The 1,107,355-nt window shown below is 46.2% G+C and overlaps 6 protein-coding genes, 10 long non-coding RNA genes and 3 pseudogenes across 47 annotated transcripts; 12 read left to right on the forward strand and 7 right to left on the reverse strand.

Annotated features, from left to right (window-relative positions):
- Nucleotides 1-2,855: 2,855 nt before the first annotated feature.
- On the forward strand, nt 2,856-57,290 carry LOC309646282. The gene is made up of 3 exons (XR_014255244.1): nt 2,856-14,211; nt 44,212-54,810; nt 55,288-57,290. It is a non-coding gene; the product is annotated as an uncharacterized lncRNA (long non-coding RNA).
- A 130,414-nt stretch (nt 57,291-187,704) lies between these two features.
- On the forward strand, nt 187,705-225,458 carry LOC309646295. Its single transcript, XR_014255260.1, has 2 exons — nt 187,705-199,027; nt 199,078-225,458. It is a non-coding gene; the product is annotated as an uncharacterized lncRNA (long non-coding RNA).
- Nucleotides 216,766-611,361, reverse strand: LOC309646279. The gene is made up of 9 exons (XR_014255240.1): nt 610,817-611,361; nt 610,574-610,648; nt 610,023-610,113; nt 435,536-435,628; nt 304,677-304,728; nt 295,043-295,222; nt 237,054-237,173; nt 227,295-228,709; nt 216,766-226,987 (listed from the first exon to the last, which is right to left on the reverse strand). It is a non-coding gene; the product is annotated as an uncharacterized lncRNA (long non-coding RNA).
- Nucleotides 361,697-362,089, forward strand: LOC309646014 (small ribosomal subunit protein eS27 pseudogene; annotated as a pseudogene). The gene has a single exon. The product of its transcript is annotated as a small ribosomal subunit protein eS27 pseudogene (transcript).
- LOC309646302 lies at nt 577,056-593,143 on the forward strand. Its single transcript, XR_014255267.1, has 2 exons — nt 577,056-582,088; nt 593,083-593,143. It is a non-coding gene; the product is annotated as an uncharacterized lncRNA (long non-coding RNA).
- Nucleotides 611,362-611,868: 507 nt separating the features above from the next.
- On the forward strand, nt 611,869-671,300 carry CASTOR2 (cytosolic arginine sensor for mTORC1 subunit 2). Its single transcript, XM_082432405.1, has 9 exons — nt 611,869-612,175; nt 648,172-648,242; nt 658,051-658,244; nt 658,934-659,066; nt 659,613-659,736; nt 660,467-660,577; nt 661,054-661,136; nt 665,375-665,469; nt 665,550-671,300. Exons 1-9 carry the CDS (start codon nt 612,063-612,065, stop codon nt 665,613-665,615), a joined length of 990 nt encoding a protein of 329 aa, XP_082288531.1. The 5' UTR covers nt 611,869-612,062; the 3' UTR covers nt 665,616-671,300.
- LOC309646305 lies at nt 612,650-625,654 on the reverse strand. The gene is made up of 2 exons (XR_014255270.1): nt 616,292-625,654; nt 612,650-613,151 (listed from the first exon to the last, which is right to left on the reverse strand). It is a non-coding gene; the product is annotated as an uncharacterized lncRNA (long non-coding RNA).
- Nucleotides 630,789-633,802, forward strand: LOC309645592 (small ribosomal subunit protein eS26 pseudogene; annotated as a pseudogene). Its single transcript has one exon. The product of its transcript is annotated as a small ribosomal subunit protein eS26 pseudogene (transcript).
- Nucleotides 667,443-720,077, reverse strand: RCC1L (RCC1 like). 10 transcript variants are annotated; one of them, XR_014255224.1, is made up of 12 exons: nt 719,689-720,075; nt 702,227-702,356; nt 698,462-698,590; nt 697,544-697,610; nt 696,949-697,000; nt 695,151-695,235; nt 692,442-692,623; nt 689,462-689,549; nt 688,447-688,620; nt 685,972-686,057; nt 671,787-671,879; nt 667,443-671,394 (listed from the first exon to the last, which is right to left on the reverse strand). XR_014255224.1 is itself a non-coding variant. In XM_082432346.1 (11 exons), the coding sequence occupies exons 1-11, from the start codon at nt 720,001-720,003 to the stop codon at nt 671,841-671,843; spliced, it is 1,347 nt and encodes a 448-aa protein (XP_082288472.1). In that variant the 5' UTR covers nt 720,004-720,075; the 3' UTR covers nt 667,443-671,840. The 10 variants fall into 10 exon arrangements, 8 of the variants coding, with proteins under 8 accessions (XP_082288472.1, XP_082288475.1, XP_082288468.1 ...); XR_014255223.1 differs by lacking the exon at nt 685,972-686,057 and having other exon boundaries at nt 719,689-720,076; XM_082432346.1 differs by having other exon boundaries at nt 667,443-671,879.
- On the forward strand, nt 671,860-679,026 carry LOC309646287. Its single transcript, XR_014255250.1, has 3 exons — nt 671,860-671,921; nt 672,638-672,852; nt 676,462-679,026. It is a non-coding gene; the product is annotated as an uncharacterized lncRNA (long non-coding RNA).
- On the forward strand, nt 679,916-683,629 carry LOC309646276. The gene is made up of 3 exons (XR_014255237.1): nt 679,916-680,037; nt 681,003-682,276; nt 683,494-683,629. It is a non-coding gene; the product is annotated as an uncharacterized lncRNA (long non-coding RNA).
- On the forward strand, nt 683,772-692,539 carry LOC309646273. Of its 3 annotated transcripts, none has more exons than XR_014255232.1 (3): nt 683,772-685,918; nt 690,431-692,323; nt 692,409-692,539. It is a non-coding gene; the product is annotated as an uncharacterized lncRNA (long non-coding RNA). The 3 variants fall into 3 exon arrangements; XR_014255233.1 differs by having other exon boundaries at nt 692,258-692,323; XR_014255234.1 differs by having other exon boundaries at nt 692,270-692,323.
- Nucleotides 720,078-733,091: 13,014 nt separating the features above from the next.
- Nucleotides 733,092-787,973, forward strand: LOC309646217 (general transcription factor II-I repeat domain-containing protein 2). 4 transcript variants are annotated; one of them, XM_082432306.1, is made up of 17 exons: nt 733,092-733,543; nt 737,715-737,783; nt 741,541-741,644; nt 749,996-750,134; nt 760,344-760,463; nt 762,018-762,201; nt 762,357-762,385; nt 763,822-763,876; nt 764,190-764,233; nt 767,812-767,889; nt 776,855-776,911; nt 779,473-779,535; nt 780,834-780,911; nt 781,839-781,922; nt 783,475-783,658; nt 783,990-784,018; nt 786,152-787,973. In XM_082432306.1, exons 3-17 carry the CDS (start codon nt 741,546-741,548, stop codon nt 787,753-787,755), a joined length of 2,847 nt encoding a protein of 948 aa, XP_082288432.1. In that variant the 5' UTR covers nt 733,092-733,543; nt 737,715-737,783; nt 741,541-741,545; the 3' UTR covers nt 787,756-787,973. The 4 variants fall into 4 exon arrangements, with proteins under 4 accessions (XP_082288432.1, XP_082288433.1, XP_082288431.1 ...); XM_082432305.1 differs by lacking the exon at nt 737,715-737,783 and having other exon boundaries at nt 733,098-733,543; XM_082432307.1 differs by lacking the exons at nt 737,715-737,783; nt 781,839-781,922 and having other exon boundaries at nt 733,096-733,543.
- On the reverse strand, nt 753,741-759,869 carry LOC309646290. Its single transcript, XR_014255255.1, has 2 exons — nt 754,436-759,869; nt 753,741-754,106 (listed from the first exon to the last, which is right to left on the reverse strand). It is a non-coding gene; the product is annotated as an uncharacterized lncRNA (long non-coding RNA).
- A 4,445-nt stretch (nt 787,974-792,418) lies between the features above and the next one.
- On the reverse strand, nt 792,419-811,322 carry NCF1 (neutrophil cytosolic factor 1). Of its 3 annotated transcripts, XM_082431213.1 has the most exons (11): nt 809,688-809,845; nt 805,253-805,333; nt 802,632-802,707; nt 802,315-802,480; nt 801,224-801,279; nt 799,345-799,467; nt 798,735-798,842; nt 797,771-797,888; nt 796,353-796,457; nt 795,632-795,777; nt 792,419-795,419 (listed from the first exon to the last, which is right to left on the reverse strand). In XM_082431213.1, the coding sequence occupies exons 1-11, from the start codon at nt 809,757-809,759 to the stop codon at nt 795,292-795,294; spliced, it is 1,179 nt and encodes a 392-aa protein (XP_082287339.1). In that variant the 5' UTR covers nt 809,760-809,845; the 3' UTR covers nt 792,419-795,291. The 3 variants fall into 3 exon arrangements, with proteins under 3 accessions (XP_082287339.1, XP_082287341.1, XP_082287340.1); XM_082431215.1 differs by lacking the exon at nt 805,253-805,333; XM_082431214.1 differs by lacking the exons at nt 802,315-802,480; nt 805,253-805,333 and having other exon boundaries at nt 809,688-811,322.
- Nucleotides 811,323-818,222: 6,900 nt separating this feature from the next.
- GTF2I (general transcription factor IIi) lies at nt 818,223-962,087 on the reverse strand. 11 transcript variants are annotated; one of them, XM_082432296.1, is made up of 35 exons: nt 961,963-962,087; nt 894,053-894,156; nt 889,155-889,293; nt 886,343-886,477; nt 884,958-885,141; nt 884,762-884,790; nt 882,028-882,082; nt 881,485-881,528; nt 872,346-872,423; nt 864,459-864,518; nt 862,366-862,422; nt 860,427-860,489; nt 851,939-852,049; nt 850,757-850,822; nt 847,140-847,323; nt 843,510-843,568; nt 842,638-842,709; nt 837,735-837,918; nt 836,673-836,731; nt 833,470-833,541; nt 832,092-832,275; nt 831,379-831,437; nt 830,853-830,927; nt 828,143-828,244; nt 827,478-827,543; nt 826,965-827,148; nt 825,627-825,685; nt 825,165-825,245; nt 824,660-824,743; nt 824,311-824,494; nt 823,211-823,239; nt 821,481-821,522; nt 820,641-820,682; nt 820,105-820,181; nt 818,223-819,372 (listed from the first exon to the last, which is right to left on the reverse strand). In XM_082432296.1, the coding sequence occupies exons 2-34, from the start codon at nt 894,149-894,151 to the stop codon at nt 820,123-820,125; spliced, it is 3,000 nt and encodes a 999-aa protein (XP_082288422.1). In that variant the 5' UTR covers nt 894,152-894,156; nt 961,963-962,087; the 3' UTR covers nt 818,223-819,372; nt 820,105-820,122. The 11 variants fall into 11 exon arrangements, with proteins under 11 accessions (XP_082288422.1, XP_082288415.1, XP_082288412.1 ...); XM_082432289.1 differs by lacking the exon at nt 961,963-962,087 and adding an exon at nt 916,688-917,460 and having other exon boundaries at nt 864,459-864,515; XM_082432286.1 differs by lacking the exon at nt 961,963-962,087 and adding an exon at nt 916,688-917,460.
- LOC309646271 (elongin-C pseudogene) lies at nt 855,677-857,481 on the forward strand (annotated as a pseudogene). Its single transcript has one exon. The product of its transcript is annotated as an elongin-C pseudogene (transcript).
- On the forward strand, nt 889,301-891,977 carry LOC309646289. The gene is made up of 2 exons (XR_014255254.1): nt 889,301-889,454; nt 889,779-891,977. It is a non-coding gene; the product is annotated as an uncharacterized lncRNA (long non-coding RNA).
- GTF2IRD1 (GTF2I repeat domain containing 1) lies at nt 954,159-1,077,953 on the reverse strand. 3 transcript variants are annotated; one of them, XM_082432309.1, is made up of 28 exons: nt 1,077,648-1,077,953; nt 1,042,049-1,042,177; nt 1,039,212-1,039,353; nt 1,036,169-1,036,324; nt 1,034,168-1,034,351; nt 1,033,040-1,033,350; nt 1,031,879-1,031,968; nt 1,030,368-1,030,451; nt 1,025,472-1,025,655; nt 1,019,891-1,019,916; nt 1,018,839-1,018,947; nt 1,017,925-1,017,962; nt 1,017,407-1,017,487; nt 1,016,719-1,016,808; nt 1,009,959-1,010,006; nt 1,008,988-1,009,053; nt 1,007,701-1,007,884; nt 1,002,370-1,002,419; nt 1,002,094-1,002,150; nt 1,000,520-1,000,603; nt 996,324-996,507; nt 995,710-995,738; nt 973,425-973,502; nt 970,990-971,182; nt 968,901-968,938; nt 966,254-966,372; nt 961,963-965,171; nt 954,159-954,351 (listed from the first exon to the last, which is right to left on the reverse strand). In XM_082432309.1, the coding sequence occupies exons 2-27, from the start codon at nt 1,042,169-1,042,171 to the stop codon at nt 965,103-965,105; spliced, it is 2,817 nt and encodes a 938-aa protein (XP_082288435.1). In that variant the 5' UTR covers nt 1,042,172-1,042,177; nt 1,077,648-1,077,953; the 3' UTR covers nt 954,159-954,351; nt 961,963-965,102. The 3 variants fall into 3 exon arrangements, with proteins under 3 accessions (XP_082288435.1, XP_082288437.1, XP_082288436.1); XM_082432310.1 differs by lacking the exon at nt 954,159-954,351 and adding an exon at nt 960,049-960,293; XM_082432311.1 differs by lacking the exon at nt 1,002,094-1,002,150.
- Between the last annotated feature and the right edge of the window lie 29,402 nt (nt 1,077,954-1,107,355).

Consider the following 1,107,355-nt stretch of genomic DNA (forward strand, 5'->3'; position numbering starts at 1 on the left):
TCCTTTACCCATTTGTACATTGGGTTGTCTTTCTATTTTTGAGTTGTAAAAGTTCTTTATATATTCTGAATACTAGACTTTTATCAAATATGTGATTTGAGGGACTTCCCTGGTGGCACAGTGGTTAAGAATCCGCCTGCCAATGCGGGGGACACAGGTTCGATCCCTGGTCCGGGAAGATCCCCCATGCCGCGGAGCAGCCAAGCCCGTGTGCCACAACTACTGAGTCTGCGCTCTAGAGCCCACGAGCCACAACTACGGAGCCCGCATGCCATGGCTACTGAAGCCCACGTGCCTAGAACCCATGCTCTGCAACAAGAGAAGCCACTGCAATGAGAAGCCTGTGCACCACAATGAAGAGTAGCCCCCGCTCGCCACAACTAGAGAAAGCCCAGGTGCAGCAATGAAGACCCAACACAGCCAAAAATTTTAAAAATATATATATGATTTGAATACATTTCCTTCCATTCTGTTGGTATCCTCTGAAGTAAAGAAGTTTTAATTTTGATGAAGTCCAATTTTTTCCCTTTTGGTTGCTTGTGCTTTAGGTGTCATATCTAAGAAACCATTGCCTCATCCACAGTCATGAAGATTTACACTTAAGTTTTCTTCCAAGAGTTTTATAGTTTCAGCTCTTACACATAGGTCTTTGTTCCATTTTGAGGTAATTTCTTGTATAGGATGTGAGGTAAGTGTCCAACTTCATTCTCTGGCATGTGGCTATCCCGCTGTCTTAGCATCATTTATTGACGAGACTATTCTTTTCCTACTGAATTCTTGTGCCACTCATAACTCCTCGTAAATCCTGCCTCCTGTGATTTACTCCTTTGTGTGGGTTTCTCCAGTTAATGTGGCTAAATGGTCAGTCCACTGAGGGCAGGAACTGGGGACAAATCTTTAGCTCCCCCATGAGGGCTATTGAAAGCCTCTGTGTGCACGCATTAATTGAGTGAGTCATTCTGGAAATTGCTGCAGAGTGACGCCTCCCTTCTAAATATGTTTCACCTAGAGGCCCTAAGTTTCCTAATAGCCCACACCAACATGAATTTAGTTTAATGACGTTTAATAAAGTCCGACCCAGAAGCAGACATAGGAAAGAGTGGAGGACAGTGGCTTCAGATGAATTTGTGCTCCAAACCTGATGGGACAGCCCGTGAGTGCTTCGTGGGGAGGTCCTGGCAACCTGGTCCCTTCATCCTCACCCCCCAACTGCTCAGAATGATCCAGAAACACCAAGGAGGATGGGCCTTCCCACTCAGCCAGTGAGATCAAGGAGGGAGAGGAGATTTAAAGGCTGTGCAAGGGAGAGCCAGGCAAGGACGGGGGGGAAAAAGTATTCAGAGGCTGAAGAGCCTGCCAATAGAAAGGCCTAGAGAGACACAGACATGGAGGGCAAAAGGGGGTCATGGCGCCAGCGACCTGAGAGCTGGTCATCGCTCAGCTGCTCGTGGAGGGTAGGTCCCCAGACCACCTACCTATATGGGAAGCTGCCCTGGGAAGGCCAACTGACCAACAAGGAAAATAAAAGCAGCCTTTGCCTATTCCTGGCAACACATTGTTAAAATAATGGGTTTATGTTTCAAAGGTTACTTTTCCCCATGTTTGATCAATAAAATGTTCTTTAGATCAATACAAGTGTAATTTTCGCTGCTGGCAGCCATTTACAGCGTACCGTGTAGGAGTCACTGCCCAGCGAGCTCCGCTCGGGAACGTCTTCCGAGCGCGGGGCTCCACTAGCAGTGGGTTGTGCTTGAGAACAACAAGGATAAGCAAATAAGATTACCAGCCAATAAGCTAGATGTTGGCACCAACGTCTTGGTGTCTGCATTCATCTCTTCAGCTCGAGGCTTTCAGTAGAAAGAATCTGGCTCTCCTAAATTTGTTTTTAAAATGAGATAATAAGAAGAGTGGAATTGCTGATGTTTATTTGGCACTTGCCATGTGCCAGAAACTATTCTAAGTGCTTTCTGCAAATTAACTCATTTGAATCTGTCATAAACCCAATGAAATAACCCCATTATCACCTTCGTCTTATTGATAAGGATATTCAGGCACAGAGAGGTTGAAAAATGGGTGCCAGGACACAGAGCTGATAAGGAGCCAGGCTGGGATTCGAACCCAGGAAGTCTGATGACAGAGGCTCTGAGCGCTGTACTGAGCCCTCCCTCAGTCTGAGTACTACCTGTAGTCCCTGATACTCACTTATTAGATGCTCACCACACGCCACACCTGCCAGGCACCGTGCTTTGTACTTTCACAAGGTGTATGTTCTTTATTCCACTAAACCCTTTTTCCATAGGTGAGAAACTGAGGCTAAGAGAAGAGCAGTAACTTGCCCAAGGTTTTATTGCCAGGAAGCAGCAGAGCCAACATTTGAAACCAGGCCTCCTGAGACCCCTGCTGCTGGGCTTTACCCTCACCTTCAAGAAGGCAGGCAAAGGGAGCTTCAGCAGCCACCTGGTGAAGGACAAAGGACGCCCACCAAGGGAGCTCAGAATGAGGGAACAAACCCTCGGGGGCGGACTAAGTGAACCAGAGGCTCCCGGGGACCCCCAGCAACGCGAGCGTTCAGCCACAGGACTGCTTAGAGAAAAGCCCACCCGACGCAAATCCCTGCTCATGCTGTGGCTTTGCTGCCCACCTGCTGGAGGATCTGAGTGTCTCCCTGGCTGAGCGACAGATGAGCCTGAGTCTGGTTTTCAGACACTCTCTGAGCCCTTGCTTTTACCGCTGGCACAGGCAGGCCTCCAAGTGCATGTGACTCCAGATGCTGCTCTGCTTTCTCGGTGCTTAATCTTCACGAAGATGGAGCAGGTAGCGAGTCAAGAGCCCTGGCCTGGGAGCCCGAACGCGTGCGAGTTCACCAGGTCACGCTGTCTTGTCTCTGAAATAATGAACTCGGACCAAGTCATCTCTAAAGTGTTTCCCAGCTCCAGCACTGCAGGAATCAGTGGAAAGGGAGAAGGCCAGAGCTGCTGAGACAGAGATGAACCTTTCGTTCATTCTGCAATATTTATTGAATGCCCGTCATGTACCAGACATGGAGTTCAGCAACGGGCGACATGGACGACATTCCTTGTTGTCCTTGTGAAGCTTAGATACTAGTGATTAGTGAGATGCCAGATTCATTCATTTCATTCATTCATTCATTCATTCAACGATCACCTATCATGTACAGGTTCAGGGGCAGGTACTAAGGTTTCAAAGGTGAGAAAGTCAAGGCCCTGCCCTGGAAGCACTGAAATTTTAGTAGGGAAGTAAGACGTGTCAACAAACACGTCTTCGTGTTGAGGTTGTGACCAAAGCCATGCTTCATCTAAATCTATCCCCAGCATCGTATAAGAACATGCCAGAGAGCAGGGTTTAAGATCCAGCACCAAAGTGGGACAGAAGAACACGGAAGCCAGGGAGGAAGGCAAGAGGCCACCTGGCAGAATCCCCTGGGTCGGGGCAGGAGCCTCTTCCGTATGCTGCCCCTGAGCAAACGTTCATGCCTGTGTTAGCTGAATGAAAGGGGCTCAAACAGGGCAGGCCTCAGACCTTGCTCCGTCTTTGCCCCAACTCTGCAGTCTCAACGAGCATGGAGCAATATGCAAGCGAGTTCTGCCCCTTCTCTGAAGCTCATCAAGCTGTTAGATGGTGGCCACTCTCTGCACCTGCCTCCACTCCTACTTGGGCCTTTTAGTTTGCCGGGTTTCCCCAGAGCACCAGTCCCCCGGGAAGGGGAGCTCTGTGTCGCACCCCAGCCAGCCTAGGTATCTTTCACCCCACTTCCTGGGAGCCAGAATTCATTCGTGCTCCCCCTTACCTCTCCAGGGCATGGCTGGGACCTGTAACTTGCACTCTGTCTTCTCAGCACCTTTCCTCCCACTTCTCCTTCCCCGAGGCTCAATAGCCCTTTGGTCTCAGTGGCAACAAACCCTGACACCATCATCTAGTTAAGAGAGACGACCTTTGACAGGTCACTTCCCCTCTGCCGACCTCAATTTCCCCATCTGTACAACCAGACTAACTTCACGTGTCTGGATGACCGACAGAGCTATATTGAAAAGCAAACGTAATTGATAGGAAATAATAAGCTAGGAAGCATTATGTGTGGAGGTAGAGGATATTGCAAGACACCCCAGAGCAGCAAGACGTAGAGATTGGGAACCACTTCTTTCCACATTGAAAGATACAGATTAGCAATCCCTGAGAATCCCACGTGTGTCAGGCACTGGGAGAGCTACTTTTGTGGCCCTAATCTCATTGGAACATCACATCATTCCTTTCCATTTATAAATGGAGAGACATAGGCTCTGGGAAGTGATATATTTTCCCCAAAGACACAGAGCTTAAGCGAAGGATCTGGCTCTTTAAGCCACAGTTACCCAGAGCACGAAACTCTCATCCACATGGTCTCTGGAATAATACAAAATGTGCCGTGCTCCTACCTTTAAATATAAACCCGCTGCTTTCAGACCCAATTAGGAGCAGGTAATTACCTGTGGGAAGTGGGGAGTTGGACAGTCTGCCGGATCGAACAGAGAGTCCGTGAGCTAGTCTTTTCTAGTTATCAATAAAATGCTACAACAAAATCATTATTTGGCAACGTGTTGATTAAATATTTCATCCAGCCCTGGATGGAAAGTAGCCACAATCACCCCTCTAAGATAACATTGTGCGTTGGTGTCGTGGCTTCACTGCCTGTTTTTGGCAGAAACGTGCCCTGCTAGAGGTTGACCCAGTTTTCCCAGACTTCCGTAAAGAGGACGGTATAATCTCACAATCCTCAGCCCCCCCACCCAGGGCCCTTGGTCCCTCCCCTAGAGGCTCAGCCTTGAACCGGCCCCAAGAGGATCCTGAGCGAGGCAGGTGGAATTTCCACTGCCTGAGCCCTGGAGCCGGAGGCCGGGGGGTGGGGGGACTAAGCCAGCTGCTGTTGCCGGGTGGCGGGTACACTGGAGGAAGCCCCTGGCATCCCGCGCTCCCTGGATCTCACCAGTCCAGAAGGAGTCCCTGGGATTCCAGCTCAGCTTTCCCGCCCAGCCCTACAGGAACCTGGCAGGAAGGTGTGCTCAGCCTGGATCACAGCCTGTTTGGTGAGGTCAGCTGTGCATGGTCCAACCTCTTCCCCTGGAGACTAGATTCTGCTCCCCTGTGACACCTGTGACAGTCACGATCCTGCTGTCTTCTGATTCTGAATATGGTCTGTCTCTTGGTCACGGGCACCTGCCTGAACCACACCTGAGCTAGTTGACCCTTGATCTCCATGGACCCGCTGCTGGCGGTCCACCTCAGGGCCAAGAAATAAAAGGTCACTTAGTCCCGCCTTTCTCCTGCTGCACCAGCCTGAGCCTCCAGGGTCCCAGCATGCTTCCTATGAGAGCCAGCGGCGCTCCATGCCTCTTGCCCCTGCTTTGCCAGAGTCGCGTGGCTTCCTGCTTAAAGGACATGTGAAAGTCACTGAGCGAGCAAAGGACACTTGAACGCTGCCTGGCCCCTTTTTCCCCTGGGGCTCTTTCTATCTTGGCAACCTCCCACTGTTTTACTTGTTCCTTGAAACAGACATGTCACTGCAGTATCCAGGGGGGCCGACGTGACGGCAGAGTGCTTGGTATCGTAAGAAACAGCTGTCTTCAGTTTTGGGATTTTCCTGGAAAGGCAAGAGAAATAGAAATAGGGAGATGTTCACCCTCCACTGTGGGCAGGGGGAGAGAGTCAGATGTGGTTTGCCATTAGCAGGAAGGTTTCCACTTGAAACACCACCTTAATTAACTGCAAAGAGTGATGGGCCAGGAGGTGCTCTTGCCCACCCCCATCCCACGTTCCTCAGGCTTCATTCCCCCACTCATTAGTGCTTGAACTGGTGGACTCAGTAAAGCTGTTTGTCCTTCCCAGTGGAGAAGAGCATCAGCCAACCCTTTGAGGGCCTGGTTACAAGAAACAGATGACAGAAGGGAAAATCTGGCCCTTCCTGTCTGACTGCTGGAGCCGGGACATGCATCTTCTCCTCTCAGCACGCCTGGTTCTCAGGTCTTCAGACCCAGACCGGAATCTGCATCGTCTGCCTCCCCAGTTCACAAGCCCCAGTTCACTCAGATTGAATTACAACACCAGTCGTCCTGGGTGTCCAGCTTGTAGGTGTCCGGTTGTGGGACTTCTCAGCCTCCATAATTGCACGAGCCAATTCCTATAATAATGATTTAAATATAGAGGATATAGATATAGATATAGATCCTACTGGTTCTGTTTCTCTAGAGAACTCTGTTTAATACATCCCATATGTTTGAGGACTTTCCTTACCATGCTGTCATCCCATCACCCAAGCATCTGAGGCCATCCTCAGGGAATCTTGCCTAAGTGGGGAATTTGCCCTCTGGTCGAACATAAAGCAGTAAGAAGATGGTGGGCCTTGCAATCTGGCTCTGTGCTCACATCATGCCGGACCTGCAGGAATTCTCAACCTAAAGATGTTTGCAAAGCTGCTTCCGTTCAGCCCTGGACACCGAGGTAGGGAGGAGAAAATGGGAGAACATAAAGTTCTGCACAACAGGAAATCACGCTAGAAAGCTGTGAAAATCATGTACCCTTTTGAGGCGTAATGGTTTTAATTTTCTCAGGCCCTGATCTCCCTGGCAACAATTTAGAAGTGCAGAAGCATTCATGAATCAAAGTTGGGCACGTCTGCATGTTTAATTACGTGTCATGGGATGGAAACCTTCCTTTTGATCTTAGAGTTTAAAGGGATTTAGGCTTTAACAATTACATTTTTTTTTTCTCCTCCCAAAGTCAACGTGGGCTATTGAATAGTATCAGCAAGGTTGGGGGTGGGAGAGGTTGCTGAGAAAGTCAGGGGGGATTTCTGTTCTGTCCGGGATGCAGTGATGTACTGACCACGTGCTCCTATTCTTGGGGAATGAGTGAGCTGGGGAAGACGCTCCCCCCATGCTGTGAGTGTCCCTGTCACCAAGGCCCCTGGCCCACTCCACAGGATGCTGGGCCTGCAAAGACCAGAGCTTAGATCTAAGACAGGTTAGGGTCTCCTTACCCTGTTCAAAAATGACCCCTGATGAACCTCGAAGTTTCCCCAGTGACTGATTCTAGATTGATTCTAGATTGATTCCACCTTCAGGACAGATGTTAGTGACCACCTAACATGAGATATGAGATGGATTTCAGGCACAAATGGAAGGTGGTTAATCCTCCATAGAATTTGGATTGCGCTTCTTTCCTTTTCTAAACCCTCTTTTCCCTCTCTTTCTTCACCTCCACCCCTTCCTTCTTCACCCTACCCCTTACTTATTCGCTTCTTCCCTCCCTCCCACATAGAATATATTTCAGTGATTCTTCTGAGCCCTCCATTAGGGGCACACTTATAAAAGACTTGTCAAAACACTTAAGGTCCGGATATAGAGGTTCCTCACCCTTTCAGTGAGGGATTCAGGTGGGCCCAGAAGTACCACAGCATTGACACAAAGGTTATTGTCATCTACAATCCCACCTCAAAGGAACTGACCTCAACTGTTTATTCAGCTATACGTTCACTCAGATGGAAACCCATCTCTTTATTTACTGAGTCAGTATGCCAAAGTCATGAGTCTGTGAGGCCAGACTGTTTATGTTTTTTCCTGACCCCTCCATGTACACTCCCTCTCTATGCCTCAGTTTCCTCATGTGTAAAATGGGCATGAAAAAAAACCCTCACTGGGTTACAGTGAAAATTTAAAGATAATCATTTAAAATGCTTGGCTCAGTTCGTGGATATAACAAACCACTCTTAAATTTAGTGACTTAAACAGGGTTTGCAAAGTTTTTCTGTAAAGGGACAGATAGTAAGTATTTTCAGCTCTGTTGCAATGACCCAACTCTGTTGTTATAATGGGAAAGCTGCTCTAGACAGTACGTAAACAATCAAGTGAGGCTGTATTCCAATAAAACTGTATTTACAAAAGCAGGAGGCAGGCCAGATTTGGCTGATGGGCTGTGGTTTGCCAAGCCCTGACTTCAAACAACAACCATTTATTTGCCTCCTAGTTCTATGGGTTGATGATTTGGAGGAGAACCCACTATGTGGTTTTCCTGGCCTTGGCGAGGCTTACTCATGTATCTACAGGCAGCTGGCAGGCCAGCTGGGGCTGGCTGGTCTGAAATGGCCTCAGCTGCTCCCTGTGGTCCCTCATCTTCCAAGAGGCTAGTCTGGGCTTGTTCAAACGGAGGTTGGGCAGGGCTCCATGAGACGCAGCCGAATTGTGCAAAGTCTCTTGAGGCCTAGGCACGCCCCTGGCTGTCACTTCTGCCACATTGTATTTGGTCAAAGTAAGCCACAGGGCCCGCCCAGTGATTGGGAAACTGACTCTATCACTTGATGGAAGAGCTGCAAATTCACATTGCAAAGTGGAAGATATACAGGAGGGAAATTATTGCCACCATTTTTGCAAACAACCTACACATTAGTGCGTAGGAGGTGCTCCGTAAAAGTTACCTGTTAGCGTGAACCTCTTCTGTATCATGGTCTGTGGCAGAAAGAGGAGAGATTATACAACCGTGAAGTCCTAGCTTTGAGATGCTCACCGTCCAAAATGTCAAGTAACAATCACAGAGAATAAAAATAAGAAGTGACTCTGCAGCATGGGTTTCAAAGCTCAAAAAATATAAGCAACTAAAACGCAGAAGATAAAAAGTTCTGGTAAGTTTAGGCAGCCCTTAGGGACTGTAATCTCAGAGCCCTTTATGACAAAACAGTATTACGTAGTATTCTAGGCTTCGGACACCCGAGCTGAGAATAACATAGCCTTCAATCTCATGAGAGAAGATTCGCCACCCTCCTGATCTCTGAAGGAGAGAGAGCCCCAGCATTAGCTAATCCACTGATTTCCTGATCTCAATTACACTAGCAGAAGGAATAGAGGGGAAGTTGTTAGATGGGAGCCATGAAAGTAGAAGAGATCAACTGGGACAGCATCTCAGGTAGAGAGGTCAGTAAGTGCAAAGTCCTTGAGATGGGAGCATGCCTGCTGCATCCAAGGGACGGTTAAGAGACTGGTGTAGCTGGGTCAGAGACAGAAAGTAGGACAGTGGTGATAGATGGGGTTCCAGAGTAGCAGTAATTGGGGCCAGATCATCCTATAAGGGCATAGACTACGGGAAGACAAGGGTCAAAGCAGGAAGGCCAATTAAGAGAGATGCTGATGGCTTGGTCCTAGGATGGTGGAGGTTGGAAGAAGTTGTTGGCTTCTAAATATATTTTGCATATAGAATCGGCAGGATTTGCTAATATATTAGTTATATGGAGTAAGAGAGGAATCAGGGACAACTCCAAGATTGTTGACCTGAACCACTGTAATGCTAGAGGTGCCATTTATCCATGCCTCCATCCATCCATCCACCCATCCATCCATCCATGCATCCATCCACCCATCCATCCATCCATGCATCCATCCATGCCTCCATCCATGCCTCCATCCACCCATCCATCCATCCATGCATCCATCCATGCCTCCATCCACCCATCCATCCATCCATGCATCCACCCATACATCCACCCATCCATCCATCCATGCATCCATCCATGCCTCCATCCATCCATCCATCCACCCATGCATCCATCCATGCATCCACCCATCCATCCATCCATGCCTCCATCCACCCATCCATCCATGCCTCCATCCACCCATCCATCCATCCATCCATGCATCCACCCATCCATCCATCCATGCATCCACGCATGCATCCATCCTTCTCTCAATCTTTCCATCCATTCATCCATCCACACATCCATCCATCATCACAAAACATTAATAGAGCACTTCCTCAAAGCCATGCCAGGTCATGTGAAAACATAGATAAAAGGTACATGTTCTCCCCAAAGTCCACATATCACTTAATAATAATATCTAATACTTATATGTTTCTATATGACAGGCACTGTTCTAAGTGTTCTACAAATATTAACTCATTTATCCCCCCAAACAACTCTAAAAGGCACTATTATTATCCCCATTTCATATGTGAGGAAACTGTCCTTAGAATGTGCAGACTCAATCTGACTCCTGTTTCAACATGAAAATAGCCCTGGTTAGGTTACAGCAGTGTAGATTTGAAACAAATACTTTTCAGGAGTTTTTTTTTTTTTTAAGTAAAAACATTTCTTTCAGGTGGCGCTGTAGAGAGGAAAGAGTATTAATCTAAAATTTAATAACTTGGGTTCTGTGGTTAGCTGTATGGCTTTTGACAAGTTCCTTCCCCTCTCTGGGCTTCACTTTTCTCCTCTCTAAAAGAGGATTGTATCTAAGTGCGGTGGGGTGGCGGGGGAAGGACAGTGGTGGTAATGACTAGACTTATCAGAATCAATTAATACAGTTGTGCAGGTTGTACACTGCACAACTCCCAGGGCCACCACGTACATAGGCTAAAGGTGAATGGGGTTACCTGATGTTGTTCAACATGATGGCCCTTCTCTTAGGTGCCTTCTGCCTCTAATGATTTTGTGATTCGGTGATAGTTTCCTCTATTCAGAAATGATACACTATTCTTTGCGTTGATGGGGGACCATATTTCCCCCCCAAATTTTCTAGCCTCTCTAAATTTGGGGTACAACTTAATTGCACTCAGAACTTTCCATGCAGAAAACAATCTTCTCCAAACTCCTTCAGCATCTCTACTTGTTTTCAAAATTTCCCCAGAGAAATCTCCCCGCTGTGGAGGAATTTGTGCCCACTGTAACAGGCAGAGCAATTTGAAATTCTGTATCTTCACAGTTGAATAATTTCAAGCCAAGCCCAAAGTGCATTGGTAGTAGGATAGGAAAGGAATCTGCCACGGAGGCATGTAAGCAGCCTTAGGCAAGAGCAAAGTGGGGGAATCCCACTATGCCACATGGTCCAGGGACCCAGAAAAGAGTAGTAATATGCCTCATCACCCCCCTTCTCATTTCTCTTCAACTCACTGACTGGTGCCTGAAATCTTTTTTATTAAAATTCAGCATTTGGAGACTTCTGCTTCTACTGTCAAAATACAAATGTACCATTCAGACTGAGTTTCCTCAGTTGAGAACCTAGGTCTCGAAGTATTCTAATAGATAGTAAAAATCTAAAAGTGAATAAAACATCATCTTAATAGAGTTTCTTTCTTCCATTACGCAAGTATCATGTGCTCATTATAGAAACTTTAGAAAATAAAATTTTAACATAGTATTTTTTGGTTTTCTTTGGTGTTCCCATTTCTCTTAATCTTAAATTTTATACAGTTTTTATTTTTGCCTTCTTTGAATCTATTTGACAGAATCACCCAGGATATAAATTTTATGAACATTTTAACTTTTTATGGACATATATACACTACCAAATGTAATATAGATAGCTAGTGGGAAGCAGCCACATAGCACAGGGAGATCAGCTCGGTGCTTTGCGACCATCTAGAGGGGTGGGATAGGGAGGGTGGGAGGGAGACGCAAGAGGGAGGAGATATGGGAACATATGTGTATATATAGCTGATTCACTTTGTTATAAAGCAGAAACTAACACACCATTGTAAAGCAATTATACGCCAATAAAGATGTTAAAAAATTTTTTTAAATAAATAAAAAGACTAAGAACCTCTAAATAAATAAATAAATAGCCTATGGTTATGTTATAAACAACTTATCCCATATTATCACAGCCTCTTCATAACATAATTTTTAATTAAAAGTTTTATTGAGATAGTTATGGATTCACATACAGTTGTAAGAAAAATAGAGTGCTCTTCACCCAGTTTCCCCCAGTGGTAACACCTTGCAAAAATATAGTAGAATATTATTCCAGAATATTGACACTGACACAATTCACTGATCTTATTCAGATTTCTCCAGTTTTACTTATAACTCATCTGTGTCTGTGTGTGTATGTGTGTGCATTTAACTTAATACAATTTTATCAGACATGCAGATTCCTATAACCATCACAATCAAGATACTGAACAGGTCCACCACGACAAGGATTTCCCATGCTGCCCTTTGATAACCATACCAACCTCCCTCCTTTTCCCACCCCAGTCCCTAACTCTTGGCATTCACTAATCTGCTTTCCATTTCTAAAATAGTGTCTTTTCAAAAATATTCTATAAATGGAATCATGCAGTATATCACATTTTGTGGTTGACTTTTTTTCTCTCAGCATAATTCCTGGAGATTCATCTAATTTTTTGCATGTATCAATAATGTATTCCTATGGAAAACAGTGTGGAGGTACAGAGGTTCCTCAAGAAATTAAAAATAGAATTACCATATGATCTAGCAATTCCACTGCTGGGTATATATCTAAAGGAAATGAAATCAGTGTCTTGAAGAGATAACTATATCTGCACCCACATGTTAACTGCAGCATTAGTCACAACAGCCAAGATATGGAAACAACCTACGTGTCCATCAACGGATGAATTGATAAAGCGGCTGTGATACACCCACACACAGTGGAATACTACTTAGCCACGAGAGAAAAGGGAATCCTGAAATTTGCAACATTATGCTGAGTGAAATAAGCCAGACAGAGAAAGACAAATACTGCATGGCATCACTTATATGTGGAATAATTTTTTAAAAAGTCAAACTCATAGAAATAGAGAGTAGAAAAGTGATTTCCAGGGGCTGGCGGGGGTGGGGGTGGTGGGAGAAATAGGAAGAGATTGGTAAAAAGGTACAAACTTTCAGCTATAGGATGAATAAGAGAAAAACAATCATTTGTTCCTTTTTATTGCTGAGTAGTACCTCATGCTATGTATGTACCACAGTTGGTTTAAACATTCACCTGTTGAAGAATATCTGTGATATTTCCAGTTTGGGGCTCTTACTAATAAAGCTGCTACGTACAGGATTTTATTTTTTTGGTGGACATAAGTTTTCATTTCTCTGAGATAAATGTCAAGAGCACAATTGCAGAATCATGTAATACTTGCATGTTTAATTTTATTAGAAACTGCCAAACTATTTTCCAGAGTGGCTGTACCATTTTACATTCTCACCAACAATGATGGATTCAGTTTCTCCATATTCTCACTAGCATTAAGCGTTGTCACTCTTTTTTATTTTGGTCATTCTGATAGATGTGTAGTGATATCTCATTGTGGTTTAATTGGGGGGATCTCTTTAACTACAAGTTCAATTTTTTAACCGTTAGAGGGCTATTGAGATTATCTGCTTCCTCTTGGTTGAGTTTTGGTAGTATACAGCTTTTGAAGAATTGGTCTATTTCTTCTAAGTTGTTTAATTTATGAGCTTAAATTAAAGCTTTGTAGTATTTCCTTATAACTTGTTAATGGCCCCAGAATCTTTAACGATATACCAGAATATGTAGTGATATAAGTAGTATATCACATTCTTGATATTGGCGATTTGTGTCTTCTCTTTTTTTATTTTTGCCAGTCTTGCTAGAGATTTTTCTAGCTTCCTAATATTTCACTGTGTGGCTTTGAAAGAGTTTTATAGTCCAAGGGTTCAATAATAGGGAAATGGTTCTTCCTAAAAAAGACCTCTCTATGCATAAAAGTTATTTCCATAATTTGTATTCTAAATCATAGGGTATATTCCCAGACTGGAAACAGTGTTTCCAAGAGTACATTCTTAAAGGTTCCCAAGTAGTACATCTTGGCAGTGTTGTGATTATCGATAGCTGTGTCACAAACCACCCTACACTTGGTGGCATAAAACAGCAATCACACACTGTCTCACGTGGTACTGTGTTTGGTTGAGTGGTTCTCACTCAGAGTCTCTCACGTGGCTGCAGTCAGACCATGGCTGAGGCTGGAGTCACGTTGAAGGCTTCCTCATTCACATGCCTGGTAGGTGACGCTGGCTGTGAATAGGGGCCTCAGCCATCCTATTGACCCGAACAGCTACATGAGGTTTTTCCATGTGGCCGGGGATCAAACCTGTATCTGGATTCCAAGAGCAAGTGTCCCAAGAGAGAGTCCAGGCTGATGCTGTGTTGCCCCTTATGATCTAGCCCTGGATGTCACACATCATCACTTCTGCCAAATTCTATTTGTGAGAAGTCAGTCACTAAGACCAGCTCATATTCAAGAGGAAGGGAATTGGACTTGATCGGTGGAGTGTCAACAGATTTGAAAACATATTTTAAAGTCACCACATAGAGGAAGGAAAAGAGTGGGGAGCGGCTGGCCAGAGAGGGGAGAAACATGGCAGATGGAGATATTATAAGTACTCAGTGGCCAGCTCTGTATGCAAGAGAAGAAAAGGTAAGACAAACCTCACCTATTGCAGGATAGGGTTTGGTAGGTGAGCTATAGGAGTAGCCCTCTGCAATTTGTATAATGACACCTGGGAATCATAAAATCCCTTGACATGAAAAAGTGGCTTCTTTCAACCAACGGGGTGAATTCTGCATTTCTTATTAGATTAGAAAGACTAAATTTCTCTAGAAATTCTGGACTAGGAGGAGAAAAAAAATGGCTGTGGTGTATTTTTGCATACATCCATGCTTTAATAAGCTCCTCTCCATGTAAAACCTTATTATATTTCTTAGAGAAATCAATGACAAGTTATTGAACGTAGCACCCGGAACAGAACATTGCCAGTGGTATTTGGCATTATAAGAGTACAATAGGGACATTGTGAGATCCTGACTAAGGTGGCCTAAATGTTCAGTTCGAATATTTCATCCCTGTAATGACTCAGGAAGCAGGAGGGAGGCGTGAGCTTGTGCTAGCAGTTTTCCTCGTATATAAAAACTGCATGTCTCATGTCCTGATTAGACGATGAATGTAGCTTTTTGATGGATGATGCACTTATTTTTTTGTTCCAAAGTCTCCTACCTTTTAGGAGAATTCTATGTAATAGGTTTAATAATTAAACTAGGCTTGGATGTAGACAGAAAACAGCGTAGTCTATCGACCACTGAACTTCAAATTTAGACTCCCTGTTTTGTCCTCTGTCTCCATTTATGCTCCCTGAAATTTCAGTTAGGTTCTTCAGCTTTTCAGCTCAGTCTAGGATAATAAAACATCCCTCAATCATTTTCAGGCAAAAAAAAAAAAAAAAGATGTAATAATAAAGAGTGTCATTTTCTAGGGATTTAAAAAAATCTAGTCTATAGTCATATCCAAACGCTAAACTATCATTCAGTTGTGTTTTTTTTTCCTTCCCCCAGATCAGCCCTTCCCTGAGCAGTTGGGCAAAGGAGCAGTGGATCTTTACCTTCTCCCTTCGTTTTCACTCCATCGCTTTCTGGATGTAATTTGGGTCTCTGCAGGGCTGGAAAGAAATTAGGGAGGAGAGGCAAGGGGCAGGAAACTTCTTTCTTGACTGATACCATTGTGACTGTCATTGGATCTTCTGGGTGTAGCAATTCTCTTTTTCTTGGGGACTTTTGAGTGTTCTTTGGAGACACTTCCCCCATCACCAGGAATCCGTCTAGTCTGCATTTCCCTTAAGTGGACAATTCTTCCTTCCTCTGGTTACTCACAGCTTTGCCCTCCACTCTGAGCCTGAAGTCCACCCTCTCTTGGGGTCACCTTGTCCTGGTTGGGAAGAGTCCCGTTAGCAGCTCTACGTCCGGCACACAGAGACCATCCTAGCTTTTGCCCTTCCTACTCTGGCCTTTCCAGTATAGTCCTGTCTTTGCCTTGGGGCCAGGCAGTGAGAGTTCAAGACCCACTCCACAGCCCCTCAGGCACAACTGGATCAGGCACCTAGCTCCTAACGACCCCAACTCCAGGGTCACATGGAATACCCTCATGGGATGCTCTCCCAGCCCTTCTGACCTGAGGCCCCCCCCCGCCCCATGGGGAGAGGAGGCAGAACACACTAGTGACTCTGCAAAGCAATCCTCCACATCATCCTTAACCAAATTCCATACAGGTAGCCTGTGTGGTGGGACCACTGCTGGCTGAGGCCGGCTCAGCATCTCTTGGCATGTCCTGTGCCTGGTGTGGGACCATGCATCTTAATTAAGGATGTTCACGTACTCGGCAGCTCTCATGCTGTGCTTGGCCTCTGTCATCTCTGCAGAAAGTCTGAGCAACACAGTAACATCTATTTAAACGCAATTTTTCTTTGACATCTCACTTCACTGGAGATACTGTCTAGGAAGCAAGAAAAAGAAGACCCTAATAGAAAGAGACTTGGTAACTTCCTAAAATGAGGGATGTTAAGGAAACCTTACTGTTTGTTTCAAGCCTCAGACAAACCATTTCATGTGGTCATCTTTTTGTTTGTTTCAAATTATATTTATTTTATTGTTAATAGGGTTAAACTTCTTTTTGAATGTCATTACCCATTTTTTATTTCCTTATAAATTGCCCATTAATGAGCCAAGCCCATTTTCTTATTGGTTAATATGAGCTTTGTATCTTTTTAAAATTAATTAATTAATTTATTTATGGCTGAGTTGGGTCTTTGTTGCTGCGCATGGGCTTTCTCTAGTTGCAGTGAGCAGGGGCTACTCTTCGTTGTGGTGCACGGGCTCTAGGCGTGCCGGCTTCAGTAGTTGTGGCTCACAGGCTGTAGAGCACAGGCTCAGTAGTCGTGGTGTACCGACTTAGTTGCTCCATGGCATGTGGGATCTTCCCGGACCAGGGCTCAAACCTGTGTCCCCTGCATTGGCAAGTGGATTCTTAACCACTGCGCCACCAGGGAAGCCCTAGCTCTTCGTATCTTAAGGACCTTATCCAACCTTTCGTTAGAGTCATTTTTATTTATTTATTTATTTCAATTTGTTTCCAAGTTAGGAGCTTGGATTTTATTTAACGTGTAATGAGAAACCATTGGTGGATTTTTATGTATGGGGATGACATGATCTTATATTTTGATTAAAAAATGTTTTAAATATCAACTATCTTGAGGCAGAATTCACATACAATTAAATGTACTTATTTTAAGTCTACAGTTTGATGCCTTGACAAATTTATACATCTATGTAATCACCACCCCAATAAAAATGTGTAACGTTCCTATCACTCCAGAAAGTTCCCTCTTGCCCCTTTACAGTTAATCCTCCCATCCCCACCCCAATCCCAGACCTCAGCGAGAGCTTCTGTAAACCTTTCAGCCAGTTTCCCCTAATGTTAACATCTTACATAACCAAATATACCTCAATAAAGCTGGGGGGAAAAAAAACTAAATTAAATTAACAACACAAAACAAATGCAATCTTGAATTGGATCCTGGGACAGAAAAAGGACATTAGTGTGAAAATAGTGAAATCTGATTAGAGTTTGGGTAATAACTTCATGTGATAATCTTAAACATCTAAGGACAGTGTAGGCTCTTTGTTGAGTGTATCTGCCTCCTGGGATCCGGCATGTTTGTTAGGTGCCCAAGTATCAGTCACTTGTAGTTAGGACCAGGGTAAGGCTCTCTCCCACCCACGGAAGAGTTGAACCAGGACAGCAGTCCCTTTTGTGACAAATGTAAACAAACTGCTTTGCAAGGGTGTTTCAAGGACTCTGTCCTCATGCCAGATGGATTCCAACTGGGGATAAATTTGCACTGATTGTCCCATGGGGATAGCTAGAGTTTCAAAAAAAACTCCTGGAAGCTCTCCACTAGGATATATATTTTTTTAATGCCTTTAATAAGGAGACTTTCAGAGATGCAGCCTAGAAACTGGTCAAGGCATGATCCTCTGGTTGGCGACAGGCAAAGGAGGCACTTAACCAGGTTGTAAAGAAGGAGGATCTGCTGGAAGACTGGCTGGGGCACAGCGCCCTGGCTGAACTCTGCTCTGGGAGGCCGTGCCAGCACCTTCATCAGGGTACGAGAGACCCAGACACGGGCCAGAAGTTGCTAGGAGAAGCACAGGGGTAAACAGAGCTTTGGCCCCTCCCTGCCCCTTCCTGACATCTTTTCTGCAGATGCAGCTTCAAATAGAGTGATTGATCCTAGATTTTTTTTTTTTTTCCTCTCTCTGGCAGAGCCAGCCAACTAGTTTAGACATTTCTATTAGATTAGGAGCCAGGAAATGAGAAAAACTCTGCTTCATAAAGGAATTGTTCTCAGGTCACATGCCTGCCTGGTAGAAACACAGAGAAATCAACAGGAATGTTTTGTTTGCGGGGGAAACCAAATGAATGATCACCTTTGTGATTTGGCTGTTCTTCCTACCACCTCACACTCCCTCTCGCCCTCACCACCCTCCCCATTCTTCCCCAGCCATCCTGTGGCGTCTTCAAACACGGCTCCCTTAGAATCATTCTGTCACAGCATCACCGAAGCACAGAATCTCAGCATCTCAGAACGTTAAATGCTTGATGTAGTAGAGCAGCGTGTACTCTGAGCTGGGCAGGACGAAGGTACCAATCCTGGTTTGCTGCTCACCAGCTGTGCGACCGCAGGAAAATCAGCCAGCCTCCTGTAGCCCGGGTGTCCTTATCTGTGAAATAGGGGCAAAGGCCATGATGATCAAGTCAGATAACGCCTCGATAGCATCCACCACAGCGCACGTGATAGGAATTCAACAACCTCGAATCCCTTGAGATTAGATGTTCAGCACCCTGAAATCCTAGAATATTAGCAATTTAAAAAATAGGCACTTTCTAATTCAATTTCCTATGGCATTTGTTAATTTCCTCTAAACAATCTGTAGGCTGCCGTGTTCCTTTTAAAAAACAGCATTCAAATCTGGAGTGGTTTGACCAGTTCAGAATAAACAGGGTCTAATACGACGGAAACATCAGAATGATAACCTTGGTGAGCTAGCCAAAACCCGCAAGTCGAAGCTGAGGTCCCTATTTGTTGCTATTCATGCAACTGTTTCGGGAGCTTAAGTGGAGAAGTTTACCTTTATTCCGACTATATTCCGTCTCATCAGATGTGACCTGTGATTCCAGCCAGTGGGGACATGCTGTCATGCCTCTCTTTCCCACCCCCTCCGCATCCAGGGGTGGAGAAGAGATTCTAGATGAATTACCTTCCAAGGCATTGATTAGCCACATTTGCTGATGATCATAAAAAATTCTTTCACATGGCTGTGACTTTTTCTCTCTGGCACTCTCCTTTACCAAAGCTCTTCTATCTATGCTCCGGAAACCGGAAGCCTAGCAAGTAAGGCTTACCTCTCTTCTCCCTATTCCATGTAAGAGGGTTCAGTTGGGAGCAAGCCCAGGTGGTCCTCCATGCCCTGCTTTTCTCCTACGTGGCAGCCAGGGGAGGGAAGGGGAGAAAAGGCACCAGCAAACTTAATGACCGTCCTCTGATTGATTCTCCATTGGGACTGGTCGGTGTCGGGAGATAGACTCTGATCTAAAGGCATATGTGTCTAAGAGTTTAGGATAAATGCTTTTTCCTGTGGTCCAACAGAGCTTAGCAGAGCTCTGTTTTGGGGGTCCAGGCTCCGTGCCGGGCTAACGTTAGTCACTTTGCTTTGCCCTAGAGAGGCATCTCCTCCAGAAACTCATCATGATGAGTGGCTAGGGTGTTGTTCAGAACTAGAGCACTCTTAGGCTTCATACTACCCCATTAAGACCGGCACAACCTCTTGATGTTTCAAGTCATTGCTGATGGTCAAAGTCTTTACCAATGGTTGAACAAGGTAGGGTGAGTTTAGGCCCTGTAGAACATAGCTAAAGAATCATACCTTGTGCCTGATAATCATGGAACTTCCAGAAACTGGCATTCATTTCCGTCCTGTATCCAGGTGGTCACCCACATCTACTTGGATATGCCTAATTACAGGAAGATCACTATTTGGTAGACAGCCACTTAACATCTCACTAATCCTTAAAGTCAACTTTAAATAAAAAAGTATCTGTATTCCTATAATTAAGAGTGTTAGTCAATGCCTGAGCTCAAAGCAGTACATTCATATTCAAATCACTCCCTCTGCTGTATTTGCACTTGATAGATTTATTGCACTTGATAGATGCTCAATAAATATATGCTTAATAAATTTAATAGTGTTGTTTAGTGCCCTGAAGGCACAGTGGGTCATTTTCATATAAGTGGCCACTCATGTCGGGAGATTTGAAAGATGTATTATGTCAGTACAAGAAAATTTTCTTTCATTCAATTTTCTCAGCATTTAAATAAATAAATACTATCCTGCCAGGCAGCGTGGAAGATGCTGGGAAAAATATAACTAAGAAATGTCCTTTGACCTTGAGGATTCTAAATTCTCAAGTAAGGAGAAAGGATACACACTTAGATACTTATTTTTTTCAATATGACGGAGTTATACAGAGCAATGTACCAAGTGTCATGGGAGTGGAAAGCAGAGAAAAAAATCTAACACATAGACATAGAACCAACCGAGCACACTTAGGTTCTCCTGTGATGAGGGTTGAAGATGTTGATATCAACCCCACATAATCAGGTATGATCATTCTGCTATCACTCTGTTTCTGTCTCAATCACTGGTGTAAACAATGGCTAAAACCCTGAAGTAGTCTGATCCCCAGCTCCTCAGTTTCCCAAAGGTGTGAGTAGTTCAAGAGCAAAGGGAAACCTGAAAGTTGTCATATGCCAGTCATTAGCAAACACCAAACATCTCCAGTGTTCCAAGCCTGGTAGTGGGAGGACAAAGAGATGTGATCAACAAAACCCTTGCCTCAGAGAGCACAGAGTCTGGTCCCAGACACTGACAAGGAAGTAAACATACCATGCACAGAGCAACAAAACCCAAAACACGGACAAACATAGTGCCTTACAATATATTTCTTCTTACATGTAACTTTACTTATGTGAAAAGTCTATGGTAGACAGTCTGATTTAGAAGGAGGAAGAAAAGTAGAAAAGGAATCTGCTGAGGAAAATTCATTTTTGCTTTTGACACTTTCTTCTTACTTAAAATTCCTGTGTGTGGTCTTGATGCCTGGAGCTGCAGCAGCCATCTTGTGAACATGAGGAAAAGCCAAGTGACTCCAGAGGTACCAGCCCAGCACCCTCACATCACTGAGCCAATGAACACACCCTGGAAGCACCTTCCCGCAATTTGTGTTATATGAAAAATGTAATGATTTTCTTGCTTAGGCAGCTGTTAGTCTGATTTTACGTTACATGTAGTCAAAAGCATTCCCAAATGATACAAAGTCTTACAAAAGTAAAAACTTGAAATTTTACATAGATAGATATAGATATATAGCTATATATATACATATACACGTATGTGTGTGTATATATATAATTAATTAATTACCTTTCATATAAAGATTACATGATAGAAAAACATTAAGCATGTAAATACATGCATGTAAGTAAAGAAGAGGCATGGCCCCTTTCCTCATTCATATGTACTGAGGATGGAAGGTATCATTACACTTGTAACTGGAAAATCTCAACTTGCTCAGTTATTAGCTTGGTAGACTAGATTCATTCAGTCAATTATTTCCAGGGGAAAGACAGTATTTCCAAGGAAGTGAAAGTATATGAAGAAATATAATTGGACATGAGATTGTCCTGAAATATCTAGGAGAGATGGCAAATCGTACCTAGAATGTGTGTATTTTGCGTTACATGTGATTGTCTCTGTCTACTCACATACAAAGATGTTTGAGTTCCCATGTCAATGGCTGCTCATGGATAGTTCAAACACCTCCTGCCCACCCACTTCACCACGCAAGCAGCAGTCCCAGCACTAGGCTCCTGGCCAATAACAGACCTTCTTTAAAGAGCACTGGGGACGCTTAAAGAGGAGTTCTGTAGACATTTTAGTGCCTGTTTAAGGCCATCTCTTTAAATACCCCAAAGATGTATAAAGAGAGTATAGGATCTAAAAATGTTTTCTGCCTCAAGAAAAGTACTAATAGACTTCCTATCACTTAGACTCTCTAGGATATCTTATTCCCTGAAAAATTTTTAAAAAGAGTATCTTATATTCATAGCATTGCCCTCTGTGTGCCTTTGTTTCACCATGACTTGAAAGTATTATTTTTCTCCCAAGAGCTAGTTTTTCCTAGTGTTTTTAAATAGTAGAGTCCTTTTATTTACTGGAGTGCAGAAAAGGGATTTAATTTTTTTCTCAAATAGAAAATGTCTTTCCATGAATCAAGCACATTCTTGCTACCTAAAAACAGTTTCAGGCACAACCCCTACGCAAAGCATTCACAAGTTAATAACTCTTGTTGCAGGTATAATCCACCCTGGCAGGGAAAGTCCAGAGTAATCCTTTGGAAGAAGTAGCTGCTGACTTGGGAAATGCTGCAATTCTGAAGGGTCAGGCAGAGCAAGGCATTAGGCCACGTGCCACAGAGTGGCAGAAGTAGAAATTCTCAGTAAGTGATGTTGTAAAGTGCTGGAAAACAGGTTAGCAGGAAAGAACACATGGAAAAACAGTGGGATCCAGGAGGGTATCAGAAGACAGGCTTCAGGTTGCAGAGGCGGGGGCGATGTTGAGAGGAAAAGATGAGAGACTGCCCGGGCGGGATCCCAGCCCCAAAGCTCAGTCAAGTTGCCAACTCCTAGATGAGAGATTTTCCTGGGCACCTGCTAGGGGCAGAGTCAGAGGGTGAAGCCCAGGACCAGACCAGAGAGATGGTGAGCTAGGTCGGATGTAAGAGATAAACAGGCAACACAAAGGTTGGAGCAGGAATGTGAGCATTTCATTATAAAGCCCAAGTCTGAGAATAATTGGTAAGGCAGGGATGGGTAGACAGCAAAGAACCCAGTTAGTGGCAGGGCCAGAATCCAAAGGTGGCTCTTACTGAGACCTGAATCAAAGTGAGAACACGGACATACGATGGGTCTGTCGTGCAAGGTCAAAGAGACAGAAGTGGGTCACAGAAAGACAGCTTAGCTCGAGAGCATTGGCTTAGCTCCCAGGCAGGATTCCTTGGCATAAGACAGCCTTATCACAGCTACTCTTCATCACACCCGACTCCTGCTTGCTGCTATTAACCCTTTTCTTCTTCCTGTTTCCTCTATGTCTTCCTCTGGCGGCACACCGCCATTGGCCCTTCTACCTAAAAAAACCACCCCAGCAGTTAGTGACTTAAAACAAATCCACTTCTGTGCATTGGATGGGAGTTTGCTGATTAGGACCCCTTAACTCGGCTATGATTTATGGGAGGTGATTTCTGGCTGCAGCCAGTAGTTTACAGAAGTGGCAATGCCTCAGCTTTGGGGACCAAGACAAGATCATCTCCTAGAGCGAGGCCTTGGACTTATAAACAAAGTAAGACCAGTGTCTCATTGGACATGAAGTTCTCCTTAAGAGATAGAGTGTATGTCCAATAGGTCTCAACAATGACAAGAACAAACCAGAAGGTCCTGCCCTCATCTCCATGAGTCAAGGGTCTGTGATGGGCCTGAGTTTCTTCAGCTTTCCAGAAAAAATATGTATGGTCCTTCTAGTTGACCTAAGACAAAGGCCCTTGGTCCTATAAGACTGAGACAGTGTCAGATGCACATGGCAAAGACTTGGGCACAGGGCTTTCTCTAGGAAGGGCTGCTTGATGCCTTTCTGTGTAGCATCTAATCCACTGTCTACTGGTACCATTTTGTCTTTGAACTTCAGCTTCAATATTAAGTGTCCTGTCTTATTTTACTGTGCCTGAGACCACTTCTTGCTCTCTTTTTCAATTCTCCAGACATCCTGAAATAGGCCTTATTCCCCCAACTCTGCTAGATTCTATCTACCCGGCTGAATTGTGCGCAGAAGGGTTTTTTTTAGATTGGTGTCCAGCTTCCTACCTCTGCCTACTGCTGCCGTCTTGGAATTCTTGTCCACCCCTCCATTCATCCGTGAGGCATTTAATGAGCACCTACAATGTGCTAGGTGCTGGGGACACAGATATAACCTCTAACGCTATGTTCTAGTCATTGGCGGAGACCTTTAAATATTCCTGATGTCAACGACCTGCCTTCCTTGTCCTTCTTGCCAACTGGCAAAACCCATCTGCCTATGTGTTCTCCCAACCACAGACGTGTGGCCTGTGGTTCCCGTGATACTGAGTGTGGCTCAGATTAAGCCAGGCAGGAAGAAAGGGAGGGTCATGATTGGTGCAAAGAGCTGTGCTCATTTTGTCACTTCACTCCACCCACGGCGGGGCAGGCACAGCTCTTCTTTATGTAGAAATCGTCACTGTGTTTTGTCCTCTGCACCTGCCAGGGACACTCTTTCTCCAATATCCACAGCGCCTTCCATCACCTCTTAAGGTCTTTACTCAAACGCTGCCCTCTCCATGCAGCCTTCCTTGATGGCACATTAAAAATGTCAAACACCTTTTCCCCCGCCACATACCCCCTTCCCCTGCCCTGTGGTATTTCTCCCTGTGACCACTATCACCGTGACATTCTATATATCGTACTTATTCGTTTGTCATTGTCTCCTGCATTAGAACATCAGTTCCAGGAAAGCAGGGTTTTACTTGTTTTATTTCGTGCTGTCTAGAAGTAGAGCTGGCAGAGTAGGTGCTTGAAGAATGTTTATGGAATAAAGAAAGAAGAACGTCTATAATCTATTATGCACTGGCCCAGGGACTCTCGCTCTATTATCTTACTCAATCCTCTCTTCACCCCATTGTTATCCTTCATCTACGAGAGTCAGAGCCGTCATGTAATGTGTGTGAGGTCCCTTACTTGCAAGATATGGGCCTGGGATGTGAGCCCACGCCTGCCACCAAAGTTACTATATTTCTCGGTAACATACGTGGCCTCGTTGTGAAGATAAACAGAGAGATGAGGAGACAGAGAGAAAACAACAACACGCATCTGAGCCCCGGTAAGTCCAAGTAGCCTGTTAAGAGCTCCACGGCTGGAAAAGCATCACGACCATTTTTGGTTTTCGTTTGTCCATTGAACCGTCAAGCACAGCTTCACCAAAGTGCGTTCCACGACGCACCTACATTACGAAGGCCCAGAGAGAGCCTCTGTGGATTGGCGCCATTTCTCCATAGGAATCACATGTCACCAGCACCCCCACGCCACTGGCTTCTCGGAGCTGTAAATAGATGAAAGATGTGTAAGACACACAGTACTTGCTAGTCTGCCCGAAGGGAGGAGGGGAATATGCTACCCAGCAAATCAGCCTGTTTAAAATCCTTCTGAAGGAAATGCATGATTTATGAGCCATTTAGAACACAGCACTGAATCGCCGTGTGTTCTAAATGAGTTCGACAGAGAAGCAGTTGCTGGTAGGCAAGATGTGGGACCTCTGTGCGTGGCTTCCTCTTCTTGTTTCTAAAAGAGGAGGGATGGCAAAGCAATCTTAGGGCTAAAGATGGGAAAGAGAGGTTGCTTCGAGAGAAGTATGATTTAACCTTCCAGCCACGGAATTTGAATACCTTCAATTGGACAGTTGTTTTTGTTTTTAAATTTTTTATTGAAGTATGGTTGATTTACAGCGTTGTGTTAGCTTCTGGTATATAGTGAAGTGCTTCAGTTATATATATATACATACACATACACATTCTTTCTCATATTCTTTTCCATTACGGTTTGTTACGGGATATTGAATATAGTTCCCTGTGCTCTACAGTAGGACCTTGTTGTTTATCCATTCTCTATATAACAGTTTGCATCTGCTAATCCCAAACTCCTAATGTATCCCTCCCCCCCACCACCACCCCCTTCCCCCTTTGGTAACCGTACGTTTCTTTTCTATGCAATTAGACTGTTTTGATGTTTGATAGTGTCACTGAGACTTAGAACTATACACAAAGAGCTCAATATTAAAAGTGCCAAGATTGTGAAGGGCTTGTTTAGTTTACAGACAAAAGCAAACATCCTATCAACATCACCTTGAAAGCACCTGCAGGCGCCATGTGCTGCTTTGAAATCCTGTTAGTCTCTGGACCCTAAGTCCCTTCCAAAGAGACCCTGCAGGACTGTCCCTTAGGTCAGCACAGGGCTGTGGTTGATTGATAGTGACTCCGCATGTCTGCTCGCCAGCCAGGTGACCTATAGGACATAAGCTTCTCGTCTCTTGATTTTCTCAACTGTAAAATAACAGGGCTGGACAAGTAAAATTCTCTGGACTGTTCAACTAAAACATTCCTCGCTCTCATGACACTTGTGGTTGACACATTACATTATTTTGACGTATCAGCAACCCTGACTGTCCTTCATCCCCACTTACTCTGAATGAGAATTTTCTGCCTTCTCTAACTTACCCCAAAACGATGGCTGATTATTTGATATGCTCTAGAACGATGAATAAATAGGTAGTGACTGAGACAAGACCGCTTGCTAAGTGTCTGCTGGTAACTTTTCTAATTCCTCTAGGTCTCAGTGCTGCTGAGGCTTGATTATTTACAGAAAAAAAAAAAAAAAAGACAAAGTTGCTCAAGAATGGGTGATGTAACAAATAACTAGGACACACTTCACAAATAGCGTTGGGTTTCTCCAGGTTTAAATATATCAAAAGACTGAACTCTAAGGAGCAGTTCAAAATTGTTGAAAGGGGGCCATCCTGGGTATTGAGCCACAACTCTGGGTGAGTTTGCGGGCGGCTCTGATAGTGAACCGCACCGTCATTTCCCTTCTGTGTCCTTCTTCAGAACGATAAACTCGGCTGCAAGAGCCCCACTGCTGGTACAGCTATTGCCAACGAGCTAATTGAGTTTGTTGGCCTTGAAAAGGCATCAGTGTAGTAATGAGATGAGGTAATGCTGTGTTCCCATCCTCTGGTTTCCCTCTCTGCCATTACTGAGGCTTTATTTATGAGACTGGAAACAAAAGCAAAACACAAGTCACATCGTTAGATGTGACTTGGATGAGGCTGGAAGAGAGCATGGCTTAGCTCTCCTTCGTTTTCAAATACATCTGAGATGCAGGGGTTCAAGTTGAGCAGGGCAGCCCCGGAAGGCAGGTGAGTGTGCCCCCTCTGGGGTTCCTGAGGGTCTGATGGGCGTGGCTCCAAGAAGAACACACGCCCGGGGTTGACATCTGGAAGTAGGGGGCTGCAGACTGAGAAAAGGCTGGTTACACGACCACCAGTTATAGACAGAATCAGAACGGCACAAGGCAAGGTCGAATTGACCCGGCAGACACGGAGATCAGTTTGGAATGAGGGGAGGGCGGGAGTCCCTCTGACCCAAAGTCGAAGGAAGAAGAGCAGGTCTGTCTGGCTTCACCGTGGAGGTGACATGTCTGTCACAGGCCAAGCAGGTGCCACGCAGGGAAGTCCATCAGGGCTGCGGAAGGAAGAGCAGAAATAAACCCAGGCCGCCAGTCATCGGAAATTCCCTGAGCCTCTCTGTGCCAGGAAGCCAGGCAGAGCTCCTGCCCTCAAGGAATGTACCTTCTAGTGGTGAAAAAGAAGGAATGGGGCATAAAGACAGACCAATGGAATAAAAAAGAGAGCCCAGAAATAAACCCTCAACAGTGGTCAAATGATTTTCTCCATGAGTGCCAACACCATTCAATGGAGAAACAATATTTTTTAACACATGGTGCTGGGAAAACTGGATAGCCACAAGCAAAAGAATGATGTTGGACCCTTACCTTACTTACATCATCTACAAAAACTAACTCAAACTGGATCAAAGACCTCAATGTAAGTGCTAAAACTGTAGAACTCTTCAATGAAGACGTAGGGGGAAATGAACTGATGGGTATAAAAGTAAGTGAAAAAGATCACTTCAGCTACACCCCAGTGGGACAAAGAAGACTGAATAGAGAACTGGGCGGAGCTGGAGAGGCTGGTCAGGGAAATTGTCTCAGGGAGGGTATGACAGAGTTGGGCTCTGAAAGATGAAAAGGCGCCAGGCCCATCACGATCAAGGCAAGTGCTCCAGGCAGGAGGAAAGTAAACCACAAAGGCCTTAAGCAAGGAACGGGCTTGATGTTCTGATGGTCAGTGTACCCAGATGTAGGTAATGAGGGAGACGACCTGGGAGACAGAAGCAGGGACCAGATGATGGGGGGCCTAGGGGACCATGGTGAGGAGTTTACATTTCACTCTCAGGGAAACGGGAAACCACTGGAGGGTTAACCAGGGGAAGGACGAGACGTCAGTCCTTTTCCCTGTTGTGTGGAGCGTGGCTGATGGGAGGAGAGCATGGGAGCTGGGAGTCCAGCAGGCGCTTCCTCAGACCAGGACTGCGGCAGTGCCGATGGTGAGAGGAGGCTGGATTCTAGACATTTTGGGGGGACTTAGAGCCGATGGGTCTGACTTATGGGTTGGATGGAAGGCATGAGGGAAATCAAAAAGAAGAAAACTCAAATCCCGAGATCCTTGGCCTGAGCAACTGTGTAGATGACCGTGGTGCCATTTAAGGAAATACAAAAGTTTGCGGTGGGGCTTGATATGTTTGAGGAGAAGTGCAATAGTTCTGCTGGAGCCATGTTAAGACAGATTTCTATTAAGCCTCCTTATGGAGAATTTGAGTAGGCTGTTGGATTTATGAGCCTGGAATTCAAGGAAGAGGTCCAAGGTGAAAATAAAAATGCAAGATGTATGTGTGTTTGAGCATGAGTGTGTGTGTGTGGTGTATACATATGTTCACACATATACATGACTTTGAATAATATACGCATGCATTGGAATGATATATGTATGTGCATTTGTTTATACAAACACACGTGGCTTTGAATAATATATGTGTGCGTGCAAGTATATCATATGTTATATATTGCATTATGTTATAATACAATATACTATATATAATTCAAAGTCCTGGGAGTGACTGAGATCCCCAGGGCCAATGCCAGACCTGGGAGCACTCCGGGTGGGACCGGCTGGTAGAGGGAAAGACAGCAACAGAGATAGAGAAGGAATGGTGAGTACAGGAGTGGAATAGAAGGGAGATCAACTGAATCTTGGAAGCCCGAGGGGACAGGGAAGGCTTGGTGGCTTCGAGGACACCATTGCTGGGACACATAGCTCCCTCTACTCTCTACCAGGGGTTCGGAAGTGGTAAGCCCGAGAGGCTTGGGCAGAGAAAGCCAGACGAGCTTCCCGCTCTCCTCTGATTGGGGATGTGGCCCCGCCCCTTCCCAGCACAGGGATTTGGACCCTCTCAGCGCTCCATCCTTCAGAATCACGCAGCAAACAGCCTCTCAACGCCACTCACCAGGAGCCCCATAGCTCACCAGGCTGGTTTAGCACAGCACCAAGGCCAGGCAGTCTTCAGATGTCCAGATGTTCACTGCGGGAGTCTGGGAAGGGGCAAGGACTGGGAAGAAAGCCCCAGAAAGAGTTCAAGAACAGGAAGTGTTGATCACTGACTGCTGGCAAAATCTGGACTGGCCTCGCAAGCCAGGGCCCCCCCTCTCTACACTCCAGCCAACCTCCCTTCTTGTCACGAGACCAGAGATTGAAACCAGGCTCTGCTTCTCTGGAGCTGTCCAGCTTTTTGAAAAATCACCCAGTTGCTGTGAACCTTGGTTCCTCACACCTTATGGAGGCTACTTGAAGACAACAGGAGATAATGGGATAAAGTGAGTAGCGCCCGGCAGGTACAACACCTCTGAGAATGTAGGGTGTTACTTCAGTCTGTTTTTCACAGAAATCCTTCTGATAAAATTCATAATGAAGTAGAAATATCCATTATGGGCTGTATCCTTCTTTGTCCAAATGCAGGGAACAGAGCCTCTAAATCTACCCTTGGGACATCTCTTATCTTGCCATCTGATTCTTTAACTTCTGTGCCATAGTGAACCCCTTTTTGTGCCGCCTCCTCTTCAGCTACACACTTCGTGCGGTGACCACCTCGTGTAGCAACTACTTCACGTCCCCAGGAGTGCAAATATTTCCTGAGCGAATAAATGATGGTGATATCTGTGGCCTGACACACAAACATCACATACACACACACACACACACACACACACACACACACACACACACTGAGTTGCAAAGAATGAGATCATTAAAATATTTTTTACAACACACTGCGCAGCTCTATTGTCTGAATCACTACTTGATAAAATGGGGGGAAAAATCATGGAAATGGATTCTGTGAGCTGAGCCTAAACGTGGAGAATGAAAGTCCTGTTTGTGAAGAGAGGGGAGAGGAAAAAGTGCTTGCTTCCTAATGGAAGAGAGAAATTTCTGCGAGAGGAAAAAAAAGACAACCAAAAACAAAAGCAAGATGAATCACTTTCATTCTGAAAGGAACACAGTGAAACAATGGTGCTAAATGAGATGGAATTCCTGACAAAGATCTTCTCTGTTCTCCAAGGGCTTTTATTGTGCCGTGTGTGCTGAGAGTTATGTTTTATCTTCCCAAAAGGAGTCAGCGTACTTTATTTTCTGCGAGGTACCTCTCTCTGCCTCTCCTCCCCACTTGCTGAGATTTAAGTCGGCTATTGTAGTGCTCTATCTCTGATCAGCCTTAAAGATCTGAAAAGCCCTGAGTTTGCAAGAATAAAAAACGGCCTCTGGGTTTGACAGTGATAGATCCCGCTTGTCCCCTTGGGATGACATTCCTGCACTAGGAAGACCACAGATCCTTCCGATAACAAGCTACAGCTCCTGCTCGCCTGCCTGCGTCTTTATGCAGAGGTCAGGGCACCTGCTGGAGGAAAGGAATTGCCCGGCGAGCTCTGGCCACTTTTACCGAGCCCAGCAGGGATGCTCTATATTAGATGGGACAAGTTTAGGGTGAAAGGGATGGTAGAGATACAGCCTTTAAACTCAAGGATGTTATCATGGAAAACAAGATTTAAAACACAAAAACGATCCTTTTAACTTAGACCTAAATCCCTACTCAACTACTTTCAAGAAGTGTGCCTTTGCCTCCGTAAATCTCAGTCTCCTCATCTCTAAAATGGGACCTCTGTCACAAAGTCAAGGAGGTCATGCCTGTGAGGCCCTTATCACCGTAGTAAAGGGCTGGAAAGACACTACTTGTTGTTGTTATTACTTTTAGAGACTGTGAGATTTTTATATCCCTAGCATTTCTTGGAACAGTTAGTGATTAATACCTTTTTATCTTTAATGAATGAACAATTAGAATACAATTAGGCAAAGAGAATTGCATTACTCTTCTGATTAAAAGCTTGGTACCCAAGGGATGAAGTCCAAACTCTTTAGTGTGGCTTTCCATCTGGCCCCAAAGTCCCCTGCCAGCCCCTGCCATGCCAGGGAGAGCTCTGCAGAGCCACCCCCAATTGTACCTGCCGGCTGAGCTACTCACTCACCTGAACTTGACTTGCATCTGTACGTCTGCACACAGCATGTGTTCAGTCTTTCCCTTCAGCACCTGTGAGTGAGCTGGACCCCTTCTAGACAACCTTCCATGCCCAACCCAAATGCCACTTTCCCTAGGAAGGCTTCCTTTCACTGCCCCAAATGCACTGGAAGTTTCTCTCCCCTCTGGGCTCACACCATGTTTTACAACAGTGCTTTTTTTTTTTTTAACATCTTTATTGGAGTATAATTGCTTTACAATGGTGTGTTAGTTTCTGCTTTATAACAAAGTGAATCAGTTATACATATACATATGTTCCCATATCTCTTCCCTCTTGCATCTCCCTCCCTCCCACCCTCCCTATCCCACCCCTCTAGGTGATCCAAGATTTACAAGCAGCTCATGCAGCTCAATAACAAAAAAACAAACAACCCAATCCAAAAATGGGCAGAAGACCTAAATAGACATTTCTCCAAAGAAGATATACAGATTGCCAACAAACACATGAAAGAATGCCCAACATCATCAATCATTAGAGCAATGCAAATCAAAACTACAATCATCTCACACCGGTTACAACAGTGCTTTTTATAGTGTGGTCCCCGGACCAGCAGCATGAGTATCAGCAGGGAACTTACTAGAAATGCAAATTGTTAGGCTCTGCCCCAGGCCTACTGAATCAGACACTCTTGGGGTGGGGCCCATCAACCTGTGTTTTAACAAGCCCTCCAGGCGTTTCCGATGCAAACTCAAATTATAATAGAAAACCATCACTTTATGCAAACTTCTACTATAACATGTCTCACAGTGTATTAAAATCACTCGCCTAAAAACAGGACTGTCCTCCTTGCCTCTTAGCCAAGTTATTTTTCTTGTCTGTCCTAATATTTTATTGAGTTACAGCTGATATACAATATGGTACAAGTTACAGGTGTCAATATAGTGATTCACAATTTTTAAAGGTTATACTCCATTCATAGTTATTATCAAATATTGGCTATATTTCCTGTGTTCTACAATATACCCTTGCAGCTTATTTTATACTTAATAGTTTGTACCTCTTAATCCACTACCCCTCTATTGCCCCTCCCCACTTCCCTCTCCCCACTGGTAACCACTAGTTTGCTCTCTATATCTATGAGTCTGCTTCTTTTTTGTTATATTTACTAGTTTGTTGTGTTTTTTGGATTCCACATGTAAGTCATATCATACAATGTTTGTTTATCTCTGTCTGACTTATTTCACTTAGCAGAATATCCTCCAAATCCACCCATGTTGTTGCAAATGGCAGAATTTCATTCTTTTTCATGGCTGAGCAGTATTCCATTGTGTGTGTGTGTGTGTGTGTGTGTGTGTATGTGTGTGTGCGTGCACCACATTTTCTTTATCCATTTATCTGTTGATGGACACTTAGGTTGCTTCCATGTCTTAGCAACTATAGATAATGCTGCTATGAACACTGGGGTTCATGTATCTTTTCAAATTAGTGTTTTTTTTTTCAGATATATACCCAGGAGTGGAATTGCTGGGTCATATGGTAGTTCTAGTTTTAGTTTTTTGAGAAATCTACATTGTGTCCTAATTTTCCTCATCTATGAAAATGGGCATAATCATATTACCTTGCAGGAATGCTTAAGAATTAGAAATAATACATATAAAATATGAGATACAGTATCCCAAACACTAATCCCCTCCTGACCCCTTCACCCCTGACTCCCAACTGTTTATTCATGTTGCCTAGCCTATCGGTCATTATATAAAACTTTCCACTGCCTTGAAAAAGAGACCCAACTGACAGGTCTGTCCCCAGGTGGAGGGAGTCTGTTAGGCTTTTGGGAATTGAAGGAGACGTCCCAGCATCGGCAAGGAGAGCTCAAATCATTACGAGTGAGTTAAGTATAAGTTAACAGGACATAACTTTTCAGCAAGAGGCTGAGACTGGGAGGAGAGAGAGAGCATTCGTGACTCTACACAGGCAGGGATGAGTCAAGCTGAGGTCAGGTAAGGACGAGTTAGGGGGATGGGTAGGGGGCTATGCAGTCATCTTGGCTGGGCTGCCTTGCATGGAGTTTTCTCTCTAACGGTTAGCTAGTGTGCACAAGATCCCAGAAATCGCACTGTTTGCCCATGAGCCTGGTTCTGAAACCGTGGAAGCACCTGGATGATGGGATCACTCTGCAGTCCTGCACCAGGGTAAAGGCTCATTGCAGCTTTGCTGGCAGGAAGCGTCGGTGGTGCTGGTTTGGTTACGCGTGTGATAAATGCCAGGGGTGCAGGCAGGGCCTGCAGTGATCTGGGAAGACTTCCCAGAAGTGAGCCATGGGGATAAACAAGATGAAAGAGGTGGGGGATTCAGGTGGGCAGAGAGGGCTCAGTCAATGTCCCACGGAGGGGAGCAGCCTGGGCAACCTCTATTATGTTCCCTTATAGCGATGTTTGCTTCTTTCACACTGCTTTTCACAATTCGTAATTATTATTTGCTTAACCCTGGCTTCCTTCTCATTCTATACATTCTAGTAGGGCAGGAACCATGTCTAATTTTCTCATCATTTTATCTAGAGCTGGGTCTGGCATGTGGTAGGTTCTCAACATACATTTTCAGTATTCACCCTGATGAACTCCGTTGAAGTAAACAAATGAACTGCCATATTTCAAGCGTGATGAAGGACCAGGCTGGCTGACACAGAGGGTCTGTGCTGGTGAAGCAGCAGAAGGTGATCAGGTAAGGTGGGGTCTGATTCTAGAAGGCTTTGACATTTTTGCCAGAAACGTTGCACTCGACTCCATAGTCAATAGAGAATTGTGAGCTCCTGGAAAACAAGAACTATTTCTCACCAATTTAGCACATTTGTTGGGTACCCAGACCGTGCCAGACATCACACAAAACTCAATCAGAGAGCATCTCAGTGTTAAAGGAGATCAGAGTCTGGGCGGCGACAGGCATTTGTGGTGTACATAAGCAAAGATGGCATAAGGCAGGAATGATGAGTGCCACACGGGAGAAGCAGGCAGACGGTGCAAAAGGAGCTCAAAGGGGAGACTTTGACTTTCCACTGGGGAAAACAGGAAACCATTCAAGGAGCACGACGTGTTTGAGCTGGACATGGAAGGAGCAGCATTCAGACTTGGAGAGCTGTTTAGGGAAGAGACAGTGGCTGTGGAGTTGGGGATGTAGGGAGAAAGCAGGTGGCTGGGCTTGTTGACTCATCTTTGACTCCCCCCACGATGTCAAGCATGATGCATTGCACACTGCTGGCATTTAATGAGCGTCATGTCTGTTGGTTTATCACTGTACATCCTTGAGCAGCGGAGTGACAGGGGAAACTGCAAATCGTTAATACGCAACTTCATCAGAACTGTAACAACTTTTCACCAACCCCAAATACCACTCAACTTATAGTGGGTGCTATAGGTCGGTCCATCAAGTGGCAAAAGAGAGGATGGTTTATGTGTGTGGGATATGAGTCATTTTATACAGCCAGAGAATTCATACAGGAACTATAAAGGCAGGCCAAGACAGCCATGCATGAGTTTATACCATATCAAGGATATCATCCTAAAAGCAGCAGGGAGCCTTTGGAGAGTTTTAAGCCAGGGGCATAGGATCAGACCTGAATTTTAAGAAGATCACGTGCCTGGCTTGCGAAGGATGGGCTGTCGTATCGGGTACTCTTCCTCCCTGCTGCCATAGTAACTACACTTTTTCTCTCTCTGCATATCTGTCTTTCCCTCCCACCAGAGAAGAGCAAGTTCCTTGAGGTCATGGAGTGGATCTTATCCACCCTTGTGTCCAAGTGGTTGTCAAATAGAAAGCACTCCTTATTAAATTAGCAAGATTGTAGGGAAGGAGAACCATCGAGCAACAATTTGAGTAATTCAGGGCAGGAGTGACAATAGCTTAAGCTAGGGTAGCATTTGGAAAGGATGGAACATGGGAGACAGATGTCAAATACACGAATGGTAAAATATAGAGGATTTTGTGACAGATGGGGAAAGGGGTGACAGAGAGGGGAAGTTAGGAATGATTTAGGCAAACTAGTGGATGGCAGGTGGCCCTTTGGGAGAAGAAACAGGAGAAGAATCAGGTTTAGAGAAGCACAGTGCAAGTTCCGTCTTGGACATGTGGTCTTGGGTAAACCAATGGAACTTTGAAGGAGAGAGGACTGAAAATGGGTTGGATTTGCAGATATGGGGCTCAGAGACAAACCTCAGCTAAGGAACGTAGTGACTCCCAAATCAATAGAGTGATGGATGAAGACATGGAAAGACCTGAAATCACTCACATCCTATCTAACAATTGGGGTTACCTACCCTTCTCATTTTTGCCATCTGGTCCATTACAAAGTGGTGTCTCAACGTTGTTCTAATTTCTGTCTCTTTGACTACCACTGAGTTTGAGCCTTTATTCATCTACTCATTGCCTACCTGGGCTTCCCCTTCTGGGTATTGCCTTGGGATATCTCCAGCCCATTTTTCTATTGGTTTTCCTTGTCCTTCTGGGTTGGTTTGAAGGATTTCTTTGTATATTCTAGAAATTATTCCCTTGACTGTTGTAGGCATTGGAAATATCTTTTCCCCGGCTGCCATCTATTAAATTTTTATTTGAGATTCCTAGCTCCTGCAAGGGGAAGGAATACGTTAAAAGAGGCCCAGAAATACAGAAAAAGAAGCATATTTTGAGTAAGATAATGAGTTGGATACTGGACAGGTTGATTGAAGAGGGGGGGATTTTGACAGGCAGAGCTGGAAGCGGGAGGGAGACGTGCCCCGAGGCATGCTCCAGGGGGCCCCCTGTCAGAAAAGCCCGGGTGTGGGGTTGGGTGGGATGAGGATCAGTAGGGAGCGGGACTGAACATGAATAGGATGTTTATGTTGACAAAGAGCTTGGGGTGTGGGTGAGAGGCACTTGGGCTCTAACGGGCAGCTAATGCCAATCCAAGGACTTGGTCTTCATCAGTGGTGACGGATGTCCAGCAGAGACACCTGCCCAGAAACATCCTTTAGTGAGCTGAGTCTGCAAATGGCACGGAGGGGGCTTGGGGCAGGGACAGACTGAAGCCAGATCATCAGTTAGGAAACTTGGCAATAGGACAGTACGATGGTGAGTTTTATGCGTCAACTTGGCTAGGCTGTACAGTACCCAATTTTATAATCAAACACTAATCTAGGAGTTGTGACAGTATCTTGTTGATGTGATTAACAACTATAATTGGTTGACTTAAAGTGAAGGAGATTACCCTCGATATGGTGGGTGGACCTCATCCAATCAGTTGAAGATCTTAAGAGTGAAACAGAGGTTTCCCGGAGAAGAAGAAATTCTGTTTCAAGGTTGTTAACACAGAAATACTGCCCGAGTTGTCAGCCTGCCCTACAGATTTTCAACTTGCCACCTCCCACAATTGCATGAGCCAATTTCTTAAAATATAATAGAAAATAAATATCTGTGTGTGTGTGTGTGTGTGTGTGTGTGTGTATATTTCCTATTGATTCTATTTCTCTGGAGAACCCAGACTGATACTGGAAGTAGTTTACTGGCCTTTGAAACTTTCTGTTCCTGCCTGTCATTAATTAAAAAGCAAAAGAAAAAAAAAAGAGGGGGGAAGAAACACGCACTCCAATACATATGGATTTATTTATGTATAAATTATTTACTTGTACCCAAGTACTAATATGTTGTATCTATTACAAAACACAAAATGGAAGGATTTAAAGAATGAACTATAAAAAGACCTGGCAATCCAAGATGTAGATTTTCTTCTTGCATCTGGGAAGGCATCAGTCTTGGGAATCAGCTGACCGAGGTAAGAGATGAGAAAGATTCAAGTACAACGTACTAAGGACTGAATTAAGAAACTCTAAGATGAGGAGCTAAGCCAGTTAATAACTTTGTACTCAGCATTCATGTATCTGTATTTAAGCGAAAAGATTTCCCCCCAATATACCCTTTCAATGAGTTTTTCCAGTTCTCCTGAAAATCGTTAGGGTACATATGCAATCAGAATTCTGGACATCCCCAAAATAACCACACTCTTAGACTTTTTAAGCCAACTGTCAGTTTACATCAAGATTATCTTCACCCACCTCAAGGAAGTTGGCTCTGGTTTGAAATAATTCCTGGCCTTTGAAGAGTGACTTAGGGTCTCAACATAGCCCCACAACAAGGATGGGAGGTGGGAAAAATTAGAATGATGTTTCCCTTTTTTGTAGATGGGTATTGTTAATAATGAAAAAGAAATCGCCAAATTCTTAGAAACTGAAAGAAGAATGGTGGTGGCCAGGGGCAGTGGAGGAGGGGAATAGAGAGTTGTTCAGTGGGTATAGTTTCAGTTTTGTAAGATAGCGAAGTTCTAGAGAGCTGTTACACAACGAGGCACGTGTAATTAACACTTCTGTACTATACACTTAAAGAATGGTTACAAAAGTTTTTTTTAATGGTTAAGACGGTAAGTTTTCTGTTATGTGCTTTTTACCACAATTAAAAAAATAAGCAAACTGGGGTTTGGTGAGGTTAAATAACTTGATAGAGGTCATAGCATCCATCAGTGGATAGATTCAGGTTAGGATCAATGTCTTTGGGGGACCAGCCCAGCGTCCTTCCCATTGTATAGACAATGCAATATATATATATATATAGGAGTTTTCCACCCCTTTCTGCCTGTGGCCGTATCAATTTAGAGGAGTCAAGACTGCCTTTGAGATAACAGATACTTAAGTAGATTCCAAATATTTCTTTTTTTAATCCTTTGTGTACAACATTGACTTTTCTAATCAATCGTTAAAATAAATCTCAAGGATTTGCTGGATTATTTGGGAAATGCAGCAGGGACCACTTCAGCTTATCAGTAAATAAATAAGTATAAATCGGAAGTTAGAAGCGGGGCAGGGTGCGGGGGGAGTCCCAACACCTGGCCGCCATCCAGGTCTGTGATTTAACTTTCAAATGACAAACCAGTGACACGTGGGAATTAAACAGCTGGGGAAGCTCCGACATCACTCCGTCACAGCAGAAGGCAAAAGGCAAACCCGCCAGTGCAAAGAACGCTTACTCTTGCTTGGTACGCCAGGCACACAGGTGAGATCTACAGGTTGAAAAGCCCCAGGTGGCCTCAACATGGGAGGCCGGGGTTCAGAGGACGCTGCTTCCGAGCTGTTCTGCTGGCCAGCCTCAGCTGAGTCAGCAAGGCCTGACCGTCCTTTCAAATCGGTCTCTTATTTGGTCCCTTTAAAAATTGTTATTATTTCAATGAACTTCTCCCAGGATCAGATTAGAAAAGATTTATTAAGCACATATGACCAACAGAGTAAGATAAAACCTTAAAATACTCATTGTGTTAGGCTGCTAGGGCTGCCATAACCAAATACCATAGACAGGGTGGTTTAAACAATAGACATTTATTTGCTCACAGTTCCAGAGGCTGGAAGGCCAAGATCAAGGTGCCAGCAGGTTTGGTTTCTCTGGGGGCCTCTCCCCTTGGCTTGCAGACTACCGTCTTCTCACTCTGTCCTCACCTGGCCTTTCCTCTGTGCATGCACACAGCGAGTGAGCTCTGGTATCTCTTATTCTTTTTATCAGGACACCAGTCCTGGTGGATGAGGGCTCCACCCTTATGACTTCATTTAACCCTAATTACCCCCCTTTAAAGGCCCTATCTCCAAATAGTCACATTGCATTTGGGTTAGGGCTTCAATATCTGATTTTGGGGGGAGGACATAATTCAGTTCCCAACACTCATTTTTGTGCCTTTCTTTTCTACCCTTAGTTGCATATGCCTTACAGTAGTCAATCAAAGTCATCTACGTTGCCTTGAGGCAGATTAGATTGTTTTAACGAAAATGTAAATAGAATCCAAGATCAAAACTATAATTTTATAAAACAAAACTTTTGTGTGATGGAAAGGAGAGAGTGAGGGTGTGTGTGTGTGTGTGTGTGTGTGTGTGTGTGTGTCTGTGTGTGTGTCTGTGTGTGTCTGTGTGTGTGTGTGTGTGTGTGTGTGTGTGTTTGCTCGTAAAGGGGATTGTTGAGAGCAGAAGACCCTCCTAAGAATAAAAAGTGGGAAATTACTTTCCAGGCTTCCAAGTACCTTTCTCTAGAATTTGCTATGTGACATGATTTGCCAAAATGAGGGAGTATATTATGAAAAAGGAAGGTCTGGGATCCAAAATCAGGGAATCTAACAGGAAAGAGGTGAATGCCTTCTCTGGAGTTGTGCTTGGGGGAGACCTCAGAAGGCATCTGTGCCGCAGGCCCAGAGCACAGCTGATCAAAGTGGGAGCAGTTCCGCAGGGCTGAGTCTAGGGTAAGACTCACACATAGATGCTTGTGTTGGGAAATATTTCATTAAAATACTTTGGCAGGGAAATTCCCTGGTGGTCCGGTGGTTAGGACTCCGCACTTCCACTGCAAGGGGCCCCAGGTTCAATCCCTGGTTGGGGAACTAAGACCCTGCAAGCCGCGCGGAGCCGCCAAAAAAAAAAAAAAAAGTGTGCTCACGTGCCAGGTTAGGTTGCCTGGGTTCAAATGCTGGCTGGTCAAAGAAATCTTAAATTATTAAAAAAAATACTTTGGCAGGAGACAAAAGAGTCCTGCAGCTATACCTGAAAAAGATACTTTGGTTCCAGAATGTGAGAAGAAAACTAGAAAGGCAAACATTAATGTGCCTAATTAAATGTTTACAAAACTTAAAATGGCAAACTAATCAACTGCAACCCACTCAGTCTTTAATGACATGCATATGTGCATGTGTGTGTTTATTGTGGGATATGGGTACATTTTTATATATTGTAGGATGGAGCCTCCAAAAATAAGTTTGTGCACAGCCTACAAAGATCTGAAAACAGTGTGGCCTATTAAAGTAACAACCTCCATGTCCCCTGGGTTAATGACAAGTTGGAATTACATCCCGAGGTCTACATCTTCTGGATGTGGGGCTGGTAGCTGCCCCCATCATCTGTGCTTGGCGCACTGAGAACAGCCTGGTGAGCCGGAAGGTTCTGGACTCCATCTTCATCCTATAATCCATCTACTCAACATTGTCTGGCAAACATTCCTGACCAGAGCCCACCCAGGCCCAGATCAGTCCAGCCGGCAAGAGCAGAACAGCTACAACCCCAAGAGAACTTGGAGGAGCTCTGAACCCCAAGAAAGGGGTGTTGTCTCCAACCACTCCTGGGGATGCTGGGCTGAGAAGGGGGCAGTTAATTCAGAACACTTGCCTACAGTTGTCGCCTCCAAGGAAAAGTACAGAGGCTTTTTGTTCTATTTGGTGACCCATAGTCCTTAATGTTTCAATAACAAGAGGAGATAGGATGTAGGCATGAAGGTCGATAGAGATAGCCCCCCCAATATTTTGGAAGAATAGAATTATAGTTAGTGAGTCATGGGTAGGACACTCAAAACCTTCACGGTCACCAGAAGATTCAAACCATCTGATGTAGCGTTTCTTGTCTCCGTTCCAGCCAGCTTTGGGTTTGATTGACTGGAATATGCAATGGCTTGATGGAGGCACTAAACTCTTTGTATAGAAAACGGATCGTGGTATAAACACAGTGCTTCTTCTTAAGAGCCCTGTAGGAAGCTTTGGTTGCTTGTCTGCCAGCCGCTCCCCCGCAATACACACACACACACAAGCATGCACGTCCTCCCCTGGGAGCAATGACACACTGGGACCCAAGGCAGTCAGATCACCGACCAGAATTTATCTAAAATGACACCCCTTTGTCCTTGAAAGAGTTTTGTTGCTGTCATTCAGAATCCTGCCTGAAATAAAACCTCAAGACTTTTGTCTGAAACTTCACAGTTTGGGGCTTTAAGAAGAGAAGACAAGGAATTTCAAAGTATTGTAATTCTGCTTTGGGAAGAAATAGTTCCTGGCCTTTCTCCTCAGAGGTCCACATGCCACACGGATTCACCTATTGACTTGTTCGTCCGTTCCACCAGCCTTTACTGGATGCCAGCGCTGGGGATGCGAAGGTGAACAAGGCAGAGTCCCCACCTCTGGCTCAAAGTCACGTAAACAGACACTAGAAAGTGCTGAGCGACCTGGAAGCTGAGGGCAAAGAGGGGGGAGCTGGCTCTTGTGTGAGGAATAGGATTCTTCTAGGTTTAGGGAGAGAACAGAGCATTAAGCCAGGGAAAGCAGGATGTGCACAGAGGCACTGAGCCGTGGGGAAGGAGGGTGCAGTGCAAGGCCTGAGTGCCCGGGTCTACAGAGGGGAAGTCGGGGAGCAGAGCTGGAGGTGTAAGGAGGGTCCAGATCAGAAAGGCTCCCCCATGGCATCCAGGCCGTGTCTCATAGGTGGTGGCACAGCAGTGGAAGTCATCGAACAGTAACTAAGGCAGTCGGGGATCTATCCAGATCTACACCTAGATTCTATACATTACCTCTGCTTATGATAGGAGGACCAGGTCATGGAAATAACTCAGGGGCTGTTATGAGAGCCCAGGCATAATAGGATGAGGGTCTGGATTGAGGCAATACCAGGAAGGTAGAGAAAACGAATTCAATTGTAGAGATTTCAGAGGTAGACACTACAAGACTTGGGAACTGATTAGGGATGCAGGGATGGTGGAAGAAGCTTGAGTCCACAGTAAGACCATGGATGGACACAAGCAGGAGAGCACCAGAGATGCTGAGTGACTCATCCAGCATCCCACAGCTATCACGTTAAACCATACAAAATTGCCGATACCAACCTATACACAATGTCGATTTCACATGGTTCAACCTAATCATAAAAAGTCAGGCCAATCTAACTAGATGACATCCTGGAAAAAGCAAAACTATGGAGACAGTAAGAAGATCAGTGGTTGCAGGGGTGGAACACAGGATTTTTAGGGCAGTGAAACTATTCTGTATGATACTATAATGACTGATACATGTCACTGTACATTTGTCCAAACCCATAGAATGTACAACACCAAGAGTGAATCCTAATGTAAACATGATAATACATCAACGTAGGTTCATCAATTACAACAAATGTGCCACTGTGGTGTGGGATGTCGTGAGGGAAGCTGCACATGTGTGCGGACAGAGGGTACAGGGAAACTTCTGTACTTTCTGCCCAATTTTGCTGTGAAACTAAAACTGCCCTAAAATTAGTCTATTAATTTTAAAAAAGTAGGACCAAGACTTGAATCCGGCTCTACTAAATCCAAATCTTTTCCTTTCTGCCATGTTGCCTGAGAATGAAGTTTCCAGAGCACTTCCAAACTCAGGAAGCCAATCGGCCAGCTTTTTAAAATAATCACCCAGGACTTTAGCCCTTAAGGGGTGCATCTTGGAAAGAACAATCTATTCAAGGTGAGGAAGTTTGTTGAGAGAAAGAAAAAAAGTGAAAAGTCAAACTCAGCTTGTAGACTTTGCAAAGTCATGAATGTAAATTACAGGTTTACTGGGCCTTCCTCATGCCTGCTCCCGAATGTTCCCCATTGCTTCCCTGAGACCCACGGGGCTACAGTTCCCTCCCAGACCTTGGCTCCAATCTGACCTTCCCTTTCCTAGAGTCATTCCCGCTTCATGAACCCACCATCCCAACCCATCACCTCACACACAGCATTCAGGGTGTAAACTTTACAAAGACACAACCAAACCCGTAATCATACAAGGAGGAGAGAATGGTACCCACAAAGACAGAACGACAGGAGCCCGAAATAGGGATGGGAGAGAGAGCACTGAGCCAGGGGCAGCACCTGGTTCCTTTCCTCTTCCTCTTCCCCCTCCTGGAAGTAATAACCATGGGCACACTCGGCCTCTGTCTGGCACGTGACTCCCTGTGGTCTCCCACCCGTGCTGGGATTCTGTCTCCAAAGCTCCCTCCCCCTGCTCCTCCCACCAGGGGTAGGGTGCCCCCCCACCGCCCCCCCATACAGCAGTTCCACCTGTGGCCTTGTCTCCCATCCCCCATCCCACCCCTTGACCCTACAGACCACGCCCAACGTGGCTGGCTGTGACCCCAGCCTGAGCATCCCCTCTGTGACGCAGATGGCATATGAGGCTGGGTGGCTTTTGTGTCTCTTCTTTCCCTCTGGTAATTGCAGGCCAGGCAAGGCCTGAGCAGGAGCCCTTAAGTGGACTGACAGGCTTAGGACGGCCAGCTGCAACCTCAGTGTCTGCCGGTGGGCAGAAGGCAGAAGGAAGGGAGCCCACAGATGTGGCCGAGTCTCTCAACCTCTGCTTGACAGAGGAATGCTCAGCCTGGACCTGGACCCGTGCCACCGCCACCATCCTGCCTGCCCCGGAGGCCCCACGTGCATGGGCCGGGGCTTCGGGACGCTCAGCAGGTGCACACAGGTGTGATGGTGGTGCCTAGACCTTGACCTTGACCGAAGGACATAATGACTCAGCTCAGTGAAAGCAGTGGTCCTGGCTGCACACGTTTCATGTACTGTTTGCTAGTTTTAGCCTAACATCCCAGAAGGCGGGAAAACATGTCACGTGTTCAGGAGAGGTGTGAGAGGAAACACATGTGGGGGCAGGGAGGCAGGTCAGGTGTGAAGGGGCCGTGCTCTCAGTCTGAGGCCCGGATGTGTCAATGCTCTGTGGGATCTGTGCCAGCCCGTGCCCTCTCTCTTCCTTGGCTTCTTCCTATGATAATTCCTGCCCTTTCTCTCTCCTGAGGGCGGTGAGGAAGAGCCAGTGAGATAACGGGTATGGAAGTGCTTTGAAAAGGGCAATGTGCTACCCAAGTGTGAGGCACTAGCGTTTCCGCAGGAAGTCACCCCGCACAGGGGCGTTGGGAGGGAGGGCTGAATGAGGTGATCGATGTGGAAGCCCCTTGTAAATGATAAACTACGAACTAGATGGAGAATGATTAGCGACGAGGCATGATTATCTATGTGGTTCTGATAACAACACCATTTTGCCACCTGCTGCCCAGACATTTCTGTGACTGCGTGACTTTGCAAAGACGTGAACTTTGCCTGCTGTGGTTTGCCCAGCTGTAAAATGAGATACCTCCGGGGATGGCAAACACAGCTGGCTCTCGCGGATCCACGGGGGCAGGGTCCCAGGCTCCAGAGGGGATGTGCTAAGTGGAAGAGGGTTGGCTCAGAGGACAGACCCAGCATCTGGATTCAGCGCAAGTCCTAGGGAGGCCGATTCGGCTCAAGGCGACGCTTGCTAACGTGGAATTACTTCCTCCGGCCCCTTTTGCCTTTGAACGCGTTGCTTCCTTTCACCCTCGCAGGTGCCCTGCGAGATCAGTTTTCTTATCGTTTCCATTTTACAGATGAAGAAACCGAGGCTTACGTCCGAGGTCACACAGCTTTGAATGCAAAGCAAGCCGGATTTCCGAGGACATCGCCATGACAGCGAAGCCCACGCTTTCACGATGTCAGGCCGGTTCGTAACGACGGTTAAGAGCGCGGTGGCTGAGGCGTTGCTTTCCACGCGGTGTCATAAGTGGGGCAGTTTTCCATCGTGCAGAGAGTGTAAGACTGGGCCAGACCACCCCTTACGGGACTACTGCAGAAGTGGGAAGGGTAAGCCACATTATAACCCCAGTTGAGAGGGCCAAGAATGCAGAGTGCCAGGTCCTAGACTGGAGCTTCAGATTTAGCAGATCCAGGGAGAAGCGGAGGATGTGCATTTCTGAAACTTCCTCACGGGAACTGACCAGCTCTTACTGAGAACCATGGCCGCACGGCGATGTCTAGAGCCCGTCCAGGGTTAAACGTGCAGCTCTGGTGATCTTTTTTTTTTTTTTTTTTAAAGCATCTTTCTATTTTTTTAAAAAAATTTATTTATTTATGGCTGTGTTGGGTCTTCGTTTCTGTGTGAGGGCTTTCTCCAGTTGTGGCAAGCGGGGGCCACTCTTCATCGCGGTGCGCAGGCCTCTCACTGTCGCGGCCTCTCTTGTTGCGGAGCACAGGCTCCAGACGCGCAGGCTCAGTAGTTGTGGCTCACGGGCCCAGTTGCTCCGCGGCATGTGGGATCTTCCCAGACCAGGGCTCGAACCCGTGTCCCCTGCATTGGCAGGCAGATTCTCAACCACTGCGCCACCAGGGAAGCCCTGGTGATCATTTTAATTGATGGGTCAGGCTCACCATGACAAAGCTCCCAGTCTCCCTTGAGCTTTAAAGAGGATACCGGCTGGGGCAGTCTCATTGCTTCCTCATCCTTGTCAGACCAGCCTTTGATTCTCATCCTGAAAAAAGGAGGAATTAGGGACAGGAAGAGGTGAGGGAGAGGATGAGTGGGAGAGATTGATGGATGGATTGATTTTTAACTTTTTATTTTATATTGGAGTATAGTTGATTAACAATGCGGTGTTCGTTTCTGGAGAGATTATTTTCTTTGAGAAGAAGGCTGAGGAGAGAGAGACAAGCAGCGTGGTGCAACCGTAGCTCCGTCCAGTGTATCACCATCGTACAAGATAAATGAGTTCTTTTCCAAATTATCCTGGGTTGTGTGCTGTCTTGTTCTGAACGATGTGGATTATCACTTGAGCATCTTCACACAGCTTTATAAACACCAGGCCATGGGCACACAGGTCTGGAGAGGTACTACTATTTAGCATACCCATAGGAAAAACAACTAAAATAACCCCCAAAGGCAATAAACTCATCTTCAACTGGCGTTCCACACCAGCCATGGTCCAGCTCTCAGCTGCTTGTTCCTACACCAGAGGATAACTCCTGAATCCTGTCTCCCGTGGCAGGGGGCTTCTCCATCTTCAAATGCCTCTCTGCCTTCTCTTCTCCTTGTTTCTCAGAGCCAGCTGTGTCTTACAGCCCCCAAAAGCCTTCCCTGATCTCCCTAGCTATTAGAAATGTCTCCTTCAGGCGTGTTGTCTGCCCCTCTCTTAAGCTCATAGGCAAAGAAGAACACCAGCCAGGACTGGGTCTGGAAGCCTAACCTTTCCTTCTCAACTAAGTTTAAGACACTTAAAGGCCGGGACCAATAAGAAACTTCCTCTGCAGGCAGCATCCTCCCAACCTAACTGATCATCAGAATTACCTGGGAATTTGAAAAGCGACTTCTAGGTCCCAGCCCAGACTTGCTGCCTCAGAATTTCCGAAGTAGGAGCCCAGGAATCTATTTTTTAAAAAGTTCCCTGGGTGATTCTGCTGACTCGTCATCACAGGGAAGCACTGCCCTCCAGCATCTACTTAGCACGACGTGGAACACTTGGACGGTTCCCAGACTATTTGTTTCTTAGTGATTGATGGATCAATCCAGTAGCAACGCACGTTTCCCCAGGCCAGTCACACCTGCCTGGGAGTTGGGATTGTGGTGCCACCAGCCAAGGCTCTGGAAGCCCAGGAGAGTCCTCCCAACCTGTAGCCCCGGGCAGAGTGCTAGGTGCACCCGCGGCTGTCCCACACGAGCTCAAGGTTGCCCATCCTCTTGGTGGCGGCAGGATGGTTGTGCCCAGATCATTCTCAGCAGGGCCCAGGTAGCAGCCTACTCACCGTGGGGCTTCCACTGCCTCCCCTGCCCCCCGAGCCAGCTGCGTGGCTCAGAACCCAGGGCCGCTGTTGGACCAGCACACCACTCATTCTCAGAAGCCATTACAGCAGGGTCTGCTCCAGCATTCCCTGCCTTGCATGCTAAGTCAAGGGTATCTGCTCCATATGGCAATGCATAACTTACAACACAATCTACTTCCTGCTTATATAGCCGATTTCATACAAATCTTCCATTTGCATATTTATTAATTTACAAAATTAATGCCATTTTCTTAGTCCATTACAGGACGTGTTCCTGGTCCCTGTCTTTGAATTAATTTTAATCTAAGGTGGAAACATTTGTTAAGGGAGTTGGTTCAGGCCAAAGTCATCAAACGCATGGCAATCAAATGCCAGGAGGGTGTGGGGAAGAGAGGGCTAATGTTTACTGAGTGTATAACTATGCTGGGTTCCAAGAAAATTAATGGTGCAGAATGTGAGTCTCCAAAATAGCTCTGTGATGACATATTGTTGCTGTTTTCTAAATAAGGACATTGAGATTCAGCGTAAGTAGCTGGCCCATTGTCACATAGTACGAGGCAGAGACTTAGATGACCACAAAAGTCAAGAAGCAGGGTTTCCATCTGCCCTGATTTCCATTAAAGGCCATTCTTTTGCATAACAAACATTTTTTTTCAGAGAGAGTACCCAACATCCCAGGTATTTCAATGCTCACAGATATTCTTGCCATATATCGTAACACTTTAGACAGACAGGAGTGCAAGATGCCCCCTGAGAACCTTCCTCCACCTGTTGTTACCAGCACTGGAGCATACCTACCCAAGAAAACAAATGTTTTGGTTAACATTCCCACTTGGTGACAGTGTAAAAGCTTCACCAGGAAGGCAAGTCACTTTCCATTTGAAAAATTCTACCTTTACTCCTCTCTGCCCCTCCAGCCACTAACCTAAAGCTCCTTCCCTTCCACACCCAGCTGCTTGAACATACAGCTCTCCAGTGTCCCTGATGTCCTCATTTCCCCATCGATTCCTCAGTCTGTGTCAATAGGGTCTTCACCCCATCAAGAACGCTGACGCCATCACCATCTCAACCATCAGTGTCCTTTCCACCTGCCTCTGGATCAGATCTCTCCATGGAATCTGTTACCTCCAGCCACACCTTCCTTGAAGCTTTCTTACGTCCATTTCCCCACCACAGACTCTCAGCCCTGCTCCCCCCTCTCTTAGTGCTACTTCTTACATCTCCCTTTACAGCTCCTCCTTCTTCACCCTGCAATTCCCTCACAACTCCCAAGTCTGAATCTCTACCCTCCTGCAGTCCATTCTCCACACCACTAGCAGCAACATTTCTGAACCACAGTTCTGATCACGTAACCATCTGGCTTGACATCTTCTCTAATCGCTCCCTTGGATGGATGCAGTCACCTCTAGATCGTGTGGTAGAATTCACACTCCTTGGAGGCAAAGAATGAGCCTGCTTATTCAGTTACTCACGGCCCCTAGAACATAATATGTGATAGATGCTCAAAAAATACTTGTAGAAAGGGTGAATACCAGTCTCACCATGATGTGAAACCCATCCCATTCTAGCTTTATCTCCCATGACGTCTTTAGACCCCAAGAGTCAATCATCTTTAACATCAATACAGCATGTCCTAGATTTTATCACAACTCTCCACCTGTGTTCAGGCCATTCCCACGTGGTGGGATAATCCTCCCATAGCTTCCACTTTGCATACTCCCTCCTTCACACTCCAAACTCAGTTCTGACTTTACCTGTTTCCCTGATGCCCTCGGGACTGGTGACAATAAACTAATCCTTCCTCCATGGAACCATCCTTTTGTTTTTTGGTTTTTGTTTTAATTAATTAATTTCTTTCTTTATTTTCAATTTTATTTTATTTATTTCTTTATACAGCAGGTTCTTATTAGTCATCCATTTTATACACATCAGTGTATACATGTCAATCCTAATCTCCCAATTCATCACACCACCACCCCCACCCCCCCGCCGCTTTCCCCCCTTGGTGTCCATACATTTTTTTCTCTGTTTCTGTGTCTCAATTTCTGCCCTGCAAACGGGTTCATCTGTACCATTTTCTAGGTTCCACATATATGCGTTAATATATGATATTTGTTTTTCTCTTTCTGACTTACTTCACTCTGTATGACAGTCTCTAGATGCATCCACGTCTCTACAAATGACCCAATTTCGTTCCTTTTTATGGCTGACTAATATTCCATTGTATATATGTACCACATCTTCTTTATCCATTCGTCTGTCGATGGGCATTTAGGTTGCTTCCATGACCTGGGTATTGTAAATAGTCCTGCAATGAACATTGGGGTGCATGTGTCTTTTTTTTAAGTATTTGTTTTTATTTATTTATTTATGGCTGTGTTGGGTCTTCGTTTCTGTGTGAGGGCTTTCTCCAGTTGTGGCAAGCGGGGGCCACTCTTCATTGCGGTGCGCGGGCCTCTCACTATCGCGGCCTCTCTCATTGCGGAGCACAGGCTCCAGGCGCGCAGGCTCAGCAATTGTGGCTCACGGGCCCAGCCGATCCGCGGCACGTGGGATCTTCCCAGACCAGGGCTTGAACCCGTATCCCCTGCATTGGCAGGCAGATTCTCAACCACTGCGCCACCAGAGAAGCCCGCATGTGTCTTTTTGAATTATGGTTTTCTCTGGGTATATGCCCAATAGTGGGATTGCTAGGTCATATGGTAATTCTGTTTTTAGTTTTTTAAGGAACGCCCATACTGTTCTCCACAGTGGCTGTATCATTTTACATTCCCACCAACAGTGCAAGAGGGTTCCCTTTTCTCCACACCCTCTCCAGCATTTGTTGTTTGTAGATTTTCTGATGATGCCCATTCTAACTGGTGTGAGGTGATACCTCATTGTAGTTTTGATTTGCATTTCTCTAATAATTAGTGATGTTGAGCAGCTTTTCATGTGCTTCTTGGCCATATGTATGTCTTCTTTGGAGAAATGTTTATTTAGGTCTTCTGCCCAGTTTTGGATTGGGTTGTTTGTTTTTTTAATATTGAGCTGCATGAGCTATTTATATATTTTGGAGATTAATCCTTTGTTTGATGATTCGTTTGCAAATATTTTCTCCCATTCTTAGGGCCGTCTTTTCATCTTGTTTATGGTTTCCTTTGCTGTGCAAAAGTTTTGAAGTTTCATTAGGTCCCATTTGTTTATTTTTGTTTTTATTTCCATTACTCTAGGAGGTGGATAAAAAAGATCTTGCTGTGATTTATGTCAAAGAGTGTTCTTCCTATGTTTTCCTCTAAGAGTTTTATAGTGTCCAGTCTTACATTTAGGTCTCAAATCCATTTTGAGTTTATTTTTGTGTATGGTGTTAGGGAGTGTTCTAATTTCATTCTTTTATATGTAGCTGTCCAGTTTTCCCAGCACCACTTATAGAAGAGACTGTCTTTTCTCCATTGTATATCCTTGCCTCCTTTGTCATAGATTAGTTGACCATAGGTGTGTGGGTTTATCTCTGGGCTTTCTATCTTGTTCCACTGATCTATATTTCTGTTTTTGTGCCAGTACCATACTGTCTTGATTACTGTAGCTTTGTGGTATAGTTCTGTAAAAAATGCCATTGGTAATTTGATAAGAATTGCATTGAATCTGTAGATTGCTTTGGGTAGTATAGTCATTTTCACAATATTGATTCTTCCAATCCAAGAACATGGTATATCTCTCCATCTGTTGATATCATCTTTAATTTCTTTCATCAGTGTCTTATAGTTTTCTGCATACAGGTCTTTTGTCTCCTTAGGTAGGTTTATTCCTAGGTATTTTATTCTTTTTGTTGCAATGGTAAATGGGAGTGTTTACTTAATTTCTCTATCAGATCTATCATCATTAGTGTATAGGAATGCAAGAGATTTCTGTGCATTAATTTTGTATCCTGCTACTTTACCAAATTCATTGATTAGCTCTAGTAGTTTTCTGGTAGCGTCTTTAGGATTCGCTATGTATAGTATCATGTCATCTGCAAACAGTAACAGCTTTACTTCTTTTCCGATTTGGATTCCTATTAGTTCTTTTTCTTCTCTGATTGCCATGGCTAGGACTTCCAAAACTATGTTGGATAATAGTGGTGAGAGTGGACATCCTTGTCTTGTTCCTGATATTAGAGGAAATGCTTTCAGTTTTTCACCATTGAGAATGATGTTTGCTGTGGGTTTGTCGTATATGGCCTTTATTATGTTGAGGTAGGTTCCCTTTATTCCCACTTTCTGGAGAGTTTTTATCATAAATGGGTGTTGAATTTTGTCAAAAGCTTTTTCTGCATCTATTGAGATGATCATATGGTTTTTATTCTTCAATTTGTTAATATGGTGTATCACATTGATTGATTTGCATATATTGAAGAATCCTTGCATCCCTGGGATAAATCCCACTTGATCATGGTGTATGATCCTTTTAATGTGTTGTTGGATTCTGTTTGCTAGTATTTTGTTGAGGATTTTTGCATCTATATTCATCAGTGATATTGGTCTGTAATTTTCTTTTTTTGTAGTATCTTTGTCTGGTTTTGGTATCAGGGTGATGGTGGCCTCATAGAATGAGTTTGGGAGTTTTCCTTCCTCTGCAATTTTTTGGAAGAGTTTGAGAAGGATGGGTGTTAGCTCTTCTCTAAATGTTTGATAGAATTCACCTGTGAAGTCATCTGGTCCTGGACTTTTGTTTGTTGGAAGATTTTTAACCACAGTTTCTATTTAATTACTTGTGATTGGTCTGTTCATATTTTCTATTTCTTCCTGGTTCAGTCTTGGAAGGTTACACCGTTCTAAGAATTTGTCCATTTCTTCCAGGTTTCCATTTTATTGGCATAGGGTTGCTTGTAGTATTCTCTTAGGATGCTTTGTATTTCTGCGGTGTCTGTTGTAACTTCTCCTTTTTCATTTCTAATTTTATTGATTTGAGTCCTCTCCCTCTTTTTCTTGATGAGTCTGGCTAATGGTTTATCAATTTTGTTTATCTTCTCAAAGAAACAGCTTTTAGTTTTATTGATCTTTGCTACCGTTTTCTTTGTTTCTATTTCATTTATTTCTGCTCTGATCTTTATGATTTCTTTCCTGCTGCTAACTTTGGGTTTTGTTTGTTTGTCTTTCTCTAGTTCCCTTAGCTGTAACGTTAGATTGTTTATTTGAGATTTTTCTTGTTTCTTGAGGTAGGCTTACATAGCTATAAACTTCTCTCTTAGAACTGCTTTTGTTGCATCCCATAGGTTTCAGGTCATTGTGTTTTATTGTCACTTGTTTCTAGGAATTTCTTGATTTCCTCTTTGATTTCTTCAGTGATCTCTTGGTTATTTAGTAGTGTACTGTTTAGCCTCCATGTGTTTGTATTTTTTACAGACTTTTTCCTGTAATTGATATCTAGTCTCATAGCGTTGTGGTCAGAAAAGATACTTGATATGATTTCAATTTTCCTAAATTTACCAAGGCTTGATTTGTGACCCAAGATATGATCTATCCTGGAGGATGTTCCATGAGCACTTGAGAAGAAAGTGTATTCTGTTGTTTTTGGATGGAATGTCCTTTAAATATCAATTAAGTCCATCTTGTTTAATGTATCATTTAAAGCTTGTAGTGTTTCCTTATTTATTTTTATTTTGGATGATCTGTCCCTTGGTGAAAGTGGGGTGTTAAAGTCCCCTACTATTATTGTGTCACTGTTGATTTCCCCTTTTATGGCTGTTAGCATTTGCCTTATGTACTGAGGTGCTCTTATGTTGGGTGCATAAATATTTACAATTGTTATATCTTCTTCTTGGATTGATCCCTTGATCATTATGTAGTGTCCTTCTTTGTCTCTTGTAATAGTCTTTATTTTAAAGTCTACTTTGTCTGATATGAGAATTGCTACTCCAACTTTCTTTTGATTTCCGTTTGCATGGCATATGTTTTTCCATCCCCTCACTTTCAGTCTATACGTGTCCCTAGGTGTGAAGTGGGTCTCTTGTAGACAGCGTATATATGGGTCTTGTTTTTGTATCCATTCAGCAAGACTGTATCTTTTGGTTGGAGCATTTAATCCATTCACGTTTAAGGTAATTATCGATATGTATGTTCCTATTACCATTTTATTAATTGTTTTGGGTTTGTTTTTGTAGGTCCTTTTTTTCTATTGTGTTGCCCACTTGGAGAAGTTCCTTTAGCATTTGTTGTAGAGCTGGTTTGGTGGTGCTGAATTCTCTTAGCTTTTGCTTGTCTGTAAAGCTTTTGATCTCTCCATCGAATCTGAATGAGATCCTTGCTGGGTAGAGTAATCTTGGTTGTAGGTTTTTCCCTTTCATCACTTTAAGTATATCATGCCACTCTCTTCTGGTTTGTAGAGTTTCTGCTGAGAAGTCAGCTGTTAACCTTATGGGAGTTCCCTTGTATGTTATTTGTCGTTTTTCCCTTGCTGGGAAAGGAGTTCCCTTGTATGTTATTTATGGGAGTTCCCTTGTATGTTATTTGTCGTTTTTCCCTTGCTGCTTTCAATAATTTTTCTTTGTCTTTAATTTTTGCCAATTTGATTACTATGTGTCTCGGCGTGTTTCTCCTTCGGTTTATCCTTTATGGGACTCTCTGTGCTTCCTGGACTTGGGTGGCTATTTCCTTTCCCATGTTAGGGAAGTCTTTGTCTATAATCTCTTCAAATATTTTCTCAGGTCCTTTCTCTCTCTTTTCTTCTTCTGGGACCCCTATAAGGCGAATGTTGTTGCATTTAATGTTGTCCCAGAGGTCTCTTAGGCTGTCTTCATTTCTTTTCTTTCTTTTTTCTTTATTTTGTTCCGCTGCAGTGAATTCCACCATTCTGTTTTCCAGGTCACTTTATCCGTTCTTCTGCCTCCGTTATTCTGCTATTGATTTCCTTCTAGTGTATTTTTCATTTCAGTTATTGTATTGTTCATCTCTGTTTATTTGTTCTTTAATTCTTCTAGATCTTTGTTAAACATCTCTTGCATCTTCTCGATCTTTGCCTCCATTCTTTTTCTGAGGTCCTGGATCATCTTCACTATCATTATTCTGAATTATTTTTCTGGAAGGTTGCCTATCTCCACTTCACTTAATTGTTTTTCTGGGGTTTTATCTTGTTCCTTCATCTGGTATGTAGCCCTCTGCCTTTTCATCTTGTCTGTCTTTCTGTGAATGTGGATTTTGTTCCACAGGCTGCAGGATTGTAGTTCTTCTTGCTTCTGCTCCCATCCTTTTGTTTGCTTCCAAGATAGGGAGACAGAACAAAAAATATGACCGAGCTAAGAATCAGAACTCAAAGTCCTTGACCAACCATGAACCATGACTTAAGTCATCCTCAGGAGACAGAGGCAATTTTAGGCTATAAACACTTTATTTCTACTTGGAACTTATGTTCTCAAACACCAGCGTAGCCGTCAGATAAATTGGATCTGACAGTTTCTGTGTTACAGGGTGTTTTTGCCCAAATTGAACAAGGATCCGAGGCTCAGTGGCTAACTTGGTCTCTTTCCTGTAAGATTCCAATTCTGGGTCTCAAGACCTCCCATGCTGAGGATGATCTGAGGTGAAGAAAATGAAGAGAAATGTTTCCGGGCTGGGAATGCTTCTGCACTGGTTCTGGAATAGCTGGCCTGAGCACCCACGCCCACCAGGCTGTTCTTTGCCTTTGGTTCCCACTTTCGTTGGTGCCTATCTTTCTAATGAGGGATGGGGGGAAGGATAAAGGGTGGATTTGCTTCCATCCAAGTTGAGGAACACTTTCAAATTACGGCCCTCAGGGCCAAACATGAAGCAAAGAAGAGAGAATCCCCAAAATGTAAAATTTTAACTGAGAAAAAGCCTTCAGAAGCCAAGCTTTACCCTCTTCTCTGATATCCATCCTCCCATGCATCTCTCCCTTCATTCAGCAAATAATTACTGAGTATCTGTTAGTTGACTCCGACTCTGTACTCTGCCTTTGACCCAGGCCAGCAAGAATGATGAAGTCTTGAGCTCCCCCTAGAGGCCAATAGTAATTGGGAGGAAGGGAAAGGGGTGAGATTGCAGGTCGATATAAATGACAGTTTCTAGATGATTCCCCGGGAGAAGGAACAGTGAGACACACAAGCACACGGAGAAGTGGAGGGAGCACTGCTGGCGGCATCAGCCCAAGAGCCCGTTCACAATTCATTCCATGGGCAGAAGGGTGTTGTAAAGATAATTGAACAAAGCAAGCGATTAGAAGGCCGACTGGAAGAAGAAGAAAGAAACTGCCCTCTTCTGAGTACCTGCTTTCTGCTGCCGTGTGCAGTAGGCTTTTCATCCATAAATCACAATTTAAATCCTTGCTGCTTTGAATCCCCACGATAAACCTGAAGGCCGGGTATTATTTTCCTCATTTGGCAGATGAGAAAATCAGAGTTTCCAAGTTCACATTAAAAATAGGTGTGATCGAGTGAAGTAAGTCAGAAAGAGAAAAACAAATATCGTATATTAATGCATGTATGTGGAACCTAGAAAAATGGTACAGATGAGCCGGTTTGCAGGGCAGAAGTTGAGACACAGATGTAGAGAATGGACATATGGACACCAAGGGGGGAAAACTGCGGTGGGGTGGGGATGGTGGTGTGCTGAATTGGGCGATTGGGATTGACATGTATACACTGATGTGTATAAAATTGATGCCTAATAAGAACCTGCAGTATAAAAAAACAAACAAACAAAACAACTAATACTAAACTTTCATTGGGTTATTTGTATGGAAATATGTTAATATAAATGTTTCAGACATTACATGAAATTTCTAAAAATCTTATATTTGTATTTGTATGGAAATAGGTATGGAAATATGTTAATATAAATGTTTCAGACATTACATGAAATTTCAAAAAAAAAAAGAAATCTGAAAAAAAAAAAAAATAGGTGTGATCTAGAATTTGGACCCTAATTTTTTACATGCCTCGCTGCCTTCGAGGCAAGAGAAGTCTGAGCTGTAGCCACTGCTTGGGATCGTGTTGTGTCTGTTTTATAAGCTAAAATAGACGATCTCGTTGCCGTAACAGCCATGCTGGCAACTGTGTGCCAAGGGCTTTATAGGTATTAGCTCAGTCTTCACAATAAAGCTGGAAAGTGGTAACAATAATAATAATAATCAAAGCTATAAATTATTATCATCATTATCCCCTTTCAGAAATGTTGACTTACCCAAAATCATAGCTAGGAAGTAGCAAAGATGGATTTCAATGTAAGAGATGGCCTGGAGCAGGGGTCGGCAAATGTTTTCTTTAAAGAGCTTTGAATTGTAGTGGCAAAGCAGCCACAGACAATACATAAACAACAGGCATGGTTGTGTCCCAATAAAACTTTATAAAAACAGTAGAGGGCCAGATTGGCCCACTGGCCGTGGTTGACCAACCCGTCCTAGACTCTTCTTTGTTTGATTAGGAGATGGCCTAGAGGATGGTGGATCCAGAAGGGCCTCACAAGTAGTGGACTCGGACATTCCAGGCACAGACATCGGATGTGTGAAAGTGCAAATGTGGTTGAAAATGGTGAACGTCCGGTAGAGGTGGCCTAGCCTGGATGGGCGGACTGCATGGCTGAATGGGGGCCAGAACTGCAAGGCAAAGGGGCCAGATGGTGAGAGCAGCATAAGTCACACTAAGGAGTGACAACTGTCCAGGGATCAACAGATTTTAAACAGGGGAGTGGCCTGGGTATCCAAGAAAAGGCCCACTGTGGGCTGATGTGAGTCTAAGGAATCCTGAGACTGAGGCTGGGCGCAAACTGAGAGTCATAATAACCGTGCAGAGAAAACAGGGCTATCAAATGTCCATCAAAGGATGAATGGAGAGCGACTTCCCTGGCGGTCCAGTGGTTAAGACTCCACTCTTCCAATGCAGGGGACACGTGTTTGATCTCTGTTCGGGGAACTAAGATCCCGCAGGCCTCCGTGGGGCGTGGCCAAAAAAAAAAAAAAAGGATGAATGGATAAAGAAAATGTGGCATATACGTACAACGAATATTATTCAGCCTTAAAAGGGAAGGAAATCCTGTCGCATGCTACAGCATGGGTGAAGCTTGAGGACATGATGCTGAGTGAAATAAACCAGTCACGCCAAAAAAAGACAAATACTGAATAATTTCACTTAGGTGAGGCACCTAGAGTGGTCAGTTCATAGACACAGAGGGTCACGTGGTGGGTGCCAGGGGCTGGGGGGAGGGGTGAATGAGGGTTTGTTGTTTAATGGGTATAGGGTTTCAGTTTTGCAAGATGAAAAAAATTCAGACCTGCTGTGCAACAATGTGAATATACTTAACACTACCAACTGTAAATTTTAAAATGGTTGAGATGGTGGGTTCTATGTTATGTGGGTTTTTTTTTTTTTAACCATATTTAAAAATAAAAGAGCTAATGGATTTGTAAACTCAGGCAGCAGCACAGGAGAGGGTGAGGAGGGGCAGACATGAGAGAGGCCGGAGAGGCAGCATCGTGAGGCTCCCATCACTGTGAATATCGTCCCGATGCTCTGACCTGGGCCTTCAGCCGTGGGCTGGAGTCTTCTCACCCGACTTCACTCGGCGTGGCGTCTCCTGCCATATGCTGGGCGACCCTGTTCATTCATCATGCCTCCTGAAAAGTCTCTTAATTACATTATGTTCACAATCCATAAAACATAATTAAAATATGTAAATCCATTATATTCTTTAATGAGCACATTGAGACCTCAAATTTTTAAATTAGATATAAAATTGATGTGGACCTACTACTATTGATTACTCACGGTAATAAATCATCCTCCATTTGGATTGAGACGGTTTCCCTCCTCCCCTTAGATGCTTTTTTTTTTTTTTTCCTTTTAGCATCTCCCGTGACCATTTGAAATGATGCGCATGCAGTCTTTTAAGGATGGCAAGGCCCGGCTTGCTGTAACTTGACAACACTGGTAGCAAAAGCAATAACTGATGTTTGGACTGGTGCCCTGGAGCCTGCAGAGGATTTGCACAAAACACTTTCTCACTTATACTTCAGCAATATTCTTGTTTTCATTTCAATATAAGTACACTGATGTTTCATTCTTTGGGAAAATATCAGAAGCATCCCTAGGCCTTGTCTCTCTCTCTCTGCTTGTCTTCTGCTCATCCCCAAGCCACATCTCGTACTCCCACTCAAGCAAGTCAATTACTATTTGCCAGACACACCGTGTTGCTATATGCCTCCACGGTTCTGTACACAAGTTAGTCTCTCTCTGCAGCGATTGTCCTTTTCTCATCTGTCTGTGGAATTTGTACAAATTTTCAAGCCCAACTCAGGGATCTCCTTTTCCAATCCACCCTGACAATGTCCATGGCTTTGTGTTAAGGTCTATAACAAAGCTCTACTTTCTAAGAACGCCTTCCATGGGTACCATTTTTATATGCGCTATGTTTTTTTTCACTGGACCCTCATAATGGCCATGCAAGACAGTCATTAAAGGTATCACCATCCTTTTATAGGCCACATGCTTGTAAAGCTCATGAAGGTTAATTGATTTGTCCAAAGGCTTGCAGTCTGTAGGCGGGACCTCTGCCAGGACCCAGGCGTGGAAATGCCCGGGACTTGCTCTGTCTGATTATAGAAGCTCTTTCCTTCTTGCGAATCTTTTGCAAAGGGCCTCTCTCTCACTACCCCGCGCATCTGCTATCAATATGCTACAGAAGCTTCAAGTACTTTCTTCCCCCTCTAATCCAGTTCCTTCCCAGCCATAGCCTAAGGGTTTACTTCTATTGTCATAAGCTTAAAGTTGGTTTCACAGCTTAAGCTAGAAGTTAAGCACCCTGGCTTTAGAAACACACAAAGTCTGAGCTGGAATCCCCATCTTCCCACTTACTAAATGTGTGACTTCGGTCAATTTGTTGAACTTTCTCAATCTTGGTAATTTTATCTCTACTATGGATAAACGATAGTAACTACCTCAAAGGTTGTGAGGATTCTGTAAAATAACGCGTGTAAAATGCCTGCCTCTTAGGCAGTGACCACTAATTGTTAACTTTGGTTATTATTACCATTATCGTTATCATTATTATCCTAACCTAAGAAATCCCCTCTCTATTTGTGGATTGGGGCTTTGCTCCAGAATATTCTTTTAAACATTTTCTGTGACCATAGGCAGCAGAAAGAGCCAAGAAGGCTACCCACCAGGGAGGTTTCCCTCTAAATATTAGAGATGTATTTTACTAAAATACATCTGGAAGGGGCCCAAGGGATTAATTTGGAAGTCCAATTCCTTCTTTTCCAGGGTTAGAAATCAGGATCCCAAGAGGACAAAATGATTCACTCATCATTCATTTTCTTTTGATAAACATCTATTAATTGCCTGAACATCTATTAATTGGGTACCAATCTAAGTACCCAGATAAGCCAATAAAAGCATATTTGATCCAAAATATCTGAAGTAGAGTAGTAATAGATCACCATCTTGATCATCAGTGTATCTACAGTGCCTACCATGGGGTCTGGCACACAGTTAGAACTCAAAAAAAATTTATTGAATAGTGGTACAATTACCATTCCTACTGTATCTAATTTCTCATAGCAACATTGTCTCTTTGGAACAAATTCCAATTCAAGTTACCAAAATTACACCGCCCTCCTTTAGCAATATGGTTCTAAATTGTTAATGTTTATAAAAATCACCTGGAGGACTTGTTAACACACAGATGGCTGGGCCCCATCCCCAGAGTTTCTGATTCAGGACCCAGGAATTAGCATTTCTTACATGTTCCCCGTGATGTTGATGCCACTGGACGGGGAACTATATGTAAACAACTACTGCTCTCAAGGATGGCAGAGCGTAGATAGAAAGAGCTTGGATCCCTGAATCACTGCATGGAAGACACCCACCAAACACCCACCCTGGACCAGGAGTGAGTGAAAATCCAACTTAATAGTGTTAAAACTCTGCAATTCAGGGCTTATCTGTTAGAGAAGCTAGAATTACTGAACACAGGATAAAAGGTAGTTGTTTCTGTGAAGAACAGGAAGGTACAATAAACTTAGGCCTCTGATTATCATTCCTTGGCTTAAAATACAAGACTCTGTAGACCCTAATCTTCTCCCCTGAAGTCTTCCATCAGCTCCCCCTGCTATATTCTCTAAATTCTAGGTCCACCAGGTTGTAGGAGGTACATGGAGGAAAGAGACCAAGAGTGAGGTCACCCCAACTAACTGAAAGATAGCCTTCTGAAAGTTTAGGTATAAAATTGGAATAAAGTGAACCCAATAACTTGTTCATTTGTTAAGCAATATTTGCTGAGTGCTAATGCAGACAGATGCTGTTCCAGGAAGTGTAGATACAGTGATGAACAAGCTAGCTGAAGGCTTAGAGCAAAGACACACAGGGTCATCTGCAGGGTACTGTCTTCCAGATGGAAGCAAGACATAACCATGATCTAAATAAATGGGTTGACAAACTCAAGAAATTTGGATTCTATTTTCAACCAGAAGGGGCAGTCATTTGTCAGCATGGCAAAGATTCAGGGAGGCATCTTTTGGCCTTGGTGACGTCCCTATCCAGGAGAGAGAGAACACTAGTGCCCCGTAGACTCTGCTTATTAGGGAGAAGTGTGCCTCAGGCTGTCTTAGCTGAGAAGCCACCTTCTGTGCTCTGTGTGCTGATGTGCTGATGTAAGCACCCAATCCTTACTATTAGTTAGATTTCTCAATGGAAAGATACACAGGCTTTCTGGTTATATATCAGTCTATCCGAAGTTGGACTAATGTGAGTCTCTCTGAAGAGCTAAGCCTATCACAGTACACTGATAAAAAGCAAGTTCCTAGGCTTGCTCAGCCTAAAGGGCTATTTCATGGACCATGACCCTATGTGAAACCTCATGACACCTAATCTGCCACACTCCCTGCTGACATTCCACCTTTACCACATGCCTTCTTTCAAATACTGACCCAAAATGGTTGTGATTTCATGCTTTTCAGATATTACGTGTGCTCATCTCTCTGTCTGCAACTGCCTCTCTGCCTTATCTACTTAGCAAACTCCTACATTTCCCTCAAAATCCAGTCCAAATATCTTTGGGATGACTTTTCTTGTTGAGCAGCTTTTCTGAATTATCATTTTACTTTGGACATACCTTTGTTTTTAATCACCTATTCAATGCCTCTTGAATATAGTCCCTGAAGTTGTTATTATGTGTTTAATCCTGATAGAAACGGCTTAGTGATAGATATTGTTATCCATATATTACAAATGATGGATTAAAGCCTCAGAAAATTTAAGCCCAAGGTTACACAGTTAGTGAGTTTTCCAGGCTAGGATTCTAGTCGAGCTATGTCACTTGCAAAGGTCATCATTACAGTTATAGCAGACCCTTATTTATTTACTTGTCTGGTCTCCTCCGTTAAACTGTGAGCTTTCATAGGAACCATGACTTGGATCCACTCCTGCACATACCTGCCACTGCCTGCACTGGGCATGCTGTGTGTGCATGTTGAATGAATAAGTGAATGAATGAGTGGGTGGCTTTTTCACCTGGCAAGGATATGGCCATGTAAAACAGATTTTCTACAAATATTTTATGTCACTGTCTTTACCTTTCTGACTTGCTTAATGGTATGATCTGCTCTTCCTCTCTGGAGATTCCATATAAAAGATTCCACTGAGATATTCATGGACAGATGCTCCTCCTGGTCCCTTGGGGGAATTCTTCAACCACGCAACGCTAATTGTATGTACATTAAATGGTCCGGACACTGAGCTTACCTCTCTTGTTCATACTGCAGTTCGAATCCAAGTTGTGCTTGTTTAAGAGACAGAAGGAGACAGCCTCTAATCTACACAGGATTTCTTTTCAGCTGCTCTCTCTCTAATGGCAGATGGTTCACAGGCCCGTCCCGTGACTGTTATGATACTTACTGCGTAAGAAGAGTCTAGAGGGGGAGGAGAGAGAGATGAAGATGGGATCAAAGGCGATTACCATGTGTTTATACTTCAAATCCCACTTACAGGAGGAGTTGCAGCTCAAAGATGGAGGGTAGGGATGGGGTGGGGAGAAAGCCAGAGACATACAAGATAAAATCCAGAAAATTAGGCAGTTAGAGTAAATTGACAGCAGAGATGTTTATTTCAGGCAGGTACAGACTTTGTTTCTTCTAACCTGCTATTTCAGTATCAAGGCTTCTCTAAGGCTATCTCCATTTCTTCCATGAAAGTTTTAGTTAAATAAATTTATTCTTAATATTTTTACAACAAATATGACAATGTCCTTGCTATGTAATTATCTTCTACAGATAAGATAAAAAAAAACTTTTTAAAAACACTTAGATTCTCCCACAAAACAAAAAATACAAATAAATTCCTAATATGATTTTAAAACAATGTACAGCCATGCCAGAAATGGGGGGAAAAAATGTACCACAAAGTAGGAGGCCATTTTTTTGCAAATCGGCAAAATCAGCAGAGATAAAAATGATGATCCAAATTTTAGTAAACATTTAATGCCATCTGCATCCTCATATACACTGGTGAGCATATTGATTGTTTCCAACTTTTCAGAAATATCTGTAAAGAATATTAAGGTTACACATAAACATTATTCCTAAATTCTGGTTCTGAAAATTCTATCTTAAAGAAAATATTCCTAAATTCTGGTTCTGAAAATTCTATCTTAAAGAAAACATTCAATATGGGAGAGGGAGGGAAAGTTTATGTAAATATATATTTATCACAGTATTATAACAGTATTAATGAGGTAAAATGAGGAGCAGAGTAAATGCCTAAATCCGCAAGTCTGCTTTGGTCCTGGTACAGTCCTACAACAAAAGTCTGTCTTTTACTCATTACCTTTGTTTACATCTAGAGGTAAAATAAATAGCCATGTATATTTTCTTCTAGTTTTTTTATTTTCTCATTTTTTCCATCTAACCCTTTATTCTTTATGGAATTTATTTCAATATGGGTCATGAAAACTCAAAGGATGTGGGTCTGAGTTCTGTCTTTACCACTGCTGTGTTACCTTGGGCAAATAATTTAAGCTCTCCGGGTCTTAGTTAACTGACCATAAAAAGCACAATGATCACACTTGTCTTACAGATTGGTTGTGACTTGGAGGTGAGTTTGTGCATCTAGAAATAAAGATTATTTCAATTGGCAACTGGACTCAGGGGTGGGGATCTGATAGGTAATCACCCAGAAGTCAGAGAATAAACATGAATCTGTCGGGAAATCTTTCTGGAAAAGGCAACTCTGAATCAAGTTTTAAAAATAAGATGAGGGGGCTTCCCTGGTGGCGCAGTGGTTGAGAATATGCCTGCCAATGCAGGGGACACGGGTTCGAGCCCTGGTCTGGGAAGATCCCACATGCCGCGGAGCAACTGGGCCCGTGAGCCACAATTGCTGAGCCTGCGCATCTGGAGCCTGTGCTCCGCAACAAGAGAGGCCGCGATAGTGAGAGGCCCGCGCACCACGATGAATAGTGGTCCCCACTTGCCGCAACTAGAGAAAGCCCTAGCACAGAAACGAAGACCCAACACAGCCAAAATAAATAAATAAATAAAATTAAAAATAAGATGAGGGAGACTCCTACTTCCAGCCATGAGGGAAAAAGAGAGATCAGAATTCTGATCCAGCTGAGGAAGGCAGATAAAATGCAGGAACCCAGAGTTTTCAGAAACTGAACAATAGACAGCACAGGACAGTGATTCCCACAAGAAGGGAAACAAATGAAGTGAGCCCTAGGGATACCCCAACTCACTGCCTGGAGAGGTTCACTGGTTATAAGCACATGGAAGGGAGCAAAGACAAGTCTGGTGGCCTCGTGGAATTGAGGAGGCCAGGTGTGGAGTCTGGGCTGGAGGGCTGGAGACTAGGATTTGCATGGAAGTTTCCTGGAGGGGAGAAAACAAAGACAGAGAGAGAGCCGGAGATCAGTAGAGGGCTGTTCTTGTGTCTTTGGCTGAACACTGCTCTGTTCACGTGTGTAAGAAAACGAACCAGGCTGGGAAAGAACCTCTGGAAGCAGTCAGAATAACTCCCAGGACTCACAAGGGCTGGGTGTCATGCATGTTCTCACCCCACCGCATGGAGTGAAAAGATCTAACCTATGGAGCAGAGTGTAGTCCTCAGGATGGTTACCTCCCTCGTGGGGTGCTAGCCTGAAGGTACGTGACCCCCCAGAATTTATATGCTGAAATCTAATCCCCGATGTGATGGTATTTGGAGGTGGGGCCTTTGGGAGGTGATTAGGGGTCAGTCTCTTATAAAAGAGAGACCCCAGAGAGCTCCCTTGCCCCTTCCACCATGTGAGAAGACGGCCATCTGTGAACCAGGAAGCGGGTCCTCACCAGACACTGAATCTACAGGCACCTTGATCTTGGACTTCCCAGCCTCCGAACGGTGAGAAATAAATGTTTGTTGTTTAAGGCAACCAGTACATAGTACTTTTTAAAAAATTATTCCCAAAGTGTTCACTCAAAAGCTTTTTTTTTTTTTAAACATCTTTATTGGAGTATAATTGCTTTACAATGGTGTGTTAGTTTCTGCTTTATAACAAAGTGAATCAGCTATATGTATACATATATCCCCATATCTCCTCCCTCTTGCGTCTCCCTCCCACCCTCCTATCCCACCCCTCTAGGTGGTCACAAAGCACCGAGCTGATCTCCCTGTGCTATGCGGCTGCTTCCCACTAGCTATTTTACATATGGTAGTGTATATATGTCTGTGCCACTCTCTCACTTCATCCCAGCTTACCCTTTCCCCTCCCGGTGTCCTCAAGTCCTTCTTTATGTCTGCATCTTTATTCCTGTCCTGCCCCTAGGTTCTTCAGAACCTTTTTTTTTTAGATTCCATATATATATGTGTTAGCATACGGTATTTGTTTTTCTCTTTCTGACTTACTTCACTCTGTATGACAGACTCTAGGTCCATCCGCCTCACTGCAAATAACTCAGTTTTGTTCCTTTTTATGGCTGAGTAATATTCCATTGTATATATGTGCCACATCTTCTTTATCCATTCATCTGTGGATGGACACTTAGGTTGCTTCCATGTTCCGGCTATTGTAAATAGTGCTGCAATGAACATTGTGGTACATGACTCTTTTTGAATTATGGTTTCCTCAGGGTATGTGCCCAGTAGTGGGATTGCTGGGTTGTATGGTAGTTCTAGTTTTAGTTTTTAAGGAACCTCCATACTGTACTCCATAGTGGCTGTATCAATTTATAGTCCCACCAACAGTGCAAGAGGGTTCCCTTTTCTCCACATCCTCTCCAGCATTTATTGTTTGTAGATTTTTTTGATGATGGCTATTCTGACCAGTGTGAGGTGATACCTCATTTTAGTTTTCATTTGCATTTCTCTAATTATTAGTGATGTTGAGCATCCTTTCATGTGTTTGTTGGCAATCTGTATATCTTCTTTGGAGAAATGTCTATTTAGGTCTTCTGCCCAGTTTTGCATTGGGTTGTTTGTTTTTTGATATTGAGCTGCATGAACTGTTTATAAATTTTGGAGATTAATCCTTTGTCAGTTGCTTTGTTTGCAAATATTATCTCCCATTCTGAGGGTTGTCTTTTCATCTTGTTTATGTTTTCCTTTGCTGTGCAAAAGCTTTTAAGTTCCATTAGGTCCCATTTGTTTATTTTTGTTTTTATTTCCATTTCTCTAGGAGGTGGGTCAAAAAGGATCTTGCTGTGATTTATGTCATAGAGTGTTCTGCCTATGTTTTCCTCTAAGAGTTTGATAGTGTCTGGCCTTACATTTAGGTCTTTAATCCATTTTGAGTTTATTTTTGTGTATGGTGTTAAGGAGTGTTCTAATTTCATTCTTTCCCATGTAGCTGTCCAGTTTTCCCAGCACCACTTATTGAAGAGGCTGTCTTTTCTCTATTGCATGTTCTTGCCTCCTTTATCAGAAATAAGGTGACCATATGTGCATGGGTTTCTCTCTGGGCTTTCTATCCTGTTCCATTGATCTATATTTCTGTTTTTGTACCAGTACCATACTGTCTTGATTACTGTAGCTTTGTAGTATAGTCTGAAGTCAGGGAGCCTGATTCCTCCATCTCCGTTTTTCTTTCTCAAGATTGCTTTGACTATTTGGGGTCTTTCGTGTTTCCATACAAAATGTGAAATTTTTTGTTCTAGTTCTGTGAAAAATGCCATTGGTAGTTTGATAGGGATTGCATTGATTCTGTAGATTGCTTTGGGTAGTATAGTCATTTTCAAAATGTTGATTCTTCCAATCCAAGAGCATGGTATATCTCTCCATCTGTTTGTATCATCTTTAGTTTCTTTCATCAGTGTCTTATAGTTTTCTGCATACAGGTCTTTTGTCTCCTTAGGTAGGTTTATTCCTAGGTATTTTATTCTTTTTGTTGCAATGGTAAATGGGAGTGTTTCCTTAATTTCTCTTTCAGATTTATCATCATTAGTATATAGGAATGCAAGAGATTTCTGTGCATTAATTTTGTATCCTACTACTTTACCAAATTCATTGATTAGCTCTAGCAGTTTTCTGGTAGCATCCTTAGGATTCTCTATGTATAGTATCCTGTCATCTGCAAACAGTGACAGTTTTACTTCTTCTTTTCTGATTTGGATTCCTTTTATTTCTTTTTCTTCTCTGATTGCTGTGACTAAAACTTCCAAAATTATGTTGAATAATAGTGGTGAGTGTGGGCAACCTTGTCTTGTTCTTGATCTTAGTGGAAATGGTTTCAGTTTTTCACCATTGAGGACGATGTTGCCTGTGGGTTTGTCTTAAATAGCCTTTATTACATTGAGGTAAGTTCTCTCTATGCCTACTTTCTGGAGGGTTTTTATCATAAATCAGTGTTGAATTTTGTCAGAAGCTTTTTCTTCATCTATTGAGATGATCATATGGTTTTTCTCCTTCAATTTGTTAATATGGTGTATCACATTGACTGATTTCCATATGTTGAAGAATCCTTGCAATCCTGGGATAAACCCCACTTGATCATGGTGTATGATCCTTTTAATGTGTTGTTGGATTCTGTTTGCTAGTATTTTGTTGAGGATTTTTGCATCTGGGTTCAACAGTGATATTAGCCTATAGTTTTCTTTTTTTGGGACATCTTTGTCTGGTTTTGGTATCAGGGTGAGGGTGGCCTTGTAGGATGAGTTTGGGAGTGTTCTTCCCTCTGCTGTACTTTGGAAGAGTTTGAGAAGGATAGGTGTTAGCTCTTCTGTAAATGTTTGATAAAATTCGTCTGTGAAGCCATCTGGTCCTGGGCTTTTGTTTGTTGGAAGATTTTTAATCACATTTTCAATTTCAGTGCTTGTGATTGGTCTGTTTAGATTTTCTCTTACTTACTCGTTCAGTCTCGGAAGGTTGTGCTTTTCTAAGAATTTGTCCATTTCTTCCAGGTTGTCCATTTTATTGGCATATAGTTACTTGTAGTAATCTCTCATGATCCTTTGTATTTCTGCAGTGTCAGCTGTTACTTCTCCTTTTTCATTTCTAATTCTATTGATTTGAGTCTTCTCCTTTTTCTTGATGAGTCTGGCTAATGGTTTATTAATTTTGGTTATCTTCTCAAAGAAACAGCTTTTAGCTTTATTGATCTTTGCTATCGTTTCCTTCATTTCTTTTTCATTTATTTCTGATCTGATCTTTATGATTTCTTTCCTTCTGCTAACTTTGGGGTTTTTTTTGTTCTTCTTTCTCTAATTGCTTTAGGTGTAAGGTTAGGTTGTTTATTTGAGATGTTTCTTGTTTCTTGAGGTAGGTTTGTATAGCTATAAACTTCCCTCTTAGAACTGCTTTTGTTGCATCCCATAGGTTTTGGGTCATTGTGTTTTATTGTCACTTGTTTCTAGGAATTTCTTGATTTCCTCTTTGATTTCTTCAGTGATCTCTTGGTTATTAAGTAGTGTGTTGTTTAGCCTCCATATGTTTGTATTTTTTGCAGACTTTTTCCTGTAATTGATATCTAGTCTCATAGCATTGTGGTCGGAAAAGATACTTGATATGATTTCAATTTTCTTAAATTTACCAAGGCTTGATTTGTGACCCAAGATATGATCTATCCTGGAGAATGTTCCATGAGCACTTGAGAAGAAAGTGTATTCTGTTGCTTTTGGATGGAATGTCCTTTAAATATCAATTAAGTCCATCTTGTTTAATGTATCATTTAAAGCTTGTAGTGTTTCCTTATTTTTATTTTGGATGATCTGTCCCTTGGTGAAAGTGGGGTGTTAAAGTCCCCTACTATTATTGTGTCACTGTTGATTTCCCCTTTTATGGCTGTTAGCATTTGCCTTATGTACTGAGGTGCTCTTATGTTGGGTGCATAGATATTTACAATTGTTATATCTTCTTCTTGGATTGATCCCTTGATCATTATGTAGTGTCCTTCTTTTTCTCTTGTAATAGTCTTTATTTTAAAGTCTATTTTTTCTGATGTGAGAATTGCTACTCCAAATTTCTTTTGATTTCCATTTGCATGGCATATCTTTTTCCATCCCCTCACTTTCAGTCTGTACATGTCCCTAGGTCTGAAGTGGGTCTCTTGTAGACAACATATATGTGGGTCTCGTTTTTGTATTCATTCAGCAAGCCTGTGTCTTTTGGTTGGAGCATTTAATCCATTCACGTTTAAGGTAATTATCGATATGTATGTTCCTATGACCATTTTCTTAATTGTTTTGGGTTTGTTATTGTAGGTCTTTTCCTTCTCTTGTGTTTCCTGCCTAGAGAAGTTCTTTTAGCATTTGCTGTAAAGCTGGTTTGGTGGTGCTGAATTCTCTTAGCTTTTGCTTGTCTGTAAAGGTTTTAATTTCTCAGTCAAATCTAAATGAGATCCTTGTTGGGTAGAGGAAACTTGGTTGTAGATTTTTCCCTTTCATCACTTTAAATATGTCCTGCCACTCCCTTCTGGCTTGCAGAGTTTCTGCTGAAAGATCAGCTGTTAACCTTATGGGGATTCCCTTGTATGTTATTTGTTGCTTTTTCCTTGCTGCTTTTAATATTTTTTCTTTGTATTTAATTTTTGACAGTTTGATTAATATGTGTCTTGGCATGTTTCTCCTTGGATTTATCCTGTATGGGACTCTCTTCACTTCCTGGACTTGATTGACTATTTCCTTTCCCATATTTGGGAAGTTTTCAACTATAATCTGAAATATTTTCTCAGTCCCTTTCTTTTTCTCTTCTTCTGGGACACCTATAATTCGAATGTTGGTGCATTTAATGTTGTCCCAGAGGTCTCTGAGACTGTCCTCAATTCTTTTTATTCTTTTTTCTTTATTCTGCTCTGCAGTAGTTATTTCCACTATTCTATCTTCCAGGTCACTTATCCGTTCCTCTGCCTCAGTTATTCTGCTACTGATTCCTTCTAGAGAATTTTTAATTTCATTTATTGTGTTGTTCATCATTGTTTGTTTGCTCTTTAGTTCTTCTAGGTCCTTAAACGTTTCTTGTATTTTCTCCATTCTATTTCCAAGATTTTGGATCATCTTTGCTATCATTACTCTGAATTCTTTTTCAGGTAGACTGCCTATTTCCTCTTCATTTGTTTGGTCTGGTGGGTTTTTGCCTCGCTCCTTCACCTGCTGTGTATTTCTCTGTCTTCTCATTTTGCTTAACTTACTGTGTTTGGGTTCTCCTTTATGCAGGCTGCAGGCTCATAGTTCCCATTGTTTTTGGTGTCTGCCCCCAGTGGATAAAGTTGGTTCAGTGGGTTGTGTAGGCTTCCTGGTGGAGGGGACTGCTGCGTGTGTTCTGGTGGAAGAGGCTGGATCTTGTCTTTCTGGTGGGCAGGACTGCGCCCAGTGGTGTGTTTGGGGTGTCTGTGACCTTACGATTTTAGGCAGTCTCTCTGCTAATGGGTGGGGTTGTGTTCCTATCTTGCTAGTTGTTTGGCATAGGGTGTCCAGCACTGTAGCTTGCTGGTCGTTGAGTGGAGCTGGGACTTAGCATTGAGATGGAGATCTCTGGGATAGCCTTTGCCGTTTGATATTACGTGGAACCAGGAAGTCTCTGGTGGACCAATGTCCTGAACTTGGCTCTCCCACCTCCCCACCTCAGAGGCGCAGGCCTGATACCCGGCCGGTGCACCAAGACCCTGTGAGCCACACCATTGAGTTTAAAAAGCCTCTTTCCACTTGTCCATAGTATTTTTGTTATAGCAGCCCAAAAAACTGAGACGTGAAGTCAAAGTCTCCTGGACTTTCTTCACCTGGAACACCGAGACTGTATCTTTGCATGTCTACATTCCTTCTGAAACATGCTGTAGTTCAAATAGCCCATCCTCCCCATAAATGCAAGAACCTAAAAATAGGTTCAGCTCAAAAGCCGCATCCTGGGCACAGATACACAAAGACCACTGCCAGCACGACTTCAGTGAGTGGACTGAAAACTGTTGATGTGAATATATCTTCCCACCAAAGCCTGTGCTCCTGCTCCTTTACCTTAAGCAAGTTCACCCATCAACATTCCTCCTGGTACTTATTATTGTTAGCTAAATACCTGAAAAATAAAAAACTCTATCCTTTCTGTGCTTGACACCAAACTATGCAATGGGAACCTTGCTTCCTGAGTTTGGATTTCTTTAAAAATCTGCATTTATAACCATCTGGATCTCTAGGGAATATAACTTTACTTCTAGATTAAAATATGATCTGACAGCAAAGTCACATTCCAGACTACAGATAGCCCAGCCAAATATTGAAAAACTCATTAAGAGCAAGGCTATTGGGGTGGATTTGTTACTCATTTATTCAGAGACTTTGAGAAAGTTATTAAATATCTTGAAGCCTTGAGTTACTCCTCTGTAAAATGAAGCCAGTAAGGTTCTCGTGAGGATTAAATGAGGTGTTTTAGACAAACGCATTTTCCTTGAATACGGTAAGGGCTCAAAACACCATTAAATGCACCCTTATGCCAGTCAGGCTGTTCGTTACCTTTGGGCTCCAATATATCATTGACAATCTTTCTGTGACTTGTTAGCCTTCTGAGCCATCATTTCTTGGATGGCATGACCCACTTATGTGACATAATTTAGCAGAAGGAATTAGTTCAAATCTAAACCGTCTTCATCATGATTAGATCATAAAGCTCAAAATATGTGAATTCAGTCAGAAAAGTTGCCATGTCTTCCCCCCACCGGGAATTCAGAAGGGTTCCATGGAGCAATTCTAAAGAAATGTTAGCTCTGCCCTCCTGTAGTGGACGGTCAATGCCTGCTCCTTCTCTACTTTTCCACATAGACATTTTCCCCTAATGGATCACCTCAGAAAAATACCTTTCGATTCTCTTAGTCATCCAAAGTCAAGGAAACCTTAATTGTGCACGTGGGCTCAATATAGCAGTGAAAGTCATCTTATTCTAGGTGACCTAGACCCTATCTTCTCTATTTAATTCCCCAAATAAACTGAAACTAACAACCAAAAATATAGAAAAATCAAGAGTCATGACAAGTGTATTTTCTGCAAGAAATATGTATTATTTTTATAATAAGAAAATTATCATAATCGTCAGCCTGGATGAGGAATCTCATCTCTGCCATAGCAAAACACAGACAGAGCTAGCTTTCTTCTCACAGCTGCACATTTTGTTCTGAAACATGAACCAGTAGAAAAACATCACATTTTCCATCCCTGGCCTACTCAAATTTTAGTCCAGTCCAATGAATTCTGCAATCCAATCTGGTTATAAAAATCCGAGGGCTTCCCTGGTGGCGCAGTGGTTGAGAATCTGCCTGCCAATGCAGGGGACACGGGTTCGAGCCTTGGTCTGGGAAGATCCCACATGCCCGCGGAGCAGCTAGGCCTGTGAGCCACAACTACTGAGCCTGCGCGTCTGGAGCCTGTGCTCCGCAACAAGAGAGGCCGCGATAGTGAGAGGCCCGTGCACCGCGATGAAGAGTGGCCCCCGCTTGCTGCAACTAGAGAAAGCCCTCGCACAGAAACGAAGACCCAACACAGCCAAAAATAAATAAATTAAATAAATTAAAAAAAAAAAACTTATTAAAAAAAAAAATCCGAGGCTCTCTCAGAAGGACATGCAGTCAAACTCAAGTTCTCTTCATTATCTCAGCCACTTTTGCCCCTCAAATCCTCTCTGAACCTCCCTTACAGAGCCTGGCTAACCCTAAAGACCCCGAGGGTCTCATTCTCCTCCACACTGCTGCTTAGAGTCTGGGGTGCTGGGTGGAGAAGAGAAACACAGCACACCTAGTTCCTAGGCAATCAGAACACTCTCCTCTGAACTTGGCTCTCTCCAAGTCACCTCTCATGGCTCCCAGAGAGGCAGACAACCGGATAATTTTGCCCCTAAATGGAGGCAGACTCACACCCCACACTGAGATCCAGGGCACTTTTGAATTTGGCATTCGGGTGTTTAGCAATACAGTCTCAAAATCGTACTGTCTCCGCTACCATTCCTTCAATATTCCATGACTGAGGGAGACAGGAAAGAATCTTATATCTTCATTAGATCCATATTTTCATATTTTTATGCCCTTTAACCTTTTGGTTTCCAGGCAGCTTCTCATTCGAAAAGCTCTGTGGGTCTAACTTCATATAGCCAAGTGTAACTGCCTGTTCATTCTCTATCTCTTAGATATTTTCACTGAAGATATCTCGCCAAGGTCTCCAAAGGCTAAGGAAACCATTTTCAAGGGATCTGTCGTTGAAGGAGTTCATTAGAGGACTGTAGACACATACATCCAGGTGCAAACAGAGAAGTAATTCTTTAGCGATAGTATCCTCCGATAACACGTTACATGTACATCCCATCCAGCCACCTAGAGGTCATCCTTTTTCATTGATATAGTAATGAAAAGTCACTTCCTAAATCACTATGACACTTCCCTAAATTAAAATTGATCTAAGCATCCCAAACTTATAATTATTATCAATTGCTATTAATTTCATAGAAGTTGTGATAAAAAATCAACATAGACGACTACAGACTTCACACCTTCGCATAAACTGGAATCTCAGCAAGAGACAACGGAATAGGATTTCTCCTTCTCAAATTTAGTTTAAATCTTATATGTAGTGAGCACACAGAATATTCAGGCAAATGCATTCTCTACAAATTTACCCCATAGGCAAACAGAGCACACACGTAGGGCACCAGCAAAGGAACACCAGACACTAAGAACAGTTCATCCTTGAAGAATTTTATTCAAAGCACCTACTCAAATTATTTAGAATTAAAAAGTCTGGTAGCATCAAGTGTAAGCATGGATATAGAGCAAGAAGAACTGCTATACTCTGCTCCTGGGCGTATAAATTGGTGCAACCACTTTGGAGAACAATTTGGTAACGGTGAGAAAATGTGAGGATGCACATACTCTGTAATCCAGTGATTTCTCTCTTAGGAATTTACCCTACAGAGTCTCTTGCTCAGGGACACATGTACACACGAAAAATGCTCATAGCAACATTGCTGATAATAGCAAGTATTTGAAAACAAACTCCATCCATCCAAAAGAGATGAATCAGTTGTGATATAGTCACATAACCACATAGAAGTAGTCAAGTGGCTTTAGAGGTCATCCAGGTAAGTTGTTGTCAAACCTGCTTCTGTATAAAAAAAATCACCTGGAGAGCTTTAAAAACACAGATTCTGAACAAGATTTTTTTGGGGAAAGGGTGGAGCCTGGTACACCCATTCTACATGAAGTAATATTAAGGAAACAATGATCTAGGTTATTCACAGATCATTGAAACTGTGGTCTGGAGGGGTAGATTGACTTGTCTAAGTTGGTAAAAAGCGTGCGTGAGGAACAGAATCAGGTTCTCAGACCTCTCAAGAGGTCCCCTGGTTCAGACCTCTCTCCAGTCCCTCACATAACCTTCCTACAGGTCAAAAGAAGGTCATGTAGTTCAACTAACCCATTACTCCATCAAGACTGTTAAATTGCATATGTTGACCTTGACCTAAGAGAGCCTGTCAGAGCCTTGTCAGTCCTTTCAGATCTGTTGATTCTGCTAAACACTCTGAGCTTGTGGTTCTTCTCTCTTAATTAGAAAGTTTGAATTTAATGGAATCTTGAGATAGAGATAGATAGAAAGAGAGATAGGAAATAGAGATAGTAATGTTTTCTCCCAGACCCACAGGAAAAGAACACACATGGGAGTCAGAACACTTATGTTAAAGACCCATCTTTTCCTTGGAAAGTCAATTAATCTTTAAGCCCCGTTTGCTCAGCCATCACGTGGGTAAAATGATATTGTCCCAGTGTACCTCCTTTCATAGGGTTTATGTTTTAGGTCTGGCCTCAGCCTTCAGCAGGATTATGGGTTTGTTGGCTTGGTCTGCTGTTCAGTTCAGTAGAGTATCGTTCCACTGTCAGTGCTGCAGTGGGTGCAGTGGGGTGTAGGAAGTACTGGGGGTGAACCCATCAGTGCAGTGAAATGGGTATTCCAGCAGGAAGAGCAGACAGAAATGTAGCGGTCCCAGTCATCGGTGGAAATGAGAGAGCGCATTGCCCTAATAGTGAGATGTGGAGCTTTTCATCCATTCTTCTGTGGCTTCATTTGTTCATTCATTCCAGAAACATTTATTGTGTCCATCCTTGTTATTCTATTCCCCAGGATACAGCTGTGAATAAGAGAGACAAGACCTTCCAAAATTTATAGTGTAAAAGGGAGAATAGACAAGAGTATAAACAGTTACCATAAACTGAGATGGAAAGAACAGGCAGCTGTGGGCAAAAAGAATAAGAGTGTTTCTACAGACTTCAGGAGAGAGGAAGAGCCGCCTAGGGGAACTGACATTTACACTGAGACCTGGGAAGTGAGTCCTGAATCAGGTAAAAACACAAAGCATGTCCAAAGCCTCAGAAGCAGGAGGGACCATCCAATAACTGAAACTGAATATAGCTGTGCATGGAGTAGGGATAAAGGAGCAGCTGGCAAGCTGTGAGACCAGAAAGGTGGCAGGGGTCAGATGTAGTGGGTTATATGGTCATATGTCCTAGAAAGGAAATTGGCTGCCACATAGAGAACAGTGGAAGCTCTGTCTATACTCTTCCCAATGACATTCCTCTTCTATTAGAGGTAATGCCATACTGATGGGGTGTTTCTTGTGCCCATGCTTTCCTCATAGTGTGTGTGTGTGTGTGTGTGTGTATGTGTGTGTGTGTGTGTGTGTGTGTGTTAGAGAGAGTATATTTGTGTATATATATATATATAATTATACATAATATACAATTATATATAATATATAGTAATTATATATTATAATATATAACATTAATAAAATACTGTAAGTATTAATGATTGTTTTATATATATGTAATATTACATATTATGATTATTATGTTTATTACATAATATTACATGATTATATAATAATTTCATAGTATATGTATTATTGTTTCACCTTTTTCAGTTCCTATAAATGGAGGTATACTTAAAAATTCTTCTGCAACTTGCTTTTTCACTTATTATGTGTTGAGTGTCATTCCTATCAATAAATAATTCATGCTTTTTCCCCCATGTTTTCTGAAATTTTTTCAGTATTTATTACCCTTTTGTTAGGAGGAAAAACAATAGACAACTGTTAGCAAAAGTCATCAGAAATGTTTAACTTGTAGGGTACTTAAAGTATGATTGTATTTACCTGCTCTTTTTCACAATGTCTTTTGTTAACTTTTCAGGATCTTAGTTCCCCGACCAGGAATCAAACCCATGCCCCCTGCAGTGGAAGTGAGGAGTCCTAACCACTGGACCACCAGGGAATTCCCCCTTTCATTAACTTTTATCTATCTTTTCTCACTTAGTCACGAGCTGATGAGGACAAGCTGAGAACCAGTACTACATTGTGCTTCTTGCACTTTTCGAATTTCCAACAGTTTTCACTTCATTAAATTTTTGTTATGCTTTATTTTGGACGTTCTGCTTAAATTTAAGATAACATACTCTGCTTTAAATTTAATACCTGATTTAATTTTAATATTGCTAGCCCTGATTGCTTTTCATTCTCCTTTATGTAATTGGCCAAACATTGTCATTATAGCTTTCTCACCCCATTTTATTTTAGTATTTCTCTTAAAAGTAGCAAATGAAGGAAAAAAATCCAATCTGAAACTTATCACTTTTTAAAAATGAGAATGTAAGTTGTTTACACTTTTTGGATATAAGTTTTGTTCTTGCTATGAGGTCTTTAATCATATTTTAAACTACAGATTTTGTATTCTTTAATTATGTTTATTTTTGTCTTTGGACAAGTTAACCATTTTATTCACTAATTCAAGAGATAGTTATTGAGCATTTACTCTACACATGACTATTTGCCTTAAAATGCCACTAAGATGTGCAAAATAAACAAATCATTTAAATTCTACCAGCAATTGTGTCACAACTCTTCATATTTTTGCAATTTATATTTACATAATCATAATCACATCAAACAAATCAAAACCATTTTTTATTGTGGTAAAAAACATAAAATTTTCCATCTTAACCATTATTAAAGTGTACAGTACAGTATTGTTAATTATATGCACATTGTTGTGTAACAGAGCTCTAGGATTTTTTTTCCTCTTGCAAAACTGAAATTCTATGCCAATTAAACAATTCTTCTTTTCCCCTCCCTTTGGTCCCTGGCAACAACCATTTTATTTTCTGTTTCTAAGAGTTGGGCTACTTTAGACCCCTCATATAAGTGGAAGATGCAGTATTTGTCTTTTTGTGACTGGATTATTTCACTGAGCATATATTGTCCTCAAGGTTCATCCATGTTGTCAGATATTGTAGAATTTCCTTCTTTTTTAAAGTTGAACAGTATTTCATTATATGCATACATCACATTTTCTTTATCCATTCAACCATTGATAAACAGGCTGATTTCACTTTCTGGCTACTTTGAATAATGCTGCAACGAACATGTGTGTGCAAATATCTTTTTGAGATCCTGTGTTCAATTATTTTGGATTTATACCCAAAAGTGGGATTGCCAGATCATACAGTAGTTCTGTTTTTAATCTTTTGAGGAACCTCTGTTCTATTTTCCATAGCAGCTTTACCATTTTACCTCCCCACCAACCATGAATAAGGGTTCCATTTTTTTCACCTCCTTGCCAACATTTATTATTTGGTTTTTTGATTGTTTCTTTGGTAAGTGGCCTTTGTAACATGTGTGAGGTGATATCTCATTGTGGTTTTGATTTGTATTTCCCTGATGATTAGTGATGTTGAGCATCTTTCTGTGTGATTGTTGGTCATTTGTATATCTTCTTTAGAGAAATATTTATTCTGTCATCTGTCCATTTTTAAATCAGGTTATTTGTTTTTTGTTGTTGAATTGTAAAAATTCTTTATACACTGTGGATATTAACCCCTTGTCAAGTGTCTGGTTTGCAAATATTTTCTCCCATTCTGTGGGTTGCCTTTTCACTTGGTTGATGGTTTGCTTCACTCCACAGAAGTTTTAAAATTTGATGTAGTTCCATTTGTTTATTTTTGCTTTTATCATGTGTGCCTTTGTCATATCCAAGGAATCATTACCAATTCCAACATCCTGAAGTTTTCCCCCTGTTTTCTTCTAAGGGTTTTATAGTTTCAGGTTTTACATTTAGGTCTTTGATCTGTTTTGAGTTGATTTTTGTATATGGTGTAAGAGAAGGGTCCATTCACTCTTTTGCATATGGGTATGGAGTTTTTCCAACATCGTTTGTTGAAGATACTATCCTTTCCCCATTGTGTAGCCCTGTCACCCTTGTTGAAGATCACTTGACCATACGTGCAAAGATTTATTTCTGGGCTATTTTGTCTCATTGGTCTATATGTCTGTCATTATTCTAGTGTCATATTGTTTTGTTTGCTGTAGTTTTATAGTATGTTTGAAGACAGGAGGCCCTCAGCACTTTTTTTCTTTATCAGGATCATTTTGGTCATTTTTGTTGATTTTTCTATTGTCTTTTTATTCTCTATTTCATTCATTTCTGTTCTAATCTTTGTCACTTCCTTCCTTTTGTAACTTTGTTTATTTTATTCTAAATTTCTGAAAAGATGGCAGCATGAGGGGCAACTGCAGAAACATTTTCCACTGTCCCATCCTTCTGGGTTAGTCAAGGTCCATTCTTTATTGACATCCATATTGTCCTATGATCCCAAGTCACCTAATGGCCATTGTGAGTTATACATTTTGCTGAAGATCAAGGATACCCTGGGGTATAAGTTATCTTATCTCTACAGTACTTCAACTCTCTAGTAATTCTAGGGCTTATTATATTTTTGGTCTTCATATCTCAGTAGCCACTTAAAATATAAAACCTTTTTGACAGTAAAATACTTTAAAATGAACCCACAGTCATTACTGCTATATTCACTGTTGCTTTGCCCTTTTGCCCACTTTTGAGATACATCCCGTAAAAATCCTCGTTCTGAAAGCAACATCTAGAGAACTCGATTATACCCAAACCAAAGAAGTCATCACTTTTAAGGCTGCTAAAATATACTTGGCATTTCCAAACGAACCTCCTTTATCTCAATAAGTGACAATTACTCCAAGTTCTTATTTTAATTCTAAAGCTACCATAGGGCTAAGCCTGGAAACAAGCTTGCAACATTGAGGTCCCTATGAAATATTTCCTCCTTAGTTTCAATAGCCTATTTTCTGAGACAGAGATTGAGTGACAGCTTAAAAGAGTACAGATTATAAACCCATTTAAGAATGCTGCATTTTTTGAATTTGTCACAAATGGAAGGAAAAGCCAGGGTGACGCAGGCAAGGCTCAAGTGCCAACATGTGTCTTTCTGTTTATTCATTATTCAAGGGTCAGACCCTCAACCAGGGCCAGAGAGAAATGACAAAAATAAATACATATCAGTGCAAAAATCTGCAATTTAAAATAATGAAAAGCAAGATTCCTATTCATTTTTATGGCACAAACCTGACATCATTTCACTCCAATTTTCTATAATGGAACCAGCTGGGCTCTGGGAGGGAACTAGTAATAGGTTTTAATGGATGAAATCTGCCATTGAAACTGGCCATTTTCTAACGCGATCTCAGTGCCTGGCACCCAGCCCATCATACGGCATCATGCTTTCTGCAGTATTGCACCGGCTTGTGAGATAAGAGGGATGAGTGCACAGGAGGACCGCTGAGCTTGGAGGAGCCTCTCCCATCTCCATCCAGGAGAGTTCTGAGCCCCGGTTCAGGGTTCCATAGCCCCAACTGGACAGACCACTGGTGAAGATCCAGGGTCATGTCCTCTTCAATAAAAACGATTGCAGTGGAAGTCAGACTACACAGAGAGCAGAGAGGGCCAGGATGGGTGAGGGGAGTGCCTTGTTCATTTCACTAGTGAGCCCCTGCATCGATTTCCAGTTCTATTTGGTTACAATAGACACAACTGGATTTTACTGGGTCTGGATTAACAGTCAGCGAAGGTTTCTCTCTCTCTCTCTCTCTCTCTCTCTCTATCTCTCTCTCGTCCCCTCTCATTCCATTAAACATTCCACCTCTCCTCCTATTCAGCTCTCAAACGGCTGTTAACATATGAAAATAGCATGCAAAGAATGGAATGGGCTGACTGCCATTGAGATAAAAATGGGATGTTCGTTCTAATTTATTTCATGGCATCACGCCTTCTCGCTGTCTCTGTTTTCTTTGCTAGGCAGCTTGATTGCCTCTTCCAGAATACGACTGGTCTGGCCCTCAGCCTTGTGTCTGAGCCACGGTGGTGGTTAAACAGGTAGCCAGCCTTTGGAGGTTAGACACAAATCTGAAGCAGGTCACACTGCTCTGGTTTATCTGGGCACAGGATATTAGGCTTTTTTTTTTTTTTTTAAACTTGTAGCGTATTTTCAGCTAAATGATCGCTAAATGTTCATTTTGGTGAAATGCTGCAGGATCTCAAAATGAATGATGTTTTCAAATAATGTATACTCACTTTGCCCAAAACATGTTTTACAACTTCTGTTCCAACTGCCTCATGCCAATGCTCCTGCAGGACGAGGACAAGATTTAAAAGCAAATTTAAAACGCTTTTTAGAGGACAAGGCATGACCCAAATAGAAAACGAAGATGCATTCAGGACAGCTACTTCCTCAGCACCCGCGTCTCTTTACTTTCTTTACTTTCCTTGATTTCACGACCGTTTGTCTTTCTCTGTGCTGCCTCTCTCCAACAGCTGTGGCCACAGCTCTCATCACCAGGTTTTGTTACCACACAGAACAACAACAACAGAAATGCAAAAGGAAATTTGGTTGCGTAAACGTTATCTTGACCAAGAGCTTGGAAACTCTAAATTCTAAGCCGGGGTGAACGGCCTCTGATTTGAGGCTGGCACAGAACACCACTGCGATTCTTTCTTTCCACTCCTGCTTGTGAAACTACTGACTCTGCAGCTTCCTTGTCCAATTCAAAGTGCTATGTGATGTCACTGACCTCCCCAGAGCCCCTCTCCCCTCCACTGCCCATCATTCAGGCTACAGTCTAACTGTATCCCACTGTGGACATTCTCTGATCTTTCAGGCCTCCCTGCAGTTACCAAACCCTGGTGATTTTCTGCCCCTTCTTCTTCCTACAAGGCATTTATCAGCTGCCCCAAGTAAAGCTGCTTTCTCTGTTCTCACGACAGGTTTATATTTCCAACTATCAGCTGCCCACACTCCTACCTAGTGAGCATCTCAAAGGCCAATTCTCCAATGTGGAGAATATAGTCTGACATGTAGAAGGTGTTTAAAAAGCATTTGTTACATGAACTGACAAATCGAATGGAAAGTAAAAGAGCCTTAAAAGCCCCCAAACAAATAGCATTTTCTTTTTCCTCTAGATGTTCTGAAATACAGGAGTTGGAGCTTGGTTTCCCACTTTGCACTGATTGCTGTTCTTGATTTTATATCTTTCCAGTACAGTCAACTCTATTGTGTATACTAAAGGAAGCTAACAATGGTATGAATAATAATAAAAAAGGTACTTCAAAGATAATTTGTCTTGATATTCCTAATAATGTGCTTTTAAAGCAGTCTTTCTTTCCAACTAAACTTAGAGGGAAATGTAATAGAAAGCACTCTGAACTTTAAGAGAAGAAATTTCTTTCTTGCTTTGCTAACAACTTGCTTTATGATTGTGGTCAAGTCTTTTGTTCTCTTTCAGCCTTAGTTTCTTAATCTCTAAAGTGGGTTGACTTGGGTCCAAAATGAGTAGGATCAGATGGTCTCTGAAGTCCTTTTCAGGTCCGTGGTATATTGTTCCCAAAGATAGCCACTTCCATCCACATGCATCCCATACTCCTCCCAGTAAAAGAGCGAATGTGTTCTCCTCCCCTTGAATCAGCGGTGCGAAAACTCTTTTTAAGATCTCTGAAAGATGCAAGGTAGTACCAGTAGACCTTCACAGATAGACAACAGGGAGTCTAAGAATCTTACTGTCCCACATCAGCCTGACAAAGTAGAGAGAAGCATGAATGTGGCTTTGGGAACCACAGTAAGATTCATAGAAAACCCACAAAGCTTTAAAATAATTTTACTAGCAAAACACCCCCAGCTTGGACTAAAATAAAAAGTGTGAAATGACAAGAGTCCTCTGGGTGCCCAACATGACACGGCGACAGGAAGTAGGATGAGAAAACAACTCAGCTCTACACATGAGCCCTTTCTTGTGCAAAAAGAATGACCATGAGGGCAGAGCCTAGAGCAGAGGAGAAATGTGATTTAGGGAGTCATCTCGGAGTGCAGAACTGGCCCCTAATCAAGGAACATTTCACACCCTGTAGTTGGGGGAACTGACTACATGTGCCTAATTTTTTGAACAAGTTGTGTATTGTGCTTATTCTGTTCTTATCTCATCATTTATGTTGGGTGTATTTGTGTGGGGTGAGGGACTGATAACTTGGCATGTTTTTGGTGTTGTTATTGTTACTCTTTTGGTTTTCAAAGTCTCCAGATCAAGAGGAACCTCATCTGAGTAGCTTCATCCACATCTAAGCACATTCAGACCTGGTTTTAAATTCTGGCTTTTGGATGTGCACCTGAGGCACTCTTTGGATGAGACTGAAGGTCTTTGGGGGGGATGGGGGAATGATATTTGCACATAGGAGGGACATAAATTGTTATGGCTGTAGGGCAGACAGTGGTAGGTAATATCCACAGATGGCCTTAAATAACTCCTCTTATGTCCCAATCCTATATGCATATGCAACTCTTCCCATTGAGAGGTAGACCCTGTCTTTCCTCCTCTTGAATCTTGGCTGGACTTTAACTTACTTTGACCAACAGAATACAGTAGAAATAACACTGTGCCAGTTCTGAGTCTAAACTTTAAGAGTTTTAGTAGCTTTGTCTTTCACTCTCTTAAACCACCATGTAAGATCCTGGCTATTTTGATGTAAAGGGAGGACCCACCAACCACCAGCCATTCCAGCTATGCTACACGAGCTCCCAGGCATGTGAATAAAGTCACTGTGGACATTCTAGCCCCAGTCAATCTCCCAACGGAATGCAACTCCCTAAGTGATTTCAGCCAACAGTGCCTGGAGCAGATGAAATGTCCAGCTGACCCACTAAATTGTGAGAAATAATAAAGCATTATTGTCTTAGGCCATTGAACTTTGGGCTTGCTTGTTACACAGCAATAAATAACCAATACATGTTCTAATAATGGATTATCTATAATTAAAATTATGTTGTGTGCTCAAATTCACAACTCCCGGTTTAGGTAAGCTGTCTAGAAGAAGAAAGGAGAGAGGTTACCTGCTTGGTGCTAAATACAAGCTGTAGATAAGCTTCCATGAATGACTAAGAGTTGACTGTATTTTATTTTTTATACTTAGCTATCTCTGTCTTATTCTGTATTTACATTCTGCCAGGACATCTGAATTGAAGTGGGAACACTTAGCCAATTACCTGCTACTTATTCTGTGTGGAGCAAAATACTAATTTACAGAGTCTTACATCTGGGGTTAGTCAAGATGCAGTGAAAATTTCATGTTTGGAGAGAAAGCTACTGGTATTTGGGGACAGATGAAATAAATGATTGACCAGATGTTTCCTGTTTTCATTCCAGATACTTGGCAGGAAATAGAGAGTACCTTAATTTTCTTGCTTGTGAAGGGCATCTGGCAAATAAAGCACATTTCTTCATTGGGGTGTTTGGTAGATCCACTGATCCATTAATGTGAAATAGCAGGAAACCTCATAATGAATTACTTTTGACACAGTGCCATATTTATTATGAAGTAGGCCCCATTTGAATTTGAATTCCATATTTATTATGAAGTAGGCCCCATTTGAATTTGAATTCCATAAAAAAAGGTTTGGTTTCAGAATTTTTCTAAAATATTCATTATACCATGCTCTCACCTCTAAGCAAAATTCTGAATTCAAGTGACAATGAAGAAGAGGTAGTAACTGCATCGAATGAGATTCAAAGCATATATAATATGATATATATCGATGACCAAAAGATGATTTTACAAATATATATATATATATATATTTTTTTATTATCTGGAGCCCTTTCCCCCATCCAGAAGTGTGACTAGCCTCACTCAACCTTTAGCACATCCAAACTCTTGACAAAGTTTATAATTGAGCTCTTGCTGTTGAGACATATTTGAGAAATAGCTTGCTTCCTGGTTTCCATGGAGACCACTTCCCAACTTGTGGCTGAAGGTAACCTCTGTCCACCATGTCTGGGGGTAGTTATCAAACTGTCACTGGCAATTTTCCCCCTCATTTACTAGAAACAACATTCCAGAAAGAAAATAATGGGATGACATGGTGAGAACATACTCTCACTTTGAGACTGCAATTTTGGGAGGACTTCTACTGTTGGCTGCAAGCTCCTGGCCCCAGGGGAGTGTGACCAATCCATAATCTGAGCAGCAGAGAGAGTAGGGAAAATAGCTCTGGACTTGTGGTCAGACTGCATAAGAGTTCTGGCCCTGTCCTGCTAGCTCTAAGATCTTGGGCCTGTGAGAACAGCAATAGAGATGATCAGATTATTATAGAGTTCTTTTCTTCCTTTCTTATGAATGCAGTTAATGGTTTTTGCCCTCCTTATTGCAAAAGACTCTTGTAACACCAAAGGGGAAGGGGGAGCAGGGATAAACTAGGAGTTTGGGATTAACATATATACATTACTATATATAAAATAGAAAACCAACAAAGACCTATTATACAGCACAAGGAACTATACTCAATATTTTGTAATAACCTATAAGAGAAACACACCTGAAAAAGTGTATATATATTTAATCATTTGGATGACAGTACCCAATATTATTTTAGTTCCTGCAAATAAAGTCTCACTCCATGCATCAGAACTTGGTTGACTACTATTGTGTGTTAGATTTAAGAGCAGCTTGGAAAAAATGAGAGAGTAATTCATGGTGTTTTCCAGGTCAGAATTCACAGATGCCCACATGGAGTCTATTCATTGTATGAACATCTATTAAAGGAATGAACTTGCTAAAAGTTGCTTCCTTCCACATAGAGAAATTGCTGTAGTATTTTAAACTGTGCAAAGGACAGACCTAATTTATATCTGTTTTCTGAAAACACAGGCACTACATATATTTTAAATGCAGCTAAAATTTGGCAACTGACTGTAAGAGAAACAATCTTACAACTGAATAAGGTATTTTTTGAAAAGAGGTTTTGTGCTTTTAATGGCTTTCGATTCTTAGACTGTCTAGGCTGAATGAACAGGTGAAACTGGATGTTAGACATTTGCAGCTGATTTTTTATTCAGTAATCTCACCCCATGCCCAACTCCTTATCTATTGCTAAAGAGATGAGATTTCTTAGCGTTTTACTTAAAATTGACATACTCAATAGCTATGTGTGGCCGGTGGCTACCATACTGAACAGTTCACATACAGAATTTTCCGTCATTGCTGTCTATTGCATAATATTACCATAGATATTTGGGAGCCTTTGAAATGCTGGTGGGAAAATACTATGTTATTATTTGTATTTTAGAAAAACTTCTTGCACAGGAAGCTATTAATAATTTGGGGAGGAGTAAAAAAAATTAGCATGCCAATCTACACAAGATTACACAAAATTACAAGATCAGTGAGGATGGGATAAAGGCAGCAGATTTGAGACATGTAGAGTTTGGAATAAACTAAGCTTTATCACTATGTTGATGAGTTATGACTAAACTGATCAGGGCTATCAATCAAGATGCTCATTGAATAAATAAATGTATGTGTGTAAAGGGCTTGGCTAGTTTTATTCATATATGGAAAGTGGAGTAGAGGATTGTTGCATATAATAAGATGGCAAGAGTCAACTAAACAGGTTCCATGTTCCCATGTAGACCATGAAGTTGACAGCCTGAAATTTTCATTTTCAAGCAACATCTTTGACCTTTCTGAAACTGCAGGTATATTTAGCTTCACATCAAAGAACTGAATCATCTTTATAAGTCTTTGAGAGACTGAGAGGCACATTTGGAAAATGAAGTTCTCTTGAAATTCTTGCAGGGAAGTGTATGATTGAACATTTCCAACGTTCTGGTCTTTTAGCAATGTCTTTGCCAGTCATGGGAATGACTCTGACATCTTCCTACTGTGACTTCTGATTGAACAGATCAACTGCAGCCCATTTGATGAGTGGCCCAATTAGCCGAGGGGACAGTGGAGGTTTCTGTCAATTGCACCATTTGTTGACAGATGGAAGCTAAGTCATTCAATTGAAAACTACAGTCAGAAGAAGGGAGGCATGGTTAAGAGCCTAAATAACTAAAATTGGAGAAAGAGTACATTTAGTATTTTGCTTTCTGGCAAAATTGAAAGGTGGGACATTAAGTTTTCTAAGAAATCACCCCTGACTCCTTTCTTCTCAAAGTTCTTCTCTTGACTCTTTCTTCCTGTTGGCTGAAAAAAAAAAAAAGCACAACCTAAAAGCTGAGAATTGTGTTTTATTCGGCAGACTTCCTGAGGACTTAAGCCAGGGAGACAGCCTATCAGGCAGCTCTAAGAGATTGCCTGAAGAGGTCAGGGAGGAGCCAGGATGTATGGGAGTTTTTGCAAAAGACCCAGGTAGTCAGAACATCAAAAGATTACTGTTAGTTAAAGAAAACCAGACATCTCAAGTTAATGAATTGAGTGCTTTTCTATGTATGGGAAGATGCAAGAGTCTGGGCTTATTGAAATTATTCCTTTGATATGCACCTTAACTATCTAGGGCCAGTATCCTGTTTTTCTCCATCCTGAATCCCCTCCAGGTGCATCATTGGGGGTGGATGAAGGGGCTGATGGCCTACTGGCCACAACCTCCTTTGTGTAGCAGGTGATATTCTTGGTCCACATTCCCATATGCCCCGGTATCAATCTACCCTACTACTACTACTAATAATGATCATGCTATCATTTATTGAGCACATATTATGTACCAGCCCCATGTTAAATTACTCTGCAGGCTATCTCTCCGCATTATGTCGACTGTGAGTGGTTGAGTGAGGTCTCAAACCGAGTTCTGTCTGATTCCAAAACTATGTTTTTAACAGTCCATGCTGGCGCTTCTCTGGAGAATGCTGAGGGGCTCCTTGTGTCCTTCATTAAGGAAATACCAGCACAGCCTGGCACTTGGCTGTCATTTCGATCGCCAAAGGAATGGTTCTTTTTTTTCCCCTTAATGAGTCCTACAAGAAAGCAGAAAAATCGCCCTGCAGTGGTGCAGAGAAGAGATGGTAATTTGGCTGCTATGACTATGAGAGGCCTTTTTCTTTTCCTTCCTGCAGGATTAAGTGGATTCAGTGTGAAAAGACCAATCTGGGAAAGTGGTAAAAAAATCAGCTAAAATATGTGGATCCAGAATGAGGCATTGTGTCCAGTCAGGGGGCATTTGAGGTCAGCAAGGAAGCTGAAAACATGCAAAGTCAATAGGGCCAGGTCAGGAAGCGTCTATATCTCTCAACCATCTCATCCTCAGGGGGTAAATGATCATTCAAAACAATTGCCAAAGGGGGGGAAGTCCACTAGAAAGAGATTAAAAATAGCCTCTAAAAACATGAAAAACATGCAAAATCACATTAACAACGTACCATGTTATGCCTTCTGAAGTGGCTAGAATTTTTTAGAAGAAATTTAAAGTTTGATGGAGGTATGCCAAAATGGGCATTCCTCCCATTATCCGACATACATTTCAGATAAGTCGGTAAATATGAACAATCTGTTAAGGAATCAATTTAGCAATGTTTGCAAAGGTTAAACGTGATTCTCCTTCACCCTTAATTCTACCTCAAAAAACATCCTAAACACTGGATTCAAATACATAGAGAGAAAGTCACATGAACATCAGGAGAGAACTGGAGAAGTAAATTCTGGACTGTTCATAAAATTGATTTTTTTTTGCACTCAATAAAAACGGATTCCCCCAGTATAAAAATATGCATTCATAGAGACCACAAATGAATACAAGAAAATAGCATTTGTGGATGATTCTAGATGTTTGGGATTATAGATGCTTTATTCTTCTTTCCTTTTCCATGATTCCCAAGTTTTTGGCAAAAAGTTAGTATATGCTAGAGAAGGAGTTTGATATAGTGAAAAGAGCACAGAGCTTTGGAGTGGGACTTCCTGGGTTCAAATACCAGATCCAGACTTATTAACCATGTGACTCTGGGCAATTTGCTTAACCTCTTTGTGCCTTAGTTTTCTCATCTATAAAATGGGGTGACGATCATGCCTATCTCATGATGGCTAAATGAGTTAATGTATTTAAAACGTACTTTGAACACTGTCTGGCACACAGTAGAACTGTATAGCCTTAGCTATTATTGTTATTGTTATTAATATTGTGACTGAGGAAGAGAGATCTGAGTTTCAGTCAAAGCTGGGTTATATATTAACATTCAGCAAGCTATCAATCCTTACTGAACCTCAACTTTTTTCATTTATAAAATGAGTATAACAGTGTCAAACTTGTGGGTTTTTAATGAAGACTGATGATTATATATAATATATACATAGTCTTCATATATAATATAATGTAATATAATATGTAATTGTGTTATTTGCAAAGATTATTAGATATACAACCTATATGTAATATACATATACATATTATATATTATATATATATATAACATACATACAAAGTATAAGCAAAGTATATACATTATACACATACATAGTATGAGCTAAATAAATGATATCTGTTATTAAATTTAAAGAAAAATATGTTGTAAACCTGAGAAACACATATGTGAAGAGCATTTGGGAGGGTCATTATTTTGTTGTAATATCTTATTTGTGTTCTGGAGTATTTGCTAATGAAAAGACCTCTGAATGTAATTCTGTGCTAAGGGTATTTATTTAGTACACTGTGTGAGGTAAAGAAACACAACCAGTTCAATATCATATTAAATATTCCCAAATGTCCAACATACAGGTCACACGTGGAATGATCACAAAAGTCATAATTTAGTCCTTTGAGGCAGCAGTAGTCAGCCTGGAAATGATTCCTTTTAAGGTGTGGTATGATAATAAACACCTAAGGGACTCATTCCTCTCAGGATATTTACAGTTTAAAGAGGGGTGTTTCAGAGTTATAGACAGAGGTGCTGAGGAGGGTGTATCCATGGGGAATGGAAGGTGTGTGCGTGTGTGTGTACGTGTGTGTTTTGGGGGGAACCTTTCCTGATACCCTGTCCCTCCAAGCCATATAGACTGTGCTCTGGTCTTCCAGACCCTTACCTGATTTCTCACATGAAGGTGGCCGCCCCTGGAGAAAACATCTCACAGAAAAGACCCCAGGAGCCTCAGCTCACTTGTGACTTCACAGGTGAACTGCCAGGAGCTTTCAGGGCAGTGGGCTCAGTGACCACCCCTGTCCTTCTGCCTTGAATGGTGGTGAGCGCATTAGCATCAGGTCTCGGTGTCCTGTATGTTCATTTCTAAGACATTGGCCCAGATTAGGTACAAACTGTCCCCCTAAATAAGAGAGCTCTGTACTCAGATGAAAATTATTGATTTCCAATCTCATACCCAAATGACTTTATCATTAGGTTACATTAGGTAGTTTGCTTCAATTTTGACTTTTGGATTTGGGCCTGAGATTCCATTGTCAGTCCATACCATTAAGTGCTGTTTAATTAGTCTTTTTTTTTTTTAAAAAAAAAAAGATTGCTATAAACCAGGGCATTTATTCAGGATTCAGGGATTGCCTTGCCTCTCCTGTCCTCTACCATGCTCCAGCTCTTATCAAGACTGTGTTAAGAAACTTACCATCTGATTCTGACTGGTGAATCAGGAAAATCATTATCACTCAATGATAACTGCTTGCCTCCGGTATGGAAGAACTACCTATGCTCCTCTTGAGAATTAACACTTTATTACCCTCTGAAAAGATGTCCTATATCAACCTCTGCCTTAAAAATGCCATCACCCCCCAAAATTTGTAGCATATCATAGACAAAGGATGAATTTCCTAAAGATGCGGTGAGCCTTTACAAATCAATTAAGAACAAAAATCAGTAAGAACAAAAATCAGTAAACAATCTCAGTTGGCAAGAGCAGAAACCTATCTGTTCTGATAACCACCACACTGCCGGTGCCCAGGGACCAGGCCCCGCATGTAACAGATGCTCAAATAAATCTCAAGAAAAAATGAGTAGACAACACGAATAAAACAAAGTGCATATAAATATGCTTAACCTCACTAATAAATAAAGAAATGCAAATTAAAATAAAATACAACTTATATATATATTGACAAAAATGAAAAAAGCTGATAACACCTTATGCTGGTGGAGGTTGGAATTAAACAGGCATTCTCAAACACGGTCTCTGAGGGGGTTAATGTGATACAATTCTTAGGGGGAAATTGTGTGATATCCACAGAAATTTTCAACTACTTTGACTTTTCAACCCTTTGACTCTTGACACCTCTCTGATTTCAGTCTGCAAACAAACCATCATCACACAATAATATGTAAGTATGGTCATTTCAGGAATATTTGTAAGAGTGAAATATAGGAAAATAGTCACGTTATTAAATATTTTTATAATTAGAGACAATGTTTGCTGAGCTCTCATCTGGTGCTTATCTCTTTAGTACGTGTTTCGCAGGCAACATTCCACTTAATCCATTCAATAAACTTAGCAAATTGATTTTATTAATACCTTTAGTCTCAACTGAAGACAGATCTACCTCTCCAGACCTCAGAGGGAGGCAGCATAATAGATTTCTGGAGTGAACTCAGTTTAGGAAGTGGACTCCAGGTTTGGGAGATTTGAAAGCAACACATGAATTGACACATGTGGAAGTTCTTAGCATAAGTGCTAGTATATTACACATGCTCAGAAGTCCCTGGGTACTAGTTCCCGATATGCGTTCATGTTGATTAGTGCCATGAGTTCGTCACCATAAAGTGGGAGTGAAAACAACTAGTATCTAAAGACTGGAGTCAGTCTTTTTTAGAGAGGAGGGTATATTTGCTTCGGAAAATACCTTTATGAGCCACTGATTATAGAATGCAAGACCCTGGCGGAGGTCTGAAGGAGGTTGTGCTCCAAGAGAAACAGACAAACTGTTCTGCAACAGAATGAGTAGAAATTAGGAGAACAGAGAAGGAAGAGAGAGAGAAGAGAAAGAGGGTCTGGCTTAATGGAGGTCCCATGGATTTAGACAACAAGGATGTGGAACATCCTATTTAAATAGGTTGCATTTGAATACCCAATAAAATTGGCCTTTTTTGTAAGTGGGGAGGGTTTGAAGGAAGTCAAGGAGAGGGGATGATTCCCCCTGTCTGTCTGATGGGAAGCAACATCACAAAGTATCACTGCAAGCGTAAGCGCCAAATCTTAGAGCCAGGGTGACCAGGGAACGTACATCCACCCAGAATCTTCAGAATCTGTCTTGGAAGGGACAATGGGCTATCCACAATTTATGGAATGGGGTTGCAAACCCATCTTAAAATCTAGAGTCTAAGGGGAAGGATAATTCTGGCTGACATCTGAGTTACAGCAACATCCCTTTGAGACTGAACTTCAGAGAAGGTAAGTGAATTGTTTATGCTCACATGGCTGGATAATGTTAAAAGTGGGACTCAAATTTGTTCTTCTGATTCACCCCTTGTTGGAAGTAAGGAACTTCTCTTGGCCTTGCAATGAAACCGGCTCTGAAACCACCTAGTGTCAGCATCGGTCAAGCTCACTATCAGAGAGGACCATTTGCAAACTTTAACTTGAAGTTTTTACATATTCCAAGAGAGAAGAACATCATTATCACAATTAATAAGCAATGGTTGGTGCTATTTTATGTGTAGTTGGGGTAATAGTTTCAGAACTCTAAAGGGAACAGAAAGGGCTATTTTGTGAAAGAAACATCCCCTTCACTTTTCAGTAAGTGAAGTGTCTGTGAAAGTGGTCACTTGGAAACCTCTAAAATGAGCTTTTGTCTTGACTAAAAATCCAATAAACTTGCTCCATCTTGTGCCCTTTTAATGAATCATTTCTAACTCTCAGGCACCGTATGTTCTTTTTAAAGCATCAAGAAATAAGAACTGACGTGGAGAGCCTCTGGAAAGCAGCCCAGAGCAAGGCAGATATTTTTAGTTGTTGTCTTAATGTCACTCCCACTTTCCTGCTTCCATTACTGTGCCTGGGTTTCTTTTTCCTGACCTGCAGTTCACACTCAGGATTATTCCTTCAAGAACCTGTGCCTGCCTGGACATCTATATCTTGGTCCCATTCTCCCAGCTGTGTTTGCAGATTCTTAGGATTTGGCTGCCTTGCCTGACCTTGCCTCCAGGGTCATCAGCTGAACTTCCCTCCTGCTTACTGATTTTTGGAAGTAAATGTTTTAAATTTCTGGTTTCTCTCTGACTTTTCAGCCCTATATCATACCAATCCCCCAAACAACTATAATATCGCGTATTAATTAACCATTAATATACCATCAAAAGCACAAAATTCAGCTGCCTGAATCATCCCAAGCTGGGGAGTTTGGGTAGATGTGATTATTCTGCAGAGCTGTGGGCTGGAGTGAGGAAGTTGTTCCCAAGGGATTAACAACAGTACAGATACACCCTGATTTCACAGAAAAAGTAGAAAAAAGGGAAGGGAGAGGAAGAGGAGGGAGAAATCTTGGGTGAATCTGACCCAACTTCTTGCACAGCTGTTTGATTAACACTAGGAATATGAAACACTAAATATCAGTTAAAGTTAAAACTGGGAAAGTGGGAAACCAGGAGGAGAAGTGTAAATAGAAGGGGAACCCAAGCAGCAGGAATAAGAATCCAACAGTTTGGAGGCAGAGTAAGAAGGTCTGTTAGGAACAAGCCCCTGCAAGTTGAGCTCACTTTTTAAATAAATGGCTGGTAAAATATCTCAAGACCATAGGATGGGGGCAGCTGGAACTCTATCTTTTTCTTTCTGCAACCTCACAATTGATGCACTCTAACAACTTTGCAAGATGTTTTCCTGTGGGCTGCCTACAAATTGAAATGGACTCTGAGATTGTACTGTGGCTCCAGTCAGTGAAATGATTTTTCACCTGTGGATGGAAAAGGTCATATAACATCTCATTCTCTGGCTTTCAGAATGAAGATCATCTTTCCAGGTTGAGCATTACAGGATGGTCTCTCTTTCCACTTCTGTCCCAGCCCACTTAACTCAGAGCCCTTCCTTCATAGCTGCATCTCGCTTCCTTCAGCTGTTGCTTTGAAATAAATATGACCTCCTGCTCCAGGGCTTGGCTATTTCACCCTTCTGTGATGGTTAACTTTATGTGTCAGCTTGGCTAGGCTAGGCTGCCCAGTTGTTTGTTCCAACACTGGTCTAGAAGTTGCTGTGAAGGGTTTTCTTGCTTTGAAATAAATATGACCTCCTGCTCCAGGGCTTGGCTATTTCACTCTCCTTTGATGGTTAACTTTATGTGTCAGCTTGGCTAGGCCAGGCTGCCCAGTTGTTTGTTCCAACACTGGCCTAGAAGTTGCTGCGAAGGGTTTTTGTAGATATGATTAACTTTTACAACCAGTTGACTTTGAGTAAAGGAGATTACGCTCTATAATGTGGCTGGTCCACATTCAATCAGTTTAAGGCCCTAAGAGCAAAAACTGAGGTTTCCCAGAGAAGAAGGAATTCTACCTCAAGACTGCAATTTGATGTACTAATTGCAGTGGGTGGTTTCCTTTGAGGTCCACTTTAGGTTCAGTCCACCATGAGGGAAATTTCTGTTCTACCATAGACACTGTTAAAAGGTGGTTAGTTCTTTCTCCCTGGGGGATTGGGCAGAGCTCCTGGATTTAGGGGAAAGGCCACAGGATAGAAGATTTTTAAGATTTCCGAGATTCCTTTCCAGCTGCTCAGCACCCAACAGAGATTCTGTCTGTCTGTCTATCTATCTATCTATCTATCTATCTATCTGTCTATCTATCTACTTATGTTGAATTAAAATGAAAGTAAATTTTGAGACATCACATTATCTGGCCCTCCAGGATGGAAAATGGTCACCACTTTTAGAAATGATTAAATACATCTTAAAGAATGAGCGTTTGGGTTCAGATTCATGTTAGAGAATACCTTTTTGGTTACCTGATAATCATTTCAGAAAACATATTTTTTACTTTGGATTTTAATTGATTCAATTATTTCATTTGCTTTTGTTTCCACTTATTTTAGAATTCCCAGATTTTGTTTGCTTTTGTTTTTTACATAATCTACTTTTCGTTCAATTTGGTGGTAAGCAAATTGGCCTATTTAAATGCAGTTTTGTATATTTAATGATCAGTTCAGTTCAAATCCGTGCTTTAAAAAAATTGAAATTTTGCCATTAAGTAGTGAGATAATCGTTTGTTTGCATGTTTTTTAAATTTATATTTTGTCAGGCCCTTTGATATATAATTTCCTTTGATTAAAGTTTAACAAATGTACCCTCATTTAAAGAATATTTAAATATTAATCACTTATTTATTCATTTATCTACTATTAAAAAGCATATTTTTTTCACGAGGTTCACCTCTTTCATTCGTCCAGAGTTCCCAAGGTTTTGTCATAACCCATGCCACACTGATTGTGTAGAAACGCCCCAATCTGCTATTGCTGGAAGGATACTTTAATGCTGATGAGCAGAAATGTCAGGGCATTTATATTTTTGCCCAACACTGATCCACTTGGGGCTTCCCTGATGGCGCAGTGGTTGAGAATCTGCCTGCCAATGCAGGGGACACGGGTTCGAGCCCTGGTCTGGGAAGATCCCACATGCTGCGGGGCAGCTGGTCCCGTGTGCCACAACTACTGAGCCTGCGCGTCTGGAGCCTGTGCTCTGCAACAAGAGAGGCCACGATAGTGAGAGGCCCGCGCACCACGATGAGGAGTGGCCCCCACTCGCCGCAACTGGAGAAAGCCCTCACGCACAAACGAAGACCCAACACAGCCAAAAATAAATAAATAAAAATAAATAAATTTATTAAAAAAAAAAAAAGACTGATCCTCTTATAGCTTGGACTACTAGGAGGGTATTATTCTTTCTGCCAAAAGGGGTTTGAAATGTATATTCCTTATTTTCATAGACAAGGAAAAAAATGCAGACTCTGTCCAAGGTATAGATCTGGTGATGAGGTTAAAGAGACACCTGAAAAATCACATAGCTATTTTTGCTAAGATGTGAAATTCTGCCAGCATGTTCCAGAGCACATTGGAGAAGAGAAAGCTTCCACAGGATCTAAGAATGATGGGTTCATGGATGCTGATTGCATGATTAAGATACCCTCATGGACAAATAAATAATTAAATAATGTGCATGGACCAAAGATGAGTGTGATGTGAATCATGGATTAGGATTAATCCATTCTGGGCACCCAAGCTCTCTTTGATACAAAACAAAGCAAAGACTTCGGTGGTTCCAGACTGCAAGTTAAGACTAAAGAATTGCTAGGACCTTCTGAGATGCATCAGACAGGTTCTGAAGCTGATGTACAGTGTTGGGGAGTAGACCACTGGACATGTGAGATCTCCCAGAACCAGAGAGCTCTGAACAAGAATAGACCTTTAGCCATGCCGGTTAAGTCTCACTGTTAGTTCTCACAGAGGATAAATTGAAGCTCTGTGGTTCTTTGTGGTTCTTTGCATACACATATGGAGAGAAAAGCATATGCAGTTCATCCTACCAAGTAGGTGTTTAGCAATTCTGGAAACATTTTCTTGCCATCAGTTTCTTACAGACCTGAAATAAGATCTGAAAGATCTTCACTTTTTGCTCCTTGTTTAAAAATGCACAGGGGAAGCCCTACCTGATAATTATAGCCTTGATGTTTGGCACCCAGAGGTGGCAACATTTAGTCATTTTTATTATGAGGGAAGATATCCAAAATTTGATAAAATATAACGTAAGTCAGAATTCCATTGAGAAAACAGAAGCCACTCTAGGTATTCCAAGTAGGAAGGCCTTTTACAGAGTGCGTGAAAAGCTTACATAATCATTGGAAGGACTGCAAAAATGATTGTTAGGGAAGTTCTGAGAAGGAGGTAATGAACAAAGGCTCATCTGAAATCCACAGCAAATCTCAGGAATCTCAGAGGGTTCCAACATCACCAGTGTCAGCTGCCGATGATATCAAGACAGGTGAATTCCCGGAGTTTGCCCAAAAGGTATTACAAATTTCATATTGGCCATCTGCCCATGTGGCTATGTGCAACTGCTATCAATGATAATGATGATGATGATGATGGTGGTGGTGGTGGCTTCTCTTGCTTTTTTGTCTTTGAAATGTACTTGCTTGCCCTGTCTTTGGGAGGATCTAACCTGGAACCACATAAAGATAGAGATTCTGAGACATCTATCTCCAGGCCTGTCTCCTGCAATGCAGAGAAAGCTGTAAAAAGGCAGTTGTGGTGATGCTGAGTTAAAAGCAAATAATCCAGGACAATGAAGAAACAAAAGAAAACTACAGAGAAGGCAGGAAGCATTACAAGAATGGTTTGTAACATGATGGCAGATGGAATTATCCATCAGCAAAGATCCCTCCTCCCTTTTCCTCCAGCTCTGTGGAAGAAGTTCACTTTCCTACCCCATCTATATGGGCTTGGGCTTATGTCTTGCTTTGGTCAAAAGAATATGAGCAGAAACGACAAGGGACATTTCCAAGAAGAGGCCTTAAGAGGCACTGCCCATTTCTTCCAGGCTTCTTGAGATTCTGCATTCATGAGAAGAGCATGTTCCAGAAATGAGAAGATACATGGCATGCAGCCCAGCCCAACAGAGCCGCAGACAACCTGCAGACTTCCGGCAGATATTCACACTTTAAGCCATGAAATCTGGGAGTTGTTTGGTGTCTTGGCGAAACATAACGGGTCTCTGAGCCTGTCGTTCAATTACACACTTTCTATACTGATGGTTGCATGAAATAGTGGAGTGAGCACAGACTTCGGAGTCCTCCTTCATCATTAATGGTGATGATTGCAGTCTCCATCTATTCCATTCAGTCTCCATCACTCTTAATATCCACCACCAATATTCCTTATATAGACAGTATGAGAAGAGGAGAGGAAATTAAACATTCATAATTAGTAGCATATATTTGAATAACAAAGCAAGGAAGAAACTATGCATGTATTTTTTTCATTTATTTATTTATTTGTTTTTATTTTCGGCTGTGTTGGGTCTTCGTTGCTGCATGCGGGCTTTCTCTTGTTGCGGCGAGCGGGGGCTACTCTTCGTTGCGTGCACAGGCTTCTCATTGTGGTGGCTTCTCTTGTTGCAGAGCATGGGCTCTAGGCACGCAGGCTTCAGTAGTTGTGGCACGTGGGCTCTAGAGCGCAGGCTCAGTAGTTGTGGCGCACAGGCTTAGTTGCTCTGTGGGATGTGGGATCTTCCCGGACCAGGGCTCGAACCCGTGTCCCCTGCATTGGCAGGCGGGTTCTTAACCACTGCGCCACCAGGGAAGCCCTATGCATGTATTTTAAAGTCCTCGTTTGTTTCTTTGTTTGCAACTGCAATGAGGCCACAGTTGGTTTTCAGAACTTCCTTCTTGCTCTATTCAATCTATGATCCCTTTGCCCTCAGCCTGCGTCTCAGCTATGGTTTTTCTCTGATGAAGTGACACACTTTCCCTCTTGAAATGTGGTCTTGCCTGTATTTACTTAGTCACTCCTTAAGGTATACCATTTGGAATGGAATTACTAGGAGCCTCCCCTCAAAGATAAATATTCCCAGATTTCCAATAGATACTTCTCGGATCTATACTTCTTGGAATCCATTCCCACACATATTTCTTGAGTCTCTACCAATACTAATGAACACAATTTTATTTTGGTATGTAAACTCTCCTCCCAGGTCAGACCTTATACATATCTCTCTGGGATATGCTAGGATTTTATCCAGTTGAGTCTGGAGACAGTGAAGGGTGGTGGGGGTACTTCTTGAGGGTCTTATTGAGGATGGTTTTTGCAAAGTAACTGCCTCAGATGAAGTCACTGCAGGATCCTTAAGGGACAGGAGACTAGCCTCCTCATGAATGTAAGGGATGCTTCTGCTTTTAAGAGGTCTTAGTAGAATTGGGTGGGGATGAGGGGCAGGGGAAGCTTCTCCTCTTCGTTAGAATCTCCGATACTCAGAGTCTCAGTGTTCCCCAAGCATATTATCGAGGACTGAAGGAGCAGAGGGCATGAAAGACCATTCCTACTTCTGCAATACACGATTACCTTTCAAGGAAAGAAGATACCGCCACTCCACTGTCCCTTGGGTCAGGAACCCACAGCTCCCGTCACAGCTGTCTGAAGCACCACCAACAGGTGTTACTCTGCAAAATCGCATGTCTGCCCAAACCCTTGGTTCTACCTGTCATTGTGAAAATATCTTGCACTTATCTCCCTCTTTCTAAATCTTACATGTGAGCCTCTCAGAACAGAATGTAAACCAGAATCCTGTTGGCAAGGGATTGGAGGAAACAGGTTCCCATGCTTTCAGCACCAAGGAGAGCATATAAGGAGTTGGAAATGGTACCCCACAGACAACTGTCCCGCCCATCAGGTTATGTATCCCTCCTACTTATTTATCCTTCTCAGTACTTTCCACGCAAGGGTGGAATTTTCTCTAAGCTCCTTTGTCACTACTGTAACCTCAATGCCTGGCCAGTGTCTAACCCATAGAGGGACTTAGTAAGCACCAGGCATGAGAGGATTATTACCTGGTCCATGATTATGAAAGCCAAGTTCTTGCACTCTACCTCACTCTTTACTAGAGGAGAGGAATATTTCCATTTCTGTAACCCATCAGATCAGGGGAGACAGAAACTGCTTTTAATACTCCTTTCCTGCTGGAAGAATTAACTCAATCATGTGGCCCAGCCAATTGACATGACATTCAACTCCTGGGTCTATCAAATGGCATTTACTTCACTGGGGGGAGGAGAAACCTTTACAAAGTAGGTATACAGGAAAGCCAATCTTATCTGCTGCTATAATTTTCCCCGGTTTTTAAAGGCCTCATTAAAGAAATGGAGGCCATGATTCCACCGGGATTTGTACACCCATCAGGGAAATGCCAGGGAAGGAGATAACAGAGACCATGCACTATTAGCTGAGTTATCTCTGAAACCACACTGTATTTAGCTACAAGCACTGTACATCGTGGCCTAATTGGGAACACTGGTTAACCCAGAGTCAGACCGATGTTTTATCTCCTGGTCACACTTCTAAATTATTCCTCAAACGGAATACATGGTAGAAGCCAAGAAACCCAGCCCTGACATTGCATGTGTGGGCCCAAAAGAAACCAGGCAATAGGTCTAAAAGATAATCAGACAGTAGCATTTGTAGACATTTACGCATTCATTTATTTAAGACATGTGTTTAGTCATTTAACAAGCACTCTAGAGAATGTGCTTGTAAGAGATGTGGTCCTGGAGGTCTAATAAATTAACTCAGAAGAAGAAAGGAACAAATTACTTAGTCTCTGAATCTCAGTGTCCTCTTCTGAAAGGTGAGAGTAATAATAGTTCATATCCAACAGTGCTGTTGGGAACAGTAAGAGATAAATGACATGGGCTCGCCATAAAGAATAAGTGATATAGACAGACAGATGCATAGATAGGTATGTGACATATATACATATATATATATATATATATGTATGTATTTATATGCACATACAGATATGTATAAGTGTGTGGGTGTAAGCTCTCAATGCATCCCAGGTAACATTTGAGCAGGCTGCCAGAAAGTACAAGCTGAAGCAGACATGAAAACTGCCAGAATTTTTGATGTGGTCCCCAACCCTTACAAGATCCAAGGCACGTCATAACATTTGCCACCTTGGAAGCATTTTGAAGCATGCACTGAATACAGGAAAACGCAGATCAGATCGGTGGGAAAGGCATTCCAGGTACGGCAGGGGGCAAATGCACACTGTGCTGACAGGCAGCAAGCCCTGTCTGTTTGGCTCAAGCAACAAGCACTGCAGCAGAGGTGACTGGAGGCGGCCAGGCAGGGTTCAGGAAGACAGTCAACGCAAGGCTGGGGGCAAGCAGGCAACCTCGGTTTCCATCTACCCGGAAGGCGAATAAAGCCCAGAAAGTTTAGGACACTAGTTTGAAGACACCAGCTGGTAGGTAGAGGCAGTGAGCCTGAAGGTCCTGATTTACACCACGGAGCCTCTGGGGACAGTGTTGAACAAATATTTAGAAATAGTGTTTTCTGATTATTGCTGTTAATTAAGTATCAAGGAGTCAATATAATGAAGATACTCAAGTTGCAGTATTTCTGTCACCAGCACCTCTTCTTGGGCTGGTACAGGTGCTGCTGGGAGCCAACCTTGGCACCAATAGGTGGACAGAGCAAGACACAAGTCTGGCTAGTGACATGAGCCCATGAAAATGGCGACACTTCCTGTTGTGTTCCAGGAAATGTTTCTAGTGGAGAGGAGGTGGCACCCTAGCAGAAGGGAACAGAGAGCTGGGGGTGGAGAATGCCCAGGGCAATGGTTCCTTGGAGTTGTGCAGAGGAAGCCCTCCTCTGTAAGAAAGGAACCAAAGCCGAAATCAGACTGAAGCAGGCATATTGAAGCCCAAGGGGAGGAAGTTGACTAGCTCCCTCGAGTGGGAGGTCAAACACAGGACCCAGCCTGGAAAGGGTTTCTGAAGACCTTCGTGCCAGCTGTCAGAAAGGGCTGGGATTTCCAGAGACAAGTGCTGAATGGAATACTGCAATGGCAGTTGTATGCTTCAGCCTGAGCTCATCCTCTAGGCCCGTCTAGACCCCACCTGCCTGGCCTCTTGCTCATTACTTGGCACAAAGCGGGTGGATCGGAAATGCCCTTGGAATGAGCTGGGAGAGGACGAGCAGAGCAATGCTTAGTTTCGATTTTCAGACGGTGGTTCCCAAGGAAAGTAGTCTTGCCTGGGAACCAGGAGAGCTGAGTGCTGGGGTGTAGCCCCAGGAACCAGCAAATGTGGATTGCAATCCAAAACCCTGTCTCAGAACCAGGTTTCCAAGGATGTTCCCAACCTGTCAGACTAAGTCAGAAATGTGGTCCTACTCTGGACTTCTGCTTTGGCCGTCTGCCCTTGCCGTGGTAGACGGCACCCTAATTCTACCCTCCAAATAAATGTTGAACAAATATTTAAAAGGGATGCAAAACTTATAAAATTATTTTATAAAATATAATAAAGATAAAAATAATAAGCTTGTCCTGAGTGTCGTGTCTCTCTGTCTGTCTCTGGCTCCCTGTTCTCTCTGATCTCAGGGCAGCTGTGTGTCTCCAAGCCTTTAGCCTCCCGGCCAGCAAAAAGGTCACAATAAGATCACTTTTCCAGGGTTGTTTGATGAGCGGGCAGTAGGTGCTCACCTAACTCTGCCAGTAGGTGTCTTCTCTTGAGGAACTCACTTCTGTCTGAAATTCAGTGTTCTTACATGCAAAACGAGGGGTTTGGATAGGAGAACCCCTAAGGAACAAAGTGGAGCTTTCTGGTTTCGGCTGCGGTGTGTTTCCAGACCAGCACCAGGTGGGGAAGCAAGCGTTGCCCCTGGCAGTGCCGGGCAGCAGGGAGGACCGCTTTGCCTCCAGGTCCTCTAGAGTCCTTTGAGGTTAAAACCAGACTCCAGCCCCTTTGATGGCCAAGCTACCTGCAACTGCTTCTGGGAACTTTCAAAAGTGAACTAAATTAAAAGGCAGACGAGGCATTTTTTTTTTAGGCACTTTGTATCAAAAGGATTGCTGATAGGGCTTCTTTCTCCTTTGAGTATAATGTCAACAGCTAGCTTGGAATTACTCTTGTTACTTTACGGAAGTAGTCTTCCCTTCCCATACTGACACTTTTTATATAATAATGGATTGAATACAATAAAGTGCTGTTTTATATCCATTCATTTATCGATTTATACATTCACTTTTCTTGAGATGACTGTTATAAGCTATAGTAATAATATATTAATATGTTTCATTAATATTGATCACTTTTATACTTGGAGTAAGTCCTTCATGGTTTATATTTACTATTTTATATTTATTATTTTGATGTATCGTTAAATTCTACCGACTGAGATGTTTTAAGTCACATAGTTCTATATTCATAAGTGAGATTATTCTATAATATTCTTGGTTACATTAGTCAGGTATTGGGATCAGGAACACTTGTGTTAAGGGAGAAATTATATGGTCTCCTGTCTTTTGCGGGCGGGGAGCATTTAAGGTCAGCTATCTGTTTTTTAAAGTTTTGGGAAAATGACCAGTGATTTTACTGAATTTTTCTACTAGTAGCTCTGGGGAAGCTATTGTTGTTTTCCCTATTCATTGGGTGTTAGTCACCATCAAAATTGGAATAAGAGAGCACGTTCAACTGGGTAAGTAAAGAGTGTTTCAGAAAGGATTTATCTACAGAGGTGTGAGTAGATTGCAGTGTGGGAGCGTCACTACCTTAGGCATGAGGGAGTGAGAGGAAGAAGTGATCAGTGGAGCCCAGCAGGACCAGTCCAGAGCGGAGAGGGATGTGGGGCAGAAGCTGTGCCCCCTGGCAAGGGGACACGGACAATCCCAAGTGACCCTGCAGGGAGAGAGCTGGTTAATACACAGCTACCCGACCACACTCCCCTCCTGCCTCCTGACCCATAGTTGGTGCCTCCTACTGGCCCAGCCCCACTGGAAAGAGGTCAGAGGCATCCCCCATAGGCCACACCCCATCAGTGTTGGTGTTACCCAGCCCTCTAATTTTCACCAGTTTAATTGGCAGGAAGGGGTAGCTCCCTGTGGTTTAAACTGGCATTTTTCTGATTTCTAACCACCAATAACCTTGAGCTCTCATCTTGTGCTCAAAACTGTGGTTATTTCACTTCTGTCAATGTCCTTTTCTCAGCCTCTCTGCACCGTTCTATTGGGGTTGCATTTTTATCACTGATAGGCAGAAATTCCCTGTATGAGAATGTCGATGTGTCCGTCAGGGGTGCTATCTCCTCATGCTTTCCAAGCCACACATTCCTGATGGGCCAGTCCTACGCAGAATTCTCCATCAAGGGGGGGAGATTGATTCTCCTCCCGACTCTGTCTCCCACTCTTTCACCTTCACCTAAAGGAGCAGCGCTTGTGCCCAAGAGTCTTAATGAAACACCTCTTACGGCTGCTGACCTCACCCTGTGGCTGAACAACAGGATTGCAAACAAATACAGCTGGGAAAGGGGGAGGTATTCTATCACCTAAAGTGAACCATAGCTCAACCAATCAAAATGCCCTTCAGTGGTATCAACCTTTCAGATTTAGCACCTAAGACAATTCCTCATTAGTGGCTGTAGCATTTGCATGCTTCCATCAACATCAGTGGTTTTCACTATTTTTTTAATCACAGATGTCCCACCCATGACAACTTTCTTGGACTCTGCATTCTGTGATTTCAAAATAAGCATCGGGCTTCCCTGGTGGCGCAGTGGTTGAGAGTCTGCCTGCCAATGCAGGGGACACGGGTTCGAGCCCTGGTCTGGGAAGATCCCACATGCCGCGGAGCAGCTGGGCCCGTGAGCCACAATTACTGAGCCTGCGCGTCTGGAGCCTGTGCTCCGCAACAGGAGAGGCCGCGACAGTGAGAGGCCCGCGCACCGCGATGAAGGGTGGCCCCTGCTTGCCACAACTAGAGAAAGCCCTCGCACAGAAATGAAGACCCAACACAGCCAAAAATAAATAAATAAATTTATTAAAAAAAAAAAAAAAAAAGCATCTAGTGAAGAAAGAGTTCGATGCTCAAATAAGACGGAGAAATATGGGTTAAGTACATATTTTTGAATGAAGAATTTCTCATCATGTGCATTATGGATTTCAAAAAGGTGTAGGGAGTGTCAGTTAGGAACATAACTGAGGCAGCATTACTATGGTGAATGAGGACTGTTCTAGGATGCAAACGTTCGCCCATCTCTTTAGCAGCTTCGATGTGACAGCTAATCATTCCTTATGGTGACCAAAGGGGAAAGGGTCAGGGGAGGGATAAACTGGGAGATTGGGATGGACATATACACACTACTATATATAAAATAGATCATCAACAAGGACCTACTATACAGCACAGGGAACTCTATTCAATACTCTTCAATAACCTAAATGGGAAAAGAATTTGAAAAACGATATACGTATTTGTATAACTGAATCACTTTGCTGTACACCTGAAACTAACACAACATCGTGAATCAACTATACTCCAATATAAAATAAAAATGAAAAAAAAAATCATTCCTAAAGTCTCAGCTTCTGAATCTGTACTATGGAGACAACTATACAGTTTGTGCATCAAGACAAGGAGATTAACGAGATGTTTGAATTTCTGTCTAAGCCTAGGGTTTATTCATCTCTCAACCTTTTCTACCCTGATCCTCCAAGCTCTCCACCCAGCCCTTGTGGGAAATACTTCATAGGAACAGCCAAGATACCTCCACAGCTGGACCAGCGACGCTGGAAACAAAATCTTTGTTGATTTAGTTGTGCTTCTGTGAACCTCCAATGGGATGCTGTTGGAAGCCCAGCAGTAATTGTGCATCTGGCCTCCCCACCTCCTGCTCCAACAGGCTGTCACTGGCAAAGAGACATGTTCCATTGGCAAAGATCATGTTTTCAATCACAGCTTATCTGAGCAACGTCTGAAGTCCAAAACTATTATTTACAGCTCAGTGAGGAGAGAGCAGAGAATCAGGCGCTGTGGAGGAAACGCATGCTGTAAAAACCACTCACAGTGAGTGGCACGGTTTGAGATGCAGAAGGAGAGAAGAGGGGTTTCTTAGGATATTTGAATGCCTCAAATGTCTCCCTTGGAAGCCTTCTCTAACGAATGCAGCCTGCACTGATATCCCCTCTCTCTGAACAACGGCCTTAGTCAGATTCTCCAAAGAACTCCAGAGAAACAGAATCAATGGGAGGTATATGTACAGAACCCTGACTATCTCTAAATATAGAGATACATAGAGAACCCTGACCGTCTACATATAGATATGGATACATATTAGAATCCTGACTAATACAGTTGGTATAAATATATATACAATATATTTATAGTATGTGGTGTGTATATATATATATATATATATATATATATATATATTATATATATATGGATATGGATTTATTTGGTTCATGTGATTATAGAGGCTGAAAAGTCACACGATCTGCCATCTGCAAGCTGGAGACTCAGGAAAGCACGTAGTGTTAATTCAGCCCAAGTCCAAAGGCCTGAGAAGCAGGGAAACCAAGGGTGTAAATCCCAGTCCAAGGGCAGGAAAAGATGAGGAGAGGGTCCAGCTCAACAGTGAGACAGGGCAAAAAAGGGGGTGAGATTCTTGTTCCTCTGTCTTCTGTACCATTCCCACCCTCAATGGATTGCATGAGGCTAGCTGACATTGGGGAGGGCCGTCTACTTTTTCAAGTCCACCAGTACAAATGCTGATTTCATCCAGAAACACCCTTACAGATACCCAGAAATGATGTTTCCCCTGGGCACCCCGTGGCCAGTGAAGTTGACATAAATTAACCATCACACTAATTCACCACATTAAGGGGGCCGACTCCTCCTGGTTTCCCTGGGACTTTTCCGGTTTTCATACTGAAAATCCAGTGCTCTGGGAAACTCCTCAGTACCTGGCAAACCGAGACAGTTGGCACCCTACCCATACTGCCTGAATTAAGCATTTTGCCACTTGATTATATTTGGTTTAAAAATTCGGCCACAGTAACAACAAACACTTATTGGGAGTCTAGTGATTCCACTGTGCTCAGCTTTGAGGACACACTGCCCTTATCTGATTTTCTTTTCTGTTTTGTTATCCATCACATGTTACTAAGTGTTTTTCCATACCTCACACGCAGAACTTGTACATACCCTTGTCCAAGATAAGGAATCAGAGCTACTTGGAGAAATGGTTGATTCCCAGACTAAGGCAGGGAAAATAAAACAAGGTGAACCCAGAACAACTTGTGATGCCAGAAACACTTTCTAGGTATTTTAAAAAGTATAGCACAGGAGCAGGTCAGAAGAGCACAGAAGACAATGTGAAGGGCCCCTAATGACCAAATCTGGGACAATTCCAGACATAAAATGAATAAAAACAATCTATTCTAACCCTTGGAATAAAGCGAGTGTCCAAGAATGCATGCTAACATAAATGAATGAATGAATGAATGAATGAATCCAATCAAACAAATAAATAAATGGAAATAAATTCTTATAACAAAATTCCAATCAATGAATAATTCTGGCTGAGTCAAGCTCTTCTGCAGCAGTCCCATTTATCTTACTTTTCTTCCTTCCTCCCTCCCTCCCTCCCTCTCTCTCTCTCTCTTTCCTTCCTTCCTTCCTTCCTTCCTTCCTTCCTTCCTTCCTTCCTTTTTTTCTTTCTTTCTTTTCTTTTCTTTTCTTTCTTTTTTACTGTATATCCCTCTAAAGATACTGGAGTTCAATAGTTGCTTAATTCATGGTCTTGATTTGCTGATACAAAAAATGTAGAGTAGTGGATTTTTTTAGTATCAGAGAGAAAAATGACCTTGCTCCTTTCTGGGAACAGTTGCAGAAGAATATTCTAGAAAAGGACTACCCAGAAGTACTGCAGTGGAGTAAATATGTTCTTGGTGAATCCCGGAATAAAAATAATAACCATGAACATGCAAAGCCCTGCTGTGTGCCAGAGGCTCCCCTTCTGCCCTGCCAGATGCAGAACCCTCCTCGGCTACGGCCCACAGTCCTGCACGGCCGGGGTCAGAGTGAGGGAGGCATGGCTGCCCACCAGCCACATTGTGTTGTGAAACCTGCACCCGCAGAACAACTGCCTGTGGCTTAGGTCCCATAAGATCCCGTATCTGATGGTCCTCTGGATTCTGACTACACCCTTCATCTCTCTAGTGGGTCCACTCCCATTGCTGGGTCCAGGCTAAGGGTCCAGCACACGTAGGACCTCGCATTCCCCACTTCAACAGCATCCTCCCAGGAAGCCATGTGCAAAATGCTTCCTCTTGCCTTTAACCAAACAAAATAAGCAAATGACTAACAATTCACCCTTATGTATCAGCAAAGATAAATATAGAGGTGGGGATCAGAGGCCCCGTGAACTCAGTCTCCATATAGGTTCATCTGGGACTGACCCTCAACAAATTGAAATCCTTGGGATATTCTTAGCTTTGCTAAGGAAAAAAAAAAAATCTGTTTTCTCTTCTTTTCTTTCATTGGTCATCTTCTCTCTCTTTGTATTTCTCCTCTCTAAACTTACTGTTTGTTTTTGTTCTTTGTTTTTCCATCAAACACATTACCCCAGCATCTTTTTATAACTACAATTTCTGCCCCATCAGCAACTACAGAGGCCGTGGCAGGTATCTGGGTCTTGTCTCTGGTGCCACAAGAGGAGATAAAGGCAGAGTGCCTGGCAGAGAACTTTGAGTGAGAGACTGAATGGATAAATATATTCAAAATCAAAATCCTTTCAGACGTGTGGCTCAATTTCCCATATGTAGTTGAAGTCACACCATTTTGTGCCAAGGGTGGATAACAGCTGATATCCAGTCCACACCGCCCCCCATCACAAGTGCCAAACACTGTTCTAAGGAATGAATCATCTCATTGTATAGCTCCTAGGTGCTAGGTACTCTTCGAACAACCGCTTCACAGAAAGGAAAAGTGAAGGATGCAGATGTAAAGTTCCCTGCCCAGTACCATGAGCAAGTGGTAGAGACAGATTCAAAATCACATTATCCATGCGAGCCAGAGCCCAAGCATGTAAGTACCACTCAACACGGGGAATTAAGTTGGAGGCTGTTACCTTAAGCCTTTGCTCTTTTTCTGCATACAACACCCTCCTTAATTAAACCCATGGTAGGCCTCCCTCATTTTTCAAGGGAAAAGAAATCATCCTCCTCCACCCTGCAGAAGGAAAAGGGTAATGCCCTGTGTCCAATTTTCTTTTCATTGCAACTTTTATTATAGAAACACAAATGTTCAGTGAAACCAAAATGAAAACAGAGAAAGTTAATTTTGTCATCATTATCTAATAAAATTCTTAATGGGTTTCTCACCCATTATCATAAATACTTTTATTGTTTCTAAATTTTTTGTCTCAACTTCACAGTAGTATATCTTGCTTCAAAAAAAAATGAAACATTTAAAAAGAGACATGTTCCTTCAGTGTTTAGATCTCTTAAGTGTCATTTGCTATTGGGGATTTAGTTCTATTTCCTCAGTTTAGATCAGGAATAAGTGTTCTCAAGGTGGATTTTGCATTTTTAGTGCCATTTTTATGTAGTGAAGATTTGATGGACTATTTGCCATGAACTGTGTGATCTTGGACCAGCCTTTTGACTTATGTGGGCTCCATTTCCTCATCATTAAATTATATCCTAGATTCTTTCCTCTGCCTTACTCCCCCCTCATCTAATAAAAATACTTATGGCTAATTTAATTGAAGTGTTAGTAGTATTTTTGTTTTCAAATCTCAAAGAGTTGTTGGTTCCAGATAAACTTACTCTGTATGTTGTGGTGGGACTGTGGGAGAGAGGGTGGAGACTTGTGTATAGAAAACTGTACAATAAGTCCCCTACATACCAACCAAGTTGTGAACTTTCAAAGATGCAAACGTGTGTGCACATGTCCAATCACGTAAGTTAGTTCACATGTCTGGCATACAGTGTCACATGTGTGCATCCTCTACAAAGTGGTTGTGTTTTTGTGTACTTTACTGTATAGTACTGTATAGAGTACAGTAGTACAGTATCTTTATTTCTTGCCTGTTCACTTGATGCCAGCCCCTGTATGCCAGCTGTTGTACTGTACTACTGTAATTTGCAAAGTACTGTACTGCAAGATTGAAAATGTTTTCTTTATTTTTTGTGTTTATTTGTTTTCATGTATTATTTGTGTGAAAAAACGTATCACAGTATTGTACTATATAGCCGATTGTGTTAGTTGGGTACCTAGGCTAACTTTGTTGGACTTATGAACAAATTGGACTTACGAACATGCTCTCGGAATGGAACTCATTCGTATGTAGGGGACTTACTGTCTCTTTTATAGAACAGTGGCTCTCAAAGTGGAGCAGTATTATCAGCATCACTGGGAACTTGATAGAATGTAAATTCTTAGACCGCATTCATCCCCTACTGGATCAGAAATGCTGACAACTACCTAATACCATTATATATATATATATATATGTATACACACCCACAGGCACACACACATGTGAGGATCCCTACCTCACACCATTTAAAATAGATACACACACACACGTATACTATTAAAAACATATGCAAAAAAGCAAGACTTCAAGACTTTTAGGAGAAAATACATGAGACTACATGGATCATCTCAGAGTGAAAAATAATTTTTCAAGACAAGACACAAAGGCACAAATAATAAAATAAAAAATTGCCAAACTTGACAATAAATGTAAGTTCAAGTCCCTCCTCATCTAAACACAATATAAATGGGAGGGAGATGCAAGAGGGAGGAGATATGGGGATATATGTATATGTATATGTATAGTGGATTCACTTTGTTATAAAGCAGAAACTAACACACCATTGTAAAGCAATTATACTCCAATAAAGATGTTAAAAAATAATAAAATAAAATAAAATTGGTATACCACAAAAAATTAAAATAAATAAACACAATATAAATAGAATGTAAAGAAAAAACACAAACTATGAGATGTTATTTGCTATACATATAACTCTAAAAAAAGAATTGGTATTCAGAGTGAACACAGATTAAAAATTGAAAGAGGGAAAAAGCAACTCAATAGAAAAAAAGGTAAAAAAAAATAGAAACAGGCATTTCACAGAAGACAAAGCATGAATAGTCCATGAAGCTGTGAAATGATTCTAAATGATAATCAGAGAAATGTCATACTGTCAAATCACTTGAAATCAGGCAATACCAACTATTGGCAACTATTAAGCTGTTATGTGAGTAAGAAAGTAAAGTTCTTTAGGATTTGAGCAAATATGTACTTTTGTTTCTATTTGTTATGCTAGCCTACACTAACATAACTAACATATCTAGAGAAGAATAAGAACGTATGTATTCTAAGACACTGTACTTCCACACATAGGTATTTACCTGAGAAACTCTTTCCTTCATGCCCAGAAGTCATGTATAGTTACATTCATAATAGCAAAAAATAGACTATAAACTATCTAAATATTCATTAACAGTAGAATGGGTACATAAATTTTAGAGTAATAATACAACTTAATATTTTAGTGCAGAAATAATAAACCACAGCTACACATATCAACATGGATGAATATCAGAAACATAACAATGAGCAAGAAAGAGTAAATCACAGAAGAATATATACAACATGATACCATTTATAAAAAGTTCAAAAACAGACAAATCAAGAAACGCATTGCCGTAGTCTGTTTGGGCTGCTATAACAAAATACCACAGACTGGGTGGCTTATAAACAATAGAAGTTTGTTGCTCACAGTTCTGGAGGCTGGGAAGTCCACGATCAAGGTGCCAACGTGGTTGCATTCTGGTGAGAGCCCTTTTCCTGGTTCATAGCCAGAACTTTCTAACTGTATCCTCTCGTGGTAGAAGGGTCAAAGGATCTCTCTGGAGCCTCTTATATAAGTGCACTAATCCCTTTAGGAGGGCCCCACCCTCATGATGTAAGCACCTCCCAAAGGCCCCACCTCCTAATACCATCATCTTTAGGAGTTAGGATTTCAGCATATAAATTTTCAGGGGAACACAAACATTCAGACCATAGCGTGCATTATTTAAGGATACAGATTTATATGTTAAAAAAAAATAGAGATAAGCTTGAATACTTAGACACAAAACCTGAAACTGTAAAATTCCTAGACAAAAACATAGGGGCAAATCCTCAAGACATTGTTCTAGGCAATGATTTCTTGCATATGACACCAAAAGCACAGGCAACAAAAACAAAAATAGACAAATGGGATTGCATCAAACTAAAAAGCTTCTGCACAGCTAAGGAAATAAACAACAGAGTGAAAAGGAAACCTACAAAATGGAAAAAATATATTTGTAAACCATATAACTGATAAGCACTTAATATGCAAAGCATATAGAGAACTTTTACAACTCAGTAGCAAAAAAACCCCCAAATAACTCAATTTTAAAAATGGGCAAAGGACTTAAATAAAATTTTCTCCAAAGAAGATATACAAATGGCCAACAGGTGTATGAAAAGATGTCACCAACCATCAGAGAAACACAAATCAAAACCACAATGATCTATTACCTCACACCTGTTAGGATGGCTATTATCAAAAAAACAACCAAAAATAAGTGTTAGTGAATATGTGGATAAATTGGAACTTTTGTGCACTGGTGGTGGGAATGTAAAACAGTATGGAACTTCCTCAAAAAATTAAAAATAGAAATACCATACTATGATCCACCAATCCCACTTTGGGGTATTTATCCAAAGAGGTATTTGTACTCCTATCTTCATTGCAGCATTATGCACAATAGTCAAGATGTAGAAGCAAACTAAATGTCTGTCAACAGATGAATGGATAAAGAAAATGTGCCATATATACAGTGGAACATTAGTCAGCCTTAAAAAAGATGGAAATTCTATCACTTGTGAGAACATGGATAAAGCTTGAGGACATTAAGTAAAAAAAGCCCATCACAGAAGGACAAATACTGCATGAGGTATACAAAGTAGTCAAGCCCATAGAAACAGAAAGCCGAAATGTGATTGCCAGGGGCGGGGGTTGTGGTGATGGGGAGCCATTGCTTAATATGTATAAAGTTTCAATTATGCAAGATGAAAAAGTTCTAGAGATCTGATTACATGTGCTTACAGTTAACACTACTGTACACTTAAAATTTTGTTATGAGGGTAGATCTCATGCTACACGTGTTTTTTTTCTTTTACCACAATTTTTTTTTAAAGCAAGAGAATTATTAATGCAAATTTCAGTATAGCAGTTACTTCTGAGGAGTGGGGTAGGACCTGTGATCAGGCAGGGCATAGAAATCTCGGTTGTGACACAGCCTAAGCTGGGAAGTGGCACATGGAGGTTACATTTATTTTTATTGTTTGAACTCCACACATGTTACAGCCAATCTTCTGTATATGTGACCTATTTCACATAAAACAAATTTAAGACTTAAATGACATATGATATATAAAGAATTTATATACGTGCATAGGGCTTCCCTGGTGGCACAGTGGTTAAGAATCTGCCTGCCAATGCAGGGGACAGGGGTTCAAGCCCTGGTCCGGGAAGATCCCACATGCCGCAGAGCAACTAAGCCCGGGCACCACAACTACTGAGCCTGCGCTCTTAGCCCACGAGCCACAACAACTGAGCCTGCGTGCTACAATTACTGAATCTGGAGTGCCTAGAGCCCGTGTTCCACAACAAGAGAAGCCACCGCAATGAGAAGCACGCACACTGCAAAGAAGAGTAGCCCCCGCTCGCTGCAACTAGAGAAAGCCTGCGCACAGCAACGAAGACCCAATGCAGCCAAAAATAAATAAATAAATAAGAATCTATCGCAGTATCTAGAATAAATTAAGCTATATAGTAGGAGTTCAACAACCATTTGCTAATAATTTTTATTTCTTTGTATTTTATATATATTATATATAGTTTATACACAGTTTATAATATATTATAATACATAATATATTATATATGACATATAATATAATAATATATTATATATAATACATATAATAATATATTATTATATATAATACATTGTACACAATATAATATATAATATATATTATTATACTATATTATATAATACAATAATTTATGATAATATACCAATATATTATAAACTATATGTAAGTATATATTATATGCATATATTTAAATATGCCTATATATCATATAATATATATAAAGTAGGTCCATACTGTATAGAACTTTGTATCCTGCCTTTTTTACTTAACAGTCAATAGTGAGTGAAAAAGAATATTAAATATTCTTCCAAAACATATTTAATGGCCACAAGGTATCCACATCTATAGATGTCCTATAGTGCACTCAATCATTCCCCTCTTGTTGGACGTGTACTTCACCGAAACCATTGCAATGCACTGAAATTATCTGATGACCATGTCTCCCCACGCTTAGACCATGAAGGCCTTGAGGGGAGGGCCCCTGGATCCCAGGCCCCAGAGCACAGCAAGAACCAAGTAATCTGCAGGCTGTGGGCACAGACAGCTTCCTTCTTCTCCCCTGCACCTGCCTGACACAAGCCTGAGATTTTCATCTCTTGAAGGATTCTAACATGGAGTCTTTCCCACATTGGTGCTGGGTTGTTCCCCCTGACAGCTGGACCACAATGGAAAGAATTCTAAAGTATTTTGAGACCCACAATAGCAAAAGAACAGTAACTGCTTATTCTGGCAGCTTACATGCAGAATCAAAAGACCCAGTTGTGCAGGTTTCTTGGAACAAATAACGTTTGCCTTCAGTAACTGTCTAACGCTCAATACCTTCGTGTGAAGGTTATTATTACTCTTGTGTATTTATCTAAGACTCAGAACTTGTAGGAATCTTTTCACATCTACAAATTAATAGCGGGATGATATCATGGGTTTTGTCTACCTTTTAAAAATAACTTAAGCTTAAAGTAAAGCTCACATTTGGGAAGAAATTCTGGTCTGCTTCCCAGAGAGCTAGATAATAAACTCTTACTTACGGGGTGCATGATTTACCCACTTGGCGGATTTTCTAAAGTGTGCCTTTAAGGTTGTCTGTTGAAGGGACTATTTGGGCTTAATTGATCAATTATGATAAAAATTATAGAATGTTCTAGCTGGGAAGAGCCCTTGTTTGACACGAGGGGATGAGCGCCTGGGTCATACAGCTAGCTTGTGGCAGTGAGTAGATTGGGATAGAAATGTAACTTCCTGCTCAGGACGTCTGTTACCAACCTTGATGCCTAGACTGTGTGTTTGGTCATGATCAAGGAGCCACTACAGTAACCCCAGGTCTTAGAGGCAGGCCACTGTCTTTTCTGGATTCCTTAATTGCAAAGGACACATAATTACTAGTCACCTGAAGAAAGAAAGGGGATGCAATGGTGAGAACACTGCAGCCATTCTCTCTGGAGTCCCCCTCTCTCTGTTGTGCCTTGTTGTCCCCACCGGTGGCCCTGCTGAGGCCCCTCTCATTGATACCGAGAAGGACCCTGTGGGGCTCCTGGGCACAAAAGCCTTTCTGTGTCCCCCATTTCTTGATTACAGGAAATAGGCTTCATGCAGCCTCCATGACCTTTCCTGAGTTCCAAGGAGCAGATTCAAACAGTTACTAACTAGGGAAGTGGGGGGATGTGGAGACAAGGGAAGAGGAGTCAAGAAACAAGAGTGCAGCCTCGGGGCAGGGTCCCGGTTCCCCCTCAAGGGATACACATAACAATGTCTTTGAGCTATTTTACAGATACAGAAACCTCCACCAGGTGGGAGAAATTAACAACATGCTGCCCACAAGCATGTACACCCCAGACCGGTTGGAACCAGAAGGTTGATGATGCCGACTCCCACTTATCTCATCACCAACCAATCAGAAGAATGTCCACAAGCTGATCACACCTTCTTTGAACCATTCCTATAAAGCTTCTCACTACCCCTTCCAGGTTGGGACACACAGTTTTGAGGGCATTAGCCCACTGTGGCCCCCTTTGCCTGGCAAAGCAATAAAGCTATTCTTTTGTACTTCACCCAAAACTCTGTCTCTGAAAATTAATTCAGTGTCAGGGTACAGAGGCCAGATTTGGCTTCACAATGGCCACTGCTGTGGGCACCACATTGAGGCTGCCCTGGGGGACCTGATGGGCACAGTCCCAAGGCAGGCTGCATCCTGAGACCAGGGAAGGGCTCTTGCTGAAGCCCATAGCCCTATAGTGTCTTTACTTGGCTCCCTCCTGATCTTGTTTGTGGGTTTGCCTCTAAGGGAAGTTATATGGGTAGCATTGTGCCCCCTCCACAAAGATATGCTGGTATCCTAACTCTCAGTACCTTGAAATGTGACTTTATTTGGAAGTCAGCTCTTCATGGAAGTAATCAAGTTTAAATGAGGTCATTATGGTGGACTATAGTCCAATATGACTGGTATCCTTATAGAAAGGGGAAATGTGGACACAGAGAAAGACACAGAGAGCAAGAGATGATGTGAAGACACAGAGAGGATGCCATCTGTAAGCCAGGGAACATCTGAGGCTACCAGAAGCTGGGAGAGAGTCCTGGACCAGATTCTCCCTCACAGCCCTCAGAAGGAATCAACCCTGCTGACACCTTGATTTCAGACTTCCAGCCTCCAGAACTCTAAGGCCATAAATACCTGTTGTTTGAGCCACCCAGTCTGTGGCACTTTGTTATGGCTGCCCCAGGAAACTGATGCAAGGGGCGTCCTTCTAACCCATGATCTCTCACTGTCAAGCTCTCTCTACCTAACGATCCTTTTTTACTTTTATTTTTCACTTCAGATTCTTTACAGAAAGAATCTATTTGGTCTAGTTCTTTTTCTCATACTAGCTGAGTCTACAGATTGGTTACTCTTAAGTTAGAGCCCCACACCCAGTTCAATTCTCTGTGATTTAAAACAGACTGTGTCCCTTCAGCTGAGGGCAGGTTTCAGGCAATACCTATGACTCTGGAAGAGGGTGGGGTCTTTAAGCACTAGACTGACACACTTGTACTATTGTAAGGAAAACCACATGTGAATGTATAATGTCAATAATTTGCAAAGCCATACTAGAGGACAGAGAATCTCCAAGTCAAAATAGTAAAATATTTGAAGAAAAAAAATATATTTCTACAGAGGGAAGCTATTGAGAAAAGTCTAGTAAAACAAGAGCAATGAGCAAAACATGACTATACATTCTCAGCTGTGTTTAAAGAAAAGAGACACTGAAACACTCCCATCACATAAGAAAGGAAGCCGAGAACAAATCGTCCACGAGTTGTGAATAGGATTCTTCAAAGCTACCTCCCAGTTACTTAGGTTCTGATTTTATACTTGCCAAGCAACCTTCTGCTTAGTAAACCAACCTATCAGTCTTCTGGGAAGAGGATGCCCTAGAAAATGGACATGGAAATTCTGGTCTTTCCCTTGCCAGGGAATAGATTGTCATTCAGACTTATACATCAGGCTCTTGTGAGTTTAATCCACATGAATCAGTTCCCCCAAAGACTCACATATCTCCCCGTGACTGGAAACAACGAGGCAGCAGAACCAAAGCTAAGAACTAGACCCTGAACAGCAGTAACCCCAATAAACACTACTGTAGGTCAGACCCCTCTGATTCTTTTCTGGCCCCTCTTGCCCCTATCTTTTATTGCCACCAGGAATCTAAGAGAATATTAGAATGGGAAGCAGTCCAGTGTTAGAGAAAGAGAACTAATCTTGGACTCAGGTAGAGTCCAAGCTTAAGTTCTGTCTTACCACTTACTTAACATGTTAATTCTGATCAAGTTGCTTAACCTCTGTGGCTTCCATTTTCTCAACTTTAAAATGGGAATATTAAAATCTATGTCACAGGGTTGGGGAAGAGAAGGCCTCATGCACAGAGCAGAGCACAGAGTGCATATGTAACGGATGACCGCATCCTGCCCCAGCTTGTAGATGGTCCCGGGATGGGATGAATTACTGCTCACTCTGTTTAGTTATCTCCTCTTACCAGTAGCTGATGGTTGTTCAGGGAATGAAAATTAATTTTTACATTAGCCCAAGAAAAACATAATTAGGAAGTCAAATCTGTTGCCGTAGCAGCCACAACAGTAAAAAAAAAAAAATAGGAATATGCATCATAGATAATGGTGTATTTAGCAGCCTGGAGTGTCCATGCATCCCGTCCCTCACACAGATGGCTGAATCAACTGATAGCGATTTCATGGCACAAAGCAAAGAGCACTGGACTTGGAAATTTAAAAACTTTCATTTCGGTCCTGCTTCTGTCATCTTGCGGGAGACCTTGGGTATATCACCTCTTTCTTTGTGCTTCCCTTTCCTCCTCTTAATATGGCAGTACTCCCAAGTCAACCTGAAGATGTGATTCTCCTATGAGTCAGGGAAGCTTGGAATGATGGAGGGGGCTGGGAAGATGGGTAGTCTCAGGGTCTATTTACATAAGAGGACGGAGGATGTGGCAGCCATGGAGGCACACAGCTCAGATCTCCCTTCAAGAGAACCTGCCTTGAGGACTGTAGTTCGCAGTCAGTCCCCAGCGACTGCACCTTCCCGGTCTTACACCAATCCTCTGTGGATTCTTCACAGCATTCGCATGGAAGCCACATTTCTCTCCCAGCCACTCCCATCCAGTGACGGGGCTCAGCAAGGGTCCTAGCCCCAGGTAGTGTCCACCCTTTCTGTGCTCCTCTAACCGGCTATCTTTGCTTGGAGAGTGTGGTAGCCAGTCTGCAAGGCAGCCCCAGTGATGCCCCAATGAACACAGGGGATTCTGCCCTGTGTAGACCCTCCCACATGGGGCTGACCTATAGAACCAGTAGGAGCCCACGGAATGGATACTGTGTTTCTTCTAAAGCTAGATTATAAAAGACATCATAGCTTCTATCTTGTATTCTCTTGGATCCTTCACTCCAGAGGAAGCAGCTCTTTGAAGATGTATGTGTGGTGAGAAAATGGAGGATAAAATGTTTTGTTTTGTTTCTCTTCTTATCAACGTAGAAAGCAGGCGTTGATCAGATGCAAAGCCCATTAGCAGCAGATGCTGCCCCGAGCCCCACCACTGGCTGGTTCTCTAAGTGTTCAGCTCAAACCAACCCCCTTTTTTGTCGCATCAGTTCTAGATCGTTCTAGATCTTTCCAGATGCTGAGAAGGAACCTGAGCCTCCTTGGGTAGGTCCTGGATTAGAGGTGATTGCCAGATAAGTCACCTCTTCAGAGAGTCTTCACCCATACAAGGCAAACCCTGGCTCCGTAATGCAAACTGTGTGTGGACACGAAGATGTGCAAAATAGTCTCCTGTGGTTTGGAGCCAGCTCCTTCTCCCTGGGCTAAGAATGCTTTATTATATAGAGTGAAGGTACATATGGTCATGGGCAGTGGTGCTGGGAGAGCTGCAAGCTCAGATACAAGAGTGAGGATGGCCACTGCTCTCCACCCAGGACCAAGCCTCCAGCAGCTCTTGTTTGGGCTGCCATATTCATCTGCCAATAGCTTTCCAGCCCTCCACTCCGGCCCTCCTCCACCACCTTCTCCCCACAGTAGCGGAGTGATCGCTTAAAAATGCAGCCCCATTTCTATCTCTCCACTCCTTCAAACCCCGGTGCGGATCAAGTCCCGGGGGCCCTCTACCTGTGGTCAGCATCCACCTTTGTTCACTGGGCACACGTGTCTCTGTAAAGTCCTCATCCACGCTTTCCTCTCTGCCTGGAAAATTAGCCCCACGAATTTTCTTACTAGTCCCTCCTCACTCACCAGTTCGCAGCTGAGTGTCACTGCCCCAGAGAAGCCTCCCATGACACTCTGATCATGGACCTCATAGCCTGACTCACATTTATGACTAAATCAGCACTTGTGAAATGATTTGATCCATGTGTATTACCCCTCCAAGACGGGTACATAGTAGATGCTCAGAAATGAACAAATGACTGAACGTATAGCTGGATGGATGGAGGAATAGCCGTGTCACTGTCTGGGTGGTCCCCGCCCTAACTCTGCTTCTTTAAGACAAGCTTTTACTCTGGCCTATACTTGACATCAAATGAATGGGCGATACAGAAATCACGATACTATCCAAGGAACTGCCCCAGGATCCTTCTTACTTTCTTGTCAATTCTTTTCTACTCCCCCCCTTTTACCCGTTGTGTCCCCATCACTGGCTTCCTCTCATGGGCAGATAGTCTCCTGCCCACTTTGATTGATGTCCCTGTGCTCTGCCAAGACCCTTATCTGAGATATTGACTATCTGGGACCCAACTCCCAGCTCCTGGTCATTTGGCCAACCCCTGAGAACACCTTCCCAGGCTCCAGTGCCCGTCTCTGAGCACACACGGCACAGACTCACAACCCCCCTGGTTGTCTGCAGGTCCAGCTTGAAGTGTGTGCAATCATGCACAGCATCTGAAATTTTTACAGAGGCATCCTTGCCTGGCATATAATAGGCACTTGGTACTTATTTATTGAATGAATGAATGAATGCCTCCAGGTGAAGGTGGGGCAGGGAAGGAAAATAGTTATTTTCACCGGGGAGTCGAGGACCAGCAGAGCCTGTGTCCCCAAGTGCTTTCAACATCTAGAGGGCTGAAGATAATTAAATGGAAACCATCTATTCAACTGTTCACCATGACAACTGCCCTTGATTGATGAGCCCTGAGGAATAGCCTGGAAAGATTTCAATCTATCTAAGAGGATCACTATCAACCAGGGATTTTTCTGAGCTGATTTTTCTAAGATCTGCAGATAATGTTGTCACTAAGTTTGACAGAATGACAATTTTCAATTCATCCCACTAGTACCTCACAGTTTTATCTGGCAGCCTGCATGCTGGCTAAATGGCATTTTAGTGTTAACGCAATGGCATTGCAATCCTGTGTATCTCTTTCCTCTCATTCCGTTTAAGGACATTTCTTTAAGGGAACAAAGAATAAGAAAGCATCTGATCCTCCCATGATAATACTGTGGTGGAGAATGGCTTAATGGCACCGTGTTATGAAAAATCCAGTAATGTATTTAAAGAATGGGCATCTTATTACTTGTTGAATACCATCCACGATAGCATATTTTATTAGGTTGGTTTACTGGTCACAAGATAGATAAACATGCTCTAACTCTGAGCACAGCCCGACCACTCACCCCAACCACCATCCCAACTGGTCCATGTCTCACCAGTTGGGAGTTACTGCTCTTGTTCACCTTTCTCAAGTTCAGGGTTCAAAACTGAAAGTACCTCTTGGGTGCAGCTCAAAGAACTCAACCACGGTGGGCTTCTGGAATGTGCCTGACTGTTAGGTGGGCAGTTGTAACTGAACCCCCTGGATTATTTGTACTTTCTCTCCTACAGTCCTAGAACATTCAGTGCAAATTGAGGGGTCCCAGGGTCTTAAAAATCCCACCAGTGAGGGTACCCATGCTCTGGATGCTGTGGAAGGATGCCTCCCTCCCAAGAGGAGAATGAAAACCTCAGGGTGAACCAGACTTTACACTGGGACCAGGCGTGAGAACTGTGTGTATCCCTGAGGCACTCCATAACCATTTTCCCATCCGGAGCCCTGTAACATCACCCTACATCATGACACATCTACCTTGACATACCCTTCCCCAGCCCCAAGAGCCATCCCTGGGGCCTCACTCTTCCAGAGCTAGGATTTCCCAGATTGTTCAGACCACTTGTATAAACTAAAACTCCTATGGCTGCTGTTAATCTCAAGAATAATCTCACTGCAATAGTTAATATGGCAGAAGGATATCAAGTCCAAACTCCAAACTGCATATTAAGGTAAACTCTTCTCGGCCCCTCTGCACTTGCTTCTGGATGAAAAAGTGGGAGAGGTTGGAACAGGGTGGCAGCGGGTGAATTCTTCCCCATTTCCCATCAAGTGCTGCTGTCCTCCCTCTGCCATCCACAGGCTGCCTCTGGCTCCTCCTGCTCGGGACACCAGGAGAGAGACGAGGCAGGACTGGTCAGGGCCCCTGAGCGGCCTGTTGGTCTCTTCTGCCCAGAAGCAGACATTTACTGGCACCCCTTGCTCGAGCATCATTCTGCAGGTCCCTCGGAGCTCCCCGCTGGCAACCCACCTGATTCTGCTCCCTCCTTAGCAGGGCAGGGCCCCCTTTAGCAGCACCACCACCCCCCTTTATCAGCCCTCCCTTCCTCCAGCTTCTCTCTGCTGAAATTGCCCTCAGGAGATTCTGCCTCCCAGGGGCTGCCACTGTTCCTGGGAAACATGTGTATTTGCCCTGAATCAGAGCAGGTGTGCCAGCTCCCAGAGTGGTCACTTCCCTTCACTCTCGGCCATCTGAGACACTGCCCTCCAGGACATCCACCAGGGGCATCCTGTGTGGCCTCCTTGAAGCCCTTCTCTGTAAACACCCGGCCCTTCCCCATGGAACTGGGGGCAGGACCCACAGTCACCACCGTGTCCTGACCCTCCCAGTTCTATCCCAAGAGATCCCCGTGAGGGCGCTGGGCTAAGAGACCCAGGAACTGTTGTCATCCACCTTTGGAATTCAAGATCATTCCCAAGTGGTCTAGAACCTCACTTGGGAAGCTGAAGTGCTGGTCACCTATCGTGTCATTCTCTGTCTTTTGGGGCTTCAGCTGAACCTGAGGTACAAACAGTCCCATTTTAATATCCTATGACACACAGAAACACAGATTAATTTACAAAAATACTTCAGAAAATATTTACAAATGTGTACTAATTTACACAAATATAAAGCAAAGCCCCAAAGCACTTTACTACTAAACTACTAATGCTGAACATATGCATTCCCATAATCTAGCAATTTCACTCCAGGGTATAGACCCCAAAGAAATATGCACATATTCCTGAAAAACACCAAAAACAATGCTTGCACTTGTACGATTCATTATAGTCTCAAACTGGAAAGTACTTCAAAGAACAAAAACAATAGTAGGAGAAAAAAATGTATGGTGGTTTACTTACTCATGGGAGTACCGTGCAGCAGAGAAGATGGACAAACTACAGCCACACACAGAGTGGACGGAGCTGACGAGTGTAATGCTAAGCAACAAGAAGGCTAAGTGTCCATCGACAGAGGAACGGATAAAGAAGATGTGGTACATATATACAATGGAATACTACTCAGCCATCAAAAAGAATGAGATAATGCCATTTGCAGCAACATGGATGGACCTAGAGATTGTCTTACTAAGTGAAGTAAGTCAAACAGAGAAAGACAAATGTCATATGATATCACTTAGATGTGGAATCTAAAAAAATGATACAAATGAACTTATTTACAAAGCAGAAACATACTCACAGACTTAGAAAACAATATGTATAATAACAAATATATATGTAAAACTGAATCACTTTGCTGTACATCTGAAACTAACACAACATTGTAAATCAACTATACCTCAATTTTTATAAAAAGGCTGGGAAGAGGACATCCTGTGCGGTTCCATCTATAAAAAGCTCAAAAACAGGCAAAACTAATATATGGTATTAGAAACCAGAGCAGAAGTAGTGACCGAGAAAAGTTATGACAGGGCCCTCTAGATTATTACAGGGCCCTTACCAGGGCTGGTAAGATTCTGTTTTGATCTGAGAGAGTGGTGCTTGCTTTGTGAGATCACATCACACCGCACATGCGTGATGTGTGCACTTCTCCGTATGCATGTTACCAATTAATAAACAAATTACTTAAGAGAAGGAGTCAGCTCCAGGCAGAGCACATTCCTAGGCGCCGTGAGAAAGGAATGACCACAGCCAAGCTGGGCAAGAGGGCGGCCCAGCCAGGGCCTTTGATGAGGGCGCTCTGTGCCCTGCCCCTCGGACCCTGGGTCCTGCAGAGCCCCACCCACTATGACACCCTGATTTCTCCTGCTCCATTTTTCCCATCACAGTGTCGGATCACAGTGGCCATCTTCTTAAATGGCAATAGTTTTGGTTCTTCTGCAGGGTGATAACAAGGAAAGAGCACGGCATTCTTCTTTTAAGACTATAATTTAGAGCAGTTTTAGGTTCACAGCAAAACTGAGAGGAAGGTACAGAGATTTTCCAAACACCCTCTTGTTTCCACACACGAATAGCCTCCCCCATTATCAACATCTCCCACCAGAGTGGTACATTTATTATAATCAATGGACCTACACTGGCACATCATAATCACCCAAAGTTCATAGTTTACATTATAGTTGTTTCTTGGAGTTGTACATTCTATGGATTTGGACAAATATGTAATAACATGTATCTACCATTATGGTGTCACATACAGTATATTCACTGCCCTAAAAATTCTCTGTGCTCTGCTTATTCGTCCCTCCCTCCCCCCTAATGCCTGGCAACCACTGATCTTTTTACTGATTCCATTGTTTTGCCTCTTCTAGAGTGTCATATAGCTGGAATCATAGTATGTAGCCTTTTCAGGCTGGCTTCTTTCACTTAGTAACATGCATTTAAGATTCCTCCATGTCTCTTCATGGCTTGACAGCTCCTTTCTTTTTAGCACTGAATTACATTCCACTGTCTGGATGGACCACAGTTTACTTACCCATTCCCCTACCAAAGGACATCTTGGTTGACTTCCAAGTTTTGGCAGTTACGAATAAAGCCATTCTAAACATCTGTGCGCAAGGTTTTGTGTGGGGAGCATGGGATTTTAAAACAGAATATCTCACTTGGAGGCCCAGTTTCTCCATGTGCCGGCTTGGCTTCTTGAGCAGGTTGTAGAATTTCTCTAAGCCTCAGTTTCTTTCTCTGTAAAATGGGGATAAGAAGGCGTACTTCCTGAGAGATTAAAAGAGTTAAGGGCTCAGAAAGCATTCTGTACAGTCTACGATGACGTGCACATCTTAGTTCATGATTACTAGTCTTCACTTTTAGATGGGGAATTGGACCAGGTCTCAGTCACCTGGCAAGTGGACAGAGGAGGTCTCTGGTCACCCATCAGTGTCACCTGTGCCTGCAGTGGCAGAGAGGGCTTGAAAGCCCCTGACAGCCGGTCCTTCTCATCTCTGGGCGTCATCCCGGGCTCCTCCAGACTGTCTTCACTCCAGGCCTTCTCAGTCCCTCGTCTCTACCCTCCCAGAGAGATGGAGCAGCGTGGGGAAATGTATTGCCATTGCTTGCCACCCCCGACAGGAAGAAAGGCACGGCTGCTCTCTTTCCTGCAGCCCTTCCACTTTTTTCGACCGGTGATTAATAGAGATCACTCTAGGCACAGTCAAGCCCATGGAACAGTAGATAAATCACAGGCAGAGTTTAAGAAGATGCATGTTCTTTGAGTTAATAATTTCAACAGCCGGAGAAACGTTGTGGTTCTCATGGTAACAAGGACCTGCGATTTGGTCTCTAATTTGAAAGCCTCAGACTAATGTGTACAGATAGCTATCTTACAGGAACTTCTTTCTTCCTCTTAATTGGGGCATTTTTAATGAAGCAATGATATGATGCAATTTGGAGAAACAAGGTCAAATAGACAAATTTGCTCTATATATGTCAATGAAATGCATCCTTGCAAACGTTCTCTAAGATGATGTGGAGGATTTATGGTACTTGCTTCAGAGCTTTAGTAAAAACCTGTGTTCCTTGCAAACAAATTTCCTAAGACTACATCCGCTGTTTGCTCCTGAATTCCCAGGCAATTTCAAGTGATGATAGGGATTTAGGAAGTTCCTTTGCTACAGTTGACTTAATGCCTGGGATGGGATTTAAGAGAGGTGGGACAGAAAATATCACCCTTATTCTAGAAATAGGGATGCAAATGTCTGTTCTTGAAAGAGTCTTGTTGATTTCCTAGGTATAAACTAAGCCAAACAGGACTTCCCTGCTGGTACAGTGGTTAAGAATCTGCCTGCCAATGCAGGGGACATGGGTTCAATCCCTGGTCCGGGAAGATCCCACATGCCATGGAGCAACAAAGCCCGTGCTCCACAACTACTGAGCCTGCGCTCTAGAGCCCGCGTGCCACAGCTACTGAGCCAGTGTGCTGCAACTACTGAAGCCCGCGCACCTAGAGCCCATGCTCTGCAACAAGAGAAGCTACCACAATGAGAAGCCTGCGCACCGCAATGAAGAGTAGCCCCCTCTCGCCACAACTAGAGAAAGCCCATGCACAGCAACAAAGACCCAACACAGCAAAAATAAATAAATTTATTAAAAAAACAAAAAACAAAAAACTAAGCCAAACAAACAAAACCCTAAGGGTTGAAATGTCTGGAGAGCTGCCTTTTGGAGACGGTCAGTGGGCCACTCAGCCCTTTGACTCTTTTGTCAGCTGCCTCCTGCTTAATGGGTTTCTGGATTGTAAGGAAATGCGGGGTGGTTTCCTGTATTTGCGCTTGTCACTTCCATCCAAACATTCACAGCATGCCAACTGCTTCCCTTCCTGGAGTGATCAAACTGCCCTTTGATCACGCAGAAAATACCTTCCCCTGTTATCTCTTTGCTCCTCTCTTCAGGCGTTTGAAAGCACGGCAACTCCGTCATTGGGCCTGTTACCTGGCTCACAGCTGTGAGAAGCTGCCTTTGATCTCGCACACATCTGCACCTCACAATGGCTTCTTTCCACTGGCTGAAATGTGCCCGTGTGGTTTTGGTGTCCACCATGGTCACGGTCAACCCGGGTGAGTTCTGTGTGATAGGAGATGTTGTGAGGGGGGAGATTGCAAGCCAAGCCGTGGAAACTCGGCAATTCTTGTTATATGGAAATTCTTTTTCCTTGTGAATCCCTTGCATGTTACCATGGATGGCATGCTTGGAGAGTGAGGGTGCAGGGAGCTCCTGGAATGCAAATTCCAGCCCCCGCCCCCTAGACACACACCCTCTCTGTTAATTACTCAGCTGCGAGTCAAACCTGAACCATGAGTACAAAGCTTTACAAAAGGTGTTAAATCACGAACAAGGAACAGAACAGAATCACATGAAGTTAAAAGCCTGGTTTGGGACACAGTTTGCTCCCTGAGTCTCTCAAGTCCTCCCCATCCTTGAAAAATCCCAGGTCCTCCCCAATTCCTAGAAAATCCCAGAAAGAAGTTAAGGCCCAGACACTTTTACCCTCCTGCCTTCTTCTTCCCCTTCTCTTTGGTTTTCACCATGCTGTCCGGAGGGGAAGCCCCACGTGCATCACCAATCCCATTTCCCCACAGCCAAAGCACAGGTTTAACCTCAGAGTAGGAGGGCTGTTGTCCCAAGCCTTCCCCAGCTGGTGCCCAGCTCCGTGTCTGCCTGGGGAGTGCAAACAGCTTTCAAACACCCATGGAAAGTCATTTTAAATAAATAAATAAATAAATAAAAAGCCAAATTGACAATTAAAAGACTAAATCACAACCCATGAAAAAGCTAAATCGACATGACTTGGGGTCTTCTGCTGTATTGCTTTATCCATAAGAATATATTCTTCCTATGATAACATCATGGTGTGAATATTCAAGAGGAACTAGGCTTAAAATAGTTGGATGAGAAATGACTTTCTTTCTGGCATAGGCTTATACTCTGTACACCTATATTGGAGTTCCATCCATAATTTGGGAGCTATCAAAACAGCAGTCCTAAGTGTGTGTGACCATTCGGCATGCTACCGTGTATATTTCTAGTTCTAGTTGATCTTTTAAAATAATAATATGATTTAGTTACCACCCATCACCATACAAAGAAGGAATAAATACATACATACATACATGCACACATACATACATATATACATAACATGGCCGATTGTCACAGACCCTACAAGCAAGTGGGGTGAAGACCCCACGCCCTGCGAAGGCAGATGTTTTGTTGTCTCAGGATGCACACCTCCCCTCTCTGTTTCCCTGGCTAAAACTCCTGCACCCCCTGGATTCTCCAGAATATTTGGCCCATCAGGCTGTTCACTTATGTCAGGCTCTTGTTCTTTGACGGTTCTGTCAAATCTTTTGTAGATGTAATTGGTTATAGTTTCCATGTCCTCAGAGCTGCTAAGCTAGCAGTTTAATTTATCCTAATTCAGAAGCTAATTGTCTTGCACTGTTGGCTAATTAAATGTTCAAAGAAGTGATAAATTAGGCAGGTTGATCATTACAGCACAAGTAATTAGCCCATTGATATGAAACCAGCCAGGTTTTTAGGACAGGGCTTGGAAGGGGGGCCATGCAGAGCGGTCAGGCCCTGTGTCCCACTGATTTGTGATAAGGAGGGTCAGCGGTAAAGTCTCGGGCCTGCCATCCTGACCGCAGGCAGGGGTCTTACCTTTCAAAGCTAAGAATCTGCCAAAGTCTTGGGTTGGCCAAAGTTCAGATTAAGCCACATTGGCCACCAATGGGGCCCCGTGGACATATCAGCATCCACTGGGGTGTGGCCCAGGGCGGGACAGCGACCCCTGCCCTGGGGTATCCACACACCTGAGGCAGGTAGGGGTTGACTGAAAATTAGAAGCAGGTTTCGGGACAAAGGCTGGACCATATGCTTGAAGGAAAACCCAACAAGCCTGGCCCAAGGCTTCAGTCTCACGTGTTTGCTGAAAACAGCATGACTAAAGTTGAATGGCAATGACAACCAGACTGAGACAGGCTGAACTCTCCAAGGCTGGGCTGGGCAGTGGTCAAGGAGGGACAGATTTGCAGAGGCAGGTGTGACCTCTCGGATGATCCCACTGGAACATGTTGTGATGAAATATTGGTTGCCATGGGCTACAGGGTCAAGGCATCCACCTGATGTCCTCCATGGTGGATGGTTTGCAGGATGGACTATCTTGACCTTAGCGAAGCCTTCATAAGGGCCTGAGGAGTAAGCAGGGAATGTTCCGACATCGGCTGGGAGTCTCCTGCAAAACTAGACTCAAACTGAAAACAAGTTCTATCTCACACACCCAGCACATGAGGTTGGAAAGCCTGCAGCACTGCTCAGCCTGGCTCCTAAGTGCTGAGTTCCCATCTCTGTCCAACCTTGCATCTCCACACAGAGTATCTGTTCTGCACAGCGCCCCCTGCTGTAAGCGAAGGATCCCTTTACTCCCCAACTCAATGCTTGGATGCCACAGATTGCCCTGGTGTCTGGGAGCAGTACTGTCCAATCGAAATAAAAGGGGAGCCACAGCACATGTAATGGAAAGTTTTCTAGTAACCTCATTAACAAAAAGCTTAAAATGGTGAAATTAGTTCTAACAATATATTTTATTGAACTCAGTATATGTAAAATACTATCATTTCAACATGCAACCAAATTTTTAAAAATTATTAATGAGATATATACATTCCTTATTTCATCTTAAGTCTTCAAAATCCAGTGTGTATTTTGCATTAACAGGACCTTTGAGTTTGGACCAGCCCCATTTCTAGGATTTAATAGCCACATGTGGCTAGTGGCCACCCTTCTGGACAGCGCAGGTCTGGAGTAGTGGAGGGAAGCTTACTTCACAGAGCGTGTGGGAAGCACATACTGCACCACCCCCCCTGCCCAAAGATGCGCACATCCTAACCCCTGGAACCTCTGAATATGTTATATTACCTGGCAAAGGGGAATTAAGGAAGCAGATGGAATTAAGGTTGCTAATCAGCTGACCTTGAGATGGGAAGATTATCCTGAATTATCCAAGTGGGTCCCCTGTAACCACAAGGGCCCTTAGATATGGAAGAGGGAGGCGGAAGAGTTAAGTGTCAGAGTGATGTGGCTCCATAAAGACTCAGCTGGTGACTGGCGGCTTTATGATGGATGCAGGGGCCACAAGCCAATGAGGGTGGACGGCTTCTAGAAGCTGGAAAAGGCAGGACTCTCCCCTTGAGCCTCCACAAGGAACACAGCACTACCACCCCCCCCACCTTGATTTTAACCCAGTGAGATCCATTCTGAACTTCTGCCCTCCAGAGATATTCAATACAAGATAATACACTCGCATTGCCTTGATTCACTAAGTGTGTAATAATTTGTTAGAGGAGCCATATATAACCAATAGGGGCAAGACAGAAAACACCTTCATCTTGGGTATCAGCATCTTTTCCTAAGAGCTGTAGGACTCTGGTCCCGCTCTCTGTGTTCAGTTTTCTGATTAAGTTAGAATTGGGCTTCCTGTGGTTCTTCTTTAAGCAGAATAGTACTAAAATCATAATAATAATAAAGTAAAGTGGCAATCCCAGCTGGTATTACTCCCGACTCTCTTGCTATCTCCACCCCCAGCCATCCTCCTAGAAGACAACATGTCTCTCCTGGTCCCCTTTGCGTGTCCATCATGCCACTGTCTGGAATTTGTGTCTCAGAACACATATATTACAATTCATCTTTTCACATATAAAAATATGGAGAAACTTTTAGTTACCACAATGTATCTTAGGAAGAATCCTGTTTTTTAAATGGAAGGGATGTTTTAATAAGCCCACTTTGGGTAAAAGTTGGGGCCCCCAAAATGGCAGGGATGCAGCCCAGCTCCCAGACTTCATGAAAAGAGGTAAAATTGTTCCAAGACAAGACCAGGAGAGATTTCCCTTTGCTCTTGCCTCATGGAGCCAGGAAGCTGTTAGGAGCCCGTGTCACATCGGATAAGACCCTTCCTTATGAGCACAAATATTCAGCAAACCTACTAACCCCACAGAAGGTTTGGTGGGAGTGGGGTTGTGAATAAAAAAATTAACAAAAAGCAAAACAGTTAAAGAGGATGAATTCAACAAGGGCTGATGCAGTTTGAAGCAGAGACCACCCATAAGGATGCTGCCCTGGACTTCCCTGGCGGTCCAGTGGTTAAGACTCCACACTTCCAATGCAGGGGCCTCGGGTTCGATCCCTGGTCGGGGAACTAAGATCCCTCATGCTGCACGGCATGACCAAAACAAACAACAACAAAAAAGGTTGCTGCCCTGACATGGCAGGAAGACCTCAGTTGCCAATGCCAGAATGATCCAAAATGTGTAAGCCTGTGGGTGTATCAGCCGCAGGTGGCTCTCCCTCACAGGCGGCTCAGAGGTGTGATCAGGGTGGCCCAGGTTGTCAGTGGCAGAGCTGAAGTGGTGCCAGAAGTCCCCTTCCACGCCTCTATGCAGGGCCCTTGCATTCACATCTCCCCATCTCTGGTCCTGTCTCCCCCTCCCAGGATGCCCTTTTCCTCTCTCCCAACTCTCCTTGTCACTCAGTTCCCTGTAGACCTACCCAGCCTCCAGAAAACGTGTCTCTATAGAACTCCATTCAATGCACACACCTCCTTTTAATATTCATGAGCAGATCATAGTTAGGAAAGCACCATATTGGGCTCATTTAAAAAAATAACTGCCGGGCTGGCTGCAGAAGCATCACTTGGGGAGCTTACTAAATATGAAGATGCCAGGACCCCACCCCAAGATATTCTGAGCGAAGAATCTGTATTTGCTAATAAGCTCCCAGGCAGTCCCAAATCTGGCCAGCTTTGGGAGCCTCTTCGCTCCTGGGGACTGACACACGGAGCAAGTCTTCTTGGGTTTGCTCTGGGATGAGGGGCATCCGCAGCTGCAGCCCAGCTCCTTTTTAACAAACGGAGTTCCTTTCAAACTCCCAAGCGATTCCACGGCTGGGGTCTTTGGTCACACCCTACCAGCAGGTGGGGACTTCTTCCCCGACTCCCTCCCTGATAAGCCTCCCTTTGATTGGCACAGGAGCTTGGAGGTTCAAAGATCATGCACAGACGATCAGAGGACCTCAAAACCGAGCCGTCAGGGCTTTTATCGTCACCTCTTTGGAGATGATTTTATCCGTCAGTCTGTTCCGGGCCACAGTCCCCCATAGAAAGGTATTTATTGATTTCTGGCTTCTAACAGTGTGAGGAAGTGGACCATAGAGCAGCCTTCTGAGTGGGATGATCTGACTTCTAAGCCCTATAATGAGCTGGGTGTTAGAGCAGTTCCGGTAGCCCTGACCTATAGCACCTGGAGCTGCTGTGTCCCCTCCTCCAGGGGGGCTCAGGGGCTACAAAAGGAAACAAGGGATGATCCCCCAGTGGCTACACAGAAACACTGGACCTGGCAAGGCTGACAAATCACACATCTCTGAGGCCACTCTCCTCTCCTTGTGGGTTCCCCAGAACTCACGAGGCACAGAGCCCCTTCCTGGAATGTTCCACCATGCCTCTGTAGGCCAGAAAAGGACTCCCTGGGATGCTGCCAGACTGACCAGGCCCATGGCCCATGCTTGAACGTGCTTCATGGCCCAGCCAGCCCAAATGCCTGGAATTCCACCACTGGGGATATTTCTCCAGCTGTAGGTGTTGCCTCCAATAACCGTCAACATTAGTTGACGGTCTGACAGTTTACCAAACATCTCACACACGTAACCACCTAGGCGACTCTCAAAAAGATATGATGGGAGATAACCCCAAATCTTGCATTTTACAGATGAAGAAACTGAGTTGGCAAAGAAACAGCATGACTCGGTCATCACCCAGTGTTTGCAGGTGGCAGAAACCAGATGTTGCTGCATAACAAATAATCCTAAACCTTAGCTGCAGAAAGCAATGACTATCAGTGTATTATTATGTCTCATGGTTCTGGGGATCAGCTGGGCTCAGCTGGGTGGTTCTCGCTCAGAATCTCCCCTGGGATGGCAGTCAGACTGTAGCCAGGCTGGGTCATCTGAAGGCTGCCTCACTCATAGGTCGGGTGCCTGAGCTTGGGAAGATCGAGAGCTGGGAAAAACCAGGGTTCCTTACTTCTGTCTCCATCTGTCTCTGTCTCATTGCTCTGCATGGTCTCTCCAGCATGGAAACTTCAGAGTAGCCCAGCCTCTCACACAAGAGCTCAGGACTTCAAAGCAAGTATCACAAGAGAACATAGCAGAAGATGCCTGACCGTGACCTTCTCTAACTCAGCCTTTTAAATCAAGTAACATCCCTCCTGCCACATTCTATTCACAGAGGCAAACACAAAGCCCTGCCCATCTTCAAGGGGAGGAGACATAAACTTCTTGATAGGAAGCATGCCTTTGAATTTGCAGACATATTTTCAAACCACCACACCCGGTCTTTTGATCCCGGATGTCAAGATGTTCTACTAGATTACTTCATTCAGGAGTTAAAGCTTGAGAGACCTTCATGTTGATGCCTTGCTGTGCCTTCGTTTACTCTATCAGCTGAGCCGTTACTGAGAGAGGGCTTGTCTCTCCCTCTTCAGGGAGCTTCAGGACAGAGTTGAACAAGGAGGAAAAGCAGCTGGAAGGCACTGGAGTTTTGGCGGAGGTTTAAAGAAAAAAAGGGACAGAATGACAGAAAGAGGATTGATTGGGGCACAAGAAGAAATAGCAAATGACCTCTCCCCTTCCTCCTTCATTTTTCCTTCCCTCTGCTCCAATATTCCCCAATGCCCAAAGCAGGAGGAGGGCAGGATTTTGTAGGTAGGCCAGACTCCACCACACTTCACAACTCCTGGCCAGCCACGCTCAAAGCTTTGGCTTTGTTTTTACCGGTTGAAGCCGCTGTACAGCAAAGGTTTAAACCGATGTCACTTTTACAAATCATCAGTGAAATCAATGCAGCTGGTAGTTGCCAAGTTCACGTAGGTCTACGTGACTGAGCTCTAAACACTTTGTTTATTTCTAGTAGTAAAGTTTTCATAAACCTTCTTTTCTCTTTAATTGAGCTAATAATTTCACTCCTGTCCTCTGGGTTGAGTCACACCAGCTCTAACCTGACCATGTCGACCTACGTGGTGATTGGCGCCATAGTAGGAAGAGCAAGAGAATTAGCATGGGAGGGTCAGGTTTCTGCTCTGCTGTCTACCTGCTGTGTGTCTCTGAGCAAGCCGCTTAACCTCTCTGAACTGTTTTCATCTTACATAAAATGGGGGATATGCCTTCCTTGAGGTCAGTGTTAAATGAACATGTTAGAAAAGAGTCCCTAGCCAAGGTGCTCGCATGCAGGAAGTGATCAATAAATGCATTTTGAATCTGTTTTTAATTAACTTTATGCTTAACCTGACCCCTCCATCTGGCAATCTTCTTTGCTCACTCCTCATGCATTTAGACTCACAGATATAGGGAACCAACTAGTAGTTACCAGTGGGGAGAGGGGAAGGGGCATGATAGGGGTAGGGGATTAAGAGGTACAAACTATTATGTATAAAATAAGCTACAGGGATATATAGTACAACACAGGGAATATAGCCAATATTTCATAATAACTATAAATGGAGTATAATCTTTAAAAAGTGTGCATCACGATATTGTACACCTGTAACTTGTACATCGGCTATTCTTCAATTAACAAAAAGAATGCTTGCTTCGCCTTCTGATTATGAAGGTGATCATTCTCATTGTATGATATTAGCAATGTACTAAAAAATGTAAATCACTGCCACAGAGCAATAACCACTTCTAAATAGTCTGATATTTCCCTTTCAAGCTTTGCGTATGTATGAGTAGGTATGCCTATGTACAGATGCAAATGCATGCGTGTACAGGTATGTCTGGGTATGTGGTCTGGATGAATCCTCATTTGCCATTTTATGTTTTGTCTCTGTCCTGCACTTTCATGGTGAACCTCTTCCTATATCACTAAATAGTCATTAAAAACCTGATTTTTTAGTGTGTGAACATGCCTCCATTTAACCAACTGTTCTCCTATGGTTGAACTTTCTGTTTCCCTCTAATTTTCTCTACTAGTTTATTAATAATACAGAACTATGAATAGCCTTATTCATATATCTTTGTCCACCTCTCTGATTATTTTCTCAAGATGGATTCCTCCGTATTAAATCACTGTGTCAAGGACATAAACAATTTAAAAGATCATCATATGTATTGCCAGAAAGCTTTACAGAATTGGTATCAATTTATATTTCCATCAGCTATTTGGAGAACTCCAATCTCACCATACACCGCCCAGCATTATTAGCTATAATTTATTTCTTCATCCATTCGATAGGCAAAAGAACTATCTTTTGTGTTGTCATAATTATTTTCTTCTTAATTAAATTTTTACTTTGAAATTATTGTGGATTCACAGGTAGTTGTAAGAAATAGTACCAAGAGACTCCACATACCCTTTCTCCGCGTGCTACCCAGTGATAACATCTTACAAAATTATAGTACAGTATCAGGATTGCTGTTGATATAGTCAAGATACAGAACATCTCCATCACCACAAGGATGTCTCACGTTGGCCCTTTTATAGCCACGTTTACTCCCCATCTCCATGTTCTTAACCCCTGGAAATTACTAATATGTTCTCCATTTCATTTTGTCATTTCAAGAGTTTTATGCAAATGAATCATAGAGTTTGTCACCTTTTGGGGACTGGCATTTCCCACTCAACATAATTCTCTAGAGGTTTATCCAGGTTGTTACATGTACTGAAAGGTTTTCCTTTTGATAGCTGAGTAGTATTCCATGGTATGGATGTACCACAGTTTCTGTAAATGTCCACCCATTGAAGGACATGTGGGTTGTTTCCAGTTTTGGCTCTTTAAATACAGCTGCTATGAACATTTGTGTACAGGCTTTTGTGTGAACCTAAGTTTCCATTTCTCTCCGATAAATTCCCAGGGGTACAATCACTGGGTCATATGTTAGTTGCGTGTATAGTATTTTAAGAAACTGCCAAACTGTTTTCCAAAGAGGCTATACCATGGCTTTAATTTTTCATCCCTTTGCTTATTCATTATCATTTTATTTGTTACAATGTCAATATCTTTTTATTTGTTAATTGTCTGTTTATGTCCTTTTTACATATCTCCATTGAGATGATCTGTTTCTTTTAGATTTAAAAGATCTTTTTAAATAAAATAATGATAATAAACTTTTCCCCTTAATATATCTTTGTCTATTGTTGTTGTTTATGATGTGTTGGATGAATAGAAGTCTGAGATATTTATGATTTGACCCATAGATTTTTATGATTAGGAAGTTTTTCCTACATAGCAATCAATTAATTTATTGTGAACTTTTTTCTTGACACTTTAATACATCTGGAATTTCTTTGGGGGTATCCTATAACATGAAGACGTAACATAATTTTGTTTCAAAGGAGTTACTCAAATTTCTAATATGAGTTGTTGAGTCACACTCCCCTTGATCCTCAATTGTAATTCTTTCTTTAACATACGTGCCAGCTCCTGATTCAGTGCTACCTGTTCTGTTTCATAGATCTGTCAACTCCTGACTCCAAACACATTTTCATTGTGTGGCATTATGGTACGCTCTGTAGGTGCCAGCAGATCAGATCACTCCACTCTTCCTATTTTACATTTCATAATTTTTATGAGTCTCGCAACTCTTCGTAATTCTTACCTTTTTTCTTTTTGATTGTTTTAAAACTTTAAATTTGAAATAATTGCAGACTCACAGGAAGTCACAAAATATAGCACATGGAGTCCCATGTAATCGTTGCTCAGCTTTCCCCAATAGTGACATCTTACATAACTGTAGTACAATATCAAAACCAGAAAACCGACATCGGTACCCTACTGTTAATTAGACTACAATATTATTCAATTTTCACCACTTTTACATGCATCCATTCCTGTGGATGTTTGTGTGTGTATGTGTTTGTGCTTGCATGTGCATGCAGAGTTCTATATAATTTATAGATTTACATGTATAGATTTGTGTAAATACCACCATGATCAAAATATAGAGCTGCTCCATCACCACAAAGGAGCTTCCGCCTGATGCCCCCTTTATATTTGCGCCCTCCTTCCCTTTATTTTTTTTTAATAAATTTATTTATTTTATTTATTTATTTTTGGCTGCGTTGGGTCTTCGTTGCTGTGCGTGGGCTTTCTCTAGTTGTGGCAAGCAGGGGCTACTCTTCGTTGTGGTGCGCAGGCTTCTCATTGCAGTGGCTTCTCTTGTGGAGCATGGGCTCTAGGCTCACGGGCTTCAGTAGTTGTGGCACGTGGGCTCAGTAGTTGTGGCTCACAGGCTTCAGAGTGCAGACTCAGTAGTTGTGGCACACGGGCTTAGTTGCTCCGCAGCATGTGGGATCTTCCCGGACCGGGGCTCGAACCCGTGTCCCCTGCATTGGCAGGTGGATTCTTAATCACTGCGCCACCAGGAAAGCCCCCTCCTTCCCTTTATATTTGCACCCCTGTCCCCTGGTAACCACTAGTCTTTTCTCCATGTCTATAGTTTTGACATTTGAAGAATGTTATGTAAAGAGAAGTATGCATCACATAACCTTTTAAGCCTGGTTTTTTCACTAAGCATAAAGCCCTTGAGCTCCCTCCAGGCTTCTGTGTGGCAACAATTCATTCCTTTTTTACCGCTGAGTATTATTCCATTGTGCCAGAGTGTGTTTACCCATTCGCCCACTGAAGGACATTGGGATTGTTTCCAGTTTGGGGTTGTTACAAATAAAGCTGCTATAAGCATTTCTGCCCAGGTTTTTGTGTGAGCCTAAGTTTTCATTTCTCTGGGATAAATGCCTAAGGATGTAATTGCTGGGTCAGAGAGTAAATGTAAGTTTAGTTTCATTTAAAAACTGCCAAACAATTTTCCACAGTGGCTGTGCCATTTTATTAACCAACATCAATGTATGAGAGATCCAGGGTCTCTGTAGCTTCCCCAGCATTTGCTATGATTATTTTTTATTTTAGCTATTCTAAAAAGTGTACAGTGTTATCTCACTGTGGTTTAATTTACATTTTTTAATGTTGAATAATCTCTTCATTTTTACAGATCAACTTTAAAATCATGATCCAAAGGTTCCCCCTGAAAAATCCCATTAATGTTTTTCTTGGATTATGCTTAAATATGCCTTAAATTGAGAATAATTTAAATTTTTAAAATATGCTATCTTCCAATCAAGGGATATATTATCTCTCTCTATTATTAATATTTTTCTGTGTGAAGTTTTATATTTCCCTGCATATAGGCCTTGTACATTGCTTATTATATTTGTTACTAGTTTTTGCTCTGCTTTATTCTGTTTTGTTTCATTTTTGCAACTTTCCTGAATAGGATTTTCTCACTATATCTTTAACCCTACTGATAAAGTGTAGTAAATATATCTATTTTTGTTTATTTGCCTTTTATTCAGTCACTTTACTAAACTCTATTATTCACTGTAATAGCTTTATAGTTTTTCTATATACACAAATATATGTAATGAAATAAAATGGTCTAATGGTTAATATTTATTAAGCGTTTGGAATGTGTCGGCTAGGCAGTGCACTGCACAAGCATTATTTCACTTAAATCCATTTGTCATCTTAAGAAAGGCTCATCGGCTAGATGTGCCTCTTTGCTTGAATTAATTATGCCTGGAGTTGGTGTCTGCTATTAATCGTAATTATAAGCTGTTGTAGAGTGTGAGTTTATACACACTGGGCAGTTAGTCAGATTGGAAGCTCCCTCTGAATAATCATACCTTAGACTGACGTGTCGCATGGGAATATGTGCAGAAGGGAGACGGCAAGAAAGTTTTAGTTGAATGAAGACGAGGTGGGGGGGGGGAAAGCAGGGGTTTTGTTGGGCAAACATAAAGGACAGGGTTTTACATAAATAACCTGTGACTCTCCACCCCCATCTTTGCAGACACATCAGATCAGTTAGGGTGAGCTGGAAAACTCTAGTCCAAGCCTCCCCCAAGCCTCCTTCCCTAGAAGGGGACTTTCTGATTTCTTGAGTTGAACATTTGAACATTTCCTGAATTGAAACATGAGTTTGTTTATTTACAGTCTTTCTCATTTAATAAGTTAAGTATGCACAAGTGCACATTTAGACGCTCACTTTTTTTTTAACATCTTTATTGGCGTATAATTGCGTTACAACGGTGTGTTAGTTTCTGCTGTATGACAAAGTGAATCAGCTATACATATACATAGATCCCCATATCTCCTTGATTTCCACTGTGACTCAAAAACTTATTACAGTTTTTGCTTTAATTTCCAAGTAAGTGGGTATTTTAAGCATTTATAATCATTATTATTATTATTTGCTTTGTGATCAGAAATATGAACCCTACAATGTCTGCTTTTCAAAATTTATTAGTTTTCCTCAAGTCCTGGTATATGGCCAATTCTCTCATAGATGCTTAGGAAGGAGGTGGATTCTCTGTAGACTGAAAAGGTTTATAGAAACATAGAAATGTGGTAGAAGCAGATAGATGGATATAGGTACCGAGTAATCCAGTTGTAATTATTTTACTATTTAAAGTTTAATCATTAAAACACAGAGGTGCTTAAGGAATTGTGTTTTCTCTCACACTAATTGTTTTCTGGTCATTTTCTCCCCCGTTTCTAATGGCTGTCTTCTTTTATACATTTTGATGCTGTTGAATTTTATACTTATTACCAAAATAAAATGCCCCTTTTTATTATTTAATGTACAGTAAGTCCCCTGCATACAAACGAGTTCCCTCCCAAGAGTGCGTTTGTAAGTCCAATTTGTTTGTAAGTCCAACAAAGTTAGCCTAGGTACCCAACTAACAAAATTGGCTATATAGTACTGTACTGTACTGTAATAGGTTTATAATACTTTTCACATAAATGGTACATAAACAACAAACAAAAAATAAAGAAAACATTTTTAATCTTACAGTAGTGTACCTTGAAAAGTACAGTAGTACAGTACAAAAGCTGGCATACAGGGGCTGGCATCGATTAAACAGGTAAGAAGAGTTACTGACTGGAGGAGGGAGAGGAGATGGGAGATGGTAGATCTGAAAGATCGTCAGCAATAGGAGACAGAGGGCAAGCTGCAATTTCACTCACGCCTGACGTTGATGACACAGGTTCTAGTTCCTTGCTGGATTCAATTCTATCTACACTCTTGAAAAAAACGATCCAGTGATGTCCGGGTAGTATCTCTTTTTTTCTCGTCATAGATGACATGGTAGCACTGGATTGCATTCTGAATGGCTGCTGCAATCTTCGTGTACGGTTCTACGTTCAGGTCCTGTGCCTTAAAAACTAACAGTGCCTCCTCAAATAAAGAAAATCCCCTTGCTATTTCCTGCGTTGTGAATCTCATCAGTTCTTCAGTTACTTCTTCTTCCTCTTGTATCTCTTCGTCCTTTCTCTGGGCCTCCAATTCCATCAGGTCTTCAACGCACATTTGCATCTTTGAAAGTTCTCAACTTGGGACTTCCCTGGTGGCACAGTGGTTAAGAATCCACCTGCCAATGCAGGGGACACGGGTTCGAGCCCTAGTCTGCGAAGATTCCACATGCCGCGGAGCAACTAAGCCCGTGAACCACAACTACTGAGCTGGCGCTCTACAGCCCGCGAGCCACAACTACTGAAGCCGGAGAGCCTACAGCCTGTGTTCCGCAACAAGAGAAGCCACCGCAATGAGAAGCCCAGGCACCGCAATGAAGAGTAGTTCCCGCTCACCGCAACTTGAGGAAGCCCACGCGCAGCGACAAAGACCCAACGCAGCCAAAAAAAAAAAAAAAGAAAGTTCTCAACGTGAAGGTTCATATGTAGGGGACTTACTGTATTTTGCCTTGAATGCTACTGTTTCAAGTGTCTTTTACCTTGAGTTCTGCTATTTCAATGTACTTTCCTCACTCTTGCTTTTCTTTTGTTTGCATCTGCTCCATCATGCCCAATATGTCTTTGCCCATCCTTTAAAAGGTGGGATAGAAAAGCAGTGTGGTGATAGAAATTGGTCTTGCCATCCACAGGTGTCAGAAAGCCCCATTCTAGTACATTCCCTTAGCTTCCGGCAGGTCTATACCTATTGGCAAAGATATGACCAACATATCCTTCAATATTTTATGGAAAATAAAAGAGGATATTCACACCGTTTCTTAAGACTTAATCCACTGTAGTAGAGACAGTCTTTCTTTAGTTTGTATGGGTGTCATTAGTCCCTTGCTTCTGGTTAGTAAATGCCAACTGGGTATCCAAAAGGAAAGAAGGTCATGCTAGATAAAGATGAGCTGCCCAGTCCTGGTTTATTTCTCAAGCCTTCTCACCTTGTGAATGAGGCTATTCAGACCCTTGACTTGGCTGAATGCTGTGTTGGATCTTGAAGGAGAAATCAAGGCAATACTTGCAATACTGGACTTGAAGTCATTTTCTGCCAGGCACTTAGAGTCAAGCCAATCAAAGCTAAACAAATAGTGGGGTGGCAGTCATTTATACATGAGAAGGGGAATTATTTAGAATTTCTAGAAATGTAACTATGGCAACAAATTAAGAAAGTTAGCTACAACTTGTCATTCCTTAAAGTCATGCATATTACATTATCCTAATAATTTATGTAGTAATTACTTAATAAGCCCAAAGGAGAGGAATATGTAATCATGTGAGCCTCAGGCTGCGATGTATTTGTGGTTTAAGAGTGGATGGCCTTGCCTTTTTCATTCAAACTTACTACCTTCTGTGCACTGTGGATTCAGCAAATGGATGACCTCTGCTTTCAGGAATGTCAGGATGGCAAAAGCAAAAATTATCTCTACAAAGACAGTCAGAGAAGCTCAGCACTACGTCCTCAGTTCATGCATGTCCATAGAGCAATGCACCAGATAATAAGTGGAATGTTTTGGTTTAACAGTCATATTTTAGAGTATTGTTGGTTCCATTCTTTAATGGAATTTTATTGGCCACTAGGTGACTGCAGATTTGTCCACTTTCTTATCAATTGTTTGGGGTGTGGGTGGCCAGGTTCTTTGACACAAGTAATCACTGGAAAGGGCAAATCTAGAGCCAAGTTGTTGATTCCCTGGAGAATGAGGCTCCTGTCAAACCCAAAGTTGATCAGGACCCAGGATAGTTGAGGGCACTTGACATCAGGTCTCTGCCAAATGAATCATTCATTCAAGCAATTTGGAGAAACTCGCTTTTCCAATTTTTCTCCTAAATTCAGCTCATGATCTTGTCCTTCTGGCCCTTGTGAAAAGGGTGTTTCTCTTGGTCATTCTAGGCTTGTTGATAGAAACAAGCACAAAACAAAAGGAAAACAGTTACTCCCCAGCCTGTTCTATTCAGAGCATGGTTGGAACATCCATTGTTCCAACCATTGTTCCTGCAAATTCTTCCTCTACCATTTCCTCCCTGTTCTCACATTCACCCTCAGCTTCCGGTGTCTTATTTTCCACTTCAATTCAATGCTGTTTGTTGAGCATCTACCACGCGCTGGGCACTGTGAGATGCTAGGAAATCACAGTAACAAGTTTGTCTCATCTTCCACCCTCTTAGAGTTTACCGTCTGTAAGATGTTACTCCCGTCTGCTTCCTAAGACTTAATTCTTTGACCACTTCCACTGCCGGAACCACCACTGCCCTCCCAGGTACAACTGTTCCCAGTGACATGAAGGCCTTTCTTTCATCCTCAGGAAAAGTACTGCAGCCATGAGCCCAATTCCATGACTGGTTCTAGTTCCTGTTTATCTCTGTTCCCTGGGGCACCAGCAAGGGAGTCACCTGGAGTTTTGTTAAGCTTTTAATCCTTGGACTCACCCCAGACCTACTGGTCAGAGTCGCTGGGGTGGTAATAAACTCACCGGTTGATTCTTAAGTACACTATACTAGGATGCTAAAAGCCCTTGGATCTTGTCACCGGCCAGGGCAAAGACTCCTGCAGGCCAGGAGTTTGTTACTGCTGCACAGACTAGCTTGTACTGACTAACACTATATACTTGGCAGTATGTGGTGATGGCCATAGGCTTATACAGAGTCCCCTTCTCCCTTTCTACCTGCTTCCTCCTCAGTGACTCACCCATCTCTCGCTCCTTGAGGCCAGATCACCCTTCTTTCCCCTCCTCCAGACAAATCTCACCCTGCTTAGCAGATTAAGGGTTAGGCCTCCTCTTCTCTTTCTCCCATGTTTTTGTTTGTCTATTTGGCTACAAGCATATTTCTTAAGATTGCTTTCAGAGGGCAGGGAACTCTTTATACAAACAGACTTGCATTTGCAGCCAGCACCTTGGTAAAATAAACAACTGTAAGCATTTTTAGAGGAGGATAAATTAAATCTCATTTTAAAAGGCACATAGGGTAGTTTGTTATTTGAAATGATCACGTTAAATCTTTTGTGAAATAACTTTTTTCCTGCTCATCTAGACCATTTATTTCTTGTTTTTTAAAAAATTCTGTTTATATACACGTATGCACACACACACACTTATGTGTGTGTGTGTGTGTGTGCGCGCGCTTGTGTGTGTATCTGGTTCAGTTTAATGCGGGGCGTCTGTAAAGTGCTATGGGTGATTAGCTTCTATTTAAAGGGTTTTTTTCCTTCTACTGATGATGGCAAGAGGGCAAGGAAAATGATTAACAGGTTAGAAGCAGACTGTGAGGAAAGACTAAAGGAATTACGGATATTTGCCTGGAGCCAGAAGGCTGATATGTAGTTAATTACAGTCTTCAAGTTAATGAAGCAATATTTTATGGGTGATAGTGAGCAACTGTGTTTTTTTTTATTCCAAGAACAAGAAGACCTTATGCTGCTACCAGACAGACTGGGTTTTAAGTAAGGATTTTGAATGTAGTTTGGGGATGGAGCAGATCAGCAGCTGGAAAGATCGGGGCACTATGGTCTGGATTTTTAATAGTAAATAAGCACCTTCATGTGAGGCACCATAATACTCAACTATGGTCCCAGCCTGGTGGCCCAAAGCAAACACTAAGTATATTATAATCTCTGTGCTTTTTCCCCACTGTCCTATTCGTCAAATTTCCTCCTTCTTCCCATCTATTTGTCTAAACCTTCTTAGCTTTCAATTCCCTAGCTTATTATACAGTTTTCCTTCTCTACTCCAGAGCTTTTTCTCTCACCTCTTGGCTTTCACCACCTATTGTCTTCTTAGAGTGCCTTAGTCAGGATGAGCTAATCTTGGCAGCAGTAACAAACAAACCTCCACATCTCAGGGGCTTAAAAGATAAAGGTTCTATTTTTATTTCACCCAAAGATTGCTGAGGATGGCCGACGCTCCAGTGCAGTCCTCTTTAAGCAATGACTCAGGAATTCTGGCCCTTTCCTTTGCGTGGCGCCACTATCTCAGGACTTTTAAGAGCGATGTGGCAGGAAAGAGTCTGATGGATAGTCACATGCTCTCCTCCAAGCTGACAGCCGACCCCAAGCTCCTCCTACACAGGAATTCTGCAGCCGCTAGTGCCCTCCTCCAAGTTCCTCAGCTACAGCTCTAGTTGAAGCCCTCACTACCCCTGATCTTCTGTTTCTCAATATCTTCCTTACAGCCTTCTTAACCCTCAGTCTCCCCCGGCAACTATGCCTTAGAGTTGCTGCAGGTTGACCTTCCTTAGCATATGGTTGTGATCACATCACTGTTCCCCTCGGGCTGTTTGGACTTTCCATGCCTCACTCTTTTCTCTCCTGGGATAAAAGTTCCCTCAGAAACTCCTCAATCCTTAGAGTGCATTGAATTTCACCATCCGTGGCATGCCCAGGTAGCTCAGGATATCTGCAGGCTCCCATTGAATCACCTGTTTCATGTATGCAGTCTGGAATCTTGTACGCATGAGCCACCTACGTGCCTGTGCGTGGAAATGGTACCATTCTCCAACACGCAGAGCAAATGCTGCCTCAGCCACGAAGGGGGTCTCTGATGCACCAGGAGCCTGCCTTACCTCTGATCTCCCACGACGCAGCGTTTAGCCCTCTGTTATGGTATTTCCCATATTTTGTCTTATGACACAGCTTATTTGGAGTCTCCTTGCTAGACTGGAATCTTCTTGAAGCTCCAGGAAAACTTAGGCCATTACTGAGCCCTTATTCTGCACCAGGCACCTTCCCCTTGTCATCTGTTTAATCCTCACCCTGACCAGGTAGGTGTCATTATGCTCCTTTCACAGCTGAGCAAGACAAGATTAAGACTCCAAATGGCTCACTCTTTACATGATCTCAATAAATATCTGAGGAATTGATTAAATTGTGGTTCTTTCCAAAGACTTTGGACTGTTCATGCAGATATGCCTTCTCAAAGTTTCCCCAAGAACTCAAAGATAAAAATGTTTATTGTTAGGTTTTTAACCGACATTCATTAACAATGCTATATTATATACCCATTGAAAGGCCATCCTGAACCCTGTTCTCAAATATATCTCGATGCTTTTGAGGTGGAAAAGTTCTTAAAGAGAGGTCAACACAGTAATAGTGAACTGCTAGCAGAGAAGCAGTTGACTCAGGGTCGGTTAGAAAATACATACTGACCTCCTCCAAAAGAAGAAAGAGAAAAGTCAAGTGCAAATGCTTGTTCTTCTTTAGAAGCAGAGACCCGTTCTGAGCTTGGGTGTGCTTGTGCTGGGATGAGGACACTTTGAGGATTCACCACCCTCTGGATCTTAAGGAAACGGCTGCCTTAGGGAAACGGGAAGGTAGCTTTCACTCAACTCAACCACAAACATTCCTGGCTTCCTTTGCAGACAGTAAGAAGAGGAGGTGCTGCTGGGGGATGAGGGTGATGGACCCACATGGACTCAGGCTGGATGGCGTGCTGATGTGCCTTATCACTCTGCCCTTGAGAAAGCCTGCACAATTTTCATTCATGCTGACAATACCAAATGGTTGCCTTGAGTCGCCGCTGGAAAAAGAAATACACTCGAAATATAAATCCATTTTGGCAACACTTACTTTTTTCTGAGAGTATCCAATTTGGAGATCTGAATAAGTTAATGATAAATGAGATCATTTTTCATTCATTTAATAAATACGAATTGATAATATAGAAACTGGCCATTGGGGATGTTGCAGTGAATATATAAAATCAGATGTGACTCAACACCTGTATTGAGGTAGAAGGAGGTTTATCTCTTGGGAAAAGGAGCTGGGTTAAGGTCTGGGTGTAAGCTTGAGGGGACATGTAGTGTCCTTGGGGGTCTACATCCTACTCTTTTCTGCAAATCATTAAAATTCAATTTCAAATTTTTTATCTTTAACAATATCCTGAGGTGCTGGTGAAGATGTCAATGGGCATTTATCCTGAGTGGCTTCCACACTCTTTGAGACACAGCCTGCACCCTACCCACCATCAGTTTTGGCAGCTGTAAACCCAGATGGTGTCTGCCTTCCTGTATTAGACCTGTTGACCTCTCCAGCTGATGTTAGGATGGGATCAAAGTATCAGTCCCTGAATAGATGGAATCATTATTTAAAGTAGCCAGGGATAAGAAAGCCTATGGCAAAAGAGACCCATGTTTAAGAGAGACAAAATGGAGAAAATTAAATCTGCTTTCAAGCTCAAGGGCTGGGTTGAGGCAGGACATAAGTGATGAAATGGAGAAAGTCAGGAGGTAAAATGCTGGGTGCCTGAAGCACAGATAAATTGGTAATGACACCAAGGGGGCCAGAGAAAATTTCTGAGAACAGGGATGGAGGGCCAGAAGTTTTAAGCCAAAATGCATAGATGGATGGTTTCAGGTGGCATCTTGGGGGTAAGGATGGACAAATGTATGTTTGGGTGTGACCTAGAGTCACAAGAGAAGGTGATGGCTAGAGAAAGAACATCAGATTGTTTCAAAGGGAATGAACTCTGGCATCACCTTGGAACTGAAAAGCTTTTCAAGTCATTCCACTGGAATCATGCTCCATTCTGGGGGAAAACAAATCGGTATTTAGTATTGCTTCAGAGAGTTTGTATTTCTTCACATAACAAATCCTTTGAAGTTGCACTGAAGTTACACTTGAATGTACTGTATTTGCATCCCATTTATTAAGTCACATGGGTTGTTCTTCCTAATCTCTACATCACAGCACAAATCCTTTTCACGCTCCATTTCCTGTGCACTGCAACCTCCTATTTGGTAGATAATGTTCTTTTTTTCCATTATGATTACAAATGACTGGGAATAAATACACAAGCCTCAACCAGCCCCGTGTAATAACCTGCCTACCACCACAATGTGAGTTGCTGATGCCTTTTTGTTTATTCTTTTTCTCTACATAAGATGGTTACAAGTGAAAGATTTTTGCAAGGATAGAAGCTCTTTAGAAGATCAAGAGTGCATTAAGATATGGAATGTGACTTTAGACCTCTTGATGGTGACCTGGTTTGTTATTTACCTCAGCTTATTTCTCTCCAACTATCTGGGTTTTTTTTTCCTCCCAATTTTATTGTACCTAAAGTTTTTTTTTTTTTAACTTTTTATTGAAGTACAACAATTAGCAGAATGGATTTTTTCAAAATTTGCTACAGCAATATATTTGGTCCCAAATACTGTTTTAGAATTTTGCCATTCTGCCTCTGGAAATAGAGTCTGTTTCTCCTCACCTTGAAACTGGATGAGGCTTTGTGGCTGCTTTGACAGGCAAAATGCATAATGAGTGACACCACTCATCAAAGACTAGGGGATAAAAGGCAATATGGCTTCCACCTGACCCTGTGCTACCCTGGGAGTGTGGAGGAAGCCCAGGCCACACAGCGGGGGGGCCCCAAGTGGGTGTTCCAGCTGATCGTCCCAGCTAAGGTTTCACCTGACAGCTACCATCAATTTCAAGTCATGGGAGTGAGCAAGCCTTCAGGTGATCTCAGAACCCAGACTTCCAGCTTCCCCAGCTGACACCAAATGGGGCAAAGACGAGTTATCCCTGCCCAGCCCTGCCCGAATTGTAGATTCGTGAAAAAAAAAAAAAAGTTATTGTTGCTTTAAGCCTACCAAGTGTTGGAGTGATTTGTTACACAGTGCTGGATAATTGGAACAAACATACGCAGAGAAGAAAGACACATGTTATCAGTATACAGATCGATGAATTTTCACAATCTGAACACAGCAATGTAACCACACCCAGATCCAGAAATATCTTCTCAGAAGCCCTCTTCACTCCTTCTGGTCACTGACTTCCAAGGATAACCACTCTTCTAACAGCCTGGATTAATTTTGCCTGGTTTAGTATTGGTCAAACTTTTATCATGGCTTTTGTGACCCCATTAGAAGAAAAGACCCAGAACATAAAGCGAGATCCCAAGAACAAGGAACCCCAGCTGCAGGGAGGGTTCCCAGTTAAAAGAGGGCTGCTGGGTGTTATAGATTGAATTGTATCCCCTCAAAATCCATATGTTGAAGCCTAACCGCCAGTGTGACTGTACTTGGAGATAGGGCTTCAGAGGAGGTAGCTAAGATTAAATCATGTCCTAAGAGTGGCACCCTAATGCAACAGTTCTGGTACCCTTATAAGAAGAGAAAGAGATACCAGGAGCACGTACACATAGGGAAAAGGCCACGTAAGGCCACCAATAAGGCAGGAAGAGAGACCCCACCAGAAACCAAACCTCCTGGCACCTTGATCTTAGACTTCTGGCCTTCAGAACTGTGATAAAATAAATGTCTACTGTTTGAGCCAACTAGTCTGTGGTATTCTGTTGTGGCAGCCTGAGCAGATGAATACACTGAACAATCAATAGAGCTGAACTTCACTCCAAGGAAAAGCTTGAATGAAAACAGAAGAATTGAGTCAGAAGTCTCCTCAAATCTGGTAGATGTAGATGAAGGCTATGATATAGAGTCAATGGTCAGTGGACATGTTTAGATTGCCTGCCCAGACCATGCCACTTCAGGGCTAATTGATGATTCACAGCCATTGATGATGGAGAAGGACTAAGTGTCCTTGGCAACAAGTGTTGACCACCCTCCCATGACCACGGTTGACTGGAAGAGGGGTGGGCAACTGATCCAAGTTGAGCCAGTTGAATTTGCTCTCTCTCTCTTTAGCACAGAACCTATAAGCAAACTAAACAGCAGTAGACACCTCCACAGTCATATAATCTCAGAAGTAGTAGCTGACTTGACTGGATCATATGCACGATGACAAATAAGCCTAAAAACATAAGCCAAAGAGAGAAGGGGAATGAGGTAGATACACAAAGAGAAGCCCATATCATAGCCTAAAATGGGGAGGGGGGAGAGAAAGGAGAGGCACAGAGACAAAGTCTGTGGATACTTCCTGCAAGGAGTACTGTGAGGTTCCCCTCTCTTCCTCTAATACATTTCTTTGTACTTGGGTCATTTTAAGTCATGCCAAAGGTGGGTAGTCAGGCACACACGTCGACAGAAGCAATTCCACACTCTAACTGCTTCGGACCTAAAACTGTCAATATGCCTGCTGCCATGTTGAGGGCTGGTTCTGGACATGGGAAGGGTTGATGCTGAAAAGTTAAAGATGCTGCTTTCCTCCAGGGATGGTCTGATGTAGATGGGGACCAGCATACAGGACAAGACCTCCACAAATTCTTTAACACCCCAGGAGTAGCCAGTGGCTCTCCGCATTTTATGTATATCATTTAGCTTCGTGGAAATGCTTTGATATTATACTCACTATTCTGTCCTTTCGTTATTTGTTCATGGGTCTCTTTGCCCAGGTGACTGAGAATCTCCACAGAACAAGCAGTGTGCCCCTGCCCAACTCCATAGTCCATTGGGTTCAAGCCCAGGGTCAGTGCACAGAAAGTATTCAATGTCTGTAGAATAAATGCATAGTTGAGTGAAAGAGGTATGACTTCCCATCCTATTCTGTTACTAACTTACCTCTGTCGCCTTAGGCAAATTCATTAATCTCTCTGGGTAGTGGTTTTTTTCTGATAAAGAAAGTAACGAAATTGGGCTATCAAGTCTTTTAAGTCCCTTCAAGCTGGAAGTCTCGATACACTCTATTTATATTCTGGCAAAGCTACAAACTACTTATAGAAGAGAAACCAAAACCCTAGCGGCCATCATCTCAAAGTAGCATCTAAATGAGGCTGTGATCGGTCCATCTGTTTATCTTGGAGATCAGTCACGCTCCTGTTTCAGAGCACTGATCTTGATCTCTTCCCCTCTGAGGCTGCCCCGGATCCCGTCCCAGCCTTGTCGTATGTAGCAGGCTGATGTTTGATCTTTGGTTCCCATTTGTTCCTGCTCTTATCACTCTTGGGAGACTGTGTGACCCTCTTCTAATGCTGTCAGAGGTCTCTAATGCCTACGTTTCAGCATATGTGTGTCATCTTGTAGACGCCGCTGAATGTTCATTTAGCATTGCTCAGGGACATCCCGGCCCTGGTGAAAGACAAATGCGCAATGAACCGAAATTTCTCTCTCTTAACTGGTCTCAAAACAGAACCTTCAAATCACCTGCCCTTTTGGTTAAGGGATTCCTGAAGATAATTTCTTCACTTCCCTGGCCCCAGAACCAAGGACTGGATACAGTGGGAAGGACACTGAACAAAGAGCAAGGGAACCTAGTCTAATCCAAGTTCTGCCACTTAAGTCAATATTAATACACTCAATATCATTAATTCTAGATCCTTCATTTAGATTTTCTTAGCTTACTTTACAGAGACTGTGTCTAAACGGTGCCTAAACTTGCCTAAAAATGCCTAAACTGGGTAGACTCATGCAGTATCATGGTTTTCTATCAGAAGCTCTGAGTGGATATATGTGATGAGACCCCATGCCTTCCATCCAGTGATTGTTTATGTCTAAACACCAATCTCTGGAACAGCTTTTCCAATTACCTACCCTACAGGCTCTTGAATGGCATGGGAAGGGGTGGGAAAGGGTTCAAACTGGTGGTTAGTGCTTAGAGGCCAAGATATAAAACATCATGCAATTTGTGAAATGGTCTTGTCCCAAGAAAAAATGTCTCCCCAGTTCTAATAATACCCCCATTGATGCAAGAGCTAGGGCAAGAACTAAAGAAGGCACTTAGCCTGATTTTAGTCAAGTGCTCAAGGAAGAAGGATTCAAGGAAGCCTGTACCCCACCGGCACATCTTAGCAGGAAAGGACAAGGCAGAGTCTGGGGCTGAGACATTGTGTCCATAGCAGAGAGCCTGTGTCCATGGCATCCCTTGAAGTATCCTGGGTAAGAAGTCCAGGGTCTGAATGTTGGCTATCTCCATATCTCTTTCCATCAGAGAAGAAACTATTGTTTGAGCCACCATTGGGAAGCCCATTGATAATTCTCATACTGTTTACCAAAAATTGATTGTGCATTAGTAAAGGCACTTTTTAGAAGGAGAGGTCAAAGCTTTCATCAGATTTTCAAAGTGATAACCCCAATGTGAAGAACTACTACATGGCCTATCAACGAAAACAAAGTAGTCAGTTCATTAACTTTTGATGGGATCTTCCTTGCTCACACTCTCATCCAAACCTTTATTTTTTCTTTTATTTTGCTTTGAAGAATGCCATAATCCTAATGCAGTGTCTCTCCACCCCCTGATGTTTTGAAATATCTGATTTCTGCTTTTCTTTGTTTATGTACCTCCCTCCTACTCCCAGGAGCATCTATTTGCCCAGCGATGTGGGCTGTGCTTGTCAATAATGGCACTTAGAGTTCAGAGTAATGATCTCAGCATGCCATTTCCATCTGTTATTTCCATACACCTGACATCTTCATAGTAGCTTTTCAGGGAATAACAAGACCCTCCTTTACAAACCATCCTTCTCTCTCTAATCACTTAATGTCGAAATTGTCTGGGCTGCTCTTTATGGAGTTCCTGAAGCATCATGACTGAAGCTATCATTCTGACTCTTTGTAATAATCACAGCTCAATTTTCCAGCCGAGACTGGTCTCTAGCGGGACTTCGGTCAAGACCGTATATTCACAGACCTCCCTGTCATTTCCTCCCTTAGATTCCGGCTCTGGTTGGAGCAGTTGATTCCCCTCATTAGCAATGTCACTTCTACCGTCTCACATAGTACATCATCCTCACATGAGCTCAGGGCTGCCCTTCCAAGAGCATCCCCAGCTTCTCAAGAGTGGGAAGAGCTGGACGGTGGTGGCATGGGGTTGCTAGGTTTCTGTTCAGTTGAAATTTGAGCCAACACAGCCTTGACACCTGCAGGCACCCACTCAGCAATGCAAACCCAGAGAAGAAGGAGAGGACCTCAAGACAGAGCAGCTACGAACAGAGGGAATTCGCCTGGGTTGTTGGCTTGGATTCTGGAGAGTTGACAGTGTCGGGCTGGAATCTGGAGTCAACAACATAATCAATAACTGTGCTAATCTAACGTTTATTAAGCCTGTTCTGTATGTCAGATACTGTGGTAGGTACTTTATGTGAATTAAGCCATTTAGTCCCCATCACAATTTTATAAAGTAGCTACTATAATTTCCCCCATTTTACAGTAAACTGGGGCAGAGAGCTGGATTCAGGTATAATTCAGCTGGGATGGGTATCTAAGGGGCACTGATCAAGTGAGTGGGGGCTGGCAAAGGAGTTTTAAGACACTGACAATACTAAAAGTTGTAAAGACTTGGGACTCAAGCTTTGAAGCCAGATGCCCAGCAGCGACTGGGGGTAAAAAGATTTAAACCTCTGGAATGAATGGAGACAAAAGAGCCAGGTAGTGATCTGGGCTCCAAGCAAACAGATTTGAGCCAAGACTAGTATCCGAGAGGGAACGGATGAGGCTCAGGTCCAGCCAGGGGGCCCGGAGCAGCATGGTGGGAGTGGGGGCACTGCAGCTCTGGGAGCCTGGGGGTGGCTGGTCCCAAGCCCAGGAGAGACACGCATGGATTTGGGAGCCCTAGGAGCCCGAGATCCAACCAAGGGCCTCAGAGCCATTCTGCCTGTTTAGGAACCCGTGGCCTTTGGGACACTGAGCACCCACAGGGCAGGATGTCCCTACCTGGGACCCAGCGCTGACAAGAGCTGTGGCATGAGCCAATCACTGCCTCTGCCTTTGATGCTGCAAATCAACGAGAACCGCTTCAGGAGGGTGGTGGTCTGAGGGCCACGGGTCTCTGGAGCTCTGGCTGCCCTGCCAGCTCTGTCCAGGTGCTTTGCAGAGGCCGGTTTCTCCTACAGACCCACTGATTACGGTCCCAGGCCTTGCCTTCAGCTGCTTGACAACTAATTCCCTTAGCTGCCTGAAGGTCTAAGACGGGTCCTATTCCAGGGGATGCTGCTTCTTAACAAGGGGCCCTTGGACACTGAGAAGCCTTTAAGGGCCGAAAGAATGGCTCTTTAGTGGGGAAATTCCAGTCAGGGAGCAGGGTGCCATGATGTGGAAATGCCCCAGAGGATCACCGCTGGGTCGGGCACAAGACTGCTTTCCCGGGGGAGACCTGAGCTGAATTTTCTGAAAGTGTCAAAGTGCCCACTTAAGGCCTTGCTGACACATGGTTGGAAGTGAGACCAACCAGAGGAAAGTGGACAGTAGCATCACAAGGCAGACGTAGTCCTTCACAACCTGGGAGGAAATCAAGCTACAGCCCACTGCCCGTGGGTGCTCTAAAACTCTAGAGCCTTGTGACTTCCCTGGGTGTGTTGTTTATGCCTCCTCTGAGGCTCACAGTGATTGGCTGCAAAGCCATCCAATCAGGAAGAGCCTCTGGCTTGTTCTCAGGGCCAGCAAGGAGGGCAGGCTGGAGGAGCTGAATTCCCCTTTGCATCCATGCTTGGGAAACAGGGAGCATCAAGAGGTGACCATACAGGTACCAGGGCTCCTGCTTAATATTTGGAGCCCCCCTAGTACTTCAAGGTCACCTCATGATGGCAAAGAACAGCCCTGCTGGCACAGTCTCAGGCATCATTCTTATTACTCTGGTGCTATTTGGAAGTGTGGGGACAGACAATGCAACATCTTCAGCCTGAATCAGATCAGAGGAGGAAATGTTCACCAAGATTCTACAGATAAAGCTTGTGGTGGTTTTAAAATATGTTTGCAAAGTCTTTGATGTGCCTCTAACTTCTCTCCCCCGAACACAGGCTGTGTATGTCTAACACATAAAATGCAGCAGAGCTGATACCATGTGACCTCCCAGGCTAGATTCAAAAAGCCAATACAGTTTCCACCTGACTCTCTTTCTCTCAGGACATTTATTGCTGAAACCAAGCCACCATGTTTTGAGGAAGCCTTTATCTAGAGGCCGTGTATGGGTGCCCAGCCCACAGCCCAGGGAAGGTCCCAGACGACATCACCATCAGCCATCAGCAGGTGAGTGACAAGCTTTCTGGGGCTCCCAACCCTCAACCTTCCAGCCACCGGAGGAAGACACCAAGCGGAACAGAAACGAGCTATCCCTGCCAAGCCTTTGCATACATAGTAGATTCATGAGCAAAACACATGTTGTTGTTGTTTTAGCCACTAAAGGTTGTGATGGTTGGTTACAATAGACAACTGGAAAAAAAGTCCTATCCCTGTGCTGTACCTACGTCACCATAGAAACCCCGCCCTGTAATAAAGAACGATATTAGCAAGTGAAGCAGAATATAGTGGCAGGAGATGCCTTGATGTTTCTCTCCAAGGGTCTCATCCTGCATTCTGATCTCCTTCCAGAGGACTTTGGTATCTTATAATCTATGACATGAGTTACCAAGCTCTAAATAATTGCATTATCTTAAAATTATTTGTGATCTCCCTTAATGAATAGCATCTACATGTCCAAATAAAATGAGCAACTAAGTTACACAAATTTTATCAAGTAGGGAAAGTGGTCATTTTTTTTCTAGGTCCTAATTATAAGGTGCTGAAAAATGCAAAGGCAAATAAACAAGCAAACTTCCTGGAAATCGAGACTATCTCCAGATCATCTTCTCTTTAAGTGAGGAAAAATCAGGGCATAAGGGTTAGTATACTCTACGGAAAAGACTTTAGCTTAGCTGTAGAGAAGGTGAGATGCACTTCTATGAAAGAAGAAAAGGAGAGACAGAAGGACCAGCCAGGGTAACCTTTTAAATCCCCTGCTTCTTAACAATTGGAATTAACCCTCTTCTGACTGTAAGGCTTCCCAAAGATAGAATAAGAGGGGAAGGCAGGCTGCCAGTTTATAGGCAGGAAAGAAGGAAGGGGAACCCAAACAGGGGTCTTAGGTATTCAAAAGCCTTCAGAGGGTTCCTGAGAGAAGGTCGTAAGAAGGAGAAGTCTTTTTGGAGCCGTTCAAATCCCTCCCTTTGTGGCCTCGCCCTAAAGCCTAAAAGAAGTAGGCAACCCACCACACACACAACATAAACATTCAGAGCATGTAATTCTCAGTTGTGCCTCCCTGCCCATTAGTGATTCTTCTGTGATACCCTTCCCCTCCTCTAAACCCTGAAAGCGTTCCCCTTCACCTTTTGGAGTAATTAGCATGTTGCTTGCAAGCTTGTGTTGGCCAGACTGGGGGTTCCTCCAAAGTGGAGGGGATGTGCTATTTGTCTCATGCCTCCTGCAGCTCACATGGATCTCAGCACCGAGGAGACAGGTGTGATGGTTAATTTTATGCATCAGCTTGGCTGGGTCTCAGGATGCCCCGACATTTGGTCAACAATTATTCTGGGTGTGTCTGTGAGGGTGTTTCTGGAAGAGATTAACACTTGAGTCAGGGGATTTTGAGTAAAGCAGATGGCCCTGCCCAGTGTGGGTGGGCCTCATCCAATCATTTGAGGGCCTGAACAGAACAAAAAGGCTGACACCCCCTACCCCTGGCCTCCACAAATAAGAGGGAACTAGTCCTGCCTGAAGGCCTCAAGATGTTGGTTCTTTCTGGGTCTTTCTGGGCAGATCCTGGCCTCAAGATCAGGGCAGACTGGAACTACACTATCAGCTCTCCTGGGTCTCCACTCAACCAACTGCAGACCTTAGGACCTGTCAGCCTCCATAATTGTGTGAGCCCGTTCCTTATAATAAACCTATCTATCTATCTGTCTGTCTATCATCTATCTATCTACCTATCTATCATCTATCTATCTATCTATCTATCTATCTATCTATCTATCTATCTATCTATCTATCTATCTATCTGTCTACACATCCATCCATCCATCCTATTGGTTCTGTTTCTCTAGAGAACCCTGACTAATACAATAGGAAACCAAAGTTTGCTAAAAAATGAAGGAATGAATGAATGAGCACAAATCAAACCTTCAATCATGTACAGATATAAGGACAGTGAGTGTGACTCTGGTTTCATCTTTAAATCTCATAGAAATGGAATACAATTGGAAAGTTAGTTTAAGGTTTGAGTTGAGTTGGGATACAGTTCAGTAAGGAACATTCAGAGAGGAAGAAGCAAGAAATTAGGAAAACTGGAATTCAATTATCCTGTACTATTGGATTCAATGCTCAGGGAAGGTTCATACTCGATGCTGAAACCCAGAGGTTTTGAGAAAGTTCAGAATGAGAACAACAGTGCAACATACTCAGGCAAACACAGCACATGCAAGATGCATGTACAAAAGGCATGGGATAGAGCTGTGTGCCTGGATATGGTTCTGTCTTTGTGTGTTTCTGAGACTCAAAGAGGCAACTGAGAAGGACTCCCTCCTTGACCAAACTTTAGTCAAACTCCTCTGAGCTCTCTTCTCATTCTTGGCCTACCTTCCTTGGCCTGCTGAGCCCAGTTCAGCAAGAATCCTGCTAAAACAGTTTAGCCAGAATCCCCCCATTCTTATTACTAAGTTTCCTCTTAGTAATTCTCCATCCACTGCTTCTGGCACCTGCCTGTTGTCTGTAAGTCCCCAGCTGCCCTTGTTGCATTTGGCATTGAGTTGAATCTCTCTCCGCTATTGCAATAGTCTCGGATGAAGTCTTCCTTGACTATTGAACTCTGTCTGGGACAACTTGTCTTTGATGCAGCGCCACAAACTGGGCAAAACATTAGCCGGTCCATCTCCTCCAACGACTCACCAGCGCAAGAGACTGCCTGCCTTTAGCTGACGCTGTGGTATGGCTTTAGATCAGGATGGCATCTCAGCTAAGAGCGCAAGCCTAGGACACCTAAATATGGGCATCTGATTTCCTCCTTGCTAAGGTTTGAATGTTGTGTCCCCCCCAAAATTCGTATGTTGAAATCCTAACTCCCATTGTGAAGGAGGTGAGGCCTTTGGGAGGTGATTAGGTCATGAGGGCTGACCCCTCATAACTGGGATTTGTCCCCTTTAAGAAGAGACCCCTTGACTCTTCTGCTGATGAGAATGCAGCCCTCTATGAATCAGGAAATGGGCTCTCACCAGTCACCAAATCTGCCAGCACCCTGATCTTGGACTCCTAGCCTCCAGAACTGTGACAAAATAAAATTTCTGTTGTTTATAAATCACCCAGCCTATGGTATTTTGTTAGGGCAGCCTGACTGGACTAAGATACTATGGTATATTACTTATCTCTCTGGGTTCCTGTTTTCTCACCTATAAAATAGGGACAATAATAGTATCTCCATAGGGGTTTTATGAGGGAAAAAATGAGTTAACATTTGTAAATGGCTTAGAGTATTGTTTTGCACATATCAGAGCTATACTTTTTTTTTTAAATTAGTCGTCTCTTAGCACGGGTCGTTTCCAAAAACTTAGATGGGAGATGGGAGAAGGGGCAGATTTTATTTCTCTGTGTTATTTCATTGTTATAATGAGTGTGTATTATGATTAGGAGGAAGGAAGGAAGGAAGGAAGGAAGGGAGGGAGGGAGGGAGGGAAGGAAAGAGGGAGGGAGGACAAAACACGATCTGACCTTCAATCCTAAGCCACTCTATAGAGACAAATCACTTTCCCCCTGCCCTTTTGACCAGAGAGGAAGTCAGTCCCATCTGAATGGAAGTTCCAGCCCTTAACTGAATTTGGTGAGTGTCTGAATGATCATGCCTAGTCTTAATCTCTCATAAATCAAAGCCTGGGAATGATTCTAACTGTGCATAAACAGAAAATATGAAAATTAATGCTTGCAGGAACCTTATTTAATTTTGCTGTAAACTGATTTCCATGACATTTATGCTGTTTGTTTTGTGCAGTTGTGTGTGGGGTTTTTTTCCCCCTCTTATATTTTGTTTTCTGTTTTCTTTTTCCTCTGGCTCAGTTTCAGAGAGGCTAGTTATCTGCACATTCATCTCTAAAATGACCTTCCTTTCTTGAAATGCATGTCCTTCTGTTTGTAATAAAAGGTCGTAAACTTGTCGAGCCCATCAAAGCCATTACTATGGCAATACACTACAGGATTGTGATTATTAACCTCTGGATAAACAGGCAGGCAGAGAAGATGGATGGAGAGGGATAAGGCTTGTGTTTATACACATTTATCTTTGGTAATTAGCCATCTGGGGGAAACTGCAAATACAGGCAACAGAAATTGATTTATCTTCAAATAATAAGTTTTGCTTTACAACAAGGTCTAAAAGTGGATCCTCTCAAGTGCTAATTTTGCATGTCACTTGCATGCTTTAAGGATGAAAGTAGTAATTACCAGGCCTTTCATATGCAAAAGCAAGGTGGTGAGGAGCAGGCTGGCTTCAACCACAAGAGAAAAAGATGTGTTTCTCGGAGGCATCCCAGTTTCCAGCGGCCTTCTTAGGTCCGAGAGGCTGTATCTCCCTGGAGGTCCAGGGCCACCTGTGCAGAATCAGCTGCGGACCTGTGGTCTTGAGAGTGAGTATCTCTGGTTCCAGGAAGTCTCCTGTGGGTTTGGACCAAACTTTCTCCATGGATGTTAAGGTTCACAGCCAGGAAAGGAGCCCCCTCAACCCTTGACCTGCATGGCCAAGTGAAGCAGGGTTCTTCGGCAGACCCGTGTGGGGATGGAGGGATCGAGATACGGTGCGTCTCATTTCCATCACGGACTCCATACCTAAGGGCTCACTAGCTGCATTTGCACCCTGGCCAAAAGTCCTGTTCCAGGAGGTAACAGCCCAAAGCAATGAGGAATTTGTCCAGTGATTTTACTTTTCCTTTATAGTGAACCCTCAGGTAAGTGCCTGCTTTTAATTAGCTGTGGTTCAAAACCATCCATCCAGACTCACACGTGGCACCCTCTGAATTTATTCAAAGACAAAGGAAAACAGAGTGGAACACTCTGGAGAGGCCCCGTCGACACCCATCTGCTGCAGCTGCATGTTCTCCCATTAAACCATTCGCATAAATAGCACTGGATCCCACAGTCTTTTGCCAAATGTTTTTTGGACTGTTTTTATTAATAACAAATTGGAATTTGTGGCCGCCTGAAACAGGCCCCAAGCGTGGCCGCCTGTGAACACATCTGGCAGGAGGTGGAGCCGCCCTGCACCTAATACCTGTCCGCATGCTACGCGGGATGCAGGGCCCACTCCAGACCGCCCACCCCGGGGATGCCTTCCGTGACCAACGGAGCCCACCCAAGCGGCAGCACAGCTGATGGTAAACCGGAGGGCTCTACACCTGGGAGCCAGGTCAAATCCGACCCCTGCCACCGGGTCTTGTTTTGCTAACGTAAAATGGAGATGTTGACGGTTCCTACCCCAGAGGGCTAGTATAGGTAGTGCAGCTAGATTATGAGCAGGATAATCAGAAAGAATTGAACATGAGGGGTTCACTAGGCAACTAAAATGGCATGGAAAATACTGCAGGCGTGGCAATGCAAATAAATAAATATTGCCGCCACCTCAGGCTGGGAATGCAAGGAAGAGGTTGGAATTATTCAAACTTAGAGGCTTGGGGGAGGGGCACTGTGGAGGTGAACCCCAGGCCCCTGAGGAAGCACGCTACTCAGCCAGGGTGGTATTTTGGTGGGGTGGAGAGATGGGGGTACGGAAGCTAGCTCCACAAGTGCTGGGAAAACTGCAAACTGGATTCAGTTGCTGCTTCAGAAAAGCACTGCTGCTTCCAGAGTGAAGAAGCATTCCTGGGAGAACCCTCACAGAAACAGGAAGAAAGGAAGCCAAGGGACCACCAGTGCGCAGTGGCCGGCCCCTCCTTCCACCTCCAGCCTCACATCCCACCTCCCCAGCTCCTCATGGGCAGCACTTAGCAGGGAGCCAGTGGTGGAGCCGAAGTGTGGCTTGCAGTGTCCTAGCCCATGCATCACAGAGCAGAGATTAGAGGGGAGGGTGTGGAGCTGAGAGAAAACAGCTTAACAGCTGGCACACCCGGAGAGGGGGTAGTTCGCAGCCCTGACAGCTGTCTTACAGAGGGTCTCTTCAAAGTTCCTTGGGATGAGAAAACCAGCAAGTGTGGGCATGTCATCTACCTTTAGGGAACACCAGTGGTGAAAACCAGAGATGCTGAACTTTGCCAAGTTGAAGAGGTAAGCAGAGAACTAGAAAAAAGAGAGAAAGACGAAAGGATACAAAGCTGGACTTGAACAAGAGCAAAGCACAAAAATGCAAGACCATGGCCATGAACTGATGGGGCGGATGCCTGCTCCTGGTGAATGGACAGGTAAACTGACTTAGGGCAGAGGGTCAGAACAGACACCTTTGACTAAGGCCTCAGACCATATCCATTCTGACCCCCAGTTCCTTCCTTTGTCAAATGAAGACCTTAGCATTTGACAAAGTCAAATGAGTTCTTTTTAGCAGTAATATTCTTTAACTCTATTTCTTTGTCCTTCAACACTGCGCTAGAAAATAACTGGCAGGTCTCTATATTTCTCTGAAGTTTCAATGCTCTCTTCTGGGAATATTCAATGAATATTCCTTCCAGAATATGTAATGAAACTTCTCTACAGAGAGAGACCAAGAACAGGAGGGATCTCTCTCAGCAATACCTGGACATGATATCAAAAGGTACAAAGAAAATACGGAAATGAAGTGGATTCCTTGACATGACAGTTTGGAGGCACTGTAGTAAAAGTAGTTTTACTTTTGAAGTAAAACTACTTGATCTTTAGGGGAAGGAGGCATTCTGGGTACAAAAAGGGGAATTCACATTGCTTCATTTAATTATTTTACCATAAATCCAATAAAGCAGCACCTGCAAAATACTTCCAGTGTGCTAGGCAGGTGACGGGGTCAAGGAAGTTTCAGGCACAATTTCTGACCTTAAGGGCATTATTATCCAGCTCATTTGCTCACTTAGCAAATGTTTGTTGAGCACCTGCTCTACTTAGGAGCTGAGTTAGGTGCGGAGGACCCAGTGGCAAGCAGGACTGACAGCGTTCTGTCCTCCTGGAGCTTATGACTAGTAAGAAAGACATGGGGAATATTCTCCAAGTAGATAATATACAAAGAAAGCAATCAATAATGGGAAATTCTGATAAGTGATAATTAAAAAAAAAAATAAACAGAGGGCTAAGAGAAAATACTGAGGTAGGGTTAGGGTGGAAGACTGCTTTAGATAAAGCCAATAGGGAAGGTCTGGAGACCTGCCAGGTGGAAGGCAGGGAGGAGAGAGGGGAGACTGTTCCAGACAGAGGGAGCAACGCATACAAGAGCCCAGAAGGTAGAAAAAGCTGGCCTGTTTGTGGACCTAAAGGAGGCTGGTATAGGCAGGGCATCATGGGCAAGAGAAGAGGAAATGAGGTGAAGCTGGAGAGGAAGGCAAGGCTTCAATCAATCTGCTCTGCTTTGTATATTAAGGAGATTACCCTCAGGATGCTGGAGGAGACCAGATGGTAGAGGCAGGCAGATCAGCAGGGGGACCGGGCCATAAATGAGATTTGAGTGGCTTGGATTACAGTGGAGTTGGAAAGAAATTGATGAATTCATATATTTTGAAACAACTGAACTTGCCCCTGGGAAGGGCAGGAAAAGAGAGAAATTGAAGTAAATTCTAGGTTTCTTGGAGGACAAGGTTCAGGAAGAGGCTATGCATACATAAGGTAATTATCAAGAGATTTATATGAAAGTCCAAGACAACAAGGCGGATATTGCAGGAAGATGGTGGATAATTGATTCCCACCTGCATAGTGACGTAGTAAGTGCTAAGTTACTAAACACTGGGGTTTCCAAGGATGTTTCATGGGAAATAGGTTTAAGACGTGGATGAAGAGGGAGGAAGTATAAAGCGAAACAGAGGGGATGGTGGGTGAACACGTTTGCCAAGAATGCAGCGTGGAAGCAGGAGGGGATGGGGAAGGCCAATGGAGATGATGTCCAATGTCATTCCGACTCGGAGAAAGTTAGCTGCTTCTACTCAATGCCATCCAAACACCAGTCCTGGGGCCGCTCACAGCTGCCCCATCAACACTGTCTACTTGGGGGCTTATGTGTGTCCTGGGTTGTTATAGAGCGTGTCATCCACATTAGGCCATACAGCTGGGCTGAGCAATGTCCAGAGGCACAAAGAGGCATCATTCCTGCTGGACAATCTGTGAGCGATGTGCGGGTGTCGATGGATTGTCTTATTAAGGGGCAACGAGAAGGGCAGCTAATGTAGCTTTTCCGTGTAGTCAATGATTAGAGCTCAGTTAAGTGAATGGCATTGGCTGGGCTCCTACGGGCTCCCCGATGCTCAGGACAGCTGCTCCTTCCTCAGAGGTTGTGCCGTTTCTTTCATGTGTCTTCTCTCTATGTGGTTGTGAGAAGTCCGGAAGTTGGGCATCAGCTAATTATTCCACATCCTCTCCACCCTCTAAGACAAAGCTCAGCCAGTCAAATCCGGCTCATCACCTGTTTTTGTACAGCTCAGAACCTAAGAATATTTTTTATATATTTAAATGGTTGAAAAAACCCAAAGAAGAATAATCTTTTGTGACACATAAAAAGTATGTGAAGTTCAAATTTCACTGTCTATAAAGTTTTGTTGGAATATGGCCACTCATTCATTTATGCATTGTCATGTCTGTTTTCACATTACCCTGATGTAGTGGAGTACTTGCAGCAAAGACCACATCGCCCACAAAGCCTAACATAGTTACTGTCTAGCCCTTTACAGAAAAAGTTTGCTGAACCCTGTTCTAAGGCAATGGACGCTCTTACAGAATAAGAGGAAGGTACAAGGAAGTAAAGGAGAAAGTATATCAACTGATATTCAAAATATTTTCTTCATCCATGTGGAAGGCCTTGAAAACCATGCTAAGGAATTTGGATTTGACATTATAGTCACTAAGGAACTAGACAACATTTTGAGCTTTGAGTGGCGTGGCAAAATGGTACTTTAAATATGCTGACTTGGGTTTATGCACAATTTATTTGACATGGTTACAGGAGAAAAAAAGCTTTTTAAAGTCATCTACTAGAAACATACATTTAAGATAATAATACATGTTGAAAAGAAATATACAGACTAGTGATTATCACTAGGAAGATCAAAAAATTAACTGGGAAGGGGCACAGGGGGACATTCTGGGTGTTGGAAGTACCCTAAATCTGGGTCTGAATGGTGATTATGCCAGTGTCATTACAGATTAAAGATGGCCACTAATTCTTTGCTCTTCCTCCCACTGAAAGGCTGGCCTTGGTGACTTGTTTGCACAAGAGGATTTGATAAAATTGACATTCCAGGACATTTTTAGACCTGGCAACTTCCATCTCAGTCTCATGGAATGTTCATGCTGGAGAAAACCAATGCCAAAAGAAGTCTGACAATCTGAGACTGCCATGATGTGAGGAAGCCCAAGCTAGCCACCTGGAGAACTCAAAAGGAGAGAGAGATACCTGGTGGTTCTGACAGTCCAACCCAGGCACAAGCTATGTAAACAAAGAAGCCTTTGGAGGACTACAGCCCTCACCACTACCAGATGGCTGCATCCAATCAAGCCACTGGGGGTTTTAAGGTGGTTTGTTACTCAGAAAGAGATAACCAGAACAGATATATATATATATATATATATATATATATATATATATATATATATATTAGGCACTTTATGTCATAACTCAATTAAAAATAAGTAGATTGTACAAATTCAGATGCAAAGATATTCAAGTCCTAGTGTTCTTCAGTTTGTTGTAACCAGGAACTAACTGCATGATTAGCAATAGGTATAAATTTTTCTATCAGAAGAAGATAAATGATCAGGAACTGTGTGCACAGGACACCTATGCACACAGCATGTGTATAGCATGTGATTTTCACGACAGACCCATAAAATAAGTATTATTACTTTCTTGTGCCAAATAAAAGATTTGCCCAAGGCCACATATCTAGGGAGTGAGAGAATTCAAATATGAACCTAAGTTGATTGACTCAAAGTCCTTGCTCTTTCCATGGTACTAGGTAGACCCCTGGGAATTTGCTGAAGGTTACAGCAAGTTTTTATAATTTCAAATAGGTCTTACTTATGATCAAGCCAATGACCAATATGAACCAGTATGAGCACAGAGACCCAATCTAGACCCGTTTATGAGACAGTTTGAACTCAAGAAATTACAAAAAGAAAATGACTTTGTTCTCTTCTCTAACCATTATTTTTGTACCTAATAATCATTGATCCTCCTTTCTACAATGACTTTCAATATGTCAGTCTGATTCTATTACTTTCTAGACATCTTCAGGCATGTAAAGTCAGTTGAGTCTTATTTAAAACTTCAATGTTGTCTCCAGTTCAAAACTTCTCACCTTCCCCCATCAGAGTCAGTAAAAATTGGAGGCAGCAGTTTAGAGACAGAGGAAATAAGCCAGGACCAGGGGGACCAGGATAGGATTGAGGTCTGGGTCGGGAACAGATACCTGAGACGTGGAACAGGTTGGGCAATAAGGCCAAATGCTGCTCCTCAGGGTAAGGGGGAGGTGGCAAGAATCTGCATTATGAGGCACACTCAGGTCCTGCAAGTAAGTTTTCCAAGTCCCCCAAAGCCAGGTACAGATGGAGAAGGGTAAAGCAGACACTAATTCTGGAATGCAGAGAAACTACCTGCAAGGTCTGAACCTCAAGCACAGGGTCCCTGTGATGCCCATTCAACTTTGAATGCATGTGTCTCTCTCTTAGCTCCTGATCAGCCTCCTGGCTGCCCCTATTTGCTCACGACAATCCTGGAGTCTAGACAACCAGGAGGATGGAATGGATGTGAAATACCTCTTCCTTTGGGGGAACAGAGCAGAAATCAAGGCACTCAGGTGCCAGGGGCTGCCTGGGTTCTGCGTGTGAACACAGTTGGGCTAATGGCCCAACCTCCAGCTGGACCACTTGTCCATCCTTTTCTTCTTCTTTATGTTGCCGTCGCTTGGTCCACATCTGTCCATGACCTCCTTCCAGGGTTTCCCTGCTTATACTCAGGCCTTGGCTTGATTCTTACAACTACTCTGGACTGAAGCTCCACCTCCAGCCCAAGTCTCCTTCACTCAGATGGCCCATTAAAATATCAGGTGTTTTGAGCCCTGTGTTATTAAAAAAACAAACAAACAAACAAACAAAAATCAAGAAAGCAAGAAGAGAGAAAGAAACAGAAGAGGGAGAGAGAGGAAGGAAGGGGGGGATGGAAGGAAGGAAGGAAGGGAAGAAAGAGAAAAAGAAAGAAAAAGAGGAAGGAAGGAAGGGAGGGAGGAAGGAAGGGAAAAAGAAAGAAAGTTGAGTCATGATTGGCAAACTCCACTGAAGAATGTAGGGGAAATCTGTACCAAATTTAGGAAGATTTATATTCAAAATGTTTTTTTTTTAATTCAGACTTTAATTATCTAATTCAGTCATGTGGAATACCTCTTTCCATGGCCAGTTGGAATAAATGAGGTGTCTCTGTGTCTCATTGGAAAAAAATGTACACAGATGCCAAGTATTTGAATAAATTGTAAAGTTGTTGGCTTTGTCCACATAGAGTACTTTTTTTCCCTAGGCATTTCTGCTGAGTTTATCCCAAGTGTAAAGAATGACTTAATTTGCAACTAAAAAAATGTAGGGGGCTTCCCTGGTGGCGCAGTGGTTGAGAATCTGCCTGCCAATGCAGGGGACACGGGTTCGAGCCCTGGTCTGGGAAGATCCCACATGCCGCGGAGCAAATGGGCCCGTGAGCCACAATTACTGAGCCTGCGCGTCTGGAGCCTGTGCTCCACAACAAGAGAAGCCGCGATAGTGAGAGGCCTGCGCACCGCGATGAAGAGTGGCCCCCGCTTGCCACAACTAGAGGAAGCCCTCGCACAGAAACGAAGATCCAACACAGCCATAACTAACTAACTAACTAAATAAAATTAAAAATTAAAAAAAAAAAGCAATTAAAAAAAAAATGTAAAAAAAATTTTGTCAAAAAGCCCACTCTATGTAGCAAAAATCACATCCTATTAGGGATAATAATATACCCCCCTCTAATTGCTGTCAAATACTCATTAACCAGACTTTTTAAGGGCTATTCTTGGGTACAATTCTGTCCAATTATTTTGAGAAGAGTATTAAATTTGCCTGATTCTCACTACTTTTTTAACTGAGTGGAGATTAGAAACTGTATTGGGAAATAATATTGATTTACCCAAATGGATTTGTTTTGCAAGGTGAAAAGAATCCTGTGATATTGCTGTGTAAATATGGATGAGCAATTGACCATGTAATTAACAATCCACCCTTTTCACTGTATCCAGTTTGTTACTTAGTGCATCTTCCGGTATAGCCTCATTACAACTCGGTACATTGTATGATAGGCAAGGAATTCTCAGGAAGTTCGTTTTGCCTTTCCTTGGACATCAGAAAGTCATTAGGAAATGAATATAGTGGAAGAGGGTGTCTCCATATCCCAGGGGGCCCAGGGGGCCTTATCGCTGTGCCATCTCTCAGGCCATGTGGCTGCTCCCTCCTCTCCCAGGCATTTCTGTGACTTCTATCTAATCTTTTCTTGTTTACGGCACCAGTTATGGACCAGTAACACCCTCTAGGCCCAGCATGTGGGAGACACAACAAGGGCTTTGAAGTCAGATCTGCATTTAAATCTTATATTACTATATTCTAGCTATGTGACCTTGGGCAAATGTAAGTGTCCCCCAAAGCAGGAAATTAGTTTCCCTAGTAGATTTATGGCCCCTAATCCTGCTGATGAGGTCCGTTTGTCCCTTTATCAATGATGTTAACTTTGAGCATTTGGTTTAAGGTGATGCCGGTGATCTCCACTTCCTGTAAAGTTAAACATTTTTCCTGTTTAATTAATACATAATTCGTAAAGGGATACTTTGAAACTATGCAAATATCTCGTTCCTCATCATACTTTCAGCTTACTTTTAGCATCCATTGTTAATTCTTAACTAAATCAGTTATTATTCTGATGATTTTCTACTTTGTTCCTTCTACGTGTCAGTTGGTTTTCTACTGTAAGAAAGAGCTTTATCTTCTTGATTATTTGTGTGTTTGTTTATTATCATTAGGGATTCCTGAATTCTGATTCTACTCAATTGGATATTCAGATGGTCCCAGATTTAGCCAGTGGAAATTCCTTCAGGCTGACACCTGTGTTCTTTTATGTGTCCCCAGAACTTTCTTATTCTCTTGCACGATAAGATGTTGTGAGTTCCCCTCGTGCTTTCCTTGGCCCAGCCCTGGAATCAGACGCCTCCCCCCACAGTTTAGCTGTATCAATATTACAACCTTGCACTTCCCTCCTAGGAACTCACCTTGTCCCTAGACCCCATGCTGTCCCTGACATGCTCCTCTCCAAAAGGCAGTTTAACTCCCTGGTGTTGTTGAAGGTGACAGCAATGGCATTTTTGAAGCACTGAGACCCAGCCTCCATCTTAAAGGGCCTTTGACAATTTCAGTACATGCTCCATAATAAGGAGTGCCTTGAAGTCCAACCCCAAGACATGCTTGGTCATCGATTTAAATGAGCTTCTCTTCTCATAATCAATCCAGACATTTACAAACCTGAGATTTTCTTAAAACTTTTAGAGTTTATTCACTATACAAGATATTCGCTAATACAGAGGGAGGGAGTTACCCAATTTTGATAAATGTGCCAGATACCGCATGTAGATCAATGAGGACGCTCCCTCTTTGTCATTTGCACTCTGATGCTACATTAGGATAAGCTAAAAATTTGGCAAGATCCAGTTTTCCTGCATATTTACCATCCCATGCACTCCTAACCCTTTGGCCTAACAGAAGATCAAGTGTAAAAAGCTTCATTTGAATGGCTGCCATCAGAAACTCCTATACCTACTTTAAGTGACAGGCTGAACCAGATGCTTCCTTATCTCTTATCATTTCATGTTTGTTATCTGGAATACACGAAGTTTATATTTTCTTGGGAAAATGAAACAAGACTTACAGTGGAGAAGGACTTACCTAAAATCACCCATTTAGTAAGTGGCAAAACCAAGATTTAAACAGTGTCTGACTCTGATGCTTGTGAACAGTTTTCTAATTTTAAAAAACTTCTTTAGTTATAATTTTTGTATTATATAAATTCCTCCTTTAGAATAATCTTTAAACCAAACCAAATCTAAGTTTCAGTTTGGTTCCTTTCTCACTAACTTTCAGCTTTTCTACATTTACCTAAAACATAACCTTAAACATAGTCACTGATTAGCACACTCATTTTAGAATAACTGACCTTGTCTTAGCTGGGATTCAGAAGTTCTCTCTCTCACTCATCTTTGGGCTGCTTTGACATCAAAATGCCTCGCTACTTACTTCTGAGCAGCCAGCTAAAGGGGCCTGTCTTCAGTGCCTCCACCAGCATGAAAGAATTGCCAGAGGGAAATAGCAGTATTATGTTTTCATGTCCAGTTTCCTGTTCTTGGTTCTGGTTTGTTTGTCTTTTTAAACCCATCACACACTTGTAGCTGTACAAGGTGTGTAGGTTGAGATCATAAGCCACACACCTAGCATGTCGGAGCCCACACCTGCTTCTATAAACCCAGGCAATTGCTGTATCATGGCTGGGAGAAAGCATTTCCTATTCCAGGCAAGTTCCAGACCTGCCCTGCTTTCTCTCAACCAGCTCTCCTCTGCTCACCACCCTAGGTCCTGCCCTTTGCGATTGGGTCCCCTTAGTTTTAGAGACCCGCTTGGCTCCCCCCTTTCTCACTTATCAGCTCACTAGACTCTCAATTCCTCACCACTTCCTGATGTAAGAGTCCCTGAAGATTCAGGTGAGAGTGAAGAACCCTCCTGAATCCCTGGTCCTGAGGAAACCCATGGACCTCCCAAGGGCCTGGGTGGATTTGGGGCAGGCCTGGGTCATGACCTGCAAGGACTTCTTGCAAAGATAGTATAGGAGGGAGGAGATCCCAGTGCAGGTCAGAAGGTGGAAAATTACCATTCTTGTCATTCAAGAAAGAGTAACCCCAATAAGAAAGCCTGAAGGAGCAGTCCTAGACTTGGGGAGCTGAGAACAAAAAGTCCTGGTGTCAGCTAGAGATGCTAGGCAGAGAGAAGGCCCAAGATACAGGTGAAGGTCAGCACAAGGAGACAGCTCTCTGGAGGTCAGAGAGAAGGAAATGGTTCAGCATACGCTGTGGGCCCTGACCTCTGGTGGGGTCATCCCTGCATCCTCTACTGGGTGGACAGTAGACCCTTATGGGTGAAGACACACCTCATTTCTCCTTAATTGTGGGAAGGTAAATTCTACCTCACTCTTTCAGATCTTTAGCTAGTTGCCACTTGCTTAACGTAATTTCTAAACAGCACTTAATTATCTAACGAGCAGATGCTGATAATTTTCTGTAGCTATGTTTAGCAGCCTGCACCATTTACAATGTGCTTCTGTTGGAATGCTCCAGAAACCCTTTCCTCAAGAAGCTGACATCATCAATGTACTGGGCATCTCTGATTCTAAATCCTTTGTCCTGTGAGCACGGTCTTAGTCAGTTTGTGCTTCTGTAGCAAATACCATAGACCAGGTGACTTAAACAACAACATTTACGTCTCACAATTCTGGAGACTGGGAAGTCCAAGATCAAGGTGCCAGCAGATCTGGTGTCTTGATAAAGAGCCTCTTCTTGGTTTCTGGATGGCTGCCTTCAAGCTGGGTCTTCACATGATGGATAGACAGAGACCGTCTCTTTCATGTCTCTTTTTATGAGAGTATTAGTCCCATTCACGCCTCTCCAAACCCCACCTTCTAATACATCACATTGGAGGTTAGAGCTTTAACATAAGAATTTGGAGGAGACACAAATATTCAGCCCACAGCAAACACATTCACACTCATCAGTACATACACCAGTCAGTACATCAGGCCCCATTTGCTGGTTCAAAAAATACTTGTACAAGGGCACGATATTTTGATCCAAAATACAAGAAAATATATTTGACCAGAGATTTTGTTTCAAACACATTGTTCAATTCCATTTGTAAAACCAGTTACTTTTTTTGTTTGTTTTCTAACAAAGAGTTTTAAGACTCTAAATTTCTTTTCTGCCCGACATTAAGGACATCCACCCTGATGAGTCAGGGACTTCAAACAGAAGCTGCGTGTCCCCAGCTCCTCACCTGCAACGTGTGTTGCAATCCTTCCACAAGGCAACTAAGGAAATCAGTATTCTAGGCATCTGTGAAGAGTAGGGACCAGCTTTCCTTCACAGCACGGAGATGCTGTTTCACCAGGGTGGTGCATTAGAAAGAGCCTACTTGCAGCCAGGCAGAGTCAGTGTCAAACCCTTCATCCCTGCTTATCATGAGCCTCCCTTAGTTTCCTAATCTGTAAAATGGGAATATTCGCTTTGTGAGGTGGCTTTTTGGATTAGAAACACTATGAAGTTCTCGGCACACAGAAAATAGGCAAAAAATGAAGCAAAGATTATTATCATCTGATGAAGAAGAAATATCTTTAAGAAAGAAAGCTCTATCCTTTTATATGTCATCGTATCTATAAACACTAGAAGGGGCGAAACATAGACGTCATTATCCCAGAAAACAGTTTGTTTAACCCTGATATTCTGATAAAGAACCAGAATGACTTTCCAGGTCAAGGAAAGGAACCTCTCTTATTTTTGCTTATTGGCCTTTTCCAATCACCAGTGGAAGCCCTTCTCCTGTTTCCCCTCCACCGCTAGAATTTCTCACTCAGGTGTTCTGGAGCTGGCATGAAAAAAAGTGTAATAAAATAATTCTTTCAGACAAGTTTAGAGAGAGTTCTCCCAGAAGACAGGATCCTGGCTTTGAGTCACATAAAGTGTGTGCTTTGTCAATAACACAGAGAGCAAAGGCGTGAATGAATTTTATTTCATTGGACAAGCCGTTCGGAATACAGATAAGGCCAGGCAAGCAGCTAAACTCTTAAATAAATGTTTTAGCACTATCTAGAAGGGAAGACTGCAATTGATTCCAATCTTTTCTGACAGAAAATCAGTTCTTTTAAAACTCCCAGGGCAGCAAAGAGTAAAAAAAAGATCCCGTTTCTAATAAAAGTCGTACAGGTCTGCAAAATAAAACATGTCACCAGAAGCTGCAAGCCGCAATTAACATGCACGTAATTTCCCAAGGTGCTTCTCTTTCTCAAAAAAACAAAACAAAACAAAGCAAAACAGAAAAACAAACAAGTTTACTCTGATTTGTAATTTTATAAAACGATATTTTCTAATTGCCCATAGTGTCTTTCAATACTGCCAAGGACACAGGAAGAGATATTCTAATACCAAACAAGGCCAAGTTGAATTGAAATGATAGTACTAACATGCCAGTGTGACTGCTACCGAGTTTGTTCAGAGGTGAAGGGATTTTATTGTAAAGAGCTTAACACTTGCCAAGATCTCCATACTCAACACCTCCTGGACTTGCAGATGTTACTCTAGCATCGTGCTTCTCAAACCCAAAAGAGAATCCGTGAGAATACCTAGAGAACTTGTTACAACAGATACTGCTGGGTCCCACCTCCAGAATATCCAATTCAGTAGGTCTGGGTGCTGCCTGAGAAGCTGCATTTCTTACAATTTCCTTAGAGCAGCGGTTCCCAACCTTTTGGGCACCAGGGACTGGTTTCGTGGACGACGATTTTTCCACGAACGGGGGGAGGGGGTGGATGTTTAGGCGGTAATGCGAGCGATGGGGGTGGCAGATGAAGCTTCCCTCACTTGCCCACCGCTTACCTCCTGCTGTGCGGCCGGGTTCCCAACAGGCTGCAGACTGGTACTGGTCCGCAGCCCAGGGGTTGGGGACCCCTGCCTTAGAGGGTACAGGGGCCCCTCTTTGAGAACCACCATACCAGCATTAAGAATCACAGACTGATTTCACAAAACAAGGATAAGAATTTATACAACTAGAAACGATCATGTAAAAGGCAGGATGAAATTCACTGCATTACCAGCTTCTCTATTGGATTGTCCTTTTTCCTCTTTAGGATAGAGTTTAGCCATCTTGTTGAATGTCTTATAATCCCAGTTACCATTTTCCTAACCCGCTTTCAGCCTGTCCCTGTACTCTTTAGTCCCCTGGACCACACTGATGACTCTGACATCCAGCTTTAACCATGCCTCAGCTTTGCTCAAACACCCTCAGTGGCTGGGCATCGCCTGTAGAATAAAATGAGCATGCCACTGGAGGGGGCCGCAGACAAACTGACCCAACAGTAATTCCATCGGACTTGCATGTTCCAAAGATGAAATGACTGCTGTCCCCTCCTCAACATCCCCCTTGAGAAGCCTCACAGGTCTCTACCGTGTGCGGCTCCCTTGCTGCAGCAAGTGATGAGTCTAGCTTCGTTCACCATGGACCATTCCCTTTGGTCTTTGGCTATTGGCCAATGATGGTAGGTAGGTTTATTTTTGCAAAGATTAAATAAAATCAATCAGAGAGAGTGATTGTCACAATAGAATGGTGATGTGATTAAGAGTCTGTTGGCATAGTTGATTATAGATTTAAAGTTTCTTTGGTGGCAAAGGTATGGGGTTGTACAGAGATGGGCACACCATGTGTTCCCAGATGGAGGTGCAATATCCTACACCCCATCATTCCCATGGGAATCTAGACCTGTAGTTCATGCCACTCACTCAGAGTGAGGATTCCCAGATGGGAAGAACTTCCTGCGCCTCTGGACTCCTTCCCTCCTGATCACCTAATGACAGCAGCTATGCACGGATTAGTCTGCCCGTCCCCCATGGGCAGGTAACAGATGCACAGCAACCTGACCCCATTCCCGAGTAATTATTGTGAGGTTGAGCGATGCAGAAACCAGTTCCCCAGACATAGCCTCCCGCCCCAAGCCATGGCTTCAGACTTATCTGAGATCTGTTCTTCTAATATACCAAATCCTTAGCACAGTGCCTGGTGGATAGTAGGAGCTCAGTAAATATTAGTTACACCTCCTTTACATACCTCCTCATTCTAAAATCTCACCATCCTTTAAGAAGCACTCAGCTGGCACTTCATGAAATGAAACCTCCACTCCCACCCCAAAAGCACCCAGGAAATTCTCCCTTCTTGAAAGCCCCACCACACATTGAGTGGATGGCTCCCATGCCCCAGCTCACTCTGGGGGCTCACAGTCCTCTGCGACTACTAACAAAACTCCTTGACTCAAGCCCCTTTGTCACCCATGTTAGCACCTCACATTGTGCCTGGCATGGACCTTGCATCTCGTAGGGACTAGTAATTTGATGATGGACACCACTGTTAATTTTAGAACTGAAATGCAATGTCCTTGGGTTACCATGCGTTCAGTTGGCTAAAAGCAGTTTGCCTACATTTATTCTAAAAAGCATCCAGTAAAACCAACAAGAGGAGATTTCGTAAAATCAAAAACTGGGTTGGCATTCCCCTTTTATTCTCAACAGACTTCTCAAATACTCACAATTACATGAGCTTTTCATACCTTTTATTTTTTTTAAGTAGAAATAAACCAGTTGGTTCCTCAAGCCTAGAATAAATTAACTGAACGCTTAAATCCACTGGCCCTAATAAATCTCTTTTCTCTAAGGAATGATATTCATAGTGGAGATACTTGCTGACAACCCTAAATGATTCACTTTTGCACAATGTCTGGAAGGTGGTAGCATGTGATATTTCAATTTTGGCCAACCCCGTATTAAGATCACAAAAAGGTTTTATTTTTTAAGTGTTCTTGTGTGTCAAGCCAATGGGTCAAAGGCCATATTCTGGCATTCTGAAGAAAACTGAAATCATGGCATTAATTATTATAATAAGATACAGATATTAATTTCCTGAAATACTGTATGGCTCTAGCTTCACAAAATTGGGAGCTGTGTAATAGAAGAATGAGCCCAGCATTTGATCTCAGGAGATGGCAGTTACCAGCAGTGAGAGAATGGGCAAGAAACTTATTTCTCTGTACCTCTAAAATAGAGAGGATAATAATAGCTACCTCACATGGTTCTTATAGGAACCAAATACCCTGAGAGTGCTGAGTAAACTGTAGAGTGCTTCATAAATGTGAGTTACTATTCAATCTGTTCATAGAGATGTCGTATGTCAGAGCAGGAAAGGTACGCAGAGACCATCTCATCCATAACTTGGTAGTTACGCTAGAGGAAATTGAACCCAGAGGAGGCTCTTGTTAGAGAGTCAAAGGGTCAAAAGATCGACCTTTTTCCACATTAGAAATAAGGGCAAAGCTAACTTACCAGAAGTCAAATATTCAAGCTTTACTAATACTCCCAATCTAGGAACATTGTTTTGGGTTGAATTGTGTCCTCCCTAAAAAGATATATTGGAGTTCTGAACCCCAATACCTTAAACGGGACCTTATTTGGACATGGGGTCTTTACAGAGATAATCAAGTTAAGATGAGGTCATTAGGATAAGTCCTAATCCAGAATGACTGGTGTCTTTATAAAAAGGGAAAATTTAAGCACAGAGACAGACACACACACACATACAGAGAACACCATGTAAACATGAAGGCAGAGACTGGAGTGATGCTTCTAGCCAAGGAACACCAAAGATGCCAGTCGTCCACCAGAAGCTAGGAAAGAAGCACAGAACAGATTCTCCCTCACAGGCTCGGAAGGACCCAACCCTGTGGACACTTTGATCTCAGACTTCTGGGCTCCAAAACCATAAGACCATAAATTTCTGTTGTCTAAGCCAATTTATGGTATTTTGTTACAACAATCCTGGCAAATGAATACAAACACTGTGTTCTTTAACTCTTGAACCTGATAAAAATGTTAATCGCATTTGGGGCATTTTCAAAAGGAGGTTTATCTCCAAAGCAATTTCAATACCCTTCTTTCATTTTACCTTCACAAGACTCTATTAAATAAATAGATACTAACATTCCAGTGTTACAGATATTTTTCGTGTTAATTATTTATATTCTGCAAAGATACAGAAAATATTTGGGGCAACAAACGTTTTAATACAAATAAAACACAAAATAATTCCTAAAAAGAGAAAACCAAAGACCTAACTTGACAAAAGGAATGGGGGAGGATTTAAACAAATTGTGAGCACAAATATATAGTCTGAGAACAGTTACAAGAAATGATCACAAGTGACATTGAAGTTTCCCAGCAATTAAGGCCAAAAGGAAAGCACAATGTGTTATAATAATAACTATAAACCAACATAATAATAACTATAACCCCAATATGTAGAATCTTTTAGTACTTTTTGGATTATCTTATTTAGTTCTCACAAAAACCTTTGTGCCACAAGTTTTTATTATCCCCATTTTGCAGATAGGCAAACTGAGAACTGGATGGTATAATTTGCCCAAGATCAGAGAACTAGTAAGTGGTGGCTCCCAGATTTATGCAGGCTAACTCCAGTGTAATTGCAGAGCTGTCTTCTTAATTACTCTATCACACTGCTTCCCTGTGCAAGACAAGATTCTCCTAACTCAACCCTGGAACAAATTTGCCATGAGTCCTTAAGTAAGGAACACCAAACGGCATCAAGAATAAAGTCAACCACAGTTTCACCTAAAATGCTCAGATATTTTACCTTAACTTATCAACAGTAAATATTCGCTGAATACTTGCTACGTGTTTGGTGCATCATAGGTACTCAGTATAATGTGTCAAGTATAAAAGACAGAACGATCACTACTTGCTGGCCACTGGCTCTCAAGAGATAAATGAACAAGTCCTCTTTCCTAACAGAGTAAGAAAGAAAGACATGAAGGAAGTTATTTGGCTATAGCAGGTTAAGTGTGTTAATCAATATGTGCTAAGAACGGTGGTGCCACGAAGGGGAGAGTGATCCTTTCAAACCACCAAAGATGCACAGAAGAGGGAAGCAATGCAGTAGGTACAGAATCCCTAACAAGACGCAGTAGGTGGAAGCTGGGGTAGAAGATGCAACAGCAAAGGTAGGCAGGGCCATATCAAGAAGGGTTTTCTATCATATCTACCAACATCAGCATTTCTTAAGATGCTCTTTCTTAAATTCCATGGGAAAAAATTCAAGAAGAGGCAGAATTCCGTTTTCCTGCCGATGAGCTTCCTATGCCTGCGGTAACAAATCATCACCAACTTAGTGGCTTAAAATGATACACGCTTTGTGCTTTATTTTACCATTCTCAAGTCAGAAGTCCGACATGGGTCTCACTGGGCTAAAATCAAGGAGTCCTCAGGGTTGTATTCTTTTCTAGAGGCTCTAGGGGAGAATCCATTTTCTCGCCTTTTCCGGCTTCTAGAGGCTGTCACATTCCTGGCTTGTGACCGCTTCCTCCGTCTTCGATGCAAACACCATCAGGCCAAGTCCTTCTCATATTTCCACCTCTTTGGTTTTCTCTCTGTCTGCTTTCCTTTTCCCTCATTTAATTACATTGGACCCACCCAGATAACCCAAGATAATCTCTGCATCTCAAGGTCAGCTGACTTGACAACTTTAATTTATCTGCAACCTTTGCCACGCAACCTAAGATATTTATAGGTTCTAGGCAATAGGATATGGATATTTTTCAGGGACCAACGTTCTGCCTACCGCACCTGGTGTATATCAGGAAAGGAATTTGAGTCTCTCTGGAGTATGCTCCAGAAAGCTCCCAATTCCAGGGAAATCAAGCCAACTTGCCTTTCATGGGGCACATGCTTTGCCTCTATAATTGTTAGTTGGCCAATACTGCCAAGGTGCTAAAGGACTCTGTATGTCCATATGTTTTTGGGGCAAAGATTCTTTAAAGGGCCTTCTAAGCCAGCTCCTTTTACATGTTATAAACCAGGGACACATAACTGGTTAGTGGCATGTCAGTCCTACCAGTTTTGCTGAATAAACAGTTTATTTCAATGTACAAAGCCATCCCAAACATCAGCTAGTGACCCCAAAGAGATGCAGTTTATGGGATCTACATTTTGATCTGCTTGCCAAGGTCAATGTTCTCCAGCCAACGTAGAAGAATGGATAAAATGACCTCCCAAAGATTCTTGCTTATCAGCAGATGCCTTCATTTCTAACCCAAAACAGTGTTGCATTTTATCCACTGAATGATTTTCTTTTTAACTTGCTATCAATTCATTTTAACAGTCTCAGTGACTTTCAGGAGAAAAACCTGTAATTTAATGATTATAAAGATACCAGAAAACTTATCTGTGATACTAATTTTGGAATTAGAAGCCTGGATTTCTCTTCCTTCTCCTCCAGGGTTGGTGCTGATTGGCTGGCTGACAGACTGGCAAACAGATGTGCTCAGCTCAGGCAAGGCAACTTAATACAAAGAAGAGATGGCCTTTAAATGCAGTACTTAGTCCCATCTACTCAAGGTTAAGGGTAAGTTTATGTACAGGGAGATCATGTGATGATACGAAAAGAAGAGGATCAGGAGAATGGAAATGAATTATTGTAAGCCCTAATTACCTTGAATTCAGACTTAATTAAGTTAATAATTTATGTAGATATACAGGTTTGGTGCATATTTACACTAGAGTCACCATAAAGTTTAACTTAAATTTCTACTTATTCTTTCCTGTCACCATAAAAACAACTAAATCTGTTGGTTAAAAAGAGTAGAGTTTTCAAAAATCTACAAACAATAAATGCTGGAGAGGGTGTGGAGAAAAGGGAACCCTCTTGCACTGTTGGTGGGAATGTAAATTGATAGGGCCACTATGGAGAACAGTATGGAGGTTCCTTAAAAAACTAAAAATAGAACTATGATACGACCCAGCAATCCCACTGCTGGGCATATACTCTGAGAAAACCATAATTCAAAAAGAGTCATGTACCACAATGTTCATTGCTGCACTATTTACAATAGCCAGGACATGGAAGCAACCTAAGTGTCCATCGACAGACGAATGGATAAAGAAGGTGTGGCACATATATACAATGGAATATTACTCAGCCATAAAAAGAAACGAAATTGAGTTATTTGTAGTGAGGTGGATGGACCTAGAGACTGTCATACAGAGTGAAGTAAGTCAGAAAGAGAAAAACAAATACCGTATGCTAACACATATATATATGGAATTAAAAAAAAATGGTTCTGAAGAACCTAGGGGCAGGACAGGAATAAAGGCGCCGACGTAGAGAATGGACTTGAGGATACGGGGAGGGGGAAGGGTAAGCTGGGACGAAGTGAGAGAGTGCCATGGACATACATACACTACCAAATGTAAAATAGATAGCTAGTGGGAAGCAGCTGCATAGCACAAGGAGATCAGCTCGGTGCTTTGTGTCCACCTAAAGGGGTGGAATAGGGAGGGTGGGAGGGAGACACAAGAGGGAAGGGATATGGGGATATACGTATATGTATAGATGATTCACTTTGTTACACAGCAGCAACTAACACAACAATGTAAAGCAATTATACTCCAATAAAGATGTTAAAAAAAAAAGAGTAGAGTTTTCCTGTAATATTAAAACATTGCTTTTAATATTTCCAAAGACTTTTGACTTATGGCCTTTATCAGACTAAGAATGTTTGTTATAGGGGACTCCATTTGTTGAGATAATTGTTTGTTCTCTCAAGATTGTAAACTGTATTTACCATAAGGGGTCAATCTACTCACCAACCTTGTGATAATTAATTTGCCAACCACAACCCCACTGAACTAGCTCTAATTAACTCAACCAGTAAAAAGAATGGTGCAGATTCTCTAAAAATTAGAGAATGGCTAAAGGCCATTCTTCTTGTAAATAATCATGTTACATATGAAAAAAGTGATTCTATGGCAATGGTTCTCAAACTTTGTTGCATATTAGAATCAAATGAGGAGTGTTGAAGAAATCAAAACCCAAGCCACAGTCCCAGAGCAAATTAATCAGAGTCTCTGGGGGTGGGGTGGGGTCAGGTATCAATATTTTTAAAGCTTCCTAGGTAGTCCCCCTGCACAACTAAGTTTGAGGGGGTCAGTAGACAAGTAGTATCAACATCACCTGGGAGCATCACAGAATCCTGGACCACATTTTGATTCTACTGAATCAAAATCTGCATTTAATCACATCCCTAGGTGGTTCTTAAGCACATTAAAGCTTGAGAAGCATTGAGCTATGTTGCTTTCATCCCAATGCAAAATCTCAATTTATCGCCAACTCAGCAAGGACACCTAGAACAGAGCAATGAATGTGACGCTAATTAATAACACAACTTCGGCCAATTCATTTATCTTCCTTGAGCCTCAGTTCCTAATGATGAGATTGGGCAAGATCATATCTGATGTCTTTTGCACCCCTGAAATTTTACGATGCTCTGTATTCTATGTACACGTGCTGGTTAGGAGGCATTCACTTTTAATCATGGCTGGGACTACTTTAGTCTTCATGGAGCAACGTGACTTTTTTGGAACACGTCCTTGGAAGTTTCAGCATAATGTGCCTTACTGGCAGGCATGCTTTCAAATAAAAGTGAGGACATTCAAATATTATGGCTTGATTAGGGTATTATGGTCTCCACGGAGCTTATTTATATAATCTCTCACTCGTTATCATTTCAGCCTCTGTATTTCACAAGGCGCCTACTGGAAGCATCGCTCATGTACTGTCTTAGAGGACACAGTCCGCCTTCCGTGGGTGGAAGAGAAGATGCCTTCCATGAGTCCATCCCTTCCCCAGGTGCCGCTGATAGTAAAACCTGCACGGAAATGAGACTCAGGGGAGCCAGATTTTTGTCTTGGTTTTGCCATTGTCCAGCTACCTGACCTTGATTAGTTCACTGATGATGTCTGTACCTGTTTCCCCCTCTACAATCAGAAGATCAGACCAGATAGACTCCATTTCTAACATGTTGCCTCTGCTTATTCCCTACGTACAGCCTCTCATTAGCATGCATATACTGAATTCCTTATGATTTCTGTCTTCAGAGTGGGCAGAGGACCACGTGGATTTTCTAGGTAGAATTTAGATTCCTTGGGTATTGCCTGTGTTTTGCAGAACCTCCAGTTTCCCTCCAAAATTGGATGAAGATGAGTGTCTTTGTTATTTTGTTGTAGCAGCTCAAGCAGACTAAGACACAGAGATTAGGCCTTTCACAGTGAGAAGTCTCTCTTGGCCCTAAATACCATTCAAAATACCTAGAAGAGAATGAAGCTTGGTATAGGTGATACAGTACATTCTGCTTGTTCTAGAATGAAACTAATTCACAGCCCAGTCAGTAGTTTCAAGTCCTGTTTGAGAAAAATAATAACCACCAGATATTTTCAACCTACCAGCTTCTAAAATGATCTAATTCTTTCTTGAGTCTTGTTTGCAATAAATGAAAGTCAAACTGCATCCACATGTACATGATGGCCTACATGGACCAGCTTCTTTAAGGCCCGAGAGGTCTGAGTTTCTTAAGGTCTGCTCTGACTGGATAACATGAGTTCCTTTCTTCTGGATACAGCCTGCAATGAGCTGCATAGGTCAATTCACCCCACATTAGCCCAGTTTGCTCCAGATGCAGGTGTAAAGTCTTCAACACCAGTCATGCTGGAATGCTTGTTTCACTTCCCATATGTTATTTTGGTCTCCAGTTTGACCCCTGTTTATTTCACGAAATTCTCAGGCCCATGAATTCAGATATCAGGTTTTTGGAAGCCCATCAATAATATCATTTTGTTCTGTTTTTTTCCCTTCCATCTTCTGGAACCAATTGAGAGTAAAACCCAAGAATTGGGCAGCTGGAGATCAAAACCTTTTTCTTTATGACTGACCAAGCCATTGGGATAAACTGATTTTAGATCTGAGGCCAAATGGTATTGTATTCCTTGACCCTCTGAGCCAGACAGACTTAACTCACCCAATCTCAGATACAGATGGACAAGGACAGCCCACTTCCTCTCCCCCACTCCTCAGGCCACCCACATAGAAGGAGCCCAAGTGGCTGTGTTTCTGCAAGCATTTAGATGCCAAAGAAACAGAGGAAAGGACTGAGCCCGTTGTGCTCAAATTGCTCTTCCAAACTTATCCATCAGATGACTCATGCTTCCTCCTTCAGTGAGGAGTGAGTGAGGGGAGTTAGGAAGTGAGGAGGTACAGAGGTGCCAAGACTGTTAGGCTAATGGAAGGTTTTGTCCTAAGAACAAGATCAACAAGGAATGTGCATTTTCTCATGAAAGTCACGTCTGGCTTCCCGAGGGGAGGGGCTGAACATTTCTGATCCACCATCTTTAGACTCCATAAGGAGAAACAAGACGCCTTCTCCCCACAAGACTCACAATAGGAAGGTGTTTAAAAGTTAGCCACAGGGCTTCCCTGGTGGCACAGTGGTTAAGAATCCGCCTGCCAATGCAGGGGACACGGGTTCGAGCCCCGGTCCGGGAAGATCCCACATGCCACAGAGCAACTAGGCCCGTGCACCACAACTACTGAGCCTGCGCTCTAGAGCCCACGTGCCACAGCTACTGAAGCCCGTGCGCCTAGAGCCCACACTCCACAACAGAAGCCACCGCAATGAGAAGCCCGCGCACCGCAACGAAGAGTAGCCCCCGCTCACCGCAACTAGAGAAAGCCCCTGTGCAGCAACAAAGACCCAACACGGCCATAAATAAATAAATAAAAATAAATAAATTTTTAAAATTACAAAATAAATAAATAAAAGTTAGCCACAAACTAAACAAAACAGTGCAAAACATCAAAAACAAAAAGTCAGTTGTCCACTCCAAGGAGGAACCTAGAGGTCTCATGTCCTCTTTGAAGTACGCATTAATCGTTCCAAATGTGCTCTTTCATAAAATGCCCTGTGTCTTTACATCTGTCTGTATATCTTGACTTCTGCTCTGAACAGCTGCTATGCCAGTTGGTGGTGCACAGCCCAGTATGAGTCAAAGTTAGCAGTGAGAATCCTGGAGCTTGTTACACAAAAATAGAGAATTCTCAGGATAAAGTTTCTCTCAGGGTGTATTATGAATCACACTGGGTTCTAATACTAAAATAGGGTTAGCAGGGCTTCCCTCGTGGCACAGTGGTTAAGAATCCTCCTGCCAATGCAGGGGACATGGGTTTGAGCCCTGGTCCAGGAAGATCCCACATGCCGCGGAGCAACTAAGCCCGTGCGCCACAACTACTGAGCCTGCACTCTAGAGCCCGCGAGCCACAACTACTGAAGCCCGTGTGCCACAACTACTGAAGCCCCCGTGCCTAGAGCCCATGCTCTGCAACAAGAGAAGCCACTGCAATGAGAAGCCCGCGCAACGAAGAGTAGCCTCCGCTCGCCGCAACTAGAAAAAGCCCACGCACAGCAACAAAGACCCAACGCAGCCAAAAAATAAATAAATAAAATTAATTAATTAAATTAAAAAATAGAGTTAGCAGAGGATGGGGCAAAATTTTTCACCTTTTTCTCTCTTCCATTCACTGCTAGGGAGATGGCATTATCTTAAGCCTGGGTGGCACTGAATGGCCAAACATCTGCATAATAGTTTATTTTTGTCTTTTTATTGCTCCAACTAATTGTCCTGATATCTACATCATTCCCAAGATACGACCCTGTACTAGTGATTGAAAAGCTTCATTTAACTTACTTCTTTAAGTCATATGGCCAAGTTCACCTACAGTTTTATGCATTTCGGGATAGAGCCAAGGTTCCTGAATATGATCACGATAGAAAACTCTATAGCGTTTTTGCTGTAAAGTTGATGTGGTGAAAAGAGAATTAAAGTTATCTTACTTTTGGTGCCCAGAAACCTTTATGTGAATTTCTCCCACTGAGTTAGGCTTGAACTGGAGGGTATCTGACTCCCAATAATTAATGTCAAGATTTGGGAGGTTGATGGGCTTTGTCTTAAGGGTCCGGGAATACTTAGGGGTTCTTTTATGAAATTGATTATAGCACAGTCTTATCGCCAGCCCCTCACTGTGGACAAAGGGCCTTCTCCTTCTGCTATCTTGTTCCCTGACTGCCTTCCACTTCTGGCTCAAAAGAGCAAATCGGCAAGCCAGGGTTGCAGGGCTAAGTTAAGATGAAAATAGCACTGTTATCAGGAAGAGTAGACCAATTTCTTGCTAAATTATGAAAGATGGGCAAGAATATTTTTTTAATGTATCAGAGAGCTGCAACATAGTGAAGAATTTTTTAATGTACCAGAGAGCTACAACATAGTGAAGAATTTCCTGGTCCAGGGGAGTCAGACTCTGCATTTGGGGCTACTTTTCCCTTGAGGGCCTTTGTCAACTCCTAAAGGAAGGCTGAGAAGCTAAATTGTACTTTTGAGATATTCCAGGCATAAGGGACAGGGATTGGAGCACAGAGCCCCTTTCCCCTCCCCTGTCCTAGTGGAATGATCAGCTCATTTTGGATTGAAATCTTGAAATGAATTCACCTCAGTCTGGGATATGGAATGAAATTGGAAATGGAATTTGGTGATCACAGACTCTAGGTGACACATAAGAACAAGGCCATATGAGTCAGGAGCAGGGTACATGGAATTAATGTATCTTTTCATTGCCCAGGGAGGGGAGGAAAGTACTTAATCTCTAAGGTAACCATTAAAAGAATGAGTAAAAGACAATATCCCTTCTGTATGTGTTAGGTATGGAGCTAAGAGTGAAATAAAAAAAATATGAAATAAATGTAAAATATGAAATAAATTCCAAGGCAAGAACAGAGAGAAAAAGGAAGAGAGAAGCTGGAAAAATTAGAAAACACTTAGTAAGATGATGACTTAAACCAAACTATACCATTAATTTCATTCAACGTTTATGAAATGTTTGTTTAATGTTTCATTAAACAGAACCTCAAGAAAATAGATGGAATGCTCCTAAAAGGTTACAACGAGGACAATTTATTTATGAAGCAGGAATTTACAAATGTGTGGTTACAAAGGATAAGTCAGCCTGAAGGGATGAAGGGAGAAAGTGATAACCAGAAATGAGAGACAGAGAGAAATATTCCCATGGAAGACTAGTGGTCTTTAACCAAGGGATACAACTTGCTCAAGTCAATGCTTTCTACTTCCTTGTACCTCCTGCTGACTCCCCATTTGCTGAACCCAACCAGGAGCCAGATCTCATGGTAACCTGATTGATAGAGCCTGGGGGCAGCAACCAGGGTAGAAAGGATGGTGAGGAGGGAATCTGGAGAGGAAATAAAAACTATCTAGATAACATGTCAATTAAAAGACAAATATTCTCAGACTAAATAACAAACAGACAGACACCAACAAACTGTCAACAAATGACATCTAAAGTCATAAAGAAACAGAAAGGTTGAAAGTAAGTGAAATGATTTTTTTTTCTGTATTGCATTTTTTCCCCAGCTTTATTGAGGTATAATTGACACATAAAAATTCTGTGTATTTAAGATGTACAACAACTGGGAAATGTTACCCCTAATTAACATACTGATCACCTCACATAGCTACCTTTTGTGTGTATGTGGTAAAAACATTTAAGATTTGGTTTTTCCTCTGTGTGTGCACATCCCTGGTATCTCTGAGTATAAATTTTCTCTTCTTCTAAGGACATCAGTCAGATTGGATCCAGACACCCACCCCGCCCCGCCCCCCCCCCCCCCACCGCCAATAGCTTCATTTTAACTCCATCACATCTTTAAGGACCTTATCTCCAAATATGGTTACTTTCTAATGTACTGAGGGATTATGACTTCAACATATAAACTCTGGGGGTAGGGGACACAATTCAGCCTATAACATGTAGTTTTTTAATTTTTAAAATTTTTATTGGAGTATAGTTGCTTTACAATATTGTGTTAGTTTCTACTGTACAGCAAAGTGAATCAGCAGTACGTATACATATATCCCCTCTTTACTGGATTTCCTTCCCATTTAGGTCACCACAGAGCACTGAGTAGAGTTCCCTGTGCTATACAGTAGGCTCTCATTAGTTATTTATTTTATACATAGTATCAATAGTGTATATATGTCAATCCCAATCTCCCAAATCATCCCACCTCCCCCTCTTCCCCCTTGGTATCCATACGTTTGTTCTATACTTTTGTGTTTCTATTTCTGCTTTGTAAATAAGATCGTCTATGCCAATCTTTTCAGATTCCACATATATGCATTAATATACGATATTTGTTTTACTCTTTCTGACTTACTTCACTCTGTATGACAGTATCTAGGTACATCCATGTCTCTACACATGACCCAATTTCGTTCCTTTTTATGGCTGAGTAATATTCCATTGTATATATGTACCACATCTTCTTTATCCTCTGTTGATGGACATTTAGGTTGCTTCCATGTCCTGGCTATTGCAAATGGTGCTGCAATGAACACTGTGGTACATGACTCTTTTTGAATTATGGTTTTCTCAGGGTATATGCCCAGTAGTGGGATTGCTGGGTCGTAATGTTGTTCTATTTTTAGTTTTTAAAGGAACCTCTATACTGTTCTCCATAGTGGCTGTATCAATTTACATTCCCACCAACAGTGCATGAGGGTTTCCTTTTCTCCACACTCTCTCCAGCATTTATTTTTTGTGGATTTTTTTGATGATGGCCATTCTGACCGGTGTGAGGTGATACCTCATTGTAGTTTTGATTTGCATTTCTCTAATAATTAGTGATGTTGAGCATCTTTTCACATGTTTGTTGGCCATCTGTATATAACATGTAGTTTAAGTGGAGTTTCAAAATAGAGTAAAACTATATGCGTGTATTCAATGTAGCGTTTTTCCCCGGAGTCCACTGGTTTATTTTTCAGAATTATGAACTCAGTAGCCATGTGTCCATGGTTTCAAAACAACAAATCAAAACATAATAAGCCCCTTTAAAATGGCTTTCAAGCCTAGTTCATTTCACCCTTCATATAGAAAAGAGCATCTGTTTAATGAACACCAAGCATAAGGCTGGAGATATGGTACACAAGATGAAAAAGGAAGTTTGCCCATAAATCATGCTAGTAGAACCAGTTTTTTAAACAATACATAAGGGGCAAATAACGTTTATAGTCATTCTGGAATCACAGATTTGGGAAAACTGCCCAGTAAAAGCACTGCAAATCTCAGTTCTCCTGTCAGAAAATAAGGGGCCCTCTGGGTGATTGTATGTGATACCTTCTAGGCCAATTTATTAGCAATATCACTAAAGTCAATTATTTGATGTTATGTGTTTGCATTTCTGTTTCAGTTGCCTGTGGCTGCAAACAAACCACCCCAAAACTGAGTGGCTTAAAGCAGTAGCAATCACTTATGATCTTTCAATCATGTGGATTAACTGGGAGGTGCTTCTGCTGGTCTGGCTTATAGTCTCTTAGGTGACTGCAAGCGAATGGTTGCTGAACCTGGAGTCACGTGGAGGCCCAGCTGGGATAGTGCCTCCTCTGCATGGGGCCTCACCTAATGGTCCAAGCTCTTGCAGGGTAGCTGGACTTCCACATGGCGGTCCAGAGCTCCCGAAATTGCAGACATGGGAGTTGCCTGAGCTTAGATATCATAGCACATTACTTCTACTGCCTTCTATTCATTAAACAAGACACAGGCAAGTGTCACTTTAACACAGGAGGGGACTGAAGAAGGGTGCGACTAGGAGGAGGTGTGGTTCACTGGGGCCGTCTTTGGAGACTGGCTGCCAGAGGTTCCCTCTGGCTATTTGGGGTAAATTAACTTCTCTGAGCTGAGATATTTCAACAGCCTCCAGTCTGGCCTCCCTACTTCTCCCCTTGCCTCTTTTCAGTCTATTTCCTTTGCAGCCAGAAAGGTCCCATTAAAACATCAGGCAAGATGGGAATAAAGACACAGACCTACTAGAGAATGGACTTGAGGATATGGGGAGGGGGAAGGGTAAGCTGTGACAAAGTGAGAGAGTGGCACGGACATATATACACTACCAAATGTAAAATAGATAGCTGGTGGGAAGCAACCGCATAGCACAGGGAGATCAGCTCTGTGCTTTGTGACCACCTAGAGGGGTGGGATAGGGAGGGTGGGAGGGAGGGAGACGCAAGAGGGAAGAGATACGGGAACATATGTATATGTATAACTGATTCACTTTGTTATAAAGCAGAAACTGGCACACCATTATAAAGCAATTATACTCCAATAAAGATGTTAAAAAAAAAAATCAGTCTGGTCAAGTTAGTTCTCAGTTCAAAATCCACCATGGGTTCTCACTCAGAATAAAGATGCAGTTGCCCCCTAAATGTCCTATATGACCCTCCCCCTCCTCCTCGACCCCCTGCTAGCCCTCCAACCTCATCTCCTACTGCTTTTCCCCATTTCACTCCATTGCAGCTACCTGGACCTCCTTCCTCCTTCAGTATTCCAGGAACACTCTTCTTTTGGGGTCTTTCCACTTGCTGCTCCCTTTGCTTAGAGCCCTTTCCCCACTTTTTCTCCTGGTTCACTCACTCATCTCTTTCCAGTTTTTACTCAAATGACCCCCCAGTGGCTGCTTCCCTTCCACCTGATTGTCACTCCCTGTCCCCATTACCTCCTTGAGTTTTTCCCCAAAGCATGTATCACCATCTAACATACTGTATAATTTACTGACTTATTCTGTGTATTTTCTTCCATACCCACATGCAGGTGAGCTCTTTGAGGGCAGTGGGGTTTTTTTTTTAATAATAATTTTATTAAGATATAACTCACATACCATAATATTCACCCTTTTGAAGTGTACAGTTTTTAGGATGTTAACAAAGTAGTGCAACCATCTCCCCTGTATAATTTTAGATCAATGTCATCCCCCTAAAAGAAACCCCATACTCATTAGCAGTCACTCTGTTCCACACTCCTGCAGCCCCTGAGAACCACTAATCTCCTTCCTGTCTCTATGGATTTCCCTATTTTGAACATTTCATGTAAATGGAATTATGCAATAAGTGGTCTTTTGTGTCTGGCTTCTTTCACTTAGCATAATGTTTTCAAGGTTCACCCATGTTATAGCATGTGTCAGGACTTCATTCTTTTTATCTGAATTATTCCACTGCATGGACAGACCACATTTTGTTTATCAGTTAATCAGTTGATGGGCAGTTGGGCTGTTTCCACTTTTAAGCTATTATGAATAATGCCACTATGAACATTCGTGAACAAGTTTTTGTGTAGACATATGTTTTCATTTCTCTTGGGTATATACCCAGAAGTGGAATTGCTGGGTCATATGTTAATTCTATGTTTAGATTTTTGAGGAACTGCCAAGCTGTTTTCTACAGCAGCTGCACCATTTTACATTCCCACCAGCAATGCACAAGGGTTCCAATTTCTCCACATCCTGCTCAGTCCTTGTTATTTTCCTGGCTGTTTGTTCTTTTTTTTTTTTTTTTAATTATTAGTGTAGCCATCTCATTGTGGTTTTGATTTGCACTTCTCTAATGACAAATGATGCTGAGTATATTTTCATGTGCTTATTGGCAATGTATATCTTTGGAGAAATATCTTTTCAAGTTCTTTGCTCATATTTTAATTTGGGTATTTGTCTTTTTTGTGATGTTGTAAGAGTTCTTTATGTATCCTGAATACAAATCCTTTACCAGATATATAATTTGCAATTATTTTTCCCAATTTCGTGGCTGTCTTTTTACTTTCTTGGTGTCCTTTAAAGCACAATTTCAATGAAGTCCAGTTTATTTGGTTGTTTTTGTTGTCGTATTTAAGAAACCATCACCTACCCCAAGCTCACAAAAATTTGTTCACGTTTTCTATTTCTTTGTTGATCTTCTATCTATTCTATCCATTATTGAAAGTGGGGTATTCACATTTACCATTCTTACTGTCAAAGTATTTTTTTCCCTTTAATTCTCTCAGTTTTGCTTCTTTTTTTTTTTTTTAAATATCTCGTGATCTCACCTATTTTTTTTTAATTTTTTTTTATTTTTTAATTTATTTATTTATTTATGGCTGTGTTGGGTCTTCGTTTCTGTGTGAGGGCTTTCTCTAGTTGTGGCAAGTGGGGACCACTCTTTATCGCGGTGCGCGGGCCTCTCATTATCGCGGCCTCTCTTGTTGCGGAGCACAGGCTCCAGACTCGCAGGCTCAGTAATTGTGGCTCACGGGCCTAGTTGCTCCGCGGCATGTGGGATCTTCCCAGACCAGGGCTTGAACCCGTGTCGCCTGCATTGGCAGGCAGATTCTCAACCACTGCGCCACCAGGGAAGCCCTCAGTTTTGCTTCTTGTATTTGGGGGTTCTATTGATGAATTGAGACTTTTATAATTATCAAATGTCCTTCTTCAGTGTGGTATTGGCACAAAAACAGACCTATGGATCAATGGAACAGAATAGAGAGCCCAGAAATAAACCCACACACCTATGGGCAATTAATCTTCGACAAAGGAGGCAAGAATATACAATGGGGAAAAGACAGTCTCTTCAGCAAGTAGTGCTGGAAAAGTTGGACAGCCACATGTAAATCAATGAACTTAGAACATACCTTCACACCATACACAAAAATAAGCTCAAAATGGCTTAAAGACTTAAATATAAGATATGACACCATAAAACTCCTAAAATAGAACATAGGCAAAACATTCTCTGACATAAATTGTACCAATGTTTTCAGTCAGTCTACCAAGGCAATAGAAATAAAATCAAAAATAAACAAATGGGACCTAATCAAACTTATAAGCTTTTGCACAGAAAATGAAACCATAAACAAAACGAAAAGACGACCTACGGACAGGGAGAAAATATTTGCAAATGATATGACCAACAAGGGCTTAATTTCCAAAATATACAACCAGCTCACACAACTCAATAACAAAAAACCAAACAATCCAATCAAAAAATAGGAAGAAGACCTAAATAGATATTTCTCCAGAGAAGACATACAGATGGCCAATAGGCACATGAAAAGATGCTCAACATCGCTAATTATTAGAGAAATGCAAACCAAAACTACAATGAGGTACCACCTCACACCAGTCAGAATGGTCATCATTAAAAAGTCTACAAATAACAAATGCTGGAGAGGGTGTGGAAAAAAGGGAACCTTCCAAAACTGCCGGTGAGAATGTAAATTGGTGGAGCCACTATGGAGAGCAGTATGGAGGTTCCTCAAAAAACTAAAAGTAGAGTTGCCATATGATCCAGCAATCCCACTCCTGGGCTTATACCCAGAGAAAACTATAATTCAAAAAGATACATGCACCACTATGTTCATAGCAGCACTATTCACAATAGCCAAGACATGGAAACAACCTAAATGTCCATTGACAGATAAATGGATAAAGAAGATGTGGTACATATATACAATGGAATACTATTCAGCCATAAAAAGAGAATGAAATAATGCCATTTGCAGCAACATGGATGGACCTAGAGATGATCATACTAAATGAAGTAAGTCAGAAAGAGAAAGACAAATACCATATGATATCACTTAGATGTGGAATCTAAAATATGACACTAATGAACTTATCTACTAAACAGAAACAGACTCACAGACATAGAGACAGACTTTTTACCTAAGCACCATAGTTCTTCTGAATCTTGGGTAAAAGAGAAAATGCATGTACATAGCATATATTATGATTGCATATGGCTTTTTCCCTCCTAGTTCTAATTTTAGGAAAAGCTCCTCCTTTACAGGCTAAGTCAGGGGTAGGGTTGAGGCAAATCTAAAAGGGAGAAATGCTTCCTTTTGTTTTAAAATTTTACTCCAAGTGTTTGACCTTAGAGTTTTCAGGGCTTTCCAGTCAGTTTGTGTATTTAATCAGATATTTTGGATGTGGTTTTATCACATACCTTGGGCCCTGTCCAGGCTTCCATCCACCCACATCACTTCTCCTGGTCCACCGACCACACCCCATACACTAAGTATCTACAGTGTCCATCCCCCTTTCTCTCTTCATCCCTCCAGCAAAACTGGCAACAGAGAGCAAGAGAATATGAGCCCCTCAACTCAAAATTCATCCTCGGTGTAATGCATCTTGAATCAGGGACAGGGGCAGTACAGGTAAACTATATCCAATCTTCCAGTAGGATTTCAGCTACTATACCTCTCTGAGAAGACAAGAAAGGATTTGTGGCAATGGGTGATGTAAGGGGGTGTGTGTTTCCTCCTTACTTGTAAAAGCTAAAGTTATTTTTTCTTAAGTCTCAGTTTCTATCCACAGGTGTTTGGAGCAATCCCTGCCATCTCAGTGGGCAATACACTTAGTCCTGCAAAGCACCTTTTCCCAAGATGTATTCCACAGACCACAAGAGGTGCAAGGTCATCTCTGATAGAAGGTATTTGTGGTCAAGTAAGTCTAGATACTCTGCATACCTTAGACCCTTGTAGGGGATATTCAATGCATACAAGCAAAGTGAAGCCTCCGAGATTTTTGCAAGGGGAAAAAATCATCTAGTTTTGTTTAACTCTATATTTCTTCAATTTACTTGTATCACAGAACCCTTTTTCCCATGATACTTATCTCTTAGAACCAACATCCTATGGAATACCCTTTGGGAAACACTATTTTAGGCTGATTCTTGAATTTGTGAACAAATCCAATTAACTTTATTTCAGACCTTGAGAATCTGAGAAAGAGTTAATGGGTGTTACATTTTCTCACTAAACTGTTTCTTGCATGATGACGCTGCACCAAATTATGCCAGAAGTGCAAGTGCTTTTATAAACAGTGGATCAGAAACCTTCACCAAAGACTCAATGTCCGTGTTGAAGAAATACAATGTTCTGAACATTAGAATTGCAGGTATTTTTCATTCAAGTACATCACAACCGTATAACTTTACATTTGGAAAAGCATCTCTCAGATGAACTGCATGACATTTTTCGAATGCAGTTGCAGATTTAATCACTTGCTCTCTTTGCTTTATTTTAAAGGGGTAAAAAAAAAAAGCCAGAGAGTAAGCATGTTTATTTTGAAAACAAGTTTCCTCAGGAAGGAGATGATTGAGAGGAGTTCTGAGGTATAATTAGAAGATAATAAGATAAAGGGGAGGAGGCCATTCTGGGCAGAGAAACACGTAAATGTAGCAAGTGTGGGACGGTGAGGGCAGCCCTGGCCAGAGTGGATATGAGGCTGGCGAGGAGGCAGGCCCTGGACCATGGAGGGCTCTTCGTGTAAAGAGATTTGGACACTTTCTTATAAACCAAGGGGCACTTTTGAGGCATATCTTTAGGAGTGAAATGTGACCTGGGCTGCCTGGTAAATTAAGTAAGTCTATATATTATTTCTGGAAATAATTTCTTTAAAAGGGATTTCAAAGGATGACAGACTCATGCTCCAGTTATGATCTAATTTAAGTAGAGAACAGTGAAAAGGGACACAGGATTATCTCCCCTAATTTGATTCCCCTCCTAGGGGCTCTAGCCTATGTAGTGCCTTTGTGTGAATTATTCAAAGATGCCAAGGTCATGTCAGCACCCACTTATCCCCTCAACTGGACGCCTTTGTGCAGTACACAGCCTGTTCAGTTGTACATGTTGCTCCTAACTCCCCTTGTATTCTGTCTTCTGGTCAATGGCACCATCGTCACCCATCCAGGGGGCCAAACCAGAAACTGGGCACCTCATTGTACTCTCTTCTCTATTTTTCCTTCAATCTTTCCCCCAAATCACTAAATCTTACTAATTCCTCAAACCCATCCCAAATGCCACTGCCTCAGTGCAGGCTTTGATTGCTGCTTCCCCATGCTTTTGCTATATCTTCCCCTTTAATCTCCCAGAAAATGGCAGAAATACAGTGGGTGGGTTGGCAGCATGGAGGGGAGGGCACTGCACCTGAGATGTACCAAAGGCGACTGGCTCTACCCCCGAGCAGCCCCAGTTGGACCCACCACGAAGGGAAAGGTTGACAATAGCTTGCATTCGAGCATCTAACCCACGAGTCCTGTTATTATTTCTAGTCCTCACAATAACCACACAAGATGGGTATTTTATTCCATTTTACAGATGAGAAATCACTGTTTACAAATGGTTAAGTAAATTACCTGGCGTTGCACTGCTGGGGAGGGGCAAAAGCTCCCAAGTCCTTGCTGTCCTGCTGTTGACACTAAAACATGCTGTCCCTTGTCTATTCTATAGCCTAAATGCATGGACTTAATTCCAGGTTTGCTTTATCACCTTTACAAGAAAATTTAAATTGTAGGGGCCGGCACTCAAGAATTAGAAATCTGCCCTATGGAGTGTGCCCTTAATTAGGCCAGCACCTGTTATTTATTTATGCTGTATATTTTTTCATTGTTTTTAGTGCTGTGCATGAGTTCAGGAAAGCATCTTTGCAAATATTCTATGAAATAGACTGATTACTGCTAATTAAGTTCTCTTAACATGAAAGAAGGAAATGACTGGCTTCTTTTTAGCTCTGATAAATTATCGTGGTGGGAAAGATATGTGAGATGAAGCACAAAACTGGTTTTGTATTCAAGCTTTGCTGGAGAGTTGGTGGAAGGTTTGGGGCATTTTGTGAAGGGGAGATTCATGGAGAGCGAGGGGAATTCTAGGCCTCCTGGGGTCCATGTGATACACGCCCAGTGTGCCATCTTGGCCAAATGGCTCCATCTTCTGCCATAATCACACCAGCCACACACATAATCACACTGAAATTTGGGAACATTCCTCAATTTTCAATTTTTTAAATCCTCCTTGTAAAATTGGTCTTGTTGTCAAATCTCTTACATACCCTAGATCTTTTCCTTCCTCCCAGGTTCACTGTAGATGCCTTGACTCAGTCTTCCCCTTTCCTTCACCTAAGCCCTCACAATGCATCACCTTCTAATCCACATGGCTGCCTCCAGCACCTCACCCACTCTCTCCTCGCCCTCTTCTCACTCCACCACAGCAGCAGTGCTCAAATTAAGGTGAAAAGAGGAACCACCTAGGAAGCTCATGTCTTATCAGCTAGGGCTGCCATAACAAAATACCATAGGCCAGGTGGCTTAAACAACAGAAATGTATTACTCATGGTTCTGGAGGCTGGAGATCCAAGATCAAGGCGCCAGCACGGTCAGAGTCTGGTGAGGACTCTCTTCCTGGCTTGCAGACAGCCACCTTCTTGCTGTGTCCTCACACAGCAGAGGGAGAAGGCAAGCTCTCTAATGTCTCTTCTTATAAGGTCTGAGAACCAGGGGACTCAGGGATGTAGATTCCAGTCCGGATCTGAGAGGCTGAGGACCAGGAGCATCAGGGGCAGAAGATCCACAGCCCAGGTGGGAAGGGGTGAATTCCTCCTTTCTCTGCTTTGTGTTCTATTCAGGCCCTCAATGGATTGCATGATGCCCACAGGCACTGGGAAGGGCAACCTATTCACTGAGTCCACTATTCAAATGCTAATCTCATCCAGAAACACCCAGAAACAATGTTTAATCTGGGCACCCAGTGGCCATTCAACTTGACACATAAAATAACCATCACGCTTATGAGTGAGCTAGGAGTGAACTTTGAGTTACAACAGTGCTCATTTTTCAGGTCATGTGTTTGGGATAAAATGATCAAAATTACTCGTGAAAGCAAGGATGAGAGAAACACAATAACTATAGCAAGAGGCTTTAAAACCTGCCCAGTTCTTCTTCATCGTATACATGAGGAAACTGAACTGGGGGACAGGGGCAGACAAGCAGTTCAGTGGGCAGGGAAAGATCTGGACAAATCCCTAGACAGCAGTGCAGTGTTTTCTCTGGAAGCTTTTACATTTCAGGGTCGTTCACAATTGCCACAAATTTTAGAGAGTAAGAGGGTCCTCCTAAGGTACAAACAATAAATGTGGGGTCACTTCCAAGAGATTGTCTAGCCTGGGTCTGGGCTGGCACCACCCTTTAAAGATTCTGATGAGTCGCCCACCCTTGGTGTTCCTGATTCTCAGGCCTTTGGATTCAGACTGAATTATCCCACGGGCTTTCCTGGGTCTCAGATCACAGATGGCTGATAGTGGGACTTCCCAGCCCCCGCAAATGTGTGAATCAATTCCTTATACTAAATCTCTTCCTATACAAATGCTGTTGTTGCTGTTGACTGGTGAATTCCAAGTGGCATCTTGCATGTGCTCAAGAAACGTGTTGAATGAATCCATAAATTAAGAAAACTTAAGTTATACCTCGTGGGATCTTGGGCAAGTTGTTAAATGTCTCTGAGCCTCAGTCTCCTGAACTGTGAAAGGCTTTCATGCTTCTTATTGAGGATTAAAGCAGATAATGTACGAGTACTTAGTGGCACCGAGCCTAGTACACATGAGAATGACTTCTTGTGGTTGAAGCTTCTGTCACCCTTGTTATTACCAGTGACCGGTCTTATCTGCACAGCCCGAGCACCACAATAGGTCATTCTTTCTCAGCCTAATCTGTTATCAGAAAAAGTATTTAATGGTATAAATATACTTCACCTAATAACTGTTTATGTTCCCTGTACTGTTGGAATCAAAAGGCTTATTTCCAAATGTAGAAGCAATAAATGAATTTTGGGCAAATCACTGAAACAATACAGAGAGAACATCCTGAAGGTCTTCTAGAGATGACATAGACATGAATAATACAGCAGCTCATTATTACTAAATATTGGTAAAATGTTTTAATGCTGTTCTTGTTTACCAATCCATATTTATTACTTTAGTTTTGTAAAGTGAAAAAAATTTACAAAGCCTCATGGAGTTCCCCTTTCCTACATCCTCATTTTTCTAATTGGGACATGTTTATTTGATCGTGAATTTCTCTACCATGATTGACAGGATCCTAACCTCTGCAGTTGAACAGGAATTATTATTAATTATTATTATTATTAATTATAATTAATAATTATATTATATTAATATAATTATTATATTATATTTTGAAGAGGAGGTAATGGTGTATACCAATGTTAGGGGAACCACTGACCAAAACCGCCCACCCTGGCCAGGCACGAGAGCAACCACTTGCATGAGTTATCTTACAACAGGAGGTCCTGGTAAGGAACTCGGAACTAACAAGCTACCACCAACCAGAAGAATTCAGGAAAGGTCAAAAGGAGAGAGGAGATGCCAGTTCATATGTCCTACCAACCTCCCAGAATCCTTCTCGCTGGAATCTTTCTTGGCTGAGTGATGCACGCGCCACCAGGAAGGACCCTGAGTCAGAGTGATTGGCCAGAGACAACTGGGAAACTAACCCTGTTACCATAAAACCCGAGACTGCGAGCCACGTGGCAGAGCGGTTCTCCTGGGTTCCCTTACGCTGCTGCTCTCCACCCGGGCACCCCTTCCCAATAAAGTCTTTTGCTTTGTCAGCACGTGTGTCTCCTCAGACAATTCATTTCTGAGTGTTAGACAAGAGCCCACTCTCAGGCCCTGGGAAGGGTCCCCCCTCCTGCAACAAGAGATTGAGGTAGGAAGCCAGAATGCCAATTCACTAATTTACAGGGAATGAAATATAACAATGAACCCCACATTCTTATCAGCCTAACCAGAGTGTTCTCTCCTAAAGAAAAAAGAAAAAGAAATATTGATATGCTTTAGAGTCTTTGGATCTTTAACTTTGTCTAATAATTACGATAGGTAGCTAGACTTGGCAACCCACCTCCCTCCAGGTGCACACCCGTGCTCCTTCCTCTCTTCAGCCACCATCCCTTCCCTCCCCCCAACTCCCCGCACCAACACACCCTCCTGGCAGAAAAATAAAAAATAAAATATCACAAAGGAAAGACTGACATGTTTTCCTTTATAAGAATTGAAAATTATTATTCTGAATCCAAGTTACTTAAGAAACAGCTAACACAGAGGGACACTCTGACCCTCCTTTCTGTCTCCCTGAAAGCAGGAAATAAATCTCTCAAGTGAAAGGTGCACTCCCTGCATCTGGAGATAGAAGGACATCCTTACTCCCAGAGATAGGGAATTCAGGGCCAGGAAGCCTATATAAACAAACCTTGTTACTGCTTTAATTTACTACTCTCAGCCCAAACTCCGTTCAGATTCTTCACTAATTGGGCACCCAAAACCTAATTTTCTTTGTCATTCCTCACAAATTTATTGTTTCTTTGTCTAGAAAGTATAAAAGCTGCCTGCTTTGGCCACTCCCTAATGTGCATGAATTAAAATTTCTTTCTTTTTCTCCTGTTAGTGTCTTGTATAAACTTTATTATAATTCCAGTCACAAGAACTCAAGAGGGGTAGAGGGGGAAATTTCCCCTTCCCCATATAATACACAAATGATTAACATTCATGAACACTGCATAGCTTTAATATAGTTCAGATAGGTTTGGGGAAGGAAAGGAAGATGAACTCATTGGCTGAATCTACCATGTTGATATAGAAATCTGGTTGAAACTTTCTACTACTTCTGCAAAGAAAGAGAGGCCTTGACTTGGGGAAACTGGTAGGTACCCTAAACCTCACTAAGCTTCTGTGTGCAGCTGCCCTTGCCTCCACCACTGACATATCCCGACACCCCCCAGAGGTCCAGATTTTTGACAGCTGAGCTCAGTGGGATTTACTGTGGTGATTCCTGCATCAGTGTACCCATGGATATAAACAGTCATGTTCAAGTACTTAGACCCATTACAGAAGAAGATGTTAAGTTTAATATCTACTTTCTCAACCCAGCCCAGCCCCCTGCAATTCAGCCTCATTAATTCTGGGTATTTCTCTGCCCTCTCTTATGCATAGCCCTGGCCCTGCTTTCTTTGTTCTACAGTCTCAAACTCAATAGCAAGGTGTCTTTGTATGGCTCTCTTGGTGATCTTTCTTTCAGGGCCTTTGTACTTGGTTTTCCTCTACCTGGAACCTTCTTTCTTTCTTTTCTTGTCTGCTTAACTTTTATTCATCCATCACACTTAAGCTTATTTATCTTCTTCAGAAACTGTATGTGCTTTCATTCACCACTATTTACCCAGTGCCTCAGATTGTTTCTGATATATACTAGGTGATTAATAAATATTTCTTGAATAAGTAAATGATATATATGTTAACCCCAAACTCCTAATTTATCCCATATATCTTATTTATTTATTCAAGAAATATTTATTTGGGATTAACATATACATACTACTCTACTGTATATAAAATAGATAACCAACAAGGACCTACTGTATAGCACAGGGAACTATGCTCAATATTTTGCAATAACTTATAAGGGAAAAGAATTTGAATATATATATATATATATATATATATATATATATATATATATATATAACTGAATCACTGTGCTGTACACCTGAAAGTAACAAAACATTGTAAATCAACTATACTTCAATTAAAAATAAATAAATAAATAATATATAAAGATGCGACAAATCTATAAGGAAAAAAATGCATAGAACTGAGTATAAAAATGGACAGAGCATATGAACAAGCAAATCAAAGGAAAAGAAATATGAATTGGGTATAAGGAATCAGATACTGCTCTACACTATAAATAGAAGTATATGTCAGGATAATTTTGGAGGGAGGGATTTGGACATTATCAAGGTAAAAATTATGCATTCCCTCTGGTCCAGCAATCTTACTTCTACACATAAATATGCCCTCATACACACAAAGATATTCATTGTATCATTATACAAAATAGTCAAGAACTGGAAATGACTCTGGAGTCTACCCACAGAGGAAGAGTAATTACGACAAGTCTAATTTCTAGGTCGCAGCCAGGTGCCTCTTAAAGATGTGAATTCAGGGGCCCAGTCTCTCTCCAAGTTATGGCTCTACCATCTTAGAGTCTTTTGTTTCCACTGTGTGGATAGGGGAGAGAGTGTGGAAGACAGCATGAGATATGCCTGGAAGTGACCTCCATCACTCGTGCCCACATCCCACTGGCAAGAACTTTAGTTACATGGTCTCACCTTGATGAAAGAGGGGCTGGGTTCTTCCTGTGTACCCAGAGAAAAATGAAAAAGTTGGTCTGGAAATAGCTTTGAAGTCTTTTGCTAAAGTGCAAAACGTAAGCTTCAGAAACGGGTGATTCATATTTTTAAAATTGCAATGGGTGTGTTCTCACCCTTATGTAACATTTAACATTTTTATAAGTGTAACAGGATATAGCTGGATTTTTCCTGTTGCCCTGGAATTATTAGCTAGGGCTCAAAGTCCAAGTCAAAATGGCTTTAGCATTCCCATATTCTAAAGAGAGCTGTATCCAAGTACCACCCCCATCCTAGTCATCTCAGAACCCACTCACGTACAATCTAAATAAGGGGAAGAAAGGGGGAGGGAGGAGGAGACTTGTTGGCATCTTGAGGGGAGCAGTAGTTATGCGGAGAAGCTTTTTCTCTCCCCAGGAGGACTCCAGTAGAAAAACTCACAGAGCTGTCAGTACCTCCTGGACTTGGCTGTTGGCATCTCCTGTTCCAGCCATGTGCTTGGAGCTGAAGAAGCCACATGTCCTCCAGATGCTCTCTTCTGAACAAAGAGAAGCATAGTGAGGAGACTTTGGAGAGTTTGTTAGAGTCCCTCGATTTGGGAAGCCCTTGTGAACTGTAGACACTCCTCTTTCAGAGCTTTCCCAAGGCAAGAGGTTCATGACACCAGAAGGGCAAGAGAAAACTGTAGAGCAGTGTACCTAGAAGAAAAGGATGGGGAGGTAAAGTGACTCACCCACATCCCAGCTCTCCCACTCTTTGGAGGAGGCAGAAGACCTCCCTGGCTCCTGCAGCTCCTCACAAGGGAGCCCTGTGGTTGCAGGTGGCTGCCAGGCCAGCCAGACAACATGCTATGTGTCAAAGAGGTTGTGTTGATAAGAGATCAGACAAGAAATTCAGGTAAGGCTTTATTGGGGCCCCTGCTGCAGTAAGGGGGAGCGAGAACAAGTAACAGTTTCCCTTGCTTGCTCCCCAGGGTCAGGAGGTGGGGGCAGGCTGTTTCCTTACATGGGGTGAGGGTAGCGTCGGGTCCAGGGGTCAGGCCAGAGGCGTGGCTTAGGTGGCTTGCCCACCCCTTTGGTGGTGCTCAGCGTAGGGGGCATGCACAGTACCCTGTTTTTGCTCCCACCTCTTCAGAAGTGGCAGTTGGGTTTTTTTGGTCTTTTTATATCTTATTGTCCATAATTTGCCCCAGCTGCATATGCACGCGCTCATTTTTAGTCCCTTATAGTTTCTTTGTGTTTTGTTGCTTGAGGAGATGACATTTGTCCAGGTGCCAGCACTGCAGCAAAGGGTCCCAGGTCCCAGGTCCCACCCTGTCTCAGTTGGATGCCTGAATAGCTGGAGGGCAAAAGAAGATGCCCATTTGGGTGTCCATGATGAAAGATGGGTTAGGGTGATGTTGAACTTGACTTCAAGAAAACCTTATACCCCAAGTATGAAGAGACCAATGGCTACATCAGCAGAGGCAACCAGCAGTTGGAACCAGAAAAGGCCTAAGAAACCACTGAAATATGGCAATGACTTCCTTAATCCCCATTTCCTTCCCCCAACCAACCAGAGGGCCTCGGTCATAAAGGGAGATTAATGGAGTGGCTTGTGTCAGAGCTAGACTATGCCCCTCCCCAGCCCTCCCTCCACTCTGAGCTACTAGATGCACTGAGATTAGAGTTTAGAATTAAATATTATAATAAAATCAAGTTTGAGATCAAAGTTTTCAAGAAGACTAGATGTTTAGTACTCAAAAGTGACTAAGAAGTTATTGAATCTGCCTGAGATACACTTGAAAGACAAAAATGGGTAATTTGACAGGTCATGGTTGATTAAAACAGAATAAAACAGTTTTATTCAGTGTATCCCACTGATGCACACCCCCTCTACAGTTAAATAAATGTAAATTACTTTTTTGAATTAAAAAAGAGGGTTAAAAAGCTATATGTTGTTGATGTTGTCTGCTTATTCATTTTACCTGGAGTTGGGTAACAATTTTCACTCTCTTTTCTTTTAATTTTTTTTTTTTTTTAAGTTTTGAGAGTTCTTTGCTTCTATCCTTGATTATGAATTCTGCACCATTTGCTTTGTCTTTTCCTCTTTTTAAAATTCTCTTCATGACAGGTTGGAATTCGATGCTCCATCTCCTATGACCATCACTTTCCATTCTTCTTCTGTTAATTTTTTACATAGTGTCTTTTTCTTGATTCTGAGTCTTATTTGGTTAATTTGATTTTCTGCCACATCCGTTCAGTCTTTTACTCATTCAATAACGATCTGATTTTAGTTATTGCACTTTTCATCACAGATTGATTTTGTATATTAACTGCAACACGCCTGGTATCTTACCAAACATTTAAAGCACTTCTTTTTAAATTATTTTTTGCATAACTTATATACACATATATTTTTTTAATTGAAGTATAGTTGATTTACAACATTGTGTTAGTTTTAGGTGTATGGCACAGTGATTCAGATTTATGTATTTTTCAGAGTCTTTTCCCCTATAGGTTACTACAAAATATTGAGTATAGTTCCCTGTGCTATACAGTAGGTCCTTGATGTATCTATTTTATGTATAGTAGAGTGTATATGTTAATTCCAACCTCCTAATTTATCCCTCCCCCACCCCTTTCCACTTTGATAACCATGAGATTATTTTCTGTGTCTGTGGGTCTATTTCTGTTTGTAAATAGGTTCTTTTGTATCTTTCTTTTTTTTTTTTTTTTAGGTTCCACATATAAGCAATATCATATGATATTTGTCTTTCTCTGTCTGGCTTACTTCACTTAGTGTGATAATCTCAAGGTCCATCCATGTTGCTATAATTCAAGTACTTCTTGCATTATAAGTGAAAGATCTATTGAGGGGCTAGGATTCCTTGGTTTTGAACCCTGACTCTGCCACTTAAGAACAATGTGACCTTATAATCATTGAGAAAGGGATAAGATAAACCAATCATTGCAAATCTGGCAGAATCTGTTCCGTAATAGCAGGAAGAAACTGGCAGATTGCATTTAAAGGGCTAGAGAGAGTGGGGAAACCATATAGAGATTCAGTGTGTTGGAAGTAAGGGTTGCTCGGTTTGAGTGCTCAGACATGAGATTAGAGGTTAGATCATGAAGGCTCTTTATAACTGAATCAAATTTCAGGATTTTACCCCGTAGACACATACTTCTTAAGTACACATTTCTGGAACTATGAAACCAGTGTGTCAGGGGCTCCAAAAGCCTCAGATACTTGCCACAGTTCCTTGGATTTTCAATATTAAGTGATGTAAGGAAAACACTCTTTTAAATTAAAACAAATATATACACTATGGCATAGAACACAAAATCTAAAATTCTAAGATCAGCCTGGATGTTATATAAGCATATGATACTTCTGGGGACCCACCCCGACCCATGGGCGTACACATCCTGTCCTAGGTGCCATTCGAGATGCAGCTAAGAGGTGCCATTAGAGATGCAGCTAAGAGGTGCCATTCGAGATGCAGCTAAGAGAAGCCATCAGCCCCCCAGCAAAGTCTGAGGGCAGCCTCCTCTGATGGAAGAAAAGGCTGCTTCTTAATCCTTCCCACATAAGCCTTAAGGGACCACACACTTTCTCCAAGCTGGGGCAATTGCTCAAATTAGGTGGTTTAACTGTAAAAACATCCCAGCCTTTCAGAAGCTACCATCCCGAACAGAGATAAACTAAAGACAGTGTTCCCCACTAATACTGATGTATTTTCAATTTATGCAATCCAGTGTGCAGTGGTCTGCACCATCCCCTGCCTCCAGTGATTAATGGCCTGGCCCCAGCCAGGGTCCAAAAACAAAGAGCCAAGGGAAGAGATGCAATGGGTTTTATATTATCATGACTGCGACATACTCATTCTGTGGTGTCAGTGCTGACTGCAGGGTCCTGATTATGAAATATGATGCATGTTGAATTTAATGACATTCTCTGCCCTTCTGGTGAGTTCACTGCCTTCCAATGTCATTTTCTGTTCTCATCTGAGTGGTAATAAAAGGAATATCATCGACTGTGGTAGCCTGTAACTACTGTGTGTTTTACAATAAATTGCATTTCAGGACCTTTCTCCCCAGGAGAAAAGTGCATGGTCAGAAGGATTACTCCGAGGCAGTTTCTGGGATCCCAGTCTCTGAGAAGATGAGGAACAAGGTGGAGTTGCCCTTTTTAGGAAATTATTCCCTAAGAACACTCATTTTTCAAGCAGCAATATATCAAAGGTCAGTTTGGACTAAAGGTAGATGATAAAACAGACTCCAAAGCAAAAATGACTATGGCCCAACCAAAATCATTGCAGAATGGACCAGGTCTAATCTCTTAGTAAGTTCTGGAAGGCGACTCTGGAAGAACACAAACTCAGAACTGGGAAGGCAGCCCTGAAAGCCCTGTTCTTTCTGTCTGTGTTCAGATTAACCTTTTGTCCTTATCCCATGGGAAGGTAATCTCCATTTGAGGATGGGGAGAAAGATAAGAAAAGTAAGACTTAATGAGTGACAACTGTGTACCCGACCTGTGGCAGGTACTCTATGGTACGATGTCACCTACTCTCACAGTATGCTTGTGAGATTATCACCCCTTATTACCCCCAATATGTAAATGAGGAAATTTAGGCTTGACAGCATTTGCAGGGTCACACAGCCAGTGAAGGTCAGAGCCAGTGATCCAGCTCTGGCTCATCTGATTCCCAGAAGTATATTCCATGCACCAGAAGCACCGGCCTCACTTAGGTGTTTGCTGGAGACACAGAACCTCAGACATCGGCCCCGTCATGCACGTGGAGGTATGAGATGCATGTCATGCATAGACTCTGAGCTGGTCAGGGGCTAGAAAGTTTCTGACATGTGGGGCAACCAGGACAAACTTCTCTCTTCACTGTTCAGAGGGACTGCTAGGTAATGTCCCATTGACTGACTGTCAGGACCTTAGATCCATTGATTGTCCGGCTGGCAGTGGCATTGCTGGGGACAATACTCCTCAAATTCCAGAGCGCCTGACAATTGCCTGGGCAGCTGGTTAAAGTACAGACTCCTTAGTTCTCCTTAGTATTGTGTTAGTCAGTGTTCTCTAGACAAACAGAACCAATAGGATGTACACATAAAGAAAGAGATTTAGTTTAAGGAATAAGCGTGCACAATTATGAAGCCTGGCCAGTTCAAAATCTGCAGAGTGGACCAGCAGGCTGGAGTCTAGAGAAGAACAGATGTTGTGGTTCAAGTTCAAAGGCCATCTGCTGGCAGAATCCCCTCTTGCTTGGATAACATCAGTCTTTGTTTTATTAAGGCCTTCAACTGATTGGATGAGGCCCACCCACACTAGAGAGGGCAATCTGCTTTACTCAAAGTCCACTGATTTAAATGTTACTCTCATCCATAAACACCCTCATGGAAACATCCAGAATAATATTTGACCACATATCTAGGCACCATGGCCCAGCCAAGTTGACACAGAAAATTAACTATCACATATATTGCAATGGTGTTTACACAAATCTACATGTGTGAAAAAAAATGGCATAGAACTGTACACATACATAGTACCAACATCAGACATTTGGTTTTGATATTGTAGTATCATTATTAAATATTTAATAATTATTTTAAAAGTAAATAGATACTTAATAATTACTATAATTATTAAGATAGAATTATCAGGATTGCCTAGTGAAGGCTACCTGGGACCTCTCTGCAATATTTTGCAACTTCCTATGCATCTAAAATTTCCTATGCAATATCTGTGCAACTTCCTATGAATCATAAAAAAGTTAAAAACATTTTTAATAGTGCAGATTCCTGCCCATTTGCATCTGCTCCTCACATTTCCCTCCCTCCAGGATTCTGGCCCATTTGGTCTGCTGGTAATTCAGATGCAGAAAGGCACTGCTGACCATAGCGTAAGCATGGCCCCAAGGGGACATGTGATATGACGGGGGCTATGGTTTAATCTATGCAAAAAGGAACTATGTTACCTGAATTACTTTCCACCCCAGAGGAGAAAAATGTTAAGAGCAGCAGATTAGGAGTGAAACAACAGTAATTCTTTGTAATTCTGGGCTTACGGCATCAGTCGCTGTTGATAACAAAGGGACAATGAAAGTCATCTGTTTCAAGTACCTCACTGGACAGGTGAAAAAGAGGCCCAGAACCTCAAGCCATGTTCCTGTTGAGTTACCTGTCCAAATAATCACATCGTCAGCAGCAAAGTCTGAACCGAAAACAGAGCTCTGGGATTCTCAAGGCCCGAGCCAACCAACTACAATCTCACTTACAGGTTTCACTGGACTCTCCACACTTTGTTGTGCTTTTAAACTTTAGAAAGGCTCTGTGGTGGGGAGGGCAGCCACGAACAAGGCCATTTACACAAGAGGAGACCGAGGTCAGGGAGCAGCTTTCCAAAGGCTTCCCCGTAAGACAGTGGACTTGGTCAAGTGCCCTTTCTGCTCCAAGAAAGTTAAATAATGAGTCCTAAGTCCTACAGACCAAGACGTAGTAGCCCCAAGACCATCCCCAAACAGGAAGTGCAGCCAGCCCAGGCCTGGCTTCAAAATGCCGGGTTTTAACTCTGTTGCAATACCAGTCATAATCCCCAGGCCCCTGCGTGGTCTAAGCCCAGCCCAGGCACTAACTGTGTTAATGCGGGAAATCTTTCTGTGGTCCGAGTTTCCTACTGTTTAAAGTGAGAGCACTGGACTCAAACATTAAGGATTTAGGGCTATTTTTATTTTGTTTCATTTTCCCTCAATTTGCTGTGTGATTTATAATCTAGGTTGTATTTTGGAGACGCTCATATATTAAGATAATTGCCAGTTATTTTCTGGTATTTGCCAAAGTATCCACGCTTGTACAATGGAGGTAGAAGATATAAGTGACAGGTGACAGAAGATGAATACCTACATCAGCAACTTGGGACCACTTCAGCTCAGGTCTTCACATCCTTCCTTCCCCACATCTAAGTCATTAGAGATTCCGGTTGATTCTATTTTTTTTAATGTGTCTGAAACGGATCCCTGCAGCCCCGGCCAAAGTTCAGGCCACTCATCAATTCCTGCCTTTTCACCTGCAGCTCAAACCCAAATCTCACCCTCTTCTCATTCTAGGTCCAAACCACTGCCATAGTGATTTCACTAAATGTAAATGTAAAATGTAAATATCATTCCCCTACATAAAGCATTTCTCCCCTTAAAAATGAAATCCAAATTCCCTAGCTGGGATTCCAGGGCATCCTTGACCTGGCCTCTCCAACCTCAATGCTCATGGCTGTCCATGCTCCTGGGACCACTTGCTGCTCCCCAATGCACCATTCCCTTTGTACCCTCTGCCAGAGATATTCTCCCCAACTTTCTGCCCTGCCCAGGTTAACTCCTGGCATTTGTCCCCCTGGGAAGCCTTTGTATTCCCTCTGACACTGAATTAATGACCTTGTACTGTGTTCCCATAACATCCTATGAATTCCACTGGCACCCATGCCCCCTACCCCGTCCTCCAGGTGTTAAGTTCCCTAGGGGTGATCATTCATCTCTGTGCTAGTAGAACCAAGTGCAATTCCAACAATGCACTGGCTAAGCCGCTATTATATCAGAAGAAGAGGAACGGCATCTTGGCATGGAAAGTGCCCTGGGGTCCAAACAGGAACATGATAAGGGTGAGAGATCGTGCAGTCATTCAACAGGTATCCCCGAATCAACCCTCTATGTCAAGCTGTGTGTTATGAGATAGAGGTGAAATGTTACCACCACCTCTGACGAATTCTTGCCCCAAACTCCAACTTGAATCACATCAAACCTCAGAAATAGCTACCAGTTGGCAAGACATTCAGGATCTAGAGGAATCTGTTTAATGTCATGAGAATGCAATCATAAAAGTCCAGAATGTAGGAAAATCTAGAGGACAAATGACTTGATTTATTCATAAAATAAATTGAAAAGGAAAACATTTTTTAAAAAGAGAAAGAGGGAACTTATAGATTAAAAAACACTTAAAGGAATCAAATGCCATGTGTGGACTTTGACTGGATCTTATTCAACAAGCCAACTCTTTAAAAAATATGAGACAAATGGGGAAATTTATTAACTGAATGGAATTTGATAATATTAAAAAACAATTGTTAATTTCATAAGCTGCAACATAGGCATTATGGTTATATACTTTTTAAAATATATATACACTGAAACATATACTTATTAGGAAGAGGCAGTATAGATAAAGAAAGATTGACCATGACACTGATTATTGAGTGATGGCTATATGGGGTTCATTGTTATTCTTCCTACTTTTGTGTATGTTTGAGTTTTTGCAGAACAAGTTAAAAACGGTGAGCAGAGAAGATGCTCGTGTTAGCATGTTATTTACAATTACAATAACTGATATGAAATAAATAATTACAAGTGAGTTATTTACAATGAGATGAGACCAGAGATACTTCTGACTTGTGATGTATTCGTATTGAATTCCATTTAAGTGCTATAGGAAATGCTTTCTCAGCAATTTGTTTTGCTAAGATCAGCAGTTTATAGGGGGCAGGGCTAAAGGTCTCCCCATTCATTGTCAAAATCCATGTTGGCACATCTGTGAAGATTTGGTTTCCTTTCTAAGGTTTTGGGTAAGATACAGGATCAGCAAGTGCCAGGAGCCAGGGAATAATATAGGTCTCAACTCCTGTGCCTGGAAAGGGTTCAACGATTTGTAAAGATCGATTGCAGTGTATCTGAATTACTACTGCTTGTGTGGTACTTTACAAGCAACTTCTTACTGAGTGTACCTAACTACTGAGATTAAAGGATGGTTTAACTTTATAAATTAGAGTGAATCCATAACAGTGTTCTCAGTCCCTTGCATTTCTTTTGATGCCCATAGTGAGTGACAAAGGGGTGGAGTTTACAGCTGATTTGCTTGATTTGTTCAAAACCCCTCTTCTCACCTCTAACCTGTCAACTGCCTGTTGTCACCCCTGTGCCCAGATGGCCGTTGTGGCAACAAGACGCTACTGCCGTGCCACCGAGTCGTGATTTCATAGTATTTTTCTTTTCTTTTTCATCCTACTTGGGGATACATTTTAATGAGGACAGGACAAGGACAGACGAAGAACCTTTCAGTGGAGCATCTACCTCTACATTGCACGGAATTGAGACTGATGCCACAAACATTTCTATTATAGATGACGGAACATAAACAACAGGGTCCTACTATATAGCACAGGGAACATTATTCAATATCCTGTGACAAACCATAATGGAAAAGAATATGAAAAAGAATGTATATATATGTATAACTGAATCAATTTTCTGTGCAGCAGAAACTAACGCAACATTGTAAATCAACTATACTTCAAATTAAAAAAAAAAGAAATGACCAAACAGCACAGACTACCAAAGCAAAGACATTGATAAAGCAAATACAATCTGCAATAATAAATACATCTGCAATAGATGTTAAATATCATTAAATTATTATATAATTTAGACAGTAAATATGGTCTATTTTTGCTTCTTTCCAATAGAATACATTTGATCACATTTTTACCAAAGAAATATGTCGGGATAAAGTTACTACTCATATTAAAAAATAAATTATAATATTTTAAAACTTAGCTTACCATGTGTATTTACTTTATTATAAAAATAATTTTTTCATCTTTGATTTTATTACTCATTGTTAGACATGTGTTCATTCATACCACCACAAAACATAAAATCTGAAGTACTATTTTCTTTGTATTTTGAAGGTACGTCATCAAATTCTGGGTGTATGTCAGAAGATGCACCTGGTTTGTAAATGTCAGCAGAAGTAAGTTTGAGAGGCATTTTTTTACAGTAAGCAACAGCTGCAAGATATTCTGCTACAAAAAGAGCTATCCTGTGTCATTGCATTTCTACAAACCAACGTCTAGGGCATGGTAGTGAGGAAAGTGAATTGAAGATTGTAACACTAAATGGTAAATAGTATCTTATGGGTATCACAGCCTTGTTGAGATAAAATTCTGGCTTGAAAGGCCTCAGTAGAAGAGAATGACATTTTTTTTTTCCTTTATTTTTTCATTGAAGTATAGTTGATTTACAATGTGTTAGTTTCAGGGGTACAGCAAAGTGATTCAGATATATATATATATTCTTTTTCAGATTCTTTTCCCTTATAGGTTATTACAAACTACTGAGTATAGTTTTTTGTACTATATAAAATAGATAACCAACAAGGTTATTTACTTTATATATAGTAGTGGGTATATGTTAATCCCAAACTCCTTATTTATCCCTCCTCCAACCCTGTCCTCTTTGGTAACCGTAAGTTTGTCTTCTATGTCTGTGGGTCTATTTCTGTTTTGTATATAAGTTCATTTGTATCACTTTTTTTTTAGATTCCATATATAAGCGATATCATATATTTGTCTTTCTCTGTCTGGCTTCCTTCACTTAGTATGATAATCTCAAGGCCCATCCGTGTTGAGAATGACATTTAAAGACACAATCAAATCAGAAATGCATACTGGAGGGAAAATCCACACAAGCGTGTGGGGAGACACACTGAAGGTGATTTAAGTGAGGTAAAAATGAAAAAAGAATCAAAATAATTGCAGGAATTTACTCAAGTCCAATCCACAAAATGGAAGAAATAAAAGCTGCTTCAGTAGCAAACTCTATTGGCAGAAGAGTTTTATTCTCTAGATGCCCGATGCACATTTAATTGGTCTGAAGCAGAGCATCTATGAAATCCATTTATTTCTCTTCCTGCTCCACCTACTTGCTCCATCTACCCCTGGCATCTTCCAGTTTCCTCAATACACCCAACTCCCTCTCACCTCAAACCTTTACACATGCTGAGTTCCTTACTCGAGTGGACATAACTTACTTTGGCTTGGCTGGCTTCTTCTTGCCCTTCAGACTATTATCCTGTATGACACCACCCATAAAAGAACTTCCCTATATTCCCTGTAATTCTATATTCCAACACCATTCCTTTCACAGCATTTATCAGAATTTGTCATTGTTTAATTTATTTGGAATACCTCTCTTCTCCACCATCCTGAGAGGTCCATGGTAAATCTTATTTACCATTATATCCCCAGTATGGAATACATAAAATGACTTTAGTATCCAGTTCAGGATGGGTCATGAAAAAATATTTGCTAAAAAAAATAAATGAATGATCATAATCCAGTCAACTCCTATGAGAAAGAAGGGGTGCCTATGTAAATAATATGACTGCAGAGATAAGATTCAGAGGTGTTCTGATTTTAAAAAGCCACCTATCAAAATGGTATAAAGAAGAACTCATGACCAAGGTTAAATACAAGAGAAAGATGTCCAACTATGAGTAAAGCACCAGGAAGGCTAGAATCCTAACGAGATGAGGCTGCAACCAAATGCTAGGAGGATTCACTTGTACTTTCGTAGTTGTATCTAGAGCTAGTCAAAGACAGGAAAAGAACCTGACTTGCTACTTGGGGTATAACATACAGCCTTTAAGAGCATTAAAGAGAAAGATAATCTTTGGGCAAATCTTCCATGGAGAAGGATCTTTGGTCTGGAAAGATAGTTGGGATGAAGTTGATTGCCATAAAAAAATCAAGAGAAAAATCACTGAATGTGGCCAGTACTTTAGGTTAACTCATTCAGTACCCACTCTGAACCCTCAAAAGCCTTCCCAAACTGTAAAAACTTGAAAATAAAAAATACTTTTCCGAGATTCTCCTGCAGCTAGGTTTTCATGGGATCCAGGTTCTACTAGGTGGATGGTCACACAAGACACATGAGGAGGACATGAACATTGCAACAAAGAGATTAAACTTGGGAATTTGGCTTTTCTGGTAAGCATGATGGTGGAGACATGCGGTTTTTGGGGCCAGCAGCAGCTATTACAGCTTTACGATCATGGCAGTAATGGGTCTAGGGCTGGCAGTGGTGGCACTGTCTTACTTAGTTGCCAGCTTACCATTGCAACAGAGGATGTGGGATTTGGGACCTTAATTGGATGTGGTTCTGGAAGTTGTGCCTAGAAGCTCAACTCAGAGTTTGTTGCTCCAACTTTGCCAATATCTTTGTGAGCTATTTAATGCCCTTTATTTAGCTCTTTTCTGCTCAAAATTGCCAGAGTGGATTCTGTTCCCTGCAACTGAGAAACCCAACCAACTCACTAAGAAGAGGGAAGACTTCTCTTTACATTTACATGAATATTAGAGACAACTATGCCTGGGAAATTCTTTGTCTTTTGCAAAAGTAATTTTGAGATTATCTTGGATTTCTTTCTTTAAATCTATTTCTTCTTGACTACTAACAATGAAAACCCAACAGAAACATTAAGAGGGGCCGTGTGTTTATTTTAGAGATAATCTGGTAGAAGAATTATGTGTGTGTGCCAATGAACTTTGGGGGAAAGAATGTCAAAGACAAAAGATGAGTGCTTTCAATGGAGGAGACCAGACTAGTCAATTCCTGGGATCTGGAGGGAGTGAAGAAATATGTCAATTAAATGTTTGTAAATAAATAAAAGAAAAAAATTAATGTTGCACCTATCAATCCATGACTACCTATTAAGTAACAGCTACACTTCTCACTATGGGTGAAATCAAAGATGGAAGAAAATGACACCAACTCTTTTCTCAAAGAAAATACAATTAGTTGTAGAAAGAAGGGAAATAGGTATTAAACACTAAAAACCAATATACGATGCTATGGAACCAAGTGAAAAATATTTCAGTAAAGACATTGGTCACTGTGAATAGGGGTCATTGGAAATAGCTCCATAGATGTCATGTCAATTGCCCTAAATCTGAGCAAAAGAGTAAGCTTTTGGAAAGCAGAGAAAAGTTGGGAGGCATTTCAAAGACAGCAAATGCATAAGCATGGACACACATGTGTTCTTTTTTGTTGTTGTTTTGTTTGTTTTTGCTGGGAGACTCAGAGCTGGTGGGAAGGATTTGGGTTGGAGGGTGGTGGGAAATCCAACTGAGGAAGCCAGCAAGAGCTTCCATTGACCACATGGAGTCAAAGAATTTCTGGATTATGAGAGACCTTGAAGGTCATCTAACCCAACACTTGAATACTTTCTACAACTTAATCTCTCATCTCATTTACTATTTTTAGAATCTGGGCAGAACAGGGTAGATATGATTTTTAAAACCCGTGAGAAGCCCTCAGTAAAAAGATCTTAAATAAATCCAAGATACCAATAACCTCAGAAAAACAAATTACAAATTAAATTTAATTTGTTCCAACGCCTTAATTTTACAAGTGAGCAAAGTGGGTTCAGAGAAGTAGGACTTCTGGAGCCTACACAGCTTGGCAGGGCCCACCCTGGTCTCAACATCCAGCCCAAGTCTCTACCTTGACCAAGAATTACCTGGCTCTGTTTTGTGAGTACTCCATTTCTCTTACTATGCATGAAAAATGGTAATAAACTTCTCTCTCCAAACATCCTTTTCCCCAAGGAATAATAGATCACGGGAAGAGAGAGGTTTGCCATCAAAGAGGGACATTATCATTTTTATACAAATGCTAAGACAATTCTGAGCTCTCAGCCTGAACTAAGCTACCTTAATCTAAGCTACCTGTGTCTCACACCTGGGGAAACTTGGTTTAGAAAAAAAAAAAAAAAATGAGTGGAATCCATTTCAAGTGTTCTATCTTAGGCCTCTCAGTTTGCACTCAATTTGTTTTATCACATAGTGATAGGAATTAAAGGCCTTCACTACAGTTTAGGCAGCTTGCCAATACCTATTTTATAGCAATAAAATATGTACAAATTAAGGAATCTCATGTGGAAAATTCATTCAACAGCCTCAAAAGCCAAATGAATGGTAATTACTTTGAAAACAATGTGGCAGCAATCAAGCACGATTGGATCATGCTTTTAAATGTACGTCTACATTTTAAGAACTAAGATAATTATGAATTATGAAAATAACTAACGGAGACAATGGCACAGCAAAGCTGTTGTTTATGAAACATGAAGGGACATTTTCAGAGGAGTAGGGGGAATGAGTCACTTTCCCGCACCTGCCAGAGAATATTGAATATGACACAAAGTACAAGCCTGGGTTCTGCCTCTCTTCCCAGTCATTTCCCATGGGGATTACTACTCTGAGCCCCAGTGTTTGCAGAGGTTGATGGGTGGATGCGAGGTTTCCAGCTCCTCTTCCCACACAGTGTGGGATTAAGTACCCATCCATTATACTATTCATCACAATTCTAGTAGATCCACCCCATGTTACGCCCAGAAATATGGATGAAAATGTTCTCGGGATGATCAGTTGCCAAACTCTCTTTCTGTAAACAAAATTATTCTGAGAAACATCTCTTGGAATGGAGAGTCTGTGAAACTAGGTTTCTTTTGCCAATCTCCTGTCTTATGTGAGATCCTGGAAAGTCATTCAACCTCTGTGTTTCTCAACTTCCCCAAATTGAATATTATGGGGTTGGCCAGCCGATCTCCAACACGCCATGTGTCTATGCTACAATGTAGATGGTGTCCCTTGGAGCTGTGAATGCGGCGGCCAAGTGGAGTGATCCAGGGAGACGTGGAGGGGAAGAGCATTCCAGGAGGGGTAAACAGCAAGGTCTTAAGACAGGAGCATGTCTAGTGCATTTGAGGAAGAGTGAGGAGGCCAGAGGGGCTGGAGTGAATGAGGGAAAGAACAAGAGATGAGATCAGAGAGAGAAACTGAGGCCAGATCACACTGGACCTTGAAAGCTATCATATATTGGTTTTCACCCTGAGCAAAATGGGATGTTTGGAGGGCTTGTGAGCAGAGGAATTGCATGATCTGACTTTGTGTTTTACCAGGACTCCTCTAACTTCTGGAGTGAGAATAGACTGAAGGGGAGTAAGAATAGAAACAGGGAGACCAGTTAAGAGTCTGTGATAATCCAGGTAAGAAATGAGGATGGCTGGTCTCAGGGTAGTAGCTTTGCAGGTGATGAAAACTGGCCAGATTCTAGATTCTACTGGGGAAGGTGGGGAGAGGAGTATTGGGCAGGATTTGCTGCTGTAAATCCTTCCATATCACTGAGAATCCAAATAACCTCAAAGATGAATAGTTTTCCATGGTTACAAATGTTGGTGACTCAGTTCCCAACTCATGACTTTGACATCTTTCATTTGCATTTTAAATTTTCCAATAAAGCTTCAAGAAAATATGCATTAATCAAGTTTCATTTCAATATTTTGAACTTCTCTACCAATAACAAGTCCTTACAGTCAGACAACAATTGGCTTATCACAGGATTTTACTGAAACAGTGTAAAAGTGCCCATCTTTTCAAAGACCTACTGTCTTAGGCTGGGTTCTCTCAAGAAAGTAAAGCCTGAGACAAGGACTTGTTATGACAGTTTATTTGGGGAAGTGATCCCCCAGGGAACAGGAATCTTGGAAAAGTCAAACAGAGAAGGAAGTTGTTTCAATCAAGGGTCTCCAGAGAAACATAATCTATCTATCAATCCATCAAGAGATTTATTTTAAGGAATTGGCTCATACAATTTGGGGGCTGGCAAGTCTGAAAATCACAGGACAGGCCAACAGCCTGGAAACTCAGGTAGGAGTTGATGCTGCCGTCTTGAGGCCGAATTTCTTCTTCTTTGGGAAACCTTGGTTTTTGCTCTCAAGGTCTTTCAGCTGATTGGAGGAGGTTGACCCACAACTTCCTATGTATCTTGTCCCCAGAAATGTCATGGTCATTGCCATAAATTCCTATAAGTCTAGGGTACACTGGCTACCATCCAAGCTTTGCTATCCATTATATTAATTATTTCTGCTTTGCCTTGTCAGTTAAATGCCACCACCTGGCCTTTGCGGTACAGAGGTCCTATTATCCCCATTGATAACAGGGAATTCAGCACCATGGCAGCATCTCCACCCCATGGAGAAGAGCCGCCAATTAACCTCTCAAAGAATTCGGTGCTCCCCTCACCAGCACATTTCTTACTGTTTCAGAAATGTGTAAAACACATTTCTAGATTCTACTGGGGGAGGTGGGGAGAAGTCTGTGAGATGGGAGAGCATGTTAAGTAAGGAGCTGAATTTTCTGGTTTCATGTAATAAATCATTCTAACATTCCACCTCTCTCAACTTTTTGACCACTAACTTGTTCCTGTACCAAAACAGTCCTTGAAATTCCACCTTATTTATCATCCTGTGGAAGCTTCAAGAAGCCCTCCCAGCAGTGGATTAAGACTGGCTCCAAGTGACCTTGCCAGGACATTAGCCCCCAGTTTGGGATGAATATATACACACTACTATATATAAAATAGATAACCAACAAGGACCTGCTGTATAGCAGAGAACTCTACTCACTACTCTGTAATAACCTATATGGGAAAAGAATCTGAAAAAGAATAGATATATATGTATGTATAACTGAATCTCTGTGCTGTACACCTGAAATGAACACAACATTGTAAATCAACTATACTTCAGTTAAAAAAAAAAAAGAAATAACTAGGTCTGAATGTATCAACATTGATAAATATAAAAAAATAAATGTCTCCCATCGACATGGGTTGGCCCACAGGGGACTAATTCCCTCACGTTTGGAATCTGTACATGTTCATTCCTGGTGGGGTCAGGGAGGGGTTCCCACAGACATCCCACAACATGGCCTCTGAGAAAATCTGCAACAGAAGGAGAGTGATTCATGGTTCAGGCACAAGGTGTGTCATGGCCTGTGTGAAGTTGGTTTTTGTCAGCAAAGACTGAGATAAAAGTGGGAGAAGATGGCTGAGGTGAGACACACCTACTGTGTGTGAAGGAGTGTAGAAGAAAGACCATTCATCTTTTCAGAGCCTCTGCTTTCACACAGGCACAATGGGGCTGTCAATCAATGTCTTCCTCCTGTGGGCAACTGGCACCCAGTCCCCTGGGGCCCTCTGGAAAACCATGTGGATTCACCTCATCACTTTCCCACTGAGGGATGAGAAAGTTGAAGTATTTATTCACCAACTTCTGTCACTCCTAGGTTAAAGGTCGCTCCTAGGGGGCTAACTTCCAACGCGTCCAGCCAGTCCCCGAGCTCAAGACCTGAGCATGGTCTTATGACTGGTGAAGCCCCTTGGGCAGAGAGATGCAGGAGGCCATCAGCAGAGATGGGACCTCTGCAGGTGAGCTGCAGGGCAGGCCAAAGAATGGGCACCAGCAATGTTTCTACAAGTATTTCTGCCTCTTCAACTGTTGTTGGGCAAAGGCCAGATCCATTGCGGAGGTTGGTTACAAGAATTCACCACGTCTTCCAAATCCTTTTGCAATCCCTCAACATTAGCAAGCATCTGGCTCTCTTCCGATAGAAGGCACTTCTGCAGCACCCCTCAGATGCATCAGAATTGTGTTTCTGCCTAAATGCACACTCTCTTTAGTCTCCCATTCCCGGGCTATCAGAAGTTTTGTAATTCTTTTGTAAAGCTCCCGCCTTACGCCTCTGAAGGGAAACAGCAAAATAAATGCTCTGATCGCTGAGAGAATAGACACACCTGCCGTCCAAGACATTATCTTAAAGCCACCACAAAAGACCTCTTCCCGCTTTATTAAAAGTGGCAGCCAATGCCGGGGCGCCCGAGCATGGGGCCAAGGAGCTTGCAAGGGCAATCCCCACGCCGTGCAGTGTTAACAGGCGACGAGTTCAGATAGCCCAAGAATTTCTAATTTGTGGCTGCTTTCACCTTCCCAGAGCGGATACCCAAATTGATTCTGCCGACTTCAGGCTCGATGTGTGAAAACGCTGACTGACAGAAACACCTAAGGGTAATACGTCTGCCAAGTGATTGGTTAAACAGCTATTCATTTTGAAATATATCTTCGAGAAGCAGAATAACAGAGGGCCACTGTAGTGTGCGGCCCATTAATTATTCAGTTGACAAGAAAATTACCCTTCAGATCAACATTTGTGGAGGCTTGTCGGGATGGGCTCGGGGGAGGCGAGTGGAGAACAGCATTCGGCAGGGTTATCTGCACAGCCCACTGTGAGGCCCTCCTAGGTCAGGGAGGATTGAGTTTGTGTATACAGTGGAAAGAGCGTGAGCATGAATCCTTCGGCCCAAGTTCCTGTCTGTGTGATTTAGTGGAATTGATTGGACCTTCTTAAGCCCTGTGGTCCTGATCCATAAAATGGGGATGTCAAAAGCAGACTCAAGCGTAGTTATGAATCAGTGAGAATGCAGATAAAGCACCTGACATGTAAGGATGCTTGTTCAGTGCACATCTGTTTTCTTCCACTCCGTGGTTTCCCTGTGCTCTGTGACAGCTTCCTGGGTACCCGGTTGTAAGGAAAAGCACGAGACCACCTGGCTGGGTATAGGGACCTGCTCCTTCAACCCCACCCGGCAGGATGCTGAGCCATGGCATCCAGCCTGGTGGTCCACTAGGAATGTTTGCTTCTCTAGAAAGTGGAGTCTGGAAACCGTCTGCTGCTCCCCGGCCCAGGTCGGAATTTCTGGAGGGAAGTGAGCCTCTGGTGCCCATCTGCTGGAAGGTTGCAATCTCCTCATCCTCCCCACTGAGTGGGGTCAGTCAAGCTGCCTGGTTCTCCTGTGAGTTCACATCTGCCTCCTGCATCAGTCTTACTTTCTCTCTGGGACTGAAACTGATTGTGAAATCCAGTCCAGCCAGCGGGGGCTCTGGAACTAGCTGGCACATTCAAACTGGGTCATTGGAGGAAAGTTGAAGAAAAAGAGCCATTGACAACATCATAAGCTGTTACCAGCCCTGAGGCTGAAGGGACAGAGGAGGGAGGGCTTAGCAGAGCCCAGAGAGAGGGGGTGGGGGGCTGGAGACCGGCTGTCACATTTCATGGAGGGATGCAGCTGGGCCACGGCAACCTTGCGGGTAGGGAGCTAGGAGAATAAACTCGGAGCCCCCCGTCCCTGCTCCCATGAGCTGAGCTCAGCCAGGAGCCAGAGGGTGAGAAAGCCTGTTGCCACAGTCCAAACAGGTCAGCCTTCTGGGACATAGACAACGTGGGGCAAAGAAGGAAGAGGAGTAAGTGGAAGGCGGCCAGCACTCAGTCCCACGCTGACGCTAAGTCACGTTGAACCTGAGGCGACCAGCACTCCTTGGAAACACTGGACCCTTCTTAGGTGCCGTTGTGAGCTCTCTCAGCCCCATCTCTGACTCCAGCAGCTACTGCAGCGAGCAGTTTTAAGCAGGCTGAGGCCACAGCCTGGGGCACCTCCAGGAATCCCCTCACCTTCCATCTACGAAAAACCGGAAGTGCAGAGGGTTAACAGTTTGGGGGCTGTGCTTGACCCACGAAGGCATAAGTGCCTCTCCTCCTCCTCCCAGCAACAGTTCAGAGACATATATCCTAAGCTGCCTTGAAAGGTCTGGATTCTGTGGATAAAGAAGATGTGGTGTGTGTGTGTGCACACGCGTGTGTGTGTGTGTGTGTGTGTGTGTGTGTGTGTGTGTGTATAATGGAATACTACTCAGCCATAAAAAAGAATGAAATTTTGCCATTTGCAGCAACATGGATGGACCTTGAGATTATCATACTAAGTGAAATAAGCTAGAACGAGGAAGACAGATACCATATGATATCACTTATACAAGGAATCTAAAAAATAAAACAAACTAGTAAATATAACAAAAAAGAAACAGACTCACAGATATAGAGAACAAAGGAGTGGTTACCAGTGAGGAGAGAGGGGGAGGAGGGGCAAGATAGGGTAGGGGATTAAGAGGTACAAACTACTATATATAAAATAAATAAGCCACAAGGATATATTTTACAACACAGAGAATATAGCCAATATTTTATAATAACTATAAATGGAAGATAACCTTTAAAAATTGTGAATCACTAGGTTGTATACCTGAAACTTTTAAAATATTGTACATCAAATATACCTCAGTTAAAAAAAATAATAAAATAAAACATAGCAATCAAAACAAAAAAAAAGTCTGGATTTTGATCCTGAACTGCAACCCACTGGGTCCCAGAACTGCAGTCTTCACCAGGTTCCTGAAGCCCCTTTGCCCCAGCAGATAACATTGCTTCCTGCTCTAGGTTTTAGACTCCCAAACCTGATGACCAACACTCCCTAAATGCCCTACCCAATCCAGTCTGCTCAGGCAGGAAAATGATAACAAACTGGATAAAGGATTTTTTTACACAGGTGCAAGCTTTTACTGCCCCTAGGTCCAGGATCAAGTACCCTATTCCATGGTAGCCAACTCTAGAACTCATCCTGGTGTTGGTTTTCCATCTTTCTCTAGTTCCTCACTCCTGTTCCCTGCCATCATTTCCCGGATAAACTACCTGCATTCAAGCCTTTGTCTCAAAAGCTGTTTCTCGGGTCAAGGGGGAACCTAAACTAAAAGGCATTGGTTCTCAAGGGTGATTTGAGTACTTCCAGAAAGTCCAGCCATTTCAGAGCCTATGAAGTTATTTTTAGTTCATACTCGAAGCCCATCCCTCACTCTTCCCACATGCCGTTGGGAACAAGTGGGATGCCTGGCCATTCTCTGACCACTGTGTTCTGAAAACAGCTCATTTGTCTTCCCTCCAGCCCTTGGATCCATCTTTCTGACCAGGCTCCTGGAGACCACTATGCACACACTCTTCCTGCACCTTGAAGCCGTGAGTGGTTCTCTCTGGATTGCAGTAGGAGAATTAGGAGACTATGGGGGTTGCCTGTCAAAAGATGGTGGTGATGGAGATAAAGAGATGTGGATGGAGTTGAGAAGTATCAAGGAGACAGAAGTGCAGGATTTAATGATTGTGGAAGGCTCAGGAAAGACAAAGGCAGGGATGGGTCCAGGCTTCTCCCTTGAGCAGTTGGGTCAATGGGGTGCCATTTGTCAGGCCATAGTCTAGGAGGGAATTTCCCAATGGGAAGGTCAGAGAAATTCTAGTCATTCTAGATCCCCTCCCTGCCAAATGTTCACCTCTTTATATATCCTCTACATATATCCAGCCAGGTTCCCTCTGAGAGTTTGGTTATAGATCTCTATTTATAGGCTAAAATGTATTCTCTTTTAGTTGAAGTAACACAAGGTGGAATTTTTAAAATTCAACTTTGCCAAGAAACCTAGAGCAAACCAACATATAATGAAGACTTGGAAGAGTTACAGGTTAGCTTGCCTGGCAGTTTGCTAGGCTTAGAGTTCCTTACTTCCTCTTCTGGGCACTACAAAGGACTCTATCCCTCTCTCCTAGTTTTCTGGATTTAGGCAATTACCCCACCATCTGCCTTCTATTTCCTGAGGAGATGGGACACATTAGCCCCATTCATGGCCGTAATTGAACCATGGATGGTGCCCACACCCAGACCTGCTGTGAGAGCCAGAGCCTGGGAAGGAGGAAGGTCAATCTGGACACATTAGAATACACATTCCAGAATGGCTTATGGGGAAAGCTCATGGCAAAAAAACCCAAACACAACATCCTGGATAATCATACCAAACAGTGGTGAAGCAAGATGGAAGCAGCCCACGTGGTTGGAAAGACCAGATCCCAGGGTTGGAGACTGGGAGATGGGGGGAGTGAAGTCAGGGGTCCTAGAATAGACTGGACAGTCCAAGAACGGGCAGCTCTTGCAACAGACAACAGATTCCAGTGGCAAATATCTTTTCCATGCACTATGCTGGAAAAGGACACAAATTAGTGTTGGTGGATCCCGTTCTAAGAGAATGAAACCTTCCAAAATTAGCAGGAGAGAGAGGCTTGTTTACTGAGTGTGGATTATGAGCCAAGCATTGTGTAAGGCCCTGGACTGACTCATCTGTTTAATCCTCATCAAACTTAGGGTATAGCATCCTTCCCACTTGTATCAAATGAGAAAATTAGGGCTTGGAGAAGTCAGATTTCTTGCTAGCTGAGCTGGGATTTAGGTTGGCTGGTTTCTAAAGCCCCTATTATTTTTATCAGCATATTCTCATTCCTCTGAATGTATTTTGCTTCCCTCTACCTCCTGTGATGCTGCAAGACTATTTATCTCACACTTTGGCTCCACCTGAGTATGAAACATATGGTGTCTCAAGAACATGAGGAAGTGGTAGGGAGGCTGTCGTGACCAGATGGGACAAGGGTTGAGCCTAGATCCACCTCTGACTTCGGTAGGGTCCAGGGTAAGAGAATATATAGAGGCTTCACGCCAGGCAGAGAAATAGTAACAGGTTGTAAGTCAAGCCAACGAACTGCTAAATAAAGTATGTATTTCTTCCTTGACAAATAGATCTTCATGATAACCTAAAGGGCCAAGTCAGAATTTAGAATTCTTGAGCTCCTCTGGGTTCTGTGCTGAATATGGCATTGTGGAGACCCTCACCCCCAGCCCCCTGCCTGATCCCTTTCTCCCCATTCTGGGTTATATCCTGCTTTGCAAAAGGTCTTGCATGTTTGCACATGTCTAAATTCTTTCCACACCCCATGCAAATAGCTTTAGGCTAAGCTTCAAGCCTAGAGTTGTTCATACTATGGCAGCTCCCAGGGGAGAGGCTTGCAAAGGCCCTAGAAGCAGAATCATGACTGTAAAGACTGAGTTCTGAGTTTCAGGTATCTGGAGTATGGTCTAGGGGGAAGCTGTGGATTCCAGGTGGGCATATCCTCTTGACCAGGTGGTCTTCTTGCCCCACGGGTTGCGCCCAGCTGGAGGATAGCCCTGGTGGGACCCTCTAAAGTGTGCAAGCCAGGACAGAAGCCCCTTTGCCCAGGTCTGAGGCCAGTACTGGCTGGATCGTCCACTACACAAAGCAGCACAAAGGGACTGGTGAGCTCCAGGATGCTCAGGCAGGGGCTACAGGATGCAGTTCAAACCAGCAGGCTGGTCAACTTGTCCTACAAGTACAAAAGACAGCCCCTCCCCTCATAGTGGGAGGCAGCTGGGATCTGGACACCGAGGGAGGAGGTTTGGACTCCCTAGGGCAGGAGGCATCCTAATGCCAGGGAGGGCATGTTTCAGAGCGCTGCTCCCCATAATGGACTGAAGGCTAAATGCAGAGAGGCAGAGCCCTCGCTTAATTCTGAATAAACCAACAGCACCAGACATGATCAGGTCATATCAGGACAGGTAGAAACAGGCAGCAGGAGTAACTCCGGGCCCCACTCCTCTTGGCAGGGCTGAGGCTGCAGGCTGCAGCCCTGCCTGAGTCAGGGCTGGTTCAGAAACACACTGAGTCTGGTCCCCAATGTGGAGGGCACTGGTGATTCTAATCAGGAGAGACAAGGGAAGGCAGGAGTTGATCTTTTCCCTATTAGGAGTGACAACATACACTGCGAGAAGGGCAGGGACGGGAGCTACTCCTGCTTGCTGAGGAGCACAGCCCCCAAGTCAGTTTAAACGGAAGGGGAATAGAGAACAGACTTTTGGTTGCCAAGGGGGTAAGGGGAGTGAGGGAGGAATGGATTGGGAGTTTGGAATTAGCAGATGCAAACTATTATATAGAGAATGGATAAACAACAAGGTTCTACTGTATAGCACAGGGAACTATATTCAATATCCTATGATAAACCATAATGGAAAAGAATAAGAAAAAGAATGTATATATATGTATAACTGAATCACCTTGCTGTACAGCAGAAAGTAACACAACAGTGTAAATCAACTATACTTCAACAAAATAAATTTTTTAAAAACTGAAGGGGAAAGAGTGTGTTACCTACAGTATAGAGATTGATCAGGATTTCATTACATCTGAAATCACTGATTGCGGGGTGAGAGGGTAAGGGTCAGCAGGCTTGTTTAAAGGGTAGTCTTTGTTGTTCATGTGTTAGGGGTCCCCAGGTCTGCAGTGCTTCTGCTACATAAATCCTCTCCCTAAACACATGCTCATTTTTTAAAAGAAAACATAATTGGTATTATCATTTCTTTTTTGTTGTTGATTTTTATTGTTTTACTTGAAAGACAATATTATATTAGTTTCAGGTGGACAACTTAGTGATTTGAGATCTTTATCCGTTACAAAATAATCGCCACAGTAAGTCCAGTTACCATCCGTCACCATACAAAGTTGTTACATTATTGACTATAGTATCCAAGTGTATATTACATCTCCTTGACCTATTTTTTTTTTGTAGCTGGAAGTCTGTACCTCTGAATCCCCTTCACTTATTTCATCTGTGCCTCCACCTTCCTCCCCTCTGGCAACCACCTGTTTGTTTGATGACTTTGTTTCTATGAGTCTATTTCTGTTTTGTTTGTTTGTTCATTTGCTTTGTCTTTTAGATTCCACATATGAATGAAGTTGTATCTGTCATTCTCTGTCTGACTTATTTCACTTAGCATAATGTCCTCAAGGTTCATCCATGTTGTCACAAATGGCAAAATTTTATTCTTTTTTATGGAGCTATCACTCTCCCAGATTTGAAACTATACTACAAAGCTATAATAATCAAAACAGTATGGTACTGGCACAAAAACAGACACATAGATCAATGGAATAGAATCGAGAGCCCAGAAATAAACCTATACTCATAAGGTCAACTAGTCTATGACAAAGGAGTTAAGAATATACAATAGGGTAAAGATAGTCTCTTCAATAAATGATGTTGAGAAAACTGGACAGCTACAGGCAAAAGAATGAAACTGGACCACCTTCTTACATTATATACAAAAATAAACTCAAAATATATTAAAGACTGAAATGTAACACCTGCAACCATAAAACCCTTAGAAGAAAACATAGGCAGTAAACTCTTTGACATCAGTCTGAGCAATATTTTTTGGGATATGTCTCCTTGGGCAAAGGCAACAAAAGCAAAAATAAACAAATAGGACTACATCAAACTGAAAAGGCTTTCCACAGCAAAGGAAACTACCAACAAAATAAAAAGGCAACCTACTGAATGGGAGAAGATATTTGCAAATGATATATCTGATAAGGGTTTAATATCCAAAGTAAAGAACTCATACAACACAGTATCAAAAAAAACAAACAACCCAATTAAAAAATGGGCAGAGAACCTGAACAGACATTTTTCCAAAGAAGACATACAAATGATCAACAGACACATGAAAAGGCTTTTGTCACATCCTGGGTTTTTGAGGGGGAGCCAAATTTATAAAAATCTAGAATATTTTATACAGCTACATAAGCCAAAAAAGAAGAAACTATGATGAAGACATTTTCAGACATGCAATGACAGAAGAAAGAAAATGGAAGGGAGGCAAAGAGGGAGGGAGGGGGAAAGTGGAATCCAGACAGCCAAGAAAGGAAAAAACAAAGGAAGACTGGATCTAGGAAAACTAACTCCTATGCAAGAAGTTGACCAAGGAAAGTTTCAGGATAACAGCCATGCAGAAGATTCAGAGAACAAGAATGGTAGATTGGACTTTCAGGAGAGATTACTCTAAGGGGGAGGAAAAAACTGAAAGATTTCATATGTGTGAACATTTGGGGAGAAAATAACCATGTATAGGAAATTGACAGGTCTGATGGTAAAATTCAAAGACATGTACATAGAAAACAAGGTTAATGAAAAATAATTAATTATCCTCTACTCATTTCCAAGAAAGGAAATGTAATCAAAGACAAAGTATGGCCCATGAGTGAACAATATTTAGACAGCTACCATAACATAAATCTTATGATTGATTTTCTAAACATACAGCTGAGTTGTTAGGATAGGGAAGAAAAGGTTTATGTGTAGAAAGGAAGCGTGAAAAGGAGCTAATTCATCATTTACCTACATACAAAAAAACACAATAGAAAATATTTAAACTGATAAATCAACAAGAAGCAGTGAAAAAAACACATGTATTCAGCCAATGCAACCATCTGCTACTCAGAGAACTGCATATTCTCAGTCTGAGATGAGGGTATAAATATGAGGTCATTTAATTTTCTCATCTGATCTCTACCTTCAACTGTGCTATATTGAATTTCATTTTCTTTTCACCTAATAACCTCTCAGTCAGACCCCAGAGCTTGCTGGTCATTTTAAGAATGGTGTGAAATGTCCAATCCCTCTGCCTTCATTTTAAAACTTCAACCTTAGGTCCTGTTAAATGTCCTCCTTCTCTCCTCTCTTCTCTCATCTCCAGATGAGCCTCAACCAAGGAACTCAAAGCGTGAAGGAGACATGTCAGCAATTTCACCCCCTTCCATTTTGGTCAGGAAGTAGGGGTCAGAGTAAAGGTGTAAACACTTTTATGTTTACCTGACACTGCTGTTGTTGCCTCCTAGTTAACACTGGCTGGTCTTAGATGTTGACCATTTGGCCAGAATCTTGGTGCTGATTCGCTCTCTCATATGGAACTTGTATGAGTTTTTTGAAGGACCCTCAGGTGCCTTCTCACCACCAGGTTCACCTCTTCTGACTCCATCCAACCTCACACCCTGGCCTCTTGCTCCTACTGTCCCTTCCAGCAGAGTGCCACCAAGATGGCTCAAGCTTGGCTAACTTCCCCAGTGCCCCTTTGGTCTACAAGAAATCCTGCATCTTTTCCATGCCTTTATTCCCATCTTGCTCTCATTACTTCCTCCCTGCTGAAATAGACATGAAGGGCAATCAGCCAATGGGCCTCAAACAAACAGCCATCAGAGGAATGAGATGCCCATCTTGCCGTCTTGTAGATACCCCTAACCTCTACTTGGAACACCCCCCCCCCAATTTCTTGATTCACAGCTGCAATGTGCAGGGTGCACAGGAAAGTGAAGAGACACCCCTAGGCTGAGGGCAAAATCCTTCCAGAGTTTCTGGTGTTCTGCCCATACAGGCTGGAGTGGAAGGACCGGGTGATGGCAGAAAGGCCACTTAGAGGCAGTATCATGTAATGGTCAAGAGCGAGACTATCTGTGATGGAAACCTACTTCTGTCGGTGGTCAGAATTACTAGTTACCTCATCTATAAAACAGAGGGATTTCGTAGGGTTACTACAATAGTTAAATGAGTAAATGACTCTAAGGAGTTAAGAATAGGACTTGGGACAAGTGTTATCTATTCCTATTATTTCTGCCACATGTTAGTAAGATCTTGGGAGACTAGTCTTGTCATCTTGTCAATTCTCTTTGGACTGTGGGAGTTTTTAGCACCTATTATTTTCCACTTTGAGGTTATAGCTGCAATTCTGAGACCAAAGCAAAAATCTATTTATTGCCCTGCTACACATGTTATTCAGAAATATGGAGATAAATACTGAAAGAAATAAAGCTAAGACAGTAGATAGTGATTGCCTCAGGGAGCAAGACTGGGGGTGATGAAATCCCGCAGAGGAAAGTTGCTTCTTATTATAAACACTTTAGTATTATTTGATTTTTTAAAAACTAGATGCATGTATTCCTTTGATAAAAATTAACTCAATTTTTAAAAAATATGTATATATTTTATTATTTTTTTAACATCTTTATTGTTTTGCAATTAAAACAGTACAGTAGAGAAAACTTGGCACTCTCCTCCTTATGCGTAAGCGTGAAGGTTTCTATTAGAGTCTAATGGACTTGAAATTGCTGAGTCACAAGAACTGTACATCTTCAACTCCATTAGATCCTGTCAAATTGCTCCTGGAAATAATTGCATCATCTGACCCTCAGAATAATTCCTGGTCCCTACACGTTCCCCAATATTTGCTATTACCAAACTTTTCAGCCTTTGCACGCATGCTGGCTATGAGATGAATCCCCTTGGTGTTTTAACTTGCATCTTCCCAGTTACTAGTAACGTTGAGCATCTTTTCTTGTGTGTCTTGACATTTCTGGATCCTCTTTCATGAACCATCTGTTTTTATCCCTTGCCCATTTTCAACTGAGCTGTTTCTATTTTTCTAATTGGCATGTAGGAGTTCTTTATATATTCTGAATGTTGATCCTCTGATGGTTTTATGAATTGCAAGGATCTTCTCTTCATCTGTGGTATGTCTTTTCACTTTATTACAAATAAAATGGCAAGAAGGTGAGACAGGATAACACATTTAGTTAAGAGTAAGTCTCTTAACTCAGCCACTTATAAACTAACCACATGGCATTGGGAAAATTATTTGATTTCTCTCTGCCTCGGTTCCCTCATCTTTAAAATGGAGGTAATAATACTCTTCATTTTATTGTTATTAGAATTAAGTGAGATAATACGTGCAAAAGACTTGGAACAGTGTTGAGAACCTAGGTGCAGGACAGGAATAAAGACGCAGACATAGAGAATGGACTTGAGGACACAGGGAGGGGGAAGGGTAAGCTGAGATGAAGTGAGAGAGTGGCACTGACATATATACACTACCAAATGTGAAACAGATAGCTAGTGGGAAGCAGCCGCATAGCACAGGGAGATCAACTCGTGCTCTGTGACCACCTAGAGGGGTGGGATAGGGGTGGGATAGGGAGAGTGGGAGACGCAAGAGGGAGGGAATATGGGGATGTATGTATACGTAGAGCTGATTCACTTTGTTATACAGCATCAACTAACACAACAATGTAAAGCGATTATACTCCAATAAAGAGGTTAAAAAAAAATAGCAGCTGTTTTTACAGTGTCTATTGTCATCACAGACATTTAAAATTTTGATGAAGCTAATTCTATTGTTGTCTCCTTTTATGACGTTTTCCTTTTCCAACTGATTTAAGATATCCTCCCCTACACCAATGTCATTAAGAAATTCTCCTGTGTGTTCCTTTGTCTCATGGGTTTGTTTGTTACATGTATGTCTTTAATCCATATAGACTATTGGAGGTATTTATGTGTGATAGGGAAATAATATGATCTTTCCATTAGGGATGGCAATTTGTCTCAGTATCATTTATTGAATATCTGGGTCTGGCTAAGGGGCACTAGAGACACATTTGGCTTAGGTTCATTAAGACACATATATGGCTTAAAGTCAGTTGTTCTAACCATCCCGGTTTTCAGGAATATCCCTGCTGCACACAGCCAGCTCCCCTGGATCCTGACACAGCATCAGAAGCACATGGGCAATGGAACAGGAACAAGGTATGAAATACATGTCTTTCTTACATCAGACAGGTAACAGTGTATGTAGAGAGTTCAGTTCTCGTTGATGTCCAGTCAAAAATGTAAACTCTTAGCGTTAGGAATTCACGCAGTGGTACAGTGTACACAATTACCAATACACCCCACGCTTACGTTTTCTGATGGGAGCCATGCCAAATAGAAAATACTAGAATCCCTGTGTTTGCAGGTCACAGACCTGGATAGAGACTGCAAACAGCAAGTATAGCTGTGGGGTGAGTCACGTGTTTCCTTCTGTCCAATTATCAATCATTAAAAACAGATTTCCATCGAAAAGGCTAAGTTATCATTCTATCCTCTCCTCAGAAAATGTAATAAAAGCATTGTCATATGAAGAAATGAGACAAGGGACTTCCCTGGAGGTCCAGTGGTTAAGACTTCACCTTCCAGTGCAGGGGGTGCGGGTTCAGTCCCTGGTCAGGCAACTAAGATCCCACATGCCTTGCAGCCAGAAAACCAAAACATAAAACAGAAGCAGTAACATAACAAATTCAATAAAGACTTTTAAAAAATGGTCCACATCAAAAAAAAAAAAAAAAAAAAGTGAGCCAAAAGTATGCAGCCAAAAAATGGATGAGAATTTATCAAGCAATTCATTAATAATATTTTGATAGTTTTCTGAATTTTTGTGACGTTTACAGTGTTTTTCATCACTTTAAAATACATCATTTTGGGGCTTCCCTGGTGGTGCAGTGGTTGAGAATCTGCCTGCCAATGCAGGGGACACGGGTTCGAGCCCTGGTCTGGGAAGATCCCACATGCCGCGGAGCAACTAGGCCCGTGAGCCACAACTACTGAGCCTGTGCGTCTGGAGCCTGTGCTCCGCAACAAGAGAGGCCGCGATAGTGAGAGGCCTGCGCACCGCAATGAAGAGTGGCCCCCACTTGCCGCAACTAGAGAAAGCCCTCGCACAGAAACGAAGACCCAACACAGCCAAAAATAAATAAATAAATAAACCCAAAGTTTAAAAAAAAAAAGTTGTGCCATTTAAAAAAATAAATAAATAAATAAAAATAAAATAAAATACATCATTTGTCAGATTTCCTGCCGCCTTATAAATTTGTACTTTCTCATTCAATTTGGTATTTCTTTTTCCTTAAAGAGAGCTCCCCAAGTATTTCAACTTTGGGTCTCTCAAAGCTTGAATCTATTCCTGCTAGTACATTCATGTTTTCAAAGAAATGATCCCATTGGAGAGTTCTCATTCTCAGATTATAAAACAGAAAACCAGAAAGGTGGACCCATTCGCTCCAGGTCACAGAGCAAGTCCCTGGCGGGGTCAGGACTAGAACCCGTGGCCTCGGAGACAGCGTTCTCCACGTTCTCTCATGAAGCCCCCTGCGGGCCAGGCTCCTCCCATCACCTTCCTCGTGGCCAGGCTCCTCCCATCACCTTCCTCGTCCGAGCATCACAGCATGACACACAGCTTTCTGACCAGATGCCCGTTTTAATAGGGTTATTCTGAGTGCGCTTCACCCATATAATCCCCTGTCCTGTTCCCTGGAGCTGTCCCTTCCTTGTCTCTTCCCTCTCCTGGAGGAAGCGTTAAGGAGAAAGCAATTTGATGAGTTTCCCTTTCAATGAGCATTCCATTTTTGTTGCTCTCTGACCAAATGACCTTTCTGCTCTAGCCACCCACCAAATGCCATGTTCTCTCCCTCCAATGCAAATGTCACTTTGTCATTTGTTTGAAGCATTTCAAAGGCCACTATATGTTGAAGAATAAAGCCAATGATAGGAGCCAGCTCACCTCCCCAACCTCACCTTTGACGACTCCCTATTCCTTCCTCCCTCCCTCCCTTCCTTCCTTACTTCCCTCCTCCCTCCCTCCCTTGCTCCCTTCCTTCCTTCCTTCATACGTCACCCAGTCATATTTACACACCTTCTCCTGAATTCTCACCAATTCCCCAGAAACTTATCTGCTATACCCCACATCTGCAGGTGTGGAAAATGAGTCTCAGAGAAATTGGATGGCTTCTCAAATGTAATGAACGCCATTGATTTCCTACACAGCATCGGCTTCCCCTTTCTTTCTCCCTAATAAAATCCTGATCTTGTTCAAGTGTCTAGTAAGTCAGAAAGAGAAAAACAAATACCATATGCTAACACATATATATGGAATCTAAAAAAAAAAAAAAAGGGTTCTGAAGAACCTAGGGGCAGGACAGGAATAAAGACGCAGACTTAGAGAACGGACTTGAGGACACGGGGAGGGGGAAGGGTAAGCTGAGACGAAGAGAGAGAGTGGCATGGACATATATACACTACCAAATGTAAAATAGATAGCTAGTGGGAAGCAGCCGCATAGCACAGGGAGATCAGCTCGGTGCTTTGTGATCACCTAGAGGGGTGAGATAGGGAGGGTGGGAGGGAGATGCAAGAGGGAGGGGATATGGGGATATATGTATATGTATAGCTGATTCACTTTGTGATTCAGCAGAAACTAACACACCATTGTAAAGCAATTATACTCCAATAAAGATGTTTAAAAAGGAAAAGAAGGGCTTCCCTGGTGGCGCAGTGGTTGAGAGTCTGCCTGCCAATGCAGGGGACACGGGTTCGAGCCCTGGTCTGGGAAGATCCCACATGCCGCGGAGCAACTAAGCCCGTGAGCCACAATTACTGAGCCTGCGTGTCTGGAGCCTGTGCTCCGCAACAAGAGAGGCCGCGACGGTGAGAGGCCCGCGCACCGCGATGAAGAGTGGCCCCCGCTCGCCGCAACTAGAGAAAGCCCACGCACAGAAATGAAGACCCAACACAGCCAAAAATATATAAATAAATAAATAAAAATTAAAAAAAAAAAAAAAATACAATACTGGAAAAGCCAAAAAAAAAAAACCAGCATCTAGCCCTCATCCCTACAGCACCCCTATACCCAGCGCCAGTCCTTCAAGGACAGCAATTAGCTGAAGCAAGAAGAAACTTTTTCTGTAAAGGACCATACAGTAAATATTTTGGGCTGTGGGCCCTACAGTCTCTACTGTAACCACTCAACTCCTCCATCATGTCAAGGAAGCAGCCACAGACGATACATAAACTACTGGGTGTGGTTGTGCTGCCCTAAAACTTCGCTTATGGACACTGAAATTTGAATTCCATATAATTCCACGTGTCCTGAAATCTTACTCTTCTTTTGATTTTTTTCAACTATTGAAAATGTAAAAACTGTTCTTAGCTCATGCAAAATCAGATGGTGGGATTTGGTCCTCCAAGCTGTGGTTTGCCAACCCCTAATCTAAGCCATTCAGTGCATGGCATTTTCCTGGCAATGCCAGGTAAGGCATACCACCTCAGGGACCCAGCCACACCCAAAGCATCTTAGGTGATGTATAACCGATTAGAACTAAGTGTCCATAGGATTCTAGAGATCTGAACTGTGGGAAGGATAGAAGTGAGTGCTTCTGTCTCTGCTGTTCTGCTTCTCGCCCACTAATATCACAAATCTGAGGCCCTCTCGTGGAGGGTCCTGCCTGAATCCGGCTATTAATTTCCCTCCCAAGGCTGAAGTTGGCACAGGATAAGATTGGCACTTGGGTTTTGCACTACATCCCTGGAAACTTCATCTTGAGAAGATCAAGCAGAGTTCTCCTGGATTTCAGAATTGATTAGCTGCCCCCCATAAGAGCAGAGAATGATCTGACCCACTCCCTCCCTCCTGGCCCATTAGGATTGACGAGACAGGGCCTGGGATTCATGCCGGAAATTATCCAGATACGAACAGAAGGAGGAGATGGATATGTTTCTGATATGCCGTACAATTTCCAATATTGATTTTGATTCAAGGAGACCAATTAAAATTATCCATTCTGGTCAGTTGCAAAACTTACCTGCTCAATAACGTGTCTAAATTCATTAACTGCTTTGTTTTAACAATATTTCATTTTAAAGTTTAATTTTATCTACACATTAGCTCCATTTTACTCACGCAAATAACAGCTTTATGGTTCTATTAGCAATAACTCATTAGCATCCTCTGCAAAGCCAGGGGAGAATTTGCCATTTTGGAGAACATCCAGTACTTTTAATTGGAGAGTTTATGTAAAGCCTACATTCACTTGAAATCGTTTGCATTCACAAATCAAGTGACAAGAGTATCTTTGACACAGTGGCTGTATTCAGTAGAAAACTCACCTCCAGAATTTCCCCCTTCACCTTTCCCAGAGCTCAGGCTTAGAAAGCCCTGGTGGCAAAAGGAAATATTCCCTTTGGCCCATCACTGACATTTCCTGTTGGTAAAGTTAAAATAATTAGTGGTAACGCAAGGGTGTTTAGGATACCTTAAACACTGAATATCTCCAAGGGAGGTCCCACTGCATTTAATATGGCAAACTCTTTCCCAAGAGCAGTCTTTAAATTAATCGGAGCCCCTCGCTAAGGTTAATTTTCTGATGCTTTTCTCAAAGAGTCATTTGTTGAAATGTTAGTCCATCCTTCCCCACACACAATGGGATTGTCAAGAAAGTTCTTAGGGAGGGAGAGATGGGGGGTCACGCACACTAGAGGACCAAAGGCACCAGAAAAAATACCAGGACTGGGGGAGCAGAATAGCTGGAGGGTCTCGGCCTCATGGATAAAAGGAGGACACTCACATTTGAGCGTTTGAGAATGTGCCCAGCACTGTTTGAAGTGCTTTACCTGCTGTGTTTCCTGTAAAGCAGGTAAACCATGAGACACTCACCAGGGAAAGTTTTTCATGGTTTACAGATGAGAAAAGACTCTTGTGACAGGCACAGTACCAACCACTTCACACACCATAGTTTCCATCTTTCCACAGCCAACTTGTGTGGGGTTGCTGAGAAGATATTTTCATTGCATTATACAGATGAGAAACTGAGACTCTGGGAGATGAAGTTCACTCAGTGAGAAAAGGGAGCAGGTCTGGCAAGCCAGTCAGTCTGTGAGCCCAGGCGAGGCCAAGACAAGGGCCCAGGGCCAGATGGGGGGAGGTCCAGGAATTGGGGGGAATAGCTTTAGGCTGAAGTGGAAAAGTTGACAGCAGAGTCCTCTGTACCAGAGAGATGCTGTCAAGGAGATTTCCCAGAGTCTGTTGGAGGGTTGCTACTGCCTTTGAGGTAGGAACATTGCATTCCCCACCTAACCTCTCACACCTGGCCTAAAGGGCCCCATTCCCAGCTCCCTCTGGGTGGAACCCAAGCAGATGCAGATGGACGCCCTGCAGTTTTGGGGTGTGCTTAAGTGGGACTTGATTACATGTGAGTGAAACCCAGTGTGAACTGGCCGAAGCAAAGGAAAGAAATGACTGGCCCATGCGATCCAAAGAACAACTGGGATAAGCAGGATAGAAATGGGGCTCAGAATTCTCTAGAACACAGAATGGGTTTTCCTTGGTCTTCTTTGCATTTTTGATTTTATAGTCCCTGCTGCCTGGCTTTCTACCCATGGTTGGAACACAGAGGCCAAGAGTTGCCTGAATGTTGAAGCTTTTGTTATTATTGAGGTAAAAGCATAACACATCAAGGTTCTAACTGACAAGACCCCACTTCATTTAGGTATAAAAGGCAGCCTGAGAATCACCACAAGGGCTTGCAGAGTCCAGACTGGGGGCTCTGAGGTCAGAAGCACAGTCGACAGAACATTCTGGAACTGCTCCTGCCACGGGGAGAGCTGTAACGACACACTGCAGAGCACTCCTCCACCGTGGGCTGAGGACGCCAATCCTGGGCCCCATTCAGCTGCCTCTGAAGGCTGGACACCCTTTCCCACCCTCCCATGGAACAAATTCTGCAAAGAGCCTCCTTCCTCGTGTCATCGCTGCTAAATTGTTCCCAGACCATTGCATCTGGTTAATCCCTGCGCCCCAGTCGCAAGGAAGCCTGGAAAAAAGTGATACTGGCTTGGGAGGCAAGGCTCGAGAGCTTGGAAACTTCTCAACATGAGAAGGGTGTGCAAAAGAGGCTCGGGCACCCCAAGAACACATGTCTACTCTAGGGATTCATCCAGACAGTGTGCTGGGCTCAGCACAATCAGAATACAGGTCAAGGTCAAGCAGCTTCCGGTCCCCTTAGCTCAGCAATGCCTGTCCAACACCACGGTCACTTTGAGCAGACTAGGATCCAGTGCCCTTTCTCCCTTCCCACTGGCCCCAGGGATTCCATACACTTCTGCTTCCTTTCCAAGGCTACCACCACCCACTCCATTGAGGCAAACTGCAGAGCGGAAGGTGGTACCCTTCCCAACAGGCTCTTATCTACCATGGATGCACACAACCCATTCATTTGTTTAAAATGAGATGAAATTCACACAACAGAAAACTAACCCTTTTAAAGTGTACAATTCATCGATATGAGATGCATTCATGATGCCGTGCAGCCATCACCACTGTCTAGCTACAGAGCATTTTCATCACCCCCAAAGGAGACTCAGATCCATGAAGCAGTCACTCCTCACTCCCTCCCTCTCCCAGCCTCTGGCAACCCTACTAATCAACTTTCTGTCCCTATGGATTTACCTATTCCGGACATTTCATAGAAAATGAATCATACAGTGGTTGACCTTCTGTGTCTGGCTTCTTTCACTTAGCATAACATTTCCAAGGTTCATCCGCATTGGGGGCAGCTATTTTTATTTTAACAGATTATGTTTGTTGGCTAGGGCTGCTGTCACAAAGTACTACACACTGGGGGGCTTGAACAACAGAGATGTATTGCCTCACAGTCTGGATACTGTAAGTCTGAGACCAAGGTGTTGGCAGGGTTGGTTCCTCCCGAGGGCTGTGAGAAAAGGATCTGCTCCAGGCCTCTCTCCTTGGTTTGTAAATGGCCGTCTTCTCCCTGTGTCTTCACGTCACCTTCCCTCTGTTCGTGTCTGTCTGTGTGTCCAAATTTCCCCTTTTTATAAGGACCCCAGTCATATTGGATTAGGTCCCATCCCAATGACCTCATTTTAATTTGGTTACCTCTTTAAAGACTCTGTCTCCAATACAGTCCCGTTCTGAGGTACTGGGCCTTAGGACTCCAACATATGAATTTGGGGAGGTCACAACTCAACCCATAACATATATTTTTTCACTCCAAATTAGACAAAATAAACAAGGACTCTCCAAATATCATCAGCACAGAGAAGTCTGATAGACCGTCATCCTCTATTGGCTTGAACTTAAGTTTGGTGGCTTTCAGAAGGCCAAGGCTTTCCCTATTCCCCGGTGTCCTTGAGGTCGGCCACCTGGTCCCCTTCTTATAGTTCCTTTTCAGATCACAACAGGCCTCCTTCTCCATGAAATGCTCACTCCCAGGAATTTCTTGATGAGACTCTTCTGGCTCTTGTGTGTCACTCCCTTGCACACAAATACAAATACCTCTATACATCAAGGGCCTTCAGGCACCTGCTAGGCCAGGACGCCCATTGTAGCCCTCTTCAGCCCTGGGACCCTTGCCTATGCCCCAGCCTTTGAGCTTCTCCCCCCTCTTGGTTTTTTCTCTTCCAATCCTCTGGGACTTGATTTCCCACCAGTGCAAGATTTAAACACATCACATCAACCAGTCCTTGCTGCAGTGTGGGTCTTCCAAGAGAACTTGAGGTCTTTCCCCAAATAACATGTTCCCAAGGAACAAGATAATGGCAGGGATCCTGAGACCTGCAGGGAGAGACAGCAGGAAGCCATGGAGGCCAGGATTCCCCTATGCTGGGATGATGTGATTTGTACATCTCTTTCTTTTCTCTTTCCTTCTGCAAGCACTTGGAGTCAGACTCACTGAATGAGAAGGAACCACAGCCCAGTAGAAGAGACCAGAGACCCCTTGTCCCCTGTATGGTGTAACTGGATGTGTGCTGAGTGACCAGCCATATTCAGCTACTCCCCAGGCACAGTCTACTCATTTGCCAAATAAGGCTAATTCCACCCATCTTTCTTATCTCACAAGGCCTTTAGGATAATAAATAAGTCACTCAAAACATAAAAGACAATGAGAAAATGAAGGGTTTTTTTTCCTACTGTTTATTCATCTAGCACTGCCAGAAATGTCCAATAGAGCTTCGTGCAGGGCTGGAGCCCCAGGGAATGTTCTCTGAGCTTGCCTAGCCTTTTCTAACCTCATCCAAACAATTTTTCTTGCTTCCCTGAAAGAAAATCCAACGCTTCATTTAGTGAATTAACCTCAGATGTTGGAAATGATTTCTTCATAGCTATAGGGAGGCTGTCCAGGTTATGTCAAAGTACTGTTCAGCCGGGGAGGCCAAAAGCCAATCTGTTGGAAAACCAATCTGGATTTATCTGAAAAAGAGATTTATCCTTCATAGAGCAAGGAGCAAAGCAAGGGATTGGTGAGAGCTCACAGATCAATTCTCTTTTAACCTTTGAACTGTGAGTCTGTGTTACATGGTTCCGAGTTCAGAGGGGCCAAGGCCTCTTCTAAGCAAAACAATAATCGTCTCATATCCGGTAAAACAGATGAAGGGGAAAAAATATGTTAACCAGCACGGTAACGAGCAATTGCCTGCCTTTGCAAGACCAAGCCCTGTTTCCACACAGTTCCATTTGCTACATTAACTTTAGCCTCCAAGTGAGATTTTTACTCAGACGTGAAATAATTGTTCCTCTAACATCATGTGACAACAGGGAAATGCCCGGTATTGATACTGACACATTCTAATCCGTTCTCATGTGTAAAGTGGGTGATTTCCCTAAATGATGTGCAAATCTTAAAGGTGCCATCCCTCCCCCATCTGAAGCCAGATTTAATCTACATTACAAATTAGTGCTCTGATGCTAGAGAAATAATCTATGCTTCCCTGTATGGAGGAGCCCTGTGCATTTCTAATTCTATTTATTACACTGACTAAGTGAAAGGAGGAAGGTGCTTGCGGGGAGAGGATTGGAGAGAAAGAGAACCGTTCTGGCTACTCCAACTGTTCCTTATAACTTCCTCCTGAGACCTTTCCATCTGGTTAGACTAGAAAGTATCCGACTTGCTCTTTTCGAATCGTGCTCTGCCAGCTGACAGAACTTTGGTGATCTCATCTGCAGTCTTGTCAAGCTTTGGGGATGTTGCTGGTCCAAGCCAGGACATTCAAACTTATTTACTAAAAGCTAATAGTTTCAAGATGTCTTATGGTGTGCAAGGGTGTTTCCTATACTGCCCCTTCTCTCAGCCTCCTGCCAGCCAAGTGATATGGACAAGGATTCCAAGCCTGAGAGGGCATGAGAATCTCTGAAGGGTCTGTTCCAACAGCTTCCCAGGCCCCAATCTCAGATGTTCTGATGCAGCAGGTGTGGGGTCGGACCTGAGGATGTGCGTGTGCGACGAGTGCCCAGGTGTTGCTGCTGCTGCTGCCTGAGGCCCACAGCATGAGGCCTGCTGATAAGGATTATTATCTCCATTTTACGTAGGAGGAGGTGGAAGCACAGGATCTCGGAGGATGAGGACTCTGCCCTAAGCCTCTTAAGCCAAACCCCCTGCTGCCTCCCTGTTTCTCACTCAGCACCGGAGTTTTCAGTCCAAAATCCACCCTTCTAGAGGGAGGAGGCAGAAATCAAATGGGGCCACGGGATCTGCCCCTCTCCATCCATCGTCACCACCCCCGTCAGAGCAGAGCCTTGCCCACCTGCCCATATTTGACCCTTCGTCTGTCCCAATTATGATCAGAAAACGCTTACTGCATTTTCCTCAGCTTTTTTGGCAGCCCCCGATACGTGCGGCTTCCACGTTCATGACATAACATTCCTGCAAATTCATCCCGGGCCACGAGCCCCCATTTCCCTCGTCCAGACGTGCTGATTTACACCTGAACTCAGCAGACAGTGTCCCTATGAATTTCCCCTTCCTTCATCTTTGGGGCCTTGAAAAATTGTGCATCCAGTACTTGGATGCCTTGTGCAAATCCTTCAACTTGCAGGAATTGGTACCCATTATTATTCTGAGCCTTTTGATAACAGTAGGACCTGCACAGCATCTCTCACTGTAGAGACCCCTCCCCATCTTGGTTACCACAAACTCTATACTGTGTCCTCATTAATTCTCAGGACCTCAGTCAATTCTGCTTCACCAACCAAGTTTACTCTGCCGATTGGAGTTAAGCCCGGAGTAGCAGTTTCCTCTTGCTGCCTGTTCTACCCTCTGGGAGCTAATATTGGCAGACTAGTCACAGATATGTCAGATACCTTGGATTTCATCTGACGGGACGTCCCAGTTGATGTCAGCATGGGTCTGGCCATTTTTTCTGTCACTCCTGCATTTTGACTCTGGGCCAGTTGGGGGATTCCTAACACTCATGCAGGCCCTCCCCTGGGCCAAAGGCTTCTGCTCTCCTCTCCCAAATGCCTTCCAGATGCTTCCATGCACCAGTAAGAGAACATTCAACCAGAGAGAGGTTCCCTGGGCACACAAAGCTACTCCACCTTGTTCCAAAGTAGAGCTATTGGCTTTGCATTCACCCCCCGCAATATACACACCCCTACACACTCCCCACACACTCACCACCTCTTCAGTCTAAGTAGCCCCACTGGTATCTGTCATATATATTGGGCTTCTATGTAAAATTTTGTTGGAAGAAAAGAGTTAGTACAATCCCATCATTTTATTTCATAGGTATAGAAAGTGGCGGCTCAGAAATTGTTTACACAAAATTACAACGATAACCAGTGTCACAGCCGGGGATATTCAGCTGCCCTCTCTGCTTTCCTCCTCTTCCTCATTCTTATTCTCCTTTTTGGACTCCTTTTACCATACTATATTGCTTCACATATTGCTTTTTCATAAAGCAGTTATTAGTAATTAGATGTAAAATAGCTATTAAAAAAGTCACTTGGTGGGGCTTCCCTGGTGGCGCAGTGGTTGAGAGTCTGCCTGCCAATGCAGAGCACACGGGTTCAAGCCCTGGTCTGGGAAGATCCCACATGCCGCGGAGCAACTAGGCCCGTGAGCCACAATTACTGAGCCTGCGCGTCTGGAGCCTGTGCTCCGCAACAGGAGAGGCCGCGATAGTGAGGGGCCCGCGCACCGCGATGAAGAGTGGCCCCCACTTGCCACAACTGGAGAAAGCCCTAGCACAGAAACGAAGACCCAACACAGCCATAAATAAATAAATAAATAAATAAAATTAAAAAAAACTTAAAAAAAAAAAAAAAAGTCACTTGGTGAAATTTAAAAAAATTAATTCTATAAAATTCAATATAATAGATATTCCCCTGGAAGGTTCTGGGTTGTAGAGTTTTTCCCTGGTGAGTTTTATAAAACACCACCACTTGATTCTCATAAGCCATTTTCCTTTGTCTATATAACAGAATCTGCTCCACAATGGTCAGGAGGAAAAGCTCTGGTTATTTTTTTTTTTCGTAATTAAGTTAAGCTTTGAAGATCCTTGGCAAGATTGCTTAGATAAAGATATCAGCTCTTAATGGGCCCCTTCTTTTCCATAGGGTTATATCAGAGTCATGGGTGGTGTCAGGTGAGAGAGGAGATCAAGCCATCCATACATTCTGGGAAGTGCTCTTATTGGTCTAAGTCCATTGTGATTGCTTCCAAGACACTCCTGGTCCAAGTCCACAGGATATTGCCCTGGCCAGAGGCAGGACCTCCAAGACTCACAAAGCACATGCCCACCTGCCAGCCTTTGTATGTCCTTCTTTTGGGCTCTCATGACCTTGGTGTTTGGCATCAGTCCCCAAGCATCCCTGTGCCACCCTCTCACAATCCTTCCCATCTTGAGTTGACATGTGGGAGCACCACCTCTACATCCTCCACTGGCCTAAGAAATCACTGTGCCCCCAAGTTCAGATGCCCACCCCCCACTCTTTAGACTCCATTTTTGTAGCAATCCAGCTGTTTTCTTCTATAAACCAAAAAATGAAAGATTTTAATCCCTGCTGTAGGCCCAGAACATCAAGTCACAAAGCTCAACTTGCCCCCTTAAGAGGGAAAAGTGGGGGAGCCCTCTCCTTCTTCAGTGATGAGACCACAAAGAAATGAGACAGAGCTGCTATCTCCCTTTGTGTACCAGGCTCCAGGGCTTCTGCCTGAAGACCCCAGTCATGTTCCAGCCAGCCCCTTGATGACATCCATGCAGGAAAAAAGGGATATCAGGTCAGCTAATGTTCAGCATCTCTAGGCTATGGTTGGGGGTATGCACGTCATGTGCTAGACCCTGAGACAGAGGTCCTACTGCAGCCCACTGCCCCTTCCCAGTGTTCCACCTGGGGGCAGCCTTTTCCCCTTCTCCCCACCCAGGGCAGCTATCTGTGGGGTACATAAAGGGGGTGATGAAGAACTATTCTCACCTGTTCCACCCACACCAGGGTCCTTTGCCCTGAGCACAACCCTGCAGTGTTCCAGGACTGCAGGCGATTCCAATTCCCTTCTTAGGTTTTTGTTACAGAGTCATTATTATTAGTCTCTTGTACTATACAACTTTTCATCAATTCTTGCTCTTTTCTCCAACCAGACCCACAGTTCCTTAAGGAGGGAATATGACTTACTCTTCTTTCATCCCTCTCCATGTTCTACATCTGGCACATGTGGAAGATAAGTAGCAGATATGCAATAATATTTTTATTTTCATTATATTTATCTGAAAAAAATCCAAGTTTGTGTCCATGAAAGAGCTAACTGTTCTTACCTTCTAGAACAATGGCCATCTATCCATGGGTTGCACCACATATTACACATCCTGAATTTTTTTCTCTTCTTTTTTCCTCACCATCTCAATGCTTTAGTTCTTTCCTTTGCTTAACTGCTCCTGAAAGAAACAGAATGAATGTCGTATGTTCTCCCAGAAAGGGGCCTCACAATGCAACTCACCAGGGGTGTGGGGAGGGGACTTTGCAGCAAAAGCTGCAGACCACAGGGAGTTATTGTTGAATGGGCTCAGCGCTTTGGTTTTACAAGATGAAAAGATGTCTGAAGATGGATGGTGGTGATGGTTACACAACAAGTTGAAGGTCCTTAATACCACCAAACTGTACACTGAAAATAGTTAACATAATAAGTTTTGTGTTATGTATATTTCACCACAATTAAACAAATCAATTAATAAATTAATAAAGCTGCAGGCCTGCTATGGGAAGAATTCTGCTACGGGAAGAACAACCCACCCCAGCCCCCAGACGTGGTGGCTGGGAGCAAGAGACGTTCAATTGTGACACATTTTAATAAAGTATGCTAAATTACATGCTGGTGGCATTAATAGCAATCAGGCTCGTAGAACATGGGATCTAATGGCTCATAAATGAGATGCAAGTTCATTTTTACAGGCCCACTATAATAAACTAATTATTTTGGAACTCTCCAATTATGCATGTTTCAAAAAGCTGAATTGCATTAAAAACATGTTATGGCTTTATAGATTTTGTCTGTAGGGAGAGGAGGAGATACATCTGCTCCACAAGTGCCCAGGGAGAGAGAGACACAGAGAGAGAGAGTCGCAGGCAATAGATAAAGAATAAGCCAGCTGCCAAATGACAAATGTGGTGAAGGAAGACAAAGAGCTGTCAGTTTCCTCATCAATTACGGCCGGTCGCTAACCCGCGAGACAGCAAATTGTACAGCCATCAGAGATGGCTCTGTTAGAATTATGGAGTTGGAGATCGCCACTGATTTATTCAGTGCCTGGGGTACAGAAGGGTGTCTGTTGCTTTGGGATTAAGATTTCCCTGCTCAGAGCCATCTGCAAGCTCAGGGGTAGCCCATCCGTGTCAGAAACACCCTGACTCTGATTCTCGGGAGGGGAGCGGGCGTCCGGCAGGCCTGCCAAACACCCCAGAGGCTGCTGACATGTCCCCTAAGGCCCAGGTGAAGCTGCAAGGAGCCTGCCAGGAGGGGGTTGATGTGCCACACACACTCTCAGATCCTTAAAGGGAGGGCCTCTATCGGATAGAAGGGCCCACACACTCATCTGGTTAACTGCATGGCCAGGTAGGTTTAAATCCCGTGGGACAATCTCACACATCGCCTAACCATCAGAGTTGGGGGGTGGTGTTGTTTAAATTTGATTGTTTTTGTCTGTACAAAATTATATGCTCACTGCAGAATAATGGCTATCACCGCTTCACAATCATAAAATGAATAAGGTTGATCTCATTGCTTTTATTTTTCCAGTGAATAACTGAGCCTCTTCATGTCTTACTAGCAGGAGGTCTCATTTTCCTCTTGAAGTTTCTCCTCTCCCTGAATTGGCCCAAAATCCTGGGGGCTTACATGGTCCAACATGAGGCGATCTGACTTCTACCCTTCCCTCAAGAGGGACTGATACGCAAGTCTCTGCCTCAACTACTACTTTCCTTGCATTCATCCCCAGCTGGGGCTGGAAGCACCCTGCCAGGTACCTGATCTCAGAGAAAGTCACATCCCCACCACCTGCCTCAAACTTGCCAACCAACCATCAGAGTTTCACCAGGAAGAAGGCCCTTTCTTCTCAGGGTGGACCTCAGTCAAAGGCGCTGAACGTGCGTGACCAAGATCGCAGACCCCATACCTCTCTTTTCCACACCATGGCTCTCAGGGTTCCTGCAGTCCCCAGGTGCTGGGTACAGATGGGTCCTACAACCCCAGAACCATTGTCTATCTTTGGTCCCTAGGAATTCAGCACTGGTGGCCCCAGAGCTCACCCTTCTCAACCATCAAAACCAGTGTTGGGTTCAAATCTCTTTCTCCAGTGTGTTTCCCTCAACTTCTCAAGAGGAAGCCCCCTTTCAGTCAATGGGGATCTTTGTAAAGCAAAATCCCCAAGTGAAGCCAAGGGGCCCACAGTCTCTTTGGAGAACCACGGAGTTCAAGTGATTTGCTGGCATCACACTCTAGAGGAGAAGCCACGAATTCCATGTCTGTTAGAGCACACCTGCCCCACCCACAGGTAACCAACATTCTGCTAAACACCCTCCTTTTCTTTTCTTTTTAATTTAAATACAGTTGACTTACAATATTATATTAGTTTCAGGTGCACAACATATCTGATATTTTTATAGATTACACTACATATAAAATTATTTTAAAATATTGGCTATATTCCCCATGGTGTACATTAATCCTTGTATCTGATTTATTTTACACATAGTAGTTGTGCCTCTTTTTTTTTTTTTTTTTTTTTTAAGGGAACGCTATTTATTTATTTATTTTTGGCTGTGTTGGGTCTTCGTTTCTGTGCGAGGGCTTTCTCTAGTTGCGGCGAGCGGGGGCCACTCTTCATCGCGGTGCGCGGGCCTCTCACTGTCGTGGCCTCTCTTGTTGCGGAGCACAAGCTCCAGACACGCAGGCTCAGTAGTTGTGGCTCACGGGCCTAGTTGCTCCGCAGCATGTGGGATCTTCCCAGACCAGGGCTCGAACCCGTGTCCCCCGCATTGGCAGGCAGACTCTCAACCACTGCACCGCCAGGGAAGCCCCAGTAGTTGTGCCTCTTAATCGCCTTCCCCTATCTTGCTCCTCTTCTCACCCTTCTCCCCACTGGTAACCACGAGTTTGTTCTCTGTACCTGTGAGTCTGCTTCTGTTTTATTACATTCATTCATTTTATTTTTTAGATCCCACTCCTATATAGTTTGTATCCCGCTTTTTCTTTTACTTTTATTATATCTTGAGCATATCTATTATCATTAAATATTCTTCAATATGAGTTTTACTCAGAATAAACTATTGTACAGATGTGTCTTAATTTAATTGTCCACTTGCCTGTTGTTGGACATTAAAACTGCTTTCTGGGAGGGACTTCCCTGGAGGTCCAGTGGTTAAGACTCCGTGCTTCCACTGCAGGGTTCGATCCCTGGTCGGGGAACTAGGATCCCGCGTGCCGCGTGGCACGGCCCCAAAAAAATAAAAAGTTTTTTTAAAAACTGCTTTTTTTTTGGGAGAATATAGATACTATCAATATTCTTATATATGAATCTTTGCCTGCATCTTTGATTATTTCCTTTGCACAAGTTCCTAGACGTGCAGTTACTCTCAAATAATATGGACATTTTAGACTCTCAGTAAATATTCTCAAAATACTGTCTAAAAACCATTTATTTACAAGAGCATGATATTACTTATTTCTCTACATCTGTGCTAGCTTTGGATATTATCATTAAAAAATAAGTTTGGTAATTTAATAGGCTAAAACGACCTCATTTTAATTCGTATAATACTTCAACCATTATTAACGAGACGGGGAACTCTTACATATATTTTCTAACCAAATAGATTCCCTCTTTTGTAAATTTCCAGTTCTTGTACTTGTCCATTTACCTAATGATATCCTAGTGCTTTCTTATCAGTACGTGTGAATATGTACATAGAAGCTCCCTGACCCACCCCAACTGCCAATGAATGAATAAACAGGCAGTTTAGAAACAAGGTTGATGGATTCTATCCCCCTCTGCAGGGTGGCACCTAGGGCTCGAAGCCTTTGATCTCTGTATCTCTAGCAGCAAGCCCAATAAATGTTAAATGAATGAATTTATTATAAGTAATAACAACGAATAGCCTTTTGATGCCACGTTCGCGGCAAGTATTTTTCAGTTTATTTGCCTACAATATTTTCACATACATAGACATAGAATCTTTTTGATCCTCTCCTTCATGGCCTCCTGCACTGCTTCTAAACCACAGAGGTCTTCCCCATCCAAGGGTGTGTGAAATATTCAATTCTATTTTCTGCTCATCTTCCCACTGTCTGCTGTTTTACATTTAATTTTATTTCTCATGTTCTTAATGGAAGCCAAGCCACTGGACCGGACCCTCCAAAGGCTCTTTTGAACCAGATGCAGAGGTAAACAGTCCCCTTCACCAGGGAGGGCACCTGAGGAGGTGGCTTACTGCGCTGCATGTTTTCCTGCATCTGCTGCCAGCTGGCCTTCGAGGGAGAATAATTTTTAACAGCAGGCTGAGCTCCCTCTGCCAGGAAGGATGTTATAAACACCAGTCCTCTCCGCTCAGTATGGGGCTTCGTTCTAAATCAGTTCATTTTCTTCCCTCCATCTGAGAAGCAGGCCAAACAGGGGCTTTATTTACAAAAGTTAAACATTCCTTTAATTGGATTGCTGGCATTTAAGCCCGGAGCCCTCTCCCCTGCCTCTTGGTCCCTCTCCTTCATACCTGGACTAGTGCCAGAGAGAAATACCAAGGGAAGACTTCCTTTAATGAAGAAGACATGAGAGGGGTCCTTTTGGAGATTTATGTTACAGCTTGGAACCACCACAAACTAATGAATTGAATCACAGAATCCCCAGCCACTTGATCGTTGAGCAAAGGAAATTCGAGAACTCTCTAGACGGGGGAGAAACAGGGTTTGGAACACACATGGCATGTGCTCCGCGAAGCACGTTTCATATCTGAGAACAAGGTTATTTCCAAATGCACATTCCTCGCCTGAGCATCTGAAGGCAGTCCTAAGGTCATATGCTGACATAGAGAACCCTGACGAGAAACAGAGAACCAATCTCCAATCCAAGCTTGTCTAGCTTGTAACAACATGCATGTCACACCCTCCTCAGGCTTCAGATTCCTCACTCACAAGTGATTCCTAAGTTCCCTCCCATCTCTGACACTCTCTGTCCCTCCATCTTTCTATCTCAATAATGCTGCTAGTGTACACAGAGGACCAATGATGATACGGGCAAAGGATAAATCCAGATACATTTACATCCTTTCCTCTATAAGAACACGATGTCAATTCAAAAGGTCAAAAGCCTAAATGCCTTGGATCCATGTGACATCTAAGAAGTAAAACTCTCGCAAATTGGATTCAGCCATTAAGTCCTGAAGATGGAAAAAGAGGAACCAAGCATGAAGGAATTTCCCTCAAAGGAAAATTAAAACAAAAACAACCACAGAAGGAATACATGCTCATTAAGCATTGGTTTGGGTCAAATGTGTACATATACATAATACTGTCCGCATTCTACAGATGTAGAAACTCATGCTGAGAGAAACCACAGTCCCCCGACCCTTCCCCATGGGCTGTGGGCTTCATGAGGGTTGGATCTCTTTTGCTGTTGTTGCTGTTTCAGTTTTTGCATTTGTTTGTTTGTTTTTGGTATATTCTCAAGACTTAGCACATTGTAGGCACTCAATAAATTTTTCTTGAATAAATTAACTTAAATTAGCAAAAGAGATCCCTTCCTCCAGGTAACAGCTAAGCATGGCCTCAATTTCACCTCCCACTCACTCCCTCAGCCAGATGCCCTTATGGAGGATACAACCTACACACCTGTATATGGCAGCCCTAGGTAAGAGTGTTGCAAATGCATATTACTGATGGCCCATAATTTCTGCCAGGAAGGCATCAACAACAGGGCTCAAAGCACCTTCCCAACTCACAGGGGTCATCTGGTTGTGTTGCCATAGGCCTGGATGCAGATGACGGGCACCCCTCTGTTATCCTCTCTTAAAGACCAATTCTGATGTCCTGGACCATTCAGATCATTAATGACTCTCATCTTCAAGCTTATGGATAATATTAGCATGTAGCTAATACCTAGATATTACTTGGCATTACAATTTATAGAAAATAAAAGGAGAATAATAAACCTTTCAATTGGTCTCTGTCTCTTGCTGCCCTAGAATTTACCATTTCTATTTTTTTAACTTTTTATTTTATATTGGAGTAGAGCCAATTAACAATGTTGTAATAGTTTCAGGTGCACAGCAAAGTGTCTCAGCCATACACATACCTGTATCCATTCTCCACCAAACTCCCCTCCCATCCAGGCTGCCACATAACATTGAGCAGAGTTCCCTGTGCTATACAGTAGGTCTTTGTTGGTTATCCATTTTAAATACAGCAGTGTGGCAACCTAAGTGTCCATCAACAGATGAATGCATAAAGAAGATGTGGCACATATATACAATGGAATATTACTCAGCCATAAAAAGGAACAAAACTGAGTTATTTGTAGTGAGGTGGATGGACCTAGAGACTGTCATACAGAGTGAAGTAAGTCAGAAAGAGAAAAACAAATATCGTATGCTAACACATATATATGGAATCTAAAAAAAAAAAAGAAAGAAAGAAAATCATCAGAAGAACCTAGGGGCAAGACGGGAATAAATATGCAGACCTGCTAGAGAATGGACTTGAGGATACGAGGAGGGGGAAGGGTAAGCTGGGACAAAGTGAGAGAGTGGCGTGGACATACATACACTACCAAACATAAAATAGATAGCTAGTGGGAAGCAGCCGCATAGCACAGGGAGATCAGCTGGGTGCTTTGTGACCACCTAGAGGGGTGGGATAGGGAGGGTGGGAGGGAGGGAGATGCAAGAGGGAGGAGATATGGGGACATATGTGTATGTATAACTGATTCACTTTGTTATAAAGCAGAAACTGACACACCATTGTAAAGCAATTATACTGTAATAAAGATGTTTAAAAAAGACAAAAAATAAAAATAAATAAATAAATAAATAAATAAAGCAGTGTGTACATGTCAATCCCAAACTCCTTAACTATCCCTTCCCCTCACCCTTCCCCCCTGGTAACATAAATTAATTTCTATTTTCAAAAAAAGTTTCAGCCCAGAATTCAGTTCAAAGAGGAGAGACAGCCCATCATTTGGTAGATGCTAATATTTACAACAGATATCTCAACCCACAAAAATAGAGTGTTTTGTCCTATTTTATGGGGCAAAAATCTGTCTTTAATTTGATCCAAACCACAGCAAAGCTTACAAAGTCCTACCTCTAGGCATAAAAGGAGTAAGGTGGGCTTTTTTAACAGCTGCTGAAAGAACACATAATTCAAAGCTTTTCCTGCGTTTGATTACAGTGATCTAAAGGAAAGATGATATTAGTGGAATTATAATCAACAAATCATTTGCAGAAGATAAAGTGGCTGGTTGGCAATGAATCAAGTGCCTATATATTATGTGGCAAACCTAACCGCAGATTAACCAAACTGAAGATCTATGTAACTACTCTATCATTTGTTTGTTTCCTACTTTTGGGCTTTCCTTCCTAAACAGCATGGTTGAACAATCCATTTTTGGTGAATTTTTGGTGTAGCTGGTCCAGTACTTTCAACTATTGCCTCATCCTTGAAATTTACATCAGTTTTTCTCCAATTGTTATTGATCTTATTATTATCAGTAAAGTAATTAACTGCCTTTGGTAAGGGACTTTTAAATTTCCTCCTTTGCCCAATGTTTTAGGGGTTCATCTCGTGACTCCATTGTTTTGGGGTGGGACAGCTGGCTGGATTGAAGGGCTTTGACTCATCACTACACCTGAATGGTGAGGACAACTTTGGTTACAAAAAGAAGTGTTTAGCATCTGTAGTCTATGATGTTCAATGTGTCCAGGAAGGAAAATTCTTCAAAAGCATTGAGAAATGAGTTTGAACCAAAATGATGAAATGAGCAGAGAAGTAGAAAAATCTCCTTTCAAAATGGAAATCCTAAATGTAAGAAATAAATCAAGACAGAATGGTTGAAGATGTTGTGGTGGGGAAAGTAGAGTGTGAATCAGGAACTTGATTCACACTTGATTCATACTTCTATCCCACTACCTCATGTAACCCTTTAAGTGGTCATCTTCAGATCTCCCCAGGTGAGTGGTCCTACACTCACATGACGGGAAAAGTGAATGAAAAGAATCCACATGTTGGGACTTCCCTGGAGGTCCAGTGGTTAACACTTCACCTTCCAACGCAGGGGGTGTGGGTTCGATCCTTGGTCGGGGAGCTAAGATCCCACATGCCTCCTGGCCAAAAAACCAAAACATAAAATAGAAGCAATATTGTAACAAATTCAATAAAGACTTTGAAAATGGTCCACATCAAAAAAACTTAAAAAAAAAAAAAAAAACAGAATCCACATGTTGGCAAGTATCTTGCCTCGATGGGCCAGAATTTCTTCATCAATAAAATGGGTAAGAAAGACAGCCCTTCACTGCTTATCCTTTGATAAAGTGTCAGTGAATCAAATACTTCTCTCTCTCAGTCTTGAACAGACTCAATTCTTATTTAGAATACTTATTCATCTCAAACATATAATCAATGCATGCTCATTTTAGGAAAAAGAAAGAAAAATCAAAGAAGAAAAGTGAGCAAAATTTTTAAATAACCCATTACCCCATTACCCCATATTAACTACTGTAATTATTTTGTATAGTTTTGTTTCAGGTGCTTAAAACTATTTACTGGTTCCTTCTGTAAATATTGTTTTGATATCTTTTTATTCCCAATTAATACATTCTGAATATCTTCATTGTCTATAAATGTTTCCTAAATTATTATTTAATGACTTTATATTGTCTAGTCATATAACTATAACTTATTTAACCAGTTCTGTATTATTGAATATTCATTTGTTTTCATTTTGGGGGGTAATATAAATAACACTGAAATGTATATTCCTATAATAAAGGCTTTGCATATAGCTTTAATTATTTCCTTAAAACAAAAATCTATAAATGGATTTCTGGATCAGCAACTATACATATTTTTAAGGCTCTTAAATATCCCATGAAAATATCATCCCAAAAGGTTCTACTCCCACATTTGTGTTGAAATGCCCCGTCACATCCAGCCTTATCATCACAGGGTATTACCATATACATATATATTTAAATCTTTGCCAAATCACTGAAAGAAAAAGAGCATATCACTACTTTGCATTCCTTTTATTACAAGTTGAGCATTTTTTCGTATGTTTATTGGAGAGCTGTGCTTTGTTAAGAGTAATTTCATTGTATTTATCCTCTATTTTGCATTTTTCTTCTTCTTAATAAACAGTTCCATTCCCCAAGCTGCTATCAAACACCTTTTTTTCTTTGTAAGAAATGTTTTATTTTCATATCCTTAATCAAAGAAGAAGACCCAGAAACAAGGCATAAATCAGTTTGGTCCTCACAGGCAAACTACACTGATATAATGTATGTTTTAGCTCCATGGGAGTCAGGTGGTGAATGGCTGGTATAGCTCATGGGAAAGAAAGCTGGCCCAAGCATCCTTCTCAGGCAATCCTGGTTCCACATCTTCTCCCAGAACTGCTCTTCCACAAGTTCACAGTGACATCTTAATTGCCAAATTCCAGATCTCCCTGCCTACCTTCTGAGACCCTCAGCAGAAATTTCTCTCCATCGTTTCTGACCACACTTCCTTCTCTTGGATTCTCTGAGTTGATCACCCCTGGTTTTCCCGCCATTGCCTCCATGACTCCTTCTCAGCCTGCTCCGCTCGCTCCTCTGTCCACTCATTCACACTTCTCTCCTCCCTGGCTTGGCATCTGTATTCGTCTCCTAGGTCTGCTGTACCAAAGTACCACAAACCAGGTGGCTTCAAGCAACAGAACTGTATTGTCTCAAGGTTTTGGAGGCTGGAAGTTCAAAACTAAGGGATTGGTAGGGCCATACTCCCTCGGATGGCTCTAGGGGAGAATCCTGCCTTGCCTCTTCTGGCTGCTGCTGTTTGCCAACGTTCCTTCGCACACCTTAGCTTGTGGCTACATCACTCCAGCCACACGGCTGTCTTCGCTCTTGCGTCTTTTACATCATTTTCTCTCTGTGTGTCTATCTCTGTGTCCATATCTCTCCTTTTTCTAAGGACACCATTCATATTGGATTAGAGATAAAGAAGTGTTCCTGTAAATTAAATATTCCTAAAACTCTCAGAAATAGAGAAACGAACCCAAATGCTTTTCAAGTCCACATAATTTGGGTAAATCTTTGGTAAATCAGAGTAGCTATAATATTAATATAAATAAATATTTATAATATATAACTATATAATATATTTAGACTATATTAATAAATATAAATAATTAATAAAACAGCACCGTCTTCTGAGTGACCAAGTGTTTTAAGCTCACGTGTGGAATAAAAGTTTTAAGAATGTACTTTTTTAATAATAATTATGTTTTATAATATCTGCCTTAAAACAGTTTCCAGAGTCTTTTTGGTAACTTACAACCAAAGAGTAGGTCTGTGGAAAATCTTGAAAAAGAAATCTTATATCATAAGGTCAAAGTAAGCTAAAATTGGGTGGATTTATTTATGTGTTTTTTTTTTTTTTTAAAGGAGCTTTAGTATCAATACTGAGGCAAAACTAGAGTTTGGTTTTCTCTGTTAAAACAGCAAAGTTTTCTTGGATTATTGGTCTGTATCTAATAAGAGACTGTAAGAGTTTTTTCTTTACCTTTTAAGCAATCTGCCTAGGAAACAAAGATTCTGTGTCTCATCAGAATCCTTTCCTGTGCTTTATGTTGACTTTATCACGTCCTTGATTATGTGAGCGAACCCAGTATTCTCACTTTTAAAAGAGCTAAGGTGTTTTGTTTTGTTTTGTTTTAAATAACCATGTTATCTCCTTCAGTTACTTTGGAAACCTTTTATTGTTATTTTGGCTAAAAACGTAGCTAGGCATTGTTTCCCAGTGACCTATGATTCTATTTAGTCAAGTGTTCAAACCTTTTGACATTTTTGACAACTTTGCCTTCCCCCAAATCAAGTCCTAAATGAAATCTTCTTGCTCTCAAACTGAGTTTGATATTTCCCAGAGGTCCCCTGGAGAATCTCAAAGAATTTGTTCTTTCCCCTTGTAAAGTGAAAAATGTTAAAGAGTAATTAGGTTTATTTAATATGCTCAATGGCATGAAAAGCATTGTCAACTAAGAAGCGCTTAGTCTTCCCTAGGTTATATTTGTATGGGTAAATATTATTAATAGAAGTATTTCAGAAATTGTATAAAGTTCCTAGAAACTTGTCAATGCCTTCATGCTCCATATATCCTGGTGCTGTTTTGGGGCGGTCTAACCAGCTTATATGACTTGGCCTATTAAAAATAAATGAATAAAAAGTCAGCACGTTTTTCTAGAACAGACAGACAGAAAAGATGCATTTGTGAGCTCATCAGAAACTCACCTCTTTTGAGATGACATTTAGCAGAGATGCCAGAACGTGTCTGCTTTGCCCAGGATGTTGTGTAGAATTAGCCGGATGACACACGCTTTTTGGTGAGTGTTTTGTTCCCTTCTGAAAATAGATACTGGCTTTGGAGAAGCCCCACAGTCCTTCTTATTCAAAACGTTGGGAATGTGGGATAGAGCCATACAAGCACAGAACCAAACATCATAACAGAGACCACTTTGCCCAAATCCCTCATCTCACAGATGTAGAGCAGGAAGCCTGTGAGGTTAAGGGATCCACCTAAAGGTGCAGAACATGTCAGAGGCGTGGCCAGGGCAAGACGAGGGCTACCGATTCCCTTCACATGCCCTAAACCTCCCTGCTAGAATCTCCTGTGATCTCAGATGACCAAGATGGAGTCAGTGAAGGGGTTTTTTTCTCAAATGCTAGCACTAGAAATGTTGATTCCAAGAAGGTCCCCTGAGCCTGCATTAATATTTACGTCTTTCCAATTTAAAGGAGGCCAGTAAAGAAATCCTGTTGCCAAGAAGTCCTATTTGGACCTGAGTTGGGGGGATGCAGGATGCTTCATTTTTATTTCTGTGGACATCCCAATATCTGTGTTGGCTCTGGTTCAGTACCTTTGAGACTGTCTCTCCCTATTCGTGTAGCTCTGTTGTCATAGTGCCTAAAATTACAGTGTACCAGATTCAGTCAATTGCTTACCAGATTCCCTTAAAAAGTATATAACATTGTTAAAACTATTGTTTTTAAAAAGCTCCTTTAAAACATGACATTTATTAGCCGTTATATTAAGATAAACGATAAAGTTATCCCCAATATAGATGTTACCTTTTGATTTAAATTCCTACTTGAGTAAACTAGGCAAGGAACATTAAAAGCAGAATGGCTTTTAGGACCCATTGGGTAATGTTAGAATTTGTGGCATGCTAAACACCAGCAGAGCTTATGAGAGCCCGTCCTGGTTAATCACATTTGGGGCCCAATTAAACTTTTCCCCACTTGCTCCAGTTTCTACCTGGGGCCCAGTGAAGGGAGCACAGCAGGTGAAATTGCCAAAGACAGAAGGAAACTTGAGCTGCGTTGTGTGAGGACAGATTCGCTGCTCATTAGCTGGGCTCTTTGCAGATTCTGAAGGACAAGCGAGAACAAAGTCAGAGCAAAGCTGGTGATAGGAGATTTAAAGCCCCTGGAGCTGTTCTTTGCTACCCCTTCCTATGAACCAGAACTTCACCCACCACTTAGCTGTGTTGGTGGCAAGGGTCTCCACAACTGGAAGAGCAGACAAGCTCTGCGGATCAGTGCATCAGGACAAGGAATGGCTTCAGCCCTTTGGGGGGAATTGACAGATGTGTGATCTTCTGTGCCACCTTTATCTTTCAAATTGATTGAGAAGGGCATCCAGAAAACTGACCTGAGTCTTCCTTGAAGTGACCATCCCAGGTCTCCGTACTCAAAGGGTCTGGGAAAGAATTCCTTAATGCTTCTTCCCTTGGAAGAAGTGATCCTTTTGGTCAACCTGATGTACCGTTAAGGTGTTTGGGTTAATAAAATCGGGATGAGGGGTTCCTGCAGTGATGCTGGAGGAAAGATCCATTGGGACATGGGAGCAGGAGATGGAGCTGACGTCTGAGCTGAGAGAACCTTTGTTGGGAGGTATCTTTCTCCACTCTGACCATGAGCTAGCATCTAGAGGTGCCTCTGGTAAAGGAAACAGAATATAGAAGAAAAGAAACGTCTGCCACCAAGCTGTCCACTGGAGCTGACACAAAGCAGAGGAGCTCCATGGTACCTGGTCTCCTGTCTCCTCCCTCTCCGTCCGCCTGAGCAGACTGGTGACCGTGTGTCAGGCTCCACTCTCTCCGAGTTCCCAGGCCTGGTGAAACTTACCCAGGAGGAACACACCAGCAACCTGAGGCCCCCGATCCTGGCAGAGCGGCCTTCAAAGCTCCATTTCCCGTGTTGCCCGCAGTGCCCTGTTCTGTGCTGAGACCCATCCGCTTTCCTCTGAGGTCCCCAAACTGCCTCTGTTGTCCACCAGTTCCTTTCTTATCATTCTGTTCCATTTCTGAAGCAGAGTTGGCAAAGCATGGAATTTGGAGAGGACAACGTGGCTTGCTCTCTTTCTCCCCGGGTCACCCTCAGGGAGCTGGTAAACCTGTCCGAGTCTCAGTTTCCTCTCGTTTATCACAGGAATAACCTTGCCCTCGCCACATGCCTGCTCTGAGGGTGGACGAGACTGCATAATCAGGGTCCCGTGCGGGGCTACCAGGCACAGGCACTCAGCCAGGACACGTGCCCCCTGCGCCCACTCCCCCCAGTGGGGGCCATGCTGGCCTTCGATTTCCTTCCTGTGCTGCAGGGCTCTAGGCTCTCGTTCAGAACACACATCTGGATCTTGGATTCTTATGGCCATTATCCCCTCATTCAGTCAACAAACAGTGGCTGGGCCCCTCACATGTGCCAAGCGTGCACTTAGGTGTCAGCATCCTGGAAATGAGCAGGACACACACCTAATTTTTAGCGCACCCTCCCAGCAGGGGGAGACCGACATGGAAATAGAGCAATGAGGGGCTATAACAGAAGCACATGTCAGCAGCCCCAAACCCCATCAGTGTTCCCTCTGGGTCTTGCCTGCCTCTGCCGCTTACTAGTCCTGGGTAATAACCTCCTGAGTCTCAGTTTACCCATCTTTAAAGTGGGAGTGCTCTCAATTTACAAAGGCGATGCAAGTTTCTGACACCTAGAGGAAAGCCCTCTAATTTGCTTCAAAATGAGCCCCTAAGGGTTTCTCGGTTTTGCACGTGGCTTTCCAAGGAATCAGTTCAAATATCCAACAGAACAATTTCCCTTAAAACAAAACATACAAAACACACAAGCTGGACCCAAAAGCCACGCTAGCTTTTCCTCCTCAGGCGGATTGCTAACGCAGCTCTCAGCTGCCCAGCCGGCTCCCTCCCTGGCGGAGAGCAGAAGAAAGGACGCCCCTTTGTAGACCAAGCTCCCCACTCTTTCCTCTGCCACTGCTCAAAACAGATTGTTCTGTTAGAAACTGGTGGGCTCTGCCTAAACATCCTGATGACAGGAACTCTCAAAGCTTGCAGCTATTTCTGAGCAGGGAGCAGGGCGGAGGTTGAAGAAATAAAATCACCTCTAATAGGTAATTATCGATTCCCAGGGCTCCTCACTGCAGCTTCTACATGCAGAAAAACATGAGGGGAAGACTTGGAGTGCCTCTGAAGGGGGGACATGGCCATGCCTCTGCTGAGCAAACCCAGCAAAGGGCCACTTGGTCCCTCTCCAGGAGAGGGATGTAATAAAGAGGGACAGGAGGAGAGGACAGTTCCTGAGTACCTCTCTACCTCAGGCAACCAAGGCACCTCATTTAAAATTCACAGCATCCTAGGCCTTACCTGGTGGTGCAGTGGTTAAGAATCTGCCTGCCAATGCAGGGGACACGGGTTCGAGCCCTGGTCTGGGAAGATCCCACATGCCACGGAGCAACTAAGCCCGTGAGCCACAACTACTGAGCCTGTGCTCTAGAGCCCGTGAGCCACAACTACTGAAGCCCGCGTGCCTAGAGCCCGTGCTCCACGACAAGAGAAGCCACTGCAATGAGAAGCCTGCGCACCGCAACGAAGAGTAGCCCCCGCTCGCCGCAACTAGAGAAAGCCTGTGTGCAGCAACAAAGACCCAACGCAACCAAAACAAATAAATAAATAAAATTTTAAAAAAATAAAAATAAAATTCACATAGTTGCATAGATATAAGTGTAGGGACCAGAATTCAAAACCAGCTGGGTCTGATTCCTTATTTTTCACCCTAGTCCACAGTCCCCTAATCCAGTCTCAGAGAGGGTAGGGGGACGTCTCATGATGAGGTGGGGGTCTCAGGCCACTGGTTATTCTGGAATTATCACTTCAAACTCCAAATTGGCTGTAGTCAACCCTTTCCCTAACTCAGCAGGGCCACCTACCTAGCACATCAGACTGTGAAGTCCTCACCTTTGGTCCCCTCCATTTAAGAGAGGAGGTACCGCCTCTGCTTACCAGAAACTACCCACCCTCCTCCCCATTGCAGCCTTTGTGCCACGCCCTCCATGTGCTTTAACATAATCAGATGTGTTTTTCTTAATTAGTCATCATCATTGATTTGACATCCTGCTGTGATTTAAATAAACTTGGTGAAATTAATGAGGCCCCTAATAATATTCAGTCTTCTTATGCTAATTATTTTTTGGTGACCAAGTTCACTGTTAATATAAAAAGCAATATCAACCCTGCCAAAGATCAATATTTGTACAGAAAGCGAGCTCCAGAGTCTAAGAGAAGGGACACACCATCATTGGTGGATGTTGGGAGAAGTCCTGAGACTGGCCCAAGGAGAATGTGGGCTTGCTTTTGGGAGGGGCTTAAGACAGGGATGAGGAGAACGGTCCTCGAGGGAGTCTGTGGAAGAACTGGATGTGGCAGTCCTTGTGGCTATCTGGGAGACTTCTGAAGTCCAGACGCTGACAGGAATTCAGAGACACTGAAGAGTCAGCCATTGTCTTCACCACCACCCCCAATCCCCAGCCACCTGATCTCCACGCTCCCGGGGACTCAACTGTCCAATAAGCCCTCTCAATCAACACCTTCTCTCCACGCTCCCTTCCCTTGCTCTGCTCACAGCCTGTGCTTCGTTCATGCTTTCACCATCAGGAGACATGCCTACCCACATCCAGTCTCAGCCCCTCCAACCCAGCCTCCAAACCAGAGACCAGATAATTGTTCCCCTGCTATGGAGTCCAGACCTTAACTGTCATCATCTCCCCAAGCTACATCTCACAAGCTTGAAATGTTCTAGTAACTCTCCCCCACCCTACCATTCCAGATAGTTAACTCCAGCTCACTCTCCGCCCTTAAAAATCCCACTTCCTCAAGAGGATCTTTCCAGCACCCTTGTTCAGAGCTCCTTGTCTGCTCCATGACTCCAGGCCTTCCCACTTTTATAGGTCCATCACACTGATTATAATTTTCAGTATTTGTGTCTTTCTTATTCCCTGGACTGTGAACTTCTCCAGGGCATGGCATTTGTCTGATTCATCTCAGGCTTCACAAAGCTCAGTGACCCATAAACGTCTGATGAACAAACGAACGAGCAAATTAATCCTTGTGGGAGAAGGGATTGTGGGAGAAACTGAGGGATCTGCAGGCAGGTAAGCTGGAAATAGAATCTCAGGTATAAACTGAAAGCTAGGGCGAGGGGGGCACATGGCGTGCCTGCAAGGGTTTACTTTTCCCAGTAAATGGACTGACTGTTGACTAAGGTGTTTATAACGAACTGGTGGAAAGAAACAGGCCAGAGTGTAGACTCCTGCTTCCAGATCAAGCAATTACCACAGATGCTGGCTGGGGACATGGCTTGAGGGAATACAGACAAATTACCAACGACATTTGGCTCAAGCTGTGCATGAAATGAATCAAAAAGGGTGAACCAAACCAAACCTGAACTGTGTCCAGGAGACATATTTCAGGAGGTCCCAATGGGCAAGAAGCAGCAACTGCCAATGAGGACAAGAGAGCTGGGTTTCTTGCAACCCTGTGGAGGGGCCTTGCTGAAGGGTAGCATCTCCTGCTCTGAGAGATGTTGGGATTCTTGTTGAGGGGATGCATTTCCCTGCTGAGCAAACCGTGTGTGCATGAACTGTCAGGTCTCCTAGGAAATGCGTAGCTCTTTCCTGGGCACACTGGGAGTCCCTTGGCTCTGATCACAGAAGAACATTGGAGATGCTCAGGGTCCCCCCAGGAGGCACAGTGGTAGGGGGAATCCCATCAACCAGCACCAAGCAAGCTCTCAAGCCACACACACATCAGCACTTCTCAGAGATTCACTCAAAGATGCCTGACCTGGTGATTATGGAGTATAATTCCCTTAATATTCAAAGAGAGACTTATTGAGCCTCTGTCAGGTACCATGCACAGTACTAAGGGCTAAATCTCAAAAAGCCCTTCCTGTGATGATGAGTTCCTAAAACGTGTTAGTTCACCTTCAGTGAAATCTCAGGAGGCATGATTTGGAAAGGAATACCAAAGAGCTATTGTGCTGGTCTGGAATCTTTATCTCCTATAGATTTGGCAGCCTCTCTTTTCCTTGGCAGGAAATGGGCTAATATGAGAACAGGGACTCGTTTCCAGCATAAAAAGGGAAGATTGTATATATATGAGCTAAGCTTCATTTGAATTGAAAATCCAAAAACTGTCTCCCAAGCAGAAAGAGTCCAGATGTCAGAAGGTTTAGTGCCGCAGGGAAATGCACTTGAATTAATATTTAAAGATGGTGCAGTCTTTCTTCAAGTTTCACAACTGATAACTAAAGTAAGCCATGAAGTGCAACCATGCTAATTGGCAAGAGGCACATGATAGACAATAACAGGGTAAAAGTTCATTTCTCACTGTAAGTAATTACACAAGAGGATTTTTAAAAATAAAGGAACAGTACTTCCCTGATGGCGCAATGGTTAAGAATCCGCATGCCAACGCAGGGGACTCGGGTTCGAGCCCTGGTCCGCGAAGATCCCACATTCCACGGAGCAACTAAGCCCGAGCACCATAACCACTGAGCCTGTGCTCTAGAGCCCGCGAGCCACAACTACTGAGCCCGCGTGCCACAACTACTGAAGCCTGCATGCCTAGAGCCTGTGCTCCACAACAAAAGAAGCCACTGCAATGAGAAGCCCACGCACCGCAATGAAGAGTAACCCCCACTCGCCACAACAAGAGAAAGCCTGCGCGCAGCAACAAAGACCCAACACAGCCAAAAATAAATAAGATAAATAAGTAAATGCATTTTTAAAAAATAATAAAGGAATGAACACCCACATTCACCATATGGATCCTAAAGACCTAGACTGGCAGGCTCTGTAGCTGCACAATATGACATCACGACTCCATCTTCCATAAGCCTAAGTGAAATGAAATCTTTTTTGTATATTAACGTGTTAAAACTTGGTATTTCAAGTCCAGTGTGGTGTGTCAATGCCATGCAATACACCTTTTGGGACCACATATAACGTATAACATAAATCCTTTGACTGAAATAAATATAACTGAGTCAGAATTCTTTAGGGGGTGCTATCCTTTGTGATCACTATGAATCTTCCCAGTCCTACTGTCTTATAGAGATTACTAGGAGTGCAAGACTCCACCTCGTCTACACCAGAGTCTAACATAGGGGAAAGAGACTCAAGGAGATGAGAATCGGGAGCAAACAGTCAGCTTTATTAAAGTGCTCAATAACTGCCAAAGAACAAGGCAAAGTTGAACTTGAGACACAGCTGAGACGTGAGGCCAGAGTGGAGCATTTTGTCACTGCTTGTCTTAGCTTAGGTTCCTCCCAAAACAGAGGCTGGGGTGTGGGGAGCTTACTTGTGAGAGAATCTCAGGGAGCAGCAAAGGGCCGGGGATGGTGAGGGAAGGAGGAAAAACCCACCCACGGGTGTATTATTGAGGTCACTGCCATGTGTACCTGGGGCTCAGTCCCACCTGGGACCTACAGAGGAGTATACAGAACACCTCCCAGAATGGTCCACCCAAGGTCAAGATGGAAGCATGTATATCTATTGGCTCCTAAACCCTTGGTTGAGTGTTGCCTCACGCCCATGCTGAGCATATACGCTTGATGAGTGAGCTCCCACCAGCATCGGGGGTGTAGAAACACTAGGGGTAGAAATGAAAGGCCATCGTGGGCACTTGGGGTGAGCAGCTGGAAGCCCACTCAGGAACTTTCCATTACAGCTGTGGCTAAAAATGAATGGGGGACAAGAGTGTGTGAATTGGGACACTAAAAGTGTGTGATACACTCTCCAGATGTGCAGAGTGGGGGCCCCCCAGCAGGGAATGGGGAGCCAGGTCCATTGGCTTGCAGACGGCTGTCTTCTCTCTGTGTCTTTACACGGTCTTTCCTCTGTGTACCTGCGCCCCTGTGTCCCTTTTTACATCCAAATGTCCTCTTCTTATATGGACACCAGTCAGATTAGATTAAAGGCCCATCCTAACAGCCTCATTTTAATTAATCACTTTTAAAAGTCCTATCCCCCGGGCTTCCCTGGTGGCGCAGTGGTTGAGAATCTGCCTGCCAATGCAGGGGACACGGGTTCGAGCCCTGGTCTGGGAAGATCCCACATGCCACGGAGCAACTAGGCCCGTGAGCCACAATTACTGAGTCTGCGCGTCTGGAGCCTGTGCTCCGCAACAAGAGAGGCCACGATAATGAGAGGCCTGCGCACCGCGATGAAGAGTGGCCCCCACTCGCCGCAACTAGAGAAAGCCCTCGCACAGAAACGAAGACCCAACACAGCCATAAATAAATAAATAAATAAAAATTAAAAAAAAAAAAAGTCCTATCCCCTAATATAGTCCCTCTCTGAGGTACTGGGTGTTAGGGCTTCCACATATGAATTTTGAAGGGACACAATTCAGCCCCTAATATGAGGAAAGGCTAGGATTCTCTGCCTCATTCAGGGAAGCATTAATCAATTCTAAAGGGAAAGTACAGGGCTTGGTATTGTCTTGGGATTCAGTCCCAGTCAAGGTGTGAAATGGGATTTCATGCCTCTCTGAGCCACTAGCCTCCCCTCCTTCTCTGGTGGTCTCCAGGGCAGACAGACCTGCCCAGTCGTCAGCAGCCTCCACCAGGACACAGAGGCAGCGCCTGCCTTGCTCCCAGCTGAGAGCAATCTACTGCTTTGGGGTTGATTCACAGTCAACGGCATCAGAATGGCTTCTGTCTGTCACCGGTAAGAACTAGGCTTCCCTTCCCTTACTGACATGAACCCTGAACCCAAATCATTCATTCAGCCATTCAGTCACTGATCCAATGTTTGTTGAGCACTTACTATGTTCCAGGCCCTGTGCAGTAAATTGTAGAAACAACCTGTACCTAATGCCGGGCACAGTTGCAAAAACTTGACATCCATAGTCTCATGTTATCCTCAGGGCAGACCCTGAAAGGCTGACCCTTACCCCCAGTTTATGCTTAAGAAAACTGAGGCACAGAAAGAATAAGCAGCTTGCCTAAAAGGTTACACAAGTGATAGATTAATAGGTAAAGGCAGGTCTAAGTGGTCAAGTTCAAGGGTGTTCTGAGAGAATTCTAGAGATGGGGCCTACTGGCCATGACTGGTCTTTTATGAGCTTCCTGGGCATAGAATGTGAGAGGGCAGAGAATATAAAGAGGCAGAAAGGGAAGTAAACATACCCCACTGAGTAAGCATTTCAATATTTGTTAGAAAATGGCACTCAGAACTCTTTCAGGTCAGACCTCGGACCTTCGACTCTAGACCCTTCCTGAGAACCATGACCTCAGGACTCAGAAACCACCTGCAGAGGTGATCCAAGGCATCTCTCAGATTTCAGAGAACTGAAGTCAACTTGTATCCTCCTCATTCACAGAGATCTCAAGAGCAGGGTCTCCCAACCTGGATTCCCATTAAAATAGGGAATCATTGGTCTTCTGACCCACACTCCAGACTTGGGGCAAAGTCTCCCTGGCTAGGAATCCCCATTGTTTCTGAAGTCAGATGTAAATAAAGTCAAGCCCTATTTCCAAACAAAGTGTTCTATCCTACTTACTATTTTCTTCTGGGTTGTGTTGTAGACAAAGCATTTCCTGCAATTAGGTAACTGTAGCTGTAACTTATTTCCTTTACCGTTAATCTTTTATAAACTGTGAAATTAACAAACTGCCCCATGACCAACCTGTGAAACCTGCCATCTCTCACTGCCATTTAAGCAGAACGTCTCTGCTTAGAGATGCTCTACTGATAGCACTTGAGCAATTTTGATGACCGTTTCTCTCCTGCTCATTATAAGAATGCTAATCTTCAGATCTCTCTCTTTCTCTGTGCATTCATGAAAGGACTCCAAGCTCCCCACGCCGTGGTGGAGGTGAAATTCAGCATGGTATTTGCTGACATTACCGTGGTCCGCTCACAAGGAATTATCTGATGATGCGGTATTAAAGAATTAGGTCAAAGAATCTGGATAAACCTTTAGGATTAAAGGATCTGCGGTTGTCTCACTGACGAATATTTTGAAAATCTAGTTATAGTCAGACGCAGACAGTATAGTCATTGTTCATTCATTCGGCAGATTGGAACCTGCGCTTACTAAGTGTTCGAGAACTCTTCAGAGCACCAGAGAAATAGCTCTGGCTCTCCAGGAACTTGCAGTAGAGGGAGGCAGGTGGGAGGCAAAGCACACTGGCAATGACACTCCAATGGGATCACTGGCATGGGAACCAGGGGAGAGGGTGACAAGCTCTGCCCGCAGTCAGAATGGATTTCACAAACAAGGTGACATTTGAGCTCATCTTGAAGGATGGGAAAGAGCTTGCTGGATGCAACATAGTGTGGGTACAAGAGGGCCTTCTTGGTAGAGGAAGCAGCATGTGCGAAAGAGCAGAGTATGGTGTGTTTAGAGATTTGTCTACCCGACACAGGGTATGCATGGCAGACAATGTGCTAGAGAGTCCCCGGGGGCCAGATCCTGCTTGACTTGAATATCAGGGTAAAAGTTGGTCTTGACATTGTAGGCCAGTAGTTTCAAACCGTATTTCATGAAGTCAAAGAATCTTTAGCAAGGGAGAAAGGGCTGGCAGGAAGGACAGCAAGCAGAGTACTGAGTTCTTCACCCCACTTCAGTCAAAGCAATTTGGCTCACATGAGTTCAGTGGACATGGTTGTGAGGATGGGAAAGAAAACACAGACTCACAAAGCATTTCCAAAGTAGATGCATTAGTCAAGGTTCTCCAGAGAAACGGAACCAACAGGATATACACATAAAGAGGTTTATTATAAAGAATTGAAGGGAATGGCCCACACAATTATGGAAGCTGAGAAATCCCAAGATCTGCAGTCGGCCAGCCGGAGACCCAAGCAGACTTGACTCAGTCTGAGTCCAGAGGCCTGAGAGCCAGGAGAGGTGATGGTATAAGTTCCACTCCAAAAGCTGGCCAACTCGAGATCCTAGAGAAGCCAATGGTTCAGTTCAAGCCTTTTCCAAAGGCAGGAAAAGACCAATGTCTCAGCTCAGCAGTCAGGCAGGAGACAGTCCCTCTTACTGGCAGGAGAGTCGAGTCGCCCTTTCTGTTCTATCCAGGCCTTCAACAGATTGGATGAAGCCCGCCCACATCAGGGAGGGCCATCTGCTTTCCTTGGGCCACCAATTCAAATGCTAATCTCATCCAAAAACACCCTCGCAGACAAACCCAGAATATTTGTTTGACCAAATATCTGAGCACTCCGTGGCCCAGTCACAAAAGATTAACTATCACGGTGGAATTAACAAAACTTAGAATCAAGAGCAAAGGTTCTGGAGATCAAAGACTGAGTCTTTCCAATAGGAAACCTATAGCAATAGAAAGGACCAGAAAGATGGAGGGAGCAGTCATCTCCTCCATCTCTGTTCCAGGACCGGGGCTGGTTCCCATAGATCTTACCAACCTACCCACACTCACTTTACAAGAAGCTTGAATAAGCATCCGTTTTGGGGGGCAAACAAAAGAAGCTGGCCAGAAACCAGCCTGGCTCCATCCACCAAGAGGCCCAGATACCTGCTGCTTTATAAGGCTCCAGTGTCACCTAATGACTGATAACAGACCACCAGACACCTGTGAGACCACCTTGAGACTGGAGTCACAGTACATGCCCATCAGGGAATCAAGGAGCCCTGCACAGCCCCTTCTCCAACTGGGGCTGGGTAGCTGAGCCCTCTGTCCTCCTGCTGATAGGACCAAGGATTCATTCCCTTTCTTCTATATTCTGGGCCAACTCACGTATCTACTTCCATGGGGTCTCCTCTATGGGGTCCTATCCTTCCCAAGCCTGCCTGTGGAGTGAGTCTGCCCAGCTCCCTCAAGACAAGCACACTGGCCCATTCCTATTAAAAGTTGTAGTAAGTTGGCCTGTAGTAAGTGCCTCTCAGTAAATGGGCACCACAAAAGAGCATGTTGAATTTACAAACTTTTTTAAGAGCACAAAGGTCTACCAGTCACGGACCCTGGTTCACACCATCTCCCCTTTCTGAGCTATTCCCTTAATCTCCGGGGCTCTCAGTGATCCTGGATCACTCTTCAAAGTAGAGCTCAGCAAGCTTCTCAGCCCCTCAGATCCCTGCCACTCTCTTGGCCGCCCAAGCTCTCCATCCTCCACCACCGAGGTATCTTATCCCAGCACAGGGCAGAGAGGCAGGTAGGACGGAACAGAGTGTGTGAACCAGGGGCCACTGGTGGACCCCGGTTCCAAGCAGATCATTCAAGTTTCAGTGACTCCCCCATTCTGAGCCTCTGCCCCACACAGGAATGTGCCCTTGGGGTATAGCCTCTTCCTGCCCATCCCTGAATATTTCCGTAGTTTGGATGGTTGGAATCAAAACCCTCTCCTCTCTGTAGCAAACGGCTCCTTATCACCCAGTTCCACACAATTTACTTAGGATGAAATCTGATGCTCCAAATCCATACTGTGCTGTTTTCTTTCTTTCGCCTCACAGGGAATTTGTTCAGCAAGAAATGGCTCTTTAGGATGCATTGATCTCTCTCCACAGCCTCCTGATTCTGGAATGTGGGTCTGCAGAAATTCCGAGAGGGAGGGGCTTTCTTCCCAAGTCCAAGGGCTGCCACAGCGAGAGCATCCACTAGAGATGCTTGCAGGACCGCTGACCCCTTTCTTAAGCACAGCACAGTCCAAAGAGAACTGTGCTCAGAGTCAACAAACTCTTCAGCCATTGACTCACTTGACAAATATTTATTAAGTGTCAATCATGTGGCCTGGCACTGCCCTGAGTGTTAGGAATACATTAGTGAACAAGACAAGCATCCTTCCCAGCCTTCATAGAACGGGCACTAAAGTTCCTTTACGTCTTTCAGCTGTGTGACCTTGACCAATGCACTTCATCCCTCTGAGCCTGATTCCCCTTCCGGTATAGAAGGCTAATGATGTGAACTTCCTGAAATAACACATGGGACCATCCATGGGACAGGGCCGGGCACATTCTAAGCATTCAAAAGCCATTAGCTGACACGGAGAGATTTTCCATCTTGATCTGGAAGTCCTGGGAACATCATCAAGTTGATGAGAATAGCCTTAGGGCCCAACTGGATGCAAACTGGGGGTTTGGGATCCAGTCTGAAAACATTCAAAGTATAAAAATTCACAGACTATGGCAGAAAAGCAAATATAAACCTCTTTATGTGGTTCCCTGCTTAATTTATTTCCAACTTTGTCTTAAGTGATATTTCTTGCTGATGAACACGAAATGGAAAAATTTTTAACTAGCGTTAAAATTCCCGGTGAATGCTCCAGATTCATAAACCACCTCCAGTGGGTGCTTCTGAGCAGGTTGGTGGTGTACTACTGCCCCCATGTGTAGCGAGCTTAGCTAGCAAGGATCTGGGAACTGAGCAGACATTAGGATGGGTTTGTTTTTTTTTTTTTTAGCAGGAACACTTAAGAGAAAATGGACTCTCAAAAATCCTCTTTATCCAAGATCAAATAGAATAAAACCCAATTAAGTCAGTGCAGCTGTCGGCTGTTTAACCAACTCCAATGGCAACTCCTTTCCTCCCTCCCCTTGCTGTCTTTCTCCCCCCGATGTGTATTGGACACCAGGCTCCATTTACAGGGAATGGATCCATTAACCCCAGGGATAGAGAAATTTCTCCTAATAGAGTGCAGGGCTCACATGTGCCCCAAACGGCAAGCTTTGAGGCCTGACGTGGGGAGACCTCCAGGATTCATGGCCTCTGCCCAGAAGAGTCTCTGGGGTACAGTTGTTCAGTTGGCCTGAGTTCTTTCCCCTTGCATGTCCTCTGCCTGCCTCAAGCTGGCACCATGGGTCTTTATGCCATTTAGGTCAAAAAACATTTACTGAGCAGTGGCTCATAACCCTGATGGGAGCAGATAATCTAGAAGGAGAAACTAATGGAGGGGCAGAGTGACACAGTGCCCAGGAACTAGACATTAGGAAGCATGGGTATCACAGGGAGGAAGAGAGGGGCCAACTCTAATGGGAATCGGGAACCGCCTCCCGGAATAAGGGCGACCAAGCTGAATCTTAGAAGCGGAAATGCATTATCCCACGAAGGAGTAGGTAGATGGGAGTCATGGGCAGAACCTACCTATTGCAAACAGTGTCGAAGTGTGAACGGGCACAGAACTTTGGAGAAATGGAGTGTAGTTCAGCATGATTGGAACATAGGGGTGGTTTCAGCAAATGGGAAGTTTACAGAGGTGATTCTGGAGGCCACCGCATGCCAAACTAAAGACATGGGCTGAAGGAATGGCCACAAGGTGTCATGGAGGAGAGCAGGGAAGTCTGCCTTTCACCAGGGCGACAAGGTCAGCTGGACAAAGGAGGTCCAAAGCGGAAGCCACCTACTGGAAGGCTGTTCCAGCAGTCAAGGCCAGAAAGACCAAGTTGCAATTCAAGATCAGGAGACATGATTGGAGAATTATTACAAAGAAATAATAGCCCTAATAGCCCCTCATGAGAATGAACAAAGAACTAACACTTTCACTCTGCCCTTGTCTGGTTCCCAATTGTCATAAAATTTGGCCCGGCTGCTGCCTTGTTGCACTTCTCACCACCCAGGCCAGGTCACCAAGCCTTCTGTCTCTCCTCTGGCCAATTTGCCTGTCCCTCTGACCACTTGTACCCCTGCCAGAGAGGTGGAAGTGACCAGTCCTGTAGAGGAGAGGATTTGACCAGCTCAAGAACGCTGGGTGGCTCAAAGGTGGAAATTGTGAGGCCTCCCAGCGTGACAGCAGCTGGCTTTCCCTGGGCTTGGGCTCAGACGCCTACCCCTTCTCTGGGTTTTAACAGCTGATCACTCTACGGAAAACTCAAGCTTCCTATTCAGAGTCCCTGGGTTTTATCAGCTCTCTGTTACATGGGGCGCTCAGAGGTATTATCTACAGGGAGACAAAATGAGGAAGTGGGAAGAGTTAAATCCTAGTACTTTTTGTGCAATCTGGACAAGGCATTTCACCTCTCAGAGCCTCAGTTCCCTCGTCCAATGGGATGGCCAAGAGCTTTCCCATGGGGCGACTGTGAGGAATGAATGAGGTCATATAAGTGAAAGCACTGAGCAGGTGGTTTGATTGTTTCCATCCAAGTGGAGATTTATGGAGATCAAGACAGGGAGCCCTGCCCACCTCCTCTCACTCCTGAGTGTAAAACGACTACACTGCATAAGACCACATCCAGGAGGAATGGGGTTTGTGTTTGTGTGTTATGGCTGATCCCTGCTACTTTAACCAACATACAACAATTGAGAACACTCAAGTGTTTCTCCTAATGTTTCCTAACAATAAGGTTTGTGCAACCAAGAGAACAGTAGCTTTCAGATATTAAAGTGCTTATATGCATTAAAGAACGTTATCCACTGGGTGTCAATAAACGATAAAAATTACATAATTTTTCTCTCATAGTTTTAAAAATCCCACTGTTCAAGTGGTTTAAAAATGGAGTCAATTACTGAAAATGGATAACCAACAAGGACCTACTGTATAGCACAGGGAACTCTGCTCAGTATTACATAATGACCTAAATGGGAAAAGAATTTGAAAATGTATAACTGAAAAAAAAATGCAGTACAATCCTAGGGAAAAAAAAAATTTCTGAATTGTACACTTTAAAATGGGGGAATTTTATGATATGTGAATTATGTATCAATAAAGCTGTTATTTTAAAAAGAAAAAAAGAAAAAATATTGTGAATTATTTTTTAAAAAATTGAGTCATTTACAATTACTCTTAACAACATGGATGGATCCCATATACATAATGTTGAGCAAAAGAAGATAGATACAAGAATATGTATCGGGCTTCCCTGGTGGCACAGTGGTTGAGAATCTGCCTGCCAATGCAGGGGACACGGGTTCGAGCCCTGGTCTGGGAAGATCCCACATGCCGCGGAGCAACTGGGCCCATGAGCCACAACTACTGAGCCTGCACATCTGGAGCCTGTGCTCCGCAACAAGAGTGGCCGCGATAGTGAGGGGCCCGCGCACCGCGATGAAGAGTGGCCCCCACTTGCCGCGACTAGAGAAAGCCCTCGCACAGAAACGAAGACCCAACACAGCCAAAAATAAATAAATAAATAAATAAATAAATAATGCAACTGCAGGAAAAAAAAAAAAACTTAAAAAAAAAAAAGAATATGTATCTATGGTTCTACAACATATGGTACATGTGATAGAACCATAGATACATGAACCATATGGTACATGTACCATATCTTTATCTATTAAGATAAAGCAGTAACACAGGCAAAAGTAATCTCTGCTGTTAGAAATCAGAATAGTGGTTGCCCTGGGGATGAGGGTTAGTAGTGACTGGAAGGGCCAATGAAGAGAGTTTTCTGGGGAGCTGGGACCACTTTTTATCTTGACCTGAGTACTGATTAGGTATGTTCAGTTTGTAGAAATATAGAGAGTTATACACTTAAATGTACTTTATGTGTATTATATTTCAATAAGGAGGTTTTGGGGTTTTAAGTACATTCTTGCCTACTATAAGAAAAAAGCTTTGTCCACTTTCACCATCCTAAGTTATCAACACCAAGAGTCTCCAAATGATGATGCTAACGTTCTCACCTATCATTTTGTCTCTCCTGATATCCCTTTGCCTGACCATTGACAGAACACAGCTCTGTGTGATTTCTCTTCGATTACAGTGTGAGTCAAAGGCAGCACAAGAAGCCATTGTAAATGGCTGCCTTTCCAAGAAAGTGATGGTTCATCAGAGAGGTCCCAAGTGCTATTTAGGACAAATCCAACACATACACAACCTTGGAACTGGTGTTTGATTCCAAGGTTCTTAATGGAAATTGCCATAGACCTCTCTTCTGCATCAAATCTCCTTTGACCCTTACTCGAAGAGATTTCCACCAGGAATATTTCCAAAATGTGTTCTTAATATTCAGGTCAGGCGCAGAGGGCTATGTTAGTCCAGTGGGAGGGCTACCCACATGGCAGGTCTGGGAAGGAAAAAGAGATAAACGATGCGGGAACTGGACTGAGCTGGGAGAAGTGTCTTCCGTAAGCAGACTGAAGCATCCTGGCTGGAGAGAAGAGAGAGACCACGGTTTATGGAGGGTTCAAGGCCATGGCCACAAAGTCGGTGCTAAGCATACAGCCTCAGGGAAAGGGCACGGCCAACAACGAGAGAGTGAACTTCAAGATCAGAAGTCAGGGGAATAGAGAATAACAGACATCACAGAGGGCAATGCCAGCAACAGAGGTGTGACTTGTGCAGAACCAAGTGTCTGACTGGTAAGAGCAGGAGAGTCTCTCTCTTCAGTGACGCTTCACGTAGCAGGGGGTGAACTTAAAAATTAAAAAATAGAACAGGACAGGCTGCCGAGACACCATACCACCTAGATTTATAATGTAATTCTGAAAATAAACATCCCAAACAAATGCTTCTCTCAAGTTTTTTTTTTAAATCTATTCCTTTGAAATAAGTCAATCCCCTAGTAACCATGGGTCACCGATGATGAGCCTGGCTTTGTGGGATACGGAGGAGGGGGGCCTTGCCCTCATGGAGAGAAGAACATTCTGAGAAGCATAAGTGTTACAGGATACAGGCGAAAGATGCCATTAAGAGGAGGATTCACAATGTCTGGGGAACTTGAAATGGTCCATGAATTGGGGGATTCTAGTGACCCTACCCAGATCGGCGTAACACTAGAGAGAATGAACACTAGCTGCAAGGGGGGCCTTATACTGTCATTAACTCTATGATGGAAGTACTTCAGAAAACACCCGAATGGAATCTTCAAGTCAATTCACAAACTTCCTGGAAGATGATGTCTCTTGAGTGATTTATTCAGAGGCGTTATCAGTACAATTAACCATAAAGGCCAGAGACTGAGGGGATATTCAGAATATCCCACCAAATAGAACAAACACTGGCTCAATCAGAATGGATGGCAGTACACGTGTACCAGATATTATATATATATATATACACACAAAAAGTGTAATGACAGAATTCTAGGACATCCAAGCTGGAAAGTATCAGAGATCTTCCTACCCCTCCTCCCCCAAGTACCCTTTGTGGGGGCTTCCATTTTCCCAGGGTTTCCATCTGCCACATGCATTGGGTTTGCCCAAGAACTCAGATTATCAAGTTTCCTTTGGTACAACTGCGGGGTTTTTGTATTTTGCCCACAGGTGGTGAGTAATACAGTTAGCAAACAATTATACAGAAGCAACTTGGTCTAAATTCTATTTACTGAAGGCAAGCTGATCTGAATCTCCTTCCAAGAATGAATCAGGGCTCCAGATGCTTATAACATCCCTATAGAATGGGAAGACTGGCCTAGGGTTTTGTGCCTGGGACCTATGGTTCTGTTCGAGGCCATCTCCAGACGAAGAGTCACCGGGGTTCCTGTGCTGGATTTTGGGGTGGAATTCTGAGGTTCCATGAAAAAACTTCATCTAGCAAGAGAAACTAATATTAACCTGGCTGGAAAATCAGAGCATGAAAAAGCACAAGGCGAGCAGGGAATGAACTTTGGACTCAGAAAATTGTCATTGTCCCGGGGTGCCATGAAGTCTGGCCCCATGAGGGGAGAAGCCATGACTGAGAGCACATCCCAGAATCCTGCCTCTGATGGGTGTGAATCTAGCTCCGGCTTCAGATACTGAAAGCTAAAGACACATAGAACAGGATTCCAGGCCTCAAATCCAGGGAACCACAGGTCTCAGGGCAGGGGTCTGCAGCAGTGCCCAGAGAGCAGGTTTGGGGTGACGCTTTCTTCCTGTGGAAGACTAAGTCCCTGCCCTCCTCCATCCCAGTCTCATCTGTATGACAGTCACCAAGTCTCCTAGCTGGTCTGACCACACACTAGACAAAGACCTTCGTTCAAAGCCCCCTACTGCCCAATCAGAAACAGATGAAAGTCTGATGCTCATCAGCCCCCGGAGACACCACTTAGCAGAAGAGAACTGAAGGAAGTCAAGATGGTCCTGGCTCCCAAGGCACTTAGAGTGTGTTCCAGGAAAGAGGACGTGCACCATGGAGTGCTGGATCACACGCCAGCCCGGGAAGAAGGGAACAGCGTTTGGGGATGTTGGGATGTCAGATCCCATAGATCTGACTGGCAGCATAATTATGCCAAAGCTGTTTTGTTATTGATCAGTGGCATTTTTTTAGGGCCACACAGCTTGGCATGGAGAAAACCTTGTAAGAGAAGAAGCAAGAGCGTAAAGGTTTGAAAGTAGAAAGACCTGGATGCAACCATAACTCTTTGACCTACTAACTATGTGACTATAATTAAGTCACTTCACATCTCTGTACTTCAGCCTCATCGGTAAATTAGAGACCAAAAAACCCATCTCCTGGATTCTGTTGATGATTAAATGAGATAATTGACTTGACTTACCCGGCACCATTTCTGGAAATCATAAACACTCAACCAATGTTCGTCCTTAAGAATCTTTTTTCTTGGGCTTCCCTGGTGGCGCAGTGGTTGAGAATCTGCCTGCCAATGCAGGGGACACGGGTTCGAGCCCTGGTCTGGGAAGATCCCACATGCCGTGGAGCAACTAGGCCCGTGAGCCACAATTACTGAGCCTGCGCGTCTGGAGCCTGTGCTCCGCAACAAGAGAGGCCGCGATAATGAGAGGCCCGCGCACCGCAATGAAGAGTGGCCCCCACTCGCCACAACTAGAGAAAGCCCTCGCACAGAAACGAAGACCCAACACAGCCATAAATAAATTAATTAATTAAATAAATAAACCCAAAGTTTAAATCTTTTTTTTTTTTTAAATCAGTGTTCAGGTGTTCTTTTAAATTTTATTTATTTTTATTTTTGGCTGTGTTGGGTCTTCGAATATTAATGAATAGTCACGTGAATAGTGAATAGTGAATAGTCACAGGCTTTTCTTTGAAGGCAAATCTGCTGGTTAGTTTTTTGCTTCTCTATCTTGCTTTAGACTATACCCATGATGAGGGTGACCATATATTTTATAATGGACCCTGGGACACTTGAGAGCATGAAAAGGGCACTATTAATAATTTAGTAGAATCACAGCAAAAACCAAGATGGTCACCATATCATATGGTCATAGTAAATTATCTGTGATTTCAGTTCGTTTGTTCAGACATTTCAGAAGCAATCTGAGAAGACAGATACATCCCTTCCCCAATCTTTCACAGTTATTGCATCCATCCTAATTTGTCAGCAATACTTTCAGCAATGTGTCTATATGAAGACTTGCTCATAGATTGCATTTAGTTTTCGTATACAAGCTCTCTTTCTTTTTGCAGTAATACTACATCCATCTATATAATAATTAAATTATGTCATCACAATAACAAGTGCAATTGGCATAGATATAACTGACTCTTGATAAGTGCTCTGCTCAGTTGAGGGCAGTGGTGCCTGATACAGCAGACAGGAGCCTAGTAGCTTTAAGAGATCATTAAAATACGAGCTAGTATGTTTCCCAGAGGTGAGAGGCAGTAAAGCATAGTGGTTAAAACCATGCATGGTGGCTGAGTTAAGTCCCAGCTCTGCCCCTTATCAACTGTATGAACTTGGGCAAGTACTTAACCTTTCTGTGCCTCAGTTTCCCCATCTGTAAGATGGGTTTCCAATAGCATCTACCTCATAGAGTTGTTGTGAGGATTAAATGACTTAATAGAAGTAAAGTGCTTTACAATATGCCTGGAACACAGCAAGTACTATGTAAGGCTTTGCTATTATCATTATGATCATCATTATTAACCAGAACGAATGTTTAGTGAACTGGTTAAGTGGAGTTTGGTCGAAGGAGCTTTTACTATATGTGGCCCCAAAATATCTATAGTGTCTGGAAATAAATATATAAAAATGGTGAGGCAGCTTTGAATTGGGAGGTAAGTTAATTTTATCAACAGAGACTGGGAGGGGCCCATCATCATCATCATTTGGGAGAGGTCAAAACATCTAGAAATGGGGCTCTGATGGGTGACTCTATTAAGAATTTGGGGACTATCAAAAGAAGGGCACCCCAGGCAAAGGGTTCAGCCCACACTAAGGCAGATGACTCAAGAAATCACACCAGTTGAAAAATGGTTGAAAATAAGTTGGGAGGGAAGAGGAATGAAGTTAGAAGTGATACAGGTGAGGCCAGAAAGGTAAGTAGTGGGTCAGACCCATTTCCTGGAGGAAATGAGGACAGATGTGGGAGAGCGCTTCCAGAGCAGCTCTGGTTATTGGCAGGGAGCTCCCAGGGGGTGTATGTAGCAGGAGGGGCAGACACCGCCGTGCACCCACTCAGCAAAGCTGCCCCAGCCTGAAACCGAAATCATGTATTTGAATCCAAATATACAAGAACAGTTCTGGGCTCTGTGCAAGCTGTCCATCACATCTGGCTGTTAGCTTGTTTACAGCACGGTGTAAACTGATGTTCAATTACCAACGGAACTTTTTCATTAAACCAGAACTTTAAAATATGCATGTAGAATTTTAAAAAATAACCTGCACTAACGAAACCAATTTTTAAAAGTCTGAAACATGGCTTTGCCAGGTTTTCAAAGCCATCTGTTTTCAAAGCCTACCTTTCTCCTTGTTTACCACAGCCTGTCTGCTGTTTTAACAACCTCCAGTGGGATTTCACACGCCTCATTATGCAAAATCACTGCTTATGCATTCACTCTGCCACTTGCCTAACTAATCTCGACTCATAACACCTTTCTGAGGAAGATCCCCAGTCTGGAGTCCTCCTACAGGGCTGTAGATCAAGAACAGTGGTAGAGAGTGTCAGAGCAAGACAATACATCCTCCGGTGTGTTACTGTTAGGAGACAGGCTTGATCTGGGACCCTACTTGAGGTGAGAAGCAAATAAAGAGCAATAATGATTATAAATTCAAAATCTTTCTATTCAGAAAAAAAAAAGCCAATAAACAGTGACAGGGAGGTCTTGCATCAGATATAAGTTAGAAAGGCAAGTTTGATTCCCATCTTATCTACTGCCTGCTTCCTATAAATTATCAAAATTATTCAAAGATTTTTTCATTTCTTCCTCTGCGTCAGGCTTTGGGCCTGTCATCTTTTGGTTCAGAACAGTCAGGAGCCTAGGTTCAAACCCTAGTTCTTCTGCTTCTCAGTCAGAGGACTTTAGGTGAGACACTTAGGATGACTAACAACCATTCAATCATGTCTAAATGGTGAACCAGGCAGGTAGGCACCAGTGATAGAGCTGGTCGTGTTAAATGGCCACCAGAGCAAAGCCTGGATTACCTGCGATGGATCAGTGTCCGGTTCAATGACGTACCTTCAGGGGACCAGCCACTGAACTAGGCCCCCAAACCTGTTACACGCGGGGCAAAGTAATGAGGGTTGACTTTGTAAAGTACATTGGTTCTTAGTCTAAGGTAGGGATGCTCAACCCTGGTTGCATGTAAGAATCACCTGGCGGCTGATAGGCACCAGCACTCAAGCCCTGGTACAGCGTCCCTGTTCTCCTTCAGTTAGTGTAGGGTGAGGTCCAAGGGCCAGAATTTGTTTTTTTTAGTAAATTTTTATATTGAAGAATACATGATACAATAAACGACACAAACCTTTGATGTACACCACAATAAAAATTTTTAGAAACTGAGCATACACGTGGAACTACTGCCCCAAATAAGATATAAAACATTACCAGCATTCCAAAAGCTTCCCTTCTGCATTTTCCCAACATTTGATCCCCACCCTGCAGGTAACCACTGTTCTGACTTCATCACCATAAAATTCCCTGATGTCAAACTTTGTATAAATGGAATCATACAGTTTCTTTCTTTCTTCTTTCCTTTCTTCCTTCCTTCCTTTCTTCCTTCCTTCCATCCTTCCTTCTTTTGTTCTTTCTTTCTTTTTCTTTTTCTTTCTTCTTTTGGTCTGACTTCTTTCGCTCAGCACTATGCCTATGAAATTCCTCCAAATCATTAGGTATTGCAATAATTGCTGTAGTGTATTCCATTCTGTATTCCACAATTCATCCATTCCCTTGATGATGAACTTTTGGGTTGTTTTCACTTTGGAACTTTTATGAATAATGTTGCAATGAACATTCCGGTACATGTCACTTAGTGACCAGGGAGAGGCATTTTTCTTGGGTATATATCCAGGACTGGAATTGCTGGGTCATAGCATCTACATAGGTTCATCTTTAGTAGAAAATGCCAAACCCTTTTCCAAAGGAATTGAACCAGCAGTGTATGAAAGTCTAGTTGTCAATGTTATAAATGTTGGTGTATAGTGGTATCACATTTTTATTTTAACTTGCATTTTCCTGATGACTTATGACGTGAAAGACTTTTTTGTGCTTACTGGCATTTGGATATACTCTTTTGTCAGGTGGCTCTTTTGCCCAACTTTTTTTTTTTTTAATTTATTATTATTATTTTAAATTAATTTATTTAATTATTTTTGGCTGTGTTGGGTCTTCGTTTCTGTGTGAGGGCTTTCTCCAGTTGCGGCGAGCGGGGGCCACTCTTCATCGCGGTGCGCTGGCCTCTCACTGTCGTGGCCTCTCTTGTTGCGGAGCACAGGCTCCAGACGCGCAGGCTCAGTAGTTGTGGCTCACGGGCCCAGTTGCTCCGCGGCATGTGGGATCTTCCCAGACCAGGGCTCGAACCCGTGTCCCCCGCATTAGCAGGCAGATTCTCAACCACTGCGCCACCAGGGAAGCCCGTGCCCAACTTTTAAATTGGGGTGTCGGTATTTTTCTATAGATTTGTAATTCTTTAAATATTTATTATAGAAGTCCTCTGGGAAACGCGTATTGCATATATCTTCTCCCATTCAGCAATTTACTTCTTCACTCCCTTAATTCATGTCTCGTGATGAACAGAACCTCTTAATTTTAGTGAACTCCTGTTTATACCTGGGAGTTATATACATTTTCTTTATGGGTCTTATATAAATTTTGCCTACCCCAAAGTCATAAAGATGCTCTTACATTATCTTCCATAAGCTACGTGTTTCTCCTTTCTTGTTTAGATCTATGATCCAGTTGGAGTTGATTTGGGGCTATTGTGTAAGGCAGGGGTCACGGTTCTTTTTTTTTTTTTCCCAGAGAGATGCCCAATTGACCCAGTTATTAAAAAGACCAACTTTCCTTGCCCTGTTATAGTGTCAATCAGTATTTCATTAAACGTTCATGGTAGGAAAGCTGATTTTAGTATGCTTCCATGGTTGAGATTTACTGCTCAAGATCATAGAAAAATAAGAAGTCCTCAAGGATGAAGCAAACAGTAACTAGATGTAGACTTCTGGAATGGAAAACCTGTCAATATCTTTGTGTGTATGTTTAGGAAAAATTGATGCTTCATGGCTGAGTTGAGAAATCTAAACATCCACACGACAAAACAGAATTTGGACAGCAGTAGCGGCACCCAGAACGACCGAGCTCAGAGCTCAGCCCTGAATCTTGAAGAAAACAGTGACCGTGGCACCAGCTGCAGAGCCGGGAGACGGTCAGGGTAAAGCAGGTGAATGAACGCTCTTCCGCTGTACCCAGGAACAGCGAGGCAGCTCTGTGGGAAGGGAAAGGGCTGCATCCCAACCAGTGAATCTTGTTCCTCCTGATCACTGGTTCTTAGGAGCTAAATGAGGCAGGAACTGCTGCCCTTTCCCTAGAGAGAAAACTGAGAGTTGGGCAGGTTGAGGACTTGCCCAAAGTCACCTGTGTATGAGCCAGAGCCAGGATGAGTCACAGAAAAGACAAGTTCCCAAAGGTGGACATGTTTCTGAGCCTTCAGAATAAAGCCTACATCCTCAGAGGAACAACTTTCCTCCCCAAGGCTCACTCAAGAGACTTTAGCAATTAATTACTAGTGCAAACTGGTAAATTGGAGTTAATTATCTGGACAGATCTAATTGCAACTACAACTTTGTCGAAATTAAATAAAACCACCGCTTAAAAGTGCACAGAGCCTTTTCAAGGTATTACTTAAGGGTGTCTGAACAGGTCCAGCCAAGGCTGTGAGCTCGCTGGGATGCTGAGGTTGAAGAACTGGTCTATAGCACACCGGTCCTTGGTGGACCCACTCCTGCATCTCACCCACCTCCCAGGAATCCCAACATCCCAGGATGGAAGGAGTCAACCCCTCCTTCCCAGCTCTGTCCTATAGTATGTCCAGTCCAAGTCCATGGAGCTGGCTGGCATAGCCTGGTAGGTTCTTCCCTGTTGTTCCCATCTCTGCTCCGACATTGAACATCATCTTGTTATGGGCCGTTGGCTGTCACTCCAATAGAGCCTCTTCCAGAGGGCACTGACCTCGACAACCTCAGAAATTCAGGGACATGAAGCCTCCAGGGGGGCATGTTGAGTCTGGCTAATACCTGGAGGAAGAATAGGAGTTCACCAGACAAAGGAGATAAAGGCATCCCACACAGAGGAAGAGAGATGTGAAAAGTGCTGAAAGCAAAAAGGAGCCTTTAGCAAATGAGAATCTACAGAGTGGCTGGAGGTAAACAAGCTGTAGGTGTGAAGAGGCTGCAGAGGTTGACTGGGAGCAGGGAGAACCTTGTAGGCTATCGTAAAGAGTTGAGACTTTGCCCCAAAGAACATTCTAGCCACAGGAATGTATTTAAGCAGGGCAAGGTTGGAAGACTTCTCACAACAAGATGTAGTTGTATAACTGAAGACGCTCTGAATTGGGAATCAGGTCACCTAGATCCCTGTCCCCCGTTGGCCAATGGGCCAGTGATTTTTCTACTTAGTTTCCTCATCTGTAAAATGGGAAGAAATGCTTGTCTAACTTCCTTCATGGGGGAAAATTGACACTTCGTGGCTGGGATGAGAACTCTAAACAGTCACAAAACAAAGCAGAGCTGGATAGCAATACTAACACCCAAGAACCACTGAGCTGGTAGCCTGGCCCTGACGTTTCCCAGATTCTTCTCAAAGGGTCCAAAGAAAATGGCGACCATGGTGCCACCTCCAGGCCCCGGAGATGCTCTTTGGCAAAGCAGGTGAATGGGTTTCAATCACACCCAGGAACAGTGGCTAAGATGAGATCATATGTATACACGTGGAATCCCCAAAACACTACTCAGACTTCTCAGGCTTGAAAATCGCTTGTATTTGAAGACATAGACCACCCTCATCAGATTCTGACTTCCTCATCACACCTTGGGGGTCACCATGGCCATAACCCCCAAGCCCACCAACCCCAAAGCCCATCCTAGTAGAGCACGGAGGGCACCATGGCCTTGGCCCCACCTTCTGGTCAAGTAAGGAGTCACTCTGATGATGAATCTATCCGGGTGATGGCAAAGATTCAAGCTACCCATCTTTTCCTCCTGCTCTCACCCCCACTGAGCAAGCCATACCAGCTAACCAGTTTCTGGGTTTCATCTCTGCCTAAACCCCTGATTTACCACTGAGGTTGTGGCCTACTGACCATGACCCATTTGTCGGGACCATAGCATCCTTTCTCGATGTGTCTGTCCTAGCCCTTGAGAAGGCTGAGCCAACAGTATCGCCCTGGGCCAAGATGGAGCCAGGGCTGACCTCTCCCCAGTGGCCAGAGCGCCACAGGGGTCGATTCAGCCTATATGATGACTAGTGCCAGGTCAGATGGGCAGTAAGCCTGCGAGGGGGGAGGGAGAGCCCCATCTGAGGGGCAGGATTCCTTATTCAACAGCTGCACAGCTTTGAGCAAGACACTTAACATGTTTTCTGCCCTTCTAAAGGTCATTTTTAGATTAAAATTCCCTGAGCCCAGGACATGGAAGCAAACTTCAACATCCATCGACAGAGGAACAGATAAGATGTGGTACGTATATTCAATGGAATACTACTCAGCCATAAAAAAGAATGAAATAATGCCATTTGCAGCAACACGGATGGACCAAGAGATTGTCATACTGAGTGAAGTAAATCAGGCAGAGAAGGACGAATATCGCATGACAGCGCTTATGTGTGGAATCTTAAAAAAATGGTACAAATGAACTTATTTACAAAACAGAAATAGAGTTAAAGATGTAGAAAACAATCTTGTGGTTACCAGGGGGGAAGGGGGGAAGGATAAATGGAAGACTGGGATTGACATATACACACTACTATATATAAAATAGATAACTAATAAGGACCTACTGTATAGCACAGGGAACTCTACTCAATACTCTGTAATGACTTATATGGGAAAAGAATCTTTAAAAAAGAGGATATATGTATATGTATAACTGATTCACTTTGCTGTACAGCAAAAAGTAACACATTGTAAATCAATAATTTTTTAAAAAAATAAAATAAAATTCCTGAGCCCAATTAAGATTTTGGTGATGTTCACACGGGGAGAACAAGGATTTGGAACAGAGTGGAGACTCCCTGGGGTCCAGGTTCACCTCTGATCACCCTGCACCGAGGGTGTCTTATCGGACAGGCAGCAGGGCTATGCAGCCCCGGAGCTGGCAAGGTCAGGGAGATGCACAGCGGACACCCACCTCCCACCTGCTTTCATCTCAGAGAGCCCTGTGTCGCAGATGCCAGCACTGCCTGGAAAGAAAGAACCCTAGCCTGGACACCAGCACACCTGGGCTCTGTCCCCCTTTCTCCCACGCCGGCTTTGTGATGTCGTCGAAGTCTTCCCCTCTGTGAATGGCCTTCCTCAATGACAGAGACGGGGACGTGAACGAGATCCAGCTCAGAGATGCTATGGATCAAGGGCACAATGAAAAGCAGCATCGACGGCGCTGGTGGTGACAACAGCTGACGTTCAGGGCTATTCTGTTTCGGACACTGAACACATGGCATGTCTGATTTCATGCAGTCCCACGTGACCCAGAGAGGCAGGCACCGTGTTGACACCATTGTAGAGGTGAGAAATGGGCACCTGCCAAGTTCCCACAGTCGTGGATGCTGCATCTCTGCCCATGAGCCTTACCCACCACCCCACACTGCCTTAGTCTTGGGTCCAGCAGTCCCTTTCCCTCTAGGCCATCCCAGCATGTGGCTCCCTGCATCCTGGCACCAGCACAGGACCCATCGTATTCGAATACCTCCAGCTGGAATTACGATGTGGTCCTGAAATTCGATAGGAGAGAAACTTTAGTCAGGAGAGGAGACACCCCCTAGAGACTGTGGTTAGCAAGACTTCAGAAAAGCTGCAGGTGCAAGTCCCAAGCAGCCCTCAAGGACTGTGAAAATAATTGTAGTGAACCAAACCCAGCATCAGAATATAATAAGACCCAGAAGGGGAATGTCGGTCAAGAACAAGAGCCGCCCCTAGGATGTCCGTGAGTCACTGGGGAGGCCGGTGCCCCAGAGGAGGCCCCGCCTGGCTGACTGGTCCCTCCTTCCTGCCGGCACCAACCAGGCGCCTGCTGGGCACCGCCCCGCGCCAGGCACTGCGGGGGCATCAGGCAGGGCCCCTCCCCCGGGAAGCCAGCCGGCTGCCGGGAGAAGGTAGGCCCAGGTAGACCCGTCCAGACCACAGGCAGAAAAGCAGCTGCCGACAGAATGAGCTGGGGACTTGGGATGCTCCCAGGCGGAGAAACTGCTTCTGCCTGCCAGGGTCAGAGGGGCTACAGGGCGAAGGTGATTTCTCAGCCAATAATAGGATTTCACCAGGCAATAAAGAGCACTTATAGCAGAACAGAAGGAAGGAACAAAGTTGCAAAGACAGGGACTCAGGTGTTCAGGGAAGGGGGGGTTGCAGCTGAGGCTGGTAGCGCGTGGGAGGGCAGAGGGTAGGGAGTCTCGGAAGGCCCAAGAAGGAGGCAGCAAATGCCACACAAAGAAGTGGGGACGCGTCTTCTGCCTGCAAAGGGCATCGGCAGGGGAGGCGTATTGAGAGCAGCCAACCAGACAGCAGAGAGCAGAGTGGAGGGTGGATGGAGGGGTGGCGAGAGAGGCTCCAGGCAGGGGGACCCCTGGCCAGGACGGGCATGGAGAAGAGGCCCAGAATCCAAGAGGAAACTCAGAGGCTGAGTCACCAGGTCTATTTGGTGGTCACGCTGGGGCCAGGTGGGGACAGAGCAGCTGACTTCGGGGGTTTATGCCCCAGCGCTGCCCACGGAGGCAGCCGGGCTGTCGGGACAGCCAGCCTGGAGCCAGAATGCAGAGGGAGGTTGCCGCGCACTTAGCTTCTCCCCGGGCTCATCGCTGACACTCAAGGCAGCTCAGACTGGCATTTGAGATCCGGCAACTGGCTGCCTAGCAACCTGGCTTCTCAATGCGATCCCGCTACACACACTCATGCACATACACATAACATGCACACATACACACGCACAGTCATACATGCACACACGCACACGTGTGCACATGCCCACATACACAAACACATGCACACACGTGCACGTGCACACATACAATACGTGCACACAGACACACACACGCACACGCACATGCACACGCACACTGCAGCTCCTCCATTCCAGGCAGGCTCGTCCCCTCCAGGCCTTTGCCCACCCAGGGCCCTCTCCTCATCCTTCCGGCAAAACCCCTGTCCCACCCTGCCTTGCCCTGGGTTTCCTTCTCCAAGAAGTTACCGCTCCAAGCTAACTGCTCACCGCCGGGGCCCTGGAATGTCTGTCTTCCAAAATCTCAAGCAGTGTCATTTTAGACAGCCGTAGCAAAAGTGACAAGGAGTGTATAAACTAAGCGATCCAAGGAGGGACACTAAATGTTGGCTGGGGCTGGGGAAAGTGTCTGGGGGAGGGGATTCTCTTCCACTCCATTCACTGGGGTTTGGACACCAGGCTGAGTACACAGAGCAGTCCAGGTCCCTGCGCTCAGGGATGAACAGGCTGGCAGGAGAGACAGAGGATGGATGTGGCGTCCTGGGCACAGACAGGGACCAGGCTCTGAAGTAGGGTGGTGTGGGGTCCTCAGGAGCTCTGCGACAGGGGAGGGGTAGGAGGAAGGCCTCCGAGAGCAGGTGAAGAGGACTGAATGACTTTGGGGGCCCTCCCCACGTTCCCAGACCCAGGTCAGAAGCACACCCTAGGCAGAGGCCCAGGCAGCATGCCGGCAGGGACAGAGATGAGGCTCCCCTCCCTGGCCTGCATCCTCGGGTTTCCAATACCCAGGGCAGCGTCGCCAGCTGAAGAGGGAGAGAGGTGTAGGTACAGTGCTGCCCAGGTATCAGGGAAGCGGTTCTGAGAGCACCAGTGGCCACCACAGAGGGGCTGCGTGGGCAGAGAGGAAAGGAAGCAGCTGGTATGAGCCGGGCGGGCAGGGAGGCCACCTGGGAACTCCATGGGGGATAGAAGGGGCTTGCGGCAGGAGCCCGAGGTCTGTGATTAAGCTGGTAGGGACTGAGGCAGCCAGTCTCGCTTTGAGGCTGTCACTGCCACCCTATTCACGTGACTGCACCCCCAGGATTAATCCGTTCTTCCCCCGACAGCTCCTACTGAGCCCCTGGTGTGCCTGCCTGCCCTCACCACCACCACCCCAGCCTCTGCCTGGGAATCAGAGGGCATTGCAGGGCCAAGAACAATTCTGCAGGCCTGGTTCATCTGTCCCTGGTGCTTTCTTTCTGAGTCTTCCTAGATGAAAGATGCAGGGTGACTGGTTTCATCCAGTCTGCCCCATCTCGGGGCAACTGGAATCAGCCCAGGGGGTCCCTGAGTCCCCACTGATGGCAGCATCCTGTTAATCGGCCAATTCCCACACCCCAGAGCGCCGGCCATTTCCCTGGGATTATTAGGCTGTTACAGGGACTTTTTCCTAAGAGAGGGATTAGCCTGTATTCTAAGGGGTGATGGGTTCATACACAGAGAGCTTCCTCTTTCTCTTGTTGTTCAAAGATGGTCTTGCAGCAAAGAGGTGGTGAGGAATCAGCCCTATTTGTTCACCTCAGCCCTGCCACTTCCTGGCTGTACAACCTTGGGCAGGCTACATAACCTCTCTGAACCTGTTTGTCTTCATCTGTAAAACAGGGTTAAAAGAAGTAGGACAGTCAGGATGATAAGTGATAATGATGTAAGGTACCTGTGCCCAACACGTGGTGACCATTCACAAAAATTGCTTCTCTTCCTTCTTTGTCATGTTCTTGTTGCCACTGACCTCAGGGGCAGTGAGGTGTGAAAGAACAAGTCAGGGTTCCAAGCTGCATTTCCCTGAGTTCAGCTCCAGCTCTGTCCTTTGTAAATCACCCTAGTTTTCCAACCCTCAGCTTCAGCAATGGTAAATGAGGAGAATGATGGAGGAGCTGCAGAGTGCAGGTAAGCATTCAATGGAAGGAGCCTGACACCAGGTCCGGAGCGCAGGGACACTCAGCCGTGCATGCCCTTCCTCTTGCTGGGGTGAAGATGACAGTGGGTTCTTCTTAGTTCGAGAGCAGCAGGGTCCTGAACCCCAGGATTTCTACTTTGCAAGAGCTGATGCAGATCTGACCAGGAGCTCTCCCCACTCTGCACTCAGGGTGACCTAGAAACTTGTCCAGCTTCTACCGTGAGTGGCTTTGATCCAGCAGGAACCACCCCCCCACCAGCTTCATGGATTCTAGTAAAATTATAGCTATGAAATATTACTAATGTTAACAAAAAATGATTAAGATACGAGATTGCTAATGGACAGTTTTTAAATGCTTCCACTAAGAGGCTACAGACAAGATCAATCCTTGCGATGTGCAGTCTGGGAAAACTGTCCTGAATAGCCGCCGTGCTCAGAGTACTTGCACCAGATACTATATGGGACAGATTCATTGCAGGAGTGGCTGCTCTTTGCAGTGTCACTTTAAAGCTCCTCCTCTCAAGAGGTGGACTCTATTGGCCAATAGAATGTGACATGGTGCCAGTTTCAAAAGCTAGGCATGCTTCTGCTGTTCTTTTGGGCCCTGGTCATGTGAATAAGCCCAAGCTAGCCTGCTGGGTCCTGAGACATCCAATAACTCCAGCTGCCCACCAGCCAACTGACAGCATGTAAATGAGACCATCTGAGATAGCCAATCCTCAGCCCATCTACCAGCTCAGCACAGACACATGAGCCAACCCAGCCAAGATCAGCCAGGCCTGGCCCCAAACTAGCAGGTTTCTCAGGTGACATACAGACTTATGAGCAATAATATATGCTTTTATTTTTTTAAGCTCCTGAGTTTGGGGTGCTTTGTTGCATAGCGTTAGCTAACTGATACACCATGGTAAATCATTTGATTATCTCACTTTATCTTTATAATAATAACCCTGTGAGCTAGGAATTTTTATCCCAATTGTACAGTAAACTCCCCTTCAAAAAGCTTTAGCAACTCACCCAAGTTGTCACAGCTAGAAATGGGTAGAGCCATAAATAAACCTCTGATCTGCTTGACTCAGTAGATTGTATTTTTTCTACTGCAGCAACTTCTCTCTTTTCTCCAGGTAAGAATAGCAGATGGTTACTTAAAAGGGGGATTACCCTTTTTAAAGGGGGAGGCCCAAGCCATGGTGATTGCTCTCACGATGGGACAAATCATACTGTAATGTTCCTGGCCCTCGTTAAAAAAGCTTCTCAGAATTTGGGGGCAGGTGTTTTTTAATCTTTCAATGTGACTTCCCATCAAGAATCTCAGACCTTTCCAGCAAGTCTAGGAGCTGTAGCCTTGACCTTCCTTTGCTTGTTAATTAGGGTATTGGAGGGAAAACAGAGAAACCATGTGTACAGGCAGAAGGGGAGTTTTCAAAGATAAGTTGTCCTTAGGGCCACTCAGCTGAAAAATTTCATTAACTCATTAATTAAGATATATACCACGAGAATTCCAGGGAAAAGAGCAAATACCATCTGTACTGTGGAGGGGCCAAATTTTTCTTTTAGCCTTTAAGACCCAGTAATGAGCACATGCTCTGAATTATCCTCCAAATTAACTGCTTCGTGGGAGTAGAGCGGTATTGGCAATCCAGTTCTGTGTCAAACAGTGCTCAGAAAATTGCACCCATGAGGTTTAGGAGTCATCTTCTTGGACCTAAGTTTTAAGAAGGCAGGTTGTAACACAGCTAAACCTAAGAAGTCTCCTTCTGAAAGTCAGAGGTGTCTCGGGATGGAGTGCACTGCCTCACAAGGTGGTGAGTCCACCGGCATGAGGGGTATGCAAGCAGAGCCTGAGTCTGGCTGGAGGAATTTCTATTTTCTGTGGGAGGCTAGATGAAATGATCACTCAGGTAGGCCCCTTCCAGTTGTGAGTCTCTATTTCATGACTTCTAAAAGGTGATTCCCTTTCCCACAGAGAATGGTTTCCTTGACTGTCATTAGAATATCAGAATATATTAGAATATTCAAACATCTTCAATGGCCATGGCAGCATGCCCAGGGTTTCAGAGACTATAGATGACTTTCCAGCAGGACGCTGGGTTCAAGGAAGCATTTTCCTACTTGGTTTAAAATTTCCAGCTTTGATCGCTAAAATTGGGGCCTAGCAGGAGGCATTTCAAAAGCAAATTGTGAATGATGATGTTATTTTGGCCTCGGTCAGGCTGGCACTTTGGGTGACCATGAGCCATCAGGCAAGAAACCTCTTTTGACAACTTACAAAACGTTTAGATTAATCAAATTTTAAGGCTGGTTCCTGCCTGGGGAGGATGGAGCTTGCAGGAGTGGCTGGAACGTTTTACCATATCTGGGTTGATCACAGAGGGCGATACGTTTGCTTTTCTAGCAATTACAGACATTGAGTCAGACAAGTGTTGCATTGGTATGTTTAATTGGTAAAAATACTCTAATTAGATTTTTAATAGATGCCTTCTGACAGCAGAAACAACAAAGATGATTGATTTTTCTCGTGAAATCTTTGGAGGAGAAAATCTCTTGCTTTCAAATTTGTTTAGAAGCCATTTCTCTGAAGCCCCTTCAGTTAACATTTGGGCTCTTGTGAGCCTCTCGTGAGCAGAGTTATCTCAAATATTCATGGGGGTCTAAATCTGTGTTCTTTCTCAGTTCAACCTTTTGCACTCAAAATTCATGAGTGTATATTGATTTAGGCAGCCTTCCCAGGACCCTTGTATCATTGGACTCTTTTGTTCAATGTTAATATGCCCCAGCTTATCAATTATTCACTTGCTAAATGAAAGCAATGTAAGTCTAGCATTCTGAGCGAAAAGAACTGTTCTTTTCATTCCCTAAAAATACGATGTCAACAGAGACTGGTGACTTCACCAGACTAATGCTTGGTTTAGTAGGTAACAATGCCTGCTGGCCCCACTGTGTTCTCTTTTGTTGGAGGTGCCAATGCGGTAAAATCTGAGTTAGTAAATATTCACCTTCAGGAACCGGTTTTTCACATCATACTTTGAAGAGCAAGAAAGAAAGAACAAGACAGTAAGATTAGCGTCAGAGACTGAATATAAAGGAAGCATCAGGGATCATCCTGAGATGGAGGTCTCTCTACTGCATCTTTCTCTTCGTCCATCTCTGCTCCCCTAACGCGACCATGACCGTGGGCCATGTGGATGATAGTAAGCACAGCTACGGTTCATGTAGGACCCATCTCGGGCCCCCAGCAGCCCTGCAAGCTAGGTGATGGCACATTTTGCAGATGAAGAGGCTGAGAAGCAAAGGGGGCAAGTTGTTGGCTGAAGATCACACCACCTGGAAAAAGGTGGAGTAACAATTTGAACCCAGTTTGATTTTCTCAGAGCACATGCCTGCGGTTCCCTCCGCTTAATCAAGGTCACACAGCTAGTTAGGGTCAGGACCAGGGTTTATAAGTGGGGCTGACAAACTCCAAAACCCACACTAGATCTGCTTCTAGCACTGATATCCCAGAGGTGCCTCTGAGACCCGTCTGTGTTCTCAGTCAGCAAAGCAACGTTCAGTGACGGTTAAGATACTTTCAGATTTTCTTGTCTGTGAAATGGGATAGTAATGTTGGCTTCGTATAATAGTTACAAGGATTCAACCAGGTAATAGTATTTCTGTAAAGTACCAAATGCACATTGGACCCTCCGTTAAAGCTGGTTTCATTTCCCTTCTTCCTTGACTTTCTTTCCCTTCTGAACCCTGGTAGAAGACTTAGATGTGTTGGAATATTCGCAGCATGGCTTGGAATTACAAAGGGTTTCTGGTTAATTAACTCTCAGTTAATCAGATAATTCAATTAACCACAACACTCCCATTCCCCTGAGCAATTGGTTAACGGAAGTTTTATTGTATACAAAGCATTACAGAGTGTCATCCAGTAGCACTACTTACAGAAAAATGGACGCAAAAAAAGGCATTTCATGGGAGAAATGGTAGATCATGTCATCTTTGTCTCAGCTGCCTCCTCAGCCACCCCTTCACCCTCCTACCCCTTCCCTGTCCTAGGACCTTCATTCAATCCCTTTTCTAGACACAATGGTTAATAGCATCAAAGCCTCTGCCCGACCCAGGACTGGCTGCAGTTTGGATATGTACCCCACCAGCACTCACCACAGCTCTATTTACATGCTATGGGGCAAGGCAGTGGGATGGACTCTATTCTTAATTTAACGTATAGTCAGTGTTCTCTAGAGAAATAGAACCAATAGGATATAGAGAGTTATACTGAAGGGGATGTATTATAAGGGATTGGCTCATGCAATCATGGAGGCTGAGAAGTCCCACCATCTGATGTCTACCAACTTAAATGCTAATCTCTTCCTGAAACACCCTCACTGATATACCTACAAATAATGTTTTATCAGCCATCTGGGCATCCCTTAGCCAAGTCAAGCTGACACATAAAATTAACCATCACACTTAGCCCTCTTCGTCTTCTCAGCTTACTTCCCAAACACTGTTCTTCCTAAAAACTCTGTCTTAAGAGACATCTTGAAAAGGGAGAATGCGTCCAACATAAAGAATCCTATCCCTGGCTCATCGTTCATCCCAGACTGCCCAGGGTGGTAATCCACGGTGCCAGCATCATTAATATTACTGCTCCCCCACTTTCACTCTCAAAGGTTGGAATGATAAAGTGTGTAGCCATCGGACCTCTCCTGGTCCTCCATGCTCATGTGGCAAGGGACTGTTCTAGGGCAAACTTCCCATACACTGTGGTACAGTGAAAAGACCTTGGGTTTCACTGGCCTAGCACACAAGGATTCAGATCCTGGCTGTGTCCTTTGTTCTTATGCACATTTCCTGACCCTTCTGAACTTCAGTTTTTCTACCTGTAAAATGTATGCAGTCCCCCTCATTGTACTGCTGTGAAGATGATGTCTATAAAACACTTAGCATGAAAGAAGTCCTCAAAAACATTACCTTCCTTCCCTTCCCTTTCTTTCTTCCATCCAGTTCAGAGAATTTTCTTTGTGCTTTAAAGTTGCCTTCTCTACCGATACTCAAAACTGCATCCATCCTATCCTATTTTGATCTATTCTTCCTCAATTATTTCCTTTTTCAATATCTTGACTCCTTTCCTTTCAACAAGGACCCTCTTCTGCTTTCCAATATGATCGATTCTCCCCCACTTTCAAGTAAGTCACATTAATTAAAACATACTTTGTGCCAGGCATGGCAAAAGACGCTTGATTAGACCTTACCTCACACGAACTTTTGGAAAATCATCTTTCCCTTCACCCTTCTGGTTGTCAGCCAATCACCTTTCTTCACACGTTACAAAATACTTCAAGCATGTTGTCTATTCCTCTACCTTTAGCTTCTACCCACTTCCTAACTCCCTATAACAGACCTTCTTTCCAAACACTATTTTGAAATGCTCTCTTAAAGGCAACCAAGGACACCCCGCAAAATCCAAATGACTTCACTAGTTCTCAACCTGTTGGAACTCTGTAACATTTGACACTTTGAGCATTTGCTTATTCGTGAAACTGAGCATGTTACTTAATTATTGGGAATGTCACTTGGGTTATCTAATGCTCAGATGTTCTCAGAAAATGTGTCCTTTTCTAAGAAAAGGATAATGATGGAGGATCCAGGCAGGTGGTACATTGAAAGACAAGCCGATGTGAAGCACGTGGCAAATGCCCCTCACATGGTGTCTATCATTATTGCAAATGGCAGTAATAACAGGGGAGGCTTCAGGTGCCTGCAGGTGGGCACCCGCAATGCTCATTTTCAAAAACTAGCAAGCAGACTCTCCAAACTCTAGAAAATTCCAGCTTCACATGGATCCCAGGAAGAAACGGCTCTGTTTCTTAGAATGCAGAATGGACACGGCCTAGCAGAGAAGCAATATGTGTGAAAAAGTCTGGGGCCATGGCTGTAAAGAGGAGAGCAAGCTGGAACTGCCAGGGCATCTCTGTCACCAAGCAAGGAGACCCTCCCTGAAAGTAAAGCGGAAAGATGGAGACGAGAGAGAGAGAGATGCCTGACGCAGCTGGAGTCAAAGAGTCCAGTACCCAAAGCAGATACGGTCCATGGCCAGCTCAGTTAGCCCATACATTTCTTTATTTTTTCTTTATTGTTTTCTCAAAGTGTTATGAGTGAGTCTCTGAAAAACCTGCCACCAGAAGCACCAACCAAAGGAACAGTTAACATGTATTGGGAGTTCATTCATGCCAGGCGCCTGCAGGGCTGTCTTGCCATACACGCCGCCATCAGACTCATTCAGCACAAGATGGATGGAGACACACAGAGATAAGGGATGTCTCCATGGCCTCACGCTAGTAAACGTCTGGTTTCAAGCCCACGTCCTCGAACTCCAAATAGCACACGGTCCCCAGACCAGCAGCAGTGTCACCTGTTACTTAGAAATTTGTTCAAAACGCAAACCCTTGGGTCCCATCCAGACTGGATGCCTCAGACACCGTAGAGATGGGGCCAGGAGTCCGTGTTTCAACAAGGCTTCCAGGTGTCTGTGATGTGCTCAAGCCTGAGAATCCCCACTGTCTGCATCCCTGAACCACGGGGATCTACCTAGAGTGTGGGTCCTGACAGCCCAACGCTGGCAGCACTGTGGGCCTTTGGAGTCACTGCCCTGACCACACCCAGAATTTTAAGCACAATTCACCTGGAGTAACAAAGTGAGCACAATGATTAAAGGTTTGGGGAAAAACATCAGAGCCAGCAGACCAGCATAGGACAACACAAGTCCTAAAGAATACCCATGTCTCTCCTTGATGTCCTGCCCTCTGACCCCCAGGTTGACCTTGTGAGTCAGTCACACTTAACCCTGGCTGCACACTGCAATCAGCTGGGGAAATTTTAAAGGTATTGCTGTCCCGGCACTACTCACGGAGACTTGAAGTGAATAGATCTGGGATGTGGTCTGGGCATGAGGATTTTTTAACACTCTCCAGGTCGTCCTAACGCAGGATCAAGCTTGAGAACCGCTGGCTGTGGGATGTTTCCAGGCTTTTCTGAGACACAGCTGTCTTGTGGCCCACTGCTTAAGCCATCCCCTGTCACAGCTGCTGCAGGAACACGGTCTCTGTGCGGAAGCTCTTCTCTGTTGGGCTGTTTCCACCAGGTTTATCTTTTCAGTACAGTGTTGGACAGCACAACGAAGCCCATCGTTATGTAGGAAGGTGGGGTTTCCACCTAGCACACACACCATTGTTAGTTTCAGGAGCCCTCTAAGACCGCAGTTCATAAACCAAGGGAAGGAAGGCAGCCACTACACCCAGAGGCTATGCCAAATCTCATTTGAACAAGCTCCCCACATGTTGGGTTGGGAATCACTTGGAAGTGTTTAAGAACATTCACTTAGAAGTCAGTTGTCCTGGGTTCAAATCCCAGCTCTTTCACGCCCCAGGTTTGTAAGCCTGGGCAACCGAATCTTTCCAGCCTCAGTTCTTCATCTGTAAATTGGTTTTCTCTGGCTGTGTAACAAATGACCCCACAGTTAGTGGCTGAAGACAGACCTATCGTCTCACAGCTCTGTGGGTGGGAAGTCCAGGCATGGCATGGCTGGCATCTCTGCTCCAGGTGTCACAAAACCAAAATTAAGGGGTCAGCAGCTACGTTTTCATTTTTGAGCTCAAGGTCAACCTCCAAACTCATTCAGATTGTTGGCAAATTCAGTTCTTTGCTGCTCCAAGGCTGAAGTCCCCATCATCCTTTCAGTTCCCAGCCAGGGGTCCCTCTCAGCTATTAGAGGATGTGTTCAGATTCTTACCATGTGGTCCTTCCATCTTCAAAGGCAGCAGAAGTTTCCCCACATCGGCTCCCTCTCACACTCTGTATCTCTAAATTCCTCTGTCTCTAGCCTCTAGACTCAGGTTTTTTTTCAAACTTTTAATGTGCTCATGTGATTAAATCTGCCCCACCCGGATATAACATATCTAATCAAGGGAATGAAATCCATCACGTTCACAGTCCCAGGGATTACACAGGGTGGGTACCCCAGGAAACAGGGATCTTGGGGCCATCTTAGAACTCTGCCAATACCAGGGAATCATAATGACACTTAGTTTGCAGGATTGTGGTGAGAAATAAGATAATGCCAGCTGAGCCCTGAGCACGGGGCTGATCGTGTCGCAAGCATTCGATGTATTAGATGTTGCTTTTCTTGGCAGCCTTGTGAGTCCAAGATGTCCTGATTCCTGGAGTTCCTTTTCAGACGCAGCCTTTGCTGGCCCCTCCAGCTGAAATCCACCCTCTCCCCTCATCAGAGCTGGGCTCTTCACCCCCCACCCTCCAACCCCATCCCGCCACGTTCTGGCAGCATCGACGCCCAGGAAGCACCAATGGCTGGAACACCCTTTTGGAAACACACGAGGATGTTTCTGCTGGAATGCCAAGACAGCGATTCCTGCTGGTCTCATCTGAAATCGGCACAATGCTCCTTGCGAGGATTATGTTGATAGATCAGTATCTCCCCCTGATGCCTTCAGAAGCACAATGTGTATACTGGAGCTGTCAGTGATAATAACGCCCTACAATCCTGTCCTTTTAAAAAAAAAAAAAAGGCTTCTCAAGGCAGATAAAGAGAATCTAATTGAAAACATCATAGGCAATCTTCTCTAAGTAGCAGCTACAGCATCAATATTTAGTAATGAAATTCTGTTTTGTTTTATACCCCTCCCCCTAAATTATTTACAGGAAAACATCAAAATGCCTGCTAGCTCCAGCTTGATGAGTTTTTCTGTATAAATCCTGGACTGGGAATCAAGGGGCTTAGATGTTATTACTCGCTTGGCAGCCAACGCTCAAAATAACCTCAGGCGGTCTCTTTCTCTCTCTGAACGTCAAGTTCTTCATCTGTGGATGAGGCAATAGAGATAAGTGATCCCTGAGGCTCCTTTAAGCTCTAGAAATAATCCCTGAATACTCCTGTCTACACCCCTCCCTTTGTGAGTAACCTTAGTGCCCACAGCTCACAGCACGGCACAGCAACCGTCCTATCACAATATCTCCCCAGGTGAGTAATGTCTCTCCAGGTGAGTGATGTCTCCCCGGGTGTGTGATGTCTCCCCAGGTGGACCCTAAGGTCCTGAAGGCCTCGGGCTGTTGTGTATTTCATTCATCTCCTCCTCAGATACCCATTCGGTGCTGACTCTGGGTCATATATGGTGCTAGACACAGAGGATACGTGATGAATAAGGCAGTCTCCTCCCACAAGGACGTCACGGTCCAATAAAGAACAGGCTGTAAGCATGTGCTGGCAGTACAGCTTTAGAGGCACGGGGCTCAGAGTGAAGGCTTGGAGGACAGTAAGGAAAGGAGGAGGAGGTGATACTGGGTCTTGAGGGATGGAGGGATGGCTGCAAATGCACAGGGCGGAAGAAGGCAACCCGGGCTGTCGGTATGTGGAAGTTATGAAGAACTTGGGATGGTTGAAAGATACAGCTTGAGGGTGCTGGGAAAGTGGGAGATGCTGGAGAGGCAGCAAGAGCCAGGTCTGGGATGCTTCATGTCACAAACTAAGGACCTTGGGTTGAGTCTTGCAAACGTCGGGGAGCCCTTGTAAGGACTTAATGGAGGAGTCCTGGCTCCAGAGAGCACCTATCACGTCACATCCGAGGTCAGTGGTGCCCTCAAGACTCCACAGCTTATAATGTGAACAGGCCCCTGGAGTCGGGGAACTTAGCAGCTCTGCAGACGGCGGTGACAAGTGTGCCCTGGAGGGGACAAGACTGGAGCAGAGAGAAGTCAGGAGGCTGGTGACATGGCCTGAGAGAGAGAGAATGAGTTCAGAACCAAAGCGGCAGCAGCAGCAGGCTACGTCTTTCACAACCAGAGCTCCAGGCTGGACCCAGAAATGAATACTTGATTGGAGTATCCACGTGGGTTAAAAGAGAGCAAGCATACTCCAGGTGGTGCATGCAGCGAGAAGGGGGCTAGACAGGGAGCCTGCTGGCCTTTCTCTGCAGACACTGAATCCAGGTGCCCCTCCGAAAGGCCTTCTGAGCAGGTGTGGAAGTTCTCACAGGGTCTGCCGCCCTGGAGCACTCAGAGTGGAAGAGCAGACCTCCTGCATCCCGGAGCACTCTTTCTTCCACTGAACGGGCAGTGGCAGGAGCTGCACGCAGGAAGCTGGGAGGAAGAAAGGGAGACAGTAGATCCAGCCAAAGGAGGGAACCCCGCCAGTCACGGTGTGGAAGAGGGCACTGCCCAGGCACCCTCACCCAGATCCGCTGAGCCCTGCAGCCCCTCTCGCCCTGGAAGCCCTTGGTTTGGATGGAGGAAGAGCCCAAACCAAAGGGCTGGACTGATGCATGAACCAGAACCAGGCATCCTTTGAAGTTCATTTACTCTCCAAGGAGGTAAATCTAGAGGAATGTGAGGGCCTCAAAGGATAGTGTGACAACATTACCCAAAAAAATCAATCAGGAAAGCAGCCCAGAAAGCCTCATCTTTAAAGATCTCTCACACGGATGGCACGGCGCCCATTTTCCATTATGACCCAGCTCTACACAATAATTGAAAGGAGGCCCACGAAGCAGACAACCATAAAGCACTGACCTCTCTCCTGGTAATTATGTGATCAAATTATGAAGGCCTCTGAGCCAACATCTCAGCTGCGATGATGCAATGGAAGACCTGTGGATCCGTGCCGGAGGGAGAAAGAAAAGGCCCCTGGAAGTGTCTCGCTACCATCAGAAAAGGATGCGCTTCTCCCTTCTCTTCATCCCCTTGGGATGATCAGATTCTCTTTGACTTGTAGAGTGCAGGCATCTTCCCAATTTGCATTGCCAGCTATTTTGCAAGAGTCTTAAAGAAACGAGCCTTTCGGGGGGCAGGGGGTAGGGGAACAACACAGGGATCACCCCAAGCTGTAGGTGCAGTTTTTCATCTTCCTGTGTTCAACATTTGTCATATGGAATATGTCCTGTCCTGGGGTCATTTCTTCCAAGTCCATGGATATGTTTCGATCTCCAAAACCTGTGATTGTAAGTTGAGGTCACACTTCCATTAATGCCCCAATAATGATGTGGAGCCCTACCTGTCCCTGCAGGTCTCACGGGCTTCTTGTGCATGCCCCTTGAGTTTTTTTTTGAGAGACCCGGGGTGTTACGCTTGATGCCTGGAGAGAGTCAGTTCCGGTTCTTGTACCTGATGTCTGCATCAGTCCTCCCCTCCACTGCCTCTACGAGGAAGTCCTCCTTGAGAGGGCCCCAGACACCAGCTCCCATTCTCCCAAACACTAGGATCCAGAAGAACAACTGCCCCAATGACCGTAAGTCTCACTTTGTCATCTGGGCCCTGAAGCAGCACGGCTCACCCAGAATCTCACCCAGTTCCTCATGGCATCTGGCCTCGGCTTCTGGAGAGAGTCTCTGCAATCTCATGGATAACCATGGATCAAGCCTCTCCCATCGCTCTCCACCCCATACACACCCCTAAAAGGGTCCACATCTTCTTACAAGTAAGCAAGATTATCTAATCATAAATGTGGCTCAAACCTTACTTACCAATGCAACAGTTCTCTAAAGGAGAAAATCTGGAGGAGGGCCCCTCTGCCTATGACACAGACAAAGCTTTTCAAATCAAACAGAGCAGTTTAGGTCCAGGAAGCCACTCTGTCTCAAGCAAATTCATTCCCAAAGAGGGTTGATGTTGTCTAGACTCCTAACCTAAAGCTACAGGTTGATGGTTTTCCTTGAGCAAAGGATCATTCGGACCCAAAAAATTATTCAAGACAGCTGGAAATATTTACAATCTGGGTCTTTACAGAAAATATTTGCTGATCCTTACCTCTTGCTCTAAGTGACTATCAGAATTCCTTCCATTATACAATTCTGGTCATGTCACTCCTCTCATTTAAAGCCTTCAATGGTTTCCCACTTATCACAGGATAGGATTAAAACTCCTTAGGACAGCAGAATTCCTGTTGACAGTTGGAACTGAGCTTCTACCTCTACTTCAGTAAGAAGGGTAGCAGAGAACCCCGTGGGCTGCCATTGGGATGAACCCAGTAAGGAGAAGGAGCAAAACCTCTTGTGTATCAGTCAAGTCTGGGTCCCTTGGGGACAATCAAGCACTATTGTCCAATGAAGGGGGAAGAAACAGCTTTTGATTTAAAAATCAGAAATGAGAAGCTGTCCTCTAGGTATGCCCTCTCCTCCAGAGATAATGTGTGCAAACACGCCTTTATGTTTTGAAGGTCTAGGTGGCCCACCAGAGGCAACCAGGCTCTTTTGTTTGATAAAGAACCTGAGATGAGGAAGGAGAGTGGTTGGTGGGGGGAGGTGATGGAGGCCAGGGCTTGTTAGGGTGGCAGATCTGGCACTGCGTCGTCTGCCAGTGGCCCTGGAAGAACCAGGGGGCCTACATGTAAAGGAGAAAATAATATGTTAAGTAGCAACATGCTCAGGCCCAGAGGAGAGTCAGAATCAAAGAGGAAACCCAACACTGTGCTCATGGGCATGGCTTGCGTTGATGGGACCCCATGCTCCCATCAGGGTTCCTTCAGAAGCAGCTACCACCCAGTAAACTTCCTGGCCACCACGTGAGTCAGCATTTCAGGTGACTGCACACTTCAGAGACACTGTGCACTGATTTCCCTGGTTGCTCCTTAAGCTGGGTGCTGGGCCTTAAGCTCTGTACTTTTGGAATGTTCTAGAACATGCTGGTAAACACAGAGCTGGAAGAATGGACACCATCATCGCATGAATGTGACATAGCAAGCCTTTTTACTACATGTTCCATTGCAACCGCAGAACTAGCCCTAACTGGCCCTATCCTGTATCTAACCAAATACTGAGTTGTTTTTCGGAGCCAACAGAGCAAAACTGTAAATCATGTAGGCAAAGCATGCACAGAAGAGACTATTTTGACCTCAAATAATACCAAGAACCAAAGTTTCTCCCCCACCATGGAAATAAAAGATGACCGGAACTTGAATGCCGGAACACTTTCAGAAGTGAAGGGTCTGTTGCCCAAGAAGATCCAGTGCTGACGCCCCCTTTACCCTACTTTACCATAAATGGCCAAAGCCCTCCAAATGAAACGTGCCCTGCCAGCGCTTCTGCATACCAACTGTCCTTCCCAAACTCAAAAAGTTTGACCAAACTCCAGATTAGAGAAACAGATTTGAGCTCTACCTCCTGTCTTCTTGCCGGTTGACCTTGCAATAAAGCCTTTTCTTTTCTCAAAAGCTGGTGCCATAGTATTGTCTTCTATCCGTGTCCGACAGCCAGCCCTTTGTAACACCATTGCTGCTTTATAGACAGATCTATTCTACCCACTTCCCTTGCTCTAGCCAACTGTTCCTAGACAATTCCCACTCTTCCAAGCCTGCGTTCCCTCTGCTTGAAAGGTCCTCTCCCCTCCCCACTAAGTGAAATTATATTCATCCTCCAAGACCCAGCTTAGATGCCATCTCTTCTGTGGCATCTCCCCAGAAGGTTGCATGTAGCTAAGAGGGCCTACACCGTGTTCATCAACAGAAATGAAGGTGGCAGGAGATACAGGAGGCAGAACAGTGATAGAGGGGTGGCCAGGTTAGGCAGAAGAGGATGAAACAGGACCCCAGCACAGGCATAGCCTCCTCTAAAGAAACTTTTCAAGGATTATGCTAGAGATATCACCAAAAGAACAGCATTCTGCTAACTTTTTTTCTCTGGTAGAGTCAGAAGCCACAACCTCAAATGCACTTAAATCACGGCATCCAAAGCACTTCAATGTTTTCACAGTGTCCCCTACCCTCTCCACACACACCGGGGCACAACAAGCTGCTCTCCTACCTCCCCACTAAAAGAATCACTCCACCTCGGACCTAGCGTGCACCTGCCACGTCCCGACAGGCTCCACACCCCCGTCTTTCTCTTTCTCCCATTATTTGGCTACTGTTCATTGCACCTTGACCTTTAATCCTCATGCCTTCTTTTTGCCTTGACTTTCCTTCCAGCTATATGGTTTTGTTGTTTTTGTTTTTGCAGGGTTTTTTTCTTTTTCTTTCTACTCCTTGACTCAAAACGTGTGTGCATAGCTTTTTTTTTCTTCTTTTTTTTTAATCGAGATTAAATACACGTAACATAAAACTTACTATTTTCATCATTTTAAGGTGAACAATTCAGTGGCACTAAGTACATCTGCAGTGTTGCGCAACCATCCTTACTATCTTGTTCCAGAACTTTTTCATCACCTCAAATGGAAACCTGGGCCCATTAAATAGTCACTCCCACCCCCCCAGCCCCTGGCGACTACTGGTCCACTTTCTGTCTCTATGGATTAATGTTTCATATTAATGAAATCATATAATATGTGGTCCTTTGTGATTGCTTTCTCTCACCTACCATAATGTTTTCAATGTTCACCCATGCTGTAGCATGTATCAGTACTTCATTCCTTCTTATGGCTGAATAATATTCCATTGTATGGGTAGACCACATCTTATTTATCCACTTATCACTTGATGGGCATTGGATTGTTTCTACTTTGAGCATGAATATTTCTGCTGTGAACATTCATGCATAGGTTTTTGTTCCAACACCTATTTTCAATCCTTTCAGGTATATACCTAGAAGCAGAATTGCTGGGTCACACGGTAATTTTATGTTTAACTTATTGAGGAAGCACCAAACATTTTTGGGGATAAATTATAAGTAAAGTCTTTCCCACCCAATCTATTCCAGAAGATCCCCCTTCCATAGGCTGGCTTAAGGGCAGCACCTGGATCTTGGAAAGAAAACCAAGACTTGCCCTGATTTATTGGAGGACGTCTAGAAATCTCCCCCAATCTTTCCGCCTTTGGGTGGGAAGGGTCAGATCCTATCAATTAGCCTGTGGCTCCAGATTCTCCAGAGCAGGGGCAGAGAGGGCTGGAGGGTTGCACAGGCTTTTATAAGTCAGGCCACGCTTGACTTCCTCCTGAATCCTATTTAGCCAGAAATCAGTCACATGACCACAAACTACACTCCAGGAAGGAGGGAAAGTGTTCTCATCCTGCGTGTGGGGAAAGAGGAAAATGAATCAGGGTTTGGTGAAGATACCCACGTTTCTGCAGAAAGGCCTGAGGCCATTAATGGTGTGAAATGTGGAGCGCTGTGGACAAGCGGCACGGGGGCCGCAGGGAGGGGCAGGAGATGGATTTGGGTGGGCAACAGGGTAAAAGAGTGAACGGTGGGCACTCCTCAGGACCGAGAGGCGGGGGGGGGGGCGTCCCACCATGCCCCAGAGCACTCCTTCTAAGACATGGCCGAGCCCAGAGTGGTTTCACAGGGTGTTAGAGCTGGAAAAAGCCAGAAATGTTATCTTATCCAATCCTGCCGTTTTACAGAAGAGAAAACTGAGGCCCGGAGTCGGAAAGTACATGCCCACAGTCAAGGCACCAGAAACACAGTTCATTGGCCAGCCATCTTGCTGGGCAGAGTTGCATTCCCCACCCAGGAACAAATCACTGCTGTTCTCCAAAAAAGGGGGAGACCTTCATGTACGGAGCAAGAGCTATTCCAGGCCACCTCTGCTGAAACAGAAACACACTCGTGGTGCCTGGGGGATACACAGTGAGACCAGTTACTCACATACCATCCTCAGAAGCCAGGTGGCACTTGAAACTGCACCGTCTTGGGAGACCACGTTCCCCCATTGGCTGCTTTCTCTCACGTTTCTTGCCTCCATCCACTTCCATCACGCTGACAGCCTCCCTCAGACAGCGCCCCAACTAATCCACACGGCAAAAGGCATCAAGCTCAGGAAAAAACTGACCTGATGGGTTAAAATAAAAACAAGACTAAGGGGGACTTCCCTGGTTGCACAGTGGTTAAGAATCCGCCTGCCAATACAGGGCACACGGGTTCGAGCCTTGGTCCAGGAAGATTCCCACATGCAGCAGAGCAACTAAACCTGTGCGCCACAACTACTGAGCTACTGAAGCCCGTGTGCCTAAAGCCTGCGCTCTGCAACAAGAGAAGCCACCTCAATGAGAAGCCCACACATTGCAATGAAGAGTAGCCCCCGCTCACTGCAACGAGAGAAATCCCACGCGCAGCAACGAAGACCCAACGCAGCCAAAAATAGATAAATTAATAAATAAATTTATATATATATAAAAAACAAGACTAATGGAACAAGAGCCGAAATCTTGCGACTATTTTAGAATAGTTCAATAATGCAAAATATCCTTCTTAATAACAAGAGGCCGTAGCATACGATGATAACAATAATGACCAAAGTAACTGTCATGATGTAGTCAAACAATGTAAACACCAACAGAGACAAGAAGGGCTTGATTCCAGAGTCTGCCTGACTTGCCAATTTCAAATCCCTTAAACTTCTCATTAAGTGTGATTTTTAGTTGATCTATCTTTCATCTCAGACAGTAACCTTTAATGGAGTTAATTAATGGAACATTTTTTAAATCCCCCTGTAATTTTTTTTTGATTACAGTTATAAAATACACCATAGTAACCTTTCCTGCTTTTGTAATTACTGGTTTGTGAAATTCCAATTATTTCCTCTTTATGAACAATCACCTTTAAAGAAAGTTTCCCTGGTCATTGTTATGTGGCTTTCAGTTTGATAACAGAAATTATAAACCACCACAGCCCAATATTATAGGCCATAAAATCCATGTCACGTAATGTTGCGTGTAATTACATCCTGCATTAAAATCACTCATCTCTCCATTGTCAGACTGCGCTGTGATTATCTGTTTATATGTCTGGTTCCTCCACTAGACTCTGAAATGTTCAAGGGCAGGAACCCACAATATGTAATTCATCTCTGAACCCCTTTTGTCGAGCAGAGGGTCTGCCCCACCAGATTCTTGTTTTGTGAGTTGATGGGTGGTTGGATAGGCATCAGAGATACGATTTGAAATGCTTCACTTCTTTTGCTCACCCAAAAAGCACTTCTTCCTTCAAGCATTTTTCCAAGCATAATACTGGTTTGTTTGCTTTCTTTTTCTTTCCACCCAATCTGAAGGAAATGACCCTAAATGTTAAAAATGCTCATCTCTGTATAGCAAGACCAAGGGTGGTATTTATCTTCTTCTTCACATCATTTTGGATTTTCCAAATTCTCTCCAATAAATATATAGTTTTGGGCTTCCCTGGTGGCGCAGTGGTTGAGAATCTGCCTGCTAATGCAGGGGACACGGGTTCGAGCCCTGGTCTGGGAAGATCCCACATGCCGCGGAGCAACTAGGCCCGTGAGCCCCAAAGACTGAGCCTGCGCGTCTGGAACCTGTGTTCCGCAACAAGAGAGGCCGCGACAGTGAGAGGCCCGCGCGCCGCGATGAAGAGTGGCCCCCACTTGCCGCAACTAGAGAAAACCCTCGCACAGAAACGAAGACCCAACACAGCCAAAAATAAATAAATAAATAAATAAAATTTAAAAAAAAAATATATATATATAGTTCTTTCCAATCTGGACATATTTAATAAGGGACACTTTAATCAAATAAATCTAATCTTGAAGAAAAAACATGTAGGAAAATCTACAATGGGCAAAGCACATTGAATAGAGGTCAGTGCACACCGTGCTCTAGGTGGGACATTCACATATTCAGTGTCAGTCTCTATTATTACTAACTGTGTGGACCACTTAGAACCACTCATGTCAGGGCTCTAGCCCTGTTTTCTCATCTACAAGATTAGGGTGGTGGATTCCAGGATCTCTAAAGTCCCCTTCAGATCCCCAGTCTTAGGGTGTAAATAGCTAATTTTCCATAAGAAGTCATCCAGATCATGAGCAAGACATGGAGAATGAGAATGTCGAGGATGGTGAGACTACTTCCAGTCAGTGGATCAGAGCAAGTTGGAGAAAATGATGCTAGAGCTGAGTTTGGAAGAATGAGTAGGACGTCAACATGCTTGGAGGATGGGGGAAGGGCTGTACAGCAGAAGCTCCCTGAGCAGAGGCAGGGGTCAGGGAGGGGGGGGAGGGAGGGAGGGCAGAACAAGAGGGTGTTCAGTTCACAAGGGAAGAATGAACTGGCTGCAAGTAGAGAAGCCGTGGATGGAAGACAAACAAAGCAGTCTCAGGTTGAACCTTGTAATTGACAAGGAGAAACCCTCAAGATGGCAGAGCTAAGAATAAAAGGCTGAATCTTTGCCTAAAATAAAGCCACAGTGTGGCTGAGATGATTGGGTGGCACAGGTCACAACAGAAGCCTCTTAGCCAGCAAGATCGGTACTGATGGCTCAGCATCACCCAAAAGTGGGTTAGAGCACGGAATCGCAAAAAAACGATACAAGCACACCTGCAATATCCTATTTTAACTTAAAAATGTATAAATATGCATCCATTCTTTGGGTACATCCTCACTACTTGGAGTTCCACTTGATTTCCAAATCTCCTGTTCTATTCACTTGAAGTAGAACAAGAACTGAAGACACTTCGAAGCAACTGGGACCCAGAATTCTTCCCCATTTGTATAATCCTTCCCCAAATTTCACAGTTGCTTTGCCTGCACTCAATTTGACAGCAGTTTATAAGCAATTTGCCTTTATTAAGTCTTTCCCAAGCACTCGACTTAATTTCCATGGAAATGACAACTCTATTACCTTCCTACTCATATTCCATCAGTACTGCAATATTTACCTAATTTTGTAATTACTATAACAAATAATTTTTGCATGAACAGGTTTGGGACAAGGGTAATTGACTCTTGATAAGCATCCAGTTTCCCTGATTGGAACAGCTGTGAGCCTCGGAGGGGCGAGGGCATTGGTCAGCGGGTTTTACAGAGGAAAGGAGGACCACTGGTTAGCACAGCAAGACGGGTAAGTGGAGGTCAGTTAGAAGCATGGTGTGCTGGCTCTGAGTGCGGGGGCAGATTTGTGGTGTTTGCAGATGTCTATGGTGTTAATACTCTCAATCTGACATGCCTGAATGCAGAGATGTGTACAGTCAGCTGTTGTGACCCATAAGAGCCAGCTCCAGGACACACTGGTTAAGAGCATACCTTTGGCCATGGCAATGAGAGATCTCGCCAAATGGACCATGAAGCAAGAGAAGAGGCTCTCAAGAATCTCCAGGTGAATGCCTTTCAAATGGGTTCCATTTTTTTTTTAATAGCAAGGAAATATTTTCGTAAAATAACTTTCCAGCAGTTGCATGAGGTTTCCCCTCTGCCACATCTAGGCTTTCCCTCTTCACCATTGCTCTGCTGATACTTGCAAGCTAGTCTCCAGGTTGAAAAGCCTCCAAGTCACCTGTATCACTCATATGACCCCAAACTCAGAATAGATCCCCAGGATGTAGGAGAAAGTGAACCCTGGGATGGACCAGAACAGGGGCAGGCTGGACCTCATCCTGATGTGCAGAAGGGGACTTTGGGAAAGAGGAGCTGGAAAGGGAGGCAATGGAATCTGCTATGGACTGAAACGTCTGTGTCACCCCAAAATGCATTTATTAAAACCTAACCCCCTAGGTGATGGTATTAGATGGTGGTACTTTTAGGAGGTGACTAGGTCACAAGGGTGGCACCCTCATGAATGAGTTTAGTGTCTTTATTAAAAAGGACTCAGAGAGCTCCCTCGCCCTTTCCACCATGTGAGGACACAGCCAGAAGACGGCCATCTATGAATCAGGAAACAGGTCCTCAACAGACACCAAATCTTCCAGCACCTCGATCTTGAACTTCCCAGCCTCGAGAACCATGAGAAACAAGTGTTTGTAATTTAAACCACACAGTATATGATATTTTTGCTACAGCAGCCTGAACAGACTAAGATAGAGTCTGATGCCTAAGAAGACAGAGGCAGTGGGATCTCTGCTGCACAAGCTAGGAGAGCTGGGCACTCAGGTCCCTGGGTACATCCATATCCACATCCGGTGTAGGTAGTCCCTCAGAAGCAGTGGCCATTTACTCTCTGGGATCTGCCAAAGACACATTAGACCCCTGGGTCTAATGGGGCTCTGAGAATGGTCAGAGGACCGGTTTGGGGGCTTACATCTAGGGAGGTCTGTGGTCACGGCCGTGACAGTTTCGCCAGGCTGGGGTCTGCTGTAGGACGATGGCTACCTCCCAAGTTTGTGGCAGGAGGCCTGCTCCGGCCCCCGGTCATCCTCCTGCAGAGGGAGATCTCCTGAGGAAGAACTGGGGCGGAGACACCGCCAGGGATAAGTCTGGTTAAATGCTCGAGTGGGGTCAAGCTGGCTTTCCTCAGAGGTGACACAAAATGACCCTCTGAGAACCAGAGTCTGTAGAAATGGCTGAGTTGAATGAGAAGCATCCTTGAGACCATTCAGGCCTCAGTGGTGATCAACCAGGTGCGCACACAGGTGGCAGGTGGAGAACAGACTCTAGCGAGCATCACCGCCCTCCTGAGGAAGGACTGGGGCTGGAAGTCAGGGGTCAGGGCTGAGTCCTACAGTTTAAACAACTTCAACTGTGTGCCTCCCACGAGCCAGGCATTCCCCTTGAAGAGACCTGGTCCCAGCCCTGCAGCCCTCAGCCTTCGCAAGCGGTGAGCAGGCAGATGGAAATTCCTCAGTGGTTTTCAACATCTCACATGCTATATACCACCCACTACTCCATCAAAGAAGCCAGGTCTCAAATCAAGTGAAACCCAAAACCCACATTTTCCTGAGGAGGAAATTAACATGTTTACAAATATTCGGCAGTGGCTGTCATTTATGGAGCCGAGGACTCCAAAGGCATGGCACTTCCATCGGTTCTCTACGACGCAAGTGAACAAAGCAGCAATTTCATTAGTAATCAGGGATTGTTACAAATCCGGGAAGCATAAATGGTGTTATTATTACAGCAATTATTGAAAAATGCATGAGTTAAAGAGAGATTGTCACAGTCATGGAGGTAGGGACCATTAAGGATATGAGAACTCTTAGAAATAAAGACCCTGTGATGCTCCCCAGAGTCCGTTCTCCACCTGCCACCTGTGTGCGCACCTGGTTGATCACCACTGAGGACTGAATGGTCTCAAGGATGCTTCTCATCCTTCTCAGACATTTCTACAGACTCTGGTTCTCAGAGGGTCATTTCGCGTCACCTCTGAGGAAAGCCAGCTTGACCCCACTCGAGCATTTAACCAGACTTATCCCCGGCAGTGTCTCCGCCCCAGTCCTTCCTCAGGAGATCTCCCTCTGCAGGAGGATGACCGGGGGCCGGAGCAGGCCTCCTGCCACAAACTTGGGAGGTAGCCATCGTCCTACAGCAGACCCCAGCCTGGCGAAACTGTCACGGCTGTGACCACAGACCTCCCTAGACGTAAGCCCCCAAACCGGTCCTCTGTCCATTCTCAGAGCCCCATTAGACCCAGGCACCTGCAATTGGAGCCCCCGTCCCACCACGCACCCCTTCCCTCTGGTCCCAGTTAGTTGTCTTCACGCTCTTTCCATTTTCCTAAACAAGCCCCAGAAAAAATGGGACTCCTTCTGTCCATCCTACTCAGATCTTCCTCCTGCACAAAGCATGGGGCCAGCATCTCCAGCTGCTGTGGGAGGATGGAAGAGGGAAGGGCCGAGGGGCACAAGGAAATATGATTTGGGGGGAAACAGCAGTTATTACTTCCAAAGTATGAAGAACACACTTTGAGATGTCACCTGGGATGGGAGTGGCTGATGAGACCCCAGAGGATATGTTCAAATTGCTGCAGCTGGGCCATAATCCACCTCTGAAGGAGGGGCCCTGGGCTGCCCTCCCTCACCCTCTGTCCTAAATGACGCTGAGCATGTTTGGAGAGAGCCTCAGCGGGAGGGTGCGAAGTCGGTGACAGCTCCCCCAGGCCCCTGGCAGGCGTCTCCTCCTCAGCCCTCAAGGAAGAACTCCAAGAAGCAAGCAAGAGCCCAACCACAGGTCCCCTTGTCTTCTGAGATGCCCCAGAGACAGGGGGAGCTTGATGCAGTGCCCTGGCCGTCTGGGGCCTAGCTCCCTGAAATCCCTGTAGTCTGTCATATTCTCTCTCCCTCCCCAGCTTAGTCTGTTTGAGCTGTCTTTACCACCTATACTTCTAGGGACATTCTGTTCAGGACCACTTGGATATTCTCTAAGAAGATGGAGGCTCTCTACAACTCTCGTCTTCTCCTTCTGAGCTCTCACCAGAATTGCTTTCCACAGTCCGTTCATGGCCATGGAGGCTTTTTCTAGCATCACTCCCACACTCTTTCAGCCTCCACCCATTACCCAGTTCCAAAGCTGCTTCCACATTTTTAAGCATTTGTTATATCAGGACCCCACGTCTCGATACCAATTTCTGCCTTAGTCTGTTCAGACTGCTATAACAAAATACCATAGTCTGGGTGGTTTATACTAAATGTCCATTGAAAGATGAATGCATAAAAAAGATGTGGTACATAGATATACAATGGAATACTATTCAGCCTTAAAAAAGAATGAAATAATGCCATTTGCAGCAAGATGGGTGGACCTAGAGATTATCATACCAAGTGAAGTAAGTCAGACAGAGAAAGACAAATATCACATGATATCACTTATGTGTGGAATCTAAGAAAAAAAAAGATACAGCTGAACTTATGTACAAAACAGAAATAGACCCACAGACATAGAAAACAAACTAATGGTTACCAAGGGAAAAGGGGGTGGGAGGGGGGAAATTAGGAATTTGGATTAACATATACCCACTACTATGTATAAAATAGGTAACCAACAAGGACCTACTGTATAGCACAGGGAACTATACTTACTATTTTGTGATAACCTATAAGAAAAAGAGTCTGAAAAAGAATATATATGTATGTATATGTGTGTGTGTACATGAGTGTGTGTATATATACATACATATATATATATCTGAATCATTTTGCTCTACACCTAAAACTAACACAACATTATAAATCAACTATACTTCAATTAAAAAAAAAAGAATGGGTGGTTTATAAACAACAGAAATCTATTTCTCATACTTCTGGAGCCTGGAAGCACAAGATCAGGGTGGAGCATGGTCGGGTAAGGGCCCTCTTCTGGGTCATAGATTTCTTGCAACATCACATGGTGGAAGGAACTAGGCAGCTCTCTGGATCCTCTTTTATAAGGACACTAATCCCATTCACAGGAGTTCCAAAAAAAAGAGTTCCACCCTCATGACTTAAGCCCCACCTACTAATACCATCCATCACCTTTGGGAGTTAGGATTTCAACCTATGAATTTTGGGGAGACACATTCAGATTATAGCAGAGATGATGGTTTTTCAATAATGGATTTTCTCTAATCAGGTCTGGAAGGTTCCAGAAAGGTGGTCCCAGCATTGTTCCAAGGGTTTTTCTATGTGGCACTTGGGTTGAGTCCACTGGTTCCCTGAATAAGCCTGTGTTATATTATGTGTTAACATATTATCAGGAGTCAGGCTTCCTAAAGGACATCTGCTAGTCTTTCCAGGAGGTTGAATGGGGGTTTGGGAGAAGCTGGGGGCTGGAAAGGGGAGGACTTTGGGATTTGAGACGAGCCTCTTGCCAAGTAAATGAGGTGACAGGTATTTAGCCTCTTAGGTTTGGGTCATGGATTATTCTCAGACACCCTTAAGGTGGCTTTTGCTAGATCTCATTTAAAAAGTAAAGGTGGGAAAGACGGATAAAATAATAGAAGAGAACAGGTGTGTTCTAGAGAGAAAAAATATAAATGGTGAAAAACTGTCAGTTATAATAATAACAACTAGTAGAACCTGTTTTTCACCCACTAATTTGGCAAAGATTAAAAATGTATAAATGCCTGAGAATTCCCTGGCAGTCCAGTGGTTAGGACCTGGTGCTTTAACTACCAGGGGCCTGGATTCGATCCCTTGTAGGGGAACTAAGATCCTGCAAGCCTCATGGCACAGAAAAAAAAAAAAAAAAAATGTATAAATGCCTAATGCAGAAGAGAATGCAATGATATAGGTGTCTTATCTACCACTTATTCTGGTCTAAATAGGTATGGGAGGCAGAATAATGCCCCCCACAGAGGTCCATTTCCTAATCTCAGAGCCTGTGGATATGTTAAGGTACATCGCATGAGTGAATCAAGGTTGAAGAGGGAATTCGGTTGCTAATAAACTGACCTTAAAATAAGAAGGTTATCCTGGATTATTTGGGTGGGCTCAATATAATCACAAGGGCCCTTAGATGTAGAAGAGGGAGGCAGAAGAGAAGGTCAGAGTGATGACATGGGACAAGGACTCAACCCACCATTGCTGGTTTTGATGATGGAGGAAGCGGCTATGAGCCAAAGGATGCAGGTGGCATCCAAAAGCTGCAAAGGGCAAGGAAATGGATTCTCCCCGGAACCTTCTGGGAAGAATACAGCCCTGTTGACACCTTGATTTTAGCCCAGTGAGGCCCATTTTGAACTTCTCACCCTCCTACTGAACTGTAAAATGGGAATCGTGTTGTTTTAAGCCATGGTTTGTAGTAATTTATTATAAGAGCAATAGGAAATTGATACAATTAGTATAATTTTCATTATACTGTACTACTTTGAAAGTGTGTTTTGAAAGTCTGAAAACGTTTATGTTATTTGATCGGCAATTCCACCATTAAGAAACTATTTCGAGGGGAGGTACCTGTGCTCAAAGATGTTCATTACAGTACTAGTAATAATAGCAAATAATAGAAACAACCTAAATGTCCAACAATATGGGACTTGTTAAGTAAATTAATACGTCCTTGTGATGCAATGTCATACAACCTAAAAAAATAGTTGAGGTAGGGAAAAACTTACTCAAGGTAAAATAAGGAAAGCAGGACCCCAAATTTTATATAAAATATGATATTCATTTCATAAAAATACATCAGTGTACACATATGATATAGCAAAATGCCAAAACTAGTTATCTCTGGGCACCAAGACTATGGGTTAAATTTCTTTTGTTTCTTGTAATGTTTCTATTTTCTGAATGATCTATAATGAATATGCCTTATTTTTCTAATCAAGAAGAAATTTTAAATACAACTCCACAAAACAAAACAAGACAAAGCAAAAATCTCCAGGGTGCCTAACAAGGATATTTTACAAAAGTAAAAAAAAAAAAAAAAAAAAAAATACAGGAAGTAATAGAATTCCTTGTGTATCTGTGAATGGAGGTGGTTTTGTGTCCTAATGAAAACAGTATCTTAGAATCCTGGAATCTCGGAGTCAAAAGGGCTCTATGAATCCCCTACTCCACACCCAACTCCAGTGTGAATCTCCTCTTTGGGAGACAAAAGCTAAATTAGATTTTACCGTGAGGAGTACTGGGGATGGGAAGCTCTGTGCCTTACCTTTTAGGGCCACCAAGGGTCTGTGGTCTGGACGTTGAGTACGTGCATTGACCTATGGAGAGAAGACAAGAGAAACCATCTTCATTTGCTGGACCGTGAGGTCTCTGAGGCAGGAAGCACGTCTATTCTATCCCCAGATGTGTCAAACACATAACAGGTGCTCCATAAATATTTCCTGTGGAATGAGTCAAGGTAAAGGGACTGCGGCTGGTTCAGAGCAGGAACAGGGTTCACAGTGACTATGCAGGGGTGCCCCCCAAGTAGGTGGCCAGCCCTGCACTCCACAGCAGCCAAGGGACGTCACAATCTATGGCTCACATCCTAGTATATACGGGAACAGGCCCCAGGAAACTGATCTTGTAGGATCAAATGCGGTGGAAGCACCCTTAGTTCCTTGGAGTAGGAGACAAAAGTGTCTTCATTTCTACTTCCTCGCCCTGGTTGGGACCAACTCAAAGTCAGGTCCCCATGACAGTAACTGGGCTGATGGGAGGCAGGCAAAGCTGGTCACAGGAGTATGCTGAAGCCTTATTTGCATGTGATCAACACAAGGAAGTTCTTGTCTGATGTACTTATGAGGGTGAAAGTAGCACTGGCGTCAAAATGCCGGGCTCAAACTCCGGCTTTGGGGGCCTTCTGTCCTCTCTCTACCTCCTGCCTCTTCTTTCTAGAGTTTGGCCTCACTCTTTTGCTACGTATGGGCTCCTTCCATGCTGTGGGGAAGATGACTCCTGGTTGCCAGAGTCACACCTTCCAACCTCATGATCCCAAAGGCTAAAGGCAGTCCTTCCAACTACATGCAGCAGAAAAATCCTGGGAAGGAGCTCTGACTGACCCAACTAGAACCAGGGCCAGAAGGATAGAGCCCTCCAAACAGCCAGACCTTGTCAAGAACCCACACTCCAGCAGAGGACGGAATCGCGGCTCTGCGATCGGCAGCCCCTCCAGAGCCATTTGGAATTGGGGGTGGGGAGGGTGAGAGGAAGTTTCTGGAAGGAAAGAGGATGCCCGGCAGTCCTAAACAACAAAATATCTTTGACAACAAATCCTAACTGCTCTTCCGGACTATGCCCACCTCCCCTGCCACTGCATCAGCTCCCCCTATTTTGTACATGAATCATCTCCGTCTCCTGCAGATTCCATCCTTTCTGTTTCAGTCATGGGCCTGTTAATTAGGCCTGTTCCTCACCGTGCTTCGGTGCCTTTGGTTCTGTGTCACGGGGCTGCGGGGAAAAGCAGCTAAAGAGGACTAATTAAGACTCGGAGAGCTTTCAATAAGGTACATGGAAATGAACAAATTAACTGACGATGCCAAAAAGGCAATATTGCCCCAGTGGGGATTCCGCATATGGAGATAACATTAAGGAACGCAATAGTCATTGAGAGCAAACTAAGAATTATGAGTGATCTTCAGTCCCATTACCTCCAAGGTGTCATACGTAATAGCAGGAAAATGTCATTAGATGTTAGGAGACAAAACAAACAGGTTAAGAAAGCCCTAGTGGGGGAAGCAGAGCGAAGGAAACAGTGCGACGCTGAGTTGGGGAGGTTTTGCTTGCAGTAGGAGACAAGTCCCAGGCAGAAAAACTGGTCTCTTGTTGCCGACCAGTCTTTGCAAATATGTGACATTCCGCTTTGGTGAAAGAAGACTCCTTTTTCCTCTGTTAGCTTGGATGATACTGAGGAAGGCAACTCGACACATTCACGGAGGATCCAATGGTGTCCCCTGGGGGTATCTTTCAGACAGTGGCGTCAAATGCGATCCCAAGGCCATAAAACTCATCTGGGAATTTCTTAGAAATGTAAATTCTCAAGACCCACTCCAAACCTACCGTGGTGTGGGGGGCTCAGCAACTTCTATTTTAACCAGGTTTCCAGTCCAGGGGGACTTTGATTCAAGGCTCAAGTTTGAGAACCACTGGTCTTGGAATTAGGAGCCTGGGGTCTGTTCTAAGCTGTGTGAATTACAAGCGGATTTGACCATTTAACTCCTTTGATGCTTCCAATGGCAAATATAATTGTCCTTACCCTGCCTCCCTCACCACGTTTTCATAAGAATCCAATGGGATAGCTGATATCATGGAAAACAGTGGAGAATGACACAAATATGATAAATTATCCTGATTATTTCAGATACAGTTGGTCCAGCTAAATGGAGGTTCCAGATTCAGAGGTGCAGGGGCAGATCGTACAAAGATGAATAAAGGATATGATATGAAACCCAGGTTTCTGGAAAACATTGCAATTTTTACTTCCCAAAGGGTCTTAAAAAAGGTTTTCAGGCTCTCAAACACCTTCCCCTAGACAGTCTTCTGATGAGTTAAGTGTTTTCTGATGAGTCATCAGAAGTATCTGGTTCTCATTTCCCTTTAAATTCACAGGAGCATAAAGATGAAAAAGAACTGGGGCCGGAGACAAGTGCTTTGCCAAAGCTCCCCCGCCATCCGTAGTTGAGATGGCTCCAGGTGCTCAGCCCTGGGACATGTGGTTGGGCTGTTCATCCAGGCAAAGGCCAAGTCTTCTGGGAACCAACCAACTGGAAGGTGGGACCATCCAAGATGGCAGCCCTGGACTCCCGGAGCAAGAGAGGTGGGGCCTTGGCAGATGTAAACTATGTGCTCCCTCCCCACCCCAGATAAGGGACTCTGGTGAAAGAGGGGAAATGAATACTTACAACATCTTCAAAGGGGAAAGGAAGACCCAAAAGTAGACGTACAGCTTGGTGGTGGGAGGGAAGGGGGCATGGACAGAATATCACTTTCCTTGGATACTGATGTGTAAGCTTCAGAGGTTTCTTAGCTAAATCTCTCATCACAGGATGTTAGAGACTGGATACCTCCAAACCCCACTCTCTCCCTTCCTTTCAGAAAGGTTCAGGTCAAAATTCTAGTACTGGCAGCTTTAGGGTTTGAACTCAAGTTTTGACACTCCTGGTAGAACAATCTGGATGAGTATCTCAAAGGCCAGGGTCTAAGGCATTTTCTGCTTTATCTTTCTCTAGGTTCAGCTCTGATGGGGAAAGGCTCAAAGCAAACACTTATGGGGAAATGCCAAGCATCTTGTTGGCAACACAGCCCTGGGCAAGGATGCTGATTTCACAGCTAGTGTCACATTCCAGAGCAGTACCTCTGAGATACATGGAGAGCATGTCCAGCCCAAAAGCTAACAGAGGGTCCTGGTGGGGACTTCCACGAACCTATGGCTTCCTCACTGGCCATTTCCTTTATACTCACTTGCTCTGGTTATTAATGAACGTGGCTGGGGAAACCTGGGCCACATGGAGAGCCTATGCAATGAGAGACCTCATTTGCATCACCAAATCTTGGTTGCCCCACATCATTTCGGCATCAGTGTGGGATATAAATTAATATTTAGATAAAAATTTAAAGTAAGATAAAATTTAAACCAAATATTAATATCTAGATTAAAATTTAAAATTCCCTTCCCCTTTAGGATCTGACCAGCTCTAATTATCTCTATACCCCATCTCCTTCCCAATCTCTGCTCATCTTAGGTTTCCGATATGCTTACCCTGCTGAGGAGCAGACAGCTGGCAACAACCTTGGAACAAGGTCAAGGGCAGGTAAGGAGAGGGGTTGGTGCTTCCAAGTCCAAGGGCTGTGCTTGAGGTATGGTATCAAGCTACACAGACCTGTGTGGGATCACCAGCACGTGAAAAAGATGACCCCAGGGGCCACCTTGGCTGAAGAGAGAGATTTGTTTGACCACCATGTCCCGGAAAGCCCTGTGATTGTCAAGTGATTTACCAGATCTGAATGTGCGTGAGAGAATTTCTGGCTGTCTTTGTTTGATGGAGGTGATTTGTTTTCCGGACTAATTGCCAGTCTCTACACTGACACAAACATATACACACGTACTGAGCAGTGTCTTAACAAAAGCTTGGCCCATCCGTCAGAGTTGAAGGTGTTCTTAGAGGGCTAATTGACCATGCATAAATTTCCTATTGAAAATTATAGCAAAAAATGGAGAAGAAGACAGCTTTTGCAATGAATAATTAAACCAAAGGATGCTTCTTCGGGGAAGGTGGGGAGGGGCGGGGTGGAGGAAGAGCTAATAGTCATATTTCCAGTCTTTGTAAGAGATAAATGCAGAAATACAGATTCAGAAATGTTTCCAGATCAGCATTCAAGGCCCTCCCAAATATTGTCCTGTTATGACCTTCTCCTCCATGGCTCCGGACATGATCCAACCAAACAGGTTGTGTTCTGTTTCTGGAACATGCTTTTATCCTGTGCCTTGGATTTCTCTTTTTCCACTACTTCTCTTTTTGCTGAAATGTCTTTCAAGGCTTGAGTCTTTCCTCAGCCATTTCATATTTTCCCTCCAATCTCATTTTGTTTATACATCTCTCATGAGCTTGAATTTCATCTTTTATTGTAGCTATATTGGACATCCCTCTCCACATCTGGAAGATGGGAACGGTAAATGGTGTTTCATCCTGCATCTTCAGGTCCAGTTTTCTCCATGAGGACCCTAGGAACGACGTGGAATTTCTCTGAATGTCAGTGGTGTTTTATCAGTACTTGATTAATTTCAACTGTATAAACTGAGCCGATGACTCTTCTAGGTCACTGACTCATTCCTTCATTTACTCAAAAAACATTCATCAGATGCTGATTCTCCTCCTGGCTTTGTGCTCAACACTGGCAAGTGAATAAGGTATGTGTATTAGTCTCCTAGGGCTGCTGTAACAAAGTACCATAAACTGAGTGGCTTAAACAATAGAAATTTATTGACTCACAGATTGGAGGCTGGAAGCCCAAAATCAAGGTGTCAGCAGGATTGGTTCCTTCTGAGGCCAGTGAGGGAAGGATCTGCTCCAGGCCTCTCTCCTTGGCTTATGAAGAGTCATCTTCTCCCTGTGTCTTCACATCATCTTCCTTCTATATGTGTCTGTGTCCAAATCGCCTCTTCTAATAAGGACTCTAATCATATTGGAGTAGGGCCTACCCTAATAACCTCATTTTGATTTAATTACTTTTTAAAAGACTCTACCGCCAAATATGATTACATTCCGAGGTACTGGGGGTTAGAATTTCAACATATGAATCTTTGAGGAGGCACAATTCATCCCGTAAGAGTACAATCATTGCCTTCACACAATGTATAGGAAAAGGAGAGAGCTAAGTAAACAGGCAATTACAGTGTAGTGTGATGGATGCACAGTAATAGAGGAGACACAGGAGAGTGCGGATGGATGGACATTTAATCCATACTTGCCAGGGGGATGGAGAAAGCTACCCAAAGGAAGTGATATCTAAGCTGAGACCACAGTTCTCAGTACCATAGAAAGTGTACCTTCCATTGCCAAAGTGGATGGCATAGAAGTTCCCCCAGGTTCAAATCTAGGTGGTGTCCACCCCACTTCTTCACCCCTCACAGGAGTAAGAAACACCAGAGGAAGACAGTACCTGAGAATTCAATCAGCGGGCTGGTCAACATGGAAGAAAAGCAGTCTCAGGTATTAGTCAGCTTTTGCTAGTTTGCTGTAGTAACAAGCCCTCGGGGGCTCAGTGGCTTTCAACAACACAGGGTTCCTTCTTGCTTGGGCTACTTGCCCTTTGTGGGTCAACTGCTCCTCTGATCCTCATTTTATTCATCCCAGGCCCCAGGAGGAAGATGTGGACCCTCTCTGGACACAGTGATCCTATTGCAGAAGTGGAACAGTGATGGAACCTTGCAGTGTCCTTTAAAGGCTCTGCTGTAGACAGATAAACCACTTTTGTGCATATTCTATTGCCCTTAACAGGGAACATGGCCAGGCCTGCTGTCAGTGGGGTGGGAAATATTCTCTCACAGAACATGGGGGTGAGGTTACAATGGAATGTAACCCTGTGAGGTTGGACCTGTTAAAAAGGGGGCAGCAAATATTTTGATGAAATCTTACAATGTACCATACGTAGCCATATGCCAGTCATTCCCACACGTTCCCCAATTCCATCTTTCACTCAAGGCAGGACACAGAAAGAAAGCAAACCTTACTACTTTATAACTGACACCCATCAAAACACTTTCCCTGCATGGGAATTTAATGTCATGGCCTTTGGGTCTGAGAGTCAGTGTCTGGGAGAGGAAGAAATATTGCTCTTGAAGACACCGTCAATTCAGTGTCCCTGAGAAAATGATCTATTGGCCTGAAAAATTCCTGTTATAGTTTGTAGTGAATGGCTAGGATAAAAGTTGGTGCTTCCTAGAGGCCTGATTTTCTTCTTTCTATAAGATGATGAGGCTGACACATTACTTAAGATTTCCATCTGGCCTCGGTTATAGCAAAAAGTGTAGAGCAAAATATGGAGCCTCGTATTTCTACTTGAATTATATCCTCCCATTTTTTTATATGGCTTCTTAAGACTTCATTGTTTCAAATAATATTTTAGAAGTTTTTCCCTAGTTGGAAAAGTCAGTGTACTTAAAACAAAAATTTAGGAAAACAATAGAAAGTTATCCATAATACCACCTCTCCCCCACAAAAAACCACTTCTGATAGCATTTTGGTATATTCCTTCCAATATTATCTTTATATTTATTTACATATAAATAGATGATGTATATTTTATTATTTATATATATATATGTATTCAATATATATTTAAGAGAATAAAATCTCCTCCATTTCTCTTTTCCCCCAAGTTCTCCAAAAGAGACAGGGGACCAGAATGGCCCTTAGATCCAAATTTAATTGAGTCTTTTCCAAACAATAATTTTAAAGATTTTGCTGGCTATATTTGTGGCTGAGGAAGGAGCCATTCAGTGATATGGTGAATCTGCTTTTTACGTGCTTTTGAATTATTCAGTCTTGAAATAGTGTTTTATAATATTAATAAAGCCTCACTTTATGTACCATCTTATAAATAATACCAGCTACAAAATCGAAAAAATTTTTCATCAAGAATTGCCTAAGTTCAAAGCTGATGGGCCAGGAAGGGTGTGTGTGCAGGCTGTTGCTTGGAGAACAAGGATGTCAGCTGGAAAACAGCAACACCCCCAGTCTGCAGGGCTGGGTACCCCACAGCCACCCTGTGTATACACGATAGCTTCTCCTGGGAGTCCGATGGTTCTCATACTATTATTTCAACATTTATTGGTGTTGTAATTTAAAATGCCTTTTTATGTCCTATAACAATGTCACTCAAGCATTCATACGTCAGGATACAAGTGCCAGGGCTAAAATACACATCCCCAAATCAATAACTCACCGCGAAAGTTAAGGTGATAAAGCAGCATGGCATGCCTCGCTGTTGATTTAGGACACACTCAGCAGAAACGCAGGCACATGTGTACCACAAGGCGGGGACAGCGGTGCTCACAGCAGTACTGCTGTAATAGCTAAACGCTGGACACAGCCCAAATGGCCATCAGCAGCCAAGCGAGCGGGTAACAAAAGGATGGCGTTCTCCAGCAATGCAGGGCTGTGAAGCTACAGAGGCAGACAGACCCCAGCTACAGGCAACAGCATAGATGAACTGCACAACATCACAAGGAGCAAAAGAAGCCAGACCCACAAATAAATACACACTCTATGACTTCAGTTATATAGCGTTCAAGAAAGGAGACAAGATCCAACTAGAGTGTTGGGGAATGCATGTTTAGGTAGTGAAATTGTGAAGAAAAGCAAGTAAGTGATGCCTAGTAAAATTCAGGGTGGTGGTTCCTTTAGGGAGAAGGAGGTGGTGATTGGGGGGGGGGTGGATAAGAGAGACCCAAAGGGGACTTCTAGGCACTTGGCCCAGGTGGTGGGTACACAGGTGTCTGCCTTGTGAAAAACCACTAAGTTATGCATCTTTGCGCACTGTGTTGTGGGTATGTTGTATTCCACAGTATAAAAGGTTATAGCAACCAGTGTGACTGGGTCATGTTCCAAATTGTGAACCTGTTTGTTCTCTATAAATATCCTCCCTCCCTTCTCTTGCTTTTACCCAGAAGGGCATCCTCCAAAGCCAGTCATAAAGGGAGAACATAGATTTGAAGGGCCAGAGGGAGAAGATGGCTTATAAGCTCAGTTTCTCCCCTTCCAGAGACTAGACAAAAGAGGACCTTGGGTAGGGTAGGGGAAGAAGTATCTGAGAATAGGAGGAAGATGGCAGAAGGAGATGGAGCGTGGAACCTTTCTTAGCAGAAGTCCAAGATGCAGAATAGAGGGGTCCAGAATGCCCTTGAAGAGTGGCCCTCACTACACACATGACTCACGCAAACACGCTCAACCACCCACAGAAGACACCCTGCCTGCAACAATCCAAGACTCTTGTAGGAAGACCCAGCAATGCCCCCCAACAGAAGGGAAGGCACTTGGGATCGCTATGTGGGGTTGGGGGGCAAAGAGAAAGACCCTTGACCGCTAACCAAGGAGAACCCAATGGAAGCAGTGGCGATGTCCCCATCAGCCGGAGCCATGGGGAACCCTCCTTCATCTGGGGAAATAAGCGCTATGTCTCTATCTCATGTTTTTTATAGGCACAGTCTGAAACTTTTGACCCAGCTTTTTTTTTTTTTTTTAAAGATTGATTGATTGATTGATTGATTGCTATGTTGGCAGCTTATTTTTAACATCATCTCTTTCCAGAACGCACAATGACATTTGCATTCAGCTTTCAAAACATATTTAGAGCAGTGATTCAAACTTAATTCTGTGTTTGAATGGCTTCAAGGCTGGCTGTCATTTTCTCTGTGCCCAACCCAGTGCTCTGTGGCTCCTTTATCATGACGCGTGCTTTGGGTGGCTGGTGGCATCTGTGTTAGCTTTCTGAGCACAGGGAGGTGGGCGGCTGTGTCCCTGAGTTGTTGCCTATCTGAAGATGCCTCTTTTGGGACTTCACACACGAGCATCCCCATGTACCACGACTCCTTTTCCCTTTAGAACTCCGGCTTCATTTGTCCATGTTGTCTCCTATTTAATGCTGCAGAAGGTAAGTCTGACTTTGACTCTTTGTCATTAGCTTCCTCTCTTGGAGTCTGCGTGGGTGATCATTTCTTTGTCCTTGGAGTTCAAGAATTTCACCAGGCTATTTTCTAGGTGTTGATCTGTTTTTATTCTTTTCACCTGGGGCCTGGTGGGTACTTTTGATCTGCAGATGTAGGTTTTTCTCAGAACTGTTTCATCCTGTTATTTCTTTGAATGCCACTCCTATTCCTTGTGCTGTGATCTCTCTTTCAGTGACATGGGTTTTCAAAATGCTGAGGCTCTGTTGTCTGTTCCCCAGAGCTGTCTCACCTCTCCGAGTTCTTATTTCTGGTCACTTTGCCCTTTTCTAAACAGTCTGCTCAAGTTTACATCCATTCAGGGGCCTCTAAATGGAGGGTTTATTCAAATAGGTCAGCATTTGACTTATTTCCTCCCCTCCAGCTCCTGTAGATTGACTTTTCCTCCGTATATTTTTGCCAAAGGTAAATTCCACCCACCTGCCACTGAAACAAGAGGAGAGGTATTACTTTTGGCCCCCGGGCCCTAGCTCTCTTGCATATTCATTGTACATCTGGCATCTGATCTCCAAAAGCACAGCCAGGAAAAAAGTCAGAAGCTGGTTCTCTGCTGGAGAAATATCACCCAGATGCCCCACTTCTGACGCTGGCAATTACAACCAGCTTCTTTATGGGGGTCGTGATCGGGAAGGCCCTAAGCACTTACTCATTGGCCATCCAACTAAGTGATACAATCTCTCCTCCAATTATTTGCAAGCAAGAGATGAATGAAAAGTCAGCTCTGGCTGGATTTTAGATTGACCTTCTAATGACGGGAATTAGAGTCGTTCCATGGAGTTGAAATCATGTCTATCATCCCAAGGATAGGAGAGATTTAGGGGAAAATACATCCTTAATTTTTATGATTTTCTGAGACATCCCACAATTGTCTGTTTAAGACTTTTCTTCTCAAGCGTTCCCTGGTTACATAGTTCCAATCATTCGGTAGCTGCCTCACCCAATGCCCTCAGCATAGCAAATGCCAGGCTTTATATGTGGCATTGGTTGTAAGCTTCTGGAATTTAAATGATTTTTAACTGTCCTCTATCTATAAAGGCATCTCATACCCTCTTTGGGGAAGGATATGGTGTAAATTGTAAAGATTTCTGCAACCTAAAAGGCCTTGGTTTCACAACCTCATTGATACAAGCATCCTCACACTTAAATCTTAGTACTTAAATCTCTAATAGAGTTGAGTTCTCACCTCCTCATGTGGAAAATCTAGTCTCTTAGTGAACTTATCCAGGTGAGTTAGCCTGTGCTCTCCTAAAAGGCAGAGCCAGAGGCAAGGGCTTATGTCCAGGTATTTTATTTTGAAAGGTAATCCCAAAGAACAGGAGTATAATATGGAGAGAGTGAACCTGGGGGGAGCAAAGCTAATCCCTGGCTGCGAGATTAAGCTGGTTAACCATTGAACTGCAAGAAACCGGAGCTCTGACCTCCAGAGCACAGCCAGGTAGAACGCACCTCAGAACTGTTTTTCCTAGGATGGAAAAGGGTAGCTCTTACCCCACAATGGTCGTTTCCATTGACCTTACGCTTCCAGGATTGCCCAGGGGCACGCGTCAGGACGCCTGCATGGCTCCTGCAGGCAACCCAAGTGAGGGGAGCGTCAGGGAAGAAGGCAAGGGACACCTGGTACAGCGGAGGAGAGGTGCTGCCAAGTTACACCTGCGGCAGCTGGTTACCACAGCAACAGTCAAGCCCAACTGCAGGCTGAGAGGATGTGAAGTTGAACACAAGATGCGTCCTCTGCAGCGGGCACTGGCAAGGAGTGGGTCTTCCATGTGTCTTTTCAATGTTTACTATTGCAACCAGGAGAACCCGCGCTACTAGACACTGGTTACAGAAGAGGACCCACCACCCTGTGCAGTGGGAAAGCGATGGAGATTTGGTAGAGACAGAGGTAGAGATAGAGAAGGAAGGCACCCTAGTTAAAAAAATTAGATGAATGGAACATTTGCTAAGTAAATATAAACTTAATATAAATATAAAAGTACTCTTTGGGAACTTGTACACATACAAACTCTTTTAACTCACACTGAAAACACAGGAAGTAGGTATTATCTTCATCCCATAGATTATGAAGGTGAGTTTCAGAGAAGTAATACTCCCAGGATTATGCTGAATCCAAGTCAAGGTTTGGATTCAGGAACAACGTCTGATGCAAAAAACAACGGCATCGTATATCACCCAGGATGCTAAAATCTATCAACTCCATTATTTTAACCAACCAACTGACTTGAACATTTTTTCTTGGTTGGTTGGTTTTAAGTTTTGTGAAAGCTTCAGGCTTTCTTTCCAACTGGCTGGTGATTAATGTGGTGCTGCCAATATGAAAATGAAAATATAAACATGGCAGGGATGGCTTTTGGTAATATGCGTGCTAAGCTGATACAAGCCAGCCCCACCCTTGCCAAAACAAATAGAAATTTTGCATGCAATATCATGACAAAATACGTAATGCAGAGGTGGGTTCAAAACTAAGAAATTGAAATCCTCAACTGCCAAAAACATTGAGAAAAATTAAAAATAGAATAGAAAACCAAGGACTCTATAGGGAACCACTGGTTTCTTCCCCAGAGTATAGGTCCCAGTGGCTTGGGTTCTAATTCCTGCAAGGGGACTGAGAATAGGTGTTCAGGGCTGAGAAAAGTGGGGAGTCAAAACTGTACTATGTGTGTGAAGTCCAGAGATTCAAAAAACTGCCTCATCCTTAAAGAGGATATAGATGGATTCCATCTACCTTCCTAGGGAGGCTAAAGGAAGTTTACTGTCTATCAAATCATTTGGCAAGAAAGTTTCCTATAAAATATCCAAACTTCAGGCAAGTTCCTCTTAAAGGCGTAAAGTTAAATTACATTATTTGAAATATAGAGGAACTACAAACCAAATATTTAACATAAAAACCTTTGCAGTTCAGTGGATCCCCTAAATGGTAACAACAGAAAGAAATATATAACTGCTCCAAAGGGATAAATTTATAACCAAGAGCATAAAGACTTCCTACAGAAATAAAATCATCCCAGATTGATATAAATTCACAATACAGAATTGCCAAAATAGGAGAAAATGAACTACACTGAGGAAGAGTGAGCAGGTCTGTATTTAGAGAGATCTGGCTCCCAAGAACTGCATATAATGGAAGAAGAAAGAGGATGTGAAACAGGTGTATTTAAAATGACCAGAGAGTTAACAGTTTAAGAAGAAAGTATAATGAAGAATAGATCAGTGTGAACAGGAAGAGGCAGATTTGGAAAGGAGCTAACAGACCTTCTAGAAATGAAAAGAAAAAATCATAAACACTTAAAACTCATGTGGTTGGTTAAACATAGGATCAGAAAAAGAAAGTAGTGTTAATTGGTCAACTGGAAGATAGATTTGGGGAAATCACCAGAAGGCACCTACAAAATAGAGATGGAAAATATAATAATTTTATAATATTTTATAATACTTATCTATAACTATTTTATATATAATTATTTTTAGAATATTTATTTATAATTACTTTATATAAAATTATTGTATAATATATGTGTATAATTATATACTAATATATAATATTTTTATTATATTTTATTAATTTTGAGGGAAAATAACTGTTGGCCTAGAATTCTACATCCAAATGAACTATTTTTAAGACTAAAGGGGAAAAAGAATAGGGGGAGGAGTCAAGATGGCGGTGTGGGAAGACACAAAGTTAGCATCTCCCCACAACTAGGGTGCCTGCTGGCCACTGGTGGGGGACTCTGACCCCCAAGGAGACGGAAGGAACCCCAAAGTGAACTGGTAGGATGTACGGGGACTGAGGAGGGAGGAGAAGTGGAGGCCAGACAAGATCAGTGCCCCTGAGGCCAGGGAGATCGGGAGAGGCAGGCAGGAGGGGCCCTCCCAGACCCCAGACCTGAGGAGCAGGAGAGGAGAGGAGGGCATTTGCCCTGCCCACTCGAGCCCAGAAAGCCTGCTAGGCTCCGAGGTGAGGTCCCCTGCCCTCTGAGACTGGGGTGGGGGGCATGCCTGGGCCCCTTCTGTTCCTTGAGCCTAAGCCCCACCCTCCACAGCCCCCAGGGCCTTATCCAGCCCTGTGGGTCTTGAGCATTGGCCCTGCCCACCACCCAAACCTTGCCCTTGCTTAGGCCCCACTCTCCACAGCCAAGGCCTTCCCCCCACACACACTTTTTTTTTTTCTTTCCCTCCTCCTCTTTTTTACTGTTGTGCTACTGATGTACCTTCCAGTTCTTGATTTATCTATATTTTTATTTTTACATTCTTTCTAATATATCTGTTAGTTTTCCTAGTCTAATTTTATTTTTTACTTTGTTATATTTCTCTCTCTTTTTTTTTTTTTTGCCACTCCACGTGGCTTGCAGTATCTTGATTCACGAGCCCAGGGTCAGGGGGAGGCTTCTGCAGTGGGAGCGCTGAGTCTGAACCACTGGACTAACAGAGTACCTCAGACCCCAGGGAATATTCATCGGAGTGAGGTCTCACAGAGTTCCTCATCTCAGCACCAAGACCCAGCTCTACCCAATAGCCTACAAACTCCAGTGTTGGAAGCCTCAGGCCAAACAACCAGTAAAACAAGAACACAATCCCACTCATTAAAAAAAAAAAAATGAGACGACAAAAAAATATGTCACAGATGAAGGAGCAACATAAAAACCTACAAGACCAAATAAAAGAAGAGGAAATAGGCAATCTACCTGAAAAAGAATTCAGAGTAATGATAGTAAAGATGATCCAGAATCTCAGAAATAGAATGGAAGCACGGATTGAGAAAATACAAGAAATGTTTAACAAAGATCTAGAAGAACTAAAGAACAAACAAACAGAGATGAACAGCACAATAACTGAAATGAAAAATACACTAGAAGGAATCAATAACAGAATAATGGAGGCAGAAGAACAAATACATGAGCTGGAAGACAAAATAGTGGAAATAACTGCTGAGGAGCAGAATAAGGAAAAAACAATGAAAAGAATTGAAGACAATCTCAGAGACCTCTGGGACAACACTAAACATACCAACAATCGAATTATAGGGGTCCTAGAAGAAGAAGAGAAAAAGAAAGGGTCTGAGAAAATATTTGAAGAGATTATAGTGGAAAACTTCCCTAACATGGGAAAGGAAATAGTCACCCAAGTCCAGGAAACACAGAGAGTCCCATATGGGATAAACCCTAGGAAAAACACACCAAGACACATATAATCAAACTAACAAAAATTAAAGTCAAAGAAAACATATTAAAAGCAGCGAGGGAAAAACTAAAAATAACATACAAAGGAATCCCCATAAGGTTATCAGCTAATTTTTCAGTGGAAACTCTGCAGGCCAGAAGGGAGTGGCAGGATACACTTAAAGTGATGAAAGAGAAAAATCTACAACCAAGATTACTCTACCCAGCAAGGATCTCATTCAGATTCGATGGAGAAGTCAAAAGCTTTTCAGACAAACAAAAGCTAAGAGAATTCAGCACCACCAAACCAGCTTTACAACAAATGCTAAAGGAACTTCTCTAAGTAGGAAGCACAAGAGAAGAAAAGGACCCACAAAAACAAACCCAAAACAATTAAGAGAATGGTCATAGGAACATACATATCGATAATAACCTTGAATGTAAATGGATTAAATGCCCCAACCAAAAGACACAGACTGGCTGAATGGATACAGAAACAAGACTCATATATATGCTGTCTACAAGAGACCCACTTCAGACCTAGGGACACATACAGACTGAAAGTGAAGGGATAGAAAAAGATATTCCATGCAAATGGAAATCAAAAGAAAGCTGGAGTAGCAATACTCATGTCAGATAAAATAGAGTTTAAAATAAAGACTGTTACAAGAGATAAGGAGGAACACTACATAATGATCAAAGGATCAATCCAAGAAGAAGATATAACAATTATAAGTGTTTATGCACCCTACATAGGAGCACCCCAATACATAAGGCAAATGCTAACAACGATGAAAGAAGAAATTGATAGTAACACAATCATAGTGGGGGACTTTAACACCCCACTTACACCAATGGACAGATCATCCAAACATAAAATAAATAAGGAAACACAAGCTTTAAATGACACAATAGACCAGATAGATCTAATTGATATTTATAGAACATCCCACCCAAAAGTGGCAGAATACACTTTCTTCTCAAGTGCACATGGAACATTCTCCAGGATAGATCGCATCTTGGGTCACAAATCAAGCCTCGGAAAATTTAAGAAAATTGAAATCGTATCAAGCATCTTTTCTGACCACAACACTATGAGATTGGAAATCAATTACAGGAAAAAAACTGTAAAAAACACAAATACATGGAGGCTAAACAGTGCGCTACTAAATAACCAAGAGATCACTGAAGAAATCAAAGAAGAAATAAAAAAATACATAGAAACAAATGACAATAAAAACTCAACTACCCAAAACCTATGGGATGCAGCAAAAGCAGTTCTAAGAAGGAAGTTTATATCAATTCAATCTCATCTCAAGAAACAAGAAAAATCTCAAATAAAGAATTGAACCCTACACTTAAAACAACTGGAGAAAGAAGAACAAAGAAAACCCAAAGTCAGTAGAAGGAAAGAAATCATAAAGATCAGAGCAGAAATAAATGAAATAGAAACAAAGAAAACAATAGAAAAGATCAATAAAACTATAAGCTGGTTCTTTGAGAAGATAAACAAAATTGATAAACCCTTAGCCAGACTCATCAAGAAAAAAAGGGAGACGACACAAATCAATGAAATCAGAAATGAAAAAGGAGAAATCACAACTGACACTGCAGAAATACAAAGGATTATAAGAGACTACTACAAACAACTATCTGTCAATATAATGGACAACCACGAAGAAATGGACAAATTCTTGGAAAGGTACAATTTTCCAAGACTGAACCAGGAAGAATTAGAAAATATAAACAGACCTATCACAAGTAATGAAATTGAAACCATAATTAAAAATCTTCCAACAAACAAAGTCCAAGACCAGATGGCTTCACAGGCGAATTCTATCAAACATTTAGAGAAGAGCTAACGCCGATCCTTCTCAGACTCTTCCAAAAAATTGCAGAGGGAGAAACACTCCCAAACTCATTCTACGAAGCCACCATTACCCTGATACCAAAACCAGAAAAAGATATCACAAAAAAAGAAAATTATAGACCAATATCACTGATAAACATAGATGCAAAAATCCTGAACAAAATACTAGCAAACAGAATCCAACAGCACATTAAAAGGATCATACACCATGATCAAGTGGGATTTATCCCAGGGATGCAAGGATTCTTCAATATATGCAAATCAATCAGTGTGATACACCACATTAACAAATTAAGGAATAAAAACCATATGATTAACTCAATAGATGCAGAAAAAGCTTTTGACAAAATTCAACACCCACTTATGATAAAAACTCTCCAGAAAATGGGCATAGAGGGAACCTACCTCAACATAATAAATGCCACAGATGACAAACCCACAGCAAGCATCATACTCAATGGTGAAAAACTGAAAGCATTTCCACTAGGATCAGGGACAAGACAAGGATGTCCACACTTGCCACTCTTATTCAACATAGTTTTGGAAGTCCTAGCCACAGCAATTAGAGAAGAAAAAGAAATAAAAGGAATACAAATTGGAAAAGAAGAAGTAAAACTGTCACTCTTTGCCAATGACATGATACTATACATAGAAAATCCTAAAGATGCCACCAGAAAACTACTAGAACTAATCAATGAATTTGGTAAGGTTTCAGGATACAAAACTAATGCACAGAAATCTCTGGCATTCCTATACACTAACAACAAAAAATCAGAAAGAGAAATTAAGGAAACAATCCCATTTACCATTGCAATAAAAAGAATAAAATACCTAGGAATAAACCTGCCTAAGGAGGCGAAAGACTTGTACTCAGAAAACTATAAGACACTGATGAAAGAAATCACAGATGACATAAACAGATGGAGAAATATACCATGTTCTTGTATTGGAAGAATCAATATTGTGAAAATGACTATACTACCCAAAGCGATCTACAGGTTCAATGCAATCCCTATCAAACTACCAATGGCATTCTTCACAGAATTAGAACAAAAAAATCTTACAATTCATATGGAAACACAGAAGACCCCGAACAGCCAAAGCAATCTTGAGAAAGAAAAACAGAGTTGGAGGAATCAGGCTCCCTGACTTCAAACTATACCACAAAGCTCCAGTAAGCAAGACAGTATGGTACTGGCACAAAACAGAAATATAGATCAATGGTACAGGATAGAATGCCCAGAGATAAACCCATACACATATGGGCACCTAATTTATGACAAAGGAGGCAAGAACATACAATGGAGAAAACACAGTCTCTTCAATAAGTGGTCTGGGAAAACTGGACAGCTACATGTAAAAGAATGCAATTAGAACACTAACTAACACCATCCACAAAAAGAAACTCCAAATGGATTAAAGACTTAAATGTAAGACCAGACACTGTAAAACTCTTAGAGAAAAACATAGGAAAAACACTTTTTGACATAAACCACAGCAAGATCTTTTTTGACCCACCTCCTAGAGTAACAGAAATAAAAACAAAAATAAACAAATGGGACTTAATTAAACTTAAAAGCTTTTGCACAGCAAAGGAAACCATAAACAAGACAAAAAGACAACCCTCAGGATGGGAGAAAATATTTGCAAATAAAACAACAGACAAAGGATTAATCTCCAAAATATACAAACAGCTCATGGAGCTCAATATCAAAAAAACAAACAATCCAGTTAAAAGATGGGCAGAAGACCTAAATAGACATTTCACCAAGGAAGACATACAGATGGCCAAGAGGCATATGAAAAGATTCTCAACATCACTAATTATTAGAGAAATGCAAATCAAAACTACAATGTGGTATCACCTCACGCCAGTCAGAATGGCCATCATCAAAAAAGCTAGAAACAATAAATGCTGGAAAGGGTGTGGTGAAAAGGGAACCCTCCTTGGGAATATAAATTGATACAACCACTATGGAAAACAGTATGGAGGTTCCTTAAACAACTAAAAATAGAACTATCATATGACCCAGCAATCCCACTACTGGGCATATACCCTGAGAAAACCATAATTCAAAAAGAGACATGCACCACAATGTTCATTGCAGCACTATTTACAATAGCCAGGACATGGAACCAACCTAAATGTCCATTAACAGATGAATGGATAAAGAAGATGTGGCACATATATACAATGGAATATTAGTCAGCCATAAAAAGAAACGAAATTGAGTTATTTGTAGTGAGGTGGATGGACCTAGAGTCTGTCATACAGAGTGAAGTAAGTCAGAAAGAGAAAAACAAATACCGTATGCTAACACATATATATGGAATCTAAGAAAAAAAAAAAAAAAGGTCATGAAGAACCTAGGGGTAAGACGGGAATAAAGACACAGACCTACTAGAGAATGGACTTGAGGTCACGGGGAGGGGTAAGGGTAAGCTGTGACAAAGTGAGAGAGTGGCATGGACATATATACACTACCAAACGTAAAATAGATAGCTAGTGGGAAGCAGCCGCATAGCACAGGGAGATCAGCTCAGTGGTTTGTGACCACCTAGAGGGGTGGGATAGGGAGGGTGGAAGGGAGGGAGACGCAAGAGGGAAGAGATATGGGAACACATGTATATGTATAACTGATTCACTTTGTTATAAAGCAGAAACTAACACACCATTGTAAAGCAATTATACTCCAATAAAGATGTTAAAAAAAAAAGAAACGAAATTGAGTTGTTTGTAGTGAGGCGGATGGACCTAGAGTCTGTCATACAGAGTGAAGCAAGTCAGGAAGAGAAAAACAAATACCGTATGCTAATGCATATATATGGAACAACAACAACAAAAAATGGTACTGGTGAACCTAGTTGCAGGGCAGGAATAAAGAGGTAGACATAGAAAATGACCTCGTTAATGTTTCAAACTTCCTTCCAAGACACCATAAACAAAGTAGAAAGTTAACTAGCAAAGCAGATGTTAGCGAACTATATACAAGAGATTGCCCTCAAGATTATATAAATGATTTCCAAAAATAAATAGGAAAATGTAAATAACAATAGAAAGAGCAGCAAAAATATGTGTGTACGGATAATTCACAAAAGAGAAAAAAACATATGGTCCATAAATATGAAAAAATAAAAATGTTTAGACCTGCTAATAATCAGGGAAATGCAAATGAAAACATTAATAGGATATGACTTCATACCCAGCAAGCTGACAAAAATTAAAGTATGACAATGAAGAAACGGGAACTACGATAACCTCTGCTGGGAATGTTAACCGATACAGCCACTTTGGCAATATCCATTAATGTGAAGATTTGCAATCCATACAATGCCACTCACCATTCCTAAGTGTATTGTTTGGAGGAACTCACAACCATATGTAAAGAGACTGAAGTCTGTTCATGTATCAACTTACATAAAAGTGAGATATGAAAAATAACCTTTAAAATGAAGTACAATCTGTAAAAATATCAAATCACTCTGTTGTACACCTGAAACTAACATCATAAATCAACTACACTTCAAAGATTAAGAAAGAAAGAGAAAGAGGGGAAGGAAAGAGGGAAGGAAGGAAGGAAGGAAGGGAGGAAGGAAAAGAAATAACCTAAATACTCTCCAAGAGCAGAATAGGCAAATTAACTAAAATATATTCTAAAATGGAATATCACAAGTCAGTTAAAACGTAAGCTAGATCTATAGAAATGAATGTCGAAAAATCTTACATAACGTTGAATGAAGAAAAACAAACTGCTGAAAGATAGTATATTATAAGAACATTAATATAAAATTTATAACACAAAAATCAGTACTAACATTTCTTACAAATACTAATATTAAGAATACGAATGAAAAGGAAACACACCAATTTCAGAATAGTGTACAGCTCTGATGAGAGAGAGGAAATGAGGTCAGAGGAGCCCAAAGAAGGCTTGAACTGTATCTTTAATGTTAGCTCTTGAAAGATATTTCAAATGTGCAATAAAGTTGGTTAAACACTAATCTGTGTAATTATAGCAATGGCTCCATGAGAGTTTCTAATCTTTATTCCCAGCACTTTCCTGTAAGTCTGAGATTATTTTCTGATAAAACAAACAAGCATGATGGAAAGTGTGGGAAAAGAGTGATTATAGAGATTCACGAATGGAGATCTTAGTAGAGGCCAAAGATAGGGGTCTTGATTTGAGAGTTATCAATACTGATTGTTGTTTCACAACGAATTGTCCACAGCCTACTGGTGGCCCAGAGGATTCTTCCAAGGAACTACGAGCAGATGCAAAAATTTTAAGTCCTTACTGTGGTTTTTACTGGAAAACAGCTTTTAATTCCATAGGCATTCATTTTTATGTATATATGGAGCTTACTTTCTAGATACTAATCTCTGAAGAGAATTTTTATGATCGACACAAGTAAGTCATAAAGTAAAATTAGTGCATTATCAACAGTTTCCAAAGATTCTAATTCACTACTCTATTAGGAGATTTTGCCATCAGAACCAGGTCAACACTGCAAATCTTCTAATCTGTATGTGTTCCAAGTTACTCCAAAACTTATTAGCTTAAAGCACTAATGGCAAGAATCCTGAGAGAGAGGCTCACATCCCCTTTTATGACCTAGTCTTCGAAGACCCATAATATCATTTCCCCCACATTCTGTTGGTCAAGGCAGGGACAAAGTTCAAGGGACCAGAAATATTGCAGTGTCCATTTTTGGAAAATAGAGCATACACAGACGTATGGAGTCTGTGATCCGTGCAATCCCCTCCAACTCAACAACTTTATGAGAGGACATCCATGTGTGCGTCCTCAATACTGTCTTGGGTTAATCACGATTTTCAGTTGCTGCTACTTAGATTACAATTTCATGATTAGTCCACGATTATCAATTTAGTTTGCTGAAGGTTATTTGCTTAACCCTGTACGGGTTAATCATGCATATTTATATCAACAATGTTTTGGTATATTTTTATAATAATTAAAATTTAAGATGTGTATGTAGTATTTTGAGTAGGAAGCACCAATAGATGTATAATCACCCCAAATGTACTCATAGAATGAATTATGTGCTGCCCATGAATTCCTGCTCTTTAAATAACTTGCAATACATTATCAAGTGTAATTAAAGTACTTTTAAGTTTATAAGCATTTTATGAAGTAAATACACAAGCTTATCCTGAAACATTTACTTAGCTCTGTATAATTATTAAATTAGTCTCTCATTTGGAAGTGGGAATGGAAAGAAGCAAGACAGTAATATTTTATCCACCCCAGGGGCCCCAGGTAGGTGCTCAACAAGATCTAAACTGAAGTGTATAGCTCATTCATTCATTCACTCATTTATTCATCCAAGATAGTGACTGATTTGTGGAGGAAGGTGAAAGAGATGGGGGAACCAAGGATGACTTCAAGGTTTCAGTCTTGGACAACTGAGTGAATGGTGGTGTTTTTCCTAAGATGGGGGCAGGTATTAACCTCTCCAGGACTGTGACCTCATCTGTATAATGGGAACAGCCTATATGCCTTACCACCTTTTCTATCAGGGTTGTTGTTTAGATCTTGTTACCCTGATGAGGTGCCACCACTTATCATATCTAAAATGAGTCCATCTCTACCTACACCAGGCTTGGGTTATTAACAGCTTCACACACCCTTCACCGATCAGTGGTACAGACCAAGCAATCATAAAGACAGCACAGAGAAAACCACTGATTCTCCACTTAACCCAACAAAAATAAGCCTTTTAAAAAACACATATACATGGGGCTTCCCTGGTGGCGCAGTGGTCGAGAATCTGCCTGCCAATGCAGGGGAAACGGGTTCGAGCCCTGGTCTGGGAAGATCCCACATGCCGCGGAGCAACTGGGCCCGTGAGCCACAATTACTGAGCCTGCGCGTCTGGAGCCTGTGCTCCGCAACAAGAGAGGCTGCGATAGTGAGAGGCCCGCGCACCGCGATGAGGAGTGGACCCCCGCTCGCCGCAATTAGAGAAATCCCTCGCATAGAAATGAAGACCCAACACAGCCAAAAATACATAAATAAATTTTAAAATATTCAATAATAAATATTTTAAAAAAGCAAGTCCTCTAAAAAAAAAACACACACATATACATGGCAGCATGTACTAATGCCAGATGTGGTGAATAGGACACGTGATCTGACTTTGATTTGCAATAGTGAGAATGGGCTACATTAATTCATCCCTTTATCCACTTTATTTACCAGAAGTATGTAAAACTGTAAAACTGAGGAGAAGGAAGAGGCATGGACTGGAGCAGAGTCCTTAGGCCCACAAGAACCCATCTTCAACGTACAAAACAAATGACGAAGAAAGGAGTTCAAATTCCTGTACAAAGATGTGCTTTCCTCACCACCTTCCAGCGCACTTTAGAACCCCAGTCCACCAATTTTGTTAATTCCATTAAATTCATTAATTTCACCATTTTTTCATGATCTCAATTTTTCACATTTCTCAAGTTCTCCCTTCCCTCTTTACACAGTTTAGGTTCTGTGTGTCTCTAACTATAACGGCCTCTTTACAAACACCTCTTCTGCACATCTCTCATGGCAAGATACTCCACTGTCAGATCCCATCCCTCACTGAGGCCAATCACCCACCTCCTCTGTGCCTGCACTCAGACAGCTGAACACTGCTGGAAAAGAAATCCCACAATTGTGCTAACTCGTCTCTCTTTCAATTTGTGATGGTGTATCTCAAACCAACACTCACCCAACAACCTGCCCTAGGACCCTGGTAATTTCACTTTCTCACTTTCTGAGATGCTATCACGGCTTCTTTCTTGTCAAACCTGCAAAATACCTCCCTACCACCTGGACTGACAGCATCATCTTGTGATTCTTTGAGAAAATAGGAACCACCAGGGAAGAACAACTTCCCTCTCCCGTTATCAAATCCAGCTGTCTCCTTGGCATTCATGTCCATGTCCTCTGCCTCCCATCCAGTTACAGGGGATGAATAGTCCTTGATCCTATCACAAGCCACTTGAGCTGTACATTCTCTCCCCGTCATCGTTCAAGGGCTTTATTACTACAACTCTCCTTTATCTTTCTATAAAGTGTTCTATTGTCTTCCATGGTAAAGATAACCTATCCTGACTCCACATTGTCCTCCAGCTCCTGGCTCATTCTCAGCTCCTTTTCATGGTAAAATTTATCAAAACTATTTTCTAGTCCATCCCTCTCCCTCCCCCCAATTAAGAAAAAAAATTTTTTTCTAAACTTACTAGATCTCCTTCTTCAGTTCTCATTCTCGCATAAGTCAGTCCAAAGGACCTTTTTGTAATTTAGTCCCAACCCACTCTCTAGATAAAGAAGCTGAGACCCATTCATATGTCTTTGTGTGAGGTTCCCACAACCTATAAGTGGCAAAATCAAGACCAGAATTCTTGTCTCTGAACTCCTGTTCCTTTCAGGATGCCCCTTTTCACACCTTTGATCTCACCCTTTATCCCGCTGACTTGACTTAATTAAAACTGATATCAGAGGAGTTTTCCAACTCGCAGTTCCCTGAAACAGACCCAGGTGAGTCAATCACTCACGTAGATGCTCCTCCCCAAGCCACACCCACGTTCAGACCCCACACAGCCTCCACGCGAGTTCCACAGGTACCTGTGAACTCTGGAGAGGCGGAAACGTGAGTTTGCCAATCACATTATCTTCAACATCTCTTGTTTCCCCAAGCTCAAATTGAGTAAATCATATCCGCAATTTAACTCTTAATCAAGAGGCCCTCGAGTCTGACTTCGGAGACTTACTTTACGGCTCCTCATGTGTCAGGTATGAAAATGAAGAATGTCTTATTTGCTCCGTGGCGATGCTCAGTCACCGTAAATCACAGAGGCCCGGCAGGGCAGGGAGGCTGTATTTCAGGAAGCCAAATGCGGAGGGAGGGACCCGGCACAGCGAAGGCAAGGAGAGAAGAGGGAGCAGGAGGCAAAGCCAGAAGCTCAGGTGTTTGGGAAACGTGCGTTCTGGAATCCAAGCTGACACAGAACAAGGAGAAGGTGTTTCACTCCTGCTGTTTTCCCAGGAACAGTCCTGGGGCAGCTGAGTACAGCTTCCACGGGCCAGGAACTCTACCACTTCAATTCAACTCCACAAACCAGAGGGAGGAATCTGGCCAACTCCTGCCTTTCAGTCTGCTAGGTCCCCATTCACTATGCTATCGTTCATACAATTACAAATACCTTGACCTTTAATATACCTGTTCCAGGTGTTTCCCCAGATGTCATCCTCTCACACTCCCGTTCCTTTTCTCTTCGTCCTCTACTTCCTGCTCCACACTTAGTGGCCTTATTTTATGTTGGTTTCCAGGATAAGTAACCCACTTTCTGGTAACTGACTACACGCTCAATCCAGAAAGCCCCTCTGTCTTTTGTAGTTCCCCAGGTCCCCCACTCTCCTTTACTTTGTCAGAGAACTGGTGGGCGTGGAGGTGGAGGGGAGCTCTTACAGAAGCTTCTTCAGAGAAAACTGTATTTTTAATTAACCAGATTTTCAGATAGGAATATCATAACAGAAACCCGACCTACATACACACTGGCTGAACAAAATAACATTTTCTTTTTCTCATACAACGCAAAGTCCGGAAGTAGGGTTTCCAAGGCTAATGCTATAACTCCATGATGCCATCAGAGACCCTAGCTTCTGCTTATCTTTCTGCTCAGCTGTCCCCTAGTGAGTGCTTCTTGCCTCATGGACACAGTATGGCTGCTCTGCCTCCCACATCACAACTAAGTTCCAGGAAGACATCAAGAGAAGGTTCTCCTGGGTTTTCCTGGTGGTGCAGTGGTTGAGAATCCGCCTGCCAATGCAGGGGACACGGGTTCGAGCCCTGGTCTGGGAAGATCCCATATGCCGCGGAGCAACTGGGCCCGTGAGCCACAACTACTGAGCCTGCGCGCCTGGAGCCTGTGCTCCGCAACAAGAGAGGCCACGATAGTGAGAGGCCCATGCACCGCGATGAAGAGTGGCCCCCGCTCGCCGCAACTAGAGAAAGCCCTCGCACAGAAACAAAGACCCAACACAGCCAAAAATAAATAAGTAAAAATTAAAAAAAAAAAAAAAAAGAGAAGGTTCTCCTGCTGGTCTTTGGTAAGCTCACTCATGCCTCTGAGATCAACTGGTCCATGATGACCTCGCTCTCATGTTTGATGGTTGGGCTGGCTGTCAGCAGAGGCAACAAGGATAACAGTACTATGTGTCTCTCATCATCCAACAGGCTAACATGGGCTTTTTCACATGGTGGTGGTCACAGTTTATCAAGAGACGCGCAAGCACTTTTCAAGCCTCTGTTTGCATCTCATTTGCCATCATCCCATTGGCCAAAGCGAATCACAGATTCCATGTGGGGAGGGCATGGATGCAGCAATGGGAAGAATTCATAACCATTTTTGCAATCGAGCACACTACCCTGAATAAATTTACATTATAAACAACTATAACTGCTGTAACCTATTTTGTTCCAACAGAAATTAACCATTCGTGAGAAAAATCTTAATTTTAAAAAATTTTATTTATTTATATACATCCTTCTTTGTAAACACATTCACCTTCGTCTTAGATAAAACATCTCATGAGAGTAATAACAGAGCTTGTAGAAAACACTATGTCATTGTCCTATTTAAATACCAATTTTGGAAGAGTTAAGGAGATTTTGTCAAAAGCATGTCTCTAGTTGTACAATTCTTATAAACACTTTTGTGCTTCCCGTGTTGAGTTCAAAAGAGGTGACTTTAATTTTATACTTTGCAAAAACCCTAAGATTTTAGTTTTAAAAGACTAAGAACGCACTCAATTCTTATAAACAGTTGCATCCCTTTTGGCGTGACTCATACACAATCACAGAATCACGGATGTTGCTGTTTGCCCAAGAGTTCACATGAAAATCACGCCCATGGTATCACTGGGGAAGTATGCACAATCCTTGGCTCAGTGGGGACTATTGGGAGAAGTTCAAGTGCTACAGGGAAGACAGTGAGGGGGTAGGGGTCAGTTAATATACCTGGCCTGGCCAGTGGCCCTGGGTGCCCAGATCTGATTGGCACAGGGAAAAGTTCATGTTGTAACAGTTTAAGATTGATGGGCACAGCAAGGTGAGGGTCTTGAAGCAAGTCTGGATAAGTATACAGTTGTTTGATCATTGAGCTGTTTTCCCAGATGAACAAATGATTGCCTGAACAAATTGGTTTTGAGAAATTTTCTGATCCAAGCAGTGAAGTTATTTATTGGTTTATAGCCTCTCCTTCTGGGCAAGAATTTCCTGGAACAATTTAACAAAGTCATATTGACACACAGGTAGTCTCGGTTCAGTCCAGACAGTTGAGCTCTGTGTATGTAGGTGGTCTCCATCCTCAATACTGAACCAGAGTACAGCCCTGCCCCGGTGGTGGCTAGGGACCTGCATGTGTCCTGAGAGCACAAGGCTGGTTAAGAGCCCCTTTACATTCACCGGGCTTTGAACAAACCAGGCCAAAAGATATGCAGAGCTCACAGTGAAGCTCTTTTAGGGAAAACTGTCCTCCAGCTGCCTGAGAGTCAGGGCTGGCATCTGAAGAGAAATGCTGCCCTGGGGGCACCCTGAAATATTCCCAGCCTTGATCCAGGACATGCAGAATATTTCCTTGGACACTTACAAGTCAGCCTGTTAAGTTCTTTAAAGATAGATGCCTTCAGACATCATCATGAAATGAAGCCAGGTAATACTGGGCAGTAGAACTCTTACAAGTTAGTAGCATTTGACAGTGAAGCAGATGGAGCCTTGGGTTCTCCATTCAATGTGTATTATTGGTTGCCCCTGGTCCCAGCTATTAAATGCTAATACCTGAATGTAAAAGTTGAACCCTGAATGTATTTGAAAAACATATGGATGACTATGTGTAGTTTGTTAAAGTCAATAAGATAATAAATCATAACTCTAGCATTTACCTATAAATTGGCTTTCTCTTCTTGTTCTTGTTATAATTTCCTCATGCCTGACCCTGCCCTTCAAAGAACAGATGGAAGTGGGAGGAACAGAGAAGGAAGATAGTACCTATCTTAAGTTGCATTGAGGGCAAGCTAAGGTGCTTGACACCTCAAATTCTGAATGCATTTTCTCCCAAAAATATGACTAATAATAGTGCTTGTAGGAAAGATCTTGTTGGAATAATTTGGGAAATTTCAATATGGAATATAAATTAATATTTCTTTTCTTGGGTGTGATTATGTAAAGAATGTACTTGTTCCTTGGAAATGTATGCTGATTTATTGGTTGGTTAAGTTGCATGATGTCTACAATTTATATCTCACGGTTCATCAAAACAAACAAAAAGATATTTACATACATAAAATAAAACAAACACAACCAAATAATAGCAATGTTGAATGTAGGTGAAGGATATAATATATAAGTGGTTCCTGAATTATTCTTCCAACTTTTCTGTAAATTTGAAATTTTTCTAATGAAAAGTTGGGAAAAAATCATGGCTATAGGCATTAGTGCAGATGGAAGGGGGTCAGTTGTGAGTGAATCTTCTTCCCTACTACCAAGAAGCTAGAAATAAGATTACAAACTGAAAGTTAAACTATGAAATCACCCAGAATGAAACAGAGAAGAGCTTTGCAAAATCACATTAAAACAGAGTGGTTCCCAGGCCAAAGACTGGACCGAAGCTGTTAAATCTAAAGAAAGAATAGGCTCATCCATGGAAGCGTAGAAAAGAGAGAATCAAAGAAACAAATGCTTGGGTGGCAGTGACCACCCAAGCTCTATCCAGAGGACAGGACACCTTGTCAAGTGGGCTTTGGATGTGATGGTCTCACTGGCAAGGAAGTCCCCTGTTACAGACATGGATTCAGCAAATGTCCGGCCCTAAGTCTCTTTCAAGATCACATAATTAAAAACCCCTTTACTTAGATTTCATGCTCAATAGGAAACCTCCTGATAATTATGTGGCTTCCCACAGAGATTGCCTCCAGGGAGACAATGTGCTCCAGGACATCTTAAGCGTCCATTCCTTCAGCAGTTACCAATCTCATGATAAATTATAAAATTGGCATTCTGATTTTGCATAGCAGACTGTTCTATCTGAATGAGTCCTTACCTGAGAGATGAATCCACAATTGGTGTGCAAATAAATTACATTTCTGAACCTGCGAGACTGAAAGTTAGATTTTGAGTGATGGGGAATGCATCCTAAGATAGCTACCTGGGTCTCTCCTAATGAAACCCACACCTTGTAGCTCACCTGTCTTAAGAAGTAAAGCTTGCACTGTCATTTATCTAATCACACCACTCTCTTTGTAGGGAAAAATATATTCTGACATCACGATTACTAACTTATAAATGCATATTTGGAGCACAACCCATGTGACCTGGAAGCTGCGAATAAAGCATCGGCAGGGATTTCAGGTCAAGACTGTGCTCGTGCATGAAGCCCCCTCACTCTCAAAACAGAGAAATACTACATAATGTATATGGCTTTTAAAAATTCAAAATACATTGCACTGTTGGTGGGAATGTAAATTGATACAGCCACTATGGAGAACAGTATGGAGGTTCCTTCAAAAACTAAAAATAGAACTACCATACGACCCAGCAACCCCACGACTGGGCATATACCCTGAGAAAACCGTAATTCAAAAAGAGACATGTACCACAATGTTCATTGCTGCACTATTTACAATAGGCAGGACATGGAAGCAACCTAAGTGTCCATTCACAGATGAATGGATAAAGAAGATGTGGCACATATATACACTGGAATATTAGCCATAAAAAGAAATGAAATTGAGTAATTTGTAGTGAGGTGGATGGACCTAGAGTCTGTCATACAGAGTGAAGTAAGTCAGAAAGAGAAAAACAAATACCATATGCTAACACATATATATGGAATCTAAAAAAAACAATGGTTCTGAAGAGCCTAGGGGCGGGATAGGAATAAAAACACAGACAACATAGAGAATGGACTTGAGGACACGGGGAGCTGGAAAGGTAAGCTGGGACGAAGTGAGAGAGTAGCACTGACATATATACGCTACCAAATGTAAAATAGATAGCTAGTGGGAAGCAGCTGCATTGCACGGGAAGATCAGCTCGGTGCTTTGTGACCACCTAGAGGGGTGGGATAAGGAGGGTGGGAGGGAGACACAAGAGGGAAGGGATATGGGGATATACGTATATGTATAGATGATTCACTTTGTGATTCAGCAGAAAGTAACACAACACTGTAAAGCAATTATACTCCAAAAAAGATGTTAAAAAAAAAAAAAGAAAGAAAGAAATTATGTGAAAATGAGTCATGGGTTTAAGAAACTTAAAGTGGGTCAGCAACTACAAGAAAGGAGCATTTTATCTCCCAGGTTTCAGGATTTGGTCAAGGTCAGTAATAGACACTGTATTCAAAAGCTGCCCAAGCAGTTCCCAAGTCCAGTATTATATACCCAATTCTGAAGTTGTTCACAGCTCTCACCATGGCCTTTCCAGCATCTCAGCCTATTCATTCTTGAGCATCAAGGCAGAAGAGGCAGCCAGAATTTCAGAATAAAAAGGCAGAATTTTAATTGCCTCTAAAATGTGAAAGAAAGATCCCAGCTTGAGCCTTAGCCCCTAGACATCTGATAAGTGGAGGGTTGATCAACTGAATGAAGAGGGCGCGTGGGAAAGAATTGCAAAATCTGATTCAAGGGCGATGATCAGCTCAGAAGAGGAGGAGATATTCCGAGTCGAGCCAGCTGCCCATCACTCTGACAAGGCTTTGGCCCAGGCCCCCGTTGGCTCTTGCCTCTGTCCTAGAAAAGGGATGTTGTAGCCAAAAGGCCAATAACCACGAGTCAGCCTGACTTCATCTGGAATCAGGAAAGACCACCTCCTCCCGATGATGTCATGTTCCCCTCTCCACCTATGTGACATTATTTACTCAACAAAGCCATTCCACCTTCCCCCCATGTTAACAGGTAAGATCTGCACGATTCTAAGTATTTGCTGACTGTAGCTGCTGGGCCTGGGAAGGGCACAAATATGCAACTGTCAAGCCGAGTGTCTCATAATCCAACAACTGGCAAGGAAAAGAGAGAAAGAGTCTTCCCAGGACAGATACGTCTGAGCTGAAAGCGACTCTCAGTGGCAGGCTAATTTCTCCTTTCTTTCCTGATAATGGTTCATTACCTGACATAGGATGGGAGTTGTAAGCGTTGCAAGTGGCTGAAAGTGGAGAGCAATGCCTATTGAAGACAATTTTCCTTCCTTTCATGATCTCTGTTCAGAATGTTCACTTTGCAGCCTTGTTTATGTCCTGCCTCTCACGACGCTTGGCTTGGCTTTCCAGATGAGCAAATCTATCAGTAATTTCTCAGCCAGAATGGCCTGGGTCCCCTGTGAAGTTCCCTCCAAAGAGCCATAGCTGCCTGCAAACAGGTCCTCGCATGGGTGTGAAGATATCAGACCCTCGGCTTCGGCACAGGCAGCCCTAGTGCTTCTTACGATGAGTGTGTGTGTTTCCTATGGGCAAGGCTCTGGGTTGTGAGGTAGTGGACCCCCAGCCCATTCTTTCCCCATTTCTTAGGTCAGCTTGGACCTTGGGAGGTGGCGGAGTATATGAGGAGGTACAGACTGCTGCAAACCAGCATCACACCAGCGCCGAGGACAGGATCACAGTAGGGAACCCAATTCACATTCCCAGATATGGTGGAGTGCCAGGTCAGGGGCTCGGCTGCAGCATGAGACACCCCCTCACTGCTGTCCCTGGATGCTGTGGAAGTCAGAGGCTAGAAGTCTGGGCCCCAAACTGGGGATGGACTGAGACACTCTTAATAAACACAATAATGAAAGCTGGGACACGGGAAGAGGGAAGAAGGCCCTCTGTTAGTGCATAGTGTCATATATAGCCTATAGCATCGAACCATATAATATCAGGTCTAGCATGTACAAAATGATGATTTTTTTTCATATTATTTTACCATGGACTTTTTTTTAAGTGCCTGATGGTAGGCATTTAGGAACAATTGAACTGATGAGTTCCCTTGTTCTCTCTCCACGTTTACACTATGAATCCCTCACTTGGCAAGATCAAGGCTGCATGTGGTTAAGCTAGTTTGGACTGCCTGTTTATAGTCACTGCCTAATCATCAAGATCATTTGCCCCACGAAAAGGATCATCAGCCACCCATTCAACATGAGACTGTGGTCCGACATTTGCACCATTTGGGGCCAAAGCACCCTGCAGATCTTGGCTTCCTCTCCTCTCCTGCCTCCCAGGAGAATTGACAGAGGCTATGCAAGGCCCTCCCCTCTTGGCTGAGACCCTCCAAGGAAACTACCAGATCAAAGTTTCATTGGTTAGAGGGCACAGCCCTGACTGCCACTGCAGAAACTATGTAATGACGCCACAAAAATGCCAGCCAGGCTGGGGGTCACTGTTTAACAGGTGCAGATGTGGACAGTAAAGTTCCCTGGGCTCCTAACCTGTTGCCCTTCCCGAGCCTCCCTGCCTCTGGTCCATCCCATGCACTCCCTGCTTACAATGTTGGATGACTTCCTATCCAAGCTCAAAATCTTTACAGTCTGACCCCAACCTCTCTCATCTCCCATCACTCTCTGCATCATATCCTTTACTCCAGCCACACACAGCTAATATCCATTCCCCCAAATACACCACGCTGGGGTCTCACGGACTTTGCACATGCTGTTCCTTCTGCCTCAAATTCCCTTCCCTTTGACTGTGCCTATTCAACCTCCGAGACTAAATCCAAATAGCATCCTCTGTGCCGCTTCCCCTCTGGGTCCCTACTGCACACTATTCATGCTCCTGGCACCACGCTAATCACAATGAGCTATAAATTCACTTTCTGTCAGTTCCTGAGCTCCTCAAGGACAGGAGGATGTATGACTCATGCTTCTAGTTTCTGCAGAAAATTCTGGCACAAGGTCCAGTACAAATCAGTCAACAAATACTTTTGAATGAACTAGAATTTGAGGGTCCATTATCACTTACAAAGGACTTCCCCACCCAGCCTCTAACAGGGCTGCAGATGGCACCTATCCTAGTACTTCTGGGCCTGAGATAGTTCCTTGCAGATTTCAGTGAAGTTGAGAGGCCCCAAATTATTCCACTGATCAACAAATGCTGGATTTACTTTACCCTCCTATGTATTTAGGATTGAGCTAATTAGTGTGGGAACTTCAAAAGCAAGACCTTGCTCTGAAGAGATTTGCATTCTAGGACTCATATAAGCCAAACAGTGACAGAAAGGTACTTGGCAAATGACTAGAGCTTAAAAAGGTAGCAGCAGTGCTTTGAAAATTTCAGGTCCTGATACATCAGTGGCCTGTGAAATCAATTTGTTAAAACATGATGAAAATTTTGGGATGAAATGGAATAGAATATGATGGGATAGGACAAGACAGGCTTGCATGGCATAGCACTGCATAGACTAGAGAATGTAAGACCTAGTGCATCAGTGGTAGTAAGTATTATAGGAGTGTTTTGAGTCATGATATAGTAAGTGTTTTTTACTATGGGTCATGGCCAAAACATTTGAAAACCACTGTCTTAGAACTTGGAAATCAACAAGGAATAAGCAAGGAGTTGACCAAAGTGCCTTGTATAAGAAATTTGCTCCCAAGAAGAATGGAGAAGAAAAGGTAAAAGAGAGAGCAAAACAGGGAGTGATCTATGATCAAAGGTCAGAAAAATTTCCCTGGTGATGCGTTGTCAAACGACATTTTAAGAATGAGATGCCTAATGTTCAATTAGAGGTAATTTCTCAGAAACAAGAAAGACTTCTGAAGTCTACTCATCCTACTCTGCCCTTCCTTGACCAAAATACGCACATGAACCCACTCTGCAAATAACAGGTTAATCTCTGTTTAAGCAACATTACCACTGATTTAAGCTAATTATATGTAGAACAGAGACAGAAAAACAGCCGATAAGATGGTCCAACCACAACGTGAGGGAGAGGCGTTCACAGTCAAAAGAGCATAGCTGCAAGCCCTCTAAGAATCTGTACAATCTTAGCAAGGTCTTCATAAAGTACAGGGGGCAAATGAGGATCTGGCCTTCTTCTCTAGCTCTCAAGGAGACCCCAGCCAACATCCAAGTCTTCTGTGAATAGTCACATTGCCTGGTGGTGAGAAGTGCAACAATCAGGTTGCAAGGAGAGAGAGCTAAATGACAGGTCACCCAATCCAGCCGTGTATCCCTCTATCCCCTCCTCCGGAAGCCAACCAAATGCCACCATATGCCTCTGCAGAGATGGAGATGGCGCTGTTCCCTGCACCCACCATCTCGCCATCAGTTATAGCCCTGAGGCCACACAGAACAAGTCTAATATAACATCTCCCCCAAATCCTGAGTGCCCTCTGTCCTGAGCCTTCTCTCCTGACCGAATTCCCCAAGCTTTCCTTGGAGGACATGGTGTTTATTGCCCCTCACCAGCTGGTCACTCTCATCCAAACACACTTCAATTCATCCGTGGTTCCTTTACAGCCCTCTAGTTATGGGGGGCTGTGCACAGGCTCCAGAAACCTCAGCCACCTTGTTTTAGATGCTATATTTGTATTAAGGCAACCTGAGCGCCCAGGAAAGATTGCAGCTGGTGGCAATCATCGAGTTTGTCTAATTAAGCTTGTAGGAAGTAAGAAATTTATGCACATCTTATCTAGCTGCCCCATGGCTTTCAAAGCACAAGTTCTTCTTGCTAATGCAGTATAAAGGGCCTGTATTTCCTCTACTGATCCGAACAATAGAAAATGCGATTTCCTGCAGCTTATTCATGATAACCAAGTTCCACCACAACAAAACAGTTCAGTGTTCCTGTGGTTATAATACTGTTGTTATTATTTTCACCCAACAACCAGTCTCATGGAACTTTCTCCTTGCTCTGAATTTTTGAAATCGTGTTATTGATTGGTATTCAGCTTTGTGTAACAGAAAGAGAATGGGGCATGAAAGAGGCTGTCTGGGCTCAAGGCTTGACTCCATCTTTTATCAGCTCCGTGACCTTGTAAGTGAGTTGACCTTGACCTAATCTTGACCTCTCAGTGCCTCGGTCTCCTCATGTATAAAATAAGAACAGTAAAAGAAACCATTGGCTGCTGTGAGGTTTGCGTGCAATAGTGCACGTGAAGTGCTTGGCACAGGGCCTGGTACCAGAAGAGTGTCCCATAAATAGGGTGGCAATTTAATCTATTGCCCCAATTGGGATAATTCTGGAAGAAACACTATTAAAAGTTATGTAGAGACATAGTATTACCTGGGACATAGGACCTACCTGTCCATATGCATCCGCCATGATGATGGTGATGACATGCCTCATACCTAAGCCCTCACTTCCCAGTCCACGAAAGAATGATCATGCTATCTATCTTCTAGGATTATTAAGAGAATTAGAGGCAATCTGCATAAATTGCCTGGCACAGAGTAGTCGATCAATAAACAGCAACATTTAAAATATCATTTTTATGGCTTCCAGCCCGAAGTTCATTTCCTTCCTGATGTACCCCCTCTGGCATCATAAATAGGAGGAGAACCCTGCATCTGGTGGCTGTATTCCCAATATAACCAGTTAATAACTGAAGAGGAAGGAACAGCCATGCGGTAAGAGCCAATCTGAGTCCTTTCTTGGCTCCAGCTGATGAATATAAATGATTTGAAAATTAAAAAGCCATTAGACTATTAAAAATAGCTTCTAAGAACAATCTCTCAATAAATTCTTTTCATGCTTAAAAACCCAACTGGAAAGAATATAAATGGTAATACAAGCCATCTGAAAAGTCAATAACCAGATATAATGGTCAATTTCTCTGATATTATTGTCTAATTAAGCAATTTTGCTATAGTCGTGATTGCATTTAACTGAGTCAGTATAGTCTAAAAGTGATGTAGAACCGATTCCTTTCAAGCTAAGGAGAAAAAAATAAAACTTGAGTACAAAGAGGAACAAATTCTGATTTATGTTTTATGCTCAACTGGCTGACTTTCCAAAGTGTAATTCAAGAGCTAAAAAGGAACCCATCAAACAACGCAGGTGCCCAGCCCAGAGACTCAGACACCCAGGCTTCAGGAGGTGGCAGACCTCTGCAGGTCTGTGTATGTGGGAGATAGGAAATGCTCTCTCTTTATGGCCTCTTGCCTACAGAAGCAAGGGGCCCTGGATGGTTCCCTCTCAGTTCAGTGATTCTCAGGCTTTGGGAGCTTTTCAAAATCCCAATGCCCAAACCACTTCCCAGACCAATCCATTCAGAACCACTGGAAGTGGGACACCAGCTGTAGCATTTTTTAAAGCTCCCCAGGAGATTCTGATGTGTACCCAATGTGGAGAACCACTGTTCTAGATGGTTCCTGAACATCTATAAGCACAAGTCAGGTGGTCAAAAAATTCCTTAAGAACATGAACTTTCCAGTTTCTGGCCTCAGTGTCCTAAAGGAGAGTCAGCAGGTTCTCCCCATATCTGCACTCACACCCCTTAGGATCCTAGGGGAATCCACCCAGCAAGAAAACTGCAGCATAAAGGATGAATATTTCTTGTGCTGAGAGCAAAAGCCACCTGGGTGAGTACAATGGTTACCTTTATGCATCAACTTGACTGAGCCATGGGGTGCAAAGATATTTGGTCAAACACTATCCTGGGTGTTTCTGTGAGGGTGTTTTTGGATGAGATTCATATTGAAATCGGTAGACCGAGTAAAGTAGATAGTCCTCCCTAATGTGGGTGGGCCTTATCCAATCAGTTGAAGACGTGAATAGAACAAAAAGGCTGATCCTTCCCCAGTAAAAGAGAATTGCCCCTTCCCGAGTGCCTTTAAACTGGGACATTGGCTTTTTCCTGCTTTTGGACTTGAACTGAAACATCAGCTCTTCTTGGATCTTGAGCCTGCCAGCCAACAGACTGGAACTACACCACCAGCTCTCCTGGAGCTCCAGCTTACCTACTCACCCTGCAGATCTTGGGACTTGTCAGCCTCCATAATCGTTTGAGACAATTCCATATAATAAATCTCTTTCTATGTATATACATATATACATTCTATTGGTTCTGTTTCCCTGGAGAACCTTGACCAACACAGTGAGTCTGCTCCTTACTGCTATTCCCCCAAGTACTCACCTCCCTAAAAACTGCATCCTGGTCCGGAACCAGTGGCAAAACCAGCAATGTGTATGTGAAAAGCAGCTTCCAAGATGGTCCCCATGATCTCCAACTCCTGGTGTTCACACCTGTGTAGTCCCCTTCCACACTATCTGGGTTGGTCTGTGTGACCAATAGCATAAGGCAGAGCTGACAGTGTGTCACCTCCAAGGCCAGGTCCTAAAAGGCATTGTGGCTTCAACCTTGCTTTCACTTGTATCAGTCACCCTGGAAGAAGCCAGCCGCCATGTTGTGAGGACACTCAAGCAGCCCTATGGAGAGATGCATGTGGCTAAGAACCAAGGCCTCAGTCCAACAGATGGCAAGGGGTTGAGGCCTTCTGCTAATAGCCATTTAAACCTTCAGATGATCTCAGCAAATGGCATCAACTCCTACCCGGCTCTCCAAGCTCACCTCCCATAGCAGTGACCCCTGTCAGCTCTCTCTGTACAAGGTGTCTCGAGTGCATACATTTCTTCGCATTTCTTCAGTCTCCTTCCCAGCTCATGCCAGTTATGCCTCACTGGGTCGACGTCAAAAGTCTCCTGACTCCTCTCCCTGCTTCCACTCTTATGTCCCTCTCAGCTGTTTCCCACACAGCAGCCAAAGGGAATTTTCTAGTACAGAGGTTATATCAAAGGTTCCCAAACTTTCTCAGTTCATGTCCATCTTAGTGACTCAGCGATTTTTTCTTACAGCATCCCTAGTCCAAAAGGAATAGCTAACAGTCCTGCTTGGTTAGGGTCAAGCAACTTAGTAAGTATTTATGTTCCAACAATTTAGTTGCCATTTGAGGAAATAATCCACATAAATTGAAAGAAAAAATTAATATTTTTGTATCTTTCTTATATAACCACAATTACTCACCAGTGGTATGTGTGCACCCATTGGGCACTGCACAAGTCCTAAGACTTTGGAATCAGATTAGACCCTGCCATCCTCATTTCCTGTTTCATGTTGATTTTGGCTTTTTATCACAGCAACCGCCAGCCTTAATGATAGGGTTACATGTGTCTCCCTTGGGTCTAATCACACTGCTCAATTCTACAGTGAATAATATTTATATAATCACACTATTGTAAATGCTGTCTGTGAGTTCTCAGTTTTTTTCATCAGCCTATAGTCAAAGCCTTTTCTATGGTTTCAGAAGAGAATATAAGTATTATAAACCCATAAATGCCAAAGTGATATGGGGGAGGGGAAGGATAGGCAGCTGCATTGACCATCTAAAATTATGGATCAAAAATCAGTTGTAGAGTATTTCATGCAGGGTTATGATGGAAACCAGTAAAAGAACTAAAGGCTGAAAGTCCACTGAGTCTACAGTTTGAGCCAAAGATGGAGGTCGGAAAGACTGTCACCATTCATTTCTGTACACTCTTCCTTTTCTATCCTTTGGAACCACTGTTTAACCACATGAACGTTAGTTTAACAAGGAAAACAAAACCACGTCTTTCCATCCAGATGGGGTTTTAATACCTCCTTTCCACAAGCCTTCCTTCCATCCATCCTCCCTCCTGACAAACCAGTTTATAGTGACTTTTTACTTATGTGCCAGGCATGGTGTTTGACTGCAAGAGTTCATGACTGTCCTATATCACATTACTTACCCTCTTCTGGTGCCGTTTCTCATATGGTTCCTTAATACAGCCCTCTGCAAATACGGCTTCCAACTCCTCTATCCAACTCCTCAGCTTCTAGAAAGCAGACTGTGTCTTAAGTCTTATTTATATGCAATCCCCTCTCTGTGCCCAGGATAGAGCCATTCACAGAAGGTATTCAATAAATAGTTGCTGCCTGACCCCAAGTCCATTTGGCTACAAAAGGAGAGGCTGAATATTAGCCTCAAGGGAATGCAGCATTTTTTTTTATCTGTCTTCGCCACTGGACTCTATTCTCCTTGAGGGCAAGTGCTTGATTTTTACACATTCTCAATTAGAGACTGATAGATGCTAACAGACAAAAACTACTCAATACCTGAGTATGGAATGAATAAACGAATGAGTGAATTCAGCCAAGTTGGAGGGAGAATCATCTAGAATCAAAATCCTTGTTCCTGCAGAAATTATCCAGTAAGGCTCTTTCCTTTGAATTCTATTGTTCATTAACCTCTGACATTAAACACTTATCCATTTTGTCTGTATCTACTATGTGTTCAAAACCCACAGTATTTAAAGGAGGTCTTGGGTAGAGAACACAACACATTTATCAAAAGCCCTCCTTCAGATCTGAGTTTGCATGAAAAAGGAGAAATTCCAGATTTGTTTTCTTTTTCATATTTGTTTTAATTTGCCTCGGGAACAACACACAAAATTTCAGGATGCAGCCAAGACGGTGTGTTCATAATCAATCTCTCTCTGTCTTTCTCTCTCTCTCTCTCTCTCTCTCTCACACACACACACACACACACACACACACACACATACACACACACACAAACATCTGTCTCTCAGCCTTTTGAATCCCATTGAAAGCCCTGAGAATATGCGAGATTTTATGAAAGGTTGTCTTTATGTGACACTTATTCAAGGTCTCCTCTGAGATGAACCCAAACCCTTGAAATACTCCAGGCTGAGAGCTATTACCTACATCAAGTGCAACTGTCTACCTCTTCAAGGCCTTTTGACTTTCTAAGAAGGAGTATTCTACATTGCCTTTGGAGCTAAGAAAACCTCCAACTACTGGTAGACAATATGACAATGAAAATATACCAGTAGCTCCTACCATATTATCCCAGATATATTTCCTCTGCCAGGCCCAGGGCTGGCAGCAACATCCCATCCTGTATCTGTTGGATATTGTCCTCTCATGACCTCAGCAAAAGGACCAGTGAGAAGGTCACCGGCTGCCACCATTTATCAAACATCTATCATGTGTCAGAAACTGTACTGTAAATATAAAGAACCTAAGACAGTGGCCACACTGTAAATGTCACCAAGGACCAGGGATTACCCCTTGGTGGGTCTGTAGGTGCCCAGCAGACGCCAGCATTACTGTCAACTGGCCGCTGGCTCTTTGGTGGCTCGGCCTGCCTCCTTGTCTTCCACACTGGAAGAACCAGGCATCCAGCATCTGCGCTGGAGGGCAGGGTTGGGGGCATGGAGGGGAGAAAGCCTCCCTCAGCCAGGCAAACAAACGTGTGTGAATTTGGATGAAAGATTAACCAGGTTCAGCTGTTCTCCACTGCAGTTTCAAGCAATGAAATTCAATTCATACAGGGTCCATGTACAATGAGGGATTGGGATGGGAGTCCCCACTCTTGCTGACTTGTTCTCAGGCCCCCTTCTCTGCATGTATAGGACCACACCCCTAGACTACCAGCGTGCTTCCAATGGCCTCACCTTGACCAGCAAAGAGGACCCTCCATGCCCCCCATCACCCCCATGCTTTTTTCCCCTTCCTTCTTCTCCCCCAAATCCCCCACTTCCTCATCTGCCATAGATGTCATCATTTCTACTCCACTTGACAGAGAGAGAACATTTGAGCCCTGAGAGGAAGAGAAGACGCTCAGGGGAGAGGTCTTTTCGGGTTAGGCCTCCAGGTTGAATGCCTTACGAAAAGAAAATACTCAATCAGATGAGTTGTCCTGTAAAGGTTTATCCTTTGCAAGCATATCCTTGGACGGGGGCACTCCAGGGAGACGGTGGGCAGAGAAATCCCACCCCAAACATAGAAGCACTGCTGCTGCCGCTGTTGTGTGCCTTCTGTATATTACCTCATGGCAGCCACAAAACAACTCTGCATGAACAGCCCTGTTTCACAGATGAGGGAATAATGCTCCAAGAGCTTGCTGGATTATTCCAATGTCAATTATGTTGATTATGTTGACCATTAGCCCTTCCCTATAGGGTTCTGAGTTAGAGACGGCCACAGGGGGAAGCTATGCAAGATTGGGGGGCGGTGTGCAGAGATGAAGTGAAGCAGGGGCTCTCTGAAGGAGTTCAGGGTCAGGTTTGGGGACACACAGAAACAGAGATGCCCATCAGGTTCCGGCTTTTTCTTCCTTTCGTCCATTCCATGTCCTGCTCTTCTTCCAAAATGCTAACTCTGCTGACCAAAGTGACCCCACCCACCACCCCCGGATGTTTGGCCGCAGACCCACAGAGGGAGTAACTTCCTGCCACCCTCTGTATGAGCTCCCTTTTGCTGTCCCATTTTGGCAGCTGGATATGCCTGACCTCCTCATCACCAGAGCTTCAGGAAGCCAGTTTGTGACTTCTCAGATCCTGCAATTCCCCTTCTAGATCTAAGGTATAATTTCTATAATTTATCCCTTCTTCCAAATATATCTAGTTCTGCTTCCCAGACTGAACTCCAACCAGTAAAGAGAAAATTAACTTATATCCAAAGGCCACAGACCTAGGAAGTAGCAGAAGCAGAAGCCAGGAAGGTATGAAGTCAGTGGTCAGCACTGAGGGTGGGACCAGAAGTGGCAAAGCTCATGTAGCCCTATAGGCTAGTTCCAAGGGAGCCCCTGGGGCTCCAGGCATGTTTTCCAAGTCATGACAAGCGTCAGTGGGCACTGAAGGCCGTGGTAGTAGAGTGTCCCATCCAGTGGTGGCATCTAGTGTCCAGAGCAAGTGGCTGAGCCCCTCAGGCTTGTGGACAGCCATCCTATCCATCAGAAGACCCCATCCGTGACCAGGTAACAAGGGACATCCTCCCTATCTCCTCCTTTCCAGGAAAGAGGACAGATCAGCTATCAGAATCCAGCCAAGCAGGGCCACCACCCCCATTTGGAACTAGAATATGAGGCTCAGGAGCTAGACTTCAGGAAGAGGAAGCAGCCAAACACCGGCTCTGATTTCCAAGCCCCACCTCAGGACAGGCTGTGGCTGCTAGTGACCGGTCTGCCCTGATGGAGCTTGGTTCAGGAACCAAGGAGCCTCTGGAAGGAAGCCTTAGTAACACCCTCTGGAAGGGCAGGACTGGCGAAGGGTGGCAAGGGAGGTACTGACACCCTTGGATTTTCCAGAAAGAGCCTACGGAGAAACATAGCATCAGAATTGAGAGCTCAGACCCCAGAGGCAAACAGAGCAGGGGGCAGAATAAGACACATGTTCCTCATGGTACCAAAACCCTCCTGTATGAGTGGTAAAGGGCTCTCAGCCTGCTGTAGACAGTGTCCTGTGTTCAATGTTGAACCACAAAGTAGAAGTAAAGCACATCACTACTAGAAAGTCTAAGCAAGCTGCCTGGTTTTGCAAGTGAAACCTTTGAAGGCATCTGTCTTCCTCCCTGACCATCCCCACCTAGAAAGCAACCTCCTCTCACCAGTCCTGCCTCTACTCAACACTCAAGATCAATTCATCTAATTTGTGGATAAGCGCATAGGCTCGGTCACCACGTCCACTGGCTTAAAGTCCCCAGCCCTCTCACTTCCTCCTGAGCCTGTTTCCTCCTCTATAAAATGCGGATAAAAGGAATATCTATCAGAGCTTGCCTGAAGGTTAAGTGACTTCATAGTGTAACTGGCTAGGAATACACAGGGCTTACTGTAAGGGTTTAATAAATGCTAGCTCATAATTTTCCAGGCAAAGCTGCAACAGACGTAATCTTTGACCTCATCAAGGGCTGGTGGGAACTCTGTCGTGTGTAGCAGCAGCCCCAGCTCAGAGGCCACGTAACGAGTATCCTGTCTGCCCAGTCCGCGGGCAGCACCTACCAGACAGCCACAGCTGGATTTGCATTATGGATGGAATTGTGCCCCCTGCCCCCCGCAAAAAAAAATAGTTGACGTTCTACCCAACCAGTATCACAGAATGTGACCTTTTGAGGAAATAAGGTCTTTACAAAGGTAATCAAGTTTAAATGAGGTCATTAGGGTGGGCTCTATTACAATATGACTGGTGTCCTTATAAAAACAGGAAGTTGGGTCACATAGGCAGACAGGCACAGAGGGAAGATGACATGAAAACACACAGAGAAGATGGCCATGTGACTGACGGGAGGCATCTACAAGACTAGTGCCGGCCAACACCAGAATCTAGGAGAAACAAGGAAGGATTCTCCCCTAAAGCCTTCAGACAGAAATCAACACCCTGATTTTGGACTTCCAGGCTCCAGAACTGGGAAACAACACATTTCTGTTGTTTTAATCCACCCAATTTTGGTACTTTGTTATGGCCGCCCTAGGGAACTAATATAGACTCTGTGGCCTTGACCCTTGGCTAGAGCTGCCTGGACTCTGGAGTGATGGGGGGCCCACCTCCCACCTGACATGGGGATGGGGAAGCAAAAGAAGCTAATCAGCAAAGAAAATAGAATCACAAAAAAAGCAATACATAGAGAAAGCCAGTTTTGGTTGCTGTTAGATTCTGTTTGGTTGCTTTTTAAGTGTTGACTGAATTCCTTCCCTGAACTCTGAAAGCACCTAAACGTCCTTGTAATAAATTTTCCTCTAGGTCTTAATCTAGCTCAAGTGGGTTCTTATAATGTGCAATCAAAGAAACTTAAAAAATATGACATCAAAAAAAAAATGCAATGGCCACTACGGTTCAACATTGTTAATGTCACCTCCCAGATATGGCAGACAGTGTTAGCACCAAGAATGTGTGGAGGACAGAGGCTCCCTCCACATGACAGTGGAAGGAGGTTTTCATACCGAGACTTCACGGGATACCTAAGAGTTGACCAGCAGAAGAAGCACTCCAGGCAGCAGGGACCACGTTTTAGATTCTTGTGTTTCTGCAATATTAACACTGAGCTGGTTGATATCAGGAAGGTTTTTATCATTCTTGAGCTGAAAAGCAATCAACCTGGAAACAAAACCACTGCCCAGTTGCCATGTTAAATTGAGCTAGGCATCGAGAGCTGTCCTGCACCTTCCTGTTTTCAAAAGAAAGCCTCCAGGTCTCTGCCAACTGAGACCCCATCTATTGATCCCACAGCAAATTGACTTCCCTGCCTGTGTATTGCAATTCAGACGTAGACATTGAAAGATGTTACCTTCTAATCACAAGAGCAGCATTCGAGCTGCACAAATATTTGCTTTGTTCCTTGACATTCCACCAATTAAGACAAAGTAGAGAGGAAAATCTCATTACAGCATGTTGAATGAATGGAATGCTGTGGTTAGCAGGCACCCTCAAGGGATGCATGGAATTGGGAGACAGGTCTCATGGTCAGACAATAGATCCTTCTTTCTCATCCCAGGATGGAATAATGTAGGATGTTTCTTTAGAGTCAACATATATTGTGATCCAACTGACTCTTAGTACAAGTGTCCCTCCCATAAATAAGCATCCTTTTCTAATCCCGGCCCAGAATCTCAACCACCCATTGTGCCTTGCTCTCAAGTTCTTTTGCTTTCTCATTTCCTCTGTTTCCATTTTTCTTTCTCTGCTTTTCTGTTCTGTTTTTCTCTTACTCCATCTTAGTTGGGGGTCTAGTGGGAAAGCAGCTTCCTGCCAAAAAAGAGGGAAAGGGAAACAGTGAAATCATTCTCCATCTGCCGGTGACATCAGGGGAAGAAAAGATGAAAAAAATAAGCGTGTGATTTCATTCCATTCCGGTGTCAGGCTTACTGCTGCCGACAGTCCTCTTGGTCCCAGGCCAGGGCATCCTGTGTCCACGCCAGGCTGAGCCAGGTATAATGGGGAGATTAAGAGCCCAGCCCAGACCAGAGCAGCTCAGGCAGTCTGGCAGCTCTTATTACTGTCAAACTGCAGGAAAACAATGCAGTCCACCCATGTGCACCACCAGGAAATCTCAAAAACCACATCCTGGAGAGAAGGTAAGGAGAAGCCTTTTGGGAAATGACTGCTCCCTGCAGTTGGGAAACCTCAATGGGCACCACCAAAGCGGTCTGCTTGTGGCAAGGTGGTCTCCAGTGAATGACTGACACTTGCTCTGTCTCGGTCTGAGAGCCATAGAGGCGAACAACACACTCACGGGGCCTGGGGAAAGCTCCAAGTCTAGAAACAGCCTTGCAGACCAGGTCCTCTGTGGGGACACCTAACGTGACCAGAACAGACCCAGCCGCAATAGAGCAAGGCCGGAAGGTGCATGGGAGGGAGGCCGGTGAGGAAGGAGAGAAGAGATTCCAGCAGAAGGAACAGCAGGACAAAGTAGGGATACAGCAGGAATACATGGAAAAAGCAAGAGGATCAGAGATGATCACCTGGCCCAGGGCGCTTGAAATTGATTGGCCCCAAAGAGAATGGAGCCAGTCCTGTGTCCTTACACCTTGTCCCTAGACGTTTAATATAACATGAGCAGCACTATTCACAGTAGCCAAGACATGGAAGCAAACTAAGTGTCCATCCACAGAGGAATGGATAAAGAAGATGTGGTACATATGTACAATGGAATACTACTCAGCCATAAAAAAGAATGAAATAATGCCACTTGCAGCAATATGGATGGACCTAGAGATTATCATACTAAGTGAAGTAAGTCAGACAGAGAAAGACAAATACCATATGATATCACTTACATGTGGAATCTAGGAAAGTAAGATCGATGAACTTATTTGCAAGACAGAGAGAGACTCACAGACATGGAAGACAAATTTGTGGTTGCCAAAGAGGAGGGGGAGGGAGGGATAAACTGGTAGTCTGGGATTAGCATATGCACATACGCGCACTGGGACCTATTGTAGAGCACGGAAAACTATTTTCAGTGTCTTGTAATAACCTATAATGAGGAAGAATCTGGAAAAGAATAGATATTAATAGATGTATACGTATGGCTGAATCACTTTTTTGTACATCTGAAAGTAGCACAGCACTGGGGATCAGCTATACTTAAGATAAAAAAAAAGAAAGAAAAAATATACATAACACAAAGTGTACCATCTTAACCATTTCTAAGTGCACACTTCAGTGGCATTAAGTACATTCACATTGTTGTGCAACCATCACCACCATCCATCTCCAGAACTCTCTTCCTCTTCTCCAACTAAAACTATATCCACTAAACACTAACTCCCCTTCTGCCTCACCCCACCAGGCCTTGGCCACTATCCTGCTTTCTGTCTCTGTGAATTTGACTACTCCAGGGACCTCACGTAAGTGGAATTGTGCAGCATTTGTTTTTCTGTGAGTGCCTATTCCACTTAACATAATGTCCTCAAGGTTCATGCATGTTGTCACACTGACAGAATGTCCTTCCTCTTTTAAGGCTGAATAATAATCGTGAGAATGTTTGTACCGTGAGCATGGAACTTGTACCATTAAAATAAGTTGAACTAAATAAGATAGGCATGAAAAGTGCAAAAAATTAAAATTAGAAAAGGAAATCTTTTGCTCTCCAGGACAGAAAACCCAGCCCAAACTGACTGAAGCAGAGAAATGGGCTTGGTTGGCTCAGGGACTGAGGAATCCAGGGCAGGGCTGGCCTCAGTCACGGCTAGGTATAAGGGCTCACTGTTATCACCACCTGAACTGGCAGGGGCCAAGCACTGGGCAGGATACTAGGAATAGAGGGGGGACTAAAGCAAGCACAGCCCCAGCCCTAACAGAGCCAGGGCCTTACCTGTCACCTCTCCTAACAGCTGCACCCATGGCAGACATCTCTAATTGATCCCCGCACTCTCTAGCCTGAGATCAGCTGGGCCTTTGGGTCTGGCTTCACACAGAGCTCCAGAAAAGCACCACTCATGGATTGGAATTGGCTCATGACATAAACCCACCTGCCATTCTTCCCCTAGAGCTCAGTGATGATAAATACAGCCAGCACTTATTCAGGGCTCACTGTGTGTTCCAGGGGGGTTCGCTATAGTAACTCGTTTAACCCTCAGAATAGCCCCATGCAGTAGGGACTCTGTCACTAACCCGATTTTACAGATGAGGAAACAGAGGCGCAGAGAGATTGAGTAACCTCTCCACGGTTACAAAAACCAGCAGATTATTGAATCCAGATCTGAACCTAGGCTTGCTGGCTACCCCGCAGGGTGTCACCTTGGGAGCCAGCCAACTCCCAACACCCTGCTGAATCCTCAACCCTTCTTCAAACCATCATGGAAACATGGAACACAACGACAGGATTCTAGAGGAAATGACACGATTTCCTAAAGTACTTTCGCTTTTTATCCAAACTCAAAGAGAGGAGCTCAAATGAATTAAATTATAATTGGACAATATGGGGTTTGGGCTTGTAGTTGTTGTAATTAATTTACCATCAATATAATCCAAGGAGTTAAAAATAATGGATTGAAAATGATTGAAAACGCATTGAAAATGTAATATGTACAAGTGAAAGACTCGTCTTACATAGAAAGTACTTAACCGAATATGACACACGATAATAAATCTCTTTCTTATTCATTACGTGCTGCATATGTTACAGTTCACAGGCAGCTTATCAGTGGAGGACAAGGAGCTGCGCAATTGTTCTTTAAATCCTTCTCAAGACCCCCTTTTGGCATCAGAATAAATTTCGCAACAGCCTTCTTTTAACGCCTCTGCTTCTCATGCTTGGATGCATATTCTCATGGGAGCCCTCGGCTCAGGACCCCATGCAAGGGAATCAGAGCATCAGAAGCTCTGGAAACACGGGCTGGGGTAGCAGAGGAGGGAGTCAGTGCGGTGAAGGGCACTGTTCTGACATCGGCCAGAGCTGGGTTCAAATCTCTCAGCTTGGCCACCGATAGCTGGGGGACTTTCAACCTCTCTAAACCTTGGTTTCTCGATTTTTAAAAACTGCACAAGTGGGGCTTCCCTGGTGGTGCAGTGGTTGAGAATCTGCCTGCCAATGCAGGCGACATGGGTTCGAGCCCTGGTCTGGGAAGATCCCACATGCTGTGGAGCAACTGGGTCCGTGAGCCACAACTACTGAGCCTGCGCGTCTGGAGCCTGTGCTCTGCAACAAGAGAGGCCGCGATAGTGAGAGGCCCGCGCACCGCGATGAAGAGTGGCCCCCGCTTGCCGCAACTGGAGAAAGCCCTCGCACAGAAACGAAGACCCAACACAGCCAAAAATAAATAAATTAATTAATTAAAAAAAAAAACAAAAAAAAAACTGCACAAGCAAATTGCCTTCTCAAAGGGTTGTCATGAGAATTTAGAGAGATAATTCTATCTGGGAATGAGTCCCAGCTTCCTTTCCTCCCCAGAGGCCACAGTTCAAAGGCCAGCATATAAATAGGGATAGTCATGTGGGTCTCATAGGATTGGTGTTAGGATGACAATTATCATCCAGTATTCACTGGTACCCTTTGAGGTGCCAGGAACTCTGCTGAGACCCACACAAAGCAATGAACAAGAACTCTCTTACCTTCAGAGAGTTCATAATCTAGCATGGGATGAAAAACTAACAGTGCGTAAGGGCCACAGTGAGGTGTGTCCTCTGGGAAACCCTGAGGTGCTTTAATCACTCAGAGGGCCCTGCCTTATACCTCCTCAGTGATGTCCTGTGTCTGACATTCCAGTCCCGAGGGACAACAGGAGAAAGCTGGAAGGATGGGGCTGAGGGTAGAAAGAACAAAGGCCAAGCTTTAGAGAAACCTTCGAGCAGGCTGGTTGAGGAAGTAGAGAGCTTACTGGAACACCAGGGGGTTGCATGGACCGGACCCTGGGCCAACTGAAATCAACATCTGCTGGGAAAAAGAAAGTCAGAACCGGAAGAAAAAGCCATTCCTGACTTCCAGGCACTCCAAACTCAAGGCTGGTGGCAGCCAAACTAGCCACAGGCCCACCTGCTGGAGCACTGGATACAGCTCAGACAGTACCTGCTGAGTCCCCAGATGGCGGCCACAGCAAGAGACACTCTCTGTGGCCAATGACCTCAAATAAATTCACCTTCCCCAGACCAGAACTGCCAAAGGGGAAGCCCCGTTCCGTGCACAGTCCTTACAAAGGGAAGGAAGGGAGCTGTACAGGCAGCTGTACAGATGAAGGTGTTGGAGAGTGACGGCCGCTGCTTTTGACTTCAGTTTTACCACCAGTCAGGGAGATCCTCCTTTGCTCTGAATAAATCCGCATTAAGATGAGAGAGATGTCTAGACACCTTTAATCCAGAAAATCCCTCCTTCTGAAAGGAAATCATTCTCTACTTGGTAGGGATATCAAAAGGCAGTTGTAAGGTGATATAAAAAGCATGGATTTGGGCATCAGACAGATCTATGTTCAAAACCCAAGTCTGGTACTTACTAAATACCTTTGTTCTGGGAAAGTCAGAGTGTCTCTGAGTCAGATTTTCTAATTACAAATGGGGCATTGTTAGGATTACAATTTCATTCAGTATTCACTGAGACCCTCCCAGGAGCCAAACACTGTGCTCGGACCCACACAAAGCAATGAATGAGATGAGGCTCTTGCCTTGGGAAAGCCCATATTCTAGCATGGGATGGATAGCAAAGAGCCACAGTGCAGGTATCTGGCTTGTGTAGTAGAATCTGCATAGCAGAATCACTAAGCATGGGGCAAAACAGCTGTGCCGGAGAGCAGGGGAGGGAGGGAGAGTTCACGGAGGAACAGTGTTGAGCTTGTCTCAAAGGATGACTTAGGGCCTTCTGGTAGACCAGATGCCACTGGTATTCCAGGCAGTGGCACCTGCAAGGGCAAAGGCATGTACGTACAGGGGGAAGAAATGGTAAAAACAGTGGGAGGTGACAGCAGAGGGGGAGGGGTGGGCACACAAGGAGATGAGGAGAGGGTCTCATTCGTTGAACTCAAGCGTCTGTGCTTTCCTGCACCAACATGATGCTTTTGCTCTATCTTGTCTTATTCACAAAGGCTTTGAGGGAGCCAAGTGTGAACTCTATTCAAAGGTCATTAAAGAGTAACTTTGGTATCCAGAGAAAACTCTAATTCTAAAAGGTACATGCACCCCAATGTTCAAAGCAGCACTATTTACAATAGCCAAGACGTGGAAGCAACCTAAGTGTTCATGGACAGATGAATGGTAAAGAAGATGTGGTATGTATATACAATGGAATACTATTCAGCCATAAAAAAGAATGAAACAATGCCATTTGCAGCAACATGGATGGACCTAGAGATTATCATACTAAGTGAAGTAAGTCAGACAGAGAAAGACAAATATCATATGATATCACTCACATGTGGAATCTAAAAGAAAATGATACAAATGAACTTATTTACAAAACAGAAACACTCTCAGACATAGAAAACAAACTTATGGTTACCAAAGGGGAAAGGGGGAAGGGATAAATTAGGAGCTTGGGATTAAAATATACACTACTATATATAAAATAGATAAACAACAAGGACCTACTGTATAGCACAGGGAACTATATTCAATATCTTGTAATAACCTATAATGGAAAAGAATCTTTAAAAAGAATATATATATATCTCTGAATCACTTTGCCATACACCAGAAACTAACACAATATTGTTAATCAACTATATTTCAATAAAAAAATTTTTTAATTTTTTTAAAGAGTAATATTGAAGTAACACAACTAGTCATGAAGTTTATTAAAGTGTCTGAAATTAGTAAGAGCTCAACACATCCTGGTTTCCTCCTATGCACTGAGATGGCAAACATTTCATTTTCTGGATGTTTCCATCTTCTCAGAATGTGTCCAGTGATTTAATGTCTCAACATCGCCTGTAGGGGGCAGGAGTAGAGAGAGGGGTCACGTCAAAGAAGGTCATCAAGCTTGAATGGAGCCATCGCCACAGGCAGGGGAGGGGTAAGGCAAATGACCAAGCAAGCTGCTGTACAAGAAACCCCTGGATCCTGTGGCTTTGACAAGATAGAAGGGCATTTTTCTTCCATGTAACTGTCCAGGAAGGGTGGATAGCATCTGCGCCACGAGGTCCCTCAGGGACCCAGGCCCTTATCTTCAATCTTGGGCCTGAAGCTGCTGCATTTCCACATATACATTTAACCAAAGAACAGGGAAATTGAGGAAGCTTGGGGCAAACTGCTTGAGGTTGGAGGTACTTCCACTCACGTCCTATTGGCCTGAACTTAGTTGCATGAGCACATGTATGTTGAGTTGGGTGCCACCAGGCTGTCCAAGCAACAGCTAGGAAAGTAAGACTCAAGTTCAAAAACTTGCAAGGGGTAGGGGTGGGGTCCTCTGGTTCTTACGGAGCCTGGAACCCCCCCATCTTCTCACAAAATGCCCCGGAGGTTAATAAAGGAGGTGTTGTCAAATCATAATAACACGGCCCTGGGTTGCAGTTACTGCTTAGCTGCTTGCCAGCTGCCAAGACCTTGTACACGTCGCTCACTTGACCTCTCTGAGACTTTCCTCCTCTGTAAAAATAGGTTATGTCGACGATGATGGCAATTTAAATAAAATACAAAAAGCGCCTGGCTGATGGTAAGTCTAATGAATGCTGCCTTCCCTTCCTTGTCAATAGAGGTGATTGAGTCTCTGAGTGAGACTAGGGTTCACTGAAAAAGTCTGGGGAGGTCACTAGAGTCTTTCCATCAGGGAGACCTCACTGGAGCTGGGAGTTACAGTACATGGTCACAATCATAAGCAGACAGAAGTCACAGAAGAAAATAAAACACTCCATGTTTCAAGCAACATCACTGAGCACCCAGGAACCTGGGCTCAGCTTAGCACACAGTGAGGCCAGGAGGGAAAAGGACTGGCATCGGAGGTGGAAAGTTTGGGTTCAGTTCCAATTCTGCCACCCAATGGTTAAGTGACATCAGGAGAGTCCCTGGAGCTCTCTAAACTTCAATTACTTTATTAATAGATGACAATAATGATACTTACTGCTATGGAGGATGGAGCCCTCAAAACAAGATTAGCGCCCTTATAAGAAGAGACCAGAGAACTTGCTCGCTCGCTCGCTCTCTCTCTCTCTCTCTCTCCCTCCCATGTGAGGACACAGAAAGAATGCAGCTCCCTGCACACCAGGAAGAGGGCTCTCACAATGAAAGGAATCTGCCAGCACCCTGATCTTGGACTTGCAGGCTCCAGAACTGTGAGAAATAAATGTCTGTTATCTAAGCCTGCCAGCCTATGGTATTTTGTTTTAGCAGCCCAAGCAGACTAAGACACCTTACTTTGTTGGGATAGTGAACGAGCTGCTGAAAAGGTAAGTAAGGTGCCTAAATCAGAGCTGGCCCATAGTAGGTGCTCAATATATAGGAATGATGGTATCATCATCACAATTATTTCCATCATCATTTTTATCAGGTAACCCCTGCCCTCAAGGAGCTCACTGTCTGGTAGGGGAAACAGATACGGAAAACAATGCCTGGGGCATAATAACAGAAGCATGTGCAGGCACTGTGGCAGCCCTGGGGGTTTCAGAAATAAGGGGATCTTCCCCCAGGAATAAAGTTGGACTCACACCAAAAGCCATGTAGGCTCTTCTGCTGCGCCAAGCACTCTGGTACAGCTGAGCCTGGAGCAGGGGCTCCCAGGCAGGTGAGTGGAGCTGCCAAATGCATCCTGCCCCTTGGCCTCGCAACTAGCTGGGTACCGCTCTCCGCAGACACAGCAGGCACGGAAAAGCCAGCCACCTCCCGAGTTGTGGTACACGATGGCACCCTTCTGGGTGCACAAGCTGTCCCCGTTCTGATGCCAGAAACATAGCTGTGGCAATGTCATATGGAGATGGGTTTCATCCCCCGCCCTCCCTCTCCACTATGCCTGGCAAAAAGTTAACTGTGCTTTATTTCACTTCAGGTCCATATGGCGCCTCAATTTCTGATCAGAGGTATTACAAATTACAGTCTGTCTCTGCAGAACATTAAAGTAGGCTCATCTCTTTTTCTGTGTCAACACGTTTGTTTCAATTGTTTGAGAGAATAGGCTAGATGGCGTTCTCGTCTTTCGAAGATAATTTCTTCTCTCTGCTCCCCAGTGACAGGACCTCGGTTAAGATGTTCACCTCCTCTCCCTACTCCATGCCCCTCCCATGATTTAATCTGCCCGGGGCAGGCAGGTTGTTTTGCAATTAAAGTTTGCCATCCAACCATTGAGAGAGAGATTAATTAAGGAAGAAAGGATTTTCTCTCTTTCTTGTGTGTTCAAACGCTTCTTTAATAAGAGTAATCAATGGAAATCAAAATAAAGGATTGGAAACTGGTTCCCTTGAACCTCCCCCCCCCCCCCCCCCCCCCCGCCACTCCCAAGGTCTCTGCAATCAAGCCCTAAGGCACGTGGGTCTTTCGCAGTCTTTCCCCCGCAGCCCCGGTCAGATACCCTCAGAGAAATCAATTGGGTGCCCCCGTGGGGATGAGATGGACAGAAGGAAACTTAAACGAGATTTTTATAAATTTCAATACTAGCACAAAACAGAAGCAGGACAGCTTTATTGATTTAAACATTAAAATAACATGTGCTTTCTTTGCATTTTCCCAGCGGTGATAATGTTTCTTATTTTTAATCTAGATTGAAATCTCGGAGACTTTCCACAAGCCTCTTGTGGTGATTACCAAAGATTAGTAATAACATGTCTAATTAGTGTAGGAAGACATAAAAATCAATGGCAGTTTGAAATGTTATACTGACTGGCAGCGCTCAGAAGAGAGCTGATGTGTGTCTCCAGAGATGGGGCAGCACCTGGCAGCCCCCATCTCAGCTCCAAGCCCCAGGAGTGGGCTTACACCCATCCCGAAGGAAGCTGAGGGCTTTGCAGAGGCTTCCCGCGTTCCCAGGTCCCCTTTCTGTGAGCTTCTGATGTCTTTGTTGGAGGAAACAATAAAAAGGGAGCATGAGTCATTGGCAGGGGGGCAGCCAATTCAGTGAGCGCCCCGATTCCCAGTTCTGCCTCTCAGTGCAATTCAACAATATTTACCAAGCACCCTACCCCCCACCATGCCCGGGGAGCAACGGACGAAAGACCCCGCCCCTGTTCTCCACAAGGCCCTGATGCACCGAGCGAAGGAGGGTCCTATGGATAATGGAGCCCCGTGTGCCTCCTCTCAAGCTCAGAACTCAGGAAGAAATTCCCAGGTTTGTTCAGTTCCATCTGGGCAGGAGGTAAGGGTCCCCTTTCCATCCCACATAAGACAGCCATACCTCCACCCACTGTCCAGCTCATGCTCTAAGACCCTTTCCCTCTTCATCTCGTGGCCTCCCATGCTCTCTTCCCCAAGGCCCAGGGTCACCCAGGCCAGACAACAGGAAACAGCCCTGCAAACTCTCCAGGGAGAATCTTCCTTCCACACCCAAGAAGGCATTTTCTCAGAGTCTCTGTTTCTGCTTCACCATATGTCTCTGAGTGGGGGAGACAGCGGGAGGGAAAGACACCTGGGATGTCCAGATACAAACGCATGGATTATAGATTACAGATACAGCTCACCATTCAAGTCATGCTAATAACTCAACACACTGTCCTAAGATGTATAATGAAGGGCCTCAGAAACACGGACGAAAGAGGGGTTAAGAGCTTGGAGATGGCCCTCGAAGGATGCAGAGGTGGGAAATGGTGGTAAGGCTCAAGAGAAGCCCACGTACAGGGGCAGAAGCATCAGAATGAGTGGGGAGGGAGAGTGAGGGATCCACGTGGTTGAGGAGTGATGGCTTTCCCTCACGCCTCATCCCACCACCATCTTCCTCTGACCCCAAGACCAGGGCATCTCTCTACCACGACCACCAAGAGCCAACCAATGGCAGATATTCCCAGGGGTCTCTCCCAGCCTGGGAGATTATGCAGGACAGAGTGACAGTGACGACACCATGTGGCCCTAAGAAGCAACAGCAGTCTCTGACGACCCTGAATGTGGATGTGGGGTTAAACCAACTCCATTTTGGATTGTGATGCTCAAAAAAGTCAAGATTGGGACAAGCTTCAGAGAGAGATACTAACTTCCTGGAACTAAGGCATGTTGGCTCTTAAGCAATTGCATGGGAAAATAAGACCTAAGTCTTCACTTGCACTTGGAGTTTGGGAAACTATTCATGCTGGTTCATGAAGGGTAGGGGTGTGGAGCCTGGGCAAGTTGCAAAGGGCAGTGAACGTCACTATGGAAAGTTCACCGCTTAAATTTTAATTTATTTTTTAACTTTGAATTTTGAAATAAATTCAGACTTTTTTTTAAAAAGCTTCAGCAACAGTACAAATAATCCCCATATACCTTCATCTGCCCTCCCCTAATATTAATAACTTATGCAACCACAGTACAATGATCTAAATCAGGGAATCCAAATTGACACATGCTATGAATTAATCTACAGACCTTATTCAAACTTCTCCAAGTGTTTTACTCATGTTCTTTTTCTGATCCAGGACCCTGTGCAGGATCCCACATTGTATTTAGTTGTTATGTCTCCTCCAGTTCCAGACTGTTCTCAGGCTTTGTCTTTTATGACCTTGATATTTTTGAAGAGTATTGGCTAGTTATTTTGTAGAATGTTCCCAAATCTGGATTTTTCTGAGGCCCCCTCGTGTCTAAATTCAGTATCTTTCAGCAAAAGGACCTCAGACGTGAATGAGGATGCCCTGGTTGGTACATCGGATCAGAACACACCTGATGTCGTTATGTATCTCACCCCAGTAAGCTTAACTTTGGTCGCTTGATAAATTGGAACCTTGCTGGCTTCACTGTAAAGTTACTGCTCCTCCCTTTGTAATTACTAAGTATCTTGGAAGGAGATACATTGAGATTATGTGAATACCCTGTTTCTCGTCATACATTTCGCCCGTTCATTGTACCATCCTTTGGTTGTTTTTGCCTGAAGCAATTATTACTGTGGAGTGTGCCTGAGTTCCTTCCTTCTACCTTTGATAATTAGAATTCTACTGTAAGAATTCACTTTCCCTCCTCTTCAGTTTGTGTATTTAATGATCTACTAATGGATGCCAGTGTGGACTCCTGGATATTGGTGTTATTCCACGTATTATAATCCATTTCTATCACTTCTTTCCTTGCTCAGCTTGTTTCAGATTTGGTCCCTGGGAGCTCCTTCAAGCTGGTTCCTGTGTCCTTTTGACATGACCCTGTTGTTTTATTTAAAGCAATTTCTTACTTGTTGGCACCAAGATATTCTGGGCTCATCTTGTGCTTTTCCTACCCCAGCCCTGAACCAGCCACTCGCTGATGCTTTTACATCCGATAACAAGTCATCACTAGTAGTGTGGAAGCTCTCTGAAAACACACCCTGTGGTATATGTTATAATATCTCCCTCTGCACCAGCATAGAGCCCAGGCTTTGATCATTTATTTGCTCCATAAATTACTGGTTATTGAGTGAAATAGAATTTGTCGCACCTATTCCTTGGTCCGGCAAGAATGCACCAGCCCTTACCAGGCGCTAGGCCCTGTGATGGTTGTTAAGATAGCGGTTAACCAAGCCCAAATCCCCCTTCTAAGAGCTCAGAAGCAAGTGGGGAAACAGGAAGCCAGTATAGCCAGAGGACAGCGTGTGCTCAAACAAGGCAGCAAAGACCACAGATATCACGTCCCAAAGGAGAGCCAAGGCACATGCAGAATTTACCAAAGAGCGATCTAAATTTTAGGAGTTTAACAACTCCTAAACCTCTCACTCATAACAAGGGTTAAGAGTTGGAGATTAGGGAGGACTTCTGAAGACAGCTTCTTGGGAGAAAGCTATGCTAAATCCCAACCCCAGCCCTACCTCCAAGGGGAAGGGACACTATCTCCTAACCCAAGCCTGATGTCAGAGACTTCAAGGAAAGGAGATTAAGAAAGGATTTTTAGAACCAGCTGCTGTGTTGTTAATCCCAGCCCCTACCAAGGGCGAGGGTTGGGGCGGGGGGGTGTCTATACTTCACCTTGAGCTTCAAGAAGGGGGCTATGGGGTTTCAACAGAAGCCACCAAAGTACTTAATACATAGCCCCTAAATTGGAAGACATAAAGGGCTGGTGTCTGTTTCCTACCTGAGAAATACAAAGGGTGAGAGATGAGTGAGCCAGTCCCTGATAGACAAACCCTAGGAAACATGGTGACAGTCGGGTTCTTTCTCTGCCGAAAAAGCATACAGGACAAAACATACAGGCATCTCCCATGGACCAGGTAGGGTTTTAGATCCTATCCTACAGAGCCACTTAGAGATGCAATGGACCTCCACAGAAAGACCTAGAGGCACCCCTGGAAGTATAGAGGTCACATAAAGAGTAAGCAACAGGACCCAGGAAGATGCATCACTCACATCAAAGGAACTAGAGCTGAGAGGTCCTCAGAAATCAGATCCGGGTCTCTGAAGATGCAAAAACCCCACAAAAGTGCCCCCAAGAGAAAGACCCCCTTAAACCTCCTCAGGGACAGAAAATGTGACATCACAGCCCTCGAGTTCCAGGCACACAGGCTGTGCGGCTCCCCCCTTACCTCCTCTTCCTCCTCAGACACCAACCATGCAGGGGTCAGTAGATGGTAGTAGAAAGGTCAGGAGGGCTAGGAGGAGACGCAAGAAGAAGGGAAAGAGAGGAGATGACACCCACCCCATCCCCGAATGTCCTGTCTGCACCAGGCTCAACATAGAAGTGTGGGTTTGATCGACTTTAATTCAGGTTGTGACCTTTGATTACCCTGTGGGACTGGGATTCTGTCTTATAACTTAGAGTGACCATGAGAGTGTTTCTCCCCTACCTGGCCCAGAGGTCATCGACTGGCAGGGAAAGAGCTAGCCCCACAGAACAGGGAGGCAAACATAAAGTTGCGTTAGGATCACAGCCCACGATTTGTGTGATTTAAACAAATCCTTCAAAGGATGCAGGAACAAAGCGCTGTTAACAGCCCAAAAGGAGAACTTTAAAACAAACCATTAATTTCTGGGTGCCTCAGTGTCCTCGTCCAAAAGCAAAAAGAAAGGAAGAAATTAGGATCCTAAGAGCCTTCGGAAGATAACAAGGAGGAAGGGGTATCCAGGACTACCGTATCCATGCTCTGGGTGAGGCCTCTTACCTACATCACCTTATTTAATCTGTGCCTAAACACAGAGAAATGTGGTTGGATGCCAAATAAAGCCAGGTAAAAGAAAACCATCTGACTCAGAGGATGCCTCCACACCAGAAATCTTCATATGTGGCTCGGCTGATGGAAAAAGAGAAACAGCTTTCCGACGGTGACGACCTCCCCACGAGAACATGCCTCTAGCAAAGGATCTCCTTCATCCCTCTCCAGAAGAGGAGAAGAGGAAACACAAGAAGAAGCACCTGGTGCAGAGCCCCAATTCCTATTTCATGGATGTGAAATGCCCAGGATGCTATAAAATCACCAGCGTCTTTAGCCATGCACAGACAGTAGTTTTGCGTGTTGGCTGCTCTACCGTCCTCTGCCAGCCCACAGGAGGAAAAGCAAGGCTTACAGAAGGCTGCTCCTTCAGACGGAAGCAGCACTAAAAGCCCCTGGAATCAAGATGAATGGGAAACCATCCCAATAAACACATTTTGGATAAAAAAGAAAAAGAGAAACAAAAACTCAAAACTCCTGTATTCAATCAGCTTTCTCTCTCTCTCTCTCCCTCTCTCTCTCCCTCTCCCTCTCCCTCTCCCTTCCCTCCCCTCCCCTCCCCTCCCCTCCCCTCCCCCTCCCCCTCCCTCTCCCTCTCCCTCTCTCCCTCTCTCTCTCTCTTCTTTCAGGAGCACTTTTCACCATCGGGCAATATTTCCCTTTTAAGTCCAGATACGTGCTTTTAAAGCTTTACAAAACGTGTGGCGGAAGCTTCCTTTTCCTGGCAGGTGGACTATTCCCAGGGCCCACAGTCCCCTGCAGCGAGCGGTTCCCTCTGGCCAACGTCACCGGGGCGGGGAAACAGTGCTTTCGCCCACCCCCAGACGCATTCCCTGCAAACCGAGCCAGCAAAAGGCTCCCCAGGAGCAGATGTTTCTGTTTAAGGCTGATAGGAACTGCAGGGACCATTTTTCTCCCCATCAGTTTTCAAGCGCAAGAGGCAGCTGTTTGCCAGGAACACAGACCTGGATTCTAATGAGGTTCGTGGCTGAGCCAGGCCTGCAAGAGGTGGGCCTGACCGATACCAGAATGAGGTTATTAACGAACCCACAGAAAGCTGGCAAAGGGCCATTTCAAAACAGTCTGGAGGAGAAATGCCTTGTTTCCTAAAATGGAGTTTGATATTTTTAAAAGCATAATCAATGGGAATTGTCGATTTGGTCTAATTTCTGCCAGGGATTATCGCTCAATTTAAAAAAAGAGCTGTCGATTTTTCAGGGTATTGGTTTTCCCCCAAGGTGCATGACGCAACAGTCACACACTACATCCCCAGAAACCTAACCTACAGCCTCCTTGTGAAGTTGGGCAGGTGGATTCGTGTCAGTCCAGCTAATGACCATCCCTTGGGTGGGTACCTGCTCCATTCTCCTATAACTTTGAGGAAACCAGGAGCTTTCACATCTCCACCTAGGAGAGAATGCTCCTTCCGATGAAGTGTTTCCCATACTGGTTTCATCCACAGAGTCAGCATCTGCTTTGCAGAGACCCTGCTCTGTTCAAATAACCAAATGTGACTTTGCTAATACAGATTCTCATTCATGGGAGTTTCTGCTATGATCATTTTGGGAGCAGGAGACAAATGTTTAAGGACAAGTTTCTGATGTGGTTTTGGAGTGGAAAAATGAAAATTGAAAAAATTCCTAGGCACTGACTTCAATTTTTCTGCAAATTGGAAAACGGCTGCAATTATTCTTTAAATAGAAAGTTATAGAAACAAACCTTTTCATTTTACAATGAAAACCCCACAGACTTAGAATAAAATCCATCTGGAGAAAAAAAGACATTAATTTAAAGTCACTGTAAAATAGAACAGCTTAATATTAGAACCTCTCCTGTGCACACGTTTAGATAAGGGAGAGAGAATATCCCTGAGAAAATAATGGGCATTGCATTTATTGAGTGATTAATATGGATCAGGAGCTTTCATATATATTATCCCATTTTTTCTGCACCACAATTTTAAGAGATTGATACTATTATGCAAATTTTGCCGACGCGAAACTGAGGCTCAGAGAGGTTAAGTAATTTGCCTAAGATAACACAGTTAATAAATAGTTAAGTTCAGGGGTTTTTTTAAATTAAATATTTGTTTCTAAATCTGCTTACATGAGTGAAAGCTGTATATGAAAAACACTGAAACTTACTGAGAAGTCACCCACAATACCTGAAGATAACTACCTTTCTTTCTACGTATACTTGTGTGCACACACACACACACTCATATACACACTTAAATGGAATCATACACACTATTATACATCTGCTTTTTCACTTTCGAATGTGTTCTAATGTATTCTAATCATGATTCCCTGTGTTACACACTATTTTTCATTGTCCCATAATTCTCCATTGCATTGCTGTACCAAATTCTATTTAACCATTCCTCTATTGGATAATTAGGTTGTTTCTAATTTCTTTCTATTATGAACAATGATGTAATGAATATCCTTGCAAATAAATCTTTGCCTGCATCCAGAATTGTTCTTTAGGGTAAATTCCTACAGATGGAATTTCTGACTCAAAAAATAAGAACATTTTCAGGCATATATATATACAAATACATACACACACACACATATATATACACATATACACACACACACACACATATATACATATATATACACACACACATATATATAGTAAAATATTGTAAAATCACACTCCAAAAAGGTTGTACTAGGTTAAATCGGTGTATGCAAATGCCCCTTTCCTCAAACTCTAACACTGGCATTGTCTTTTTCAAAAATGCCAATTTTTGAAAATTGTAAAAATGTAAAAAATGACCTCCTGTCTAAACTTTTATTTCCTTAATCAGTAGTGATAATGACCTGTTTTCCTGTTTCCCTACCATTTGCATTTCTTCTTTTGCAAATTGTTAAGTTTTTTTGCCCATTTTATAACCAGGGCAATCATTATTTTAGTGATTTGTTAACACTCAATATATTAAGTTGATCGCACCTTTTTCTGTAATATATGTTGCAAATAGATGCCTCAGCTCATATTAAGCTCTTTTTCTAGCTTATGGTGGTAATTTGCCAAACTAAAACTTTAAACTTTTAGGTTGTCAAATGCACCAATCAATCTTTAAAATTCCGCCTTTGACCGGAACTTAAAAATCAACATATATATTATTCTAACATTCTTATGAGTTTTTAAAATAACGCTTTTAATGCATCCTGAAGTCTAATTTCCAAACTGTTAATAATTCATTGACTAAAATCATTCCCTTCACTTTACGGTACACTCAATTGTTACATATATTGAGCCTGTTGTGCACTTCATACTCTGTTCCTTTGATTGACTTGGCTTCGAGCCGGGGCCACCTGCTTGAATCATCATAGGTTTACAATGGGCTTTCAAATCCAGTCACTGGAAGCTACTGCTTTCTGACCACAGAGCCTGTGTTTTTCCACAGTAACCCATCTGGGGGCTCAAGGAGGGAATTGTCACCATGCTGAGGTTGGGAAGAAAAGCTCTTACAGAAACATAGCTCTGCTTTCCACCTGTCACCAGAGCTGGTCTTGCCGAGGAAAGTGAAATGAACAGAAGACTGGACTGTGGATGCCGGGTTGAGGCTATGTTTATGGAGAGTCAAAAGATTCATCCCATCTTAAAAACATGAATGGATGTTAACGGAGGGCTACTATGTGCTGAGAGTCGTGCTAGGCTCTGGGGAAATGAAGATGAATAAGATGCGATACTTGGCTTCAAGAAGGTCACAGAGTAGGTGCGTATAGGAAATCAGACACACTGACCGCATCTCGTGGCTGAGTCTCCTCAGCATCTCTTCGCTGGGGCCACCAAGCCCCGAGCTCAGGATCCTTTCTGCCCTGGCTTCTGAGGAGGCAGGAATTACCCAAGCAGTCCATCTTCCCTTCTTCCAGTGAGTATGCTGCTAAATCAGTTCCCTACTTTCCACTAAGTGCTAAAGGATTTTAGTTTGTGTTCTAATTGTTAACACGGATCAAACACAAAAATTTAAAACACAATTGCAAACCCAAATTTAACATTTTTTTTAAATCAATAAATCAAGTTCCCTCTGAGACTTCCCCAGGGAAAAACAGTGCCCCTTCCCTGAAGGCTGAAGCTCTGAATAATGCTGACCTTTCCTGAAGTCAAAGTTCACCACTGCCAACCCTGCCATGGCAAGATCCAGGCTCCTGCAGATGAGGACCTCCAGGTCACTCCCACTCCGTGTGGTTCAAGCTCTAGGTTTCTTCTTCCATCTTTGTATAGATGTCATTAGTTCACTGAACCAAGCCCCTATGCTTCTGGCTTTTTCCCAAGTCACCTTCTTTGATGGATCTATGGGCAACCACCTGACCCAATTCTGTTGTTGATGAAGAAGCCTCCAAGAAAGCTTATTTTAAAAGTCTGACTCTTTGACTCAGACTGGAATGCCCCTTTGACTCTTTGCAACTTCTTCTTCCTGCCCTTCCATGGATGTAATGGCTGGGATGGCAGCAGCCATTTTGTGATCATGAGGCAAAAAGCATGAATACAAAAAAAAAAAAAAGAAAGAAAAAACAACCCTGCATATTAAGAATAGTGGAGCAGAAGAATGAGAGCTTGGGTTCACAATGTCACTGTTGAGCCACCATATCATTCCTGGGCCACCTACCCCAGACTTCTGAGTGAGAAATATAAACACTCATTTATTTAAGCTATTGTTAATACGATTTTTGTTATCTGCATAGCCAAACCCATTCCTAGTGTGATCCTTATTCTGGGTTCTCATTCCAGTAACATAACTAGTCTCTCAGTGCATCCTTTTTTTTTTTTTTTTTTTTTGAGGTAAAATGACCATGGCATAAAATTAACCATTAACTATTTTAAATGGCATAATTCAGTGTTGTTTAGTACATTCACAACATTGTACTACCATCATTTCTATATAGTTCGAAGACAAAAAACAAACAAACAAACCAAACTCCATACCCATCAGCAGTCACTTCTTACTCCTCCCTCCCTCCAGCCCCTGGAAACCACTAATCTACTTTCTGCCTCTATAGATTTACCTCTTCTGGACATTTTATACAAATAGAACCGTATAATATGTGTTCTTTTGCATCTGGCTTCTTTCACTAGCATAATGTTTTCAAGGTTCATCTGTGTTGTAGCATGTGTCAGGGCTTCATTTCTTTTCATGGCTAAATAATACTCCATTGCATGCGTATACCACATTGCATTATCCATTCACCCATTGATAGACACTTGGGTTGTTTTCACCTTTTGGTTATTTGCTGCCATTCATGTACAAGTTTTTGTTTGAACATCTGTTTTCAGTTATTTTGAGTATTTACTAGGAGTGGAATTCCTGAGTCATGTGATCATTTCTTTAATCTAAATTCTTTTATATATTTTATTGATGTGGACCATTTTTAGAGTCTTTATTGAATTTGTTAACAGTATTGCTTCTGTTTTATGTTTTGGTTTTTTGGCCATGACGCACGTGGGATCTTAGCTCCACGACCAGGGATCGAACTCGCACCACCTGCATTGGAAGGCGAAGTCTTAACCACTGGACCACCAGGGAAGTCCCACATGTCTAACTTTTTGAGGAGAGATAACCTAACACTTGGCAGCTCTTTTCCTTAGAATCCTGGAGGATGCCCCCTGAAGGTCAAACCAAGACCAGAGTGCTGCTCTCCAGGGACCAGTCTGCCCGAGGCTATGCGTGCTGTCCAACTGGAGATATTCCCCCATCACCATGTTTCCTCTACAAATGGTCCACCCGGTACTTCAGCTTCAGCCCTGGGCTAATCACAGGCCACTCTCTTGACCAGTGGCCCCTATTACTCTGGAACCCAGTGTCCGCTGGACTAGACTGCCTACCCAACCCCAGGTATTGGAAAAAGAGCACTTCAGGCATGAGAGAAAAATGAGATGGATGAGTGCTCCCAGCTCTCCTGGGTACGTGGACTCTGGTGGAGGTTTCAGAAGTTAGAGTGAGGGCTGGAGAGGGCAGGACTGGACAAAGGGGAGCCAAGGGAGGTGAAAGACCGGGTCCAGGGAAAAGCTGAGACACAGAGGAGAGAATTATGTGTCAGATACCGGACAGATTCCTCAAATGCTGAGATATCTTAGGGTGTCTGAGGGTCCCAGAGTGGGGTCTACAGCACTCAGATAGCAAGCCTTTGTCATGCCCCAAAATGTAAGTCTGGACCTGAGACAATTCTGCAATCCTCCACTGACACCCACTCCTTACTAAATCGTGTTATAGTCTCTAAAAGAGTCCAAATCCCACTCAGTCTTTTCAATGAAAAGTCCACATAAAAGCGGTAATATGTTTCTGCTGTGAGTGGATATACCCCTGCATTTTTCATATTACAGAGACAAGAGTTTCGGGCATAGATCTTTGCTTTATGTAATCCATAAGTGCTAGGAAAGAGTGTCAAATTTTAGAAAAGGTTACACACATTTGTGTATTAACTCAAAATGGTGAAAAATGAAGAACTCAAAATTTCATCTTCTCCGTTTCCAAGGATACTAGCAGTTTCATATCACCGTATTCTACTACTCTTTAAGTAAGAGAAATACACACACTTCCCCCTCCCCCATAAAGAAATAAAGCTCATCACTCATAGAGAAGGGGGTTTGGAGCCGTGTTCTCTATTTCACGGAGTAACAGAATCACAGACAAGAAGGGTCCTGGGAGGCCACCTGGTCCTATCAACCCATTTTGCAAATGGGGAAGCTGGCCCCTGTAAGGTTAGGTAACATCAAGGGCATACATAGGTCGGCAGCTGAGCAAGGGCAACACAATAGCTTGGGTCTTTCCCATCATACTGCCTCCCTTCTTGCAGTTCAAGACGAGATTCCAAACAAAGCTAGGAATTCATCATTGCACGGCAGCAAACCAGCGGCCCCTGCTTTTGCCGTTGTTCACGGTACAACTGCCAAAACAGTTTGACAGCTCCAGACACAGAGTTCGTGTTCCAAATCATGTCTTCCCATTAGAGCTCTGATTTTCTTCCTCCTGGTGTAATTACCCATCTTATTCAGAGATGTCAAACCGTGGGTGCTTGTGAGGGTAAAAGACAGGCCACTCCCAGGAGTCTGAAGCTCTAGGTTGATGGGTTGAGACTGTCATAACGTACAAATGAGAGCTACTATTTTGAGAGCACTGACCTCGTATCTGGCACAGACACAAACTGACTCCTGTAAATCACTGCAAAACACTAGAAGTGGCTGTGATCATTATCCGCACTCTTCATCTGACAAAACAAGGCACAGAGGCAAACGCTTGTCCGAGGCTATATAATTAATAAGCAAAGAGCTGGGATCCCTATGCAGGGCCCCTGACCTCAGGCATTTGCCCCCTGGCTGAAACACAAGGGAGTGGGGTGGGGCCACTTGCTGATTTGTCCACTTCCTGCTACATAGTTTCCATGACAACAGAGCTGTTTCAAGGTCAGACACACACTTCATAACCCTGAGGGGTCCCTTGACTTAGGACTTTTTAAAGAAGAAAGAAAGTTTGGCTGAGAAAGGTTGAACCCATGTGTGGAATGGAAACTATATTTAATGCTAAGTTAAAGGCAGAATCAAACTGAAACCAAGCTAAAGATGTGAGCACAAGTCTCCAGATTAATCTTCCCCTCCCTCCTCTCCCCTTTCCAGTTCTCAAGTGCCTGGCTTAGTGGAAGGAGAAGTCAGAAAAACCTAGACTTAAATCCAGCCCCAGCTACAAAGATATGGAGCATGGTAGGCTGACAATCATTTCCAATCCATCTCTCCAGTGAGAAGACATGGCGACCCCCAGCTAATCGGGGATGAGAGAGTCACCTTTTTACTCCCTTGTCTCTTTCATTGTGTCGTCCGCATCCATGGCTCCTTTATAAGATGTCCCATGCTTTCCTTGTTCCTAGCCAGTGCAGGCTATGAGCCCCTCTCTTCGTCTAGGGGTTTGTGACGCTTTGCAGAATCACCTTACCTCTATGCTTATTTGCAGGCTCAAAATGCACCTTGAGTACTGACTCTTTACCCAAAGCGTAGCTAAGGAAACTGCTTCTGCCCAAGGCAGCCTGTGACATGGCCTCCACTGATGACTGTTTCTACAAGAGTGGCTCTGCTCTGGGTGTGAAGCACTGCATTGCTGCCTTCCTTCTGCAGCTCCGTGCTCTGTCCCTGCGTGCCGGAGGGTGTTTCCACTGGATATCCCGACATGGTCATGTTTAACGTCTCTACCACCACTCACTCCTCATCCTATGAGCCCTGGAGGTGTGAATATTGAATGACTTCGTGCCCCTACTCTGGCTGTTGTGTAGCATGGGCATACACACTTGCATGCATGTACGGAAAGACTCTCTTAGCTTCTGTGGTTGACAACTCATGGGAGCCTACACAGCCTTTCTCTGGATGTGTCTGCAGAGACAAATACAGTTTTCACATGCCATACAAGTGTTACGGTGCAGAAGCGGTGACTGGGCGGAGGAACTCAGATGAATGGTTTACGACGTGGTCCCCCTGTGTGCTGACAATAATGGGTCAGATATCCTGCCTGAGGCTCTGTAAGTACAGCGGAGGTATTGCAAGTGCGATTCCTGGTTATTATTGTTTCCATTTACAAAACATTTAAGTATTAAGGAAATGCACACCTGCAATTCCATTTCCCCCTGGAAGGACAGATGGTCACCATCCTTGCCCTTTGTATCACCCCTCCCTCCCCCACGTCACCACTCTCTCCCTCTCTGCAATATCTTTCTCTTTCAGAATATTAACATGCTCCCATCTCTCTATTTCTTAAAAAATAAATAATCCCTCCCTAATCTTCAATAACTGTTAAATTTAACTAACATGGAACCATCCAGACTCAGTAAAATGGGGGCAGAAACCAGCTTCGTACATTCTCCCATGGTTGGGCTCCTCAAGCCCACTCCCTAGAGTAGCACTTTCCAATAAGATTTTCTGTGGTGGTGGAAATGTTCTATGTCTACACTGTTCACTAGTGTAGACACCAGCCACGGGTGGCCATTGAGCACTTGAAATGTGGCTAATGTGATCAAGGAACTGAGTTTTTTCTTTTATTTAATTTTCACTAATTTAAATGGAAATAGCCCCACGTGGCTGGTGGCTCCCGTGTTGGTTGGTCCCCGCCACCCCTGGATCCCACTGCAGTACTGTGCCATCGCCTTCCAAGTCACTTGCAGTGAGAGGAAGTCTCATCTCAGTATTGACACCGTCTTGCCTGGTGTAATAATCACATTATTACAGTCAAGTCTAGGCTAATAACAATACTCCATACTCCATACTTTGATCCACTTAGAACCCCTCCTCTCTGCCCAGCTTTCTGGAGTGTGTGATGTGTGTTTGGCGCGGTGGGGAGGAGCAGTCTCTTACTTCTTCATTCCACCCCCTCCTCTGTTCCCCAGCTTCACTTCCCTTCTCATCCCTCCAGGGTCAGAGCAGGGGATAGAGGAGAGGGGAAGTGTAGACAGGATCCCATGGGACCCTGCAGAGGTGGTCCAGTCCCAGGGCCCTCTGGATGGGGGGGACCCACAGTTGTGACCCTCCCTCTTCTAGGACATATTTGTGGAAGTTTTGCACATCCCCAGTGGGGTTCTTTTACTGTAGTTTCTTGACCTGGGCAATGCCTCACCTCCTCGGTGGGCCACTTAGTTCAGTGCCCACCCCTCATGCAGGCCTCTTAAGACCCCATTTTAGACCACCCCAGGTGGGCTGCATTCCTCTGAGTCTATAGCTGAACCCCAGAAGCACAGCCCTCAGTGGAGAAGCAGCTTGCTTTCAAGGTCTCCCAGCTTCTACCCTTGTCCCTGGCAATCTATTCGCAACTCAGCGAACCTAAGGATCCCATTAAATGTAAGTCACATAAGGCCACCCCTCTGCTCCATACTCCCTGCTGGTTGAAAGCAGAACCCTCATAGTGGCCCAAATTCTGGTTCTCAGTCTTGGCTGCACAGAACTGGGATCTCCTGGGAGACCTTTAAAATACTGATTCCTGGATCCCACCCCCAGGGATTCAGATTTAATGGGATTCTGGTATGAGGTGGGGCCTGGGCATCAGGATTTTTAAAACTCCCCAGGTGGTTTTAATGCACATCCAAGGTTAAGAACCACTGGTCTGCCTACACAACCTGGACCCTGTCTTCTCTCTGTCCTCATCCCCCACTGCTCTTCCCTGCATCCTCTCTGCTCCATCCACAAGCGCCTCCTTGCTGTTCTCAATCACCCTGGGCTTGCTGCGGCCCCAGGGCCTTTGCACCCGCTATCCACTCTGCCTGGAATGCTCCTCCCTTACCTCCTTCAGGTCCTTGCTGAAATGTCCCCTTTTCAGTGACATGTTATTAAAAAATGGAGCCCCCCCCATGCATCTACTAACACCTGCCTCTTCTCTGCTTTCTTTTCTCCATTGTAACTAACACAATTTAGTATACAATATATTTTGCTTGTTTATTATTGCCCTCCATTAGAGCTCAAGCTCTGCCAGGTGAAGGATTTTTGTCTATTTTGCTCACAGCTGTAGTCCCTGGACCTAGAACAGTGATGACACATGATAGGTGCTGCATAAAGTTTTCTCAGATGAATGACAGAGACTCTGTCATATTCATGATGGAATCGTCAAAGTGAATGAATGAATGAATGAATACAGACTGGGCCTGGCCTGAGCTTGGCAGAGACTGTCTGGGACATGAGGAGATGCTAGAGGGAAAGAGCAGCCCCACTGTGAGTCTCTGGAGAGTCCAGGTGAGTTCTGACCCCAGTCCATCTTCCATCCCAACAGACGAGTACTTCAGGCAACATCCCAGGCAGCGGCTGGTCCGCCTTCAGCCAATGAGTCTTGTTAGGTCCTGGCTGTGGTCCACACCACGTGTCCTCTCATGTCCCTGAGAGACATCTTTCAACTGGCCCAAGACCATGGGAAGGAAGTAGGAGAATCCGGATTTGAAGCGGGCTCCTGCCTCTGTCCTTTCCAAACACTGTGCCATTTCCTTGTGCTCTGGCAGCTCAAGGACCTGCCTTATTATGACTGTCACATGTGCCGCTCCTGGTTTATTTCACGTCTCCCACCACAAGAAAATGAGAGCAGCCTTAGTACTCACAATTGCTATGACTCTTGGGAACCTGTTTGTACTGAAACAGTATAGATCCTCTTGCAACACTGGGATTTAGTGCCGGTCACAGCATCACTCACGACACTGCATCCGTCCTCCACGGTGCTGCCCATGAACACTGCTTCGCATGACTCTTTCAAATGTTGTTCTGTACTTTGCTGAAGGATCACAAATATGAGTCTTGCCCAGAGGATGCAGGGAGACGTGAGCAATGATTCTTTTCTGGTCCTGTTAAGTGCACTGTTCTGAATTTTTTTTCAGCTTTTTTGAGGTAGAATTGACAATAGGGATCATATATGTTTAAGGTGTACATCACGATATTTTGTATACATCATGAAAGGGTCACACAATCAAGCTCATTAACATGTCTGTCACCTCACATAGTTACCATTTTCTTTCTTTGTTCTTTTTTTTTATGATGAGAACACTTAAAATCTACCATCTTAGCAAATTTCAAATACATAATATAGTGTCGTTAACTACAGTCCCCATGCTGTACGTTAGATTTCCAAAGTTTCTTTATCTTCCGTGACTAAAGTTTGTACCCTTTGACCAACATCTTCCCATTTCCCCCTCCCCACCCTAGCAACCACCATTCTACTCTCTGCTTCTATGAGTTTGACTATTTTTAATTTCACACATAAGTGAGGTCATGCAATATTTATCTCTCTGGCTTATTTCACTTAGCACATGTCCTCCAGGTTCATCCATATTGTCACAAATGGCAAGATTTCCTTCATTTTTAAGGCTGAATAATATTCTATCATTTCATTATGTAACATTCATATATATGTATATATGTGTGTGTGTAGTATATATATATATGTGTATATATATATATATATATATATATACACACACACATTTGACCCTTGAACAACACAGGTTTGAAACGTGCAGGTCCACTTATACACAGACTTTTTTCCAACAGTAAATACTATAGTGCTACACGATCCACAGTTGGTTGAATCCACAGACATGGAACCACAGATACAGAGGACCAACTATGAATTATACGTGAATTTCCAACTACATGGAGGGTCAGCGCCCCTAACTCCCAAGCTGTTCAAGGGTCAACTGTGTGTGTGTGTGTGTGTGTGTGTGTGTGTGTGTGTGTGTGTGTGTGTGTGTATGTCACATTTTTTCTTTATCCATTTATCAGAAATTTAAGTTGTTTCCATATCTTGGCTGTTGTGAATAATGCTGCAATGAACATGGGTGTGCATATATCTCTTCAAGATCTAGATTTCATTTCCTTTGGCTATATACCCAGAAATAGGATTGCTGGATAATACAAAAATCAACTCAAAATGGATTAAAGACTTAAATTTAAGACCTGAAACTGTACAACTACAAGAAAACATAGGGAAAAAGCTTCTTGACATTGATCTTGACAATGATTGTTTGGATATGACAACAGAAGCACAGGCAACAAAAGCAAAAATAGATAAACGGATTGCATCAAACTAAAAAGCTTCCACACGGTAAAGAAAACAATCAACAGAGTGAAAGGCAGCCTACAAAACTGGAGAAAATATTTGAAAACCATATCTGATAATGGGTTAGTATTCAAAATATATAAGGAACTCATACAATTTCACCCTTCACTGATGGGGGCCATGCACTTTCCTGCCAGCCCCTCAGCCTGTACCCTAGCAGGACTCTCAACTCTTGTAGCTCTTTTCCCTGGGGTCTCTTTGCCCAGGCAGGTGGTCCTCTTAGCTGAGGTCCTTTCAAGACGACACCAGCCCAGCTATGCTCCCCAAGTCTACTCAGCTCGTGGGGAACACGGACCCTTGCCCAGCAGCTGGTGGACAGGCAGCTTGCCCCAACTTGAGCCTTTGCTCCCGGCTACACTTTCCACTTCCTCTTAGTAAGTTTCCCCACACCTTACACTTCGTAAATTTCCCCACACCCTGCTGCTCTGTTCTTGAAGCAGCAGCATAAGCACTCAGCCAGATCATCAGGTGGCCGTCTCCTCATCTGGCAAGTACCCCACTCCCCACATGGGGTTATCCCAGGTTATCCCTCAGATGACTTAAGTTTAAGCACACCCCATAACAACAGAGCACTGTTCTCCAAGGCTGGTGATATGGCCTCAGAGTCCCAGAACCACTCTCGGGCCACCTGTTCACTGGTCCCGCAGGAGTGGCTCTATCACCTCTATTTGGAGATGTTGTTTGAGGTCCGAGCGGACTACCCCAGACTTTTAATAATTGCTGACCTTTATAAGCGCCTACTAAGTGAATGTACCGTGCAGTCCCATCAATTGGGTGTCATTGCTGTCAACTCCTTCACAGATGAAGACATGGAGTCTTCGAGAGGCCACAGAATGTTCCCAGGGGTTACACAGCTGATAAGAATTGAAACTGCAGTCCATACTGGGCAGTTGGACCCCAGCATCTGTGCTCTCAAACCACTGCCCTTAGCCTCCTGACTAGGTACCCTGTGTCCCACAGAAGTCAAATAATTAATTGTATTAGTAAATGGTTTAATGTCTATCTTTCCTTCCTTCCCCTTAAGGCCAAGGGCCTCTTATTCACTGCTGAATTTTTAATGTTTAATAGTCAACTGTTTATATAGTGAGTGCTCAGTAAGTAGTTATTCAATGAATGACTGTACTCGAAGACAAATGGGAGAGAAGTTGGCTATGCCTAAGACCCCCAGAGATAAAGGGGCTGATTACCCCAGCCATAAGGATTTATAGCCTGAGTCAAGTGGACACAATACCAAAAATAGAGGAAGTTCAGGAGAATGGAACACAAAGGCCCCTGTCTTTCAGATGGCATCAGCTCGGCTCATTAGCTCTGGGAGCTAAGGATTGCAGCCTCAGTCCCCAGTTCCGTTTTCTTGTTGGGAACCTGTGAGCTCCTGGGGTAGTCAGGCGGGTCCCTGGCCAGGCAAGTGGAGTCATGGTGTCAGGGTATTGACAGGAACAAAGCCAAGGGCCTTTGGAAGTGTAGGAAGAGGCATGGCTCGTGAGGAATCGGGCTTTGTCCCCTTCGTTCTCCCTGCTTCTTTCCCAGAAAGGTAGTGCTTTTCCAGAGTCTCAGAATATGTCTTTCATAGGAAAAAAGTCTGTCTGATAATGTGCTACCTTTATTGGAAAATATCACCACTAAAGGCAACAGCATCAACCCAATATGGTTTTTATGAATATAGTTGAAAACTAGAAAGTCAATGCCAGATCAATCCCATCTATGAACCTGAAGATGTTGCCATGTATTTCGCAAATTAGTGAGAAAGTAGCAGAGTTTAGAAGGTGAGTACACAGAGACTCGTCGTCCTTGCTAAAACTCAGGGGCTCTGGCTAATCTGAGACATGCCACTGTCTGCTGGATGTGCCACATGCCTCCCCTTTATTTCCAGCGAGGTGTTCGGCTCCCCTCTCAGATTGCAACAGGCTTCCTGTGCTGCTGCAAGAAAATAATCACAGGCTTGCTCCACGGCTCATGGCCTGATGGCAGCAAATGCCTCCTTTTACTTTCCCCATTGTCACCGTGGCTTCTTCTAAGGAAAACGTGTTCAGTCGCTATGTCTTACTTATGTCAGGACTCATAATAAGGAATTATCACCCGGCAGAAATAAAGTGCTCAGTTCTTCCCTTAGATCTGCTATGAACTTGGTCTTGGGATCACAAAGGTCAACCAAGTTGTCCCCAGAGTTAGGAGGCCAACATGCTCACAAAAGTTGCAATGCCACTCAATATGAGCTGTTATAACCATTTTGACATAGTGCTGCGGGAACACGGGAGAGTTAAGTAACTAACTCTGCCTTGAGGAAAACAGAGAAGGCTCCCTGGAGGAGGTGCCATCTGAGCAGTATCCTGCCATAGACAAGGTCAGGAAAGGGTGTCCCAGGAAGAGGAAACAGCTGAGGCGAAGCCACAGAGGCACAACAGCATGAGATTTATCAGAGAAGACACAAGTGGTTCCTGTGTGGCTAGATCATAAAGAAATGGAAAAGGATAGATATAGATTTTTAGGGGGTGGGCATGTCATGTGACTGAGTAACATTGGTCACATAGGTGGTTACCAATTTGCCTACATGTCAGATTAGCCGTGAATCTGATTCTTATTAGAATCACACTGTTACACATTCATAACATCTTTAGGGCTGACTCTTGATAGAATCAGAACAACCCGTGCATTTTACAGATTAAGAAATTTAGGAACAGAGAGGGTAAGTGCCTTGCCAAGAAGTCACACAGCAATTTAGGATGGTGCCAATGACCTTGAGTTGGTGTCTATCAACTCAAGGTTCATATAGCAGGAACACGTGTAGTTTCTAGAGGTGACAACACCAATTACGAGTGTGTTGTTGGACATGAAAGTTATGCTCCCAAATATAAACTGTGGTATGATTTTGAGTGGTTCTTATTACATTTTTATATTTTTCTCTATTTGCCAAGAAGTTCTACCATGAATATGCATTACTTCTGCAATCAAAAAAGTACATACTGGTAAGGGAAAAAAATAAGTCTTTTTAGTGCTTTAGACACTAAGAGGCTTTGGCTGTGGCTCACAGCAGACCTGCCCTAAAATGGATTTCACATAACAGGGACGAGCGTTCAGAAGAGGTTCCCACTAAGTGGGAAGAAGAGCCAGGAAGGCGAGTTTTCATGGACGTATTTATTTCCACTTGAATCTTTGCTACCTTACAGTATAAGATACATTCTTTGGCTTCTAGGTGACTTCTTTCTAAAATAAGATACGTTGCTGGCTCTTAACATAAAATGTGTGTATAGTTCTTTAAGAGAGTAAAAAACAGTGGTTGTGACAGTGTATTCACCAGAGACAATTTGGTAATAGCTCCCAGAAAGCTTAAAAACTCCCATCTGGGTATTTATGCTGTTGAAATAATCAGAGATGTGCATAGAAGTTGTGTGTAGGTCACACAGAGCATTGTGCCTGAAGACCCAATTTTGGTGAAAGGAATAAAGAAGGAAGGGGAGGGGGAGGGAAGTAAAAGATTAGAAATTGCCTAAAATAGCTAAATGTCTAATAATCAGAGGTTGGTGAAGCTAACATACATAAATATCCTGTTATAGATTATTTGTGTCCATGCATACAATATAATGAAAGCAGAATGTAAATACTCTGTGAATTTTGTTTTCCAGAATGTCTAGGTGTATGTTCACGTGCTCAGACACAGGACCAGAGCACCGTACTGGCCTGGTGATTTCTGGGTACTGGAATCACAGGTGATCTTCATTTCCTCCCTCACATTTCCGTATTGCCAGAGTTTCTGCAATCAACGCCCTTCTTCTACCATCAGAACATTCACAAAATGTACTCTGAAAGAGCATTGTCTGGACTGGTTTAAAAAATGTCAACAAAAATAAAATTAACCTTTTTTGTGTGTGCCTACAATGGGCTAGGCGCTGTGCTATGTGCTGGGGCCGCAGGGAAAAGTCAGATGTGGTCCCTAAGTCCTTGACCCCAGAGTCCAGTGGAGGAGAAAATTTAGACAGATAAGTACACTGCAACATGATTAAGTATTGCATAGGACAATAAACAAGAGGGCTTCGGGAAAGCAAAGGGAAAAGCACTCGCTCCTCCCTGGGGGAGGGTGCGGGGGTGGGGTGGGATGAAAAGGAAGGCATATTTGAGCTGGGCTCTGACAGGGGAAGAGGAGTTTGTTAGGAGAGCAAGATCAAGGTAAGGCATTCCTCGTAGCCAGAGCAGCATGAACAAGGGGAGAAGAGCAAAGTAGGATCAGTTTTGGGGAACAGGAAGGAATACAATGGGGCAAAGTCCTGGGTGGCCACTAACAATTCTGGACTCCATCCTGTGGGCAAAGAGGAGCCCACGGCAGATTTTAGGAAGATCACTTCGGCAGCAATTTTGAAGACAACTTCCACCAGACTCCACGGGAGAACACTTATTTAGCCAAATCATTTTTTAACAATTAGTTGTCTTTGGTGTTTTCTTTTTTTTTTTTTTTTCCTTTAGGATGATGAGATTATGGGTCATTTCCTTATTTTCCTATTCTCCCCTTTTTATATATGCTACCCTGTTGCTAAATTAGTTTCATAATTTAAAACATTGGGGGAAAATAATTTTTCTAGCTAATCAACAAAATTTTTCACTTTCCAATGCTATTTCTTCTCAGGATTGAATAGTATAAATCGGGTTGGAAATATCTCTTCCTGGAAAAATTTTTCCATCAACCAGCACATTAAAAACTGATTCCCCAGAGAAAATCATTGCTTCTTCTCCATTTGCTTCTAGATGTTCAGCCATGCGTCTTCTGTGTAGGTATGAACACCCTGGGTGGACGTGTTTGGAGCCCATTCTTTTCATTTTCTTTAAGCATTTGCCCAGTGTTGTCATCCGTTCTCTGAAGCTCTACTGCAAGTGGGTCCTTAATCGCCCATGAGCAGATGCTCCATCTCTTACTTAAATATTCCCCCACCAGCAGACTGGTAGTTTGCATCAAACGTGTTAAAATAAGGCTTCCATGAACCTCTTTATATGTCAACTTAGTTCCTTGGAATCGGTTACTAGAAATGAAAATCTGTGCTAAGGGGGAATAGAATCAATCCCAAAGGAGTTTAGGGAATAAGGACATTTTTTAAGACTCTTCATACATACTGCCAAAACTGCTTTTGTGCGTGGGGTGTTTCAAATCACACTCCCTGCAGAATATGGTTTTTAGCTGCTGCTCTTTTTCGTGGCAACTGGCCTGGATTTTAGTTGTCTGTCCATCAACCAGGGGGCAAGTCCTCCTTCATTTCTGGCCCTTAGTTGCCTCAACTAAGGGAGACGGGGGGCAGGGAGGGGAAGGCTTTGCAGCTGAAATGTTTATTTCTTCTCTCTATGACTAACAAATTTGGACTTAAAAGAGTCTGGGCCATTATTTTGAGCTACTGCACGTGAAAACAACATTTGTTTTCGGCCTCCCTTATTTGGCTCCATTTTTTCAAGGTGAAACCAGGCATGAGACAGATCTCTACAGCGTCTCTCCCACACACCCACACACAAATCTCATTTTCTGCCAGATTTAAAATGCAACAGTTACAGAGTGGTGCCTATTATTCTAGTCAACATGGTGCCCTTACCCAGAAGTCTGGTCACCCTTATATATAATTTATGAGTCCAACCCAGAAACAAGGCAAAGAAAAAATGAACATAGACTGAAGTGTCTGTGGTAATGAAATCACTTTTCTGTATCATGTCCCCACGAGTTCAGGCTCATTTCCATTTCTCGATTTCTTCCCAAATTTGTTACCCCAGTGACTGACACGCCAATTGCAATTTCCTCCCCACGCTTGCTCCCATGTTATCCAATAAATGCCATGGCCTTTCGCTGCACTGTGCACTTATTTTCCAATTACTGTGGGTAAACAGGGTAGAGTAAAAGCAATTGAATTGAAGCTTTTAAATCATCTGATTCGGTCCCCAGCAAAATTTCAGAGATGGAGACATAAAACTTCAAGGCCATCGTCTCCAGAAATTACAAGGTTCGGAGAAACTGCCTTGAATACACCCTCTTTTGCAAAGAGCCATTTCCACTGGGATATCTTTACCCCAAAGTGGATGGACGCCACGTACCAAAAAGACATGCTTCCAAGTCTGTCAGAGTGACGCCCTCATTTGTTTAAATTCTGAGCCACTGCCCATCAGCTTCTTTCAATCTCCATTAGCAGGTTGGAAATTTGTTTAGAAAGCCGACAGGTACTATTTAGGGGATTAATGACCACTGATTTATGAATATTGAGGAGCATTTCAATAATCGGAGGCAGAGACATCACTGGTGCTGCAGCCAGCTCTCCCTGCCAGTACAGTCTACAGCAATCACTCAAAGCCAGTTAAATGATTCTGATTTATGACCTTAACCTTCAGGGTCCACTCCATTTGCTCTCTCGGTGTGTAAATTCTAAAAATGCAATTCCCGCCACCTCCAGAGAGCCAATTTAAGTCAACATTATGCATGAACCGAGAATGCGGGAATTCTCAGATCTCTTACTTCACTCATTAAATTTGCACCGAACATCTTGCAATTAAAATTTCACATAGATTTCTTCTTATGATTGACATTTGGCCTTGATGAAATGAGTTCAAATTTGGTCTCTCAGAAGACTTAGAAGGAGAGAGATGGGTCTGGACATTGTTTCGAGAGAGATGATGACGGGGCCCTAATACTTTGATTAGCATTTTGAACGGACTAGTCAGGGAAGGGCTGCCTCTTCTACACAGTAAAAGATATTGGGGCGCCAAGCCAAGAATGAGAAGCCAAGCCAATCTGCTCACTTAGTTTGGCAATAATGACATATGAGACTCAAGAACTCTTAGAAGAAGAAGAAGCATCACGGATCCCATAGATCAAGGCCTCCATGTTTCAGAAACAGAACCTGGTATCCAGAGGGGAAAGGACTTCCCCAACACGGCACAGATGTGGGTGTTCATGAACCCCTTTCTCCTTGGGCAGTGTGACCATGGGACCAAATTCTGGCTAATGGAGTAGTAAAGAAAGTGATGACTGCCACCTCCTGGCTGGCCCATAAAAACCTTTTAGACCCTGTCCTTACTCTCTTTCCCCATCCTACTGCATGGGCAGCTGTGTGAGTGAGAAATCAACATAGTGAGATAAGCCATTGACGTTCAAGGGTTGCTTTGGCAGTTAAACAACTCTAACATATCCAAGGCACACTGTGGATCAGTAATACCCGTAAAAGCACACAGTGAGCTAAGGAGTAAGAGCTGGAGGCCAAGCTTCCAGACTGAGGGCCCAGTGCGTTTCTCTTCCATACAAAGTGCCTTGGACTCTTTTGCTTGATTGATTTTGGAGAAATCAAAATTTTTAATGTACACATCTAACTAGGTGTCAGGACCAAGCCTGAGCTAAGATTTGGGGAAGTAACTCCCCTCCCCCATGCACCTATTTAAGTGGATATATATGCGCCGGGGCCATTGTTTTGTCTCCTCAGTGTGTGCGCTTGTTTTACTTTGGGCGGGGGCACTTTGACAGGAGGATAAACGGGTTTACTGTTGCAGGGTTATTTGTAGGAATGGGTCCTGAGCAAGAGAGGAAAGATGGAAGCATTGACGTGGCTGCCCAACTTTGCAGAGGAGGCAAGGGGCTAAAACAGCACTGCAGCTGAAGGGGCAAGTCTGGTGGAAGGCTCCATGGGACTCCGGCAGCCCAGTGCTGTTTCAAGGCCCAGGACAAAAAGTGCAGCAGGAAGGGGACAGTGACGTGTACATTTTAACTACAGGCTGGGGGAGAGGGATCCTCCATATGTAGCGTTTGCCAATTTCCACCGTGTAAATACTTCCACTGTGGTCAGTTTCAAGCTACCAACGTGATGTCATTGGGAAGAAACACACACAATAGGCTCTCACAACCAGTAGAAGTCGGCTCTGGCACAACACTGGGATGGAGTCGAAAGAACTCGGTGTAGCTTCAGCGTCCTATAGGTTTGAGGGGGCTTCGGTGAAGAACAGCTGAGCCAGTGAGAGCAGATTCTCATGGAAGGCACAGCAGCAGAGGTGGGAGAGGCCCCTTCCCTAGACAATCTGTGCGCAGTGGGCTGCAGACAAGGAAGGGTGAGAGGGCAGGAAACAGAGGGACACATCCTAGACACAGGGACTCTGTTACATGGAGATGCGAGCAGGTCAGAGGCTGTGGACCTGGGATTTCATGGGTCAGGGAGAGAAGGTACCTTAGTTTGAGCATTCATGTTAATCATCTTCATCTTTACCCCCAAGCTCCTGAGACCTGAGCCATTTTGAATACGCAAGAAAGACACTGTTGACAGTTGAACAACAGGTTTTTCCCAGCCTAGAAGTCACTAAGGTTTGCCATATATTTAGGGGAAAAAATTCAAAAAGTAAAAGCATACAAAAATGCTGCCTGGTAGAAAGCGAACCGGAATTTCAGTGAGAATATCTGATTCTGGTCTCAGTCCTTCCACTTTACATCTCAAATTTCGTTTCTTCGACTGCAAAATAGGAAGGGACCTTCCTGTAGTTCACGGGTGTCCCGTAAGAGTTCAACGAGACAGGACACAAGAAACACCTCCCGCCCAGGAACCATCTCACCATCACTCAGAAGGTGAGTTCAATCCAATTCTGAGCCAGAAGAGTTGTCTCTCATCCAGATTGAAGACTGTGCCCGGGATGCCTCTGTAAACCTCAGAATCAAGCTGGAGGCAGATCAGCATTTGACTTACCCGCCTTCTTCCAGACTGGCCCGGGGACCCGCAAACCCAACCCAAGCCTACAGCGAGCGGTCAGTTCTCAGCCAATTGGCTTCACGGATTGAGACCAATTGTTTGCCGTGTGGATTCCAAACGCTAGGCAGAACTGCCCTGAGGACATGGGCAGAACTTCAGCAGACAAGGACCCACCAGGCAGACAAACACATTAGGAAGATTCTCTGGAGCCGCAGGTGGAGCCCTGCTCCCTGGGACTCACGCCCACCTGGCACAGGAGACGGAAGCGCGTCTATCCTGTCTGCTAAGCCGTCCGTGGACAAGACGGAAGGGAAGCAGTGCGTTCCCATGGCGCATCCTCCTCCTTGACCAATGCCGCTCTCAGGATGTCACCCCTCCTCTACCTCACCAAGCAGAAGTGGACGGAATAACGGAGTAGAGGAGGGTTGGTAAATATAAGACAGGGCATATGGCTCAGCACACAGCTTTAATTCATTTCTTTCATTTGCTGATCAGTGAGTGAGCATTTGGTAAGTGCCCAGGTCCCAGGCTCAGTGCTAGGATCTGGGGGCACGGGATGGATGAAGCAAGGTCCCTGACATTGTGTAACTCAGTTTGAGAGGAGCAGAGGGAAAGGGAGACACATCTGTAAACAGATCACAGCAATAAGATATTAAAGATTCCAACCCATTATATAGATGAGGCTTGGTGGGAACCCAGGGGGCGTTCAGCGGGGACAGCGGTCAACCTCACCTGATGGGGGAGGCTCAGGATGGGGTCTCTGAGATGCGCATCACGTAAGCTGAGTGTGCATCATGAAGGAGATGATGAAGGAGATGGAGGAAAGCAGTGTTTGGGGCAGAGGGAAAAGGACAAGGAAAGCCACTGATACACTGAAGAGTATGGCAGTGTGGGAAGCTCCTGGAAATTCAGTAAAACCAGAGTGTTGGTGGCAAAAGGAGGGTCCCTGAGAGGCTGGAGAGGTGGGCGGAGGACAGATCGGGGTTAGCCTCACTTTGGCCCCAGCTGGCAGATGCACCCCCAAGCTCCTCTGACCAGCACAGCCGTCAGACCTTTCTCTATAACCAAAGAAAAGCATCTGTACATGACTCAGGACCCAGGATCATAGTGAAGGGAGGCAGGATGGAGAGGGGCATGCATCTTCAAGCTATGGGGGCACACAAAGATGCCCTTGTACGGAGAGAAGGTGCAAACGCAGTGCCTAGCCCTGGGAGCCAATTATCTGGGCCAATTATCCACTGTCTGGCATGATGCGAGGGGCAAATACGGGCCCAGCTCTTAGGATGCATCTACACTGGATATTGGCCCTCAGGGCGCAACATAGAGCAGATCACAACCTATCAGCTCCCATCAGCACTTGTCCGTGACATCAGCCATCATGTGATGGATCTGCCCAGCGTCGTCCCACTCAGCAATGCTTCTGAAATGCTGCCCTCGCACTGCGTGACCCCGTCCGTGCTGTGCAGTGACCGTGCGCCATCCTCCCCTGGACACTGGGACGTGGGTGGGACTATGAGAATAGTCATCACGTAACGGTGATCTCACCCTGCATCCCTACAGCACCTCAGGGTCCTGACACCCTTTTGTGCACTTTACCTCTATGGCTCCCGCCCCTGGGCCAGCGGCTCCCACGTGCTTAAGTCAGACCCCGCGCAGTCAGGGCTGGGGGCTCCCGAGTCCGCCTCTCCGTCCTCCCCCACATCGGTTCAGTGCTTAGCGTGGAGTGTACTGTCATTTCATGGATAAGTGCGACTCTTACAATAACCACGGCAGCAATGAGGTCCAGCGCTAACAGGCACCGTGCAAACGTGTGGACAGGGTCAGCGTTGTTGTGCCCATTTTACAGAAGAGGACCCTGAGGCTGAAAGATGCAACTCGCCCAAGACTCACAGCTTGACCCAGGTTTTCTCACACTGTCTCCTAATAAGGAGGCCATCAAGTGATCATTTGCTGTTCACAACGCTGCTGCCCCTGAGACAGCAGCCCTGCCCAGCAGTGTCGTAGCTGTGTGCAAGGCCTCCCTGTCAATCAACGCCCAGGCGAGAGAGCCTGGGGGGACACGCCACCCCTGTAAGTGGCTTCAGGCAGAGCCGGGCCTCTAAGAAGAAGATTGTGAAACACCTTTGTCAAAGTGCGATAATCTTCTCTCTCTAAGTTCTTTATGGACTCAGAGGAGCAGAGTGTGTGTGTGTGTGTGTGTTAGTGACAGGGAGAGAGAGAAAGAGAAAGAAAGAGACAGAGGGAGCTCTGGACCAATCAAGAGAGAAAGAGGGCACCTCCATTTTCAAAGTAACATTCGGCACAAATTTTTTCAAATTGTAACAGGTCCGAGTATACTGAGCTCTGTGCGTATCCGCAACCTGGGGCCGCCCCCCTCCAATCCTCATAGCGCTTTGTATTCTGTCACAGTTCTGATCATCTTCCAGCCAGTGTCACATCACACCACATCCATCTGCTTTCCCGTGTCAGGAGGGTAGGACAATTATAAGCGTGTTCCCAAAGGGCAGGACTTCCAGCTTACATGTCCCTCTAACCCCAGTGCCCAGCAGAGTGTCAAACACACAGCAGATGCTCAACAGATATTTGTTGATGGAAAAGTTCCCATTCCAGCAGGAAAATCCAGCACACAGACAAATGGGTTTCGATATGGCCCAGTCGCCGCTGAGGAAGAAGCAGGGACAATGCACAAGAGAGGACCAGACAGATCCTTGCACACCCATGTTCGAGGCAGCATTATTCACGAGAGTCAAAAGTCCCATCAATGGATGAATGGATAAACAAAATGTGGTCTGTCTGTACAATGGACTATTATTCAGCCATAAAAAGGAATGAAATTCTGACACCTGCTACAACATGGATGAATCTTGAGGATTATGCTAAATGAAAGAAGTCAGACACAAAGGGACAAATGTCATATGATTCCTCTTGTATGAAATAATCTAGAAGAGGCAGATTCATAGAGACAGAAGGTAGATGAGAAGCTACGGAGGGCTGGGAGAAGGGAGGAATGGGGAGTTATTGCTTTAAGGGTACAGAGTTGCTATTTGGGGCGATGAAAAACCTTGCAACTAGACAGTTGTGATGGTTGTAAAACATTGTGAATGTCATTAATGTCACTGAATTATACATTTAAAAATGGTTAAAATGGAAATATTTATGTTGGATATATCTTGCCACAATAAAAAAATTCCAAAAAACAAAAGGAATCAGGGATTGATGGATAGATGACATTGGCAATTGAGTCTGGGTATCAAAAAAAAAAGAAGTAGAGCAGAGTATAAAAGAGTTAATTCAGTCCAAAGCATCAGAGAGGGCTTCTAGGAGGAGGACAACTGGATGTGCTATCAAAGGCATTAGTCTCTGCAGACAGGAGAGGATAGGTCATTCCACAATTAGTATGTGAAAGGTTTGCCTCCTCTAATTCGTGGTAATATGACCTGTGGAATCATAAATTTATTCCTCCTACAAGGGCTCTCTGGGTCCCAAGAGAAGGACCATCCTCGTCCCCCAGGGACACCACTCTCTGCCCTTACCACCCACTTAGAATCTGCAAAACTCAGCTCAGCTGCTCCACGAAGCCTCCCCACTTGCCCAGCCAGCACCAGCTTCCCTGCTCTGAATCTTCCTGTACTCCTGAGCTGTTCCACACACTCTAAGAACTTAATCACACACTGCTTTGCATTACTTCCTTATCAAGTGTCCCCAAAGCCATCTATGGTTTATCAATCCCCTGAAATGCTCTGTGAACAAGAGCTTCCATGGTCAGATAATTTAGGGAAACAGCAGACCATCTCTCCCTCTTAAACGTCTCAATGTACATGAGCTTTTTAAAGACTTGGAGAAGTCTTTGACTTTGTATTGTCCAGTGTGCTTTGCAAAATTATTCGGCCACACGACCCTCTTTTTATTAACACTAGTTAATATCTCGCTGTACTCAGGCTCCCCAGGACCTAGGTAGGGAAAGCCTGCCCTAAGAGATTCACAAACCACAAACTTGTCTTCCCAAGAAGAATGTAGGCTCATGGAGGGTAGGATCTGCATCTGCAATGTCTTTTCTCCCATCCTCTCCCGGTGCCAGGCACACACCTCATGGTGCATCCTGAAGAATCCTGTTGCCTTGACGACCAGTGCTGAATTGCTATTTCAGTTCTCCATCTTTGGAGCCCCAGGAAAGCAGCAAATGCCATAAGGCATTAGTCTAAGTGTGCAGCATTTTCGGCAAAGTGGTGTTAATAATATTCAGCTCAGCTCATCAGCCAGGGCTCCCCAAGACAGGCAAGGACGAGATGCTGCTGGTGACACATCACCGAAGCCACCTCCTTGAGAGCCCACTGCTAACGGGAGCACTTCATTCTCTTTTATTTTTCCAGCTAATTTGGAAGTGGTGCTGCATTGTTTATGGTTCTTGGAGGTAATATGACCCCTCCGGTGAGTAACTCCAATCTCTGTCACACCATCTGTTTTGTCATTTTCAACAGCTCCACTGTGCTTATGGAGCACTTTATGGGGATGCTGAGGCCCAAGGGTGTTCTTCGTGCCTCTAATTATAAGGAGAGCACGATTTCCACCTGGTCCCAGGGAAGGAGGCTCAGATGGGCCTTCCTCCCTCCTCAGCCAAGTGCCGGTGGCAGCTCCCTCTCTCTGGACCCTCAGCTCTTTCCCCTCCATGCTGCAGTGAGCCCGTGGGCTCTGCCTGGGACAGAGAGAAGCCTAAAGCTCTTCCTAATAGCACCAATTTCCCACAAAGCTCAAAGAAACAGACTTGGCCAACAAGTGGAGGGAGTATCTACAGCCAGCTTATTAGAAATGGTCAAATAGGGACTTCCCTGGTGGTCCAGTGGTTAAGAGTATGTGCTTCCACTGCAGGGGGCATGAGTTCAGTCCCTGGTTGGGGAACTAAGATCCCACATGACATGTGGTGCGGCCAAAAAAAAAAAAAAGGAAATGGTCAAATAGCTGTACTGTGATGGATAAGCAATATTTGTTTGCAATGGACTTTTTTAAAAAAATTAATTTAGTTATTTATTTTTGGCTGCGTTGGGTCTTCGCTGCTGCGCGCAGGCTTTCTCTAGTTGCAGCGAGCGGGGGCTACTCTTCGTTGCGGTGCTCAGGCTTCTCATTGCGATGGCTTCCCTTGCTGCAGAGCATGGGCTCTAGGCACGTGGGCTTCAGTAGTTGTGGCACATGGGCTCAGTAGTTGTGGCTCACGGGCTCTAGAGCGCAGGCTCAGTAGTTGTGGCACACCGGCTTAGTTGCTCCATGGCATGTGGGATCTCCCCTGACCAGGGATCGAACCACGTCCCCTGCATTGGCAGGTGGATTCTTAACCACTGTGCCACCAGGGAAGTCCCTGCAATGGACTTTTATCATGGGTTATGTTTATTTCTTCGATGATCTTCCTGGTTTCTAGCACCAGAGACTGTTGGTGCCATGGTGCGTGTTTGGTCCCGTTATCTTGTGACTTCATAACACGTTGTCCCCCAAGATTTAGTGGCTTAAACACCAATCATGAAGTTTGCTCACAAATCTTCAATTTGGGCAGCTCCACAGGAGCTGGAGGACCCAGTTCCAGGATGGTGCACTCACTTGCCTACAAGCTGGACCACAATACAGGTGCTGGTTGTTGGCTGGTAGCTCAGCTGGGATTCATCTGAGGACCTTGGTTCCTTTTCTCCTAGGCCTCTCCGTGGGGCTGCTCGGGCTTCCTCACAGCATGGTGGCCCAGGACAGCTCTAAGTATTCCAGGAATAAAGAATAAAGCCACAGGCCTCTTAAGATCTAGGCCTGGAAATGCACAGCATGACTTCTACCATATTCTATTGTTCAAGCAATCCCAGAGCCCTCCCAGATGTAAGGGGAGGTGCCAGATACGCCCTCTCTCAATGGGAAGAGCTTCCAAGAGTATTTGGTCATCTTTCACCCACAGCAGTGCTCAGCACTCACAGGTGATTTACGAAACACCCTCACTTTGGTCCATGTGAGCTTGTACCAAAAAAAGCTGTGTTGTCCATCCTCATCACAAATCCCCATCTCAAGAGTTGAGCTACGCTACTCCACGGTATTGCTGCCTCGGCATCCATTTTGTTTAACCAGATGTCTTGCGGGGGCCTTACACTGACATTAGCCCCTTATTATATTATTATTATATTATATATGGTGTATAACATATTATATATTATTATTATGTTAGCAAGCACATCCCCTAGATAACAGCCCACAGAGTCACAAGTGAATGTACATTCCTGATATGACTTTTCCAACAGCCCGACTTCTCCCCTACGTACCTGGACCTTCCGCTTGTAAGCACCTTAGATAAGACCCACAAGAAGCTCACCAAAACCCTGCTCTTTTGGGATTGAATCGACCAAAGCACTCCACTGATGGACTGTAAAACAGTATGTGCCCCAGATCCAGTATCTCTCTCTGCCTGCACCCCACAAGTCTGCCTTGACTTCCCCATGGGGCCCCTTGCGGCCTGCCACGTACCTCCTCCAGGACCTGTAAGTAATAAACTTCTCTGTTTCAATTCCTTCTGTTCTTTATCGAACCAAGCCTCATCATCCGACACCCCAGAGCTCTGTACTTAACAAGTGTTAATTTAACAAGGTCACAACACCATCTCTCAGGAGGCAAGAGAGAGGACTAACATTTATGAAGACCCCACTATGAGCTGCCCTTCATCATGATTGGGTCTTTCCAAACTTCATCTCACTTATTTCTCACAGTGACTCTGGCTATAGAGATTTGCTCCCTCATCTTACAGAAGAGGAGAAGGAGCTCTGAAAAGTTAAGAAATTTCCAAGGTCACACAGCCAGTAACGGTAGCCAGGATTCCAACCCAGTTCTGCTGGGTCCCCTAGGTTCTGTTTGTCCTACCTTGTCCGGGGCAGCATAAGTCTCACCTGAGCCAGAGTATCTTTTGGTTCATCGTGGGGGTCTCCCCCAAAACACCTGATAGCCCTTCTGAGAGGTGGCTCGGTCCACACTGCAGGTGTTAGGGTCACTCCTTGGTCCCTCCCCTACCTCGCCCCTGCCATGATCATTCTGGTGATGCCTGCTGCCGATCTCCTGGGGGAGGGTAGTCCCACATTGCACTGCTGGCCTCTGGCACCCAGCAGGCCGGGAGCGGGCATTCCACGCCCTTAGGCTCCACCCCCTCCCCGTGGCCTGGTACATGGGCCTGGCTTCTACGTCAAGGACCTCACTTAGCACTTCAGTGCTAGTCCTCAGGCTGGAGCCCTGCCCAGGACTCCAGGCTTCCTGGCCAGGACCCTGAGCCCCTGCCCAGCTCTCCCCAGTATCCTCCTGGGTGGGATCGCTGATGCACGTTGCTCCCAGTCCCAGCACTGGGCTGGAGTCCTTCCACAAGTAGACAAGGTCCTCGTAAACCCTTCGACGATGCCTGGAGAGCTGGCACGCCAGCTGCTGCTTGGAACCTCCCGCCATTAAGGCTCACGTCCAGCTTACAGCCGTCCTCAGTGATCTCCACACCTGCCCCAGCCACCCCTGCCCTCCCCCTTCCACACCTCTGTCACTCCGTGACACAAGAGCTTCTGTCCGGCCTCTTCTGCAGAGCCCAGCCAGTCCCCAGCCAATCGATCTGAGCACCCAGACTGGTGTCGGTGTGCCTCAAGGAAGGGGGAAATGGCGGGGAGGGGGGAGGGAGGGCCGGTACACCAGGACTGCCGAAGCCCCTCTGAGCTGCAAACACACCACCCCCGCCCTCGCCTCACTAGAGGACCCACCCCAGATTCCCAAGAGCTGCCTTGCTCCACCCGCTGCTTCCTTCTCTCTGGGGTTTTCACCCTCTTCCTCACCTCTGGCTCATCTGCCTTGATTTACAAGCATCCATAGTCTCTCCCGTCCTACAGTCTCCCCCTCAACTGAATGTCCTCCTATACCTCTCCCTTCTGAGCCACATCTGCTTCCATCCACAGTGCCTCCGTTTCCCAGCCTTCTAGTTACTCCGTGACCCACCGAAGTCTGCCTCCCGCCACGTCACTGAAACCACTCTTGGCAAGTCACCCATGGCCAGTCACTGCTAAATCCCATAAATGCTTCTGCAGCCTCATCTTTCTAGAACCCGCAGGCAGTGATGGCCACCCCTCCTGCTCTTAACCCTCCTCCTTTGGCTGCTGGAACGTGACACCCTCCCCTGGCTTCCATCTCTCTTTCCCTCCGTCCCTCTTCCCCCGCCCAACCCCAAATGCCCTGCTCCCCGGACCCCCTCCCCAGCCCCTCTCTTCTCACTCCACGCACTCCCTCTTACCCCAACCCTGCTGACAACTTGCTACTCCACACTCCCAGCCCCTAGAGCTCTGCCAAGCTGCAAACCCAGATACCCACACCCCCAGGCACCCTTAGAATCAACATGTTTCCACCTGAACTTGTCAGCTTTCCCCAGACCCCTGTCCCCAGCGATGCCCCACCATCTTTCCTGCTGCCTGAGCCAGAGCCCCTAACCCTCCCGCTCCTTCACACCCACATCCCACCAGGCACCCCATCCAGCCAGCGCTACTCCCTCCCTCTGGAATCTGACCTCCAAATTCTGTCTTCATGACCACAGCCTTTGTTCTCAAGCCTTGTCATCTTTGGGGTGAGGCTCCTGTAAAAACCTGCTAACTGGTTTCTGCCTCGCAGAGTTCTCCATCCATCACTGCCACGGATCACTTTCTAAAAGACCAACATGATCATCCCGCTTCCAGCTTAAATCCATCACCGGCTCCAGGATGGGCTCCGGGAAAAATGCCAAATTCTCCATGACCTGGACCCTGAATTTTCTCTCCAGCCTCATCTTTGTCCCCCACCGTCACCCCACCCCTCACACTTGGCCTCCCTATTTGCTCAGCGCATCCACCCTCCTTTACTCCTGCTGTGACTTCTGCCTGGAAAGTCTCCATCAGCCTTGCTCTTCCTCATTTTCTCAGACTTGTAAGAAAAATAGTAGCTCCTCCAGGAAGCCTCCCCTGATTAGCACCCAAGCCATATGCATTTCCTGTATCCTGGCTCAGTCACGCTGAGCTGCCGTCTGCTTTATGCGTCTCTCCAAGGAGACTGAGATCCCTGAAGGCAGAAACAGCCGAGCGCCCAGCACCGCACCTGCAAACATTCAGTAAGGGTCGGAAGCTTGGGGGAAGGGAGGCACAAGCACAGAGAATCACATGAGACCCCGTAGAACAACGAGGCGATTGCACAGAAGACCCAGCAGCGTGTAGAGTTTTCTAGTGTCTCCTCCAGTTCCGGTAACCTAGTGCTAGTCCACCCTTGTTTTACTTTTGTCTACTTGTCTTTTTTCCTGGCTGCTCTTGTTGCAGGGAGGGATGGAGGGGAAGATGTAGCAGAGAGTGTGGGGCACCCCTTTCCTCCGTGGCATCTGCTGCTGTGGACCAGCACTGTCACTCCCGGTTGGAGTTTGTTTGCTCTAGTTCAGCAGATCTGTGGGCAGCAGCCCCAAAGGGCAGCCGGGAGGCAGATAATTACAAATCCTTCTTCCTGGGAGATGCCCGAAACAGGAGCATCTCTCTATTTCAATCTCCGTCGCCCCCCCTCCTCCCCCTCCCCTCTTCTCCCCCTCTCCCTCCTCCTCCCTACTGCAGATAGGAACCACAGATTCCCTCCCTGTCTATCACTGGCCCTGTTGGAGGCAGGAAGCCCATCTGTATTTCAGGCTTCCCTGCACAGGCACCAGGCCAGGTGCTGACCATTTATGAGACACTCATCTTCGCAGGATTCCGAAGAAGCAGGGATCCTTAGTCCCATCTACAACTGAGCCGGATTTCAGGGAGTGGCATTTCTTGTCCAAAGTCACAGGGTGAATAGATGGCAGGGCAGGAGTCCAGGGTAGTTGCACTGGAGCCCACACTCTCCAGTTTACCTCCTAAATCATCCCTCGGTCCCAGAATCATCTCTGGTTTCCCCAACCTTTGAGTGCAATGAAGTCACTTTCATATGAACACCAAACTGCCACCACTCATCATCTCCACTGGCTAACTTGGAATCCCATATGTAACCCCCTCACAGTCTTTCCATAATAATTCTGGAAGTTCCCAGGGGGTATTCTAAGAAGATCATCACCCTGATATCCAAATGCATCAGATGCTGCCACGACCAACTGTTTAAATATGACACCATAACTCTACAGGCCAAGGGGACCCCTGGACAGTCTTCCAAATCTGGGAAGACAGGAGGCAGGGGTTGTGGTAAATCATAAATCAGGCAGGTATGTGAATTCCAACTCTAGCATTCTCAGGTGCAAAACACAGCTCACTGGGCCTCAGTTTCCTCCTCTGCACAATGGTTGATGTGGGTGCAGTAATAGCACCTCCTTGGGGGGCCAGCATAAGGATTAAAAATCAGGTTTGCAAAGGACTGCACTGTCTCTTGAACAAGGTATGTCCTAAGTAAATGAGAACTCTTGTTTTAAAAATTATTATTACCTTCATTGTTTTTATTAAATGACAGGAAGGAAAGCAGACAGAGCAAGGCTGGGACTTCTTTCTAATATATAAAGTAATCAGCCCAGATGTGACAATGAGTTGGATATCAAGCCATGATCAAAATATCCTGCATTGACTGCTTTTTGTTAAAACGGCATTTTTCAGAAGCAGAAGGGGTGGCTCACACGTCAGTTAGGATTTGTGAATACAGTAGGCTGCTCCCACCCCTCATTTGGCAGAAATCCGGTGCCCAGGAGGCAACCTGTAAGTTGCTGGCCCTGCAGCCGTATCCCTGGTCCCTTCTCGTCTGCAGTGATATCCTCCAGGTCCAACAGCACCTGACCTCCAGCTCATCTCTGTCTTTGTTTCCCCTCTAGAGCAACCAATAACCATAACTTGAAATCCTGCTTCTTCCTCCCCTCTGGAACCTTCTGCCAATCTCCTTTCATTGCTCATGCCGGTTCCCCCCACCCCAGTATTTTCATTCTTCAAGTATCTGATTCACCTGAGGAACTTGAAAAATGAAGATTCTTGGGCTGTCTCTAACACAGACTGAATCAGTCTCATGGGATGGACTCCCGTATCTGGTCTTAATAAATTTTCCATGGCCTCCTTGGTCCACCGAAGTTTAGGGGGTCACTTCTCTAAACCCTACACATCATTCAAGAATCAGCTTAGGGGCTTCCCTGGTGGCGCAGTGGTTGAGAGTCTGCCTGCCAATGCAGGGGACACGGGTTCGAGCCCTGGTCTGGGAAGATCCCACATGCCGTGGAGCAACTAGGCCCATGAGCCACAATTACTGTGCCTGAGCGTCTGGAGCCTGTGCTCCGCAATAAGAGAGGCCGCGATAGTGAGAGGCCCGCGCACCGCGATGAAGAGTGGCCCCCACTCGCCGCAACTGGAGAAAGCCCTCACACAGAAACGAAGACCCAACACAACCAAAAATAAACATAATAAATAAAAAAAAAAAAAAAAAAAAGAATCAGCTTAAATCTCACTTTTTCCAGGAAGCCCTTGCTGATTGCCACAGTGGGCTGTCCTTTTTCTACATCAGAGAAGAGGTAGTCTTAGCAGGAAACTGTGCCATGATTGATTATTCATGTTTGCCATCAGAGGAGGAATAGGTGAATGGCTCCCATGCCACGCATCCATTACCTCTGGGCTAGATGATCACAACAGACGTTTCAGGCCTGATCTTCTAAGGCTGTGTGTGTGTGTGTGTGTGTGTGTGTGTGTGTGTGTGTCCACTACTTTATTCCCCCCACAGGAACACAGCATAAATCTTGCCACAAAATATGCATGCCATCGCCTGTCCCTCTATCATTGCAGCATTATTTCTCCCTGTTTTACAAACTTCTGGCCCTTTTGAATCCTATACTACCATACAAGAATCTCCAATAGGTATCATCATCTGACTTTTTCTCAGTTAATGCCAATAAGAGCCAGTTAAGTGAGGGCCTCAACTCATTAGCATATAAACATAAAATGGATTTTTATTTTTTCTCATTAGTGCTACAACTCTTCTGTGAAGCCTCCCTCCCTCCTGGGCTGTAGGCTGCTCTTTTAACAAGATGTAATTCAGTTCCATCATTTCTGATTCAGCTCCATTGAATAAAACAACCTTGTTCCTGTTGCTAAGGTAGCCCTATTTGTTCTACAACGTTACCCTTGTATTTGAGGCTAAGCTCCCCTTTCTCTCCCACGTCAGTGCTGGCTGACCGGACACTCAGGGGTTGGAGCGGGTGCGGTTCTGTTCTTTCATATGGGCCACCACCCAGCCTCTTGCTGCTGGGGTCCCCTTAAGCAGCACCATGATGGCTTAAGTGTGAATGTCCACTTGACCATGGGGGAGCTTGTCACTGCCAGGCCACAGATAGGGCTGCCTTCTGTGTTCCCCACCCGACCTCCAGCACTCCCTCCACCCCCTCCTTTCCTTACTTCCTCTCTCCCCTGCCCCAGCCTACCGGGCTGCTCTACTGGCCAGCACCTGGGCAGGTAAGAGCCACTTTCTAGCCTCTGATGTAGACCTACAATGCTCTTCAAGCACCCCAATCATGTGGGAAGGCATAGAGAAGGCCAGAAAATTTTCGAGACACATGTCCACAAGGAGTGATTGCTCTTGCCCCACAGATACCCTCTTCTCCCAAAAGGCTCCATCCTCATGGCCCCCACACAGCTTCTTCAGTGACTGGAAGTGGGACGAGGGGGTGGAACTGGTTCTGCTGAGTTGGCAACTCTCAGCCACCCCAGGGCGCGTGGTTCTCTGAACTCAGAATCTGGGGCGCTAACTGAGCACTTTGTGTTCTCCTCTGTGGCTTTCATAGGCAATCTCGGCAAACTGGAGTAACACCCCAGGCCCCGCAGACCATCAGGGTCATGAGTTACCCCCCGCAGACATCACCGGTGGGTGACGGCAGACAAGGAGGAGGCTGGTGGCTGAAGCCAAAGGTGACCCAGCCTGGGCCCAGACATCTCAGGGTTTCCAACGCAAGCCGGTGTCCGCGGCGGAGGACTGCAGGCCTGAATAGGAAGCTCAGAATTCTATCTTTCATTAATTAGCTACTTTGGATTTGCCCCTCAGTGGCTCCAGTGCAGGAAGAGGAAGCAGGCAGCCCGAAAACCTGAGCCTGGGGACTTTCTGTTCACTCTCTTTCTGTTCACCGAGCTGCCCTGGGTGTTATGGGTTGAACTGTGTCCCCCCAGAATCCACGTGTTGAAACCCTAACCCGCTGTACCTCAGAGTGTGACTATTTGGAGACAGAGACTTTAAAGATGTGATTGAGTTAAAATGAGGCCGTTAATGTGGGCTCTAATCCAATGTGACTGGTGTCCTGACAAGAAGAGGAAATTTGGACACAGAGGGAAGACCCTGGGAGGACACAGCAAAAAGGCGGCCATCGGCAAGCCAAGGAGACAGGCCTCAGGAGAAACCAGCCCTGCCCACACCTGGATCTCGGACTTCCAGCCTCCAGAACTGGGGAAAATAGATGTGTGCTGTTTCAGCCGCCCACTCTGTGGTGCTTTGCTGTGGCAGCCCGAGCTAACCAAGCCCCTCAGGAATGGGTAGGGTTTCCACTTACTTAAATCTGACAAGCCAGCCGGCCCTAAACCAGCCTCCAGGAAGTTGGGAAGGGTCAAGAAAGTGTAAAAACATCCATGAGAAAGGTAAAGGCAGCTTCTCCAGAGGTCACCCCTACCAGACAGCAATGGCAGCGGCTGGGGCCTCCACGAGGTCAGGAGGCCAAGGGCTCTCCTGGGGCGTTAGGGGTTGGGGGGGGCCATAGCCCTGTTCCACCCAACCCCCAACCCTGAGTGGCCAGGGTCTCGCGGCCTGTGCATCCATGAGTGTATGCATTAAAGGAACTTAAATTCTCTCAGACTAATATCACCACCCTGGTGTGACAAACACAGAGAAAAGAGTAACCTCTCTCTTTCTTAATAATCTCATGTTCGTTAAGAGAGACCCCAGACACGACTCATGTAAATTATCCTAAAATGTCCCAGTTGCATTGAACTCCTGCATCCGCTCACTTGTCCAGAGAGGTGATTGTAGTCAAGACAAATGAACTAAAACCAATACATTTTCTTTATTCTCACAATATTCCTTTCACTGTCGTGTCAAAAACTATAAAACACTTATGAATACACTCACGAAGAAAGGTACAAAACACACATGAGGACAACAATAAATGATTATTAAAACGCATAAAACAAATTCTGAACAAATGGAAAAATATGATATGGTCAGTTCAGTGTTCCCAAACTTTAATATATAATTTTAATGCAATTCTGCATAGAATCCTGACAAGGGTTGTTTTTTGTTTTTTGTTTGTTTGTTTGTTTGTGTATGTATTTTAGTTTTTGGTATTGTATAGATGTCTTGAAGAATCATCAGTCAATTTAGTTTTGACAAAGGAATGGATAAGTCAGTGGAAGATGGTAGAGAACCCAGAATTAGATGCCTTTGTATGTGAGAAATTCATTTATGACAAGGATAGCAGTTTAATTCAAGGAAAATGGATGGATTATTTATAAAATGTGTTGGCAAACTCGTTATCAACCTGGAAGAAAAAGTGAAAACAGACACCCCTTATGATCTCTTGTACAGAAAAACAAAACACAACCTTTTAAATGTATTGAAAACAAAAAAGTAAAACCAAATCTCGGTGACCACATGTAAAATCTGAGAGTCAAAGTGAATTTCCTAAACTAAAATTAGAAACCCAAAAACAATAAAATAAAAACACACGAACCAAACAATGTAAAATCTTAAATTTTAGTGTCCAAAAAGAACCATAAACAAAGTTGAGACAAATAATAGATCTGGAAGAAGTATTTGTAGTACAGATGCTAGACAAAGGTTAATAGCTATGATATAGAAAGAACTCTTGGGAATTTAGAAGAAAAGATAAACACAACAAAATTAAAATGGAGTCAACCATGCACTCATAAACAATTCACATAAGAGCAAACCCACATGGCTGAGAAGTGTATGAAAAGATGCTCACATCCTCGGCAAATTAAAGTCTCAATGAGATATCACTTTACACTCATCAGTATGGAAAACACTGGAAACAGCTATAGCATCTATTGCTAGCTGGAAAGGAGTCTTCTTGGAGGAGAAATGTTTCCACCTTTGGGAAATGCAATCTGATAATATTTATCACGAAATTAAAAATCAGATATCCTGTGACCAAGGCTCCCACTCTGAGAAGATTTGCCCCAGAAATAAAAGCAACAATCAGTTAACTGCAGCCTACTTCCTATGGCAAAAATCTGGAAACAGAATGAATGGTCACAAATGGAATAAAAGTTAAATAAATGGTGGTCCACCCACACCATGGAGTAGAGTGCATCATTTAAAAGAGAAGATGAGAGTCAGAGCAGATGATTTAGAGCAGTGCTTCCCAAGTTTTTTCTCATGATCACCCACCCCATGAATTTTAATACCACAGATACACTGTACATCTGTTTATGTTGTTAAATAGAATTGAGCTTTAGAGGGCCATAGACCATCGTAATACCTAAGTTTTTTCATGCCCCAAGAACCAATTTTTGTCCCCTTGGGGTCAATATTGCCCCTGTTAAAAATGCATGATTTAGAAGGATTTCCACAAGGTCCTATAGGGTAATGCAGAAAAGCATTTATAAAAGATACCATTATTTGTCAAATAAACAATGACCTGAAACACATCTATACATCTGTACAGAATTAGATAAATACCAATATACGGGTTAGTAACATGGGGGTGTGGGAGAGGTACAGGGGTGGAGGCAGAAGTGGAGCAGGGAAGAACTGATAAGCCTGCATGGGAAAAGCCAGGAGTGAGAAAAGGGGGGGAAGAGGTATTTTAATGAAAGCATTTATGTGTTGTGCAAAACCATGTATGGATGTGAATATACAAATAAAGACTGGAAATAACAAGTAATATTATTTTAAAAATTGTAAGGACTCACTTAACAGCCTTGAATGTTCCTTTAGAGAAATCCCACATGTGACCAGCCTAAAGTCACCTATGATCCAGCTACATCATGTCTCTCTGTTCCCCAAATAGGCTGATCCTTTCAGAACCTCATGCCTTTGTGTAGCCTCGAACACTGTCATGGGTTGAATTGTGTCCCCTAAAAAATTCATATATTGAAGCCCTAACTCCCATACCTTGGAATGTGACTGCATTTGGAAATGGGGTCTTTACAGAAGTAATCAAGTTAAAATGAGGTCGTTAGGATGGACTGTAATCCAACATGACTGGTGTCCTTAGAAAAAGGGGAAGTTTGGACCCAGAGACTGACACAAATTAAGGGAATATGATGTGGAAACACAGGAAGAACACCATGTGAAGATCAAAATTATGCTTACCACAAGCCAAGAACTACCGGAAGCTAGGAGAGAAGCCTGGGGCAGCCTCTGCCCTAGGGCCTTCAGAGGGAGCAGGACCCTGAGGACATGCTTGATCTCCAACTTCTACCCTCCAGGGCTACTAAAATTTCTGTTGTTTAAGCCATTTAGTCTGTGGCACTTTGTTATGACAGTCCTAAGAAACTAATACCCTTTCCCTCTTATCTGGTGAACATGTATGCATCCTACAGCTCTGTGTAAAACTTCATGTCCTCTGCAAAGTCTTCCCAAATTAATCACCCCCTCCCTCTTCCGTGTTCCAATAATATTTTGTGCGTGCCCATCCTATAGTACTTCCAAATACTATTTAAATTATTTAATAATTATATTTAATTATTTAATAATGATTTAATTTAATAATTAAATTATATCTAAATTATTTTTTCTCTGCTAGATCTTGACGCCCTTGAAGACATGTCACATGTCTTTGCATCTACTTTTGCATCCTCTGTAGCCCTGCATAGTACTGATCACAAAGTAAGTGGTTCACAAATATTTGCTACATGAATGTAAAAAATCTAAAATAAAGCCTTCCACTCTGTCATCTCAAAGCAGGAAGACACGAGTAAGAGCGGGAGGTTCCTTGGACAATAATTCTTCCGTCTTGGCAAGGCTCTTCAATTCTAACAAATCGACTTAATGATGAAAATGTCTTTAATGGGGGCAATATGGCAAAAAGTAATTAACTCCCTAATTGAAATCTAGAACTTTAGAATTAATGGGAGGGCCAAATTTTCCTTCACAGCAAGAATGCAGGTGTAATCCCGCCAGCGGGGGTGAACAGGGGCCGGGGAGGGCTCCAGAATGATGTCATCTGAGCAAACCACGTCGGAGGGCAACGCGCACGTCCACGTGATGCGTGTTCCCCTTAATCAATGCGGAGATGCCATCAACCAGGGCTGGCAGGTGCCGTTTTGCTCCGTAACAAGGAACACTTCTTTTAATGAGCAAAAATTTCCGTCACTGTTTCATGCTCAGACTCGGCACTTGCAGGAAAGGTGAGGAGAGCCCCTCTTTCTGAGCCAATGAGCATTACGCAAGTGCCTGACTATTCAAGACTCAAAGAATCTTGGGACCCTGGCATCCTTCCATCATCTTGGAGGCTCTGGAGTCAGACCCGCCCGCGGGATTTTCTCTGGCTCCTCATTGGCTGAGACCCACGCGGGGGGCGTGTCTCCCCTCGGGTTTATGCAGCCTCTCTTCCTTGCCTGTAAAGATGCCACTGTTAAGTGGGGGATCAGTGATAACATATTGCACAGCAGCAGATGGCATCTATATTTAGAGGCCCTTCAGAGGAAGGATTAATGCCATTTAGAACACACCGCAGGCCAAGAAAATGAGAGTTGAGTGTTCCAAATGAATCCTTATAAAACCTCCGTTTGTCCCCTATTATGGGCTGAGTTGTGTGCCATCCCCCACCCAAAGTTCATAGGTTAAAATCTTGACCCTCAGTATCTCAGAATGTAACAGTATTTGGAGATAGGGTCTTTAAAGTGTGATTACATTAAAATTAGGTCATTAGGTGGGCCTTAATCCAATAGGACAGGTGTCCTTATAGGAAGAGGAGATTAAGACCCAGACACACAGAGGGAAGCTGATGTGAAGACACAGGGAGAAAACAGCCATCTGCAAGCCAAGGAGAGAGGTCTCAGAAGAAACCAACCCTACCGACAACTTGATCTTGGACTTCTAGCATTCCAGAACTGAAAGAAAATAAACTTCTGCTGTTTAAGCCACCCAGTTTGTGGAACTTTGCTATGGCAGCCTGAGCAGACTAATACAGCCCACATGCACACAGGATGCAGCACCATCTCCTTAGCTTAGCACACGTGACCCTTGGTAAGCTGGCCCCACTGACTCTCTTGGGTCCCCTCTCCCGCCCCTTTCCAGTCCTCCCTTCCCCAGGCACGTGGCCCTCCTTCCCAAACACTCCATGACCTTTCATGCCACTGGGCCTTAACACATGACCGTCTCTCATTGGGGAATCACTCTCCTCGCCTCCACCCTCCTCTTGAAAAGTCCTGTTTACCTTCCAGATTCACTTCAAATGCCCCCTCCTCAGAGAGGACCACTCCAAACCTCTCACCTCCACCCACACTAGAATCAGCTGCTTCCTGTTCTGTGTTCCTCTTATTTTCTCTTCATGCCTCCAGTCTGGCTGGAGCTCCTTTGGGGGCCAGACTGTGTCTTTCTCACTTTGAGGTCCCACCCATACTTGTCACAGTCAGGGTCTGGTGGCATGAGGGAACTCATCAGTTAAGGCCATATCTTATGAAAGATCAGGGGGTGGGAGAGAGGAATCAGCATGTGGCCAGCCAGTCTTTGCCACCTGAAATGGCCCTGTGGATGTGACAGATACAAAGAGAAAAACAAATGTAATGACAGAGGCTGTAACTGAGCAGGACACTATGGGGCCTTCCTGGGACAAACCCCCTACCGCATCCCACCCCCATCCTCCACCTGCCTCGTGTGTGTAGAAAAGCTTTAGCATCCTAGGCCTTCCCCAAGGTCCAAGGAATAAATTTAATCAGAGAAGTGAGAAAATGCAGAAACAAAGGAAAATAATCAAATGACAAAATAATAATAGTTTAGCCATTAAACAAAGTCCAGAACCTTTGGTTCCTCCTCAAGGGCTATAGATAATATTCTGAGCCATGTCGTCTGAGCTGTTTTGCAGATACTGAAACCCCCACCAGGTGGAATAAGGTAACTGTATGCTGCCCACAAGCACATAGACCCCAGACTGGTTGAAACCAGAAGCTTGATGATGTTGACTCCTGGTTGCCTCACCACCAACTCATCAGAGCTGATCATGCACCCTGCAACCCTCTCCTCAACATGTAGCCCCTTCCTCTTTTCCCTATATAATTTCCGAACAAAACCTGGGGAGGGGGGAGTTGGTTCTTGGGGATATGAGTCCACCTTCTCCCCAGGATTGTCAGCTTCCTCAATAAAGCCATCTTTCCTTTTACCCAGCACTTGTCTCTTAGTATTGGATTCTTGAGCGAAGAGCAGCTCAAACTGAGTTCGGTAACAAAGCTACATGTCAGAAAAGAAAAAGCTTGGGACTCAGGAATGCTGTGTTGTAGACCTAATTCCAGTACTAACTTGCCATGTAACTTTGGCCAAGTCACCTAACCTCTTTCTCAGTCTGAGGTTGGACTAGTTCATCTCTAGCTCTGAAAAAAAAAGAAAAAAAAAACCCTAAGAAATTGTGACTCTATAGCCATGACAAAATAAAACAAAAAGACCATATTCCCTTAGACTCCCCAGATTTATTCATGCTTTAACTTACTGTGCATTTATTGAGCACCTATAACTTGCCAGGAGGGTTAGAAGTTTCCAGGGGGAAGCAACGTTTGGGCAGGAAATTGCAGAAGAGTCTTAGAAATGAGAAAATAGCATTTCCAGAAAATTAAATCTCCCAACTTCAAAGAATCCTTCCAACCCTTAACAAGATTATGCTTTGCCATTCCAGCACAGAGCATTATTTCTGTTAAGCATGAGTGGGTGGGAGGAGGACGAAATGAAACAGTTCCAGCAGTGAGAACATGGTGGACAAAGGTCAGAGGTGAGAGAGCAAACAGCATGCTGGGGAGCGTGACAGCCACGTCCTGGAAGAGTGAGGAACCCACGGGGAGTGGGGAAGAGGACGCACTTTGGTCGTGGATGGACTTTGAAGGGGTTTAAATGTTAAACTGAAGAGTCTTGATGGCAATCAGTGGCAGTGGGCAGCCCATGAAGGTTTCTGAGCAGGGGGATAAGCAAAGCAGATTTGTGGGTTGGAAAAATCCTGTTGGAAGATGTTTGGAAGTGGGGTGGAGAGGGTGATTCTGGGTGCAGGAACCAGTTCACAAGCCAGGGTTATGGCTCAGGAGATGCATGACGGGTCCTGGGATGGGGCTTCAGGCTGGGATGGAGGGAGGGCAGCTGAGGTCTGCCCAGGATTGCTCAGCTTTCAGAGACCTGGCTTCCCCACGTCTCTGCCTCTGACTGAAATCATGGCAGGCCAGGCCCAGCAGGATTGCTCATCATCTCATTGAATCCCACATCCCTGGCAGAAATGAAAGAGCTTTAAGTTCAATCATCAGTTGGAATGCATCTCTTCTCATCATCCCCAATCCATTGCTACCACCACTACACACACACACACACACACACACACACACACACACGTGCACAAGCAGAGCCTTTGTCTTTTCATGGGAAGCCTGTTATTTCATTTAGAGAAGATCTATGTGATTTAAATTGGAGGCTTCGGACAAATTGCATTTGAAATTGAAAGGGGGTGAAGTAGCCAGATGTATCATCAATTTAGGAAGAGAAGTGGAGTCCTCGGCTGCTACCTTGGCCTGTTTTATCCCACTGTTACTTAAAATAAAAGACCACAAGCTGAGTAACTCTAAATTTCTCAATCTGGGCCTTTGACAGGAAACTGAAGGATTCATCTGTAGAATTCTTTATTTTCCATTAAGACCCCAGCCTTTTCTTTCCCAATGAATGAAGATGATGCTTCTGAATTGCAAGCTGAGCCTCATTCCCTTCCTCCCGTCTCAGCAGAGTCCATGTGGAAAACAGGCTGGCTAATTGGGTTTCTATAGAAGGGAAGTGGAGGGCCAGGATATCTGAGAACAGCGAGTGTGCAAGAGTCCAGGAGACAGCCCTGCCCTGCTTAAAGAAGGAAACTAGAGTGTGAGTCTGCGAAAAACAATATTCAGAGATCCTTGAGCAAAGCACAGTCTCTTAATGTCCTAGCATATCTGCAAGAGCATCTTAAAAATGACTGACAAATGTAAATATTATTGCTATGTATATTATTATGAAAATGTTTATCAGGAAGGGACTCCTCAGAATAATGGGGCCCTAATTTTACCCAGAAGGAGAAAACTAAATTTTCCCCTCTCTGAGACATCACCCTTTAAACACTTACTTCTATATGACATGAATTTTAGATCCTGCAATATGTTAGATGTTACAGTCAGACAACCGGGTCAGAATCCTGGGTTCAGCACTTAGAGTCTGTGTGACATTGGTCAAGGGAAGTAGCCTTTCTTAGATTTGGGTTCCTCATTTGTGAATTGGAATAATAATTGTCCTTATCATAATACTCCCACAGTTGTTTTGAAACTTAAATGAGAAGATGCCTGTAAAAATAATTTTCAGTAAAATGTTGAATATAGGGCCCAACATATAGTAAGTGCTCAACACTGTTTCCTTTTATTAAATTTGGAAAAAACCAACTTGGCATCTCACGCTTGTCTCTAAAAAAAGCTAGAGCTAGTCCTGCTCTCAGTTCTAAGTGTTTAAAAATATTTCAAATGAAAGGCAGACTGGTTGGAGGGGGGAGAGAGGACTGAGGTATCTGGGAAGGAAAGACATCACAGATGGCCCATCAGGAACTTCACAGAGTGTCACATCCAGAGGTACCTGCCAGCTCAACCAGGGATGAATCTTCTATGAGGACCAGATGCTACTAATTGGCGAGGAATCCTGTGGCTGCCACCCAAAGAAGAGAACAAATTCTTTGCCACCACATGGTTGTTTTTTCATTCCAAGTGGAATGCATTAACTCTTCAAACAGGCATACCAGCTTCAGTCTCCAAAAGCCCATGTCCACATTTAGGAAATTCTTAAGCAAGATACTGGGGCATTTCTAGTTCACTGATTCTGATTCTCTGCTCAACCAGCAATCCTTGGACCTATATGATCTCTGGGAGGACCACTGGTGATGTACCCTCCACATGGGACTTCAACTGAATGTCCCATGTAGGACTTAGGAGCTCAGTGTTTCCACTCTCTGCCCATTCCTCCTCTTACATCATTATTCTCCACGTCTCTCTCTCTCCCTTCCAAATTGTCATCTCTTTCAAAGACAAGGTCTGGTCCTCGTCCCCTCTACTGGGGGCTCCCAGAGCCCAGCAAAGGACTGGCCACATGGTAGAGATGTGCTCAACAGGCAGGTAAATATGACCTGGGCCCCAGTTCCATTTTCAGCATTTCCCTCCTCAATTCCCATACCTCAAATTAACACCATCTGCTCCTGTCTCATCAAATTATTTTCCATCTCTTGAATACATCATGCCCTCCCACACATCCATACCTTCCCACACGCTTGACCTTCTGTCTCAAGTCCCCTGCAAGGAAGAGGCCAAACCCCATAAAAGGAGAATATTATAGAGCAGAGGTCATCAAAACTACAGCCTGTGACACCATCCCACTGCCTGTTTTCGTCAATAACGTTTTATTGGAATACATCCATGCCTATTTGTTTACATATTGTCGACGGAGGCTTCCACGCTACCATGGCAAGAGTTGAGTAGTTACTCTAGAGACTGTATGACCTGTCAAGCCTGGAATAATCACTTTCTGGCCATTTTGCAGAAAACATTGCTAACCCAGGCATGGGCTACAGAGTGAGACAGACTTCAGTTTGAATTCTGGTTCTGCCAATGATCAGTAAGTAGCCATGGGAAAGTTTCTTTACCCCTCCGAATTGTGGTTATTGCCCTCGGAAAAGAAGAAAAAACCTATTTGACAAGACGATTATAAAGACAGGATAAAATAATATGAGTAAAAGGTCCCAGAGTGGTCTCTGGCAAAGGGTACAGGCAGACCCTGTTTTATTGCATTTTGCAGGTACGGCATTTTTTTTTTTTACAGATTGAAGGTTGGTGGTGACCCTGCATCAAGCAAGTCTATCGGCACCATTTTTCCAATGACATTTGCTCATTTCATGTCTTTGGGTGACATTTTGGTAATTCTCACAATATTTCAAAATGTCATTATTATATTTATTATGGTGATCTCTGATGTTACTATTTGCAAAAAGATTACAAATCACTGAAGCCTCAGGTGATGGTTAGCATTTTTAGCAATAAAGTGTTTTTTAATTAAGGTGTATATATTGTTTTTTTAGACATAATGCTATTGCACACTTAATAGACTACAGTATAGTGTAAGCGTAACTTTTATACACAATGAAAAACCAAAAAATTCTTGCAACTCACTTTATTGGTATATTCACTTTATTGCAGTGGTCTGGAACCGAACTCGTATCTCCGAGGTCTGTCTGTATATGCTCAACAAATATTTTCTTCTCTCTCCCCTTTCCTTTTTCCTCTATGTATTATTCTGCTCAGGCTGAATAGCAAAATACCACAGATGGGGGGGAGCTTAAGCAACAGAAACTTATTTTCCCACGTTCTGGAAGTTGGAAGTCCAAGATCAAGGTGCCTCCCTTCTCTGCTTACAGATCATCAGCTTCTCAGGTGTCCTCACATGGCCTTTTCTCTACACACATGTGGGAGCCGAGAAAGAGCTCTCTGGTGTCTCTTCCTCTTCTTATAAGGACCCCAGTTCTACAGGATTAGGGCCCCACTCTTATGACTTCATTTCATCTTAATTCCCTTCTTAAAAGCCCTATCTCTATATACAGCCACATGAGGGATTAGGGCTATTAGGGCTTCACCATATGAATTGCCGGGGGGTTACAAGTCGATCCATAACACTCTACTTGATTCCCTTTCCTTTTTCTCCTCTAAACGTGTTAGAAATCTACCTGGGCTAGTTTGTATTATTGGCCTCAATTCTTCACCCTCCTTTTTTATATCCATACCCTTTGCCATGTGATTTTGCATTTCCCCTCAATGAAGTAGCAGCGTCCATTTCCTTACCCCTTGACTTTGGGTTCAACCATGTGCTTGCTTTGGCCAACAGAATGAGGTAGAAGTGGAAGTGCCCCAGCTCCAAGCCTAGGCCTTAAGAGACCTCACATATTTCCCCTTGCCCTCCTGAATCTTCGTCATCACCAGGAGAATGGCATTCCCCAGGCCAACCTGCTGGTCCCAGTAAGGCAGCCACTTAATTATAGTAAGATCAGTCTTTCTTATACAATGCCTGGCTCTCTAGGGGCTACACTTCCAATGCGGCAAGAATGAGAGGAAATCTCCCCTTGCAAGGGAAGATGAAGAGGTAACTTGCCATCTAAGTCTTCCTTAGAAGGAAGGAGGTAGTGGCTGGGAGGTGGGGATTATTTCTTAATCTCTCTTGAGAATTCCCAACCACAAGTGTGCACTCAAAGGGGTTTGGGGACTGAGTTTATACTGCTTGATTTTTTTTAAAAAGCCCAATGTGAGAATTTAGTTTAAGGTGGTCCTGAGTTGGTAGCACCTCCAAGCAACTGGCAAATGTCCCCGAGCAAACCGAAGCAAACGTGCAATCTCTGAGTATACCCTCAAAGAATTATCACAGGTACGTATTTCAATAAATATGAGTTTACAACTAAAAATCAAAAAGCTTATAAGGAAAACCCATGAGACTCAACAACAGCAACAAAACCTAGCAGAATCAGAGCCACAAATGAGGGCTTTGCTATACATACAGAATGTCCTGTACGGACATCACAAACATGGCGACCCCAGAAGACAGTGAGGAGGCCCAATCCAAGACGAGAGTGTGAGGGGTGGAAAGGAAGTGCCAGAAATGGGCCAGAGGTCTGGAGTGGTGTCTCTAGCAGTAGTATCAAGAGAAGTGTCCCCTGTCGTGAAAGAAAACCTGAGAGCGATTAGAGGGTCGTAGCAGTTTCTGGAAGAGTGGTCCCATAGCAAAGGAGGCAGAGTTCACCCACAGGTTCACAGGACACAGAAAGCTGGTCAGGGAAGTCAACACCTGTGCCCATCCATGGTCATGGGTCTAGTCCACAGTGGTGTGGGCTTCTCCAGTTGGCACTGGTCTGTCCCACCCTCCCCTATGTCAGCAAAAGTAGGCAGGGTAAAGAAATGCAGCCCACCAGCAACTAACAAACCCACTGGCTTAGTCCAGGCTGCCATGATAAAGTACTATAGACTGGGTGGCTTATAAACAACAGAAAGGAAAGTTATTTCTCACAGTTCTGGAGGCTGGCATTCCAAGATCGGGATGCTAGCCCGGCCAGATTCTGGTGAGATCTCTCTTCTGGGTTACAGACTGCCGACTTCTTGTACCCTCACATGGTGGACTGAGAGAGATCTCTGGGGTCCCTTCCTTAAGGGCACTGGTCCCATTCATGAGAGCTCCACTCTCATGACCTAATCACCCCCCAAAGGCACTGCCTCCAGATACCATTACACTGAGGTTTAGGATTTCAACATATGAATTCGAGGGAGAAGTAAATATTCAGTTCATAACACTGATTTATTTGACTATGGGTAGAACACAAAAACTCAGAACTGTGAAAGCAAGCAAGCTGGTGAATAATGTAAATGAATTAGCCCAACTCTTTCAAAATGAAAAGGCAGAGAGAGACAAAGAGATATCTGAGTTCAGAAGCGGCTAAGATCCAGAGTAAATAGTCAGCTTCACAAAATTACCCCTTTCAGTTTCAATCTTTTATACTTTAATCATTTCCAGCTACAGACACAGTTCTTACCATGAAGACAAGGGCTCGGAATGAACACAAGGATAATGAAAGTGAAATACTATTATATTTAATACTATAATATCATTAATGCAACTGCAGTCAGAGATCAAGGACTTTTCAAATTAATTATTTCTTGTTCCAACACGCACCATGAAATGGGCTTTCTAAATCAGAATGACACATCCCAACCTTTTCTTTATTAAGATAATTCTATTTTATTTCTTGGATCTTTGCAGCCTGGGCAAGTTTTATAAATATTTAAGAGAAAAATTAGGAGGGAAAATGCTGGATAATGCATGAATAGCAACCAGTTAGCTGAGACAGAGGTACACTGAGAACTCGCTGTAGAATCTTCCTAACCTTAGTACACAAAGTCTGCAAATCTGGACAGTCTTTTCCCTATGTGGGAAGATTAGCAGTCCCTGTGAGTACACTGAGAGTCTGTTTGTCCTTCTTAATTCGCATTTTCCATTTTATTGCCATAGTAAGGAGGAAGGTCACTGCTTCAAATTTGCTCTTTACGACTGAATTGAGGCTTTACGGTCAGCTGTAAAAATTAGGCAACAAGTTGATAACTTGCCTATTAATGGTCTCTCCTAGGTGGACCTCTAATTGCTTGAATGACAGATCATCCATAGAAACCACTTTCACCCCTTATCTTGGTTTCCAAAGAAATCTCAATGTGCACAAAGACCATGATCCTTGGAAATAATCTGAGGCGCTTGTTGCCGGTCCACCGAGAGCCACTCGTGTGGAGTGGCTGGGGATCGTGTCCATAATGAGTGTGATGGTCGCCTCCATGGCTGGCAGAGCATTCTATAGGAACACAGTTGCTGATTTCCAGGAAGGGACCATCAACTTCCCCCACACTGAGGTACTGCTGGTCTCCGGACAGTTGGACAGCTTCTTCAAAGCAAACGTTTTCTGTGAAATGCCTCCCCAGTTGATGCTTCAGAGTTGACTAATTGCCAGGATAATCACTTCTAACCATTTACCTTCTGAAAGCATCACTCTTGACTTGATCATGTAATTCTCACAGCACTTTCGACTGACGGGAAAGTACGCTATTTTACTTGCAAAGCTGATTGCAAATTATTTTCTGATTGCAGATTTATTTTGTTTGTGACAAAATGTTTGCCACTAATTGCTAAAATAATCTTGTAGGAACTTACAGTTGAACGCCTAATTTATTAACCCACTATAGTTTCTCCCTAACCCCTGTTTTTATCCTTTTATTTATTTTAAACACCTGTTTACAGGATCATTAATCCTCACCAATATTGTCTGAAATCCTTGAGCAACTACCAGGGCTGTTTCTACAAAGAAAACCATACAGTCAATGAAACTCGACACTCAAAAATCTTCCCTGCTCACCAAGCTTTCCTTTGGGGGGAATGAGGATAAGAAAAGGAAAGCCCTCGTAGCTTGATCCATGACAGGAATGGAAAGCAACAGAAGTGAATCTTGTTGGTCTATAAAGAAATATCCATTCTTCATTCGTGTCTGGACAGCCAGAAAATTAAAAGTTGCCAGATTCTTTTTTTGAATAGTCACAGGTAGACAGAGCAGTAAGACAGTGTTTCAACAATATCCATATCTGGATGACATTTTTTTAAGACCTTTTGACCTAATATTAAGCAGGATGAAGATAAATACAGACTCATCAGACCAAAAAACACTAGTGACAGAAGTGACCAGGTACAGCTCACTTATGACACAAGTGAAGAAGCTGAGGCATGGGGCAGTCAAGCAATTTGACCTGAGATCCTGTGCTAATTAAGATTGAGTTGGGACTGGTGATTGGAAGCTCGCTGCAGCTCCAATATTTGAAGTTAGCTTCCATACTCAAGATTTCCTCAGTTATTTTGCATTTGCGATGGGAGGAAATAGTATTGCACATAAATGGTCATTTTTCTAGGGGCTTGTGCACAATTACAGAAGATAACTGACTTGTCCTAAATACTCACCTTTGAGATGAGAGCTTTATTTCTTTAAATGCTGCTGAAGGTTAAAGCACGTCACATCTGAACCCAAAGACCTATCTTGGCGGTGTCTTGACAAATGTCAGTCCGTGTCAAGCACCAGAAAGCCTTCTCAACACTGCCTGCCCCCTACTCAAAGCCCAGCAGAGAGAAAGAACTCAAGCTTTTGGTTGAACAAACAAGTGTATGACAATTTCTCTGAGCTTTGTTAGGAGGCAGTAATGCTCAAGAAAGGACTTTTATCTGACACTAATTTTCCCAGCTCTGCTTGACCAAAGTTCATGTCAAGTTGACCTTAATTCATTTACTTTCTTGGATATGCTTCAAGCTTAGCTACATTAATTCTCCCTTCCTGGTGGCTTCCTGTGCTCATTGCAAACCCCTTTTCTGGATCTGGCAGGGAATTGCCTATAATTACCCTTAATGCACTCCTGGAGCAAAGATATGCATGTTAAGAGCCAAAATAGTAGGTTAACTACAAACTGTGCAGTAATGCAATTACCTCCCAATTATCCCTTTCAATGCTTAGGGAATGAATAGGAGACATTAAGCCCAATTTTGTGGTAGAATCCCTGGTTATTGGAGGTCGGGGTGGAGGTAGAGAGGAGCAGAAGAAGGGAGAAAAATAAGTAAGGCTGCTATGGGTAATGAATGCCAGGGAATACTGGTGACACCTTACTGGAATCATTCCTATTGGTGTTGGATTTCTTTCAGATTCTTCTGGTTGCTATACCCTGCAGAAGATGGGTTGGGTTAGCAGAGTATCCGTATCTATTTGACCAAGATTCTCTGCACAGCATTGACCTAGTGCGAAAGTTTCTGTCTAGAGGGGCGCATTACCCCAAGAAGTGCATATCTGGGGGTTAGCTTTCGGAGACAAGCAGTTCAACAGACATTAGCTAGTCATTAATTTTTGGCTGGGAAAAATGAGGTACATATCCTGTCTGTCCAGGTTGAGCTATACCACAAAATAGGAGTCCTGCAAAACAGAGGAGACCTGAAAAAGGCGTTTAGCCAAGGCAGCCTAATTTTAAAGCTAAGAGGAAGGACCCTGGTTCCGAGAGATGGAGGCAAGCATTTCAGAACTACGTCCATCCAGAGAATGCTGGCATTCCTCTTCGGCTAGAGCATGGTACAGGGCTTTGGAGATGACTTAAAGGAACAATAAGAGCGGGGGAATTAAGGCCGTTTGTGTGCCAGTTTCCCCAGCATCCACATCCCCCTGATGTCACACGTGAGGTCAACTACTCCTATCAACCAGGATTTTACTGTTGGTCCCTGCAGCAAGCGAACCAGTATTTAAGACACAACCTTTACCTCTTAAATTTCCTCTTGTTCTTTTTTATCCAATTAACAGAGATGATTTGTAATCGAAACTATATCTTCTGTGATCATACTGGCTGCTATGGTTATCTACTGCCGTGCAATAAACCATCCCAGAACTTAGTGGCTTCAAATAGCAACTTATCATTGTATCTCGTGGCTCTGCAGATGAACTGGGATCAAGTGGGTGTCTCATGTGGACGGCAGCTGAGAGTGCAGTCATCTGAAAGGTCACCCAAGCTCAATGTCTAAGGTAGCTCATTCACAGGCCCGGCTGTTGATCAGGAGTTTAGCTGGGGCTGTTGCCCAAGGTACCGACGTGTGGCCTCGTCACTTACCTTGGGCTTATTACAGCCTGGCAGCTGGGTTCTGAGAGAGAAGAACGTCCCAAGGACAAACGTTCCAAAAGACCCAGGTAAAAGCCACAAGGCTGCTGATGACATAGTGTCAGAAATCCTAGAATGTCACTTCAATACATTCTGTTGATCAAATGAGTCACTGAGGCCAGCCCAGATTCAAGAGGAGGAAAATTAGGCTCCAGCTCTTGATGTCAGAATCACCACTTCTATGGAGGGAAAGAATTAGTGATGGCCATCTTCAGAGACTATCTACCACATTAGCAAGAATCCCAACTTCATGTCACCTGAAAATCTGATATAAACCCCTTCTTTGTTCAGAGCCATCATTGAGCTAAATCAGTGACAATGCAGGATCAAGGGAAAAGTCCAATGGCACGCTGTTGGAGTCCTTCTTCCAGGCTAAGGTTTCTCAAATTAACTTGAATCCTTTATTAGATGGAATTAGGTTTACCTATGAGTCACAGAAAAACCCAAAATAACAGTGGTTTTAAAATAATAGTAGTTGTGATTACTCATGTAAATCTGTGCAATGGGGAAAACCCATTTATAGGCTTTGCTCCACAATGTCCCAAAGGACCCTGGATCCTTCTAGTTCAACATTCAGCCATCCTTAGGACATGGCCCTCATCCTGAAAGTCCAAGATTGCTTGGCATTGTGCCAAGCAGCAAGATGAAAGTGGGGATGAAGAAAAGAAGGAGCCAAGAGTTAATGCCAGCTTCTCTTAAAGCAAGTTCCTAGAATCTACCATGCAATACTTCTGCTTACAGCTACAAAGGGAAGCTGAGAATGTAACCTTTATTCTGCGCCTCCATTTTCCTGTTGAAAATGCAGAGGTTTAGATTCACAGGTAGCGTGAAATATTGGCTATGGGGGGTCCACTAGCACTCATTGGTATATCCACGCCCTTCTGAGTAACCACGGAATTCACACACATGATCTTCCCCGTAAGATACACTTACAGCCCCTGGAGAGAGGTGGCTCCCTCTTTCCCAAGAATCTCTGCTCTTCCCATATCTCCACCCAAGATGTTTTGGCAGAACTTTACTATCTACAGTCTCTATTAAAGTAAGTGAGTAAGTAACAGGCATTTTGTGTTTCCGACCATAAAATTATATCGTAATATTTAATGTACCCTTTCAAATAGTCCTCCTCTCTCAGGTATTCTCTCTCACCTGGCCACTGTTACCGATACACAGACTTTCCTGATGGAGAGCCACTCCTTCAGGCCAAATACAGCAACAGACTTCACTCTGAGTGCCAACTCGGACTGGAAGGGGTTTCCTGGAGGATGGCATCTGGGCTTAAAGGGATGCCTTGGATTCATGTGTAATACCCAGTTCCTCCCACTGAGAGGGTCTCCATCCCGAATCCCCACTAAGCGGGCTGGGGCCGTAACATTCTACTTCAACTGTCAACTTCTCCCCCACCTCGTATCGACCCATATTTACCAAGTCATACTGGCATCGTGCATCAGACTTGTGCCCACTTCCTTTGAAGGTCAGTTTGAGTGGCTTCCCAGCCACTAACCAGCCTGATCCCCAAGCTTCTGCCTCTTCACTTCCTCCCGAGAAGTTGAGGTCTCAGTACACTTGATACTCAGTACCCAGGAGTGATGGCATCCAAGGGCTAGGGTCTATGGATAATAATGATTAATAATAATGACTGGGACTTCCCTGGTGGCGCAGTGGTTAAGAATCTGCCTGCCAATGCAGGGGACACGGGTTCGAGCCCTGGTCCAGGAAGATCCCACATGCCACAGAGCAACTAAGCCTGTGTGCCACAACTACTGAGGCCGAGTGCCACAACTACTGAAGCCCACGTGCCTAAAGCCCATGCTCTGCAACAAAGAGAAGCTACGGCAATAAGAAGCCTGTGCACCACAACAAAGAGTAGCCCCCGCTCGCCACAACTAGAGAAAGCCCGCGTGCAGTAACGAAGACCCAACACAGCCAAAGATAAATAAATAAATTTAATTTTAAATAATAATAATAATGATTAAAACAGAAATCCCGAAAAGGGGGTTAGTGTGGTTGAGATGTCTCAGCTCTCACTGGAGGGAGGACTGACAATGGATACACGTAGGATGAGTACTCAAAGATCAACCAGCAACAGACAGGAAGTGAACGCAAACTGGATCCAAATAAGAACCTGGAAAAACCGTATCAATCATCAGGGGCCAGAAACAGGAGACAAAACCTGTAGGTTAGGAGCCAGATGAGCACCAGACTGAGTTGCGGATAAGGAGTGTGAAGGTGAGAATAAAGAACAGAGTCCAGGATGCCTGATGTAAACGGGGCTAGGGGACCAAAATGCCATCTCACTGGGCACGGGACATGTGATAAGGGGATTGTCAGCCTAGCCGAGGGGTCCGGGGTCGGGACAGACACTGCAGGCAGATGAGAAAATATTCAGTCGGGGCCAAATTGAGAAAGGAAGGAAAAGAGCTTATTCCAAGCAGGTCTTGACTCACTTCGAAGAGACGAGAGAGCCAGCAGCCACTTCAGATGGAAAGCTGCCCAGGCAACATCGAGCGCTTTTCCAAATGCAGCCCTGGGAAGCCACGGCCGCGGCTGTAACAAAGCCAGCCGGGCCCCAGATAAGCCTTTTGTAAGGCTGGTTGCTCCATTTTGTTTCACATAATTTATTGCTCAGTACATATCGATAATACGATTGTCAGCCCAGCAGACATTTTCCATTTTAATAGTACGCATGAGATACCACATTATTGATCCTACACCACTAAATAAAAAACTCGTTTGTCAGGGGAGCACGGAATGGCTTTTAATGGACACAGCCAAACACCTGCTACTAGTTAGGGAAGAAAAAGAACCATCCTGCCGCAAGGACATTTGGAAGCAGCATCGAAATGTTCCATTTTAGGGATTAGCAGGGCTCTCAGAAAACAGGGGGTGCTTTCTCCAAAGGTCCAAAGGCTGACTTTCTCATTGATAACAGGAAAAGCTGCCATTGACCCGGAATCTGTTACATGCCAAGCATTTTTATTTTCTGTACTCTGTCTTATGCGGTCCTCACAGCGATGCTGCAGATGCACGTGTTGCTACATTGCATAGGATGCTCTGGGAAGCAAGGCACAGATGCACCAGCAAATGGAGCCAGTCATCATGGTTGTGTGTTTCTCACTAAGCGGAAGTCTGATGGTTGATGCTCCCAGGGTTGGCACTGCTCATTAATTACAGGGCTCTACCATCCTCTCTATTTTCCCACAAGACAGCTGCCAGGCAAGCACCCTACAGCGCCTGCCACTTTCAGATGAGGGAACCGGAGGGTCCATGAGTAACTTAAGTGACTTGGCCGATAGTCCATGACTAAGAAGGAGCAAAACAGCTGAAATCTTTATCTGCTTCATTTTAAGATGAGTTTCCTTGCCGTGCAAGTCACTGTTGCTTTATCATATACACCATGTTATGGGCTGAATTGTGTCCCCCCGCAAAATTCATATGTTGAAGTTCAACTCCTAGTGCCTCAGATGAGACTGCATTTGGCAGTAGAATCTTTAAAGTGGTAATTAAGTTGAAATGAGGTGATTGGAGTGGGTCCTAATCCAATATGACTGGTGTCTTTATAAGAAGAGGAGATTAGGACACAGACACACGTAGAGGCCAGACCATGTGAGGGCACAAGGAGAAGACAGCCATCTACAAGCCAAGGAGAGAGACCTCGGAAGAAACCAACTCTGTGGACACCTTGATCTCATACTTCTAGCCCCCAGAATCATGAGAAAATAAATTTCCCTTTATCTGCTAAATCTCTTCTCTCTTTAGGAATTTCCCCCACCCAATGAATGTGTGTTTTTTCCTCAGTCTCTAATTAATCTTTAACAGTGGGTGTATGCCTAACTTTTGAAGAAACTACCAAACTACTTTACGAAGTGCCTGTATCATTTACATCCCCACCAGCTGGGTATGACAATCAGTTCCTCATCAATACTTGGTGTGGTCAAACTTTTATTATTTTAGCCATTTGAATAGGCATGTGGGGGTATCTCACCGTAGTTTTAATTTGCATTTCCTTAGTGACAAATGATGTTGAGCATCTTTTCATGTGCTTATTTGCCATCCATACATCTTCTCTGATCCAATGTCTATTCTGGACACAATTTGGTGATTCTGGCCAAGCGCCTGCCTGCTCAGCTGGTGCAGAAATGGATACAAAACATTGCCAGCACATTCCTGTGAGATGGGTGAGTTGAAGGTCAACTTTTCTGACGGAACATGCCTCCGTGGGTCCACCCTGGTCCTTTCCCCTTGTCTGAAGTGTCTGCTGGCTCCGGGCCCCTCCTGCCTCGGTGTCCATGTTGACACCTTCCCCTGGAAAATCTGCTTTTAGATGATCCAAGCTTTCCATGGGAAGGAGCTAATAAAGGGTGATTTGGTGATATATCTTCTCCAGTCTGTGGCTTATCTTTTCATTCTCTTAGCATTTTTGAAAGACCCAAAGATTTTAATTTTGATGAAATTCAATTTAGCAATTTTTTCTCTTAAAAATCGTACTTACAACACTGTATCTAAGAACTCGTTGCAAACCCAAGGTCAACTCTGATACAAAAAAGCCCTCCCTTCACTGTCCTTCACTACCTTCCAGGCCTGTGAGTATCCTCCCAAAATCCAGGCACGAGGCTTAAATAACCTTTTGAGCTCAGATGGGAACACAAAGTGTGATACTCTTGTGCTGGCCCAGTTGATGGATGCAGAGGCCACCGCTTTGGATCTGGGTGAAGGAAGCGAGGAAAGAGTTAAAGGAACTATGGGAGATGAACGGTGCCTGCAAGGCCTGACTAATGACGGCCAGGACTGGCCTCCAAAAGAAGAAAGCCCGGGGCAGAGGCTGGTCAGTCCTCCCGGGACCAGATGGTTGCTGCCACTGGGAAGAGGCATTCCTCCCAGCGACACAGAGTCGGGGGCTTCCTGATGCGGCTGGTTTGGGGAAGGATACTCAGAACAGTAGGGGTTTCTCTCTCTCTCTCTCTCTCTCTCTCTCTTCCTGTCTTTTTCTCTCCATCCTCCAGTTTCTACCTGTGCCCATATAGAAAATAAAAGTCCTGCCCTAACTTATTATCTGTGCAAAAGAATGCAATGTGTAAGGGGGCACATCTGGCCCCCTCCCCACCCTTTATTAGCTCCTTCCCATGGAAAGCTTGGATCATCTAAAAGCAGATTTTCCTGGGGAAGGTGTCAACATAGACAACGAGGCAGGAGGGCTCTGGAGCCAGGAGACACTTCAGACAAGGGGAAAGGACCAGGGTGGACCCACGGAGGCATATCCCATCAAGAAGGTTGACCTTCAACTCACCCATCTCACAGGAATGTGCTGGCAATGCTTTGTATCCATTTCTGCACCAGCTGAGCAGGCAGGCGCTCGGCCAGAACCACCAAAATGTGCATATGGGGAAGCTGTGCCAAAACGGAACGGAAACCTCTCTGAGCCGGTCAGGCAAAGGCAAACTTCTTGTGCCTCGTAAAATCTTCACACCACGCAGATGGCATCAGCAGCGGCTGCATGTCTTCTTGGGGGCTGGGCGGCTGGGAAGTTCAAGCCACCACTTGGGCGCTTGCTATGTTGTCTCCCGCTTTAGGTAAGTGTCTTCATAAGTTCTCATAGTCTTTGCCATTAAAGAAATAGCACGTCCTCTAATTGTGTCTGTTGGCACCTTTCCATCAATCATGTCACCTCCCCCATTGTAACAATGACATGGTGACAGAGGGCACCAATGTCTCAGCTTGTTCGCTCTCCCAAGCAGCTCATTAACAGGCATGGATTGCAGGTCGTAGATTCCTCCCAGTTGGAAGCCATTAATTCATATGAGCAAGGCCTTGGTTCACGGGGCAGATATACGCTTGCAAGGGTAGGGATCAGTCTGTGAAACTGTCTGGTGGCCTGGAGGCTACGCTTATCGTGGTCTTGATCAGAGGTTCTCAAAGACTGGTCCCCCAAACAGCGGCATCAGTATCACCTGGGAACGTTTAAAAAGTGCAGATTCTCAGGTCCTGCTCAGAACAACTGAATCAGAAACTCTGGGTGTGGGGCCTGGCAATCAGCGTTTTCACAAGCCCTCCAGGTCATTCTGAGGCACTCTGAAGTGTGAGAACCACTGGTCTGCATATCGAGGGAGAAGCCTGTCCCTAAGTTCCCCTCAAGGCTTCAGAGAAAGTCCTTATCCCCAGGGGCTGAGTGTGGTGAAAACACAGGACAGTCCCACCAGGTTCACCCACTGTCAGCTGGGCAGGTCCGCACCGGCAAAGGCCACACTGCTTGTGCATAGCCTTCCCCACCACAGCCCCTGGATGAGGGGTCATGACTATTCAAGCTAGAGAGGGAGAAGCAGAGTCCCTGGAGCTCTGGCCAGTCCATCAGAACTTCCATGAGGCTTTTCTGGAATTGACCTGAAAACTTAGATCATTCCATTCTAGCACTAAAGTCAGATGAGCAAACTTAGAAGTCACCGTGGGCCACCAACACTCATCCCTTGCTGGAGCCTGGACCTCCCAAACTCCTGACCAGCCAGCACATCAGGAGAGCTGAGTGGTGTCTGGGGAGGAGAATGGCCCACCAGCCTTCAGTCTGTAATTTTGTAGCTGGAGAAAATTAAATGAAATGGCACAGAGGCTGCTTAGAAAAGGGAGAGATGTACAGGGTTTCATAGTTTATCCAGACACAATAAGAGCTAGTATTTACTGCGTGCCCACTCAGTGTGAGCATCAAGCCTCCCACATTCTCTCCTGGTATCCCTACAACAGCTTAATGAGCATCATCTATCATCATCCCATTGTACAGATAAAGTAACCAAGGCACAGCGAGGTTAAAGGATTTGTCCAAAGTCACACAAATGAAAATGTAGAAACCAAAATTTGAACTGAAGTGTGTCTGACAGCATAGTCTGCAACTCTCATGGCTCTTTAAAAAAAAAAAAGATGAAGTTGAATATATATATTTGAGTGGGTATGTGTATATGTGGTGTGGGGGATGGGTTAGAGATCACAGTTCTTCACAAATAACCCTTGTGGTTGCCTCTTTATCATCTTGGTGTAAACACTCCCCAAGGGAGTATAAAGAAACAATAAGTGAGGCACGGCTGTGCCTGAGATGGAGCGTGAATGGGGCTGGTTCAGACCAGGTAGACCAGATGACCAACACAGGGTCATGGGCAAGTGGGGTCTGGACCTATTTGGGTGAGACAGGTAAGCAGCCCTTACATGCAGAGCATGCACAGCACAAGGACAAGCCCTGGCAAAGGAGGACACCCACGTCCTTTATCATTTCAAGTATAATGACGTTCAGCATGAAACTAGAGAAGGAAGCGCTGCCCCTCCATGCAGTTCTGGGCTCTTGACAGTGATGAGATGTTCAACCTGTGAGCAATTATTTAAATATTCAGCACTTTGCATGCATGACTGGATCAGCATTGTGACCAGAATCACAGGAACACGGAATTTTGCAATGGAACAAACCTTAGAGGCCACATAAAGCAATACCTTGATCTTTGCAGATGAGGAAATGGAGGTCCAGAGAGGTCCTGTTATTCTCCTAAAGTCTCTGGGAGAGGAGCCCAACCCCTCTGACTCCTGATCTTATATCATTCTAGAGAACAGGACAGGGAGAGCTGAAACCTTGCTGCTGGATCAGTTTTGATCTGATGCAATCATCTTATAACTGAACGCAAACACAGGTTTGCCAAATAGATATCCAAATTACAAGATAGACAGCTATGACTCTATTCTCAAGAATTTATGACATACCCCAAGTGTGGAATCGTATAACCATGGAGCCATATAACACTTAATTTTTACTAAAAACATATTGATGGAACCAATGATAATTAATTTTTACAAAATCTTAGCTACCTGGAATACATAATAAAATATAAACAGTTTATATGTCTTTTCATTTCACAAAAATCTATGTCTTCATATATTAATAAATTGTTCCTTTTCATTTCTCTATATTTCTAGTCTTGCAAATTCTGGTTCCTGCATATTAGATAGAACACTCATTGAAATTCAACAGGTCTCAGCATGAAGAAGAAGAGGAAAAAGAAAGCTAATCATTTCTCAGTGTTTCTTAGCTCATATACACACAAAATTTTCATCGGAGGGGTTGTATGTATGTTCAAACATAGACACATGGACTTGTTAATTAAGTTAGCGAAGACAAGAATGTTGATTTATTTCAGCAGATGTGCATCAGCTCTGCCTTAAAAGGTGCCACAAAGAATTTTGAAATAAGAATACACTGTGTTGTTCAGGGTGTGGTCAAGTGGACACGCTCATATACGGCTAATGGAAGTCTAAGTTGGCATACCCATTTCATACTACTGCTGAAGTGAAATTAATCAAGGAAGACCTGCTGGAAGAAGTGGGCTTTAAGCCAGGTCTCAAAAAAGGTTATGGACTTGGAAGAGAGGTGGAGGGCACAAAGTCAAAATGGAGGGAGGTAGAGACCAAAGGGAGATTGCTACATTTCTTGGCTCATGGCCCCTTCCCCCATCTTCAAAGTCAGCAGTGTAGCAGCTTCAGATCTCTCTCGGACTTTGACCTTCTGCCTCCCTCTACCATCTTTTAAGGACCCACAGGATTACATTGGGCCCACCTACGTAATCCAAAATAATCTCCTCATCTCAAGAGCCTTAACTTAATCACATCTGCAGTCATTTTGCCATGCAAGGTAACATTCCCAGGTTTGGGGCATTAGGACATGGACATCTCTGGGGGCTACTATTCTACCTCCCATGGTTCTTAATCTACCATGCCTCTATTTCCTCAACTGTAACATGGGTTTAGTAATATGGTATCTACTTCATAGGGTTGTTGTGAGAATTAAATGACTTAATACCTCTCAAGTGCTTAGACCAGTGCCTGGCACATGGTAAAAATTCAGAGTTGTGGTTATTTCTATCTGCCCAACTGAACAGATCAGTAGGACTCTTTCCTTTACCCCTGGATTCCTTAAGACAGTGGTTTTAAAATTTTCTTGACAATTACCCCCAGTAAAAAACACACTCTACCTCCTGACCCAGGACACCCAAAGATCTATGCATTTACGTATCTGAAATAAAAGTTTCACAAACAAAACTTAATCCCACTCTGTGGAACGGATTCTGATTATTCCTTTTCATTCCATTTCATTTTCATGCAATGAAATAAGCTTGAGGAGGCCTAGTTAAGACAAACGCTGGCATCCAAACTCAACACCTTTTCTTTCTCCACCTGGTGCAACTGACAACTGGCAGAAGCTGTGTGAGGCTGAGGAGACCCTGGTGCTTCTTCCAGTGGTCCTGCTTGACTGAGGTAGGTTTGATGAACTGAAAGAAGGAGACACTGGAACACAGGATCCACAACGAACACTGCAGATTCCTGCCTTCGTATGTCCACATCCAAAATCGTATGATCACTGAGTGGCTTTCAGGACACCGACAAGCTTTAATTTGTCAACTTTCTTATGTTAACGCTGGAGAGCACCTAATTGCCCTGTCCTCCTTATTCACACCGCATGACGGGTGAGGTGCCGCTGGCTCATTGACTCGACAAGGTTTCTGTGACAGCTTCTCTTGTCCACGCAGAACCAAATCTGGAGAGGCTGTCATTCGATGTGACAAACTGACAAGACAGTGCTGTCAGTCTCCCAGATGGGCGAGGGCCTGTAGTGACTGTCAACATCTAAGGGTCACTGTGAATCTGATCGTGACTGTGTTCGGCGGCTGACAGCTGATGAAGCATTCCTCCGATGGTTCAGAGCCTACACATTTTTCACCTCAACTGGCCTGAGCAGTACATAACTGTGACTGACACACATATGTAATTTCACTTGGGCTATGACAAGCCCTGCCAAGGCTTTTGAAGAGTCTTCCTGCTACCACCAACAAAGCGGCCAGCCTGGTTCCCCTTCATCCTTGCCTCTGACTCCCAGGTCACTTGATGAGATTGTGAGCTTCCCTGACTCACAGATGCCTGGGATGTTAGGTTTGAGGGGACTTAGACCCCCACCTAACTCCACAGAGGGGAGGTAACACCCAAGGACACTCAAGAGGAGAGACCTGAGGGTGCACAGATATAATTAATAATAATCATGGACATGGGTCTCACTTGCAGTTACATTATATCAACAGACATACAACACATAACTAGTCAGTCGTTCTCAATCCTAGATGCCCACTAGAATCCTCTAGGAGCCTTTAAGAGGTATCCCCATCTGGATCCAACCCCCAGAGACTCTGATTCTCTTGATGTGGGGTGAGATCTGGCTTTCAATGTTGTAATAGCTCCCAGAGGATTTGGTTGCACAGCCAGGGTTAAGAAGCCCCTGGAACCTGACCACCTGGGTTCAAATCCAGATGCTACCACTTACCAGCTGTACAACCTTGGGCAAGTTACTTAATTTTTCTGGGCCTCGGTTTCCTCATCTGTAAAAATAGGAGTGATGATAATAATACCTCCTAGGATTGTTCCAAGGCCGAATGAGTTATTAGATATAAGGCCTTTGTACACTGCCTGATGGAGGGGACCTGATCAATAGATGTTAGTTATTCCTGTTATTTAAGGATTTCCTAAATTTAAAAAGGCTCAAAGAGGAGACCATACAACACTGAGCTTCTCTTTTTGGGCTTTTTCTAGTACAGGATGTGTGTGAGAGAGAGAAGTAAAGAGTAACTCGAATGCTTTTGGCCTAAGCAATGGGAAGAATGTCTTGTTTTGCTTCATTCTGCCTTGTTCAATCCTTGCAACATTCCCATTAAATAGATGAAAACACTAAAGTTCAGAGAGGTTCAATAACTTGTACAAGATCAGAAGATCTTCAGGACTTCCCTGGAGGTCCAGTGGTTAAGACTCTGCACTTCCAATGCAGGGGGCGCAGGTTCAATCCCTGGTCAGGGAACTAAGATCCCGCATGCTGTGTAGCACAGCGCCCCCCACCCCCCCGCCAAAAAAAGAAAGACCAGCCCTCAAAAGAAACTATTAAAAAAAAAATCAGAAGATATTGGGGAGTAGCCAACCCAAGAGTCTGACTCCAATATTTCTAGCTCCAAAGTCCAGGCTTTCTTCCCACTCTATCATACTGAGTTCCCAGGTGCATCTGAGTCTGGTCTTTAAGAAGGTGATGAATATGTATGAGAGGCAGTGAAAGGGAGGACACTCCAGTTGGATGGGAATCATGGATAGGAGAATGACTCTAGGTCCTTTGCGCCTTAACCATCTGTGATTTTGTGAAGGAGGTGGTGCTATACCGGGATGACAAGCAGGCTGGCCTAGCTAGAGTAAAGGACCCTCAAGCAGAGAGGTGTGTGAGCCCCGCTGGAGAGCACACCAATGAAGGGGCCCAATGCCACAGACCTAGGAGTCTGGATGATACACTCTAGGGAAATAAATGTGTATCTCTGTTGAAAATTCTTATTAAATTCTGTTTAAATGTTATGCTAAATCATGCAAACTGCAAAAACCACAATGTGAGAAATTACATAGCTTGGATGATCCATTTTTCTTCAACAAGTAAATTGCAAGAAAAACAAAAAGAAGGCGGGAGAAACTGTAGACCAAAATACTAAATGTAATGGGTGGGCTTTGATTAAATCCTGATTCAGACAAACTAACACACACACACACACACACACACACACACACACTTAAATAATCATGGAAATGTGGATGCTGACTGGATATCTGGGGATCTAATGAATCCTTCCTTCAAGCACGTTACAGACTAGTAAGCAGATATAAGGAGGTAAGTCATATATCTGAATTATTATATGATACAAGTAAGGAGTAATAAGAGTTCCAGAAAGAAACCATAAAATGCTGTGACAGTTCTGAGTAAGGAGTTCAATGTCAGAGCAAGAGAAGGGGAGCTCCTTTTGATTGAGCATCTTCTGAGCACAATCTGAGCCAGGTCCTGCCCTAAGGTCTTTCATAACCAGCGGTGCCTTTCAAACTATGCTTGGCCAAATCCAGGGGGCTTCTTGGGAGCCCTGCCCAGGGCCACATTGCTGGCAGATTTGCCAAGGTCAATGGAAGGACTTCTTTAACTAGAATATCTCAGTTCTTTGTCTCTCCTGGGGAGATTTCAGCCTGAAAAAGTATATAACTGGAAAGAAGCTTGAAACTCCCTGGTCTGTGGGCTTCCTGGTTATCTCCCCTCAGCAAGCTGCCCTTAGCTCTTTCAGATGATCAAGTTTACCATTAAGGGCTTTGCTGAAAGTAGAAGAAAGCCTGCTTTTCCATGAGCACAGACATCAGTCAACTACAGTTCAGCTGAAATCCCTGACTTAACTCACACAAAGCACATTTAACTAGAGTTGCACTATCTACTTTGCCTTATTAGAAAGGACACTGCAGCGCATAAATTTTATCGCGATAAATCTCATCATTAACAAATGGCATATATCTGCACAGTAAATCGGATGATTAAAAACTGTTTCTACTATACAGTGGGCCAATGAGAAAGACATAATTTACAGCCAAAAGCTGCAACCAGACGTGTGGATCCTGGAGGGAAGGTCCTGGAATCTTGTCTCCAAATGGAAGAGATCTGCTAAAGAAACTGGAATTTTAGAAACACAAATAGGTCCTTCCAGGGTAGAGCTGTTACTTTGGAGCAACAATATAGCAAGGCAGGTGGGAGGTGGCGGAAGGTTCTACCCTACAACCATCACCACTACTGTGAACTCCTACTTCAGAGACCCAGAGCCCAAGCCACCAGCCAGAAACCAAGGCAGTGAGTCCCTCTCTAGTGTAAGATCTGCTCCCTTAGCTAGCCTCCACTTCCCCATGCCCACCCCACTACCTTCTCTACCTCTCCTTCCATGTCCTTTACAACATCACCTCCAAAAGGCATTCCTCACAATGCCAATTCCCAAGATTCACCTCCAAAATAAACACCTGTGGTAAAAATATTTGGGAAAAAGCTGCACGTAACAGGCTCCCTTTTGGAAATCCATGTCACATTTACTCTGTATAACGGGCACACTCCTTTGTCTCTCTGGTCCCCTTGGCTCTTCTGGAAAGTGCTTTTCCGCCCCCATTTCTCCCCTTCACTTAGCTACTCAGGGAGCAGCCATTTTGTTCCGTGTGATCAGCTGCACTCTTGGCTGCAGTTGATTGGTCCAAAAGTAAGCACCTGACCTAAGCTTAGGCAATCACAGTTTCTTTCCCAGACCCCAGCTACTAGCCACATTTGATTGGTCCCAGGATGGATGATTGGTTCAAGTTAGGCCAGTTTTATTTCTTGGAAATTCTGGAAGGAAACTGAGAAGTCAGTGTTTTTCTAGTGTTCAAAGCTGTAAGATACAAAGCTCTGAAACCTGTCATAACTACATTTCCCACCGTGATGACTAGAGAGGGGAAGGAGGCTAGGATGTGAAGGGAAGAGGGGGAAGAATGCCCACTAAGGAGCAGAGATGGGAGACAGAGTCTGTGAGCTTTTGAGGGCAGGTTAAGGACTTTTGGAAGCCCACTGTATTGCCATCCTGAGTGCTGTGAAATACCCCACGTCCTTGTGATGAATTTCCCTTTCACAAGTTTGGTTTCTCCACTTTGACCAAGGGGGTTCAGAACAACTTACTGCAGTAAATAAGCCCATTTAGCATTAATGAACCCAATATTTCCATACGTATTTGACCACTGAACCCTTTTTCAGATTAACTAGTTATCTAGTTAATTGAACGTTCTCTTCTATCATTCTCCCTTAGAGTTTCTAGCCCTTTCCACAAAACACCCTTTGAGAAATGCTGTCTTACAGAGAAAACTCCCCAAAACACAACACAGGCAAAAAGTGAGATGTGTCTGAAGTTCATTTCATGAATGTGAACTGGGAACAACAGACTCTGTGGACTATAGATTTTTTTCCGAGCTTACTTGTAGCAAAAGAACTGTTGACTATTTCAATCATCTGGAAATACAATCACTTTCTGTCACTTAAGGGACCAGATGAAATTCTGTGAGTTGTAAAGAGCTGTACAAGGTAAATGTTTGCCATTAACCAGAAATGTGGCTATGGGCTGGTCATATCAATCTGCCTCTGGCCTGAGATCCAAAAAGGAAATTCTGGCAGAAGGCAGGCAGCCGATGAAGGGGATGAAAGAGATATATATGCTCTATCAGCTAGCAAACACTGACCTGGAAAACATCTCTCTTTGCTCAAGGATATCCTTGAGCAAAGACAGATTATATATATATATATATATGGAAGGATACATATGCCGAGGGGAAAAATTGGGTCTATAAAAAGATTGTATAATACACACATGAAAACTTTGCCCTAGGTGTACAGAGGAAAAGCTTACCTGGGAAATCAACTGATTACAGGAAACAGAAGAAATGTTTAGAATACATCTGTCTTATGTTCTTAATTTTTAAAAAATTAAGAAAGCTCACAAAGCAAGTTTTGAATGATGAAATGAAAAATCAGAAATGTAGGCTCAAATAAAAAAGAAGCTGGCAGAGACAGGAAGAGTGCCAGGAAGCTAAAAACAGTAACAAAATTAAAAATCCACATTGGAGGCACTAAAAACCAAACATCAACGATGGGGGAAAAAATAGGTTGGTGGTGGAGATGATTAACCAGGTAAATGCAATAAGACTGAGGGGGTGGGAGTGAGAAGAAGCACAGAAAGATAAATATAATAAGAAAGAAGATAATATGCAAGTAGGCTAGAAATCCAATATTTAATCTCTGGATTAGCCGTATTCCTAAATAAGAAAGCAGAATAAGTGGAGGAAGCAAAAATCAATGATTTAGTAGGAGACAATTTTCCTGTGCTTGAAAAAAAATCTGAGCATACAAATCAAAAGGATTCAACTGTTTTAAGGAAAGTTATGAAAAGAGACAAAGTGTGCATATTTTAGTGACATTTTTCAGTATCAAGGTTGGAGGGAAAATGCCACTAAACTAAGCAAAAAATAAATATAATGACAGGTCACTTACAAAGAACCAAAATAAGGCTAACCCCAGATCCTACCAACGCCAATATAGAAAGCAAAGCAATGTCTGTAGAATGTTAAGGGGGAATTCTGTGACCCAAGAGTTCTTTGCCTAGCCCGGATGCTGTTCACGTATATGCCTTTGTTCAAGACAAAGGAAAGATAGTCTGAGAGAGGTAATGCCACAGAAAATTCTGTTACTGACTCATTTCTCCTGAAAACATTAACCAAAGTTATAATCCCTAAACCTACCAGATGAATCAAAACTAAGGACTCATCTGAAAAGTTATAAAATGATTGTCTAAATAATTGACAAAAATATGGTACATAAATGAATGTCCAAGTCTACAGGGATGCCTGAAAAACAAGTTATATATTGTAAAAAAAAAAAAGTCAATATGAATAAGCACCTGCGTCCTACAATGTACCCAAGGTGATATTGGCACATCTAGGGAGTTGAGTGAAGAGAGCTGCAACACATCAGTCACTCCTCGTTTCAAAAAGAGGAGTCCAAGTTTCTTACATTATTCTTCCATTTAATAATTATAGGAAATGTAAAAGCAAAGATTTTTTTTTTTTAAGATTTTTATTTTATTTATTTATTTTTTCGCTGCGCTGGGTCTTTGTTGCTACGCGCAGGCCTTCTCTAGTTGAGGTGAGCGGGGGCCGGACCAGGGATCGAACCAGTGTCCCCTGCATTGGCAGGCGGATTCTTAACCACTGCGCCACCAGGGAAGCCCAAAGATGTTTTTGAGAAGTGTAAAATTAACAACTTATTAAAACTAAATATTTGCGCAAACCATCAACTACCACAAGAGAAAATAAAAGCAAAGAAAAAAACTACCCATAAGGCAAAATAATGGAATGTGAATGAGTGAATGCATGAAATAATATGATAAATAAAACCAAACATATTTATTAGTTATGATAATAAGCAAAAATGGGTTCTATTCGCCAATGAAAACGTTCAAATCCTATTTAATTAGCGTTATGCTGAGGGTCCCCGAGAATATATGCATCAACAAACCTCCAATATACCTTTTCTTTCCAGATTACTACAGTCCAGAATATATATGTCTAAACTGTATCAATGTTTGCAATTATCTATTTATTTTGATTCTTAGATACCAAAGATACAGATGTGTATATAAAATATATATGACAGGTCACTTTTAAAGAAAAAGATCACTCGAACTCCCAGGTAAGCACAACCACATTAAAAAACATATGTACATTGCCAGTGTTTATTAATAAACACTCACAAATATTTAGATATCAAAAAGAAAACAGGGACATTTCCTAACATATGTAAATGTCAGATTGAAACTGACATAATATTGTACATCCACTATATCTCATAAATAATTAAATAAATGAATAAATAGAAAGCAGGGGCAGCTTGTATGCAATGTACATAAAACTTATTTTAAATACCCTGTAATTTTCTAGTCAACCTGTCTTTATGGCTGCTGAGTGTTTTGCTAATCTCCAACCTTCAAGCTCTTTTTTCAAGTGCCTACCAGCTTGAAGGTAAGTGATTCTCCATTCCAGGCCACTCTCACTGGACAGGATCCGGGGCTCTGCTTTCTGAAGTCTGGAAATTGGAAGGACTATGCTAATTTAGCGATTCTACCCATTCATGCCTAGGGGTAAAACAAGCAACAGAGTCGGGGTAGAGAGACACAACAGGATCCCTCCTTCTCCAAATTTTGGTTGCGTTAACGGTACCCACCTGAGTTGCCCTTTGTTGGTCTGTCAGTGGCCAGTCTCCTAGTGTGCAAACCTTGAACGCAGCTCTTAAATTACATGTTAACCCATCTGCATGAATCTACTCCAATCAGTTTCCCCGGAAAGAAAAACTGTACCTTGTTTAGATTGAACGTCCTAAGAAATATAAAGACTCATAAACATTTCAGTTTGGAGGTTGAAAAAAAAGGAAAAGGATTAAGAGGACAAATGGTTGCTGTCCTTGGAATGCTGTGTTGTCAGTGGGACTCCTGGCATCCAAAAGTGAGAAAATGCAGACAAAAACGCCAGGCGGTATGCAAACACACTTGTCAAATTCACAGAGCCAGAAAAAGCTATTCCTGCAGTTTATCTGCCCCAAGTGGATTAGATACTAGCAGAGACGTGGAGATTTTGTTGAGCTTACAATTTTCATTTTTAAATTTGAAAAAAGGAGAAACATGGGGAAAATAAAATGAAGAGAGGAAACTGGCACGTCAGAGCTGGAAAAGAGCTGAAAGATTTAGTCCAACTCCTCCTTTGACAGATGAGGAGGCTGAAGCCCAAATAAGTAGCTTGACTTATCCCAAGTCCTTAAAAAAAAAAAAAAAAAAAAGACCTTACATGGATATGACTAATAACAGACACTGATAAAGGGAAATGGGAAAATTAACCAAAGTTTGATCTCATGGGTTGTTTCTCCCCAACTGCACTGTGGACCACAGCGGTCAGCGGTGAAATAGACAAAGGGTGAAAGTTTATTCCAAAATACATCTCTCCCCACATCTGCCAATGCCCTCTTTTGACTTTGATTCCAGTTACTGTTGCTATGTACAAACCCACCCCAAAATGTAGAGACTTATCAACAGTCGCTTATTTTCTCATGGTCCTGCAATTTGGGGAGGACCCAGTGGGGACAATTCATCTCTACTCCATGATGTCTGGGGCATAGCTGATAAACCACTGGGGGCTCTGAAGGCCCATTCACAGCTTGTTGGTAGCGGATGCTGGCTGTTGGCAGGGACCTCAACTGGAGCTGTTGGCTGGAGTACCTACACGCGGTCTCTCCTTGTGGCCTGGGCTTCCTGGCTGCATGGTGGCTGGGCTCCAAGAATAAAGTCCCAACAGGACCACATGGGAACTGCATGGCTTGTTATGACCTAGCAGCAAAAGTCACACAGTGCCTCTTTTTCCATAGTCACAGGTGACCCAGATTCCAGTGGAGGGGACATAGACCTTGCCTCTCAGTGGGTAGAGTTATGTTACATTGTTTCAGTGTTAAAAGAACATGCGGAATGGGAGATCTTATTGATGCCATCTTGGAAAATATATTCCGTACAACTTGAGACAAGGATCTTCAACTGATGGTTGGGTGGGGAGAGAAATCTGCACGTTTTTAGGCTACTTTGGGGTTTCAGGGGCCGAGGCAGTGGCGAGGGGAGGGTTGAAAAAGCATAAGTAAATGTTGTAATTCGTATTTTATTTAATTTATTTATTTATTTTTTTGGCTGCGTCAGGTCTTAGTTGCGGCACGCGGGATCTTTGTTGAGGCATGTGGGCTTCTCTCTGGTTGTGGCGTGCGGGTTTTCTCTTCTCTAGTTGTGGCACGCAGGCTCCAGGGCACATGGGCTCTGTAGTTTGCAGCACGCAGGCTCTCTCATTGAGGCGCGCGAGCTCAGTAGTTGTGGCGCGAGGGCTTAGTCGCCCCGCGGCATGTGGGATCTTAGTTCCCTGACCAGGGATGGAACCCGCGTCCCCTGCATTGTAAGGCAGATTCTTTACCACTGGACCACCAGGGAAGTCCCAAGGACGTTCTTAAGTGAAACTGACTTTTTATTTTTACTGCGAGTATGTGGTAGCAAAGGATACAATGAGATTAGCATGGTTTGATGCCACTGCTAAGGCACCATTGCTCTGGCACCATCAGTGCAAATGGCAAATAGATAACAGTAATAATACTGTGAAAATAGTTTTATCCTGAGACTATTTCGGGCACCCTCAGGGTTCCGTGGACCACACTTTGAGAACCTCCATCTGGTGCACCATTTTCATTTTGCAAATGTAGCAACTGGGGACTGGAAAGGAAATAACTAACTCCAGGCTTCAGCATTTTATCGCCACTTGTCACAGGTGGGGTTTCCCAGGAAGCAGACTCCAAGATGGAATTCCTTGTTCAGGAAAGCCTAACATGGGGGTCATTACCTGTGGATTCTGGCTTCCCCAAGGTCACACATTTTCTCGTTCCAGGTCCCCCGCCTGCCAGTCACTTTCCCTCTCTGTTGTGCCTTTGCCCCGTGCACAATGCCCTTGATAATGAGACTGAAAATAAAAAGCTCTGTGTTCTCCAGGCAGGCCTCTGATTCAAGGCTTTGCACTAAAAATATTCTGCCTTCAAAATCGACAGGCTCTGACTTGTGAACGGGTCCGTAGACGCAGAGGCTTAAGGATTTCATTTGACCCCACTTCAAAGCCATCTCCTGCTTTCCAATGTGTCCCTGGGTTCCCCGGGACCTGGTTAAATATTCTATTTGCTTGCAGAAAGACCTCAGAGAGTGACTCATTACCCAGCACAATAGGTGACTTAATTGGCAGGTCATGGTTAAGTGACTGCACCACTTGGCAACCCGAGGCAGACGGCATCATCCCCAGGACGAGAGGCGAGGGTGGCTCTGCTGAGCCTTAGATTGCTGGCTCAGCATCCCCCCCTCCACCCTGTACTCAAGTGAACGCAGCTGTTTCCAGTCACTGCTCCCTACACCACACTCTCCATTCATCCCACACGGCCACAAGGTTACCCTCCTAAGACACTCCCAGAAGGTCGGATCCACCTGACACTTTCTGCATCTCGCTATAGTCCCCTGCATTGAGTTCAAACTCCTGCCCCCTTCTCAAGGCCCTCCATCATCCTCTAACCTCTAATACACACATTCTGCTCCAGAGAAACTGCGTCCTCTGCTTTCCCCGCACCACGCTGTGGTCACTCAGGCCCCTGCCATGATGCACACTGCTGCCCCACCCAGACCCCATCCCTATTTCCCAACGACTTTTTCAAAGCAGGCTCAGTCCAGATCACCTCCTCCAAAAAGCTCCACCTGTCATCTGGACTCTCCCTGTTCAAATTATGTGCACCATACAACGTGGGACTTAATTATACACCATCTTGAATGTTCACCTTTGTTTCTTGTGTTATAGGCAACTCAAAGCAACTCACAGAGCTGTTATCGTGTTCCAGGGGCTGAGCTGAACAGGAGAGGCAAAGGTGAACCAAGCAATGCCTCTGTCCTGAAGGGGCTGGTGGTGAACCCACACACACACCAGAGTCACGCTCCCAAGCAGGCTGTCACTCTCTTCAGAAGAGACCACCTCCCCAGTGCCTGGGCTGAGAGGCAGTGTGGACAGTGAACGCCTCAGCTTGGGAGCCCCGTCCATCTAGGGTACACCCGTTGTCCTTCCACCTGCCAGCCAGGCGTTATACAGGTCTGGACACCTGTATATACAGGTCTGGACACCAAAAGGCAGCCTTTCAGTCTGCCTATACAGACAGGTATACAGGTTATACAGGTCTGGACACTAAAAGGCAGCCACCTCCTCCACCTATGGATAAACTCACAGCTGAACACAGAGATAAATAATAAATATACTATGGCCCAGGCACTACGCTGAGAGCTTTAAATGTATTCGGACTCTTAATCTTCTTAATTCTCCAAACTAGGTACATCTATTATCCTCATCTTATACATAAGGAGACTGAACCTTGGGAGGTATCCACTAGCCCAAGACCACACAACCAATAAACAGAAGAGCCAAGAGCCGACCCACTCAAGTGGTCTTATTCCAGAGACTCAGCTCTCAATAATAATTATTATCATACTTAAATAGCAGCTAATATTTCTAAACATAATATATGTGAGCACTGTGCCAAGTGTACTATGTGGATTATTTCATTAATTCCCCCAAAACCCTATGAGACAGGGTTACTAACCCATTTTACAGATGAGAAATTGAGTCTTAGAGAGGTTACCTGGCTCAAGGTCCCAGCTATCCAGAAATCAGACTCTGGCATAGCTCCCTCTTTTAGCCAACTCACCAGTAACCCAAGGGTCATGACCAGTGGCTGGGTCTGAATTGGCTTCCGGCCTTGTCCACATGCACCTTCTGTGTTCATAGGAAATGACCACCTTGCTCTGATGACAGTCCTTGTCTGTGGCTGGTGGGTCACCTGGCTACACAGCCCCAGACAGAGCCAAAGGATGGTTGTCCACAAAGTCCTGTACTATAGCCTGAATGTCTGTCTGTGTCCCCCCCCAAAATGCATACGTGGAAAACCAATGCCCAGTGTGAAGGTATTAGGAGTGTATCTGGAATGTGGTTAGTTCATGAGGGTGGAACCCTCATGAATGGGATTAGTGCCCTTATAAAAGAGGCTCCAGAGAGCTCCCTCGCCCCCTCCATCATGTGAGGATACAAGGAAAAGGCTGCAGCCTGGAAGATGCTGCACCTGACCATGCTCACCTGACCATGCTCCTCTCTGATCTCAGACTTTCAGCCTCCAGAACTGTGAGAAATAGATGTCTGTTGTTTATGGACCACCCAGTCTGTGATATTCTGTTAATGCAGCCCAAACAGACTAAGATACCCTGGCTGGAAATCTGCAAGCTGCCCCGCACGTCCCAGGCCCATAGGCTCAGCAAGACCTCAGGGCCAGACACTAAGGCATCAGACTTCAGTCATGCAAACCTAGACTTAAAGTTCCTTCCCAGAGAGAAGTGCTGTTTTGAGAGGCTGGGAGACCTTGGGACAATCCCTTCCTTCCCTGGCCCCTGTTCCTCTGTCACTGAAATGAGGATTAAGTGAGAATGCCCACAAAGGGCTTGTCTTCTCTAGAAGCTCAGCCAAAAGTGCTATAATTATTTTAAATTGATGTTATCGGCTAAGTGCCAGGCTACCTGGAAAATTCCTTCAGTTTCCTCTGGGGTCCAGGGAACTGACATCAGGGAGGACCTGGATGGATCCAGTCCCTTCCACCCAACACTCAGCCCTTCCACGCTCCCCTCTTCTTCACTGCCTGCAACCTCAGACTGAATTTCCATCTCGAAAGAATGCTCTCAGCCTCAGCCTGCCCCTCCCCTTCGTCTCTGGGGTGGGCTCTGAAGATCTCATCTGGACAGAATCGATGTGCTAAGTACAGGCACAGACTAATGCTCTATTACAATTTTTCTACGTACCTCATTTATCCTAATGGAAATATCCTAAATTTTAAATATCCTAATAAGATATTTTTTAAAATTTATTTATTTATAAAATTTATTTATTTATTTATTTGGCTGCATTGGGTCTTTGTTGCTGTGCGCGGGCTTTCTCTAGTTGCAGCGAGCGGGGGCTACTCTTTGTTGCAGTGTGCGGGCTTCTCATTGCAGTGGCTTCTCTTGTTGTGCAGCACGGGCTCTAGGCACGTGGGCTTCAGTAGTTGTGGCACACGAGCTCAGTAGTTGTGGCTCGTGGGCTCTAGAGAGCAGGCTCAGTAGTTGTGGCCCACGGGTTTAGTTGCTCCACTGCATGTGGGATCTTCCTGGAGCAGGGCTCGAACCCGTGTCCCCTGCGTTGGCAGGTGGATTCTTAACCACTGCGCCACCAAGGAAGTCCCCTAATACGATATTTTAAAAGTTAATATTGTAATATGTATCTCAATTAGCTCAGCGCAGCCCCTCTCGAGCAGAGGCTGCGGGCTCCATGCCGAGGGACGGGACCCTGCGGACATCATAGGAGGCGGGCCAGGGCCAGAAGGAAGCCCAGCTCTGGCATGAAGTGTTGAGGAGAGCTGCTCGAGAACTTTCGCACTTAGAAGACCCCTGGGTTTCATTACGTTAACAACATGGCCTCAAGGTCCTTCCATCCATAGAAGAAATGCATTTCTCAGCAAATGATTCTACAGCCAGTATTTCTTGAAATTGCATTATAATATGAGAAATGTTGTGGACAGGGCAGGGAACTGAGCGACGCATACTTGGGGTCCATGGTGGGTTCTGAGTGAGTTTCTGGTTTTGCGTTAGGGAGATGGGAAAGGGAGCAGATTGCTTTGAGGAGGGGAGCATGAGGGTGTTTTTTGCCTCTTTAAATGCACACACATATTATTGGCTTTTCCTTTCCATCATCACTTTACTCTAAGCAAAGCCTCATTACTTAAAAAAAAAAAAAAAAAAAAAGCTGGAGCGTCCTAACAATAGTCCATAATTACTTTGCAAATGGTTCTGCGGAGTAATTATGCCATTAGTCCAAGTGCCTTCTACATCAAAGATTTCTCTCTCTCTGCAGTGCCTTATCTATTTGGGTTAGGGAATGAGAAGAAGCTCCCGGGAGCCTGAGTGATGGGGACCCAGACTGTGGGCACGGGGATTTAGAGATGCCCATCTTAGCACGTCTATTGTCAAACCAACAATTCCTGCAAATGACACCTCTCCACAGGAAGGCAGGATGCTAAGGCAGAGTTCCCAAGGAAAAGAGATTAACAATCAGCCTTTGGAGAAAGCGTATTCGGGCAGCTGCCTCTAAGGATTTCTGGCCACACTAGATAGAGAAGGGAACCTCAGAGCCATCTTTGGCTTTACTCACCAGTTTGTTACAACAGGCTGTGGCCATGTGAAGGTCGCCCGTCCTGCAGTTAATAGATCCAAGTGAGAAAACCTTCTGTGGTTCCCATACATCCTAATGAGAGAGGAAAAAAAGCATAGACCGCATTTAGTTGAGGACCTGCTCCATGTCAGCTGCTGTACTTGGCATTTCACTCCTAGTATCTAGTAATTCATACTATATTTATTGCTTCTATTCTACAGATGAGAAACCGAAGCTCAAAAAAATCAATGCCCAGGCTTCTCCAATGTTTCTATCCCAGTATCCTAAGCAAAGTGGCTTTTATCCTCAAGGTCACTACCATAGTCAGAAATGGCTGCAGGAGCTCCAGCCATCACATCCATATCTCAGACAGAAAGAAAGAGAATGTGGGGTGGGGGAGAAGGCAAAAGGGCACTTCAAGGAGATTTTCCAAATCCCCACCCAATGGCTTCTGCTTCAATCTCATTGGTCATCCCATTGCAAAGGAGATTGAGAAAAAGAGTTTTTAGCCAAGCAAGAACTACCTTTAAAAATATAGGGCTCTGTTACTAAGAAAGCAGAAGAGATTGGGACAATGGGTAGGTAAGCCACAATCACTATTCTGCTTTACACACTTTATTTTGTTTAAACACTCACAGTAATCCTGCAAGGTGGATGCTGTTACACCCATTCTGTCCATGAGGCTCAAAATGTGTAAATCCCTTGCCTAGCACAGAGCAGTTAGTAAGTGGGCCTGACCCAAAGCAGGGTTCAACCACAGTGCCCACTGCCCATCACTGCAACTCCCTGGCAAAGGCCTGACAACAAAGGGCAGGGCAGCAAGTGGGACAAAGCAGGGCTGTACAGTGATGGGAAACGAATGCACACTGGTGGGGAGGCATCTCATCGTGTGCACTGGTGCGGGTTCCTGTGGGGAAAGAGGGGACAGCACGGAGCTGGTGAGACACATGGAGAAGGGCAGGTGCTACACACCTTCTGTGCAGCCTACAGTCCTGGGAGCCCCACAGGGGCCACCTCCAAGAAGGGAAAGACTACAAGGGTCTGTTTCATTGCTCTATCCCTAGTTCTCAGTAGAATCATTAGATCAGTGAATGAATGAACAAACAAATGATTAAATTAAGAAGATACTTTGCAGCCTACTGCCTTCTTCCGGTTTAGATGGATTTCAGAAAAAAAGCTATTCTGAAACAGACATTCCAGACTCAGATTCTGGTTGCCTCAGAGCACAGACCACACATGTTGTGATAAAATGTAGAGGCACACAGCAGATCTACCCCCTCTGAACAACCAGTGATGCTTTTTATAATTTTAGTAGCTATTTAAAACTGCATGGTGCAATACATAATTTTTTATTGATCTGTAATTATAAATGTATCTGATCAATTAAATAAGATGATGAATCCATTCGCAGGCTTCTAAGGCATGTGATTCATTTTGATTGATTGATGATTGATTGATTTTGGTTGGTTGCCCTCCCAGAGTTGGGTAGGTAGGTAGGAGGTACCCAAATGTCAGTAGAAAAGACCCCCTGAGTCTCCCAAAATCCTTGACCCTGGCTCCAAATATTCTACTTCATCACGCCCTCCAACCACTACCGTTTTTTAGGAAGTCGCCAATTAAAGATTCACCTGGCACAGACAGTCTGGGAAGGCTAACCCTTCAGCTCTCTGACATCCCCACCAAAGAGGAAGAATTCCTCAGATCTCCAGGGTCCTTTCCATCTCGTGAAAAGCCAGGGGCTCTCAAGCACTGAGGGACTGGGGGTTTCTGAGAGGGGCAGGAGGGGCGACCTCGGAGCCTGCAGCTCTCAAAGTAAAGCAACCTAAATGGTGAGCGACACCTAGGACAGAGGGTGCCTAAGGGCACTAGGCAGGAGAGCAGCAATGCTTCCCTTTTTCCTCATCAATTACACCTTGACCTCGGGCTCAAATTCCAGGGTTAAACACGCATCTGAATCAGCTCATTCATTTTCAGATTTCTGTTACTCACCACCCCAGAGATTTTGATTCAGTGGGTCTGAAGGGTCCCCAATGTGCATTTTTAACAAGGAGGTGGTGACTCCATTGCAAATGAGAAAAACTGCCTTACTCTCTGGGCTACTCCTTGTGACTTGTTAACTTTTCATCCTTTCCACTACCTCTAAGAACAATCGAGTTCAAGGCCATTCAGAAAACATTTACATATAGGAAGGCAGTGACATAGACACAGTCTGAGATTTACAGGCAGACGGAGGTAGGAGGCGGCATCACGGGCCCCCAGGACCGCAGCCCTAGAAGGAGAGGCAGGCCTGGAGCAAGTACCCCGTGAGCACGGAGGAAGTGGCAGCCGCACACTGCTGCCAAAGAAGGAAGTGCAGTTCCAGCGGGAAGAAGCAGGGGTGGCTTCACAGGAGACAGAATTTGAACTTGCGCCCGAAGGGTGCAGAGTTTTAAAATCAAGGGCATGCGGGATGGGTCCTGGGGGAATCCCGCAGTGGCTGCTCTTGTGTTGAGTTGAAATCTACTTCTCTAAGTAAGTCCTTCCGACAGGCGCCAGCTCTACCCAGTTTTTCTCCTGCTGCAGCGACAGCTCTGCATCTCCACCCCAGGGCCACCCAGTCTGGCTTCCCTGCTCTACGCGAGGTTGGGAGCACAGCTGGAGAAGCCCTCCCAGCTCCACGGACTGGGGCCCTCGGGGCTGCCCCCGCTGCTGGATCTTGATCAGCTCCCTTTCCCCTTGGCAGCTGCTCTGCCTCCTGTCCTCTCTGCAACATCCCTACATCCATCCGGGTGCAGCCTCACCCGCAACTCCATCTAGAAAGCGGGACGGCCACTTGGGCAGAGGGAACACCGGGGATTCACCTTCCAGCCTCGTTCCCACCTGCTTGTCCCCCAGCGCCGGTACCCACAGCTCCACAGCTGGACTCTCACTTCCAGTGGCGTCCGCAGGGCTAGGGAAGGCCTGGCTTATGATGGACATGGCAAACCAATAGGATTTGGTGAACTTCAATCTGAAAGAAGCCTCCATCACCCCCCCCCCCACCCTACCCAACCCCAAGCCCACCTACCCTATCTGCACTCTTACCTGATCCCGCTCATCACCATTTCCAGGGAAAACACAGTCCATTCCACATGGAAAATCCCTCCCTTCTGCCCTTGCCTCCCCAGCTCCCCCTCGTCCCCATGACCTGTCCCTGTGGATTTGTCTAAACCAGCAGCTGCCCTCACCTCCCATCTCCCAGAAAGAGGTGAGCTGCCTCCTTGGTAAAGCTCATCCCCACCCCAGGCTCCCTGCCTCTGGCTTTCCACCCTCTTATCCACCCTCCCTCCATACCGCTGCTTCTCAAAGTGTGGTCTGAGAACCGCCACACCTGAATCGGTGGAGATGCTTGCTAACCATGCGGATCCCAGGCCACCCACTAGATCTACTGAACTAGACTCTCTGCAGCTGAGGCCCAGGAGTCTGGATTTTAACAAGCATCCCGGTAATATTTTTTCAAATAATAAACACCCCCCCATGACTCCCACACACAGTTCCCATCCTCCTAGGGACAGCAGGGTAAAGACCAGCAATCGCAGCCCCACCACCCCGCCATATCCCCCTGGCAGCCCTTAGAGTCTGCGGTGCTGAGCCCTGAGCGACCAGAGAGCTGCCAGCTTCCTAAACCCACACTGTTTGTCATACCCCTGTGCCTTTGTCCCTCCTTTCCCCTCTCCAGAGCATTCTTCCCACCCACTCCCATACCCCAACTCGAAACTCCTGAGTCCTCTCCCCAAACCTGCTAAGCCCCCATGCTTCCCACTTCAGTAAATGGCACCCCCATCCACGCAGTTGCTCAAGCCTCAAACCTAAAAGTCCTGTTTGGTTCCTCCCCAGCCCTACAGCCCAGTCTCAGCAGGTCATTTGGTCCTACCCTCGCGATGCAGCCCAAATCCACGCACCCTGGACAACACCCACCATCGCTCAGCTGGCCTGCGCTCGGCACGTTCTACCCCACGACCTCCTCTTGACCAGTTCATCCCCATCTCTGGCAAATAGCATCTCAGAGAGGCGTTCCCCAACCTCTTGTCCCAAAAGAACTCTGCAAAATGAAATCACTTCCTCTTTCTGCACAGGAAATAGCACTCCCTGAAGGTGTAAGAAATACCTGTGTTTACTTGTCCATCTTCCAGCTCTTTCACTATCAGGTAAATAACACGAGGGCAGGGACCCACTTCAGGCAAGTAACCTCTCAGCCCAGCATCCCCTAAGTGCCCTACCATAGACACCCAGTAAATATTCATTGAATGTGAAATGAACTCTTTAAAGTCTTTACAGAAGTTAACTTAATCCACACAGGACCCCCATTACTGTTCCTTTTATTATAGAGGAAGAAACCAAAGTAAGGTGAATTGCAGAGACAGCACAGCAAGTGAAGGACATGGCTGGGATTCGAACCCAGGACAGCCAGAGGTCAGAGCCCAAGCTTCCTTAATCAAACTGCCTCTTCTCAAGGCCAGGACCTGGGGCTTAGGACAGTGTCCAGTCTACTCTACAGATGGTATCAGCTAGCTATGGCTGCGTAACAAAATGCCCCACAGCATATTAGCTTAAAACAACATTTATCATCTCAGTTTCTGTGAGTTAAGAATCCAGGCTGGTTCCTCTGGCTCTGGGTCTCTTAGAAGGCTGTAGCCAAGCTGCCAGCTGGAAGGAATTTGCTTCCAAGCTCACTCCCATGGTTACTGGCAGAATTCAGTTCCTTAAAGGCTGTTGGGCAGAGGGCCTCGGTTTCTCCCTGGCTATTAGCCCAGAGGCCACCTGCAGGTCCTTGCCACGTGAGCCCCACCATGGCACAACTCACAACATGGCAGCTGGCTTCACTGGAGCAAGTGAGAAGGACCAGAAAGGGTGAGAGTGACGCAGAAATCACAGTCTTTTTGTAACTAGATTAGACTGCTTGGGCTGCCAAAACAAATACCACAGACTTGGGGGGAGACAATAGAAATGGACTCTCTCACAGTTCTGGAGGCTGGAAGGCCAAGTTCAAGGTGTTGGCAGGGTTGGTTTCTTCTGAGAGCAATGGGGGAGACTCTGTTCCATGCCTGTCCCCCAGATTCTGGTGGTTTGCTGGTGATTTTTGGTATCCATCAGCTCAGGGATACATCATCCTTCTCTTCGCCTTCTCCTTGGCATTCTCCCTGTGTGTGTGTCTGTCTCTGTGTCCATATTTCCCCTTCTTATAAGGACTCCAGTCACACTGGACTAGAGCTCACTTGACTGACCTCATCTTAACTTGACTGCATGTGCAAAGACCATGTTTCCAAATACAATCATATTCAGCAGTACCGGGGGTTAAGATATAATCTTTTGGGGGGAGGACACGATTCAACCCATCACAGTAACCTAATCTTAGATGTGACATCCCATCGTTTTTCCAGAGCCTCTTGATTAGAAGTGAGTCTCCAGGTCCAGCCCACACCCAAGGGAGGGGATTATACATGAGCCTGGATGTCAGGAAGTAACCATCATTAGAGCCATTTTAGAAGCTGTCTCCCCTACATGTATCCATAAAAATTACTTGAATGAGTAATCCAGCATCTATCATACTTGTACTGTCATTGTTTATACATTTACTTCTCCCCCCGCCCCAGTCTGTGGGCTTCCTGGAAGCAGGGACCATGTCAGATTCACCACTAGAACATTCCTGGCACCTAAAACTGGACCTGCCACATGACAAGATAGGTGCCCAGTCAATATTTATTGAATAAATGAATATATAAGTAAATGAATGAGAAACAGATAATGTTTCTCTCTGTCCAAGGGAGCAATTACTTCTAAACTCTATATTAGGAGAGCATCACAATAGGCCATTGTCTTTATGTGTCTGGGATTAAATGGGTTCTTCTCCAGCCAGCCCAATCTTAACTATTGATCAGAAAACTAAACACTTGCTTATTTAAGGGGGAAAAGGCAGCACTGGCTGCGTACAAAGAATTTGTGAGACAAGTCAGATGTCTGATGAGTAATTTTCTCTGCCATTTTGATAAGACCCACGAGGTACATCTGTTTCATTCACTTTGATCAGAACTAAAAACAACCTCAAACATACTGCCTAATGTAGCATCTACCTGACAGGTGTGCGGGGAGTGATTATATTGTCTCTTTCCATCCCCAGAAGCTATTAATGAGAGCCAACATGACTGGCAGCCTAAGATACGAATTCTGGAAGGGGTGGGGAAAAGAGCCAATCAGAGCAAACAGACTCCGCGGAGAAGCTATGGGGTGGAGAGCACAGAGCCCACGTGGAGCTCTTGATAGGATGAGAAATGAAGGTCAAAGCCAGAGCCTTCACTGGAACCTTGTCCAAACCACAGGCCAGGTTCTCAGAACAGGAATCAGGCAATTGGGTCTGCTCTTGACACTCACAGGAAATCTGGCGGATCAATTTTAGAGAGCCGATATGTCAAAATAAAATACTAATCGACAGAGCATGCGTGGGAAGCGTTGTCTGCATTATTCTGGAAAGAAGTGGACCGGGACTCAGGAGGTGTGTGTTGGAACCCTGTCCCTGTCCCTTGCTAGCTCTGTGATCGGGAGAGATCTTCCTGAGCCTCAGTCTCTCCGGCTGTAAAATGGGGATAACAGTCCTCACAGAGTGAAGTATGTGAACATTTGCATATTATAATATCTGTCAAACAGCCCAGATCCCAGGTGGTTCTCAGAACACACTTGGTCATCAGCTTCCTGTTACAGGACTCAAGCTTAGCCTTGGTTTGGGAAGTAGCTCGGCAATGATTTCTAAAAACTAATTTTTTGGCTGAATGACTAGGGAGAAATCAGTGTGTCTGTTCTTCAGAGCTGTGTCACGAACCGTTGCTTCTGTGGCTTCTTGAGCTATGTCCTCTTGTCGTGTGTGTGTGTGTGCATGTGAGTGTGTGTATGTGTATATGCCTGTGTGCATGCATATGTGTCCGTGCACACTCACACCTGCACATATGCATGGATGTGCTCAGTTCCTGGGCCTCCAGCGATTTCTTGTGCTGTCAGACTTTGACAAAATCCTAATAAAAGCAGGGTGATTGCTAAGCAACTTCTAGGGGCTCCACTCAGTCCACTGGATGGAAAATCATCTATATTCATCCACCAGCCTTGAGGGATATAGTGCAAGGCTTAGAAGCACAGACTGTTTCCAAACGGCCCGAGTTCTAATCTCTGCTCTGCCCCTCTCCTCGTATGACCTTGGGCAAGTTACTTATCTGCTGTGCCTTCGTTTCCACATCTGCAAACTAGAGATAGTCGTGGGCCCACCTGATAGAGCTGTCATGAGGATTAAATGAATCAGGCTTTAGTGTAGAGTCACAGCCCGCAGGAGGCCTCCTGGTCCTAACACGGCCATGTTCTGCTTTGCTTGGATGACTCTGGGAGGTAGAACACTGTCATTCCTTTCAACATGCCTTCCAGGGCGAGCAAATTCATCCAGCACCCAGTGCACAATCAATGCAAGCTTGGCAGATGAAAATGAATTCATGAGTAAATGCAAAGAATCATACTTGCTATAATAGAGTCCACTGAGAAAGAAAAAGCCAGTCTGTGTGTTCAATCTTTTAAAAGACACATGCCATCTAAGAGTATTTGGTATGGAGGAAACTACTGGAAATTAATCCCTTCTATCCTTTGGCTGGGGCTTTGGATGTTCTCATGCTGAGCAGGACTGAACATCATATGGAGAAGGGAAAAGGTGTGTCCTGGGCAGCCCCCCAGACACCCAACCACAAGCCAGCTTCCCCATCATGGCCAAGACATGGCTACTCTCAACGGGACACCGCAGGGCCCGAAGCCCTGGGGGCAGCCATTGCCTTCTGGCCACCCCCAACACAAAACTCTCTGAAAATGTCTCCTCTCTCATCTTGTCAAAATCCCCCTCCTGCATGACTGGGAAGCTGTCGGTGTGATCTACAACCCCCAGGCAGGCCTGGAAAATGAGCTAAATTGCCTGAGTCACTAGCAATGATAGAATCATTCTACAGGAAATTGGAAATCAATTCTTGTCATCACTGTACAGAACTCCTTTATCAAGAGTTCCAGCTCACCCTGTAATGCAACCATGAAGGACTTGAAGGCCAATATGGTAACAACAGGAAGAGAAAGGGCCGTGTGTGTGTGTGTGTGTGTGTGTGTATGTGTGTTTATCCAAAAACACATCAACATCCAAAGACAGTGCCAAACCCCTCAGGCTGGCGGAAGACCTCGGCATCCAGCAGATGGAGATGTTGCGTCCTCGGAAGCTGAGAACTAAGTTGTGCATCCGCTATGGAGTTTAATTGAAAATGAGATGCTCTTCCTGGAACCTGGCGCATGCCCTCCTCAGCAGAGCACCTCTGCCTGCGCTGGGCTAGTGCACAACGAAGAGCAGTAATAGCCATGGTCCCCCCTTCACAGAGCACCTGGACATCCTCGAGGAATCTTCAGGTATGTTGTCCCAACCGACAGCACAAAGAGTTTTGGTTTGCTTTTGATTTGCGATGGGCTTGGCTTGCATGGTTGGATTGTTTTGTATTTTGAGAAGCAGCAAGGCCATAAAAGTTATCCAAAAGATCTGTGTTCAAGTCCTGACTCTTTCACTTACATATACTCACATAGAGAGTATTAGAAAAAAATGCTGAATTTCTCCGAATCCCACTTTTCTACATTGTCCATAAAATATAGAAAGTAGCACACATAGAGTTGTGATGAATGAAGTAAATAAGTTTGTATATGGAGAAATGCCATGTACATTTACAATGATACATAATGATGGATTATAATATTGGTGTAGCCGTTTACACATTAGGCCACTGGGCAAACTGAGCCCCAAAGACGTAGAATGACTTGCCTAAAACTCGTTCATGTGAAAATAAGAGTAATCACTGGGAATTCCCTGGTGGTGCAGCGGTTAAGACTCCAAGCTCCCAGTGCAGGGCACCTGGATTTGATCCCTGGTCAGGGAACTAGATCCCACATGCATGCCGCAACTAAGAGTTCACATGCCACAACTAAGGAGGCAGCGAGCTGCAACTAAGGAGCCCGCTGGCCACAACTAAGGAGCACACTGCCACAACAAAGAAGCAGGCGAGCCACAACTAAGGATGCTGTGAGCCGCAACTAGGACCTGGCACAACCTAAATAAATAAATAAATATTTTTTTTTAAAAAAGAGTAATCACCAAGATTTATGTTAGATTATAAAACACTTGCTTGTTCATTGTGGATTTTGGAATAAGGATCTAATAGGGAGGATCATTCTCCTCCTTCTTGTAAGGAAGACATTTGGAGAGCGTCAGGGAAGAGCTCACAGACTGAGGATTAGGGACCTTGGTCCTTTTAGCCACTGGACTCACTCTTACTTTAGAGACCTCTGGGTACCCCAAACCTCACCCTTCTTAGTGGTTCTAATAAGCTCCCCCACAAGAATCATCCTAGAGAATTCTGAATATCATAGGCTCACACTGTCAAATTCCCCTCAATGATCACTGACAGGAGAACATAGGTTGGAAGAGGGGCAGCGGATGGCTGCTCCCATACCTATGCGTATCACAGGCACCCTCCCATGGCTTGGCTCAAGTGCCCATCTCCCCCAGGAAGCCTCTCTGATTGCACCAACCCTCAACGAGCTCTTGAAATCATTGCCTCGTCTATCCCATTATTTGCACCTATTTCTTCTTTTTTCTTTCTTTCAGTGTGTAAATCTTGCCTCCCAATCTGACTGCAAGTCCCTACAGGAAGGAGGCCACACCTCTATCCTTGAGTGTCCAAGTGCTATGCTATGGATTAGTGCCACCAGGAGATGCTCAAGAAATCTTTGATGAAGAGGAGGAGGATGAAGAATTTTCATTCCTCACTGGATGCAAATAGCTGTAGGTCTAGTGGAGAGGTCAGGGCTAAAAGTCACAAATTTGGCAGACTTCATGGCATGATTTTAGTACTCCACATAGGTACTCACCCCAAAACCTGCAACCACATGGTTCTGCGTGATACCTGGGTCTTAGCAACTCAGCTGGCAGAAAAAGAGAAGAACCAAACCAACCAGCTGCAGACCAATTGGCCCTGGGAGGGTTAACCAGGGTCTAGTAGACGAAGCCTGGACTGTGGTGAACTAAAATGTGGCTCATGGGAATTCCCTGGCAGTCCACTGACTAGGACTCGGCGCTTTCACTGCTGGGGCCTGGGTTCAATCCCTGGGAACTAAGATGCCACAAGCTGTGCGGTGTGGCCAAAAAAATTTTTTTAATAAATAAGTAAATAGAATGTGGCTCAGGAGCACATGGAGATTCAAGGGAACACATTCAGGGGGCAGGGTGCTGCTGAGGAAGGTCAGGCAGCAAGTGATACCCGAAGTCAGGAGGAAGCATCTTCCCTGTCCCGGGCATCAGGTCACAGCCCAAGGACCATGTACATGAGGGAAGCCCAAGGGAGTCAATGTAATAAAGAATCTGACTCCATTTTGGATGTTTGACTGCTGCCAGCTTCCAAGTCCCACCACTCTCCTTCCCCACCTGCCCCACAGCTGGGCAAGATGATAGGAAAGCCAAGGCATAGGTAGGAAGATCAAACCACATGTGCACGGGAACACTCACTTTGGCCCCACCTCCTGGCCACCTACTATGGACTGAATTGTTGTGTCCCCCCAGAATTCACATGCTAAAGCCCCAACCCCCAATGTGATGGTATTGGGAGATGGGGCCTTTGGGAGGTGATTAGGTCATGAGGGTGGAGCCCTCAGGAATTAGATTAGTGCCCTTATAAAAGGGACCCCAGAAGCCGCATAGCACAGGGAGATCAGCTCGGTGCTTTGTGACCACCTAGAGGGATGGGATGGGGAGGGTGGGAGGGAGGGAGATGCAAGAGGGAAGAGAAATGGGAACATATTGTATATGTATAACTGATTCACTTTGTTATAAAGCAGAAGCTAACACACCATTGTAAGGCAATTATACTTCAATAAAGATGTTAAAAAAAAAAAAAAAAAAAAAAGGACCCCAGAGAGCTCCCTTGCCCCTTCTGCCATGTGAGGACACAGTGAAAAGATCACCATCTACGAACCAGGAAGCAGGTTCTCTCCAGACACTGAATCTGCTGGCACCTTGATCTTGGACTTCCCAGCCTCCAAAACCTTGAGAACAAATTTCTGTTGTTGAAGCTACCCAGTCTACGGTATTCTGTTACGGCTGCCCAAGCTCACTAAGACACCACCATAAAACCCCAAGCCAATCTCCTTTCCCTGTGTTCTCATGCCATTGTCAGAGCAGCCTGGGGGCCTACCCTCCTCTCCCCAGAAAGCCTCATTATGTGAGTAATAAATCCTTTCCTATTCTCTTAGTGCATCTGTGGCATCATCAGCCTCGATATCTGAGCCACATTTTTTAGGAGGAGGGGTTGATCCCACCTTGGTGGGGTAACCATAACAGCCAGCAAGCCTCAGGGAGGATTTCCAACCCCCAACAGTCAAACAAGCTGGGGCTTAGGGCTTGGAGCAGGGAAACTGGAATTCAAGTCAGTGGTTCTAATTGGGCTGACATGGAGCAGAGGTGAGGAAAGACTAAACTTGAGAAACCCTGGGCTCCCACAAGACCAATGCCACACCCCACCCTCTGGTGCTGACTCGGGCAACTGCAGGGCTGAGCCTGCAAGTAGAGGCATGCACACTGCTACCCAGGAAGGACAAAGGAAAGCAAGAGCTGACTTGGCACAGCATGTTAATGTAAAGAAATTCTCACTCTAAGGAAAACATTGGCTCTGCCCCAGCCATGCCCACCAGTAACCTTTGGAGCAAAGCATTCAAGGTGTAAGCTGAGAAGAAACTATAGATTGGCTCCTTCTAACTACTCTCAGGCCTGTGTTTCTTGCCTTCCTTTATTTTAGAGGTGAGAAAGCTGAAATATTCCATCTTTAGTCTCCTTTTCAGCTAGCGATGACACTGACATAGTTTTGGACAAGGAGATATAGAAAGAAATTTTCTAAGGAAACCAGCTCCCCCAAGTTAAAAAGATGAAGCCCAACAAGGAAAAATCCCTTTGTCTCTTCCTACTTCCTTCTGCCTGGAATGCAGGTGCAAAGCAGCGAAGCGCAGCAGCCACACTGTGACCATGAGGGTGGAAGAGACATGCTAAGGATGATGGGACAGAAAGATAGAAGGGCCTGAATCAGCCCTGAATTGCTCTCCTGTGAGCTTCTGATTATGTGGGGAAAATAAACTGTTGCTTGGTTAAGGCACTATAGTTGATTTTCTCCTACGCACAGGCAAACTATGGGTAAAACAATTGGCACATCAGCAAAGCTAGAGGAGATACCCATTGATGGCTGATCAAGAGCACTTACTTTAGTGTCAGATCCGACAGACCTGAATCAGTGTTCCATCTCTGACTTCTTATAAGCTAGGTGGACTTGGGCAAGTTACTTAATCTCTCCAACCCTTAGTTTCTTCATCTGAAGAATGAATATGATAATAGTACCCACTTCAAAGAGTGACTTAAATGCAAACTTCAATGCAAAGCACTTAGCCCAGGGCCTGGCACAGAGTGAGTCCTCAGCAAATGCGGGTTATTTCGGTTAAACTGGTTCTTTCCACAAGGTCAATGCTCCATTTTCCTTGAAGGAACAATTATGAATAAGCTAATTATACTTTTTTTTCTTTCTTTTACTTTTCAACCACTTAGGGGCATTTATGCTGCCATGATATTCATGTTCAGAGGCCAGTGGGTCACATAAATGAGTCTCTAAAGACTCACTCAGAGAGACACTGGAGTTGTCGACTGTTGCCCCTTCCCTAACATGAAGAGTAGAGACAGGTCTTTAGAAGGGCTTTGAGTGTGTCCCAAGAGGATCATCAGGATCAAGCCCCTGTGTTCTTAGGGACAGTGGGCTGGGCCAGTTTTCCAATTAGGAAGCAGAGAGGGAAATCCAGGGGGCAGAATATCAAAGAACCCCTCCCCTGACCCCTCTGAATGAAATCTTTCTAACAGATGATGGAAGCTTTCCTTCCATAATGAGCACTGATTCTCAAATGCAAATCCACTGGGGACAGAGGACACAAGAACCTCAATTCTCTTTAAAGTATGGATGACTGGCATTGGGGTCTTTCTGGAAAGCAGGGTTTCAATGCATTGAGGTCTTTGCAGAAATCAGTGGAGGAAGTGAGAAAACTAAAGTGCAGAAAGAGGAGGTCATTGCCCAGTGATGTACTCTGCAACGTTCACAGTTTTGCCAGAAGTCACTCTTCCCTGTTGGTCCAATAACAATCCCCGAGTAACGTGTTCTGTCCCTGTAGAGTTTTCCAGGCCTTAAATTCACCCCTTCCTCTCCTTCCAGAGATCCCTAGCCATTGGGAGCCAAAATAGCCGCTGGACTCATGCCGGGAAAGTGCCCAGTCACCGCCAAAACATAGGGCACAGTGGAACTCCCACCTCCCACCTCAGGACCATCACAGTAAGGCTTGTCCAGGGATGTGCTGTGACCTGCAGACCCCGCATCCAATGTTGCCCACAACCAGCTGAGTGATGAGATCCACTGAGGCCAGCTGGCTCCATCAGGCAGTCAGGGCTGGAGCAGAGAGGGCTTGCCAAGAACTTGGGGACTCAGTAAACCTCAGCCAGTGGATTCCAAGTTCTGACCCATGAGACAAGCCTCTCCCCTCCCGTGGAAAAGGAGTAAAAACACAGGAAAAGTAGAAATCCTCTCTCTCAAGCAGGGATGGGGGTGTGTGCTCACACACACATACACACACATTTAAGCACGACCTCATTTGATCTTCTCAACAGGCCTGTGAAACAGTCTGGGCAAATATTATTATCTCAATTAATAGGTGATCAAATTGAGACTCAGCAAGTTTAAACAACTTGGCCAAACCCAATCCCACCAATAAACGCAGGCCCGGGCTCTGGGGCCGACCACTCTCTGCCTCTCTGCGTAATTGCCCTAAATAACTCCCATATGCTCCACAGGGAGGATCGGGAGGCCACCTTTCCCCTCAACGGCAGCAAGGAGGTTTTAAATTTGTATTTTTTGAAAGTGCAGAGATGTTTTCAATAGTTCCTGCCTCGGTAAGCCTTCTCCTCTGGATGAAAAAGAATCCAGTTGGCGAGCCTGCCCTACAGATGGCCGCAGCTAAATGCCTAACAGCTTGGGTCCTGCATCTGATTGCAAGCGATGAAGAAAAACAAAGGAGGTCTTAAACCGTGGCAAGGCCTGCCTGGCTTCGGCACATTCTTTTGCGGCGAAATTCAAGATGTGTGCGATGGCCGCATTTCAATAATTTTTAGTGTGTTATTCTCTCGAATCTTTGAAGTTTCTCTTATGGAGAAAACATTTTCTTTCTTGGTTTTTTTAAAAATGCAAAATATGGGAGCCTTACGATCTTAACTCTCACAGCTCATAAAGACTTGTGCAGAAGCGGTAGCCAGGCCCGTAAGGCCTATTTCCTGTTCTCCAGGAGAAATAAAATCCCCTCTCCATGTGACCCAGCTACCACGACCTCTTTGTCACAGGGAGAAGGAAACGCTTGCTGTCTACTGGAGCCTCCAGGCCTCTCTTGGAGACAAGAAAGGGGCTGAGGATGAAGCCACTTTCCAGGAGGCAATAAAGTCTAGATTCATCTGAGAATCAAGGCAATGCACAGAAATCCTCTTAACATGTCTGCCAAATACCTCCTTTCCTTGAAATACTGTCTTGCACCCAATTACACCAACAATCTTTTTCAAATACCATTTCTGACCCCGCACTCCCTTTTCAGGAAACTTCTGAGGCTCTCTACGGCCCATTGTGTCAATACAAAACTCTCTGACCCCAGGCCCGAGCATCCTGCTACGTGTCACCCACAGTGTCAGCTCTGCAAGGGTCCCTTCTCACCCAGCCTCTGCCCCTTTGCCTAAGCAGTCTCTGCCATCTGTTATCTGCTCTGTTACTGAAGCCCCAGCCCACCTTGTCTCTGGGCCTTCAAGGGTTTCCTCCACCACTGTGTTTATCCAAATGATGCCTTTGGCCTGGGAGTCAGGCAAACCTGAGTTCAAATCCTCTGCCACTTAAAGACAGGTCATACCTTCTGGACAAGATTATGAGAGTTAAAACCAGTAGGATGATACAGGTATACTTTCATGCCTGGCACAGAAGAGGCATTTTACCACATCTGGGTGAAGACGCCCAAACAATTCCATCCATCCACGTGGAGAGAGGCATGGAAGTGTTGTATGGCATTTGTTGGCTCTTCTTTATAGTAAAGATGCTTCAATGCATATAATGTATGTAATTTTAAGATTCACAAGCAACGCTTTCCTCCAAGCAGCCTGTCCTAACTCACCTGACATTTGTCTACACCCCCTTCCTTTCTTCCTAATGAGACTACCAAGCAGCCTGTCCTAACTCACCTGACATTTGTCTACACCCTCTTCCTTTCTTCCTAATGAGACTACCAGCTTGGGGGTTGGTTATGCTTGCTAACCAGTCCTTCCCTAGGTAAGTCTTCACTCCTTTGCTTTGTGCTAATAATCCCTGCCCTACATCAGGGCAGTTCGGCATCAGAGCGCACGGGACTGAGGCCACACTGATCAAGGAGAGAAAGAGGAACGTTAGGGTGTGAGGAGGCGGCATTAGGGTGGCCCCCAGATTCAGGAACCTCATCACAAAGGCCGGTCCCAGGGGTGGAGCAGCCCAGGAGCTAGGATCCAAAAGATCATGATGAAGTCTAGCATGTCCCCACAGGGGACATGCCATCTGGCAGGCTGGTAGGGCCCATGGATAATCCCCACCTGGGAAAATAAATAAATGAATGAGAAAGAAATGGACTGCCAAAGTCTGGATCTTCCAGATCAGAGTAGCCACTTTCTACTTCTAAGCAACACGGAGATATGTCCAACCAACCAGATATTACTCAGGTACCTGAAAATGTGAAGCCAAGTTCCTTCAACGACCTTCTCCCTAAGAATGTATGGCTGGAGGTGGTCTCACAGGGGATAGTGGGGTCTTGGGAGGGCTACGGGGTGGAAGGAAGAGCCACTAAGGGCACCTTGAGGAGAAGCCAGGAAGCCAGAAGGTTAAGACACATGCCCCTGCCGCACCAGAAGCCAGCAGTCCATATGATCAGCTCTAAGGGGTACAGTGAGCTCAGATTCCACGGGTGAGGCAGGTGTTGGCATCCAGAGGATATATAATGTAGTTAGGAGGTTAAACAGGGAGCTGATATTCAAAAAACCATGCAGAATTGGAATAACACATACAGCAGCCTAATTCCAGGCCACTCAGTTAGCAGAGAAGGTGCCTTCAATTTACTGTGTAGACCAAGCTAGCAGATGGCAGTAGTGGTAGGGGTTTTTTTAATGCTTTCTCTGGTAACAGAATATATCCTACTTTCAAAGACACACACAGACAAGACAGATCCCATCTTCAGAAGTAGTTGTAAGTCTCAGGTCTGTATAATTAGACTCCCAGATCCCCCTCACTGCAGTGATTGGTTGGTGAAGGGTCACATGACCAGAGCTGAACCAATGGGAGTCATCCCTGGAACTTTGGCTGGAGTTGTGGCTGGCGGGCCGTGCTTTCTTTTCACTGGGATTCCCCAGCTTTAAGGACAATGTGGATCTACAGCTGTTGAAGGCCATCCTTGCCAGCACATGGGGAGAGCCTGCCTGAGAATGAAACTCGTCCAGAGAAAGAGAAGCAGGAAATGAAAAAGAGAGAGACTCCCAATGATTAATGGTTTAAAACCCTGGATCCAAATGTACCTTGAACACATCTTCCCTGGGACACAAGCCAGTAACTCTCTTTTTTCTTTTAAGTCAGGTTTCTGTTACTTGTAACTAAAATCATTCTGACTTATACACCTGGCTCATTGGCTCAGGGCCAGGCTGATTCATTCTTCAGGTGTCTTGTCTTCACTCCTGGATGCTAAGCAAGATTGAGGCAGGCAAAAGCGGGACTGGGGAGCTCATGGCACCTCTTAGTTTACCCACCTTCGCACAGTGAAAAGGACCCAGAATTTGGCATCAGGCCGACTGTATTCAAATCTCTATCCTTCCATTTACAAGCCGTGTGACCCAGGTTGGTTATTTAATCACTCTAGGCCTTCATTTTCCCAACTAAAAAATGGTAACAATAACATTTCCCTCGTAGGCTTTTTGTGAAGTTTTAATGAGATTGGGAATATAAAGGACTTGATCCCGCGTCTGGCTCACAGCGGGAGTTTGATAAATGGCAGCAATTTTATGTCACCGTGGTGGGTTTGTCCTAGCATGTTCAGCACTGGGAACAAGAACGGCATAGATTATTGAAATTTATAAATAAGGTCCTCAAAATAGCATTGCCGCCAATGATTTCAATCTTTTCCCATGTCTTTTTTTCTCTCTCTTTTTTAACCAGAGCTGCTAAATACCAACCAAATTGCCCAGAGGGATATGAAAGAAGGAGAAAAATCACAGTGCTGTAGCCTCCGGGTGGTGACAACTGGACCCAGGGGTGACATCCCAAGCTGCCTCCTCTTTTCGGCTACAGAATGGAGCATGCGGGGCCCCGAGTCACCTGCAGTCTGTGTCCTGGCCACTTTCCTCCTCCAGCTTGGGCGCAGGGGTGCATGGAGCAGAGGCACCCACTCTGAACTAGGAATCTGGAAACCTGGATTCTATGCTTGGTGTCATGTGGCACCTTTCACAGTCAACTGTGCTTGGCTAGGCCTCAGTTTCCCCATCTGTAAACTGGGAGTGCAAATCAGATGATCTCTGAAGTCCCTCTCAGATAGGAACCTTTGAATTTGTAGAGGCCAGCCTTCACTAGGGATCCCCGCTAGGAGTTTCGAAATAACACTCCCACCTAAACTTCCCACAAGATCTCCCTCCATGGAGTGCAGCTTGCATGCCTTCAGGGGTAAGTTCAAATCAAATCATAATATTGGTGCGGCATATAGCCATTTGTCCTACTGCAGGCGGCATCCAGAGGTGCTCAGGGATGGAGATTAGCGGGTGGCGTCATTCTCAGAGTGCTGTCCCCAGACCCACAGCATCAGCATCATCTGGGAACCTGTGAGAGATGCAAATCCTGAGGCCCCCAATCCACAGCAACGGCAGCGGAGGCGGGGGACAGCAATCTGTGCTCTAACAAGGCTTCTAGGGAATTCTGATACACACCACAGTACATTCTAGAGCTGTGTTGTCCAATATGATAGCCGCTAACTATGTGCGCCTATTTAAATTTAAACTGGTGGAAATTAAATTTTATTTGAAAATCAATTCCTCAATCACACTAGCCACATATCAAGAGCTCAAGAGCCACATGGCTAGTGGATACCATACTGGACAGTGCAGAAATAGAATATCTCCATCATTGCAGAGAATTCTGTTGGAAAGTGCTTCTCCGAGTGTGGTCCGTAGACCAGCATCACTGCCTTTTGCTGGGAGCTTGTTAGATGCAGAGTCTGTAGCCCTGCCCCAGATCTGCTGGATCAGAACCTGCATCTTCACAAGTTCCCTGGGTAATTGGAAAGCACCTTAAAATCTGAGAAGCACTGGGTTGAACCATCCAGAACAGAAGAACTGGGTGGCTGCCATACACCGCCAAGTAGAACAGCACAGAACCCACCAGCATTAGGACACGGCGACATCGCAGCCTCCATGAACCAGCACAGCCATGACTGCCCAGCCCAACAACACAGTGGCCTCCAAACAGCTCAACTTTGCGACTGACATGAGTCACAGGCATCGTGGCCTCCGTAAATGACAACCACGTTGCTGTTACTATACAAACAAGGTCATGGCTACATACAATACCCCATCACAGTTGCCAGAAGCTACATTATTGCCCTCTATATCATCGTATCCAATTGTCAGCTACCCTCCAATGGGGGTTCCAAATTGGACTTGGGAAAGAGGGCTTCTCCAGAAACCTATGAGAGGCAGAGACCCTTCAGGACTTATTGCCACAAAGCTCTCAATGGCTGTGGGGTTTGCCAAGTCTGCCTGTGGTGTCTGATCCCCACCGATGCTGAAACTCACATTCAGCATCAGGCTTCCTGTGCTGCCATGGAAAGGCTCCTTATCAACAACCCCCAAGCCCAGACTGAGGCTTTGCTGCTCATCTCAGAGAAAGGAGCCCACCAGCTTGTTATCCAGACTCATTGATAGACTGTGGCCCTCCCACCAGGAAGAGCTGGTCATCCCCAAATCTGGCTCTGATGAGAACATCACTGACAAGACCATCTCAAGGTTGCTTCACCACAAGATTATTAATTGATCTAAGGGAGATTCCTGAAAGGGGTGTTAATGGCCAAGACGAACGGATAGCAATTATGTCTTCATAGCGATGTTGTGGTTTGCTGGATTTTCCCTGCTCCCGTGGCCTCTTGGGTGCACCTTCAAATACGGCCCATTGTGATAATAACATCAACTAACCCCTACAATGGAGTTGTGACCCTTCACGAGCCAACTGCTGGTAGGTTTGCAGGGCTATGTGGGCAGTAGCTTTTAAAGGGTCCCAGCACTGGCCGATGTTCCTGAGGCCACTAGTCTCAGACCAGTAACTGTAAGTTGCCCTGGACCAGAAACCCCAAACTGCAAGCTGCACTTTCATTCACTAGACCCCAGACAGATCTCAAACCCTGCATTCCCACTTTGCTGACCTATGAACAAAACCAAAGGTTTCCCCCAGCCTCAGGTGACCTTGAGCTGAGTACATGACTCTTCTTCAGCTCCACCCTGGCCATGAAAGCCAACATCAGGAAAGATGCTCTGGGGGCCAAGAGAGCAGGGTCCAAGTGCCAGCTCACCTGCGTGTTAGACTAAAGTTATCTCGCCTGAAAAGGGGAGGAGGGTAGGAGACCGTTCTATTGCTATGGTTGTATTATGAATCAGTCCAAAACACTGTGGCATGAAACAGCCATTTGTTACATTCATGGATTCAGTGGGTCAGGAATTAGGACAGAGCGTCATAGGATGCCTCATCTCTGCCCCACGGTGTCTGCGGCCTCAGCTGGAAGATTCAAACAGCTGGAGCTGGAACAGCTGAGGCTCCTCCAGCTGCTCTGTCTCTCTTTGTGTTCTCTCCTTCTGATCTGTTCTGCGTGGAGGTTCCAGGGTAACTGGATTTCTTCCACGTCAGTTCAGGGTTCCCAAGACATGTCTTGATTGGTGGTGTGGTGGGAACCCTCTCCCTCCACACATTGGAACTGTGGGCAGAATCCCTTTTAATTGGTGTGGCCATCTTTAAAAATACAATCTGTCCCAATAATATCTTCCTTGAAGAGGGGATGAGAGGATTAAATGCCATGATGATCAAGATCGCCTGGAAAAAGTGCTTCACAAGGGCTCATGCATCCCACAAACATTGACCAAGCACCTGCCTTGTCCTAGACACCACAGGATGCCCTCAAATACCCCCGTCCAGTTGGGAGGTAGAGCATGTACCTCAATGGTTCTAATTCAAGGGGGAATGACAGAGTGTTAGAGAGGAGACAGAAATAAGGAGCTAGGGGAAGCAGGACGGAGCAAGGGATGAACAGATGGGCAGGCAGGTGGACAGATACGGATAACATGAGTGAAACCCCTTTGCAAAACCACAAAGGGCTGATATTTTGGTGGCAGCAGTAATGATGGCAGAAATCCTAGAAAGACTGGAAGATACTTGAAATCACTCTTTTTTTTTTTTTTTGGCTTGTTTCTCTCGAAGAGCCTTACTCTGTTCTTCCCCCAAGTCTAAGATTCATGCATTCAATCAGTCAATCATTTATTTCTAACAATCATTTATGGAGTGTCTATTACATGCCAGGTATCATGAAAAACCCAAAGATGAAGGAGTCTTGGTCTGGGCCCGCCAGGGGGACTGAAACTCACACTTTGAATAACGGACACAAAATGGGCACGGAAGGAGGAAAGCAGGAAAGGCCCCACCACCACACCCCCGCTGTCCCCTGCCATTTTTCTGCTGTTGAATCCGACTCTGGAAGACCAGATCCCACCGACTGGGGCTGCCGATCCCTGTCGAAAGCCCCGAAAAGCCCTGGGTCAGCAGAGCCCTCAGCCGCCAGCCAGGAGGACGCCAGCCCCCAGCAGCTTGGCGTTCTTGCAGCTCCCTTTCCTCACTCCATTCTGGCCCCTCTCCCGGCCCCTGCCTTCTTCCAGGCCTGGCCTCCACTGTCAAGGTCCCCACGTCTACCTCCAGCCCAGGTTTCCCACCATTTGGGGGTTAACTTTTTCTGATGTTCCCTGCAGGGTTTGAAAGCACAGCTGTTATTGCCATTTGGAAATTGCTTTTTCAAATTGTTCAGCTCCCTCTTGGAAACAACCACAGTGCCATCCTCTGGCCAAAGTCTGGATTCTGCCTGCGGCGGGCTTCCCTATGTAGGTGGAGGATGGCTTTCAAATCACTCCTGGGGCTCCATCTGAAGAACACCCCTGCTCCCTGGGGGACATCCCTACCCTCCTGTAGCAGGAGTTCCGCAAGGAGAATTCTGGAAATGGAGAACAAGTCACCAGGAAAGTTGGGGTGACTCAAAGCAAAAAGAGAAAAAAAGAATTCTTGGGCAAGGGAATAAAACTCTGAGACCACACTTTTGCTTGGCAGGAAACTTCCCTGCGGAGTGAAAGTGACATGGGCTGGAACTTCTCTCCTGAGACATGGGTTCACTGGCAGGGGAGCAATACTTGGAAGGGCAAAAGGTAGTGTAGCCAGGGGTCCAGATTGGAAGCCAACAGTCTGCCCTCAAGCTTCCTGCTGGGGAAAAAATTAAGATATCAACAGCTGTTTACCTATATATGTCACATATGTTTGTGTCTGGTATTTTGTCAACAAGTGAATGTTATTATTGTGTTAGAATATGAGGGTGATGAGTTTCTCGATTCATTTATTCATTTCTCTAGATTCATTCATCTGTTCATTCAGTGCACCTTTTATAGTGCCGGGCACTGATCTAGGTGCTACGAATATAAAATCCACAAAAATTCCTGCCTTCTTGGGGTTTGCTTTCTAGCACGAAGAGACAGACAAATAAAATATGTAAGTAAAATGCATAGTGTATTAGAAGATGCTGAGGAAGATGATGACAGCCATGAAAGGTGATAAGGAGTGGTGAGGGTGATGTCATTGCAAAAAGGGGTTCAGGGAAGGCCTGAAGGTGATACATAAGGAAAGACCTAATGATGGAGAGAAAATAAACCACTGGCTTCTGGAGGAAGGGACTTCGAGGCAGAGGGAACAGCAAACGCTAAAGCCTGGAGATAAGAGTATGCCTCCCATGTTTAAGGACATTGAGGAGGCAATATGGTGGGAAGAAAGCAAGTGAGGAGAAGCGAAGAAAGAGAAGAAGAGGGGGTCAACGGGGCCCAAATTCTATAGCAACTTAAAGGCCATTGTGTAGCCCTTAGCTTTCACTCTGATGAAAGGAGAGGTCCTTGTAGGGCTTGAGGATGTGATCTGACTAATGTGAACCTCCGAGCACATTCTGGCTGCTTATTGAGGTTGGAAAGAAGGGGAACAATAGTAGAAAGAGGTGGAGTAGTTGGGAGGCTATTGCAATGATCTGAGCAAAAGAAGAACATGAATTGGAGCAAGGTGGTAGCAGTAAGGGGCATAAGAAGTGGCCAGATTCAAGATACAGAGGGATGGCCAAGCCAAGTATTGATACTGCTGAGAGATTAGATATCATATGAAAAGAGAAAGAGCAAATAGGAGGACTCCAAGATTTTTAGACTGAGCAATGACAAGCCTTGAGCCAGGCACCAATCAAATTCTTCCTCCCAAGAATCTGAAATAAGAGATAGAAACTTTTGACTATCAGTGGCAGGTGCTGGAATGGAAAGATTGGTCAAACAAGGAGAGAATGTGATGGGCAGTCATGTTGGGTCACAGGCAAGAGGAGTAAACAAAAGATAGATGAAAGAGAAGAATGGGGCAGACACACAAAGGTGAGCAGAATTGAAAGGGATCACCTTAAACCTGATAGATGGAGAAAAAGGCCCCGCTCCCTGACTCTTCAGATCTGCTCCAATGCAAGGCCACCATGTCATACAACTCCAAAGATTACCATGTACAACACAGTCCATGCAAATGGTGCCTCTGGAGTTGTGCAGTGCACAGCTTGTGCAACGCAACATGGCAGTCCTGTCCGCAGCTATATTTTACACCTATAACAAGACATCCATTGTACTAATATCTTCATCATAATCCTTTCCCTTGAGCTAGCACAGTGAGTTTCTGTTTCTTTCCAGCAAAAGAGTTTGACAAAAAACAGGCTCAGGAGTCAAAGACCATTATGTTGACCCCTCACTCCCTTGACTCACTGACTCACTCCAAGCCCATCAGTATCTCTGTGTTGCACGTCTCCAAGGAGCATCATTCATCCCGAGATGCTGGACCTAACTGTTTGAGGACCTGAAAAACAAATGCACATTATGTGCTGCTGTTGGGGAGACTGGTCATCCCCTTCTTTAGTGGAATTTATGATCATGGTCTGTCTCTTCTATATGTTTGCAGTGTTTTGGCATTATAGACTTCTAAGGATAAGACCATGAAAGACGGTGCCCTAAGGCTCTCACTAGACAACTAGGAAACTGGTTTGGTGGGGGAGCTGAGTTCTCCCACACCAGGGATTTTGATTCAGTGCTGAGTGGCTGAGGGGTTCCACACCTCGGATTATTTAAATCCTGCATGAACTGCCCGTCACTTTTAAGCAGATTCATCTGTATACATCTCACCATCTTTTCTCTGGTCCCTGCCATCTTTGCCTGGGAGAGGAGCAGTGTGATACAGAAGAAGAGCTATCACCAGGCAGTAATCTACAATTAGCACCTACACAGAGAGAGGCCGCTGGTCAAGGATGTTGAAAAATCATTTCCTTTTTCCCATCTTCTTCCCTCTCCAGCTGCATAGAGCCTGAGGTCCCCCACATTTAAATCTCCAATTTGTCTATGTTGCAGCTCATAAAAAGGAATATTTTAACAGCAATCTTACATTTATTCACATTTTACGTACCTTCTGCATTTTGGATGAAATACATCCCCCCAAAGAAATCCCTCCATGTATTCTAAGCACATTGGAAAGCCCACTATTTGCATGCTTGCTGGTTTTCTGAATATCAGAGTGTCCTCCTCCTCTCTGGGCTGCCACTAACACATCAAATAATTTAATGCTGTTGTTAATAAATAGATCAGAGCACAATTCGAATGCCTGGTATTAGGCATTTGTTTGATCGAGGTACCATTTTTCACAACAAGACATTTCTCTTTCCTAGGGTTATTAAAAACAGAAATTGAGCCACGCGTTGATGGAATCAAACTGCAGCACATATATTTTGTGGATTCTAAAAACAAAAGAAAAAATGAATACTCTCAAAGCCTGAGTGTTGCCCAGCTTCCTGGTACATGAAGTCTCAGGCAAAGGTTCTCAGGGAGGTCCCAGACCAGCCACAGCTACATCACCTGGAAACTTGTGGGAAATGAACATTCTCAAACCCTCTCCACGCCTCCTGACTCAGAAACACTGGGATCTGTGGTTTCACTAGCCCTCCATTCTGATGAACGCTCAAGTTGGAGAACCAAAGAGTTCCAGAGATTGGGACTCTTTAAAGAGTGGCAGTAAATTATTACTTGAGGAAAGCATAACGAGTTGAGATTTTAAAAGTGTATAGTCACAGTCTCTGAAGAGAGGCGATGTCCCCAAGCAGGGGTATGTGATAGCAGGAAAATCCTAACCATATTGCGCTCTGGGGAGGGTCATTCATCTAAAAACATGGATGACGGTCCCACAGTGTGCCAGGAAGTGGGGATTTGGGCCAGAATGAGCAGTGGTCCCCACCTACAAGGGTGTCCAGTTTCGTGGGAGAACAAGAGCATCCTAAGGAGAGTTAGATGTTGTTAAGTGTTAACTCAAGAGATGTGGGCTAAACCATGGGGCCAGCACAGCAGGAGGCCTAGCTCTGGCTGGGGCAATACAAGACGTATGCACAGGGAAGGGAACCCTTGAACTCAGCCTTGAAAGAGCAGGAGTTGTTGTCAAGGAAGAAGTGAGAATTACCTGTTAAGCAAGGAAAACTGAGATGTGAAAAAAGGACCTCCAGGACCTAGGGGAGCACTAAAAAGTATGTGGTAGGTTTGGTTGCTTTAAAATCATGCTCTAGGCCGAGCAAAGGGTGCCATTTTATGTGGAAGAGGTATGTCAGGGGGTTCAGAATCATGTCCCAGAACCAGTACTCAGACCAGCTATAACCCTACTTTCTGCCCAGGCAGGATTTTAAAAAGTCGCCTCCTCATCAGATGCCTGCATTTGCTTTTATAATATTCCTGCTAGTTATATGCCACCTTCAGGCTAACCCCCAGCACTTCTGAATTCAGAAGGCCAGATGCATGCTGAGCAGGACCCCTCACAGGAGACAAAAGTACTATCACAAGGGAAAGAATGAAAATCAAAGACCATAGGGTCAACATGCTATACTGGTCAGGAAGTCTTCCTTGCACACCCACTAGATGGCCATCCAGCTCCACCATCTACTGGCTGATCAGCTTTGAGTCCATTATATAACCTCTCTCTGCCTCAGTTTCTTCACCTGTAAAATGGGCATAATAACAATCTCTACAGGGTCATTAGGAGGATTAAATAGTTTAATATATATAAAGTACAAAGAATAGTGCCACAAATAGTAAACGTTATACATGTGTTAGCTATTATCATCATCATCACCACCACCATCATCATGACCATCATCTTCATCATCATAATTGTCACCACCACCACCATCATCATCACCATCATCTTCATCATCATAATCATCACCATCACCACCACCATGATCATCATCACCATCATTATCACCACCATCATCACTACCATCACCATCACCTTTACCATCACCTCCACACCACCACCATCATCACCATCATCATCATCATCACCATCACCACTACCACCATCATCATCATCATCATCACCATTACCATCATCATCAGCACTACTATCAACATCATCAAGTCTGCTCAATCCCAGAGCCTGACGATGGGGCAGGGAACACCAGGCTAATAGTATGCCAATAGCTGATCACACCAAACTGATAAATATAACTAAATATATTTCCTTCACCTCAATCCAATCCCATTCCTCATTGGCAGCTTGACTGCTCTCTACAACATCTCTCCAAAGCAGTTGTTGATCCGTGTTTGAATTCCTCCCCTAGTGGAGAGCTGACTACCTTCCCAGGAAGCTCATCCAACTGCCAGATCCAGCAACTTGACTCTAGGGCTTTAATAGTTCTGTAATTCCAAGAACATCCATGCTATAGCACTGTGGAATTACTTCCGTTGGTAGACTAAAACTAGAAAATAGGCCATTATTTGTGCCACCTCCGTCCTTGATTTTTTTTAATTTTTATTGGAGTACAGTTGCTTTACAATGTTGTGTTAGTTTCTGCTGTACAGCAAAGTGAATCAGCTATACGTATACATATATCCCCTCTTTTTTCCATCCTTTTTTATACCCAGGGCAAAATGTTTGGTACTCTCCCCAATGAGAGGTGGAGTCTAATTCCACCCCCACCTTTGGACCTGGGCTGGCCTTAATAACTTGCTTGATCAGTAAAATATAACAGAAGTGGCTTTCACCCAGGTCTCTTGAAACCCTCCAGGAACCCAGCCATCACCTTGTGAGAAAGCCCAAGAGGCCACGTGGAGATGCCCATGTGGAAAGGAACTGAGGCCCCTGACCAACAGCATCAGCTGACCTCTAGCTGGCAGCCAGCGCCAGCTTGCCAGCCATGTGCGTGCGCCGTCTCGGAAGTGAATCCCTCAGCTGGCCTACACAGTCCATCCGCCCAGCCGATGCCACTCGAAGCAGGTGTAGCCGTCCCCACCAAGTCCTGCTCAGATTTCAAATCAATGAGCCTAATGAATAATCATCATTGTTTTAAGCTTCTAAATCTGGAGGTGATCTGTTAAACTGCAATAAGTAACTGAAACGTCCTGAAAGAACTGAAACATCGTATCCCTTATCTGAGAAGCACCCTTAAACTCCTTCAGAACAAGTAAGGGAGCCACTTCCAGCTGATCTGAGTCGGCGCTGGGAATTAAATACTATAATCCTAGTGTTGGGAGTAGCACTGACATATATACAATACCAAATGTAAAATAGATAGCTAGTGGGAAGCAGCCGCATAGCACAGGGAGATCAGCTCAGTGCTTTGTGACCACCTAGAGGGGTGGGATAGGGAGGGTGGGAGGGAGACACAAGAGGGAGGAAATATGGGGATATATGTATATGTATAGCTGATTCACTTTGTTATAAAGCAGAAACTAACACACCATTGTAAAGCAACTATACTCCAATAAAGATGTTAAAAAAAAAAAGACTTCTTTATGATGAGGCACAACCTTGCTCTCCTTAACTTCATTCATCCATTCAACAAGCACTTATAAATAACCACCACCCACCAGGCACTATGCTCAAGACTATGGAAGAGAAAGATGGACCAGCCATTGTCTTAAGGACTTTATGCTCTAGTGGAGCAGGAGATCTGAACCCTCCCAAATGAGGCAATGTGTCCATTGAGAAGTATCACGCAGTTCTAAGAAAACTCAGAGAAGGGAGAAATGTGTTCTACCTGGTGGCGGATGACAGTGAACTGACTCCAGAGGGATGAAAAGGATTTCCCACATGGAGAAGAGAAGAAAGGGGTAGAAGGAATGAGGGTCCATGAAAGGACCTGGCACTTTCAGGGTCAGTTAGGAGGCTGAAGTGTTGGGGGCAGCAAAGGGCGTGAAGCAAAAAATAGAAAGATGAGGCTGTGAAACTAGGCTGGGGTCAGATCAAGAAGGACTTTGTAAACGAAGAGTTTGGGTTTTACCTTGAACACAATAGAGAGCTATGGAGGGAGTTTAAGCAAGGGCACAGCAGACCCAGATTTGCATTTCCGAAAGAACAGTCTGGATGTGGTGATAAGAGGCAACTGAAAGAGGGCAAGCTGGGAATCTTTCCAGTAGCCTGGTCGGGAGGTGAGGGGATCCTGAAATAGGGCAGTGGAGATGTGGAAGACATTTCTTCGGAAAGTTTACAAAACCCAGTTGGAGATCAATTGGGTGAGGCAGAGAAATCTGGCGAGGATGATTCCAGATTTCTGGCTGGGGAGGTGCCACTCAACCAACTGCCAATGGCAGCAAGAGCAGCCATGATGGAGGGGCAGACAAAAGTCCCCTTTGGTTCTTTTTAGGCAGCTCTCACCTGGCCCTTGGGACGTCCCAAGGCCTGATTCCATTTCAAATGCTTGAAGACAGTCATAACATCTCAAGCTTCTTGCGTGGGTATTTGCTTGAGCCTCTTCATTCCCATAATCCTCTGGTTTCCTCATTTCCGATAGGATCAGAACGTACATCTGACCAATGGGGAGAATCTGTTCTCCTAGACCCCACGCCAAGAAAAGATGGACCCTGTTAAGGCTTCTTCTATTTTTTAAATGTCTTTTTTAAGGATTACAACATCAGCATATCATGTACACATAAAAGTACGAAGAATAATACAGAAATCACCCATAATCCCATTTCTCAGAGAGATTAAGATTTGGGGATATTCCTGTTCACTGTTTCTTCTATTTATACATATTTGTTTTATCTGATTAATTTGTAGCCTAAGCATTTGTCTAGGTCTCTCATATTTCCTGGAAAATATGCTTTTTTAAATGGCTGAAGAGAGCCCAACATGGGTATACCTAAATTAATTAATCTAATCCCTATCATTAGATATTTAAGCTGTTTTCATGCATGTGTGTGCTTTGTTTTCTATTTGGTTGTGTTCCTGCTATTATAAAAACCTTATGTCAAGCATGTTTGTGTATAAATCTTGGGTATTCTTTTATAATTATTTCTTTAAGACAAATTACTGGAATGGTCCAAGGATTAAAAGATTTGAACATGTCCAAGGTTTTTGGTGCTTATGACAAAGTTCCTCTCGAGAGAGAAAAGGATGGTTTTGTCAGGTCCTCTTGCCGAATGTGGAGGAATATACGTGGCCACACTTTTTGGAGCCTAAAGCTTGTGGAAGACATTTACTGACTCTTTCTTGGTGGAAGTTTGAAACTCTTTCCTCCCCCTACCCTGTGATTTACAACCGGCCTGACCGGCTCAGCTGCCATAAACACTGTCATCACACACTGTCAACCAAATGGAACAAAACCTCCAGGGTCATTGGACCCCTGAGCAAACACCGGAGAACAGTGGCTGGTCTCTTCTGCTTCCAAACGAACACGATGTTTTAATAACGCCCGAGAATGCTTTTGTGAAGTCCTGCTCCCCAGAACTTTCCCATCAGGCCCGGGGCCCGTGCAGTTTATGGTCTGGGCCTGTCTTTCCTGAAATGTAATGAGCGGCCAGCCAAGTCCCTGGCCACCTCCCCTGCAAGGCCCCCAAGCCCTGTGCAAGGCCCATAGGGCATACTAACCAACTGGCATCCAAGGAGAATGAAGAGTGTGCCTTGGCCCAGACCGTGGACTCCCTGTCCAAGGGCTGGATGAGTTTCAGCTGGCTGTGTGCAAACCAGCCCTTTCTAGTTCTTTCTACACGATGTATGGAATGTCCTCCTCGAAATCAGACTCACTGCTTAGTGGGGGCCCAGGAGGGAAGACGTAGGATGATTTCAATCCCAAGTGAGTACAAATCGCAGCCGAAGAGTCTAGTCCAGACCTGGAGAGAAGGGCTCCACTCCAGGCATGCTCAGACTCTGCACCACAGCTCAGCCAGCAGGGGAGGGTGCTGGCATGGGGAGGTGCCACACATTCTCTGGATAGGAACACCCACCACTTTTCAGAGGTAACCCCAGAAGGGGTGGCTGGTAGAAAATGGCACAACAAAGTGGAAGCAGGCAGTGCATTAGTGGCAGGCCGCATGGCTGTGTTCAGGATAAAAGGACAAAGACAAGGGAAAATACCTTCATCTCAAACTTCAGTCCAAGCCAGACAGACATAATAGTATTTGTTTTTAGGAAGATCACTCTGTGCACTGAGAAGACTTGCAGAAGGCAAAACCTTGAGGCTGTAGAACGTTAGGAAGATGCTGCAATTGTCAAGGAGAGAGATGCTGAAGGCCAAATGAGAGATGGGCGAGGAGGTGGAAGGAAGAAGAACTCAGGAGATATCAAGGGGGCAAAACTTACAGAACTTGAATACTATGGGACATTCCGGTGGGACAGCTAATAGACTCCAATTTTCTCAACTGTCAGTGACAATCACAGGACCTGTTGCAAAGGGACTTTCTGGATCAAGCTAAATGCCATGTGCAAAGTGCTTAGAAAAGTGTCCGGCTTAGTCTAATGCATTAAAGATTAGGTCCTAAATCACTATTCACAGTAGCTAAGAGATGGAAGCAACCTAAGTGCCCATCCACAGAGGAATGGATAAAGAAGATGTGGCACATATATATAATGGAATACTACTCAGCCATAAAAAAGAATGAAATAATGCCATTTGCAGCAACATGGATGGACCTAGAGATAATCATACTAAGCGAAGTAAATCAGACAGAGAAAGACAAATACTATATGATATCACTTGCATGTGGAATCTGAAAAAAATTAGTGCAAATGAACTTATTTACAAAACAGAAACAGACTCACAGACATAAAAAACAAACTTATGGTTACAAAAGGAAAAGGCGGGGAGGGATAAATTGGGAGTATGGGATTAATGGATGCACACTACTACATATAAAATAGATAAACAACAATGATTTACTGTATAGCACAGGGAACTGTATTCAATACCTTGTAATAAACTATAATGGAAAAGAATCCAAAAAAGAATATAGATATACACATATATATGTATAAGAGAATCCCTTTGCTGTACACCTAAAACTAACACAGTATTGTAAATCAACTATACTTCAATTTAAAATAAAGAAGATTAGGTCCTAAAATAGGTATGACTTGTAACAAGATCATTGTTTTATAAGTCTGCAGGTCAAGGCCAAACATACCGAGTCAGGAATCAACATGTAGATGGCAGGTGAAGCCACAGGAATGGACAGACTACCCAAGGCAAACATACACAGGAAGGAAACAGAGGAACAGACACAAACGTTGGAGGCACCAATGCTAAGGAGCTGCTTGGGTGGTATTTGTGGAAAAAGAAGAGTGAGAAAGAGCGGCTCCAGCTGAACCAGGAGAGAATGTGTCACAAGAGCCAAGTAGGAAAAAGCGTGTTGAGAAGAAGTCGCCCAGTGCAGCTGACGGGTCAAGTAAGCCAAAGAGGGATGAGGGTCCATTGGATTTGGCCACAAAGAGCTCACTGGGCAGGACGTTGTCAGTGGTGAAGGTGAGGTTTCAGTAAATGGAAAGAACAAGAGCGTGCATGGGAGATGTTCATTGCCATATTACATATCATGGAGAAAAGGGGGCACAAGCTATGTGCCCAACAATAGGGGATTATGTATATTATGGTACATCTATTCTGTACTTTTCTTCCTAGCATTGTATAACAATCATAAAACAATTACTATTACGTAGCAGAGTTAATAGACACAGATTAACAGTGAACAAAAGAAGCCAAAAGACACAGGTGTCAAAGTAACACAGACTACATTTTTTTCAAAGTCCTATGATGATATAAGGAAAAAAACAGGCAAGTAGAAAATGGTTACTTCATGCCCTAGCTTGAGAGATGTGTTGAGACTGGAGAGTTCAAGAAAGGCAACAAAGATGACTCAAGAACTGGCAAATATAATGGAAAACAAGTAACAACAGAACAGGGTCCAAAATATTACATGGTGTAGAATGCAGTTTTGTGACTATATCAAGGGTAATGGAAAAACCTAGGAAATGCAAATTCTCATGAGGACTCTATACTATAAATGTGTGCAATTCTCCACTAGTCAGAAAGCTCCATGAGGACTGGGGCCTCACTCTCCTGTTCTCTTTGGGATTCCCGGTGCCTAGTGCATTGCAGGGCAGACCTAAAGTAGAGTGTGAGAAATCATGGAAGATTATTACAACACAATGTGAAGTGAAAAAATCAAGATACATAAATATAGCATCTAAGTTAGAACTGCAATCATTAAAACATGTACACAAGGGAGAAAAAGACAAAAATTTTAAAAGTGTATTAGGGTGAGGGATTGTGAATGTGGACTTTTTTTCTTTTTATTTCCCTAATTTTCCATAGTGGGTTTATGCTACTTTTATAATGTTAAAGCATGTGCAGTGAAAGAGAGAGAGAAGGAGAAAGAAAAGAAAAGAAAAGAAAAGAAAGAAAGAAAGAAAGAAAGAAAGGAAGGAAGGAAGGAAGGAAGGAAGGAAGGAAGGAAGGAAGGAAGGAAGGAAGGAAGGAAGAAAGAAAGAAAGAAAGAAGGAAGGAAGGAAAGAAGGAGAGAGAGAGAAAGAAAGAGAGAGAGAGAAAGAAAGAGAGAAAGAAAGAAAGAAAGAAAGAAAGAAAGAAAGAAAGAAAGAAAGAAAGAAAGAAAGAAAGAAAGAAAGAAAGAAAGAAGGAAAGAAAGAAAGAGAAAGAAAGAGAGAAGGAGCCAAGGAGAGAGGGAGAGAGAGAGGGAGGGAGGGAGGGAGGGCAGGAGAAGAGGATAGAGCCAGCAAGCGTGGACCTTGAAGCCAATGACTTGGCTTAGACCCCAACTATGCCACCCACTAGCTGTATAACCTTGAGTGAGCTCCTTAAAGACTCTGTGCCTCGGTTTCCTCGTCTACAAAATGGATATAAAATGGATCCACAGAGTTTTCTAAGAAAGCCAGCAAAATAGTGTTTGTCCATCCTTTCTCACTGTGGGTTCCTGGGCCCCAGTCTGTGCCATCAGCACATTGATGCTGTGCAGGTCGAATGGTGCCACACTCATCCTCCAGCTCTGAGAATGGGTTGGAGCTCTCCTTTTTTTATAGAAATGTCCAGCCTGGGGAGGTTTTCTCCAGAGCTCCAGGAAGCCTTGCTCGGCTTCCTCAAGTCTGACCCAAAAGACCTGCTTTCTATATGTACGACTTCCCTATGGAATAGGAAAAGCCAGGGACAACCTGGGCCCCCAAGAGCAGCTCTTTTCTGGCAGAGGTTGGAGGTATGTAATCCTGCACCCGGCTGAGCTAGGTATTCAGCTTTGACCTCCGGACGCTGTACACGCTGGCAAACGGTGAACAGTTTCTTCTTCCTAACATCCCACAACAACACCGTTTTACTGCTAGAAAGCCTAAAAAATCCTGACAGAGTCAGCTCAGTTTTTCCCAGTCACGCCATGGAGAAAAGCATGACGGGGTAATACGTCAAGGTCCAAAACAGCCCAAGAGGAAGTCTCATGGCATGATTCCCCTGCACCATGTGCGGGTATCAGAGGTCACCTCTTTCCCCTTTCGCAGTAGTGGGGATGCATGCTCCGTGACCCATGTTCCCCAGGCCCTCCAAAAGGGAGTGGATCCAGGCAGATTCTCCACCCCCGGACTCAATCCTGAATGCCTCTCCTCGACCCTCACACTTCACCCTGCTGACTCCCCAAAATCCCAGCCGCCACCTCCAACTACTGCCCTTTCTTCTTGCTTCTCGTCCTCCATCTACAACACATGGGCTGCGCTCCCAGAGCCCTTGGCTCAAGTGATGTCTCTGCTCTTGTGGGACACGGGGACAGGCAGAGAGTTGATCCCACCCAGGCACCTTGTCCTTACAGAGCATGGAAACCCCCTGCTTGGGCAGGACCAGCTCTGCCCCACCCCCGAGCCTTCCTTGTGCAGGGGTCTCTGCTGACCTTTCCCCCGAGCACTCCAGGCAGATCCCCCGGCTGACCTTCTCTCCGACTCTCCCTTTGGACTCCACTCCTACTGTACAGTGATCCCACATCACAGCCAGCAGCCTTGTTTCTGAATGTACAGTGGGACTTCCCATCAGATCCTCCCAACTCAGCGTCCTGGGCGCTCAGGTGTCCAAGGTACCAGGCTTTGCCCATGGACTCTCTCTGTGGGCTGCCTTAGACCAAGCCTCAGCTGGGAGGTAACAGTTGGTAATCTCCCTTATCTTCCATTTGGCTTTATCTTTCAAACTAACTTCTCACCTGACCTTGCTCCCCTTGGAGAGTCTATAAAAATAACCTGGGAAATTAGGTGCAGAGAATCTGGTATATAATACCATGCCCTCTGGTCTCCAAACAAGTTTTTGAAACACTTTGACATCCATTTGGTCACTAAACCTTCAAAATCACCCTGTGAAGTGAGTATCATCCCCAGCTTTTGGATGAGGAAACTGAAACCCACAGAGGTGAAGAGTATATCCCAAAGGCACAGAGCCAGCACGTGGCAAAGTTGACATCAAGAGCTAAGTTTTCTGATTCAAAACTCAGTGTTTCTCTCCCACACCATACTCTCCCTTTGCAGGTAGCAGGGACTGAGCCCTGGGCTATCCCCAAGACCTGAGGCCCCAACTTGGTGTTACTGGCTTCCAAGTGCAGATATCACGGCAGTGACAGTTCAGTGACTTTATTGCTTCCGTGGGGCACTGACTGCCCACCCTTCCAGACATTCCTCCCCATCCTGGCATCTCACCTGGATGGAATGATTCACATTGAGGCCCTACTGCCTGAAAACAGCTCCAAGGCCCTTCTTCTCGTGTTTGCATTTTACATGAGGGAGCTAGAAGACACCGACTTAGCCTGGATCCCTCCAAAAGCAGAGTCTGAGACAAGGAGTTGGGTGCAGGGAGTGTGTTTGGAAGGTGATCCCAAGAAAAGAAGAAAAAGGCAGGGGGGAGAGTGAGAGCCGAAGGGAGGAAAAAATGATAAAAGATAAGCTACAGAGGTCACCACTATATATAGTACAGCAGTTAACACGTGTTCTGCTGTCCCTAGGAGAACTCAGTGATAAAACACAGCTGGCACCACACTCCAGCACAGCTGAAAACAGTCTGCCACATATAGACAGACTCTGTTCCACTCAACCTCTGATAGATATTCAGAATGTCCTCAGAATTACCATTCAGGACAGGAGGCTGGGGCGTTTATCCACAAGTCCCTACCCCACTGGCCATATTACATCACCTAATCAAGAGAAGGACATCCCATTATCTTTGCCACATGCTATTGATTAGAAGCTAGTCACAGGTTTCACCTGCTCTCAGGGGAGGGGATGATACAGGGCATGACTCAAGCAGGTCACCTCAGGGTGTGTCTACCACACTAGGTCAGCAGTTCTCCACCTGACTGCACATTAGAATCACCTGGGAAGCATTTTCCAATAACCAGTACTTGGGCCATGCTCCAGAGATCCTGCTTTAATTGTTCTGAAATGGGCCTGGGCGTCAGCATTTTTAAGGTCTCCAGATGATTCTAGTGTGCAGCCAGGGATGCACTGGCCTGGATGTGGGAGAGGAAATGGAGTTCCCAGAAGAAAGCAGTCTCAGCCTAATCTAGGAGTCCCAGCCATGACCTTCACAGGTCAAAAGCAATCTATTTTTCATCCCCAGTAAAACTAGCCACCCCCAGCTGATTCCGCACACAGTCTCTGCCTTTGCTGACAGAGCTGACTGCGGTCCAGCTCCTCACCTTTGCCCCTCCCAGTCCTTTTGCCCCTGCCCATACCCCTCAGTAGTTACACACCACCCTGGCTTCATACTCTTTTCTTCTACAATTATTCTCACTCCTGGCATTTTCTTACTTTCTTTCCCTTTCACGTCCTGTATCAGTCAGGGATTGCTCACAGAGTCAGAACCACCAGGAGATGTGTATAATATGGACTGTATTATGGGGATTTGACCTCGGGCACCTGTGGCAGCTGGTTTCACGGGCTATGTACGGCTGTTGTTTCCGTATCTTGTGAAGGAGCCTGAAGTCCACAGGGTGAGTGGTGAGGAAGGAAAGATGGACATGAAGCAAGGAAAAACAAAGACAACCTGCAAGCCATAAGGATGGGCTGGAACTTGCACTGGTCTCTCACCACCTCTGAGCCTCCACCTTCGATGATGGGGCTGATCTGCAGGAAAAGCTGGTGGCCTTCCTTACAGAGCCAAACACACACCTGGCCCAGGAATCAGAGAAGCCGAAGCCAATTAGGTGAGCCAGAGACCAGCACATGGGAGCTGCAACAGGGCCCAGGGCCTGCTCCCACCTCCCAGGCGAATAAAGAATGTGGCTGCTGTTCCACGCCCACCTTCCAAATATCATGCACCATGTCCCTTGTGCCCTGGCTAACCCAGAACTAAGCAGGGAAGGGGATTGTGGGAAATGTAGTTCTGGTTCAGATAAGTTGATGTGGCACAAACCCACCATACTTCCCCTCTTTCTTTCTCTTTCTCATTCTCTCCTTTGCTCACTTGTCTTCTTTCCCTGCATGTATCCAAAGGCACTTTCAGTCATGAGAATTCACTCCTATGTGAACCTAAATACTTAATAAGAACCTATAGGGTTCAACTTTATGCTAATACTATTGGTGGTGGCTATCTGGCAAAGGTAGTAGGGGAAACTATCTTCACCTTCTCACCCAGGCCAGAGGTGTTACAGGGACCCACACTGATCTAGCCCTGTTTGTTGCCTCCCTGGAACCCCCCAGGGTCAGGGCCAGGGCCAGGACCCCTCACTTCCACTTATTATATCTAGGCCCATGCAGTCCCTTGGGTTTTGCAAAACTGGGACATTGTCCCTGGCCTGGGGCCTGAAGATATTTGCCACTGTATTTCTCTATGCTTATACCTTTTGCTAAAGAAGTTCAGGCTGGTGCCCACTGCTCTCAATCACTGAGAAAACTGTAAATTATTTATGCAATGAGCAGCAGACCTTGAAAAGATACGATCCTCAAAGGTTACAAAGGAGGAAACCTAAATGTCCATCGATAGAGGAATGGATAAAGAAGATGTGGTACATATATACAATGGAATATTACTCTGTCATAAAAAGGAACAAAATAGTGCCATTTGCAGAGATGTGGATGGACCTAGAGAATGCCATACACAGTGAAGTAAGTCAGAAAGAGAAAAAAATATATTGTATAATATCGTTTATATGTGGAATTAGAAAAATGGTAGAAATGAACTTATTTGCAAAGCAGACATAGAGTCACAGACGTAGAGAGCAAACTTCTGGTTACCAAGGGGGGAAGTGGGGGTGGCATGAATTGGGAGACTGGGATGGACGTATATACACTACTATGTATACAATAGATAACTAATGAGAACCTACTGTATAGCACAGGGAACTCTACTCAGTGCTCTGTGGTGACCTAAATGGGAAGGAAATCTAAAAAAGAGTGGATATATGTATACATAGGACTGACTGACTTTGCTGTACAGCAAGAAACTAACACAACATTGTAAGGCAACTATACTCCAATAAAAATTAATTTTTAAAAAAAAGTTACAAATGAGGAAATTGAGGTCTGGAGAATCAAATGACTTGTCCAAGACCACTCAGCCAGGAAGCAATAGATTTCATGTTTCCAATTCAAGTGTCCCAACTCCCGGCCAGCGATCTTTCTCCTGTGCCAAGCTTCTCTGTGAAATAAAGACTCAGAAGTAATGCAGTTTGTTCCCCGAGGGGAGGGCCAAGCCAGGCAGCCCTCCTTCAGATCTAGGGCAGACATCTCTTTGAAATGAGGGTAACACCTCAGGAAATAAAAGTCTGTCTGCTCAGAAGCAATCATTTGGAACTTGGGGCCCTCCTGTAGAATCCGCTGGCCTCTTAGCTCAAGCAGTTAACATGTGCTCTGCTGTCTCTTAGAGGGCTCTGAGATGAAACACAGACAGCTGCCACACTTCCCAGCACAGCTGAAAACAGTCTGCAGGGGCCTATCTGGAGCAAATCAGTCTCACTGGAGTGAAAAATAGCAGACGTCAGAGTTAGCCAGCAGCCCCGGGAAACCCAAGCCCGGCTGCCCTCAGCTCTGCCCTCAGAAATCATCCTCAGTCAAATTGCTCACTCACACAAGGCAGCCTCTTGGCTCCTGCCTTCCCTTCTGCCCCCGAGGCCCATCTGTGGCTGCCAAACAAGTTGGAAAGCTGGAAAGGAACCCTAGAATCTCCTCAGGGGGGCTGTAATCCAGGAGGTTTCCTGGCTCCAAGTCAAAGACTCATAGACTCATAGGACACTTAAGCTTGCAGGGACCATTGGGGGGCATCTTACAGATGAGGAGACTAAGACCCTGACTCAGGAAGTCGGCTCTGAGGCTTTGACAATGACCTTCACCAAAGCCATCCTTGGCAAAACTCAAACACCAGTGAGGTTTGTGTCAACACTGAATACTTTCTGCTAGGGCCAGGGATGCGTGGATAGAAAGGATGGATGAGCACCAAGTAAGCACCAAGTATTTTTCCATAAGGAGCAGCCAAGTCTTCCAGCCAAAGTCTCTGTCCAGATTCTGGTCCCCACATCCTCTTTGTAGCACCTTTTCCTCGGGGCCCCTGGACAACCAGGACCAGCACCTTCTTAAGGCAATCATGTCTCTGGAGGTGGGACCCCCAGATCCCCACATTCCCTTGGGCTCACTGCCTAAGGTGTAAGGGTTTCTGTGTGACCTGCTGAAGCTGCCCGTCATGGACACGTCTATGTCCACCTCTGCATTTTCACATCTGTGCTCGGCTTCAGGCTGCTGAGTGGGGGGTTATCCCTCATCAGGAAGTCTTGCTCTCCTTTTCTACTATTGCACTTGGCTTTGGGACCCCCTGTTATCTGTCCTGAGCTCCGTTTTCCTGGGATCCTTTAGATTCCACTTCTCAAAGCTACTCTTTTCCCTTGGTCACCTGCCTTAAAGGGTAAATTTCAAAAAGACATCACGCAGACCTCAAGGGTGACCTCCCTGATGGCACCTGCCTGTAGACCCCCTCCAGTTACACCAGCCAATCCCTACTGGGGCCGTGTTGGTCCATGGTCAGTCCTGGGCTCACCCTGGCTGTCTCATCTCTCTGAGTCCCCCAGCTCTGAGGCCTTCAGCAGGTTGGCCCTCAAGAAATGGTATCCCTATAGCCTTTCCTTGTTCACTTCGTGCAGAAACACTCTCTTCCAGTCCCTCTGTTGCCCCAGTCATGTGAAGATTCTCTCTCTGCCTTTCTACTTCTCCTTCAAGAAGTGCTGAATTCTGACACGCCACTGAGGATAGGAACTTAGACACGAACATCCCAGATGGTCACCAAACCCATACCCGGCTTACTACCTACCTGCCTAGAGCTATGACTGGTCAGTTTCGGGCAGGTCAGGGAGGCAAGGGGCACAAGGGTGGGGGTGGTACCCATGAGGAGTGGAAGGAGGCAGCAGATTAACTTACTCAATAGCCATTTATTACACACTTTGTCTATACCAGGGGACCAGACCAGACGCTGGGGATTCCTGGTAATCAGGACAGATGGACTCTCTGCCATGGGAAATCTTTTATTTAAGTAGAGGGAAACAAATATAAATAAATACAATTATAATTTCAGATCACAGCAAGGTTTATGAAGATGAAACAGGATAGCAGACTGGAAAGTGATGGGGGCCAGGCAGATGTGCTACAAAGACAATGTGACATAAGCCGAAGCCTAGGTGGTGAGAAGGAGGCAACTGGGCAAAGATTTGAGGGCAGAGATTTCCTGGGGGTGGGAACAGCATGTGCAAAGGCCTTGGGGTTGAGGGGGTTCAGGGAGGAGAGATCCAGTTAAAGTGTAGCAGAAACAGAAACAAGGCCAGAGAACTGTAGCTAGAGAAGAGTAAAACAGGGAAAAGTGGAGAAAAGGCTTCAGTGGGAGGATGAGGGGCTCAGAGGGACTGGAATTGTGTTGCCAGTGTCTGCACTTTGGGGTTGCTTCAGGCTCTTGAGACGGATGCCTTGCAATGGGCGTGGTCCCTGGAGTGGGACAACCTGCATGGCTTCGTGTGGCCCTAATCGTTCACAAGTCAGTCCCACAGCTATAGATCTGCTCAGCCACCAAGGGGCCAGCCAGGCTAGATGGGAGTGCTGACCCCTGTAATGTCCCCTCCCAGGGGCTAGATGACGCTTAGTGTTGGCCCAAAACAAAAACAAACCAGCCTGCCAGGGCCCTGGGCATTCTTGTCATAGGCTCTGGTAGTAGATCCTTTGTCATATCCTTGGCAAGAGGGAAGGGGATCAGTGAACAGAGGCCTTACCCAAACACCCGCATCCTCAACCTGGCCAAGGTAATTAACGCATCTCATTCTGGAGGAACATTCTCCATTCCCATCCTCAGAAGAATTCCTATCTTATTTTGCCTTATTAGATGTTCTTGTTTCTGATTTCACATCTAATATGCATGCATTGTAGAAGATGGAAAAGTCAGAGCGTGTAACAAAGAAGATAGCAATTAGGCACAAGTCTAATCCCACAAGAAGCCTCTAACCCTTAGCACAGTGGTCCTGAGTGTGGCCCTCCAACTGGCAGCATCAGCATAGCTTATCAGAAATGCAAATTCTCGGGGCCCCCCTCCCCCCTAGTAACTCTGGGATGACGCTCAGTCTTTCAGGTAATTCACACTCGAGTTTGAGAACCACTGCTTTAGAATACGTCCTGTCTTTCTTCTATGCTTTTTAACATAATTGAGTTCATTCTATGAATATAATTGCACATTCTGATTATTTTCTGCCACCAATATATCAAAGGATGCTCCCAGGACATTGAAAGCTGTTCAAAAACTTTTAATGAACATCGTTCCCGATGTCTGTATAACAACGTGTCCTGTGGTTCTGCCATCACTGACTTCACCAGAATTCTTTTCTAAACATGTTCTAGGGAGTTTAATAAGTCCTACCTGTCCAGCTGGATCCTGCAAAGTCGGGACGATAAGGGACAGAAGTAGGAAAGAGCAGCTGCTGACCCTGAAGAGACACACCTGGATTTTGCTAGAGAGGAATCCTGACCAACACCAACATGTGTTGGTCCATGTGGTTCCAGAGAGGGTGCTGACCAGGAGCTGGTAGGTGTGGGCTCCAGCAGGGCTCTGTGGCCTTGAACAAGCCCTGTGCCCTCCATGAGTGCAGGTCTGACCACCGAGAGGCTCGACCTCCACACCACCAGAGTCTCCCAAAGGTCTCTTTCTATGGATTCTGGGCACTTCTAGCCGGCTGCCCTCCCAGACGGTCCCATAGTGCTCAGCATCCCAGAAGCACAGCCGCTGCCGGCAACAAGACTGTTGGGTGGTTCTCCCACCCAACCTCCCCCTGCTTTCCTGCCTACCTGCCACTTACTCTGGTCATCTCTGTCACCAACAAGAGAGGTCTATGACCTGACTGTCAGACACCTACGACCTGTTCCAGGGTCTGCCCAAATCCCACCCACTATTGGCCGAGAGAGGACAATGACCGATGGCCAGGGCCACGTCCTCAGGGTCAGCACTGAGTCGTGTTTCCTCCCCCCAAAAAACCCCGCAGCTGTGGGGCAGCTGACTTTGTCTCAAAGCGTTTGAACACTGAGACTCCATCCACATTCTGCAATGCTGCCTAGTGGCCGTTGTCCACCGAACTGGGAAATAAGCTGCAGAGGCCCTGCTAGGCCTCTCCCAAAGGATAGTTTAGAAGAAGGTTGGATAATCCTTGCCCGATCCCCAGCCCCCCTCCTTCCATCTCCAACCACCACCCTCCAGCCAGGACCCCTTCCCCCACTTCAACCTGTCCACCCAAGCTCCGCCCCCTCCCTGACCCTCTCCCCCAGCAAGTCCCTTCAGCAGCCACTGCCCTTAATTAAGAAACTTCTTGGGACTTCCCTAGAGGTCCAGTGGTTAAGACTCCATGCTTCCACTGCAGCGGGCACGGGTTTGATCCTTGGCTGGGGAACTAAAGATCCCTCATGCCGTGCCGCCAAAAAGACAAATAAATAAATAAAACTTCTTTATTTCCATAAACACTTCCTGGAACTCTTCCCCCGCTCCTCAACTTCACCAAAACCCCAGATCCCACTTGCCTCAAGAGTCTTCCAAGTGGAGGCGGCCCAACCTTCTGCCCTCCAGCTCCATGTATTTTGGGGCCATCAGCCCATCACCAACTCACCACTTCTGCATCAGGGCCACGGTTCCCACCCAACCACTCGTACCAGCCGGCGACACCCACACCTCTCTACGGCCACAGACTCTGCGTCCACCCCGGTCCTGCTCTCCTCCTGCACGAGGTCTACCAGGCCTTCTTCAGGTCAGTCACTGCCTTTTCTCTCTGCTCCCACCACCCACAGCCAAGGGCACTTTCCAAGCCTATCACTGGCCACCTCTGAAATCCTGAGCTCTGAAACTGCCTTCAGTCTGTCTTCTGTCCCTCCACCACTGGCTGAATCCCCTCCTGTAACCCAGTGCCTCTAACACCTCCCTCCTCGCCCAGTCTGACCGCCCCTCCCAGCTCCTGGGGATTCTCCAGGCTGGGCCTCCCCCCATCATTCACTTCAGCTCTTCTTGAACCGACCCCCCCAGTCTCCCCATCCCTGGCCTCCTGCTCCTCCCTAGTCGCCCCTAACACAGAATCAAACCCAGTATCGTCCATTCTCCGTGCGCTCCAGGGCTGCAGTGCCTGGCCGAGGACAAATGCCAAAAGTAGGCCGACTGGCTCCTTCAGACACTTGGATGTCCGGCTGTATCTGGAATGTCAACCCCACCATTCTGAAAGCAGCTCTTTTGCCCCCTTTCCTGTTTGCCCATTTCTGTTCCCCTCTAACCTTAAAAGAACCTAATTACAGGAATGAGATCACTAAGCAATTGAAACTAACTCCTGACTCACGCTCTCTTTAATGCACACCATGTCTTGTCTAACCTGTTGATTCTTTTCCTAGATAAAAAGGAGTAAGACTAGCTCTCTACCCCCAGTAGTGCCCCTAAGCAATCCTGCAGGCAGATCGCTCGGGCAAGGTAACATCTGAAGAGAGAGCCAGCCAGTCTGTGCGCAAGGAGAAGGATACAGAACCCAACCTCCTGCCTCGATGATTCACTGAGATTCTTCCCCACTCCATTATTCCCTTTGAAAATGTCATGACTGAGCAGAATCTTTGGAGTTGGTCTCTGGACACGAGTCCACCATCTCCCCAGATTGCTGGCTTTTCTGATTAAAGAACCTTTCCTATCTAGTGAAACTTGCCTCTCAAATTATTGGCTTATGAGTGGCTAGCAGCCGAACCTGGGTTCGGTTACGGTTCCACGGGCTTTGTGCACCCTCATGAATTCCCTTGGCTCCATCCCTAATACCACATCTAAAATTTCATTTCTCTTCTAAATCCCAGCCCCATCCCAGCCCTCGCTCTCATGGAAGGGCCTGGCTCTGGTGGCCGTCCCTCCTCATCCCTCCCATTCAACTCCAGACACATCTATTTCCTCATCTGCTATCACCTCCTCTGCCCCCCTTGGGCAAGCAACCCTCCTCCTATGGGACAGAGACTCTCTCACCTGACCAGGAACCCGCACTGGCAGATCACATTTCCCACAAGTGGCCACAGTGATGTTTCTGCTCCGCCACACTCTTCCAGACCTTTGCCAACCCCACACCTCGAACTCGAGCAGGCCTGCATGACTCTCTCACTGCATGAGAGAATACAGAGGAATGTCCCTCAGTGACTTCTGAGGCGAGGCAGCTCTTGCCCGGCTCCCCGAGAGCATGCACTTTGGAGCCCGTGCTAATCCAGCTACCCTGAAGCCTCCAGGCTGAAGGGACCACGTGGAGACAGAGAGAGAGATGCCCAAGAAGCGTGCCCAGCCCAGGGGTTAGATACAGGATAGAGAAAGCCTTCGGGATGGCCTCAGCTCAGCTACTGCTGCTGCTGAATGAGAAATGCTGAGTGAGGACCACTGAGCTAAAGCCCATCCAGCCCCCAGGACTACAAGAGGGAACAGCGAAACGATGCTGGCATTTGGGGTGATTCGTTATGCAGCGTCACCAGCTGGACTCTCACCTGTGCGTTCCCCACAGGCCCCATTCCATCACCAACTGTAGCGGCCCTTGCGGCTGCAGCCTCTCATTTTCCACTGGCTCCTGCCTCTCCCCAGCTTTCTAACGTTCTGTCCCCTGACCCCTCACGCCATCCAGCTGGGGCCCCTCCTCTCTTCTCACTGACATTACCAGGCACCTCGTAATGCACATCACAGCTTTTACATCTTCACTGCTTACTCAGTCTGGCCTCGTGGTGTAGGTAGGACAGCGTGCTGGGAGCTGGGCATTGTGGGGAGGGGGGCATTAAAATGATGCTGCAATGGTCCAGGGGATAAAGGCGGGCATGTGGGGACAGAGAAGGGTGGAGGAGAGAAGTTCTATCAGAAGCCACTGATTACTGATAGGGATGGGGCACAGGAGAGAGAGAGAGGAACCCAGCATGACTGCCAAGTTTGTGCCTCCAAGGATTAGTGCCATTTTTCAAGAGTATCCAGGAAAATGATCAGGCTCTGGGGATGCAGGAGGAACATGCATTTGACCTTGCCGCAAGGCATCTGCCTCTCCTCGGACCCCTCCTTCAGGTCTGCTCCTGGTCCCCCCACCCCACCCCCAGCCACTCATTCTAGGGGTGCCTAGCTGACAACCAACGCTTTCTCAGGGCTTCACATGCTACTGCTCTACCTGGCTTCACAGAGGCCAATGAGGATTCAAGCACCCCGATTTTCAGGGTTGGGGACATCTGGAAGAATGGGAAGGGGACAAGCCTTATGGAGCAGAGGCATGTGATCCAGGTAGCTCAGCTGCAGCCTCCGCCACGTTCCCTCCACACAAGAGGCTGGCTTCGGGGTCTGTATTTTAACCTGGAAGCTCTAGGAGAGGACAGGACAGGAAGATGTAAGACACTGGTTCTCAAACTATAAAGGTGCACCAGCATCACCAGGAGGGCCGTTTAGCACAGATCGCCGCCCCCCCCCGCACCCCCAGAGTTCCTGACTCAATAGGTCTGTGGGTGGAGCCTGAGAATTTGCATTTGTAACAAATTCCAGCTGCTGCACTGCTCCCGGGCACTTAAAGAAAGAGGGAGAGAAAGAATGGTTGCCCTGGGCAGGGAGTCCCTCTCCAATTTCAGGGAGAATGAATCCCATCTTGTTCACTGCTCTCTCCCCAGTGTCAGACGCAGAGTAAATCTTCAGTGAAGATCTGTTGAGCTGACAACCCTAAATCAGAAAATAATGGCCCCAAGGCCCAAGAGCAACCTCCTCTCTTTTTGGGTGGAAAAGGCAGCTCTGAGACAGACGGCCAGTTCCTCCCTGCATTTATACTGCTCAGCTCCCATCCCTGGTGTTCAGCTCAAAGAATATACATCCCCACCCCATCCCTTCCGCCTGCCTTTCCCCTGAGCTGGGAGCTGCCTCATTGACATGCAGCCCACACAACTGCAGGGCTCACTTCTGGATCACTGAGAAATGGGTCCGATTTGAAAATGTCAGGATCTCGTTAGCAATTCCAATGGCCACCGCGGTAATTATGCCCTTTCATGTTCCAGCGTGTTCCACCGCATCAGAACTGACACAAACACCTGGTTTTATAATATCACTGCCTGGAAATAAATGTCCAAAATGATATGAAAATGTACTAGGAAGAGATTAATAACTGTTCTTCCAGGAAGAAAGAGAGCCCTTTTCAACCAGTATATTATATATTTTTTCCTCTTAAAAAAGCCTCTCTGATAGCATCTCCCCTTGAGGGAAACTGAATTATATTATCACTCACCGGCAGTAATCAGTTCTGTCAGCTGCAGGGCTGAGCTGCTGAAGGCAGGAGGGGGGCAGGAGACATTGGAGAGAGGCAGTTCCCAGGGGTGGGCCCTGGAAGCGACACCCCACCGCCCTCACCCCACTCCCAGTCCAGAGTTTTTCTTCTCACAGCAGATAGAACCTGGATCTGCTGATTGATGAGCATCTTGTTACAAAGCTGGGAGGTTGGATAGGAGCAGAGTGGCATCTGTTCACCTAGAAAGACCCTGTCTGGCCACCCATCTAGGTCATCACAGATCACCGAGCTGAGCTCCCTGTGCTATATAGCAGGTTCCCACTAGCTATTTTACACATGGTAGTGTATTTATGTCAAACCTAATCTTCCAATTCATCCCACTCTCCCCTTCCCCCCACCCCAGCCCCGTGTCCACATGTCCGTTCTCTACATCTACATCTCTATTCCTGCCTTGGAACTAGGTTCATCTGTACCATTTTTCTAGATTCCACATACATGCATTAATATATGATATTTGCTTTTCTCTTTCTGGCTTACTTCATTCTGTATGACAGACTCTAGGTCCATCCACATCTCTACAAATGACCCAATTTCATTCCTTTTTATGGTTGAGTAATATTCCATTGCATATATGTACCACATCTTCTTTGAACAAATGGGACCTACTTAAACTTAGAAGTTTTTGCACAGCAAAGGAAACCATAAACAAGACGAAAAGACAACCCTCAGAATGAGAGAAAATACATGCAAACAAAGCAACGGACAAAGCATTATATACACAATATAAAAACAGCTCATGCAGCTTAATAACAAAAAAACAAACAACCCAACCAAAAACAAATGAGTTGAAGACCTAAATAGACATTTCTCCAAAGAAGACATACAGATGGCCAAGAGGCACATGAAAAGATGGTAAGCATCACTAATTATTAGAGAAATGCAAATCAAAACTACAAATGAGGTATCACCTCACACTGGTCAGAATGGCCATCATCAAAAAATCTACAAACAATAAATGCAGGGGCTGGGTACTTTATGTGCATTTCCTCATTTAATTATCTCAACAGCCTTAGGAGGTTGGCATAATTATCCCCATTTTATTGATAAGGAAACTGAGGCACAGTGATGTAATAGTCACATTCCTAAGGCCACACAGGTAAAAGAGTTGCAGCACCTGGAATCTAAACAGGTCCCTCTGACTTTGAAGGCCTCTCTCTTCCAGTATTCCATGTTGCCTCCAAGACAGCAAATGCTAAAGGCCACACAGGGGCCCAGACAGAGAGCTGATGTCTGAGCTGGAGGCGGCAAACTTCAAAGAGGCATCCCAGCCAGGGCTGGGCTAGGCAAAAGATCAAGATTAAAATGAAATGGGGGTGGGTGGGAGCTGGGTGTGGTTGTAAAAGGGCCACACGAGGGATCCTTGTGGTGATGGAACTGTTCTATATCTTGACTAAGGTGATGGATACTCGAACTTACCCATGATAACATTGCATAGAAGTAAACACACACACATCTGCCCACACATGAGTACATGTAAAACTGGGAATAGTTAAATAAGGTCAATGTCGATTTCCTGGTTGGGAGACTGCACAACAGTTTGGCAAGATGTCACCTTTGGGGGAAATGTGGAAAAGGGTATACCAGATGTCCATATTATTTCTTCCACTTGCATGTGAATCTACAATTATCTCTAAATAAAATGACTACTTTTTTAGAAATTAAATGAGGAAAGCATGCCAGGTAAGGGGTATCCCATGACCGAAAGGGCACGGGCTAGGAGTTGAGAATGGACACTGTCTGGATTGGGAACTGTTTTTTTCTAATGGAAACAGAAACTTCACGTGGTAATAGGTGATATGATTAGCCGTCTGCGAAGGCAGGGACCATGCCTTCTTCCTATAAACCCTCCAGCTCCTGATACAAAGACAGGCAGGTTTGCTTATTTGTGGTTTACCTCCTGGTATATATCGGTGCCAAGCCAGCCATTTACTTGGTAGATGGTATGACATAATGGAAAGGTAAAGCTTTAGTCACACAAACTTGGATTCAATTCTTGGCTCTGTCGGGACTTCCTTGGTGGTCCAGTGGTTAAGAATCCATCTTGCAGTGCAGGGGACACGGGTTCTATCCCACACGTCTCCGGGCAACTGAACCCACACCACAACTAGAGAGTCCACATGCCACAACTACTGAGCCTGCTCGCTCTGGAGCCCACACGCCCACCACAACTAATGAGCCCACACACTCTGGAGCCCACATGCCACAACTAGAGAGAAGCCTGCGTACCACAACAAAAGATCCTGCATGCCACAACTAAGACCTGAAGCAGCCAAAAAATAAATAAATAAATAAATTGTTTTAAATTCTTGCCTCTGTCGCTTAATCATGTTGGCCCTTAGATAAAATGTTTAACCTCTTTGAGACTTTATTTACTCATCTGTAAAATGGAACTAGTACTGCCTACCCCATTGATTTGGAGGATTCAAGGAGAAAATATCTATAAAGTAAGATGCCCAGCACATGGTGGATACTCAGTAAATGGCAGCCATTGGTAGTACCACGTGGTGATTCACCTGTACAGGGGAAGGGAACACTGAAAGAAGCTTCTCATGCAGCCCTTAGAGGGGACTCGGTCTGGAGCCCACAAGGAGATATCAAGACGGAACATCAAGAACTCACTTTGCATGAAGGGCTCTCAACCTCTTGAGATGGATCGTAAAAGAGATCTGAGACCAGGAGTTTATAACGTCAAATGGAAAAGGGGGAATGAAGGGGAGGCCCAACCTCTGCCAGGAGCAGCAAGGAGCTCTGCCTGGGACAATGGTTTGAGGTCCAGAAGGAAGGGCTGAGCATGATGATGACCAATGTCAAATGTCAGCCCAGCCCCCGGGGAACATATTCTCATGACAGCCTTGGATTTTTAACTGTCTCTGTGCATCTACCAGTCTCCACAGGAAAGAAACTCCAATGTTCCTTCATTCTTCCCAGCCCTGGTTCTGCACTCAGCTCTGTACAAATATATGCAAATGGGAATTCATATATATATATACATACAGACTCACACACATACACATGCAACCACTTACCCACAGACTCACATACACACACACATGCATATGCATACACACACATACATACACAAACATGCACGCACATATGCACATGCATACATGCACACACATATTCATATGAATATACATACACACATATACACATGCAACCACTTACACACACAGATACACATACACACACATGCCTCTGCATATACATACATACATACGTACATAAGCATGCACACATATACATACACATGTATGCATACATAGACGCATACACACATGCTCACACACACTTCCTGCTGCTCCCAGTGTCCTTGCTCACACCATCTTTCCAGTCTCAACTTATCCCACGGTGGACACTCAGCACCGAGTCTCCATCCATGCCGGAGCCTCCGTCATTTGTATCCTGATTCTCACCCTCTCCTCTACATTGCCTTAGTCTACCCTCAGTAAACACTACCCAAGTCATCCTGGTTCCAGGACTTGTTATCTTAGCACCTGAACCACATGGATGCCCCCGCTGGCCCCATTACCACAGACCCTATAGAGAGGAGGTCAAATCCTTGGAGCCCAAGTGGGAAGGAGATACTGGACAGCTTGGAATCCCAGTTGCAAAATCCCCCAGTGGTGGGAGAGCAGAGTGGAGAGAACACCCAACATTAAAGATTTCATTGATTGTACCTGCAGGGGCCTTGACTCTCTCCCAAGGCCGGGGGCGGGGGGGGGGGGGAGACAAGATGCTCCAGGCAGACCTGGGTGACACCCTATGCCCCGTCTTCATGTTCTGTGACCTCAGAGCGAGGCCTCCCAGCCACTCCCAGGGAGGGGCACCTGCCCCCACCCCAGACCTCGGATCAGGTGACAGGCACCAGGAGGGGTGGGGAGGTGTTGACGAGCTCCCAGGCGCTTGGCCACATTTTCACTGCAGAACTGGGACAGGTGATGGAGAGGTGGGAAATGGCGCTGAACAGAGCATCGTTTCTAAAGCAAACCAGCAGTCTTCAAAAGATGGGAATCAGCAAGATTAATGAGGCCGATTACTGCCAGCTGCTTAAAGGAACTTGAAGGCTTTCGATGTCAGTACATTTATGATGACAGAGTAATTAGAGCTAATTAAGAAAAAATGAAGCTGAGAACACTGTAGTTGGTTCATACCTGCTGAGTCTCAAGGTGCCTCAGACCCTCTCCAGAGTCTCCAGAAATGCTCTCAGGGGAGCAGCCTACAGCCAGGGGCCCCCTCTATTTGCCCTCTGGAAATACCGGATCAACTGAGCAGGGACAGAGCTGTGGGTGAGGTCAGGCTGGCTTGACCAACCCAACAAGTTTGATAGGACGCACTGAGGGGAAGGAGGTCCCGTTTAACCCAACATCAAGACTGTCTTGTCTAGGTGAAAACCAGTAACCATTTCAAAGAATTTCTCTTTCAACCAGACGTGTTGAGGACATACAAGGTTAGCTAAGAAAGAGAGCCCTCAGTCAGATTTTGTCCCACAAAGATTGACAGAAAAGCTGCATCCTCTTTGGACAGTGTATCCCAAGGCAAAAATGGAGCAGCAGCCTGCTACCTGCTATGGTCACATGACAAGCAGCTTTTCTAATGGGTGGGTGGGCCGTCCCGAACCACCAGCACCCCTTCACTCCAGCTTCCATCTCCAACCAGAGACACAGATTTGCAAGGAGGCCAGTGGGACTGGGCTGGGCTGGGGGTCTGGACTGCTCTACCCCAAAATTCAAAATGCAGAAAAGCAGATGGATTGACAGCTCAGTGAGGCTCATGACCCTTGGTTTGTCTGCCATCCTCTACCCTGATCTTCCCAGGGTCATTCGAGAAAGCTATTCCTTCGGCCTTTTTCCTAGACTGACATAGGGAACATTGACATAAGAAGATCAGGGGAGCCCTGGAGAGCTCCCAGACGCCCCGCCACCATTGGCTTTGTCATCCCCAAAACTTGCCACCAAGAACTGAACCCCTTACCCCAGCAGGGGAAACCCAGCCTCAACGCAAATCCCCCCAGGTATGGGGCATGAGAACCAAAATTCTAACTCAATTGACTGCTACGCCCCATCCAGCCAACATGCAGTAAACCCAGCCCCTGGGTCCCATCATGGCCTTCACCTCCCCACCACACAGGCTCAGGTGGACCAGGGGCAGGGTAGAGATCAGCGGGGCTCAAAGTGGGGCAGACTTTCATCACAATCGAAATAAAAACAAAGAGTAAACTCCAAAGACCGACCTCACCAGATGGAAGTAATATGCGCCTCTCAACCATTTAGTAACGGTCCACCTTTGTGCTCAGAGCTCTTTATGGCAAAAGCAGAGTGAAAAATAAACACAAGCTCATAAATGTAAAAGGCAGATTCTTTTCCAACAGGCTGAGGAAACCAAAGCACATGTGCTAATCCCACTGCTTGCCCTTACAAGCTGCTTCCGCGGGTGGCTCCCTCTGCCTCCCTGGGCCAATCACTCATCTGTAAAGTGCCAGAGCACATGATTTTAAGTTCCACCCACCACCATGAGTCCACGGCTCTGCACCCATCTCTGATTCTTAAGGACTTTCAGTTAAGTTGGAGTCACAGGGGGAAAAAAAAACCCTGCAAGAACCAATGGATATATTTCTTGGCTAAAAAGAACCATTTATTCTGGAAAATGAACTACATCCCTGATGTGGGCATTAAATCAAGCAGCATCCTGAAAGCATATGTTCAGGGCCACAAGAGGCATGTGAGTCCAATTAAAATATTTAAGCTCGTTTTCCTTCTTCAGAGAATCACAAAGTCTAACTACGTACATATGTCTGGCATTTTCTGAAGCTCATGATGAGGCCTTTGCATGAGTTGTTTGGAGTTTGAATTGTATTGGATCAATACCAGGTGTGGGTGGTGTAATGAAAAAAAATTTTTTTGGAAAAAAAATCTGGTGTGCTATTCTTTCCTTATGGTTTCTATGCCTTCTTTTTATTCCTTGAGCAATTTAAAGCATGTAGGACTTGTTCTGTAGTTTCCTTCAGCTTATTGCTCTGTTACTTCAAGTGTTCTTATTCTCATGATCAGAGTTGGCTTTACTAGGTATCAAGTTTGATGCTTTATCTGCATGGTACCAGGGTAGGCAACCAGGAATGCTATTGTATAAGGGGCTGCTGGGCTATCCAGGAGAACCATGAAGAGGCCCATGCATGAGGGTAACTACCTTAATGTTGATGATCCAGAGAATCCTATTTCTGAAGAGTGTCCTGAGTAAGGAGACCAAATTAATGTGTAAGAGAGTTAAAGACTGGATCTTCTGCCAGCTAACTAGTTCATTGGTGGCAGGAATATATCTGCTAAGGGACAGTCTGAGCTGCTGTAACAAAGAGACCCAAAGACACAATGGCCTCACCAACTTGGAATCATATTTATTTCTCACTTAACAATCCAGAGAAGTCATCCCAGGGCTAGGAGGGCAGCTCTGCCATCCCCAACATACCTTCCCAATCTGGGTCCAAAGTGGCTGCTTCAGCTCCTGCCATTACATCTGCCTCTTAGCCAGTAGGGTGGGAGAAGGAGCAAGGCAAGTTCATGCATATTTTTTTTAAGATTATATGATAAAGACTGCTAACTATTCAAGAAAATCTGTGGTCCCTTCTTCGGTTGGTTATGGCCATGTGACCAAAAAAAAAAAATCTCTGATAGAATGTAAGCAGAAGGGAGGATTCAGAAAGAGGACCTTAAGGACCATGTATAGAAATGACCTGCATTAATTCTGCCCCATTCCATTGGTGGGAGCTCAGTCACATGGCCCCACCTACCTGCAAGGTAGTGTGCCGTGTTTCTGTACCCTGCCACACCCTCTGCCTCTGTCACTCAAATGTCCCCTATGCAAAAGAAAAAGAACCAATGCTTGGGGTGCACATGCCATGAGTCAGTAGCTGGGTTAGGTCATTTGTAGACATTAGCTTCATTAATTCTGTACAGTAAGAATAATAGTTTCCACTTTGTAAATGAGGCTCAGAGAGCTTGAGAAATTTGTCCAAAGTCACACAGCTAAGCAGGGCTGTGATACAGCCCTTGCAATGTCTTCCACACCAGGATGTCTCCGGGTTCTTCCTACGCAAAGCACCTTTTTCTGGCACCACAGAAGGGGCTGCTTTGACCCTCCACATTGACTCACACACTGTCTGATGGGGACTGGGACCAATGCTGATAACATAAAAGTACTCCCTTGAAAGATATTTGTTCTCCATATGAAGGCAGGAAAGTGATCCAGGAAGGGGTCCTGGGCTTTATGGGTCACTGCCTGCAGGGAACATTCCAGAACCCCTCAGGAGACTATGAACCTGGGCTTGTCATCACAAAGGCCTGGAAGGGAAGGGGACAGAGGTGAGGTGTGTTTACAACAGCAGGATTATGGGGATGGAGATGGTGAGACTAGTCTTACCCACAGGTGCCCAAAACAATCCCTTCCTTGTCTTCCCCAGTCTACACACATGCAGACACACCCCAACCTCTCTTGCCGGGCCCTGGGCTACCATGGAACATTCCAAGAAGAGCATGCTGAATTTTTGGCTGTATGAATGGAACATCTCCCTGATTTTGAGAGGTGTGTGCCTTATTTTGGCATCACCTAAATGGTCCTCCCTGAAGCCCGGGATGAGAAAGCATGAAATGGGATCATTTATTCAGTCATTTTGTTAGGAGGTAGAATAGCACAGACTCTGGAGACAGACTGAGTTCAAAACTCAGCTCCACAACTTCCCAGATGTGAGACCTTAGGAAAACCAATTAACCTCACTGTGCCTCAGTTTCCTCATCGGTAAAATGCGGATAGTAGTCCCTACAAGTGCCAGGAGACACTTGGAAAATCCTGCATCTCACGCTTAGAGGCTCTTTGGCATGTGATACTTCTATTTTCTTCCTGGGAAGGCACAAACTTAAGGACATGCCCAGTGTCCCCAACCATGGTCCCCAAATCCTTGGACATTTTGCTCCAGAACATCATTTATCCTTGTTACACTGAGGAAAGGAAACGAAAGTATAAAATGCTTTGCATAATTCTTTCATCTTGCTCTTCAGCTTGAAAAATCACACACGCTTGCTACTTTGTTATATTCTTAGTAGAGAATAGATGAAGTCTTCCTCCTAGGGTTCCAAATGAGCAAGGAAAAGCTGTGACTGGGTGTCACCACTGCCAGTCATCTCAGATCAAAAGGCCCTCCTCCAGGAAGGCCAAGTCACGCCCACAGAGCCCACTGACAAAACTCTCTTTGTCTTCATCTCCCTCCACTATTCAGACTTTTGGGGGTAAATTTTTTCCCAGTAAAGGGCTGATAAACCAGACAGAGTATTACCTCTGTTCATAATATTATCTTGAATTAAAAAATAAAATAGACTCTTATAAATCCCTTTGGTCTCATAGCTATGTCTTAGTTCAGAATCTTTCACTCAGTGTGTTATTTAAAAAAAATCAAGACACTAGTTAGGGCCTGACAAAGTGGTGGGGCTTACCATACCTTTGGCCAGAATGTCCCAAACCCACCCCCCAAATGTGGTTGTAGGGATGAGTGGTCCAGGTAAAATGCTTGGAAGAGGGCTCAACAGTCAAGTACAAGATTCAGGATAGCAAGTGTGTCATTCAGTAAGTGCTATGTGCCCAGAGTCCCTGCCCTCAGGAGGTCATAGTTCAGATACCCCAAGGGGTTGGGGCCACGGAAAGAGGTCAGAGAACATTCCCCAGGGCCATGCCCCTGACGAGGAGAGGGAACCAAGCAGACAGAAGGATGCCAGGAGAGAGCAACCCAGGTGGACTCAGAGTGACTGTGCACTTGGGGGGAAGCAGGTGTTTCCAAAGAGCTAGAGCAGAGAGCCACGGCGGAAGTGACAAGTGGGGATGGGCCTGAGATGAGGTCCCCAAGCAATAAAGGAGAAACAATGGGAGCTTTTCAAGAAAATGGATGGGTAGGAATATTGGTGAAAGGGAAACTGGGACTGGAAAGAAAGAAGGGAGATACAGGAGCCGCAGAACTGGAGATGTTTTCTTTTAAGCAGCATTGGAAGAAGCCAAGGAACTTTCCTCCAAGCTGAGGTGGGGTGAGGGCAAAAGGAACATCCAGTGGGTCCTACTCTGTCCCGCTGGGCTCAGAATGTAGCAGCAAACTTGATCAACAGCAATAAAGACATCAGTTCTCACAAATAAAAGACGCCTGGGAGTTAGCAGTGCTAGATTTGGTGCAGTGGCTCAACCATATCATCAAAGACACAGGCTCCTTCTGTCTCCCTGCCCTGCCATCCCCAGGATGCTGTTGGCTTTGTGTCCTTGAGCTTGTCACCTCACAGTCACAAAAGAGCTGCTGATGCACCACACAACCGCATTTAAGGCAGAGAGATGAGAAAGGGCAGGAAAGGAGCCTGGGCCCTATAGGATCCTCTTTTACTAGAGGAAAACATCTTTCCCAGAAGCCCCAGCAACTTGCTTCATGTCTTATTGGCCAGAATTAGTCTCATGTCCACTCCTAGACCAATACTATGACTGATCTGGGGAAGTTGAGGTCCATTCTCTGGGTTGGGGGCAGGTTTACCTTCCCTCGGCTCATTGCTGCCTGCCTGAATGTGGAATAAAACTGGGACCTGTTAGCACAAAAGGAGACGGTAGGAATGGCTGCGGAGTGGGCCACATCCTGGCATGGATTGTTCCTGCCTGGAGCTAGTGCTTCTACTCCCCAGGCAATGAGGGGATTAGAAGAGCCATCTCCAGGGAATCAGGAGGTGTCCCCAGAGAGATCGAAGGGGGCCAGAGTAGGGATGGGACTTGCCGGGGGTTATTCATCAAGAGCCTGGCAGAGAACTCCCAGCCAGCTCAACCTCCCAAGACTACATTTGGTTTGGGGGTTTTTTTAATTTTTAATTGTGGTAAAATACACATAAAGTAAAATTTACTATCTTAACTATTTCTAAGTGTACAATTCAATAGGGTTAAGTACATTCTCAAAATGGTCTCAGTTTTTAAAAGGCCAAGAGGATTTTCTAGCAGATCCCAGCTAGACATGTAAGGAAAATGGTGGATAAAAATCAAAAGCTTCTGCTTGGTGGTAGTTAAGATTGGTGCTAATTATGGTCTTAGGATGGGTGTTAATTATTCAGAAGGAGACAGCATGGTGCAGAGGCCAGAGCACGGCTTGGAGACAGACATCAAAAGGCCTGTGGTCTCTGGTCCCCATCTGGCCAATGCTCAGTTGCTCACAGCAGGGCCGGGGGAGAGAGACACGTTGCGAAAACACTGTCGTCTCTTGCTCTAGAGGTGGAACCAGCCTCTGGGCACAGCCAGACCCCTCCAGACATACTGTCTTGTCCACCAGCTGACAGCAATGCCTGAAACACCACGATTCAAGTTTCATGCATGGTGACACATTGCACTGAGGCCAGCCATGCATGCCCTTGTGTGTTCCTAAAGCAAAAACCTTCTCTCCCAGAGAGTTTATCCTGTAGTGGGCTGTTAAGGCATAACTTCTTTTCTTCTCACACCACTTTCTGTATAATGCACCCCCTTCTGAGCTGAGCACGCAGTAGGCACACAGGAGAGACCTGTGGTTTTGTAAAGGAAAAAGGACCGGGCTGCGAGAATAGCAGAACACAAACAAAAGGCTTTGCTATCATCTCTCCCAGCTCAGATAAGCCTAACAAGTCTTATAGCTTCAGAAAAAGAAATCTTTAACCCAATTATGTCAAACCCCACTGGATACATTTGATCCGGGAAAAATATCATCTCTGGCAATCATAAAGAATATTAAGGTATTAGCCGCCGTCATTTTAGAATTGCATTGGAAGGGGAGCTGGAAATAATTGCACATCAGTTGCTCAAAAATCAGCAGAAAAAGAAATTTACATTAGTGTATAAATTATCCTCCCCAGCAATATAAATTAGGATTTTATACCTCTTAATGACAACAGCACGGGCCCTGGCTGTGCTAAGTAGAGATTTCTTGAAGGAAAGAGCGGCTGTGTTCTGAATCCAGCACCTGGGCCTCAGTGCTGAGCTGGGGAGCAGAAGTGATTTGAATCTGATGGTTACCCGACTGGAAGCCGGCCCTGCTGGAAGATTCTCCAGTCAGCAGAGCACCGGGGAGGTGGGCAAACCTGGAAGAGGCTCTGCAGTGAACAAAAGTAATTTGCTCTCTCTCCCCCAACAGCACATGTGGCCCTCCCCAATTATGCCTTGGAAACAGAAGGCTCTGGATTTACTTGGAAAGCTGTTATGTTATCAACACTTTGGTTAAGAACATTTGGTGGCTTGAGCTGCAATTCCTCAGCTTTGTGGCAGGAGAGACAAAGCAATTTAGAAGCATGGACCGGGCTTCCCTGGTGGCGCAGTGGTTTAGAATCTGCCTGCCAATGCAGGGGACACGGGTTCGAGCCCTGGTCTGGGAAGATCCCACATGCCGCGGAGCTACTGGGCCCGTGAGCCACAACTACTGAGCCTGCGCGTCTGGAGCCTGTGCCCCGCAACGGGAGAGGCCACGACAGTGAAAGGCCCGCGCACCGCGATGAAGAGTGGCCCCCGCTTGCCGCAACTAGAGAAAGCCCTCGCGCAGAAACGAAGACCCAACACACCCAAAAATAAATAAATAAATTAATTAAATTTAAAAAAAAAAAGTAAAAAGAATCACTCTCACAGAAAACAAAAAAAAAAAAAATTTAAAAAAAAAAAAAAAGAAGCATGGACCGTCTTTGCTGGAAGGACCAGCAGAAAACACCTAGAAACCCCTTATTGTCAGGAGGCCAAGGCCCAGGGCAGGGAGGGTGAGTGGATGGGGTACAGTGGGAAGAATGGAGGGCTTTTCCTGTGACAGGTGACAGAGCCAGAGCCAAGCTCACTCCACAGGGCAGATGGCCAGAGCATGAAAGGCAGCCTCTGGCTTCAGGGACAGAAGACCCAGGAGCTCAAATAATGGGGCCAGAATTCTATCATCTATCATCTATTACCTTTTCTCTTTCAGGTGTGTACGCCTCTGCGTGTTGCCTTCTTTCTCTCCTGTTATATAGTCTGACTTTTCCCATTCAGCCAAGCAAGATGATTGCCAAACAAAAAGAAAACCAAGACAAACGCACAAGCAGAGCTGTGGTCCCCTCTCTGCCTGACGGCGGAACTCTGACTGGCTCTTCTTGGGGAAATGCCCAGCCCCTGGGCCAATCACTATGAAGAATGGATGGAATATTATGATTGGCTAGGCTTGGGTCACAGGTTCGCCAGTGCTGTCTGGGTGGGCCTTGGTGGAAGTGGCAATGACGCATCTGTGATCCTACCAAAAACCACAGGGAAAGGGTGAGGAGCAGTTCTCCCAGAGGAAACAGGGGTGCTGGGCCCTCTAGAAAGTGGCTCTTTCAAAGGGCCTGAAGAAATCAGTGATGGAGCCAGAACCTGGCCCTCCATCCTCTCCCTGTGGTCCTGAGCATTTTCTCCCTGGCAGTATGCCCAGTGAGGGACCCTGGTTTGGGGCTGATCTAAGGAAGAGGAAGCCCCAGGATGCTCCACCTCTTGACTATTTAGACACCACAGTCCACGTACTACTCTGCAGGAGAGAGAAAATGGAGCACAGTGGGCCATGAAATACAGTCACGGACTCAGGCAGACCTGGGCATCTATGATTTTAAACCATGCCCCAAGCACTCTGGATGCCCAGCCAGCATCAAAGGCTCTGGGCTAAGGCACTGGGGTCTCCTGAATGGCCCCATTCAAGTTGCAAACAGGGTGAAGGAACAGAGTGGGATGTCAAAGCCACAACACACAAGCACGGGACACAAACATGTCTAGAGACTGGGATTGTGCAGTGTCATTTCCAATGGGGTCAGTATTACTAATGGGTTAAAATGAATCCCTAGAATAGCAGATTCCCAGCCTCTCCCAGGAAGAGGACGCTTGGTGGTGAATCCTGTTTCAGAGGCTCTGAGATGAGGAGGGGGTCCAGTCAAGGTCATACCAAGGTTATGGGAATAGAACCCACATCTCTAGCCTCCCTCCCCTGTGCCTTTCCAGACACTCATCTACAAAAAGAGTGGAAGCAAAGTAACATCTAACCCTCTGCCCTGCCCTCATTTCCTTCCTGATTTAACCTGCAGTTTCCCTGCCCCTTCCCTGTGGGGCCTGAGGAACCTGGGGGAAGGGGTCCCTGAATCAGGGAATCAGAGCCAATAAAATCTGGGGCCATAACTACTTGTTTCTGCTGCATTGGGGTCTTACATCCCCAGCTGGATCAGAAACCCTTTGAGGAACCCAGGGTGATGGTGATATTGTGGGTATTACAGGGAAATGTGCCCCCCTGGGAAGCAAGAAGAAGCAGGGTTGGTGCCTGCTTTGCTGTTTACAGGCTGTGTGTGAGCATTCTAATCACTGAGAATTCTGGAGCCTCAGTCTTCCCCTCTGCAAAATGGGGATACTGGTACCCCCCTCCCAGGGCAGAGGTGAGGCATAAGGAGACTTGTACAAGGATCTAGGCCCTGAGCACATGGGAAGCCTCTTGCTTCCTGCCCTCCTGGAGGCTCAGGCCAACTCCTATCTTCTCTGTATCCCCCACGGGCCGAGAACCAGGCCCTGACTGACTGGTTGGTTAATTAATGTGGAGACCAGGTCTCTACGAGGACATTTTCTGATGGTAAAAGATCCCTGGAGAATGAAATGTTACATGTCACTTGTCAACAAGTCCCAGCACTTCTCAGTGAAAGAAGCATCTGATTCTGGAAAAACTTAATTAAAACTGCTGTTGGCACTCAAGTGATTTACACCATCATTCCCAGCCTGTGCCTGGCGATTCCCTGGGGAGACACCAATTATCTCCTGGGGATGTTGTGAAATTCTCAAAATACTCTTCTAAACAATATGAATCTTTAATTCACTTTAACTATTAAAAAAAAAAAGTGAAAAGGAAAGAAAAGCAAATCATGCAGTACTTTTTCCAGAAAAATCTCCAAAGTTTGGAGCCAAGTGAAACCTAAAAGAAATGGGAGGTTCTTGCAAACAGGCACAGGATGATGGGTCAAACTCCAGCGTTCCCCTGTTTCAGTGCTGGCTGAAGGCCCACTATGTGCTGATCACTGGGCAAAATCCCAGGCCTACTCTTTTCCCCTCTGACTTGAAAGGAAATGGGCTTTGTAAACAGAGGTGGTCAGCCTCTTGGTTTCTCTGCCCCCAGCTGCAAAGCCTGGATTATCAGCTTCTTGCATGAACCCAGAACTGGCAAATATCCTCAGGGAAATAGCAGCTAGAGATCATTAGCTCACCTCCCTGCCGTCTCCCCACTCCAAAGTCTTAGCCCCTCTGGTCCCTGTTGCTTCCACGGTTTTCTTGCCTTTAAACAGAAGCTTCTGTATTTTTTCTAACTTTTGTCATTGTTCTTAGCAAGACTGTTGACCTGCCCTTACTATTCCGTCCTCCCCAGAAGTGCAGGTTCAAAATTATATATTTGTACCCATGAAATACAGGCCTGAGTTTGTAGGGAATAAATTCATTCATGCATTCATTCAACAAACATGTATTATGTGAGAGTTGATGTCTCTGAGCCAATCACTTTGTGGGAAAGAGGACGCCTCCCCATCAGAGAGTGAATGTTGGCCCTGAGTTGTTACAAAAGGCTGAGCATCCATCACTCTGGGCTGCTGTAGAATCGGACGTTCCACCTTCTTTCAGCTGTTAGGGTAGTATTTGGCTCTTTGTGACCCTATTTCTTTTCTAATCTGCCTTCAAGGTTCTTTGTGACCTGTCTTCATCTGGAAAAATAAAGTGTTATGTAGGAATGGAAAATATCTGGCATATGTGTCACCTTACCCATTTCTGTACCCATGACAGGCATCACTAATCAATCATGAAAATTTTCTCTCTGAACTAAGATATGGCCTCAGAATCACATTCCTCACAGTGCTCCAGGTAGCCACTACCAATCGATTACAGAAAGCAAGCAAGACTAAATACTTTTGCCAGCCCTGGGTGAAAGAAATAGTCTTATCCCTCTCTATACCTTAAGATTCTTCCCAGATTCCACACCTGACCTTGACTCCTGGCACCTGGTACTTGAACTTCAGTCCTCAGCTCAGTCTCCATCTGCTCTGACCTTCCACATGATTTACCCTACATCTGCAGACAGCCCACTGGATTTCAAACCTTCAGTTCACTTCAATCACTTGTTTCCCAGTCTTAGCCCATGTTCACCTGCCCTGGTGACAGTCTGCTTCTTGTAATCCTGGCCAAGCTCAGTGCCAGCTTCTCACCCTTTATCCAGAGCCCCTCCACCATCTTCCTAACAGCCTGGGTACCACTTGACTCAATGCACTGCCTTGAAGATTATGTTATAAGCCAGGGCTTCAGACTGGCTGCGTTTGAACCACGGATCAGGAGGCCTGACTTCTAGGCCCAGCTTTGCCTGTAGCCAGGGGACCTCAGATGAGCACTTTCCCTTTCCAAGCCTGTTTATCTTCATGGGGAAATTGAAAGGTTTGAACTACAGTCAGGATAACATGCTGCCCCCTCCTATTTCCAAGTCCATGGCAGACATTGCTAATCAGTCTTGAGACTCTTTCCCACTAAGTTCAGAGCCACTAACCCAGAGCTCCAGGAAACCACTCCAAACAGCTGGAGTAGGCCCACAGGAGAAAATTTATTTGCCATCCCTGTGCTATTAATACCCTAATCGTTTGTCCTGCAGCAGCCCTTTGAAACTTTCTCCAGCCTCTCTAAACTCTCAGTTCTAGCCATTCCACGTGTGGGAGGCCGAATAATGGTCCTACAAAGATGCCCCATCCTAATCCCCAGAGCCTATGAAAATGTCACCTTACATGGCAAACGGGACTTTGCAGGTGTGATTAAGTTAAGGGTCTTGCAATGGGGGATTATCCTGGATAATCCAGTGGGTCCAGTGTAATCACAGTGTCGTTATAAGAGGGAGGCAAGAAGAACAGAGTCAGAGAGAGAGAAGACGTAAGGACAGAACAAAGATCAGAAAGGAGAGAGAATGTTTCATGGCTGTGAAGATGGAAGAAGCAGCCACAAGCCAAGGAATGGAGGTGGCCTCTAGAAGCTAGAAAAGGCAAGAAAATTTCAGGGAAGCCTCCAAAAGGATTGCAGCCCTGCCCACAGCTTGACTTTAGACTTCTGACCTCCAGAATGGCAAGAGAACAAATCTGTGTTATTTTAAGCCACTAAGTTTGTGGCACTTTGTTACAGCAGCCACAGGAAACTAATCCAGCATCCCTACCGCCAGCTCTCCATCTCTGGATCTCTGGGCTGTGACCCTGCCTTCCCTCCACCAGGCCCCAGTGCATCTGTCTGGAGAGCACATGTTCTCTCGCCTTGTTCCATAGTTATCCAGGTTTGTGCTTTGCCATGACTACTAGCAGACTGTAAACCCCACAGGGGAAGGGCTGTGTCTTACACCCTCGTGCATCCGCGGTGCCCGGCAGCAGAAGAAACCCACAGAGACTGGCTTTGAACATATCTGGGTTTGAGTCCTGGCTCTGCCGCTTACTAACTGTGTCACTTTGGAGATTCTGCCTCCTCATCTGTAAAATGGGTGAAGGAACAGTATCCACTGGGATGCCACGAGGGTTTAGTGAATGATACTCAGCAGTAGTCCCAAGGATCAATAACACAAGGAAAGCTGAAAATTTCCTGGCCTCCTGATCTGAATCATGACGATCAGAGGCCCAGGGTGCAGCCCAGCACTGCCTCAAAGCCTCACTACTCCATGTGGCTGCTCTTTTGATCCTTAATCCTCATGACCACCCTGTAAGGTAGACACTGGTAATTCCATTTGAAGGTGTAAAAACTGAGGAAATTATTCATGACCTTGAGTATGTAGTGTTGAAACTGTACAAGGAAGTGGTTACAACCCCAGATACTAAAGCCACACCATTTGAGTTCAAATCCCAGCTGCATATTAGTCATAGAACCTTGGGCAAATTAATAAACTCTCTGAGCCTCGGTTTCCCCTTCTGTAAAATAGGAATAACAAGAGTGTCTACCTCATAGGGTTGTAGTGAGAATTTGGTGACCAATGACCAATGACCTCTTCCTTCTCCACTCCTACATAGGTTCTCAATTTTCTCATAGTCTTAAAAAACTAAAAATAGAATTACCATATGATCCAGCAATCCCACTACTGGGCATATACCCAGAGAAAACCATAATTCAAAAAGACACATTCACCCCAATGTTCATTGCAGCACTATTTACAAAAGCCAGGTCATGGAAGCAACCTAAATGCCCATCGACAGACGAATGGATAAAGAAGATGTGGTACATACATACAATGGAATATTACTCAGCCATAAAAAGGAACGAAATTGGGTCATTTGTAGAGACGTGGATGGACCTAGAGACTGTCATACAGAGAGAAGTAAGTCAGAAGGAGAAAAACAAATATTGTGTAATAATGTATATATGTGGAATCTAGAAAAATGGTACAGATGAACCAGTTTGCAAGGCAGAAATTGAGACACAGATGTAGAGAACAAACGTATGGACACCAAGGGGGGAAAGTGGGGGGTGGGGTGGTGGTGGGATGAATTGGGAGATTGGGATTGACATGTATACACTGATGTGTATAAAATAGATAACTAATAAGAACTTGCTGTATAAAAAAAATTAAATTTAACTTAAAAAGAATTTTTTTCCCAGAGTCAACAGATTCCTACAGGCCTCCTCCCGCCCTAAATCCTGGGGTTCTGTGCACATCCTCATCTCTCTAATGCCCAGCCACATTCTAACGGTGATGGACATGGGGTTAGCTGAGGTCCACAGACTCATCAAAGTCCACTCTGGACTCAGCTGCCAGGAAGACAAGAGGCCTGTGCCTCCTCTCCCTCCCCACCCTCCTTGGCCCCAGCTGCTGTCCTCATCTGTTGGGCCCTATTCCCTCCATCGTTCAAGATATCATCTTGGAGTCAGCTTCCAGGTCCAGAAAGCTAACAGAACCCTCCCTGGTGTGCAGCAGCATCCCTTTGCTGAGGTTTCACATACCAGCTGAGGCCACAGCTCAGAACTGACCTCGGGGAGCCCCAGCCACCACTGCTCCTTGCCTGGCTCCCCTGCAGCCTGGAATCATTGGAGGCCAGAGCAAACCTCTTCCACAGTTGCCTCCCGTGACCCCAGGTGTGATGGATAGGAAGGGAGACCCAGGGAACATGGAGCAGTGGCCCTTCATTGCAGGACCCAGAGGTCCCAAGTGTGAAACTGTGCAGCAGGGATCTGCAGTGAACTGATAAGGTCTTACCTCCCCTCCTGAGCTTTGATCTCTGAGAAAGCAGGTGCCCTTCTGCTCCTCCATGTCACCACAGACACGGGGCCTGCTGTGCACAAGAAGCCCAATAAATCCTAGTGGGATGACTGGCTGGGTGGATAGATAGAGGATGGATGGGTGGATGGATGGATGGATGAGTTTGTGAGTGAGTGAGCAAATAAATGAGGGAATGGATGAAACATCTGCTTCCAGGCAAGTGTCCTTGAGCATGATTGGGTTTCCTGCCCTCTTTCCACCTAAACTCCTAGGGAATTAAACATCTCATCCCCAGATAAAAGGTGTTTGAGGCTTCAAGGCACTGGTGTGTAAGATACTGGGGCTTGGAGAGGGGGGATGCAAACCACATCGTGAGACCCACACTGCCCCCGAAGATAGTAAGAGACCTGGGTCTGACCCTGCCCAGCTGTTAACTCAGATTGTTAACCAGAGACCTCGTGGCTATCCCCCAGATCCTTAGAGAAAAAGGCCCGAGTCCCCAGAAACGGGGGCCTCAAAGCCCTGACTCACTCAGAACCCTAGGCAGGCCCCAGAGAAGGGCTTCCTCATCCCCCAAAACAACTTGAAGAGCCAGGAACACTCTGTCCCACCACTTGAAGAGACAGTCTAGGGCATCTCCAGTCCTGTCGTATCCACGGCTCAGCCAGCTCTGTGGGATTAAGGATGTGAATCCAGGAAAACTCATGTCAAGTGTCCTTTGAAAGGACTCCAATCACCCTTGAAAGGAAAAGATAAGAAGCAGGAATATACAGAGATGAAGAATGGAGGCTCTGGACTCAGAATGGTTTGGCCCAGCTCCACCGCTCACTGGCTGTATGACTTTGGAAAAGTCACTAAACTATAAATCAGTTTCCCCAACTACAACATGACCGTAATTCTCATCTCACGAGGCCATTTCGGGAATTAAATGGCATAGGGTCTGGAAAGCCCCACATGGAAGCACCTGCATGTAGCCAGTCTCCAGCGGTGGCCGCGGTGACCATGGTGGTGGCGATGATGACAGTGTGGTTTCTGGCAGGGACAACAAGCCTGAACCCAAACGACCAGAATGAAAGGAAGAATGTGATCTGTAACTGTGGCCTAATAAAAAATATCTTTGATCTTTGTTCGCGGCTCCTCGCACAAACCTTCAAAAACTCTTGGAATTTCTTGCATGATTAAGAGTGTCTTTTATTATTTATAACAAGTCCCCTTTGACCCATGGCTGAGTCCCTTAGATAGCTTCAGGATTGGGGGTTGAGCTCTAGAAAAACCGATTTGATTAGAGGGTTGGAACTTTCAGCCCCACTCCCTGACCTTTGGGGAGGCAAGAGGGGCTGAAGATTAAGTTCAATCCTGTGGTCAGTGATTTAATCAATCGTGCCTAGAGGATGGAAACTCTGATAAAAACTCCGAAACAATGAAACTGAGCGAGCTTTCAGAATGGTGAGTAGATCCCCATGCTGGGGAGGTGGCACCGTGGGAGAGGGCACCAAGGCTCTGGGCCCCTCCCACCCCCGGCCCTATGCATCTCTTCCACGTGGCTGTTCCTGAGCTGTATTCTTTCTAATAAAACTATCATCATAAGTATAGGGCTTTCCTGAGTTCTCAGAGTTGTTCCAGCAAATTCTCAAACCTGAGAGGGGCATGGGAACCCAAGAACTGTAGCCAGCCAGGCAGAAGGATGAGTGGCTTGGGGATACCTGAAGACTTGCAGGTGGTGTCTGAAGTAGGGGGCAGTCTTTCAGGCTGAGCCCTTACCCTGAGGGGTGTGTGCTAATTCCAGGTAGGCAGGGTCAGAATTGAACTAACTTGCAGGACACCCAGTTAGTTTCAGAAAGCTGGTGTCAGAGCAGAGTGACATGAATTGGGAGCAGACAAGGAGCTTGGGGGATGGGGGACAGGTCCAGAGGAGGAACAAGGAGAGGAGAGCTCGTAGTTCAAGGTGTTCAAAGCCTCCTCCCCCTTCCCCTTCCCCCTGCTTCTCTCCTCCAGCCTCCCCTTGCCCCACCTTCCCTAAGTCCCAGGAGACAGAAAGATGGATGTGAAAAGAAGATGCGGCCAAAGCCAGGGCTGATGTGAGAGGAAGAACATCAGGCCCCGTTTGCCCATACCAAGCTGAAGACAAGTCCCCTGCCTCATTTTTCTGCACCATTCACAGTGGTCCTTTGTTCAATCTGCAGACTCGTGACTCCATGGAAAGACGGCGTGGGGCCCCAGACAGATGAGGAGAGCCAGGCCAGGGAAGACAGATGCCCGAGGAATGGCAGGCATCCTCCCAGGACGTGACAGAGCTCGGAAGGAAGATCTATTCCAAGGAAGATCTGTTCCATGACAAATTCCCCCACAGAGTAAATCTCGCTTTAAGTGTTAACAGCAGAATCCATAAGAAAAAAGTTTCCTGTGAACAGAACATATTCCTGAGGGGCCACTTTGCTTCCTGCTGTGTAGTAACGACCCTCCAAGGAAGGTTGTCTTCCCATCAGTTGCTTTTTTCCAGAGAGCGGAAGGCCCGAGTTTGACAGAACAGGACAAACATCTTTCAGCCAGGCAGGCAACAGGGAAAAGGGGCGGGGGAGTGGGGGGGAGCCAGTGGCCAAAACGGTGCAGTGAAAGGTGAGTCTGGGAGACCTGGGTGTAAAACACCAATCTGTCCTTTACCAGTGATGTGATCTTAAGCAAGTCAACCCTTCCCTCTGCCTTGGTCACCTGTTGGAGATAAAATGAAACGATGCATAGTAAGATTCCTGGCTCAGAGGAGATGTTCAGTCACGTGTGTTGACCCCATACAGCATCCAGCTCGGTGGTGCCCCAACCACCCCCCACATCAGGAACATCAGGAAACACTCTGAAAATGCAGATGCCTGGGCCCCAGGATCACAGATTCTGAGATGGGGCCCAAGTATCTGTATTTCTAAAGGGCTCTGCAGTGAAAGCCCTGAGCCAGCTGATGAGTTGGTCCACATCAAAAGGACGCTGCTGAAAGATGACCAGAAATTGTTAGCTGGAGGTATGGCGGCGGGGGCAGGAAGGGAGGTCTCTTCATATTGTTATTTATCTTTTGGTTTTCTAGAATAATCACATCTTCCTTTCACACCTGCCTTAGCCAAGCTGGCTAGTGTATCTGTCTCCATCCTCAAAATGCTTTCTGCTGTATTCGCTCACTTATGCAAAGTCCTAGGCTGGTTCCCAAACTCAAGCACACATCAGCATCACCTGGGAAGGGGGAGGGGAGGCTTGTTAAAACACAGATCGCGGGGCCTCCCCGCCAGAGTGTCTGATGCGGCAGGACTGGCATTTCTGACAGGTGCCCGGGTGGTGCTGGTTCTGCTGGTCCAGAGATGGCACTGCTCCACTTCCGCAGAGGAACAGCATCCTGCTTTGAGCTGAGCCCTGCTCAGAAAGCCATTCCCCCAGAATATCCTTCCCGTGCAACCACCCCAAAGGCCCCTCTTTCTCCCATTCAAAATCTGTTTGCGTTGAAATCCAAATATTTGAAAAGGGTGTGGTACCCCCAATCCATCCTCTGCTCTTTTCTGACTGGCTCTTCTTCTGGGGGTGCTGCCACCATAGACAGCCTCTCTTAGACTCCTGTATCAGCCAGCTTTGGGTGAACAGGAGGCACAGATGGTAAATCCAGTAACTAGAGCAGAGAGAGGCTGGGGTGTAGGTCTCCTGCTCCCTCCCTGCTTCACGGCCATGTCTCTGGCATCACAACCACAGTCTCATCACAACCCAGGAACCCCACTCCCATCCCTGCCCCTGCAGTCCTAGGGGTGGTAAGAGCTTTAAAATATCACCAGTCTCTGATGCCTCCCCATCCTTTGTGGGTTCCCTTGACTCTGCCCACTGTTCTGGAAGTGGCCCTTTCGTTGAAGTTTCCTATTGTGAACCATTTGCTGAGACCTAATGGGTAAAAATGAATTACCAGTCAATCATTCACATCTCCCTATGAATTTGTTCCCTGATTCTCAAACTTAGCTGCACAGTAGAAACACCTGAGAGTTTTAAAAACAAAATTAGTGTCTAGGTCCCATCCTTAGAGATTCTGATTTAGTTGGTCTGGAGTACAGCCTGGATATTAGGATTTTTAAAAGCTCCCTAAGTGCTTCTCATTCCTGATAATATGGAGTAGACATACTTCTGCCTGTCCCTCCCATTAAGTACAGCTACATAGTACAAAAAGAGAAAACTACAGGCCAATATTCCTCAGCAATATAGATGCAAAAATTCTTAACAAAATATGAGCAAATAGAATTCAGCAATATATAAAAAGAATTATACATTGTGACCAAGTCAGGTTTTTCCAGGGATAAGAGGCTGCTTCAATATTTAAAAATCACTGTAATTCACTGTATTAATAGGCTAAAGAAGAAAAATCATATGATGATATAAATAAGTACAGAAAGTCATTTGACAAAATCCAACACCCATTTGTGATAAAGACCCTCAGCAAACTAGGAATGGAGGGGAACTTCCTCAACTTGATAAAGAACATCTATGAAAAACCTACAGCTAGCATCTCACTTAACGGTAAAAGACTGAATGTTCCCTTCTACAACCGAGAACAAAGAGAGGACAGTTACTCTCACCACTCTTATTCAACAAAGGGCTAGAAGAGCTAGCCAGTACAACAAGGCAAGAGAAGAAAATAAACAACATACTGATCAAGAAGGAAGAAATGCAACTGTCCCTATCTGGAGATGACAAGATTCTCTATGAAGAAAATCCCAGGGAATCTACCCCAAAAATCCCTCCTAGAACTAGTAAGTGACCTCAGCAAGGACACAGGATACAAGATCAGTGCACGAAAATCAATTGTTTTTCTATATACTAACAACACATGGAAACCAAAATTAAACACACAATACCATTTACAATTGCTCCCCCAAAGTGGTATACTTACCTGTATATCTAACAAAAGATATATAGGACTTGTATGCTGAAAACTACGAAATGCTAATAAAAGAAATCAAAGAAGATATAAATAAACAGAAAGACTTGTGTTCACGGGCTGAAGACTCGACCTAGTAAAGATGTCAGTTCTTCCCAAATTGATCCAGGGGTTTAATGCAATGCCTATCAAAACCAAGCAAGACTTTTTGTAGACATAGACAAACTTATTCTAAAGTATATGGAAAGGCAAAGGAATTAGAATAAAGTCATTCTGAAAAAGAAAAAGAAAGTGGAAGGAATCAGTCTATGCACACTTTCTTTCTCTATAGCTACAGCGTTCAAGACTGTGTGACATTGGCAGAGGTAGAGACGTATAAATCGATGGAACAGAATAGAGAATCCAGAAATAGACCCACAGAACTACAACTACTACTACTTGATTTTTTACCAAGGTGTAAAAGTAATTCAATGGAAGAAAGATAATCTTTTCAACCAATGGTGCTAGAGCAACCGGATATCTGTAGGCAAAAAAATAAAACTCAACCTAAGACTCATATCTGATACAAAAAGATAACTCAAAATAGATCATAGACTTGAATGTAAAACATCAAGTTCTCCAACTTTTAGAAGAAAACATAGAAAATCTTCAGGACCTAGGGCTTGGTGAAAAGTTTTTGGGCATGACATAAAAGCACAATCCATAAAAGAAAAAAAAACTGATAAATTAGACCTCATCAAAATTAAAAACACTTGCTCTGTGAAAGACCCTGTCAAGAAGATGAAAACACAAGTTACAAATGGGGCCCTATGGAGAGTGGGGAGGACTTGGTGGGTCAGAGGGCAGGGGCAGGACCAGGACCTGAGTGGTAGGGAGAGGCACCCAAGAGGAAACAAGAGAACCCCAAAGACAAACCCCCACTACTGCAGCTTTGCCAGATGTGAGTCCTGTGCCCCTAACAGGGTTTACGGTTGAGAAAGTGGCCTCTGCCCGCCTTGCCCTCTCTTCCATAGGTGTTGAAAATTTTGACATTTGTTCACTTGGAAGGACCTGCAACATGTAAAAACTTCAGCACCTACAAAAGATGCTTCCAGTCTGTTGAGAGGCACAAGTGTCCTTATAAATACTTGAATTGATAAGGAAATTGTGGGGCAAGGTCTGGAGCATAGGATTCCAGCTCAGCTCCCCTGCAAGGGTGGGGTCTAGGGCAGATCCATGAGCCTCTGTAGGCTTCAGTTCCACCAAATGAAAGAGGGCAGTCAATATCTCTCCCACAAAGTTGTTATGAAGATTCAGGGAGTTCAGAGATGAGGGTGTCAAGAGGGCTGTCCAAATCTGTCGTTATTACCCCCAGGAGCAGGATAATATTTATTACAACATTCAAGCAGGACTCACTATGTACTTTTCTATACATTCTACACATAGTAACTCACTGAATTTTCAAAAGCAAACCACAAGGTAGAGACTATTCTTAATTCCATTTTACAGATGAGAAGGTAGAGACACCTCGCCAAGTTCACACAGGTGAGAAGGGGCAAGACCAGGACTGGAACCCAGTTAGTCTGGTTCCAAAAACCAGTTGAGTTTTTAAAGCCACAGACTCAAGGCTGCTCCTTGCTTCGCTGAACGCAGACCCACAGACACACATAAACAGTGTAGAGGTTGCTTTTCCATCTCAACTATCTGCAAGGCAGTAGGCAGCAAAGCAGTAGCCTCTGATCTTACCTTCATCGTTGTGACTGTGTGACCCTGAGGTCAAGGTCACCATGTGCAGTTCTGCAGGTTGTTTACTGCACAAAGTCAGCTATCCCAGTGGGCAAGTAGGGCCTGAGAGTCAGCTTGCATTCTGCTCACCAACCGTTGCCCCCTAGCTTGGGGCTGTGTCTGCCTGGAGGGGGTACATTTTTCTAACTCTCACAGATGATTGAATCAATTCTACTTAAATCAGTTTCTCCTCCTTCCTAGGTCTCAGTTTCCCACATACAAAGTGACAGTGTTCTATGGAGATGACCCCTAGGCCCCTTAAAGCTATGAAATTCTCTGACCTGACAATGAATCACTCAGTGGGCTCACGAAGGGGCCGTTCCAAGCCCTCTTGGCCATAGGCAGCTTTTAAAAGCACTCAAGCTGGCTTTCTTGGACTAAATCCCCAATGATCTGCTCCCTCTTACTCCTGAGAGCTCTGACTAAAGCCGTGGATTTTGATCACACAACTTCCTCCTGGCCATTTCTCCCTGGCATTCATTATATTGCTCATCGCCGCAGACGTGCAGGGAGGAAAAGCACACCAAATCTCCCACTGGCATAGAAAACAGAAGCATCTGCCAGTGTCTGTGGGCAGCTGGCTGTGGGTATCCAGTGGCAGAGATGTTTGCACTGAATCAGCTCCCACTCAGATCTGCACACAGCTCTGCAAGCAATAAACCTTCCAGATGGGATGGCTGCATGCAGTAGGAGAGCGTTGGCTGGGCTTCAAAGGACGCTGTGGAAAGTGCAGGAAAAAATGACATGAAGTGGGAACGCCCCAGGAAGCAATATTGCGCTCCCTCCTCTGACCACTGCCAAATATCTCCAGTTTCTAGCTGTCACAGCTTCTTTTAGCCATTCCTTTTTCTCTCCTGTTCTTCCACAAACATTTACCCAGCACCTCCCCCATCCAGGCACTGTGTCAGGCTACACGTACCACTGGGAATCCAGGTCCCATTCTAGAGAGGCTCACACGGTAGTGGGGGATGGAGATATATAATCAAATAGCTGCCATGCAATGGGAGGGTTGCTGTAGTTTTAGCAACCACCATGTGGTACCATTGTTGAACACACGGTCCCCAAGAGGCTGGATGGATGTATCAGGAAGAACGTGGGTCATGGAATCCAGCAAAACTGGCTTTAGACACCCACTCCATCATCACCATTTCTCATTTCTAAAATTACAAGGGCAAGTCAGGCCCCCCTCCCAGGAACTTGCCCCACTGCCCTCTCCTTTCTCTGAGTACCACACAGGGGAGCCCTCACGTGGTCTCTTGCTTTGATGGCGTGCCCTCTCCCCTGCCAGCTGACAGGCCTCAGGAAGGCTGGCACATCCCCCTCTGCGCCTGGCACAGGGCCTGGCATCAAGGACCCCTCATGAGCCTGCAAGGATCCAGCTCTGACCATATACCACCTGCTCCACTGGGCCAAGCAAAGGGGCCCAGTCAAAACAGGGTCCGTGAGGAAGAAGTTGTGAGTCCCCATGGAGGCCTTCTACCCTCCTCAGGTGGCACCAAGAAGACTAGGGGTCCCATAGCCACCAGGTGTTGTGATGTCAGATCCTGGTCCACACCCTGCCAGGACAAGAAGTAGAGCTTCCATGAAATTGTCAGGGTCTGTGTCACTTCCTCTTGTGTTTTCTTTCCCAACCTGGCTGTTATAGGCTGAAGAGTATGCCCCCAAAATGCATATGTTAGAGTGCTAACCCCTAGTAGCCCAGGATATGACTATATTTGGAGATAGGGTCTTTAAAGAGGTAATTAAGTTAAAATGAGGTCATTAGGGTGGGCCCTAACCCACTATGACTGGTGTCCCTATAAGAAGAGAAAATGTGAACACAGACACATACAGAAGGAAGACCATGTGGGGACACAGCAAGAAGGTGGCCACCTGCAAACCGAGGAGATCAGCCTCAGAACAAACCAACCCCGCCAACACCTTGATCTCAGACTTCCAGCCTCCAGAACTGGGAGAACAGAAATGGCAGTTGTTTAAGCAGCCCGGGCTGTAGCGTTTGATTATGGTGGCTGAGGTGACTGATATGTCGGTTGTGTTGCCTTTGAGTGGCGTTTCCATTCCAGGTCATAAATGAAAACCGCTGTTCACAAAATGCCTCTATCCCCTCTCTTGCTCTCGGTCCCAGAACAGGAGCATTGATTTCCCAGTTGGGATCTTTACTGTTGAAGGTATACAACATTCTCAGCCTCCCTGAATACCTGGGCTGAGAAAAGCAATGGTAAGACTGGGGATGTGAAACTGCAGGTCCCATCCCACCCTACCCCTGAGAGTCACGCATCCAGCCAGCCGGCCTCTCCTGTCCGCTCCACCTGCTGTGGGCTCCACCTGGACCAGAGAACCTAAAATCACAAGCCTTCCTTCTTCCCGCCTGCATCTCCCAGCCTCTCTCTGTGGCATTTCAAATTCTCTCAGGGCTCCTGAGTACAAACAGAGGAAGGATCAAGGCAATTCAGCAGGAAATCGACAAAGGGTTCTCTAAACGTTGGTGAAGCTGCAGCTCATCCACAGTGCTGAATTTTGATTTATCATCGCTTTAATATCTTAGCAAGTGAAGGACACCCTCGTAAAGCATCATCGCCGCCTCTAGATAGAGAGAAATCATTTCCCCTGTGCCAGGGCAATGAAACTCCGCTCTCGTGAGCTGCAGTCCAAGAGGAAATCTTCAGCAGAGGTTAAGAGCGTTAATACAAATCAAGTAAGGTGCTTTCATATCCGAAGGAGCAAACCGCTTCACAGCCATTAACATGCTGATATTTAAACAAACTCGCCTCCCATTAAGAGAGGTGGCTGGAGAGAGCGGCTGCTTTGCAGCAGGGGGGTAGAGAGGATGGTGGAATAAGGTAGCACCGTCCAGGGCCTACTTCCTGGGAGCCCCTGATGCCCAGCTGAGGGGAGCGTGGGCAGTGGGCAGCCTTCAGCTATTCAGTTCTTCAAGATCTGCCAAGAACCAAGGTCACGTCCTTCCCAGGTAGCCCGTGCCCAGCGACCAAGTGAGGCGGAGATATAAAGATCCAGCCATTTGGGTCCAACATGGGACACCTCTGAAGGGTGGTGATGCTTTCTCCAGAGCCCCCCACCAGGCTGTCTGGAGCTTTGTCAGGCCTCCATCGCCATTCAACTTCTGCCTCTGCCCAAAGCTGCTTCTTCCCCCCTTCCTTCCATTGATATGAGCCCTAATAAACACCTTGAACCCCAAATTCCATCTCAGCGTCTGCTTCTGCAGCATAAGACAGATTGGGGATACCAAAAGGGAGCTGGGGCCACAGCTGGAGCCACAACTGGCCCAGCCCAGCAGAGGCCTGGGTACAGGGGAGCGTGCAGGGATGGTGAGCCTGACCTACTCTGGAGGCGATACCATCTTGCCTAAACTTTCATGACACTGAGAAACGCAGGAGACATATAGGCAACACCAGAGGAGAGAAAGGAAGTCTGCAGCCCAGGTGCTGCTGGCCATCTCCCATCCCACATTGGGAGAGAGAAGGAGGAACGACACATTGGAACTGCAAGAAGAGGCGCTGGTTGGGAGAGGAAGGAAGTGAATTCAGTTCTGATGAGATTGATTCCGGTGGGATCTGGAGTGGAGGGGTCGGGGAGGAGGGAAAGGCTAGGAGGTGGAGGATAAAGGGGCCTGGAGCTCTGAGCAGCAACCTGCCCAGGAGGTATAGATCTGGGCGGTACCAGCATTTTGATGATTTAGCTGGGAGCATCTGAACATAGGAGCCTGCCCAGGGAGTGTGCAATGTGAAAGAAGCGGAGGCCCCGGGACAGCCGCCAAGAATAAGGATAAATTGGTCCCAAGCATGAGGCTATGGGAATCTAGAGAAGAAAGAATCCCTATAGGTGGACGTGGTCATCCAAGAGTTCCCACAAAGAGAGGGGTCTTGAGCTGAGCCTGGAGGAACAAGTAGGATGAGGCCATATTTAAATCCTAATGGAGAAGGTGTGATTAAGAGGTGACCTGGGGAGTTCTGGAGATGAAAGGTAGTGATTGTAGCACATTGTGAATGTATTGAATATCTCTGAACTTTACATTCTAAAATGGTTGTGATGATAAATTTTATGTTTGTATATGTGTATCACAATTTTAAAATTTGGGAAAAAATAATTGACAATACATGGCATGATACAATGAAACAGACATAGGCCAAAGGAGCTTTGAGACCTTATGTGGGGATGCTGGGAGGTAAGAAAAACAAATACCATAGCATCTTTTAAAATTATGAATCCATCAAAACTCCAAGCTGTAATTACTTACAGTGGACCCTTGAACAAGACAGGTTTGAACTGCATGGGTCCACCTATATGGGGATTTTTTTTTCACTAAATATATACCACAGTACTACACCACCCATGGTAGGTTGAATCTGGGGATGCAGAATTGCGGATATGGAGGGCTGTGAAGTTATATGTGGATTTTCCACTGCACGGAGAGTTGGCGCCCCTAACCTCCACATTGTTCAGCTGCTACAACCTAGCTCTTGAGAGTAACAAAGATGAACTAAGAAATACAGACCAATTTATTTCAAAATGGAGTTTCAAGAATTAGGGGATCAAATTCTCATCCTTAAGAGGATTCAACTTTTCCCAAATCAAGACATGAATGGGAATCCAAGAGTTCCAAGAAAATTCTTGCAAAGCCCCTTATCTCTAGCCTATCACACACTCAACAGGAAGCATGCATTGGTCTCTCTTCCTTTTCGTGAGCTACCCTGGCCCTTCATGGGAGACCTGGAAAATAAAGTCGAGAATCAGCCATATATGGCAGTAATTTAAAATCCTAGGAATTGGGACTTCCCTGGTGGCACAGAGGTTAAGAACCTGCCTGCCAATGCAGGGAACACAGGTTCGAGCCCTGGTCCAGGAAGATCCCACATGCCGTGGAGCAACTAAGCCCACACGCCACAACTACTGAGCCTGCACTCTAGAGCCCACGAGCCGCAACTACTGAGCCTGTGCGCCTAGAGCCCATGCTCCGCAACAAAAGAAGCCACTGCAGTGAGAAGCCCACGCACCAAAACGAAGAGTAGCCTCCGCTCGCCGCAACTAGAGAAAACCCAACGCAGCCAATAATTAATTAATTAATTAATTAATTTTTTTTAATCCTAGGAATTGTTTTTCCTATAAAGACAATCTTGCAGAAAATGTTTCCTTCCTTCCAAACAAAAATGCTAACCAATAGCTATTGTTTAAAGAACAAGAAGTTGAACCATATTAAACAATGGGTTTTTAACACCAAAAAAAAAGAGTTGAGGATGGAAAACACAGGAGAGAACAGGATATTCAGTGATGCCAGCCACTCGCTGCTCCGTGTCCTTGGACCTTATATCACCAAGCCTCATTCTTCATCTATAAAATAAAGCCACAAATGCCTGCCTTGCAAACTGTTGTAAGGATTAGAGAGGATACGAGGAAAGCACTTGACACAGTGCCTGTCACTTGGTAGGTTCCAAACAAGTCGTAACTGTTCTTATGATGGGAGAAGTCTTGCTTTTTAACATGCAGCAGCAGACACGGGGGCTTCCTTTTAAAATCATTCTCCAGGAACAGAACTATTACTCATCATATCAACAGAAACCTTTGGGGCTGGCAATCTATCAAATACACTTCAGCGGTTTGTGGGCCAATGATTTGATCCTGAGACACAGAGACAGATGTCCCGAGCAATGGCAGTGTAAAGGGACTGCTCCAGAGTGGCTGTCTCACAAACACCACCCCTACCCGCGGTCCACAGAGGAAGCCCGACATCTCAGAAGGCAAGATCACCTTTCGTAGTGTGCAAGGGCATGAGGTGCCAGGTGCCTCATTCTTGTGCTCCATTTTGTCCCCAAGATAACCTTGCTCAGTCGTTGCTATCATCTCCCTTTTCACAGCTTGAGGAAACTGAAGCTCAGAGGCATTAAGACCCTTGCCCGAGGTCACACAGCAGTAAGCGGTGGGACTTGGATTTGAACTCATCTGTCTGAAGCTGGGATTCTGAGCGTTCCGCTATACAAGGCTTTCCACATTCTTTCCAGTTGTCCTGCAATGACCTCACTGCTCTGTATCCCTTCCCCTCTCTTGGTTTCCTTTCCAGAAAACACATCTTTGTCATATCCCTCCTCCGTGAATCAGTCCTGGTGACACTGCAGGTTAAGCCCAGGCCCCGGGGTCTCAGGTAACTCAGCTGTGTCCATTTTCCAATCAAACTGTTGCCTTTTTGAGTCATTTCTATTTAGCAGCTAAAAACTTAATCTTGTTGCTTCTAGATATCCTGGTTATTTCTGATTTAAGCCAAGTCTTTGGGGCATAACTCTCCCATCAAAGACAAAGATCATCATCTTTGGCACCATTCCCTACCTCTCTGAGTTTCCTCCCTTCTCATGGACCTTCCCCTACCTGTCCTGTTGGTCCTGCTTCTGATTTCCCACAGCTTCCTGCGTGCGTACCGCCCAGCAGTGCAGGGAGGGAGGGGGCTCTGCTCTGAGGCGGAAGCAGAAGTCATTGGGCTTTCTGGGCTGGTCTACTTCTCGGGCTGAGGCAGGTGCTGTCCAGCTTCGGACAGTGCCCAGTATCCTCATGAATCACTCTCCTGGTGAAGGAGGGTCCAGAGTCCACTCTGTGAAGTAGCAGAGTCAGTGGGCAATGGATCCCCACTGGGCCACACTCACTGCCACCACGTGGGTGACCAGTAGAGCATGGTAAAAGTTATATCCTCCTGTCCTCTCAGCACCAGCAAGTGTCTTCCACCCCATAACCCCATGGGTGAGGTCCTCTTGCCCCTCTGGGTAACTTCTTAGAGGGCTGGCAAGCCAGGTCGTGCTCCTAGCCATCCCCTTGCTTCACTCCCTGCCCAGGGGATGCTGTCTCCCGTTCTTTGGCCCCTCCTGCTTGACTGTGCTTTTTGGCTTCACCATCCTGAGTGTCTCCGTGACCAACAGTGCTGGATGTAGCTCTCGGTTCAATCACGTGGCACGTTCCATATTTGATGTGCACCCCAAGCCCCTGTGATCGGAGCCTCCCCAGAGATGAAAGAAGATTCTCTTGGGTGGCTCCTGCCCACCCGGCTTCTCTGCACGGAGTGGAAAGGAGTAGACCACCATTATGACTTTCCTTCCTGATCACTGCTCCCAGGTTCCCCCACCCCACCCCGCCTTCCCGTGGGAGAGTGGGGCGATGGGGGAGCAGAGGCTGGGAAAACAGGTTCTACTGGCACGCATCACTTTCAAACTCTAGGGACTCTGAAGCCAGGACAAAGCCAAAGGCCAGCCCGACCTCCCTGCCACAGACCCCCCGGTCACCTGTAGGCTGGGGTTGTTTCCGTCCCCCACATGGCAGTGCCTCTCACACTCAGCACATACACATCACCGGGGGCTCTTGTCAAAATGCAGATTCTGAGTACGTAGGTGGGGCACAGGGGAGCCTGAGGATCTGCATTTCTAACAAGCCCCTGGGTGATGCGCTGCTGTGGGTCCACAGGCCACACGGGGAACATCAGGGTGCTGCCAGGACAGGACCTCACACAGGATGCACACACTTGCCACCTGGCTCCTGCCACTGGGCAGGAGGGGTGGGAGGGACGGTAGGGATGGTGGGGCAGATTGCCACCTTCAACTCCACAGACACCCACAGCCCTGCCACGGTGAAGCTTGGTGGGGCTTGTCCCCTCCCTCGTACAGGGGTCAGAGAGACGGACCCCCTAACACCAGCTGTTAGCAGCAGACATGAAATATGAGTCACACCAGCAAATGTCGGGCCCATCTCCCAGCTCTGCACCCTTTATCATCTACTCCTTCCTCCCGTTGCGGTAGGGGGAGTGCTCTGACCCGTTAAAACACACACACACACACACACACACACACACACACACACGCATGCATTAAGTACACACACATATACACACACGTGGGCCACATTTGCTGCACGTTTCCTCAGCCTTGCTCTTGGTCTGCAGTCAACTCACCAACCGCCTGCTTGCTGTAAGGATGCACAGCCCCACTCGGCCCCGAGGCCTGACCAGACAATTCCAGATGGGCTCAAAGGGCAGCATCAAGCATGACAGTGACAAGGACAGGACCACAGCCCCCACTCCCCACCCTGGGCACCCGCACTGGGGAATGAGGGATGACAGCAGCACCTGGGCTCAAAGGGCTTCATCAGCCCCTCTTCCCACACTCCGTCCTTTAGAGGTTCCATTCAGAAACCCCAAAACACCATCTCCAGGAAGGAAAGGTAAGATTTGGGGGAGGAGGTTAATCAAGCTTAAAATCCTGAAGTGCTAGCCAGTCAAGGCAGAAAAACTAGGAAGGAAAAAATTAAACTTCGGGCTAGAAAAATATTCATCGGCACCAGAAAAAGAACTGCTTCTCTGAAGCCCCAGTTGGCAAGGAAATGGAGCAAAAGAGAACCAGCCCACAGCTGCAGGGAGCACTGCATAAATCCCAGATAGGAGCTGGCCGTCATGAAGGGTAAGACGCATTTATTGCCAGAGAATAAGAAAAACTCTTTCACTTTGGGAAGTCAACTTCTCCCTGGAACATCTTGATGACGGGAACTCCGGGCGACTGGGTGCCCAGCCAGGCTCACCTAGCTGCTTTCTCATAGGTTGGCAGCTCAAAGAACCCTCCTCCATCTCCCTCTCTCCCAGGGCAATGTCTTATTGGCCCATTCCCTCTGGCACCCCCAGACTCACACTTTGTGATTACTGAAAGGAGCTGAGGGGGCACCGTATTGAAAGGGGAGTGTGGACATGTAAATCTCTTTTGCAGAGTCATTCCCAAGGTTCTGGCGTGGAGAGTGTATTAGTCAGGGGAGGTTAGGTGATGCTGCAGTAACAAACAACCTCGAAGTCTCTGTGGCATGGAACAGCAAATGTTTATTATCTTTCTCACTGCATGTCCAGCATGGGTTGGCTGGAGGCTTTGCTCTGTGTCATGCTCATTCCAGGGCCCAGCTGATGTGGCAGCCAGCATCTCAAATGACACTAGTCACCACAATAGGGAAAGAGAAACAGGCAGCAAGGCACTGGCTCTTAAAGCTTCTGCCCTAAAGCAACACACACATGTTCACTCACACTTCACTGGCCGGAGCAAGTCACATAGCCAAACCTCACTTCGAATGAGAGGGGAAATGCAGCCTTGGCAGGCTCCCAGAGGAGAGAGTCAGAACATTCGTGAACAGCCCGGATAACTACCATGGGAGGGGTGGGGAGTGGGGAGCATCAGAAAGAGACGGGAAGAAAAGGTAGAGGGAGATGAGGGGAGGGGGGAGAAAGAGTGGGTGGAAAGAAACCGAAGGGGAGAGGAAAGGGATGTCCAGTTGACCGAGGCTAAGATGTCTCCTGAAAAAATTCCTGAATAATTGAGAACTTGCTTGGTTACATGGATCTGTAGGGAATCGGAGCATTTTGACCTTTGTTCTGGCTCTGTGGTAAGAGGCCCAGGGCCCCAAGAAGGCTCTGCTGCTTTCCCCACTCCCGGAGGAGGGATGCCTGGCCACCGCAGGCTGCCGCCCAGATCATTCTGTCTGAGTCACCTTGCCCATATCCTCCTCGGTCCCCAGAGGCCCCTTCAGCCCACCGAAAGTCTTTCTGGGAAATCTCATTTCTCACCCTGGTAGCAATCTCAATTCCTCCTGTCAGATCCTCAAGGCTGCCCTATAAATAAGGCCCAAATTCTTTATTGCTGGAGTCAGCAGAGGCTTGCACATGGGATGTCCTGACTCACACTACAGTCATATTTTCATAAAACCTGTGCATAGAGCTTCATATGAAAAGGAACATGGCGGGGGTTTGGGGGGGTGGTGATGAACCAGGTCTCTCTCTGCAGCCAGGGCCCCTCCCCTTTTTGGGGAAGGTCTCAGGCTAGCACTAAAGTCTGGAAATAAAAAACATTGTCAGTGACCTTGTCCACTTTCAGACGGAAGGCACGACGACTGATGATTCACAGGGACTGCTCTGACAGCCTTGCCCTGTCTCTCGGCGAGCCAGGCCCTGCCGCAGTGTTCTTGTTCAAGCTGGGCCACCTAAGCCCGGCCGAACTCATTCTCAACCCCCGACCTTCTCTGACCTGGGATCATCTCCCACCTACTTCCAAAGAGGCAGGCAAAGTGCCAGTGAAGGCTTCATATGTTCAAAGTCAAGGTCTCGGGAAAAGAAGGGCGCAGTCCCGCAGACTGGACCCTAACAGCGGAGCGAGAACTGGGCAGCGCACAGAGCAGGGAGAGGAGCCTGCGGCGGGTGGCTGCAGGCAGCAGGGACGGGAGGGAGGCCTGTGAGCTGGAGGATCTCCAGCACCTTCGCTGGGCCCCAAACACATCATCAGCTGTAACCCTCCCAGCAGCTCTTCGATGTGGTCTTGTCCTTCTCATTTTAGACACGGAGAAACTGAGGCCCAGAAATGTCACTTATCCCAGATCACACAAGCTGGGAGCGTCAGCGCTGGAATCTGAACCATCTGCCTAGCTTTCCGCTGCCCTCGGGCCAACCTACGAGAGACTAATTTCTCTGATGCTCAGGCGTTAGCAGGTTTGCTGCAATTTTATTTCTTACTCAATATCATGGACACTCTCAGGATCCTATAAATAAGAATAGCTCCTAGGCTCTCAGCTCTGCAGATAAACAGACTTTTGATAGCCTCTCCTTCACCGTGGTAAAGAAGTTTATGAGACTAGGATAAAAATCCTTGGAAGAAAGCCACCACCTGCCTCCCAGCTACAGTTGTGATTCAGAGGAAAATGTCCCCATGCTCTCTTGAACCCCGCTGTGTGTGAAAATAAGAGGTGGCCCAGCAGGAAAGTAAACAAGAGAGACTACATGTGAAGCACAGAGAAAGAATGAAAAGAAGCTAAAAGAAAGAAAAGATAGTGCAGGAAAAGACCCACAGGAAGTGGGTCAGCATCTTAGGGAAGGATTATTATGTGGTGTTGGGTCCAGTTCAGGGATTTACCAAAAGGATGTGTTTCCCTGAGTAGGTTAACAATTTCCTTCAGTGCAAACCAGTATCATGTAATAAGTTTCAACCCCTTTTTTTTTTTTTTTTTTTTTTAATTTGGCCATGCCACGCAGCTTGCGGGATCTTAGTTCCCTGACAAGGGATTGATTGAACCCACAATCTCAGCAGTGAAAGCGTGGAGTCCTAACTACAGGAGCACCAGGGAATCCCCCCGGTCTGTCTTGTATGAGAAGACATATGCTTAGTCAAGGAGGATTTGGATACAAGCCTCTTGGGTGGGGTCCAGAATGTCTGGACAGAATCCATGGCACGGGCTGCCAAGAGCTGGTGGGAGTGCTGGCTCAGGGGTCACGCAGGGGGAGAAGACCCCAGGAACGGAGGCCAGCTGGAAAGTGCGTCAATCTTGGGCGCTTGGAATCAGAAGGAAACTATGAACCACAGTTGTCTTCGTGTGGGTCTCCAGAAGCAGAGCCTGAGACAAGGTTTGGAAAGCAAATAGCTTATTGAGGACATGGTCCTAGGAAACTCTGGTAGGAGGTGGGGAAGGCAGATGATAAAGGGTGAGCTATCAAGCAGGTTAGCCATGAGCTACACAGGCAGCTGCAAGAACAAAAGATTTGACCAAGAAGTTTGCAACAACCAACAACACTCCCTCCCCTTTTAGTAAAAAAGAAGCCTGAATTCTAACTCAGGGAAATGGTTCTTTGGGACACAAGTCCACCATCTTCTCCATCTGCTGGCTTTCAGAATAAAGTCGCTATTCCTTGCCCCAGCAGCTTGTCTCCCGATTTACTGGCCTGTCGTGCAGCAAGCAGTACGAGCTTGGACTCGATAACAAGGGTGAATACATATATATATTCATTATGTGGTATACCTAAAACTATACAATGTTATATGCCAGTTTTATCTAAATTTTTTAAATTTTTAAATAAAAAATAAGAAAGTCAGAGTGAGCATCAGATTTGAAAGTGAGCAGCTGACTTACTTCACTTAGTAAGATCATCCATCCATGTTGCTGCAAATGGCATTATTTCATTCTTTTTTATGGCTGAGTAATACAGAGAAAGACAAAATCATATGATATCACTTATATGTGGAATCTTAAAAAGTGATACAAATGAACTTATTTACTAAATAGAAACAGACTCACAAACTTAGAAAACAAACTTACGGTTACCAAAGCGGAAAGGTACCGGGGAGGGATAAATTAGGAGGTTTGGGATATACACACAACTATATATAAAATAGATAATCAACAAGGACCCCCTGTATAGCCCAAGGAACTCTACTCAATTCTCCATAATAACCTATGTGGGAAAAGAATCTGAAAAAGAATAGATATATGTATATGTATAACTGAATCACTTTGCTGTATGCCTGAAACTAATACAACATTGTAAATCAACTATATTCCAATATAAAATAAAAAAAATTTTTAAATAAAAAATTTTAAAAGTGAAGAAAGTGAGCAGCTATAACAGAACATGACACAAGCCACAATCCAGAGGGCAGGCTGGGATTCACTTCAGTTATGATAAGACCTGTGGAGGATGAGATGGTGCTGGAGGGCTGCACGGCTAGGGCGCTGCTGTGTGGTCTCGGGGTCATCAGCATCTGTCCGACTCCTTGCACTTCCAGGACGGCAAGTGGTGGATCCCAGGCCCCACTGGCCCCCTGCACTGCACAGGCTTATCAGCTAGTGAAGGGAGAGGTCACTTAATACTAATGATCTAATGGTACAGGAGGGTCCACAGAGCAGAGACCCTAAGGTTAAGGCAGCCTGAGCTCAGATTTCCTCCTTGCCATTTGCTTGCTGTGGGACATCAGACAGGTCAGATCCCTTCACCCAACTCAGCCTCTGTCCTTTGATGTGTAAAGTGAGAAGAATGAAACCTGCAATGATCACAGAGCCCCCAGCCCAGTGCCCGGCACATGCTCAGCATCAATAAATGTGCGTTCCATCTCACACACTGCTGGTGGGAGTGAAAATTGGTTCAAACTCTTTTCAAAACTATTGGACATTATCAACCACAGCTAAAAATACTCCTACCCTATGACCCAGCACTACCACTCCTAGGTGTAGGACCCACAAAAATGACTGCACACATCCCCCAAAAAAAGTTATGCACCAACTGTATTCACCATAACCAAAAATGGGCAACAGCCAATGTCCATCCACAAGAGAACAGGTACCTAAAGTGTGGTATAACTATACACCAGAATACCGCCACCCATGGCAACGTGGGTGAAGAGCACAGATAGTTCATTACACATATGTTGAGACCCCTGAAGAATATGAAGCTTTCAAGTCCAGGGTCCAGGCACTATTCCTCCCTATATCCCAGCACCCTGTACAGAATAGGTGCCCACAAAATCAATGGTTTTTTGAATCAACCTTTGTGTGTGTGTGTGTGTGTGTGTGTGTGTGTGTGTGTGTGTGTGTGTCTACATCCCCAGCCTTCTGATAATCAAGCAAGATGACTGCCAGCTGCCACCATGACCCACGTCCCAGGAAAGGGCCACAGGCTGTCCATGCAACCAGTAAGCCAACATGAAGAGTTTGTTTTTTTAAAATCTTTCCTGTTTGACTTCTTTTTTTTTTTTTGAGGTATAGTTGATATAAAATACAAACATAAGGGGGTTTTAATAAGCTCATCCCATCCCAGGCTGCCTGCTGCAGCCGGTGAACCCTCATTAACCTCACACACCCAGGCAGCTAACAGGCCCCAGAGGTGCACTTGGCTGGGGTGGCAGCAAGAAGCTTCTGCGTCCCTTCACTTCTCCGTTAGGTTCACGACTCACCAAGCTCTAATTCACCCACCAATCGCTAGAGGTTGAACCAGCTTGTAACAGATTTGTTCACGGATCAAAGTCATCTGGCAGAGCATCTGGAGGCTGACCCCGAGCACAGCACGCGTGCTTCTGAGTCTCTGCACTCAGCCTGCGTCCTGGCAGATGGATTAGCAGAGAGGGAGCCCCCGTGAGAAAGCCTGCTGACCCCGCTCTCCCCGAGACCACCGAAGCACTGTGTTTGGACTTCTCGTATGTACGACCCTTTTCACGCGTTGCCACAGATTACAGTGTGACAGCAGCAAGATTTATTAGCAGGTGAGATTTCCTCCACCTTCCCATTTCAATGCCTCTCTCCCTCATCCTGCTGGGAAAAAAAAAAACTCTTGCCAACTGGTTCCAGGACAGTCGGTGATGCCAAACGAAAAGGAGCTACACTGATACACAAAGTGAAAAGCCGTGAGAAGGGAAAGGGGCTTGGGGTGGGGGTGGGGACACATACACCAGGGCCAAGAAGGACAGAGCTTGGATCTGGCAGGTGACGGCTCTGGAACTGCCGTGGAAAATGAAAACTGGGGCAGGAACGGCAATCCGGAAAGTATGACTAAAGATTATACAAATTGGGACCTCGCTGGTGTTCTTCAAGACGCTTAAGTGGGAATTTCGTTTCATTGCCATGTAAGGGGCTGGATTCTACAGAAAGTCTGAGTCACATGAACCCCTGCTTTCACTTCCGTTAGATGGTATCAGTGTCACTGATTCTCACACTAGACAGTGAGTTCCCGCCCAATCGTAAACCAAGTCGCATCTGCTTCGTCCCTGAGGGCAGCCAGGTCAGGATGGTGTGTGCCCATGACTGAGTTCAAGGGCAGGGCTCAAGACCTCCCTGACAACTTGTACACGTCTACACGCAGCATAGGAAGCACCAGAAGGACAAAACAGCCCACTCCGTCCACCTCTCCTTGACGGCAGCCTACGGACACCTTAGGATTGTCAAATAAAAACAAATCCAGACCTAGTAAGGAAAGATTTATTCAAAAGGATTATGGGGCATGGTGGGGGGGAAGTATTGCATTAGGAGGAGAGAGATCTGTTACAAAAGGGAGAAACTCTGACCATAAGGTCTGCAAGCTTCTCAAGAGTTAGGCAAAAAAAGTTTTCCTCTTATAATGAGGGCTTAGCAAGGCTAGAAAGAACTATATGTGGGGAAATAGGATGAAAGCGTGGAGAGATCGGAGAGTAGATCAGAGAATGTTTGACCCTGAAGCCACTGTACTCTCAGTAGGAGCTGTCTGCTGCCAAAGTTCAGGAGCCTTAGAGAAGAAAAGAAGCTTGACCAAAGTTTGGTTAACAAACAGTTTGTTCCAAATGGTCAGTGGGGACAGCATTTCAGCTAATCATCTACTAAGAAAAAAATGGGAGTTTGGAGAGTCTGTGTGTGCTTATCACTGGTTAACAATGGGGGCATCTCTAAGTCTTATCTAACGCATACAAAGAAGAGTTGTTCTTTGCAGTAAGCTATCTTTCCAGAACACAAGGGGGGATTTCTTTTTTTTGGCTGTGTTGGGTCTTCCTTTCTGTGTGAGGGCTTTCTCTAGTTGCAGCGAGCCGGGGCCACTCTTCATTGCGGTGCGCGGGCCTCTCACTATTGCGGCCTCTCTTGTTGCGGAGCACAGGCTCCAGACGCGCAGGTTCAGTAGTTGTGGCTCACGGGCTTAGTTGCTCCACGGCATGTGGGATCTTCCCAGACCAGGGCTCGAACCCGTGTCCCCTGCATTGGCAGGCGGATTCTCAACCACTGCACCACCAGGGAAGCCCCAAGGGGGGATTTCTTAACCATCAGATAACATTCAACATTGTCAGGATGGACTTGAGCTTTTGAGTCTGTGCTCTTTCCCTAAAGGAGGCCTGTTGTGGAACCAAATGTGCCCTGCCAGTGGAGGGACTCAGAGGAGGTTCTTCGCTAACAAGCATCCAGGAAACACAGGCTACAGCAGAGCCTGCTCACCTGAAAGGGATGGCCGTGCTCAGGACATGCCCCCAGTCCAGTGCCCCACATGTGCTTAAGATGACAGAGGAGCCCCATGTTAGGAGGAGCTCTCAGGCCAGACTTCAGCTTCCCAACAGCCTTCTCCAGCCACTCTCCAGCCCTCCATCCTGCTACCTGGTGACCCATGCTCTCTGCTTCACTTCTGTTGACCTAAAACAGACTGCCAGTTATTTCTTCAGAAAAAAAAAAAAAGGGTTAATTTGGGATCAATAGAGAATTTCAGTTTGGGTTCTGCAACCGTGGTGAGCCATGTGCAAGTCCCCAGCAAAAGCAGAGAGGAGAACTCTTTTATAGAGGAGAACTCTTTTATAGAGGAGAACTCCTTTATAGAGGAGAACTCTTTTATAGAAGAGAACTCTTTTATAGAGGAGAACTCTTTTATAGAAGAGAACTCTTTTATAGAGGAGAACTCTTTTATAGAGGAGAACTCTTTTATAGAGGAGAATAGGAAGTTGGGAGGCTTATAGTAAGCAGAATCCATGGCTTTTCATTGGCTGAGTTGTGACCGTCTCTCATTGGCTGAGCTCTTGCTGGGCAAGAATAGGGAGTCTTTCTTCTTCCTGTTGGGCTCTGATATCATCACAGGGTGTGAGAGCTCCACCTTCTGGTCTCCTGACTATTTAATTGAAGTTTCTGTTTATTAATTTTTTACGTTTTCCCCTTTTGTTCAAGATCTTTCTCTGAAACCATCTTTGAGCAAGAGTCAGGTTCTCTGGTTTCAGTGGCTTTTTGTCTCTCAATGTTAGGAAGGACCCTCCTGGGTGTTGTGTCTTACAATGGAGGGAAAACGCACAGATCAGAAACCTAATAAGCTCACATTCGCGTAACAAGGAGGGGTAGGAGGGAGAGTTCTCAGGCACTTTTTATCTAAAGGCCGTTTTATCAAGACCATAGATATACATGGAGATCACCTGAAGCATTATGTCATCATCAAAGGTTTGGGGACAAAATTCCAACAGGACTGGTCCAGATATCTTGAGAAAGCTGTCTCATCAGATGTCGTCTGCTTCAATTCTGGGAAATCTTTACTTTCAGGTCACCAGATGATGTGAAATTCTGGTCAGGGTTTGGCACTCTCTTTAGGTGTGTCACATGAATCCAACAGTCTATTCCCTAGAGTTTGATGGCACAAAGGTTGGCTAGCATTACCTGATAGGGCCACTTCCAAAAAGGTTGAAAGAGCATCCTTCTGGAGGTGTCTTTTCCAATAGACAAAAATCTCACATCACACATCACAAGGTGTGATGCTCAAGGTCTTCGTCTCCCGAGAGCAAACTGTGAAAAAATTGCTCTACCAATTTTTATTAGACCCATTTTATTTTTTTTAGACCCATTGAGACCTTAGCAACACTGGAGCACCTCTCCTTTTATTAGTTGTGGATCAAAAGAGGCAGCAGCCAAGTGCATTGGGCATCCTGTGACTATCTTAGAGAGTAAGAGTTTATGAGTTCCAAAAGGGGTGGATCTGAGATTTAGAAGGACCAATGACAATGCTTTTGGCCAAGGTATTTTGAGGACCTCTACAAATTTTTCCAAATGAGTCTTAATAATGCTGTTGGTGCATTCGACTAACCCAGAGGATTGAAGGTGGTCAGCCCGATGGAAGTGTTGTAAAACCAGCCAAACAGCACAGACGTGTCAAAGTATCTGACCAGTAAAATGGGTTCCTTGATCACTGTGAAGTTTGAGAGGAGTTCCCCAGGTAGGGATAATCTTTTTCCAAAAGGACTTTAGCCACAGAAGAGGCAGGAGTCTGTCTGCAAGTCTGTCTGCTAAAGGAGTTTCCTGCAGATTTTCACCAGGAGTCAAGAGTGTTAAGCAGTCGCGAGGGACTTCATCAGAGACAGAGGGAAGAGTAGTAGCAGGGCTAAGGTTACTGCAGTGCAGAAAGAATTATGTGAGGAGGAACCAACAAAAGAACTTCGTCAGAGAGGAAGCAGCTGTCAGAAATGTTAAGCGTGGTGAGAATTCAGGGGGTCTTCTACTGCATGAGGTACAAAACTGATTCAAGAGAATCCCACAGTGATTTTCTTGGTGGTCTTAACCAAAAGAGCAGTGGCAATAATGGCTCTAAGGCAAGGGGATGTCCCCATGCCACAGGGTCCAGTTCCGGCTATATGGCTCAATGGTGGTCCCTGTGTTTTTTGGGTGAGTACCCCAAGGGTATTCCCTTCATTTTCATATACAAAATGGAAAAAGGGAATCTGATCATTGAGATGCTCAAGGACAGGTGTGTTCATCAAACTCTCCTTTAAGGTCTTGAAGGCTATGTTGTCTGGTTCTTCTCATAAAATTGGGTCAAGGTTGTTATTCTCCAGTAAAACATACAGAGGTTTGGCCATAAGAGAGAAATTTGCAATGCAATTTTAGCAATAACAAACTAGCCCAAGAAAACCTCACAGTTGGTGCTTAGTTTTGGGTTTTGGGAAATTTAGGACACCATGAAGCCTGTTTGAGTTGAGATGTAGCACTTATTCTGATATCAGATGCCTTAAATATCAAATCTGGGTTTGGGCAAACTGCAGTTTTTTTCTTGGTGACCTTAAGGCTAAAATCTTTAGCAGGTGGATGCTATCCTCCTGTGAGGAGGTTTGAGAAGGAGAGCAAAGAAGCAAATCATCCACATATTGCAACAGAGTAGGACCTCTAGGGAACTTTATATCATCCAGATCAGCCTTCAGGATTTGTGAGAAGTAAGAAGGACTCTGAGTAAAACCCTGAGGCTTTACTGTCCAGGTGAATTGTTTTTCTTCCCAAGTGAAGGAAAAAAGGCATTTCTTAGCTTCAACAACCGGAGAATGCACAGTGTAAATCAATTATTACAGGCTGGTCTCCCGGTTGCAATTCTAGAGCCCTTTCAGAATTTTCCCAATTAGTGGTTTTCGTCCAATGCTGGGTCTTCACTGACAAGCATATAAACTAGCTGACGTAAGTGGGAGAATAAGGTTGATAAGGTTGATAAGTCTGAATGACTATATTAAACTCCTCAGCAAATCTGTGAGGATCTTCGGTTACTCTGGGAAAATCTCTGACCATGGCTCACAGGTTAGCTTTAGTCCAGAGAGTACAGGAAATTAAGGGTTTAGCTTGTGGATCCTCAAAAGGCTTAATTTTAAAGGGGCAGCTCTGATAAGTTCAGAGGAAAGGGGAAGTTCGGAGAGAGAATTAGTAAGGGGGAACTGAGGATGTAGCAGAGGTGTAGAAGGCATAGAAGGGAAGGAGGAAGATGGTGCTGGAGGTGGGGCCTGACCATGAGGAGCCAAGGGAGAGAGACAAGATGGTGCTAGAGGCAGAGCCTGAGACAAAGAAGCCAAGGAAGAAGAGCCTGAGGCTTCGGACACCATTTTTTCTTTCTTTAATCATTTGTTTGCCTGAGTTAATCTTAAAATCTTATTTTGCAGAGAGGCAATTTCAGGCCCCTGATAACATTTGGAAGTTTCAAAACACCAATCAAAATAGGCATTCCATTCAATTTGGGAAATTTTAGAGCTGTGGTTGTCCAATTCGGTTTTAAGAAAAGTAAGTTTGGGGATTTCAAAAGTTCCCCATAATGGCCATTGATGTTCTAAATTGCTTTTGGTCAGCTCAGTCCACTTAGTTAGAAATGCACATGAGGAAGGACTGTGGTTTTCAAACATAAGACCAGCCAGGGTTCCTATGGCGGGGGGCACCCTCAAAATATTTAGATAACTGGGATCCCATTTCTCAGAGGTTTTTCTCTAGAGTAAAAGAACAATTTTCAAACAGCCTAAACAGCTCAAACAGCTCAAATAGCTCAAATAACCTGCAGCTCAAATAGCTCAAATAGCCTGAAGGCCTAACACCAGCCAGTTCTAAGGGAACAGTCTGGCCCCAGAAGAGTCAGGCGGAAAACTGCTCAACACGGTTCCAATAGAACAGCCCCTATTCCGAACAAATTGGGCCAAGGCTGAACCGGCACAGTTCCAACAAAACAGCCCCTGTTCCCAAAGGAATGGGCCAAAGGCTGGCCAGATCCAGTTGGGACAGCCTGATTTCAAAATCAGGCCAAAACTTACATTCAGAACAAGCCCTTAACCAGAAGGGATGAAACCTTAAAATAGATCCCAAATAAAACCTGGAGAGCTTCAAAATGCAAGGAGGGCACAAGCTCGGATCCAAAAGAAAAACTTACCCTCAAACTCCGGGGTCAGCGAGAAAAGCAGTGAGCAACAACGGGATAAGTGTCGGTACCGCACCTGTTTGCTCGCTGGCCTCAGAATCCTGGGGGGGTCTTATCTGGATCCCTGTATGGGTCACCAAAATGTTGAGTTTAAACAAAGAGACTGCCAGTTATTTCTCCAGAAAAAGAAAAAAAAAAAACTTTATTTGGGATCAACAAAGAGTTGTAATTCAGGGTCTGCAACCCTAGTGAGTCACATTCAAGTTCCCAGCAAAAATGGAGAGGCGAACTCTTTTATAAAGGGGAAGGGAAGTTGGGAGGGCTACAGTTAGCAAAGAGTCCATGGCATTTCCTTGGCTGAGTCGTGACTGTCTCTCATTGGCTGCGCTCTTGCCAGGCAAGAAAAGGGAGTATTTCCCCTTCCTGTTGGGCTCTGCTATTGTCACGGTGTGAGAGCTCCCCCTTCTGGTCTCCTAACTCTATCTAATTAAGGTTTCTGTTAATTAATTTTTTACACTTCCTGCCGTCTGGGTTTCGTTCCCCCCTTTTATGACTCCTCAGAGAACCCCTAACAGCTCCCTCCAACCCATGGATGAGCCACTAGGCCACTTATTTCAAAAGTCTTTCATAGAGAAAGACCTATTCTTGCTGTCAAAGTTTTGCCAAAGCTCAACCACAAGGTAATGGTATTAAGACGGTAAATTTTATGTTTTTAGCTCCATTAAATTTTTTTTAAATTTTTAATTACCAGTATTTCATCCCCAAAGAACAGCATGACACATCAGAAAGCCAGAGACCCCAAAACGAGTTTGGTGGTCATTCAAGACAGTCATGATGCTGCCTTGGAAAAGGAGCATCATCGCTGTCTCGGGGGAGCAGTGCATCTTCTGGGTCCTGGGGTGTGGACCGTCTCACCCTTGTCTCCCAGTGTTCAAGTACTTTGGCCCACATGCCAGAACCCTACCAACCTATACAACATCCTTGTGCAAATTAGATAAGCACACTCCTTCTTGTTAGAACAAGCACTCTCTACACATAGCCTGCTTGTAGAAGGAACCATCATGCAAAGAAAAAGCTACCCTTCCTCTGGGTAGAAGGAGGCCTGTGTCAGGGTGCATGACTTGGCCAGCAAAATGCACACTGGAATTCACCCACCCCTCTGCCTGCTGCCTTCGTTCAATGCACAAACCTCATAACCATATTTGGCAGGCCTGCCCATGCCTTCCTCCAACCAGCACCTCCAAAATCTGATTTGACTCTCTAGGGCCTATCTACCCAACAAGTAATTTCCTATTTGGCCTTTCTTGGGTCTCAGCTGGGCCTTACTCTGTTTCTGGCATTTCCTCCTGCTAAATTCATTGGCTCAAATTGCCGGGACCCTCTAGGAGGAGCCACCACTACCATCATCACCATCCAAAATTCCCACCACTAACCCCACCATTACCATCATCCCACCACTACCATCATCACCATCCAAAATTCTTCCCCAGCTTATAGTGCATGAAAGAATCAACCAATGTGTTTACAGCCAAGCCTAATGTACAGAAGTTCAAGTACATTTCTTTTCAGATCCAGGCCTTCTTTGTCTTCAGAGCTCTCCTTCCTTGTGGAACACCTGGCAAGGGGTGAAGTGATTTCCCTCTTTCCAGGTGGCCCTCCATCCACATCATCAGCCAGGTTTATTGGAAAATGCCTCATTCCCTAGGCCTTGTATATTACTTCTTATGTTGTATAAAGTGTTTAGAGCAACAAAAACTGAGACCCATTTCCCAGCCCAAAATAGAGGAGAGTCATTTTAGCTGAAGTTATTGAACTGCTATGAAGTGTCTATTCTGGCTGACCCCACCAGGGTCAGTCTCCTCTATCCATTTCTTATCTCAGTGGAAACATCATTTTCATGGAGCAAACTAAACACTTTCCCATTTCTTTTAAGAAAGGGAATAGAGAAAGAAAGTAAATAACTGCTGACATCCAACCTGTTAATGACTTCGTGGCTCCCCATAAAAGCTTCTTACAGAATTTTGCTCTTCCTCTCTGGCTCTTAAAGATTAAACTAAAACTAGTCTGGTATGAAATGCTGTAGCCCTGTCATTGCTTATGACAATGAAGCCATATGAAAGGGAAGCCATCTCCCTGCTCCCGTGCTCCTTTCTCTGCTCTTGCAGGAATAGGATCAATGTCACCGCCAAGGCTGGCATGTCATCAGTGTTGGCAGGTACCACCATGAGCGTGGCAGAGAGGCGGCTGTCCCACTGACAGCATCAGCTGTTGTTTCACGTGTTCCCAGCCGGGATGTCACACATAACAGAAGGAGACAGCAGGGAAGAGCCCCAATAAGGAATGAGTGTCACATGGAGAATTATCCCGAGCCGTCCCCCTGGCCTCTCCCTCCTGTTTACAACGGAGATGCCCAGACCCCCTTGACTTGGTCCCTCGGCACACAAAAATGAATATCTAAATCTGCCTATGACTCACCTCATTCATTCATTCACTATTTATTGAGCCCTACTGTTATGGGCTGAATTGTGTCCCCCACCAAATTCATATGCTGAAGTTCTAACCCTCCAGTAACTCAGAATGTGATTGTATTTGGAGACAGGGTTTTAAAGAGTAATTAAGTTAAAATTAGGCTCTTAGGGTGGTCCCTAATCCAGTACTAATCCTCACCTGATAATATATTATACATTTCTTGTTCAGCCTTCTGTTGTCTGTTTCCCTACTAGACAGTAATCTCCATAATGCAGGTACTTGGACCGTCTGGTCCATCGCTATATTCCTAGCACTTCAAACAGTGCTGGGCTCATATTAGGGCCAACAAATATCTGTAGAAAGGTTGAATCATATCTGCAAACTGACCATAAAAGGTGCTTAGTAAAGTTAGAGACGATGATGATAATGATGATGATGATGATGGTGATGATGATGATGGTGATGATGATGGTGGTGGTGATGGTGATGACGATCAAAATTCAATGAAAACTAAATGATCTGGGGCATCCCCAAATGATGGTGCCTTTCCTGAAGGTGGGTAAGGAGGAGATCTTTAAATCCCGCTCCTTAAACTAGCCCAACTAAGGCTCAAAGGAATCATTCCAAAGGTGTCCGGGTTCAGGACTTAAGAGCAACATTCAGGAACAAACTGAATCCTTAGAGGTGGAACCAGCAGAGAATACACACTGGGTTTGGCTAAATCTCAGGGTGACAAATCATCAAGCTGGAACCGTGTGGGGACACCCCAGCCAGCTTCCTTTCTCCCCTGGGTCTGGGCCTCCACCAGCCACCACTTCTGGCCCAGGGGCCAAACTTTCACCCTACTTCTGCTAAGTGTCCTTACACAGGCACTGAAGTCCTCTCAACCACCAGGCACACACACCTGGTGACTCTTCTTTCTTGCTTTGACCGCGAGGACACTTAGGGCCAATTAGCAGTGCCCTCCCCTTGGCTCCCACCTTAGTAAAACTATCGGACTTTATAGCTTGTATCCCTACATATTATAATTTTCATTCTGGCCTCTCTTTCTCTTCTACTTTTATTCTCCCTTTATCTTGATGCATTCTTCTCTTTACTTTCTATTTTAATGGGTTGTTTTTGTTCGCTAAGCTGCCTCAGGTATGGGAACAAATGGGAAATGAATAAATCAGTAAAAAAGTAAGAGCTAATAATAATAGCCAGCATTCACAGAGCCTTCACCATGGGATGACACTAAACTAAGCCCTTCTCTTCTCATGCACTAACTCATTTACTCTTCACAAGGCCCGTTCAACAAAAATAACAGAAGACTTGTGGTTAGATCCATTTTATAGATCAAAAAAACGTAGAACAGTGAGACTACAGAATTTAACCAAGATCAGACAGTGCATGACAGGCCCTGGGCTTACCCCCAGGCAAGCAGCTCCAAGTCGGGCTCTGTGCCACCAGGAGAAACTGCCAACTCCACCCTCCCGCAGACACGTGGAAACACCAGCAGTCCCTGAGTTCCTGCCTCTTGACTCCACTGTTTATTGAGATGACTTCCGAGAAACCATTCTGCAAGTTCTCAGAGCAGATAGTTGGGAGAAGTAGTCACTAATGAAAGTATGCAGCTCGCAAATGTCCCATTAGCCATAGATGGAAGTACATTGGTGAGATTCAGCCGTTGCAAAATTAATCACCCTGAGTGAGCGCATTAACATTGACTATCACAGCATCTTGCATTTAGCTGTATCTTGTTTTCCACACCATCATGTTTGCATCACCCCAGCTGCACGCTACGGCCTTGCCTCTGGCAAGGCCAAGCTCTCCTAGTCTTGCTGATGTGAAATGCCTCTAGCTGCCTCCAGAAGCCCCTTTGGCAGCAACCTCTGCACTTACAGGCCCCTGCCCTCCACATACCGTGCCAGCCAGGGCCTCAAAGCCTGCAGAGCAGGCTCTGAACAGGGATGGGGGCTACTGAGAAAGAGCCGGAACCCAGGCCTTCTGCACTTCCTAACTGGGAGCCTGGAGATCGTGTTCCACTCATCCCAGACACACAAAACCTCCTGAATCCCTAAGAAAATGTCAAGTGCCTCCCAAGTGTCTGATTTCAAGGGCCAAGCTCTATGTTTCCCACAGAGCCAGCTTCCCTTCCATCCAAACATGAAGCCCCCTAGGGGCTGGTTGCAAGTGCTAACATCAATAGAATCTGCCTAGAGACAGTCAAGGGAGACATACTGAGTTTGCAGGTGCCCTCCCCCTGCCCTCCCAGGAGGCCCACCCCACCTCCATCTCACATGCACGTACGCCCGTGCATGTGTACACACACGAACAGAGCACACACACACACACATGCCTGCACACACCATGCCCCACACGCACACATGCCTGCACACACCATTCACACACATATTCCCCTTTGACTCCCTCCCAGGAGCTGGAAGCATCAGTCCACGAAGACCCTGGAAAATGCAAGACACTAACTGATCTGCCCAGATTCGCATGAAGAGCTCAGGCCACATGGAGGTCAGATGTGCGGAAGACGTACGTCAGCCTTGGAAGACGTGCGCGGAAAATACACATAGGTCCTGTCTACACAGTACCGGAAACCACTCTCACTGTCACATGGAATCCTTAGCTGGAAATAGATCAGAAAATAAACAGTGCTGGTGGGAGAGAGTTCCAGATAGGCTCAAATTTCTTCCGGCTGGTATGCAGACGTGAGCAGTAGACAAGCCAACAGAAAAGTGGGGTTCCTTTACTCCAGAGTGGATGGTGATTCTGGATCAAAGAAGCACAGGGAGTGAACCAGAGGGAGGAGGGCCTCCACTATTTTCCAGACCAACTGGCTTCTTTTACAGACAAGGAAACTGAGGCTCGGAGGCCTGTCATCTGCTGCCTGCCAGCTTGGCAGGCTGCCGTCTCCCTGCAGTCCAGCCAGCCTGGAGCCTTCCCCACACCCAGAATGCCATACTCGGAGGGTTTCCAGAAGCTTCTTTCAGTCTGAGGGATCCTAGGTTCCCTCCTTACCCTGCTTCTCAGTATATCCAAGCACAGAGCCTGATAGCCCCATAGGAGCAGGGAAGAGGCACAACTCAAGGGAGGAGAGTCCTGACCTAAGCAATTTGCACCCATCTCTGGTCCTGGGTTTCTCATCTGTAAAATGGAAGGATTGGATAAGCTCCCTTCCAGCTCTGCTGCTCCCTGACCCGATACCATTCCAGGGAGCCAGCAAAACTGGGATGCTCATGAACTTTGCCTTCTGCTTGCCATTAAGTACCCCCTTTCCAGGACATCCTTCCCTCTTTTGCTCCTGCCCCCACAGAAAAGCCCAAAGTTCTCTTAGTATCCCAGTTTCTTGGGTCATGGAGAAAATATCATTAGGAAGAATAATTTACAGTGAAGGATAAAAAAAAAACAGATTCTGAAGAGGGCAGTGCTGAACACAACAGAGTGGCAGGAAAGCTGAGACCAAGCCTAAAACTGGGTCATCTGACCCCCAGCTCGGCGCCCTCCTGGGGTCACCTTGGCTGCCTCTGGGGTGCATCTCTCAGGGCTGGGATGACCCCACACTCAGCTTGTCCTGCCCATGTCTCAGCATCCTGGGACCGTGTCTCTGACACACACACACAGTCCTGAATGTTCACTAAATGAAGATAAGTTGCCTTGTGTGGGAGATACCCATTGTGTGCAGAATCTTTGCTAAGCCTCGGCCAACCCTCGGTGCCACTCCTGCCCCAGCAGTGACCCTCACACGGGGACTGAGACCACCTTCAAGGGGCCCCATCCACTGTGTCTCAGCTCATGGCACCACACTCCTCTCACCTCCTCACCGGGGCTGCCCTCTTGCTATGTGGCATAAGATTCTTGAGAACCAGACCTGCTCCAGGCCCACGCGTGTGTCCCCTGGAAGGAGGGGTAGTGAGTGCCCCCCTTGCCCATAGCTTTCCAGGGAAAGGGCAGAATCACCAATCTGGCACACAGAGCCCCTCACTACTGGGGCCCGGGTCACCCCTTCAGAGCGTCTCCCCATGTCCCCACTGGCGATCGACGCCCCACTGTCCTGAGTCACAGCTCCCACCACCAGGCCTTTGCACAGGCGGTGCCCTCTGCCAGGAATGCCCTCACCCTGCTTCTAGAAAGCCTCCCCACCCGCAGTATGAGTTGGTTGCTCTCCCCCCTCAGCCCCCATAGCACTTGGCATGTGCTGTCTCAGAGGGTTGTTTGGTAACCCCCCGCTTCTCTGGGTCCCTGCAGGACCATGAGATCCCCTGCTGGGCTAAGTGAGACCCCTGCCTCGGTCCCCACAGCAGCCTGGGACGCCCTCCATGCCAGCCCTGTCCTCATCGATTTACTTCTCAGTGTCCCCCGCTCCACCCTGAGACCCCGAGGACAGGGACGTCTCCCCAGTGCCCAGCACAGAGCCTGACCAAATGTTGCCAATAGACCATGTCCTCTATTTTGATTAGGATCATTATTGTCTCATCTCGAGAAAAGGGGAAGAACTCAGCACTTCCTCCGGCAGAACGTGTTTTGCTCATTTTTCTCCCGTCTGTCTCGAGGCTAAGGGAAGGCATTTGCCAACCATCCCCCAAGGATAAACGGAAGGTTCTGACCTCAGAAAGAAAGAGTCATCCGAGTCAAACATTGCATAGAAGAGGGTGGCGACTGAAGTTCTCAACCAGACGGGGACACAGCTGAAAGGGAAGGGGACACTGTGAATAAGAAACTCCACAGGGACAGCAGCTGTACACAGGGACTGGCCTGAGCAAACCTGCCTGTGCGGACATCCCGCCTCAAAACCAGCTGAGGGCGCGGATCCCCCACAGAGGACGAGCAGGTCACCCAGTGCTAAGCTGGCCACCAGGGCCCTTGTCTCAGAGGAAATGACACAGATCAAAGCCCAAGCCCTGTTCTCCCGGCATCTCCACGTTGCAGCTCAGAAGGGACGGGTCTCGCCCACAGAGCTGCTTTCTAGAAAGAAAAGAGACCATCCAGGGGCACTGAGGTCTCCCTGTGGGAGGCAAAGGATTTCAAGAGGCCAGCGGTCTCCCCAAAACAATGCTCAGAAGTCCTACAGGTGTGAGCCAACCCGGTTCTCTGCAGGTGGGGATCTCCGTCCTGGAAGTCTACCCGCGGGGAGCCCTGGTGTCCCCAGGCTGGAATGGTGGCCCTGCAGGGTCCCGCCAGGAACATCTATTCACACACAGTGTGAGGCCTATGACCGTGAGACCCTTATTATCATCAACAGTTTAGAAGGAACATGCTGTCACCATCTGAAAAACACTGGTCCATTTATTGGTCTACTGGTTTAATCTCAGCTACAAACTCCTTGTGAGCTGATCCTGTGTCTGTCTGCTTTACTGCTGGGTTCCCAACACTTAGAAGGATGCCTGGCACACAGTAGGCCCTCAGTGAATGTGGGCTGAATACACAGACAGACAAAGTGCTGCTGGGCTATTCTGTCTTGCATAGTGGGGCAGACTAATAGTGAGTCTTTCTAGAACAGAAAGGAACAGACACTGCCTCCCTGTCTGCCCTCCGAAGCTGATCTGCTGGGGTAGGGGGAGGAGACACGAGGGGAAACGGAAGGGCCTGGGTCTCCGACATTCTCCCCACTGGTTCCTTGAGGCCTGGAATCTGGACCTAGGAGCTGAGCCTTCCTGATGAGGGCAGGCAGGGGGAGAAGGGCTCTGGAGGGGCCATCCCAGCCCCTTCCAGGAGGATATAGACCGAAAAACCACTGACCCACCCTCTGCCCGGCTGCACTGCAACGCTCCTGCAGAGTTGGTCACTTATTCTTTTAACCATGGACGTACCAGAAAGATCCGCACCTTCCAAAGCTCATGTTCCCAGCTGAGGCCAGATGTGTCACTCTGGCCCTCTCTGCTTCAGGATCCCCTGATGCCCACTGTTCCCCTGATGACCACGACCTGAGCCTTGACCTGTGCCAGCCCCGGGCGCCGCAGCCTGCACGCGCAACCCCCTTTAATCCTCCCCACCAAAGCAAGGGATGCAGTGCCAGCCGCCCAGACTACCAGCCAAAACCGGGCCAGGCGGGAAACGATGACGCTGATGGGGGCCGCCCTGCTCAGGGTCCCGAGTGACGGGGTTGGGGGGTGGGGAGGAGCACCGTCAGGCGTGGGTGCCCAGCTAAACAGAGAGCCGAGCTCTCATTCCCACGCCACCACCAAGGCGCCAAAGACCACGCATTCTGAGGCCTCCCCCAGCTGCAGCCAGGCTGAGCACAGGAGCCTGCAAACGTCTTCCACGAATCAACAGAGACACCTGGTGGCCGTCATGAGCGCTCCCACTCAGGCCACCGGTGCCTGTCCAGCCTGGACCCCCGGGTCTGCCGCCCGGCTCAGCCACCCCAGCCAGCGCGGCCCCCCCGAGGCCAGCGGTCCTCCCAGAGGATTTCAGGCGTCCTACCACGCAGGGGGATCTCAGCCCTGGATCTCCGCTCTTGTGGAGCCCTGGAGTCCTCCAGCTGAAATAGTGGCACTGCCCCCGGGAGGAACTCTTTCTAGTCAAATGAGATAAATAAACCTCTTGTTAGTACAATTTCCCCTGGCAGGGACCCCTCAGAATCCCTGCTCGTGGCACAGGAGGCCCTGCACACCCCTCTGTCCAGCTTTCAACCACCCCCTCTTCAAGGTGCAGCTACAGGGTCACCTCCCCTGAAGCCCTCTAAGGTCCCCCACGTCCCAGAAATGCATCTCCCTGCAGGGTTCACACCCTCCAACTGAATCTTGGGACTCCAGGTCCGATAAGGCACTTGGTTCTTCATCTTTAACTAGACTGGAACCTTCTTAATTTTCTCCCAGCATCATCTGAAACTGTAAATTTTTTTTCAGTGAATGATTTTGAACACATCGATGTGAATGGTGGGTTCTGTGGAGGCAGTTTTATTTAGATACAGGGGATTATTTTTAATTGCGGCAAAATACACATAACATAAAATTTACCATCTTAACCATTTTTTAAATTAATTTATTTATTTTTGCCTGCATTGGGTCTTCGTTGCTGACTGTGGGTTTTCTCTAGTTGTGGTGAGCAGGGGCTACTCTTTGTTGCAGTGCGCGGGCTTCTCATTGCGGTGGCTTCTCTTGTTACGGAGCATGGGCTCTAGGCGCGTGGGCTTCAGTAGTTGTGGCACGTGGGCTCAGTAGCTCTGGCTCGTGGGCTCTAGAGTGCAGGCTCAGTAGCTGTGGCACACGGGCTTCGTTGCTCTGCGGCATGTGGGATCTTCCCGGACCAGGGCTCAAACCCATGTCCCCTGAATTGGCAGGCGGACTCCCAACCACTCTGCCACCAGGGAAGCCCCTACCATCTTAACCATTTTTAAGTGCACAGTTCAGTGGCATTAAGTACAGTCACGTTGCTGTGTGATCATCTCCACTATCCGTCTCCAGAGCTTTTTCATCTTCCCAAACTGAGACTCTGTCCCCATTAAACACAAACTCCCCATCCCCCTCCCCCAGCCCTTGGCACCCACCACTCCACTTTCTGTCTCTGTGGATTTTACTACTGAAACTGTGAATTAACAGTTTTCTGTATTTTATGTTATTCTCCCCCTTCCACTACGAGTGGGAGGGGTGGCGTGTCTGGGTGATCCCCTCACACAGACACGCTTCATTTTCAGCCGGCAAGGCCTGGCCCACGGTAAGAGTAGATACAGTGGAAGTTAGTTTATTTCCGCATTTCACAAACATTCTCTGAGCCTCTGTGGAGTCTAGCTGATGTGTTCAGTGCTGAGACGCATCTGTGAAGAAGACGGTCACGACCCCTTGGAGCTGAGACTGGAACCAGCGAGAAAACATTAACCAGTCTTGACGCAAAGGTTTACGTAATTTTACAATTGTGACATTGTTCTTTGAAATCATCCACGGAGCTATGAGGGCTATCTGGTGGGGGAGATCAGAGAGGCTTCCCTGAGGAAGTGACATTTCAACAGAGACTTCCAGAAAGAGAATGAACATTGGATGAAGGTGGGAGAACAGAGGGAATGAGAGGTTTCCCTTCCTGCTGTTTCTGTAACAAATAACTACCGAGGGAGTGTAAACCAATACGAAGCTGTTCTCTGACAGTTCTGGAGGCCAGACACCAAGACATCAGCAGGGCTGGTTCCTTCTGGAGGCTCTAGAAGAGAACTCGTCTCCTTGGTTTTACAACTTCTAGAAGCCACCTGCATTCCTGGGCTCATGGCCCCCTCCTCCATCTTCAAAGCCAACAGCGTAGCATCTTCAAATCCCGCCCCGCCCCCCATCCCTCTCTCTGGCTCTGAATCTGCTTCTGTCATCACACCTCTTTCTCTGTCTCCAATTCCTCTGCCTCCTTCTTTCCGTTATAAGAAATGTATGACTACATTGAGCCCACATGAATAATTCAAGACAATCTCTCCATCTCAGTCTCACATCTTCAAAGTCCCTTCTGCCACACAAGCAACCATATCCACAGGTTCTGGGGATTAGGACAAGGACGTCTCTGGAGGCCATCATCCTGCCTTCTACAGAAGGTAACGGCGCAGAGTTAGACACCTTTCTCGGGGGGGAAGGAAACTCTTAGGAATGGCCTGTGCCCCCATGATGCCACGCTTCCTGTTTGTTGTTCATTCTGCCATTTGTTAAGTATATAATCCTAGCTGCAGAGTCACACTTAATCCTCCTGGGGACCCTGGGAGGTAAGCAGTGCAATGACCACCACCCGCAGTTTTCAAATGGGTGCACAGGAGCCCCACAGGTCACATCAAGGGTGCACTTAGCACCGTGCCTGGCCAACGGCAAGACCTCAGCAGATGGCAGTGGTCACGGCGATGCTGGCCACCTGTTGTAGGTGCCCCGCCCCTTCCATACACTGGCCCCCACAGACAGCAATGGGATATGACCATGTTGCCCACCACCCCTGCCCCGACCGCTCACCCTTCCTTTCTCCCCAACCCCAGCCCAGCCCACTTCTGAGCCTCCAGCCTCCCGATCGTCTAATCCAGGGGCCCTCAAATGTGCTCCTCGGCCCAGCAGCACCAGCCCCAGCTGGAAACATACTGAAAATGTAATCAATTCCTGGCACCCCACCCAAGACCCACTGAATCAGAAACTCTGGGGTGGGACCAGCATTCCTAGTTTTAACAAGCTCTCCGGGTGATTCTGACGCGGCTCAAATGTTAGGCTGCTTCCTCGTCAGGCCCTCTTCTCACTAAAACTACAACAGAATGATTTATAGTGCGCAAATATACTTTGTAACCTCCACCATTCAACCTAGAGACAGCTATGTACAGTGAAATACAGGTAGACTAAAGTCAGTTTCACTTTGTAGTTGATGCTACTTGTACCAGTTCTATCATTAGTAAGTCACTGTTTAATTCTGCCAAAGTCAGACAAGGCTCTCTGGTTAGTGCAAACAAGGGTCTCCATCCCGGGCTGCAGTCTGACCCGCCAGCGCTCAGAAGGCATGCTCGTGACGAACTCGCACACTTTCCAGTTCCCCACCTCCGACGGTGGCCAGGGTCTCCAGCCTGCTTAAGCGCTCCAGGCTTCTGGAGCTCAGCTGGGCTCCTTCAGAGTCGACTGTGTTTCTGTGCTTGACCACAGTCAGGATTCTCCCCCTACCCAGCCTGCAGGGACCCCCACCACCCCACCTCACGGGGACTGGGTGCAGGGGTGATGTGTCCCCAGGGCCTCTCTAGCCCAGGAGCGGGACCTAGACCCCAGCCTAGCACTTTACTCACCACTCTGTGTGTGTCCCTTTGTGCGTGTGTGTGTGTGTGTGTGTGCAAGTTTCTCTACCTTCCCCGTCCCAAGCTCTAAATTCCTCTGGGGCGGGGACTGAGTCTTAGCAGAAGATCCAAGAAACAGACAGAAAGCAGATGTTAGTCATCCAGATGTTAAGTGCAGGCGACTCGACCTATGTGACTTGGATGTCACTGATTCACTAATGGTGGGATTCTGGCATCAGCTCTAGGGATGGAGGGGGGCATTGACCTCGGTCACAGCCATCCTGACACCTTCCTCTGTGGCTTTGGAGGACACGGCACAGCTGGTGGGTGGAGAGAGAGGCGTGGCTTCATCCGTCCTCGGCGCTTGGATCCCCGAGGCCGTTGGGCACCATCTGACGCAGAAGCCGTGATGCTGCCTTGGTGTGAGCTTCCTGGACAGTGAGGGAGGTGGGTTTCTTCAGCGGTTTTCAAACCATGCTCCACAGAGTCCGAGAACACCCGCAAAGGAGCCTCAGGCCACAGCCTGCGAGGCAAGGAGAGGGCCACAGACAGGGGGCTCCACGCCTCCACGCCACGCCGGCCTTGCTCCCTCCAGATCATCTTCGTGTGTCCTGGGAGCCCGTCTAAGAAATACAAGGAGTGTCCCATCGAGGAGGGGCAACAAACATGGAACAGCCTCATTTGTCTCCAGTTGCCACCCTCGTCATGCTCCATGGAATAATCTCCCTTTCCTGCCCTTCAAGGACTTCCCGGAGGATCCCAGAGTGTTCCAGGCACTTCCGGTTACTAGAAACCCAGTTCAGTCCAAAGTTCAATCACATATCACAGTTAATATGTCTTTTCTGCTTCCCCGGGTGAGAACAGGCTTCCTCCCAAGGGTCTTGAAGTGGGGAGAGAAGGTGGTCTTCTAGGCCCTGGGGCTCTGCCCCTCTGCTGTGTTGGGGGTGGGGAGGAGAGACAGTGAGAAGAAGAAGGGGGGAGTTGTCTTGGAAACAGGCTACCCCAGGTGGTGGATCCTGCTCTGACCTGGGCTTGGGTCCACTGTGGGGGTCCCTGCATAGATGCTGGGGATACCGGTCAGGATAAGGAGTGACCGCAGCCGCAGGAGGCCAGCCCCACCATCGGAGATGGCACCCAGCAAGGAGCACTTCCCCTCACATCACAGGCCGAAGGGCTGGGGCCATCCTCCTCTGATGGACAGCTGCCCACTCTGGATGTTGCTCAAGCAGAAGAGAGAGGGAGAGAGCAGGCACCCCCGTCTTCACTGCCTGGCCCAGAAGTGGCCATCGCTTGGCCAGAACTAGTCAATGCCCCAACTAAACTTGGAGGGAACGTTGGAACCAGCTCATGAACTGTTGAGTGAACGCTAACTGCATTTGTCCAGTGTGCATGGTTTGCTTGGGGTGGTATAAACCTTCACCCAGTCTCCTCCATCCTTGGAGACTACCTCTTAGAGAGGGGCAGCCAATGGGCTATGCTGCCAGCCCCTTTCTGACCATGATGGCCTTTGGCCTGCTCGCTCTGGGTCCAACTTCTCCTCTGCACCCAGCATTTCTCCCTCATGGAGCTACAGAAACCCTGAGGTCTCCTCCCAGAGCTGCAGAGAACTGGGGGGAAGGGGGGCAGAGTGGAGAGGAGAGGGGGTGTCTCCAGCCAGGCTGACACCCGCGGAATTCTCCAGACCACAAACAGACAACAGTCATTCCAGGCTCTCCCAACAAGCCCACCGGCCCATTGCACCCCGACCCGATGGCAAGGCCAGAGCGCAAGTGCTGACTTAATGGCCTAGCAAGGGTGGGAGCAGGGAGTAAACCAGAAAACCCTCCCAACCTCCTCCAGAGATTCTTTCTCGCTCTCTCACTTGCTCTGGGCGCAGAGGGAGGAAATGCCACAGTCAGATGCTGGAAAAAGCCCTTTACCTCAAGTTCCCCTCCTTCCCCTCCATCATCAGATGCCAGAAACCTGGGGAGGGGTGGAGAGCAAATACCGTTTGGCTCCAAGGGGCAGACTGGCCCCAGAATTCACAGCTCTCTGTGCCAGGTGGGCTGTACAATAGCTTTTTGCCCCAGTCAAAGCCTTCCATATACCATCTCATCAGAATGAAAATGTCTGGAATTCAATAATGGTGATGGTTTCACAACCTTATGAATATACTAAAAACCACTGAGTTATACACTTAAAAGAGGGGAATTTTATGGTATGTGAATTCTATCCCAATTTTTTTTAAGTGTGTGTGGGGCGTGGAGGGGAGATCTCATCACAAGAAAGGATTCCAAGGCTGAAAAGAGCATACAACCACTGGGCTGGCTGATATCCAGGTCTTTGCCGCCTGGGCAGCCTGTGCTCAGGGGCGTGTGGTCAGCGTCCTGAGCGCTGCGATTCTCTGGGTTATTAAAGGGGGACAACTGCCACCTAGCGTTCACCTAGTGGGATAAACAGCAAGAAAACGAGAAGGCCAGGGGGCGGGAGAAGCCGCATAGGGAGAGAGGTGGGCTGGAAAGGGACTGAGACACCCCATCCTACCCAGGGACATTCTCACCTTCCCCCCTCCCAGAATTACACACCAGCAGGGTGCAGTTGTTCAAAAAGAGCCAATGCCCCATTCCTGTGTTAGTAAAACTTGATAAGTAAAATCCGAACCCACCCACTTGTCATTACACTAACAAAATGGGGGCCGCTGAAGGCCCAGAGGGCCCCTGGACCAGCTGTGAGACCATAGGTCAGTCACTGGCCCTCTACAGGCCTCTACAGTGTCCCATCAGGAGTCACACACAGGGCCTACCTGGCCAGGTGGGCTCACCCAGATGAGGGGGACAAGCCAGGTGAGGGGCTGACACCCTAGTGCTCCTGCCCCATCTAGGGCACCCACCAAACCAGCTCCAGTAGGATCCCAGGCCCAGGGGCCCAGAATATAGCTATTTGTCCATGAGAGGATCCAGAAATGGAGACAATATATCTAAAATCTCTCAGGTTTTTATCTGCAACGGGTTCCATGTTTTTCAAACACTAGGAGCAGAAGACAAAATATCAGTTATGAATCACTCCTGCCAGAAACGCAATAACCTATCTGGAAAACACCAGACGACCCCAAGTTAAGGGATATTCTACAAAACAACTGGCTTGTGCTTCTTAAAAATATCAAGATGAAGAAAGACAAAGACTGTGTTCCAGATGAAAGAAAAGTAAAGAGACAGGACAACTCAATGCAGCACATGGTCTTGGATTAAATACTCGGCAAAATTTAAATATGTCTGTATATTAGATAATAGGATTGTTATCAGAGTTGAATTGGATAAGGGTACTTTGGTAGGGGATGTCTGAAATATTTAGGGGTGAAGAGTATGATGTCTACAACTAACTCTCAATTGGTTAAGGAAAAAAATACGTACATGTTGAAAGTAAAATATGGCAAAATGTTAATAGCTGGCCTTTATATGATTGTTGCAACTCTTGGTCTTTGCACAATTGTATACTTTGGACTACTGTTGTTATACTGTTGTTTATACTACCGTTGCAACAAGTTTGAAATTATCTCAATTTTTTTAAAAGACAGCAAGAGCTAGCCTAGGACTGCCAGTTTCCACCCTCAGAGTTGGGCACCTCCCAGGGGCTGGCAGGTCTGACCGGTGTGGAAGGGGCCGGCTGGCAAAGCCAGGGTGCAGGGAAAGCCCCGGCCCCCAGCTCAGCTCACCCTCCTCTCTGCTCATTGCTGTCCCTTCCCCTCTCTCATGGGGAGGGTGGCCTCCTCCTGTCGTTCCCCAACTCACTGGCATGTCCTGTGTGGCGGCCAAGAGCAGGGTCAGGGACAGTCCCAGACCACGATCAGGTGTGGTTCTGGTTGCATCCGAGCCCCAGCAGTGCCTCCAAGTCCCCGGTGACCCTGGGTAAGTGGCTCAGCCTCCCTGAGCTCCGGTTTGCTTAGTGGTAAGATGCAGCAGTTATGACAAGATGCTGTCCAGGGATGGGCAGGGGACCAGGCCGGGGCAGGCAGAACCTTGGAGGAGACGGTGGCCCAGGAGCCAACATGGAGAGCGGGGGTACCTGGAGAGGGGCACCTTGGTCACCTGGGCAGGGTGTGCTGGCTCAGAAGAAAATTTTTGATTAAGCACCCACCTTACTCCCTCCCCAGGCCATCTCCTCACTATCTGCCATGCTGTAGTCACCCCAAATCTCCTCTGCTTCCAAGACACAAAAATCTGCAGGCTCAACTCCATGAGTTTTCTTTGGCTGCACTGAGCTTCAAAAGCATCTGAACGTGACCAGTTCCTCATGGGCCCGCCCCTCCCTCACATCCTGTACCAGCCACTTGTTCACACTTCCTGCTGGTGCTGAGGCCACTGGAGTTGGGAGTCCTGGCTCTAAGTCCTTGCACTTCAGTTTTTAGTGCCCAGAGCTAGAAACCAGGTCAGCCCAAGAACATCTCCCTCGTGCCGCCCCACACCCCATCGGTCTCTCCAACTCCTCTCCAGTCCCGCTCTCTCCTGCATCCCCGCTGCACTGTCCTCGTGCAAACCTTTCACAGCCATTTCAGCATCACCCGTCTGCTCACTGGCCCCCTGCCTCCGGCTGCCTTCCACAGCGCATCACGATCCATTTAAAAGCACGTGTCTGACCCTGTCATTCTTTTCCTTAGATACGTTCAACATTGCTCCCAGCACTGGCCTCCCCCACGCCACCCGGAGCGTTCCAGATGATCTCGTCATAGGAGGAGAGAAAAGACTACCAATTCTATCTATGTTTAGTTTATGTCTCACTCCTTATTAATTGCTTTTGGGGGTATTTTATCTTGAGGGATATGTGTATCACTTATAAATCACCAATATACATACTTTGGGGGAGCCTGCTCAAAGTTTTTTACCCATCTGGATGCACCATCAGAAAAATCAATTGATCACAGCCACGGGATGAAGGCGAGGGTCCTCAGCCAGCAGGAAGGGCGTCCCCTGCCAGACCCAAGCCCACTCTTCAGCGCTTTTGCCTCGTTTCTCTACCCCACCCCCTCCTCACTCGTGATGCTCCCTCTTTCCCAAATAGTGCTGATTCTGCCTGAAATTTTGCTGATTCTGCCTGAAATTTTGCTGATTCTGCCTGAAATTTTGCTGATTCTGCAAAATTTAGCATCTCAGCAGCTCACAGAGCTGTAGCACCTCCACCCATTGGTAAAGCATCCTCACACTCGTTATCTTATCTCACAGTCCTACAGCTAGACCACTCAGGAGTTATTGTCTCCATTCTCCAGAGGAAGAAGCTAAGAGTAGAAGAAAACAGATGGTAAGCCCCTTGACATAGGTCTTGGTGATGATTTTTTGGATTTGATGCCAAAAGCAAAGGCAACGGCAACAACAAGAATAACAACAAAAATAAACAAGTGGGACTACACCAAACTAAAAAGCAAAGTAAACCACCAACAAAATGAAAAGGCAACCTACAGAATGGGAGAAAATATTTACAAATCATACATCGGATAAGCGCTTCATATCAAAAAATATATAAAGAACCCATATGACTCAGTAGCAAAAAAAAACAAACAATTTGATTGAAAAACAGGCAGAGGATCTGAATAGACATCTTTCCAAAGAAGACATACAGATGGCCAACAGGCACATAGAAAGGTGCTCAACATCACTAATCATCAGGGAAATGCAAATTAAAACCACAATGAGATATCACCTCACACCTTTTAGAATGGCTATTATCAAAAAATAAATAAATAAATGAGATAACAAGCATTGGGGAGGGTGTGGAGAAAAGGGAACCCTCGTGCACTGTTGGTGGGAATGTAAATGGTGCAGCCACTGTGGAAAACAGTATGGAGGTTCCTCAAAAACTAAAAATTGAAATATCATATGACCCAGGAGTCCCACTTCTAAGTATTTAACCAAAGGAAACAAAAACACTAAATTGAAAAGATATCTGCATCCCCATATTCATTGCAGCATTATTTACAATAGCCAAGATATGGAAACAATCTAATGGATGTTTCCACAATGGATGAAAAGATAAAGAAACTGTGGCATAAATACACAAGGGAATATTTTTCAGCCGTAAGAAAAGGAGGAAATCTTGCTATTTGCAATAATATGGATGGACCTTGAAGGCATTATGCTAAGTGAAATTAGTCAAACAGAGAAATACTAATACTGTACGATCTCACTTATTGGTGAATCCCTAAAAAAAAAAAAATACTAAGAGTGTAAGATATTGTCCAAGGTCACACCCACATTGGCAATAGAGCCAGGACGAGAACCCTTATCTCCTGACAGGTGATCCCAGCTTTTCCCATGAACTATGATGTCCCTTAAGGACCCTCTGGAATGTCTCCAAAGAGAGAAGAGTGGGTGTGTCTAGCGTGATGGTGAACTTTGGGGAGGAGGGCTGGCTTCACCCTCAAGGAACTTTTCCTTTCTTGCCACAGGGAGCCTCCGGAGGCAGCCCTGCAGCTGGCCGCTGCCCCTGGAGACCATGAGGGAAACAAGGATCATGCCTGAGCAGTCTCTCCAGGCCAGACCAAGCGCTAGGTGAGGGACTGAGGCGGGGTGGAGGTGTGCTGCTCAGACCTTCCTGTGCAGAAGGACTTGCCGGCTGCCCAAGGAGAGCAGGCAGCTGACAGCCTCCAGTTGCAACCCCCTTGGGATCTGCTGTGTATGGCATTCAAGTCAAGGCCGCTCTCTTCCCGGGCAGCACCCATCATGTGCCCAGCCATTTCTGCCCACATGGGGCTCCTCTATGGGGAATGTTTACCCCAGAGCATCCCATTGGGGTGGCCAAGAGTGTACCTGTGTCTCGTCAGAGGCTCTCCCTGCCCCCTTCTGCTTTCTTCCATCTTTCCTTTTACACGTGTCAGACCCTCATTTGGCCAGAAGGCGTTCCTTACCCAATGCTGCTTTCCCTACCCCTCTGTCTTTCTCAGCCATCCTCCCCCTGTGAACCTCTTGCACGTCTAACTCCATCTCAGTGTCTGCCTCCTGGAAATCCCGACCGAGCACCAGGAAGCGTAATCATTCTCTCCTTAGAGATAGAAACACCGAGACGCCGCTTTGCCCAAAGTCATCCAGTGATGGAGCCAGATGTCAAACTCAGGACTGTCTGACTCCAATATCAGCGGCTGATTCAGGAACAACCTGAATGCTTAACGGATTCAGATAATGCCCATTGTGAAGGGGGCACCCCAGTCTAGAGGAGGGGCTCTCATGTCAACAGCCTGCCTCCACCAAGGACAGGGCGTAACTCAGGCCTCTGACCTCACTGTGGCTAAAATCCACATCACCTAGGTGCACCCACGGCCAGCCACTTCCCCCAGCCCATTAGCGCCGCTCCCCGGGGCCACAGGGAAGAGGAAGGAGAGAAAATGGAGCTGGAAATCAGGAAAGCTGGATTTGAGTCCCAACATAGCCACCAATTTCCTGTGTGACCCTGGGCCTCCCTTTTCCCATTGACACGAGAGGAGATTGGTTCGGAGGTGCTGTGTCCATTACCAGCTCTCAAATGCTAACTCTCCCTGGATGGTTGACTGGCCTCATCCCTCCTGACCTGCCCTGACTCACCTCCCAGCGTGACAGCAAAAATATGTGACCAGACCCTTCATCCATGTCACCTCATCTTCCATATGGCAGCAACTATTTCTAAAATCAAGACAGTTTTATTTTCAAATGCCTGTATTTATTTCTATGAGGAAAAGTAATAATAATAAAGTCCATGGAGCTGTGTATTATCATCTATTATTCTTTGTTGAAAGAATAAAGTCATCTAAATTTTGGCCTTTCTAGAAAATCCTAGGTCTACCCACCATCTTCAGCCTTTAAACAAGCACAAGTCCTATGGACCCCTTAGCTCCATCCATTCCCCCAAAACATCAGAAATTAAAACCAAGAATATTTTTTTAAATGTCTGTATGTGTATAACTGAGTCACTTTGCTGTACAGCAGAGATTGACACAACATTGTAAATCAACTGTACTTCAATAAAAGATATATATAGTAAAAAAAAAAAAAAAAAAAGCAAAAAAAAACCACACCTGAGAGGGCTCTGGGTAGGCACAGTTGTGAATGCATTGGGGGTACTTTTTAAAGTGGTTTCAATCCGCCGTGGAAAGTAGTTTATTACGTCACCGATGTCTGTTTACACACACTGACATTTGCATGCAAATGAGCTGTGCACATCATTTCAGCTTGGCTTCCATTTTGTACCTTAATTCATGGGCCATGTGGAACAAACCAAAAAAAAAAAAAGATAATTTTATAATTTAATTTTAAATGATTTATTCATTTTTCCTTCCCAGAGACAACACACAAATATAGCCTGATGGAAAAACCCAGCACAGGGCCACCCCTGGTGCTGCCTTGAGGGGAACAGAGTAAGCTGGGGCCTGGGGGCCATTCCAGGAGGGCTCTCATGTCTGGCTCTTGTCCACCCCCACCCGGGCTTCCTTAGTTCAGAACTCCAGCCTGGGGGCTTCCATGCCCTGTTCTAACAGGTAGGGGTGCTGCCCAGATGAAGGCCAGAGGCCTGGAGCAGCATAAAAGCCGGTGTCAATTTTTTTCTGCAGCATATACTGTTCGTGGCTGCTACACCCTGGGTCTGTGCAGTCTCTGATGGTTAGAGCTCTGTGCAGGCATTGGGACTTGGGCAGGGAGGTGTGACACCAGTGACTACGGGCGGGTCTCTCAGGACAGAAAGGACAAGGCCCTGACTTCTCTCATCACATCAGCTCTGTGGCCAACCTCGGAAGAACTGTTTGAGTAAGATGGGTCCCTTTGCCCCCACAGACCTGTATCCCAGCGCTCAGAGACTCAGAGGCAGATGGGCAGACAGATATATGCATGCACACATGACTCTTACCCAGCCAACGTCCATCCTCGGAGGGAGGTTCTATTTATTCCCATCTTACAGATGAGGCAAGTGGGGGCACAGAGGGGTTGAATAACTGGCCCGAGTTCACACAGGTAGAAGTAGAAGGTCCAGCTCAACAAGCCTGCTTATCAGCTCCCAACTGATCCCCACCCTCCTTAGGCAGGCAGGAGGCCATTGACCCCTCCCACCCCCTTCCTCACTTGGTCAAGGATCTGGGCAGCCCTATTCTTCCCGAGGGGAGGCAACAGCGTGGGATGGTCCCCAAAGCTCTCCTAAGGTATTTGATGGCCAGATGAGACTGCTCCACCTTCCTTGGGGCACAGCGTTTACACCTGAACCTAAGCCCTTGATTTCTGGAGCTCAGTGGAAAATATCTCCCAGTCCAGCCCGGAAATCAGTCTGAGCCCAGAAGTCATCTCTGCTCAGGAAAGAGATCACAACAGTGCAGCCAGCACTAGCCAAGCCCCACTCCCTGCCCAACCCAGCCCAAGACCAGATCAGGAGGCCAGCTCATCCACAGACGTGCAGGACCATTCCGCCCAGCCCTGCCAGGCCAGAGCCATCCAGGATAGCGCACACAAAGCCCAGAGCTCAGCCTGGCCTGTCAACCAGCCCATCCCAACGGCTAAAGGAGTTTGGTATGGAGCGTTCCACAGCCCAGCCCTATGCTTAGCACAGCCCAAGGAAGGGTTCAGCCAAGAGTCACAGCCCACGACCAGGCCAGCCAGCCGTAAAACCGGAGCTCAGCGCTTGATCCTAGCCACTGCCCAGCAGACAGCACATTCACCCCAGCCTGGGCCCACCACCTCCTCCCAGGACCCCAAGCAGCTCAGATCCTCATCAAGGTCCCTCGCTGTGTAGCCCAGACCAGAGGCTCCCACCCGGACAACCTAACAAAATACCCCAGCAGAACGCAGCTCCCCTCCGCCCAGCCAGCCTGGCCGACACTGCACAGGGAACTTCCTCAGGAGACAAGCAGGAGGCCTGAGCCCTGGAGGGAGAGCCAGCTGAGCAAAGCTCCCTCCAGGCTTCCGCCACGGCCCCCAGCAGGCTGTGCCACATTGGCACCACGTTCCCATCAAAGCAGAGAGGGTGTCCCCGCTTCCTCTCCAGATCTGTGAGGGTTCCCAAGAAGAAGCTAAGAATGTCAGAGACATCCAAGAAGACCAAATCTTAGGCTCTGGACATCAAGGTTTTCTGAGTAAGGACTGAGTGTCCAGCGGCTTCTCTGGGTGGGGAACAGCCAGCGGGGTGGCGGTCCAGCAACCCAGAAACATAGCAAGATCCTGCCTCAAGATACTTCGCTCATCCCTGCTCTAACTAATGCTATGAGACCCCAATTCCAGAACAACCCAAGGTGGCTGAAAGCCCAGCCAAGTGGATTCAAGAAACACCACCAGTGACCACGCTGTTGAGTTCCTCCTCCTGAGTCTGGGGAGTGGAAGGTTAACAGAACTGCCTCTGGAGCCAGATTACCTGAATGTGAATCCTGGACCTTCTGCGTCTACCTGTGTGACCTTGGACCAGTGTCCCAAACTCTCTGTGTCCTCGCTTCTCACCTCTGTAAGGTGGGAATAAATAGTGTCTCCATCCAAGGGAGCAATTCAAGGCATTTGACCACCAGTGTTGCCCAGCCACCGACCATGCGAGACAAACCTGTGCTGGGACAGGGTCCCCTGAAGGGCTCCTGTGGGCCAGGAGCTGACCATTCCAGTGGTGGACTGTGGGAAAGTCCAGTGGCCAGGAGGGCTGCAGCCACACAACCCCAGTGTGAATGGAGCTATATGATACAGAGGCCTGGTCAGCTAGGACTACTGTATACCAAGGAATCTACCAAATTTATCTCTAATCCAAAATTAGGTGTTCTCTCTGAGGCATAGAGAAGTATTATTAGCATGAGTTTACAGTTGATCAAAATCAAGGCTCAGAGAGGATAAAGGCTCCAGGAAGAGGTGAAGTCACAATTTGAACACAGAACTACCCAAGGCCATGTTGACTGTGGAAGGTCAGACTTGAGCCCAGACTGGGTGCTGGAAAAGGGGGGTTTTCTCTTGCTGTAAGGTGGGAGATGCTCTGGGGAAGGCGCAGAGAGGCAGGTACTGACCTATATAAAAAGGACTCACTCAGGAAAAGCCAGGTCCCTCTGAGGTAGAATACCTTGATTTTAGTCTGATGAGACCCATTCAAAACTCCCGACCCAAATAACTGTGAGATAATACATTTGTGTTGTTTAAGCCACTAAATTTGGGGTGATCTATGGTAGCATCAATTGAGAGCTAATATAGTAGGGATGATGGAGACAGAGGTGATGCAGTGGGGATGCTAGAGACAGGTGATAGAGATGGAGGCTAGAAACGTTACAGATACACCCACACCCTGAGATTTATCCTTCGAGTGTCCCGGGGACTTGCTCAGACTTCCTTGAAAGCTATGGTCACAAAAATGCCAGAACAAGATTCGTCCTAAGTAGGGGAAAGGACAATTCCTGCAACTTCCTAAATCCCCACTTTAGAAATCCCCAGCAGGGAAAGAATAGAAAGATAAATCATATATGGTAGGTGCCGATTATATGCCAGGCACTGTGCTGGGTTCTTTACCCACGTTCTCTCATTTTATATACAGGAACGCTACGGGATAGGCATTCTTATATGCATTTTATAAATGAAGAAACATAAAGCCACTTGCCCCAGTTTACAGAGAAGGGCTTGAGTCCAGAGTCCACTGGGACTTTCCGCGGCCTAAGAAAACAGGTCCCCATGGCAGGGTCTGGGGAAAGGGGTCCCCCTGACCCCTGAAGGAATGACCCCTTCAACAGGTCCCCCCCCCATGGCAGGGTCTGGGGAACCACAGAGAGGGACAGTGCTGCTGCCTGCACCTACAGAAGCAATGGAAGCAGGACAGTTGCCTGAAGCCCAGGCGGTGGGACAGAAACGCTGGGGAGAGAAAAGCTGCGGATCCCCCGGGCTGGAGGACACACAGGCTGGAGGCCAGGCAGCGTCACAGGGTGAGTGTTATGGGCTGAACTCTGTCCCCACAAAAAAACTCATGTTGAAGTCCTAACCTCCAGTACCTCAGAATGTGACTGTATTTGGAGATAAGTTCTTGAAAGAAATAAAATGAGCTTGTCAATGTGGGCCTAATCCAATATGACGGGTGCCCTTATAAGAAAAGGAAATTTGGACATAGATACACACAGGGGGGATGAACATGTTAAGTCACAGGGAGAAGGCGGCCATCTACAAGCCAAAGAGAGAGGCTTCAAATGAAACCAACCCTGCCCACACCTTGATCTCAGACTTCTAGCCTCCGGAACCGTGAGAAAATAAAATCCTGTGGTTTAAGTCCCCCAGACTATGGTATTTGTAAAGGCAGCCCCAGTAGACTAATGCAATGGGGATAGCTTAGGGTCAATGACCACTGATTTTGCTGCCCACATCCACAGAGAGACCCGTAGGCTGGTGTAGCCTGAGGAACAAGGCACATATTTTAAGAGCCTTGTCTGGAATTACCATGTCCCTAAACAAATATGCCTCCCTCATGTCAGGACCGTCACAGGTGCCAAGATGGAGAAACAAGGAGAAAACTGGTATTTGGGGGCGGGAGGGGTGCTTGATATAGTTTAATTTGCACTCAGCATCCACTTGCAATACCTTTTATATTTCTACACCCCCCAACGCAAAGGGAGAGAAAGCTAAAATTTACATTTCCAAGACCCCACTGCTGCAAAGGTTCTGCATGCAATTGAGGTTCAGTTAATGAGACACAAATGCATGAGATTTGCAAGGGAGGCAAGAGGAAGTTTCAACAACCTGACACACCAGCTCCAACAGATAGGGGTTTGTGCCATGTCTGGCCCCCAAGCATCACTGTCTCCCCCAGCTTCCTGACCCTGAAGACAGCAGCTGCCTGACCTCTGAGAGATCACAGCTGCAGTGGCAGCCCCTCAGTCTCATTCCTCCAGCCCTTCCAACAATTTTGTAAGCACTTAATAACTGTATTAAATGCCTTTCTGCTTGTAATACCGAGAGTGTGGAGATACCAGTCAACCATAGTGAGAAAAATGGCTGTGAAGACCCTCAGCCTGAATGAAATACTTGGGATAATGTTCAGACCAGAAATAAACGTGACTTTGGATTTGATGCCATTTTTCTGAACAAATAGACTCCTCCAGAGCGCCTTGGAAAATATCAGGGGGGGAAAAAAGGTGCACAGAAAATAATTTTTAATTGTCTTTTCTGGAGGGACATAAAAGGCTTCAAAAGGTTAAAACTTTTCCTAAAGAGGAAAGGAGAAAAAACTCTAATGCTTGTCCAAAACACATTTATTGAGTGCTTACTGGTCACGCCATAAATATTTATTAAGTATCTACTATGTGCTAAATGTTGTACTAGGAAAATTACAAAAAATATGTTAGTGATAAAAGAACCCTAATACTCATTTTAGAGTTTTTCCTTCAGGTATTTTTTGTTATAGGATGTAAATATGTACCTAATATTTTCTCAAAATGGTAATCAGCTCTTCAATGCTATAAATTACGTAGTCCTTTTCTCATTATTTGTGATGTCTGCTTTCGCATAGAGTATATTCTACTAATTGGCTCTAATCTGAGTTTAACTATTGGGTCTAATATGTTCAACAGCTTCCAATGCTCTTCTTTTCCTATGTGGGAGGAAAATTAAAATGAAGTTAGTATTGATAAGAGAGCTCTCCAAAATGAAGCCAGGAGGCCACTGAGGAAGTGTGACATATGCATGTCTCAGCCTGGATGGATTCTGACCTTCTGACCAATTATTGTCCTAAGAAAGCATCCAGAAGATCTTCCAGAAACTCAAGATACTTATCAGACCCTTATCCTAAAATTACTCATGATAGTCTGTCTTCTTATCAGACCCCTGCCCTAAAATAAGCCTTGATTCCTTAAGGATAAATATTTCCTGACTTATGTGAAAGTCGATCACAATTCTAACTGGGCAACTTTAACAACCTGGTGGTTTTATGTCTTTATAAGCCCCGGACTCTTTCCCTTCTCTGGAACACTCTGTTTTACCCAAATCTGGATCTCCTGAATTGCAATTCTTAAGACCCCATATAAAGCTCTTTGCTCTTTGCAGCCTCAAGATTGCTTATCGCTCGGCACTTAAAATATTGTTTTATATTCTAGCCTTTTTGTTCATTGTATTAGTCAGCTTTTGCCAGACGGCGCTACAATAACAAACAGGCCCCACATCTCGGTGGCTTACAATTGCAAAGGTCAGCTGTGATGGTTCTTGTGGCATTGCTCCATGAGTCTTCTTGGTCCAGGACCCAAACTGAAGAAGCAGCCCCCATCATGCTCGGCTCGCAGCAGAGGGAAAGGAGCAAGAGGATATTAGGGACTCACAACTCCTTGTAAAGCTTCTGCTCACATGCCATTGGCCAAAGCAAGTCACATGACCAGGCCCAATGCTAATGGATATGGGATGTATATTCCTCCCACAGGAAGGCAGGCAAGCCCCATGGCAATGGACAGGATGTATGGTTCTCTCACAGAAAGAGGGAATGCTTTGCTGGGAACAAAATTATAATCTACCACATTCCTCCAGGTGAATTGTAACATCCTTTTGACAAAAATCCACTAAAAATGCCTTTGGGACTTTTTAAATTTACCTGATATTGGGGATGAAATGGACAGCTTGGTGACTCTAGATAATAATGCTGTATTGTATACTTGAAAGTTGCTGAGAGAGTAGATCTCAAAAGTTCTCATCACAAGAAAAAAATGTATGTGTTTTGATGGATGTTAACTAGACTCATTGTGGTGATTATTTTGCAATATATGCAAATATCAAACCATTATGTTTATACCTGAAACTAATATAATGTATGTCAATTATATCTCCATTTAAAAATTGCATTTAGATTTTTTTTAATTCACATGATATTAAGTATTCACACTAACTTGGAAATAATATACTTCTTACAGTCTTTAATCTCCCAACCAGAAACATGGCATTTCCCCCATTCATTCAAGACCTGTGGCCTTTTCATAAATATCCTGCCTCTCATTCTGTGTGTGTGTGTGTGAGAGAGAGAGAGAGAGACTACCAGAAATACTGTCATTTTTCCCATGTAGATTAAAGAGCTAAATATTAAAATATCATATAATAGAACTTAAAAAAAATAAAACTGGCTAATTATCACTTCTTTGATGGCATTATTACTTTGCAAGCTTTGAAGCAATAGAAGAAATCACAGATGAAGAGAACATCGGTGTAAAACACATAAAAGGCCTGAAAGTAGTACAATTAAAATTAAAAGGGAACTACTGGAGTACATAACCAACAAAGTGTTCATTTCCAAGTCTTGGGTGTATGTTTGTCGGTGGGCAGTGCACTGGGGAAAGGAATGTTCCTCAAAAGAGGAAACTCAATTCGCAGAAAAGGGAATGCCTATTTTTAAATGGTTCAACCTCATGGCAATCAAAGAAATGCAAATTAAACTACCATAAAAAATCACGTATACATTGCAAATGAGCTCAGAATCCTTTTCATTGTAATATCCAATGTTAGTGAGGAGGCAGTAAAAAAAAAAAAAAAAGAATCTCACATAGGTTTCTGGAACAATGTACAGGAGAACTGCTTGAAACCCCTTTGCAAAACATTTTGACAATGCACAGGGAGAACCTCAAAAAACGTTCATACCCTTTGACCCAGCAATCCCACTTCTAGGAACTTGACCTCAGGAAATTATTTGAAAGAAGAGAAAAGGCTATTTTAAAATATTCACTGCAGTTTTATTTGTAAAATCTGAAAAAGCAATATAGTATTGTGGACAGAGTAAAGGGTTTGGTTTCCAAAAAATTGGACTCAAATTCTGTTTGGCCTCCTTCCTTCGTCACCTACGGTCTCATAAGCTGTTGGAAGGATTGAATGAGATGTATGTGCCTGTTTTGTAACTGAATATAAAAGACAGTTTCAGGGACTTCCCTGGTGATCCAGTGGTAAAGAATCCGCCTTAAAATGCAGGGGACACGGGTTCGATCGACCAGGGGAACTAGGATACCTACCACATGCCACGGGGCAGCTAAGCCCATGTGCCACAACTGCTGAGCTTGCGTGCCTCAACTGGAGCCTGCCTGCCGCAAACTACAGAGCCCACGCACTCTGGAACCCTCACGCCACAACTACAGAGCTCACACGCCCTGGAGTCTGCACCCCACAACTAGAGAGAAGCCCGCGCGCCACAACGAAAGATCCCACATGCCTCAACGAAGATCCCATGTGCCGCAACTAAGACCCGACGCAGCCAAAAAATAAATAAAAATAAATAAATAAATCTTTTTTAAAAAATTGTAATATGCCAATGGCCAATCTTTTTTTTAAAAGACAGTTTTATTATTTCTAATCATCAAAATGAAGACTTGGAAACAGCCTACACTGACAACGATAGGGAAAATGCTAAGTAAATTAGGATACCTCCAGCCCATGGAGAATGGTGCAGCCATTAGGGACTGTAATTATTAAGATAATGGAGCAAACTGAAAAAACACTCCTGATTTTTTTCACGCAGAAAACAAAATGACGTTACAACGATGTAAAACTTGTGCACATGAACGAGAACAGGGAAGAAAGATGGGTGGGGGCAGAGAGGGGTGGTGAGGACGGCTTCCGAATTAGGGTGGTAGATTACAGGCATTCTTTTTTTTAGTTCTCTTATTATCACTATGATTTGTTTGTGCAATGAATACAAGCCGGGCATGGGAAGAATTGCCACTGAATTATATCACATGGCTCCTCCCTTCTTCAGAGACAACCCTGTGCTTTATTACCTTTCCCGTGGATGTGATGGATTGTGGGAATAGCTTTCCTCCCATTATCCCAACCTTGGTCCCCTGGGTGAACATCTGCTAGATCATAGCGTATTCCATTTCACCAAATCAGAAAACTTTTCCTGAGCAACTACTTTATACCAAGTTCTGAAGCTACGAAAGAGGCTAACGGGCCATGTACATTGGTGGGGGTCAAATCTAGGCCCCCCAGGAGCAGAGAAGGGTCCATAGGGTAAAGAGGGGAGCTGGAGCCTTCACAGAAGGCAAGCAAATGGCCGGTGTGAGGTCATGTGGGTGAACACTTTGCCATGGGTGTCAGAGCCCAGCATGGGTGGGCACTCAACAAATATTTGTTCACTTGAACTGAACTGTATGGACCGGGGGGGCCTCATTCCCATCTCTACCCTCTCCTATTCCAGCCCAAGGTCAAGGATAAGTCACAGTCCTCCTGGAGAGCCCTTCACCTTTCTCCCAGTGGCCCCCTTCACCACAACCTCAGCCCAAACCAGGCCTCTGGTCCCAGTTCCTTGTTCCTGGAAAGTGTGCTAGAAAAAGTCCCTACCGGTCCCCTAAAGTCCTCCAGGTCTTTGATATTCAATAGATGAAAATTCTAGACCTGGGGAATACTGACAAAGAACACTCGTTGATTTGTAGTCATTTGTTGAAAAAAAGGGGGAAAAGAATTCCTGCAGAGAAATGAGAAATGATCACATTTGGGTTTAGATTTAATGAACCACTTTACTACACATGTACAGATGACTCTAAAATTCCAGGGAACAAAACTACACATGTAGAGATGACTCTAAAATTCCAGGGAAGAAACAGCAATTGTGTCTGCCTGGTCTCCTTTGTCATCTGTCCTCTGCAGAAGCTGAAGATGCATCATCCCCCACCTGTTTCTGTGAAGGGCCCATTGTGATCAATAATCGCTTATTCCTCTTAATGTTTTCAAGTAGTGCCTCTTGAGAAGCCACCTAACAATTCATTTGGCCAATCAGTGGACATTTTTCCAGCCTGCTCTGGGGAGCAGTGCTATCCCACTATCACACTGTATGGAAACGTTTGCCTGGGGGTGGTCACCTTTCTTTAAAAAACAAAATTCCTCTTGCACAGCTAGACTGGCAATAGGCTTCTTCTCCCTGACCTTGTTATTAATTTTTATGCTGAAATAAAATTTTATAGCAATTCCAAACACACTTCAAGCCATGTCAAATCACCAGGCAAAGTCCGGGAACAACCCACTGGGAAGATGGACCATCGGGGGTCCCTCTCAAACTTGGTGGCTACAAGCTCTATTCCTCAATTGCCAGTGCTTTTAACACCAGAGCCGAGTTCCTGGCTTTCCTCCTCAAAAATGCACCCTGTGTGCTCACATCCAGGGGTGGGCCTCTCGGAGTCATTGATATGTGAGTCTATATTTTACTTATAATGCTTTATTCATTGAGGTATGCATTCTCCAAAGCATTAGAACTTCTGGGGCATGTTGATGGTGTTGCACAGCCGAGAGAGAACATGTGAAATCAGGAAGACTGTTCAGAAGACTCGGTGTATAGAGAGTTGTAAACACAGTGTCCTTACTCTCATCTTGGGCACGAGGGACACCTGGGGACAAAATGGTACCTGGAACTGAAGTCCATCCACCCATTTCTACATTAAGGGAGAGGCATTGGTTGGAAGAGTAAAATAAGATTCCATAGAACTGGACCCTTCTTTGCTCTCTCCTGGGGTTTAAAATGATGCCATAGGGTGGAAGGTCTTTTCCCGATAAGAACAAAGCTGGGGGTCAGAGAGAGACTCAGGAGAGGGGATCAGAGAGAAGCTGGCTCCTCAGGGCTTGTTTCAGCTGGCTACTGCTGCATAACAAACCACCCCCAAACTTAGTGGCTTAAAACAATTTCTTTTTCCTAATGAACCTGCAGTTTGGGCAGGGCTTGGCCAGGGTACCTCATCTCTGCTTCATTCGGTGTAGAGAAAGGACTAAGACCGGTACTGCCCAGATCCTGGTTCCAGTCTCTTCCTGATGCCCAGTTAGTCACTTTTCTGGCCTTCTTGGGTTCTGGGAGATACTTCCATAATTTTAGAACAAATTCCAGTTTTCCAGTGTAAGAGGGCTATGCATTGCCCAGCTCCAGGGGAGACCACTCACATAGTGTTTCAATGCAAATGCTGTTCATATGTAATGCAAAATGAATAGCGCCCCTGGAGTTGTGCAATGGAGATGTGTATAAGAGCATCCCTAGAGATGGCTGGACCTAACATTTGGCCTGATCATCCCTCTTGACAAATAGTGGAAGCCGGCATTGTCAGGGAAACAGAGACTGGGTCTCCAGTCCCCCCAGTGACCTCGGGCATCACTGAGATCCCCTCTCTAGGACTCAGTCTCCATCTGTCAAAAGAGGAGCTGCAAGGGATGGCCCTTCCAGCCCTGACACTCATGATCCTGGTGCCTGTTTTGAGAGTGTGTCCTGGTAAAAACACCGTGCGCCCTTATCTCAGGAAAGATTCCATTTAGATTCCTTGTTAGAAAACCTGTTGGCCTTCTTGTGGACAATTTGTGCTGAAAGTCGCCTCTGCAGCAGGATGCTGAGGTTTCCTCTCTGCCCTGTTTTTTCCAACTCCTCTGGGCTCATTTGGCCTGGGACCAACAGAATGGAATAGGGACGTTTAATATCAGCCTCCCCAGGCTCATTTTTCAATCCCCACTTAGAGTTAGCCTTAGGGTTAGGGCCAGGGTTAGGGTTAAGGTTACTTTTAGGATTGAGGTTAGGGTTAAGTTTAGGGTTAAGGATAGGCCTAGGCTAGGGGTAGGCTGGAATTAGGTTAGAGCTAAGGCCAGGACTCAGGCTAGGTTTAGGGTTACGATTAGGGTTAGTCTTAGGGTTCGGGTTAGGGTTAGGGTAGGACTAGTGTTAGGTTTAGGGTTATGTATAGGCTTACTCTTAGGGTTACGCTCAGGCTCTGTGACCTTGCCTTTATTTCTACCTATCTCACTACTTTCCCAGTCTCCTTTGCCTGTCTCTTCTTCTTCCCAGTCTTGAAATACTGGTGTTCCTGGAGTCTCCATCCACCCTGATCACTTTTTTAAAAGCCTCTAGCCTGTATCATGCCTTTGCACAAATTAGAAATAGTGCCTATCATTCAAGTTCCTTCACTTCCTTCCATCTTCCAGAAAAGCATCTTAGTATACTGACATTTCTCTTTAGAAGTTATTTACTTACAGCTAAATACACAGATCTTAAATTTACAACCCAATCATCTTCGACAAATGCACATTCCCAGGTAACCTGCACCTCTATCAAGACCCAGAACATTCCATCACCCTAGAAAGTTGTCTGTATTGCTTACCCCAGAAGCAACCATTCATCTGATTCCTATCACTATCTGTTTAACCTGTTCTAGAACTTCATATAAATGAAATTATACATTGTATACTCTTTGGTGTAAGTCTTCTTTCAAACAACAACTGTTTTTCAGATTTACTCATGTTGTATTATACTGACTTTATTAGGACAAGACTTCTATTCTGAGTTTTTAGCATGAAGCAATTTATCACTATCTGGCTAAGGCTTGTCACGGTAAATGAACAGATCTATCCTGCCTACAGGGTTTGCTCTGACCTCAGCTCTCAGGCAAAGTGCTCTGCTGAACAATCTCAAGTCTTAGATGATGCCTGCCCTTAAATTTACTTTGATTGAATACAAGGGGGACTCATCATTTATTCCAACCATGGTTTGTAAGAAGAGACCAGATGTCAGCTCCTTCTGCATCAGCCTGTTCAAGAGAAACTGGAATAGGATAGGATGTGACAGGGAAGGGTGGGGAGAAAGCTCTTCTGCAGGAAGGGTGGGGTGCAGTATCTTTCTGGAAGCAGAGAATCTGATCAGAGATGGCTTGGCATGGTGGAGAGATTAGCCGATATGAAGCTGGGAAAAACAAGTTTCAGACCCAGCTTGATCACTTGGCTTCACAATTTTAGGCTAATCACTTAACCTCACCTCATTCATAAAATGTGGAGAACACACTTGTCAGAATAATAATAACTGGTGCTTGGCTATTGCCACAGAGAGCAGATGAGACTCTGGAAAACTGTAGGTACCTGGTAAAAGTGAAATGAATGTAATCAGAAGTGCGTTGTAAACTGTAAAGTGCTTGTTGAAGCATCTGCCCATGGTCTGCAGGGACCCGGATGGGTTGCACTGTCACTTCTCAGGAATCCTGCAAGGTGGGCCCGCAGAATGATTCACCCACAGACCTTCCCTTGTCTGCACTGTCAGCCCGAGAGTGTTTCCCAAACCCGGCCCCGCTGCAGACCCGCCCACTAGAATCTCCAGGCCAGGGCTCCACAGCCAAGTGTTTTTCAGTTTCTCAAGTGATTCTCGTGACCCATCTTGGGACAGTACCGTGGAGCCACTGCTCCTTTGGGGAGGATGGATTTTATGTAGTCAGTAGGAGGCAGAAGGCCCTCGGTCTGCACATGGATTAGGGCATCTCATGACCTTCCACAGGCGGGCTGACTCCTAGAGGCCAGAGGGTGGCTACCACCCCACGGTGAGGTGTCATTGGAGAGGGTCCCACCATTGCCAACGAGAACTGCTGTGACAGAGACATAAGTGCTCACCAAATATGCCACGTGTGCCCCCGTGTTTCCCAGCCTCACTTCCAAATAGTTTGGGAGCGTGTAAACAGCTTTGACCAATGGCCTGTGAGTAAAAATGACACGTATCACTTCCAAGTCAAGGCAGCTAAAGCCAGCGTGCCTCATCCACCTCTCCCTTCTCCTTCCATAGAAACCTCAGGGATGACCGGACCTCAAAGACATCTCTTTTCAACCTGGGTCCCTGAGTGCCTGTATGGAGCGCAGGCTCCTGTCGGCTCTCGCTAGAGATGTAACAGGAGGCAGGAATGAATCTTTGTGGTCCAAGCCACTGAGATTCAAGTTTCTTTTGTGGCAGCAGTTAGGAATAATTATCCTGACCAATGCAACTACATGTCAAGTGGCAAGCCCCCCCGTTATCCATGGGGAAACGTTCCAAGACCCCCAGTGGACCCTGAAACTGCAGATAATACCAAACCCTATGTATAATATGTTTTTCCTACACGCACATACCTATGATAAAGTTCAATTTATGAATCAGGCACAGTGAGAGAACATCCAAATTGCCAGCATCACTATTCTTGCTCTTTGGGACCACCATTAAGTACAGTAAGGGTCACTTGAACACAAGCACTGTGATACTGCAACAGTAGATCTGATAACTCAGATGGCTACTAAATGACTAATGGGCAGGATACGCTGGACAAAGGGATGACTCACATCCCAGGCGGGGCAGAGCAGATGGCATAAGATTTCATCACGCTACTCAGAATCGCATGCAATTAAAAACTTATGAATTGTTTATTTCTGGAATTTTCCATTTAATACTTTCATGCTGCAGTTGACTGTCAGTAACTGAAGCCGCAGACAGCGAAATCATGGACAACAAAACCACGGACAAGGAGGGGAAGACTGTATTTCCAAATATCTCTCAGAAACTGAAATGCTCTGCCTCAAAAAAGCTAAAAATAGAACTACCATACGATCCAGCAATTCCACTCCTGGGTATTTATCCAGAGAAAATGAAAACACCAATTCAAAACGATACATGCACCCTAACGTTCACAGCAGCATTACTTACAGTAGCCAAGATATGGGGCAACCTAAGTGTCCACCAACAAATGAACGGGTAAAGATGTGGTACATATATACAATGGAATACTACTCAGCCATAAAAAGGAATAAAATTCTGCCACTTGCAACAACGTGGATGGACCTAGAAGGTATTATGCTTAGTGAAATAAGTCAGACAGAGAAAGACAAATAGTGTATATTATCACTTATATGTGGAATCTAAAAACAAAACAAACTACTGTATATAACAAAATAGAAACAGACTCACAGATATAGAGAACAAACTAGTGGTTACCAATGGGGAGAGGGAAGAGGGGAGGGGCAAGATAGGGGTAGGGGACTAAGCGATACAAACTACTATGTATAAAATAAATAAGCTACAAGGATATATTATACAGCACAAGGAATATAGCCAATATTTTATAATAACTTTAAATGGAGTATAATCTATAAAAATATTGAATCACTATGTTGTACACCTGAAATTAATATCATATTGTAAATCAACTACACTTCCATTTTTAAAATACAGCCAAAAAAAAAAGGAAGAAAGAAACTGAAATGCTCTGCATGTTAGCAGAAGAAACTGAGGACTTTTAGCAGCCTCGATAACCACCAAAAAGAATTCCCTAGTAAATAACCAAGTCTATCTCCTAAAAGCTTTGGAACAGTTCCCAAAAAAAAGGCCATCAGAATGCTCAATATCAGCAATGTTTAAGACAACTCCCTGCCTAGGACCCACCGCCCCACACATATGTGAACCACAGCCCAAAAGCAAGAGACTGGCCGCCCATTCAGTCCCAGCGATTGCACCTAATAAACATTTTATGGACCTGTTCAATTGCAGAGCGATGCAAGCAATTAACTTCCATCATGGTTTTACTGTGGAAAGATGTTACAAGCTTGGGCCATGAAAGTGGAGCCGTGCGTCAGTTCAGGAAACACGGCTGCCAAAGCCCAGAGGGGTCCATCATCAGAGCAGGTGCAGAGATCAGAGGGGCTGCTCGTGGCTAATGGGCAGCTCCTGATCTTGCCCACAGTCGGCTGGCACTGAGCCTGAGGCTTCATGCTCCCAGCAAAGCTCCTGGAAAATGCTGGACCGAACCAGCTCCCCACAGAGTATGGGGTGATGTTGAATACACCACAGAGGGCTGCGTGGGTCATAAAAATCTGGTATGTCAGTCTTGCTGGCCTATTCCTGTGCCTACTACAGACTCACTTCCTATGACTACTGATGCAATGTCACAGCAGACATCTGCGGGGTAACATCTATTAAAGAATGGCAGAGAGAAAGAGAGAGAAACAGGACTTGGGCCACTGAGAGGCCAAGAAGAGGGGTAAGAAGAGGGCAGGCTGGCTGATGGCCCCTCCCCAGTCCAGAGGAATGTGCATAGAGCAGAGTTTCCCTAGCAACAGTCTCTGATTGGTCCCCATCTGTCCACCAGCTGAGTTGGGTCCTGACCAGTCTGTTCTCAGTCCCCTTGCTGGGCAGAAACATGCAGAAGAGGATGGGAGATCCAGCTCAGGCTCTCTCTGGCCCCTTGAGTCCCCAGGACCAGATTAGATCTTTAGAGGCTCTAAACACTGAAGATGGTAATGCCCTATCCACTCCACAATTCACGACAATATGGTACTTTTCGGAATGACACGAACTTACATTACTACTAGAATTAAAATAGGTTTTTTCTTGATTTTCTGATTGCAAAATTCTGGATAAGCTTTTCAAAAGTGAAGTCTTCTCTGCCTCTTCATGTGTGTGCTTTTATGAGTGGATGTGTGTGCATCTGGGTGTGAGTGTGAGTGAATGTATACGTGTGTGTCTGTGTGTATGTGTGTGTGTGACTGTGTGCTTCTGCTTTGCTGGGCTCCTAAATCTGTTCCCTCATCCCTCCTTCAGGCTTCCTCTCCGTCAAAGTGTCCTCTCTAAGGAGGGCCCCAGACAGGCTCTGCCTCCTCAGGGAAACCAGGTAAAGCCATTTGGCTTGAGGATGTGGCCGGAGGACCAGGAAAACCTGCAGGGCAGGAGCATGCCAGGGGGAGAGAATGGAAGGGTAGGGCATGGAGGCAGGATGCTCGCAGGAGCTGGACATGAGGAAGGAGGTCCTGAGGTCTGTCAAGTGATGGCACTTTCCTGGATGCCTGCCCACCCCCATCAGCCCCCACCAGACAGGTAGGCTGAGACCAAGGGCCCGGAGCCACCACCACTGTTACTCCACCACCCCCATCACCATGACGAGCTCCTACTATGTGCCTGGTGGTTTGCATACATTGTCCTTTTAATCCACACAATTCCTATGTACTCTTGCCCCCGATTTTACAGATGAGGACTGAAAGCTCAGAGAGGTTAAGTGACTTTCCAGGAGTCACACAGCTAGTAAGTGGAGGAGCCAGGATTCCAACCTAGTCTACCTCACTCTGCAGGTGCTCCTTCCACTAAGTCATGCTCCCTCCAGGGAGTAACAAATCAGGGGTCAGGGTGGCAGGACTGAGCAGAGGCCAGTGCCAAGGAAGTCACGTGGGTGGACAATGAAGATGCAGGGAAGCAGGAAAGTTCAGGATAAAGACCCTACAGGCTCTTCCCAGGTCAGACCAAGGAGCATCTTGGAAGGAATGCTGGGACTCAAGCCGGAGACCCCTGTCCCTGGGCTCTGCTTTGAGGTAGGGTGGGCAACTGGACCACCATCTCTAGTTTGAAAAACTAAACTCCAGCAAGACAGGATCCTCTTTTAACTGTGTGCCGGGAAGCAAACAGCTGACACTGAAGACCATCCGTTTTCTCCATCGGCAAAATGGCGGCAATGGTCAACCCACCCCCGAGACGGAGATCTGCAGCAAGAGGGTGATGCATTTCCAAAGTCCTTGGAGCTCCTTGGTGCTCTGAAAATACAGCTGCTGAAATGGCCAGAGCAGTGAAAGCCTTGCACGTGTCCCAGGTTTCCATCCAAATCCACACTTGGGAAAAAAAAAACATGGAACTATCCTTGGAGAACATGGCCAGAGTGCGGGATTGATGTTATGTCAGCTGTGGGTGGATTGTCTCTCCTGCAGCTCATCCTAGGCAAACCTTACATTCTCTTTTATTAACAGTTTGCAGTCATTCTGCTTAATTACCTGTTGTGCTGACATTTGGCACTGCCTTGATTTACTTTGCTTTCAAACCCTTCACTTCTCTCCCTGCCCTCACCACCCCTGTCCCAGGAGGGAAGGACATTTGTTGATGGGCTCCTCTACCATGGTCAGAGTTAGCTCATTCAATTCTCAGAGTAACGCTATGATGTAGGTAGAGAATATCTCTATCTAACAAAGGAAGTTGCAGCCCACAGAGGTTAAGGTAACTTACCTAGGTCCCAAAATGAAGGCAAGCTGAGAACCCAAATCTGTGTGCCTGGGTATGTGATTTTTCCACCCCACAGAACACAATTTGCTTAGGTGAGCTGCAGGGTGGACAATCCTCCCACAGAGATTTTTCCTCTCTACTTTTCCTCTCAAAACTAGAGGAGAATCTGGTCCTGAGGAGCAACTGGGAAAGGGCCATTTGCTCACCCCTCCCGAGTCGGGCCTCACAGTGTGGCTTCATTTGGGGTGTGAAGTTCTCATGGTCTCTGACCCATTCAGACTCAAATATATGCATGGTGATCTCAGCTATCAGAGGTTTTTGGAGAAGCAGTACAGGGTGGGAAAAGAGCACTGATGATCTGGATTCCTCCATCAATCATCTGTGAGCAAGCCCCCTCCCCGCTCCTGGTTTCAGTTTTCCCAAGTATAAAATGAAGGTGCTGTGCTAGGTCAATGGTCCTCAAACTCTAGCAGGCATCAGAATCCCCTGGAGAACTTGAGAAAACACAGATCTACCCCCAGAGAGCTGGGCTTCAGGGGAAGGGATGACAGGACATTCCTGATGAGTTCCCAGGTGGCGCTGCTGTCACTGGTCCTGGTACAGGCTTTGAGAACCACTGTCCTAGACCGTCCCTAAGTGCCCTTTCATGTGGGCTCCTCCTCCATATGGGACCACCGCCCCCCTTCTTTCCGAACATGAGGGATTGGTCGTGATGAGGGTGGGTAGGCTAGAGCTTGGAAACTAAGATGACTACCCACTGACAGCCCTCCCTGGTGCTCTCTGCCTGACTGTGTGTGGCTCTGCCATTTCCTAGCTCTGTGATGTGGCCAAGTTCTTCTCTGCAAATGCCAGTTTCCTCTTCTGCAATATGGGTCTCACATGAAGATTAAAGGAGCTATACATGGAAAGCACTTAGCGCCTGGTACATGCTACGCCTTAGTAAGTGTTAGCAATTATTAGAGTTTCGGGTGCCTAAACACTAATCCACCCACCTGGGAGGCCAACCAAAAGAGAGTGTCCCCACATTCCCTGCATGTTATGGAGTAGAGAGCTTCACATGAGTCTCAAACTGGGGTATGTGAACCCCAAGGGCCTGGTACCAACAGGGTAAAGAGAGTACCTCTTCCAGGATCATACTCAGTGATAAGCCATTTCAAAGTGCTTCTCAAACTTTAATTCACAGGGACATTTGGTAAATCAAAAGGATGGGCCACAAGAGCCCATGTAGGAGACAACTCCTCCCAAGGGGAAAGGAACCAGTGTGACCCAGGAACTAAGCCTGCTACATTTCCGATTCAGTAGGTTGGGTGTAGGGCCCAAAGTTCTGCATTTCTAACAAGCTCCCAAGTATGACCAAGTTCCTGGTCCATAGGCTATACTTTCAATAGTACAGTTCAAATAGTATTTTCTTATAAAGCAAGTGTAAATATATTATAAAATGAAATACAACATGTTTGTGGATTTTTAGCATTGTTCTAAAACTAAATTCAACTGAGTACATTTTAAAGATATTAATGGCTTTATTCAACTTCATGAATCAGTCAGCATGCAATCTAGCAGATAGAAAAGAGCTCCAAAGAGCTGCACCAGAAAAGAGACTTTGTAGGCAGAAGGGCGTAGGAACAAGGAAATTGTGCTAGGCAAAAAAAAAGCAGGTTGGTTATTGCAAGGTTTACTTTCCTTACAGGGGATGGAGGGATCGATCGGGCAGATTACCTAACCAATGCTGATCAGGAGATTCCTGGTTGCCTAGTTTAAGATTCCATTTCCAGGAGAGCTGAAACTGTAATTAAGTTAAGTCTTGGCTTGGTGACATGGGGGTCAGCATAAGTGATTCCATTTTGGGCCTGTTGTCTTGTTTTTAACAGTATAAAACACCAAACACCCAGTAAATATCACTGTGATAGCCCATTTCAGATTATACCACCACCATCACCCCCAGTCCTCTCAGGATACAAATTCTCTGCCCTAAGGTCTACTTTGGGGAAAAAACCTAATGAGCCTCGTCTGAAGCCACAGTGCTCTACAAACTCACATGGGTAGACTGAAAGGATGGGCCAAAAGAGCCCTCCCAGGGGACAACTCGTCCTAAGAGGAAAGAAACCTGGGTGCTTGTTTGTCCCAGCAGCAACGCTTTAAATGACAGAGAGTGTGTGGATCCCAAGGACACTGTAGTATCTGCTGGTTAAATCTGTCCCTCACCAGCCCCCAGACTCATACCAGTGTCCAAGAGAGAGGAAAGGCTGCAGGTTAAAAGTAAACTAGTTCTTTCAAAGAATTCAGCATCACATAAGGGCCCAGGTCATACTGCAGTGGGACCCTCTCAAAAAGAGGAATCCAAGTGAAGGGAGCCTTTCTCCCCAACCCCATCATTGGCCTTGGATGGCCTGGAGTCCTGGAGTGGCCACCAGCAGAGCAGGGCTAGAGCAAATGTGGAGCACTTTTGGTGGCCCCAGGAAAGGACCAAACATCCACTCATTAAAACCCTTCAAAGAGAATGCACCTAGAATGTACTGGGCACATAGAGATAGATGAATCAGCGACCTCATGGGGGTCCTCAGGCAAGGATATACTTGATAAAGAAGACCACAGGGTCCTAGAACAAGAGCGTCTACCCCAAGGGGGTCTGGAGGGCATCCCATCCTGAGGATGCAGCACCAAGAGTAAATGCTACAGAACTAAGGAGAACTCTGCAGCCCCATAAGAGGAGAGAAGAGCAGCAGGGGGAAGAGACATGTGGCGAGAAAGAGGGGCTTTAAGAGGCTGACACCCCACAAAGCCAGCGAGTACTCAGTGAGACTACGGCTTGGGGAGGAACTGGAGAAAGATGGAGCCAAGTTAGGAGAAGGGATCCAAAGCGCAGTCATGATAGACGTTCACAGCATGGGACAGAGTTTGGACTGCGTCCTGGGGACAATGGGGAGCCATGGAAGGTTTTAAGAAGTGACATGGTCAGCCTCGTGGTTTAGACGGATCACTCTAGAGGCTGGGTAAAGACTCAGGGAGGGAGTCGTCACGGCAAAGTCAAGGAGTCCAGGTGGGAAATGAGGGCCTGAACTGAAGCAGTAACATTAGAAGTTTGAAGAGTGATCGTTTGATCCACTGGTTCTCAAAGTGTGCTCCCCAGAGCAGCAGCAGCACTTAGGAACGTGCTGGAAATGCACATTCTCAGGCCCCACCCCGGACCTACAGGAGTGGAGTGCTGCCATCAGGGTTTTAATAAGCCCTCCAAAGGATGCTAGCGCATGCTAAAGTTTGAGAACCACTGGCTTAGAAGGAAGAACGACTCAATTAAACTTGGAGATCAGTGACCCATGAGAAAGATGCAAGGGTCAAGGCTGACTCCCAGGTGTCTGGTTTAAGGAACTCAGTGAAAAGTGGTACCATCCTCTGAGAGATGAAACACAGGTAAAAATGCAGGTTTATCGGGGAGGGAAGGAGATCAATACAGGATATGTCAAGTTTGAAAAACCAATAAATTATCACATTGAGACGCCTAGTAAGTAGATGCTATGGAGCTCCAGAGACAAAGCTGGGGTCATCAATCTGGGGATGCATCATTTACAATGCTTGTGCTACAAATATAAAAAAAAATTAAAACAGCAAAGCATGGTTTTAACAATAAAGACATTTAGAGTGACTTCACCTCCAGATGTCTGGAGGTAGGTAATCCCAGGGCTAGTGCAGCAGCTGGGCAATATCACCAAGGATTCAGGCTCTTTCTCTCTTTTAACTCCACTGCGTAGTAAAGAATCTAACCTTGTCAAAAGAGAGGTCTTGACACTGTCCTCAGTTTCTGGAAGGTAGTCTCTAAACTCTTAGAATGTCTTGCCTAATAAGAGAGTATTCATTTATCTGGGAGCCTCAGGCCATCCAGATAGTTACAGTAAGATTTAGGGTGGGGAGTTTGGGTCACAGAGTATCAGTTGACCTCCAGAGGGACTGGAGACTGGAGACTGTGATCAAAAGCAATCAATTATGCCTATGTGATAGAGCCTCGACAAAAACTCTTGGACACCAAGACTCGGGTGAGCTTCCCAGGTTGGCAATACTCCACGTGTACTGTCACACATCAATTCTGGGAGAATAATGCTGTCCTGACTCCACAAGGAGAGGACCACTGGATGCTCCACGTGTGAAACACTTTTGCACTCTGCCCCATTCATCTCTTTCATTGGCTGATGTTAATCTGTATCTATTCTTTTTTTTTTTTTTTTTTGATGTGGACCATTTTTAAAGTTACTGAATTTGTTACAATATTGCTTCTGTTTTAGGTTTTGGTTTTTTTGGCCACGAGGCATGTGGGATCTCAGGTCCCCAATCAGGGATTAAACCTGCACCCCCTGCATTGGAAGGCAAAGTCTTAACCACTGGACCTCCAGGGAAGTCCCTGCGTTGTTATTTTAATCTGTATCATTTCACTGTAATAAACCATAACTGTGAGTACAACAGCTTTCAGTGAGTTCTGCTGAATTATCAAAGCTGAGGGTGATTTTGCGGACCCCCTCAAATGTGCAATTAGTGTCAAAAGTGAGGGCACTCATGTGTGAACTCTTCCCTCTAACTTTACAGCTGGCCAGACTTGCACATCCACCATCCTCATTACATTGGCTTTTAATCCCAGGCTAGTTACCTCATGGTCACAAGATGGCTGCTACTGCAGATGATATCACATCCTTACACAACCAGATCAGATGGGTGGGGCAGGAAAAAAAGGTCTCACAAACATCTCTCTTTTACCAGGGAGGAAAATCTCTCCTCAAAGCCCCAGTAGATCTCCTCTTACTTAATACTACACTGAACTGGATCACATGGCACCCTGAGCTGCATGGGAGGCTGGAGCAACAAATGTCTGCAATTTTTATCTTTCATTATAGAATAGAGGCAAGGAGGAAAGCAGAGGGAAGGTGATGGATGTTGGTAAGCAACCAACAGCATCTGCCGTCAGGAGTCACTAGTGTTTGGTGCCGCTTGTAGCCAGGGGAAGGACGAGGTCACAAAGGGAGAGAGTACACAGCAGGAAGAGGAGAGAGCTGAGGACTAAGACTTAACAACAAATGTGTGAGAATCAACAGAAAAGGAATTTTACCAGAGATGAAAAGAACCATCAGAAAAGTAGGAGGAAGTTATTAATGAGTGGTGAGCATATGCTGAGAGAGGGGAATTTCTAGAAGGATAGAATGGCCCTCAGGATGAAATGCTGCTGAGAGGTCTTGGACTGGAAAGGCTCAGGAGGTTCAGCTAAAAGGAGGCCTTTCATGACACCCATGGGGATGCTCTCAGGGCAGAGAGGGAGCAAATGCCAGACCTCGATGGGCTGAGGAGTGGCTGGGTGGCACGCCGCGGCGGGGGCCCTGCACAGAGACACCTCTCCCAAGTCCATGGTTAGGGAAGAAAGAAAAAGAGGCAGTTAGGGAGTCTCTCCTCTCTCGAGGGAGACCTGGGAGAAAGGGGAGTAGTTTTATTTTTTAATACAGGAAGCATTTGAGACTGTTTAAATGATGAGAGGAAGGGTGAGTAGAGTAGGAGAAGTTGACAAAACAGGCGGGAAACCACGTATACATCTAAAACCCACTCCAAGAAAACCTTGAAATATTCAGGAATCCACTTGATTATTTATCAGAAAAAAAGTATTATTTACTTTTCATAAATGCTGCCTTTGCCTAGGCATAGAGCAGTTCCTGGGGGCCAAGAAATATTGTTTGTGTGCCTTGTAAGGGCTTTCTGGCTTCTCTCAGAGCAAGCCGTTCCAAGATTCGAGACGAATGTACGAGTACTCAGATGGTATCAGCACAGAGGGCATGTTCTATCAGGAGGCTGAGCTAACGGCCGCTAGGAATGCGATGTTAGAGACTGGAGGAGCCGCTTTCCTCTCTCCTCTAGCCAGAAAACTCTCAGGGCACCTGGAGCCCCACTCTCAGCTCTTTTTTTATTGTTATGTTTAAACAGCTTCATTGAGGTATAATTAACATACCATAAACTGCACGTATTTAAGGTATATTATTTGGCTGGTTTTGACGCATGCAGGCACCCGTGAAACCATCATCACGATCAAGATCATGCATTTAGCCACCAGCCCCAAAGGCTTCCTCAAGTCCTTTGCAATCCTTCCTTCCTGTCCCTCCCTGCCCTCCATCCCCGTCCCCTGACAACCACGGCTGTTTTCTGATGCTGCATGAGTTTGTAATTTCTAGAGTTTTACATTAAAGGACATTCACTGTATTACTCTCCTTCATGTGGCTTCTTTCACTCAGCAGCATCGTTTTAGGATTCATCCACGTTGCTGCCTGTATCGCTAGTTCATTTCTTTTTACTCCTCCGTAGTATTCCTCTGTACGATTATACTACAATGTGTTTATCAATTCACCAGCTGCTGAACATTTGAGTTGTTTCTAGTTGTGGGCTATAGCAAATAAAGCTGCTGTAAACATCTGCATACAGGTCTTCGTATGGACACATATTTCTCTTTCTCTTGGGTAAATGCCTAGGAGTGAGATGGCTGGCTTCAATGGAAGGAATGTGTTTATATTTTAGGACACTGCTAACCTGATTGCCAGAATAGTTATACCAATTCACATTCCCACCTGCAGTTCCGGTTTCTCCATATCTCGACAACATGTATTTTATCCGTTAGCTCTTAACCACTCTGCAGCTAGATGCTTGTCTATCTCCAAGAGAAATCTAGAAGTACCTTAGTAGTTTTTCACAAGCACTGAGGGTGAAGCCCCAGGGTTGAAAGGTTCTGGAAAGGTGTTTAGAATTTGGAGGATGGGGATGGGGGTGCCTATGTCACAGGATTCTTAAACCAGCACAACCCACCCCTCGTATCAGACACACACAATCAAGCACAGCTGAGCCTCGGATACGTAAGACAGTTCACCCAAGACCCTCCCCGATCACTCCTTTCCTGCTCCAGCTCAGCCCATGTCCTCCCAGCTTTGGCGCTTCATCCACAACCCCAACGTGCCCCTGTCTCGGACCCTTTGGACTTGATCTCTGCAGGCTCCCACCCACCCCCAGGACTCCCCCTCTCTCCCCTCTGGTTTTGTTCTCACTGGGGTCCTTGCTGACCTGTGCTACCTCAAGAGGACAAGCTCTACCTCAGTCTGTCAGTACCCCAAGTGGACACGGTCCCTGGCCAGTGCCAGCAGGTCCAGAGCTGCCTGCCTTGTGCCCCTGGACCTACCTGGAAGAGAGAGACAGAGAAAGGCAAAGGGGGGTAACAGAAGCCCACCTTCACACAGCTCTGAGGTGGGCCCAGAAAAAGCTCCTTTCAGGCAGAGCTAATCCCTTGCCTCTTGAATAATGAAATGATTTGGGAAGCACATGCCAACCAGGGAGGTAGCAGCAGATTTGACCAACCTTCCCAATAGCTTGGAGATGTAGTCAAGTGAGCAGGGGTCCTCCGGGACCTGCAGCCTGGGTTCAAACCCAGACTCCCCTACCTAGTACTTAGTGAAGCTACTTAACCTCTGTGTGCCTTAGTTTTCTTATCTATTAAAGGGGATAATAATAGAACTTACCTCCCAAACGTGCCTCAGTGATCAAATGACACATATCTATAATATATTTTACTTCAATTAAGTGAGATTAAGTTAATTTAATTAACTGATATATATTTTAATAACAATGCCAGTTACATAGCAGCAAGAGCTCAGTAAAAGTGAACCATTATTACTGAGGCAGAGACCTTGCTGAGCATTCACGTGTTTCACTTCATTTAATCCTCATAATAACCCTACGAGAGGATCACCATTATTATCCCCATTTCACAGAGAGGATGCTGAGGCATAGAGAAGTTCAGTGCTTTGCCCAAAGTCACACAGCTAGCAGATAGAGGTGCAGGGTCTCAACCAGGTAACCTGACTTCAGACTACACTGCTAACCCCTTCATCATTCCACCTGTCACCAAGCACCAGTCAAGATGAGAGGTCCCTGAGCTGGTCCCACACCTCACACGCAGAAGGCCAACACCTCTCCTCCAGTGATCTCCTGGACCGACACAACTCATAAATTCACCAAGCACGGGAGCATCTCAGAAACCATCCACTTTAAGGCTTTGAGGAAGGGAGTTGGTGACATTTTAGCTGGGTCTTGAAGGATTAGTCAGCATTTTCTGATCAGACAGGTGAGAAAACATTCCAAGCCGAGTGAATCCCATATGCAAAGGTTCAGAGATGTGGAATCCATGAGAAAGAGTTGGCTGTGAGATGCAGGAATCCCTTAAGCTTAAGCAGCAGGGACATAATTTAAGAAGTCTAGAGGTAAGTGATTTCAGACTAAGAGGAGCCAATGGGTGATGTCATCAATGCCCTAGGATCTTTCTCTCTGCCCTCTCAGCTTGGGACCTTTTGTCTTTCAACTCTTGATCTCACAGTTCAGAGATGGCTGCCACAGCTCCAAACATCATGTCCTCACACAACTGTGTTAGAAATACGAAGCAGGAGGCAGCCAGAGCCTAAGAGAGATCTCCTTACATGACTTTCCCCTTTTATTAGGAAAGAAAATCCTTTTCTAGACGCCCCAGCCAACTTTCTCTGACATTGGCCAGCACTGTATTAAAATCCAACTTTAGACCAATCACTGGCAAAGAGAAATGAGATTGCCATGGCTGATTCAGATCAATTACAAATCATCGCTTGGGCCCAGAGGGGGCTCCCAAGTTTTCTGAGCACACTGTGCTCCCTTGATTCTGGGGTAACCTTAGTAATAGGATGGTCAATTGAGCAGGGCAGAAGCGATGAACATTCAAGCTGCAGCCCTGAGCTGCCATGTAAACAGTCTGAGTGCCCTGAGGCCACCAGGCTGTAAGGAAGCTCAGACTAACCCTGTGACGTGCCTACATGAAGCGGCATCCCCAGGCGGCCCCCAGCGACCCCATCCCCCCTCCTTCCTGCCCCTCCCACCCCTCAACCCCTCCTGCCCCCCACCTGCCTAAAACAGCATGAGAGACTTTTCCTGCCCAGCACAGCCCAGCCAGGCACCTTCCAGACTTCCTGACCCATACAAGTCATGACGGGCATGAGGTTTAGGGTGATCCGTTTTATTCCAGTCCATTTTGGGGTGGTTTGTTCAAGCAGCGATAGATAATGGAACACTCCTCAAGGTCACACAGTGGCCAAGCTGAGATTTGAACCTGACCCCACAGTGCCTCTCAGATTCACAAGCGGGAGAGGAGAAATCTCTCTTTGAAATGTCAGAAAGGATTTTTAGATCATCACGGATCGCGGGGTCATGTGCCTCAGAGAGGAAAAAAAGCCCTGTTAGGGAAAGAGAGGAGGAAAAAAAAAAAAGTCAGTGGGAAGACAAAGGAGGGTGGACACAGGATGTGCAGTGCACTGTGGGGGGACGGGTTACTCGGGATGAAATGCTGGGAAGGGCCATGTGGCTTTGGAATAAAAAGTAGGTTAATAAAGCTGGTAAATGCGAGGTGAGTCTGAATGCATTACCCCATGAAGGATGGCTGCTTTAATGAGGAGAGAGGCGGGCAGAAACCCCATTGTCAGGCCCCACGCTGCCGTCGTCTTTGGAGGAAACCATGGCAGGGTCAAGGTCTTTGACCCGTGTGTTAATAATCCGTGCCTTCTGCTGGGAAGGCGCTGCATGCTGCCAGGTCAATGGGAGGTGGGTGGCAGGCCTAATTGGGAGAAGGGGGACATGGCCAGGCTCACAGGCTGTGCCATGACAGAAGGCACATTGATCACTCTCCGACGACAAAGGGGAGTCCCACGGGGTCAAAACCTGCTGAGGGCTGAGGAGCTCCTGAGCTCCCCATGAAGCCAGCCCCATGGAGGGCAAAGGAGGGATGAAGGAGGCCAGGGGGCCCTCAGAGCACTGAAGCCGCCCCTCAACTCACCCCTGGCCTCAGCTTTCTCCTTTTTTCTTTGAGTCTCAGACTCAGCCTTTCTGGTAGGGTCCGGGGGCCGGCCAGCTGGAATAATGTTGTCTGCAAGCCCGAGCAGGCTTTGTTAGCTCTGACTGAGCGAGTGACCGTGGAATTCAGCCACACTCAAGCCTTGGACTCGGTATGGGGTGGGAGGGGGTCTCTTTCTGGTTGGTTTAGTGTCTGTACCAGTTTCCTGTTGCTGCTGTAACAAATTACCACAAACTTCATGACTTAATATAACACACATTAGAATTGAAAACAGATAAGCAAATGCTTATACCCAAATGTCACAGCCGCACTATTCACAATAGCCAAAAGGTAGAGACCACCCAGATGGGTATCAACCGATGAATGGACTGACGAAATGTGGTCTACCCATACGATGAAATATTATTCAGCCCTAAAAATGAATGAAGTTATGATACATGCTACAACATGGATGAACCTCAAAGCATTATGCTAAGTGAAAGAAGCCAGACGTAAAAGGTCACAGGTTGTATGATTCCTTTTATATGAAGTGTCCTGAATAGGTAAATCCATAGAGACACAAAGCAGAATACTGGTTGCCAGGGGCTAGGGGGAGAGGGGAGTGAGGGTTTAGTTTGGAGATGATGAAAATATTTTGGAACTAGATAGAGCTGATGTTTGCACAACATCATGAATGTACTAAATGTCCCTGAATTGTTCACTTTAGCATGGCTAAATTTATGTTCCATGAACTTTGCCTCAATAAAAATAAATATATAAATAAGTAAACATTATTTTTTTAATCTTAGAGTTCTGGAAGCCAGAAGTCCAAAATCAGTCTCATTGGGCCAAAGTCAAGGTGTTGGCAGGGCTGGTTCCTTCCGGAGGCTCTGGGTGGAGGGGGTGGGGGGATCTATTTCTTTGTCTCTTTCAGCTTCTAGATGCCACCTGCATTCCTTGGCTGGCGGCCCCTCCTCCATCTTCACGTTCTGCAATCTGGCAATCTCCCTCTCTCTCCACTTCTCATCACCTTCTCTTGACTTTGACCCTCTTACCTGCCTCTTCTTAGGACCCTCGTGATTATATCAGACCCACTTGGATAATCCCGGGTAATCGCTCCATCCCTAGATCCTTAACTTAATCACACATGCAAACCTCTTCTGCCATGTAAGGTGACATTCACAAACCCAGGGATTAGGAAGCAATCATCTTTAGGGGGCCATTATTCTGCCGACCATGGTATCAGAGTCTTGTTTCCTTGCCTCTTAGATTCCCCAGGGGCAGGGATCCTGCTGGTCTTTGGGCAACAGCCTGTGCCAGCTTCGTCCCAGGCAGCACCCTGGACCCTCCTCCCAAGACATTAAGGAGAGGCCTGCAGGGCTAGGTAGGAACTGCTTGGTCTCCCCTCCTGGGGTTTAGCCCAGTGACCAGCACAGAGACTTCAGACCCTGGGCTGGGGGCGTTGAAGGCTGGCAGTGGGTGCCAGCTGCTGGCAGGAGTGTGGTGATAAACCAACTTTCAGGGGGAAAAGCTCTGATCTGTACTGTGTGCCAAGGTGTAAATACCCCCACCATGGCCAATGTCATGCTACTAGTGCAACGTGACTGCAGGTGGCTTTGGGATGAGACAAGTATCATCCTGAGCTGTCGGAGTGGCTGCCGGCCACCACTGCCCACAGGGACACCAGTGCTGGCCAAGGTCCAGCTGCAGAGACACAACTGAAATGTGTCGTCAAAGCCACGGACCCCAAGTGAGTGATGGGTGTTTGGACACAAAGCCAGACAGCTTCAGAGAACAGAGCAAGCCATGCCCGGGGAGTGTCTTATCCAAGGGGGCTGATGAGCATTTACATCGTGGGTCTGGCCTATTTAAAAGGGCAGACTTACTGTGCTGACTATTATTTAGACCCCAAAACTACTCCTCTGAACCTGCGGGCTCTCTATAGCTCCTTTCTGAGGGTGGGAATGGAGTTGAATTAGGGGCATCTTTGAGATGCTATATTAGTTTGCTCGGGCTGCCATAACAAAGGACCATGGACCGGGTGGCTTAAACAACCAAAATTCATTGTCTCATGGTTCTGGAGGCTAGAAGTCTGAGATCCAGGTGTGGGCAGGGTTGGTTTCTCTTGAGGTCTCTCTCCTTGGCTTACAGATAGCCGCCTTCTTGCTGTGTGCTCACATGGTCTTTCATCTGTGTGCACACGTCTGTGTCCTAATCTGCTCTTCTTATAGGAACACCAGTCAAATTGCATTAGGGTTCACCCTAACAACTTCATTTTAACTTATTTACCTCTTTAAATGTCCTACCTCCAAATTCAATCACATACTAAGGTATTGGGGGTTAGGACTTCAACGTATGAATTTGGGGAGGACCGTAACAGATGCTTACAATGGGCTTGATGCTGTGACTACACAAAAGTCAGTCTGAGGCTGCCCCACCAGCCCCATCTTCCCACATCCTTGTTATTTCTGCAGCTCCTTTTAATTGGGCTTCACCCCTTCCCCTTCCCTCCCCTCTGAGAATCAAAGCAAAGGGTGGCCCTAGGAGGGGCCCATATCTGGTGTAACTGAGTCTGGTGTGTGGCTCTGAAGCTAGATTAGAACCAGATGCTTGTTCAAGTTTGGGATATGGTCTGGAATCGAGAGACCACAAACAAAGAGGTCTGCCCATGGGTGGGGCCAGGGTGGGGGAACCATGGTGAGAATTTGCAGATGTGTTGTCAGCGTGTTAGGATGTAGCAGTCGACAGCAGGAAGCCATTGTCTTTGGTTTTGCCATTTCCTGTTACTGGACACCAATGCAGGGGTCTGGGTTCCTCTTTGAGCAGGATGAGCCTTGGAGCCAGCTCTGAGCCTCAGTTTCCAAACATGAAAATGGGCCAGTGCAGGCCCACTATGCCTTATCCAAAACCTCAGGGTCAAATGTGTTTCAGAAGTCAAGATATTTTTTATTTTAGAAAGATGATACAGGACACATGCCATCTGTTGCACAGTGCTCCCGGCAGGGTCTAGGATTGCATCCCATTATCTAATACTGATAGCCCTGCAGCAAAGTAGATGAATAGCCGCATGACGTAGGATGCATAAGGACTACAAATGGCCTCACATCGGCCCCACTCGGATTTTACAGCCAAATCAGTAAGGAGAAAACATCGTATTTAAAGAGCTTTATGGATTTCAGAATTGAAAAGTGATTTTAAACCTGTAATGTACATTTTAGAGGACTGCTTAGAGATTCAGTGAAAAATGGCAGTGGGGAGAGGGGAGTTCACATAATACTTGCTAGAAGAAGACAAAGGAAGCCTCTCTGTGCAGCCACTATGGAAAACAGTACGGAGGTTCCTCAAAAAATTAAAGCTACCATATGATCCAGTAATTCCACTTCTGGGTATAAAACCAAAGGAAATGAAAACAGGATACCAAAGAAATATCTGCACTCCCATGTTCATTACAGGATTATTTACAGATTATTACAGGATTATTTATAGATTATTTAATCTATAAACATTACAGATTATTTACAATAATTAAATAATAATTATTTACATTATTGCCAAGATGTGGAAACAACCTAAGTATCCATCAACGGATAAATAGATAAAGAAGAAGTGGTGTATATATACAACGGAATATCATTCATGAAAAAGAAGGAAATCCTGCCATTTGTGACAACATGGATGGACCTTGAGGGCACTATGCTAAGTGAAATAAGCCAGATAGAGACAAATACTGCAAGGTATCACTTATAGCTAAAAAAAAAAAAAAAAAAAAATTTTTGGCCACACCACACGGCTTCCAGGATCCTAGTTCCCTGACCAGGGATTGAATCTGGGCCCACAGCAATGAAAGTACCGAGTCCTGACCACTGGACCACCAGGGAACTCCCTTAAAAAAAATACTGAAAAAAAAGTCACACTCATAGAGACAGAGTAGAAAAGTGGTTGGGGGCTGGGGGCGGAGGGCAAATAAGGAGAGACTGGTAAAAGGGTACAAACCGTTACCTATAAGATGAATAAGGTCTGAGGATCTAATGTATGACATGGTGATTATACCTGATAACACTGTATTGTATAATTAAAATTTGCTAAGAGAGTAGAACTTAAATGTTCTCATAAAAAAAAAAGATAAATATGAGGTGATAGGTGTGTTAATTAACTGGATGTTGGGAATCCTTTCACAATATATATGTGTATCAAATCACCACTATGTACACTTTTAAGATGTATATCTTAAAATTTTATTTGTCAATTTTACCTTAATCAAGCTGGGGGGAAGCCTCTCTTGCTTCTATCTCGTTCTAGCGCAAAGGTGGGTTCTGGGGACCATCTGCTGCCTCCCTGGTCCCCAGCCCATCCCAATCTCCCCATGATCCACCGGCACCTGCCGTGGAGGCTGCAGACTCAGGAGGTCTGGTCAGTGAGGTGAGGTCACAGAGCGCTGCCCACCAAGGCCACTGCCCTCCTGTGTGCTGGCCCCTGGCCATATCAGCCAAAGAGTCACCTCCTCTGCCTCTGTCTCCCACAGACCCTTTCTTTCCCCATCTGAGTGGTTGATGGGGAAACTCTCAACCATCTGGTCAGAGTCTGGGTGTGGACCTGGCCTCTGAGGAGCTGCCTGAGCCCCAGGGAGCCCCAGAGAACCTGTGAGTCAAATATTGAGATACAATCTGACCAAAGGCCAAAGGCCAGAGAAGTCAGGCAAAATCTGCTGTGGTCCGCCCCTCACCTCCCAAGCCAACCTGGGGACAACGGTGATTGTATTCTAGCACAAGGACATTAGGAAAAATCAGCAAACACCATTATATCCAGGCTGTGTGATATTTTGCCTCTAAAAACAAAAAAAGTCAACAATAGATAATTCACTGGACTTAAAAGTTAGAGAGGTTGGGAATTTGGGGGTTTCTGTTTAGTCTGATTTAGACACAAAAAAGTTGTGTGGTCTTGGGCAAGTCCTTTTACTTCTCTTACCTCTGTCTGCTCACCTCTAAAACAGGGGGCAACGATGCTCGCCCTCCCCGCAAGGTACACAAGGATTAAATGAAACACTGAATGCGAGGGATACACTCGGCACCCGCCCCTCTGTGCAACTGTTGACCCCCAGGCAGGGCGGTGACACAGTTCCCAAGGCCCCGTGTGGCCTGGGTGGGGGCACCTTCCTGCCTCACCACTTCCCTCCTACCTCTCCTTATTACAGCCTCACCAGCCTCCTTTTGAGGCTCTGAAAAACACCAAGCTCTTTCCTGCCTCAAAGCCTTTACAGAACCTCTCCATGGCTCCTTCATATCGTCCAGGTCTCTGCCCTCGTGTTCCACCATCAGGCAAGCCTTTCCTGACCCCATCTCAATTAGCACTCCCACCACAGTCACCCCCTGGCCACAATCCGCAAGCCTGATCTAGCCTCAAGATGATGCCCCATGTAATTAACCAGGTAGGATTTCTGTGCACAACTCCATGCGGACATCATCAGAGCCAAGGCCAAAGACAGTGGTGAAGGAGGCTGTAATACACACAAGGGGGTCGACAAACTTTTCCTGCCAAAGGTAGATTAATAAATATTTCGGGCTTTATGGCCATATGGTCTCTGTCACAACTACTCACCTCTGCTACTGAAGCGCAAAGGCAGCCACAGGCAACACATAAGCAAATGAGCGTGGCTATGTCCCAGCAATATTTTATTTACAAAAACAGACAGCGGGCTGGGCTTGGCCCAGGGGCCACTGTTTGCCAATCTTGATCTAGGAATCTAGTCAAGGAATTAGATCATCCTCAAGTACAGGATTCCCAAAATCTAGGCACATGGAGAAACAACGGAAAAAGAGAGAGACAAGAGGAGAAGGGATAGAGGGAGTCAGGAAAGTACAAACAACTACATGTGCTTTAAATACACATTCAGGCCGGTGCCTTGGATCCGCTCACAAGCATTTCCACTTGGTCTGCTGGACGATTTCTTTTACGGTAACCTAAATCTTATTTTACAATTACATCCTAAAATGTAATAGGAAGATACGATTCAGTTTCCAGAAACTTACTTTACGGTCGACTTTGTTAAGAGCCACCATAGAATTGAATTTCCAGCCACCTTCAAAATCAATCAGTGTTTGAATTCCTCCTATCTGACTCCTCTAAGTGATCTGTCTGCCTGTGCTTGAACATTTAGCAACAGGAAACTTATATCCTCGCTGTCGGGTGCTTCCGCAGCGGCAAAGTTCTCCTTTTCACCGAAGCGTCCCCCTGCATCTCTTATAGATTGACGCTAGCTTGATGCTCCATTGCCTGTGGTTTTTGGCACGATAAAGGAGTCTCTTCAAGGCCTGAAAGACCTTCTCCCATTGCCTAAAAGGTTATTCCTCCCTCTCTTGGAAACACCTCAACAGCATCAAGCAAACCCTGCTACCTGGCTTGAACTGACCTTTGGTGGCTAGCTGTTGATTAACCATTTCATGTCCAAACAGTGGGCTCCACCAACATCGGTTAAAGGCATGTGGATGACAGAAGCAGACACTAAGATGTTCTGGAGCCCTTCCATAAAGGGGATCAGTGATGAACATTTCCAAATTCCTGTCCAGAAGTTAACATGAGTTGCCCAGTAAAGCAGTAAGCTTAGTGTTCCCAGAAGCATTCAAGCAGAGGATGCTTCTCCTGCCTACCAGAAAAATGCTGAACAAACTGAAAATTGACGACTCTTCATGATCCATCAGAGTCTTGAGGTCACAGGGCAAACCGCTGCCCCCAAAGCTGGAGAGGCAGGCAGAGAATCACAACTTCCCAGAACAAAAGCCCAGGGGCAGAAACCTTCATGTGAACCAGGGGCAGGAAAACCTAAACAGCAGTTGACGGATTGCTGGAGGCTCAGCATGGGCAAATCTGAGAGCTAAAAACTCCCAGGGGGCCCAGTCATAAGACAGCACCCCCAGTTTTGCAAGTGTTATTACCCCCAGGAGCCCGATCAGGTTCTCACAGCGAAGAGCACCGGCTTCATGCTGTCAGCGCTGGAGGGAGAAAGTGGGCCTGCTGATACACCCAGAGCACTCTGTGTTCTTCTTAACAAGCACGGCCATCAGGAGAAACGATTTTATCAGCTAGGGTTTTGCCGGAGCTTAAATGGCCTGGGAGAAAGAAATACCCAACCCAACCCTCTCTAGCCTTCCACGTGGGGAAAAGAAATACCTTACTCCAGGCCCCCGCTAGCCTTCTTGTCCCACCTAAGTGGGGGAGGGGTGGAACTGAGAAGCACATGTGACGGTCACAGCCCAGGGTCACAGACTCACTACAACTGAGACCTCACCATAGACTACTCAATGCCTCCTCTCCCCCCAAATATCACCACCACATCAATCAGACTCCTGTATAATAACAGAGGGATACAACTCATATCTCAGACCTTATTTAAGAATCTATCTCTAGGGAATCTCAGAGACAGTGGGGGAGACAAGAATAAGGACATCACAGGACATTTTAGCCTCTGACACCTACAGTAACAGCAAGTAGTAAACAGGGCCTACCTCCTAGCCAGACGAGCATAAAAGCTCCCACTAACGGCCTATTTACCCCAGTCCCTTTACCCAGTACCTCCAAATTATAAGGCATACGAAAAAACAAAACACTTGGTTTGAATAAACAGAGCAAGCATCAGAACCTGACTCAGATATGGCAGAAATGTTGGGATTTAAACTCAAGGACAGTCACTCATATAAAGAAGTATATTTAGGGACTTCCCTGGTGGTGCAGTGGTTGGGAGTCTGCCTGCCGGTGTAGGGGATGCGGGTTCGGGCCCTAGTCTGGGAGGATCCCACATGCCGAGGAGCAAATAGGCCCGTGCGCCACAGCTGCTAAGCCTGAGCTCTAGAGCCCGCAGGCCACAGCTGCTGAAGCCCACACGCCTGGAGCCCGTGCTCCGCAACGGGAGAGGCCGCAGCAGTGAGAGGCCCGCGCACCACAATGAAGAGTAGCCCCTGCTCGCTGCAGCGAGGACCCAACACAGCCAAAACTAAAATATAAATAAATAAATAAATTTATAAAATAAAAAAGTATACTTAATAGACAAAGAGAAGAGACAAAATGAAATTACACAAAGTGCTCAATTAAAACCAGAGAAGTCCGAAAAAGAGTGGAAAACAAAATAAAACAAAACAAAAAAAGAGTAAGGGCAACACATAGAAAACAATAACAAATATGGTAGATCATCTTAAACATCACTTTAAACATCAATGGTCTAATACACCAACTGAAAACAGAGACTGAGTGGATTTTTTTTAAAAATCCAACTATATGTCTATAAAAAATCCACTTTAAAGACACAGATAGATTAAAAATAAAGGGAAGACTGGGGCTTCCCTGGTGGCGCAGTGGTTGAGAATCTGCCTGCCAATGCAGGGGACACGGGTTCGAGCCCTGGTCTGGGAAGATCCCACATGCCGCGGAGCAACTAGGCCCGTGAGCCACAACTACTGAGCCTGCGTGTCTGGAGCCTGTGCTCTGCAACAAGAGAGGCCGCGATAGTGAGAGGCCCACGCACCGCGATGAAGAGTGGACCCCGCTTGCCACAACTAGAGAAAGCCCTCGCACAGAAACGAAGACCCAACACAGCCATAAATTAATTAATTAATTAATTTTTTAAAAAATCCAGTAAAAAGAATAAAGGGAAGACTACCCAATGTAATCTACATATTCAGTACAATCTCTAACAAAATCCCAACAGTGTTTTTTACAGAAACAGAAAATTCTATCCTAAAATTCATACGGAATCTCAAAGGACTCCAAATAGAGAAGATGATCTTGAAAAAAAGAACAAAGTTGGAGGCCTCATACTTTCTGATTTCAAACTTATTATAAATCTACAGTAGTAATAACAGTGTGCTACTGGCATAAAGACAGACATATAGACAAATGGAATAGAATAGAGAGCCCAGAAATAAACCCTCACATATGTGGTCAAATGGTTTTGACAAGGGTACCAAGACCATTCAATGGGGAAAGAACAGTCTTTTCAACAAATGGTTCTAGGAAAGTGGATATCCACATGCAAAAGAATGAAGTTGGACCCTTACCTCACAACTGTATAAACATTAACTCAAAATGGATCAGAGACCTAAATGTAAGACCAAAAACTCTAAAACTCTTAGGAGAAAATGTACAAGAAAAGCTTCATAACATTGGCTTTGGCAACGATTTCTTGGATATGACACCAAAAGCAAAAATAGGCATGTTGGACTATATCAAAATTAAAAACTTCTGTGCATCAAAGGACATGATTAACAGAGTAAAAAGGCAACTGACAAATGGGAGAAAATAAGTTACAAATCATATATCTGATAAGGAATTGATATTCAGAATACATAAATAATTCCTACAACACAACAACAACAACAAAAGCCCGATTTAAAAGGGGCAAAAGACTTAAATAGACATTTCTCCAAATAAGATATACAAATGGCCAACAAGTGCATGAAAAGTTGCTTAACATCACTAATCATTAAGCAAATGTAAATCAAAACTATGAGATACCACCTCATACCCTTAGGATGATTATTGTCAAAACAAAACCAGAAAATAACTAGTGTTGACAAGGATGTGAGAAATCAAAACCCTGTGCATTATTGTCAGGAATGCAAAATGGTGCAGCCACTATGGAAAATAGTATGGCAGTTCCTCAAAAAATTAAAAGTAGAATTATCATATGATCCAGCAATTCCACCTCTGGGTATATACTCAAAACAGTTGAAACCAGGGTCTTAAAGAGATATTTTCACAAGCATGTTCATAGAAGCAATTCATAATAGCCAAGAAATGGAAACAATGAAACTTTCCATTGACAGATGATGGATCAACAAATGCAGGATATGCATACAATGGAATATCATTCAGCCTTAAGAAGGAAGGAAATTCTGACATATACTACAACACAGATGAGCCTTGAGGACATTATAGCAAGTGAAATAAGCCAGTCACAAAAGGACAAATACCATATGATTCCACTTACATGAGGAACCTCGAGTAGTCAAATTCATAGAGACAGAAAGTCGAGTGGTGGTTGCCAGGGATGGTGAGCAGGGAAGTTGTTGTTTAATGGGTATAGAGTTTCTGTTTTGCAAGATGAAAAGAGTTCTGGAGACTGATTATACAACAATGTGAATATATATAACATTAGTGAATTGTACACATAAAATTGATTAAGATGGTAAATTTAATGCTATGTGTATTTTACCACAATTAAAAAAATTTTTAATAACAAGTTTTTAAAAGTAAAGGGATGGAGAAAGTTATAGCACACTAACACTAGTCAAAAGAAAGCTGAGTGCCTCTATTAATTTCAGACCAAACAGACTTCAGAAGATGGAAAATTATCAGGGATAAAGAGGAGCATTACATAATGACAAAAAGGTCAGTTCTCCAAGAAAACATAACAATCCTTAATGTGTTTGCACCTAACAACAGAGCATCGAAATACATGAGGCAAAAGCTAATAGAACTTCAAGGAAAAATAAATGAATACACTATTATAGTTGGAGACTTCAAAACCCCTCTGTCAGTAATTGACAGATCTAGCAAGGAGAAAATCAGAAAAGACACAGTTGAACTGAAGAGCACCATCAATCAACTGGATCTAATTGACATCTATAGAATATTTAATCCAACAAAAGGAGAATATACATTCAGCTCTAACTCATATGGACCATTCACCAAAATAGACCATATTCTGAGCCATAAAACACACTTTAACAAATTTAAAAGAATAAAATCATACAAATTATGCTGTGAGACTACAATGGAATTAAACTAAAAATCAGTAATTGATAAATAGCTAGAAACTTCCAAGTTGTGTGTTTAACACTTGGGGATTAAACAACACACTTCTAAATAACATGTGGGTCAAAGAGGAAGGCTCAAAAGAAATTTTAAAATATTTTGAACCAAATGAAAATGAAAATACAACAATCAAAATTTGTGGAATGCAGCAAAAGCAGTGCTTAAAGGCAATATAGCATTGAATGCATATTTTAAAAAATATCTAAAATCAATAACCTAAGCTTCCACCTTAGGAAACTAGAAAAAGAAGAACAAATGAAGCCCAGATTTCTGGGAGACAACATTTGTCAACCCTTGGTGAGGTCTGCATTGCCTGGGGAGGAAGATGAAGAGCTCTGTATTTTCTGACCAGAGTTGAAGTGACAAATTTTAAATTGGGTTACTCAATAAAGTTTTATCTTGATGAGAATTCTCTTGGAAATCGAGTGCTCTCCACAGAGTTTCATCTAAGAATGGTGAGCTATCATCAAAGTCAGCTGAAATCTGTGGAAATCTAGGAGGAACTTGGCCAAGCATCCAGGCAGGGGCTGAAGAAGCCAAGCAGAAGAGACAGCACGAGCAGAAGCGTCTTTCTTTGCCTGCTGAAGCAGGTTCAGGTGAGTTAGGACAAGCCATCAAAGATGGTATCTGGGGCTTCCCTGGTGGCGCAGTGGTTGAGAATCTGTCTGACAATGCAGGGGGCACGGGTTCGAGCCCTGGTCCAGGAGGATCCCACATGCCGCGGAGCAACTGGGCCCGTGAGCCACAACTACTGAGTCTGCGCATCTGGAGCCTGTGCCCGCAACAAGAGAGGCCGCGACAGTGAGAGGCCCGCGCACCGCGATGAAGAGTGGTCCCTGCTTGCCGCAACTAGAGAAAGCCCTCGCACAGAAGCGAAGACCCAACACAGCCAAAAATCAATAAATAAATATTTAAAAAAAAAAAAAAAGATGGTATCTGGCCAAACCCCCTGCAGAACTGATATGGAAGATGTGGAAGACTGCATTATCCAAAGACAGCCACAGCAATCTCTCCCATACCACATGCTCTTCCTCAATGTGGCCTTGCCACTCCCCGCATCAAGAGGTGGGGTCCAGGTCCCCTCCCTTTGAATCTCGGAGGGCTTGTGACTGCTTCTACCAATAGAGTATGGCAGAAGTGACTGTGGACCCCCCCACAAGGTTTAGTCAGAAGGAGCCATGCAGCCTCCACCTGGCTTTCTTGGGACGCTCACCTTGGAGGAAGCTGGCTCTTACGTGAGAAATCAGCCCCCCAGAGGCTGCCACACTGGAGAGGCCACTTGGAGCAGCCAACAGCCATCAACTGGCAGCCACATGAGTGCGCCATCTTGGATGGCCAGCCTAGTCATGCCTTCAGATGACTGCATTCCCAGCCAGCAGTGACCTTAACCAAGTGGGAAACCCCAATCAAGAGCTGCCCAGTCAAGCCCTTTCAGAATTCCTGACCTACCAAATAGAGAGCAAAATAAAATAGTTATTTTAAGGTGCTCCATGTAGGGGTAATTGGTTATGCAGCAGTAATAACCAGAAGGAGAGAAGGGGAAGGTACAGTGGACAGGCAGGCATGGAAAGGGAGGGAGTGTTGCCCATGGCAGCTTGGAGGACATTGAAGAAGGAGAAGGTGAAGATGAAAGCGAAAGAAGACGAAGATGATGGGGAGCGAGAAGAGAGAAAGACAAATAAAACACTGATGGAGTCCAACCTTCCTTTTCCAACTAGCCTTTCTAATTTTCTCAGGACCCTGGCAGCAAGGGAATAGTCTGCTCTTTTCTCTGATGTTTCATCCCCTGGCACTCCTGAAGTCTCTCTTGACCTCTTTACACCTTGATACACAGTTTATTTGGGGCAGGGAGGAGAGGAGTTGTTTTCTGTTCCAACTCCCTTTTTATCCCTTCCTTTCTCAACAAAACCCTTACAGAATGCATACACCACTGTGCTCCATGAGAAAAAGGACAACGTGCACTCCTGTGGCCCTGGAGGCTGCCAGGCACCTGTGGGGAGGCAGGCAGAGCCCCAGTGTTCTTCTTTCTTTCCCTGCAACTGTATCCATGTGAATATGGACATCAAGCAAATACCAGCATTTAGATCTCTACTCTTTCTGTGTAAAACCAGAAAAGCAGGATTAAAGAAAATCATCGGAAGGTGGTTTGAGATGTTTGGGAGGGTTAAGCGGGCATGTTGACAATATAGCTTCTTCTTGGGTGATGCTTAACGGATGTTCTCACCACCGAAACTGTCGCTTTAAAAATAAAATCCTCTCCTAATGATGACTGGAGCCCTGCCACTTGATGGAGAATCAGCAGAACATAAAGGATCTTATTTGGAAATGACATTCTGTATTGTAATTTTTGTTCTGTTTTATTTTTAAATTTTCTTTTTATGACACGTCTACATGTGCTTTAAAATATTCCAACCAAGAAAAAGAGGGGATGGGGAGAAGGGACGAAGCAAGGTTGGCAATATGGTGACCATTACTTAAGCTGGGCAATGGGTCTATGGGGGTTCATTGTACTACTTACTCTACTTTTGCAAATGCTTAACATTTTTCCATTATAAAAAGTTTGGGGGCTTCCCTGGTGGCGCAGTGGTTAAGAACCCACCTGCCAATGCAGGGGACACGGGTTCAAGCCCTGGTCTGGGAAGATCCCACATGCTGTGGACAGCTAAGCCCATGCACCACAACTACTGAGCCTGAGCTCTAGAGACCGCAAGCCACGTCTACTGAGCCCGCGTGCTGCAACTACTGAAGCCCGCACGCCTAGAGCCCGTGCTCCACAATAAGAGAAGCCACCGCAATGAGAAGCCTGCACCGCAACCAAGAGTAGCCCCCGCTCACCACAACTAGAGAAAGCCCAGCAATGAAGACCCAATGCAGCCAAAAATAAATAAATTTTTTAAAAATTATTTTAAAAAAAAGTTTGTTGTTTTTCTTTTAGTTTCACTGGAAAGGAAAAAAAGATGTTCTGTTTTAAATGTTAAAATGTGCACATCGCCTTGTTACAGTAAAACCAGTGTGTACACAACGATTTCCATGTCTCTCTCTCAGAACATATTATACGTCAGACCTTCCCTTTTTGAGTCACTTAATAAATATATTGTCAAACGTAGTGTCTCTAAATTCTAGCACAATTTTGCACTGTGCACATTGCAGGGCCATAAGGATTGATCTAATTCAACCTCTCAGCGGGTGTAATTCACCAGCAATTACGTCATCAGTACAACCCTGGGAACACCGCATTGCTCAACATTTAGTCCTTGATTTTTGTACTTAACTTTTATCTCAACTTGGTTGTTTTTCAAAAGGGGCAATTATATGCACTGAGATGCTAAGATCTGTAGCCACTAGATGGATCTTAGGTGCTCTAATGCCTAGGGATAATCGGGGTGCTTGTTGGCAGGTCTTCCCCTATAAACTGTGTCCGAGGAGATAAAGAGGCTCTCAAGAGCAAGGAGTCAGTGTTGGTGGAAAGAATTTGGGTAGAAAGTACTTATTTTCCTTTACTTAGGTGCCAGTTGTCAAGCGCAAAGCAAAGCCAAATAGAATTAACTCCTGTGACCTGGTTGAGGTGAAGGCCCTGTTTGGTCTGCTAAATGCCATTGTGCGCACGTGAAACATTTTAAGAGATGCTACCAAGGGCATAAGCTTTGGAAGCTATACAATTAAGTAGCTGAAGTTCAATGCCACAGTGTTTTTGAAGGTGTGCTTATGAGCTTACTTGTATCTCCTCAAAATTCATATGTTGAAGTCCTAACCCCCAGTACCTCAGAATGTGATTGTATTTGGAGACAGGATCTTTTTTTTTAAATATCTATTTATTTAGCCTGCGCCGGGTCTTAGTTGCGGCACGCGGGATCTTTGTTGCGGCATGTGGGATCTTTAGTTGCGGCATACCGACTTCTTAGTTGCGGCATGCAGACTTCTTAGTCACGACATGCATGTAGGATCTAGTTCCCCAACCAGGGATCGAACCCGGGCCCCCTGCATTGGGAGCGCAGAGTCTTACCCATTGGACCACCAGGGAAGTCCCTGGAGACAAGATCTTTAAAGGATGATTAGGTTAAAATGAGCCCTTAGTGTGGTCCCTAGCCCAATATGATTGGTGTCCTTATAAGAAGAAGAGATTAAGACTCGGATACACGTGGAAAAGAGACCACATGAGGACACAAGGAGAAGATAGCCATCTGCAAGCCAAGGAGAGAGGCCTCCGGAGAAACCAACCCTGCCCACACCTTGATCTTGGACTTCCAGCCTCCAGAACTATGAGGAAATATATTTTTGTTGTTAAGTTCCCCAGTCTGTGGCTTTGTTACGGCTGCCCGAACAGACTAACACAAAGGCAAAGCCTTTTGATGTATAAAATGCAATAAACGTGGATTATATCAAATGTTTTTACATGTCCAAAAATATTTTCTCTAGTAATCTGTTGATTAAATTATGTTGATTAACTTCTTGAACCACATTTGCGTTCCTGTAATAAACCCTGCTTGCTAACAGTGGATTATTTTTGATGTATCGTTAAATTCTATTTGTTACTATTTAGAAATTTTGCATCTCTATGTATACATACAATTGGTATATATTTTTCTTTACTGATAATATCAAGTTTTGCTATTGAAGTCACTATGAATTCACATAATAAATCAGGGAGCTGTTCATCATTTTCTTTGCCTTGGCATAACTTAAGTAACCGAAATTACGTGCTATTTAAAGCTTAAATAAAGCTTATTCACGAAGCAAAAAACAATAATAATAATAAACAGGACTAGTCCATCAAGAGACAAAACAATATAACAAAACCTACTTAAATGGAATTTCTCTTCATGGATCAGGAATTTTTGAAATAGTGAACATTTTTGAAAATAAAGGAAAGGGAATCATTTCATCTGATAAAGGAAATAAAGATTTAAAAAAAAGAAAAAAGACAGCAAGTACACTCTTGCTTTAGCGCTTGAGGGCGCTCTGGGGTTGTCTACATCCCTTGTCACTGTCTGAATTGCCTTATTTATTTATTTAACTTTTCCTGTCACCATGACAGCAAGGCCCTTGCCTGTATTGTCCACTGTTGAAATCCCAGCACCTCAACGGGCAGCGAGTTGGCTCTCAATAAATATTTGTCTGATGAATGAACCAGGCCAGTGTTCCTTTTGAAGGCTGTGCTGTCCCATTCAGTAGCCCCTGTTCACATGCAGCTATTTACATTTAAATTAATTTAAATTAAATTTTTAAAAAATGTTTTTTCACTGGCCACACTTCAAGGGGGCCTGCCAGCATATTGGGCAGCTTAGACACAGAACATTTCCACGACTGCAGAAAGTTCTACTGGGGAGCACTGCTCTCGGGGGTCCAAATGTGGGCCTTACGCAGCAGCACCTCCCAGAGTCAGGTGGAAGCCGGAGAGATGGAGAAGGTTGTTAACACCAGGAATGATCATGGCCGCCTTTCACGGAGCACTTGCTCTATGCCAGAGACTTTGCTAGATGCACTAGAAACGTTTTCACTGTCCTTTCCGACAAAACTGCAGGGCAGGTGACGTCACCCCTATTAATGATAAGGAAACTGAGTCTCCCAGTAAGTGACCTTAGAGAAGGGATAGTCCCCGGTTCAGGGGTTGGCAGGAGCTGGAGAGGGGCATCAGGGGCCCAGCCAAGGTGTAGACCTCAGGGACAAACAACGGGCCGAGAGGGGGTTCTAGAGCATGGGATGGGAAACTAAGGCAGGAGCTGCACCTGTCACTGGGGGGACTTGACAAGGGAAGGGGGGGCCTCACACAGGGGGCCCACAAGTGCCTAGGGCTCACCCACCCACTGGGTACCAGGCCTGAGGCCATGAGACCAGTGCCAGCCCCAGCTGCTGCAGATGCTGAGGCTGCTATCCTTGCTCTGCCCTGGCCAGGACGGGGCCCAGCGCCCTCAGCCCCCGTGGGGAGGCCTCGGTGACCCTGGATAAAGATAACAGAATGGCCAGAGTGACAGGGCACCCTTGAGACCCCAGGGCAGCAATGCCTGGGCCATTCCTGGCCTGCTGCCATGCTTCACAGTTGGTTTGTAAAGTGCCTGGGGCAGGCAGCCTCCTGGAAGCAGAGCAGGGAGCGTGCCTGGATTCCATGTCTCTGCAGCGGAGGGCCTCCATCTGAGGGTGGAGTCACCCTGCTCTGGACAGGAAGTGCCTAACCTCAAGGGTATGCTCTGGACTGTCACTCAAAGCAGCCAAGGGGCTGGAGGGGCAAAGAATGAAACAAGATCATCAGCCTTCCGCAGTATCAGCAATCCACTGCAGGGGCTCCAAGACAGATGGAGCTCTGGCTCCTGGCACCTCCCCTTTCCAGAGGGGCGAGTGGTGGGGTCAGGCACCACGCTGCTCTCTGAGCAGCCCCCTTGGACTGCTCACCTCTACCCCCCGGACTCTGGGAAGCCAGGCAGAAAGGCAGAGGTCCTTTATGTGCCAGACAAGACTGCTGTCAAGGGACTGTAAATCTGCTTGAGGTGTTACATGTCTGTTTTTAGAACAAGAATGTCACATCAGCAGGAACCAGTGGCCAGAGATGGAGGGGGGACAAAGCAAAAGAGATTACCGTCTGTCTCAGAGCTTTGGGTCTGCTGCCCACGTATCTAGGGCACATTTGCACAGCACAGAGAGCTACTCGCCCTCCTCAGCCTTATCAGGCCGCTCTACGCCCAGCAATGTTGGGCCCTTTCCGTGTGTTAAGTCACAGTGTGCTCACAGCAAGGCGACAGGCGAGTAGCATTGTCCCTGCTTTGCAGGTGATGGAACAGGAACTCCAGCTTCTGGGTTAGGATAAGAGGGTGTCCCAGGCTCCCCATTCCAGGGCCAGGACCCAGCATCTGCAACTCTTTGCTAAGGCTTTCTCCAGCTTCTGGGTCTGCTCTGCCCAAGCAGGACAGGCGCAAAAAATGGGGAAAGAAATGCCCCCGTGGCTGCCCTTCACCAATGACCGATGGGAGTTGGTTCACATACACCTGGATGACCTCACCCCACAGGTGGGACAGCTCCGAGTCCCTGCATTTACACTGTCACCTGGAGGTCCCCACTGGATTCGGCTCAGCTGCCTCTGTGGAGACTTGCTTGAAAGCGTCCTGTGTTGGCTGCCTTCCTTTCCCTATCTTGACACAACCCTACCTGGGTTTCTGGGACGACTTGCCCTTGAATCCTTGTCTCAGGGCCTGCTTCTGAGGGAACTCAAACTAAGAAGATAAGGAGGAGACAGCTGAGAACCAGTGGGGCCACTTGCGGCCACCTCATTGTAAAGCCTGGGTGGAGGTGGTCCAGGGGTTGGGGAGCCAGGCTGGACGCAACGTCCAGGCTGGCCACTGGGATGTGTGGCCCAGCAGCAGAATCTCCAGGGAGAAAAGATGTTCAAATTGATGCTGGATCAGGACTCTATTCCGAGTAGCCTGTCTAGATTAGAGGAGGACCTGAAGACGTATAATCAGGGTCCAGCCCTGGGAAAGGGGTCTGGCCAGGAGCTGGACCAGGGCTCAAGGTATAACCACAGTGTCCATCCCAGCTGAGGCAGAAGCCCAGAAGGATCATTCAACACACCCAGTGGATCAGAGGAGAGGCTAGTACTGGGTGGAGACAGGATTCCTGGGACCCACAGGACATCTGACCCACTCAAGACCCCATCCTCAGGCTACAATGGCTCAGGCAAAGAGCAGGTGAATTCTGTGCAGGAGGGTCTCACCTGGACAAGGATAAGCCAGACAAGGATTTCCACCCAAACCTCCGTGCCCTCCTCTTGGCGGCTGGGCTCTGGACTCCCCTCGTCACCACCAGCCTACTCCCATGCAGTCCATCACAGCCAGCTTGTGTCCTAAATATCTCATCATTCGTCCTCTCTCTCCATCCCCACTGCCATCTGCTGGTCCCAGTTACCACCCATCTCTAACCCAGGCTGCAGTACCCTCCGGGCTGGTCTCCCTGCTCCTGCCCTGCCCTTCACCTGTCCTCTGCTCCGCAAAACAGCCAGAAAGGTCTGCCAGTGGATCAAGTCTTTTCTTGGCTTAAAGGCTTTGGTGCCTTCCAATTTCCAACCCTCTCCTGCCCTTCGTGCCAAAGCACCTTCTCATCTTGGGACCTTTACAAATCCTGCTCCCTCTGCCTGGAGGAATCTCCCCTACCTCACTTTTCTCTGTTTCTACATGACATTCTTCCATCCCCTTCAAATCTCAACTCAAACACCACTTTCTGAGCGCTACATTCCACGCACCCCATCCAGATGACCATTCTGTTACTGGAGGTGTCCTGACCACTGTGAGAGCACCAAGAGTCAAAGGGACAAAATATACAAAAGGAGCAGTTAAGAGACCTAGAGGAGAGATGGAGGGACTTCAAAATATGTCTAACAAAAGTTCCAAAAAAAAGAGAAAAGAGGAAACGATGGAGAAGCAGTATGTAATGGGACAATCAATGAGGATTTCAAGAGTTAAAGAACAACATGAAACCTCAAATCAAAAATATATCCCAGGGCTTCCCTGGTGGAGCAGTGGTTGAGAATCTGCCTGCCAATGCAGGGGACACGGGTTCGAGCCCTGGTCTGGGAAGATCCCACATGCCGCGGAGCAACTAGGCCCGTGAGCCACAACTACTGAACCTGCGCGTCTGGAGCTTGTGCTCCGCAACAAGAGAGGCCGCGACAGTGAGAGGCCCGCGCACCGCGATGAAGAGTGGCCCCCGCTCGCCACAACTAGAGAAAGCCCTTGCACCGAAACAAAGACCCAACACAACCAAAAATAAATAAATAAATAAATAAATAAATTTATTAAAAAAAAAAAAATCCCAAGAATAGATAGCATAAATTAAGTCCATATATGGCTCTATCATAAATAAACCATATAAGATCAAGGATAAAAAGGAAATCTTTTAAATTATTGAACATTAAGCATAACCACGAAAAAAGGAAAGAAATATAATTTCAACCTTCCAAACCAGCAAAGTTTTATACCTAAAAATATGTGTGTATATACACGTTATGTATACATATAGAGCCCACAGAAGACAAAAAGGAAAAGATAAAGTAAAAAACATACATACAATGAGGTGATATAGTAAATCCAAACATATTATTAATCAAACTATATGTCATTTGGACAACACAAATAAGAAGTTTACATATGGGCTTCCCTGGTGGCGCAGTGGTTGAGAATCTGCCTGCCAATGCAGGGAACACGGGTTCGAGCCCTGGTCTGGGAAGATCCCACATGCCGCGGAGCAACTGGGCCCGTGAGCCACAGCTACTGAGCCTGCGCGTCTGGAGCCTGTGCTCCGCAACAAGAGAGGCCGCGATAGTGAGAGGCCCGCACACGGCGATGAAGAGTGGCCCCCGCTCGCCGCAACTAGAGAAAGCCCTCGCACAGAAACGAAGACCCAACACAGCCATAAATAAATAAATAAATAACAAATACTTAAAAAAAATATATATATATATAAAAATATATTAAAAAAAAAAAGAAGTTTACATATGAGAGATGATAGATAGATACTGTACCACCCAACAAATTGAGAACCCAATAAATTGAGAATACTCATAATTTTCACATAAAAATTTATAAAAAGTAATCATTTATTAAGTCATAAAGAGAGCTTTGACAATTTTTTTAAAAAGATGTTTATCATCCAGACCACACTCTCTGACCATAATTTAATTTAAATGGAACTCAAGAATAAAGAGATTTTTTTAAAACCTTGGAAATCTAAAACTTCATCCTAAATACCTCCTGGGTAAAAGAGGAAACGGTACTTAAAATTACAAATGTTTTGTAACTAAGTGACAATTAGAGTAGCACTTATATAATGCAACTAATATAGTTTTTAGAGATAAATGTGTATCCTTATACTCATGAATTTAAAAATCAACAAAGATGAAAATGAATGAGTTATGTGATCAAATAAAGGAGCTAGGAAAAGGACACCAGAACAAACATAAAGAAAGTACAAAGATGGAAATAACAAAAATAGGTCAGACATAATGAGCTAGAAAACAAAGAAGAAATAGAAAGGAATTTTTTAAAAAACTTATAGCAGAAATTGCCCTTGCTCCCCACTTTCCATTCTTGTTTTCCTACGATGTAATAGACTCTTTAGGAGGCACGTGGCAACCCAGTAACCTTTGCAGCCTGATACAAAACATGGAAGTAGGCAAAAGTACTGGGTCATATCTGTAAACTGAAGTAGTTTGCTCTCCCTTCCCCTTTTTCTCTTCCAGCTGGCTGGGATGCAGGCATGAAGGCAGGTCATGATGAAGAGGGCAGAGCAAAAAGATAGAAAGAGCCTGGGCCCTCAATGAACTCCATAAAAGCTGGGACTTTATGTGAGATAGTGTGTTAGTTTGCTTGGGCTGCCATACTAAAATATCACAGTCTGGGTGGCTTGAACAACAGAAATCTATTGTCTCACAGTTCTGGAGGCTAAAAGTCCAAGACGAAGGTGTTGGCAGGGTTGGTTTTTTCTGAGGGCTCTCTCCTTGGCTTATAGATGGCCCACTTCTCTCTCTATCTTCACGTGGTCTTTTCTCTGGGCACACTTATGTCTGGTGTCTCTCTAGGTGTACAAATTTCCTCTTCTTATAAGGACACCAGTCAGATTGAATTAGGGCCCATCCATCCTAATGGTGCCTCATTTTAACTTAATTACCTCTTTAAAGGTGCTATCTCCAAATACAGTCACATTCAAAGGGCTTCAACATGTGAATTTGCAGGGAGCAAGGGGGTGGGGTACACAATTCAGCACATAACAGGTAATAATGCATGACTTGTTTAAGTCATTAATCATTTCAGGTTTCTGTTGTAGCAGTCAAATTTATATCCTGTCCAAATACAAAACCAAAAGCTGGTTCTTTGGGGGGGAAAATGATCAAAGAAAGACACTACTAGTTAGCCTATGCAAGAAGAAGGAGGAGGAGGACGAGGCAGGAGGAGGAGGAGGAGGAGGAAGAGGGTATAAATAAGCAAAGCAAGTAATGAAAAGAAAGATACTCATTCGAACAGTAACTACACTAGTAAATACGTCTAATCCATCCAGAAGTTGACCTATCCCACGCTCGAAAAAGTTTAGAGGCAAATTTGTTGAAAATTCTGAGGACCAGAAAATATATGCTTTTTATAAAAACATGTCAAAGGACAGAAAGAATGAAAGTTACCTATTTCATTTTATGAAGCCAGTATAACCTTGATGGCAAACCCAGACAAGGATAATTTTTTAAAAGGCAATTACAGATCCATTATACACTTATGAACATGTATTTCAAAATCTTAAATAAAATATCAGCAAATTAAATTTAGCAGCTAATTTAATTTCAGTGAAATATATATATAAAATAGTTGCTGGCCAGGTGGGATTTCTCTCATGAATAATAAGTAAATCTATTAATGTAATATGCCACACTATAGAATTAAAAGAAAAAAAGAGCATATGATCATCTCAATATCTGCAGGAAAACCATTTGATAAAATTCTGTACTAATTCATACTATTTAAAAGATTTTTAAAACGCAATCTAGAAATAGAATATAATGTCATAGATGTGATAAAAAGAAATTGTTCAAAACTCACTGCATATATTATATTTAAGGGTAAAATTTCAGAGGCAATTCAATTAGATTCAAAGCAATAAAGGATGTCCTTTGTCATTGCTTCCTTTTAGCACTACACTAAAGTACCCAGCCAATGAAATAAGGCAAGTAAAAGAAATAAAAAGGCATTAAGTGAAAAGGAAAAGTATATCTAGAGAAAGCATAATTGTCTACACAGTGAATCCAAAAGAATCTATTCACAAACTTGCAATCAGCAAGATTGCTATACATGAGATTGCCATATAAACATCAATAACATTCCTATGTACCACAAATAAGTAGAATATATTACTTTTAATTCTGTTTACCATATCAAAAAAATTAAAAAATTAAAACTATGATGTGCTTAAAATAAATGGAGCAGAAAGGTGTGCAAGAACCTAACGGTCTAAATTACAAAACATTATTGAAAGACTCAAAAGAGTGTCTGGTAAGTAAAGAAATATATACCACAGACATGGACAGAAAGATTCAATATCATAAAGGTACCAATTCTACCTAAATTTATGTATTAAATATTATAGAATTTCAAAAACATCCAAAACTCTCTTTGGGAACTTGGCAAGATGCTTCTAAAATTTATAGAGAAGAGCAAAGGGCCAAGAATAGCCCCAGACAGATTTATTAGATAGAAAGATTTATTATATAATTAAGATGGTGTTGTAAGGATAGACAACTATACCAATAAAATAGAATAGAGAGCCCAAAAGCCTATATAAATCAGTGGGGAAAGGGTGGACTCTTCAATAAATGGTGTAGGGTTATGTATAAAAAATAAAACTAGATCTCTACATCATACAAAAAGATCAATTCCAAGTGAACTAAAGACATACATGTGAAAAGCAAAACTTTTTAAAGTTTACAGGAAAATATCTTTCGACCTTGAGGTAGAGAAGGATTTCTTAGAAAGGGCATAAAAAGCATGAACCAAAAAAAAAAAAGACTAATAAATTTACAAATTTCTATCTACAAAAGGTACTATTAAAATTTTTAAAAGACAATCTGCAGACTGAGAAGATATCTGCTACCCAACAGGGATTACAATCAGGAAGAGGTTGCGGTGGGGGTGGGGGGGGAAATGGGTACAAATCAAGAAGAAAAAGATGTACAACACAGTAGGGGAAAAAAAAAAAAAAGACAAAGAATATGAAGAGGCAATTCACAGAAGAAAAAACCCAAATGACCAACAAACATATAAATCAACCTCACTAGTAATCAGGGAAATTGCAAAATAAAACAACAATGAGATACCATTTTACATTCATCAGCTAAGCAGAAGTTAAAGTCTGATGATACAATTTTTGATGGAGATATAAGAGAAAGAAATTCTCATACGTTGCTGGTAGAGTCAGTTGTATAAGCCCTTGGAGAGCAAAGTGAAGATGCTCACAGTTTTTGTCTCTATTCAATTTACTCTTTTCAGTAAACATCCAAGAGAGAAATGTCAGCACCTGTACTCCAGAATACATTTACAGGAATGTTTATTGCAACATTGCTTAAAACAGAAGGAAAAAAACAGACACAAAGGGACTTCCCTGGTGGCGCAGTGGTTTAGAATCCACCTGCCAATGCAGGGGACACGGGTTCGATCCCTGTATCGGGAAGATGCCACATGCGGCGGAGCAACTAAGCCCGTGCGCCACAACTACTGAGCCTGCACTCTAGAGCCTGCAAGACACAACTACTGAGCCGGTGTGCTAGAACTACTGAAGCCCCCGAGCCTAGAGCCTGTGCTCCACAACAAGAGAAGCCACCGCGATGAGAAGCCCGCACACAGCAACAAAGAGTAGCCCCCGCTCGCCGCAACTAAAGAAAGACCGCACGCGGCAACAAAGACCTAACACAGCCAAAAGTAAATAAATAAATTTATTTATTAAAAAAAAAAAAAAGAAATCTCCACCAGAAGAAGAACGAATAGACAAATTAAGGTATAATGTATAATAGAGATGTGATGTAGCAGTTAAAATGAATGAACAAGAGCTACATGTATCATTATTACATACATAGTGTCAACTTGTATAAATCATTAATGGTAAGCAAAAAAAAATAAAGCAAGCTGAGGAAGGATACGTGCAGTATGATACTACTTATATAAAATGCTTTTTGGTTCAATACTTTTAGTACAGTTTATTTGCATACAGTAAATTTTACTCTTCTTAGTGTACAGTTCTGTGAGTTGTGGTAAGTGTGTGGTCACTATCACAATCAAAATATAGAACAGTTCTATCACCTCCCAAAATTCCTTGGTGCCCCTTGGTAGGCACCAAATCCCTTACCCTACTCCCGACCCTTGTAATCATATAGTATGTAGCCTTTTGAGTCTGGTTTCACCCACTTAGCATAACGTGTGTGAGGTTCATCCATGTTATTCGTGTATCAACAGTTTTTTATTATTGAATCATATTCCATTGTATGGATGTATCAATTTATTCATTCATTCCCCAATTACAGTGCATTTGGGTTGTTTCCAGGAAGGAAAATTATGAATAAATCTGCTGTAAACATATGTGGGCTGGTTTTTGTGTGAACACAAGTTTTTATTTCTGCTCGGTAAACAACTAGGAGTGGGATTGCTGGGTCATATGGTGAGTGTATGTTTACTTTTATAAGAAACTGCCAAACCATTTTCCAAGTTTTCTGTACAATTTTGTATGAGTTCTAGTTGCTCTGCATCTTCACCAGCACTTGGTATTGTCATTTGTTTCTTTGTTTCTTTATTTGTTTATTAAATCATTGTAAGAGGTCTCTACTAGTAACTCATTTTGGTTTTAATTTGCATTTCTCTAATAGCTCAAGATGCTCAATATCCTTTCATGTGTTCATCTGCCATCCACATATCTTCTTGTCTGCATGGTTTGTTCAATTTTTTGGACCATTTTTAATTGGGTTATTTGTTTTCTTATTGAGTTTTCAGGATTCTTTATATTCTGGATACAAGTTCTTTATCACATGTGTTTTGTAAATATTTTCTCCCAGTCTGTAGCTTGTCTTTTCATTTTCATAAGAATGTCTTTTGAAAATCAGATGTTTTTAATTTTGATGAAATCTAATTTAGCATATTTTTCTTTTACACCTCATGGATATAGAAGCTATAACTAAGAAACTTTTGTCTAACCTGAAGTCACAAAGATTTTCTCCTATGTTTCCTCCTGGGGAGTATTTTAATTTTAGGTTTTACTTTTAGGTCTATGATCCATTTTGAGTTAATTTTTGTACAAGTTGTGATAGGTAATCAAGATTCTTTTTTTTTTTTTTTTTTTTGCTTGTTTGCTTTTTTTTTTTCTATATGGGTGTCCAGTTGTTCCAGCACCATTTGTTGAAATGATTATCCTTTCTCCATTGAATTGCCTTGCACCTTTGTCAAAAATCAATTGGCCATATATGTGTGGGTCTGTTTCCAGTTTATAATGTTTCAAAACGTGAAAAACAGGATAAATTTTTTTCAAAATATTTCAGCCATTCTAGTGGATGTGTAGTTGTCACTGGTGAGGTTCCCCTGGACACAAAGATAGAGTTTAGCATGCAGAATATTTATTAAGAAGTGCTCTTGAGATCAACATCTGTGGTCAGGAAGGAAGCAGGTGCAAGAAGAGGGAGAAAGTGAGCCTCCACTGACCCCAGAGGGAGCACTAAAGAGGGAATGGCCTGAGTTGGCCAAAATGGCTGGTGGGGTCACATATCCATGGAAGGTGGTCTGAGAGAGGCACTTTTGCATTCAATCACAGTAGGGGTATGCTTGGGGTTGTCTGTTTGTTTTTTGTTTTGTTTTGTTCATTTGGCCACGCCGCATGGCTTGTGGGATCTTAGTTCCCCGACCAGGGGTCGAACCCAGGCCCTTGGCAGTGAGAGGGCAGAGTCCTAACCACTGGACTGCCAGGGAATTCCCACTTGGGGTTTTAATTTGCATCTCCTGGCTGCTAATGAGGTTGAGTGCCTTTTCATATGCTTATTAGCCATTTAAACGTATATCTTTTTTGAGGGGAGTCTGTGAGAGGACGATGAAGTGGCTTATGGCCTTAGTGAGACACAAGGGGACCCCTCTGGAGCACCAGCCTCTGCACATAACACAGAGAAGCAGCCCTCGGGCTAGTGGAAAGGCAGACAGACGTGGATCCAAATCTCAGTCTTCCACTTCCTAGCTGTATTCCCTGGGAGAGTGATTCAATTTCACTGAGCCTCAGTTTCCCCCTCATAAAATAACTGAGATTGTGACTAGCGGCGGATAAGAAGGAAGTGAAGATGTCCTGGCTTTAATCTAAACTCTGGTCCTCCAGGATTTAAGGATGTCCAGTCAATTCCGGAGGACCAGTGAAGTTGCCCCCACGGGTCAGTTTGTGAGAGGTACCCAAGAGCTTCCCAGGAAGAGGCTCAGCCTGAGGGAAGGGAAATGTAATTCCCAAGTGGATGGAGCCAGATCAGTCTTTTAGGCTGGCCCTGGGCTCAGTCCCACGGCTCCAGGTCGGAGTCCCAGGGAAGGAGAATACAAAAGAAAACTGGAGGAATTCTGTATGCATTGTCCATTGCAGTGAAACAAACCATGCCGCACTTGGCGTCTTCAAACAACAACAAACACTTATTCTACTCACGAATCCATGGTTTGGGCAAGGCTCAGTGGGGACAGCCCATCTCTGCTACAGTCGGCATTAGCTAGGGTGGCTGCCTAAGGCTGGACCGTTCACTTTTTAAGATGGCGCACTCACATGGCTAGAAGGTGGGCGCAAGCCGTAGGCAGGGAACCTCAGTTCCTCTCCGAGTGGGCCTCTCCATGTGCTGTTTGGGCTTCGTCATAGCATGGTGGCTGGGTCCCCTGAGCAAGCATCCCAAGCAAACCAGTGGAAGCTACATCACTCTTTACGACCCATTGTGTCACTTCTGCCACAGTCACAAACCCATCCGTATCCGAGGAGAAGGAGCGTCAGAGTCACATTGTAGGAAGACCATGTGGGATGGGAGACATCGTTGCTTCCATACAATCTGTGGCAAGCCCTTTCCCTGAGATATCTGCACAATACTGAGAGCTGACATGGCACATTCTGTAGCTGTGTGACCATGGAGAGCAAGCCTGGAGGGACAAGTGGGGAGAGGAAACTCCCTTTTAGGCTCAGAGGCCTGGGCTGTGGCGGAACCAACCTTCATCCTAGAGAGGTCCTCGGCCTTTCGAGGAGCCGGGGCCACAGCAAGGGGGAAGGAGACAGCAGAAAGCTTGAGAGCAGCCATCCCAGCTTGAAAGTCAATCATAGGAGGAGGAAAATGGCAATAAGAAGTGATGGAAGAATGTTAGTGAGCACTAGTGAGACCCCCCGCTAGGGCTCCTGCAAACTTTGAAACGCAAAGAGGTCCCATTAGAGCAGGAAGGAAATAAGCCAGAGGAATACTTTTTATTACCATTTTTATCCCCAGACTGGAGAAAGGTAATAGAAGAGACAACGTATATCAAGCACCCATCATATAGTTAGCACAAGGTAGGACCTCAGCCAATGCTCTTCTGAACTGTCTGATCTGTTCCCCAACCATAATGAGCCTTGATCATTCTATAGGGGAGGAGGGATAAGCTTAAGGTTCTCTTGGAGGGCCTACCACCCAGTGGGTCCTGTGGTTGATCACCAGCAGATAACACCTATGCAGCTGATCCTAAGGTCCCCAAACCCCCTGTCAGGAGTGGGATCTGGCACTGCAGCATCAAGTGTCCAGGCCCATCCAAAGAGCTAGGCAGCTCCCTTCAGGGCCAGGACCATGGGGACCAAAACAGAGTCAGGGCCAAGAGCTAAGCTGGACCAGGCAAAGGATTTCCCCAGAGAGGATGAACACTGATCTAGTTTCCCATGGCTGCTGTCACAAATGACCACCAATTTGGTGGCTTAAAACAACAGAAATTTATTCTCGCACAGGTCTGGAAGGCAGAAATCCAAAATCTGTATTCCCGGGCAGAAATCAAGGTGTCATCAAGGCTGTGCTTCCTCCAGAAGCTCCAGGGGAGAATCCTGGTGGCTGGATGCTGATGGTGGCCAGCATTCCTTGGCTTGCAGGCACATCAGTCCAATCTCTGCCTCTGTGTTCACGTCACCTTCTCCAGTCTGTGTCGAATATCCCTCTGTCTCTCTCTTGTAAAGATGCTGTGATTACATTGAACCCACCTGGATAATCCAGGGTAAACTCCCCATCTCAAAAGCCTTAACTTAATCACATCTGCAAGGACCCCTTTTCCATATAAGGTACCATTTACAGGTTCCAGGGATTAGCACTAGGATATCTTTAAGGGCTGTTACCAGCCACCACAAGTACAGGCACAGGGTGAGTTTGGATGATGATCAGGAGGGAGGCTAAGGTCAGAGCAGGAGAAGCAGGGTGAGAGCTATGTGTACAGAGTGAGGGGAGGAGGGGATGTTGACGGGAATCCCTCTGGGCTCTGAGTCCCAGGGAAGGAGACAAGAGCTGGTCAGAAAGCCAGCCAGAGATGAGGCCAACAGTGCAAGTCCTGGCTGGTCCCCCCAGGCCAGAGCAGGACACAGAGGACAAATGCCAGAATCCTACTGTAAGGGGAGCGTGAGGTTGAGCTGGGGAAGGCCACTGGGGCAGGGGGGGAAAAAGGGTAAACCATTCATCTATAATGACCTCTGGGCAAATTAGAAAATACATCCCTTTCTCAGAATGCTTTACTTGCATCCTTGGAAAAGTATCATAACATACTGATATTGTAAGAGCGATCAACTTTACTGCTTTGTGGGGAGAGTATTGTAATCAACACAAATCTAACGAGGCCCCTTAGACGTACCCAGGGCTTGCACCATCATGTATGTGAGAACTAGGGTGGGTGAGGTCGAGGGGCTCCCAGGTCCAAACGAGAGGCTGGAGGAGGCTTGGGCAAGGTCCAGCATGGGCTCTGACGCTGCCCATGGCTGAGTTTTGACAGCCATCCATCCCTCATCTATTTGTCTGAGTGGGCGAGATCCACTGAAATGGTCAGGATGGGACGGGCAGATAAGCAGGAGGTGAAGGCCTTGAAGGCTGTTTTATTTGGTGCTGACGGTGTGATTCCAGGGCGGAGCCATGGATGTGAACGTTCCCCAGGACCAGCAGCAAGAACGACTTCCTCTGAGGTCTCAGGGCTCGACTTCACTCCCCAGTGACAACTGCCATTTATTGAGCATCTACCCAGTGCCAGACGACTGCCCTCTTAGCCATGTCCTCCCTAATCATTACCACAACCCTGCCGCGCCAGTGTTACCATCCATCCCCATTCTACAGATGATGAAACCGAGGCTTCAAGAGAGTAAGTGACTGGCTTGGGGACACACAGGAAGAAAACTGCAAGACTGGGATTTACCCTGGGCTGCCTGGGGCTCCATGCCACCTCCCAACAGGAGATGGGCAGCTCCAGGCTGAGAAGGCCATGAGGACACACCAGGTGCACTGGGCCTCCTGAGCCTGGGTCCAGCCTTCTGTCTCCTCGGGCCTGACCAGCTCACTCTGTCTGGGAGTTGAACAGTAAATTAAAGGGCTTCATTATCTCATTTGAGGGTGGAATAAAATACTTTGGAAAGGCTGGTACATTAAGTGCAATCAAGTTCTGAAAGGTTCTCTGTCACTGGAAGGAACGTCCTCTGATAAACTGCTCTTTTCACCGAGATGTGGCTAATATCTCATGAGTAATCCCAGCAGTCTCCACTGCAGATGTTTCTGCATCTTCACAAAGGATATTAAAGAGACCAGATTCCTTCCCAAGAGAGCAAATCACCTTTGCAATGTGCAAAAAGATGTCCTGGGTACAGCTCTCTCTCCTGTTCGAGCCCTAGAGAAAGCCCTCGCACAGAAACAAAGACCCAACACAGCCAAAAATTCTCCTGCCGAGAAGGAACTCTGGGGCTTCACTCGGGACCCTCAGGCCACCCCTACTTGCCAGTCACCACATGGGCATCCTGAGTCACTCCACAAGCCTTGAATGAACACCACCCCGGGGAAGGCCACACATCATCCCAGCCCTGCCCTCCCTGAACTTACAATCCAAATTAGGCTGTGTGTTAGTTCCACAGGACTCAGCTGTCATTTTCCCAACAACCTAATGATCAATGGCTCACCACTTTCTTGGGAAGCAGCCATCCAGACACTTGCATTTTAGTGATCACGAAATTGATGCACAATTTACCCCAAATCATACCTTCAGAATCTCAGACCTTGATGCTCTCCAGAATCAGTTCCCAGGACATTAAAGAGCTGCAGTGAGGCCTGCCTTAGGCACAGGTGAAATAACATCAGAAATGCTTCACACCCATCAGGCTCTTCCCATCGGTCAGGCCTGTACTCAGCACCTACACATACCACCCCAAGTCCTTAAAACAACCCAATTTACAGATGAGGAAACTGAGGTACTGGGGTGTGAATGGTAGGGGTGTGGAGGCCCCTCAGCCTCTATCTTCCAGCATGTCAACCTTTTGGTTCTTAGAGGCTATGCAGTCTGGTCCTCAGTCACAGATTATAACAAAAGGTGGGGGGGTGGGGGGGAGAAGGAGGGAAGCAGGGAGTAAGGAAGAATGAAAGAAGGAAGAAAAGGAAAGGGAAGGGAAAGGAAAGGAGAAAGGAAGAAAGAGAAAGAAAGAAAGAAAGAAAGAAAGAAAGAAAGAAAGAAAGAAAGAAAGAAAGAAAGGAAGGAAGGAAGGAAGGAAGGAAGGAAGGAAGGAAGGAAGGAAGGAAGGAAGGAAGGAAGGAAGGAAGAAAAAGAAAGGAAGGAAGGAAGAAAGAGAGAAAGAAAGAGAAAGAAAGAAAGATAGGAAGAAAGGAAGGAAGGAAGGGAAAGAAAGGAGAAAATACTGCTGAAAGGGCACAGGCTAAGGAATAGAAGGGGAGGAGGCAGGAGGACGGTATGAAAGGAAATAATCCAAGACAGAGAGAGAGAGAGAAGACAGACTCTGGTGCCTCTTGTCCTGCCCTAGCCCTGCCCAAGGATGTCACAAGAAAGGGGATGGGGCACTCAGCGTCATCACGGTACCTGATGTTCACTCATTGACTCAACCAGTGGGCCTTCCTTTAGTAGCACTGTGTTCTCAGCCCTGGTGCAGGCCCTTGGGAGACCCAAGAAAAGCTGTGTCCTCAGGTCCTCTCCTCCTGACCTTCCCCCAGCTTCAGTCTCCCCATGTGTAAAATGAGCATATGAATCCCTACCTCTCCAGGGAATCAGGTGCAATGAGGCACATGCAGACACTGAGGAGAAGCCCTAGACACACCCATTTCCTTACTTTCTTCCTTCACTGCGGGGAGCCACAAGCCGGGAAGGAGTAGAATAGAAACCACGGAGGGGGCCTGCCCTTGAGGCCAGACTGCCAAAGAGCTGCCCATCCACGCATTAATTCATTAATTCATTCAACAAATATTTACTGAGCATCTACCGAGTGCCAGGAGCAGCGCTGGAGGCTTTCCCAAAGGCGTTCTTTCATTTAATCCCCACACATACATGCCCTATGAGAGAGGCACCATTATGCCCATTTTGCAGATGAGGAAACCAAAGCAAAGAAAGATGTAATTTGCACAGCACTGAATGGGATAGAGGCCAAATTCAGACTAGGCCTGGTTCTCTAGGATGCAGTGTTGGGTGGTTGGTTGGTTGGTTGATTGGTTTCTCATACCGCACACTCTCTCCCTTGGTGGGGCTGAGTGACACCTGGTGTCTAAGTGTGGATTTGCAGCACAGAGCTGGGACCTGGTCTCTGGGGGCTCCTGGCAAGGCTGGGCAGGCCTGGGAGCACCAAGGAAGGAAGAGCCTCTGCCCGAGACCAGGATGATGGCTGATGGGGATTAAGCCGTGACAGTTTACAGTAATTCAGCCCACTGCACTTTGGGGACCGGTAATCCTTTCCTGTGGGAGTGCAGGCGAGCGTGTGGGAGGGGCCATCTCTAGCAAAGAATCTGAGAAATCGCTTCTTCCTGTAGTCCTGTGGAAAAGTGTGGGAAAGGGAGGTGGTTGGGGCCTGGGGTCCCTCAGAATAGGCCAACAGGGCATCCATTTCATCGGGCTCCTCCCCGGCTCAGAACTTTCAGTGACTCCCCACGGCCCTCAGTGTTGTTTGTCAAACCCAGGGAAAGATATTTGAGGTCAGCTCACCTAGGGACTAGAGAAGGATCCAGAAAGAATCAGAGCCCCAGAAAAAGATGCCCCTTAGTTCTCCTGGCCGTCTCCTCCCTCTCTTCTTTTTCCATTCCTACACCATCTGAGCAGCCCATGCTGGTAAAACCCACGCTAGGCCTTAGCCAGGCAGAGCGAGAAGTCCTGCCGGTTCTTGGGCATTGTTTTCTTAGGTCCAGAGACCCCAGACTTAAGAAGAAAGGGGTTGCTGGCATCTACATTCCCACACACCACCCCACCACAGCAGAGTGATTGAGGCCTGGAGAGCTGATGAAGAACAGAGACCCAGGCTCCTCAAAGCAGGACAGGGCCTGGGCCTCAGCATCTTTACCAAGTGCCCCTGTGATTCTGACACCAGCCACAGTTTAAGAACCACTGCTCTAGAGCAGAGCTGCCTAATAAAAATATAATGCAAGCTATACGTGACTTTGAATTTTAAAAAGTAAAGAAGAAATAGATGGAATTAATTTTAATAATATATTCTATTTAACCCAATATCCAAAATACTATCATTTCAACATGTAATCAATATAAGAAATTTTTGAGATATTTTACTTTTTTTTTTTTCATACCAAGCCTTTGAAAGCCAGAATATATTTGACATTTATGGCACATCTCCATTCAGATGCTTAATTCTCATCCACAACACTTGATCTGTATTTGGATTTCATAGATTTCCATAACCAAGTTGTTTCAAAGTAGTGTCACCAACTCATCCCTGTTTACCCAAGTCCTGGTTTTAAACCTCACAGTTCCACATCCTGAAAGCTCAGTCCCAGGGAAACCAGGACAGTTGGCAGTTCTTTCCAAACATACTTGAATGCTTTCCAATAATTGAATTGAGTATCAGTTTTTAATTTTAACTTAATTAAAATGAAGTAAAATTAAAGTTTATGTTTCTCATGGCATTAGCTCCATTTCAAATGCTCAATAGCCATGTTTGGCCAATGACTACCATATTGGAGAGGGGGGGTCTAGGAGGCAGGAAGCCTCCTTCCCTTCACATTAAGACCATCTATGGAGGATCTGAGCTTGGTTTTCTTAAGAGAGCCATGGTCGCTGAAAGAGTTACAGGTGGTAGGGCCACAGCATAAAACAGCTACCTTGGCAACACGAGGAGGATGGAATGGACATTAGGAGGCCACTGTAACAATCTAGGACGTGGGAACATGATGGTCAAGGTGAAGAGACAGGCTGGGTTACAGAGGTGTGCAGTAAACAAAATCATTAAGACTTGGTAACTGATTAGATGGGGGAGCAGGGAAGCAAGAGGTATCAATTATCCTGACCAGGATAATTCCCTGGTCAGCTCTCCCCTGTCCCCCACCCCCTCATCACCACCACCAACCAGGGTGATTCTAGAATATTCCAATAATCTATTGCTATTTAAATGCAGTGGTTTAGAACCACAATAATTATTTTATTATTATCTCTCATGAGAGGCTGATTGGGCTCAGCTGAGCGGTTCTTGCTCAGGATCTCTCATTTGTGTCAGGTGAAGGCTTCTTCCCAGGTCTGGTGGTGATGCTGGCTGTCAGCTGAAACCTATGGGCCAAACTGTGCCCACCACTCCTCAAAATTCATATGTTGAAGTCCTAACCCCCACTACCTCAGAATATGATTGTATTTGGCAACAGGGTCTTTAAAGAGGTAATTAAGTTAAAATGAGGTCATTAGGGTGGGCTCTAATCAGTATTACTGGTGTCCTCATAAGAGGAGGAGATTAGGACACAGATACACACACAGAGAGAGGACCACGTGAGGACACAGGGAGAAGGTGGCCATCTACAAGCCAAGGAGAGGGGTTTCAGAAGGAACCAACCCTGCCAACACCTGGATCTCGAACTTCTAGCCCCCGGAATTGTGAGACAATAAGTTTCTGTTGTTTAATTCCCCAGTCTGTGTTACTTTGTTACGCAGCCCTAACAAACCAAAACAAATTTCCACTTGTGATCTGTCCACGTGGCCCATGCTTCCTCACAGCATGACAGAGGCGTTCAGAGAGTGAATGTCCCAAGAGGACCAGATGGAAACAGGATCAGCAGCTATGACCGAGTTTCAGAAGTCACAGGTGTTGTTTCCTCTGTGGTCACAGGCCTGCTCAGATTCAAGAGGAGGGAACATTGACCCACCTCTTAATGGGTTGATGATCAATGTCACGTTGCCAGGAGAGCACGCAGAATAAAAAATCTTGTTGCGACCATCTTGGAAATCACAACATGCCATATCAGGCTGGTAACTTTAGGGATTGGTGATGATGTCATCAACCAAGACAGAGACTACAGGAGGAAGAGGAAAAGGGCTGGGGTGCGTTAGATGATGAGGTAAGGTGTGAACAGGTTGGGCTGGTCAAGCCTGTGAACATTTAGGTGGATGTCACCAACGACTAGGAAGTTAGATATGTGAGTCAGGGCCTCCGGAACATGTTCTGAGCCAGAACTGTCAATTTGCGGGCCCTCAAAATATTAGAAGCCAGAGACTGAGTCCACCCACAGAGTGAGAGAAGATGAGGGTTGAGGGAATGTATCAGCTAGGTATTTCTGCATAACAAACCATTCCAAATCTTAGTGGCCAAAAACAACTACAGTTGACCCTTGAGCAAGGAGGGGATTAGGAATGATGACCCTTCTTGCAGTGGAAAATCTGCTTATAATTTATAGATGGCCCTCCATATACGTGGCTCCTCCATATCCACGGCTCCACAACCACAGATGCAACCAATCGTGGATCTTGCAGCACTGCATTATCCACTATCAAAAAAAACAGTGTAGGGCTTCCCTGGTGGCACAGTGGTTGAGAACCTGCCTGCCAATGCAGGGCACACGGGTTCGAGCCCTGGTCTGGGAAGATCCCACATGCCGCGGAGCAACTAGGCCCGTGAGCCACAACTACTGAACCTGCGCGTCTGGAGCTTGTGCTCCGCAACAAGAGAGGCCGCGACACTGAGAGGCCCGCGCACCGTAACGAAGAGCGGCCCCCGCTCGCCGCAACTAGAGAGAAAGCCCTCGCACAGAAACGAAGACCCAACACAGCCAAAACTAAATAAATAAATTAAAAAAAAAAAAAACAGTGTATAAGTGGACCCGAGGAGTTTAAACCCACGTTGTTCAAGGGTCAGCTGTATTTATTATTCTTCTATAGGTTGGTTGGGTAGCTCCTCTTCTGGTTTCACCTGGCTCATTCATGGGGCTGCATTCATCTGGACAGTGAGCTAGAAGGTCCAAGACTCACATGTCTGGTTGATGCCAGCTGTCGGCAGGGGACAGGGCTCAGCTGGAACAGCTGGAACACTTGGGCCTCTCTTTCCATGTTAACTTTCACTTGGGCTTCTTTACAGCACAGTGGCCTCAGGGGAGCATCCAAGTGGGCAAGTCTCAATGCGCAGGACTTACCAAGTACATGTGCTACCAAGGTAAGACTTCATTGGCCAAAGAAATTCACACAGCCAAACCCAAAGTCAGTGTGGGATGGCTTACCAGGAGGCATGATTCACTGGCAGCCACTGCTGTAAAAATACACTATAGGCAGGAACACCAGGTGGGCCTCTGCTCATTTTAGGGTTGGGCGGAGGAGAAACCAAAGAGGGAAAACCAGAAGAACCAGGATAGGACCAGAAGAGTACAATGCTAAGGAATCAAGAGAGGAGTGAAATCCATGAGAACATGCCACGCCAGTACTTGCATGACCTTGAGAGTGAATGTCTCACCCTAGCCCCAGCCTGAAACCATCCTCTGGATTTGGCAACCTAGAGGTCAGTTTACTCAACATCCCAACATTCATTTCAGGTGTCAGTGTCACAGAAATCTTAAGCACCAAATATAGCTCAGTGAAAGCAATTCTATAAATCCAACCAACATGGTCTAAATTTGCAAACTTTACAATAGTCTGGCTTGATTAACTAGAAGGCCCAGTGTTTTCAAATGTTTTTGACCAAGACGCACAAAAAGAAATACCTTTGCATAAAGATCCAGTGCATGCACGCACAGAGACGCACACACATGCCTGCGTGCCCACACGTACATGTGTGGCCAAAACGAAAGTTTCCTGGAACACAGAAAAGATAATAGTAACCTACCCATACTATGTGCAAAGCTCTGTGTAATTTTCTATTCAGTATTATTTATTTTTTAATGCTAGTCATGCCCTGCTAAATTGATTTCACCACCCACTCATGGGTCATGCCTTGCAGATTAAAAACTACTGACTTAGGCCATCCAAAGCAGAAGTCAGAAAACTGACCAAATCCTGCCTTTAGCCTTGTTTGTTTGGTTTCACCTGTTGGTTTTTTGGTTTTGGGGTTTTGTTTTAATAAATTTTATGCCTTCAGGTTGGCCACCCTTCTCCTGTACCATTTCCAACTGTCTGATACCCAGCTGCTTCACACATCTTCACACTTGCCTGGCCCCTGAATGCATTTCTTTTTGGGCCTTCTAGGCCTCTAGATGCTAAAGGAATAGATGTATGCATTTATGCATTCCATGAATACTGAATGCATGTCTCTCACCTGCCAGCCACATTTCAGGCACTGGGAATACAGCAGAGAACAGACAAAAACCACTGCCTTCATGGAGCTGAGATGCTAGAAGAGGGAGACAGACAAGCAAAACAGAAAAGAATATTCTTTATTAGATGGTGATAAATTCTTTAGTGAAAGTAAACCGGGAAGGGGGTCAACACGCTTTAAGAGCCACCAGATTGCAGGCTTCAAGGCCCTTTGTGGAAATGCGGTAGCCTGATGTGTCCCTACCTCACAGAGGTGGGCTGAGAGAGGAATGTGAGAGGGCATGACCAGAATCTTCCTCCAAGAGAGTTCTCAGACAGGCCCAGCAGGTAAACCTGACCCATCACGTCCCCAAATTACTCTGCCAACGAGCAGAGCACCAGTAACTTTAACCTAGAAAATTTCAAAATTCCAGTCAGCCATTAACGGGGAGCCGTTGCGGGACGTAGTCACGGGCACACCAGCCCGGGGGTGGGAAGCCCTTCGGGTGTATTTCGGACTTTTCCCTAATTCTCAGTCCCCATCACCCGCTCTCCCGCCGGATAAACGGCCACCTCATTAGCTCTGCACACATGACCCTCTCGACCGGACTCCTGGTGACTGCGCCTGCCTTATCTCTTGCCTCTCCTCCCTCACATTTTCCGCTCCAACAAAGCCAAACACAGCACCGTGGGGGCTTTCACGCTTCTGTGCCTTTGGACACGCTGTTCCTTCTGCCTGGAAGACTGCTGGCCTCCAACCCCGCGCGTCCCCTCCCCCTCCTCAGCGAGCTCCCGTTCATCCCTCAGAACCCAGCCTGGATGTCCCCTCCTCCAGGAAACCCCCCAAGGCCCCATCTCTGTCCCCCGCACCCCTCTCTGTTTTGCTTCTCTGCACTGTAATTACCGGTTTCTCCAAATCTCTCCCCTCCCAGACTCAGGTCTCCTCCAGCGCGCGAGTTCTGTGGGCGACTCGCTTTGCGCCCAAAAGCGCCTAGTCCCGAGCTCTGAGGGACAGAGCTTGCACTCAGGCTCAGGCTGGCTCGAAAGGCCCCCGTTTCTGCCCTCCGCCTCCCCGTGGGCCTGCGGGGACCCGCGCTCCAGCATTTTCCCCAAGCGCATCGGGCGGGCCCCTAGGGCGGCCGCCCAGCCCCTGACATCAGCGGTCGCCGGCGCCCGGGCCGCGCGACTACAAGTCCCGGCACGCCCCGCGGCGGCCGCGCATGCCCAGCGGGCCGGCGTTTGAGTGGCAAGTTGTTTGTTACAGCGAACACCAGCTGCTCTCCGCGCCGGGCGCCGCGCGCTGCTGCTCCGCCAGCGCTGCCGCCCTCGCCCGCCGCCCGCGGCCCCTTGCGGCTTGGCGGGCCTCCCCTTTGTCCGCCCCGGCCCGCCCGGCGCCGAGCTCCCGGTCACCGGGCCGGCTGCCCGCGGCGCTTGGTGCCGGCTGGGCGTGCAGGGGGCGGGGGCCGCGGCTCGCCCCCCGCGGATGAGCTGCCGCGGAGCGCGGGCGGACGATGGAACTCCACATACTGGAGCACCGGCTGCAAGTTGCCAGCGTCGCCAAGGAGAGTATCCCGCTCTTCACCTACGGCCTGATCAAACTTGCCTTCTTGTCCTCCAAGACCAGGTGAGCGCGCGGGGACGCGGCGCCGGCCGGGGAGAGACAAAGAGGCGCACCCGGGCGGCTGTCCTCGCCGCCGCGGCTCGGAAAACAACTTCGAGCCCCGGGGAGCGCCCCCGCCCCGCCCCCGCCGCATCGCTCGTCTTGTGTTTGACAAAGCCACCCAAAATGCCCTCCAACGGGGTCCTTCCCCCCCGACCCTCCCTACAAGATGCACCCCTGCCGCTGTCTCCCCCACCCTAGCCCCCTCCCATCCTCTCCCCGAGATCCAGAGGGCTGGGGAGGCAGCTGTGACGAATCCGCTAATGAATGAATGAACGAACGAATGAATGAATGAAAAACAGGTGTGGAGACGCGGCAGTGTAAAAAACAAACTAACGCCCCCCCATCCCCCAATCCCTCTGTTGGGCCGGCCCCCGTCGCCTGGGCGGGGGAAGGGATTCTGCTGAGCGCGGCTACCCAGAGCAGAAAATCATAAAATCATTAGTGGGTGTTTATCTCAAGGTGCCTACGAGGATTGCGGACGGCGCGGGCGGCTGGGGGAGGGCAGAGGAGGGGGCTGCGGGTGAGGGTCGCTGTGGTTCTTTCTCCTCTGGGTCCGGGAAGGTTTGGGGGGGGCGGGGGGGGCGGTTGCCGAACCGTGGAAGAGGGAGGAGCAGGCGTGTTTATGGCTCTGCCTTGAGGCTGGGCTTGGATGCTGCAGGAGGAAAAATAGTTGAAGGCCTTGGGAGGTTGAAAAAAAAAAAAAAAAAAACAAGTTGGATTTTTCCCACTGCCGGTCAGGGTCTGACTTTTGTGAGCCCCGGTGGGTGCTTGGATTAGGGTGGTGTTTTTTTAAGGAGCCCTAGCCCAGTGGAGTGTGAGTGCAAGCTAGCCGCTGTAACTTAAATCCCTTGTTTGTCCACCATTGTGACTGTTGAAAGGGATGAAGTTGTTGCTGGCTGGGTTTTCCGGGCGTTGAGGCGGAGGTAGTTCTCCTTCTCTGCAAAATGAATGAATAAATTACAGGTCAAGGTTAATGTTAAAATGCCGGGCCCCTAGGCTACCCCCCCGCTTGGGTGCTGAGTTCAGGGGAGCTCCCGGGATGTGGGGAAATAATTCAGTCCGAGCCTCTTATCTGCCTGTTAAAGTTCTTCCCTGGAAATCTCACTTCGATGTGTGTGTGTGAGCGGGCAGCTCAGTCCCGCCATTGTTTGCGAGATGGAATGAGAGCCAGTGGCATCTTGTTTACTTTCTTCTCTGGCTGCTTGCTGGGGTCTGGAGGGTTGGAATCCGCACCTTCTCTGGGCCCTGGCTCCTTTGATTGCAAAGGTAATTATTAAACAGGTCATTTGAAAACAAAAGCCAACAGCTCGGATTCTGAGCTTCCCCCCCCACCGCCCCCCTCCTCACCCCCCACCCCAGCCCCGTCTGGTTGTTGACACCCACCCATTCTGCATCTACCTGCCCTCTGCTCCCCACCCCCTAGCCTGTCTTGAGATTCCAAGGCTGGAGTTAAGAGAAAATGGCCTTGTTTTTGCAACCCTTGGCCGTCAGCCCCAGGCAGCCCCCTGGCTGATTTCTCGGCTACCATTCAAACCACCGGGATGATGACTCAGGCTGCTGCTGTGCGGGGCCTGGGTGCTGGGAGGAGGGGGCATTTGGGGGCTTCTTAGAAAGGCAGCAGAGGGCCACTCCCTCTGCCCCTTTCCCTTTACGGAGCGATTGGCTCTCTTCCAGCCCCCAGCCCAGGGTCCAGTTTGGAGGACTCGTAGATAGGCCTGTCCTGGGGGTGAGCCCCTGCTGACCTGTCTGACCACAGAAACCGCACCCCTCAGTGGGCCCCGCTTCTCCCACTCTTGCAAGAGGCAGCTGGTCTGAGGCCCAGGTGACCAGTCCAGTCTCAAGATGACTCAGAGGTCAAAGGTCATCTCCATGTGTGCAGGGTCTGGCCCTAGAAGGTGCTGAGCACATTTGTCAAATGGCCAAAGGCCTGCCTCCCCAGCACTCTGGGCCAGGACACTGGCTTCAGGTTGTGACTAGCCCCCTCACTGCCTGTGTGACCATGGCAAGGTCCCTTTCCTTCTCTGGCTCTGACTTTGTCCATCTGTAATGAAGACAGCACCACTTGGCCCCCTAGGTTTCACAGAGCTGTTGTGTGTGTGTAGCATGGAATGATTGTGGAAATTGGCTTTTCTGCAAGTATAAGGGGTAGCGGGGTGTGGATATATTATTTAAGCAATTTTCAATGATCAGTCATCCAGGTAGAACTTTTGGCCCTTTTTTTTGATTCTTCCATCAGTACCTGCCCCCAAGTGGTGGCCCATAGCCCTGTCATTTTTGTCACTGTGCCTTGTTTACAAGTTTTCAGTCACTCCCTGTAGGGGTGAATCCTCGGCATGGCATTTGAGACCCTTTGGGATCTGAAGCCAGAATTCTCATCTTTAGTCACTCTCTGGCAAATACTGTGTGACCCACAATTTACTTCCCTTCACACCTCCCTGCTTTAGTTCTCTCTCTCTCTCTCTCCCTGGGACCTCCTCCTCCCACCCCCCAGCAGTAAATTACTATTCAACCCTCAAGATCTAGTGCTATCACCCAAAACTTTCATGAACCCCTCTTCCCTCCACCCCCAGCAGACTTAGTCACTTCCTCCCTCTCATGCCTACCTGGGTGGAGGCTTGGGGAGGGATGTGGCATCAGTAGATGCCCACTCCGTGTGCGGGTGCAGCTAGGTTCAAGAGATGCTGAGATACCCTGCCTCCTCCTCTTTGAAGCCCAGAGCCTGGTGGGAAAGGAAGAAGAGGCAATCACAATACAGCAGGGAAGGGAGTACCTAGGGGCTAGCAGAAGGATCTGGGGGACTGCCTGAGGGAGCCTGAGAGGCTTCCTGCAGGAGGTGGCTCTGTATCTTAGGGCTTTAAAATAGGAATTAGCCAGATCCTGGTTCAGTATCCTGCATATGCCACGGTACAACTCTGTGAATTAGGTGGAATGAAGGAATCTGCAACGAAGGAATCTGAGGCTCAAATGTTAAGTGACTCATTCAAGGTCATGCTGTAAGTGGTAGAGCCCAGATTTGAATCAGCATCTTTCTGGCTCAAGCTTAGAGATTTGCTATTACAGGTTCAATGACACCCATATTCAACAGTTATGTCCAGCCCTTGTATTTGCAGCGTACTGTTCTACAGCTTTAGGAGCACGGGATGGAACCTGTAGATCTTTCTGCATCCCTTCCGCCCTGCCTCTGTGGGCCTTATCTTCTGCCAGGAATGCGTGTCCTTCATCACTTCCCATCTAGACTTTCTACTTCCTCCCCTTAACCTTTCATCACTTCTGAACTTTTTTTCCGTAACAGTATATCGTTTGCTTGTCTTATTCTCCCACCACCTAGATTATAAACCTTACTTTCAGGAAGCTTTTTGTGCATCTTTTTATCTTTTCCTTCTCCCCCCACCCCACTTCCAGTACCAGAGATAACAGAGCTACCACTGATTTTACCATCTGTTCCAAAGAGATGAAGACACTGGGTTTGGAGAAGTAAAGTGGCCTGCTCAAGGTCACACAGCTGGGAAGAAACAGGATTGGGATTTGAACCAGGTCCTTTCTCTGCTGTGCTTAGCACACTGCTTTGTAGGCACTTAGTAACTGCCTATCTGATGGATGTCTGACTCGTGCAGAGTGACCCAGATTCCAGCCAGAGTCTTTTCTGAGTGCCTTGGGGGCTGGAAGAGGCTCGGCAGGCTGAATCACACCTGGAGAAACAAGGCCCAGTGCCCCTGCCCCAACTCTCGGGGTAGCATCTGAGTGTGGCTGGAATAGGGGGCAGAAGGCAGGCTGAGTGCACTTATTCTAGGCACAAAGCTGGAGGCGGAGAGCCTAGCTGAGCAAAATCAAGGCTACCACAAAGCTTCGCCCTGTGATAGCCTGAGGTTCTGTAGCCTGGCCAAGGGCCCGCCGCAGCCCACCCCACCATTCCAGTCTCATCTCACATGGCTCCCAGCCACAAAGATTATTTGCGTGCATACACACACGCTATAGTGTCTCTAGCCTCAGGCCTTTGTCTGTCTGCCTGGAATGTTGCTCTTTGCCCTACCCCCCTTGTCCACCTGCTCCTTCTTTTAGATTCCATTTTAGCCTCACCTCCTCCAGGAAGTCTTCCCTGAGAGCACAGCTGAGCTCAGATCCTTCCTCTGGTATGATGGGCTTAATCTCAAAAAGATGTAATGTGACCAACCATGGAATATCAGCAGGCTCCTTTGGGCTGCAAATAAGCTGGCCCAAACAATAAGAAGTATGAACTTTGCGCGATGAGGTCATGAATCCGGCTGTTTGAGGGTTGGTAACTTAAAGGCTTGGTGATGTCATCAAGGGCCCGGTCTTTCTCTTTGGCTCTGTGGAATGGCTGAGGCAGCTCCAGGCATTATGGGCAGTCACAGGACGGGGTGGCGAGGACTCAGGGAAGCGAAAGGGCTGTTGCCTCCCAGGGTCTATGAGAAAACCTTTCTGGGAACACACCCCCTCATACGCAGACTCTCATCTCATTGGTCAGAACTAGGCACGTGAGCATGCCTCCACCAGTCACAGTTACAGGAAATGAGACTATCATGAACTAATCAGGATCCACCACTGCAGCTGGGGCCGGCTGCCTGGAAGCTTGTGGCCACTGGGAGGTGGGGCTCCTTGGGGACCCCAATTTGCTGTCTGCAACCCCGGAAGGGAAAACTGGGAATAATTAATAAGTGTACGGTTAAAAACAACAATGACAACAATAATAGCTGACACTTGTAAAGCATTTACTACATTCCAGGCACTGTTCCAAGCACCATATATCTGTTAGTTCATTTAATCCTCACAGCAACCCTCTAAAGTTGGAGCTGGATTGTCCCCATTTTTCAGATGAGGAAACTGAGGACCTTGAGTGCCCAAGGACACACAAAAGTAGCAGAGCTGGGATTTGAACCCAGGAAGTGAGGTCGCAGAACCTGTCCTGAGACCACTCAGCCAGGTCTAAAATCACACCGGTTTGGACATCCACTCCCCAGGGGCCACTGAGAGTCCATGGCAATGAAGCGGGGGCAGGGGCAAGATCATTATCCTGAAATGCAAGTTCAGGTGACAGGAAGCTGCAGCACCCTCTTTTTTTTGCCTGTGAAATGCTTGTATCCAGAAAGTCCATCTCATTTGATTGGCAAGAAAAAGCACCGAAGTGATATGCAGTAAGCACGTGCTCACAGAAACCCACACTGCCCACTTGGGCCGGACCCGCAGTCTGAAAGTCTCGGGTAGAGGCATTTACAGGAGAAAAGCTCAAAGTTGCAAAAAGTCCATTCAGAGTCCACTGTTTTCTTGAGTGCATGGGGCTGAAGCCACTGTTTGATTGCATTAGAGAAAGACAGGCTGGCAGGGGAGTTAGGGCCTGGAACCCGGCACCTGGGGTGGAATCCCAGCACCCCTACATCCTGGCGGTGTGACCTTGGGCAAGATGCTTGACCTCTCTGTGTGCTCAGTTTCTAAAACGGGTAGTGATCATGTCCACTGCCTAGGTTGTTGTGAGGACTTAGACAAACCATGACAAGCACTTCAAATAGAGCCTGGTCCACTGTAAACCCCAGTAAGCATTAGCTGAGAGAGAATATGCCCTTTAAGCTGGTCAGGGACAGTCTGCGGAGGCAGAGTTTGAAAAGCCCAGGGTTAGGAGATTTTTTTAAGGCTTCTTAATGCGCACACAATCACATTCTGATTTAGGAAGTGGAGATTCTGTCACTGCCCTCCAGGTACCTCGCCAAGGACGCCAGGCATTTAGGGCTCTGAAAGGGGCAGCCAAAATGCTGTAGCATCCCACAGCTGCACGCAAGTAAGGCTTCCTAGAAGAGGTGGCACTGTGAGCTGAGTCTGGGTGGAATAGGGAAATGTCAGGAGGTAGAGGTGCTGGGGATGAAAGAAGACAGGCCGGGCAGGGAGCGGGAGGGGGTGGGCACAGATGGAGGAGGTGGGGAGAGCACAGGGTGAGCCCCAGAGCCAATTCCCACGCCCGCCTGGGGTATCCATGACCTGTTGCTGCCCCAGAGAAAGGGGCTGGCTCAGCCCCAGCTCCCAGGCACCAGGTATGGAAAGCACAGAGTTGTCCTTGGCCTGCCCCACATCCAGCTGCTTAGCGAGGTCGCCCCCCTCACCCGAGCCCCCTGCTTCTGCCGGCGCCAGTCCTTCTCATCTCCCCCCTGAATTATCCAAACAGCTTTGCCACCAGTGCCATCTGCCTCCAGGACAATGCGAATGGTTAGCACAGCCAGAGCCCTCTGGGCAGGAGGAACCACAGGAGCAAAGGCCTGGAGGCTGGAAAGAGAAAGGTGTATGCAGAGTGCAGGCCGGGACTTGTGGCCCGTGTGACCACAGCTTGGGGTTGGTGCAAATTGGTATGTTTTGTTCATGCAGAAACCCTGCAACGTGCACCTGCTGTGTGCAGGGCCCAGTGGAAGACACAAAAGGAGCTTTGGTCCAGTGGGAAGAAAAGGTGTGTTCTCTGCCAAAGGTAGAGGGTGAGAGGCCCAAAGACCCAGAAGGAGGGGACCCCTGGTACTGCGGGGGCTGCGTGGAGGCCCTCTGGCCTCACCAGAGGTGCTGCTGGGGTAGATGTCATGGTTCACTCTGAATCTCTGACTGTATCTCTGCCTTGCTCAAAACCGTTCTCAGGCTGCCCCCTGATCCTTATCTGACATTGTGAATATTCTTTGGTCTGACTTCTGTCCTCTCTGGCTTTGCCCCATGTCTCCACCACACATGCCCTAGTTTTAGAGTAACTGTGGTAGTTTTTAAATACCCCAAATTCTTTGACACTGTTCCCTTCAAAAGCTAGACCTCCCTTGCCTTTAAGTGTGGGGTCTGGATTAGTGACTTTCTTCTAATGAGCAGAAGAGAACAGAAGCAATACTGCGAGGCTTCTGGGGCTAGGGCTTAAAAAGATAGCTTCTGCCTGGCACTGCTTTGCTCTGTCTCTCTCTTGCTCTGTGGGAAGCCAGCTGCCATGTTGTAAGGACACTCAAGCATCCCTGTGGAGAGGCCCACAGTGGAGTGGAACCGAGGCCTCCCACCAACAGCCAGCCTGTGAGTGGGTCACCTTGACCACAGATCCTCCTGCCCCAGGCAAGCCTTCCAATGACCGCAGCCCAGCTAGCACCTGGGCTGCAACCTCCTAAGAAACCCTCTGCCAGAAGTGCCCAGGTGTGCCATGCCCACATTCCTAGCCCATAGGAGCTGTGAGAGATACACAAGTTTGTTGTTTCAAGCGACTAGGTTTTCAGGTAATTTGTTATGCCGTGGATAACTGATACGGTGACTATGTAATTTATCATCCAAATGGGGACACTTCTGAGAATAACAGGGAGCACTAAAAATAATTACCCTGGACAACAGGGCAAACCAGAATGTGTGATCGCCCTAGCCAGCTTTCATCCAGCCAGATAGCTCTTGAAGCCACCCTGGGGCTGGGTAAGTGGCTTTCTGGGATCACCTGTGCCTCAGGGTATAGGGTGGGAGAGCTGGTCCCCCTCTGTCCTCACACCAGGTGCATGTCCAGGCCTCCTCAGGACCAGTGCTCCACTGCACTAAGTCATCTTCTGTTGCAAAGGACTGAGCTTGCGCTTGCTGGCAAATGTTTTTCTTATAACAGACCTCCGGTCTGAAGAACCAGCCCTGAATAAACCAGCCTAGTCCCACCGGTGCTGGAGCAGTCAGATTCTGGTTGTCCAAGACCCAGTGCTGTACCTTGACACAAGCTGACAGGCCTACCAGCATCACCCCCAGCTGCCAGTTCCCCAAAACCTTTAGCCACTCAGTTTGTGGTGAGTGTGTTAAATTACACCTTCTAAGGGGAAGCTCACCTCTGGATGCCTTACACTCTTCCTTGCCTTAATTATAATATATTGGACACACTCTGACCTCTGAGATCTAGGCTTACAAGCCTGGGGTCTTATCTGCCCACCCATGTTCATGGCAGCATCATTCACAATAGCCAAAAGGTGGGAGCAACCCAAGTGCCCACAGACAAACACACGGATAAGCAAAATGTGGTCTGTACATGTAATGAAGTATCATCCAGCCTTAAAAAGGAAGGAAATTGTGACACATGCTACAACATGGATGAGCCTTGAGGACATTATGCTAAGTGAAATAAGCCAGTCACAGAAAGACAAATAGTGTTTGATTCCACTTACATGAGGTACCTAGAGAAGTCAATTCATAGAGACAGAAAGTCGAGTGGTGGTTGCCAGGGGCTGGTGAGGGGGGGTGAGTGGGGACTTGTTATTCAGTGAGTATAGAGTTTCAGTTTTGCAAGATGAAGAGTCCTGGAGATCAGTTACAAAACAATACGAATGCACATAACTACTGAAAAGTAAACTTTAAAATCATCAGGATGATAAGTTTGATAACATGTATGTTTTACAGAAATTTGGGGGACAAAAGAAAAAGGTAGTAGCCTGGCGAGTGCGCAGAACCAAAGGGCAGTGTGGTGGGTGAGTGGATGGCGGTGAGCCAGGGCAGCGTGGGCAGCAGAGTCAGACCGAGGGAAAGAGCTGGCACCCAGTGAGACAGCGGCTTGGAGCACGTCATGCATTAACTCACTTAATCCTCACAATAACCCTTAGCACGTAGGTACGTTTACTGGCCCCGTTTTGCAGATGGGGGAACTGAGACACTGACTTTGCTCAAGGTCACAAAACCAACAAGTGAAGAGTAGGGTTTTTTTTTTAATGACAGCTTTATTGAGATATAATTCGTGTACCATACAACTCACCCTCTTCAAGTGCACAACTCAGCAGCTTCTTGTGTGTTCAGAGTTGTGCAGCCATCACCAGTGTCTAATTCCAGAACTCGTCCATCGTCACCCCAAAAGAAACCATAAGCAGACACTTCCTAGCCCCTGGCAGCACTAATCTGCTTTCTGTCTCTAGGGATTTGCCTGTTCTGGACATTTCCTATCAATGGAATCATACAGTACGTGGTTCTTTGTGACTGGCTTCTTTCACGCAGCATCATGTTTTCAAGGTTCATCTGTGTTGTAGCCTGTGTGTCAATACGTCATTCCTTTTTATGATAGAATAGTATTCCATTGTATTGGGTAGACCACATTTTGTTTATTCATCCATTGATGCATATTTGGATTGTTTCCACATTTTTGTTATCATAAAGATCACTGCTGTGAACATCTGTGTACAAGTGTTGGTGTGAATGTGTGTTTTCATCTCTCTTGGGTAGATCCCTAGGGATGGAAATGCTGGGTCACGTGGTAACTCTGTGTTTAACATTTTGAGGACCTGCCAGGCTGTTTCCCACAGCGGCTGCACCATTGGACATACCTGAGGAGTAGGGATTTGAACCCAGGGCCTCTGGCTGCAGAGTCCATGTTCGTAAACCACCACACTAGCTTAGTATGGGTAGGAGCCTGGAGTCCCATACCAGTTGGGTGACCACAGTCTGGGCTACTGAACCTCTGGGAGCCTCGGTGTCTTTGTGGGCGAACAGGATTATGGGGAAGGGATAGCCCAGGTTAAGCACCTGGCCACAGCAGGCTTTGCCCATGGTCCTCCTGGTACAGCGCTCACTGGAACTTGGTGTCACCTAAGCGGGTGCATCAGTGGAGGCAAGGAAGTGTGACATGTAGGTTCCTGTAGCTCTTGGGGTCCTTGAAGGCCCTGGGCAGCTGTCAGTGGAGAGGGGGCTCCCTAGCTGACCCAGCCTAGGCTGTGGCCGCCTGATCTGAGCCTAGGCTGCCAGGAGGTATATAGTTCTGGCAGGAAGGGAGAGGGGGGCAGTCAAGTCAGGCCTCCCTCCTCCTGCACAGGCCTCGGACCCTGGGCAGTACAAGGTGCATACGTTCAAGGTAGGGTTAGTTTTCCCTCCAAGGTGGGCCTCCTGGACGCTCCCCTGGACTTTCCTCTCCACCCTCAGGGCCTCTCCACCAGGCCTACCTTCCTTGAGCCCCTCCCCACCCCACGATTTACTCCCTTTCTTGAGTAGGAAAGGCAGTGGGTGGAAATTTTTTCTCAAAGTTCAATCTTTTTCCTTCAGAGTTCAAAAGTCACTGAGGCAGTGACTGATAGGATGGATTTAGAACAAACAAAGCTTTTAGCCTCAGCGATCTTTCTTGAGAGCCTACTACGTGTCAGCCTGCAGTAGGGTTTTCCATCCTTTTCCCTCACCAGGCTCCATAGGAAGGAGGGCTCCCAGCCGACGGTGGAGTCAGCAGCTCGTAACTCACCCCAATTCACACAGTAGACACCTAGCAGACTGGGGTTCAGGCCTGTGCTAAGGTCCATTTCTCAGGGGGCGTACACACTTGTAAGAGTCAAGAAAATGTATTTTTAATCCAACGTACTCCACTTACCAGCTCTGTGACCTTGGACAAGTTGTTGAGAGCCTCAAAGGAGGCTCAGTTTCCCCATCTTTAATATAGGCACCGTGCTATCGAGCTCTTTGGGTTCCACTGAAGATTAAGTGGGAAATTTTACATCAAGGGCTTAGGCATCCGACCCACAGTGAGCTGATCATTGATATGAATCCAACAGATATTTTTTGAGGACCGAAGTGCCCTGGGCTGGACTGCACGCCTTGGCGAAGGGGTAGCGGTGGCCTCTGTCCCCACGGTGCTGATGGTCTGTTCTTCTTTGGAATTGTTGGAAGGGCTGAGCTGGTGGTTGCAGGATGGAATGACTAATTCTGATTTTTATTTGACTAGGGGTGTGTTTTTTTTAATTGAGTGAGCTGTGGGGACTGACAGACTGACCCAGGGGGCCGGGGATGGGGAGGCTAGCAGCAGAAGAGGAGTCTGCAGGCACGTGGGCCCGAGAACCTTTGTGGTTAGGCCGGCGGCCCGCTGTAAGGGCAGCTTGTCAGAACCAAGAGCGCCGGTGTCCTTTCAAAGGCATGAGCTCTCCGCTCCCAGCAAGGTCCTGGGAGCCCTTCTCAGATAGTGGCGATCGCGAGACCCCTCAGTGCCCACCTGTACTGTCGGCCTCGCTTGGGCACCAGCTGTGTTGTTAAAACGCCCCGTAAAAAATCAAACCATTGGAAGGTTGCCCAGAGTTAATGCCCTGAGGATCGCTTGTTCTCAAAAGCCAGGACCCCTGCGTCTTCCTGCAGAATGAAGGTTCTTGCATCACCCCCACCCCTACCCCACGCACACACCTCTGTCCCATGAGGGCAGATGTCCTCCGCAGACTCGTCCCTTCACCCACCAAGGGCAGGGACCGGCCAAGGGGGGTCCCCGTGGGAGCAGTTAGGTGCCTGTGAGGTCTGGAAGCCTGTGCCTCCAGCCTCCGAGGGCTTGTCTGCCACACCAGGGGGAATCAAGCCCGTGGGACGGTGGCTTGGGAAGGCAGAGGCTGCACCGTGGAGGTGGTTCATTCTTGCTCTCTGGGGTTTCCTTACACCTAGCGTGGAGTCTTGGCCCTTGAGGCTTCCTTCATCTCCACTAGTTCCCAAGTGTGTCTCGACACCCATTCTGTGCCACATGCTGGCCCTTTAAGGACTTGGACACCAACCCCGGACTCGTTGTAGACAGCACGGTGGGGAAGACAGCTCTCCAAGATCTTGATTACACTAATCTGGTGAGAGGAAAGTCCTCAAGGCTCGGGGGAGCTCGAGGTACAGGAGAGGAAGTACAGTTGAGTCCAGGTGGGTCGGGGAGGGCTTCCAGGAGAGGTGGCATTGAGCCAGGCTTGAAGCATTGAGGTAGAGCAGGGACTTCCAAGAAGGAGGCACAGCATGTGCAAAAGCACAGAGCCCTGGCCAGTGTGGCCCATGGTGAGCTGGAGCAGCGTGGGAGCGGGAGGGGATGGCCCTGTTATGAGGAGAGGGTGGGCTCTGTCCAGCCTCCTCGGTCAGGATCTGGGCACTGGTGTAATCCCAGGGCCGAAGAAGGCTCGTGGGAGAGGGGAGAGCAGGGCAGGTAAGGAAGAGGACAACTGGGGGAAAAGGCCCAGAGAAATGGCCCAGTGGAAAAGGAAATGAGAGAGAATGTGGTGTGGGAGATCTAGGCTAGCGAAATGCCACTTCTGGGTGTATACCCGGAAGGATTGGAAGCAGGGTCTCAAATATTTGTACACCCATGTTCACAGCAGCGTTATTCACAACAACAAAAACATGGAAGCAACCCAAGTATCCATTGACTGATGAATTGATAAGCAAAATGTGGTGTATGCGTACAGTAGAATACTGTTCAGCCTTAAAAAGGAAGGAAATTCTGACACCTGCTACAACATGGATGAACCTTGGGGACTGAGTGGTATAAGCCAGTCACAAAGGATAAATACTGTACAAATTTATAGAGACAGAAAGTAGAATGGTGACACACAGGGGCTGGTGATGGGGAGAATGGGGAGTTATCGTTTAATAGAGACAAAGTTTCAGTTTTACAAGACGAAAAGAGTTATGGGGATGGATGGTGGTGATGGTTGCACAACAGTGTAAATGTAGTTAATACCACTGAGCTGTATGCCTTAAAATCATTAAGATGGTAAATTTTATGTGTATTTAATATAATAAAATGCATACTGAACAACAGACAACAAATCCAGGCTAGTGAGAATGAGAAGAAAGTTGAGAGGTGGAGGTGTTGCAGGGTCAGGGGTGGTGGTGTGTGGAGAGGATTGTCAGTGAGAGAGCATGAGTCTTGACGGATCTGAGTTTGAACCCTCACTGTGCCACCTGTATGAGTCAGCTTGAGCTGCAATAACAAAATACCACAGCCTGGGTGGCTTAAACAACAGAAGTTTATTTCTCAGTTTTGGAAGTTGGGAATCCAAGATCAGGATGCCAATAGATTCACTTCCTGGTGAGGGCTCTCTTCTTGGCTTGCAGATGGCCGCCTTCTCCCTGTGCCCTCACATGGTCTTTTTTCGGTGCATGTGCATGGACAGAGAAAGCAAGCGAGATCTCTCTCTTCCCCTCTTAGGGCACTAACCCCATCACGGGGCCCCATCCTCATGACCTCATCCAAACCTAATCACCTCCCAGAGTCCCCACCTCCAAATACCATCCCATCGGGGGTTAGGCCTTCAACATATGAATTTGTGGAGGACACAGACATTCAGTCCACATGCCACATTTGGAGTCATTTCACTGCAGTAAGTCTCAGTTTTCACATCTGGAAAGTGCTGCTGAGCCCCTGGGGTCCTGTTGGAGCCTCATGTGCTCTTGTGCATCCAGTGCCTGGCCTCTAGGAGTTGCTCATCAGGCCTTGGCTGTCATCGGCTAGGCTTCCCTGAGCATCTGCCATTCTCCATAACCCCTAGATGTCCCCAGATGGTCTGGGGCTCTGGGAGATGCTCTTTTCCCCCCTTGCAGGCTCTGCTTTGGGCCTCTCTGACTGGGTCTGGTCCTGTGGTCTCTAAGCAGGAGGGTGAGCACAGACCAGGTCTCAGGAAGACTTAGGGGGGCTGTTTGTCTTCACATTGAGGCTGGAGATCTTGGGATGCCTTCCCCATTCTTTGTTTACCCACCCCTGAAGGACCCAGGCTTACTGGGGGTGGGGGGGATGGTGACCAAGCAGCTTCTAGCTGGTGAGAATGCAGAGTGCCAGGGTCTGCTTTAAGATGACAGGTCACCTGGCTTCTTAGGTGGGTCAGGGTCAGGCCCCCTCCCAAATAGAGGGTTGCAGGTGGGCAAGAGAGGCTGTACCCCAGCCTGGGAGAGGCAGGGAGCCCCGTCATCCTCTGATTCTCCTCCATTCTGGCATCAGGCTGTCTGGGCTGTCGCCTGGGTCCTGGGCAGGGAGGAGGAGAGGATTGTGACTGCCAGGGTCACAGCACAAGTCAACAGCAGGGCTGGGGTTTGATCCCCGGGATAGTCTGGCCCCCAACGCCATGCCGCTGGCCACGACACCCTCCTTCCTGCACCCTCTCAGTGCCGCCCGGTGGCACCCCACTCTTACCTGGCTCCCCTGCCTTGGCAGTCCACCTTGGCCCTATCGCCTCCTTGCCTCTGTTTTTTTTTCCCTTTGTTTTTAATTTTTGGATAGATAGCAAATTCACAATTTATTAGAATTCCAAAGTTACACAAAGGTGCCCAGTAAAAGCTTCCTCCCACCCTTGTTCTTCAGCCAACCAATTCCCGCCCCCACAGACAAGGAGATCAGTGGGGATCTCGGTGATATTTCCTGTGTGTGCGTGTGTATATATATGTGTGTGTGTGTGTGTGTGTGTGTGTATGCAAATACGCATATGTAGTATTTTCTTTTTTTTTTTTTTTTTTAACATAAATTGGTATTAAACCATGCTCAGTATTCCCATTCTGCACCATGGTATTCTTCAGCTGAAGTTCGTCTTAGTGGTGATTCACATCCTTCATTTTAACTGTTGCACAGTTTCCCAAGGATGAGGTGACCATCATATCTTTAAACTTACTCTGCAGGTGGACCTTTGTTCCCAACCTTTTTTGTCATTATTTACAATTAATGCCATACCATGTAACTTGGGGCACAGGCCTTATTTTGCGTGCGTGAGAATATGCCTGCAGGCAAATGCCTAGAAGCAGAACCCGGGGTCAGAGCACGTGTGTTGGAAAAGTCCTCACGTAGTGCCTGCGGAAAGGGGTTCCCGTTGACATCCCTGTCTGGGTGTCCTGGGCCTGCTTCCCACCACCTCGCCACGCAGTGTGTCATCAGACAGCCTGGTAGGTGAAGGACCCCTCTATGTCACCTTCCATTTGGGGGTATGTGTTTATGCACACACATGCCAGCCCTGAGGCATTTGCTTGTCTTCTTGTTTGGGGCCCTCTGTCACCGTTCATCTTATTTCCCCCAGCCAGCTCACAGGCCCCCAGTGGGCTGTGGCAGGTCTTAAGCCTTTCACCTCCAGAGCAGCCAGCCTCTAGTCGGCCCACCATAGTTAAAGCCCTGATTTTATTTGCTCTCGTATCAGGGTATTTGCCCATCTCTGTGGCCAGCTCCCCCGCTGTCCCCCTCCATGTGCAGGTGAAGACATCTGTCTGCCAGGCCCTGGGGCCCAGGTAGCCACGCCCACACTCAAGCATCCCCAGTGTGCCCAGCCCTTGAAGCTGAGTCCACACCTCCAGGGGCTGCCCCCTCACAGGTCCAGAGCCCTCTCACCTCCACAAATGTTGGAAACTGGCCCAGGTCCCAGCACCCCCAGGCCTTTCCACCTTCCTGCCTGATTTAGCTGATGGGGAGGCTCCAGGCTCTGGGAGCAGCTGGGCCTGAGCAGTGCCCTCCCTGGGGCTTCACAGCTGTCCCAGAGGTAAAGTGTGCCAGACCCCATAAAGATACCCACCTGCCCCAGGGCGGTGGGTAGGCAGCTTCTGGCCCCTGTTGCCCTCAGAGAGCTCTGGAAGAGCCTTCTTGCGGCTGCCAAAGATGTAGCAAGAAGCTCACCCACCTCCTGTGCAGGTGGAGGATGCTGGCACCACAGAGGCCCAGGCCTACCCACTTACCAGTCACACGTAGCATGTTCTGCCCACTTAACTCACGGCCTTTGGTGGAGTGTTAGCCTTTCCAGGCCTCAGTTTCTTCATCTGCAAAATGGGGTGATAACACTGACTTAGCCAGCTCATCAGAAATTCCTTTTAACATCGTTATGTTCTGATCACTTTAACGCCACTGTCTCCCTTACTTTCTCTCCCTCCACAACTTTGGCAAGTTGGATGTGGCCCTGGGATATAGGCCACAGCCAAGTGAGAATTTTAATAAAAGTGAAATATTTGGTCCAGAGCCCGTGGAAGGCCCTTGGGGCCTGGCCCTTCTCATTGTGGGGCAGGGCCACTAGACTGTCATTGAGCTGCTCCAGGCAGCTCAGAGAGGTAATGACATGTACAAACCCAGCAAAAGAAAACGCCGCATCCCCCAGGAGAGGTTAGGTAGTAAGGAGCTGACAGTGGGTACCTGTGTTGATTTTCGACCCATCCTGACTCTGGGAAGTTGGTGCCACCATCAACCAGGAGTGCAGGACAACGCGACAGCTTGGGCTGGGGCTTCCTTTGCAGGCATGTCTCAGCCATAGCTGGACCCACAGGCCAGGCGCACTTTGGAAGCAGCAGGGGCTGACGACCCCTGTCCAGTTAGTCAGCGTAGCTCTGCTGCTGACTGAGCCTGCCCCAGCCTGGGACAGCTAGGGAGAGTAGACCAACCAGAGGGTTCTTTGCCCCAGGGCAGGCAGGTGCAGGGCTGGAGGCTGGCCACAAAGGGGTCCCTTCCAGCCCTCTCCTGCCCCAGCCTAAGGTCTGGGACGGCACCATTTGGGTGTAAGCGCTGCCCTCCCTGGTGGAGAATATTAGCACACTGAATAGCTAGTTCTCGGCCACTCTGGGCTGGACCCAGCCTGACATCTTTAGTTCAGCTCTTTTATTTCATGGATTTGGAACTGAGTCCATAAAGGAGAGGACTTGCCAAGGCACGTGGCAGTCACACTGATCCCCCCAGGTGCAGACAGGCCCTGGGGAGCTAGGCTGCGGCTCAGCTCAGAGCCCCTTCCCTTCAGCTTGGGAACCATTCTGTACCGTTTCTCATGGGCTTATGTTCATTTCAGCCCTTTTCCCATCATCTCTGGTCATTTGTCCAGTTGTTTCACAGGTCTCTTCTCAGTAGCTGGCAGTGTCTTTAAGGGTATTGTGGACTGAATGTTTGTGTCCCCCCCAAAACTCATATGCTAAAGCCCTAACCCCTAGTGAGAATGTATTTGGAGATGGGCCTTTAGGAAGTAATTAAAGTTAAAAGAGGTCATAACGGTGGGGCCCTGATCCAACAGGATTAGTGTCCTTAGGAGAAGAGGCACCAGAGAGCTCGCTTGCTTTCTCTCCACACATGTGCACAGAAGGAAGGCCAGGCAAGGATGCAGCCTTCATCAAGCCAGGAGGGAGTCCTCTCCAGAAACACTGCCAGCACTCTGTTCTACTTCCGTCCTCCAGAACTGTGAGAAAATAAACTTCTGTTGTTTAAGGCCCCCAGTGCTTTGTTCTGGCAGCCCTGGCTGTTGTTGCCCTACGTGTCCCCCATGCCACCCTAGCCCTCCTGGACCGTTGAGATTGAGGACCAGTGGAAAGAGCCCCGGTGAGACTGTCCCAAAGCCTCAGTGTGCCCATCTTGGTAACGGGAGGGTGAAGAGAGAGGCAGGTAGGTCAGGTACTCATGGGCACCATAGCAGTTTTCCTGCCCTTTCTCCCTGGCTCAAGGTTGAGCCCATTAAAAGAGCTAAGTGTCGGGAATTCCGTGGTGGTCCAGTGGTTAGGACTGTGCGCTATCACCAGGTTCGATCCCTGGTCTGGGAACTAAGATCCTGCAAGCCGTGCAGCGTAACCAAAAAGAAAAAACCAAAAACAAACAAACAAAAAAAAGAGCTAAATGTCAGTGCTAAACATTTTACCCCCTGAGCTAAGTGAACAACCGGGGGGCTTTTCCTGGGGGAAAGTAGTGGTAAACTCGAGACCCCGCCTCACGCCAGCAGCTAGTCCTTCACTCTTGAGGACCTCAGTGAGGTTCCGGACATCATGGAGACAGAGATGGAATCAGAACCTGGAATGGTCCCAGGGCCTGTGGCTTGGGGGGTTAACCGCAGCCGAATGACCTGGAGCTGCAGGCCACGGAGGCGACATGGGCATTGTTTCAGGTGGAGGCTGCTTGCTAATGAATGAGTGATGGGTAGAAAAGTTCTAGAACTGTACTGTCCAAGTCGGTAGCCTCTAGTTCACATTTAATTAATATGAACTCTAGCTAAGTTCATATTAATTAAAATCAAGTAAGATTTTTTTAAAAATTCAATTCTTTAGCCACACTAGCCTCATTTCATAGCACTCAGTAGCCACACGTGGCTGGTGGCTAACCCAACTGGACAACGCGGGTGTAGACCATTTTCATCATTCCAGGAAGCTCTCCTGGATAGCACTGTTCTAGGTTTGTTTGGACTCAGTAGAGAGAATGCCAGGTTCGTTTCAACGATGGCTGTCCTGACTTAGGGTTGGGCGGAGTGGGGTCATACCTGGCCGTAGGTGCCACCCTTTGCAGGCAGATGCTGGGGGTACACCCCGTGGGCTCCTAGACAAAGCAGTCGGGTATGCTGTAGTGTGATGTGGTTGGACCCAGGCTGGCCTGACCAGCAGGAATTGGCTCCATCCGGGGACTTCAGGGCTCCTTTCTGACATCCCAGCTGCTCCCACACTTAGCTCTGCTTCAACTTTCTGCTCCAGCGCCACCACCTCCAGGGTGCCCTCCCTGAGTCCCAGACCCCCAGCACTCCCCTGCTTGCCCTTCTCTGTTTATTCCCTGCATCCACCCCGCTTATGTAAACACATCATCACATCTGCATCCCCAGCTAACGCAGCGCTGGGCCCGTGGAACTGCGGTGGACAGGGCAGCGGCTTGGCAAAGCTGGAGCCACGATCCTTCCGACGTAGGCCCTGTGTTCTGACTCTAGGAGTGACAAGGCGCCAGCCCAAAGCGCAGGGAGATGCAGGGCATGCCCAGGGTCACCCAGCTTGCTAGGAGTCGAGGCTGAACAGGCCCAGCTGGAGGTGCTGAAGCCCAGTTGGAGCAGGGAGCAGCTGAGATGCCCAGAGCCGGCAGATGGTCACAGGCCATCTTCTGCTTCACCTGGTTTACATTTCGCTTAACCTACTCCTGACCCCACCTCAGAGGCAGCCCAGGGAGCTCTAAGGGGTCCCAGGGGCCGTTAGCTCGGGACCCCGCCTCCTCACTCCAGGCACCGATCCCATGAGTGGTCACACACACAGACACCCCTTCATCCAGGAAATTGACTGCCCCTAAATCCCAAGACATTTGAGAACTTAAGGGGGTCTAGGAAAGGAAAAATGGGGAATCTGTAGGCCAGACATGTTTTCTTTGGCCCACCCGGTGTGTTTTTTGAAAAGTACACCAACATTTAGCTCTCGCCTCCTCACTTCCAAGATGACCAAGAAAAGAAGGAATAATGGTCGTGCCAAAAAGGGCCGCGGCCTCATGCAGCCTGTTTGCTGCGCCAACTGTGCCCGACGCGTGCCCGAGGATGAGGCCATTAAGAAGTTCGTCACTCGGAACATCGTAGAGGCCGCAGCCATCAGGGACATTTCCAAAGTGAGGGTTTTCTATGCCTATGTGCTTCCCAAGCTGTATGTGAAACTGCATTACTGTGTGAGTTGTGCCATTCACCGCAAGGTAGTCAGGAGTCGTTCTCGGGAAGCCCGGAAGGACCGAACACCTCCACCCCGATTTAGACCTGCTGGTGCTGCCCCACGACCTCCGCCAAAGCCCATGGAAGGAGCTAAGTCCTTAAAGACTGAAGAATACTGTCCCCTGGAAAGAAAATAAAGTGGAAATTATGCTTAAAAAAAAAGTACACCAACATTTAAATATTGAGAGAGATCACCAAAATCTGGATTTCCAGCTTTTCTGGAAAAATTGGCAGATCTTGCAACCCAGGGCCCACATGTAACAGTACATCGGAGCTGAGTGGCAGCTGCCCCTCTTTGGTAGGAAAGGAGCCGCCCGCCACACCCCAGGCAGCCTCAGTCCCTTCCATACCCTGGTGTCCCCCACCGCCCCACCTCCACTGAGACCAGGTACTAGGCCCATTTGTCATCGTGCTGTTACTGGCCTGTTTCTTGGGTACAGAAAAGTATGTCTCTACTATTCTGCCCCAAAAGTGCTAGGAAGAAAAAGAGGCTGAGAGGGCCATGGGCTTCTTGGTACAGGTAAAGAATGTTCCTGGGTATGGAATATGCAAAGCGTGTCTGACTTCTGGTTCTCTTCACCTGAGTATCTTGTACACCTTTGAGCTGTAACCCCCTGTGAAGGCATTTCCAAGCTCTTCCTTGATGTCCTCCTCCCATCCTCCATCCACCCCCTTTGGTTTCTTGTCCCTGAAACCCCTGCAGAAATACATGTGCGTCTGTGTCCGACTCCTTATCTCGGGGGGCTCGGCTGATACTGCTGACTTGGTAAAGATGGTAGCAGCTGAGCAGACCTCCTCTTGGGGCTCCTGACCGTCCTCCCAGGCTCCCAGCTGGAGGGACACAGGAGCCAGGGGTCTGATATGGCCAGGCTCACGGGCTTCGGTTTCTGGGTCCTGCATCCCCTGGGCGGCCCCCCGGTTGTCCATAGTGAATGGAGTATGAAGCCAGCTGCCCCCACCTAAGAGAAGATGGGACTCAAGCAGATACAGAGAGGCAGGTGCAGAGATAGAACAGCGAGATTGCCAGTGAGATGTGGGAACTGCTCTCCATGCAGCCAAAGTGAGCTGCTTAAGACATAGACCCTCAAACATTTCAAAGCCTTCTTTTTCCTTTTTTTTTTAATGGACCTCAGGTGCACAGAATGCAATTACTCATCATCCTTGTTCTGTGACATACTTATCGATCCTAGCTTTCAAGTTACGTTTGTTTATTGTTTGAATTAGAATACCCCCCACTGCGACCATGCCATGATGGTAACTGCTGTGCACCCACACTTATCTTTGCCTTGACTTTTACAAACAGTTTTGTCCTGTGTATACACCTGACAAGGGGATCTGGCTGTGTGTTTTCTGGGGCTTACTTTTTTCCACTCAACGATGTATTACAAAGTATAGATGATATTCCATGTTTCCCTGGCTATACACAATTGGACCACAGCGCCGTAGAATATTTCTCTTCCGCGAGTTAGGGGGTCTTTCCTTCTGGGGTCCGCTGCGTATGCTGCTTCCCCTGCCTGGATCTCATCCTCTCCGAGCCCTTCCCAGACACCCCATCCAAAGGAAACCCTCACAGCTGCTCTGTTTTAAAACCCCTCCTTGGGGACTTCCCTGGCGGTCCAGTGGTTAAGACTCAGAGGTTCCAATGCAGGGGGCGCGGGTTCGATCCCTGGTTGGGGAACTAAGATCCCACATGCCTCGGGGCGCGGCCAAAAAGTTTAAAAAAAAAATTTTTTTTTTAAATAAATAAATAAAACGCTTCCTTGTTCCACAGCCCTTCCCGCAGTCAAACTACGGTAATGCTTTGTGTGCTTGTTTTTGCCTGGCCCCATGTCAGCGGGGTCCTTCCCCATCTCAGCAGATGCTTGACCGCTGTGCTATAGGACCCACCCCGTGGAGAGGGTGGGACTCAGGCGCGCTTGGGTGGGCCGAGGTGTGCAAAGGAGTTCTTGGGGGCAAACTTGAGCTGCTTTTGTGGAATTACGGGAATTTGGGACAGAGGAAGCCAGCCAGGAAATCTTTTTTTAATAAGGATGTTTATAGCAGCTTTATTCATAATAGCCAAAAACTGGAAACAACCAAATGTCATCAACAAGAGAAGGGATAAATTAAAATATATTATAATACATTATAAATATATATAAACATACATATATATTCAGCAATAAAAGTGGCTACAAAACGACATAAAGTAAAACAGATGAATCTCAAAAACAATACACTGAACAAAAGAAGCCAGACACAAAATAGTACACACCGTATGATTTCATGGCTGTGAGGCACGCAAACCAGCAAATAATCTTTGATGATAGAAACTGGAACAGGGGTTGCCTCTGGGTGGTCTTAGGGATCCACAGGCAAGGGACAGAAGGCTTTCTGCAGTAATGGGAATGTTCAATATCTTTTTTTTTTTTAATTGGAGTATAGTTGATTTACAATGTTGTGTTAGTTTCAGGTGTATGGCAAAGTGAATCAGTTATACATATAGCCACTCTTTTTTTTTTTTAGATTCTTTTCTCATATAGGCCATTACAGAGTATTGAGTAGAGTTCCCTGTGCTATACAGCAGGTTCCTATTAGTTATCTATTTTTTATATATAGTAGGGTGTATGTCATTCCCAGTCTCCCAGTTTTTCTCTCTTGATTGGGGTGGTGGCTAAATGGGAGTATACAATTGTCAAAACTCGTCTAACGGCACACCTAAAATCTGCACATTTCATTATGGTAAATTATGCCATAGTTCAGAAAAAGGCTTTGAGTAAAAAAAAAAAAATTACCTGTGAGAAACTATGCTCCAAGCCCAGGTTGACCTCATTAAAAACATTTCTCACCTAAAGCGATGAGTGCCATTGAGGAGCTGCTTGGTCCTGGCCCAGTGAGGGGGGGGGGAGGTGTCACCAAGGGGACTTTTTTTTTTTTGGCAACACCACGTGGCATGCGGGATCTTAGTTCCCTGATCAGGGATCGAACCTGTGCCCCCTGCAGTGGAAGCGTGGAGTCTTAACCACTGGACCGCCAGAGAAGTCCCAGAAGGGATGTTGTAGAGTCCTTTTCCCCATCCATCTTCAGGTCACCTCCTTACTGCCTCTGCCCCCTCAAACCTTTGTTCTGAGGACCCTAGAGGTACACCCTGGCATGTGAGCCACGTAGAAAGGCAAGAACTTGAACCTTTGGCCTCCACCCAGCCTGCCCTCTGGGATTTTTCTTCTCTGGTAGTGAAGTAGCAGCCACGTGGGGCGTGCACAGATCTTACGCATGTGGCTCCGTGAATTCCCACAGACTGACCACACCTGGGGAACCAGCTCCCAGGAAAAACCCATAGAAAATGTTCCCAGGATCCTGGAAGTCTCCCCGCTACCCGCTTCTGGTCACCACTCCCCTCTCCTGCCCGCTCACCCGACTTCTGTCGCCTCTCTGTGATTCTGCCCATTTTCGAAGAATTGTTGGTGCCCAACCTGGGACAGCCCAGGCAAACCAATAGGTCGTTCCCGTCCATCACCTCCCTGCTGGCATTGCAGTGAACGGGTATTATTGGAACCAGCTTAAACCCACGGCCCTGGGTCCTGACATTCGGGGAGCAGTGGCGCTTCTGATTTAGGAAGCAGTGTGCTCCACGGGATGTAACAGGTGTTCTCAGTCTTGTCTCGGAGGGTCCAGAAGTGCCATCCCCACAGCGGCCTGGGGGAGCCTGCAGGCGTAAAGATAGCAGAGCCGGGTGTGAGGCAGCCCCAGGAGCAGCAAGCAGGGGCTCCTTAAATGGACACTGCCTTGCAGCTAGGCCCCCGCCCAGGGTGGTCCCCCCAGAACTTGGTGGCGGATGTGCCATGCTCAAGCCCCTGGTTAGGCAGCTTGCCAGCGACCTCTCCCGGCCAGGAAGGCCCAGGCATCCGGCAAGGGAGGCTGGCCCCCTGCCACTCTGGTTTTCCAACTTCAGCTGTACACCCACCCTCAGCAGGCCCCCAGGTACTTTTCAGGGTTCACCAGGTGAGTGCAATGTGTAGCCAAGGTTGAGAACCAGTGCTTTAAGCAAACAGCTGAGGTTTATGCAGCGTTTTAGCCCGTAAGCCCTGTTCCCGCTGTGCAAAGACGTGATGGTCCTACTGGGCTCCTTTCCTGCCACTTGCCCAGCTGGAGCAAATATCCCTGCGTCTCTGAAGGGCAGAATTAAGACTAGCTGGGTATCGGTTATTAAAGAGGCCACATTGATAGAGCTTTCTAGAAATAAGCTACCCCAGGATGGAACGAATTGCTGCGCAAAGTAGTGATCTCCCCCTCCCCAGGGGTATGCAAATAGAGGCTCGGTCTCTGGGATTCCCTTACCAAAGGAGGCAGCACGCAGTGGCCTCCCCAGCCTGATTCAGTACCTCCCTGTGCTCCACCTTCCTGTCTGGGTGATTCCAGGAAGATCCGCATCCCCCGCCCTCCCCCGCCCCGGCCCATTGCAGTTTTAATGGGAAACTTGTGGTAAATGATTCCACCAATTAAACCAACCCTCGCAAATCTCTTCCCTCTGCTAATTTATCAGGTTCGTAAGTCTGAAATCTCAGCGTGCATCTGCTGGACGAGTTTACCTGGAAATGGCCCTCCTCCTCTCCCCCCTCTGTCTCCCCCTCCGTCTCCCGGTTTAAGGTCCGCAGGGCTCTGAGCGGCCCGGGCTCCTTGCCCAGGATGCCCAGGAGAGGCCCCTGTGAGGGCCTCGCTCTGCTGGGTTCGGAATCCGAGAGTAAACAGATCGAGTGTCAGCCAGACTGCCCGTAACAGGCAGCCGCAGCCACTGAAAATGAGAACGTTCTCTGAGATGACTCAGCCTTCGGCCCCAGGGTCAGGGCAGCCCCAGGCCTTGGCTCTGCCCTGGTGGTCGGCTGTCGGCCACGCCCAAGGGGAACAGCAGTGGGTTTTTTTTTTTTGCTCTGTTGGGTCTTCGTTGCTGCACACGGGCTTTCTCTAGTTGCGGCGAGTGGGGGGCTGCTCTTCATTGTGGTGCGCGGGCTTCTCGTTGGGGTGGCCTCTCGTTGTGGAGCACGGGCTCTAGGCCCGTGGGCTCTAGAGCACAGGCTCAGTAGTCGTGGCGCACGGGCTTAGTTGCTCCGTGGCATGTGGTATCTTCCCAGCCCAGGGCTCGAACCCGTGTCCCCTGCACTGGCAGGCATATTCTCAACCACTGCGCCACCAGGGAAGTCCCAGCAGTGGGTTTTTAGAGTCGACCGGTGTGTGATTCCGTTTTGTCCCATCAGGATGAGGGCACGTGCAGCAGCCTCGGTTGTCTGCCGGGTCACCGTCTTCAGTTTCCTTATCTGTGAAATGGGCATCAACACTTCCTGTCTTAGCGGGTGGATGTGAGAAATGAGTCTGAGACCAGTCCAGCCGGCATAGGCAGAGAAGTGTGAGTCTGAGGCTTGGGGAGAAAGCCTGGGCCACAGTGGCGGGGACCCTGGGAGGGAGAGAATTGGCAGGGAGGGTGTAATGTGAGAAGAGCATTGGGGAGGCTTGGAAGAGAAGACACTGCAGGAAGCAAAAGGAGAGTGTCGATATTGGAAGACCCTGTTGTGGTCGGTATGAGTGTCCAGGCTGAGGCCTTGGCCCACCATGTAAGGTCCAGCCAAAAGGTCCGAGGACAGGAGGGCATGAGGGAAGAGGCCATCAGCTTTGGCTGGTGGAGGTCACTGTGAGCTGAGGGTTGAGGCAGGCCAACGGCAGTGGCTGGAGGGCTGGTGGTGGTGGTGGAGGGAAGAAGGTGATGGGCACGAGGGAGCCTTTTTTTAGGATGGAGGAAACTTGAGCCTGTTTGTCACCAAGACAAGGAAGCCAAGTATGAGATTCCTGAGGGAGAGGCGCCAGTGGGAACAGAGGCTTAAAGATAGGTTGCCACAGTGGTACTGTTTTTCTGAGGCCAGAGAAAGGAGATGAGATGGATGGAAAGGCAGAGATGTTTTGAGAGGGCGGCCTAAGTCTTAGGAACTTGGAAGTGGAGGTTGGAGTGCAGAGCGTGGGCACGGGGAGACGAGGGAGAGGGAGGGTTGAGCTGCTCCCAAGAGGGATGGAGGGACAAGATCCAGGCCCTGGGGGATTTCCAAGCTGGAGGTCGGTGCTGATGGGGGGCCATCTAAGGATGGAGTCAGCCAAGGGGGCCACCCAGGACACCCTGCCCCCGAGCCAGCAGCAGACGGTACAGAATTGGAGGGGCCACAGGAGATGAGAGAGGCGCAGAGTGACCTGGGAGCTGAGGCATCTCAGAGTTGCCAGGCAACAGGATGGCAACTCCATCCAGGCAGTACCTCAGCGTGGTTCCGAAGTCTTATAATGGTGAATCTTCTAGGGACCGTTGGTTCCCAATTAATAGTGTCAGGGGCTTGGTGGGGCGGGGCTGGGGGGACGAGGACCACAGATTGCTTTAGGGTCAGGTCTTTTGATTATTGTTTTCAGCCTGGTGACCGAAACCTGTTTGCATCCTTGGAGGGTGTGTGAGGGTGTGTGTGTGTGTGTGTGTGTGAGGGTGTGTGTGTGTGTGTGTGTGTGTGTGTGTGTCCTCAGCTGCAGGAACAGGGGAGGTTGAATAAGCTTCCAGTTCCAGAGAAAACCAGGGGAACATCAGGGCCATTATCCGAACTGAAAGGAAAGAAGGAAACCAGTGCTGTTGGATCAGCCGTTGGTGCCTGGTGCTTTTATCTACAGAGGGATGTCGACCTCGAGCCCTGGCCCCGTGATCGGTGGGGTTATCCCCCTCTTTATGAGAGAGGACACAGGCTCAGGGGCTGCGTAAATGTCTAAGGCCACCAGGGCTTACCAAAGGGGAAAGGTGAGGGGGAGGGATAAATTAGGAGTGTGCGATTTACATATACACACTTACATATATAAAACCAACAAGGACCTGCTGTATAGCACAGAGGACTATACTTAATATCTTGTAATAACCTATAATGGAAGAGAATGTAAAAAAAAAAAAGAGTATATACATATATAGATGTATAATTGAATCACTTTGTTGTACACCTGAAACTAACACAACGTTGTAAATCAACTATACTCCAATATAAAATTTAAATTTTTTTTTAAGTTTTTAAATGAAAAAAATAAGACCATCGGGGCTGGTGCTGTAACTGAGACCCAGAGCATTAGCCCTTTACACACAGCACCATCAGACTATTAAATAGAGACTGGACTGTGGGGACCAAGTTGGGGATCGAATATACATCTCTTGAGCCCAAGTGAGCCCCCAAATCACTGACCAGCCAAGACCAAATAGAATGACCCAAACGTGAGTGAGTTGTAGCCCTGGGACCAGTCCTGCCCGTTCATCCTAGGACTCTTGCCTGATTCTGGCTCCTGGACCCTTCTCAGACCACCTCCTCTGGATAGCTCTTTAGCTGCGGCATTTCCTGCACCTTTTTACAGCCTAGCAGCCTGCCCTGGCTCCTGTTCTGTGGCTGGGTCCCTTCTGCCAGACCCCAGTCCCAATCGCCTGCAGCCCCTCATCCTTGCACCAGTGACCTCAGCTCAGGTCCATAACCCTCACCCATCGTGTGTCTTTGCACGGCTCACCTTTATTCATTTAACTAACTAGCTAATGTTAATAGTGTAATCAGGACATGCAAAGCCAGAGCAAAAGTAGGATGGAGACAATACCCTCCATGTAACCAGAGGTCTCCCCCGCGCATCCCCAAACCCCGGGTAACGTGTTCTTTATTCCCTGGCTTCCTTTATATGTAGTAACATTGCAACTCCGTGGAGTCTTAAAGGTGTTGGGTTTTGTTGTTGTTGTTGTTTTTTCATTATAGCTGCTTTTAACTGTAAAAAGAATACCATGCTGGACATAACAGTTGGGGACTTATTTTTCCATCTACTATTATATTGCTGAGACTCATTCGGAGTTTTGCAAGTCCCTGCAGAGTGTTCATTTTGACTGTTGGGTAATATTCTTCTGTCATCATTTTCCTCCTCATCCAGTGATGGGAATCTGGGTTGCAGCCAGGTGTTTGTTACCAAGGACGGGCTGTTATCAATTTTCTCGTTCGTGTCTCCGGTTACCCAGGTTTAAGACAGTGGATAGCTTCCAGGAGAAGAGCTGAGTCATAGGGAATATGCCACAGGCCACACGTGCGCCCGGGCTGCCCCCCACCTTAGAGACCACACAGCACAGTGGTCCCAAGGTCATAACTGCCTTAACCTAACTGAGCATCCGTTTTCCCGTCTATGAAATGGCAGTCATTAATTACACTCCATGTTCATTCAGTTAACACAGATGATGCACAGACCCTCTTTCCTCTTCAAGGCATGTGGCATCTGGATGAGATAGACTCAGCTGTCTCCCAGGAGCAGGTATCTCACCAGCAGAGATAGACCAGGAAGGGAATCATCTCAGCACCTCAGTGGATGTGATCATTCGCTGGGGAGGGGATGGGCAGGTGAGGGTGAGCGTGCACTGGGACAGGGGGCTTTGGCCTGCCTGGGGGACCTGGGCTGGGTTCGTCGGCCGCCGCGCGAGACTTGACTGTCCTGCTGGTAAGGGTTGGGGTGGAGGCCGTGAGGAATGGGGAGATCCGAAGTCAGGCAGAGACCCAGAGCCCACTGCAAGACCAAACACTGCCTGGATAGGAATGCTGCCTCGGACATCCACTCGGTCCCCGGGCCAGCGCACTTCATCAAGTGGCCACACGTGCTTAGGCGGCGTCTTGAGCACATCCACGTCTGTTCCACACCTCCTTAAATCCTAAATGACCCTGCAGGAGAGGTATCTTCAAACCTCTCTCACAGATAAGGAACCTGGCGTGATTTGAGGACCAGTAAGTTGTTCCAGCCTCATCTTGGATAGGTGGCAAAAACCAGGACGCCCACTTGGGCCTTTTTCCATCTCAGTCCCTCCCAAGGAAGAAAGGGAACCACCAGCCAGCGCCTCGTATATGCCCTGCACTTGGGAATGTGTTCACGCAGCAAGAGTCTGCCCTTCCACAGACGGTGTTCCTACCCTGGCATGACCCTTTTGATGCTGCCCGTCTTCCTTCAGGATGACCATCCTGAAGGAAGAGCCATCCTGAAGTTCTCTGTGGCTTGTGCTTGGGCCTTCGGAGCAGGGCCAGGGAGCGCCACAGTCCCTCACCAACACAGGTCTCCATGGAGGAGAGGACCAAAGCAGTGGGTCCGGGCCAGATTCAGAGGCGAGTACATTCTGCCAGTTCAAGGCACCCCTTCTGCCCACTGACCTCTCTCCTGGTGCCGCTGATGAGAACGTGCCACAGAAGGCAATGGTTCCCTGCCTTGGCCTTGTGTTTCTCAGTGACCTCACCAGCCCCAATTTGTTGACTATTATTTCCTGGCCATAAATTGGAGGCACGCCCACCACCACCGGCCTGGTCCAAGTCACCATCAGCTCTCACCAGCCTCCTTGAAGACGACGACTAGCCTCCTCACTGGTCTCTCGGCCCCGCCCGGTCCTTACAGTGGCCACAGGCGTCATCCCTCCCCCATGACGTCTGACGTCAGCACCTGTCATTCCCCTCCCCCACCACGTGGCCACTCTGGCCTCGGTCACTCCCAGCATGTACCCACCGCAGGGCTTTGGGACAGCAACACGCCCGCTCTTCCAGCTTCTACAGGTCTCTTAGGGACTTTCCCTGCTCTTTTTTTTTTTTTTTATTGTGGACAAATGTACATAACACAAAATATACCGTTTTAACCATTTTTAAGTGTATATCTCAGTGGTATTAAATGCTCACATTCACATTGTTCTGCAGCCTTCACCACCATCACCATCCACTTCCAGAACTTTCCATCATCGCAAACTGAAATTCTGCACCCATTTAACAGTTGCTCCCCATTCCCCTACCCCCCAACCCCTGGCAACCACTCCCTGCTCTGCTTTAAATTGCAAATCCACTTTTTTTTTTTTTAATTTATTTATTTTTGGCTGTGTTGGGTCTTCATTGCTGTGTGCGGGCTTTCTCTAGTTGTGGTGAGCGGGCTTCTCATTGGAGTGACTTCTCTTGTTGCGGAGCACGGGCTCTAGGCGCGCGGGCTTCAGTAGTTGTGGCTCACGGGCTCTAGAGCACAGGATCAGTAATTGTGGCGCACGGGCTTAGTTGCTCCGCGGCCTGTGGGATCTTCCCGGACCAGGGCTCAAACCCGTGTCCCCTGCATTGGCAGGCGGATTCTTAACCACTGCGCCACCAGGGAAACCCAAATCCACTTTTTTTATTGGCTGTGCAGCCACACCACCGTCTGACTCACTATTTTATTTATCCAGCCCCCATGGAAATTCTAACTGTCCAGTTATTTAAGGTGTGTCTCCAGCACCTGAAGCAGTGCCTTTATACATTAAAGGCACTTAACAATTTGTGATGACTGAGTGATCTGGCCACTTTTGCCTGGGTCACAGGGGCTTTATCTAGACCTTACCGATTCCTTTTGCCCTTCCCAGCCCCTTTTTACAGTCCCGTCTGCACGTGTCACCCTAGAATTTGCAAACACTGTTGCCCACGCTGTCCGATTCTCCTGGCCACCCAGGACATAAGCAGATTTTTTTCCATCTTAACAGAAAAAGACATTCTTCGGAATTGCCCTTCAAATCACAGAACGTGACGCAGGTTTTTTTTTCCTAACTAAAACTTGAAATGGCAGCTTCCACTTGTTAAAAGACAATAGAAATGAAATGTAAGTAACACGAAAGACCTATTGAAGACCCAGGAGAAGACCCAGATGAAAAAGCCACAGATGATTAAGAGAAGAAAGCCTGACACACACCCTCCGCCTGGTTGTCCTTTGGGAAGAAGAGCCCAGGAAGGCGGGAGGCCACCATGCCCACCCCAAAGCGCGTCTGTCACTCGCTGTATATTGTTCAAGGCTCCTGTGCGCTGCTGCAGGAACGCATCGGCGGGGCTGGCAGAGGCAGGGGCGGGTGGTCCCCAAAAGTGGGTCAGACCCTGGCCCCTCCATCTCCTCACTGTGACATGCTGCAGAGGAAGATGTGGCTGAACCTCCCTTGTTGTAGACTGAGCAGGCTGCACTCGGTGAGAAACACGCGTGGGTTTCCAGGTGCTGAAATTCAAAATGGGCATTCAGAGGCCCTGCTGGAACAAAGGAATAACGGGTTGCAAATAGGTACCTGGAACATGCTGGAAGCCTGTTCTCAGTCCTGTTTGCAAGGCCTGTCAGGTGTGTGTGAAGGCTCTGCGCTCATTTCATAGCCCGGCTGACCAGGCTCTAATTGCAAAGGGCTGGACTTGTTCTGTGGCCAGGCAACAGGGGACCTCAGCAGGGTCTGGCTGACACAGGGCACATTGTGACCCCACAGAAAACAGGCCCAGTCCCAGATGGGGTCTGGCCCACAAAGCTAGCTCCCACCTCCCAAAGACCCCGGTCTTCTGCACAAAGAGACTCCACATAAAGCCAACTAATGCTGAGCCCTGACTATGTAAAGGGGTCTTTGTGGTGTCTGGGAAACAAGGAAGGGAGCGCAGGACAGCCTTGCAGGACCATCACCCAGCCAGCGGGTGAGTGGAGAAGGCGAGACGGATGCAGATAGGAGCTCCCTCCCGATGGTGATGTGTCAGGCCACCTCCCTGGCTCCCCCGATCTGGACAGTCCCTGTGCTCAGACGTGTCGAATGTCTGTGAAGATTCCTGAGGTCCCAGCGTGGCATGTCAGGGAGCTGAGACCAGGGAACAGGTTTGGTGCTCCCAGATGCACTGGGAGTTTCAGGCTGAGTCAGTGTCTTCCATCATAAACCATCATCTCTTCACTGGCTACCTGGTGGGAGCTGGGCTCCTGGGAAGATGAATGGAGACTCTTCAGCCAAAGCTTGTTGCTTGGCGTCAATGTGTAAGAACCAGTGTTTCAAGGAATCAGAGACTCCGCGCTCCACAGAACCTTGGAGGTGGCTTAATCCATCCTCTCCTTTGAGGCAACATCACTGCTGCAGCCCACCTGCCTGGGGCTCAGCCCCTCAGACAACTGACATCTCACCACCTCCCAAGCCAGCCTGTTGGTCTCTGTAGCCCATTTGGCTTTAGAGCTTTTCTTACTGGGAATGCAAGCCGGCCTCCCCGTGGTCCCCCACTTCAGCTGCCTCTGTCCTCCAAGAAGGAAAAATAGCCAACATATTGAGTGCTTACCATAGTCATGCTGGACATTTATTCTTCAACAACAACCCTATGAAGGAGATATTAAATATTATCATCCTCATTGTACACATGAGAAAACCGAGGCACAGAGAGGTTAAGTAACTTGCCTAAGGTCACACAGCCATAAGCAGTAGCATTGCTTCCATCCCATGGTCCACAACAGCCACAGAGATTTAAAGATGGTGGCTCGAATCTTCCCCCAGGCTGAAGGGGGTTCAGTGTAAAGTCCCCTCGCTTCCTCTGGGCATGCTCCGTGTGGGCCATGAGGATCTGAACAGACACAGACTTCCTGGTATGGCCTCCAGTACTATCCAGCACCCGTACTTTGTGCATAGAGCCCAAGTATGCATTGGCGCCCCCTGGACAGGGGACTTGGATGATTTTTTTTTTTAATTAATTTATTTATTTAGGCTAAGACTGCAGAGCACAGGCTCAGTAGTTGTGGCTCACAGGCTCTAGAGCACAGGCTCAGTAGTTGTGGTGCACAGGCTTAGTTGCTCCGCGGCATGTGGGATCCTTCCGGACCAGGGATCGAACCCATGTCGCCTGCATTGGCAGGCAGACTCTCAACCACTGCGCCACCAGGGAAGTCGGACTTGCATGACTCTTGGGGTATGTCCTGAGCCACAGTGAACCGGGGCTCTCCCCAGAGCTGCTGTTCCCCAGTCTCCCTACTTCATTGCCCAGGACTCTAGAGTTTTGTATCCTATCTATCTGATTGCTCCAGCAGGACCTGCTGATCAGCCATCACACACAGTTGCACAGGTTGTGCACTGCCCAACTCTAAGGGCACTCTTTACACAGACTGTGCAATGAATGAGCCCTCCCCACCAGAGTTGTGATGTACCACCCGCCCAGCTGCCTGGGCAGCAGATCTGTCTTGGGTTCTGATCAGAGCTAGTTGGGATTTTTGCCTGCCCTTGAAAAGCATTTTCCAAACAGACTCAATGGTCCTGGGATCGTCTCTCCGTGCCTTGTCAGCCAGGCCCCTTGAGGTCCACCTTGCCATGGAGCTGACAGGGTTCCATGTGGCCTGTGCCCTCCCTGCCCGAGCCGGAGCTGGATGGAAACTAGTCCACCTTGAACCTGTCCCTCGTGGCACAGAGGAATGAAGCAGCCCAGGGTTCACCACCCCCAGGTGCCAGATTGGGACTGGAACCCAGGTCTCTTGACCCCAGGGTCTTGGTCCTCTTCCCGCTCTCCCAGGCTGCTTTCTCTACCCCTGTTGTTCATCCTGTTCCTAAGCACCATGCGGGCGTCTAGAGGGCAAACACTTCTCCTCCTCCCCGGTTTTCCTAACAGCACTCAGCAGCAGGCTGGGTGATTGCTGGGTTTTGGTCCTCTCTCCAGCTCCTTGTAGACAAAGTACAGAGAGGCCACAAACGCTGGGGCCCGGCATCTGGGGTGTGGATCTAGCCAGGGCTCATTAGAGAGCGTGGAGTTGGGACTGGAGACTTGAGCGCCTCCCAGAGAGGGGGCAAGTCAAGGCAGTGCCACACAAGGGCAAGCAGTGTTTGCTCTGATTGGGGCGTCTCTGGCTTTGGGGGTAGGTATGTGGCCACAGTTCACTCTTTTGCTCATCAGACTTTGAGTGTTGATTCTCTGTCCAGCCAGTGTCAGGTACAAGGTGTGTGTACAGAGAACCCACCGTCCCTGCCTGTGAGAGTTTATGGTCCACTGGGGGAAACAAGTATGACTTGTAATAGAGTGTGGAAAGCACTCAGGACCATCATGTGCAGTTGTACAGGTTGTACACAGCCCAACTCTAAGGTCATCTTTCACATACACTGTGAGATAAATGAACTGTCCCTTCAAGGTGTGATGCACCACCAAGCCCAGCTGTCCACAGTGGCTTTAAGATCCAGACAGGACCACCCCTGTGGTAGGAAGTGAGAGAGAGGAGGTGGTGGGGCCAATCAGAAAAGGTTTCACCCCAAAGAAGACGCTTAAACTGGGTCTTGAAGGATGAGCGGCACGTCTCCAGCCAAAGAAGAGGGAAGGGGGTGCCGGGAAGTGGAAAGAGTATTTGTCTACCTTTGGGGGCGTGAGTCAAGGAGGCAGGCAAGAGTGGGGGAGTGAGGCAAGGGGAGGCTTCTAGGCAAGTGCTCACGTGGAGCGGGTGATGGAGAGAGGGGAAAACAGATCTCAGAGCGACTTGGGAGGTAAGATGGGGTGAGCTCAGAGATGTGTAGGACTTGAGTGGGTAATATTAGGAGAGCAGGAGGCCTGCTTCCGAGTGTGGGGACCAGAGCAGTAGCTGCAGGTCCCTCCGACTGACTCGCCCTCCTGGAGGCCTGCCCACGCCAAGGTGCACATTCCGAGATGACAGCTGGCACTCGGCCCCTGGAGACGGGTCACATCAACAGCATAGTCATACCCCATCGGCAGCAGAGGCCGATGTTGCCTTCTGCCGGTGTTTATGCCCTCCAGGGTCATTTATATGGTCTATTTCTGGAGCATCCCTCGCCACCGAGAGGGCACCGGGAGCAAGTACCACATCTGTTTGCCTTCTCAGGGCTCTCGGATGACTGGGTGGCCACTCCCCCCACCCAGGGAGTCCTTGCTTGTGGCAATCTGGTGATTGGTGGGGGGGGGGGGGCTTCTGAGGCTCTTTCTTAGCACAGAGGGGTCCCCAAGGAGGAGCTAGGCCAGACCAGTGGTTGCCATTCACTAAGTGATAATTTGCCAATGTCCCCCAGCAGTTATAGATTTCATTTGTCCGGGCAGTAGTTGCAAATTGGATATGGGACAAGCAGGGACAGAGATGTAATTTGAAAACCAAAGAGCTGGAGGGAAATTGAAGAGTGTGGTGCTGCTGGTTGATCAGAGTGTCATGGGGGGCGGGGGTGGGGGTGGGGGTGCGGGACGCCACCTCGTTTACAACTCTGGCGAAGCGTTTTCCTTGAAGTCGGGTTCACTGAGGTATAAGTCACATATACAGCAGAAGCCGCCCCTTTTAGGGTACAGTTCTTCGGGTTTTGACAAGTGTATATCATCTTGTCACCACCACCGTCAAGAACCAAACACCTCCTTCACCCCAAAAGTTCCCCGGTGGCCGTCAAATGTCAGCCCCAACCCAGCCCCTGGCAACCAGGAATCTGTTCTCCTTCCTTACAGTGTAGCCTCTTCCGGAATGTCATATAAATGGCATCACATAGTACGTCTCCTGTTGAGTCTGGCTTTAACTTAGCAAAATGCTCGTGAGATTCGTCCACATTGTTGCAAGAATCAGTAATTCAGTCCTTTTCACTGCTGACCAGTATTCCCTGGTGTGGATGTGCCACAGTTTACCCAGTTCTTTGGGTTGTTTTCAGTTCAGGGTGATTACAGATAAAGGCTGTAAACATTTGCATACCGGCCTTTGTGGGGCCGTATGTTTTCATTTCCCTTGACTAAATACCCAGGAGCAGGGTTGCCAGTGGTCATGTATGTTTCACTCTATAGGAACCTGACAAACCATCTTCCAAACAGCTGGACCCTTTTGCAGTCCTACCCGTTCCAGCTGACCTCATTACTTGTGAAAATTTAAAGAATAAAGTGAAAAGGGTGCTGCGGGGCTTCTGTTGATAAGGCTTCAGTGTGGCAGGATGGCTGCCAGGAGAGGGGAACCAGGGGGAGAGAGATCCGCGGACATTCCGGCCACCCTCATCCCCGGCGACGCTGCATCCACTTCAGGATTCCTTTCCCATTTTAATCTTCGTCGAAGTGCTGTTCGGGCCCTCTCCAGGCTTGCTCGTTGGGCCTCCTTCTGTCACGGCTTCCTGTGATGGATGGGTTTTACACATCGGGCATGGAGCCCTAGCTGAGCCTCATGCTTGAGATCAGCGACACCAGATAAATCAATGACCGTGGGCAGTTTCCTGCACACCGCTGCCTGTGCATGCCGTCTCTCCCTACAGCTGCGCCTGGGGTGTTCTGGGGGCCAGTCTAGCTGGATGGGGGACAGGGAGACGGGCGTTGAGGGGGTGGTAAGCCCCTCAGCTGGAGACAGCCTCAAAGCCCAGCCCAAGGGCTGTCTGGACACGGAGCCCAGCGTGTCTGCCAGGTGCCAAGAGCGTGCTCAGGGCTGAGACCAGCAGGGATGAGATACAGACGGACAGAGTGATCGCCAGACCCTCCCTGGCCTTGGGAAATTGATGGTCCCATTTGTGGGAGGAAATGAGCAACTTACACCCCAGGCCAAGCAGTATTACCAAAGGCAGCATGTGGCAGTTCAGGGATCCGTGCCGCACAGTGGCACAGACAGCCACGCCCCTCTCTCCTGCAAGGGAGAAAAGTACCCTGAAGGCTGGGCTGTCGGTTGGGTGATGCGAATTAGGCCGTAAATGACAGTGGGAGCTCTCGAGTTGGTGAGGAGAGGGGCCAGGACCATGGGCGGGGGGCACGACACAGCGACAGAGGCCTCAAGGTCACAATGTGGGGAGCGGGGGACACGGAAAACACGGTTCATCTGCGTGAGCCCTGCCAGAGCTGCCCTTGGGCCTGTAGGGGACCCTGGAGGCTGGCCGGCTTAGGGGTCCTCAAAGATCGGGGGGTGCAGAGGAAACGATCAGCGTCCCTAGGCCTCTCTGAGTCCTCCTGAGTCAAAACTGAGGCAGTGGAGGGAGAAATAAGTAGCCCCCCAGCAGCCTGGGGCAGAACTCTGGGTAAACCGGGTCACAGCGATGGGAGTGGGGTGGGCGGCTGCCACAGGGTCTGCTGGGACTTACAATACCCTGTGTCTGTCTGTCCGTCCACCCAGGTGCAAGTTCTTCAGTCTGACCGAGACCCCGGAGGATTACACCATCATTGTCGATGAGGAGGGCTTCCTGGGTAAGTGCTTCTCTCCCCAGGGGCTTGGCCGGACTGGGGCCGGCAGTCAGTGCCGGCTGCCCGCCCCCCACCCCCTTATTTCTGTCCCCACCTGCTGGTGGCAGAGCTCCCTCCTCTCCTGTGTTCTGGCTGATCCCCTCCCTTTCTGCTCGCGAGACTTTTTCCCAGGAAAGGCCCCAGAGCTGAAAGGGGGCGGGGCTTCCCCAGCCAGGAGCTAAAGCAACCAGGAAGGCAGGGTGCATGCTCCCTGGGACTCCTGCCGCGAGGGAGGTGCTTTCAAAACATCCTCAGTCCTTGTTCGAACAGGAACGTGCCCCAGTCACCATCCTTTTATGATTTCCCTTTATCTTCCTTCCATCTTTTAAATTGAGATAGAATTCACATACCAGAGAGTGCATCATTTTAAAATGTACAGCAGTTCCGTGGTCTTTGATATTCCCAAGGTTGTGCAGCCGTCACCACTATCCGATTCCAGAACACTTCCGTCACCCCAGAAAGAAACTCTGTTCCCTCCTCCTCCACACCCTTTTAGTTTTATTATTGAAGTTCATTATGTTTGTCCGGCTCTAAAGTAACAGTGAACGTTCATTGGTGGCGAGTGCTGACCGATACGTATTACTTGATGAGAAGGTGTCGCGCTTGTCCTGTGATTATCAATGAGGAACTGAGAGTGGAGGCGGGGAGTCGTGTGTCCAGACTCACCAGCAAAGGAGCTGGACCCCCCGAGAGCTGGTGGTCATTCGGAACTGCTAAGTTAGAGTCTTCCTAATATGTAGAGAGGGCAACAAATCCAACAGTTTTTAAAACCCTAGCCCTACCCACAAGACAACTACTGGTCACTTTTTCGTGGTTTTCTTTCCAACTTTTCTCAGGCGGTCTGTTTAATTTATAGAAATGTTTTCACTTAACATAACAACAAAATATGCTGTGATATCACAGCCTTTCAACAGCAGCCCTGGTTCCTTGCCCAGGCCCCTACGGTTGGAGTTGAAGTTGTTTTCATTGTCCTCCAATGAGAAATTTATAAACTCTGTCGGTGCGTAACATGTATTCTTATGCAGGTTGATTCCCAAAACGGAGTCTGAGAAATGGCATTGTGGAGTCAGGAGTTGACTGTTTTGTGGTTCTCGATGCATATTGACCCTCTTTACTGGTGAGAAAGTGAAGCCCCAGGAAGCGACTTCCCAGCTACGCCGTGTTGTCCTCACATGCACGTGGTCTAGGGCACCAAGTCAGTATGGGGGGCTGGGCTCGGCGCCCCACATCCCACGGGCCGCCCATGCCTCCAAGGGGGGGCGGCTGTGTGGCCAGAGCAGGAATGGGGCAGACCCCACTGGAGGCCCTGCCCCTTCGTCAAAGACACCTGTGTCGTCAGTCAGTCATTCATTCATTCATTCATCAGACATTTTCTTTTCTTTTTTTTTAATATTTATTTATTCAGTTGTGCCAGGTCTTAGTCGCAGCGGGGGGGCTCCTTAGTTGCAGCAGGGGGGCTCCTCAGTTGCAGCAGGTGGGCTCCTCAGTTGTGGCTTGAGGGCTCCTTAGTTGTGGCATGCCAACTGTTAGTTGCCGCATGCACGTGGTATCTAGTGCCCTGACCATTGGGAGCGTGGAGTCTTAGCCACTGCGCCACCAGGGAAGTCCCCCATCAGACATTTCCTGAGCACAGGAACCACAGACCAGAATTTTGCCTTAGCCACAACTCACATGAAGAATGTCTGCTCAGGCAACCCAAGCACATGTTTATTTTCTCATGGGCATTCAGGCCTTTCTGCAGAACTGCTGAGAATCAGGGCACCTCAGATGTAGAAGGAACACCCTCAGAGTGTCTATTCTCTGGGAAGGGATATTCTATCTAATCCACCTCCCCAGACCAGTATCTCTGACTAACTCTCTACCTCTGAAGGCAGCAGGTAAGAAAACTCCTTGAGCAGGGAGAGCGGGAGGCTGCGGGACCTGGGGAGCCAGTTTTGCTGGTCCTGGAAGGCTGTGTTTGCAGGAATTGTCAGTAACCAGGGAGCCATCCTTTGGCTGAGCTGAGTGTCGGGTTATTCTGAGCCAGCCCCTGGGGTTGGGGGGCGGGGGGCAGTATTTACTGAGCACCTGCTATGTGCCGGCATCTTGCTGAGCCCTGGAGATGTAGCCGGAATGAGAGACCCCACCTCCAACCCTGTGAACCTCAGGGCCTGCCAGCTAATTCCACCATTAATAGTGGAGCTGCCATTGCGGTGGGTGCTGTGCAAGGAGGGTGTGGATGCTGAGAGAGCGAGTCACAGGGGACGCCCCGCCGTGCAGGGGACCCCACGGGAGAAGCCCTCGAAATAAGAAGCAAGACCAGAGCTGAGTCTTGGACCTCCATGCCCACCCCTCCGCCAGTCAACATAGATTAACACATTTTACCAGCCCTGCCGGTGCTTCTGTCTGCAGACACTGTGCTAAACACTGGAAACGACTCTTATGGTCCTCACTTTATAGATGAAGAAGCTGAAGCACAGACATGTGATGTGCAGCCTGCCCAAGGCCTCACCACTGGTGTCATTTATGCATGTTTCCATGGGCCAGACCCCGGACAGGGTAAGGCAGGGCAGACCAGGAGGTGTAAGGACCGAGCCTCAGCTCCTAAGGGACTTACAGACCCTGAGGTTCCCTGGAACCATAAACAGTGGAGGCGAAGTCTCGCTCTGCCTCTCCCTGAACCTTTCTGAGTGGCTGGAATGGAGCCGGTGACAGAGGGGTCATCGGCTTACTCTTTAGTGCAGGGTAGGTAGGACGTGGGGAAGCAGGTTTAAATTATTAGCCCAGGAGGGGCCCAGCCGCTCTGTGACTTCTGAGTCAGGATCTCGCTTCCAGGCCGTGACTCCTGGTCAGCACGTCAGGCTACTTGGATAGCCATCGTTACCAGAGAAAAAACTGTGTACATATATTTAAGTAGTAAGTATCTCTCGTGCTTATACTATGGAGCTACAGGGGAAAACCATACAAAGTAAGACTCCCGTTCCCCCTCCACCACTCTTACTGTTAACTGGAGCCCAGCAGAGACATATCACGTCCTGGGATCATTCCAGTGGCCTGAAGGGTAAAGAGTGGAGACCCATTTTACAAGTGAGGAAACCGCCATTTACGTGCCCAGAGTCACTGTGAGTGACAGAGGGGGATTTGAAGCAGGAAATGTTTTCAGGGTGGTTCCAGCCGAAATAAGGAGAAAGTGCTGCTGAGAAGTAGTGGTTCCCAGCAGACCAAGGTCAGGAGCAGCTGAGAAAAAGGGGGCAGGCCCAGGGCAGTCTGCTCTCAGAGGGCAGGATTTGGGGCGGGGTGGAGGCTGCAGTGAGAGGTAGCGATGCTGAGTTCTACCCTCTCACCTCGCTTCTGGGGGGGTTCTCTCAGGAGACTCCTCTTCAGAAAGGGAGTCTGGTCTTGTGGCTGCCCCAGTGGGACCAGGGAGGGATGCTGGCTGTGTCACATGGTATGAAGGATGGTGCCCCGTCTCCCAGCTCTGCACATGTTGCTTCTCACCCAAGGGCTTCCCTTGGCCACTGTTAACATCAGCCAGGGTACATTGGTTATTGTTCACCAACAGTTATCTCCAGTGTGAAGCTTTCATGGTTAGAAACCAGCAGCTGTCTGCAATTCACTTGTACGTAAGATGCTGGACCTTTCCTGGGAGGGAGGGGCGATTGTCAGTGACATTAACCAGACAGCTCCTTGTTCGTTGTGGAATTTTAGAGGTTCTTGGCTCAAATGGATGCTGTGTGTCTGTATGGCCAACAGAAGGGAGGTGCGTGTGTGTATTTTGAGCTTTTACATATTTAATGAGCACTTACTTTGTGCAATGCTAGGTGTTATCAGGGACCCAAAATAATAGGAGCAGCAGCGCCTGCCCTGACCTCTGGGTAGTGGGCAGAATCCCAAGTTTGCCGTTAGAGGGGCCCAGTGCACATTGGGGGGCCCCCCACCCGTCACAGTCCCCTTATGTGTGTCAGTGTGATCTGTAGCACACTTGGGGCTTGGTGCCGTGATTGGTCGAAAGACGGAGGGAGGAGGATGTCGAGAAGTAACTCCTGGCCTCACCCAGGGCTGAGAGGGGAAGACCCAGGTTCTATCCAGCCTCTGCTACCTTCTGGGCAAGTTGCTCCCTGACCTGGGTTCTCCGTGGCCTCATCCCTGACACAGGATCACCTCCTTCCCTCCCTCCCAGTTCCATAAGGTGTGCGTGTGGCCATATGACGTGCATCAGGGAGTCACGTGCCACCTCCACTTTGCGTGTCCACCAGGGCAAACAGTGCAGGGCCCATCAGCACTCCCCGCATCTCCCGCCTAGCTCTGAGCTCCTAATTTACCAATTCAGTAATACCCCCAGCAGGGGTCCCCTCTGCACGAGGTCCAGGTCAGTGAAGGAGCTCAGATCCCAGTCAGGGCCAGTTCTTACTGCCCCCTGAAGCCGACCCGCCCTCCCGGTGAGCACTGATGGGGAATGATGCACACCTGCCTTTGGAGCGTCTCCCGCATTGTGTAAAATGCTGAGATTACATCTCCCAGGATGGGCGGAGGGGTGGGCCTTGAGGATGGAGTGCCCGCTGCAGGGAGGGCCGCTTCCCTGGAGAGTCCCCTGCATCATTCCCATGACACCCCAGCTCCCGCCCGCCCACCCCCTTCCCTCGGCCTCTCCAGGGCTGCCTCATGGCAAAGTCCTTCCCACGAGGTCTCCGCATTCTGTACCCCCAGGTGTGGCTATTTCGCAGTGTTGACCTGTAGTGTATATGCTTCTTATCTTTTCATTCCACTCAGTATAATTTCCCAATATCAGATAGCCTTCAAAAGTGTGTTTTCCCGATACTCTTTATATTTTGACAGTTTTCAAACTTGCACAACCATTGAGAGCCTACAGTTAACACCCCTGTTCCCTCCACCTGAAACTAGACTTGCCAGCTGGTCACCTTTGAGGACAACTGTTTTCACTTCTTGTCCATAAACGGTGCACACGTACATTTATTGTTTAATGGACCACTTGAAACTAAGACCTCAGGACAGCTCACCCTGAATACCTGAGCCTGTATCAGCTAAGAATAAGAGCCCTCTCCTACTTACCACACCTACAGAATGAGACATTAATTGCATAATTAATACCTACCATAAATTTTATATTCTGATTTCCTTCATGATTGGAAAATGTGTTTCATAGCTGGAAAACCTGTTTTTTAAACAGATGCATAGTATTCTGTCACAGATGAACTGTGGTTCGTCTACCTGGCCCTGGCGTTGACTTTTTGGTAGCTCCCAGGTCTTTGTCTTAAATCCTTTTGGGTTGAACGTTCATACCCATAACTCTTTCTTTGTCCCATGTGTAACTAACTACTCCTTTACAGTGAAATTGTACATTTTTAAACTCTTGATACATTTTTCCCCAACTTCTATCTAGAAACCAACAAAACTCCGAGCAGCAGCATTATAACAGAAAGGCTCTGGCACTTGGCAAGCCCTCGGACGCCAGACAGTTAGCTACACGCTTGATGGGGATTATCCCATTTAATCCTCCAAGCATCTTCTGGAGTCTATCCTGATTTCATCAGCCCAACATTTGAAAACTAAGAAACCAAGAGGTGGTGATTTTGCTCAGAGTCACACAGCCAGGATGCAACCTGCCCACCTGACCCCAGGACTCTTGACCCTGCTGCAGGCAGGGTGGGAGAAGCCTGACAAACTCTGTGCAGAGGACGTGACCACTTAGCACAGGAAACCGCAGGTCCTGCAGCCGGAAACGGGGGACTCCTGGGGCGGTGGGGTGGGCTCCCAGCAACAGAGCTGCCGACTTGCTTTCTGGGAGGTGGCAAGCGTCCTCAGCTCTGATAGGCTGTCTTTAGGGTCTTGGATGATGGGCAGTGACAGTATTTCTTTTTTTTTTTAAAGATTTATTGATTGATTGATTGATTGATTGCTATGTTGGGTCTTCGTTTCTGTGCTAGGGCTTTCTCTAGTTGCGGCAAGCGGGGGCCACTCTTCATTGCGGTGCACGGGCCTCTCACTATTGTGGCCTCTCTTGTTGCGGAGCACAGGCTCCAGACGCGCAGGCTCAGTAGTTGTGGCTCACGGGCCTAGTTGCTCCGCGGCATGTGGGATCTTCCCAGACCAGGGCTCAAACCCGTGTCCCCTGCAGCAGACAGATTCTCAACCACTGCGCCACCAGGGAAGCCCCTGGGCAGTGACAGTATTAATAATCCCTTCCAGTCTTGGGATGTGTCTACCTTTCCTCTAGGGAAGAGCACGCTGGCTCCCTCCTGGCAGCTCCTGGCGGCCCAGCCCCGAAGCGGCACCTGGGGCACCCTGAGGCTTGGCCTGGGTGAGGATGGGACCAGGCAGGCCTTCCCTCTCCCCCGGAGTGTCAGGGCAGCATTTGGGGTCCCTGGGGCCAGAAGCAGTGAGCACTGTGGTCTCCAGCTGCTTTGCTGCTCTGACAAAGCTCACCCTTCTGGAAGCTTCAGAGAGGTGACCGCTGGCTCAGGGCTGACCACCCTCTCAGTCCAGGCCTGCTGCTTGAAGCACCTCAGTGGGTTCCATCCAGGACTGAGAGCCGGGACCGACAGGCAGACCCACCCCCGCTCACCGGCTGCCCAAACTCTGAGCAGCATTTGGATTGAGCTGAAATCCTCTGGCCGGTGGCAGCCTGCAGGCTGCCCGCCATCTCCCACCCGCCCACTCCTGCCCCCATTTCCAGTCGGCCTCAGACCTGGGCTTCTCCGCAGGACCTGTCCAAACCCGCTGAGAGACTCCTCGGAGCAGAGCCTTGGTTACCCTAGCACCCCCTAAAAATGCACATACCCCGGCGCTTTGCGGACTTGGAGGGAATGGCCTTCCCCACTGTATCAGCAGCAGCTTCCCAGCAGCCTCCGCTGCAGAGGACGGAGCCAGGGTTAGAGTTTGTCAGTGTCTGAGCCCAAAGCCTGTGTTCTTTGCCACCACCCTCACGTGCTCGCCGAGGACCCCGCTGCTAAAGATCAGGCCCCACTGCATTGTGGAGCTCAGGCGGGGGACAGAGGGCAGGCCTGAGGCTGGGGCAGCAGAGGCTCCACCTGCCGGGTGAGGGCCTTACAGGGCCAGTGGAGCCACGGTGTCAGAATTGGGACATTGGAACCTCAGCTGCCCGGACCCCCCCCCAGCTTTACAGTCCCGAAGCTAATCCCTGCAAGAGGGGTTTTCGCGACACCCCACCACGGGTTGGTGGCGGGGCGGGTCTGGACAGACGTGCCACGGTGCCAGAATGAGGTGCCCTCCCCATTTACTGCACCGTGACCTTGAGCCAGTCAGCTTCCCTCTCTGGGCCTCAGTTTCCTATTCTGTGAAATGGGGCAGGGACTGACTCCTGAGCCAGGTCTATAAGCAAACGGACAGCGTTCTGCACTGCTGGACTAAGAATTCAGAGAAGTTGGCAGTGTCTGGGGATGACACTGGCTCCCCCGGGGCCCTCTGCCTGATCCTGGGAAGTCGGGTATAGGAGCGTGGGATGATGTCGAAGGCCACCCTCCACCTGGGGTCTGGCAGTGTGACCAAGCCCTGACCACAGAGACTGAGCTGGGGGTGGGGCGGGGGGGACGGGGAGAGCAGAGAAGGTCGATGGGTGGGAACAGGGGCCTGGGCAGAGCAGAGGGCCAGGGACAGCCGCCTCGTCCCTCCTCATCCATTCTTTTGGAGCCTCCGTGTGCCAGGCGCTGAGAATAGCAGAAAACAAAGCCGATCGAGACAACCGCCCCAGGGCGCTGGCATGCTAGTGAGGCCAATTGTAGACTTGAACTAGCCGCTCACCCTACGCGGCCATGGGAATTTAAAGGAACCAAAATTAAATGCAACTTAAAATTGTATTTCTTCTGTAGCACTGACCACATTTCAAGTGCTCCGTAGCCACATGGGGTAAGTGGCTTTGGACAGCATAGGTATAGACCATATCTATCATCCCAGAAAGCCCTCTGGGACAGTGCTGGTTCCCAGCGTCATGAGGACTTTGGCTTTTACTCCAGAGAACGTGGAAAGCCACTGGGCAGTTTTGAGTTGTGAGGAGCTTGGAACAGGCAGGCAGAGGCAAGTTCACAAAAGCTGACATGGTCCTGATGTGTTAGCATGCGGTGATGGAAAGGACCCCTCCAGAATTTTCCTAAGAAGGCTTTTGGGGTTCTGCCCTAATGAAAAGTGAAATTTAGATTTTTTATTAAGTATATTTATTAATAGTTTATTTATTAGTATATTAAAATGGTGCTTCAGATGACGGACCATCAAGGCACCCTGGCCCTCGGTGGCTCCTGGGGCTGTGTCTTTGCTTAAGATGGCAGGGTTGGGGGCTCACAACACTGCCTCCAGGAAATCCCCTCCATGGCCAGTTCCAGACCCCTTAGAATTTCAGAATTGAACTGGGACGCTCAGTTCTAGGGAATGTGTTTCCTCTGGCGGTCCTGGGGCTGAGAAGTCTCTCTTCTGACACCCCAGATGACAGGTGGAGAGACTAGATGTGGAAGCCTGAGATCAGGCTTTCCTCCTGCTCCCCCTCCCAAACCCCTTCTCTTCTCTGGGAAGCAGCCTACCTCTGCAGCCAGCCTGGCGGAGGACTGGCCCCTCTCAGCCAGCAGGGCCAATGGGCTCCGTAGGCTGTGGTTGCCATGACGACCTTAGCTGGGCAGGTAGGAGCCTGGGTGAGGCTTCCGGAGCCATCTTGCTGAGGCCAGCACAGCCCAGCCAGCTTCCCTCGGGCAGCACCATGATCATCACAGCCCCCTTAACTCACCAGTGTCCGGGCCCCTCTTCTCATCGCCCCCCTTGTTGGGGACCTGGCCCTTCTTCCCATGTGGTGCCCAGCATAGAGCATAAGGGTCTGTTTATAAGTCAGATCTGGGTTTGAATCCTGGCTCCGTTATTCCCTGTCTAAGTGATCTTGGGTAAGTCACCAGCCCCTCAGAGCTCTGGTTTGTCACGTGTATGGGGTGAAATAACAGTCCTGGTACGGGGTGGGTTTGAGCAGGCGACTGTGATGCGTGGAGAGTTCCGTGTGCAACTTGTGCTCCGTTCTGTGGCCGCCCGTCCGTGCAGCCGTGCACATGTGTGTACCATGTCCCGTGCACAGCCTCCCCTGGGTATTCTTTCTGGAGGACGGGGTGGAAGGGATGGTCTTTGTGAGCTAGTCAAGGAGACTGGGCGATCACTGCCGCTCCAAACCTCCCCCACCCTGCCCCTGCCAGTGCCCCCGCCCCCAGGATCCCCAGGCTCTCAGGAGGGACTTGGGTGACAGTCACTGCCCACTGGAAGGTGGCAACCTCAGGAGGCCTTCTGGAGCTGAATGTGCTTCCAGAGGAGCCTGAAGTACAGGTCTAATTGAAGCAGGGAGAAAAATCCCAGGCCCCCCACCCTGTCTTCTCCTGGCCTCCCCTCTACCCCCCAGCCCCTGGGAGATTCCTGGGAACCCATTTTGAAAACCATGGGACCCGGTCCACCGGTATACGATCATGATGACAGCACCTGGTACCCAGAAAGGTAGTGAGAACCAGAAATAACAAAATTGTTACTGCTGAGTACTCATCACTTCACAGCAGGGGAAACTGAGGCCCAGCACAGCTAACCCCCTTGTTCCCATGGTCCCTGCCCTGCTGAGCTGCCCGGCACATCCAGAGTCCTCTGAGAGCCTTCCCTGCTCGGTCCTCCCAGGATGGGACCTTTAAGGACGATCCCGTCCTCCTTTGACAGATGAGGGCGCTGAGGCCCAGAGGGCGGGCTGGCCGAGGTCACACAGCTGGGGCCCATCAGTCATAAGCCGGCCTTCTCTGTCCCCCTCCAGAGCTGCCCTCCTCGGAACACCTGAGTGTGGCGGACGCCACCTGGCTGGCCCTCAACGTGGTGTCGGGTGGCGGCAGCTTCTCCAGCTCCCAGCCCATCGGTGTGACCAAGATCGCCAAGTCGGTCATCGCCCCGCTGGCCGACCAGAACATCTCTGTGTTCATGCTGTCCACCTACCAGACGGACTTCATCCTGGTGAGCAAGCTGCAGCCCACGCCCAGGCAACATGGGCACCCCCTTGGATGTGGTCTGCAAAGTTTGTGCCTCTCCCCGCCCCATTTCGTGATCAGCTCAGAGAGAGGTCAAGGGTACCTTAGGGTCATCAGTCCAGTGTCAGCATGGCCCTGGCTGGGCTGTAGCCCCACCCACTGCCTGCCCTTTGCGTGGACCATGCTGGGTTTAAGCTGGAGGCCAGGAAGTGAGGGCTGGGGGCGTGTGTGGGTGGGATGCCCTCCTAGCTGGATGTCTGGCTCCCCCAATCCCATACCCCTCCCCTGGGGTGGCAAGTGTGTCTGGTCATGGAGCCAGCGGCATTTCCTGGCTACCGTGTTATTCATGCTCTTCTCCCATAGGGTGTGGCCACCCTGGAGAGTGTGGGCCTGGGAGGGGCAGTGACAGGTGTGGGCACCACACACAAGAGGGAGTGGGGGGGTGGACCTGCACCTCCTGGCCCTCGGCGCGGTGTCTTCTCCCCTCTGCATCCTCCCTGCTGCCCCTGGGGAGACATGTGCCCCTGGTCCCAGGCTCCCGTCCCAGGACAGCGGGAGGCAAGGACAGGGGAAGCTCGTTCTGGGGACAGAATCTCAGAGTGAAGGGGCTGGTGACCCCAGGCCCACTCCATCCAGGGACCATGGTACACTCACTGTTTGACTCCCCGTCCCCAGGTGCGTGAGCGGGACCTGCCCTTCGTTACCCACACCTTGTCATCAGAGTTCACCATCCTGCGGGTCGTCAATGGCGAGACAGTGGCAGCCGAGAACCTCGGCATCACCAACGGCTTCGTGAAGCCCAAGATGGGTGAGTTGGGGGAGGGGGAGGGTTGTGCAGAGACCTCAAGAAATTACCAGGTCCTGCCCCAGGGCAGCCCCATTCTCAGAGCATCAGTTGAGGGCCGGGCATAACACGGTACAGCAGTCCTGATCAGACACTGTTCCCAAGGTCTAGCCAGGGCAGTGGATGTGGATGCAGCCAGCAATGGCCAGAGGCCACTCCTGACCCAATCCAGGCTATCAGGGCAGGCCTCCCAGAGGCAGTGACTCTCAAGCTGGAGCTTGGAGCACAAATAGGAGCTAAGCCAGGTGGTGAAGGTTGGGAAGGGCGTTCCAGGCAGGCGGCGTGGCATGTGCAAAGGCCCGGGGGCCTGGGGGTGGGCCTGGAGGATCAGGAGAGCTGTAGGGGGTGCTGGAGGCTGGAGAAGCGACAGGGGCCAGGTCTTGCAGGGCCTGCAGCCGGCCTCCCCAGAGCAGCTGCCGGCTGACCCCACCCCTCTTCCCGGGCCCTCTCCTGCCCCACGATGCTCCTCTTCTCCCGGCCTCAGCACCCCTTGTCTTTGTGCTCTCACAGTCCAGAGGCCCGTCATCCACCCTCTGTCCAGCCCGAGCAACAGGTTCTGTGTCACCAGCCTGGACCCTGACACACTGCCCGCTGTTGCCACACTCCTCATGGACGTCATGTTCTACTCCAGCGGGTAGGGCCTCCTCGGGTGTGAGGGGCTGCAGGGTGGCCAAGGGGAGACACGGCTCTGTCTGGTAGCCCCAGTCTGAGGGGGGAGGCACAGACCTGCCCTGGGAGCTCGTTTGAGAAGCGAGACATGGCTGGACCCCAGATCCCCATTCTAAGAGGGGAGAATGGCGTTCCTTGGGAACCCCAAAACTTGGTGAAGCCCTAGGCCCACACGTGGATATAATAAACACCCCACTGTCACCTGAGCTCCTAGGGCAAGCCCAGTCACTTGAAGAGCTGGGAACTCAGGTTTTTTCATTTGGTGGACGACAGCTTTGCCTTTTTCCTCAGGGCAGATTGTAAGTTTGGGCCAACACCAAGTGGAGCGGGGCCAGGGGCCAGTGAGCTGACAGTGACCATAGGCTGTGCCCTGAGATGTGGGCCATCGCAGGGACAGAGAAGCCACCCCCAGGAAGGGCAAGTGTAGCCTGTGCCGAGGGCGGGATGGGTCTCCAGAAACGTGAAGTGTGGTGTTCATCTCTGTGAATGCCGTGGAGTCACCCACACCTCACAGATGCGGAGACCGATGAAGGTAGTGCCTCAGGGCCCCCCAGCAAGGCAGGATCAGAGCCACGACTTGGCCCGTGCTCTTCCCAACACCCCCAGACTGATGGGCGGGGGCAGGGGGGCTTGGTGGGGCTTGGGGTGCAGCAGGGGGCCCCACTCCACCCCTCACCACCTGCCCCGGCCCACAGAGTGAAGGACCCCATGGCGGCCGGCGATGACTGTGGCCACATCCGCTTCTTCTCCTTCTCCCTCATCGAGGGCTACATCTCCCTGGTGATGGACGTGCAGACACAGCAGAGGTGAGCCGGGCCCCGGCGTGGAGGCTTGTGATGGGCTGATCACCCACCTGGTCCTAATAAGTCCCTACCCCAGCCCTTCACTGCAGGTGAGTGGCCCCGGCTTACAGATGACAGGCCACTCAGAGACAAAGGCCCCGGGTCATCCAGCGACATCCAGTGCTGTTTGCCCCTCACCCCCCCCACCCCCGTCTGCAGCTGGGGAGGGGTACCCTGACCAGCCTGAGCAAAGGGGGCAGTTGCTCCAAAGCCCAGTCCCAGCTTTGCCTTCCTGCTCGCCCTACCCACCCCCAGACGAGGAAGGTGCAGAGTGAGTGCACTGAGGGCTTGGGAGAGTCCTTGGGGCCCCTGAGCTCAGGCCAGACACCCCCTTGCTCTGGCCCTACATCAGTGCCCAAGGACAGGGAATGCTCCAGGGAGGGCTGGCAGAGGGAGCACCGTTAATATCTGGGGATTAACATCGCTCGCTCCCTTTCAAGGTTTCCTAGTAATTTGTTGTTCACGAGCGCATCTGGAGAGCTCTGGAAGATGGTGCGGATTGGAGGACAGCCCCTAGGATTTGGTGAGCCCTGGGGGGCTGGGGCCGGCATTGCTGAGTGCCGTGCATCTGTACCCCTGGTATAGATGGGGAGACTGAGGTCCCCACAGCCCGCGCGGTCCCTTGACCAATGAGTGACAGGAGGCACTGGCCTCGGTGGATGGAAGAGCAGCTTCAGCCAAAGCACTCTTCTCCGTCCCCCGCCCACTGAAAAATTAAAACCTGCTTATTATTAGAATAGTGGAACATGATAAAAATAGAAGAGGAAAAAAAAAAAATCTCTCCTTAGTCCCACTGTTGACAGGGAATGACTGTTGTCATTTTTAATGAGTTTTTTTTTTTTTTTTAACACAATTGCCGAATAGCTCACAGTAAAACTCGGACGTCCCAGCCCCTCACTCTTTTCCCTGTGTAACCACAGTGAGCTGATCCCCCAGGAGAAAATTCACAGGAATCCCCCAAGACTCAGTCTAGCTTCAGTCTCCACAATTGTCCAAACTGTCTTTGGTAGATGGTTTTTCCCATCAGCATATTCCAAAGGGCCACGGGTCTCAGACGCCTCAGTTAGAAGGGCCACACGGTACCGATTCTCCCGGCGCTGAGTGTAGGCTGCTGGCCCCATTGTGATGACGGCAGTGAGCTTTGTCTTGATGAGACGTGATCTCTTTGGGCTTGACTTGTCAGACCCAAGACCTTGAACCCGGAAGACGCTCTTGGTAAATCACAGGACGTTTGTTTCGGGGAGCGCCCCTCAGCTGGCCCTGATGGGATCAGTAAACCCTGATTTCCCATAGACAGAGTGCAGAATGTTCCAGATAAAGCTCAGACTGCTCCAGGGGCCGTGGGGTCAGCCCCGGGGGCTCTGCTTCTGGGATGGGACATGAAGGTGGCAGGGCATTTTGACCTGAGGGCCGCAGGTCGGAGAGGGAGCCAGGCTCTGCCGCCTGCCTGTGGCTTTCTCTGGACAGGGTCGCAGCTGGACAGCACCCGGCAGGGCTGGACAGCGCCTCCTAACTTTGCTCACGTCAAGGCCAGAGCCAGAGCCATCCCGGGGGCAGGACAGTGGGCTGCTTTCCACGGTGCTGGGCAATGTACACTGAAGGCTCCTGGTCCAACCCTGGGCTCCAGCCTGTCTCTCGGGGCCACCTTCTCCACAGACCCCAGCATTTCTCCCACCCACATTTGCTGCCCAGTTTGGGGCCGTGGGGATGTGGAGACCCAGTAGCCTAGAGGCAAGTTCCCCAGTGAAGGAGGCTGAAGGAAACCAGGGTGACCTTGGGCAGGTTGCTTAATCTCTGAGCCTCAGTTTCCTAGTCTGTAAAACAAGGAGGATGGTAGATCCTGCTTCAGGGTGGTGCGAAGCCCTCCATGACGTGTCAGTTACACCGAGTGCTCAGCAAGCAGCAGTTGCTGTCACTATCACATGTAAGGACATGTAAGGCTTGGAGAGGGTTGAGGAAGGGAAGGCTTCCCGGAGGAGGTGGCTCCAGAGGTGACCGGTAGATGTTAACCCGGCTGATGGGGAGGAGAGGGCAGCACCAGCAGAGGTGGGTGTGATGCAGCGGTGCCTCTCCACGGTAGAAACAGTGGAAAAGGGCCTCACCAGGTCATCACAGGCAAAGGGGCAGGCGTCACCGGAGACTCAGATGAGAAGCAGGAAGTTGTGCATATCAGTTTATCTTTTTTTTTTTTTTTTTTTACTGAAGTATAGTTGATTTACAATGTTACGTTAATTTCTGCTGTACAGCAAAGTGATTCAGTTATAAATATATCTATATATATTCTGTTTCATATTCTTTTCCATTTTAGTTTATTACAGGATACTGAATATAGTTCCCTGTGCTCTACAGTAGGACCTTGTTGTTTATCCATTCTATATGTAATAGTTTGCATCTGCTAACCCGAACCTCCCACTCCATCCCTCCCCCACCCCCTCCCCCTTGGCAACCACAAGTCTGATCTCTATGTCTGAGAGTCTGTTTCTGTTTCGTAGATAAGTTCAATTTGTGTCATATTTTAGATTCCACATGTAAGTGATATCATATGGTATTTGTCTTTCTTTTTCTGACTTACTTCACTTAGTATGATCATCTCTAGGTCCATCCATGTTGCTGCAAATGGCATTATTTCATTCTTTTTTATGGCTGAGTAGTAGTCCATTGTGTATATATGTACCACATCTTCTTTATCCATTCATCTTTATCCATTCATTTTGACATTCATCAAACGTCAGTGGACATTTAGGTTGTTTCCATGTCTTGGCTATTGTGAATAGTGCTGCTATGAACATTGTGGTGCATGTATCTTTTCGAATTATAGTTTTGTCTGGGTATATGCCCAGGAGTGGGATTGCTGGATCATATGGCAAATGTATTTTTAGTTTTTTGAGGAACCTCCGTACTGTTTTTCATAGTGGCTGCACCAACCATGTGGGAGGGTTCCCTTTTCTCCACACCCTCTCCAGCATTTGTTATTTGTGGATTTTTTTAGTGATGCCCATTCTGACCCGTGTGAGGTGATACCTCATTGTAGTTTTATTTGCATTTCTCTAATAATTAGTGATGCATATCAGCTTATCTTTTTATCCCCAGCTTTGGTTCAAAGTTTACCAAAATACACTCAGTATAATAATATTACAGAAAAAAGAAAGTCAGATTGAAGGGAGAATCGAGGTGGGAGAGTAGATGAAACTTGACTCGTCTTACCATCTGCAGTTGCCCTGGGCTGTTTTGAGCGGCCTCACAGGCGGGCGACAGGGGACACAGTGTGTGAGAAGCAGCGCTGTGAATCTAGCAGGCAGCAGCTGGATCTACCTTCCCGGGATGTGGAGGGTTTTAGCGCCAGGCTAATAGCTATAAATAGCCCTGCAAGAAAAATAACTTGAGAATCTGAAAGATTCTAGACTGGCGAATTCCATATGTTTTAGACCACGGTTTGCAGGAAATATGTTTTCCATCACAGCCCAGCACACACATACACAAACAACTCTACGGTTTCACAAAACTGCGCTCACTCTGGTGCTGAGCTGTTTGCCCTTTCCTTTTCTGTTGTCATTTTATAAAACCCTGGTTACCAGCCTTCTAAATTGACGTCCCAAATGGGTCACCACCCACGGTTTGAAAGGCACCATTCTAGACCCTGATCTCCTAGCCGCCCCCCACCCTTTTACAGAACTGAAAATGAATGTGTCTGTAGCTAAAGAATCTTAGGACACAACCGGTCACCACGTAGCAGCACAGACGGTCGCCAGAAGTGCAAGCACGAGGCCTGTGCAGCCACCAAAGGGGCCCATGGGTCCAGCCAGGAGCCCCAGGAGACCAAGCAGAAAGCAGGAGCTTGAGAGACCTGCAGGGCCATGTCTAGGTCCCAGGGTGGGCTGACAAGCAGGACCAGGGCCGGGGAGTGAAAGGGCGCCGGGGAGGCTGGGGGTGGGGGAAGGGTGAAGCCCAGGTTGATGCCCAGGCTCTGGCCCCAGAATCCCATGGGGAGCTGGTGGCCAGATCTGGACTCTCCCACCCAATTGGGACAGCGCTGGGGAAATGCATCATCGCCAGAATCAGAACAGTAGCTTAGAGGGGTTGTGCTGATGGAGAGAAGCGTGGTCCTCAGATCCTGGAGGTCTTCCTGTAGGAGGAAGCTTTGCATGGTGCCTTCAAAGCGGGGAGGAGGGTGGAGGAGACGGGAGAACCATCCCCAGGCAACCCCAAGGCCACCTTATTGGCTGAGGTTTGGAGGAGGCCAGAAAGCCACTGCTTTGGAGATCCAGAAGGAGAAGGAAATGACATTCCTCGTGATCAGATGCCTGACACTGCCTTTAGGACAGGCAGGGACCTTTACCCAGTGGGGACTCCGATGAGGAAACTGAGGCTCAGAGAGAGGAAGTGACTTGGCCACGTCATCTGGCTAGAAAAGGGCGACACAAAAGAGGGCCTGAACCCACGTCCTCTTATCGCCACGCTACCTCCAGCTCTGTTTAGGGAACTCGCAAGATGGCCAGGAAGATGAGTCCAAACTACGAGGCACGGGAAACAGGCAGAGGGTGGTCACAGTTAGACAGAAGTGGCTTCTGTGGAGCCCTGAGGATGGGGAGCTCACTGCCGGCCAAAGAGATCAGAGAAGCCTGCTGGATGGAGGGGTGGGGAGTCTCTGGGAAGCTTGCGGGTACAGGGCGGGCACTGCCAGCGGAGGGAGTGGAGAGGCCAAGGCTGTGCTGGGTGGCCGGGTGGGAGGAGGCTGAACGTGGTCCCCGCCTCTGTCCCCAGATGAGTGCGGCATCGTGGCCCAGATCTCCGAGCCCTTAGCTGCTGCTGACATCCCCGCCTACTACATCAGTACCTTCAAGTTCGACCACGCACTGGTGAGTGTCCGGCCCCGGAGCCCAGGCAGGGCAGGCCGGCTCCAGGGGCTCACGGGTGACTGCTTCCAACCCCCTCGCAGGTACCGGAAGAAAACATCAATGGCGTCATCAGCGCCCTGAAAGTCAGCCAAGCAGAGAAGCATTAGAAGGCCCTCTTCCGCTCCTCCCCGTCTGCCCCCCAGGCCTGGGCCCAGCCCCACCCTGAAGATTCTTCTCGCAGTATTTCTCAACAGACTGGAAAATCGGCCCCGGGGCCCCCAAGGAAGGGGTCCCTAGGACACGCCCCTGATGGCTGACCCCCCCAGGCCTGTGGCCCAAGCCAAGGCCTCCCCGTGCCCTCCTGCCTTCCTGGAGCCCCCAGACCCTCCAGAGAACCGCCCCCCCCCACGCCTCCTTCCCCCACCCCTACCCCAGAAAATGATGTCTGAGGCCCAGGGAGCTTGTGAGCTGACCCACCTTCTCCTCCTGCCTCGCCCACGGCCGGGGGCAGACGCCAAAGGAAGCTGGCGCCTTCTACAGGACACTGGGAGTGCCGATTCTCGGGTCGTCTTGCGGGGCTGGCTGAGCAGGGCTGAGTTCATGGAGCCCCGGAAGACCCTTGTGAGGGTAGGGGTTCTGGCCCCTGTGGTCACTGGTCTCTGGTTCCATTGGCTCTGGGCTGGTTCCTGCAGAGTAGAGGCCAGTGGGCCGCCCTCTGGTCGTGTGCTGGTGAGGCTCCAAGGGGGCACGGGTGGGGCCCTGAGCTGGAGGGGGACCCCAGTCCCCCAGAACCTGGCCTGCCAGCCACAGGGCCTGCGCCCCAACTCCCAGCAAGACTGCCAAAGGGGCCTGTCCAGACCCTCCCCACCACAAGCGCTCAGTCCCGGGGGGAGGGGGGTTCCCAGGAGACCCACCAGCCTGGGGCACGAGCTCCTGTCCCCTCTGCTTTCCCTGGACCCTCCTGGGGCTGGCAGAGCCTCAGGTTCCCCTAAATGGGGGCAGCTCCAGCGTTCTGGGCCTGGGGTTTCTTAGGTCATCCCCACCTCCCCAGCAGTTAACTAGACCAGCACAGGGCTCCCCCGTTTTCCTGCCCCGCCCCGTCGCCCCACTTTTGGGGGAAAGTGGAAGGCCTCTGCCCCCAACTCACCTGCACACCCACCCCTCGGTCCAGGGACCGTGGCGTTCACGAGTACTTGACCTGGGAGGCAGCTTATCTGAGCCTTAATAGAGAAAACCGTACCTTGTTTTAGTTTCTTATTTAATGTATTTGCACCCAGGCTGCAGTTGGCAGTAGTTTCAGGGGATGGCCCGCTGAGTCTGTCGGGGCTCAGAGTGTGACATCGCTTGGTTGGCATCCTGTGTGGCTCCAGGGACAAGCTTGAGAATCGGGAGCTGCTTCCAGGGGTCTCGGCCCTCCCTTTGCGCAGAAAGCTGGGAGCAGAGGTCTGCTTGTACAGGGGTCCCCGGGGCATCCCCCCCACGGAGCTGCCAAGGCAGAGTGGTTCTGAGCATCGGCGGGGGCCCGAGGGCCGCAGGGCGGTGGGCAGCCGGGTGGCAAGCCAGCCCCCTCGGAGAATGGGGTGACCCCCGTGCCTCCTCTCCAGCTGGGGGTGTTTTCCAAGCAAGCAGAACCTGCAGGGTCCTCGTCGGTGCCCGGGCAGCCGCTGACACGTGCTGTCCCTGAGAAGCTCGGAGGAGAAGGGACATTCTCTTGGGCTGGTGAAGCCCCACCCACCCCCATTCTCTGTGCCGCGCGGGACCCTCTGAGCCATGGAAATCCACCAGGTGGGGAAGCTGTCCATCTGGATCCTTGCAGATGTTCGGGGCCCAAGTACTGATTCGGAACCCACGTGTTTTTTTTTTTTTAAGTTAATTCATTTTGCACAAAACACCAAAACATGTCAATTGTTTGCTGGTTCCAAAACGGGGGTGTCCACGTGGGCAGGGCAGCACTTCACGCCCCGAGTCCCCTTACTGTCCTTGGAAGGCCTTGATTTTTCCGTGGCACGCCCTCCAGACCCCTTCCTGTCTGTCCCCCCCTCACCGTGTCACTCCCCCGCCTCTCCTCCCTGCCGAGCAAGTGTGTCGGCCCCTTGACCCCCAGAAATGTGTGCTCCCTAGACCCCCTAGGACGTATATTGTACACACATATAAATACCTGTGTTTTATGTTGATATAGATATATACTGTAAATAGCATATATACTTGAGCAATATATATGTTAATATATACTGTGTGAGCGTGCACACGCGTGTGTGCGTGTGTGTGTGTGGGGGCGTGAGGGCTTCCGCCCCGCGGTGTCTGCCGTGCACACAGGCACGTTTTGAGCCACCATATATTTTTAATTCAAGTATATAGGCAATACGATTATTAGAGAATCGGCTGGCTGCCTTGGCCCTGACTTGAGAGAAAAACTAAACCAGCGGCCCGGGAACTGAGCTCCGGGGCGGGTGTTGAGGGTCCCTACCCCCTCCTCCCCGAGTCTCCCTTGAAAGCTGGATTTGGCCCCTTCCTGTAATCCCATTGGCACGACCGAGGCCCCTGGACACCCTTATTTTATTTGGGGGACAGTGGCACAGAGGGAGGAGCAGCTGGAACAGGGCAGCCCCCTTGCCGGCGCTCTCAGCCCGAAGACCTGGGCCAGCTGGACGGGTGCCCTCCGGCTTTCCGTCCAGGTCTGCTCCCACAGCCCCATCACCTGATTTCTGTCACTTTAGAAGCCTCAGGTTCTTTCCCCAGGTCGCCTCCTGGGGACTGGCCCCATCCAACTGAGAAGGGGACGGATGGATGCCCTTGACGTTGTTTCCGGGAGGGGCTGGTGCGAGGACGCGGCTCTCTGGGCTACACAGGTGTGTATCCAGCTGACAGGGCGGGAGCCAACACCCTGACAACCTGCCCCCTCTATTTCCCACACCCCCATCCTCCCGCCGTGTGCAGAGGCCGGCGCATCCTCGGTGCCTGTGTGTGCCCGTGAGTCAGCGGTTGGGTCTCCTGCAATCTGGGGGAAGAGGGAGTGGTCTCCCCGGTGGCTGGCTGCCCCCAGCCACCTCTGGCTTTGCTGTGCGCAGAGGTCCCCAGACCCCCAGAGAGGCGGCCTGAAGAGGGTGCCCTGTCAGGCTGAGGCACTCTAGGCTCTGGCTTGGGGGTGAGCAGGGTGGCCCAGGAGCTGCCACCTGGGCTTCAGGTGTGTCTTTGAGTCTGTGCTGTTCCCTGGTAAGAAAAGCTCAAACCTAAATGCTACGCTCGCTCCTCACCCGCCCCATCCCTGCACACTGCAGAGCGGCGCGAGGTTAAGGTAGGGAGAGCGAGGGAGACCAGGAGCCGTGATCACCCACTTCACCCCTGCCCCCAATTATAAAAATCTGCCTCTTTGGCTTAGCTCTCAACATGGGCGCCCCTGGTTCCTAAGAAACCCCATTCTCCCTCGGCCCTAGTCCTGACCCAGCAAAGAGTTGGGCAGTGCCCGCTCTGCACCTCTTTCCTCCACAGGGGTTTCCAGAGCCCCCCAGGAGGCGGGGCCTACACCACTGACCTCAGCCCAGGGCACCCATCCAAGCAGGAGAGGCACATAAGGCCTCCCTTCCCCAGGATTCTGGGGGTCCAGAACCCCCCAAGCACCAGCATTCTCCCCCTGCCATCAACTCCGGGCCACAGGCCCCTGGTGGGAAGGGAGGGACCGGGTGACCCGGAGCTGGCCGCTGTGGCCTCCCCATGCGGGCGGCATGGCCTCGGTGACCAGTGTGGTGTCCAGAAGGTGCATGGTCGGTTGGGGCTTGTCCCCTCTGTGGTGACAGAGGCTGCCACGGAGCTCAGGAGAGGAGGCTCGGGGGGGATAGGAAGGGCCAGGCCCCCACCCCCAAGCCAGCGGTACCATTTGCCTGATAATCAAAGATGAACCTGCCCACCCACCACCTGCCCCTTCTGGCCACACTTCCCAGCCACCCTGAGCCACCTTTCTGAGCCTCTGGATCTGGATGTGGGCACAGGCAGGGCCCTTCCCAGCCCCAGCTAAGAGAGGGGACCTTGGGGACCTCCCAGGTGGTAGCGCTACAGCCCTGTGCTAGGAATTTTTGATGCTCCTTCCTGAGTGAAAATTGTGGCAGGGGGGCGGGTAGGAAGGAAGCACCCCCAGTGTATCTGTGGCCAACGTAAGCCATGGCTGGGGAGCAGCCCGCTGGGCGCTGCCGTTACGGCCGCCGAGAAGCGGAGTTGGTGGTTGGCTTGGCAGGCAGAGCTTGGGGGAGGACGACGGGGTCTCCCAGCGGTGGAAAGACAGGGGCTTGGGCTTTTCAGGTTTCCTGGGTACTGTGCCGAGGCAGGGGCAAGGCCTGGAGGGGGCAGTAGCCCTCTATTCAAGGAGGCCGCCTGGGAAGAGAGCCACCAAGATGGCGCATGACAGTGGTCAGCCCAGCAGAGGGTGGCCTTGGGAAGAGTGGACGGGACTTGTGAGGGGAGTTGAGCCCTGGTATAGCTAGATACCTTTTCTCACATGCCAGCTCTTTTCCATTCTTTCATTTTCAAATTAGAGGCAGCAAAAGGACCCTTTACCGTAGACCGAGGGAGAGAGAAAGCTGCGGGCTGGGCTATGGCCTTCAGCTTTGAAACCCACGCCCTCCTGGGAAGACTGCTTTCTTGGGAGGGAAGGATGGGAGCTGTTGGCTGAGGCAGCCTGCTGTCCTTGGGGCTGAGGGCACCAGGATGGCCTAGAGTACAGGTAGAAGCCTGCGGCCTGGCCCGTGCTTTCGTGGGCAGCCTGGTGGGGAGGGAGCTTGTGGCTCTCGGTCCTCGGTGTGGGAGGCTGTGAGCGCGGCAAGTGCTGGGCGTCAGAGCAGTGTTCTGGGCAGGACCACACGTGTGTGTATACGCACACATGAGCGTGCGCTGTGTCACGCACCCTAGTGTGGACGCGAGCACACACGTGCAGAGCCCAGATCCGAGTGAAGGGACTGGCTCGTCCAGTATTTCGAGGCCTGGGTACGTTCTTACCCCAGGGCCACATGTAGAGTTGAAGGGGTGCGGGCAGCAGACCTCGAACGCAAGGCAGCCCCGCCCCCCTTGACTTTGCTGAAACTGCTCTGTGGACGGTGGGGGCAGGGGTGTCCCTGCAGGGGCTGTGCTCCGCCCTGCAGCGGCCCGGAGGTCCGTGCAGCCAAGGGCTAGACCTGCTGGGCGGACTCCTCAGCAGCAGCCAGTCCTGAGGACAGTATTTACAGGGAGGGGTTCTGGGGGCTGGTGCCCCTCCGCCTGCTGGGGCTCGTCCATGAAGAGCGTCCAACAAAGTTGGAAACCGGAGTGGAGGGCAGGGGGGGTGGGTGAAAAACTGGCCAAATTCAGGTCCCAAGGCAGAGGCCAAGCCCAGTGCATTTTCCTCTCCACTGCTTCAGTTTACCTGTTCAGAAAATGGTCCAGGAAGAGCTGGGCAGGGTTGGCTCCAAAACTGGGGGTGGGGAGGAGCTGACAGCAAACAAAACTCCAAGCCCTCCTCTTGCTCTTTGCCAAAATCATTTCCGTTATCCTGAGATGGGGGTGAGTGGATGTTGGCGGCACAGCAGGGTTCAGAGGGGCCTCTGCCCTGCCCAGGGTTTCGCCTTGGGGGTCTGGCCCTCCCCTGGCATGCCCCGGGTCACCAGCAGTAGCAGCGGCACTTGCATCTGTCCCAAGGTCTGGGCGAGGGGAGAACTGGGCAGCCCTGTACCCCAGGCCCTCACACTTTCTTTCTTTCTTGAAGAAACACAAAACCCTTGAGATTCATGTACTGTATGACGGAGAGAAAAAAGTACCTAATGTTCCCCAAAAAAAGACAGTATATTTTGTACTTTGTAAAGTGTTCATTAAAATGGAAGAAAAAGATGTTGGCTGACGGCTGTCTGATTTTGTGCTGATCCAGGGCTACGTCTCATCTCTCTCCCTTCTCCATACTGTGTGTGGGGGAACATAGGCCAGGAGCTGGGAGGAGACAAAGCAAGAATCTGAGGGAGGAAATAGCCCTGAGAGCGAGAGGGGCTGTATTAGTTACCCAGTGCTGTATAACAAGTTGCCCCAAAATGTAAGGCTTGAAATGATTATTTGTGTGTCCTGGTTTTGGTGGGTTAGGAATTTGGGAGCAGTTTGAGCAGCTTGGGCTCAGAGTCTTTCACGAGGCTGCAGGCATCTGAAGCTCGGCTGGGGCTAGAGGGTCTAATTCCAAGGTGCTTAATCCCCATGGCTGGCAAGGTGGGCCTGGCTGTCGGCAGGAAGCCTATTCCTCCCCACGTGGGTCTCCGCTGCTTGAGTGTCCTCGTCGTATGGTGCCTCGCTTCCCCCAGAGCAAGGGATTCAAGGACCAAGGTAGGACCTACCTAAAAAAAAATAGTTTTTCTTCTAGCTTCAGAATTCATGTACCATCATCTCCATCATATTCTATCGTCCTGCAGCCCAGCTCTGATTTGACCCTGGAGGAGACCACACAAGGGTGTGAAAACCAAGAAGTCAAGGTAACCTTGGGGGCCACTTTGGAAACCGGCTGCTACACTCACCATTCCTCCCCAGACCTGTGGCAGAGGTGGGCCTGGGGTACCGGGGACCCCTGGAGCAGGATAGGACCTTGGTGGTGGCAGGGGTAGGATCAGGGGCTGGAACCCTGCTGTGAATGTCACACCCCCCCAGGAAAGGTGTCTTGGTGCTGGAAGCCCAGGAGCTGATGCCTCCAGATAAGACACCCTGGGGGCAGGAGGGAGGGCACGGTGCTCGGCGCCCCTCCCACAAGCGCTCTGGGGTTGAGCTCCTGCCCCCTTGGCATGTGGATGCTGGGACTGCCCAGGCAAGAAAGAGGCCTGAGACCAGCAGGTCCTGGACCTTGGACGCCCTTCACCCTGCCCCTCTTTGATGTTTTCCATGGAGGGCAGGTGTGAGCAGGGCAGGGCTCTGCGTACATTGGGCCCCACCATCCCCTCACCCCTGCCTCACAGGAGAAGCAGCCCTGGAGATGGAAGGGAGGGAAAATGGGAGCTAAAGCACTCACTCACCACCCCGAGTCCAAGAAAGCTCTGGCTGCTGTGAAGGCTTTTCTTTCTGGGGTTTGCAGACTAAACACCCCCTCAACCCTTCACATATCGCACTGGAGCCACAACATGGGTGGGCACTCTTGATTGCCCAAGACAGTAGCAAAGGCCTCCTTTTCCCACCACTCACTCATGTTCACTGTCTCTAGGGTGGTGCCAGACCTTGTGCGAGGGGCTGGAGACTCAGCTGACGCTGCCGTGGCCCCTGTGCCTGAGTTGCTTCAGGAGGTGTAAAGACGTGAAAACAGGCTCTCCCAGGGAGTGCAGTGCCAGGCTCCACCACAAGGGGATGCTGTGCCCTGGGGCCATGACCACTGTCCGGCAGTAGGAGGAACAAGAAGCCAGGATGTTAGGGTTGAGCTTGGTAAGGCAGCGGGACCCAAACAGAGGGAACAGCAAAGGCGCAGAGGGCCTAGAGGGGAGCGTAGCTGGAATGGAGAAGCAAGGTGGGGGAGGGAGGAAATGGACGGGGCTGGTAGAAATGAGGCTGAAATGCAAGGTGGGTTCTCAGGCCAGCTGGGGGCCTCACACTCTGCTACAGACCATGGGGAGCGACGGAGGACTTCACGCAGGAGACCAAACTTAGCATCTGAATTGTGAGTCTGGGTTATTGAATATGGCTGACAGAAGGAGGAAAGGGGGCAGCCAGGATCCTGGCCTCATTTCTCAGGAGAGATGACCCTGGCCAACTCAAGGGCCTTCGCAGTGCAGTCAGGAATGGCGGGGGGCATCACAGATGGAGAGGACTGGCTGGCGTCCCACCTTCCGAACCATGCATGTGCCCTTCCCCCAGCCAGGGCGTAATTCCTCGTGGGAGCAGCTTTGGCTGCATCTTGGCAGGGTTCTTACCCCAGCACGTTAGACTCCCCTGGAGAGTGGGGAGAGTTACCTGTGCCAGGACTCCACCCCAAAGAGTCTGATTCAACTCATCTTGGCTTCAGTATAGTTTTTAAAGCTCCCCAACCCGCTCTTAAAAAAGTAATAAAAAGGGGACTTCCCTGGCAGCCCGGTGGTTAAAGACCCCATGCTTCCAATTCAGGGATGCAGGGGGTGAGGGTTCGATACCTGGTCAGGGAACTAAGATCCCACATGCTGTGTGGTGTGGCAAAAAATAAATAATTAAAAGTAATAAAAAGAATGCAGGGCCACAGAAGGAAAGAGCACACTCTGTAGTCACTTTGCCTCCCCTTGGTTTTATTCAGCTGGTGGAGAAGCAGGGGCTCATGATGGTGAAAACTAGCTCTCCAAAGGGAGTGTGGAATGAGATCATGGTGATGGTTTTACCACACAGATAATAGGCTAAAACTACCGAATTGTACACTTCAAAATGGTTTTATGGTATACGACTCACATCTCAATTTTTTTAAAAAATGAATGTGGTAGAGAAGGCAACAGGTGTGAATGCATAGCAGGAAGGACGGCCAAGAAAATGTGAGTTATTCTAACATCCCTTGACGGTTAAAGAAAGTTCCTATAAACACAGTGGAGGGTAGCATAAAGGAGTAGGAAGACCACAGAGGTCTTTACCTTGCAAAAGTTGGTCTTGGAGCATCTCGTTTGAGATGTTTTCCAGGAGCTGTCCACCTGAGCTGGACCAGCGGGAAGCTCTGGCAGCCATCAGCTGGACCGCAGCCCATCTCCCCACACTGATAAGCACCGGGCACTGAGAGGGTCCTGAGTGGAGAGAGCTGAGGAGAAGTGAGCAGAGACCCCCTAACGGGCCTGTAGGTAGCAGCCCAAGTTGTATTCCGGGAAACAGATAATCAGTGCCTAGGAACTCAGTATTACAGTGTGTTGTGGATTCCACAATACAGGTGTGAAAACTTAAAAATTTAAATGAAGGACCCAGCAATCCCAATCCGAGGTATCTACCCAAGAAAACTGAAAACATGTTCACCCAAAAACTTGTATGGGAATGTTCCCAAAAAATCAAACTCTGGGCTAATGTAAAACTACACGTGTACATGAATGTTTTGGCATTATCCACAATAGCCCAAAAGTGGAACCAACCCAAATATCCATCAACCGATGAATGAATAAAGAAAATGTATATCAAGAACAAAACCATCCCCAGATAATTCTGTTCCACAGCCGAGGTTGAGAAGGCCAGGTTTAAGGGGTAGAATCTGCCTCAAGGAATCCCAAAGTCCCCATGGAGAACACCGCCCCCTTTGGCTGCTCTGTGGGGCAGTGGCCTCATCCTGCTTTCCTCCATTCGGAGGCCAGACCGATCAGGGGCAGTCAGCCCCAGTGTACCTGCTAGGATGATGCGTCCTTCTTATTGCCGCATCCCAAGCACTGGCAGGTCCTGGCATATGGACGGTGCTCCGGAGGATGTACCCCATCAGCCTCTGCTGCTGCTTCAACATTCCCCGCCCCCGGAATGAAGGTCAACTGCAGCTATGGAACAGCTTACGGTCAGTTTTTGTCTCCAAGGGTAGACTCAAATGGGGCATTGTCTTTTTTCTTTTTTCCTAATTGAAGTATAGTTGATTTACAGTATTGTGTTAGTTTCAGGTGTACAGGGAAGTGATTAACTTGTATATGTTTTTTCAGATTATTTTCCATTATAGGTTATTGTAAGATACTGAGTATAGTTCCCTGTGTTATACAGTAAATCCTTGTTGCTTATCTATTTTATGTGTAGTAGTGTGTATCTGTTAATCCCATACTCCTAATTTATCCCTCCCTCCCCCCCTTTCCCCTTTGGTAACCATGAGTTTGTTCTCTATGTCTGTGAGTCTGCTTCTGTTTTGTATATAGATTCATTTGTATTATTTTTTAGATTCCACATATAAGTGATATCATACAGCTTTTGTCTTTCTCTGACTTATTTCACTTAGCGTAATACCCTCCAAGTCCATCCATGTTGTTGCAATATTTCATTCTTTTTTATGGCTGAGTAATATTCCATTGTGTGTGTGTGTGTGTGTTTGTATACACACCACATCTTCTTAAACCAATCATCTGTTGACAGACACTTGGGTCGTTTTCATGTCTGGGCTATTGTAAATAGTGCTGCTATGAACACTGGGGTGCATATATCTTTTCAAATTAGCGTTTTTGATTTTTCTGGACATTTTCCCAGGAGTGGAGTGGAATTGCTGGATCATGTGGTAGTTCTACTTTTAGTTTTTTTTGTTTTTGTTTGTTTTTGGGGGGGGGGTTTTGGGCTGCATTGCGTCTTCATTGCTGCGCATGGGCTTTCTCTAATTGCGGCAAGCTGGGGCTACTTTTCGTTGCGGTGCACAGGCTTCTCATTGCGGTGGCTTCTCTTGTTGCAGAGCATGGGCTTCTAGGCACACAAGCTTCAGTAGTTGTGGCGCATGGGCTCAGTAGTTGTGGCTTGCGGCCTCTAGAGCACAGGCTCAGTAGTTGTGGCACAAGGGCTCAGTTGCTCCACAGCATGTGGGATCTTCCCGGATCAGGACTCAAACCCGTGTCCCCTGCATTGGCAGGCGGATTCCTAACCACTGCGCCACCAGGGAAGTCCCTACTTTTAGTTTTTTAAGGAACCTCCATACTGTTCCCCATAGTGGCTGCACCAATTTACATTCCTACCAACAGTGTACGAGGATTTCCTTTTTTCCACATCCTCTCCAACGTTAATTATTTGTAGATATTTTGATGCTGGCCATTTTGACCGGGGTGAGATGATACCTTATTGTGGTTTTGATTGGCATTTCTTTAATAATTGGCTATGTTAAGCAGCTGTTCATGTGCCTGATGGCCATCTGTATGACTTCTTTGGAGAAACATCTATCTAGGTCTTCTCATTTTTTGATTGGGTTGTTTTTTTTTTGTTTTTTTTTTAATTGAGTTGTATGAGCTGTCTGTATATTTTAGCTATTAACACCGTCAGTCGCATCGTTTGCAAATATCTTCTCCCATTCCGTAGGCTTTTTGTTTTGTTGACGGTTTCCTTTGCTGTGCAAAAGCTTTCAAGTCTGATGAGGTCTCGTTTGTCCAACAGGGCATTTTCTGATGGGCATGGCTTCATGTCCTCTACTCTCTGGTCTCCTGGCACTTGTGCTGCCACCAGGCTACCAGAGCAATGGCAAGACTAAGCTACTCTCCAGCCCCATGGGCCATCCTCGCCCCCACCAGCTACATCCCACCTGTTTGCCTCCCTGGCAAGACAGTGGACTCCTGGTTTGAGGAGGTGACCACGGTATCTGGATTTATCCTTCTAAATGTGACTGCTGAGCACGCACCTCAGTGTGGCCCCAAGTCTGAGAAAATACATCTTAGAAGGACTCCAAACACTGTCTCATCTCAAGCGTAATCTGGCCGGCTGTTGCTCCAGGTTAAACAGCGAGGTTCGTGTGGAAGAAAGGCCGGGATTTCTTGATCGGTGCAATGTGAGTCTCTGGGGGTGGCTGGTAATGCGTCCTGGGAGAGAGAAGGGCAGGTATGGGGCTTTCGGGGGAGGGGATAAGTTTCTGGGGGGTCAGTCCTGGGCTGGCGGGCGCTGGGACGATGGCTGTCTCACAGGGCCGGGCCTGTGCTGGGTGCTGCCCCCAAGGTCTGTCCGTACGTCACACCACACAAGGCAGCTGATCAGTTCTGATAAAAAGGAATGGCCCACGGGACAGTTTGAGTCACTGCTGTTGCTGGTCGGGAGGTGCTGGGGCTGGGCGTCACCCAGGAGAACAGTGTTGGTCTTCACGGACGCAGCCCGAGCTCTCGCCCCGGGCCTGGTTAGCCGGGCGCTCAGCCTGGCCGGCACCTGCTGGGCCCAGTCAGCACCGTTTCGACTGTGTGGTTCTCAGCATCCGACTGTCGCACAGAACACAGCAGGCGCCTGAGTCTTTGGGCACTTATTATGGGCAGCCGTCTATTCAAGGCGCAAGCGTGGTCATGACAGGATTCCGAGTGTGTCAGGACTGACCTGACGAGAGTGGAGAGCCGCGTCTTCTACTAGCTGCTCGAAGGTTTCGCGCAGTGAGAGCCGTCCCTCCCGCACAGTCGTTATGAAGTGGCAGCCTGCACGTCTGCCAGGGGCTCAGGGGACGGGAGGCAGAGACCCAAGTGCCTTGGAAGGGACCGTCCACTCTCCAGAATGGTGGTGGAGTCCCTGTGCCTTCTCAGGGCTCTGCACTGGCCCCAACATCTGTGAATGGACGGAGTCTGAGCGTGAGAAGAGAGACCACGTCGGAGGCGGCCCGTGGTCGCTTCACCCAGGGGGTCATCCACGCACTCGATAACGTGAGGAGCCCGGAGCCTGAAGCACTGACCCTTCACAGGAACAAAATGAGAAATCGCAGCAGCTGAGCCAATGGTGTAGAAGGCCTCTGTGTTAAATGCTGGGACAGGCTGGGAACAACAGGACAAAAGCTGAGAAGGGACACGAGCACAGAGGACAGCCACGGGAAGGGCCTGGCAGATGCGCTCCAGCCGGGAACCCCTGTCGCCACAAAGGGTACAGACCCCACTGGGAGACACTGGGGTTTTGGGGGGTTTTTTAGATTTTTTTTTTTTTATGTGGACCATTTTTAAAGTCTTCATTGACTTTGTTACAATGCTGCATGTGTTTTATGTTTTGGTTTTTTGGCCATGAGGCATGTGGGATCTTAGCTCCCCGACCAGGGATCGAACCTGCACCCCCTGCATTGGAAGGCGAAGTCTCAACCTCTCAACCAGGAAAGTCCCGACACTGGGTTTTAAGACAAATCCAAAGACATCCCTTAATATACCCTGGGGGCTGTGTCCAAGGTGGAAGTAGTTACTGGATCTGAGTCATGGTTGCCACTTGAGGGGAGGAGGGGAGGCTAAAAACCATTCCCACCTTCGACGGAGACCCTCCATCACCACCATCCCCTACGGTCCCGGAACATCACTGGGGGACCCCGGCCTGCCCTTCGGGGACATCGCCCTCCTCAAATCAGCATGTGCTTCAAGGCGTGGATCTCCCTGAGGATGGATTACTGCCGATCACCACTGGGGTGACATGGTCCTCGGCCCAACTAGAAGCTCCAGGAAGGAAAATGACAGATGGTTTTCGATTTCTGTTTCAAGTTTATGGAAAAACTTTGCTGTAATAAACATAAGAACTGGTCCCCCTACAGAGAAGTGGAAGTGGTACGAGGCCAGGTGAGGGGTCCCAGGGCCGCTGCCCCAGAACACCACCTGCCCAGTTCGCGCTGCCTCAGGTCGCAGCGAGGATATCGGGTCGGTGACGGCTCTGCTTTAAATCGCCGCCCCCAGCACCACCTGTCCCTCTCCGGCGTTTCCTCCACAGCCCATGCAACCACCTAATGCACTTTGCATTTTGCTTGATTGTCTGTTTTGTCTCCTCGAATGTGTCATGAGACCTGCTTACCGGGATTCTGTTCGCCACCACGTGACCCAGTGGGATCAACAGTACCTGACAAGGAAGGGGTACAACAGTAAGTGTTTGTTGAGTGAATGAATAAAAGATGGGGGATGTAGGCAAACCTTGAGTGAGAGCCTGCTTTGCGACATGACTGCCCAGTTGGTTTTATACTTCATCATTTTCTCCCAACTGCACTGCGGGAGCAGACTCTGGTCAGAAAACAGTTTTCAAGTGGGACTGTCTTCTAGAGTATTTTTCACTGGTTTCTAGTTGCCTCTTTACCAAAAGCCTTGTTTTTGAAAGCTAATCTCTAAATGATCAGGTTAAAATAAAAAGGCCTCTCCAGTTCTTAAAAACGAAAAAGCAGAAAATAGACTTTATTCCAAAAGAAAGAGATTTTTAAAAGACGTCTTTAAAGAAAAAGACAAGTTAACTACTAATGCAAATGTTTGTCACTGTTTCTGAATTTTCCTTCTCGGAGGCTAGTACTCCAGCCAAGCTTTCGCAGGATGTGTTCAGAGCCCTTGGCCCACAAGAATGTGGCCTCGCTCTTCCTCCCGAGGGGGCTTCTCAAGTCTTCCAAGCCAGGCAGTAAGAATGGTTACAAGGCTGCTGAGAGCCGCGGGCCCACAGGGTCCTGGGCTGGTGCCCACTGGCATTTCCAGGGAGAACCCCAGCGCAAGGGGTTTCGGCTGGTGTCTCAGCAGCAAGCAGGGACGGCTGAGCGGGCTAAGCTTTCCAAAGACCAGACGTGACACCAGAAGCCGCCGCGTGTTCCCCAGAAGGAGCCGAGATGAGCAGATCATCCTCGCCCTGCCGGGGCCGCACACCCCTGGGGCTCGGCCGATAACGGCGGCATCTGTGCTGAGTGCAGCACGTCTCACCCTCGGCAGGGGGGGGACCCCGTCCCGGCACCTCCAGTCACACCGCTCCGGGCCGCAGGGGAGCGCGGCACACCACACGGAGGACCCGACCCTCTCGGGCCCCATCCAGAGCCCCAGCGGCTGCCTCTGCTGCGCAGTCCAGGCGGTCCTGAGGCCAAGGCCTGGCTCGAGCGGGTCGGGCAGGAGGTTCAGATGAAGGACCTGGCCAGAGTCACCATGTGATCCACGCCACACGCCACATCCACAGGCTCCCCAGGCATCGTCACCTGAACAAACAAGACCCAGCACACCGTGAGGAGGGATGGCCTGGCGGTGGCCGAACAAGGGCCTGACCCTGGCTCTGCTCTGGGTAAGTGACCTAACCGCTCTGAGCCTCGGCTCCCTCACCTGGAAATGGGGTGCTTACGCCCACCCGGCAGGTCTGCTGGGAAGGGTAGATGCACCCACCGTGGGAAGGGCCATCCTGACTCCCCACCCAGACCAGGGCAACACCCCCCCGAGAGGCCACTCTGGGCATGCGCACGGACCCTGCATGCACCGTGCTGGGAGGTGCACACCCCAGAGGCCATTCCCCATGTGTGACTCCCCAGAGGTCAACCTGCGCTCAAGCCAGCTGTTCAGTGACCCTTCCCAGGGGTCACCAGACAGCTCCCTGGAGCAGCTCCAGAAACCCTCCTGCCCTGCGCTGCCCTCAGCGTCCACTGTGGGAAGGAGGCCTCCCAGCCCAGTGTCTTCACCCACTCTACCCGTCAGCTCCAGACCCAGGCAGGCTGCTCCCAGGTCCCGTGCACCCCGGAGGAGGGGTGTTTACTGCGTCTCAGAAGGTGCCAGAGGCCTGGCTGGCAGCCCTGCCGACACTGCCACCCACACTGCCACCACTTCTTCCCAGGCAGGCCCAGCCCTCCGGGTGGCGTGCACACAGCCTCGTGCGGGTGTGGAGGCTCCAGCCTGCGGGCCCTGAAGGTGACTCTCACTGTCCCACAGCTGGGCCGTGGAGACGGACCCCCCCCTCCCTCCAAACTCCATGGTGCCCACAACACAGGTGGGATCTCCAGGTGCACACAGCCCCCCAGTTCTCCAGGAGAGGGGCACTTTGCTTTCTCCTCTTGTTGTATTATTATTATAAATGTTATTATTATCACTATTATTACTTTGAATAGGTGATAGCCACGTGGCTACGATATAAAATGACATTCAGTAGAAAAGAGGAAAAGGTATTAAATACCTTTGGACGCCACCCTGTCATCATATGCCCTGCTCCCCACCTTCCCTCTGAACTGGAAACTACTTTTAACTGGTTTCTTGTCTTTCCAGAGGTTCTAGACGCAGAAAGCCGGTGCGAGCGTAGTGTCCCCTCAGGGAGCAACTTCGAAGACGGCGCACCTGCACCTGCACCTCCCCCTCAGCCCCTGCCAGGACGCTGACGCTGCTCTTCTGACCAGACCCGAATCCTGCCGTCCCTTCCCAGTGGCAGCGCGCAGCGGGGCAGCGTGACAGCTGGAGAGGGATCTGTAACAGCCTGCAGAGTTTACTGAGCTTTGGAGGAAAAGGCCTCGTCCAGATGGCCTGCCCTAAAAGCCCAGAGGCAGCAACGTCAACCGTTCAGAGACAAGTCCATTAGGGTTTCCCAGCCACGAGGCAAACGGATGCTAGTAACCAAGTCGTGCTACTCACCCGTCCCTAAACAAACGCCTTCAGCAAAACCTGTTACAGAAATCACTGAACAAACATGCAGCGGTGCCCTCAGCTCATCGCAAAGGCCCAGAGCTGCAGAAAGCGTTCCAGGCTGGCCATAGAAGCAGAAGAAAACATGCTGCCTGGGCTGACCAGGCCAGGTGAGCTCCTAGCAACCTCCCCGGGCCACGAGAGCACCTTTATTGACCTTCCCCCAGGAAAGGGCCACGCTCCGCGCTGACCTGCGGCCGAGCTGTCACACTTAGGCACCTCTGTCCTTGTTCCCCAAGGGCTGTGACCATCAGAACCCAAAGCAGAGGGAGCCACCTCGCCTTGGCTGACTCGCCGGGACGATGGTCGTGGCTGACGCCGGCCCCAGGAGCCTCCCTGGGGAGCAGCAGGTGGCTCCCGAGGCCCCAGCCGCCCCCCCCGCGGCCAACTGCCTCTCAGTGCAGCCTCTGAACTGAGTCCAAGAGAAGGCTGCCCTCAGCCACATTTTATTTGTGGCCTCATCAGGGTTAAAAGGAGTTTCTATTCTAAACCAATCTACACTCACATTGTTGCAAAGGCAAACAGTTCCAGAAAACGAACCATATTTGGCCTGAGTGACTCTGAAAAGTTGCAGCAGAATCAGCGTAGGAACAGCTCTCTGCACAAGGACAAGTTCCCAAGACACACACCCCCCAGGTGAAGGACAGAGGACGGCAGAGGAGGAGCGCTGGACCAGCTGTGATCTGGCCACCGGACTTGCCGTGTCCCCACTCGGCTGCACCCGAGGTGCCCTGCCCAGCGCCCAGAAGCCAGGCCACACCCCGGAGGGGAGCCGCTCAGCCTGCGAGGAGGCCCAGCCCCTGCGGCGCGCCCTCCCCTGGGGCGTCAGAACTGCCAGGGCCTGTGGCTCCTGAAGCAGCCAGGTAAGAAAGAGGCCCAGCAAGCAGAGAGTTCCCAGCTTGTGCTCCAACCCAAGCCCCACCAGAGAGGCGCACGGTGAGGGGGAAGCATAGTCTGCACTCAGAGCACCGAGTTCACGTCGCAGCCCACCCACTGCGCAGCTGGGAGACTGGGCCAGCGGCTTCGAATCCTGAAGTCAGTGTGCACGGGTGCAGGCTGGGGGGCAGCCCAACCTTCACAGGCTGTTCTGAGGATAAGAGAGACGGTGCAAAGCACCGGCCCCCGGGACAGCTCCGGGCCCTGAGAATGGCGGTCATGTGCGATGGAAAGTGAGGGCATGGCCTGGGTGGGGGTGGGGCCACTCGAAAGCTCTCCCCAGTGTCCTGTTCCCAGGCCCGCAGGGCTGCCATCGGGCAGAGGGTCCCCACCTCTGCCTCGCCCTCCCTCCACTGTGGGGACTCCAAGGGAGCCCAGCTCAGGCCCTCGCAGAGGAGGGGGACCATGGTGACGTCTTAAAGTCAGAAATTCTGAGTCTCATTCTTGGCTCCGCCTTTTTTTTTAAATAAGTTTATTTTTGGCTGCGTCGGGTCCGCTTCGTTGCTGCACGTGGGCTTTTCTCTAGTTGTGAGCGGGGGCTACTCTTCCTTGCGGTGTGCAGGCTTCTCATTGCAGTGGCTTCTCTTGTTGCGGAGCACGGGTTCTAGGCGTGCGGGTTTCAGTAGTTGTGGCACGTGAGCTCAGTAGTTGTGGCTCGTGGGCTCTAGAGCGCAGGCTCAGTAGTTGTGGCGCACGGGCTTAGTAGCTTCGCGGCATGTGGGATCTTCCCAGACCAGGGCTCAAACCCGTGTCCCCTGCACGGGCAGGCAGATTCTTAACCACTGCGCCACCAGGGAAGCCCTCCGCGTCTTACTAGGTGTGTGACCTTAAATCACTGAACCTCTCTGAGCTCTGAGCATCAGTGTGGAGGAGGAAAGCATCCTGGACAGCTTCCGGGAGGAGAGGTTTCAATCAGGTGACTCAGATGTCACTTCCTAGGCCTACAAATCATCAGAAAAGCCCAGGCTCTGTAAGTAAGTCTAAGAATAACTAGTTAATACCACTGTAGGAGCTACAAATATGGCTTTACTCTTTTTTTTTCTTTCTTGGAATACTTTTTAAATGATGTAACATATCCCCTACTTAAGATTAATGAGAAAATAGTGTTTAAGGAATAAAAATCACCTGCAATTTTTTTTTTAAGTGAGACAACAGAACAGACTGGAGAAAGGTCCAACTACCCAACAAGAGACTAACCTTTAAGGAATCCAACCTAGTTGATCGAAAACCTGGTTCCTGTCACCACCACCCTCCCAGAGCCCCAGCCTCGCATCTTGGAGCCGGCGTGGACCTCAGCGCCATCCTCCCGACCAAAAGGTGACACGTGGGTGAAGGAGCTCCACAGACACACAAGGGGAGACAATGGTGTGGGGCATGAAAGCAGCCGTCACGGGAACAGACCAGAGTGCCCTTTCCCTGATGGCATGGAGGCCGGGAATGACACTTCAGAGGGACGTTCAGCGCAGGGGTCTGGCTTGACCAACAGGGCATCCGCCCCCAGGCCTGCCACCCCACCACAGAGGCCAAGCCTGGCCCGGCCACTTGGACAACGAAAACGCTCTCAAACCTGATTTCACAGCTGATCTTCGCTCTAATTGGGAGGACATGAAGGCAGGTGGGGAGCCCCTAGTCACAACGGTCATTCAAAACCCACTTGCTTGGCCGTTTCCCCAGCTGCCCCTCAGAAGGAAGTCCCTTGCAGCGGTGGGGGGTGGGGGGTGTTAAAGAGAGGGCTGCGAGAAGCCCCCAAGAGAATGAGCAGGATTCTAACTGCTCCGTATTCCCTGAGCTGCCAGCCGAGGTCCACCCGCCACCATGCCTTTCCTCACCCGGGCTGGGGTCCCCATGGGACAAGCGGGTCAGCACCAGCCAGGCTGGGAACAAGTCTGGGCCACAGTCATTTTTTTTCCAACAAGTTTAAAGTCTCCCTTTTGACGTGTTCTCTTAGAGAAAGCACCGGGGTCAAGGCCTGCCGAGCTCAGGGGAGCCCGCAGCCAAGGGGAGGGCTGAGAGAAAGAGCCCCTAAAATACCAAAGTAAGTGCCTCGAAACACTTTCTGTGGGTTTTTGACCAATAAATGCTTTCTTTTTCTTTCTTTTCTTTCCTTCTTTCTTTTCTTTCTTTCCTTTCCTTCTTTCATTCTTTCTTCTCTCTCCTCTCTCTCTCCCTCCTTCCCTCCCTCCTTCCCTCCTTCCTTTATGGCTGTGTTGGGTCTTCATTGCTGCGCGTGGGCTTTCTCTAGTTGCAGCAAGCAGGGGTTACTCTTCCTTGCGATGTGCAGGCTCCTCATTGCGGTGGCTTCCCTCATTGCAGAGCACAGGCTCTAGGCACGCGGGCTCAGTAGTTGTGGCACGCAGGCTCAGTAGTTGTGGTTCACGGGCTCTAGAGCGCAGGCTCAGTAGTTGTGGCGCACGGGCTTAGTTGCTCCGCGGGATCTTCCCAGACCAGGTCTCGAACCCGTGTCCCCTGCACTGGCAGGCAGATTCTCAACCACTGTGCCACCAGGGAAGTCCCCCTTATTTTTTTTTTTAATTACACATTTCTTTTGCATTTTTACACGTGTTTTTTTAAAAATGCTTTACACAACCTCAAAACACGTTATAAACCTAACCTTCGGGCTTCCCTGGTGGCACAGTGGTTGAGAATCTGCCTGCCGATGCAGGGGACACGGGTTCGAGCCCTGGTCTGGGAAGATCCCACATGCCACGGAGCAACTGGGCCCGTGAGCCACAATTACTGAGCCTGCGTGTCTGGAGCCTGTGCTCCGCAACAAGAGAGGCCGCGATAGTGAGAGGCCCGCGCACCGTGATGAAGAGTGGCCCCCGCTTGCTGCAACTAGAGAAAGCCCTCGCACAGAAATGAAGACCCAACACAGCCATAAATAAATTAATTAATTAATTTTTTTAAAAAAACCTAACCTTCAAAGAAAACACTTAGGCACGTACACACGCGCGAACACACGGAAGTGCACACACACAGGCGTGCACGCACACAAGCGCCTGCTCCTCTACACAGAGACTATCTCTGGACGGGGTCGATGAAACCAGAACCAGTGGCTGCCTCTGGGACAAGAGATGGGAGACTTATTTTTCATAATACATTTCGTACCACGTCCATATGTTCTGTATTCAAAAAAATAAATAGCCTTTTCTTTTTGAAGAACTTAAAGAACTGACTTAGTAAACGACACTAAGATAAACTACAACTTAAGAGGGAACCCTCTTCCCCTTTAATTCTGAAATGAGCCTTTTTGTGTAATTGCATCCTCCCCTCAGAAGAGCCTTCATATTTCACTCTGAGGGCTGTGGTAAGGCACTCTGAACATTAAACATTCCGCTTTCTTTTAAATTCGCTGTAAAACATTCCTCTCCACGGGCCTCTGTAAACAGCTCTCGGCACGTCCACTTCTTCATCTCAACCCTCTCCCTCTCGGAGCCCCGAGGCACCCGGCCTGCAGCTCACTGCTCCCTGAGGCACCCGTGTGCCCAAGGCCAGCCTCCGAGGAGGCTTCCTACAGGCACCACGGGGCTGGAAGCCCGGGCCCGGTGCTGGCCGGGCTGCTGCGTCAGGTGAGTCTGCCCTGCGGGCACGCCGCCCTCACGCCCACCCAGCCCAGCCTTACCCTCCACGGGAAGTACTGGTCTTCCAGGCGACCGATTCCCAGGCACCCTCGGATGTTCTTGCCCCACACAAAGAGCTCTCCTCTGTCTGCAAATAAAGAAAAACGGCTTGGTTGGGGCTTGAGGCCAAGGGCAAGTCTCCAAGAGGAGGAAGGGTCATGAGAATAGGCTTTCTAGAACCAGGTACAAAAAGATCAAAGTTAAACTTCAGTTTCTCCCAGGCATTAATGCTTTCTTCTAAGGGGACAAGTATACAGTACCATCCCCATACCAAAAACACGTCCCGGCCCAGATTCATGCTGGGTCCCTCTCACGGGAGATGAACACATGCCTGGAGGTGGGCCCAGGGGCTCCTGCACACGGCCCGCTCTGTGCGGCCCTTACACACACACCCTCACCACCCAGTTATGTCCAACCGAACCCTGCCCTCCACAACTCCTGAAATCTCAGCATCCTCAAATCCTGGTCACGCCCTGACAGAGTGAGAAGTAGGACAATTTGTCATGTCTGGGTCTCCATGTCTCAGGAGCATTTGGTCAAGTGACACACGGTGACAGGGCGCCTGTCTGGGCCGAGTCTACATCTGTGTGCTGGGAGCTGGGACAGCCCAGGGACTGACACGCACGTTCCTGTCCTCGCGGGGCTGGAGCTAGTTGAAGAGCGAAAATTAAACAAATGATTAAACCACCTAATGCATGTTTTCAAATTGTAAACAGTGCCATGAAGGAAAAGGATAGGCAGGGTGCTGTCGGGGCAGGCCAGGAGACTGAATCCAGACTGGGGCTCTGCGAACGCCAGCTCCAGGATGGACCCTCAGACCGGGCAGGGCCCTCAGCACAGACTTCCGTCCACACCAGCCTGGGGCATCCTCGGCACAGAGCCCCCATTTCCCAGCCCCCTCTGGCAGAAGGCTCTGGTCATGGGAAGAAGAAGGGAAGACATGGAGGAGCCGGGACTGAAACAACCGGCTGATTAAATACGGGACCTTCCGCGACGCGCTGGCAGAGCCCTCTGGTCTCGCTGCCGTCCTTGGTCTTCCACCTCACAGGTGTGTTTAACAGAGCAATTCAGTCTGGCCCCCAGCACGTCAGCAGACCGCAGGGCAAACCAGAGGAGCCCAGGCTCTGAGGCGCCCTCTACCGAGGAACAGTCACTGGCACTGGAGGGTGGCTGTTGGGTCTTGGGGGAAACCTAGGTAGGATTTCATTTCAGTGTGACCCCAAATGGCCTCATGGCATGACAGCAGACAAAGCAATCTACCCTAGTCAAAGGCTTCGTACGGGTTTCCAAGTACGTGTACTTTGCACATAGTTTAAGCCTTAAACACTGGGGAAATAGGTTCCTGTTACCTCCAGAATTCGCCCACACTGACTCTATCTGCTACATCAAAATAGCTTTAAAACGCCAATGTGACACACGCATTTGCAGATGAAGGTGGCTGACCCAGCGAGAGGGGCGTGAGGGGTCCTCCACGCCGGTCACCACTGCTGCCACCCAGTGCCTCAGCGCACAGACAACACTCCACGCACTGCCACAGCGGCCCACGCTGCAGCCGCCGCTGCTCAAGCCCCAAACCCTGAAACGCAGACAGTGACTGAACGGTAGTGAGGGCTCCGGAACAGACGGTGCTCGTCTGGAGCAGTCCTCACGTTAGCACGAGGCCAGGGAACCCAAACCGACTGTCCCGGCCCAGATGTTTCTAAAGGAAACAACAGCTTGCCGTGAGACAAGATGGTCTTTAAATTGCAAGGAAAAACTGAATTTACTTGAGAATCACAAAATGAAATTTAGTTCCGTCTTACTATTCAAGTCAACTCACGAGGAGCAAATTGAACCGACAGCCGCGGTGGTGGGATGAGAGCTGTAATCGAGAAGCGCAGACACGCGGGAGGTCTGCAGAGTAACTTTGTATGTCATGGCTTGGTAATTGGGCAACCCTCTGAGAAAACCTCCATTTCAGCCCCCCTTCGATCACTCCCCCCAGCACTGTGGAGAAACCGGGCACATCTACCCCCTCAAAACCACAGGACAGTCTTACAAATGTGCCTCTTGCCGCCCCACGCTCCTGGCTTGGATGAGGGTCGGGCTTGGCCAGGAACCGGGATGAAGCCCCCCACGTTCACTTCCTGCTCACCCACCGCGGACGTACCAATCCTCCGCGGGTTGCCCCCAGCAGCCCGGCCCACTCGAGGGTCCCCTCTCCCACCACCGACTGCATCCGCTTGAGAAAACTCACTGCAACGCCAGCCTAACCACAAACCAAATGAACTGAAAACAAACCTCCCGGGTGAAAAGGAGACACACATTAGACCACCTCAAGCCAAACAACTTCTGGATTGGCTGCTCTCTTTAAATATCCACACAAGGGCGCCACTCCGCTGGATGGATGGAAACTGAGAGCGGCCCACGGTTTGGGGCTGAACCTGAGAAGGTGAAGCTCGGTAAGGCCTTGGGGCCACACGCGCTTGGTCACTTACTGGTGAGGGCGGCGAAGTGGTTGAGTCCACAGCGAATGCGGGAAACCTGGACTCCTGGGTTGAACTCCGTCAAGCCAAAGAGAGTGGGTGGAATCATTTCTGGAAGGGCAGTTTCCATGAGGTTTGGTCCTTTCCCAAGAATTCCATAGCCCCAGACGAAAACATGTCCTTCTCCTGGATTACAGTAAAAACAACGGTCAGGAAGTCAAACCAAGTGCAGCCCTCCCTCACTAGAAATTCGAACCACACCACCAAGATGCATTATATCCACATGGACTTTTTTTTTTCCCCTCTTCTTGCTTGGCAAGAACATGTTGACATTTAAAATAATGTTTCTTTTCTCCTCTTTCAAATTCTTGCTTGTGGAGTATGTCTAGCCAGCTAACCAATCTCACAACACAAACGTCCTACATCTTGAGTGTGCTGGACGGGGCCACTCCATAAATCAGCCACAAACCCCACGTGAACACAGGAGAGCCTCAGAGGGGCAGCTTTTCCTAACAGCTCTACGTCGCACACGGATCAGAAGACCAAGCCAAGTACACACACAACTTCTGGCCAGATTCTAAAATTCGTAATGATCTTCAGGTCATAAAAAATTTACTACTCATCACTGGTGCCAGACGTTTAATCCCAGGGGCTTGGCTCCCAGTACCTGAACCCTAAGGCTCTTCTCCTGTGTGCCCGTGGCTCTTGGTACGGCCTCTCTGGAGAAGGCAGGCCTGGGGGCTTTGGCCCAGGCGTAGGGAGAGGGAGCAGTAGTGCATCCGCCACTCCAGAGGTTTGGATAGTTACTCAGCTCTACGCTGGCTGTTCGTCGACCTATAAATCACGGCTGTTATCCTTCTGTCAAGAATGTCACCCTCACCCTCTATTAAATGAACTAAACTAACTAGATCTTCCCACAACCGTGCTCCCCGCACTGAAAACCACAGCCTGAATCCAGTGGACACCAACTCTTCCTCACCCAACCCACCCACAGCTTCCCAGCCAACTGCCTGCAAGAGGGTCTCACCATTTAATACAGCACAGCCTGTCCCCCCACTCGCAGCCTGCTTCACCCGCCCGACTCCTGAGAAGGGCAAGCACCGGGGGACGTTCACCTGAATCAAAGGAAGGGTCCACACTGTTAGGAGGACAAACCAGCGAGAACTTGGAAATACTGTTTCATGTACAGAGTAGATAAGCCCCAGCTCATTCATTCCCTCCCCATGTATCTCCTGAACGTCGTACACATGCTAAGCTTCTAACTGGGTGCTGGGAAGATGACAGGCGGCAGGAGAAGCAGTCCCGCTCTCAGACTGCAGCCCAACGGGGGAGGCAGATGTCAGCCAAAACTAACACAGGATGGATCTGTGCTGAATGCAATGAAGGAGAGCACAGGGGTCCCTGGCGTGAGTGTCAGGGAACCTGATCTGGTGTGCGGGGAGGAGCAATCAGGAGTAAGCGGGCCAGGGGAGAAGAGAAGGAAATCCCAAGGCAGCGAGATGGACGTGCAAAGGGAGCAAGGTGAGTGTGGCACGTTCAGGAGCTTAAACAAGGTCAGAGTGGCTGAAGCAGGGGGACAAGGGGGAGTATTTGTAAGAGGCCGGTGGGGAGAAGGGAAAGCAAATCACGCAGGGTGCTGTTGATCACGGTTAGGATTTGGTCTCTATCCTAAGCACAACAACGAGGCAGTAAGGGTTCCAAGTGGGAGAGGGACGTGATTTCTAGAGGGGAATGTGAGTGGACGTGGGTAACAAGGGAGAAGGGCCAGGATGTCGACATGAGCATGAATTCACTCCGGGATGTACTGAACTTGCAGTGCCTAGAGACGGCCAAGTGGCACTTCTGCTCAGAGTGACAGATGGGAGGGTCAGGGGTTGGGAGAATGAAGTGTGGCCAACTTAGCTGTCCAGCAGGATTTGGTCTTGGCACCCCTACTGAGGAATAACTTTGCAAGACAGATTTTAAGTGCTTCCGTGACAGCCATGAATCTTTCCAGAGTCACTTGCAAATGGAGACAGCTGGAGGGTAACAATCCCTAAGATGACTCCAAAGGAATAAAGGGGCTTACTGATCCGAGATGACGCGAGGCTGCTGGCCTGGCCTGGCGTCTGCTGCCTGGCTCTCACAGCTTCTCTACCCAACTGGGCTCTGGCACAGGGCCCTCGGCAAAGGCTGAGAAACGCTCCAGCAAAGAGCCATTGGAAACGCACCACTGTTGTCACTGACAGGATGAGGCTCAGACCACGTAAAGATCATGGATGCGGTGGGCTGCTTCCAAAACAAATGACCCGTCTGTGCTAGTCACACCATGGATAATCTGCGCCCTTGTGTGTGGGAGTTAGGCCTAGTGACTTGCTTCTAAAGAACAGAATTCCAGCACACGTGAGCGGAAGGCACTGCCAAGATGAACTTACAAAGCCCTGGCTTCCGTCTCACTGACGCGCTCTCTCGCCCTCTCACTGGCTCACTCGGCTGAAGCCACGCTGTGAGCCGCCACTTGGAGAAGCCTGCATGGCAAGGAGCCCAGGAAGGCTTGGACGGCCACTGTGAGCTGGCCAAGCGCCAGCGAGGACCTGGGTCCCCAGGGCCAACAGTCCACGAGGACCTACACCCTGCTGCCAACCACCAGGACGGGCCCGGAGGAAGGGCCTTCCCAAGGTGAACCCCAAGGTGACACCAGCCTTTGAGAGGCTCAGAGCCAGAGACCCAGCTAAGCCACCCCTAGGTTCCTGACCCACAGTAACGGTGAGACAATAAATGTGTGTTGTTTTAAGCCGCTCCGTGGTGGGGTCCTTTGTCATGCAGCACAGATAATGACGACATGACCCTGGCTCTGCCCTCACAGGAAGGCCGTGGGAGACGCTGATCTCAGGCCTTGCTATCCGGAAGCCCAGTCCCTCTTCTAAACATTTTATTTGCTGTTTATCTTACGGGAACAATGAATCATTTCAATGACCACGTTTTCGTCTCTGTTTTGGCTACAAGAGAGCTCACAGCCAAATCTGCAGCCACTTCTAGCTACTGTGTCAGACCACAGAGAATGAATTTTTTCATCCAATTAGCTATCTTTATCCGTTTGTGCATATCTCTTTATCTATTAATATATATTTAAAACACTTCTGTATGTTGTCAGAAGTTTGATGACATTAAGTCCTTATCACTTAGAGATACATGCTGATTTATGGATATGATGTCTAGGATTTGCTTCAAAATAATGCAGGACAGAGAAGCAGATGGAATTACAGATGCAACGAGATTGGCCATTAGGTGTATGGGGCTTTTTGGAGAGCAGGGTGGGGAGGGTGAATGAAAATGTTCTGGAATTAGTGGGGACAGTCGCACAACCTTGAGAATATACTAAAAACCACTAAGTCACACAATTTAAAACAGTAAATTACCTATTTTTTTGAACGGGCCATTAGTGGGTAATTGTTGAACATGGATGATGGATACAGAGATTAATTATGCAGTGAGGTCAACTTTTTGCTTACATTTGGAACTTTCCTTAATAAAACGTTTAAAACCCTACTGCACTGCACTGACGGTGTGACAGGGAGGGGCCGCCGGCAGGACTGCCAATGCCCTACTGCATGATCTGGGGGCCGCACAGGTGTCTTCATCAAGGAGCACACCCCAGATCTGTATGTTCGGGGGTACGCACACTAGACGGCAACAAGAGGCCGACCGTGACATCACAGGACCTTATGTAAACAGCCTCACATCCCTTTCAGAACAAGACAGGGCACACAGCCATACCTAAACTACTGCTCTAAACCAGGACTATCTCATCGAAGTATTGATAATGATGGCTTTTGCATCTAAGCTTTCTTTCCAGGCTCCAACGAGATCGCCAAGAACTCGGCCCCTTGAAGAGGCAGCCGTAGCACAGGTGAGGCCTACACGGCACCCTACACATCACCCCTTCGTGAAGGATCTCTTCTCAACATCCTTAACACTCCACTTCCACCCCCCAGCCCCGGGCTGCCGAGGACCTCGTGGGGTCGCACCTGTGTGGAGTCCGTGACCGAGGCCAGCTGCAGGTACTCGGAGTTCCCCCACCCGAAGAGGCTGCCATCGACCGACACAGCCAGGCAGCAGTCCCCGTAGGTGGCCACCTGGACCACGTTCACTCCGGCAAGGTCTCCAGCCAGCTTGGTGGGCACGCTGGTGATATCGTAGTGACCCAGACCTGGAACGATGGAAAACTGTGTTACTTACTTTTAATTGTTTATTCTTTTAACAAACACTTGCATTGACCTACTATGTGTCAAACACAGTTTTAAGCACTTTGCAAACATTAACTCAAAATCCTCGTCTGTTACTCTACATGCTGTACAACTTCCTTCTCCATGTTCTCTCAGAAGAGGGAAAAACATCATAGTAATTGTTTACTTTTAAAACCCTTGATGGGACTTCCCTGGTGTTCCAGTGGTTAAGACTCTGTGCTCCCAATGCAGGGGGCCGGGGTTCGATCTGTGGTCAGGGAACTAAGATCCCACATGCCACAACTAAAAGATCCCACGTGCAGCAACGAAGATCCCTCGTGCCACAACTAAGACCCGGCACAGCCAAAATAAATAAATAAATAGAATTTCAATAAATAAACAAACAAATAAATAAATAAAACCCCTGATATTTTCTAAGTCTGATTCAAGTTAGATACCTTTTCAGGATGAAACACCAACACACAATGAACCTATGAGACCTTGTATATTACATACAGGCACACCTCGTTCTACTGCACTTCACAGATACTGCATTTTTTACAAATTGAAGGTTTGTGGCAACCCTGTATTGTCAAGTGATGGTTGGCACTTGGGGGGCAGTATTTTTTAATTAAGATACGTACATTTTTTAGACATAATGCTATTGCACACTTAATAGACTACAGTGTAGTGTAAACATAACTTCCATATGCACTGGAAAACCAAAGTTACAACAAGCAATTCCTAATGCACTGCTGGGCTTGCTAAAACATAAAAGAAATCTCTAAGAGCCCATCCCACCTCAGCCCCCCACCCCACACCATCCCCCAACTACAACAAATCAAAACTGGCAAACTGGTGTGGTACACAGTGACCAGAGGAAAAGACGGGGCTTGCCGGGAGGACAAATGTCACCATCAGCACTGCAATGGAGAGTAACCCCTGGGCAGCAGACCAAGGTAGAACCCTGAACCACAGACGCGTGCTTGCACCAGGCTTTCTCAAAGGGGCCCAAAGCAGTGTCAGACTGGCAGCACCCCTCGGCAACAGGCAAAACCCTTTTATTACGTACTCCATATATAATAAAAAAGATTTTTAAAAAGTAATTCAAAATGTTGAAGGGTTATGAAAGAAATAGGATGCTGAGATAGAAACTGCTTTAGACAGAATGGTCGGGGGAGCCTTCATTGAAGAGACAACCTGAAGCTGAGGCCTACAGGATGAAAAGGAGAGCATAAAAGAGCATTCTAGGCTACGGGAACAGCATGTGCAAAGGCACAGTGGCAGCACAGAGGAGGACAGGCTCCAGAACGGGCTGCAGGGGGCTCGTGGGGCTGGACTCAGAGCCTGGCAAGCAAGGGCAGTGAGGCCATGTGACAGTGGAGCTTCTGGAATGGCACCAGGAAACTGTTAACCATAGTTATCTCCAGCGAGTGGGACTTTCACTTTTCACCATATTCCTTGGTCTATGCTGTCAAAATGTATCAACAATTTCATTCTTTTCATAAAAAGCTGATTTTTAAAAGTTACCCACACCAAGATTTTAAAAAATAAAAAGAAGCTTCCACTTTATAGATAAAAAAATGCACATTTTAAAAACTGGCATTGTAATTAAATTAGGACACTTAAATTGACAATACTACTAGAGAGGTTATGATTCAATTGATACTTCTATACATTGCTGATGGCAATATAAACTAGTAAAACTTTTGGGAAGCAATTTAACCACACATTCTGAAAATAAAAATATTCGAATCCTTTGACCCACTCCTGGGAATTTATCTAGGACAACAATCCAAATGAAAGAAAAAGCTAGATGTCTGTACATGACAAATGTCGTATCTCCAATGGCTACTGCACCCCCCAAGAAGTATGCCTCCTGACAACAGGGTAATGAATAATCACCTGATAAAATGATTAATTCACCTTATGGTACATTAGTTTGATGCTGTACCATACAAATATTAAAAACTGCAACTGAAAATTATACCAACATGGAAAAATGTTTCGTGTAAATTTAATGATAAAACAAGCATAAAAAATCACACCTCTGCTATGATTACAATAAAAGATGTTCACATATGAGCAAGGACTTGGGAGAAAACATGAGTCAAGGAACAAAGATGATGTGATGAGGTAGCAGGATTATAGAGGATTTACACAAAATTTAAATCTTAAATTTAAGGTCCTCCCTTCGGACAAATATCAAACACAGAAAAATAAAATATACAAGGATGATAAAGCTTATCCCTCATTCCTCCCTCCCTTAATCACATTCTTCTCAAATGAGTTAAAATCGAGCTCCCTTTAGGTGGCATTTGTCTCTTAAAAGACTCAGACTTGTTGCGGGACTCTCCAATCCTCTATCCAATCCGGGGAGCCAGGGGTGAGGGGGATGGGAGGGGGACACAAGAGAACAGCGTTCCCAGGAAGTGACAGGAGAGGGTAGAGTCGGATGAAGGCAGCTGCACCATCCCACAGGGAGGGGGGCGGGGGTGGAAGGGACGCTACCTGTTTGCCCATCCGCGCCCCATCCACAAGAATACACTTCTCCTTTATCCGTCAGGAACAGACTGTGGTCCTGACCGCAGGCGACCTATCACACAAACAGAGGTGAGGTTGGTGAGAAGGAATCCTTGGAAGCCGGTGTCCTGGTCCAAGTGCCCAAAGCCGGGCACCACTCCCCACCGCTCCTGAGTGCCAAGGGGGCTGCGCCGGTAGGCTGTCCTGCTCTGCTCCACATCTGACTCTTTCTCATTCCAGCGCAGCCCAGCTTGTGTCTCCTACTCCCCTGAAACTGCTCTTGCTAAAAAAAAGAACAGTGCCAGGTGTCCTAAGGAGCGAAGCCGAGAGCTCCTCCACCCGACGCTACCTGAGGAACCGCTCCCTCCTCCATAAGCCTCTCCCCACCCCCCAACAGTGTTCCATCTTTGTCACTAGCTCAGTCTCCACTTCGGACCCTTCAGGGCTGGAATCCTCCGCTGAGGTCTGCCCTCTGCCCTCCTAGCTCTGCACGTTTCCTGGGAGATGGCACCCACCCCCACGGCTTCTGCTGCCACCGCCACGCGGTCATCTCCAGTCTCAACCACTCTGCTGAGCCCCAGACCTACTGTGCTAACTGCCTAATGAAAAGCACCATTTAGCAAACATTCCTTACGCCAGGCACTGAGCTAAGTCAAAGACCAAGGCCACCCAGTAAGAAACCGAATCTCAGAGAAGTTTGGTAACTTGCCCCAAGTCACCCAGTTAACATGTGGACAAGCAGGGACTTGAACTCGCATCAAGGTGGCTCTGAAGCCTGGGCAAGATGCACACTGCACTCCACTGCCACCCTGAAAACAAATCCCCTCGCCACCTCCCCCTCACCTCCCCTGCTCCGGGACTCTGCCATCCGGGCCAAGGACATCAGCGCCACCCATCTGCCTGCGGAGTCACACTTGGCTCCTTCTAGCTCCCTCCCTGCCCATCGAATCAAGCCTCGAATCTGGTCAATTCTCCTTATGTCTCCTCACCTGTCCCTTCTCCCCACAGCGTCCCACCTGGACTTCACCTCCTCCCTCAACTTTATTCCATGGCCAAAGTTATCTTCTCAAACAGATTGTGACTTGGCTGTCACTCGCCCTGCTGAGAACCTTTGGCAGCCCCTGACCACCAAGAGGACGCAGTCTAAACTCCTTAATGAGGTGTACAAGACCCCGCATCGTCCCCTCTCAACCCGTCTTCCAGCCGGTTCCACCCCGCCCCACCGCAGGCAGGCACACCACACTCCAGCCACACTGCATGCTCTCGGCACCATCAAGCCTTCAGGCTGCTCCTTCTGCCATAAAACCTTTCCTACCACCCACCCCGGTCCAGCTGGTCAGCTCCTCGGCTACCTCCTCCGTGACGCTGTCTCTCCTCCCACTCCACGCCTGGTAGACGTACCTGTTCTCCTTCTGGTGCTTTCGGTAGACACTCATTTACATATTTAAGCATTTAAGTATCTACCATATGCCAGGCACTGTACCCAAGCATGGGTACAAGATAAAGCAGCCTGGAACACACACAGTCCTCATATACTCTGAGACAGCTAGTTTTTATAACCTGCCTCTCCCACTAGAGTGTTACCCGCCCTCCCCAATTTTTACTAAACTTTGTATCCCCACAAGCTAGCGTAAATCCTGGCCTATAGTAGGCAGGCAATATTTACTAAAATAATTTATTAATTCAGAAAATCCCCCTAACAATTTGCCATCACCTCACCCAACTTTCACCCTTTCAAAATCACCCCCCGGGGCGGGACCAGTGGTTCTCAGCCCACGTCTCTTACCTGGACCACCTGTCCATCGAAGTCCTGCATCCTATGGACTTTGTGACTTTCGCTACAGCCAGGAGCAATTTGGGGAGAACCAAAAGATATGGCCATGATAAGCACTGTGCGATTCTGGCCCCTCCCGTCACCCCAACTAGCAGCCTCCCCACACACACAGCAACGCTAGGCAAACTCTCAAGGTCAAATATAAGGAAGAGGTAGGTCTGGGCATTAAAGTAAAATGAAACAAAATCCTTTGGTGATTTTAATACGCTGCAGATTTCTGACTGGTGTTTAGACCTACCAGCGTAATGTGAGGAACTAGAGGGAAATTTTTTTAAAGACTAGAGGAATTTTTAAGTTAATCAATTTGGTGAAAACAACAAACAAAATCAAAGAAGTTCCACGCATCACAGTCAACGCTGACACGCCCTCCCTCCCACCTGCACCGGAAAGATACTCTCCACAGCCTTCCAGTGAGTTCTCACTGCTCCTCTCCAGCATGAGGAACCTCGAGTTGCACTGCTCTGTGGGTCTACCACATCGTAGTCTCTCAGGGGCTGTTCAATGCTTGACACAATGTGGGGAAGGGGCAGTCCTTTCGGGGACTCACCTGTAGACTTCCTTTTCGACCACTTTTCTTCCACACTGCCCGTAACAGTTGCTCCCCATGCTGAGGACTGAAGGGTGGCGCTGCCAGTTAAATGCTCTGCAGGTTCACGGGGTCCTCAACTGTCAGGGCTGGACGGGGTCTCAGGAGTGGCCCGAGCCCGACCCCTCACCCCAGCTGCCCCTTGGCTTCCTTCTCCAACATGCCCAGCCTCTGCAGGCACCCCCCGCAGGTGTGCTGGGCTCCAGAGTGCCCGCGAAGGCCTGGGCCACTGTGGCCGTGCCTTCCGTCTCCCCGCCCGGGCCCTGGCCGCGCGTCTCAGGAATCCCACAGCGTGAGGCGAGCACACTCCGCGATGCGAGGCCTCAGCAGCCCCCATGCCCTGTACTTGTCGCTGGGCCGCCCTCAATGCCAAGCCCCCTCTTTGAAGAGTTCCTAACACCACCTTCGCCTCTTCCCACAAAGCACACTCAGCCAAAAAAAATGAAATTTGAAAACGTTAGCCAAGTTGACCTTCCCCTGGAAACAACCGCTCTTCTGGAGAGCGCCGGGGTGAGCCAGGAGCCTGGACCGTGGAAGCCCCCCACCTGGAAGCAGTGTCAGCAAACAGGCTGCCTTCAGTACAAGGGAGAAAGCCGCCTACACACACGGTCGGCTTGGTGGCTCCACGGCTAAGGGGCAGGGGCCGAAGTAAGGCTGCTGGCTGTGCGCCATCACACTTATAAATACCTGAGGTTTTCCAAGAACCACAGAGGGCAGAGAACACGCAAGAGTTAGCAAGGGCTGCCCAACACAGCTCTCCTGAAACCATCCTACCGACTTGCTTGGGAAATGCCAACAGCTTCACTAACTAGATGTGGCTCAACTGAACAAGCCACTTCAGGCCCAACAGCAGGAAAGCGGTCCCCACTCTCGCATCACCTCCTTCGTTGTCTGTCAGAACGAGAGAGTGGGCTCTGCCGCAGGAAACTTGCAGCACCTGCGTCTCCTGAGGTCTGTCCAGTGGCAGTGGGACGGGCGAGGGCTCCAAAACATACTCATATCCCCTCGCTGAAACGAAAAGGACAAGGTGCACATACATTACACTGCCTGAGAGAGTACATCAGTGGCAGAGCTAAGACGAGAACTCCAGCCCCACTCCCAGCCCTTGGCCTCCATCACATGTTGGGTTATTGAAAAGCACACTTATTAAAGAAATCTCTTCCCACGTCATTTAACACCTTCTGGATTTTTTTTTTTCACACCCCCTGCAGTGGAAGGACGGAGTCGCAACCACTGGACCACCAGGAAAGTGCCACCTTCTGGATTTTTAAGGAAAGGAAAAGTATTTTCTTCCTGCAATACCCACTAGAATTTCTAGTAAAGTGAAGAACAGCATATACGGTATGATACCACTTAGATTAAAAGGAAGTAAAAAGAATACATAGATGCATGTGCTTGCATATACATAAAATCTCTCTAGAAGGATATTCTGGAAACTGTTGACACAGGTTGCCTTCAGGGAGAAAAACTGTGTGGCTGGGAGGACAGAGGTGGAAAGCAGACTTTTCTCCATATATTCAACTGCGTCTTTAGGATTCTGAGGTATGCAAGTATGTTATCTATTCAAAAAAGAAAATTTTAATATTTAAATAAGCAAGAAAGGGAGAAAGTGTTTTAGAAGGCACTCTAAAGAAGAACACTATTGCTCTTCATAATCCTACTGGAGAAGCCAGAATGGTCTATATAGGGAATTCCTATGGTAGGTTTTAAACGATGAGCTTCAGAATATTTATAATGGAGGCTGGAGTTAATGAGAAGAACTGCAAACACACTGGCTCTCAACCCACTCCCCACTAACGACCCCTCTCTTTTCTCCTATGAACCTCCTGTTTAAAAACATTTTGTCCTGGGGACTTCCCTGGCATTCCAGTAGTTAAGACTCCGTGCTTCCACTGCAGGGGGAGCAGGTTCGACTCCCGGTTGGGGAACTAAGATTCCTCATGCCACATGGCGCAGCCAAAAAATTAAAAAATTTAAAAAATGAAAATGAAAACATTTTGTCTACCAAATATATGGCCTTATTATTATGCTTGCCTGTTAGTATTTTTAGTGACTGATATAATTTTCAAACAGAGCTTTTGATCAGCATGGAATAACAAATTTATCACAATAAGATGATGTAATTCTAAGCAAAACCAAAGATGCTGGACAATGCTGTTAGTGTATACAGACTTATTAGCTGCAAAAATACAGTACTTTAAAATACTAAAACCTTACATCTCCTACTACTATCTTCACTGACCCCCTAAGGGCCTGGAAAGCAGTAAATACATAAATTTAAAGGGAATCTGAAGTGTTACAGCTCCTTTTTAAAATAAATAAATAAATAAATAAATGGAATCTGGCTCCACATCCAACTACCAATTGACAGGAAATACAGAGGACAGAGGATCATGTTAAACAGCACCACAGGGATGCATTCAGCAAACTCCAGACTGGAAACTTCTACAGGATAATCAACATGATTTCTTCAATAAATAAATATCAAGCGGAAAAAGACTGACACAAACTCAAAAGTCTTTTAAAAGTCTTATCAACCAATTGCAATGTCCAGACCTTATCTGGACCTTGATTCGAATAAATTTTTTAAAATAAAATAAAAACCTAATGACATTCATGAGACAACTAGCAATTTAAACACTGGAGGGGAGTTCCCTGGTAGTCTAGTGGTTAGGATTTGGCACTTTCACTGCCGTAGCCCAGGTTCAATCCCTGGTTGGGTAACTGAGATCCTGCAAGCCGCGCAGCACAGCCAAAAAGAGAAAAAAGTTAAAAAGAAAAGAAAAGAAAATAAACACTGGATATCTGATATTAAAAGATTATATTGGGACTTCCCTGGGGGCACAGTGGTTAAGAATCAGCCTGCCAATGCAGGGGACACGGGTTCAAGCCCTGGTCCAGGAAGATCCCACATGCTGCAGAGCAACTAAGCCCGTGCACCAAAACTACTGAGCCCACGCGCCTAGCGCCCGTGCTCCGCAACAAGAGAAGCCACCACAATGAGAAGCCCTCGCACCGCAACGAAGAGTAGCCCCCGCTCGCCACAACTAGAGAAAGCCCGTGCGCAGCAACAAAGGCCCAACACAGCCAAAAATAAATAAATAAATAAATAAATTTATATAAAAAAAGAAAAAAATGGTCCACATCAAAAAAATCTTTAAAACAAAATAAAAAGATTATTTTGTTATTTTTAGGTGTGATAATGATGTCGTGTTTATTTTCTTTAATAGTCCTTAATTTTTTTAGATATGTACCGAAATATTTAAGAAAAAATCAATAATGTTAAGATTTGCTTCAAATTTGTTGAGGGGGACAGTGGGGGAAATGAATAAAACATGACTGGCATGAGTTGATGATTGCTGCAGCTGATGGCAGTACATGGGATGCCTTATACTCTTCTGCCCATTTCTGTATATAATAAAAGGTGTAAAAAAATGTAATGTGGCGTCTTACACAGCGAACAAAGACTTCAATGCTAATTTATAAAACAATACTGATACAAAATTAAGTGAAAAGAGGCAGAAAACAAAACATATGCTGTAATCAATTACATTTTTAACATATTTGCATATGAATGGGGAACAGGAAAAAATGGGGGGAAAAAAGTCTTGTCCAGTATATTTCTGGGTAATTTTCCCTTTATTTTTAAAAATGTTTCTTATCGTACTTATATTGATGGCTAGCATCTACTTTTTAAAATGTCATTATAAATCATTTCTAACATTTTTACAATTCAAGTTTCAAATATTTGGAATCAAACCTCCATCTTAAGGATTTCACTGAATTTTTTCCCTAGACCATATTCTAAGCACTGTAGAATATTTCAAGTGATCTCCAAGCTAGGAAAGAAAGGTCATCTCTTTGGGGCCAAAAAAGAACACCTTTACTGGGACTTGCCTGGTGGCGCAGTGGTTAAGACTCCACGCTCCCAATGCAGGGGCTCAGGTTCGATCCCTGGTCTGGGAACTAGATCCCACATGCATGCCGCAACTAAAAGAGTTCACATGCCACAAGTAAGGAGCCCTCAAGCCGCAACTAAGACCCGGCACAACCAAATAAATAAATAAGTAAAGTTAAAAAAAAGAGAACACCTTTACTTACCAGCAAACGCCTCTCTGCCTAAAGGTTCAATGTTATTACCAAACAAGCTAAAAAATAATCCCATCTAGATGGTTTCAAACAACATCCCTTTAAAGACTCCATCTATTCTGTTGTTATGGTTTGGTTTATGAAATCATATTCTTAAAAATCAAAGGGTGGGGCTTCCCTGGTGGTGCAGTGGTTAAGAATCCGCCTGCCAATGCAGGGGACATGGGTTCGAGCCCTGGTTCGGGAAGATCTCACATGCCGCGGAGCAACTAAGCCCATGCGCCACAGCTACTGAGCCTGCGCTCCAGAGCCCGCAAGCCACAACTCCTGAAGCCCGGGTGCCTAGAGCCCGTGCTCTGCAACATGAGAAGCCACCGCAATGAGAAGCCCGCGCAACACAACGAAGAGTAGCCCCCACTCACCGCAACTAGAGAAAGTCCGCGCGCAGCAACGCAGCCAAAAATAAATAAATAAGATAAATACATTAAAAAAAAAAAAAAAAGGTGCTTTTTCAGACCAATCACAGCAGAGAGAAACCAAGGTGAGAACGCTCACTTTTATCTTTCCGGCTCCTGTGAAATCCAAGCTGAGAATCTTTGTTGAGCCCCATACCCCAAACTTTCGTAACATCCTTGGTTTTAGAGGACAGCAATGTGAATCCATAGCCACAGGCAGCAGACGAAATCTGAAAAAAAAATTGCCATAAAGCATTGACTGATTTGTGACATCAAGTTTTCCCAGCAATAAATGACAGGTTGTTTATCCATTCCAAGAACACACACTATTACTATAGCAACTAACATTTATTGGACGTTTACTATGTGTTAAGGGCTTGATATGTACTATCTCGTTTAATCTTGACAATCACCCAATGGTCTAAGTATCAAATCATCCCCATTCACCAAGACACAGTCTCACAGAGTAGTTAAGTTGAAGACTACCTTATTTTGAATCTTGGCAAGACCGCAGGGTTTACAACTGGTAGACCCTTACCAGCTGTGTGACCTGAGATAACACTGCTTAACTTCTGTGTCTGTTTCCCTCTATTTAAAACAGAGATAACAACAGTGTCTCTCTTATTGGGTAGCTGTGAGGACTAAATGAGTTAACGTAGTTAAAACCCTTAAAGTAGGGACTTCCCTGGTGGTCCAATGGCTAAGACTCAGTGTTCCCAATGCAGAGGGCCCGGGTTCGAGCCCTGGTCAGAGAACTAGATCCCACATGCCGCAACGGAGATCCCACATGCTGCAGTGAAGATCCTGCGTGCCGCAACTGAGACCCAGTGCAGCCAAATAGATAAATATTTTTTTAAAAAAACCTTAAATAGTACCTGACTTAATGTAAGAGCTATATAAAGTATTTATTATTATTGGTGGTAGTAGTAGTAGTATTTGGGAGTTAAGGAAATCAAGGCTCCTAGAAGATTAAGTAGCCTGCCTAATACAGTCTCACAGCTAGTAAGTGGAAGCGGTCTGATTGCAGAGTGCATGTTCTTTACCCTTATGCTACACTGTTATACTCTCAAACCACCACTGCCATGAAGAAGAATTAGTATTACAGCTACCGTGAATATAACACATTGACACGGCCAGTGTGTTTGCTGGATGGTTTACCCACACTGTTATCAATCCCCACATTCACTGATCAGATGAGGAAACTGAGGCTTCAGTGGGGCTGGAAGCAAACCAAAGGCAGCCTGGTTTTAGAGTCAACCCCCTTTCCATAATACCCAGAGTGGCCTGAGGCAGTCCTGGTTTACACCTGATGTCCCAAGGTTCACTCTCAAGCTAATGATGACAAATTACATGGTCACCCTGATGATCCCCCACTATCTCTTGGTTGTTTACAGTTTACCAAAGGCCTATGTAGTCAGTCTCAGAGACTACATGTAAATCTAACCTAATTCTGATGAAAATGCCAGCTTTCCACTGATAATGAACAAACGTGAGGTTTTTCTTTTTTTTTTAACTCCAGCATTTCTTGAAGGAAGCGAGCTAAATACTTCTTTTAAACTTGATGACTTGTTTAATCAAGTCATCCAAAAGTTATATATCTCTCCTTCTGCCTTGTGACATTTTCCCTCGTAATATTCACATGGAAGGTACATAAATGTACACTTGTATTAGGAAACAAACAAACAAACAAAAAAAACCCCTCAGTTCTCCGGCCTTCTGGAATGGCTCCACCTCCATAGAAATGACCCACTGGGGAGGGAGGAGCCAGCCCCTGACCAAACAGCAGGAAACATAAAAAAGTGAGTCCAAAACTGATGCCCAGCACACTACGATTATTCTCATCTGTTTACTCAACATTCAACAAATATTTGGGAAGCACCTACTGTATTATTAAATCTGCTAATATGTGAAAAGGCTTTGAACAATACCTGACACAGAGTCAGCATTAAGCAATGTTTTTTATAATATGCCACAAGGGGACTTTCCAACTATGGTGGTGTGAAGAGGTTAGCGAATCTCTCCCCAAACAACAAGTATAAAACTGGAGAAAACTGCAAAAAACAAACCCACAACCATTTCAGGGCTCCAGAAGTCAATCAACGGCAAATAAATCAAGAAGTTACTCATGAAGGGCTGCTAGAACTACAGGCAAGAGTATCAGGGGTTTGTAGACCTCTTGTCCTGGGCTGCTCCATCTACCCCAGCTCAGTCAGCACAGAAGTTAGAAAAGGGCAGAGCTGGCCATGAAACCATCAGCTTTGTTGCCAGAAAGGACAAACTTAATTTGGCGTAGAGGGTGAAAAGTCACGTGCCACAGCAAACTCAGCAGGAAACAAACAAGGAAGATCTACAATTCAGCGAGCCTGAGGTTGCAATCCTGACTAGGGTAAGAGGAGAGGCAGACCAGCCAGAAATTTAATGGGAAGATCCTAGAAATGAGAGAGCCATGGAAGGCTCTCCACACAAGCATGGCTGACTGAGAAACTGCACAAAGGAGCTCCCAGCGGAAAGAAAAGCTGAGGCAGACTTGCGATCAGGCTGAACTTTCAATGTGGTTCCCAAACCACACACAGAATCAAAGGTGAATGAGAGAAACTTTATAAGCTCAAGGTGTCTGAGCACAGCCTCTGCCCAAATCACTGGCTGACCACAAAGGTATGCAGATAAGGGGCAACCCTGAAGAAGCCTGGCTAAAAAAAAAAAAGGCAGTGCGGGGAGCGGAAGGGAGCTAGGATGGGGAACAAAACAAAAACCCCAAGCAAAGACACTGGTGTCAGTGGCCACGCAGAGCAGGGGAGACTGACTCCCTGAATTACAGAAAAGTTACCCCACCTCCAAAAAAACAAAAACAAAGAACTCAAGGAAGATAATATCAGAATCCAAAGTTGTTATAAACAAGAGCCCAGTTTTCAGTAAACAAGTACAAGACATGCAAAGAAACAAGAAAGTGTGACCTATACTGAGGGAGGAAAGCAGCCAAGAGAAACTAAGTGGACCAAGATGTTGGATTTGTGAACTATTGTTTGAACTATCGTTCAAAGAATATTTTAAAACCATATTTAAAGAACTAAAGAAAAATATGACAACAATGACCCAACAAATATGGAATCTGAATACAGAAATAAAAACATTAAAAGCCTAAATGGAAATTCTAGGGTTGTAAAGTATAATAACCAAATTTTAAAATTCACTATATAGGCTCAACAGCAGATTTGAGATGGCAGAAGAAAGAATCAGTTAAGTTGAAAAAAATATCAATAGAAATTATTCATTCTGGCAAAGATACAGGAGGAGATTAACCAAGATGGCGGAGTAGAAGGACGTGCTCTCACTCCCTCTTGCGAGAGCACCAGAATCACAACTGGCTGCTGGACAATCATTGACAGGAAGACCCTGGACTTCACCAAGGAGGATACCCCACGTCCAAGGACAGAGGAGAAGCCACAGTGAGACGGTAGGAGGGGCGCAATCAGAGTAAAATCAAATCCCATAACTGCTGGGTGGGTGACTCACAGACTGGCGAACACTTATACCACAGAAGCCCACCCACTGGAGTGAAGCTTCTGAGCCCCACGTCAGGCTTCCCAACCTGGGGGTCCGGCAACGGGAGGAGGAATTCCTAGAGAATCAGACTTTGAAGCCTAGTGGGAATTGATTGCAGGACTCTGACAGGACTGGGGGAAACAGAGACCCCACTCTTGGAGGGCACACACAAAGTAGTGTGCGCATCGGGACCCAGGGGAAGGAGCAGTGACCCTGGGGGAGACTGAACCAGACCTACCTGCTAGTGTTGGAGGGTCTCCTGCAGAGGCGGGGGGTGGCTGTGGCTCACCATGAGGACAAGGACACTGGCAGCGGAGGTTCTGGGAAGTGCTCCTTGGCGTGAGCCCTCCCAGAGTCTGCCATTAACCCCATCAAAGAGCCCAGGTAGGCTCCAGTGTTGGGTTGCCTCAGGCCAAACAACCAACAGGGAAGGAACCCAGCCCCACCAATCAGCAGTCAAGTGGATTAAAGTTTTACTAAGCTCTGCCCACCAGAGCAACAGTCAGCTCTACCCACCACCAGAGCCTCCCATCAAGCCTCATAGATAGCCTCAACCACCAGAGGACAGACAGCAGAATCAAGAAAAACTACAATCCTGCAGCCTGTGGACCAAAACCCACAGTTACAGAAAGATAGACAAGATGAAAAGGCAGAGGGCTATATAACAGATGAAGGAACAAGAAAAAACCCCAGAAAAACAACTAAATGAAGTGGAGATAGGCAACCTTCCAGAAAAAGAATTCAGAATAATGATAGTGAAGATGATCCAGGACCTCGGAATAAGAATGGAGGCAAAGATCGAGAAGATGCAAGAAATGTTTAACAAAGGCCTAGAAGAATTAAAGAACAAACAAACAGAGATGAACGATACAATAACTGAAATGAAAACTACACTAGAAGGAATCAATAGCAGAATAACTGAGGCAGAAGAATGGATAAGTGACCTGGAAGACAGAATGGTGGAATTCACTGCTGCGGAACAGACTAAAGAAAAAAGAATGAAAAGAAATGAAGACAGCCTAAGAGACCTCTGGGACAACATTAAACGCAACAACATTCACATTATAGGGGTCCCAAAAGGAGAAGAGAGAGAGAAAGGGCCAGAGAAAATATTTGAAGAGATTATAGTCGAAAACTTCCCGAACATGGGAAAGGAAATAGCCACCCAAGTCCAGGAAGCGCAGAGAGTCCCATACAGAATAAACCCAAGGAGAAACACGCCGAGACACATAGTAATCAAAGTGGCAAAAATTAAAGACAAAGAAAAATTATTGAAAGCAGCAAGGGAAAAACGACAAATAACATACAAGGGAACTCCCATAAGGTTAACAGCTGATTTCTCAGCAGAAACTCTGCAAGCCAGAAGGGAGTGGCATGATATACTTAAAGTGATGAAAGGGAAGAACCTACAACCAAGATTACTCTACCCGGCAAGGATCTCATTTAGATTTGATGGAGAAATCAAAAGCTTTACAGACAAGCAAAAGCTAAGAGAATTCAGCACCACCAAACCAGCTCTACAACAAATGCTAAAGGAACTTCTCTAAGTGGGAAACACAAGAGAAGAAAAGGACCTACAAAAACAAAAACAAAACAATTAAGAAAATGGTCATAGGAACATACATATCGATAATTACCTTAAACGTGAATGGATTAAATGCCCCAACCAAAAGACATAGACTGGCTGAATGGATACAAAAACAAGACCCATATATATGCTGTCTACAAGAGACCCACTTTAGACCTAGGGACACATATAGACTGAAAGTGAGGGGATGGAAAAAGATATTCCATGCAAATGGAAATCAAAAGAAAGCTGGAGTAGCTATACTCATATCAGATAAAATAGACTTTAAAATAAAGAATGTTACAAGAGACAAGGAAGGACACTACATAATGATCAGGGGATCAATCCAAGAAGAAGATATAACAATTATAAATATATATGCACCCAACATAGGAGCACCTCAATACATAAGGCAACTGCTAACAGCTATAAAAGAGGAAATTGACAGTAACACAATCATAGTGGGGGACTTTAACACCTCACTTACACCAATGGACAGATCATCCAAAATGAAAATAAATAAGGAAACAGAGGCTTTAAATGACACAATAGACCAGATAGATTTAATTGATATATATAGGACATTCCATCCAACAACGGCAGATTACACGTTCTTCTCAAGCGCGCACGGAACATTCTCCAGGATAGATCACATCTTGGGTCACAAATCAAGCCTCAGTAAATTTAAGAAAATTGAAATCATATCAAGCATCTTTTCTGACCACAATGCTATGAGATTAGAAATGAATTACAGGGAAAAAAACGTAAAAAAGACAAACACATGGAGGCTAAACAATACGTTACTAAATAACCAAGAGATCACTGAAGAAATCAAAGAGGAAATAAAAAAATACCTCGAGACAAATGACAATGAAAACACAACGACCCAAAACCTATGGGATGCAGCAAAAGCAGTTCTAAGAGGGAAGTTTATAGCTATACAAGCCTACCTCAAGAAACAAGAAAAATCTCAAGTAAACAATCTAACCTTACACCTAAAGAAACTAGAGAAAGAAGAACAAACAAAACCCAAAGTTAGCAGAAGGAAAGAAATCATAAAGATCAGAGCAGAAATAAATGAAATAGAAACAAAGAAAACAATAGCAAAGATCAATAAAACTAAAAGCTGGTTCTTTGAGAAGATAAACAAAATTGATAAGCCATTAGCCAGACTCATCAAGAAAAAGAGGGAGAGGACTCAAATCAATAAAATCAGAAATGAAAAAGGAGAAGTTACAACAGACACCACAGAAATACAAATCATCCTAAGAGACTACTACAAGCAACTTTATGCCAATAAAATGGACAACCTGGAAGAAATGGACAAATTTTTAGAAAGGTATAAACTTCCAAGACTGAACCAGGAAGAAACAGAAAATATGAACAGACCAATCACAAGTAATGAAATTGAAACTGTGATTAAAAATCTTCCAACAAACAGAAGTCCAGGACCAGATGGCTTCACAGGTGAATTCTATCAAACATTTAGAGAAGAGCTAACACCTATCCTTCTCAAACTCTTCCAAAAAATTGCAGAGGAAGGAACACTCCCAAACTCATTCTATGAGGCCACCATCACCCTGATACCAAAACCAGACAAAGACACTACAAAAAAAGAGAATTACAGACCAATATCACTGATGAATATAGATGCAAAAATCCTCAACAAAATACTAGCAAACAGAATCCAACAACACATTAAAAGGATCATACACCACGATCAAGTGGGATTTATCCCAGGGATGCAAGGATTCTTCAATATACGCAAATCAATCAATGTGATACACCATATTAACAAACTGAAGAATAAAAACCATATGATCATCTCAATAGATGCAGAAAAAGCTTTTGACAAAATTCAACACCCATTTCTGATAAAAACTCTCCAGAAAGTGGGCATAGAGGGAACCTACCTCAACATAATAAAGGCCATATATGACAAACCCACAGCAAACATCATTCTCAATGGTGAAAAACTGAAAGCATTTCCTCTAAGATCAGGAACGAGACAAGGATGTCCACTCTCACCACTATTATTCAACATAGTTCTGGAAGTCCTAGCCACGGCAATCAGAGAAGAAAAAGAAATAAAAGGAATACAAATTGGAAAAGAAGAAGTAAAACTGTCACTGTTTGCGGATGACATGATACTATACATAGAGAATCCTAAAACTGCCACCCGAAAACTGCTAGAGCTAATTAATGAATATGGTAAAGTTGCAGGATACAAAATTAATGCACAGAAATCTCTTGCATTCCTATACACTAATGATGAAAAATCTGAAAGAGAAATTATGGAAACAATCCCATTTACCATTGCAACAAAAAGAATAAAATACCTAGGAATAAACCTACCTAGGGAGACAAAAGACCTGTATGCAGAAAACTATAAGACACTGATGAAAGAAATTAAAGATGATACCAACAGATGGAGAGATATACCATGTTCTTGGATTGGAAGAATCAACATTGTGAAAATGACTATACTACCCAAAGCAATCTACAGATTCAATGCAATCCCTATCAAATTACCAATGGCATTTTTTACGGAGCTAGAACAAATCATCTTAAAATTTGTATGGAGACACAAAAGACCCCGAATAGCCAAAGCAGTCTTGAGGCAAAAAAATGGAGCTGGAGGAATCAGACTCCCTGACTTCAGACTATACTACAAAGCTACAGTAATCAAGACAATATGGTACTGGCACAAAAAGAGAAACATAGATCAATGGAACAAGATAGAAAGCCCAGAGATTAACCCACGCACCTATGGTCAACTAATCTATGACAAAGGAGGCAAAGATATACAATGGAGAAAAGACAGTCTCTTCAATAAGTGGTGCTGGGAAAACTGGACAGCTACATGTAAAAGATTGAAATTAGAATACTCCCTAACACCATACACAAAAATAAACTCAAAATGGATTAGGGACCTAAATATAAGACTGGACACTATAAAACTCTTAGAGGAAAACATAGGAAGAACACTCTTTGACATAAATCACAGCAAGATCTTTTTTGATCCACCTCCTAGAGTAATGGAAATAAAAACAAAAATAAACAAATGGGACCTAATGAAACTTCAAAGCTTTTGCACAGCAAAGGAAACCATAAACAAGACGAAAAGACAACCCTCAGAATGGGAGAAAATATTTGCAAACGAATCAACAGACAAAGGATTAATCTCCAAAATATATAAACAGCTCATTCAGCTCAATATTAAAGAAACAAACACCCCAACCCAAAAATGGGCAGAAGACCTAAATAGACATTTCTCCAAAGAAGACATACAGACGGCCACGAAGCACATGAAAAGATGCTCAACATCACTAATTATTAGAGAAATGCAAATCAAAACTACAATGAGGTATCACCTCACTCCTGTTAGAATGGGCATCATCAGAAAATCTACAAACAACAAATGCTGGAGAGGGTGTGGAGAAAAGGGAACCCTCTTGCACTGTTGGTGGGAATGTAAATTGATACAGCCACTATGGAGAACAATATGGAGGTTCCTTAAAAAACTAAAAATAGAATTACCATATGACCCAGCAATCCCACTCTTGGGCATATACCCAGAGCAAACCGTAATTCAAAAAGACACATGCACCCGAATGTTCATTGCAGCACTATTTACAATAGCCAGGTCATGGAAGCAACCTAAATGCCCATCAACAGACGAACGGATAAAGAAGATGTGGTACATATATACAATGGAATATTACTCAGCCATAAAAAGGAACAAAATTGAGTCATTTGTTGAGAAGTGGATGGATCTAGAGACTGTCATACAGAGTGAAGTAAGTCAGAAAGAGAAAAACAAATATCGTATATTAATGCATGTATGTGGAACCTAGAAAAATGGTACAGATGAGCCGGTTTGCAGGGCAGAAGTTGAGACACAGATGTAGAGAATGGACATATGGACACCAAGGGGGGAAAACTGCGGTGGGGTGGGGATGGTGGTGTGCTGAATTGGGCGATTGGGATTGACATGTATGCACTGATGTGTATAAAATTGATGCCTAATAAGAACCTGCACTATAAACAAACAAACAAACAAAACAACTAATACTAAACTTTCATTGGGTTATTTGTATGGAAATATGTTAATATAAATGTTTCAGACATTACATGAAATTTCTAAAAATCTTATATTTGTATTTGTATGGAAATATGTTAATATAAATGTTTCAGACATTATATGAAATTTCTAAAAATCTTATATTTGTATTTGTATGGAAATATGTATGGAAATATGTTAATATAAATGTTTCAGACATTACATGAAATTTCTAAAAATCTTATATGTTCTGGTATAATGTTATAAGTAATAATCCTAGTTATTACTTTAAAATGTATATCTCAGAAATAACTAATGTTCTTGTCAACTGCATTATTATGAACTTTCATCAAATCTTTAACAGTGGTCATTTTTAAGTCTTTTGTCATTTACAGACAGTTCTGGGTGTACTCTGATGCTTTTGCAAATATGTTCCTATAAAAGGCTTTCATCTTCAAGAAATTCATGGAAAAGACTCTGACAAGTACAGGTTTCCGGTAACTGACTGTACTGCTGAACTGAATGAATAAGCATTTTCAGAACTCTAATGAAAAACTGATGAACTCATAAAAGTGCTAACAAAAGATCAAGATGAAAAAAAAAAATTAATTACATGGGACTGAGTGAACTGATGAGGATGAGTATAATTTTTGTGACTTTCTGTCTGAATTAAAAAAAAAAAAAAAAAAATCCCAAAAAAAAAAAAAAAAAAAGAGGCAAAGATACAATGCATTATAATGTTTAGTTGTAATAATTCAGTTTCCTGTAAACAGTAGAGACTATATATTGATCATAATATTACCCATGTCATCTTTCATTAAAATGTAATAGTAAATATTTTTATAAAGTTTTATAAAAAAAATTTAATATTTAAAATTTTGAGAAAAAAATGCCACAAATATTATTTAAATTCATTAGTTATAGCTAAGAATTTTATGAGATTATATAAATTTTCATATGCATATGTACATGTGCCATCTGTTTATATGTACATATATGTAAGTATACATATACCTCAAAATCATATAAGAACTTACATATTTGGTTGACTATTTTAAATGAATATGAACTTTAAATTTTTCACTTATTAAATAAATAATGAATAGGTTTGTATTAAAAAAAAAAAAAAAAGAAATTATTCATTCTGAAGAACGGAAAAAAAGGAAACATTGGAAAAAAAAAGAACAGTGCCTCAGAGACCTGAAACATAACATCAAGTATATCAGCACCTACATAACAGGAGTCCCAGAAGGGCAAGAGAGAAAGAAAGAGGCAGAAAAAAATACTCAAGTAATGGCAGAAAACTTACCAAATTTTATTTAAAAACCCATAAGTCTAACAGATTAAACTTGCTCAACAAATCACAGTTAAACTTCTGAAATACAAAGAGAAAATTTTGAAAGCATCAAAAGAAAATGGATTCATCAAGTACAAGGGAACAACAATAAGATTAACAGTTAACTTCTCATTAGAAACAATGGAGACCAGAGTAGAAGGACACACTCAAAGTGCTGAAGGACAAAAACTGTCAACCAAGAATTCTATATCCAGCAAAACTATCGTTTAAAAAAATATGCAGATGAAATAAAGACATTCCCAAAGACTGAGAGAATTCACTGCTAGAAGACCTGCTTTAAGAAGTACTAAGAGGGCTTCCCTGGTGGTGCAGTGGTTAAGAATCACCTGCTAATGCAGGGGACACGGGTTTGAGCCCTGGTCCGGGAATATCCCACATGCCGCAGAGCAACTAAGCCCGTGAGCCACAACTACTGAGCCTGCGCTCTAGAGCACTAAGAGAAGCCACCTCAATGAGAAGCCCGCGCACAGCAGCAAAGAGTAGCCCCCGCTCTCCGCAACTAGAGAAAGCCCGCACACAGCAACGAAGACCCAATGCAGCCAAAAATAAATAAATAAAATAAATAAATTAAAAAAAAAAAAAAAAAACAGAAGTACTAAGAAATCCTTCTGGCTAAAAGGAAATGACAGCAGATGGTAACTAAAAGTCACAAGAAATGAAGAACATCAGTGGAAATAATTATAAAGATAAATATAAAACACTGCATAAACAAATTTTCTCTTTTCCCCTCTTAAATGATTTAAAAGAAAACTGCATAAAATAATAATTATAAAATTGTATTGTTGGGCTTAAAACGTATAAAGATGTAATATATATCACAATAACCACACAAAGGAGAGAAGAGAAAATGGGGCTATGTTGCAACAAAGTTGCTATAGTTTTTCAGAATTAGGTCACTATTAACCTAAAATAGATTATGATAAATTACATATTATAATCCCAAGACCAACCACTAAAAAAACGAAAACTCAAAAAGCATATTAAAACACCTGACAAAGGAATTTAAAGGGTCCAACAGAAAAATACCTATTTAACACAAAAGAAGGCAGCAAAGAAAAAACCGACAAACAAAAAAGACATACAGAAACAAACAGTGAAATGGCAGATGCAATCCAACCATGTTAGTAATTACATTAAAAGGACATGGTGCTTCTCTGGTGGCGCAGCGGTTAAGAATCCGCCTGCCAATGCAGGGGACACGGGTTCGAGCCCTGGTCCGGGAAGATCCCACATGCCACAGAGCAACTAAGCCCGTGCGCCACAACTACTGAGCCTGCGCTCTAGAGCCCACGAGCCACAACTACTGAAGCCCATGCACCTAGAGCCCGTGCTCCGCAACAAGAGAAGCCACCTCAATGAGAAGCCTGCACACTGCAACGAAAAGTAGCCCCCGCTCACTGCAACTAGAGAAAGCCCGCGCACAGCAACAAAGACCCAACACAGCCAAAAATAAAAACTAAATTAATTAATTATTTTTAAAAAGGACATGGATTAACAATCAAAAAATAGGCAGAAGCCCTAAACAGACATTTCTCCAAAGAAGACATACAGATGGCCAATGAGCACATGAAAAGATGCTCATCATCGCTAATTATTAGAGAAATGCTCATCGCTAATTATTAGAGAAAGGCAAATTTAAACTATTGATACAATGAGGTCACACCGGTCAGAATGGCTATCGTTAAAGAGTCTACAAATAATAAACGTTGGAGAGGGTGTGGAGAAAAGGGAACCCTCTTATACTGTTGGTGGGAATGTAAACTGGTGCAGCCATTATGGAAAACAGTATGAAGGTTCCTCAGAAAAAACTAAAAATAGAGTTGCCACATGATCCAGCAATCCCACTCCTGGGCATATACCCAGACAAAACTATAATTTGAAAAGATACATGCACCCCTATGTTCACAGCAGCACTATTCACAATAGCCAAGACATGGAAACGACCTAAATGTCCATCGACAGATGAATGGATAAAGATGTGGTAAATACACACAATGGAATATTCTCAGCCATAAAAAAAGAGTGAAATAATGCCATTTGCAGCAACATGGATGGACCCTGAGATTATCATACTAAGCAAAGTAAGTCAGAAAGAGAAAGACAAATACCATATGATATCACTTATATATGAACTCTAAAATATGACACAAATGAACTTATCTAGGAAAAACAAACAGACTCACAAACACAGAGAACCGATTTGTCGTTGCCATTTGGGGGGTTGGGGAGGGAAGGAATGGGAGTTTAGGATTAGTAAATGCAAACTAGTATATACAGGATGAATAAACAACAAGGTCCTACTGTATAGCACAAGGAACTATATTCAATATCCTGTGATAAACCATAACCGAAAAAAATATGAAAAAGAATATAGGGGCTTCCCTGGTGGCGCAGTGGTTAAGATTCTGCCTGCCCTGCAGGGGACATGGGTTCGAGCCCTGGTCCAGGAAGATCCCACACATGCCACAGAGCAACTAAGCCCGTGCGCCTCAACTACTGAGCCTGCGCTCTGTAGCCCGCGAGCCACAACTACTGAAGCCCACGCGCCTAGAGCCCGTGCTCCACAACAAGAGAAGCCACCGCAGTGAGAAGTCCGCACACCGGGACGAAGAGCAGCCCCTGCTTGACACTAGAGAAAGCCTGCATGCAGCAACGAAGACAAACAACACAGCCAAAAATAAACAAAATAAATAAATTTATTTTTTTTAAAAAGGATATATACGTATAACTGAGCCACTTTGTGCTGTACAGCAGTAATTAACACAACATTGTAAATCTATACTTCAATTAAAAAAAAAAACGGACATGGATTTAGGGACATCAGTGAAAATGGTGGAGCAATAAGAACACTGGCAAACATTCTCAGAAACAATTCTTTCAGAACTCTGGAAATTAACCAAGGACTTAAAGCAATCTGGGGAATGTTTACTTAAGAAAAGCAGCTGAATCTCAGAACAGCAAGCTTTGCAGCATTTTAACTTGACCTATTCCCATCCACCTATTCTCAGCTCCTGAAAACCAACAGCTCACAATTATAGTGAAAACCAGCAGTCTGGAAGCCACTGGAGGAGGCAAAATGGGATTGGAGAAATTTCAAAGCCCCATTCCCAGGGAATTCTCATTTGATCTATCTAGTGGTTGCCTGGAAGACCCCAAGCACAAGGCTCTATTTATCTGATCTGACCCAGATATCATCCAGGGTAAACAGCCTTTTCCCCAGGGATGTTTGTTGAAAACTGTCAGAGACCAATGATGAACACTGCAGCTGCCTGGATACTGGTGGATAACAGCTGGAGCAAACAACAGGTTAACCAAGAAGCTATCAACCAACTTGACCTTGACATCTAGAACACTCCACCCAAACAAAAACAGAATACACATACTTTTCAAACACACATGGAACATTCTCCAGGAGAGACTATATGCTAGGCTATAAAACAAAGTCACAATACATTTAAAAGGACTGAAATTAAAGTATGTTCTGTAACCACAACAGAATTAAATTGGATATCAATGAATAAAGAAATTAGGGAAAACAAATATTTGGAAATTAAACACTTCCAAATAACTCATGGGTCAAAGAAATAATCACATAGGAAATCGAAAAATAAGGTGAATAAAGATCAAAATACAACATAACAGAATTTATGGGCTGCAGCTAAACAGTGTTTAAAGAAAAAATTATAGCTATAAACACCTACAGTGGGCTTCCCTGGTGGCGCAGTGGTTGAGAGTCTGCCTGCTAATGCAGGGGACACGGGTTCGGGCCCTGGTCTGGGAGGACCCCACATGGCGCGGAGCAACTGGGCCCGTGAGCCACAACTGCTGAGCCTGCGCGTCTGGAGCCTGTGCTCCACGGCAGGAGAGGCCGCGATAGTGAGAGGCCCGCGCAGCGCGATGAGGAGTGGCCTCCGCTTGCCGCAGCTAGAGAAGGCCCTCGCACAGAAACGAAGACCCAACACAGCCAAAGATAAATTAATTAATTAATTATTATTTAAAAATACCCTATTAAAAAAAAAAAAAAAAACCTACATTACAAAAGAAGACAGACCTCAACTACAGCCTAACCTTCCAGCAAAAGAAACTAGAAAAGAAAAGCAAACTAAACCCAAAGCAAGCACAGGAATAAAATTATAAAAATTCAACTGGATATCAATGAAACAGAAAACAGGAAAACAATACCAAAAAATGAATTAAACTAAATGTTGGTTCTTTCAAAAGATTAACAAAGCTGACAAATCTTTAGCTAGACTGACCAAGGTAAAAAGAGAGAAAATATGAATTACCAAAATCAGCAATGAAAGAGGGGACATCACCAACCTGCCAACCCTACAGAAATTTAGATTATAAGCGAATACTATCAACAACTTTATGCCAACGAATTAGATAACTGGCACAAAATGGACAAATTCTCAGAGAGACACAAAGTACCAAAGCTGACTCAAGAAGAAACAAAAAATTTAATATACCTGTAACAAGTTTTTAAATATTGAATTAGTAATAAAAAAAACTCTTCCTATAAAGAAAAGCCCAGGTCCAGATGACTTACTTCACTGGTGAACTCTACCAAACATTAAAACAAAAAATAATACCAATTCTTTACAAACCTTTCCAGAAACTCATTTTATGAGGCCAGTAATACCCTGATACCATGACCAGACAAGGAGGACATCACAAGAAAAAAACAACAAAAAGTCCTTAACAAAATATTAGCAACCAAATCCATCAATGTACAAAAGGGATTATTCACCACAATCGAGTGGAATTTATCTTAGGAATGCAAGGCTGGTTTAATATCCAAAGATCAGTTAACGTAATATATCCAATTAATAGAATAAAAGACAAAAAAATACATGATCACAGAAACAGACATAGAAAAAGTGTTTGACAAAAATCTCATCCCTAGTCATGATTTTTTTCAAAAAGAAAAAGAAAAGAAAAACTCTGAACAAAGCAGGACAAAAAGGGAACTTCCTCAACTTGACAAAAGGTATCTATTAAAAACTTATAGCTAATGTCATAATTAAAGATGAAAGACTGAATACTATCTCCCTAATATCAGGAACAAGGCAAGGATGTCACTTCAATTCACTGCTACACTGAAGGTTCTATCCAATGCAGTCAGGCAAGAAAAAGAAATCAAAAGTTTCAAATTGGAAATGAAGATGTAAAACTGTCTTTATTCACATACAACCAGACAATGTGATCATCCTGTATGTATAAAACCCTAAGGAATACACGAAAATCTATATAACTAATAAGCAAGTTCAGTAAAGTCACAAAATATTAGGTCAATATACAAAAACCAATTGTATTACTATGTAAAAGCAATTAACACTCCAAAAATGAACTTAAGAATACAATTCTATTCAAAAGAACATCAAAAAGAAAAAAACACTTAGGAATAAATTTAAAACAAAAGACGTGCAAGACTCATATACTGAAAACTACAAAAACATAGTTGAAAGAAATTAAAGACCCAAGTAAATGGGGAGACATTTCATGTTTATAGATTGAAAGACTCAAAATTACTTAGATGACATTTGTGCCCAAATTGATCTACAGATTCAGTGTAATCACTACCAAAATCCCAGCAGGTAGTTTTGCAGAAATTGACAACCTAATACTAAAATTTGTATGGAAAAGCAAAAGACCCAGAAGAGCCAAAACTTAACATCTCCCAATTTAAAAACCAATTATAAAGCTACAGTAATCAAGAGAGCACAATTTTAGCATAAGGATAAACATATAGATCAATGGAAAAGAACTGAGAGTTCAGAAATAAAGCCTTACATTTACCATCAACCGATTTTCACAAAGGTGCCGAGACTATTCAATAAAGGACTGTTTTCAACTAGTGATAGAACAATTGGATAGCCACATCCAAAAAGCCCCTTACCCCACACCATACACAAAAATCAATTCAAATGACTGTCTCATAGACATAAATATAAGAACTCAAACTATTAAGTTCCCAGACAAAAACAGAGGAAAATTATCTTTGTGATCTTGGGTTAGGCAAAGATTTCTTAGATATACCAAAAGCACAATCCACACCAGAAAAACTCATCAACTGAACTTCATTAAAATCAAAAACTTTTTCTCTCCAAAGGACACTATTAAAAAAATAAAAAGAAAATCCATGGACTGGCAGAGAACATTTGCACATATCATATATGTGATAAAGTACCTATATCCAGAATACATAAATAACTCTCATAACTCAATATTAAGAAGTCAAACCCAACTTTTCATTCCTCTGGAGCTTAAATTCCCTGCCTCTCTCGATCTCCCCTTTTAGGGCAAAAGATCATTTGTTATCCTTGACAGAGAAGTCAGAAACCAAACTGGTCAAATCTGCTTCTTTTTCACCACCCACCAAGACGTCCACAACCACGCCAAGCAAGAACCTATCCTAAACATCCGTTTTCGCCTTTCTGGATGTTAGCTGCCGAGATAAGCCGCCCTCCGGTAGCTGTTCTTTGCTGCATCTTTTCAAATGTGAGTCAACTCAGGGGACTCCTGTGCAACCATTCCAGTGTGTTTAGACCTTTCATCCTTCCTCTCATTCCTGTTACTGCTCCAGTTAACATTTCCTTTCCGAATTGTTCACCGACTCCAGCCGGCCCACGCTTTTTCTGACCTTTTGAAGTCGGCTTTCCTAACAGCAGAACTTCTGGGGTCTGATTGGCCCGAAGGCGAATCCCAAAGTACGAACACCTGCCAGCTGGGGGGCCGTGGGCCTGTCTCATAACCTCTCCGAGCCTCCCTTTCCTCCCCCGTAACTGTGGCAACAACCCCGACTCCCGAATGACGCGAGCCAGGCGCAACACCTGGCACGTTTCGGCCACTCGGTACATGCTGGCAGCGCCCTAACGCACTCCCCTCCGGCAGCCCGCTCGAGGGTCGTGCTCTCCGAAGTTTGGCCACCCAGCGTCGCCAACCTCTCCGAGAGGGCCGAGTGCCTCGGGAGGCGCGGCCGAGACCGGAGGGCAGCACGAAGGGAGGAAGGGAGGGAGCCGAAGTCCTCACCTTTTGGTCCAGCTCCAGGCGGTAGGGCACGGCCTGGATCCTACGGCGCGGCCGCGAGCCGGCGCGGGGTTGGGGCCCGGAGCCGGGCAGCACGAAGGTGGGCACGCCCAGCGCCCCGGAGAAGCTGAAGCCCCACACGAAAATGCGGTCGGCGCGGGTCGCGCGCTCGCCCACGTACTGGAACACGGGCGCGTCCGCCTCGGCCTCCGCCGTCTCGCGCCGGCTCCGCGAGCGCCCGGGCGCCGTCCAGTGTCCGCGCCACAGCCCCGGCCCGCTCAGCCGGCGCCCGAACCGAGTCCCGGCCGCCAGCGCCATACTCCGCTACTCGCCTCTGCCGTTCCTGGGCGCCGCCATATTGGCGACCTTTGACCTCCCCCGGCGGAAGAGCCTGCGTCCACGTTTACTATTGGCTGAAAGCAAAGGCCTTGAGGGCAGCCAATGGCTCAGGGAGGCTGGAGGGCTGGGCTGGACTGGGCGGAGCCTGGTATCGCCCGTTCCTGAGTGACTCGACCTAGAGGACCCGTCCCGGCCCTACCGACTTAGTGCGCGACCTCTCTCCGAGCTCCGGCAGCCGGCCTGAACTCACTCGCCTTCCCGCGGAGCGCGCGTTTGCTGAGCACCTTCCCGGCTCTGGTGGGCGCTCTCATTTTGCAAAGGCCCTTTGCTTCTTGGTAATAAGCAGGAGTAAAATTTAAGAGGTTGCCCACTCTGCGCGACTCCAGCGTAGTGCTCTCCCCTATCCTCTGTCCCTCGACATTTTTTACCTGGCCCTGTTGCCTCTGTTCCCGCGCCCACGCCGCTCAGTCGGCGCTCCAGCCACAGCGAGCTCCCTGCTGTCTCCGACAGTGCATCCTCCTCCCAGCGTCACCTCGCCCCTCAGCCCATCACGCCACTTAAGGCAGGTGGCTCTACTTGTAATTTCTGAATCGCAGGGATGTTTCAGGCCTTCCTCTGCACACAGAGCCTTGAATGCCCTTCCCACTGCCCTCTTCTCCCTGCAGGTGTCTAGCAAACTCCTACTCGCCTTCTAACATCCAGCTGGAGCACCTCCTTTGAAGTTCCAGGAAGGCAAGAACTTCATTCAGATTGTCCTCACCAGTTTTGTACTAGAGCTTAGCATGCAGCCAGGAACAAGGCATGCCCTCCTGAATGATTTGGGAGTCTGGGGACCTGGGTTCCTGTCCTGGCTCTGCTACTGACTTGTCCCGTGATGTTGGGAAGTTGTCTCCCTCCTCTGGATCTCACCTCTAAAATGAGGAGGTACTAAAAAAAAAATCAATACATGAAAGGAATTTTTGAACTTCATGGCCTGTAGCATCTCTTGCAGCCCATTATGATCTATGACAGTCATTCCCGAATATTAGTCCCAAATGCTGAGGGCAAACTGTCTCTTTTTCCCTCCTCTTGCTTCCTTTTCTCTCCTCTTTATATGCTCGATACCTGTATCAACTTTAATAATGTAATAGCCAGTATTTTGCCAGCAAAAGTGAGGTTATTGAGGAATAAGAAGAGAAACTGCAAATTGAGAAGTACAAACTATGACAGACCACAGGCAAATCCGGAGAACAACGAAAGGGAACTTGCTTTTATATGGAAAAGTGGGTAATTGGGAGGGGCTGTGATAACCAAAGAGTCCACTGGAGGAAGCTGGGAGTCCAAAGTATAGTGGCTTCTCATTGGTTGGGTAGAGGCATCTTCCTGTCCCAGATGTGGGCATTTGTCTCTTCCTGTTTGGAGTAATTGAAGACACATGGTGCGCTCCCCTACAGTCCTGTCCTGACTCCAATTTTAGCCAAGGTTCTTTAATTCCGCAAGGCCTCCGTGGGATTAGATAGGCAAGGATTTTATTAGGGAAAATATCTCTGTAAGAGAAAAAGGGGAAGGGAGGTGCTCAGAAAGCTGGGAGAGCCACCAGGCCACGATACAAGTCTGACTCTAAATGAGGGAGAGGGACTTCCCTGGTGGCGCAACAGTTAAGAATCCGCCTGCCAATGCAGAAGACATGGGTTCGATCCCCAGTCCAGGAAGATCCCACATGCCGCAGAGCAACTAAGCCTCTGTGCCACAACTACTGAGCCTGCGCTCTAGAGCCCGCGAGCCACAACTACTGAGCCCACGCATGTAGAGCCCGTGCTCTGCAACAAGAGAAGCCACCACAATGAGACCCCTGCGCACCGCAATGAAGAGTAGCCCCTGCTCGCCACAACTAGAGAAAGCCTGTGCGCAGCAACGAAGACCCAGTGCAGCCAAAAATAAATAAATAGATAAATTTGTAAATAAATAAATGAGGGAGAGGAAGAGGGAAGCCTGGGTAAAAGTGTCCTATGGCTGCTGTACAGTCTAAGGAAGACTTGGTAAGGTCACTGGGGAGTGCTGGAGCCCAAGATGACCGTCAGAGGAATCCATGCCTCCCAGGATCTGGTCTGCCTGAGTGTCTATTCCTGCCTCATTCAGTCACTGGGAGCAGTGCAAGGGAAGCATGACCTCACCGCAAACAGAGGAGAGATTTCACAGCTTGGGTTAATCACATTCACTGTGGATAGAGGCCTCTGAGGAGCAGTCTCACAGCGACCACGTCGTATCAGGCAGTTTTCCCCCACCAACCCTCTATGAAACAGCCCCACAGAAGGGTAAAACATCAGCCACATCTCACCACAGAGCGGTAAAAACATGTTTCACAGAATGACTACAAAGCACATTCCAGGACAACAAAGTAATCTGAACTGGTCTTGATAGTACAATAAAACTGGATTCCTTCCAGGTGTGGAATTAATTCAAGAAACTCAGCTAAAATTGGAATCGGGACAGGTCTGTAGGGGGAGCACTGGTGCCCCACCATGCATCTTCAATTACTCCAAACTGGAGGCGACAACTGCCTACATCTGGGACCGGAAAGTGCCGCTACTTTAGCAGCCCAACCAGTGATGACAACCGCCAGCAGCCAGCTCCTGCAGCAGGCGGTGGCCAGCGGCCCAGAGCGGACAACAGCTTCCTCCAGCAGCCCCCTCGGGCACTGTCAGAGCCCAGTGCCTGCTAGGAAGCACCTCCCCATGGAAGACCTTCCTTGGCCCCCAAGAGAGTGGATTTCTGTCAAGTTCCAGAGTGCACATTTCCTGTGACCTTTGCTAGCAGGAAAGGTAGCTACCTCTCAGTGAGGCCCCTACCATTCAGTGAGCCATGGGTGAGCCTCTCCCAACGAGGTCTGGGTCTCAGCTCTGGGGGGGGGCCTCTTTCTGGGGTGGCCTGGCTCAGCCCTAGTGGCGGGGGCTCCTCCCTCCGTCTACCATTCCTGTATTCTTTAGAGTTCTCTTTACTTCATACCAGCCAAGCCCTTGTTATCATTAGTAATTCTTCACATTAAACCTTCTCTGTTCAAATCACAGGGTGGTTTCTGTCTCCTCACTGGACTTTGAGACACCAACTAACAAGCCACTAAGTTCACTAAACCCATTTCTAACATTCATTACGCTAATCAGCAACCCCTCCGGTGCTGATGGAAAGAGAGCTGCCTGGAGGCTCCTGGGAGCTGCCTCTGGCGCGTGGCTACTCCGATTAAATGCTAACTGACCACACCGGGAGTGTGTCTGGGAGCCCCCCCTCCCGCCGCCCTCCCACACACGGAGGGGAGGGTGGTTAGAGCTGAGTGACGCGGTGGACAGAGGTAGGAGACGAGGTTGGAAGGATGGAGGAAGAAGGGCAGCAGATCACCTTTGGCCTTTGGGCCATGGTAAAGTTTGGGGCTTTTACCTGAATTTGTGACTCTACAGATATGTATGGGAGCAGGTGCACCCAGGGTCCTCGGTCACCCCTCTCGTCCTTAGTCTGACGTCTCTGACATGGGAGGACGAGCAGTTCCACGCAAGCTCTGACTCTCTTCAAGCTTCTTGTCCCACGTGCACGCCAGGCATTTTAAAATTTCTACCAAAAACTCCACAGATGCCTCAGACACAGAAAGGAGCTCACAGGGCCCATACATGCATGCAATCTGGAAGAGAGGAGGAATTAACATCCTAGAGGCAAACGTCAACCAATGGGCTTAGGAGCCGAGGGATAAATGCCACCACTGAGGTCCATTCGGGGAGGCCCTCAGTGCACTTCTCAGGATCCTGGCAGAATTAGGACCCCATTGGCCACAGCAGCAGCCTCAATGGTGACCCTTACATCTGCTTTTCCTGCACGACTCTTGCCACTCCCTCTCTCCTCTTCCCTACGATCACCTGCCAAGTAAGCCACCAGGGAACAAGTCTTTATGTAAGGCTCTGTTTGGGGAAGAACACAAGCTAAAACAATTGGCACCTGAAGTGGGGTGGTGATAACCCCTGGCTTGCTGTAGCATCACGATTACTAAGGCTCTTTTTACTTGGGGTGAAGGGATGAGGTGCAGGTAGACTCAGAGCATTTGGTTAAGCTGTATCTCTATGATACGAATAGTATGGGGGTAATAGTAATTATAAGTTTGTGGAGTTGGCTGGCTTTGTTAACTGTGTAGGAAGCCTTGAAGAAAGAATGACAGGTTTAGATCAGCCAGCTATTCACTTGGGGCATGCTGAGAAAACCAACAGGCCTCCTGTTGTTGCTGTTTAAAAAGATGATGCTGTTTAAAAAGACTTTCATCTCCTGCAGCCAAAAAGGAGCCAGGGGCCTGGGATTTCAGGGTGACAGAGCTGCAGAGGAGGCCGGATGGACAGCCTCAGCAGGTCTCCTAGGCTGAAGTCAAAGCCCGATAGCAAAGGGGTGGGAACTTGAGACTGGGATGGGGCACTGGGACCGTGCACCTGAGAATATTACAACACAGACGCCGCCCCCAATCTAATTTCCAGTCCAGCAGAAACGGCCCCCTCTCCCTTGATATAGGAGAGCAGCCTCCCCTCGCCTAGATACCACGCTAAGACTCCAGCTGGGTAGATGCCTCACGAGATGACGCTTATCCTCCTCAAGGTGCAACCCACTTCACCTCATTGCTGCCAGACCGATATTCAGTCCAGTCTCAGCAGAACCTGAGTGAGGAAGAGCAGTCCCTATTTTAAGAGGAAACAGCTTACTCACTGATAGAATTGCAGTACTGGGCTCAGCAGGACTAGGGGAATATGTGTGGGTGCATGTGCACCTTTAGGGTGCTGGACCAGAAGCGCAGAATAAAAGAATGGATGGAGAGAGTTTGTTGACACCGGGCCAGCTCCTTCAGGATTTAACATCCTGGCAAGGAGCCAATTCTAATGCTGCTGGGATGGCTCTGTGAAGTTTACATATGACAACAGTATCAATAAATGAGGTGGAGATGCTGGAACTCCCTGGAAAAGAGTCAAAAGGCTCGGGGAGGTGGGAATGTTAAAGCGGATTAATCCACCCTGGGAGGGTCCAGAGGACTCTTCCGTCACTAAGGCAATAAGAGATGTACTGGTGAGGAAGCTCTAGCATCTTTGAGACGCTCGGAGTGCCTAGGCTAGGGTGACAGTGGCAGATGGTGCTCTAAAACTAGACTCCCAAAGACGATGGTAGCTTCCAGAGCAGCAGAGCCAGGCGGCTGGACTTTGCCATCAGAAGCAAGGTGGGTGGACTTGGTAGAACAAGAGGCAAGGGTGGAATGGCAACTGTAGTGTCTGGCACCGGTGATCTGTGGCGTGGCTATCTGACCCCGGTATTCCGAGGGATAAGATGGAAGGGCAGACAGCTAGGGTGCTTTCTTGCCTTGTATAACTGGAAAAAAATCTGGTGAGCAGAAAGCTGACATTGGTTAGTACAATGAAAATCAATATCTCACCCGGTTTTAGGATCTAACCCAGTTCTCAGACCAGAGTCCAGCAATGATAGAGGAGGCTGGGTCCTCTTGAGGAAGGACCCTGCAGAGCCACTCCAGTAGCGTCAATAAATATTCTCTTTACCATTTCCCAAAGGCACCTGTGGTTACTTACCAGAGTTACCATCCACTGGAGAAACGAGAATCAGATCTCCCAAGAGCTGGATAGAGGGTCTGAGTTGACACGGACACCATAGGACCTGAAACACCAACAAGGCCCCAGTTAGAGTGAGGGCACATGGAGCCAGGTACAAGTATGTCCCACAGGGGGTCAAATGTGTCCACACACCCACCCTGTGGCTATTTCCCTGGTTCCCAGTTACACAGTTGGGACAGACATTCTTAGCAGCTCACATTGGTTCCCTCACCCTGTCTTGACCCAGGAAGTATTAAAGGAGAAGACATACTGCATCCCAGGTGGAATTGTAGACCTGAGCACCAACTTCTAAGACGTGAAAGACTCAGAAGTGGTGGTTCCATCACGTCTCCATTTAGTTCACATGTTTGACTCCTGCAAACACCAGTTGGGTTATGGCAGACAACTGTAAACTACTATAAACTTAGCTAAGTGCTTAGTCCAGTCATAGCTGCTGAGTCAGGGGTAGTATTTTACTGGAACAGATCAATATGGTTTCTCAACTTCCCAGGGGATACTGATCTGGTGAATGGGTTCTTTTCAATCCCAATGGTAAAGAGGATCAAAGGCAGTTTGCCTCTATATGGAAAGGACAATACTACTCATTAACTCTCCCTGCTCTCACTCCTGATACCTCCAAAATTAAGGTTCTGTGTACAAGACTTTGTCTTCAGCTCTGCTTTTACTGATAAAGCTGAGACATATACCGATAAAGGAGAATCATGTAAATATTATTGTATGAGGGTTCTCCCGAGAAATAGAACCAATAGGAAAACAGGAAACTCCTTATCTGCCATCTGCAAGCTGGAGACTCAGAAAAGCTGCTGGTGTAGTTCTGGTCAGAGCCCAAAGGCCTGAGAACCAGAGCAACAGTGGTGTTAAGTCCCAGTTCGAGGGCAGAGCAAGACAGATGTCCCAGGTCAAACAGGCAGAGAGAAAGAGAGAGAAAGAGAGAGAGAACATTCAATCTTCCTCTGCCTTTTTGTCCTATTGGGGTCCTCAGTGGGCTGGATGAGGCCCACGGACATTGGGACGGGCCATCTTCTGTACTCAGGCCACCAATACAAATGCTCATCTCTTTTAGAAACACCATCACAGGCACACTCAGAAATGATGTTTAACCACCTCTGATTATTAATATAGTTATACTTATATATGTATGAAATGCATATAAATTTTCAACTGTTCTTTCATAAGCAGGACTGTCCTGTTATCTAGTGTATGGCCTCTCTGATTTTTTGGTTTTAAATATCTGTTCTTTTACAAAACTGGCAATGCTGGTATTTAGTAGGCTTTTTAAAAATCTTTACTTGCCAGAATTAAAAAAATTGATAACGCTGTATGGGTTTCTTGAATTTCTAGAACATTTTTCTTTTAAGGGATATCTGAAAGAACCACTGGTTTGAGATTTAGGAACAAAAGGGCACAGTAAGAAACTCTGCAAATGTGAACCACAGCCACTGGGTGGCGATGCTTGCCCATCAATTTTGTGGATCACACTAATGGAGAAACAGGATAAAACAGCCTAAAAGCCGGGTTTGGCGAAAGGAGACCTGGACTTACAGTCACAACTGGGCTTTTATATTTTACTATCAAAGCCTGGTTGGTTTTATGTACTGGCTGTATGCTGGCAAGTACTTACATTTTTGTCCAAATTGCTATTCAGAAAAGATGGTTCTACAGCAAAATACCAGCTACCCCAAAGTATTAAAATGTCTGTGAACTGTTAGCCAAACTAAATCTTCCCCCGACCCATAAGGACATTTTCCTGTAGACGTTCTAATTTCTTTGTTACTTGGGTAGCTGATATGATAGTCCCTAGTTTAGGAAAGAGTGAACTTAATTATTAGTCTTATATATTTTAATTTTTATTATTAACTTTTAATTATACAATTAATCTATGACTTTTACCTTTGTAGAAAAATTAATAAAACACTATACATAGCTAAGGTTAAAGGCTCCTTTAACCACAGCACCACATATACCATGGAAAACCATTATTTTATTTTTGTTAGGTGTGTTTTTAAAAATTGGGATAATAGGTATTTCATTCTGCAACTTCATCTTTTCACTCAAAACTATATTGGAGATACCTTTTTTTAAAAATAAATGTATTTATTTATTTATTTTTGGCTGCGTTGGGTCTTCGTTGCTGTGTGCGGGCTTTTCTCTAGTTGCGGCGAGCGGGGGCTACTCTTAGTTGCGGTGAGTGGGCTTCTTATTGTGGTGGCTTCTCTTGTTGCAGAGCACGGGCTCTAGGCACGCGGGCTTCAGTAGCTGTAGCACACAGGCTCAGTAGTTGTGGCTCGGGGGCTCTAGAGCACAGGCTCAGTAGTTGTGGTGCACAGCCTTACTTGCTCTGCAGCATGTGGGATCTTCCCGGACCAGGGCTCAAACCGGTGTCCCCTGCGTTGGCAGGAGGATTCTTAACCACTGCGCCACCAGGGAAGCCCTGGAGATACTTTCACAACAGTTTGTTTGGACTTAACCCCATTCTTTTCCACTCTTGGATATTACTGTGAATAAACTACATCTTGTTTAACCATTCTCCTTTTTTGATGGACATTTGAGTTGTTTCTATTTTTTTCTATTATAGTGAATATTCTTGTACGTGTTCCTTTTGCACTTATTTAAGAGTATATCCTGGGTAGATATTGATAACCGGAACTGCTGGGTCATAGAAAATGCTCATTTAAAAAATTTAATAGATGTTTTTATTCTCTAAAAGTTGTGCTACAATAGTATATGGGTGGATTCATTTTTCCATATACCAAACACCTGATACAAACTTTTAAAATGTCAATCTAATACCTAAAGCATATCTCATTATTGATTCACTTTGTATTCTGTAATCTCTAGGAAGGTTGAACATCTATGGTTACTAGCATTTCATGTTTCCTTCACTGAGAATTGTTTGTTTATTCATATTCTTGGCCACATTTCTATTGGGTTGTCTTATTAATTTATAGAAGTAATTGATATATTATGCATAGAAACTCTTATGTGTTGAAATGTGTTGAAATATTTTATCCTGTCTTTTTCTTAATTTATGGTGTCTTCTGTCCTACACAATTTTATTTTCTTGTAGTCAGTTTTACTAACTTTATCATTTACAGCTTCTGCTTTCTGTGTCTTGTTTAGGAAAACTACTACCCAAGATAATAAGGATATTCTGTAATACTTGTAAGACACTTAATCTAATGTTTTTACTTTTTCTATGTAGATTTGGAGTTGATTTTTATGAGTGGTATGAGACAAGATTGTATATTTCTTGACATTTTTTCAAACAGATATCTGATTGTCCCCAAATTATTGGCTATTAACAGACTTTATCTGAAGATTTGAAATGTCATTTATAACATATGATAAATTTCCACATACATAGATCAATTTCTGAATTCAATTTTTGTTTCTACTGATTTATTCTCAAACTAATATGACAAGATTTCACCTGCTACAGCTTTATAATATGCTTTGATTTTTATTCAATCAAATCTCTCTTCTTTGTTCTTTTACAAAATTGCCTTTGCTATTCATAACATTTACTTTCAAATAAATTTTAAAATCGTCTTGCCGAGTTGCATTAAAAAATCCCACTGGGATTTTTTTTTATTGGAATTGCATTAAATTCATGAGCTAATTGAGAGAAATTAACTAGGAGAAATGACATTTTACAATCTTGAGTCTTCCCGTGGCACATAAATGTGGTATACTCTAATATTACCATTGGTTTCAGCCATCTGCTTGATGAATTCAGCTCGCTGCTTCTGGGTAAATTCTTCTTTCAGTTTTCTGAGAAAAGGGATCTTCCAGCTTTCTAGGGCAGTAGTCTCCAAATTATTTTGATTATGTATCCCTATGGGTAAAATTTGTGAGCATGAAAAAATATATATAAATCATTTGCACATATTATTATACTAATATGTACTTTATGAAATATACAAAGAAATTATTTAAATAATGAGATAAAGATTAAATAAACAATAATTTTTAAACAAATGTCTTATTTTGTTTTGTAAACTCTTTGCTCTCATTAAAAATAGTAGTGATAGGAAAATACCAGTAGGTAAGATGATTTTTAGCAAAAACAATGTGACTACATATGTTTAATTTAAAATAATTTTATTTTTCATGAAACAGGAATGTGAAGGGCTGGTTTTTTAATCAATATGGGCGTATAATTTATGTAAAATAAACTGCATTCATCCAAACTATAGTTAGAAGAATTTTGAAAAACGTATTCAGCTGTGTGAGCACCACCACAATTGAGATACAGCATAATTCCTTCCCCACCAAAATCATCCTCATGTCCTTTGCAGTCAATCCCTTTCTCCACCCCAGTACTAGGAAATTGACATGGTTTTTGCCACTATAAAATAGTTTGCCCTTTCTAGAATTATATATATGAACAATCATAAAATATGGGCTCTGATGTGTGTCTTCACTGACTAAGCATGATGAATTTGGAGATTCCACGTACCCGTAATTCGTTCTTTTTTACTGCTGAGTACCATTCCATTATATGGACGTACCACAATTTGTTTATTGATTCACCTGTTGATTGACATTTGGCCTTTTCTGTGCATTCATATATTATGAATAAAGCTGTTAAGAACATTTGTGTAGAAGTCTTTGTATTCACATATATTCCTTTTATCTTGAAAAAAAAGTTCATTGAGAATGTTTACATCTATGTTCATGAGGGATATTGGCCTGTGCCTTTCTCTTCTTGTGATGTCTTTTGTGTGGTTCTGGTATCAAGGCAATGCTGTCCCCATAGAATGAGTCAGAATGTATCTCCTTCTCTTCAAGTTTTGGGAAGAGTTTGCGTAAGTTTATTTTAACCTTAAATGTTCAGTAGAAATTACCAGTGAAGCCATCTGGGCCTGAAATTTTCTTTATGGGAAGATTTTTAACTAAATTTCCAATTCTTTTATAGATATAGGGCTATTCAAATTATCTATTTCCCTTGAGGAAGCTTTGGTAATTTATGTCTTTCAAAGAATTTGTCCATTTCTCTTAAATTGGCAAATTTAGTGCCAAAAACTTGCTCATAATTTTCCCTCATTATCATGTATTTTGCTCGTTTATTTTTGAGTCATTTCAGGCAACAGGATAAATCCAATGCTTGTTACTTTATCTTGGCCAGAAGCCTAAGTCAGGACATTTACACTTAACTCTGAGATGGAGAGTTATTGGACAGTTTTGAGCAGAGGAGTGAAATGAGGTACAAATTACAGAATTCTCCAGGTTGTGGTGTTTTGGTGCTATGAATAGTCTGAGGAGGGTTAAGGGCAGAATCAGAGAGACAAATTAGGAGTCTACTGCAAAAGATGATGTTGGCTGGGACAAGTGTGGTGGTAGTGGTGATCACAAAGTGGTGGAGTCTTGGTCAAGTTAGAGCTGACTGGGTTGTCTGAAGGATAAGTGTGGGGTACGGGAGAAGTGAAGGATGCTTCCAAGGTTTGGGGCCTGAGTAACTGGCAGAATGCAGTTTCATTAATTGAGAAGGGGAAGACTGCAGGAGGAACTGGGGAGAGGGTGGGAAACGTTCTGCTTGAGACACCTACTCATCCTCCAAGTGAGGATTTCAAAGTAGGCAGTTGGTTATATAGACTGGGATTGAGGGGAACGGTCTGGGCTGGAGATACATACTTGACAGTCATAACCGTGTCAGTGGTATCTAAGGCCCTGAGACTGTATGAGGTTTTCTAAGGAATGAGAGCAGACAGGAAAGAGATCCAAGACTAAAGCCTAAGTTACTGCACTACGTAAAGGTTGGTGGGGGGGGAAGAAGCACCTGCAACAGATTTAGAGAAGCAGTCAGAAAAGTAGGCAGAACAGCAGTCAAGTGTGGTGTCTTAGAAGCCCAGAAGAGTTTCAAAGAGGATGTAGTGATTGGTTGTCAAATGCTGATAGATCAAGTGATTCACAGACTGAAAAACGACTATAGCAATGTGGTGGTCATCTGTGACCTTGGAAAATAGTCTTAGTGGAGTTATGAGGGTTAATTGGAATGGGCTCAAAAGAGAATGAGAGAAATGAGAGCTAGTACATATACACAACTCTTCTTGCTGTCAATCAGTTGTTCTTTCAAACCAGAAGATGTGTATTTTGACATTTTTAACAAATGAGTCAAAACACTGAAACTCTTCATATAGAAGATTTTAAAGCAGATTAGAAAATTGTTTCCAGGTTAAGTTTTCAAGTATGAGAGTTTTGTACTCCCATTGTTTTGGGCAACAAAATTCAATCAATCCTTATTATTCACTAACTCCATATTTGTGAATTCACCTACAATTTACAGGTAAATTTAAAAGCAATACTCACTCTGCTTTCACCGATTAGCGGACACAGTAGAGTGGCAAAAAAAGTTGTTTTGCCTGCCGCGCACGTTCCCAGCTGAGGTAGAACAAGGTGACACCAGTCTCCCACTGTAAACAAGTGTCCTTTTCCTGGTCTATGTAATGCTACACTTCCCACATTTTGTGGGTTTTCTTTTTCTTCTTTTTTCTTTTTTTTTTGATGATTTTGCTGTTTAAAATGGTCCTCAAACATAGCATTGTCTAGTATTCCCAAGCACAAGGCAGCGATGTGCCTTACGTAGAAAATACTTGTGTTAGCTAAGCTTCCTTCACACAAGAGTTACAGCGCTGTTGGCCATGAGTTCAACTAATGAATCAACAATATACATTAAATAAGGTGTCTTTAAACAGACACACACATAAAACAAGGTTATGTATTGATAGTTTTACCAAAATGTGAAGAGGCTGGCAGAAACCTAATCCTGTATTTCTCCTAGGAGCAGTATTCAGTTTTGCTCAGTGTTTGCTAAGAATTTATAGACCATAACTCTTCCAAACAGAAGGAATCAACTATAACATAATGGAAATATTTTCAAACATCTCTTTTAAAAATGATGTCAAAAAAAGCAGGTACCATCTCAACTAACTGCTGGATGGTTATCTTTACCTTGAAATAACATCTTTTTTAGCAGCTTCTGCTAGGAAGCATATCTTTGTGAGCCACTTACAGAAAAAAATGTCAGCGAATCGTGACACTTGTCTTTTTGCAAAAGAAAATGTGTATTAGAACATAACTTCAAGACAGTAAAGAATGAGAACGCTGCCTTCAATTGCGTCTGAATATTCCTTTAAAACGAGAAACAAGGCAGCTATGTTTAATTGGAGCAATGGGTAAACCGTTTCTATTATCCTATTCTCCTTTTGGCATATATAAAATATGTAACTAACTTTGCTCAAACAACACTATAGTAATATTCGACTACTTGCTGGAGTGCCATCACCATCTGAGGGACAGCTCGTGATTGGTTGGTTATGTCACTGACCCCCATCAAAAGGTGAGGACACGTTGTTACAGTAATATAACAAACAACTCATTGGCTTTAAGGCAGATTCACCGGTCACTGGAGTTGTGACCTCACCGCTTTAAAGGTACAAACTGCAATCATGAGAAACTATCAAATTAAATAACAGCAAGAAAGTAGTCCACGTTCGGGGGCGGTGTCAGGGGTGAGACCAGACACGTGCAGCCACTCATCTAAGGCTGGAGATGGACGAGCACGTCTGGCCTTGAACAGAGCGGGACTAAGGGACTTCCAACAAGCTCACTGTGAAGCTGAACTATTCCACGGCACCGGAAACGGCAACTCCCACTTGGGGCGCTGCGGACACACGAGTCTAGGCTGCCTTCCAGGAAGCCAAAAAAAAAAAAAAAAAAAAAAGGAAAAGAAAGAGAAAAAGAAGGGATAGTGGAGAGCAGGGCTTCGGCCGCCGCCCACACGCCGCGCCCTCGCCTCTTCGCGGTCGCGGCCGCCGCCCTCGGCCCCCGGGCCACTCCCAGGTGGCTCAGCCCTCGGACCCCGCGGCCGGCCGGGCGCTGCCCGCCGGCGGGGACCTCAGGTGCGTACCCCGCCCCCGCCGCAGCCGCCATTAAGAGCGGGTGCTTTGCTTGGAACTTTCTCGTCCCACGGGCCTGACGGAGGGGAGGCCTGGGGAGACCGCCCGCCCAGGCGCGCGGGCTGCAAGCACCCCCTTCACCGCCAGCCCGACCGGCCCCCGAACCGGCGCCCGGCGGGCAAGGCCCAAGGAGTGGGGGTGGGGCGGGGAAGCCCTGGCGCCGGGGCAACGGTAGCACGCACGGAACGCGCATCCCTCTCCCTTCTGATTGGCTGAGCGGAGGCGGTGGGGGCGGGTGCTGCCGACTCTTGGGCTCTCTAAGGCCCGAGGTGCGTGAGGTCACGCTCCAGCTGGCGTACGTGGGGATGCCGCGCTGCGTGCGGACGCGCTTGATTGGTTAGTTGGGGGGGCGGGTCAGACGCTGTTGCCTGGTAACTGCGCCCGGCTCCAGGGCGGAGGTGTCCCGACACCGCCCCGCACGTCGCGCGCGTTGCCGAGTGGCGCGCGGTGTGGGGTTTGTTGTGGGTGTGGTCAGTGGGGTGGTCACCAGTGGCCGGTTTGTTGGCAGAAAACCGACCTAGAGGTCAGAAGAAGAGTCTCTGGTCCTAGACTACAGTCCCTCACGATTATGATTTAGCGATAAAGGAGAAAAAAGGCTTGCAGGGCTATATTCCCCGTGCTTCGAACCCAGGCTTTGCTGTTTAATAACAGCTTTATTGACATAACGCCATGAAATTCACCTTTAAAAGTGTATAATTCAGTGGTTTTTGTTTATTCACAGAGCTGTGCAACCATCACCAGTAATTCTAGAACGTTTTCATCACCCCCAAAGAAACCCCATATCCATTAGGCAGCCATTCCCCTTTCCCATCCCCGCCCTGGACACCGCCAATGTGCTTTGTATCCTTATGTCTCTGCCTATTCTAGGTATTTCCTAAGGATAGAATCATCAAAGGGAGTGTTTTGGATCTGGCTTCTTTCATTCCTTCTTATGGCTGAATAATAATTCATTGTATGGATATACCACATTTTCATTTTCCATCAATTGATGAATGTTTTTGGATTATTTCCACTTTTGGGCCATTATGAATACTGCTGTTGAACATCAGTGTTCAAGTTTTTGTGTGGACATTTGTTTTCAGCTCTTGGGTACATACCAAGGAATGGAATGGCTGAGCCAAAAATGCCACCGTTTAGTTTCCTGCTGGTAATTTGAAGTAAGCAGATGTCTAAATACGGAATTGGAAATTGGCAAATTGGATATTGCTCATAGCTGCAATCGAAGAGTTGAGCAGCCTTTTCTCTTCTTTTCTTCCACCTGGAGAGGAAGGCTTGATCTGTGTGACCGGCCACCTTGCCTTCAGTGGACACAGGGCTTGGCGCCAGGCTACTGCAGGTGTTAATCCATTTGGAGCGGGTCAACTTTCTTTCTGCCTTCCTGTTGTATAGTGCCCGATGTTTGCTGCCCAGAGCTCTGGGTCTTTGCCCACACCTGCTGCCTGGAAGGTCTCTTCTCTTAATTCTCAGGCTGCAGAACTTGCTAACATGCTTTCAGTCTCATCCCCCAGGTTGTTGACTCAGAACCATTTCGGGGGGTTCTGGCTTTCATTTTGCCGTCATTACCTGCTATTCTGCTGTATCTGTGCAGGTCTGTCTAACTCGAGACCACAGGATGTGGATTTTATTCACATAAAAATCACTTTGTTTCCCCCTTGTCTTTCCTGCCAGCAGTGTATGTTTTCACATAGCACATGCTCATTACATGTTTTTTAATTTTAAACATTTGTTTGGCTAAACTAAAGTTCTTGATTATTTGCTAAGCTTTTTTTTTCCATTTAATTTGGCCGCGCTCCACGGCTTGTGGAGTCTTAGTTCCCCGACCAGGGACTGAACCTGTGGAGTCCTAACCACTGGACCCCCAGGGAATTCCCAAGCATTTAATTTTGACTTTTTTTTTTCATTTTTTGACATTGAAAATACATATTATGTCTAGTTCTTTTCCATACTCCTTGGTCATTCCAGAAGAGTCCTGGTTGTCTTGAAATTTGTTATTATTCCTTTTTTAGGATATTTTTTCCCAGCTTGAGATATAATTGACATATAACACTGTATTAGTTTTAGGAGTACAGCATAGTGATTTGACATATGTATGTATTGTGAAAGGACTTCCACAATAAGTTTAGTCAACATCCATCACATCACATAATTACAATTTTTTTTTTCTTGTGGTAAGATCTACTCTCTAAGCAACTTTCAAATATGCAGTACAGTATTGTTAACTATAGTCACCATGCTGTACATTACATCCCCAGGACTAATTTATTTTATAACTGGGAGTCTGTACCTCTTGACCATTTCAATACATTTCTGTTGAATGCTGAATAGGTACACTTGCATTTGTAGTTTCCACTTACTGTAGGCCTGGGCTGAGTCAGGGAGAAGGTGGCACCTTGGGAACTTGCTAATTAAAATCAAGGCTTCAGGGACCTGAAAAATTAACCTTTGGAAAGGTAAACTTAGAAACAGTTTAAAAAATAAAGCAGGTGTCTATTTCAAGATTTCAGAGGTTTGATAAATGCAGTGGGTGACATTCCAAAATTTAAGTGGTGGAAATGAATTCTAGAACAGGGATGGGCAAACTTTTTTTGTATAGGGTCAGATAATAAATATTTCCAGCTCTGAGGACATATGGTCTCTGTCACATGCAACCCTGCCTTTGCAGGAAAGCAGTCAATGGACAAGAGGCAAGCCAGTGAGTGTGGCTATGTTCCAATAAAACTTTATTTATAAAAATAGGTGGTGGTCTGGTTTTGATGTTTGCTTTTCATTAGTAAAATATAACATTGAAAAGGAGAGAAAGTTCTCAAAGTTTGCTGGGAAAACTGTGAGATTTGAGAGTTGTTTCAGTTGACATCTCCAGTTTTAAAAAAGCAAAAAGTTAAGCACTATATAAAATCTGTGATCTAAATGAACATAGCTGGTGCTTTAGATTTCAGTAGAGAAGTTAATCACCATATAGGCTTTGGGGGTTTGAACTCTGGTACAAGGTCTCATTGTCAAGGATTTTTAACTATTAGAATGCAACGATTTTGTTTCTCAGGGAAATGTCCTCGAGATGGGAAACCACATGATTAGCTTATAACCATGGTTCATTAGTTTGTATGTGCTATTGACACATGGTGTGTTCTAAATCATAAAATGTAAAAGACAAAGTTCCTGCCTCCATCTGCTGTTAAGTAAAGGGTGCAAACAAAGCAATAATTATGAAACATACATTTTTAAAATTATTGCTGGTAGCACAGTTGACGCCAACCGATAATAGCTTTTTTGAGTTCCACCTAGTTTCATTCTGCCTGTTATTTTATTCTCTGTTAAAGTTTTGGCATCACCGTCCTCTCGGAGATTACTGTGGTGTAATTACAGATTAGGTGCAAGCATAAGAGCCTGGAATACGCCAGTCCCTTAAGTGGGCTCAGATCTCTGGTGGCTGTCAGTGTGAGCATCTCACAACACTGTGTCTGGTTCTACTGTTTAAAAATGCGTATTTTTCATACATCATGGCCCCTACACTACATCATTGGATGGTTAATGGAAGAAACAGTGACCCATGTCAACACTGCAGGGAAAACTGGCTCTGCAAGACTTAGCAAGAGGTCACAGAGAGGTCACGATGAATCCACTATTCATGTCATCAACATGAGAGTCACCATACTGTGGGTTTGAGGGTTCCAGTAGCTGCTGGGTGACCAGCCAAGTATGTGATAAGGCTTTAGAGAGACTGCAAAGTATTAAAGTTATGGCTAGATGACGTGAAATCTAAAGACATATCTATCGATGGCAAAATTCTAAGAGAAAAGGGAAACCACCACCAAAGAGGGGATGGACTTGTGATAGACAACACAGAGCCCGCTAGGGGTGGTTGACAGATTTCAGAACTACTTACCTGAAAAAATGTGTGGTGTCGGCAAAGTTGCATCTGCTGATAAAGAGCTAGAAAAGCCTCTCCACTAAACAATGAAAGAAATCATGGAAGAAAAATGTTCTCTCTGGGAAAGATATGTACTGCTTCCTCGGATAATATTGACCATGCTTGAATTTGCCTTTTGGTGTACCTACTTCCATTGTAAGACTCGACTCCGCTGAATGAGACATAGTCTTTTTTTTTTTTTAACAGTGTTTGAATTCGTTAACTCTTAAAGATAATGGTCAAGAATATATTTCTTCATCACAGTTTTAAAAAACAGTAAGGTATTAAAGAGCTTGGTTCCAGGTTTATCTTTAGAACAGTGCAAATTTACCCACGTGAGTCCTTTTTTAAAACAAATATTTGCTTTATTTTAGATAAAAATTGAACACATGTTCACTATATTTAAAAGCTTATTTAAAAATCTTTGTGAGATTTCTGTAACTTCCAATGGGAAAATTATTTTAATATTTCAACAAGTAATGCAGCTGACACGTAAAGATAAAAGAAATTGAAGTGAAACTCTAGCTTCGCCAATAGATGTATTTTGTATAAATAAAAATTATTTCAAGTTGGACCTTTTAACATGAAGTAATTTAATCAGAATTCTTTTTTTTTTTTTAATAAATTTATTTATTTATTTATTTTTGACTGAGTTGGGTCTTCGTTGCTGCACGTGGGCTTTCTCTAGTTGCGGCGAGCGGGGGCTACTCTTCGTTGCGGTGCGCGGGCTTCTCATTGCGGTGGCTTCTCTTGTTGCGGAGCACGGGCTCTACACGCGAGGGCTTCAGTAGTTGTGGCTCACGGGCTGTAGAGCGCAGGCTCAGTAGTTGTGGCGCACGGGCTTAGTTGCTCCGCGGCATGCGGGATCTTCCCAGACCAGGGCTCGAACCCGTGTCTCCTGCATTGGCAGGCGGATTCTTAACCACTGCACCACCAGGGAAGCCCCCAATTCAGTGGTTTTTAATATATGCATGGAGTTGGGCAGTCATCACCACAGTCAATGTTAGAACATTTTCATCACCCTGAAAAGAAACCCTGTACCCTTTAGCTACCCCACCTCCCAGCCCTAAGCAACCACTCATCTACTTTCTGTCTCTATAGATTTCCCTATTCTGGACATTTCATATGCATAGACTCATGTAATATGTGGTTCCGCTGATTTTAAAACGAGGGGGCCCATAGAAGTTCAGAGGTGAAAGGAACCTTCATAGTAAGTGATTGATTTAGTCACAGAGGAGGAGCCTGAGGGCCGCTGCCCACTGGGGTCCCAGAGCAGGCTGGTGGTCTGGGGAACCCACAACCTGGCTCTCCTGGCTCCCGCTTCTGTGAGGACCAGCCCGTCATGCCTTATGCCCTGTAAGCTTGCGTCACCACCCTGACCTCGTGTGTCCTCTGGTGTTCACTGTTAATGCCACTGTGTGATGGCAGTTTCTGGCAAAGGGAGCAGGAGAGGATGCAGTCACCGGGTTAGGGGTGCAGGGAATGTTCCATGAACAGCGTTGACTAAGGACTATCCAGGGAGGACTTCCCTGGTGATCCAGTGGCTAAGACTCTGCGCTCCCAATGCAGGGGGACCTGGGTTCGATCCCTGGTCAGGGAACTAGATCCCACATGCCACAACTAAAGATTCCGCATGCTGCAACTAAAAAAAGATCCTGCACGTGGCAACGAAGATCCCGTGTGCCGCAACTAAGACCTGGCACAGCCAAATAAATAAATAAATTTTTTTTTTTTAAAAAAGTACTATCCAGGGAAATGACCTCTTGGGACAGGCAAAGAACAGTTCAGTGAATTTCTGTTGTAATCCAGATACAGCCGTTTCTAGAGTGTAGAAAGCCCCAAACGAAATGCATCCTTCCCCATCAAGCCTGATGGGACTCAGTCCCCTCCAGCGTTCTTACCATCAAAAAGTACTAGATGCTCTTGAAAAGTTCTGGTAATGAAATAGGACCTCTCCTCGCCTGTGGCATCCCCACGGACTGTTGGTATGGTGTCCCTCCCATTTCTTAACACACACTAAATGTGATTGACATAGCAGATCTACAGCAATTGAAGGTGAGAAGTGAAAACAGCAGTAGGCAGGAAGTTGCCCTGCATCTAGCTTTTCATGGACAAATCAACATGTTTGTAACCTGAGAATACATCTGCTCCTTTTTCTCTGTCTGGGATAATAAAGGGAAAATAAGAATTATGAATGAAAATATTCTGAGCTCCCAAAGAATCAGGATAGGGCATAATCTAAATGAATAGTCTGGTAAGTGGCAAAAATAGCATGCCTTTGCTGTTTCATACTTTGTGATACCCATGTCTTCGGCCTGCTGTACTAAGTGATGATCATGGAATCTAGATGCTAGAGGAAAGAGTTTCTAAGACTTAACACGTGTCCTTGGTGGTGCTGCTTGCTGCTTTTTCTGACTCCAGCTCTGTGGGAATAGAGTCCTTGTTATGACAAACAACATTCACAAACTTCTATCCGTTCTCAAATATGGGTGTGATAACAAGAAGAGTGTCAAAGGCTTGATATTAAGATAATTATTTAAAAGCTTCAAATTGGGACTGCCCTGGCGGTCCAGTGGTTAGGACTCTGCGCTTCCACTGCACGGGGCAGGGGTTCGATCCCTGGTCGGGGAACTAAGATCCTGCAAGCCTCGCAGCGTGCCTAAATAAATAAATATTTTTTAAATAAATAAATAAAATAAAATCTTCAAATTGAAGTATATTTCCTCACCTGTTCATGCCCAGGTCTTGCCTGTTAATTTATGTTCCTGGTATGATGTCACACTCTCATGTTCTATTTCATAATAGGGAAAGTTATAAAAAAATTTTAAGTCAAACAATTTGCATCCTAATGGCTCTGTACGTGCTAGTCTACGTTCTTTCTTTCTCAGGAAGACTTTAACTCTAACTTAAGAGATCCTCAAGGATCCTCAAGTGTCTTCAGAAGATCTAGATAGATGAGTAGTTATATTTTTAGAATTCCTTTTCAGCCTGCTATATCCATCCAGATTGGCTAGGGTAGGCGATGGTTAAAAACACCACCAGATTTTGGTGCAGTCAAGGAGCAAGGATTTATTCTTTGCGTGCACTAGAGGTCTCTTGTGATTGGCTGTGGGTCTGATCCACAGTTTCCTCAATCTGGAACCCAACCATATGGAACGTGGCAGATCCATTGCAGAGAAAGGAAGTGTGGCAGGAACCTCTGCGTGGAAGTGATGTCATTTCCCTGACATCCTCGGCCAAGGCAAGGCACGCGGCCACATACCTTCAAGTGGGCAAGGAATCGAACCACGGGCTCTGAAAGAAACGTTTGCGAATATTTCTGAATAGCCTTATAGGACCACCGTACTTCACCCCCGTAGATCTTTAGGCTTCCTCCCACATACATATTTATGTTGATCTGTTTATCTTTTGCTTACAAACATAATTAAGGCAGATATTGCAGGGGCCAGACACAATGACAAGTGCTTACATTGTATGCTCTAGTTCAAAGAACTCTTTTTATGGTGTTAGAGAAACTTTTTCAAAGAAACTTTTTAATGCTCACTTGATTTAGAGTTTGGGGAAAATTAGAATGAGCTTTCATGCAGAAGTCCTAGCCGGGAAAGGAAGGAAGGGATTTTCTCTTCCCATCTGTAATACACAAAGCCACTTCTCTCCTTTTCCTGTGTATGTGGACCAGAATGTGGTGCCAGGCATGGTCATGCTGAAATCTGACAAAACAACACTGGATCAATAAAGGACCTTACCTTCCTTCCTCCTCGTCTGGGAAATAGTTAACATGCCTCTCTAGCATAATACCTGAATTTATTTTATGAGAAGGTGATATCTTGGTTTAGTGGAAAGTACACTATGGAAAGTTAGCATTGCTCTACAGAGATCTTAGGCAAATCGCTTACTGTCTCTAAGTGTTGGTTTCTTCAACTTTAAAGGAAGGGTTGAACTAGGTCACCTGTGAGGACCCTCACAGCTCTAAACGTGTTGAGAAGGACACTGAATTTCTACCACTCACTTTCCTAATACTTCTCTTTCCTAGGGATCATGGCCCAAGTAGCAATGTCCACCCTGCCCATCACAAACGAGGAGTCCTCGGAGAGCAGGATGGTGGTGACGTTCCTCGTGTCTGCCCTTGAGTCCATGGTGAGATGGCTTTGCAGTTCTATAAAATGTCACGTGGTTGGATCACTGCCGAACATCAGAACGGTGAAACACTTCACCGACACTTTTGATGTTCAGCTTCAGTGTTACATCCTATCTGTGTACACATATCCTTTTTTATAGGGGATGATGGGCTTGTCATATAATTAAGAAATTTTTTTCTTACATTATGGATGGAATTGTATAAATGTAATCTCTCTAGATCTGAAAATTTAATGAAGGCACCTCCGTTACCTTGTTTGAGAATACTTTTTGTTTAAAGTCAAAGGTAAATTAATAATCCAGGGGCTTCCCTGGTGGTGCAGTGGTTGAGAATCTACCTGCCAGTGCAGGGGACATGGGTTCAAGCCCTGGTGCAGGAGGATCCCACACGCCACGGAGCAACTAAGCCCGTGCGCCACAGCTACTGAAGCCCACGCACCTAGAGCCCGTGCTCCGCAACAAGAGAAGCCACCGCAATGAAAAGCCCGCGCACCGCAACGAAGACCCAATGCAGCCAAAAATAAATAAATAAAATAAATTTTTTTAAAAATTAATAATCCATTGATATGCATCTATTTACATCCAAAGTGTAAAATTTACCTTGTGGGTGAAACTTTGAGGGGAGATTTACATAACCTCAAAGCATCTGATCACAAGATACGTATTGATGAAAGAAGGGAACATCGGTAACTTTATAAAAGTAGAGAAACCTGACAGCCACCCCCTTAATCAAGTGACCAAGGGGAACATCCGCAGTAATGGGACGGAGGGACCTCCCGAGCTGCCTGGTAGGGGGCACTGAGGAGGAGCAGTACCGCGTCCGTGGCATTCCTGCCTCTAAGGAGGACACATAGGACAAACCCAGATTTAGGGACATCCTACAAAATAACTGGGCTGGACTTCCATAAATGTCAGTCTCACGCAAGACAAAGATGGAGATCTGTCTGTTCCAGGTGGAAGGAGACTGGAGAGACAGGACAGCCAATAGAAAGTGCGACCCTGGATTGGATCCTGGACCAGAAAAAAATCTAGAGAGAGATTTACTTTTTCTATAAAGAACATTATTGGGTCAGTTGGCAAAATACCAAACACACAGGTAACTCACTCACATGCACACATGCCTACCTAGACCCATCATATTTAAACTGTAGAAAACCAACTATAAAGAGAAAATTTTGAAGCAACTTATAGTAAACTGAATAACGGCCCCCAAAGATGTCCTGTCCTCATCCCCAGAGCCTGTGAACGTTACCTTATTTGGCAAAAGGAAGTTTACAGATGTGACTAAGCTAAGGATCTTGAGATGGGAGATTATCCTAGATTATCTGAGGGTAAATAAAAATGTTAAAAAAAACAAACAAACCCTGGAATGAATTTTTTTAAAAAGCATCAGATCTATTTGAAGAGAACTAGAAATATCTTACCCCAGAACTGACCACATTCCTTCTTTTGATAAATATTGATGAAGCAGCTCCTATATGTCAAGGTCTTCTAGGTGCTGGGGCCAGAAGACTTGAGAAGACAGATAAGGTCCCCCTCACATAGATTTCATGTTCTATTTAGGGAGACAGACAATAAACAAACTCTGTGTGTGTGTGTATTTGTATCAGTAAATGTAATACATATAATATTATTTTAAAATGAGGGTCAGGGGGACTTCCCTGGTAGTCCAGTGGCTAAGATTCCGCATTCCCATTGCAGGGGGCCTGGGTTCGATCCCTGGTCAGGGAACTAGATCCCACACACATGCCGCAACTAAAGATCCCACATGCTGCAACTAAGACCTGGCACAGCCAAGTAAATAAATAAATATTTTTTTAAAAAATAGTTAATAAAACAAGGGTCAGAAAACAGAGGTTTAGGGGAGAGAACAGATGGTTAAGGGGGGTGGTCTGGGAGAAATTCTCTGGGCAGTTGCCCTTTATGCAAAGACCTAGATGAAGTGAGGAAGTGAGTCAGGCCAGTATCTGGGGGCAGAGTGTTCAAAGCACCAAGAACAGCTTGTGCAAAGGCCCCTTGGCAGGAACAAGTTTGGTGTTTTCAAGGAATATCAAGAAGTCCAGTAACACTGGAGCAGAGTGAGGAAAGAAGATGTGGCCAGAGGTCAAGTACAAGAGGCTGCGACTTCCCTTGCAGTCCAGTGGTTAAGACTCCGTACTCCCAATGCCATGGGTCACGGGCTCAGTCCCTGGTCAGGGGAACTAAAATCCCGCATGTCACACGGTACAGCCAAAAAAAAAAAGGCAGCTAGTAACCAGATCATATCAAGACTGGGACTTTTTCCCTCAGGTAGTGGGAAGGCATTGGAAGGTTTTGAGCAAAGGAGTGATGGCAGTGGCGGGGGGTGCTTGTGCAAACAGTCGATGACCATGGAACACGAGTGGAAGCAGGGAGACCAGTTTGCAGGCCGTGGTTCACGTGGGAGGTTTTGGTGGCCTGGACTAGGGTGGGAGTGGCGGAGATAAGAAGCGATGGGACCACAAAGATCTGATGAAGGTAGAGTTGCTAGGACTTACCGACGGATTGGATGTGAGCTATGACATTTTCTTGAGAAAATCACGTTTTGTGTGTGTGTGGTAGGATATATATACATACATGGCGTAAAATTTACCATCTTCACCATTTTTTTTTTTAATTTATTTATTTATGGCTGTGTTGTGTCTTCGTTTCTGTGCGAGGGCTTTCTCTAGTTGCGGCAAGTGGGGGCCACTCTTCATCGCGGTGCGCGGGCCTCTCACTATTGTGGCCTCTCTTGTTGCGGAGCACAGGCTCCAGACGCGCAGGCTCAGTAATTGTGGCTCACGGGCCTAGTTGCTCCGCGGCATGTGGGATCTTCCCAGGCCAGGGCTCGAACCCGTGTCCCCTGCATTGGCAGGCGGATTCTCAAGCACTGCGCCACCAGGGAAGCCCCCCATCTTCACCATTTTTAAGTGTACAGTTCAGTGGCATTAAGTACATTCACACTGTTGTGTGACCCTCACCACTGCCCATCTCCAGAACTTTTTCATCTTCTTAAACTGAAACTCCGCACTCATTAAACCGTTATTCTCACTCACCCCTTCCTCAAGCCTTCAGAAACCGAGATGTGTGTGTGTGTGTGTGTGTGTTTTTTAATAAAATGTTATCGTATTTAGGAATACTTTTACTATTTACAGAAAAGCTGGAGAATTCCCTGGTGGTCCAGTGGTTAGGACTCTGCACTTTCACTGCAGGGGGCCCGGGTTCGATCCCTGGTTGGGGAACTAAAGTCCCACAAGCCGCGTGGCCTGGCCAAAAACATAAATAAATAAATAAAATAAAAGCTGTAAAGATCATACAGAGTCCCCACATACTCCTCACCCATAACTTACATAACTGTGGTACGTTATATTTAACTATGGGACATTTGCCAAAACTAATAGATCAATACCGTACATCACTATCAACCAACTCCAGACTTCACTCAAATTTCATCAGCTTGTCCACTGATGCCCTTTTTCTGCTCCAGGCTCCACCCTGTGATCCCACATGGCGTTTAGTCATCATGTCCCGTTAGGCTCCTCTGATCTGTGACAGTTTCTCAATCTCCTCTTATTTTTGATGACTTGGACAGTTCTGCAGAGTTCCGGTCGGGTATTTTATCAAATCTCCTTCCGTTTGGGTTTCTCTGATGTAGCCGTCCTGTTTAGACCAGGGTTATGGAGTTTTGGAAAGAAGACCGGAGAGGTGAGATGCCTCATCTTCTCGTCACATCGCCTCAGGGGTGCGTGGCATCAACGTGTTACTGGTGGGGCTCACCTGGATCACTGGGTCAGGGTGGCGCGATGGTTCGTTTTGTGCGTCAACTTGCTGGTTGAAGAACATTTCTGGGTGTGTCTGTGAGGGTGTTTGGGGAAAAGATTAGCGTTTGAATTGGTGAGCTGAGTAAAGCAGGTGGCCCTCCCCAGCGTGGGTGGGCATCAGCCAATCCATGGAGGGCCTGAATAGAACAGAAAGACGGAAGGAGGCTGAGTTTGCTCTCCACCTGACTGCGTGAGCCGGGACGTCCATCTTCCCCGGCCCTCGCACTCCTGGTTCTCAGGCCTTCAGACTCGGGCTGGAATCTACATCAGGGGTCCCCAGCCCCCAGGCCTTTGAACAACACCACTGGCTTTCCTGGGTCTCCAACTTGAAGATGGTGGGACTTAGCTTCTGTTATCACGAGAGCCAATTCCTTATGATAAATCTCATTATATGTACACATGTAATCTCAGTGTTATATATATGTGTATATTACACATAATTATTTAACATTGTGATTGCATTTATATATATAAAATCTCCTGTTGGTTCTGTTTCTCGGGAGGACTCTAATGTAAGTGGTGTCGGCCACGCGTCTCCATTGTCAAGTTACTATTTCTTTTCTCCTCCAAGTCCTGTTCTTGGGAATCAGGTCACTAAGGCCAGCCCACAAACAATGATTCTCGGTGCTCGTCATGGTCAGGTGATGTGGCCTTTCTCACAGGGCTGGAGGGAGTGTGAGCCCCTCTGAAATGCTATTTGTAATGTTTCAAGACGCTTAAAAGAATTTATACCCTTTGAGTCAGGTGTGCCACTGACATGATTCCAGCCCATGGAAATAAACGTGTACGGAAATGTTTACATCCTTGGAATTCTTTTTTTTTTTTTTTTTTTTTGAGATATAATTGACATACAACTCGGATGTTTATTGTAGTGTTATTTGTAATAGGAAAATAACTTCTGTAATGCTATGGTTAAACGATGGCATATACATAGGATAGAATATTATATATTCATTCAAAACTCACGTTTTTCAGGATTATAAATGCTCAGAAATAATGAAAAGTGAATAAAGCAGAATGCCAACCTATATACAGTAGTATGTTTCTGATTTTGTTTTTTAAAATTGTGTGTGCATATTTTAAAATGTGAATAGTGGGTAATTTTGGGTAATGGAATTAGAGGTGATTTCTTTTTTTGTGTACTTTTCTGTATCTGCTGAAATTTTTGTAATAGCATATATCATAATGAGAAAAAAATGCTTTTAAAAAGATATTTTCTACCACTGATGACCTAAGTAAGGCTAAAGATTGATAACTTCACCTAATACCAGATTCTGTACTTTAGATAAAGAGCTGAATTTTTGGTTCATTTGACACAGAGATAGATTTGCCGTGAAGTTGATGGAGCTTAAAAGCTTCTGGGCACCTCCCTTGCACTGGCCACTTCCATGGCCTTGCGGGATCCTAGCAACACATGCACATATGTTTTTGTAAACTTCGCTAAAGTGAGATCTTTTAACCACATCAGTTAAGGTTGCTGTCTCCTATTCTGCCTTCCTCTTTCTGTCACAAGCCCTGTGTTAACTTCCTCTTGCTGCAATAACAAATTACACAAACTTAGAGGCTTTAGACATCACACATTTATCTGACAACTGTTCTGGAGTTCAGAAGGCAGAAAGTGGGTTTTACAGAGCTAAAATCAAGGTGTCAACAGGCTGTATTCCTTCTGGAGGCTCCCAGGGAGAAACTGTGCCTTGCCCTTTCCAGCTCCTTGGGCTGCAATTCCTTGACTTGTGGTTCCTTCCAGCAAGGGCACCAATGTGCCCTTGGATTCCCTTGTCATTCCCTTCTGCCTCCTTCTTTTTACACTAGGATCCTTGTGGTTTCATTAAGGGACCCCTGTGGCCCCACCCAGATAATCAAGATAATCTCATCTTGGGCTTCCCTGGTGGCGCAGTGGTTAAGAATCTGCCTGCCAATGCAGGGGACACGGGTTCGAGCCCTGGTCCGGGAAGATCCCACATGCCACGGAGCCACTAAGCCTGTGCGCCACAACTACTGAGCCTGCACTCTAGAGCCCGCGAGCCACAACTACTGAGCCCGCGTGCCACAACTACTGAAGCCCGCGTGCCTAGAGCCCACGCTCTGCAACAAGAGAAGCCACTGCAATGAGAAGCCCACTCACGGCAACGAAGAGTAGCCCGCGCACAGCAACGAAGACCCAACGCAGCCAAAAATAAATAAATAAATAAATAAAATTTAAAAACAACTTTCATTTAAAAAAAAAAAAAGATAATCTCATCTCAAGATCCTAACTGTAGGGCTTCCCTGGTCGTGCAGTGGTTAAGAATCTGCCTGCCAATGCAGGGGACACGGGTTCAAGCCCTGGTCAGGGAAGATCCCACATGCCGTGGAGCAACTAAGCCCGTGCGCCACAACTACTGAGTCTGCGCTCTAGAGCCCATGAGCCACAACTACTGAGCCCACATGCCACAACTACTGAAGCCCGCATGCCTAGAGCCCGTGCTCCGCAACAAGAGAAGCCACCGCAACGAGAAGCCTGCGCACTGTGATGAAGAGTAGCCCCCGCTCGCCGCAACTAGAGAAAGCCTGCACGCAGCAACGAAGCCCCAACACAGCCAAAAATAAATAAAATAAAATAAATAAATTTATAAAAAAAGATCCTAACTGTAATCACATCTGCAAAGTCCCTTTTGCTTGTAAGGTAACATAACAGGCTCTGGGGATTAGGACGTGGACATCTTTAGGGGCCATTATTCTGCCCCCCATAATCCACTGTGTCAGGTGATGTTTGAGTGGAGATGGGCATTTTGGGGGTCTCAAGAAGGGGAAACTGGGTTGGAGATTACATTTAGTTTTAGTTTAGTGGTAAGTATTATGTGGCTTGATGTTATTTCTGTGTCTGGGTAAATTATTGCTAGATGTCCTGGTATAGGAATGGTTTCCAGGAATAATCCGATGGTTGACTGTCAACTCTTCTGGTAACTCGACATCAAGGGACAAGACCCGAGGTCATATTGTGGTGTGAACATGTTCCCAACTCCAAAAGTATGTGGGTAGTACAGGAGAAACAAGGTTTTAAATGTATAGAGCCAGAAGCTAGTCTGTGGGAAATTCTTCCAGTCATTAAATGGGTGTAATTGTCAACAGAGGATTTGTTTTTCATCGATGCGTTGTCAAAACAGAAGTTCCTTCTGGTGAGGAAGATACTCAGTAACGTAGCGTATTCAGTTATAAATACACCAAACATTCTTTTAAATTGTTGAAAGGAACTACACGAAGTAGAATTTATCAGAATTCTTGTCTGTAGGGGATCAACCTGTAGCACGACGAAGAACAGCAAGTGTGTCTGTGGTATGAATTTTCATGTTTCATTCATCCTTATCATCAATAATAAAAAGGTAATCAATCACGTTGGAGGAAATATTAAATTATCTCTGTTCTCTCCATAGAAAATGATATTATGAAATTGTTGTCACAGGAAGAGGCAAAGAGTCTGCAGCCAAAGACGTAGGGAAAAAAGGCACATGAGACAGGCGTGTCAGGTGTCAGGCGGTCAAGATTCTGTACTCAGTTCCAACATGGTGTTTTTCCCCACACTAACAAGCAATTCTTAGACACCAGCTGGGTGTCCTACCATTCACCTCAATCCTGACACTATTTACCTAGAGAGAGCATCAGATTCCACAGGTTAAGGGCTCAGTCCTACAAGACTGTCTTCCCTACCCCTCCCCCAACTTCAGATGCCATTGGCAAGCCCGCATCGTCACCTGTGCTTCTGACCAACCCGCTATAGATTGGAGGGTCCCACGTCCCCCTCCTCGGGTTTGATTAATTTGCTAGAGCTGCTCACAGAACTCAGAGAAACATTTGATTTACTAGATTACCGGTTTGTTATAAAGGGATATGTATAACTCAAGGACAGCAAGATGGGAGAGATGCACAAGGCAAGGTGTGGGGAAGGGGGAGCAGAGCTTCCATGCCCTCTCCAGGTGCACCACTCTCCCTAAATCTCCACTTGTTCATCAATCCTTTTGTCTTTTTGGGTTTTCCTCGAGGCTTCATTACCTAGGGACGATGGATTAAACCACTGGCCATTGATTCAATCTCTAGCCCCTCTCCCCTCCCCAGAGGTCAGGGGGAAGTTCCCCCCTTCTAATCACCTGGTTGGTTTTCCCGGCAGCCAGCCCCCATCCTTGGGCTGGTCCCAAAGTCACCTCATTAACAAAGCAAAAGACACCTTTATCTCGCTCTTAGAAAATTCCAAGGGTTTTAGGAGCTTTGTGTCAGAAACAGTGGAAGAAAACCAAATATACATTTCTTATTATAAATCACAAGCATCATCACAGGTACTGAATAAAAATCTTCTTCTTGTGGTTTTATGATGTTAATGGTATTTGCTTGATAAAATTTGTTTTGTTTTTTTTCTTGGTGGTTTTTCTCATTCTAAAGAAATATTTGTTTTGTACCTAATTTTGTATTTTTTTTCTTAAGGCAGACCTCTCAGGCCCCACAAAAATCCAGATCTGCCCCTGTAGATAACATTTCATTCTTTTTTTTCCGTTTCAGTGTAAAGAACTGGCCAAGTCCAAGGCGGAAGTGGCCTGCATTGCAATGTATGAAGCAGACGTGTTTGTCGTTGGAACAGAGAAAGGACGTGCTTTTATCAATGCCAGAACGGATTTGCAGAAGGATTTTGCAAAATACTGTAGGTGTTAACAATTTTATCCTTTGTATTTGTAAATCTTAGAATATTGGCAGGCAAGACTTATGTATTGTTTTCTTCTAAGATATCATAAGCATTATCCTAAAAATGGTTCTGACACATCCCTTTGACTTAGCAAAACACTGAGTCCAAGAAACATGATCAATGTATTTTACACTGTATCCTCAGCAGGGCCCTGGTTGTGTAGAATACATTTGAAGAACATAGATGAAACTGTCTTTCATTCCTAAAATGAAACCAAATTGAAAAAAAATACTCTTATTTTACTCCTTCCCAAAGGAAAGGGAAAAACTCCTTCAAGGCCTATTCAGTTTTTCTTTCAGTTAATAACCATTATACTCCTTTGTCTTTTTTTTCTTTTTTTTTTACTGTGGGACTTTCAGAGCCTTCAATGTGCCCAATATGTGTTACAAGGAGCATTAGTGAGCATCTGTGGTCATCTGTGAGCTAAACTAGTCTAGTGCATTAGTGAGCATATGTGGTCATCTGTGAGCTAAACTAGTCTAGTCTGTTAAAACCTACATGCTGTATAATGATTATCTCTGCCACTGTAGGTCATCTGCCAGGTATTGAATTAGCAATTTTGTACTCCCTGGAACCAAGAACGGAAAAAAAAAAAAAAAGTTTATCAGAGGGTATATTTGTGTGTGTGTGTGTGTGTGTGTGTGTGTACAGGGATATGGGTATAGATATATAGATGTCTCCAAGGGTTGGCAAAGGATGTATATATCCTCTCTCTATATGTATACAGTTGACCCTTGAACAACATGGGTTTGAACTGCACAGGTCCATATATATTTGGATTTTTTTCAATGGTAAATACTACAGTACTACAACATCTGTGGTTAGTTGAATCCACAAATGAGGAACTGTGGATACGGAGGAAACATGGATACTGAAGGCCAACACTAAATTATATACAGATTTTCACCAGCACCCCTAACCCTCATGTTGTTCAAGGGCCAACTGTATACCATTTTACTACAAAACAAACCTATATCTGTAGAAGATTTATATATATATATATATATATATATATATATATATATATATATATATATATATATATATATATATATGAGAGAGGATGATTGATTCGGATTGACTTTTAAGACCAAACTTAGGGTCTCTACTATCAAGAAGATTAAAAAAATGAAGCAATCTTTAAATAAGATGGTGAGTATGTAATTGATGAACAAGAAGGGTATGCTCAGATCAGTGTCAGCTGCCAACTGGATTTCTAATCGTTGAAATTGAATCACAGATTTTTTTTAAATTTTCACAGTTGCATGCTAATTTTTCATATATAAGCCTATTCATATTTCTCTGAATATGATTTCTCTCTTTTTTCCTTGATAAATCTTGTAAGGCATTCATCTCTTTTAATTAAATTTCCAGTGAGGCAACTTTTGGCTTTGTGATTTTGTCTATTGTTTCTTTGTTTTCTTTGTCATTTATTTCTGCTCTTTATTATTTCCTTATTTAATTGAATTTAATTGCTTTTCTTTTCTAGCTTCTTGATTTGGTAGCTTAGGTCATTGAGTTTTAAAAAAATATTTAAAGTTATAACGTTTCCTTTAGGTTCTGCTTTAGCTGTAATCCTCAGACTTTGATATGTTGTGTTTTATTATGATTTTGTTCAAAGTATTTTCTAAGAACCCTAGTAATTTCTTTTTGACCCATGGTTACTGAGAAGCATGTTGCTTAATTTCCTAATATTTGGAAATTTGGGGGTTATTGATTCTAGTTAAATCCCATTGTGGTCCAAAAACATACTCTGTATGTTTTTTTTTTTTGTTTTTTGTTTTTTTTTTTATTCATGTTGGTTGCACCAGGTCTTAGTTGCGGCAGGCAGGCTCCTTAGTTGCGGCTCGCCGGCTCCTTAGTTGTGGCATGCGAACTCTTAGTTGCGGCATGCATGTGGGATCTAGTTCCCTGACCAGGGATCAAACCTGCGTCCCCTGCATTGGAAGGTGGATTCTTAACCACTGCGCCACTGGGGAAGTCCCACTCTGTATGATTTTAATCCTTTTGAGTTTATCAAGACCTAATTTATCACTTAGCACATCATTTATGTTGGTGAATAGTCCATGTACACTTGAAAAGAATTTAGATTCTGCAGTTAACAGACCAATTAGGTCAAGTTGTTAAATGTTATTCAGTTCATCTGTGTCATTTCCAATTTTCGCCTATTATTTTATCCATTATTGATAGAGGAGTGTTAAAATAGCCAGCTATATCGTATATTTGTTCCTCCTTTTGGTTAGTACATTTTGCTTCACACATGTTGAAGATATGGATATGAATGTTATTAGATATAAATTTAGGATTGTAATGTTTTCCTGCTGAATTGACCCTTGTTTTCCTCACAAAACATTCCTCTTTGTTTCATTTATCCTCCTGATCTTGAAGTCTCCTTTGTCTTGTATTAATATAGCCTCACCAGCTTTCTTATGACTAATATTTGCATAGCACATCTTTTTCTATTCATTTACTTTCAGCTCTCTGTACTTTATATTTAAACTATGTCTCTTGTAAACGTGCAGTTAGGTCTTTTTTGTAAAAACCAGTCTGAAAATCTGACTCTTACTTGGATTGTTTCATCCATTTACATTTAACGTCATTATTTATATGGTTTAGTTTAAGGCTTCTATGTTGCTGTTTCTTTTCTATTCATCTCATATGTTCTTTGTTCCTTTGGGACTACTTTCCTGCGTTATTTTATTTTATTTCTTATTTATTTTTTTAATAAATTTATTTTATTTATTTATTTATTTTGGCTGCATTGGGTCCTCGTTGCTGCACGCCTGCTTTCTCTAGTTGTGGCCAGTGGGGGCTACTCTTCATTGTGGTGCGCAGGCTTCTCATTGCGGTGGCTTCTTTTGTTGTGGAGCACGGGCTCTAGGCACGTGGGCTTCAGTAGTTGTGGCATGTGGACTCAGTAGCTGTGTCTCGCGGGCTCTAGAGCACAGGCTCAGTAGTTGTGGCACATGGGCTTAGTTGCTCTGCGGCATGTGGGATCTTCCCGGACCAGGGATCGAACCCGTGTCCCCTGCACTGGCAGGGGGATTCTTAACCACTGTGCCACCAGGGAAACCCCCTGTGTTATTTTAGATCGAGAAATTTTTTTGTATTATATTTTATCTACTCTATTGACATTTTAGCTCTTTTAGGTTTTTTGGGGTTTTTTTTGGTTATTCTTGGGATTACAATATGCCCTCCTAATTTGTCACAGTGAACCTAAAATTACTATTTTTCTACTACACCTACAATGTAAGAACCTTAAACACTATAATTCTGTTTACTTCTGTTTAGCCCTAATATGTTATAAATCCTGCAACACCTTATGACGTTTGTTTTAAGCAATCACTTTCCAAAATTTTTAAAAATAATCTTTTTATTTACCTTTATATGTACCACTTCTAATACCCTTTTTTCCTTCTTGTAGCTCTGGATTTCCATCTGGAATTATTTCCCTTCAGCCTGAAGAACTTTCTTTAGCATTTCTTTTAGTGTGGGTCTAATAGTAAGAAACCCTCTCTGATTTTGTTTATCAGAAAATGTATTTACCTTACCTTCATTTGTGTGTGTGTGTGTGTGTGTGGTTTAAAAAAAAACATAAAATTTACCATTAAACCATATTTATGGGTATGGTAGTTCAGTAGTGTTGAGTATATTCACATTGTTGTGAAACACATCCCCAGAACTCTTTCATCTTGCAAATCTGAAGCTCTATATCCACTAAATAAACAATTCCTTTTCCCCCACTACCTTGGCCCCTGATAACCACCATTCTCCTTTGTTTCTATGAATGTGACTATTTTACATACCTCATCTAAGTGGAATCATAGAGTATTTACACTATTACACCTGGCTTATTTCACTTCTGGCGTAACATCCTGAAGTTTCATCCATGTTATAGCATGGAACGGGATTAAGTCTGCCTTCAAACACCTCTAATGAGGGCTTCCCTGGTGGCACAGTGGTTGAGAATCTGCCTGCCAATGCAGGGGACACGGGTTCGAGCCCTGGTCTGGGAAGATCCCACATGCCACGGAGCAACTGGGCCTGTGAGCCACAATTACTGAGCCTGCGCGTCTGGAGCCTGTGCTCCGCAACAAGAGAGGCTGCGATGGTGAGAGGCCCGCGCACCGCGATGAAGAGTGGTCCCCACTTGCCGCAACTAGAGAAAGCCCTCGCACAGAAACGAAGACTCAACACAGTCATAAATAAATAAATAAATAAATAAAAGAACGTGAATTTCTAAAAAAAAAAAAAAACACCTCTAATGAATTTTTCAGTTCACTTATCGTGTTTTTCAGCCCCAGAAGTGCCGTTTGGTTTTTTTTATAGTTCCTCTTTGTCAGTACTCTCATTTTGTTCATATATCATTTAGTTGTCTTTCTATACTCTCTTTTAGTGCATTGAGGATCTTTATTTTAAATTCTTTGTCAGGTAGTTCATGGATCTACATTTCTTTAGAATTGGTGTCTGGAGTTTTATTTTGTTCCTTTGAGTGGGCCTTGTTTCCCTGCTTCTCTGTATGCCTTGTAATATTTTTTTTTTTCCTGGGATTTAGGCATTTGAAAAGACAATCACCTCTCCCAGTCTTTGCTTACTGGCTCCGTGCGGGGAAGACCACCCATCAGCCCTGCTGGCTGTTCTAGAACCTCTCAAACCTTTTTGAATCTCTTTCGCCCCCTGGTGTCTGCCCATAGAACTGCAGCTCTGAGTTAAGTCAGTGCTCTGAATCAGGCAAGATATAAATCAGTTCCTCCAGTAACCCCCAGACAAGCCTGAATGTTGGACACACAGTCCACTCTTTTGTTTCCACCTCAAGGGAGGAGCCCCAGTCTGGGGGTTCCTTCGCAGCTGCTCTGCACTATGCCACATAGAGGGAGAAGCATGAATAGGCAAGGCAAATGCTGCGAACCTTCCTACCCCTGTGCTGAAATCTCTTCTTGGTTTTACAATGGCTGGGGTGCCATAGCTTCTCAGCTGGTCTGCAGAGTTCTCACAGAGGTGTTCTGGTCCGTCTACTGTTAATTTGGTGTATCTGTGGAGGAAGGAAGGCCCCTTGCCTCCTAGTCTGCCATCTTGCCAACATCATTCTCCTTGCTTTCGTTTTTGAATCATTTTTTTTTTGAAGTATAGTTGATTTACAATGTTATGTTAGTTTCAGGTGTACAGCAAATTGATTCAGTTATACATATATTTATATATTCTTTTTCAGATTCTTTTCCATTATGGGTTATTACAAGGTATTGAATATACTTCCCTGTGCCATACAGTAGGTCCTTATTGTTTTTTGAAGACTGCTTTTACTCGGTATGGAATCTGGCTTGACAATTTTTTTCCTCCAGCCCTTTTTTTTTTCTCTTTTGGCCGCATCGCGTGGCTTGCGGGATCTTAGTTCCCCGACTAGGGATTGGACCTGCGCCTTTAGCAGTGAAAGCATGGAGTCCTAACCACTGGACCGCCAGGGAACTCTCTTCCTCCAGCCGTTTAAAAGTTTCATTCCATTTCCTCCTGGTTGCCACTGTTTTAGATAACAAAATCAGGTTAGAATTCTTATTTTTGTTCCCCTGAAGGTAATGTACCTTTTCCCCAGCTCTGTCTCATCTTTGGTCTTCAGCAGTTTGGCCACGAAATGCCTGTTTATAGCCTTCTTTGTTTTTACCCTACTTGGTCTGTGGCGCTTACTGAATCTGCATGTTGACGTCTTCATCAATGTTGGACATTTTTGGCCATTCGTATCTCTTCAAATATTTATTCTGATTCTCTTCTTAATTTACACAGAGAAGGAAATTTGCTATTTAATGTCTTTTTTTTTTTTAATTATCTTTGGCTGCATTGGGTCTTCGTTGCTGCACGTGGGCTTTCTCTAGTTGCGGTGCACGGGCTTCTCATTGCGGTGGCTTCTCTTGTCGTGGAGCACGGGCTCTAGGCGCACGGGCTTCAGTAGTTGCAGCACGTGGGCTCTAGGGTGCGCGGGTTTCAGTGGTTGTGGCTCGTGGGCTCTAGAGCACAGGCTCAGTAGTTGTGGCGCACGGGCTTAGTTGCTCCACGGCACGTGGGATCTTCCAGGACCAGGGACTGAACCCGTGTCCCCTGCATTGGCAGGCAGATTCTTAACCACTGTGCCATCAGGGAAGTCTGGCAAGTGAATTCTTAACCACTGCATCACCAGGGAAGTCCAGAAATTTGCTATTTATTGTCTCACAAGTCATTAAGGCTCTGTTCCTTCCCCCCCACCTTTTTCTTTTTGTATTCAAGTTTCAGATTGGATAGTTTCTATTGGCGTTTCTTTGAGGACACTGATTCTTCCTTCTGCCATATCCAGGGTGCTGTTAAGTCCATCTGGTGAAATTTTCATTTCTGATTATTTTCCATTTCTAAAATTCCATTTTCTTTCTTCCTTTTCTGGTTAGCATTTTCATTTCTCTTTTGCAATTTCCCTTATATTCATTTGTTGTGTTCACCACCCCTATAAAAAGTCTTTCATGTACTTATAGCAGTTGTTTTAGTCCTTATCTGGTAATTTCAACATCTGGGTCATTTATGGTTCTACGTCTATAGATTTTTTTTTCCTGTCTTGGCCATGGGTCACATTTTCCTGCTTCTTCACATTCATACTAATTTTAAATTTTATACTGGGTATTATGCATGATATGTTGTAAAAATCTGCTAAGTAAAATTGCATTTTGTTCTGGCAGGCAGTTAAGTTACTGGCAGGTCACCCTGCCCCCATGTGGATGAGTTGCCCTTGGCCCTAGAGCATCCCTCTTAGTCTCAGAAGGCGGCCCCTCCTCCTAAGATGTGCCCCTTAGTTTCACATGGTGTTAAACAAGCTTCTCGAACTCGGTGGATCTTGAATACCAAACCCTGTCTTTCTAGCACCACACAGCTGTTTAAATCTCTGCTCAGCAATTTACCTTCCAGATGTTGCTTTTCCTTAAAGCCTCACCCTGTGCTTGCACAGTTTGGAGATGAAGCAAGAATTTGAGGGAAGTTGCTATGATGATACTGGGTGTCCCACCTCTGTGACTCATTTTCTCCAGGATTTCCTCTTCAGTGTCTAACCACAATGGCAGTCCTGATATGTGACATAGGTTTCCTCGTTTCATTAAGACTGCTGCTTTTTGGTTAAGCTCTATTTCTCCCTGAGTCCCACAGGAAGTCAGGAGTTCCCATGGGGGAAAAGCCAGGTCCATGTGCAGCTCATTCCATATGTGTGCTTCCCTTCTTTCGAGGATAGCATTCCTTCCTGTTTTCGCCTGTTTCTGGTTGTTCTTCAGTGCTTTCAAGTAGTTGATCTTCTCATTTTGTCCAGAGCTTATCATTCATTGTTCCTGGCAAATACATACTTCTCTGCCATCGCTGGAACAGTAATGCTGGGTGTCATTCTTGAATATGTGATGGTTATTTCTCTAGAAGTTGTCTTGGAAGTAAGGAAAAATTACCATGGAATTGCATCAAAAACACATTTACCTGCCTTCTGAAGTTAGAAACCAACTCCCTACTGTATAAGCATTCACAAATTTAATCCTCAAAACAGAAGGAATTTAGAATCAACCTGGGTTAGGGTTATAAGTGCTTAATATTAAAGCAATATAAAGTAAACCAGGGACTGGCGATCTTTCTCTGTAACGGGAGTGATAGTAAATGTTTTAGTCTCTGGGTCATTACAGCCTCTGTTGCATCCACTCACCTTGCTTTTGTAGCATGAAAGTAGAAGCAGGTGATATGGCGATGAATGCACCTGGTCAATAAAACTTTATTTACGTCACTGAAATGGGAATTTCGTGTTATTTTCTCAGGTCATGAAGTAAGTCCTTTTGAACTTATTTAACCATTTCAAAATATGAAAAACCACTCTTAGCTCACAGGTCATACAAAAAACGGGCCGCGGGCAGGGTGTGGCCCCAGGCTGTAGTTCACTGACCTCTGGAGTAAACCTGCAGGCCGTACTGTCAATTATTCTGTTTACCTCTTATTTTACCTGTGGGCCAAAATTGTTTGAATGACCAAACACACATAGGTTTTCACCTGCTTCCTTCTTTTAGCCTAATTGGTTCTGATATGTGAACATGCCTAGGAATTGCTTTGCAGAATTGTTTACACAAAACTATATATATCCTGTACTTCCTGGATGTCTGAGGGTTTTCAAGTATAATTCTGTCTGTGCACGATATTTGCCTTACATTTGACCCTAGAACGTAACTCCATTGTACAAGCCTCTCTGGCCCAAGAAATCACTTTGACGGTTTTCAAGTTACTGCCTCTCTACTCCAAGTCCACCCTTCTTTGTCCTGCCTTGTGATACTGGAACTGGACCCTGTAAACATTTCTCCCTTGGCAGCTGGCCCAGGACCTACCTTGGAGGCTTTTTCAGGAGGTCCCTGGAGGAGGAAGGCACTTCTCTTACCATTTCCAGTGGGCTCTCACCTGCTTGTACCTGTAGCACGCGGTGACCAATTGCACTTGGGATTCCCAGGGGCACCCCTGCCGCACACAGCATCCAGTTGGCTCCCCTGCATCCTGGCCGGGTGCCCAGCAAGTCACACAGAAGTCCCAGAAAGTTCCAGAAGGAAGCTTCCCAGAGAAATCCCAGGGGCACCACACCCACAGGCAGTTTCCCAGGGAGTTAGTTCCGCCAGTGCCCGAGAGAGGGGCCTCCTAGAAAGTTCTGCTGGCATCACCCCACGGGTGGTTTCCAGAGTTCTGCCACCACCCCAGGGAACAGCTTCCCTGCAACAGCGAATCTGGCGGCACCCCGGGGGCAACTTGCCAGTGGTTTCCACTAGCACCTCTAGAGGACGGGTCCCTGCTTGCCAGCCCCAGCTTGTGGCACCCCTGCGGACTCTGCCCCCTCCCCAGAGAAGCCTGGATCTCAGCCTCGGGGGGGGCTCTCTTCCAGGATTAGTTGCTCCCTCAGCCCTTGTGGTAGTTGATACTCCTGCTGCCTGTTACTTGTGTGTTGTCTAGAGTTCTCATTACCCCTTAGCAGTTCATCCTTGTTACTACGATTCTTTTTTTTTTTTTTTTTGGCTGCACCAAGTCTTAGTTGTAGCATGCAGGCTCTTAGTTACGGCACGTGGGATCTAGGTCCCTCAACAGGGATCGAACCAGGCCCCTCGCATTGGGAGCACAGAGTCTTAACCTCGGGACCACCAGAGAAGTCCCACTAATGATTCTTTTATTAAACTTTCCCTGTTCAAATTAATGTGTGGTTTCTGTGTCCTGATTAATCCTGATGAAAACAAACAACCAGTTTCAAAACTTTTGGAGTAGCAGCTGACCGGGGGGCTGGTCCCGAACCTGCCCAGTGCTTAGGGTCTTCCTACACAGTGACCGTCACTCGCAGACTGGATAGCAAATCATTTTCTTTCTTTTCTTTTCTTTTTTTTTTTTTTTTTGGTTTCCCTGCTCGGCCTGCGGGATCTTAGTTCCCCAACCAGGGATGGCACCCGAGTCCTCTGCAGTGGAAGTGCAGAGTCCTAACCACTGGACCGCCAGGGAATTCCCAGCAAACAATTTTCTGTTACCATTTCCTCTGAACTACTAATATTTCCTTATATGTTGAATTATTTATTGTTTATCAATAGATTCATTTCAGAGATGATCACTATGTTATTTTATCCTGTTCATCATAAATAGACTGTTCTTTGTTGTGTTGTTTTTTTTTTAAATTAAAAGATCTTGTTTTGGACTTCCCTGGTAACGCAGTGGTTAAGAATCCGCCTGCCAATGCAGGGGACACGGGTTCAAGCCCTGGTCCGGGAAGATCCCACATGTCCCAGAGCAGCTGGGCCTGTGCACCACAACTACTGAGCCTGTGCTCTGGAGCCCATGAGCCACAACTACTGAGCCCGCATGCCACAACTACTGAAGCCCGCGCGCCTAGAGCCCGTGCTCCGCAACAAGAGAAGCCACCACAGTGAGAAGCCCGCGCACCGCAACAATGAGTAGCCCCCGCTCGCTGCAACTAGAGAAAGCCCGTGCGCAGCAACAAAGACCCAACGCAGCCAAAAATAAATAAATAAATTTATTTAAAAAAAAAAAAAGATCTTGTTTTATGTCTATTCCTTTTTTTCTCCTTTTTCCTTTCAGTACCAGAAGCATGGACGTTAAGGAAACGTACAGTACAGATACTTGAATACTGACTTTGTACTGATCACTCGTTAACAGGCATTGCTGAAGGGCTGCAGGAGGTGAAACCCCCAGGCCCTGCCAACGGGATGCAGATTGATTCAGGAGAAACGGAAATACTCAGAAAAGCCGTCGAGGACTATTTCTGCTTTTGTTACGGTAAAGCTCACTTTAAGCATTAATTCTCTGAATAGTTCACTACAGAAGATGGTATTAGAAATCATTTTATCAGCGTGACTATTTAGACCGTCTCTAACGTTGGAAAAATCCACATTCACATCAAGGGGAGAGCCAGTTAAGTACCAGATCAAGTCTTCTTACGGAAGACCACTTGGTCTCTTCTGGTCCGTCGGAACCTCTGAATTCATCAGCCTTCAGTCTTTGCGGAGCCCCCTCCCCATGGCCATGCAGTTATTACAGACGTTCATGGTTGGTTGGTTCACGCACCAGCCTCGTCCTCACTGGTCTCCCCGCCTACCCACATCTTCCCACAGGCATGGAGACAGGGATTTTTTTTTTTAATACCCACACAGCGCTTTAAAAAGCTAGATAACAAGGAAGTCTGCAGGTGTTGTACTTGTGAGAGAAGCACCTTAGCATCTTAGGGCCTGGATCATCATTCCTAGACAGCTGCAAACATCTATGTGACCTGAAGGTCCCTGTGAGCATTTGGATTTGGGGGACTCCTCCGGCATAGGGGATCTTAGGGTCTCAGGCTACACTTCCATATGAGAAATGGAGCTCCAGCACCTCGGGGCTGGTCAGCCAGTGCAGAGAGACCGACACATCCCCAGGTGGACTCAGCTTTCTACAGGCAGGTTGGCCCAATCTGTACAGTGTGACACAGGGACAGTTCAGCTTTGGGCAGGGCTCTCATCCTCTTTGGCTGCAGCCTGAGGAACCTCAGGGTGTTCCCTGCAGCCCTGGGTGCACCAGGGTGAGCGCCCTGAATTGTGCAACCTCCAAAAGAATGGAGAAAAAGACCTATTATTTTCTTTCTTTTGGAAATAGATTATTTTTAGTTAATTAATTTACTTATTGAAATATAGTTGACTTACAATATTATATTAGTTTCAGGTGTACAACATAGTGATTCAATATTTTCTTTTTAATAAATTTATTTATTTATTTATTTTTGGCTGTTTTGGGTCTTCGTTGCTGCGCGCGGGCTTTCTCTTGTTGTGGTGAGCGGGGGCTACTCTTTGTTGCGGTGAGCGGGCTTCTCATTGCGGTGGCTTCTCTTGTTGCAGAGCACGGGCTCTAGGCGCACGGGCTTCAGTAGTTGTGGCACGCGGCCTCAGTAGTTATGGCTCACGGGCTCTAGAGCGCAGGCTCAGTAGTTGTGGTGCACGGGCTTAGTTGCTCCGCGGCATGTGGGATCTTCCCAGACCAGGGCTCGAACCCGTGTCCCCTGCATTGGCAGGCGGATTCTTAACCACTGCACCACCAGGGAAGCCCCTGTGATTCAATATTTTTATAGATTATGCAACCTATTATATTCTCTTATATGAAGATTTAAAGGAAAACATTTTATACTTTTTCTTTTGGCCTTTTGGTCGGAAATTTTATTAACTTGAGATATAGAGGCATAGGACACTTTAGGCTTTTAATTTCAGAACCAAATATCACCACCTGTGTTTATGACACTACGTGAAATTGACTCTCAGGGATTTACGCTCATGTTGTTTAAAGACATCCTGCTGCTTCTTCTAGGCAAAGCCTTGGGGACGACAGCGATGGTGCCTGTTCCTTATGAGAAGATGCTGAGGGACCAGGCAGCCGTGGTGGTGCAGGGGCTCCCAGAAGGGGTCCCCTTTCAACACCCTGAGAACTATGACCTTGCAACCCTGAAGTGGATTTTGGAGAACAAAGCGGGGATTTCATTCCTTATCAACAGGTGATAGGCTCTACCCCCTCCTAACAGCTGATAAACTGACAGCTTAATTTCAGTTACTTAATTCTGTCCCGTTATGTTTAGAAGTTGGTTATTCAGATGTTTAATCTGTCCGTCTTGTGTGTTCATGTCAGGTAACAGTATTGGTTTTCTTGCAGACCCTTCCTGGGTCCCGTGAATCAGCGAGGTAAGTGACAGCTTCTCATACTTGGTGACTGCCCTTGACTGCTAAACCAGTTCTGCTTTTCTTAATTAAAATGCAAGTTTGGCACATTCTAAAGCTTGTTTCTGCTTTGTCTTTCCTGCATTGAGGAGGCCACCTCTGATCCCGGGGCCAGGGGTGGTGGTGATGTTTGCAGGGACTACAGCTCAGGGAAACACACGTAGCCAGCCTGAGAGCCGAGACGCCACCCTCCCGCCAGCTCGCATGCCGGCGAGCTTCTGCGTCCAGCCCTCGCAGGGCAGGAGATCTACCTTGTCCGTGTGCACAGGAGTCTGAGGATGCTGGAGTGACTTCCTGGTCTTTGAGCACCAACCACGGGCCAGGCGTTGTGGGATTCAGGAGTGGTCCGGGCTGTGTGACCGTTCCCGTGCTTCTGAGATACATGGTCTGGGAGAAGGAAAGAGACTGTTCAGAGAACCAGGGGTGACCCGTGGAGGAAATCCCTGAGAGCCCCCGGAAGGGGTTAGAATTGTGTGGTCAGAAGAGCTCCCTGGAGGAGCTGGCCCCCAAGATAAGCAGGATCTCAATAGCTTGGTTCCCCCGGGAAGCCCATTCCATGTGGTCAGGCAGAAAGTTATGTGCAGGGTGTTTGAGACCATGTTTGGGAAACCAGGACCCCTCATAAGCTCCTTTACTGATGAAGGGACCAAAAAAGGAAATAGTAATTTTACCAGGAGCATTTAGAGATCCATCTATGCCCACTTCCTTATTTTCTCAGATTATTATTCTGGATCGTAGTTGGAAACCTTGGGCCATAGCTGTTCATGAAAGACCAAGTCTAAAGAGGGTGTTATGCTGAGCCTATATAGGTACAGAAGCCAGGTGGCAGGGGTGGGTGGAGGGTCCTACTGTCCACATGGCCTACCTCGGGGTACAGAGGGCAATGGGACACTCCTGTGCGTGGGCTACTCACGGAGCAAGTATTTCTGGAGCAGTTGTGAGTTCCTGGGGTCCCCCAGTTCACATTAAAGGAGGGGCTGGAGGGTGAGGGGTGGCAGGTGACCAGGTGACTGTTGTCCCAGGTGGCTTGTATTGTCATTATAGAATCACGGTAATAGCTGCTGACACGTATTTTGTGATAGGCACTGTTCTAAGCACTTTGCATGTATTAATTAATCCTCACCCAACCACCATCTTGAGACGAAGAAACTGAGGCACGAGGAGGCTTAGTAACCTGCCGGAGGTCGCTCGGGCACAGGTCTGCTCCTATTGTGCCCACACAGATGGCCCAGGCCCCGGGGGCTGCTTTGAGTTGGTCTCTCCTCCGCTGCTATTCCATGATGACCTAGAGCCAGGAATTCTGTTCTCTTTGTATTCGCTTTCCCTGTATGTGCCTTTGAATGTTGTCATATTTCAAGGTGCAGACAGGGGCTAGCGTGTGTCTTTTTACTCACGCACAGGTGGGCCTGGGGTGGTAACAGATGCTGAGAGATCAGTGACATCACCAAGTGAAAGGTAAGGGAGAAATAAAAAATTAAGTCCATATCTAACCCAAATGTATTCGTTTTTAGGCTATGGAATGTCTTATTTTGTTACATATTCTTTATTCAAAAGGATGTTTGGGATTATGAGAATATATTCATTGACACCTTTAACTTTCTGAATAATTTGTTACAACATTAAAGTTGAGGTAGCTTTGCATTCAGTTTGATGGGGGGAGGGGAACCTATGATGGTGTGGAGATCTGGGGATTAGATTCAGTGTGTCCAGATGCCTTTGGGCAGTTCTCACCCTGCCCATCTTAACCAGCATTCCCTTCTCCTTTTAGCTGTGCCCCCATCAATGTGAAGACTGAAGCCATGGAAGATTCTGGTATGTACACTGATGCTTGTAGAATCAGGTGTTCAGCAGGTCATTATTTGACTCCTTTCTTTTGTTTTACTTAAAAATGGGACTTTCAGTAAACCAGGAATAGAGGGGAATTTCCTCAACTTGATAAAAAAAAATTTACAAAAAACCTACAGCTAATATCATATTTCATGCTGAGAAACTAGAATCTTTCCCACTAAGATCAGGAACAAGGCAAGGATGTACCGTCTCATCACTCCCTTTCAACATCATACCGAAAGTCCTAGCTAATACAGTAAGACAAGAAAAGGAAATATAAGGTATATGGATTGGGAATGACAAACTAAAACTGTCTTTAATTTGCAGATGATATATTGGTCCATATCTGGGTAGAAAATCCCAAAGAATCAACAAGATAATGGGGATAGGGCACTAATTAACCTCAACGGGGGCCTTATTTGCAGAATAATCATATTTTACTCAAATATCTAGAAAAAAAGCCTTCTAATTCAATAAATATTAGGTACTAAGATGTTATTAAGTAGATATATTTGTAGACAAAGGTATTATTTTAATTATATGGAAATTAGAACTTGACTGCTAAATGAGTAAAAAGTCTTGAATACACATTTGGAATATGAATTTGATTTATGAATAAAGCAGTGTTTTTATTTTCGGACATAGCTTATTTTATTGCTTTCTTACACTCTGTCATTTCTAAATGTTCTACAATAGACGTACATTACTATGACAAAGTATACTGGGAAAAAAAAATCCCTCTTTGACGGTGAGAGTAGTTAACCCCCATCCCTGCTCTCCCACGCCTCAAAAAAAAAAAAAAAATGGCATTAGAAGGAAAAATGTTAAAGGTTAAAAATAGAAAAAAAATGTTTTAACTCAAATGTTTAATCAAGGGATGGAAAAATATTGAAAGCATTAGAAGTAGAAACGTTAGAAAACCTAAAATAAACAAGCACATAAAACTGAAACTCAAACCTCAAAAAGATAAAGATGAACACAAGCTGACTATACGGGGTAAAATGAGAAGTTAATAATGTTTAGAAAAGCAACGTAGAAATAAGAAATAAACAATTCCAAATGTAAAGTTAAAGTTAAATCTGAGATAATGTAAAAGAAAAATATTCAATATTAAGAAAAGATGGAGAGAGAAGGCGAAGAGAGATGTTACCGCCAGTGAAATGGAGGTCAGAGCACGAGTTTTGCTGAAGGTGTCAGGTGTGGTTCATGCTCAGCTGCCTCCCCAGTCCCTTGGGGCAGGAGTAGCCTGAATCCACCCTTGTCATACCCCAGGGTCACTCCTATCCACAGATAAACATGTGCTTGGTAGAAGCTCCACCTTAAATGTCAGCCTGAAAAATAAGAGTGCCTGTCCATTTTAGTTATTCTAGGTAAAACCAACACAAGTCAATGAAAAGGAGCCAAATATTTCAGCCAACAGAATTCAGCTGTGCCGTCTTCATCCCACTTACACATGACATGCCTTACACGCTTGCCCCTTTAATCTTAGCCTTGGGTGCGTTTCCAAGCTCAGATACATTCTGCCTGCATCTCTGTTGGTAACAGAATTTAAAACCCCCAAGCCACAGTCTCCTCTCAGAAACCGGGAAAACAAATGGGGTGGGAGTGAGGGGTTGTCGGCTCTCCCCGGGGGGCCCTTTCAAGGATCCACAGCCCCACCACCTTCCCTTCCCTCCTCACCAGCTATTGGGTGGATGAGTGTCTCCCACCAGCCTTAAAATAGGCCTCTTTTGTTGAGGCCTCTCTTTGGAGATGTGATGCCCTATAAACAAGCTCCCTAATAATGTGACTTTCTACCATGGATTTCATGATACAAATTGCTTCCAGGTGCCTGCAGGCTTCTGTGAGCTGACCATCCATTGGCCTTATTTCCTTTGATGTTTGTGTAGCACTTGCTGCACAGAACGTTTAAATCGTTTTAACTTCTGAATTTCCCCCTCCCCCCTCATATTTTGAGGAAAGGCTGAAGCAATTCTGCATTCTGCACCGTCAGATCTGCTTTCAATTGCCTGCATTGAAAAGAAATTTTTCTTTGACAGCCCAGCTGTCACATATTTATCAAATGTTTGTACTTTAAAGTTTTACTATAAATTACAAAAGTTATACATGTTTTAAATAAAAATTCAGTGTAGTAAGTGGTAATAAGTAGTGTAATAAGTAGTAATAAGTAAAATTCCTCTTCACTCCTCCCCTCTCAAAGCTCCATCTCTCTTAAATCTCACTGCACCTCAAATTCCATCCCCATTTTAAAGGCAACAGCTCTTAACCAACTTGTGGAAATTCTTTCAGATCACTTACAAACATGTAAAGAGCTTGTTTCTTTTTTATGCACAAGGAGACCTCCATTTGTGAGCTCTCCTTTAATCTTTCCATCAGACTACCTTTCTGTCCCACTTCTGAGCAATTTCCTCAACTTAATCTTCCATTTCACCGATATGGCCATCAGCCGTGTCCATTCTGTTCCTCAGTTTAACAAATTTTTCTTTTTGACAGTCACATTCGTTAATACCCAGTCTTACCATCCCTTTGCCAACAGAGCTGTTAAAGGTTTTCAGAAGACCTCCCCCGCCACAACTTGTAAATTAATGCTGAACAGTGAAATCCCAAGCTTGTCACAATTTTTGTTTTTGCTTCTGTTAACTTTCACAGTTAAATTATATGTATACTTCAGTATCAGTTATCTATTGCAGTATAAAAGAGCACCCAAGAACTTAGTGGCTTCAAACTATAATTTAGTCTTTCTTACAATTCTGTGTGTTGGCCAGGCCGTCCTTCTGGTCTGGGCTGGCCTCACTCCTGGGGCCCAGGCCTCAGCTGCCAGAGTTGGGCCTCCCTCTCCTCTTGGTCTCACATCCTCCAGGCTCATTCACATGGCAACTCTGTTCCAAAAACAGCAGACGCTGATGCACAAGCACTTTTCAAGCCTCTGCCTACATCCCACTGGCCAAAGCAAGTCACGTGGCCAGGCCCAGATTCAAAAGGTGGAGTAGTTTTCCACTTCTAGAAAATAGGAGTGGGAAAGTTACATTGCAAACAGGTGTATATACTGGGATGGAAGACATTTGTGGCCAGTTTTTGCCATCTACTGCACCTTTCCCTGATAAAGCCTTTTGGTTTAACCAATGTAGTTTCCCCAGGTTTTGAAATTCATTTTGTTGTAGTAAGTAAATTAAGATGATCTGTGCCAATTTGGGCCCCATTACAGCAGAATATTTGCAATATTGATATTGCATATAAATGCACGTACATATTCATCCATCTTGAAAAGGAAAATTTCCCCGAACCGGGAATTAGACCTCTTTCTCCTTCCCTTCTTTTCCTCCTTCCTTCCATCCATCTCTCCTCCCTTCCTTCTTTGCTTTATGTTGTTTTATTGTTATTTTATATTTATATTTTTATATGGATAAACCATTCGTTCCTAGTGCATGAGCTACAAGTTCTTTTGCTGATTGCAGTGTTGCTGTGTTAATCCAAACAGAACCTGGAAGATATACTAGCCAGTCATATCTCTGTTCGTGAGTCTAGCCTAACACATAATTTTATAATTTCCATTGCATTCAAAGGCATTTCACCGAAAGCAACAGTTATGTCAGTCAAGAAAGAATCAGAAGATCCTAATTACTATGAATATAGTATGCAAGGTAATACCATTTTATAATAATTTTCTTCTTTAGAAGTTATCTGTGATGGAAACTTTTAATTAGCACCCATCTGAGAAACAGGAAAAGAGTCGTAAAGATCCATGTACATTTACCCAGGATCTAGCACGGTGCCATTAGGGTAAACAATTTTATAGTCATAAAATAGATTGTATTAATATTTAGCCTGAATCCACATGATTCTAGGCATCCGTGAATGTAAAGACATTTCAGGCTGCGTTTTACTAGAGTTTGTCTATTAAATATTATTTTGTATGTTCTAAAATATTCCCACCTTGATTGTCTTCTGTCCAGTCTGTCCCCTAGGTTGCTGAGAAAATAGTAAGTGTTAAAAGAGATGGAGATGAGTTAAGAAATTCAAGTGCCTTTTCTTAATAGTTGTTTCATTGACAGCATACAAGTTCAACGGGGAGAAGACAATTGTTGCCAAATACACAAACTTTCCAAACATGGCACAGGCGGGTGCTATGTGCAGTTGGGTGGCTTGGTTCTCTACCCAAAGACCAAAATCCCGCTGGACCCCAGCGTGATGTCGGTTTGACGATATGGTACCATCATGTCTCTGTGACTGCCTTACGGTGTTCAGATTCTTTCTCCATCTTCCAGCTCCACTGGGAATGGAGACAGAGTGCAGGACGATTTGCAGTCACATCCTCAAACATTATCAGATCGGAAATGTTTCCTACAAAATCTTAACTTTGAAAATTTTCCTGCAGCATTACATAGCTCTGAAACTTTCACTAAAAAAATTGTTTCAAAAAATCTAAAGGCAGAGACCAGTGGAAGTTCTGTTGTAATTGCTCTGTCCTGGGCCAACCCCACCCCACCCAACCCCTCCCTCGTCCGCCCCCGCCCTGGCCTGTCCCTTGTGACCAGTCTCCTTCCCTCTGGGCAGAGGATCTCTTTTCAATCCATCCCACACACCCCACCCCAATCACATGTTCTTTGAAAACTGGGATCTCTCCCCCACTCACACTGCCTGTGGCTCCGCACCACCCGTAAAGTCCCAGTTTCCTTCCACGTTCCTCCTGCCCTTTCTGGTCTCCCCTCCTATTTCATCTGCCTCCGCAGCCATCACCCTCCCTGGGCTCTTCAGACACACAGCTCGGTCTGTGATTCCTTGAAAGTGCCCTGAATCCGCCTTCCCCGGGGCTTTTCTATAAGCTGATCCCTCCCTGTGACTCCCTTCCTACCCTGCAGACCACTGAGGAGTTCCCCCGCTTCTTTCTGGGGCACAGTCAGAATCTCAACTCCTGCAGGGGGCTTCCAGCGTTTAGTGTGACCTGCCGTGTGCTATCTATGCTTTTGCCAGGCCTCCCTCAGCTAGTGGCAGGAAACACAGCATCTTACTCCTGCCCTGGAGCCCCAAGCCCGGGCTTTCTACATACTGAGCACTCAGATGTGCTTGCTGAGTTGAATGTGACCCTCATGAAGAATCAGTGTCACATTTGTTTCTAAATTACTGTTGTTTTGAACAAACTACTTTTTTTTAAAATTTATTTATTTATTTATTTATTAGCACCGTTAATTATTATTTATTTATTTATTTATTTTTGGGGCTGTGTTGGGTCTTCGTTTCTGTGCGAGGGCTTTCTCTAGCTGCGGCAAGCGGGGGCCACTCTTCATCGCGGTGCGCGGGCCTCTCACTATCGCGGCCTCTCTGAACAAACTACTTTTAATTAAATTACGTCTTGGCTCCCAAGAATATATTTTTGAACTTAAATGACCTTGGTGTTGATCAAATCGTGTACAGTCAGGGATAGGATACTTACAGATTCTGCTCCAAAAGTCATCAGTGGAATGAACAAGTTAGATGTACCTGCAATCGTTCTATTTTAATTTTTCAGAAAGAAGTACGTTATTTGAAGAAAAACATTTACGTTAAATGTGTGAATTTATAATCTTTCTCCTGCTTGGCTTGGAAATGACAGAACTATTCAAGAGATCTTTGTCGAACAGCTTCCTTCTTGATGCCAAAAAGTTCCAAGTTGCCTAACATCATGGACTATATTCCATAGCACTGAATGATTTTGTAACCATTTAGGTTAAATACTCACATGCTGAAGTACTGATGTCTATATCCTTTAAGTAAGGGAGATATTTTTAAATCCAAAAAGACAATCAGTGTGACCTGCTCAGAATGGCGACTGGCCCTTGGGGAGCCCCCAGCGAACACGGCCCCACCAGTGCTCAGAAGCTACCCCCACCAGGACCTCATGATCCATCTGCAACACAGATCTCTCAGAAGACCTCCGACACACATTTACATGTGCACACATAACATCTTGGCCCACGGAAGTCCCATAGGTCTTTTACATACGCAGGGACCCCATCTCCAGGGTCCCCAGAAATGAAGAATGCACAGTACAAGCTGTGCTGAGATATAGTGCACCCAGGCTTCCTTGATGCTGATGGATGTCAGAGCATCAGTACCATTCTATTTTCTTCCTGGCTGACTGCATGATATGGGAGAGAAGCCTTCCAGGCCCAAGGGAACATGGATACAAAAGCCCAAAATCAAGGAATTAACATAGTCTTTCTTGAATCACACCACTCCGACACTGACTCTTCTGCTTCCCTTTTTCACATTTAAATACCCCGTACATCGATTACATGGAGCCCAGCTGGATAATGCAAGATAATCTTTTCTGAAGGTTAGCAATGAGCACACTTAATCCCATCTGCAACCTAATTGCCCCTTGCCATGTAACATAACCTGTTCACAGGTTTTTGGATATCTTCGGGGGGGGGGGGGGCGGGGGGCATCTGCCTATTGCAAACACTAAACAATTACATGCCAACAAATCGAGTAACCTAGATGAAATGGACAAACTACTGAAACTGACTAAGGATAAAACACAAAATTTGAATAGTCATATAACAAGAATTTGAATTAGTAATTCAAAAACTTCCTACAAACAAAAGCCCAGGACCAGATGCCTTCACTGGTGAATTCTACCAAGTGTTTAAAGTCCTTCATGGGACTTCCCTGGTGGCACAGTGGTTAAGATTCCGCCTGCCAATGCAGGGGACACGGGTTCGATCCCTGGTCTGGGAAAATCCCACACACCGTGGAGCAAATAAGGCTGTGCACCACAACTACTGAGCCTGCGCTCTAGAGCCTGCGAGCCACAACTACTAAGCGTGCATGCCACAACTACTGAAGCCTGTGCGCCTAGAGCCCGTGCTCTGCAACAAGAGAAGCCACCCCAATGAGAAGCCCGTGCACCACAACAAAGAGTAGACCCTGCTCACCGCAACTAGAGAAAGCCCACATGCAGCAACGAAGACCCAACATAGCCAAAAAATAATAATAAATTTTTAAAAATAACAAATAAAAAAATAATAAAGTCCTTCACAAACTCTTACAAAAAATAGAGGAGGGAACACTTCTAAACTCATTCTGTTAGGCCAGTATCATCCTGATACCAAAACCAGACAAAAACAACACAAGAAAACTACAGAAAAATATCGCTTATTCATAGACGTACAAAATTTTTCAATAAAATGCTAGCAAATGAATCCAGGAACATATAAAAAGGATTATACATCATGACTGTTGGGCTGCACCCCACAGGCCTGCAAGCCCTGTAGTTGCCCAGCCTCGAGACCAAAGAAAGCCCAGCGACAGAGACATCAGTGGCTTATTGGACAGGGGGATCTTACACATCTGAAGCAAAGTCCTGGAGCAACACCCCACCGTGCAGCAAACAGTAGGCAGCACGTAACAGTAACCCTCACTACTTGGAGGAGAAGGACGCTACCATTTATAGAGGGAATCGACATCAGGTTGGCTCATCAGTAACCAGGAAACCAGCGCTGGGGCAGGGGGCAATCATGTAGGCAGTTACTAATTAAGCCCTATAATTAAAAGGATTGGGTAGTCATGTGAGTGAAGCAGGGACTGGTCGAGCTGGGGATGTACAGAGAACAGGAGAACAGCCATCTTGAATGGCCTGACCCTACAATGACCAAGTGGGATTGATCCTAGGAAGGAAAGATTAGTTCAACATATGGAAATCAATCAGTGGAATAACAACATAATGAATAAAGGACAAGACCCACACGATTATGCCCATCGATGTAGGAAAAAGGCATTTGACAAAATCTAATACCCTTTCGTGATTAAAAAAAAGAACACTCAAATTAGGAATCCAAGGGAACTTTCTCAACATAATTAAGAGCATCTACAGAAAACCTATATAACTCATGTCATACTTATAAGACTGAAGGCTTTCCCCCTAAGACCAGGAACAAGACAAGGACGTCTGTTCTTGCCACTTCTTTTCAACACTGTACTGGAGGTCCTAGGCAGGGCAATTAGGTAAGATAAAAAAAAGGCATCCAGATTGGAAAGGAAGATGTAAAACTATTTCTGTTTGCAGATGACATGATCTTGTATATAGAAAATCCCAAGGAATACACACACAAATTAGAGCTAATAAGTTTAGCAAGGTTGCAGGATACAAGGTCAATATACAAAAATCAGTTGTATATCCATATGTTAGCAATGAACAATCAAAAACTGAAATTTAAAAAAATTCCATTTACCACAGCATCAAAAAGAATGCAATACTTAGGAATAAATTTAACCAAAGAAGTGTAAGACTTGTACACTAAAAACTACACAACTGGGACTTTCCTCGTGGTCCAGTGGCTAAGACTCCATGCTCCCAATCCAGGGGGCCCGGGTTCAATCCCTGGTCAGGGAACTAGATCCCACATGCTGCAACTAAGAGTTCGCATGCCACAGCTAAAGATCCCGCATGCCGCAACAAAGACCCAGTGCAGCCAAGTAAATAAATAAATATTTTTTAAAAAGTGGCTGCACTATTTTATAAAACAAACAAACAAAAACAAAAAACTACAAAACAGTGTTGAAAGAAATTAAAGAAGAACTAAATAAATGGAAAGACATCCTGTGTTCATGGATTGGAAAACTTTCCTACGATTTATATGGAAATGCAAGGGACCCTGAAGAGCCAAAACAATCTTGAAAAAGAACAAAGTTGGAAGATGTGTACTTCCTGATTTCAAAACCTACTACAAAGCTGTCATTATCAGTATTCCGTGGTACTGGCATGAGGATAGACATATGAATCAATGGAATAGAATGGAGAGTACAGAAATAAACCAATATTTTTATAGTCAGTTGATTTTCAACAAGAGTGCCCAAGACTAGTCAATGGGGAAAGAATAGTCTTTTCAAAAAATGGTGCTGGAACAACTGGATATCCACCTGCAAAAAGATCAGTTTGGACCTCTACCTCACACCATATAAAAAAAGATGAACTCAGGACTTCCCTGGTGGCGCAGTGGTTGGGAATCCACCTGCCAATGCAGGGGACATGGGCTCGAGCCCTGGTCCAGGAAGATCCCACATGCTGCAGAGCAACTAAGCCCGTGTGCCAAAACTACTGAGCCGGTGCTCTAGAGCCCACGAGCCACAACTACTGAAACCCAGGCGCCACAACTACTGAGGCCCGTGTGCCTAGAGCCTGTGCGCTGCAACAAAAGAGGCCACTGCAATGAGAAGCATGCGCACTGCAACAAAGAGTGGCCCCCGCTCGCCACAACTAGAGAAAGCCTGCATGCAGCAACGAGGACCCAACGCAGGCAAAAATAAATAAATAAATAAATAAATTTTTTTTTTTAAAAAAGGCAGACAGTAGCAAGTGTTGGTGAAGATGCAGAGAAATTAGAATCCTCATACATTGCTGCTGGGAATGTAAAATGGTACCGCTCCTTTTCAGAATAGTTTGGCAGTTCCTCAAAATGCTAAATGAGGAGCATATGACCCAGCAATTCCACTCTTAGATATATATCCAATTCTACATTTTCCCGAGAGAAAATATATGTCCACACAAAATTTAGACATTATTCTTAATAGCCAAAAGGCGGACACAACCCAAGTATCCATAAGCTGATGAATGGAGAAACAAAATGTGGTCTATCCATACAACGGAATATTATTCAGCCATTAAAAATAATGAAGTACTGATACACACTGTAACATGAATGAACCTTGAATACATAATGCTGAGTGAAAGAAGCCAGACACAAAAAGGTACATATTGTATGATTCCATTTATATGAAATATCCAGAATAGGCAAATCCATAGAGACAGAAAGTCCATTAGTGGTTACAGAGTCTGAAGAGAGAAGGGAGTGAGGAATGACCCCCAGTGGGCACAGGGATTCTTTTGGGGGTGATGAAAATGTTCTAGAAATAATGATGATGGTTGTACTACTTTGTGAATATATGGAAAACCACTGAACTGTACACTTTAAAAGGATGAATTTTATGGTATGTGAATTATATCTCAGTTTTTAGAAAGCAAATTCAATGTAAGATTAGCCTGTATAATCTGTATAAATAATCTGTATAAAATAAAATTTGTGATTAATTTTGACTTTTGACTTGAAAGCACTGATTATCAGATCGCTTTGAACACATTTGATACCCATTCAGTACATAGGATTTTTGCTGTCAAAACTCTAGACCAGGAGTATTTTTGCTGTACCTGTGAATAAATTTACCTGAGAGCCCTTGTCCTCTTGGTAAATTGATACTGGTCATCTTATCACTCATTTCCTTTTTAAAAAATTATTATTGTGGGAATTCCCTGGCGGTCCAGTGGTTGGGACCCGGTGCTCTCACTGGCGAGGCCCTGCATTCGATCCCTGGTTAGGGAATGAAGATCCCACAATCCATACGGCGCAGCCAAAAAAAAAAAAATATTATTGTGGTAGAATATATGTAACATAAAATTTGCAATTTTAACCATTTTTAAATGCACAGGTCAGTGACATCAAGTACATTCACAGTGTTGCGTGACCATTACCACCATCCATCTCCAGAACTTTTTCATCATCACAAACAGAAACTGTCCCCACTAAGCAATAACTCCCCATTCCCTTCCTCTTAGCCCCTGGCAACCCCCATTCTACTTTCTGTCTCTATGAATTTGCCTATTCTTGGCGCCTCATATAACGAATCAGACAGTATTTATCCTTTTGTGACTGGATTATTTCACTAGGTGTAATGTCTTCAAGTTTCTTCCATGTTGTAGCAGGTGTCAGAATTTCATTGCCATTCACTTATTTGTAATTTTGCCTTTTTTCTTTATGGAGTGGCTATGAATCCATATCTCTAACCCAAATTTGATGATGAAATTTGTGCTCCAAAGCAGGTCCTTCAAAAAATGATCCTTCAAAAAATTCCTCATTTGAAGTATTTCAAAGGTCTGTTCCTCCATGCCCACTTTCCAGAGCATGTCAGTATTTTAAGTTTATCTACACTGAATTTACTGTGTGTGATATTTAGTTCTGGGGTTTTTTGTTTTGTTCTGTTTTTTTACTTTTTGGAATGGAAGAGGAGGAAAAGAAATGCATTGGCCTACTTGTAGGGCTTTTTTTTTTTTAATGTAAACTTGATCTTGCTTAGGCTTGAACCTAACACGATGCAATTTGTTTTTGTTTTTGTTTTTTTAAATTACCTCAACTTCTGTTTGGTAAAGTCATGTAATGAGATTCAACATGGGTGTGTGACTTGCTTTTTGTATGTAAGTGATTTGATCTTTGTCACATTTGTGACTGTGTGTTACACAGCCTGACCAGTTTGATGATGCAACGTTGAAATTGCATCGTTTTCTAGAAATGAACCAAAGATGGCCTCTGTATATTGGCCCCTAGGTGGTTAATTTTTTCACAGCAGGATGAGACCTGTCAACTCAAAATCCTGCCAGCCCCAAATTCCGGGTGCCTGTGTATGTGATACGCTGAGAAGGACACACCGTCATCTAGGCAGTGTTCTGGCTGAGAATGCAAGACCTGAGTCTTACCATGAGGAAACGTCAGACAAACTCAAAATGAGGAACATTCTAGTGGGGAGGGGAAGGGGGGGACGGCGGTGACTCAAATCTTCAGAAATGGCAATGCCATGAAAAACGAAGATAGACTATGGAACCATTCAAAATTAAAGGAGACGTGACAGCTAAAAACAAGACCTGACCCCCCAAACTGGATCCCGTACTGAAAGGGAAAGGCTATAATGAACATTTGGTCAACTGACAAAGTTGGAAAATGAATGGTAGAATAGATAAAATTGTCTCACATGTTAAATTCTGTGAGTTTATAACTATACTGTGATGGTATAAGAGAATATCCCTATTCTAAGGAAATAGTCACGGAAATGTTCAGAGATAAAGATCCATAATGTATGTACCTTTCCCTCAAATGCTTCAGGAAAAAAAGTGTGTGTATATACATCTATCTCTGTATATAGACTGGGGGCGGGGGGAGGGAGAGACAAAGATTACCAACAAACAGGGTAAATTGTTAACATCATGTTATCTGAGTAAAGGGTAGATGGATCTTCTTTGTACTATTTTATTTTTGCAACTTTTCTGTGTTTAAAACTATTTCCAACTATAAAGTTTTTTTTAAGAAAAGACATTCATGAGACAATTGAGGAAATTTGAACAATGCCTAGCTAAGAGATGATGATAAAGAACAATTGTTCATTTGTAGGGGTCATTGCAATATCATGGTAATGCTAAAGGAAGAGACTTTACTTATGTACTTGCCTGTAGTTATGCAGTATTTGCACACTGAATTCTGGGATTTACTTTAAACTACCAGTGCAGGGTGGGGTGGGCACGGATAAAACGGGATGACGTGAGTTGATGACTGTTGGCGCTGAGGGACGGGCACATGGCTTCATGATGCCATCTCTCTGCTTTTCTGTGTTTGAAATTTTTCCAAAGCACAGATAAAAACAAAAACAAAGGAAAAAACGTAAAGAAAGGATCGTTTGTGTGAATTTGATATTAGGGAGTCGAAGTATTGCATGTATATTCCTGTGCGGGTCTTGAATTATTTGCATTGTTTTTAAATGATTTCTTTTTTAAAATTTGTACTTCTGCCTTGTTTGCTTTCCTTTCAGAGAACCATCATTCTTCTGCCAGCACTGAAGTAATAGAAATGGAATTACCAGTGGAAGGTTAGAAAAATGAGGCACTTTCTCTCTCTCTCTCTCTTTTTTTTTTTTTTTTTTTTTTTAGTTTACAGTATTTTGAAGAGAATACACTCTTTTAAACACACATGTTTGAAAATACAGACGACAACATGCCTTCTTAGAGAACTGGCCGAGTCCTCATCCTAAGATGTAATATTAAGAACTCTGTCACTCTTACTCTTTTGATTTGTAAATGATTCTACTTTAAATGCCTGGCTATAAAGGTTAAGTGGTAAGAAAACTTTGCCCTGATGCCATTTGTTACTTTATTTCATTTTGTCTTCTTGATGGGCATGCCAAAATCTTTTGAGCAAAGTTGAATAGAATTTTAGGAAATTCTTGAATTAGAGGTAAAACTTGATATATACTTCCCTCCATTCGTGTATAAATCCTGAGTATCATATTTAAGGCCTAAACTCTTAAAGTGGTTTATATAAGATAAAATTAATAAAGGAGATTTCCTCTGCAAACATAGAGGTATGAATGTCTTTGTCAGTTTACAGGCAAGTTGATCTTGTTTTTAGGGGTTGTACATCTGTCTCAGTACCAAAATGATTTGTGTTTTTCTTTTACATCAAAAACTTTCTCCAAGGAGCAGAGTTGCAGTCATTTTCGATAGCTTCCCTGATTTAGGGAGTCTGGAGTTTTTTGTTGTAGAGGATGGTTCCAATGGCCCCCTGAGCAATTTGTCTAAGTCTCTGACCGAGAAGAATTTTGGTAGATTTTGCCAGAGAACATACTATGATAGAGTCCAGTCTTAGAATTGTTCATTCACTCATAAAATTAGTCATTTTGAACTTCATTGCTTTAGAACCAAGAAGACAAGCGGACTCTGTCATTATTTAACTCCTGTTTATTTTTCTAAATTATGTATTTTCATTGTGGTTAAAAAAAACCACATAACAGAAAATTTACCATCTTAACCACTGTGAAGTGTGCAGTTTGGTAGTGGTGAGTGTATTTACATTGTTGGGAAGAAGATCTCCAGAACTTTTCATCTTGCAAATCTATCCCCATTAAACAACAACTCCCCCATTTTCCCTCCTGGCAACCCCTATTCTACTTTCTGTCTCTATGAATTTGACTACTTTAGGTATCTCATATAAGCGGAATCCTGCGGTATTTGCCTTTTTGTGACTGGCTTATTTCACTGAGCATAATGCTCTCAGGGTTCATCCATATTGTAGCGTGTGTCAGGATTCTTCCATTAATTTTTTGTTTCTTTTCTTTAACTCAGTCTCTGACCTTCTCTGGATGTAAAGGAGGACAATTATTTTGAATTGAGTTTAAATCTATTCCTCCCTTATGTCATTTTACTTGCCTTTGTAAAAGCCTGTTAAGGTATTGTTTGGTCATTTTTTAAATGGATGGATAGTACAATATTTGGAAAGAAGAAGACCTGTGTAGGAGTCAGTTGTAGAACTGGTGCTGAATTAGAATCAGAAAGATTTCATGGGATGTTGGCCCTCGAAATAGTTCATTTCTAAACAGATTTTTTATTATCGTGATATAGTGGGAAGCCCATTTACAATAGAGCTGAATTTGTTTGATTTTTTAAACCTTTTTATTTTATGTCAGTCCTTTTATTTTTTTATAATTTATTTATTTAGCTGGGGCAGGGAGGGGCCACACTGCACAGCCTGTGGGATTTCAGTTCCCCAACCAGAGATTGAACCCCAGGCCACAGCAGTGAGAGCCCAGAATTCTAACCACGAGGCCACCAGGGAACTCCCTAAAACCTTTTTATTTTAAAATAATTATAGATTCACAAGAAGCTGCAAGAATAGTACAGAGCAGTCCAATGTACCTTCACCTGTTTTTCCCCAAAGGTTACATCCTACGTAACGATAGTACAATATCAAAACAGTTTTGCATTCTAGTCTTTCTTCTTTTGCTAACAATTAATGTAAGATTTGACAAATCTTTCTAAAATGAGCTAGAGTTAGGCGAGATAAGCTAGCCAGGCTTTTGTCTATATGTAGAACTTAATGGATATGTCATAATTCTCATCCACCAGAAAACTCAATTAGGTACTTTAGGTACCTCATATAAGTGAAATCATATGATATTTGCTTTTTTGTGACTGGCTTATTTCACTGAGCATGTATATGTCATGTACATTACATGCATCCATGTAATAATAGACCATGAATCACCTGGGGGCTGCTGGCAGGATAAGAAAGGAGCAAATGGCTTTTTTTTAATCCTAGTAATTCCCGATGACAACCAGAAAACACTATGACCAGATGTATTCCATTAGCTCAAATAGAAGGATAGTCTGTGTCCATTACTGCGGGTAACTTCACATTATTTGATAATATCTGAAAGTTCCTTATCTCCTCTTATCCCTTATAAGATTATCCTTTATTACCCTATTATCCTTTTTAAAATTAAAATTACCTTTATGTTTATACCTCTATGTTTAGTAAATATAAAATGTATTTAAAATGCCAGGATAAGCGACTTTTTGGGTATGGGAGCAGTAAAATGTTGGAATGTGAGAATACATAAACAATGAATGTCATTTTAGAAATTTTTTTTTCAAGATTCTACTCAGCTTGTCCCTTCAGAAATGAGTGAAGACCCTGAAGCTGAGGTGAAAATTGAAGGTTGGTTGCCAAAAACCTTGCCACATTCGCACGGCTAAGTACAGTTTTCATTTTTTCTGAAAGGGGAAAGATTGAACTCAATGTGTGTGTACCTATGACCAGAGCAGCCCATATTCCCATCAGGTACCCAGTGCTCTAGGCTTGTCAGACAACAGAATTAGGCTGTGCAAATTAGCCCTGGCCAGAGTAGGGCCAAACTGTGCTTGGTCCAGTGAGGAAAGAATGAAGCCCGAAGGAGGGGAATGAAGTGGGGAGGGGGAAACTGAAAGGGGGAGGGGAGAGGGAGAGAATGAAGAGGGGGAGGATGAAGAGGGAGGGGGAAATGAAGGGGGCAGGGAGGGAAGAATGAAGGCGGGGAGAATGAAGGGGGGAGAGGGGAAGAATGATGGTGTGTCTCCTTGTGTCCCTTTGAGGTCTTGCTCTTCAGATGCAGAATCTCAAACACCCAAATGGTTGATCTTTCACAGAACACAGGGATTGAACTTTGAGTCCCTCAGAAAGGACTAGACAGGCTCATTTACATTTCTCATATAGAACTTAAGTGAGCGTTGTGTGTATCATTTGACCAGAAATCATGATAACGTCAACTGTGCTTTTACTATTTAACCCCACCTGAGCCTTTCCTTGACTGTCTGTTATCTCATTTCTCATAGGACATCTGCTTCCTAAGTGTCCTCTTGGACACATTCGTATGTCTTCTTTCCTATCCCCCACCTTTAAACTGAGAATAACAACAAAGGAAATTTTTTTTTCTTTTTTCTTTTTTTTTTTGGCTGAGTGGCATGCAGGATCTTAGTTCCCTGACCAGGGATCCAACCCATGCCCCCTGCACTGGGAGCTTAGAGTCTTAACCACTGGACTGTCAGGGAAGTCCCAGGAAATATATTTTTAAACACGCTTCTTTTTAAATCAAATTAGACTGACTGAAGTATCAGGGGCTAGGAACTAAATAAAAGCCCTGGTGCCCTTTCTCCTTTGACATGGACATTAAACTACAGAGACTCAAACATCAATTATTGCCAAGCCAGCTTGTTATTCTACAGCTAAATGTTCTCTGGAGTTTTAAAACTTTAGCCTGGCCTTCTTTTTTTTTTTTGGCCACGCCTCCTCTCTTGCAGAATCTTAGTTCCCCAACCAGGGATTAAACCCAGGCCCTGGCAGTGAAAGCACCAAGTCCTAGTCACTGGACCGCCAGGGAATTCCCTAGTCTGGCCTTCTGATCAAAGTGGCAATTTGATAGTTTTAGAGGAGAAGTAAACTAATTTTCTATAAGTTCTAAATTTCATTTTCTGTTTAAGGAAACACCAATTCATCCAATATTACAAATTCTGCAGCAGGTGTTGAAGATCTTAACATCGTTCAGGTGACGATTCCAGGTATGGAATTCTATCTGACTTTATCATAATTTAGATTATGTTTTTCATTTTGTTATATTTTAACCACTTTATGACATGGGTTAGTCTCTTGGAGCTATTTTTTTGCTAAGTTCACCCTGTCAACTAAGGAAAGACAATTCAGGAATATAAAATATGACGCCAATTGCCACACACTGAATATCTTGCTATATCATACATTGTTTATCAGATATATTGCTTCTCACAGCCCTGCCCTGGTGCATTACCTGGAAAATACCCCTTAGGGCAGCCAGCTCCAAGCACTGGCTACCATTGGATTGGAACTGGCCACAGAGGTGAAATGTATTTGCTGCCCATCAATTAATCTTCTTTTCTGAATAGGTGTATATAAAACATATCTGGAGAGATACAAAATAATCTAATAGCATATATCCTCCAAAGAAGGAAACTTGAAAGCTAAGATAGGGATGGAAGAGAGACATTTCATGATTTACTGTTTTATATCATTTGAATTTTGAACCACATAATCGCTTTTAGTTATTCAAAATTAAATAGAATAAAAATTTCAAGTATTAAAAAATTTCCCCCCCTAATCCTAGCACATACATCTTATTCATTTTACTTGCTATGTTGCACTGGCTAGGATCTCTATTATAATGTTGAAGAGTAGGGGTGAAAGTGGACATCCTTATCTTGCATGATATTGAAAATGTTCTCTAAAGCAGTATGTCTTATATTTACATAGAGTCATAATTTGGAAAATTCTCTGTCATCTATAATGCCTTAAATTTACAAATTTCCAAAATGCTTAATTATTGCTAAAACTAAACTGAATGATAAGCCAGGTAAAGTGCTTTCACACGTGCTAACAGGTGTTTCCTCCAACAGCTTTTCTGGGGAGCAAATACATGAATAAACCTGGTTTACTTGTTTTTTTAATTTTTTTAGATAATGAGAAGGAAAGATTATCAAGCATTGAAAAAATAAAACAACTAAGAGAACAAGTCAATGACCTCTTTAGCCGAAAATTTGGTACGTTTTTATATCGTTACATAACCAAATTTTATACATTTGAAATATTTCCTTCTAATTGATTACTTTATCTAAGAAATTGATCTTTCTGTGAAGGAGCTGTGATCAAAATTAGTGTGTATTTTTACTGAAGAAGAACTTTTACATGGAAACACTAATTTCATAATAATAATAGCTGTCTTTTGGCCAATAGGCACATGAAAAGATGCTCAACATTGCTAATTATTAGAGAAATGCAAATCAAAACCACAGTGAGGTACCACCTCACACCAGTCAGAATGGCCATCATTAAAAAGTCTACAAATAATAAATGCTAGAGAGGGTGTGGAGAAAAGGGAACCTTTCTACATTGTTGGTGGGAATGTAAGTTGGTGCAGCCACTATGGAGGACAGTATGGGGGTTCCCTAGAAAACTAAAAATAGAACTACCATATGATCATGCAATCCCACTCCTGGGCAAATATCCAGACAAAACTATAATTCAAAAAGATATATGCACCCCTATGTTCATAGCACCACTATTCACAACAGCCAAGACATGGAAACAACCTAAATGTCCATCGACAGATGAATGGATAAAGAAGATGTGGTGTATATATATATATATATATATATATATATATATATATATATAATGGAATACTACTCAGCCATAAGAAAGAATGAAATAATGCCATTTGCAGCAATATGGATGCAACTAGAGATTATCATACTAAGTGAAGTAAGTCAGAAAGAGAAAGACAAATACTATATGATATCACTTATGTGGAATCTAAAATATGACACAAATGAACCTATCTACGAAACAGAAACAGAATTACGGACATAGAGAACAGACTGATGGTTGCCAAGGGGGAGGGGGTTGGGGGAGTGATGGAGTGGGAGTTTGGGGTTAGCAGATGTAAGCTTTTATATATAGAATGGATTAACAAGGTCCTACTGTATAGCACAGAGAATTATATTCAATATCCTATGATAAACCATAATGGAAAAGAATATTAAAAAAAGAATGTATATATATGTATAACTGAATCACTTTGCTGTACAGCAGAAATTAACACGACATTGTAAATCAACTATACTTCAATAAAAAAAATTTTTAAATAGCTATCTTTATCAAATTATGTTGTACACCCAAAACTAATACAATGTTATATGTCAATTATATCTCAATTAAAAATAAATTTAAAATATTTTTAAAATAATTATAATAGCTATCTTTCACTTACTGACTTTTTACCATAGCTGAGTATTGTTTTTAGTGTTTGACATGTGATTAATCATTTAATCCTCACAAAACCCTTTTCAGGTAGATACTATGATAATGCCTATTTCATGGGTAGAGAAACAGTCTGCTACACTACCTGTTACCAATTTCAAAATCAATAAAATTATTCATACACCCTAGCATGGCTGGAAAATAAAGTAATGGCTGATCACCAATGTTGTTACTTGATGCGATTAATTTTAAAATCTTGACGTTAAAGATAAAGCACGGTTTGGGAAAAGCAAGTGACACACAACTGGTTTTACACTCTTTGTATCATCACAGGTGAAGCAATTGGAGTGGATTTCCCTGTGAAAGTTCCCTACAGGAAGATCACCTTCAACCCTGGCTGTGTGGTCATTGACGGCATGCCCCCGGGGGTGGTATTCAAAGCCCCTGGCTACCTGGAAATCAGCTCCATGAGAAGGATCTTGGATGCCGCAGAATTTATCAAATTCACAGTCATCAGGTACGTGAGAGTCCCCTGCCTGGTCAGGAGAATGAGCTGCAGATCGTAACTTGCTCGAGGTGGAGCAGCTGGGGGGCACAGGGATTCTCACCCCAGGACGTGGGCGGTGGGTCCCTGCAGTCAAGTGCTATGTCATGCTGCCTGTCATACTCAGTTCATCGTATTCTGCTTCTGGGAGCTGTGTGTCCTCGCTCCCGTTTCTTGGTGATCATGGGCAGCCTGTTTTAGTTTAGCCTCGCACTGACACTCACAAAATTTGTCAAATAGAACTAAGTGGACAAGAGAGGAAAAGTGACCTCTGTTGCACTCACCAATGTCTCTTTCTCTTCAGACCACTTCCCGGCCTCGAACTCAGCAATGGTGAGTATCCTGGGGGAGAGAAGATGGTCCTAGCCCCTGCTGTGCCACGTGGGCTGTCTCAGTGGACACTCACCACCAGAAAGAGCAAAGCATGCTGCTCTTTATGTGCATTTTGTTTTTCCTGCTTCTTTTAAAGCCCTTTAATTCTGTTGCTCAAGTTTTATTAGCCAGGCATATTTTTCTCATATAACAATTTGACGGAGCTTGCTGTGTGTGATGACATACCACATTCTTATTCAAGAGTCCTTTATGGGGTTGGGGTGGGGGGGGCAGCTCATATCATAATACTGAACTACTACTCTACCTTATTTGGTAAATAGTACCTGCCTGGCCACCCCAGTCCCACCACCAGGATCTCCCACCCCTGACCTCCCCACAGTTCAGAATCAACAGGGCCTGGCACAGCAGGGCTCCCAGAACCCCCTCCAGTTGACTTCTGTTCTGATTGGGCAATGTCCCAGCCACTCTGCTTGTTAAATATTTTTAATGTCTCCCCTAAAGTCCTTGCAAGCAAGTCAAAATCCTATTGGATATTAAAGCAGAAGGCATAACCAACAAGGACCTCCTGTATAGCACAGGGAACTATACTCATCTTGCAATAACCAATAATGGAAAAGAATCTAAAAAAGAATATATATATATATTTATTTATATATATATGCATATGTATATATAACTGAATCACTTTGCTGTACACCTGAAACTAACACAACATTGTAAATAAGTGTATTTCAATAAAATTTAAAAAAAATAAAGTACCTATAGAAAGAAAAAAAAGCATAACATGTAACGATGTTCCTAAGAGTCATCTAGGGAACCTCCTCATTTAAATTTGGAAACTAAAGTGTTCTTTTAAAATGCACAATTATTATTCCTAAACTCCTCTGGTTGTTAAATAGCATTTAACATTTTTAATAGCTTTATTGTGGCATAAATTTACATACCGTAAAATTCACTTGTGCAAACTGTACACAATCCAGTGATTTTTAGTATATTTATGGAGTTGTGCAACTATCACCACAATCTAATATTAGAACATTTCCATTCCCCCACCTGAAAGATTCCTCCTACCCATTTCTGGTCATTTCCCATTCCCACCCCCAGCCCCAGGCAGCCACTAAATTGACTGCCTGTCTCTGCCTACATTTTCTTAAAGTGAATTTTTATACCTGTGTTCTCTCAAAGTAAAGCTCACCTGCATCGTGGCCCATTTCTTTACATTGAAAACAAGTAGGTTCTTTGAGGGTCTGTGGCTATCACCGGTGTCTTATGGGACTCACAGCAGTTAAATCATACGTCTTCTGTGCTCATTCCCTTGTCTGTTATTTCAAAGTTCTCTTGAAAATCAAATGAAAAAATATATGTTAAAATGCAGATACACTTTCAAATCATTCTCATTTAAACCAGATGGGCAAGCATAGCACTTGCTGAACCTCACCAAAGATGTCTTTCTTTTGGCTCATCTACCTTTTAATTTTATTTATTTATTTATTTGTTTGTTTGTTTGTTTATTTATTTATTTATTTATTTATCTTTGGCTGCATTGGGTCTGTGTTACTGCGCACGGGCTTTCTCTAGTTGCAGCGAGCGGGGGCTACTCTTTGTTGCGGTGCGGTGGCTTCTCTTGTTGCGGAGCACGGGCTCTAGGCGTGCGGGCTTCAGTAGTTGTGGCACGTGGGCTCAGTAGTTGTGGCGCACGGCCTCAGTTGCTCCGCCGCGTGTGGGATCTTCCCGGACCAGGGCTCGAGCCCACGTGCCCCACACTGGCAGGCGGGCTCCCAACCACTGCACCACCAGGGAAATCCCTTGGCTCATCTACCTTTCGAAAAAGGGAACTAGTGGCCGATATTGAAGAACCGGGGACTTTTTCGTAAAAGTCCATTTCCAGGTTTTCTTTAGCAATCTGAAGATCTGGGCAGGCCAGGGCCATGCTTCCTCTGGCAGTCGTTTGCTTGCCCTGAGTGTCCCCCGTCTTCACCCCACACCTCTGCAGGGCTGGGTGCTCTGCAGTTAACCACGCCGCCCCCGCCACCTTATCCCTTGCATTTGTCATCATGCTCTTGCTGGTGTTAGACTAACAGTCGATTTAAGAGAAAACTGAACTGTTTCTTGTCTCCATGTTTCTATCAAAAGTGGGAAAAAGAAAGATAGACCAAGAGGGCCGTGTATTTCAAGAAAAGTGGGAGAGAGCGTATTTCTTCGTGGAGGTGCAGAATATCCCTACGTGTTTAATATGCAAACAGAGCATGTCTGTGTCCAAAGAATACAACCTGAGACGCCATTATCAAACCAACCACAGCAAGCACTATGACCAGTACACAGAGAAGATGCGCGACGAGAAGCTCCAGGAGCTGAAGAAAGGGCTCAGAAAGTATCTCTTAGGGTCATCAGACATCGTGTGTCCTGAGCAAAAACGAGTGCTTGCAAATGTGAGTCCAAGGGAAAACCCTGCCGTCCAGCCCATAGAAGACGTGGCTGGGAACTTATGGGAGAAATTACGTGAAAAAATCAGATCATTTGTGGCCTATTCTATTGCCATCGACGAGATCACAGATATAAATAACACCACCCAGTTGGCCATATTCATCCGGGGCGTTGATGAGAATTTTGATGTATCGGAAGAACTTTTGGATACGGTGCCCATGACGGGGACAAAATCTGGAAATGAGATCTTTTTGCGTGTTGAGAAAAGTCTTAAAAAGTTTAATATCGACTGGTCGAAATTAGTAAGCGTGGCCTCAACTGGCACTCCTGCGATGGTAGATGCCAACGACGGGCTGGTCACAAAACTCAAGTCCAAGGTGGCGATGGCTTGCAAGGGCTCAGATCTGAAGTCCGTTTGTTGCATTATTCACCCGGAATCGCTCTGTGCTCAAAAGTTAAAGATGGACCACATCATGAGCGTGGTAGTTAATGCCGTGAACTGGATCTGCTCCCGCGGACTGAACCACAGCGAGTTCACGACTTTGCTCTATGAGCTGGACAGCCAATACGGCAGCCTTCTGTACTACACGGAGATTAAGTGGCTCAGCCGCGGGCTGGTGCTGAAGAGGTTCTTTGAATCGTTGGAAGAAATTGACTCCTTCATGTCTTCCAGAGGCAAGCCCCTGCCTCAGCTGAGCTCTCAAGATTGGATCAAAGACTTGGCCTTCTTGGTGGACATGACTATGCATCTGAACACGTTGAACATCTCTCTCCAAGGGCATTCCCAAATCGTGACACAGATGTACGACTTGATTCGGGCGTTCCTGGCTAAACTGTGCCTCTGGGAGACTCATTTGGCCAGGAATAACCTGGCCCACTTTCCCACCCTGAAATCGGTTTCCAGAAATGAAAGCGATGGCCTGAACTACATTCCCAAAATCGTGGAGCTGAAGACGGAATTCCAGAAAAGGCTGTCCGATTTCAAACTCTACGAAAGTGAACTGACCCTGTTCAGCTCCCCTTTCTCCATGAAGATCGAGAGCGTCCAGGAAGCGCTCCAGATGGAGGTGATTGATCTGCAGTGCAACACGGTCCTGAAAACCAAATACGACAAGGTTGGTATACCAGAATTCTATAAATACCTCTGGAGCAGCTATCCCAAGTACAAAACCCACTGTGCCAAGATTCTCTCCATGTTTGGGAGTACCTACATTTGTGAACAGCTCTTTTCCATTATGAAACTGAGTAAAACTGAGTACTGCTCCCAGTTGAAGGACTCCCAGTGGGATTCTGTGCTCCACATCGCGACGTGATGAAGCACACTCCTGGGGGGGCAGGATCCCCTGGGCTGGAAGCCTAGAATCCTCTAGACCCGAGGGGTTGCAAGATGAGAAAATGAGTTATTAAATATATCTGGTTTTCCGTTTTTTCCCACTTTGACTCGGAAATATTATTTGCAGTTATCATACCTGTTTGTATGACATTTTATGTTTCCCCATAGCCCAGTAAAAATCAAGAAAGTTTTATTGTATTTCGAGTAGTTGACTCTTCTTACGCCTGGCCTGTTTCACTCACTCACATACTTGCTTGACCCTTGTGGGCATTGGGGCTGCATTCTGAAGTTTAAATCGGTCCACAGAGAAACGGAGAGACAGATGCATATATGCACTGGGGGTATATGTGCACACACATCTATCTCCCCGCCATTGGCGTGGAATTCCGTGTGACCTCACGTGTTTCCAAGTTGAAGGAGAATCAGTTAGAGACGTGTTCACATGCTGTGGTGTCCCTGCCTTAGCCGTCCCTGCCTCCACACGAACCTGAAAAGGTAGGACTTAAAATGGAAAATCCCCAAACAAATAACGTAGGTTTTCAAAGCCTAAGTTGAGGTTTGGGGGCTGTCTTTTTTTTTTTTTTAACTTTTATTTTGAAATCATTTCAAATGTATAGAAAAGTTGCAGAAATGAAAGGCGCCTGAAGAACACTTAAGGCCCTTTTGCCAGATTCTCATATTATTAACATTTTACCCCGTTTTATCATTTGTTTGCTTTCTCTCCCCCTCTCTGTCTCCCGTGTGTGTGTACATTGCCTGTGTGTATAAATGACTGTATGATTATCTGTAATAATGTATATAAACTTATGTGCATAGTTTCTTTCTGAACCATTTGAGGGAAAGTTGCTTACCTCATTTATCCCTAAATACTTTAGGGAGTATTTTCTAAGAAGAGGGTTTCTATAGCCATGATTTAGTTACCAACTCCAGTAAGTTGAACACTGATGCAATACTTTTGTCTGGTTTACCATTCATATTCCAGTTTTGTCAGTTGACCAAATAATGTCCTTTTCTTTATGGAATTTTTCCCCTGGAGGGTTGTCACTTAAAAACATATAGATGCACCTGAAACTAACATGACACTGTAAATTAACTATACTTCAATTGCAAAAAAAAAAATCACACAAGGTAACAAAAATTTATCAACTCAAAAAAAAAGCATATAGATATAGATGCAGATACAGATACAGGTATAGATATAAAGTTAGAGATATCTGTGTTCTTAGTATCTATTAGTTGCTGGAATTAGTGACCCAAAATTGTGAATACTTTCCAGATTTGGAGGAATTAATCTGATTAGGGTACAAAAAGGTTGAAGATCCGACCTGATGACCCATTCAGGAAGCAGTGGAGGAAAAGGCATTGATAGAAATGAAGGGAAGCTGCCAGGGGGAGAGACCAACCTCTAGGTGTTCACCTGGGCAGCGGACCCAGCCCCAGCTGGGGCCTGGATGTATGTCCTCAGACACAGGAATGACCCAACCTGGGCAGTTCCTGACCTTGGGAGGTTGACTGCAGGTCCAGCTGGGTCTGGCTGGCTCAGAGGCTCACTTCCTGGGAAGTGAATGAAGGATGGACTGGTTCACAGCGGAAGTCAGGGGAGGCCAGCTGCTGGTGTACCTGAGCAGATGTCGACTCTGAACACGAGAGGCGTGGTCCTGCAAACCCTGCGGGGAAAGACCGGCCCCCTCGTTTTTAGACAGGCAGCTGGGGCTCAGAGTGATTAAATGGCCTGCCTGAGGCCACACAGCCAGGAGAGGATTCAGACCCAGGTCCATGTGACTCCAAAGTCCATGTTCTTCTTCCTTTTCTAAGCAGCCACCATGCTTATGTGGAGACCTGGCAGGCCTCTGTCATAGAGCCCCCGCTCGTCATTGTCACATGTGGCTCCCGGGTGGTTAGCCCATCAGGTAACAGGGAGGTGACCGCAGCGTTCCGTCTGGGCTGCCTTCTGTTGGCTGGACCATTCATGGGGCTGTTCTGCTTTGATTCAACTCCCAGGGTTCCCAGGTTCCTTCTCTACCTGTAGCGTGTGCTGGGCCAAGTGGCTTGACCAGCATGGTCACTCATATGACTGAGCCAAGACTGGGAGCAACCCACTTCCTCTTATCTCTAAGCGACCAGCCTTGTCCAGCCTCATATGCTGCTTCCCACACAGGAAGAGAAGCTCTCCATGCCACCCATGGCCTTTGAGACAAGCTGCATCTTTCACGAGATTTGCAGCTCCAGTTTGCATCATGGTATCTTTGCATTTGGGGACAGACCCACCAGCAAAGACTTGGAGGCCATGGGCTAGCAGCAGTGCTGGAGTGGGTGGTGAATAATCGCTTTCTGGTACAACCTCCTAACTGAGCAGGCTCTCAGTGAATAATCAGAGGCGCCCCTCCCTATAGCTAAATTATAATTCTTTGTGTGTGTGATAAACTATTGTCCTTCACTGAATATTCACGGCTCTATTAGCCAAGACCCCCACTATGTCTCAGGGAGTGAAAACTGGGTAGACGTCTAAATTTCTGTGCCCATTCTGTGCCTTAGCAATGGCCCCAGGATGGCTATTTTCAATTGAATCTGGAATGAGAGATCAATTATACTCTCCTGTTTATATTTGCCAGTTTAAAAAAATGTTTATTCAATTTACATAAACTAAAATAAAGATAAAGAAATAAGTAAATAACAATTCACCCATTTCTTCCACCCTCGCCCACCCTCCACTTATTGCAACCACCAATCTGTTTAATGTATCCAAGAGCTTGCTTGTTTTTTGTTTCTTTCTTTGTCTTTTAGATTCCACATATAAGAGAGATAATACAGTATTTGTCTTTCTCTGTCTGACTTATTTCACTTAGCATAATGCCCTCAAAGTCCATCCATTTTGTTGCAAGTGGCAAGATTTTATTATTTTTTATGGCTGAATAATATTCCATTGTATATTTATGCCACAATTTCTTTATCTGGTCATCCATTGATGGTCGCTTAGGTTGTTTCCATATCTTGGCTATTGTAAATGATGCTGCAATGAACATCAAGGTACAGTTATCTTTAGTGTTTTCATTTTCTTCTCATAATACCCAGATTCTAATGGAATAACTGGATCATATGATAGTTCTATTTTTAATTGTTTTGAGGAAACTTCATACTGTTTTCTATAGTGGCTCAGCCAATTTACATTCCCACTAACAGTGCACAAGTCTTCCCTTTTCTCCATATCCTTGCCAACACATGTTATTTTTTTGTCTTTTTGATAATAGCCATTGTAACAGGTATGATTTGCTGTGTCATTGTGGTTTTGATTTGTATTTCCCTGAATGAATGATGTTCAGCATCTTTTCATGTACCCCTTGGCCATCTGTATGTCTTCTTTGGAGAAATGTCTATTAAGATCTTCTGTCCATTTTTTTAATTGGATTGTTTGTTTTTGATATTGAATTATATGAGTTCTTCATATATTTTGGATATTAACCCCTTATCAAATATATGATTTGCAGGTATTTTCTCTCATTCTATAGGCTGCCTTTTCATTTTGTTTATTGTTTATTTTGCTGTGCAGGAGCCTTTAGTTTGATGTAGTCCCACTTGTTTATTTTTGCATTTGTTGCTTTTGCTTTTGGTGCAGATTCAAAAACTCATCGCCAAGACCTATATCTAGGAGTTTACTGTCTATGTTTTCTTCTAGGAGCTTTATGTTTTCAGGTATTACACTTAAGTTGGTCATCAATTTTTGTGTATTGTGTAAGATAGTGTTCCGGTTTCATTCCTTTGCATGTGGCTGTCCAATTTTCCCAGACAGTATTTACTGAAGACTGTTCTGTCCCCATTACATATTCTTGGCTCCTTTGTTGTAAATTAATTGACCATATATGCATGAGTTTATTTCTGGGTTCTCTACTCTGTTCCATTGATCTATGCCTCTGTTTTAATGCCAATACCATACTGTTTTAATTACTATAACTTTGTAACATAGTTTGAAATTGGGTTGTGTGATGCCTCAAGCTTTGTTCTTTTTCCTCAAGATTGCTTTGGCTATTTGGGGTCTTTTGTGGTTTCATACAAATTTTAGGATTGTTTGTACTATTTCTGTGAAAAATACCATTGGAATTTTGATAGGGATTACATTGAATCTGTATATTGCTTCGGGTAGTATGGATATTTTAACAAAATTAATTTTTACAATCCATGAGCACAGAATATCTTTCCATTTTTTGTGTCTTCTTCAATTTCTTTCATTAATGTCTCATAGTTTTCAATATACAGGTCTTTCACCTCCTTGGTTAAATTTATTCCTGGGTGTTTTATTCTTTTTGATGCAATTGTTTTTTTTTTGTTTTTTTGTTTTTTTGTTTTTTTAAAATTATTTATTATTTATTTATTATTTTTATTTTTGGCTGTGTTGGGTCTTCGTTTCTGTGTGAGGGCTTTCTCCAGTTGCGGCGAGTGGGGGCCACTCTTCATCGCGGTGCGCGGGCCTCTCACTATCGCGGCCTCTCTTGTTGCGGAGCAGAGGCTCCAGACGCTCAGGCTCAGTAGTTGTGGCTCACGGGCCCAGTCGCTCCGCGGCATGTGGGATCCCCCCAGACCAGGGCCCGAACCCGTGTCCCCTGCATCGGCAGGCAGACTCTCAACCACTGCGCCACCAGGGAAGCCCCGATGCAATTGTTAATGGGATTGTCTTCTGATAGTTTCTCACTCTGATAGTTCATTATAAGCATAAAGGAATGCAGGAGATGTTTGTGTTGATTTGGTATCCTCCAACTTTACTAAAGTTGTTTATTAGTACTAAGAGTTTTTAATGGAGTTTTCTACATATATCATGTCATCTGCAAATAGTGACAGTTTTACTTCTTCCTTTCTAATTTGGATTTTTTTTTTCCTGATTGCTCTGGCTAAGACTTCCAATACTATGTTGAATAAAATTGGTGAGAGTGTGCAACCTTGTCTTGTTCCTGGTCTTAGAGGAAAAGCTTTTAGCTTTTCACCATTGAGTGTGATGTTAGTTATGAGCTTGTCATATGTGGCCTTTACTATGTTGAGGTATGTTCCCTCTATACCCGCTTTGAGTGTTTTCATTCTAAATGGTGTTGAATTTTGTCACATGCTTCTTCTGCATCTATTGAAATGATCATATGATTCTTATCCTTTGTTTTGTTAATGTGGTGTATCATTGACTGATTTGTGAATATTGAACCATCACTGCATGCCTGGAATAAATCCTACTTGATCATGGTGTGTTATCCTTTTAAGGTATTGTTGAATTCTGTTTGCTAATACTTTTTTGAAGATTTTTGCATCTATGGTAATCAGGGATACTGGCCTGCAATTTTCTTTTTTTGTGGCATCCTTGTCTGGTTTTGGTATCAGGGTAATGCTGGCCTCATAAAATATGAAAGAGTTCCCCTCATATTTTTTGGAAGAGTTTGAGAAGAATTTGAGAAGAATATTTGGTAGAATTCACCAGTGAAGCCATCTGGTCCTGGACTTTTGTTTTTGGGGACTTTTTTATTGCTGATTCAGTCTCCTTGCTAATAATCGGTCCATTCAGATTTTCTGTTTCATCACAATTCAGTCTTTGTAGGTTGTATGTTTCTAGCAATTTATCCATTTTTTTTCTTGGTTGTCCAATTTATCCATTTCTTCTAGTTTGGCATATAATTGTTCACAGTAGTCATTTATTGATTGATTGATTGATTTTGCAAGAATAGTAAACTTTTTTTTAAAATAAATTTATTTATTTATTTATTTACTTATTTTGGCTGTGTTGGGTCTTTGTTGCTGCACATGGGCTTTCTCTAGTTGCGGCGAGCGGGGGCTACTCTTCGTTGCAGTACACAGGCTTCTCATTGCAGTGGTTTCTCCTGTTGCGGGGCATGGGCTCTAGGCGCGCAGACTTCAGTAGTTGCAGCTCGCGGGCTCAGTAGTTGTGGCTCGCGGGCTTAGTTGCTCCGTGGCATGTGGGATCTTCCCAGACCAGGGCTCGAACCCATGTCCCCTGCATTGGCAGGCAGATTCTTAACCACTGCGCCACCAGGGAAGTCCCCACAGTAGTCATTTATGATCCTTTGTATTTCTTTGGTATCAGTTGTAACATCTCTTTTATTTCTGATTTTGAGTCCTCTCTCTTTTTTTCTTGCTGAGTCTAGCTAAAAGTTTGTCAGTTTTGTTTATCTTTTCTAAGAACCGGCTCTTAGTTTCATTGATCTTTTCTGTTCTTTTCAGTCTTTATTTCACTTATTTCTGCTCTAATTTTTGTTCCTTCCTTCCACCAACTTTGGGCTTCATTTGTTCTTCTTTTTCCAGTTCCTTGGGGTGTAGAGTTAGGTTGTTTGAGACTTTTCTTGTTTCTTAAGGTAAGCATTTATTGCTATGAACTTCCCTCTTAGAACTGCTTTTGCTACATCTCATAAATTTTGGTATGTTACATTTACATTTTCATTTGTCTCAAGGTATTTTGTTGTTGTTGTTGTTTCTCTTTTTGATTTCTTGTTTGACCCACTGGTTGTTCATAACTTGTTTAATCTCCACATGTTTGTGAGTCTTCCAGTTTTCTTCATGTAATTAATTTCTAGTTTCATACCATCGTGGCTAGAAAAAAAATGCTTGATATAACTTTGACCCTCTTAAATTTGTTAAAATTTGTTTTGTGGCCTAACATGATTTATCTTGGAAAATCCTTATTGATTTTCTGTCTGGATGACCTATCCATTGATGTTAATGAGGTATTAAAGTCCCCTACTATTATTGTATTGCTGTCTATTCCTCCCTTTAGGTCTGTAAATATTTGCTTTATATATGTTAGTGCTCCTATGTTGGGTGCATAAATATTTACAAATGTTATACTCTCTTATTGGATTGACCCCTTTATTGTTATGTAATGCCATTGTCTCTTATTACAGTCTTTGTTACAAAGTCTACTCTATCTAAGTATAGCTATTCCAGCTGTCTTTCAGTTTCCATTTGCATGAAGTATCTTTTTCCATCCCTTCACTTTCACTTTGCGTTATGTCCTTACATCTAAGGTGTGTCTCCCTATACCTAAATTACATTTTTTTTGGTAATCAGGGTGCACACACAAGGTCACCTACAGCCCTGGCTCACCCCCCCTCCCAACTATGCACTGTGTCTACTCTTCTTCAGAACTCTTCTGCAGTGAGGCCAGAGTTCAAGTAGGCAGTCTGTCAGACAAACAGTCAGAGGGCACTGGGCTTTCCTCTTGCACTTGGCCTTGTGCAAACTTGGTCTTGGGCAAGGCCAGGAAAGTATGCAACCGGACCTCAGTTCTTGCACCTTCCCCCAGTAGAGCTCACAGCCTTCAGTCCTATTTCTAGAAATACCAGGGGTGTTGCCCAGCCCGCAGCACGACTTCGCAAACCATCAGTCCACTCCAAGCAACATTTATTAAGGGTGGCGAATAGCTAGGTGGGGCGGGGCCAGGGGCTGCCATCTGCCGCCAAACCTCAGGCTCTATACATGTATATACAGGGATAGGGGCTGGAGGTGGGGAGAGCATTGTGTGGGGGCGGCCTCAGACGGAGGAGGCCAGCTTCCGCTTGGTGCTCTCGCTGCAGCGGTGCAGGATGAGGTCTGCGCTGGGCCTCGGGGGCACGGCCGGCTGCGGCTTGGGGCGCTCGGTCTTGGGCGGCTCCTCCTCCTCTGCTGGTGGACAGGGCCAGCTGAGGCCCGCCCCGCCTGCTCCGCCCCACCTCTCTTCACCTTTCAGGCCCCACCCCTCAAGGCCCCGCCTCCATCACCTGGCCCCGCCCCAGGCCCCGCCTCTCAGCACCCTGGACGCTGGCCACATCCCTCCTCACCTCCGGCCCGCCCCCAGACTCAGGCCCTGCCCCCAGGCGCCCGTCCTCACTCACTCAGCGGGCTCCTTGGGCTCTGGGGCCCAGGCGGCGCCCGGCGGCGGCCCTGCTGCAAAAAACGGACACTGTTGCGCCGATAGGTGTCCTGGCTGAGGCGCTTCCGTGACTGCTGGTGGATGCTGTGCGCGTTGCGGATGGACGACCTGGGCACAGCAGGACAGGGGCTTTGGTCAGCGCCCCGCGTCCCTGCCCTCCCCGCGTCCCTGCCCGAGGGGACTCTCATGGTCACCCCTGGAGTCCAAAGACTAGCCCGGGGAGGCTGAGAGTGGGAAGGAGGCGGGCTTGGGGGTGGGGGGCGTCCAGCACAGCCTGGGCGGGGCATGAAGGCGACTGCCCCTCACCGACGCGGACCCCTGCCCTGACTCAGAGCCCAGGCCCATTTCCCACACCCCTCAGCAGCCTTCAGCCTACCCGCTCCCCAGGAAAGCCCTCCGAACTGCCGCAGCCCTCACGGGCCATCCCGAGGACTCTAGGCGTCGGAGCCGCCACCTCCATCTCACACCTCTGCTTTCCCACCGCCCCTGCGCCAGCCCCAGCGTGTGGGAGGGGGCCTCCATCCAGTGACGGTGCTGCCTGCCCCGCCAGGCTGAGCGCCCCTGCACCATCTCCCCTGCCCCAGCACTGCCTCTCCAGGGCCTGGACAGACAGACGGAAGCCGTGGTATACCCTCCTCAGCCCCGCCCAGCCTGCCCCCACTGCCCCGGGGACCCTTGCTCACCTGCGGGGCGGCGCTCCCCTCTTGATCCGGCTTTGGGCCTGGTCTGTGTCCTGCCCTGCCTGTTGCAGGTACATGGATGGGAAGTAACCTGTGACATCTTCTTTCCTGCAACAGAGGCAGCCCCTGAGGCCTGAGCAGCTGCAGGGGCGGGGCCTCAGACGTGGGGTCAAGGCTCCCTCTAAACAGTTGGGGGTCGAGGCAGCTGGGAGGTTGCAAACACGGCGGCAGCCAACACCAGACCCTGCACCTGTGTGCCTCAGTTTCCTCATCAATGCGACACAGGACTTCCCAGTTGTGACAATGGGAGGGGGAGGAAGTTAGCAGATCCATCTCCCCAGGGACAGGTGTTTGCTATAAAACATCTGCAATATTGTATGCCAGTTTTTTCTTTTATGGTGATTGCCTTCTGTGTCCTAAGAAACTTCGGCCTACCTCCAGGTCACCAAGTTCCCTTATGCTTTCTTCCAAAAGCTTCTTAGTTTTGGGTTTTGTGCTTGGTAAAATCTGTGAAATGTCCCAAATAAAGGTGTATGGTGTGAGGCAGGGATCTAGGTTCATTTTGTTCCCCCATAGGGATATCCAGTTGTTCCAGCACCATCTGTTGAGAAGATTTTTCTTTCCATTCTCACTACTACATTTGGTAGTAAAAAAACAACAGCCTTTGCGTAATACAAACCTCACTCCATAAAACTCTGATTCTTCTTGGCTGGTGGGAGACTCACAAACATTGTCTCAGGGGTGCATGATGGGGGTTAACTGAGTTTGGGTCAAAAAACTAATTCACTTTGCTGTATAGCAGAAACTAACACAACACTGTAAAGCAACTATATGCCAATAAAAATTTAAAAATAAAAAAGGTTGAGAAATCCTGCCTCAAAGTCCCCAGCCAAGGGCCACACTGATGGGGGATGTTGTGGCCACAAGCTCACTGGGGTCACGGATGGGCCCTGTGACTCAGGGCTCTGAAATCGTGTGCAAGACCCTGGGATTCTGCTTTCCCCAGAACCAGGAAAACAAGTTAGTATTCCTACATTCACTTGGAGGAATAAACACATGGAAATTGCAATGAAGGATTTTAAAAGGAAAAGGGATGACAGGGTCTGCTCTAGCAGCTATCAAATATAATAATTAATACAATTAATTGTGTTGCTGGAGAATGAATAGATGGACTGGTCAGGGGACGTGACCCCAAGTCACAAAGGAAAGGTGTGCCCACTCAGACAAGGACACTGAACCCTGAGACACGGGCAGGCTGGGATTATCACGAGTCTGCTTCCAAAATGGAAACAGCCCAGAGAGAGGCAGTGGCCTACCCAGAGTCACACAGTCAGGTCGGCACTGAGTCTACGCAGGCCCAGCCCCAGGCCAGGCTGACTCTCAGGGCAGGTGCAGTGAGAGGGAGGGCACAGCTCTCCTACCTGATGACCCACCAGCCATCCAGGAGCTTATGAATGACCTCGATGGTTTCGCCCTGCTCCAAAGACATCTCGTCCTCCAATAGGGCAGTGTAGGCTTTGATGGTGACGTAGGGCTCACCTGGAGAGGGGAGGGGCAGAGTGTGAAGCCCCCCCCACCACGGGGCTCGCCACCCCGCCCCTCCTCTCTGGGCCTGGGGCTTCCTCCAGCTGGAGCCCAGGACCTCTCTCCTCCAGCCCTCCCCCCTCCTCGTGGAGACACTCTGGACTTGTGCCCTCTGCCTACTCTACCCAGGGGAGCTCGCCCACTCCTACCCACCATCACCCACACCAGAGGCCAGGAGCGCCCATGACTGCAGAGACCTGGCCAGGAACCTGCACACGAGGAGTGGCTAGGCAGGAAGTGCGGAGGTAGAGCGCCCACCCAGTGGCACCTGAGCTACTCAACTCCAGTCCACTGTTGGCATGTGGGGCTGCAGGCCCAGTACACATGCCTTTCCCAATTTTTAAAGAGAAGTCATAAATCCACATAAAATTGTAAGATCTTTCTATTGCAAAATACGGGCAACCAATACTAAATTTTTTCAAACCCCACGTGGGACCCATCCAGCCCAGGGGCTGCCAGTTTTTCCATTCTAGTCAGCCATGATGCCCCCACCTCCAGGCAGCCCTCCTTACTGAGCCTCAGTTTGGCTCATCATGCAGCTTCCCACTGGACCCGGCCCCAGGCTGGCAGCCACCTGGTGTCCCAGGCTGACCTTATCCCCCTCACCTCTATTCTACCTCCTGGTTCCCCCTGTCCTGACCAAGGGCACCACCTCCTACCCCATCTAGACCCAACCTATGGTCTCAGCCCGGCCTCCCCTCCTGCCCACCCCACAGTCATGCCTGACCCCAAAGCAGTCACTTCTGGCTCTTCAATCCTGCCCCTCTCTCCCACCCCTGAAGGCGAGGAGGGGAGGGGCACCTGCATAGTTGGGTTCTGGGTCTTCTGCCTCATCGGGACTGTCCAGGGGCTCCAAGTAGGACGCCGGGACCCAGCCGCGCTTTGTCTTCATTTGGCAGAACCACCAGCCTGTGCCAGGGATACGGGGCGGTAGGTCTGGGCGGGCCTGGAAGCCTCCCTCAGCCATCGGTGGGGGATGGGGGTGGGTGAGGGCACTCAGACACAGACACACAGGCGTCCAACACTCAGATTCATAAATGTCACCTTCACCACACTCCACACCAAAATCACACATACCAGTACACACAGGGTCACAGAACTACAGCTCAGAACCCACTTCACACACATGGTGAGAAGTTCACCTGTCCACCCGGATATAACCCCCAGAGATGCACAGTCACAGCCCAGAATGTGTGCAGATCCCCAGAGCTGCCCTGGGGCACACTCTCAGAGAGAGGGTGACCCACAGTGTGGGGAGAACAGTCAGGGCCCCTGAAGGAGCCAGAGCCCCCCGGTGGGCCAGGCGGGGAGGAGGCCTGGGGCTGCCTGGGGGGCATAGCCTTGGTGGGGGCCTGTAGCCATGGGCCCAGGCACCAGGGGAGGGAGGTCCAGGCAGGGAGGGGAGGCTGACCACTCTGGCTCTTCTCCACGACATCCACCACGTCGCCTGTGGCCAGAGCCATCTCGGAGCCTGAGCTCTTCTCATAGTCAGCGATGACGCGGTACGTCTGCAGGATGATGGGGCCCGTGATGTCTGGGTAGAAGGAGGGCAGGGTGAGTGGACATTGTGGGCGCCTCGTCCTGGCTCTCCCCTGTGGGCCCTGTGTAGGCCACCAGAACAGGCACTGGCATCCCATCCCCACCCAGCTCCAGACGGGCCAGGGGTAGATGCGCCCTGTATACTGGAAAGCAGCAAAGACCAACTAGTCTTCGCAGCCCTGCACTTATTGAGCACCTAGTGTGTTCCAGACACTGGTCACACACTTTACACACGGTCTCTTTCTCCTTTGATGTGGTTAGCGAGCAGCCCTTCTCAACTTCAAGGTGCACACAAATCACCCAGGCATCTTGCTGAAACATAGGTGCTGATTCTATAGGCCTCTGGTGGGACCTGAGAGGCTACGTGTCTAACCAGCCCCCAGGCAATACTGCTGCTGCCTGTTATGGGCTGAATTGTGTCCCCCCACCCCCAAATTCATACGTTGAAGCCCTAACCCCCAGTACCTTAGAATCTGAGTGTATTTGGAGATAAAACCTTCAAGGAGGTGATTAAGGTTAAATGAGGTCATAAGGGTGGGACCCTGATCCAACAGGACTGGTGTCCTTATAGGAAGAGGAAAAGACACCAGGGAGTTGCATGCACAGAGGAAAGGCCATGTGAGGACAAAGCAACAAGGCAGCCATCCGCAAGCCAAGGAGAGAGGCCTCAGCTGAACCCAACCCTGCCCACACCTTGATCTCAGCCTTCCAGCCTCCAGAACTGTGAGAAAACGCATTTCTTCTATTTAAGCCACCCACTCTATGACACTCTGTTATAGCAGCCTGACCTAAGACACTGCTGGTCACTGGACCACACTTTGAGTAGCCCAGAGTACTTGACCATGTGTCCCACCGACTGGCTGAAATCCTGCTCCACATTTAGTAGCTGTGTGTCCCTTGTCAAGAGTCTCAACTTGGGCTTCCCTGGTGGTGCAGTGGTTGAGAATCCGCCTGCCAATGCAGGGGACACGGGTTCGAGCCCTGGTCTGGGAAGATCCCACATGCCGCGGAGCAACTGGGCCCGTGAGCCACAACTACTGAGCCTGCGCGTCTGGAGCCTGTGCTCCGCAACAAGAGAGGCCGCGATAGTGAGTGGCCCGCGCATCGCGATGAAGAGTGGCCCCCGCTTGCAGCAACTAGAGAAAGCCCTCGCACAGAAACGAAGACCCAACACAGTCAAAAATAGATAAATAAATTAATTAATTAAAAAAAAAAGATGACTACTATCTTAAAAAAAAAAAAAAAAGAGTCTCAACTTAAATCAAGCCTCAGTGTGTCCAGTTGCAAAATGGGGACAATAGCCCAGTTGTACCTATTTCATACTATTATAGAGATGATTACATGAGTTAATACATGGAAAACATTTAAAATAGTGCCTGGCACAGGGTAAGTGCTCGATAAATGTTAGGCAGTGCTATTAACAATTATCGTGCAATAAAGACTAGATACTGTCATGCCCCTGAGTCACCCCTAAAGGCCACTTTTGCCCCTAAATCTGTTCATTCGTTCAGCCAGAACATCCTCTGGGTTGCTGGGAGCCAGGGTCTGTGCTGGGTGCTGCAGCCATGGAGGGGAGCTCCCTTCACTGACCAGTGACCCTCAAAGACCCCAACTCTTCAGTGCAGCCACCAAGACCCTTCACAGCTGCTCTCACCTCCTGCTCTTTTCCCTGCACACACTGAGCTCAGGGTCCCTGATGGTGTCAGCAGTCCCTTAGGGTGACCCTCACTTGGCTGACCCCGGCCTCTCACCTGCAGCGTTACTCTTGCCATCTCTGGGCATCAGGTATGTCTCTGGCTTTTTCACCCTGCATCAGAGAACAGTCTGGGTTAGACGCTCAGCTTCCCCTGGGGAACAGCATGCTCCGGGCAGACCTACAGAAGAACTTCCCAAGAAAGTTCCCAGAAGGAACGTGGGAAATGGGGGCCTCCGCAGAGAGAAGGTAGCAACCGGACTGGGAGGACAGGGCTCTGAGGAAGACAGGATCTGCTCAGCCAGCCCGACGAGGGGCCCCAGCCTCCTGCAGACCCAAAGGAGAAGGCTCATGGGCCAGCTCCCTTCTGCTGGAGCCTCGAGAGGGAAGCCAACAGGAGTGGGCGCCCCCATCCTCCGGGGCCAATGGGAGCTGCCCTGCCCGGGACCGGGGATGTGTTCAAGGGTCCAGAAGCAGTGGCTGGAGCTCTGCTGTCTGTCTACGGCAGCCCTGTCCTCCAGGCCTCCCCCAGCACTCGGTACCAGGGAGGGACGGAGAGAGGGACCTTCCGCAGCACATTCCCACGAGATCTCGTCAGCATCTCCGATGCTGTCCACGCAGGGCCCTGAGCACAGGAGACCCCTGGGGCGAGGGCAGGCAGAGAATGAGGTGACAAAGGATAGGCAGGGGTCTGAGAGAGGCTCAGGAAGGAACGGAGGCCACCGGCCCCCCACGTCCTCCCGGGGGCTCCACACTTCACAGTTCGTAAGCACTCTCCCCTGCACCCACTACTGCATCTGGCCCTCACCACCCGGTCACAGAAGGGGAAGTTGCTTTCAGAAGGCTCCAGGTCCCACGGCCAGGCAGTCTCAGAGTCAGGACAAGGACTTAGGACCTTAGACCCCCAGCCCACAGTGCCTCCCCCCGACCCCCAGCACCCTGAGGCTCAGAGGGGTCCAGGTAGAAACTTGGCAGGGATGCTGGGGCATCCAGAGTTGGAATCCTGCCTCCTTGGCTTTCCCTGCTGTGTGACTTTGGGCAAGTCACTTCCCCTCTCTGAGCCTCAGGCTCCTCCTGTGTAACGTGGGGAAAGTCCCACCCCCTCCAGGCAAGGGTCTGACCACCACCTTTCCTCCTCCCGCCACTCACTGGCTGTCCGTGGGGAGCTTGAGGTCGTCAGGGCGCACCTTGAAGAAGTTGAGGAGGTGGGGGCAGCGGGAGATCTTGCCAGGCAGGTTCATGAGCGAGTTGCAGTACTCAGTGAGGGTGCCCTGGCGGCTCTCGGCCACCCGCTGCCCATCAAACCACCGCGGGGCTGGGCGGACCAGGGAGGGGCACCAGAGGACCAGTGAGCACACTCGAGAGGTCAAGTCCGGAGAGGGTGGGAGTGGAGGGGGCAATCGGAGGGCAGGGGAGGGGAGCTGGGACAGGTGAGCCTGCCCAGGTGACTCAGCCCCGCTCCTCACCTGGCAGGTGGGGGATGATCCTGTTCTCTGGGGTGATGTCCCCCGCCTCGATAGGAAACATCTCCTTTAAGATTTTCTAGACAGAAAAGCAGACGTGAAGGAACCTGTTTTATTACAGCACTGTAAAACACAAAACTGGACATGACCTAAATACCCTTCCAATTGCTCAGGCTAGAAGCTCCTGGTGGCATCCTGGATTCTTCTTTCTCTTCCACCTCACATCCAATCCATCAGCAAATTCTTTTGGTTCTGCTCCCCAAGTCTACTCAGAATCTGATCCTTCTCACTACACTTGCTGCCACCACCCTGGTCAGAGCTTCCACTGGGTCTGGTTATTATAACCTTCTTAGGTCACTCACGCCTCCCCCTCCCTTGTCTGTCCTCAATCCAGCATCCAGAGGGATCCTCTGAAAACCTAAGTTGCGTCCTATCCCTCCTCTGCTCAGAACCCTCCCTGCCTCTCAGCTCACTCAGAATGGAAGCCAAAGGCTCCACATTGGTCTACAAGGCGCCATGTGACCTGCCTCTGCCTGTCTTGCTCACCTCTCTTGCCACCACTCTCCCCTTGTTCACTCTGCTCCGGCCACCCTTGAATGCTCCAGGCCCACTCCTGCCCCAGGGCCTTTGCATGTGTGATTCCCATTCTTCCCCCACACAGATCAATAGCTCACTCTCTCTCTCTTTCTCCTTCTTCAAGTCCTTGCTCAGATATCTCCCACTTCAGTGAGGCCTCCTCCCTGACAACTGTCCTTCCTTGTCCCACTCTTCCCACCTCCCCTCCCTGCTTTATTTTTCTCTGTAATTCTAAGGACCATTTCACATACTATATAAGTTACTTATTTTTTTGTTTGTCTGTTATCCTGACTCCTCCACTAGAATATAAGGTCTATTAGGGTGGGCAAGGATTTGCATCTGCTTTTTTATGCCTTTCAGCAGCATTTCCTTCTCACTAAGTATAACGTGCCTGGTACTTAGTTGGTGCTCAATAAATAGTGGTTGGATGAATGAATGAGTCGACCAATTAATAAAAGAAGCTAATCCTACAATGGAATAACCCAGAACAGTTTAAAGAGGTGAGATGAAGCCCCACAAAGTATCAGCATGGACTGGTCTCAAAAATGTAACCTGGCGACAGTAATAAGATTGAGAAAGAGGCAAAAAGCACACTGATGGCATTTATATACACTACAGAAAATGCAGGCTCCACACTACTGCATGTTGTTTCTGTGCTCTGTGTGTGTGTGTGTGTGTGTATGTGTGTGTGGCCACCCAGGGTAGGAGCTAGGACGGGATATGAGATGAAGGGCGACTTCCACTGCTTTTGTAATGTTTTATCTCCTTTATCTTAAAAACGCCTTATCTTAAAAACACCTTAGGGCTTCCCTGGTGGCGCAGTGGTTAAGAACCCACCTGCCAATGCAGGGGACACGGGTTCGAGCTCTGGTCCGGGAAGATCCCACAAGCCGCGGAGCAACTAAGCCCGTGCACCACAACTACTGAGCCCGTGCTCTAGAGCCCTCGAGCCACAACTACTGAGCTGGCGTGCCTAGAGCCCGTGCTCTGCAACAAGAGAAGCCACCGCAGTGAGAAGCCCGCGTACCGCAACGAAGAGTAGACCCCGTTCCCACAACTAGAGAAAGCCTGCGCAAAGCAATGAAGACCCAACGCAGCCAAAAATAAAATAAATTTAAAAAAAAACAAACAAAAAAACCGCCTTATAGCAAACGGCCCAGTGATATCAGCTGTGACTCCAGGTGCTGGGTGTACAAGGCTGGCTACAGTTTTCTTTGCATTTATCTGCATTTCACTTTAAATAATTCACACAAGAGAAGTGCAGGAACCTGCACGCTTCCTGAAGCCCCTTCCCTGGTTAAGGAGGGCCCTGCGTGTGGAGTGGGCCCTGGGGGAACCCATCTGGCTTTTGTGGCCCCTCCATCCACATGGCCCTGTCTTAGACCAGAACCCAGCATGTGTGCCCTGTGACCCCCGATGACCACCCCCAATTTTGTCCAACCAGCCACTGGTGTTGGGAACCCTGGGGGATTCTCTCATGTAAACCTTGGTGATAACAGGCACCCACAAAGCAAGAGGACCCGGTTTCTTGGGTGTCAGGATTATCCGCCCTCCTTCTAATCCACCAGGGGTCCTCATCAGGCCAGTGACAGTGAGTGAAAGAGCAAGCTCCTAGGATGACACCTGCGGTGGTGACACTGGCCAGGCTGTCCCCTGAAGGGACAGAGCAAGCAGGGCCCTTGAGACGGCCCCCTTGAGATCCTGTGGAATGGGTGCAGAGTTTCGGTTTGGGAAGACAGAAATATTCAGAAATGGGTGGTGGTGTTGGCTGTGTGACACTCTGAATGTACTTAATGCCACTGGCTTGTACACTTAAAATGGGTAAAGTGGTAAATGTATGTTATGCATATTTCACCAAAATAAAAATTGCTTTAGTGGTTTTTAAAGTTAAAACAAATAATGTCCCCTTATCTGTGGGCTGGGAGGGGATGGGGGGACTCTGGGTTCCTCAGCTCCTGGTCAGCACCTGGGCTGCTCCCCTCCCCAAGGGGCAGAGCTGGGACTGGGTGTGGCATACCCTCCCTGGACCCCCAACACAGGGCACTCACATGGAATTCGTAGATCTCAGTGAAGCGCCGGTAGACCACCTTCTCAGACAGGTCCTGCCACTTCACCAGGAACATGTAGACCTGGGGGGCGGTAGAGGTGGGGCATCTCGTTCAACCATACACCTGGGCAGCCCCCCACCCCATGGTGGAAGCCCACAGGACTGGGGGTGGGAGGGAGAATGCTCTTTGTGGTAACCTGGGCCATAGAAAGAGCAACAAGTTCAGGGGTCCCAGGGCAAGAGAGATGACTTCTCTCAAATTAACTCAAATTCATCTGTAAACTGGAGGTAAAAGTAGGACCTCACTGCTAGGGCTGGTATGAGAGTTAACAGAAGGTAAGATACAGAAAGGGCTGGCCTCAGACAACACAAGAACTCAGTAAGATGTTGTATGGTTCCATTTCTATGAAATGTCCAGGGATTTCCCTGGTGGTTCAGTGGTTGGGACCCTGCGCTTTCACTGCCAAGGTCCCAGGTTCAGTCCCTGGTCGGGGAACTGAGATCCCACAAGCCATCTGCGTGGCCACAAAAAAAAAAAAAAAAAAAAAAAAAAAAAATGTCCAAAAGAGACAAATCTATTGAGACAGAAAGTAGATTAGTTGTTGCCAGGGGCTGGGCATGGTTGGGGGTAGGGGGACTAAGGCTTGACTGCTAACGGGTATGGGTGATGAAGAAAATCTAAAATCAATTGTAGTGATGCTTGTGCAACTCTGTGAATATACTAAAAAACCACTGAATTGTACAATTCACATAGGTTAATCGTATGGTATGGGAATTATATCTCAAAAAAGCCATTATTTTAAAACAAACAAACAAGAAGAAAACAAAACAAAAAACCTCAGGAAGGAAAAACAGGCCTGCAAAAATAGTTAGGAGAATACCACTCAGCCACAGAAAAGAACAAATTACTGATATTTGCAATCATGTGGATGGATCTCAAAATCATTAAATTATGCTGAATGAAATAAGCCAGGCATGAAGGGCTACATATGATTCCATATCTATGACATTCTAGAGCAAGCACAACTAATTTAAGGTGGAAAAAACCTGGGGCTGGGGAGGAATGACTGGGGCGTGAGATGGGGTGATGGTCACGGTCTACATCTTGATGAGAGTTTGTGTTACGTAGGGAGATGTACTGTCCAATCTGAGCAAATGTATCTCTGAGATTTGTGGGTCTCATTTTACATAAATTTTACATCAAAAGAGAAAAAAACTACAAAAAAATACTGAACTCTAGTTGTGATATGCATGCTGAAGTATTGGGTTGGACAAAAAGTTCGTTCGGGTTTTTCTGTAAGGTCTTAAGGAAAAACCGGAATGAACTTTTTGGCCAACCCAACGTTTAGGACAAAGTGTACTGATGTTTGTAATTTGCCTTGAAATGCACCAAAAATAAGATAGATTGATGGGTGGATGGATGGATGGATGTATACATGATAAAGCAAGTACTACAGGAAATATTAATGGTATAATCAAGATAGTACGCATATGACTGGCTGGGTTTGTTGTGTTTTGTTTTTTAATTAATAATTTATTTATTTTTGGCTGTGTTGAGTCTTCATTGCTGTGCACAGGTTTTCTCTAGTTGTGGCGCATGGGGGCTACTCTTCGTTGCAGTGCACAGGCTTCTCATTGTGGTGGCTTCTCTTGTTGTGGAGCATGGGCTCTAGACGCACGGGCTTCAGTAGTTGCAGCACACGGGCTCAGTAGTTGTGGCTTGTGGGCTCTAGAGTGCAGGCTCAGTTAGTTGTGGTGCACAGGCTTAGTTGCTCTGCAGCATGTGGGATCTTCCGGAACCAGGGCTTGAACCTGTATCCCCTGCATTGGCAGGCAGATTCTTAACTACTGCACCACAAGGGAAGTCCCTGGTTGGGTTTTTTGTTTGGTTTTGTTTTGCTGTAAAATTTTTTTCAACTTTGCTGTAATTTGAAATTTCTCAGAATAAAATCTTGGGGAATAAAAAGAATAGCTACCAATGGAGATGATAAAAATGTTCTAAAAATTAGATAGTTGTGATGGTTGAAGAACTTTAAATATACCAAAAACCATAGTGCACTTTAAATGGGTGAACTTGCTAATATTTTACATATTTAGAAGTAAAATTAAATCAACAAGGATTTTTTTAACTTTAAAGTTGGAAACAAACAGAAACAAATGAACTTAACTCTATATAAAATGGGTAATAACCTAAATATTAAAGGAAAATGGAAAAGAATCCAAGTAGCTTTTAGTTGCAGCACTTTCAGTATTCTCAGTCCAAAAGGACAAAAAGAACTGCAAAGAAAACTTAAATTTGACTTAATAGGTTAGTAGGTTTATTGTTAATAGTGGCGTGGGTGTAATTATTCTGAAACAAGTTTATGTGTATTTTAGAATTGAGCAGAAGAGTGAATATACTGATCTTGTTGGGAGCCAGGGTTCCTGCAGTGAGAGAAAGGAGCTACAAACATAAAGTGATGAGAAGCAAGGATGATATGAAATAGCTATTTCTGCCAGTCTGTCCACTGAAAAGGCAGTCATGAGCCATGACACCTTGGTGGCAATGAGCACACCTAGCTTCCAGATCTTGGGTTCTAATATCACTCCCACTAAAAAGAACCAGGGCTCTTTAGTGAAATGGTTGAGTCCAGGACTAGGGCCGGGAAAGTCCAAGTTAAGCTGGACCACTTTGTGCCATAAGAATATACCCAGGTGCCCTGTCCGCACCACCCCCCCCCCAAAAAAAAAAGAATGACAGGATATATTAAAAAAAAAAAAAAAAAAAAAAAAAAGTACAGAAGCCAGCCTGAAGGAGCTCCCAGTCACCAAATCTGGGACGTTCTGAGCATCAAAATAAGTAACGATGGTATTGGATTATAACTCACTGAATAAAACAGGAATCCATGGAACCATACTGACATAAATAAGGAAGAAGGGAAGACACAGGAAAATGTTAACTAATAAATGCAGAAGGACCAATAGAGTTGAAAAATCATTCTTTGGCAATCATTATAGTAATTTGATTCAGGCAAGAGTCATACAGATACTATAAGGCACAGGATATTCACGTAGCTTTACATAACCTCCCCATAGTTTAGTTATTAATTACAAAGGGGAAAATAGTAACTTTACAGCAGAGAAACTTGGAGGACACCTCCAGGACTCAGTGATCAAAGTTAACATCACCAATAAAGGAACAAATCAAAATCACCTGCCACCTGATAGGATCAATGAAAAGAACATATCAATACTTCTGGGGTATTCCTGCATTACCAAGATCTAACAAAATATCAGACACACCCAAATCGAGGGGTGTTCTGCAAAATAACTGGTTCCATCTCTTCAAAAAGTCAAAGTTGAGAAGGACAAAGACTGATTAAGACTGATCTGGGTTTAAAGACCACCAAAGAGACATGACAACTCAGATGCAACAGGTGATCCTGGATAGTTTTTGTTCGTTTGTTTGTTTTAATTTGTGTGATCTTGGATTGGATCTTTGACCTGAAAAAATTTTCCTAAGGAGGGACAAGAGGACAACTAGTAAAATCCGAATAAAGTCTGTGGGTTGCATGACAGTGTTTCATCAGTGTTAATTTCCTCATTTTGACACCTTTGGTTATGTAAAAGAACATCCTTGATTTTAAGAAATACACACCTGTAATATTTAGAGGTAAAGAAACACAGTGTCTCCAAATAACTCTCAAATGATTCAGAAAATGTATATTCAGAGAGAGAAAGCAGGAGGGACAAAGAGACGGAGGGGGAGAGACAGAGAGTGAGAGAAGGAGAGAGGAAATGTGGGTGAAGGAATATTGGAGTTATTGGTACTTTTTGGGACATTTCTGTAAATTTGAAATTATTTCAAAATTAAAAGTTAAAAAAGAAGGGTCTTGGCACATACACTAAAAGTGTCATACAAGTGCCAATTTACTAATTGGATCCCTCCCTGGCCTTCTTCTGGGTTTGGGGACCCCGTGATGGGGTGGCCATGTCTGGGCCTGAACTCCTCCAGCTCCCCCAGGGCAGGAGGGGGGACTCCTCTGGTCCCTGTGGTGGTGTCACCCTACAGGAGGGGTCACGACTCTAATGTAACTGATCGCCACCAGCGCGCCCTCCCGAGGACCCTTCCCAGAGGGGCCGCGGGGACACTTGCCGGGCGCGGAGAGGGGACGCCGGGCTGGGGCGGGAAGCAGGGCGTGGGGTGGGCGGGCGGGGGCCGGGGTCCTCGCACCGACGGCCCGGGTGGCGGCGCGCATCTTTTGAAGGGCGCACATCGACTGCGGCCCCGGCGGGCGGCCTGAGGCCCAGAGCCGGGGAGCCTTGGCCGCGATCCCGCGCCCTCACCCCTCGGCCGCCCGCGTCCCGGGCCGGGAGTCCCGGGGCTGCGCGGGGACCGGCACCTGCGCCCCGCCAGTCCTGTCCCCACGCGCAGGGCGCCTCAGGCCGGTACTCACGTAGTGCTGGCTGGGGACGAAGCGCTTCTCGAAGCCCAGGAGGGCGATGTGGCGAATGAAGGGGTCCCCCATGTCTGGGCTGCGTGCGGCCACCTCTTCTCCGGGGCTCTGCGGGCTGGGACTTAAATAGGCTGGAAAAAGGAAGTCGCCTCTGTCGCGGCGGGGCCGCGGGCAGGTGGGGGCAGGGAGCGTGCAGATAGGGCTTTGCTTCTTCTTTCAGTTTCTGGGATTCCTCGGGTTCCCGTGGTGCGGACATGGGTGGCCCCACGCACGCAGTTGTGCGGGGACACGCCCGTCATTGTCCCCGCCGTGACCCACAGGGCCCCGCAGGAGGGCTGCCCGACTCCCAGCTCTCTCCTCCTGGCTCCTCTGAGCCAGCCACGCTGGCCCCTCTGTTGCAGGTGCTCCCATCTCAGGGCTTTTGCACAAGCCATTCCACCTGGCCCATCTCCCACACACCTGTAACTCCCACCCTCATCTTCTACAGGTTTCTGCTCAAAGGGCACCTCCTCTGAGAGGCCTTCCTTGATATAAACTTCACATAAAATAGCAAAACTTCATGCGGACCCCACCCCTCTTTCCTGGTTTTTTTTTTTTTTCAGACCACTCATCACTATTTTTATTTTTACAATGTCTTTCCCTACCAGAATGTGAGCCCCGTGAGAGAAGGGTTTGGCCTGTTTTGACGAGGGCTCTGGCCCCAACCCCTAGAGCTGGTGCCTGGCACGCAGTGGGCCCTCTGTAAGTATTCGGATAGTAACTGCATCACGCACGAAGTGATTGATGGACCGAATCCTCCAGGGGAGCGTGTGCAAGCCTCAGGTGTACATCCCGGGTGACTGTGGCTGAGAGCAGGGGCAGCGGGGCAGACTGAGTGAGAACCGCGTTCAAGTCCTGATCAAAGAATGGCCGCTCAGAGCACGTGGTTTCCTCCTGAGTGAAAGGGGACTCCCAGCTCTGCTGGGAAGGGGGAGAAGGGGATTTGGGATGGAGGGATGAGGAGGACAGCAGCTTGCTGGGGGAGAGGCTGGGGCCTCTCTCACTAAAGCCTGGGGTGCTTGGCCAGGTAGATGGGGGGCCTGGGGGGCTCAGAGGTTATAGAGCTGGTTCAAGGTCACGCAGCAAGTGGCCTTAGACCCAGGCAGTTTAGCTGCAGGCTCAGGTGGGCAGGGCCAGTTTGTGGCCCAGATCCCCAGATTCCAAGATGGAGAGATGACGGCAAAGGCCATCAGCACCGGGAACACTCTGAGAGCCACAGGTCCCCCTGGACCACCAGGGGTGAGTGTTGGTCTCTGGCAGGGGATTTTATCTAGGAAGCACGGCGTCCATTTCCTCTGCTCTGAAAGATCCGCTTGGCAGGTCCCCTCTGGTCACTGCTGCTCCCCAGTCACCCTGAGGTCACCAGCCCCAGGTGTGACCAGCCTTGCAAGTCCTTTCCCTGATCATTTCCATTTACACATCTAGGATCTTCCTGCACAGAAGGATGATGCACTACTCAGCAATGGGCAGGAACTGCCGGACACAACACGGGTGAACCTTCCAGACACAATGCGCAGATAGAGAAGGCAGACACAAAGCACACCTTCTGCAGAATGCCATTGACACCAACCTCAAAAACTGCCCATGCCAGTCAATGGGGTTGGAAGCCAGGGTGACCTCCGGCGCGGGGGGTGGGGTTGGGGGTGGGGGGGCAGCAGTGAGTGGAGGGAAGTAGGAGGCGGCAGGTGATTTGCTCTGTTGATAAGGATGCCACTTCCACAAGTGCACTCACTTTCTGAAAATTAACCCAGCCCCAGGCACGTCAGTTTCATGCACGGCCCTTTTCTGTGGGTGTGTTGTACCTCAAAAGAAAGTTGAAAGCAAAGAACAGACTGAGTGGGATCACATGATGGACGGCAGTCCTCACTTAATTCCACATCAGTGGCCCCTGCAGCACAAGGCCCTTGGCTCACGGCTGAGCGGCTGTCCTTTCATTACTCACTAAATGCCCCCTCCCTGAGGGACGCTCAGCTTGTCTCTGGTCTTCCCTGTCCCACGTGGCGCTGCCTTGCGGTCCCCACACAGAGGTCAGACTTGCAGCATTGGCTCACCTGGGAAGGGTAGAGGAAGTGGCGGGTGGGGCTGGCTGCAGTGGTACCCGCCCCCCAACCCGGTGCCGGGTCTGGTCGTGGCCCCGGCTCTTCCTTCCCTTCTTCTCAGCGGTCTTTCCACTCTTGCATAATTGCCTGGCCAGGCTGCCCTGTCCTGCAGACACCAGGCACAACTCAGCGGCCCAAGCCATCAGCTGCTACCTCTCCACTTCCCTCCTGTGGTCTCCCCAAACGTCCCCTTGCTCCTTACCGCGCCCAGGCAGAGCGCAGGCGTCCAAAGCATGAAGTGCTAAGAACTCGTGTTTACCTTGAAAGTCCCTCCGTAAGCAGGCTCATAGCCTTTTGTTGGGATGAGATAGATTTACTTGAATGCATGGATGAAACAAGTGAGTGACCAAATGCTTAATTTAAAAAAATGAACAAAACTGGAGTTAATTAATAAATAAAAGTTTGTTTTGGGGGGGGAGATACAAACAAAAATTTTAGAACTTTCAAATTGTGAAATTATAGAAAACTGCAGAAAAATGAAGTTTAACTAAACATAAAATTTTAGCTAACATTATAGATATCTCGTTATCCATCACCCAGGTATTAGATGAATACCAGAGCCCCCAGAATCTCCCCCCCACTTCCCATTGAGTGCTAACAAAGGACTTAGCCTGGGTCAGGAGTGCTTTATATTTAGGATCACATCTTATCCTCACAATGAGACTATCAGGTAGGTACTGTTATTTCCCCCACTTTATAGATGGGAAAACTGAGGAACAGAGAGGTAAATAGGTTGCCACCACTGGTAAGCAAAAAGCTGGGTCTTGAACCTAGGCAGTCTGGACCCTGGACCCATGCTCTTTTTTTATTTTTGGCTGTGTTGGGTCTTTGTTGCTGTGCGCGGGCTTTCTTTAGTTGCGGCGAGCGGGGGTTACTCTTCATTGCAGGGCACAGGCTTCTTGTTGCAGTGGCTTCTCTTGTGGCAGAGCATGGGCTCTAGGTGCGCGGGCTTCAGTAGTTGTGGCGTGTGGGCTCAGTAGTTGTGGTGCATGGGCTTAGATGTTCTGCAGCATGTGGGATTTTCCCGGACCAGGGCTCGAACCTGTGTCCCCTGCATTGGCAGGCAGATTCTTAACCAATGCGCCACCAGGGAAGCCCTGGACCCACGCTCTTAACCATCGGCCCTTCTGAGTAATGAATGACGACTGGGGTTCACGAAGGAGGAGCCAGACTGGGCAAACGCCCCAAAGAGGGAGATTCTCACAACAGGCCAGACTGGACGGGAAGCAGGGCTTCCCAGTCTGGCCCAAAGACCTTGGCCTCTCCAGATACCGCCTTCCCCAGATGGACGGGGCTGGGCAGTTCCTCAACCAGGAAATCCCCAAGGCTGGGCCTTGGAGACAGGCTACGTGGAGAAAGGTTTGGCCTGAGGGCCTGAGGCCCAGGCAGTGCCCTCTGGGATCTCCTGTCAGGCTTCCCAAGATGGGAACAAAGCAGCGCTCTGTACGGGACGTTCCTTCCCAAGTCTGAATTAAGCCCCTCCTGCTGATGCCCATGCTAGGCAGTTCCCGCCTGGTGCCTGGAGGAGGAGGAGGGGCCCCAGGGCCGCTGCTGGCTGGTAGGCTGAGGGCTCCCTTGGCGGTGAGGCTGGCTGTGCGGGGCTCTGAGGGCAAGCAGGGGTCTGCGTGGAAATGCCGGCCACTCACAACCTGCTTCCCAAGGGACCCTGAGCCTTCCTTTCTCAGCAAATCAGACGAGGAGCGGGCTCTGGCTGGGTCAGGGATGGACCTTGAGGCCTCATCAGAAGAGAACCGGGAGCCTGCACTCAGGATCGGGGCTTGGGACACACCCGTGCCACACGTGGGAATTCCTTCTCCCCTGGGCCTGATGACACTGCTGTCCAGTCCCTAGGGACACAGGAGCGAGGGCTCCAGTGCTGGACATTCACAGGCATCAGACTGAGCCTTTGATCTGTGGGAGGCCACGTACACGCCAACCGCTGGCTACGAGCACAGGGCCCGGAACCCAACCCACGCTGACCTCCTCCCGTACAGGGTCGTGTGCCCCTGGGCAAACCCCGAGCCTGTTTTTTCCTCTGTTAAATGGCATTAGCAACCGTACCTACTCCGTGGACTGTTGGGAGGATTCAGGGAGGTCCAAGGCGGTTTCTTGCCGTTTAAACCTGGCCTTTAAGGAGGGAAGTGTCACACGGATGAGAGCTGGCACTCCAGGCCGCTGGGGCAGACTGCGCAGGACTCAGACGCCAGGGCAGGCCTGTGCTCTCTGTCGTCAGTGCGCGCGCAGCCCCTGGCCTGGCCCTGGGAGAGCTCGGCAGTGCCTGGGGCCGCGGGCGTGGGATGGGGACTTCCCAGACCAGGCTGGGGAGAACAGCGCTAAGGGCATGGACAGCTGTTTGTTCTGGGGGGCAGGGCTGGGGCTGTCCCCGCTGCACGCCAGCGTCTGGCAGGGGTCCTGACACCAAGAGGGCCCTTAACAAATACCAAACGGACAGAACTCTGCAAGCTGGTCCCACTCCAAAGCCAGGAGCTCAACGCTGGCCCCCAGGGACGGCCTGTGCCCGCCCTCCCGCCCCACTTCCTCCCTGGGGCATGATGTGTCACGTGGCGAGAGCTACTTGAAGCTCACCGACCAACCATCAAGGCTAAATCCAGCAGCATGCTGCCCCGCCTCAGGGGGTTTTGTGGTGACTTGTCTAGAGCTTGAAGCTAATTCCATAACAAGAACTCCCGCCTAAATCCAGTCACCAGGGCTGGGTTGCCATTTCCCCATCTCCCCAGCTCGGACACAGTGCAGAGGAGCAAGCTGGGGGCGTGACGAAGTCCGTCTGGGACCTGCCCAGGGCTCGGTACCCCTGCTACTGCCCAGGGGGTGCAGAACAGTAAAGACACACAGGCCTGGGGTGAGGGGCTTGTCACCTGTAGACAGATGGTTTGCTTACAAAGGTTCCTGGCAGGGTCCCATCTTGCCTCAAGCACCAGGGGCAATGACGCCACTCCCCTGAGACAGAAAGCTCCTCTACTGAAGGCCAACAAGAGCCAACACTTGCTATGGCTTTTTGACCACATGCCATAGGGTGCTTGCTCTGACCTTGCCTTGCTGGAAACCTGCACTTGCTGTCTTTCATTAGGGATTTTTCCTAGAGGATATATTGATAGATTGGTCGTTGTCAGGGAGAAGACAGTTTGTCTAAATTACAGAGCATGCAGATCTATAGATCCGTTCAGGATTTATCTGAATCTTCTTAGGCGCCTTGGAGGTGGGCTTTCTCTTCTGCTGCCTCTGGTTGGGGCTCGTTCAGTAAACGAGTCAGGGCTACTCGTTTACTGAAAACAAGTGGGAACAGTTCTCACTAGGTTCACCCAGGCACTGCCAAGCACATGGTCTTTGGTGAGGGTCATTATTGCTTTCTACAACTTGAGGCACTGTGGGTTTTAAACAGGCATCCTGAGATCATGCATGAAGTTGATGCTACAAAAGGCCCATCAACCACCTGCTCTGGCTTCTGAGAAGGAAACCCGGCAGGAAACACTGTTACAAATGGGCATTGTATCATAGCTTGTTTTCAGTGCTACCTTTCCTGATACTTCCTCAAAATAAAACCACAAGGTACGGGTGGTCGGGGGTAGGACAGGACAGGAGGGAGGTGACACACAAGACCACTGTTGACCAGAGTAGGGGAGCTGGGAAGACAAGGGGCTTTGCTGTTTTTCACCCAGTACCCGGGGTTACAAAGCCCCTCTGGAGCAGCAGCTAGGCCCACCCACTGTGACTTGTCAACGGGCCACCATACCCTGAGGAACTTGTGATTTCAACAACCTGCTACAAGCCGCTTTCGTATCTGCCTTTTGAGCCAAGAAAGTTAGCAGCCATGAGGGGAAGTACAGAAAGCTAACCATCCCTTTAGTAGGTAGTGGAGTAAAACAGAACCCAAACTGCAGAGGTTGGAGAGCAACTCTACGGGGTCTAACCAGAAGGCTACACAGCCTCGCTTGTGCTCATCCTACTGGACTCGGGGCTGAGTAAACAGGGACCTCAGAGACGGCCTCAGTTCCCCAGATCCCATCTCCCTCTTCTCCCCTATCATAGGGAAACCGAGGCATCCCTGGGAGACCACCACGTCTTTCAAAATACATAGTCCAGAAAGTAGGGCTTCCACTTAGCAAGGTGAGACCAGACTGTGACAGTTACCTGTCCGCTAATGGTTAAGCCAACCAAGATCTTGAGTTTATTTAGACTGGGGCTTGGGGTGTGGAAACTGGAGAGGTCTGGTCTCTCAATCTCCCTCTCCAACGGACCTTTCCGGTTCCTGGTGGGGAGGAAAGAGAAAAGGCAGAAATGAAGCTAAAGGATGCTCACAGAGCCAGCCTACTTCAAAGGGGCACTGGCTGCCTGCCATAGTAGGCAGCTCTGTCCTGGCGACATTGGGCGCTACAGACCCGGGCCCAGTCTTTTCCCTCAGTCTCGGAGGTAAGACTGTGCCAGTGACCTGATTTCTTGTCTTTATTTCATCTCTCAAGTCCCAAGGTGACCTGGGCATAGGGCGTGAATGCACAGTGAATAAGCCTAACCTCACTTCCTGCATCACAGATCTTCAGATCAATGAAAAGATAAAAAGGTCTCTTAGGACGTGCTGACTGCCCCACAGGGTAAGCTTACGTGCCCTGCACAGTCTGAGCGGTGGCAGGCTGGGCAAATGCAGAGACTCCTCTCAGCACTGCCGACAGCCGTGGCCACAGCAGCTCTGCCACCTGCCCGAGAGCAGAGGCTGCCCCATGAACAGGGCTCGGCTCTCCCCGCCACCCAAGGCCCAGAGCAGGGCACGGGGTCGTTAGCACTTGGCCCAACTCCACCAAACGGGGTTTAACTCATACAGTCCTGCGATGGACACATTTCTTTGGTTCTAGCGTTTTTCTGTCAGAAATTTACTTAAGATAACAGATGTCCAGAAGCAGAGGTTGGATTTGCTCACAAGGCCTATGTTCCCAGTCATTCTGCTGCACTTCCTGGTAAAATAAGGCTTAACCATCAACTATCATGGAATCAGGACGTGTTCCAGAAACACATTAGAATTACTGATGAGACCTATGTGAACTGTCATTTGTTTTTCAGTCCGGTCCTTACTGATCTAATGAAGACCTTGGTGGCCAAGTTTTAACACCCCTCACCCCCTGAAGAATCACGTTATTTATCAACTGCCTCATTTCTGAATGCACCACCTGTTCACTAACACAGGCGGTGGAAGGCTTGTCTTGTAGACGGTTCCCGGGCTCTGAATGAGCAAGCCAGAGCGACACTCCAGCCATTTTAAAACAAGCCCATGGTGCTGAAACCAGGGCTAATCTGACCATCGCAGGTAAGGAGGCAAATTGCTAAGGCAGTCACCTCGCCAGGAAACAATGCTGTCCTACGGAAGGCTTTACTGAGACGCCCGACTGTGGGAAGCAGAGAGTTAATGAGGTGTGTTAAAACGACAGTGAGTTAATAAATAAAAGTGACTTATTCCACCTCCAGGCTCTTCCACTCAAAGACAGATGCAGCAACAGCACCCCTTGCCTGAGGTTCGACATTTCTTAAGGGAACCAGTAAGCCTGTTTAGAGGAGAGGCAGAATGGGACAGGACGGCATTCTTAAACCTTCTGCGTATCACCACGAGGAGGACGCAGCACTGGTCCTGTGCTGTTGTCCACAGGATAGAAACGGATGCACTTGTTAGACGTTAAGAAACTTTATATTTAAAAAAAAAAAAAAAAGCTTTCTAATAGTATATATAAAAACAAAAGACGTGTGTATGCATATATACAGAATTTTCATACTGGATGTATACACTTACACTGGGAAACAGATCTCCTTGTAAGTCTGTGCTCCCACAAGCTTTTTGTTAAAGAGTTACGTGTACAAGCTTAACTCCTTTTAAAAGCAGCCTTTGGATGACTACGGTTCTCCAGTGGCTGGGATGGGAAGCGTGGGTGGAGGCAGCAAGGTTGTGTACACCCTAAGAACACAGTAAAGGAACCCTGAGATTCTACTGCAGCAGCTGTCTCCTCCTAATGTCGGTTGGTAAGTTAGGAACAAACCAGTCTGGCTTTCCCTGAGGTCACACTTGTAAGGGTAAAGGAGAGGCAGAGGGTGATGGTGGAGAGGACAGAGAAGACCTGGAGCCAGTGTGTGGTTTTCATGGGGGAGGGGGAGGGAGTCTCACCTCCAACATCACGCGTATGCTGCATACGGCTGGCATGTCACAGATACAAAGCTGGGGGCTCCAGCCCCAGCTCAGCCCAGAGGCACAGTGATCTCAGACACACCGTGAGCAGTGGTGTCCTGACAAGGAGCTGAGCCTCCGGACCGCGCCCACCTAACCTCGCCCTGCATTCCGCCTGCCGCCGAGCCACCCCAGGGTTCCCCACACAGTCATGAAAACACCTTAGAAAGAAATGAATTAGTGTGTGAAAGGCATGGATGGATTTTATTTATTACCCTATATCTACAATTTAATTTGAGGTAAAATATAAGCAACACATAAAAATGCCTATTTCTGCTACGATGTAATATAATTCTCCATCGTGAATATTGTGATAAAGCTAATGAAAACTCTATGCCATCACATACTCTAGCTTTTCATATAGCTGGTATTTTACAACTCTTACTGTTTGTGAAATCTCAACACATGTAAGATTCTCCTACAAATGGCGCAGAATATCAGAGGGTGCCGAATCAGCTTACTGACCCCTCATTCCCCACACTGAAGCCTCAATGTTACAAGTAGAATTGTAAAGTAACGAAGGCAACGAAACCCCCTTGAGTCTGATCCAAGCTGGAATAGTGTTCCAAAGAATTCCACACCACAGTGGGTTACATGATAGTGAGGCTTTAGTGTCATTCAGCTTGCCCAAACACTTATACCTGATCTGAAACTTCTGGTACACCATGCATTTTATTTGGATGAAAAGTAAATGTGGATGGAAGAGGTTCTCTGTACTCCATCTATAAGCCACACGCTGAGATACTGACCTCTTACTGGCTGTTAGGTGATCCAGATGGTTGGTTTTTAATTACGATAAAAAACATATGAACCATGATAGAGAGCTTAGGAAAAGGTTTAGTCAAATATACAGATACTAACTGTTCACTCAGTCATTAAGGAGAACCGTGAACAAAAGGATCAATTAAGTGATTTTTCAAATAGAAAAACTAAAGAGCTGAATTATCACAGGTATTTTCTTCACACTGCAGAAGCTGAGATGTTCCAGTAGGAGAGATCTTCACTTGATTGGGAGACAAACACCACAGCTGAAGGCTCTGCTGAATACGTAAAAAATCTGATGCGATTCATCCCTGTCATTTTCCCTGTCGTTTTTCCAGCACTGCTGTAAAATCCTTATAATACATTCCAAAGGAAACCAGCCATTCCAAATCTACAGTCACTCTGCTCTTTAATTCAATTCACAGAACTGCTGAAAAAGTAGACATTTCTATCTAAAAGTAGAAAAAAAGGTTTGTATAGAAGGTATTTCTGTTATACAAGTATATTACACAGCTTGGGGCAGTAACAGGTCCGAAAAGCTCTTCTCACCCACTGATACTTTAAGCTAAAATAGGAGAGAAAACAGACAAGCAAGAAAACAGGTTAATCTGATTATAGGGATTTATGATTCACTAATATCTCAACTTAATTACCACGTAAATCCATGGACTGACAGTACATGGCCAATTCCATGACCAAAAAAAAGTCTCTGGAGTGTCAGGTACAGATGAGAGCTAACTGTATCCTCTAACTATCATGAAAACATTCAACAGCTGGGGCTTAGTGTGGTTCAATATGACATGAAAACCAAGTTTCATTGACTCCTGGTCTAGAGCTGCCCCTCCTGGGTAGTAACCTGGCCAAGTTTAAGATGTTTGGAATAACTGGATCAGGCTTATAACTTAATTATGCAAGATGCACAATGGATCGTGTAGCTCAGCCAGACTCTGCAAATACTATTATTATGATTAGGGGAAAAAAGTCAGTCTGTTGATACTGGCTCACAGTGAACTCCAATGGCAAGGACAAGATTTAACCTATAGATTAGAAACAAAACATTTTCCATTGGAGGCAAAGCGCTTTACCATCTTTGCCTGACATATATTGATCCAAGGAAAATCCCTCTGCTTGAATCTTCTAGCTCAAACCACCCAGTATGCTTATACTTTGTCCTCACGTGCCCTGAAGGCGGGGCCACCATTTATGGCTGAAGCAGGGAAAACACTTTAGCTTATGAATATGCAGGTGGGTTCAGGTAAGATACCACATGGCATCCTGGACACAGAAGGTGATTTACCCTAAGGAGGGAAGAGGTCTACCACGTAGGGTCTGGTTCTTGCTTGATTTGAGAGCTTCCATCAGTCTCCTTTATTTCTATCAAGTAAAACAAAAGGGAACCGATTAACTGCACTATTAATGCAAATCTGTTCAATTATAAATCTACTCATACCAAACTATCATTACAATGACTTAATAGGAATTATAAGATACTAAAAACGATAAGACTGTTCTCTAGCAGTAAGTTCTAAATTTTGTTACTTAGATTTTCAAAGTAACAAACATCTTATTATGCATGTAAAGGACCCACACTAGCTATATCTAGGTTATACAGCAGCCATTCAACTATTTCAGAATTCATTAAGAGTCATTTGGGGAAAATGGAGGAAAAGAACCCATGAGTCATCTCTAAACACAATGTTTCTGGGCATAAACTACAAATCCAGTTCACCCAGAAACAAAACCACCACACAGGTCCAGTGAAACAGCTTTAAAAACACAATTAATCCTTTGTCTTTGGCACTTAATTTTTGACAACCAGACTACTCTTTTTACCTTCTGTTGCAGGAACCTCCAACTGGCTTGGCTCGGCTGATTCTGAAGAGAAATACATGAAGATTTTACTTTAACATTTTTCAAAAGTTGCTTTCAGTTATTTAAAGAGCCTAGAGGGAGAAAGCTCTCTAAGACGTTGTACACAAAGCCCAGGTCTAGGTGAGACAGCAGCCACAGATTCTTGGGATTAAATACACTGTTACTCAACCAGACTCTCAAAAACCTGCTTTTCTGAAACCTGTTAAATTTGCCTACACAATCGAAATCTTAAATAACAATCTTAATTAACATAGCTCTAACATGAAAGTAGGAGTTTCTTTCTCTGTCTTTTTCCCCTTTCTTCTGTGGGTTCCCTTTTAATAAAAGCCTTTCGTTACTTTCAATGAATCACACAGCTGGCCTAAACACTTTGTTTCTAAGGAATTTTTTAAACTACAATGCATGCATTTCCACCCAACATAATTTTGGTTTATAGCAACTATTGGAAACAAGTGGCATAAGAAGCCAAGTTAAAAAACAACATTCTCCCCCCACCACCCCACAACTGCATTCTTCGCCACTGGTCTCAGGGTTCCTGACCTGGGACGGTGGGAACAAATGGCATGTGGTCCAGTTCTCAATGAGGACCTATGGCTTGAGCTTATATAGGCTTTCAGACAAAGGAATCCAAGCAAACAAGTCTGCATGTGCACGAGTGTGTGCGTATGTGTGTACATGTGTGCTGTGGAATTAACTTTCCTTGAAGTCAGGTAAACGTAAGCATGTGAGGCCACACAATTTATGTGACCTGTTTTATTGACTAAGTAGGAATACTTCTATATTTTACCATGCTTAATTTACCTTGGATCACTGGGCTTTCTGACTCACTCTGATCAACCAACTCTGAAAAGAAAGCAGATTCATTTAAGTAATAATTTAATGATATGTTGTTACATTTGAAAAGCATTTTTTACATACATTCTCTAATCTGATGCTCCAACTTCGCTGTAACAGGCACTATTTTCCTTATGACAAGAACAAATATTAAAAATTCTAGTATGTCCCATCAAAGTAACTAATTCATAGTAATTACCATAAAATTCTATAATAGACTAGTGCACAAGGAGAAGAACAAAACTGAACATTTTAAACATAAGGTAAAGGAGCAGGGAGGCATAAAATACAGTGTCTTCTGATATTAAAAATTACACAGAAGGTAGATGAATTGGGATCAATAAATTTTTTTCCCCAAAAAAACCCCCACACCTTATCATGGGGTTTCTTTAAATGACAAAGTTCCTGGGTGTAGTTAAAGCTGAATGCCAAAGATGACTGAAAATCTATGAAGCAAGGTTTACTTCTCTTTCATTCATTACTGACATCCCCAGATACTAACATACTTGGCCAAGATAGTATAATAAAAACAGATTCTACAAAAAAAGAACTCATGGCTTGGGGGAAAAAGCAAATAAATATATTTTGTGATAAAGTGAAACTCGAAACTTGGAGGCAGAAGAGACATAACCAAATCCGTGACACTGAAGGAGTGGTGGCCACAGAATAGCAACAGTAGTGTGAAGCAGAACAGGGGGGTGGGGTCAGGCACAAGAGCGGCCCAATTTCTCAGCTCAGGGGGCAAACCAGCAACTCACGAGGCTCAGCTGCTCATTGACCACTGAAAACTCCTGAATACTTTCCCAACAAAGTATACAATTGAATACTCAATACAGATGGATTTTAAAGAGTTGGAATAATACCAGTTGGAAAAAAAGACTGAAAATGCTAATGGTATTAGTTAAGGATAATTCTCACTTTTGAAATTTTTTAACAATAAAGTTAACAGAAGAACATAAAACATACTAGCATAATTAAGTTTTGCTAAAAAAACACTGTTTAAAATGATACGAACATCAGGGAACTGGAAGAACACTTACACTTGTTCATGTAACAGTGTCTGAGCGCCCAGTGGCTGCCAGACACTAGGCCTAAATATTAACAGAAGTAGCTAAATCACATGAAAAGACTTACTTTTTCCAGCCCAGTAATTACAAACTAGTAGTAAAAGTAATAACAGTAGTAGTAAAGACAGTAACAAATATAGATTTTGCTTACTGAGCACATACTAGGTCAGGGGTCAACAAACTTGATTACAAAGAGGCAGTAAGTATTTCAGGCTTTGCAGGTCAGTCCAGTTTGCCATGAGCAAATGGGCCTGGCAGTGCTGTAATAAAACTTTATTGACACGGGCCGCAGCTTGCTGGTCCCTGTTTTAGAGGCCTGACGCATAATGTGTCAATTAAAATGCTCTAAAACTCCCAAAATGGGTACTAATATCATTACCATTTTCCTAGTAAGTAAACTGAGATTTAAAAAGGCGAAGCAACTCGCCCAATTTTACGTCTAGAAAGTGCCTGGTGCCTCACACACTGAGGGCTAAAACGACGACTTTGAATGATTACTGCTGTAGGTGAAGTAATAAAATGTTACACTCTCAGGTAAGTGTACGTGCAAGTGCACACACACACACACCCCCACCCCCTTCTCACATCCCAGAAAAGAGAAAAACCAAAACGACTTCAAGAAATACTCACGGTTATTAATCACAAGTCCTGGAAATGGTCTAAAGAGAGAAACAAATTGTACAAGTTTTTTTTTCTACTCTACAAGAGTTTACACGTATATTCAGTTTATTCAACTAATATTTAGCCCATGTCACTTACGTGCTAGAATGAGAAAAGCTGTCCACTACTGTTTAATCTTATACTTTTTAATCTATAGACAGACAGATATACGAATAACTAATATGGCACATTATTAGAAAATGCTACACCAAGACGGTGGAAAAAAATAGGAACAATGCAAAGGGAATAGAGAAATTTTAGTGAAATGAGGAAAAAGCCTTGGGAAGGTAATACATTAGCTATTTCTGAGTGTTGGTCCTATGCAGACAGTGGGAACTTGACAATGAATGGGTGTATTTAGTAACAGCTAAGTTTGGGGAGGTGGAAGAAAAGAGTGAAGGGCACTTGGGACTTCTGCTTAGGTGGATGACAAAAGGATACCGTAAGACTTACTGTGACAAGCACACATCAAAGACTGTAATTCTCACAATGCTGTTAGAGGGCAGGTGTAACCATCATTCCTACTCTGTGGATAAGGAGCTAACACTCTCAAAGGAAACAACTACGATCTCACTGGACAGACAAGGAAACAGAAGTGACTTAGTATTGAATCCCTGTCTGATCCAAAGCCTGTGAACAGATGCCTGAGGCAGAGGCTGGCAACATTTTTCTGTAAAGGGCCAGACAGTAAATATTTCCAGCTTTGTAGACCACACTGTCTCTGTCCCAACTACTTAATTTTACCACTGCAATATGAAAGCAGCCACAGATGATATGTAAACAAACGGATGTGACTGGGTTATAATAAGACATAAAACTAAAATAAAAGCAGATGGCAGGCTGGAGCTGGTCCACAGGCCATGGTGTGCTAACAATCCCCTGCCTTAAAAACCAGAGAACTGAGTCAGCACAAGGAGGAAAGAATCTAATAGTACAGTACTGAAGAATTTCATTATAGTTCATTTCATTACACGGTAAACGTAACTACATATGACTACATTTTGGAAGATGACTCAGCCTCAATGATCTGCAGGTTCATTCTTATGACCAAGCAAGGAACTCTCACGTACCTAATGACTGTGAATTTAATGAACTCAGCAGAATCTAAGATCCTTCTCATGGAGCTGATTTCCAGATAGCTGGGGGCTTTGAATGACACTCCAGGAGGCATGCCATCAACCACCACACAGCCAGGGTTAATTGTGATTTTCCTGTAGGGAACTTTCACAGGGAAACCCATACCAATGGCTTCACCTATAGCAAGACAAACGGCATAAAAGCACAGATGAACCTAGCACCTTAGTTGAGTGTTGTAAAAGCACAGATTAAAACTACCTGAGCATAATTTACTTTTAAGATCTTACTGAGACAAAATTTCCTTGCTTACTGCAAGCTATACTATGCAAATGAAAAACTTACCAAATTTTCGACTGAAGAGGTCATTAACTTGTTCTCTTAGCTGTCTAGCTTTTTCAACTTTTGACAGTCTTTCATTATCATCGTCTAAAAAGGTTAAGAGAAAGTTGTAACTTAATAATGCGATTTTAATACCAGATAAATTTTTAGGTGCTTTATGTAACTCCACTTTATGTTTTTGGAATGTTTTAAAAAACGAATCAAGATTGAAATGATTTAACCAAACAATTTAATAATAACACCAAACTGACAATGTTGCAGTTATGAAGAGCTTTTTGCTTGCTGTCTTATACAAATTTTTTAAACAACACACTAGGCATCTGGGTAGCCTACAGGTTTTAGCTCATGCTGAGTCTAGTAACTGCCAAGAGCTGTTCAGCGATAAACTGACAAGGTGATGTATTTGGTTAACAACTTCTGCAGGGGCTGGTGGGGACAGCACACAATGTGCAGTGTATTCAACATCCATGAAGCCCCACAAACTATGATTAAGGCAGAGAGATCATACCTGGAATTGTCACCTGAATGATGTTAAGATCTTCAACACCTGATGCAGTAGTATTAACATTGGGCGATGAATTTATTTTCCCTTAAAACAGAAACTTGAGATTAGAACATATACAAATGTAATTAAATCTTCCCTAATAAAGTGCTTACAGTTCAGACTACAAAAGATAGTATTTTAACCCAACTTTGTTCCTTTTCATGACATGTTTTGTTGTTCTGTGATATGAGGCTTCCTGAAAGACATTTTTCACTTTTTTCTCTTCCTTGTGGTGCTTCGTAGAGCATCAGATATGTGGAGATCCTTAGGTATTAAAGAACTTAAAAATCGTAAACTAGTCCAAACCCCAACCTTGAATGAGCTTTCCTGGTTTTATCTCAGCAGCCACTCTTTCAACAATTTTCTAAATTAGTGCTGCAAAGTAAGTGTCTAACAGCATGTTTTCTGTAGGACATGCTTACTTACTTGGAGGGCTCTTCGAGGAGGAGGTGCTCTCCTTAATTGCTGTCTCAAACATTTCAGGCCTAAGAACAAGAAAAGAGAAAAAACTTTTGGGCTATCATTCCAATAGTAAAACATTAAAAATTAAACAAATAAGAGATTTTAAAAGCCAGTAACTTTCTATAAATACACATTCTTAGTAATGGAAGAACAGAAGTAACATGGATCTCTAAAGGAACGCACACATAAAGACTAATTATATTTGTGATTTTAACATCCACCCCAGCCCCATCTAGTATAAAGAGCTTCTTCCTGTGGTTTCAGTATATCCTGGAAAGAGTCGATGCTAGACTGGAGAAGGAAACAGGAAGAGACCCGAGTGCAGGTAGCATGGAAACAGAAGACAGGCTGTAAAAACCTGAACACAAGAGACTGTCTCTCTTAGGGAGCAGAAGCAGGGGCCTCAGCCTCTACAGACCTGGCTGAAGGTACAGAGGGAGGCCACTCTGGTTGGCAATGTCAGCTTTGATTATTTGACGGCATCCTTAGGGAACTCAGAAGTAACCTTTAATAAATAAAATCTAAAATTCCTTTCAATCCATTTCAAATGCATTTTGTTAACTCTAATTGTTTCCATTTATTTCAATTGTGCTGGCATAACTCACAGATTTCCAAGCAAACAGGAGAGAAATTTAAAATATTCTGGAAGCTGGAGAAATAAAAGGGCTTTATAAAACTGAACCACTGCCTAGACTCCAGTAGTATCAACCATTAAGATATCACTGTGAGGCTTCCCTGGTGGCACAGTGGTTAGGAATCCACCTGCCAGTGCAGGGGACACGGGTTCCAGCCCTGGTCCGGGATGATCCCACGTGCCACAGAGCAACTAAGCCCGTGTGTCACAACTACTGAGCCTGCGCTCTAGAGCCCACGTGCCAGAACTATTGAAGCCCGCACACCTAGAGCCCGTGCTCTGCAACAACAGAAGCCACCACAATGAGAAGCCCGCGCACTGCAACGATGAGTAGCCCCTGCTCGACGCAACTACAGAAAGCCCGCGCGCAACAATGAAGACCCAACACAGCCAAAAATAAAAATAAATAAAAAATAAAATTATATTAAAAAAAAAATGTCACCGTGCACAGACTTCACAAAATCAAGTTGTTATCCCTCTGATAAGCCATAGCCCTCCCTCTTTTGACCAGTTACAAAAAATTTAAAATATATACAAAGGTACAGCTTAAAGAGCTTCTTTGACCCTAAGGTTAGTTTGGCTGAGCTCCAAAGTTGAATCCATGTGCCATCTCCCAGCGTCAAACTGTATCAACTCATGGCCAATCTTGTTTCATCTTATTTCCTTACTTTTTAATGATGAACTTAATTTTGGCTTTGTTTCTGAGTATCTTCTCCAGCCTTGGAATGCCAAAAGTAGATGGTCGTCGGAATGGCACACCCTCGGGTAAGCCTTCCACGTAAAAGTCTTCAGGGAAAGACTCAAATAATGCAAACGGCACTTTCACAGCTTGTTTAAGGCCAAGAGCTTCACCTAAAAGAACAAAAACAAAACACATTTACTGGTTCTCATATTTATAACTTTTTAAAAAACTAATAAACCTTTTTAAAAACCGTATTTTAAATTACATTGTGCAGCTACTAAAACCTTTCTTTTTAAAAAAGTCACATTAATTTTAGAAAAATTTCTTCAATTTCTTGGTGCTCAGAAATGTGGAAATTATAAAATTCACGCCTGCAAAACCCACACACTTCTGATGACAGTAATATATAAATGCTGAACAATTTTACCATGCTCACATTTTTCTACTTTATAATAAAGCTACCTCATATTTTAATAATAGTATTTCAAAATAAACTTACCACATTTTTCATTGAAAAGATTTTCAACTTTCTGTTTTAGGTCAGTGATTTTGGCATTCCAGGCCTCTGCATATAAAAAAAACAAGAGCGATTTAAGATGTTAGTAATAGTTACTAGTATACATCCAATGGCAGGAACTTCTTCATCTTTTATTGTGCATCTTTAAGCAATACAAAATAAAAAATACATAGGTTTTAAACACAGGCATGTCTTGATAACTACTCTAATCCTGATGCATTATTTAACTGTTTTATTATATTACTAATATGTTGGCTATGAATAAATGAAAAAACAAATGAAAACCAAAATATGCCCCCCCCAAAACAATTACAGTATCTACTACGTGCCAGATACAGTTTTACCCTTTAAATGATCTGGTATTTATCATCTTCCTAATAACCCTATGGAACAGGAAGTAATGTTATCCCCACTTACAGATAAGGAAACTGAGGCCCAGAGAGGTTAAGCAGCCTGCTCAAGGTCACAGAATTATAAAGTACTGGCACCAGATTTGAATTCAGTCTGGCTCTATAATCTGTGCCTTTAATTGCTAATATATACTAACTCACCAAATAAAAACAAGAAAACAATTCAACTAGTAAAATATTTTACTAACTCCTTTTATTTAAAATAATGAAATAAAGAAAAACATAACACGTATTTACCAAAGGAAAACTCTCTCCCTCGAGGCTTGAAGGGAACATTAGAACCATTAGTCTGGGTAGGGGTTCGAACAGCTGAGGTTTGAGGGTTGCTGTTATTAGGGCCTAAAGAATTAAAACACATAAACAAGAAACATAATCAGCACATATATTCAATCATCCTTACGTCCTGCTCGTGATTTCTCTAGGACACGCTCTTGAAGTCCAACCTGCGCTGGAAAAGTTAAGTTCAGTGTGTATACAAGCACTCTGCAATGAGAACAGCCACTGCTGTCAGTTTTACAGACCTCCATCCATTTTCCTACTTCCATCCCTATAATTAGGCATTTCCCCCTAAAACACATCTAGCTTTCTGGCTGATCTGAGGACCTTTCAATTCACTTAATGATTCATTACGCCATTTTGAAGCCACTGGTTACCTATGTTTGCCTTTATGTTTTTCTTTCGGCCTTTGAACATAAACACGACTTTAGATACAACTATTTCGTCTCCACCATATGAAGCTTTCCCTTTGGACTCTCTAGCTGACACTGACATATGCTTTCTCTGAATTCTTAGTAAATATACAGAAACGATGTTACGGGTTATCAGTTGTTTTCCATTCAAAGCCTGACAATGGCTGCAGAATCGAATAAAATATCAAGATTCAACATTCTAATCTTTAACTACTTCAAACTCCCGAATAAAAACCACAGCTTCCGTAAAGAGCATAGTGATAAAAGCAAAGCATTTCTGGACCAGCTGGATCTAGCAGCCTGGTTGACCTGGCAGGTGTAATAACCAGACAGAGGAACTCAGTATATCCTACTACCATACTTCTTTAACAGGCTACCAAGATCACTCAACTAACATCTCTTTTTATACTCCATGTTCATAAAGCAGCCTTTTAATAGTAACAGGGCAAGACAGGAAGAGACTTGTGATCACCTGACAGAATTAAGCTGACTGAAATATCTACTTCTGATTCAAAAATCAATAAACTGTCATTCTGGTTTATGCTTAAGTGAAATGACACTACACACCCACTAGAACGGCTAAAATAAAAAGAATGACGGTATCAAGTACTGTGAGGATGTGTGGCAACTGGAATTCTCACACATTCCTGGCAGAAGTGTAAAGCGATACAATCAGTTTGGTAAACTGTTTCTTAGAAAGTGAAAAACCCAGTAATCCCACTCTAAATATCTATTCAAGAGAAGGAAAGCATATGCCATGTTTTGTACACAAATGTTCATATAGCATCTTTACTAGACATAGACAGGAAGTAAACCCAAATGCCCACTGACAAATGCATAAATTAATTCTGGTGAATCCACGCAATGGAGTAATACTCAGCAATAAAAAGAAATACTGAAACATGCAGCAAGTATAAATCTAACAACATTGTGCTAAACAAAAGAAGGCAACCATAAAAAGGAATGATACAACATGATTCCATTTATATGAAATTCTACAACAGGCAGAAGTGTTCTATGGTGACAAAAAGGGGATCAGTGGTTGCCTGTGGCCTGGCCTGTGAGGGAGTGACTGCCAAGGAGCGTGTGGGAGAAGTTTTAGGGTGAGGGAGATGTTCTATCCATTGACTAAAGCGGTCCTACAAACATTTTTCAAAACTCAAACTGTACAATTAAAATGCATGCATTTTATCGCATATAAAGTGTACTCAATAAATTTGATTTTTAAAGTAATAAAAAAATCCATTTACAAGCATGAAGTATAATTTAAACGAAAACATTAGTATGGTGGGAAAAAAAAGTCCCTCCTTGCTATCACACTCTTGAAAAAAAGTCCCTGAACATGGACACAGTTCTTTACTACTCAAATTAGTTAGTGTTAAACCACTAACAACTATTTTGTGGTATTTTAACAAATATAAATTAAATTTGAGGTCTATTTATAGCCCTGGTTAAGCAAAAGAAAGCTACTGTGGGACAAGGTCCTCTGTGGCTTGGGTAAGACAACAGAAAGAGATTCTCTGTTAATCTGAAGGCAGGTCAAAACCACTTTTCATTAACCCATCACTGCCCTTGTACACAAATGTTCAGAGCAGCATTACTCATAAATAGCCAAAAAGCAGTACAAACCAAATGTCCATCAATTGATGAATAGACAAAATATGGTATATCCACACAATGAAATACTAGTCATCAATAAAAAGGAATGGACACCCATTAGGATGGATATTACCTAAAAAGCAGAAAGTAACAAGTGGTGGCGAGGCTATGGAGAAATATCACCTTGTAATTGAAATTGTTAATTAGAAACATTTAGAAGTCTAACTTTCGGACTACCCTGGTGGCGCAATGGTTAAGAATCCGCCTGCCAACGCAGGGGACACGGGTTCAAGCCCTGGTCCGGGATGATCCCACATGCCCCGAAGCAACTAAGCCCATGTGCCACAACTACTGAAGCCCGCGCGCCTAGAGCCCGTGCTCCGCAACAAGAGAAGCCACTGCACCGCAATGAAGAGTAACCCCCGCTCGCTGCAACTAGAGAAAGCCCACACGCAGCAACGAAGACCCAACAGAGCCAAAAATAAATAAATAAATTAAAAAAAAAAAGAAATCTAGCTTTATCGCAGTTAAGTGTTCTGCACCTAAAACAAGTTTTATAAAAACTCATTTGCATAAAAATATAAATAGTAAAGTGAAGAAGCAACAGATTAACTAGTGAATTGGAGAGCAGACAGGAACGGGCCACAGAGCAACCTCACCTTCAACAGTGACCTCAATTTCAGGAACTTTTGAATTACTCCCAGGGCTTCGTGGTCTTTTCGGGGACTGCAAAGCTGTAAAGTAAGCATACAATTTCTTTTGCACATTGTAAAACATCCAGAAGGAGATGCTTTATAAAAGCAGAGTATTAAAATTCATACAGTTTGGCTCTTTTCAAAGAAACCTGAAGAATTAAACTGGTAGTGTAATCCTCCACATGAGTCTCAACAAAGCTGTGGAAACATGAATGAAGGAGGATTGCAAACGTGAAACTGCCAATGAAATGTTTACTTTTAAGAGACAGAGAGGAGGGAGGGAGGGAGGGAGAGAGGGAGGGAGAGAGAGAGAGAGAGAGAGAGAGAGAGAGAGGGAGGGAGGGAGAGAGAGAGAGGGAGGAGGGGGGTTCATTAAATAAAATACCATAAAAAGCAAAGAAACAAACCGAAAGCCCCAAAAAGATATCTGCCAATAACTCAGTATGTTTTAACGCACTGAAGTATAACGAAGGTATACATAATCTCTTACCTTTAGTGTTTATTTTACTAGCCATTCCAGGAGGCAAGTAGGAAATAACTAGTTCAGGTCTAGAGAGAAAACCAAGAAACATTACAGTGGCCAGTATAATATTGGTCTTCACAGCTAGTAAAAATTGTGATGACCAATGTTTTTTTATAAAGGCGACCACAAAATAACTCTGTAATGTAACAATAGTTTCTACTGTTATGGACCAAAAAAATTCACTTTTCCTTCCTACAAATACCTGCTAAATGATTTTATGAAGAGTAAATGACTTCTTTCATGAAAATGAAAATTAACTATCACTAGTTTAGTTTCTTCAACTACTGAAATTCTGCAGACATATAAATGAGAAACTTAATCACTGAAATTCAGCTGCCAATAAGTTTAACCAGGAATAACAGAGCACATAAAAATCAGCACTTTCATCCTTCCCTCAAGTATCTATCTATCAATAGTAAGAGACAACATAGCATCTCTTTACAAACTTCACCTCCACCAATGTGAGGCAGGTACAACTCTCCTCGTCCTGATGAAGAAAATCAAGGACAAGTTAAAGGATGGGAGGCAATGGAGAAGGCCAGGACTGTAGCTCAATGCTACGCTTTCCATCGTGGACTTCAAAGCCTTAGCCGTAACCTGAAGCTAGAAAAAAATTTAAATAGAAATATGCCTTGATTGTTCTAATTCCAGAAATGACTACATTGGCAAAGAGAACTTACTTTTTTACAACAAACTTGATTTTATTACTTCCACGGACAATCCTTTCAAGTCGTGGAATTCCAAACCAGGTAGGGCTTCGAAAGGGAATTCCTTCTGGCAAGCCTTCTACATAAAGGAACTCGGGGTTCGATTCAAACACGGGGTACGGTACTTTTACTGCCTCCGTGAGTCCAAGAGCTTGAGCTGAAAGTGTAAGAGAACATAACTTATGGAAGGTAAAATTTTACAGACAGTCTTTTAGTTTTGTCTGACAGCAGTCTCTGTTTATGTTTTATATATATATTTTAAATTGTGATATAATGAACATATAATGTATTAGTTTCAAGTGTATAGCACAATGATTTGCTATCTGTATATATTGTTAAATGATCGCCATACTAAGTGTAGTTGACATCTGGGCATTGTCAAATACGTCGTGCAAAAGTTCCCAACAATCTAGCAATTTCCACCTAGTAATATAGGTATTTTGCTTAGTATATTGTGTAAAATTGAAGAAGAAGCCTAAAAAATAAGAGGAACATTTTACCACTTCAAATCAAAGGGATAATTAATCAAAATTGTCTCCGTGCTCTGGGCAGAAATGAACTATAGCCATTTCATTGCCATACTACCGAAATGGCAACTATCCAGCCCCTGTGTTATCGTCTAGGTGCAAGTTTGCTGTTTAAAAGATAAGAGGGAATTCCCTGGCAGTCCAGTGGTTAGGCCTCTGTGCCTGCACTGCCGAGGGGCAGGGTGCGATCCCTGGTCGGGAACTAAGATCCCACAAGCTGCGCGGGGCACGGCCCCCCCAAAAAAACAAAAAAGAAAGAAAGAAAGAAAGAAAGAAAAAAGATAAGAGGTGCATAAGATGCATCTGAGCAGAACTGGTCAAGAGTATTGAAGATTCCTGATCCAGGACACAAACGTCAATACCAGTTATTAAAACGACGATGGCAACGCCCCAGGAATATTGATATCACTCCACTCCTTACTTCCTTCTCCATGACAGACACACCCAATCAACTGAAACACTCTTGCTGAGCCTCCTCAGAATCCTCAAGACAGCGCGCCAGGAAACCGCTGTCAACAAATCTACGTTGAAACAGATGATGAAACCTATTTGCCACAGGTGTTAGCCAGGTTACAAGTACAGACAGCGGAACTGAGATTCCTCCCCAACTCCTCCCTTCCTCTCCCACTCTGACACACGAGAAAACGGAATCCAGGAGACAGAAAGTAACTCGCTCAGTTTAAGTAGTGAATGTAGTAGCAGAAAGTCAAACCCAGTTTCTGGGACCTTCTTTCTTTAGGTCCTGAACTGCTATAATGTTCATTCAAAACACTGCCTTTCATTAATGTTTTTAAATTAAGACATAATCACTGTGTTTTACTTACCAAATTTCAAATTAAAAATCTCTTCCACTTGCTTCCGTAGCTTGGTAATTCTGACATTCCAATCTTCTTTGACTAGAAAGGAAAAATAAATCTATTTAACAATGTCCCTTACGGATGCTGACACAAAATTAGACTGGATGCTGTTCTTTCCAGTGATGCTATTTTTAAAAAAATTGAGATATAACTGACATATAACATTGTATAAGTTTTAGGTGTACAATCCAGTGACACTCTTCATAAAATTTTGCTTAAAAGCAAAAACTTCAGATTAGGAAAAGAAGGATTTCCTGCACTTGTCAAATATCAGAAGTACAGGGAGATAGAATTCAAATTGAAGTTTACATTGTAAATAAAGAAGAACCTGTCCGTTAAGTATTTAGAATGAATGGTTTTCAAACACTTTTCCTTGGAGGTACATCAAAGAACCCTCGCAGGGTTGGGAGGACCAGCGATATAAAGATCCAGGCCTCCTACGCCAGGTTCAACCAGAGGAGCTTCACTTGCATTTGCTTTCTAAACAGGCATTCCTTGTTTTATCGAACACGTGTGCCTACAGATTTACACAAAGGAAAACTTCACTAATCACAGCAAGAAATAAATGATAAAGTGATTAGGGAGATGTTACTCAGCACTACTCATATCTAGAATCCAGTTCATTTCCTTACCCCTCATTTATAAGACAACCATCCCCTTTTAAATACAACATAAAAATAAAGAAAAAATAAGCTATTGTAAAAGACACGTAGGGTGGCACTTACTTGGGCAGAAAATCGGGGCTTGTTTGGTGGAGCTGAGGATGGAGAGGACGGAGGTAGACTTGGAGACAATGGAGGATGGTTGGAGGTATTGGATAAGGAAAGGAGGGAAAGAGAGAGTAAGAGGAAAGGGTAGAGAGTGCAAGAATCGCACTACGTGTGAAAGTCACTTGTGTCTGTGGACAAGGCGACAGGAAATGTTGGAGAAGTTCTGAAAATACTGCTAAAGGTTGGGAGCCTCAGAAAATCTTTCATTTCCACTTTACTTTTACTGTGAAAGTACTTTAAAACCTTTTCTTTAAAAGAAAACCCAGCATCTCAAGGGTTTAATATGGTAACTCGGCCATTCGACCAGACGAAGTCAGTCTGGTATAAACCAAATTTGAATATCACTATAATAATATCTAGACTCTCCTTCTCCGAGGTAAAGGGCTTCTGTTAACCTGGTGCTCAGTCTCCCCTTCTGCCTCACCCTGCACTTCCTTCTCTGGTATTTGCTGCTCTAATACAAAAAGATCTCTGTACCATTCTACACAAGAACCAAGTACCTTCTCATTCTTCCCCTTCAAAGCTCAGCTATCTGGCTAGTGCCACAACTTCCTCACATGTTGACATCTACCTTTCACCAAATTGAGAACAAAGTGCACCCGCGTGTGTTTAAGCATACAGCTGCTACCTCAGAGTTAAGCAGATGTCTCTGATGGCAAGAACTAATACAATTCTTCTGTCAGGTGCGCTGGGACTGGAATTGGCCCAGCGAGACTAACGCCTGGGTGACTGGCAGACCCAGTAACATTTTGTTGCAATGAAGAAGGACAACCTTTGATTCTTTCCAAGGTCTTCTACGAATGGTAGAAGGCCAAGCATTGTTAATAATTGGGAGAACGGAGAGTCTTTTGATAATAGGCCTGTAACCATCTATGCTAGAAAACAGCAGATCAAGTACTACTGAAAATATTACTAAATCCTCGGAGTTAACTTGTATGGTGCCTACAGATCGTTCCAATAATACATGTTTAACATCCTCAATTTGCAGTCATTATTAGAATTGCTCCTAATAGAAGCAGTGATCACATTAATCACAAGCTTGAACTTGAGGTCTGTCTTGCAAAACGAAAACTCATACATAGACTTTCATCATACTCAGACTAATGCATATTAAAGCGTTACCTTTGGGAATATTTGTCTTTGCATTACTTTGCTTAGCAAAGTCTCTGTCACGTCCAGTCTTCAATTTGTCACCAATATTTTGTTTCTCTGCCTAAAGCAAAAGCATTCTGGGGAGCTTGCTGGGTTAACGTTGCTGCTCAACCTGAGAAGTTAAGCCTCAACTCTATCTTCTCCCCGGCAGGATTCTGGGCACAAGATAGTTTGTTTCCCTAGTACAGTATTTCTCAAATACTTCTCATGCCATGATAAACAAAAGATTATACAATCTATTTGGCATACTGGTGACCTTCACCGGTTGCCTCCAGGTACCCTAAAAGCTCAAGAATCAGTATTACAGTTCAGACAAATAACCCCTCCTGTATAGTAGTTCACCTTAGCAATTACAAAAATGATTAACTGCAAAAATGAAAGAGAAGGAAGGAAGGAAGAAAGGAAGGAAGGAAGGAAGGAAGGAAGGAAGGGAGGGAGGGAGGGAGGGAGGGAGGGAGGGAGGAAGGGAGCGGGGGAGAGAGGGAGGGAAAAGATTAACTGCAACAATTCAGAAACACCCATTGGTTCTTAGCAACAGAAGTTCCTAAGGTTGTAGAAGATCTACGAGTTGTGGTCACTTTTTCTGACATTATGGAATGGAAAACAAAAAGATGGGAAAGAAATAAAGGCACACTTATACCTCAAAGAAAATAAAACCATTCAGACAACTGAGACCGAGACTTTTAAAGTTCTTTTCTACTGGGCATGATGTCAGCACAGCTGCTGCAATCACAGTATTTGTCATTTTAAAAACAAGGTCCTTGTGAACAGATTAAGGCCTAAATCTGCATGGTCTGGCACATTAGCCACATGTGGGCAACTGAGCGCTTGAAATGTCGCTACTTGAATTAAGATGTGCTGTTAAGTGTGTAATACACACCAGAGTTTCAAATAAAGAATGTAAATATATGAAATGAAAAATGTAAACTAACTCATCATGTATTTATGTTGATTACAGGATGAAAAACAGATTTGGCTACTAGAAAATTTTACATGACATATATGGCTTGCATTTGTGACGCACGTTATATTTCTACTGAACACCACTGGTCTAAATTCAAAGCTCGAGTTCCCCCCAGACTGCTTATGTTCATGTGGATAAATCAAGGAGTGCCTGTATTGACCTTCCACAAAAGACTTTTTGGGTGGGAGGGAGAAAAAAGAGGAATTCCATGGCTGTAAAAAGATTAAAAAAAGCTTAGAAACTACTTACTTAAGCTTTTAAAAAGGATTTCACAGCTATCTTACCTGGTGTATTCGTTCTTGGCTGAGTAACTTCAGTAGTGCTGTGAGTCAGAAGTTCTGGTCTGTAAAAATACAATTGACATCAGGATGAGAGCATTTAAGCCCACCTTAATTTCCAGTGTGGTTCACTCTACCTTCATTTGCAGTGACAATATCATTTTGGTGACTTTAATTATTCTTAAAGTAGCAATTTACAAAGATTCAGGTGGAACCACCTGTATGTCCTCAAAGGAATTTTAAGCTTAACTTGTGCAAAACAGTTGTTTTGCCCCAAAGCAGTCCGACCTCCTGTTTCTGAAACTTCAGATGAACTAGAGCACAATACAGGCAGATATATCTAGCTATGTCACCCTAAAGCGTGTCCCAACAAACAGACATACAAATGCACAACCCCCAATCAGCAAGCAAATTCTATCCCAACGACAATTCTTCTTTATTAAATGGGCCTTCTGTTCCCACTCCCTGCCCTCAAATTACCCACTCTGCTATCCTTCAAACTCAAGCCAAAATAACACTCTTAAGGTCCAATTCAAATTATTTTAAGAGGAATCAGCTTTAAAACCTCTTCAATACTCTGCTGACTGTGAAGGACATAAAGCCTTCCTCCACTGGGCCATCTCAGTCTGTCTATCATGCTATGCCCTCAAGGTCATCAATCCTTCCATACAGAATGGTGTGGTTATCCGAACATTCGAGTACATCTGACACCTCCCTGTGCCTACCTACTTAGGTTATTTCCTTTATTTGAACCCCCTTCTTGTGTTCTCTACGCACAAGTGACCAAACTGCATGCCACCCTTGCCTTCTCCCCCAAAGTGTTCAAGTAGCACTTTACTGCATTGATCTATATAATAAGCCTCCCAAGGACAGGATTCCTGTTGGACCCAATTTTGTACATCTGGTGCCTGGTACTACATAGACACTTGCTCAAAAACTGAATCTAAATGTAATACCTTAACCTTAAATATGGAGAGTAAGTCCAACTGGGAGGGGGAAAAGCCCACTTTTATAAAATTAATTTTTTCTTAATGACATTAAATTTGTTTCTGCAAATTATAATCCTACCTTTTAATAACAAATTTAATTCGATTGCCCACTTGAATAATTTTTTCCAGCCTTGGGATTCCATACCACGAGGGACTTCTAAAAGGAATGTTTTCTGGTAGTCCTTCCACATAGAGATCATTAGGATGTGCTTCAAATTTCTGGTAAGGTACAGCCTTGGCTTCGGTGCTCCCTAAGGCTTCAGCTTTACAGAAGAAAAGCAATTCAAAAGACTGGAGACTAAGTTTCCGCTGAAATCATATTTTAATACAATCCATAGCAAAGTATATGTCAACTTTTTAAAAAGCAAAGTATACTCTGAAAACATCAACACCAACTACTGAAATAGACTTAATACAGCAAATGCAAATATTAAATGACCCATGATCAAGAAGTAACTTTCAGTGAATTTAAGTTTCCTGATACTACGGCCATCTTAATAGCTCTAAGATCTTATTTTTATGTATTCTTTTTTAAAAGATATTTATTTGGCTGCGCTGGGTCTCAGTTGCGGCATGCGGGATCTTTAGTTGCAGCATGCATGTGGGATCTAGTTCCCTGACCAGGGATTGAACCCGGGCCCCCTGCATTGGGAGCGTGAAGTCTTAGCCACTGGACCACCAGGGAAGTCCCTCTAAGATCTTATTTTTTAAATTCTCAATATCTTTGAGAATAAATAAAGAGAAGAAAATCATGACCAACAATAAAGAACGCAACTTAAATACTACTTTTTCAAATATCCGGAGGCAGACTTTTGCTACTTAATGCTTCATGAGTACAATAAACTTTTTATTGGCTCTTGCACACTAACTTACTTCAGGCTATACTTTTATCTGTATTGCAACCATGAGATTACTGTTCTTTACCCCTTAAACCTCATCAGTGTACCATTTTCCAAGGAAATAATTCATGGAATGACAAATAAAAATAGTAAGCAGAGGCTGGTTTAGATTAAAAGAGATATATCAAGCAAAATTAAGGCACGAAACTTTATTGTTTAAATCCAGGTTCGAAGCAAAAAGATACTTTTCAGATAAATGAGGAAACTCAATGAAGGACTGGGTAAGAGCAGAGAGACTGTTAATTCTGTCAAGCGTGATGAGGACACTGAGACTGTGTTTAAAACGTCAATGCTGGGACTTCTCTGGTGGCGCAGTGGCTGGGAATCCACCTGCCAACGCAGGGGACACGGGTTCGATCCCTGGTCTGGGAAGATCCCGCATGCCGTGAAGCAACTAAGCCCGTGCACCACAACTACTGAGCCCGTGTGCCACAACTACTGAAGCCCGTGCACCTAGAGCCCGTGCTCCACAACAAGAGAAGCCACCACAATGAGAAGCCCACGCACCGCAACGAAGACCCAACGCAGCCAAAAATAAAATAATATAAATAAAACTCAATGTTGTTCAATGGTGCACACTGAACAAGGAAAATGACACAATGCCTGTGATATGCTTTATGAAATTCCTACAAGGGGAACGAAAGAAGAAAGGATGAACAAAATGTGGAAAATCTTAAAGATCACTGATTACAAAAATGGGTATATGGGAATGCATTGTACTATTTTTCTACTTTTGAATAGGTGTGGCATTGAAATTTTAAAATGTAGAAATGTAATTACTAACCCCTACTATGAAGCCACATCCAAACAGAGCTTGTAAGAAGAAACATCCAAACAATTTACAAAATATCAGCATTTAAGCATTTATAGGTCTCCCTTGTATTGTGTTACATTTAAATATTTTACAATCTGATGGTTGAAAAAAGAGTGGCTCCTTGAAGAATCTGCATTTCTTTGATTGTTAGTTTGACTTTCCTCTCAAATTCAAAGGCCTTCTGTCTTAATTTCTTCCTTCATTTCATTAGCACCAAATCTGAAGGGCTCAGGTATAGGATCTCTTTGATAAAAGTAAGGAGTGTGTATTTGAAAAACCAAATACAATTTTAGATCATGGCTGTTATAAGAAATATTCCCTTTTAAAATATGGTAAAGGCTTTCACACTCACACCTAGGAGTAATATTAATTGTAATTATTCTGTTAAATATAACAAAAAAGAACATAATCCTAATTCTAACAAACTTTCTATAAAATAAAAAAGAACCAAACTGTTGGAGTTGAGAGAGAAACAGCACAAGTTACAGAAAAGAGGAAGGCCAAGTGCATTAGTGTTCATCACATCATCAACGAGGTCTCCCCTATATTAAGTAACCAACCCTCTGTCTCCCTATCCCCCTCATTTTGCTTAATTTTTTCCTGAACACTTAACACCTTCTAATATACTGCACATTTACTGGTTGCTTTGCTACGCATATTTCCCTAAGTTATAAACGAATGCTTCCCAGGGGAAGCATTCACCACCCTCTGTGCTGCTGAGTTCTCAGCACCTGACACACGGAGGGGTTCACAGGTGCTGAATGACTACGCTGCTGCTGCTATACAACTTTCAAGACTTGTGCTTGATACGACAGACAGTCTGATGTTTTCTTCCTCCCCTTTCAGTAACCTTAAAGAAAGCAACAATTCTGCTGGCTTCTCACTCTCTAAAGTAACTCCAGTCCCAAATGACCCACCTGAGGCCACAAGCAGGATTTTGTTGTTTGTAATGTAACAATACATAAACTCTTATTTATTTTCTTGGCTCGGATACAATGAGAAAATATTTTCTACAGGCTAATTTTTCTTTCTATGAATACACTATCTCACCCACAGCTTTCTCCTTCCATGAGGGAAAAGTCAGCTTGCTGGCCGGCAGGCACCCATGATCTAATAGGATTGGCTGTTTCTTACCCCAGGCTGAATTTCTAGAACTAAATGTGAGGCCAAAGTTTAAGCCTGTTAATGTAGATGCACATTATCCTATGTCAGCTACTCATGAATTATGACGACACTGTGGTGGCATCACAAATGACAAATAAGGTTCATAATCTTATTTCACTAAATGTCTTAGAAATATAATGATTTTTAAAGTGGTGAAGATTCTCTAGTTTATTGTTCATTAGCTGATTTCTGACCAGATGTACGAGGAGATACATTTTCATTAAGGTCCTACATTCATGTTGGGCGGTCAAGGATACTGATGAGGAAAAACTTACACTCTGACTTTTTCTCAGGGCTCAGTAATTTCTCAGTAATTTTTAAAAAACTGTTCCATGTATTTTTTTTTTTTTTTAAATATTTATTTATTTATTTATTTATGGCTGCGTTGGGTCTTCGTTTCTGTGCTAGGGCTTTCTCTTCTTGTGGCAAGCGGGGGCCACTCTTCATCGCGGTGCGCAGGCCTCTCACTATCGCGGCCTCTCTTGTTGCGGAGCACAGGCTCCAGACGCGCAGGCTCAGTAGTTGTGGCTCACGGGCCTAGCCGCTCCGCGGCATGTGGGATCCTCCCAGACCAGGGCTCGAACCCGTGTCCCCTGCATTAGCAGGCAGATTCTCAACCACTGTGCCACCAGGGAAGCCCCTGTTCCATGTATTTTTATTTTTTAATTAAAAAAATTTTTTTTGAGTCACACTTTTATTTATTTGTTTGTTTGCCAAGGGGCATGTGTGATCTTAGCTCCCTGACCAGGGATCTAACCCGTGCCCCCTGCTTTGGAAGGGCACAGTCTTAACCACTGGACCGCCAGGGAAGTCCTTTTGAGTAATTTTTAATGACACTGGTCCATTCAGTATTTGTTGAGTACCTGCCCAAGCACCAAGCACTGTACTACTAATAGCCAAGAGAGACAAGATCTGGGCTGCTGTTTGAACTGTGTTGTAGTGGAAGGAAAACGGTAGCCATTAGTGCTTTAAGAAAAATCAAAGGGTGATGACATACAGTGTGCTTCGTGGTTTATGTTAGACGGGCAGGCAGTAAAATCTGGCTGCTCTGGGGCACTGACTTTGACTACAGTGACAGACAGCAGTGAAGAAGAAAAAGATATGGATTTGCAGTGTGTTTTAAATGTAGAGTCAGCAGGAGGCCTTGTGGAAATGAAGAAATCAATCGTGACTGCTAGGGGGTTTGGCTGGAAGACTAGGTAGAGTGTGGTGCCACTGAGAGGACTGGGAAAGGAACAAGCTGGAGGGGGAATCAAGGACTCTATCTAGGACCTGTGACGTCTGAAGAGCTGTCAAGCAGCTGGGTGAATATAAAGGTGTGGTGTAAGAGGAGTTTGCAGGGCTAGAAACTTGAATGTGAAAGTCATCGGGAATATAGACAATACACTATTTTTGAGATAGAGTGGGACTATCTGTGGACGGCTCAGGACTGAGCTGTAGAGTAGCACCCCAAAATTTAAAGAATGGACTCAAGGGAGGTACCGACAACAGAATGAAGAGGACAGCCAATAAGACATGAAGAAACCCGGGAACAAACCAAGAGTCAATAATGTTTGAAACTTCCCGAAAGAATACTTTAAAATGCTTAAGAAAGGATAAAAAATAAGACAACTTGTTGAACACTGCTGAAAAGTACAATAAAGCAAGGGAGTTACTTCTGGTAACAAAAGATGTTGCAATGATAAACCAAACCTGAGTATTTTAAGTGTTTAGGGATGCAAGCACAGCAAGCACTACAAACAAGACAACCAAAACACTGCTAACCAGCAGCCTGCCCTCCAGGGACAGACTGCTCCTGGTGGTCCCCTATATCCCACTGTGGTACACTATTAAAAGGTACGAAGACAAAAGGATTCCCAAACTGTGAAATGCCCTGTGCCGAATAACCTGCACACAGTATAACTAACTTAGTCAAGAGTACATGGGTGTCCATTACACTATTCTCTTCCCTTCTGTACGGACTTAAAACTTTTCACAGTATATGTTAGAAAAGCAACAATAAAAGAAAACTGGAGATGAGTCATCCATTGTATTTACTTTCTTAAAGCAAAATCTGGAAAAGTTATTCTGTAATATACTTTAGCTAGGGGGGAAATTAAACTTACCAAATTTTTTGCAGAAAAGCTGATCTACCATCTTTCGTAACTTAGTGATTCTGGCATACCACTCTTCTTTTACTGTAAGGGTAATACACACAAATTCTTCAATTTGATGACATTAATCAATTATTAAATGTTACTAAATAAATTATTAAATAGGTGGTATTGTTTTCCTGTTCTAACTAAAATTACTTCTAAGATTTTAGAATGTGTTTATTAAAACAGTGCTGACATTGAAAGTGTAAGAACTAACGAAACAATAACAAAATGAAAATTCACAATTAACAGTAATTTTACAGAGATACACTAAAAGTGTCACCACTAAAGCTAGGAAATAGAATTCATTTTACTCAAGATCAGCTAGCAGGTGATTTTTGTGATGATAAATTTGGGGCTACAATAATGCTGGCAATCCTTTCATTACACCAACTCTAAGTGATGCAATTTCCATTTCATATCCCCACCGTACTCCCTCCACTCCAGAGCAAAAGAGACTAAGAAAACAGATCATGATTGGATTTCCTTCAAAACACATCTAACCAACAAGTGATGATACCCATGGCTATGTACTCTAAGAAATAAGTCTTTGACTCCTGGGTATAATGATGGATGATCATTCAACTGATACTAATACAGACTAGGATACTACAGACTAGGATAATAAACTGTTCAATACATTATGCCAGAAAAATTCTGCATCTCAAACACAGAATAGACATGGTCCTTTTATAGTTTATCCAGAAATGTGATGTTTACATTTATTTATAATGGGTTATTAAGAACAAAATGGGTTTATTATTCTAGAGAATCCTGGACAATACTCCTTGTACATCACGTTCTGATTTGACATACAATTTGGCACAAGACTGGAGACCTACCTCCTGAAGCTGGTTTATCAAGCTGTAAGTCTTCACGTGTTGAATTCAAAAGTTCATGTCTGAAAGGTGAGAAAAATTACTAAATATTTACCAGATAATATTCAGCAAAAGTAATAACTACTAGTACTTATGTCATATTCAGTCATCAAAGCCAGTTTTTAAAAGACAGCCTGAACTCCTGAGAACAACTAAATCCTAATTTCTTGAGATTTCCAGAGTAATAAAACCAAATGGTAACTGCAAATTGTTTCATAATGTGCTTCACGGAGTGTGTGTACGCACACACACGCGTGCGCGCACACAGAGAGTAAACTTTGTAAATCAAAGGTATTTCATAAAAGCAAAACACCAAAGGAAGCAAACTGCAAAAATTTTAAATGGGAGTCTTCAATTTTACATTACATTCAAGACAACCTTACTTAAAAACATCTATAATCTGGTTATAAAAACCATATATATTTCAAAACTAACATTTGCAGGACAGTATACATGCTTTTAAAAAATTCTTCCAAATACACAAACACCCCACAGAATTTGTACAATCTAACTTATGTATCCCGCCTCACTCTATTTTGTTGTAATATCCTGAAGTAACAGGGAAGGGGGGAGGAGACAGAGATCACAGAGAAGCATGACCATATATTAACCATAATCCTGAAAATGTTAGAAACTAATATAGGGTTAAGTCAATGGAAGAGCTGTGAAATAAAACATTTGCTGAAGTATAGCATTACCCTTCTAAATAAACATAATAGTTTCTGTTTATCAAGACTAACCACATTAACCTTTGGGGAAAGGCTTACAAAGTCCCTTCCAAATGTGAGCGATGGCTTCCCATAAATAAGGACATCGAAAGCACTTGAACAGAACCTGCATAGCATGAGTACCTTGTGGTGAGCTTGCACAAACACTTAAATACCCAAAGATAGAGTTTTATATGCTTTAAGATCAGCAACCATGAGCAAAATCTATAAAATTATTTGTATGTTTTCCTTAGTTATTCAAATAAAAATTTCAAAACTTCGAACAAATTAAAACGCAAGCACTGTAAGAAAATGACAGTACAAAAGAGTTCTTAGAACAGGCTTATTAATATATCAATATGTAGGAGGGAAGGAGTGGTTATTTGATTCCTGACTAGGACTGGTGTCAGGGTTTTATAACAAGCCTTTTTTGTTTACCATTCAATTTCATGAGAGACTACGAAATATTTACTTATTTATTCATTCTTTCATTCTTTCTTCCTTCCTTCTCATTGCCTTGTTTCCTCATCTGCTAAAAAAAGTGTGGGTGATAATGTAAATTCCTTGACTGTACTGGACACATCGGGCTGAATTGCCATTATTATTATTCTGACTTCAAAGCTTGTTCTCCACACCAGGGTGTCTCAAACTTTAATGAGCACTGGAATCACTTGGGATCCTCATCACATGCAGGTTGGATCCAGTAGATCTAGGTAGGATCTCAGATGTGGTGTCTCTGAAAGCTCCCAGGTGATGCCAATGCTGCTAGTCTGCATGGCTGCCTACCACGTTGTCTCGTGTAAGGAGAGTTTCACTTGAATTGTTCATAGAAAAATGGAGGACAAAATCTTTTAAACTATAATTTATCTGAAAGAAAAATATCTGTTAGCAACAAGTTTCTCTGTGGAGGACAGCTCACCTATTACCTATGGTATTTCTTGGGTCCTTTTTATCCTTAGTTAAATCCTATCATTCCCTTGTTTAATACCAATACAGAGGCAAGTCTGCTTGGTTGTAATCTTTGATCAAGGTGTTTATTAATTTCCCCACTTTCTCAACAGTATCAGAGCATTGCCAGAAAAATGAACATGAATACTTCCACAAATGACAATCATTCTGCTACTGTTACTGACTTTACTATTTATAGCCCAAAGATACGTGGGAAAAAATTAAATCAGTTATAATATGCACGTGACTCAAAAAGACTCATTCCTATTAGAACTTAACATGAAAGCCACGTAATTCAGGGGAAGTGAACCCCGCCCTCACTCACTGAAGGGTGAGTACTACACGGTCTACACCCATCATGGTGCTATCTTTCCCATGCCTGTGCCTGGCTGAGGAATAAGCACTTGACATGATCCTAAGCAAAGAGAAGTAAGGCCATATTCCAAGGTTTCCTTCTCTCAGAGAAACACAGGTAGCTACTGCCCCTCCTAGTAGACATGTCTGGCTGTGAGTGCTGGAACTATTGCATCCAGCTCACTAGTCTAGTCTAAGGAAACTATCAGCACAAGGAAGGAAAAATCTGGAAAGGAGCAGAAGCAGAGCCCCAAGATCACTGTTTTATTTATTTTCTAATTTTTCTTTTTCTTTTTTTTGGCCGCACTATGCGGCATGCAGGATCTTAGTTCCTGACGGGGGATCGAACCTGTGCCCCCTGCAGTGAAAGCGCAGAGTCCTAACCACTGGACTGCCAGGGAAGTCCCCAAGTATCACTGTTTTAATCACCCTATCTCTGACCCCCTTGCTACGTGAGATAAGAATCTTACTGTAACAAGCCAATTTGAATAAGCATTTTTGTTACTTGGTGCTAGAGACATCCCAACTGCCACCCAACCTCTTTCATGCTGCAATCTCTATTTGCTTTCATGCATGTTTGGCTACAGAATTCAAGGTTCAAATCATTTCCAATTTGAACTTGGAAAGAATGACTTAATAGCGTTACATCCATTACTGCTCAAATCAAGTATATGATATCTGTGTGATTTTCATTCTTTATGATGACATGGTCTTCTTCTCTGGAACCTAATGATTTCTACCTTTATCCTTAGGACACTGAAACTTTATGAAATGTGACCAGGCATATAGCTTTATTTTATTCTCATCCTTTCTCATGTCTCATATACACAATCATCTTTACAATTTATAATACTAACAATCTTTTAGCCCTTTCATTGAAAATTTTAGTTTAGCAATTATATTTGATAACTTCCTAGACAACTATTCTCCAATTGTTCCTGTTTACAAATGCATCTAATACTTGCTTCATGCATCTAATAGAAAGTTTTCATATATCGACATTTGCTGAAATATGTTGATATATGCCCTCTTTGTTTTTTAAAACTTTTATTGTAATCTTAATAGAATTTTAGTCAGTAGAAATTATGGAAATGTGTGATGTGGCTGCCATTTTTAAATGGAAGCATTTACACTTCCAACTGCTGCACGTAAATTTTTTTTTAAAGCTCCTTGCTACAACCCTTACGTCAGTGCTAAAGAATTTATAGCATTCTGCTATTTTTTTCTTTTCATTCTTACTTCTATTGTTTATTTTTATTTTTACAATCGACTTTATTTCCACCTATGCTTTTTAAAATTCAGGCCTAAAAAATAAGACACTGATACTTCAATATTTTCTTTAGCATACGTAGAGAAAAATTGTAAAAGAAAATAACAGTTGTATGCCAGTCAGGCATGGACAGGTGTTCATACTCCAAAAGCCAACCCTGGCATAACTTACATAGACACATTGAAAAGTAGAAATAAAACAACATATAATAACTCAAACTTAATTTAAATATAGCCCTAGTGGTTAGTGAATATTTGTCAACAATATAAAAAGATGCACTAATCAAGAACAAAGACAAAAGTCCAAGAGTCTTACTTCTTTATCACAAAACGAATCCTTTCCTTTGCAAGTAATATCCTCTCAAGGCGAGGAATTCCGTAAGTAGATGGCCTTCTAAAAGGGATTCCTTCCGGAAGTCCTTCTACATAAAGATCTTCCACGTGGGACTGGAAAAGAGGGTACGGGATCGTCACAGGACCTTTGGCTTTTATAGCTTGAGCTTTAAGGGTAAAAAGAGAAAGGGAAAATTATGAAATGACAAGGATTAAGCACAGTTTGTAGAAAAGAATAATAATCGAATACATACATATTGCTTTGTAACTTTTATTATCACTGCATCAGAAGCAAAATAGTACAAAAGAACTAAGAGGAAAAGAACACCAAAGGTGCCAGTACTCTACTTAGTCAAAACTGCAATGAAATAATATATTATTTTGAAATAATGTAGATATAGGCAGACTTTCTACTCAAATTTGAACCACAAATGACCCCAGAAAAATATACCAGTTAATTTCAGCTAATACATACAGCATATAATGAAAGAGAAGTAATATTTTAAAAACATAAATGTTCATGTAAAAAGGATTTTTTAATAAAATAAGTGAAGCAGAACATTTTTCTGAACTGTAAAAATTCTAAGATTTATTTACCGAGAGTAAAATAATACAACAGCTGCAACAAGCCAAATGCACAAGGAATCTTAAGAATCAAACACAATGAATAGACTTTGATAGTTTTATTAAACAAACTACAAAGAGTCAGTTTTTCTAAACGATAGGGGACATTTAAATATCACTGGGTATTAAACAGTGTAATGTTTTTAGGTGTGACAATGGAACTGAGATTAAGACAATGCATTCCTCTCACCCAACTCGGCATTTTACAATTTAGAGTTTTGAGAGGTGAAATGACATGATGTCTTGGACATCAGACTTTTAAAATGTTCTTGCATCACAAAGAGGACAGGAAAGGACAAGAAAGAAAATATTATAAAATATTAAACACTGTTGAACTTGGGTGATGGATATTTAAATAGAGGGTCTCTGGAAGTATGAATTTCATAATAAAAAGTTTTAAAAAGCATCAGTTTACGTTCATCTACAACACAAGCACATTTTTAGCTAGCATTAAGAATTGCACAAACATTTTGATACTAAGTAAAGCAATGCCAAATTCTCCATGACTACATAGCAAACACCACTAATTCTTTCAAAGGTTTCTAGTTCATGTAATTAACATATAGCACAGTTATATAAACTGCTTTCCAGTGAACAGAACAGCACAGATGCTACTGACCTTGCCAGAAAGGTTCCAAAGCAAAAATGACTACGGTTGACTCCCCTCAGCCCCTGCTCCCTCAGGAATCACCTCTCAGAACAGGTCCACTTTTTTGCTGGTATTTTATGTAAAAGTTTATTTGCTAAACATTAATCTTTGTACTCAAGTTTCAAGTGTACCATATTACACATTAATTCTGAGTTAGATTTAATATCCTTCGTTGATATACTACATCTGAAAATCATATTCACATTTAACAATGAAAATACCTTCCCCGAAGGCAATTACCATTAAAGATGCTTTGAAATTATGAAATGTGAATATTGTTATTATAATTTCACAATGATTGGTAAACATTATTCTCTTATATGCAAAATAATCAAATAAATATATCACCATCACAAGAAAAGTAAAAACATAACCTTTGCTTCTCTTTATGAGAAACACAGAAATTTATAAAACTGTGATAAGTAAATTACTTTAATTCATAATAGTACTAAATTAAGAAAACAATAACAAAAATATAAACAGGAGGCATTTATTACATACTTACATCCCAAGTATTATAGGAAGCACTTCACAAGCACTATCTCATCTATCTCAGCAAATCTTCAGAGTAGAGCTATAGTTCTCATGCCTTTCACAAATGGCTCAGAGAAGACTAAGAGAACATGGCCAGACAGCCTGTCCCCATAGCCTGTAATCTTAACCACCACGTTATAGTGCTTCCATGTAGAAAGAATATGTTGTGAGTTTTTACTTTGAAATGGTCTAATTAAAATGACAGGCAATAGGACTTCCCTACTGGCACTGTGGTTAAGAATCCACTTGCCAATGCAGGGGACACAGGTTCGAGGCCTGGTCCAGGAAGATCCCATATGCCGCGGAGCAACTAAGCCCGTGTGCCACAGCTACTGAGCCTGCGCTCCAGAGCCCACGAGCTACAACTACTGAAGCCCACGTGCCTAGAGCCTGCACACTGCAATGAAGAGTAGCTCCCGCTCACCGCAACTAGAGGAAGCCCGCACGCAGCAACGAAGACCCAACGCAGCCAAAAATAAAATATAAATAAATAAATTTATAAAAAAAAAAAAAAAATCACAGGCAATAGACTCTGACTACTGAAACATGGGAAAAATACTGAGAACCTTAAGAAAATAACTGAAAATATTAAAGAAAAAGTTACTGAATTCCTCATGAAGTTTACTCTAATTCTAGATCTTCACTGAGGAGTATTATAATCCGTGATAGGGAACTTGTTCAAGTTACTTAAAGTAAATAATCCCAATGTGGTTTATCATTTAAAAACTTCACTTAGAGGGGCTTCCCTGGTAGTGCAGTGGTTGGGAGTCTGCCTGCCAATGCAGGGGACACAGGTTAGAGCCCTGATCTGGGAGGATCCCACATGCTGCGGAGCAGCTGGGACCGTGCGCCACAACTACTGAGCTTGCACTCTACAGCCCGCGAGCCACAACTACTGAGCCCACGCACCACAACTGCTGAAGCCTGCGTGCCTAGAGCCCGTGTTCTGCAACAGGGGAGGCTGCCGCGGTGAGGGGCCCGCGCCCCGCAGCGAGGAGTGGCCCCCCGCTTGCCGCAGCTAGGGAGAGCCCGCGCGCAGTGGCGAAGACCCAACGCAACCAAAAGTAAAAATGGATAAAACAGATTTATAAAAAATAAAATTAAATTAAAAATTCACTTAGAGAAATTCAGTAATGCAGGATAGCATTACAGACTTTCAAGTTAAAATTCAGTGTATTATACAATTTTACAGCTTTGCCAGTCATTTGCAAAGAACTCTCCAAATTTAAAAAACCCAACAAAACAGGTATTTTTAAACAAATTTTGCTATTTCTAGGTGAGCATTTGATACCAGGTGATAATAAATCTTGTTTCTCTGATTACTATATAAAGGTAGCTAAGGGACGTAATACTAAAAGGAAAAGAGAATTTGAGATCTAACAAACTCAGGTATCTATTGAGAGGAGGGGAAATAAGGGCATCTAGATGAATACTAGATTTAACACATCAGGTTTAAGGAAGACTATTGCTTAAGAAAATACTCTTCAATTAAATCTCCAAGATTCAAGATTTTGCAACAAATATATAAATAAACTCCCAAACATGCATGCTGAAAGTTTAACGGAAATACTAATTGATAATTAAAGAAAGGAAACTTCTAAAGCTTTGTTGTGATCTGGAAAAAAAATTTCTAATATTTGGACAGACACTATCCACTACCCTTCCAGGGACAGATAAGTAAGGAAGGCACAAACACTGCTAGAATGGGACTTGCTCACATTAGATGAACAGTAATTCCACTGTTAAAAAGCTTACGGACAAAACCTTACAGGAATTTTTGAGTTTAGACTTACCATACTTTCTTTCAAACAACTCTTCAACTTGTTTACGCAGGTCAGTAATTCGAGCATTCCATTTCTCTGAAAATTGAGAGAAAGTTAAAACTCAATGATAAATCCCTGTTTGGAGGCACTAATATGTTCTTAAGATGACCCAACATCTAACAACTTATTTTCTATATAATATATCCTGATTTTTAATAATCCACCTGTCTATATAATTTTACTGTTTTCCAAAGGACTTTCTCTTTTTTGTGGTTCTTATAATTGGTTCAGTGAGAGATTATAGGATTGTTTAAAGATTATTTTCAGAACACTTCATGCTGAGTACCTCTTTTTAAACTTATAAATTCTGAAAAGCAGGAGGGCAGAAAAGACCCATCAATTAAACACTACAAAGTGAGGAGAAAAAGAGAAAGGTCCCCAAGACTGTGCAGGAAACCTTCTAAAACATGTCTAAGTTGTACGGAAATAAGACTTTATATATAGTTGCAACTTATAATAGCATGCTAAAGAATATATATAAACTTACTATATATATAACTTCAATTTATATTCAGTAATTATGACTAAGACAACTTAAAATATTAAAGTACTATTTAAAAAACGTATAAAGCTAAATGTTCCATCTATTCAAAATAGGTATCACAAACACATCTTGCCACTAATATTTTACTTAGTCCCTTCAAAAGGATACCACTGTGGTTTGATTAGAGGCCAGCAGTTACACAAAGCAAGAAAAATTAATATAAAAATTATAACTGAAATAAAAAAGTGATCTAAATCTCAGACAAATAACTGAATTACTAAGTCATTAACACTGATTTTTAAGTCTACCCATTTTTTTTTTGGCCACATTATGGCTTGTGGGATCTTACTTCCCTGACCAGGGACTGAAGCCGGGTCCCAGCAGTGAAAGCATCACGTCCTAGCGACTGGACTGCCAGGAAATTCCCTTAAGTCTACCAATTCTAGTTAACAACAGAAGACACAATGTCTTATGCTCTGGTATACACAAACATGTGTAAGCAGTGTCTGTAAGGTTACTTCAAACTGTCCATGGCTTTCCTCAGCTTAGATTATAAGGCAGTAATATATTTAAGGCATCCTCCCCAAAGAATGCTGTAACTCTTCAGTAACAGAAAAAGTTCGGAAGGAAAAAAAAGAAAAGAGGACCACATTTAATTGAGAACTTACCGAAGTTGAACTCCCTCACTTTCCGTTTGCCGGCATTGGCAGGTTCTGTGACTGGCGGCTGGGGAGGCTCATTGCTCTTTGGTCTCTTGGTAGGTGGAGAATAATCATCATCTTGAAAAAGAAAACTATCATCACTGGAGGAACAGTCTAAATGAGTGACAGCCACTGCCTGTAAAATCCTCAGCATTCGAAAGACGTGGGGGGATTTAAATATGATTGGGACAGCAACCATTATTTCTGTATTGCCATTTTCAGCATATTTTTTCCCAGTTACATTTCCAGCTTTTCTACTCTTTTCGGAGGTGCTCAAGTGAATAACACTCGTTTTCCTTTGTCTTGCTCCTTTTTTTCAGTCTGCTTAATTTGAATTAAGTCATATAAATTTCCCCTTCTCCTAACTCCTCTCAGAGAGTTGTCTAGAATTATAGTGTATTTTAAGTCTTCCAAGAAGAGGGTTTTAATGGAGACAGCTACCAACAACTATACAAATATATAAGAAAACGGGGAGAAAACATATCTTGAATGGAAAAATATTTAAGCTTATACAAAATTCAAGCATACATAAAGGAGGCTGGATAACTGCAGTTAAAAACTTTTAACAAACGAAACTAAAAGAAGTAAGATTATGTTATTTGTGAAACAGGTATTGTTCATTCATCCAATACAATACCCATGAATGTAGAAAATGAGCAATCATATATTTAAGCACTGAATATAGACTACCCAAGACTTTGTAGTAAGAGTTCTTTGTGGCTATGCCTGCAACTCAACTCTGCCGTGATACTTCAATACATCTGGTGCTAGAATAAAGGACACTGGATCAAGTAAGAAAAGCTATCAACTGTCGTCTTCTTCTGGTCCCTGAAAATATCAGTTGGCACACTACTGAGATTTCTGCTCAAACACCATCTATAAATTATTGAAAATACCATTTTCAGGTATCTATACTTTAAAAAAATGTGGGATGAAGAAGAAAATAATTACTGGGTTAAAGGCAACAGCAGTAACAAAAAGATACCATAAGATACACTAAGTTCCCCTTTTCAGTATAATTTTCATTCTCATTTTATAGCTAAACAAACAAGATCAGAGAATGCTATATGACTTAACCATGTCATATGCTAGATAGTGCAGCTGAGATGAAATTATGGGTATCATTCTTTCAGCTAAGCAGGTTAACTCTCAAAAAACAGTAAGAAATTCAAATTTAGCCTAATATACAATGATGCCTTGGACAGCAATGGCTAACTTTTATATACTTTGTATGTTAATCAAGGGAAAATCTGACTAAAGCCTAAAATACTTAAATCTCATTCCTATCATAGCATCAGAGAACACAGACATGGCTGCCCTTGTTCACTGACTTTGGGTTCTTCCTTTACAGACAAAGCCTGTGGAAACGAAAATCCACGGATGCTCAAGTCGCTTATATAAATTGGCATATTATTCACATATAACCTACGCACATCTTCCTTTATACTTTAAATCATCTCTAGATTACTTCTAATACCTAAGACAATGTAAGTGCTATGTAAATAGTTGTCTGGCACATGGCAAATTCAAGTTTTGCTTTTTAGAATTTTCTAAAAAACTCTTTCTGAATACCTTCCATCTGCAGTTGGTTAAAGCTTGCAGATATGGTGGGCCAACTGTAATGTCAACAGATATTCTGACTACCTAAAATCATTTACTAACTGACTATTCAAACCAATAAGAGAAAAAGGTATCAATGTCACTGATACCAGATAAAGTCATATTAGGACCCATTTATGTGCTGGGAAAGGGAATACTATTTCAGGAACAAGTTATCATATAAACAACTTACGACACTACAAAAACTTTCACGCGTTGAATTCCACTGTAGAAACCCATGTTCAAATCCAGAAAAAAACAAAAAAAAAATTTGTAGTAAAAAACAATTTAAAAAAGACAAACTACCAGTAAAATAAAACTTGACTATGTAACATGGGCTCATAATGATTAAACTACTACAAGGATTAAAAATGGTCAGAAGATTCTTAAATAGGTTATTAAATAGATTCACACCTAAGTAGATACATTTTGGAAAACGTATTAGGTATTTCTCTAATGTCTGGCTTTCAATTCTGAAAACAGACTGACAAAATCCCCCCTTTCCAATTTCCAAATAGATTTTTAGACGCCTGAGAGTATTTTCAGGCTAATTTGCAAATGGTAAAATGAAATATACTCATTTCACCTATGAATATTGTCAAAGCATTTTAAATGCTTAGTATTAATATTTCTTTACAAACATTAAGCAATGACATTTAAAACAAAAGTATTTTCCTTACAGGCCAATGCAGCCTAAATATTTCTATAGATTATCATTTAAAATTATTGCTAATTGAATTATATAACATGAAAACCGAAAGACTATAAAATAAAAAAGAAAATATAGCTTTAGGATGGTAATGAAAAGTCAGTGCTCTATTATATTCATCCCAATTGTAATCCGAACGGTTTGAAATTGAGGCCAAGGGGAAAGGGCAAGAGAGCTTTTCTTTAGTGTCCAAGACCTCATTTGTTCAATCAGATTAACTTATTTTAAAACAAAAGGATTTAATAGTATAAATATATTTTATGAAAGTACCTCATCGACCATAAATAAAAAATGACAAATCTAGAAGAGTGTTTTTTAACAAGATAACAAATGATTTAACAGACTGTAAAATATTAAAAAGTGATTATCACATTTCTCTCCAGTGACAAATAATGAAGTCAATCTATTAAATGTAAACAGATGAAATTAATTATGTGTGATGATAAAATACCACAACATATATTTTATTAAAAGACTAACCCATTTCATATATTTATTACCGGATCTTAGAGTGTTTTAATTCATATGAAACATGGAATGAGATCAAGAAGAGCTATGAACTCAACCACACCTTCTATTTTTTTTCTACTCTTGCAGCAAAAAACTCTGATTTTGAAAAAGTATGAAAACCTGTTACTCTTGACCTCAAAATCTCTTTCACAAAGGATCCAAATTATTTCCGTGTAGCAGAAACCAGTCTGCCTCTAACAATCACTCCAGCAGGTAGCACTGTTTTCTATCATGGTGCTTCAACATTATAAACAACCACTTTTGTGTAAAAAGACACATATCTCTGGACACTTCCAATTTAAGCCCAAACTAAAAATATTTACATCATCAAAACTAAAAGCTTATAAAATGAATTTCAAGATATTTTAACATGCAAAAGCTGCAATTCAGTGAGGAATATGTCACAGCTATGCCTCAGTCTTAAAAACAAGCCTCCCACCCCTTGAAAAAAGGCAGTAACAGACCCTAACCCCAAATTACTATCTAGAAAAATCCTGTTTTCCTTTTTGCAACATACTTACAAATATGCCTATAGATAACACAGACCTCAGAGCTAAAATGTGTTACTAAACTCATCTAATTCTTTTTTTTTTTTTAGTTAATTTATCTATTTAATTTTGGCTGTGTTGGGTCTTCGTTTCTGTGCGAGAGCTTTCTCTAGTTGCGGCAAGCGGGGGCCACTCTTCATCGCGGTGCGCGGGCCTCTCATTGTCGCAGCCTCTCTTGTTGCGGAGCACAAGCTCCAGACGCGCAGGCTCAGTAGTTGTGGCTCACGGGCCTAGTTGCTCCGCGGCATGTGGTATCTTCCCGGACCAGGGCTTGAACCCGTGTCCCCTGCATTAGCAGGCAGATTCTCAACCACTGCGCCACCAGGGAAGCCCAAACTCATCTAATTCTTGATGAATGCATTAATAGCATATAAAAATTTTTTCTGATACTCTTTTCAACATAATCAAATTGGTAATGTTTTATCAAATAATCTGACACCTATTCAAAGTAAAAGAAACAAATCAAAATAAACCAGGCACTCTTTCTCTTAATTAATTACCCCTACACATTTCAAATTAATAGGTGGCATTTTCCACCCATGGACCCATGTCCTAAATCCTCCAAAAGTCTAATTTTTACATAATAATTGGATGTTCACTAAGTGATTTGTTAGCAACTATGAAGTTGAAAATACAAAATATTCAAATGATAACCTACCCAATTACATAGATTCTATGAACTCTCATGTAACATTTATCAGATAAGCATGATAACTACACGGTGACAAATAGCAAAGACTATTATTGCTCTATCTTCAGAAATGCCCAGAATTCAGTCACTCCTTATCCCTACTGTCACCATCCAGTTCTAAAGCACCTCCCTCTCTGCCCTGGATAACTACAATAGCTTTGCTTCCACTATGGTCTGCTCTCAGTCTTTACAGCAGCCCTGTTTCTTCAACAAGGAGGACAGAACTTGTCACTTCTCTGTTCAAAACTCTTCAATGGACTTGCCTACCTTGTTCACTCCTTAGCACCTAGTACAACCCCCAGCACACACAAGGTGCCTGGTATTTGTGGACTGATTAAATGAACATTTGAACAGTGCAGTCCTTAATTTTGTGCGGCAGCCAAGTATTTATCAATGTCCTACGCATAAATTTCATGAAAAAGGATACCATCAGAGGATGAAATCCAACTATTCAAACTCTAAAACAGTGTTATCCAAAGTGGCCCTGGCGTAGGGCTGTGGTGGTGCGCGGGGACCCGGTGCGGTGACAGTGGTTGCTGCAGGGCTGATGAGAAACTACTAAAGTTCCTGTGCACGCAAAGTAGAATTTCATAAGAACATAGTGGATGGAGAAGAGAAAACCTACAGTGGCTATAAGGGCCCTGATGCCATGCATGTAAAATTGATATCTTCGGATGGTCACGAATTTACTGTAAAAAGAGAACATGCGCTAACATCAGGAACAATAAAAGCCATGTTGAGTGGCCCAGGTCAGTTTGCTGAGAACGAAACTAATGAAGTCAATTTTAGAGAGATCCCTTCACATGTGCTATCAAAAGTATGCATGTATTTTACCTACAAGGTTTGCTACACTAACAGCTCCATGGAGATTCCTGAATTCCAACTGCACCTGAAATTGCACTGGAACTGCTGATGGCTGCAAACTTCCTAGATTGTTAAATAAATTATTTTAAAAAAAAACAAAAAAGTATAGTCCATATATAGGTGGTACTGTGAACTCCACTCCGGTGTGTAAATATTTATGTATAGTTTTCAATTTATTTAAGAAAGAAAATTTCAAAGAGTCTTACTTAAGACACAAAATTAAACTTTTTAATCTACTTAAAATCAATTTGAAGGGACTTCCGTGGTGGTCCAGTGGTAAAGAATCCGCCTTCCAATGCAGGGGACTCGGGCTCGATCCTTGGTCGGAGAACTAAGATCCCACATGCCACAGGGCAACTAAGCCCGCGCGCCACAACTACAGAGCCCGTGTGCCTCAACTAGAGAGGCAGCGTGCCACAAACTACAGAGCCCACGCGCCCTGGAGCCCACGTGCCACAACTAGAGAGAGAACACCCACTAGCCACAACTAGAGATAAGCCCGCGCGCACCACAACTAAGACCCGACACAGCCAAATAAATAAATATAAATAAATAAAATTTAAAAAAATCAATTTGAAGACAAATTAAGTTAAGAAACAATCAGGGCGTTAGGCCACAGCAGAATAAACGTGTGAATGACTCAAGTTCGTGGGAAAACGTGTTGAAAGTGAACTGCACTGTAAGGAGACCTCTTCTCAAGCAAAACGCTTCCCATTATTAGCACACCCATGACAGCCAGACCTCAAACAACTCTTAGGTAAGATTGTCTCTGTACTTATCAAAGACATGCATGTGTCAAAGACCTGACAACAGTCTGATTTTACCCAGAAATGTAGTCATGATGTTTATGAAATTAAGGCACGCACAGCCATATTACTCCAAGGGGGTATTTCCCAAACCTAAGTCAAAAAGTTATACATGCGCACCAATGTCTTCAAGAACAAATTGATCATCACAAATGGAAGAGCACATCTCAGCTCAATAGACTATTTCTTGCAGTTTAACGTGTCTGCATCAATCTCAATTAAACCCTTCATAACTTCACATAATTGCAAATAAAGATATCAAGGTTAAAGTACTGTGGCAAATCTTACAAACTTACTTGATGACAAAGTTTCTTTTTTCTTTTCTATAAACTTTTTGGGAAATGCAGAAAGATACAATATGAGAAAACAAAAGTCACCCCCAGGCAAGCAGGATTATCTTATTTCCTTCCAAGCACAAGTATTTTCCTAAACAAAACTAACATAGTTCTATAGATACACTTTTCCTTTTAAAGGTGACTTGTTCTTGCAAGGCAGGGTTTTTTTTTTTTTCACAAAGCATATTACACTAGGGGTCTTTTTTCAGATCACATATTTAAAAAAAAAAAGTTACCATTTCAATGCCAATATATTTTTTCTAATATGAGAATGTATCAAAATTTAATTTTCTAACTATGGATATTTTCCTAGTTTCTAGCATTTTATAATCATCTTTCCAGAAAAAAATACAATATACTTATAAAAAGATGTGCATGTGAGTTCTCATTTGACCTTCCTTGTTAGTATCACAGATTACATTTTACCTTCCTTAATGTATGGATAACAATTAATTAGCAATTTAATTAGAGTCGGTATATAATAGTTTGTTCGTAAACATATATCCCACAGAAAATGCTACCCTGTAAAGTAATTACGTTACACAGACCTGGTATTTCACTAGTCTTCTGAACATAAGGCAGCAGCCTTAATAGCAAAAGTCTACTTGTTGACAAATTTGGATGATGTATCAAACTTCTGGTACTATGTCTTAGTTTAAAAGAAATGGGATTTATCACTCCCTCCAAAGAGTTAAAACTGAAAAGATTGACACACATTTCAAGTTTATAAGTCATTTATTTCATAATTATCTTGACATCCCTTTAAAGGTCTTATACTATTAAAAACAAGTGTTTATTTTCTAAACAATTCTAACAAATTGTTTATCTGTTCTTTATCAGATAAAGATAAACAAATTGTTTATCTTTATCTGTTTATCTTTAACTTTATCTGTTTTAAGATTTGTTTTCAGATAAATCAATGTGGTTATTAGTCCTATTTAAAAGCTTTATGCTAATAATTTTAATCATCAATTTTTCTTATCTCTATAGGAAGGAAAAGGTTCTTAGTGTTCATAATATAAATATAATATTTATAAATTTTCTTCTCATAGTTGAGTTTCAAATTAAAAAGCAATTAAATTCAATTATTGTGGACTAGCCCTCCATGAAGACTCTGTGCAACAGGCTGGGGTTCGATCCCTGGCTGGGGAATTAAGATCCCACATGCCGCCCGGTGTGGACACATTAGCTAATTACTTACTTACTTGACTAGAAACAATTCAAAACTGCTTTTAGGTTAGTAAAATTATGTTAATGATAAAATATGTATATTAAATTAATTGAGATGTTAATACACAAAGTATGAGAAAATGTCTGATATTAGGTAAAAGCTACCAATCAACTTATAATTTAGAAGCAATGAAGACAAACACTTTGAATAGCTTGAAGTAGCCAAACACCGTAAATAACCAAGTGGACACCAGTAGGAGACAGGTTATTTAAAAAAAAAAAAAAGGAGAGACAAAGATAGCAAACCAAGAAAGGTTATGTAGCAGTTAAAAAAAATAATAATGATGAAGTACCAAGATGTAAAGTTATGGGAAGAAAAAACTACGGGAAATGTGATATGTGTGTATTTTATTTGTTCATACACAATAAAGTGCCATCTACCACTGAGTAGAGGGTCACTGGAGCAGGGCGGGGGTTAACAGAGCTGTATTTTTACCTTAGAAAAAACTACTTTGAGGAGAAAAAACTTATAGAGGAATAGTGTGAGAAAACTTCAAAGGAAAAAAAAATCAATACACATTTAATAATTACTAAATATAAAGCGTGATACTGTTAATAATTAGCTGAATCTTTCAATAATTCAGGACAAACTGGCTCATCTGCATTCATGCATTATCTTTGAAGAAAAACTACATTTGAAGCAACTTTAACTATATAGAGAGATTACTTTAGAATATTTTTGTAGCTGCTGCTTCAAAAAAGTTTTGAAGGACAGATTATATGCTAGCCTCTAACTGCATTTTATGGGGGAAAACTATCAACACCTTCTCCTCCACTTCACTAAGGTAGACACAGGGGTTCCAGTACTAATTAAGTCTCTTATATCACACCCAATAACAGGTTATAAATCTGTTTTCGTGTGCATCCAGTCTGGTCATAGTTTTCGCTTTTTAAAAATTCTCTATTCCCAATGATAGAAAGTATATAGCTTGGCCCACTGCTCATTTTCACGGCTTACTTTTGTTGTCTAAAACTCCCAAAGCACTGGGTGTGCTGGTGGGATATGGGCTGCTTTGGTCACACATACACATATATGCTTCAGGTTTTTTTTTTCACAAGTTTCCTTTAAAAATGAATGAAATGCATACTTAGCAATGTGAATGTGACAAATATTTTTATGACCAGAAGTAAACTTTTGGAATCAATGCTTTTAGATAACTAACCTTCAATAGTCACCTCAACTTCGGGGTCCTCACTTGTTTCTGAAGGGACATGTTGAGTAGAATCTTGAAAAAAATAAAATTCTAAAATGACATTCATTATAAAGCACTTTCTATTATGTTCCAACATTTTACTGATTTGATATTCCAAAAGCAGCCTACTATAAAATTTTACTGGCATTTTAATTCATCTCGTATTTGTTAAATTAAAATATCTGACCCTTTTCATTGTAAGTAGGGATAAAAGAAAATAAAAAGTAGAGAAACTCTGGAAAACTATTAGACAATACCAAATTACCTGCATTAATGGACTCAAAAAACTTTTATTTTTAGAGGAATAAAATTATAATGAAGTACAATTATTTTCCTGCTGTAACTAGAAGACGCTAGGATAAAAACAAAGGCTTTATTATTCTTTTTAAACTATTTCTCCTCTTCTTTCAGAAATCCTAGGAGTGGCTTATATTGTTAAATAAAACCACAATCAAATTTTTTGCAATGGGGACCTTCATATCAAAACAGTGACTATAACAAATGCATACAGGACCGTATCACCTAACTTTATATGCAACATACTTTACAAAATTAAATATTTGTGTTACTACACAAAACAAATGTACATCAGAATGTTAGTGCTGGAAGCTCAGCTAGAGAGTATCTTCATCAACTCTCTTTTCATTTTGCAAAGGCTGAGAGATTAATTGATTTGCCAAAGATTATGTTTACTTGTTAGTAAAGGAATAAAGAACAGAACCGAACTTCAATTCGACTCTATTAACACTGCAATATGACAATAAAAATTTCCTCAAAAATAAAGCAGTTCAAAGCCTAATATCTAATTCACATTGCCCAATGAACCCCAGTACAATTTGTCTTGTATACAGGTATCTCCTTGCTATAAATACTACCTATCCAAAACAGAGGATTTTGTCACAGAGGAAATATCTAATTACCTACACACAGTAAAAGAAAACAAAAAAATTTCATCCACACCATCGTCTATTAAAAAAACAAGAAATTTAAAATGAGCATTTCAATACTTCTGCAAGAAATGTATTCCAATTAGAATACTCTAATTCTAAAACTGAATTTGGAAAGATCAGTCAACTTTCCAGGGACCTTCAGAACTCCCTCCACTCGAAGAAAGTAAAAGATCAAATTACTGATTTTTAAAAAATAAAACAAAAAAGCAAATATAAGGAATAAAAAGGTACAGAATAGAGTTCCTTTTTATTCTTAAAAAAATAAGGCTTGACATGACCAGTTTATGTGAGAAATAATAATTCTACAACAATGTCCAGTTACCTTAACCAGTTATTTTCCTTGGGAGAAATCTACAAAAATTCTTTTGGAACTATCTAAATGGTTTAGCAACAGGAAGCCATTCTGCATGGTAACCGTTTAACTCAAGATTCCAATAACTAAAACAGCTGTACCATAGTTGAATATCCATTCAATCCTACAATCAGAGGAGGATGGTTGGCTAAGAGACAAAGCAGTCCACGGGGTGGCTGTGGATATAAAAATGAACCGAGAGGAGATCTTTCTTTCATTAATCGTATGGAGAATACATTACCCTACTTTAAAAAATGGTACTAATAGTATGTTTTAAAATGAAATATGAACAGAGCCAGTAATAATTTTAATTCTAACTATCAAAACCATTCTTTCAAAATATGGCAAAAAATGACCAAGAAAAAATGGGCAGCATTTTGCATTTACTTACCACTTAAGTTTTCCTCCCCATATGCTTTATTATTCAGTACAATAAAAGAGGTATATTAAATATCATCTTAGGACTAAAAAAACAACCTGTTGGCTAAGAAGGCATACCATAACAATCATCATTTCATTTCCAAATAAGGTGTTTTAAGGATAATATTCTCTATAGAACAGAACAACATAATACAAGTACAGCAAAGTAAAAATCCCTGTATCTAACCTTCTGCTGGTACTTCCATTTCTGTTCCTTCATTGCCCTCTGAAGAATGATGGCTTCCTAAAAAGAAAATATACCACATATAATAAACCAATAAACACTGATATTGGAAGAAGAGATACTAGGTAACAATGCAAATAATAACATGAATACAAACTGATTCCTTAACTCCTTAGCAGTTAATTCAAACAATGTTATCTAATTCAGAAAAACATGTAACACTTCTGTATGAAAGCTCAAAAAATTATTTTAAAACATAAACATATAGATTAAACCGAAGTAGGTTTGGGGATTTACTATTAGTTACTGGAACTACACAATATAATTACTGATAGATGTTAGAATTTGAGAAGTAGAATAGTATGTTTCAAAGTGCCATGCTCATCTGTCAATGACACACACACAAAAACACACACCAGAGTAAATTTCTTCTTTGCTCATAGACTCTATCAAGGCTAGATAAACAAGTTCAGGTTGGGCTGTGAAATGTTTCCTGCTTTCCATTTTTACTACGGTGGAAGCTATGGAAACTCAATCCCCATTATTTAACCAAAGTTGCACTTAAAGGAAACTCGTAAGTTAAAACTTAAGATACTACCTTTAGTCTCAAAAGCATTTTAATTCAGGTAATATAATCTGCCTGCTTCTAAACACTGGAACATAAAGCAATGTATCAGGTTAGGCAGTCAAAAGGGAAACAGGCTCACCCTATCAGAGAAGCAGCTTGACTCACAAATAGGAAAGAAGTAATCTAAAACCCAAGAGAGCCAATGAGGACAAGTGCCCAAACTGCCCCAGAATATTTATCCTCTGTCCTTAAATGTCTGAGCTACTAACATAGAAAAGATTGAAAATCACTGCCTTCGTGTATAAATAAAAATATATTACCTATAAGGAAGAATAAAGCACAAAGGGGGAGGGGAAGCAAAATCAGGTCTATTTTGTCATCCATTGGTAACTAATTAAAGAAACTATACTAAAGGTACAATTCCCAGACACAGGTTTCAAATACACTTTATCTTGATTTTTAAAGAACACTGACTACAAACACTGTCATTCAGTGCCTAGCACCTTTGAATTTTAAAGTGCCATGCAAAGACCAAATGTTTTTGGTTTTCAATGTCTAACTTTATGGTGCTGTAATTATCTGGGGATTCTTTTCCACTTATTTCATATTCTGAAAACTCACCTGAGCTCAAAACACTAGATAAATCTATAAATCTGTAGCCATGAATTATTTCTTTATTGAACTTCTTAAATACGCTTTCTCAACGCACAGCCCCCACCCCCCAATTAAACGTTAACATTTGAATTCATGGAGCATTGGGTTCTTTGACTATAATGCCAAAGAAAACAAAAATGTGAGGTCAAAACAATCAATGAGAGATAACGGAGAAGAGGCCAGTACTTAATAAAAAGGCAAGATTGGGTAAGAATAAGAAAAATTAAGGTGATTGTCCCACCCGGTCAGAATATTACAAGAGTACATGTAAACAATGACTCTACGTGTACTTTTTGTTCTTTAAAAATCTGAAATAAGCAATTACATTTATATTAAAAGTAAAGCTAAATAAAATAAATCTTATGAGCTAAAAGCCAGAATAGACAGAAGTAAAGTAAAAGCCAGCACAAATAGCCTATGATCATCAAGTTAGGGAACACTACACAGAAATTCCCAAAGAGGTATTCAATCAATAAACTTAGGGATTTACAAATGATATCTTACAACCTTTCTAAAAACTAAGTATCAACATGACCTTATTGATATTTACATTACTAACTATGCAATATAAGCCTTATTTCTGACTATTCTGATATAAGGTATAAATGTGTACTTTACCTTAAATATGAAAGTGTGTCATGTACCCATTTCGAGATTCATTACTAGATTCACAAAAGGGAAAATTGGTTTTGAAAAATTGTTGCTTGTGAAGTTCATTTATATGTTTAAAAAAAAAAAGGCCAATACATTTCTTTTTCCTTTTCCATTTAGAAAAGTAATAATACAGATATAAATACTAAAACACAGTCTGTCCAATATAAAGAAACATTAAATAAGAACAGTATGTGGGAAAATGGAAGTGAAAAAGTTATACCTTGCAAAGACTTCGAAAGGGGGAGTTTGTCATCAACATCATCAGTTTCAGAAGGGCCTGCTTTGGGATACAAAGATAATACTTCAAAAGTAATCCCAAAAATGTATTTTGGGTCACTTCAGCAAACAAATTTGGGCGAGAGATATGGAATAATACAGCCTTTTCATGAACAAAAAAGGCAAAAAAAAAAAAAAAAAAAAGAAAAGAAAAAAAAAAGACTGACAAAATGAATGGTGTCAATTTATGGTCTTAGTGAATGGAAAAGGTGTATTCAGATAAACTCATATACAGACAGTCAAAAGAAATTTTGAAAACAACTAACTCGACATGAATTGAATGGGAACAATATGTCTAAAATGGTGGATATGGGTAATGTTCATGACAGCAAACTGCAACTTTTACTTCATACAGATTTTAAGTGCAGATATATCTTACAAGGTGCATTTGTTTCTTCCTTGCCAAATATTTGGCTTAATGTTTTGTCATACTAAAGAAAAATGCAGAATCAAATTGTTACACCTTCCTTAGAATCTCTAAAATAATGCAATTAACCTATCAATAAGCTTGAATCTCCACTGAAATAGAAACATGACAAACAGTTAATTCAGAATCCTCCCTTCCTGAAGATCCATAAACACTTTTTAATAACTTAACATGGTTTTTCCCAATTATTAACATACAATGTATTTTGTGTTAATTAAACCTTCACAGAATGCTATAGATTTTGACAACACACCTGCATGTATTATGCTTTTAGTGAAAGTAATAGATTTAAGAGAACAAAACATTGTGTTTTCAATGACTACTTAACATAAACAGGTCCTTGCATTAATATGAATACAAACCACTTCACTACCTCTGAATATTTTTTGGAAAATATCCTAAGACTTTTGAAAGACTTTGCAAATGCATGAGGGATTTCACGAAGAGGCACAAAACTACACATTATAAATAAAGGACACAGCATAGAAGAAAATAATTTCATAGAAAATAGAAAAATTATTTGTATTTGGAATCTCAACTACGAGCAAGATGATAAATGAAAGACACCTGAATTCAAATGCCAGATTCACTGCTTCCTAGTCATGTGATCCTGGGTAAAAATATACAGAAGAAATAAATTATGTGATAGCTAAAGGTACTAACTGACTTCCAAACACTGCTTCAGCGGCTGTTCCGCAAGTCTAGCTATGTATCGTTATCGACATTGTTCTGTTCTAAATTACTTTAATTAGGTCCTCTTCAAGTCAATAAAAGTGTATTTCTTAGGATTCCCACTGTACAGCATTTCTATTTTAAATAACATGCTTATTATTGACTTCTAATTTAACTAATTACATTACACTCGGGGAATTCTTTAAGGCTACCTGTGAACAAATATAAAAGTCAACTTTTGTAAAAGATCCATGTCTCGTAAATAAACATTTATTTGCTGGGTAAAGAGTTCTGGATATACAACAACTAGCTTATGTTTGTAAATTTCAGAGTTCAAATACTCTATTTACCATTTATAAACATTTTAAAAAAGCATTTTAGAAATACAGCCAGCCATCTGTATCCCTGCATTCAGCATCTGCAGAGTCAACCAACCATGGATCAAAAAATTGGGAACAAAAAAATCCCAGAAAGTTCCAAAATGCAAAATTTGAATTTGCAGCATGCTGGCAACTATTTAGATAGCATTTACATTGTATTAGATATTTAAGTTATCTAGACATGATTTAAATAAAGTATAGGGGTGGGTGTTTGTAGGTTATATTCAAATACTACACCGTTTTATATAAAGGACTTGATCATCTGTGGGTTTTGATACTGGGGGGTGGCCCCGGAACCAGTCCCCCTGTGGATACCAAAGGATGACTGTACAATACAGCAATGCAAATAAACAACCTATAAGTACACCCAACAAAATGTCTCACAAATTACATGTTTACAGAAGAAGCCCGATACATGCCGACAGATTCTATTTATATGAACTACAAAAACAGACAAAACTAACCTAGGTTGTTACAAATCAGGACAATGGTCTGCATTGGAAAGGGGCTGCCAGGAAAGGAGCCCAAGGGAAAAGGAGCTTCTAGCATAGTGATCCCTAACAATGCATGAAGCAAAGTGAAAGAACTGGAAGGAGAAATAGACAGAGGCAGCTGGAGACTTCAATACTTTTGTAGTGGATAGAAGTAAAGAGAAACGTCAGTACAGATATAGCAGGTCTGAATGACCGTCAAGCAACCTTAACAAAGCTGAAATAACTGAAATTATACAAAGAATGTTCTCCAACCATAATGGAAATAAACTAAAAATCAGTAACAAAGCTACCTGACAAGTCCACAAGTATGTGGAGATTAAGACTACACTTCTACAGGGAATTCCCAGGCGGTCTCAGTGGTTAGGGCTCTGCACTTTCACTGCCGAGGGCCTGGGTAAGATCCCTGGACAGGGAACTAGGATCCCACAAGCCATGTGGTGCGGCCAAAAAAAGAAAAAAAGAAAAAAAAAGACTACATTTCTACGTAAACCAGAGGACAAAGGGGAAATTAGAAAATGTTTTGAAATGAATGAAAATAACCATATCAAAGTTTATAGGGTGCAGTTAACTAATGCTTAAGAGGGAAGTTTATGGCATTAAATGCTTACATTGGAAAATATTTCAATGATTTAAGCTCCCATCTTAAGAAACATAAAACAAAACCAAATTAAAATTAAAGCAACCAAAAAGAAAGAAAGAAAGAAACATAAGAGCAAAAAAAAATCACTGAAATTTTGTAAAAGCTAGATCTTTGAGGAAAAAAGAAAAAAACTGAGAAAGTTCTAGAGCAAGAGCAACGGTTCTCCACTGGAAGTGATACTGTCCCCAAGGGACATATGGCAACGTCTGGAGACGTTGTGGCTTGTCACAACTAGGGAGATGCTACTGGTATACATCTAGCAGGGAGGCCAGGGAGGATACTAAACATCCTACAATGCAGAGCATAAGACAGATACTGACAACAATGAATTGTCTGATCAAAATGTCAGTATTGCCAAGTTTTAAGACAAAGCCCTGAGCTAGAATGACCAATAAGAAACAAACAAAAAAAAGACACAAATTACTATAATTAAATTACTACAGACCCAGCAAACGTTAAAATTAAAAAAAAAGAAAGAAAACTTAGGACAAAGTAGACAAATTCCTTAAAAGACACAAACTGCCGACTCTTAATCAAGAAGAAATACATAACCCGAGCAGACCTACAATGATTAAAAGAAATTTTAAAATTAAAAAATGGAGCAAATTTTTAAACCTTCCATTAGAGAAACCTCAAGGTCCAGGTGGATTCATTGGGAAATTTTATCAAAAATATATAGAAATGGAATAATATCAATTCTACAAAAAAATTCTTCAAATATATCATTTCCCAATTCACTTAGGCCAGTATTACCAAAACCAAATAAGGACATTTACAAGAAAAGAAACTTCTAACTAATATCTCTTAAGAACATTTGAAAACGTTCTTAAGAGATATTAGTCAGAACCGACATTTGAAAATTAATGTTGATGGCCATTTTAACAGATTAAACGAGAAAAATGATGTAATCATCTCCAGAGATACAGAAAACACCTTTCACAAAATTCAACATCCAATCACCATAAAAACTCTTTACAGGGCTTCCCTGGTGGCACAGTGGTTGAGAATCTGCCTGCCAATGCAGGGGACACGGGTTCGAGCCCTGGTCTGGGAAGATCCCACATGCTGCGGAGCAACTAGGCCCGTGAGCCACAACTACTGAGCCTGCGTGTCTGGAGCCTGTGCTCCGCAACAAGAGAGGCCGCGATAGTGAGAGGCCCGCGCACCGCGATGAAGAGTGGCCCCCGCTTGCCGCAACTAGAGGAAACCCTCGCACAGAAACGAAGACCCAACACAGCCAAAAATAAATAAATAAATAAATAAATAAATAAATAAATAAATAAATAAATAAAAATAAAGGAATTCCTTTAAAAAAAAAAACTCTTTACAAACTCTGAACTGAAGGAAATTTCTTCAATCTGATGAAGGGCAACTACAAAAAACCTACAGCTTTCACAGAGAAAGAGTTCCTTCTAAAACTGCAAACAAGGTAAGGATGCCTACTCTCACTACTATTCATCGTAACACTGGAATGTTGAAGAGCTGGTGCAATTAACACAAGAAAATGAAAGGAAAGAAATAATACTGTCTACTTACAAAATCCCAAAGATTTTTTCCCAAAGAGTTGCTATATACTAATACATGAATTTTAACTAGGTCACAAGATACAAGGTCCGTATGTAAAAGTCAACTGTAGTTCTACATATTAGCAATATAGTTGGAAGCTGAAACTGTAAAAGAACAGTACACCATTTACAGTAACACTGGAAAACATTAAATACTTACATATAAATCTTACAAAATATGTACAAGACCTGTATGCTGAAAACAAAGCACTGATGAAAGGAATCAAGAAAGAGCTAAATAGATAAGATACATATATATCATGCTCATGAATCAGAAGATTCAATATTAAGATATTCAACCTAAATTAGTCTATAGATTCAGCACAATCTCCATCAAAATCCCCACGGGGGGGAAGGGGGAAGGACTTCCCTGGTGGTCCAGTGGTTAAGACTTCGCCTTCCAATGCAGGGGGTGCGGGTTTGATCCCTGGTTGGGGAGGTAAGAAGATCCCACATGCCTCCAGCCAAAAAGCAAAACATAAAACAGAAGCAATACTGTAACAAATTCAACAAAGACTTTAAAAATGGTCCACATCAAAAAGAATTAAAAAATAAAAAAATAAATCTTGGGCTTCCCTGGTGGCGCAGTGGTTAAGAATCCACCTGCCTTGCATTGGCAAGGGACACTGGTTTGAGCCCTGGTCCGGGAAGATCCCACATGTCGTGGAGCAACTAAGCCCATGTGCCACAACTACTGAAGCCTGCGTGCCTAGAGCCCATGCTCTGCAACAAGAGAAGCCACCGCAGTGAGAAGCCCACGCACTGCAACAAAGAGCAGCCCTGCTCGCCGCAACTAGAGAAGCCTGTGTGAGGCAACGAAGACCCAACTCAGCCAAAAATAAAATAATTTAAAAAAAAAAAAAATCTTTAAAAAAAAAAGTCCCCACAGGGCTTTTTGAACAAATCAATAAGCTGATTTTAAAAATTTATATGAAAAGGAGCTAAAATAGGCAAAATCATGTTGAAAAAGAAGGATAATTTTGGTGGACTCTCACAATCTGATTTTAAGACTTATTATATAAACTATAGTCCTCAAGACAATGTAATTTTGGAAAAACATAGAAACAGATCAATGTAACAGAATATACTCGACAAAACTGACAGAGACGTAAAGGTAATGCAATAGAAAAAGAACAGTCTTTGGGCTTCCCTGGTGGCGCAGTGGTTAAGAATCCGCCTGCCAATGCAGGGGATGCGGGTTCGAGCCCTGGTCCGGGAAGATCCCACATGCTGCGGAGCAACTAAGCCTGTGCACCACAACTACGGAGCCTGTGCGCCACAACTACTGAGCCTGTGCTCTAGAGCCCGCGAGCCACAGCTACTGAAGCCTGTGCGTCACAACTACTGAAGCCCAAGAGCCTAGAGCCCGTGCTCTGCAACAAGAGAAGCCACCCCAATGAGAAGCCCGTAGACCGCAACGAAGAGTAGCCCCCACTCGCCACAACTAGAGAAAGCCCGCCAACGCAGCCAAAAATAAACAAAACAAAACAAAAAAAAAAACAGTCATTTCAACAAAAGGTACTGGAAAAACTGGATATCTGTATGCCTTAAGTTTGAACCTGGTATTCTGCACACTATACAAAAATTAGGTCTAAACCAATCACAGACCTAAATGTAAAACTATGAAAACTTTTATACGACACAGAAGAAAATCTTTGTGACACTGGGTCGGACCAAGATTTCTTAGCTATGATACTTAAGCACAACTCATATAAGAAAAAAAAAAAAAAAAAGCACTAAGTTGGACACCATCAAATTAACCTATTTGCAAATCACATCACAAAGGACTTTTATTCAGAATATACAAAGAATTGTCAAAGCTTAATTATTAAGAGAAGTACCCAAACTGCATGGACTGTATCTCTCAGCCTAGATGAAAAACTAATAGTCTGGCTCCCACCTTCTTCAGCTGCACTTAAATTATTATCATTTCAGCAATCTTTTCCTCTATAAACATCTGATTTCCACTCTTATTACTTAAATCACTCACACTCGCTATTTCAAAGGGGGAAAAAAAAGCTTCTATAATCCTGCCTAGTAATAGCAAAGCTAAAAAAGGCAATACCAAAGATAAAGGCAGACATTTTATTTTAAAAATTAAATATAATGTGCTAAAAAGATTTTATTAAACAGTATTTATTAAATATATGTTAGTAAGGTACCAACAACTGCTATAAAGGCTAAATATTTTCCAAATTTTTAACTTTTTAATTAAAAATCCTCAGAATTATCCCAACCTTTTAGCCATGTGATTACTAACATCACAAGCAATAAAATATTCAAATCTGACAGATAAAAGTTATGAAATTCAAATATCTATATACAGATATTCACATGATTACAAACAGAACAAATTTATTCATAACTTTTTTATAATACTCCAGAACTGATAAAGCCTTATCTTTTTAAATGAACTAAACCTATTAGGCAAAGGCACATTAAAACCAAAAAGAGGTATCATAAGACATCCACTGAAGTGGCTAAAAATAATAATGCGGACCATTCAAGTGCTGATAAGGATGTGGAGCCACTAGAACTATTGTCCCCGCTTATGGAAATGTACAATAGTAAAAGCACAGTGGAAAACAGCTTAAATACCTACCATATATCTCAGCTATTCCAGTTCTAGGGATCTACTCAAGAGAAATGAAGGCGTATTTCCAAACAAATGTTTCAGCACCTTTACTTTTAATAGCCCCAAACTGGAAACAACCAAAATGTCCATCAATAGACAGAGGGATAAACAAATTGTGGTACAGCCAAACAATGGAATAATAGCAATAAAATGGAATTTGCCATCAATATATGCCACACTATGGATGACATTTCAGAACAATTATGTGGAATTTAAGAAGTCATAGCTCCCCACCCCAAGAAAACAGTACATACTTTATGATGATTCCATTTACATACATTTCTTAAAAATGCAAACTAATCTAAAATGATAGAAAACAGATCGGTGGTTGGCTGGGGAGGGCTGTGAATTACAAAGAGACTCAAGGGAACTTGAGGGTTATGGACAGTTCTTTATCTTGACTGCAGTGAAGATAGTTTTATGGGTATATACATAAAACCAATCAGATCTTATACTTTAAATGTTTAATGTACTTTATGCATCTATAAAAATTAAACTTACCATGAACTACTATAGATGTTCTTCTAAACTAAAACCCATCAAAGCATAAAAGCAAACTGCATTGTGAAATTATGACCTTTAATTCCCTCTTGATAATCAAGCAGCTACAGAACAAGATGATAAATACCTAAAATTAATCTTATCTTTTATAGATTTTTAACATAGTGATAATGCAGTTATTTTTACTGCACAAATAGAGATATTAAACGTTCAGAAGACCTCTTATGCCTTGCAAATAACTGAAAATTCAAACTTAATTCTAAATTGTGCCACAACTTTTGCTTGTCCTTTTAAGAATATTAATGATTATTTAACATTTCCCCTGTAAACTGAGTTTATTTTAGTGCCCCATTTTTGAAATTTATTTTATTCCAGTGATAAATTACAAGTATACATGCTAGTCAAGGACCAAAGGACCAATCCATAAAATAGTATCTAAGGAATTCGGGCAATTAACGAATTTTAATTTTAACCACCGATAACTTCTGGAAAGAAAAATTGCATTAAACAGTATTACCTTGAATGTTATATTGATAGTAATCAGGATCTTCTGATTCTTCCTTTACTGTCACAGCTGCCATTTCCAGAGAAATGCCTGTAAAAGCAAATTAAATTTTTTTTTTAATTAAATTATATAATTACACTTCAGGGCATTCAGACAGTATAGGGAAATCCCTTCTGCCCTCCTAATAATGCAGAATAATGCATACATATTTTAAAGGCTTTCAAAAGACAAAAGTTTGCTAGGCGCCAGGGGGACAAAAATAACCTAAAACCCAACCTAGACTACTATTACTAGTAGTACTAGTGGTAGTACTAATAGTACTACCAACTACTAGTGTAGTAGTTTTAACCACACTACTAATATTCTGGGATTATTTAATCCTAAATTTGTTCTCTGACAAGTTCTGATCTTTGCAATTAAAGAAAATTAGTCACACTCTATTTTCACTCAATATTAAAAATATTTTTATAAATCACTGAAAATCACCTGCAAACATGAATTTTAATAACTCACTATTCCAGAATAAATATGGCATAACCATTTTAATAATGAGACACATTAATTTTTTCCCCCCTCTTAATATATCCCTTTTTTAACAAGGGTAACAAATCATACCTTTCAGCATAACACTTTGCCCACAATGAGGATAAATAATTTGAAGTACACCTTTGTGGCCAGATATAAATGAGTGCATATTTTACAATTCCATGTAGAGGAAGGTCAAAATTAGAGAAAAGAAATTTATGTTTTTAAAATTCAAGTAATGTCAATTATCCCTCAAGAAAGTTGAAGAAAAATTAAAATGCACAAGCCTTAGGTTAAAAAAAAAACACTCAAGCAAGTAGTTGATTTTGGGAGAAGAGTAATGAGAGGGGGAAGGAGAAGACCTTCTTGGGGTGTTATTAATGTTCTGTATCCATAAGTGTTAGGTTACAGGAGTGTGTACTTTTTATTTATTGAGCATATATACACTTATACTTTGCATACATTATACTTCAATTAAAAGTTTTAAGAAAGAAGATTCTTACAAATTCTTTAATGAATTCTTAATAAAGATATATTCCCCATATATTCAAAAACAAAGAGCCCTTGGCTGGGGAGCCTCAAAGGGTTTCACAGGAGGGGCTTTCAGAAATGAAATGCTGATTTCACCAAATGGTTGCAGTTCCTACTCTCTCTCTTTCTCATCTGCCATGTCAGGAGTAGATGATACTCTCAGACAAGTTTAAGAAATCAACAGTGGATGGGTGTATGTACACAGTTCAGACTAAGATATCAGCTATAATCATACCAGTCCCATCACGGACTTAATATTGAGCTGGTGCTATGTGACTTTAGAAAGTTTGTACAGAGTATTTTCAACTGAAGAAATACTTCAAAAAGAGAGTTAGCTGGATACACTAAAGGACATTTATCCCTGAAGCCACAAGCAAAGGAGGGGGTTACTCTATGGACAGCAATCACCAATGGAAGGTTAGTTTGCTGCCAGAAGATGGTGGTAGGGAACTTGTCTGGAAACCCTGGGATTCTGTGGGGTGGCTAGTACTTCCATGCTCATCAGCAGAAGTTAATAGAAAATCAAAGCAAACAAAAAAGGCAGAGCCATTGCGGAATGAAGGTTTGGGTCACCTCAACCAGGTAAAGAACCTTCCCGGATAGGGTCCTGGCTGAAGGCAAATAAAACATAATATAATGCGTAATGAATTAAGAAAGGTATGAATTTTTGTGACAAGCTGCAGAAATGGGGACACTGCATGTTTTCTTCCTTGTTAGGAGTATGTGTGTTTCTGTAAATATTATATATTTGGTTATATTAACTGTTCTCTCTTATCCTTCCCATTATTATTTTACAAAAATTTTGTTGGAGGTTTCCTTTGCCGGTTAGCCCTTAGATAAGAGAATAAATAGGTTGGGGGTATATTTGAGGAGTAATTAACATAGCCCATGACTGGGCAGTAAATCAGTCTCCCAGAGACGGGTACCATGACTATTGGAACATTTTATCTCCTCGTTGTGAGGAGAGGGCAAAAATGGTTCCCTCTGTAGGAAAGGAAAGTTGCATCCCGTCAGATGGGACCTTTGTTTAGTTGTTACATGAAGGTTTAAATATGCGGAGGTGTGTGCGGATGCCAAGCAGCCAAAGGGGTAGCCTGTGTGAGTCATTGAGCTGCTGTCTCAGGTCCAGACCTGCCCTCTTAGACTCTTCTGAAGCACGGACTGCAAACCAGTTGGTTCCTTGAGAATCTCTGCCACAAGGGAATAGAGTAGGGAGGCTACAAGGCTAGAAGAGAGAAAAGGGACTTGCGCCTTTCTTTTGGCTTGCTGCATCCTGTTCCCATCAGGGTCACTCACTCCTTGGTATATTCCTTTAATCTAGTGAAAGCAGACCCTTCCCATAGCAACATCTGGATCCACCTTACAAGTTTTCCAACACAACCAGAACCAGTTTCAACATGTCCCCCACATATCCCCCACATACACCTTTACCATCCAAATAGTATCCCACCTTAGAAATCAGAATCGAAGTTTTAGGGGTGGCAGCCAATTCCTTGAGTCATTACTTACATGATACCTTAGAATATAGTCCTTTTTATTACAACTAATTAATCTGTAAATTTTTTCCATAACAATAACTGGTATGGTTCAAATAACTGGTATGGCTGTTTTCTCCTAAACAGACCACAACTGTTATGCCCAAGAAATATAAAAAATAAAATAAAATGGAAATTTTAAAAGAAACTGCAAGAAAAGTTAAGACACACACATACACACAAAAGAATATAAAGACAAAAAGTGTAGGGGCTTTCCTGGTGGCACAGTGATTGAGAATCTGCCTGCCAATGCAGGGGACACGGGTTCGAGCCCTGGTCTGGGAAGATCCCACATGCTGCGGAGCAACTGGGCCCGTGAGCCACAACTACTGAGCCTGCGCGTCTGGAGCCTGTGCTCCGCAACAAGAGAGGCCGCGATAGTGAGAGGCCCGTGCACCGCGATTAAGAGTGGCTCCCGGTTGCCACAACTAGAGAAAGCCCTCGCACAGAAACGAAGACCCAACACAGCCAAAAATAAAATAAAATTAATTAATTAATTTAAAAAAAAAAAGACAAAGTGTAAGGCAGAAAAAAATAAACCTCTATGATAATGATGTGTACTATTGTATCTATACTTAAGATGTATAAAGAATTCCAAAAATATGATTTTTCTCCAGTCTGCATGTTTATTTTTGGATGCAAACTATTCAGAAGAGGAATATATAAATAAAGGGAAGAAGATTTGCGAACGGTGATTTCAGCACAATAAACTAAAAACTAAACCGAAAATTGAAATTTCCTGTGACATGGAAAAAAGGGGGGAAAGAAAAAAACTTCTGTAAAAGAAACAGAGCAATAGATTCAAATACTTACTCCCAAAAAGGAGAATTCAACACTGCCTGTCTTGCAGACCTCCCTAAAAATAACATACATAAAAAGTCTCATTCATTCACTCACATATACTCATACACACAGAATTCTCTTTCTCCCTATCCCAACAATTCATTCCAAATGCCGCTAGATTACGCTGACCAAGATAGGCAGCTGCGTCGAGGAGGTTTGATGGTCCAAAGCAGGGTAGCAGAATGAGACTATTTATATGAGGGGGGAGAGGAAACTGAGTAACAGGTCTGGGAGACTGAGACAAATGGGGGACAAGCATGAGTGGTGACAGCCCAACGAAGGGTGTCAAAGTGTCAGCAAGGCAAGGAGGCTGGCAATAAGACATGGCTTCAACGAAGTACGTAAACATACTGAGAATATCTGGCTGCTATGATTCTAACTGTGACAAAGAATACTCTCTAGGAAAGGGAGGGAAAAAACCTTGGGGTCTCAAGAGCGGAACTGAAGATATGGGCATGAAAAAACATAGATGTAAATGGATGTACATATGTATATAATTATGTGTATGTCAATACAAATAAACAGATACCCTAGCTTTGTCCACTTAGAAGCAATGACATCCCAACTGCAATAAGAACATCTAGCACCTAGGTTATGATTTCTTAATAAATAACACTCTCCACAGTGAGGAACCACGGCTGACTCTAGTGCTGGATTAGGGAAAGAATAAGATGAACCCTAACAACCTTGCTTAGCAAAAAATTAAAAGTTCTCTAAAAACGATGGGGATATTTACAAACAACACAAGGAAAGGACACGAGGGACATCTTGAAGTGGTTCCCAATGGCCAAAGCAAGGACTATTTGCAAATCAAAATAAATAATGATAATAATGAATTGTAATACACTGAATAAAACAGAAATATACTATAAAATAGAAATAGAGTGTACTCTAATATAAATGAATTAATTTTAAGTGGAAGTTTGATGAGTGGTATATATTTCCATAGTCTCAGAGAAACTCCCATGAATATAATAATTACAAAGGAAATACAATTAATATAAAGAAATTACAGTGGAGAAGCCTAGAAAAACTAACTCTGGTCACATAAATAATACCTTCAGTAAAGGGATAAATAGAAAACAACTTCCACCTGATATGAAAGGAGAAAAAAAAACACGGCATCGTTTCTGTGCTGTTTTTGCAAAACTCGCATTACATGAATCTAATCATGAGGAAATATCAGACACTTCCTTCAGAAGTGTCATGGTCATAGAAGACCAGAAAAGCCTGAGAAAGCTGAAGAAGCCATTAATGGGAAAGCAAACAAACCAACAAACCCAAAACTTGAAAAGGGTTTGAGAATTAGGAGTAATTTATCTTCCTTATTTTGATGATTATATTGTAGTAATGTGGGACAATATCCTTGCTTCTAAGAATCACACGCTGAAGTAGCTGAAAGAGTGATAGGGGAGACACTGCTTTGGGAAAGATCCCTGGTGTCCTTGCTGCACACTAAACACACCTGGTGTTCTTGCTTTTCCCTCCCCACCAAAAAAAAAAGATAGGGTATCACATTGGCAACTTACTGTCAAATGGTACAGGAAAAAGATCCTTATACTATACATGCAGGTTTTTGTTTTTTTTTTAACAAATGGACTTATCTATTTATTTATTTATTTTATATTTATTTTTGGCTGTGTTGGGTCTTCGTTTCTGTGCGAGGGCTTTCTCTAGTTGCGGCGTGCGGGGGCCACTCATCATCGCGGTGCGCGGGCCTCTCTTCACTATCGCGGCCTCTCTTGTTATGGAGCACAGGCTCCAGACGCGCAGGCTCAGTAGCTGTGGCTCACGGGCCCAGTTGCTCCGCGGCATGTGGGATCTTCCCAGACCAGGGCTCGAACCCGTGTCCCCTGCATTAGCAGGCAGATTCTCAACCACTGCGCCACCAGGGAAGCCCCTACATGCAGGTTTTTTATTAGCTTGCAATAATTTCAAAATGTAACATTTTTAAATAAAAAGTTTAAGGCATTACAATATTATTCATTTCTTTCATCACATCTAGCTTTTCTCTAGCTAACAAGTAGTCTGTCTTATAGATACTTGTGCAGCAGTGGATACAGACCTATGGCCTCACTGTGTTCAAAGACAACACAGAATTCACTAACGGAGCTGCGGGTTAATTGCTCTTTTTGCAAAGCAGCAATGGGTCAAAGAACATGAGCATCTCCAAATGAGAGATATTACCGAAGTATCTTCCATAAGACAGCAATAATTATTACACACATCAAGAATTTTTAAAACTGCCTGTTTCTCTACACCATTACTGAGACTGGGTATAAACAGAATTTAATGTCTGCCAATCTGCTGAGTGCAAAACTTTATCTTTCTTGGATTTTTATCTCCATTTCTTTAACTAAACTGAGCATTTTCTCTTGAATCTTTGGTCATTTATTTCTTGGATTAGCTCTTTCTAAGTCAAGTAAAACAACCCTTTCTCATTTGTCTTGCAAATAGCCATTCCCTGTTTCTTACATGTCCTTTGATACATTTTGGCTGATTTTGCCATACAAAATTTTTAGAATTTTTCCTTAGTCAAATTTTATTGCTTAGAAAGCTTTCAAAGGATTATTAAATTTTTTTTCAATCATTTTTAATCTAAGTTGTTATTATCTGCAGACTTTTTAACACTTCTTGAAGTAGAATAGATTATGGATGTTTTGTTTTTAGTAGTTTTCTAGTTGATTCTCTTTAGTGTTCTGTATACATAATCTTATCACCTGTAAAAGTTAATGGTACCCTGCATTTTCTAATTACTTACTGTTATTTGTAATGGTTTGGACATCTGGAACACTGGTAAGAAACATGAGAATGTGCTAGTGTCTTACGAGGAGTGCTTCTTGTGGTTCACTATTAAACACAATGAGGGGGTGGCATTTACAATTATACATAATATTCCACCCAATCATGTTAAGAATTTCTGCTGCCTTTCATCATCTACCTAAATGATATATTATTTGTAATTAGTTCAATAACATAAGTGAATTAAGAGATTTTCTAATAAAATCATCCTCATGTTCCTAGATGAACTCTAAATCTGAAATTCACTGTATAAGATAATTTCTGAAGTCATCTGAGAATACAGCAAAAGCCCCACAGTGACAGGCCCTGCAACAGTGAGAATCAGATGTAACACAACGTAATACCAACTGGCATCCATCCTCTGCAAGAGGTCGAACAGGAGACATCATAGTTTATATGTGCCTTTAGTAAGAAAAAGCCGTAAAAATCCATTTTTTCCTTACCAATCACCAAGACTAATTTAAAAATATATCCCTAGTAATAATATGATGACCTTTAAAAATTATATATTATTTTTAAAAGATGAAGTTGCTTTCATTCTGACTCTTATCATAGAACCAGAATAACAATAAATTATTACAAAAAAATTGTAATCAAGTCAGGAAGACCTGTATGTTTTTAAAATAAGCAAAAATACTCTGCCTTAGAAATGGAACATGGCAAGAACGCAAACATTAAGTAAAATATCCAAGACAATGCTCAGTTCTAAAAGAACCTGAATGGTAAAAATCAATTTACCTCTATGATAAAAGTGGGGAAAAGAGAAGAAGTATTGGAAACAAGTGGTAAAGTAATTATATTCTCATTTTCCACGTTAACAGGCAACAAAAAAACCCAAACCTTAAAACTACATGAAGGGCTTCCCTGGTGGCACAGTGGTTAAGAATCAGCTTGCCAATGCAGGGGACACGGGTTCGAGCCCTGGTCTAGGAAGATCCCACATGCCGCGAAGTGACTAAGCCCGTGCGCTACAACTACTGAGCCTGCGCTCTAAAGCCCATGAGCCACAACTACTGAGCCTACGTGCCACAACTACTGAAGCCCGCGTGCCTAGAGCTCCGTGTTCCGCAAAAAGAGAAGCCACCGCAATGAGAAGACAGTGCACCGCAACGAAGAGTGGCCCCCGCTCGCCACGACTACAGAAAGCCTGCATGCAGCAACGAAGACCCAATGCAGCCAAAAATAAATAAAATAAAAAGTAAATAAATTTTAAAAAAAAACCTACATGAAATACAGTAGGGTACTGGCCTAAGAATAGGCATTAGAGTTCAGTGGAATACAGTTGAATGTGCAGAAGTAAACTTGGTCAACTGATTTTTGACAAACATGCCAATAAGGCAATCCAATGGAGAAAGAGTATCTTTTCACAAATGATGCTCGGACAACAGGATATTCACATGATAAGTGTGGTAAATGATAAATTTAGACCCTTACATCACAACATGCACAAAAATTAACTGAAAATTGCTCTTAGACCAAAATATAAGAGTTAAAACTATAAATTCAGGAAGAAAGCCTAAGTATAAAAATCGTTATGACTTTAGGTTGGGCAAAGATTTTCTAGATGTAACACCAAAGGCACAAGTGACAGAAGAAAAACTTGGAAAACTGGATCAAAATTAAAAACTTCTAGGCTTCAAAGGACATCATTAAGAAAAGAAAAGCCACAGGACTTCCCTGGTGGCGCAGTGGTTAAGAATCTGCCTGTCGGTGCAGAGGACACGGGTTCGAGCCCTGGTCCGGGAAGATCCCACATGCCGCGGAGCAACTAAGCCCGTGCGCCACAACTACTGAGCCTGCACTCTAGAGCCCGCGAGCCACAACTACTGAGTCCGCGTGCCACAACTACTGAAGCCCACGCGCCTAGAGCCCGTGCTCAACAAGAGAAGCCACCGCAATAAGAAGCCCACGCATCACAATGAAGAGTAGCCCCCGCTCGCCGCAACTAGAGAAAGCCCGCACACAGCAACAAAGACCCAATGCAGCCAAAAATAAATAAAGTAAATAAATTTATAAAAAGAAAACCATATGAAATAGTATGAGAATGACATTTAAAAATAAGGAATTACTAAGCAATACTTTGTAATGGGGAAGAATCTAAATGTGGGAAAAGAATCTAAAAAAAACAGGGACTTCCCTGGTGGTCCAGTGGTAAAGAATCTGGCTTCCAATGCAGGGGATGCGGGTTCCATCCCTGGTTGGGCAACTAAGGCCATGTGAAACAACTACCGAGCTCGCATGCGGCAAACTAGAGCCCACACACAACTAGAGAGACAGAGGGAAAAAAAAAAACAAACCCGCATGCCACCATAAAGAGCCTGCACACCTCAACAAAAAAGATCCTGCATGCCGCAACTAAGACCCAACACAGCCAGAAAAAAAAAAAAAAATCTGAAGAGTGGATATATGTGTATGTATAACTGATTCACTTTGCTGTACACCTAAAACTAACACTGTAAATCAACTATACTCTAATAAAAATTTTTTAAATAAATAAATAATAAAAATGAAAATAAAGAATTAAATACCAAAGACAGTTTCCCTGGGGAGTAAAAAAAATGGGAATGCAATGGGAAAAGGCAGAGTCAAGACGATATTATATTGATTTTTGTAAAAAGCACTATAGGACTAGATGACATTTATTATTATTATTCCTGTGTAATTGGAAAAAACTATTAATAAATTTTGTCTATAAATGTGTAATTAGTAATGAATTTCTAGCTACCACTTTGTCAAACAAATTACTATCTTGGGGTTTTAGAATAATATAGTAACATTAACAACGTCACCTTTGGAATAAATTTGTTCTGTCTACTTCTCACCAAGCAATAAGTAATGAGTCAAAATACAACCTTCTACATTAAGGAAAAGGTTTCTTACATTTCATAATTGAGTCTAAAAGCACAAGTACATACCAGAATCTTCTGTGGGTTCAGTTTTCACTTTGATGGAGCCACAACTGAAAGGAAAAGAAGCCCTGATGAAGCGTTGCATTGTGAGGGCCACTCACACGGTGCTCAGATGCCCTGGATCTCACTGTATAAACTCATTCACCTGACCAAGCTCAATGCAAAACTGACTCACTTTAAAATTTACATATTTATTTCTTGCATAAATAACCTGTCAACTGAATTTAGTACTTTAATTCCAATCAACCATATGGGAGGGAAAAGTATAATAAAACAACACCGAGTAGCAAATCCCATCTTACTATAAGGTCTTGCTATTCACAATGTGGTCATCAGACCAATCACATCAGCTTCACACAGGAACTATTACCATTCAAAACTACTAAGTTAAAAAGTGCATTTTCACAGGACCGCCAAAGGATTCAACTGCATTATTAAACATCGAGATGTGTGACACGGGGCTTTTTAATATTCTAATACCTCAATAATCTAAACACTAAAACTTGCTGAGGTGTAGAGGTTCATTAGTACTAATGAGATATGCTTTACCTTCCACCTGGAGATAGCATTGACCTTTCAGCATCTGTTACCGTCACTCGACCACCTATGTACAAAAAAAATTAGATTTAGATTTTTCCAATACTTGAAGTATGACTAATATTTCCAAAGGTCCTAAATACAGAATGACCTGGGGAAGGGAGTTCACAGCTCTGGGTCATCAGAATGAGTATGGTGTTAGTTTAAGAGTGTCCTTCATTCTCCCCTGTAAGGAAGATAATTAGGGATGATAATCACCTAACAGCTTTTATCCCCTCAACCCTCCAGAACCCTCCCTTTAATGGGAAAGCTCTTATTCTTATCAGTGAAACAAATACACCAATACACTATTCCTGAATAAGACAATACCGATGTATAAATGATGCCAGATTTCTATTAAGAGTAGATCTGGATCAGAAGCACCGGGGAAACAGTAACTGCTAACAGGTACAGTGTTCTTCTTGAGGGGATGAGACAGGGTGATAGCTGTACGTCTTATAAATATCCTAAAACCCACTGATTTACACAACATAAAATAGGGAATTTTATGTTTGTGAAAATAAAAAAGGAAAGACGGACCCCACCCCCACCCCCGCCCAAATGGTGACAAAGATGTAGAACAACTAGAATTCACACACTGCTGCTGGGAGCGTAAACTGGAACAACCACATTGAAAGCCAGTTTGTCAGTGTCTTAAAAAGGTAAATATGTAACTATCTACCATATGATCTCACTATTCCCTTTCAGGTATTTACCCAAGAGAAATGAAAATATATGCCCACATGAAAACCTGCCCTCAAATATCATAGTGGCTTTCTTTATAACAGCCAAGAAATGGAAACCCAAATATTCATGGGCAAGAGAATGAGTAAATAAATTGTGGTATATCTATACAATGGAACACTAATCAGCAATAAAAAAAATAACTACCGATACATGAAACATGGATAAATCGCACAACAAGAAGCAAAACAAACAAACGAAAAAGAGTACATACTATAAGATTCCATTTCTGTTAAAAAAAAAAAAAACCTAGAAAATGCAGACACATCTATGCTGATGACAAAAAGATGAGTGATTGCCTGGGGACGAGGCAGAGAGAAGAAAAGAAGAATTACCAAGGGGTGTGAGGAAGCCTGTGGGTGAAGGACATTTCATTACCCTGATTGCAGTGATGGTTTTCACAGAATATTCATGTGTCAAAACTTAACTGTACACTTTAAATAAGTGTAGTTTATTGTATGTCAATTGTATCTCAATAAGCCTGTTAAAAATTTTTTACACTGGAAAATACAATCCCATTACAATCGCAACTTTTCAATTACTTTGAAAGCTGGTACGGCAAAAGAGCTGAGTCATACAAACCCACCCACTTGGATAACTCATTATTATAAAACACCCTATAGAAATATTCTTTAATTAACCACCAGGCCCCAATGTTTCAGAACAAGTTTCTAGAATCAAAGACCTCATAAAATACGAATAGCAAACTAAAGATACTTAGTTTACTTAGTATACTTAGAGTACTTCAGGGAAAAAAATACTGATCACGAAAAAGTGAATTTTAATTTAAATATGACAAATAAATCTACACTTTCTCAATCTTAAAACGGGCATATACAAAAACCAACAACTAACATCATAATGGTGAAAGCCTGAATGCCTTCCACCTAGTATCAGGAACAAGGCGATGTATGCTACGGCCACTTCTACTCAATACTGCATTGGACATCCTTGCCAGAGCAACAAAATTAAAAAATAAAAAGCATTCAGATTGCGAAGTAAACTATCTTGATTTACACACAACATGACTCACTGTAGAAAGTCCAGAAATAAACAGGGTCAACTAAGTTGCCAAAGCAATTCCATATACTACAGGGACTATATACTTAAAATGTGTGAACTTTATGGCATGTCAACTATACCTCAACAAAGTTTCTAAAATATTAATCTTTTTATCATCGTGAGAATAACAAAGGTTACTTATCAGAAAACAATATACACTTGGGTGTCTATATATTATTTTGCCCTTTCACGTTTACGTTGCTTAAGGGGTTGCCAATGACAACGGTTATTTCCTTTTAAAAGTCTCAAATAACCCTGGCTCCAAAGGGTACTAGTCTTCTAAATATCCCTTTTCCCTTCAAATGGAATGTCTGGCCTTCCCAGAAGGAAGTCCTATTGAAATCCTCTTCTTTCTTCAAGGACCCATCTTAATGCCCTCTTCCTCATAAACATCTTCCTGGGCTTCCTCCAACGAACCTCCACTAACCATTCCTACAATGTGTACGCTGTGCTCTTCTTGTGGTGACGTTACGGGTTTTTATCTCCACCACTAGACTACCAGCACTAAAAAGCTTTAATGCTTATACATGGTTTTGTATCCCCTCCTCACCCAATCTTATGCCCAATATTTCCGTGCCTGCTCAGTGAACACTATGTAAATTAAATCACTCATAATTCTGGGAAATGAGGGCAGATCCAGGATATGACCTTACACATTGCAAACATAAAACCTTGAATACATCATAAAGCAAGCAGCTGAGTTGAAAACAAAAAACAAGTCTCTGGTTTTTCAGCTCGATGACTTTTCACTGGTTTATATAAACACCATAACACTCCACTCCAAAATGCCTTACAACATATTCTCAAAGAAAATAAAGGAGAAATCATTAAAATGTATTAAATTTGACACAACAGGTTTAGGAACCCATCCTGTTATCATGTAAGCAAAACAATCACTTACCTAGGAGCTTCTTTGGCTCTAGGAAAGGTCTGCATTAAAACAAAACAAAAACTATACGTAAATACACAAAATTATCATAAAGCATAAATTTAAATGACTTCTACAGTAAACAAGAATTTTAAAAACATATTAACATAACTTAAATATTCAACTTTATGGGAATAAACTGTTGAGGGCAAGGGAAAAAGTACTTCACCTCTTAATGATAAATGAAATCCCTGCTTTGTTCTCCAAAATCCACTTCAGGGTTGCAAGATCATAGTTTTCAGGGTGTTTAAAGGATACTCCTTCTGGAAGCCCCTGAACCACCACAGCTGACTGATCTCGTAGCATCTTTTCATATGGGACAGGTACCACTGTTGATTTGCCTAAAGCTTTCCCTGAGGTTAAGAGACAGGGATGAGGTAAAAAAAAAAAAGGATAATCATTAAATGGTAAGATTTGAAAACACTAAACCAACATTAGTCATCATGGCTTAATAGATGGTATTCGTGGGGTTTTTTTGGGTTTTTTTGGCCACGCGGCTTACAGGATCTCAGTTCCCCAACCAGGGATTGAACCCAGGCCACAACAGTGAAAGCCCGAAATCCTAACCACTAGGCCACCGGGGAATTCCCTGGCATTCATATTTTTGTAATATCTGATTTCAAAACTACTTTCAAATACTATAGGGCCCTATTCCCATGTTAGCAGAAGTCTAAACCTGAAATGAATTCAAAAGGCCAAAATGAAAAAGATATAAAACACTTACATAAAACCCACACAAAAGGAAAGGAACAATGGCCCCACCCTGGTATAACACAATCTTTTCATATGCAATTCAGCCTCAGAACATGGAACCCTGACAAACCCAACTGTTACCATTAACATACCAGGCAGTTTTTGGCTAATATTCTCATTGAAAACTTACTAGATAAACACACGCTACATTCACAAATGAATATATCCTGTCAGCTGTCTGTGTGTATCAGTGAGCCCACACATGCTAGAAACTCCATTCCCCAGAGTTGAGTTTTACCTACAATCTCACAGCGCAACCTATTATCCTCCCCCTCTTTCCCTTATTCTTAAAAAGACCTGTTTACTGCATAATTAGACTAACAAAAGGTGGTTTTCCCCTGGGATTTGGCTCGACCAGCACACATGTCAAACATAAACAGCCCTCTTTAGGTGACTGTGACGTGTACTGTAGTTTCTCTGGTGGGGATGCTGACAGGGGGGAAGCTATGCATGTGCGGGGCAGGGTCATGTGGGAAATCTCTGTACCCTCCTCTTAATTCTGCTGTGAACCTTAAAACTGCTCTTTAATTAAAAACAAAACAAAACCTCTAACAGCTACATTTATTTCTGGGCTCCCACAAACTGGAACTAGAAAGTAAGGTCATTTCCATAAAATCTACTTTATCCAAAAAAAAGAAGAAGAAAAGAAAGGTCATGTGTAATGTTAACCCAATATTTGGGAATTAACCCATTCATTTGTAAAAGTATGTTACATGAATGTTAAGTCAATTATGTGATCTGCCCTTTAGAAAAGTCAACTGTATAACATATCTTTTAGAAAATTCAAGTGTATAACCCTACCATAGCAAAAGCAGAAATAGTCCTCAACTGTTTTTCTGAGTGTTTCAATCTCTACAGCATCTACATTCATTCGATTTGCCTGCGTTGTTGATTTCATTTTATGCATCTCTGCAGCCTTTTCTTCTTCTTCAACACCTGTAAAATATTAATGATATATAAGGTCCATATCCATTATCTTAATATTTGATTTTTTACTAAGAATATTTTTTCATAATACTAACATTTATGATTTGACAGAAAGGAAAGGGAGGAGGAGGAACTTTAAAAATAAACACCTAGGGGCTTCCCTGGTGGTGCAGTGGGTGGGAGCCCACCTGTCAATGCAGGGGACACAGGTTCGATCCCTGGCCTGGGAAGATCCCACATGTCATGGAGCAACTAAGCCCATGCGCCACAACTACTGAGCCTGTACTCTGGAGCCCACCTGCAGCAACTGCTGAGGCCCGCGCACCTAGAGCCCGTGCTCCGAAGCGGGAGAGGCCACCGCAATGAGAAGCCCGCACACCACAACAAAGAGTAGCCCCTGCTCGCCGCAACTAGAGAAAGCCCGCACACAGCAACGAAGACCCAACGCAGCCAAAAATAAAAATAAATAAAATCTTAAAAAAATAAAAAAATAAAAAATAAATAAACACCTAAAAGACATAAATGACTTGAATGGAAATGATAAGAAACGGTGATTATCTCTGAAATAAGAGTAGCTATAACCATTCTACAAAGTAAAAATTAGGTAACAGTAGTTTTAAAATGGAAAGATACCTTAAGACTAACTACAAGCTTAAATATGGGAAGATTATCACCACAAAAAACACTCTTGTTGCAAAGTTTAACACAATAGCCACTAAACACCTGTGGTTACTGAGCACTTGAAATGTGACCAGTCCGAATTAAGATGTGTTTTAAGTTTACAATATACACTAGATTTTGAAGACTTAGTACAAAAAACAGTGTGCAAAATGCCCCACTGATAATTTTTTACATTGATTACATGTTGAAAGATGTTTTAGACACCAGTTTAAAATACGACTAAAGTGAATTACTTGTTTCTCCTTACTTTTTATTAGAAAATTTTAAATTACCTAAGTGATTTACATTACATTATTTCTATTGGACAGTGCTTTTCAAAACTCTGGAAGAGAGCTTAGAATTTTTTTCCAAGAATTTCTAAAACTGACTCATAGGGACTTCCCTGGTGGCACAGTGGTTAAGAATCTGCCTGCTAGTGCAGGGGACATGGGTTCGAGCCCTGGTCCGGGAAGATCCCACGTGCCACGGAGCAACTAAGCCTGTGTGCCACAACTACAGAGCCTGCGCTCTAGAGTCCGTGAGCCACAACTACTGAGCCCACGTGCCACAACTACTGAAGCCCACGCATCTAGAGCCCATGCTCCACAACAAGAGAAGCCACTGCAACGAGAAGCGTAGCCCCCCCCACCACAACTAGAGAAAGCCTGCGCGCAGCAACGAAGACGCAACGCAGCCAAAAATAAATAAATAAATAAATTTTAAAAAACAAAACTGACTCATACACCTATTGTTTTGGTTTCAGAAGACAACTATTGATCCTTGTCTGCAGAATAATTTATAGAAACAAATATTAGGAACTTAAGAATTATATCCAAAGATTATTCTCTGTGGCATCAAATTATTGGTAACAAAAAAAAGTATGAATACTAATAGGCAGGGACTACAATTTGCAACTGAGGACAATTCCCCTAATGCTTAGTTCTAACCACTGAAGAACCACATTAGCAAGACAGTATAGAGAACGGAAATGTAAACACAGCTGCCAGTTGGATTACAGTATTCATAGGACAGATGGCAACTGATATACACATAATCAAAGCAACATTATTAATATAAATTTAAACACATAAACATAATCAAAGTCTTAAACATTCTCAAAATGATAAGAAATAATGGAAAAAATTTAAATAGATTGCTACCATAAAGCTTAAAAGATTATACGGGGGGGGGGGGATGTTTTACAGTGGAGGGGATGTTTTTTAAAAATACAATTGAGAATTGAAATTAATGAATTAAGTAAACTATTTTTATTCACCCATTATCTGCTTGTTGCATCATGAATTGGATCTAACTGGATAATGGAAATTTAAGTTTGGATCTTAAAGACATACATATTATATGCTGATAGACATGTTTAAGAAAATGCTGTATCACTGAGTTAACATAAAACCTATGGAGAGTGTTAGGTTAAACACAGATACGAAAACTGTCACACTGTCAGAGGTCCTAGGTATTAACACCCTACAGTAAATTTCTCTACTGCATTTGTTCTGGTATCAAATAAGTACACTACTTGGATGAACTCCTGCTGGAGGATCACAGAACTGACTGAGGACAGAGGATGAGATGATTCCACTGAGGGAGTCAGGAAGACCTGTTTAACTTTGCTTCATGCTTACTCAAATTTAATGCACAGAGAAAAACTTTTTTTTTTTCCCAACGCACCAAACATCTATCAGGGAAAGACCTGCTTATCTGAATAAGAAATTTTAATCAGTTTGACATTTCTCTACCTTGTAACATGTTTCACTAATCCAGAGTAATGTCAAGCAAGGAGCACAGTACAATAAACATTTACCATTTTTCTTAAGCTCTTCAGTATTTCCCCTAATATGTTACCATGTCAGTGATTCACTTTTGAGCATTCTGAAATGTCTCCATGGACTTCATAAAGTCTTTTCTGGGTATAAATCTCATTCAGCTTTAGAAGAAAATACGATGTGTTATCCATAAATATTTAGGTTTAATATTTATGAAATACTGAAGATAAAAATACAATACTTACAGTATTTTACGAAATCTTTCTGAAAATCCTTTCTGGTGTTGACAAAAGCACGTCCTCTCTCTGTTCCAACAACAAATACGTCTGTTTCATACACTGCGATGCAGGCCACTTCTGCCTTGGACTTGGCCAGTTCTTTACACTGAAATACACAAATAGCAAATCTTATGTTATATACAGATGTTTAAAAGCACTGTTTCTGCTGGATGAATAAAAAATCTTATCACTTGACCTGCCTTAATACCTAACGTGGATGAGGTGAAGTTTCTAATTTTGGCCTTAAGTTATCATATACACAACAGAGTCCCCATTTTTTTTTTTTTTTTAAAGAAATTCACGTTCTTTTATTTATTTATTTATTTATTTATGACTGTGTTGAGTCTTCGTTTCTGTGCGAGGGCTTTCTCTAGTTGTGGCAAGCGGGGACCACTCTTCATCGCGGTGCGCGGGCCTCTCACTGTCGCGGCCTCTCTTGTTGCGGAGCACAGGCTCCAGACACGCAGGCTCAGTAATTGTGGCTCACGGGCCCAGTTGCTCCGTGGCATGTGGGATCTTCCCAGACCAGGGCTCGAACCCGTGTCCCCTGCATTGGCAGGCAGATTCTCAACCACTGCGCCACCAGGGAAGCCCCCCATTTTTTTTTAAGGGACCTCTCTTTCTAACAGATAGTTTACAACCCTGATTTTATTTTATTTTATTTTTTGATATTTATTTATTTATTTATTGTGGCTGCACCGGGTCTTAGTTGCGGCACGCAGGATCTTTGTTGCAGCATCCAGGATCTTTTAGTTGCAGCATGAGGGCTTTTAGTTGCGGTACGCGGGGCTTCTTAGTTGTGGCATGCGTGCGGGATCTAGTTCCCCGACCAGGGATCGAACCCAGGCCACCTCCATTGGGAGCATGGAGTCTTACCCACTGGACGACCAGGGAAGTTCCAACAACCCTGATTCTAAACAGAAGAAATCACACAATTTATAAGAAAAAAGGTAGAAATCCTTTGTAATCTGTTATAGGTCAAATATCCAAGAAAGAGACTCAGATTTGCACACAGGCTTACTGGCGAGCACTCCCAATGACAACAGCTGTGTGCTGTGAGGGGGCAGGATTCCGCAGAGGGGGAATCAACAGCTGCCACAGACGCACCACAGAAATTCTGGAGCTGGGATGGGCCTCCCCAAGGAAGGGGAAAGACCCTGGGCAAGGGAGCCTCTGACACTCACAGAAACTGGGGGATTAGTGCCATCAGTCCTGAATGGGGGAGCTGGGGTCTGGAAGCCACACTACAACTTCCATCACATAATCCCACCTCCAGAAGTATCTCCATATGTATACACCAGGAATCCCATTTAGAAGAGTATACTTTTACTGAATATATTCCTATGAGATTAAATATTCTTTACACTTTTAATAGAGTATATACCATCCATTCCATTTTATGGATAAACAATAATTCATTTAGTGCAAACCTCATTGAAAACATTGCTGATTCTAAGTATCACTCCTAAGAATAACAATGAAATGCTCATCTGGGAACAAAATATTTACGTGTATCTTGAGTGACTGTCTCAGAACAGAGTCAGAGACATGAAAACAACATAGTCAAAAAACTCTGACTCTGAAAGTAAATACTTTTAAGGTTCTCAAAACCTACTAAAAATTGCTTTCTAAGAAGGTTCTATCAGTTGATAATCCCATCTGCACTTCTAGAAGAGCTAACTCACAATATCCTAGCAAATGTTATTGTGCAACTTTCCCAGAACCATTTAAAAAGGGTACTTTAGGACTTCCCTGGTGGCGCAGTAGTTAAGAATCCACCTGCCAGTGCAGGGGACACAGGTTCGAGCCCTGGTCTGGGAAGATCCCACAAGCCGCGGAGCAACTAAGCCCGTGCACCACAACTACTGAGCCTGCGCTCTAGAGCCTGTGAGCCACAACTACTGAGCCCGCGTGCCACAACTACTGAAGCCCACGTGCCTAGAGCCCATGCTCTGCAACAAGAGAAGCCACTGCAATGAGAAGCCCGCACACTGCAACGAAGAGTAGCCCCCGCTCGCCAAGACTAGAGAAAGCCTGTGTGCAGCAACAAAGACCCAACGCAGCCAAAAATAAAAATAAATAAAATCGAGTATTGTACCTTGGACAGTTTTTTGTAAATTAGGCTAACTTTAGCTTATTTTTCTACTATGTTAAGTGTTTCCCTATTAATGCATAACAGTGCCTCACTGATTTTAGGCATAGAAAAGCTGTTTATGGAATTAAATACGTAATTATACATATTTTCTTCTGGTTTTTTTAGTTTATCTTAATATGACAATTTTTTAAAATTTTTACTCATCTAGAGTTTAACTTGACACACAATAAAGACTTTCTTCCCCCAAAGAACCTATGTTCTCAGCATCATTTGTTGAAAACTACAGCTTCCTCGATTTGTTTTTTATTTTTTAAATTTATTTATTTTATTTATTTATTTTTGGCTGGGTTGGGTCTTGGTTGCTGTGTGCGGGCTTTCTCTAGTTGAGGTGAGCAGGGGCTACTCTTCATTGCGGTGCATGGGCTTCTCATTGCGGTGGCTTCTCTTGTTGCGGAGCACTGGCTCTAAGGCATGCGGGCTTCAGTAGTTGTGGCACACGGGCTTAGCTGCTCCGCGGCATGTGGGATCTTCCCGGACCAGGGCTCGAACCTGTGTCCCCTGCATTGGCAGGCGGATTCTTAACCACTGTGCCGCCAGGGAAGCCCCCTCCATTTGTTTTTGATTTGTACAATTACCACCTTCTAATTTCTTAAATGGAAATTACTTGAATAATATCACTTAAAAACAGTATCTCAGGGGCTCCCCTGGTGGCGCAGTGGTTGAGAATCTGCCTGCTAATGCAGGGGACACGGGTTCGAGCCCTGGTCTGGGAAGATCCCACATGCCGCGGAGCAACTGGGCCCGTGAGCCACAACTACTGAGCCTGCGCGTCTGGAGCCTGTGCTCCATAACAAGAGAGGCCGCGACAGTGAGAGGCCAGCGCACCGCGATGAAGAGTGGCCCCCGCTCGCCGCAACTAGAGAAAGCCCTAGCACAGAAACGAAGACTCAACATAGCGATCAATCAATCAAATCAATAAATCTTTAAAAAAAAAAAAAAACAGTATCTCAAATAAATAATTTTATACCTCCTGTCACGATCAGAAATCTTTTGAACTGTAATAAAGCCACAGTAGAGAACTTGTGACCGAGGTGAGCCGACAATCGTTCCCAGTACAGTGAACAGTGCTGTACTGTAATTTTGTTATATGACATTTCTATGATGTGTTATATGGTACATATCTATGAGATGTACCATGGCTGCTCACCTGTAAGGAACTATTATTTACTTACCTTGTGATAAATGAGGGTGCATTCTTGCTGCACTATCCACACTCTTAGTTGGACAACCCTGTCTCCAAAGGCAGTATTTAGGAAATAGTAAAGCAAGATTCATGTACTGTCTAAGGATTAGATCAAAGAAATCTATGGGCCAAAGGAAGAAGGATGAAGCCGACCTATACACCTATAAATTATACTTCACAGTATACAACTGGGAACAGGAGGAGAGATCCTCTTACTTCTGCCAAATATGAGAAAACTATAAAGACATTCTAAGGAAGGGAATGGGTCCTATGTGACCCTATTTCATTCTACATAGAGAGTAGTATTAAAGAAAATTATTTAATATCAACAGAATAGGATTTAATCTCTAAATTATTTAACGTTACAGCCACAAATTTTGGCTAACTTTATGACCAAAAGCGAGAAATAAGTGACAGTCAGAAAGTAATAGTAGGAAAAAAAAAAGAAAAGAAAGTAATAGTAGGGACTTCCCTGGTGGTCCAGTGGTTAAGACTCCATGATCCCAATGCAGGGGGCCTGGGTTCGATCCCTGGTCGGGGAACTAGATCCCACATGCCGCAACTAAGAGCCCGCATGATGAAATTAAGACTTGGTGCAGCCAAATAAATAAATACTTAAAAAAAAAAAAAAAAGTAATAGTATATATAGCCACTAACCATTCTAAAATTTCTTTCTTTAAGGAGATAATTTTTTTAATTCTTATACAGCAGAAAGAAGAAAAAAAATGCCCTAATGGTAAAACAAAAAAGATTCCATGAACTATGTCATATTGAGAACTGTGAGGTTAAATGCTATATAATACTAGTCAATGCTTAAGACAGGAAATACACAGCATCCTCCTGCTTAGAATATATAACTTCATTGTGTCAGAAAATACTTAAGTCTGATGTTTCTTAAATCTATGAGTTCAAATACATATTAAGAAAAACAAAATAAGCAAACTGTATTACTACCATGATAGTAATATAAAAGTACAGCAAAAGAATACTACTTAATATTTTGCAATTATGTGTACAAGTTTTTTAAAAATAAAGAGTTAACACACTACATATTGGGTAGAAGGTCACAGAATTCAGACAATTATGAAGCACAGCACACAAAATAAAGAATAGATGTAAAATAGTGAATATGCTCTTATGACCCAAAATTGTGGTAATGTTCTTTACATAGATACAATAAGACACCAGCACCACACTATAATATACAAACTCATTCTGAGTAACTTCAAATATTACACTTAAATTCAAAGTTAATGCTTGCAAAACAAAGGATTGCCTATGATACTGGGAGGTAAAAAATTGAAATTAAATGTAAAAAATTACACATCCGGATAAGTTAAGAACATTCTGAAACATGCAATAAAATTTGAAAGGCTTAAATCCATAACTATCACTCAAGCAAAAAAAATGTGTATTTATTAAAAATAAAAGACACAGCGTATGTTTTCCAAAAACAACTCAATCTCATTCACAAGCCCAATTTTATTCAACTATGGAAAACTTTATAGAACTGCAAAGCCATCTCACCATGGACTCAAGAGCAGACATAAGGAATGTCACCACCATCCTGCTCTCCGAAGACTCCTCATCTTCGACGGGCAGGGTAGACATTGCTACTTGGGCCATGATCCCTAGGAAAGAGAAGTATTAGGAAAGTGAGTGGTAGAAATTCAGTGTCTTGCTCAACATATGTTTAGAGCTGTGAGGGTCCGCCATAAATTGCCTAATTTACAGTTTTCTTGCTTAAGAGAAAAAATAAGACTTAAAAACCAAGTAATCTATCAATATTTGCCCCAAACTCCTATTATCCTGTAAGATAGAGAATCTATCCCCCAACTTTCCATCTAGTTTTAGTTCCATAAAACTAGGTCAGCATCACCTCCCAAAATAAATTTAGGTGTCACTCAGAACCAGTTAAAAAATTTCCCAATGAGGAAGAGGTGCTGCACTTCACAGTCCAGTGATAGTTTCTCACAGTTCCACACAGGAAACAGACACAACCTCCCCTTTCTCCCATGCGCACACTGATTACTGAAGAGTGGGTTAAGTAGACTAAGGCTGGGTGAAGAGAATTCCTCCTTTCTTATTAAGAAGGAAATACGTTGCAGGACAAATAAGAGCTAAGATTCCTTTATAATACATTCTCTTTAGAAAACACTGATACTTTTGCATCAGCAAAGAGGCTCAGCTGAATTTCAAGCACTATGAAAATACAAACACAAAAACCATTCAACAGTAAGTGCTGGCAAGGATGTGGAGAAATGAGAACCCCTGTGCATTGCTCTTAGGAGTGTAAAATGGTACATCCACTGTGGAAAACAGTTTGGTAGTTCTCTAAAAAATTAAACAGAATTACCATGATGCAGCAATTCCACTTCCGGGTATATACTCAAGAGAACTGAAAGCAGGGACTTGAACAGATATTTGTACACTCATGTTCACAGCAGCATTATTCGTAACAGCCAAAAGGTGGAAACCAAAGTGTCCACTGTCAGATGAATAAACAAAATATGATATTATCCATACAATGGAATGTAAGTCAGCCTTAAAAAGGAATGAAGTTCTGATACACACCACAATATAGATGAACCTTACAAATATTATTCTAAGTGAGATAATCCAGACACAAATGGATAAATGTGTGATCCACTCACATGAAATTACCTATAATAATCAAATTCACAGAGACAGAAAGTAGAATGATGGTTGCCAGGGTCTAGAGGGAGGGAGCAATGACAATTTATTATTTAACGCATACAGAGTTTTAGTTTGGGATGACAAGAAAGTTCTGGAGATAGATAGTGATGATGGTCACACAACAATGTGAATGTCAAAAAGAGACATGTACCACAATGTTCACTGCAGCACGATTTATGGTGGCCAGGACATGGAAACAACCTAAACGCCCACTGACAGATGAATGGATAAAGAAGATACTGCATATATATACAATGGAATATTACTCAGATATAAAAAGAAACGCAATTGAATTACTTGTAGTGAGGTGGATGGACCTAGAGTCTGTCATACAGAGTGAAGTCAGAAAGAGAAAAACAAATACCGGACGCTAACGCATATATATGGAGTCTAAAAAAAATGATACTGATGAACCTAGTGGCAGGGCAGGAATAAAGACGCAGACGTAGAGAACAGACTTGAGGACAAGGGGTAGGGGGGAAGCTGGGGTGAAGTGAGAGTAGCATTGACGTATATACACTACCAAATGTAAAACAGCTAGCTAGTGGGAAGCAGCAGCATAGCACAGGGAGATCTGCTCGGTGCTTTCGATGACCTAGAGGGGTGGGACAGGGAGGGTGGGAGGGAGGCTCAAGAGGGAGGGGATATGGGGACATATGTATGCATATGCCTGATTCACTTTGTTGTACAACAGAAACTAACACTGCATTGTGAAGCAATTATACTCCAATAAAGATGTATAAAAAAATTTTCTTAATAGAATAAAAAAAACCCCACAATGTGAATGTACTCAATGCCAGGGGAACTGTACATGTTAAAATGGTAAATTTTATGTCATATATATTTCATCAAAATTTAAAAATTAAAAGGCGAAAATACATCCCATAAAGACATTCTAAGAAGCCAAAACCTAAAGCAAAGTTTTAAAAATTCTAATACTAAAAGAACTGTCTTTCTATAAATAGCATGCAAATTAGATGCCTATTAAAAAGTACCCCTTTTCAATTTGGTTAATTCTAGGTTTTAGCAAGAGACCAAATAATCAAATGAAACTAATACGAAAGGATGACTGAAAAATTAATGACTGGAAGCATAAATAGAAATTCTAAAAATAAATCTGTGTATATAAGTTAATTTACTAAAGACACCTGGGTGTTCCTTAACTGAAGGCCCAATATTAGAGAACATGCTGTGCTGCTAGCATGAAAAGTTGTTTTGGCTAAAAATGTATGTAAATCTTTTCCCTATTATTAAAGAGGATCATCAGGGAAGGGAGGAGGGGCAAGATACGGATAAGGGATTATAAGGTACCAACTACTATAGTAAATAAATAAGCTACAAGGATATATTGTACAGCACAGGAGAATATTGTCAATATTTTATAATAACTTTAAATGGAGTACAAGCTATAAAAATATTGAATCACTATGTTGTACACCTGAAATTAATATAGTATTGTAAATCAACTAAATTTCAATTTTTAAAAAAAAGAGGATGATTTCCCTATTATTAAAAACTGTGATCTAGCTCCACCATCTGTTAGCATGTGAATTAACTGCTAGGCTAGATTTGGGCATCAAAAACTAATGAAGTACACATACTTAGGAAATAAAATTTTATAATAAAAAATTGACACATCCCCATACCTGTTAACAAAAAGAATTTTGTTTCCCAAAACAGAAAAGGCAGTATCAAGCCGGAGAATGGTTAGATGATAGAAATTATTTTCCGTAACAGCCTAGGTCCTGTTCTCTTCTCTTGGATAAATAAGTTTTAAGTAAACTTATAGTAAAATGTGGCTCAGTCAAAATGGACAACAAGGCGTAATATTTTTCCCTAATAACCTTCACTTAGAATATACTATCATTATTTCTGAAAGTTCATAATATATCTTAATAATCTCACTTTTCCTTTAATTCTCTGGCAGGAGAAAAAGATGTGCTCTCATTTTACAAATGCAATGATTTGTCAAGGTCGTATAGCCACTATCCCAGGCAGAACATTAACACTAGGACAACTTTCTGCCTACTGCTATTTCCACTTCTCACCCTCAATTGCCACAGATCTGCTATGATGTCAATCACATTCAGTGTGTGATAAGAAATGGGAGGGACACCATACCAACAGCCTGTGGGGATGCCACAGGCGATGAGAAATCCTATTCCATTACCAGAACTTTTCAAGAGCAGCTTAGTACATTTTGATGGTAAGAACCCTGGAGGTGACCAAGTCCAGTCAGGCTTGATGGGGAAGGATGCATTTTGTTTGGGGCTTTCTGCTCTCTAGAAATGGCTGTATCTGGATTACAACAGAAATTCACTGAACTGTTCTTTGCCTGCCCCAAGAGGTCATTTCCCTGGATAGTCCTTAGTCAACACTGTTCATGGAACATTCCCTGCACCCCTAACCCGGTGACTGCATCCTCTCCTGTTCCCTTTGCCAGAAACTGCCATCACACAGTGGCATTAACAGTGAACACCAGAGGACACACGAGGTCAGGGTGGTGACGCAAGCTTACAGGGCATGAGGCATGACGGGCTGGTCCTCACAGAAGCAGGAGCCAGGAAAGCCAGGTTGTGGGTTCCCCAGACCACCAGCCTGCTCTGGGACCCCAGTGGGCAGCGGCCCTCAGGCTCCTCCTCTATGAACGGAGACTCTAAATCAATCACTTACCATGAAGGTTCCTTTCACCTCTGACCCTATAAAATAACTCAATTTAAAATAAGAGCAAGATAAACAAAAAATAAACACTCACATATACCTATCATGTTTTGTTAGTCACCTTTTTAATATTTACAACCACCCTGTGAGGGAGAAAGAGTAAGAGTAGAAAAGCAAAATCGAAGTATCCAGGGAGCCTAGAAAAAAAGACTTGTGAAGGAGATAGCATCTCATAAGCCACTAGGGCAGGAACCGTGCACTCTTTTTCTGATTTAATTTAAACAGGGTGTGTGTGTGTGTGTGTGTGTGTGTGCATGTGTGTCACTAGAAATGAACAACAAATATCACCAGGGTGTGTGTGTGTGTGTGTCACTAGAAATGAACAACAAATACCACCAGGATATGATGTTATATCTATCCTGTCAAAACTCAGAAGTCTCCCAATTAAAAAGACCATGGGGGGACTTCCCTGGTGGTCCACTGGTAAAGAATTAGTCTTCCAGTTCAGTGGACATGGATTCGATCCCTCGTTGGAGAACTAAGATCCCACGCACTGCGGGGCAACTAAGCCCACGTGCCACAACCAGTGACTCGCGGGCCTCAACTAGAGCCCGCGTGCCACAACGGAGAGCCCACACGCGCCTCAACGAAAGATCCCACATGCCACAACTGAGACCGGATGCAGCGATAGACAGATAGATAGGTAGGTAGGTAGAAAGAAAGGAAAGAAAGAAAAGAAAGAAGGAAAAGAAGAAAAAAAAAAGAAAGAGAGAGAGAAAGAAAAAAAAAGAAAGAAAGAAAGAAAAAGGAAGAAAGGAAGAAAGAAAAAGAAAGAAAGAGGGCTTCCCTGGTGGCTCAGTGGTTGGGAGTCCGCCTGCCAGTGCAGGGGACACGGGTTCGTGTCCCGGTCCGGGAAGATCCCACATGCCGCGGAGCGGCTAGGCCCGTGCGCCACAACTACTGAGCCTGCGCATCTGGAGCCTGTGCTCTGCAACGGGAGAGGCCGCGACAGTGAGAGGCCCGCGCACCGCGATGAAGAGTGGCCCCCACTTGCCGCAACTGGAGAAAGCCCTCGCACAGAAACGAAGACCCAACACAGCCAAAAATAAATAAATACATTTTTTTTAAAAAAAGAAAAAAAGAAAGATCATGGGGAACTCCCTGGCGATCCAGTGGTTAGGACTCCACGCTTTCACTGCCCAGGGTCCGGGTTCAATCCCTGGTCGGGGAACTAAGATCCCGCATGCCACGCGGCGTGGCCAAAAAATAAAAGAAAATAAAATAAAAATAAAGTGACCATGAAACAAAAATTTGAAGTACCTAAAATGGGACAGTTAGTTCTTTGGAACAAAAAGGAAAATGACCAAAATGATCATGTCCTCCATAAAACAGTAAATATAAAAATGGTAGATCCCTTTTAATCTTTTTAAACACAGCGAAGGAAGAAAAACTTAACTGAGACAATTCAGAAGGTGAGCCCAGGGACTTCCCTGGCGGTCCAGTGGGTAAGACTCTGCACTCCCAATGCAGGGAGCCCGGGTTCGATCCCTGTTCGGGGAACTAGATCCCGCATGCATGCCGCAACTAAGAGTCCGCATGCCACAGTTAAAAAAAAAAAAAAAAAAAAAAAAGACCCCACATGCTGCAGCAAAGATCCTGCGTGCCGCAACTAAGATCCAGTACAGCCAAAAAAAATAAAAATGAATAAATAAATATTACACACACACACACACACTACAGGAAACTAACTTTAAAAAAAAAGATGAGCCCAATGTTAGACAAGAAAATGACTTCTGGGATTTGTACCACAATGTATTTATTCCCCATTGTCTTATCTCTGATGCTGTCTCGGTAAAGGAGGGGTGATGTGGGGAGAAATGGTGATCTCTCTTTGTAAGGAAGGAGGCAATAATCCAAGGCAGAAAATCAGCAGTCAAGGAAACCCCTGGAAGGTATGTATCCCTCTAGAGATGTGCTATCCAATACGGTAGCCAATAACCACAGGTAGTTATTTAAATTTAAATTAATCGAGATTAAGTAAAATTAAAAATTCAGTTCCTCAGTAGTTTTAGCCACAGTTCAAGTGTTTAGCAGCCACACGTAGTGACTTTTGCAGTGAAGAATCACAGATATAGAACTTTTCCATTATCACAAATTAAACTATGTTGAGTAAACTTTTAAATTCTCATGACCTCTTGAGCCACCACGGTAGTAGCTATAGCAAAAGAATGAACTAATCAATGGAAAATAAACTTAAAGGAACATGAGCCAGGAAACAAAGGCCAATCCCAACTCTGTGTGAGCATTCTTCACTGCCAATCTCCAAGGATTTTTTTTTTTAATTAATTAATTTATTTGGCTGCGTTGGGTCTCCATTGTTGCACACGGGCTTTCTCTAGTTACTGCGAGCGGGGGCTACTCTTCGTTGCAGTGTGCAGCCTTCTCACTGCAGTGGCTTCTCTTGTTGCGGAGCACGGGCTCTAGGCACGCGGGCTTCAGTAGTTGTGGCACGCGGGTTCCAGAGCGCAGGCTCAGTACTTGTGGTGCACGGGCCCAGTTGCTCCACGGCATGTGGATCCAACCGGACCAGGGTTCGAACCCAAGTCCCCCACACTGGCAGGCAGATTCCTAACCACTGCGCCACCAGGGAAGTCCGAATCTCCAAGGATTATTGCTACAAGAGTATCCCCATAGAACAGAGTACCAATGTAGCCTGCCTGAGAAAAAGAACACAGAAAAGGAACGGAGAAGTACAGTTTTATGATATAGTAAAGTTAAAATGCATACACAAGACATCTGGGACGCAGATTCTCAGAATAAATTAGTAAAATTACAAAGAGCCTAACCCACTATGAGTACAGTGACCTTGCCTTAATGATCAATTAGCATCATCTACCTGTCATGTTACATATTCTTACAGAACAAGGTATTTAAATAGCTGCATAATAGCCCATCGAAATGGAATCATACAATTTCTCTCAACATCTTCATAAAATTGGCTTTTGCCTTTTTATTTCTGTATTTTAAAAATACTGAAATATAGCATGAAAATCTTTATACCTCTTAATACATAATGCTAAAATTTTTCCATTGCTACCAGAAATGTTTAAAAACACTAAATTCATCAGTCTCACCAACATATTGGAGAACTATGACCTAATCACTATGAATACCTTATTATTACTACTAAAACAGCTGAATTTCTTTGCTTACTAAAGAAACACTTCTCATAGTTTTATCATCTGTATTTCTTCCTGAGTGACTCATCTACTTAGGGTCCTATGCCCATTACTAAACTGACCTCTGATGATGACTACATACACATTGCATGAACTGTCAGAATTCTGATAATTATTATGTGGATATACCTCCTTAATGACTCAGCTTTTGTGTATGTGTATTTTAATTCTGTATTCTTAATGCAATATTATTTGTTTCGAACAATTTAATTTTCATTTTGATTTAACCACATACATATTTATGAAATTCTTTGCTCATTCTTTTCTTGCATCTCAGATTTTCCTTCTGCCTAAAGTTAATCCTTTACAGTTTCTTTCTCATGGCAAACTTATTGTTTGCTAAAAATTCTTTATTCTTGAAAGATACTTTCAACTAGGATAAGAATCTGGGTTGACAAATACTTCCTGTCAGCACACTGAGGTTATTTCATTATCTTTTGGCTTCATTTTATTTTGGCTTCCATTGTTGCTATTCAGAAGTCATCTAGAATCTCTTTTAAAGGTAATCCCAATCCTCACCCCTGCTGTTTTTAAGATGTTTTGTCTCTGGTTTTCTACAGTTTCACTCTGTATAGTGTGTGTGTGTGTAGTGTAGATTTCTTCTTATTCAGTACATTTATCATTCACTGGGCTAAGGACTGTCATCTTTCAGTAGTGGCAAATTCTCAGCTGTTATCTCTACAGGTATTGTCTCTGTCCCATTGTCTATCTCCTATCCTACACAGAGACTCAGACTAAATGTATGCTAATCCTTAAATCTCTTACCCTCTTCTGAATTTTTCTCATTTTTCCTCCCTGACTTATCTTTCTTCTGACTTATCTTCCATTTCACTAATTCCTTCTTCACTTGTACTTATTCTGTTGTTAAAACCACCCGTCAGGTTTTTTATTTTGTTTATAATTTTCATTTATACAATTTCTATTTGTTGCCATGTCACATTTAGAGTTTCCTACTCCCTAAAGATTTTCAAGCTCGACATATTTCTTTAAACATAGCACGGGTAGTTGTTTTACAGTCTATGATAATTCAAAAATCTCAAGTCTTTGCAGGTGTATTTCTGATGTTTCTCATAGTTCTAGCTCATACTCACGGTTCTCGTTCCCATGTATGCCTGATTGTCTTTTACTGTATGCTGGTCGTTTTACATCAAAACACTTTTAAATATGAGACCTGGTATCTGGGAACAACACCTGCCTGGGATCACCGTAACCCGAAGCTTCAGGCTCCTCTTCAGGTTCCTCGGATCACCCAGAGATGTTAACCCAGGCCACAAATAGGGATGCAAGCTGGCTTATTTCTTAATCAGCCTTAACCAATTTGAGGTCTCAACTTATTGAGGGGAAGGGTCTATCTGTCCCCTGAATTTTGTGCAGATTCTGGGCTTTGATTTCAGCCTCTCATCTCACATGGTTTTCAAAACTCAAGTTCATATGGTGAAACTGGCAGATGCCCTTAGGGCAAAAGAGTTTCCCACTTCTACTATTAGTTCCTATTTTCCTTTTTTTTTTTTTTTTTAATTTTGCCTGCGCAGCAGGACTTGCAGGATCTTAGTTCCTGGTTAAACCCATGCCCCCTGCAGGGGAAGTGAGGCGTCCTAGCCACTGGACCACCAGGGAATGCCCCCATTTTCCTTTTAATATTAGCTTCTCATAATAGCTCTTCAAAATTCCTATCTTATCAACTTTTTGGTATTTTTACAAAAGTTTTGTTTTATAATTCTAGAACATTCTTATTAGTCCCACCAACTCTGGGAACCACACCTTACTTAAAATAGTCTTCTATTTTCAAGAACAATTTATGAATTAGCCAGAACTATCTTACACTGCAAGGTTACAAATACCCAATTCAAACCACCACAAGTGAACAAAGGAATTTTTATTGTTTTATTTAACTATCCAGTCTAAACACTGCACTGATTCTATACACAGCTAGATCGAGGAACACAAGAGATATCATTAGAGTTCTCTCTATTCCCTCCCTGCAGGCCTCACTTCTTGAGCAGATGGGTTTCTTTCCTAAGACAATGGTGGCCACATGCATCTTTATGCTTACCACACACCTACACTGTGATCCTAGAGGCAGCGGACTATCATATCTTCCTGCTATTTTTTGCACAAAAGTTCTGGGGATTTGTGTCACGAGCCTATCCCAAGCCCACGTGGCTAGTCAGAACAAGATTACCTGGGATACACTGTGATTCGCAGTCTAGCCAGAACCATGTGGAATAGGATGGTAAGCAGTTAAAAGGCAAAGCATGACACTGTTATCAGGAGAAAAGGGTTGATAAAGTGTGCCAGTACACAAAAACAATAGCTACCAGAGTCCGTTCCATTTTCTTCCCCATTTTTTTCAATTTCCTTAATTCTTCAATTCTGAACTTTTTTTTGACTTCATTTTCTGTTTCCTTGATTTGATTTTAATTCTCCTTTAAGTTTAAAGCTGAACTTAAAAAAAAAAAAAAAAAGCTGAACTTAATTGGCCTGTTGCTGTTTCATCTTTTTATCTTTTATCCTGTCAGCTACTGTTTAATAGAAGCAATGCCTTCTTTTATGTCTCTGAAAACAGACTCCAGCCATTCTTTAAAATCTTCTTGTGTTTCTTATTGGAGATCCATTTCAGGGATTAGGTTTATCTGTGTCATTACTGTACTGATCCGTTCTACCTCAAAATAAGCCCATAATTAATTCTATGTAAGTGTTTTTATTTGACCACACTTTTGCTTTTAATTTATTGATCCTTGCCGTTAATGCTGAACAGCAAAAAATAAAAAGAGATTTTACAATGAGTCAAAGAGAACTCTAAAACACTTTCAGGGACCTTCCTGGTGGCGCAGTTGTTAAGAATCCGTCTGCCAATGCAGGGGGGCACAGGTTCGAGCCCTGGTCCAGGAAGATCCCACATGCCACGAAGCAACTAAGCCCATGCGTCACAACTACAAAGCCTGAACTCTAGAGCCCCCAAGCCACGACTACTGAGCCCACGTGCCACAACTACTGAAGCCCGCGCACCTAGAGCCCATGCTCTGCAACAAGAGAAGCCATCAAAAGGAGAAGCCCACGCACTGCAACGAAGAGTAGCCCTGGCTCGCCACAACTAGAGAAAGCCCACGCGCAGCAACAAAGACCCAAGGCAGCCAAAAATAGATAAATAAAATAAATTAAAACACTTTCACACAGGCCGTCATCACTCTAACAAAAAATTGAGATTCTCAATATTTCTGATTATGTTGATTTCTAAAATATTCTAAATTTTCAACGTGTTTCTGCTTCAAATTAAGGTTCAGGTCAGACTGTTCAGTCTGTGGGAGGTGGGGGGTGGGGACCCATAACACTGATCTGGTTTCTTTTATACCATTTATGTCTTATTTCTTTTTTGTGGTATTATTTTGTTATTTTCAACAAACATTTCTCCATTTCAATCTTAAAACTTACAATCTTAGATAAAGAAGAAAATTCAAGGGACTTCCCTGATGGTGCCGTGGTTAAGACTCCATGCTCCCAATGCAGAGGGCCTGGGTTCGATCCTTCGTCAGGGAAATAGACCCCACATGCATGCCAAAACCAAGAGTTCGCATGCCACAACTAAGAAGCCTGCGTGTCGCACCTAAGGAGCCCACCTGAAGCAACTAAGCCCCGGTGCGACCAAATAAATAAATATTAAAAACAACAAACAAATCTGTCTCTGCCACTGCTGCCTCCGAAAAGAGGCTTCTTCTACAAAAGAGCCCTGTCGATGCATCGTGCTCCGTAATTCTCTTCTCCAAACCAAGCATCCCCAGTTTGTCCCGTGCTTTACCTGTAACATGATTTCCAAAATATTCCTCAGCGGCACCATTCTCAAGATATTCTCTAGTTTGTCCAGGCAATGTCCCAGAAGTGGACAGAACATTTTGGATGAGATCAGTCTGCCAGAGACTACACTAGGACCTGTAACTCCCAGAATTTCCTTATTCCTTGCCTATTAACACAGAGGAATATTTTAATACGCATCTCTAAGAGCTTATCTCTATAGGCTTAATAGGTATTTTCAAAGGGAATAAATTAGGTTGGTGTTTCGTCAGAGGTTCCATTTTACAAATATTTAATAAAAGAATACACAGTATCACAATTTATATTAATATGGTAACATATATTTAACATATACATCTCAGCAAACAGAAATAGAGCCAAAGAGACCATTTAGAAAGAAAATCAGAAATCCCTAAAACAAACCTTTGATCAAGATTGATTTTTAAAAGTCAAGGCTTTTAAGTTTTCATAGCAGGCTATGCTTACATTTTAAGATACTAAAATTTTTATTTCTTTCTGCTGAAATAACGCTGGTAATTTTATCAGTAAACACCAAGTGATCTCTCGGGAAGAAACAAAATACATTTGAAAGGTTAAGATTTGAAGTGATCTGCAAGTGTGTTTATTTTTATACTTAAAACTTTATACCCTCTCCACCCCATTTCCAAAATACTGTTGAGATAGCTAACAAAAATAGCTAAATTTTATCTTTTTTTAAAAAGCCAGGTTAAGGGAAGAAGGATAAAATTTTAAAAATGAAGGCATGGAAAGAGAATCTGCCCAAAGGTGGATCACACAAGTTCAATACTGAGCGTCACAGCAGCCAAAACACTGTCTTTGAAACAAACAAACACCTTATCAACTATTCAGGAAGACCCACAACTTTTCTTGGCACTAGTTTGAAATTTTTCACAAATGTGTAAGTTACACTTTTAAATTGACAGTGCAGATTTTTTAAAAGTAGCAGCTTTCTCTGCCAATACACAAAGAATGTGCCCCTTTGTCCTTACTTCAGATTTAAAAAACATTTGGTAGTTGATAAGCTGGCTCACTTGTTCTTTTTCTAACTTTGTATGAATTGGAAGAGGAAATGAAAATCAAGTAACTGTGACCTAAAAGTTCCATCTTTATCTTTTTAACGTATTGTTTACAGAAAGCAGGCAACAGAGCAAAGCTATTACGAATAGCAGCTTTGGAATCATGCCAAATTCTGAATTCAAGTCCTAGCTCCAATATTAGATATGGTTGACTGTGGGATTCTTTAATCCCAAATATACTAATCCGGAAAATGACAATAATATGTGTACTTACCTCACAAGGTTGGTATCAGAAGCTATTAAGTACTTGACAGAGTGCTTAACACAAGCATTCAATAAATTGAGTAAGCATTTAATTTTGTTTTTTTTTAAATATTTATTTATTTATTTGGCTGCGTGGGTCTTAGTTGAGGCATGCGGGATCTTCACTGCGGCATGCAGGACCTTTAGTTGATCCATGCGGGATCCTTAGTTGCAGCATGTGGGATTTTTAGTTGCAGTATGCGAACTCTTAGTTGCGGCATGTGGGATCGAATAATTCCCTGACCAGGGGTTGAACCCAGGCCCCTTGCATTGGGAGCGCAGAGTCTTAGCCACTGAACCACCAGGGAAGTCCCAGCACTTAACTTTAAATTTAATTAGGGATTTCCCTGGTGGCAGAGTGGTTAAGAATCAACCTGCCAGCGCAGGGGACACAGGCTCGATCCCTGGTCTGGGAAGATCCCACATGCCACGGAGCAACTAAGCCCATGTGCCACAACTACTGAGCTTGCGCTCTAGAGCCTGCGAGCCACAACTACTGAAGCCCACGCGCCTAGAGCCTGTGCTCTGCCACAAAGAGTAGCCCCTGCTCACCGCAATTAGAGAAATCCCGCGCACAGCAACAAAGACTTGACGCAGCCAAAAAATAAAATAAATTTTAAAAATTTTTAATTTAATTACTTATTTTTAAAATACACATATATGTAATACCTATTTATCTACCTATAAACTCTCCAAATCCAAGTCTGACAAATGAAAATTTCCCAACTAACTGCTTTAATACTGCTAAATAAAATAACCTATTTTCTGATGGGACAGGAAAAATAATAAGAAAGTTGTCAAAATAAATCACTGCTTTTTTTTAACCATTTATTTTTTTTCCCAGCTTTTTTTTGAGATATAATTGACCTACAACATTGTGTAAATTTAAGATAAACAACAAATCACTGCTTTGAAATACAGTATGTGCACCTTTTAAAGCATACATCCAACAAGCATGAAAATTTGCTTATATCAAACCTACTCCTCAAAGATTGTTTTACAATTTAAGTTTAAAAGTCACCTTGCGCCAAATACCAAAAAAAGTAAACTAGACTGAATATACAAACTGAACTAAGGAGTCTTTATTGTGAAGCTCTCAACAAACAATAGAATTTGCCCATACCAGCATTCTCCTAGAAATAGACTGTGTTCTGGGGGTTGTGTTCTGAGGGTGTCACACAATACCTAACCCACCCAGAAGGCCTTCAATACGTTGGGTAAGTAGATAAATGAGTACTGTTCCAAATGTGGTAAGGGATCTCTTCTTTTCCAAAGCTTAAAACATAGACAATGAATAGTGAACAATAGTTCAAACACTCATTTTGTTATTATAAAGAAAACTGATTTTCCTATAGGTAAGACTACAAATAAAGAAAAAAATTATGAAGTATCTAGTTGGGTAAAGTGACTACCCCACTGTTTTACAACATACCCTAAGAAAAAGTACTCTAAAAGCTTTACAGAAGCAATCAACACAACAAAAATACATAATCAGAAAATAATTAACATATAATAAAAAATACTATGGTCTCTAGAGACAGTGTATGCAAATGGAATCAAAACACACAACAATTTTCCAAAGTATGGGACCTATACAATCAGAAATCTTCACAGGCTCAGTCTAACCAGGGTTGATTTTAACCAAATACCCTAAATAGGATCAAACTCTTCACTACTCTCCACTTCTATAATTATACCATAATATAGTCATATACAGTACTTTAAAAAAATTACCTCCTTTGCCATACTATAAAAACAAAAACTTTAAAAATCACTATAACGATCAAAAAGGATGGAAATTCTGACACATCCTAAAACATGGATGAACCGTTGAGGACATTACGCTAAATGAAATAAACCAATCACAAAAGGACAAATACTGTCCAAATAATTCCACTTATATGAGGTACTTAAAACAGTCAAATTTGGGACTTCCCTGGTGGTCCAGTGGTTAAGACTCCACGCTTGCAGTGTAAGGGGCACCAGTTCCATCCCTGGTCAGGGAACTAAGATCCCACATGCCTCACAGCAGGTGCCAGGGGCTGGAGGGAAGAGGGAATGGGAATTACTCTTTAACGGGCAATTTCAGTTTAGGAAGATGAAAAAGTCCTGGAGATGGATGGTGTGATGGCTGCTCAACAACGTGACTGTACAAACTGTGCACTTAACACTGTGTGTTAAGTTCTATGTTATGTATATTTTACCAATTTTTTGCTACTTTTTTTTTTTTTTTTTGACCGTGCCACATGGCGTGCGCGGCCCCTGCAGTGGAAGCGCGGAGTCTTAACCACTGGACTGCCAGGGAAGTCCCTACCACAATTTTTTAAAAATCACTATAAGGGGACTTCCCTGGTGGCGCAGTGGATAAGACTCCACGCTCCCAATGCAGGGGGTCCGGGTTCAATCCCTGGTCAAGGAACTAGATCCCACATGCGTGCCGCAACTAAGGAGCCGGTGAGCCACAAATAAGGGGCCCGCCTACTGCAACTAAAACCCAGCGCAACGAAATAAATAAATATTAAAAAAAAAAAAAGAACCTATGTCTATACCCACTAAGCCATACTCCCTCTCTCTCAATTATAAATTCACTTTGCCTCAAGTTACTTTTTAAATAAACTAACTCTTTTAAAATCCTCTATAATTTTTCATCAAGTTAAACCAAGGAACATGAGTCAATCCGCCATCAACTCTGACAGTCCCTGGTTATATGGAACTTTCTTACTTTCCCACTAGATCAAAGTGTTTAAAGCAAAGGAGTAGTGCCAGAGACAGGCATGGGATATGAACACAAGGATTGCAGAAACAAAGAGGAAAAAACAAAACACAAAAACAGGGAAACTGCATCGTTGAGCATTCCAGTAAAGGAAAGACAAGAAAGAGGGAAAATGATAAAGGAAGAAAGAGGTAAGAATGGAAAATGAAGAATATTAAGATAATACCTTCAGGGCTTCCCTGGTGGCGCAGTGGTTGAGAGTCTACCTGCCAATGCAGGGGACATGGGTTCGAGCCCTGGTCTGGGAAGATCCCACATGCCGCGGAGCAACTAGGCCCGTGAGCCACAACTACTGAGCCTGCGCATCTGAAGCCTGTGCTCCGCAACAAGAGAGGCCGCGATAGTGAGAGGCCTGCGCACCGCGATGAAGAGTGGCCCCCGCTTGCCGCAACTAGAGAAAGCCCTCGCACAGAAACGAAGACCCAACACAGCCATAAATAATAAATAAATAAATAAATAATTAAAAAAAATAATAATACCTTCAGCACTTCTGATGTATCCACATGATTTTTTCCGTAATTTTCCCATAATTTTTAATACATCCTCTAAAACACTAATCCTTAATTTTACTCTCCCAGGCAGGTAGCCTCAGCTACACTTTGTTTAACCAAATTTTATTCTTCATATTGCTATGCTGCCATTTAAGCCCCTTGATTACAAGGAAACTCAACTCTACAATTATAATGAATAACTGATTAATTGCATTTCCTTTCTTTCAGTTAGTAACAATGAATAACCTTAACCCAAATAAATGTAGACAACTTTTGAAGAAAAATGGTACCAATGACATTTGGTAAACTGCTATTAATAAAATTCATGGTATTTATCTTTCAGGTAGATTACCTCATGCATTTCGGGAAAAGTGAAATACCATTCTCAAAGGGTATTACTTCTCAAACAACTCAAAGGGTATTACTTCTCAAACAGCTCTTCAAAAAATGCTTTCCCTTAGACATACATAAAAATTACTTATCAGCATCTGTTTAAGCCAGTGATTAAGACAAGTTCATGTTAATTATACCACAGCAGTTATATGAAGAGGATTGCAATATTTTAAAAATTCATGTTTTCAATGAAGAAAGAAACAATGGTAGAACTGAATTAGGTAGAATGCAATGCAAATAGCTACACACCAGTAATAACAGAAAAGGTTAAGTGTTTTATTTACTGCTCCTTTAGGTAATAACAACCTGGAGCGGGGACCTTGTCTTTTATATTTTATGTTTTGGAACACACCATTGATCTATGGATCATCCAAAAAATGATAGAAGAGAGACTTCCCCGGTAGCGCAGGGGTTAAGAATCCACCTGCCAATGCAGGGGACACGGGTTCGATCCCTGGTCCAGGATCACATGCCGCAGAACAACTAAGCCCGCGTGCCACAACGACTGAAACCACGCGCGCCCTAGAGCCCGCACGCCGCAACTACTGAGCCCGCCTACTGCAACTACTGAAGCTCACGCACCTAGAGCCCGTGCCCCACAAGAGAAGCCCCCGCAATGAGAAGCTGCGCACCACAACGAAGACCCAACGCAGCCAAAAAATAAATAAATAAAATTTTTAAAATGATAGATTACCGTAAACTAATCCCACTCCTACCTGATTTGAGATTACTTACTTTCCTCAGAAAGAAATCCATTACACCAAAAAAACTAAAAATCATTCTCACCAAGTCTTGTGCGCCAAGAAAAAGAAGCCCAAAGCCTACATTTTAATGACAAAGTCTTTGTAGCCATTTTCTTAAAAGTTAGCCAAATCATTGGTGCATGGAACTGGCAGGAGGGAGGAGTTACGGAGCTCCAGCAGCTCTGCCTGCCCCGGCCTGGCCCAGCCGACCTCAGGTCCAAGCTCAGGTCCTATCTTTAGGCTTTGGTGAGGATAGGATGCTACAGGCATCACTTGAAAGAGATAAATGCCTGTGCCATGAAAAAATTAATAAATGAATGAGAGGGGGAAAAAAAGCCAAGATTAGATTTCTAATTGTATTCTGTACTCAAATCCATGGCTCCTTTTTAAACTGGAGACCTATTAAACTTTAATTTTGTAACCAACGCTAAGAAAAATTCTTAACTCTCAGTTTTCCAAGCAATCTACAGTAAGCAGTACGAATTACTTTTGGTTCTTTAAGATCTCATTTTAAAGTAATGAAGAGCAAGCATCTAGAATAAACTTCCCTCACAACTTAACTTCCTACCGCGGTGAACAGCTCGCAAAGCGTCGGTCCTGGGAGCAGCAGCAGCAGCACCTGGGAACCAGTTAGAATCGCAGATTCTCCGGCCCCACCCCAGACCTGCAGAATCAGAATGTCTGGGGCGGGGCCCAGCTATTGTGTTTTAACAAGCCCTCCAGGGGAGGATGACGCTTGCTCGGGTTTTCAGAACCACTGGCTTTGGGGTTAAGAGTCATACTGCCCAGGTTCAAATCTTGGATTCAAGGTTTACTTGCTGGGTAACCAAGAGGTAATTACCCAGCTTCTCTAGCCTTGTTCCTCATCTATAGGAACGGGGTTGTTATGAATATTAAATAAGAAAAACATACCTTAAGTGCTTAAGAGCGATGCCAGGCATGTAAACATTATTCAAGCGTTAGCTGTCGCTACTAATATAAACAAAGCACTTTGACGGCTGTAGACTGGAAGGGGGTGAAAGACAAAGACGGAAAAGGCTTAATCCTTACCGCTCCAGGAGTTTAATACCTAGTGTCTAGGTCAGACACGTGTATACAGAGCATAACCAAACCCACTCCAAGAGGAAATAAAGACGCCAGCCTAGGAGGGGCAAACAAGTTGACTGTATGAAGAGGCAACAAATTCTGACCCAACGTTATAAGATATGGCTTTAAAGAAGTAATTGCGTGTGAGCAAGAAAGAGTTCCACAGCCTCAAGCGAAGAAAAAGTTATTCCAGCCTACAGGTGTGAGCCAAGATCCCAAGAAGCGGGAGAAGCTAAAGTGCAAGGCAGTAGACTACAGTGGCTGGAAAACGGACAAAGCAAAAATATGTAGTAGGAAATAAAATCGGATATCCCAAATCCTAGGGCTTAGCGGGGAGGGGTGAGGGGGGAACACGGGGTGAGGGGGGAACACCCGGCCTCCTCAGGGCACTCTACGGCACTCTCATTTGCAAACTTAACTTCCCCTTTTGTTTCCTGAACACCCGGAGACCACTTTTATGCAGTGGCCCATCAAGCCATTGTCTGCAGCAAAGTTGAATGCAGGAAGGTGAGAAGTCTGCCCGGAGCCCCGCATTCCGAGGAGTGAGCACCACACCAACAGGGCCCAACACCTGAACATTCTCAGACGCAAATGAGCGCAAAACCGTAACATTAAATACAAAAAAGAAACTATTAAAAGGCAAAACTTGGATAAGCACAAGTAGCGGGGAAAGAGAGCAGTTTTTTGTCTTCTTCCCCGAACCCCCGACCGGGTGCTGGCAGAATCCAGACGGCTTATTTTCACAGCCTGCAGGCTGAGGTTTTCCTTCCGGTCATTGTGTTTATTTCCCCAAAAGAGCAGGCCCCGCGGGGCAGGCGCGCCGGCCGGGCCGGGGACAAAGCCCACTCCGGGCTCCACCTGGGCGCGGGTAGGGGCGGGCAGGGGCAGCGGCGAGGAGGGGCGGCGCTCCGGGGCCCGCCCGCCGGCCCGCAGTTACCAGGCAGCGCGGCACCGCCCCCGCCGCCCGCCGGCCAATCCGGCGCGTCTGCTGCCCGGGCGCACGAGCCCCGGAGACACCAGGCCGAGCGCGACCCCACGGCTCGGGCCTGGCACCGCGCGCGCACCCGCATCGCCGGAGCCGGCCAATCAGCGGCCGGGCATGCGCAGCCCGCAGGCTCGCTCGCGCGCGGGCCTCACGCGTGAGGAGCCCCCCCACGCCGCGCCGGCGCGCGCGCCCCTCCCCCACGCACCCAGGCGCGCGCGTGCAACTGTCGTCCCCCGCGACCGCGTCTGCTTCTGCCCCACCCCCAACGCCGGCGGGCCGGGGTTGGGGGGGGGGGCTGTGGCCCCCAACACGGCCGCCGACGGTCCCTGGACCCCTGTCAGTGCAGGCCCCGGAGGGAGCGAGTCTCAAATAAAGACCGTGCTCGCGATAGCAACCGGGGCGGGGGACCGGAGATGAGGCGACAGGGACTCACCCGAGTGCAGCCGCCTCCAGGCAGCGCCGGGGCTGGGGATGCTGAAGGGAAGCGAGTGTGGGCCGCGCGCGAACTGCGGCTGCGGCGGAGCACCCTCGGGCTGAGGCTGGCTGGCGAGCGGGCAGGAGGTGAGAGGGCGAGGGGCCCGAGCGTCTCGGCCGAGCTCCTGTCACCGCCGCATGGCCGCCCCGGCAGGGCCTCGCTCAGCGCCTAGATCCGCTCACTGGGGACCGAGGGATAGGCCGGGGTAACCGCAGCAGGCGGGCAGCCACGGCTAGAGAGCGCGTGCGGGAAAGCGGGGGGGCGATCGGCGGCCCCTTTCCTCTGCTCTCCGAGCTTCTCTCTCACCCTCCTCCTCTTTTTTTTTTTTTTTTTTTTTTTTGTTCCTCGAAGGCGCGCTGCGCGTGCGCACCCGCAACACCGCCCAGCGGGAGTTGTAGTCTCTGATTCGTCCCCACCAACGCGACGGCGGGGGCACTGGACTACGACTCCCAGGAAGCCTCGCGCCGACAAGCCCAGAGCCCGAGGACGCGGCGAGCGCGGCGCCCGGCCCTCTCGGGCAAGGACTGTCAATGGAGGCGCGGGTGGTGGGAGCGAGGAACATGGCTGCACCTGGGGCCTGCGCTGCTGCTCGGGTGGGGGAGGGGAGCCGGGGCGCAGGGATGAAAATCCAGGCCGGGCGAGCTCCAGCCTGCTCCCTGCCGCTCTGCAGCCGGCCTCAGCCACGGTCCAAGGCTCGCACTCACTCTTGCACCCGAGATTCCCTGCAAATTGAGAGGTCGGACCACTGCAAAGGCCGGAGAGTCCCAGGACGGCCTGCCGCCTTCCATGCTCCGCCAAGGGACTTCCTCCGCCCTGCACCACCCTCCGGAACACAAAGAACTCCTGTTAGTTTTGAAAGCTTGCCTCAAAAGCGGCCAAAAGAGACTGTTGCCCCAACTTTGGATGGGTGAGGGAAGGGCACCCTTCTGTTTTTATTCACCCTTCAACCCCCAGGCTTTGCTCACTTTCACTCAACATTTAGAAAGTTAAAGTGGAAAAGCCATGGAGGGGAGCAGAAAACGTGGTTTGCAGCCCGTTTTGTTCTGTCAACCGCTAGGCAATTTTACTCAAGCCCCTCCCCCCGATAATTTTTTGCATCTCAACTTTCATTAGCTCGTGAATTTCGAAAATGGTGAGACGTTACTGTTCACCCAAGTTAGAAGTTCAAAAAACTCGAGCCCAGAGATTTTAGATGTTTATGTAAAGAACAAAATCGAGTGATTTTGTGATGTTTCTCCCCACCGGAGATTCGGGCCCCGCCGGCCATCCTCCCCCTCCCCCTCCTCCTCGGTAGGTGGCGACCACGGCGCTTTTTCCAGCCTTTGTCGCTCGCAAGAAAACTTTCCGAGCAGCTAGTCTTTTGATGTAGGTCCAAAACCTTTCCTTTGAAATTGGGTTCACAGATTGGCGTTCCCCATCTTCTTTCTTCCGTCGACCGCACCCATAATGCCTCGTCTAGAATGTCCATGTTGGATTTCTTTAAAATAGATGGAGAATTTAAAGGTCCCTGCGAAGCAATCTGATTACAGAAGACTTCCACATTTTTCCCATTTCCCTTGCAATCTTTTACAGTCATTTTGTCTTCACCTAAATCGATTAGAACTCTCCTTTGTCAAGTCTCTCCGCAGCGTTTAGTTTTTCATAAGGACAATTTTTGCCCTCATATTTCTTAACATTTTGGAATATTTAATTAAATTCCGTCTTCCCAATACCAAGTACACCTGACATATTTAGGAACAAACATTAACTCTTGAGAAGCCTACAACTCAGCTGCTAAGAGCAGCCAGCCTACGAGCTGCAAACCCATCAGCTGCTGTGAGCATCAGTGAGTACGTTTTATAGAGGGACTGGAGTCCTGAACCGTTTCTTGGGAAGACTGGGAGGTTGAGGACAGGGAAGGCAGGATGCACTGGGTGTGGTGGAGCCATGGAGTAGCATTGGAAGGGTGTCACAAAGTGAGTTAGTAAAGCAAAAGTTCACTTAGTCGAGATTACCCTTGCCATTGACTTATTTAGGAGATAGTCCCTTCCCTTTTTATGAATTGCACAGCTCAGTGTGAAATTTTGCTGCTGCTTCATGAACAACTCCAGCTTCCTTGGAGGTTGAAGTGGTTCCTAAAACTATCAAATCCTAACGCAGGTCCTAAAACTTTAGCTGGCTTTGAATTGCCTCTGGACAGAAAGCTGGCCCTTTGGGGACAATGAATGTGTGGAACGGTATGTGGTGTGAACAGTGTGTAGAGAGCAAGCTTTTTCCCAGTGTACGGCTGTTGGCAGGTGTAACCCTCAAATTCATGGCTCACAGTCATAAATCTCATGCATTTTCAGTTCTCCCTAAAGCCTGGCTTACCACCTTGGCTGCTAGTGATACGCTTGTTGCTGTTTGTTAGCCAGTTTCTCTCTCACATCATTGGTCCAGATGCTATGTCAATGGTGACCAGAGTTACAAGCCACTTGGATACCAGCTCAGTACAGCCAGTTGTTTTTCCAGCACAGGATTGCACTGCTGTTTTTTGGGTTGAGCAAGAAATGAAAAAAACAAAAAAAACAAAAAAAAAAACATTGATTTGTATTTAGGGATGATTTCGTGTGGAATCCTTTGTTTAAATCACACTCAACTTAACTTTGTTTAGAATCACATTCAACATAAAAAGATGTGTGTACCAAGACCGAGATTGCAGGAAGAGAAGATTCCCAGCTCCTGGCTCCTAATCACTTGAGACATGAGTACACAGAGGCCAACAGTTGGCAGAATCTTGCAGGTTATTTCAAATTATTTTAAATATTTCTCTCTTTTTAATGTTTAACTTAGTGGATGCAGTCCTGCAGGTGAGTGTCCAAATAACATGACACTCCATTCTACTGCATACAGTAACCCCTCCTTATGCCTGGGGGATACATTCCAAGACCCCTAAGTGGATGCCTGAAACCAAAGATAATACTGAACCCTCCATATACTATGTTTTTTCCTATATGCCTATATGCACATACCTATGATAAAGTTTAATTTATAAATTAGGCACAGTAAGAGATTAATAATAACATAAATAGGGACTTCCCTGGTGGTCCAGTGGCTAAGACTCCGTGCTCCCAATTCAGGGTGCCCTGGTCAGAGAACTAGATCCGCATGCCACAACCAAGATCTTGCATGCCACAACTAAGAGCCGGCGAAGCCAAATGAATAAATAAATAAATATTTAAAAAATAAAAAGATCATGTCCTAGAAATTTCCAATGAGAGAAAGTATTCATTAAAAAATAACAGAATAATTATAACAATATATATTACAATAAAAGTTATGTGAATGTGGTTTCTCTCAAAATATCTTATTAGGACTTCCCTGGAGGTCCAGTGGTTAGGACTCCATGTTTCCAATGCAGGGGGCGCTGGTTCGACCCCTGTTTGAGAAGCTAGGATCCCACATGCTGCGCGGCGAGGCCAAAAAATAAAATTTAAAAAAAATTCAAAATGTCTTATTATACTGTACTTACCCTTCTTGTGATGATGTGAGATGCCAGGTAGCACCAGAGTTAATCTGTCCTTCCGTGTTTTATGCCCTGGTGCCTCCTTTGCACTTTTATGAATGTAGGTTCTATTGGGCATCTTCTTCCAGAAGAGCCCAGTTTCATCACAATTGAAGACTTGCTTTGGATAATATTCTCTGTCCTTAATCAGCTTCTTCAACTCTGCTGGAAGTGTGGCAGCAGCTTCTTCCTTAGCAGACACAGCCTTTCCAGTAATTTTTATATTTTTCAGTCCAAACCTATTCCTGAATCTGTGTAACCATCCCTTACTCGCAGTAAATGGCTTGGTGTCACCCGTTTCTGGGGATCCCTGGCTGAAGTCTTCGTACAGGCTCAGCGCTTTCCGGCGCAACACATTGCTGTCAATGGGAACACGTTTTCTGTTCATGTCTTCCACCCACAAATTTAATGCCTCTTCCATCTTAACTATGCACTTATCACGCACTGTGGCTGTAACTTTTGCAGTTTGAGGCGCTACAGCAAAACTAGCACGGATTTCTTTTTCCTTCTTCACAATTTCACGGATAGAAGATTCGTTCTTACCGTAGATTTTAGCAACCTCAGCATACGATTTTTTTTCTTTCCTTACTAAGTCGAGAACTTTCACTTTTTCAATTAAAGGAAGCACTTTACGGCTTCTCTTTGGCATATCCGAACTGCCAGCATCACTGCTCTTGCGCTTTGGGGCCATTATTAAGTAAAATAAGGGTTACTTGAGCACAAGCACTGCAATACCTGGCAGTTGATCTGATAACCCAGGCGGCTACTAAGTGACTACCGGGCAGGATACGCTGGACAAAGGGATGATTCACGACCCAGGCAGGACGGAGCGGGCGGGCGTGAAATTTAAAACTTATGAATTGTTTATTTCTGGAATTTTCCATCTGCAGTCAGCCCTCCGTATCCGCGGGTTCTGCATCTGCGGATTCAGCAAACCATGGATGGAAAATAGTCGAAAACAAACAAACAAAAAAATGCCAGAAACTTTCAAAAAGCAAAACTTGAATTTGCTGGCTGGGTGCCCGGCAACTATTTACATAGCATTTACATTGGTTTACAACTATTTACATAGCAGTTACATTGTATTAGGTATTATAAATTCAGAGATGATTAAAAGTACACGGGAGGATGTGTGTAGGTTGTATGCTAATACTACAGCCATTTTATATAAGGGACTTGAGCATCTGCAGATTTTGGCATCTGGGGAGTGTTGGGGGGGGGCGGGGCGGTCCTGGAACCAATCCCCCTTCGAGACCAAGGGACGGCTGTAATATTTTCCAAATGCCTGTAACTGAAACCGTGGAAAGTGAAACCGCAGATAAGGGGGTCTACTGTACTGTGGGAGACAAAAGCCAAGTCAGAAGGGCCACAGCCAGGATAGATAAGGATCTAAACCAAGTGTGAGCTCTTCCACCAACTTAAATGCATCTTCATACAGTCTCTGAGCACTTACAGACTTGGTAATTGCTTTTAAATAGCAAGTGATGTGGCAATGTTTGAATGTCTTCACTAGTCCTGAAAAATAATCACCTTCTTCTTGGATTTTTAATACTGGTATCAGGAGTCTGCTTTCTCCATTATCATGGGACCCACCCCCATAGGAAACCCCTATCAGCTACCCATGCTGACAGAACCACACTTAACACCACTTGGTCAAGGTCACTGTGGTTGAGATTATTTAGTGGGGTTTTTTAGGGTTTTTTTCGGGGGGAGCACGGGTTATGCTGTGATCTTAGTTCCCCAACCAGAGATCGAACCCGTACCAACAGTGAGAGCACCGAGTCCTAACCACTGGACCTCCAAGGAATTCCCTAGTGTTAAAAAGATGCTCTTTGGAATCCAAACTGAATAATTAATCTTTTTGTGACCCTGTCGTATATTTTAGATTGCTCAAAACCGTAACTCTAGCAAAAGCTGAGACACTCTTTTTTTATTAATTTTTTTTTAAATTTACTTATTTATTTTGGCTGTACCAAGTCTTAGTTGCGGCATGCGGGATCTAGTTCCCCGACCAGGGATCGAACCCGGGCCCTGTGCGTTGCGAGAGCGAGTCTTACCCACTGGACCACCAGGGAAGTCCCCAAGCTGAGACACTCTTGACACACCCTTTTTTCGAAGTACATCAGTCTTTTGATGAACACTAAACAGAGGTCTTTTTTTTTCCCATGACTCTGCTTCATGCAGGACCCAAATTTCTGGGTCCAATTTCTTGGTTTTTCTTTACAGTATATACATAGTACAGTATATAGAGAGAATGGGATGTAACATATCTATCATGTGTAAAATAACAGTTTGATCTTTTAGATCTGGGATCCCAGTTAGGAATTGCATGCCTAGTCCAGATCACATGGGTAGGGCCAAAATGACATCTGGAGCTTCTGCATGGGTGTCTGCCCTGTAACAGATAACTCCTTTGTTATTACAAGGATGCTTTTTTAACTGCTTATAAAACACTCTTTTTGAGCAGTTTTTTGTTTGGACAATTTGAATATTTCGAATCCTGAATAAATTACCTTTTAGAGAACTCTTCCAAAGGTGGAAAAAAAAAACTAAGTCCAAGTTATAATTTATTCATAATAATTAATAATGTAGATGTAACCTAAATAGACCTTCTAGCTCTTGCTATGCCTTTTTGTGCAAACATCTGCCCTATGCAGTAAATCTAATATTCATGTAACATCAATTGAAATAAACAGTTTTATTTGTTGTTTTAACAGGATTTAAATGAATGTTATCTTCTATTTAGTATTTTGTTACTATTGCTGTAATTGTTGTGTAAGTTCATTTTTTTTTTTTTTAATAAATTTATTTATTTATTTATTTTAGCTGTGTTGGGTCTTCATTTCTGTGCGAGGCTTTCTCTAGTTGCGGCAAGCAGGGGTCACTCTTCATTGCGGTGCGCGGGCCTCTCACTATCGCGGCCTCTCCTGTTGCGGAGCACAGGCTCCAGATGCGCAGGCTCAGTAGTTGTGGCTCACGGGCCCAGTTGCTCCGCGGCATGTGGGATCTTCCCAGACCAGGGCTCGAACCCATGTCCCCTGCATTGGCAGGCAGACTCTCAACCACTGCGCCACCAGGGAAGCCCGTAAGTTCATTTTTAAAACATAAAAATCTCTATAGTATTTTCTCTGCCTCCCTTAGGGATTTGGGGAAACCAGGCAATATGTAAATGAAAATACTTTATAAACTCTTAGTTAAGTGTTCTGTAAATATTAAATGGTATAACTTAGCATTCAAAACAGTATTTTAAAATATCTTATGAACAAAATGTTCATGTTTCTTTTCAAACTAAAGAATTTAAAAAATGCTTTTTGTTCTAAGATTTAAGAAAATATATTTACAGATACTAACACTTATCATTGGATTCAGGTGGACTTGTTATCATATCTGACTGATCAAGTGATGCAACTAATAAAATAACTGGCATTATAAGCAACACATCCTTTCAGAATATATCTCTGCCAAGATTATTATACTCAGAAACCTTTGAGTAAAAAATCGAATCAAGGAAAGTTATTTCCAAACAAAATGCATAATCGATAGCCGTGCAATGTGTCATTCCTAAAATCAAGAAAAGGATAATCTGGCCTTAATTCTGAAAACAAATAGCCCCATTCTTTCCCTTTATTTATTTTAATATTTATTTATTTATTCGGCTGCGTCTGGTCTTAGTTGCGGCACTCAGGATCTTCCTTGCGGCATGCGGACTCTTAGTTGCAGCATTCGGGATCTAGTTCCCTGACCAGGGATCAAATCCGGCCCCCTGCATTGGGATCGAGGAGTCTTAGCCACTGGACCACCACAGAAGTCCCTCTTTCCCTTTTCTATTTTTGTTTCCAATATCAACTTAATGTCCAGGTGCTTGATTATTATCTTTGCATTTACCAAGCCTTTACTCTTTTTCTGGTGAATCAAAGCAACCTTTTTAACCCCCTCCTGGCTCTGTGTTTGTTATAATTAAGGTAAATACATTGGGAAAGTTTTCATCTAAGAATAAAGGGAAATTTTGAACAACGGATTAGAGGGAAAAAAAAAGAAGCCAAAAATAACGATGCTGTTCAAATGTGAAGTTAGCCCATCATCAAGTAGTCAAGTACTACTTTAAATTGTTTTCCCAGCAGTGGGAAGGTATGCTAACCATCTTGTCTCTTCCCCCTGAATCTAAGGAGAGGGGTTGGGCAGGCTCTGTGTTGTACCTGGGGCCTTTGACTTCATTCATTCCAGCAAACTACGTGGTCCAATCCCCAGTGAACTCAGATTAACCCCAAAGTGAGTAACAGGAAAGAGGCTGAGACTGCTTCTGTCCTCCAGAAATGTATAATAAAGGCTAACATTTATCGAGCATTCCCTCCATGCCACTTGCTTTGCTCAGCACTTAGTAGATTATCTCACTGCACTGACAGCTACCCCCCGTGGTAGGTGCTTAGAACCTCCTCATATGCTAAAAAGGCTCTGAAAGGTTAAGTTCCTTGGCCAATGATACACAGATGGCAAAATCCAGATTCATCTAAATCAGCCTGTGTCCAAGTCTGAATTTTTAACTATTGTTGTCTATTTATTTGTAGGCTACAGTCGTCTCATCCAGGTTGATGTGACACATGAATCAAATACAAGGTACACTCCGGTAAACACCATGAGATAGTACAAGATGGGTGGAGATAAAGCAGGCAATTTTAAATGGAGGAGGCAGCATTTGCAATAACTATTAAAGGATATATGGAATTTTAAAAATAATAACATGGATTTTTTTTTAAAGGGGGAGGAACTCTCTTAGCCTTCTGTGAAATGAAATTCATATTTTATGGCAAGACAAGAAAAATTTAAACATAAAAATTCTTCTCTGCCCTTTGGCCTCCTCTCTCCCCTCATCGTGCATTGTGTATTTGCATTATGCATCGACCAGACCTCCCCCATCCTCAGGAATACCTGCTCAACCATAAACAACAACATTCTCCCCACATCGACAAGACAACTCCTTAAAAGATAACATTCCTGAGGGATGGGTTGGGAGTTTGGTTTAGCAGATGCAAACTATTATATAGAGAATGGATAAACAACAAGGTCCTACTGTATAGCACAGGGAACTATATTCAATATCCTGTGATAAACCATAATGGAAAACAATGTGAAAAAGAATGTGTATATATGTATAATGGAATCACTTTGCTGTACAGCAGAAATTAACACATTATAAATCAACTATACCTCAATAATAATAAAATAACTTAAAAAAAAACATTATTTGATGTACAGCCCTCTGCCTCAAAAAACTTATATGACTGTGCCTTGACTTCTAACAGGCAGAACAGTTCTCAGAGCTTTCTGAGATGATCTTCCCAGGTTATAATCCTCAAATACGGCTTGAATAAAATTTTCCATTTCCTTCTTAGATTGACTGGTTAATTTTTCATTGACACTTCTAATACTTCTCATCAAAGTCATCCTGGTGGTGGGGGCATGGAAGTCTATAGTGGTGTATACACATTGCTTAAAAATGTATAGAGATGAGAACATACTATGAGTATTCTTCTAATCAATTCCTTAATGATGGACCTTTAGGTTGTTTCTCATATTGGCATGTTTTTAAAGCAAATTCTTGGCAGCAAAATTATCACGTAAAAGGATCTGTGCACGCTCCTATGTTCATTGCAGCACTATTCACAGTAGCTCAGATGTGGAAACAACCTAAATTTGTCATCCACAGATAAATGGATAAAAAAAAAAAAATGTGATCCATATATATATATAATACTATTCAGCCTTAAAAAAGAAGGAAATTCTGCAGTATGGAACAACATGGATGAACCTTGAGAACATTATGCTAGCTGAAATAAGCCAGTCACAGAAAGACAAATACAGCATGATTTCACGAATATGAGGTATCTAAAATAGACACTCATAGACTCAAAGAGTAGAATGGTGGTTGTCAGGGGTTGAGGAAAAGGGGAAATGGGAGTTATTAATCAACAGGCATGAAGTTTGTTAAGCAAGATGAATAGGTTCTAGAAATCTGCTGTACAATACTGTACCTGTAGTCAACAATGATGTAAACTTAAAACTTTGTCAAGACCACAGATCTCATGTCAAGTGTTCTTACCACAATAAAAATTTTGAATGACTTTTTATTTTATTTTTTTAAATTTATTTATTTGGTTGCACCATGTCTTGGTTGCGGCTGGCGGGATCCTTAGTTGTGGCATGTGAACTCTTAGTTGCAACATGCATGTGGGATCTAGTTCCCTGACCAGGGATCGAACCCAGGCCCTCTGCATTAGGAGCGTGGAGTCTTAACCACTGCACCACCAGGAAGTCCCTGACTTCTTGAATGTTAAAAAAATACAAACCTGTGCACCTAAAACTTTGATACACATTGCCAGTTTGCCCTCCAAAAAGATAGCACCACTATACATACAAGGTGTGAAAATGCCCATTTCCTCCACACCTGCCCAATTTTGGTGGAAAGTAACTTTTTATTTTAGTGGTCCTAATGTACACATTGTGAACGAAGTTGGGCATCTTTTCATATTTTTATTAGCCATTTACATTTATGTTTTTGCAAACTAATCATGTGCATTTTCCCAATTAGGTCTTTGCTCTTTTTTCCCCCCCCCTTATTTTCTTATATGAGTGCTGTTTATTTATTTATTTTTAATTGACGTATAGCTGATGTACAATGCAGTGTTAGTTTCAGGTATACAGCAAAGTGATTCAGATATAGATATAGGTATGTATATATAATATATATTCTTTTTCAGATTCTTTTCCCTTATAGGTTATTACAAAATATTGAGTATAGTTCCCTGTGCTATACAGCAGGTCCTTGTTGATTATCTATTTTATATATAGTAGTTTCTATCTGCTAATCCCAAACTCCTAATTTATCGCTCCCCACTCCTTAAGTGGTTTTTAAATGAAAGAAATTCTCCTTTTGTTTAAAGTGTTACAAGTATTTCCCCAGATTGTCTTTGTGACATTTTTTGTGTGTTGCTGTCATACTGAAGTTTCATTTTTACATGGTCAAAGTTAGCCATTTTTTTCTCCATGTCATCAGTGTTATAAATCAATGGTAAGAAAAGCCTCCCCCACACCAAGATAGGGGTGTGTGTGTGTGTGAGAGCGAGAGAGAGATGTGTACATACACACACATATTCTCCCCACAGCAATATTTCTATATTTCTCTGGCTCTTTCATCTTTTCCTTCCTTTGCTTGGCCTGTCTGGGGCTTTCCATTTCATGGTCTCTTTTAAGCCTCTCCCTCTGGGTCCCGCGGGTCCAGGTGGGCTGCGTTGGCGCCTGGAGTCATCCTTTCCCGCGCGCCCCTCTCGGCGTGGGGCCGCCTCCAGGGCTCCAGAGACCCCGCAGGCTCGTCACTTCCCTTGCAGCCCCGGGCCATCATTTTCCAGGCACAGCGGAAGTCGACCTTCCCTTCCCTTCCGCTCGCACCACTGGCTTATCTGCTTCAACGGTGGTCCCGAGCACGCTGGCTCTGAGCATCCCTGCAAATCCCAGAAGCACGTGGCCGAAGGAAAGTCTCGTTAGGGTACTTAGGTCCTGGGTGAGGAAGTGGGAGAAAGGGCCAAGGATACCGCTGAATCCTGCCGCAATCTTTCTCGGGCAGCTGCCAAGCAACGGGGAAATCCCCATCTAGGGAGGGCTTTCCCTCTCCATATAGTTTGCAGACAGAACATAAACAGCTTAGAACAAAAGCCCCTTTGGTCCGTCGGACATTTCTGTTTCTCATTATAAACTGTGAATAGGTAAATGGGTATTTTGGTTTTATAGTTCCGTCTTCGGGAGCTTGCTTAGCACGGGTTAGCTTCCGCCATCCTCGTCTGAGTCCTGTTCAGCCAGACGGCTTCGTTACCTAAATGGTGAAAAGGGTTTCCCTTTAACACGCCCTTTTGATCTTTACAAGTAAGTTGAAGAGAGTCTCAGTTTGGTACGGATTTTGGTTTTGTTTTATTGCAGTAAAATATGTATAACATAAAATTTACCATTTTAAGTGTAAAATTCAATGGTATTACATGCATTCACAATGTTGTGTAACCATCATCACTGTTTCCAGAACTTTCGTCATCACCCAAAAAACTGTATCGATTAAGCAATACCCCCCACTCTCTTCTCTCCCCCCTCTCCTGGTAACCTCTATTCTACCTTGTGTCTCTGAATTTGCCTATTTTAGATACCTCATAAAACTGGAATCATACAACATTTGTCCTTTTGTTACTGGTTTATTTCATTTAGCATGTTTTTAAGATTACATGCTGTTGTACGCATCAGAAATTCATTCGCTTTTATGGCTGAATAATATTCCATTGTAGGTATACACCATGTTTGCTTTACCTCTTCATCAGTTGGATCATTTCCACCAGTTGGCTATTGTGAATAACACTGCTATGACCATTCATGTACAAGTATCTGTTTGAGTTCCTGTTTTCATTTATTTTAGATATAGACCTAGAAGTGGACTTGTTGGGCCTTACGGTAATAATATGTTTAACTTTTTTAAAAAATTAATTAATTTATTTATTTATTTTTGGCTGCATTGGGTCTTCGTTGCTGCGTGCAGGCTTTCTCTAGTTGCGGCAAGCGGGGACTATTCTTCCTTGCGGTGCCCAGCCTTCTCATTGCAGTGGCTTCTCTTTGTTGCAGAGCACAGGCTCTAGGTGCGTATGCTTCAGTAGTTGTGGCACTCGGGCTTAGTTGCTCCTCGGCATGTGGGATCTTCCCGGACCAGGGCTCAAACCCGTGTTCCCTGCATTGGCAGGTGGATTCTTAACCAGTGCACCACCAGGGAAGTCCCTTTTCTTGCCTATTGATCAGGCTAACGTTTCTGGTACTACATTGCATAGAAGTGGTGAAAGTTAACATCCTAGTTTTGTTCCTGATCTCAGGGGAAAAGCTTTCAGCCTTTCATCATTGAGTATGATGTTTGCTGTGGGTTTTTCATATATGGCCTTTATCATGCTCAGGAAGTTTTCTTCTATTCCTTGTTTGTTGCATGTTTTTATTACGAAAGGGTGTTGGATTTTGTCAAATTATTTTTCTGCATCAATTGAGATAATCGTGTAGTTTTTTCCCCTTCTTTCTGTTAATGCTGTGTGTTACATTGATATTTGTATGTTGAACTAACCTTACATACAGGGATATAGGGATATATCCTACTTGGTCATAGAATATAATCCTTTTTTTTTTTTTTTAATTTGTACACGTTATACAGCTTGCGGGATCCTAGTTCCCTGACCAGGGACTGAACCCGGGCCCTCAGCAGTGAAAGCGCGGAGTTCTAACCACTGGACCACCAGATAATTCCCTATATTCCTTTTAATATGCTGCTGAATTCAGTTTGGCAGTATTTTGTTGCAAATTTTTGCATCTGTGTGTACCCATAAGGGACATTGTCCAGTAGTTTTCTTTTCTTGCAGCGTCTTTGTCTGGCTTTGATATCAGGGTAATGCTGATCACATAGGGTAAGAGGTGTTCTCACCTCTCCAGTACCTTGGACAAGTTTGAGAAAGATTAGTGTCAATTATTCTTTAAATGTTTGGTAGAATTCACCAGTTAAGCCATCCAGTCCTGAGATTTTCTTTGTTGACAGGTTTCTGATTTCTGGTTTAATCTTTTTCCTTGTTAAAGGTCTGTTGAGATTTTTTCTTTTTGAGTCAGTTTTGGTAGCTTGTGTGTTTTTAGAAACTTGTGCATTTCATCTAGATTATCCAACTTGTTGGCATATAATTGTTCACAGTATTCTCTTCTCTTATAACTCTTTTTATTTCTGTAGAGTTGATAGTAATGTCTCTAGTTTCATTTCTGATTTTCGTAATTTAAGTCCTCTCTTTTTTCTTAGTCAGTCTGGCTAAGATTTGTCAATTTTGTTGAACTTTTCAAAGAACCAACTGTTGGTTTCATTGATTTTCTCTATTGTTTTTCTGTTCTCTATTTTGTTTAACTCCACTCAATTCTTTAATATTTCCTTCCTTCTATTAGCCTTAGGTTTAGTTTGCTGTTCTTTTTCTAGTCTCTTGAATTGTACAGTTAGGTTATAGACATTTTTCTTCTTCTTTAGTATGGATATTTACAGTTATAAATTTTCCTCTTAGCACTGTTTTCACTGCATCGTATTAGTTTTATTTATTTATTTTTTAAATTTATTTATTTATTTATCTTTTTATTTTTGGCTGCACTGGGTCTTTGTTGCTGTGCACAGGCTTTCTCTAGTTGCGGCGAGCGGGGGCTACTCTTCGTTGCAGTGCACGGGCTTCTTATTGTGGTGGCTTCTCTTATTGCGGAGCACGGGCTCTAGGCATGTGGGCTTCAGTAGTTGTGGCACGCAGGCTCATTAGCTGTGGCTCCCAGGCTCTAGAGCGCAGGCTCAGTAGTTGTGGCTCACAGGCTTAGTTGCTCCGTGGCATGTAGGATCTTCCCAGACCAGGGCCCGAACCCATATCCCTTGCATTGGCAGGCGGATTCTTAACCACTGCGCCACCAGGGAAGTCCTGCATCCTGTTAGTTTTAGTATATGTTTTATTTTCATTCATCTCAAAGTATTTTCTAATTTCCCTTATGATTTCTTCTTTGACTCATTAGCTGTTTAAGAACATGTTGTGTAATAGCCACATATTTGTGAATTTTCCAATTTTCCTACTGTAATTGATTTCTAATTTCACCCCATTGGGACCAGGAAAGATACTTTGCATGATTTCAATCTTTTCAACTTTGTTAAGACTTGTGGTCTATTCTCAAGAATGATCCATGTTTACTTGAGAAAAATTGTTGTTGAGTGAAGTGTTACTTATATCTATTAGGTCTAATTGGTTTGTATTATTGTTCAAGTCCTCTGTTTCCTTATTGATCTTCTATCTGGTTGTTCTATCAGTTATTAAAAGTCAGGTATTGGAGTCTCCTATTGTAGAACAGTCTTTCTCTCTTCAGTTCTGCCAATTTTTGCTTCATGTATTTTCGGGCTCTGTAAGTATATGTTAAATCCCTTTAGTGAAATTTTCATTTCAGTTGTTGTGTTTTTTCCATTACAGAATTTGATTGGTTCTTTTTGATAATTTCTATCTTTTATTGATATTCTCATTTTGCTTATACATTATTTCCCTGATTGCTTTTAGTTCTCTGTCCATAGTTTCCTTTAGCTTGTTGGGCATATTTAAAATAGTGATTTAATATCTTAACTAGTAATTCCAGTGTCTTTGCTTCTTCAGGGATGATTTCTGTCAGATTCTTTTCTTCCTATGAATGGGTCATACTTTCCTGTTTCTTTACATGCTTTGTAATTTTTTGCTGAGAACTGGGCGTTCTAAGTATTATAATGTGGTAGCTCTAGAAAATCTGATTCTCTCAGTCCTCAGGGATTGCTGATTTTGCTTGTTGAGGACTGGGACTGTCTGTGTCTTTTCCAAACTGTTTTCATAAGATGTATTTATTGTATGTGGTCACTGAAGTTTATATTCCATTATCTCTGCAGTCAACCAGTGACCTAGGGACTTCCCTGGTGGTCCAGTGGTTAAGAATCTGCCTTCCAATGCAGGGGATGCGCGTTTGATCCCTGGTCAGGGAACTAAGATCCCACATGCCGCGGGGCAACTAAGCCCGCACACCGCAACTACTGAGCCCGCCCACCACAACTAGAGAGAGAAGCCCACACGCCACAATGAAGAGCCCACGCACTGCAACAAAAGATCCCGCATGCCGCAATAGGATCCCGTGTGCCGCAACTAAGACCCAACACGGCCCAAAATAAATAAGTAAGTAAATAAATAAATAATTTTAAAAAGAAGGCAAAAGGAGTAAAAGCATTTATATCCACAATAAGTAGTTAAGGGATACACACACGCACACACACACAAAACCAGTGACCTAGAAAGAGTCCCACCTCCCCCCCACCCCACAAAAAAATGTTCTGGTCCCTTAAATCTTCCAATAAGTACTGCCAGGGAACCTGCAGTAGCCCAAGGGGGGCAAAACCAAGGCAAGTGTCTGCACTAGTCCCTCCAGCCAAAATGCACAACCCCAGAGATCCCCACTACCTACCCTGGCACAAGTCCAGCTGCTCCAGGAACATAGGCTGCTATCCCTACAGTCATGGTGGGACTGAGGAATCGGCAATAGTAGCTGGTTTGTGCACACCAGTTGTGAAAAATCAGCGCCTCTCCCTCATCAAGCACTCTCCTGGTTGTTATAAGTGTTTGATCAGGTTCCAGAGTCTGGAAATAGTGGATTACAGTCATTCTTGCCAGCTCAAAGTTTGCTTCAATGGAGGAGGGACTAATCCCCAGAGCTTCCTACTCCACCATCTCGTGTGACACTGGAATGGACTTTTTTTTTTTTTTTTGGTCATAAGAATTTATTTTTTATGTTTTTCCCAGCTTTATTGAGATATACATGACATATAATATTGTGTAAGCTTAAGGTATACAACGTGATGACTTGATCTATGTATATATTGTGAGGTGATCACCATAATAAGGTCAGTTAACACATTCATCAGCTCACATAGTTACCTTTGTGTGTATGCTAAGAATAGAATGGAATTTTAAAAAATCAACTTAAATATGTTCATTTTAAAAGTACAGTTCTTTGGGGCTTCCCTGGTGGCGCAGTGGTTGAGAATCTGCCTGCCAATGCAGGGGACACGGGTTCGAGCCCTGGTCTGGGAAGATCCCACATGCCACAGAGCAACTGGGCCCGTGAGCCACAATTACTGAGCCTGCGCGTCTGGAGCCTGTGCTCCACAACAAGAGAGGCCACGATGGTGAGAGGCCCGCGCACTGCGATGAAGAGTGGTCCCCACTTGCCACAACTAGAGAAAGCCCTCGCACAGAAACGAAGACCCAACACAGTCATAAATAAATAAATAAATAAATAAAAGAACGTGAATTAAAAAAAAAAAAAAAAAAAAAAGTACAGTTCTTTGAGTTTTGACAAATATGTAATGACTGTTGTCATCAAAGTAGAGTCCATTTGTAGCTCCTTCCTATTCAATCCTCAACCAGCCCTAGGCCACCATGGGTCCTATAACCATAGATTAGATTTGTCACTCCTGACTTTTCATACAAATGGAGTCATACTATATGCAATCTTTTGTATCTGTCTTTTTTTTTTTAATAACATCTTTATTGGAGTACAATTGCTTTACAGTGGTTAGTTTCTGCTTTATAACAAAGTGAATCAGCTGTACGTATACATATATCCCCATATCTCCTCCCTCTTGCATCTCCCTCCCACCCTCCTTATCCCACCCCTCTAGGTGGTCACAAAGCACAGAGCTGATCTCCCTGTGCTATGCGGCTGCTTCCCACTAGCTATCTATTTCACATTTGGTAGTATATATAAGTCCATGCCACTCTCTCACTTCGTCCCAGCTTATCTGTCTTCTATCACCCAGCACAGTGTTTTTGATACTCAATTGCATTGTTTCCTGTGTTGGTAGTTTTTGGTCATTTGCCTTTTTATTTCGTTTTGTTTTCTTACTAAGTAGTATTCTATTGTACAGATATGCCACAATTTGTTTATTCCAGCACTTGGTGTTTTTTTTTTTGGCCGCACAACAGGACATATGGGGATCTTAGTTCCCGGACCAGGGATTGAACCCGCGCCCCCTGCATTGGGAGTGTGTAGTCTTAACCATTGCACGGCCAGAGAAGTCTGTATCCAATCACTTGTTGATGAATATTTGGGTTGCTTCCATTTGGGGGATATAAAGCTGCTATGAACATTTTTATATGAATATCTCCATTTTTCTTGGGTAAATACCTAGAAGTGGAATTGCAGGGTCTTATGGTTAGTAATTTTATAAGAAACTGACAAATTGTGTTCCAAAGTGGGTACACTATTTTATATTCTCACCTTTCCCCACTGAATTACCTCGGTACCCTGGTCAAAAATCAACTGTCCATATGTGTGTAGTCTATTTCTGGACTCTCTGTTCTATTCCAATGATCTGTGTGTCTATAGTGATTTTCTTCCATTTGAGGTAGTGATATAAAGATTTCTTACTAAATATATAAATGTACTTAAACTTTTATGCACAACAATGTTCATTGCAGCATTATTTACAGTATCCAAGATATGGAAGCAACCCGTGTCCATGGATACATGAATGGATAAAGAAGATGTTGTACACATATAAAATGGAATATTACTCAGTCATTAAAAAAAAAATGAAATCTTGCCATCTGCAACAACATGGATGGATCAGGAAGGTATTATGCTAAAGGAAATAGGTTGGAGAAAGACAAGTACCATGTGATCTCACATATATGTGGAATATAAAAAACAAAACAAAGGAAAGAAAATGAAAATGTATATCGTAGATACTGAGAACAAAGAAAATGTATCTCATAGATACAGAGAACGAAGGAATGGTTGCCAGAGAGGAGGGGAGTGGGGGGAGCAAAAGAGGTGAAAGGGATTAAAAGGTATAAACCACCTCCAGGGACTTCCCTGGCAGTCCAGTGGTTAGGACTCTGTGCTTCCACTGCAGGGGGGCCTGGGATTGACCCTTGCTGGGGAACTAAAATCCTGCATGCTGCATGGCATGGCAAAAAACAAAAACAAAAAACCAAACAAACAGAAAAAATACTCCACTTATACAATAAATAAGCCAATAAGCCATGGGCATGTAATGTGTAGTGTAAGTAATGTGGTCAATAATATTGTAATAATTTTGTATGGACACAGATGGTTACTACACTTATAGTGGTGATCATTTCCGAATGTATGCAAATGTCAAATCACTATGTAGTATACCTGAAACTAACATAATGTTGTACATCAACTATATTTCAATTTTTTAAAAAGTACTTAAAATTTTAAAAGTCTTTATATATGTAAATTTATATAACTATTATGTTATCATATTTATGTCATTTAATAAATATTTAGATTATATTATAAATATTCTTAATATTTTATATGAATACTTATATATAATATTTATATATAAATCTGTGCAATTGGTACAAAGATATTGCAAAAATTATAAATATTGAACACAAGTACCTGAAAAGTTTTAGGACAAAAACATTCCCTAAATAGTATTAGTTAATTCTCAAAGTATCTTCCTTTGGTGACCTATCCCAGTGGTTATTTGGTTTTTCTCAAGTAATACTCTGCGTCATTGTAAAAACTTCTACCAACTTTTGCAAAGTCCAAATGACACTTGCTTCAAAAAATTTTCTGTAGCTGGGGACATATGTTTTTGAATAAGTAGATTTACCTTAGCATTATTCATAACAGCAGAAAAGTAAAAAACATGTAAATGCTCAATAATAGAGCACTAGATAAAATGATGTTGGTGCATCTATACATTATGAGATAAAATGCCTCAGGATTTTATCCAGGATTCTGGGGACTTCCCTGGTGGTGCAGTGGTTAAGAATCTGCCTGCCAATGCAGGGGACACGGGTTCGAACCATGGTCTGGGAAGATCCCACATGTCGTGGAGCAACTAAGCCCGTGTGCCACAACTACTGAGCCTGCACTCTAGAGCCCATGAGCCACAACTACTGAGCCTGTGCGCCACAACTACTGAAGCCTGCGTGCCTAGAGCCCATGCTCCGCAACAAGAGAAGCCACCACAATGAGAAGCCTGTGCACCACAATGAAGAGTAGCCCCAACTCGCTGCAACTAAAAAGAAAGCCCACGCGCAGCAACGAAGACCCAATGCAGCCAAAAATAAATAAATTAATTAATTAATTAATTTTTAAAAATTCCAAAAAAAAAACCAAACAGGATTCTGAAACAATAATGACATGGAAAATCCTCACACCATATCTTGGGCAACTAAAAGCAGGCTATAAATATGATATGTCATTTTTATTAAGATATACACACAAAAAAATAAGATTGGAAGAAATATACCAAAATGTGTGGAGGTACTATGGTTGAGTTTTGTTTCTGTTTGTTTGTTTTTTGGCCCTGCCATGTGGCTTGAGGGATCTTAGTTCCCCAACCAGGGATTGAACCCAGGCCACGGCAGTGAAAGCACTGAGTCCTAACTACTGGACCACCCGGGAACTCCTGGTTGAGTGTTTTTTAAATAGTCATTTATATGTATGAATCTTCTAATTTTTCTACAATAAGAATGTTTTATTTATAATTGGAAAAACATGGTAAAGGCCTTGGTGAGCTCTCTATTGATATGTGATTTCTTCCTTCTTTGGAATTTTATAGCTTTCTATAAATCTCTTAGGACACATACCACATTCTAGCTTGCATTATAACTATCTGTATACCTCTCTTATCTTACTTTTTCGATTCTGATTTCTTGAAAACAAAGATCTCATCTCATTCATTTTTTGATCCCAGTCCTGGCACAGTGCAAATGCCTGTCACATGTCAGATACCTGACAAAATAAATGTGAATCAGCCAGTTGCTGCCAATCAGGAACATAGTTCTCTTGTCACCGAATTTTCTGATTAAGAGAAACCAGACAATTTGAATTTTGGTGGAACTCCATTGATTTTTTAATCATATAAATATTCAGAGTTAAAAGGGAAAAAATTTAAATAAATACAAGAGGAAGGAGTTTTCAAATGAGCATCATTAGTATTGGAATAGTGCTAGCTGCTTAGCTTACAGAATTGGCTGGTGTGGGGTCTCTGGAACCTGAAAATGTCCCTGGGCTTCGTTTACCAAAGTGGCATTCTCATGTGTGTTCACCTTGTCAAACTTAGCACCTAAGCATCGCTTACTAAACAACAAAACAAGAAATCAGGAGGTGTGCTAAGTAGGAAATGAACTATGGGGAACATTTTATTTCTGTACATCATGTACCTTTTTAAAGGTATTTATTTCTTTATGAAACAATAATGTATGGAATATTACTCAGCCATAAAAAAGAATGAAATTATGCCATTTGCAGCAACATGGATGGACCTAGAGATTGTCATACTGAGTGAAGTAAATCAGACAAAGACAAATATCATATGATATCGCTCACATGTGGAATCAAAAAAAAAGGGTACAAATGAACTTATCTACAAAACAGAAATAGAGTTACAGATGTAGAAAACAAACTTATGGTTACCAGGGGGTAAGGGAGGGGAGGGTTAAATTGGAAGAATGGGATTGACATATACCCACTACTATATATGAAATAGATAATTAATAAGGACCTACTGTATACCTCAGGGAACTCTACTCAATACTCTGTAATGGCCTACATGGGAAAAGAATCTAAAAAAGAGTGGATATATGTATATGTATAACTGATTCACTTTGCTGTACACCTGAAACTAACACAACATTGTAAATCAACTATACTCCAATAAAAATTTTTTTAAAAAGTAAGAACACATTGAAGCCATCAAAAAAGAAAGAAAAAAGGAACAGTCATATTGGGCAAAATCCTGAGAAATCAATCCATTAAGATAGATATGGGTAATCTTATAGATTATCTTAGAACAAAGGTCCAAAATGTTGACTAAATTAAATGAAACTGTTAATTCAATGAAGTAGAATTAAAAACTCAAAACAAATTTTACCTTATTGTCACTACTTCCTGGTTTACAGAAGATAAAGGGCAATTGGAGGAAAACCCCTCATTTTATCTAGAAAAGGTGCTGAAATTTGGTTTCAACACATTTTTCATTTTTGTTGACATAGGCCATGCATACAGACAGGAGCACAAATGTTGAATAGCTTTATAAACTTTCACAGTGAGCACACCTGTGTAATCAGAACTCAGATCAAGAAATAGCACAGTGACAGCATCCCAGGAGGCCCCCTGGACCCCCTTCATAGTTACTACCCCCCAGTGAGAACCACAGCCCTTACTTCCTTTCCTACAGATCCATTTTGCCTCTTTTTGAGGAATCATGACATGTATATACTCTTTTGTATTCTTTTTCCTCCCTCAATATTATGAGATTCACCCATGTTGTTCTAAGTAGCAATACTTTGGTTTCATCATATCTTGATGATAGGTTTAATTTTTATAAAAACATAAAGTAAAATATAGGCACTAATTTCTAAATTGCATTGTTCTCGGTGGGACCATGTAGTAAAATATTTAGCACAAATTTATCTGTTCCACCAACCAATTGGAAAGCAGGTGAAAACAAGTAACACCCGGCCCCAAATCAGAGGTTAACTTTGTTTTCAAGTAAAGTGAAATGATCTCTGAGCTATTTCCTGACATATTGCAGACAGACATAGGAAATGAAAGTTTTTTTTGTTTTTGTTTTTTTTTAGAAATCTGACTAGGAAAGTTCACTCTCTCAAAATCAAGTTTCAGCAAATGAAATGGACAAAACTTATAACAAATATCTGGACATTTAGTCCATTTCAGCGCTGTTCAAGGCACCGGAAAAGCCATTAAGTTTATAAATGGACAGGGAAAGTTATGTTTGGTCCCTTACATGTGTGATGGCCACATACTCCAAACTCAAATTCTAGCAAAAATGCAAGCAGTGCCAGCATCAACCTAGTTAATAAAACCAACCAGATTTTTCATAACACAGCAGTGACTATAAGCCCACGAAAGAACTATAAATCCATTAGCCAAACCAGTTCCTTAGATCCATAGCTGGCTGCCCTTGAGAGGGAGCGTGCAAAGGTTCCATGGATTAGGTCCCTCAGGGCGTGTGTGGAGGTGTGCATAGAGAGGAAATAGCGGGCCCCTGCTGTACATACTGGTGCGTGCTGGTGCAGACAGCAAAGAAGAGGAAAGGTAGCTTGTATTCATTCATTCATTTATTCAGTGTTTGAATATATGTTTGCACTATCTGTGAACTTTTCTCCTCCCTGAGCTTCAGTCATTTTCCCACCCTCTGGGTCTAGGACAGTGCCTCACGCACACAGTAGGCCTTTGGTTTTTGTTGACTGACTGAGTAAGGTAAAGAGCACAGGCTTCGAAGCCTTAGATTTAACTCCACCACATCCTGCCTCTGAGATATTCAGCATCGTTGCCTAAACTCTCTGAACTGCATTTTCCTCATCTGCACGTTGAGGAGAATAGCATCTATTTCTTCGGGAGGCTGTGAGAATTTATTTAGCAAATTTATTTAGGCCTACCGTATTGCCTAACAGGCATTCAAGGGAATCTGCTAGCTGCTTTGAAGGATGAAGGAAGGAATATGGCCCTGTCCTTGACCTCAGGGAGTCTACAGACTTGTGGGAGGACAGAGTAATAAACAGGTTATCACACAGTATGACTGGTACACTGTCATGAGGCCCTGAGGAGGTGGGGAAGGGACCCTTGAGTCAGGCTTTGAAGGATGCATGGAAGTTTCCAGCAGAGAAGATGGAGGGTGGAGGGTATTGAAGGCAAAGAGAAGAGCGTGTCAAGGATACGGAAGTGTCAATGTGCACGGCTCACAGAGGGGGTGCTGGCAGGGGCTCATGGCCAGGAGCAGACCAGGCTGCAGAGGGACTTGTGTCTGATCACAATGGGCCTTCTGTGCCACCTAAGAAGTTTGTGCTGGACACGTTAGTCAGGATGCCTGTCATTCCAGCTTCTATTTCCAGGCAAAATTGTGCCACCCACTCAGGGAAGCTGGACTAAGCGGCTTTAAACAAATAACAAAACCTTCATTCAAGTATTTTATTGACACAGAATAAAATGATTCCTTTTTGTGTGTTGAGTTAAATGAGTTTTGACAAATGTGTTTACCCACATAACCCCCTGCCACCATCAAGATATAGCACATTTCCATCACCTTAAAAAGTTCCCTCCTGCCCTTCTGCATGCATTGATCCCACCCACATCCACTCCAGGCATGGCCTCACCTGATCTGCTTTCTGTCACTAGTCTTCCTGTTACAGAATTTCATAGAAATGGAGTCATCCAACATGTAGTTTTTGTGTCAAGCTTATTTCACTCACTCAGCCTAGCATTTTGGAGATTAATTCATGCTATTGTATGTATTTGTAATTCATTCCTCTTTACTACTGGGTACTATTCCTTTGTATAGATGTGCCACTGACTTCATCCATGATGAACACTTGGATTGTCTCCAGTTTGGGGTTATTATGGACCAGGCTGGATGTTCTTTTTTTTTATTTTTCTTTTTTGCAATTGACAAGGAAATTTAGTTATTTCTGAGATATACATTTTAAAGTAATAACTAGAATTATGACTTATAACATTATACCAGAACATATAAGATTTTTAGAAATTTCATGTAATGTCTGAAACATTTATATTAACATATTTCCATACAAATAACCTAAAGTTTAGTATTAGTTGTTTTTTGTTTGTTTATACTGCAGGTTATTATTAGTCATCAGTTTTATACACATCAGTGTATACATGTCAATCCCAATCCAGGCTGGATGTTCTTATGGAAGTCTTCGTGTGGACATGTTTTCACTTCTCTTGGATTAACAGCTGGAAGTGGAATTGTTGGCTGTGAGGGTAAATGTGCGTTTAACTTTTAAGAAACTGCGGAACTGTTAGAGAGAGAGAAGGAGGGAAGTGGGAGGCAGAGAGATAGTGACAGATAAGAGAGAGGGACTTCCCTGGTGGGCCGGTGGTTAAGATTCTTTCTTCCACTGCAGGGGAGGAGGGAGGGGTCAATGGATCCCTGGTAGGGGAACTAAGATCCTGCATGCCCCCTGGCTGCTGCCAAAAAAAAAAAAAGAGAGAGAGACAGTGCGAGCTTCTCAAACCACTGGGGGAATTAAGATTAGAAAGCAGCAGCCGGATTATTTGGGCGGGGGCGGGGAGGCACGTGCAGGGCGGCCCCGCATCCACATCTGTGTCCCGGCCCCACCAGCATGGCCACCGCAGCATCCGGAGGAAGCGCCTTCTCCTCCCAACACGTAAAGCCACACGGAATAGTACACGGAACCCGAGGCGCCCCCATGAAAGAGCCAGAGCGGGTGCCGCCAGGAGTCCCCGGAAGCCTGAGACCACGTGCAGTTGGGAGCGGAGGCGGTCTGGACCCCGGGGATCAAGGCCTTGGAGGGCAGGCAGGGTGGGATGCGTGGAGAGGCGGCGCCCACCCGGTCTTCCCGAGGCCCCCTACAGGCATGAGGATGGAGGCCCGGAGGCCGGAGGAAGCGCCTGTCCCGTGAGCCCACCTGCCAGGCCCCGGGAGCGGCCTGCTCAGGCCCACCTGGCCGCCGGCGGCCAGCACAGGCGGCCACACCCTGCAAGCGCTTCAAGATGGAGGAACTCTCCGGAGATATCCTACTGCGGCAAAGGGAGGGGGGAAGAATAACATTGCAGAGTACTTAGTGAAGGCCCCTCCCCACCCGCATTCCTGACGCCCCACCTTGGGAAGCGGGAGAAGCCACAGGCCGGGCGCACCGCCCCGCGTCCCTGGCAAGGCGGGGCACCCAGGCTGCGGGCCTCTGCGCCCCACTCTGCCCCTGTCACCAGCAGAGCAGCCAGCAATGGCTTCCACCCCTGAGCAAATTTGCCAGAACCTTTTATGAAGCAAGAACACAGTGGTTTTCAGCGTGGAGACAGTAAGAAGGGCTCCCAATGGGCTTCCTGTCTCCATCGTCACGGCACCTGCTCTCTGGTTTCTCCTGGATCCAGCCTACCTTGACGCTGGGCCAAGTTGGCCCAGGAGATGCAAATAGCATTGGAAGGCCTAGGAGCACAGCCTCAAAGCCAAAACTGCAGAACCAGATGAGGCTTCTGTGAAATTCCCGGGCCAGAGCTCTGAGCCCCGAGGCCTCTTTGCACGCCTGGCCCTGGGTTTGATCTCAGAGGCGGCTGCTGTTCCCTCCTGCCATCGCCACTGGTTTCGTGTCGACTTTCAGCTGTAGGTTGTGTCCTGAGAACCCTCTCAGCATGTCCATTCTTTTTTTTTTTTTGGTGGGTGAGGGAGCCTTTCCAGCAGTATGAATTTTTTTTTTTTTTTTTGGCTGTGCTGGGTCTTCGTTGCTGTGCGCGGGCTTTCTCCAGTTGCGGTGAGCAGGGGCTACTCTTCATTGCAGTGCGCAGGCTTCTCATTGAGGTAGCTTCTCCTGTTGTGGAGCACGGGCTCTAGGTGCGTGGGCTTCAGTAGTTGTGGTTCGCGGGCTCTAGAGCGCAGGCTCAGTAGTTGCAGCGCACGGGCTTAGTTGCTCCGCGGCATGTGGGATCTTCCCGGACCAGGGCTCGAACCCATGTCCCCTGCATTGGCAGGCAGATTCCTATCCACTGTGCCACCAGAGAAGCCCCTGCATGTCCATTCTTGTATAACTTGAAGGACCTTGACCCTTCCGGGCTGTCATAAGCACACCTTTCTTTTCTGCTCACTCAGATGAAACACCTGGGGCAGCAATCTTGCACAACAGGCCTTCGGTGGCCCCCACAGATGGACTTTGTCCCAGGCTCAGTGCTGTGGGAAGCATGTGTCTGGAGTCTGTGTGTATGTGTAGTGTGTTTTACATACTTATTCATAAAGTTCAAGTTTTCAGATCTTCTGCTTTCTGGCTATGAATTCGATGGGACACAATTACGGTTAAAAACATTTGCTTGCACGAAAAGACAAATACTGTATGATTCCACTTGTATGCAGTACTTAGAGTAGTCACATTCATAGAGACAGAAAATAGAATGGTGGTTGCCAGGGGCTGAGAGGTGGAGGGAAAGAGGAGTTGTTGAATGGGTATAGAGTTTCAGTTTTGCAAGATGAAAACAGTTCTGGAGCTGGATTGCACAATACCGTGAATATACTTAACACTACTGAACTGTACACTTAAAAATGGTTACGATGATTCATTTGATGTTATGTGCATTTTACCACAATTAAACAACAATTTGCGGGGGGTGGGGGAGGGAAGGATTGGGAGTTTGAGATTAGCAGATGCAAACCATTATATATAGCATGGATAAATGACAAGGTCCTATTGTATAGCACAGGGAACTATAGTCAGTATCCTATAATAAACCACAATGGAAAAGAATATGAAAAAGAATATATATATGTGTAACTGAATCACTTTGCTGTACAGCAGAAATTAACACAACATTGTAAATCAACTATACTTCAATAAAAATTTTTTTTTCAATTTACGTGGCCTACAGAAGATCATGAATATTTTATGGCTTTGTAAGACCCAAGAGTGGATGGCTTTATGTATAGCGATAGTTGTCAGATATAAGCATTTCGCAGGCCCAGAGTATGAATCAGAAGTTAGGATGCTGGGGGGAAGGGGAGCGAAATAGGTGAAGGGGATTAACAGGCACAAACCTCCAGTTATAAAATAAATAAGCCCCAGGGATGTGGCTTATTTATATACAGTGTAAGAAATATGGTCAATGATATTGTAATAACTTTGTATGGGGACAGATGGTTACTAGACTTATGGTGGTGATCATTTCATGCTGTATGCAAATATCAAATCACTATGTTAGTACATCTGAAACTAACATAAAAGTATGTCAACTATATTTCAATAAAAAAAAGAAAGAAGTAGTTATGATGGGCCATGGCTGTGGTTAGGATGATATAATGAAGGCGTTACAGATATGCAATCTGGCTACATCCCAGTGAATGTGTGGCCCCTAATAGAGAAATACCTGGACCCCAGCAGCCTGAATTTTGCATTTGGCCAGAAGTTGCTGCCCTCCCTTGGTTTCCAAGGCTGCAAGACAGAGTTTATTTTGAAGAGGTGAAGTTCATCGCACATTTGTTTTCTACCATGGCATTTCAGGACCACATTTTACAAGAAGGCCTTGTTTCATTTGCTATTATTCCTGGAAAGGAAAGTTGTATGAAATTATTCTGGTTTTATTACAGAATGGTTTTTCTTTTTTTAAATTTAGGACTTATTTTGAAAAATGATGAGTTCAATTCAAATGTGTGCAGATACCTTCCAGAGAAAGGTAATTTTATAGCAAATTAATCTTGATCAGATAGCATGGAGAAATTTTCTGGAATATTCTTTTTTTTTTTTTTTTTTGGCTGTGCATTGCGGCATGTGGGATCTTAGTTCCCCGACCAGGAATCAAACCCGTGCTCCCTGCAGTGGAAGTGTGAATTCCTAACCACTGGACCGCCAGGGAATTCCCTGGAATATTCATATTTGAAGATTATTAATGATGCCTCTGATTTTATTTATTTATTTATTTATTTATTTATTTATTTATTTATGGCTGTGTTGGGTCTTCATTGCTGCGTGCAGGCTTTCTCTAGTTGCGGTGAGCGGGGGCTACTCTTCATTGCGTTGCGCGGGCTTCTCGTTGCGGTGGCTTCTCTTGTTGCAGAGCACGGGCTCTAGGCGCGTAGGCTTCAGTAGTTGTGGCACGTGGGCTCAGTAGTTGTGGCTCACAGGCTCTAGAGCGCAGGCTCAGTAGTTGTGGCGCACGGGCTTAGTTGCTCCACGGCATGTGGGATCTTCCCGGACCAGGGCTCGAACCCGTGTCCCCTTCATTGGCAGGTGGATTCTTAACCACTGAGCCACCAGGGAAGTCCCTCTGATTTAAAACTAACCAAAAACTGCTAATATTTTCACTAGAGGGGCTTAATAAACTTGGTCGCAATAAATGAAGTACTTAAAATTAGTTAAAAACTCTGAATTTAAGCATCGTTTTGCAGAAGAGATGGGGAATGGAGGAAGGAAGGTGTTAAAATAATGTATGAATAGGACTTCCCTGGTAGTCCAGTGGGTAAGACTGCGCTTCCAATGCAGGGGGCCCAGGTTCAATCCCGCACGCATGCTGCAACTAAAGATCCCTCATGCCACAACGAAGATCCCGTGTGCCGCAACTAAGACCCGGCACAGCCTAAGTAAATAAATAAATATTTTTTAAAACATTAAGGTAGACAAAAATAATAATAATAATGTATGAGGGTAGTCATCTAGTGCCTTTGGTTATTTGGACGTTAATTTCCGAAGTGTCTCTATAATTATAGTAAAGATCTTTCAAATTATAGGCCACAGATATCCACTTTCAATGTTGAATAATTCTATAAAGATGCTAGTTAAAATGAATGAAAGGATGTCCATTTAACTCAGCGAGGTCAGGCTGGCTTTAGCCCCCAAGGGATCTGTTAGGTTGAATTTGAAGCAGCTGTTTCACAGACTCATTTAAGCAAAAGCTTTGGTTTCTTGGCTGGCAGTGTCCTCAGCAAGGAAACCATGTGACCACTCAGGGTAAGGCCAAGTCCCTTCAAGGACATTCAGAGGTTTATGAAGTGGCTGCTTCAAGTCCACGCCCTACCCCAGAGGGACTGTGGTGATTGCCCCAGGCTGGGGTGAGGGCTCCCTGGTGATTCTGATGTGCAGCTGGGGATGAAAACCAGCCAAGAATTGACTGACAAGAGGATGATGACTTTGGTCTTACTTCCATTGTCTGTCCTGCATGGGAGACTGGCGAAGAAGAAAAAGCCGGTGGATAAAAATATTTTGGTGACCTGGTAAATGTCTGCTCTAACTCCAGCTAATGTGTACGGCACGTGAAGAGCTTTTAAAGTGTTTTCAAAGATGTTCTCTGCTTTGCACTCTACAATCCCGTGAATAGATATTGCTGTCATTATGTTTACGGTTGAAAAAAACTGGTTTAGAGAGATCAGGTGAGGGGCCCAGCTGGCAAGAGGCGGAGCTAGGGCTCAGAGTGGCTTAATCCATCTGCCCCTTTGTTCTGAGACGGAAACAATTCTCTTCTGTAAGGGCCCATCCATTCTACTTTTTGTTCTCTGCCGCAATCCAGCTAGCTTAGTTCTTTTCTTATTCTTTTTCTTACAGTGTAAATTGAGATCAGTGTAATTTCCGAGAAACTAGAAATTAACAGGGCAGCCATCCTGAGAGTGAAAAGTAAGGGACACAGTTGGTCGGTCTTGAAGCATGAAACACTTCCAGATGCCAAAATCACTTACTGCCCGCTGCACTTTCTTTGGCAGGGCTAAAATTAAAGACTGCTTTCCAGTAGCTGGGATGGGAACTGAATTTTTGCATCTTTTGTTAGACGCTTTGGAAGTGACCTTGAAAGACAGAAGAACCTCAATTTTTGTTCCTTGGTAGAAAATACTGTCAAGAGAAGAGCAACACTTAAAAACAGTTTCCATTTTTAATCTGAAGGACTTGTAAATCACAGATTTTATTTCAAGACAGGCAAAATTCAAGGGTAGGAAAGAGATCACTTTATTGGCAAACATTTTTTTTTAATTTTCAAGCAAGATTATTTTCCACAACTACTTGAAGAACTGCTGCCACCTCACGGAAAATTTTTATAAACTTCCAGTTTAGGCAAGAATCCATGTTTGCTGTCTTCTAAGGCCTTCTAGTCACCGCTACTGTGTAACACTCCCTGGGACCAAACCCCCTGGGGATCTTTGGCCTGCCAACTGCAGCTTTTATATCCTTTGAGGTCACTTCGAAAATGGTTAGCATGTCGTAGAAACATTGGGATTAGCTATTAAGTAATAATACTTATTCTTAAAATATTTTAAATGTAAAATTTTTTAATTTAAATTTTTAAATAGTTCTTTTTAAAATAAATGTTATTTCAGTTGTAGTTGAAATGAGCAGAGAGGACCTAATGATGAAATGTGTTCTCTGTAGCTCATGCCTGCCCGGTCTTGCACATACGTGAAATGACCTTCCCAGCATTGGGTTTGGATGAATTCTTTTTTTTTTTTTTTTAATTAATTAATTAATTTATTTATTCATTCATTCATTCATTTTTGGCTGCGTTGGGTCTTCGTTGCTGCACGCGGGCTTCTCATTGCGGTGGCTTCTCTTGTTGCGGAGCACGGGCTCTAGGCGTGCGGGCTTCAGTAGTTGTGGCACGTGGGCTCAGTAGTTGTGGCTCACGGGCTCTAGAGCGCAGGCTCAGTAGTTGTGGCGCGCAGGCTTAGTTGCTCCGTGGCATGTGGGATCTTCCCAGACCAGGGCTCGAACCCGTGTGCCCTGCACTGGCAGGCGGATTCTTAACCACTGTGCCACCAGGGAAGTCCTCCGGTGAATTCTTTTTTCAAAGCTCAGCTAAGGAATGGCTCCTCCGTGGAAACATCCTTCAGCTCATCCAGGCAGAGTGGGTCGTGTTTCCCTCTTTGTTTCCGCAGGAAACTGTGCCCACTGCTAGGGTCATATTTACTGTTACCATATTTACTGCTGTAGCACTTTATTCCTTTTACTGTAATAATTTTGTAGAGGGAATGAATAGTGTGAGAGCTGAGAGCTCCCACTCGGGTTCAAATCCTGGCTTTGCCTATTACTAGCTGTGTAGCCATGAGCAAGTTTTCTCTGGCGTAAATGGAAGATAATAATAGTCTTACCTCAAAGGGTTATTATAAGCCTTCAATGAGCTAATAGCCGTCAGGCGCCTAGAACAGGGCCTGGCACAGAGGCAACCCTCTGGAAGTGTGAACTCGTTGCTGCTCTCCACATTGTAATGCCCCACGTGCAGGTCTGTCTCTCCCAAGGACAGGCCTTTTGCAACTCTGATTCCTCCATTTAGAACAAAGTGAGTCAAGCAGTGCTCAGTCGTGTTTGGTGAATGCAGGTGTGCACAAATGAGACGTTTAAAAGCTCATTTTCCACACAAATATTGTCACAATGGTGATCTCTGAGGGAGTGTGTGTGTGCTGGGGCCGGAGCTCTCTCTCCCCTGCCCGGGCATGTTCTAGCTCCCCATTCCAAGTCTAGTTCTAACTTGTATACATTACACCAGGCTTAGGAGAGGGCAAGCTCCAGGCAGCCTCAGGCACGCAAAGTTTTTTGTTTTTTTAAAAATATTTATTTATTTGTTTGTTTGTTTTGTTGCATTGGATCTTACTTGTGGCAGGCAGCCTCCTTAGTTGTGGCATGCAAGCTCTTAGTTGTGGCATGTGTGTGGGATCTAGTTCCTTGACCAGGGATCGAACCCGGGCCCCCTGCATTGGGAGTGCGGAGTGTTATCTACTGCGCCACCAGGGAAGTCCCATCAGGCATGCAAAGTTGACATCAGCTAACACGCAGCCCAGAACAGAACCTGTGCACATGATGGTAACGCATCTGGGTCAGAAGCCCAGCGTTGGAAGAAACGTTTCCTTTCCAGACCCCGAGCTGCAGATACCTCCAGTTGCCTCCCCATATCTCCATTTTCTCCTCTGTTTTAGTTATTGTGTTAATTTCCTAGGGCTGCCGTGATAAAGTACCATAAACTAAAAATAAAAATATCAGAAATGTATTGTCTCAGTTCTGGAGGCTAGAAGTCCAAGATCAAGGTGTTAGCAGAGTTGGTTCCTTCTGAGGGTGGGGAGGGAGCATCTGTTACAGGTCTCTCTCCTAGCTTCCTGTGGTTTACCAGTGGTCTTTGGAATTCCTTTGCTTTCACGTGGCATTCTCCCTGTGTCTCTTCACATTGTCTTCCCCTGTGCTTGTCCGTTTCTGTGTCCAAATTTCCCCTTTTTATAAGGACATTAGTCATACTGAATTAGGGCCAACCCTAATGACATCATTTTAACTTAATTACCTCTGTGATGACCCTATTTCCCAATAAGGTCACATTCTAAGGTACTGGGGATGAAGATTTCAACATATCTTTTTTGGGAGGACACAATTCAACCCATAACAGTTATGGAGAAGATTTGAAGATATTACTGCTAGAGGATTGGTAGAATTGCCATGTTCTTAACCTTTGTGGGTGAAGTTGAAGCCAATGTGATATAGTATTTCAGATTTGGGGGCTACTATTTTTTCCCTGGTTTTACTGAGATATAATTGACATAGAGCACTGTATAAGTTTAAGGTGTACAGCATAATGATTTGATTTACATATATTGTGAAATATTATTTGGTTTTTAAAGGGCACAGGGATCAGCACAGATGTTCATTGCTGGGTTATTTATAATGGTCAAATAGAGGAAATATCTAAATGTCCCACAGTAGGAGGATAGTTAAATAGACGCTGATGATGAGAATGATAACCAACATTCCTCATGGCTTACTCTGTGCCAAACACTGTACCAATGACTTTATATGAAAATTACCATTTAAGTGTAAGTTACGGTTCACAGCCTGATAAAGAACATCTACAAAACCCCCCACAGCTAACATCATACTTAATAGTCAGAGACTAAAAAGCTAAAATCAGGAACAAGATGACGATGGCGATTCTCACCATTGCTATTCAACTTTGGTTGTTTTTTTGTTAATTAACTAATTAATTTATTTTGGCTGTGCCAGTTCTTAGTTGTGGCATATGGGATCTTTAGTTGTGGCATGCGAACTCTTAGTTGTGGCATGCATCTGGGATGCCCCGCCCAGGGATCGAACCGGGCCCCCTGCATTGGGAGTGCAGAGTCGTACACACTGAACCACCAGGGAAGTCCTGCTGTTCAACTTTGTACTGGACGTTCAAGCCAGGACAATTAAGCAAGAAGAAGAAATAAAAGGCATCCAGGTCGAAATGAAAGAACTAAATTACTTCTACTTGCAGATGACATGATCATGTATATATAAAACCTAAGGAAGCCATTACACACACACACACACACACACACACACACACACACACACACACACAACTATTAGAGCAAATGAATGAGCTTAGCAAGGTTGTAGGATGCAAGACGAGTATACAAAAACATCAACTGCATTTCAATCCAAAAATGGTATTAAGAAAAGAATTCTGCTTACAATGCTAACACATATATATGGAATTTTAAAAAGTGGTACTGATGAACCTAGTGGCAGGGCAGGAATAAAGACGCAGACGTAGAGAATGGACTTGAGGGCACAGCAGGGGAAGGGGAAGCTGGGATGAAGTGAGAGAGTAGCACTGACATATATACACTACCAAATGTAAAATAGATAGCTAGTGAGAAGCTGCTGCATAGCACAGGGAGATCAGCTCGATGCTTTGTGACAACCTAGAGGGGTGGGATAGGGAGGGTGGGAGGAAGGCTCAAGAGGGAGGGGATATGGGGATATATGTATACATATAGCTGATTCACTTTGTTGTACAGCAGAAACTAACACAACATTGTAAAGCATTTATACTCCAATAAAGATGTGAAAAAAAAAAGAATTCTACTTATAACAAACTCAAAAATAATACAATATTTAGGAATAACATTTTAAAAAGTAATGAGAGATTTGTACACTGAAGACTATAAAACATCATTAAAGAAATTAAGGAATGGGACTGCCCTGGTGGCACAGTGGTTAAGAATCTGCTTGCCAATGCAGGGGACACGGGTTCAAGCCCTGGTCCAGCCTTGGATGGGGTAAGATCCCACATGCTGCGGAGCAAGTAAGCCTGTGCACCACAACTACTGAGCCTGCGCTTTAGAGCCTGCGAGCCACAACTACTGAGCCTGAGTACCACAGCTAGTGAAGCCCGCGTGCCTAGAGCCTGTGCTCCGCAACAAGAGAAGCCACGGCAATGAGAAGCCCGCACACTGCAACGAAGACCAGTCCCCGCTCACCGCAACTAGAGAAAGCCCGTGCACAGCAACAAAGACCCAACGCAGCCAAAAGTAAATAAATAAATTTATAAATTAATTAATTAATCAAAAAAAAAGAAATTAAGGAAGACCTCAATTAATGTAAAGACATCCCATGCTCATGGATTAGAAGACTTAATGTTATTAAGATGATAATACTCCCCAAATTGATTTATAGATTCCAAGTGATCCCTATCAAAATCCCAACTAGCTTTTTTGAGCAGAAATTAAGAAGTTGATCCTAAGATTTATATGGAAATGTAAATGACCCAGAATAGCCAAAACAATCTTGAAAAAGGAGAACAAAGTTGGAGGACTCACTACTTCCTGATTTCAAAACTTCTATAATAGAGTGCAGTACTGGCATGAGGATAGATACCTGTATCAATGGGACAGAACTGACAGCCCAGAAATGAACTCTCACTTCTAGTCAATCGATCTTTGACAAGTGTGCCAAGACCAATCAATGGGGAAAAAATTGTCCTGTCAACAAATGGGACTGGTAGAGTTTTATATATGCATGCAAAAGAATGAAATTAGATGGCTATTTCACACCATATACAAAAATTAACTCAAAATGGGACATCAACCTAAATGTAAGAGCTTAAAACTCAGTCTCAGAAGAGGGTAAATCTTTGTGACCTTGGATTAGGCAGTGGCTTCTTAGATATGACCACTAAAGCAACAAGAGAAAAAACAGGTAAGTTGGTAGCCAGCCACTGGGGGAACATAGACCCCAAAGTTCCCTGCCTCCTGGTAGTCACACCCTTGTGTAGTCCTCTTAAGTTGTACTAGGTGTGGTCTGTGTGATCAACAGCAGAAGGCAGAAGTGATGATCTTAGGTGATTAAAAAGCCTGTGGCTTCTGGTTTTGGTGCTCATTTTCTCTCTTGAATCACTCTTTCTGGGGGAAGCATGCTGCCACGTTGTCAGCAGTCCTAAGGCGAGGCCTATGTGCTGGGAAACTAAAGCTGCTGGCCAACAACCATCAAGAAACTGAGGTTTGGGTTTCCCTGGTGGCGCAGTGGTTAAGAATCTGCCTGCCAATCCAGGGGAAACAGGTTCGAGCCCTGGTCCGGGAAGATCCCACATACCGTGGAGCAGCTAAGCCCGTGCGCCACAACTACTGAGTCTGCACTCTAGAGCCCACGAGCCACAACTACTGAGCCTGTGAGCCACAGCTACTGAAGCCTGTGCGCCTAGAGCCCGTGCTCTGCAACAAGAGAAGCCACCGCAATGAGAAGCCTGCATGCTGCAACGAAGAGTAGTCTCCACTCGCCACAACTAGAGAAAGCCTGTGCACAGCAATGAAGACTCAACACAGCCAAAAATAAATAAATAAAATAAATACATTTATTTAAAAAAAAGGAAAAGAAACTGAGGTTTGCCGACAGCCATGCAAGTAAGCTTGGAGCAGATTCTCCTGCCCCAATTGAACCTTCAGATGACTGCAGCCCAACCCACAGCTTGAGTGCAACTTCCTAGGAAACTCTGATCCAAAACCACCCATTTAAGCTGCTCTTAGATTCCTGACCCTCAGAATCAATATTAGATAATAAATGTTTGTTATTTTAAGCTATGAAATGTCAGGGTAATTGGTTCACAGCAATTGATAAAAGCAATAGATGCCCCTCTTTCATGCAGTAAGCCACTTTGGGTAAATCTAAACTTCAGAAACAGAAGCAACCAGCAGTAAAGGATGTATCTACAAGGATGTTTATTGCCACTGGCTTTGTTTTGGAAAATGATTCGGTATAATTATAAATTATGGTGGTACTGTTCTGTAGGACTATTGTACAGCTTTTGATAGGAATCTGAAAAGATTTGTGATACATCAAGTGCGGAGAAAAAGAGTTGCTGAGTTATTGGTATGGTATCTACAGTAGGCATTGCTGGATGTGTCTCCCCAATACCTGTACTCCCCTTCTTCCTTATTCACAGGCCATGTACCCAGCTTAAAAAATAAACCTTGGGACTTCCCTGGCGGTCCAGTGGTTAAGACTCCCCCTTCCAGTGCAGGGGGTACGGGTTTGATCCCTGGTCGGGGAGCTAAGATAGCACATCCTCACAGCCAAAAAACCAAAACATAAAACAAAAGTAATATTGTAAGAAATTCAATAAAGACTTTAGAAATGGTCCACATCAAAAAAATCTAAAATCAATCAATCAATCAATCAATCTTGATTTCTCAGCTATCCTTGCAGCTAGGCATGACCACATGACATATTTCTGGCTAATGAGATCTATCAGCAGAAATCTACAGGAAGGAACCTCTGGGGAAACTATTGTTTTTCTTGTAGCACGTTATTGTGCTTTTAATCAGAGTCAGCTGGTATATGCCTGTTATCTTTTGCCTTCCTTCTTCTGTCCGCCTGGAACATGGACTCAGCGGATGCAAGGCAGAGCCGTCTTGTGACCAGGGGACCAAAGTCACACTTCAGGATGGGGAAACATAAAGAGATGTGTGCCTGAGTGGCGGCAGCAGCCCACATCAGCTAACAAAACACATTTCTTACTTAAGCCACCATTTAGGTGCCGCATGCACTCCTGATTACCGTAGGATCCATTTTCATTTAAAGGAAAAAAAAGGGAGAAAAATTACCAGTGGATGTATGTGTGTGATGAATTATGCCAGCATAAAGATGTTGAAGGATACACATGTCACCATGAACATTGACAGTTAATAGCAACGGATAAGCCTGGAGGCAAAGTCGAGATTATGAAGTTTCCGTTTGTACTCTATGTTGTTGACATTGGTACAGGAAATGTTCGTTAATTTCGTTATAAAATACAATAATGTCCCAAAACCTTATAAAAAAAAGAGAGGAAGGGACTTCCCTGGCGGTCCAGTGGTTAAGACTCTGAGCTTCCACTGCAGGGGGCACGGGTTCAATCCCTGCTTGGGGAACTAAGATCCTGCATGATGCGTGGTGTGGCCAAACAAAAACAAAAACAAAACAACAAAAAAAAAAGGGAGAGAGGAAGAAAGAAAAAGGGTGCAACACCTTCTTGGAATTATGTGTTATCACTCAGCCAGCTCAGGTTCAAGGCAAGCTGGGCCCCAGTGACTGGGCAGGTACTACGGAGAGTGTCGCGGAGCCAGGCGTGGGGAGACTGAGGAAATGGAAGATTCAGAAGAGCTCTGCAGTTTGAGCCAACACCACCAGGCCCCAGTGACTGGGCAGGTACTACGGAGAGTGTCGCGGAGCCAGGCGTGGGGAGACTGAGGAAATGGAAGATTCAGAAGAGCTCTGCAGTTTGAGCCAACACCACCAGCTTCAGAGTGTTCCGCAGGCCTTGGCGTGGAGGGTGGGGCCCTAGCGCTGGCAGCCTAACAAGGCAGGCACCCAGGAGATCATCAGAGCCCCGCCTGGAGACAGGAGGCTCCAGGGTCAGGTGCAGCCTGGCAGAGAAGGGGAGCTGCCAGGGGTAGCTGGGGCCCTGGACCAGTGGACGGACACAAGGCAGGGGTCCTGACCTGTGGCCTAGCACGGCTGTGGCATGTAGCGTGGGCCCCAGGCTCCCCAGTGGTCCTGGCTTTCAGGAGCAGGGCTCAGTTACCTTGCCTGCTCTGGGGGCCTGGCCTTGGGGCTGGATTCCGCCGTACGTGCAGCTGAGCAGGGCTGCGGTACACAGGAGCCAGGTGTCCGGACCAAATCACAAACAAAATTGTGCAGCTGACTGTGCTTGGGCTTTTCAGCGACTCTTCACTTTCTGGAGCCGTCATGGCCCTCACTCTGTGCCACCCAGGGGTCGGGGTGAGGGCCACAGTGCTGCTGTCCTGGACCCACCTCCCCCAGCGCTGCCTCCCTGCTCCAATTTCCTCTCTCGAGGCAGCCAGAAGCTTCCTGTCCTCTCCGGCTGTCTGAGCAGCTTCCTCATTTATCTCTCGACGTCTTGCAGCAGGTGTCTGGATTGCTTCTGTGCTGAGAAAGGCAGACAGGCTGGGAGCAAACAGAGAGCCTCTGGGATTGTTCAGAGGTGCGCCGTGGAAGGGATGGCAGCTCAGCTTGGCGGGGCCCAGCTAGGTTCTGGGGGAGCCGGTGGAGAGAGGCCACCATCTTCCTGAACCAGGCCTGATCGCTCTGTTTCTTCCTCCATCCTCCCCCGCTCAAAGGCCGCCTTCTCTCTGCAGATAACAGAGTCTGGCTTCTAGGGGAGGGTTGCCAGAAAAATACAGAAATTTGAATTCCAGATCAACACCAAATAATTTCTTTTAGTGTAAGTTCTGTCTCAAATATTGCATAGGATATACATATACCAAAGAATTATTTGGTGTAGATCTGAAAATCACATTTAACAGAGCATCCTGTATTTTTATTTGCTAAATCTGGCAACCCGATCCTAAGATGGCTCGGCTTTCAAAGTTCAAATCAGATTTCCCAGAAAGAGAACAAAAGAAAAGAAAGAAAAAAAAAAAAAAAAAAACCCGGTGAAAAGAGCATGTGTGTGACTCAACAGCTGCCCCTCCTCAGGGTCTGAGGGCGGAGGGACCTCCCCCCCGGGGTGGGGGGGGCCCGAGACAGAGTGAGGGTCAGTCTGGGAGGGGGCACCCGGGTCCAATCCTGACTCAGACGCCAACTTCCTGTTGGTCACCCTGGGCAGGGGCTGGGCCTCCCTGGGCTCCCAGGCTGGCGTCTGCGGCCTCAGCACCCGTTCATTCATCACACTGGTTCTGAGAAACCCCTCCGTGTGTCAGACTCAGGCCTGGGAGAGGAGCGGGATTCCTGGACCCTTGAGCGACTGGCCAGCCGTTGGTATGTGCAAGATACAGTCACATAAAAGGATCCCCATGATCCAGAGAGACAGAATTTCCTCCTCCCTCCAGATGGAGAGTGACTCAGCCCCCACTGGGCCCTGAACCTGCCCTCTTCCTGGTGCCTGTGGCCACTCAGGGATCTGCAGGGACTGCCTCCGGGAAGCACCGCCTGTCATGGCACTTAGAGTACTCAGCACTGGCTCTGCCATCACTGGCAAAAAGCCCTCTGCAGCTACTCTCTCTGTTAGGGGAACCACTGACGGAAACCACCCACCCTGGCCGGGCAAGATAGTAGTCACTTGCAACAGGAGGTCCTGGTAAGGAATGCGGAACTAACAAGCTACCACCAACCAGAAGAATTCGGGAAAGGTCAAAAGGAGAGAGGAGATGCCAGTCCATATGTCCTACCAACCTCCCAGAATCCTTCTCGCTGAAATCCACCCTGGCTGAGTGATGCGCGTGCCACCAGGAAGGACGTTGAGTCAGAGTGATTGGCCAGAGACAACCCAATAACCATAAAACCTGAGACTGTAAGCCACATGGCAGAGCGGTTCTCCTGGGTTCCCTTACCCTGCTGCTCTCTGCCTGGGCCCCCTTCCCAATAAAGTCTCTTGCTTTGTCAGCACGTGTGTCTCCTTGGACAATTCATTTCCGAGTGTTAGACAAGAGCCCATTCTCGGGCCCTGGAAGGGGTCCCCCTACCTGCAAAATTTCTCTACAGTGGTGTAGTTTCAAGATGCTCTGGAGGGACTTGCTTTCCCTGGACCAGCTGGGTTGGGTTGGATCAAGACAAGCTTGAGTCTCCCAGATGCCCACCTATAAGTGTCCAAGGGGCTTCCGATCACCTGGGTGGGCCAGGGAATCTTTGAATGGCAGGCTGAGGATGGTATGGTCAATAATACATGCTTTTTCCAGCATGGATGGATGGTGGGAAAAACGGAAGGAGAGAACTTGATTTCGATGACTAGAGAGGTCATCTAGATGCCACCACTGTCCTCCATACAGCAGCCAGAATGCTTAAAAAATTTTTTGTTTTTAATCATGGTAAAAAATACTGGGGCTTCCCTGGTGGCGCAGTGGTTGAGAATCCACCTGCCAGTGCAGGGGACGCGGGTTCGAGCCCTGGTTTGGGAAGATCCCACATGCCGCAGAGCAACTGGGCCCGTGAGCCACAACTACTGAGCCTGCGCGTCTGGAGCCTGTGCTCCGCAACAAGAGAGGCCGCGATAGTGAGAGGCCCGTGCACCGCGATGAAGAGTGGCCCCCGCTCACCGCAATTAGAGAAAGCCCTCGCACAGAAACAAAGACCCAACACAGCCAAAAATAAATAAATAAATTAAAAAAATATATATATATATATAACACTCACTATTTAGGTGCATAACTCAGTGGCACTAAGTACACTCACAATGATGTGTAACCATCACCACTATTTCCAGAACGTTTTCATCATCCCAAACAGAAACTCTGTACCCATTAAATAATCATTCCCCAGGGAATTCCCTGGAAGTCCAGTGGTAGGACTCTGTGCTTTCATTGCCGAGGGCCCAGGTTCGACCCCTGGTCAGGGAACTAAGATCCCACAAGCTGTGTGGCGCAGCCAAAAAAAAAAAAAGAAAGAAAGAATAATCATTCCCCATTCTTTCCCCTCCCCTCCTAGCCGCTGGTAACCTCGAATCTCCTTTCTGTCTCTGTGAATTTGCCTGTCCAAATACCTTATAGAAATGGAGCCATACACTATTTTCCCTTTTGTGTCTGGCTTCTCTCACTCAGCGTGTTTTCAAGGTTCATCCCTGTTGCAGCAGGTATCAGAACTTCATTCCTTTTTGTGGCTAAATCATATTCCATTGTATGGATACACTACATTTTGCTTATCAGTTCATCTGTTGGTGGACTTCAGGTTGTTTCCACCTTTTGGCTATTGTGAATAATGTTGCAATGAACATTGGTATACAAATACCTATTTGAGTCCCTGCTTTCAATTCCTTAGGGTAACGCCTTAGAGTGGACTTGCTGGGTGAAAATGAAAAACTCCTGTGTCTCTCCTCTATTACAACATTCTGCATTTCTGGTCACCAGATGTGTGGGGGTTTTCCCACACCAACCAATTTTCAGACACCAGCTTAGTGGGTCTACAATTTAACTCAATTTTAATGCTATCTACCTGGAGATAGCATCAGATCCCACAGGTTAAGGGCTCAATTCCACAAGACTGACCCCACTTTGGATGCCAATCCTAAGTCCAGGTTGTCACCTGAGCTTCTGAAGGGCCGGTGATAAATTGGAGGTTTCCATGACTCCCTTCTTGGGTTCAGTCATTTGCTAGAGTGGCTCACAGAATCCGGTTAACAATTTACTTACTGGATTTACAGTTTGTTACAAAGGATGTTAAAGGATATGAATGAACAGCCAGATGAAGAGGTACATAGGGCCAGGTCCAGAAGGGTCCAGAGCACAGGGACTTCTGTCCCAATGGAGTTTGAGGTGCGCCACCCTCCTGGCACATGGAGGCGTTCTGGTTCATCCACTTGGAAGCTCTCTGAACCTGTACCGTAGGGATTTTTATGAAGGCTTCATTACTTAGGCAAGACTGATTAAATCATTGGCCATTGGTGAGTAATTGAATCTAGCCCCCTTTCCCTCCTCGGAGTTCAGGGGGTGGGGCTGAAAGTTCCAACCCTCTAACTATAAGGCTGATTCACCTGGCAACCAGCCTCCTTCTTTAGGGGCGGTCCAAAAGTCACCTCATTAACATAAACTCAGGTGTGTGTGAAGGGCTTGTTATGAATAACAAAAGACACCTCTGTTGCTCTTATCACTTAGGAAATCCCAACGGTTTTTGGAGGTGGTACCGGGAAAACAGGTGAAGACCAAAATATATATTTATCATATCACAATATCACACTGGTCATATGATAATTCCATGTTTAACTTTTTGAAAAACTGCCAGTTGCTTTCCCACAGAGGCTGCACCATTTCACGTTCCCACCAGCAATGCAGGATGTTTCCAGTTTCTCCACATCCTCTCCAACCCTTGCTATTTTCTGTTTTATTTTTTATCATAGACATCCTAGTAGGTGGTACCTCATTGTGGGGTTTTTTTTTTTTTTTTTTTTTAATTTTTGGCCACGCTGTGTGGCATGCGGGATTTTAGTTCCCCGACCAGGGATCGAACCTGTATCCCTTGCACTGGGAGCGCAGAGTCTTAACCACTGGACCACCAGGGAAGTCCCCCTCATCGTGGTTTTGATTTGCATTTCCCTAATGACTAATGATGTTAAGCATCTTTTCATTCATTGATTGGCCATTTGTATATCTTCTTTGGAGAAATATCCACTCAAGTCTTTTGCCCATTTTTTACTTGGGTTGTGTGTGTTTTCTGTTGAGTTGCTGGAGTTCTTTACATTCTCCACAGAGCAACCAGAGTGAGTTCTGAAGAAGCATAAATTGGATCATGTTGCGCCCATGACTAAATAAAACTCTTTGGCAGTGGCCAGGACACTGCGGATGAAGTCTTGCTTCTCCAGCTCCATCCCATGGCTCTCTCCCCTTCACCCACCACTCGTCACCTCCACAGAAAGAAGCCCACTTCCTCCCCAATCCCCACCTCAGGGCCCCCATGCCCTGCTCCCTCTCTCTGGAGACGTCTGCCTTCGTCCTGCTCTTTGCTTGGCTGACTCCTACTGACCTTTAAAGACTCAGTCTCATCCTCATCTCTTCCCTGGCCCACCCCAGCCTTGGTTCCTACGCCTTGTTCATTTCCTTCACAGCTCTGGTCTTGTAGTTACATGTCGGCTGTTGACTTGATTCTTGTCCATCACAGGCAGGAGGCACGGGGTCTTGGCAAAGATGCTTCATGAGTGTTTGTTTAATCACTACATAAGCCAATGAACTGTCACTCCAATGGGCTTATGACCTTTCAGGAGGACGCTTTCTGGTCACTTTCACCTCCTGGTCCTGACAGCCAATTCAAGAGTTTCACAAATCTACTGAAGACACAGCAGGTAACTCCCCCAACTGCTCTGCAGTCCCTGCCCCTTTTCCAGATTCACTTCAAACCATTCTCTTCATTGGGATCCAGGGAACCAGGTGCTTAGGCCCTGAGGATGTCTGAGGTCTGGAGAGCAGGAAGTCCCTCGGGTGATGAGGCAAGTATGTGAGCCTCCCAGAGTCCTAGAAACACCTCCTCCGATAGGAGGTGGGGGCAGTAGCAGAGCAGAGAGAGAGAAGGAAGGAGGCAGAAGCAAAGGGAGCGGAAGCAGCCTGGGGTACTCCCTGGCGGTCCAGTGGTTAGGACTCTGCGCTTTCACTGCTGCAGGCATGGGCTCGATCCCTGGTCGGGGAACTAAGATCCTGTAAGCCGAGTGGCACGGCCAAAAAAAAAAAAAGCAGCAGCCTGCAGCTGCAGGGCTGGCTGACAGCAGAGCAGGGCAAGCTCTTGGAGAAGGAAAAAGGGTCAGAGACCCCCCTCAAAAAAAATGAGGTTTCAACAAACTACCGAATGGGAGAAAATATATGCAAATCACATAGCTGATAAGGGGTTAATATCCAAGATGTATAACGAACTCACACAACGCAAGAGCAAAAAGCAAACAATGGGCAGAGGAAGTAAGTCAGAAAGAGAAAGACAAATATCATATGATATCACTTATATGTGGAATCTAGCAAAAAAAAAAGATACAAATGAACTCTTTTACAAAACAGAAACAGACTCACAGATCTCAAAATCAAACTTATGGTTACCAAAGGGGAAACATGGGGGGAAGTGATAAATTAGGAGATTAGGATTAACATATACACACTACTATATATAAAATAGATAACTAACAAGGACCTACTGTATAGCACGGGGAGCTCTACTCAATATTCTGTAATAACCTGTATGGGAAAAGAATCTGAAAAAGAATGGATAAATATATATGTATAACTGATTCACTTTGCTGTACACCTGAAACTAACACAACATTGTAAATCAACTATACTCCAGAAAAAAAAAAATGGGCAGAGGATCTCAATAGACATTTTCCCATAGAAGAGGTACAGATGGCCAATAGGTACATGAAAAGGTGCTCAAAATCACTGATCATCAGGGAGATGCAAATCAAAACCACAATGAGATATCAACTCACACCTGTTAGAATGGCTGTTATCAAAAAGACAACAAATAATAAATGCTGGCAAGGATGTGGAGAAAAGATAACCCTTGTGCACTGTTGGTGGGGATGTAAATTAGCATAGCGACTCTGGAAAACAGTATGGAGGTTCCTAAAAATTAGAAATAGAACTACCATATGATCCAGCAATTCCACTTTAGGGTATTTATTGGAAGGAAACAAAAACACTACCTTGAAAAGATACCTGTACCTCTGTGTTCACTACAGCATTATTTGCAATAGCCAAGACACGGAAGCAACCTAAGTGTCCCTGGATGGATGAATGGTTAAAGATGTGGTATAAATATATACCCACACAATAGAATATCACTCAGTCACAAAAAAGAATGAAATCTTGCCATTTGTAACAACATGGATGGACTTAGAGGGTATTACACTAAGTGAAATAAATCAGAGAAAGACAAATACCATATGATTTCACTTATATGTGGAATCTAAAAAACAAAATAACAAATAAAACAACAAAAAACTGGGACTTCCCTGGTGGCGCAGTGGTTATGAATCCGCCTGCCAATGCAAAGGACATGGGTTCGAGCCCTGGTCCGAGAAGATGCCACATGCCACGGAGCAACTAAGCCTGTGCGCCGCAACTACTGAGCCTGTGCTCTAGAGCCCACTAGCCACAACTACTGAGCCCGCATGCCTAAAGCCCATGCTCCACAACAAGAGAAGCCACTGCAATGAGCCCGTGCACCAAAACGAAGAGTAGCCCCCGCTCGCCGCAACTACAGAAAGCCCAGGTGTAGCAACTAAGACCAACGCAGCCAAAAATAAATTTTAAAAAATAAAAAATCCTTACAGATACAGATAGATTGGTAGTTGGCAGAGGCAGGGAGTGGAGGATGGGTGAAATGGGTGAAGGTGGTCCAAAGGTACAAACTCCCACTTATAAAATAAATAAGTCATGGGGATGTAATGTACACCATGGTAGGGGGGAAAAAATGAAAAAACGAGAAATGAGACTTCAAGAGGAACAGCAGATTTCCTGAGCAAGGAAGGCTTGTATCTCAGACTTCAGAGCAGGATGTCTGGAAGGCGACAGAGAAGAAAAGGACATTCTTTTTGCTGGGGGATGTTTAGGAGATATTAGGAGCTAGTGTTTCAGGCTGTGTGTTCAATAAGCTCTTTTTTTTTTTTCAGGGGACAATAGCACATTGTGTGGAGTTTTCTGAGAGCACCTGCTGGGCCGGGACCGCCTGGGGAGGTGGCACAAGAGAGGACCTTCCTGCTGGACCACAGAGCAGGGCAGACCCTTGTGAAGCACAGGAAAGGGGAAGGGCCAGTCAGGCTGAAAGCCGGGGCAGAGGCGGGGAGGTATGTTAGGCTCTAGAATGTTCTGAGAACAGTAAGGACATGGTTTGGCTGGAGCCCAAGGCACACTGGGAGATACAGAAGGAGCTGTTGGGGGCTGGGCCCCAGATGCCGGAGTGAGGCCGGAGAATTTCCTCCTGGGGCAGTGGGGGCCACCAGAGCTGTGTGCTGGCAGGGCCGGGTGTGTTCAGAGCTGTGGCTGAGGATGGCTCCTCTCTGTGGCACTTTCTCAGATGCCAGTCCAACATCTGTGAGCCAAGCACTCTGCTATAATTGGGGATTGTGACAACACCTCTAATTAACCGTTTTAAAAATATGTGCACGTATGTGTATGAGTCTGTGTGAGTGTGTATACGTGAGATTGTATGTGTTTGTATTTCTCTAGTCCTTCCAGCTGTGGCCTCTTGTTAATGTCCCTTTCCTGTGGACTAAGAGGAGTGTCTTAGCAACTTTTCTGGGCGAGCCTTTAACTGGTACCCATTTTCCCCCCTTCTTTTTTTTTTAAAATAAATTTATTTATTTTATTTATTTATTTTTGGCTGCATTGGGTCCTCGTTGCTGCACGCAGGCTTTCTCTAGTTGCAGAGAGTGGGGGCTACTCTTCATTGTGGTGTGCAGGCTTCTCATTGCGGTGGCTTCTCTTGTTGCAGAGCCCAGGCTCTAGGTACGCGGGCTTCAGTAGTCGTGGCACTCAGACTGAGTAGTTGTGGCTCGTGGGCTGTAGAGCGCAGGCTCAGTAGTTGTGGAGCACAGGCTTAGTTGCTCCGCGGCATGTGGGATCTTCCCGGACCAGGGCTTGAACCCGTGTCACCTGCATTGGCAGGTGGATTCTTAACCACTGTGCCACGAGGGAAGCCCTCCCCCTTTTTAAAATTTTTTTAATAAATTTATTTATTATTTATTTATTTATTATTATTTTTGGCTGCGTTGGGTCTTTGTTGCTGCCCGTGGGCTTTCTGTAGTTGCGGCGAGCAGGGGTTACTCTTCGTTGCAGTGCACGGGCTTCTCATTGCGGTGGCTTCTCTTGTTGCGGAGCACGGGCTCTAGGCACGCAGGCTCAGTAGTTGTGGCACCAGACTCTAGGGCGCAGGCTCAGTAGTTGTGGCGCAGTGGCCTAGTTGCTCCGCGGCATGTGGGATCTTCCCAGACCAGGGCACGAACCTGTGTGCCCTGCATTGGCAGGCAGATTCTTAACCACTGTGCCACCAGGGAAGCCCCCCTCTTTTTAAATGTACCTCTGTTCTTCTTCAAACAAGGAGGAAACGAGAAGAGAACTCCTCCCAGCTGGAGGTTGCCCACTGCTTTCCCACCCCTTGCCATGTACCCAGAGCGGGGAGGGGCAGCTGCATGCAGGATCTACCCTGGGGCAGTGCTTGGTGGCCTGAATCCTCTGAGTCAGGCAGCCCTAGCTTTGAATCCTGGCTTGGTGCTCAATTTTTCCTAGTTGTGTAACACTGGATAATAACCCTTGATCTTTTTTGAACCTCAAATTCTTCATCTATAAGAGGAAGAAAGAATATTTACCTTGCAGGGCTGTGAGGATTAACAGTGCACACAAAAGGTCTTACCTAATGGCTCTGACATTGTAGACAGTTAGTATATAGTGGTTATTTTACTATTATCTGCAGAAGTGTAAGCCACGTGGAGTGTTTTTCGTACCTCTTGTAGCACCTAGTGTTTATCCTGGCTCCCATTTCCTACATCTTAGGTGGACTGTTTCAGGGACATTGATGTTGAAACATCGGGCTTCTGGAGTCTAAACGCTTGACCAGAAATCAAGCAAGCAGGCTTTAATGGTGGAAAACAGGCTGAGGCACCTGTCCCGGTTCCCCATAGATGGGAGGGTGATGGGGGTGGGGGCAAGGTTACTGGAATCACTAGGAAGGAGGATCTAGAGTTAAAGGAAGGGAGTTCCCTGGAGGTCCAGTGGTTTTAGGACTCGGCGCTTTCACTGCTGAGGGCTCGGGTTCAATCCCTGGTCGGGGAACTAAGATCCTGCAAGCTGAGCGGTGCAGCCAAAAAAAAAAAAAAAAAAAATAGAGTTAAGGGAAGGCTCACTTTCTGCCCCCTGTGGAGATGAGTGCAGTAATAACATGGTTTTTTTTTTAAAGGAGGTGAAATTTAAAAATTATGAGGTGGAGGGTATTTCTGCTTTAGACTGGGTGGTCTGGAGAGGCCTCTGTGGAGGGGACATTTCAGTGAAAGGTAAAACAGGAAGGCGCTGCCACGTGAGTTGGGAAGGAGGAGAGGCCGCTTTGAGGAAGTGAAAGAAGGACCCCCAACCCCATGTGACAGAAGGGCAGTGCTGGGGAGACACGGCCTGGGAGATGAGATCAGGGGAGCACGGGGCAGAGGGCAGATCACTCAAAGAGAGTCTTGGGGATGTTGGGGTCCTGCTTCAATCCACACACGTCAACTTCTACCCCCTTCCCACTCCTGCATCCTCCAAACTCGATCACCCAGAAACTCTGACACCAAGAGCTGCCCATCCTGTGACCACCAGCCTCCAGCTCTGCTCCTCCACTGTCTTCGTGCCTCAGTTTCCCCACCGAAAAATCCTTAATACCATTTTCCCCGAAGAGCCACTACACGAGGCTTCAAAGAGGTGTTACCATCCCTCTCCATCTTTTCTCTTCTTTCTCCTTCTCTGCCTGGCCCAGGTGGGAGGGAGCAGACCCTACACCTTGGAGGTCAGCAGCTGAGCCTTAATAAAGCTTTGACTCCTTACTTAAAAAGGTATCTAGAAGGGTTGTTGTGAAGCCCCTGCCAGTAGAGCTCAGGCTCACCCTCCTCCTTTTTTAGCAGAAGGGAAGCAGCTGGGCAGGTGAGGGAGGCTCCCTGCAGGGGAGCAGGTGCATGAGAGCTGCTCCCCGCCCCCCTCCGGCCTCACCCTCGCTTTGTCCCTGCTCTGATTATTGCTTTATTACTGTTTTCAGTCAGATATAATTCCGGCATTTTCTATAATCTTGATCTTTTCATTGATACCAGATTTCTATACAAAGATTTGTATATAAAATGATTATGTACCCACCAGAATACATTCCCCATTCCCCAGCAATTAGAACGCCTAAGATGCAGCTCCTAACATTCCTTCTGCACATTCCTCATTTATTACTTTTGAAAGTGTTTTGTGATTTTTTTTTTTTTTTTTTTTGGTGCATGTGTTTACAAATCCAATAACAATTCTCATTTAGAGTTGCAAAACACGAAGCCAATTTTGAACCCAGACAGATGGCAGCTAAATGAAGTTTAATTAAAGAATGAGTGCTTTGAATCAAATCACTTTAAAAAGTACAGTACACTGAGATTCTGGAGAGGTTGCATAAACAGCATCTGGCTCTCTTGCAGAAAGCAGGGGCTGCTTGGGAGGACATACTTGGTAAGGCATCCCCCAGCGTATCTGGGGGTGCTGGCTGGGCACACTGTGGGCAAAGCGAGCAGGCGGGGTGGGGGGTGGAGGGGAGGTGGCCAGCGGCCCCCAAGCACATCATCCTCCGTACTCAGCCCGGACACACCTCCCAAAGCCCAGAGCTCCCGGGACAGGAGGGGAAACGGACACAGGTCACCTCTTGGTTCAAAAGCTTTGACTTGGAGGGGGGGGGGGGTCCCCTTTACGCTTTTATGAAATGAAGTCCGGCAACAAGGCGCGAAGGTTTGCTGCACCAACCTACCTATTTTCACACGTCCGAAAGATGACAGATGCAGAGACTCTGCAGTCCGCAGCGCTGGTGTTTCGGGGTTCCAGCGCCTTTCCCCGGGGCTCCCCGCCTCTCCGCGCAGCCGGCGGCGGGCACCGTCTCGGGCACGCGGAGCCCCGCCCGCCCGGGGCCGGAGCCACTTCCGGCTCTGGCCGCAGATCTGAGCCCGGGGGCGGGGCGGCCCTGGCCGGTCTAGACAACCGGGAGGCGCCAGCTGGGTTGCGGGGGCGCCAGGTGGACCCAAGTCCCAGGCCGGCCGGGCCGCGGTGAGGCCGGTGCCAAGGCTGCAGCCGCTCACTGCTCTGTGGCTGACGTGGAGAAGAAAGGGGACAGATCGGTGGGATGAGAGGCAGAGGAGGGGGACAGACCGGGAGGGCCAAGAAGTTGGCACTCAGTGCTGCGGGGGAGGGAAAGCAGTGGGGTTTTTTAATCCAGGGAGAGACAGGATGAGATGGGGTAAGGCTGGGTGCCAAGAGAAGGGGGCTGAAGGCAAGGTGGCAGCTGCAACGATGTCCTTGATCTCCTAGGCAGTTTATGCCTTGAGGGTGTGGTCAGTATAGGGGGTCGCCTCTCCCCTGATCCTGGAGATTACAAGGCCAGCTGGGCCCAGGGCCAGGGGCCTGAGGATGGAGTGGAGAGCCCTGGCAGGTCCTGGGGCCACTGGCATGTGGCAGAGAGAGGACAAGTTTGGGTGGGGCATGCCAAGCTCGTGGTTCTGGCTTCTTGCATCTTTCTAGGAGGAAGCAGAGTCTGCAAGGCTGGGACAGGGCCTTCCCTCCCAGCTCTGGGCACCGGCCTAACCCAGAGGGCTGGCAGAAGCTCCTGAACTATTTGGATCGTGTACTTAGCTGATTTCAGGACTCAGTTCCTCCAAGCCGTAGGCCTCCTGCTGGACCTTGGCTGGACCCCGTGGTCACCCTGACTCCTCCACGCCCCAGCACTTGCATCCAGTTGACCTCCAAGTCCTGTTGGCTGACCTCCCTGTTATTCTCCACCTGGCTCAAAGCCCCTGCCAGCTCTCGCTGGAACAACTACAAGAGCCTCCCACGTGGCCTCCAGCTTCTCTCTCCTCTGAAGTTTCCTCTCTGCCGGAAGTGGACCCTTCCAAAATGCAGATCTGGTCTTGGTTCTCCCCTGGTACTCCGTGCTGTGGCTCTCACCACCATCCCCCATCACCTTTGCCCGGCCCATAAGGTCTTCCACCAGGGCCGGGGAGAACAGGATGCAACGTGCAAGGCTGGGCCAGCAGAACCCAGGCTGCATTTCTGCCCCCGTCCACCTCTCGATCACAGCACCATGTGCAGGGAACAGCCTGCTGGGAACACACCCACCCACCTATCTGCCTATCTGTCACACTTCCAGCCACTCTCCTCGAGTCCTCTGCTCCAGCGACTCCTTGTTCCTGGAACTTCCAGGTTCTCAGTCCGGGCCTCCCTGCCTTGGCACGTGCGGCTCTCCCCCGCTTTGTCCCACCGTCCTGCGCCAGCCCTCCCCGCTTTGTCCCACCAACTCCTAATGTGCTTCTAGGACCATTTCCTGATTCTGCGCTAGGTAAGGGCGCCCTGCCTTCCCCACCAGGACTGAATGAGCGGCCACTGGGTGCCAGGCCTGGACTACCACCAGGCCCTTTTGACTTGTCTTTCTGCCTCCGGTCTCATCCTTTCCTTCACCTTTCCACCTGCCACCAAAGTGGTCTTTCTGAGAAGCAGCTGTGGCCCATCACTCTGCTTCAGTACCCAGAACTCTATCACAAACCCACCCCAGGTGCTGGCTTTGGCAGCACATACACTAAAATTGGAACGATACAGAGATTAGCATGGCCCCTGCGCAAGGATGACACGCAAATTCGTGAAGCGTTCCGTATTTTTAAGATAAAAACAAATACCGTATGCAAACACATATATATGGAATCTAAAAAAAAAAAAAAAAAATGGTTCTGAAGAACCTAGGGGCAGGATAGGAATAAAGACGCAGACAGAGAGAATGGACTTGAGGACACGGGGAGGGGGAAGATAAGCTGGGATGAAGTGAGAGAGTGGCATGGACAGATATATGCTACCAAATGTAAATAGCTAGTGGGAAGCAGCCGCATAGCACAGGGAGATCAGCTCGGTGCTTTGTGTCCACCTAGAGGGGTGGGATAGGGAGGGTGGGAGGGAGACGCAAGAGAGGGGAGATATGGGGATATATGTATATGTATAGCTGTTCACTTTGTTGTACAGCAGAAACTAACACACCATTGCAAAGCAATTATACTCCAATAAAGATGTTAAAAAAAAACACACACAAAAAAACCCCACCCCAGCCCTCCAGGCCCAACCCAAAGCCCCTTCGCCAAGATGCCTTCCCTCCAACTATGGAGATTCCATACTTGCTTATCATACTTGACTTTAAAAAATATATATATATATATATTTATTTATTTGGTTGCATCAGGTCTTAGCTGCGGCAGGCAGGCTCCTTAGTTGCAGCTCGCTGGCTCCTTTGTTGCAGCACTTGGGCTCCTTAGTTGCGGCATGTAGGACCTAGTTCCTGGACCAGGGATCGAACCCAGGCCCCCTGAATTGGGAGCTCGGAATCTTAATCGCTGTGCCACCAGGGAAGTCCCCATACTTGACTTTTCTGACTTCACCTGAGTTACTGGGGCAAGGACAAGACGGCCCCTTACCACACTGAATGATCCTTGAGGCCAGGGGGGTCAGCCTAGCACTTTGCCTTCCGTGTTGCCGCATCCTGAGGTCATGTGACCCCAGCAGCAGCCAAATGAGTGAAGTCTGTACCCAGGGCCCCATGGTCAGGGCCACCGCCTCTGTTTTGGCAAGGACGGAGGGCCTGAGCAGGCCACCTGAGCTGGGTTTCCTGACCTCGTTCCAGTGACAGCTGCAGCCACAAATTCCAAGAGAGAACACGCAACAGTTAGGAACAAAAGCAATGCTTTTTTTTTTTTTTTTTTTTTTTTTTTTACTTATTTAAAAAGGCCTTGCCGGCAGGAATATAGTGTAAAAATCATTGGAAAAACTAAAAGGCATCGATACATATCCGAATATACACTTTGTACATAAATTACATTTCCTTTAGTCTTTCTGAGTGAGGTCCTGATTCAGCACTGAGGTCTAGTAATTCAGAGGTCCCGGGAGCTGCACATTCAGGCCGGCATAGTCCACCATGTACATTGGCCATTGCTAGAAAGAGGGGGACAGAGAGCCCGGGTTAGGACTCCAGGTGACGTGGAGAGCACATCAGAACACTCAGCGCTGCTTTCTGAAGGGCTTCCTCAGATGCTATTTATTTGGAGGCCATGGAATGCCCAGAGAGGGGACGTGACCTATCTAAGGTCACGCAGTTCACCAGTGGCGTGGGGCCTGGGCTGGAGCCTTCTGACCTATTCCCACCTGTGTCCCGGGGGCTAACCATGTGAGCAGACGTGTGGGGAGGGAATTGGGGATTGGCTCAGAACTGCTGGTCACCCCCATCAACTCAGCCCCCTCCAGGCCTCAGGCTCCAAAGCAGCTGTCCTGTCTCTCTGGGTGGTGGGAGGGGCTCGGGACCCTCTGTGGGCACTCTGGCAGGAACAGAGGCAAAGCCTGAGCTTCGGGGTTTAGCAGGAAGGGGTCCAAGGATAAACAAATCCTTAAGTCATTTTCAACTGTCTTCCAATGTTCTCCCCATTTGGACTTGGGATTTCAAAGCTAGTATTTTGAAATCAGAAAGAACCCTCAAGTGTGTGCTCTTAATGAGGTTTTCCTCGTGGGTGGGAGAGAAAAATCCAGCCACATGACAGAACAGGTGGAGCTTTGGAGGTGGGGTCTCCATCCGCCACTGACCAGCCATGAGGCCACAGAGTCATTCGGCCTCTGACCCTGGTTTTCCTTGTCTACATACTGCAGGGAACACCTCACAGGGCTGTGGCTCAGAGCATGTGATGTGAGTACAGAGATTAGTCTAGCATCTGATTGCCCCGGGAACCCAGGAGTCTGCTTGAGGTCCTGCCGAGTGGGTGGTCAGGTCCCTTCCCTCTCCTCGGCCTCAGCTTGCCCATCTGCACAGTGGGGGTATGAACTCCTTCCCCGGGCGCCTGTGGGCACCTGAAGAGAGGGGGTTGGACCATCTCATGCGTAGGGCAGGCAGATGTGTCTGCAGACTCTACTCAGCGCCCAGCATCTCCCCGCGCCCCAGACCCACGCTCCAGAGTAGACGAGCCTGCCCGAGTGCCGGCTGAAAGCCAGAGAGAAGAGCAGTCAGGTCCAGGTCTGTGCAACTTTACCACGAGTGAGATCTGGTTGGTGGATGCCACTGACTCCGGGTTAGAGGAGGAGGAAGAGGAGATGGAATTCCCTTCGGAGACACGCTTTCTCTTGCGCTTGGGGAGGCTGCTGTCTTTGGCTGGTGGGAGAAAGGGTTGCTGACGCCGGGTGCCAGGGCCACTGTGTCTTGGCCTCCTGACCCCCCCTGGAGAAGGCCTCGCTCTCAGGTTTGAAGTCCCCTTCTCAGCACTCAAGGCTCCCGACCCACCAGCGGCTGAGGCCCGTCTCTCCAGCCTCCTTCCCTAAGCAGCCCCACGCCCCACTCGCCCACCCTCCTGCTCCCGCTCACCTGTCTGCTTTGCTAACAATAGAGCCTCCTCCTCCAGGCAGGTCTCCCCAGCAGGCTCAGCTCAGGCCCAGGGTTTCCTTATACCCTCCCCAGACCATGTAGCCTGTGGGCTCCCAGCCTCCCCAGAACCCCCAGACTCAGAGCCACACAGACTTAAGTCTTAGGGGGAGTCACTTAGTGGCCAACGGGCCTTCATTTTGTCACAAGTAAAATGTAAGATCCTGCAGGCTTGCTGGGAGAGTCACATGAGCTAATGTGCCTGGTCCCCAGTAAACAGTCAGAAACTGAGAATTGGTATCAGTATCGTTGCTACTGTTACCGCTGATGTGTGATGACCCAGATCTGACGACCCAGATCTGATTTGCTGTGAATGATAACAGGTCACAGGTACTAGTAGACAGGCAGTGTCCCAATGGAAAGAAACCCTGGTTTAGAGCCAGAAGTCCTAAGTTCAAACTCCACTGCTGCCACTTACTAGCTGTGTGACCCTGGTAAATTGATTAACCTCTCTGAGCCAAGAGGGGACAACTGTGATATGAGACTCAAAGGAGATTATGTGTATGAAAGAGCCTAGTACCAAGCCCAGCACAGAGCAGGACTAGCAGGGGTTGTGTTGCTGCTGAATTCAATTCATGTGAATATGTAAGACTTATCAAAAAGATTTGCAGCTGTATATTGGGGAATTCCCTGGCGGTCCAGTGGTTAGGACTCTGCACTTCCACCGCAGGGGACGGGGTTCCATCCCTGGTCGGGGAACTAAGATCCCGCATTCTCGAGGCCAAAAAAAACCGATTTGCAGCTGTGTGATGCATAGGTGGGGATTGGGCTTGACTGAGTGGATGGACAGGTTACTGATACAGCCCACCAGAAGGGTCTTAATGACAAGCATGAGGGCAGGCTGGGCCCAGGGGGCAATTGTTTGTTCAGCTGCTGAAGCAAAACCAGAGCCTGGCGTCTGGGATGTGGTATAAAGACCCCGGGAAATAGGAGACTCTGGAGGCAGGAGGAGCCCAGGTTGTGAGCCAGGGAGGAGGGATTTTTGTAGGAGGCTCCACATGCAAACAAGTCAGAGGTGCTGGCCCCGGGCTGTGGCCACCCTAGGGTCACTGTAAGACCCTAAAGATGGCCATGGTGGGGGGGGGGGTGGATGTAAGTGACAGCATCCAGTCTCTGATCATTTGTCCCAAACTCTCCTCCCTGAGGCCTCCATGGAGCCTTCTGCGTGTCTGCCTTTGACTTGGGAGCAGCCCCCAAACCTAGTCACCTCCCTACCATGAGTGCCTAGTGCCATGCCCGTGGCATCAGCACATGCTAGAAGGAGGTGGCTGCTGGCTGCCTGTGCCACCCCGGGCTGTGGTGTCCCAGGGGAACTGGGACCATCTGGAGTTGGACCATCTTGGGTCTCAGGCTGGGGTGGGGCCATCTCGCTGAATTCCGTCACTGTCCCCATTAAACAGCCACACTGGGGCCTGCAGTCCACGGTGGCCTGTGGTTCAGAGGGATGGTCCGGACACCAGGTTCTAGGCGGCCACCAACTCACTACGTGGCCTTGGCAAGTCCCTTCCCCTCCCTGGGCCTCAGTTTCCCAGAGGTACCATGAGAGGTGGGACTAGATGGGTGTTTCTTAATCAGAGGTGCACCTCCCAATCCCCAGGGCTCCATCCTCTCGAGCTCTATGGCACACCTGCTTAATCAGAATCCCAGAGTTTCCCAGGTTCTTGCGCCCTGAAAGGTTCCAGAAGACCAGGGTCTGGTGCAGGTGCTGCCCTGCAAATGCAGGCAGAATCTAGGGGGCCCAGCCAGTCTCGGGCAGTGCCCGCCTACCTCACCCCTGCTGACCCCACGTCACCCCTCCTCCCCTCCCCAGGTGACTTTCCCCATCCTACCTGATGTCCCCTCTTGCTGGTTCCAGCCTGTCCCTCATCCTCTCTAGCAGATCTGACACCCTCTCTAGCTGATCTGGCCCTCCGTGGCAGGGCCTCTCTGAAAGGCGCCTGCAGGCTTCCTGGCCTTCCAGCACCTGGGGATACTGGTGCTGCAGAAGGAGATCTCAGGCTCCCTGGGGAGGTACTGGGCAGGGGGACTACACTTCCCTCTATTGCATGCCACTTGGCCCAGATCTGTTCATAGACTCTGGTCCCTGAGAGGCAGAAGGGTGGCCTTTTTTTTTTTTTAATTCCAGCCACACCGCGTGGCTTGTGGGATCTTAGTTCCCTGACCAGGGATTGAACCTGTGCCCCCTGCAGTGGAAGCTCAGAGTCCTAACCACTGGACTGCCAGGGATTTCCCAAGGATGGCCTCTTTAGCCTCTGACTTACCTGGCACCTTGGCATCATTGCAGATTTCTGCAAAAGGTCTGAAAAAGAGAAAGATGAGGTGGCAGTTAGAAAATGAGGTTTCCCCTCCTCCTTCTCACCTGCTCCCTGAGTCTGGGCGACATCTCTCGTGAGATGACATGAGATGAGATGCCGTCACTGCTGGAACATTAGCCAGGTAAGACCTGAATGAAAACGGTCAGCATCCCCGCCCAGAGCAGGTGCATGATCGCCAGTCTCGGGACCTGGTTTCCTCTAGAGAGCGAGGGTGTCGTCTGACCAAGTGATCAAAAGTGTGTGCCTAGATTTATGTAAATGGATATTTGAGACAGTAGTATATTTTAATATATCTTTTACTTTTTATTTTATTGATTATTTTACTTGCAGTGTTATTATATGAACCACCCCCCACAAATTAGACGTAACCTAAATGTCCATCAGTAGAGGACATTATGGTCTATCTAAACAGTCATTAAAGGGAGTTATCATGGAAATGGATAATGGTCAAATACATGCAAGATAGCCAGAGAGGAAACAGCAAGTTTTACTTACTGTCTACAGATAAATACTGTTTGATCTCAGTTTCATTTTTCAAAATATATATCTGACAGGCATTAAAAGAAAAGTGGAAACATTGAAGGAAAATCCCAGAATGTCTTTGGTGGTTCTCTGTGGGAAGTATGCCTACAGGGTGTGGGGTGGGCATTTTCTCCTATTTTCCAGAAGTTACTTCAGGGGGTGGACTGTAGTTGGGAAGGAAGGGAAACCTCTACTTTTCATTTGAGACCCCTCTGAATAATTTGATTTTTTTGACACATGCAAATACTATTTTCATTTTAAAACATGGAGTGTAAAATGGAAAAGAAAATATGGGTAGAGGAAAAACTAAGAAAGAAATTCACCACCAGGGACTTCCCCGGTGGTCCAGCGGTTAAGAATTCTGTGCTCCTAGTGCAGGGGGCCCCGGGTTCGATCCCTGGTCAGGGAACTAGATCCCACATGCTGCAACTGAAGATCCTGCATGCTGCAACAAAGACCCGGCGCAGCCAAATAAATAAATAAATAAATAAATATTAAAAAAAAAAAAAAAAGCACCACCAGTGTTAACTCTGAATAGGAGTGTTATGGGTTATTTTCCTCGTTTTTCTACCTTTTTGTATTTTCCCAAGTTTGCCGTGTGTATTGTTTCTAAATCCCAAAATAGTCAAATAAACTACTGTATTTTTTAAAAAACACTACAAGGATATATAGTAAAATACAGACAGTGGTTGTCTCTGGGGGGTGGGGGTACTGAATTACTGTTATTTTCTAAATACAGTAAAATGGGTAAACATGAGGGGAATAGTAAAAAAAAAAAAAATCAAATTTAGTTAAAATCAAAAAAATAAACAAACACCCATGAATGCTGAGGCCTTGTGTTTCAGTTGAAAGGGGTTGTAATCAGGACATCCAGGGCTACAGACTGAATGCTGGTGTCCCCCCAAAATTCAAATGTTGAAACCTAATCCCCCATGTGATGGTATTTGTTGGTGGGGTCTTTGGGAGGTGATTAGGTCAGGAGGGTGGAGCCCTCGAGAACAGGATTAGTGCCCTTATTAGAGGCCCCAGATTGCTCCCTTGTCCCTTCCTTCCCTTGAGGACACAGCAAAAAGAGGGCCATCTGTGAACCAAGAAGAGCCTCACCAGATGCCAAATCTGCTGGCACCTTGATCTTGGACTTGCCAGCCTCCAGAAGGGTGAGAAATACACTTCTTTTGTTTAAGCTACCCGGTCTGTGGTATTTTGTTACAGCAGCCCGAATGGACTAAGATACCTGGGTCTAGAGCCCAGCTGACCCACGGTAACTTACACTGTCCCTTTCCTCACTCTGGGTATCAGTTGCCCGATCTTTAAGATGGGAGTGTTAAGCTAGTCCATCTCCTGGATTCTGTGCAAGTGAAAGGTCCCTCTCTCTCCTTTTCTCTCTGTCTCTCTCCCTCTCTGACTCCTGGCTGGGCCTGCTTTGGGGATTCCCCTCCCAGATCCAAGCAGCACCCTCTCCCATGGCCCCCGCCACCCTGCCCACCCTGACGCAGGTGCTGGGGCCACTCACTGGAGCTGGTTGATGATGACCATGCGGACGTGCTCCCGGGCCTTCAGGATCTTCTCCAGCCGGTGTATGTCATATGTGTTGGGGTTCCGGAAAGGGATGTCATCGGGCAGGCCTGTGACCTCGACAGCATCTGGGCTGTCCCGAATCAGTTTGTAAGGGACCAGCACAGGCCGGTTCAGGCCCAGGGCCTCACCTAGAGGGCACAGGGAGTCAGGGAAGATGTCCCCTGTCAAAGCCAAGCTCTGTGGGGAACGGCTGGGGCCCAGCACAGCCCCACTCAGTAGCCACCGCACCACAGAGAGTTTATAAGTCAACACACACTTCACTTTTTTTTATCCAATTAGCAAAACTAAAAATCCAGAAGGGGTGGGGGAGGGAAGGAGTGGGAGGTTGGGATTAGCAAATACAAACTAGTATATACAGGATGAATAAACAACAAGGTCCTGCTGTATAGCACAGGGAACTATATTCAATATCCTGTGATAAACCAGAATGGAAAAGAATATGAAAAAGAATATATATAACTGAGTCACTTTGCTGTAGAGCAGAAATAATACAACACTGTAAATCAACTATACTTCAATAAACTTAAAAAAAAAAAAAATCCATCGAATTCCCTGGCAGTTCAGTGGTCAGACTCCACACTACCACTGCAGGGGGCATGGGTTCGATCCCTGGTCAGGGAACTAAGATCCCGCATGCCTCAAGGCTCGGCCAAAAAAAAAAAAAAAAATTCAATATCCAACACTGGCAATGAAACAGGTACTTTCACACATGCCCAGTGCAATGATTTGTTAAGTGTGCACGCCTGGACCTGACAAATGAGGACCTGATGCCTGCTAAAAATCCACTCTTATTGTGTTAGAAAACATAAAAGTCCTTACTTAGGTATTTGTGGCTGAAATGATGGGATGTCTTAGATTTGTTTTAAAGTACTAAACCTATCAAAGTGTGCCTGTGGAAATAGATGAAATAAGATTGGCAAAATGTTGGTAAGCACAGAAGCCGGGTTTGGGTTACATGGTGGGTCATTTTGTCATTCTCTCTGCTTTTGTATATGTTTGAAAACTGATTCCAAAATTAAAAGTGAAAAAGACACCACAAACCACCAGCAGAGGTGCTTCCTGTTACTCTCAAAATGAAACCCCAACTTGGAGTCCTGGCCTGCCCACCTCTCCCCACCCCGTCATCGGGACATCTTCCCACTCCAGGCCCTCCTGCCTTCTCGCTGCTCCCCAGTCACCGAGCTGTTCCCTCTGCCTGGCAAGCTTCCTTCTAATGTCTGTCCCCGCCTGACATTCAAGTTCTGGCTAAAACGTCCCTTCTTCCAAGGAGCTTTCTTTCTTTCTTTTTTTTCCCCTAATTAATTAATTAATTAATTATATTTTTGGCTGCGTTGGGTCTTCGTTGCTGCGCGCGGGCTTTCTCTAGTTGCGGCGAGTGGGGGCTACTCTTCGTTGGGGTGCACGGGCTTCTCATTGCAGTGGCTTCTCTTGTTGCGGAGCATGGGCTCTAGGTGCGTGGGCTTCAGTAGTTGTGGCACGCGGGCTCAGTAGTTGTGGCTCGCGGGCTGTAGAGCGCAGGCTCAGTAGTTGTGGAGCACAGGCTTAGTTGCTCCGCAGCATGTGGGATCTTCCTGGACCAGGGCTTGAACCCGTGTCCCCTACATTGGCAGGCGGATTCTTAACCACTGCGCCACCAGAGAAGTCCCCAAGGAGCTTTCTGGTTCACCAATCCAGACAGGCCACGGCTACCCCCTCTTACCCTCATCACACTTCTACATTTTCCTGTTTTCCTTTGTCACTCTCTGAAATTCTTTTTTTTTTTTAACTGTCTTTCTCTGCTACAATACAAAGTGGAGCCAATACTACTAAATTCATCACAAACAAAATGTATATAGAGCACCTAGTGCAGCCTGGCACCCACTAATCTAGAAAATGCTCCATCAGTGGTAACCGTATTATCAACTGCACCATCCTGGGTTCCGCCCTGGCACCTGGATGCCTTCTGCACAGGACCTGGCACCTTTCATACATTCCACGGCCAGTTCCCTCCCGACACGGAGCCCCTGGACAGCGGGATCAGATGCCTTCCTCTGGAATCTCAGGGCTGAGTGTGTGTTGGGCAGACAAGCGTCTGCGTGAACAAGCACTTGGCCGTGGGGCACGGCCTCTGCCACACAGCCCAGCCCTAGAGAAACAGAAATGCTGACCACAGCCATCCCCACTGTGTGCACCACAGATCAGGGTTTTTTCCCCTTTCTTGGGTGGGGAGAATGAGGGATCAGCTCCCATCAGTCTCGGACAGGGCAACTATGTCCCCAGGGAGCGGACAGGCCAGCTGGGGGCAACTGGAGGCCAGGCTGGCTGCAGAGGGAGGGGCGCCTCCAAGGAAGGCTGCCCCCCAGGCCCTGCCCTCCCCCGCCACGCACTGACCGTATTTCTCGTTGAAGAGCTCCTTCACCTGCTCCCGGAGGATCACCTTCTCCCCAAGTCTGTTGGCATCATCTTCATCTACAAGAGGAAGACGAGGGGGCGTGAGGGTCGGCACGGTCTCGGCCACCGGACCTGCTCCTTCTCCCCCATGGCGGCCCAGACCCTCACCTGCTGGCGCAGACTCTCCAGGGCCCGCCCACTCCCCTGCAGCCTGTCTCTGGCCTCAGCCGTCTGTCTGTACATCCATCCACCCGTCCCGCGTCCTCTGAACACCTTCCCCCGTACAGGCCCCACGTCAGGCATGGAGCACCCCGAGGAGAGGGAGGCCGTGGGCCTCCTCCCAGGAACTCACAGCCCAGCAGGGGCGGCGCCCAGAAGTGCGACGGGGGACACCCCCGGGGAGACGTGGGGCATGAATCGGGGTGCCTACCCCGTCCGTGCAAGCCTGGGGAGGCCCCCTGGGAGAGCAGGAAGTTCAAGTGGTCTCTTGGAAGGCAGGTAGGGGTCTGTGACGAGTGGGGTGCGGGTGGGAAAAGACAGCAGGTGTAGGACTGGCCCATGCGTGGGCACTGAAGGGAGAAAGGTCACAACGTGCTGGATGCGGCTAAAGCCCGGGACGGTGCCAGGGGAGGGGGCAGGGGTGGGTCCAGCAGTGTGTGCTGGCCTGACTGAGCTGGGCTCTCAGAACTCACCCTGGTTGCCTTGCAGACCAAGAGCCCCAGGCCTGTGACCAGGGAGACAGGCGTGTTTTGGGGGTGTAGGGGCCGTACACGCTTCCGGCCTAGCATCCAGGGCAGCCCTCCACGGGCACTTTCTGCTTGGCCCCTGTGCTCCCCTCACTCCTCTCCTTGGCCTAGAAGAGCAGCTGGGGTCCGTGGAGGCCCCCAGAGGCAGGGCCGGGCTGGGCGGGAGTGGATGGCATGGAGAAGGTCCGGGCTGCGGGCTAGTGCCCTGGGTTGGGGAGGGAGCTGGAGTTCCAGGAAGGGCCCGGGCACCCTCGCACAGTAAGCACTGGGCTGGGCCTCTGGGGTGGGGTGGGGACTAGGAGCTGGCAGCCAGCAGGGAGCCAGGGCCTGGGCGGTGAGGGGCAGAGCAGACAGAATGGGTCTGTGAAGAAAAACAACTCCTGTGCTAATCTGGAAAATCTCACAGAACTCGGTTCCATTTAGGAAGCCAAGGGCTCTGTGCCACTCAGACTGTCTGCTGCCCCCGCCTGCCCTTCACACCCCAGCCAGGAGGCCCAGCCCTCTCCCTGCACCACCGCCAGGGAGGGGCCTCCATTCCCAGCCCAGGGCCGCCCCGCAGGGCAGAGAGCTTCCCGCACTGCCTGGCGCCTCCTCCTCCTTCACCCGCTGTCCCTGGTCTGGCCCTGTTCTTGCCCGCGCTCCTGACTCTGGAACCTGGATCTGCCGTATCTCGGAGTTCCTGAATCTCTCTCTTCAACCACGGCCAACCAGCCACCTGGGTGCCCACGAGACACTGCAAGTGTCAGGCATCCCAGATAACATCCTCCTCCTGTGTCCCCATCTTGGGGAGTGATGGCTCCCCTCGGCCACACCAAGACCCCAAACTCAGCACCCCCTGGAGCCCTCCATCTTCCCACACGCTCCAACATGGCCCTTCCAGATGGTTTTCAGGACCCCAGATGTGGCGAGAATCAACCTGACCCTCCTCCAGGTCAGCAGACAACTAGGACCGAGCGCTGGGCACCAGGGCCACCTAGAGCCTGCAGAGAGGTGGAGGACACTCTCTATCTAGCTAACCCCCTGCCACCAGGGATTGCTCTGGTGGCCGGCATTCTGCACAGGCACGGCAGCACCACACAGGCCAGGGAAAGATCAGCCTGGATTCACCCAACGAGCGCTTGGATGCTCTGCTGGCAGCTTTCCCGGACGCGGTCACGGCCACTGCTCACCACAGTCAAGGACACAAAGGTTCAGAGAGGTTAAGTAACCTGCTCAAGGTCACACAGCCGCTAAGTGCCAGGAATACTCTGTCTGACCCAAAAGTCCTCGTCTTTCACTCTACCACGCACTCTGGGTTTCCTGAAGTCTCAGTTTCCCATCTGTAGAAAGAAGGGTTGATCTTTAAGGTGTTTCCTCTAAATCTCTCATTCCATCAGCTCATAGTTCCATGCCTCTGTCTCCTCTCAAGCCCAGGGCAGGGCCGGACTCAGTCGGTACATGACAAAAAGCCTTCTGGATTAAAAGACAGCACCTCAAAGCAAGCCCACAATCTCAGGTCCCCGTAGTTGCTGGACATGGCCGTCACCTGTGCACCTCTCTGGGAGCGCAGGACTCACTCACCAACCCCACCTCCCCCTGCAGGCTCCTGCTGCACCACTGCCAGTGGGTGGAGAGAGACAAAGACAGGGCAGGCCTGGGCTGCACACTGCCCTCGCCTTGTGAGAGGCAACGCCAGGCCCCAAAGGGCCACGCGTGGGTCACGCCATGTCACCTCTCAGCATTTCAGCCCACTGTCTTGATATAGTATTTGTCTTGGACAAATATTTCATGAGCACCGTCCCATCTGGATGCGGTGCTGCCCTTGGGCATTTAGCAGAGTACAGAGCACAGCCCTAGACGAGGCAGGGGACGGTGAGGAACACTCGGTGACCCACTGGGCTTGACAACTGTCAGTGCATGGCTCGTGGAAACATGGGGTGGGGGGGGACAACCCCAACCCAGCCAGGAATCAAGGAGGGCTTCCCAGAGGAGGTGACACCCATGCCACCCAAGGCCCCGTGGGACGCAGACTTAGCTGCACATTGGGGCTGCAGGCATCCCGTGGGTGCTCAACACATGTTAGGGGACATGGAAAATTTCCCCTCCCCTATGTCCTGTCTGATCTGCCGGGGACAGCACCCCCAAACCAGGCTGCAGCTGGCAGGGAGGGGTGACACCACATCACAGGGCAGCCAGCAGGAAGAGCACACGGGCCGGTCCCGGGCAGCAAACTGTGGCAGCAGTTAAATGTCAGGAAAGTGGGACCTGGGTTGCCTGAGGGACGCTGGTGGCACCGGGAGGTGTCCTGAATGCCTCTGGAGTGTGGTGGGAGTTTAGGGGCCTTTTTCCGTAATACCAAGAATAATCACAGCTGCTGAGTGGACCAAGCATGTCCCACGTGCAGACTGTCCGGCCCACGACGCGCGTTACCACTGGATCCTCCCGGCTCAGCGTCGGGCCTCTGAGAGGATGCCCACTTTTCTCCACAGCTGCTCCTGGCTTCTCCCCAACCTCTTTGTTTTTACTTAATTTGGAGGAAGGGAGTTCCATTTTTCTTAGAGGACTAGTTTTTGAATGAAATAGGCCAGGTCAGCCTCTGGCGGGGGCTGGAGGGGAGAGAGGCGTTGGTCCTCTGTGTACTCAGAGGAAACTGGAGGCAACCCCTCGGGTGGTGAGGGCAAAGGAGTGACGCAGTTGCTGGGAGGTTGAACCTGAACCCCAGGTGAAGAGGCCCTGCCTGTGTTCCTGCTCGAGCCCCAGCCCTACAGCTCCACGCAGGGGGGAGGGCTGAACACGCTTGTGTCGGGGGGCTTGGAGGTGCCCAGGACAGAGCTGGTCTCCTGTGACGTGAATCATGGCCACCGTCCTCAGTTGGCCTCTGGCCGAGTCCTGGCGAGCCCCGGTGTGGAGGAGGAAGGCCATGCACCCTGCTAGCCTGCACCTCCAGCCAAGTGGGCCTGTTGGCAGGCTGTGGGCAGGTCACAGGACTCCTTCCTGACAGAGCCAGGCTCCTGCCACCACCGTCACACACCCACCGTCTGGAGAGGGGGTGGCCAGGCCTGTGGTCACCAGGGACCTCCCCAAGGGTGGCTGTGGGCAGCAGCTGTCCTAGCCTAGGCTGGGTGGGACGGTCCCGGCAGCCATCACCTCTGAGTCTGGTCTGCTTGTGGGCGAAACTAGGATCAGGAAACATGAGAACATGGGGAGGGGGGTGAGGCACAATCACTGGGGCCCTGGCCGTAAACCCAGTGGTCTTTCCCGGGCTCTGAGGTGCAGCCCTGTTGCCAGGAGTTAAGACCACACGCTCTGAAGTCTGACTGTCTGGTCTCAAATCTTGGCTCTGTTATTAGCTCGTGACCTTAGACAACCACTGGCTTTCCTCCTTTGGCAAGTAGCAACAGGGCTTCCTTGGTGGCGCAGTGGTTGAGAGTCCGCCTGCCAAGGGGACAAGGGTTTGAGCCCGGGTTCGAGCCCTGGTCCAGGAAGATCCCACATGCTGCAGAGCAGCTGCGCCTGTGCGCCACAGCTGCTGAGCCCGTGCTCCACAACTACTGAAGCCTGCGCTCCACAACTACTGAAGCCCGTGCACCTAGAGCCCATGCTCCGCAACAGGGGAGGCTGCCGCAGTGAGAAGCCCGCTCAGTGCAACGAAGAGTAGCCCCCGCTCGCCGCAACTAGAGAAAGCCCGTGCGCAGCAGCGAAGACCCAACTCAGCCTAAAATTAAAAAAAAACCGAAAAACAACAAAAAAAAACCTTAAAAAATAAAAATTAGCAGCAACGACCACATGGAGGTGCCGTGAGGATGAGGTGAGGACGTTATGCCCATGCCTGGCACAGTCTACAGTCTAGTTATTACTCTTCTTCTCTGGGGGGGTCCTGCCTGAGCTTCTCTGAACCCAGGTTGGCTGTAAGGACACCAACGGTTGCAAACATTTCAGAATGTTCTCCATTTGGAAATGTCACAGGGCTCCATGTGGAGTGTGGTGTGCCCTCAATGTACCTGCTTGAATGCCTGTAGACAGTGGGGAGAAAGGGGGTCCTCAGGGCCAGAGACAGGGAAGTTCCCTGGCCCAGCAGGTTGCAAGGCAATCTTGACTGTAACCCTAATGCTGTGTGGTATTTGGAAAAGCACTCAACCTCTGTGAGCCTCAGTTTCCACATCCCTCAAATAGGAATCCTGGCCTGTTGGGAGGGATCCAATGATACTGTGCATAAAAAAATTTAAGGTTTTATGCCATCAGTGTCAAGTTATCATTGATGTTATTACCAGGTCAGTGCCTCAGTTATCTTGTGTAGTCTCAGGAAACGAAATCTTCCATACGAAACTCTTCCAGACGATGGAAGTTTGTTCTCTTAAGTCCCTGGGTTTGCTTTACCCATGTGGGGAAGACCATTTTCTAAAACTCATCAACTACCCCTTTCTCATTAAGCACATGGTTGGGGGTAGGCGGAGGTCACCCTCATGACCTGACCGCCAGTGCCGTCCAGAAAGTGCTATTGAACTTGCCCTGGCTGCAGTGACCTGTCCCCCACTGCCCCAGGCTGGCATTTCTCCTGCCTCTTGCTGCTGTTTCCAGTTTTCTGGTCTCCTCTCTCCCACTACTGTCTATCTCACTACTGTAGCTCTCATCCTGTTGTTTCTAATCTGCTGTCTGTTAGCCTGAGGATTAACTGAATTTTGCCTGGGGAAAGAAAGCAACCAAGCTTATTAAACCACAGCCATGCTATGTACACAGTTTTACGCCAGTCAGCTCGGGGTGAGGCCTGGGGTGGCCTCACAGCCCGCTCCTGGGGCAAAGTACATGAGCCCTGAGCAGCCTGGCCTTTCTGTGCCTGGTCTGAGGTCCCCAGCTCAGGCTGATGACTGTGAGCTGACAGTCATGATCCAAAATGACACAGAGGCAGCCCGCAGCAAGGAACGCCGCTCAGAGGGAGAGACCAGATCTCTGGGGAAGAGTGCAATAACTATTCCTCCTCAACCCTCTCGAAGCAGCCTCTCCTCTCTGCCAGGCTTGGGCTGGGCGATCCAGGCAGAAAGCAGACCTGGGAGGGCCTGGCTCCCAAGAGAGCAGAGGCTGGATATCCACGGGCACCCCACCTTGGCAGAACAGCTGCCTTGTGCAGGGAGCGGAGCCAAGTCCCTCTCTGGGACCCTGCGACTTGCATGATACCTCCTTTCCTGGCACCAGACCTTTGCCAGGATAAAACTCAGTTCGTCTCTTAACCCCTTCCATGATCTGTATTTAGGGGCAGCAGGAACTCTGGGGTTTTTTTGGCCATGCTGTGCGGCCTGTGGGATCTTAGTTCCCCGACCAGGGATTGAACCCGGGCCCTCGGCAGTGAAAATGCCAAGTCCTAACCACTGGACCCCCAAGGAAGTCCTCCATCTGTTTTACAGACGGAGAAGTTGAGGCTCAGAGAGGGGATGGCCGTGCTGCAGTGGGGTGGAAGCCCTCCCCGGGCCCATGATCTCATGTACCCAAGAGAATCTTTCGTATGTGTGCCAAAGAAGACATGCTCAAGCGTGCTAAGAGCACTCTTAGTAACAGCAAGACCATGGAGGGAACCCAGATGGCCAAGGACAGGAGAATGGACAAATCAATCGTGGTACAGTCACTCAACGGAATATTACAGAGCCCTGAAAACAAACAGCTATGGCCACACATTTCAATCTTGTGTTACGTCATGTTAAGTGACAGAAGCAAGTCCCAGGCTTGTTACAATAGGACACCTTGGTTAGAAAAGTTAAAAAAAAAAGGGGCTTCCCTGGTGGCAAAGTGGATAAGACTCTGCACTCCCAATGCAGAGGGCCTGGGTTCGATCCCTGGTTAGGGAACTAGATCCCACATGCGTGCCGCAACTAAGGAGCCTGCTTGCCACAACTAAGACCTAGTGTAACTAAATAAATTAATAATAATTTTTAAAAAGTTAAAAAAAAAAAGCAAAATGAAACAATTTTGGTTTAGGCCCGTATTATATGCAATAGACATGTTAAAAGAAATCAACCTGTGAGCAGTGATTAAATCACGGGGGACAACAGTGTCAAAGACATGTTTGGGAAATTGAATACAGACTGTCTATTAGATGATAGGGAGTTAGTAAGTTTTATAAGTGTGACAACGGTATTGTGGATCTGCAAAAGAATAGCATTGTTCTGGAGAGTTGTGGGTTGTGTGTTGAAATATTTAGGCGTGAACAGTCAAGATGTCTGCAACTTACTTTGAATGGAGAAAGAGGCAGAGACAGAAATCAATGGGGCGGGGTCTGTGCCTGTGGGAGAGACAGAGAGGGACGGAGGGACGGAGGGAGGGAGGGAGGGAGGGAAGGAATTTGGCAAAAAACGTTAAGAATTAATGACTCCAAGGACTTCCCTGGTGGTCCAGCGGTTGGGACTCCACACTCCCAATGCAGGGGACCTGGGTTCGATCCCTGCTCGGGGAACTAGATCCCACATGCATGCCGCAACTAAAAGATCCTGCATGCCACAGCTAAAGATCCCGTGTTCCGCAATGAAGATCCCGAGTGCCGCAACTAAGACCTGGCACAGCCAAATAAATAAATAAATAAATATTTTTTTAAAAAGGAAAGTATTAATGACTCCAGGGAATTCCCTGGCGGTCCAACGGTTAGAACTTGGCGCTTTCACTGCTAAGGGCCTGGGTTCAACCCCTGGTTGGGGAAATAAGATCCCGAATGTCTGGGCTTCCCTGGTGGCGCAGTGGTTAAGAATCCGCCTGCCAAAGCAGGGGACACGGGTTCGAGCCCTGGTCCAAGAAGATCCCACATGCCGCAGAGCAACTAAGCCCGCGCGCCACAACTACTGAGCCTGCGCTCTAGAGCCCGGGGGCAACAGCTACTGAGCCCGTGTGCCGCAACTACTGAAGCCCGAACACCTAGAGCCCATGCTCTGCAACAAAAGAAGTCACCGCAATGAGAAGCCCGTGCACTGCAACGAAGAGTAGCCCCCGCTCGCCCCAACTAGAGAAAGCCCATGTGCAGCAACGAAGCCCCAACGCAGCCAAAAATTAAAAAAAAATAAATTTATTAAAAAAAAAAAAAAGATCCCGAATGTTACATGGCGAGGCCAAAAAATAAAAAATAAAATAAAATAAATAAAATAAAAAGAAGAAGAAAGAAGAATTAACACACACAAACACAAAAAAGAGAATTAATGAATCCAGACAAAGAATATATAGGCAGGCATTATACTATTCTTTTTTTTTTTCCTGCAGTTTTGCAATTTTGAAGGGAAAGAAACCGAGAATGACACACATAAAATTCAGAATATTTGTTCTGGGGAGAGAGGCAGACAGGATGAGGGAGAGCACGTAGGTGGATGTACGTTATTGGTTCTGTTCTGATTCTTAGACGGGTGGTGGGTTCATGGGCATTCACCATAGTATTTATTAACGAGTGAGCAAACAAATATGTGGGAATACGAATGAAAGAATAAAAATAAATGAATGCTAAATGCAATGTGGTATCCTGGATTGGATTCTGGAATGTGAAAACGACATCGGTGGAAAAACTGAAGAAATCTACATAAAGCCTGTAGCTTAGTTAATCGCATGGCACCAATCGATGTTAATTTCTTAGTTTTGACAAATGGACCATGGTTATGCAAGATGTTAACATCCTACATGGGTCAGACGGTATTTGGGAACTCTGTGCTATCTTTGCAACTTTTTGTAAATTAAAAATCATTTCAAAATAAAAAGTTACAACCATCAATCGATTGATTGATTGATGGTTACATGCAGGGATTGATGGCAGAGTGGGTTATGAGCCAGGGATCATGACGGATCTGATCAGTGCATGGGGTTCACTGGGGAGGGGGACAGGGGAGGGAAGAAAGCAAGCCTTCTCCCCCAGAGTTCCCTCGAGCTGGGCTCTGTGCCCCCGTCAATCCATCTCCCTTCCCTGGGATGGAGGGGCGTGGTGGGTGGACCACAACCTGCCTGGGCAGGTGATCCAGGTTCCTCCCTGGAGCCCAGATGTCTGACCTTCAGCTGACCCACGGCACACAAGAGCCTGGAACAATGGCCAACAGAGAGCTGTCTGGCTGGGGCGTCCCCTGTTGGGGCTCCAGGCCCTTTCACTGCCCTCCCAGCTGCCAGACACTGGGATGCAAATCCTCCATCTGCCGATGCCACGTGCCCACCAGAGACGGTACCTGGCGATTTACGCAGTGATGCTCTATCTTCCTCACGACAAGCCTGACCTCTAGGTGTTATGATCCTCATTTTACACATAAGGAAACCGAGGCTCAGAGGAGTCAAGGTGCCTGTTCCCAGCCACCAAGGCCGCATTGTTTGCGATGGGTGGCGCTGAGGCTCAAACCCAGGTCTCTCTGACCCCTGGGTGCTGCTTTCCCATCCGGGAACAGCCCAGTACCTCCTCAGAGGGCTTTCTCACAAACTCTCCTGCAGCTCCATGCTCGAACCTGCAAACCTGGCTGGGCAGAGCAAGTGCCAGGTTCTCCTGTGGGGGTCTGTCTTGGACAGACGGTCCTGGGAGCAGACATGGCCAAGGCCCTTCCCAAGGGAAATCGTCTCCTTCCCTCTCCTCTCCCCTTCCCTCCTCCCATGGTCCCAAGGCCGAACTGTGGCCACGACTGGCCAGGTACGGAATGCCACACACTAAGCGTGATGAGCAGGGCATCAGCACCCAGCCCGGGCGAGGTGGGCAGACGGAGGCAGCGGACCGCACAGGCGAGGGAGGGCTCTACTGCCTTACGCGGGGAGGGGGGGTACCGATCCCGATCCTCATGCTGTACAGCAAACTCTGCAGCCAACGACCCGAGAACAGATGCTTCCTGTGGGCTGAGCGTGCAGTCTGTTTGCCCGTGTTCGGGATTACAGCCCCGGCACCCGCAGTAACACCCGACACATCACAAGCGCTCGGTAAATAACTGTCTGAGAAATTAAGCTCCTGCGTGCCCAGCACTCTTCCTAGATCTTTGCACGGATTCCTTCACTTAATCCTTCTGACAACCTTACGAAGTTGGTCCTAGGAGTGTCTGCATCCTACAGACGAGGAGACTGAGGCACACAGAGGAAGCCACGTGCCCCGGGTTACACAGTGAGTTAGAGGGACAGCCAGGATTCACCCCAACCCACTGACCACCTGGCAGTAAGGCCTCGTTCTGCTGTGGCTGGGAGGACAGGGCAGGAGTGTCCGACTCAGCTGCTGCACACGGGGAGGGAAGAGATCTTCCTTCTGTTCCATCCATGCTGCTGTTTCTTCTCTCTCTGCACCCGCAACCCCCAAACCCATGTTTCCGCCTGCTCCCTCGAGCACCTTTGATTCCTCACATCCCAGGCCGGCTTCTCCAGGTCCCCTCAAACCTGTCGCTCCTCCCTTCTCGTGGGTCCCTGGCTCCAACCTCCCACATGGTCGCTCAGGAAAGAAACCTCGGCTGAGCAGTGGCTCCCAAAGCTGACCACGCCCTAATCCCCGGAGCCTGTGACTATGTTTCTTTACATGGCAGAAGGGACTTTGCTGGTGTGATAGTTAAGGATCTTGAGGTGGCTAGATTATCCTGGGTTATTCGAGTGGACCCTAAATGTAATCACAAGGGTCCTTGTAAGGAGGCAAGGTCAAATGCAGAGGGAGAGGGGACAACAGAGGTTGGACGGATGCGCTTTGAAGATGCGGGAGGGGCTGCAAGCCAAGGAATGCAGGCGGCCTCTAGAAGATGGAAAAGACAAGGAAACAGATTCTCCCTCGGAGCCTTGGGAAGGAACCCGCTCTGCGGACACCGTGACTAGCCCTGTGAGACTCATTTCCGACTTCTTAGCTCTACAACTGTAAGGAGATAAACCTGTGTTGCTTTCAGCCACCGAGTGGGTAATTTGTTACAGCAGCCAACAAAACCCCTCTGTGCCCCCTTGTCTCCAACCAAAAATCCAGGTGGGTCTTCTCACCTGCCCTCCCCAAATTCATACTCAGCTTTGCAAGCTACTCAGATTTTTCTAAACAGTCTATCTGACCATGTCCTTCCCTTGCTTTAAACTCGCTGAGGGCTCTCTGTTGTCCGTGGGGCAAATCCATCCTCCTTTCCCCGGCGAAGAAGATCCTCTGCTGGTACCAGTGAAGTTGTTTTCACCCAGCCCTGCCACTCTCCAGGTCCCCACCCAAGAGGGCGTGCAGAACCTGTTGTTTCATGGAACAGACAGTGGAAACCCGGGGCTCCCCTACTTCGTGGAGCGGAGGGGAAACCTCCCGCTTGCCTTGGGTGGCATCTATAATCCGGCACAGTGGGCCTGGGGCCTGCTGAGAAGCCATCGTTGCTCAGGGCCTGACCCCTGACGTCCCTGCAAGATGCTCAGCCGCGTCTCTGGGCCGTGGGAGCCTCACGGCCACAAGGGGAGAAGGGCCTCCCCCAGGGAGAACGGGGTTCTTCCACTCAGCCCCAGGACACCACCCACTCCTGGCTCCTCCCGGTTTTTTCCTTACCCACAAAGGCTGAAGGCACCAGGGCCCTGGCCCTCTGACTCCACTCACTCCCGATGATCTCATTCTGTTAGGGCTTTAAATACCAGCAACAGGCTTGTGATTCCCCAAATTATACCTCAAGCCTGGAACACTCCCTGGACACGCCCCCCGCCCCCACTGTACATGGAACAGCGCCTGGATAATACCCCAGACTTAACACGCCACAAACACGCCTGAGACTCCCCCTCTCCCCCCCACCCCCCCAGCCAGCTCCTCCTGCATCTTCCTCGTCTCAGCTACCTACCGGCACCTCCATCCTTCCAGAAGCTCAGCCCAAATCCCTGAGGTCAAACTCGACTCCTTTCTCTCTCACAGCCCACATCAGCAAACTGTCGGCTTCAGCTACAAACTCTGCCCAGAGTCAAGGACTTACCACCACTGCTGCCACTACTGGGCCTCACCTGCTTTGCTAGGACCAACTCCCTACATCGTCCCCTGCTGCCACCCTGTGTGTCCTCACCCAGCAGCCAGAAGGATCCTGTTAGATCCTAAACTGGACTCTGTCTCTCCTCTGCTCAGAAGCCTGCCCTGGCTCCCAGCTCACTCGGAACAAGGGTCAGCATCCTGACCTCCTGACCCATCGTCCACAGTCGGCCTTCTCTCCCATTTCCACCTCATCTCCTACCCGGTCCCCCACCCGACCTGGCCTCCCACCCTGGCAGGGGACCTCAGGGCCTTTGCAGTCTGTACTCGGCCTGCCAGGCTCTTCTCTATGCCCTCCTGGCTCATTACCGCCGCCTTCAGGCCTCTGCTCACCAACCCTCCCCGGCCACCGCACATCTAGGGTTGTGACTTCTCAGCACTCACACCTGGTACACTTTACCCTTCGCACATGGTCTGTTCTCTGCATCCACACCAAAACGTAAGTTCCATGAGGCAGGGTTCTCTTTAATTGGTGTTGATCAAAAGCTACTTACACCCAGCCCAGTGCCCGGCCCAGCAGACACCTCGGAACCGTTCACAGACTAAGTACCTGGCCCTGAGCTCCCAAACCTGCAGGGGTCCCTCCGCAGGCTGTGCTGTCCTGTCCCCATCCCCACCTCCCACCAGGAGGTCTCTTTGGCCACCAGACCCTTCCCCACCCCACCCCACCCAGCCCAGGAGGTTGGAAAGATCCGGTCCACCCAGTAAGCCACGTGTGCTGAGCCATCCGTTGTGGCCCGCCCCCCAGGCCTCCACTTGCATGTCTCAAAGACGCATTTATCAGCCAGCTAGAGAGCTTCTGTTCCTCACGCAGTGCCTGGTGACCCTGAGAGCTGATCTCATTCCAGCCTAAATAAAGGCGTTGGTTGTTCCTGTCGGCTTGGGTGGTCCCAGCTGGGGAACTAGTTTCGGTGAGGTTTTCTGGAATGCTGCAGAAGAGCCTGAAGCCCCCCACTGCTCGCTCCTGGGGCCTGAGGAGCCCCCTGTCTAACAGCCGCTGGGAACCTTGAGGTGCCCTTCCCCCACCTGGCAGAGCTGAGGGAGGGCAGGGCTGGGACCACTGACCAGCCCAGGGGCACACTGGGGCGGCCACGACCCAGCTGGAAAGGGCGGGGCCTCCCTGACATCAGTCACAGTGTTCCGTGGCCCACTGGGCCGCCTCTCCTGCAGGAAAGGAGGCAGCCAGCCAATTCTGGGCCTGGCAGCCGGGCGTCTGCCCACAAAGGCCTCCAGGCCCCACCCAGCAGATGCCAGCTCTTCCCGGGAAGGCAGAAGTGAGATCATTACTGGAGCCTAATTAACAAAGAAAAGCAGAGATAATGAAGTGGAGAAACATGTGGCTGGCACTGGAACTGTGACATCTTTAGAAACTTGAGAAAGGAGGGTTTTATTTTGAGCTCTTACGAGTTGGAAGGGTGGAGGGGGGTGGCGTAGGGAAGAGAGGGAGGCAGGGGTGCGTGACAAGGGTCAGAGGGTGGACCATGAAGGCTGTCCCTGCTCCATGTGACCTCGAGGCCCAGAGGTAGCAAGTTCACTTATCCAGGGTCACAGACAGTAAGTTAACTCATCCAAGGTCACCCAGCTCCCGAGGGCCCAGCAGGTGACTTGTTCCTGCTCCTATTCAGTCCCTCCCCCCACTCCCAAATGCCCTCTGCTGAGGTCAATCCCAGGCCCGGCTCAGGTCCCCTTCTCCAGGAAGCCCACTCCTCCCAGCACCCGATGAGTGACAGGAGACCCCGCAGAGGCCCCAGTGGGGACCATGACAAGAGGTGCCATTTGGGGCTGGAGCCGTTCCCCCCTTGTAGCCTCCCCGCAAATGGGATCACAGCCCTCCCCTCCGCAGACCCTTCACCCACAGCTGAGCTTCTCAAACTGGGCCTCAGGCAACGCTGGGGGTGGGATGTAGGTCAAGTGGGAAGATCTATTGTCTCAGCAGAACGTAATCTGACATAGTTCCTTGAATGAAAACTCAAGTGGAGACTCTCCGGAATGGGGCCTTCCTAGGTAGAGCTGGGGCCCGGCAGAGCTTCGGCCCTGTCCCGCGGGGGTGCTCGGGCTCCGGCCTCGGGGACGTCAGCGGAAGAGCTTGCCAAGGCCGGGTCTGCAGGGTCCAGTCCACGCTGCAAAGCCAGGCCTTCCAGGCCCTCCACGCTCCGGCCTGGCCGGCCTCTCCGCCTCACCCCTCCCGCGCGCGACGGGCCATTTATTCCTCCTCTCCTTGCCCTGCTGGGGCACCCCGGGGCAGCCCTGCTGTGACTATTCCCACTTTGCAAACAGGGAAAGCGAGGCCCAGGCAGGCAAACCGGACTTGCTGCTGGAGTCACACAGCAAGTCGGCAGCTCTGCTCTGTCTGCGGGGCCGGAGCCCCTGCTCCGGAGTGGGGGCGGCTGGCTGCTCGCCAGGGAGCTCCCCCAAGCTGGCAGGGAGGGCTGAGCTGCTGGGGTCCAAAGAACCAAACCAAAAGGAGAGGAAGCTGGAAGCCTGTGTTTGGCCAGAAGGGAGCCGGGGCAGGGCAGCTGTGGGGAAGCCTGGAGCCGGGCAGCAGAGGGAAGTGAGTCAGTGGGTGGGGAGACCCCTCTGTCTGCGCCCTCCCTGGTTCTAAAGGGCTGGGGCTCCGGGCAGACAGGCACGGGATGCACAAGCCGAAGGTAGCTGCAGCGGGCAAAGCCCCTCCCGCCTCTCCTGCAGTGCCTCCAGGTGAGTGGCTGCTCGGATGCCTCCAGTGATGGGGAACTCACTACCTAACAAGGCGTTTTGTTTTTTTTTAAAAGCCACTGCTATTCGAGAACCGTTGGAGAATGTTCATTTCCTTGATCTCTCTGGTGTTGCCTAGGACTCTGCTCTCGTGGGAGATTTGCAAACAGCTGCCTGACTCAGCGCTTCTAACCCGCAAATCCCTCCACCTCCTTTCCTGGGGCTCCACCTCCTCTGTTCCTTCACAGGCTCCTCTCGCTCAAGATCTCTTGGAGGTCGGTGTGCTCCCGGCTCTGCCCTGGGCCCTCTCTGCTGGCTCCACGCTCACCCAGGCCAGCCCCAGCACCACCCTGCAGGCTCTCAGCACCACGACTGCTCCGGGATGTCCCACAGGCCTGCAGACCCCGCCTTGGGGATGGACACCACCATCACCCTTCTGGAACCTTCTGCCCTCTCTCCCTCCTCACGCCCCACTGCCACCTCTAGATCCTAACCCCACCCATCTCTGGGTCCCACAGCCCACGCTGCTCCAGTTTTGCCTTCTCCCATCTACCTTGGTAGGTGGAAGTGTGGTTACCATGGTAATCGTAAGACAATACAAATCCAACCCTATCATTTCCTTGACTGAAAAAGCCTCCAATGCCACCAGAGAAAGCTTGAGTCCCCAGCGTTTAGGTCAAGGCCGTGCATGATTCGGCCTTATTCCTTTGCTGCGATCTTCCCCCCACTGCCCAACCAGCCCAGGCTCCAGAACGGCACGGCCGTGGGTATGACTTCAGCCCTGTGTTACCTATGTGACTGCTTCCTTCAGCCTCAGTGTGCTTAGCTGCAAAATGGGAATGAAAACAGTATCTACCTCGCAGGCTTGCTGTGAAGACCCCACGAGGCTCTGGGGGAAAGGCCTGGGGCCTGGCACGCCTTGGGCACTCAGCGAGGGTTGGGCATGGATGGTCATTTCAGGGCTCTCCACCTCTGCAAGTGCTGCCCCTCAGCCTGGAATCCTCCCATCCCCCGGGAGGAATGTCATCTCCCTGGGAAGCTCTCTCAGACCCCCAGATGCGCGTGGCCTGCCTGCGGGGCGCTGGTTCTCCTGGGGGAGGGGGAGGACTGGTCTTTGCCTGCAGATGGCACTGAACTTGCACGGGGCTCAGGACACCCACACCGCTGCCATCCGTCCTGTTTCCTGGGGATCAACGTGCGGGCAGAGACGCCTTCCAAGCCCCTGGCCCTCCCTGTCTCTACCTCCTCTCCTCTTTCCAGTCACGTCTAAACCCCTTGGTCATCAACATTGGTGGCCCCTCCACGGTGTCCAGGTCATACTTCCTTCTGAGACTGTCCCTTCCCATCTTTCTAGCCCTCCCTCTAGGACCCTGACTCCAACAATCTTCCCTCCGCCCCAGTCACCCTTCCCCTGTCCCCCTGTGTGCGGAGGGGTTCTGGCAGTGCTCTCAGCACCCCCTTCCCCACCTCCTGTTCTCAGGCGGACGTCCCTCCTCTGCCCACTCTCCCCACCCTCTCAGCTGCCATATCATCCATTTCTCTAAAATCACAGTCACTATTCAATCTCTGAAACCCTCTCCTCATCCCATTTCACCCTGCAGCTCCCACCCCACCTCTCCTCTGTCCCTAAAGGGCCATCATCTGCAGCTGGTGAGTTCATTTCTTTTCTCTTGTTCTCCCCTGAGCCCGATTCCACTCAGATCCTCTCCCCTCCCTGAAACTGCTCTTTTTTTTTTTTCTTTAATAAATGTATTTATTTTATTTATTTATTTTTGGCTGCGTTGGGTCTTCGTTGCTGTGCGCGGGCTTTCTCTAGTTGTGACGAGGGGGCTACTCTTCGTTGCGATGCACGGGCTTATTGCGGTGGCTTCTCTTGTTGTGGAGCACGGGCTCTAGGCGCGCGGGCTTCAGAAGTTGTGGCACGCGGGCTCAGTTGTTGTGGCTCGCAGGCTCTAGAGTGCAGGCTCAGTAGTTGTGGCGCATGGGCTTCATTGCTCTGCGGCATGTGGGATCTTCCCGAACCAGGGCTTGAACCCGTGTCCCCTGAATTGGCAGGCGGATTCTTAACCACTGCGCTACCAGGGAAGCCCCCGAAACTGCTCTTGACCGTGCCATCCCTGGACCTCTGGGCTGCTCCATCCCACAGGCCCATCTCAGGTCTGAACCTGACCTTGCAGCAGCACTGGGCCCAGGTGATCACTCTCCTTCGTCAACAGTTTCTCACTCAGCTTCCAGGACATCACACCCTCTGGGGGTTCACTTGTCTCTCCTCAGCTCTAAATGCTGGAGGGCCCCAGGGTTCATCCTCGGACCCCTTCTGACTCTCCATGCTGAACCCCACTGTGATCCACCAGTTTCATGACTAAAATGCATGAAATACAGAATGGCTCCCAACTGCACATCTCCAGGGGGACTCTCTCTGTAGTCAAATGCTCTATCCCTGAGCTATACCCCTCCGTGCGGCTCTGATTTGTCGATCCAACTGCCTTCCCAACCTGTCCACTTCGGTGTCAAATTTGCCCACCACTCAGATCCTCACCTCCCCTTCCCTCTCCAGCTGCTTGGGACAAAATCTTGATGCTATCCTGTTTTGTTTTGGGTTTTTCTGTTGCCACACCATGTGGCTTGCGGGATATCTTAGTTCCCCGACCAGGGATCAAACCCATGTCCCCTGCAGTGGAAGTGTGCAGTCCTAACCACTGGGCCACCAGGGAAGTCCCTTGATGCCATCCTTGATCTCTCTCCTTCCCCCTCCCCACATTCACTCTCAGCAATCCTGTTGGCCCTACTTTCAAAATATGTCCAGGGCCCCAGGGCCTTTGCACTGACAACTCTTCTCCCTGGATGTCTCGACCTAGATTTCTTTCTTTCTTTTTTTTAAACATTGATTTATTATTTATTTAGTTAGTTAATTTATTTCTGGCTGCACCGGGTCTTAGTTGTGGCACGCGGGATCTTCATTGAGGCACGAGGGATCTTTCGTTGTGGCACGGGCTCTTCGTTGTGGTGCGCGGGCTTCTCTCTAGTTGTGGCGTGTGGGTTTTCTCTTCACTAGTTGTGGCATGTGGGCTCCAGGGCACGTGGGCTCTGTAGTTTGTGGCACGGGGGCTCTAGTTGAGGTGCGCGAGCTCAGTAGTTGTGGCACGCAGGCTTAGTTGCCCCACGGCATGTGGGATCTTAGTTCCCTGACCATTGACCTAGATTTCTACATGGCTTATACCCTGTCTTCATTCAGGCCTTAACTTCTGGTGGCCTCTCTAAAATTGTGCTCTTGACAGACAGTCCTATCCTTTGTATTTGTCTCCACGGCACTTGTCACTATTGAATATGATACTATTTGTTCTTATTTACCTGTCTCCCCTATTAGAATATAAGCACCACAGGGGGTATAGATTTTTTTCTATTTTGTATTCGCAGATCTTGCTTGGCGTACAACAGGCATTCAATAATCTTTTTATTGTTGTTGTGCAAATAAATGAACTCAAAGGATTATGAGCCTTAAGGATTAGACAGGCAGGACTAATGTTATAGATGCTGATAGCCAGAAGGGGGCAGCAAAGACATACCCAGTGTGGATGAAAGGTCGGGGGTGGGGAAAGCCTGGGCACATGGCTGTGTGACCTCCAGCGAGTTCCTTAACCTCTCTGAGCCTGTTTCTTCCTGTAGGACTGGTTATTGGGGGAGATCAAATGTGCTGGTATGGGAAGGCTTGGTAATCAGCAAATCATCAGCATGTTGTGGATGTTAGGTATCCACGGTTTGAGGAGTTGCCCCAATGTCCACTCTTGGGGGACAGGACTGTTATATAACTATGATGCACCCTGATGACAGACCATTGTAAAGTGTTTTAAAGACATGAGAATGTTGTAAAGCAATTATACTCCAATAAAGATGTTAAAAAAATAAAATAAAATAAAATAAAGACATGGGAAAATGCTATGCTTAAGCGTGTATGTAAATTTATGGAAAGGACGAGATATACAATTAATAAGCTTGGGGAAAAATCTGGAAGAAATGTATCATCGTAAAAATAAACAGCCATCTGGGCAGTGAGATCTCCATATTTTCCAGATTTCCACCATGGGTATGTATTCGTGTTTCCCGACCTACTAGAATGTTCTACAGCTGTTGCTACACCAGCTACCTGGGCGGAGGGCCTCTCCTTCCTTAGTCACCACTGATCTTTCCCAACATATCATGAACAGCCCCCTTTGCTGTCCTGGGCTTGCACAGCCTCGGGCCCCTCTGGGTCTGGGGAGAGACCCACCTTGACTTGGTGCTGCTGAGGCCAGAGACTGTCCCCAGCCACCTGCCTCTCTGGCCCCTGGCCCAGTGTCCCTAATTTAACTCAGTGCTGCTGCAGGCAGGTGGGTGACGTGGGGAGCAGCTGGCCAGGTGACAAGGAGCTTCCAGTGGTGTGCACCTTGCCCAGGCCTCACTCACTCAGGCCCCTGGGATTGAGCCTGGTTTAGTCAGACACCCGCTCTGTGCCCTCACTTAGGCTGTGCCCTGTGTTAGAACTACACCCCCTTCTGCTCAACTCCAAGGCCCAGCTTAATGTCCCCTCCTCCAGGAAGCCTTCCCGACCCCCAGGAATAACAATAACAACTGCCAACCCCATTGGCTGAGCCCTTCCCATCACAGCCGGTCCAGGGCTGAGGGCTTCACAAACATCTCTCTCAAGCATCAGCAGGGGGAAAACCGTCCTCCATGGCTCACCCACCACTGCCCACCATTCATTCACTCAGATCACCTGGGGAGGCAGATATGACCATCTCCATCTCACCGATGAGGAAGTGGAGGCTCGGAGATGTGAAATAATGAGCCCAGAGTCACAGGCTTAGTAAGAGGCGTCTGGGGTTTCACCCTGGCTCTGTCTGAGCACCAGCCTGTGCTCTCCCGTGGCCCCCACACCACCTCGGCCCCCAATCCCAAAGCACATCATCTGCCACCCCTCCACGCGCACAGGTATAGCCTACCTTTCTCCAGGCTATGGCACCTGCCAACGTTCTGCCTCCCCTAGAGACCTGACCTCCTGCTCCAATTCACCTCAGAACCCCAGGAGCTGGCCCGCATCAGGCTTCAGCGACTGTCTAATGGACAGTTTGGGAACAGCCCTTTCTGGGGCAGGAGCTGCACCCGGCGACCTCTGGTGAACCCTCGGAGGCCCCTGTGAGTCTGGACACCTTCCCAGCCCAGCGTGACAAATGGCGTTAGGAAGCACACAGCTGGCCTGCCAGCCCATCTGCCCCGGTCCCTCCAGGCTGACACCTGGCCCAGAGCGCCAATGCCTGGAAAGGCGCTGGCAGTTCCATCCCTGAGGCCTGGGGCCAGGGCCAGGTGCCCATCTCTTCTTCTAGGCAGCCTGCCACCCTCTCCCATACCACGTGGGCAGAGGAAGCATTTCCAAGGGCCCTCTCTGCACACAGAGGGGCCACAGGGAAGGCCGATGGGTGGGCGGGCAGACTGGCACAGAGAAATGGGGGGCAGATGGCCACCCTGGGGTGATGGTTTTGATTCAAGAAGCTGTTCGAACAGGAAGATGAGCTGCCGAGCCCCCCTTGCTGGAGGGCGAGCCGTGGTCAGTGGAGGAGGTCACCCCCCCAGAAGGGGGCGATGGCTGCTGGCTGCCTCTCTGCCCCCAGTGTTTCTCCCCAAAGCCCGACGCTCCGCTATTTGGTGGCTGCTCTGAATTACGTGCCGCCCGCCTGGCATCAGTGGGCCTCCCTGACGGAGCAGGGAGCCAGATGTGGAACCAACGCTTCCTACACTACAGGTTGGGCGTCCCAGGCAAGTCACTGAAGTTCCCTTGGCCTCAGTTTCTTCATCCGTAAAAAGGGGACAAAAAAAGGTGATACGCCAAGCGCTGAACTCACAGCCCAGCATACGATCACGCGTATTTCTTGCTTTTCAAACTCGTTAAAATACGTGCATACCCCTGGAGCAGCTATGTTTTCAGGCCTCCGTGGGGCCCTTCCTTCTGGGTAAGAGGGGCTGGGGATCACAGGGTGTGCAGGGGGAGGCCGACGGACTGCCTCGCCGTGTTTCTCCTCTCCATCAGCAGAGGGAGGCCCGGCCATCCTTCCCGCTGCCGCTCATGGGAAGAGGACGGACACTGCCCGGCTCTGACACCAACTTGGGCAGAAAGTGAAGTCGGGACGGGCAGTGGCTTGAAGCTGACTCAGTGGCACAGGGCTGACAGGGTCACGGGGCCCCTGCTGCGGGGCAGGCGCGTGGACCACAGGCTGCCCACCACGGTCCTGGAGCAAGGCAGGTCCACAGAGGGCTGAGTGGCCTGTCACAGAGCAGGGATGGGCCAGGGGCCCCAGGTGGCACCAGGGAAGGTGTGTCCTGCCCCCCATGGCCAATGAGAAGAGGGTCCCCGGGCCTGTGATGTTCTCACGAGCACCTGAGCCCTCGTACCCTTGTTCTGTCCTGCAGCCCCCAGAAGCACAGGCCTACCTCTCCACGGGGGCGAAGTGCTCTAGATCACGGGCCTAGAGGCCGGCCAGGCCACTTGCTAGCCGTGTGACGTGGGCACACTGCTGAAACGCGAGCCTCAGTTTCCCCCTGAAGGTCAGGCTCTGGCGCCAACCTCACAGGTGTGAGGAGTAAACGAGATGCCTCCTCTGTCTGTAACCATGGTACCCAGACCACTGCCCAGCCCTAGGAGGAAGGACCTCCGGAAACATGTGTAAAATGGACCCACGGGAAGCGGTCAGCACAGGGTCTGACACCCAGTAATCTCTTGGCAAGGTTTCCGCCGGGGCCACCACTGCTGCATTTTGCTGCCCTTACCTCACCATCTCTACCTTCCTAATATCATCCAACGGCTTTCACACCTCTCAGAGTTCTGGAAAAACACCCTGGGCGTAGGCCTTGGACCCCTGCTGCTTCCCCAGCTGACCACCTGCCTCTCCCTCCGTCTCGTCCTGGCCCTCCAAGTCCTGCTCTCCCCTGAGGCCCCACGAGAGCCTTCCTCTCCAGGAAACCCTCCCAAGCACCCCTTCCTCTGCTCCTCCTCCTTGGGGTCCCTGCAGCCCGACGGCAGCTGCCACATGGCTACGCCCCTCAGTGAGTCTGGCCCCCCTCCAGGTCGCCCCTTCCCCTGGCGCAGGGAGTGAACAGCTATAGGTGGCAGGGTCAGGGCGGATGGCGGTGGGTGAGGAGTGAAGTGGATGTGACTGTGACTGTGAAATTGGATTCCTGTACTGCAGGCTTTCTCTGTTCCCAGCACAGCCTCCCCAAGGGCCCAGGGCTGCCAGTGACTCCGAGTGAGGGGAGGGGAGAGGCGGCAGAGCTCCTCCCCATCTCTCCACACGCAGGCTCTGGGGTCTGCGTATGCAGCTGCCTCCTTGGAGGCCCGGCCAGCCCTGAGTGCTGACCAGGTGGTCATGTCACCCCCTGCAGGGACAGCCCCTGCTCATTCAGGGTTTGGGAGGGCCAGGACATAGCCCGGGGGATGGTGGGGGGTGGTGGATGCCTTGAAATGGGGCCAGGAGAAGCATTTTACGAAGTGGGTAAGCACTCACCCACATCCCACCGCCAAGCTCGCAGGTTCCCCTGCAGACACCCCTCCCTCTGAGGTTAGGAACCCACCCACCATCAACCTCATCAGTTCACTAAGGCCCCTGCATTAGGGAAAGTGGGGGGCACTGACCCGGCCAGGCCCCTCCCTCCTGAACCCCCATCCCAGGCTTAAAAGTCACCAGTGCCACCCCACCATCCCTTTCTCTGTCCCAGGAACCGGGGCCAGGCTCCAGCTTGGCCTTCCTCCTCCCTGCTGGGGCCAGAGCCCAGGGAAGCGGGAGGACAGAAGGGTGGGGGCTCCTGCTCCAGGGCCCTGGAACCGGTACCCCACGGTGAGCTCCACTCCGGCCTCTGGCCCCCAGCACCATGGCCCACCCCCTGTGTCAAGTGGTCCCCCATAGCCAGCGCCTCTTACCAGGCTTTGGGATGAGTCCTTGAAAAGGCCTGGAAGAGAAACAGAGATGGGGGTGTCAGGGGAGGGCCTGGGAGCTTGTGAGGAATGCGTGGGACACACCCCAGAACTGCTGAACCAGAATCTGCATTTTAACAAGATGCCCGGTGCTTTGTGCGCACGGGACCCTGGGGACCCTGGGACGATGCGGCAGGGCCGCCGTGCACCAGGCCAAGCAGGGTCTCCCGCTGGCTCTGCCCTGCTGGCTCCACCCAGCTAGCTCTGTGGCCTGGGGCAAATCACTCGTCTCGGTTTCCTCTGCTCTGACACGGGCCAAACGCCTCTTCCAGGGGACTAGGAGGGAGTGCAGGTGCTGCAGCAGGTAGATGGGGCCCACGAAGGCTGCCCCCGCTATGGTGGCTGGGGGGCAGGGGAGCTAGTCTCACCTCTGTGGGGCTCCCTGCACCCTGGCTGGCCTGCAGTCCCCCTTCCTCCAACCCCCAGGACCCAGGGTGGTGCTGGAAGAGCTGCCTTGTCCATGGAGGGCAGGTCCACCCGAAGGAAAGGCCAAGGGTCTGTGGTGCGAGCCCCCTCCCGTGGTAGCCTCGCCTCCTCTCTCTCCCCCTTCCCCTGAGTACCTGGTGACGGTGAACTTGATCTTGTCAGCCACCGCAAGGATCCTCTCCAGGTTCTGGGAGCCAAAGGTGCAGGGCTTTCGGAAGGGGATCCCGGGGGGCAGCCCCTCGATGATCACCGAGCCGGGGTTACTCTTGATCCTCTTGTAGGGGACCTGGACCGGGTACTTGATGCCCAAGGCTTCCCCTGCGGACGAGAGGGACAGAGGAAGTGTTGTCAGGAGCCAGAGGCGGGGCTGGTGGGTTGTCAGCAGCCAGGGGGTGCTCCAGGCACGAGTGTGATACACCCCGTGCACAGGGGGCTACGGTGGGGGGCTGTGGTGTAGCACTGCAGAAAGGCACAGTCAGTGAGGGACTGGGAGGCAGGGGCCCTAGGGGGGCGGGGGTGTGGGTCTGTGCCCAGGGCAGGCTGAGGAGTGGCCAGGGGACGTGTGGCTATGACTGCTGGGAGAGGGCAGGGGCTAACGTCAGAGGCCTCACAGCTTGAGAATCTGAAAGCCGTCTCAAGGACGGTACCTCGTGGGCACAGCTGGCCCTTCCCTACAACGCCTGATCCTCCATCAGCCCCACAGGCTCTGCCTCACCCTGGTTCAGGATGGGCCTGGCCTAAAAGGGCAGATCGCATCTGGGAGCAGGGAGGCCAGCCAGGGTGCGGCTCAGGCCTCAGGGCTCTCTTTCCATATCTGGGGCTTGGCCTCATTCCTGTCGCCAATCCCCTCTGCAGAGGGCTGTGGCATGTCCATCCCAGGGACTGTACTTTGTCTCACAGCCTGGGAGCAATCCTGAGTCCACTGCTGATCTACTCTGGGCCAAGGCCTGCTGCCTGCTGTCAGGCTGATGTGAACGTCCATGGCTCTCTGACTTAGGTGGGGTGCACCATGGGAGCCCCCTCCTGGACGGAGGGCTGGACACTCCTCAGTGTCACAGGATGCCCCTTCACAAAGATGTGCTGCAGAAATCTCTGCACGTCTTTGCACTAGGAGAAGTAGCTGAACTTTTTCTGGGCAATAAACTAATTTTTATCTCGTGGACACTGGGAATGGTATAACTGGCCTCATTTCCCTTTTTGCTCTGGCTCCTAGGAAACTCAGAGCTTGATGCATGCCCCGCATCTAGCAAGTACAGAATGGCTGAGTCTTCATGTCACCCCGGCTTCGTGCCATTGCTTCAGCTTGTCTGTTTGGCTTTATTTAATTGAGATGTAATTCACATACCATAACATTTACCATCTTAAACAATCCAGTGGTTTTTAGCGTACTCAGGAGGTTGTGAAATCATCACCACTATCTAACTCCAGAGCGTTTTCGTCACCCCAAAAAGAAACCCCATCCCCATTAGCAGTCACACCTCACTCCTTCCCTCCGTGCCCTGGCAACCAAACTAATCCACTTTCTGTTTCTATGCATTTCCAGCCTGTTTTAAATTCTTTATCCTGACTTTGCTGCAGACAGAAATGTACTTATACCCATCATCCATGAATGGGAACACTGCCATCTCTACTTCCTCACTCCTTGCCCCCAAAAGGGCTCTTGCTAAAATGATTGACGGCCTCTGTGTTGCCCAACCCAGAAGGTATTTGCTCTCTTTTGGCAAAATCCAACACAGATGACCACTCTCCCCTCCTCGAAGCCCTGTCCTTGGTGTCCGTGATGCCTCACTTTCTTGGTTTCCCCTTTCTGGCCACTCCTCCCCCTCCTGGACTTGACCTCTGAACACGGGGCTCCCTGGATTTCTGCATGGGTCCTCTTTCTGCTCTCTTTGCACCCCTAGGGGTGTCTCCTCTGCTCCTATGGTCTAATTTTTGCATCCAATCCAGACACCTCTCCTGAACAGCAGACTTGTCTCTCTGCCTGCCTATGAGACATCTCCACTCACACTTCAGACTCAACATATCCAAATGCAACCCATCATCTCCCCTCTTCAAACTCAGTGAGGGTGCTGCCCCTTCTCCCTGGCTGGCAGTTTGGGTATCTACCTGTCTCTGGCAGCTCTGTACTCCCCCCTCCTCCCCCTTGTCACGGTGACAGGTCTGGGTAACCCAGGCCTAAGCCAATGAGCACGTGGCATTTCTCTGCCATGGGGATTGGGTAAAGACTGGACATGTGACTCAATGGGGATCAATGAGAAACCGGAGAGGGCCCAGGGAATTCTGGGAAACTATCAGGCTTTCCTGAGAAAGCCTGTGGAAAAGCCAGCTCTCTCCCTGGATGGGATGTCCGGACCTGCTGTGGTCATTCTGCTAGCAAGCAGGAAGTCAGCCTGAGATGATTCTGACACAGTGGAAAGACATCAAGTTCATTCCCTGAGCTGCTGGATCCAGCTAATCCTGAAAGCCACCCTACTGCTGGATTTCCTGAGTTATGGCTAACTGTACTGTCCAAAGACAGCTGCACCAATCTTTCTCCCATCCCACATGCTCCTCTTATAGTGTAACATCGACACTCCCCATAGAGAATGGGGTCTATATTCCCTCCTCTTACACTTGGGTGGAACTTTGTAACTGCCTTGACCAATGCAGTATGGCAGAGGGGACACTGAACAACCTCTGAGGCTGGGTCATAAAAGGCAACATGGCTTCCACCTGGCTCTCTCTCTCAGGACACTCAGGAGCCCTGACCAACAAGCAGGAAATCCAGCTACCATGGAGTTGCTATGCCAGAAAGCCCACGTAGAGGGGTCACACAGAAACTGAGAAAGATGCTTGAGGGGCCCAGCTGTTCCAGCAGCAGCTCTTTCCCCAGCCCAGGCATCAGACATGTGAGTGAGGATGCCGTCCAGATGACCCCAGCTTCATCCACCTTCTGCCTGCAACCCCGGGACAGACCGTGGGTGCCAGCTGCCCAGCTCAGCTTGCTCCCAAAGTCCTGACTCGCTGACACCCTCAGAGATAATACATGATCATGGTTATTTTAGGCAACCACGTTTTAAGGTGATCTGTTGCGAAGTCATAGTAACTGAATCATCAGCCAATTAACCCCCTTAACGGTTGAAGCCAGTTTGTTTTTGTTACTTGAGACCAAAAAGCACCTTAACAGATACAGCTTGTTCTCCTCGAGGCAGGATGCAACTGGATGCCTCCGCTCCTCCCGCCGCCCCTGTCAACTTGCGCCAGTGATTCTCCCTCTGAAGCACATCTCACTCCATCCGGTTTCCTGCGGCATCCCGGCCAGGGCCTGCCCAAGCCATCATCACTCTCGCCTAAATACTGCTCCAGCCTCTGGGCTGGTCTCCCAGTGTGCACTCCCACCCTCCCACAGCCACTCACTTTCCTCACAGCAGCCAGGAAGACACTTTAAAAGTGCAAAGCTGCTCCTTTTACTTCAATCCGCCCAAAACACAAACCCGATATCATGGTTCCCTCCAAGGCCCTGGCCCATTGGATCTGTCTTCTGGCCAGCTCCGCAGGGCCCTCCTCTCCCCCAGTGCCTGCCCTTATGCTTCGGCTTTTGGCTCCTTCTTATAGCTGTCTATCTACCTACATATATATACATATATATGTGTATATATATATACACATATATTTTTTTTTTGGCTGCACCGTATGGTTTGCAGGATCTTAGTTCCTTGACCAGGGCCCACGGCAGTGAAAGCACCAAGTCCTAAGCGCTGGACTGCCAGGGAGTTCCCTTGGCTCCTTCTTAAGACAAGCCTCAGGGCCTTTGCACATGCCATTACCTCAGCCAGAATGCCCTTCCTTCACTCTCTGCTTGATTACCCATCGTTCAGTTCTTTCTTCCAAGAGCCCTTCCCTGGCTTCCAATCTAAGGAAAGCTATTTTCTCTAGAGCAGCCTGCTCTTCTCCTGCATAATCATGGGACAACGCCTCACTGTCACTGGATTCTGGGTAGAGCTGTTCAATGTCAGTCTCACGTCACTGGTCTGCAGGGTCCCCCAAGGGCAGGGACTGCGTGGGTTTTTGGTTTGTTTGTTTGTTTTTGGCATGTGGGATCTTAGCTCCCCGACCAGGGATCGAACCCACAGCCCCTGCCGTGGAAGCGTGGAGTCTTAACCACTGGACCACCAGAGAAGTCCCCACGAGACTGCGTGTTTTCTTCACTGCCTTTTCCCCAGTGCCTGGCACACAGTAAGTGCTCAAGACATATCTGTATGCAGGTGAGTGGTCTTCCCAGAGGAGACCATGGCCAGAACTGGTATGCTCCTGCCTCTCCTCCCTCCCGCCAGGGTGTCCCGGGACTCACCGTATTTCTTATTGAACAGATCCTGGACTTGCTCCCTCAGCGTGTTGGCAATGTCGATCCGTGAGAGTCTGGCGTCATAATTTTCTGCAAAGTGAAAAACGGTTACGGATTTGGGCCGTTAAATGAAAAGGCACTTGGTGAGTTTAAAGGAATATGATTTCCTAACTATGGGGAACTCCTTCTCAGGCAATTATCAGCTCCGTGGAGTGGGCCCCTTGGAGTCCTGCAGCACTAACTTCTTGACGGAGACGTGTGTTTTTTCCGGAAGGACGCACACTCTCGCGACAACAGCGATGAGTTGGAAATTAACTGTTGACATTTGAAACCCACACCCATGAGCCAGCCCTGGAGGTGAGAGACGCCATGAAGGGGAGCAGCTTCCTGCGTCATCGGCGGGTGGAGTGGGGCCTCGTCAGGGTCAGGCGGGAGGCAGGAGGCAGCGCAGGGACGTGAGCTCAGCGGACAGGGCAGCCCCGCGGAGGCAGGGAGCCGGCCAGGCAGCCCCCAGTGGTCACTCACCCACCCAGAGGCTAGCTCTTAAGGAGCCCGCGTGTCAGCATCTGCCACGAGACCCCTGGACGAGCCCCCGGCCTTGGGGAGATTAGAGCCTGGCACTCCCTTGTGGGAAGAAAGAGGTGGAGGAGGATGGAGGGAGGGGAGGGGTCTCTGGCCGGTTGGACCCCAGTCTGCTAAGAGGGCTGAGTACGAGGAGTCACGTGGAGAGGTGAGAGCTGGAACTCCCCCATCATAGAAAGTTCCGGCTGCCCAGGAAGGAGTTGAGAGGCTGGGGGGTAAGCAGGTGCCCCTCTGGGATTTGGGTCCCATCTCCCCGGGCTCCTCCACCCACAGGGGCTGGCCCTTCCTGCCGCTGGTCTGGCTGACCCCACTTTCTCCTCAGGGTCACACTGACCACCCAGGGCCCACATGGGGAGCACCTGCCCTAGGGGACTCACAGCCACACCCTAGAGCTGCCCCGACGTGCACGTGGACGGCTGCTCTCAGCCACTGCAGCCCCTACTGATGCTACACTTGATCTTAACCAAAAGGTAATACCAGCCTCCACTGTGGGCAGGGAGCCTCCCCCGTCAGACCCTGGCCCCTCTCTGCGTCTGTTTCTCACGTCCGGTCCTCTCCGCAGTCCTGCACTCAGGCTTCCTCCATCTTCCACGCCTCTTCCTCCAAACTCACGTCCTCCCACCCCTCCTTGGCCCAACCAGAGTCCTGCTTCTCCGGAGAGCCCTCCCTGCCCTCCGTGACCTCCTCTCCTCGGATTTCAAAGCACTAAGAGCACGGCTGGCTGCCTAATACGAAGCGGGCAGGTCAGCTGCTTCCCCAGACGGACAGCGGGCCGGCTCCCACGCCCTGTACCCCTGAACCCCCAGCCACCTTGCGGAGCCTCTCACTGGAGCTGGCAAACTCCAGCCCTGCCTGGCTGCCCGCCTGCCTCACTCAGGCCCCGTGGGCCCTGAGGTTGGCGGCCAGCCCCTCCCACCCCTAGCCTGGCCCTCCAAACCCAAACCAGGTCAAGGTCATGGCACTGGGACTGCGGACCCCATCCTGAGCTGCAACCTTACCTTGAAAGCCCTGTCTCTTCAGGCTCTCGTCCACAAGAGGGTCCCCGGAATCCCTCTCTGGGGGCGGGGGGGAGAGAAGCCAGGGTGAGCAGGCAGCTCCTGGGACCCGGGACAGAGGTGGTATCTGGTGGGGGCAAACCCAGCAGGGAGGGCAATGGGGGGATGCCAGGGCAGACGGGACCAGGACAGAGGAAGCAGGAGGAGGGGTGATGGCAGAAGCCTGGGACCCCTCCCACGCCCAGCCCGCGCCTCGGCCCGTGACCCTGCGCAGGGTACCTTGGCTGTCCGTGAGGGGCTCTTTGACTCCTTCGGTGAGCAGCTCAGGCCTGCAAGACACAAGTGAGGCGATCACCAAGGTCCCTCCAGGGCTCCCCGGTACTACCCAGCTCTCCCCCTGGGCCTCAGTCTGCACATCTGTGCAGTGGGCGCTCCTGGCTCTGGACAGTCAAGGTCTGGGGTTTCTGCGTCCCAGGCAGCTGTCCTGCTGACCCACGTGTGTGATCTGGGGGCTGCGCTGGGCTCTGAGGATCCAGCCAGGAGCGAAACCAGCCTGGTCCTGGCCCGGTGGAGCTGACGCCCTCACTCTCGGTTCCAGGATGCTGTATAACTGCCACTGGCCAGGGTCAGAGCACGTGGTCTGGGGGCCTTCCTACGGAGCTGGTCTGAAGCGTAGACACAGTCTGGGACTGACTGTGGCAAGATCTTGGAGGTGTAGGGAAGGTCCAAGGTTTCTGGCTGACACCATTTCACTCTGGAGTCGGGGCCTCGGGGAACAGACCCAGCTTTACACTAATGTCTGTATCCCTGCAGACTCCACAGAGCCCGTCCTCACATTAGGTAACCCGCCCGACATCCTTGAGGTAGGCACTGTTTCCATCATCCCACTTGCAGGAAGAGGAGACTGAGGCATCGGGAAGGTGAGTAACGTGCCCAAGACCACACAGCGAGAGGGGCAGAGTTCAAACTAGGCATCCCCTCCTCCTCGCCCGCAGCCTCTCCAGCTGAGGGACCCCTCCCACCCCAGGCCTGTTTTCTCATCTGAAATGGAATAATAACCCTGCCCTGGCTCAGAGGGGAACGGGCCTCATAAACCCATGCTTGAAGACACAACAGGACCGCAGAAAGCACTCTGGCCTGGGAGGTGGGAGCCCTGCTCAGTGCCTGTGGGGAAATCATTACATTTTCTGGGCTTCAGTTTCCCCATAAGAAGGCAGAGAGGAAGTGATGGGGGGTCTAAACGCAGTCTGAGGGCTTTTCCAGCTCTTGAAACTGTGATCCAAGGCAGGGCTGTGCCTCCTCCCTCCCTGGCCCTGTAAGCCCAGCTCTGTGTCAGGCACAGATGCCCGCTGCCAGGAGGGACACCAAATCCTCATCCACTTGATGGGGGGGCGGCGCCCTGAGAGTCTGGCCTTTGGCCTCACTCCCAGGCAGGGTCTCCTGTGTCACTGCTTGGATACCCCTGTGAGGAAAAGCTCAGCACCTCCCCGGGAAGCCTCACCCACAGACCCAACCTCACACTGAACCCTGGTCCAGCATCCCTTCCCTTCGGGAGATTTGAAGGAGTGATTCTGGTACCTGTTGCATCCGCCATGCCCTGTCAGCCCTCCTCTGGCCAATGTGACCTCCCCAGTGCCCTCAGCCGGCCATTCAGCCCAGACCCCCGCCACCCAGACAGGCCTGCTACAGCTGGACAAGGTTGCACCAAAAATGGGGCACTTAGAATCAGTGCTGTATAATGTAGCTTGTCTGGCCTTCAAGCCACTGGTATCAGCCAGACCTCTTGACCTCCAGGGAGGGGAGGGGGGCTGGAGACAGTCCAATCACTTGGCCAGTAATCCAGTGAAGGCTAGCAATGAATTCCAGTAAAAGTGTGGACACTGGGGTCGGTGGAGCTGCCTGATCGGTGAACACACTGATGTGCTGGGAGGGTGATGGGCCCTGACTTCACAGGAAGAGGGGATGGAAGCCCCACGTCCAGTCCCTCCCAGACTCTGTCCTTTATGTCTCTTCATTTGGCTGGTCCTGATCTGCATCCTTTCTATAAAACTGTCATTGCAATACAGTGCTTTCCTGGGTCCTGTAAGTCGTGCTAGTTAATTATCACACTTGGGGAGGGGTCCTGGGAACCCCTGAATTTGCAGCCAGCTGCTCAGGAGTGTCGGTGGTCTAGGGACCTTTGAACTTGTAGCTGATGTTGGAAGTGGGGGTGGTCTTGCTGGGGACTGTGTCCTGAATCTGTGGGGTCTGCTAAGTCTGGGAGGTCGGCACCAGAACTGCCCTGCAGCACTGCAATCAGACAGACCTTCTGCCACTCCTCCCCGGACCTCAGTCTCCCATCTGTGTGAATCCACCCATGGTTTTAAATTTCTCAAGGTATTTTTTTTTTTTTAACTTTGGAGAATTTGATGAAAGCAAGGGACCCTATTTCCAGAAGAATGCACAAAAGAATATGAAAATTTTGGATACATGTTTGTTCAAGAATCTGGGTGAAGAATGTTTTTTGATCAAAGATTTAGAGAGTTTGATTTGATTCTGTGCCAACTCTCATCAACTGGCAGTTGCTGTCTGGAGGCTGTTTAGAAGGACATGGAATTCCGGTTTAGGTGGAAGTCAATCCATCAGTGATATCTCCTCCAAGTGATGATTTCTCATATATATTTTTATAGGCTCACTGTATTTCAAAATAAGGTCTTTAAATGAGGACATTAGGGTGGGCCCTAATCCAATCTGACTAGTGTCCTCATAGGGAGAGGAGATTAGGTCACAGAGAGATACCAAGGATGTGTGGACAGACAGAAATGACCATGTGAAGACTTAGCAAGAAGGTGGTTGTCTGCAAGCCAAGGAGACAGACCTCAGGGGAAACGAACCCTGCTGACACCTTGACCTTGAACTTCCAGACTCCAGAATTGCGAGAAATAAATTTCTATTGTTTAAGCCACCCAGTCTGTAGTACTTTGTTATGGCTGCCCTGGCAAGCTAATATATGTATATATATGTGTGTGTGTGTTTATATATATAAACACATACGAACATACATACATAAGACACACATACACACACATACATTTATACTTTATTGAGATGTAATTCACTCTTTAAGGTACACGAATCAGTGGTTTATAGTATATTCACAAAGTTGTTTACGCAGCCATACTTATAATTCCAGAACATTTACATCACCCCCAAAATACATATTTTTTAGAAGTAAGATTAATGAGAAGTGGCGATTTTTCACTAATTTTCCCAATAGTGTTTTTGGCTAATTTTTTAAATGAAGAACAAAATAAATATACTCAAGTGCTCAATCTCTCTTCTCCAATTATCTCTTAGAATCACCCCAACTGGTCCTTAATCCTAACACCCCAGCTGTTCCACTGGACAAAGTTAATCACTCTTTCCCACTTGAATCATTTTCTTCACTTGGCATTCAGAAAACGAATTATCTAAAGAAATAAACCTGATACAGGCAACCACATGGATGAATCTCAAAAGCTGACTGAAAGAGCCAGACCCAATGAGATGCACAATATATGATTCCATTTATATGACATTCTGGAAAAGGCAAAATGGCAAAAAAACTGATCAGCTACCAGGTCGCAGGGTCTGGGGTAGCCAACAAGGGGGCACAAGGGAAGCTTGTGGGGTGATGGAACCGTTTTGTATCTTGGTGGTAGTGATGTGACAGTGTGAGTTTGCCAAAAATCAAAGAGTTGTGGATTTTAAAAGGGTGAGTTTTACTGAATGCAAATTAAACTTCAATAAACCTGATACTAAAAAAAAAAAAAACCCCAAACCATCTTAATTGAGTACCTACACTGTGCCAGGTCTTTTGCTAAACCTTGACCTCCAGGGCCACCCCATGAATGGTACAGTATGCCCCATTTAACACCCTGAACAACCTACCCAAGGTCGGGGGAGTAACAGGAGGAGCTGGACTTGGACCCAGGAGCCTGCGAGTCACCCAAGGGCTTCCAGTTCTCAGTTTGAGGGGATGGATGAGGCAAGCAGCCCCCATGTGCTACGTCCCTCCTGAATGCTGACAGGTTCCCACGTTCTGTCCCCACCCCGACTTCTCTCCTGAGTCTGAACCCCGTAATCCACCTGCCAACCCTCCCTGCACCTCAAACATAACACACAGCAGACTCACATCCCATATATCAGCAAATTCTACCAGCCTCATCTTCAAAACACTGTCTGACTCTGACAACTTTTCACCATCCCACCCCTACCTTTACCTAATCCAAGATGCCACCGTGTCCCCTGGGCCAGGAACAGCCTCCTCACTGGTCCCCGTTTCTGCCCCTGCCCATCCTCCTGAAAAACTTCCGGTGAGTTCTCGTTAAATTTGAAATAAAATCCCGACTCTTTAAACCAGTCTAAGACCCTGTATGATCCAGCTCCTGCTATCTCTTGGGCCTCGCCACTCACACTCTTCCCTCACTCCCCCTGCACCAGTCACAATGGCGCCTTGCTAGACTTCAAACGCACAAGGATGTCCCTGCCTCAGGGCCTTTGCACCTGCTGTTCCCACTGCTTCAATGCTCTTCCATTGCAAATAATTTGCAAACCTTGCTTCATTAGGTCTCTGCTCCAAAGTCCCCTCCATAGACAGGTTCCTCCTGCCTCTCTTTCTTTGCCCCTTTAACCTTCATCACAGCATTTATCTCTACCTGATACTATATCGTGATTTAATTCCGTGAGATCAGCCAACTCGAGGGCAGGACTCGGTGGCATTTGCTGCTGCATCACTCCTGGAACACAGTGGGCACTCAAGATGTATTTGTGGAAGGAAGGAACCATGTGTCCACTATTTGCATCTCCTAGAGCACCACCCTCTCTGCTTCTCCTGGTGCAAACCAGGCCCCACGAGAGAGCTCCCTGCTCCGCACCCCATCACCAGCCTGCCACTTGAGGTGTGAAGGACACTGTGAGTCTCCCAATTTGGGGGCCATCTACTCCCCCAGGGAGAACAAACCCTTAAGAGTCTCCTCTTTCTTGTCACTTCCAACCAAACCAAAAGTAAATTTATAAGACATCACGTTAATACACAGAAGCAAAAAAACACGAAACAGTTCACCCCAGGTCCTCCCTCATCTTTTAAAAATTCAGTAGCTGCCTCCATCTCCTCCAAAGGGACTTTATATCTGAGCTGGCACAAAGGCTGGATACACTGGAGCTCCCTGGGTCCTCGCTGACAAAAATTAGATGCCCTAGGAAACAGAAGGGACTCAAAATGCCAATGGCTGATTTTCCAGTCCTGGGGTCATGGGGCATTGTCCTCAGCCTGGATGCCCCCTGGCCCAGAGGATGCTCAGAATTATCCAGGAGATCAAGCTGGTGGGTGTACTCCCATTCTACAGCTGGGTAAACTGGGGGCTGTTCTCGTGGGACTGAGATGGCATTAGTCTGGTTGCTTAAGGTCCTTCAGGCCTGGGCTGGGCCTGGGCAACCTCGTGCCTGCTCAACTGAGGCCAAACCTCATCGAATGCCCTATTTTCTTTAAAAAAAGCCTTCCCCAGTCTGAAGAGGAAGATGGCTACTTGGCGCTGCTCCTGGGTGCCGGGCAAGCCTGGAAGGGCTCCCGTGGACCCGGCCGGGCCTTACCTCTTGATGACGAACTGGATGCTGTTGCTGGCCTCCAGGATCTTCCGGAGCTTGGCGATCCCGAAGCAGTTGGGCCTGCGGAGGGAGATGCCTTCAGGCAGCCCCACCACAAACAGCTCCTCTGGGTACATCAGGAACTTGGAGTAGGGCACCTTGACAGGCTCCGAGATGCCAATGGCCTTGGCTGCAGAGATACGGCTGCTGTAGGGCCACCCAGATCTATGGGGCCACGGGCCTCAACTCCCACCTCCCATGTCTGCATGGGGGGGCCGCAGGTGCTGGAGCCCTTTTGAAACTTAGCCCTTAGTTGAATCCTCCTGACCCTCCTGAGGTAAGTACTGTTAGCCCCAGGCTGTGGGTAAGAGACCCAGAGCCCAGAGGGGACGTGACCTGTCTCAGGTCTCAGAGTCCCAGAGCAGGGGGATGTGAACCCAAGTAAGTGGGGCCCCCAGACCTACACTCAGTTCGTGCCCTCATACCCTGGCAATGCAGGAGAAACTGCTGACGGCTGGTGAGACCTGGCATCGGCTCCACCCAAGTCCACTTGTCCCCGTGCTGCCCGAAACGCCCTCCAGAGGGTCCCCCTGCCACCATAAATAACCCCAAACCCCTGCATGGCCCAACACCATGCCTTGGGAACCAGAGAGATCTGAGGTCCAGGTCAGGCACTGCCGCTCACTAGTTGTGGGGCCTAGGACAAGCCACATCACTTCCCCAGGCCTCATTCTCATCTGTAAAATGGGCATGAGGACACGGGCATTTTGTGAGATGGGATGGGAGAACTCGTGTGAGGCACCTCGCCAGTGCCTGGCCAACCACGAGGGCTGAATGAAGAGTAGGCTTCTCCCTGCCTCCCTGTTCTCTTTCCTGGTCTTTCTGGTAGGAAAGATCTTATCCATCTGTCCTCCTGAGGACCCTGAACGAGGGTGTCTGTGGGGACAGAGGGGCAGTGACAGCAGTCAGAGTGGCCTCTGCAAGCTGAGGCTGAGGCAGACCGTGAGTGAGTGTGAGCCTGTTGAAGGAGGAGGTGGGGACGCCACGTTTCAGAGGGTGGGGTTCTTTGGCAGTGCCTCAGTCTCCCCGGGAGGGAGGTCTAGAGCTGAGGGAGGGGCAGGGTGGCAGCCCCTGCAGTGCCCCGGCCCTTTCCCAGTGGGTCCCAGCCCCTCCGGTCCCTCCCTCCCCTGTCTCTGTTCAGGGAGCAGCTGGGATGGGGGGTCAGGCCCTCTGAAAACAGGGCAGCTGAAGGGAGGCCTGGATGCCCTTGACCCTACCCGGCTCCTCACTCACCGTATCGCGTGTTGAAAAGCAGCTCCACCTGCTTCCGCAGAGGCCGGATCACGTCACCATGACTGTCTGAAAGGCAAAGAACAGTTTGGTGAGCCTCCTCAGTGGCAGCAGGACCCTGCTTCTCAGCTCATGTCCTAGGTCTGCTGGCACCAAGAATGACCCTGTGCTGGGACCTTGGAATGGGGAAGGGTGATGGTGGCAGGTAACCTACTTCCTCAGAAGTGGCACCCCTGCAGACAGGTCCACAATTCTGGGGCTCAAATACCTGCTTGTGAAATCGGATCTAGGGCATTACCAGGACTGAATGGAAGGTTTTGAGGCCTAAGAATGACCATGGGCCTTTCTATGTGATTGTCACTCTAGACCAGCACCGTAAGTGACTTAGCTAGCATGTGAACTCTAAGCCTGCAAATTGAGTATGCCACCACTAGGTGGCAGTGAATGTTGATTAAAACTTCAGAGTTCCTCCCCTGCCAGGCTGGGTTTGGGATTGGGAAAGTGACGCTCCTCTCCTCTGACACCCACTCATTCCGTTCCAGGGGTGGAAACAGACCCATCCTCACCTTGATCTCCCTGCCTGTCCTACTCCCACCCTCCGCAGGGTGGGAATGAGCAGTGTTCCTGAGATTGAACATGTCTATTGGACACAAAGCCAATTTTGTGCTTTCAGGCCTAAATTCGACTTGCTCAGGAAGACTCAGCCTTAAAACCTTTGTGGAAAGAGGCAGGGCGTATATAAAAACAAAATAAGAAAGGCTTACAATTTCCTTTACCAGAAAGAGCTGCTTCTACCTCTGACCGTGTACCTCTTAGTTCTACAAGACAGGTCTATAAACCTCCTCCCAACTCAGGCAGCCCACAAGACACCCACCCCCAAACCCGGTGTTGGGAAGAGACAAAAAGGAGATGCAGGACAGGGGAGGGGAGGAGACGTGGAGGGGGTGAAAAGTAGGGGGTGAACAGTGCCTCACCCTCCACAGGCCTCTCCTCAGGCCGCGGGTCCTCGCTGGGGCCTTTGTCTGAAAAAGAGGGTGCCAGGCAGCCATGTTCATCATCTCCTGCACCACCAAAGTCAGGGCAGACAGGTGGGGAACGGCAGGCCCAGACTCTGGAGCATGGCATGGTGACTCCCAGATGGGATCAGGGACTCCAATTTTGCACAAGCACCTGCCCTCGCCTCCATGTGAGCTTCAGAGACCAGATATCCTGTGACATTTGGTAAACACCCCATGGAGACCAGCCCTGCACCAGCCTATCCTTCCATCTACTGCCTGCCAGGTTCTGTTCTAGGCATTGAGGACACACGGGAACAAGACAAAGCCTTGTCCTCCTCGTGTGATGTCAGACATTACATACGATGCCAGATGGCGGTGATGCCGTAAAGAAAAACAGAGGGAATTCCTTGGCGGTCCAGTGGTTAGGGCTCCACGCTTCCACTGCAGGGGGCAGAGGTTCTATCCCCGGTCAGGGAACTATGATCCCACATGTCACGTGGCATGGCTGGATAAGGGGATGGAGGAAAGGCAGGTGGGGGCGTGGAGCCATCTAGGGTCTTGTGGTCCCGGGGCGTCTGACAAGATGACACTGGCTCTGGACTGGGCCCAAGGGACCCAACCTTGTCCCCAGGTGCCCATCCAAAAGGCAGCAAGGTCGTGGCACAGTGAACAACAGGGGAGGTGAGGACTCAAGCTGTATGGGGGAGGGGAGAGACTGGCCTTGGGGGGCCGAGGGGGGGTACACCTGGGCTGGACCCAAGTGCCCAGGGAACGCAGTGGGGTGGGAGAGGGACACAGGCAGGGAGTGGGGAACAGTGTGTGGGGGGAGAGTGGTGACAAACTCAGAGATGGCGGATTTCCGCAGGAGGATGAACTCCAAGTGCGGACAGTGGAAGTGGGGTGCAGGGGGCGGGGCACAGGCCGACCGGCGGGCTGCAGGGCCTCCATCAGCAGCAGCTCTTTGGTGCCAAGAGCTGGAGGAAGGCGTGGGGACTTTCAACACTTGAAACAACCAGAAGGAAACTGCGACTTAGGAAGTTTGCCGTGTTTGCCAGGTGCTTTCCCAGGCAAGGCTAACCCTTAAACAGCCCTTCTCAGCCCCTGACACGAGGCTGAGCTGGTGAGGGGTGGAGCAGTCGGACCCCGGGTCTGCTCTTGGCCAGCTGGTGGAGAGGACGCTCGGTGATGAGGAATGCAGGGATGGTCCAGACGGGATCGTGAGTGGGAATGAAAGGGGCTGATCCTGGGAGAGCTGCCCACGGTCAAGGCCCACTCATGGACGGAGGGAAGGGGAGCCTGCATCTGGGATTGCCAGACAAGCCTAAGCCTTGGGGCTCAGCCTGGAAGGTTCTGGAAGGTTTCATCTATGCTCAGCCTCTGACTTAAAAAGGGCCAGGCCTGAGCTTTCGGCCTAAATTTTCCTCATGGCAATAGGTACACTATGGGCAGGTAGATGCTGGGCCCACCTGACTCTGCCTGGAGGCTTTTTTCTGGCTGTGGGAGCAGACCAGCAAGGTACAAGGGCTGGGATCAATGCCTGGAAACAGCTCTCAGCCAGTGACGGAGGGCAGATCACCAGCCCAGCTCCCAGCTTCCTCAGCTGCGTTAACTCAGGCGTGCGACTTACGTGGGCTCCCGTGGTCCCTCAGCTCAGCTGCCCACAGGGGTGACCGGCCTGACGGCACTGCTGTCCTGCCCAGTCCCCCTTTGTACCTGGACTGCCCTTCCCTGACTCTCCTCCCAAATGAACGAAGGCCCCTGTCTCAGGGGGAAGCCCCTGGGGGATCCCAAACTCATCAACTTCATCTTTGCCATTTCTAGACAGAGAGGGGCAGACAAGAGTAGAGGAGTCCGGTGGGGACAGAGGGACAAGCAGTGCTGCCAGGGAGGGTTCCCTGAATCAGGGAGCTGGATCTGTCTCAGGGCGGAGGGAGATGCCCAGATGTCACAGCGGCAGCACCGATCAAGTTCACGAACTGGCTTGAGAGGAACAAGAGGGGAGACCAGGAAGTCTGTCCCCGCTCTGAGCTGTCCGTGTGTGCAGGGCCACCCCCAGGCGGTAGCAGCAATCTGAGAGCCAAGCAGGAGATGACCGGACCCAGACACCCACAGGGAACCAGCTCAGCTCTGTGGCTCTACTAAGCAGAGGTCACTAAGGAGGGGCTTCTGCCAGCCTTTGTTATAGGACCCTGAAAACAGAAGGAAGCGGGGCCAGGTCCTCTCCTGGGGGGCGGGGGGCTCTTTCAAAAGCAGCAGGAGATGATGACCTGTGTACTCTGGGGGCCCTAATTCCAAACGTGAGAAAGTTGCCTGCTTTCCCCCCCGCCCCCTGGCATGGGGGCTGGGCTACTTACCCTGAACAAACCCGTCCATGTGCTCAATGCCTCCCCATTTTCAACCTTGGTAAACGATCGAGGGCATGAGCAGAGACGCCCAAGCCACCAGGTGAGCAAACGAGGGATGATTTGTACAATACAGTAACACCATTTGGGAGAAGCCTTTCCAATAGAAATGGCACCATGCTGGTCCACGGCCCCCCAACCCCAGGGGCCTCCAGATCGGGACCCCCTTGGTCTTCCTCTTTTTTTTTTAACTTATTAAATTTATTTATTTTTGGCTGAGTTGGGTCTTTGTTGCTGTGCGCGGGCTTTCTCTAGTTGCGGCGAGCGGTGGCTACTCTTTGTTGCGGTGCGTGGGCTTCTCTCATCGCGGTGGCTTCTCTTGTTGCGGAGCATGGGCTCTAGGCGCGCGGGCTTCAGTAGTTGTGGTTTGAGGGTTTAGTTGCTCCATGGCATGTGGGATCTTCCCGGACCGGGGATAAAACCCATGTCCCCTACACTGGCAGATGGATTCTTAACCACTGCACCTCCAGGGAAATCCCCCTCGGTCTTCTTAATACGGCTGTGAATGCAGCCAGGTGACATGCGACCTCTTAAAGACCAGGCCACACCGTCAGCTCATTCTGAGCCTTTGGTCCACTACACTCCCCACACAGTCACCGGATTGCTTCCAATTCCACTCACGCCCAGTCCGTGCCTGACAATATTCTTTCTTCATTACCAAGGTATTAAAAGCACATCGCAACTGATTTAGGGAGTGACAAAGATAAATCACTTAACCTAACATAGCTACTTTTTTGATATTCCCCCCCCCAAAAACAGTGATTATGTTTTCAACACAGTTGTAAACACCATCACAGTTTTGCATCTTCTACAGTCTCCCTTGTTGCCTATTTTTAGTGCCTGCCTAATAGTCCATCAGGAGGATACCATTAACAGTTCCCTGACAGCTGGACCAGCTTGTTGCAATTTTTCACGGTCATCATTAACGTTGGCACGAACATCTCTGTGCAGAAAACATTGTTCACATTTCAGACAATTTCCTCGGACCCGGTTCCTGCTGGACGTATGGGGGAGGGGGTGGTGGTGCTCATTTTTATGGCTCTTCAAGCTGACAAATTTCTCTAAAAAGCAACTTGCCCATTTGCGTTCTTACCAGCACCAGGTCTGTGCCCATTTCCCCATGTGCTCAGCAAAAGTTCTGTTGAGTTAAAAGGTGCAAGAGATGCCCCTTTGTTCAAGCCCTTGTTTCTCTGTGGCTGCATGTGTTTGTTTACTGTCTCTCTCTTCTTCTGTGGCAGGTACTGGGATGTATTTACTACTCAGATCCCCTTCAAGGAAGAGCTTGTTGGCCTAGCAGCGGGGAGTGTGGTCAGCGGGCAGCTGCCCCTTCAAGGACTGCCCTTCCAGGGTGGCCCGCATCTCGTGACCGACTGAGGTGGAGGTATAAAGGCCACGATATCCAGTGCAACTGGGAGCAACTCTAAGGGGCCTTTCTGGCTCCGAGCTCCCTGTGGGGTTGGAAGACGTGTTGCTGCAGCCAGATCATGGCTTGCCTTCTCCCTCGTCCCCCTTGTGCTTCGGTCCCCTGCCTTACATAGGTGTTGATCCCAAGGGCAGCCCCTAATAAACACCCCACACATTAAACTCCATCTCAGAGACTGGGCCCCAGGGAACACAACCTATGACACCCGTCCTGGGGCTGTGAATTTTTCTTGTGCGTTTCAGCCCAGTGTTCTGGTCTGTCAAGGCCATGGGGAACATCATTCTTGGATGGACTGACCATTCCTCCCCAAGGATCTGCAAATTGCATCATCTTGCTGCCTAAGGTCCCTTTATCCGACTAACTGACAAATGTTTGAGGAAGGACCAAGCCCTCCAGGACAACAGGGGAAACCTTCCCCATGTGGAGGCTGGGGTCCCCCTGCAGCCCTCCCTTTTTTTTTGCTTGAAATTCAAATAACTTTTATTTAAATTGAAAACAATACTTAAAACTGCATTTAGAGTCAAAACCTTTTTGTTTATAAAGATCATGAGGAGCTTCCGCAGCTGGCCCAGGGTCATCTGGAGATCTTGATGTCGTATGAGCCAACTCAGTCCTGTGGATGACCCCACACTGGGTCCCCTCTGATGGCTTACAGTCGCCCATGTAGAAATCTGTTCCAGAACTGTGCCTGGGACTAACGCACGGTCCACCTGTTTGCAATTTGGGCAAAACCTCATCTCCAAGTCTATCTCTGTTGTCAGCTGTGACTTCTCACGTCCTACGGACGTCTTAGGTGTTATCCGTAGATCACACTCATCCACAGCTGCTCTGGGGACCCTTTATATCTCCTTATTGAACTGGACTCCCAGGTCCTCCTCACTCTTTCCTGTTTCCAGACCATTCTCCCTGACAGAGAAAACGGAAGCAGACGAGGAGCAGAGATATTCTGCCTTTATTCTGTCACCAATTAACGCGGCACCACCCATCTGGGCCTGTAGGAAACCTTCTTATTTATTTTTCCAGTCACTTGTTTATTTTTGGTAGGGGAAAAGTTAAAAAGCGCAGTAAAGCATACAGAATATTATAACAAACACTCATGGACCTATCAGCCGGAATGAATACACATTAGCATTTTGTCATATTTGCACACGGTTTTTTAAAATAAAACATTAGCAATACTATTTTTACGTCTCCAAATTTATAGAAGTGCTATATTGTCTATATCCTTCTGCACTTGCTTTTCACATTGAACATTATGAGATTTCTTCACACTGTTCATTTAAATACACCTACTATGCTTTTGCACAGTATCCTTAAGCAATACCCACCCCTCTCCCCACCTAATCAAGCCCACACCAGACATCACAGGCAAGGGAAACAAATTCCAGCCATCTTCCTAAAGTTTCCTGCCCTGGCCCTGCATCCCTTATTACAGAGCCTTCCAAACTCAAATCATCTAAGTACTAATATTGTTTTCTGCCGTATCCGCAAACCTTCTATAATTTACATACTATTTGTCTTTATAATGATTCACTTAAAAAAATTTTTTTTTTTATTTTTTGGCTGTGCCACACGGCACGCCGGATCTTAGTTCCCCAACCAGGGATCGAACCTGCACCCCCTGCAGTGGAAGCGCGGAGTCTTAACAACTGGACCGCCAGGGAAGTCCTATAATGATTCACTTTTTAAAAACATTAACTATGTGTAATAATTCTTACTTCTTATTATCAATAATAACATCTGTTGAGAATGGTTGGAGCTGAGAGTTGGGCATGTGAGATTCATTAAGCTATTCTTTTCAACTTTGGGTGGTTTTGAACATTTCCAAAATAAACTTAAAAAAACAAAACCCACAGAACCCTACCCTCTCCCTGCTGCTATCCACCTGCCCAACCATTCCTCTTGCCTAAATTATTGTCAGAGTCTGTTTCTGTCTTTGTCCCCAGACCTTCTGCAGTCTGTTCTCAGCTCCACGGTCAGAGTAAACACTGTTAAAATGTACTCCATTAGCGCCAACCCCCGCCCTGGTTCCTGTCTCTTCAGAGTTAAGTCTCCAGTCCTTCCTTTGATGTACACAACCCTGCATAACTCACCCACCACCTCCCTTTCCCCACCTCACTCTGTTCCAGCCACCCGGCCTCCTTGCTCAGACATGCTGGACATAGCCCACCTCAGGGCCTTTGCCCATGCTGCTCCCTCTGCCTGGAAAGTTCTGTCCTGATATCCACATGGCTCCTGCCCGCACCTCCTTCAGATCTTTGCTCCAATGTCATTTTCTCAGTGAGGTCCTCTCTGACCACTCAAATCCTGTAATAACCACCCCCTCCTGCCCCTGATACTTCCCCTCCTGGCTTTGTGTCTCCCTATAGCACTTACCACCATCTGACTTTCTATTTTTCTTTTTCCTTTTTTGGGGGGCCGCACTGCACAGCTTGCAGGATCTTAGTTCTCTGAACAGGGATCAAACCCGGGCTCCTGGCAGTGAAAGCCTGGAATCCTAACCACTGGACTGCCAGGGAATTCCCCTATTTTTCTTACTGATTTGCTTACTACCTGTCTCCCTGCACTGGGATGTCAGCCCACAAGGGCGGGGACTTTGTTCTGTTGGGTTCACTGCTCTGTCCCCAGCACCTTGCACAGGACCTTGTAGGTGCTCAGTAAATAGTTACTGAATAAACAAACAAATTTATCCAAATGGGAGCTCCTGGGAAAGACATAGTAACCAGACTTAATATTAACTCAAGGCCTATTTCAAGTTTTCAGAAAGGAACCTGGCCTGGATGGGGGAGCCAGGCATATACTGAGTTTCTTCTAAGGGGGACAGTCAATACCAAGAAAAGTCTAGAGGCTTCCTGGCCCACCCCTCTCCCTGTTACATCCCAGGGAGGTGGGTCCCCAGCCCATTTCTTACCAGTCAGCATCTCCATCCCGTAACCGGAATCTTCCGAGGGCACATGTCCAGGCATCGAGTCTGTCATTTCCTCAGAGGCTGGGGAAGGGTCTGGAGGCAAAACTCCAAATGACAACAGCATCTTCTGTCTGTCCCACCCCGTCACGGTCCCTCAGGGACCTCCCAGCCCAGCACGCCCACAGAGCAGGACCCTTACGGAAGCTGCACCCTGGACTCTGGGAGGGTAGCTGTGCCAGAGGACAGCGGGGACCCAACGGGCCTGGAGCCTGTGGTTACCCCATACTGAGCCTCCAGATGACAAGTACATGCCCCTCTTCACAGATGTGGAAACTGACGCTCAGAGGGATCCAGGTCTGGAGTCAAACTCAGATCCTCTTACTCCAATGACCTTTTCTTCTCCCCCGCAGCCTCTCAAATCCCAGGGAAGCCAGGCCAGAGAGGTGAAGGCTGCGGGGACCTTTAGGAAGGTCGGAGCTGAGACCTGACCCCCAGCCCAGAGGGCAGACGTGGCTACAGAAAGCACACGCAATGCTGCACCCTTTCACGATCAGACCAGAGAAGCAGCGGCCTGGCGACCCCTTCTTGGCCGGCGCAGGTGCTCGGGAGACAGAACAGGACAGCCCGGGAGGGGACACGGTGGTGTTCGATCCCTGTACCTTCAGGCGGGGGTGGCAGGATCAGCCCTTACCTGGGACAGTGACCTGAATGATATCTAGATCCTCTGGCTCGATTTTGATGGGTCTCAGCCCACCCAGCTCCCCGGAGGTTCCTGTGAGGGGGAAACGAGGGATCTGGTCAAGTGTGGGCGTGAGCTTGGCCGGGCAGGGGAGTCATTCCTGAACATTCTCCTGTGACTTGTTAGTAGTGCCAGGAAAAGTCACGTCAGCCCTGGTGTCTGAGCTATAGGTAGATACAACGTATAGACCTGGCAACTGAGGCCTGCATCGCCAGGGATGTGGAGGCAGAGGTGATACCCGAATCCAGGTCTCCCACAAAGCCACCCACATCCCACCTACCCCTCCCGGCCCCCAGCGAGCTCCCAGCATGCTCTGCGGCCTGGGGGAGGGTCAGGGGAGAGGGGTGGACAGAGGACATTCATGAATACCCAGGCTCATGGTCTGAGCCGGCCTCCTCCCCAGAGCTGCTGAGTGGGGCTGGTGGACGCCCTCCCACCCCAGACACATGCAGTGGGGTCCAGCTCCTCACCTGGCCCACAGTCTTCAGAGAGACTGCTTTTGTCCGACCTGTGGGAAGGAAGCCGAGAAATGACATGGCATCAGTCCCAGCTTTCCCCCTCCAAGCAGTCAGGAGCCCACGGCGGCTGCCAATTCAAGATCCACCCCTGACCACATCTGCTCCCATCCCACCAGGATCCACGCCTCGCCTCCCCACGCCAGCAAGGTTCCCAGTGCCCCACGTCCCGGACAACAGTCCCCTGGCCGCCCCACCCGAGCTCCTGCTCCCTATCCTGGGGTGACGTTCTGGGCGTCCACCTTGCCCACCAACCGGGAGCTCCTGAGGCCTGGGTCTGGCCAGTCTAGGAGCCCCACCACTTAGTGCAGTGAGGGTTTGATCAGTGCTTGTCGGGGGGACTGAGAGCTGTAGGGACCACCCGCCTGGAGAGGGTTCAGGAGTCTGGGGAGGGGCTTGGGGAGTGAAGCTGGGCAGGACCCTGGGATGGAGGATTTGGTTCATTCATAGAACACTGTCGGGGAGGCCTGGGCTGGACGTGGGGATTCCGGGAGAGATGGCCCATCCCTGGCCTGAGGGGGGGGGCACTGGTGAATGGCAACCAGGCCGTGAGCTGAGTGCGAGGCCTTGTGGACATGCACGGCAGATTCCTGACCTAGTCTGGGTGCCAGGGAAGGCCTTTGAGACTAGATAACGTATGGATAGATCCCAAGGGGTGACAAGAGTCCTCCAGGTGGAAGAAAATTGGCGAAATCTCTGTTCTCCTTCTGGGTCCCTTTAGATTCTCCCTGGGCCACAGTGGGGTGAGGTGCACAGGTGCCTGTGCGGGGTGTCCAGGTGGAGTGAGACGCTGGGCCCAGCATCCTCCAGCCAGCCCTAGGCCTTGCTCCTCCCTGCAGAGCTGGGGTAGAGCCGGGGTGTGGCCTTACCGAGCAGTCCCAGCCAGGTCCAGGACGGCAGCACGGGAGACCTCCGCAGAGATGTCCTCGGGCGGGCTGGCTGGCTCCAGCTTTGTGGGGTCTTTGGTAAACTTGTTCCCTGTAGGGAGAGCCGGGGAGGGGCAGGGTGGTCAGGGCGAAGGTTCTCCAGCCTCCTCTGCCTGCGGGGCACCCAGCAGGGGCCTCTGGGGGAAGCTCCTGGGGGCACCCCTCAGGTGTGGTCTAGCCTCTGTCCCTCCTTCTTGTGGCCTCCATGTCCAGCCAAGCCAGGAAGGGGTCCAGGGAGAGATGCCTCCCCTGGGATGAGGAATAAGGATGCCGGGGATCTCAAAGGATTGGGCAGGAGGAAGAAGCCAGAAACGGCTGTCCTGACCTCAGGACAGGGGCTATGCTATTGGGGCTGAGGGAGCCCTTGGGAAAGGGACCGAGTCTCTCCCAAGGCTGTACCATGAGACCATTCTCTCATTTAGTTATCCCAGGAACCCAGAGGATGGTGCTCTTATCTTTTCACAGATGTGGAAACTGAGGCCCACATGACCGTGCCCAAGGTCCCAAAGCTGGGGGAAGGTAGGGCCGGTATTGGGACTCAGATATGTTGCACCCCAAGATCCGTGCTCCCTTTGCTGCACCTGGCAGAGCCCGCCTCTTCCTCCTGAGAGGCAGGCCACCTACTGGTCATGGCCTGGGCACTTTGGTTTGCATCTAGACCCCAGTGCTCACTAGCTAGACTTCAGGGAAAAAACCAGAACCCGCTTTATAGGACTGTTGAAAACTAAATTAAACTAAAATTAAATACGCTAACAGCTTAGGAGAGTAGCCATCACATGTTAGTATTCAGCAAATGTTAGCTTTATTATTCCCCATCCAGGGCTTCCCAGGTCTGGAGGGGATGTCCTGACAGTCTGTCTGCGCCTGGGAGCTGGGGCCCCCGGAAACAGAAGCCACACCCAGGCTCCCTCGGGTCCGGTGTGGTGGCAGCTCAAGCACTCTTGGGGGCATCAGCTTGGTGGCTTCAGAACAGACTAGACGGTACCCACACATACCTGTGAAAATTCGCTCATCGAACATCCTGGGGAGAGAGGAGAGATGGGCGTGAGAGGGGAGCCGGCCTCCAGGTCCCCTCAGTGATGGTCACTCGAGTCCCACGTGCATGGCCGCAGACCTGGGCACCGGGCTGGCCTCACATGGGGGCAGGAGAGGGCACGGTCCAGAATAGCCAGATACCCCCAAACCACCAGACATCCCAAACCATTTCTCCACGGCCAGGGGAGGCACTGGCCAGCCCCTGTGGGGGTCCCGGAGGGTCCAACCTGTTCAGCTCGACAACCCAGGTTAGGGGGCAAGGCTTCCTCCGGCCCTGAGCTCTCCTCGGCCACAGCTGGCGGATAACTCACACCCCTTTCCCACCAGGGCTCCGCAGCCTTTACCCACCACCACCTGTGTCTCAGCGACAGGCACGGGGTAGGCCCTGCTCCCAGGAAGCTCTCTGTCAATGGCACAAGCCAGGAGCGTCCCAGGTCACAGCCTCACAGCGTGGCATGTGGGACCCCTCAGGTGTGTCTCAGAAGCCAAGGGGGCCCAAGCAGGGAGGGGGTCAGGAAAGACTTCATGGAGTTGGGGATGGCGAACCCAGGTGAGAGGGCTGAGAGGTTGTCCAGGTAAAGGCATAGGGAGGGCTGGCGGCTCCATCTGGCCGGCTGGAGGCGTCCTGTGGGAGGCGACCAGCCTTCAGTGCTGTGCCCAGGCATGTGGTCTCTACACCGTGGGCAACGGGGAGCCCCCAGGGGGCATGGCACCCTCAGATCACTCCATCATCACATAGAGGATGGCTTGGAGGGGGGATGGCTAGGGGCCCAGGGGCCATTTGGGGACTCCTGAGTCACCCTGTTAAGACACCTGAAATTCTCATTCCTGGAAGACGAGGATGGAGTAAAGGTCAGCGAGGGAGCTGGGATCACCTGGCTGCCTACCCGCAGGGCTGCTGTCCTTTGTGCTCTGCTCCCAGGCCCCCCAGGGTGGCTCCCAGCGGGTTGGGGGGCCCCAGGCAGCTGGCCTGGGGGGCCTGCAGCAGAGCCTGCGTGCCACGGAGCGGCTGGACAAGGGGACATGGCTTTGGCCACTCAACTGGCACCCCCAGAGGCGACATGGGACAAATGAAGTCCCGCTCGTCTGAGTCCAAATACAAGGGGGCCGACGGTGCCCAAGGCGGGCCCAGAGGGAAATTCAAACAGAGGCAAAAAGGTCAGTGACAGAAGGCAGAGCGTGGGTTACCAGGGCGGTGAGACCCCAAGCATGGCGTCCTGTTCTCATTCTGAGAGGCGCCAGGTTCCCCCACTCTTCCTGGAGGCTCACGCTCGTCTGGGTCCCCCAAGGCCGAGAAGCAGCCACAGGGAATAATTCTGGAGGAAACTGGCTTCCACAGCGAGGCATGCTTCCTCAGCTCTACCCAATGACGGGGAGGCTCCCAGCGTTAACAGCAGGTTTTATTATTTATGGTTATGTTTACTTATCAGGGAGCACGGGGGAGGGGGTGTGAGACCTTGGCCTGCAGTTCCTAGTGGCTTTGGCGGGCGGGGAGGGGGGAGACAGATGACAGGGAGAAGGTCTGATCTGACGTGGCTCCAGTGCTGTGCCAGACGCCCTCATGGGCTGCCCGGCCTGGAAGGGCCCACCTGATGAGCGCTGACTAAGGGTCGCTGTTGCACACTGCAGAGTTCTAGGACCCCCTCCAGACACTTTTCCCTCTGAAGTCCGCCCTTAGGTAGAACCGACACATGTGAACTCAGCCTCTCGCTCTGGGCTTGTGTCCTGGGGGGAACCGGGGATTTAGGGGTCAGGGCTGGGCATGAGTGGGGACCCAGGCGCCAGGGAGCCCCCTTCCACTAATAACAAGACCCCCAGGCCTTGTGGAGGGGCTTCTCCCTTTTGTCAGGAGAGCACCCTGACCTCCCCGCCCCCTGCAGACACCGGGGCTGGGGCGGAAACTCCCCCTCCTGGCTGCTTCCTAAGCGCTCTGGTCTCTGACTCCCTTCTGCTAGGACGATCGCAAATGTGATCTCAAATGTCTCCCTGACGAGGCTGGGATGTGCAACAGTGAAAATGCACTGGGGCTCAGAAAGGAGCAGCCTCTGTTCTAAGCACCTTGCTCACATCCATGTAGTCTCCCATCAGCACTATGAGGCCTGAACAATCATTAGCCGCATTTTATTTTATTTTATTCTTTAGCCACACGGTGCAGCACGTGGGATCTCGATTCCCCCACCAGGGATCGAACCCATGCCCCCTGCAGTGGCAGCGCAGAGCCCTAACCACTGGACCGCCAGGGAATTTGCCTCATTAGCCCCATTTTATAGACGAGGAAAGTAAGGCAGAGCAGTTAAGTAACTTGCCTAAGGACACACAGCTGGAAAATGGTAGGGCCAGGATTCGAACCCAGGTTGTCAGCACTGATTAACTACTTCTCTATACGTGAAGGAGATGAGGTCAAGGGATAAGGCTCGCGTTTATTGAGCATCTGTTCCATGCCAGGTATGTTATGTCTACCTCCTCATACTATGTTGAGAAAAACCTGAGGAATAGGGCATCACTGTCCCTATTTTTACAAATGAGGAAACTGAGGCTCAGAAGAGAAGTGCTAGTCAAGGTTATCATGCGGTGTGTGGCTTCAAGCCCAGTCTGCCTGATGCCAAGCCTCCTCCTCCAGGAAGCCCCACAGGCTTGCTGCTCAGATGTCATCGAGTCTACACCTGGAAACATGCTGTTTGATGCTCCCAGGACTCATCACACCACCCCCCATAACTCGCGGTAGCCCCTGGGGGCAGATGGGGACTGTGCCTGCTGTTTCGTGAAGTCCTCAGTAGAGCTCAGTGAAGGGCTGGGCCTGCAGGAGGCGCCTGGCAAATACTAGTGAAGGATTAAACGACCTACAGTTTGGACAGAGGGAGATGAAGGTCAGCCACAGTGAGGACTCAAATACCACGGTCAGGAATGTAAGGGGTCACTGGGATGCCCTTGCTGCTTTCTGCTCTCCTAGCCTCCTCCCTTGCTACCAGGAGTCAACTGAAGGAAAAGGACTTAGGCAGCAGCAAGAGAGACTTAAGCTAGACAACAGGAGGCACTGCCTGACAGAAGGCCGAATGATTTTGTTTTTGGCCCCGCCACGCCACTCGGTTTGCGGGATGTTAGTTCCCCAGCCAGGGATCGAACCCAGGCCCTCAGCAATGGAAGTGCAAAGTCCTAACCACTGGACCACCAGGGAATTCCCTCAAATGATTTCAAATTCACCCCCAGAATGATTTATCAAGTGGGACCCCTGGTAGGGGTTGAGAGGGCACAGAGGTGGCTCAGATGTGGTCCCACTGCCGCCAGTGATCAGGGTGATGGGGGGCTGGTGGGGACGCGGATGCGGGGAAGAAGCCACCTGCTGCCGGAGGGGGAAATTCTTTCCGACTGAGGACAGGGGAGGGCTTCTAGACAGAATAGTGAGCCTTGAAAGACAGGACAGGTGGGAAGGAGGGCGGGGAGCAGCTCCAGGCAAAGGAAAGGGCTTCAGCAAAGGCTGGAGGCACGTGAGGAGGCAGGAGTTCAGAGAAACAGGAGGGAAGGCGGAGCGGCACTAAGGCGGGCACAGTGGCTGCTGACAGGCTGGAGTGTGGTACCCTGGGAGCCGCTACACCGGGGCTCACGGAGAGTGGGGGAGCGGTGAAGGGTTCTGAGCAGGAGTGCCCCACAGTCAGAGCTGACTCTCAGAATCACCTCCCTCGGTGGCAGTGAGATGCCCGCCCAGCTCCCTGGCCACTCTCAGCCTCCTCTGCTGGCGGCCCCTCCTCATCCTGGCCTCAGCCTCTAACGTGGGGATCCCGGAGTCCATCTGAGCCCTCGCCACCGCTTCTCCTTTTTTTTTCTTTCTTTTTTTTTTTTTGGCCACGCTGCATGGCTTGTGGGATCTTAGTTCCCTGACCAGGAAATTGAAGCCGGGCCCTCAGCAGGGAAGAGTGGAGTCCTAACCACTGGACCACCAGGGAATTGCCCCTCTCTTCTCTTCTCTGTTTCTCTCCTGCCCGTGATCCCTTCCTGGCCCACGCTGCCAACTCTCAGATTTTTATCTCTAACCCCCAGACCTCCCTCCCGAGCTTCTGACCTCTCAGCTGGGCTTCTGAAAATTCCATCTCCTGCTCATCTCCAAGGTGAACTCACTCGGAAACATGGGGGTGAGCCTTCCTCCCCACTCCCCTCCCCACTTGCACGGTCCACTCACCAGCACACCCCGTCACCGCTCGGATTCCATCCCCACCCCAGCTGCTCTCTCCCGTGCCCACCACGCCGACCTGGCCCACGGCTGCAGCAGCCTCCTCGCCAGTCTCCTGCTTCTGTTCCCTAGAGTCCGTTCTCCCCCAGCAGCCAGGGGGCCGGGCAGACCCCAGCTCTGGCATCCAGCAACCCTGCAGACGTCCTTCCCAAGACTCAGAACAACTCCACGCTCTCAGGGTCAATCCCCACCCTCTTGTACCCCAGCCATCTGGGCTGCTCACTGAGGTCAATTCTTCTGCCAGACACTGCCCAGCTGGGTGCAGGCGGCCCTTCTCAACCTCCCAGCTCTGGCTTAACCAATGGGACTTTCTCTCAGAGGCCCCCGGACCACCCTAGACAGGTCTCCTCATCCCCACGCACCCACAATTTTTCTCTCTCCTATTACCCTATTTCCTAAGCTCTAACAAGTTAGATGGCCCCAGTCCAAATTTAGACAAGCACTTTCATCCATCCATCCATTTATTCCACAGATATGTACTGGCATCTCCTGCATGCCAGGGACTGCTGTGGGCACTGGGGATTCAGCAACGAGACACACAGTCCCTGCTTACAGTCTAGGGCAACAAACAAGCAAGCAGGCGCGTGGGTGCGTGCACACGCTGGGAGCACGCCCTCAGCGGGCTCCCAGAATGGATGCCTGGGAAGGGCCTGATGCAGGCAGTGCTGCTGGAGGCAGGGGGCTGGACGGCATGGCCTCTGGCCCCCTCCCTCTCTAACTATTTAGGAGGAAGCATCCCAGGAAGTCTGGCATTGCCTGGAGATGCCTGCTCACTGGTGAGTCCGGCCAGCTGTGAGGACAAAGCCCCCTGTGGGTGTTGGGAGACAAGGCTGGGGGGTGGGTGGCAGCAGGTCAGGGGGAAGGGGCTGCAGTTCCAGAGTCCATAGTGCTCTGCCTTCTCCCACCCACCCGCACCTGCACCAGGGAAACTGGCCACCTGGGAGGACAGGAAAGGTGGACAAACTACCAGCAGGCAGGGTAGTCTGATGGGAGGTACAGAAAGGGAGAGGCTGGCCCAGCCCCACCTGAGCTCAGGTGGGCTCCTCTCTGAAGGGAGGTAAGTACAAAGGCCTCAGGTCTTCTTTAGGGGCAGGAAAACACCTCTAAGAACTTAGCCAGCGCCTACTCGGGTCAGGCATTGTGCCTCCATTTTTCCATTCAATACTCAAAAGAGGCCAGAAGGAGGAGGCCACGTAGCTGTCAGGTTACAGAACCCCTTCGTTCCACTCCTGACCCCTGTTGCCTCCCCAGGGCCCTGCCTTGTGCCTGCTGTCGCCCCCTTTCCCAGCCCTGCCCCCCTGCACGCCACCCCCTACCTCTTAATGACAAAGTGGATGCTGTGCCGCTCCTCCAGGATCCGCTTCAGCTTGGGGACCCCGTAGGTGCAGGGGCGCTTGAAGGGGATCTTGTCCGGGATGCCCACGATCTCCACAGCCTCCGGGTCGCAGGCGATCTTCCTGTAGGGGACGGGGACCATGTGGTCCAGGCCCAGGGCTTCCGCTGGAAGGGCAACGGCAAGGCTGAACGCGGGATGGAGGCTGCAGGACATGCAGGGCCCCAGGGCCTGGTCATCACCACCTCCCACCTCCCAGGCACCACTCTGGCCACTCAGCAGCCAGAGGGATCCTCCTGAAACACCAAATACATCACTGCTCTCTTAAAAAATGCCCATAGGCTCCCCTCCCACTCAGTGATGGCCAAAGCCCTACAAGGCCCTATGTGACCAGAACCCCATCACCTCTGGCCTTATCTCCATCTTTCACCCCTCTGCTTGCTCACTCCGGTCTCTCTGGCCTCCTTGTTGCTTCCCTAACACGCCAAGCACGCACTCATCCCAGGGCCTTTGCACCTGCTCTTCTGTCTACTCAGACACTCTTCTTCCAGATCACCATACCCTTCCCTCCCTCCCTCTCTCCATTCAAGCATCTGCTCAAATGTCACTTCACCAGCCTAAAACAGCCCCCTCCATCCCTCCCTAGCCCACCCTGCTTTGTTTTTCATCCCACATTTATCATAATCTGACGTTACAAATATATTCATCTGTGCGTTGGATCACCGTCTGGAACCTAAATAGGGCAGGACACGAAGTAGCTGCTTCCTGCATATTTGGGAGTGAATGAGAGGCTGAGGGAAGCTTCCAGGCTGGAGGCGGACTCTTGGCAAGATGCTTCCAGCTGTACAGGTGCGCCCTTTCCTCCAGGGAGGGGCCCAGCACTCCGCTCACTCGTCAGTGACATGAGACGCCGCTGGAAGCTGACAGCTTTGTCAACAGCAGTGTAGACAGAACCCGAGCTCAGGAAGTGGTTACTTGCTCTCTTCCTCCAAACCATTAGGTGCGGTCCTGTGCCATTTCAGTCACTCATACACCCCAGCTCCTCCTTTTCATTCATTCACTCACCAAATACTTCTTGAGCACCTACTATGTGCTTGATGGTACTTTCATGGGGCCCCAAGGCCTGGGAGACGAGCTGAGCTGGGTGTCCACTTCACTCCTGCCTCTCCCAAGGGTCACTCCAACCTCTCCCAAGGGTTCCATGTCTTCTCGCTGTTCCTCAGGCCCCTCCCCATCCTGGCCTGGCTCCTCGGGCCACACCAGGATTTGTCTGTGTCCTGACAAGTGCCAGCCCAGAGCCGGACCCCCTGCAGTCATGCCAGGACCAGGGCAGGGCAGAGTCACCTGTCTGTGGCCCTCCCTGGGGCACCGCCAAGATTGTTTTCCTGTTGATGCGGCCAAGGTCTGCGCTGGAGGCTTTGGCAGCCAGATCCCACTGTGAAGTCACACTTAGCTCGTCATCTAATTAAACCCTCACCATCTCAGCAGCTGTCAAACCATCTCTTCCCCTGACCCCCAGCATCACCAGCCACCCCCCAGCCCCTGCACTTGAGCGATGGGCTCTTGGGTTCCTCGAGTCTACGTGAATCCACCTCCCCTCGGGTCCATCTGACTTGCTAGGCCTGTCTTTTCAGCCCAGGGCACAGAAGCTCCAGCCCGCCCAGCCTCCAGCCGCTGCCCACTGGGAAGAGGAGGATGGAGCCGCCACGCACAATCGTTAGACCCTGGTGTAATCTCAACCTCTCCCTGGGTGACAGAGAGACACTGCGGCTTCCTCAAGGCTGGGGTTCCCCCCATTTCTCTTCTGTTCTCTCCCCCGCTCTGCACCCCCAGCAATGTCGCTGGCCCACTTGGCCCGGAGTTGGTAGCTGAAAGGGCGGAACCAGGAGCAGGACCTGCTCGTCCTGGGTCTGCAGGATGGTTCAGGCTGCCAAATGTCCCCACCCCTGCCACAGGATCCCCCAGTACTCATGGGGCGGGGGGCAGCGGGCGGCAGCTTCTCCCCAGGGCAGCTGAAGGGACAGCTCAGAGGGAGCTCTGGCCTGAGGAGGGGCAAGGCCTCAACCACTCCAAGCCCAACACTCTTCCTTGGATTTGGCCACGGTGGTGGGCCCAAGTGCTGACCTCTAGGAAAGGCTCAACATTCTGGAAACATCCAGCACACACAACAGGCTGGAAGACTGGCAGCTGTCATGCCCGCAGGGGTGGGGCAGAACCCACCCAATGTGGACAGAGCCAGCCCTCCCCAGCTCCCCTCTCCCTACTCCCCGTCCTGCTCACACCTGGCTAGGGAGGGAGGGGAGAAACTTGGGTACAGACAGGCCCCTGTAGTACGGGGCCTCGCTCAGCCCCACCCCAACCAGGATGGCCCAGCCCACCAAGCCCATGTGACCAAGCCTCCCCGGCCCCAGGGTGGATCAAAGAACACCTCCTCCATGAAGCCTCCCCTGACTCCCCAAGCCTATCGAGAGACCTCACCTTCCTCTGAGCCGTCCTCCCTTTCTGAGGGCCCCCACCCCTCCACGTTACTACGTACTAGAATGTACTACCATACACCACTGCATGTACTGCAGACCCAACTTCAGCCACTTGCTGAAGCACCTTGAGACCAGAGTTGGTCTGAGTGCCTGGCACAAGGTAGGGGGCTCAAAACGCGATTAGAGGGACTTCCCTGGTGGCGCAGTGGTTAAGAATCTGCCTGCCAATGCAGGGGACACGGGTTCAAGCCCTGGTCCGGGAAGATCCCACATGCTGCGGAGCAACTAAGCCTGTGCGTCACAACTACTGAGCCCGCGTGCCTAGGGCCCCTGCTCCACAACAAGAGAAGCCACCACAGTGAGAAGCCCGCACACTGCAAGGAAGAGTAGCCCCCGCTCGCCGCAACTAGAGAAAGCCCGCGTGCAGCAACGAAGACCCAAGGCAGCCAAAAATAAATAAATTAAAAATAAAATTAAAAAAAGAAGACCCAACACAGCCAAAAATAAATTAATTAATTAAAACAAAAACAAAAACGCGATTAGAGGGTTGGAAACATCCCCCACTCCTGGGAGGGGACACGGGCTGGAGACTGAGCTCATCACCAATGGCCAATGGTTAAATCAATCACACCTACTTAATGCAACCTCTGTAAAAACTCTAACCGAAGGGGTTCAGAGAGCTTCCATGTGTCAGGAGGCTGGTGCACCCTAGATTCCACGGGGACAGAAGCTCCTGTGCTCAAGACCCTTCCGGACCTTTCACCATGTACCTCTTCATCTGGCTGTTCATCTGTATCCTTTCTAGTAAACGGGTCAACAGAAGCAAAGTGTTTCCTCCCTCAGTTCTGTGAGCCATTATGGAAAACTGCCGAACCGCGGAGGGGGGTCCTGGGAACCACGGGTGTGCAGCCAAATTGGATGGAAGTGTGGGTATCCTGGGGACCCACTACTTGTGACTGGCATCTGAAGTGGGGTGCTGTCTTGGGGGACTGAGCCCTTAACCTGGGGAGGGGTCTGTGTAACTCCGGGGAGTTAGGGTCAGAATTGAATCGAGTTGTAGGGCCCCTAGCTGGTGTCCACAAAGAACTGGAGGGTTGCGTGGCGTGGAAAACCCACACTTCTGCTGTCAGAAGTGTTTTGAGTAGAGAAAGAGGGTTTTTTGTAGCCAAGCAGGAGGGGAGGGAGGGCAGGGAGGGCAGTGAAGCCCTACCCCGGCAGGTCTGGTCTGGTCATGGTGAGAAGGCCAAGGTTAGGGAGGGAGACTGGCCATCTCCAGGGCATCCGGCAAGCGTCCGTGGACTCCCAGGGCAGTGCTCTCCCCTGACCCGCACATGTAGGCGGCCCGGGACCCTCCTCTCTGTCCCTGCAGCTCTGGGTGGTGCCCCTCCCCCCAGCCCCCTCCCTTGGTCCCATCGTGCAGAGGGACTTCCCCAGGGAGGGGTTGCGCGATTCACGTGGGGTTCAATGACGTCACGCCTGCGTGCTGAGTGATCTGTGGGTACCTGCATCATCTCCCCAGTGACTGAGAGCCACCCACCCTGGCCAGAGCCACGCTGGGTCTGACCGTTGAGCGGGGCTTATAGATGGAGCGCAACAGAGGCTGAGCGAATAAGTGAGAGTGAGCGAGGACTGCTGAGGGGACAAAGGAGACCAGGTGTGGGAGGGCACTCGGGGGTCCCAGGACCCAGAGTGGGAAGGGCTTACAGGCCCGTCTGGTCCAGCCCCTGCCGTCTAGCCAACGAGTGGCCACACTTTGCACTTGGCTGAAGCTCTACCACACGGAGGGCACCCCTGCCCCGGTTACCACCTGTGTCTGCTGCCCAGAGTGCGGTGAGCCGACACGTGCTCTGAGCTCGGCTCTGTCCTGGGTGCTGGGGGCACAGAGGGGCCGGTACTGTCCTGGCCTTCACGGGGACAGATACAGACAAGGCGCATCAAGCGTGTGACATGGAACAGAGAGGAAACCATCGGAGCTTTAAGGGCTGAGTCTTGAAGAACAGGTAGGAGTCTGCCCGCAATAGGTGCAAAGGGCACGCCGGGCAGGGGGCACGGCACGGGCAAAGGTGAGGAGGCAGGAGACAGGGTGGTGCGTGGGGGACTTGCAGGCACAAGAGGCCAACAGCCGTTTTCCCGGATGGTCGCCACCGCCCCCCCAAGCGGCCCGCCTCCCACAGGTGAGCCAAGGTCTGGGGCTTTGCCATCAGTCCCGCCCCCTGGAGAATCTGGAAGGGAAATATTGACACAACCACCCCCTACCCAGACAGGAGGTGACACTTGCGTTGACAGCGCGTGGGGCCAGCATATGGCTCCCACCGTCATGTTGGGGAACACGAGTGATTGCCACATAATGAGATGCTCAGTGCAGTGCTGGGGCCACACCACAGGCCGTGCCGCCCACTCACCATATCTGCTGTTAAACAGGATCTGCACACACTCCCGGAGCGTGTTGATGTCCTCGGTTTCTTTTATGAAGGCGTCCCACTTCTCTATCAAAACACAGGGGGTACAAGTGAGGGCCCGTCGGAGCAGGGACCCCATGGCTTGGCTGCCTCTTGCGTCTCTGTCCACCCCCACGGCAGCAGATATTGTGCGGGCTCAGCCAGTCCATCCTGGGCCCCTCCTGAGTCTTGACCTTGAAATCCTAACCCTCATGCCTTGTGCACCCGGGGTCTCACCCAGCTTTGGCCCTGTTGGAGTCCCTCGAACCCTCAGCCCTGCTGGCCTCTCCCATAAAACCAAAGCCTCTGCTTCAATTTAATATTAATAACTAGAGCGATCATTTGGTTCATTAAATTTATAAAAGGAACATCTTTAATTTATTAAGTGCTCATCTGTGCTAAGTACTCAATATGTATAATATCCTAGTTAATCCCTCAGGACAATGTGCTGAAATAGATATTATTCCCATTTTGCAGATGGGAAAACTGAGGCTCAGAGAGGCTGAGTAACTTGCCTGAGATCACCCAGCTAGTACCTGGTGAGATTCTATCTCTGCTTGTATCCCTTGCCCACCACGGCCTCCCACAATGCTGTTCTGCCTGGACATCCAGGTTCCCTCCCTGCCCGGGATGCAGCTTGTTTGTGGCAGTGGTGGTCTCCATTCTGATCCCAGGAAACTAGGTTTCTTAAAGAACCTTTCACTGAAGGTGAGGCTGAGACCTCCACAAGGCAAAGTTGCTGGAAAGTCTCACTATATCCCTTTTTGGTACAAATGAATCCCAAACCTTCTGGTTCTCTGTACTGTGTGGTACTCTTAAAAACTGTCTACATATTTTTTTGACGCTTGTTCCTTCATGAGGCAGAGTTTAATTCCTCTCTCTCCCTTGAGTATGAACTGGACCAAGTTCCTGGCTTCTAATGGGTAGGATATGGCAGAAGTGACAGTGATTTCTGAGGCTGGGTCATAAAAGACGTGGTTCCCTCCTTACTCTCTCTCAGGTCACTAGCTCCAGGAAACCAGTCGCCACGTTGTCAGGACACTCAAGCAGCCCCGAAGAGGCCCAGGTAGTAAGGAATAGGTATCCTGCCAACAACCACATGGGTGAGCTGGAAGTGGATCCTCCAGCCCCAGTCGAGCCTTCAGATGATCACGGCCCCAGCTGAGATCCTGAGAGATTCTGAGCCAGGACCACCCAGCTAAGCTGCTCCTGAATTCTGACCCACAGAAACCGTAAGGTATAAATGGCATAAATGCTTGTCATTTTAAGCTACGTTTTGGGGCAATCTGGCATGCAGCAATATGTAACTATTATATATTGGCTTTACGCTGGTTTCACTCACAAGTCCCTTGTGAGGTGCTGTTCCTCCTTTCTCTCACAGAGACCCAGGGGACACACATCCGTTTCAGTAATAAGCACCACCCCAGTCCTGGATCCCCACTCTGGTCAGGGTGCTGCCACCGGCACTGTCCTACCTGACTTGTCATGGACGATGGAGAAGAGGATGCGCTTAGAGGCATGGACGTTCTGAATGAGAGGACCGCCAGGCCCAGTGGGCTTCTGTCCTGGACAAGGGAGCGGAAAGGTACAGGTTCCAGGTGGGCCCCAAGAGGGGTTCCCCAGATCTGGCCTGAGTGCATGGGCTGGGGCTCTGGGGTAACAGTCTCCCCCACCAGGGAGAACCCAGGACTGAGCCCTGTGATCATGAACTCAAGGCAAGTTCCCTGACCAGAGGCCTGAGACATTCTTTAGCAGAGTGTGCTCTCCGAATGGCAGATCGGGGAGGGCAGGACGTCCCAGGTCACATTTTACAGATGGGGACACTTGTTTCAGGCATATAAGTCCCATCCTCCTGCTCAGCCCTCATGGCTGTGGAGGGGAGTGGGTGTCCTTTTTTCTCCTTCTCAAAATAACAATAACAGTTAAGTATAACTTATAAGCACCTACTCTGTGCCAAGCACTGGACTCGGCGCTTTAATACAGAGGTTCTCAAACTTTAGCACCCGTCGGAAACACTTGGTGGACTCGTCAATTTGCAGGCGGCTGGGGCTCGCCCGCCCCCAAAGTGCCAGATTCAGCAGGGCTGTGGCTGGGCCTGAGAATGTGCATTTCTAACGTGCCCTGTCATTTCATCATGATGACAGCCCAGCGAGACAGGTACTATTGGCATCTCCATTTTACAGATGAGGAAACTGAGGCTCAAAGAGGTAGAGATTTGCCCTGGGACACGTAGCCATTAAGTAGAGGGGCCAAAATATGGACACAGGTCTTTCTCGTGCCCAGCTGTTCCTTTTCTTATGTTTCCAGTACCCCTAATCCACGCTGGGTGGAGGTAGTAGGTGCTCATTAAATGCACATACCTGATTAGCATGTCTACTCTCTCCCTCCATAGACTCCCCTGGGAGTCCTTTCGGGCATCTCGTGGTCCCAGGCCAAGGATACTGTTCACAGATGACTGGGCAGAGGCCCGGGGTCTGACTGAGTCCGAGCTACCACGCCTTCTGTCCCGCCCCAGCTCCTCGCTCCGACGTGCCCCCTGCAGCCCTGAGCACCCTGACCTGCCCTGGGAAGCTGCCCCTGCATGAGTGACCTCTGTCCCACCCGCCCCAGGCTCGGGAGTCCCAGCAGCAGCTTACCACAGCAGTCTGGGACGTCTTGGGCAGCGGGGGCCTGGGGCTCAGGCCCGGGCCGGCCGAGGCCCAGGTCACTGGAGGCAAGAGGGCAGGCGGGTGCCTCCTGCTTGAGCTCCCGCACGGTGTGGTTGGCAAGGGCGGTGCTGTACAGGAAGCTGGCCACGGACGAGGAGGTGGCGGTTGGGGGCAGGTCCTGGGGCGGCCCCTTGGGGGCCTGGCCGTGCAGGCCACAGTCCCGAGTCCCCTTGGCTATCAGGGAGATGCCGTTCAGCTCCACCAGGGCCTTCGAGTCCCGCCCGCCATCCTCGAGCGGCCTGGGTGAAGGAAAGGACACGTGACAGCTTCACCTACCTGTCCCGCCAGGGGCATGTCTTCCCCGAGCCCTCCCTCTGCAGAACACGACAGCCCGTGAAGTATGCAGGACCAGTCCCCATTTTACAGGTCGGGGTGCAGGCCCGGGTGGGGGTGTGACGTGCCCAGGGCCACACGGCTGGGCCACCCGAGGACCTGGGCCCTGCCCCCTGGCCTCTGTGCCCCCTCTCCACCAATCGCATCCTTTCAGCTGCAGCTGATCGTCTCACACCTCCTAACGCATCCTTCCTCCCTGGGCTCGTGCACTGGCCGTGGTGCCCAAGCCCTGATGGACCACGTTCAGCCCTCAGGCTGCTTCCCAGCTGCCCCAGCGATCGGTACCCTCCCCGGCCCAGCCTCCATGACCTCATGGCCCGTCAGTCCCTAATGGAGCCCTCGGCTGACAACCCAAGCAGGCACCCACGATGCGGCTTCCCGCCTCCACGCTTTTGCACGGGCTGTTCCTGATACCTGGAGTGCTGCTGGTGCTATTTCTTCCCCAACCAAGCCTCTCTGCAACACAGAAGCCCCCCGGGAAGACGTCCACACCTGGCTCAGAGCATGCTCTGCGACTGAGCTTCTGCCTCACCTCTGCCATCGGACTGGGAGCTCTTACAACCAGGGTCCCCTGTGGGAGTCTGAAGTCCCCTCCCCTCGGGCAGGACAAGCGGCCATGAGCGGCTGAGCCCGCACGGAAGCAGGTCACCGCCCGGCCCGGCCTGGCCCCCGGGGTCCAGCCACCAGGCCCCGGGCCGCTCCCAGGTGGGCTGCCTCACTCACCTCTTGAGCTTGAAGCGGATCCGGTGGCTGTGCTCCAGGATGGCCATGAGGGCCTTGGGGTCGTACTCGGCCGGCCTCCGGAAGGCCAGGCCCTCGGGCAGCCCCTGCACTGCCAGCAGCCCCGGCTCCCGGAGCAGCCTCTCGTAGGGCAGCGGCACCACGCTGGCCCGGCCCAGGGCCTCGCCTGTGGGAGGGGGTCGAGGAGGGGGCCTAGTATGAGGCGGCAGCCGGGCTGTGGTGAGGGCCGGGCGCGCCCCGGAGCTGGGGCCGTGCTGAGTGACTCCCCGTGGTGCCGGACCCCCAGGAAACAGGACCCCAGAGGCCCCTGCACTGCAAACCTCCCACAGAATAAGCCCCTGCCGGCGGTGAGGGGGGCGGCAGGGCCTGTGGACAGGGGCCTGCGGCCTGCACCTGAGGGCCGGGGCTGCCCCATCGAGGGGGTTCCCTGCTGCCCCCGCCATTCTCTTCTCTGGGCATCTGGGTGGAGGGGAAAGCAGGCCCCGGGGCTGCGAGCAGGAGGTGAGGAGAGAGGGGTGAGAGAGAGAAACTGCAAGAAAAAAGCCACAGGAAGGAAGGGAAAAGGAAAATGAGAGAGAGGAGGGCAGGTAAGGAAGAGAGGAATGGAGAGGAAGCAGAAGAGAGAGAAGAGACAGGATGAGAAGCTGGTGAGCACGTGGGAAGCAGGGAGGGGAGGGAGGGCCGAGAGTCTGGGCTCACAGACATCTGTTGCCTCCCACCTGGAGCCAGAAGGAAGCCCCTCCCCTCACAGTCACCTCTGATTCTGCCCGAGGCAGGCAAGGGGGGTCGGGGCAGAGTGAGCAGGGGTGCAAGGGGGCTCGGGGCGTGAACCTTGCATCTGGCAAAAGCGTCTGCAGTGGCACAGCCAACCATGCGTGACAAGTCCTCCCGTCCCCGGGGCCAGCATGCCCACCAGGGCCTCCGGGCCCCCTACCCCTGTTGGCCTCCTCCTGACATCTAGACAACGGCAGGAGTCCCCCCACCCCACCCCGACCTTTGCTCCACAGAACCAAAGGCTGCGGTGGGGAAAGGAATAAAGCAAATTAAAAATCATGGGGTGGGACCCTTAGGGACGGAAGGGACCCGCATGAGGTTACCCAGGGAGTGTGAAGGTCACCACTGGGCCAGAGATTCTGCAACCTGACACTTCCCAAGGGAGACCAGGCCTGCCTGTCCCCTCCCCTCCTCCACCCCAAAGGAAGTGCTTGGCTGGGCAGTTAGCCTTCACTCAGTCATTCAACAAACACCCTCTGAGCGCCCGCTGTTGCTGGGCTCTGAAGTGCAGGCTAGGAACAGCAGAAAGGGCAGATACAGTCCCTGATCCTGGAGAGCAACCGGGCGAGTGAGGGCACAGGGCACAGTGGGTGCCCAGAGGAGGCCTTAACCCAGTGCAGAGCTGGGGGCTTCCTGGAGCTGAGCCTTAGAGAGCAACGCGGCGTCCACCAGACAGAGGAGGGGAAGGTCGGCCCAAAGGTCACAGCAGGTGTGAAATGAAGCCAGAATGAGCGGGAGGATAAGAGGTGGGTCAGCATGGCTGGAGGGGGCTGGGGACGGGCCATGGTAGGGTCTGATGCCACGCCCAGGGGGATAGGGAGCCCGAGAAGGCAGTGGAGGGAAGAGCTTTGTGGTCAGACTTGTGCTTCAGGAAGATGCCCTTGGTCACAGGGCAGGTGGGGGCAGCAGGGAGCTGGGCTGGTGGCGAGGAGACCAGGGCAAGCCTGGGGCCTCTTCCAGGCGCGAGTGAGCGGTGAGCAGCACCAGGGCGGGGTGGTAGGGATGGTGGTTCAGGAAACGGGGCTGGGACGGAAGAGCTATGCCTGGGGATGCAGAATGAGGGCGGGCTGGGGGTGGGGAGAGAAGGAACCCACGCCTTGAGGTTCCGCCCAGGGCCTGCAGTGGGGCAGGAGGGGGCCTCCTCCTCTGGGCAGGGCCGGGGGCTCCCACCCGCCTGGGGGCCCCGAATGGAATGAGGAAGGATCTTACTATAAAGAACATCAAACACCTCCTCTACCATCTTCCGCAGAAGGTACACGTCCGAGCCATGTTCCAGGGCAGGCCGTGGGGCGTTCCGGCTGCCACCCTCACCCCGAGACACCTTCCTGGGGTGCTCTGCCTCCGGCTCCTTCCACGGGGGCCCTCCTGTGCGACACAGAGCATGCGGGGCCGTGGTGAGCGCTCATCACACCACCAGCCCAGTGAGCTGGGGCGCCCCTGCCCTGTGCTAAGCCCTGTAGCTGGGCACCCAGCGCGGACTGCAAGTGGATGAATGAAGGAAGAATAAAGGGGCGAGTAAGCCCTGCCCCAGCTGCCCTGCCTAGGGCCAGGGCTGCTTGCCTCAGGGTTCCCAGTGCCCAGCAGAGGGCGTTCGTCCCCAGTCACCTCCAACTCGCTGTGTGACCTTACGCAAGTCCCTTCCCTCTCTGGGCCTCAGTCTGTGAGCTCTCACGAGAGACCAGCGGGGCTGGCTCAGAACTGGGGTTCAACGAATGTCTGTTCCATCACCTATTTCTTTTCTTTTTTTAACATTTATTTATTTATTATTTATTTACTTTGGCTGTGCCGGGTCTTAGTTGCAGCACGCAGGATCTTTAGGTGCGGCATGTGGACTCTTAGTTGTGGCATGCAGACTTCTTAGTTGCGGCATGCAGACTTCTTAGTTGCGGCATGCATGCGGGATCTAGTTCCCCAACAAGGGATCGAACCCGGGCCCCCTGCACTGGGAGCATGGAGTCTTACCCACTGGACCACCAGGGAAGTCCCCCATCACCTATTTCTGAATTAACCAGTTGAGGCCCTTGTTTTCTGCTCTGCCAAATGGGGAGACGATGGGGACCCCACCAGGAGGCTGAGGGACTGGGAAGAGGCAGGTTCATGCCAGGCTGGGCCAGGGTGGGGGCCTGGGAGTGTCAGTGGATCCCTGGGTTGGGAAGATGCTAGGAACTGCACTGGAAAGGGGATGAGAAGAGGGCTTGGGGGCGCCCCTCCCAGCTTGTTGTGTGCTCTCCTCCGGGACCTGAGAAGCTTGAAATAAACCAGCCAAGTTCCCGGTGCTATAAATAGCAGCTCTGCCTGGCTCTGGGAAGCCAGGTGCACCTTCCCCAGGCCCCAGTCTGGCTCCCAGCCTGGCCATCTAGGGCCACAGGACCCTGCCACTGCCCACCCTACACCGGTCCAGCCCCTCGCCTAACCTTGGAGAGGGTACAGGTTTTGAGGGCCGGGTGGGAGAGGGGGCTGGCTGGGGAAGCGGCTGGACCCCAGTAACGATATGCCCCAGCACGGGGGGAGCGGGGACAGCCTTCCCAGAAATGGCTGATCCCAGGGTCGAGGCCCAGGCAGGGGTCGGGTAATGAAAATGCTAATAACGGTGAGGAAAACAACAGCTGGCGTTTAGTGAGTGTGAACTAAGTGCCAGACATTGTTCTAAGTGCTCGCCATGTATGAATTCGTTTAATCCTCAGACCGACCCAGGAGAGGGTAGCACTGTCCTCCCCTCTCACAGATGAGGAGGCTGAGGCCCAGCAGGCAGCAGCTGGCAGAGCCAGGATGTGGCCCCAGGGGTCTGACTCTAGGGCCTGCTCTTAACCCCAAGATCTCTGAGTCCCAACATCTGGGCTAGAATGCCCGCCCAGGCTCTAACCCCATAGGACTTCATCCACCATGAAAGGGAAAGTGACCTGCCTCGGGAGCTCACCGCCAAGCTGGGGCACAGGCGTGGATGGAAGTTCAGGGCACAGGAAGCTGCAAGGGGTGGGGGGCAGTGAAGCATGGGCGCTGGGGCGGAGGGGCACCGATGGGGCCAGGAGCGGGAGGGATGTCAGTCTGGAGGCTGGGGAGGCATCTGCCAGGCAGAGGGGAGGAGCGAGGGCCTTCCAGGTGGGGAACAGCAGGGACAAAAGGCAGTGGTGAGCAGGGACACACAGAGCCGGGGAACGTGCACTTTAGCACAGTGCAGCCTGGTGAGCACCAGGGATGCTGGGAGGAGAGAATGCAGAGGCCGGGGCTGCTTATGAGGGGCCCTGAAGGCCTAGGTAGCATTGAAGAGTTGGGGGCTTCAGAACGACCCCTCTGCCTCGGGGCTCCCGGCTCACAGCTCTGAGTGCTGGTGCTGGTTTCTTCCAGGAGCGACCAGGACCCCTTGGCAGGGGTCCCGGGGGTGTCCATGCTGCATCCCTCGTTTTTTTTTTTTTTTGGCTGCGCCACGTGGCATGTGGGATCTTAGTTCCCTAACCAGGGCTTGAACCCGCGTCTCCTGCATTGGAAGCACGGAGTCTTAATCACCGGACCTCCAGGGAAGTCCCTGCATCCCCCCTGTTTTGAAAGGGTGCAGCCGAAAGAGCAAACTCCACCTCCATCACTCGTCAGCTGTGTGTCCCCTGGTTACACTCACTGCATCTCATTTTCTCGTTTGTAGACCGGTGATGACTGTTTCCCGAGCCTGCTGGGAACAGTAAACAGCACCAGCACGTGGCCCAGCCTGCGGCTCCATTTATCACATCATCCCTAACTGCTCCCGTTTCTAGAGCATTTCCTACGTGCTGGACAAGTCCTCAGTCACTTCATCCCCACGGGCCACCAGGAGGCGGCTCCAAGATTCTGCTACTGTAACAGGGTCAGTGCCAGCCTCTGACGTCAGGGTAATAAGTGAGTTAGTGCTCAAAGGGTGTCGCACACAACAGGCGCTCAGTAAGTATTAGCTGAGCACGTGCACTCGGTCCCTGCATCAGGGACGCACAGGAACTGGGCCACAGCACTGGGCCTCAGTGTCCCCTTCTGTCCATGAGCACACGGAGGCAGCTGGGTCTGGCCTGCCCGGAGTCTCTATTGGCTGAGGGGCTGCTGTGTGACTCCAACAAAAACTGTGGCCGCCCCTGATGACGCCACATTGGGAAGCTTGCACCAGCCCCTCCTGCCCAGTGCCTCCTCCCACACAGGGCCACCCGGTGTTGCTCCAGGGACCCAGCAAAGCGCCAGAGCTCCTCCCCTCAGGGACGGTGGGGACTGGCCCTCCGGAGCCCCGGGTACTCACGGCAGAACCTGAGGAAGTCTGACTGCAGCTCCTTGCGTGCGTTCAGGAACATCCTGCCCTTCTCGGTGCCGAGCACGAAGGCGCTCTCATCATGCACAGCGACACAGGCCACTTCTGCGTTCAGCTTGGAGAGTGCTGAGCACTGCAGGGGGAGCAGGGATGTGAGCCGGGGGAAGGACCCCCCCACTCCGGACACCCCCAGTGCCAGCTTTGGGGGGTGGGAGGTGAGCTCCCAGCTGCCCGAGATCCCATCAGCAGCTCCAGGAAGAGGTCACCCTCCCAACGTTCTGGGTCTTAGACTGCAGTGGGAATGAACCAACGACACCCACAGAGCTTGGCCAAGGTCAGGGGAAGAAGACAAGGTTACAGGGGCTGGAGGAGGACAAAGGCACACGTGGCCTGTGCCCCTTCCTCCTCCCAGACCCTCCTTGCTCTGGGGTGGGCTTCCTGCCTCAGGCCTGGCCCCAGCCTCAGGGATGATCCTATCCTGGGCGCTCTCCAAGTCCTGGATGAGGAGGTGGGATGGGTCCCAGGAGAATCAAGGCTCAGACAGATCCAGGCTTCAATCCTGCATCAGCCTCTTCCTGCAAGTCATGCCCTTCTCTGGGCCCCAATTTCCAAATCTGCAGAATGCGGGCAAGCAGCCCAGCTCCCAGAGTTGCAATGGGCTTGTTGTGGGGATTCAATGGGGCGTGGCTGGTGGGAAAAAAATCTCTAAACCGGGGCATCCCGTGTGGGCATGAGGCAAAGAGGTTCTTTTTGCAGCCCCAGAGTTGAGATTGGCAGGCCTACTGCACAGGAAGCCCTAACACAGGGGGCCCTGCGACCAAGACCACCAGCATCTCAGGCCTACTTCACTGGGAAAACCCTGCCCGCAAAGCTCGTGGCATACGGTCGGTGCCTGATAAATGCTGGTTTTTATCTGAGTTAGCGCTCTGTGGACAGTCGGGAGGTCTGGCTTCTAATCGCAGTTCCACTGCTGTGTGATCTAGGACAGGTTCTACAACCTCTCTGGGCCGTGATCATGCCTTTAGTGCCAGCTCCGGCTTGGAGTCGCTCCGGTGAGGAAGCTGGGGACATCTCAGGGCCAGCAGGACTGTCCCCTGGGAGCTCCTGGGGGGACGGGGGGGGGATGGTGTTCATTTCCTGCTCTCTAAGATTAAAACCAAACCCCACTGCTCCCTTGCCCTGTGGCAACACTGTATAACAAAGAAGACAAACAGATTCAGCTGTTTCCAAAGAGTGGCCAGCAGAGCTGGAGGACAGCCTTCCCTGCGCTGCATGGCCACTTCTCAGCTGAAGAAGTTGAGGCCACAGCAGGGAGTAGCCTCACCCAAAGGCACAGAGAATGGGGGTCGGGAGGAAATGCCTGGAAAAGGGTCTGAGACTGGGTGGGGGGAGGTGATGAACGGACAGCACTTTGGCCCCAATCCTCCTGCAGACCGCCTGAGGACCCGGCCCCAGGCCCGCTGGGTGCTGGTGTTAAGTCACTGCCAAGTAAGTGCCGCTGTCACCCACGAGGTCCCTTAGGAAACCTGTAAAGGCCTTGTCGCAGGGCGGGGGGAGCCTGTCTTGTTCATGCCACCAGGACAGCTACAGGGTCACTGGCTCCTCCAAGGAGCCTCTGAAACAGCCTCTAGACCAGCAGTGGACCCTGGAATTTCTGCAATGATGAAAATGTTCTATTTCTACACTGTCTGATACCATAGCCACTAGCCACGTGTGGCCACTGAGCTCTTGAAATGAAGCTAGTGTGATGAAGTAACTGAACTGTTTAATTTTCACAAATTACAATTTAAGCATCAATTGTCACATGGGGCTAGTGGCTGTGGCATTGGCCATCGCTGCCCGTGTCAACTGTACCTCCACCACCACACCAAGCTAACACTGCTACCGGCACAGGGCTGAGCTCCTGGGGCCCCCCTCCTCATGAAGGCCACTCTGTACAGGGGAGGGGTCAAACCCAGCTGGCCTTCCCAGGGGTGTCTACCACCTCTGCCCCAAATACCACCTAAGCAGCCCTTGAGCTGCCTGCAGCTGGAATAGCCTGAAGGGAGGCCCTTTGTCCTTGGGAAACTGTAGATTTTGCCCCTTGGAGCCCACTTTAAAAACTGATCATGCTGTGTGACATCAGGCAAAGTACGCCCTCTCTGAAGTTCAACTTCACTGAACCAAAATGCAGGGGGTGCAGCTAACTGATGCCAGATTTCTTTTTTTTTTAAAGACACCTGCCTACCCTCTATCACAGAACTTGCCCCAGGAAAAGTCTACAGGAAAATGACATTATTATTTTCTCTCTCTTTTTTTTTTTTTTTGGCTGAGACGTGCTGCTTGTGGGATCTTAGTTCCCCTACCGGGGATCAAACCCGGGCCCTTGGCAGTGAAAGCTCTGAGACCTAACCGCTGGACCGCCAGGGAATTCCCTATTATTTTCTCATTTGGGATAAACTGCTATAGGTTTAGGTATGGAGGCAAGGGTGTCAGAGGAGTGATGCAGTTACAGCCCTGGCTTTAACAACGGGGGTGACAGCTTTCTAATGAATCACTGTGACACATTACCCTCCACGTGACCTGCTGGGAGGGAGACTTGTGACCATCCCAGGGATGGGACTTCAACTGTAAGAGGTGACGAAACGAAGACGGGGTGAGGGGGCGAGGGGGCGGGGGCTGGAGTTCCACACACTTGACCTCACTTAAGTCTCCCACCCACGGCGTCGGCAGAGAGGCCTTGTAGCAGATGGGGACACTGAGGCCCAGGTCGGCGAGGGCTCCTGTGAGAGGCAGAGGTTACAAAGGCTGGCTGCCCCACTCCTCCAGGGGTGGGCAGGGGCACTCACCATGGAATCTAAGGCAGACACGAGGCTGGTGATGATCTCGTCTTTGCGGGCGATGGCGGAGTTCCAGCGGTCAGGCCCACAGCCGTTTGTGGGGACGTCGCAGTGCTTTCCCAGCAAGGCCATGGTCGCCTGGATGGAGGAAAGGAGGAGGTGGAGGTGGCCGTGGGCCATAGGGCGTGGCACACGTGGTGGCACACCGCTAACCCGCCAGGCCCCCGGGATCCCCAAGGCCACCTCCGCCTCCCAGGTGGGACAAATCAAGAGCTGGCCTTCTCTTCACCTAAGGGTCTTATACGCATGATGGGGTTTGAGCTTTGACAGGCCTGGACACACAGCAGCCTGCACACGGCCTGTACACGGTGTGGGAACAGACAGCAGGATAACGGAGCGGGGTGCCCCAGGGCGTGTCTCCCCAACTCTGCACCCCCAGAGCCAAACCCACAAGCAGTCTGTCTGGCAGGCCCTGAATCCAACTCTCCCCACACACATCCCTCTGGCCATGGCCCTCCCTTGCTCACACAGCCTCCATAGCTCCCTACTGCCCACATTAGCTCTTGACTCCTCAGCTTGGTATTCAAGGTTCCAGACTCTTGTCCCTCGCCTCAACTCCTCCTTATACCCCATGCTCTAGGCACTCTAAGTGTCACCATCCTCCAAACATACGTACATCCTTCACAGCTCCTCAGCTGTCACCAGTTCTGTTCTCCCTGAGTGCCCTCCCTGGCCCCTTCGGCATCTACTGACTGCCCCCTTAGCTTTTAACTGTCACCTCTGCTGGGAAGGTGCCCCGGATTGCCCCACCTCCTGCCCCTTCCTGCCCAGGCTGGGCAGGTGTCCCTGGCCTCCCACCTGTCCCCGAGCCCCCTCATCACAGCTGTGTATCAAGTCACATGCTCCCCGGGGGAAGGCCACCACCCCAAGGCCGTGGAGCTTTGGTCTACTTCCTGGCTTCCAGGACTGAATCTCAGGGGTGCAGAGAGATACCACGGGGCAGAGGCCCCTTCATCTCAGATGAGGTTTCCCCAACACAGGACGTTGCCCCTCGTCATGAGGTTCCCGGAGGACAGAGCTGTATCCTCCCCCCTTGCTGAGGCGCCCTCAGATCAGGGCGTCATATCGGGACTACACCAGGCAGGGAACAAGTCTGCTGGCCCTGTATTACCCAGCCGGGCCTGGGCCCCACTAGATACAAAGGTCAGCCTCCCTCGGTCCCCGATCCATCCTGCCCCTCCCTTTTCTGACCCCAGGAATCAGGTCCAGGGGGCCCACCCACAGGATGCCCCAGTGCCAGCATCTTCCTATGGGGCAGCTCGCCAATCCAAGCAAAGGAGAGGGTAGAGGGCAGAGGCAGGAACGCTCAGTTTCCCTCCCCGGGCTCAGACCCTCTAGTGCTCTGTGCAAGGGCCCCAGGTGGCCAGTTCAGGGGCGGGAGCAGGGAACAGAGCTGCAGGCAACAGAGGGAGCCTGTGAGTCCTGCCCTCTCTGCTTCTTGGGGGTAAAAGAGTCTGTGCATGCAACTGGGGTTGGGGGTCGGAGGTCCTGGGCAGGTGACGGCTGGGCCTGGCACCTAATACAGTGCCAAGTCCATAGTGTCTTCTGCCACCACAGCTGCCCGCTGGACTGTAAGCTCTACGAGGGCAGGGACCGGTCTGCCAATCACTGCTGCACCCCCCGTGTCCAGCTCAGTGTAGTCCAAACCACAGACTGTAGCCTTTTAGTGGGTTGTAAAGTCGATGACACGGAACAACAATCAGAGCACGTCACACATAACAAGGTGAGACGCATCCAATGACAGAGATGGAAACATTCAAAGGAATTAGGGATGCACCAGAGCTTGGCTCTGGACTCCGTCCTGGCCCAAGTTGGCTACTTGGCTGTAGATAAATACTGACTTTAATAACAGGCCAGAGACTTCCCTGGTGGCGCAGTGGTTAAGAATCTGCTTGCCAATGCAGGGGACACGAGTTCGAGCCCTGGTCTGCGAAGATCCTCCATGCTGTGGAGCAACTAAGCCCGTGCACCACAACTACTGAGTCCGTGTGCTGCAACTACTGAAGCCTGCACGCCTAGAGCCCAGGCTCCGCAATAAGAGAAGCCACCGCAATGAGAAGCCTGTGCACCATAACAAAGAGTAGCCCCCGCTCGCCGCAACTAGAGAAAAGCCAGCGCACAGCAACGAAGACCCAACGCAGCCAAAAATAAATAAAATAAAATAAATTAATTAAAACAAAACAAACAAAAAAAACAACTGGCCAGGTCAGCAGTTGGCCAAAATGTGTATGGGTTCACTTCTAAATGTTTATAAAATGTATTTCTTCTCCTAGGTTGCCTTATTTATTTATTTATTTATTTTTGGCCGTGCCGCCTGCATGTGGGATCTTAGTTCCCCAACCAGGGATCCGAACCTGTGCCCCCTGCAGTGGAAGCGTGGAGCCCTAACCACTGGACCACCAGGGAAGTCCCGGTTGCCTTATTTTTAATAAAAGCTTGAAACCCACGTTATTAAGGGATGCTGAGGGTACGACAGGCCCCGGATGGGACCTGCTAATGGACCAAGCATCAGCCAGGGGCCTTCTGTGGCACGAAGCCCAATCGCAGGTCTGTTGCATGGCCAGCTGAGAGGTTTGCCTGCCTGGGGCGCGTGAAGTCTTGCCCCCTCCCCTCAGCCACCCCCTGCACCCCAGTCCCTTGAGCCACTTCCAGAAAGGCCTCAGGCTGCCAGCCTCCCAGCTGCTGGAGCCCAAATCGAATCAGGGCAAAGCAGGAGGCACCAGACAGCGCTCCAGCCCTGGCCTCCGGTCGCCCCAGACGGCTGCTGGCTCCTTCCGGCAAAGGTCCTAATCCATTTAGGAAGGAGCCAGGGACTCAGGGAGGGAGGAGGAGGGGGCCGGGCTGTGGGCCATCCCCTGACTCCGGTCCATCTGGGCTCCCAGGACGCTCTGTCTGGAGCCGGAGCCCAAGGAGGCCGAGCCCTAGGCAGGTGGGTGCGTCTGGGTAGGAGGGCAGGAGAAGACCCTCCCGGGCCTCGGAGAGAGGGGCAGGTCCCCGTGGCTGGAGCTGCTGCGGGTGGAACAGGGGGGCCAGAGCGCTGGGCTGGGAGCCACGAGCCGTGATCCACGCACACGGTGAGACCCAGGCCTGGGGCTGCCAGGACCACATTGGACCAACCACCTAAACCCTCCGTTTTCTCATTTGTAAGGTGGGGCTACTTCTAATCTGAAAACGAGGGAGAAGAAAACCACCCAATGAAACCAACAAATGACACAGAACAGAGCGCGAAGTATGCTAGTTAACCAGGAGGCAAGTGCCCAAAAAACGAACAGGAGAAAGTCCCCAGAGGGAGTGGATGGCAAGAAGAGAGGCCACTGCCTGAGCGGTCACACACGCCACACACCAGCAAGCGAGGACAAGGGGCCGGGCGAGGCTGGAGGCAGCTAAGGGCTGCTCTGTGTCACCTGAGAGAGGATATCAGAAGTGACATCCTGGGTGACGGGTGGCTGGCGCCTGACCTGGGGCACAAGTGGCCAGGAAGCCCTCAGTGACAAGGGACTTCCACCCACCCCCGGGTTCCTGGTGGGGTGAGGCCTACGAGGGCCGAGAGGCAGCAGGGAGCTGGGAGTACCCCTCCCCAAACCCTTCTCCCAGGGCTGCCCAGGGCCACACACCTGGCTTCCCCCCCACCGCCCGGCCACGCCCCTCCTGGCACTGACCGCTGACCGCTGGAGGGTCCTGGGCCCTCTTCTCATCCCCGTCCAACTCCCTCCCTCGCTGCGAGGCAATCTCGCGGCTTCCATGTCACCTGTATACTGGTGACTCTCCGTTTCTCTCTCCCCTCCCCTGGCTCCTGAGATGCTACCTCCTCCCCGTCTCCTGTTCAACGTCTAACAAGCAACCCAAACGGAACACGGCCCGCATTTCCCGCTCAGATCCGCTCCTCTCCTGCCATCAGCTCAGATGCAGGCTGACACTGAGGCCTCACCCCCGGCTCTCTTCTCCCACGTCCCTGAAACAATCCAGGGAGAGTCCTACGAGCTCGGCTCCAGGATGCACCCAGGTCTGCCCGCTTCTCGCCGCCTCCCCGTCCAGGCCACCATCCTCGCTCACCCACGTGGGGACAGTGGCCCGTCACTAGCCTCCCTGCCCTCCTCCTGCCCCCACGGTCCCCCTGCAAACAGCTGCCACATCAGTCTCACGTGGCTCTCCCGCTAAGAAGCTTCCAGGGGGTTCCCACCGCAGGCAGAATGCCACCTCCCCACGCTGCAGGCCCGTGTGACCTGGGCCTGTCTGCCCTCCCCGCTCTGTGCTGGGCTCCAGCACTGCCCTCTTTCTGTCCCCAAAACACACCGTGTGCTCCCTTCTGGGGCCTCGGACTCGCGGCTCCTCCCGCGCGAAACGCTCTGCCCGGTCCCCGTCTCCTCCCGCTGCCCCCTTTGCCCCATCAAGCCTCAGCCCAACCACCGGGTCCTCTGCGCCTTCCCTGACCCCGCAGCCAGGCAGCAACCCCCACCCCTTGCCCCCCTCTCTTCGTTTATTTCCTTCATAACATCCGAAGTGACCTGTTCACGTGCTTCCTGCCAGATTTCCCCACCTGGAATGTGGCTCCGGGAGACCAGAGGCTGTCAGGTTTACCATATTTTCACTGCCTTGAGCACCTGCTTGGGTTTTCAAGGACACTCAACAAATATTCGGGGAAACGGGGACTTCCCTGGCCATCCAGTGATTAGGACTCCGAGCTTCCACTGCAGGGGGCAAGGGTTCGATCCCTGGTCAGGCAAACTAAGATCGGGGAGCTAAGATCCCGCAGGCTGCGTGGAGTGGCCAAAAACAAAAATATCTGGGGAACTGACAACAAGTGTGATGGGTCAGCCACTTTGGGTGGGAGCCAGGATGTTTGCAAGCTATAAGCAGGGTGGTCTGACAACGCTGGCCTTGCCTGGCTCTCAAAATAAAAAGGTAACATGGGGGATTGGAACTTTGGATGTATTTGGATCACGAAGGAGGAACAGTCCAGGAACTGAAAATGAGGGAGGCTGCTGGGTCAGACAGGTGTCCTGCACAGGTGCTCCTCCAAGTGCGGTCCCAGGACCTGCAGCAGCAGCACCGCCTCGACGCCTGTCAGAACGTGAGCCGCCTTCCTTGCTATATCATCACTCCATCACAGACGGTAGTGAGCGTGAGCTCCGTCCATCTGTCCCTCTGTCACCAAGCCCGGTCCTCTCCCGTCAACATGCACCACGAGGACTGTACTCCCCACACCTGCCAGGACGCGGGAAGCAGGAAGACCGGCCGATCGAATCTACAGCTGATGCTCAGACAGGCTGAACAACTCGCCCTGGTTTGCCTGGGACCTTCCTGCGTTTAGTACAGAAACCCCTTCGTCCCAGGCAAAGCAGGATGGTGGGTCTCCCCATGACACAGGGACCAGCAGAACCGGGAGCCCAAATGCCCCTCTCGGCCACTGAGGACAAGGACAGACACCAGTAAGGAAGGCAAAGCCATGGACATTAGGTCCTGCCCTTGGGCCCAAAATATCCAGTTTCACTTAGAGATGAGAGGCAGGCTTGGGGGCTCGTCGGGGTGGTGGGGGACAAAGGGGGAGGGTCTCCCAGAGGAGGAGGCAGGGCTGTTTCATCCAGGAGATCCCAGGAGGGGAGGAAGCCACTCTCTTGATGTGTTTGAAGGTCACACAGGGACCAGAGGGGACAACCTTGTTTTATGAAGCCCCAAAACGCAGAGCTGGGGCAGGTGGAGGGAAGATCTGGGTCCCCGGTCTGCAGGGACACTGCTGTGTGACACCTGCCCCATCACCCGGCTTTCCAGCCTCCCTTTGCCCATCTGTGAGTGAGGCGGGCAGGTGGCCCAGCTGCCGCCAACACCTGCCGGTCCAGCTCCCAGCTTCCTGGGGCCCACCCCCTAGAAGCCCTGAGGTGACAAGTCTACCTCAGGCCCTGGACGCTGTATTTTTCAGCCCCTGGGAGATTCTGACACGCAGTCAGGTACAGGGCCTGGACGATCTCTGGGGATGTTTCCAAGCAACTCAGTTTTTCTGCCCGCCGCCTGCCACCTACACTTGTCCGGGATTCCTGGCCCAGACAGTGGCAGCTTTGCCGGCCACCGAGAGGTGGAGGCCTTCCCGGTCCCTGAGCCAAAGGTTAGCTGAGTGCTGTGTCCGTGGCTGAGTCACCGCTGCCCCAGCTCAAGGCAGACTTGCCCCCGGGAGGGAGGCCCCCATGGCAGTCGGGCCCAGAAAGGCCACTCCCCCGGGCCCTGGGCGAAGGTGAGGAGACAGCACTTGGGCTGGGGTTTCCAATCCTAAACACCCCGCACTGGGCCACTGAGAGGCTAAGGGGGGACTGTCCTGGAACTTGTTCTTACTGCTGTCCATGGCCTGGGCCCTTGGGAAGACAGGTGCTCACTCTGGAGGGAACCTGACCTCCCCCAGTGACAGGGGGCCCCGCAGGAGAAGTGGATGGGGCTGCTGGGGGGGGGGGTGGAGGGGAGAAGGGTGTGTAGGTAAAAAATCAGGGCTGCAGATAAACCTCCCAACTCAACCCATAAAAAACCCCCCTTTCCCCACCCACCATCCTAGACGCCCCCTTCATCCAGGGGTTCAGCACCCTGCACACCCTTCCCTCCTTGCCCTGCTTCCCCTGCCAGCTCCCTCTTCCTCTCCCTGGCTGAAGAGCCACCCTCTTGCCCACCTCCCCTGGGAGTGCCCGTTTACGAGCACACTGACACCTGTGACCTCCACCCCTGGAGCGCAGCAGGATGGAGGGAACTGGGCCCATTTTAAGGGTGAAAAAACCAAGTCCCAGAGGCAGCACATTTTTGCTCAAAGTGAGTGATGAAGCCAGGATGAGATCAGGGACATCTGACACTCCCAGTCCGTTCTCTTTTGCTCCTCCTTGGCGCAGGACTCCTAATTCAGAGGAACGGGGCTAAGGGTGGAACCCCAGGCACGGTGACAGGACAGACAGGTGGCTGAGGAGACCGGTGGGCTGGCCCCACTCCTGGCTGGAGCCAGGCAGACAGGAACCAGGGCAGGGTTTGTGCACTTGACCGCAGGAGCCCAGGCGCTGGTCCTCCACACCATGAGCCCAGGGACTCGGGGCCGCACGCAGAGGACACGCAAAGTGGGCCAGAGCCAGAACAGCAGGTGCCCAGGGGAGGGAGGGAAAAAGCCGCAGCACTGCTCCCCAGGTGCCCAGGACTGGTTAGGCCCCGATGCACGGTTAATTTTCACAACCACCCTCATCCTACAGAGAAGGATTTCGAATTTCAAGCGTCCCAAAGCCAGGATGTGGCAAAGCCAGGACCTGAGTCCAGATCACGTCGACTAATCCCGGTTCCTTCCACCCCACAATGCAGCCTTCAACTCACTTCCCTCTGGAGCAGCGACAGATTGGTGGGCTCAGCCCAGCTGGCAGAGAAGGGGGCCCACCCTGCACCCTGCTTCCCTGCCCGTGGGACCCCAGGGCAGGCGCAGGTAAGGAGACTCCTGCCAGGAGGGTATATTTCTCCTTCCTGGGGCTGCAGGAAGCAAGCCTGTCCCCAGAGCCCAGGGCCACCTTTGACAGGTTCCTTACCTGGACAGTGGCCCAACTGAGAATCCCACGTCCCTCAAGTCTCCCCAGAGGCTGAAGAGTACATGTTGAAAGAGGCAGAAGTGTGAGTGAGCATTCATGTGTCAGCATGGGGATGAGTAAAAAAAAGAGACAGTGTGTGTATGACACACACAGAACAAGAGTAGCCACTCGTCAGAGTGAGACCAAGAGGCCTGGTCTCACCAGGCTGGGGAGGGTCACTTGTCCCTGCTGGCTTGGGGGTGAACCAAGAAACAAACGCCACCCGCCCTCCTGCAAGTGGCCTATCTAGGGGGTGGCGAGCAACGGGCTACCCACGGGCCGGGTCTGCAGCAGCCCAAGCCCTCCTCCCACGTGCCGGCACGTCCGGGTCCCCCAGTATCAGGGGCACATGTGTTGGGCGCCCCTCCTTCCTTTCCACACACATTTGTTGAACCCCGAGGGCTACACTGGGTGCTTATCAGCCACCCAGCAAGGCCACACTGGGAAGAACACAGAGCACACCTCCACCTGGCCATCAGTGGGGTCAAAGTCCCAAGGCAATGTGCTCTTGGTGGGGGGGGGGCGGGGGCGGGCAGCCTACAACAACTCAGCAGAAGCTGGAGGTCTGGCCACCTGTGGGGAGGCCCCAGGGGAGATGCTTCCCAGGCCTCCTTTCTCCCCAGTTTGTTTACTTAACACCTCCTGGAAATGACTCAGACAGCCGTGCCTGTCCTCCTAGAGCTCACAGGACCAGGCCACAAAAAATTACAGAACCAGGGACTTCCCTGGTGGCTCAGTGGTTAAGAATCCACCTGCCAATGCAGGGGACACGGGTTCGAGCCCTGGTCTGGGAAGATTCCACATGCCGCGGAGCAACTAAGCCCGTGCGCCACAACTACTGAGCCTGCGCTCTAGAGCCCACGAGCCACAAGTACTGAGCCCATGTGCCACAACTACTGAAGCCCGCACGCCTAAAGCCCGTGCTCCAGAGCAAGAGAAGCCACCGTGATGAGAAGCCCGCACACTGCAATGAAGAGTAGCCCCGGCTCGCCACAACTAGAGAAAGCCCGCATGCAGCAACGAAGACCCAACGCAGCCAAAAATAAATGAATTAAAAAAAAATTACAGAACCATGAAATGAGAATAAGCGGAGAAGCTCACCCAGGCAACAGGGCTTGATATGGGGGAAAAGGGCTCCTCCCCTCTTTATTTGTTTATCAAATATTTATTTATTTATTTATTTGGCTGTGCCAGGTCTTAGTTGTGGCACATGGGATCTTTAGTTGCAGCATGTGGGATCTAGTTCCCTGACCAGGGATCAAACCCGGGCCCCCTGCATTGGGAGTGCAGAGTCTTAACCTCTGGACCACAAGGGAAGTTCCCCCCTCCTTTTATTTAAACAATTTCTGTTTATTTAGCTTTGGGGGAGTCAGGGTTTCCAAACAAGGTTTTCCTGAGTTGATGATTGTTGAGAAGGGCTTTGAAGGGTGAATAGGAGTTCTCTGAGAACACAAATGGACAGACAGTATTCGCATTTCTGCAGAGAGAGGCACAGGCAAGGAGCATGGCTTGGAGATACATAACACTCACTCTATGAGTAAGGGGAAGCGTTTGGTTGTACTCACTAAGTGTCAACACTAAAATGAGAGTGGCTGCTCAGTGACCTCTGCTGGAATGGGGCAAGGGGGAGAAGAAGAGTGTACCTGACAAACACATCTCTGACCCACAGGTGAGTGTGAGCACTAGCAACCCAAACACACACTTACCCACATCACAGGTGCACACACAAGTATGCTAATGCAAGTCCTGCTGGGGCTCCCCCCGTAGGGAGACAGTCAGAGAGAAGGCACCAACCCAAGCCCAGGCCCAGCAGTGCCACACACACAGATGAACAGGACACAAACCTTGCCCTCGGGGTCACTGTCCTGTCCAAAGTCACTGCTACGCCAGGAGATGAACTGATCCCTGATCCCAGCCTCGCTGCCCTCCCTCTGGTGCCCAACACACCAGCCTACAGGCCCCTGGACATGCCTGACCTCTGGCTTCTGGGCCGTAGCACCCCTGTGCCCTTCAGAAGAGACACCCTTCCCTCTGCCTGGCTCACTCTTTGCTGTGGTCAGGCATGTCCTGACCCTCCAGGCTGGCCTGCTGCCCCTCGTCTGGGCACCCACAGCTCCTTCTTCCCTCCAACCCTGCACCTCTCCTTCAGCTAGGATGCAGAGGCGTCTGGGCCCCCATGAGACCACCAGTTCCTGTGTGCCCCCCAGGCCTGCTGAGTACCGGCCTGGTACACAAAGGCCTGGAAAGGTGTCTGATGGGAGGGGCTGTTTCTGCAGGTTTGAAACAATCAGGAGACATGAACAAGGTGGGTGGGGAGGAAGGGAGCTCTCTGGACAGGAGGTGGCATAGGCAAAGACCCTGAGTCACTAGCAAGCATGATGTGGCTCAGGGTCGTCAGTGAGGCTGGGAGGGCAGATGGCTGAAGCACTTTCAACACAGACCACGGTCAGGTTCTGGGACTGTCTAGTAGGAATCCCACCCTTGACCTCAGAGCCTGGGACTGCACTTCAGAGGTCCTGCTCCAGCCCTGGCCCAAGGGGCAAGCAGCCTACAAGCCTAAGAGGACACACCCCGCCACGAGCCCGTAGCTGCTCCAGACCACCTTCTGGGCACTCAGGCCCCTGGAATCCACTGGGCAAGTAATTCCCCGTTCTGGACCCCCAGGGGGCCTCTTCTCTGGTGTGTCCACCCAAGGTGGCTTTAAACATGATGGCAAATTCTTTGACACTTCTCCCATCCAATGGTGACATCCAATTCCCATCCTCTTGAATATGGGCCTTAATCACTCACATTTTTTTTTTTTAATTTTTTTTTTTTAATTTATTTTTGGCTGTGTTGGGTCTTTGTTTCTGTGCGAGGGCTCTCTCTAGTTGTGGCGAGCGGGGGCCACTCTTCATCGCAGTGCGCGGGCCTCTCACTATCGCGGCCTCTCTTGTTGCAGAGCACAGGCTCCAGACACGCAGGCTCAGTAGTTGTGGCTCACGGGCCCAGTTGCTCTGTGGCATGTGGGATCTTCCCAGACCAGGGCTCGAACCCGTGTCCCCTGCATTGGCAGGCAGATTCTCAACCACTGTGCCACCAGGGAAGCCCCTTCTTTTTCTAAGAAAATTAATTAATTAATTAATCTGGCTGCACCGGGTCTTAGCTGTGGCTCACGGGGGTCTTCATTGCCATGTGCGGGATCTTTAGTTGTGACATGCAGGATCTTTAGTTGCGGCACGCAGGATCTAGTTCCCTGACAAGGGATGGAACCCGGGCCCCCTGCCCTGGCAGCGAGGAGTCTTAACTGCTGGACCACCAGGGACGTCCCTTAATCACTCACTTCTAACCAACAGATGTTCTGGAGATGCCACCCTGACCTCCAAGGCCAGGTCCCAAAGGGTGCTTGGTTTCTCCTGGCATCTTGCTCTCTTGGAGACACTCAACATCAGAGCTCTGGGTCAACGTATAAGCAGTCTGGCTGTCCTGAAGCCACTGTGCTGGACAGGTTGAGTGGATCTAGAGATGCCTGAGGAGCCCCAGCTCTTTCCCAGGCCAGGCACCAGCCTCGTGAGTAAGGAAGTCTTTGAGACAACCCCGACCCCAGCCATCTTTTGACTGTAATTGTAGGAGAGACCTCGAACAAGAACCATCTAGCTGAGTCTAGTCAAATCCCAAACTGTGAGAGATTAAAATGAGAAATGACTGCTGTTTGACATTGCTAAGTTTGGGGCTATTTGTTATGCAGTGATAGGTAACTGATACACCTGAGGGCAGACCATGCAGGTGCAGGTGCATCCCCAGGGGGCAGCTGTTTGGGAGGGTGAATGGAACTTGGGTACATGTTTAGGGTGTCCACAGGCATGTGTGCAAGGTTGCCCCCAGTGTGGGGCAGAGCTGAGATGGGAAGAGAAACGGGGGTCAGCTGGGAATTTCCACCCACCCCCTCTTCCTGGTTGGTATATATTACCAGAGAGCCCTTCTATAAGAACAGCTGCTCAAATTTGCCCTTAAGGACTTGTGGTAGGCCCAGAAAAGGCCCCGCAAAGACAGTCATGTCCTAATCCCTGGAGCCTGAAATGTCACCTTATGTGGAAAAATCACTTTCGCAGATGTGATTAAGTTAATGACCTTGCAATGCGGAGATTATCCTGGATTATCTGGGTGGGCCTTAAATGCCATTACATGTGTCCTTATAAGGAGGCAGAAGGAGATTTGACCCACACAGAAGGCCACATGAAGACAGAGCAGAGAGAGATGGGAAGATGCCGGCCTTCAAGACTGTAGTGATGCGGCCACAAGCCACAGAATGCCAGCAGCCACCAGAAGCCGGAAGAGGCGGGGACAGATTCTCCCTGAGAGCCTCTAGAGATAGCACAACCCTACTGACACCTTGATTTTGACCCAGTGGTACTGATTCTGGTTCTGGTCTCCCACACTATAAGAAAAAAAATTCGGTTGTTTTAAGGCACTAAGTTTATGGTAATTGTTACAGCAGCCTCAGGAATGAATCCAGGACCCCTTCACTCACCACGTCCCCCTCACAAACCCCAGTCCACATCCTCAACCTCCCGGACGCACATTCCTCAGTTCAGACTTCTACAGAGCTCAGACCTGGGTTTGCTGGAAAGTTCTCCCATCCCTTCCCTATAGGAAATGCCAGGAGCCACCACTGGAAAGAGCTGGATTTCTTCCGGATGCCAGGGGAGCACCTTTGACTCAAGTCTCAATGCCCGATGTACTAGCTGGGCACTGGAGCCAGTGGAGAAAAATACTATCACCACGCCAAAGGCAAGAGCACACACACCACCCAAACACGGCCCCCGCACCATCCGCTGCCATATGCCTGTGTTTCTTGAAAAAGAAGCTTGAGAGAACAAACAAAAAGAAATTTCTCCCCTCCTGAGGGGAGGGGGGGCATCCCTTCTCCCCAGCAGCCCTACCCACCATGGGATCTCCTGTCCCAGGGGCTCCCAGTGGGGATGGAATTACCTGGGGCCCTGAGTTCTCGCCCCCTCCCCGCTGTCCACCCATCGCTGCAGCTGGCAGAGAATAAAGCAGGCCACCGCCCTGAGTTCCACACCAGCGGGGCAGCTGGAGGGGGTCTTACACTGGCCACAGTACAATGGAAGGCAGCCTGGATTTGTGGTCGAGACACCAGAATCCCAATCCCACCTCTGACCCCGGTCCTTTCCCTCCTCCCTGCTAACAGAGCCCCCGTTAGGTCCTGGCACCTAAATTCACACCTGGGGCAGCAAATTTTGGTGGCGCCCTGAGGCTTAGGTCAAGGCAATCCCATTCCCTCACCTGGGATTGGTTTAAGGAGAAGCATGGAACCCACTTCTGGGGTTCTGGGGTTCATGGAACCCCATGGCCACGGAGACACGAGGCTTCTAGGAAAGTTTCCCCTGCTCTTAGAAAGGGACTGAAACGAGGATGTCGGGATGGTCTGAATGTGACACCCCCAACCGTGACAGCCGTCTGAGGACCGCGAGAGCAGCCAGCACAGGAGGTGAAGCCATCATGCAGAGGACAGCAGAGCAGACCTGTGGAAGAACCTGGACGCTCACGATCTGGACCTGCCACCTCCGGGCTTCAGGCTGGATATAATAAAAGCCCACGTTTCATAAGTCTCGCTCAGTGGAGGTTTCTTTTTCTTGTAGCATCCTAGTTAAGTCAACCTTTACCAGTTGTAAAAAAAAAAAAAAAAATCACCCATTTGGGGAATTCCCTGGCAGTCCAAGGGTTAGGACTCGGCGCTTTCACTGTCAGGGCCCGGGTTCAATCCCTGGTTGGGGAACTAAGATCCTGCAAGCCTCACAGTGGGACCAAAGAAAAAAATCATCCATCTGTTTTTGCCTCCTGGTCTATTTTATAACAGACCAACACTCCTTTCGCAACTGGTGACTAGAGAGTGGCCATCCCATTTGGTGATCGACCCGCAGGAAGAATCTAGGATTCTGTGGCCAACGGTGTAGCTGGTTCACTCAATCCTCTTGTCTCCCGCCCACAGAGCAGGTACTGGCTGCCCCACCCCTTCCACCTGCTGCCTGGTGGCCCACAGTCCCGTGTACCTCAGGATGACCAAAGCCACCACCTAGGATGGAAAAGCCAGGGAAGGGAAGCCACTGGTCTCCCTGAAGTCCCAGAAGGCTGCCCCAGGGCTGGGCCACCTGCCTCCAGACTTCTCATTATAGGAGAAAACAAACCCCTCACTTCTTTTTTTTTTTTTAATATATTTTTCTGTATTTATTTATTTATTTATTTATTTATGGCTGTGTCAGGTCTCAGTTGCGACACGTGGGATCTTTCGTTGCATTGCGTGGGCTCTTCATTGTGGCACGGGCTTCTCTCTAGTTGTGGTGCGCGGGCTCAGTAGTCGCGGCTCGAGGGCTTAGTTGCCCTGCGGCATGTGGGCTCTTAGTTCCCCAACCAGGGATTGAACCCGCATCCCCTGCACTGGGAGATGGATTCTTTACTACTGGACCACCGGGGAAGTCCCAACCCTCACTTCTTAAGTCTCTGTTGATCAGATTGCTTGCAACTGAACACAGTCCTAATGGAAACAGACCCCACGGCACGCATCTTCATCAAACTTAGACTCACTTCTGCTTCCGTGTCAGGCCACAACCTTTGTTTTTTACTGTCTTTTTAAAAATTTTTAATGAATTTGTTACAATACTGCTTCTGTTTTATGTTTTGGTTTTTTGGCTGCAAGGCATGTGGGATCTTAGCTCCCCAACCAGGGACTGAACCTGCACCCCCTGCATTCAAGGCGAAGTCTTAACCACTGGACCACCAGGGAAGTCCTTCAACCATCTTGCTATATAGTTTATGTTTCTTTATGAATCTTTCAAATCCCTTCTGAAATAAGGTGGAATATAAATAAACAAAAATAAATCAATCCAATAACCTTTAAAAAGCCCCAGTGCCGGGCACCGTTCAAGGAGAAAAAGCCCTTCCTTCCAGGAAGCAAGTTATTTCATCTCCCCAAACCTTGCTTTCCTCATCTGGAAAACAGGGCAAATCAGATGTACCTCACTGCACTGTTGAGGGATTAATTCCTGTCAGTTGAAATGGAATCTATTCTTATAGACCTCAGTCTCCAAGACTCTCTTGATAAATATCACCATCCCCTAATCCTTGCCATGGAGGAACATTGGCCCAAGCATCAAATTCGAGTTTCTCCTGCCAAAGCCCCCACTGCTTCCTTCTAGTGGGTCATCTGGAGACAGAGGGGATGGCTGGTTGAACTTCCCTCTACCATGATCCCTCTCACAAAGCCTCTTTCCTCCACCCTATGCCACCCCAGTTCCTGGCACTCAGATGGTCAGAGGTGTTAGAAGGTAGTAGGGCTCTCATCCCACCCCTGGCATGCATCCAAGGCCGGAAGAAGTCTCAGCAGGATACTGGATGGACCGACTCAAGCACTGAAGGAGGGATCGAAAGAGGTGACTTCTCAGAACCATCCCAGGTTTGAGATCCTATATCGATAATAGCAGTGTTGATAATAATAAAATAATATTATTATTTTATTATAATAATAATTTATAATAATTAAAAATAATTTTACTAATGTTATTATTATCAGTCTCCAAGAGATAGTTATACACCTATGTCCATAGCAGCATTATTCACAATAGCCAAGTGTCCACTGACGGATGAATGGATAAAGAAAATGTGGTCTATACATACAATGGAATATTATGCAGCCTTAAAAAGGAAATTCTGGGGGCTTCCCTGGTGGCGCAGTAGTTGAGAATCTGCCTGCCAATGCAGGGGACACGGGTTCGAGCCCTGGTGTGGGAAGATCCCACATGCCGCAGAGCAACTAGGCCCGTGAGCCACAATTACTGAGCCTGCGCGTCTGGAGCCTGTGCTCCGCAACAAGAGAGGCCGCGATAGTGAGAGGCCCGCGCACCACGATGAAGAGTGGCCCCCGCTCGCCGCAGCTAGAGAAAGCCCTTGCACAGAAACGAAGACCCAACACAGCCATAAATAAATAAATAAATAATTAAATTAAAAAAAAAAAAAAAGGAAATTCTGACACCTGCTACCACATGGATGAACCTCGAGGACATTATGCCAAGAGAAACAAGCCAGTCACAGAAAGACAAATACCATGTGATTCTACTTATAAGCGGTACCCAGAGTAGTCAAATTCACAGAGGCAGAGTCACATGGTGGGTGCCAGGGGCTGGGGAGAGGGGGGAGGGGGAGTTAGTGTTCTAGGGGGATAGAGTTTCTGTTTGGGAAGAAGAAACTGGAGATTTGTTGCACAATGATGTGAATGTACCTAAAGCCACTGAACTGTACACTTAAATATGGTTAAGATGGTAAATTTTACGTGATGGGTATTTTACCACAGTTAAAAAGTAATAAGGGGGCTTCCCTGGTGGCACAGTGGTTGAGAATCTGCCTGCTAATGCAGAGGACACGGGTTCGAGCCCTGGTCTGGGAAGATCCCACATGCCGCGGAGCAACTGGGCCTGTGAGCCACAACTACTGAGCCTGCGCGTCTGGAGCCTGTGCTCCACAAAAAGAGAGGCCGCGATAGTGAGAGGTCCGCGCACCACTATGAAGAGTGGCCCCCGCTTGCAGCAACTAGAGAAAGCCCTCGCACAGAAACGAAGACCCAACACAGCCAAAAATTAATTAATTAATTAATTAATTAATTTTTAAAAAAACAAACAAAAAAACACGTTTGCCTTTAAAAAAAAAAAAAGTAATAAGAACACTAACAGTAACTCCTACCATTTACCGAGCGCTATCAAGGGGGCCCATGATGCCAGGCCTGGTGATGCCCGTCATCTCCCCAATCTTTGATTCCATGACTGGCTCCTGAAGTCCCACACTAGTCCATGTGCATTCATGTCACACTGGTAGAGGTTACAGGGATACAGGCTTTGACTCAACACAGGAAAAGCTACCCCACCGGGAGGGCTGTCCCCAAATGGAAGACCAGGAGCCTCGTGGGCCCCGGGGTTCCCCATCCCTGGGGGTTTTCAAGTGGAAGTTGCCCACTTATCAAGGCCTCTTACAGAGGGTCTGTGCAAGTTTTTAAAGGAGAGACGGGCACCATCTGCAAAGATCCTTCTGTCAAGTCACCTGGCCTCGGGGTAATGTGGGCAGAGGTCAAAGACAGCTCACATTCACTTTATGTAGAAAGTGAGGCAAGTTGGTAAATAGGATCACGAGACCAAACTTCACCCACTTTAGAAAAGAAACTCTTAGTGCTTCTAAGTATACAATGTCATAGCACTCAGAGCTGGATGGACCCCCATCCGACCACCTCCACGTGCATTCTGGGGAAACTAAGGCCCAGAGGGGACGGACTGTACCCCAGATCCCTGCACACTCAGTGCAAGTTCATCCCATGACACGGCGTGCTCTCCCATGAGCTTAAGTGCTGTGCTGGTTGCAGAGTCTTTCTTATTCACCAGAGCAGGGCCTTTAGGGAGACACACTTTATATCTTTGAAAATGGGCAATAATTCAGATGGTATCCTGCTTTCAGTGCGTTGCCCATGTGTTTGCCTCCAATGCATTCTCCCTGATGCCTGGTCTGTTGAAAAAGACATCAGATGTATGAACAAACTCAGCTACACGCCATGCCACGGCAGAGGCTCTCCAATACGATGAAAGAATCCAGGTGCGAAAGGTCACGCTGTAGGATTCCTTTAATGTGCGGTTCAAACACAGGCCAAACTCTGACGTTACAGGTCGGGATGGTGGTCATGTTGGTAGGGAAGTGGGGTGGGGTGGTTGCTGGAAGGGGGCATGATAGAGGCCTCTGGGGGGGCTGGGAATGCTCCAAACTTGATCTGGGTAGTTACCTGGGTGACTTGCTTTCTAACACTTATCGAGCTGCTGACGTAATAAATAGCTTTTTCCCCCCTCAAGAAACCGCTTTAAAGAGACAGGTTTGGGATTCCCAGTTACGCAACACACAAGAAAGTTGCCTTGACACGTCTCCAGAGCTTTAACCAAGTTCCCACCCTTTGACCCACTCCTTTAATCAATTTATCCTTTTTTTTTTTTTTCTCTTGGCCGAGCCGCAAGGCATGCGGGATCTTAGTTCCCCGACCAGGGACTGAACTAGGCAGTGAAAGTGTGAAGCCCTGACCACTGGACAGCCAGGGAATTCCCTAACAATTTATCCTGAGAAAATTATCCAAAACACAAAGATTTATGTACAAAAACGTTTCACCAAAGCATGTCCTACATCCGTAAATACACACGCCAACACACAGAAAGGGGAAATGGCAGACAACCTAAGTGCCCCACCGGGGCTGAAACCGGCATCATACAGACTAATGACCTCGCGGAAAAGCCTGGGATGGAGACTCCAGACATTTCATCTCAGTGGGCGGCATGCACAAGTGACTTTCTCTCCTCTACTCTTCTGCGTTTTGTAAATGATCTGAGGTGAGGAGCAGAACTTTTGCAATTTGGAAAGAAATAACAGAAACCTCATTCCTAAAAAAAAAAAGTTTTTTTAAAGAACCAACCCACGTGCTGCCCCACCCCCAGGACAGGAAAGCAGCCCAGGCCCGGGCAAAGGGCAGACACGTGCATCATGCTGCTTCCTGGGGAAACGAGGGAGGCCTTCTGCCTTCCCCGCCTTCCGCTTGGAGGAGGAGCTGGGGCCTGGCCGTGGGAATCCCCGCCCCTGCTGAGCCCCGGATTCTGGAAGGTGGGGCTTTAGCCCTCTCAGGTGGGGAGGGGGGCTCATGAAGGTGAGCTCTCTTCTCAGAGCGGGCTCCCGAGGACCAGGCTAGGGCCACGCCTGTGCTCAGGGCGCTAGCCAACGAAGGGAACCCCCAAAGCCAGGCTCTGCCCCAGAGGAGACAGGGCAGGTGCTGTTGGCAGCCTGCGGGTGTCTGGGTCGCCTCAGGGGCCTGTCCCAGCGGGAGGGGAGGCCAGGCTCCGGTGGGCAGACAGCTCCCCGGGGGTCAGGTTTCCATTTCGTTATTTAAAGCCCGGCTCCTGGCGGGCGGGCAGGGGCGGCCACCGCCTGCGTGACCAGGATGAGGAATCGCAATCCTGACTCGGGCCCGCGTGCCCATGGCAACTGGCGTCGTGGCCTTGGAGACTAATCTCTAGGCTGCCAGCCGGCAGGGGCCTCTCCGGGCGGGGCGTTGCTCCTTGCGGAGGCCCTGGGCTGGGGAGCGGGATCAGGCACTCTCCCAGCTGAGGAGGGGGCATCTGGCCTCGCAACAGGGCCCCCAGCCAGGCTCAAAATGCACCAGTTCCCATGGGCACAGCCTCTGCCACACCCCGCCCCCAACTCATGGTCACGCATGTGGGGACATGACCATATGCGCACACACGCCAAAACCATCACACTTCATTCCACAGAGCACTGGGACAGACAGCAGGTGTTCCTGCCCTAGAGAGAGTCCCAGGCTGGGAGGAGCTAGGATAGTTACAATAAAACAGACTTAGAAAAAAAGAGATTAAAACACAGGGTGACACTTCTTGATTTGAGTGGTGGTTACACGGGGCATATACATAGGTTAAAACTCATCACGCTGGACACTTACGATTTACGCATTTTACTGTTAAGCAAATTATACTTTCGTCAAAGGTAAAAAGTGACACACAAGAAGCACAGGATGGTGGAAGGCGGAATCAGGGAAGACTCCTTGGAGGAGGCGATACCCAAGCTGACTGCAGTGTCGTGTCACGTGGGAGCAGGAGTTTGCAGGGGAGGAGAAAAGCCAGAGCAGCAATACCCAGGCACTGCTCACCTACAAGGGGGATGACTGCTCTGCCCCCACCCCCCCGCAGGGCCCACCTCCTTGGAATAAAATGCTGAGCAAACATGGCAGGACTGCTTGAAGGAAAGCCAAATTAGGCAGGACTGTTTGAAGGAAAGCCAAATTACCGGCTGCTCAGGAAACCCAACCACCAGCCAGGGCCGCCCATGTGTCTTGGTCGAGCCTGAGCAGAGCGCTAGGTTGAGTGGGGACAGGGCCTGGCAGGAAGTGGTGGGTAAAGACGTGGGCGTGGTTGCTGGGGCCAGGTCAAGGACCTTGGAAGGTCATTGTTTAGGGGATGGGAACCACCAGCAGGTTTGGGGCGGGGGCAAGACAAGGTTAGTTTAGGGGGGTCCTGGCAGGTGAACTACTGGAGATGGGGAACTGGGAGCTACCAAGCTTCTGCAACAGTCCAGGCCAGGGATGGCCACGTCTGAGGCAGATGGTGGCAGTGGGACAGAGAAGACGATGGATGTGATCACTGAGCAGGGCAGAGCTTTGTGACTGAGTGGATGGGGGTGTCCTGAGAGGGAGGCGCCTGGAGTGACATCCGGGTATCTGGTTCTGTTGGTAGAGCAGATGAGGGTGCCCCCAGCTCAGCACGGAACAGAGGGAGGAGGCTGGCGGACAGGAGGCCCAGAGGCTGAGACTGGGATCCCGAGGGACACCTGTAACCCCTGGGTGATCAGGGGCTGGGCTTGGTCGGGAGCTCTGGGCAGAAGGGACAAGATCTGCAAGGCACGCAGCAGGGCAGTAGCAAAGGCCTAGCGTGCCAGGGAGAACATAGTGGGAGAAATCAGGGACACTGAGAACAAGGGAGAGTCAGAGAGTCAGGGGAGGGGAAAAGGGTGGAGGTCAGAGGTCAGGAGGCTGGCCAAGGAGCCTAGAGGAACACAAACACGGGGGTGGGAGGCGCGGCAAAAGGGTGACCCCAGGGGAGCAGATGTAGAGTGGAAGCAGGTGGAGGCCGTGGGGTGTGGGCGAGAAAGGAGGTACAGAAAGCGGGGTGGGGAGGGCTCAAAAGGGCTTCATCCTTTAGGACAAGAAAACCTGGAACCAATCGGGTTGGATGGAGACACAGTCTCCGCTGGGGACCAGGCCTCCCGGGTCCTTCCAGATGGACCCCAAAGCCTCTGAGTTCAGGACACAGGCCCAAGAACCCTTGTGCCAAGCCCTCTGCCAATCCAGGACAATGAAGAGTGCCGACCCCACGGCCGCTTCGTTCCATCGGACGGGAAGGTGTGTGCCAGTCAGCAGAGGCTGGACCCAAAGACCAGCCAGGGAGGCAGAGAGAGTGCTGGTCTCACCAGCCTCCCCAACAGGACGTGCCCACGTGGGGAGGGGATTTTGTTTTGTTCACGGCTGTCCCCCAGAACCACAGCGGGCAGTCCATAATACTTGCTGGGTGGATGAATGAGTCACTAAAAGGAACCAGAAGTCTGAAGAGTGAGGGAGAGGCAAAACCAAGCTGAGCCAAACTCCACCATCCTTGGCATCCAAGGCCCTGCCCCGGCATGTCCAACCCTACCACACCTGCACCCGGCCGGCCTGAGTCCCCCTGCTGCCCTGTCTGCCCCTCTTGGCGTGAGGAGGCGGGGAAGTGCCTGGGCTTTGGGGTCAACCAAAGCTGGGATCAGGAGTGCACCCAGCTATCACCAGCCTGTGACTTCCACTGGGCACCCAAACCCTCCACGTGTTTCCTCCTGAGCAAAATGGCATCACCAAATGCGCCGCTCTCAGCATCGAGAGGATCACGCATGAGATAACGTGTGAAAAGTGTCTGGCTCGGGCCTGGAGATCTTACGGGCTCATTAAAGAGGCAGCCGAGATGACGGTGATGAGGGCTTCGCACTGACATCACCTGCTGAGTGGCTGTCTCCCCCTGACATCACCTGTCTCATCATCTCCAGGTCAGCTCACCCGGGGCTCCTGGGGGGCAGCACAAGGACCCTTCTGTTCCCCTATGTGCTGGGGGGACTTGGGTGGGAAATGCAGGCCTGGCACTCAGCTGGGCATCAGGGGAGCTGGCTGACCCTGGGCAGCTCATCACTGAGCTGAGTGGCAGCACCGGTTCTCAGGCACCTGCAGAGCTTGGGGGTTGGGTGTCAGGAGACAGTGGGAAGAAGCTAGGTGGTGCCAGCCCCTGGGGCGAGCGCATCTCCCGAGAGCCCCCCTGCCAGACGTAAACAGGCCTTCTCAGAAGGATGAGAAACATGGATGAGGAGCACCAGGCCTTGTCTTGTCGGGAAAAGGCCGGGCGGAAAAAAGCTAATCACTTGTGGGTGAGCTAATCGGGCCGCTGGGCTGGCTCACAGGCCCCCACCCCAATTGGCAACCCAGCCCCGCCCTCCTGAGCCAGCCCACTCCCTCCTTCCTCCTGTTTCTGGCTTCTACTCAACCCGGCCCCCTGACCTGTGAGCCACCAGGGGTGGGGAGCAAGGGTCCCAGGAACCCATGGGAAGGAACCTAGCTTCTCACTCCTGATGACACCCTGAAGCGGAGCCTGGGCACCACCCATCTCTGAGCCTCAGTTTCCCCATCTGTAACTGGAGAACTTGGGCTAGAAGTGCTCAGCTCCAGATGGAAGGACCACCACGACCCCTCCCCGGCATCTGGCCTCTATACCTGCCCTGATCTACTCCAGAGCAGTCATCTGAGTCACCCGCCCCCTCACACCCCTTCCTCATTTCTGGCCTGTCCACAGGCACCACCCCCAACCTGGATGCCCTCCAGCCCCCTCACCCTCTTGTTCTTACTCCTTTATTTCATTCTATTTTTAAAAATGTTGTCTTTATCTATCTGTTTATTTATTTATTTTGGCTGCGCAGGGATCTTAGAAGCAGTACACAGGATCTTCCTTGTGGCACGTGGGATCTTTATTTGCGGCATGCGGACTTCTTAGTTGCGGCGTGCATGCGGAATCTAGGTCTCCGACCAGGGATTGAATCCGGGCTCCCTGCAATGGGAGCACAGAGCTCCCACTGGACCACCAGGGAAGTCCCCTGTTCCTGCTCCTTTAAATCCTGACCACGTACACTCCAGGACCTTTTCCTCCTGCCTTCCCCATTCCGGGGTCTCCCCCAGTCCTAGTCCTGGGCCTGTCCACCCCCCTGAGCCCCTTATCCACCTGAAGGATGCCACAGGACCCTAACTAATTGCACAGTATTTTCACTGCACCTGTTATGACATGGACCCAGAACTGGGGTGACTCAGGCCCAGTTCCCACCCCAGAGCTCCCAGGTGGGGAAAGAGAAGCCAAAGGTTATAAATGGTGACCCACACATGAGACAGGAGGCCACCTCCCTTCAGAGGTCCACTCATCAGGTATTTGTCAACTGCACCTGCTGCCTCCCAAGGTCCCTGCACCCTCTGTCCACACACTCACGCACACATCTCATGGCTGACACGTGCTGGTGCCCCAAGTCCCATTCATTCCTTTCACAAATAGTTAAGTATCACCTGCAGACCCACTGTGTGCTCTAGACGAGGAACGCCACCAGACGGGGAAGATGGAGCCACACGGTCCATCCTGGGGGTGTTATGGTGAATCCCTGCCCCTGCAGGATCAGGGGATTGGCTCACAGCAATGACCAGGTCCCCAGGGGATGACACGCACTCTTTTGTGCCTGGACACTCACAGGCTCCCACACACAGGTGCGCACCGATCAGCCCTCCCCAGGCACAGCTGCTTTCACACGTCACATCTGAGGCCCCAGCACCCTGGGAAGGGGGCAGGATCTAGATCATCATCCATCCTACACTGGACAGCTGAGGCCCAGCGGGTAGGTGACCCGCCCTCCACCGCACAAGCCAGGGGGAGCCAGGGCTCCAGGCCACATTCCCGCTCCTCTCCCCGGCCCTCCCCTCCTGTGTGTACTCAGGCTGGTGCACAGACACCACTTCCTTCTCCGAACTCACGCCCCCACCTCCACCCTCACTTGGGCGAGGGGAGCCTAGCTACCTCGATCCACCGGGGACAACCTGGGGCTCCGCTAAAGCTCCAGCCAGGTGATGTGATTCAATAAAGTGCCCCGTGCCTGCCCTTCTCTCCCAACCCCAGGGACGGGGAGAGCCTGGAGGAGCCCAGCCCAGCTCACACCATTCCCTCCTTAGGGCCCGATCACTGCTGACGGGCAGCCCCCACTTCCAAAAGCCCATGGTCTCGGGAGCGTGCACAGGGCCAGCCCTTGGGAGATCTGGGTCTAACTGACGGTGTGCCACCTACCGGGGCTGTGTGACGTGGGGCAACCTGCTTCCCCTCTCTGGGCCTGTCTCCTCCTCCCGTAGACACCTATGGCACCCTGCTCCTTCCTTCCTCACAGAGCAGGGGTGGGAGGTGAGAGCCAGGCCCCAACGGAGCCTTTCTATCCAAATCCCACCTTGGCCTGGGTCCTGGCTGAACCCCACTTTTCCACGAAGCCTCAGTCGCAGTACGGCCATCCTCATCAGCAGCCACGTGTGACCACCCAGTGCTGTGCCGTCAGCATCCTTCTTTCAACCCCCTGCAGCAACCCTCCAAGCACAACTCTACCCATCTGACAGATGAGGACACGGGCGCTCAGCAAGGCTGAGTAGCTTGCCCGAGGTCACACAGCAGGAAGACTTCGGGGCCAGCTGCAAAGCAAAGTCTGCCAGAAGCAAACATGTGCCCGACACCCACACACCTCCCCTGAGCAGCCCCCCAGGCACGGCTCACCGCCCAGTGGCTCGCGTGCGGGTATCTGCAGAAAGGCTGGGGGGTCCTCCCCTGGTTCATTATTCCAAACTGTCTTTTTTGCCTCCCTCCAGAGAGCGAGGGGCTTCAGGACAGGGGCCGGGCCTCCTTTCTGGGGTCGCAGTGAGGCCCAAGGTGGGCTTCCCGGAGTCATCATGGGTCCTGACAACCAGAAGGGACCCTACAGATACGGAGATGTACCTTTCTGAGTCAAAAACAGGGCGGAGGGCGGTGCCAAGATCGTGGGCCTTCCGGGATGTTGGGGTGAGTTGTGGAGACGGTGGAGGAGAATTCTGGCAGCTGCCAGCCCTCCATGACATGGGGTCACCCAGTCTGCCCTCATGTCTGCAGCAGCAGACGCCAAGCCGAGAAAATGGGAGCAAGGAGGCACTGGTTTCATTTCCAGAAAAGAAACCCTGTCTGAAGCCTGGGATGAGAACATCACTCCTCTTCCAAAGTTCTGTCCCTGCAGAGGAGCAGGCCGGCAGGGAGGGGTCCCAGGCACTGCCCCTGGCATCCCTACGTCCCCTCCCATTGGGCTCCAGGGTCCTGGCCCTCCAAGGCCTGCAGAGTGAGAACCCTCCTGGTGGGACTGACATAGCTCTGAACTGGCTCCCCAAGGTGGGTGGTGGGCACCTGGACCTTAGCCAGCGCCAGCTCTGTGCCACGCCCACCTGCCCACCACCCCACGTGCTCACGGAAGTCTCGAGAGCGCTCCGCAGCGCCATGAGGACGGACGCGGCCCACACAGGCAGTGACTCAACGTTACACCAGATAAATGTAGCACCTGCATCACCAAGACTGGGTCCACCCGTACCAGGAGCGTCACTACCCACGATACTCCACCTGCCCACCCCTGCCCCCGGGCTCCAGGGGTCTCTTTTTTAGGCAGTCCTTCCAGTTCGTCAGCCCCATTCGACAGACCCCAAGGGTGGTGTCCACTGGGATTTACCTGGACACACGACGAGGCGTGAGGTTTCCCCGAGGTGACACCATGAGCCCCTGGGGGCAGAAATCGGTGCCCCTCTCTCCTGCTCGGTCCCAGGGGCCATCAGCCTACACTCCATCGCATCATCTGCTCACCAGCCTCCTGCCTCCCGCCTCCGAGCAGAATCTACAGCCACCAGGTCCCGCTGCAGGCTCTCCTCTCTCCTCATCTGGGGTGTTTCCCATACCCTGATCACTCTCACTCCCCTACCACCACCCCCCTCACCACAGTCTGCCCCCAGACGTCCCGCCAGCTGTTCTGCCTCAATGCGCCCACCCAGCCTCCTGAAGAGGAAGCCCGGGGAGGCTCCGGGGCACCTGCAGGAGGACAGGGAGCCCTGGACCAAGAGTCACGAGATGTGGTTTTGGATCCTGATTCTTGTAACTCTGGGACCTTAGCCACGTGTCTTCCCAGCCCTGGGCCTCGGCTTCTCCATCTGAAAAGGAAAAGAGGTCAACGTATCCCGAGGTCCCCTCCAGCTCTAAGGGTTGTGGCACACCCCATCCAGGAGGCTCAGGAGTAGGGGAGGGAGAAGGGTGCCTGAGGAAGGTGGCAGGGGGGCTCCCACAGAAGCTCTGGGCCCCAGCCCTGGGCAGAAGTCACATCCTGAAAGACAGACCCCGACTGGTTGCCAGGGGATGGGTGTGTGTGGATCTACTTAATGGGTCAGGACTTCTTTTTGGAGTGATGAAATGCTCTGAAATTAGACCATGGTGAACACCGCACAACTTTATGAATATACGAAAACACACTGCAGTGTACATTTTACTTTTTTTTTTTTTTTTGGCCGCACATGGGATCTTAGTTCCCCGACCAGGGATCGAACTCGGGCCCCCCGTAGTGGAAGCACGGAGTCTTAACCACTGGACCGCCAGGGAAGTCCTGAAGTGTACCTTTTAAAGGAAATAATTTTCAAGAAAAAAAAAAATCCAACATGCTAGAGAGGAAGAGAACAAAGTCCCTAAAGGCACCACCAAGCCCCAACCCGAGGCTCTGAGGACCCACCCACAGGCTTCTTCTTGGGGGGAATACATAAACCCCTCTTTGTTTATGCCTCTGCACTTGGGTTTTCTATTGCCTGTAGCCAAACACGCTCCTAACTGATGGTCTCGTCCCTGTGCCACCCGCCGGGACTAGAGGGGCTCCGCACGCTGGGCGGCACGTGTCTGAGGCTGGTGGTCAGGACTCAGCTAAACGTCAAGTTACTGGGCACGGTCGCTGCCAGCGGCCTCTGGACCACCGCACAGATGTGTGCACACGCACGTGCACGCACAAAAAGCGTGTGTCTAAATAGTCCAGGGGATTAACTGTCCTGAGGCTTCACACTTGTGCTCTCTCCACACGCACCAGCTGCCCTTCACGGAGGGGGAACCCCCCAAACTGGTGTGCACACAGCGCCCCCCCCGACCATTGCCATTACCCTCTGGATGCCTCTGAGAGGCACAGCCAGGCCAGCAGACTGGCCAGCAACTGGGGACGATGGGGTGAGCCTGTGAGAGCTGGGATGGAAGGGTGGAAAAGCCCCTTGACCTTCCAAGGCCCCGCCCCAAATGTCCCGGCACCCAGCTTGCTTCTACTTCACTTAGCAAGTTGGTACAGGACACTCACTGTGTCAGGCAGCGAGCTGGGGGCAGGGATGCGGAGGGACAGGGCAGCACGGCCCCGACCCATTGGAGGGAGACAGACAAGTACAAGGCCAGTTGGAACACCGCAGGTGAGGAGCGCTGAGGTGTAGGAACACAGAGGAGGGGCACTTAACACAGACCCGGGAGGGGACAACAGAGAAGGCTTCCGGAGGAAAGTGACATTCAAGCTGGGACCTGCAAGAATTAGCCCAGTGAAATGGATGGGGAGCAGTAAAACGTGTTTAAAGGAGAAGCAATAGCACATTGTGAAGCAAGACGGGAACGCAGTATGTTCTGAAAACTGATGAAGCTCATCGTGGCTATCATAGAAACAGGCAGGGCCTGGCTGGGAGTGAGGCAATCAGATGAAGGTCTTCACCTGGACCCAACACAAGGCCCCCAAGTTGGTCCCCGCGGAAGGCCTTCTGGAGTGTCGTTTCCCATCTCTGGACCCTTTCCTACATTGCTGCCCCCACCTCGCCCCACCCCAGAATGCCCACCCCAGACTACTCCTGAATCCCACCCGTCCTCCAGTCACCTCCTGCAGGCTGCCCTCAGGCCCTCTGGGGAGAACGGTGGGGCCCATACCCCTGGGTAGCCCAGCACCAAGGTAGGGCTTGGCATCGGGATGCCTCATCACCCACCCCAAGGGTCTGAGAGGTGGACAGGCCAAGGGGACTAAGCACTTCTACCCCTGGGGTTTTCCCAGCTTACAGAAACAGACACTCAGGCACGGCACAGCCCACGCTCTGTGGGCAGAGTAGGCAAGAGCAGTGCAGGGAATGATGGCATCCAGTTCCTCTCTGGGCAGACCTGGGGCTCTCCAAGGGCCAGCCTCTGGGATCATCGTGTGACAAGTTGAGAAAACACTTCACTGGGATGGGGACCAGCTTCTCCCAACTGAACAAGCGGATCCTCCCAAGAACCCTGTCATGCAGGGATAACCACACTCATTTGTTCAGATGAGGCTCAGAGAGGTAAAGTCACTCGCCTGAAGTCACACAGCAGGTGAGGGGTAGAAGTGGGACTCGAACCCTTGCCTGTCTGGTTTCAAAGGCTCTGATGGTTAAATGGCACCCTGTCGGGAAGTGGGGAGGCTCTAAGGCAGCCAAAGGAGCCTGCCCCCAAGGAGGGGCACTGGCCTCCCACCCAGGGCATCCAGGAGCATCTCCCCGCCCTGGATGTGCGGAGAACAGAGCATCTGAGGCAGTGGCTGGCTCCGGGCGGGCGGGTGGCCAATGGACCAGGATCAGAGGGAGGCTGTGGTTAGCCTATCCACCCAGAGGGCTGCACCCCCAGCCAGGGCATACATGGAGAACGGGGGCACCCAGCTCCTTCCCAGAGGCCCTACCTTTCCCAAGCTGGGCCTCTCTGCTGAAAGCCACCACACCTGAAAAACCAGCTCCTGGATAAACATGAGACACCAGATGGGCCCAGTCACAAGACCCCCTTGGAGCCCGCCAGGACCACCTTGGAGCTGGCTGGGTGGGCGGGCAGGCAGGAGTCCTGCCTGCTCCAGGGAGCCACCCAGGGGCACCCGAGGGCCCTTCTGCACAGGGCTAGCCTGCCATGGTCCCTCCACCGAGTACAGCCCAAGGGTGGGACTCAGGGGTCCAGCTTTTGAGGACATGGGGGAGGGGACAATGGTGGGGTGGAGGGGGGGGCAGCTGGCTCATCAGGAAAAGTCAATGACTTCCTCACAAGAAACAGTTAAGGGCTTCCCTGGTGGCACAGTGGTTGAGAATCTGCCTGCCAATGCAGGGGACAGGGGTTCGAGCCCTGGTCTGGGAAGATCCCACATGCCGCGGAGCAACTAGGCCCGTGAGCCACAACTACTGAGCCTGCGCGTCTGGAGCCTGTGCTCCGCAACAAGAGAGGCCACGATAGTGAGAGGCCCGCGCACCGCGATGAAGAGTGGCCCCCGCTTGCCGCAATTAGAGAAAGCCCTCGCACAGAAATGAAGACCCAACACAGCCAAAAATAAATAAATAAATAAATAAATAAATAATAGAAATAAAGGAATTCCTTTAAAAAAAAAGAAACAGTTAAAACCCCCCAAATCTCTCAAGACACCCATGCAAGCCATGCTGTTGTCACCCACGGTGTTCCCTTTTCTTAGGAAGCCACAACCCCTGGGGGGGCCCCCCTTCACTCAGGGACCGCCATTCATGAGCCCACAGGCAGTGCTGCCTCCGTTTTCTAGATGGTCAAACTGAGGCTCAGCTGACTGGCAGCCATCCAAGCCACGTGCAGCAGGCAGGCGGCAGAGCTGGAATCGGCCTGACCAGAAGCTTCTGTGACCAACCGAAATCTCAGTGCTGCCGCCCACGCGAACATTCAGGAGAACAGCCGCAGCCAACTGTGGATCTCAGATGTTTGTCAACCAACGTTTTATTTAGAGCCCTAAAAGGTAACTTGGATAGAAGTGGCCCTACTCCAACTCAGAGGGGGACACAGGGTGCTGGAAGCCCGCATGTCCCCACCTCCTTCCCCCGCGGGGTCCCGTGCCCTCCAGGGCTCTGTGGAAGCCCAGCAGCTTGTGTGACCCCTGCTGAGTCTCACGCTGGCCCTGGAAACCAGATGCTCTGTTCTCCTGTTCACAGATGACCACGCCGAAGCACAGAGATGTGGTGTCACTCACCCGAGGTCACACAGTCCCATTCTGTTTGACCCTACATCATGCTCCTGCCTGCCCTCCTTCCATATCCGCTTGTTTCAGGAAAACACAGAATTTGTATCCCAAACTATAGAGCAGGAGAAGTGGAGACCAGGGACTCACTGCCAGAGACCCCCAGACTCCTTGGGGAGTGGGGCACACAGAGACGGGCAAGACACCACTGGGCACAGACAGCTTCCCTCCCTTCAGGTTCACACTCTGCCCCCAGAGCATCAATTGTCCAGGGAGCCACCTGGTCGATGGGCGGGTGGAAGACTGCAGCCCTGAGGGCGGCTCGCAGGCAGGTGTAATTTCATCGGGAGCTCCCCGTCTGTGCAAGTCACCAGAAACGGAGGATGAAATTCCAGCTCTGCGGACAGAAGTGTGCAGCGATCCTGGCTCAGGGTCGGCTCTCAAAGCGGGTGGGGAGGGGGTGTCTTTGTGAACATGAGGAAAAGATGCCCCCTCCTCTGGGCGGCCCCGAGCCGGAGCTCAGCTCTCCTCCACGAGAAGAGTGGCGGAGCTCTGTGGTATAGCCGTGCCATGGAGTACTACTCAGCCCCCAAAAGCACCAGCTCCCGATGCCCCGACAATGCATTAGGCGGAATGGAAGAAGCTAGACGCAGGCTGCATACCGCGTGATTGCATTTATGTGACGCTCTGGAGGATGCGAAGCCATAGAGACAGAAACCCGATCAGTGGCTGCCAGGGGCTGGGGGAGGGGAGGGGGCTGGCTGCACACGGGCTTGAGAGAACCTTTGGGGGGGATGGAATGTTCTATGTCTTGACAGGGGCTGGTCTATGTGAATGCATGCATTGGTTGAGTTCCTTGGACGGCACACTTAAGCCCTGGGCATTTCACCAGATATTCCTCATCCCTCGACAATATATATGATAACACGTGGGGTGAGCCCTTCCTACGTGCCAGCCTGGGGCTGGATGCCAGGACCTGAGACCCTGCAGACCTGGTGCCTCTGCAAGTTTCTCACTAGCTTATGGAGTGACCGATGGATGGATGGACAGATACAGACCCCCCCCATAGGGCAATTCTGCCAGGAGCCAGAAAACGTACCTTGAGACCCCACTAGACCCCACCAGCAAACAGGCCTGGCCCTGCCCAAGCCTCCAGGAGAGAAGCAGCCTGAAGGGTCTCCTCCAGCTACAGGCCAGGAAGGGACATGGCCTCAGCTGTCCCTCCTTCCCCAACCACACAGCCAGGCCAGGCACCTATGAGCTGCCCAGGACCCCAAGCCCTCAAGCTGGGACCTCTCGCCTCTGGCTTCCCACCCCGTCTCCACTCCAGACCTGCAGCAGTGTGACCCACCTACCCCTCTGTGGGGCCTCCACCATGCAACACTGAACCCCCAAAACCACAGCACCGCCACTGGGCTCGGGCAAAGCGGGGGGATCATCGCCACTTTACACACAAGCACACAGCCAGCTGGGGGGAGGGGACATGGGTCACTCCCTGGCCTTGGGCCCTCCTGCGACATTCCAGGGGCCTCAGTGCAACACAGGGGCTGGGGCTTCTGCCTCGGATGGCGGCGTGGCAGCGGGGAGGTAATTCCCAGCAACCGGCATGCTGTACTCACCCGGCATCCCTTTAAAGGGACAACCCCTCAAACCTGTGACCAGACCAACAAGGACCCTCCCCTACCAGGGGCCCCGGGGGCGCAATCTCCAGCCTTGGCGGGGGGCGGGGGGTGGGGAGCACCAGAGAAACAGCCTCCCAGGGCTCAGGCCTGGCCCTGCAAATCCTAATTCGGTGTCAGATAGGGCGACCCCGGTAATTTCCCTGCTCCTCCCAACACTTCTTAATACACCATATGGACCGCAGTGGCACAGAAGACTCTGAACGCCAGGGCCTTGCAGGCTGGGGATCCCTGAGGCCCCATGCTACCCAGGCCTAACAGGAGATCTGGACGCTTGGACCCCAGACAGGAGAAAGCCCAACCGAGGAAATCAGAATCGCCGCTGCCTGATTCAGACTCGCTCTAGACCATCCCCCCGAGCCTCAGGTTGAGTCCTGACCCCAACTCCAGGCCCCAGCCACACCCTGAGTCCCTCCCTAGCCCCCAACAGTCTCACTGCCCAGAGGCCGCAGCTGAAAGGTTGCCAGAAAAAACACAAGACCCCCAGTTCAGTCTGAACTTCAGGTAAACAGGAAGTAAATTTTTAGTGTCATTTAGAGCCCCAATACCGCATTATCTGTCGCTTATCCGAAATCCAAATGTAACTGGGTGTCCCTCTTTTAACTGGCTAAGTCTGGCAGCCCGGAGCAGGTGGTCCTGAAGCAGAGAGACAGGTGGGCACACAAATAGCTGTGGGTCAGCCAGGCCCAGCTCGGGACCAGGAGGAAGGGAGTTTGGAGCGAGAGTTCTGCTCCCTGCCTGGCACACCCCCGCCAGTCACCCCAAGCCCGTGCCTGGACAAAGCACAGCCTCACCCAGCTCACTCAGGAAACCTAACTCACCCCGAAGTGAACAAGGGCTGTGCCCCATGCGCCATCCTCCCCCAGGGCTCTGAGCCTCTTTGTATCATCAGACATAACCCACAGCACTAAGTCTGAAGTGACGAAATATCGATCCCAGTGAGACAGTCCCAGCCAGACATCCTGCAAATGAGGAATCTGGGTGCCCAGCGAGGCTGGCTCCCATTGGAACTCACCTGGACACCCCAACATTTACACCCAGAAGTCCCCACTGTCACCCTGTCACCAAAGGGGTGACGTGCCACTGTCTTCGGACCAGGTTCGTCTCCTTCACTTCTCCCATATAAAACAATCTTCCCCACAGTCTGCCCCTGCTTGTGAATTCCTGCCGGGAATTCCCTTCCAGTCACCACAAGGGGTCACATCTCATAGGCCCCACATCCTCCCGGGGGATCCCGAGCCCTCCCGAGCCCTCGGTCCTGGGTCTCGCTCTGCTCTCTGGGACTTGTGAATTAACCCTGCAGTTCTTGTTCCCAGTGCCCCCTGAGGCCTCCACAGACCCCCTGGAGCTGGCACACCCTCCTGGTCTGTCCCAAGGAACTTGGCTGTGTCTTGGCTGCAGAGCGTCAAAGAGAGAGACGTCCGCAAATCGCTGAGAGTCGGAGGATCAAGAGACGCTGGATGGGGCTTCCCTGGTGGCGCAGTGGTTAAGAATCTGCCTGCCAATGCAGGGGACACGGGTTCGAGCCCTGGTCTGGGAAGATCCCACATGCCGCGGAGCAACTAGGCCCGTGAGCCACAACTACTGAGCCTGCGCGTCTGGAGCCTGTGCTCCACAACAAGAGAGGCCGCGATAATGAGAGGCCCGCGCACTGCGATGAAGAGTGGCCCCCGCTTGCCACAGCTGGAGAAAGCCCTCGCACAGAAACGAAGACCCAACACAGCCATAAATAAATAAATAAATAAATAAATAAATAAATAAATAAATAAATAAGTAAGTAAGTAAGTAAGTAAGTAAGTAAATTTATTAAAAAAAATGAGACGCTGGATGGATGACACTCAGGGAGCAAAGCCCCAGGCTCAGGTTTGGGGGAGACACAGGCTGGGGTGATGGGGTGAGGAGCCTCCCAGAGGATGTGGGGCAGGAAGCTCAGGGAAAGACCCTGGGATTCCAACCATTGTGGGAACCTGCCCCAGAGATGGGAACTCAGGAGCAACACGAGAAACTGTGCTTAGCAATGTGGACCCTGGGGCAGGACTTCATTCATTCATTCACTCAATAAGTATTTGGGGACCAGCCCTGGGGCACCACGGAACCGAAAGCAAGCCTCAGTCCCCGCCCTGTCCCTAGTACAATCGGGACGTGTAACTCTTGATTAAGATCAATGTTGGGACAGGGGAAGGACAGAATGTCATGGGGACACCGAGGTAGCACCTTGGCCAGTCCTGGGAAGGCTTGGGAAGGCTTCCGGCTGGAGGACATGACAGCCAGCTGAGTCCGGACAGAGGAGAGGAAAAAGGCAAATTCTACAGCTCTTATCCCCAGTCCTCACCAAGTGGGGCCATTTAAGGAAGCCCTGCCCCCGCAGGTGGGAAGAACCTCTGAGGTGAGAGGAACGGCACGTGCAAAGGCCATTCAGGAAAACTGCAAGCTTGCAGGTTTCAAAGAATGGGCCCAGGAGGCAGCGGGTGGGCAGACGAGAGCCAGAGGACACGAAGCAGAACCTGGAATGAGGATGGACCAGCAGATGTGGTCTGTGGTTCCAAGGTCACGCTTAGGACACGAGAGCCCCAAGCTGTCACCCATCACATCACCCTGAGATCCCCACCCGGGGTCTCCAACAACTGGGCCATTGCCAAACTGGGGACGCCCTGGCTGCTGGAGACAGGGAGGCTGCAAGAACAGCTGTCTCCGAGACCCCTATCATTACGTCTGCCTTTCCGACTATTTCCAAGCATCAAACAACTGGAACCACGTCAGAAGGCTAGCCAGCTCGGGGAGACTGCCTTAAATGAACAGATGAAGCACGTTGCAAATAAATGACCCTTCCTCCAGCATCTAGAGAACAGTCCTCTTAAGTAGGTTAAGCCTGCCCCTACAATGCTATCTTCCCAGACCCAGTTTTGCAACCTTTTCCCCCCAAGTCCACACACATTTTGAACGAGTGGTCAGTGAGTGGCGGCCGAGTCCCAACCCTGCCTCGCTTCCTCCGCTGGGGTCCTCTGGGATTCTTTGAGTCAGAGCCACAACTTTCTAGGTCACCCTCGGAGCAGGGTACAGAATGGGGTGTGGTCTTCAGCTCCCCACCTCCCAAAAGCACATTGGGGGCTCCGACATCCTGTCCCCTTGGGGCCAGGCCTGTCCCTTGGTCCACTGGTCCCTGTTCAGAAGAAGGCAGAGTGTACCTCCCACCCTCCTGGGCCCCTGCTCCTGATGGCCACGTGACCGCCCCCATCCTTTTTGCCCTTGTGCCCGGCCCCTCCCTGACAGCAGTCACCAACCTCCCCACCACCACTGCCTCTCACTCTGAATAAATAATCGATGCCGATGCCCTTACCCTTTGGGAATGACGCTGCTGAAATAAATGGGCTGCTCAGAGGCACTTCCCCAGCCCGGAGGCCCCAGGTCAGTACCAGGGAGCAGCAGTCCTAGCCACCGAGCAACCAGACACACGAGGGAGACGATGGCCAGAGGGGTCAGAGCAGCTTCTGGCCACCCCTTCCTTCTGCTGTGGGCAGTAAGAGAAACCCCCGCAAATGCCCACTCCTCTAGAAGCTGTCCGGGCCTGCCCCACGCCCCACATCAACAGCACCATACTCCACCCAAGGCCATCGCTTTCCCCACGTGCCGGGCAAGGAGACCCCTACAAGCCGAGCTCCCTCACTTGGGCTGTGATGTGGACATAGGAGCCTCCCACCCCAGGTCTAGTCCTGGGAGCCTGGGTCACAGGGCCAGATGTCCAGGGCTCGAGTCCCCTCCAGCAATGCCAGGAGGGTGGAACTCTCAACTGCACTGTCCCCCTCTGCCCTGGGCCCAGGCCGGGGCATCACCCCTCTCCCTGGCCACAGGCAGGGGCTGGGGGACCCAGGAAAGGCATTAAGCCCATCATACCCAAAGCCCATCCAGCATCCTATGGCTGCTCCAGGGGCCTCCCCACCCATCTGCGGGAACTCAGAGACCACCCACAGACAGGGCATCCCCAACTTGCTCCTCTGAAAGCTTTGCGACCCCCTGCTGCCATCCTCTGAGTCTCCTTCCCCCCACCCCACGAGGAGCTCAGCTGCCACCACTCAGGCCAGCCCCCTCCCCAGGGACCCCAACAGGAACCACTGTGCCGGGGCAGTCCTGCCTGGCTGTCCTGTTCAGTCCTGCCTGAACTCAGCCTATAAGTGGGGGACACCGGCCAGGAGACCGGCCCAGCCCGAGAAAGGCGGAGGTGGGGGGAACTGGGGGGCGGGGGCCGCGGCCTTCCCAGCCCCCTCCGCTCCCACACTGGCGCCCGCCGCCTGGGCAGCACAACTGACCTCATTCGCCAAATGCAGCAGCCTGCGGGCGCCCGCTGCCCGCCCCGGGCGCCCCTACCTCCGGAAGGGACGGGGGGTGACAGCTCCCGACTGCCACCCCCTCCCGGCAGGTGGGGGCGGCCGTCCCTCCCCTCCCCCGGCCCGAATTATAATCCCAGTCACGTGCCTCCCAATGCACCCAAAAGCCGGACCCAGATTCTGTAACACCTTGAGGGGGAGGGGCGGGGGCCCCGGGGGTGTGGGAGGAGAGGGGAGAAGGGCCTCGGCGCCCGCCCCCCGCAAAAGTTTCTCCTACCTTGGAGGATCCCCAAGCGCTCCTGCCAGCGGCGCCCCGGCCCCGGCCCGCGGCCAGGACTCAGCCTCCTGCCGCTGCCTCCTTAATTAATCCAGGAGAATGGGGGAAGGAGAGGCAGAGGGAGGCGCGGAGCGGCGGAGGGGGCGGGCGGGAGGAGAGCGGGGCGCTGGGCGGGGAGGGGGCCCGGCGGGGGCTCTCGGGCCGGCCGGGGGGCTGGCGCTCGGCGGCCCCCACCCCCGGCGCGGGCTGCGGCGGAGGGCGGGGCGCGGCGCGGGGAGCGGAGCCGAGAGCGGGAGCGCAGGGAGGCTCTTTGTTCTGTAATCCCAGTAAGATTGCCAGCCATTCGCCCCGGCCCTAATCCCAGCCCCGCGCAACACCACCCTCCATTGGCTGCCATTTACATACGGGATTAGCCCGCCCTGCCCGCCCAGCGCCCCGGCCTGGGCACCGCGGGGGGAGCGCCGTGCCCCCGCCCCGCGCCCGGCGCCCTGAGCGCGCTCCGCCCCAGCGCCCGCCGCCAGGGTGGCCCGCAGGAGGGGCGGCCTCGGCGCCCCCTGGCTGCCCGCGACTCCCCTCTGCCTTCCCAGGTCAGGCCGGGGCGGATTAGAAAGCCGCGGCTCGGCCCGGGAGACCGGGGCGCAGCAGCCGGGCCGGAGGGTCAAGGTCACTCAGCGGGCACCGGGAGGATACCCGGGAGACACCAGGGCCCGGAGCGACCCGACGTAGGCCCGGCGCGCCACGCGCTGGGGAAACTGGAAGTGCAGCGGCTGGTCACCCCTGCCGTGCCCAGGTTATTTCCCGGTGGCTTGGCCCGGGTGCCTCTTTCAGCCTTTGTCTCCTGGGATGGAAAGGAAGGCAGTGAGTGACATGCCCAAGGTCGCAGCAGATGCAGTTGAACACGTCAGGTCCCATCTTGTCTGGGCAGCCCTCCTGATTCCCCCGACCCAGGCCACCCCCTTCCCCTCCATACCAGCCGTGCTAAGGAGTCAGAAGCACACCTCCGATCCTCTGCAAAGCGTGCATCTTAATTCATCACGAGGAGCACGGTGGTTCATCGCAGTGCCCTGAGCCCTGTGCTAGGCCCTTGCTATGCTGGACACTGTGGGGAGGAAAACAGACCAGGCAGGCCCCAACCCCAGGGAGTGCCTGGCCTAGATGGAGGGAGTCAGATTGAGAATCTACTAGGTCCTAGCAAAGCCCACTGGGGCCCTGCCGGGCACACAACGGGCCCTTGGTAAAGGCTGACCTTGGCTGGCCAGGTGTCCCCCTGGCAGGCTGTGTCCACACTGCCCAGCCCGAGGCCAAGCCCAGAGGGGCCCTTGTGCCCAATGAATGCCTTGCCCGCAGAGGGTATCAGCCAGAGCAGGGGATTGGGAATGAGGCCACAGTCATGCCCTCCATCCCATGCTGCCCCGGCCTCTTGGGGATACTCTCTCATCTTCTTTGTCGCCGGGAGGCCTGGGGACACCTTGAAGCACCCTGTCTTGTGGTCCCCCTCAGACTCACATCCCCACCTGCCCTGTGCTGGCCCTGGTGTGGCAGAGTGACTAAGGGCAAGGGCCAGGGTCTGGAGCCTGACCGGGTGGCTTCAAATCCTGGCTCTTACCACCGTGTGACCTTGGGCAAGGCAGTTCACCCCCAGAGCCTCCATTTCCCCCTTCCTGCAGCCTCTCAGTGAACCACGGCGTGGCCTCTGCAGATAACAGTGAGGATGGGCGCTGTGTTAAGCATCTACTAGGCACCTGTATCTACTAGGCATATTACCTAGGCTATCGCCATTCCTTACATGAAGCCTGCAAGGCAGTATTATTGGCCTCGTTTTGTAATGAGATGAAGTGACTTGCTTAGGGACATGCAGCATGTGAATGGCATTGCTGGGACCCTCTCCATAGCCCTCATTCTGCCCACTGGCCTATGGTCCCTCCATTACATCTGCACAGACCCATGAGGTTTTGGGGGTTAGGCATGGCCTCGGTGGGCCCAGCTAGGGGAAGCTGGTCCCAGGAAGGGCTGGCTGGCTGAGCTGTTGGTTTCTGGGCAGAATGCTTCCTGGACCCCAAGTCCAGGGGCAGAGTGCCAGAAACCTCTGGACCCCGGGGCCTAAAGGATCGGAAGCTTGGTGTGTGCTCAGGACTGCCCTCTGCAGGCAGAATCCAGAGCGGCAGACAAACAAGTGGAGTGCTGAGAGGGCACGGCCTGCCTCTGGGCTGCTCCTCCCAGTGGGAACAGCCAGCCTCACTTCAGCCTCACCCAGGCAGAGACTGGGGGCAGTGTGATACAGCAGAAGGCCCTGGCCTGGCATGTCCAGGCCCCGCTCAGTTGCGTGTGACTGGGGTATGACAGCTGGCTCCACGTTCACTGGCTGTGTCCTAGGCCAAGTTAGTTGCCCTCTCTGGGCCTCAGCTTCCTCATCTGTAAAATGGAGTCAAGATAGTCCTTTCTTAGGAACGAAATTGGGTCATTTGTAGAGAAGTGGATGGACCTAGAGACTGTCATACAGAGTGAAGTAAATCAGAAAGAGAAAAACAAATATTGTATATTAGTGCATATATGTGGAAACTAGAAAAATGGTACAGATGAACCGGCTTGCAAGGCAGAAATAAAGACACAGATGTAGAGAACAAACGTATGGACACAAGGGGGGAAAGCGGGGTGGGGGGGATGAATTGGGAGATTGGGATGAACATATATACACTAATATGTATAAAATAGGTAACTAATATCTATTAGAACTTGCTGTATAAAAAAATAAATTTTAAAAAAAGGTAGTCCTTTCTTCATAAGATTGCTATGAGGATTAAATGGCATGTAATACAGGAAAATGTTTAGCAAAGTGCTTGATGCATAGTAGGTGCTTGACAAAGGGCAATTCTCATTTAAAAAATTTGTTGGTTTCATCTAGGGGCAAAGTCAGACGTGGAGTTTTTGCTTGGACTGCTCTTCATAAGGAGGTGGGGATTCAAAGGACAAGGTCATGGACACTCACATTTCTGTCAAGTTCAATTCCTTCTCCCGAGAAGGGCAGCAACATCTCCTTAAGCAGAGAGGGGAGTTTGGTTGAGAAATCCTTGCCAGTGGCTTCTTTCCACCTACAGGAACTTCTCCTGCCAGCTTTCTGAAGTGCATTTGCACTGGCCCTGCCCCATCCTCGCCCAGGTCTGGCCAGGTCCCCACTATTACACAGATGTGGAAACCAAGGCTCTTCTCTCCACCTTCCTCCTAACTCTCTCAAAGCCACAGGATTGCTCCCATGACAAAGCCCTTTCCACGCCCTCGTTCACTTAACCAGGTGGGCCTGCCAGTCTCCATTTCACAGGTGGGAATGTAGGATGGTTGGTCATTTGTGGAAGTGACGGTGCATCTGGGCGTCCTGTCTCCCCATCAGCCCAGGAACTCCCAGGCAGGAGCCGGTGTCTTCTTCCTGGCCCAGTGTGTTTGATTCAGGATCTCTGACCAGCAGACTGGCCACCCGAGAGACCTACCATATGGACTCTGCCCTCTGCTCCCCAGGGGGTTTGGGCCCAACCTGGATCCCTGACCTCCTTGTGCATTGTTTCCTTTCCCACGATTCTGGGCCACTTCTGGCTCCTTGTTCCTTGGAGGTGAGACTCCACGGGGTGGGGGTGGGAGTGGAGGGTAGAAGGACAGCCTAGCCATCTCCATCAAGGTATCCCTTTTCTGAACACTGGGACAAGCCCAGAGGGAGCCTGGGGCTTGGCTGCCCTGGATGTGAACACAAGGACCAAAGGTGAGGACGGTGAGCCCAACGCTCTCATCTTACAGGTAAGCAGCCCGCAGTACCGAGAGGGGAAGGATCAACCCACAGCAGCCCAGCGGCGAGTGGCAGGCGAGGACCTCTGGACTCCCAATCCCCCCAACTGCCGTTCTTTTCTGCCATCTCCGTGGCTTTCCTTGGATTTTCAGGAAGAATGATTTTATCTGATAATAACTATCTAGCCTTTAAAAATGAGACTTGAATGGTTTCTGGATTTAACTACTCCTGTTTCTCTTCAGAGCAACCTATCTCTTATTCCATCATGGAAACCAAAGGGAAAATAGATTCGATGTATGGAAGTGTGCTTTCAAGGCAGCATGTAGGAGCCATAAAACAAGGTCAGGCAAGGTGAGCAGAGAATCTGTAAGCCTAGATGTTATATGTTATCCCTATCAGCCAGGGTGCTCAGATGGTGTGAGGGCTGCGAAGGAGCAAAGGATTGGTGATGGGCTTGCTTGGGGGCCCCAAGTCTGGGACCCAGATTTCCAACCCCCTCCCCCAACAAAGGGCCATCCCTCAGGCCTCCGGGCATCTCCTTTCATCCCCTGCCTGGGCCCTGTCCTCCCAGATTTTTCTTTCCATGGCTCATCCAGAAGGCTAAGGGCAGAAATCATCTCCCTTCTTCCAAGCTTTCCAGACCCCAGAGAGCAAAGCCCTAATACTGGGATTTCGGGCACCCTGGCAAGCTGGGGCAGACAACTGGGAGGCAGGGAGGTCTCCCTTTCATGACACAGGCAGCTCTGCAGCCCCAGCCTCCCAGGCCCCGGGGTTTGGCCCTGGTTAGTAGTGTACGGCCACACGGGCCAACAGAAATAGAATATGAGCCACAGATGCATGCCACGGAGGAAATTTTAAATTTCCTAGTAGCCGTGTTGAAAGAGTAAAAGAACTAGGCGAAATTCATTTTAGTCGTATATTTGATTTAACCCAACATACCCAAAGTGTGTTCAACATGTAATATTTTTAAGAATTGAGATATTTTACATTCTTTTCCTTGTACTAAGTCTTTGAAATCAGTGTCTATTTCACACTTAAAACACATCCCAGTTTGGGCCAGACAGACTTTAATATGTAACTAGTGGCCATGTGTTGGACAATGCGGGTCTGTGGGGTAATTTTCCAACCCTTTTTAAGTGGCAAAATCTTTTTTTCCAATAAACTTGCAAAGAAGCTCAGTCCATATGCTGCTCTGGATGGGAGCAGAAGTGGAGGTCCTGGAGCTGCCTCGAAATTCCCTTCATCTGCTGATTCCTCTGAGAAGCCCCTGTAGACCCCCTGCCCCCCGCTTTCCATCCCTCCCTTCCCTGCTCCACAGAGCAAACATTGAAAAATACTAATAATAACAATAACGTGGGAGTTGCCTGATGGTCCAGTGGTTAGGTCCAAGACTAGGTGCTTTCACTGCCGTGGGCCTGGGTTCAATCCCTGCAAGCCACGCGGCACAGCCAAAAAAAAAAAACCAAAAACCAAAAAAAAACAGAATAACTAACATTTACTGAATGTTTCCTCTAAGCCAGGCATGGTGATCAGCATCTTCCATCAAGCCCATTCTGTGGAAGAAACAGGCTCAGGGAGGTACCTGAGAAACACGGTCAAGGTTACAATTCCATCATCCCACCCAGAAGTTAGGCTGAGGCCGCCGGTGAGTCTTCCGTGGCCCCAACTTGGAGGATGTGGGACAAGGGGGAGCAGAGCCTTTGTCCCTCACATCATCCCCCACGAGGGGCCCCTGCTTCTCAGGTCTTGGCCCTCCAGCCCCCCGCTCCCACCCCCACCCCCAGCGGGAACCAGCAGGCTTGACTTTCCGGCAAGTACCAGGCAGCAGCTCTGCTAAGCAAATTTAGAGTTATAAATTAGTGAAGACTTAGAACAACTTCAGGGCCAGAAAAGGAAAAAACAAGGGGAAAACACTTCAAAGCAACTTCCCCAGAAACTATAGGAAAAGAGCAAAGTCAGTAGAAAAGCTCTGGGGGGACTTCCCGCTCTGAGTGTGTGTCCACGGAGGGTGCGGGGAAGAGAGGAGCAGCCGGGAACCCCCTCCCTGCTGGAAGTCTAGCACAGCAAGAACTGAAGCTCAGCTGCGTTGTTTGGGTACTTTCTCTTCTCCAAGCCTCAGTTTTCTCATCTGCAGAGGGGGTTTCTAACATAGCCCAAGGCCTATAGTGAGTTGAGTCCCAGCCCAGTGCTTGACACAAGGGCAGGGAACCAGGTGAGGCAAGTGGACGAGCTGGAACCGGGGGTCGTGTTGTGGCATCTTCCATCTCAGCTCGGCTACTGACGGGGGGACTTGGGCCTCAGTCTCCTCCCCTGTGCTTGTTAAAAGCGCAGGTCCAGGGACTTCCCTGGTGGTCCAGTGGTTAAGACCCTGTGCTTCCATTGCAGGGGGCAAGGGTTTGATCCCTGGTTGGGGAACTGCATGCTGCACGGTGGCCAAAAAAAAAAACAAAAAGAAAAAGAAAAAAAAAAAAAGCTCAGGTCCCAACCTTTCTGGAGATGTGTTGGCTCGGACACCGGAGGGGTTGGGAACTTTGCACTTTAGAATCCAGTCCTCGGGTCTTTCTGACACACATTCAAGTTTGGGGAGCACTAGCTTTCATGTTCTCCAAGGGTCGTTCAGGCGCTGGCATCTGTGGTTTGCCCACACTCAGCCACACAGCTCCAGCCCACAGCCACGTCCCCTGTGCCACACGGCACTCCAGTCTGGCTCCTCCTTCACAGGCTGCCGGTGCCCAGACCAGCAGTCAGGCCAGACATCTGGCCGGGCCAGATCAGCCCTGCAACAGGAGAGCCCTAATTCCACACCAAAGCGCCCTCTCTGTAGCAGGCATCCTTTAGACCCAGTCTCCACCTGCCCCTGGGAGCTCGGCGCCAACAATGAACACACGACGATGTGGTGTATGCAGCAATGAAGAGGCCCTATGCACTGGAGCCAGAGGGGGCACCCGACTCAGCCTGAGGAGGAATGGGGGTGGCCGAGGCCACGCTCTCCGGTCCCATAGGAAATAATAAACCAACAGTCCCATCTGGCATCCATGCCATGGGCCCACTGGTCCAGGGCCTCAGCACATGCTGAAGTAGTCCTTTCCACCCCAGGATTTTCTGCTGCACCCCCAGGAGAAGACTTATCACACAGGGTCTCCCTGTCTCCCCCATCAGCCTTCCATACCACCCCATCTCCCAAGGGGAAGTCTGGTCCAGGCCTTGGAACCAAGTCTTTGCTTTTGCATCAGTGCTTGCAAGCGGACCTTTGCATACACAGTCCTTCTAAACCCAACGCCTAACCAAGTCAGCTCTTCATCCTGCAGATCTCAGCCTTCCTGACCGCACTGACCCGGCCACCCATCCCACCAAGGCTCTCAGAGCCCCTTAGGAAAGAGCAGGGGAGAAACTCTGAACACTTGCTCCCATTGGATTTTACGTTGGGTGAATGATGATTCAATCCCTGTCTGACTCACCCTTTAAAATCACGTGAGGACAGACATGGGGAGGGGTCCTTGTGTGCCTCAGGGTCCCCAGCACCCAGCCCTCCACAGTAGGGCTCTACAAACATTTGCTGAATGAATGAATAGATGAATGAATGAATGAAAAAGGCCTCATCTGTCTGCTGTCACGTGACTTGCTGGTCTCTGTTTTCTCTCTCTCTCTCTCTCTCTCTCTCTCTCTGTTACTCTCCATCTGTTGCTGTCTTTTTATGTAGCTCTCTCCAGCAAAATATGCACCTGGGTCTGTTTCTATGTCCTTGTGTCTGCCCTGGCCTCTGTGTCTCCTTGTCCCGTATCATCTCCGTCTCTCTCTGAATCTGTCTGTCTCTCTGTCTACATCTTTCGAGTGATGCTGTCTGTCATCTCTCTCTCCCTGAGCCTTTATCTCTCCCAGCTCTCTCAGGGGCTGCTGTTTCTCTCTGTCTCTGTGTTTCTGTCTCTCTCTTTCTCTGGGGGTCCTCACTTCTCTTGCTCTCTGCGACTCTCTCTCCTTGCGCCTCTTGTCTCTGCCGTCCCTGCTCTCTGTCTCCTCCGACTCGCCTCTCCTGGAATCTTTCAAGAACTGAGAGAGGCATATAATTGCACTGGGGCCGTCTCCATGGTTGCAGCTGTGGCGTAACTGAAAGATCACTTTGGAATGACCGTCTTTGTAATAATTGCACCGTAATAGTTTCTGTGAGGCAGAGTAGGGCTCGGTGTGAGGTGGCCAGGACAGCCAGGGACCCTGGCGGGAAAGGGCCACCTGCAGCTACCAGTATCCCAGGGCCAGGCTCCGGAGGGGACACTTGGCCTTGGCCAGAAAACAGGAGGGGGGTGGGAGTGGGTGAATGGGGAGGGAGGCCAGTCTCCCTGCCCCTACATGCCCTCCCTGCGCCTACCCGCTGGGCCCTGCTCCTGTTTATAATTTATGCTTATGACCAGAATTATCAGCAATAATGATAACATGATTATAATTGCTGAGCTGCCTGGCTCAATTGCAGCACTGTTGGTAAATATTATGATAGGGAATAGCATGAGGTCAGTACCTCCCAGACCTTGAGGATGGGGTGAGGGATAGGAGGGGCACAGCGGGTATGTGGTCCCCCACCCCATCCTCTCCAGAAGAACTTCTGCTTGGCCATTTGCTGATCCATTTTAACCCCCAACGATCCTCCCCGTGTCTGCCTTAAATCATTCCTGCTTTCGGCTCAGCAGGAAGCATTTAGAAGCCTGCAGGGTGTCGCCCCACCAACAGAGGGCTCTCCAGAGCTGTGGTGTGACTGCCACCTGGGAGGTGAGGGGGCACAGAAAGGATGGCCCTTCCACACCCAATTTGGGTTTGACTGGCGATTCAGTCCCACAGGAGCTCGGGGGTGGTCTGAGGGGTCTTGGCAGAGGGCTAAGGGGCAGGACAGGGCCACTGCCCTGAGCACAGTCCCTGGGGGACGGGGGACATTTCTGACATCCAGAGGCCCCGCTTCCTGCCCAGGTGAAGTGAAGCTGGAGGCCCAGGGTGTGAACAAGAACAAGAACTGCATCCTGCATCAGATGTAAAAACAGCCCCTTTAAGGGAGGTCACCCAGATCATCCGAGGACAGGGACGAGATGTGCCCACTGCCACCACCCAACAGCCCACTCGGCCGAGCTGAGCCCCCTGGATCTCGTTGGGACCGGGCGCCCCCTCAGCCTGCATCCCCCAGCAGCCTGGAATAACCGTCCGGCTCTGATGCTATTAAGTGCGTGGTTAGAAAAGATGGGTGCGGGCTTCCCTGGTGGTGCAGTGGTTGAGAATCTGCCTGCCAGTGCAGGGGACACGGGTTCGAACCCTGGTCTGGGAAGATCCCACATGCCGCGGAGCAACTAGGCCCGTGAGCCACAACTACTGAGCCTGTGCGTCTGGAGCCTGTGCTCCGCAACGTGAGAGGCCCGCGCTCCGCGATGAAGAGTGGTCCCCGCTCGCCGCAACTAGAGAAAGCCCTTGCACAGAAATGAAGACCCAACACAGCCATAAATAAATAAATAAATAAATAAATAAATAAAAGATGGGTGGGCTCTGAGAATCAGAGTGAGGCTGTAGGCGAGTGCACCGGTGCCCCAGGAGAGGGCCGAGGTGGCAGCGAGGACGGACTGGCCCTCCATGGGCTGCCTTGTGGGTGGCAGGGCGAGGCTCCACACTCCTGTTTTATATCCGGAGGCTCAGAGGCTCAGAGACACTTCCCAAACTCCGAGGAGCAAGGGGCACAGCCGGCATGTGCCCTGGGCCCGTCTCTGGCGACTTGGAGCCTTTCCGGACAGGACAGAGCCCAGCCGGCCCCCAGTCCTCCATGGGCTGCATTATTCATGAGCCCCACAATCCCCCCCACCGGGGATAAACATTCAGAAGGAGCGTTTCAAATCCACTTTCCTGCTCTGAAAATAAATGAATGAGCAGAGAATGCCAGCGCACACGGAGGCCATGGGCCCAGACTCCTCAGCGTCCTGGGAAAGCTCACAGATGGCCTATTTCTGTCCCCTCACCCCGGGCCCCTGACCAACAGGGCCTGAGACCAACACAATTGGCAAGCTGGGCCGAGCCCAGAGCGGGGGTCTGAGGCCAGATGCCCCTCTCTGTCCACTTTTCCTGCCCTGGCCCAGGGCCAGCCCACCCCCAAATCCAGGTGACCCAGGTGACTCTGGTCCCTGGCACTTGTTGGGTCCCAGGCAACTGGCACAGTCTCGGGATCCTCCGGGGACTGGGAGCTGGTCAGACCCAGAGGAACTGCCTGGGCTCCTCGCCAGGGTCAGGCTGGACACACACTTAACTGGTGCTTTTGTGGCCTGAAAAATAAATAAAAGAGGCAGCGTGCTCCTGTCTCCATTGCCTGGAAGATGCCCCTGCAGCCTCGCCTCCCCCCGAGCTGCCTCTGCCCTTCTCCACCAGCCCCTCGGGAGGAGCATCTCACACAGGAGGTCCTCGGCCCAGAACTCCGGGGTGGACCCTCGCCAGAGAGTGCCTCGAAGGTGGGAATGTTAATTCGGTTGAACCCACGTCAATGTGAATTAAAAAAAGGAGGTCAGTGCTCGGGGCCAAGGTCACAGAAAATGGACTTGGTTTCAACAGCAAGGGGGCAAACTGAGAACTGTCCATTTGAAGTTCAAGTGGAGACGTCGCATGGTACAGGAGCTGTACCTTCAGGGCTGGGCTGCTGAGATGAGGCAGGACAGGGGAAAGCCATCCAGGTAGCAAATTCCAAAGAATACATTCAAAGAACTCGTCAGCTCTGGTCCCCGAGGAAGGTAGAGCTGTGGGCAAACGTGTGTTCTTGCTGTACAGGAGACAAGGGGGAGTACCTGGACCCAGGGAACCAGGGTCTCAGCCTTGGAATTTCCTTCTCTGCATCCCCAGCCCCAGCTCAGGGCCCCATCTCTCACCAGCGAGCTGGTGTGGATAGGATTTCAGCCCCCACCTGCCCCCTCAGCACAAACTGTCCAATCCCCGAGGTCTCACCTCCCAGGTCCCCGGAGGCTGAGGGACATTTTGAGATCTCATAAAGGAAGTATCCTTTGGGTGACAGAATGGAACTGTTTGCTTTACTCTGGAGCAAGGAGTCAGGAGTTGCTGTGCTACTGCAGGCAAGTCCCTTTCCCTCTCTGAGCCTCCGTTTTTTTCAAAATGGGAGGAGTTAGCCAACGTTCTAATGAATTTCCCTGGGCTTCATCCTAAATGGTCTAAAAGGGGCCATCTAGGCGAGAAGGATAAATTGGAAGATTGGGACTGACATATACACACTACTATATATAAAACAGATAACTAATAAGGACCTAATGTATAGCACAGGGAACTCTACTCAATACTCTGTAATGGCCTATATGGGAAAAGAATCTAAAAAAGAGTGGATATATGTATATGTGTAACTGAATCCTTTGCTGTACACCTGAAACTAACACAGCATTGTAAATCAACTACACTCCAGTAAAAATTTAAAAAAAAAAGGGGGGTCACTTAAGCCAGAACCTAAGGGAACCAAGAGATAAAGAGAAAGAGGTTGTTCAGACTAATGGTTAAGAGTGTAAATCCCAGCACTGCCCCTCGCTAGCTGTGTGTCTCTGGGCAAATAACCTCACCTCTCTGTGCATCAGTGACCTCACTGATCAAATGGGAATGAGGGACTTGCCTACCTCGAGGAGGTGCCGTGGGAGGTAAATGAGTCTGTGCACCTGAATGGTCAGCGCTGTGTCTGGCATGTGTAAGGCTCCACGGCACCAGCTATGAGTGCCCCCCACTACCCTTGGCTCTAAGGGACCCTATGGGGGAAGCAGGCCAGGCACCTACGAGGACAGACGTACTGGATGTCTAGACCTGCTGAGCCAGACCTGGGTGGTTGGACAGGCTGAGGGCAGGTGACCGGGGCTGAAGTCCAGGCCACACTCAGCTCACCCGGGCTCAGTGGTGTGAGGTTGCTTCCAAGGTCAGCCCATCACGCTTAGCGCCCCAGCATGGCATCTGCCCAAAGCAGAGACACTTTCTAATGTGTTCTGAGGCCACCAGCCCCCTGCCTGCTGGGCCCTCCTGAGAGGTATCCCTCGACACCTGTGGAATCTGGGTCACCTGCCCAAGCTCCCGGAGAGCAACGTTCTCTTCTGAGATACTGTTGGTCCAGGCCTGTCCTACCCGAGGCCCTGCTAGACCCGGCGCTTCCTGTCACCGCTGACGGCCGAGACTATCTCTCCCCAAGCTCTTGGTCATTTCCAGCCAGCTGTCCCCACACATCCAGGACTCTGGTCTGTGTCATTTTCTGCTCTATGTCCTGCGACCAGAAGACTGCCTGAAGAAGTGCAAGAGATGCTCGTTCATTGAATGAGGGGTGGGTAGGCCTCTATAGGCCCTGGATCTGCAGTGCTGGGCCCCCGGTCCCTGGGGCACCATCTTTCACCTTGCCTTGTGACAGGTCCTCTGGGGCCAGTGCAAGGCCACCTGGAGCTGCCACTCAGGTGGACGCACGAGCCAGGGCCAGCCGGGCACTCAGCCTTGAGGCTCCAAGGTGGGTAGCCGCCCGGCATCCTCAAAGCCCCTTTGCCTGCCAGCACTCTGTTCACCTCTCCAGGCCCAGCTCTCACGTCGCTGCCTCCAGGAAGGAGTCCCTGATCTCAGGCTGGTCAGCTGCTCCTCTGGGCCCCCGTGGACCCACAGCACTCTGCCCCTGCTCAATCAGGTTTGCAGAGACTTGAATAAAGAAGAAAAATAAAACCACATAACACATGCTTCTCTTCCTGCCTGACCCAGGGCCGGGGCCTGCTACAGAACTGCAGAATGAAAACGGGGAGTTGGGGGTAGGTGAGGAGGGCAGGTGCTCATTGTTCAACAAGCCAGAAAAATGTGTCCTTAAAGGTACTAAATATAGAACTTTCCCTTTCTTCCGCAGTCTCTCTTTCGACATATCATGGTGTTTTGAAAAATTTGCTATTTTTTTTTAGAATTTATTTATTTTTAAAATTAATTAATTAATTAATTGATTGATTTTTGCTGTGTTAGGTCTTCTGGCTGCGCGCGGGCTTTCTCTAGTTGCAGCGAGTGGGGGGCTACTCTTTGTTGCGGCTCGCAGGCTTCTCACTACGGTGGCTTCTCTTGTTGCGGAGCATGGGCTCTAGACGCGTGGGCTTCAGTAGTTGTGGCACGCGGGCTCAGTAGTTGTGGCTTGCAGGCTCTAGAGCGCAGGCTCAGTAGTTGTGGCGCACGGGCTTAGTTGCTCCCCGGCATGTGGGATCTTCCCGGACCAGGGCTTGAACCTGTGTCCCCTGCATTGGCAGGCGGATTCTTATCCACTGCGCTACCAGGGAAGCCCCAAAATTTACTATTTAATGTCATTCTAAGTAAAGAAAAATTTAAATGTAAAGTGATTAGCATTGTGCCATTTCATCTTTACCATTCCTCTTTATATTGTTCAGGGCCACTTTTAAATGCAGCTATAAGAGCGTTTAACTCATATGTGGAACCCCCAAGTTTACGCAGTTTATATCATGCCTTGTACACGCCTGTGTGTGTCATTCTTACTCCAATAGGTGGAAACACAGCACAAAACTAACTCAACTGTTTTAATTTCACTTTACCATACACACGCATTCAACCAACTCCCTCTGCCTCTGGCTTATGATGTGTAAGAAAGGACCAAAAGGAAAAGAAACTCTGAGTTGCCCTACTTATTCTTTTCCTTCTATGTCGTCATTTTCGGCATGAGTGGTTGGCTAATGCAGGGAAGTAACGGATAAGGAAGGGTATGATAGGGTTCCTTGGTCCTTTGTGATTCTTAGAAGTCATTGCCTTCTTTTCTGCATTCGAAGCAGGTTGCGGTTCGAACAGAAAGCAGGGCTTCTCGAGGTTGTCGGCAGCCCCCTGGTAGGACACGCTCCCCTTGTACTTGCTTCAAGTCTCCGGCTCTTGATGGGTCCACTGGAACTTCATGCCCAAGGGGCATTGCCTCCACTGTGTGACTATGGTGGCGCAGAACACGGGTACGTATCAGGTACCTCCTCTGTCCCCACGTATGTTCCTTGTCCTGTTGGACTTCACTTACAAAACACACATTCAATGACAGAACTATTAAGAATTTTAAGATGGCAACAGCAGAGCATTTAACTGAGCGTGGAGCCCTTCTGAGCGCAGGGCCCTGTGTGGCCCAGGAGGTGGGCCCTGCCAAGGGGAGCACAGTTTGCTCATTTGCCTGCTTCTACATCATCAGTGCACACCTGCAGGGCTGGCTCTTTTTGGTGACCAAAAGGAGTCTGCGGAACCCTAGGGTCTTGCCTGGGACCCCATCCCAAGGCCGGTCAGAGGCATCAATCCCAGGCTGGTCCTCCTCATGGGCCCAAACGTTTGTTTCAGGAGCCCATTTACTGGTCCCTTCACCCCCAGCTTGTCCTCCTTCCCAGAAACCAGAGACCTGTCTCCCGACCTCTGCTGCCCACGAGCTGTGCAACCTTGGCTAGGGTACCTCCCCTCCCTGGGTCTCATTTTCGCTGGGGTGAGAGCCATGGTGCTGTGGCTGCCTGATCAGCTTTGTGAACTTGCCATCAGCCAGGCCGGCAGGAGGGAGGTAGGTGTCTTTCTCTCTTGCCCACCTCTATGTCACACTCGGGGATGTTACAAGGAACTGTCGGTGTCCACGGTCACGCAGCCTGGCCCCCTTTCTGGGGCGGGGGGTTGTTCATCCCAAAGTGCATTGGTTTCCTACCAGTTGGAGTTTCTGCTGACACAGCCGTATTTTCAGTGCTGGCATTGTGCTTGTATTTAGGTCAGGCCTATTTTAATTCCACTGGGACTAGTGCTGGGCTGAGACCGCCTTCTGGGGCTGACACAGAGGAGTACTGGGTTGGTTCAGACGGGCTGGGCTCCTGAGGCTTCTGGGAGGTGGCAGAGGGAGGAGGTAGGAAGGTGGGGAGGGTGGCGGGACAGGGCAGGTGGCCTTGGCCCCAAACCCTGGCCCACCTGAGGCCCCTCCACCCTGTTCCTTCTTGGTGGGAACCCCCAGCGCACATACTTAGCTGCTGAGGAGGAGAGAGACTCCTGGACTGAGCACCCAGGGACATGGTTTCCATTCCACCAACGTGCAGTATGATTTGGGCAAGTGACGCCCTCTCCTGCCTCAGTTTCCCCACCTGTGCGATGACTGCCTGCTTGATGAGGCTAGCCAGCCCGTCTAGGTCCTCGTGTCCCTGTGGTTAAGAACCCAGACTGGTGTCCTCGTGCAGCCACTTGCTAGCTGTGTGACCTTGTCAAGTTACAAAACCTCTCTGTGCCCAAATGTCCCCAACTGAAGAATGGAGATAAAAATAGGACCAATCTCATGAGGCTGTAGGGAGTGAGATGACGGAAGGCACATAAAAGCGGTCACGTGGGCCCTGCCTGGAACTCGGGAACTGCTCGGCAGGAGGTAACTGGCGGTGGTGTTATTTCATTACCGACGTCCACCCAAGGTGCCCCTCAGCTCCCAGCCCCTCCTTGGCCCAGACCCGAGCCACAGAGGCTGCGCGCTCATTGGCATTCTGACCACCAGCACCCTTACCCGGCCTGAGTAAACCTACCCCGCGTCTATCACCAGATCTGGTAATTAATACCCTTGACGGTTTTTATTGGAATGAGGCAGGACCTGCACATGACTTGCTTTTTAATTAATAACCAGCCTCCCTCCTCACTCCCCTCCCTTCCCCCTGATGTCCTTGAGGACAGGTCGGGGTGGGGGACCCAAAGTCACCCAGGCCAGTTCGGCCATCTCTGGAGGGAGGGGTACATGGCGGGGCCCAGGGACGCAGCCCTGTGATTATTTCTGACACTCCCTCCTCAACGTGCTCTGTGCAGAAGGGCTGGCTCTGGGCGGGGCGGCCAGGCCCAGGGGAGGTCCCCAATGTGGCCCCCGACCTTGGGGTGCATGTAGCCCAGGATGGCTAGACCCACAGACACATCAGTTCTAAGAAGAGGCGCTACAGGAGAAGTTTGTGGAAGAGCAGAGACAGAGGTAACCAGCCTGGCCTGGAGGCACCGGGAAGGTGCCTTTGAGCTGCCGATGCTTGAAGGATGACGTAGCTGTCCTGGTGGGAAAGAGGAGACACTGCTTTCGCAGGATACAGGAGCGGCCTGTGCAACGGCTTCGCGTGAGGGTGAGGCCGGGTGATCAGAAAGGATGCTCCCTTGGCTGGAGCGCCGGGGAGCCCTGAGGACATGGTGGGAGATGAGGCTGAGGGACCAGACACGACAGGCCTTGAGCGCAGGGCTGAGGTTTCATCCTCAGGGCAACGGACAGCCTCAGCAGGTTATATACAGAAGAGTGACGGGGTCAGATCTGAGTCTTAGAATCATTGCTTGGGTGTCCAGTATGCCAAAGGGACTCGTGGGGACCCCGGGCTGGCAGAGCTGTGGACCACACTCAGGCTCTGAGACCTGGACGCCCCACCAGGGGCCCAAGAGTCTGGACCCTCCCGGGGCACAGGGTCAGCTGCCTCCCTCCAAGCCCAAAGCTACCTCCTCCTCCTGCTATTTTTAATATAGAACCTTGTTGGGATTCAAATGAGCATCTCCAACCTGGGCTTCTTTGCATAACGTCCCTCAATTAACATTTCTAAGGTGCCAAAGAAGAAGACAACACACACACCCCAAGTGGGGACCCCCTTGCTCTGGGAGGAACCCCACTTTGCCGGTGAGGAGCACATTGCCATCGTCCTGGAAGCTCAGTCCCAGATGGGGTCTCACTGAACCTGACCGAGGGCCCTCTGCCTCTCCGGGACTCAGTTTCCCCTCTGTGAAATGAGGCGGCTGGTGACGTGATCTCTAAAGAGCTTTGCCCTCTCCTGGCTCAGAAACTGTAAATTGTCTCTTTTCCTCCCTGCAAACTTGTAAGGGCGATACGGGGGATGGACCCATTTAACAGATGAGGAAACTGAGACACAGAGAACGGGAGGGATTTGCCCAACATCACTCAGGGCTTCAGTGTCCTTTCATCTCACCCCGTAGGGTCTCCCGAGCTCTATGGGCCCCCAGGGAATTTGGGGAGACCAGGCCCTCACCGGAAAACAACCAAAGGAAAATTGAGGCAAGACAAGGCCATGGTCCCTGAGGGTTGGGGCAGCCAGGAAACCCTTCCTTTTTGTTCTCCATGTCTCACCACCTCCTCCAAGAAGTCTTCCTGGATCTCTCACTTCTCTGAGCTACTTCACCCCTTACTGTCCATGTTGCCCACCAACACCTGGCCCTCCAGGTGGTCCTCTTCTCCCAGAATGCTCTGGTCTCCTTGATGGACCATGGCTTCACTGAGGTCAAGGAGGAATCCCCTTGGTTCCTGGGCTTCCTGCCTCTGAGCCCCACACATGGCTTAGCACAGACCTGAGCAAACAGGGCTGGCCATCCCCAACTACCTGCATTCCCAACACATGGCAGGACACTCCATGTGCGCTGGACACGTAAATGAGCGCCAGTCCCCGGGCGCTGACACAGGTCACTCTTTCCACGGCTGGACTGGACACTCCCGGAGGGCAGGGACCAAGTCGTCTCCTCTTTTTTAACAACAAGTCCTACCCCAGGATCTCCGTGTACGGGGCTGAGTTTACTGTTGGTGCTCAATAAGGCATTTGGGATGTAAGTCACTTTGCTTCTTGGGTCCATGTCTCCATCTGCAAAATGAGAATTCTTGAGCATTTTGTGGAGCATCTGCTACGTGCAGGTCCCAGTGATAGACGCTGGGACCCACAGAGGAAGCAGATCTGAGCATTCCCTGTTCTCCAGGAGCCCAAGGCTAGCTGGGGAGAGAGGGCATCCAAGAATAAATACCAGGCAATTAGATGGATTCTCTGAGGAAGGCAACAGGCCGTGGGGATGAGAGAAAGAGAGAGAGAAAGAGCAAGAGAAGGGGAGCGGAGAGACACACACTGGCTTCTAAGCTGGACCTCAGTGATGGGAGAGGGGCAAGGACAGATCAGGAGGAGGAAAGAGCCTGTGGACAACCCAGGAGGCAGAGACAACACAGGAAGCGGCAGGAATAACGAGTTGTCCAGCTTGACCCAAATGTGGGAGAGAAGATGGGAAAGAGAAGCGGCAGATTTACTGGGAGGGGCCCTGCAGGCAGGGGTGGTGGTGGACCACAGTCCTAACGTCGGGGGGACACGATGCTGTTTGTGACACTTTCGCTGTTGGTGTCCTCCCCATATACCCTTGACCCACCTGGCATTACCTGCAAACAGCATCCCGTGACTCCGCCTAAGGGTGATGTCTGGCTCTAGGTAAGGGGGGCACCCTCAACCATTGAGAGGCAGGAGCTGGAAACTGAGCACCCCAGCTGGCCCCGCTCCGTGGGACGATCCTGAGGCACGAAGCCAGCCGCAGATCTCAGAGGGTCCCGGGCCCCAGTTACCCCAAAGTCACCTGCTCACTGACACACTCTTTACTGGCTTTTCTCCCTGTCCCACCCCCTCCACAGTCATCCTGGGTCACCTCCCAAGCAGTTGCACTTAAATCCCTGGGGAATTTGAGCAAAGCCAGCCAAAATTTCCTATTTCTCTGTGATTGACTCCTATTTAAGAAGCAGCCCAGGAGTATGGGGCTGCAGAAGCCCTGGGGAAGAGGGGGGTGTCTGAAGCTATAAAGGCTGAGACTCCCCAGAAGGAAGCATCTGTGGGAAAAGTTTGCATCTTTACTCTTTCATTTATTCAGTTATCTCGACTGTACCTCGTTTCAGAGAAAATTTAAAGCCACTTTCAACAACACATGTATAACACTCATGTCAGTTGGGTCATCCCGTGCCTTATTAACTGACATTGCCCCATTGCAGCAGCTTGGTCCTTAAGGCCACCTCTTCAGCCTCCCACCGTGTACTCTGGGGTTCAGTGTTAACATTGCTGGTTTGTCCGGAACCCGCCCCCCGCCCAGACAAAACACATCCTTTATGGTCTTTTTTAGGTGCATGAGGGTAAGTTTCATGTACTGGGTTTTAACCTTTTTCTTATTGATTTGTAGGAATCCTTCAGATACGATAGATCCCAATTCTTTGTGTAAAATTTTAAAACACTTAGCTATAGGCACCGCAAATCTCTCCCCAAACTAAGAGTTAACATTCATTTGTTGTCAATATTTATTTATTAAAATAAGTTAAATATTTTACTTATTAGAAGTTTTACATTTTAATTTAGTCACAGTTGCCAATATTTTCCTTTAACATTTGTGCTTTTTGCATCTTGTTTCAGAAAAACTTACTATGGCTGATTCTGTCGGGGGCCTCCAACATCCATTCTACCTTTCTGCCTTAGTAACAGAATACCAGTTTTTAGCTGGACATATTGCCACTCAGCTAAAAGACTACATTTCCCAGTCTTCTTTCCATTAGACTGACATCTGGCCGATGATATATGAGTGAAAGTGTTTTGTGGGACTTCTGGGACATTTCCCTTCCTTAACTTCTTCATTCTGCCATCTAGAATGTAGATGTGATGGTTGGAGCTCCAGCAGTCATTTTGGACTTTGAGGCGACCTCAGAAAGGAAGCAACATGCTGAATATGGCAGGGCAAAAGTTAGAAGCCTAATTCTTGGTATCACTGTGAATCAGTCATAACAGTTTGTCTGGTTTTGTTTAGCTTTGTTTTGTTGCCTACTTCTAGAGTGATTATACCTGAGATAGAAATGATCTTAAATAAGAGAGAACTTACTTAAGCCACTATTGCTTTGGGTGTTTCCAGTTGAACACACTTCCCTATCCTACATTTTCTTTTAAAAGTTGAACCAAAAAAAAAAAAAAAGAAAGTTGAACAACTTTACTTTTCACACATAGTTCTTTAATTCATCTGCAGTTGATTTTTGCTTATGTAGGAGGTGGGAATCTAATTTTATTCTTTCTCCATATGGACAGCTAATTGTCCTAGCATCATTTATTGAATAGTCCAAAACAAAGTATAAGGTATTTTGGAATACATTTAATAAAAGTTACTCAAGACCTAATAGATAACATTGTAAAGTTAACTTTGGGATGTAAATTTAACAAACACTTAGATATGGGGAATTCCCTGGCGGTCCAGTGATTAGGACCCCTCGTTTCCACTGCAGGGGGCACGGGTTCGATCCCTGGCCAGGGAACTAAGATCCCCGCATGGCGCGGTCCAAAAACAAACAAACAAACAAAAAAACACCTAGATAAATGGAAAGATATACCATGCTTACAGATGGGAGGATAATTCATGGATGGGAAGATAATTCTCCCTTCAATTAATTTATAAATTCAATGCCACCCCAATCAAATCCTAACGTGGGTTTTTCAAGTTATATTTGCAAAGATAAACAAAAACAGGTTAGGAAATTAGGGAAAATAATGGCAGGAAAAGAAGATAAAGCCAGAGGTGAGGGCTAGTGTAGTTGTCAGAGGTGAGCCACAATTTCCCTATGAAATTTTTGGCATCTGATATACAGAGGGAAACATGATCCGTTTTTATCTAAAAGGCAAACGCAGGCCATTACCAGGTAAGCACAGTTTTTCCTGGGAGTGGTGGAGAAACTGAGAGGGTAACAGCTAAGGGGCATGGGATTTCTTTTTGGGGTTACGAAAACGTTCTAAAATTGATTGTGATGATGGTTACACAATTCCGTGACTATACCAAAAAAATAGCACTTTAAATGGCTGAGTTGGGGACTTCCCTGGTTGTCCAGCGGTTAAGACCCTGCATTCCCAATGCTGGGGGCCCGCGTTCGATCCCTGGTCAGGCAACTAGATCCTGCATGGCACAACTGGAGTCCGCATGCCACAACTAAGAGTCCGCATGCCACTACTAAAAATTCCCACAAGCCGCAACTAAAAAATCCCTCATGCTGCAACTAAAGATCCCGCACGCCGCAATGAAGATCTCGCGTGCTGCAACTAAGACCCGGCGCAGCCAAATAAATAAATAAATAAAATATTAAAATAAAAAAGGGTGAGTTGTATGGTATGTGAATCATATCTCAAGAAAGCTGTTAAAAAAAAATGAAAGGAGAACAAAGAACACACAGTAAGGTGTCATAGATGTGTGGGTGTGAGTCCTGTGGTTCCTGGCTCTAAATCAGGCCCCAAACTCACTGGGGTGACTTGCAGAAATGGATCGTTACCTAAAAGTCTCTAAAAGCCTGGAGCATCTCCCAGAGTCGTGACCTGGGATGGTGGGTCTGAGCCCTCTTAATGCGATAATCAGAGGGCAGGTCAGACCTGGTCCAGGCCCAGGGAAAGCTATATCCTCTGCCTGCAGGAGAATGCGTCTTGTTTTGCTTTTTAAAAAACTTTTTATTGAGGTATTGCATACAGAAAAGGACACATGCCACAAGCGTACAGCATGTTGGATTTCATAAACTGAACACGTGCATGTAACCAGCATGTAGGTGACGAAATAGAATCTTCCAGGCCCCCAGAAGTACCCCCATACTTCCTGCTAGTCATACCCTGACTTCCAACAGCATAGATTACTGTGGCCTGTTTTATTTCGTATACAAACGGGATTCTACAGTATGCATTGTTTTGCCTGGCACCTTTTAACAGATATATTCCTTTTTTTTTTTTTTGGCCACACCGTGTGGCATGCAGGATCCTAGTTCCCCACCAGGGTACCAGGAGTCGAACCCATGCACCGCCCCCCTTGGAAGCGTGGAGTCCCAACCACTGAACCACCGGGGAAGTGCTTTTTTTTTTCTTTTAACTGTCTGCTACGCTTCTATTCTTTATAGCTGGGGGTGAAGTGTGGGAAGGAGGTGAGACAAGCCTAAGGGATGGACATTCTAGGGGATCCTGGTGACCTGTGGTGGTCCTGGCAGGACAGGGCTGGGGGTGAGGAGGTAACCTAACTGGCTGGCCTGAGTCAGGAGCCCCTGTGTGACCCCAAAGGTGATCTCTGTTTGGGATAAACTCTGTAAGAGCCAGCTGCTCCCTGACCCTCGGCCCATCTGGAGGGTCCTCACACAGCATCCCTGCGCGGCACTACGTGAAAAGCATCCCCTGGCGTTGTGCAACATGACGGCCTGGCTTTCACACAGCCTTTCAGAGAACAGGACTGGACCATCCAGGAAATGAATGTGTCGGGGCAGCCTGGTGTAAAGCTGGGCCAGGTTCCTGGTGTAGACCCTCTCCTGTCCTCCATCACCAGCTACCAGGACCCCAGCATCAGTTCCCACTGGAGGCCAGTGCACATGGGCAGGACCTCCTGCCCAGCACGGCCTCTAGGTTCGTGGCATCCTCCTGGCAGAACCTGCCCTGACTCCAGTAGCTGTGGGTGTCAGAGACCACGGATTCTAAAACATGCAGGTCCTTAGTGAAAGCCTGGGTGGCACGAGATTCTAGGCAACCATGTGCTTCAGTAAATCAAGGTGACCTTTGCACAGAGAGGCTAGTGAGCCTCTCTAGTTTCTTGGAAGGAAGTATTTGGAAAAAGCAGCAGTGAACGGGTGGGGAGATGTATGGGGCTACCTGAGGGGGCCTACAGGGACAGCCAGGGGAATGAGGCACGGGATCTCTGCAGAGGGCCAGGGGGGCTCCTGGGGTGAAGCGGAGGCAGGGGCCAGGAGAAGGGGAAGCAGAGAGTGGGAGCCTGGACCCAGCCACGCTGGGCTCGCCATCCCTCCTGCCATTCACCAGCAGAGTGACCTCCAGCAACTGTTTATCCTCCTTGGGTCTCATCTGCTCACCTTTCAAAAAGAGCTGATGGCAATCCTAGAACACCAGTTGCACAGGGTTTAGTGAAGATTGAATGCCTGGAAGATGAAGATGACGTAATCCCTGAGAAAAACAATGATTTTAAACTGAGAAAATCAAAAGCCAGCCAAGACTTAGAGGTGAGAATTATTTGAAATAATGAAAAAAATTTAAGATGACAGAAATCAAAGACTAGGACCAATGAGATGACAACTTTAAAATGTAAATGTGTATATATAATACAAAGTTGTAATCAGCCAATGCAAAATGAAAATGAAAACCCAGGAAATCGGGCTTAAAATTACCCTTAATGAGAGAGGAAAGTTAAGAGGTTTAAAATGATGATAAAATAAAGTGACAAAATGAATGTGATTGAAGATTGAAGATCAAAGCCTAAAGTCTGAGATTAAAAGATTAAACCTAGGAAAGGTAAAGATGTAAGAGTTTAAGAAGATGCAGACGACCACCCACGAGATAAAGAGAGATTTTCAAGAGGACGGGACCCTGGATGAAGAAGTGACTTTGAGAATGAAGACAGTGCTGTTTACCTTCTAAACAAGAAGAAAACTTGAAAGAGGACTAGGAGAGAAACCATTTTAAAGGAAACAACAGCAAAAAAAACTTGGAGAAGTTTACAGATACAGAAAATAAACTCAGATTACAAGTAAATGAGGACATTTAGGAGACCCATAAAGGGCTATATTTTTTAGAATGGAGGGCAAACCTGGGAATGTTTGGAGTTCAAGGAAGATGGCCAAGAGGAAAGCAAGGCTGAAGATTTAGGTGTGTGTGTAGGGTGGGGATAGATCCATCTGACAACTGTTTATTGAGCATCTACTCTGTGTCAGGCACTGGGCTAATTGTGAGGGATATGGGGTGAGCCCCACATGGTGCTTGCCCCTGGGAGAGACAGGTGGTACACAAGTTCAGACTGTGGTCTGTGCCATGAGGGGGTGGGGAGCGTGCAGGGGGAGAAAAACAGGGGTTATGTGTGTGTGTGTGTCCGGTCACTTGGAATGGTTTCTCTGAGGCTATGGGGTTTGAGCCAGGATCTGAGGGCTGAGTTGTGAGAAGGGGGACGGGGTACCTGGGGGAGGTCCACGCAGAACTGAGAAATGAAGGATAGAAAGTGACAAACGTAATGAAGTCCAGAGATGCACACCTAGGGAGGGGAATAATGAAGATGTTCCTGGTAAATTTCAGGCTCAGGGCTTCTGGGAAATTGGAGGCAAAGTTGTCTGTGTGGGTCAGAGGGGAGGGTGGTCATTGTGACTGGGAGAAGGAGGATGTAAGGGGCATCTAGATGGGCGTTGGGGCAGCCCTGGAGGCAGCAGGTCCTTCCCTCTGCTGGGACACCCGAGCGAAAGAGCAGAAAACTTTGCCCAAGTTTCCAGAGAAGACTCTAGAACTCGGTCTCCTGGTTACTTGCTCTATCCCATATTGTCTCCTAAATTTACACTGGGCCCCAAACTTCTGTCTTAAGACATTTTTCAGCCACTCTTGGGGAGTAGGAGGGGGACCAGAAAAAGTACGCAGAGTTGGGGTCGGCAAGGGGGACATGAAGAAAACGTTTAGGACAGAGATTCTAGGTCTAGGAGGCATCTCCATGGAGGGGGGTAGAGCCTAGAGTTAGGAGGGGTGCATCAAGACCCGAGGTCCTGCAGGGTGGGGAGGCCACCGTGATGGGAGGAGGGAGATGGGTCAGGTCCTGGTCTGCAGGGTCCTGGTGATGGAATGAATATCCACCCCCAGCTGGCCTCGGTCCCAGATAGATACTCACATAGAGGCCGGAAGCAAGGCTGGGAGGCCACAGGGGCAGAGAGCTCTAGGGTCACGCACTGGGGCATCTGGGTCCCCATCTGGTTCTGGCTTGTGAACGTGGCCATGTGTCTTCTGGGTCTCAGTCTCCCCTTCCCCATCCATCCACGGTGGATTGATACGCAGAGGTGAGATGGCCGAGGGTGACACCTGGTGGTGAATGGGGAGCATCACAGGCTTGGCTTGCCAGATGGGTCCCCGTGGATCCAGGGCTGTGTATTTCACCCACCCTCCAGCTTCACCCCCAGTTCCCTCAGGAGGAGATGGCCAAGACCTCCCAATTGACCTAGCTGGTCTGACCGATGTTTCCCCAGGAAGTCAGAGTAAAGAGGGGAAGTGGGACAAGAGAAATCCCGGTTCCTGAGACCAGCACCCCCCAGGAGACAGACCCTGTGTTGGGGGGGAGGGGATGTCACATTTGATTGTCACAACAATCCCATAAGATGTATTCCACTATCCCTGCCATACTGGAGATGGGAAAACAGAGGCTCGGGGAGGTTTACGGGTCTGGTGCAGGTCATAAACCTGGGAAGTGGCTGAGCTGGAATACAAAACCAGACTGTCCAGTTCTTAAGCCTGCTCAGGTTCTTGGCAATTTTTTTCTCTGAAATTAGCTGAACAAATAAAAAAGTTCGCACATCACGGCTTAACAAAGATTACCAATACAGTTTGGTGTTAATATGAACAAATCACACTCCTCCCACAATCTTACTGGTACACATGTGGAAACATGGCAATTATCATAACGTAAAATTTCTTTTCTTTTTTAAAAAGTAATTTACTGAGGTGAAAATTATATCACATAAAATTAATCATTTTAAATGATTACGTGATCACTTAGTGGCATTCAGTATTTTCATGACTTTATACAACCAGCACTTTTTAAACAAAAAATTTATTTATTTATTTGGCCATGTTGGGTCTTAGTTGCGGCACGTGGGATCTTCGTTGCTGGCACGTGGGATCTTCGTTGGGGCATGCGGGAATCTTTCGCTGTGGCACGCGGGCTCTAGAGTGCGCGGGCTCAGTAGTTACGGACAAGTTTCCATAAAAGAAATGGACAAGTTTCCTCCTCACCAGACCCCACTGCCTGTGTGCCAGGCCCTGCCCTCCAGGGTATGAGACCTTTCCCTACTTTCTTTTTTTATTATATTTAACCTTGTCTTTACTGTAAAAAATTAATAGACTTTTTTTTAAGATGTTGCTTTTTAAAAAATATTTATTTATTTATTTGGCTGCGTAGGGTCTTAGTTGTGGCACGCGGGATCTTCATGGCAGCGCGTGGACTTCTCTCTAGTTGCAGCGCGAGGGCTCAGTAGTTGTGGCGTGTGGGCTTAGTTGCCCTGCAGCACGTGGGATCTTAGTTCCCCGACCAGGGATCAAACCCGCGTCCCCTGCATTGGAAGGTGGATTCTTACGCTTGGACCACCAGCGAAGTCCAACAACCAGCACTTCTATCTAGTTTCAAAAAATTTCCATCACACCAAAGTCAAACCCTACCTCCCTTAAGCAGTTTCCTCCCCACTGCCTCTTCCCATCAGACCTTGGCAACCAGCAATCTGCTTTCCATCTCTATGAATTTATTCTGGATATTTCATATAAATGGAATCATAGGGTATGTGACCTTTTATGACTGGCTTCTTTTGCTTAACATCATGATTTGGAGGTTTATCCACCTGGTAGCATATATCAGTATTTTATTCTTTTTTATGGTGGAAAAATACTCCATTATGTGGATCTACCACATTTTGTTTACCTAGTCATAAGCTGATGGGCATTTGTGCTGTTTTCACTTTGGGGCTATTGTGAAGAATGCTGCTGTGAACATTTGTGCACAGGTTTTGGTGTGGACATTTTAAAATTTATCTTGGATATAAACCTAGGAGTAAAATTGCTGGGTCATATGGTAAGTCTATGGTTAACATTCTGAGGAACTGTCAAGCTATTTTCCCACGTGCCTGCACCATTTTACAGTCCCACCAGCAATGTAGGAGAATTCCAATTTCTCCACAAGCTTGTCAGCACTTGTTACCGTCTGCCTTTTAATTGTAGCCCTCCTAGTGGGTGTGAAGTGGTATCTCACTGAAGTGGTTTTTTTGGGAGGGCGGGGGTTAGTGCCACCCCGTTACAAGATCTTAGTTCCCTGAACAGGGATTGAACCCAGGCCACGGCAGTGAGCACCGAGTCCTAACCACTGGACTGCGAGGGAATTCTCCTCTGATTGAAGTTTTATTTATTAATTTAATTTAATTTAATTTACTTTTGGCTGCGTTGGGTCTTCGTTGTTGCACATGGGCTTTCTCTAGTTGCAGTGAGCGGGGGCTACTCTTCGTTGTGGTGCACGGGCTTCTCATTGCAGTGGCTTCTCTGGTTGTGCAGCACGAGCTCTAGGCTCGCGGGCTTCAGTAGTTGTGGCACGTGGGCTTCAGTAGTTGTGGCTCACGGGCTCTAGAGCGCAGGCTCAGTAGTTGTGGTGCACACGGGCTTCGTTGCTCCGTGGCATGTGGGATCTTCCCGGACCAGGGATCGAACCCGTGTCTCCTGCATTGGCAGGTGGACTCCTAACCACTGCGCCACCAGGGAAGTCCCCTCATTGAAGTTTTGATTTGCATTTCCCAATGACCAACGATGCTGAGCATCTTTTCATGTGTTTCTTGACCATTTGTCCATCTGCTCTGGAAAAATGTGTATTCAGATCCTTTGCCTAATTTTATTTTATTTTTTTAAATTGATTAATTTATTTCTGGCTGTGTTGGGTCTTCGTTGCTGCACGCGGGGCTACTCTTCGTCGCGGTGCGCGGGCTTCTCATTGCAGTGGCTTTTCTTTGTTGCTGAGCACGGGCTCTAGGCACGCGGGTTTCAGTAGTTGTGGCTCGCGGGCTCAGTAGTTGTGGCTCACGGGCTCTAGAGGGCAGGCTCTGTAGTTGTGGTGCACGAGCTTAGTTGCTCCACAGCATGTGGGATCTTCCGGGACCAGGGCTCGAACCCACGTCCCCTGCATTGGCAGGCGGATTCTTAACCACTGCGCCACCAGGGAAGTCCCCCTATGCCTAATTTAAATTGAGATATTTATCTTTTTATTGTTGAGTTGAAAGAGTCCCTTATATATTCTGGATACTAGACCCTTAGCAGGTAAATGATTTGCAAACATTTTTTCTCACCTTTGGTGAATATCCTTTGAGGCAAAAAAAGGCCTAAATTTTGATGAAATTCAATTGATCTATTTTTTTCCCCTTTGGTTGCTTGTGCTTTAGATTCTTATCTCAGTGGCTGATTCCAGGGCTGAGGCAGGAAAAATACAAAATGAGTTTGGAGCATACTGTAGAAAGTATGGAAGTGCTCAAAAAACAAAAGGATGAGGGCACATCAAAGGGACAGGGGATGGGACTTCCCCGGCGGTTAAATGGTTAAGACTCCACCTTCCAATGCAGGAGGCATGGATTCGATCCCTGGTCCGGGAACTAAGATCCCACATGCTGCGAGTTGTGGCCAAAAAAAAAAAAAAAAAACCAAACCAAACCAAACCAAAAAGGGACAGGGGAGCCAACTGAAGGCACTCCCAATGGTCAGGGCTAGGACAACTTGAACAACAAAGTAAATAACAATCGTATTGGATAATAACCCAAAGTATGGAATAAATATCTGAGTCCATAGCGAAATAAATACATAGATAAATAAATGGGGGAGAAGAAACAACTCTCTCTTACAGAATAATTCCAGTTAATAAATGAAGACAGAATGAGAGAACTAGAAAACCACTACTAGAATATCATAGTAATAATTACAGCAGGCAAGCTCCGTGGACAGATGCAAAAATCAGTGGTGAAAGTTTAAGGAGAAATGGGACATTTGCATAATCCCAAAGTATATCCTCCAAAATAGTTACGATTAGAAACGGAAAAAACGAGTAATTTGACAGTGGAGAATCCTAGTGAGACAGGCTGGGACCTGGGACCCTTTGCTGCAGTGCTGCAATGCTTGCACCTGGACACACCTCTCCTTGAGCAACAAAATACAAAGAAACTGTATGGGACTAAAAATAACTGCGTGCATGTGCAGTTGGGGCAAATTCTGGACCCAAAAGATACAAAGAGACCAAAAAAACCCAACCGCCACTTTTGAAAAGGCTGGAGCAAAAACAGGGCGTGTAGAGCAAAAGCAGGGTACTGCACATGGCCCCTGCACACAACATCACCTAAGGGGTGGGCAAAACTCCTAAGCCAACCCTCCGGCCCGACCCCTGGACACACCCCTACTCTTACCCCATATAAGAAACAAGCTTGCCCCCCTCAGGGAGTGAGCAACCAAGGGAACCTGTTGTTTGTTCTCACTGCCCCCCTGCTGCAGCAGAGGCCCCAGTAAAGCCTTGCCCAAATTTCTTGTCTGGCCTCTAGTCAATTTCTATTGATTGGGGAAGGCCAAGAACCCTGGTCGGTAACACGAGCACACACCACCTTAACCGAGCGATCAAGGTTAATCATCATCAGTAATAACCCAGGTTGACTGAAATCAGGTACCCCCGTTATGGTGCACCGAGAGGGCACAGCACCTCGGGGCTCCATCTAATCGTGAGAAAACACCAGACAAACCAAACTGGGGGACATTGTGCAAGATAGCCGTTCCATGCTCTTCAAATGTGTCAAGGTCGTGAAAGACCAGGAAAGTCCGCTAAACTACAGACCGGATGACGAATCCATGCCCTGTGGGATCCGGATGGGATCCCGGACCAGAAAAGGGATATTTAGAGGAAAGACGGGTGAAATCCAAATAAGGTCTGTACTTGAGCCCACAGTTCCCTACCAGGGTCAGTGTTCTAATTTCGATCATAGTCCTGCGGTTGGACAAGAGGTTTACTCGAGAGGAAGCTGGTGAAGGGTGTGTGGGAATTCTATCCGCAGTTCTTCTGTATGGCTGACATTATCCCAACACTTAAAAGTTAGGAAAGTCAAGGGGACTTCCCTGGCGGGCCAGTGGTTACGACTCTGCGCTTCCACTGCAGGGGGCCCGGGTTCGATTCCCGCTTGGGGAACTAAGGTCCTGCATGCCGCGTGGTGCAGCCAAAAAAAAAAAAAATCGACCCGGGGTGGTGTCGAGACACCCTCTGTCCAGAGTGGCAGGCTCCCGGCCCCCTGCCACCCATACCCCAGACCCGGCCCTGGGGGGGAGCAAGCTTGCTGCCTCTAAACTGGACTGTCCAGGGGCCCACCAAGCTGGGGGTGAGGGCTCCCAGGGGCCTGCAGATGGAGAAAGGGCAACTTCCCTGCTAGGCTGGGAGAGTGAAGAAAACCACCAGGTGTAGCCCGTAACCTAAGGGCTTCTCACGGTCTCATTTAGACCCCACGGTGCACGAGACCAGTTTTATTTTCTCCATTTTACAGATGAAGAAACTGAGGCTCAGGGAAGCGGAGAAATGGGCCTGGCCCACAGCCAGAGGGTGGCGGGCTGGGCTGGACCCCAAGGACGTCCAGTGCCTGAGCTCTTCCCAGGGTGATGCT

This window comes from Balaenoptera physalus (assembly GCF_965194825.1).
Source record: "Balaenoptera physalus genome assembly, chromosome: 16".
Lineage (NCBI taxonomy): Eukaryota > Metazoa > Chordata > Mammalia > Artiodactyla > Balaenopteridae > Balaenoptera > Balaenoptera physalus.

Excerpts from the sequence above, each read along its gene's own strand:
- CASTOR2 (XM_082432405.1), top strand. The coding sequence starts at position 612,063 with ATGGAACTCCACATACTGGAGCACCGGCTGCAAGTTGCCAGCGTCGCC. Across the intron at positions 659,067-659,612 it reads CTTCGTGAAGCCCAAGATGG|TCCAGAGGCCCGTCATCCAC; the intron begins GTGAGTTGGGGG and ends GTGCTCTCACAG. Across the intron at positions 665,470-665,549 it reads TCAAGTTCGACCACGCACTG|GTACCGGAAGAAAACATCAA; the intron begins GTGAGTGTCCGG and ends ACCCCCTCGCAG.
- RCC1L (XM_082432342.1), bottom strand. The coding sequence starts at position 720,003 with ATGGCGCTGGCGGCCGGGACTCGGTTCGGGCGCCGGCTGAGCGGGCCG. Across the intron at positions 689,550-692,441 it reads CGGTCACGGACTCCACACAG|GTGAACGTCCCCCGGTGCTT; the intron begins GTGCGACCCCAC and ends CCTTTGATTCAG. Across the intron at positions 679,955-688,446 it reads CCACTTCGCCGCCCTCACCA|GTGACGATGCCTGGGGAGCC; the intron begins GTAAGTGACCAA and ends TTGTTTGTTCAG.
- LOC309646217 (XM_082432306.1), top strand. The coding sequence starts at position 741,546 with ATGGCCCAAGTAGCAATGTCCACCCTGCCCATCACAAACGAGGAGTCC. Across the intron at positions 763,877-764,189 it reads GTGACATCACCAAGTGAAAG|CTGTGCCCCCATCAATGTGA; the intron begins GTAAGGGAGAAA and ends TTCTCCTTTTAG. Across the intron at positions 776,912-779,472 it reads AATGGAATTACCAGTGGAAG|ATTCTACTCAGCTTGTCCCT; the intron begins GTTAGAAAAATG and ends TTTTTTTTCAAG.
- NCF1 (XM_082431213.1), bottom strand. The coding sequence starts at position 809,759 with ATGGGGGACCCCTTCATTCGCCACATCGCCCTCCTGGGCTTCGAGAAG. Across the intron at positions 801,280-802,314 it reads AAGCTCCCCACGGACAGCCA|GGTGAAAAAGCCAGAGACAT; the intron begins GTGAGTGGCGGG and ends TCTCTGATGCAG. Across the intron at positions 795,420-795,631 it reads GAGCCCAAGGAGCCCGCTGA|AGGAGGAGGAGCCGCCCAAG; the intron begins GTGAGTGAGGAC and ends GTCCACCAGCAG.
- GTF2I (XM_082432286.1), bottom strand. The coding sequence starts at position 917,411 with ATGGCCCCAAAGCGCAAGAGCAGTGATGCTGGCAGTTCGGATATGCCA. Across the intron at positions 850,823-851,938 it reads AGTGAGGGAGTTCAACTTCG|AGAAATGGAATGCTCGAATT; the intron begins GTAAGTTCTCAA and ends CTCAATTTTCAG. Across the intron at positions 836,732-837,734 it reads ATTAAATTTGTTATTAAAAG|ACCAGAACTTCTGACTCACA; the intron begins GTAGGATTATAA and ends GTATTTTTACAG.
- GTF2IRD1 (XM_082432309.1), bottom strand. The coding sequence starts at position 1,042,171 with ATGGCCTTGCTGGGAAAGCACTGCGACGTCCCCACAAACGGCTGTGGG. Across the intron at positions 1,036,325-1,039,211 it reads AGACTTCCTCAGGTTCTGCC|GAGGGCCCCCGTGGAAGGAG; the intron begins GTGAGTACCCGG and ends TGTGTCGCACAG. Across the intron at positions 971,183-973,424 it reads GCTCTTCAACGAGAAATACG|GTGAGGCCCTGGGCCTGAAC; the intron begins GTCAGTGCGTGG and ends TGTGCCCTCTAG.